Source organism: Halichoerus grypus, chromosome 10 (genome assembly GCF_964656455.1).
Source record: "Halichoerus grypus chromosome 10, mHalGry1.hap1.1, whole genome shotgun sequence".
Classification (NCBI taxonomy): domain Eukaryota; kingdom Metazoa; phylum Chordata; class Mammalia; order Carnivora; family Phocidae; genus Halichoerus; species Halichoerus grypus.
This window is the reverse complement of record NC_135721.1, coordinates 136451799-137558580: the sequence shown is the minus strand read 5'-3', so window position 1 is coordinate 137558580 and position 1106782 is coordinate 136451799. Positions and strand designations below refer to the sequence as shown.

The 1106782-nt window shown below is 55.1% G+C and overlaps 10 protein-coding genes and 3 long non-coding RNA genes across 32 annotated transcripts; 6 read left to right on the top strand and 7 right to left on the bottom strand.

The window, feature by feature from the left end:
• The first annotated feature begins 16928 nt into the window (after window positions 1-16928).
• Window positions 16929-68355, top strand: LAMA5 (laminin subunit alpha 5). 2 transcript variants are annotated; one of them, XM_036105322.2, is made up of 80 exons: window positions 16929-17282; window positions 21728-21880; window positions 31365-31482; window positions 32212-32330; window positions 32419-32589; window positions 32680-32777; window positions 36443-36558; window positions 38316-38434; window positions 38591-38681; window positions 38851-38985; window positions 39158-39220; window positions 43611-43751; window positions 43834-43971; window positions 44070-44204; window positions 44280-44414; window positions 44488-44625; window positions 44980-45032; window positions 45265-45370; window positions 45481-45533; window positions 45645-45750; window positions 46123-46222; window positions 46324-46480; window positions 46604-46742; window positions 46935-47077; window positions 47154-47260; window positions 47359-47512; window positions 47949-48109; window positions 48219-48327; window positions 49663-49760; window positions 49840-50041; window positions 50147-50273; window positions 50816-50955; window positions 51606-51721; window positions 52098-52309; window positions 52671-52875; window positions 53094-53238; window positions 53422-53562; window positions 53676-53837; window positions 54068-54169; window positions 54272-54355; window positions 55007-55237; window positions 55758-55871; window positions 56091-56218; window positions 56397-56477; window positions 56672-56886; window positions 57053-57153; window positions 57300-57480; window positions 57566-57715; window positions 58194-58345; window positions 58414-58524; window positions 58729-58840; window positions 59467-59637; window positions 59747-59943; window positions 60060-60176; window positions 60325-60479; window positions 60769-60910; window positions 61030-61132; window positions 61590-61700; window positions 62497-62676; window positions 62769-62917; window positions 62998-63168; window positions 63277-63413; window positions 63487-63640; window positions 63775-63908; window positions 63985-64147; window positions 64224-64358; window positions 64451-64608; window positions 64699-64831; window positions 64909-65052; window positions 65157-65287; window positions 65392-65556; window positions 65644-65782; window positions 65875-66020; window positions 66089-66281; window positions 66357-66521; window positions 66670-66832; window positions 66937-67070; window positions 67158-67251; window positions 67391-67513; window positions 67696-68355. In XM_036105322.2, exons 1-80 carry the CDS (start codon window positions 16974-16976, stop codon window positions 67833-67835), a joined length of 11124 nt encoding a protein of 3707 aa, XP_035961215.2. In that variant the 5' UTR covers window positions 16929-16973; the 3' UTR covers window positions 67836-68355. The 2 variants fall into 2 exon arrangements, with proteins under 2 accessions (XP_035961215.2, XP_077913482.1); XM_078057356.1 differs by lacking the exon at window positions 43611-43751.
• On the bottom strand, window positions 23804-28233 carry LOC144379180 (uncharacterized). Its single transcript, XR_013441550.1, has 3 exons — window positions 27031-28233; window positions 25622-26020; window positions 23804-25024 (listed from the first exon to the last, which is right to left on the bottom strand). It is a non-coding gene; the product is annotated as an uncharacterized LOC144379180 (long non-coding RNA).
• Window positions 68356-68513: 158 nt separating the features above from the next.
• On the bottom strand, window positions 68514-74943 carry ADRM1 (ADRM1 26S proteasome ubiquitin receptor). 2 transcript variants are annotated; one of them, XM_036105378.1, is made up of 10 exons: window positions 74790-74943; window positions 73882-74095; window positions 73069-73185; window positions 71334-71457; window positions 70704-70790; window positions 70047-70128; window positions 69588-69820; window positions 69227-69384; window positions 68943-69045; window positions 68514-68743 (listed from the first exon to the last, which is right to left on the bottom strand). In XM_036105378.1, exons 2-10 carry the CDS (start codon window positions 74092-74094, stop codon window positions 68640-68642), a joined length of 1221 nt encoding a protein of 406 aa, XP_035961271.1. In that variant the 5' UTR covers window position 74095; window positions 74790-74943; the 3' UTR covers window positions 68514-68639. The 2 variants fall into 2 exon arrangements, with proteins under 2 accessions (XP_035961271.1, XP_035961272.1); XM_036105379.1 differs by having other exon boundaries at window positions 69699-69820.
• Window positions 74944-83110: 8167 nt separating this feature from the next.
• OSBPL2 (oxysterol binding protein like 2) lies at window positions 83111-122859 on the bottom strand. Of its 9 annotated transcripts, none has more exons than XM_036105371.2 (15): window positions 122764-122859; window positions 110666-110855; window positions 109632-109803; window positions 105763-105907; window positions 103608-103683; window positions 98875-99009; window positions 98232-98329; window positions 94484-94666; window positions 92907-93014; window positions 92230-92319; window positions 90166-90289; window positions 88632-88760; window positions 87476-87599; window positions 86462-86552; window positions 83111-84432 (listed from the first exon to the last, which is right to left on the bottom strand). In XM_036105371.2, the coding sequence occupies exons 3-15, from the start codon at window positions 109666-109668 to the stop codon at window positions 84330-84332; spliced, it is 1443 nt and encodes a 480-aa protein (XP_035961264.1). In that variant the 5' UTR covers window positions 109669-109803; window positions 110666-110855; window positions 122764-122859; the 3' UTR covers window positions 83111-84329. The 9 variants fall into 9 exon arrangements, with proteins under 9 accessions (XP_035961264.1, XP_035961267.1, XP_077913479.1 ...); XM_036105374.2 differs by having other exon boundaries at window positions 109632-109732; XM_078057353.1 differs by having other exon boundaries at window positions 109632-109732; window positions 110676-110855.
• A 16134-nt stretch (window positions 122860-138993) lies between these two features.
• Window positions 138994-143932, top strand: HRH3 (histamine receptor H3). The gene is made up of 3 exons (XM_036105363.2): window positions 138994-139568; window positions 140606-140772; window positions 141871-143932. The coding sequence occupies exons 1-3, from the start codon at window positions 139319-139321 to the stop codon at window positions 142789-142791; spliced, it is 1338 nt and encodes a 445-aa protein (XP_035961256.1). The 5' UTR covers window positions 138994-139318; the 3' UTR covers window positions 142792-143932.
• A 6737-nt stretch (window positions 143933-150669) lies between these two features.
• On the bottom strand, window positions 150670-167158 carry MTG2 (mitochondrial ribosome associated GTPase 2). Of its 6 annotated transcripts, none has more exons than XM_036105365.2 (8): window positions 160235-166604; window positions 159755-159894; window positions 159428-159607; window positions 157766-157913; window positions 157047-157162; window positions 156298-156516; window positions 155915-156053; window positions 150670-155214 (listed from the first exon to the last, which is right to left on the bottom strand). In XM_036105365.2, exons 3-8 carry the CDS (start codon window positions 159599-159601, stop codon window positions 154841-154843), a joined length of 1170 nt encoding a protein of 389 aa, XP_035961258.1. In that variant the 5' UTR covers window positions 159602-159607; window positions 159755-159894; window positions 160235-166604; the 3' UTR covers window positions 150670-154840. The 6 variants fall into 6 exon arrangements, with proteins under 6 accessions (XP_035961258.1, XP_077913477.1, XP_035961260.1 ...); XM_078057351.1 differs by having other exon boundaries at window positions 161554-166604; XM_036105367.2 differs by lacking the exons at window positions 159755-159894; window positions 160235-166604 and adding an exon at window positions 167098-167158.
• A 1568-nt stretch (window positions 167159-168726) lies between these two features.
• On the bottom strand, window positions 168727-198466 carry SS18L1 (SS18L1 subunit of BAF chromatin remodeling complex). Of its 3 annotated transcripts, none has more exons than XM_036105360.2 (12): window positions 198298-198455; window positions 197846-197918; window positions 187564-187640; window positions 186767-186851; window positions 185264-185408; window positions 184526-184723; window positions 183524-183688; window positions 183067-183171; window positions 181887-181979; window positions 174390-174509; window positions 171997-172124; window positions 168727-171532 (listed from the first exon to the last, which is right to left on the bottom strand). In XM_036105360.2, the coding sequence occupies exons 3-12, from the start codon at window positions 187638-187640 to the stop codon at window positions 171506-171508; spliced, it is 1143 nt and encodes a 380-aa protein (XP_035961253.2). In that variant the 5' UTR covers window positions 197846-197918; window positions 198298-198455; the 3' UTR covers window positions 168727-171505. The 3 variants fall into 3 exon arrangements, with proteins under 3 accessions (XP_035961253.2, XP_077913476.1, XP_077913475.1); XM_078057350.1 differs by having other exon boundaries at window positions 197730-197918; window positions 198298-198454; XM_078057349.1 differs by lacking the exon at window positions 197846-197918 and having other exon boundaries at window positions 198298-198466.
• A 307-nt stretch (window positions 198467-198773) lies between these two features.
• On the top strand, window positions 198774-204361 carry PSMA7 (proteasome 20S subunit alpha 7). Its single transcript, XM_036105356.2, has 7 exons — window positions 198774-198987; window positions 200933-201059; window positions 201622-201746; window positions 202403-202525; window positions 202943-203062; window positions 203719-203781; window positions 204145-204361. Exons 1-7 carry the CDS (start codon window positions 198892-198894, stop codon window positions 204235-204237), a joined length of 747 nt encoding a protein of 248 aa, XP_035961249.1. The 5' UTR covers window positions 198774-198891; the 3' UTR covers window positions 204238-204361.
• A 1598-nt stretch (window positions 204362-205959) lies between these two features.
• On the bottom strand, window positions 205960-217908 carry LSM14B (LSM family member 14B). Of its 3 annotated transcripts, XM_036105352.2 has the most exons (10): window positions 217568-217902; window positions 215729-215892; window positions 214138-214273; window positions 213238-213354; window positions 211030-211197; window positions 210690-210767; window positions 210315-210476; window positions 209792-209942; window positions 207734-207919; window positions 205960-207168 (listed from the first exon to the last, which is right to left on the bottom strand). In XM_036105352.2, the coding sequence occupies exons 1-9, from the start codon at window positions 217692-217694 to the stop codon at window positions 207748-207750; spliced, it is 1275 nt and encodes a 424-aa protein (XP_035961245.1). In that variant the 5' UTR covers window positions 217695-217902; the 3' UTR covers window positions 205960-207168; window positions 207734-207747. The 3 variants fall into 3 exon arrangements, with proteins under 3 accessions (XP_035961245.1, XP_035961246.1, XP_035961247.1); XM_036105353.2 differs by lacking the exon at window positions 210690-210767 and having other exon boundaries at window positions 217568-217908; XM_036105354.2 differs by lacking the exon at window positions 213238-213354 and having other exon boundaries at window positions 217568-217908.
• Window positions 217909-242713: 24805 nt separating this feature from the next.
• Window positions 242714-312610, top strand: TAF4 (TATA-box binding protein associated factor 4). The gene is made up of 15 exons (XM_078057347.1): window positions 242714-244093; window positions 282711-282877; window positions 284033-284152; window positions 286592-286711; window positions 287438-287560; window positions 289378-289467; window positions 290043-290288; window positions 292321-292468; window positions 292854-292968; window positions 295066-295235; window positions 295532-295662; window positions 296383-296508; window positions 296965-297021; window positions 297502-297621; window positions 311126-312610. Exons 1-15 carry the CDS (start codon window positions 242758-242760, stop codon window positions 311291-311293), a joined length of 3237 nt encoding a protein of 1078 aa, XP_077913473.1. The 5' UTR covers window positions 242714-242757; the 3' UTR covers window positions 311294-312610.
• Window positions 312611-327508: 14898 nt separating this feature from the next.
• CDH4 (cadherin 4) lies at window positions 327509-857750 on the bottom strand. The gene is made up of 16 exons (XM_036105351.2): window positions 857410-857750; window positions 854865-854976; window positions 470001-470227; window positions 447335-447508; window positions 385095-385250; window positions 378888-379032; window positions 368084-368256; window positions 351997-352134; window positions 341238-341423; window positions 334391-334644; window positions 333691-333833; window positions 331134-331367; window positions 330037-330270; window positions 329810-329949; window positions 329181-329345; window positions 327509-327997 (listed from the first exon to the last, which is right to left on the bottom strand). Exons 1-16 carry the CDS (start codon window positions 857464-857466, stop codon window positions 327791-327793), a joined length of 2745 nt encoding a protein of 914 aa, XP_035961244.1. The 5' UTR covers window positions 857467-857750; the 3' UTR covers window positions 327509-327790.
• LOC118543931 (uncharacterized) lies at window positions 567464-568630 on the top strand. The gene is made up of 2 exons (XR_004921328.2): window positions 567464-567575; window positions 568108-568630. It is a non-coding gene; the product is annotated as an uncharacterized LOC118543931 (long non-coding RNA).
• Window positions 857751-958881: 101131 nt separating the features above from the next.
• LOC144379179 (uncharacterized) lies at window positions 958882-962352 on the top strand. The gene is made up of 2 exons (XR_013441549.1): window positions 958882-959013; window positions 961423-962352. It is a non-coding gene; the product is annotated as an uncharacterized LOC144379179 (long non-coding RNA).
• Window positions 962353-1106782: the final 144430 nt, after the last annotated feature.

The following is a 1106782-nucleotide window of genomic DNA, read 5'->3' as shown; positions in this document are numbered from 1 at the left end:
GCCGGACGGGCCCGTGCCCCACAGGCCTGGGGGTGAGCTCGGCAGCTCCTCAGCTCCCACCTGGGCTTCGGACTTCACCTCTCCGACCAGTCCGTCCTGCCTCCCCCGCAGGGCTGCCTGAGGCTGAGCCTCGGGAGGAGGATCGTCCCTTCGCCCGGCACGCCCTCCGTCCGTCTCGGCTGCCACACCACCTCCCTGAGCCAGGTCTGCGTCCGGGCGCACGGTTAAGGGCTCTGCGCACTCCGGCACTCCGCACAGCAGGCCCACGGAGCACAGTCGAGTCAGCCTGGCCGCGCGCACCGTTCGCCAGCTTCATTCTGGCTATGGGAGAGTTTACCTTCTGGCCTAGCTGGGGCTGAGGCTGCAAGTCCGCCCGTGCCTGGAAACCTTCTTGTAAGCAGGGTGTCTGCTGCTGCTGCCGCTAAGCTCCAGCAGGTGGGCGTCAGGAGTGTGGCCCCTGAGGCCAGCCCCTTCTGGAAGGTCACTCAGTGTGCCTGCAAGCCCTGAGAGGTATGTGCTCTCTCCAGGCCCCCGACACATGTGCAGACGTGACCCGTTTGTGGTTGGGCATTCACACAGCCGGCCTGTCTGTCTGCATGTGGGTCAACACAGCTTGGGCTGGTCATCAAAAGATTCTGTAGCAGGAAGGCAGGAGACCAACCAGCTAGAGTGCCAGAAAGGAGACAGAGAGGTCTGCGGAGGGTCTTCCTTGAGCGTTCTGCAGAATAGAGAGCCCAGAAATAAACCACATACATGGTCAAATGATAGTCTCCCAGGCTGCCAAGACCACGCTGGGGCAAAGATCTTTTCAACAAACGGTGAAACGGGAAAACGGGACATCCACATGCAAAAGAATGAAGGTGGGCCCTTACCTTACACCTTATATAAAATTAAAGTGGATCAAGGACCTAAAACTATAAAACTCTTGGAAGAAAACGTAGGGCACAAGCTTCATGACATTGGACTTGATGATTTTGATATGAGACCAACGGCATGGACAAAAGACAGATTGCACCTCATGGAAATTTTTAAAATTTGTGCATCAAAAGACATGATCTACAGAGTAAAAAGCAACCCACAGAATGAGAGGAAATACTGCAAATTATATATCTGATACGGGATCAATATCCAGAATAGAGAACGAGAACTAAACAGAAAAGCAAACAACCCAATTCAAAAGTAGGCAAAGGATTACAGTAGACATTTATCCAAAGAAGATGCACAAATGGCCAATAAGCACATTTAAAATTGCTCAACATCACTAATGAGGGACATGCAAATCGAAACTACAATGAGATACCACTTCACATCCATTAGGAGGGCAACTATAAAAACAAAAATGTTGGCATGGATGTGGAGAAATCGGAACCCTTGCACATTGTTAGTAGAAATAGAACATGTGCAGCCATTGTGGTGGGTACTATAGTGGTTCCTCAAAAAGAATTACCAAATGATCAGCAGGTCCACTTGTGAGTGTATACACAGAAGAATTGAAAGCAAGATCTCGGAAGGGATATTTGTACACCTGTTTATAGCAGTGTTATTCACAATAGCCAAAAGGCAGAAGCAACCCATAAGCCCATTGGTGGATGAACAGATGAACAAAATGTGGTCTGCAGGTACAAGGGAGTATTATTCAACCTTAAAAAGGAAGAAAATTCTGACACATGCATATAGTTGAATCTTGAGGACATTATGCTGAGTGAAATAACACCAATCACAAAAAGACAAATACTGCTCAATTACACTTGTATAAGGTACTTCAGAGTCATCAAAATCAGATAGTAGAATGGTGGGTGCCAGTGTCCGGGGAAGGGGAACAGGGAGTTAGTGTTTAATGGGGACAGAGTTTCAGTTTTGCAAAATGAGTTCTGGAGATGGATGGTGGTGATAGTAGTTCGTTATTAACATATTTAATACCATTGAACTGTACACTTAAATTGTTAACGTAGTAGGTTTTTCATTAGATGTGTTTATTTTAAAGATTTTATTTTTTTAAAGATTTTATTTATTTGACAGAGACACAGCGAGAGAGGGAACACAAGCAGGGGGAGTGGGAGAGGGAGAAGCAGGCTTCCCGCTGAGCAGGGAGCCCGATGCGGGACTCGATCCCAGGACCCTGGGATCATGACCTGAGCCGAAGGAAGGCAGGCGTTTAACAACTGAGCCACCCAGGCACCCCTTAAAGATTTTATTTTTAAGTAATCTCTGCACCCAACATGGGACTCAAACCCACAGCCCCGAGGTCAAGAGACACACTCCAACTGAGGCAGCCAGTCGCTCCATGTTACGTGTATTTTAACACAACAAAATGGGGCGCCTGGGTGGCTCAGTCGTTAAGCAACTGCCTTCGGCTCAGGTCATGATCCCAGGGTCCTGGAATTGAGCCCCGCATCGGGCTCCCTGCTCGGTGGGGAACCTGCTTTTCCCTCCGCCTGCCGCTCCCCCTGCTTGTGCTCCCAATCTCTGTCAAATAAATTAAAAAAATTAAATGTTTAAAAAAAAAACACACAGAAAAAAATGTGAGACTATAGGACACAAATAGGGGTACACAGTCCTTTCCTCTAGGGCAGAGCCCCAAGGCCAAGTTCTTCAAGGTGAAATTCTGTGCCCCCCACCCTATGGCCCATGACATCTGGATGAGCCCTTCTCTTAAGAAACCCTGCTGTCTGAAGTCCCCAGTCCCCCCATGGAGTAAATGGTCCCTGAAGGGAGCCGGGTAGGCCTCTCATCAGTAGGGCCCCTGCCACCTGTAGGGGAGGGGTGGCTGCAGACATCAAGAGCCTTGGTTAGGGATGGCCTCGTGGCACCTGCGCTGTCCCCAGCAACCGCTGTGGGGTGTCCAAGAGCTGTGCCTGGCACTGCCTGCAGCTGCGGGAGAGGCCCTAGAACAGGCTCACCTGTCTGTTCCCAGCCCGCTTCCCTGCTGGCTGAAGGGGGCTGAGCCGCCTCCCTCAGACCCCTGGCCCCTTGCCCATGGGGTAAATTGTTTACTGAGCTCCCTGTGGGGTCTCCAGATTGGGGAAGGGCCAGAGGCCAGGGAGGACAAAGGGAGTCGGGGACAGGAGGACCTGGCGCCTGAGACGCTGTCAGGCTGAGCCCTTTTTTGTAGATCCCAGGGCAACCCCCAGGAGCTCAGTAGCAGCTGTTTTGCAGGGAGGTGCCAGTCAGGGTTCCCGAGTGCACCCTTGTCTACTCAAGAATATATGCCTGATCCTGCCCCCTCTCTACCCTCCCAAGTACTCTAGATAACCTTGACCATCAATACCACATCAGGATCGTGAGCTGAGCTTGTACTTTCTCTGCCTCTTAACTGTGTGACCTTGGATAAATCACTTAGTTGCCTTCTCCTGGCTGTAAAGTGGGGGCAATGGTAGTAGAGGCACCCCACAGGGCTGGGATTGTGTGCATTCAGCGGACTAACATGCAGTGCTCAGAATGAGTGTGGCACTCAGGAAGTCCTCAGCATGCCAGCATTCACCACCATCACCACCATCATCATCACCACCTTCACCAGCTTCACCACCATCACCACCATCATCACCATCATCATCACCACCTTCACCAGCTTCACTATCATCACCATCACCTGCTTCACCACCTTCACCACCATCACCACCATCATCACCACCATCTTTACCATCATCATCACCATCACCATCTCCACCCTCACCACTGTCATCATCATCACCATCATCATCACCACCACCATCACCATCACCATCATCACCATCACCACCATCACCATCACCATCTCCACCCTCACCACTGTCATCATCATCATCACCATCATCACCACCACCATCACCATCACCACCTTCACCATCACCATCTCCACCACCTTCACCACCATCACCACCATCATCACCAGCATTATCACCATTATCACCTTCACCACCATCACCATCATCATCACCATCATCACCACCATCTTTACCATCATCATCACCATCACCATCACCATCTCCACCCTCACCACTGTCATCATCATCATCACCATCATCACCACCACCATCACCACCTTCACCATCACCATCTCCACCACCTTCACCACCATCACCACCATCATCACCAGCATTATCACCATCATCACCTTCACCACCATCACCATCATCATCACCATCATCACCACCGTCTTTACCATCATCATCACCATCACCATCACCATCTCCACCCTCACCACTGTCATCATCATCATCACCATCATCATCACCACCACCATCACCATCACCACCATCACCATCACCATCACTATCTCCACCATCATCACCATCATCACCATCACCACCTTCACCATCACCATCTCCACCACCATCACCATCATCACCATCATCATCGTTATTGTTGCATTGTGGCTCCAGGTTATATGGCTAGATTTGCGTCCTGAGCTGGTGACAGGAAGCTGCACTGAAACCACCCCAATCTCCTACGGGTCCGCATTTAGGCCGCCCAGGCAGGCAGTGGTGGCCGGCTGCATCTGGTTGGTGTGTGTGGCTAGCAGCCCTGCCCATTCCCCAGCACACCGTGCAGGCCCACTTCAGACACAGGTAAATGAGGCCCTGAGGTGTGGGGCAGTGCCGCCTTCCAGGGGACCCTCTGCCTCCTCCTCCCACAGTACCTGTTTCCGGGTCAGGAGGAGCCAGGCCAGTGTGAAATGCATTGTGTGTGGAAGGGAACCAGCCCCAAACCAGGAAACCCTCCTTCAGGGCCTGGGGTGGGGGGCCAGGGTGAGCGGCAGGTCAGGGCCGACCAGACCTGGCCAGGAGTTGCACCACCAGGCCCTCTAGCCTGCCCTTCATTCTCTGGAGAGAAGGCCTGGCTCCCTTCCCTGGGGCCGCCACCAGCCGGGTCCTGTTGGCACAGCCCCCCAGCCTGACTCCGGACTGTCCTCTGATCTCAGACACAGGCAGTCGCTGGCCCTCCCCAATCTCGATGAGGGTCAAAGGAGGTCATGGTGGGCATGCAGCCCCACCATATGGCTCAACACTCCTGCCCCAGGGCTTAGGGCCTCTGGCATCATTACTCAGACCATCAGTGCCTCGGGGAGCCTGGGAGGGCCGGGCCAGCACCCCATTTCACTTGATTTTACCTTATTTTATGATCTCATTTTGTCATTTTATTTTATTATTTCACTATCTTTTACTTATATGTCAGTTTATTTCACTTTATTTCAGATATTTTACTCTATTTTGTCATTTTACTGTTTATTTTACTTTTAGATTTTCTTTATTGAGATGTAACCCACATGTGATAAAAAGTACAAATACAGATCCTGAGTGTTCCCCCCCTGGATGTTTGCACCCGTGCGCACCTAGGTAGGCAGAGCTTCCTGATGACCATGCAGTGCTGGGGCCAGTCCCCTTCCCCACCTGACTCCCAGGAGGTTCCTGCAGGCCCCTTCCCAGGATGTAGCTGGAGGCACTCGGGAGGGCCAGCTGACGAGGGGCAGCCTCCAGCGGGGGGACACTGAGCCCGGAAACGCCTCAGGCCAGCCGTCTTCTGGCCGCACCCCTCCCGTGGGCTGGCTACAGAGGACTGGGCCAGGTGACAGGAAAGGAGGCACTTCCGTCCAAGCACACACGCAGCGTCCAGCTGGCTCGCCGCCGCGCACACGGAGGGTTTGCCGGGCTGGCGGAAGGCGGGCATGTTCCAGCCAGATGGGGGGGAGTTTCAGATTCCGTGGGAGAACGCTGCCCAGCACAGGTAGCGAAGCCCACCGGGGCAGAGGCCAGGGTCTGAGCCCACGCTGACTTCGGACCCCGGGCACAGACCGAGCCCCGTCGCAGGCGCCCCATCTCCAGGGCGGGGAGCACAGTAATTACGGCGGGGACCTGGGAAGGGCCTGTACTCCAGGGCCATGCCCCTACACCTGGCCGTTCTCCCTCCTGAGCCTCCGTTTACCCAGCAGGAGGTGAGGCCGTTCTCCCAACTGCAAGGGCGGAGGCCGGGGTTCCACGGGGGTGGCTAGGAGCCTGGTAAGGAGGGCGAGGGGAGTGAAGCTGGCACCGCACCACACCTGGGCTGGGCTTAGACTCGAGGGGACATGGGGCACGCTTGCACCCACTCTTTTGCTGCTGCCCCCCACCGCTGGACACGGGTCGGGGGCTCCCTGCCTGCCCGCCTGCCTGTCTGGGGGGTGACCCTGCAGCCGCTCCTGGGCCCCAGCTCGTCCTGCCCTTGGAGGAACGGGCAGCGTGTGCGAGTTGGCAAACAGCCGCCGGCAGCGGGCCCCCCAGCAGTGGCGTCCCCAGTGCCCGGCCACACGGCCGTGAGCAGGGAGCTCACCACCTGGCATTTCCACCGCAGGCTCGCCGCTCCCGCCTGTGCACCGCGGCCTGAGCGACGCCGCCTCCTGGGCAGCGTCCCGACCACCGGCCTAGCGCCCGTCAGGGCCCCGCAGGGTCCTGTGGCGGCCTTGAGAGGAGGTACGGCTGTGAGCCCATTTTACAGAGCGGGAAACAGAGGCCAAGGGAGAGGAAGTTGCCCCCCCACCCAGAGTCACAGAGCTGGGGCGAGGCGGGGCGGAGGGGTGAGGTAAACGCAGCCAGGACGGCCTCTGTGCTAGAGAAGGGGGTGCATGCTGGGGTCTTAGGCACGGGCACCTGCAGGTTTGCACCCCAGTGACGCCCGCTGTGGGCCCGAGAGGGACTGGACAGGGAGGTGGCCCAGTCCCCAGCCCCAGGCGCTGACAGGGCGGGCTCTCTGGGCCCAGCCCCGCCACCAGCCCCTGCCGAGGCACGCCCAGAGGCAAAGGTGTGCTTGGCCTCAAAAGCCAAGGTGGAGAGTGATGGGATCCAAATTCCTGTCCCAGGTACGTGGGCCTGGCCCAGGCTTGTCTCGTTCGGCGGGGCCCCCAGCTCCTCCGGGAGCGGGCAGCTGCACCCCCCGCCCCCAGCCCGGCTCTGCTCTCGACTCCTGAGTTCCTGGGGGTCCAGCACTGCCCCTCCACCGGCCGTGACCTTGTGCAAGTGGCTATGGGGAGGCTGCTGTGCGGTGCTTCCGGGCGCAGGGTGGACACTGGGCCCTGTGGTGTGCAAGACCACCGTCCCCATCCCAGGGAGCTCAGGACCCGCGGAAGAGGGCCGGGACAGAGGCTCTCACCCGGGGGCGGTTCCCCAGGAACCGTGCCAAAGGCTGTCACCGCTGGGGGAAGAGAAGGGCTCCTGGCTGCTAGCAGGTGGAGGCCAGGGGCGCTGCTCCACAGCCCAGTGCCCAGGACGACCCCTCAGGGAGGCGTCAAGCCCAGAATGCCTGGTCTAGGGTTTTGAAGGGTGGTCAGGGAAGGCAGCGACTGCCCGGGCAGTGAGGAGGGGCAGGACTGAGCCACAGGCGTGCTGGGCTGGGGGCAGGGCGAGCTGCAGGCCCGGGGAATTCCAGACGGCTTCTCAGCTCCCGGCAGCCTCAGCCACATTCCTCCCCCGGGTGGGCAGGAGACGGGGCTCGGGGCTCGGTGCATTCCTGGCGGAGATACGGCAGGCCTGCTGAGCGAGCCTGAGAGCCAGAGAGCGGCGCACGCCCTGCCCCTCTCAGCTCCCTGGGGCCTTGTTGTCGGGACTCAGGTGGACCTTTGCCGGCGAGCCTGTGGGCACACGGCCTGATGAGCAAACCGTCCAGGTGGGGAAGGAGCACCTCGCAGATGAGGTCAGGACTTACGAGCTCGGCTGCTCAGCCGGGCCAGAACCTTAACGGGCAGGGTCACACAGCGTTCCGATGGCCGTGCCCCATCTGCAAGATGGGTTTTTCGTGACAACAACAAGGCAGGAAAACACAATCAGCCCCGTTTACACGGGGGGCCAGGGAAGCCATGGCCCTGACGTCAGGGTGCACGGCCCGCCCAGGAGGGAGCGCGGAGGCAGTGGGTCTGACCGGGGCTCCCAGCCTGAGCCCCCCCGACCGCTCCTGGCCGGTTCTGAGAGGAGGCTCAGGTGAGAGCAGGCGTGGGGCCCAGACCCCTCTCCAGAAGGAGCCTGGACTCCCAGTGGCCCCCAGCGGCCTGAGGGATCCAGCCAGTCTCCCTGTGTTTACACTCCCCCGGAGCTGCCGGACACATGTTTGTAAATGTCGGAGCCCAAGGCAGACAGCGGCCTGGAGCGGAGCCCAGCCACCTCCGCCTCACCCCTGGGCAGGGGACGGCCCCCGGGGGTCCGGAGGGGCTCTCAGCAGCCCAGCCCTGTCTGCCCAGCCAGCCGTGCAGGAGCTGGAGGCCACAGGCGCTGTCCGGGTGGGCGCCCGCGTGCCTCCCCCACCTGGCTGGTGTCCGAGAGCCCTCCTTGTATGAATCAGGGTGACACGAGATGGATGGGGTCACGGGTCACTGCATCTGGAGCACCAGTGACCCGCGGAGAGCCCCTGCTCAGGCCCCCTGGGGGATGTGTAGGGGTGAGGCCTGGGGCCCGGGGCTCATTTCACAGCCAGGCTTCTAGGGCGCCAGCAGCAGGCCCCCCGCACAGTGACCGGGGCCTGCACAGTGGGGCCCGCGGGGCACTCGCTGGGGACAGGGCGGGGGGGCTGTGACTCAGCATATCCGCAGAGGGACCCAGTGGCATCTCATGCTCAGGCTGAGTCAGTCCACTGTTGAGGGTTGGGGGTTCACCGCAGCCCTAAACACAGGCCCACAGGCCCAGCTGGTGTGCGTGGGCAGGCCACGGCGGGGGGTTGGTCCACGGGCACCCTGACGTGTCTCTGCCACGAGCATCTGTACCTGAGGCCGGCCGGTCACCCGTTCCTGCCCGCGCTGTGCCTCCAGGACCCCCACTCAGCCTCCACGACCCTCTGGACTCCGGGGAAAGGCCAGCGGCCAAGCCGTGCCCCAAGCCCTCTCCTGGTCCCTGGGCGGCCTCCTCAAAGAGCCCGTGCCCCAGGATGCGTCCATGTTGTGGCGGGCATCGGGACTTGCTGCTTTCCAGGCACGCTGGCCACACGGCGTCCCCCGCTCGCCCGCACGCAGACGTCACCGGTGCACGGGCCCGCAGCGTTTGTGGACACGTGCCTCCGTTTCTCCTGCGTATGTCCCCACAGCAGAAGGGCCGGGTCCCATGGTGGCGCGGGGCTTAGTCTGCGAGGAGGCCACCCCGGCTGCCACGAGGCGCCGTGGCTGCAGAGCGAGGACTGCGCCATGGACCTCAGGCTGCTCTGGGGGCGCGCCGGGCCGGGCGCCGAGCTGGGACCCCATCAGCCTGCCCGCCACAGGGCCTCCAGACGCAAGATAAATCACAAAATAATAAAACAAAATGAAGTCAATGAGATTTGAAGTAGTTGAGCGAACAAAGGAAGAATGTGCCACAGACAGGGGTCTGGGGTCCGGCCGTGGTCTGTGGGGTGGGCCGAGGTGGGGGGCGTTCCTGGTGGCAGGAGCCCCTCCATCACGGCGGTGCTGTGGAGGGGGCACGGCGTGGGTGAGGCTGGAGTGCCGGGGGGGATGCGGAGCAGCCTCTCAGCCAAGGTGGGCAGAGGCGGGACCCCGTTTCTCAGTGGGGGCGGTGGGGCAGGGGGGTCCCAGCCCCTGGACGGCTTCCAGGCCAGGGCTGCCTGGGGCGATGTCTCGGGCTCCAGCCAGCCCCCACACGGCCCCCGCCAGCCTTCCGCTGCGTCCCCTTCAGAGCACATCCCAGACGGACGGCTGCCCACACCGCGGGTGTGCACTTCCCTGGCCCCTTCCTGGCTCCCTTCCTCCCCAAGCCTCAGTTTCTCTTCTGGGAAATGGAACAGTGATTCCCAGTGGCCACCTGAGAGCGTGTCGGCAAGGTGCAGGCACGTGGGGGGCCCGGGGGCCCCCACATCGTTCTCAGGAAACCTGGCCGAGTAAGTGGCTTGGGGGAGGCACAGAGGGTGGTCCGGCCCGGCCCGGCCCCCAGGTACAGTCGCTGTGGGCCCCCGCGCTGGTCTGCTCCCCCAGACAGCAGGGGTGGCAAGGGTCCCTGCCTTGCACAGCTGGCCCAGCGAAGGGCCATGCCCGGGCACGGACCGGGGGCCATTAGCACTTGTCTCCCTCTGCCCCAGGCCTCCCTGGGTGGCAGCCTGGGTGTGCTGGTGGGTGGACACAGGTGGGCAAGCACACGGCGGGGCCATGGGGGGGAGTGGCACCTCCTTGCCCCCTGGACTAGGTGAACACCACCTCTGCTTGCTATGTCCTGGGGCCACGTGGCGGCTCAGAGCTCAGGAGGGGGGTCTGTCAGCTCAGGGGCTAGGGGAGCCGTGTCCTCACCAGCCACCCCACTCCCCGGCCCAGCCCACAAGCACTGCTGGGACCCTGTGACTACAGCTTCGCGGGCAGGAGGGGCCCTGTCACCACTGCTGCCGTCCCCAGGGGAAATGAATCTATTCTCCCAAGGCTTCAGGGGACACCAGCACTCTGAGGCCAGACATGGGGGTGTGGGTGCCCCAGGGCTGCCCGAGTGGCTGAGTGTGGCAGATCTAGGGCATCGAGCAGGGAGGAGAGAGAGACAGAGAGAGAGAGCAGCCTGAGAATGAGAAACCCAGAGAGGGAGAGTCAGGAAAGACAGGCGAGCGGGCAGAAGATGAAGGGGAAGGCAAGGGCCTAGGAAGGTGAGGCGTGGCCCGGGGACCCCGCGCCGCTGCTCTGAGGGAGGCCGGGCCAGCCCAGGCAGAGGGGGAGGCTTGGTGGGGGCTGTCTGCCTGGCTGGTCTGGCCCAGAGCAGGGCAGCCGGGAAGGGAGAAGGCCGCACCTGCTGGGTACTGGTGTGGCTTGTGCGGTGCTCGGAGGGGCGGACTGACCGGCATTCCCCCCAGGGCGGCAGACCCAGCAGGATTCAGGGGAGTCTGCTTGTGCTGCCGTGACCGGAGGCCGTGGGGAGCTGCAGGTTGACCCCCTTCATCACAGGACCCCCCAACCAGAGGTCCCAAAGCTGGTGACGGGGTCCAGGCTAATCTGGCTCCCTTCAAAGGATGGTGGGCCCTGGGGGCTGGGGTCTGGGGGCGGTTGGAGGCACTCCCAGCTTGGCTCCTGGTAGGCCTGGCCCTGCCCTTCCCGGGGGATCAGATTCCTCCTGGGCCGAGGACTCCTGGCCATATAAGGCCGTCTGCGGGCACCTCCTGGAGAAGCTGCAGAGCCCTCACCCCCGCCCGCCCCCCACTGGAGCCCGAGCTTGGCCAGGCCCCCAAGGATGGAGGCAGGGAAGGGGCCTGCTGGAGCCTGATCCTGTGCGGGAGGACAGCAGGGGCAGGCCCCGGCCTGGGCCCCATCCTGGGTTCCCCTCTGTGGGGAGCCCCAGCCCCTCACCTGTTTTTCCCAGGGCTGCCCAGTCTGGGGTGTGAAGAAGGGAGGTAGCAGAGTCCTGGCGCCAAAGGGCAAATAGGATAAATACAGCACCGCAGAAGTGCTGGCGCCCTGGAGGCCCGCTGTGGCTGCCGTGGCAATGTGTGCTCCCCACAGCCTGGACCTGCAACCTCACACCCCAGCAAGCACAAGGAGGTGCCCCGATGGGGCCCCCCAAAAGGCGCATGGGGCTGGGGTCCTGAGAGCAACCTCATCACTGGACCAGGCCCTTCCTTTGCTCTCCCAGACACAAGGATGCTGGAGGCAGCTGGGTCTCCACCCTGACCTTCCCTCCCCCTCCCCCCATCCCTCCAGGCTGGGGCCTGAGGTTTGTTGCTGAAGTTTATCCCTGAGGCCCAAGGAGGGGCCTCTGGTGGGGGGTGGGGCCTGTCTTGCAAGGATGCCACTCTCCCGACATCAGGGGCTTGTTCCAGCTCGCAGACCCCAGGCTGGGATAGGGTGCAGGACGGGGACAGGAATGGGGTCATTGGGGCAAAGCAATGAGGGGTTCTTCCTGGGAAGCCTTCCTCTGAATCGCTCCCCGAGTTGCAGGGACCTCCGCAGCCTGGCTGGCCTGGGGGAGGCTAGTCCGAGAGGCCGGTCCTCCACGCAGTGTGGCCACTCTCTGGTACCTGCTCTTTGCCAGGCCTGGAGACACGGCTGGGCCAACAAGGCAGGACACAGCTGAGATTTAATTTAATAAAATCAGTAAGTCCAAGAAATCAGACCAGAAATCAACGCCCACTGACTCTGTGGGGTGGCTCCTGGAGGGTCCAGACCTGAGGCAGGAAGGGAGGAAGGCAGCCAGACAAAGGGGTAGGGGCTCTATTGTGTTCTAGGTGGAGGTGACAAGTCCAAAGTCCCCTGAGAGGGGGCAGGGAGCAGGATGCTCTTCAGCAAGGACACCTGGACGGAGGGGCACCTGCTCCACAGGGCCCAGTGGGCTGTGGTGAGGGGTCTGCCTTTTATCTTGAGCCAAGTAGAAGCCCCGCTTGGCCTGGGGGGAGACGGGGTGCAGCGCGGTGCAGCCTACAGCTGTCATCGTAAGAGTTCCAACCCATGGGAAGCAGCCTCTGACACTGCTGACCTTTCTGTTTCCTTCCAGCTCACGGTGCATTTCACAAAACCAGGCAGCTCCATGTCATTCGGGGAAGGGCTCTTCTACACTCATCTGGAGTCACCCAGGCTGCAGGACCCCGGACTATGAACCCCTGGTCCAGGATCCTCTGCACATTCATGTCACTCTCCTCGCTCCACAGAGTCACGGAGCCCCATATTTCCGGGCATCCTGGGGTCATGTGCTTTTATAGGGCAGCCCGCCTGTCCTGGGCACCAGTGGGGAAGAAGCCAAGTCCAACTGGGGAAAGGAGCTTTGGGGACCCTCCTGGGAGAGCCGAGGATTGAGGGGACTGGCCAGTCCTGGCCTCCTGGCCCCTGGACACACCTAAGCCTGCCTCTGCCCCTCTGGTGTGCAAGTCCACCTCCGGCCATCAGGATGCCCACAGGTCAGGCCTGCAGTGGGCATCCTGGGGAGCATGGCCTGGGGGCTGGGCATAGAGCAGGCAGACAAGGACCCTCCTGGAGTTCTGGGGTCAGAAGCCTCCCAGGGTAGGGGCCTTGGCCGGGCAGCTTATGGGTCAAAACCATCTGTTCCTGATTGGGATCAACTCAGAGCCTGGCAGACTGTGAGCTTTCCCAGAACCACATGCCCTCTTAGCCCAGGGGAGCCCCTTGATGGCCAGCTGGGGCTGTAGGCAGGGAGGAAAAAGTACCGCTCCTTCAGAGCAACAGGGGGCCTGTCCCTGGGCCCCCTCCTCATGCAGGATTGCTGGGGCTCTCCCCTGGCCCCATCCTTCTGAGAGCAGCAACCCCGGGGGGGGGGTGCGCAACACGGGTGGCAGCCCCAGAGGTAAGGGGTGCTCCTAGCCTAGGGAAGGGGCCCAGCTGCTGCTCTGGGCCCCATTCCAGCCCTCGGACCCTGGCGCCCATTCCTTGAGGCCTGTCCTCTACCCACTGGCCTTCAGCCCCACCGAGCTCCTAAGCTCTGGGCTGGCTCCCACGAAAGGCCATGGGAAGGCTGTGGGCTGAGCAATGGCCAGGAGGGGACCAGGAACTCCCTCAGTCCTACTGGGCTGATGACTTCCCGATGAGGCCTTCTCCCAGCTGTGAGTCTTCAGGGTGCCCAGCTGGTCTGTGTCTCCTCCCACACGACTGGGTTCCGCCAAGGCTGACAGTGGCCCCCGGGCTCAGCTTGGTGCCTGCTCCCAGCCTCTCTGCCCGTGGCCGGGGTGCATGTTCTCACCAGCTGGGTTCCCTGGAAGGGCATCAGAGCAGGCCTCAGAAAGGGAGCCCCCCTCCAATATTCCAAACCACGGCGCGAGCTATTTGGCAAGCCCTCTTCCTGCAGAGACAAACTTTCCCCGTGGCCTCACTCAGTGGCCGACCGAACTGCAGGGCCTCCTCCTCCTCACATGGTTTGGCATGGACACCACCCGAGAGTGCAGGCCCCAGGGAGAGCTGGGCTCTGGGGACAGGAGGTCCAGCACAGTCGTCTGTTAACTGGCTGTGGCCGCGATGATGTGTCATGCGTGTGGACGAGTGGACACCCCATGCCCCTGCTTCCCAGCCAGGCCGGCTTCCCGAGTTTGAGGCTCAGGCTGAGTCAGGCGTGAGGGTGCCCTGCCCCCCCCCATCCGTCCTGGGATGGGGCTGAGCAAGGGGCTCCTGGGGATGCCTCCTCCGAGTGGGGTAGGTGTTCATGGGAGGGGATGGTCCTGAGGCCAAGTTGTCTGGCCCAGGGGTTAGGGCGAGTCTGCCAGGACCAGGAGTACCTCTCGCCCCCTCCCCCACCTGTCTCCAACCTCCCACAGGTCCCAGTTACTCTATGGCCGGGTGGGGAGGGGCTCTGGTTTGGGGCCTCCCATCTGGTGGTGGCCAGAGTCTGGTAGGAGGAGGAAGAGAGGCCGCTTCGGAGCCCCTCCCCCTGGAGCTCACTCCTTTGATAATCTGCCCCACCCCCACCCCCACCCCACCCCCACCCCACCCCCACCCAAGACTGAAGGACAGAATGCCCGGCTGCCGTGTTGCCAGCAGGGCAGGGGGACCCTTCATCAGGGACCAGTGCCCAAAAGATGCCCAATAAATGTTGGGGGAGAAAAATGCATGACTAACCAAGTCCCTCCTCCTTGCTAACTTGCCCTCCTGACTCCTGGACCTTTTGGCCTCAGTTTCCCCACTTGTAAGAAGGAAAAGTGGCTGGCCAGCCTGGGAGTCAAAGGAAGACGGGAGACATCACTGCACCATTTGGGGGTGACTTGCTGGAAATGTGACCCGGGCGGCCGGGATAGAGGTGGGCAGAGATAGACCTCCCCTGCCCTGCCCTGCCCACCCGCCCGCAGAGGGCCCCTCCAAGAGCCCAGTGTGCAGCCTGACTGGGATAGCATCTTCATCCTCCACACTGCCCCCTCCCTGGGCACCCCAGCTGGCGTGGGCATAGGGTGGGCACATTCTCCCCTGCCCACTTCACCCCCCACCCTCCCAGCCACCAGTTGCTCCCAGGGCAGCTGTCTGCTGGGAAGCAGCTAGCCCTGGATTAACCCTCCCCACACCGGGTGCCCTGGCTGACTCGGCACATTCTCTGGCAGCCACCCCTCCCTCCTGCCTGCTCTGTGCCCTCGGATGGCAGAGGCCTGGCCGCTAGGGGGCTCAAAGGGCTCCTGCCCACCACCTCTGCCCATTGCCGCCCCCCCCATGTTGGGAAGCTGACCTGGGGTGGGGGTGGGGGTGGGAGGGTCCCCAGCCTCCAGCCCTCAGACTACCAGGGTCCAGAGCGTGGTGCAGTGATGTGTGCAATGGGGTGACCTCTGGGCAGTAGGGAGGACAGGGTGGGGGCAGGTCAAATTCCCATCTGGGAACTCTGCTACTGCCCAGAGGTGGCTCTCCGTCTGTCCCTTGCAAGGGATCATAAATTAGCTCTTGAGCTGGCCTGTCTGCTTGGGGATTCCAGATTACTCCAGGTCTCCCGCCCACCCTCTGGGCCAGCCCCTCCCCGACTCAAAACTTCTCCTACGAAGTAACTGCCTCTTTTTGCCCTCCCCCAGGTGGAAGTTACAAAATCGTGGAGGACTGGAGGGGTGGAGGGAGGGTCATCCTCACTGCCTATGTCCCAAGGGGCCACCCGGCTCCCTTGAGATATAGGATTTGCCGGCGGCCAGGGCCAGCCAGAAGGATGTGAATGGTAGTGCACCCTCCCACAACAGCTGCCGCAGGACCCCCCCAGGACCAGCTGGCCACCCTGCACTCATTCTACCCATGACCCAGGACTGCCCAGGGGGCCCCACGTGGGACGTACACCCAGCTGGCCTGGCTCAGAGAATGGGGGGGAGCTGCCAGCCCAGCAGCTGCACACCAGCCCCCCCCCCACCCCCCAGGCTCCCCGTGAGGCTGATTTGGGCCAGGAGCCAGAGGGGAGGAGGAGACCCAGTGGCCACAGCCACCCAAACGCAGAAACAGCTGGGACACAACCCTGAGCTCTGGCCTCTAGGTCCTGTGTCATTTCCCAAGCATCCTCCAGCGAGAGCGGCGGGGGGGGGGGGGGGGGGGTGCTGCCCAGCAGGGGGAGTAGCCCTGAGCAGGGAGGGCTTGGAGGGCAGAAGATGGTGGCGTCACAGTGCTCCAAAGCACAGGTACTTCAGAGGCACAAGGGCAGGCTCCCAGCTGACCTGCTACACGGCAGGTGCTCAGTGGAAGTCCTTTGCAGCCCATCTGCCCGGCACCCTCAGGGTTCTGAGCATCCTCCCTTTGCCACAGGGGCCCCGCAGTGGGGACCTGTGTCCGGTGCCTCCGGATCCACTTCCCTATTTTAGAATATTTAAAAGCCAAGTCTGGTACAGGTGGGAGCTAGCAGGGTTGAATTTGACCTGACTGCCCCAGAGGCGCATGGGGTCCGCAATCCAGGTCTTTCTATCCCTCTGTAGTTTGGACTGCCTCTAGGGCCCCCACCCATGGCCACTAAGGGCTGGCAAGGGCGCACCTTCTCCACCTGCAGAAAGAGGCAGATATGGGGGGGGTGGCAGTATAAGGGGAGAAAAACCAAACACAGGGAGAGAGGAGAGAGGCCGCACCGGGTCTGCGGAGGTCACGCCATCAAGTCCCAGGGAACCAAGCGTCCAGGCTCCAGTGGGGCAGTCGCTCTGGACACGGAGCCGGTTCTGGGGTGGCGGGGTGGGAACCGGCTGGGCTCTTGGTGAGGCAGACGGCCAGCCTGGCCGCCGGACAAGCCTGCCTGACTTTTCGCCGCAGCGCCTGTCCCCGGGCCGCCGGGGGCGCTCGGCCGCCAAGAGGTGCCCAAAGTTAGGGAAACAAAGAGCTGAGCCGCCAGGCTGGGAAGAGCGGCCCGGGCGCCCGGAACCCGGGGCGCCGCTCGGGACCGGGAGCCACGCCCTGGGGGGTCGCAGTCGGGCCGCGTTCCCACGCCTGGCCCGGGGCCAGCAGGTGCCCCTTCCGGGAGGCCGGCGGCGGCAGGGGTCCGAAGGGTTAAGGCCACCGGCCGCCCCTCCCCCGCCCCCTCCCCGGGGCGCGGGGCTCGGGCGCCCGGGCGGGCCGGGGCGGGGCCTGACGTCCGAGGCGGGGCGAGCGGGCCGGCAGCCGCCGCACTCCCGCCGGGCTCCCGCGGCGCCGCGGTCCCCGGAGCTGGAAGATGGCGAAGCTGGGCGCGCGGCTCCGCGCGGGGAGCGCACGGCGCGCGGCCGGGCCCCACCGGGGCCCCGGGCCGCTGCTCCTGGTCGGCCTGGCGCTGCTGAGCGCCGCGCGGGCGCGGGGGTCGGCGGACGGCGGCTTCAGCCTGCACCCGCCCTACTTCAACCTGGCCGAGGGCGCCCGCATCGCCGCCTCGGCCACCTGCGGCGAGGAGGCCCCTGCGCGCGGCGCCCCGCGCCCCACCGAGGACCTCTACTGCAAGCTGGTGGGCGGCCCTGTGGCGGGCGGGGACCCCAACCAGACCATCCAGGTGAGCGCGGGCCGGGGCTGGGTGGCCGCGGGGCGGGCGGGGTGGCGAGGACGCCGTCGCGGGGACGCGGGCGCCGGGGAGGGACTTGGCTGGGAGCGCCCAGGTACGGAGCGAAGCCCGCGCGATCCGTCCCGTCGCCCTGGTTCCGCATTTCGGGAAACGGAAGGGACCCCAGCCCGGCCTTTCAGGCTCCGCCAGAGAAGTGCGCGTCCCGGGCGACGGTGGCAGGGCGGGAGCGGGGCTGGTGCCCAGTCCCTGGCGGCCCCGAGTCCCGGGATCCCGGCGAGGGCGGGACTTGGCTTCCACCGCCGCTGCGGGGAGGGGGCGGACCCGCTCTGCCTTTCCCAGGGACAGGCTGGAACCTGCCGGCGCGGATGGGACTGGGTTCCTAGAGTTTGGGGCCAGACACTGGAGGCTCTCACTGCCCGTAGCAGAAGGTTGAAGTGGTTCCCTCTGGGGATCTAGGGACATGGTGGGACCCTCAAGGGGTGTGTGTGTGTATGTGGAGGGCAAACAATGGTATTTTTAACTGGAGTTGGGAACACAGATGCAAATCCTGGGCCGCATCTCTGCCCCGCAGGTGGTGGGTCTGTCGGCTTCAGTCTCCCTGAGGAGATGGGGTTTCAACCCCCAGGACCTTCCGGAGGCAGGCCCACCGAGCCATGAGTCTGTGGGTGGGGAACGGGTTCAGTGGCACCAACTGGCACGGACACCTGACCAAGAAGGCAGGGCTGCGAAGACTCTCTGGACTTAGGTTGAGGATCCTGTGAGGTCGCTTGGCCACCCTTGGAGGGGGATAGGGTCTGCTCCAGGGACTCCTTGACACCCCATGGTAGGCTGGTCTTCCTACCCCTGCTGAGCCTTAGGGAGAGTGGGGGCCCCAAGGCAGTTGTAACCTGAGTCACCACAGTCCTGGTGGAAGAGGCAGGGGGAGGGGAGGGCGGCAGTTAGAGGTGGATTAGCCCTGGTGGGTGATGAATGGAGGAGCCTCAGCTGGGCCCACCCAGCACTGCCCTAGGCCCTCCCCTGGGGGGAGGAGCTGAGAGGGGGCACTGGTGCCACAGAACCATCCTGCCATGGAAGCTCACCTCCCTTGGGCTTCTGGGCTCACCTGTGTGCTCTCCCCTGTGCCCAGCACAGCTGATAGAAGGGGTGTCAAGCCCATGTTTCAGATAGGGAAACTGAGGCCCGGAGAGCTGTACTGTGGACACCTGCTGAAAGCCCCACAGCCAGGCTGGGATCTGGTGCGGTCGAGCAGTGAGAACCTGTCCCTGCCACAGGCCCTTGGCACATCTGATTGATGTGCAAAGGGGCTGGGTGGCAGGAAGGAGCTTGTGTGGGGGTGTCCAGAGCTGCCCCAGAGCTGTCCCAGAGGGCCCGGCTGAGTACTCGATGCCCCTGTTCCCGGCACGTTTGGTTCCCCCCCCCAGAAGTCCTCGAAGCTACCCGATCCCTGGTCTTTGTTGCTCCCTTACTGTGCTTAAAGGAGCCGTCTGGGGGCCCGGGGCAGAGCCCCTTTCCTCTGCTCCGTAGCAGTGCGCTTTCTCTCCCTGGGCCTCAGGCTCCTCGTCTGCAAAATGGGCATGAGAGCTGCTTCACCTGAGGTTGGGAGCATGGCCTGAGGAGCCTGGGAAGCCATCGTTTACGTAGCGAGGCCGACACGCATGGTGTCACGTGGGAGGGAGCCGACCTGAGTGAGCCCTGGCGGCCCTGCCCCCACAGCTCGGACCCCACAGGGTCTGGCAAGAGAGAGGCGGAAGCTTCCCTTTGAGCGTCTGGAGCACCCCTGGTCTGAGGCTGCCGGTGTGCTAGAAGCCCCTTGGCCCAAGGGATGCAAGCTGCACAGCCGTGTGGCCCAGGCTGAGTCCCTGGCCCGGCCACTGCCTCTGTCCTCTCTAGCTGCCCTGGCCTTCGAATGGGCTGGTGAGGGGGCCTTGCCTATATGCCCCGTCTGGAGCCGAGCTGCTGGGGGCAGGAGGTGCCAGGCAGGTGATGCCCACCTTCTCTCTGTCCTAAGAGCTCAGTCTTGGGCTAGCATGGGCGTTGGGTCGCAGGATGTGAGGCCCGAGCCTGGGGGCTGGCAGCTCCCAGGGCCCCTGGAGGAGACAGACGAGGCCTGCTGGTGTCTGGGCGAGGTGGGCCTGGAGGCAGCTGGAGCAGGCAGAGGGCAATGGGAGCGTTCCAGCCCTGTGGCCTCAGGTGGGCATTGCAGGAATTCCGGGTTGGCCCTGGGCCCCGCAGGGGAAGTCGGGGGCTCAGCTGCCGGCATGGTGACTCACGGGGAGGGGACGTCCTTATCGTTGCTCCCTATTTCCTCACTCTGTTCCTGGCAGGACCCTCTGCAGCAGAGGGTGGAGGGAGTCTGGTTTCCCCAGCACTGTACACTGTGAGCCAAAGCCAGGCAGACAGGCCGGCCGGGAGGCCCACATCACCGAGAAGCGTCCACTGTAGCCTTTTGTGGGGACTAGAGTCACCTCTGTTTGACTCTCTGGGTGGGCCTGAGCAGAAACTTTCCTGGGCCCCCTTGACCCAGCTTCCTCCTGGGCTTGCGGGGCGGGGGGGGGGGGGGTGCATCTGACCACAGGCAGCCTTTTTTGGAAGGCCCACACCAACTCAGCCAGGTGGCCCTGCCCACCTCTTCTAAGAAGGCCCCCTACCACCCTCGGCCCCGCCAGGCCCCTGATGCCTTACACCTATGTTTGTGGTGCTTTCAGTGATCCCTTGGGCCCCCTCCTCTGTTTACCCACTGGGAGCTCCCACCGGCCCTGGGAGCCAGAGCCTTGGCTTCTAGTTTGGGGGTCCCCATTTGAGCTAGGCGGTAGAACTTTTCTGAGTGTCCCCTACTGCTCCAGTCCCTAGGTATGGCAGCCCTGGGGGTGGGCTCAGAGGCACAGTACAGAGTGAAGCAGTTGTCCCCCCACCCCCCCAGCTCTGGGCCCTGGGCGGGGTCAGTAAATAGAAGATCACTAGTAGCCGGAGAATTTCAGGTCTCTGTGATAGGATAAAGAAAGCAGGGCATGCACGGGGGTCAGCAGGTTAGCTGCTTGGGTGGTCTGGAGCTCCGGGGCCCCTGCGGAGGAGGTGACATGTGAGCTGAGACAGGACAAGAGATGAGAGTCCAGGGCCCACTGGCCGGAACAGGGTCTGAGACAGGGTGGCCCGGAGCACCTAGCACAAGGGGTCCCGGGAGCCTGCTGGGTGGGAGGCGGGGTGCGCAGGTCCAGTGCATTGGGTCCCACCAGCCCGAGCACACAGCAGAAGCGTGGGGCAAACCCCCGTTTGTGAGGCTTGGGGGCTCTCCGTGGCTGCCAGGCCTGGGAGTGGGGGAGCAAGGGATCTCCCACGCTCCCACCTCCAACTCCTAGGACAAGGTCTGGCCCCCTGGGAGGTTGGGAGGGGTGGGGCAGCCACATTTCCCAGACACAGCCTCTGGGGCCTCAGTCGATGCCAAGTCCCAGAGGGCTGCCTTTGTGTGCCGAGGGATGGCAGGTCTGGTTTCCTCCGGGGTGGGGGTTGGGCCTGCCCTCAGCCAGCGGCCAGCATCCAGCTCTGCCCCCCTGCCCCCCATGCCCCCAGCACCTGCTCCTCCCTGACAGGGACGCCTCTGTGCCCCCAAAGGACAGGCCCCTAGCAGGTGGCTGGACCGGGACAGAAGCAGCTGCCAGGCCCCACGTGGGATCCATTAATCTTGCTGTGGCCAAGGCAGGTGCCATCCCCACTCCTCGGATGGGGACACTGAGGCTCATGGTGCCGTGACTTGGCCTGGTCCCAGGGCTCGGAAGCGGCAGAGCCAGGAGGTCCAGGCCTCGCCTAGCGTCTGCCCACACACCTCCACTCTGGGGCCTCTCCCTGCAGGCCCCCGGAATGGCTTAATTCCGTCTCTCTGGAGACCCTAATCCAGGCTCTGGGTGAGAGCCTGACAGGAGGGTTGTGCGGGAGGGGCCAGAGGAGCTGGGGAGGCGGTTTGGCCAGCCGGACCCCTCCCTGCCCTGATGCTCCCGGGCCTTCCGTCCGGGGACTGTGACCCCCCCCAGACCGGCTCTCTTTCCCTCTCGGCTCCAGCTCCGTTGGACTTTGTGTCCCGTGCTGCCCGCTTCCTCCTGGCCCCAGGCCCCACATGGGTCACCCCTCTGTCTGGAACGCACCCCCCACTTGCAGTGTAGGCCTCAGACACCACCTCCTCAGAGAGGCCCATGGGGATTTTCCCACCTAAAGAGGGTGCCCTTCTTCCCCGCTCTCCTGTTTCCTCCGTGAGGGGTGTGACCGTCCCCCCCGGGAGCCGAGCCCCCGAGCCCAGAGCGCAGTAAGCACTCAATACGTGCTTGCCGAGCGAGCAGGGGGATGGCAGGTGAGGGTCGGCAGGCTGGGGGTGTGGCGGGCGGGAGGGTGACCGGAGGGGCGGGGCGCCAGCCCCCGGGGCCGCCTGACCGCGCCCTCCCCCACAGGGCCAGTACTGCGACATCTGCACGGCCGCCAACAGCAACAGGGCGCACCCCGTGAGCAACGCCATCGACGGCACGGAGCGCTGGTGGCAGAGCCCGCCGCTGTCCCGGGGACTGGAGTACAACGAGGTCAACGTCACCCTGGACCTGGGCCAGGTAGGGTCGTCTGCAGCGGTGGCCGTGCGGCCCGCAGGGAGCTGCGGGTGGCAGGCCCGGCGCGGACAGAGGCGTGGCCGTGGGCACCTTCTGTGTGTTCCCTCAGCACCCCTGCAGCACGCAGGGGGAGAGGAGGACGGGAGGGGGCTTCCCAGAGGTCACAGTTAGGGCCAGGGGACAGCTTGGAGGCCGGCCCAGATGCTGGGAGGCCCTGGTGTTTACTTGGAGGAATTCCTTCGCCTGGAGCCTGGTGCTGCCTGGCGGCTGTGGGAGGGGCCCGGACGGTGGGGGAGGCGCTGGGGTGGACATTCCTGGCATACCTGTGCCGTGGAGGCCACCTTGGGGTCAGGTGCGCCTGCTCAGGCCACAGCTCTGTGCTCTCCTTGGCCTTTGAAGCCCCGGCGCAGGGGGCAGGGGGGCAGGCATTTCTCAGTGACCGATGAGCCCCGCCTGTGGGATCTGGGTGGGGACAGGCTCTGTCCTGCTCCGTGGGGGACTTTGCCAGGCCTTGGTGACCCGCCTGTGAGAAGGGCCAGCAGTCCTGTTGCCACTGGGGCTGTGGTAGGGGCGGGTAGAGGGGGCTGAGCCTGCTTGGGGTCCTGGCTACAAGGTGGATCCTGCCGGAACCCTACTGTTCATGGTGGCTGTCTTGCCACCGTCCTGGGGTGCGACCTGGTGGGTGTCTGCTCCTTGCCGAACCCCGTCCCGCTATCACCCTGACGATGTTAGAGAGGTGGGGAAGTGGCTGGAAGGGCAGGCCCCGGGGGCAGAGTTGGGGTGCTCTGTTGGGGTTCCTCCTGCCCCCAGCCTGGAGGCCTGCAGGCCTGGCCCAGGGGGAGGTGGGCAGTGAGGGGAGTGGGTTCAGGTCCCAAACGGCCACATTATCTGTTGTGCCCTAGGGAGAAGTAGCCACGTGCAGGGGGAAGAGCTGGGCTGGGGGCGGGGTGGACTGGGGAGGGGGCTCCCCCGAATGGGCTCCCTGCCTCGGGGTCCGCCGGGCCGCTCCACTTCCCTTCAGCTCACTGGGTTCTGATCACATCTGTGCTCTCCTGTCCCCTGGAGGGGGTCTGGGAGGGACGTCAGAAGCCCTGGGGGGCCCGTGGGAGGGACGATGTGCTGAGCTGGAGGGTTCTTTCTGCCTCCCCTCCTCCTGCGTGGGACAGACCTGGGGGGGAGGGCCCCTAGCAGGTGCACGGTGACACTGTCTCCATCGCAACGCCAGGGTGGCCGCAGAGCAGGGGGGCACGAGGCTCCCCCCGGGGTGCAGTGAGTGGGGCTGAGGAGGGGCTCGGACAGCGCCCCGCCCCACACCCCACAGCTCTGCCCGCGTGGGGCTCTGTGGCCCCTGGGCTCCACATCTGTGAAACGGGCCAGAGTTGAGGCAGCTGGCAATACATTTGTTTTGTGCACTGGTGGTTCCAGGCCAGTGAGAGGGTGTCACTGCATATCCTGACTCTCCAAGCCTCAGTTTCCCCAACTGTGAAATGACAGAGGGGACACGAGTCCTTTCCAGCTGTGTTTGCAGGGACAGAGGCTCACCCATCCACAGAGCAGTACTCCTCTCTCTCCCTCCGCCACCCTTCCTCCCTTTTTTCCGCCCACCCACCCTCCCTCTGACCCACCGCGACCCACCCACCCCTTCCCCCCTCCCTCCCCTCTACTGCCAGTGGGTGAATCCACCGAAGCCCCAGTCTTGGTCTGACCGAGGGGCTGCCAGCTTGGATGGGGTGGGGGAGGGGAGGACACGGACTGCCCACTACCGGGCAGCGCACATGGACCTGGTTTCTAGCTTTTATTTTTTTTTCTTTTTAAGATACTATTTATTTATTTATTTGACAGACAGAGACACAGTGAGAGAGGGAACACAAGCAGGGGGAGTGGGAGAGGGAGAAGCGGGCTTCCCGCCGAGCAGGGAGCGCAGGGAGCGCGATGCGGGGCTCGACCCCAGGACCCTGGGACCATGACCTGGGCCGAAGGCAGACGCTTAACGACTGAACCACCCCGGTGCCCCACGGGTTTCTAGCTTTATGGGTGAGAGAAATCTCTTTCTTGGGCATGTTTCCCTGAGGAGATGGAATCCCCGAGGAAATTCCCACGTTCACCACCACTCTCCTGGAAACGGAGCTCATTCCTCCCTGAGCCACAGAGCAGCAACTGGGTCCCGTGGACGGGTGCCCCTGCTTCCTCAGGGTGGGGGTGGAGGCCAGGCCCTGCCATTGGTGCCCCGTTGGGGAGCCCCACGTAGGGTAGAAGGAGTACCCGTGAGGGCTCTGGAGGGTGGAGGCTGCAGGGGCTGCAGCACCAGGGACGTGTCTGGGGGCCTAGGACGTGGCCCTCACAGTGACCTGGGGTCTGAGCCCTTTTTTTTTTTTTTTAAGATTTTATTTATTTATTTGACAGAGAGACACAGCGAGAGAGGGAACACAAGCAGGGGGAATAGAAGAGGGAGAAGCAGGCTTCCCGCAGAGCAGGGAGCCCGATGCGGGGCTCGATCCCAGGACCCCGGGACCATGACCTGAGCCGAAGGCAGACGCTTAACGACTGAGCCACCCAGGCGCCCCTGGGGTGTGAGCCCTTAAGAGCTCCTTGTCTGGGGAGGTCCTGAGGATGTCCCCAGGGCAGGACCCTCTGAGCCCACTCTCTGGTGCAGATGGGGTGACAGGCTGAACCAGAGCAGCCTGGCCAAGCTAGCACGGCCCAAGGGGTCCTGGCTGCGTACCGGGTTTTCCCACTTTGGGACTCGGCAGTCCTTGGCGGCCTGGGCCCTGGGGTGGGGCTGGGCTTCCGCAAGGAAGCCAGGCTGAGCGGGCCGCGGGTCTGGGCACACCCCCTGTGGCGGGCTGTCAGCAGCCTTTGTTCTGGGACCTGGAGCGGATACCCTGGGAAGGGGGAGGAGGCGGCTGGCACTGGGCATCAGGAGGCCTTCCTGCCCCCGGGAGAACTGAGAAAGGGGGCAGGTGGGCTGCAGGCCTGGTGGCGGGGCACGGAGCTGGTGGGGCATGATCCCGGCGGTGTCCGTCTGTCTGGGGGCATGGGAGCCCCACGGGGCTTCTGTGAGCCTGCTGCCTCTTGCCCTGAGTCACCTCTCATCCCCTGATGGTCTTTCCCATCTTGCAGTAGGCAGGGGACAGTGGGATCCTCTTCCTTCCCATTTGGCAGATGGAGAAAGTGAGGTTCCATGAATAAAGTCCTGGCTGGGAAGGGCACAGGGGGGCCCAAGCCTTGGCTCCCTGTCCTGCTTGCATGGTGGACCTTGGCCTCCGGGAACCCTCAGACCTGAGAGAACCAAGCTGTTGGTCTGACATTGCTGGGCACGAGCCTCAGAAGTGGGTCTCCTCTGGAGGGATGCAGGAGGGCTCCCCCGCTGGTGGTTTCCCGAGTCCCAGTGGCCTGCCTGGGGGTCCTCCCAGCCTCCCGCCAGCCTGAGGCTCCCCCTTCCCTGTGCCCAGGGCAGTGTGGGTATTGTTTCTGACAGCCCGGCTCAGGCTGCACCGCAGGGGAGGTCCTGGCTCAGGTGCCCTGCCCCCACTGGGGGCTCTGCTATGGGGTCTCAAGGAGCTAGGCAGAGATAGCTGGGGCTTGCTGTGGGGAGAGACCCCTCCCTTTCCAGATAGCCCTCTGGGGCCTGCCATGGAGGAGGGATTCCCCCCAGCAAACCCCTCCCTTTCCTCCCACTGCAGCCACACTGCCCAGATCTGGCTTCAGGTGGGGAACGCTGACCCCTCCCAGCTGTGTTCTTACCTGTGATGGGGCAGGTCAGCCCATGTCTCAGCCCTGCGAGGCCACGAGGAAGGGTATGGCGGGGCTAGCAGTGCAGAGGGGGGCCAGGGTCCAGCGTCGGGGTATAGGCTGGGGTGGTTGGGTGTGAGGCCAAAAGCGTTGAGGACTAGAAATGCCAGGGTCCAGAGGCTGTGCCCTCCCTGGGGGACAGTGGGGGACAGGGAGGACACCAGCTGCCACCACCCACCAGACAGGGGAACTGAGGACAAAGCTTTGGCACAGCTACTGACCATTGGCGGTGAACCCTACCTGGGCACTTGGGGAAACTGAGCCAGTGTGGTGCTGGTCTCCAGAGGAGATGCTGGGCTTGGTCACAGCCCGGCCATATGGGCTGTGCCCCCTGGGCTGTTTCGTCTCTGACTGTGGGGAGGAGAGCTCCTGCGTGTGGGCCTTGTGCCTCGGCAAGGGCCCCAGAACACACTGGCTGCTTCGGCTGTCCGGGTCCCCGGCAGCTCTGCCCTGCCCGCCCCAGGTCTGGGCAGCTTGCCCTCAGAGGCCAGCCAGCTCAGGGCTCCCCGGGCAGGCACCCTGCTCCCACTGGCCCGGCTTGCTGGCCCGGCTGGGTGCTTGGCCTTGTGGCCAGCGCCCTGGGGGTGTCCGCGGGGTTGTTCAGGGGAAGTGGCAGGAAGTATGGCCGAGGCTGGCCAGGCTCTGGCTATGGAGCCCCACAGCCAGGACAGGTGCGGGGGCTGGACCGGACATGGGCTCCCTGGGGGAGGACACTGAGGGGTCCTGGTGGCATCCCTGGGGTAGACGCCCCCTTCTCCAGTATGGGCCCCGCCTTTCCTCATGAGAATGAGCAGGACCCTTTGCTCAGAGGACATGGGGCCAGAGGGGCCACCCACGCTCAGGCCTGGGGGCCATTTGTCGCCAACCCTGTGCATCTCATCACTGACCCGCTTGCCCGCAGCTGTCCTGGCACGCTCATCTCTACTCACACTGGACACACGCACCTCCCCGCCACCTCCTATGTCCCCCCCCAGACCCTGGCGGCCCCCAAAGCCTCCTGTTCTCTGTGTTTAAACAAACCCCACGCGTTGGTCTCCAGCAATACCACTCACCAAGACTAAACTGTTTAGGTTTGGGGGCTCCCCTGGGGATAAACTCTACTTCCTGAGGCCCACGGTCGACCATCTGGCCTGACCCGGGCCAGGCTTCAGGGAGGAGGGGACGCGGCAGGGAGCTCTGGGCCGGGGACCCGAGACAGCCCCTGGCGGTGGGGGTCTTGGAATAGCCACAGGCCCAGCGCTGGCGAGGTGCTGAGCCACGCGGGACATTCGCCCTCCGCTCTCGCTGGTGGGGTCCTGCACACCCGTCAGGGGTCCTCCCACCCCCCAGTCCCCGAAGGTCTCCCCCACTGCTCTGCCCACCTGTGCGGCAGGCGCCCCGACCGGCAGAGCGCTGAAGCCGCCCTGCATCCTCTGCGTGTCCGTGTTCTGCTCTCCTGGGGCCGTGGCTTTCCACGCCCTGCCCCTCCTGGCTCTGTTTTCAGGCTCCCGATCCTGTTGTGTGGACGTCCATGCTTATTTACCCAGCTGGGGGCTCGAGGAGACACGCCTGCCCTGGCCCGCCGGCCCTGCTCTGCCGTCCGTCCTCACTGTTATCTGTGTTTCCTGATGGGGTCTCTGCTGGGAGGGTGGGCAGGCTGGGGGTGCGGGGCCCTGAGGGTGGGCTCTGGCAGTTTGGGGTGGGGGGGATCCAGGAGGTCTGGGTGCCCCAGTGCTCACTCCAAGGGGAACCCGGACGCCTGGTCTAGGAGGGGCTTCCTGCCTCCGCCCGGCCACAGCCTGGGACCCTGGCGCATCCCGGGAATCGGCATGGGGCCTTGCTTCCTGTGGGGCCGGGGCTGAGTCACAGACTGCCCGGTGATTCACGCCGCCCAGCCCAGCGGATGGGGGGGGCAGGCTCCCTCCCTTCCCCCACTGCCCCCGGGACAGGGGCACGAGGGCCGGCCTGGGTCTTCCCGGCCCCGAGATCGGCTGGGGCAGGGGCGGGGTGTGCCAGCCACGGCCCTCCCTTGGTGATGTGGGTGCCTCAGCCCAAGAGGTTGCTGACCAGCTCTCCCCCCCGCCCCCCTTCCCATCCCTGGGGGCCCCAGAGACCCCCCGCTGGGGTCTGTGGGGGTAATGTATTTCTTTAGCTCTCCGCGTGTCGTCCAGACCCCAGCCCTGCGCGCACACACACCCCCACCCCCACCCCTGCAGCTTCCCTGCCAGGGGGCTGCTAACTCCTGCTTGCCCATCTCCAGGGGTAGGTGGTGTCTGCCTGCTTCGGGCTCTTGAGAGGCACCGTGTCCCGGCCCACACCTCTGCTGTGTTTGCTTCCTACGGCCCCACGTCCCGGGAGCGGAAGCGACAGCCGGGGCCACACAGCCACTGGAGCCTGGAACCCACCCCGGGCCTCCTGCCCTGGCCCCGGCCCCCCTCAGGCAGTGGTCACCGGGGCCTGTCCCCTCCTGGGGAGCCCTGACCCCTGTGCTCAGGCTGGGCGTGGGGCCGGGGGGGCGGGGCCGAGAGGCGGGTCCGGCTGCTGGAGACGTGCCTGCCCCCAAAATAGCCAGATTTTTAAAAATAACTCGGGAGGCTTTTGTTTGGCTTTTGCTTTAAAAGACATTTTTTCCCTTTTGCACAGAACTTTGTAGCAGCGGGAAAGGTCAGCCCCAGTTGGCAGTGGGGCTGAGCAGGCGGGCCGGGGGGCGGGGGCCTGAGTCCAGGGGTCTGCTCGTGCTCCCAGGTCCTGTCCGGGGCAGCTGTGGGGTCCTGGCAGCCGGAACCAGCTGCGGACAGATGGGGAATGCTGGGTGCATGGCTGCCTCCCCTCCAGCCCGGGGCCTTGGGGACAGCCGTTGAGGGCCCCTGTGTGATAGGCGAGGTGGCAGACAGATGGAGGCAGGGGGCTTTCTTTAAGTGTGTCCCAGGGTGCTGTGCACCGGGGCGGACGCTGCCACGCTGCCCTGGTCCTGCCTGATCAGTGCGTTGGAATCAATATTTGTGCAAGTGCTCTCAGCTGGGAAAAATGCGGCCAGCCGCCGACCTGGGGGAGGGACGGAGCTGTCCAGCGGAGGGTGCAGCCTGGTGGCCTCGCTCAGGGAAAGGCGGGGGTGGGTCCCAGGGGGGCTTGGCGGGAACCTTTAATTTCCTTGGGGCCTTTGGTGGGGGCCAAGCTGCTGGCCACCCCCCAAGAGCGGCCTGTGGGCATCTCACACACATCCAGCCCCCCCCACTCCTCGCCCTCCTCCCCCCACCCTTCCTCACAAAGACCCCTCCTGGCATAGGGGCCATCTGAGGTCCTCCCGGGTCTCCCTGGAGCACCTGAGGGCCAGCCAAGGTGCCAGGCTGGGTGTAGGGTCTGTACCCCCAGAGGCTGAAGCCCCTCCCTCGATGGGCAGGGCTAAGTGGACGATGACGTCAGAGCCTGGCTGTGGGTAAATAAGCCTGTGCCCCCCCACCACCCCAGGGAAAGGCAGCTCTTGACTTGAATTGAGCCTGTCTCTGCAAACACCAGGCCTTCTGGGAGGGGCAGGACTCCGAACAGGCGTGTCTCAGGGGCTGGGACCTCCCCCCCACTCCCCATTCTTAGCAGCCTGTGCCCACCTGCCCTCATGGAATCACCACAGCGGCCTCAGGTTGATGGGGGGTGGGGGGCTGACTGTGGGCCTCGGGCAGCCCTGAAGGGGCCCCTTCCCTGTCCTGTGGGGCCCCTATGCTCTGGGCCCAGCCCTGCGGGTCTGGGGCAGCAGGTGCTAGAGAGGACCTGCTCCCAGGTCTGGTGGGGCCCCGCTGAGGGCACAGGGGGCGGCTCGGAGCGTGATGTCACCCCTGAGGCTGGTGCACAGTTCACTGCCTACCTGGGGGTGCCCTTGGGAGGGGGCCTGGGGTGGGGGCTCCCATCTCAGGCCCCCAAGGGGCATGTCTGCCAGCTCTATCCGCCCTTGTCTGGGGCCCCCCACTCGTCTTGAGCGCCTGGCCCTCCCAGTGCAGACTGGGGGTGTCCTGGGCCCCGCTGCTTCCCTGCCTGGGTCTCCTTGGAGCCCAAACATGCCCTGCACAGAGCCCAGCCTGGACAGTGGCCCTGCCTGCTTTGTTGTTCTCTTGGCTCCGGGGCAGAGGGCTGGGGGAGGGGAGGCGCTGGCTGGCCCTCAGAGCCCCAGGGCCTGGAAACCACCGTCCCTGCCCCCAGCCCATCCCCGCCAGTCATCACGTAGGAGGCTGCGGCTGGGGTGGGTGCCCGGATGCCACCCCCGGACGTGTGTGTGCAGGGGAGCAGCAGACATGCACGGCTGGGCGTGTGAGGGTAGCGCTCTCCGCCTCATCATCGAGGCCCCGGGCTGGGCAGGTGCTTCTGTCCGAGCCCACAGGCTGTTCTCCGTGCCTCAGAGCCCTTTCCTGGGAACTGTGGCCCCGGGCTGGGGGGTCTGGGCGCTGATGTGGGGACCCCTTGCCATGTACTACATCCCCAGGGAGCTGGGTGAGGGGTACCTTTGGCAGCGAGAGCCCAGCTCCACAACCTGGAAGGGTCCTCCGGCCTCTGGGGGACAGCTGCCTCTTGGAAGGGGCCCTTAATTACCCCTCCCCATGTGTCTGTATGACCAGCGCCTCTGAGCGAGCATGGATGGGCCAGTCAGGAGGGCTTCCCTGAGGAGGCGTCCAAAGTGCCCTCTGGAGGCTGTGCCGGATGAGGCTGGGGGGCCAAGGCTCAGACCTGCTAAGTGCAGGGCCAGGGGGCAGTCAACAGAGGAAGGACCCCAGCAAGCCCCCAGGGGCACAAGACATAGGGGCATCCACTGGGATGCTGACCTCTGGTCAGGAAGAGGTGAGAGACAGGCATGAACACGCCCTGGGAGTGAGGTTGTGCTGGGACCAGGGACAGAACAGCACAGGTGGTTCTGGGCTGGGGCTTGAGGGGTTCTTGGGGCCTCTGGAGGAGCAGCCTCGCCCTCCCCGCTCTGTCCTGGTGCTGCCCTGACATGCCCAGGGCCCCGTGACGCTCCAGCCTGCAGCTGCTGGGCTGCTGGGGTCTCCCTGGCCCAGCCCCAAGAGGGCTCGTTCCCTGGTCTGTCTAACCCACTGGGGCCTCCTGATGAGGGCAGGGGCCTGTCCCTGGGGCCTCGGTGGCCATGGGCCAGTCAGAGGGAGAGGGGGCAGGTCCTGAGTCAGCCCTGAGAATGATGAGGGGGTGACCAGGATGGGGCTGGGACAGGGGCCCTGTCTTGGGAGCTGCAAGCTGTTTGAGGAGGCCAGGCTCATGTGGGAGCTGGGGCTGCCATTTGGCCACCTGCCCAGGCCGGCCACCAGACCTTCGGGGACCGTGGAATGAACTCCTGTCTTGGCCAGCCCAGCCTCACTGCCCGGACACTGTGGACAGGCTGCCCTGACGTGCCCCTTCCATCCCAGCCCCCCACAGGCCCGCCTACGGCCTCAGAGCCTGAAGGACCCCTGTGTCTCTGGGGCAGGGATGGAGGGCAGCACCTCCAGGCCCAGGAGGGGAGACATTCAGAAACGGTGTGTTCCCACCCTTTGTCTCTGTGTCCCCGGTGCGGGCCTGAGTGAGCTGGGGGGCTGCCCCCATAGGCCAAACCCCCAGATGGCCAACGTGGGAAAAGAGAGCCCACCTTACAGGGTGAGGCGGCGCTCCGGGTGTGTGTGCAGGGCCCTGAGCTGAGTGGAGGGGGTCTGGGGGCGTCAACACCTCGCCACCCCCACAGGTCTTCCACGTGGCCTACGTGCTCATCAAGTTCGCCAACTCGCCGCGGCCGGACCTCTGGGTGCTGGAGCGGTCCACGGACTTCGGACACACCTACCAGCCATGGCAGTTCTTCGCGTGTGAGTCTCCTGGCGGGGGCTGGCGGGGGGCATCCCCTGGGGTGGGCTGCCATCACCAGGCGCTCTCAGGGTCCCCACTCCCGCACGCGTCAGGGGTGTCGGGCCTGAGTTCCCAAAGGCAGGTGCATGTCAAGCAGCTCCTGTCCCCGAGGTTGGGCACGGCTGGGCCCAGGGGCTGGTGGCACCTCTGGGCTCCCTCTCGACCGGCTTCGTGGTCCGGCAGCTCCTGAAGTAACAAGGGGAGCCAGTCAGGAGGCACGGCAGCTCCCTAGCCCATCACGTCCAGGGCCTCCATGACTGATCACATTGATGGGGAGCCTCCAGTTGGGTGGACCTTGGTCACGGGTCCCCCAAAACTCCATGGGCAAGAGTGGGGGTAGGGCAGTCCTCTGGAGGGCAGTTGGAAATGGACCCCCAAGGACGGGGATGAGGATGGCCATCCGGAGTGGGGGGGCACTTGTTCTCTGCAGAGAGAGGGGCAGGTGTGGTGAAGGCCGGGAGGGGTCAGTCCACGAGGCGTGGGCAGGTTCAGAATTGCCAGGCTCTGGGCTCGGCAGGGGTCAGCCTGCGCCCCACCGTGCCCTCCTGGGGAGGCTCCTCTCAGCCGCGCGCCTCACTCTTTCTTCAACAAAACCCTGTGGGGTTGGCGGGGTGGCCCATCGAGGCGCAGCAGTACTTGCAAGCGATCCTGGGGCCCCGCGCCCTCACCTTCTGGCCCGGTCCCCACAGCCTCCAAGAGGGACTGCTTCGAGCGGTTCGGGCCACAGACGCTGGAGCGCATCACGCGGGACGACCACGTCATCTGCTCCACCGAGTACTCGCGGATCGTGCCCCTGGAGAACGGCGAGGTGGGCCCCGGGGCGGCCCGGGGGCCGGTCCCTGCTAGCGTGATGGGGGCGGCCCCCGCCCTGGCCTGACCCTCTGCCCTGTGTGCAGATTGTGGTATCCCTGGTGAACGGGCGCCCCGGGGCTATGAACTTCTCCTACTCGCCCCTGCTGCGTGACTTCACCAAAGCTACCAACATCCGCCTGCGCTTCCTACGCACCAACACGCTGCTGGGCCACCTCATGGGCAAGGCGCTGCGGGACCCCACCGTCACCCGCCGGGTGAGACGCCGGCCAGGGGGCTGTGGGGCCGGTCGGGCTGGGCCGGGCCGCGGGGCCGTGGCGCTCACCGCCCTCCGCCCCCGGGTGCAGTACTATTACAGCATCAAGGACATCAGCATCGGCGGCCGCTGCGTCTGCCACGGCCACGCGGACGTCTGTGACGCCCAAGACCCCACGGACCCCTTCAGGTGAGGCCCGCTGCCCCCTGCCTGTCCTTCTCATCCCCTTCCCAGCTCAGGGAGGAGGAGACCTGGTTCCGTTGCCCACTGTGTCCCGGGTCCTGCGTGACCTCCCCTGGCCTCCATTCCCTTATGTGCGCGGTGAAGTGGAGGGTTGTCTTGTGCCCGGGTTGGACCTCGTTGTGCTGTGGCCAGTGGCCTCTCCCGTGCCCGCCAGGGCCCTGCGTCGGGCAGTCGGGGACGTCCTTGACCTGAGGCTGCACGTCCCTGTTCTCCAGCTACCTCCCTTCCCTCGGGACACAGATAGCGTTCCCTGCTGTCCCCATCTTCTCCGCCGGCGTGGTCCTTGTGCACGGCTTCGGGCACTGAGCTCAGGCGCTGCTCGTTGCTCTGGGAAATTAAGTGCCAAGTGGGAACTCGAGCTGGCCGGGAGGGGAGCCCGCTGGGCGCCAAGTTGGCCTCAGAGGAGAGGCGGGCCTGCCCTTACCTGCTGGGAAGGTGTAGGTATCCACTCTGACTCACCTGTCCATGGGTGTGCCCTGAGCCCGGCTCAGCCTGGGGGGCGCGAGGGGTGGGGTGGGCTGGGCAGCTTCCCTGGAACCAGACACCAAAAACCCCCCCGCCGCACGCACACACCAGTGTCCCGAAGCACCAGCCTGCCCGGCTCTCCCTGCTCCCGTCTCCTGCCGCCTCAGCCTGTCCTCAGGAGGGCTCTGCCCCTTCTCAGCCCCACACCCCGTCATCTCCAGCCACCACCCCCACTCCGCCTGCACCACCCGCACCCCTGTCCCCACCGCTGCCTGCACCCCCGTCCCCACCTCCCCCTGCACCCCCGTCCCCACCTCCCCCACTGCTGCCTGCACCACCGTCCCCATCTCCCCTGTACCCCTGTCCCCACCTCCCCCACTGCTGCCTGCACCACCGTCCCCAGCTCCCCTGTACCCCCGTCCCCACCTCCGCCCGTATCCCCGTCCCCACCTCCCCCCGTACCCCCGTCCCCACCTCCCCCCGTACCCCCGTCCCCACCTCCCCCCGTATCCCCGTCCCCACCTCCCCCCGTACCCCCGTCCCCACCTCCCCCCGTACCCCCGTCCCCACCTCCCCCGTACCCCCGTCCCCACCTCCCCCGTACCCCCGTCCCCACCTCCCCCCGTACCCCCGTCCCCACCTCCCCCGTACCCCCGTCCCCACCTCCCCCGTACCCCCGTCCCCACCTCCCCCCGTACCCCCGTCCCCACCTCCCCCGTACCCCCGTCCCCACCTCCCCCGTACCCCGTCCCCACCTCCCCCCGTACCCCCGTCCCCACCTCCCCCCGTACCCCCGTCCGCACTGGCACCACCGCCATCTCCTCCAGCCCACCTCATCCTCCCTCCGTCACCACCACCACTTTGCCACCTACCAGCCTAGCTCTGTACCGAACCCCTCATTCACTCTCCGCCTGTCCTGTGCCTTGGAAGTTGTGTGTTTTGTTTCTATCGCTGTCTTGGTCCAGCTGGGCCGCCATCACAAAATACCGTGGACGAGTGGCTCAGAAACAGCAGAAACTTCTCACCGTTCTGGAGGCTAGCGAGGGCCCACGGCTCGGTGTGTCCTCACGTGGCGCAGGGGTGGGGAGCTCTCTGGGGTCCTTTTACAAGGACACTAATCCCACTAATGGGGGCCCCACCTTCAGACCTAATCAAAGGCCCCACCTCCAAATACCGTCGCCTCGGGGACTAGGCTTCACACTGTCGGGGGACACGTGTCCAGCCGGCAGCAGTGCTGTTTAGTGTGACGGCGGCCCTTTGCAGCCGGCGTACGCGACCAGCTGCCGTGTGGCCCAGCTGTGCGGCACCCGCGAGCACCGGCCCCACGCGTGGCGCTTCTCTCCAGCGGGAGCTCCCTCGCCACTGCCCAGGAGCCGCCTCCTCGTCCGCCCCAGCCCTGGCTCCGCAGCCTTCCTTGAATCACCTTGCAGCCCTAGGCACTCAGTTTCCTTTTCCTAAAATGCATCCTTTAGTTGTTCTTCCCGTGAGTCTGTGTCCTTGTCCGATGACCGTTGATACGGTGGCTGTCTTGGCCTCCCTCTCGGGACAGTTTAGCAGGTTGCAGAACTCGGGATGGTGGCCATGCCAACACTTCAGAGAAGCCGCTTCCCTGTCGCTTGGCATCCAGATGGTTGGCAGAGTCCGTGGTCCCCTGCATTGCTGCCCCTCTGGCTTGTCTGCTCCTTCTGGAGGGTTCCGTGACCTTCCCCTGGTGCTCTGCAGATTTCCTCTGTGGCGTCAAGGAGCGGACACGTCTTCTGTGGCTCAGGACTCGTGTCTTTTGAATCTGAGAGTGTGGGTCATTAATTCAGGACCATTCCTGGCCAGCAGCTCTGCCTGTCAGCTCTCCTCTTCTACCTCTTTTTTCTTTCCGGAATCCCGTTCCGTAGATGGGCTCTTCCTGTGGTTTCCTTCTGTCTCCGAGTTTCTCCTGTGGCCCCCTCCCTGTCTTCTGAGCTGCCTCTGGATCGGTACTTCGGTTTACCGAATCTCCAGCTGAGCATTGCCCGTCCGTCCGCTGTCTTCGACTCCAGTGATTTTGTTTTCCATTTATAGAAGTTCCGATTGGTTCTTTGGCCACATCTCCCTATTTTTCATAGCATCGCATTTTTTATGTTTTGGGTTCCTTCTGTTATAACTTCAAACGTTCTTATTTTATGGTTTCTACCGACTTGCTCCCAAGTTCATGCAGTTGGATCCTGCTGACTGTTGTGTTGACGGGCCGGCCGCATTGTGCCCCCCTGGCTCTTCAGCGGCGCCTCCTCTGTGCCCTGGTTAGGGACGGTCACACCCGAGTGGTTTGGTGAGGGCCTTTGCCAGGCGCCCCCGGGGTACCACCGCCGGGCTCCGCTTCCTCTGTTGTTCCTGGTGCCCTGACTACGCAGACCGGCGGAGCCTGATGCCAGCCGCGGGCCCACGTCCCAGACCATCAGAGCTGGGGCCGAGACAGGCTGCTCGGGCCGCTGCTCCGGGGCAGGCCGCTCCTGCTTCCTCTCCCCCAGAGGCCTCCTAGATAGCCCCAGACCCCAGGGCAGCAGTGTTGATTCTCAAGGCCCCCGCAGACACTTGGTGGGGGGGACAGGCTCTAACCGTGTGGTCTGAGGCCCACAGAGCAGGCAGCGCCCCCCCTTGGCTGAGTTCTGGAGGTGTGTGTCGGGTGGGCCCTGGGAGGGTGGGTCTGAGCGGTAGGTGGCTGTGGCCAGCTTTCCCCCTGACCACTGAGCCAACGGGAGCTGCTCTCCGGGACGGCACGCAGGACTCCAGCCCTCTGACTGGTATCCACCCCACTGGAAGAGGAAACAGCTCCTGGCCCCTCGCCCCTGGGGAGGCGCCCTGGATGCATGGGGGCGCTGGCAGAGCTCACACTGCTGAGTGAGACCTGGGCCTTGGAGCTGGCCCGGGGAGGCTGTGGGCTTGGCCTGAGGGCCTGGCCGTGGTGAGGAGGGGTTAGCTCGATCCTGAAGGCCCCGGAGCTCCACACTGCCCTGCAGGTGGGGCCACCTACACTCGCCACGCAGTGCCCCGTCCCAGGCCCCACCCACCAACACATCCTGCCCCCTCCTCCCCCCCTTCATGAAGGCTGGGCGCAGCCCCTTGTGTCCCCCGGGTCCACAGTGTGGCCCCTCCCGTCCCCTGTGTCCCCACAGGCTTCAGTGCGCCTGTCAACACAACACGTGTGGGGGCTCCTGTGACCGCTGCTGTCCCGGCTTCAACCAGCGGCCGTGGAAGCCGGCCACCACCGACAGTGCCAACGAGTGCCAGTGTGAGTGCCCAGCACGTGCACACCTGCTCACACGCTCACCTGCTCACACGCTCACCTGCACACCTGCTCACACGCTCACCTGCTCACCTGCTCACACGCTCACCTGCTCACACGCTCACCTGCTCACCTGCTCACACGCTCACCTGCTCACACGCTCACCTGCACACCTGCTCACACGCTCACCTGCTCACACGCTCACCTGCTCACCTGCTCACACGCTCACCTGCTCACCTGCACACCTGCTCACACGCTCACCTGCACACCTGCTCACCTGCTCACACGCTCACCTGCTCACCTGCACACCTGCTCACACGCTCACCTGCTCACCTGCTCACACGCTCACCTGCACACCTGCTCACACGCTCACCTGCTCACCTGCTCACACGCTCACCTGCTCACACGCTCACCTGCTCACCTGCTCACACGCTCACCTGCTCACCTGCACACCTGCTCACACGCTCACCTGCTCACCTGCTCACACGCTCACCTGCACACCTGCTCACACGCTCACCTGCTCACACGCTCACCTGCTCACACGCACACCTGCTCACACGCTCACCTGCTCACCTGCTCACACGCTCACCTGCTCACACGCTCACCTGCACACCTGCTCACACGCTCACCTGCTCACCTGCACACCTGCTCACACGCTCACCTGCTCACACGCTCACCTGCTCACACGCACACCTGCTCACATGCTCACCTGCTCACCTGCACACCTGCTCACACGCTCACCTGCTCACACGCTCACCTGCACACCTGCTCACACGCTCACCTGCTCACACGCTCACCTGCACACCTGCTCACACGCTCACCTGCTCACACGCTCACCTGCACACCTGCTCACACGCTCACCTGCTCACACGCTCACCTGCTCACCTGCTCACACGCTCACCTGCACACCTGCTCACACGCTCACCTGCTCACCTGCACACCTGCTCACACGCTCACCTGCTCACACGCTCACCTGCTCACACGCACACCTGCTCACACGCTCACCTGCTCACCTGCTCACACGCTCACCTGCTCACACGCTCACCTGCACACCTGCTCACACGCTCACCTGCTCACCTGCACACCTGCTCACACGCTCACCTGCTCACACGCTCACCTGCTCACACGCACACCTGCTCACACGCTCACCTGCTCACCTGCATACCTGCTCACACGCTCACCTGCTCACACGCTCACCTGCACACCTGCTCACACGCTCACCTGCTCACACGCTCACCTGCACACCTGCTCACACGCTCACCTGCTCACACGCTCACCTGCTCACCTGCTCACACGCTCACCTGCACACCTGCTCACACGCTCACCTGCTCACACGCTCACCTGCTCACTTGCTCACCTGCACACCTGCTCACTTGCTCACCTGCTCACCCACTTACCTGCACACACACCCGCTCACCTGCTCACCTGCTCACCCACACACACACACCTGCTCACCTGCTCATCTGCTCACCTACACACACTCACCTGCTCACCCGCACACCCACTTACCTGCACACACACTTGCTCACCTGCTCACCTGCTCACCCACACACACACACCTGCTCACCCGCTCACCCGCTCACCTGCTCACCCTCACAGCGGCTCACCTGCACACACACTCACCCAGCTTTGCCGTGGCCTGAGGCATGCTCCGGCCACGTGGTGTGTGCTGTCACCCAGACCAGGCCACATCTGGGGTCACCGGTGGTTTGTGAGGCGGGGTCATGGAGGGCCTGTGAATAGCTGTGCCCCCTTCTCTCCAGCCTGCAATTGCCACGGCCACGCCCACGACTGCTTCTACGACCCCGAGGTGGACCGGCACAACGCCAGCCAGAACCAGGACAACGTCTACCAGGGCGGGGGCGTGTGCATCGACTGCCAGGTGGGACGGGGCCGGGCCAGCCCGTGGCGGCAGCTAGGGCGGGTCTGGGGCTCTGGGGGGGTGGGCTGCCCCCCCCACGTGGTCGGCATCCCAGGGTTGGGGTGGGGGAGGGGGGGTGGGAGGGTCCCCGCACTCAGCGGCCCCGTCCTGCCCCAGCATCACACCAGTGGCATCAATTGTGAACGCTGCCTGCCCGGCTTCTTCCGGGCCCCGGACCACCCTCTCGACTCTCCCCACGCTTGTCGCCGTGAGTGGGGTTGGCCTGGGGTGGGGGGGGCCTCCAGGGGAAAGGGTGTCCGGAGGGGGGCCCTCGCACTGCTCTGGGAGGCCCGGCCTGGCTCTCCGCCCCCTGCCCGCGCCGCGGAGGCAGCTGGGCCCCAGGCTTGGGGTCTCATGACTCCCTGGCCCCCACCCAGGCTGCAACTGCGAGTCGGACTTCACAGACGGGACGTGTGAGGACCTGACCGGCCGCTGCTACTGCCGGCCCAACTTCACGGGGGAGCGTTGCGACGCGTGCGCCGAGGGCTTCACTGGCTTCCCGCGCTGCTACCGTGAGGGCGTCAGCCTGGGGGGCCGGGGGCAGAGCTGGGGCGCTGTCCCCGGAGCCCTGTGGGGGACCCGGGGTGGGGACCCCGGGTGGAGCCTGCCTACACCCAGAGGTCCTGCCTACCTGTCCGGTGGCGCTGAGCCGACCCGGCTGACCCGTGCTGTCTCCCCCCTCAGCGGTGCCCTCCTTCTCCCCCAATGACACCGGCGCGCAGGTGCTGCCAGCCGGACAGATTGTGAGTAAGTGTCCTCCGAGGCCCCGTCCTGCCCCCCCAAGAGCAGGATTGTCATTGTGGTCGCCTCATGTTCGGCCCTTGTGTTTTTATGCAAATAATGCATTTTCGAGCTAAGAAACCTTCAGGAGTGTAGGTAAGCCCAAAGCAGAAGAACGAAGGTACCCAGAGTGGCATCACTTTCAAACGACCCCTGTCCCCACAGCTGGGACCCTCCGGGTGCTGCACGGTGCCGGTGCGGACTCGGATGTGTGTGGTGGGCGCTGCTCTGGGTTTCCTCCCACCGCGTCCTGTCAGCCTGCCACCTCCTGTTCTCTGTCACCGGACAGATGCAGTATTTCTTCAGTCAACCCCCAAATTGTTGGAAATTTAAGTTCTTTCCAATTAAAAAAAAATGCTACAGTAAACATCCTTGCAGCTAAAACTTTCCATAAATTCTCACTAATTTCTGTAGAACAATGTCCTAGAAGGTTCTGAGTCACGAGACACGCCTGTTCTGGGCCCTATTTGGCTGTAGGTTGCCAGATCGCTCTCTCAAAAGAAACCGTGTTCAGCGCTGTGGCGTGAGCATCCGCGGGCGCTAACGGTCCTCGCTGGACGGCGGGCCCTGCCTGCGACTGTCAGCTCGCCCGGCAGAGACCGCCTGCCCCCGCGTGTTTCTGGAATCGGGCGCGCTCGGGACGGCGTGTCAGCCTGACCGGCCGGCGGTGTTTCTTCCCGACGGCATCACGTGGCGAGCACGGCCGCTGGTGGTGTCTCGGTTAGATCACATTTGACATTTGTCGTCTGCAGCGTGTCTTTGACCCGTCTGTGAGGTGACTTTGCACTTGCTTTCCCGGGGAGCGTGTCATCCGGGGCCTTGGCTCTCCGCACGGCCGCCTCTGCCCGCAGGGCCCTGTGCCCTGTGTCTCCGGGCTCTTCGTTCCTGTGCTGGGTGTGAAGCCTTAGGTGGTGCTGCGGCCGCGGTTCTTGCCTCCGACTCACCGCCGACTCGGTCGTTCGGAGGCGCCACGCCCTAAGCTCGCTTACCCTCCCGCCTGTTGGTCTTGGACGGATTCTTCTTTACGCGTCCGTGTCAGGTTTCATCGGCGCTGTAGACGGGGGTCGGCAGACGTCCTCCAGGAGGACCAGACAGCGCTTGCTGGCTTTCGACTGTGAGGGCCGGGTGTCCTGCTGTGCGTGGCTCCTGACCTCCGCTGTCACGTGCTGCAGCTGGAACGCGGCATCGACCGTGTGGACGTGAATGGGCCTGGCCGTGTCAATAAAACTTTATTTGCAGACCAGCCAGAGCGGCCCTGGGACTGTGGTTTGCTGGTGCCCAGCAGAAGTGCTGAGGAGCCCTGCTGTCCTCGCGGCCCAGGGCCGGCGCCCCGGAACGGCCCATGCCAGTGGGGGCTCAGTGCAAACAGTGAATCCGATTCGTGTCTCTCCTCACGTACACCCGTGTCTTTATCCGTAAGGGGGACTAGTTGAAAGCTTCCTTGGTCGTTGTTGTTTTTGGGTGTGTGTGCCATCTTGCTTTGGTTTTCTAATTCACCTTGAGAATACCTGGAAAATGACCCATACTTGGTTATGCTCCACAGTGGGCTAAAAATCACAGGAATCACCCATTTCTTAAAAGTTTGATAGAACTTATAAGGATGCCTGGACCTGACACCTGTTCAGTGGAGATCTTAGATTATGGTTCTCGTTTCTTCCGTGGTTCTTGTATCTGTTGTTTCCCACCTCAGCGTAAGTCCACTTTAGTCATTTTTATTTCTTAGCAAATTGTGTCCTTTGGATTTTAAAATGTATTGGTATAAAAATCACGTGCAGCATTCCATCGTGATTTGTACATTTCATTTCTCTTACTATTTTAATTTCTTTTATTTCCTTCATTTATTAGATGTATCAGAAATTTGCTGAATTTATTGGTGTTTTCAAAATACAGCTTAAGATTCTACCTATAAGATCTGCTGGGGTTTTTCTCTTTTCAGTTTGGGGGAGAGATTTAAGTTCCTTTTTTTTTAAGATTTTATTTTATTTTATTTTATTTATTTATTTGAGAGAGACAGCACGCGTGACGAGTGGGGAGAGGGGCAGAGAGACAGGGAGAGGCGGACTCCCTGCTGAGCAGGGAGCCCAACGCGGGGCTCGATCCTGGGACTGTGAGATCATGACCTGAGCCGAAGGCAGACGCTTCATCGACTGGGCCCCCCAGGCGCCCCTGCAGTCCGCTGTGATTACGCACAGCCTCCACGCTGGCCCTCACGGCCCCACACCTTACTCGCTTTATGCCTGGAAGTCTGCGCCTTCCCCGTGTCTCCCACCCCCAGCCCGGCGGCCACCGTGTTCTCTGTTTCCGTGAGCTCAGTGTTCCGTTTTTGTGCTAGATTCCACATAGAAGTGAGATCACTTGGTGTTTGTCCCTTTTCTTTGTTTTGTTTCATTACTGCTCTCCTGGCTTCTTGGATTTATTAGTTTCACTTTCTTAATTATTGACAAACAGGCGTGGAGTGCTGGTTCCCAATCAGGGGTGATCCTGATCCACAGGAGAGTGTCTGGAGACAGTTGGGGTTGTGACGACTGAGGGGTGCCACAGGCATGTCGTGGGGGGGCCGGGCACGACCCAGCCCAGAGCACCAGCAGCGGCACCCAGGCTGGGGGACCCCGGGTTGCGGCTCAGCTGTGCTGTCCCCGAGGGCGAGGGAGCCCCGGCCGGCGCCTCCCACGGGGTGGTTAGATGGCCTTTCTGTCCTTGTTTGATGGCTCAGTCCTAGTTTCATTGCGTTGGGGTCAGATAGGGTCTTTGGAATTTGAGGTTTTCTTTGCTTCTCACCTGTACGTGACGCCTTTTAGAATGTTCCGGAATGTGCGGCAGGCCCGCGTGTGCTGTGTGGGGTCAGATCGCCATGTGTACGCCCACAAACCACACACGTTCATTATGCCGTTTAAATCCACGCCGTCCCTGCTCCATCCTCATCAGGTTCTGAGGACAGTGTCTTCAATCTTTCTATGCAGGATGATGGTTTTGCCAGATCCTTCCAGCTCAGGAGTTTCGGCCTTTAGCACCTCTCGACCCCGTGGTCCTGCTCTTACAGCAAGGGGCTTCCTGCAGACCCAGGGGGCGAGCCCCCTTCCACACAGCAGCTCCCCATCATCCTGCTGATGCTTGTGGCCTAGGGTTCTCCAGAACCTTCTGGGGTCTCCATGCTCACCTTCTCTGCACCTTGCTGTCCCTTCATGAAGCTCTCTGTGGCCCGTCTGGGTCCTTGGTTCAAAGTGCATCTTTTCAAGAGAACATGACTTGATTTTCCTTCAAGAGTCAAACTGAGGCCTCTGGTTCTGTGTTGTGAGAGGAGCCGTGGCCCGGGTAGGGCCGTGGCCATCAGGTGGGGCTCGCTCCTGTTCTTTCTGTCTCATTTCTCCTTCTCCTTAGGTGTTTCCTGCCTGCGTCTTGCTGAGTTGGACAACAGACTGTGTTTTGGTTTTGGATGATTTGTGTTTCCTTCTTGGAGGGTTGGCAAGCTCTGTTTCTCTCTTCTGGTCCAGCCCCAGGTCACCCTTTGTCTTTGACAAATGTCAAACCATAATTTTCTGGGGCTCCTGGGTGGCTCAGTCAGTTAAACGTCTGCCTTCGGCTCAGGTCATGATCCCAGGGTCCTGGGATCAAGTCCCGCATCGAGTTCCCTGCTCAGCAGGGAGTCTGCTTCTCCCTCTCCCTCTGCCCCTCCTCACGGGGCTTGTGCTTGCGTGTGCTCGCTCTCTCTCTTTTTTTTTTTTTAAAGATTTTATTTTATTATTTTTTGACAGAGAGAGACACAGTGAGAGAGGGAACACAAGCAGGGGGAGTGGGAGAGGGAGAAGCAGGCTCCCGGCCGAGCAGGGAGCCCGATGCGGGGCTCGATCCCAGGACCCTGGATCATGACCTGAGCCGAAGGCAGATGCTTAACGACTGAGCCACCCAGGCGCCCCTCTCTCTCTCTTAAATAAATAAAATTAAAAAAAAAACCACCATACTTTTCTATAAGTAACAAACAGTATTCATGACCTCTTTTCATGCATAAGTTAAGACATTTAGCACACTTTCACTCCTGTTTTCCAAGCTGCAGAATTATTTATAAAGATTACGAGTCTCTTTTTGCTTTGTTATGATTTTGTTTTTACATTTTCTCCGGTTGTATCCACGCCTGCAGTTGACTTAGTAGCCACATCATAAACAACTACTTGTAGTTTTAGCCACCCCGGTTTCATTGCACACACTGCTCCAGAGACGTCGGCTCTGCCTTCTGGGGTTTTGTCTTTTAGCTCTGTATGAGCGCAGCACAGAAGTGTAAGGAAGCGAGTGTGCGGTGGGCAGAGTTTCTGGGGGAGGGCTGGGGTCTGCAGGCGTCTGAAACCCCCCTCCCTGCCCCCAGACTGTGACTGCAGCGCGGCCGGGACCCAGGGTAACGCCTGCCGCAGGGACCCGCGGCTGGGACGCTGCGTGTGCAAACCCGGCTTCCAGGGCGCCCACTGTGAACTCTGTGCCCCGGGCTTCTATGGCCCCGGCTGCCAGCGTGAGTGCAGCCCCGACCCCGTCCTCGCGCCGACCCCGGGCACCCGTGCCCCCTGCGACTGAGCACGCATCCCTTCCCGCAGCGTGCGAGTGCTCCAGCCCTGGAGTGGTGGACGGGGACTGTGACCGAGACTCCAGCCGGTGCACCTGCCGGGAGGGCTTCGAGGGGCCCGCGTGTGACCGCTGTGCCCCGGGTTACTACCACTTCCCTCTCTGCCAGTGTGAGCGAGGCCTCCCCGCGGGCGTGGGTGGGCGGGCGTGGGGTCTGGGGCGCGGCCCGCCTGGCTCAGGGGGCCCTGTGTGCTGCCTCGCTCCCTAGTGTGCGGCTGCAGCCCTGCGGGGACCCTGCCCGAGGGCTGCGACGAAGCCGGTCACTGCCCGTGCCGGCCCGAGTTTGACGGCCCTCACTGTGACCGCTGCCGCCCGGGCCACCACGGCTACCCCGACTGCCGCGGTGAGCAGAGGGCCAGGGCGGGCAGCAGGAGGGCCCGGCCCAAGTGCCCAGGGCCTGACCCCGTGTCACCCGCAGCCTGCACCTGCGACCCCCGCGGCGCCCTGGACCAGCTCTGCGGGGCCGGCGGGACGTGCCGCTGCCGCCCTGGCTACGCGGGCGCCGCCTGCCAGGAGTGCAGCCCCGGCTTCCACGGCTTCCCCGACTGCGGCCGTGAGTGCCCGTGCGGGGGGCGGGGCGGGGGGCGTGTCCTCACCGCGGGCCCACACCCTGCCGTCCTCGCCAGCCTGCCTCTGCTCCGCCGAGGGCTCCCTGCACGCGGCCTGCGACCCCCGCAGCGGGCAGTGCAGCTGCCGGCCCCGCGTGACAGGGCTGCGGTGTGACGCGTGTGCTCCCGGCGCCTACGACTTCCCCGCCTGTGAAGGTGAGGCTCGCGCGGCCGCGTGTGCCCTCCGTGTGCGGTTCCTCCACGTGCAGGCCCGTCGGCCTGTGTTCATGGGCTTCGGGCAGGCGCGTGTTCCCAGAGCTGTGTGCACAGTCCGTGTTCACACACACGTCTGCAGGCCACGCGTGCTTGTCGCGTGGTCATGACTGTGCCCTGCGGTGGGGGAGGGCGCGCGGGGACCAGAGAGAGCAGGCACAGCCCATGGCCTCGCGCCCGCCCACGTGTGTGGGAGGCACACCGGCCGGCTCCCACGCAGCCATGGGGCCGGGCCGGGCCGCAGAGGCCATCGGAGTCAGTGACCGAGAAATGACCGCAGGCCGGGTCTCTCCACAGCTGGCTCCTGCCATCCTGCCGGCCTGGCCCCGGCCGGTCCCCACCTTCCTGAGGTAAGTCCCGGTCAGCCCTCAGTGGGGGTCAGCCCATCACTTCCAGGAGACGGTCACTTCCCCGGCTGCTCTGTCGCCTTGGCAACCTCCGGGCCCATTTGGTCCCCTGGCTGGTCCTCTGTCCCCATTCCGGGGACATGCCAGAGATGGGGCCGGGTCGGGGCTCCAGGGCTGAGGGTCTCGGGTAGAAGGGCAGGGACCCATCCTGACCCTCAGTCTCACCTTCTCCCAGGCACAGGCCCCCTGTACGTGCCGGGCCCATGTGGAGGGGCCCAGCTGCGATCGCTGTAAACCCGGGTTCTGGGGGCTGAGTCCCAGGAACCCTGAGGGCTGCACCCGTGAGTCTGTGGGGTGGGGGGGGAGTGCGTGGGAGTGCTGGGGGAGGGGAGCGGCGCCGGGAGGTGAGGGCCGGCCCCACAGCGTCCAGGCCCGCTCTGCTCTCCGCCAGGCTGCAGCTGCGATCCCCGGGGCACGCTGGGCGGACTTACCGAGTGCCAGCCGGTGAGTCTGAGGGCCGAGCTGCCCAGGGGCTGTGGGGCAGGCATGGCCAGACCACGCCCACCCCCCCCCCCCCCGCGCCCAGCTCGGTCTCACCTTTCCCCTTGGCCGCAGGGCGACGGCCAGTGCTCCTGTAAGCCTCACGTGTGCGGCCAGACCTGCGCGGCATGCCGGGATGGCTTCTTCGGGCTGGACCAGGCCGACTACTTTGGCTGCCGCAGTAAGTGCCCGGCAGCCCTCAGCCCGCGTCCTGGGGGAGGCCGAGGCAAGGGAGGGACGAGTGAGGTGGGCGCCTGGGTCTGGGAAGGCCTGTGCTGGGCACGGGAGGGAGGGGCTGCTCTGGTCTTCCTCCCCTCCTTCCTGCGCCCCTGGCAGACATCTCTGATCAGTCCCGGGGTCTGGTTATTGTCCAAAGGCCCGGGCAGCCCCTGGTGGTCAGTAGGAGTTGGCTTCTCAGCCCCTGCTGCTCTCCACAGAGAGTGGACAGAGCCCCAGGGGCCCGGGTGGCCGCAGCAGGATCCAGAGCCCGGTGTGGGCAGAGCGGCGGGGCTGGGTGGGGGCCAGCCGTTGACCTTGCTCCTTCCCACCGCAGGCTGCCGCTGTGACGTCGGTGGGGCGCTAGGACAGGGCTGTGACCCGAGGACGGGCGCCTGCCGGTGCCGCCCCAACACCCAGGGCCTCACCTGCAGCGAGTGGGTGCCCCCACTCCCGGGGCCGGGGCCAGGGGGCTGGCAAGGCAGCTGACCTGCTGGAGGCCCTGCGGGCTGCCCCTGACCACCCCTGCCCTGGCCAGGCCGGCGCGAGACCACTACGTCCCTGACCCACACGACCTGCGGCTGGAGCTGGAGGAGGCGGCCACGCCCGACGGCCACACCGTGCGCTTTGGCTTCAACCCCCTTGAGTTCGAGAGCTTCAGCTGGAGGGGCTACGCGCAGATGACACCCATCCAGGTCGGGGAGGGGCTGCCGCTCCCTGATGTTGGCTTCACGCACCCCCGCCCCCGTGGCTGGTGGGGGGCGGGCTGGGAATGGCCAGGGAGGGGCCGCCCTGATTCTCCATGCCCCTCCCCCCAGCCCAGGATCGTGGCAAAGCTGAACGTGACCTCCCCCGACCTCTTCCGGCTCGTCTTCCGCTACGTCAACCGTGGGCCCACCAGTGTGAGCGGGCGAGTCTCTGTGCAGGAAGAGGGCAAGTTTGCCACGTGCAGCAACTGTGAGTGCCTGGGGGCCGCCCTGCTCCCCCACTGCCCGTCCTGACCCGCCCCTGCCCCCCTCCCCTCGCCCCGGCCCCACCTCGGACCCCTGAGTGGGTGGGGGGCCAGCCTGCACCCTGGCCCTGGGGCAGCTGCCGCCCAGGGTGGCCCGTGGGCGGGGAGTCTAGGAGTCTCCTGTTCCGTGTCCCCAGGCACAGAGCAGAGCCAGCCCGTCGCCTTCCCGCCCAGCACGGAGCCTGCCTTTGTCACTGTGCCCCAGAGGGGCCTCGGGGAGCCCTTTGTGCTGAACCCTGGCACCTGGGCCCTGCTCGTGGAGGCCGAAGGGGTGCTCCTGGTGAGGCGGGGGCTGAGCGGGCTGGAAGCGGGCCCGGGGAGAGGGCCAGCGTACCGACCTCTCCCCTGCCCGCCAGGACTACGTGGTTCTGCTACCCAGCACCTACTACGAGGCCGCGCTCCTGCAGCTGCGGGTGACCGAGGCCTGCACGTTCCGGCCTGCCGCCCAGCGCTCCGGGGAGACGTGAGGGCCGGCCCGGCAGGGTGGGGGGCCTGACCCTCCCTGGGCCGTGGGCCGCTCGCCCCTGCTGACCAAGTCGTGTCGCCCCTCCCGCACCCCAGCTGCCTCCTCTACACCCACCTGCCCCTGGATGGCTTCCCCTCAGCTGCTGGACCCGAGGCCCTGTGTCGCCATGACAACAGCCTACCCCGGCCTTGCCCCACGGAGCGGCTCAGCCCCTCGCACCCGCCTCTGGCCGCCTGCCTGGGCAGTGACGTGCGTGTCCCTGGGACCTCGTGGAGGGGCAAGGAGGGCCAGGACCTGGGGAAGGCGTGTCCTTGGCCTGGAGGACAGGGAGGGGGTGGGGTCCACGCTGCCAGGACAGGACACAGGTTTGACTTGGGGCCTCACTCGTAGATGGGGTGTCAGTGACCCCTGCCCTCCGGTTCACTCCGAAGACCCAAGCTAGGCCTCTGGGCAGCAGGCCTTGGTGAGGTGGGGGAGGCTCGGAGTGAGCAGAGGCTGGAAGGCCAGGGGGCCGTGGGGGTGTCCTGGAGGGGTGCCCCGGGCAGCAAGGACAGCGGGGGCACAGACTCTGGGACCGGGGGGCAGGCTGTGGGAGCAGAGGGCGGTAAGGGCCGTGTCCAGCAGTGTCCGGGGAGGACATGGGGGCCTGGGGTGGGGCCTCTGATCACGTTCCCTCCGCCCCCAGGTGGACGTTCAGCTTCAGGTGGCAGTGTCGCGGCCGGGCCACTACGCACTGGTGGTGGAGTACGCCAGTGAGGACACCCGCCAGGAGGTGGGCGTGGCCGTGCACACCCCCCAGCGGGCCCCGCAGCAGGGGGCACTCACTCTCCACCCCTGCCCTTACAGGTGTGCGGGGAGGGGCGAGGATTCAAGGCCGGGGGAGCTGTGTGGGAGGGCGCGGGCCCCAGGGCTGCCCCGCCCCCTCCCCGCTGACTGCCCCGCCCCCATCCCGCAGCACCCTGTGCCGGGGCGCTGCCCTGGACACCCAGCACCACCTGGCTGCCTTCCACCTGGACATGGAGGCCAGCGTCCGGCTCACGGCCGAGCAGGCGCGCTTCTTCCTGGTAAGGCCCTGAGCCCTCTGCTGCGCAGGCCCCCGGGCCTCCCCTGGGGCGTCAGGCCCCTCAGACGACCTTAAGCAGCGTAGGCGGAAGCGTGGTGAGCCCAGGGGGCCGTCAGCAGCACCGTTACTGTGCGCCCACCCACGTTTCTTCCAGAATCTTCCTCACCTGCAGGGTGGGGGTATTTTTTCCAGTGGGTACAAAATATGGACTTATTTAGAGAGCATTCCGCTCTCCACATGGGGAGGGGGGCGTGTGATGGATCGGAGCTGGGGCAGAAGGAAACCGTGTTCACAAGAGGCCGCTTCGTGGTGTAATTGCCGAGAACACCCCGGTGTGAGGAAGGGGTGGTTCGGCGGGGTCGTCGGCGTCACGGTTAGCCCGCTGCTAGACCCTGTCAGCGCTCTGAGGGCTGCGTCCCGGCGAGGCGGGCCCGGGCAGACCCGTCTGACGCCCAGAGCCCACAGGAGGTGTCCACTCGCTACGGGACCGGGCGAGTGACGCCTGCCTCCCTCGAGCCTTTAACAGATGCATCACCGATGCACCTATTTTTGTAAACGCATCAGTGTTGACGAGAGACTTGGAGATGGAAGGAGAAGCCCGCGGCCGCCCGCTGCTCAGGCTCATGGGAGCCCGTGCGTCCCCCCCGCGGTGCTAGAGCGCAGAGCCCGTCGCTCCCGCCCGACTTACTGGCGTCGGGCGCGTGCGGCCTGTCCTCCCCTCAGCCCCGTGGCGGGCAACTGGCTTGTTGTAAAGTGTCCACAGAACCACGTCACGGGCATGCCCGGCGTGCCCCCGCCCCCAGCACCCAGGCCAGGAAGCCACGCGCCCGCCCCCAGACACCCCGCGGTCCCCAGTGGCCGCCTCCCAGCTCTGACAGCCGCTTCATCAGCCTGTCCCACAGGCCAGGCTTCCGTGCTGCGTCCCGTGCTGACGCCCGGTCGGCCACACGGCGTTCTGGTCTTCCCCGTGGGGCGTTTCCAGACAGTTCTGATGTCTTGGGTTTTGCTGTATCTGCCACGCGCACCTACATCGTGCTGGACGGCACGGGGCAGAGAGCCCGCCCACGAGCCCGTGCTCGCCCAGTGCCTGCCCGTGCCGGCTCCCTGGAGCTGGAGGGGAGGCTGGTGGCCGACGTGTAGAGTTGGAGCGACAGGGTGGGTGGCGGTGAGGAGAGCTGAGACGTGCTCCTGGCCCAGAAACTGCACCTGAGGCTGGGGTTCGAGCAGCCCGAGGAGGCAGGGCCTTGGTGCAAAGAGGGGGACGCAGGTCGGATGTAGGGGTGTGGGAGGGGCCTGGGCTGCGGTTCCACGTCCACGCCTGGTCGTCTGTCTGCAGCACAGCGTCACCCTGGTGCCCGTGGAGACATTCAGCATGGAGTTCGTGGAGCCCCGGGTCCGCTGTGTCAGCAGTCACGGTGCCTTCAGCCCCAGCAGGTGCGGGCGGGAGGGGCCCGGGCAGCCGGAGGGGCACGCCGGCCAGGTTGCAGGGCCTCACCTCCACGCTCGTCCCCAGTGCCACCTGCCTGCTCTCTCGCTTCCCGAAGCCGCCCCAGCCCATCATCCTCAGGGACTGCCAGGTGCTGCCCCTGCCCTCTGGCCTCCCGCTGGTCCACTCGCAGGACCTCACACCTGGTGCACCCCCATCGGGGCCCCAGCCTCGGCCCCCCACTGCCGTGGACCCCGATGTGGAGCCCACGCTGCTGCGCCACCCCCAGGTGAGGGCCCGGTCCAGGAGGGACAGGGGCAGGACTCCAGGCCCTCCCCCCTCACCCGGGTCCCCACCCCTGCGCCTGTTCACCAGAGCCCCTCGCTCCCCGCAGGGCACCGTGGTCTTCACCACCCAGGTGCCCGCCCTGGGCCGCTACGCCTTCGTGCTACACGGCTACCAGCCCGACCACCCCACCTTCCCCGTGGAGGTCCTCATCAGTGGGGGCCGAGTCTGGCAGGGTGAGTGGCCGTGGTGGGCCGTGGGGGCGGACTCCTCACACAGCCACACCGTGTGGTGGTCGTCACAATCCGTGGACAGATCCGTCCTGCCGTCGGTTCTCGAACGGGGTGCCCTGGGCCCAGCGCAGATGGCAGCCCCAGCCTCCCGGCCCCCCTTCCCAGATTCCGCTCCCAACTCCATTTTATGAGTCAAGGTTCACCCCGTCACATACGCGGGTAACTGAGGGTTCGCCGTGGGACACACGGTGATGGTACTTGTGTTCCTACGTGTGTGTGTGTTTTGTTTCCGCGGGGCCAAGCTCAGGGATCTGCACCCAGTGGGCCTTTGTGCGTGGCCACCCCTGACCCGTGTCACGTGAGTGGGCCCTGCCAGGCGTCCTCAGGCGGGTCACAGGTCCGTGTTGGGAGTCACAGATGCACGCTCCTGGGCGGGCGGGGCACTGTCCCGTGGTAGCTCTTCCTCCCCGCTGACTCCAGGAGTGGCCCTGGGCTGGCCCATGGGGTGTGGGGGGACACACTGACCTGCCTTTCCTTCCCCCCAGGCCATGCCAATGCCAGCTTCTGCCCGCACGCCTACGGCTGCCGCACCCTGGTTGTGTGTGAGGGCCAGGCCGTCCTGGACGTGACTGACAGCGAGCTCACCGTGACCATGCGGGTGCCTGAGGGCCGGTGGCTCTGGTTGGTGAGTCCAAGGCTGCCATGTCTGCACGTGGAACTCTCGGGGCCTGACGTGGGGCTATCCTCTCTGGGTGTGGACGTCCTGACCCTGTTCAGGGACCAGCCATCCTCCCAGCTGTCACACCATCGGCCACTCAGCCCGGGTGCGTCCCCCATCTGGCTGGGCCCAGCCCCATGCCAGGTGCCAGGGAGCAGCCTTCAGGGGCCTCCAGGCCCAGCTGTGAGGCTATGGTGTGGGGCGAATACCTAAGAGCCGAGATGTGGTCCACCAGTCCCCTGGGGCCCTGCTGGTCAGGGTGGCCTTCCTGGAGGAGGAGGCCTGGACAGATGGAGAGGGAGGGCAGAGATATGTCTGGCAGGCAAGGATGGGAGGGGGCACCAGGAGGCCGGGCACTCCTCACAGCCCCCAAGCTTCCATTAGGCCACAGAAGCCGACCTCCTTCTGAGCAGCCCAGTGGGGGCCCAGCACCTGCCAGCCTTGCTGGGGCCCGGGCTGGGGTGTGATGTGGCCACTACTGTCTCGGCTGTCCGGCTGGACCCTGGCCAGTCACAGAGACCCCTGGAGATGTGCTTTGGCTGGTGGGCTCTGGTATGCTTCCCCAGCCCGGGTCCTCTCCGGGGCCCACGGAAGGTCACCAGGCCCTGATCCCCTAGGAGTATGTGTTGGTGGTCCCTGAGGAGGTCTACAGCTCCAGCTATCTCCGAGAGGAGCCCCTGGACAAATCCTATGACTTCATCAGCCAGTGTGCCAGCCATGGGTACCACATCAGGTGGGCCGGGGGCGGGGGGCGGGGGGAGGGGCAGGCCGAGGGGGGTCCCCGGGGGGGTGGGGGGGACTCCGGGCAAGGGCAGGGTCCCCGGGGCAGGGTGGGGGGTGCTCCGGGCAAGGGCAGGGTCCCCGGGGCAGGGTGGGGGGTGCTCCGGGCAAGGGCAGGGTCCCCGGGGCAGGGTGGGGGGGGACTCCGGGCAAGGGCAGGGTCCCCGGGGCAGGGTGGGGGGTGCTCCGGGCAAGGGCAGGGTCCCCGGGGCAGGGTGGGGGGTGCTCCGGGCAAGGGCAGGGTCCCCGGGGGGGGGGGGTCTGGGGCAGGGCCGGGGAGGTCGGGCTCAGGACCAGGAGTTGGCCTCACCAGCTGCTTCTCACCACAGCCCCACCAGCTCGTCCCCCTTCTGTCGTGGTGCTGCCTCTTCTCTCTCTCTCTTCTATAACAACGGGGCTCAGCCTTGCGGCTGTCACGAAATGGGTGCCACAGGCCCCACGTGTGAGCCCTTTGGGGGCCAGTGTCCGTGCCGGGCCCACGTCATCGGCCGTGTGTGCTCCCGCTGTGCTACTGGCTACTGGGGCTTCCCCAGCTGCAGGCGTGAGTACTTGAGCCCACGGGAGGGCCAGCCAGGGGGTGGTACCTGATCCCCAGGGGGCTTCCCGGCGGCAGGAAGCATGGCTACTGCGGCCAGGAGGAAGTCCCAGGGCTTGGCAGACCCACCCTGCCGGCCCCTGTCCGCAGGCCCTCGGGCAGCTGGTGGCCCAGGCCTTGCGGGGCGTCACACGCCAGGGACCGGACGGCATTTCTGGGCAACTGACCCCACATCAGAGGAGCTGCCTGAGGCTTGGAGCTGGGGGAAACCGCACTGGGGGGGGGGGACGGGTGCGTCCCCCGGGCTGCAGCCAGGGCCTCCGATGGGGCACAGGGCTTCATCCCCCTCCGTGCACGCTCCCCGCAGCCTGCGAGTGCCGAGGCCGTCTGTGTGACGAGATCACGGGCCGATGTGTCTGCCCGCCACGCACCATCCCTCCAGACTGCGTGGTCTGCCAGCCCCAGAGCTTCGGCTGCCACCCCCTGGTGGGCTGTGAGGAGTGTAACTGCTCGGGGCCTGGTGTCCAGGAGCTCACCGACCCCACCTGTGATGCGGACAGTGGCCAGTGCAAGTGAGCTGGGCGGCGGGGCTGTCCCCGTGGCCCTGGGCTGGTCCTGGGTCAGGGGCGCCATGGCCACCGAGAGCACTCTGTCCAGTTCGGGGGGTGGGAGCTGGGGGAGGGGTACGCCTTGGGGGTCCACCGCCTCGGGGGGGGCCCTGCAGTCTCAGTTCAAATTGAGGGGCCGGGGTGGAGGGGAGGCCCGGCAGCCACTGACCTCCCTCCGGCAGGTGCAGAGCCAATGTGACCGGGCGCCGCTGTGACGCCTGCGCCCCTGGCTTCCATGGCTACCCCCACTGCCGCCCCTGCGACTGCCATGAGGCGGGCTCCATGCCCAGCATGTGTGACCCCCTCACAGGCCAGTGCCACTGCAAGGTGAGAGGTCGGCGGGCCCCCCACCTCCACGCCGCCTCAGCCGCCGGAAGCCTCTGGGGACCCCTGGGGCTTCCTGGACGCTTTGGGGAGAGTCAGCCCATGGGGAGGGGGTGACAACGAGCCAGGGTGGGTCGGGCTCTGCAGCGCACGGCCAGCTGACCCGTCCTACCCTCCCGCCCCCAGGAGAACGTGCAGGGCCCTCGGTGTGACCAGTGCCGCCTTGGGACCTTCTCCCTTGAAGCCACCAACCCAAAGGGCTGCACCCGCTGCTTCTGCTTCGGGGCCACCGAGCGCTGCAGGGGCTCGGCCCACGCCCGCCGTGAGGTGTGCGGGCAGTGGGACCCACACCGAGGGTGGCGCCCCCTCAGGGAGGGGACACGTTACCCCGTCAGCGTGCCCTGGGCGTTCACGTCGGTGCTCCTCCCATGTGCCTGCAGCACGTGGACATGGAGGGCTGGACGCTGCTGAGCAGCGACCGGCAGGTGGTTCCTCACGAGCTGCGGGCAGAGGCAGAACTGCTCTACGCGGACCTGCGGCGCGGCTTCGAGGCCTTCCCCGAGCTGTACTGGCAGGCCCCACCCTCCTACCTGGGGGACAGGGTGAGCCGGCCAGGCGGGCCCTGGGGCGGGCACTGTGACGGTGTCCGGGACCCCCTGGAGGTGGAGGGAAGACGACAACGAGGCTGCCCGTGTCCAGGGAGGGATGGGACTCTGTGAGGGTGCCCAGGCCTAGCCCGGCCCCCAGCCCAGCGATGCCCAAGACCATTGCTGTCGACTCTGGGCCCATGGTCAGGGTCTGGCCGGGTCACAACCTTCTGCCCTGCCGCCAGGTGTCATCCTATGGTGGGACCCTCCGCTACGAACTTCACTCGGAGGCCCAGCGTGGAGACGTGTTCATCCCCACAGAAAGCAGGCCGGACGTGGTGCTTCAGGTGGCCGATGGCGTGGATGTGGTCGGGTGGGCAGGTGGGCGCAGCCAGGCAGGACGGCGGGCAGTCCGCTGCCAGCCCTCATCTGCCCACACACCTCCCCAGGGCAACCAGATGAGCATCACGTTCCTGGAGCCAATGTACCCGGCGCCCGGCCACGTTCACCACGGACGACTGCAGCTGGTGGAGGTGAGCGGAGCTGGCCTGGGCACCCGGGTCCCTCTGGGAGCCCGGCACAGCCCGTGGGGGCCAAAGGGGCCGAAGGCTGCCGTGCCTGCCCTCTAGGACGGAGAACGGGGCCTAGGAGTGCTCCCGGCCACGTGCTGGCCCGCGGAGCCCTGACCCCGGATGCGTGAGCCGCTGCTTGGGTGCTCACGGCCCTGCAGTTCCCTCCGTGAGCTGTCTTTTGCCCGTTGCGCTTTCCGCTCGCTTGTGGCCTTTCCTTACCTTTTTAGAGAAGTTGTGTGTAGTTCCTGCCGCCTCCCCGTGTCCGCCTTGGGAGCCGCGGTTCTTCTCCCAGCTCGTAGTCTTGGTCTTTCCCTAAAGTGTCTTTTGATGAACAGAAATTCAGGTGTTTACTCAAATTTATCAGTTTTTCACATGCGGTTGGTGTTTTTGTTTTACTGAAGGAAGTATTTGTCTCTCCGAGATTAGAAAGTACGCACCTGTGCTTTGTTCCAAAAGCTTAAAGCGTCTTCTTTGTGTGTTTGAATTCCTACTGCGTCTGGAGTTGGTTTTGTGCCGGGTGTGAGGGAGGGGCCCAGGCGTGGGCTCCGGCGGGTGGTGGGCTGTTCTAGCCCCCGAGGCAGCCCGCCCCACCCTGAGCAGCGCCGCCCGCAGGGGACCTTCCGGCACACGGAGACGCACAACGCCGTGTCCCGCGAGGAGCTCATGATGGTGCTGGCCAGCCTGGAGCGGCTGCACATCCGCGCCCTGTTCTCCCAGACCTCCTCGGCCGTCGCCCTGCGCAGCGTGGCGCTGGAGGTGGCCGGCGAGGTGGGCGGGGGGCCTCCGGCCAGCAACGTGGAGCTGTGTATGTGCCCGGCCAACTACCGCGGAGATTCGTGCCAGGTGAGGTGGTGGGGGCGGGCACCCCCCGCTCGGTCTCCCCGGTTCCTCCCTCACCCGCTGGGCACCGTCCTCCCCGCAGCCCTGCCTGCCCACCACGGGCCGGGCCAGCCCGCTGGCTTATCTGTCTGCGCCTGCACTGTCACCTGTGTCCCTGCCTGGCCCCCCGTGCACCCAGCTGCTCTGTGTTCCTTCACCGCCCGGTCCAGCCAGGCATCAGCCGCCTACCCACACCCTGCCTTCCCTCCGGGTCTCACATTCGTGCACTTGCTTGTTCATCTGAGGGGTTTTGTGATTGAACGCCTACCCGCTCAGAAGAGGTGTCTGGGTGACAAAGAGGCGACCCTGGCCCACATGGGGGGGGCTGTCACCTGAGCCAGGGCATCTGCATGGTTTTGGGGGCTCTGACTTCGTGTGTCTAGCCGGTCAGGGCCAGCACCTCTGAGGGTCTGAGAGCATGGTCCTTCACCGGCGCCTCGGGCTGGCCTTGCTTCCTTCCTGACGACGGGTGCCTCTGCCCCAGGAATGTGCCCCTGGCTACTACCGGGACATCAAAGGTCTCTTCTTGGGTCGCTGTGTCCCCTGTCAGTGCCATGGCCACTCAGACCGCTGCCTCCCTGGCTCGGGCGTCTGCATGGTGAGCAGGGCAGACACCCCAGACACAGACTAGGGAAGACAGGGAAGACCAGGGGCCTTTGGGCCAGTAGTACGGATACGCTGGGGTCTGGGGGGAAGGTCGGTGTCCTGGGCGGGGCACTGGCTGGCCTTGGGCATAGAGTCCCTGGCACGGTTGGGGTGAGAGCTAATGGGAAACAGAGCCTCCACCATCAGTGCTGACCCGTCCCTTCTGCCCCAGGGCTGCCAGCACAACACTGAAGGTGACCACTGTGAGCACTGCCGGGCTGGCTTCGTGCGCAGTGGGTCTGAGGACCCGATGGCCCCCTGTGTCAGCTGCCCCTGCCCCCTCGCGGTGCCTTCCAACAAGTAAGCTGGGCCAGCCCCCCCAGGGTCAGATGCCCTTACAGCCCCGGTTGGGAAGGTCGTCATCTCCTACCCGGTTGGGCCAGCACTGCCCTCTGGAAGCCAGAGCAGCTGGGTGGGCTGGCCAGGTGGGGACCGCGGGTGGCGTGCAGCTGTCAGAGAAGCCCCTCCGTGTCTGCAGCTTTGCGATGGGCTGCGTCCTGCGAGGAGCCCGCACACAGTGTCTCTGCAAACCCGGCTACGCGGGCCCCTCCTGCGAGCGGTGAGCCGGTGGCGCGGGGGGGTGGGGGTGGCGCGGGGGGCCCGGCAGGCAGTGGGCTTGCAGGGCGGCCGGGCAGGAGGGCAGGCGTGCTGATAGGTGGGCGGCTGGGCGAGCTTGCAGGTGGACATGCGGGAAGGTGGGCGCGCGGGCCGGGGGACCCGGGCCACTGACCCCGCCCTCGCGCCCCGCCCCAGGTGCGCGCCCGGCTTCTTCGGGAACCCGCTGGTGCTGGGCAGCTCCTGCCAGCCGTGCGACTGCAGCGGCAACGGCGACCCCAACCTGCTCTTCAGCGACTGTGACCCCCTGACCGGCGCCTGCCGCAGCTGCCTGCGCCACACCGCCGGGCCCCGCTGTGAGAGCTGCGCCCCCGGCTTCTACGGCGATGCCCTGGTGCCCGGCAACTGCACCCGTAGGCGGGGAGCGGCGGGCGGGAGCTCGTGCGGAGGGGCGGCGTGGGGGGCGGGCGGGCGGTCGATCCCCGCGGGAGAGTGAGGGACGTGGGGCGGAGGAGGTCCGTGCTGGGCGGGAGCTCGGGGGGGGGCGTCAGGGCCACTGTCACAGCACCCCTTCTGCAGGGTGTGACTGCTCCGCATGCGGGACAGAGACCTGCGACCCCCACAGTGGGCACTGCTTGTGCAAGGCAGGAGTGACCGGGCCACGCTGTGACCGCTGTCAGGTGCGGCTTCCTGGTGGGGCGGGGCCTGCAGGCAGGGGCGGGGCCTCTGGGGCAGCAGGCGGGGCGGGGCCTGGAGGCGGGGCCTCCGGGCAGGGGCGGGGCGTGCGGGCGGGGAGGGCAGAGCCTGACAGCAGTGTGTGCCGCAGGAAGGACACTTCGGCTTCCAGGGCTGTGGGGGCTGCCGCCCATGCGCCTGTGGACCAGCCGCGGAGGGCTCCGAGTGCCACCCCCAGACTGGGCAGTGCCACTGCCGGCCAGGGGCCGCAGGGCCCCAGTGCCGCGAGTGTGCCCCTGGCCACTGGGGGCTGCCTGAGCAGGGCTGCAGGCGTGAGTACGGAGGGGTGGGGTGCTGTGGGGTGGCCGGCGCCCTGGGACCCTCTGCCAGCAGCTCACCCCGCTCCTCCCCACCTAGGCTGCCAGTGCCAGGGGGGCCACTGCGACGTGCACACGGGCCACTGCACCTGCCCCTCCGGGCTCAGTGGGGAGCGCTGTGACGCTTGCAGCCAACAGCACCAGGTGCTGGTGCCAGGCGGGTCCGGGGGCCATGGCGTCCACTGTGAAGGTGCGTCGCTGTGCCCTAGCCCGGCTCCTTCTGGGCCCACTTGGGGGCATGTGAGTCCCAGCCCCTCATGACCTGGTGACCCCTCTGTTAATCTCCACTTCCAGAGACACCCTGCGACCTCCACTCCCTCTCATTTTTCCCAGGGACCCCTGGGCTCTATGCTGACCTCACTCCCGCCCTCCAATTCCCAAGTCCAGAACTCCCCAACTGACCCCTGCCGCCCCCGGACCCACCCCGAGCTTAAATACTGACTTCCTGGCACCTGCCCCATTCCCTACTGACTTCTTGATCTCCATGCTGACCTTTCAATTGATCCTGCAAAGGCCATGCTTACCTCTGACTCCCGCTAACCTTGTCACCTTCAGCCTGGCTCAGTATTCCTGGGCCAACTCCATGACCCTTGGCTGACCCATCCCCACCGCGCTGACCCCGTGAGTCCTCCCCCGGCCCTGCACTGACCCCCCTGTGCTGCCCGCAGTGTGTGACCACTGTGTGGTCCTGCTCCTGGACGACCTGGAGCGGGCTGGCGCCCTCCTCCCCGCCATCCGGGAGCAGGTGCGCGGCGTCAACGCCAGCTCCGTGGCCTGGGCCCGGCTGCACAGGCTGAACGCCTCCGTCGCCGACCTGCAGGTACCTCTCAGCCCGGCCCCCCACACTGCTCTCTCGGGTTGCGGGCTCTCACCTTCTGTCCTCCCCAGAGGCAGCTCCAGAGCCCTCTGGGCCTCCGCCACGAGACGGTGCAGCAGCTGGAGGCCCTGGAACAGCAGAGCTCAAGCCTCAGACAGGACACACAGAGGCTGGACGGCCAGGCAGGACCCTGGGGATGCCTGCCCGGGAGGCCCCTCCCCAAAGCTCCCTGGGATGCTCCTCCCCTCAAAAGCCCCTTCCCCTGGGACCCTTCCCCTTCAGTAGACTGCACCCCCCAGAGGCCCCTCTCCCAGGGCCCCAGACTGTCCAGTGTCGCCCCTGATCCTCGCTTCAGGCTGTGGTCTGACACGATGCTGTGTCCACAGGCCACAAGAGCTCTCGCCGAGGCCGGCCGGCTGCTGGACAGCACTGAGGCCTCCCTGGGTCAGGCGCAGACGCTGCTGGTGGCCATCAGGGCTGTGGACCGCATCCTGAGTGGTAGGGGCTAGCCCAGCTGGGCAGAGGATGGTGGGCAAACAGAATGGTGCTCAGGGTCAGGGCAGGGTTTGAAGAATCGGCAGGGTTTTGGCTGTGTAGACGTGGCTGAGTGAACAGCAGGGCAATGTGGGAGGCAGGAGAGGATGCAGTGTGGCCAGACGGGGCAGGTGGGCACCGAGGGGCATGCTGGTGCCCTCTTTGGGGATACCATGCCCCCCCCCTTGGAGTTGCCCTGCTCCATGGGAAAACTTGGTGGTGGATACCTGAATTACAAACAGACCTGTTGCCAAAAGGAGAGACTGGGGGGACGTGGCCCAGCACAGGGGTCGGGGAGGAATGAGATTGCAGCTGAGTGCTGACCTGGAGCAGGGGCTGGCTGGGCCAGGTGGAGCAGATGGGCAGCGGGGTGTTGGGGTGGGGGCTGAGGAAGGTGAGAGGGTGGGGGCGAGGAGCTCAGCAGCCGAGCAGCCGAGCAGAGCTGTGTCCTGGAGCCATCCGGGGCATTTCTGGGTTGTGTGCGGGCACTCTGAGCATGCTTGGGTGGGGTCTCAGGCGTGGGAGCTAGTGGGCAGAGGTCTGCTTGGGCAGCAGGCCGGCCCTGATTGCCCCCACCCTCCGCTGCATAGAGCTCGAGTCCCGGACGGACCACCTGTTCCCGGCCAACGCCTCGGCCCCGTCGGGCGAGCACGTGCGCCGGACACTGGCTGAGGTGGAGCGGCTGCTGGGGGAGATGCGGGCCCGAGACCTGGGTGCCCCGAGAGCAGCGGCCGAGGCCGAGCTGGACGCGGCCCAGAGACGTGAGTGGCTGAGATCAGCTTGAGATGCGGCAGACGGGGGCTGGGCGGGCACTGGGCGGGGACCCGGAGTTCCTGCCCGGACAACCGTCCCCACTTGGGGTCTGGCCAGTGCTGGCCCGTGTGCAGGAGCCGCTGAGCAGCCGCTGGGAGGGGAGCCGGGCACTGGCCGCGCGCGCCCGGGACCAGCTGGCCCAGCACGAGGCTGGCCTCATGGACCTTCGAGGCGCCCTGAACCGGGCAGTGGGCACCACTCGGGAGGCTGAGGAGCTCAACAGCCGAAACCAGGAGCGCCTGGAGGACGCCCTGGTGAGGGGCCCTCCTCTCCTGCTCCCTTCCCCCGCTCCCCCCCACCCTGCGGCCCCTTGTCCCCACCCTGTCATACCTCTGCTCTTGTCACCCCCTTTCTTCCCCGTGGCCTCCAGCACCGGAAGCAGGAGCTGTCCAGGGACAATGCCACTCTGAGGGCCACTCTGCAGGCCGCCAGTGACACTCTGGCCCAGCTCTCTGGGCTCCTGCACGGTATGGACCAGGCCAGGGAGGTGAGTGCCGCCCCTCTCGGGGGCACCGAGGCAGGTTCCGATGGCGGTCTGCACGCAGGGCGCGGCCTCTGGGTTCCCAGAGCAGGGGAGAGTGAGTAAGGGATCGGGTTGGGGGTCCCACTTACGCCCCCCACCCGTCCCCACCCAGGAGTATGAGCACCTTGCTGCCAACCTGGATGGGGCCCGGACGCCCCTGCTGGAGAAGATGCGGGCCTTCTCCCCCGCAAGCAGCAAGGTGGAGTTGGTGGAGGCCGCAGAGGCCCACGCACAGCAGCTGGACCAGCTGGCCCTCAACCTGTCCAGGTGCGAGGCCTGCAGGGCGCCCCAGGGACGCAGCCGGGTCCTTGCTGGGACACAGCCAGTCGGGGAGGGCTCCTGGAGGAAGAGGCCGTTGTCCCCACGAGGTCCTGGCCCAAATGGGGTGCAAGGGATAAGAAAGGCATGCCTGGCGGGCAGCAGGGCAGGGGCAAAGGGCCGGGGGCTGGTGTGGGCAGGCAGACTGGCCCAGCGGCTGTGACAGCAGGAGAGCCTGAGCTGTCTGGGCCCGGGCCCCCGACCACACATCCTGTGTCCCTCTCCTGCCCCCACACAGCATCATCCGTGGAGTCAACCAGGACCGCTTCATCCAGCGGGCCATCGAGGCCGCTAACGCCTACGGCAGCATTCTCCAAGCCGTGCAGGCCGCCGAGGGGGCTGCTGGTCAGGCGCTGCGGCAGGCGACCCACACATGGGCGGTGAGGCCCTGGCCCTCCCCACAGCCCCAGTAGGAGCCCCTGCCTCCCTCCCCGCCCCACGACCCGACCCTGGTTCCCACCAGGCAAGTATGAACCGCATCCTGCCCCCATATTTGCAGATGGTGGTGCGGGGAGGCCTGGCGTCCCGAGCCCGGGACCTGTTGACCAACAGCAGTGCCCTGGCAGAGGCCACCATCAGGGGGCAGCAGAGGCTGGGCCGCGGTGAGTGCTGGGGAGCCCTATGTCCGGTCCCATGGGGGGCGGTGGTCGTAGGTGATGGTGGGAGGGAGGGTGATGCTGCCCTGTGTGGGAGTCCTGCTTACCACCGGCTCGGCATGTTGCCCTGGGGGCTGTGGGGGGGCTGGGAAGGGGTTCCTCCTACTGTCCCGATGGGAGCCAGGTGGATGAGAAAGCACAGGGCAAAGGGCACACGCTCTGCTGCTAGACCCTCGGGGTGCTGGCGGCCCCCGGGCAGTGGCCTGGCTCTCCTGAGCTTCCCTTGTGTGACCTGTGGAGCGGAGATAATTACATCTGCGGGGGGGCCGGTGCCTCCCCAGGCCGAGGGCCCTCGGGTCTGGATGTCTGCGTCTGTGTGCATGTTGGCCTGGTCCCCTCCTGGTGAGGTGGGCCGAGGTGGGCCGCACCTGCACGCTGGGAGTGAGGCTGCCTTCCCCCGCAGTGCGGGCCACCCTCCAGGGCACCGGGACCCAGCTCCGAGACGCCCAGGCCAAGAACGAGCAGCTGGTGGCCCGAGTCCAGGAGGTGCAGGCCATGCTAGCCATGGACACCGGTAGGTTGCTCCTCGCCCCTGCCCTGGCCCTCTGCTTATCCCAAGGTGGGCAGCCCCCCCCACGGGCAGGGTGCCAGCCGGGGCTCCCCAGTGGGCACTTGGGGGGGGGGTGTTTACACCCATGGTGTCCAGAGCGCTGGGTAGGAAGCCACACAAAATAGTTCTAAGGAGCAGGTGAAAGTGGGAAGAGAACAGGAAGTGCTTTGGAGAGAAATAGAAGTGGGTTTGGGGGAGCACGGGGAGTGTGCAGCAGGGACATTGCATCCCCTGAGGTTGGGGGCACGGGCCTGCTCGGGCTCCCAGGAAGGACATCAAGGGAGGGGCAGTAGGTTGGAGGGCATGAGGTGGAGGTGGGAGCGTGGAGGCCAGTGTGGCTGGAGCCAAGGACCCAGGGAAGGCCTCTGGGCAAGGGGTGATGCGCCCGAAGCAGGTCGATCCGTGCAGCCGCCCACTTGGGTAGAAGGTCCCAGCGAGCTCGGACCTGGGGGCTGTGGAGGCTCAGGCAGGGCGCTGGGACAGATGATGGTGGCCGTGGGGGGCCGGGGCTGAGCTCACGGGTGTCGGGTGACCAGGCTGTGGTCTGAGAGGCTGGCACAGGGAGCTGTCCGGGCAGGACACACACGTGGTGTTCCTGCTGCTTGTGGTTCCCGGGAGATCTGTGGGGGCTGGGCCCCCCGTTGCTGGACCTTGTCAGGGTGGGGCTGGTGGTCCCCCCCCCCCACTGCAGAGGGGAGGTGAAGCCAGGACGGTCCTTGCCTGTGTCCCTCTGAGCTTGCCTGTACATTGCCCGCCACAGACGAGACAAGCAAGAAGATTGCTCACGCCAAAGCCGTGGCCGCCGAAGCCCAGGACACGGCCGCCCGCGTGCAGTCGCGGATTCAGGACATGCAGAAACACCTGGAACAGTGGCAGGGCCAGTACGGAGGCCTGCGGAGCCAGGACCTGGGCCAGGTGGTACTCGACGCGGGCCGCTCAGGTGGGCCCCGGGGTCCCCTAATGGGGGGCTGGGGGGTGGCCAGGGACTGGGTGAGGCCAGGCTGTCGGGGTCACACCCTCTGCTCCCTGCAGTGTCCACCCTGGAGAAGACGCTGCCGCAGCTGCTAGCCAAGCTGAGCCTCCTAGAAAACCGTGGCACACACAACGCCAGCCTGGCTTTGTCTGCCAGCATCGGCCGCGTGCGGGAGCTCATCGCCCAGGCCCGCGGAGCTGCCGGCAAGGTGAGAGCAAGCGCCGGGGCACAGTTGCCTCTGGAATACCGGGCAGCGGATACTGATGAGCCACGCGCCCCCCCCCACAGGTCAAGGTGTCCATGAAGTTCAATGGGCGCTCAGGGGTGCAGCTGCGTGCCCCGCGGGACCTCTCCGACCTCGCCGCCTACACCGCTCTCAAGTTCTATCTCCAGAGTCCAGAGCCAGAGTCTGGCCAGGTCCCCAGGGATCGCTTTGTGCTCTACATGGGCAGCCGCCAGGTACCAGGCGGGCAGGACGGGCACGGCGGGCTGGGCGAGGCCGGGCACTAGCTGGGAGCCGGCAGGCGGGGCTGGGTCCCCGTCCCGCTGAGTCTCCCGTCGCCGCAGGCTGTCGGGGACTACATGGGCGTGGCTCTGCGGAACCAGAAGGTGCACTGGGTGTACCGCCTGGGGGAGGCGGGCCTCGCAGCCCTCAGCGTCGACGAAGACATCGGGGAGCAGTTTGCAGCAGTCAGCATTGATAGGTGTGTGGCCCGGCCCCCTGTGCTCCCCCCACCGCCTGGCGGGGTCCACTCCTCACCCCCCCTCTGCCTTCAGGACCCTCCAGTTTGGTCACATGTCTGTCACGGTGGAGAAGCAGATGCTCCATGAGACCAAGGGCGACACAGTGGCCCCCGGGGCCGAGGGGCTGCTCAGTTTGCGGCCTGACGACTTTGTCTTCTATGTGGGGGGCTACCCCAGCCACTTCACGGTGAGCCTGGCCTGGTGGGGGGCGGCCCGGCACTCCTGTCCCAGCAAGTCCTGCTCCATGTCCGCTGCACACTGAGCGCCCTCCCTTGGGTCTGCCTGGGGGCGAGGAGCCCTGACTGTGCCCCCTGCCCACAGCCCCCTGAGCCCCTCCGCTTCCCTGGCTACCTGGGCTGCATCGAGATGGACACGCTCAACGAGGAGGTGCTCAGCGTCTATAACTTCGAGGAGACCTTCCAGGTGGACACAGCCGTGGACAGGCCTTGCGCCCGGTACGTGCAGCCAGGGCCCGGCCCTCATCCCGCTGCGGCCGGCTCTCGGCTGACTCCTGTGGCCTCTGACCTGTAGCTCCAAGTCGACCGGGGACCCGTGGCTCACAGATGGCTCCTACCTGGACGGCTCCGGCTTCGCGCGCATCAGCGTGGAGAGTCAGATCGGCATGACCAAACGCTTCGAGCAGGAGATGCGGCTTGTGTCCTCCAACGGGATCATCTTCTTCATGCGGCACCAGGCACGCGGGCTGCCCGGCCCCAGCGCACGTCGCCCCCTCCGCGCCCGCCGCGTACTGACCCTGCCCCTCCCCCCAGGACCAGTTCCTGTGCCTGGCCGCGCAGAAGGGCAGCCTCCTCCTCCTCTACGACTTTGGCGCAGGCCTGATGCGGGCCAAGCCGCAGCACGAGGACGTGCAGAAGCTGCTGACCATGACCACGGCCAGCAAGGCAGTAAGGCTGGGCTCGGGGGGGCTCGGGGGCTCCGGGAGGACCCGCAGGACCCACGGCGCACCCTGAAGCCCTGGCCCGTGGGCACCCTGCAGATCCAGGTGTTCCTGCTGGGGGGTAACCGCGGCCGTGTGAGCCGCGTGCTGGTGCGCGTGGAGAGGAACAACGTGTTCAGCGTGGACCACAGCAGCTCGCTGGAGCTGGCCGACGCCTACTACCTGGGGGGCGTGCCGCCCGACCAGCTGCCCCCGAGGTGAGCGGGCAGCCGGGGCGCGGCCGGGGCGCGGCCGGGGGGCGGCCGGGGGCTCGAAGGCGGCGGCGGCCTCATGCCCGTCCCCTGCAGCCTGCGGCAGCTCTTCCCCTCCGGAGGCTCGATCCGCGGCTGCGTCAAGGGCATCAAGGCTCAGGGCAAGTACGTGGATCTCAAGAGGCTGAACACGACGGGCATCAGCTCGGGCTGCACTGCCGACCTGCTGGTGAGCCCACCCCCGCCCTGGCCGGCAGCATCCCCTCCAGGCCTGTGCCGCGGGCACTCATGGTCCCCCTCCTGCAGGTGGGACGGGCCATGACTTTCCACGGCGATGGCTACCTGTCCCTGGAGCTCCCTGATGTCCCCCCCGTCTCGGGCCACATCTACTCCGGCTTCGGCTTCCGCAGCACCCAGGACGCGGGTCTGCTCTACCACAAAGCGTTCCTGGTGCGTGCGCCCCCACTCCCAGCAGCGGCCGCGTGGGGCTCCGGGGGCTGGAGGGCGGGAGTCCGGGTCCCGGCCTGGTCCGCTGACCTGGCCACTGTCCCCAGGATGGGCCATACCAGGTGTCCCTGCAGCAGGGCCGTGTGACGCTGCAGCTGCTGAGGACAGAGGTGAAGACCCGAGGGAGCTTTGCCGACGGCGTCCCCCATTATGTGGCTTTCTACAGCAACGACACAGGGTGAGCCTGGCCCACTGGGCCTCTGGCAGCGGTGTCCAGGGGCAGGAAGGCGGCAGCGGTGGGCGGATGGGGCAGGGCGGGGGAAACACTGCTCCTCCCCGCAGGGTCTGGCTCTATGTGGACGACCAGCTTCAGCAGATGAAGCCCCACCAGGGGCCGCCCCCCAGGCCCCAGCCTCAGGAGTCCCAGGATCTCTTCTTAGGAGGTTTGTCCAAGACTGGCGACTACTTCAACTTCAAGGGCTGCATCAGCAATGTATTCGTGATGCGGTGAGCTGCGGGTGGGGGGCGCAGGGGGGCGTGGGGGCCAGTGCCCACCCGCGCCCCCGCCAGTGCTGACCGCACCACCCTCCTCAGGCCCGTGGGGCCGCAGCGTGTATTCGACCTGCAGCAGGACTGGAAGAAAGTCAACGTGAGCTCAGGCTGTGCCCCCACCCCGCACACCCAAACCCCAGGGCAGGCGCCTCGAGGACTGAGGGCCGCAGCCGCGCGGAAGGTGGGGCACCCGGAGGCTGGTGTGCGGGCAGGGGGGGTGGTCGGTCAGAAGGCGGTCCCCATGCATTCCTGCTTCCGATCTGATCCCCTCAGCCCGGCCGACGCAGCCGCCAGCCCCCCCAGGACCCTGCCTGCACACCACCCTGGCCTCCCAGGACCATCCAAGATGCCTACCAGTTTGGGGGCCCCCTGTCCAGTTACCTGGAGTTTGCCCACATCCCGGCACCCCCTGGGAACTGGTAAGGCTGGGCCGGGTGGGGAGGGTGCGGAGGGGCCGCCCAGGCTGACGGCCTTGCTTGGCTTCCAGGTTCCACCTCTCGATGATGGTCCGCCCTCGCACCCCACGAGGACTCCTGCTGCTCGCTGCCCCCCTCACGGCCAGCAGCCCTTCTCTGCTTCTCTTCCTGAGCCACGGACACTTTGTTGCCCAGACAGAGGGCCCTGGGCCCCAGCTCCGCGTCCAGAGCCGCCAGCGTTCACGGGCTGGCCGGTGGCACATGGTGAGAGGAGCTGAGGAGGGGACACGGGCCGGGTCCTGGGAGCTCCCACTCTGACGTGCCCCCTCCTGCCCCCAGGTGTCTGTGCGGTGGGGAAAGACTCGGATCCAGCTGGCGACAGATGGGGTCTGGGCCCAGGACCGGGAGGGGCCCGGCCAGCAGCACCGGGGGGCAGGGAGTCCCCGGCCCCAGACTCTCTTTGTGGGGGGCCTCCCTGCCAGTGGCTTCAGCCCGAGGCTCCCAGTGAGAACCCCTTCCATCTACCCCCCAACCCTAAACCACCTCACTCCACACCCCGCCCCCTGCTCTCACTTCCACCGCCCTCCCCGGCTGAACGGCCCTCCCCAGCCCCGGGACCTTGCCCCACACCAGCCCATCTGTGTCCCCGCAGGTGGCCACCGGCAGGTCTGGCTTCAGTGGCTGTGTGAGGAGACTGAGGCTGGACGGGCGGCCCCTGGGGGCCCCCACACGGGTGATGGGGGTCACGCCGTGCTTCTCAGGCCCCCTGGAGAAGGGCCTGTTCTTCGCAGACAGCGGGGGTGTGGTCACCCTAGGTCTGTGGGGCGTGGGCGTGCCCCTGGCCCAGTGGGGCAGGAGCGGGGCTCCAGAGGAGGGAGCCCGGGCAGCCCTGCCCCTCCTCACAGCCCCCTTCTCACAGACACCGCGGGGGCCGTGCTGTCTCACGCGGCCCTGGAGCTGGAGGTGCGGCCTCGGGCGGCCACCGGCCTCATCTTGCACCTGGGCCGGGTCCAGGCACCGCCCTACCTGCAGCTGCAGCTGCGGGCCGAGCAGGTGAGCCGTGGGAGCGGGCGCTGCAGCCGCAGCGGGGATTGGGGTGCGCAAGGCCCTCCTGACCTCCGCCCACTCCCCCGCCCCCAGGTCCTGCTGCGGGCGGACGATGGTGCGGGGGAGTTCTCCACGTGGGTGATGTGCCCGGCGGCCTTGTGTGACGGCCAGTGGCACCGACTGGCGGGTGAGCTGGCCCCACCCCCATCCCTGCTTTTCTGCTGAGTACAGCACCCAGGAGGGAACAGTGGTGGGCCCCCCAGGCAGGCTGCATGGCAAACAGCCCCTGGCCCCGCCCCCCCGTCACAAGGACCCTGTGCCCACAGTGACCAGAAGCGGGAACGTGCTCCAGCTGGAGGTGGACGCACGGAGCAACCAGACCCTGGGCCCTGCGCTGGTGGCCTCCGTGGCCACTGCCCAAGCACCTCTGCACCTCGGGGGCCTGCCTAGTGAGTGCAGCCTCAGCCTGGGGTGGGAGTTGCTCCTCCGGGACCAGGCATCGGGTCACCCCACTCTCACCCCACCCTCCTGTGATGGGGCAGCCAGGGAGACTGAGGCGTGGCGGGAGGGGGGGCAGTGGGCCGCTGGCCTCTGCTCTGACCTGTCTCCCCATCTTTCCCTGCTCCCCCAGAGCCCACGAACACACAGGCTAGGCCTCTAGCCTACCGCGGCTGCATGAGGAATCTGATGCTGAACGGGTCCCCTGTCACCTGGTCTCGCTCTGTGGGCATCCAGGGGGCAGTGGGGGCCAGCGGCTGCCCAGCCACCTAGCAAGCTGCCCCTACAGCAGCCACGCAGGAGAGCCTTCAGGGGCCCCGGCCTGGCGTCCACAGGAGGGCCGCCCTGGGCAGGCAGGCTCCCACCTCTCAGAGCCTCCAGCCACTGCAATTCAGCCCACTTCACATCAAGTCTATTTATCTGGACTCTAGATTCTAGGGATGATGAATCTTCTTTTTGAAAATGATTTAAGTTATACCGAACATTTTAAACTGGGGTTTTTAATACTGTTTATCTTTCAGCTTCATGATGAGATTTTCCCTCCACCAATTTTTCATAACATGAGAAATCTGCCCTGCTTCTTAAAAATTAAAAAGTAGAGGTGCCTGGGTGGCTCAGTCCTTAGGCGTCTGCCTTCGGCTCAGGTCATGGTCCCAGGGTCCTGGGATCGAGCCCCGCGTCGGGCTCCCTGCTCCACGGGAAGCCTGCTTCTCCCTCTCCCACTTCCCCTGCTTGTGTTCCCTCTCTCGCTGTGTCTATGTCAAATGAATAAACAAAATCTTAAAAAAAAAAAGTAACTTCTGTTTGAGTGTTGACTTCAAATGTGAAAGGAGTAGAGCAGTCGGTCAGAGGCGGATCTAGACCCTGGACATGCCCGTGGGGGGAACCACCTGCCCAGGGGGCTCCCCTCACACCAACTCCCCTCCTGGGCACACAGGAAAACCAGAGGTGGCAGGTAAAAGACAAGACCTTTATTTCTCAGCAAGCTGGAACGGAGGTGAGGGCGTGTACCGCACCACAAGCCCCATCACTGAGGTCGCCAGCCGCAAATCCCGACCCCTTGGGGACACCAGTTAATTAATCTAAGCTCATGTCTTCCTCTTCGTCCTTCTTGTCCTTCCCGTCACCCTCCTGCTCGGATCTGGCACTGTTCTGCATAGCTTTGGCAAATGCTTCCACATCTAAAATGCATTTAAAAACACGAGGCGACCTTTCTAGACCCTGGCCTGGAACTGCTGACCGGAGGGGACAGATAAAAATTTCTAGACAGAGGCCCAGGACCCCCGAGATGCCCCAGCCAGGCCAGCCAGCCCTATGCTGTGCAAACTCTGCCTTCGCCACGCGGGGTGGGGAGGGTGGGGGTGGGGGGCAGGCACTTACCGCCCTTGTTGGCGGCCTCCACGGCCTCTGCAGGCAGGCCAAACTGGCACATGAGGGGACCCAGCTGCCCAGAGGCCAAGGCCGCGCTGAACATGCCCAGGGCCTGCAAAGGAAAGCCAGACACTCCTGAGCACTCACTTGGCAAAGGCCCTGGGGGGCGGGGGGGAGGTGCCTGGGCCAGTCGCAGGTGCAAGGATGCTTGGTGACAGGGAGCCACGTGGAAGGTAAGCCATGTCCCCTGCCACCAAGCACACAGCAGGGGGCACCCAGGCCACAGCATCTACCTGCTGGAACTGGGGCGAGGTCAGCGTGTTCTGGATCTCCTCTGCCGTCTGCGGCAGTGACTCCCCGGAGGGCAGGTAGGGCAGCAGGCGCTCCTGGACGTCCGCGTTGGCAAGGATAGGTGCCATGATCTCGGGCGTCAGAACACTGGCCAGGTCAACTAAGGCGTAAGCACACGGCCATCAGCAGCTGGAGGCCAGCCACAGATGCCCGAGCCATGACCTCACTGGGTGTGGCGAGGGAAGAGGGCAGCGGCTCAGCCCAGGGACATGCTTGGCCCCATGCCTTGGAAAGCCAGCAAGCGAGCAGGCAGGGGGCAGCAGGCACCTTCACCCCCCAGCCTGGAGCCGAGCAGCATGTTACCTTGCTGGCCGCCTCCTGGCCCGGCCGGCACGTTCATAGTAGCTAGAATGCTCTGAAGGTCGCTCAGCTGGATGGGCTGGGTTGGGCTGGCTGCCGTGCTGGTTCCATTACCTGAACTGGGTGCGGGGCTCGGGCTGGTCACCGAGGCAGCTGCTGGAGCAGAGGGGGCTGGGGTGGCTCGGGTAGAAGAGGTGGTGGAGGACGGGGTGACGGCTGCCGACTGGCTCCGGGAGCTGGGAAGAGCGAGGGCAGCAATGGAGCGGCCAGGCACCCTAAAGGCGCCCACCGCAAGTCGTCCTGTGGCAGGGGTCCCTGAACTGCCGGGAATCCGCCTAGACCCCGAAAAGGACCCTCCCCAGGTGTCTTTTCCGTCCTTCCGCATCTCCTATGTCCAGTCTCCTTGAAGGTGGGGAACCCCTGGTGGCACCCAGGCATGGTGGGGCAGAGGACAAGGCTCACCTGGATGAAGAGCTGCTCGCTGGAGGCCCCCCACTCCCCAGTAAGCTGGCCAGGCCTGGCCCGGTCAGGGCCCCCAGCCCACCTGCAAGAAGACATGAGCTCAGACGCCATGCTCTCCGGAAGAGCCCACCTCCCCGCCAGACATCCCGCGCTAACACCAAGGGACAAGCAGGGAGAAGTGGTGACCACAGTGGGCTGGGGTGCCAGAGTAGCGATGGCTCAGACTGTAGTGTTCTGGAAGCTTATTCCGCCAAGTCAGATCGTTTCTGTCTCCCGTTCCACTAACACCACACTTAGGTCCAAGGTAACACGCAGTCCAAACCTGGCAGAGTAGCGAGCGTTTCCCTGCCGCCCAAGAAACACACCGATCCCAGCCCAACAGAAGGCGGCAGCGGGCAGGCCCACCAGAGGGGAACCAGAGCAGAGGGCCCCAGGCAGGAACCAGCTCCCAGGCCAGCTGTGCTCCCCTCGAGTACAGAGCTGGGTCCTCACCACGGACCAGCTCCCAGCTCAAACCACAGAGCACGCGGCCCTTCCCAGGGAAGCTGGCACAGGGAACACACGTTCACAGATGTCACTGAGAGCCAATGAGAAGGAAAAACTCAAATCCCAAAGCAACCGTGACTGAAGGTTGTCCACTCCTAACACAGGGGTTACCCAGTCCTCCGAGGCCAGCAGGTCCGATGAGCTGCATGAGCTGGCTGTGGCTCATGTTCCCCAGCAGGCTCTGCAAGCCGCCCTCGCCTGTAAGACAGAAGGGGTCAGACTTGGGGCTGCCGGGTGCCCGGGTCGACACCCACGGGGCCATGGGGAGGCTGGGGGCCTTGGGCTGAGACAGCACGCACCGTGACCCCTCCCTTTGGCTTTCCCGGCACTGTACAGTAGCGCCAGGAAGGAGCCAACAGGGTGGAGCTCAGACAGCTTTATCACCAGAAGCTGGGCGGAGGCTTGCACTTGGAACTACTAAGAGGCTTCTGCCTTGAAAGCCTCCATTTCTACTTAAAAACCACCAGCCCCGGGGCGCCTGGGTGGCTCAGTGGGTTGAGTGTCTGCCTTCAGCTCAGGTCATGATCTCAGGGTCCTGGGATCGAGCCCCTCGTCGGGCTCACTACTCAGTGGGGAGCCTGCTTCTCCCTCTTCCTCTGTCCCTCCCGCCTGCACATGCTCTCTTTTTTAATTAAAAAATGAAATAAAAACCAAAACCAAAAACAACCAGCCTGCATCATCAGGAATACACATCATTGACATCCACTGACATGCCAACACGTTCTGGAAGGTGACCATTACCACCCAGTGCAGAGAGCTCATGGCCTCCACTCCCGCTTGCCCCCAGCGCTCCAGGCATCGGAGGATTGTTCAGATACTCGTTGACCTTCCGGCAATGCTCCTCGTCCTGGTCTGTCTTGGGCTCCTGTTGGGGGAGGACAGGACCACAGCTGCAACGGAGTGGCCCGCTGCCAGTGACGTGGCTTACAGACGAGAGGGTCGACAGGTGCAGGTACCAGTCCACAGCCACACAGCACCGAGGAGAGAACCCAGCAGGGCCGAAAGGAACAGCAGCCCGTTGAGATCGCTGGTGCTGCGGCAACGTTCGTTTTGAGGGCGGGAACACTAAAGCACCAAGGGCACCCAGTCTGCACCCAGCGACGCCTTCCGAGCCTCCAGAATTTCGTGCTTTCCACAACAGTCTAAAAGCCCCGATGCCTTCCTGTGACCCATGTAACAGTACAAGAACCCTTTTATCACACCACCACCCATGAACCAGCCCCAGCCCGCGGCCCTTCAGGGTTAGTTGGAAACTCAAGAAAGCACCTGGCAGGCACTCGACAGCAGCACCTCGGGGCGTAGGGTGTCACCAGGCAGCACTGTCCCGTCAGTGCCCCCAGAACTACGAGACGAAGCACCCACGACTGAGGAGGCACTGTGGGTCTGCTGGGGGGCCAGGGACAAAGAAGGGGGATAAGACAGAGTTCCCCACCCCCAGGGTGGAGGGCAGCAGGGCAGAGAAGCAAAATCAGGTAAGGTAGGGCTGATGAAAACTTCCCTGGCAAAACCGTGCAGAAACAAGCTCAGGCCCCCCGCCCCTGTCTGTGTTTGCAAATGAAGTTTCGGTGCAACGCGCCGCCCCCGTCCATTTACTCCGTGTCCACGTGCCTCTCACGCTACGTGGGCAGAGGCAAGTGTCCGCAGCACAGCCTGTGCGGCCCCCACAGAGAAACCTCTGCCTTGTTCTAGAACGTGCTAGGGGAAGGGCAGGGGGGTCAACCTCTGGGGAAGGAAAGTGGCAACATCTGTCAGAACTGTAAATGCCCCCGTATACCCACTTCTAACAAGTCTACTTCTCGATTTTAACAGAAACCCCCCCCTTACGGAAAATAGCCTCGGCGTAGTCACTCTTTAACCCACTGCCAGCGACAAAACGGGGACGGAAACAAGCCCAATGGCCGACACGTGGGAGAAGGAGCGACGGCTGCTAAACTCAACGGGATAGTGACTGCAGCTGTGGGCGCCAGAGTGCCCTGGTGCACTGACCCCCAAAGACCCCCAAAGCACGCAACGAGGGAAGGCAGGGCTGAGAAAAGCTTGGGAGAAAACACTCAATTTTTGTAAAAAACACAGCAAGGAGAACACACACAGTCACCCCTGCTTCCGCTCTGGGGTGCTCATGGCAGGGGTGGGGGGCACGCACTGCGAGACAAGCAACCAGAGGCTAGGCACCTGTCAACGCAGCAACACCGGGGCCGAGTCCAGAAACCACGCTTGGTCTGCCAGGAATTCCGATCTTGCACGGGCACCCGGAGCCCAGCCACAAATGTCTGGACTCTGGAAGGGGCCCCTTGCTCCAGTGCCCCCCACCTACCACCCCCACAAGAAGACACACCGGAATTTTTAGGGTCCGTGACAATCACGTTCAGTCAGCATCAGCCGTTTCATGAAAGTGAATTCTACGGTCCAGTGAGCAAGTTTCTAACCTGATTCTATGACAGAGAAACATATATTGAAAACAAAACCTTCTACATACCTGCATCCAAAAGAAGAGCCGTTTGGACCCGGCCTTGAACTTGAGCACATAGACCCTCCCGCTGGGGCACTGCGGCACGCGCTTGAACTCACAGTCGTCAGGAAAGATGATCAAGTCCTTCCAAGAGCCACAGAAGAGGAGAGAGTTAGCTTCACGGAAACACACACTGCCGATCCCACAGCCTCCCAGAGAAACACGCTGGCTCCTACGTCTGCGTGGGGGCGGGAGGAGGGGTACAGGATGCAGACACAATCAAGTCACCAAGGCCCCTCACCAGCAGGGTCTCCACCGGGTGGAGAAGCCAGGGTCAGAGGCACCCCACCAAGGGCATGAGGGCCAGGAGAGGGGCTCGGTCCGCAACAAGGAAGGTGGGCTTGCAGCTTTTCAAGGATTTTTAAGAAAGACATCTTGGGAATGATGCTCCAAAACGAGTTAAAAGGTGGTTCTGCACTGCTCTCAACAAAGAACAAGTGAGTCTGAAGGACAAAGAATGCTAAATAAAGCAGCTGCTCAGAAAGAGCTGGTAACAGGTCAGCATTCACATGCGGCGCACTTCTAGGCATCTACTCTTCAGAGCGTAACGCACAGACCACGAGGAAGGACTCTACAGAATCCTTGAGACTCGGAACACGCGCGAGCAAAGCATAACAGCTGATGTGGGCACCAGAGCAGCGGTGCCCTCGAATCCCAGCAACGCACTCCGAGTGTAAAACAGCTGCTGTGTCCCGAACGCAGCGGCGGCAGCTCCTCGCGCTCCTGTCCCGAGGATGAGGCAGGCTCCCCAAGACCAGACTCAGGGTAACACACACTTACGTCTTCCACGTTCCCAGACGTCCTGTCTTTCCAGCAGAAGTGAATGAGGGAGTCATCCGTCTGCTGAATGTACACGAGCCCTTTCCGTTTATCTGGGGTGACAGTAGTTCCTTTTAACGACATTTTTCCTGCACGAAACTCCACCAAATACTTGTTGGAGGACCCACGGGAGCCTGGCACCAGGCTTGGAAAGAGAGCGCCTGAAGTCGTCATCCTGGAAGAGGGGCCAGCATGCAAACCCGGTCAAAGCAGGGCCGCCCCCCGGCCACCTCCGGGCGGGGAGGAAGGGGGCCCGGGAAGCTGTCCTCGCGGAGCCCGGCCACAGCGCCCGACGGCACCTGAGCCCGCGGAGCCAGGTGCCGGGGCGACGCCGCCGCCGCTTCTCGGGTTTCCCGGAGCATGACACTCACCGCGCCGCTGCGGGTGGCCCGCCCACCCCCCCGCGGCACTCGGGTTTTCTACGGCCTGGGGCCCCCAACAAGTTGACAAACTTGAGCTGGGCGGGAGTGGAGCCGTCAGCCGGCTTCCGCGGGGCCCGCCCCCTAGACCGCAGCGCGGCGGCTGGGCGTCCGGGCAGGGGAGAAGCGCTGCGGGGCAGGGGGGCCGGCTCCGCGGCCGGGGGGCGCGCCGCCCCACGCCGCCCCCACCGATACACCCCGCGTGGGGCCGCACCCCTAGCTCCGGCCCCCGGGCGTCGCGCTGGGCGGTCGGGCCCACACGGCCGCGGCGGGCTCCAGAGCCCGAGGCCCCCCAGAGCCGCCGCCCCGCGCACGGGCCCCCCACCCGGGCTCGCCGGCCGCCCCCCCCAAACACACACCCGGGCCTCCGCGGACCCGACCCCGGCTCAGGCACCCCGACGGCGCAGGCCCCGCCCCCGCAGCCGTCCCCGCCCCCGGCGACCCCCGCACCTGGCCCGCGCCGCGACTCGGCCGAGAGGCGCCGTCCGGGATCGCTCTTCCTCCTCAGCGCCTGCCGGGCCCCGCCGGAAGTCCCCTCTCGCTCCGCCCCCCCCGCCGCTCTCGCCGCCTATTGGGCCGTATTAGGGGCGGGGTCGACGCCGAGCCGCCAGCGATTGGAAGAGACAGCCGTCCATCGGCCCGCCCCGGCCCGCCCCGCGCCCGCGCTCCCTTCCGGCGGAAGCGCGGGAGGGCGGTGCGCGGGCCAGAGCGGCTCCTATTGTTGCTGTGTCATAGGGGCGCGGCGGCGGCCCCTGGCGGCGGCGCCCGGAACAGCGTGGCGGGCGACCACCGAGTGGTGGGCGTTGGAGCCCGCAGCCCCACCGTCGCCGGAGAGCGGGGGCACCTGCGGGGCGGGAGGGGGCGTCTCAGGTTCACGGCTAGGGCGACACGCCAGGTCCCAAGACGTGCGGGAAACAGCCCCCGGGTCAGGGGATCTTAGGACGCTGGGGCTGGGGAGGGCCGACTTCGCGACCTCAGGGGTATGTCACCGAATCACAGCCGTGTACTCCCGCGCGTGGGCGCAGCGCCGGAGACACCGGCCGTGGCCGTCTGGGGGGCGACAGAAGTGCCGTGTTGCCTCCCTGTTCCCCCCCATGACAGTGCTGGCATGGCTGCCCCCCATTCTCCCCGGGGGGTGTCTCCCTACTCCCCCATTCTCCTCTTGGGGTCCCCCTATCCCCCCATTCTGCCCTGGGGGTCTCCCTGCTCCCCCATTCTCCTCTTGGGGTCCCCCATCCCCCCAATTCTGCCCTGGGGGTCTCCCTACTCCCCCATTCTCCTCTTGGGGTCCTCCATCCCCCCATTCTCCCCTGGGGGTCTCTCTACTCCCCCATTCTCCTCTCGGGGTCCCCCTATCCCCCCCATTCTCCCCTGCGGGTCTCCCTACTCCCCCATTCTCCTCTCGGGGTCCCCCTATCCCCCCCATTCTCCCCTGGGGGTCTCTCTACTCCCCCATTCTCCTCTCGGGGTCCCCCTATCCCCCCCATTCTCCCCTGCGGGTCTCCCTACTCCCCCATTCTCCTCTCGGGGTCCCCCTATCCCCCCCATTCTCCCCTGGGGGTCTCTCTACTCCCCCATTCTCCTCTCGGGGTCCCCCATTCCCCCCACTCCCCCCGTGATGACAGCGCCGGCGTCTCCATCTGTGCGGGGAGCTCCCGGAGGCGTGATGCGCATGCTCAGAACGGAGTGGAAGAGGCCGCTGTCCGTCAAGCCGGACTCGCCACTCACAGGACGACCGGACGCCCTCCGCTTCCATCCTGCGCTCGGCGGCGGCGGCGGGCAGTAAGCAAGCGGGGCGCACCCACTCGGAGCCCTGTGCCCTCCCCAGCCCGCACTAGAGACCCCCTCCAAAAGCAAAGCCACCATGTGTGCTGCCTGACGATTTGTCACTTATATGTGGTAACTTTGTTAAGCTTTTTATAAAAAGTATCAAAGTGGAAGGTAGTTTTTGTTTTTAAGATTTATTCACGTTGATACACGTAAGTCTGGTGTGTTCATTTTAACTCCTATATGATGTTCTGTGTAATACCTGAAGTATAACCACTTTTTTTTTAAGATTTATTTGAGAGAGAGAGAGCACGTGAGCAGGGGGAGGGGCAGAGGGAGAGAATCTCTAGCTGACTCCCCACTGAGCAGGGAGCCCGACCCGAGGCTCCATCCCAGGACCCTGAGGTCATGACCTGAGTCAAAATCAAGAGCCAGCCGCCCAGGTGCCCCTGAAGGACAACCACTTCTTTATCCATTGTCTCGTGATCTAAAGACTCACCAATTTTGCTTTGTTTTGGAAAATATAGCTGTTTTTCATTAAAAATGTTGTTTATTTAATAAATAATGAGCTTGTTATTTTTTAATTAGCTAAATACTTTTACTTTTCTTCATTTCATCTCCTAGTATGGTAAATACCAACAGATCAAACCCACACACATGAGCTCCATGGGGGCCTGGATCAATCCTGAAACCCTAGGGTCCCAGAGACCACAGGGGAGAGGGGCACGGCCATGAGCCCATGACAGCGAGACCCCCGCACGCGATGCTCCGGGAAACCAAAGACAACAATGGGAAAGTCCAATCTGGCTGCCTGAACATGGGCCAGCAGGCAGGAAAAGTTAGGAAAAATTAAAAAGCTGCCTCAGGGGCGCCTGGGTGGCTCAGTCGTTAAGCGACTGCCTTCGGCTCAGGTCATGATCCTGGAGTCCCTGGATCGAGTCCCACATCGGGCTCCCTGCTCGGTGGGGAGTCTGCTTCTCCCTCTGACCCTCCCCCTTCTCATGTACTCGCTCTCTCTCATTCTCTCTCTCTCAAATAAATAAATAAAATCTTTAAAAAAAAAAAAAGCTGCCTCAGCAGGAAGGGAAACCAACTTTGCAGACCCCGAAGAGCATGCTTCCCTCCCAGCCCGTGGCCTCGCAGGACCCTCACCCGAGTACTTGCCCTCCTCGAGCCGGAGGCCCGCTTCTGAGGCTGGTTCCACGACAAACGTCCAGGAAGGACAGCGGCCATAGGCAGACAGGTATGGCCGAGGCCCCTGGGTGCACCCGCCCCCCCAGCTGCGGGGCGCCATGGGGGACAAGGCAGCGGGGTGGGCGGCCCAGGGGCTCCTGCACTGGCAGCAGGCAGGGCACAGGGCCTGCGGGTGCAACTCGAAAGGGGGCAGGAGACGTGCCCGGACACGTCACCAGAGGGGTATAGCCAGCAAGAGGCACAGAAGAGAGCCCACGCCATTCTTCATACAAGAAACACAAGTTAAAACACACCGATGAGAAGGGCAGGAGCACGGAGCAGAGAACGTGACAGAACTCAGCGAGGACAGGGCGCCTGGGTGGCTCAGTTGGTTAAGCGACTGCCTTCGGCTCAGGTCATGATCCTGGAGTCCCGGGATCGAGTCCCGCATCGGGCTCCCTGCTCGGCTGGGGGTCTGCTTCTCCCTCTGACCCTCCCCCCTCTCATGTGCTCTCTCTCTTTCTCTCTCTCTCAAATAAATACATTAAAAAAAAATCTTAAAAAAAAAAAAAAAGAACTAAGTGAGGACACAGCGGCCCGCCCCCTGACAACATGGTTTGGCAGGCGGGTTTTTGCGATCGTCTTTCTTTCCTTTTAATGATCCTTTCTTTTTGGGGGCAAATGTAGGTTCAGTCCCAAGGTGAGCAGGAAGTACTGAGAGCCCCCCCATAACCCTCTGCATGCACCTCCTCCCACCATGAGCACCCCCGCCGGAGGGCGCGTGACAGCCCGTGGACCTGCACAGACACGCGGTGTCACCAACGGCCCATCTCCCTGCACGCCGGCTGTGCATTTGGACAAATGTGTGACACACGTACCCAGCATCATAGTGCCGCACTGAGTGGTCTCACTGCCCTGAAGTCCTCTGCCCTCCTCCTGTCCATCTCTCCTTCCTCTCTAACCCCTGTTAACCGCTGACTGCTTCTTTCCTTTTTTTTTTGTGGTAAAATACACAAGACATAAAATTTACCATCTTAACCATTTTTAAGTGAGTCGTTCAATGGCGGTAAATACATTCATGATGTGCAGCATCAGAGTCCCTGTCGCCTTGTGAAACACTAACTCCCCACCCCTCTGTCCCGCCATCCTGCTGCCTCTCATGTTTGGACGACTCTAAGTATGTAATGTAAGGGGAATCCTGCAGTCTTTGTCTTTCTGGGATGGGCTTATCTCACTGAGCGCGACGTCCTCAAGCTTTGTCCACGTGGCAGCAGGTGTCGGGACTCCCCTCCTTGTAGGCGTAGATCACATTGTGCTCATCCGGTCATGCCCAGGTGGACACCTGGGTTGCTCCCGTGATTCAGCAATGGTGAGGGACACTGCATCGACATGAACATGCACATCTCTCTTCAGGACCTTGCTTCCCATTCCTTTGGGCACAGAACCACAGCGGAACTACCGGATCATCTGGTAATGCTGCTGGTAACGTTCTGAGGAACTGCCGTCCTGTTTTCCTCAGCAGCTGCCCCGCTTTAGATTTCCAGCAACAGTGCACGCGGGTTCCAATCCATCCACATTCTCGCCAACACTTGGTGTGTGCTTGTTTTCGACAGTCGTCATCCTCACGGGTGTGAGGTGGGGTCTCACTGTAGCTTTGATTTGCATTTCCCACCTGATTAGTGACGCCGAACATCTTCTCATGGACTCACTGGCCATTTGTGCATCTTCTGTGCAGAAATGTCTATGGGGTCCTTTGCGTATTTTTGGATCAGGTTGTTTTTTGTTTCTTTGGTCTTAGACGTTCTCTGCATATTCTCCATGTCAAACCCTATCAAATGTTCAATTTGTCTGTATCTTCTCCCATTCTGTGGGTTGCGTTTTTACCTGATGATACTGTCTGATGCACAAACGTTAAGTTTTCATTTTGTCCAATATGTCTATGTTTTCTCTTGTCTGTGCCTTCGATGTCCTACCCAAGAAATCACTGCCAAGTCCTATGTCGCTAAGCTTGTGCCCTATGCTTTCTTCTAAAAGTTTTATGGTTGGGGAACCTGGGTGGTTCCTGACCTTCGGCTCAGGTCATGATCCCAGAGTCCTAGGATCGAGCCCCAGGTCAGCTCCCTGCTCAGCGGGGAGCCTGCTTCTCCCTCTCCCGCTCCCCCTACTCGTGCGCTCTCTTGGTCCAAATAATTAAAATCTTTAAAAAAATAAATTCAAAAAATAAAAATTTCGGGACACCTGGGTGGCTCAGTCAATTGAGCGTCTGCCTTCAGCTTGGGTCATGATCCCGGGGTCCTGGGATCGAGTCCCACATCGGGCTCCTTGCTTCGTGGGGAGCCTGCTTCTCCCCCTGCCTGCCACTCCCCCTGCTTGTGCTCTGTTTCTCTCTCTCTGACAAATAAAATCTTAAAAAAAATAAATAAATAAAAATTTTGTTTTGGGGTGTGACATTTAGGTCTTTGACCCACGTTGAGTTACTTTTGTAGAAGGTGTGAGGTAGGGGTCCGGTTCTCCCAGCACTGTTTGTTGAAAAGACTATTCTTTGCCCCTTGAATGGTCTTGACATCCTTGTCATCTGATCGTATATGTTGATGGTGGCTATGAGACGGTATGAATTTTGTCAAGTGCACACGGGGTGAGCTTCACTATAAATAAGGGTTAAATCCCACTTCCTCCATTTACCTGCTGTGAAACCAAGGGCAAGCCCACGTTCCTGCACCCTCTTTCCCCCTCCACTAGTGGGACTGGGTGGTAATTGTGGGGATTAAGCTCCCAAGACAGCAGGTCCTGGCTCTGGCAGTGCTGAGTGCTTGGTGATCCCTGTCATCAGACACGGCAGCCCGTGGGGTAGCCCCTCTTCTATGCAGCTGGGCATCCCGAGGCCGTTACCATCTTGTGGGCCGTCTGTCCCTCTGACCAGAGCCACCATGGCTATTCAGAGGACTGTCTCCACTCAGCTCATCCGCCCAGAAAGCATGTGGATGCTGGGTGCCTAGGACAGTGGCCAGGCAACAAGGACCCTCAGGTCAGACTAACACTGTGTTCTGGGCATTTCGTTGCTTTCAGCAATAGGCTCCGATTCCCAGGAGAGAAGAGAGATGGTCACTCAGAGCTCCCCATTGCTCAGAGAACACAGACCCCTTCACCCATCCAGTGGCCCGCCCAGTGGTGTCACAAGTGCCCCTGAATCCCCTGTCCACCATGACAAGCAATTTTCTGGAACAATCCATTTGCTGGGCCAACCCTACAGAACACACAGTCCAAAACATCTGACATCGGTGCACGGGGACTCGTCTGTAGCCCATCTGCAGCCCTTTCCAGAGAGGCCAGAACAGCTGAGACAGTGAAAAATTGTTCAGTGCAAACAAATGTCAGCTACGACCCATTTTCAAAGAAATTTGGTTTTGGAGCTAGGGTTTAACATTTACCTTCGCAGATCCGCACCAGCCTCCCCCCAGACAGTCTAAGAGTGGTTGGTTCTCTGTGTACAGATCGGTGCTGCCAGTTATTACATATTATAAAAACAAGTGCATCTCACTAGCTCGTATTCTTGCCTGACATTTTCATGCTACACTGATAGGATCAACAGTGTTGAAGGCCGGCCACGCACACACTTGGCTGGAAGCAATCTGGTTCTCAAAGAGACAAGGAGCCGTACAACCACTGGGCTGACTGTCCACTAAACTCCCAGCAAGAGACGCCAAACATGCTGTTTTCACTTTGCAAAACCCGCACACGGAGAATGCAGAAGCCAGTGAAGCCCAAAGTAATTCGCCCTATCAGGGACCCCAATCTTTGCACCCACTGCGGACCCAAGAAAGTCCTTTGGAAGATGTTTGAAAGTCTGGACATTGAGATGAGAGAAACGGGACAGGGGGAGCTCTGTACTGACTGAACTTTGCCCCGGGCCCGCCTGTCCCCCGCAGCTCTTCACGGCCCCTGCCCTTCCTGTTGGAATGCAAGGAGAAGTGTTACTGGTGCTTCTGAGCTCGAAGTTTCCCAGCGCCGCCATGCTTCTCACAGATACTGGGGACTGGTAAAGCCAGTCAGTCACCATCTCTCTTGGGGAGCACTTTTTCTCAAAGAGCCAGTGTCCTGAGAAGCAGCTTCTGGCCGGGGCTGCCCAGAGGGCTGGCTGGATCTTGGGGAGACTCCCGGGGTTTCTTCTGTCCTGCTCGGATTTCCTGATCCTGTGTTCTGACAAGGACCCCACAAGCAGGCGGCGTGTCCTCTGCATTCACCGTAAACGCCTCCCCAGTGGGTCACTCCGCGCTCCGTCGGACACGAGGCTAGGCATGGGCCCTGGGCCTGCCCGGGGCTCCCAGAGGCCGCCAGGGCTGCGCCCGATACCTCTCCAAGTGCCGGCCCGCTGGGTCAGACATGGGTCCCCTACACCAGATCACGCGTCTGGCAGGTCTGTGGGCTGACCCTCCCACAAGCACGGGCAACATGAGCTTTGCGGGTGGGGTCGGAAGGGGATGCGGTGGCCTAGAAAGCCCTCAGAGCTGCTCCTCAGAGGCACCCTGCCGGCGGCCTCTCCAGCTTCCACCTCGTTGTGGAGGACTTCGCCGACCTTCCCAGGCGGCCGCTACCCTCCCAGAGTGCCGTGTCTATGAGGAAAAGCCCTTTGCACCGTCGTGTTTCACGTCCGCCCGTGCGGAGACAAGAGTGCTCTGGCGGCTTCTGGCTTCCGTGGCAGCCTGGCGTGGCAAAATGCGGTGATGTCCCTGAGGGACCAGAGCCTGCTTCTCCACTGCCCGCTCCCGAGCATAAGCCACACCCTGGCCGGTGCTGTGAGGTCCTGGGCCGGGCCACTCCGGGACAGACTTGTGCCAGCCCCGTGACCCAGACAGGACTGTCCCCAACACGAGGCGGCCTGTGAAATCTGGTCAGCGCCAGGGGGCCCCATGACATTAGTTGATACCATACACAAGACAGACTCCAAGACAGCGTCTGTCTGTCCATGGCGAGATCTCCAGTGGCTCTTGATAAATGCACAGAGTCCAGGGACATGTAACTGAACCCTAACTTCAAAAGGAAATAAAACCAAAATACCAAGTTCTTTGGGGAAAGCATGCTCTACTTTTCATTCTCCACGGATGTTCTAAGCTACAAAAGGACTCTAAAAAGCTCCTGGGCCCTTATGCCAAAGCCACAAGGACATCACGTGGCCGAGAAGGCCATCACATTCCACACAGGCCAAATGCACCGGTAGCAGGTGCTTGTTTTTTAAAATGCATTTTCTACCGAAAACCTCTTTATTACAGACCAACATCTGACGTCCGAGATTATCAAGGGGAACAAAATAGAGGCAGTAACTTTACGTGTCAGCATCTGCAGAAATGGCAGGTTAAAATCCATAAGCCGAGTGACAAGGGCCCCTTGGACGCACTGGGCCCTGGCGCCGGCTGTCCTGCCCCCCCTCCTCCGGCACCTGGGCTGGGCCTATGCCAACGCACCCCTGAGACCCGGCCTCGTCGGCGGACTTAAAGGCACAAAACTTGTTGGCCAATGACTGGTGGCTGTGAGAAATGGATTCATCCAGAAGAAGTCGTTAAAATGCCCTAAATCCTGTCATTTTAAATGTGTCCTAGGTTTGTGCCCTTGGACAATTTCAGCTTGCGCTCACCCACAGAGAACGAGCCCGGCCCCGGCCACAAAGGCCTCCCCACGCAGACAACCAGACACCCCAAAATCTGCTCTCGGAACAGCGTCCCCAGGGTAAACCCTGCGCCTCCGCTCATGTCCCCGTCGAGCAGATTCTCTCGATTCCTCCCACCACCCTGGCTTCCTGTGTCCAAAGCCACAAAATCAAGCCTTCAGAACAAGTATTGGCTTTTAAAAGTGTTTTAATTACAAATGTGATGTTGAAGCCTGGACACACAGTGACGACACCCTCTCAGGGAGAACCCGCCACTCCCTACATACGACTGCGTGTGGGCCTGAGTGTGCAAGCGTGTGCATGCGCTCAGAGGACAGCCTTCCGCTCAGAGCCCTGCTGCGCCCTGTGGTTGACATTTCTACAGAAAGACCAGTCACTTGAACAGATGTTTGCTAAAATGGACATACACCTATTTTTTGTTAAATAACTTTAATTACAGGGCTGTGAGCAAAGGCTGCCGCGGACCCTCCCGTGGGGCACACCCGCTGTGACTCGCCCACGTCTGAATGTGCATGCTGGGAAGACGGGGACACAGCTGGGAACAGTGACACTCTGTGACGTGGCGTGGCCTGCACTGACCAGGACGCCCTGGTGACAAGGGGTGTGGACGAGGCCAGAGGCGGGGCTCCCTTCACGGCTGGGAGCCGCCCAGGGGGTTCCGTCAGCACCCCTCCAGGTTTCCGGCTGTCCCAGGGTGTCATGGGAATGCTTCGGTTTGGACAGTATACAATTGGTGATTAATGCATATCTTGCTTTTCAGCAAAATACTATTCAAGTAGTTTTAACTTAAATATTTTAAAAGTAATCTTTACATTATCGAAGATTGGTAAAAAATACAGAATCTGACAACTTTTCATTTCATTCAATCTGATGCTTTGAAAATCTTCACTCTTGTATTACCATAATTCCTGGCCTGTATAAAGCTCTTCAAAGGATTTTTTTCAAGATCCATCTTCCCCTGTTATCGGTTCACGTTCAAAACAGTCTCAGAAACCCTTCTGCGTTACAAGGAGGACTATGGAGGGATTTATGACTAAAGGAGCCCCCCTGGTCGCGGACTTTAGTGATAAACTTTACAAGGAAGAGGGTGCCGTCAGCTACACAAGCCCAGCAGAGTCCCGTCACGGGAAGGGACCGCAAAGGATTTTCCTTTTCCACCCTTAATGAGAACATGATGATCCCAAGTGAAGCTTTATGAAGAGGCTGCAACAGCAGTAAAATGTTTGGCAAAATCAAAAGTTAATTAGAATAAAATCCTCGACCGGGGATGGTGCTGTCGCCACGAACATAGTCGTTGGAAAAGCCGGTTTCTGCTGCGACCAGAGCTCTGAGCAGCCGCTTGATGGAGTCCAGCCTGGGGTCCCGGGGCCCGGGGCCACTCCAGCCCCTCAGTAGATATCCGGGCAGCGTGAGAAATTCCGCTCAAAGTAGCCCCCCGTGTACAACCAGTCGGGCGTCCCCGTGTGTGGGTTGCTGCCCTGGTGGAACCACCTGCAACACAGACGAGGCACTCAGGAGGCGGGGGCACGGTCGGGGCCGTGGTCCCTCCCACGGGGGTCCCCATGGCAACACGCAGCCCTCAGTGGGCCGAGGCAGCCACTTCAGTTGAGAAGGCTTAACCACATTCTCACTCGGACTCTCCCTCTAAACAAGCCCGGGGTCCGCTTCACCAGCAAAACCTCAAGGATTTAACAGAAAACATGCTGGGCCATCAGCAGAGGCTGCCCGGCTGCTCAACAGCGCCCGCACCTTTCAAGGTGGGAAGGCGCACAGTGCTGCCTTCCCTCAAAGCCTGCGTCGACCTGGGGAGAGGGGAGAGCCTGCGGGCAGAGGGACAGTGGTGGCTGCCACCGGGCTGCGTTTCCAGCCGTGCGCCCTAGGAAGCCCCCGCTGGCTCCTGTGGGACACCTGTGCCCTGTGCAAACCACCATCCCCACCCCCCGTGCCCCTGCGCCTGCAGCCCCCCGCACCCTGCCCCGTGGCCCCGCACCCCCGTGCTCCTGCGCCTGCAGCCCCCCGCACCCCGCCCCGTAGCCCCGCACCCCCGTGCCCCTGCAGCCCCCCACACCCCCGCCCCGTGCCCCATGCCTGCGGCCCCCCACACCCTCGCCCCCCACCCTGTGGCCCCGCACCCCCGTGCCCCTGCGTCTGCAGCCCCCCACACCCCCGCCCCGTGGCCCCGCACCCCCGTGCCCCCCACACCCCCACGCCTGCAGCCCCCCCGCCCCTGTGCCCCGCCTGCAGCCGCCTGCACCCCTGCCCCCTGCCCCGTGGCCCTGCACCCCCGTGCCTGTAGCCCCCCGGCACCCCCACCCCGTGGCCCCACAACCCCGTGCCCCTGCTCCTACAGCCCCCCACCCTCCACCCCATACCTCCACTCCTGCAGCCCCCCTGCACCCCTGCAGCCCCCTCCCCCCTGCCCCTGCAGCCCCCCCACCCCACCCCCTGGGCCACCTCTACTTCTGTTGCACAACATGAAGACAACAGAGGACGCCTGCAAGTTATCATAAAGTGGATGTGGGGGGCTCACAAAGTAGAAGTCACCATCTTAGGACAAAATATCATTATCTCCACAATATATTTTTTAAATCAACCACTTAAAGAAAAACAATGAAAGATTAACTCTTTTCAAGCCTTTTCTGGGAACAAAGGCAATTCCAAATATCAAACTACTGAAAGCATGATACTAATCAAACTGGGAGCCCAAGCACGAAGAATTGGTTTTAAAAATGTTGGTCACATAACCGTCCCTGGAGGTGGTCGTCCTGGGCCTGGAGAACAATTACGACAAAGTATGAAGTGTGACTGGAAAGAATACTGAGTGAACAGCTCAGAACCACCTGAAGACTTCTGTAGGACGAACGCTTTAAGGTGTGTATTTTTAGTTATGCTCAAGTGTCATGGCACTTCCCTGACTGAACTGTGACTCTTAACAAACTACAAGTGCCCCCATTCTGTGGGGAGGCAGCAGGAGGCGGCCCAGGGCTGGCAGTGGCCGCTCCCCGTCTCCCCATCTCCCACCTGGTGTGAGCACAGGCGTGTCCTGACCTGCGGGCGCCCCCCAGGCACACGGGCTACACGCCCCCCCATCCGCACTACCTTGTCCCCGGCCGTGGCCGCTCAGGCCCCCTGTGCCACGTGGCAGGTGATGTGCAGAACAGCAGCCGTGCCCGTGGCAGGGCCACGGGGTGATGGCTAAACACACGGCTGCTTCTACAGCGCTGCCTTTCTGAAAGCTGTGTTTGCCTCCCCTTAATGGCTTGCTTCAGACTACGTTTCCTTTTAAAATGTGCCCTATTTGAGCGGAGCACTCAGGGTCAGACCCGCCGGGGACAGGACTGCGAGGCCCGGGTCTGAGCTGACCTGTGCTGGCACCGCGGGGTGCATGCTCGCCTCCTGGGAGACTCGGCCCGTCTGTGCCATGGGCCCCACGTTAATGGGACCCCGGAAGAGCTTCTGCTCAGCCACAGGTGCACGTGGGGCCCTCGCCACTGCCCCCTCCCTGCCACCGAGGCCTCACCTCGTCTGCCACTCGGCCTCTTGTTTGGCTCGCTCCCTCCGGGCCTCCCTCTGCTTCTCCTCTAGCCGCTCCTTCTCCTGGCTCGCCAGATCTGGGGGCCAAGCACACGGTCTGGGTCAGGAGTCAGGCTTGACAGTGAAGCTCCCAGCTGACCTCAAGCAGAGGTGAGCGCTAAAGGAAGCAGATGCTGGAACTGCCCCATTCCAGACCTGAGACGAAAGTCCCACTGGCCAGAAATGTCATCATCTGCAAACCAGACTCCGGGGCGAGGGTGGGGCGGTGCCCGGACACCAGCAGGGCTTCGGGGAGAGGCAAGCCGTGTGCCCCCACCACGCAGGGGCGCGCAGCAGAACCTGTGAAACAGCATCACGCAGGGGCGTGGTGAGGCTCACGGGCAACTCAACCCACAGGGCAGGGTCAGCAGGAGCCACTTCCTGTGGACGTGACCCACAGCTAGCTGCCACGCGGGAGCCCGAGCGCTGCTGCCCGGTTGCGAGTGCGAGCTCAGAGGCTGGCTCTCGAGAGCGGGGGGCTGCCCGCCCGCCCGCCTGCCCTGCACATTTTCTCCACTGAACACCAACCATGTAAACAAGTCCCAGGGCCACTTCAGACAGACTTCCGGGGGTGTCCCGGGCTCCTGGCCTGACCCAAGGCAGCGGGGGAGCGAGCACGTGGCCAGCTCCATCACACAGACACGTCCACGGTACGTGAGCCAACTAGCCTGGGACGTGGGGCCTATGCTGACTTTTAACGGACAAAATGTGCAATCTTTGGAACATTACCCTAATGTCTGTTGACGCTAATAATAAAACCTCGGGGACTTATATTTTGCACGCATTCTGTTTCATTTTTTCCTGTAATTTAATGCATCGTATTTGCAAAAGGATCAGTCTGCAACAGGCTAGAATTCTTAAAACTCTCCCAGCATGGAGGGCATGAGAAGCACTGTCCTGCACGTCCCCATCTGTCCACCTGCAGCCCGTGCGCCCCTCCCCCGCCAGCCCGCGTGCGCACCCATGTCGCCGTTCTCCATGCCGCGGATGTCGGGGCGCAGGCGGCAGTCCGTGGGGGCCAGGGTCTTCTCCATGCCGCTCTGCAGCTCATTGAGGCTGACGGTGAAACTGGTGAAATTGTACATCTGGAGAGAGACGCACAGAGGCCGTGACCACCAAGGTACTGGTTTCTGCGCACGGCTCACAGCTTGAAGCCGCTGGAGCAGCTGAGTGCCACCAGCTCCTGGGGACTGCCCTGCGGATCCCCCCGCCTGGATGCGGCCCGAGAGCCCCCAGCGCACCCCTGCCCCAGGCAGGTGCGGAGAAGGTCCCTGCCGCCACCTCAGATAGGGGTCCAGGCTGGGGGCCGCGCCAAGCCCGTGCTCCAGCTCTGCTCCTGGGGCCCAGGTGCACCCAGCGTCTGTGGGCAGCTCCACACACGGAGGGAACCAAAGGAGGGAAGAGCAAGCACTACTTGTAAAAGGAATTCCCTGAAAAGAAGTAAGGCTTTTTTTCTGTTCCGTCATACTATTTTACACCCTGCCGAGAGCAAACTGTAGCTATGCTACGTAATATGCACACGGGGATATTTTGTTTCCTTTTACTTATTTTACAGTGTTCTGCTACGTTAATAGGATGTGAAATACAATAAAAAACTGTATAACATGTTGTATGTGTAACTTACATTTGAACAAAATAATTAACAATAGATATTAAAATAAACTTATTACACAATGTTATTGCATTTATTAGTTAGCTTGTTATACGTAATACTAATTGTAAGTGTAATTTTCAAAATAACAAAACGCATTTAAACCTCTAAGTTGGTAAGTCAGAAAACAAGGTCTCAGACCGATTTGGAAGGCCCTTCAGGAAGACCCAGCCGGTGCAGGCTGTCTAGAGCAGGCAGTCATCACACCATGCGCGTGCCGGGGTGCGTCACGCCCACACGACATGTTGGCAGAGCGCAGCCTTCGCTGCCGGGAGGTCAGGCCAAGGCCAGGCCTCGGCTGGGGCTCCAGGAGGGCCAGGAGCCCCCACAGACTCACGCTGCAGCACGGTCCAACCCAGAGACACAGGGCCCCTCTGCCCTGGGACAACGGCCTGAGGAACAGCTGAGGGGCCGGGCCAGGGGTTGGGGGCACAGAGAGGCCCGGACTTGCGGGGGGCGTACGAACCTGGGCAGAGTTGGGGGGCCGAGTGTTGACTCTCCAGAGTAGCTTGCTGCCAGGAATGACCTGCACCGTCTCCTGAACCTCGGGCACGGAGTCGAGCACGTCGCCATCAGCTTTCTGGGAGCCGTTGTCCTGAAACACAGAGAACTTGAGACAGCCGGCCTGGAGGGAGAGCTACTCTTGAGCAACTGTCTGCCCAGCGACGGCCCTGGGCAGGGCAAGATGCGCTCGCCAGTGAGGAGATATGGTGGTGTCCTCTCTTCTGGGGCCCCCGAGAGAGCGCAGAGGCCAGCAGCTAGGCAGCGCTTTCCTGTGGGGAGAAGTGCACGCAGCACAAAGCGACGCTAGCAAGTCTGCTCCCCGTTGGAGGGGGCCATGCCTTCCCCAACAGCTGGTCCGGTTCAAGCTAAGGGTGGCTGTCCTGAGCCAGAGACCATCCCCACACGCTGCAGCTCTCCCTGCGGTCAATAACTGGCTCACGTCTGGGATTTCATGGTATCTCAGTGCTTCTAGACTGAACCCCAGCTGGAGACCACCTCTGAAGAAGATGCAACCACCACCTTACTTTTCAAACTCAGTGGGGCCTAGAGAAAGACGTGGGCCCCCACGTGGCTGTTCCAGAATGCTGGAGTAGGATGAGGTGGCCTCAGGACCCCCTAGCTGACTCCAACAGGGTTTGGTGCTATTGGCCTAGGCTATGCGGTTTGCTGCCAGAAGCTCAATAAAGGCCACTCGGGGATGAGTGTTCACGTAAAACCACCTCTCACATCTAGGCTACCCAAAGGACAATGAAGCCAAGCTAAGGCATTAAAAGCCAATCCTCAATGGATTTCCCGTTCTAAATCTGTGTGGTCTTTAAATGAAACTTTCTTTTTAAGTCAAAGAGCACCATTAGAAGAATGCCACACGGCCAGACACTGAAACCCTGGGGGAGGCCCAACACCTTTAGGACAGAAATACCAAACACTTTGGGTTTGGCCCATGACTTCTTACCTCAAAAAATCGGACATCTCTTTTGAACTACCACTTCTAGTTTGAAGCTCAAGAATAACTAGCCCTAAGATCATCAGAATTCCAAAGCTCCAGGGGAAAAGTATCTTTGCCAAAACTTTTCGACTGTGGAATATATTACCTGGCTCTCAGACCTAAAAACACAGACATGACACTCTCTTGATTTCTGAGGAGGGTCTAAGCGAACAAGGTTCAAGAAGACAGGAAGGGTATGAAGAAGCACTCAGAGCATAGGGTTCCCAGAGAGAAACGCAGGTGCACTTGGATTCTGCCAGGCTTAGGGGGGACGGGGCAGCACCAGGAACCCTAGCCTGGCCGACAACAGCCGCCTCTGCACGGTCAACATGCAGATAAACCCGAGCGCCACGCAGCGCCCAGACGAGCAGGCTCGCACCGACAGGCAGACTCTAGGACCCCACAGCCAGCCAGCAGAGGGAAGGCTGATGCCCAGCACTCCAGCAGCCGAAAGCCCTGCCCGCCCCCCCCCCGGCCCCGGGGGCCACCCTTGGGGAGAGCAACACCTTACCGGCTGTGCCCTGCTCAGCTGGTCACCTCTCCTCTCCCGTTTCTTGAAGGACTCATACGCAGCAGGGTCTATGCCCCACAAACACTCTGTCCATTTTCCATAGATCATAAAGAGCTTCTTTTTGCTGCAAAGGAAATTTTTATTTTATTTATTTTTTTAAAGTTTATTTTTTTTAGTAATCTCTACACCCAACTCACAACCCCGAGATCAAGAGTTGCGCGCTCTTTCAACTGAGCCAGCCAGGCACCCTGTCAAAGGGAATTTAATCAAAAATCATTCATGTAAACATGCAGCACCTTAATTTTGACCATGGAATAAATGCCCGTTCTGGCTTGTCTCCTTATAAATGTTAGGACTTCTCTGGACATAAGTGCAAAGAGGAAAATCTGCCTTTTAGGGTCCCTGCTCGGGCCTGATTCGCCAAAGCAGCAAAGAGGATGAGGACACATAGCCCCGAAGGGTGGCTGGCAGGGCCCCGCCACCCAGAGAAGGTGAGAAACGGGGCGTCTGGTGTCCTGTAAGGCTGCACTGCCTGTCTGGTCACCATCCCTGAAATGCACAAACTTCCACGCACTGTGTCCCCCCCCCAATAAATCACATCAATAGCCTTTCAATTTCAATATAACTGCAAATCAGATGCCCACATCATCACTCGCCTGCTTTTTTCATCTAATAATAATCTCTGGAGACTTTCCAGGTCAACCACCAGAGCACTCTGCCTGATTCCAAAAGGAATGCCAATAGTGTAGGACCGTTTTGTTTTTCTTTTTTGCATCCTCCTGCAGGGAAAGCACAGTGGCCATGCGTTCCCTGGAAATACTACTCTGCCAGGCGCGTGACATCCTGGGAGGGCACCCCTGTCTCAGAGGCTCAGCCTGGAAAACTAGCACGCAGGGACTGGTGGGGGGACACTCAGCCAGTCCTCACTCAGCAGACACCTTGGCCGACATGGTCTGTCTCCAAGAAGTAGAGCATTAGGAAAGAGCTCACTCCAATTTGGGATAGAAAACCAGAAAATCAGAACAGGGTTTGCAGCCCCTAAGGGCTGGTGAGCGTGGCCTCAAGGCATGGCACGGACTCCGCTATGGCCCGCGTCTGTACGCAAGCCGACCACGGTCTCTGCTGGGGTTGTTTCCACCAGGGAGAGGCTGTTCGGGCGCGGTCATGAAGAGAACTGCTGTCCTCCAAAGTCTGCGGGCTGAGTCCCGACTTACTTCAGTGGGCAAGGTGCTCAGAGTCTAAAGCCTAAAAGCATCTCACAGGCCATTTGAGCAGGTGACCTTCTGCTACCCAAAGAGTAGGAAGGAGGAGCAAAAGCACCCACTGCTTTACATTGGAAACTTGTTTCTAATTAAAAATGTGTAGGGGGCTCCTGGCTGGCTCAGTTGGTAGAGCACGTGACTCTTGATCTCGGGATGGTGAGTTCAAGCCCCACGTTGGGTACAGAGCCTACTTGTAAAAAAGAAAAAAAAATGTATGGCTTTCGGAGCTGGCAGGAGTTTCATGACATTATATAAAACCCAAATTCCTTACTGGGGAAAAAAAATGGGAAATTTGAGACCAAAAACATAAGGTAAGTAACCCAAAGGAGAGAAAACCCCAGAAAATCTATTGTGGACTCTGACCGTTTCTCTGCTCACAAACACTTTAAAAGCCCCTCACAAGCGAGGGTTGGAGCTGTGCCGACGACCGGTAGCAGGCGCTGCTAGAGAGGAGGAGACCCGCGCTCACGTTTCCAACCTCAGCTCTGGTTGCAAAGCCGCAGGATTAGCTCTCCGTGAGGACACCTAATTTCCTCACGTCCATTTTATCAAAAGAAAACAGACACAGATCTTTCATCCTCAAGAGACGGACGGACAGACCCCACTCACTCACAACCCAGAGACTACACTTTAAACTAATCCTTCGTCCCCTTGCAGACTCAATAAGGAAATGTCTTTTCTAAACAGAAGAGAGTCATCGTTTTTCTCTCCCGCGAACAGACGTCACTGGCATGACGGCATCGCTAACAAGGTGCGCGCACGCCGTAGGAGCCCGGGCTGAACCGTCCGTGCGCAGACCTACTTTTTGTCTTGAATGTGCCCCTCCACTTTGTGAAGTTCTTTCCCGAACAATCCACAGGGTTTAAAATGAAGCACACACTTATCTCCAGTTCTGCGGGGAAAACAAACACAGGCTTCTGTTGTGTGATGAGAAATGGCCGGGGGAGGTGAACGGGGAAAGAGAGGCGGCCAGGGTGGGGGCGGCGGTGGGCATGTGGGGGAGCTCGCTGCGCTGACCGAGAGGTTCCAACCCTGACGGAGGCACGCTTCAGTACAGTCACTAAACATTACCTAAGTTTCCAATTTAAGTGGGTGAATTTTATGATATGCAAACCATATCTCAATAAAGCTGCGGGAAAACAAAGCCGATAGGTCATGAGCTCCTAGGAAGAAGGTTTGGACAGTGGGTAGCGTTTGAGGATGGTAGTGACTTTCTCATCTGGGAATCACACCATCCTTCAGTGTAGTTTAAAATTTCAAAATAAATTCACTATTGTGACTAACACGAAAACAGGAAGCAACAAGGGGCACCAGACACGATACGAGCACCGACCAGCACCCGCGCCAGGGGGCACTGGGCCCGGCCCTCCGTGCAAGCAACACACACCCCGAGGACGGACACAGCGCCTCCTCGAGGACACAGCGCGTCTGCACGTCCCACGTGTCCTGTGACCATCACGGCACCTTGGGCGCTATTACCTGTGGTTTACAATCTCCACCGTCCCATACTGCTCTATCCAGAGCTTCCCGATGATCACGTTATGTACGCAGCAGGTGGGGTTGGTCCAGGTGTAGGCCTCATTGTGTCTGGGAAACATGCCAGAAAACAAGCAAGTCAGAGGCCAGCAAAGCGAAAGACGCTGCGTGACCTAAGAAGCGAAATACCAGACAGAATTAAACCATAATTGCCTTAAAACCTGTACAAGAGCCAAATATTGCTTTGAACTCCCTCCAACGGTGGCGATTTATTTAGCATTTGTTTGAAATTTATTTCTGCTTTCCTTTGTAGCATCAACAAAGCTTTCTACTGAAATGTCAGGACAAGTTAATAAGCGACAGGAGACCACCGAGACAGAGAGACACGGCTGTCCTGGGAAGCTGTGGGCACACCAGCCCCTCCACCAGCAGAGCCGCACGCCCCGGGCCGGCCCAGGGTTGTGGGGAGCCGCTCCGTGGCAGGAACGCTGGGGCACATGCGACTGCTGGGAACAACCTTCCAAACACCTTTGCGTGTACTCCTCATGCTCCCCAAAAGGCCTGACCCAAGGAGAAAGCCCCACAAAGGTGGATCGAGGGCACAGACCCGTGTTTCGAGGGAGGCCGCGTCAGGGAGCCGTACTGAAGGGCAGAGACCAGCTCAGAGCAGAAGTGTTCAGGATAAATACCTGGAACCCCTCAAATTTCCAGGGGGAACCCAAACGCATTAATCAATAAGGTTTGCCACGTTTCAGTTCTGCATGCCTCACCTCAAGAAAGCAAAGACCACCGCAAGACAGGCACGCTTCCCAGAAAAGGGGGTGCCCTCACTGGGCCCGGAGATGCACGGGACTCAGGTACTGCTATTCTCTGGCCACCAGCCACGAAGCAAAACCGATACCAGATGCTTCATTACAGCAGGCTAGGTGAGCAAGACTAGCGCCTCCGAGAACCAGCAGCTCTCTGCGGCCCGGACCCGTCTAACAATGGTTTTGCAACATCCAGGCAATTGCTAGAGACTCGGCTGTTGCTTTGCGAGATGTCTGAGCAACACTGCATGGGGGAGCATTGGGATGAAGGTTTAACGGGTCTGTGGGCAGCCTCCAGGACGCCCCTCAGTTCCCTACCTCCTGGGATTCAGCCCGCGTCTCTCTCCCGCCCTCAAGCAGGGTTGGTCTGTGTGACCAATGGGGGTTTAAGGTTAGGGTCACTTCTGAGATGAGGTCATAAAAGACCCCATGGCTTCTGCCACCTCAAGGGGCCCTGAGCCAGGGCGGCCTGCTATGCGGCTCCCCGGTCCCAGCCCTCAGGAACCGCGTGGGAGGGCAGACGGTGGCTGTTGGAAGTTCCTATGTCCGGGAACAGCTAGCAGCAGCGGCGATGAAGGCGATTCAGGTCACATGGGGCGCACAGCAATCAGGCGTGCGAACCGCACCCGTCCCGGGGAGGGGTCTGACAGGGAGTCCCCATCTGAAGGGGCTCCTGCAGTTGGAAAGGCCTGAACAGGGAAAGGCTGTGACCCCCCCACACTGGAAGGAAGAGTCTGCATTTCTGTTCAGGTTCCCGGCCGCCGCACTCACTTGAGCAGCTCCAGCGTGATGGTGCCCCGGGGCTCGGCCTCCACGCTCTTGCCCCAGAACTTCAGCTTCGGGTAGATGGAGCCGTGAAACAGGAAGTCCTGATTGAGGCCTTCTGAATAAAATGCACTAATGGGGGGGTGGTGGCTGACCTGTTCCGATATGAATCTGAACCCTAAATCTTCCCTAGGCACAAAAACAAGAGGGGAGAGCGCCACATCAGAGACCGTAAAATCCGACAAAGGCCGGCTGGCACGGCAGGCCCACCCCAGCCCACGTGTCCAGGATGGGCACTGAGAAAGGCGAACGCACGCTCCATGCCCCCCCCCAGAGGGCAGACATGTCCACCACCTGCTCTCTGACAGCCTAATGCTGACACCCCACACAAACACACACACTTGCACACACATCCACTGTGCCTCTGGGGCACATCTGAACACTAGACAGAACGCGGAATAGTGCGGAGGGGCCTCTTCCACCCTGACCCTCTGCTCACAGCTCCCCCCTCCCCCCCGGAACATGCAGATCTAGATGTGTCTCTTGGAACCAGGGACGTAGAGGCCCCGATACCAAACTGCCATCTTAGTCCTCGAGGGACGCCCAGCGCCTAAGGGGGTTCTTCTCTAGCCTTCTTCTAAGGCTTCTGGAAGTTTCGTGATGGAATGTCTGATGCCCCAAGACACTCCTGGCCAGGAAATAGGATTTTTAGTACACGCTCTTTTTCAATAAAAATGTCAGTTTTTAATTGTTCCGGAACTGTGAATACACCTACAGTTGTAGTCATTAAAAATTATAAAAGCTAAACCACATAATTACTAACTTAACTGGAATCAGAATTTCTAACCGTTACAGAGAAAGAAAAGTTGAAAAATTTGATTTTAAAAGGTTGCCTACCAAGGTATGTAATTTACAAAATGAACACTTGTCTAAGAAAAGAAAGTGCTATTTTTGGTTCTACAGGAGCAATCTGTAGGGAAAAAGACACGGAGCATGACTTGGTTCAGTTACGTAGCTCCTCAAACAGGAAGACCCCGCAGGGCCCTGCCCGCAGGGGACAGGCCACACGCGCGACCTGGACACCCGGACGTGACACACGGCACCTGCAAGGTTAGGAGGAGGGTTCGTCTCTGTCAGTGGAAACTGGCTCAACCCCTGAATGAAGTTCCTGGAAAAGACGAATAGGAAGGTGTGTCGCACCGTGTCCAGCATCTCGGGGTCATTCACAGTCTTTTAATCCGTATTGCTTGTCTCCCGTTGTCTAAAACTTCTTTTATATTATGTTTTAATTTTTCTTTCCGAGATATGTTAATGGTGCTTTTGAATAAATGAAAATACTAACAATTTCCTCAGAGCTAGACAAGGTCAGAATCTCGACCACGGCAGGGAGTAACTGTCGCTCAAGAGGCGTGATTCTAGAAAAGAAAGAACTGTCCACGTGAATTCAGAACAAAATTTCCCTGAAGAGTGACTGTCGGGGCAGGTTTTTCCCTCAGGTGCGCCTCAGTTTCCCCGTCTCTGAACTGAAGAAGGAGGGACTTGCCCTCTTCACCCAGGGTCCCCTCCTGGCTGCCGTCGCCCGCGAGCACACCCCGTGGCAAAACCGTGCCTTCTGACCCGCCAGCCTTCTCGAGGGAATGGGATTTCGAAAGCAGGTGCCTGAGCACTCAGTGCCAGCCAGCCGGTCAGTCCCTCAGAACAGCGGGCCGCTGCCCCCAGCGCCAGCAGCATGCAGTGGGGGGGGGGGCCACGCGGTGGGGGGCCACGCGGTGGGGGGGGCACGTGGTGGGGGGCACATGACGGGGGGCCCACGAGGTGGGTGGGGCCACGTGGTGGTGGGGCCACGTGACGGGGGGCCACGCGGTGGGGGGCCACACGGTGGGGGGCCACGCGGTGGGGGGGCATGCGGCGGGGAGGCCACGCGGTGGGGGGGCCACGTGACGGGGGGCCCACGAGGTGGGTGGGGCCACGTGGTGGGGGCCCACGTGGTGGGGGGCCACGCGGTGGGGGGGCCACGCGGCGGGGGGGGCCCACGAGGGGGGAGCCGCGAGGTGAGGGGCAGCCAGACACAGGCGAGAGCCTGACACTAGACATTTCTGTCACTTCCCCAGCTGCTAAGGGGTCCCCATGAAGACGTGCGTGGCTACGGGTGACGACTGTGCCCGCAGAGCTCAGAAACCAGGCCCGACGCGCCCCTGCACACGCTCGTCAGCGCCGCCAGCGCCCAGAGCGCGGCCTGGCTCCCACAAGCGCGTGCTCACCTTTGAAGCACCGTGATCGTCACCACGCGTTAGTGAGGGCAGCAAAGAGCCCGAGAGGCACGACCTGAAGGACTCTAGAGCCCAGACACCAGGGACCACACCGCGACGCGCACGCACGTCAGACGGCACACGCGGCGTGACCCCGCCCAGGCGCGTCGTATCGTGGGGACACGAGGACGGCACGAGGTGAGGTGGCAAGTGATACAAATTAGCAGTCACACCGTGTGAACACGCACGACACGCGACACACGGAGGAAATCCACCAAAACATTAACCCTACAGGATCACTGACTCATCTCACTTTGCTCCGTCTACACGCTTTCCACAAGGAACATGCTCTATAATTAAAAAACAAACTTTTATTTAATAAAACATTCCAATAAGCTCTCCACAGGACCCAGGGAGAGGTGGAGTAAAACTACTCTTGCCGTCGCCAAACGGCCCCACAGAGGACTGCGCACGCTCATGCTCCCGGAGCCCCACGCTCACACTCACGTTCCTGGAGCCGCACGCTCACACTCACGCTCCCAGAGCCGCATGCTCACGCTCACGCTCCCAGAGCTGCACGCTCACGTTCCTGGAGCCGCACGCTCACACTCACGCTCCCAGAGCCGCATGCTCACGCTCACGCTCCCAGAGCTGCACGCTCACGTTCCTGGAGCCGCACACTCACACTCATGCTCCCAGAGCCGCACACTCACGCTCACACTCCTGGAGCCCCATACTCACGCTCCTGGAGCCGTACGCTCACGCTCACACTCCCGGAGCCCCATACTCACGCTCCCGGAGCCGCAGGCTCACACTCATGCCCCCGGAGCTGCACGCTCACGTTCCTGGAGCCGCAAGCTCACACTCACGCTCCCGGAGTCTCACACTCCCAGAGCCCCACGCTCACGCTCACGGAGTCACGGCCCGGGCCGGACAGCTTGCCCTTCACCCGGCTGATCCCGTGATGGAGAAAGACAACACTGCCGTCAGCTTTCGCTCGTGTGGTCTGGGGGGTCAGAAGAGCACCCCAAACAGGCCAGCCCACCCTCCCGGGGCCCCCACCAGGACCGCCACAGGCAGGGCTGGTCCTGGGGGTGTGTGTGGGCCTCAAAGACGGGGTCAGAAGCTGGGGGCAGGCTGGGGAGGGCCCGAAAGGAACTCTACCCAGAGGGCTCTCAGTCGCCCCGGCCCCTCGCCAGCCTCGGGAGGCTGCGCTCACGCCCTCTGTGGCTGCTGCGCTCTCCAGCTCCGGCTGCCCCTCTGTGACACTAGTTACTAAGACGCCCTGGTGACGCGGGCTGGCTTTACTCACTAGGGCCTGTTTCCCTCTTCGTGCAACACGAGCCCGCCCGCCCTCCTGCACAGTGCACCCTGACGCCCAGCACACTCTCCCATCTCCATCCGCTTTACCCCGGGCGCTGTGATGTGTGTTGTGTCCGCGGCCGCGAGGCACCTTCTCCCTCTGCGTCCCTAGCCCTGGCGACCCTGATGGCCTGAGCCCTTACCTGATCAGCTCGTAAGTCTCTCCCAGGAGGGGGTTGAAGGGCTTGCCGGTCCTCTCCCACTGGGAAGCCACTGCGGACACCGCGAAGGCTGCCACGCACTGGGAGCAACGCACATGGCGGTGAGCGAGGGGCCACTGGGGCGCCACGGGCACGCAGCTCCTCGGTGCCAGGATGCGCTCCTGGTGACCTCAGTCTCCCGCTTGTCACATGTTTTGAGATTACAGAACTTCCGGAGAAATGCCATTTATCACAGGCACTTCCTCAAAGCCACACAAGCAGGAACTATGTGCGGCTTCCCCCCCCAGGCCCGCCCGGCCTTGCGGCCCTGCGACACAACTAGTCAGTCTGGCTGCCGTGCCCGCATGCACACAGGGTGCCAGTCCCGAAAGGACCCAGGAGGAGCCAAGGCACAGGGCCCCCCGCCACCCGTGGAGATCAGGCCCTGGGACAAACACCAGAGCTGTCGAGCAGGACGGCACCCAAAAGTCAGTGTGAGCCATGCACACCCTTCCTCTGACGTCCCCCTGGTGAGGGGCCTACCACGACGTGGCTGGTCAGGTGGTGTCAGGTTCATTAAAAACTACGGTCTGGCACCCACCCAAGCTCAATGTCCGGTGCCCCCTGAAAGGAGCCCACCACCCACCTGCATCCTTTCTAGGGCCTGGGGCTGGCAGGAGGCTCTGTGAATGAGGAACACGTGCTCCATGTACTCTGTGATCCGCTGGAGGAAGCTCAGAGGCTCGTTGAAGACGATGGGCATGGTGATCTTGGACAGCTCCTAGGAGGGGCAGGGAAGACCCGTCACCAGAGGGCTCAGGCCCACCCTGCTCGGAGCGCAGGGAAGATGCTCGCCTTACTCTTCAGGAGAAAGGAGGTACACGATGTGGAGACCCCACTGCTCACCTGCTCAAGCGCCAACACCCAAACCCGCCTGGGGCATGGCTGGGAGTAAAGAGGTCCCCCCGGGGGCCTGGCTGCTGGAGCATAACCGCACACACACCTACTCTTTGGTCCAGCCAAACACCAGACACCACTCAAACGTCCCACAGGGCCCCAGGAGCTATGGGCAGCCCCGGGAGGCTGCCCGATGCAATGACCACAGGAGTAAGCAGCTCTACATCACCGTGGCCGCACCATGCAGGGAAAAGGTGGAGCAGCCCCTGTTTGTCTAAAGAAAGAGGGAGGAGATGACACACGATCAGTTTTCTGATGCACGGGAAGACAGGCCAGGAAGTCCCGAAGTGGTCCCCTCTAGGGGAAGGGGACATGCACAGAGAGATCAGGGACAGGAAGCTAAATTCTTGCAATATACCAGAAACTTTTTGTTTTAAGATTTTTTTATTTTTATTTATTCGACACAGAGAAACATAGTGAGAAAGGGAACACAAGCAGGGGGAGTGGGAGAGGGAGAAGCAGGCTTCCCGCTGAGCAGGGAGCCCGATGCGGGGCTCGATCCCAGGACCCTGAGATCATGACCTGAGCTGAAGGCAGACGCTTAACGACTGAGCCACCCAGGCGCCCTCCTTTTTTTTTTTTTTTTAAAGTTTTTTTTTTTAATGGAATACACCAGAATCTCATCCGAAAGATTTGACTTTGGATTTACAATTCTGAAACAAAATTAATTTAGAAAGGAAATCTCCAAACATCAAGAATAAAGTGAAACAAATGAATGCACGCAAGCCCCTCAGGCACAGCCAACCAGAGAAGGGGTCACGACACAGTGACTTGAGATGCACCCTAAGGACGAAATGAGCCACAAAAGCCAACAAACTTGCACGTTTCAGTAAACATGCTGTTGGCAGCAGAGTTGGTCCTATTCCCCAGAACCGTTTTGCATGTGGGATAGAGCAGGTGAGTCACTACGTGCTCATCTAAATCAGACATCTCCAGTGTTGTTAAAAACTGGGATTATTAGGGGGTGCCTGGGTGGCTCAGTCGGTTAAGTGTCTGCCTTCAGATCAGGTCATGATCCCAGGGTCCTGGAATGAGTCCCATGTTGGGCTCCTTGCTCAGCGGGGAGTCTGCTTCTCCCTCTGCCCCTCACACCGCTCATGCTCTCTTTCTCTCTCTCTCACATAAATTAATAAAAATCTTTAAAAAAACTGGGATTATCGGTGTGGGAGAAAAGAGGCACAGACAGAAGACAGAGGAGGTTAGAATAATCCTGTCATCCCAAATTTAAAGCATCGTTGAAACAAATCAAAACAGCTCCTAGCTCTCTCCCCTGGGAAAAACCTAGAAAAAGCAACCTGATAGCCTCTCTGGGGCCCAGCTGTGGTCTTGAGTCCTCTCTCTCCCTGGACAAGGGGCCGATTCCAGATCCTGGACAAGAAAGGTACAGAACGAGCCAGAGCATCTTCTGTGAAGGACTGCGGCCAACCTGAAGACGCTATTATCAGCCAAAGAGAATAGCTCGGGGACCAGAACACATCAAGGAGCTTTAACTCCATGAATTTAAAAAACAACAGAAGACTAGCTAGTTGGTTATACTGGTCATGTTGGGTAATGGCTAGTGAACCAAATACATCACTTGACAACTGAAAAAGAACGAGTCACTCACTGACCCTGACTTCCTTATGCAAACCACATTCACAGCAGTGGAAGGGTGTGTTCTCAGCACAGAAGCGGCATCCCAGGAGATAAAGGCAGAGTGACTGTGTGGGCTCAGCTCCACAACTCGAGCACTGAGCATCAGGAACTCCAGGTCAGGAGAGAAGTAACAAAGAGGTGTCCACAGAGACTGGAATGCCACTCGGGACAACCAGGAATTTGATGACATTAACAGACTATGTACTTTCCTGCACTAGGATACCAGGACTGTGGTCGTGTTAAAACAGAATCTGGGGGCGTCTGGGTGGCTCAGTCAGTGAAGCATCCGACTCTTGGTTTCAGCTCAGGTCACGATCTCAGGGTCCTGGGATCAAGCCCCACATCAGGCTCTGTGCTCAGCATGGAATCTGCTTCAGATTCTCTCTCCCTTTTCCTTCCACTCTCTCTCAAATAAATAAAAATATTAAAAAAAAAAAACAGAATCTGTATCCTTTAGCAATACAAGACATATTTGCAAGTGGAATTTACTTCAAAATACTAAGGGAGGCAGGAAGCGATGAAGTGTGGCTGGGGGTGATGAGCGCTGGCCGACGCCGGGGATGCCGCAGTAGCTGGGGCGGGACTCAGCCCTGCCTGCCGCAGCACGTGCCCGACCCAGCCCACGTGGCCAGCGCGTCGCCGCTGTCTCAGCAGGCTAAGCAGTAAAGAGAGCGGCCGCGTCTCCACTTCAGAGGCAAAGCCCATACATGCTGAGCTGGTGCGGCTGCAGGAACATGCCGACCCACGTGTTTTGTTCAGCTTTAATCTGAATGCATCCTATCCCCAAGTTGGATTCCTCGGGGAATGCAATGTAATGATGTCAGTTTATGAAAACAAGCCTCAAGATCAAGGAGCTAGTGTAGTTCATTACCTATCTTCAGACAGACACACCTGTCTGGACCTGACCTACTCACACAGTGGAAAACGTGGGAGATAACACTAAGAAAAAAGAATCCCAACCGTGTCGTTTTAAAACAGAAGAGACATGCAGGGTGCCTGGCTGGCTTAGTCAGAGGAGCATGCAACTTTTGATCTCAGGGTTGTGAGTTCAAGCCCCATGTTAGCTGTAGAGAGTACTTAAAAATAAAAATCTTTAGTAGGAGTGCCTGGGTGGCTCAGTCAGTTAAGCATCTGCCTTCAGCTTAGGTCATGATCTCAGGTCCTGGGACTGAGCCCTGCATCAGGCTCCGTGCTCACTGAGGAGCCTGCTTCTCCCCCTCTCTGTCCTTCCCCCTGCTAGTGCTCTCTCTATCTCTGTTGCTATCTCTGCCTCTCTCTCTCAAATAAATAAATAAAATCTGAAAAATAAAAATCTTTTAAAAAATCAAACATAGGGGCACCTGGCTGGCTCAGTGGGTTAAGTGTCTGCCTTCCACTCAGGTCATGATCCCAGGGTCCTGGGATGGAGCCCCACATCACATCGGGCTCCCTGCTCAGCCAGGAGTCTGCTTCTCCCTCTCCCTCTGCCTCTCCCCGCTGCTCGTGCACGCGTGCTCTCCCTCTCTCTCAAATAAAATCTTAAAAAAAACTCAAAACATAAAAAAAATAAAAGGTAAGAAACACGTATAAAAACACGTGCGTGTGTGTGCAAGCAGGGTCAGAATGCGTACTTGGGTTTTCCAGCTCTGTCTGCTTAGAGGCCTGGGGTGGTGACAGCCCTGGAGGGGCGAGCACATCCAGCGCCAGGCCTTGGTGTCTAAACACCACCTTCCAGGGGCGCCTGGGTGGCTCAGTCAGTTGAGCGTCTGCCTTCGGCTCAGGTCATGATCCCGGAGTCCTGGGATCGAGCCCCGCATCGGGCTCCCTGCTCCGTGGGGAGTTGCTTCTCCCTCTGCCTGACGCTCCCCCTGCTTGTGCTCTATCTCATTGTTAAATGAGTAAATGAAATCTTTGGAAAAACAAACAAACACACACACACCCCACCCTCTAGTGGAAGGGCAGCAGGGGAGACACTGGGAAAGCCAGTCCCGTGTGCGGTGAGCAGTGATGCTCCGAGACGAGTCCCCTCGTCCCCTCGCTCACTGAGCTCTGGCTACTACATGAGAGCCCACTGTGACAGGCAGCTGGGTGAAGGGTAAACAGGGCTCAGTGTGCCTCTGCAATCTTCTAGAAGTCCAAAACTATTTCAAAATACAAAGTGGGAGAAAAGATGCAGTTTCCTCTGGGAAAAAGGCCGCTAGCTGGGGCAGAAGCAAAGGCAGCAACAGGCCTGTGAGGAGCGCCAGGGACAGGGCCACATGCCTGTGGGTACAACACTCACTGGAGTCCGCGTCACCCCGCGGCCCGTGGGGCGCTCTTCCCTCCCAAGGGGCACAGCTCACATTCCCAAGACAGTCGAGACCGTCCCAGAGACCATGGGAAGAAAAGCCTGTGGCCCCGGACACCAATCACCCAACTCTCCCGCTGCTAACCCGGCTGAGCCCTGCCTGCAGCCCGGCGCGGGGGGCTGGGGGGCGGAGCCCTGAGTCCTGCACGCCTGCCTACGTCCTCCCCTCAGCATGCATCGGGGAGCCCACCGTCCGAAGCCAGCCAACTCCGAGCCCGTCATGGGGCGCTCCCTACGTCAGGCATGTGACCTGCGGGATTGTTTTCCCGCTGTCTGTAAACACTTGGCCTTTTCTCTCCTCTTCCCTTTACGTCTCTGTCCCTCTCCTATTTCATCACCTTCACTTCACGCTGTCATAAACACGCAGAGCACACCTTCTTAAAGTAGCAGCAGTGCAACAAACGCACAGGAAATAAAAACATTTTGGCTTAAAGCCCCAAAATGAGTCCACCTGAACTTACCAAGCCGATGCATTTCTTTAAAATACTCCACACACTGAAATCACTTCTGGTGAACATCGGGGCGGGCAATGACGTCCTGTAAAGAAGTGAGCAAGAAACACGTACTAATTCCGCCAGTGTGACATTCACTTCCCGCCGACGATTGTGCTCAGCGGTCGGTTTTCAGATGCAAACACCGCACCGTCTGCTCCAGCAGCTACAGTACTCTCTGGTCCCAAAGGAAGGCTCTGCACCGGTGCTCTGGGGGGTCTCCCGGGAAACGGTCGTGACCACACAGACAACCTTCCTTCACCTCCACAGAGTGGGGACAGGGCACCCCTCCCCTGGAGCAGCCATGGGCCCACGGGCAGAGGCCGGGCCACAAGGACACAAGAGGGAACTGAATTAACAAAACCTTTCCAGAAGCCTGCCGTAGGCCCCTTTCAAACGTGAGTTTGTTCTCCTGAGGTACATTCCTTGTCAGGCTCTCTTCCCGCCAGCTTCCAGGAGAAGACGGCCAGTCTCCCTCCTGGGAATCTGGAGCTGGGATGAAATGCTCTCTCCTCCTGGAAAGGGGGTGCCTGAGTGGGCTGTGAATCCAGATTTGGGGGGAGGCGCGCTGGACCCACTCACTGAAAACAGCCTATCAGCAGGCAGCCAGAGCGTGAGGGGCCCCTGGAAGGTGCCGCCTGGGTCCTGGGGTCCCTGTAGCTGCCCCGTGCTCCCCACTGACCTCTGGGTCTGTGTAAGCACCGACTGCACCTGCGGCAGGAGCGCCCGGCTCAGACGGCTCCGCTTGGCGGCTCCGGGCTTCCGAGCAATGACAGTGCGGGTGCTGGCCCGGGCGGGAGACACACTCTCCCTGGGGACATCACATTAGGGGCAACCAGCTCAGGGCACACTGTTTATTTTAGGGATAAGAGGGAGAGGAGAACAGGGCTGCTGGAGATGAAATGGGAAAGAAAACTGACATTGGCCAGCACCACGGGCCAGGCTGCCGGCACCCAGCGCTCGGCTCCAGCCCCAGCTCTCCTCCGGGGCTCCGCGAACACCGGGAGCAGCCACGGCGGGGCAGGCACGAACTGCGAGGGGTGCCACGTGGAAGGCTGTAGCTCTGGCCAGGGCCAGGAAGGGGCCCCCCGAGGTGAGCCTTGCTGGAGTCAGGAGGGAAAAGCCAGAACTAAAGAGACACAGGAGGAGAGCGCTGTGGCCGAGGGAGCCGAGCAGAGCTCCACTGTGGGAAAGGCCTGGGCGCCCCTGAGGACTTGAAAGAGGCCCCTGTCGGCTGGGACCAGGGACAACGGGACAGGGGCCGGAGCCAGAGGAGTAGGGACAGCCCTCGCCCCAGAGCAGGGTGACCTTACAGTCCCCTATCCCAGCTGAGACACTTCTGTCAGCCAACACCGGGGACCGGGCGGACACTGGCCGAGAACTCCAACCACGGGGTGGAGGAGGCCCAGTCCGACCAGTCTTGTGGAAAGACGACTGCCCACAGCACAGAGGAGAGGAGAGGGTGTGGAAGCCGTTACAGGCGCCATGAGGCGCAGGAGAAGCAGTGCAGACGGACTGGGGTACGACAGAGGAGCTAGGGGGGCTGAGGGGCCCAGACCCATGGAACGAGGCCAGCAGGTCAGAGCTGGGCGACAGGGCATGGGGGAAGGAGGGCGGCATCGGGCCGACATATGAACCAGATTCCCGGGGCGCTGAGGGAATGATGGCAGAGGTCTGGTCAGCAGAGCCCGGCCTGCTCTCGGGCGTGCCATCTGAGCATGCAGGTCAGCAGAGCCACCCAGGCGCCCCTTGCTCCTTTCTTAAGGAGCACATATATGTGCTCTGACATCTGCTGAGCGAATGAAGGGATGAACAGAGGTGTGGGCGAGGTGCCTGAGTCCCCCTGTGCACACATCTAGCAGGCACGGGCGTCTAAGGCTCAGAGTGGGGTCTGGGGTGAGGCTGGAGGGCTCCCTCAAGCCACAAAGCCAGTCATCGTGGGATGGACGGAGGCCACCTTCCCATCGCCATGGGATGCCGTCCAGGGGCCCCAGGGCCCAGGTGACACGGGCTGGGTCACGCCTCCCGCTCAGGGCTCAGGAGAGCTAGAGGTGCCCTGCAGCACAGCGGGGGGCGGTCACAGATACACTGGAAGATTCTAAATCACACGTGCAGGATGACATACCTGTGCTTCTGAATCCCATTCTCTTGAGGGGGCCTCTCCCCGACCTTTCCAATCCCGTTGCTTCTGCCAGTATCCACGCGCATCACTCCAGCAACTCTCTGATCTGCCTCTGAAAATTCCCCGGAAGAGTTCTCAGAATCAAAGCCTGCGCACAACAAGCAGAATGGTCATTCTTGCAGGACTGGGAAGACATCAAGCCCCCCTCCAAGAGCCCTGACCATGGAGCAGACTATCTGAAGCCCACGTGGTTTCTGACGGACACATGCTGCAACCATCAGCTCTGCCCAGCAAGAGCCCGAGGCCGAGGCAGAGAATGCAGGCGTGCTTGCCCTCGGGGGGCTTTGCCACGAGCAGCTCAGACGCGGCCGCCGCCCGGGGTTCTGCTGTCAGGCGGGGAGCGGTCTGTCCTCGCTCCGGTCGGGGCTCGCACCGTGTGCGGCGGGCCGCCCCGATGGCCCTCGGGCCCGCCTCAAGGCTGCAGCGTGTTCTGCCCCTGCACAAGGTCTGTTCTAGAATACAGGCCACGGCAGTAGCTTCTCTAGTACAGGAACGCCCTGCCGGATTCTCACGCCGTGAGCAAGAAACCAAGCGCGGCATGAGCAGCTGGAGCTCTGCAAGCATCCCACGTCAACAGAGAGCTCGGGCAGTGGGTTCCTGAGGACGTCCCCACCAGGAGGGCCTTCTCCCAAACGCTACAGGGGAAAGGAGGCCCGCTTCCTCTCACATCAGCCGGCGCACGCCTTCTGCTGAGGCGCACGCCTTCTGCTCCCGGGCTCGCGAGCGCTCAGCCGCGGCTGCCAGAACAAAGCCCACCCAGCCGGGGAAGGGGCTCCGGGACTGCGGCGCTCGGCCGTGGCCGTGACCACTGTAGGGACGACACGAGACCCAGCGGGAGCTCAGTTCCCGCCAGCCCCTCACTTGGCAGAGGAAGGCGAGGCCCAGGGCATAAGGCCAGGCGGGGGAGCGCTGCCAGACCCGAAACATAAACAAATCTGCTGCTACACTTTCCTGAGGATATGCACAAAATCCTCTCTCCTGCTCCTCCACGGTGACAGGTTCGCAAGATGTAGCACTGATACTTACCACACAATGGCTCTGCAAGGTTTGTTAAAAACGAGCCTCCTAATGATCAATATTTCCTCAAACAGCCTGTCGCCTCTGATCTTGCTACCCACCCAAGAGCAACATCTACTTAATCCCCAGCCTAAACTTCACTCTTTCTTTTTTTTAAGATGTATTTATTTGAGAGAGACAGAGCACGAGCAGGGGGGAGGGGCAGAGGGAGAAGCAGACTGCTGAGCGAGAGCCCCATGTGGGGCTTGATCCCAGGACCCTGACTGAGGACATGACCTGAGCCAAAATCAAGAGCCGGGCCGATGCTTAAGTGACTGAGCCACCCAGGCGCCCCTTGCTCCTTTCTTAAGGAGACCCTGTCCTGCAGGACCTGCCTCACCACCCTCCGCCAGTGTCCCTGTCCCCACGGGTCCCTCATCACTAGGAGGTCCCGCCTGAATGTGCACCCAGGAAAACAAGGCAACTCATCACTGACAATCATGCTGAAGTCTTTCCTCAGATCAAGCCAACACTATGTAAACAGGTTAAACATTTTCATATATAACACACATTTATTGTAGAAAACAGAAAAGACAGATAAGCGAAGAAGCCTGAAATCACCTGTAATCTGATCACTTGGAGGCACACACTTCTAACAGGTCGGTCTGTTTCTGTACACGTTTTCCATGCACCTTAAAACCTTCCCCTTGGGGCGCCTGGGTGGCTCAGTTGTTAAGCGTCTGCCTTCGGCTCAGGTCATGATCCCGGAGTCCCGGGGTCAAGCCCCAAGTCGGGCTCCCTGCTCAGCGGGGAGTCTGCTTCTCCCTCTGACCCTCATCCTGCTCGTGCTCTCTCTCAAATAAATTTTTTTTTTTTTTTAAGATTTTATTTATTTGACAGAGAGAGACACAGCGAGAGAGGGAACACAAGCAGGGGGAGTGGGAGAGGGAGAAGCAGGCTCCCCGCAGAGCAAGGAGCCCGATGCGCGGCTCGATCCCAGAACCCCGGGATCATGACCTGAGCCGAAGGCAGATGCTTAACGACTGAGCCACCCAGGCGCCCCTCAAATAAATAAAATTTTTAAAAAATAAAATAGAAAACATAAAAATAAAACTTTCCCCTTTAACAGTGCTGATCCTTGGCCCAAGGAGCTGCCTACCAAGCCATTCATCTGGTCCGTGCTGGGCGTGGATACTCTGTGCCACTTTTCCCACAGAGCTAGAGTCAGACCAGGCCTCCGCAGTGATGCCGTCAGCACCCTGCGTCTCTCCGGGCTGTGTCACTGCACTGGGAGACTCGGTGCTTTTCTTCTATCATCTGGTTTGGAACCGAAGGACTGAGGTGAGAAAGCACTGTCCCCAGACAGCTGCCTCCGCCGGTCTCAGGGACACGCCCCTGCCATGAGCAGAGGCAGAGATGAGTTTCTCCAAACAGCACGCTGCACAAAGCTCAAGTCCTCTCTGGAGAAAACCCTCCAGGCCAAGTTCAGAGATGTTCAGGAATCTGGCTACACTGGTCCCAGGCGAAAGGAAACTTCCTACGAGACCCCGAAGAGAGGGTGCGGCGAGGCCGGCTCTCTTGCTTACAGACGCAGTCGTCCCCACAAGGGCCCGGTGGCCCAAGGGCCTGCGTCCCTATCGACCACCATGCTTGGCGGGAATCAGCTGCGAGCGGTGACTGAGGAGTGAGCAGGTCAGGCAGACCGACACGCTTCCCAGGAGCACATCTAGGAGGAGCACTGCAGCCATGAGATCACGGAAGAGGACTTAATAATTTGGCCTCTGAAAACCGTAGGCAACTCAGCGCCTCCTGCTTCTTGGGTTTCAAAGAAGAAGTCAGTAGTCCGGGGCTGCCAGTCCACCAACCCGCTGCGACCCTGGTCTGGGGGGAGGAGCGCGGCTGGCGAGTGATGGACGCCCCGAGAGCCCTGCGGGGGCTCCACGAGACCGATGGGGCGGCACACGCCACCAAGCAGGCCCAGAGGGCACAGTCACAGCAATCGAGCAGGCAGAAGGAGCCCCGCTGACCCGAGAGTCCGTCACTAAAAACCTGGCCCCGAGAAGTAGTTCAGAGTTGCCGTTAAAATCCTCTACCTAACAAGCAGGGCACTGGACTACAAGAGTCTCCTGAAGTCCCCTCCCACCACTAACGGTCCTCAGCAGACGACACACGACGTTCCAAATGTTGATCATGAGGGATGGCGGGCAGAGAAGGAATGGCCAGCTTCAACGTCAAGGGTCGTGAGGAGCATACGGTCACGGCGCGCTTGCTGCCTCAGGTACTCAGGGCTTCTTCCCAGCGACGGGGAGAAGAGGCTGTTCTAAGTCAGTGTGAGCTGGGCCAGCCCAGCCTGCCCTCCCCTACCCCGCGCCCGCCCCGCACACGTACACACAGGCCCTGCCACGCGCTAGTTCCTGGCAGGCTCACACCGTCATCTATGGGACAGACGACAGGCTGCGTATCAGTCCCGACAACAGTCTTGGGAAAGCGAAGCTAAACCAGATCTAGTTCTAACATGAAGACAGCAAGGCTTGATCAGTGACTACAAATGACGTAAGAAAACTGAGCATCTCACTTAGGGATGCAAATAAAAGCGTTTACACTCCAGGGTAACTCTTTTAAAGATGAAACTCGGTTGCCCTTTCTTGTGATCACCTGTGGCCCAGAGCCTCCCCCACACGCTTCTGCTCAGTTGTCTGTGCCAACGAAGGCTCCCATCTCTCGCCTGCACGGCTTTACCGAGCCTTCTCATGCCCCCAAGGCCAAGTCTGGGACCGGGACACCGCGGCCCCGGAGTCAGTTCCTGCCCCGCTCACCTGTGACGGCATCGAAGAATTCCTCCTCGCCGTTCATCCTTCGGTAGCCGGGCTCCCTTGCCACCTGGTCTCGGCCTTTCTACGAAGTCATCGTACTGGACCTACATTGACGTGTAAGGAATCGTATGCTGTCAACTTTCCTTTTGGTAAAAACCCAACAGGCACTGGAGATCTAAGGGGAAACACATTTCTGTATACTTAGCTTTCAAAAGTTTCATGGTTTAGAAACATTTAAAAAATACCCAATCACCATTCTTGAAATCAATCTCAATTACAATTTAAGCAAAGAAATTAAATGAATGATCTAACAAATGTATGATTTCAAAAAATATGAGACAAACATTCACAATATAAATATCCATCAATGAATAATAGATTAATAAGTAATCATCTGAAGTTATTTTTAAAAATCATTATGTACAGTTATATAAGAAAATGCTAAACACTAGAATCAACGACACAAGAAACAGCAGGTGTCGGTGAGGATATGGAGAAAAAGGAACCCTCATGCACTGTGGGTGGGACTGCAAGCTGGTGCAGCCACCGTGGAAGACCGTGTGGAGGTTCCTCAAAAAGTTAAAAATAGAACTATCCTATGATCCAGTAATTGCACTGCTGGGTATTTACCCCAAAGAAAACAAAAACACTAATTCTCAAAGATAAATGCACCCCTATGTTTACCGCAGCAATATTTACAATAACCAAGATGCAGAAGCAACAAAGTGTCCACGGACAGAGATGATGTGTGTGTGTGTGTGTGTGTGTGTGTGTGTGCAGAAGCAACAAAGTGTCCACGGACAGAGATGGTGTGTGTGTGTGTGTGTGTGTGTGTGTCTGTGTGTGTGTCTGTGTGTGGAATATTACTCAGCCATAAAAAGGATGAAATCTTGCCATTTGCAACAACATGAATAAACCTAAAGGGTATTATTATGTGAAACAAGTCAAAGAAAGCCTAACACCATACAATTTCACTTACACGTGGAACCGAAAAACAAATGAATAAACAAGGAAACAAACACAAAGCAGAGACAGACCTGTACATACAGAGAAGAGACTGGCGGTTGCCAGGGGGAGGGGGAGGGCCGGGCTTCCAGCTGTGGAGTGAACGGTCTCGGATCAAAGGCACAGCACGGGGATGTCACTGATGGCGCTGAGACAGTGCGGCGTGGTGACAGATGGCAGCTACACTTGTGAGCTCAGCATCACAGGGTTGTACACCTGAGACTAATGTAACATTGTGTCAACTATACTTCTGTTTTTAAAAATAAATTAAAAAAAAAAAGAAAACGATGAGGGGCGCGTCTGACTCTTGTTTTTAAAGGCTCAGGTCGTGATCTCAGGGTCGTGAGATGGAGCCCCGCAACGGGCTCTGTGCTGGGTGTGGGGCCTGCTTGAGAGTCTCTCTTCCTCTGCCCCTCCCACCTCATGCGCTCGCTCGCTCTCTCCCCCCTCCCCTCTTTAAAAAAGAAAACCACGGAATGATTGAGGTAGGGGAAGTTGCTGGACAGGCGGAAGGGCAGGTCAGTCGTGGCGAGGCGCTCACGCGTCTGGGGTTCCAACACACCCCAGAACCTCCCGCTGGAGGTCGCCGCAAACAAGGAAGTACACAGTGATGTTCGAGTACGTGTGTCACACCAACTTCAAACCAAGTTTCCATCCCAGAGAATTAAGGCAGCTGGATAAGGGAGCTGCTACTGACACAAACTGAAATCGACTTATATTTTCTCAAAATTATTTTAGAACTCATGCATCCCTTTATGAAGAGCAGTATCTTATAAACAGCAAGAGACTGAAGCAGAAAGTCACCCTTGTCCCAAAAGGTTTGACTTTTTATGAAAACAAGCTGAGTCTATGTCTGTGTTAGTAGCACCGAGGTGGCGCCCAGAGCCCTCCTCCCGGTTCTGAGGGCAGCGAAGGCGCAGACGGTCCCCAGGGAGGGACGTGCCCTCCATCCTTGGAGTGGTGACACAGCACTGGGTGACGCCTCCAAAGCGGCTCATCTCTGGCCCTGTCCTGAGCATACGCGAGCTTCCACACTATGAAACAAATCGGCATGAAGTTACTCCATTCTTCCTGCCCTGAAAGGTTCTCTCAGAGATCCCTTTCTCGTTCCCGCCATGCGGAGCCAGGCACTGGGCAGCTTCTGGAAACACCCATACAAAGCCTCACTCAGCAGTCCAGGATTTGTTGCCTGAGCACGTTAGAGAAGTTACTGCTTCCTCCAATTCCTCTCCGACATGACCTGTCCCATCTACAACACACAGCCACTCAAAGGAACCAGGGTCCCTGGAAGAGAAATGGCGGAATCCAGGACTGGGATCCCTCTCAGGCAGCACGAAGCCAGCGGGTCGTGTCACAAGGCTCAAGATGAGCCCACAGAGGCTCCCGCTGCAACAAGGGAACCGACCGAGTGCCAGCACGCGGCAAGAGACGGAGACGCGTCGGACACAGCTAAGCCCTCGAGCTCCCACAGATGCTGGGAAGGAGACAAGGTGGTCGCCCTGGGTGATGCCCACATACCCTTCTGAAACCAGTCGGCAACAGGGGAGCACCAAGCCTCCACCCAGCCTTCTTTCCTGCGCGGGCTCTGGGCCACCGTCGGGCCGAACGACAGAGAACGGCCCCTTGACAGCCGGGCTCTGACAAATCCGTGCAGAGGCAGCGAGAGTGCGGGCGCGGCACTGCTGCGTGACCGGGACGAGTGACCGCGTCCGTGCCGTCCCCGTGCCGCCCACCAGCAGCGCTGCGGGACCCGGGCCGGGTGCACCATGTGCCCCCCCGCACAGGAGCGTGCCGCCCCCTCTCCGCCGTTGCGCCCAGAAACTCCAGCCCAGACGTGGCCCGGCCTCCAGCTCTAACCACCACCGTCAGGAACACGGAGAAACACGCCGAGCTCCAGCCCGACGACAGAGTCGGCAAAACCCAGACTCCCGGGAAGTGTGCAGGACAGACCCAGCTTCTCGGAGCAACAGATCACAAAGGACGGGGAGGGCGCGGGGAGGGCGGTCCCCCGGGTGCTGGGGCCCGTCAGCTACGCGTCCAGCCGCCCCGGGAACGGTCTGCAGGCTCCGCCCAGGACGACCGCGCGGCGGACAGTGGAGGCCGGCCTGCGATCCCGACTGAGCGGGGAGGCTCGGGGCGTGTGCGTGGGTCCAACTTACGGTGCGGCTCACGTACGGCTGCTTCGTTGTACGTCACTTAAACCTCAAATAAGGAACTTTTTAAAAAAAGGCCCACGTGTCGTAATGGCATTCTTTACAGGGGGCCTTCTCTTTAGGGCTACACGCTGACATCCGGGTGGACGGAAGACACGTTGGGAGCTTCCTCCACGTCACTTGGAAGCAGACGGCGGGGCCGACCCGCGGCCGAAGCCGGTCACTGCGGAAGCCGGGGTGTCCGCGCGGGGGGCCCTCGGGCTCTGCCGCCTGCCTTCCTGTGCGCTGACGATCTCCCAGGATGAAAGGTACCTTAAAGGCCATGACGTTTTCCTTTTTTATACACTTTCTCACCCAGAACAAAAGTCCTAATGTTAACAGTAAGTCAATCAAAACGTACGGCAATCTCCACAGCGAGGCTCTGGCAGGCTGGACACACGCTGGCTGTCAGCCCGGCCTCCGCTGGGGCGCGGACCCCGCCGGGAAGGCCTCGCTCATAGACCCCACCCGAGCGCTCCACAAGGCCAACGACGGAGTTTTCACAGCACCCCTCGGGCTGGCTCACATTTTACAAGTTCAGTGATTAATTCCAACAGCCTCGAGGTAATTCCTGAAAGAGCGGTCTTCACTTCGCCTGGGCAATCGAACTCCCCGCTGCCACCGACCATCAACACGGAACGGCGATTTCCCTCACGCCTTCCACAAACATCCGCCAACTGCCACCTGGTACCAGGCCTGGGGGGGGGGGGGGCTCTGGGAGGCCTCTGTGGGGCAGGCTTCCCGTGAGCATTCCGGCCCTGGGTCCTTCACACGCCCGCCCACCCCCCTGACCTCGTCGCACAAGAGGGGGCTCCCGCTGCCCTGGGCCCTGCAGCGCTTGGTCATCCGCCTGCAAGCTGAGCCGCCTGGGGCGCTGGGCGTGGGTCTCCCACCCCCAAATCTGACCCACACACCCTGCGGAGGGGAGTGCAGGGCCGTGTGCATAAAGCCCCCCCCCCAGGCAAGAAGGCTATGCACCTGAGGGGCACTTAGGCTTTGTAACTCAGCCCTCTACCACAGTAGATGGATGTCCAGAAAGTCAGCTGTTCAAGAAACAGCATCAACAAGAAGGCAGAATTTAGTATTTCCTACATATGTTCTTCTTCAGGCAGATTTTATTGTGCATCCATGAAGACAGTATTTCAGGAAAGGACTTTTTTTTTTTTTAATTAGCTGTTTCTGTTCAACTGTCCCCTCTTCTAACTGCAGAGAAAACCCAGGAAACTGGGACACCTGGGTGGCTCAGTCGGTTAAGCGGCTGCCTTCGGCTCAGGTCATGATCCCAGGGTCCTGGGATCGAGTCCCACATCGGGCTCCTTGCTCCCTCTGCCTGCCTCTCCCCCTGCTTGTGTTCTGTCTCTCTGACAAATAAATAAATAAAATCTTTAAAAAAAAAAAAAAAGAAAACCCAGGAAACTAAGCCTGTACTGCACATCTTCACTGGCTTCCTGTCATCTTGCTGTCCTTCTGCACTGCCCTTAGGCCCAAGGGTGATGCCACAGGGCTGACCTGGCCTCACGGAGGGAACAGACGAAGGAGGCAGAGGTCTTGATCCCTCCATGTGGGGACCTCCCACCAGGGGTTGCAGTGAATCCTCACTCCCAGCCTCTTCAGGGGGACACCAGCCCAGGACACCACCATTCCTCCCAGTCTCCCACAAAATGCCCACTCCCTTGAGAAGAGCCCCATCCAGCTCTCTTTACAGTATGCACTGACTGCCATCCATACGTCCAGGAGCCTGGCTCCAAATGCAAAATGTCCCACTACCACTTGTACAAATACAAGTACCCCTGTACAAATACCACTCCAGTCTTGCAAATCCACCTGTACGATTCTCCCAGAAAAACAGATCTACTCACGTCGGAATAAGTGACTAGCTAAAGGACCCAGAGGTTAATCTTCATGGTCACAAGGTGTGATCTTCACAAAGAAAGAAAAAGACACCAGCAATATGAATATTCTAAAAGCACTTTTATAGATAAATAAATTCTATTTAATAATTTAAAAATGCATTGGCAAGCATCAACCAGATGGAAGGTATGTAAGGAAACAGAGGACTTCACACCACCAACCAAGCAGGTTGAAGACGCACACAGAACGTGCCACCCAACAGCACCAGCAGACACACGTTCTTCTCAAGCACACGGGACAGTGTCCAGCAGAGACCACATGTTAGGCCACAAATTACATCTCAATAGATTTCACAAACTAGACCTCATGCAAAACATCTCCTCTGCCTGTGAGGCAATGAGTTAGAAATTATTAACAAAAGGAAAACTGGAATATTCACAAAACTGTGGAAATTAAATGGCAGGCTCTTAAGTAAGGGATCAAAGACATCACAAGGGAAATTAGAAAATACTTAGAAACAAATGAAAATGAAAATACAACATATGCAAACTTAGGAGATGTGGCGAAAGCAGTGCTGAGGGGAACTCGATGAAACAACACCAACATCAAAAAATAAGAAAAAAGTCTCAAATCAATAACTTTACAATAGAAGGAAAAAGAACAAATACCAACGTTAGCAGATATAAGGGAATAAGAAGAATAGAAAAACAGAGAAAAATCAATGAAACCAAAACTTGGTTCTCTGGTAAGACCAACAAAATTGATCACGGGCAGCTAGGCAGACTAAGAGAAAAAGAGACAATACTCAACTACAATTGGACATTACTACCAAGTCTACATAAACAGACAGGGCTGAATGAGAGTGCTGTGAGCAAGGGCACGCCAACCACCTGGATGCCCTCGCTGAAACGGACAGATGCCCAGAAACACAGGACCCACTGACACCAACTCACAAAGAAACAGAAAATCTCTGACTAGTACGGAGGTTGAATCAGTGATCAAATACCTCGCGGTGAAGAAAAGCCCTGGGCCTGACGGCTTTACTGCCTAAACCGGGCTTCCGTCACGTGTCAGAAACGGAGGTGAGCGGGCCGCGGCCGCCTCCACCAGCAGCTGCAGGGCTCTCAGCACCCTGGGGCTCTTGAGGTCAAGGCCAAACACTTCTGGAAACCTGTGCGCATCCACAGTGCCGAGGACACGGGGAGCCTCAGGCTAGTGATGGAGAAAACCAAAGTCTCTGCTGCCTCCCTGCAGGGGCTCTCCTTCCCCACGAGCAGCCTGGCGGGCAGACCCCGGAAAGATGCTCCCACGGCACCAAGATGTTATCAGAGTGGCCCATCAGGGACGGGAAACACTGTCACTCCTGAGTGCGAGCCACAGTTCAGCACACGATGCACACAATTGGCCACGAGTGGGGAGTAAAGAACGGAAAGACAGACACGGGAGAAGGAAATCAGAAGAGTGAAACCAAGGCTGCTTGGTGACGCTAACACACCCCAAGGAGAAGGCCGGCCCTGAGGTGGCCACAGCCCACTGGATCTCTCCACTAGGCAGCCCCTAAGGCAGGAGCGAGGGGCCCGGAGCCGCACGTCCCCGTGCCTCCAGAGACCTCACCCCTCCCACAGCCGCGCCGCTGCGGGCAGACAGTGCTTCCTGGCTACACGGCCCTTGTGGTCACTCATGTTTTAGCATTTTAGTCTTTAAATGTCCGCTCTGCACACAAAACCCACCTGTCACCTGGAATCCTAAAGACCCTCGCCCTACTGATGCCCCACTATGCCACAGTTCCCAGTTTCTTTCTTCTGTAAAACACCAAAAATTAATGGAAACAAAGACTCAACCTGCACTGGCCCCAGAGCCAGAACCTCCAGTCCTGCTGGAGACGCACCCGTCTGCTCGGTCTGGTGCAGTAGCCCTGAGCACCTGAAACGTGGCCGACGTGTCAGACGAAGGGAACGCTTGCTTTCATGTATCCTAATGAACTGAATGAACGCCTTCCACTTAAGCATCCATCCCGGACACAACGCTCCAGGGCCTCACTGGGCTGAGACCATGGGTGACTTTCACGCTGACCGCCCGGGAGCCCTGGAAAGCTCTGGTGGTCCCGCCACCTGGACGCATGTGGAAAGGAGGCAGCCGGCAGAGCAGGGAGCGGTGGAAGCAAGGGGCCAGTCCCACCAGCAGCAGCCTTCCCCAAACCACAGTAAGGACATGGGGCCAAGCCTGCTGCGCACTCTAATTTCCAAGCCCTGGACTGCTCAACGTGCACTCCCTGCGCCGTGCCTACTACCCGCTAAGGAAGGGTCCGGCCCTCCTATTCCTGCAGCTGGTGGACAACCTGCTCTAGGCACACAGCCTCCTTCACAAGGGGAGCCGCACGTGGCTGTCTGCCTCCCACCCCCCGGGGCACCTCTCACACCCGGGTCTCACTGACTACGGGCAGGAGCAGAGACGGACCTTCAGACACCGCTTCCTGAGACCTGTGTGGAACATGGTTCCATCCAGGGGCACGTGAAGCTCCATGAGGGTGCCGTTTTCAGGGCACAAGGAGGGAGCTGTGTGTTCCGATGTGTGTGGCTCTCAGTCTCTGCCTTCCCAGGTCCGTGTCATCATCACAGAAATCAGCTGCCTGACACGGGACAGAATTTATAGCTTCTGCACCGAGGGGCAGATTCCAGCTCTGCTTTCCCACAGATGGGCAAGCGGCAGCCCTACCTTAAGAAGGTGCTGCATCACATCCAGACTCACATCCAGACCCGCGGGGCCAGTTTAGTGGCCATCACACAAGGACGGCTGGGTTTTGTTAGGAGTCCACGCAAGAAACAGAGTGCTTCTAGGCTTGAGGAAGGTAAACGAACTCATCATGCTACGTAAACAAACGTTCGTGTTAATCGCTGATTATTTACCATTCTCCATGCCAACAGGGTGGCCTGGAAAGGCAGGTGGAGCGTAGACCAGCCTGACCCCGGGAGCGGCAGCGTGGGAGCCGCACTTCCCGCTGGGACTTGGGCCAGCCGCCCGGCTCAGCAGGTGGGAGCGGAGCGCCCCACCACCCACGACAATCTCCCTCTACTTCCTGGCCTCCACTCGACCAACCTGCTTATCGTGCAACAGCGAGCGCCAGAAACACATCACACACTTTGAGGAACAGGAGTTTAGAATCCAGCACCAAGGACGAATGCCAGCTTTCGTACACACGTTTGTTTTAATCCATCTCGTCATCCTGTGACACAGAAAAAAGGGGTTCCAACACGCAGCCTGAGAGAATGCGGGAGGACACTGGACAGGGAGCTCCGACCACGGCCTCCAGGCTGTGCTCACAGAAAACCGCCAAGCAGCCCTCAGGCCAGCGGCGCCATGCAGGGCGCTGAGAATCCAAGAATCCACCCCGGCCACACCAGGCCCATCAGAATAATGGCAGGAGGCCACACACATCCCTGGAAGCCCAGGTCCAGGAGATCTGAGGCAGGGCCTTGAACCTACACTTCTTACAAAACTCCCCAGGTTTTTCTGATGAGAAGCCAGTTTAAGAACCCCATGATGCTAATCCAGGAGCCTTCTACCCTGACAGGCATCAGCATTCCACCCAAAGCCCAGCTGCCGTAGAGAAAGAAGCCACAGCACCTCTCAGGGAGCTGGCCCCCAGCACAGGGGACCCCTCCTGCAGTCCTCTCCCTCTGGGTACTGAGTCCCTGGAACAGAGGTGCTCGGTACCTAACTCAGCAGGATCCCTCTCCCTCTCCGGGGCCTGACAGTGTGACCACACAGCCCCCGCTGCACCTGTCACCATGGTCATTCTTCACGGTGCTTCTTTTCACTCTACAGGTTTCCAGTTTGGATGTTAAATCATACATTCACGCTGGTTTTAAGGCAGTAAAAGTCACTTTCCAGCCAAGCAGGTGGCTCAGGGTGTCAGATTGCAGCTCAACTTTTCTCACGACCAGCCTTTGATCAGCCTTCTTTTGTTCAGCAAAACACACAGCCTTCCCTGCCCCGTGGCTGCCATAGTTTTTTCTAGAATCTGGATTCAGTACAGCTCTCCTACAGACCATTCTCATGTATATCGCGCTCTCTCCCCAGAACCCCTGCACCAGCCTGGAACAAGCCTTACTCCGAGCACCTTATAACCCTTCGTAAAGGTATGAACTCAGCAGTCAGTCAGGCCTGTCCACCTAGGCGGTTCCCACTGCCGACAGGCCACAGCCCTGGGGATGGCCCCAGATCCCGAGCACCCAGGGACCCGGGGTTTCCGGAATAGACCATCTTGGTGCGATGATGCCCAGAACAGCACTCCCCTCTGCGCCCCCCGGCCAGGCCCCACGGCTGTGCAGCCAGGGGACAGTTCGGCCAGGACTAAGCCCAGAGTTTGTGTCTCAAAACAACCCTGCAGGGTCCATCTTGACAGAAAGATGAAGTGAACAGAGGCAGAGGGCAGGCCGGGATCTGCCAACAACACGCTTCCTCGTGACAGTCCTTCTCATTTTTTTTTAAGATTCTTTTTTTATTTTGGGGGCGCCTGGGTGGCTCATTCAGTTAAGCATCTGCCTTGTGCTCAGGTCATGATCCCAGGGTCCTGGGATGGAGCCCTGAATCTGGCTCCCTGCTCATCGGGGAGCCTGCTTCTCCCTCTACCCCTCCCCCCTGCTCGTGATCTCGCTCTCTCTCTCATGCTCTCTCTCTCTCAAATAAAATCTTAAAAAAAAAACTTTTTTTAAGTTATCTCTATACCCAACGTGGGGCTCGGAACTCACCACCCCAAGATCAAGAGTCGCATGCTCTAGTGACTGAGCCAGCCGGGTGCCCCAAGACAGTTGTTTGTAAGGGCTTACGTCCACTGTTTAGCTCAACACAAAGACTATAGTATTTGTGTAACCTGAAGATCCAGTTGAAAGAACGGTGATTTGAAATTCTGCCAGATAACCCGAAGTTGTTTTCTGAGTTTGGAAAGAAAAGGGAAAAACGCCATAAAGTTCACAGACACGTCTACGTGGCTCTCAGTCACACGTTTATTAAGGAGAGCTGCCGGGATGGGCTGTACCCCACACCATGCTTCTGAGTCGGGGCTTGACCCCAACCCGAGCACCACGCACTCCAACACCAAACGCTCTGAAAGAGCACAACTGACGCAGAGACACACAGGTCAGTCACTGTAGGTGGAATCTGCGTTTAAAGAACCTACGTACTAGAACCTAAGATACTAACCCTGAGGACGGAGGTACTTTTTATTAATCAGTGATGTTCGAACATTAACTCCTTCTCAGGCCCAAGCTACGAGTCAGTGCTCCAAGCTCAGAATTGAGCCGCTCACGAGGCAGTGTGCGCTCAACACCAAGCCCAGTGTCCGCCCCCAACGGCGAAGTGCAGGGTTACGTCCCCATGCGTGCAGGGCCCTCTGCTGAGTTACGGGGATCCCCACGGGGCCAGGGGTGCTTGCATAAGTCCCGTACAACCTCACCTCAATAGTCGGAACTAGCAAGTTTACTGTAACGCATTTCAACAGGACGTAGCCCTGCCTACCAAAGATGCCCTGGGCTTCACTTCTAGCCTGCATCCGTGTGTGTCTGTGCATCACGGTCAACGTCAACGCTCTCTGGTCGGGGACTGAAGGTGTGCGGAGCACCTGCGACAATACTGGGCACTCGCCACGACACTGTCACATACATCCCTCACAGTAACCCGATTTACAGCCACAGACCCTGGAAGCATGAAAAGAGAAGTCACCCTGCCCCCCCCAGGTCAGAGTGCCACAGCCAGAACCTGCATGCCCCCGGCCAGGGCGTTCCCGCTGCCCCCACCGCCTTCAGAATGACCCAACTCTTGAATGCAACATGCCGGCCACCTCAAGGACCGACATCACGGCTCTCCCTCACTGTGAGCCCCACCTGCCCCATGGCCGCCACAGCCAAAGTCCCAGGAAAAGACGAGGCCCTGGCTTTTCACGGAAATACTAAAGAAATCACTTGCAAGAGACAGCTGACCCCCTGTGTGAAGACAGTACAAGAATACATAACAAGTTTCAAAAACTTCCCCACCAAAAAGCAAACGTCACTTTTATAATTAGCTGAAAGTAATAAAATCTTAAAAGACTCATTTGCCTGCATTTCCCGGAGGACAGAGGGCACGGCTAAGGGACACGAAGGTGAAAGTCAAGTGGTACCCGTGAGCAGTGTCACACAGAACACCAGTCTGACCCCGACACGCGCCTGGGACATGGAACGCCCGAAGTGCATGCTTCCCAGCGGCCGCAGGGGGTGTGCTCAGAGCTGATTGCAGGCCACAACCTTGTAGTTCTGGGCGTGTGTCCATCATCAGCCTGCTCCTTCACTCGGCCTTCCACGCAGCGGACCTCAACCACCTCACTGCTGACCAAGGAGGTGGGCGGCAGGGGGAGTATTTCAGCAAAATCTGGGATAGCCAGATGGAGAATTACTTTCTTTTAGAAGAAATAAAATGGTTTTATAAACACTCATGCTCACAAAAAATGAAAATCAGGTATATATGTTGTAAGAAATACAATTTAGACAGAGTAATGCAGCACAATTAGAATAGTCCAGAAGAAAATGCAAAGAGGAGATTGTAAATAATTTTGGTTTCAAAAAGCAATATGGAGAGATACTTAAGAGTGTAAACTCTGAAGCCAGCCTACTTGGGTTCAAATCCCTGCTCCCCCATCTACTACTGTGTGACTTAGAGTAAGTCACCTAACCTCTCTGTTCCTCAGCTTCCTCATGAATCCACTAAGAATGTCAGCACTACATGAATGAAGTGGATCTAATGTGCTCACAGCAGTCCTGGGAAAACAACTTACATATTAACGCCCCTGAGTTAGGAGCTGTTATTAACACAAGGACATGTGATGCAAACAGGAAAAGCAAATTCTACCGGGGAGACTCAATCATCCTTGCACGGTCATGTTCTCAGTGACAGCACCAGGCACGCACTGCGCTGGACAAGGAGGAAGTACAGCCCATACGGTTCCTGTCCGAAGCAGGAGGAAAGGGAACTAGCCCTCTGGAGCTCCTACTATGTGCCACCGTGTCATATGCTCGTCAGCCCTGCAGGTAAATGACACATGTCCCAGAGGAAGGAACTGCAGCTAGGGGAGACAGGAAACCACCGCCCAGCAGACAACGTCAGGAAGGGCCTTCCACCTTGCTGCCCAGCAAGGAGCCACGAGGACCTGGGTCCCCCTGCAGCCCCAGGGCTGTGGCCTCCCAACATCCCCACTGGGTTGGAGGGGTCAGGCCACAGGCGGCCAGGCAGGCGGCGGGCATGGTAGAAATGCCCACTGAACCGAACTGAACGAGGCCAGGTCTCCAGATGCGCCCCTGCGGTCCTGAAAAGAGGCTAACGCTGCAGCTGCTGGCTCCAGTCGGTCGGCAGCTGGTCCTGGACTGACATTCAGGATGAAGATTCGGGACGTGAGCCCGGCTCCCCCGCAGCACCGTGCTGGCCCCAGCTTCTCCTCCAGCACAGGCGGGAGGCCCGACCCCGCGCCTGCCCGCGGCCCTGACCTGCGCGTGCACTCAACAAGTCCGGAGGCTCCCTGTGCCATCAGAGCTCACGTCTAACTTGGGTGACATCGAGCCGGGCCAGGAGCGCCCGCAGCACGACGACCGGACGGCCCGCCAGGTGCGGGGCGCCCAGCCCTCCTCCCACAGGTGGTCGCCTGAGCGGCCGGGTCCCCGCGGGGCGCTGCCCTCCGCGCGGCGCGCGTGCGACCCCCGAGCGCGCCCCCGCCCCCCCGCCCCCCAGTGGGGCCGACAGGCGCGCCTCGGCCTCCCAGCCCACCCGGCTTCCGGCGCCGCAGTTGCCCGGCGACGCGGGGCCCGCGCCGCCGCCCCCCGCCCGCCGCCAACTTTCCTCCCAAGTTTCCCCGGGGCCGCGGGCTGGCGGGCCGGCGGGGCGGACGGCGGGGGTCGGGCCGGGGTTGGGGAGCGGGAGCCGGGGCCGGGCCTGGCCGGCGGGCGGGGAACACGGGGCCCCGGTTCCCCTCCCCCCCCACCCCCCGGCCCCGCCCGGCCTCCCGCCCGCCCAACGCCCGCCCGAACCCCGCCGACGCAGGGCCGAGGTCCCGGGCCGCTCACCTGGACCGCGGTCCCTCCGGCGCCCGCCGAGCCTCGCCGCCCACCCCGCCCCCGCCCCGCAGGCCCGCGACCCGCTGACACCGAGGCGGAAGTGCGGCCGGCCGCCGGGCAGACTGACAGCCCGCGCTCGCCACTCGCAGCGCCCGGCGCCAGAGCGTCAGCCGCCGCCCGCCCAATCAGCGCCCTGCCCGAGGGTCGCGCCGGGAGGCGGGACTATGCTACTCGTTTCGCGGGAGCGGCAACCCCCCCGCGCCGCTTGGGAGTCCCGCCCAGGCGGAAGAGTGATGTCACGGACAGCCAGTCACAGCAGGGAGAGGCGGGGTTATGCAGATATTGACCCTAAAGGGGCGGGAGAGAGGGAGGAAGGGGCGTGGCTGGACGAGTTGAGTTTACAAACAGCGAGTCAGGTGCCAGGGGCGCTCCGCGGGCAGGTAGCTCTGCGCCCGCAGTTCCCAACTCCTAGGGACGGGCGGAGGCGGGAATCATCCTCCCAAAGCTGTCCCCCTCAGCTCAGGCGTCTTGCAGGGCTCCCCATCGTCCACCCTTCTTGGCCTACCATTCATCTCTCATCAAAACCCGGCACCAATTTACCCTCTGGCTGCATTCCTGACAGTTCATTCCTCTCTTTAAAACCCGCTGATCTGTAGTGGCTCCGTGATGGAGCCCAGAAGCTCTGGAGTCAGACCCTGAGTTTGCATCCTTATCAGCTGTGTGGCTTTGGGCAAGTTGAATAATCTCCCTGAGCCTATGAGCACCCGGATTTTCCTTTGCAAACCATATTTCTCCCACCCTCATCCCATTTAAATCATGGGTCTGGTTTGGAGTAACAGGAACCAGGCTAGTTGCTCAGAGTCATGGCAACTGGTTCAGGGGTGAGCAAGAGACCCTGTCCTGGCCAATGAGGGTCAGCCCTGGGACTTCTGCAGGGAGTCAGAGAGCTCAGGCCAGAAGGAAGGCTGAGGCCAAATGACTCTCCCATCTACCCACAGACCTCTCCAGAAAGAACTAGGCTGGATGAGAGAAGGATGCATGTCTGGAGCTACTAGTGGGCATCTCGCCACCATGAGGGGAGAAGCCACCAAGGAATGAAGCCAGCCCAGAGGAGCGCAAAAGCAGATATCCTGGGTCACCTGGAAGAGCTACACCTGAAGCAAAAGCTCTGCCCTAGACTTTTCAGTTATATGAGCGATTCTGTTTTCTTTGCTGCTTCAGCCTATTAGAATACAAAGGAGTACCAGGTCCCTGCAACCCTGAGAGTACCCATAGACTACCTGTGACCATGTGGTACATTGAAATGGCTCTGCTCATTGCCGCCTCTTCCACAAAGTCAGACCCACTGGAGCCTCTGCACTCCCTCCTCAGAACGTGATTCCTCATTTGTAGCAAGGAGGAGGGACTGACATGTCGCCCCCAGCGGGACTAGGGGTGCCTTGAGGGCAGGAGCAGGTCTTGGTTGCCCCCTAAAGATGAGGGCCTGAGAGAGTGGATGGGGTCTCTGGCATGGGGGGGCCCAGGCTGCATTTCTGGGCCCAGAAAGCCTGGCATCCCCCGTCCTAGAGGCTGGTCCGGCTCACTGGTGGGCCCTGTCAGCGGCGCCGCTGGGGTGCTGGGACTGAAAAGGAGCTCTTCCAACCTCTGCTGTAGAGAGAAACCAGGAGGGGGCGGGGCCAGGCCTCGGAAACAAAGGCGTTGCCATGGTTACCCCTGAAGAAACCGACCCCAGCAGGCGCGGAAGGTGCGTGCAGGCCCCCAAGCCAGGACAAGGACAAGGCCTGTTGCCATGGAGATACTCCAAAGCTTCCCTTGTGGGCCTGGCCCAAGTCCAATGCAGGGTCCCAGAACCACCATCCATCACCCTGATGAGTCTCCAAGACTCTGACCTAATGCAAAGGACATGCCCGGAGGGGTTCAACCTACTGGCCAACCCCTCAGCCATGACCTCTGGGGCGAGTGCAACATCAGAGGGCTTACAGCAGAGGAGAGGCTTGAGTGGACAGAGTCTCCTGTCTGCCCACGGACCACCAGACCACTGTGGGGCGGAGCTTGACTGCCTCTGCCCTGGCCTTGGGGTCGGGTAGGGTCTGACCGCAGTTGGGCCCTGCAGCTGGGATATCAGTTTACCCCCTTTAAACAGATGCAATAAACCGAATTCCAAGGGTCAGCTGCTGGTCCTCCCTGATCCTCATGGCCAGGATTGAGTGGGGATCCCCTCTCAGTTGATGGCTGGAAGGATGGTGCATGGGACCAAATCAGGAACAATTTTCATGATCTTCACTGGGTCAAGAGGCTGATTCCAGAGGCAAAATTCTCTAAGAATGGGATGGAAGACAGGAGCAGAAGAGGAGACAGAGGGTTTAGGGCCATGCAGTGATCATGGTGGTGATGACAGCTGGTGTTCTCCAGGGTCCAGGGGCTTACGTGTGCGCAACAGCCAATCAAGTAGGTGCTGTGTGCCAGGTCCACTGTGCGGAGGCTCAGACTGAGCTTCAGGCCCAGAAAGTGACTCACCTCAGGCCTGTGGGGAGGAAGTGGTCCAGGCACCGCGTGGTTCTGCAGACCCATGGCCCAGCATGGCCCATGAGCTTGTTGAAAAGGCTGGTACCTTCCCAGACCTCTCTGACTGGGGTCTGCACCTGAATAAGACGCCCAGGTATTCCTGGGTGGCTGGGACCTCTGGGGGGCTCATGGGTCCTGATATCAACTGACTGATCACCTTCCCCATGGCAGGAGGCTTGTCCCAGAGTCTCCTCCATCCTGAGCACTCAGGTCTGGCTTGACTCCCAGAATCCATCCATGTATGTGCTCTCAGAGCTTTGAGAAGTGCTGGGCGAGTAGGTAACTTTTGGGGTGTCTGCTCCCACTGGAACTGCTCTCAGACCAGGCCAAGCCCAAGAGCAACCCTATAGTCACGTCTGCCTGTCACTCACCACCCCAGAATTGGATCCTCCCAGTCCCAGCTCCTGCATGAGCATCAGTTGGTACCATGACCCACAAGCCCTGTGGGTGGCTGACCTGTGGGCCCAGAGCCTGGGCTCCAAAAGTCCCCAACTGTGGGCACATACGCCCCGACCTGCCCTCAGGAAGCACATTCACCTGCATTGTCCTACTTCCGTCTATCTCACCATGAGGAGGCAGAACAGAGATGATCGCTCCCCCTTCAGACGGGGAAACTGAGGCTCAGGGAGCAGAGCAACTTGCCCACTGCAGAGCAGGTCTGCAGCCAGAGCTACCCCGTTAGCCTACCGGGGCTGGTTGTTCAAGAGGGCTGGGCGCCCATCGTTGCTGGCCTGGCCTTTGCTCTGCAGGGGGCGCGGCCTGAACTCACTCCTTTCCCTGCCCCACCCCCAGGCCTTTGGAAAGGACGTCTTCCAGTCCCTTCTGCGGAATGCTGGGGCATCTTTCTTCTGGATGCAGCCAGGACGGCCAGAGAGCGCTGGCCACCGAGGCCTGGCCCCGGCCCTCACGTGCCCCAAGCAGATCCTTCCCCATGCAACTTTCTCATCTCTGCAACGTGACAGCACTCGGCTTCCCCATCGTCGGAGGAGAGTATTTTTAGTTTTGAACCCACCACGTGAAGAGAGACAAGTTATCAATAGCAGCGGCAAAGGGCTTTTTCTTTTTTTTCCCCATGGCTTTGGGACCTGAGCAATCTGCACCCGTTGAATTCTGCCAAAAGAAAAAGAGATGCATTCCTCTTACCAACTTTTTACCCCGCGGCTTCCTCACCGCTGAGGCTCTGCGAGCCGACTCTTCCCTGCTCGACCCCACCTGATTCAGCAGTGCCCCCCGGCTCTGGGGGAGGAAGGCGGCCCTGAGGTCAGTCTGCCCCAGGAAGGAATGGGCAGGAGTGAGCTGACCCCCAGGGGCCAAGACAAAGGGCAAGGCAGAGGCCAGAACAAGCAGGCATGAGGGGCCTGGTGGGGCCCTGACTTCCATGCTCATTGAGTTGACATAGGCCCCATTTCTAGCTTCAGTAGCAGCCCTAGCATTTATTGAGCACTTACTGTGTACCCAGCGGCAGCCCAGCATCTATGAGTGCACCTTCCCAAACCAGGTGCCATGGAATCCCAAGGACTTTCTGTTATTAGGTGTTTCTGGAGGAAAGTGTTCCGTGGTCAAGTAGGTTTTGGGAAAGCTATTTAAATAAAGCCAACAAATGTCCCCCTCCAAGGCAGGGGGTCCCAGGGCCCTTCTCATTCTGGTGTATGTGGGAGCCTCCCAGAGACAGAAGGCCTAGCTGCAGACCCAGGATTTATTGGAACTAGGAACCTTTTTTCATGGAGTGTTTTGCACAATCCTGGAGTGGCCTCCTACCTTGCTGGGGGAACATTCGGACCAATTTGGCTGTCTGCCCTTTAGGACTAGTTGGAGCTGCATATATAGAAACTCAGAATAACACAAGATAGAAATGTACTTCTGTCTTGCATGACACAAGCCCAGGCTGTCCAGGGCTGACATGGGGCCGTGCATCATCAAGGACCCACTTCCTACCCTGTTGTGCCACTTTTCTAGAGCTAGCGTACATCCTCACATTCACCTCATGGCCCAAGATGGCTGCGGGCACTCCAGCTATCTCATGCATATTCGACCAGGAAGAAGGAGGCAGAGAGAGAAGCAGCACAGAAGTGCTGCCCCACCGGGGGAGTCAGCTCTCTTTGAGGGTCTGTCCCTGAGAGCGCCAGGCACTTCTGCTCACATCTCACTGGCCAGAACTGCATCCCATGCCATTCTTGGTGGGACAGTAGCATTTTAAGCTGAGTGCACTGCCAGCCTGAACAAAACAGAGGACCCAGGGGAGAAGGTTATGGGTGGGCGCTGGTCAGAGGACCTGCCTGCTGGCCTCTCTGAACGGAGACCTCTGAGACCACCCAGTGTCCTGTGGCTCCCAGGTCTGCTCCAGCTGTGGCCAGGGTGGGGGCAGAGAAGTGTGGACACCTCACAAGATGGGCTCTGGGAAGAAGAGGCAGCACCGGACCCGAGGGAGAGCTCTCGGCTCCAGTCTCTGACTCCCTTGCTGCACACGGCTTGTGCCCCGTGCCTGGCGGATGCTCAGCCTTGTCCCTGAGCACTGAAGTGCTCACCGGGGGCCTGTAGGTTCCCCCTTCCTGGCTGTGCCCTGACTTCAGGCAGGTGGCTCCTTCTTGCAGTACCCGTGGATCGCCTGCTGTGCCGGCACGGGGGTGCCACCCTGGGCAGGCATGGCCCCAGGAGGCCACAGGGGACCCCAGGCAAGGAGGGGGGAGGGTGGGCTCTGCTCCTTCTCTCTCCACCCTTCCTAGGGGCCCACATGGGATGGGAGGGGTGTGGGTGCATCTGTGTGCGGGGAACCGGTAGGGTGGGCCGAAGCAGGAGGAAGGACAGCTTCGCTGGTTCAATTTAACTTGCCAGGGGAGCTGCCAGGTTCGGGGGTCAGAGGGGCACAATTTAACCAGCCTGAGGTCCAGGGTGGAGCTGGTTGCAGGGGCAACCCCCTCCCCCAGCAGCTGCGCTCTTACTCCAGCAGGTGGGGCTGGGGGTGTTGGGTAGGAAACACTGGGGCACTTGGGGTTCTTCTGGGGGTCAGTGTGCTCCCTCCATGCCATCCCTAGGAGGTGCAGGGCAGGGGAGAGGAGGGCACAGCAACCATGTGCCAGGCACGCCCCAGGCCTGCCTCTGTGGCTCAGAGAGGGGCCGGAGGTGGCCGCGCAGGCTGGGCTGTGCCCTGGGCGGGGGGCGTCACGGCTCAGGGGTCTGCAGCCCATGCAGTCGCGTGAGGCTCCTTGCCCGATTCACTGCTCTGCTGCTGTCGCCTTGACATTCTCAATTTCTGGGGTGGGGGCCCACAGTTTTATTTTGCACTCAGCCCCACAAATTCTGCGGGTGGCTCAGTACAGGAATCAGGGTGCACGGGGCGCCGCCTCTCCAGTTCCGGGCTTCGGGAACTGCACGCAGCCAGCTGGGTAGCGCTGTCCCCTCCAGGCAGGGTGGCAGGCTGGGTGAGCCGGTCAGGTTTGTTCCGGGGAAGAGGCCTCATGCTGGGAACTCTGCCAGAGCTGCCCCAGCTCGGGAAGGTGGCCTGCCCGGAGTCGCACGGCCCAGGGCACCACCAGAGCCGAAGCCAGCCGGACAGCTCCACCCACTCGCCGGCCGTGGGAGTAACACTGCCTCCCGGGCTCCTAGCCGAGCCGCACAGAGTAGGTGCTCCGTAAACGCCCCTGGCTGCTGGCAGGAGGGGGTGCAGGTGGTCTGGGCAGATGGCCGGCGTTCCGATGGGGCCCGTGCCAGTCCGGGCCCAGCCGCTTGTGGACAGGGGGTCTCTCCCAGCCTGTTTCTCCAGGGCTTGGCGGCGCCCGGAGGAGACCGAGGTGTGTGGGAGCACCTGTGGGGACAGGAGGGCACAGGCTGGGCGAGCCAGGCGGCGGGCGCTCTCCCCAGCGTCCACTCCCGTCTCCAGGAGCAGCCCGGGTTCCCCTGCGGGACCTCTGCCCACAGGCTGACCCGTGCAGGGCGCATGACCGGGACGCGGGACATCAGCACAGCACTCAGGGATGATCAGGCAGACCAGGGGCTTGGGCACAAGGCCGTATGCTGTGCCATGCAGAGGGCAGCACGGCTGAACCTGGGGCTGGGAACGCAGGCTCTGGGGGGAAGTCTCCATGCCCACTTGTCCTCACGTGGGGAGAGGCCTCTGGAGCCCTCTCCTTCCCATCAGGGCATCCCGGGCTGGGGCCACCCTTCCAGATGGTGAACAGGTGAGTCACTCAGGGACGGGCTCCAGGGAGCCCCAAAGGTTTCCAGGAGGCTTTTAGACACTGGTTTATCCAGTATTACACCATTGTACAGATGGGAAAATAGAGCCCAGAGAAGGGCTCATTACTCATCATATGGATGTTTCCAGCTCTGCATAAATCAGCAGAGCAAATTTAGAAAATGTGAGAGGATTATGCAGTGCCAGGAAAAGGTAGACCCAGGCTGAGTCTGGCAGGGGCAGGGAGGGGCGGGGGAGAGGGCAGGGGCGGCAGGGGGAGAGGGCAGGGGGAGGAAGAGGGCAGGGGCTGGGGGGAATGAACAGGGGTCTCACTGGGGTAACTAGTGCCCCTGCCCCCAGGGCCCTGGGGAGAACCCCGATGGCCCCGCTGTGCCCCTACAGAAGGCAAGTCTCTGGTCTGGGTCGGGGGCTGGGACTCCACTGTCCACTTTCTGCTGATCGCCTTGGTGGAGCCATTGTTGGAACCTGGCTCCCGGGGACTTTGGGGACATCTTCCTTAACTGGATCCTGCACCCCCAGCACTAAACAGTTGGCTCATTCAGTGTTTTCCTGACAAGCACAGGTCCCCCCAGGGAGCCACCCTAAGCCCTGGGCGACTCAGGGAGTCCGCAGAGGCGCCTCTCCATGGCCAGGCTGCGGGCATGTGGGCCCCTGGTTCAGATCCATGGGGCGGGGCTCGCAGCGTGCACACACGTCCTCCGGGCCAAGCGTCAGTGTTTCCGAGAACAGCATGGGCAAGATGAGGAGGAGCCAGGCTGACCCTGAGGGCTCCGCCGTGGGGAGGGCAGCATGGGGACCCACGGGTGGGAACAGAAGTTTGGCCAGGCTTCAGGTTCCAGGGCCGGAACTGGGCCTTGGGGGACCCTGACGAGGTCTAAGAAGGGGACTATCGGCCTCTCAGCCTCCCCCCTAGAGTGGAACCGGGCAGCAGCCAGAGTCCCAGGGCGGCCCCCAGCGTGCCCAGCCCAGAGGTCACCCTGTCCCCTGCTGCAGATGCATGACCCTACCCATACCATGCCGCCCTCAGCTGTGCCATCCAGGGGAAGAGGCTTCGCTGGCCCCTGTGTGCGGCACGTGGTGCCAGCCCAGCCTGCCCAGCCTTGACCCCCAGGCCTGGGGTCTGCAGATGGGCTGCGGTCACCGGGGCCACCCCACCTGATCATCAGCGGAGAGGGCCAGTGGGGGGACAGGAACGTCGAAGGGAGGGACAAGGTCAGCCCTGGATGACGTGCCGGGGATCTAATGTGCTGTGATGGAGATGCTGCCGGGCAGAGGGCAGGAAGCAGCAGAAACATGCTCCGGTCAGGGCAGGACCTCCAAGGACAGGACCTCCAAGGACAGGCAGGTGGCAGCCAGCAACTGACCAGCTGCCAGTCTGGAGTCCAGACAAAGGCCTGGCTCAGGGCAGGGAGGGCACAAGTCCTGGGCAGGGAGCTCTGGGGTTGGGGTGCCACTGCCGTCGAGGAAGAGGACCCTGGGCACACGGGCCCACCCCTCCCCACTGGCCCACTGCCACAAGCCCCGGAGCTGGGCCCTTGGTCAGCGCGGCCCATGGCCCACCTCTCTCCAGGCTGGCAACCCCCAGAGGTTTGACATTTACCATCCGGGGCCTGGTCCCATGGGCTCTGGTCCAAAGGCCCTGGAGCGGCACTGGCTGGGGGGCCATGGTGTGTGCCTGGTCCGGGTCCCCAGGCCCAGGGGACCTGCAGCCATGCTGGGTCACAGCCATGGAGGCCCCACAAATACTCTTGGGGATGTGGTGGGGGCTCCCAGGCTGGGCCGGGTTCTGAGCCCTCCAGACACCCCCGAGGCCCCACACCGGCCCACACGCAACCCGACCCAGGGCTCTGGAGGAGGCGCGGTGGACAAGATCTGAGTTCTCTTTCCTGTTTTCTCCACCACGGATTCATGTTTTGCCCATGGAGGGAACCTGCACAGATGAAACCTGTTTCATTCATTCAGCAGATACTTATTAGCCAGCCCTGGGAGGTGGGCACATCCAGAGGGACAGCCTGGATCTTGCAGGAGGGGCTTTCCAGAAGGTGTAGGTGCTTCTTTCCTCAGAGAAAGGCTTTTGTTATCCCTCTGGCCCCTCAGCTGTCCCTGCCCCTCCCCACATACCCCTCGGACCAGACTTCTTCCAGGCTGCACCTCCTCCAGGGAGCCCTCCTGACATTACCCTTCTTTCATGTTTGATATTTCCACCCAGGAACCATCCTTGGGAGGAAAGAGCACAAGGTGAGGACATTTCAGACCCAGGGCCAAGTCCCCGCCCCCTTCAGCCAGCCTCTGAGCCTCTGCAAGTGCTCATCTCCTGCCCTCAGCCTCTCTGCTCCCTCAGTGGAGACCAAGGCCCTGGTGGGGGTCCCCCCAGGAAGGATGAGCAGGAGGGGCTGCAGTGGGGTTTGGGCTTGTCTGGGCGCCGCGCCTCTGACCAGGCTGTGGGCTGGGGTAGCCCAGCCTCTAAGCAGCCACGCTGGCTCCAGGCCAGCAAGAAGTAGGCCAGACAGGGCTGCAGGCTTCCTTCCCGCAGGCCGAGCCGGAGGCGTCCTCCTGAGCAGCCTTGCCCAGCTCTTCGCGGTCTGCTGGGTCTGCTGTGGAACAGAGCCACCCTCACCCCTCACGCCCCTGCTCACTCTTCTCACTCTGCGCCCTGTGCTCACAGCGGAGGCCCCGGCAGAGGGCTCGCTCTGCAGTTCCAGCTGTCCCCAGGGACCCCTCCCCAGGGCTTTGTCTCAGGGGGCCCCCCATTGAGCTCTCAGTGCCCAGGTCCACTTGCCTCCAGGCCCCTGACCTCCCCGACAAAGGCCCTATTGGGGGAAGGAGCAGAGGCACCCCCCAGGCCCCGGGGTAGCTGCAGGGGGTGACTCTCCTTCCCTGCCCACCACCCTTCCCCCTCCCCACTCTTCCTCTGCCCTCCACAGGGGTGGGGTTCTTCATGGTGTCAGCCGAAGCTGCTGCAAGCTCAGGCAGTCGTACCTGACTGCCTGAGCCAGGCCAGTGGGGCTCACCCTGCATGTCTGTGGGCAGCCCCCCCTTCATCCTGCAGAGTGGATGAGAGCACAGGAGGGCAGCCTGAAGCTGAAGGGAGAGATTTTAGGGAGACATTGCCTGCTGGGAATAGTGAATACAGGGAAAAAACAGATGGAAAGAAGGTGTTCTTTGAGCTCCTGGATACAGCCGTGTCTGAAACCCACCCCCTGGACTTTTTAGTCACAGGCAACAATCAACTCCCCTTTCCGTTAGTCCTTTTTGAGTTGGTTTTTGTCATTGCAGACAAACTATAGCAATTATATCCCTGGTTCTCCTGTCCGCGCTCTCCTTCCTGCCACCTGGGCCCTGGGCCCAGTACAGCTCTGTCCCTAAAGGCAGGGAAATCAGACTCAGCGTTTATTCCAAATTGGTGGCCTCCAGAGCCATTCTGATCACACCCGGGCCCTGAACTCATCAGGACGCACTGGGAGCTGGCTCAGAATGTCACCAGGAAAAAAAAAAAGACAAGGAACAAAAAAAGAAAAATCTGCATTCCCATATTCAAATGAGCTCCTGCAGAAAGAGAAAGCAAGCAGCAGTGGCGCCTCTGAAGACGTGTCCCAGCGCTGGACCCAGCACCCTGACAAGCACTCTGGCAAATGTGCCTGGCCGGAACTAGCGGGACGGTCGCCCTGCAGCTGCCCTCACGGCTGCGCTCCCTCATTATTCCTCATTAGTGGGCCACGTCCCGCGCGGCAGGGGCCCCGCTCTGCAGGAACAGCACGGGGCGTGCGTGTGGTTGAAGGAGAAAGGTTTCTCTAGCACAGTGAGGGTGGCTAATGGCAGAGCCCACTGCCCCGTGACAGCACAGGACACAAGGGACAGTGTCCTGCTGGTCTGACGTGGGCAATACCCAGCTTTGTTCCTCTAGCACAGAGCTCCTCTGACCCGAGACTCAGAAGGACGTGGGCGGGCTGCCGCTGGGCCGGGCTCCAGATTCCGGAGCTGGGGCTGGGCCCCGGGGGGCCTGACGACCTCTGCTCCGGAATGTCCGTGGGCAACTGAACCTCAGAGCACCCCGTCGTCCCCCAACCTGCTTTTTCTGCACACTCCCAGCTCACGGGTGCTACGCCCTCCTCAGCGCCATTGGAACCCAAACCCTGAAGTCAGGCTTGACCTCCGCCTTTCTGTCGCACGCCTCATGGGTCAGCTTCAAAAGACGCCAGAATCTGGCCAGGTCTCCCACCGGCACGGCCACGCCCCTGCCCGGCCAGCGTTGCCCTCACCGGAGTACCCGGCCCTCGGCCTCTGCCCTCAGCCCTGCCAGGCACTCTGCACCAAAGCAGGGGCTGCTGTCAGAGTGTCTCCCGAGCCGTCCTGGGGCTCCCCCTCAGCATCCCTACCGTGGCTGGAGGCAGCATGCGAGCCCTCTCCCACGCCCTCCCCTTTCTCTGTGCGCCAGCCGCACACACGCGCCCCCACTCCTCGCCCTTTGCCCCCGAGCTCCCCTCTGCCCCGAGCGCTGCTCCGTCCAGACACCCACCTGGCTGCCCCCTCCCCCCGCCCTCCTGTGGGTCTTCGCTCAAGAGTCCCCTTCTCAGGGGAGACTCACTGACCGCCCTTTCACCATTGGAACCTGGCCTGTGTCGACTTGTGTCCTCCAGGGAGCAGACACTGAGATGGGGTTCAGGGTCGTGAGATGATTGAGGACGCCTGTGACAGAGAAAGGGAAAGGGAGCAGGTGAGGAGCTCCCCCAGGGCAGAGCAGGTCTGAGGTCCGTGCAGGGAGAGGCGCAGGAAGGAGGGTGGGTAGGAAAGGCTGCAGACACGGCGCAGCCCTGTGTCAGTCCGTCCCATGGCAGCCCAGAGCGCAGACGGCCCGTAGAGTCCCCACTGCTCGCGGCAGCCGGGGCTGTGACGCCAGCCTCGTCAGTTCTCTCTGGAAGGGACAGCTGAGTAGCACCCCTCCTCGTGCTGCAGGTTGTCTCCCCTGCACGTGGGGGCTCCTCCAGCGGTGCCCCAGTCGCTCTTCCTGGGGGGAGATCTCCAACGGGGGGGCAGGCACACCAGCCCCGTCATTACAGCTGCTCCCGGGGCTCAGCTGGGGCTCATCCCTTCCTTCCTCTGCTGTGCAGCCTGACTGTCCGGCCACACCCCACCTCTGCTGTCACCTCTGCAGGTCTTGGGGGCCTACCTGGGGTGTGACCCCCTCCTCATTCCCGAGGGGCTGAGCCCCTGCTTACCTGCCTCCTCAGGCTGGGATAGCGGCGCTGTCCACACACATAATAGTCACGCAGGGGGCACCATGGTGCCAGGGGGGCCCTGAATTCCACACGTGTCTCCCCCCCCCCCCCAGACCCCGGCCACTGGAAGTACCAGCGGCCCCACCTGCTCCTGCTGACTTAGCTGTGACTCCCCCTGCTGTCTGCTCCTCTCTGGGCTCCGGGGGCTCGTGGCAACCGGTTCAGAGGGCTCTTTCCCAGGCCTCCCGGTGAGCGTGTGCCCTATGGGGGAGGGACCTGTAACCCTGCAGGGCCCCGGGTGGGGGGCACTAATTCCTCAGTGGGCCACTGGGCCCAGGGTGCTCGTTCTCTTCCCGCTGGAAATGCAGCGCCGTGTAAAACTCTCGGATTCACTACACTGCATCTGGAGGGACGGCGCCCATCCTCTCGGACGTTGCCCCGCCCTTGTGCTCTGGAAGGCTGTCCCCTCCGGTGAAGCGGGGTGGGGCAGCACACAATGGAGCCAGTGGGTCCTTTGCTGGGATGTGGGCCCTTCGCTGGGATGTGGGCCCTGGGCTGGGGGCCTCCCCGTCCCTGGATCAGGCTTCCGTGAGGCCCCAGATCACGGTGACAAGCCCACACCTGAGCAGGTCTGTGAAGACCCCTCCATGGCAGAAGGGGCCCAACCTAGCCCACTCGCCACCAGGGGACGATTTGTTCTCCACGAAGAATGGCCACTTGGGGGCTCAGCCTTGGTGTCTGTGGCTGGTAGGTCAGACATTCAGAGATGGCAGTAGCCAGGTTGTCCCAGGCAGGTGGGAGTCCATGCTCCTGGCCCACATGTGGCCTCCGATGTGACCACTCTGTGCTATCATGCCATTTCTGGGGATACAAAACCCTTCACACTGGTCCCCACGGTCACTTGTCCATCCACAGGGCTCCGGCCCAGAGCCTTTGTCCCTACCCCGACCCTGATGGGTCAGCCCCGCCCCCCCAGACTTTAGGCAGTGCCACGGAATCTGTAGATGTTCTCATCAGGGCCATGTTCCGGCTCACACCACACACCCCACCAGGCGCTGGAAGCCTCACCCACTGGGAAGGCGTGTGCCTCACCTCAGCTCCATCTCAGCAGCGGATCCAAACAGTCCTGGCCCTGCACCCCACTCTCTTGAAAGGAGAGCTGAGAGGCATGCCCCATGGCAGACCAGCCCTGTGCCCTGGCATTCTCTGTGTCCTGCCTTGCTTCATTTCTTACAACCAGTGGACGCACACGTGGCTTCTTTACTGCGTGGTGTTTGCCTTCCTCTGTTAGGTCAACTTAGTATAGTGCCTGATACATAGTAGGTGCTCAATAAAACCTCGTCCAAAGGATGAATGAACAAACAAATCAGTGGGTGAACTATCTCCTCTGTGAGGGGTTTGCAGGGGATCTGGTTTGGCGAATCTGGCCAGAGTTTGTGTGAATGGGCATTTGCTCAATGGTCTCTCTGTTGGATGGGACATTTGGCGCACAATATGTCAGCCATTTCAACAAATGGAGAAACTGAGGCTCCAGGCCACTCTCTCTGTGAGGGTCTTGCTGAGCCCAGAGCAGGGGCCTGCCCTTGTGCCCCAAACCCCACCTGCCTTTCCCAGGGTCTTGGAGGGTTCTCTGCCATCCAGGGACCTGAAAACCCATTACTTGGGACAGAGCCCCCACGGCAAGATATCCTGTGTGTAGCCTCATGAGGACCTGCTTCATTCACCACAAATTGCCTTGGCCAAGTTGGGCTCAGCCCAGAGGACATCAGGCTTCTGTCCAGCCAAGGTCAAGGCTGACCTCAGGGACCTTGTGCTTTGGAAGGCTGTCCCCTCTGGTGACAAGAGTGTGGCCATTAAGTGAGGGGCCTCTAGCCTCATGTGACCTTGGGTAGGTGGCTTCCTCGCTCTACAAAGGACCTCCAATCCTACCCACCTTTGAGGGCAAATGGGAGTTAATGAGGTCATGCATGTAAATGCCAATAGGAGGCACTCACCAGCCTTGGCCATGGTCACCTTCAAACTTGTGGGTCAACCCTGGCCCTCCTTCTCCTGATGGCCTCAACTTACAGAGGAAGATCCCCACACTCAGAAAAACACATGACTCCTTTGTGTCATTCAGCTGGCCCCCTGGTGCCAGGGTCTGAACTGAGTCCATGCCCCCTCCAGCTGCTATGGGGCCAAAGACTGCCAGGGAAGGCTCCAGAATATTGATGGCCATAAGGACAACCATGGCCAGCTTCACCGAGACTACAGAGGGGCTGCCCTCTGCACAGACTTCCCCTTGACTTGGCCCTCCATCCTGTACGGTAAGCGGCACATAGCCCCCATTCCAAGATGGGGGTACTGAGGCTGGAAAGGAGGCTCCCAGCTAGTGAGAGAGAGCCAGAGCCCCCATTCAGTCCCCACCAAACTCCCATCTCCCAAGGCCAGGGCTGGAGGGCATCCAATCCACACAGTACTGTCTGGCCAAAGCCAGCCTTGAGTGGTTGGGGAGGAACAGAGCCTGGGGGTGGGGGGGGTCTGCTCAACAGGCAGCTGCTGGCTGAGCATGGGGGACAGTGAGTCCTGACCCAGGACTGAAGGTGTAGGAGAATTTGGGTGATGGGAGCAATGGGGTCCAGTGGCACCCGGCTGCTCCAGAGACTCTCCCCATGACTTGTCTCGCCACCAACTAGCTGCCCGGTCCTGGCACTGCCCTGCCCACCAGGCACACTGGGGCGTGGTGAGGAGAAGCTGGGGAGCCTGTAAGGGGAACAGGGCTGGCTTCTGGAGGGGAAGAGTATAGCCAGACACTCAGAGGGGGCTTCTGGGAGGATGAGCTGGAGCCCCACACTCCTCCTCCAGCGAAGGTTGCCATAAGCCACGGAAGAGTGGGTCCGCTGGGGCAAAGGTCTGGGGTCTCCTGCTGCAAACAGCTCCGAGGAAGGGTTAGAGGGAGCCTAGTCTCCCCCACTTCCCAAAGTTTCTGAAGTACCTCTTGGGGCTAGGGAAGGGGGTGGGTCCTTGCACGGTCAGGAAGCTACTGTAAGTATGGGGGTGCCTGTGTGTGCCAGGGCCTGGGGTCGGGACAGCAGCCCCTTCCCCCAGCCTCACTGCCCCCCCCCCCGCAGACTCGCCCATTTCTGTCGTCCTCGAGGCTTCCGCAGATGTGCGCGGCTGGAGACCGAACAGAATCGCTGCTTTTCTCTCCCTCGGGCACTGCTCCTGGCTGTCTGCTGTCTGATGTGTGTGTCTGCCGCTGGTGGGTCCCCAGCCTAACGCTGGGTGGCTGTTTCCCTGGTCTGTGGGTGTCTGTGTGTCTGAGTGTGGGCGCATCTGTCTGTCTGCCGTAAGTGCCTCCTGCTGAATCTGTCCTTGACCCTGTCTATCTGAGCGTGTGTGTCTGGGGGGGAGGGGTGCTCCCTCCCGCCGCCTCTCCTCCCCCACCCCCTCCTGCAGGCGCTAACGCGGCCGCAGCTGCTGCCTCGGCTGCGCCCTGAGCGCAGTGACCTCGTCTGTCCCTGCAGCAGTGACCGCCCCACCGCGCTGTCAGCCGGGGGAGGGGACCCATGGCTGAGCCCTGAGCCTCTGGCCTCTCCCCCCTCAACCTGGGGCCGCCTGCGCCCCAGGTGGGTGTGCTCCCTTCCCGGCTGGGCCCACTGGCTCCCCATCTTCCCTTATGTAACTCCACAACTGTCTGCGCCTTGCAGGTCACCCTAGACCCTGCGCTGGGGCCTGCCCACGGGGAGACTGAGACCCCGAGTCCCACGCATATGGGGTTGGAGCGGACCCCTGGCCGGGGCTCCCGCTCCCAGAGACCCCTCCCATCCTTTCTCTTTGGGACGTTCCTTCCCCTGAAACCCGCTTGCCTGAAGCATGACAGGAGGAGGGGTCTCACAGGGCAAGTTCCCCCGAGCGCAGGTGAAAGCGTACCCCCCTCACTCCAGGTCCCCACAGTGTCCCCGGCTCTCGAAGAGGGCCGGCCAGGGTCACCGGGGCTGAGGGCACGGGGCAGGCCTAGCGGCGCAGGGACCGGCTCCTGTGGGAGCGGGCCGGCTGGCAGCAGGCGCGCCCCCCGCCCGGGCGCCCGCCCGCTCGGGCCGGGCTCTCCGCCAGCCGCCGTGCGCTCCTGGCTGGGGCTCCAGCGGCCCGGCGGGCACGCGGCGCTGTCCGTGGTGCTGCCGGCGCCGGGCGGGGCGGGGGCGGGGCGGGGGCGGGGCGCGGGCGGCAGCCAATGGCGGGGGCGCTGCGCGGGGCGCGGGGGGCGGCGGGCTGGGCGCGGGGCGAACTCGGCGGCGCGCTGCACTCGGGGCGCACCGGCGCTCTGGCGGCGGCTCGGGCTCTCGCTCCGCTCCAGGTCCGCTCGGGCTGTAGCGGTGGTGCCGCTGGCCCCATTCGGCCCGGATTCCGGCCCGGGCCCCCTCGGCGCCGCCCGCTCCGGCCCCGTCCCGGGCCTCGGCGCCCGCGGACCATGCGCCGGGCACCCCCCGGGGAAGCCGGCCGGGCCGAGAGCCCGCAAACACCAGGCTCCCGGGCTGGGGCCCCTCCCGGCCGCCCGGCCGGCGATCCGCGCCCTGCCCCGCGCCCCGGCGCCGCCTGAGCCGGCGGGGCCATGGAGCGCACGCCGCCCGACGGGCCGCTGAACGCGTCGGGGGCGCTGGCGGGCGAGGCGGCGGCTGCGGGCGGGGCGCGCGGCTTCTCCGCCGCCTGGACCGCGGTGCTGGCCGCGCTCATGGCGCTGCTTATCGTGGCCACGGTGCTCGGCAACGCGCTGGTCATGCTCGCCTTCGTGGCCGACTCGAGCCTCCGCACCCAGAACAACTTCTTTCTGCTCAACCTCGCCATCTCCGACTTCCTCGTGGGTAAAGCCCCCAGCCCCCGCCCGAGCCCAGGAGTGCCCAGCTCGGCCGGGCCAGCAGGGATTGGAGCGTGGACTAGGGTGTCTTTTTTGCTCGGGCACAAGCCCCGCCGGGGAGCCCTGTTTGGGAAGGGGGCATTCGGGACCCGTGGGGCGGTGGGCGCGGGCGAAGTTCCTTGCCTCCCACACCACAGGCCGGGGGCCCGGGAGGGATGTTTCTCGGGAAGGGGCCCCGGCGCGCGGGCGCTTGGCAAGGCGCAAGGCGCAGCAGCCCCGGGTGCAGCGCGGCTCCTGCGCTGTAGCCAAACAAAGGCTGCTGGCGGACTCAGGACATGCGGAGGGCGCTGGGAGAGGTTTGGGGGAGGGGACAGAGAAAGGAGTTTTTAGAGCCGTGGTGGGGGAGGGGGCCGTGGGGGAAGCGGGGTGGGGGTGGGGGAGATGCTCGGAGGAGCGCGCTCTCACGTGTCCGTGCGCTGCTGCCGGCTTGGGGGCGGGGCTCGCGGAGGGGGCCCGAGCGCCAGACACCTGTTGGGGCTGCTAGGTGCGTCTGCCAGACACTGGTGGGAGCGGCTGGCGCGGCGGCAGCCAAATGCCCTTTGAGCCAGGAGAAAGGGTTTCTCGTTTTCTGAGCTGATGAGGAAGGGCTGTCCAAGGGCCGGGATAGGGCTGGGGTCCAGCAGGCAGAAGGAGAGGGAAGAAATTCTCCTTCCTCCTTTTGGGCTTGGGAGGACTGGTCTGGAAGTCCCAAATCAAGGCTCAGGGTTTCATGGTGCCCAGAGGTCCCCACCCCTGGATCTTCCTTCCTGCCCCCAAGTTCAAGGGACGCCAGTGGGATTGGAGGCTAGGCAGGGGTTGAAGGCCAGGGGCAGGGTAGAAGTTGTGCCTGAGAGACAGGGTGGAGGGGAGGGCAAGGTAAGGCTTGCTGGTCCCAGGAAAGTGGCCGCTGTGTAACCCCCAAGTCCTGCCTGTCTCTCCACTGTGTTGGGGCTCACCCCGCGCGCCCGCCCAGCCATGGCCCACCCTGGCCCCACTCTCCCGCAGGGGCCTTCTGCATCCCACTCTACGTGCCCTATGTGCTGACTGGCCGCTGGCCCTTTAGCCGGGGTCTCTGCAAGCTGTGGCTGGTGGTGGACTATCTACTCTGCACCTCCTCGGTCTTCAACATCGTGCTCATCAGCTACGACCGCTTCCTGTCAGTCACCCGCGCTGTGAGTCTGGGATGCGCTGCCCATGTTCCGTCCTGGGAGGAGGGGTGGTCAGGAAGGGGCCACAGCAGAGGACGGCCCTTCCAAGCTGTAGGCGGAACCAGGTGAGCCTGGCCCCTGCTGGCCTCACACCTGACATACGGGGAACTCTGTGGTCAGCTACCCACTCAGTAGCCAGTTGCTGCCAGTAGGATGGGTCCTGGGACAGGCAGGAGGCACTCTCTGGACCTGACTTCAAGTGTTCCTGAAGGAAGAGGGACAATTCAGCCTCCACCCTGGAGCAGGTCCAAAGTTCTGAGAGCTGAGGGAGGATCTGGGCCAGAGGCCCTTGGTGGTACCTCCACCACCCTCACACATACGTGTGTGTGCGTGTGTGTGCGCGCGCGAGCGTACCCCAGGAAGTCAGGCATCAGCTTCTGGCTCCACAAGCTTCCCTTGGCGTGAGTGGTCACGCTGAGTTAGGGACGCTGGACCGCCTGGCCTTCCCGCGTCACTGCCGTGCGGGCACGGGGGCAGAAGCTGGAGCACTGGTCTCTTCTTTGCCCTCTCGTATCCTCCTTGGTGGCTCTACCAGTCACTCTGAGCGCCCTCTGCTGGGGGCCTCATGTGTCCTAGTCTAGAGAGGCCATGAGACAGAGGACAGAGCATGGGTTCGAGGTCAAGCCCCAGCTCTGCCCCCTTGAGCCAATCCACCTGCGGTCTCCGCCTCCCTCCCTGAGCCACCAGGAAAGTGAGGATGGCAATGGAGCTGCTGAGACATCCAAAAGGTGCCAAGCACAGAGCTTGGTGCCCGGTGGGCGCTCAGTGGACAGGGGACGATGGCAAGATACCCTCAGGATGCTCACCGCTGGTGGGGGTAGTACGAAGGTAGCCTGGCACAGAGGTAGCATTCAGGGTTGATCTGAGGGAGGCTCTCCGACTGTAGGCGAGCGAGCCGGGGCATCCGCCAGCCCAGGATCCGTGCGGGGAGGGGAGTGAGGCCGTGCACAGAGGCCCAGAGGCTGCCGGCGGGCGGGGGTGGTGTGGGGGTGCTCCCAGCCCGACTGTGGCTGCCGCCTGGGCCCGGTGCCCTTCCCTCCTGACCCAGCACGTCCACGGCAGGTGTCCTACCGGGCCCAGCAGGGCGACACGCGGAGGGCCGTGCAGAAGATGGTGCTGGTCTGGGTGCTGGCCTTCCTGCTATACGGGCCGGCCATCCTGAGCTGGGAGTACCTGTCCGGGGGCAGCGCCATCCCGGAGGGCCACTGCTACGCCGAGTTCTTCTACAACTGGTACTTCCTCATCACGGCCTCCACGCTCGAGTTCTTCACGCCCTTCCTCAGCGTCACTTTCTTCAACCTGAGCATCTACCTGAACATCCAGAGGCGCACCCGTGTCCGGCTGGATGGGGCGCGTGACCCCGAGCCCGCGCCCGAGGCCCAGCCCTCCCCCCCGCCGGCCGCACCGGGCTGCTGGGGCTGCTGGCACAAGGGGCGAGGGGAGGCCGTGCCGCTGCACAGGTACGGGGTCGGGGTCGGCGAGGCAGCCCCTGGCACCGAGCCCGGGGAGGCGGCCCTCGGGGGCGGCAGCGGTGGGGGCGCCGCGGCCTCACCCACCTCCAGCTCCGGCAGCTCCTCACGGGGCACAGAGCGGCCGCGCTCGCTCAAACGCAGCTCCAAGCCCTCGGCGTCCTCCGCATCGCTGGAGAAGCGCATGAAGATGGTATCCCAGAGCATCACCCAGCGCTTCCGGCTGTCGCGGGACAAGAAGGTGGCCAAGTCGCTGGCGGTTATCGTGAGCATCTTCGGGCTCTGCTGGGCCCCATACACACTCCTGATGATCATCCGGGCCGCCTGCCATGGCCACTGCGTCCCTGACTACTGGTACGAGACATCCTTCTGGCTGCTGTGGGCCAACTCGGCTGTCAACCCTGTCCTCTACCCGCTGTGCCACTACAGTTTCCGACGAGCCTTCACCAAGCTGCTCTGCCCCCAGAAGCTCAAGATCCAGCCCCACGGCTCCCTGGAGCGCTGCTGGAAGTGAGCTGGCCCTTCATAGGCACCTGGGATGCCGGGGCAGGGCCCTCCCACTGCCACTTCCCCTCGAGGCTCTGGTTTCCCCTCCCGGGCAGCCAGCCCCGCCATCTCCCTCCTGGCTGTCCTGGCCGCCCCCCAGGTGGGAGGCCCGCCTTGTCTTTGGCCCACCCTCAATGCCACGGCAGTATGAGACCACCTGCCTGCAGTGGAGGCAGCTCGGTGGGCTGGCCGGAGAGGCCCTCGCTGCCTGAACCAGAATGTGGACGCCCGCCTTGCCACCCAGACCCTGGCTCCACCCCGGGAGGGGCCGTCCCAGCCGTGCCGCCCAGCCTCCACAGACGGTCTGAGGGCCAGCGGTGTCACCCTTCGCACAATTACTGCTCGGTGTTCTTCCCAAAGCAAGTGATTGGTGTGTGCTCCGCGCCCTGTGACGCAGCAGTTTGCCCCGCACGTGCACATACCTGCACCCCCCCCGCCACCCAAACAAGCCTGGGCCGTTGGCTCTGCTGTCTGTCCCCCGCTTGGGCCCAGGCGCCTGCTCCTACATCCCTCTTCCCTCCAACTCGCTCTGCCCCCAAAGTGTCAAGTGCCCCCCAGGAACCTCGTGGCCGTTCTCTGCTCTTCCATTCTGGGTGTTTCAGGAAGACGAAGAAAACACGTCCGTGAACTCCATGTTCCTTGGCTGTTTAATCAAGAGAGACAAAATTGCTGAGGAGCTCAGGGCTGGATTGGCAGGCGGGGGCTCCCACGCCCTCCTTCCTTGCGCTGCTGCTTCCGGCTGAGCTGCACCAGCTGCTTCTGCCCACCCCGCCCCCGGGCTCGGGGTGCGGGGCCCTGACGGGCAGCTCTGAGAGCGGCCGGAGTGCCGGCCGTCTTCTTGTCCAGAAGGCTGCCCGTCCTGCTCCATCTGCTTACCCAGCTTCCTTGGGCTGACGGGTAGGAGGGGCACTGGCCGCGCCCCGAGGGTCCCGAGGCTTGCAGGGGCAGCCCGAGGGGACCAGGGCCCCGGGGGGTGCCCAGGGGAGGGGCTGTTCGCCATGTGCTGTGCACCCTGTCGGCGCTCTGCATGCTCTGCTCCCCGCGTGCCCACTGCGCTACCCTGCAGACTCTGAGGTCCACAGTAAAGCGTATTTTTTTATTGGTGCTGATTCCTGAGGACTCCTTGTGGGGGGGTGTGGGCTGAGCTCCTGTACTTCAGTCGGGACCCCAGGGAGATATGGGATTGCCCAGCAGGGCATGGGGAGCAGGTAGGGGGGCAAAGGCTGGCCTGGCGGGTCACACTGGGTTTGATCCTGATCAGGGACACGTGCCCCAGCAGTGCCCCCACCATGCACACCTGTTCAGGAGGGTGGCATGGTGCTAGGAGGGGCTCGCTCAGCCTTGAGAATATGACCCATAGCCCCCCCTCCCCGGCCCGGTGCAGCCCATCCACCCCCCAGGACCAGGGTTCTCATCTGTCTTGGCCGTGAGCTTCCACCTGGGGAGCTTCCAGGAGGTGTGGGGACTAGAGCTGAGCTCAAGGGGTGGAGGGGAAGGGATGGGCCCAAGGAGGGGAGGCACCTTGGATAGAAGAGCAGTCCTGGGCATAGGCCTGGAGGCCGGACTGAGGGCAACAGATGGGGACAGGGAGAAGGAGAGGATGGTGCCGGGTGAGCATGGGTCCAATAAACAGTCCGTCCCTGCAGCCTCCACAGAGGGGACAGACACTGCTCCCACCCCAGGTGCTTGGAGTCCACTCAGAGAGGGGACAAGACCAGCACAACTTAGGGGAGATGCAAACTTGGGTGGGTCAGAAGCCACCTCCTCCCGGAAGCCTTCCTTCCTTTCCAGCCACTAGAGCCCTCCCTCCCTGACTTCATGTGCTCTCCCCACCGTGTTGGCCCTGCTCCCGCAGGACTTCAGACAGAGCCTGTCTCGTGATGCTCTCTGACAGCCAGACGCCACCATCTCCCCCTCCGGACACAGGTCCGCAAACTCTGCTGCTCCCCACTGCAGAGCGAAGCTGTTGACGCCGACATGCAAGAGCCTTCCTCCTCCGGACCCCTCTCACCCCAGCTGTAGCCGCACCTTCATTTCCCAAACACCCCAGGAAACTTCCTCCAGAACCTAAGCTGGCACCCCTTTTCCCTGCACCACCGGGGACCCCTCTGGCCGAGGCAGGTGCTCTTCTTGTCCCCCTCCTTAGTGGCCAGTGGGGGGGTGAGCCTGGGGCTGGGCGCCATCATGAGCAGAGGCCGCAGCGGGGGCAGCACGAGAAGTGGTGGCAGAGGCCGCGGAGGCCACCGTCCGCGGGGCCCAGAGCTCAGGCACGCCCTGTGGCACGGCCAGCCGCTCGCCGGTGGCCACCCTGCTGGCCCCGCGGGACCTGGCCTGGCCCCCCCCCCCGGTGGGTGTCCCTCGCCACATCCCAGAGCCGTCTGGGGAAGGACAAAGAAGCTGTCCTCCGCAGCGCGGGGCGCCGCCGTGCCCACCGCGCAGCCAGAGCCCCCAGCTGCCCCTCCGCCCAGCCCTGCTAAATGGCTACAAATTGGAGGATAAAAGCGCAGGCTTTCAAGCAATTTTGTCTTCAATCTCTGGAAACTGCTGCTCCCCGAGCTCCTCCGTGGGGATGGAGGAGGAGAGAAGAAAGACACTGAGTCTATTGGGCCTGAGTCCTGCAGCAAACAAACACGCCGAGGGGGCCTTTCTCCTTGGAGTGGACGCGCTGGGGGGAGAGACAAAGCCGGCGGCCTCTGCAGGCTCCGCCCACACCCGCAGCTGCTGTTTATTAAGCACCTACTGTGTGCCAGGCACCGGGAGGCAGGTCAACAACCAGCCGATAAGCAGGGCCATTCCCACGGGGACATCAATGGGGCAGTGGGTGGAGAGCAGGGGGGCTCTGGCTCATTAGGCGGGGGGATGGGGAGCCTGTGTGAGGAAGTGACGTTTCACTCGTTCATCTCGCGAACATTCGCTGACCCCAGTGGCGGGGCGCTTCACGAGGCAGGGGGACCAAGCCTGGGGACTGAAGGAAGAGCCCGCAGTAGAAGCGGTGCCCCTGGGAACAGGTTCTGGGTGTGGGTGCTGGGATGAAGACCCCACGTCTTCAGGGAGCCATGTAGGCACCCCCATCTTTCTACAAAAGGCCAGGTTACCCGGTATTTCCTTTGAGGAGCCAGGGGCACGACAAGGATGGCTGGGGCCTCTCAGGCAGGGCTCTGGAACCCTGCCATATGGGGCAGCCACGAGGCTGTCTGTCCTCTCCCGCCCCCATCCCATGCTTACGCTCATGGCTGGGCTGATGGGTGCGAAGAACCTTTCCACCAACATTTACTGGAGTACCCTCTGTCCTCACAGCCAGCCCACGAGGGGTGCTCACATTCTCCACTCGGCAGATGCGGGAACCAGGGCTCCAGAGGCTGGGAGACTCACCCTAAACCCAGCAGGCAGTAGGGGCTAGGACTCCATCCCCCCCATTCCACTGGGTTCTCCCCTGGGCACCACGGGGACAGTGTTGTCTGGAAGGGGTCCTGGGAGCCTTGGGGCCGGACCTCAGCTCTGTTGATCTCAGCACAAAGCATGTACCGAACACCCACTGTCTGCTCTCTGCTGTGCTGTGCACAAGGAGCTGGGAAAGTCACCCCTGCTGAGCCAGCAAGTAGGGGAGAGAAGGGAGAGGAGGCAGGGTGGGCTGTGGAGTTGGAAGCCCCAGTGCCCAACTGCCAGGTCAGGCAGGAGGCCTGGGGAAGGGGACTGCCCCAGCCTGCCCAGCGGGTCCGTGTGGAGGCTGGGACCGAAGCCAGGTTCCTACGGGAACACCTAGCCCTCTCTCCTTCCTGTCCCAGGGGTGGCTGGCCTGGTGGCCTCCAAGGCTGTCCCCTCTGAGGCTACCCACTGGAGGGAGCACAGCTGGTGCGGCCAAGGCAGAGGGAAGCCTCATCAAAAGCTGGGAAGAGGCAGCTTCCTGGTGGCATTGTCTGAACGTCTGGATCCAGCCTTGCCTAAAGCTAGCGCCTGGACCTTTCTGTTTCATGAGTCACCAAACACCCTTTCCTTCCTACAGCTGACACAAGATGGGGTTTTGCAGTGTGATGGAAAATGTCTTGTCCAGCAATACTTGGCCCAGGTCAGCATCCCTCTGTCTCGGGGGCAACAGATCATTCCTGCTCGTGGGAGGCTTGTGTCTCTGATTAATAAAAAATGGGGAAGTGAATTGCTTAGTAACATAATAATTAGTTGTTTGTAATGGTTATGGGTCGGGAAGCAATCTTTCAACACATTGGGCTCTGAGGGTAGAAAAGGCCACCTGCCTGTGACGTCCTTCCTGTCCACGGGGTGCCATGCAGGGACCTGACCTGGCCCTCTGCTTGGCCTTAGATCTATTCACCAGGGCACCCGGACAGCACTCAGCATCCTGCCCCCAGGGAAGCAGGCAGCTCACTGTGAAATCTGTCTGATAGGAATTTCTCAGGGGGGCACAAACATACCTATCTGTGGGGGATCCATCGCAGACCCCGTGGACCCCGAGGCCGAGGGCAGCACCACAGTCCGCACGCACGTGTGCTCTCCTCCGCACGCACGCACGCACGCACGCACGCGCGGTCCAGGGTCAGTGGTGACCTGGGCACAGCCGGGGAGTGTCGGTAACCGCGAAGGATGCAGGACAGCTATCAGGATGTCGGTGATAAACGTTGGGTGAATGTGGCCTCTGGCTCGGAAAACACCTTCTCGTCCCGTGCTCACCCTCCCGTGACAGGTGAGGATGGGATGAAGTGACGTGAGCGACGCGGGCGGGGGACGCGGCGCGAGGGTGCACCTGACCTTCTGACCGTGCGCCAGGGGGACCCCGTCACTGAGACTGCGGGTGAGGGGGCACGGTTGTGTCCTTCAAAAGAAAACGAGAAGGGAGAAGGGAGAAGACGCTTTTGGGTGTAAGGAGAGGAGGTGGCGAGCGGCACTGAGCTGAAAACTCATCTGTGACACTCCAAAGTCACACCAGTTTCCAAATTCAAACATGACAAATTTCATGATCTTTAAATGCTTCCACTTTAAATGATGATGATCTTTGGAGAGTCCAGCAAACACTGGTTCCTAGCTGAGGTGTAGGAGCTGGGCCAGCTCAGTGGATGGGGAAGCGCCAGCCTTCTGCCCTCCGCGCTCGGCTGCAGCCTGGGCTGGTTCCCCAGCTTGGCAGAATTACATATTCCTGGGAAGCCAGGAGGGTGGGCAGGCGGGCCAGCTGGTTCCTCACTGGCCTCTCAGCTTTATTTGTCAGCTGAGGCTCTTCTCTGTCCTGCTCTGTCCCAGTCCCACCAATCCATTAATTCATACTAAAAGTGTGATGGACTGACTCTTTCAGGGAAAAGTGGAGATTTACGTTTCAACAGAGGGCAATCTTTAAGTCCAAGTGAGTCAAATCCTAATGCAGGGCTTTTTTTGTTTTTGTTTTTGTTTTAAGATTTTATTTATTTATTTGACAGAGAGAGACACGGACAGAGGGAACACAAGCAGGGGGAGTGGGAGAGGGAGAAGCCGACTCCCCGCTGAGCAGGGAGCCCGATGCGGGGCTCGATCCCAGGACCCTGAGATCATGACCTGAGCCGAAGGCAGACTCTTGAGCCACCCGGGCGCCCCCAATGCAGGTATGTCAGAGAGGAGCATACCATGACTGGCCTAAGGGACAGTGTCAGTGAACTTTCCTGAGCTCCTGCTACCAGCTGGGCCTTGAACCCGACGCTGACTTCACCAAGGATTCCAGATCTATCCACCTGGGAGGTCAGAGTCCTTGGATGAAGGCCCCCCTCTCCCAGTGGGGCAGTGGTTCTGTGGGGGTCACCAGGCTATGGGGACCTATTGGGGTCACATGGATGTTTCCTGGGATCAGAATTGGGCCCTTTGAGATGCCCCCTTTGGTCAGCTGTGGACCCCAGACATTCTTCGGTGGTTCCCGTGGGTCAGCTGGCCCTGGGGCAGGCCCAGCGTGGTTCCCCAGAGTCACTTGGGAAGGCGTCCACTATCTCTGGGAGGGGGTAGCTGCTGCTGAGGCCACCTCAGGTGCACCAGGGGGCAGCTGGTTGGGAGGGGCCGGCTGGGGCTGTCCTGACATAGGTGGGGTGGGGAAGTAACTTAGAACATGCGCTTCTGTGGTGGGGCAGGGCCTATTGGAATTTTCTGGCCACCCTCCCTACCTGGGGGCCTCCCAAGATCTCAGGGATGGGGGATCGAGCCCCGCATCAGGCTCCCTGCTCAGCGGGAAGCATGCTTCTCCTTCTCCCACCCCCCCCGCTTGTGTTCCCTCTCTTGCTATGTCTCTGTCAAATAAATAAATAAAATCTTAAAAAAAAAAAAAACAACCTGCATTAGGATTTAACTCACTTGGACTTAAAGATTGCCCTCTGTTGAAATGTAAATCTCCACTTTTCCCTGAAAGAGTCAGTCCATCACACTTTAGTATGAATTAATGGGTTGGTGGGACTGGGACAGAGCAGAACAGAGAAGAGCCTCAGCTGACAGAGAAGGCTGAGGGCCTGTCCCTGGGGTTGCAAGGGGACTCCCTGAAGGACGTGCCAGGCAGAGGCTGCAGGAGGGAGCCTTCCTGACCCCACAGTGGGACAGCAGAGTGTGTGCTTGGCAGGTTCTGGCCAGTGTGGAAGCCAGGAGTGGGTGGGGGCACGAAAAGGGGGTTCTGTGCCTGCCTCTGGCCCTGGCTACCGGCCTGCAGCCAACCTCCCGCCTGCCAGGGGGCTTCCCTCTAGGGGTTGGAACAAGGCAGTGCCCTTGGTCAGGGGGTGGAGGAGACTGCAGGGGTCCCCCTGCCCCCCTGCGGCCCTGGGCCATCCTCTCCTGGCCCAGCCCTCCAGCCCTCCCTCCAGGCCTCCTCCCTCCCCCTTGCCTCAACCCTTCACTTGGGGCAGGCAGATAAAAGGCAGGAGCCCTGTTATCTGGATTTCAGATTCTCAACAATGTTTTCGTGGTAGCGTAGAGTTCTTTGTTGCGAATCTGAAATTCAAATGCATCTGGCAACCCTCCCTGTCCTTCTCAGGGACACAGTGGCGGAGGGGATGCAGGGGAGGGCTCGGCAATGAGGCGACACCCAGTTCCGTGGAAAGGACTGGGTGGTTGGGTGGGGGGGCTGGAGGGGTGTCGGCCGGTGGCCTGGACCCCTGATGTGCTCCCTGGAGTACCCTGCGTGGGGCTGAAGTGAACAAGCTTAAGACGTGCAGGCCAGGCCAGTGGTGACCCTGCTGCCCTGGGCCTTTCTGTCCCCACTGCACAGATGAGGGAACCGGGCTGGGGTGGGGGTAACACAACTCCTCCCCTCCACCTGCAGTAGGGGCTGCGCGTACTCCCAGGGCTGAGTGTCACGGGTCCAGTGACGGACCATGGCCCTGGGGGAAATACTGGTACCCGCCAATTGTTGGCAAGGACTTTCTCTCTCAGGAACCAATGACTGTAAGCCGGAGACTCCCCAAGCGCCCTGTCTGTGGCCCCCGTGGCCCCCAGGCAGCCCTGGCTGTGCCCTGTGAGTCTGGGGGCCTGTGGATTGTAGGATCACGAGGTATGTGTGGTCAAATTCACTGTGACTCCCCAGAGCCTGTGTGGCACTGCAGACACCGGGCCAGGTGGCCTCGGACCCCCCGCCCCCGTCCCATCGGCTTTCTCCATACAAGCCCTTTCAGAAGCAGCCTTGCGTGGCGCTGACTGCCCGAGGCCACGTGGCAGTAATGAGACTACGAACGCCGTGGGCAGCGGACCGGGGTGTGCCCCGAGGGCCCCCTGCATGGACCCATTTACCCTCACAGTGCGCGTGCGTGGTGTCCTGGATTCGGGAAGGACATTCGCTGCAGAAGCCTGACGCGAAGGGGTGTGCGGGCTGCAAACTGACTCATTACGTGCTCTCTTAACCTTGTGTGTGTCTGCTTTCAACAAGCATTTATGAGGCGTGCCAGGCACGGTGGCAGTCCCGGGTACACAGAGGGGACAACGCAGGCCTGATCCCGCCGTCTCCACAGAGTTCGTCCGAGAACAGCGGCTTCCCCAGAGTTTTGTTTTTCGTTCCCTTTTGAGGTTGTTGTAGATTCACACGCAACTGTAGAAACAACAGAGAGATCGCACGTGCCCTTCAGCCAGTTTCTGCGTGGGCGCCGCGCAGAGCGGCCGGGCGGGGCCGCACCAGGACGTGGGCATCACCGCAATCCAGACTCCCGGGTCAGCGGCACTCGCGTGCGTGTGAGTGTGCAACGGCACGTGGGGGGTGGGGCTAGTTAATTCTGTTATTGTGGTCAAATACACATAAAATGGGCCCTTTCACCCATTTCTAAGTGTGCGGCTTGGTGACGCCAAGCACACTCGTGCTGTGCACACGTCACCGCCATCCAGCTCCACTTCTTCATTTTCCCAAACTGAAGTCCGTCACCTCGTGCACAGATCGTGCCACCTGTGCAGATGCGTGTGCTCACAGCTGAGGCAGGACAGCTGTCACCAGGGCCCCGTGCCAGCCGCAGTGCCCCGAGCACCAGCGGCCCGGCCCCACCTCCACGGGGCTTCCGGAGCGCCATCGAAGTGCAACCCTGCACGTGGCCCCAGGTGGAGGGCGCAGCGTCCAGGTCGCCTGTCCGTGTCGCTGAGCAGAACTCTCCACTCGGCAGCCTTCGATCACGGGCCCCAACACTCGCACGTGGGTTTACCTGAACCAACGTCCGCCCGGCATCTGTGCCCTCACGCCTCTGGGCGCTGGCGCTGGCCCGGCCGTGACACGCGGCCCAGACCAAAGACATGTCTGTTGTCAAGGAAGCTACGTGCGGGCAGGAGTGGCCACACAACGCCAGGCGGCCACACGAGCGGAGACGCGCTGGCAAGGCCCACGGTGTGGAAGGGCTGGCTTTGGGCGGGTGGATGGGAAGGCCTCCCCGGCCTCGTGGAGGACGTTTACCTGGGGAAGGGCACTGGGATGCCGGGGAGCGGCACCATAACCAGCATCCTCGGTGTTCGCAGTGTGGCCCGGCCAGGGGAGGATGGGGGCTTTGCTCCGAGGGACAGGGTGGCCCAGTGGGGGTGGAGGGAGGATCTGTGATGTGCGGGGAAGAGGAAGGAACCCAGGCACCTTATGAAACATACAAAACGTCAGAATTAAGAAGGGCACTCTACTGGTGTAACTGGCACCCCCCCACATTCACATACACCGGAACCTCGGGATAGGACTGTATTTGGAAATAGGGTCTTTGCAGATGGAATTACAGATCTCAAAATGAGGTCATCCTGGCTTAGCGTGGGCCTTAAGTCCAATGACTGGTGTCCTTTTAAAATGAGGGGACACAGAGGAGGAGCCACGGGACCACGGAGGCAGACCAGAGGGATCCTGGCCTGGGACCACCGGAAGCCAGGAGGATTCGACCCTAGGCCTCCAGAGCTGGGACACAATGAGGTTCTGTTGTTTTAAGCCCCCAGTGTGTGGCCTTCATCATGGCAACCTGAGTACACGAACACAGATTTGATAAAACTCCACTCTAAAGCCGATCACTAACTCCGCCCACGGTGCCCCCAGCCCGTTCCCGAGATGGCGCCAAAGAGATCAGCGTCTCAAGGCACCTGGACGGAGAAGGCCCGCGGAGGGCTCATTCTGCGCCTAAGCGACACACCAGTGCGCACTCCCTCCCACAAGCACTCCACATTCCTGGCGAGAGGCAGCCAGCGTGTGGCTCAGACCCGTGGATGGGCGCCGTGGGTGGCTTGTTTTTGCCTCGGTGGCGCCCGTTGCCCGCCAGCACGCCAGCTGGGGCTTGGTCACGTGCAGGGCACTGGTGGGGTCGAGGGGGCCCAGTCCCCACATTCTGCAGGTCAGCCCAGGCTGACGGCAGGGACGGACCCCGACTCTCACAAGACATGGCAGGTCGGGCAGCAGAGCTGGGGTCCTCTGCGGTCACATAACCGTGTCGTCTGGCCTTCTGCTTGCTGCCGTATTGACACGTGCTTTCCGCATTCGGTTTCCAGCTCAGGGTGGGCGGCGCGCCCGCTTTCCCAGGGCTTGAGTGCTCCGGGAAACAGGGGTGTCCATCTGCTCCTACCAGGAGCCCTACCAGCACGCTAGGAAAGGCACAAGGAGGGGCTGAGCCTCTACAAAGACAAAGGGAGGCCAGCAGGGCAGGGCCAACCTCTAGGGTGGGGTGGGGACAGGGCTGAGGGCAGGGCTGGTAAAGGCACCCCAGGCGCCCCCCTGCGCCCTCAGGAGCTGTGCACGAGCCTGGAGGCTTGTTCTCTGGAGCAAGTGGTTGCAGGAGCTCTGGAAATGGGGGTGCCAGGCCTTAGGGCTAAAAATGGCAGAATGTGGGAAATGCTCCATCCTGCAGCTCAGGCCCCCATCCTCAGACCCGCTTCCAGAAAGGCCATGAGGAACCAGGTGACAGCCGCCTCGACAGGGAGGTAAAGCAAGGGGGAGACACTGGGGGGCAGCCTGCACGGGCCACGTGGGCATGGGTGACTGGAGGGCATGGGGGAGGAAATGCCCACCAGAGCTGGAGTGTCTGCAAGATGGAACCGATAGGGAGGGACAGACGTTGGGACAGAAACAAATATCCAGGGGTGGAGAGAAAACGAGGCAAGTCGACCAGGGTAGAGATCAGCTCCAAGAAAGGCGAGGGGCTGGACACCTGCTCTGCCAGCCTGACGTGTGGGTCCCTGATGACCGGTGTGGTGGCGAGAGAGCGGAGTCCCTGGTCCACGGGGTGGTGTCAACAGGTGGTGCCCCAAAGTGATGCATGAAGCAAGGGCTGAACAGCGTGGAGGCCCGGGCGGCACCTGGGGACACGGCTGGAAGCAGTGGCCCTGATGGGGCTGGGATGGGGGGGGTGGTGGCACCGGGGCCTCCGCCGCTCAGTCTTCCCGCCAACCACGCGCTTTTTACTGGAAGAAACTTAACGTGTACACATCAGACGCTGCTCCTTTGTTCAGGCCAGAGATACTCACCAGCGCCTCTGCTGGGTCCGGTCCTGAGGCTGCCGGGGCACAGGCGAATGCAGGACAGACGCAGGGAGGCCCCCAGTGTCGCCCCTGCACGCAGCACCAGCCACTGGCGTGGGCCCGGCCGGAGATGAAAGGCCACAGTAATTAACACGGTTCTACGGAATCCTTTGTGGTGGCCCCGGAGAGAGCAAAGAGATTGCAAAACCCATCTCTGGTTTCCAAAACACAAGGACCTTGGAAATTATAAGACATTAAAATAAAGCTTCAGGCAAAGGACTCTCGTTCTGGTTGCAGATTTGACGGTAGATCAAAACAGAATTGCTCCTGAAAGCTCAGGCTCAAGCTTATTGTCTGAGGCAGGCCCAGCCCCCAGCACCCCGGCAGCCAGCGGCTGGGGCCCCAGGGCGAATCCACAAAGGGCCCAGGGCCCCTTCCCCTGATCACCCCGGTCCCCAACCACTTCACCCCTTAAGGGCCCCTGGGGACATGTCCGAAGCCTCAGACTTTATGTGGGGGCACGAGTCTGTGCCCTCAGTTAATAAGCCGCAGCTGCTGGGAGTCAGAAAGCGTGCGGCCCCAGGTCGGATATTGGGTGCACTCAGTCGTGAAGTAAACAACAGGGGAGGCGTCGCCCCTACTGCATTTCTCCGACGGGGGCATCTGAGAAGAGCCTTGTGGCTGTGAACGCTACCTGTCCCCACACCCTCATGTCCCCTCCGTAGGACGGGACCATGGCGAGCTCTGGAGGTGACAGTGTCAGGGATCCTGAGTCTGTGCCTCCTGCTCGGGGTCCCATGCGCAGGTTCGGATCTGGCTCACCCAAGTCGGGTGGCTCAGCCGCATCTGATGGCTGCGGGGTCCTTGCCCATCAGGAGCGCTAATGAAGGGTGGGGAGCCCAGCTCAGCCTGCTAGCACACTGGCGGGTGCGGGAGGCCCTGGGGAGCAGACCGCCGAGAGGCGCGCACGTCCGAGGTCCTGGCCCGGGTGCTGGGGGGTGAGCGCCAGGGACGGCAGGAGGCAAAGCAGCAAGGCCGCCAGTTCTTTCAGGCTACTTTCTCCTCTCCGCCCAGAGCCGGTGACGTTCCGAGTCGGTCACCCTCGGGGGGCAGCCTGGCCGCTACCACCTGAGCTCGGGGGCCACGTGCCGGCCGTGGAGCTCCTGCAAGCGCAGCAGCAGCTCCTCCAAGTTCTCCCGGGTTGTGGCCGACAGGGCGACGACGCTCCGGCCCAGGCGGGCCCGCAGCTGGGGCAGAGCGGCTCTGGCCTGAGGGAGGTCGATCTTATTCGCCACGACCACATGGGGTCGCTCGGACAGGCCGGCTTCGTACTTCTCCAGCTCGAACTTCAGGTCCTCCACCTGAGTCCACGGTTCCGGCTCCGAAAGATCCACGACGAACAAGAGGAAACGGCAGCGTTCGATGTGCCTGAGGAAGGCGCTCCCCAGGCCCCGGTTCTGGTGCGCACCCCGGATGATGCCTGGGATGTCGGCCACTGCAGGGGAGACAGAGCGGAGGGGCTGGGAGGGAAGGCCTGGCTCCCTGTGGGCCCCGAGTGCCGAGCTTCGAGGCTCGCAAGGAGCACCTTGAAAGGGACGCCGTCAGGCCACCCGCCAGCCCAGGCACTTCTGCCCTCAGCTTGGCAGAGGCTCTGAAGGATGTGGGTGACAGGCTTGCTGGCCGGCCGGCCGGCCTAATAAGGAGTATTTAACACGGGCTGGCCTCTGGCTTTAAAAGTGGTTCAGGAAAGGGGAAAGTGGTTTCCTGTAAACTTAAGAACTGGATTACTGATGGAAATTATTACAGAGTACTCGGCAAATATAAAGCACTACGCGAGTAGCATCAGCAGCAGGCTTACTATTTTTAATGGGTACATTATCTTCTGGGAAAAAGTTTTCTTCTCTCAAAATGGTACAGGGAAGCTTTTCAAGTCACATGTCGTCTCCAGGACGGAGACCGGGAGCAGGAGAAGACCAGAGGAGGCAGGACTTCCTCTGGTTTGAAATGGACACATCGGTTCCTGAACCCAGCCAACAGAGGTCTGGGGATGGGGTGGGAAGCGAAGCGAGTCTAGAACCTAATTTTCATACAGAACTACAACGCTCCATTTTGGGTGGGAAGCTCTTCAACAGTTATATAATTCCTATTCTGACGCCATCTCAGGCCAACTTTGGAGAGAATCATGGAAGTTCTACCTGCTATTTGCTGGTGGTCCTCACAGTGAACAATCCCCACATGGGGCTTTAAGGTGGTGAACGGGTAGGAAGCCACAGCAGGTCTTGCGTTCGAAATGGCCCGGAGAAGCGAGGACTTCCCTGCATTGGGGAACCCAACCTGGAGGAAAGGTAAACACACCTTGCCACCTCGGAGCGCCTGGGCCTGGCCGAGGTCGGGGAGCAGGGACGCATGAGAGCGCGGGCTCCTAAGTGCACACACAGGGGCCTCCCTGGGAGGAATGGGGCCGCCAAGCTGTGGCTCACATCCAGGTTGGAGGCACGCTTCGGCATCAGGGCCAGATTTTCTATAGCTCTGCCCTAAAAATGCCACCTCCTTCCTCCCCCCGCCAGATGATACCCACCATCCCAGCGTGGGCCACAGTCTTGAGCTCCAGGAAGAGGATGCGTTCCTGACCGGGCTGTCCGGGGGTGCAAGTCACGGGTGCGCGGTTATCATTGGCCAGGAAAAAGCGGTTACCTTTTCCTCCTGCCCCGCCCAGAGCAGCGATGTACTCACTGCCCGGGCACGATAGGTCAGCCACAACTTCCCTTCCCTCCTTCACTAATGTGCCCACGGGAACCTGAAAATAATAAAGGGCTTACAGCAGAGCAGACACGTGGAGTGGAGTGGACCCAGAGCTTATATCCGCGTTTGGAAGAAGGGCGCGGAGCAGAGGGGAGGGGGCACCACCAGGCTCCCCCTTCGTAGAGCTACGAAGCACCAGGAGAAAGGTCCTGGCCTTCAGAGGGACTTTATGGGGCTGTGACACTCCCTACAAACTGCATAAATGGCTTTTCCAAATAGTGTTTCTCAAACATTAGGGTGGATGGAAGCATTTGGAAAACACTTGGGATAGTCTGAGAGGAGTAGAGTCTCCACTCCCAGAGATGCCCTGGGAGGGTTAGGACAGAGGAACAGTGGGCCCCTGGGGTCCCACTTTTTAAATACAATTATTTCATGATTTTTGAACAGGTCATACACATACGTGGGATAAAATGAGCACCAAGTGTCACCCCGGGGCTTTGCTTCACGGAGGGCGGCTGCGTGGCCAAGCCAGGTCCCCCCTCCCCGGGAAGCAGGCAGGGGTGGGCTCTGCAGCCATCAGCTCACCCGGATGTAGAGGAGGGCGCCACCACGCCCGGAGCAGTTCTTCCTGCCGCCGGCCTCTCCGTGGGAACCCTGGTACCGCGACAGCACCGAGGACAGTGACTTGACTTGCTGGTCAGCTGCGAGTTAGAGCAAGGACCTTCACCCTCCTTGGGTGAAAATCAGAACTGTCTGTGCGCTGTCCGTTTAAGGACATGGGGAATGCACAGGGAAACGTGGCGTGAAGTCATGGCACAAGTGACCCAACTGGCAATGTGATTTTTTAGAAAGCGAAGTTCTCATTTTCTTTAAGAAAATACAATTTCTGAGAAAGTCACACAATGCCATCACCAATGTAACAACAGTTCTACTTTATCGTGTTGTGACTGTTGACTACGTTTGCCGGTTTACCTAGCACTCGCGCCCCAAGTGTTCAATGTGATCAACAGCCTCCCAGGGCGCATGGGGAGAGTAACACGGACCCTGCCCTTTGCACACCGGCCTAGAACGCTAGAGTCCCTGAGCGTAAACGAGCTTTGTGTTCCTGAAATTTAACAAAACCCACCAATGAAGTTGGTTTAGGGGCGTTATTTAAATGTGAACATCCGTATAATTTAATAAAAATGATGTCCATCCATCAATTTTTGAATCCAAATTCCCATGAGGATGAGAAGAGGGAAAGTCCCGCCCCAAAGGCGAGCAGACACAGCGCTCCTCCCCCAGCTGCCCCTTGCAGCACGTGCCTCTCAGGACGACGTGGCCACCGTTGCCTCCGTCACCACCGTCTGGGCCTCCGAACTCCTTCCGGGGCTCACTGTGGAAGCAGCTCACCCCGTCACCTCCACGGCCCCCGCGGACGAGCACTCGGCGATGGTCCACAAAATGTCTCTTCTGCAGAGAGCACAGCGAGCCCGGTCATTACCCACACTGCAGTCCTTTCAGGGACCAAGCAGCCATGTGAAATGTACCTTTTGTATCTATGACAGGTTTTAAAACGAGAAGTTAGTGATATTAAATTGCTAATCTTGCCTACAACTGTAAGAAAGAGTACCCACAAGTCACTAATGTTTGCAGGCAAACGTCAGTCAACAAACTGGAAGTGAAAAGTGGAACACACGCTTGGATAAGAAAGGCAACCTAAAGAAAACAGGAGCTGTTCAGTAAACGCTCCTTAAATAAAGCATCTTTCCATCTTTTCTCAAATAGAAACACGTTACCGAAACACCAGGTCTTTGCTCCTGGAAAGACACAATAATGAATGGGAGTCCTCGGTGGGCCATGAGGCTTCCGACTCAGGAAGTGACCGAAGAGGGCCGTGTTCACTACAGCAATGCACACAGACCCCTGGTCTCAGAGGAAGTTTCTCTCTGGGCCCCTCAGGGAGGCATACGGTAGCTACAGAATGAGGACTGACTAACTAGGTTCACATTTAATAAACTGAGCTCATCCTACAAGGTCACTCTCTGAGGCGCCGGGGTTTCAGGGGCCGGGGTGCGACCGCTAGCGAGGAGCCCACCCGCCTGCTGCACGCGTGGGCACGGACAGCCCCTCTGCCAGGACCCAGCGCGTCTGCATTTCTATCCATTACTCCAGAAGCAGATCTTTTTTTTTTTTTTTTTTAAATACACAAGTACTTTAAGATTCTCTGGCACCACCACATGGAAAAACCATGAATTACTATTTCAAAAACTCAATGTCTAATTTTGCGACATGCCAACCTCATCGACATCAACCTGATGGGGAAAAAAGCACAACTGGTGAGCATTCTAGGGGAGGAAAAACTTGGATTGAATTTTTACTGTCTGGGGGAGAGACAAGACCCCCATGGAACGTTAAGCCACGTGGCCGGCAAAAACCGCCACTGTGAGCAGTGAGGTGCCCACAGGGAGACACTGTTTGCCCTGATAATGCTTAGCTGGACACCCCCCCCCCAATTAGGAGAAAGTGAAGTGGGTCATATACACTTATTTTCTTGAATTTAATCAAAGATCATTCATGTTTTCAATACAAGGTTTTGATAAACAGAAAACCGGGTAAGGCTTAAAGAACTATGAAACTAAAGGCCTAGCCCTCCCCTCCCCGGATGTTTTAAATTAAGAAATATTCATACATACTTAAGAATGTACCTGGCGCCCACGTCAGACACGTGGGCAAGTGATAAGCGTGCATGCGCCCGTCCCAGCTGAAGGGAAGGAACGTGGCTGGTGCCTCTGGAGCCCCCGGTGCCCTCCCTGGTCTTTGCAGGGTTCACGAGCGCTGGGGGCTCGGCGCACACAGGCCCTCGTCCCATTCCATCCCTTCCATCACACACTCAGAATGAATGAACAGGATGCTGTCCAAAACAATGCCCTGTGCCTTCTGAGGGGGGAATGTGGGCAGGTGTCCTTCAACGTCAGAAACCTCACCAGTTTTTTCTCGGAGAGCAATTCCTTCCTGGGGGGTTCCTGGTGCTTGGCGCGGTCCGCAGAGCTGGCTGAGAGCAGCCTGGGAGGAGCGGGCCACAGGCGGACCCGAGTCCAGCACCCCACGACCCCCAGCACCATCCGCGGTCCTACTGAGAGAAGCCTTGAAGGCACCATGGCTCCCTAACAAAAATCAAATTGGCAAAATCAGACACTCGGTTTAAACCCGCAAACAGAAACTGAAGGACAGGGCCCGTGCACAGCACTGTCCAGGTGTGGCTGTGAAACCTACAAACGGACCGATGGCCAGGACTTCCTTCCGGCACTCACCGCTTTCAGCTCCGAGCCAGCAAGGCTCACCTGCCCTCGTCAGCCTCTGTGTCACTCGGGAGCAAGATGTGTGTAAAGAGAACTTAAAACCGTTAAATTCCTCTATCACTGGATATGCTCTTCTGTGGCTTTTCAAATATCTGATTGATGAAAACATTAACAAGAAAATCTGAGCCTCCAATAAAAATTTCTTAAAACACCCAGTTACTCAAATGTTAATGGGTTAGTTTGTGCCATTTAAAACTAGTCTAACTGAAAGGCGGTGAGAATATTGAGTGGAGTGTGGTGGTTATGCCCTTTGCCCCTCGTCCCCAGTGTGAGCCGGGGGCACCCTTCCATGTGCGGCCCCACTGTGTGTGTCCGTCAAAGGGACAGGGCTGGGAGGACAGGGCCAGTTAACCCCCATGAACAGGCTGCCCGTGTGCGTGCTGACTGACTGTGAGCTACTTCTCCTTAACTAGGAGTTGCTCACACCGTTACCTGCTCATTCAACAGCCCGTAACAGCTACACATCCTGCAGGCGCCAAGGGCAGACGGGAGGCAGTCTGGGGCCTGGCCCTCCAGGGGGGTCGCAGCCCCTTCTTTGCTGTGAGCGCTCATACCCACCCACCCTCAGATGCCCCTGCTCTGTGGGCACACGTGTGCCCCATAAAAGGAAACCAGGTAGGCTTTCCTCCCACGTCTAAGTATGAAATGTATATGCAGGTAGGAATATAAATGTACATGTAATGTTTAAAAAATCATTATAAAGCCACCATGTGTGTAACACAGCAGGAGAAAAAACAGAATTTGCTTTTTCCTTAGAAGTCCATCATGTGTGTTTCTGCTCCACATCCTGTGCCCCGCCTGGAAGGGAAACACATCCTTGGTGGGAATTTTTCTCTTAGCAAGGCACTAAAAAATTGCCCTTCTCATTTGGAAACAGCCGCAGTTATGGAAAAGAGGGAGTACGGGGTGAAGGACTCTTTTTCTTCCCGAATCACCTGCGGGGAAGCTGCCAACCTGACTTCCCGCGCCCCACCCCGGAACACCCCACGTGTGCTCCCTGTGCCCAAGGGCGTCCCCTACAGAGCAGCCGGGCGACCTCTGCAAGCAGGTCGCCAGCCACGCTCACAGCCCCTCCACGTGGCTCTTCAGCCTCCTTAGCCTGGAAGGTTCTTCAGCCTTTCCTTGGCTCTCGTGCCCGTGACACATGCAAGGCCACAGGCCAGGCGTCTTGTAGCACATCTGTGTCCCCATTTGACTGATGTCCCCTCCCCTCGTGACAAGAATGTCCCACAGCCCCGCAGAGGCTGGGTTTCCTTGGTCCCTTCCTGATGCTCTGAGCTCCAGCCCTCAGGGGTCCCTGCTGGTTTCCCCCTTCCCCCTAAGCTTCCCGTTTATTCATTCCCATGGGCTTATGGTTCTTACTTTATTCAGTGAGCCCCACTCTGTTATTTACTTATTTTTGATGTTCAAATGGTCTCCAGTTTGGCCAATGGCAGCCCATCAATGTCAGAGCATTTCCCTGCTTCGTGACACAAAATGTTCTGGGCTCACTTTGTACTCTCCCCAGGTGACCCTGAGATCAGCCTTTACTCAAGAAGCCCTAGTTGCTTTGGGTGGAGAATGGGATTCAGAAGCCCCTCTACGTGCTGGGCATGCTCCGGGCTCCTGGGGTGTCGCTGCTCGCAGGCTCAGCGGGGACCCGGAGAGCAAAGGTACACACCCCCACACACAATATTCACCCCCTCAGTCACTGCTACGCCCATCCACCCACAGCTAGAGAGCAGCATCTGTCGAAAACCATGAGTTCATACCTATGTGCCCAATTCCACACCACAGGATTCATGCTAATTTTCTCTTTCTGTCTTGACAACCCCATTCTGACTGCCAGAATCCTGGCTTCCAACATCTTCAACATGTTTGTTTATTGGCTCAGTCCCCACAGTAGCCAAACCTTCCTCCACACAGGTGCTCTCCTCCCACTGCCATGCTGGCTGCCCCTCCGTGGGGAAACCCTCCTGTTATCTTTCTGAAAACGTATTGTTTTAAAGTAAACTTTTATTTGGGAATTATTTTTTTATTTTTGAGAGAGAGTGAGTGAGTGAGAGACAGCGCGCGCAAGCATGTGCATGCGTGCAAGGGCGGGGCAGAGGGAGAGAATCCCAAGCAGGTGCCATGTCCAGCGTGGAGCCTGACGCAGGACTTGATCTCAAGACCCCAAGGTCATGACCTGAGCCAAAACCAAGAGTCAGATGCTTACCCAACTGAGCCACCTAGGCGCCCCTATTTGGTAATGACTTTAGATTTACAAAAAAAGTGAAAGATATTCCCATATACCTCTTAGCCAGTTTCCCCTAATATCAGCATCTTACATGACCTGGGTACGTTTGTCAAAACTAAAAAACCAGCTTTGGTACTTTCATTAAACTCCAGATGGCGTTTGAATTTCATCAGTCTCCCCGCTAACATCTCTTTCTCTTTTCCAGAGCCAGATCCAGGATCCCACATTGCATTAAGCCATCCTGGAATGCTGTCTTTAATCTCCTGAAAGAGCCCTGCGCCCAGCATCACACACCCAGTGAGAATACCCTTCAGGAAGGGAGGTGAAACACGACAAGCTCACCAATCTACTGGCTCTACAAGAAATGCTCGAGAAAGTTCTTCAGGTGAAGAAAAATGGCACCAGAGGGAAACCCAGATCTTTAGCAATGGAGGACAGCAACAGAACTGGTAAATGCACAGGACTACCTGTTTTTCTGGCAAGAGCTTATTTTTTTTAAAGACTTATTTATTTATTTAAGAGAGTGAGCACGCATGGGGGGAGGGGCTGACGGAGAGAGAGAATCTCAAGCAGACTCCCCGCTGAGTGCAGAGCCTGATGCCCAATCCCATGACGCTGAGATCAGCACCTGAGCCGAAATCAGGAGTCGGACGCTTAACCGACTGAGCCACCCAGGTGCCCCAAGAGTTAAATTATGTAAGATTATAGCAAGAAAGACTGATTTATAATATTGCCCGGTGGGTCTTCAATGCAGGCAGAGGTCCTCCACGTGAACACGTAAGATCAGGAGGAGATTAAAGGGACGGCGTGGGGGCCAATGGCCCGTGGCGTGGCACGGTCTCAGTTCAGGCGTGAGGACAGGCTGTGGGGCGGGCGCGCTGTAAGCTCCAGAGCAGCCACTGCCGCGCAGTAGAGCCAGCCAGAGAGCCCGCGAACAGGGCACGGGGGATGCTTGGAAACCACGCCAGCGATTCGGAAGGACGGGACAAACACAACATGAACAGTACGGCAGCGTACCCTAAGCGAACCAGGCGAGGGAAGACACGTGAGCGACACAACGGCAGCTCATCAGGAAGACCGAGCAGCCACAGATGCGCACGGCGGGCACTTCAAAGTACATCAAGCAAAATGTGACAGGATTAATGGGAGACACAGACCATTCCACAAGGACAGGAGGGATTTCAGTGCCGCTCTCTCAGGAAGTGATAAAAAAGTAGCTGAAAACCAAGCAAGCAAACAACTGAAAGCAGTAAAAATGCAAAAAGTCTGAACAATCATACCCACAGTCTGGACCTGACATTCACAGAACCCATTTGTGTAAAATACAAGTCATTGCCAGCTGTGAGGATGGTTATCACAGAGTGTGTCCTCTAACTACAACAGGACTGCAGTCGGTAAGGATCAAGAACCTAAGGAAACCCCAATTACATGGAAATTAAACAACACTGTTCTGAATAATCTGACATCAAACAAGAAACTAGGGAATATCTTGAATGGCACAGCAAGGAGAGCACAAGGACCACAGCTCCTGGGACGCTCGGAGCTCTGAGGGCTCACACCAGCAAAGGAGGAAGACCTAAACTCAGGGAGCTGAGATCAGGAAACCAGAAAACGAAGAGCAAAGCGGAAGGAAGGAAATAACATAGAGCAGAAATAAACAGGACCCAGCACTAACAGAGATGGAAAAGACCCACTGGAAAGATACACAGAGCGGACAAACCTTGAGTCAGACTGATCAAGAAAATAGTGAACACACATCACCAATGTCACGAATTTAAAACGGGTTTTCAGAACAAACCGTACAGATGTGAAATGGGTAAGAGAATGCCATGAAAACTGTTTTGCCAACAAATTCAACAACTTACGTGAAATGGACAAATTTCTTGAAAAACACAACTTACCAAATAAACACAAAAAGAAAGTCTAAATAGCACTGTATCTACTAAAAAAGTGAAACTTTTTTTTTTTTAAGATTTATTTGACAGAGAAAGAGACCGCGAGAGAGGGAACACAAGCAGGGGGAGTGGGAGAGGGAGAAGCAGGCTTCGCGCTGAGCACGGAGCCCGATGCGGGGCTCGATCCCAGGACCCTGGGATCATGACCTGAACCAAAGGCAGACGCTTAACGACTGAGCCACCCAGGCGCCCCAAAAGTGAAACTTCTTATGAGAGCATATTCCCCAAAAGAAGATTCTGGACTCACACTATTTCCCCTGTAGATTCTAAAGAGCAATGAAGGAAAAAACAGCAGCAATCTTACAGAAACTTCTTCAGAAAACGAAGTGAGGTTACTACCCAACTCACTGTATAAGGCTCATGAGACCCCAAACCAAAACCTGTTATTGCGGACCAAGAGAATCACAGTCCAACATCCCTGGTGTATACAGGTGCAAAGAGTCCTTCACAGAACAGTGTCCAGCTGAGCCCGTGCCATGCCAGGGCCAGGGAGAAGACTCTTGGAAGACAGGCTTTCTCGCAGGTCCGACCCCACCTCCCCTGGGCAATCATGCACGTCTGACAAGTGCCAACAGCCATTCACTATCAGGAAAATGAGATGCTGCCGCAGACGAGGAACGGGCGGGCACATCTCCAAAGATACGGGGCATCCACAGAAGGCCGACACTGCCTGGAGACTGAACTGTTACCCTGAGATGGAGAAAGGATCGCTATGCTCCCCACTTCTATGCAACCTGGTCTTGTAAACACTGCAGTAAGAATTGAAAAAAAAGGGGGGAGGTAGGCAGAAGATAGGATTGTTTCCACAGAAAATCCCAGGAAAATCTATAAAACAATGATTAAAATTAATAAATGGATTAACCAAGGTTGCAGGTTACAAGGTTAATACACGAAAATCACTTGCATTCTTATACTCTCCCAGCAAACAACTAGAAAATGAAATTAAGAAAACAATCTTGTTTACAGTCAGGAGCATCGTATACAAAAGCTACCTAGAAATAATTTTAATAAACACTCAAGACCTCTGCCTCATTACCTGCAAAATGCTGCTGACCTCAGTATTTTTTAGGGGTTACCTCAGGTCCTCATAACAACTGTGTAAAGGAAGTACTTGTATTTCTCCCACTGTGCAGGTGAGGCGGTGAAGTGACTCACCCGAGGCCTGAGCTATCAGACGGGAGGTGGCAGGAGTGCAGTGTGAAACAAGTGAACTCGGCCATCATTGCTACCAACACACCCACGGCTCAGCCCGCTGCAGAGCCACGCTGCCCACACAACCGCGTGGACACCAGGCACAGGGCACCAGCGACACGAAACCGGAGGACAGTTGATCGCACAGGTCACCGCTGTAGAGCCAGCCAGAGACCAAAGCTCTGAATCCTGCCCACTGGGAGTGCTTCCTTCTTCCCACCCTTGTGTGTGTGTGGAGAAGCCGGCTGAAGGCAGGGCAGAGTGACAGGGCCCAGTGACAGGGCCCTCCCCGCCGCCAAGCAAACAAGCTTGACTTTGATTCACACTGTTTGGTCTGTTTTCCTTCTAATGCCATACCTGCTCTGCCCTGTGAGGCAGCCCCTAGCCACACGTGACTAAGTTTAAATTCATTAAAAATTTGAAAATGTAAAAATCCTGTCCCTCAGTTACACAAGCCCGGTTTCAAGTGCTCACAGTCACATGCGGCCAGTGGGTCCCATACTGGACATGACTTTGCCACTACTGCAGAAAGTCCTATTGGACAGCGCTGGTCTATACCGTAAACTCAGAAAAGTGAGCTCAAATTCCTCCTGGGAGCATCCGTCTACTGGGCCCGTTCAGCAGATACAGAGGCCAGAGAGTGGTGAAAGCCCAGGGTCCAGGGTCAAGCGGACTTCACAATTACAGGATGGGGCTTTAAAAAATGCTGGAAAGGGGGCACCTGGGTGGCTCAGTTGGTTAAGCATCCGATTCTTGATCTCAGCTCAAGTCTTGATCTCAGGGTCGTGAGTTCAAGCCCCGCAATGGGCTCCACGCTGGGTGTGTAAACCTACTTAAAAGTAAATAAATAATAATAATAAATAAAAATGCTGGAAAGGCACTCAGCACAGGGCAAGGGCTCCACTTTAGACAGTATTTCTTTGTTCTATAAAGTGTTAAGCTCCATCCTGGTCCACAGAAGTTACTATTTGCCAGGAACCTCTTCTACACCTTCTACAGAAATCATAAAATTTATTCCTTACAACAACCCAGGAGCGGGTACGTGTGTTTGCTTTTGCAGACCGCCTTCCACCCTGCGGGGGTGCAAGAGCCTGCCCTGGAGAACCACCCTCGGGCCAACCCCGGAGGGAGGAGCCGGAGGGCCGCTCTGAGGTCCCTGCAGGGCAGGAACCGCTCGGACCGCACCCTGCCCTCCGCAGGGGCGCCGCAGCTCCACCATCACCAGCTCCAAGTGAAAGCAGCGAGCGTGTTGTCGGCCTGCATTTTCCCTCCCAAGCAGCGCCTTCGTCGTGGGACGGTGCCGTCTCACTCCGGACCCTTCCCTTTTTTCTGCACCCCCACTTTGGAGCGCTGGGGCCGGCGACTCGGGTCAGACCGCAGCGCCCGCGGGCCTGTCCGGCGGGGTCGCACCCGGGGCTCGGAGGGTCGGGAGGAAGGCCGCACTCCGCTCCAACAGACCTGCCCGCGGCGCGCCTGCACCTGCAGAGCTGGCCTCCCGCGCCGCACAAAGTGCCCCCCGGGACGCGGCCGGAGGACAGGCCGCAGCGACCGTCAGGGGCCCCGGGCCGCGTCCCTCTGCGTCCGCCGCGCGCGCAGGGAGGAGCCGGCCGGGAGCAGGCCAGCCTCGCCCGCACGACGCCGCCGGAAACAAGCCACCCGCGCGCTGCCGCGGCACCAAGACTTCATCTCCGTGCACAGAGGGGCCCTCGGGACGTGCGCGCCGGAGCCTACACAGGGGCGCGCGAGGCTCCACGCCGCTGCCCCGCCACCTGCGCCGGAGCCCCAGGCGCACCTGCGCGGCGCCGCGAGGACCCGGCTCGCCCGCGCCGAGCCCACCCGCTGCGCTCACGGGGCCGCGCCCCTAGCCTCCCCCTCGGCGGGCCCGAAGCCCTCCCGCGCGCCCAAGCCGCGGCGCCCACGCCCGCACTCACCGATTCGGAAGGATACGTCACTTCCGGGGCCTGGACCGGGGCCCTAGATCACTTCCGGGGCCGGGCCCGCCGCCGGCACAGCCGCGCCTGCGGAGGGCCTGCCCAGAGCGCGTGAGCGGAAGACGCGGCCAAGCCCCGCCCACGCAGTTGGGCCCGGTCCGGGTAACTGGCTCCCCCTGTGAGGAGGTGCCGGTTTGGAGGCACTGGTTCCCCCGGTCAGACAGACACCTGCCTCCCCTGTCAGACACCCGCTGTCCCTGTCGGACAGACAGCCACCTCCCCCTCAGACAGCTACCTCCCTCCTCAGACAGTGTAGCCCGGTCAGACAGACACCTGCCTCCCCCGTCAGACACCGGCTGTCCCTCTCGACAGACAGCCACCTCCCCCTCAGACACCTACCTCCCTCCTCAGACAGTGTAGCCCGGTCAGACAGACACCTGCCTCCCCCGTCAGACACCGGCTGTCCCTCTCGACAGACAGCCACCTCCCCCATCAGACACCTACCTCCCTCCTCAGACAGTGTAGCCCGGTCAGACAGACACCTGCCTCCCCCGTCAGACACCGGCTGTCCCTCTCGACAGACAGCCACCTCCCCCATCAGACACCTACCTCCCTCCTCAGACAGACAGCCTAGCCCGGTCAGACAGACACCTGCCCCATCAGACACCTACCTCCCTCCCTCCTCAGACAGACAGCCTGGCCCGGTCAGACAGACACCTGCCTCCCCTGTCAGACACCAGCTGTCCCTGCCGGACAGACACCCACCTCCCCCATCAGACACCTACCTCCCTCCTCAGACAGACAGCCTAGCCCGGTCAGACAGCCACCTCCCCCATCAGACACCTACCTCCCTCCTCAGACAGCGTAGCCCAGTCAGACAGACACCTGCCTCCCCTGTCAGACACCGGCTGTCCCTGTCGGACAGACAGCCACCTCCCCCATCACTCAGACAGACACCCGTAGCCTGGTCAGCTGCGGCACCCATCAGACAGACACCTGCCTCCCCCATCAGATACCAGCTGTCCCTGTCAGACAGACACCTGCCTCCCCCATCAGATACCTGCTGCCCCTGTCGGACAGCTGTCACTGTCATCAGACACACACCCACCTCCCGTGTCAGACACCGGCTGTCCCCCAGACAGCTGCAGCCCTCGTCAGACACCTGCTGCCCGCATCAGACACCCACAGGCCCATCGGACAGATAGCTGCCTCCCCCATCAGACACCAGCTGTCCCTGTCAGACAGTCACCACCATCAGACACATACCCACCTCCACTATCAGATACCTGCTGCCCCCCTCAGACAGACACCCACCTCCCCCGTCAGACACTGGCTGTCCCTATCAGGAAACTGCTGCTCCGCCAGACAGGCACTTGCCTCCCGTCAGACACCTGTCGTCCCAGTCAGACAGACATGGACATCCCCCATCAGACACTGGCCTCCCCTGTGAGACACCCACTGCCCCCATCAGACACTGGCCTCCCCTGTCAGACAGACCCAGACATCCCCCTTCAGGCACTGGCTGCGCCCGGTCAGCACCCGCCTCCCCCATCAGATGGACGCCCACTGCCCCCTCCATGATCAGGCGCTGGTCCACTGGTCTGAACACAAAGCACAGAAACTCCCTAGTTAGGGTGGTTTTGAAGAACCAGTTTATTCATACATTACACCAAATCATAAGCGATTTATGGGCGCCAAACTCTGACTGGAAAAAAATGAACTGATAGGATGTTTTCCAGAAAATGTACTGTGCTCACAAATAAGACGAATCTGACCTGTTCAATTAATAGAAATGAAGGAAGAGCTCCACAAACCTAAAGGGGAACGGCAGCAGCAGTGCTGCCCTCGGAGCGCCTGCTCGCACAAACGCTGGCAGGACCGGGGGCCGCGAGCACTGGGGGCCTCCCAGCAGCCCGAGTCCCAGTCCACCACGCACCAGGGCAAGGCCTTGCAGCCGCTGTGAGTTTGTCAGCACTTCTGGACACCATGGGCATGTCTCAAATCCACAACCTGCTGGGGGTCAGGGACATCTCAGGAAGAATGAGCGCCAACGTCCAGGTCTTCTTTGCATGTCCACTGGCCTTCTGTGGAAGCAGTCATAAAAAACAAAGCACCATCGACCACACTGCACAAACAACTCACTTTAGCCTAAGCTTTTGCAAACATATTACAGAAGAGAAGATATAATATCTTTAATGAAAAAGAATTGCTGGCATCACTTTTCCCCCACAATATTACATAAAAATGGACAACACATTAAATAAACATTCTGTTATTAATCATTAAATATATTAATACCAAAAATCATGTATAAATTAGGAAATAAATGTACAAACTATTTCACAAAGTGCTTTTTAAAATATATACACAACATTCAAGAAATTCTTAATGTAAGACATTTCAGATTGAAGTTTTGGGATAAGTTCAAGTGTCCTTTTCTTTCAAAAAGTATTAATACAGCACTTAAAAAAACCACACACACACAGAAAAGGCATATTCGCAGATTGGTAAGGAATAAAAATAAAACGACTTTCACAGTTATCTAAAATGTTTAACATTTTCAATGGGGAATTTTAGTCCCCTGATGAGTTTGCAAATTAGCTCTATGAAAACTGCCAAGAAAGAACAGAAGCGAGGGAGACACCTCCCTAAATGAAATTGCTAATGTCTGTGTCATTTAGCAATTAAGAACTCTCATTTCAGAATTTAATATAGATATGTATTTTTAAGCCCTTACCAGTGTCAAGAGTTTTTACAACCCATATGCCTCTAAGATAAACACTCCTATCCCAGCGCTTGTGTGATTCTGTCCCCACAGAAGAGGGGAAAATATCCTAGAATAGAACTGGTACTCGTCTGGGGCAATCTTTAATCTGAGCCTTGGTTCTTCATCGGTAAAATGGGAACAGTAATTGCCCCCATATTTCCCAGTGTGGACTGTCAGGATTCATTCAAGCAACAAAACAAAACAAAACAAAAACAACATAAAACACCTCATAAACTGTAAACCATTCAACAGCTCTGGATAAAGAACTACTTTAGACTTTTAAAACATTTCTGAAACTTATCAATTTAAAAAATCATTTTCAGTAGACCTGATATATCAAGAATTGGATTTTTTATTTATTTTCTTGGTTGTTCTTAGAAGTATGTCAGCATTTATCCAAAGATGTTTTTAAAGTATTCATGTGGGTATTACTGTCCAGGTAAAAGTTGACAGAATGTCTGTATTACTAATTAGTGAAATACAGAGTTTGTCTTTTGACTATACTTTTCCAAGTGAGCTGTCTTTAATGTTTGTGTAGAATTTAAATGGGATTTAATGTCCTAGGAATGTAAAATTTACTCAAATTTTCCCATATAAAACCTTTCCTTTTCATTAGGAAGAACACAGTAAAATTTGTGGGATTCTTTTTAAAAATAAGATCTGAATTTCAGGTATCTCTAAAAGAAAAGGAACGCTTGCTTGGAGATCTGAACAAGTAAGTCCTGGAAGAAATAATATAAAACAAACAACTTGCCAACTGTTTGGAAAATTTGGTATAAATATTTTAAGTTATTGATTTAGAATTGGGCATATCAAATATCCAAATGCCATAAGTGACCATCAGATAAACAAGGGCCAACACCAGCCATTTCAGAGAACTGCCCTCTCTTTCCTTCAGAAACTACCCTCTTTCCTTCCCTGGGTTAGGCTAATTGTACGTTTATTTGGAATATAATCATTGATCCCTCTGTACTTTTTAGTACAAACACATAGGACATTTTGGATAAACACAATTGGCGAGAGACACAGGTAATGTGTGAGCTCTGGGAAAGACTGTTCACAGCCTCTCCGAATGAAGCATATTTATCCCTTTCATTGTAGAACAGAAACTGACCCAAGACATAGAAGATGCCTTCCCCCCACAGAGGCACAGGAAGAGGCGGCCATCCAGGGGCTGTGGCGTGTGTCCAGCTGCGGTGTAGCCAGTGAAAGACAAGTTTACAACCCACATTTTGACAAGTGTGTGAGGAGAGTCGGACCTGAGGCCCATTTATGTGAACACATGGACTATGGCATCTTGTAGCTGTGTCCCATTCCTGGGCACAGAATACTCTGATGACAAGAGGACCCCTAAAACTAGCTAGAAACATCAAGGAGGGGGGACAAAAAAGAGACAACCTCCCCATTGCATGGACATACAATCCTATACACAGCACCAGGTACGTCACACCATCAAAGCGCTGTCTCTCGCCAGCGGTGCGTGCTCGGCATCATACCCAGCATGAAATGTGCACGCTTCATGCAGACGCTGTGTGGGGCTGAGGGGCAACCAAGAGGTCGGAGTTCATCAGAACTGCCACCAGCCCGACCAGCCATGGAGGGACATGCCACCGCAAGGCTCTAACAAGAGCCGCTTCTTCCTTACTGCTGGTAATTTCCATACTGGCCCTGCAAGAGACCAAAACAGATGTTACGCCTCCACAGTCACGAGTAAAAGTGTAAGACGGACCCCTCTCCCCAAACCCAGGATTAGGGATGGAAGGAGGTATGAAAAGCAAGCAAGCAAACAGCTCTCTCCCCTGGGTTTCTGAAGGCCATCCGTCCAAGCCTGTGGCTAATGACTGAGATCAGAAGGTCAGCGAGGCCCCTCCCCAGCTCCTCCCAGTAAGGGCCCCCAAGGGGTCAGCAGCAGGGCTGGACACAAACTTGGGCTGGGACCCTGAGGCCAGAGCCACTCAGCCAGCCATGTCTGACCCAGGTGAGCAGACGTGTAGAGGTAATTTCTAAAAGCCTCACGGGCTCGGAGAATTAACATTCTGGAAGGGAGCCTAGCAGCCCATTCGTTCACGCATTACTCCGAGTGCCCCCGAGAGAAACCTTGGTCCTGTCTCCACACACACGCTGGGCCTTGCCTGCTCATAGCCGTAAGGCCGCTGCTGCTGGGCCGACGGGCCTGTCTGAGACGCTCTGTAGCTTCCGTACTGCTGGCCCTGTCCTTGCTGGTAGCCGGAGTACTGCGAGGCGGCTCCCTGGGCAGGCCCTGAGGACACACACCAGCACCGTGAGAACCACCACGGCACCCCCCGGCCCTCCGGGAGCGCCTGAAGCACCCTCCCCGGTCCTCCTCGACCTGCGGCCCACGCCGCGCAAGCACAGCGAGCGCGTGGCCGAGGCTGCCCGCGGGTCCCGTGCGGCCCGGGCCGGTCTCCAGCGCACCTGCGCCGGCTTCCTGCCAGCGGCGTGTCGGCCACCGTGGTCGCTGCAAACCCGCGAGTTAAGCATCACAGCAGCTGCTGCTCGCGTGCGGGAGAGAGGCGGTGGGCATTCCTGTGGGAACTAAGGTGAGGGCCTTGGAAAGAACTGATAAAGGCCAAATAATTTTCAAACAATGCTATTTAATGAGTCCTGGTTGCAACGGGTTGAACAAGAGTCTTAAACTGTGGCTTTCCTTCCTCCTATGTACCACCGTCCCCAGTGAGCTCAGCAAGAAACCGCATGTGTCTTGGGGGGGCCCAGCCTGCCACCTTATTTTTTCAAAAGCCTCCCAGGTGGTCCTGAGGTGCGAAGGCAGAGCCCCGCCACCCCCGACAAGCTCCCACAGAGGGGCATGCGGCTTATGGAAGAACGGGGCCCAGCTCTGCATGGGTGAGCGAAGGGAGGTTTATATTTACATTAAACTAAGATGTTTCAGGTACAGACACATGGATGTTCTATGAACACTCCCGGAACTCACTCCTTCAACGAATGAATCCCATACTCATTCAGGTCATAAGGACGGCGTCTACTGTGTATTCTCAATGCTAACCGTTTGCCAGGCCATCACGTGGCGGCAACCTTAGGCAGCTGTCCTCCTGTGGCCGCGGCATCTAGAAGCACCCCCCCACCCCCGCCCCGGGGCACCTGGGTTCTGGGGAGTGCAGTCCACGTGCATCTCAGGAGCGGGTTAGGACTCGGGGAGAGCCTCGTGTGGTCTGGGCTCTCAGCAGACATGACGCACAGGCCAGGGGCTGGGGCTGCACTGTTTCAGGTGGAGCTGCCTGGGGGGATGAGGCCCACAGAGGACTGGGCAGATGTGCGGGCCACTATCCTGAGCCTGCACTCCGCTAATCTCCAGTGGACAGGGCTCTCCCCTTGTTGCTTGCTGTAGCCCAAAAAGCTCCCTCTGTCCACTTCTCTGTCCGATGGGCCTGGAGAACAGTGCTTGTTGGTGGGCTCCACGGCAGGGTCTGTGAAGGCCTGCTGGCCCCTTCACACTTTAGGGAATCCTCGTGGGGTGAACAAAAGCTGGTGAGTAGGCCAGCCCTTCTGGAAGCTGCTGCCAGACTAACCCATACATGGACTGTCTCAGATGACCGTGTGGGAGTGGCTCAGAAAACGCCCACCTGCACCCGGCTCTTGGTCCCTAACGCAGTTCTCCCGCCGGAGAACCCAGAGGTCCTGTGAGACCTGCTGCTTCTAGGGCTAGAGCTCGGAGAGCATCATCGTCCCAGAGAATAAGGAAATGCTCAAAAACAAAAGGATGCGAGCATGTCAAAGGGCCTGGAAGAGCTCCAGCTCCCAAGAGGCAAAGCTGGACAATGTGAACCAAACAGAGAAGTCTGGAATATAACCCAATGTGTAAAATTAAGATCTATAAATATATATTAATAAATGATTAATAACTTATCACTAATTAATTACTCTGCCTTACAGAGAATTCCAAACAGTCTATGTAGACAATTCCTGCTTGAATGTGGGCTGGACTCAGTGGCTGGTTTCCAAAGATTAGGAAAGGGAGAGGAAGAAGGGATAACTTGATGGTGGGGGGACCAGTCAGGGTCAACATCAGGGCCAAGTCATGTTGATGTGGGATGAGAAGAACAGGCCCCCCACGTGGTCTTCCCAAAGCCCACAGCCCAGTCTCATCCTGAGAAAAACCTCGGACAAGCCCGACCTGAGGGTGTCCTACAAAGCACCTGCCCAGTGCTGCTGACGACCGCCAAGGTCCAGAAGGACAAGGATTTCCCAGATGCGGTCCCAGCCCAGGGGAGCCTAAGGAGATGTGAAACTAAATGTCATGGGGGATCCTAGGTGGGTCCTGGGACAGAAAAGGACACTCAGGGCCCACGAGTGAGATCTGAGTGAACTGTGAGTTCAGCCCACGGCAGCGTGCCGCTGTTAGTCTCTGAACCGGGACGCTGGCACTGTGGTGGGACGAGGTGCTGTCCACACAGCTCTGCTGGAAAATTAAGCATACTAAGCGCCCTCGGCACAGACGGCAGCGTGCCCGGGTGCGGGGCCCCGTGCGGGAGGGCCTCCCCCTTACCGTAGCCTTGCTGCTGCCCGGGGTAGCTCTGCTGGTTGGGGTACTGCTGCTGGTAGCCCGCCTGCTGCTGGGCTGTGCCCTGCTGGTAGCCCGCCTGCTGCTGGCTGTATTGCGAGCTTCCTGTGGAGGGAAGGAGACACACGGTGCGTCTCTGGAGGCGGAGACAGCTCCTCGCGACGGGGACCCCTTGGAAAACCCCTGGACCAGCTCAATTGCTTCGGGATCGTCTCTTTTCCGCAACAATTCGAATATGAAGATACAGCCAAAATGAAACAGTTAATACAATTTAAGGCTAATACAAGGGTTTTGGGTTGAACTGTGCCCCCCAGAAAGGTGCGCTGAAGTCCACACCTCATGTACCTGTGCACGTGGTCTTATTTGGAATAGGGTCTTTGCAGATGCAAATGGTTCAGAGCACGTTGTACTGGACTAGAATGAGCCTTCTTATCAGAAGAGGGACATCTGGACACAGACACACGGAGAAAGCCACAGGACAACCAAAGCGGAGAGTGAAGTAACGTGCCTACGAGCCAAGGACAGCAGGACCGCTGGAGCTACCAGAAGCTGGGAGAGGGGTCTGGGGCAGACCGTCCAGCTGAGCCCCCAGAAGGACCAACCCTGCTGATGCCTGGAGCTCAGACCTCTGGCCTCCAGAACTGAGAGAGTGATTTCTGCTGCACTCAGCGCCCCCATCGGCGGCACCTCTCGCCACACAGCCTAGGTCCCAGGACGGCCGGGAAGCAGGCCCAAAGCAGCGACTCTGAAGGAAGCACGTTTCAGCCTCTGATCAACAACGGTTTCGCTTGCGAAAAGAACACAGTAACCGAGCCTGTAGACAGCTAAAAACACACCACTGAAAATGAAGCTAAAGGGCACCGTGCAGTGTGGGAGAGGAAACGGAGACACCCTTAGGGTCCTGGATTGAGAATCAGCACAGATCAGTGACCCCCAGTATGTTCTATACGCGCACCCCTCTTGGTGTTTACTCCTGCAGATTTATTCCGTCGACAGGCTAGTAGGTAAACTGGTGAGAAATACTGTCTCACTAGTAAGGAAAACCTTAGCTGCAGTTCTGGAACGTGACTGCAGGCCACCGTGTGTCCCAAGCAGGTGACAAGTACCCCGTGTACTTCCCTTACCACCGTGAGATAAGCACTACTGCGCGCCCATTGTACAGATCGGGGACTGAGGCGCACCGCCTGGCTGCCCAGGGGCCGGCACTCAAACCTGGAGGCCGGCAACCCAGGATGGCCCCAGGGCCTCCAGAAGGGAAACTGAGGGACGTTCCAGTCCCGTGGCTGATGGACACGCTGAGGTGAGCGGCAGCTACCAGGACACTCCTCAGAGACCACTTACTCTAAGCTCATGTGTCCACACAGCTCGGAAGGACTCCGGAAGTTTCAGGACACACTCATTTTAGTGGCAAACGTGTATGCCAGGTACAAGGTTCCAGCTCAGACCCGTATTGGGCTTTTCCTTTGACTTTAGGAAACCGGTGCCACAAAGGATTTTTTTTTTTTAAAGGCATATATTTACCCACATACATTTTAAAAGTTTACTTATTTAAGTAATTTCTACAGCCAACATGGGGCTCGAAGTCACGGCCCCGAGGTCAAGAGCCACACGTTCCACCGACTGAGCCGGTGAGGCGTTCCCAAAATGCCTTAATTCTTATTTTCAAAAATCTAGCCAGCCAGCATCCATGCCCAAAGCCTCATTTTGGAAGAAAGCTTACAGTAAGAGACATGGCTGAGGAGCACAGTGAGGGTGTCGCCACGCCACCACTGAGCGTTACGGCAGAGTACCAACCACCGTTCTCAAGTCCTCCTACAAAGTCTTCCTGATGCAGGTCTCGAGAGCGGCCGTTTTAGATGCAGTGTGGGTATTCAGTTCCACTCACGGTTTTCAAAACACCTTTACAAAAAGACCAATTTAAGTCTAGTTTCATTTTCTTTTGAAGAGGACTTTGTTCCTCAACCGTGCCAACCGCGCTGCCTTTAATTTGTAACAAGTTCAGTCCTCAATCTGTGAGACCCAGTTCTCCAGCAGGAGGGGTGTGGGGGGGACCAGGGGCCTTCACTCGCCTGCAACACCCCACAGCGGACGAATGGCCGGTCCACAAATGGCAACCCCCTTCTCTGTGGGGGATCCAACACAGACCCCGTGGACCCCGAGGCCGAGGGCAGCGCCACAGTCCGCACGCACGTGTGCTCTCCTCCGCACGCATGCACGCGCAGTCCAGGGTCAGTGGTGACCTGGGCACAGCCGGGGAGTGTCGGTAACCGTGAAGGATGCAGGACAGCTATCAGGATGTCGGTGATAAAAGTTGGGTGAATGTGGCCTCTGGCTCGGAAAACACCTTCTCGTCCCGTGCTCACCCTCCCGTGACAGGTGAGGATGGGATGAAGTGACGTGAGCGACGCGGGCGGGGGACACGGCACGAGGGTGCACCTGACCTTCCTTCTGACCGTGCGCCAGGGGGACCCCGTCACTGAGACTGCGGGAAGCCAGACTGAGGACGGGGGAGGGGACTATTACAGCTGGCTCTTTCTTTCTTTTAAATCAAAACTTGTCCCAGAGCCTGGGTGGCTCAGTGGTGAAGCATCTGCCTTCAGCTCAGGTCATGGTCCCAGGGTCCTGGGATCGAGCCCCACATCGGGCTCCCTGCTCGGCGGGAAGCCTGCTTCTCCCTCTTCCACTCCCCCTGCTTGTGTTCCCTCTCTCGCTGTGTCTCTATCAAATAAATAAAGTCTTAAAAACCACACACACACAAGCAGATCCTGGAGACGTAGTTTTTAAGGAGCAGCCTTCCTGAGAGCTACGGGTCGCTGTAAAGGCTTGCACCCTCCACGGGGACTTGAACTGCAGCCGCGAGGAACAGTAAGCGCGCCAGCGCTCTGACTCCAGGGCGAGCCCCCCCTGCAGATCCTGCACACCCACCGCGTCTCCGCAGTTGCTCCCTGCTCCCCGCCCCAGGAGGCCCTGAGCTCTGAGGGGTCCTTCTTCCCAGCCCTTCCTCCCAGCTGGTGCAGTTCCCACAGGGTGGCACGGACCCCGGTGCACGGTGCGTATCTTAGTCGACGAGAGTGACGGAGACACGGCGGGGTTCTCCAGGGCTTCAGATGTTCCGGTCTGAGTATTCTCAGCCTTCTAGCCCCTTTCGCTCTTTATATGGTGATCGATAAAGAAGTTCATTCACATGCACCTGCCCAGCTGTGGCCTGGCGCACAGTAGGTGTACAATGTTAGTAGGGATGCCTCTGAGAACCAAAGCTCTGCTCCCACACACCATGGAAAACCTTCCCTTAGCCAGAGTCAAACCCAGTAGAAAGGTGGCCCGCGTGAGGAACGTGGACACAAAACGGTCACGGGAACCAGCGACCCATCGGGTCACTGACACATTCGATAAAAACTACTTCTCGAAACAAGGATATGCCTCAGGGACACGCGCGGGCTGATCCAGGAGGAGTCGCCGTCCCTGCTCTTCTGAATGTTCACCCACAGCTGGGGCACCGGTCTCGTGGGGCAAGACCCTGGGGACACCCAAGACGACAGTGCTGTGACCACGGAGCTTGGGGGGCGTGGATGGGTCTGCACGGCCACAAGGTCAGGCTACTTGGATTTTTAGTGACAGCCAGTAATGTTTAATATTTTTAATTTTAACTTCTGCACAGGCAGATAGGTTCGTGTGACTGAGAAATGTAAAAGTGAATGCAGCCCCCCTTCAAGAGGTTCAGGGAAGAAGGCCACCTCCAGCCCTGCCAGGTCCCCAGCCCTGTCCCCCACCCACTGCCATTCCTACTGGTGTCCTGGGTATCTTTCCAGAGTTTGTTTAGGGGGTGCACATGCAAACAGGTGTGGTCTCTCACAAGGTGGCATCCCTGGCACCTGGCCTGAGCGCTTGGCACAATCCAGGAGAATCGGCCACAGCAGCCCACAGGGAGCTCTGCTGCTTTTAACAGACACAGTGACCGGCGGGCATGTCACGGTGGATGCAGGCTCCGTCCAGTCTTTGCTACCGCAAACCTCACAGCAACAAAGTGCAACGGGATGCCCAAGCGTCCGTGGCGTGCTCGGCAGGGCCCCTGATGGCGACCTGGGTCTGTCTGGCTCAGTCGGCCCCTCATTCCCTGATCCTGCCCGGCTTGGCCTACCGTGCCCTGGCCCCTTCCTGGCACCAGCCCTCTGTACGCCAGCGCCCTCTCATTCTGGGGGACCACACAGGGCTCCTGTCAGATGCCACCTCCCGTGAAAACCCCAGCACCAGCCACCTGTGCTCCACAAGGCTCCGCATCCCGCTGTGGCATTAACGTAATTCCTGGACACGTCTTTGTCTTGGCTTCCATCCACCCCCTCATTGCTTCCACTCGACACCCTCCACCTCTGTGGGGCCCCAGGCCACTTATGCACATCTGTCTTCTCAAAGCACAACACCATCCGCCTCTCAACAAGACCTGGCAATGCCACCCACTGTGGGGTGACCTGGCCTCGTAACACAAGTTTGGGGAGCCCCAAGTCGGGGTCCAATTAACAAGATGGAACAAAACGCTTCCAGATTCAGCAGGAAACCATGCCATCTGCCACACTTGCCTTAGAAGAGGTTACTAAGTGTTTTAGCAAACTTTCCATCAATCACGGAAGGCAAGAACGTGTAACCCAAAAATGAAGGTATAAAAATGCGCACTTCGAAGTTCAAAAGGCACATCCTGAGCTTGTCTTCGGGGAATCGCTTCTGCCTCGGCCCCTCACTTGGATGCAGCAGAGCTAGAGGTAAGCAGAGGCCCCTCCTGGTGGGGAAGGCTGAGCACTGGCATCCAGGGAGGAGGGGAGAGGGCAGGGCTGACGGAGGAGCGCTTGGGGAGAAGCTCCAGATGGCCCCGGGGCGGTGCACCTCTTCCCGGTAGGCGGAGAACAGCCGTGCAGACACCTGAGCGCGCCAAACTCTACCTTTTACACACTGAATTGTATTTAAAACGTCCCAGACACACAGGTTTTTAGCCACGTAGGGCCCCCTGCTTGGCGTACCTGGTTAAACGTCACCAGCAGCTGCTAGCTACGGGCAGTGGGTCAGCGCCCTGCAGCAATGGGCCGCTGGGCCGGAGCCGGGCTGCTGAGTGCTCTCCCCAGGACAGGAGCGCTCCCCCCGGGATGTCCCCTCTGGAGCGTGGCCCCTGGCTGCAGCCTCTCCGCAGGTCTCCCGCTGCCAGGGGCAGCCCTTCACGCGCCCTGTCCAAGCACCATCCAGGGAGGCTGCTTGGGTTCTGCTGCCCGGCGCGGGCACAGCTTTTCCCTGGTAGCCCGCGGTCCCTCGAACCTCCCGTACTCATGTCAGTGACACGGGCCGGCCAGCCCAGTCCAGCGCCTGCAAAGCTGCCATTAGGCCAGGGTCCTGTCTCAGGAATGGTCCAAGGTGAGGGGATGTGATGCACACAGAGAATGTTTGCTGACGCCCATCTTCAACAGCGGAAACTGAGATGAAAAGCAGCCTAGGTTTGACTGGAGAAGAAGAGTATCTGGGGTAACTGTGTGGACGGGGGAAGGGCCAAGGTGGTCACAGGTGATCACTGACGAGTCTGCTGTGGTCATTAACAGAAGGCAAGACCAAGGGCAGTCGTGGTGACTGAGAAGGCAGGAAGAAAGCGTTACCTGCTCACTACGAATGGCCAACACTTAATCAGTTCCTAAGAATGATAAGGAACATCGAATTACTCATAAATAATTTTACTTTGAGATGGTCGGTATGTTTTGGTTCTCTCGTTCTATATCCATTATCAGGCTTCAAATCCAGCCGGGGTGACAGCCAGGTCATTGCACCAGCTTTGGGAACCGGAGGGGCCGACATAGGCAGCTGCTGGGGTCGGGGGAAGACCTGCCTCACTGGGTGACTGCACCAGACACAGGCCATCTCGGGGTCTCAGAGCCAGACTCCCTGGGACAAGAAGGCTGCATCTGAGCCATGTCAGTGAGTGGTACCCAAACGTGGGGACACGGGAAGCCACTGCTGGGAAATACTTGTAACTGACCCCAGCACAGCCTTCTGGGCGATTCTCCTGTAGTCTCCAAATGTCCGACGATCTCCTAACATTGTAACTAGAAAACAAAACTGTGCGCTTAAAACCTTCTGGCAGTTCTTCAGATAATTAAGCACAGAATCACCCTGCGATCCATAATTCTACTCCTGGGCATTAACACAAAGGAAATGAAAGCAAGGACTCGAAGAGATTTGCACACCCACGCTGCCAGCAGCAGGATTCACAACAGCCAAGACACAGAAGCGACCCAAAAGGGTCCGTTAACAGTTGAATGGATGAGCAAACCATGGTGCATCCACACAACAGAATACAATTCTGCCTCGAAAAGGGAGTCCTGACACCTGCTACCACACCCATGAACTCGAGGACGTCACGCCCAGCGACACAGGCCAGTCAGAATGACAAACATGTGGGGTCCCACTTACGTAAGGACCTAGGGTCATCACGTGCAGAGACAGACAGGAGAGCAGTGGGTGCCGGGGGCGGCCCGGGAGCCAGGGTCTGACGGGGGTGAGTTCTGGAGACGGACGATGTGGATGCGTTTCATGCTACTCAACTATACACTCAGAAATGGTTCCAACGGCAAATTTTGTTGTATTCTTAGCGTAACTCTTTTAAAAAGCCACCCAAAACATGTGGATTCACAAGCTGCCCATCTCATGTTTATTGCTCGTGTTTCCTTCCCCGGGGGCCCTGCTACCAACCCTCACGCTGTGCCCACTTCGGACGCCTGGACCAGGAAGCCAGGGCTGAGCCCGCTGCCTGTGACTTCACGGTTTTCTCTTCTCTTGGGGTCTCCCAAGGACAGGGGGAAGTACCTTTGCTCTCTGGGGACCCCGCCGAAAAGCAGATGTGCAGATTTCCTCCCCGTTGCGTGTGTGCTGACCTCACGCTGGAGGCCGGACGGCGGCGCGGGTGGGAGTACTTGCAGCGGGGAAACGGGCGCGTGCCAGCCACGGGCTTTCTGTTGCTACAGCGGCCTCTCTCCTCCCCGCCTCATGCCACCTCTGCTGGACAGCCCCGGACAGCCCCCAGGGCAGCAGCACTGAGGAAGGCCGCGGGGGGGTGGGGGCTGCTGCAGGCTTTATCTGGCCAGCAGAGGTTTGCAGAAATGCTGCCCGGGCCGAACCCAAGGAAGCCACACAGTCCACGGGCACTGGCCGGCTGGCTCAGGAGGGGCGCGCGGTGCCTGAGCCTCCCCGACCGAGTCTGGAGCTCCTGAGGGCGCTCAACCGAGCTCACAAGCCCCACGCTGCCCAGCCGAGCCCGATGGTGGAGTCTGGGCCCCTGCGACCCCCACGCGGCCAGTCAAGCCCCCTCCACCCACCTGCGTCGTGAACGGGGACGTGTTCCGCGGCCTGCATTTGCCGCCTCCGTGAGTACCCGCGGCCTCACACAGCCCCGCACCACCTGCCGCAGGTGCGCGTCTGGCTCGGAGCTCGCCGCGCGGCCCTTGCGCTCCTTACCGCCCTCGTAGTAGTGCTGCGTGGACTCCTCAAAGGACCGGTCATAGCTCTGCTCCGTGTAGGATGACTGCTGGTAGGCGTAGTCGCCGTGTCCTGCGGGCACACACAGGCCACGTGCAGTCAGCGGAGGCCCAGACGGCCGTAAACTGAATGGGCAATGCTGTCGGCTCAGGGACATCCAGACCCGGACCTGGATCCATTTTCCCTGCACTAAGCCCACGAAGAAGCTTCCTACCACCTCCCGGCCTCCGTTTCTCCCTTTCAGATGCAGCCCCTACTTGTGGGGTGAGCGTGAGGAGTCCGTTAGTCACGGCATACAGACAGGGCGCAGCCGGGGCCCGCCGCGTGACACGCTCCGCCAGCGCTGCCATCCTGCTGCCGGCTCCCGGGGGGCTGCTGGGGGGCTGCCGGCTCCCGGGGGGCTGCTGGGGGGCTGCCGGCTCCCGGGGGGGCTCCTGAGGGGCTGCCGGCTCCCGGGGGGGCTCCTGAGGGGCTGCCGGCTCCCGGGGGCTCTGCTGGGGGGCTGCCGGCTCCCGGGGGGCTCTGCTGGGGGGCTGCCGGCTCCCGGGGGGGCTCCTGAGGGGCTGCCGGCTCCCGGGGGCTCTGCTGGGGGGCGCCATGCACCCTCAGGAGGACTTTGCCGCTGTTCTGTTGGGGGCAGCCCCGCGCTGGCCTCAGCCCCCCCACCTCATATATGCTCCCTGGCTAGTGTCGCCCCCCTCCCCAAATCCCACCCATCCTCTATACCACCTCCACAAACCCTGAGACGATTTAGAATGACTGAAAGGTGAGCGTGGAAGGAAAACCATGTGCAGAGACTGAGCAGCAGCTACAAACAGCCGGCTCAGCTTTGTCCCCTTCCTGAAGGCGTTTCACAATGACGCTTGCGTCCCTCTTTTGAAACAGTTTTATGCACCTATTCATCCCAGTTGTAACCCCTACTGCCCTTTGGAAGGGGGGCGAGGAGCCTCACGTCCGTGAGCAGCTGCGGCCTGAGCCGGAAGCTTCTCTCGGCAGAGACCAGCCCTCACCCTCATCCCCAAACACACTCGGGCACGGGGACCCTGGGGGCTGTGCTGGCAGAAGTCAGGGCGGCAGGTCTGAACGGGAGCGCGCGGAGGGCAGCGGTCAGGAGCCTCCGCGACCCCGGTGTCGCCGCCGGCGCGGGCGCGGGCCTCACCGTCAGGGTAGTACTGCTGGCCCATGGGCTCCGAGGCGGCCTGGCTGTGGCCGTACTGCTCGCCACCGTAGTATTCCTCCTGGCCCAGGTACTGCTGGGACGACCCTGGGGGCGGGCAGTGCACATGGGGCGTTAACTCAGGACATTCTTCTGTCTCAGGAGGACCCCCTCGATGGCCCCCCCGGGTCACCCGGAAATTCTCCCCCACGTCCAGCCCCGGGTACCCTGGACTTGTACTCACAAACACGACCGCCCCAGCCCCTGCTTCGGACACTGCGCCCGACTCCACCCCTACAGCGGCTCGAGCCTGGTCCGCCTCCAGGAGCAGCACCGGCTTTCAACCTTCCATGTTCCGGGAGCCCCACGCGGCTCCGGACCCCCAACCTCCTCGCTCGATACTAAGGAACTTCTCAGGGAGTTCAGCTTCTCAGGGAGAACGGCACGGTGCGGGCATTACCTTGCTGGGAGGGCCGGTAGGGCGCCATGGGCCGCTGCCCCATCATGCTGCTCCCCTGGCCGCTCTGGCCCATCATGGCGATGGACGACTGGCCCTGGTAGTGCTGGCTCCCGCCCTGTGCCGAGTTGTAGTGGGACGAGGCTGCCTGCTGGTGCATCATGGACACTGGGCGACACGACAGAGCCGAATAACCCCGAGAAGCTCCCCGGGCAGGCACCCTCACCCCTCACCGCAGACCCCGACGGCACCCTTCTCCCAGGCCGCCTCCATGCACGGGAAAAACACGAGTCCTCTCCTCCCAAATCCCCACGGCTGGTCCCAGAGGAGCCAGGCCTGTGCCCGCCCCCGAGACTTGGGCCTCTAAGGCTCTTGGTGGGCAGCCTCTGCCCCTTGGTCCATCCAGTTGTGCCACCCCTGCTCAGAACCCACTAGGGCAGCACTATGCGATGGGATGGGAGGAGAACCATGTCAAATAATAGAAGCAAACAGGTGAAATCTATTTTAGTAATATATTTTATTTGACTCATTATATCCAAAATATCCTCATTTTCAGTATATAATTGATAGTAAAAATAAACGGAGGAGATACTGCGTGTTCTCCCTTTTCTGTATTAAGCCTTTGAACTCCGGCACCTGACACTCTGGGACATCTGCATTTGGGCCCGATGCTACCCGGTGCTCAGCGTCCCGTGCCCGGCCCACGGGGACCCTGTGGCCCAGCGTCTGTGGCCCCGCACCCTGCCTACGCCGCCCCCCATCCTGGGTGAGCCTGGCTCCGTCCCCCAGGCAGGGTGTCGCCCCTCGGCAGAGCCTTCCCTGGAGCTGCCACAGGGAACAGTGGGAATCCCTCCACAGAGCCGGACCCAGGGTCCCCGGCACTTCAGAAGCCCCCAGCACCTTGTGCACAGCCTGCCCACATTTCAGAGGGCCCCAGGGACCGTCCCGGGTTGGGCAGGAGTCCTGGGGGCTGGGGCGGCGCCCTAGGGTGGAGCAGGGTGGTACCTGGGTTGGACTGCATGTTGATGTTGGCCCGTGACACGTAGTTGCCGATGGCGCCCTGGCCCTGCAGGGGCACGCTCTGCGAGGCGGGGCCCGAGTGGCTGTAGCCAGGCCCCGAGCCGTGGCCGCTGCCCGACATACTCATGGAGGTGGTGGGCAGCGTGCTCTGAGCTGTCTGCTGCATGGACACGTGGTTGGGACCTGCCAGGAGCACAAGGAGGGCCTTGACCCCATGGAAGACCGGCCTCGTTGCCAGACATCCCGAGTTCCTTCACGTGATCGTGGGGAGGGAGGCGCACCCACGGTCACCAGCACCACAAGTGAAGTAAAGGATTAAGTGACGAACAGAGAAACAAGCACACGTGCCGACCATGCAGCGGACTCGCCCGTTCGCCATCCCAACGGCTATCGGTAGCTCCTTCTCCAAAGGTAACCTTTCTTCTTGTTTAAAAAAATCCACATGGAACCCCACGCGTTGATTTGAGGTGGCCATAATGTGGCCGTGTCAAAGCAGAGTAGAGGATCTAGAGTGCTTTATTCCCTTTGCATGTTACCCCCCGTGCTCGGGCGCCCGGGCACGGCAGCTGGCCGGCAGCCAGGACCTCTGGGAGGAGAGAGGTCCCACACTTAGCTCTGCAGGGCATGGGGTACCCTGCTGAGACAGCCAGTCACCTGGAAGCCTGAGTGGGTGACGTGCTGCCAGGACCCAACCCCCACCCCGAAGGGCTCAGGGCTACTCACCGTTCCCGATCTGGCCCTGCATGAGGGAGGACGGGGGCAGGCCCGTGCCAATGGCATCGCTGAGGCTGCCCTGGGAGTGCAGGCCCTGGCTGGAGCCGCTCTGGGACAGCGCTCCGGGGCCCAGGTTCATGTTCTGGGTTGGCGGCTGCAGGCAACAGGGAGGTAACAGGGAGGATGGTTAACCCAGAGAATAACCACCTGAAGCCCTCCAGGGATTTGGCAGCCCATGAGATCTACCCCTACATTTCATGGCCACTTGGCAAATGTCTATAATCCCCTGTTGCTCTCACATTTGATCAGATGACTGCGAGTGACTAGGCCCAAACATCTCAGGCCAAGGACATGATACACCAAGCATTCTTGTGTGAACGTTCAGAACTTAAATCAACACAAACTTGGAGATTCAAAGATAGGTCCTCTTTATTGGAGCTACAGGGAGCCAGCTCACCAGCCCACCAGACCGCATCTACCTCATCTCACTCCACACCCCTGCCCCTCCCCCTTGGCCTCAGCTGGCCGGGATTCTGTGTGTCCCTCATCCACACCACCCCACGCCCCAGGGCCTTTGCACTGACTGCCCTGTGTCTTAGCATTGGCATTCCCATCGCTCCTCCTCTCCGTGTGCCCTGCCTGTGCAAGCCCAACTCTGATCAGATGTGGAGGGTGACGGGACTGAGTGACCCCTGCACCCTCATCTCCTAGATCCAGACCATACAGCAGCTCCGAAGCGTCGGACACACATGCTGCCTGGACCCGGCTGAGAAAACAAAGTTCCCACCAGGATCCACTGGTATTTCTAGGGTGAGGAGTCGCAATTTCATAGGCCAAGCAAGTTGTTTTAACGGTTTTATCAGCAAAACACTTCCTGACACTTATGCTGTCACTTTCCAGGGGACTCGGGGGCATCGAGGGATAAGCTGTTCCCGGTGACAGGACTGTCCCGAAACCTCTGTGCCCACCACGGTCAACGCAGGCCGGGCCCTCTTGGGGCTGTGCCTTCCTATTCCCCAGGCAGGAGGCAGCCTCTGCCGGACCTTGCCTTTGCAGCAGTAATTTGATTTCGGGAAAATGGGTTTAAAAAAGCTAGACACCAGGCCATTTACACCGACGCTGAAAGTGTCCCCGCACCGGGTACAGTTTTGCTGCTCAATCAGAGCAGTGTCCATTCCTGGGCCACCACCGTTCCAATCGCGCTCAGGGCCCGCGATAAAGAGCAAGAATCCCCTGAGCCACTTCCTGTCCTCCTGAGACCCACCTCCCACCATTTCTAGGTTTGGTTCCTCAGGGTCACCTCCCTTTGCTAAAGAAACTGATGTCACGATTCTGACCAGTACACTTCAGACTGTCTGACTGGCCTCCGCCCCCTTCCCCTGCCTCTGTCTGTTACTTGGTTACTCTAGGTAACGCGCTCCGACGTCTGCTCCCCGAACCGGCAGTCTGAGGCCGTGCCTGACTGCGCTGGGCAAGGGTGGGGCCCACTGTCCCCCGTGTGTGGGCACTCACGGCAGGGAGCAGGGACTGCATGTTCTGGTTGGAGTCCGCGATCGTGGCCAGGTAGACCAGGTTCCGGTGCAGGATCTGCTGGTACCTGCAGGTCGGGGGCACGCGGTGAGGCAGAGGGGGCTGCAGGCCCATCCGACAACGTGCACCCAGGGCAGCCTGGCCTTGCAGCGAAGCCCCCGGGGGACGTGGACCCCTGACAATGCCCAGGGACAGGGCAGGCAAGACTGCTCTGTGGTCCAGGACAGGCCAGGCAGGGAAGAGGGTCCAGCCTGAGTCCTGAGTGGGATCCTGTCTGATGACAACACGCTGAAAGACCCCAAGGCGGTGGCCAAGGGAGAGGTGTCAGCAGGTCTGTTCAGAGGATGGGAGTGGGAGGAGGGGGCAGAAGGCACGAGGAGGCACGAGGAGGCCCAAGACAGAGACTGAGGGAGACACAGGAAGGGGTACCAGAGAACGAGGCCTCCTCCATCGGACCCTGACACCAGGCGGACTCGGTACCTCTGCACCCCTGAAGAGGTTCCCCCAAACAGGCGGGGGGTGGGGTGGGGAAAGCCCCCGGGCACGTGGTGGCTGCTCACAGGCGTCTCACCTCTGGGGGCCTCCGACAGCTGGCTCATGCACCTATTCTGCGTCCAGCCCTGGGGGTCCCACAAGGTCCTACCCGGAGGGGATCACTGTCCCCCGGCATGTGCACCAGTGGTACCCTCTCCCCCCACACTTCCATGTCCCTCCAAACCTTCTCCCCCCTTGGGGAGCCATCCTCTGAGGGTGACCTCCATAGGCTGACGGCCACTTACTGGGTGCACTCGGCCGTCTTGCCCTTGCTCTGGTAGTCCAGGATACATTGTATCAGGTGGTGGTTCTCATCCAGCATCTGAAGGGGAAGCAGACGTGAACACAGGACACACATGTGTCTGCGGTGTCCGGCCGGGGGTTACAACGGGGCGCCTGCCGGAGTTGCTCCGTTAGGTGCGCGGCGGTAACTGTCACGAGCGTGCAGGTGTTCCAGATAGAGAACTCTAACTCTTCCACATCACCCTGGCCAGCAGGACCGAACATTTCCCACATCCTTGTGCTCAGCATGGCCTTCCACATGTCAGGGTCCGTCCCCCCACAAGCCCAGGGGCAGGTTCCAGGTTCTCTCACGCAGCAGAGGAAAACCCACAGCCCACAGGACTCCCCACTGTCTAGGGCCCTTGACCACAGTGCATCTGCCTGCTAGGGTGGGCCCTGGAACTCTGAGTTCCTGTCTGGAGAGCCCCGCATCATGGCCACAAGCAGTCCCTCCTGAGAGAGGCCGCTCACAGCCCTGCAGAGCATCACAAAGACCCAAAAGAGCCGGCTTTTCGGGATGGCCACCCGGCGGGCAGCCCCTGGGATGGCCTGGGGAGACCCAGGAGGAGGTGAGGAAGAAGCACGAGAGGGAGGAGGGCCTAACGGGAGCAGCGGAAGCACAGTAGGGCTGCGCCGGCGGGGTGGGGGGTAAGCCCAGGCAGCCCTGGCCAGCCCACCCTGCCGGCCTGGGGTCTGGTCAGCATTCAGGACTAGGGAGGGCACAGTGTACAGCCTTCTCCACCCGGCTGTGAAGAGAAGCTTCGGCTCATTCACCACCTGTGCACGTAACCAGCTTCTGCCCTCTGCAAGGAGAGGCAGAACTGGGCCCAAGGCAAATGCTGCTTTCCTCAAAGAGGTCTTTATTCAGAAACTTGTGCTAAAAGAAAAATCTATGCGTTCTGCCCTCCACAAATTGTGCCTGGTCACCGCGGTGCAGGTTCTTCTGGGCCAGCTGAGCTCTGCAGGCCCCTGAGTGAGAGGAGGGGCCCACCTGCTTGCCACCGGCTGGAGGGGCAACTACCCTTCCTCCCTGGGCACCGTCAGCCCCTCACCGCTCTCTGACCTCAGAGTCCTGCTCCTACAGAGCTTGGGGCCCAAACCTGTCCACGGAGGGGAGACCAAGGCGCAGAGGGCCCGGCCCCACCCTGCTGCAAGGCCGAGTCCATCCTGAGGCTCTGCAAGCGACCTCTGCGACCCAGGGGTCGGTCTCTCTCGCTCTGTTTTAAGTTAGAGCTCTGTCCTGTCCCCACTGCGGAGAGCATGGGGGTCAGTGACTCCCACCTTGGCTGAGGAGCCTGCCCAGATGGGAGAACCGGAGGGTGGCACCGTGGGCCCAGCGGCCACCTGTGGGCAGTTTCGGGGGGGACTGACCGTGAAAGGGCACGTTACGACTCTTTGTCCAGATTAAGGGAAACAACCATGAAAGACCTTCCTTTCCCTCTAGAAGCACCCTTATAAGGCTTCAGCTTCCCTGACAGAGATTCCTGGGCAGGAATTTGCTTCCAAGGACATACACCACTGACCTGAAATGTTTTATGCTCAGGATGCTCATTTCAGCATCGCTCTTAACACTCAAACACAGGGAGAAGCTAAATGGTGAATGATAGTGTCACTTACACAAACGGGCCAAACTGGCCATCGTAAACATTCCTATGGTTTTTAGAAGCATGAGGAAATGTTCTACTGTAAGGGTGAGAAGAGGAAAAAGCAAGGGACAGAGCACGATCTCCATTAAGTTAAAAACACTCAGGAACAGGGGCCAGGCCGAGGTGGGTGAAAGACAGTGGACTGGATGCCCTGACCTCTAAACCCTGGCGACCCCAGTGAGTAAGGGACAAAACAGGGCTACGAACCGCGAAGGGCTGAGGCAGCAGTGCCAGCAGCAGGGTTCCAGAAGTGGAGGGCAGCAGGCAAGTGAGGAGGGAATGAGCAGGCCAGACCCCGGGGCGCCAGCTGTGAGACAGCCACATGGGAACCCAGAGGCTGGCAGGAGGCAGACAAGAAGGTAGGAGGTAGGGCCAGGGCACTGAAGGCCAGAGAGCGTCCCCAGTGACACCACAGACCGACCCCGAGCACGTGAGCCCTGCCCCGGGCCAGGCCCTCAACGAGAGTGCTCCTGGGAAGCCTGTGATCTAGACAGGCCAAGGCCACAGAGGGCTCACCTGGGGGAGATGAAGACCATGCCAGAAAGAAACTTACAAAAACAAGAAGAAAGAAGCACACAAGTATTATTAATATCCCCAGAAACAAAAAGGATTGTGCCGTTAATAAAAGACACCATTAAACACAACAGAGATAGAACAAAACAGCTCTGGGTTATTTCTATAGTGACCAGAGCAAAAAACAATCAATGGAAGGGTTGGAATATAAAGTTGAGGGAAACTCCTAGAAAGCAAATTAAAAAGACTAAAGTAGAAAACAGAAAAGGCAATAAAATTAGAAAAACAAGCCAAGTGGCAAGAAACAATTCTTCCCAAACATCCAGAAAGAGAACACAGGGAGAAAAATCTGCAATGTGTTTTCTCAGAACTGAAGAATACAAATTTCCAGATTAGAATGTTCTCCAAGGGGCCAGCTTGCCAGAAACATTGAGGACAAAGAGAGATCCTAACAAAGAACGGACTGAGAAACCATGGCATTGAGCTTCTCCACACAGGCCAGAAGTTGGCAAACGGTGGAGGAGAAATAGCCTGATCCCGAGGGGAGGTTTCCTGAGGAGACAAGACCAATCCCGAGGGAAACTTTCTGAGGAGAAATTACCTATCCTGAGGTGTGCGCGTGTATGTGGGGTCTTCCTGAAGAGAGATGACCAATCCCGAGTGACACTTTCTGAGAAGGGATGATCTGATCTCAAGAGGAGGCTTCCTGAGGAGATGGCCAATCCTGAGTGAGACTTCCTGAAGAGAAATGACTGATCCTGAGCAAGATTTTTTGAGGAGGCATGACCCGATCCTGAGGGGAGGCTTCCTGAGGAGAGATGACGGATCCTGAGCAAGACTTTCTGAGGAGAGATGACCGATCCCGAGGGGGGCCTTCCTGAGGAGACATGACTAATCCCATGCAAGACTTTCTGAGGAGGGATGACTCAATCCAGAGGGGAGGCTTCCGGACGAGACATGACCAATCCCGAGTAAGACTCTGAGGAGAGATGACCAATCCTGAGGGGAGGCTTCCTGAGGAGAGATAACCAATCCTGAACAAGACTTCCTGAGGAGAAATTACCGATCCTGAGGTGTGTGTGTGGGGGGGGGGGGGGGGGGGACTTCTTGAAGAGAGATGACCAATCCTGAGTGAGACTTTCTGAGGGATGACCCGATCTCAAGGGAAGGCTTCCTGAGGAGATGGCCAATCTTGAGCAAAACTTTCTGAGGAGGAATGACCTGATCCTGACGGGAGGCTTCCTGAGGAGAGATGACCCATCCTGAGCGAGGATTCCTGAGACATGACCAATCCTGAGTAAGACTTTCTGAGGAGATTTGACCAATCCTGAGGGGAGGCTTCCCGAGGAGAGATAACCAATCCTGAGCAAGACTTCCTGAGGAGAAATTACCTACCCTTAGGTATGTGTGTGTGTGTGTGTGGTGGGGGGGGGGGTGTCTTCCTGAAGAGAGATGACCAATCCTGAGCGAGACTTTCTGAGGAGGGATGACCTGATCTCAAGAGGAGGCTTCCTGAGGAGATGGCCAATCGTGAGCAAGACTTTCTGAGGAGGGATGACCCGATCTCAAGAGGAGGCTTCCTGAGATGGCCAATCGTGAGCAAGACTTTCTGAGGAGGGATGACCTGATCCTGAGGGGAGGCTTCCTGAGGAGAGATGACCAATCCCGAGTAAGACTTTCTGAGGAAAGATAACCAATCCTGAAGGGAGGCTTCCTGAGAAGAGATAACCAATCCTGAGCAAGACTTCCTGAGGAGAAATTACCTATCCTGAGATGTGTGTGTGGGGGGGTCTTCCTGAAGAGAGATGACCAATCCTGAGCGAGACTTTCTGAGAAGGGATGACCTGATCCTGAGCAAGACTTTCTGAGGAGAGATGACCAATTCTGAGGAGGGCCTTCCTGAGGAGACATGACCAATCCCGAGTAAGACTTTCTGAGGAGAGATGACCAATCCTGAGGAGAGGCTTCCTGAAGAGAGATGACCAATACTGAGGGGAGGCTTCCTGAGAAGACATAACCAATCCTGAGCAACACTTCCTGAAGAGGGATGACCCAATCTCAAGGGGAGGCTTCCTGAGGAGATGGCCAATCCTGAGCGAGACTTCCTGAGGAGAAACGACTGATCCCGAGGGGAGGCTTCCTGAGGAGAGATGACCGATCCTGAGCAATACTTTCTGAGGAGAGAGGACTGATCCCGAGGGGGACCTTCCTAAAGAAACATGACCAATCCCAAGCAAGACTTTCTGAGGAGGGATGACCTGATCCAGAGGGCAGGCTTCCTGAGGAGAGATGACCAATCCTGGAGGCGGGGGCGGGGGGGGGGAGGCCTTCTGAGGAGAGACGACCCAAGAGGTTGGTAATACCATCTGGAGGGGCCAGAGGTCAACATTGAGTTGTGACTGATGAGTGGTGGTGAGATCCTCGTCTGAGTGTCTCTCTCATCTCTGCCCCTCTGGTCTTCCCACCCAAAGCCACCAGGGTGAGGCAGCCTCTGCTGCTCCTTTTTGGACGTATGACTCCCTCCTCCCTACAGGTGGAGCAGTTTCTTCCTTCTGGTCTACGTTGGTCCCTTTCTGCTCTGACATCTTAGAAATTCTTCTTCTTTTTTTTTTTTTTAAAGATTTTATTTATTTATTTGACAGAGATATACAGAGAGAGCACAAGTAGGCAGAGAAGCAGGCAGAGGGAGAGGGAGAAGCAGACTCTCCACTGAGCAGAGCGCCCGACGTGGGGCTCGATCCCACGACCCTGAGATCATGACCTGGGCTGAAGGCAGCCGTCCAACTGACTGAGCCACCCAGGCGCCCCTTGGAGATTCTTCTATATCAGCATATAAGATCCTACCTCATTGTCCCCAAAGCTCCTAAGTTTCCTAAGAATCCCACATGGGATTCACTCGGCCTCAGACCTTCTGCTGCTACAAACAGGGCCACAGTGCTTGCCTCCCACGACATGCGGTGGACGGACGCATGAGGGAAGTTCCTAGGAGCAGCCTGAGGTGTAAGAGGGAAGAACCCTGGCTAACCGGATAGCTGGTTAAGCATCACCAGGTGGCTGAGCCAGCCCTTGGCACCTCAGGGCAGCTACACTGCTCACGGATCAGGGCTCCCACTCCACCCTCCGAGCACACAGGCAGCCACCAGGGAATGCCTGAGAGGTCAGCAAGTGGCGTCAGACTCTACTGAGGAAAGCCAATGGGACCCAACTGCAGAATACATGAATTAGGTGTGTGGGTTTAAAAAAAAACCCCAAAGCCCACATGCAAAGTGTCCTTGGGAGGAGCTGGCCCCTGCCTTGTGTTCCTAGCTCTGTGTTTGACGCACATGTCCAATTTCCAAAAACTCTTTAAGGGCACAGTAAAACACACTTAACAATGCAACAGCAAACACACTTTTATCTTCCTTAGGGCACGCAGGAGTCCCTTCCTGTCTTCAGGGCTGGAAGTGCTTATGAATGCCCGTCACAGGCAGCAAGACCACTTGGCTTCTGTGAGAACTTCTGTGCAGAAGAAGAGGTGTGTGTTCTCTCAAATGCGCGATGTTCGCTCGGGTCTTGCCCACGCAGCAGCCACATGCTCTTCTCGCTACGACCCTGGACCTGCCACGGTTACCTGCCGTCTGGGATGGACCTCTCACATCCTTTTCAGAATGCCACTGATAAATTCTGGTCAAGTGTCTGCTCAAAAGGCTGAAGACCCTCAGTTAGGATGCCTACCGCCTTCCTGTGCCAGGTCACCTTACTTATAAGGTCAAGAGCACAGCCTGTGAGGAACTCACAACATCATCCACATATAAACCGAGAAAACCGAGGCACAGAAAGATTAAGCCTGGGTATCTATCAGGTGAAGAAGAATTTGAGTCCAGAGGCTTCTCTGACCCCTGCAGCTCCACAGGGTCCCATCCTCACCCTCAACCCAAGGGCCTACTGTTCCCCCACCTCCCAGCAACCTCTAGCTGAAAAGGAACAGAAACACCCATCAAAGTTGTGTGTTCTGCACAGGAACCATGTTGGCCAAGTAGGAACCATGTTGGCCAAGTAGGAACCATGTTGGCCAAGTAGGAACCGTGTTGGCCAAGTAGGAACCATGTTGGCCAAGTAGGAACCATGTTGGCCAAGTAGGAACCATGTTGGCCAAGTAGGAACCATGTTGGCCAAGTAGGAACCATGTTGGCCAAGTAGGAACCATGTTGGCCAAGTAGGAACCATGTTGGCCAAGTAGGAACCATGTTGGCCAAGTAGGAACCATGTTGGCCAAGTAGGAACCATGTTGGCCAAGTAGGAACCATGTTGGCCAAGTGGAATGGGACTGAGTTACAGGAGCCCTCTCTGCACCAACATCCAGCACCTTCTCCCTGGAGCTTTTGACGTGTCACGGTTCACGTGGCAGGGTGAGCAGTCAGGATGCACACTGCAGATCAGGCAGGAAAGACTGGCCCGACCTCTTCACAGGTCCTGCAGGACTTGGGGACATCAGTGCCGGGCCGCCCCAACTCCTGCACCTGTGGGGCTGGCGGGCCAGTTCCTTGTTCACAGCCTGGGGCTCCCAGGGCCACTGCCCTCTGACCCCCGAGCACGCAGGGCAGGTGCTCAGGCCCTGACCCACTGGCCGGGGAACAGGTTAGGGGCAGAGGGCCAGAGCCACGAGAATGCCAGTGGGGACCGCCCGTTAGCGTCACGTGGCAAACCCCGGCTGCTGCCCCCTCCCTCCGTCTGGAAGCTGCAAACACAGTTACTGTGAGGCAAACCGATGCAAGCTGGCGGCGGCGACCTGCACTTCACTCAAATGCTTCCTCAGCCTCCAGGCCTGAGGGGCTCTGCGGGGCCCGGGCAGCAGGCAGGGCAAACACTGTCTCTGGAGGAGCACGGGGCAGGGGGCTCGTTGCCACGCTTTACAGGCAGAGAACACGGGCCCGTTCCCTTCTTGAGAACGTGCTTCCTCACGCTTCCCCCACAGCGGCGGACTCAGGGCCTCAGGAGCAGCACCCTCACACCAAGCCGACCAACAGCACCCCAGGCCCTGGCTCCCGCCCGCCCCAGGGCTGTGCTCCCACCCACAGCACCCCCTCCCGCCCCTGAGGATGGGAAGACAGGTCTGGTGCTTCCCTTGATCGGGGCTCTGCTCAGTGGGGAGAAGGCTTTCAGTCACAGCCGCCTAGGACAGTCAAGTAGCCAAGGCGGGGCTTGGCATCCACAAGCCATTTGCAGTTGGGCGACAGGTAATGTTAAAAATGGCCAGTTTACCTTCCTTACCAACTTAGCTCCCATTCTTTAAGACAAATTCCAGGTCTGAGAGAGCATATGGCAACCACCCCCAACCTAGATGGCCATCCCTCACCTCTGTGCCCCCGACCCCCCTGGCCCTGGAGGACAAAGGGGCCCCTGACTCAGACCCCAGGCATGGCACCTGCCCTCGCAGGTCCTAGACTGGACCTGCACTGGCAAACCCCAGGTGCCCAAATGTCTACCAGCTCCATCCCACTCCCACAGCGCCTGTCTCCCTGCTGCACAGCGCGCTGGGGGCACTGAGACACGAGACGCTGTGCCCACCCTCTAGCCAAGAAAACGGATTAAGAAAAGCAACACAAGCAGTAACAATAAAACTTACATTTATTAAGCAACCACTGTGTGCCAAGCAACAAAGAGGGGTCTGCATACCAGGTAAGTCCCGATGTGCAGGGCCCCCTCCAGTGTGCCCAAGCCCAGCCACACGGCCCACAGAGATGACCGCAATCCCCCCCTCCTGTGGCAGTGGGGGCACAGCGCTGCCAGTGGGGAATCCCTGGTCCCCAACCAGGGGAGAGCGGCCAGGGCGGCTCCCAGCCTGCAGGCCACCTCGCCGGGTACGGGGACCAATGGAGTTTGCTGGGACACACCGCCCATCTCCACCTCAGGGGCCCTGGCAAAGTCACATTCCCTGTGGTTCTCACAGAAGGGCAGTTCCGCCTACGTCTCCCATGCACCGAAACGGTGTTTGCTCACTATGAGAGAAACCACGTTGGCACACAGCCCTGGCTCCCCAGAGCAGGTTGGCTCTCCCAGCCCCTCCCGTTTTGGTCCTGTGACCTGCTCCATGCAGACCACCGGTGGGACCACCCTTGACTCCTCCAATCTTCCATACCCTTTTACTCAGGCCACGTGTGGGACTACCTGCAACTCCCTCGATCTTCTAGACCCTTCCTACCCTTGCACCTTGGTTTTCCTTCTCTAGAATACCCCTACCCCACATGCTCTCCGTTATGGGTTACATTGTGTTCCTCAAGATATTATCTTCCAGTCTTAATCCCCAGTACCTGCGAATGTGGCCTTATTTGGAGATAATGGTCTTTGCAGATATGATCAAGTTAAGGTGAGATCAAACTGAAGAAGAGTGGGCCCTAAACCCTCTGACTGGCATCCTTGAGAGAAGAGGGGAAATTTGGACACAGGGGAGACCACCACATGAAGACCAAGGCAGAGATGGGGGTGATGCGTCTACAAGCCAGGAGCACCAGGAGCTCAGAGAAAAATATATAGCAGATCCTCCCTGAGAGCCCCAGAAAGTCACCAACCCCGCCAACACCTTAATTTTGGACATCTGGCCTCCATGCTGTGAGAAAATAAATTTCTGTTGTTTTAAACCACCAAGTTTATTGTGACATTATGGCAGCCACAGAAAACGCACACAGCTGCCTTTCCCAGACACTCCCGCTGACAAGACCCCTGTCGTAGATGCTCTAGTACGTACTGAGCACCAACTGTGCCAGGCATTGTGCCCCGAACGGCACGCAACAAAGGATAAATCGGTGACTCGCAAACTTAGGAGCCCAAGCAATGTGTCAAAGTGCGACACTCGTCACATCACTGTCAAAAGAGGATGAGGGAGGGGACACCTGAGTGGACCTTGAAGGCTGAGTAGGAGACAAACTTCTGCTCAAATACACCCTAAGGACAAGTTGTATACTTCCCGCTGTCACTACCAAGCTAGCTCCCAAGGAACCCCTGGCTTCTCTCAACCCTCTAAGCATGAGTGTAAGACACGGACCTCTGAGCCCCCCACAGACTGCCAACAAGAGCCCTGGCTACATCCATGCGCTGCCAACGCACCAAGGCAAGTACAGGGACTGCTAACCCCATCAGGTCCAATCAGATGAGCGCCTGAACTGAAGACCCATTTTCAATGGTCGGCAGGTTCCCCTCTTCCTGCCCTGTTGTCTGGGTGCAGTGCTCTGACACACACACTTCTGCTTGGAGACTTTGGGGAGCGTTCCTTGCGGGTGAGTGCAAAGTACAAATAACTAAATGACTGTTAGACCAAAGGTAGCTTCGGGAACAGTCACTGTGCTCATCACACTTGAGCTCCAAAAAGCCAAGGTGCCAGGGGACCCCCCTGGATTGCCAAAGTGTGCCTCTGAGCCGGATCGCCTGACCCTCTGCCTAGCCAAGCATTCCCGGATCAACAGTCTTGGCTCCAGAAGACCACTGTCTGGGCTTGTCTCCCGGCAAAGCACTTAGCTTCGCTGTATCTCAGTTTCCTTGTCTGTAAAACAGGGATGATGGTAACTGCCACAAAGAATTAAACGAGTTAAGATCTGCAAAGCCCTTGAGCAGCGCCGAGTGTGCAGAGCGCACCACTTAAGTGTTCGCTAAACAGAAAACATGGTCCACGTCTCCGTCCACGTTTCTGCCTCTTCTAGGTCCTCTTTCCAGCTTACAGCTTACTGAGGTTCACTGTCAAATACCAACCGCAGCAAACGCAGTCTCCAAACAGAGAAGAGACTGAGGACAAGGTCCACAAGGTCCTAGCGGGCCATTAAGGAAGGGGGGCCCGCGGTCATCAAGGTGACCCCCCTGGGGGCGGGGGGGAGCTAGTGGGAATCAGGGCGAATCGCGACCCCAGAATCCGGAGGGCGAAGGAGAAATCAGGGCAGCTACCAAAGACGCTGGGAAAATTCAAACGGGAATGGCTAACACCAATTTCCTTCTGAACTTGCCTTCTAAGGAGAAACAGAAGAAAATTTAAAATCTCGACTTGAAAGCGTCAGGCTCTTGTGAAAGATGCCCCCACACCCCTGGGAGTTATCTCGGAAGAGCCACAGGCCAAACTTACAGGACGCGGGGAAAGGCTGTAAAGCGAATCGGTAAAGTTTCTGTTAGGTGCGGAGGCTGGCCGCGGTGTCACGCTGAAAAACAATGGGACACGCGCGTGAGGGCCGCCAAGCGAGGCCGGCAGGTCGGCCCCCGGGCGCCGCGCGCTCCGGGAAGGGCTCCGCGGCCGCCGGCTCGGCGTCCCCCCCACGCCCCCGCGGCGGCCTCGCAAGTCCGGGCCCCTCGGCCGGGCGGCGGGCCGTCCGGGGTCCTCCCCCCGCCACCCCGAGCGCCCGGGCCCCCCGCCGCCAGCCAGGCGGGCCCCGGACCCGTCCCCCCGTCGAGCGGGCGCGGGCGGCGGGGGCCCGGCGGGGTCGCGGCCGTCGGCTGCGCCCCGGCTTTGTTCGCGCCCCGCGCCCACCCCGCGCCCCCCGGCCCCGCACGCCCCGGCCCCGCGCGCCCGCCCCGGCCCACCTTCTGGATGGTTTGCTGCGTGACCTCCCCTTTGCCTCGCGGCCGGGCGGACGCGAAAGCCACCGACATGGTCGCGCGCGGGATCAGCCCGAGATCCTCGGGGCTTCTGCTCCGGCGGCGCTCGGCGGCCCCGGGCGCTCATTCTCCGCAGTCGCGGGGAGGGGGGGGCCGGGGGGCGGGGCGGGGGGCGCGGGGGGCGCCGCGTCGTGGGCTCGCCCGCCCCGCCGTACCCCCGCGCTGCCCCCCGGCCCGCCGCACCGCCGACTCCGCGCGCCGCCCGCCCCCGCCGCCGAGTCCCAGGAGGCACCCCCCGGACGGCCGCTCTGCGCCCCGCGTCTGGCCTCCGCCGCCGCGCCTTCCCCCCCGCGCCCGGCCGCCGGTGGTTCGGCCCAGCCCCGCCCCGGCGCGCGCGCACGTCCGCCCGACGCCGCCTGACGCCGCCCGACGCCGCCCGACGCCGCCGTACGCCCGCAGCGCAGTGCGCAGCGGCGGGGGCGAGCGGGCGCGCGCGCGGCGCGGGCGCAGAAGCGTCGTGAATCGCGGGCCTAGCGGCAGTGAGTGTGCGCTTTTCCCGGGCCCCAGCGCGACGCCGGCATGAGCTACGACCGCGCCATCACCGTCTTCTCGCCCGACGGCCACCTCTTCCAAGTGGAGTACGCGCAGGAGGCCGTGAAGAAGGGCTCGACCGCGGTGAGCGGCGGCCGGCGGGGCCTGGCGCACGGGCCCGGCGTCGGGGTGGCGGATGCGGGGCGGGGGAGAGCCTGGGGACGGCCGTGCGGACGGCCCCCTCTGTCGCAGGGGTGCGTGCGGTTCGGGTGGCTTTGTGGGGTGGGCACAGCGGCGTTAGTGGGACCCGGGAGCCGGTGGTGTTGCTGCAGGAAACGGGAGGGGGCGCGTTTATGAGCCGCGGGGGCTGGGGCCGCGGGAGGCTGGCCCGGGGAAGCCTGCCGGCGCTGCCCGCCGAGCGGCGGCCTCTCGCGCGGGGGCGGTTGCGGTGGACGAGCGCTGGCCAGCGGTCAGGGTCGCGCTGAGCTGCGGAGGAGCGCTGCTTTTCTCCCTCGGGTAGTTCAGAGGGTGTGGGCGGCCTAGGGGACGGCCATTTTGGCGGGTCACCCCTGCAAGGCCCTGGGCCCTGCCCGTGCACCTCGGGCCGCAGAGAGGCGGGCACCGAGCAGCAGGGCCGGCTCGTGGCGGGCTCAGTGAGTCCTTTATGTGAGCAACTTAGGGGAGCCGCGCCCGTGAGGTTCCCACTTACGGACTTCCCCCGCTGGGGAAAGGACTGTCCTCAGGGTCCGGGTGGGCTTCAGGAAGCGGGGCAAGCAGGGTCTGCGTATCGGCGCTGCCGCTGCCTCCCGGCTGACTGCTGTGCCGCAGGGAGCCCCCCACCGCGTCGGGCAGTGTGTTGGTGCATTTTCCGGTTGGCATCTGAGCACAAACTTGACATTTTGACCACCATTTGAAATTTAAATTGGGATGCCTTTGAGACACCTGTCGGTTTGCTTATTGGTCAAACCGTATGATGGTTTTTGTTGGTTTTTTTTTTTTTTAGCATCTGTTGTTTCAGAGATTTGAGCCAGAACAGAGAGAAAGTATACACAACTCTGAATTGTAGAGTGTTTTCGTTTACTGAATCTTTTGTGAAATTAAGGTCCAAAATCCATCTTGTGACCTATCTTCAGTTAGAGAGCACTGGAAGAGGAGCTGCTTGGGACATTCCCCCATCCCCTAGTACTCCCTCAGGCCAGCCAGGGTGGCTGGCTTTGCTTAATCCTCCCAGCGTCTCTGGGCCTGGTCTCCCCCCACACCCACCCCCGGGAATTTAAGACGGGAGAACCGGCCTCAAAATCTGAAACACTGCAAACCAGTACTTGTCAACTGCAATGGGGGGGGCGGCGGCGGATTTTGCACCCCAAGGGGCATCTGGCGATGGGTGGAGACATTTTTCTTTGCCCTAGACTGTGAAGTGCTAGGGGTAGAGGTGGGGGGGCAGCCCCACCTCAAAGAATCAGCCAGCCCCAATGCCCATAGTACCCTGGCTGGGAAATCTGCCCTAAGCTAAGTCTTGTTACTCTTCCAAGTGTTGTCCCATTCGTATCTGCTCCTGCCCTGATGAGGGACAGTTAACTGGCCATTGGGGATTTTTCCACGTTTTTAAAACATCCTTCTTACTTCTGCAGTATCTGCTCTACACAGAGAGCAGCTGAGTTCCCAGGAAGAGTTGTTACGGTTGTCCTTCCACCTGATAGCAAATCAGGCCTTCCCCACAGCTGTGCACATCAGTGTGTCATAGTGTAGGACGGAGTGGGGGGGGGTTTAGTATAATTTCACAACTACAAAAACACTGCTTTCAGAACATTTGACTTGAATGTCAGCGTTCGGGGTTAAAAACCTTGTATGTGACTCTTTGATACGGTAGTTACTTATATTGTAATTGAAACTGTGTATCAGTATGTTCAGGGCACGGTCATGACACCTGGGCTAGCTCTGCCAGAAATGGATCAGCATCCGTGATCCGCCAGTGTGGAGTCCAGCCCCAGGGTGCTCCCAGGACCACGCTACCATCTGCTTAGTGCTCTGTGCCTCCTGGGAGAACCTCTTGTCACTTTCTTAAGTACCGTGTTGACTTTTATTGAAGGTTGGCGTGCGGGGAAAGGACATTGTTGTTCTGGGCGTAGAGAAGAAGTCAGTGGCCAAGCTGCAGGATGAGAGAACTGTGCGCAAGATCTGCGCGTTGGATGACAACGTCTGCATGGCATTCGCAGGTGAGTCTGAGGCCGGTGCCCTATTTCTCAGAGGTCAGTAAAGATCAGCCCTTGGGAGGCTATCTTGGTGGGTTTGCTCTTGGAAGATATGTAAATTGGTAAACTAAAAATCGTTTAAAAACAGTAGATTTGGACTTGTGGAAACAAAAAGGGCTTCACCATGCTTTCTCAGGGCGCCCTCTGGACCAAGGCCTGTGCTGTTGCCAGCGCGTGACTGGATCGTAGTTAGAGTCTCGAGACAGGTTTGGCTTTCCACGGCCGTGGCACCCTGCTGTGGGGGTGTGCAGGGTGCTCTCGCCGTTCACGTGGCTTCCTGCACTCCTCCCTGCAGGTCCACTGTAGGAAGATCCCAGTCCATCTGAGCTAAACTAGGGATTGACTTGCTCTGTCTGAGCTGCTCACAGAGGCTGATCATTGCACCGTCAATCACCCAGATGACCTCAGAGCTGGGTGTCAGAGGAATGGTTTGAGAGTGTGACTTCTGTCTGGTCACGGGACCTGGGCCATCCTCAGTGGGAGCAGATGAGGCGTGGGTCAGGTGGCGTTCTCTCTGCTGTTGCAGGGCTCACCGCTGACGCGCGGATAGTCATCAACAGGGCCCGGGTGGAGTGCCAGAGCCACCGGCTGACAGTGGAGGACCCAGTCACCGTGGAGTATATCACCCGCTACATCGCCAGTCTGAAGCAGGTGGGGGCCCCTGCCTGTGGCTCGGCTCTGGTTACAGAGCAGTCACTGCTGTGTCAGAGCGTCCTGCCCCAGTGGTTCGTGGTACTGTGTGTACATGTTTGCACATGTCACTTCAGGGGAATCAGAAAACTGCCCTGACTTCATGCACAGTCCTGCTCTTTATTCATACAAGTGTAACTTCCTACAGCTTATCCACTTCGGTGGCATTATTTTCATTTAGTGGCATGGGACAGTCCTGGAGGGAAATGGTAGTTTTTGTTTTGCTGTCCTGCGTGACTGGTTACCCAGCACTTGGGAGATGCTGAAAGCCACCCCACCTCATGGTGAAACGCTAGTCATTTAAAAACCAGCTGTGTAGCCAGAAGTGTGTCCGTTGTCAGGAGTAGTTGCAGTGGCCTTGGTTGTGCTCTGTGACACAGTTCTGCTCACAGGTCTAGCTTTTATGTCCTTCTGAGTAAGAACGCACAGAGGGAGGGAGGACTGCTGAGCGCTGTGGCCTCGGCTCACCCGTCATGTGCATCGCAGATAACCTGAGAGCATCTCCATCCCCTCGGGGAAAGCACAGCTGTTCCGAACGCCATGTGTGTTGCTCAGGGTGGGTTCCGGGGGCCTTGCGTGCTAAGGAGATAGCGTTAACGTGTTCCTTTTCCCACCAGCGCTATACACAGAGCAACGGGCGCAGGCCGTTTGGCATCTCTGCCCTTATTGTGGGTTTCGACTTTGATGGCACCCCCAGACTCTATCAGACTGACCCCTCAGGGACATACCACGCCTGGAAGGTGAGTCCCTGACCAGACAGAGGGTCTTCGGGGGGTCTTGCCAGTAAAGGGGGTTGCAGAGGCCAACCTGGTGGCTCAAGGTGGCCTTGTCCTCCCAGTGCCTGTGCACACTACACACCACTTGTCTGCTCCACGATATTTCTGCTGATAACGGGAGCAAAGAAGTCATGACACCTGCTCTTTGAGACAAATTGCCCAGGTGTTTCCAGTCATGAAAAAGAATCCCACTCTCCGTGAGGATCAGCATCAATTTCAAAAAGCCCTTCGGGAAAGGAAGCCATGGAGCAGGGCCTGGGATCTACCTGCTGTCAGGCTCCCTCTCACTGGGACCCATGGCTGGCTCGGCAGCCATGGCCATGTTCTTGAGCTGGCTCTGGATTGTCGTGCCTTATACCACATGACACATTTTTGTTTTAGGCCAATGCCATAGGCCGGGGCGCCAAGTCAGTGCGTGAATTTCTGGAGAAGAATTACACTGATGAAGCCATTGAGACGGACGACCTGACCATTAAGCTGGTTATCAAGGCCCTCCTGGAAGTGCGTTTGCATTTGAAACCCAGTGCTTGGGCTAGGCAGAATGGCCGGCACGGAAGTGGGCACGGAAGTGGGCGGCTGGCGTAGAGGCAACCGGGGGTGGGGGGGGGGGGAGGCGCTGAGAGCATGGGCAGTAACACTGGGCCCCTGAGGGCTTGCTCTGACCGGGCGTTGCCCCGGTGCTCTAGCAGCTCCTTCCCGCGGCCGGAGCAGTCAGGGACCAGGTCTGAGAGCGCACAGATAAGGAGAAGCAGAGGCAGGACAGGAGCCACCAGGTGTGGACTCTGCCACTCAGAGCCCGCCCAGCCTTGCTGAGGTTCCTGCTGCTGCTGAGGTTGGGGAATTAGAACGGAGAGCGGTGCCTGGGAGTCATGAGGCCTCGGGCTGCGTCAGCACTTCAGAGGTGCTGGCAGGTAAAGCCAAAGAGGCAGAGGGGGCGTCAGAAGGCCAGGCTGGGGTCCAGCTGTGGGGAGGGCTGTGAGCATAGCCGCTCTGTGGAAGAAGGGGCTGTGGGAGGCAGGCTGGGGACAGCCCTGCAGTTAGGACAGAAGCTCTGGGGGCTGGGGCTGCAGGGTGTCCCCCCCCCCTCCGAGGGGCAGTATTTGAGGCATTTGCCAGAGCTGCGTGGCTGTGTCTGACGCTGTTCTCTTCCTTCCAAGGTGGTCCAGTCTGGCGGCAAAAACATCGAACTGGCTGTCATGAGGCGAGATCAGCCCCTCAAGGTAATCGCTAAGTTTATTTGCTTTCATTCTGGAGCATTCCCGGTGATGCAGGGGGCAGGGACCCTTGTCCTGCAGCTTCAGTGCTAGGAGAGAGGTTCTCCCAAGGCCCCCCACAAATGATGTGCTCTTGACACACTGAAAAGCTGTCAGCAGCCCAGCAGATTTGCTTCTGCTTTTCCGTTGCCTACAGGCAGGCTCCAGATTGTTGTCACCTGGATCAGGCGCACCCAGGCTGGTTTTCCTGTAGGAGCAGCTGTGAGGTGCAGTCTGGCCCGAGCCCGAGAGTCCCCTCCCCAGAGGCGGCACTGGTGCTCCGGGGCACCTTGTGTGGCTTGGGGGCTAACCATAAACTTTCTTCGGTAGATTTTAAATCCTGAAGAAATTGAAAAATATGTTGCTGAGATTGAAAAAGAGAAAGAAGAAAACGAAAAGAAGAAACAAAAGAAAGCATCATGATGATGAAATCTTACAGTGATTTTTAAATTCAGATCATGGATGATTCTCAAAATGATATGTAGGCATTTCCATTCCATTTACTGTCCACGTGTCCTGCAATAAATTTCCGTATTTGTTAACCTTTTCTTAAGAGCATCTGTGTCTTGGGTGGAATTATGACCGCTCCGTAGAGTGGAGTCTTCCCCTCAGCTTGCGTCTCGGGAGCGCTGTCCTTAGTGGGAGCTCTCCTTCATGTTCCTTGTCACTGGTGGCGGGCAGGGGGTGTCCGCCTTACTGGTTTGTGAGTCCACGCAGAGCGTGATGGCTTCTGTAGACAGAGGCGCGTAGCACTTCACATGGACACAGAAAACTCCCATGTTTTCCTCCTTTAGAGGTTCTAACCAGACCGACCTTGTTCCTTACAGACCTTCACGCAAGTTCCTAATTCACACAGAACACGAGGGACACAAGCACAAACAGCACTCAGTTAAGTGTCTGAATTCAAAATTCTGCCGAGCAGCGGCTGGGTTCCGAACAAGTCCCGTATTTCTGGTTTGTAGTAGATCAAGTCTTAACGTTGCTGTCCTCTCCCCCAAGATTCCTGGTGCTGACGGCCCCCTGCTCGCTCTCACTCTAGCCAGTGACTGCCCTGCTTGCATTGAGCCTCAGTCCTGGCCCTCAGCTAGGTCTCCGCAGGAGACTCTAACCCCTGCGCCCGCAGCTTTGCTGCTGCTTGGGACACTCTGCTAGCAGGCCTGCTGACAGAATCCCCTTCCGTCTCCCTGTGCCCCGAGGACGTGGCACAAAGGACTCTGCTTTCCGCTCAGTCTACGGCTTCTCTTGCTGAGTTCTCACTGAATGGCGCGTACACATTATCTTCTAAAAAGGAATAAAAAGGCCCAGGTAGATTTTAAGTTCAGCATAAAATATGTAATTATCAAAATGTCAGTTTAAAATTTTAATAGCAAAGTAAGTCATAGTGGTAAACTGACTTGACTATATTTAGATTTGCCAGCAGAAATACCTGTCTGGTGCAACTGCTGAGTCACCTACTGGGTTTAGAATCAGCGCCCCGGCTACCTGCATCTAGCATGTACGCTATGGAAGGTTTTCATTGCTTCCTGGCCAAGGATGTTCCTTGTCTGTGCCCACCCCCGCAAAGGAAGGGTGCCAAGAATTTGTTGCAATTTTGAAAGTGACAACGGGGCCCTGATGGTGCAGGCCGACTCCCCGCTGCCTGGTCCTGCTCTGGGCAGGCACGGGGGCAGATGCGACACGGCGGACGGGACGGGCCTTAAGTCGTCTGACATTGCTTTCAGAGTCAGCCAAACCCATGACGGCCAAATGGGCTGCTCTCATGCATGGTGCTGGGGTCCAGCCCCGTAACAGGCCCGACGGTACCAAAGATGTGCAAGCTCTGGGGAGCTTGGAGGTTGTAGTAAAGCAACACAAGGACCGCTTCTGAAGCAGGTTTATCTGTGAACTGAATTCTTAAAACTAGTTTGTGTCCCAAGTGTCTGGAAAGCAGAGCCACTCATTCCAGGGAGGTGGCCCGCTGTGAAGTTGGGCTGACCCATGCCCTTTCTCCAGAGCAGCCAGGGCAGTCTCACTCAAACAGATGTCCCCCAGGATCCTACCAGCCTGAGGCCGGAACATGCCCCAGCACGGGCGTGTCAGACACGAGGTGACTCAGGCAGCAGAATCAACAAACTATTTACTTTCAGAGCAGTGAAAAAAAAAAAGTTTCAAAGGTTTGCATGTTTATTTATAATTACAATTTACATTACTCCAACAGAGCAGCCCATTGCTATGTTCTAATTCTTAGCCATTAAGTCCTACAAAAATAAACCCAAGCTTTTACAGTAACTGAATCAATACAGAACTAAAACCTTTATAGCTATTTAAAGGGGTTTAGTTACCAAGGTGCTTATGTTCAACACAATGCCCTCTCCAGAAGGGCGCATGCTTACACTAAAGGTCTGACCCATTTACTCATGCAACAAATTTATATTCCCCACCCACCCTCCACCCACTGTAAAACAAAAACACAACTATTTACAATTGAGAAGAAATATGTTCTCGGTCAACCGACCTTGCAAAAAAGACTGGCTCATTTCCAAGTGGATGAGACACTGAACAGTGGCCAGAGTCCAACACTGACTGGCCTGGGTCTGCGGATGGCAGGGGCAGGGCAGGAAGGATAGGTACCCCACAGGGGGGCTTGCCCTGGGCTTTGGCCCCCAACCCCTATTCCTATGGAAGTCAGGCTCTGAGCGACAGTTCCTAGCTCATGTTCAGGACCCCTTCCTAAGCCTCCAGGATTCTCCCTCTTCCCTGCCCCGCCCCCCCCAACCCACCAGCCCTCAACCTTGACATCGCCACTCTGGATGTAAGGGTTGTCTGGTTTGCTTATACAACATGATCCGTGGGACACCCCACTTTCCCTGCCCTAAAGCCCACCCCCATACACACACACTCCCATGCTGGCCCTGCCTGGCTCCTGAGACCCCACCTGTGCCCATGGGGGTGCCAGGCCAGCAGCACCAGAGGCCAGTTGGGTTATAGAGATAAGCTTGGCTGTCACATTGGCCAAATGAAATTTGGTTCCACTTTAAAAAAGTCAAAGCTCTCACAAAAAAAAAGCCACAAAGTGAGGATCAAGCTTTTGCTCTAGAAACCTTCTTCCAAAATACCAAAACCTTAGAATTAGGCTGTGCGCAACTAAAGAGGAAAGACAGGCCAAGATACCTCAAAGAGGTTACCCACAAATACTTCCCCCAAAACAAGTGGTTCTAACTCAGACCACGTCCAAGTTCAATTAAGTCCAAAACATAAGTAGTACAGGAATTTTCCAAACTCCGTAAACAAAGTGACCCACGTCTCCCCAGTAAGTGCAGCGTTTTTCCAATATCCTCAGACACAGCTTTGTTTCGGTGCTACTTCCGCAGGCGCCTGCAAGAAGGGGACAGGACACCAAGTGAGTGCGCTCAGCACATTCCGCCAGGCAGCCACCCAGCGTGAGCCAGGCACACAGACTCCCAGGGAGAACAGGGATGCTCAGCCCCCCTCACACTTCAGTCAGGCCCAGGCTCCCCAAACTTTGCAATCACAACCAACGATGGAAATCATCTTTGTACACACAGGGGACAGGAAGCTCCGGGTCCCACCTGGCCGGGGCGGGTCAGCACCAGGCACACCTGTAACCCATTCACCGCCTGGACCCACGGAACACGAGTCACCGGGACCTTGTTGATGTAGTCTCAGAGTCCCTGCAGGCCGGGGCGGGGAGGCTGGCTTGGGACAAGCTGTTCTTGCTGACAACACCGGGGCCTGCCCTCCCTAGGAGCCCCCTGGGTGACTGGGAGGGTCCGGGCCCTCGTCTTGGCCTGGATTCCTGGAGGCTTCCCCTCTTACTGGAAACCAGAGCCAACCGTCTCCCAGCTCCTAAGCTCTTCCTGCAGAGGCTGGTTATCAGGCCCTCCCACCAAAGGACCCAGAAGCTTCCTCCCTCACTCACCTTGGGCTGCATCCTTACACCCTGCCAGTCCCAGCTCTGTGGGAAGTTGGGTTGCGACGGGTTGTACCGTTGCCCCTGCCCCCTCGAAATCCACCCCTGAAGCTACGGCCACGAAGAAACCTTCCTGACACCCCAAAGGTCTCTGTGTTGAGCTTCCGTTCCTCAGCCCATGTAGTCCGCCTGGAACTGAAGCACAGACAGGTACATGAGACCAAAGGCAGCGGGACATGCTCACCACTTTCTGAGCCAGGCCCCAGCCTTACATAGCACGGGAGGAAGGAAAGCCGGGCAGGGAGTGACTGTTGCTGGAGCCAGCAGAGGGGGTGCCCCAGTCCCGACCCTGCAGCCAGAGAGCCAACACTGCAGGTGCTCCCAGCCACATCTCCAACCAGGTCTGTTTCTCACTGGACTAGGCTGCTCAGCACCAATTCTCACGCCATTACCAACGAAGGTGAGCACGTGACACTAGGCAGTGCCCCTGTGGGTTCCAAGACCCGGAGCAGACCACGGACCCCTTCAGACAAGTTTTTAGGATGTGAGGAGGGGCTTAGGCTGGATGGAACAGGGTCTCAAAGAATGTGATGCTAATGCTCTGGGGGGAGTGGGGACATGCACGCTGCCCCAGCACCCTTCATACTGAGGATGCTGCCAACACCCACCTCTGTAGCTCAGGGGCGAACCCCCGAGTCTGTTCATAGGCAGCTCACAGGCCACACACCCAGCACTGAGCTCCTGTTCTATGGCCCCCACAGGCCTCACTTCAAAGAACCAGCAGCTGCCCCCTTCAGCTGCCCAGGCCAACAACCCAGAGAGTTGTGCTGGTTCTCCCCACAACCAGTCAGCAAACCCGGTCTGCTCCCCCTTCAAGGTGCATTCATAAGCCAAGCTTTCTCCTCTACCACCACTTACCACCCTATTCCCAAACACCCAGACTACTGCGAAAGCCTCCAGATGGGCCACCCAGCCTCACGCCAGCCCACCTTCAGCATGTTCAACAGAAAGAGCTGAGGGATCAGATGGCATAGTTCCTCGGCTCTGACCTTGACGGCCGCCCACGGCTCTCAGCACGAGCTGGTCGTCACTGTGACCTACTACTAAGCCCCACACGCACATGTCCCCCTCATCCCGGACCGACTCTCTTGGACTCTGCTCTAGCACGAGGCAGATGCACACTGCCTGCCTTGCCCCGGCAGCCCGTCTGCAGAAGCTTCCTTCATTCCCCCCAACGCTGGCTCCCAAACACCACATGGTGTGAGACCTGCACACTCAATAATTTACCTTTACCCTCCCACTGCCCAGCCTCCCCCCATCCCGCTCCCGGAAGCATTTCTATCCTAGGCATGCACACGTTTTTATCGTTTTTTTCCCCTGCCAGGATAGAGATGTGGGCAAGCAGGGACCCCCAGCTCGCTCTGTGCTGTGCTCTTGACACCCAGCAGCGTCTGGCACTCCGAGCGCAGAACGAATGCGTCTGGATTTCCAAGCTGCGCCCACTCTACGGACTCCGTTTATCGTCCAGCCTATTCTCACGGCAGCATCTGAGCACCAGCTGCGAGACACTAAAAACGCATGACGGGGTCCCCAGCCGCCAGCAGTCAGATGAAAGAACACCCCGAACAGAACACTGGCCAGCGCTGCGAGTAGCAAGGGCCTCAGACCCCAGGGTCCACGGGGACCCAGGAGCAGGCCAGGACGAGGTGCCATGGAACCAAACGACGCAGCCGCTCAGCCGCGGAGGGCAGTGCCGAGCCCAGCCTTGATGGACAAAGGGGCCGCAAAGCCAAGACAGAAGTTGGGGCTGGACCTTGGTCAGACCCCTCACATGCCTGTGACTGCTGGGGGTTCCCACACTGTCACCTTCTGGCGCCACTAGGACCGATGTACCCACAGGGCAAAAATATGAGCAGGATCCTAGATTGACCCTGAGCTTAGGTCTCAGGCTGGTCTTCAAGAGAGCGTGCCCTAGTCTCAGGAGGTTTGAGGCAGAATGAGGGTCTGGACCTGCCAGCTCATCCAGGCCTCATGAGCCCCGAGCCCAGCGCCCTCCCGGCCCCTGACCTGGTCTTGAGCTCAGAGGAGATGTTGTCAAAGAAGGACTTGGACTTGTCATAGTAGCAGTTGGGCCCCAGGTGGTCTTCCTCAGCAGGAGCCTCATCACTCTGGGTCACCACTGCTGAGTCTTTCTCGTCCCCCTTCTCAGCTTTGTCATCTGCGCGGAGAAGAACACACTGGGATGCCAAGAAGCAAACAAAGCACCCCTTCTACCAGAGTGGACCCTCTTGGCAGCTGTCCTCAAGCCTCAGAAGTGCTGCAGAGGGGTCTTCAGGGTTAGTGGAATCCCCTCCTCGAATCCTAACCAGTCCTGTCCACCCTGGGGCCACGTGGTCTGCTCCTCCTCCCCTGAGCACAGTTTGCACAGGGCCCCAAGGCTCCTCCTCATTCAGGAACTCCTTAGGGGGCGCTGCTTCCACACTGGCCACCGGCCCAACTGCCCAGCCCCTCCCCGCCGCCCGTCCTTCCTTAACCTGCTTCTACAGATACTCCTTGGCGGAGAGGGCAATTTCCGAATAACGACAAACACCTTTAAAATTCAGTTTCTTCTTAAACTCTTTGTCCAGCTCCTCTCTGTTGAACTGGGCATTGGCGCTCTCAAAATCAAAGTCGCCTTCAAACTTGATTGTGTTTTCTTTGACATTAGTCGGGCGGTTTTGCCCTCTGGAGCGATTCCTTGTTCGTCTGTTCCCTGTAAGAAAGGAAAGCCATGGCTGGTAAGCCACCAACCTGACATTACTCAGTGTGAGACGGATGATGACAAGGAGGGAACTGAGCACACAGAAGCAGACACTGAGCCCCAGCACCCCCTAAAACCATCACCCAGAGACAAGGCGGGGGGGGCAAGCAGAGCACATCTGGACAGTTCGAGGCTCCCCAGGACTCAAGTGGCAACAGCTGTTACCTGATCTCCTCCTCTGAGGTCTTCTGTTCTCGTCATTCACCTGCCCTTGACTTTGCACAGCTGCCGGCTGAACTACATCTAAGGCGCAAAAGGTAAGAGTAAGGCAAGCGCCTACAAAAGCGGAGCCCAGCGATGGAAGCAGGGTGGCACCACCACGGGGGACATGCAGCAAGGGGAGGCCCTGCAAAAGCACATGGTGTTTAGGATGGGGGCAGGGATCAGTGTTTTTTAATTAAAAAAAAAAAAGAGAGAGAGAGAGGAGAGAAAGAAGAACCCCAGGCAGCAGCGTGCCGCTTTGAGAACATGAAGCCAACTCCGGAGGAACGAAGTGTTCTAGTACCGCTGCTGGTCTTGCTGCTTGGCTGGGCGGGGCGCCCGCTGAGCTGCATCCCCACTGGGCCCTTGCCAGGTAACAGCTTTTTGGCGTTCAGGTTATCAACAGAACCAGTCTGGACAGCCTGCTCCACCATGGGGCTCTTGCCGACTGGGACGGATGGAAAACCAGCTCCTGAGATGGGAGGGGAAGGAGGGCTTAAAACCAGAGAGGAGAGAACCTCACGCCCCTCCAGCCATTCCTTCTGGGTGGCATGCCAGGCAGTTGAAGGTTACCGCCTCGAGACTCTCCCAATCCCCACCAAACCTCCCGGACCACCCCCTCTTGTCTAGCCAGGTGGTAACAAGGCCAGTTCATCCGGAAGCCCTGAGCCCCAGGATTCCCAAGCTAGGAACGCCGAGGAGAGAAAAACACCCTGCCAAAAATGAACACCTCCCAGGTGGTTTAGAAACAGCTTTCCAGGGCAGGGAGGGGGACACAGAAAATAAACGAACAAACAAACAAAGCTTTCCAAAAACCACAGAAGCTCTAACCCCAAGGGGGCTCCATGGGTTCCAAGATGCTGGCAAATTCACGGTCTGAGAATTTATTTCGTTCCAGTCCACGCTGGACAAGAACCATCCCAGTCCAGGATCTTGTAGTAAATACAGTGATCACTCTTTAAATTCTAGAACACTGTTGTGTCTTCTTGAGGAATAACAACATCGAAAAGGATGCTGTAATAAAAGCCGACTAAAGAAAAGTAACACATCTGGAGGAAACGAAGGCTCCCAGGCCGCCCCCGGAGGCGGGCCGCGTGAAGTCTGTTCCTACAACACCGCAGCCCCCAGCCCTGAGCACGGCAGCTGCGAGCTCAGAAGCCGAGCCTTGGAGGAGGTCTCAGCTCTCAAGGTGTCTGCTGAGGCAGGGAAAGGGAGAGGGCATGCCACCCACTGGCCCATCTCCTCTCCTCCCCTCCCTGTACGGTCTAAGGGGGGGCGGGGGTGCTGGGTGGAGGTCCAGAGCTTTGACACAGAAAAACTGAGCCCTAACCGCAGAGGTCACTATGAGAGGCAGCCCGTCACATGTGAAGACTGGCTCTTTCACCTTTCCTATTTTCCACGTGGCACAGACACTAAGGCAATGACTGAAAAACCCCTTATGACCAGCACAGAAGCTGCTCGTGGCCTTGCACCCTGGCACCTGCAGGCGTGCTCAACAGGCACCACCCTAGAGCACCCTCCCTGGCCTGCCACCTTGCCCAGCAGGGCCTTCCCAGAGACGCAGCCGGACTGCTCCTGTCACACTCTAACTTGAGGGGGCAAGACTCTCAGGCTCCTTTGCTTTTAAGAAAACCAAACCAGTTAAACCATCTTGCCTTAGTAGCAATTTCATGCAAACAATCCAAAGAAAGATGAACTGTTTAATATAAGTTTTAACCAGGAAAAAACATTACTGCTTCTACAACTCGGACACACTGGCATCCACGCAGCAGCAGAAAGCGACACGTGCAAAATAACAGACTGACAGCAGTCGTGTGCCACAGTGGAAGCTCCAGGTGGACCTTGGACCCAGCCTCTGCAGTGGTGAGGGCAGAGCTCCTGTGCTCTAACTCAGTCAGGCACGAGAATCTCCGCTCTCCAATCAAACGAGAACATCCGGAAAGGTCAAGAAGCCCCAGGACGTGCCACAGCCCAGCTGAGACAGGTGGCGCACACCAGCATTAACAAGCTGGTCATTAGGCCCACGCTATCCACCTGGTCAACAGCTCGAGCAAGTCTCCCAATTTTAAAGGCGCTTCACATTATAAAGACACCTGAGGCCCCCTGGATGAGTGACAAATGTGGCACACAGATCCCAGAACAACACAGGAGTTTTCTCAGAGACACTCCCCTGCAGTCTCACCCAGCAATCTAGAACACATGTGGGACCAGCAGAAACCCCAGGGAAAGGCTTTCTGTGAAGAGGAAAAGTTCCCATGTTTGGCAGTCTCAGTACAGATCAAAACTGACCCTGGGCCCAGGGAGAGTGAACAAGTGCTTGGTCAGTTCTTTCCAATCCCTTCTTTAAAACTCTGGGAGTTCGTTAATAAATCATGACTATGTATTGAATCGAATGGAAGCAGCTTAATCGACCCTCGGGCTTGGCTACAGCTACTGTCACTCTGGGCTACTGGTTTACCCCCTTGCTCTCAGGATGGCAAGACAGCATGCAGCTCTCCCAAACTGCGGTTACCCTTGGAAGTGAGCTGATGTGGCTCTGAGGACATGTCAAGCTCTGAGGCGGGCTGTGGAGATGGAGAGGAACTAGGGCTGGAAGCTGCGGCCGAGGCTGGAGGGCTCACCAGCTTCTCTAAAAGAAGACAGAGGAGAGAAGAGCAAAAGAGAAAGTACACAAATAAGTAACGAGACACTCGTCCTGTTTCTAGCAAGCTTGGAAGGAGCCAAGCAGTCCCTCGTAGGACACGTGGCTCACACAAACCTACTCTAGAAACACAGTGAGCCAGGCTGACAAGGGCACCCACACTAGGAGCAGCAATCAAGACAAGTTGATTAAAAAGTGATCTAAGAACCGGTCTACAGGGCCTGCTCACAGCCCTACGCTTGAATAGGAGCCTGCCAACTCCAGGGTTTGAACACATTGCAAAGCTGCGTCCAGGGCCAGGTAGACTCTCACTCTACACGTGCGGAAGAGAACCTCATTCCAGAGTTAGTTCACCTTTGGGGAAATAACTTTTGAGCAAAGCAATGACAATAAAATGATTACAATAAATAAGATGTTGATTCAACTTTCGTATTTACAGGTTTACAAACGTGCCAATAGTTAGAACTCATCTGTAATCGCACATAACATTTGTTTCTTATTGAAGCAAATGTATCATGACTTCCACCCAGACCGACATTTCAAATAAATTTTGATTTGATTCATCTGTTCCAAAATTCAGACTGCTAACTTTTACTCTCAATTGAGTAATTATTAAGCATTCTAACTAGCTGAAATTGCACTGAGTAATGTACTAAGCATGTGATACAAACTGACTATCACAAGAACAGTGTCCCCACTATCAGGCTCTGTGGCCCTGCTTCCTGGAGGTCACAGCACGAGCGGTTTACCAGACAGAAACAGGTTACTCACCTAGGCCCAAGGAAGCGGCATACTGCTGGCTAAGCAGAGAGCTGGCAGCCAGCTGGCTGTAGGGTGGCATCCCTCTGAAGGGGCTGTAAGGCACGTGTGGCTGGAAGGAGGAGGCCGAGCCCGAGCCCAAGGAAGACTGAGCAACGAGACACACAAATGAGAGCAGCACAAGGCCCTCCCATCACCCGCCTGGAAAGCACTGCTCAGACAGGGAAAAGCAGCCTGATTTGTCAGCCTCTCAGGCTGGAGGGCGCAGGTTACGTTTCCAGGACGATCTAAGGGAGCTCAAACCTGCCTTTCCCACGTTCCATACCCAGCACTGCCTGTCCAGGTAACGCGAACCTCAATTCCCCCTAACTCAAGCCCTGTAATGACGCCCCACTGTCATCAAGCAGTTTAGCCTCTGTGTGGGTATGCCATCCTCGATTTGGCCCTGTCCCAACATGGGAGCACAGCCGTGAGGTTCCCAGATGAGCACTCTTTCTCTGGTCCCCACACCTTCAGGGACACTGCTGCCTGTTGCTCCCAAAAGGCCCCTTTGTCCCTCGAGGCCTGGCTCAGGTACTTGCCTCTTCTGAAGTCCCTGACAACTCTCGCTGCAAACCTTTCCTAAGTCTGGCCCGGGGCTCCTCCACATGTCCCAGAATCCCCCACGCATGTTCCTATCTTCCAGGGAGCACCTCCCATAGTATGAACCTCAGAGGAGCCAGGGAATCTTTAAATTTTAAGTCAAGAGAATATTAACTGAGGCTCCCTGGTAATCCTAGGCAAATTATGCCTTAATGGGAACACCTGGTCATGTTAAGCAACTGTCTTCGACTCAGGTCATGATCTCTGGGTCCTGGGATATGTCCCGCATCTGGCTCCTTATTCTTTTTTTTTTTTTTAAAGATTTTATTTATTTATTTGACAGAGACAGAGACAGCAAGAGCTGGAACACAAGCAGGGGGAGTGCGAGAGGGAGAAGCAGGCTTCCCGCTGAGCAGGGAGCCCGACACGGGGCTCGATCCCAGGACTCTGGGATCATGACCTGAGCCGAAGGCAGCCGCTTAATGACTGAGCCACCCAGGCGCCCCTGGCTCCTTATTCATTGGGGTGTCTTCTTCTCCCTTTCCCCAATGCCCACCCCCTCCCTCGTGCTCTCTCCCAAATAAATAAGATCTTTAAAAAATAAACAAAAATTTTTAAAAAGTTATGCCTTAGCACAGCAAGCAGGTGTATGATGTAAGAACTGCAAATTCACTGTCCCACAACACTGGAATTTAAAATCTAGACAGTGTCAAGAGAGCAAGTCCTGCTGTCCCAACCCAAATGTGAGGACAAACACAATTCCCCAAACACCCCGGACAAGACTAGACCACCACCCCTTCTCACACAAATGGAGAGTCTCAGGCCACAGCACACACTACCGCACGCTGAGGTTAAGACCTTTCGTAGGAACACCAACAGCGGAGACAGAAATTAAACCACTTTTCACTAAAAGGCTATTCCTCGAGTTGAGCGCTCCCGCCAAGCAGATGACACCAAGTTCCATCTGGAAACCAGCGCCTCCCAGAAACCGTGCCACAGCACAGCAGGGCAACACACTTACTTGAACAATAGCAGGATCCTGAGGGAGTGTGTGCTGAGCTTTCGGAGGTTCACACACGGTAATATCTTTGATATCGCTTCCCCGGAAAATGATGTACTCATAGATTTCCTCTCTTGGGGGGGCCGGCCTATCTGTGGGACGGTCTTCAGTACCAAAAGACCTCACTTCGGAATTGAGAGAAAGAACCGTTAGGTTATCGTCCTCGGCCAAGGGCGCTCCATCCCCCCTCTCCACTGCTGCTCTCAAGCATTCCACGACCGGCCCTGCCCCGCACACTCTCCACAGGAGAGCACTTGCGGTCCACCTTCCGACAACTACCCCACCCCCCAATTTCCAATGGCCACCTACAAGACCCCACTTGGCAATGCTCCAAAAGGTTCTAGGTCACAAAGACAACAAGTTAACGACATCCGAGCCTGACAACCCCGTGAAGTTTAACATTCTCGAGTGTGAACACGGGAAGCCCAGTGCCCTCAGCAAACCACGTCAGCTTTGCAGAGCACCCCTGTTGACACCTGACTTCAAAGATGAAGCAGCCCGACAGCTGCTTTTTGCCTGAAGCCTCACCCCACGTCGTCACCCCTGGGAGTCTGTTTTGCTAGGAGAGAAGCCTGGAGGTTGTTACCCTCATCCTCCCACAACCTGCCTGGGGAGGAGCTATTACAGAAACACCGGCAGAAGCGGGCCCAGAACCTGGACCCACAGCACCAGCTTGTGTGTGCCCGAAGGCCTTCTCGGGGTTGTGGACCCTTACCAGCAGAGCAGGGATTAAAGTCTCTCCAAGTCTGTCCTCCTTCAGTCTCTGGGGCAGAGCTGGGCTTGAAGCAGCCTCTATCTAACCTGAGCACAACTCCTGCCAAGGACAGAGACTCCGGGCCTCAGTTTCTCCAATGGGGATCTCATGTCAAACATACTCAAGTGCCAAGGGTACACGTCAGCACATACCCTCGTCTGTAATCCTGAATTCTCCCCTGAGCAGTGCGAACGGTCTACCCTAGAACTTGGGAGCGCTGTGCGTTAGGAGACACTCCCAGAGTTTGGGACGACGGCGTCCTGAAGGCCTAGAGCTCCCTCGGACAGAAGCAGCGTGCAAGCTGAGCCCTGATCCTTGAAGGCCTAGCAAGACCCATCAAACAACAGGTTTCTGCAGACCTGGCTGCATTCATCACGTCTCTCTAAGAGGCAGGGGAAGGACACTCGCCATCTTCCCTGGAGGATGAAGACAAAGAAACTTTGGAGCCACCTCCTGCCACAACAAGCTGGGAAAAGATTCTGGACTCCTCTAGAGCCACAGCACACCCTTCTGCCCCTACGTCTCCCGGGGGCTTCGGTGCGGCCACAACGTGTGCATCAGGGCAAGAGAGCGCTTTAAGCGGGGGCACCTAGCTGCCGACCGATGCTCCCATCCTGGCAGGAGGTTCCATTAAGACGTGGTATTTGTTCAGGCTCAAGGCCCCAGCTGCTTAATGGGTTCCAGAAGGGCTCGCAGGAGTGGTGTTCCGGGCGGCCCCGGGGAGCCTCAGGCCCCTCGCCCCGCCCCTCCTCCGCAGGGACCCGGCTTTCCGCGCCCGCCCGGCTACACCGGCCCCCCACCTGCAGAGGTGGGCTGCGCGGGGGAGGGGCGGCGCGGCGGGAGCAGGACCCGCCCCCACCTCCCCTCCCCTCCCCCGGGCTGGGCGGGCCGGCCGCGCACAATAAGCCGCTGCCGGGGCCGGGGGAGACCATTGTGCCGGCCGGGCCCCGCGGGGGCGGGGAGGCGGGCGGGGGGCGCCGCGAGGGGCGGGGAGCGGCCGCGGGCTGTTGGCGGGCGGGGGCCGGGGCGGTTGGGGCGGCCGCTACCTTTGGCGAGCGCCACGGTGGAGTTGTCCGTGTCGATGGTGTAGAGGATGCCCTCGTAGCGGATCTGCGCCTTGGAGATGAGGCTGATCTTGCTGCCCAGGTACGGGGTGCCCGAGGAGCCGCTCATGGCGGCGGCCGCCCGGCTGGGCCTGGCCCGCTCGCCTCCGCGCGGTCGCCTCGCCGCCGCCGCCGCCCGCTCCTCCGCCTCGGCGCCTCCTCACCGCCGCCCGACGGGCCTGCGCTGGGACCAGCGAGCGAGCGACGGCGCGCGGCCAGGGGCTCTGAGGGGAGCGCGGGGGAGGAGGGGCCGCAGCAGCCACATCCGGGGCCTCGCGCCGCCACGCCCCGCCCCCGCACGCTCGGCACCCATTGGCTCGCCGCGCCGGCCTCCCTTTAAATATGGCCGCGCCGCTGGCCTAGGGGCGGGCCCGCGCTCTACGCCTGCGCAACCAGCGCCGCGGGCCCGGGCGGGCTTTCCTCGGCTCTCCGCCCCCTCCTCAGCCAACTCCCGGCGGGCCCCGCGCGGGGTGGGAGCACGAGACCCGGCGGGCAGGCTCAGGGGTCGGGGGGGGGTTGAGGGGGGAAAGGGGTGGGAATTGGGAGGGGCGGATCGCGCGTGCGCATGCTGGGTGGGCGGGGCCGGTGAGCGGAGGGGCGGGATTGGAGGGCGGAGCGCGTTGGCCTTGCCCTGGTCGCTGTTCTGCGGGCCTGCGAGCCGTGTCCCCCGAGCTAGGCATTCCCTCTGCGGAGAAGGCCAGGACAGCTTCCCCTGCTCTGGGTTGCAAAGCCGCCCGGCTGGGATGCGCCCCGCCCCTTCTCCAGCACCCGCGGGCCGGAGTCCCTGCCGCGGAGAGCGAAGGCGAGGGCCGGGGTCCCTAACCGCGACGTGGAGGCGCGGTTCGAGGTCCCCGTCCCGCGAGGTTCAGGCGGGGGGCTGGGAGTCCCTATCCCGTTGAGTGAAGGCGAGGTGCTGAGGCCGGGGTCCCTAAACACAGCGTGGAGGCGGGGCCCGGGAGTCCCTGTCCCGCCGAGCGAAGGCGGGGTTCGGGGGTCCCTGTCCGCGACGTGGAGGCGGTGTTCGGGGTCCGTGTCCCGGGAGGTGATTGCGGGGTTCAGGGTCCCTGTCCCGCGAAGTGCAGGCGGGGGGCCGGGAATTCCTATCCCGTTGAGTGAAGATGAGGTGCTGGGGCCCGGGTCCCTAACCGCGGCATGGAGGCGGGGGGGCCGGGAGTCCCTGTCCCGCCGAGCGAAGGCGGGGTTCGGGGTCCCTGTCCCTCGAGGTAGCGGCGGAGGGCCAGGAGTCCCTACCCCGCTGAGAGAAGGGCGGGTGCTGGCGCTGGGGTCCCTAACGGCGGCGTGGAGGCGGGGTTCGGGGTCCGTGCCCGCGACGTGGAGGCGGGGGACCGAGAATCCCTGACCCCGGAGGCGAAGGCGGGCGCCGGGGTCCCTAACCGCGACGTGGAGGTGGGGCTGCCCTCTGGGCGCAGGGCGCAGTGGCAGCTGCGGGTTACGAGCGCTTCCGGCGCGTCAGCCGCTAAATATAAAGTGCTGAGCGCATCTTCTCCTTTAATCCCTCCCCTCCCCCAAACCTGCGGTAGCTTCACGTCCCTTAAAATAAATCCCAGCCCGCCACCAGCGCCTCAAAGCCCCGCCTGGCCTGGCTCGTCCGGCTCCAGCCGGGAGGCGTCCTGGGCGTCCTGGGCGTGAGGCGGAGAGGGGCCTCCGACTGTCCCGGCGCGGCACTTGGCTCCGTCAGCGACTGCGAGCGTGCACGTGTGCGCTTGCTTTTTGTCTGTCTCTCCCTCTTGACCCGGCCCGTCAGATCCGGTACGGAAGAAACTTGGTGGATGGTGACCAGCATTTTATAAAAATGAAACTGGATAAAATAGAAAATATCAGAGCATCCCACATAGAGTATTGCTTTGTGTTTAGGTCACTAACGTGTGTGAATATTTACATGGGTATTCGGTCAAGATGTAAAATGGGGCGCCTGGGTGGCTCAGTTGTTGAGCGTCTGCCTTCGGCTCAGGTCATGATCCCACCTGGGATAGAGCCCTCCTGCATCCGGCTCCCTGCTCAGCGGAGAGTTTGCTTCTCCCTCTCCCACTCCCCCTGCTTGTGTTCCCTCTCTCGCTGTCTCTGTCTGTCAGATAAATAAAATCTTAAAAAAAAAAAAAGATGTAAAATGTGTTTCTTACCGTGAGTGCCAAACAAAAGAATGAAAGCCACTGCAGAGAACATAACCCACCGCCCAGACTAGGCATCTGACTCCCCTCCTCTTACAGAGGAGGACTGAGACCCTGCACAGGACAGGAGCTGCAGACGGGACAGGCTCCTGCCAGCACCCAACGACATCCAGGACCAGAACAGTAATGGCTTTGAGAAAAGGGAGCAGCAAGGAAGCAGAAAGCGTGGAAAGGTCTTCAGAATGCATCTGCCAAGACTTACCTGTATATTCTAGAATTGATTCTTGGCACATGGGAAAATTGCACTGGTGAGAACGGGGACAGCGCAGCCATGGAATTAGTCTAGCCCCACGAGGAGAGATCTCTGGGGATGGGGGGTCCTGCTCCTAGAAGTGAGATGGGACTCTCCTTTAGCACAGCCTTCCCCGGGGGTGCACCTGTCCCGAGGAGCTGCCGCCCCAGGTCTCCTGATTGTCCCCCTTGTGCAGCCGAGGCATCCTTTCCCCCCACTTTCTGGGTCTAGAATATGACTTGCCCAACGTCACAGATTCTCTGCCTCCCAGATCCTGGTTTTGGAGCTACAAGCCTCTTTGTGTTGGAGGTGGGGATGCACTCTTTACTAACAGGAGTTGATTCTGTCTTGGGAAAAGAGAGCCGAAGCCTCAGGACCAGGGTGGGGTGCAGTTCCAGAGACCTCTGAGAGCTTGCCAGACCCCTTGGTGTGCAGCTAGGTGGTTCCCTGAGGACGATAGCCATGGGGCAAATGCCCAGGCAGGGCAGAGGCTAAAAATATACGGGGCGCACAGGTACAGGAATGCGGGCTCTACCGTTCATTCCTTGGTGTCTTGCCCAAAGTGGAGGGCACTTGCAAAAGATTTGAAGAGGGGAGCAGTTGTGGCGGGAACTGAACTTGACTAGTGAGGTTTCCACTGCAAACGTGGAAATTACTAATCACCTACTGTGTGTATGGAGGACAGTGAAGTGGCCCCTAATAAGGACGCATGTGACAATGCGGACCCAGGATGCTGCCCTGGGTTCCATCCCAGTCTGGCAGGTTCTGCCGTAGGAGAGGCCCTTCGCCACAGAATATCATTGTGCCTCTAATGTCCACCTGAGCAAGAATGAGCCTCACGACCCTTGGAATTGTAGGTTTTATTGCTTACCAGGAGCAGAACACAACAGGTGAGTTGATTCAAAGAAATGTCAATAATAGCTGGTCCACAGAGCAAAAGTCAGGTCAGCGGCCTGAAGTGTGGGAGCATGCCAGCAGGGCAGGACCTCACCCATCCCCTGCTGTCCTGGCACAAGAGAGAGGTGCTCACCTCTTTGGGAGAGCCCTTGCCCATCTGCAGATAACAGGAGTGGGAGGGAGCTGAGGGATTACAGGTGGGCTGGGTGGGGGAGTCAGGGCTGGCTTTGAAGGTGTTGCTTACTAGGAGGTCTTGTAGGTGGGGAAAGCGGCACAGGGAGGGTGTGTTCAAGGCTCACCTGTGTGGCTGGGGAGTAAAGACAGGAAGGGGGGCCTCGTTGCTCTTGCATAGCTAGGAATACTCCCTGCGATCTAACCCGATTTCTGTGAATCCTGTTGGAATCCATTTCCTCTGCCCAGGGCCCTGCATGGCTGTTTTCCCTGGAGACTCCATGAGCACCAATAGGTGAAGCCTCTTGCTCCCCCTCTCCCCTCACCTTCAAACCCTTTTCTGCTTGTATCTCCCCCCTCCCCCCAGCTGAGCGCTCTGGTGTGAGGGAGCCAGGGCTGGAGAAGAGAAGTACAAGAAAGACATTGGGACCCAGACCCCAGTGAGCAGCTGCAGCTACCTTTCCCGTCCCCTGCTCAGATGGGGGCTGAGCAGAGCTTATGGGAATCCCTGAGTGGAGCTGCCCCTCAAAAATGCTGGAGCCCGGCCGGTGCCTCCTGGCTGTGGTCTCTCCGAACACCTGCGACCTTGTCTTCCCAGCGTGAGCATGGGTCCAGAACCTACCTGAGAGGCTGAGGACTGAAGGCGCAGGGAGGCATTCGTGCCCGCGGGCGCCTCCTTCCCCCTGCCAGATGATGGGGCCACCGAAAGTGCAGCCCCCACCCGAAGAGCCCTTCCACAGCTGGCCTCGCTCCGGTTCCCGCACAGTGCCCGGCTGGAGGGGAGCTCGCCGTTGTTGTTTGTCCAGCTCAGCTTCCAGGGGCTGCAAGAGAGCCCAGGGCAGGGAGTCTGCCCAGGCTGCCTACCGGCCCCCTGGACCTTGCCTCCAGGCAGTTCCCGAGGGAAGAAGGGAAAGCATGACCAAGTCACCAAGGCCACGGCTGAGGGTGAGGAAATGGGATGCGGAAACAGGGAAGGGGAATATAAAGGCCCCGTGCACTGGGCAGTTCTTTTTTTTTTTTTTTAAGATTTTATTTATTTATTTGACAGCGAGAAAGGGAACACAAGCAGGCGGAGTGGGAGAGGGAGAAGCAGGCTTCCCGCGGAGCAGGGAGCCCGATGCGGGGCTCGATCCCAGGACCCTGAGATCATGACCTGAGTCGAAGGCAGACGCTTAACGACTGAGCCACCCAGGCGCCCTGGCAGTACTTTTTATTTACCAATAAAAGATAGTTCTAAGGACCCAATGGTGGTGCGTGTGTCTGCTCCCCAGTAGATATGCACCGGAACGTTTTCACAGTGAAACTGGAAACTGCCAGGCCTGCTGGCAGGAGATTGGATCTCTGATGGCAGTGTGTTCCCTGCTGGAAGATTCTGGGGCACCCAGCGTGAGCCGACCTCGGTTGCACAGGCAGGGCGGAAAGAGAGAGAGAGAGACCGAGAACACATGGCCCGATCCCCTGCACATACAGTCACAGGTGGGCTGTTAGGGTGGCTGTCCCTTGGGGCCTCGTGGCTTCAGAAGGAGCCTGGGTGGCTTCTGGGCACCAGCCATCAGTGCTGGTTACACAGGTGCATTACCTTTGTGGACCTCCATGGAGCTGACCACTCAGGACCTGAGCGCGTTTGTGCACATGTCCATTATACTGGGAAAGAAAATAAATACTGAGAGCCTTATTCTAGGGCAATCCGCCATGCTTTTACTAAGTGCCCACAACAGCCAGTGTTTGCTGAGCTGCCCTGTGCCACTCACTACCTGCCTGGCCATGCTTTCTCCCCTAACCCCGGCCCCAGTCCTGGGACGTGTGATGCTCCACCTGCAGAGCTGAGGCCTCCAGCCTGGGGTAGGTGCTCAGCCGGGGCCACCCAGCCAGCGAGTAGCAGGGCCGGGATTCAGACAAGCATCTCAGGCTGCTGACCTGAACACCCCGCCCTGAAGCACTCAACCCTGGGGGGGCGGGGCAGGGACCCGAAGCGACCTTTGTGCTCAAGGAGCTCACCCTTCAAAGGTACCCTGGATACAGACCACCCTTGAGGCTAGAGCTGGGCATTTGGGAAAGCAGTTACTTCTTCAGGGCTCTATCCTCTCTTGACCTCGTGCAAAGGATGCAGGACACATCCGAGGGAGTTGCCATGGTAATACACAGGCTTGCCCAGGAGCGTCCTAGGATGCCAGCTCCGAGTCCACTCCAAGGCTGGGCACTTGTCTTTGTGCCGGCAGGGGAGAGTTGCAGCCCCAAGAATGAAGTCATGTAAACAGAAGCCGTGGCAGAGGCTCCCACAGCCTGAACTCCCCTAAGAGTGCTCCATGGGCCAACCTGAGGGCCCCTCATACGCCTACTAAGACATTCTCACAGCCCAGGAAAAGGCTCCAGTGTACGGGTGAAAAGCATTCTGCCAGGCATGTGGGCATTCTTCCTTGTGTTAAGATCTGTGGTGGTAACACCATAAACCATCTCTCCTGTTGCGGCTCTAGCCACCCTGAATGCAGAGCTTGGGTTCACGCACTGGGTGGCAAGAAACAACGTGCATGAGGAGCCCGTAGGGACCCAGGCGGACAAAGGGCAGCACGTTGGCTGGGCTGGGGAGAGAGCTGTACCCCAGGAAGTCAGCTTCTCAGGACAGAGTACCAGCAGGTACCAGCAGCTAGACAGGGAGGTCGACGCCTGAAACACATCTCCCATGGCTCATCTCGTTCCTCCAGCCAATCACAGACATACGTGAATACGTATTTGTCTTTCTCAAGCGCTGGGACACGAGAGCCACATTTGCCTTGGGACTCTTGCTGGGTTTGGGGGCAGTGTTTTCACAAATGGCATTCAGCACCCACTGCTGAAGCTCAGGGCGGGCGCTCTGGAATCTGATCTCTCCACCCCAGGCTAGCCTGGAATTCATGCCTTATTCATTTATTTATTTGTTTAAAAATGCTATAGAGATATAACATACCTAATACTCGCCCATTTAAAATGTACAGTCCAGTGGCGTTTAGCAAACATACTGGAGGTGCGTAGCCATCACCATATGATTCGGGATCATTTCATCCCCACACACAAAACCTCTACCTGCTAGGGTCACTCTACACCCTCCTGTCCCCTGAGACCCAGGCAGCTACTTCAGGTTTGCCTGTCCTAGAAATTTCACTTCAATGAAATCCTACCCTACGTGACCGGCTTCTTTCACTGGGCATAACTTAGAGATGCTCTCAAGTCTTATCCACGTTGCGGCGTTTGTCACTACTTCCTTCTTACAGCTGAGAAACACTCCACCGCCCAAAGCCACGTACATCTTCACCAGCTGATGGACATTTGGGTTGTTTCTGCTTCTCGGTTACTATGACTAACGCTGCTGTGGACATTCGTGTACAAGTTCTTGCGTGGACGTATGTTTTCCTTTCTCCCGGGTATATACCTAGGAGTAGGATTGCTTGGTCATATGGTAATTCTATATTTAACATTGTGAGAAACTGCCAGACTGTTTTCCAGAATGGCTGCACCACTTTGTATTCCCACCGCAACGCATGAGGTGAACCGGGCCCAGCTTGACGTTATCTGGGGACAGGGTGTTCGTTCCCAGCCGTGCCGTTGCTCCATCCGGGGATGAGCGTCATCTCCCTGCTCAGGCGAGTTCCTCGGCACCAAGCATCCACTCTCCACCAGCGGCTGCCCAAGGGGCAGACTTCTGTGTTCAGATGGGCAGAGCAGATAGAGGTTTCTCCGACGGTAGGCGTTGGGAGAGGACCGGCGACCCCCTCCTGGGAGAAGCCTCCCCTCCCGGCCGGCATGCAGTGCAGGGGACACAGGCACGCAGCCCAGAAACCCCGATCTTCTGCTCCGCGTCTTCAAGCCTGCTGTTACCACCCCTGCCCTGATACTTGCAGACCACACATTCTAGTGTCTGAGTGGAAGACTAAGGCCCGTACGGCCAGTAACTTGAAATGGGCCCTCGAAGGGAGAATCGTGGCAGCGGAGATTCATCATGTCGAGTGTGCGCTGGGTCTGCTGCGCTAGGCCGTCCGATATTCGCAGCGACACTCTAGGCGGGTCTTATAGACGGGAGACGAGGACAAGGGCAGCCGAGGAGCTTGCCCACCATCCCAGCAGAGCCAGAGTGCAGACCTGGGCGTGGGAAGCCACGGTCCCCACTGTGCTGTTACGCGTGCACCCCAAATATTTGCTGAGTGAATAAACGAGCCCTCCCAGTGGCCCTGCCTGTCGTCACACAAAGTCCAAGCCAAAGGGTCCCAGGCTGGCTTCTCCAGGAAGCAGGTGCTGAGACAGGGATGGTGCGGATTATTGGGGGTAGCTCCTGTGGCAGAAGGTGGGAGAAGTCAGGCTGGGCCGGGGCTGTCAGCTACTATGCAGACCTGGCCAAGTCTCTGCCCACCCAGCGGGAGCAGCCGAGGAAAGAGTGTCCATTGGGGGAGCCCCCACGGGACAGAAAGGGCCAGGCCCTGGTCCCCCTGCCTCCCACCATCTCAGCTGCTCTCAGCAAAGTCTGAGTCAGAGCCTCAGCCACAGGTGGTCAGCTCAGCCTCCCTCCCTCACAGTTGGGCTCTGTGGCCACAGTCCTCTCCTCGTGCTGCAGGTTGTCTCCCTGCACGTGGGGGCTCCTCCAGCGGTGCCCCAGCCGCTCTTCCTGGGGGGAGATCTCCAACGGGGGGCAGGCACACCAGCCCCGTCATTACAGCTGCTCCCGGGGCTCAGCTGGGGCTCATCCCTTCCTTCCTCTGCTGTGCAGCCTGCCTGTCCGGCCACACCCCACCTCTGCTGTCACCTCTGCAGGTCTTGGGGGCCTACCTGGGGTGTGACCCCCTCCTCATTCCCGAGGGGCTGAGCCCCTGCTTACCTGCCTCCTCAGGCTGGGATAGCGGCGCTGTCCACACACATAATAGTCACGCAGGGGGCACCATGGTGCCAGGGGGGCCCTGAATTCCACACGTGTCTCCCCCCCCCACCCAGACCCCGGCCACTGGAAGTACCAGCGGCCCCACCTGCTCCTGCTGACTTAGCTGTGACTCCCCCTGCTGTCTGCTCCTCTCTGGGCTCCGGGGGCTCGGGATGCCAGGGAGGACTTTCACTTGCTATTCCTACTGCCTGGATGCTGTTCTCTGGGCCTCTACGGCCCAGCCCTCCCTTCTTCTCTGTTCCGATGTCATCCAATCAGACAAGCCGTCGGCAACCACCAGCCACGCTGTGAAAATGGCAGAGCAGCGCCCCGCATACCCTGCACCCCTCCCTACTCTCCCCACCCCCCACCGCATCTCTAACCTGCATGCCCTTGGTCAGCCCCCAAGAATGCCAGCCCCGTGAGGGAAGCCTGGGTCCCCAGCACCTACCTCAGGTGCAAACACCTTGTCCGGGTGTGCTGGGCAAACTTCTGCCAGGGACCCTCCTCAGGGTCACCTCCCCAGTGGGTGGAGAGGACAGGCGAGGGCCCCAGTCCTGCCCACCGCTGTCCTAACTCTCCAGGCCCGGGGCTTGCAAACTCACCGGTGGGGAGAGCTGTGTCCACGTGGGCAGGGTGTGGGGACGGCGGGGTGTGGACAGCATGTTTCCTGGTTGGGAGGGCAGGTGTTGCCCTGGACTGTTCTTCAAAAATTAAAAGTAAGTTTTTATTTTACAGATAAATATATAGAAACTCGGGAAAATTAAGTGACTTGTCAAGAACACATGGCTTTAAATGCCCTAGGCAATGCTGGGTCCGGAGCTGTCAGACCCACCGTTTTTTTTTTTTTTTTTTTTTTTTTTTTTTTTTTTTTAAAGATTTTATTTATTTATTTGACAGAGAGAGAGATAGCAAGAGCAGGAACACAAGCAGGGGGAGTGGGAGAGGGAGAAGCAGGCTTCCCGCTGAGCAGGGAGCCCGATGTGGGGCTCGATCCCAGGACCCTAGGATCATGACCTGAGCCGAAGGCAGACGCCCAACGACTGAGCCACCCAGGCGCCCAGACCCACCGTTTTTAAGGAGAGCTAGAAATCTGGCTTTTATGAGAAATCTGATTTTGTTTGTCAGCAATGCATACAATTGTAAGATCTCCTTCCAGGGGCGCCTGGGTGGCTCAATTGGTCAAGCGTCTGCCTTCGGCTCAGGTCATGATCCTAGGGTCCTGGGATCGAGTCCCGCATCGGGCTCCCTGCTCCTTGGGAGCCTGCTTCAAATCCAGGAGGCCGGGCGACTCAGAGGGTAGGGCACGGAGGAGGGTTGAGAATAGGAAGAACAGGAAGAACAGTTACAAGGAGCAGCTAGACCCCAGACCCCCGCTGCACGGGCTGGAAGAAGACTGGAGGCCCCAGGTTCGCTCTTGGGGGTCAGGGCCGGGAGGCTCTGGGCTCGGGGGCCCAGGCACAGCCATGTGTACCAGCCATGGAGGAACAGGGAGATGGATGCACAGGCACATCTTGAGAGGCGACCTTGGCTCTGACTCTGCTAATTCCCAGAATGCTGGCAGCCAGGCTCGCCTGCCACATGGGAGACCCGAGGATTCTGCAGGACTGGCCTAGCCTCCTAAGACCTCTGGCCAAGCACCTGGACCCTTCGGCTTCCCCTTAGTGGTCTGCCCTCACACATCCAGGCACGCTGCTCACATCAGCACTGCGTGCCTCTCATGAAGGTACCTCCAGGATCACCAGCCCCTCGAGGTAAGAGTATCTAACACGAAAGATAGATTCCATACCTGCCAAAATAAAGGAGCCCAGAGGAAACAAACAAGAAGAGCAAAAGATAATACAAAAGAGAAAAAATCTCTCAGAGAGATAATAAGTGAAAATATCACACCTTTCACTTAAGAACAAGAAGCTATAAAAAAGGAACAGGCAGAGAATAAGAAAGAGCTCTCTCTCTTTTTTTTAAATAAAAAAATAGCAAGAGTGAAAATGCAGTCAAAGATAAATGTGCCGTGGGGCGCCTGGGTGGCTCAGTCGGTTAAGTGTCTGACCCTTGGTTTTGGCTCAGGTCGTGATCTCGGGGTCGTGGGATGGAGCCCCACGTTGGGCTCCACAATGGCGGGAAGCCTGCTTGAGATTCTCTCTCCCTCTCCTCTGCTCCCCCTGCTCCTGCTCTCTCTCTCTCTCTCTCTCAAATGAATAAATAAATCTTAAAAAAAAAAAAGAGATAAATATCCCATAAATTAGAAAGAAACGAAATGAAAAATACAAGAGGAAACAAAATTAGACCACCAGCTTAGGCGCAGTCTAACGTGCAGTTAGCGAGTTAGAAAAACACGGAATGGAGAGCGCCATCAAGCAAACCCTCTGCCAGAAAATGTTCTAAAACAGGAGGATGTGAGGCTCCAGGCTGAGGGAGTGAAAACCCACCCAAGGCACAGTGTTGTGATATTTCCAGAACCAGGGGATAGAAAGCTGACTCTTTAGGCTTCCAGAGAGCAGCCCGGATCCCGGGTGAGGAGCCAGGGATCTGAGGAGCTCTGGGTCTGGTGGCCGCCACACAAGGATGCGGGCGACAGCAGCATGGCCTTCCACGTCCTGGGGAAGCTGCTTTTTGTCCCAGAAGCGCTATGCAGCGAATCTCGTAAGAGGGCTGCCTAAAGCTGTCTGCAGGTGAGGAGGGTCCTGAGCACCTTTCTCAGGAAGCTGCTGGAGGATGCGCAAAGAGCGGGCAGGGGACCCAGGGAGGGATGCTCCTGAGAGAGGTGCAGGGATGCAGGGAAGCCAAGCATGTGGAAATTTCACTGCCACCCAGGAGAGCTGGGGGATGGGACCCCCAGGCCTTGGAGCACAGGGACACACACCGCCGGGTGGCCAGTGGAGGAAGTGGGGGGTGGAGGGCCCTGGGCAGGGGCAGGCCCCCCCATATTTGTGTGTAAGCTCAATAAGTCAACATTAGGAAGTTGCCATAGGCAGGCCAGAGACGGGGGTCCTGTGGGGGCGGGAAGAAGCAGCAGGGGTGTCCTCAAGCCCCACTTTGCTACAAATTCTAAGTCCATTCAGAAAGAATTGGGAGGATGGTCTCCCGCCCTCATCCCGCCCCACCCCCCCGCCCCGTGCAGGGAGCACTCGGTGTGTCTGAGGGAGGGCAGTGCTGACGGGGCACCCAGGGGCGGGCAGGCCGTGCTGTCCAGACACGACAGGTGGCCGTCACAGCCAGCGGCACTGGACCCTCAGACTCCCAAGTGATCGAGTCGTTCATTGACTGCTTGACCGAGGAATCCCCCCGTCACTGACGCACTTACGCCACAGACATCCACGGAACGCCTTCCACAGGTGAGACCCTTGCTGCGGGGGCCTGGGCGCGGAGCCAGGATGCAAACTGCACACCCACAGGCCGGCCGGTGTTTTGCTTGGGCGTCACCTCGGGAGTGGCGGGGCGGGACTCGTGAGCTGACCACCGGGGTGGCACGGGCGGGAACCTGGACCACGCCGCCAGCTGTGGTCAGGGACACGCCTGGCAGCGTCCTTGTGGGTGGGATGTTCTCACCCTCCCAACAGGAGGACAGAGGCCTGAGGGCCCTGCTGGTCTCCCAGTCGGCCTGGGGGACCCCCAGCTCCGCACACCGAGGGGCTGTGTGCCCTGAGGCGCTTGTCCTTGGCCGTGCCACTGATGACATTTGCACAGCCGTCCCACGAAGGCTCCTCTTCTCTTTTTGAGGGTCCCTCCCGCTCTGTGGATCAGGTTGGGCCGGCCCCCCCTCCCCAGGCCCTGGCCCTTGCATGCCCCGTGAAGGACACAGAGCTGAGAAACCCGAACCTCAGGGCCGGCCTGAGGCTCTGTGGCAGGAGGGGCCGGAGGAAGGACCAAAGCCATTGTGGGTGAGGATTTCCGGCCATGGCGCTGTGTCTGCACCACTAGCCAGCGGGACAACGAGGAGACCGGCCCAGCACAAGTGACACCCAGTGCCCAGCCGCCCTGCCTTTGCAGGAGCAGAGCCCCCAGCTGGGCGCTCACCTTGCCTTGTCTGACTAGGCCTGTTCCCAGGACACCGCCTCCAGGATGCCCTCCTGGCTCCCTTTCCTAGGCCGCACATGTTTCACCCTGCGGACTGTCCTTGTGCCTCTCTGGGACTGGCTCCCTGACTCATGGCCTTCCTCATTTCCTGTCACCCTTCCCTGCCGGCACGTGTCCCCAGAGCCTAGCACAGGCCTGGCCCACAGTGGCGTCCAGGAGGCATGTGCCAAGGAATCAAGGACTGCAGTCCCCTCCCCATGTTGTGAAAGGAGATGCCCGCGTGTGGAACCTCTGCCCGGAAGTCTGTCCCTGGACCCATTTCTCTCTTCCCCCCACATCGGCCTGGGAAGCCCCTGGTGGTCCCTGCCTCAGGCCCCCAGGTGCAGGCTGGCCAGCTCGGGGGGAGGGAGGGCGAGCGGAGGAGGGCCGGTATCTGCCAGGGAGAGCCAGGGAGGGGTGTGCACGCCCGTGTGTGAGTGTGCACAGTGGTCGGTATTCCCAAGAGAAACGTGTGTTTCTGTCACCACGGTCCAGCGTGGGATGTTCTGAGCGGCTTCCCTCGCAGTGGCCCCAGCACCTGAAGAGTGGATACACAGGCAGCGCACATTCCGCCCACGGAACCCGCGGCAGCGGGCTAGGAGCACGTGCAGGCTGGCCGGGGCACCCCGGCCTCAGCCACCGCTCAGGGGAGGGGTCCCGACACAAAGACAAGTCTGGGCCTCCGTAAGCTGGACCCAGCGTCGCCATCTGACCCCCAAGTCCCTCTCTGAGGGGTGTGCCCGAGAGAGGACACCCTGTGTCCACACCAGACCTGGCACACGAATGTGCCCGACAGCACTGTTCCTGAAGGGAAACACGCCGACGTCCGTCCGCGGGTGAACGGGCACCCCGGCTGCGCCCACCCACCCCGCGCGCATCACTCGGTCTCAGCAAGGGGTGAAGCAGGGGCGCTCGCTACCACGTGGATGAGCCTCGGAAACATGACGCGGAGTGAGAGACGCCTGACACACGAGGACGCAGATCGTATGAGCCCATTACGGGGAAATCCAGAGGCGGGAAATGGCCTCATGGTTGCCAGAGACTGGAGAGACAGAGCTGTAAGGACTGACTGTTCCAGTGTCTTCTTTTGGGGTGATGGAATGTTCTGGAACTAGACAGAGGGGACGGCTGCACAACAGTGCAAATATACTCAATGCCCCTAAGGCGCACACTTTAACATGGCTACAATGGTAAATTTTACGTTATGCACATTTTATCGCAATACAAAAACTAACCCCCCACAAAAATAAAACGTTGGGGAAAACGGGAGAGAAGGAGAATTCTGTGTAGTTCCACTGACATAAAGTCCCAAGCTCGGCAACAGGAATCCACGGTATTGGAAGTCAGGCGTGGTCACCCTCGGAGGAGTGACCCAGAGGGACTCAAGGGGGTCCCGGGGATGCAGGGCATGTTCTGCTTCTCCATCTGGCGTGGGTGACATGGGTGCGTTCAGTCTGAGAAAATTCACTGAGTTGTGCACTTTTCAACGTGTGCGTTTTACTTCAAGAGGAAGTTAAAAGATGAAAAACCATGCAATGCTTCTTTTTTTTTAATTATAAAAGAACGCGTTCGTTGAAGAAAAATTGGAAATTGGCAGAAAAAGCATTAAGAGAAAGGAAACCCCCACTGGAGCTGAGCCTGAGGGCCTCCCGTTGCCTTTCTTGGCCTCTTCGTCCCCAGCGTTCTCCTGGAGAGCCTGGGCCCCGGACAGTGGCCAGCACTGAGGCCTGAAGCTGGAGAAAGCCCACACTGCATAGTTTCTGGACGAGAAAGTCACCTTGGTCCTGGCGACCCCTGAGTTCAGAGTTTGAGGCGGGCATTCCCTCACGGTCTCCGGGTCCTCTGTTTTTTGTCTCAAGCATGTGCTTTTGTTCTTTCTCACACAAATCAGGTTCACTCCAGAGGGTCAGTGGGGCGTTGGGTTCATAATGAGAACACTTAACCTCTGTCCACTGCAGAGCTGGGCTGTCTGCCTGCTGTATGAGCTCTAAAAACAGCATGTGGGTTTCCCAGGGCAGGATGTTAATTTTGCTGTTTCTGAGTCGTATAACCCACTTGGATAGAATGGGAATGTCAACATGCATCTTGGCGTGAATTTGGGGAAAGCTTTTAATGTGTGAGAAGACAAGACTTCCTCCCATAAGGAAGAGATTCACCGGCTTGCCCATGACTTCCAACGTCATACTTCGGACACACGCTACTCACTTTAGCTTCCCAAGAGAAGAGCAAATGGCTCATTCCAGTCATTCCCCAATTTTAGGAATCCTGAGGGAAAAGATTGCGAGTGTGGGCATCTTTCTGTTAGAGCAGCAAGTCTCAACCTCAGTGGACGGGAGATTCATCGCAATGAGCTTTTTAGGATGCAGGCAACTGGGTCCCTCTAAATCCTGTGGACAGAACTCCCAGAGAGGCAGGGTGCACCCGAGTGTGCTCACCTGTGCAGGTGCATGCCCCATGTGAGTCTGTGTGTGTGTTTTTGTTTTACTTTTTAAATGCTAAATGTCTCATGCATATACGAGAGTGTATATAACACAGCACGTCTTTTAACTAGTAATAAGGAAGTAAGGGCCCATGTGCCCATCATCCAACATAAGAAGTAGAGTTTAACTAGCACCTCTGAGCCCCAGAAACCTGCTTTAATGGTGTCCTTACAAGGAGAGATGCTCACTTAGTCCCCTTCCACCCCGCCTTGCTTGGCGCCTGCCCCTGAGTCTGGGTGTCTTTAGCTTTAGTTCCCCAGGGGTGGGGGCAGGGCTGCCTGGCTGTGTGGGACAGGGGTTTCAACCCAGGGTCCACCTGCACCGGATACTTTCAAGCAGGGCTCAGTTTGCAGCCCCAGGTGTCTTTCTGGTCTATACACCAAGGACATTGGCAATTAACTATAGATCCCTGACTTCTAGGACCTCACAGTTTAGTTGAAGTGGTAAAACCCACAGGTAGAAAATAATGTAAGAATGCTGACAAGACCACTTCTGGGTTTATACCCAAAATAACTGAGAACAGGGTCTCAAAGAGACATTTGCCCATGTTCACAGCAGCCAGGAGGTGGACGTACCCCAGACATCCTCTGATGGATGAGTGGATAAATAGAATGGGGTCTATCCGTACACTGGGGTATATTCAGCCCTGAAAAGGAAGGACATTCTGACTCCTGCCATAACATGGATGAACCTTGAGGACATTACGCTCAGTGAGATAAGCCAGTCACAAAAAGGACAAATACTGCATGATTCTACTTCTATGAGAGACCGTAGAGGAGTCAAAATCAGGAGGACAGAAAGCAGAGTGGTGGTTACCAGGGACTGGGGGGAGGGAAATGGGAAGCTGTCTAATGGTTGTAGAGTTTCAGTTTGAAAAGGTGGAAAAGTTCTGGAGATCTGTTGCACAACAATGCAAATAATTCTTAACAGTACTGAACTGTACACTTAAAAATGGTTAAGATGGTACATTTTATGGTTTGTTTTGTTTTTAACCAAAACCAGAGGAAGAAAAAAAAAAAAGGATGTTGATGAGAGCAGCTTGCTGTACTGGGGAGAGCCCTGGCTGGGAACTCAGGAAACCTGGATTTGGGTCCATGCTCTCCCATTTCCTGGTGTCCTTAGCCAAGTCACTTGCCATCTCTGGGCTCAGGTGTCCTTCTCTTATAGGGTGAGGGGTTTGTTTTAGGCTTCCCAGCTCAGAAAGCTGAGTATGCACAGATGACTCTGACGCATTCCCTCATTGACTTTCACTCAAGTGTGACATTTACAAAAAAACTACACACATCAACACATTCTCTCAAACCAAACACACCCATTTAATGCTGTTGTGTGAATAGACTGCCATTTCTTTATCCATTTTACCGTTGTTGTTGGAAGTTTGGGTTGTTTCCAGCCTGGGGGGACTATGAGCCCTGCTGTCCCCTGGTGCACACAGACCCGTCCTGTAGGGCATGTGTCGGGGAGACCTGCGGGGCCAGGCCGGGCTGGGTCGGCATGCGGCTCTGTAGAAATTGCCCAGCAGCTTTGCATCAGCAGATGTCCCTCTTCCTCGCCAACTAGGTAGTGTCAGCCCTTTTGAGTTTGGTCTTTCTAGGGGTGGGGGTGGGGTGTCTGTAGTGGGCCTAATTTGCATTTCCCTGGTGACAGAGGAGGCTGAGCACCTCTCCCACCCCAGTCCTCCTCTGTATCTATGAGGGGTGTCGTGCTTCTCTAGTCTTCTGTCCATTTTCCTGTATTGTTCGTATCTTCTCCCATTCGGCGGGCTACCTTCCGTTCTCCTAAAGGTGTCTTTTGATGAGAAGTTCTTAATGCGGTCCAATTTATCAGTTTTTTACTTTATAGGGTTTAGGGCTTTTTGCGTATATTTTTAAAAAAAAACTTACTCCAAGATGATAAACATGTTTCCTTCCAAAAGCTTATTATTTTACCTTTTACATTCAGATCTTCAGTTAGCTGGATTTGATTTTTCTGTATGGTGTGAGGTTTGGGTCAAAATTTGTTTTTCATCCTTCTGGGCAGCCAATTGACCAAGTGCCAATTACTGAAAAAAACAAACCATCTTTTTCTCACCATGTCGTTGTCCACTTTGTCGTAAGTAGGCTGACTGTATGCGTGAGTTTTTTTCCTGGACTGTCTATTCTATTCAGTTGGTCTACTTATCCATCGTACCAATATCCCACTGTCTTAATTACTACGGTGGTTGGATAGGCGCTAGCGTAAATCCTCCAGCTTTGCTCTTCTTCAAGATTATCTTGGCTATGTTTGACCTTTTGCATTTCTGTATGAATTTTAGGATTAACACATCAATTTCTAATATGAGCGTTATAAACGAAAACTCCCTCTATGCATTGCTTTGGTTTGCAGCCCAGACATTTTGATATGTTGTATTTTCAGTAACATTCAGTCCAAAATATTTTCAAATTTCCCTTGTGATTTTTTTTTTTTTGACCCAGAGGTTAGTGAGATATTTCCAAATATTTGGGGTTTTCATAGCTATCTTGTTGTTATTGGTTTTAATTTAATTCCAGTGTAATCAGAGAACATATTCTGTATAATTTCAGTCCTTTTAAATTTATTGAGACTTGTTTGATAGCCCAGCATTTGCTTTACCTTGCTGAACATACTTTATACAATAGAAAAAGAATATGTTGGGTGTGTTTGGTAAAGACTAGGTCAAGACAGTTCATGGTGTTCAGGTCATTTGTGTCCTTACCGAGTTTTTTTGTTCATCTGTTCTATGCAGTGCTGAGAGATCAATGTTAAAATCTCCAACAATGAGTGTTGAATTATCTATTTCTCTGTCTAATTCTGTCAATTTTTCCTTCATGTACTCTGAAGCTGTCACGAGGTACATACCGATTTATGACTTTTGTCTTTTCAATGAATTACCCATTTTTCACTGGGCAGCCCCCCTCTTTCTCCCTGACAGCACTCTGTGGAAGTCTGTTTCATGTGTTGTTAACACAGCTCTTCCTTGGTAGGCTTACTGTTGGCATGATATATACATATATATATAGGTATACATATATATTTAAGATTTTATTTATTTATTTGACAGAGAGAGATCACAAGTAGGCAGAAAGGCTGGCAGAGGGAGAGGGAGAAGCAGACTCCCCGCTGAGCAAGGAGCCCGATGTGGGACTCGATCCCAGGACCCTGGGATCATGACCTAAGCCAAAGGCAGACGCTCAGCTTACTGAGCCACCCAGGCGCCCCTGGCATGATATATTTTTAAAAAAGTGCCTCCTTGAAAATAGCATATGGCAGAGTCTTGCTTTTATATCTTTTTTAATTGAGGTGCTTAATGCTTAAGACTTAATACGATGATTGATTTAGTGGGATTTAGATCGATAATCTGTTTTATGTTTGTTCCTTTTAAAATGTCCTCTTTTGCTTTCTTTTGGATTATTTGAATATTTTTTTACCATTCTGTTTTAGTTATTTGTTGGATTTCTAGATATACTCCTTTGTGTGTTTTTGTTTGTTTTTAGTGATTATTTTAGGGATTACAGTGCACAGTCTTCTGTGAGTTAATACGGCCCCGGATGCACACCAAATGTAGAGCCTTTCAATGTCATGGGCCCATTTTCTGCTATAGTTGTGTGTATTACATCTACATGCAGTAAGAACCCCACAGTTCAATGTTAGAATCATTGCTTTACACAGACATATAGATTTGAGAGGAATTCAGAGGAAAGTACTATTCAGGTATGGGTCATTTCTGATATTCTTCATTCTTTGCTGATGATCGAGTTTCTACCTGGTATCATTTTCCTTCAGCCTGAAGAATTTCCTATTTCGCGTTTTCTGTCATACAGGTCTGCTGGTATGAATTCTTTTAATTTTCTTTTATAGTAAAATACATTTATATACTCTCATTCTTGAAAACTGGTTTGACATTCTACAAATGTGTCGACAGACTTTCTGTCAGTTCTTTAAAGATGTTGTTTCACTCTCTTCTGGCCACCATAGTTTCTGATGAGAAGTCATTAAAATCAATGTATTGTTCCTTGGATGACAAGTGTCATCTTTCTAGGCTACTTGTAAGATTTTTATCTTTGCATCTGGCTTCCAGCAGTTTAACTACGATGTGCATGGTTTTCTTTGAGTTTATCGTAGGTGGGGATTGTGGAACTTCTTCAAGTGTGTAGATTCATGTCTTTTACCAAATATAGAAAATTCTAGAAATTATTTTTTTCGAATACTTTTTCCTGTCCCATTCTTTCACCTCTCATTTTGTAATTTCAAGTACACATATGTAGACCTTTTGAAATTGTTTCACAGATCCTTGAGCTCTTTTATTTATTCCCACTTTCTTTTTCAAATTGAATAAATTCTATTGATATATCTTCAAGTTCACTGGTTACTCCTCTGTCATTCACTCTTCTGTTAGGACCATTCAATTAACTTTATATTGATGATATTTTAATTTTCAGTTCTAGAATTTACATTTTCTAAATATAGTTTCTAGTTCTCTGTTGTGGTTTTTAAAAGATCTTGCCAGTCATTAAAAGCATATTTTCCTTGACTTCAGTGATTATAGTTATGATAGTTATTTTAAAATCCTTGTTTGATGGAGTGCCTGGGTGGCTCAGTTGGTTGGGCGTCTGTTTTCGTCTCAGGTCATGATCCTGGAGTCCTGGGATTGGGTCCTGAGCTGGGCTCCCCATTCAGCTGGGAGTCTGCTTCTCCCTCTGGACCCCGTCTCGTGTGCTCTCTCTCTCATAAATAAATAAATAAATAAATAAATAAATAAATAAATAAAAATCTTTAAAAAATAAAGACTAAATAAAATTCTTGTTTGTCAATTCCATCACCTGGCTCACACCAGGCATCAATCTCTATTTCCCCTTTTTCATTTGAGAATGGCTAACATTCTCCTTTTCTTTGTATATTGAGCAATTTTTAGATTGTCTCCTTGACGGGTCGAGTGTTATTTTCTGTGGGCTTCGGACCCACACATACGTATCTTTGGAGTCAGTTTTGTTGTTTTGTGTTTGTGTTGGTGTCAGGCTAGGACTTGGCTGGGCTCAGGCTGTGAACACTGTCCCATGGACGGCAGCTCTGATCTCATGTTGGACCTCATCTTGGTTCTTTTATTCTTAGTCCAGTTGCTTGAGGTCTGCCCCATGTGTGTGCTCTAGTGTTTCCTGGAGATTTAGGCCCAGTTTATAAACAGAATTCGGGCCTCCCCTTCTCTCACCCCTTCGCTCCTGGGATGCCCCTGTACGTCCCAGAGGTCGTCATTGCCTAATCTGTCTCCCAGCTCCTCAGGCCAGAAGGACTCAGGGGTTTTACCTGCCCAGTGTGGTATGGACGGCGGCCTGCCCTTAGGCTCGAAGCAACGGAACCGGGTGGCTCACTTTTCCAGCATCTGCCTGCCCGTGCTCATTCTGGCAACTCCAGAAGTGGTGTTCCGTACTTTGTCCAGAGTTCACAGTGCTGTGGGAAGGTTAGTTCGATAGGAGGTTACTCTACCACACTGGAAATGGAAGCCTAGCTTTGAATTTCTGTGAAAAAAACCCTGTTTGGGATCTTGAAACCTGCTTTGTATCAAATCTATAGATCATGTTGGGAAGAAATGACAGTTTCACAAGAGTGAGCCTTCCAATTCTTGAACTTCGTGTATCCCTCCGTGTACTTATTTTCCCTGAAATTTTTCGCAATCATGTTTTACAGTTTTCTGTCTGTCGGTCTTATGCTCTGTTTTGTTAGTTTTATATTGAATTATTTGGTTGTTTGATGCTTTTGTAAATGGTATAATTTTCAAAGTTTATTTATTTTTTTAACATCCTACCTGGCACTTAATGGTCAGTGCCTAAAATCTTAGCTTTATGGATCTTGTCCAAACAATTAATGCTAATGAAATAAATGTGTCCAATGACAAAGCCTATGGTTTGGTGCATCTCCCAGAGCACCTGCAATGAAGCTAAGGTTTTCAAGAAGGTAGGTTTTCATGGATCGAGGCTTGGGCTTTATAAACTGAACATTTAAGCTGAGTGAGGGGCAAATTATGTTAGGAATTAACCAAAGCAATAGGCAATTCTACCTGAAAAAAACCATCTGATGGGTATGATGCTTAGAAAATGGAGTTTGGCAGCATCGCACCTCTCTGGGTAAGGGGGACTCAAAGACGCCACAAGGCTCCTCTGACTGATAGTAAGGCTGTTTCTTGCTTGCACTTTCGGGTGGCGAGGGAGATGTCACAGGAAGGCTGACCTCAGAGTTCCCACCTGAACTTTGAAATAAGCTCCTCTCTGAGCTAAACTAGTAAAAGCCATCCATGATAGCTGTAGTTAGCTATTTGTGGGAGTCAGCCAAGAACTGTTGTAAATGAGTCATTCGAGAGTTTGCAGACAGCCCGCATCCAGCAGATCTGGGTCAGTCTCAGAGGAGGCAGGCCTAACTCTGACTCTAACTTAGGAGCGGACATCTAATTGGTGTTCCATGGGCTTGGGCAGCCTTGGCAGCCTGAAAAGAGCAGCACCACTGTCTGTCAGTGTTAGGGTCCGAGTCCCAGGTTTCCGTCCCTACCAGGAGAGACCTTGGGCTACTGACAACCTTCCTAGGCTTCAATCCCCTCAACTGCCACAGGGGCTTGGCCCCGCATGGAGAGCTCAGTGCGTCAATTTGCTTATTACTGGTGGCCACGGAGCAGATTTCACCACCGCACTTTCTTTTCCAGGCAGAACACAGAGGGCAGCCTTGACTGGTGGATTCCACGCCAGACTCATCATGTCTCAGGCAAATGATCAGGCTGATGGCTGCCTTCTGATCAGGGCTGATCAGGCTGATGGCTGCCTTCTGATTTACCTGGAAGGTCTTCTCTCCATAAGTGGACAAACTGGTCATATGTTGTATTGGGTTGAACTGTCCCCCCAAAATTCACATCCACCCAGAAACTTAGCATGTGACATTATTTGGAAATGGGGTCTTTGTAAATGTAGTTAAGTATGTTAAGATGAAACTTTTTTTTTTTTAAGATTTTATTTATTTGATAGAGAGAGCACAAGCAGAGGGAGTGGCAGGCAGAGGGAGAGGGAGAAGCTAGCTCCCCATAGAAAAGGGACCCAATGCGGGACTCGATCCCAGGACCCTGGGATCATGACCTGAGCCAAATGCAGCCGCTTAACCAACTGAGCCACCCAGACACCCTCCCACCCCCCCTTTCTTTAAAAAGATGAAACCATTTTGAATTTAGGGTGGGCCCTAAATCCAATGACTAGTGTCCTCAAAAGATGAAAGGTGCAAAGACAGAGAAGCCATGTGACCATGAAAGCACAGACTGTAGGGATGTGGCACAAGCCCAGGATGTTGGGGCCCCCAGAAGTGGAAGAGGCAGGAAGGACCCTGCCCACACCTTGATTTTGGACTCGTGGCTTCTGGACTTGAGAGAATAAATTCCTGTTGTTTTGTAAGTCGCTGTTTATGATAATGTTGATGGCCCTAAGAAATGAATGTGCCCGCACCTACAGATCAGTTACGTGTTCATGAGTTTGATCCTGAGATGTGGATCCATTCTCGATGATAGGCACATCCTGCGGGGTCCTAGGTGCTGAGGAGCACTGTTGGCTGAGGTGGAGAAGTCACCTGTCAGACAGGACTCTGGCGGTCTGGCCCGGGCCACCAGCTGCCAGCTAAATGCAGGTCTTTTTTTTTTTAATGTTTTATCATGTAGTATTCCAGGTGGACAACAAAAGCATAGGTAATACACTATACATAATACACAATACGAACACTGCATGTCTTTCACACAGCGAGAGCAACAATTAAATTGTGGTCTTGGTTATGTTTATTTTTACATTTAAGAGAGTGCGTCTGATGCTTTCTTTGTTTTATTGAAAAGACAATATACTGTTTAAGAGACTGAAAAGGCCCACGTAGTTGCTGGCCTGGGCAGCCGCCTTCCCCTCCACCCGTGGGCTTGCACATTTGTGGCACGGCAGGCGGTGCCGCCTTGGGTTCTGCTATTCTCACAGCAAACGTCTTTCTGTGTTTAAACATGGTTTTTACACTTGCACTCATTTTCATTGTCCCTTTTCCTTTATGCGAGGTGGGAGGTCTCTTTCAAGGTGCAGAGGTCATAACTCCTTGTGGCAACAAGTAAAACCATACAGATATTCCAAGAAAATGCCCCAGGTCCTCAGGGCGAGCAAGGGGCACAGGCTGGGAGCCTGTCCCCTCCCTACCTTAGGAGGTGGGGAGGCACCCCATGACTTCCTTGCCCCTGTTTACTCTCAAGGAGGGTGGGGCTTTGGGGAGCACCAGATGCAGCAGAATGGCCTCATCCTCCTCTGCAGCTCCCTTCTTTCCTGGGGGGTGGGGTGGGGGTTCAGACTTAACCTCCCACACTTCCTGTTGGACTGGACAGTGCCCCGCAGCTCACTGGGGGTGATGTCAGCGCCAATGTGGGGAGCAGGCCTGGTGCACAGAGGAATGAATAGAGGTGGCATGCACCCAAGGGTGCGGGCTGAATGGAGGCTGGGTTGGGGGGAGACACACAGGGTTGGAGGGGTCCTGGCAGGCCCTCAGGGAACTCAGGAAGCCATCGCTGTGCGGACAAGTCGGAATGCCCTCGGATGGCACTGCCATCCTTCCTTTAGGGAAGCTGTCAGTAATGTAGCAGGGGTGGCCTGACAGTGGGGATCCCCCTGCCCGGCAGGCACACCGGCCCTTGCGGGTGCACGGGCACAGAATCCGCGTTCCGCTTCCTACCCGCACCACTCACTGCTTGCTTTTCTACCCCCACTGCAATCTGAGCGCTCCCAGGGTGTAGACGATGGGTGTACCACTAGAGATGTCGTCACGCTGGGGGCGGACGGGGGGGGACTGCAGTCAGCCTGCCAATGCTTTTACGTGGTTTCCTTTAAAATTTCCTAATTAGTTGTCAACGTTTAAAGATTACAATTGACACATAATTCCACGTTTCTGCCATTGTTTGAAAGCCAGCCCCCCACCCACGCTGGGCTCCAGGCGCTGGAGGGGAGCGGGCGCCGGGGCCGCGGGTGCCAGCCCCCCGCCCTCACACACCGCGCGCGGCCCGCTCCTCGGGGCGCGGAGCTCAGGTCCAGAGTCCCGGCCCGGTGTGCGGGACCCGCGTCCTCGGGCGGCGCGGCTGTCCCTGAAGAAGGGGACCAGGAAGCCCCCTCCACACGTCCCGGAACAGCGTCTCCGGGGAAAAGGCAAACAAACGAACACGCGCACGAAGAGGACCGTACCTGAGCCCGCTCTACGGCCGAGGTGCTGGCGCACAGGGTTTTGGGTCACGCACTGTGTCAAGGGACGAGAGCGAACAGGAAGACAGAGGCCGTCCGCACTGGACCTCCCCGGCTCGGGACTACCGGCGCCACAGGCGCTGACTTAGGGACACTCGTGTGCGGGGGCCGTGCCGCCCGACGCCAGGCGCCGCTCCGGGGAAGCTCGGGCCGCCGCACGGGCGCGGGAACAGGGACGCGCGGGGCACGGGGCGCAGCGCCTCGCCCGGCAGCCGCGCACCGAGGCCGCGAAGCCCGTCCTCGGCTAGGCCCGGCCCGTCCGCAACCGTGGCGCCGACGCCGGGCAGCCAGCCCTACCCCCCCCGCCCCGGCCTCGGCCCCGCGATGGCGGCGGCGGCGGCGGCGGCGGCGCGGAGGGGCCTCGGGAGCACGGCCTCCCTCCCTCGCCTGCCCGGCGCTCCCGTCAGCTCTGGCCGCAGCCATTTTGGAGCGAGCGCAGACAAAGAGAGAGTCACCGCCGTTGCTTCCAGCAGGCACAGGCCGCCGGCCCCGCCCGCCGCGTCCTGCCGGTCTTCCGCCTGGAGCCCGGGCCCGCCCGGCCGCCCGCACCCCCTCAGCCCGCCGGCCGGGGGCTCCCTGCTCCCCCACGGCGCCCAGGCCGCCCGCCCGCGCCCCGGCCTCTGCCGCTCGCAGCCATTGGCCGCGCCTTTTAAGCGCGCGCCGCGGCCAATGGCGAGGCGCCGGGCGGCCGGGCGGGGGGCGCCGCGGCCAATGGCGAGGCGCCGGGCGGCGGGCGGGGGCGGGCGCGCCGCCGCGCCTGCGCACCATACCGCCGCCGCCCTCCCCCCTCGCCGGCCGCCCCCCGCCCGCCCGGCCGCCGCCCCCGCCCCGCAGGCGCGCGCCGCCCCCCGCCCGCGCCCGCCCGCCCGCTCGCCCGCCCGCCCGCCCGCGCGGAGCCTCCTCCCCGCCCAGCGCCGGCGAGCGGCGGCGGCGGCGGGCCGAGGAGGAAAGATGGCGGCGGGCTCGGATCTGCTGGACGAGGTCTTCTTCAACAGCGAGGTGGACGAGAAAGTGGTGAGCGACCTGGTGGGCTCGCTCGAGTCGCAGCTGGCGGCCAGCGCGGCCCACCACCACCACCTCGCGCCCCGCGCGCCCGAGGCGCGGGCCGCGGCCGCCGGCGCGCTCGGGAACCATGTCGGAGCCGGAGCGGCCGTGCCGGCCGAGGGCGCGCCCGCAGCGGCGCCGGAGCCGCCCCCCGCAGGTAGAGCGCGGCGCGGCCTGAGCGCGGGCGGGCGCCGGCCGGGCCCGCGTCCTCACCGCGCCGCCCCGTTTGTCCCCGCAGGGCCCGCCGCGAAGCTGAACGCACTCGAGGCCGGCGCGGGCGCGGGGGCCGGGCCCGGGACCGGGGCCTGCGCTCCGGGGGCCGCGGCCGCGCCCGCCGCCCAGCCCGCCGCCCGCAACGGCCCGCCCGGCGGCCCCGGCGCCGCGCAAACTTTGAATGGGAGCGCCGCGCTGGGGACCTCGCTCCGCGCCGCCGCCGCACCTGCTGTCAGCCTGCTCCACAACGGGCCCGCGCCCGCGCCGCCGCCCAAGCCCGCCGCCGCCGCCGCCACTGTCATCCAGACGCCGCCCTTCCTCGGCGCCCCCTCCGCGCCCGCGCCCCGCGCCCCCTCGCCGCCCGCGCCCCCCGCGCCCGCCGCGCCCCCCGCGCCCCCTGCCGCCGCCGCCCCGCCGCCGCCGCCGCCGCCTGCCGCCGCCAGCCTGGCCCGGCCGCCCGGCCCCCCGGCCGGAGCCCCGGCGGCCGCGCAGAACGGGGGCAGCGCCGCGCCCGCGCCCGCCCTCGCGCCCGCCCCGGCCCTCGCGCCCGCCCCGACCCCCGCGCCCGCCCCGGCCCCGGCCCCCGCGCCCGCCCCGGCCCCCGCGCCCGCCCCGCCGCCCGCCGCCAACAGTCAGCCCGGGCCCGCCGCCGCCGCCGCCGCCGCGCCCGCGCAGGTGGCCAAGGCCGACTCGCCCAAGACGGCGGTGCAGCCGGCGCCCGCGCCGCCGCAGGCCCTGGCGGCCAGCTGCCCGGCCGGCGCGGGGGCCGGCATGATCCTCGGGCCAACTATGCAAGGGGCGCTGCCCGCCGCCGCCGCCGCTGGACTGCCGCCGCCGCCGCCGCCGGCCCCCGGCACCCCCACCGGGCTGCCCAAGGGCTCGGCCAGCGCGGGGCCCCAGAGCCTGCCCAGGACGTCCTCGGCCACCACCGGCGGGATCCGGGCCACGCTGACGCCCACGGTCCTCGCCCCCCGCCTGCCGCAGCCGCCTCAGAACCCGACCAACATCCAGAACTTCCAGCTGCCCCCAGGTGAGTGGCCGCGTCGGGCGGGCCTGGCCGCCCCCGCCGGGAGTCCAGGAAGTTGTGGGGCTGGCAGGGCGCTGAGGTCACGGGTCTCGCGCGGGCCTGCGGTGAAGGAGCCGGGGCGCTCCCCTGCCGGCTGCGGGAGAGCTCCCCTCCGTGTGAGAGAGTGTGTGTGTGCGGGAGCGTGTGTGCGTGTGCGCGCGCGCACGGCCGGGGTGCTGTGGCCGCAGGGGTCCCTTTCCTTGGGCAGCGCTTGGCTGCAGCTCGCTCTTTGCATTGCAAAGTTTCTGGGCTCCCACAGTGGAGCAGCTCCTTTCCTGGCGGTGTGTGCCCCTGCCCGCTCCTCCCCTCCCCTCCCCTCCCCCGCCCCCCTGCCCGCGGTGGAGAGCCTTGGCAGCAGGCCTCCAGGGGAACAGCTTGGTAGGTTGTATAGCCCGGGTCCATGCTTTTCTACACTTGGTGCTGCGCCTCCTGGTTTTTTGGGACCGGTTGTGTTATGGCCTGTGTCCTCACTGAACTCTGCTGCTCCTCTCCTATCCCGGGCTGTGATGGAGGGCTAGTTACCCCCCCCCCCCCTTTGGTGAGGTTAGGCAGAGTGGTGACACTCCTTCCTTGGGGCTGGGCAAGTCCGCATGGAAAGCTTCCGCTTCCCTGCTAACACCAGGATGGCAGAGATCCCAGGTGAGCCCTGGAGGGATCCTTGGGCACACACCCTTCCTGGGCCACGTCCTTGCCTCTGCGCCGTGCTGGGCACTTCCTGCGGCCACTGGCCTGCGGCACAGCGTTCTGGTTACAGGGTGCCCAGCTGCTTTGCTTGGTACCCTCCAGTGAGATCAGTGGGTCTCTCGGAGGCACAGGCGACGCCCGGTAACGGGGAGCCATCGCCCCGGCGGTTGGTTAGGGTTCCTCGGGTCTGACGGCGAAAGGCCCCCCACAGCATCCCAGGTCACGCTGCTTGGTTTTGGGATTCCCAAGCAGAGAGAAACTTCCACAGTCGAGGTGGCCCGTGCTCTCTTCCATCCTGTGCACCTCCCCTGCACGGACCGCTAGCGCTAAGCTTCTGGAGAGCTCCTCCCTTGCTGTGTAGTAACAGGCGGCTTGGTGGCAGGAGTAGTACAAACAGCACGTCCCGTGGCCCCGCGTGTGCTCGGAAAAGAGCCGGTGGTCACCTGGACGGAATTTCAGCATCTTAAGAAGGAGGGGGTTTCCTTGTCGGATCATGCGAGGGCCCGGACTGGTGGTGATGCTTGCCGGGGGGGTTTGATCCGGGCAGGGGCGGGGAGAGCTGGCAGCCCCAGCCGGCGTTCTGGGGGTGCTAGTGGGGGTTGCCGCCCTCTGAGGGGAGAGGGTGACGTCAAACAAGTTGCCGGAGAGGTGCTGAGATGCCCCTGATGACGCGTTTGGTTTCTTTTTGAGGTTGTGGCGTTTTATTGAAGGTTCTGTTTTGCTCCTTATGTGTGTTTTGATTGTTCAGTGGAGAATACGGCTGATGTGTAGAAACCTTTGAAAAAGGGAATTCATGGTTGTAGTATATTATGTAAGACGTCAAAATACTGTTTACTTATCTGCAAAAATGCTTTTTGGGTGGTCCCGCACAGTTCAGCACTTGCCTTACTCAGAGCGGAGACCATTCCCGAGCTGTACTTTTGTTATTTAAAACTGGTGTGAGCTCCTCAGTAGTTGGTGAGGCGGGAGCTTGGCCTGGCCTGGTCTGGCTTGCAGGGCCCGAGCGGTTCCTGTAGAGGTGGCGGGTTGGGGTTGGTTGGATCCCCTGGGTCTGAGCCTTTGTGCACGTGAAGCCCCCTCCTTCTTCCTGCTGGGGGGAGGAAGCTGTGGTCGGAGAGGGGCATATCTGCCATCTTTGTCATGGGTGACCCTGGACTCACTTTCGTCTTCTGTTCTAATGTCATCATTAGAGGTGTTTTTGTGTGACAAGTAGACAACTCCTTGAAAAAAAGTTCTAAATCTACCGACTCTTTGCAAGAGTTGTCACGAGTGTTTGCGTTAAGTCCCCCGTATTTAAGAGCGGAGAGCAGCCCATGTTGACATTTGGGTGACGGATGTCCTCTAGAACAGAAAAGATTTATATCCATCTCTTCATTGCTCCCCACCTGCCGACCTCCACTGATTGGGAACTCTGATTAGTTACATCACCTCATTTTTATAACAACAGAAGCAAAAAAAAAAAAAAAAAAAAAGCAAAAAGTACTACCCCAAGATAAAGTTCTCTGTTTTAGATAGTGTAATTCTGTGAAGCAAAATGACAAGTTATGAATATTCTAGTTAAAGAATTGATCAGGAAATATTAAACTCTCCTAGTTGATGTTTCCTCTTCGTTGGAATCTTTCATCGTAAAAATGTATGAAGAGGAGGTAGCAGTGACTTATGAAAATAACTGCTTGGCTAATAGCTCATTCTCGTTACAACTCAGAGCCGCAAACACTTGGGAAGGGGTTCGGGGCGGGCACGGCAGGGCGTTCCAGGCTGCACACGGGTGTCAAGTGAGCTCACAGACTGCTGGCGGTTGGAGTGTGTGTGAGAAAGAGGCTTGCCCCTCCGCACCTCCCCTTCCTGCAGGTCGCAGCTCTAGGTGGAGAGAGGAGGGACGGAGGTCTCACCAGGGCCTGATGCCAGCCCTGGGCCTTCACGCTCCATTCTCACTGTTCACTGGGAGCCCATGTGGACTTTGGCTTTAGCAAATCCATCTTGATATTCTGTGTCAGGACAGTTTTGTAAAGAAGCCTTTATGTTACTGTAATTAATTTGCTCGTTTGAAGGTAGCAGAGTCTAAACTTTATCCACTGTGGTAATGGCAAACATGGAGATTTTTGCTACAAAGGCAGTTGTCCCAAGAACTCTGGAAAGCACTAGTTTCATATAGCTTCAAAGTCATAACATCGAAGTAAGGTTATGATTATAGTTGAACAAAGAAAAAAACTGATATGACACCAAAATTAGCATGTGCGTAAATGGTTTCAAAAGATCTTTTCAGGTAGATGCTACGTTACAGATGCTCATTTCTGAAGGTGATCTTCGGCCTGCCAGATTAGCATCTTCAGCATACATCAGTTTGTCCTGCTTTTGCGGAGAATGCTCTCCTGTCACTCTGAGGTTTGGCCAGAGTGAAGGATCTCATTCTAGGATGAAGCAGCGTTTCCTCACGGTCGATGCCTTGGCCTGGGAACGTGGGCTTGCTCCGGACTTCAGATGTTAATGTCTTGATGTTACTGTCCCTGCCTGTAGGGACCGCGGCGAGGGCACCGGCTCCCGCCCAGGATGGGTGCAGGTGTTGGAGTCCGGGCGAGGCTGCGTGTGCTGTCGGGGCCGGGCTGGGTTCCAGGAGGGCTGAGCCCGAGCCGGACGGTGGCAGGTGGAGAGCCCAGCGCTGAAGTTACGGGGCCGGTGTGCTGTGGCATGAGGGGTGTGTTTGGAAGTTGAGATTTTGTTACTTGATGGCACTCTGGCCTTTCCTCAGAGCTAGAGAGCAGGGTTGGCATTCCGTGAAGCACTGTGGCACGGACGGGGATGAATGGGCCACACCGCTGTCCCGTCGCATCGATCATGCAGGTACTACCCCAGGTCCATTACGTTTTTCTCTGGTTTTCAAGCATCGTGTTGCTGTAGATGTATTGAAGTCTAAAGACACTTTACTCTCATCAGGACTCTGCCAAACTTGGACATGTTGTCGGTCACTGCGGAGTCTGGTGTGGTGGCTGACTCTGGTTGTGTGAGTGGGAAAGTTGCTGAGGTTGTCCCAGGTGGGTCTTGGACACCGGGGACATGTCCCGCAGCAGTGGGGGCAGCGGGCACAGCTGCCTGCAGAGGGAGGGGGCCTGGGTGCAGGGCTGGCTTTAGGCTAAAGGCCTTAGAGTTTTCCTTTTGATACACTTGGGTAACAGTGACATTTGTGGAGCAAAAAGACCCCTTCAGAGCTGTACACGGCTGGCCCTGGACAGCTCTGCTGAGCGTAGGACGGAGGTCACTTTCCTGAGCGTTTGCCTGCACACTGCTGGCTTGGGGGGAGGCCATTCTTCCTTACCGTCTGTTTGGGCTTTCCCCGTGACTGTCCCCATCGTCTTAAGGGGGGACAAAGCCATCTCGGTGACTGGGGGTGGGATGGTGTTTCAGGCATATGTGGGTGTCTTTTGGAGCTGGTGGTTCTTATCTTTTGGCAGTAACCAGGAAGGGGGTCCCTTAGACCCTCCTGGGGTATCTGTTCTCTCTTACGGGTAACTTACCGTACTTGGGGACAACACGTGCTGTGCGCTTATGGCAGAATTACTGGAGTTTGAAGAGTCGAGGACTCTCCAAGTCCTTTACATTTGCCATGTGAGGGGTAGCTCCGTATGTGTTAGGGCCCCATGAGGAAGTGTTTAGGAGAGCGGTATCTCTGCTACCTGGGTGGTCGATGAACATGAACCTGAGGGGCCAAAGGGGTGGCCCCAGGGGTGGCCCCAGGATTGTTCTGTTGCCTCTGGGCCATGGTGGTTGAGTGCCTGGGCTCTCACTTGTGCTGTGGAAGTTGCCCTGAAGCTCCTGCTCAGAGTTGCTGACAAGTGGGCACCGGGTCCCCTTGGGCAGCAGTGTTTGATCAGCACGGGACTGACCCAGTTCAGACCCTGCCCTAGAAATGAAGCAGCTCAGTGGGGCAGAACAGGGACACACACGTGTCTGTTTCCTTGAAATCAAAATAAAGGTAGTTCCTGGTATGCTTCTAAAGCCCGGTTCAGTATATAAATGTGAGCTTTCCTCATCTTAAGTGATATATTTGAAGAAAGCTTCTTTATAAATAGCTAATCATGTGTGAGTTGATCAAGACATAATTAACAACTGTTTTTGAAAATCTTGAAGCAGAGATTTAAAAGGACTCCGGAGAAACTTGCCTTAGGTTTGGGGAATTTGCAAAGTTCTCAAAAGCACGTTTCCTCATGTTGACAATAAGAAGGAGTCTCAGGTTTTCTTTTTTTTAAAGATTTTATTTATTTATTTGACAGAGAGAGACAGCGAGAGAGGGAACACAAGCAGGGGGAGTGGGAGAGGGAGAAGCAGGCTTCCTGCCGAGCAGGGAGCCCGATGCGGGGCTTGATCCCGGGACCCTGGGATCGTGACCCGAGCTGAAGGCAGACGCTTAACCGACTGAGCCACCCAGGCGCCCCAGGTTTTTTTGATTGTCCTGGGAAACAGTTACTGTTTAGGGCTCTCTCATCTCTGAGACTTCTGACGCTGGAGGTCAGCAGCCTTTTATTTAATCAGGCCTGTGACAGTAAGCAAAGCGAAGGAGAGAGGTAAGTTTTGCAGCGGGAGCCTCTGTCCCGGGTGCTGTGCACCGTGGGCAAGGACCGTTGTTTCCAGCTGGGCCGAGGTGGCTCTGGTGTGGGGGCGTGGTGGCCTTCAGTGCTGCATGCCGCAGTCAGCGCTTCCTGACACCCCTGTGTAGTTGGTCAGGTTGTGCAGAGGTGTGTTGGAAGACTGGGAACTCTGTGTTTCTATGGTAGGGCCAGGGACGCTTTCAATGACAATTTGTAATGTGGTATGATCTTACATATCCTTAATATCTATGCTAAGGGATTAAAACCTTCAGAACGCAAAGAGATATAAACATTGTCCACAATTTATGCCCCCCTCCAGTTTGAAAAGTGTGTGGATACCCCCTCCTTGTCTGGCTTTCTTCTGTGGCCGCGTGCCTGGTGGCGCCCCCGGCATGTGAGTGGATGGAGGCCCTCCCGGTGTGGAGTAGATGGGGGCTGGAGGCTCAGAGCCCCCCTGCCCCTCTGCCGGCCTTTGAAGCGGAGTTGGGCTTTCCTTCTTTTACCCTGAAGTTGGAGTCTAATGGGGCCTCTCTGTCTCTTCCCGGTGGCCGTGGGGAGGGGAAGGGGAAGGACGCTCCCGCTTCTTTGACTACTAACCCCGTGAGGAGGGTGTGACCAGGTAGTGTGGGACACCCTCGCTGACATTGGGGAACTCGCATCCCAGAGGGCATATTTTGAAATGTTTTCCAGCTCCAGAGGTTGGGGAAATCCGAAAACAGTTCTTTATGACCATGTTGAATTGAATGTCAGATTTTAGAACTGAGGAGCAAGCAGTAAGAAGGTTCTGTAGCTCTGCAGTGACTTGTTGAGGGTGGTGAGAGCGGGACACTAGGAGCCAGGACAGCTAAGCCCTCCTCCTCAGTGCTGTGCGCGGCCTGCCAGGCCTGTGCCCTGTGGTCAGAGTGGCAGGTGTTGGCCTGGACACTCCGCACAGAGCACAGGAAGGCCTTGTGGGGTCAACCGATGGGACCCAGAGCTTCGGGGAAGGAGGGAGGTGCGGGGGCATGGGGCGGCCATACCGTGTGGACGGTCTTGTGTTGCCATCAGGGCTGAAAGGGGAGGGAAGGCAGCTTTTCCACTCTTAACCTGTGTGCTGAAGTGCGTGGGGCCAGTGCGCGAGGAGAGCTTTCCAAGGAATTGTCACGCCTTTCACACGGGAGCTCTGTCTGGGTGGTTTTTGAAATAATCCGTATCCGGATTTACGCAGACAGATGCCGCAGGTTAGTGAACACAGCAGGTAATGGGCCGGGCCTGCTTGGCGTAGATTTGATCTTGTAGGAGCGCCAACCGGTGGCAGCGTCGTCCGCGCCCCCACATCGGGGGAGAGAAGAGGAACGTGCTCTTGATTGATGTTTTAGTGGAACTACCAAGTGTGATAAAATTATTAGTCAGTTGAAAGTGACTTCTTTTCCCACCCTTTTTCTTCTGATTTAAAATTAGTTTTATTCATTATGGGAAGTTTGGGAAGAAAAGAAAACCATGAAGAAGGAAATAAAGTCACTCAAAATCTCTCGTTGCGCAGCTGGGCGCAGTCCGGCGCACATCCTTTCAGCCTGTGTTTGGTGCAGAGGGACTTCCGACTTGTACGAACTCGGATCATCGTGGTCCTGCCTGTGTTGCTTGTGCCCTGCCCCTGGTGGTCTTTGAAGCGCCCCTCTTCGTCCTGCTCCCCACCATCTCAGGCCGAGGCTTCCCCGCAGGCCCCTGTGCTGGGCTGCTGGGACTTGTGTCCCCTTGTCTGTTGTAAATGACCCTCAGATGAGTGTCTTTGTGCGCAGCTCTGCGTGTGTCTGGTGGGTTGAGCATTTCAAGTCTTTGATACAAATTGCCTTCTTGAGGGCTCAACCATTTACGCTTTTAAAACCATGGGTTTTAGAACCATGGCCAAAATAGGACTTTTTAGAAATCGATACTATTCTAAATGTTTCCTTGGAAGAAAGTATCTGGTTTTAAGGTGTATTTCTTCAACTGAGTGAGGTTAAACCTTTCCCCATGGATGTTGATCGAGACCGTGGCCCGTTTGTTCTAGGATGTGCGCTGAGCCAGTGAGCAAGGTGGATGTGGGTGCTGCGCTCCAGCCCGGGCGGGGGGCGAGGCCGACAGAGTCTCTGCTCTTGGGGTGCTTGAGTTGGGGTGGGGCAGGCAGTCAGCAAAGCGTGAGCACGTTTTGTCTTCATGGTGGCTGTGACGAAGGACTGAACAGCGCACGGAGGCCGAGTGAGCGCGGGTACCGCTGGCCGGCCTGCGATGCCTTCCCAGGCGGTCGCACTGCAGCCGGACACCTGGACCATGAGGGGGGGCTTGTGTGCACAGCCAGGGACCCGGTTCCAGGCAGGGGGGACAGCAGGTGTGCAGGCCTGAGCGGGAGGGGCCCCGTCACAGAGCCGTTGTACCCGCTGTGCCGTGGTTGACTTTCAGGTGTGGTGGGAAGCCGCTGGGGGCTTTTAGGCAGGGCACCAGTAGAATCTGAACTGTGCTTTGAGATCACTTCTGTGTCTGTGGCCCGTGGAGCGCAGGGGCGGCTGGTCAGGGGCAGGGCGGGCGGCAGGGTGTGGAGGTGGGGAGCGGAGAGATCTCAGGCATCCCAGGGTGACCGAGACCGGGTACTGCAGCGAGGGAAGAGCCGGCTGGGGGACCACATGCCTGTCTGGAATGTGAAGTTTGTGATGCCATCTCTGAGCAAGTGTCAGAGGTAGCTGAGTATGGAGGGGGCGGGGGGGATGGCCGCGAGAGGTCCGAATTTTGGAGTCACATGGCATATGATGGAGGTTTTGGCCACGAGAGTGAGGCCCCCAAGGGAGTCTCTGCCTAGCAGGGCAGTAAGACTGCCGTTCAGGGCGACTTCTTCAGAGGAGAGGAGGGGGGGGAGGGGCGGCGGCCGAGAGTAGGCCGCCCACTGCCGGAGGTGGACATGGGACGGAGGCTCAGGAAGAAGGGGCCACCCCGAGCGCTGCCAGCCCTCCGGGGAAGCGGACACAGGGCAGTTGTGGTTTCAGGAGCTTTTTATAAAAGGGAGGAACGTGTGTTGTTAAGGCAGCAAATACCTCCTGGCTTCTCGGCCTTCTTATGTGTGGAGCTGGCTTGGGATGCGACGAGGTGCTTGAGTTGACAGCTCAGGTGGTTTCGCTGCGGCGTGTGCTGCCCTGGGCTCCCTGCTGTGTGCCGATGGACAGACTTGTGTGTCGGAGGGTCCTAGAGCCAGGTGGTCCTGATGAAGACACCGAGACCCCTGGAGGTGAGCGGCTTTTCACCAAGAGGGGCCGGAGCCCCGGGGCGCCTTCGCTCCTTCCCGCTGCATCTCCTGCACTTCTGCCTCCTCAAGGCTGCGCGCACATGGGGACCGGGCTGCGTCATGAGCAAGTCCACGGAGGGGTGTTCCGAGCACACGGCAAGAGGCTGGCTCACCCCCGGAGCTGCCGCCCACACGCCATCTGTTATGGAGACCCCGCAGGTAGGAGCGTGGGGAGGTGTCCAGCGGCTGCTGGACTCCTTGGACCAGTAGGGACTTGGCTTCGTGCTGCCGAGCGGCTCTCCCGGGCTCTCCTTTGCACGGGCACTAGGGTTGGGGCAGTCCTGATGGCTGGAAGGGGTGAGTGGTCAGGATCGTCCCCTGGTCTTCAGGGGCGAGTCCCTTTCTCCGACTGCAGAGCTGCTGGGTCCTTCAGTCTGTGCCTGGGCAGCTCTCTGGGTAGACAACTGTCAGTCCTACTCGTGGCCTCGAAGGCCAGGGTGATGCTTTGTGAGTTCAATTAGTCAGTCAGTGAGCAGACATTAATTGAGCACCAAGTTCGGGTCAGACTTGGGCTGGAGTAGGGCAGTCCCTGTCCTCAGGAATTACTTTCTGATGGGGTTGTTGATGAGCCACAGATCGGTTTGCAAGGGGAGGAGATGGGGATAAATGTAGCATCTTTTCTGAAATGGAGTATCATTAGGCACCCCCCCCCCCCTTTCCTGCTGTAATTACTCAAAATAGGCATTCTGTCTGTTAAGAGCCTGTTTTTGACACTCTGGAGTTTTCTCTGCTGCTTTGGACTGATTAGATAGCCAGTCAGAGTTGGTGCCACTTTGTTATGTATTTAACAGTTGAGAAACTTTGTTCAGAATGTCCCCCAAAGTCCTAGAGTGATGTGATAAAGACAGCGTCCAGATGGGCTGCAGGAGCCCAGAACCGGAGCTCATGGGGGGCCCTGCGAGTCCAGGGAAGGGTCCTGACCGCTCTGGGCCTGCTTCTCAGGGCACCAACCCTGGCTTTCATTTCATGTGGGAGGTTTGGACACCACTTGCTGGGCACTCTCTGGGGTCTTGATCCTGGAATGGAGGGTAGAGGCTGCCCCCCTCCAGCACTGGGGGCTTCCCAGTCCAGACACACCTCCGTGTGTGTCTCTGACCGCGCTCGGGGATGCGGTTGGCTTGGTGACCGTGGGGGCTGCTCGCAGTGTCCTGGAGTGGGTGGGGCTGCCCACCTCAAGAAGATTGTTGTGCCCCCAAGTGGGAAGGCCGCCGGCCTGGCCTTCAGGAGGCCGTCAGTGTCAGTCCCTCGGAGACACGGACATGAGTGGCGGCACCGGGTGTGCCGGCGTGCCACGGAGTGCAGAAGCGCGCTCTGTGCTTGGCGTTGGGGTGCCGGCTGGCAGGGCTGCGCTGTGCACGGAGAGTGGGTTGGGGATGGTGTGTGCTGCGAGTCTGTGTCGTGGCTGTGAAAAGGTGCTCGCTGTTCGGGCCCGTGTGTCGTGGGCACGCGTGTGTCCCGGTGTGGGAGGCCGCCAGAGGGGGCCCTCTGACTCCCTGGAGATGGCTGCTTCTGCGGCGGTGGGACAGGCCTGGGGATGGGACCTTTACTTTTCTCTGTAATATTTTATTTTTCTTAAAGAGACCTGGAGCTGTTAGGATAATTTTTAACAACCATTTGTTCTGGGGGATAGACCCCTGGAGGTTTCCTCTTGTGATTGTATTTTATTTAGAACTTTTCGAGCAGCTCCGGGATGTCATCATTAGTAGATGCCTGGTGCGGTGTCATGGGCAGGTGCCAAGTGGGGCTCCAGGTGTGGGAGGGGGTGGTCTCGGTCCCTTGGGTGCCCCCCTGTCCCTACAGTGTCGCACAACCCGTTAGCTGAGTCCCCGCTGCTTGGGCTGCTCCATGTAAGGATGTCCATCCGTCGGGCTCATGGTGGCCTGACCGTGGGGCGCTCCCAGCCTCGCCACCTGCTGCCGCACACCCCCGCTTGCTTCCTCAGTGGGCAGCACAGCAGGTCCCAGCTGCACTTTACAGCGGCTCTTCCCGTTGCTAGGACATTTTCTGGGTACTTCTGCTGATCGTTCAGGCCCAGGCTCCAGCATTGCTTCCGGACACTGGCCTTTGTGGCCCCCACAGCAGAGCAAGGCACTTCCTCAGGACTGGTGTATGTCCCTCTGAGGCCTGTCTCCGGAGGTCCTGGCGGTGGGGCAGGTGGTTCTGAGCCCATCCAGGAGGGGCTTTCTGCGGGTTTACCTGTCGGTGTCCACCGCCGTCTTGCTGGTGAAGCGGGAGCACCTGAGGGCAGAGAGCACGGCTTATGCCACATTCCTTTGTGAGCCTCAGCATCAGCCTGGCGCTCGCGTGGCGGGGATGCCTGTGGTGTGAGTCAGGGAGTCTTCTGGAGGCATTTGTGGTCTGGCCACTTGGTAGACAAAAGGCCATTAATTGAGATGGAAGACTAGTGGGGAGCAGGATACATTTTGGGATCTTAGATGCATAAAACTGAGTCAGTCAGTCTTTGGTCCCTGCATGGACTGTTTTATGTGGTCATTTAAGTAGTTTAATAAGCACCTGCAAACACCACCCACCGAAGAGCTGAGACCCTGCCAGCATCCCACGTGACCATCTAACCCCCACCTCCCCCAGCCTGTGGCTGCCGTTGTTCTGACCCCATGGTCACCATGCCTTCACTTCTCTTTTCCTATCTGCTCATGGCCTCTTCCTAAGCATCACTAAATGTGTGTTTTATCTGAGCTTTAAGTTTGTAGAAAGGGTGCCGTGCTGTGGGTCATCTTTTCGGACCTTTCCTTTAAGCGATTCTCTCGTCCTGTGCCGTGTGGTATTTTGTCGCATGGAGACACCACAGCTTAATCGTCCCCTCTTGTGTTGTTTGTGAGCAGGGCCCTCCTACTGTGCCCGGGGCTCCTGCTGGGAGGAGTGGTCAGCTGAGGAGATTCGGGCAGGGTGTCGTCCACAGGGCCACACACAGGAGGGATTCTGAGAACAGGCTGTCTGTTTAGGAAGACTCAAGTTCTTGGTTCTAGATGTGAAGCGTGGGTTGTCCACCAAATATCCAAGTAGGGGTTGGGGAGAATTGAGATGTGAGTCTGAAATTCAGAAGTGGGTTCAGGGCTGGGGATATGGGGGGTGGTCCCTGAAAGACTGATGATATTTTAGGAGCACCCAGCTGGCTCAGTTGTAAGAGCATGGGACTCTGGATCTCCGGGCAGTGAGTTCAAGCCCCACCTTGGGTGTAGAGCTTACTTTAGAAAGGTTGGGGGGGTGGCGCCTGGGTGGTGTAGTCCGTTAAGTCTCTGACTGACTCTTGGTTTTGGCTCAGGTCATGATCGCAGGGTTGTGAGATCGAGCCCTGTGTCTGGCTCTGTGCTCTCTGCAGAGTCTGCTTAACATTCTCTCTCTCCCTCTACCCTCCCCCCTCACCCACGTGCACATGCACTGCACTCTCTTGAACTCTCTCTCTCTCTTTCAAAAATAAATCTTTAAGAAGAAAAGAAAAGAAAAAAGACTGATGTTATTTTGAAGCATGAGGGTGGTGTGCTCACCAGGTTTGGAGGAGGGGCAATACAGCCAGGGAGAAAAGACAGGCCCGAGACCTGTTCTGGGACATTCTGACACCTAGGGCTGGAACAGACGAGGAGCTAGCAAAGGATGTTGAGGCGGAGAGCAGGTGAGGCAAGGGGGGCCCGCAGGTGAGCCCCCAGGGGAGCTCCCAGGGGAATCCAGAGGGAAGCCCATGGGGGGGCCCCCAGGGTTGTCAGGTCACGGGGTCAGGAGTGTGTCACGGAGGTGTCTTCACCTGTTACGTGTTGGTGGCCAGTTAAGGAGGTGAGGACGGAGCTGCTTTTGGGTGTGGCCCCCAGAAGTGGAGGCTGGAACAGGCCAGTCCTCCGTGGAAGGTGGGGAAGTGACCTTGGGGTGTTCAGACAGCGTTTGGGGATGCTTGTTTCGGGGGCGGGGTATAGAGCCATGTGAGTGGAGCGTACGGACAGTTTCTTTTGTTGTTTCTGGACTTGTTTCCTGAAGATTGGAGATTTTGGACCAATGCTGTCCAGGAGGAATGTGGTGCGGGCCACACACAGATTTTGAAGTTTCTAGTACCATGTTCAAAAGGACAAGAAGTGTGAAAGTACAACAAGATGAAGTCAACGTTAACGTAGCTTATTTAACCCTGTGTGTCTAGGTGTTTCCAGGTCGACGTGCTGCCCCTCTGCACGTCGTCCATGCGCGTCGTAGAGCCGCTAGCACCCCGTTTCCTGCGGCTGCACCTGCAGACAGCTCGCTCGGGTGCTTGGGGGCTGCCCGTGGCTTGTGGCTCCTCCATGTGTACTTACGGACGAGCCAGCAATTGCCACGGAGGCTGAGAGAGGGCAGAAGTGGGGGCCAGGGCCAAGGGGTCCCCAGGGCCGCAGGACAGGGCAGCCAGTAGGCTGCAGAGAAGGAGGCTGGTCCCAGCCGCTGTGGGATGCAAGGTGTCTGGTCAGGCCTCAGGGAGGGTGGCCGAGAGGGCAGGAGCTGGGGTGGAGGGACCCTGAGTCAGGGAGGGCCGTGTCACCAGGTTCCTGCAGCCAGCCTCTTGGGTGAGGGAGGGGAAGGGGCTGAAGTGGCTGAGCCCTGCCTCCCTTGGGGGGTGAGAGAAAGAGCTTGCCCTGGTGGGGGCCGCTGGGGACAGCAAGCGCAGGTGGGAGCTGCTGGCTGGCAGAGAGGGGACATGAGAGGCGGTGGCATTCCTGCCTCCTTTCTTGGGAAGGGTGGGGGGGCCGGCGGCTGTCCCCGGGCTTTGTGCAGGGCGGTGTCACTCTGTCGTCACGAGAAGTCCGTGTCCCAGGGCCACACCAGAAGCGGAGTTCTCTTGGAAGAGGCGCACCCTGGCAGGAGAGCAGGCCGCCATGCAGAGGTGGTTTGCAGGGTGCAGTCGGCCTGCAGGGCTGGAGGAGGGTCAGGTGTAGATTGCTGTCTGGGATGAAGGTCACTGACTGACTGCTCAGCAGGGGTGGACGCTGGGATAGTGGAAGCCCGCGCAGCGCTGTAAGCGGCTCGTTCTGGCAGCGTGGCCTAGGGAGCCCGGGGAGCAGCGCTCAGAGCCCGCGGGCTCGCGTCCTGGGTGCTGATGTCTGCCTGAGAGCTCTCCGGTCACTCCTGGAGGACCGTGTGTGGTGAGCTCGTGGCCCCCTGCCCCAGAGCCTGAGACACCTGTGGCCCAGCCTGGTCTGGCCAGAAAGGAGGCACCACGGAGCTTGGCCTTGTGAGCCTGGCGTTGGCGGCTTAGGTCCGTGTTGGAGGTCCTGCCTGCACCTGTGTCCCAGGCCTATAGCTGGAGGGCAGCGGGTGCTGTGACCGGGGGGCATTTTCTCCCTTCTCGATAATTTCCTGCCTGTTCTCTCTTTCTGAATTTCCTTTTATTTTGTCAAGAGCATTTTCTTGTGTCTGGGTAGCTTATTTGCATGTGTCCTCCCCTGTGTTGGGTGGCCCCCCTTTCCTGCTCTTCCTGGGTTGCTTCATGAGGCAGGGTCCCCACCAATGCCGAGCACCCAGAACGGGACTGCTCACATAGCAGGTGCGCCGGTCTCTGTCTTGTTGAAGCCTTTTATGGAGTGTCTCCTGGTCCCGGCTGGTATGAGCATGGTACGAAGGAAGGATGGAGAGCCACGGCACCCTGGCACCCCTCATCTAGTGGTGGTCAGGTGGGACTAGACAGGGGACTTCTTGATGCCAGAATGTCCTTTGTTTTTTAGGAAAGGATCTTGTGGCTGTTAGTTCTGCTGTCTAGAGCTTGGCTGTCCTGCCCTGAGCCCTTGGGGGTGTTGGAAAGACCCCTCCTGCTCTTCTTTCCGGAGTCTGCTTTCCTCTTTCTGCCTCTGCCGGAATCTTGTCCTTCTGTCTGCTCCTTCTGTTGGGCGTGTGGCGCTGCGTCCCTTCCTTTACTCTTGGCTTCCGGGGCTCTTGGTGGGGGAAGAGGTGTGGCAGACAGGAGATAATTCTACGGGTCAGCCAGCTGCCTACAGGCTACTTCTTACGGCGGTTTGGGGTACCGCCCTGGAGTCTCCAGGTACCACCAAAAGCAGATATCATGTTTTTGTTTTTGTTTTGTAAATAATTTTTTTAAGAGCAGTTTAAAGTTCACAGCAAACTTAAGAGGAAAGTACAGAGATTTCCCCATACGTGCCCTGCCCCCCACACGCACAGCCTCCCCACTGTCAACATCTCCCAACAGAGGGTACATGTGTTACGATCCATGAACTAGCACTTGCCATCTCATAATCACTCAGGGTCCTTATGTTAGGTTCATCTCTGTGTGTACATTCTGTGGGTTTGGGCAAATGCATAAAGACATGTATCCACCGTTACAAGTATCAGACAGAGTATTTTCACTGCCCTTAAAATCTTTTGTGCTCCTACTAGGTATTTACCCCAAAGATACAAATGTAGTGATCTGAAGGGCCACCTGCACCCCGATATTCATAGCAGCAATGTCCACAATAACCAAACTGTGGAAAGAGCCCAGATGTCCATCAACAGATGAATGGATAAAGAAGATGTGGTATATATATACAATGGAATATTATGCAGCCATCAAAAAAATGAAATCTTGCCATTTGTAACAACGTGGATGGAACTAGAGGGTATTATGCTAAGCGAAATAAGTGAATCAGAGAAAGACAATTATCATATGCTCTCACTGATATGTGGAATTTGAGAAACAAGGCAGAGGATCATAGAGGAAGAGAGGGAAAAATGAAACGACAAAACCAGAGAGGGAGACAAACCTTAATCTCAGGAAACAAACAGAGGGTTGCTGGAGTGGAGGGAGGTGGGAGGGATGGGGTGGCTGGGTGATGGACACTGGGGAGGGTATGCGCTATGGTGAGCGCTGTGAATTGTGTTAAGACTGATGAATCACAGACCTGTACCCCTGAAACAAATAATACATTATATGTTAAAAAAAAAAATCTTTTGTGTTCTACCTGTTCACCCCTCCCCACCACCCGACCCCTGGCGACCACTGATCTTTTTATTGTCCATAGTTGTGCCTTTTCCAGAATGTCATACAGTTGATATCACACAGTGTGTGGCCTTTCAGATTGGCTTCTTTCACCTAGTGATGTACCTTTGTGGTTCTGCCCTGTCTTTTCATTGTTTGAGAGCTCATTTCTTTTTATCACTGATTAATATTCCATTTTCTGGAGGTACCACAGTGTATTTATCTATCATTTACTGAAGGGCATCTTGGTTGCTTCCAAGTTTTGGCAATTATGAATAAAGCTGCTGTAAACATCCGTGTGCAACTTTTTATGTGGATATCAGTTTTCAACTCCTTTGGGTAAATACCAAGAAACACGATTGCTGGATCTTACGGTGAGAGTATGTTTAGTTTTGCAAACATTGCCTTCCAAACTGCCTTCCGAAGAGGCTGCGCCATGTTGCCTTCCCGCCGGCAACGCACGAGAACCCCTGCTGCCCCACGTCCTGGCCCGTGTTCGGTGTCGTCGGCGTTGTGGGTTTGGGTCCTTCTGATGGGCGTGCAGACATCTCACTGCCATTGTCATGGGCATTTCGCTGATGACACAGGACGAGGAGCGTGTGTTCAGGTGCTCGTCTGCGTGTCTTCTGTGGCGAGGGGCCCGTTCGGGTCTTGGGCCCATGTTTTAATTGGGTTGTTTGTGTTTTTGTTGCTATGTCTTGAGAGTTCTTTCTGTATTTTGGTTGACGGTCCTTTATCGGATGTTTCTTTGGCAAATGTTTTCTCCCAGTCTGTGGCTTGTCTTCTCACTCCCGTGGTGTTGTCTTTTGGAGAGCAGACGTTAATTCTCACGCGCTCCAGCTTGTCAGCTTTCTCTTTCACGGATCCTGACTTGGTGTTGTGGTCATTGCCATCCCCAAGGTCACTTGGATTTCCTCCTGGGTTATCACCTAGGAATTGATAGTTTGCACTTTACATTTAAGTCTGTGACCCACTTTGAATTTTCGTGAAGGGTGTGAGATTGCGTCTAGATTTGTTTTTCTGCAGGTGGACGCCCGGTGGGCTCCGCACTGATTATGGAAGAGCCGGTCTCTGCTCTATTGTGTTGCCTTCTCTCCTTTGTCAAACATCAGCTGACTGTATTCCTGGGGCCTGTTTCGGGGCTCTGCTCTGCCCCACTGGTCTGTCTGTCTCTGCTTCTGTGGGACACACAGGCGTGATTGCTCTGGCTTTGCAGGAAGTCTCGACGTCGGGTAGTCACCCTCCAGCTCTGTTCTTCTGTGCTGCTTTGGCCGCCCTGGGTCTTTTGCCTTCTCTCCATGCAAACTTTATTATTCATTTATTTTTAAAAAGATTTTATTTATTTGAGAAAGAGAGAAAGAATGAGCACGAGTGGGGGGAGGGGCAGAGGGAGAAACAGACTCTCTACTGAGCAGGGAAGCCTGACACGGGGCTCGATCGCAGGACCGCAGGATAATGACCTGAGCTGATGGCAGATGCTTAACCGACTGAGCCACCCAGGCGCCCCCCCTTGCGAACTTTAGAATCTCTTTGTCAATATCCATAAAATAATTTGCTGGGAGTTTGACTGGGACTGCAGTAAATCCATAGATCAAGTGGGGAGGAACTGCCATCCTGACAATATCGAGTCCTCCTATCCATGAACATGGGATGTCTCTCCATTTATTTAGTTTTTCTGTGATTTAATTCATCAGAGTTTTTACTTGGCTTTACGTAGATCTTGTATGTCTTTTGTTAGGTGTATACCTAAGTATTTCATGTTTTTTGGGTGCTAGGGTAAGTGACAGTGTGTTTTAATTTCAAATTCTCTGTTCATTGTTAGTACGAGAACGTGATTGGCTTTTGTAAACTAACTTTGTATCCTGCAACTTTGTTATCACCATTGTTTAGTTGCAGGAGTTTCTTTTGTCATTATTTTGGGGGTGGTTTCTACCTAGATGATCCTGTGATCTGTGAACAAAGACAGTGTTTTGTTTTTTCCTTTCCGATCTGTACACCTTTTATTTCTTCTTCTGTGTTGCACTGGCTAGGACTCCCAGTACTGTGTGGAGGAGTGGCAGCGAGAAGAGACCTCCTTGCCGTGTTCCTCATCTTAGTAGGAGAGCTTTGAGTTTCTCACCAATAAGTAGGATGTTAGCTGTAAGATTTTTGTGGATCATCTTTGTCAGGTTGAGGGAGTTCCTCTTTTTTTCCTGGTTTACTGAGAGTTTTTATCATGAACGGGGTTATTTTGGGAAGAGCAGTCAGTGAGCAGCCTCCTTGGGAGGTCAAAGGAGGGAGCCAGGCAGGGAAAGCCTTAGGAAACTTATGCCATATCCAGGTCTCAGGAAATCTGCCTTTGTTTAGTCAGGTGGGAAGGGGGACAGTAAGAGACATTACCTGTGTGAGGGCAGGTGAAGGACCAGGGGACAGGTCGTAGCAGGAGGTAGAGGATAAGATGGACCCAGAAGAGTGCCCGTGAGTTCTCTGCCCACTGGGGGTGGGACAGCGAAGCCAGGTACTGTGCATGTCTCCTGCACTCCCCACTGCCCTTTTGCAGACAGCCAGCTGAGGCGCAGGTTGGTGAGGCACTTTGCTTAGGGCTTCCTTGCTCCCTGGAGACCCTGGGCCCGCTTGTCCCTCCTTGGCCTGGAAACCAGTCATGATGGTGGCCCAGTGGGGGCATGTGTTAGCACTGCTGTGTCTGGAGACAGGGTCTGTTGGATGGCACAGGTGAAGCGGGGGGGAGGGGGGTCAGAATTGCTGTCGCTGGAGCCAGCAGGATGAGCCTGTGGAGGGGAGTGGGTGGGGCTTCTGCCAGGGCCAGAGGGCTGGCTGCCGGGGAGGGGGAGGGCTGGAGGGGGACGAACCCTGGGAGGAGGGGAAGTCCACTTTGAACTACAGGTGGTTCTGCATGTTGCTGTCCTCCTGAGCGAAGTTCAGTCAGGGGCTCGAGTGATGACAGCCACCAGTGGGACTCCCGTGAGAGCCAGGTTCCACTGCTGGCTAGCGGTGCAAGTCCCCTCAACCCTTGAGTGTCAGCTCTCGGAGCCATGACCTGGGTAGTTAGCAGTGCCCCAGGAGAGCTTAGTGTAGCCTTAGACTGCCACTCTTGCCCATCTCTGAGCATGAGTTCACTGTTTTTAGAAAAGCGTTTTTGGTACAGCAGACTTCCCAAAGGCAAGCCCCCTCTTTGGTGTGGGGTTCAGGTGTGCTCCAGTACCTGGGAGGAGTTGGCTGCATCCCTGCAGGAGGGAACTGGCTCAGCCCAAGACCTGCAAGGGCTTAGGGGACGTTCAGGGGTGATTTTTGGTACTTGTGTTGGAAAGTGACCCTCCCCAACAAGGGGGCATCTCCGTGTGGGACAGAGGGGGCATGGTGGCCAAACACGGTCAGGGTGGCCACGGTAGGGTGGGGGGACGAGTCTTGGCAGAAGGGTAGAGGTAGGAAGAGAGAAGGTCTGGGAGCAGCCCTAGATGTGGGGGATCCCGAGGGAACAGGATCATGGGTGATGCTTGTTAATCTGGCAGCCCCTATGTTTGGGGGTCCTGGTCAGGCGTTCTGGGCGCTGGTATTGATACAGGAAGCTGCTGCTCCCTTAACTGTGTCACCTTCCATAGGCTTGAAACTTGATAGCATCTGTCCCACAGTCTGCCGTGCTCTTACCATGGGAACCAGGGCTCACTTTCCTTGTGGCAAAGCCCGACTTGTTCTAAAGCAGAGGGAAGCACTTTGGGGTTGGGCGGCATGCGTGCTCCCTTTACGACACAGGAGAAGGACTAAGCTCTAAAGTGTCCTGGGCAGGTGTCCCTCTTATAAGATTTTACCACCCATGCATATAAGTCCGTTTGGTTAGAATGAGACCGCCCCTCGCACTCTCTCTGCATATGGTTTTCAGACCGAGTCCGACAAAGATGTTGTCCTACTTTGCTTTGGTTAGTCTTCATTTTTCTTGCATGCAAACTTAGAGTTTCCCTCTTCTGTTTAGGGTTCCTGTTTCAGGGGGAGGAAAGTAAGGCAAGCACAGTGGGTCTTTGTTGTGTAGTCTCGTAGACTCTCAGGTGAGAGCGAGTCATCCCGGCTCTCAGTGCCTGCTTGCTCAGACTGTGGCGTGCCACTCCGGAGAAGAAGGATGTCAACAGAAGCCCAGCATGGGCTCTGGGATCGTCCACTGTGGCACTGCAGACACTGGCCGCAGAGTCCCCAGAAGTGGCAGTGTGTCCTACCTGCACTGAAGTCACAGATGGGGATCTTTATGACCATGGTTAGTACAAGATTTCCTAGGACACAGGCAGCCTGGACTGCAGTGGAAAAGATCGGTACACTGGACTTCAGAATTAAAAGAAAACTTTCGCTAGTTGACAGACATTAAGAAACTAGAAGGCAGGCTCTGGAGTGGGGTGATGTATGTGACCGAGAACTTGTGTCCAGAGCACAGGGAGAACTCTTCCCACTCAGTGGTCAGAAGACAGGCAGCTCTGTCTGTTAAGAATGGGCAGAAGGTTGGAATAGACGTAAAGAAGGGATAAAAATGGTCCTAAAGCATATGAAGAGATACTGACATCATTGGTTGTCCGAGAAGTGCAAACTGCAGCCCCAGTGGGGCACCCCATCGCTTCCACACCCACTAACGTGGCCAGGACTAGGAGGACTGGCTGAACCTCCTGCCGGTGGGTGTGGGGGTCGTGGAGACTGCTGGCCGCGGGGGCGAGTGCCCCGGAGGAGGGAAGAGCATGGCTGTGTCCTTGCTGTGGCAAGCAGCCCGTCCGTCAACACGAGACTCGTCGGGGGCATTTGCAGCAGCCTTATTTACAAAGAGCCCAAATTGGAAATAACCTACACGTCCATCAGGTGCACAGCATGTGGCCTGCCCCTACTTGGTACTCAGTACTTGGTACTCAGTACTTGGTACTCAGTACTCGGTGATACTGACCCCTGTAGCCATGTGGAGGGGACTAAAAACACTCTGCCAAATGCAAGAAGCCAGGCTCAGGGGACCGCCTTGTGCGGGACCATTTCTGCGGGACTCCAGGAGATGCTGAGGGTGACCACGGCGGTCGCCTGCCTTGGGTGTCACCTCGCTGCACCAGGGGTCTTTGTAAACTGATGGAAATGATTCAGGTCTTGCTTGCGGTTGTGACTACACAACTGTGTCTATTTGCTCAAACTCAGATTATGCACTTAAAATGGGTGGACTATATTCCTCCTAAACTAGATTTCAGAAAAAAGGTCACGGGGCCTCTTTCTCTGTCTGCCTTGGTGCTGCGTGCTGTTTCAGGAGAAGGAGGGGTCACGAGCTGCGGTGGGAGTCCTCATTTGTTTGCGGGGTACAGTGGAGCGGGTGCGGCGGAGCGGGGTGCGGCGGGGTGGGGTGCGGCGTGTGGCGGAGGGGGTGCGGCAGAGCGGGGTGCGGGGTGCGGCAGAGCGGGATGTGGGGTGCGGCGTGTGGCGTGTGGCGGAGGGGGTGCGGCGGAGCGGGGTGCGGCGTGCGGCGGGGTGGGGTGCGGCGTGCGGCGGAGCGGGGTGCGGCAGGGCGGGGTGTGGCGGAGCGGGATGTGGGGTGCGGCGGAGCGGGATGTGGGGTGCGGCGTGTGGCGTGTGGCGGAGGGGGTGCGGCGGAGCGGGGTGCGGGGTGCGGCACAGCAGGGTGCGGCGGAGTGGGGTGCGGGGTGTGGCGGAGCGGGGTGTGGGGTGCGGCGGAGCGGGGTGCGGGGTGCGGCGTGTGGCGGAGGGGGTGCGGCGGAGCGGCGTGCGGCGTGCGGTGGAGCGGGGTGCAGGGTGCAGCGGAGCGGGGTGTGGCGGAGTGGGGTGCAGGGTGCGGCGTGCGGTGGAGCGGGGTGCGGGGTGCGGCGGAGCGGGGTGCGGGGTGCGGCGGAGCGCGGTGTGGGGTGCGGCGGGGCGGGGTCCTGCGGAGCAGGGCGCTGGGTGCGGCGGCGCGGGGTGCGGCGTGGGGCGGAGCGGGGTGCGGCGGAGCGGGGTGCGGGGTGCGGCGGAGCGGGGTGCGGGGTGCGGCGGGGCGGCGTGCGGGGTGCGGCGGGGCGGCGTGCGGCGGGGCGGGGTCCTGTGGAGCAGGGCGCAGGGTGCGGCGGAGCGGGGCGCGGGGTGCGGCGGAGCGGGGTGCGGCGGAGCGCGGTGTGGGGTGCGGCGGGGCGGGGTCCTGCGGAGCAGGGCGCTGGGTGCGGCGGCGCGGGGTGCGGCGTGGGGCGGAGCGGGGTGCGGCGGAGCGGGGTGCGGGGTGCGGCGGGGCGGCGTGCGGCGGGGCGGGGTCCTGTGGAGCAGGGCGCAGGGTGCGGCGGAGCGGGGCGCGGGGTGCGGCGGAGCGGGGCGCGGGGTGCGGCGGAGCGGGGCGCGGGGTGCGGCGGGGCGGCGTGCGGGGTGTGGCGGGGCGGCGTGCGGCGGGGCGGGGTCCTGTGGAGCAGGGCGCGGGGTGCGGCGGAGCGCGGTGTGGGGTGCGGCGGGGCGGGGTGCTGCGGAGCGGGGCGCGGGGTGCGGCGGAGCGGGGTGCGGGGTGCGGCGGAGCGCGGTGTGGGGTGCGGCGGGGCGGGGTCCTGCGGAGCAGGGCGCTGGGTGCGGCGGCGTGGGGTGCGGCGTGGGGCGGAGCGGGGTGCGGTGGAGCGGGGTGCGGGGGGCGGCGTGCGGGGTGCGGCGGGGCGGCGTGCGGCGGGGCGGGGTCCTGTGGAGCAGGGCGCAGGGTGCGGCGGAGCGGGGCGCGGGGTGCGGCGGAGCGGGGCGCGGGGTGCGGCGGAGCGGGGTGCGGCGGAGCGCGGTGTGGGGTGCGGCGGGGCGGGGTCCTGCGGAGCAGGGCGCTGGGTGCGGCGGCGCGGGGTGCGGCGTGGGGCGGAGCGGGGTGCGGCGGAGCGGGGTGCGGGGTGCGGCGGAGCGGGGTGCGGCGGGGCGGCGTGCGGCGGGGCGGGGTCCTGTGGAGCAGGGCGCAGGGTGCGGCGGAGCGGGGCGCGGGGTGCGGCGGAGCGGGGTGCGGGGTGCGGCGGAGCGGGGCGCGGGGTGCGGCGGGGCGGCGTGCGGGGTGTGGCGGGGCGGCGTGCGGCGGGGCGGGGTCCTGTGGAGCAGGGCGCGGGGTGCGGCGGAGCGCGGTGTGGGGTGCGGCGGGGCGGGGTGCTGCGGAGCAGGGCGCGGGGTGCGGCGGAGCGGGGCGCGGGGTGCGGCGGAGCGCGGTGTGGGGTGCGGCGGGGCGGGGTGCTGCGGAGCGGGGCGCGGGGTGCGGCGGAGCGGGGCGCGGGGTGCGGCGGAGCGCGGTGTGGGGTGCGGCGGGGCGGGGTGCGGGGAGCGGGTGGGAGCATATTGGAAACGGCTTCCCTGATGGCTGGTTAGGTCTGATACTGGATCCTTACTTGTCTTACGACGAAAACAGAGCCCTTGGAAGTGTCAGTGTGCTTCGAGGAGAGGTTGTTGGCTGTGCGTGGAGAAGGGCCATTGTCCCCCAGGGACCACCTGGGTCCAGTCCGTCTTGGTTCTGTTCAGACGGAGGCCTCTGTCTAGTCTTTGGGGGAGGAAGTGCAGCGTCGGTCAGGAGCTGGCCGTGCACCTGACCCCACAGATGTGTCAGGTCTTTCTGCTCGCCGCCCGCCTCAGTGTGGCCATTAGAAGGCACAGCCTCCCTCGTCTGGAGTTACAAGCAAACAACATCTGGTTTTCAGATAGCTGCTTTCTTTCCAACTAAATACAGCAATACCCCCCCTTCTCTGGGGGGGATCCATCGCAGACCCCGTGGACCCCGAGGCCGAGGGCAGAGCCACAGTCCGCACGCACGTGTGCTCTCCTCCGCACGCACGCACGCACGCACGCGCGGTCCAGGGTCAGTGGTGACCTGGGCACAGCCGGGGAGTGTCGGTAACCGCGGAGGATGCAGGACAGCTATCAGGATGTCGGTGATAAACGTTGGGTGAATGTGGCCTCTGGCTCGGAAAACACCTTCTCGTCCCGTGCTCACCCTCCCGTGACAGGTGAGGATGGGATGAAGTGACGTGAGCGACGCGGGCGGGGGACGCGGCGCGAGGGTGCACCTGACCTTCTGACTGTGCGCCAGGGGGACCCCGTCACTGAGACTGCGGGTGAGGGGACCCGGCTGTGATACACACTCATCATAGGAGATTTGACAAGGACAAGAGAGTCCAGGAAAGACATGAAGAGTAATCCCTGGTCTTGTCACCAAGCGATCATTGTAGCTGTCTCTGACATGTTGCTTCGTTTCTAAAACTTCCCAGGTCCTCAACTATTGTGGTTACTTAAAACTGCATGGCTTTAATGGATGTATACCTACCGAGTGCCAGCTCTGTGCTGGGCATGTGACAGGTGGTAGGGGTGCTGCCAGGAGGGGCGGGCGACGTGCCCACTTGCACAAAGCTCTAGCACACCCACCGTGTCTGCTCCCCAAGTGAGGCAGGGTGGGCTGTGGAGCAGAAGGGGGCTGTTAAGATGGGTGGTCAGGGAGGCCACTGCAAGGAGGGATAGGATAGCTCCTGGAGTGCCGGCAGAACTTTCCCGACAGTGCGCTGAGCCTGCGTTCTGGGAGCAGCCGGTGGGGAAAGTGGTCAAAGGGGTGGAAGAGGCAGCAGGCCCATTGTTTTTGGCAGGTGTGAGCGTGGCAGGTGGCGGGTGGGAGCATGTTGGTGGCTCTCACGGTGGGCTTACGTGTTGGCTGGGCCACTCCGCTGTCTCTTCTCCTGCCTATGTGGCTGGGCTTGGTGCCTGGGATTAACTTCTGTGTGTTGGCAGGCGGATCAGCCTCGTGGGGTGTATGGAGGTGGCCCCTTTCCTCATCAGCTCTGGGGGCAGGCATTGGGGGACAGCCCCGCTCTGTCCCCATTGGCAGTGAGCGGGCCGTTCCTTCAGCCCAGTGGTCTCGGCACGCCGCTTGGGCAGGCCACCGCTTCTGGGGTTTTGAGAGAACTGCTGCGGTGTTTCCCATTCAGGTTTCTAATGCAGCAGGTTCCCCTAAGTTCTTTGAAATTGTATTTGTATCTCTTCTCTTGCATAGAAAATCTTGGGTCTGATAACCTAATCCTGTTTATTCACTTGGCCTGTCCTACCATATACTTCGAGGTTTCAAAATTAAACAGTAAAACTTAAGTTTAAGGTTTTTTGCAGTTGTCAAACTCCATTGAAATAGTTTTTTCTTTGTGTTTTGTTACTAGTTTGATACACAGTTTGGTTCTGTTTGTTTGGCGCTCGTGTTCTGCATGGGAAGACTGCCCACAGCCCGAGAACGGGATCTTCAGACACCTTTCATTTGTCCTCTCTCTCCTGCCTGTCTTCAGAGACAGTTCAAAATTTTTATTTTCATTGGTTTCTGGGCCATTCGTTCAGTATTTCTTCTTGTAAAAATAAGCATGTTCACACCTGCGCACGAACTCTTCTTCCCTCACGCTGGACGTGCATGTATGCACTGATGTTTGCCTTGATTTTTTTCCTTGACAGTGAAACCTGGAGATCATCTTCCGGTGGCATTTTGTTTTATTTGAAAAACTAAATTTTATATCTAGTTACGTCAGAGGAGAAATTACTCTTACTAGTGACACCTTCCTGCCTGGTGCCAGTACTAAAACCTTCAGAATACTTTTGGAAGGAATGGTCCAAAAACACATTTGATTTCCCTGGGCCGCAGCGAGAAGCACACCCTCAGCCCAAGCCAGCCGTGCCAGGGAGCTCTGGGCTGCAGGTGGGGGCCGGCTGGGCGGTCCTTCCCTCGGAGCTGAGAGGGATCCCGGCGTGGCTCCCCCCACCCCCCCGCCTGCTGTGCTGTCGGAACGGGGTGACTCAGTCTCCTGGCGATGTGCCAGCCAAGTCCATGGGATCTGAGGGCTGGGGAGGCTCGCCTTTAAATATAGCTCAGCACACGTAAAACTTTTCTTGGGGGTGGGGGGAGGGCCCATGAAACACAGACCACAGAATGCACCTGTTTTGAGCGTGCAGACTGTTCTGTGAAGTGTGTACACCTGACCAGCATCACACGCTGGATGCAGATGTTCCATTCACCCCCAAGAGCCTCTCGTGCGCCCTCGTTGACAGAACACCTGGGCAAGGCAGACTCCTGCTTGGTGTCTCTGTAGCTGTGGTTGCCTTTCTGAACTTTCCCAGAGATGGGATTGCACGTTGTGATCATGTCTAGCTTCTTCGCACGCTGTGCTGAGTTCACCCCCGTTGCTGCACGCACGTGTCAGTCCACTCACAGGGCTCTGACAGCTGGGTTTCCCGGTTTGGGCGGTAATGAGCAAAGTGTCCTTGAGCATCAGTGGGCAGGGCTGCGTGTGGACATACGTGTGCACGTTCTTTTCTCCCGGGTAAATATTAGGAGTGGGATTGCTGAGTCACGGGGCAAGCCTGTGTTCAGGCTCCTCAGAAACCACCACGCTTTTCCTGAGTGGTTGTGGGAATATACGTGTCTGGGGGCGGGGCACGAGGTCAGCCTCTTGCAGTCTGACTGCTAGTGGGTGCGCAGTGGCGCCCCACGGCTCTACCTTCGTGGTCCCCTTTCTTGGGGTGTAGTCTGCCTGCCGCAACTTTGACCCTGTTGAGTGTATGGTTTCATGAGTTTTAACAAACACATACATTGTGTGACTGTCACTGCACTCAAGGTGTAGACCCCTCCCCAAGCCCTTTGGTAGTTACCCCTGGCAGCCACTTACCTGCCCTGTCACCCTCTCACTGTGTAGACGTGAACTTGCCTGGCGGTGCTCTTGTGTGCCTGGCCTCCTCCACGTAGTGGGATGCTGCTGAGACGTTGAGGGGCGTTGTGCGTGCCCCTCTCACTGTGGGGTGCAGTTCATGCTGTGGATCGGCTGCATTCTGACCATGCTTGGAATGGTCTCTCAGCAGTCTGTGAGAGTTCATCTGTATTCCAGTAATGATTCCTTAGGGCCGTGTGTGTGGCCAGGGCGCTTCTCACTGACGGCCAGCCTTTTCTCTTTCTTCGTCGTGTGGGGAGTGGGGTTCTCAGTTCTCATATAGCTGCACTGATCTGTCTTCTCTTTATGGTAAGCGCCTTTTTGGGTCATGTTTAATATGCTCCTTCTTTTTTTTTTTTTTTTAAATCACCAGCTAAGTCAGCTGTCTTTTTTTTCTTTTTTTTTTCTTTTTAAAGATTCTAGGGGCTCCTGGGTGGCTCAGTCATTAAGTGTGTGCCTTTGGCTCAGGTCATGATGCCAGGATCCTGGGATCGAGCCCCGCGTCGGGCTCCCTGCTCCGCAGGAAGCCTGCTTCTCCCTCTCCCACTCCCCCTGCTTGTGTTCCCTCTGTCCGTGTCTCTCTCTGTGAAATAAATAAAATCTTAAAAAAAAAAAAGATTCTATTGATTTATTTATTTGAGAGAGAGAGAGCGCGTGCGCATGAGCCGGGGAAGGGGCAGAGGGAGAGGGAGAAGCAGGCTCCCTGCCAAGTGGGGAGTCTGATGCAGGGCTTGATCCCAGAATCCTGGGATCCTGACCTGAGCTGAAGGCAGACGCTTAACCGACTGAGCCACCCAGGCGTCCTTAATACGCTCTTTCTAACCCCAAGGTCATAGGGATATTCCCCTGTATTTTCTTCTGACATCTTAATGTGTGTTTCCGCTCCTGCGTCTTCCGTCCCCGGGAAGCGGGCACCAAGCTGTGCGTGGTGTGGCAGAGCTCAGGCCGCTTACTCGTCCTCCAGCAGACAGTCACCCAGCGCTCTTTCTTTGAATGGGCCTTCCTTACCTCACTGATCTGTGCGTCCCCTCTGCAGTAGTGCAAGTTTTATACGTAAGGGTCTGTTTCTGGGCTCTCAGTGGTGCTCTCTCGGTTTGTCTGTGTGTCTTTCCCTCAGTACCACCGTGTCCCCAAGGTGAGGCTGCGTGTTCGCTCTGGGGCAGGACCCCACCTGCATCTCCCTGAGAGTCGTCTGAGCTCACCTTGGCATTTTCATCTTGCTTCTACATTTGTCAGTCAATTGTTAGAGGCCCATGAAAGTCCTGTAGTTGCTTTGAGTGGGATTGTACTGATCTGTGGGTCAGTTTGGGGAGGATTGACATCTGTGGCATAATGTCTGTGTATTCATGAGTATGGTTTATCACTCTGTTTAGATCTTTCATAACATCTTTCAGTCAAGTGTCATCTAGGTCTTGCACATGTTTTGTTAGATTCATTCCAGGGTGCTGTAAATAGTAGTTTTTAAGAAGTGCATTTTTAGGGCACCTGGGTGGCTCAGTCGGTTGAACGTCCGACTCTTGATCTCCTCTCAGGTCCCGATCTCAGGGTCGTGACTTCAAGCCCTGTGTGGGGCTCTGTGCTGGCACACTGGGCGTGGAGCCTGCTTAAAAAAAGCAAAAGAAGAGTTACATTTTCTAATTTTTGTTGATGATATGTTGAATTGTAGTTGAATTTTGGATGTTGATTGATGTCTAGCAATCTTATTAAATGCTTTCATTAAAAGACGTGTGTGTAATATATTTAGGTATTACACGTGGAGAGTCCTATTCCATACAATTTTTTTTTTTAAAGATTTCATTTATTTATTTGACACACATAGCAAGAGAAGGAACACAAGCAGGGGGAGTGAGAGGGAGAAGCAGGCTTCCCGCTGAGCAGGGAGCCCGAGGCGGGGCTTGATCCCAGGACCCTGGGATCATGACCTGAGCAGAAGGCAGACGCCTAACGACTGAGCCACCCAGGCACCCCCTTTTCTGTACAATTAATGACAGTTTTATTTCATTCAAATTCTTATGCTCCTAACTCCCTGGCCTGTCCTCTGGGCTGTGGGCTTGCTGGGGTCTTGGGTAGAAGGGGTGATGACCGGAATCTGTGAATTATTCCTGATTTCAAAGGGAATGCTTCTAAAGATTTGCCATTGGAGATGATAGTTTGTAGATTCCCTTCATCAAGTTAAGGAAGCTCCTTCCCATTGCTAATTTTCCGAGGTTGTTTGCTTTTTTTGGCGGGGATATTTATTCTGTAGTCATGAGTGGATGTCGAGTTTATCAGAGGCTTTTTCTGCAAACTGGGATTTGCCTTCATGTTACTTAAAACTGAACAGTGTTGCTTCTCAGCACCTTCTCCCTCCCATCTGGGCTCTCCTTCCTTGTCCTCTGGCTTTTCCAGCCGTACCCCCACACTTCCTAGAGAGTACCGAAGCCATCAGCTGGGAGCCCCCAGCTTCTCCTTCCCAACTGCTCCTGGCCCCTGGCCCCTCCTGCCTGGGGCCTTGGGGCCTTACTCTCCTGCTCGTGGATCTCAGCCCTCTGGGTCCCCTTTCTGTGCTGTTCCCCACTGACCCCTCACTGTACCCTTGCCCATGTTGCTGGGACAGGTGCGTTCTCCCTCCCCCTCCTGGTGGCTAGGCCTCACTCCTTCCCGGGTTGCTACGGTGCTGCTTCTTCCGTGAAACCTGTTAGGCCCCTCAGATTAGGTCCAGAAGGTTCCCCAGGTTGTGTGCTCTTACAGTGCTGAGCAGCTCTCCTCCATAGCATCGACTGACCGTAGCATTGAGCAGATACGGTGGGGTTCTTGACTAATGCCTGCCTTCCCCACCATGAAGGAAGCTACAGGAGTGAGTCCCGTGGCTGTGTTTCTGGTGCATCCTGGCACATAGTGGGTCCTCAGTGGGTATTTGCTGGCTGACGGAGCGAATGGGTGTAGTTAGGCTGCTCAGAGCCCCTTGTTTGCTTCTTCCTCTTCAGAGGTCTAAGGTTGCCAGGGGGCTTGAGTTCTGGAGAGTTGAAGTTTTGCTGTAAATCATGTAAAGTGCATAGCATCTGCCTCCTGAGACCTCAGTTTCCTTGAAATTGTGCAGTGTTAGCACTGTCTACGGCTTTTTCACAACAAGCAGGGCGCTCTGAGTAGTTTAGCTGCTGCAGACCCAGGCCCTGGGTGGATCTCCAGCGTGGCCCCCCGAGCCTTGTTCTGTGGTGCGGACAGCTCTGTCTGGCCCAGCGAGCTGCTCGTCTCACCACACCTTTGACACTTCCTGATTAGCCCCTCTTCTCCAGCCTCTCTGGCTCCTGCCGGCTCACTAGCCATCCAAACACATGAGAGAGTATAGATGCTTGTCTCGGTGCGGATGGGCCTGTGGATTTGAGATTCCAGAAGATGATACTGACCGTCCGAGGAAGCAGACGTTGCTGAGTAGAATGCCATTGTGGATAACCCTGAAAGGGAGGGCTCGTTTCTCTTTGCTTACTGATCTTGACAAGGATCCAGAATGTTCTTCCAAAGTGTCCTGTGCATTCTCCGCCTTGGTGTTCGTGCAGAGCCGCCTGTCCTATTTGCAGAGCTCCGGGGAGAGAGGCGGGTTCTTCAGGCACCTGCCTCCCGGTAGCTCCGCTCTCCTGCTTTGTGACTGCATTCCTGAGGTTTTGCTGGGAGCATTTACTTGTTTATTCTTCATTTATTTACACATGTTTCACACTAGAAAGAACTTAGGGTGACTAACAAAAGTACCCCTACTAGGAGAAGAGAAGGTCAAGAGAGTGGCAGGGGCAGGGAAGTGAAGGAAAGGCAGGGTGCACGGGGGGTGAGGGCAGACATGACCCTGGGCTGCTGTGGGTGGGGTAGGGGGCACAGACTGGGAGCAGAGCCTCCTCCGGTCCGGCTGAAGGGCACGCAGTAGTGCCTGCACCTGCGGATGAGGGAGAGTGCAGGGACGCGCGTGCGGGGCAAGGTTCTCAGTCAGTGCAGGGCCTTTAGGATTTCAGACTGAAGAAGAGGCGTTAAATGTGCTCAGTCTTGATCCTAAGAGTTTGGGAAGGTTGGGGGAGGTTTCCCTGGGCTCCCGGAGTGGGAATGCAGGGAAGGCCCCGAGGCCTCCGGATTTCAGGGGTTTTGAGGAAGTGGGAAGATGAGAAGGTGGCGCTGGCGGACTAGCGGGGGCAGAAGGGGCGCCACAAGGAAGGCCCGCTGGTGCTCACGACCCCTTTCCCGCCTGCTGCACTCTTGCGGGCAGGGATGAGGGTGTTAGGCGAAGCGTGCTGGGCAGATGTGAGCGTACCAGGAAGGATGGGGCCGCCGGCTCTGTGGGAGTGGGGAGAGCCGAGGCTGTGATGCTGGAGGCGCTCGGTTAGGGAGGCGGCGTCACCACCTGCCGTGTTTCTGGAGAGCCAGCTGTGTCTATTCTGGGGTCAGGGTTTTCCCTACACCTTCCAGAAGAGCAGTGACATGTGCGATGCGGCTAGAGCCCCAGGGCGGGGCCACTTAGACCCTCTGAGTCTTCGGTGTTCAGTAAGTGTCCATGAGGTGCAAGGCCCCGGCCATCCCAGGACACAAGAGGCAGAACGGAGTGTCCAGGACTTGGGGTGGGCAGATGTCTGCAGGAGAGGACGCCTTGGCTCAGAGGGTCTGTGATGGGGCCAGAGGGATGGGGACCGTGCGTGGGCCACGGGGCGGTGCTGGAAACCCTGTGTGGTGGACCTTGGGGAGGAGGGAGGTAGAGGTGGCCCCAGAGGGCTGAGGGGACCCCAACCCTCCTGGCAGCTGGTCACCCAGCACTTGTTGGCACTATTTTTCTGTTTTGTGGTTTTAAGTGACAGTGATTCTAATGCTGATGTGGAGAACTGTGGACAGTGGAGTGCTGGGGTGCATGTTGAGCAGTGTTTTCCTCATACAGACAGAGCTAAACACGCCCACGGGCGGTCCCAGAAGTCAGCCCCATGCGTTGCTCTGCAGTTGTCCCTTCATGCTGCGTATCAAGGACACGCATCCCCGCCAGCGCACAGTTGGAACGCATTCCTCTAGATGGTGCGTGGTGTCTCGGTGTGGACATGGCCAGTCGGCTGCACCTGTCCCCTCTGTCCCCTGCTGGGCGAGTGTCTCGCTGTGCAGAGACCCATGACTGCAGTCTGTGGGTCAGGGGACACGCGTTACAGTATTGGAAGGCCCGCCTCTACCGTCGGAAGAGACCCTCGCCCAGAATTGTATGCCCTGCACCCACCCTGCGCCATAATGGATGTAGGTGAAGAGAGTTATCTTGTAATTTGCCCATCTTTGCTTGTTAGTGAGGCTGAGCATCTTTGCTGTTTGGTCCTTTGTGTTCCTTTTGGGAATCACTTGATAAATTTTTTGGGCTGCTTTTTATTTATTAAAAAAAATTTTTTTTGAGATTTTATCATTAAGTAACCTCCACACCCAAGGTAGGCTTGAACTCATGACCCTAAGTCAAGAGCTGCATGCTCCACCGATGGAGCCAGCCAGGTGCCCCTTGGCCACTCTTTAAAGTAGATAAGATAAGTGTGGTTATAGGTAACTCAGTCAACTTTTTGGAAAAATTTTGTTCATTACAAAAGTTTAACCGGTATGGACGTGTTTGCTGTGGGGAGGACCCCGCGCCATCCCCCCTCCGTGGTCCCCTCCAGCGGCCCGGCCCAGGGCAGACAGCCGTGCGGGGCTGCACATGTGCACACGTGTGCGCATCTGGGTGGGGTCTGTAAACGCAGCATCGGGGGGCTCTGGGGACACACTGCTTTAAACCGTTGCTGGCCTCAGCTTCATCAGCGCGACAGGGACACGTAAACGTGATGTGTCGTGGAGTCCTGACTGAGCCTCAGTCTGTGGTCCGCGTGCACCCCCGGTGGCCTGCCTGCCCTGGGGCTATTTTGTTTCTCTGCTTTCACACAGTCTGTCACGCTGTGCTCACCCCAGGTTTGGTTTTTTGTTTTAATCAAACGTTTCAGATATTTTCTCTAACCTTTAGTATTTGAAAGCATTGACAGCACAGAAAACCAGTTCTTTATGTGTGCGTCAACCAGAGAGAACACTAGCCACTGATTTTATTTTTCTTGGCCGACGGCCCTTACCCTGGCGAGGCTTGTTTGCAGCTGGCCTGTGGAGTGCGGCTGGAAGCCATTTTCTCCTCCCTGCCTCCTCGTGCAGACGTCGGAAGGCGGCCTGTGTGGGTCGGTCCTGCCCCCAGGGAGCTTACACTGAGGGGACACAGCCTCTGGGAGCCACAGACACTGGGGCCGAGCCTGGGAGAGCTGGCTCGCCTGAGGAGGTCTGGGTGGGTTCTGAACATGCGGGCCTTGAGCTGACTCGAGAGGCAGCGGGGAAGAAGGAATGTTCTAGAAGGAGGACCTGTGGTAGGCAGGGGCTCTGTGGCTGGCGTCTTCGAGGTGAGGCTGCAGAGGGAGCCTGCCACGGGAGGGCCACCTTATCCCAAGAACTGTGGGAAGCCACCGAAAGCTGTTTGACAGGAGGGTTCTGAACCATCACTCAGCTGTGAGGGAGGCTGAGCTTGCTGCTGTGTATCGTAGCTCGTCACTGGTTATCTGTGCTTTTCCATTTTATGGATGAGCAAGAATTCCTTGTCCTTTTATCTGCCGGGATACTTTTGGGTTGTTCCCAGTGTTTGGCTCTTACGTATAAAGCTGCTGCGAACAACTGTGTGTAAGTCTCTGTAAGGGTGGCTCTTCCTTTTCTCGGGTGAACACCCTAAGGCGGAAGGGATGGGTCCTGTGGCAGGGTGTGTGGGGCTTCGCGGGGGCTGCAGGACGCACGCATCACCCCAGCGGCGTCTGGGAACTCTGGGTGGGCTCCACACCCGCGTGGGCACGTGGGACGGTCAGTGTCCTGCTTCTGGCCGTGTGGTGGGTGTGTCGAGGCGTCACATTGGAGGGTCCACATTTTGCCTTCGGCGAAATGTCTCTTTGAGTCTGCTGCCCACTTTTTGGAGAATTCCATGTTGTGGATGCAAGCCTTTTCTTGGACGTGCGCCTCACAAGGACTTCCTCTCATCCTGTGGTCTTTCATTCTCTTAGTGTTTTCTCAAGGGCGGAAGAGTTTAATTTAGATAAAGTCCACTTTACCAATTTGTTCTTTTTATAGGTTGTGTTTCTGGTGTTGTATCCAGAATATCTTTGCCTAATTCAAGGTCATAAAGATTTTTTTCCCCTATGTTTTCTTCTAGAAATTTAGAGTTCTAGGGCTTTTTACATTTAGGTCTGGGATCTGTTTTGAGTCACTCTCGAGAGATGGTGTGAGGCAGGGATCCAAGTCCATGCTTTTTGCATCTGGATGTTCACCTGTTTCCCATTTATCAAAAGACTGTCCTTTTCCCATTGAATTGCCTTTGTACCTTTGCCAAAAATAATCAGTTGTCCGAGTTTGTGAGGGCCTGTTTCTGGACTCCGTTCTGCTCCACTGAGCTGTTCCAGCTTTGCACCAGCACTGTCCTGCCTCGATCACTGTAGCTTTCTAGCACATCTTGGAAACGGGCCGTGTGAGCCTCAACTTCATTCTTTGTTGTGGTGGTTTGGTTACTGTAGGACCTTGTGTATGTATAGGAATTTTAGTATCAGCTTATCTGTTCCCACACAAAGAGCTGCTGGGATTTTGGTGGATTGCATTACATCTGCAGGTGCGTTTGGAAGAGTTGGCATCTTAACCGCTGGCTTCCCCAACCTGTGAGCAAGGCCTGGTAAAGCTCTTTGCTTTGCGTCTCCCTTCGCATTTCTCAGCCGTGCTTGTAGTCTTCAGTATTTGCTAGGATGAGTTGAAGTTCATGATAACAGTGTTTGTGTTGTGCAGACAGCTGCACGTGCTAGAACATGAATTGGGTCAGAAGCTTCATCTTTAGCTAACTGTTTAGAAATGCAATAATGTCACTGCCCCTCACCCTTGAGCAACAGCATTTCCTCCTGTGCTGTTCTTGCTTTGAGCCTTGAATTGCCCCCTGTACACATGAACGTGAAAACATTGAGCTTTACAACAGTAAACAGGTTTTGAAAGAACGATGCCCTGTAAGCACAGATGGCCCCTTAAGGAAACAGGGTGAGCCTTCCAGGAGAGCAGAGCCCCTGATCCGAGGTCGTGCCCCAGCACGCTGGGGGGTCCTGCACCACTGTGGCACTGCAGGGACCCAGGGGCAGTTTTCCAGAACTGATGGTCAGCTTTGTGCAGTTTGTGGACAAGTGTGGGGAGCAGAGCCGCCGAAGCGTGGTGAGGCTGTGACACTGAGTGGCTGCTCTTGAAGGACTGGCCCCTGGGACCACGTGTGGACCCTTTGGAGCCAGAACCCCCGCAGCACGGTTGGGTGCAGCTGGTGCGAGCTGTCCCCTCCACACGTAGACCGGGGAGGTGGGGTGCCGTGACAGCACACAGGGGCCCTGCCCCCGCACCCCCCCTTCTGGAGTCACAGTTCCCCCGTGGCTTTAAAAGGGAGAGAGCCACAAGAGGAAAAGGAACACTTGGGCCGTCATTCACATCAGCTTCACCGTGTCTCCATTAGCTGCGGTGTGGCTGGAGGGCCTGGTGCCGTTAACCCTGGGCTCCTGGGCCTCAGGGGACGTTCCTCCTCCTCCTCTGGCCACAGCCCGGGGCCGGCAGGTCCCTGGCCCTCCTCACCCTCTCCAGGCTCTTCCTTGTGGTTCCAGATTGCAATGTGGCGCGCAGCCCTCAGAAATGAAGTTTCCAGCTGTGTTTCAGACTGAGCTTTGTCCCCTTTCTCGGCTCCTGTCCTCGGATTCTGCTTTCGGGGGACAGTTTCATTTTGCACATGGTTAATTTTGGAGGGCTTTGCCTTTTGAGTCTTTGTGGACTCCCCTCATGGTCTGACAGGTGACTGCACTGGAGACCCTTGAGGCGGTGAGGGTGAGGGAAGAGGTCTGGTCCCCCTGACCTGGGCGACCATTCCCTGCTCTTGTCATCACAGCTCCGGCCATTGCCCCGAGGGAGGTGCCCTCCCAGGCCCATGTGTGGAGGGCTGTGGCCTGCCAGGTTGGGGGGACAGCGTGGAGCCCACAGCTCCCAGTCCCCAGCTCCCGAAGGTTGTGCAGAGGAGCATTCCCCTGAAGTGATGTCTTCCAGGTGGAGGTTCCCAGGCGAGTCCAAAAATGCCTGTGTAATTTGTAGTGTAGCTTTGGCTGACCTACATTTTGGTTAAAAATACAGTAAAAAAGTGTTGGTATGAAAGGGATCATGGAAACTGTAACACTGGGTAAAAACCTTGAGTTTATCTTAAACTTTGTGCTTGAGGAAGGATAGGATTCATTCTGAAGAGCTGCGGTCTGCTTGGTGCTGAGTGGTGGGGACGGTGCACGTGGGGTGCCCCGGCCTCCCACACCCGCGGTGCCAGGGTCTCGTGCGGCTGAGTGCGGGAGGCCCGGGGCTCTGCCGGACAGCGGCCTTTGGAACTGCCGGCAGGGCGTTCATGCTGCACATGGTAATTTTAAAATCTGAGCTTTCACAGCAACGAAACCCAGAAAATAGTCCAATAGCCTAAGCAATAAAGAAATTGTACATTTGTCTTGGATGAAGTATTATGTAGCTACTGAAAACTGTGCTTTTGAAGAATGTTCAATAACACGGAAATGACTCGCGATACAAGCAGTGAGAGGAAGGAAATGCCACGGCCTGTGTTCTCGTCACCGCTGTCCAAACACATGTCCTCCACGTGCACAGTGACTGGAGGGCACTTACTGGGCAAATTTCTGTTGTCCTTGGACGTCTCCGAATTTTCAAGTCTGCTACACAGACCCGCTATTCTCAGCAAGGTGTTACAATGATTAAGACAGAACAGCTGAGTTCTTTCCTGTCTGCTTGATCGGGGTGGTTAGGGTTAGGGTAACGGCCTCAGGTCCTCCTGCCACACCGCAGCCAAGGTGGACACTGGCGGCTTGTGCGGACAGGCGGGGTTTGGCTCCTGTGTGTCCTGAACAGAGGGGAGGCCCATCCGTGGCTCCTGACCCTGCCCGTGAACTGCCTTCGGGGATTGGCCACCTTGGCCGGACAGGTTCTGAAGGGTCGTTTGAAACGGAAGGCGTGTTTTTGGTGTCCGGGGTCTGACGAGGAAGCCTGCCATGTGCAGTCCTGCTCTTGGCTGCCGGTGTGTGTGTGTGCGGAGTGTGCTTTGGATGCGTCTATGAAGGAGGACACTGGTGTGTCAGGTGGCCCATCTGTAAGGGGGAGTGGGCCACACCTGTGGGAGCCCTTCCCTGAGCCCATCTTGCACCTGCAGAGGGCTGGGGAGGGGGTGGCCTCCCGGTGCCGACTTTGAGACGAAGTTCTGTTTCTTGGCCTTTGCAAGAAAAGACACTGCACAGCAGCTTCTGTGTGTGAAATGAGTGGTTATAATGGGAGTTTACAAGATCCGGGACTGTGATAATGTCATTAAATGTGGTGTTTGACGCCCTGTGATGCAGCTGTCAGTGTAGCGACTAGGGTCGGGCTGTCGTGCTTTCCGCCTGATCAGTGGCTGCAGCGCAGCGTAGCCGGGGAGACCGGGGAGCCCGTCCCCACGCGCACACGGCCTTCCCTCGGCCTGCGGCGCTGCCCCCGGGCTCTCGGGCAGTGGGGGCGCGGCAGGTGGCTTTGCGGCCGTTCCAGAGCAGCTGCGTCCCTGTCTCCCCATTGTGTCCGTCACTCTCACCTGTCCACTCACATGCCCACTCGGACATACGTTGAGTGCCGACCTGAGGTGAAGTTACCTGCTTGGGGTCTCAGGGTCACTTCCTTCTCAGATGTCGGTTGTCGCCGCGGGCACGCTGCACGGCGGACGGCACGCAGCCTCAGTTTCATTCGCGTTAGCCACGCTGCTGTTTCATGAGTGTTTATTTAAATCTTCCGTTAAGTTTCTGTGGAAGGAATGCTTTCAGCAGAAAAGCGCCTGACCGTTGAAGCACGTTCATCTGCTGCCGTATTAGCCAGCTTGAAGCTTGCTGTCCTCCTCGCTCCTCCGTGGCATCAGCGACTGGCTTCCCGGAGTCCTCACGGGGAAGGAGCGGGGTCTCCGTGTGGAAGGGTGCCTGGTGACGACGAGGGAGTGGTGGGCTTGAGAGATGGGCATCAGGAGGCGTTGGCCCGGTGTGCTCTTTTGGGGTCCTCAGTGTGCTCACAGGCTACCAGGTCTGGGAGATTTTAGCAGAGTGAGTTATTTGCAGCAGCTGGTTTTTGTTTTGTTTTGTTTTTAAATTTCAGCGTGGTTTATTGTAAAAGGGACGTTTTGGAGAGAAGCTTACTTACTGGGCATAAATGTGGTTCCTTTGAATCAGGGCTTGTAGCTGTAAGCCCAGGGAGAGGCTGTTCTGTTCCCATGTCCTGCTGGCTGTTGAAGGAGCCAGGACCCTGAGGTTCAGGGGCTCCTTGTGGACTTCCTGGGGTGGCCCAAGCTCCTGTTTGGTCCAGGAGGGAAAACCCTGGTGCTGCTTTGGTGTGAGGCTCACGGGGGGTTCTCGGCCGGCCCTCCCTGCGTGGAGAGAACCGCCTTCAGTCCAGTCCGTGGGAGGCCGGTCCGCGCGGGGGAGAGGCCTCCTTTCCCACTGGAGCGTCGCAGCCCTGGGCTTCTGCTGGGGCCTTGCGTGAGCGTGAGCGTGCTGTCTGTTACTCACTTTGTCCGGGGAAATGTGAGAGTTAGACACTAAAATAGATTATTTCTAGTGGAATCTACGATGTAATTGGTTGCCGGTTCTTCAAGCTAAAATTAATGCCAACTCTGACTGACTGGACTTACTTTCCAGCGGTTTAGCCCCAGCACTGCGAGGCGTGGTGGGGTCCCTGTCTCTGTGTAGTGGGTGTCCCAGATTAGCCGCAGCACAGTGCTGCCCCCACACCCGAGAGGGGACTCATGTTCCCAGGAGGGCTGCTGGCTTCGGGCTTCACAAGACTCCAGACCGTAGGCACGCTGTGTCTCCCATGTCCCAGTCCAGCCCGCTGGGCAGGAGAAGAGGTGGGGTGGAGAGGCCAGGCTGCCCACCTCCAGGGACGAGGAGTGGGGCCGGGGGCCGAGTGACACCTGCCGCCCTAGGAACCTGGCCACGGCCGGGAGTGGTGGTGGGGACAGTGCCTGGCCGTGGGGCCCCGTGCCTGGCTTCCTCCCCGGAGGGGTGCGTGGCCCTCCCTGCAGGCCAGTGCAGGTGGCCGTGGGGCAGGTGCTGTGGCCTGCAGAAGCTTTGCTGCCCGGCTGACTTCTGAAAGGAAGACTCACCTGCTGCTTGAATCCCGTGGAGAAAACCTTGTGTGCTTTCCCGTCTTGGATGCCGTCTTCATTGGCAAGTGTGTTTCGAGTTCAGAGACTCAGCATGTCTTACAGCTTTTCCTTTTCTCAGACGTCAGGCTCCCCAGCGGTAGGCTCAGCGCCTTCACCGGCCGTGTGTGTGTGTGTGTGGGGGGGGCACGTCTCCTGATGCCAGGTCTCCTTTGTCCCCAGGTATGGTCCTCGTGCGCAGCGAGAACGGGCAGTTGTTGATGATTCCTCAGCAGGCCTTGGCCCAGATGCAGGCCCAAGCTCACGTGCAGACCCCGCCTCAGAGCACCATGGCGCCCCGCCCTGCCACCCCCACAAGTGCCCCTCCTGTGCAGATCTCTGCCGTACAGGTGAGTGCACGCGTGCTGGGCAGTGGCGGCCCGTGGGGGCAGAGAGGGGCGGCCACGTGCCGCCCACCGTCGGGAGGCTCTGAGGAGCTAGCTCTGCGTCCATGCTCAGCGAAACCCTGGCTTGGTTGTCTGGACTCCGTCCTGTCTCTTCCCTCTTCTCCCATGACTCCACCTCCTGTGCCTCAGTCTCCTCTTCTGCAAAGTGGACCCTGCGTACATTAGCTGTTCCTGTTGGGGAGGCGCGTGGGAGCATCAGGAGATTGTGTGAACATGTGGTTAGGCTTTTGGGGCTTAGCTCAGGGATCTCTCCCCAGAGATCAGGGCGTGGGGACGGCCCCCTCGTGCTGGCGTGTCTTGTCCACATCCCAGCTTCTGCTACCCGCACCTCCTCTGTCTCCCGGTGCCTTTCTGCCTGGTGCCGTAAGTCTGTTGTCCTGACTGGTTGGCCAGCTAGTCACTGAGGTGGAGACTGGCGGGGGCTTGACATTCCTGCGATGTCAACCGTGTCCCCTGTGGAGGCGAAGGGCCGCACTGTAGACAGAGGCCTTGGTTGGGCTAGGAGACCCACATGGCGCCCCCTTCTTGAATATCCGGGACAGCTCAGAGCAGTGTGCTCGAGGCCCGTGGGGCTGTGTGAAGTGAGGTGCGGACGGAAGACGACCTGTGGCGTCACTTGTACGTGTTCCGTCCGACCGCCAGCGCCACCGTGCTCGGGACTCGCGCCATCTTTCCATCGGCTTGAGGTGTCAGTGGGCCACCCGGCCACTCCTTTACTTCCTCTTCCGCAGCACTGTGACCATCTCTGCACCCAGGGAACGCATGCTGCTTGATTTTTTTAGTGCTGGGAACAAGAGCACAAGAAATGCGCACAGGACTGATTCCCAGATACTCACGTTCTTTAAAGGCCTTGTTTGTAGACTTGGGTGAAGAAGCCTAGCGCTCGCTTTATTACAGTACATACGTATTTTGATCCTACACTTTTCCTCTGGTAGGAGGAGCTTAGAATTGGGGTGGCTTTGTTGACGACTGTAGCCTGAGGCCCGACGCGCTGGACGGAGGGTCGGGTCTGCACCAGGAGGTTGATTTGGCTGCGCGGGTGGCAGGGAGTTACTGTCACTTGTTGCTCCTTTTAGATGATGCTTGCTTATTTTTCAGGCACCTGGGACCCCTATTATTGCACGGCAGGTGACCCCAACGACCATAATCAAGCAAGTGTCTCAGGCCCAGACGACGGTGCAGCCCACCGCGGCACTGCAGCGCTCACCCGGAGTGCAGGTGAGGCGGGTGGGTGCGGCACCCTCCGCGTGCAGGCGGGCCCCGCGGGCTGCGGCGCTGGGTGCTACACCGGGCTTCGGGAGGAAGGCGTCCTGAAGACAGTGTTTCTCTGACTGCCGACACAGGACAGGCTTCCCTTTCTTTAACACCACGTGGATTTTCCTACCAGCAGCGTGTTTAAAAGCTTCCCGCTCTGCTGGAAGCGTAATTAGGAACGTCACCTTGTTGGTACTTGATTGAAAGGCGTCTGTGAAGCGGAGGGTGTGGCGCCCGTCGACCTGTCAGTGCTGGGACGAGGATGGGGGTCCCTTCTGAGAACGGGGCTCCCATTGGACCTGTCAGTGCTGGGACGAGGATGGGGGTCCCTTCTGAGAACGGGGCTCCCATTGCTCGTGTGCGCCGTTGGGTGGAATCCTCACACCCTCCTCCTGCGAGGCACAGACAAGTGAGCGGTCGGGGCTTCCGGAACTGGCCTCAGGCCTGCGTGCCGGCCACCTGGCTGCCCTGCCTCCCCCGCAGCCGGTGCCCTTTGCCAGGAACTAAGCCCAGGTGCAGAGACGTTCCCTGTCAGCCTGTTGGGGTTGGTGTGCGTGTTTGATCTTAAAACGGAGTCTTCAGCTGTGGGACGGAGAGTGCTCTGGAGCGGCCGTGCGCCCTCTCGGTGGGTGGTTTGGCTGGTGCGGACGGCTCAGCCTCTGGTCTGGAAAGCTGAGAAGAGCGGTCATGCACAGGCGCGGCTGGCCCCTTCTCTTAGAGGGGAGGGGACCCCTGGTCAGGGCAGCAGGTGGCCCTGGGCAGTGCGGTTGGAGCAGCTGGAAGGAACGGGTTCTGAGCTGTTCCGTTCTTCAGGTGTTTGTGCGTGCCTGTCACGAATGCACAGCCTTAGCCTCTGTGTGTTGGGCGTCTGCTGGGCGCCGGGAGGCGCTGCCCTCGGTGCTCATTGTTGTGCAGCCCCCACCGCAGTGCTGGGGGTAGGCTCTGTTGCAGTTACCTGGAGAGGAAGCGGAGGCTGAGGGTGGCACGGGGTGGTTGCGGGGGGCAGGAGCCGGCCCCGCCCCGGGGCTCCCATCCCTCTGGCGGCATCTTGTCTTCAGGGGCTGTTTACAGGTGTCTGCGTGGGTGACGCTGCTCTCCGAAGCACCTGGAGGAGCACACGGGAGCTAAGTGGCGGACCTGTGTGTGGCCGGAGCCCCCCGGGGACGCTTTCCTGGGACGCGGTGTGCGTCCTGGGCTCCGTGGGGTGGGCACGTCTGAGTTTCAGTCACAGTGAAAGGCCACTTCTCTGGCAGGGTCCGGAAGCTCACCGTCCGTTTTTGCGTCAAATTTAGTGGAGAGTGAATTTATCAAAATAGGCAGACACCGTCTCGGTGTCCTATAGGGAAACACGCATCTGTCGGACCGTCGGAAGGGAGCGCGAGGGGTATATCTTGAGGTAGAGGGAAACCCCGACAGGATCACAAGTGCCCTGCTCTTTCTGGGCGTCCAGAAGCAGTCCCACTGTGTCCCGGCTGCCCGGAGACAGCTGCCCGGTGCGTCCTTCCACACTTTCTTCCTTGAAGCATGTGTGTGGCAGTTCTGGTTGCAGGGGTAGGGTGTGAGAACGCTCCGGGTGGGAGAGCACGTGGGCCGTGAGGAACGGCAGGCCAGGGTCCGAGCTGGGGGCCCCCGGGGGCCGCACTGGACTTTGGCGAGGGCAGGCGCCCTGGCGGAGCAGACGCGCTGCACGCGGCTGTGCTCGGGGATGCTGTCTCCGCGTGCAGAAGCCGCAAGAAAGTAACGTTGGGGCAGTCGGAGAGACGTTGAAGGCTACATTTATAAATTGGAAGCGTCTAGTGAGACAGACCAGTAAATATCGTGATGGTTCACGTGGAATGAAACCTCGGGGGCTCCCAGGGCGGCAGTTGGGGTCGCCAGAGATGTCCTCGGTGTCCAGCCGCCACTGGCCCCCATGAGTGTGTTCAGTGCGTGCCCCTCCCTGCTCACACCCACGCCCCCTCGGGGCGCACGTCTGCTCTGAAGCCCCTTTCCGTGATGTTTCTTGATGAGACCGGCTCGTGGAGAGCAGAGTGGCCGGTCTGGTGGCGGAGGCGCAGCCTACACCCCCCGCCCCGGAGGTGACACTGGTGACAGCCTTCCCTGTCTCCAGCGTCTGCACAAGCCAGGTGACGCATTTTCAGTTGTAGTTTCTCTGTTTTGCTTTTAGTTTCTGGGAGAAGAGATAATTGACCCTGACCACCCCGACACAGGCTGGGCCCCGCGCTGGGCTTCCTGGCTCGCGCTCTCGGGCCAGCTGCGCCATCCACTTCCCTCGGCGCTCGGCCCGCGGCCCTGGGGGCTCTTGTCTGGGGCTCCACCTGTGTGGGGCCTTGTTGCCTTCTGGGGAACATGAGGGCCATCTCCGCAGAGCCTCTGGTCACCTTGCATTTTGGACTCTCATAGCCTCAGCTGGTTCTGGGTGGCGCTGCCCAGACAACTTCCCTCGGGACGGCGACGGCTGTTCAGACGGGGACACCTCAGCGAACGGTCCCAGGGGCCACGACCACCTCCACAGCTGCCACGGTGAGTTCCCCCCCACCCTGGGGGCGGGAGAGAGGCTCGTGGAGGCGCCCTGCTGCCCTCACCCGCCCGCAGCCTCCCTTCCTCCAGGGCCTGGGGACCTCGGCCTCTCAGGTGGGGTGTGAGAGCAGCGGCCTCGGAGGGGCGGCGGGAAGGCCCTGTCCCCGGCTGGGCTTCCAGGCTGCACAGGCGTCCACGTGACAGGAGCCCAGACAGTGGCCTTTGAGGACGTGGCCCGTGTCTGTGGAGCAGAGCCACGTCCCCGTTATTGGCACCGTAGCTTCCTGCGCATCTCGCAGCCCCCGGGGTTGCACTTTGTTTGGACTCTCCTCTCCCGTCTTGTTGCTCAGGGCTTTCCCTCATCTTCAGTAGCAACATCATAATTTAACTCCTCTTCCTGTGCACTTAGATAGACGTGGGCTTTTCTCTATGATAAAGCAGCGTTATGCTGAACATCTTACGGGTTCCTCTCGGTTCCATTCGTGGCTGTTCACCCAGTGACGTTCCTGAGAGTCGAGCTGCTGGCCGGGTGAGGGGCGGACTTCGCGGCCCTCAGCCGGCGTGCTTACCCCATCAGCAGCCCGTGAGAGTTACTACGTTTTCTGGAAAGAACATTAGGGGATAAATACAGTCTTCTTATATACAAACGCGCATTTCAGTTAACCCTGACGCTGTGATGGAAATCTGCCTTAACACTTTTTCACTTGTATCTTTTTAATTTGAATCCAGGAAACCATGGAAAACGTGAAGAAATGTAAAAATTTCCTGTCTACGTTAATAAAGCTGGCTTCATCCGGTAAACAGTCCACAGAGACAGCTGCTAATGTGAAAGAACTAGTACAGAGCCTACTGGTAAGAGCGCGGCCCTGAGCCCCTTGGCCTGAGAGCGTCTGTGGGACACACGGGGGGGCCGCTGAGCAGGGGAAGTCCTGTCACAGGTGTGCGTGGCCCAGCCGGGTGCTCAGCCTGGGCTGGCCTCCTGGGGACTTTGCAGAGAGGCCGCCGTGGGAGCCAGTGCCCCGCGCCCTGACCCTTCGTGGCCTCACCATTTGTCAGCCTGGCCTGCTTCCCAGGGCATCCACGTGAAGAGAGTGGGCCCCGTTCATGGCCACTGGAAAGCGTCCTATCGGCTTCAGGAGCATTTTTAAATACACCTGACAGAGGGCGTTTTACAAGCTTTCTTTCACGTCTCTGCTTTACCTTCTGTAATGGAGAGTTTCAAACCTGTCAGAAGTGGAAAGCAGAGTCTCGGGAAGCCCTGTGTCCTGTCTCTAGGCTTCCCCAGTGACCGAGTCACACCTGATCTCGTGGCTGCTGCACCGCCCCCCCCATCCCATATATATTGTGGCACGGAAGGGCACTTGTTAAAGATCACCGCTGCATGTGATCAGCCCGCCAGCCTAGGGACCCAGGGGCTCTCAAGAGCCTGGCTGCCACGCATGGTCCCGGCGCCTCCCCTGCTGCTTACAGCTTGTTCCAGCCAGGGCTCAGTCAACTGCGGGCACTGCGGTCGACGCTTGGTCTCCTTTGGCCGGATGGTCCCTCCTTGCTCTTCTCTTTCCTTTTGATTTCTGTCTTGAGGAAACCTGGTGGTTTGATGTCTGGGCTTTTGGATGCTTTCTGTCTTTCTGCTGCTGGGGTTTTTTGGCTCAGGTTCTTGGCTCCTTGGACCTGCCTTCCTGGTGCAGCCAGCTGGGAGTGGGTGGCAGAGGGGAGGCCCTCGGCCCTGGGGTGATGGCCTGAGGGACAGCCCTTCTCAGAGACGCCGCATCCTCCTCTGAGGGGCTGGCTCTGTGCCCCGCATGCAGCCCACGCTGGTTTTGGTCTAGAAGGAAAGAGATTGTGCTCCCGCAAGCAAGGGATTGTTTCAGACCATATACTTAAATATTTTCAGGGAACTTAGAGATTGAGAAATGATCTTATCTCCCATGAGAAACACAAACTCCTGGCTTTTTGTTTGTTTTAATTGTAACAATTCTATCTTCTAATGAAAATTTCTAATGAAATAAATGTTTTTCTCTTTGATCCCCATGGTCCCTTGTCTGTGGTTCCCTGCCCGCCCCCAAGGAGCTGGCTGGCTCTCTCCATCCCTTGCTCCCCAGATGGTCCAGCACTGCACCCCATCTCCCCGCTGTGCTCTTGTCAGGGTGCCAGGACCCCCGTTCCACCCTTCTCATGGGACCTCTTGGCTTTCTGGACCCTGCTGGCTGCTCCCTCTTTGAATTTAGCGTTAGTTAGCTCTGGGTTTGGCTGCTGGTGATATACTGATGCCAAGGCCACAGGTCAGGCAGAGGCTCATGTTCTCCTGTGGGGACCCCAGGTGTCGGCCTCATCTCGAGGATGGCCCTTGATGTCCCATCCCTACCTACCTCTCTTTGCCTCCTCCCCTCAGACCACACTTGCTTTGGTTTCCGGAACAGAGTCATGCCCCCTCTTGTCTGGGCACTTGCTCCCTCCGTGCCCTGGGCTTCCTCCTGGAGGCTTGGTGTGGGTCTTTGTTGTAGGTCATTGTCTCTTCTGACTTCTGCTGTGCTGTCCCCTCTGTTCCACCCAAGACCTGGCAGAAAGAACCCTGACTGCCACACAGGGCACCAGCACATGCTGAACAGAGGGATGTGTGTGTTAACGTCTATTCACGGGAGAATTTCGTTGTGATTTTTGTTTTTAAGGATGGAAAAATCGAAGCAGAAGATTTCACTAGTAGATTATACCGAGAACTTAATTCTTCACCTCAACCTTACCTTGTGCCTTTCCTGAAGGTAACTGTGAACCCCCCCGTGCAGCCCTGTGCGCTGGCAGGTTGCAGTAGGCCTGTCGGAGGGGAGGAGGGGCACGCGGGTGTCCCCGCCGGGCTTGAGGGCTGAAAGTGCCCTGTGATGCTCGTTAAGGTTCTCGTCAGGAGGCTCTTCTGTGCGATGTGAGGCCCCTGACCCCGCACCTGCGGAGGTGCGAGGAGGCCCGCACCGGCAGGAGGGCTGATGGGCGGGGCTCACCAGTGAGGAGCAGGGCTCAGGGGCATCAGTTGGCCCTCTTGAGTAAGCTTTGCCGTCATGACATTCTTAAGAGCATTTCAGATCTACTGCTCTTTTCTCTTTCTCTTTTCTAAACAAATTTTATTTGGTTCTTATGGAGCATAATCCTGCTCGGTGATGTCGGGCTTGGGGCCCGTGAGTGCCAGATGCCAACACCAACATCAGGGTAGAGATGTCAAGGCTCTAAAACCGGCCTGGTTGAGCTTGAGGCTTGTTTCTCAAGAGTTGCAAGTTTCTGGGTTTGTGAGGAAGGAACCCAGTGCCCGAGCCGCCGCCGACCCCGTGTCTGTCTTTCCGCCCAGAGGAGCTTGCCCGCCTTGAGACAGCTGACCCCCGACTCCGCAGCCTTCATCCAGCAGAGCCAGCAGCAGCCGCCGCCCGCCTCGCAGGCCACCACCGCGCTCACGGCCGTGGTGCTGAGCAGCTCGGTCCAGCGCACGGCCGGGAAGACGGCGGCCACCGTGAGCAGCGCTCTCCAGCCCCCTGTCATCAGCCTCACGCAGCCCACACAGGTTGGCGTTGGCAAGCAGGGGCAGCCCACGCCGCTGGTATGAAGGCGAGAGCCTTGCCTGCCCCCCCCACCCCCGCCCGCCTCTTGAACACATTGGCCACGGCGCAGGGAAGCCTCCTCCCAGTAGGCAGGAAAGCTCCCGCCGGGGAAGTGTGGGTGCTACCTGAGTAGTTCAGGCATGAACTAGAGGCCGAGGCCCTGCAAGTTGGTGAGTGAGTTCTCAGGAAGATGAAATAAGCATGTTGGCTCTTAACCCACTGGCCTGTTACCCGTATCGTTTGCAGGTATTTGTGGTTTAAATGAACACGGTGTGTTTGTGGTGGATCTTTAGCGGGGTGTTACCTTTGATTAGGAGCAGTGGCCCCAAGACAGGAAACAGTGTGTGCCTGGTGATGGTGCTTCAGGCAGAGAGTGCTGGGCCTTTTGTCGCACGGCCTCGAACCCAGCTCTGCAGCTGCTGTTTGGGCCTCAGTGAGATAAAGCTGCAGGTTACTGATGGGTGATTTACCGTGTGGGTCCAGTTTTCTGAGTTCTGCAGCTGGAAAAGGGAGGTCTTTGCTGGGAAGAGTTGCATTTCAAATGTGCTGGGCAGCTGGGCTCCCCAAACAGAAAGGCAATTGACTTTTTTTTTTTTTAACTTTCAAGGGGATTTAGTTCCTCTACAGTTAAAAAACCTGCACAGCTCAGGCTCCCTTGTCACTTGATAGCGGGCTGTAGAATGTATTTTATTGTAGCGGCCACTTAATAACCGAGTGAGCGACCAGAGTCCATTAGGCTGTTTGCCCACCTGCTTGGGTGAAAGCCTCTGTCTTTGCGTTGACTGGTGGATGAGAGCATCTCACCCACGGGGCTGGGAACTTCGGTGCGGGGGGTGGGGGGGCGAAGGTGTGCGTGAGAAGTCAGGGCTCCCTCACGTCTTTTTCACGCCGAGGGGAAGAGATTTGTGAGTACAGGACTGCCCTCACCACTGGGGCTAATTTACGTAAAAGATGCGGTCTCTCGGTGGGTAGTCGTCTTTCCTTGAAAGGTTTGAGTCTTAGTGCGTGGCTGTGAACGACCTGACCCATGTTTGTGGTTTACGGTCAGAGGCTGTCCTGACCAGCAGGGTCATTTCTCCATTCCGCTTCCCTGGTCCTGCCAGACATGCTGCGCCTGTGTGGGGGGACAGCACTGTGATCAGGCCCGAGCCTGGCCCATTCCCTGCCTCGAAGCCTGTAGAGATGCAAACCTGAGGCTTTTCCCTGAGTTTATGGCAAAACCTGACGCGCATACCTTGAGGTGATAGCTGTCTTGACTCTCCTTTATGGTGTGAGTTTTCGTTGCCGAGATAGTTTGGTTATCCCCTCAGTGAGTGTCCCGTAGTCCAGGGCATACACAGCAGGTCCCTTTGTAACATTTAGAAACAATTGTTTCTCTTGCCCCAGAGGTTTTGGGCCAGGTGATGTCTCCCCAGCTCGGGGAGCGCTGCTTGTGCAGGGCGCGGCGCTAGGCTGGTCACAGGGCCTTAGACGGCTGGCACCTTGAGCAGGGCAGAGGCGGGAGCGCGCTCCAGCTGACAGGGCTCCAGGCAGGGCGGTGCCGTGTTGCACAGGCCTGGGATAAGGGGTAGCAGGGACGTGGCTGGGGCTGGACTCTGCTCTGGGGGCGTCTCCCCGAGCTCAGCCTCGGGTGGTGAGTGCGGGCAGGTCCCCATGGAGAGGCGGTCGGAGAAGCTCTTCCTTGAATGTGGAATTCAGGGCAGGACTTGGGAAATCTGACCTCCCCCCGGTGTAAAAGGCAGCGCACCTCTTAGAGACGGATGTGGAGAAAACGTGCCCTGCAGCCCCCAGCAATGTATCCCCTGCGCTGAGATTTGGGGGGGGAGGCATATTCCATGCCGGACCGCTGAGTCAGCCTGCCTCCTCCCTGCAACGACCTCAGGACCTCAGGCCCCACGTGCAGATCTGCCCCAAGAACTTGCCTCTCGGGTGGCGCCTGACGCGGGTGTCCCGGTCCTGGCGGGGCCCTGGCCGGGGACGGGTGCTGGCGGCCTGGGGGGTCGTGCTGACGGGCCCGCGGCTCTGCCTCAGGTGATCCAGCAGCCTCCCAAGCCCGGAGCGCTGATCCGCCCGCCCCAGGTGACGCTGACGCAGACGCCCATGGTCGCCCTCCGGCAGCCTCACAGCCGCATCGTGCTCACCGCGCCCCAGCAGATCCAGCTGAACCAGCTGCAGCCAGGTGAGGGCCCCCGTCTGGGGCCGTTACCCGCACGTGGAGCCCTGTGCGGCCATCGCCTCCTGGCCTCGGTCGGGCAGGGGGTCCAGAGCCAGACCCGGTTAGCGCTGCTGGTGTCTGTCCCAAGCCTCTCCTGCACTTGAAACAGTGCGATGAGTTTCAGGAGAGTAAGTGCTTGAGAGGCTATTCTGTGGCCTAGGATTCCGGCGTTTTTACCGGCTTCGTCGTGGCCGGAGAGCGGTGATACCCTCCCCTCCGGCCACCAGGGTCCGGAGCGGCGGCGGCGCCTCCCAGCAGAGCCTGCGGCGTGTGCCCGGCGTGTGCCCGGCGTGTGCCCAGCGTGTGCCCGGCGTGTGGGTGGGTGTACAGTCGGGGTCTTGTGTTGCAGTCCCCGTGGTGAAGCCCGCCGTGCTCCCTGGAACCAAAGCTCTCTCTGCCGTCTCGGCTCAAGCAGCTGCTGCGCAGAAAAACAAACTCAAGGAGCCCGGGGGAGGCTCGTTCCGGTAAGGAGGGGGCCTGCACGCGCCGAGCAGAGCAACCGCGGGCCGCGGGGCGGGAGCCTGTGTCCCAGGGCCGGCCTTGCCTGCGTAGCGCCAGCCGCTCTCATTTCGATACCGTGTTCTTTCCACGCTTCATTTTGACCTTGGTGTGCACGTTTTCCCACAAAGTTAGCGCGGGGAGGTTTGCCGCGGACACGTAGCAGGGAGTAAACCCGTGTTCTTTGGTGGACGAACTGGTAGAAAACCTGTCGCCGTGGTGCCGCGCCTCGGTATTCTGAATACCTCATGGCTGTAGAGCAGAATGCTTCACTTGCCCTTCCTTAACTTTAAAACTTCCAGAAATGCTGTACTGGGGGCTCTTGACGAGCAGCCGGGCAAGGGGCTACGTGTCAGGGACACGCGGTGCACAGGCCGTAGAGCTGATGTGGATAACGGTGAAGCAGCAGGAAAGGGCACGTGTCTCGGGGGCTTTCACGGGGCTGCCCCCTCCCAGATGGCACCCCTGAAGCTGTTGGCCGGTGGGGCAGGGTTGGCGTCAGCAGGGTGGGGAGGGCGTTGTGCCTGGGCGGCCTGGCACGGAGGGGGCACCCGGTGGGGCGGGGAGGGGGTCCACCTGCAGGTCAGAGAAGTAAGAGAGCAAAGGCCACTGGGAACCCTGCTGTCTTTCTGCGGGGGAAGGTAGTTGTTAGGACGGTCTCTGCGGTGCTGGGTTAGCTCGGGGTTCAGTGTCTGGACACACATCAAGGGAAGGAGACAAAGCTCCTTGCCCTGTGCACTGGAGGCGCTGGGTGGTGGTGAGCACACCCAGCGCTCAGACCGTGTCTTCTGAGAGCCGTTCTGCTCTCATGACCCAGACACCTTAGAAGGGCTGGTTCTGGGGTCTCTGCAGTGTGAGCTGGTGCATCTCGTTAGGTCAGGAAGCAGTGCTGGGGTGGATGGGCCCGCGGCAGAGCTGACAGAAGTTGCCCGGAAGGGCCTCCTTTCCCCCGCCTGTGTGTGTAGTGACAGCCTCTGCCACCGGCTGAGACGGGAGAGCACGAGCCCATGGGAATGAATAAACGGGAAGCTTAGGGGGAAGGGGGAAACCAGCAGGGACCCCCGAGGGCTGGAGCTCAGAGCATCAGGAAGGGACCAAGGAAACCCAGCCTCTGTGGGGCTGTGGGACATTCTTGTCGCGAGGGGAGGGGACATCAGTCAAATGGGGACACAGATGTGCTACAAGACGCCTGGCCTGTGGCCTTGCATGTGTCACGGGCACGAGAGCCAAGGAAAGGCTGAAGAACCTTCCAGGCTAAGGAGGCTGAAGAGCCACACGGAGGGGCTGTGAGCGTGGCTGGCGACCTGCTTGCAGAGGTCGCCCGGCTGCTCCATAGGGGACGCCCTTGGGCGCAGGGAGCACACGTGGGGTGTTCCAGGGTGGGGCGCGGGAAGTCAGGTTGGCAGCTTCCCCGCAGGTGATTCGGGAATAAAGAGTCCTTCACCCCGTGCTCCTGCTTTTCCATAACTGCGATTGTTTTATGAATAAATTAATGCTCTTTGATTTTTTAAGAAAGGTTGCACTTGGGGGGCACCTGGGTCGCTCAGTCGTTAAGCGTCTGCCTTTGGCTCAGGTCATGATCCCAGGGTCCTGGGATCGAGCCCCACATCGGGCTCCCTGCTCTGCGGGAAGCCTGCTTCTCCCTCTCCCACTACCCCTGCTTGTGTTCCCTCTCTCGCTGTGTCTCTGTCAAATAAATAAATTAAAAAAAAGAAAGAAAGAAAGGTTTCACTTGGAATAAACTCCTAGAAGCTGTGAGGACAGTGTTGCTGGGTTTTGCTCCCTCAACTTAGCCGTGCCTGGGGAGCCCTCTGCACACATCCTCATGCCAGAACTCGTGCGACTTTAACCCCTGGTGGATCTTCCTTTAAAAGAACAGTTTCACTTTCAGAGAAGATCGCTAGGCCTCCTTGTTCCGGTGACAGCGCAGCGCAGGCGGGAGCTGCTGGGACGCACGCCTGGAGGGGCATCTGCATGCTTTCTACACAGGGTCCCACTAGGTTATGCCCCCCGAGTACACCTCCTGACGTGCCCCTTGCTCAGCATTGTCTTCTTCTCTGAAGGGATGACGATGACATCAATGATGTGGCCTCGATGGCGGGAGTAAACCTGTCGGAAGAAAGTGCACGAATATTAGCCACGAACTCTGAATTAGTGGGCACCCTGACACGGTCCTGTAAGGACGAAACCTTCCTCTTACCAGCGCCTTTACAAAGAAGAATCTTAGAAATAGGTATGTGGGCGCGCTGCGGCTGTCCCCCGACTTCTGGTGTGCCCGCGTGGCTGTAGTCCTCCTGGAGCCGCCCTCTGCTGGTGGCTCCCTGGCGGGGCACGTAGGCCCCAGCGAACACGCCTGGTGCCTTGTCCCCCTTTTGCCCGTGTCCGACGTGGTTGACGCCAGTGGCTCTCAGGTAGGGGCAGTGACGTAGACCACCCCTCCCCCCCGGAGGGCCTGCCTGGGCTGCCCTCACGTGCTCGGAGCGGTGGACGAGAGAACAGCGACGTTTGTAAAGTGTTGCCTACCCCCAGGTAAAAAACACGGCATCACGGAGTTGCATCCAGACGTAGTGAGTTACGTATCCCACGCCACCCAGCAGAGGCTACAGAACCTTGTAGAAAAAATATCAGAAACGGCTCAGCAGAAGAACTTCTCTTACAAGGTAACACACTGTTCTCCCGAAGAGGCCACGCTTGCCGTGGACTCGAAGTCAGCGCTGCTGGGAAGCCTCTTCCCGCACCAGGCGTGGGGGGCGGCACAGGAATGTTTCTTGGAGCTACGTTTTGGGGGAGATGCCGCCTCTCTTAGCCCACGGTGGTCTCGGGCGCTGTGTGCCCCGGCTGGGGAAGGAAGCCTGGCCTGCATGAGGATGCACGGCAGGGGTCTAGCCTGGGTTGGGGCTGGGGCGGAGGTGGCTTGCCCGGCCCTGGAGGTCGCGGAGCCTCTGCCGGTTCCACCCTGTGCCCCTGCGGCCTCGAGCTAGCCCTGCAGGCCGAGTGGCTCTGGCTCACACCCGCTCCTGTGACTCGGAACACTGCCCTGTTGTGTGGAGGGTCCAGGGGGCCGGCTGCAGGGCCGGGTCTGCCTTCCTCTTCCCTCCCTCACACGAGTACTAGTCACAGGGGCCCAACTGAGTGAGGCCGGTGCCGTCAGAGTGTCAGTTAAAGAATCAAATGATACTGAAGTGTGTAAGGTGGAAACCCCCCTGAGCCCTAGCACAGCTCTCCTGACACTCGCTTGTCTGCGTGTTAACACGCAGGCCGTCTGGGGACGAGGGCGGGTGCGTGAGGTTCTGTAGGACTTGCTCCGGGAGGCGGGCTGGTGTGCAGCCTGCCCAGCCCAGTTCTCAAATTTATGACCGTGTTTTTTTACCTTTTTGTAGGATGATGACAGATACGAGCAGGCAAGTGACGTCCGGGCTCAGCTCAAATTTTTTGAGCAGCTCGACCAAATTGAGAAACAGAGGAAAGATGAGCAGGAGAGAGAAATCCTTATGCGAGCGGCCAAGGCAAGTACCTGCACCTCACTCGGCAGGGCCGCTCCCTGCCCTGGGCACCCACGCACACTCGGGGCTCCGGGAGGCCAGCGCGGTGTTGGGGGGCCGGCCCTGCAGAAAATGTGACGTGTGTGATTGAGGACGGGGCCGTGGGTGGGATGTGGACCTGAGTCCAGAGCCCCGCGGGCCGTCCTGGCACACCGTCTGTCAGGTGCCTGTGCCCGGTGGGCATGGTGATGACCGCCTCTGAGCTCTTCTCCAGTGGGATTGATTTTCTTAAGAATAATGGTTGTTTTTTCCCATGATGTGCAGGTTAAATTTTCATCTTCTGGCTGTAAATAAGCATTTAAAAATGTAGTATACGTTCTGTTGTATGATCTGGATGTTATATCGTGAATAAGATAGCACATTTGTTAGATGATAGACATTTAGATCATAATTTATTTTTGTTTTTACTTTAAAAAATAGTCTCGATCCAGACAAGAAGATCCAGAACAATTAAGGTTGAAACAGAAGGCAAAAGAGGTAAGGTCTTTTAGTCAAAAATCTTTATTATATGCTTGGAAATAGATTCTTTTTTTTTTTTTTTTTTTAAAGATTTTATTTATTTATTTGACAGAGAGAGAGACAGTGAGAGAGGGAATAGGTTCTTACATAACCTAATCGTCCAGCCAAAGAAAGGGGAGGAAAGGTGGCATTTCTGTGACGAAGCGCTAGGAGATGTTTGCAGAGGTGCGGACTCTGTGCCCTCCTCAGGGTGACAGTAACTCTCATTGCGTGCCTTCAGCCTTTACACGTACACAGTTTGTTGTATTTTCTGAGCTGCTCAAGATGAGCATCTGTTTTGGTTTATGATTTTTCTGATTGTAGGATAAGCTTAACCATTATAGTCAAAACAGTAAAGAAATTTTAATTTAGACAATTTCCAAAGATCCTTTGCTGTTACTTTTGTAGTAAAAGGTAATGTGCATGAAATGATAGTCTCGTTTCTCTTTCAAAACGAAGATGCAGCAACAAGAGCTGGCTCAGATGCGGCAGCGTGACGCCAACCTCACCGCCCTCGCCGCCATCGGGCCCAGGAAAAAGAGGAAAGTGGACTCCCCAGGACCGGGCTCGGGGACAGAGGTACGCAGCGCAGCAGTGCTCAAGGGCGCGTGGGGCCCGGGAGCACCTCTTGGCTCAGCTCTCCAGGTGGGCGGACACACCCGAGGACCGGCCTTCTTGCATTTACGTGCAGCGCTTCCTTGGAGTATGTGTATGACATTCACGTCGGCTTGTCGTGGAGACGCCGTGAGCTGGCGGTTCTGTCCGCGAGGAGGTTTGCTGGCCGGGGTCGGGTGCCGCGAGGTTGGACCGCCGGCGGAGGGAGCGCGGGCAGACTCTATCGGAAGGGCGGCCTGGAGCAGCACGCGTGACGCAGGCCTGGAGGAAGGAAAGGGGCCCTTGCCCATTTCTGTTTGTCCGATTTTGTTAGTTTCTTGTTTTGTTCGTTGTGATATCTTTACGTAGTTACAAGCCCAACCTCAGAGTGTTGTTACTTTTGCTTAGATCGTCACTAGTTTTTTAAGTAAATTTCGAGAAGAAAGCACACGTGGCCTTGCTCGCTGACACGAGGTCACGGCTTCCGGTGGTGCGGTGCTGGTCCGGGCTTGCACTAGCAGCGTTTCCCTCGGCCTGAAGGGCAGCACCCAGCGTTTCTTGTGTGGTACGCTGATGATGGGTTCTCTCGGCTTCTGTTTACTCGAAAGGGCCAGTGTTTCTCCTTCAATTTCGAATATTTTCCCTGAATATAAAATTCTGGGTTGACAGTGTTTTTCTCATTTAAGATTTATTTTCTTCTGCATTGTTGGATAAGCTGAGCATATCCAGATAGATGTCATTTAATTTTCGGGAAGGACACACTAAGGATACGTGTGCCCAAGGACCAGGCACCCTTCATGCTCTGCGCTTTCTCGCCTGTTCCCTGGGCCCCTCTGTCTTATTGCTGACGTCTTTCACGCCTCCAAGGACACTCCCACTTGAATGCTGGGCTGTCTTGTTCCAGATCACAAAAAAGGTGGGAGCGTGTTTCCCAAAATTGCAAAACTCTTATTCTTAAACCTGAGAAACAGCTGTAATATCCGTTTGACCTTCGTTCTCCTGTGAAAGGGGCAGCTCTGTTGTCTTCCTGGCCCTGCCGAGGTTTACGCTTGTGCCTTGCACCTGCTGCTTCTCCCTTCTCTGGCTGCTTTGAGATTATCTTCTCAATTTCTAGAAGTTTGTCTGGGTTGTGTTTGGACTGGGTTCTGTTGACATTTAGCCTGCTCGGGGTTCTTTGATGTGTAGGTCAGTGTTTTTCCTCAAATTTGGGACATTACGGCCTTTATTTCTTTAAAATTTTTTTCTGCTCCAGTCTGTTTTTTCCGAGTGGGGTTTCCAATTACATGTATGTTGGACCTGATGATGTTGCCCGTGGGTCTCTGACACTGTTCAGTTTTCTTTCATCTTTCTTCTCTGTGTCCTCACAGGGACAGTCTCTCCTGGTTTAAGTCTTCAGACCCCACGGGGTTGTGTCATTGACAGAGTGAAGCCCACCCAGTGAAGCTCTCACTTGCTGGTGTTTGGGCCTCTGGGGTGTCTAGTCAGTCTCTCTCAGGGTTTCTGACTCTTTGCTAAGATTCCCTGTCTGCTCACGTATTGAGAGCGCATCTCCCGGGCCATCATGCCTTTGGCCTGTGTATAAAAGCTGATTTAGTGCATTTTCGAGGCCAGCGTCTGGGCTGCCTCAGCGTCAGTCTCTGGTCCCTGCTTTTCTCCCCAGCGGTGGGTCTCGTGTTCCTGTTTATTTGCATGTCTAGTGATTGTTGCTCGATGCTGGGTATTGTGGAGGACAGGATGAGAGACCAGCTTTGTCTTCTTCTCAAGAGTGCTGGTTTTTGTTTCAGCAGGCGGTATCTGGACTTGGATGCTTTGTTTTTCATTTTGGTGTCGGTACCCCTGGGACCTAGTGGGAATCCCCTGCACACTCCGCCTTCCCTGTCCAGGTTTGGTCTTAGGCTTTGTCGGGGTGGCTCTTATTCTCGGGAGAAAGCTTTCCTCCCAGGGAAAGGCCTTTTGACGTCTCGGCTGGGTGGGCTGGGTGCCAGGGTGGGAGCAAGGACTTCCTGCTCGGGTGGGCTGGGCTGTGACGTGGCCTGTCATAGCCTGCACACGATCTTCACTCACGGCTGAAGTCGTGCGTGGTCTCGCTGTCCCGTCTTTGCCTCTGTCCCATTCACCCTCCCTCGGCGTTCGTTCCTTGAGTGACTGTGTGTTTAGCACTGGTGGTGTCCGTGCGGTCCTTTTGGTTTTCTGAGTCTCATTCTCTGCCACAGTCTTTGGGATGGTTTGTGGGAACAACATCCCCAAGTTCTTACACGTGGATGACAGTTTGTGTCCTGTGTACCTAAAGATCTGTGTTGATAGCCTTCGAATCCTTGGCTCCATTTTCTTTCCTTGAGAACCGTAACCGTAACCGTGTTACCTTGCATATTTATTCCCGGCATAAAGTGTTGCTCTTCAAGCCTGATGATGGTCTAATTTTATTTTTCTTGTATATCATGTGTTCTTTTTGCCCAAAGGATTCTTTTTTTTTTTTTTAAGAGTCTTTAATTTTACTTGGAATTGGTTATTCTGGGTTGAGTCCCTCCAGCAGCAGTTTCAGGTGTGCTTTTATTCCGGAACACCTTCTCTCCTGTTGGGTTTACTCGGCTTCCTCTTTGGGGCTCCCAGCTGTGGGACGTTGTGTCGACTTTGCTGTCGGCATTCATGCTTCCCTCCAAGCCACTCCTGCCTCAGGGCCTCTGTCGGGCTCGAGGCTCTGCTCTTGTGGTTTGGCCGTCGTTCCTCAGTTTCCTTTCTAATTTTTCCTGACTCTAGCACCTCCTGAGTTCTGCGGATTCCAGCTTATGTTGTTCTCTCATGACTGCTACCATTTTCTTAATATCTTTTAAGTTGTTTTACGGTAGAACATTACAGTTTCGGTCTGTTTTGTTAATACGCATTCATGGTGTTTTCTGTTGTCTGTTGAGATGTCATTCATCCTCCTTACCTTCTTTTTCCTAGTACTGACTCGTGTGGGATTTGGCCTTAGTGCTCTCCTGTTCTCCTTTCATGTGAATTTAGTTTTCTTGAACTTTTAAGAGGAGGAGGTGTCTGAGGTCGTCTGTGAACTGCTCAGAGCCCCTCTGACGTGGTCTTTGTATGGTGATGGAGGCGTGGCTGCTTGTCTCTCAGGCCCACGGCACTGCTCCCCTCCCCTCCGTGCTCCCAGACCACCCTCGGTCTCCACTGCCCCTGTCCCGCTCGGCTTCGATATCCCACCTCACGGTCTTATCTGCGTGAGGCCCTCAGCCGCTGCCTGCCTTTCCGAAGACCTGCTGGCTCCTGGGGTTTCCAGGCCTGGTGGTGCCCGTTTATGTTTCTCTAGCTTGTCCTGCACAGTTTTGTGGTACCATTCAGGCTTGTGGTTGCCTGAGGCTTATCTCCGCTGACTTTGCTCTAAATACCGTCTGCTCGTTTTAGGTTTTGCCGTCTGGTTGCATAAGTCTTACGTGGGCCTTTGGGAAGATCAAGAAACTGCTGCCCCTGTTGCTGCCTTCCCAGAATGTAGTGATTTACTTTAAAAAATACAGCTTCATTTAATTGAAAATAGTTTCAACCTGCAGAAAAGTTGGAGGAGTAGCACACAGAGCTCCATTAGTTTAGGTTCTTGGTTCTGAACGTTGCATCCCATGCACCTCATCACGTGTCTCACGTGTACGTGTGTGTGAGTGTGTGTACTACATGTATGTACCGTATGTAGTCTTCCTGTGGTGGGATATCCTGCACCCCCAAAGGCCGGCGCTGTAAGGCGCTGTCTGGCACGATGCCGCACAGCCTCCCAGGCAGGAAGTCCTCCTGTCCTCCCACCTGCTCCCACCTCGCCCGCGGCCCGGCAGCATCTTCGGCTCCCAGCAGGGACGTGTGGGGCGTCCGGCTGGCACGCCACATGATTCTGTCCGAATGTCCCCGTTCTGGACAGTGCTGAAGAGGACGGGATTGCGTGTGTAGGTGACCCTCCGGCCGGGTCCGGTGACTGGCAGAGACGCCTCCGTCTCGATGGGCACTCTGTTGTTGAGTCCGTCACATCAGGAGGCCTGCGTGTGGGGACCTTCCTGCTGGCTGCACCGTGGTCACGGGTTCACTTGGCTCAGCCACATTCCCCAGGGTCTCCTCCGTGGTTCCGCCAGCGTTTGTGGGCACTGAGTAAGGAGACGTTCCAGGATTATGTAGATGCTGCCCCTCCTCCAGCCTCCGTGTCCACTGCTGACGCCCGCCAGGCTCCGTGGCCACCGTCAGAGGTGCCAGTGTGCCTTCTGCGTTTGCCAGTTGTCTTCTGCGTACGAAGAGCTCTGCCTCCTCCGCCCATCCGTCCATCCGTTTGTCGGCTCACCACAGTGGCAGGGACCGTGGACACCTGTTGTGTTCAGTGGGTTGTAATCAATACTCTCGTTATTTCTAGATATGGGCAGTGGAAGCTCCTTCACGCTGGTTTCTATATCCTTTTGAAGTGTCTCCCTCGTTGTTGAAGCATCCTGGTCTGACTGGCCTGAGTGGCGTCCTGGAGCCTCTGGGGCTTCCCCGCCCCTCCAGCGGTTCGCCAGGAACCTGTTTCCCTTCGGGGAGGGGGGATGGCGTATGGAGGCCGGGCTCTGAGCTCTGTGTGTGCTGGATGCTGCGGGGCTCCCTGTTTCCAGGCCCGGGGGCGCTCGTGCAAGTACAGGTGCGCACGTGTGCGTTACCACCCTTCCTGCGTCCGAAACAGCCCTCTGCGCTCCTGCCAATACCCTGATGGTAGCCTGCACGCGGGGCTGCTTCCCAGCCTCCCCCTCTCCTTGCTCATGAGTCCTTCGGGAGAGCTCGGGTTCCCGTTATTCCCAGTGGGTCTGGCCTTCTGCTCCACGGGACCAGCTCCCTAGCCGCTTTGGCTGCTGGGGTCCTGGTGCCAGGAGGGGTGGGAGGCAGATAGGACGAGCCTGTTGACTGACTTTGACTCGGTGTTAAGATGTGTCCAGAGCGTGTGCTACAGAGTAGGAAAGGCGTGTGCTTCCAGGCCCGCAGGGAGAGCCGGCGCGAGGCAGCAGCTGGCGAAAGCGCGGGCACCCTGCGCAGCACAGTGGAGGGAAGCAGTCGCCAAAGACCGTCCCCGGGGGTTCTTTCATACGTTGTCGCTTTTGCCTGTTTTTGGACTTTAGGGGCATGCTTGTGCCTTTCTTCACCAGAGGTGGTGCTCAGTTCCTTAGTTCCTTTTTTTTAGTTTAGGAGTATTTCTTTGGGATATGTCTTTTTTAAAAAACTGTTTATTTTGAACTAATTTTAGACCCACGGAAAAGTTAGGGAAATATTAGTGCTTCTATGTACCCCTCACTGCACTCCACCAATATGAGTCATCCGTGTGATAGACTGTTAACAAGACCTTATCTGATTCTGTTTTTCAGATTTTAATTTTTTAAAATTATAATGAACTTTATGTTTTAGAGCAGTTTTAGGTTCACAGCAAAACTGAGTGAAAGTACAGAGGTTTCCCGTGTGCCCGCTGCCCCCACACACGCACGGCCTCCCCGTCGTCCACATCACTCACCGGAATGGTGTATGTCGCACAGGGATGAGCCTACACGGACACGCCGTCGTCACCCAAAGTCCGTGGCTCACCCTCGGGTCACCCTGGGCGCCGTGCGCTCTGCGGGCGTGGACAGACGCATTGTGACGTGCGTCCAGCTTTAGAGTGTCATACAGAGTAGTCTCCCTGCCCTGAAACCCTCACTGCCCTCACCCCACCTCCCGCCACCCCAACGACCACTGGTCTCTTTACATCTCCGTCCTTGTGCCTTTTCCGGAAGATCACAGGGTTGGATTCCCACGACGTGTGGCCTTCTCAGATGGGCTTCCTTCACCGAGTGACATGCGTCTGGCTTCCTCCCTGTCTTCTCAGGGCTTGAGAGCTCATGTCTTGTCCGCCCTGGATCCTCTCCCACCGTCTGGATGGACCACGGTGTATTTGTCCATCGCCTGCTGAAGGACGCCTTGGTCGCTTCCAAGTTTTATCAACTGTGAATAAAGCTGTGCAGGTTTTGTGTGGACGTGAGCTTTCAACTCTTCTAGATAAATACCACGGCGCATGATTGCTGAATCGTGCGGTGAGAGTATGTTTAGTTTTGCAAACATTGCCTTCCAAACTGCCTTCCGAAGAGGCTGCGCCATGTTGCCTTCCCGCCGGCAACGCACGAGAACCCCTGCTGCCCCATGTCCTGGCCCGTGTTCGGTGTCGTCGGCGTTGTGGGTTTGGGTCCTTCTGATGGGCGTGTAGACGTCTCACTGCCGTTGTCATGGGCATTTCGCTGATGACACAGGATGAGGAGCGTGTGTTCGGGTGCTCGTCTGCGTGTCTTCTGTGGCGAGGGGCCCGTTCAGGTGTTGGGCCCATTTTTATTCAGTTTGTTTACTCTTGTTGAGTTTTGTGAGTTCTTTGCATAGTTTGGGTGATAGCCCATGACCAGATACTTCTTTTGTAAATATTTTCTCCATGCTTGATTGTCACCATTTTCCCATGGGTGACCTTTTCCTGTCATGGGATCTCACCCAGGACCTGTGGTTCCTCAGTTCTTCCCTGTCTTTCCTGATCTTGATGCTTGTGAAGTGTGTGGGTCACTTATTTGGTACAAAGTCCCTTAATTTGGGTTCATCCTGTGTTTCTTCATGATTAAATCCAGCCTCCATAATTTTGGCTAGAATGTTGCAAAACTGATCTGGTTCCCGTGCGTCACGTTGTCCGATAACTTTGACCACTTGGCTCAAGTGGCATCCGCCAGGTGGAGGTGCCGTGGGCCCATGCCGTCCCCGTCCCGCTGTCTCTGTAGCGGTGGCCATACTGTCTGCCTGGGGCGGGTTTTCTTTTTCCTCCCCCACGCGTGGCAACTGCCCTTCTGCTGTAGAGGGAGCTGTCCCTCTGCCCTCTTCCCCCTCCTGCTTGCTCACTCAGTGACTTACCTGTGTGAGCATGTGTGCTTGCTTCTTCCGTGGGGGATCCTCTGTCACCACTGTCCACATTTGGTTGCCCACGTGGCCCCAGCTTCGGCGGCGGCGAGCTCCTATGTCCTCTCATGAACCCTCATTTTTTGAAGACTTCTTTCTCTCTCACGTTACAGAATGTTCCAGACTTCGCTTATGGTTTTCCTGCTGTAACTGTGGAATCAGCGCTGGTTCCTTCTGTTGGCTGTGCTCCTGGGTGTCCTGTCCCCAGGCCCCCTCGAGGGCCACACGCACACACGCTCGCCCGTGCTTGCTGTGTTTCTGTTCCTCTGTCTCTGCACTGAAAAGAGCGGCTTGTACATGGACCCCAGGTTCTCTTCTGCCGCCACAGGCCTCCTCCGGGCCGTGCCTTGCTGCTTATGTGAGAAACCTGGTTTTCGTGGTCCTCAGGTACTTACTTGTTCGATCCTAATTTACAGGTAAAGAAGTTTCAGAGTTGCTAAGCCCTGTGAGAAAGAGCCATACTAATTATTTAGAATATTTCTGTACCGTTCTTTTTATACCTACAACATCCAGTCAAAATTCTGCATTTCAAAGTTACTTAGATGGGTTTTCTTGCTATGGTTCTAATTGTTAATTTGCAGTACAGTTTAGTCGTTTTAGGTTCGTTAATTTGTAGTACAGTTTAGTCATTTTAGGTTCTTTTGTTGCTGTTTGTATTTCGTGTTGGATTCCCCCACATCTTGGTTGATTTGAATTGTTTGATTTAGGGGGTGGAGCATTGCCGGGGTTCTAGGGATCAGAGCTGTGGAAGCCCTGCAGACACAGAGTGCTATCCTCGCCCCCCCACCCCCCGTTCCCATCCCTCCTCTGCAGTCCGTCACCACTCAGCGCACCCGCGTGCATTTTCTTATATCCCCCCTTACCTTCCTTGAAGGGCCGTGTGCAGGCACCCTTTGCATGTGCTGTTCTCACTAATATATTCCGGAATTGATTTCTTTTCAGAAAGACCCTCCTCATTCTGTTCTGTAGCAGAACTGAGCGTACTGCGGCTGGTCGGCCTTGTCTCCCTCGTGCACAGGCCGCACGGTGTCCGGTCACTGTGCGCCCGAGCAGCTTGGCACTGCTGAGGGCGTACCGTTGCAGGTGAAGTGAAGTGCACGGGTAGTCCTGTTAGGAGGCGCCGGGCTCCAGGCTCCCCTCCGGAAGATCCTGCTGCTGTGTTCCCCCAGCCGGGTAGCGGGGTCCTCCCCTCGCCTCCCCTGCACTGTGCGTGGTCCTGGTTTTAGATTTTGCCAGGCTGACGGGGGATATGGGTAATCCGTTTCATGGATGTGCTTGAACAGGCACGTTCTCATGATAGGGTGGAGAGCTTGGTATCCATAACATGTACCTTGCTGATTATGCTGACCAGTTTTCGGAATCCTTGCTTATTTTTGTCCATTTGATGTGTTTTGTCCTAAGTGTGGTGACCTAAAGTCTCTGTTATTAGTGCGTTTCTGTTTTTATCTCCTGTGTCTCCTGTGGTTTTTGCTTTGCGGCGTTGGGGGGGCTGTGTGCACCGTTATCTGGTACCTAACTGTTCGAAGCTTTTCTTTTAATAGATGAATGAATTAAGCCCATTCACCTTTATTGATAATGACCAACATGCTTGGTCTTTTCTCTTTCATGATATTTTTATAATTATGTGTATTTTTTATGTTTGCTGTGATTATTCTCCTCTAAAGTGTATATTCTTTGCTCTTTAAAATTTTTTGTTTGTATTGAGGAAGGTTTATAATTATATTTGGGTGGTTATTTTTGCATGCAAACCTTATTAAATATCTTCTGTCCCTTGGTTTTTACTTAACTGTTCAGCTTCTTGGTTCCTGTTGGTTCTGAGCTCCAGTCGCTGCCCCCGAGCCGCCAGTGAGCCTGTCCACACCGTATTGTCTGTTCCCTGGCTCTCCGCTTCCTTGTTACAATACACGACCTTCCACCTTACCCCCCCACCTCCGCATTAGTATAAGGTACACGTTTCTGTGTAAGTGCTTATCCCCATCTCATTGTCGTGGTTCCCCCACCTACCTCGTGCTTGGATGGCGCCTGCCCTGCGGCAGAGCCCCTGGGCAGGCCTTGGTGCAGCGTCCCCTGACGTTTGTATGTGGAAAACGGTTCTTTTGTGGCTTTGATAGGGAGGACAGTTTGGCTGGATATAAAATCCTTGGTTTACACTTTCTTTCAGTAATTTTGTGTATGCTCATCCATGGTCACCTCACTTTGTAAGTTGGTTTTGAAAAGCCTGATGCCAGGTCGATTTTCTTACCTTTGTAATTTATTTTCTCTTTTTACCTGGAGGCCTCATCTGTTTCTTTGAAAAGTAATAGTTTTGTGAGGATACATCAGAGTTGATAGAATGCAGATTTTGGTCTCTGTTTTCCCAGAATGTTCTCTTGGATTCTGGTTTCAGTGTCTCTTGTGCTCCGTTGTCTGTTTTCCTTCTTCAGAGGCTCTGATAACGCAGTACTGGCCTTTGCTGGCCTGCCGACCCGCCTTCCCTGGGCCTGTCATTGTGTGTGCCCCTCGCTGGCCCGCCTTTCTTCACGGTTTCCCTCCTTGGCACCTTGTAGTTAACTTTACTCATTTCTGACATATTGTTTCCTTTTCATTTTTTTCTTGCATTTAGTCAACCCTTATTTCTTTCTGTTTTTAAGATATTTGTTTTAGAGAGAGAGAGAGAGTGTGCGTACGAGTGGGGGAGGGAGAGAGAGCATCCTAAGCAGACTCCACACTGAGCGTGGAGCGGCCCTGAGATCACAACGTGAGCCGAAACCAAGATTTGGATGCTCAACTGACTGCACTACCCAGGCACCCCTCTGCTTTTTCATCTACTTCTTTGTTACTATTTCCGGTTTTGATTCAGAGCAATTTTCATGTCCTCAAATGCTCAAGTACGTTTTTTGTTGTTGAAAGGTCTTACAGTGTTCTTGTTTTTCCAGACAGAATTGGTCTCTGATGTGTGTGGAATTCCATTTTCGGACTTTTTGCAGTGGTTCTTTATGGATTTGCTAATCTTCCTCCTGTTCATTTTTGTGGTAGTTGGGGGTCTCGCAAGACTCGCGGTCTGATGGCGCCCTCTTCTGCCAGTGCTGGAATGTTGGGTAGCGTAGCCGGTTTTTGGTTTGTGTTGGTTGTAGGGGGGTCATGTGTCCTTTGATGGTGAGGTTCCTGTCTTGTGGGACCCTAAGTGTCCCTTTACTTCCTTCCCTTTCAGCACCTGGTTTTCAGATGGCCCTTGTCAGAGGCTCTGTTTTCCGAGGACTCTGCCCACGCCTGTCCCTGTGTCTGTGCTCTGGGCGCTCAGACTGGGGTGGACCAGCAGCCATTCTGGGCTGGCTTTTGCTGGACCATGGCCCCTCGCGGTCTCCCTCATCTGTCTTTTTTTTTTTTTTAAAGATTTTATTTATTTATTTGAGAGAGAGAATGAGAGACAGAGAGCATGAGAGGGAGGAGGGTCAGAGGGAGAAGCAGACTCCCCGCCGAGCAGGGAGCCCGACGCGGGACTCGATCCCGGGACTCCAGGATCATGACCTGAGCCGAAGGCAGTCGCTTAACCAACTGAGCCACCCAGGCGCCCTCCCTCATCTGTCTTTGCTCTGTGGGTGCAGTGGGGCCCTGCTGAGGATGGGCCAGTTCTGCTCATTTGGGGTCCTTTTGGAGCAGGGTGCTCCCCGTCTTCACATTATGCTGATGGCGTGATATCTGTAGAGACTGGTGTTTCCCTTCTTGTTCTGAGTTTTTTGGGGAGAGAGAGGGGAGCTGCTGGGGTGACTCGATGGCAGCGCGCTGTCTCCCCCTCCCGTGAGTGGTGTGCATCCTCCTAGGGTGAGTGCCTGAGTATCTTTACCGCGGCTGCGTCTGCGCAGGTGTATCTGCGTTCTGGACGGTGAGGGCGCAGAGATGGGTGTAACCGGGATTGGGAGCCGCGCCATCGCGAGGGCGAGCAGAGGAGCCGTTTGTCCAGCTGCAGCCGGGGGCGTGGGAGCAGCCTTGAGAGTCACCTCGCCTGGGAGCCACCTTGCTGTGCTTCCGGGCCGCCGGGAATCGGGCTCGCCAGCCCCCGAGGTGGAAATTTCGCTGAGGCAGTTCCCGAGGGGCCCAGGGCTGGGGGCGCCTGTTCTCGGAGTCGTGGGAAGCTCAGAGCCGTGCCAGGGGCCCCTCCCCCCGTGGGTCATGCGCCGCCTCTGCACAGCTCTGGGCTCCCAAGTGAGGCTGACCCTGCAAGCCAGGTGGGATGTGGACGGAAGGTGTTTTTTCTTTCCATTTGGTTTTGCATCAAGTGTTTGTTGGCTGTCAGATTGATTGTGGCATTTTGACCATGGAAAGGTTGCCTTCAAAAGAAGTAGCTTCCTTTTGTCAGTCTTTCCAGTGGTCCTGTGACAGGGAGGCTCCACTTGCCGAGGAGGAAGCACCGGAGCCTACGTGCTGCGGCCAAGGTCGTTTTTTTTTGTTTCTAGCCCCAGGGCCTGCAAAAACAAAGCAAACTAAACAGCCCTTGATGGGGTGTGAATGTTGAAGTTGGTCCTGCGCACCACTGCGTCCCAGGCCCGGCATTGGCCCTTGCCTGGCAGAGTTTTCTGTTACTCTCCGTCCGCAGGGGAGGCGGGTGGCTCAGGGCCCCTCCCTCAGGCTCTGCCCGCCCTGCCCGCCCTGCCTGGCTGGCCCCACGACCCTGGAGGGAAGACGGTGAAGACGTGTCCTTCCATTTTGGTGTGAAATGGAAGAAACAGTGTTATCCCATGTAATTAGAAGTACTTTGACTATCAAGTAGGATATCTTTGAACATAGGCTTTTTGTAAAAGTCCCTAGAACCACGAGAAGTTACAGTTTCTCACTGACCTTTAGAGCGTGCGCGCTGCCTGGGCCTGCGGGAAGTGCGCGGCCAGCCGTCCTGGGCTGTGCTGACACGTGCCCATCAGAATGCTTTGACACCAGTTTTGATTTCTAAAATATATTGCACTAAAGCATTATTCATCTCGGTTTCTGACATTTAGCACCTGTTAATTGGCACCTGAAGCGGGTACCTCGCCCTTGTTCCACCCGTTTGGGCTGTTGAGCTATTTGGAAAGTAGGAACATCACATGTGGTCCAGAATGGGTCACGAGTGTTGCAGAGGTATTTCAGTCCGTCGTGTAAGGTAGGGCCTTTGCTCTCCGCGTGGCCTCACCTGTCCCCGTGAACCTCGAGGTCAGGAGTGGTGTCTGCAGGGGAGGGGGGGAGGGAAGGCTGCTGTCGGCGGGCAGCTTTCTTCCTAGAAACTGGCCTCTGCTTGGGCCTGCTGGGCTCTCCCTGTGGTGTGCGGGGTCCAGAGTAGCGGGCCCGGATGGCCGCCATGCTTGCGTTCCTCCTGTTCCTGCAGACTTTGTTTTCATCACACGCCTTTGCAGGGGCGCTCTTTGTGTCTTGCACGAAACGCTTTAGGGCTGTTGCCTAGACTCAGGGAAACGCCGAGAAAACCTGAATCGTTCTTCGAAACAGGGAAAAGTAGCCACCACAGGGACTAGCCTGGAGGAGGGATCTTGGCGGGTAAGGGTGTCTGAAGGGGGTGTGAAGTAGTGTAATTGAGGTTGAAGGTGCGTGCGCACAAGGACACGAGCAGCCGTGCCCCAGCCTGGTGGAAGGGGACTCAGGTGGCGATGGACCAGGTGCCCAGAGCGCGGTGTGCTGGGTGCTGTGGTCCTCGCCTGCCACCTGCTGGCCGGCTCCCAGAACTGTGGCCTGGTCTGGGCAGGGCTCTTCCGCTGTCGGGGAATTCTTTCCTCCCACCTCCTTAAGCTTGAGAACAAGCTGTAAAAATATCCTTGTCATGTTTGCACCTGAAACATACCTGAGTGACTTTAACCATCAGAATACAGACTTAGTTTCCATTCCGAATGGAAAAACGAGCGCTAATTGGGAGTTGTGTGGTTTGAGGCCCCGGAGCATCGGATGGAGACACAGTGCTGGAACCACAGGACGTGGAGGCTGGGTGGCCATGATGCCTCCAGGAAAACGGCCCCGGTGACTCTGTGTCCGTGAGCAGGCGTCAGAGACTCGCAGAAACTCGGCCTTTCCTCCAGCGGTGCAGGCCCTGCGCTGAAGCGCTGCTGTCAGCTCGGGGAACAGGGCAGTCCCCTCTTGGCCTCGGATGACCATGGTCGCCAGAGTACTGTGCCCCAACAAGCTAACCGGCTGACCACCAGCCTGCCCAGTCCAGGAGTTTAGACTTTGTGGCATTGGGAATGTGCCTTTGTCAGCAAAGTGGGGATGACACAGTTGGGCCCAGGTGTGACATCAGTCCCGCCTGACCTCCTGGACACGTGCCCCTCTGCTCACACCCTCTCCCCATTAGGGACTCGTAAAGCACTTCGGCTCAAGGAGCAGGCCTGCAGGAAGGAGCCTGTCCCCAGCCTGGCTTCCTCCAGCATCAGGGTTCCTTAAGACCCCTGTAGGGAAGTGTGAGTGGCCCCAGGCATGCAGTCTGGGGGCCAGCACCTGGCTCTGCCCCTTCCTTCCAGCGCTGTGGGTCCTGCCCACCTGTGCGCACCACTAACTCGGCTGTCTTCTCCTTTCTCGTCACCAGGGCTCGGGCCCAGGCTCGGCGGTCCCAGGCAGCTCCGGTGTTGGAACCCCCAGACAGTTCACGCGACAAAGGATCACGCGGGTCAACCTCAGGGACCTCATATTTTGTTTAGAGAATGAGCGTGAGACAAGCCATTCACTGCTGCTCTACAAAGCATTCCTTAAGTAGCACAGGGCGGGCGCGGCAGCGCGGAGGGAGACGCCTGGGACGTTTTTATATATTTGCAGATTACGCCTTTTGTAACAAGCAAATGGGATATTGTTTAAAAAACAGCCACCTCTTTACAATGGAACAGTTTTTTATTCCTGTTTCTAAGTCAACTCTTCAGTATGGAAGAAAACACGTTTCTGTAACAGAGAACACAGAGGCCCGTGGGCACTCTGAACGGACAATTAACTCTTAACTCATCTTTGATTGAGTGGCCTTCTTGCCAAACAAGCCATATATAAAAACTGATGGAATCGTTTAGCAAATAATTAGCTGCCCTCTGTCACCTCGTAGCGGTTTCTACATTATTTGTGCATTTTGGTTTATTCAACCCAACTTATTGCGTAGGTGTGTGTCTACAGCGATGACCTCATTTCATTTATTTTATTTTTGTATTAGTCAGTTGGCAAAGCAAACTGATTTTTTAGACTATTTATGTCCCCGTCCCCTCCCTCGCCAGAGTCCCCGAGGAGCACGGAGCTCACCGCGCGCTCGCCCGGAGTGTGGTCACCTTTCTGCTCAGGAGAGGCTGCGCGGCGGCTCCTTCCGAACGTGTGCTCGGCATCTGTACAGACGCGTTTTATTTGCTAGAGTTTGTAAAGCTGTAAAGTTAAAAGAAATGAAAACCTTTTCAGCATAAATATATTTTACTTGCACTGTGTTTTTTAGCTAAAAGTGGAAACTTAGATGAAATAAAAATCAAAGTTGAGAAGAATCATCAAAAGACTGTTTCTCAGTGTGAATCAAGTGTTGAAAAATGGTTGGTGTATTTTGTCAGTAATTGTACATAATTTTTGGCACATAACATGAAAATGGCTATGTAAACTATAATTATTTTGCTAAGAGACTGTAAGCAAGCTGTGGGCCAACTTTACAGATGTCCAGAGCAAAGCCCCTTCTTTGTACCTATTTTTTTATTACAAATATACTAATTGGTTCTTTATATTTTCAGAGGTTATTGTATTAAATTGTCTATTGATAGTACTTTTATGACTGTAAATACTTTGGCTTTTTCCGTGTGAATCCTCACGTCAGACTTTACTTCGCGCGAGTGTGAACCGAATGCTGATCAGTATTTTTATCAATACCTGAAAACTGTTACACCTTTTATTTTGTCTTTTAGGAAATCCCTGTCTTTCCATTTTTTCATGTAAATTTTGCACAGTTACTTGTTCATATGTAAATATTTTACTTTCAAAAATGAAGTTTTTAATTGCTATTGTTTTATATAGGATTGAAAGAAAATTAACTCCTTTATTAAAAACAAATTTATCTGTATCTGTTTTGCCTATTTTTCCCGGTTTTCCAGGTTTAGATTCTGCTACCAGAGACTCAGCCCTGGTTCCCCCGAGGTGTTCATTTATGAGCTACTTGTTAGAATCAGTATCTAAACCCCAGCGACTCTAGTAGAAATAACCTTGCCTCCAAGGACAGGACCTCCGTGCTGCAGGGTAAGGCCCGGTGTGAGTGGCGTCCGAGGGCCTGAAGCTGAGCTTACTCCCTGCACGCTCGGGTCACCTGGGCCACCCCGCCTGCGTTCCATTGCTGGGGCACCTGCCCACGCAGCTGGGGCACCCTGGGGAGAGGCAAGGTAAGGCCCCGGGGGGTCCGCGCACAGGCACGTGCCCTGGTGAGCCTGGCAGGGCGACGTGATGGCCCCAGCACCGGGGTGGACCCACAGTGACGGAGATAGACGGGGTCTCCAGGAGGCCCCACCTCCTCCCTGCCGCCTCCTGTTGCAGGCTGGCCAGCACCCTGCCTCTCGAGCGCTGCAGGTAGCCAGTCGTTGGCGTGCTTGGGGTTGCTGTCCAGTTTTCACATTGATTTTAACTAGCTGGACGATAACCAGCAATATGTGGCCTTCCTTACAAGTTACACTGGAAAATACCGCTCTCATTAGGGAGCCTTCCAGTATCTCCAGGGGCTCCCTGATACACCACAGACTGGGGGGCTTCAGCAGTAGAGGCCTGTGTCCCCATTCTGGAGGCCAGAAGTCTGCGGTCGGGGCTTGGCAGGGTCCGTGCCCTCCGAGACCATGAGGGGGTCTGTTCCGGGCCTCTTCCCCCAGCTGGTGGTGGCTGGCATCTTGGACGTTCCCTCCACGTTTTCGTGGTGTTTTCTCTCTGCATGTCTGTCTTTGTGTCTGAATTTCCCCTTGCGAGCTCCAGGACACTGGTCACACCGGAGTAGGGCGCCAGCAATGACCTCATTTTAACTTGACTTCCGTAAAGACCCTGTCTCCAAGTAAGGTCGCGTTCTGAGGTTCCGGGGGGTAGCACTGCACAGATCTTTTTTGGGGGGGCGGGAATCACACTCACCTGTAACTCCTGTGATGGCGGGGGACGGAGCCTCTGGAAGGAAGCACTCGCACCGTTTCGAGTCTCCCGTCCACATGAAAGGGCCGGGATAATTTAGTGATTAGGTCACACTTGTACTTTCTAACCACAACTACTTTGTTTTTGTGAAGTTCTTGGTAGTTGGTAGAGGACAGTTGTACTTGGATTTCTGTAGGTGTGGCTGATTTAATGTCAGTTTCTCTGCATGTCCTCCTGGGTCCCGTCGCTCTGCCAAGGACAGTCACAGCCAAGGCAAAGCCCCTGACACCAGCAGGAGACCCCGTGCGGCAGAAGCTTTGCCAGCAGACCCGAGACACATGTTTGTCCGTTGTTTTCCCCTCGTGAGACTGTTAACTGCTGCTCAGTGTCACCCCACAACACGTTATTAGTTGTGTGACGTCAGGTTTGGGAACTTGGGTGGGCTTGGAGGTCGAGGGCAGGATGGTGTGGTCCGGGACGTCTGCTCTCTCCACTCCGTTCCCCAGAGCACTGTGCTTCCAGTCGAGCAAGAAGGCAAGAACAAGAAATAAGGCATGAAGTTTCATGAAGTTTGGAAAGGAAGAAGGCGAAGAAAGAAATCACAGATGACGCCATTGTGCCCGGAAAGTCGTGAAGAATCCACACGTATGTTACTGAAGCAGAGATCTGAATTTCATGAAATTGTAGGGAACAGGGTTGGTAGCCAGAATGAAATGTGATTCTGTATTCCGGCAACCAGCAGCCAGAAAGTGAAAACGGGTCATGAACGATAGGACCAAGAACGCTGGGATACCTAGGAATACGTCCGGGGAGCGACATAGAAGACCCTCCCGCTGAAATTAGAGAAACGAGAGAAAGTCTGCGTGGAGCATGTGCCGTGTTTGCGGAGTGGACTCGGATTGCTGTCCTGATTGATCCCATGCCGCCCCACTCACATCCCAGCAGGGCTTCCGCTGACACTGACTGATTCCAGAGACTCTTCGGACAGCTCCGACGGTCTAGAGCAGACGTGGAGCATTCACACTCCCAGATTTTAAGACTTCCTGTAAGGCTGCGGTCCTTGAGTCGGTGTGGCATTGGCATGAGGGCAGACGTGACCAGTGAATGCCAGAGTCCAGAGGCGGATCCGGATGTTACGGCCACTAGACTTTAGACAAAGACAGCAAAGTGGCGAAGGCAGGACAGCTGCTGGTGCAGCTGGGTGGCCTGGGGGCGGAGAGTGAGAGTTGCCCCTGTGTTCACACACACGCAGATTAATTGGAGATGGATCATAGGCCTGAAAGTGGGAGCTGAGAGTCCAAAGCTTCTAGAAGAAAATGTCAGAGAAGATGTTCACGACCTTGGCGTGGGCAGGCACAAGCCATAAAGAAAAAAATGGCAAAGTGCACTTGAAATTTGTGCTCGACCGAAGATGCCCGGGGAGGGTGGAAGGGAGGCCGCAGACCGGGAGGGTGCGTGTGAGGTGCATAAACCCGACAGAACCCGCATGGGAAGTATAGCAAGAATTACCTCGATAAAAATGTATAAAAGACCTACAAGTGGCCAGTAAGCAAATGAGAAGGTTGCCCATCAGGACTGGTCATCAGAGAAATGGAAATTGAAGCCGTGGTGTGAGCCCGCCACATGCCTGCCGTAGGGGCCCAGACGGAGAGGTATCAGGGCCCCCACGCCGCCGGCGGGCCAGTCCCGCCACTCTGGGCAGCTGTTGCACTTTGGAGAAAGCAAAGCGTGTATCTACCCTGTGACCTCGCAGTTCCCGCTTGCGTATCTCCTCGAGAGAAACGATTGCCTTTGTCCACCAGAGACCGGACGGGAGTGTTCGCAGTGCCGCTTGTCCCCGATGGACCGAAGTGGGAGCGGCGGATACACACCGTAGTGTATTTGTCAATGGAATACGACCCGGGAATAAAAAGGAATAAGCTGCTGACCACTCAGTAATGTCGATGAATCTCTAAAGAATGCTGAAGAGAGAAGCCAGACGCAGAAGACCCCACACCCCCTGGTTCCATATGTAGGAAGCTCGCACAGGAGAACTCCCAGAGGTGATGGGAGTCCGCGTGGTCGCCCTGGTGCCTGGCGGGAGGGGCACCAGGACCCCTTTGGGCTGATGGGAATGTTCTGTCTCCATCTGGGTGGTGCTCACATGGGTGTGCATGAGTGTAAACGGGCCGACAGGTAAGGTCTGTGCATTTTAGCATATATAAAATGTACTGCAGGGGGCGCCTGGGGGGCTCAGTCGGTTAAACGTCTGCCTTCGGCTCAGGTCATGATCCCAGAGTCCCGGGATCAAGCCCCATATCGGGTTCCGTGCTCAGCGGGGAGCCTGCTTCTCCCTCTCCTTCTGCCTGCCTGTTTGCCTACTTGTGATCTCTCTGTCAAAATAAAATCTTAAAACAAAAACAAAAACAAAAACGTATCGCAATAAAACCTGGGGAAAGACTCTGGCTTCGGGCCCCCCTGGGTGGGACCTCAGCTCCACGTACGCAGGTCACCTGGCCCCACGTGATCCGGTGCCACATGAGAGGAGGTGTGTGGGTGTCTCAGGATAGGTGGCAACTCGTGATCTTCTTGTGATTATCCGTGGTCACTGGTTAACTAGTTGAGTGTTAACTAGTTTTTACTTCTATCAGACTGTGGTCTCCAAATGTAAGTTTTGACTTAAAAAAAAAAAATAAAGTTCTACCTAGTCTTCCTCCATCCCCGCATCGGGGCCCGGCTTGCCCCAAGCCCGACCCTGCCCAGCGTGAACAGCCGAGGCTGCAAAGCATCTGTTCTGGTCTCATGCTCTGTCCGAGCAGCTGTGGGGACCCATCTGGAGCCTCTGGATCCTCCATGTTATGCGTGCTCTCACGGAGGAGGCCATGCAGTTAGACCACAGTCCGCAGGTAGCCTTTCCAGCGACGGGCTGCCAGCCCATCCCCTCCTCTGGGCCGTTCTGGGTCACACCGGGGCCACGTGTGCCCAGGGAAGACCAGCCCAAGGAACTTACCCTTCTCCTTAAGAGACAAATCACACCTGTTTTCCAAGAATCTAATTGCTCGTTCAGGCTGCTTCCTAAGGCTTTGTCCTAGCTGCCAGAATTTCTATATTTTTGAGGAGAATGGGCATGCCCTGATCTTTTTTCCTAAAATGTATGTATTCAGCAAGTGTCAATGAGCACCTCTCACACGCAGGGTGCCTTCCCAGGGGCTGGCGGGTGTGGCCAAGGCACAGTCCCTGGAGGAGGCCAGACAGGGCTCGGGCTGGGAGAAGTGGCCGGGGTGGAGTGCACCTGGAAGGACGGGCTGTCTCCTCTGGGCGCATCGGGAGAGGAAGGTGGGAGCAGCTTCGCGCGTGCTTCTTTGGAAATCAGGGTCACAGTAAGAGACCAGCACGCACCGCTAGCTCGGGCGCACCCGGAGCCCTGCGGGGCTGGAGGCCATGCAGCCCGGGCCAGTTTCTGGAGAAGTGTGGCGTGCGTCAGCCTGTCCACCGCCTTGCCCATCCGCGTGCTCCTGGACACTTCTCCCCCAGAATCTTCCAGATTCGTCCCCACAAAGATGTGTACAGTCATGTTCATAGCAGCTTTATTTGAAATGGCGAAGATCTGGAAGTGCCCTAACTGTCCGAGTGCAGGTGAACGGCTAAACTGGTCTGCGCGCGGTGCCACCCACGCAGCGAGGGGCACCTGCTCAGTTGCAGTGTGAGTGCGAGAAGCCCGAGGACAGCAGCGCCCTGCGGGGGGTCCGGAAGTGCAGCGTCCCCCACAGCCTGGAAGCCGGCAGGGGTCGCTTGGGGCCTGGGGGGCCTGCAGAGGGGGCGAGGAGACTCAGGGTTACCCTGATCGTGGTGACGGTTTCACGGGCGCACACGAACGTCAGGACTCAGCACGTGGGACGCGGTGAACATGTGCTGTTACCAAACATCAGAAATATCTCCAAGATGCAAAAACGAGTGACTAAGAGTAAAAAGTAAAGCACCTGTTCTCCTCTGGATGCAGATGACCTCCTCACCCTCTGAGCCTGTTACTCGGGTCTGACACGGGGACAGTAGCAGCAAGCCCCCCCCCACCCCAAACCCCACGGTGGCTTACAGGTTAACCGAAGAGCCCTGACTTCTCTTCCCTGGGCCAAGCCCCTCCTGGAGTGATCAGAGAGGCTGATTCACTGTTGGGGGGCACACAGCCCAGGGGCCCAGGCGCGGGTCCCTGGTCTGGTGGGTCTGGTGGGCTGGTGCCAGGTCTCCAGTGTTCGGGAGTCAGGGGTGGGTAGGGGCAGCGGTGCGTGTCAGTGGGGGCACTGGGGTGACGGCAGGGTTCGGGTGCATTACTCACATCCTTGGCAGATGGGACACCTCACGGTCCCCCACTGCGTCTCATCCTTGCCGACCCCGATCCAGTCCCCCTGACGCGAGTGTGGGGTCGGTCCACACCTCCTGAAGGGTGGGAACCGGGCAGGCGCCGTGGGTTTGCAGCCTGGAGCCAGCCAGTCACCTGAGCTGATGCGCGGTGGGGCAGCCTGCGGGCCCGGGCTGGGCAGGCACCGGGGGGAGTGGGGGAGGTGTCCCTGCACCAGGAGCACCCACAGGCAGCGACAGGAACATCGTTAGGGCGCGTGAGTGTGCAGTGGTGTTCCTGGAGCTTTCCTGACACCAACAAGCACCCGGCAGACCAAAGCTGTGAAGGAAGGACCCCAGGACTCCGCGAAGGTTCCCTCTCTGGAGCAGGGAAGCAAGAGGTATGGACTCCCGCGTGGAGAGGCCTCAGCTGGCCTTGGCTGAGAGAAGGGTGTCTGGCCCGTCCTCAGGCCTCAGGGACGTGTCCATCCCTTGGACCCAGCAGCTGTCTGGGGTCACCAGGGACCCCCTTCCTGCTTCCAGGGGATCACATGGGCTAAGAGTCGGCACCCTGCTTGTCTCCAGGCAAGCTTGGGCCTGCCGTGTCTGTGAGGACACGTGCCCGCTGGGGCACAGAGAACCGTCGGCTTCCCACGGGGGTGGCCACTGCCCCTGCCCTCTTGGGTCCCTCTCTGCATCTCCAGGCATGTCATAGCCCTGATCGCTGGCCCAGAGGCCAGCCAGGACCTGCAGTTTCCCAAGGGAGCCCTAAACTCACTTTTCTTTTTGATGGTGCTGGAGAGTGGGAAGGGATTTTAATTTCTTGGCTTTTCAATGTTGACCATTGTGGTTGGCTGAAAATGGCCCCCAAAAGACCAGGTCCTAATTCCCAGACCCTGTCACTGTGACCTTATTTGGAAAAAGGATCGTTGTAGAGGTCATCAAGGATCTCGAGATGAGACTGTCCTGGCTTACCTGGTGGGCCCTTAATCTAGTGATGTGTCCTTATAAGAGGGGGTCCTTGTTAGAGGGGGTTAGACAGAGAAGCCACGTGAAGATGGAGGCAGAGGTGGATCGACGTGGCCACGAGCCCAGGATGCCTGGGCCAGCAGGAGCTGAAAGGGGCAAGAAGGATCCTGCCCAGAGCCTCCGGAGGGAGCCTGGCCCTGCCCGCAGCTGGATTTCAGCCCGGAGGTACCAGCCTCGGACTTCTGGCCTCCAGATCTGTGAGAAGATAAATCGGATGTTGTGAGCGATCCGGTCTGTGGCTTTCTCATAGCAGCCGCGGGGCCCTAGGGCAACAGTGAGCTCAGCGTTTCTGGTCAGACCACGACTGCGGCTGGGCCAACCCGGCTGTCAGGTGCTGACCCTCCAAAGGGTGGCTCGGGGGTCCCCAGCCCTGCCCAGAGCCCCTCTGCCCCAGCCAGTGCTTCCGTCGTCAGCTTCATCTCTGACCAAGTCCCTCCCTCGCAGTGACCTCGGCCACACGGACTTCTTAGGCCACCAAGGGACAGGGCTTTGTGTGGCTGGTCACGGCAGAGGGCAGGGTGCCAAGGAGGATCTCCACCGGTCTGTGACTGTCCTCCCCACTGACCTGTGCCCCCTGCCCGTGCCCCTGCCCCGCCTCCGGGGCTGCTCCTGACCAGCCTCTTAGTTTCCATGACAACCATCCCAGAAATTTAAAAGGGAGGAAAAAGCAAGGTGGTGGCAGGGCGCTCCTGGCTCCAGATGCAGCGAGCTCGCCCCTCCCTGCCTGGTCATTCCCTGCCGGAGCCCTTCCTCGGGGGTCAGCCCCGGCCCTCCAGGTGGACCTGTGACCCTAGCAGCCATGTGAGGGTCTCTGTGGCTGGGGCAGCTGTGGGCCCGTGACGCCGCAGGGCCCGTCAACCTTGTGCGGCAGGTGGGGGAGACAAGGTCACTCTCTGTGGAATGCAGGTCTAGGGGCCGCTGTGGGTGCCTCGGTGGCCATGTGAAGAGGGAGGGACAGTTTGGGTGGGTGTGGAGCCAGCTGGGCTCGACGCTGGCCAGAAGTCAACACCAGCCTGCAGTCTACTGAGCTAACAAGTCCGTTACCATCCCAGCCCGCTGATGTGGCTTTCCTGAAAACGCTGGGACGGATGCCCCCATCAGCCACGGTTTCTGCACCTGGAGAGCAGGGATGATGCCTCCTTCCCGGTGGTGGGCGGAGGTCTCAGCAAATGAGACCAGCCCTTTGCAGCTGCCTCCCCGGCCCCAGGAGCGACCTGCCCACTGGCTGCCTGGGTGGAGGGTGGAGGGGGACGGTGTGCGCTCTGTGCACACACACCTAACGTACGCATGCACTCTCATTTGGGAACGGCAGCTCACGGCCTGGAGGCCTGGCCAGGCAGCTAGGTCCCCCAGGCCCACCTACTCTCTGGGGCACTTGGCCTCTGCCTCATCTCACTTCGTCTTCCCACCTGCTCACACCGCAGCTGGTGTTGGCCTGGAGACCTTCGGGGGACTTGCCCAAGGTCACGAGCTTCAAGAGGAGCAAAGCTGGACTAAACCCCGGGTCTTAACCAGCCAGTCTCTGGCCACACTCGTGCTGCTGCCCCTGGGGAGGCCTGGGGCCTGGCTAGTGGGCTTCTCAGCTGGGACGGGGGCTCCTCCCAGTCACACCCTGACAGGTGCTTGGAACACCGGGGACAGCCAGGGAGGTCGCTGCCCTGCCGAGATGGGGAGACAGACCACCAGAAGGCTGGAGTTAGAGCATGTGAACATTAAATCACTAAGTTGTTCTAAAGAATCACACACAGACCATGAGGAGAGACTGGGAGGGCTCAGGAGGGTCCTGCACGGGAAAGCTCTTCCCACAGGAAGTCTGAACAGAGTCAGGACCACATGGGCCTTCCGGGAGGCAGAGCAGATGGAGCCCCTGGGAGTCTGCTGCCCGGCTCAGCAGGGTCCCCGTGGCTGGAGCTCAGCGGGGCCAGACCTCCCCCCTCCCTGTCCCCACTGTGATCTCTGAGGTAAATTTCCAGGGAGACTGTTCATCCTAAACAGGCAGAGTTCCTTGTGGGCATTTCCTGAAGCCACAAGGAGCCGCGCCAGGCTGTGGGACGGTCAGCACCGCGGACAGCGACAGCGCAGCCTGAGGACCGCGCGCCTCCAGGTGGGGGTGAGTGCCTGGGGCCCCGGTGGGGTGAGCTGCTGGGCGTTTGGGGGTGTGTGATAGAGCGTGTGTGTTGGGAGGGTGGAGGGAGAAGCCAGCGACTCAGGCCTCTCGAATGACCCCTGCCGCCTGGCCACAGACCACTCCCTCTGCCCTTCGGTGGGCATCTGGGGTCCAGGCTCCCCGTCAATCCTGAGGACCTATTTTTGGTGGGGTCTAATGCTGTCCTAATGACTTAATTCTTATGTGGTCATCAGTCCCCAAAGTGCTGCCCCATTCTGATAAGACCCCTGAGGCCTGAGTCAAGACATGGTCACTGCCACCCAGGCACCGGGAGTCCACTGGCCAGGGAGGTAGGTGCGGGCGTGGACACTGTGGGACGGGCCCTCAGTGGGAGCCTCTGGCCGGGGTCCCACTTGTGGAGGGGGCTGGCTCCCCCCCTGCCCCCTGCCCGTGGACCCAGCGACTGAGACCCCTTCCCTCTCCTGTGAGGTTCCTGGAAGCCAGAGACTGGAGGGTCTTGAGTGACCACTGCATGTGCCCGAGCACCGGCCCTGGGTCTGAGGTGCCACCGAGCTGTGGGCAGAGAGGGGCCCTGGACGCTGTGGGGCCGGGTCCAGGTCAGCTGGCCAGCACTCCTGCTCACGGGGAGGGGCCCGAGAAGGCAGTTGACTGAGGCTTGGTGGCATGTGAGAGGAGGCTCCCCTTCATGCCCTCGGGGCTGTCGTGGGGGCACGTTGCGCCATGGACTCAGTGCTCTGCACGTTCTGAATGGGAAAAAGACCAAGATGGTCTCAGAAAGTCAGCCATCGTCGTCCTCCGTACAGTTGGGAGTCAGAGCGTGTCCTGCGCATCTCACCGTGAGACTCTGCATCGAGGCATCCCGCGTGTGGCGGATCTGCGGTCACCCCCGCGCCTTCCTCCCAGCCCCGCCCCTGCCCCAGCCTGGCCTTGTGCTGTTGGGGCGCAGGGCGGCTCTGGGGGACACGCAGCCTGAGCAGCATCAGGTGGGGGGAGAGAAGGGGGGTCTTTTCTCAGGGCACTGAGGGGGTGGGGACACGCGCTCCGGCCCCCACGAGGCAGTGCGCAGTCTGTGTCCATCTGTTAAAATGACGTTCAGAGTAGAAGTCTGCTCTTCTCCCTGTGGACATTCCGGGACTGAGGTAAGGGCGCCCCTGCCCGTCCGTCAGGAGTGTGGTCGCTGGAAGGGGGGCCATGGCTCATGGCACCTTGACCCGAAACGTGGGAGTTTCTCGCTGGTTCTGCATCTCACATGCTCGCCCTTCTCCCTTAGAACACGCTCCCAGTGTCCACTCCTAGCCATGCCCTGATTACACCCAAATCCACCCCTCCTGGCCTCGTCTTGAGCTCTAGACTGTCTGGGTGGACGTCTACATGGGGGTGTCCACAGGCGTGGCCAGCAACACAGCCAGAGCGCAGCGGAAGTCCTCCCCACTTCCTGGGGCAGGGCTGAGACAGGCCCCCCTCCTCTGCACAACTGCTTCGTCTTCCCTCTGCTCCTGCCTTCTGTCCATCCTCGAGCCCGGCTCTTTCTAATCTGATCAAGGGATCCTTCTCAGGGCTGCTGGCCTCCCCTAGGCCCCAGCAAGGCTGGCCTTGACCCCTTGCCAGGGGGTGGGCTTTGGATTGGTGGCTGAACTGACCATGTGGCCCTGGCATCGTGAGGTGTCCTGGGGTCTCACATGCGTCTGGGCAGCTGTCTGTGTCCCCTATGTCAGTCCCAGGGCACCCTGGCTGGCAGGACCCAGCCTCCTGGGTCCTGAGAGTGGGTTTTCACCTAGGGGAGGAGCCAAGGCCTGGGGGGGCTGTACCACTGCACCCCCGCGAACTGACGGGTCTGAAGGCCCCTCCTGGGCCTGTGGTCCCCCACGGAAGGCAGGGATGGCAGCCTCCGTCTGGTGAAATGACCCACGAGAAGGCCGCTGGGTCTCCAGGGAAGGGGCCTCCTGGCTTCCCCGAGGCCCCCAGCTGGACGTCGTGGTTGCATTCCGCTGTGGGACGGCCAGTCCTCGGCCGTGGATCTGGGTGGGGGAGGGTGTCCTTAAGCAGAGCCTCACCCTGGGGGGTCTGATTATAGGAGTTTGTGCCCTCCCACCCCCCACTGCCGGTCTCAGGCCTGAAGCAGTTGCCTAATTATGCCTGTAATTAGCTGCTTGGCACCCTCAAAATTAGCAAGCGGCTAATTGTGCCTGTAATTATCAACTGCACCCGTAATTAACCGTGTGAGTGACTTTTTGTTACGCATGTTATTGTGGATGCAAATTTGCACCTAAGTAAAGCCAGGGTCGTCGTGGGGAGAGGAAGTCGGAAGCCCCAACCCTACCACCGGGCTGGGGTGCAGGGAACGCCTGGCTTGCGGCTCAGGCCTGACCGTGACACTTAGTAGCTGGGCCAGACGGCAGCCATGCGGCCTTTCTGAACTGCGTTGACTGAAGGAGGGCAGGGCCCTGCGGGTCCAGCCGGGCCGGACATAGAGGCCCCGCCGTGCGGCCTAAGGACCGGGAAGGTGTGACCCACCCCCCCTCCGGGCTCCTCCATCTCACACTCAGGCCAGCGTCCGGGGCACTAGGTCATGTGACCAGGCCGGGCCCATCAGAGCTTCTGAGGACGGCCAAGCCTGGCTGGGTGGACCTTTTGTTTCTGGGGCCATGGCCAGGGGGGCAGGGGAGGGGCTGCAACTCTGGTTTCCCACCAGACGGAAGAGCCACTGCATGGGGAGGGGCCAGGCCCCCGAGACAATGGAGGGCGGGCAGGAGGGCTCCCAAGTGGACCCAGGCCTTCCCTGGCATTACAAAGGGAGGCGGAGAGCCTTGAGTTCTAACTTCCAAGAACTTGGAACCGTTTACGCCATGGCATGCGGGCCCTCATTGCTCGGTCCCCTGGGCCTCCCACACGTCACAAGCCGGCCTGCTTTTGCTCATGTCTGTGCTCCCAGAGCCCAGAACCGTGTCTGCGACAGAGCAGGGCTCCGGAGATGTCGGCTGGACCAACAGGCCCCACTCTCAACACCGAGCCCCTGTGCGTCCATCTGCCGTCCGTGAGCCCCAGGGGCTTTGTGGATGCACGAGAGACACAAGCCAGGGTGAGGCCGACTATTTAAAAGGGGGACTTTATTGACTCCCGTGGAGCAGTGAGCCAGTGCGTGGCTCCGCTCCAGCACACGACACCCCGCAGAGCTGCCGCTCAGTCCGAACCAAGACCGCCTGGCACTAAAAACACAGAAAACATCGACGCGCTTCCCTTTTTTTTCTTTCTTTCTTTTTTTTTTTTTTGGTACAAAATGATACAAACAACAATACAAAATAGTTGTGCTGTTGACGATTACAAAAAAAGTCGGGACGTTTGCCTAACTGCACGATGCTCAGAGTTGCAGTGTGAATACATCATACTCCAGTATCTTTCCCCAAAACAACCACAGTCATGCGGGGGCTGTTACACATTTTGTCCATTTTCAAAAAGAAACATGCAAAAAAAAAATCAGAATGGAAAAAGGAGAGGAAAGGAAAAGAAACGCGTTCCAATTATACACGGAGGTGGCCCCCTGCTGGCATGCGCGCCGAGCAGGACCTGTCTCCTGGGCACCGCGCTGTGCGAGCGAGTTCACAGGGTGCTCTGTGCATGGGAGACTGCGGGTGTTTTTGGTGCTTTTGTAGCACTGACAAAAATTGAGACTCCCCTCCTCTAACCTTTTCCCTTGGAGAGAACAGAGCTGCCCCCTCAAAGGACCAGGTGTGTCGGCCAGTGCTCACCCTAGGGAAACTGAGGCATCTCGGGGACCTGACGTGTGGCCGTTACTCTGACACTTTGGTGGTGGGGGGCCCAGCACTCGGATGTGCTGAGAGACACGGGAAAGGGAAGCAGCGGGGTGTGAGGCCCAGACAGACACGGGGGTCCTCGGCTGGCGTGCCCCTGACCACGGTCACGTCCATGCCGCTCCACCCCACAGCGCGGGTTTCTCCTGTTCACAGAACAAAACTCCCTACAGAAACCAGGCTGTGCCCTAGCACTTTGCCAGCGAGGAGGCTGGGCCCCCGCGGCCCGACCAGGGGCACGTCGTGTCTCTAAGCTACGTGAGAGGCATTGACACTGTGCGCTTAGGTGACGCTAACTGGACCTCAGAGCGGAGTTCCGAGGGGGGTGTGGGGGGGCGCGGGAACCCCGTCTTTCTCTGGCCCCCAGGGACTGCTGGGGCAAGTGAGAGGGGCGGCTGTCCAGCCGTTCGGAGGCAGGGACGGGCACGAGAACTCCCCCATCAGTGTCCCCCCAGCCTCAGCCTGCACGATTTAGGCAAAATGCACCACGGGCCCGGCAGTGGTGCGGGGCAGGGGTGTGGGGTGGGGAGCCAGAGGGAGGCAGGGGAGACGGGCACCTGTGCCGGGGTCTGAGGGATCGGTGTGCAGCAGGCTGGGTCCTGGGCCGGGCACCTCTGTCCCTAGGAAGGCCCAGGGCCCTGGGGACCCAGGGGGGTCTTGAGATTTCAGAGGAGAGTCCACAGCTGCCTCAGCTCCCAGACCATGGTCACACTTAGAAGTTCAACAGGAGGATGAACTTTCCAAACACAAACAAAACACAGAAGATTCCAGCTCGCATCCCACCAGCCCTCACCCTGCCAGTAGTCCCTGGAATGGCCAGGCCCCCAGACGCGGGGACAGCTCTCCGTGCCTGGCCCTGAGCCATCTGCATAGCACGGCTTTGGACAGGGGTCCCAGCCTCTTCCCCTTGGCGGGCCACCCTCCCCCTGACTGGAGGTGGCTGTCTGCATGGAGGGGCACCCAGCATGGGACACGGGGACCTCTTCATCCCTCCCGTCCTCCCCCGGCAGTCGGGATGGGGTCAGGGACAGAGCCCACTACAGGCCCACCATCAGGCCACAGGCCCGGCTCAGCTCTGGGAGAGCAGCGGGGTCAGTGAGGAGTTTGGTCTGGGGAGGAACCCTGACACCCAGTGGGGACACAGCCATGCCTACTGCACGCACATACCCTCACGTATGCTCTTGGGCCAAAGCTGTTTGGAAAACAGGGTCACCTTAGCCTTGGGGACAGGCCCTAGGCTGAGGATTGCATCAAAGACCCTCAGGCCGAGAGCATGAAGAGCAAGCTGAGCCCCCGCCCTCCCCACCTCCCCAGGTTCTCGAGGCTTTTCCTGACCCAGGGCTCTGGGACGGGGCTCTAAGCTGCTTCCCCAAGGGCAGTCCAATGCCAAGTCCCACCCAGGGCCAGGGTACCCCTCAACCCCTTTCTTGGGGAGCCCGTGAACAGACCAGGGTGCTCCCACGCAGCAGGGTCTCCCTGGAGGGTCCCTGGGACACAGTGAGCGCCGTTCACTGTCCTGGGCACAGACGGGCGTCTGGCTTGCGCGTCAGACCGTCCAAGCAAAGGGCAGCTCCGTTCTGAGAGTCCGAGCAGCGGCTCGGTGCTGGCCTGGGTCCCGAGGAGAGGAGACTGGTTGTTGTTTCAGGTGGGTGCAGTCCAGACGCATCCGAGGGACCGATGGCACAACAATGACAGGCTGTCCCGGCCACTTGGAGCAGATCTTTGCTGTCCCCGTCGGTTCACGAGCATGAGAGACTCTGGTCCAGGCGGCAGGGCCGGGGAGAGAGGCTGCTAGCGGCTGGTGATGGTGGTGCACGTTCCCAGCTCTCTCTGCCGTCCGCACAGCCCTCAGGGTGGCTGGAAGCGTCTGGTTGTCAGGGGCTGGGCCTTTGACGAGGTCCTCCAGGGATCCGACTGTGAGGAGTGGGGGTTCGCGCCAGGGTTTCGGGGATGCTGGCTGGTTTGGGCTGTGGCTTCTGGGGACGCTGTACTCTTCTGGACCAAAGGCAACGGGACCTGCGTGGCATCTGGGGTAACAGTTGTCTCCGGGGGAGGCCTAATGGTTGACTGGGGGGGCCCGGGGGACAGCCAAGGGCAGAGATGGTGATCATCAGGAAAGCCCCCTTGGCACCCCACCCGCCCCAGCTACATGCAGCATCAGGAGTCAGGGGGCAGCCCCAAGACTCGGTGAAAGCCAAGTGCGCACCGCGGTGCCTTTGGTAAACGGGTTGGGCCCGCCTCCGGGGAGCCTTCTGCGGCTGGTCTCTGGCCGCCCGAGGGCCCAGGAGACCCTGACAGTGTACAGCAAAGGTCAAGGACTCAGAAGGGCTGTTGGGATTTGGACCCCAACATTTTTCTTTGTAAATTTTGTTAAACAAATCACCCACTTTTTTTCTTAATAAAAGACCAAAAAAAAAAAAAAGACACATTCTCCCCGATTCCTTAATTGGTGTCTTCAGAGCTGGGACTAGCTGGGGCTGGGGGTGCTCAGGACTGGGGTTGGGGGGATGTACGTGGTCTGTCTGCTTGCTTTTCGTCACTCCTGAGTTTGAGGGAATCTGATACATGTACCAAAAGGCACTTTCTTTTTCTTTTTTTTTTTTTTTTTTAAAAACAGTGCTTCTGTTCTAAGAAATTCAAGTTAAGACAGAGTGCCTCTCGCTGTCCTTCAGGGCTAGTCAGCTCCTGTGGTGGGGGGCGCGCCGCAGGGCGAGAAGTGTTCATGCCAGACAGCTCACTGTTGGGGGGGCTGGGGCGGGGAGGGACCCCCTAACACACCACTAAATGACACGTCCGCAGGGAGTCGGGAAGCCCGGCGCCTCCCACGGTCCCACTCCGCCGGCATCCGGGGAGGAGACGCTGCTCAGTCCTCCTCGCCCCCTCCGTACATATCTGCCAGCTTCTTGAACCTGGGCCCCCAGTCGTTCAGGTAATCGTAGTCTTGGTCCCCGGAGCTGGACGAGTTCAGGGAGCTGACGGAGCCCGCCGTGGAGCCGCTCCCTTCGTAGTCGAAGACCAGCAGGGAGTCGTAGGGGGGTGCTGTGGGGTCATTGTCGGCGGCGCGGAGTCCCTGGGGTCACAGAGACACGGGCTTAGGGTGGAGGACGTGCCGTCCGGCCCTGGGGGCCTGATGGAATGGGGCTTGGGGGGGCGCCCCGGAGAGGAGTTGGGGAAGCAGGCCAGGAAGGTGAAGTTAGTGGGCCTTGCATACAGGAGGTGGTCAATAAGTGCTCCCTGTGTTTAACTGAGGGGCCTCTCAGAGAACGAGTAGGGGTGGGGTTTATGAAAAGGGCAGTGCGTTGGAGGTGGCCACACCAGTAACATGAGGCACGAGGCCTGGGTGGGGGCCTGTGGCCAGGAGCAGCCCCTCCTGAGGGACCAGAAGTGTCTTGAGCCCCTGTTACCGCGACACGGAATATGCACCTGAGGTGGGCAGAAGTCAGAAATCTCAAGTTGTTACGTTCACTATCCCTATGAACAAAATTGGGGATGTGGCAGGTGTTGCTGGAGGCCCCCCGTGCGTGGCCTCGCCCTTGCTCCTTCCGCCCGCACCTGCCCAAGGAGGGGTCCTGCGGCCTCCCACACGCCTGCGCGTGTGGACCAGCACGGTCCCCTGTGACAGTGGCGGACCCCGTGGGGTGGCCTGGGCGCCCCCGGTGGTCTCCGGCTGCAGGACACACCTCATTGCCAAGCCTGCCCTGGGAAGGGGCACCCTCACCGCCCCTCCATAGCAATGGTTTGTAGTTTCCGTGCTCGCTTTCCTTTAAGAATCATTTAAAATAGGCTTTAAATTCTAGGTTGGGGAAGACATACTTCTTGGGGTTTTAAAACTTTATTACATCCTGGGGAGTGAGTGCTTTTGGGCAGTTGTAGAACTTTGATCTGCGGCCCCGGACAGGATGTGTTTCAGGGAATGTTCTAAGTCTCTCTGTGTCTCTCCTGAACCGCTCCCTGGGCTCTATTCTGCTTAAGTAAATTAAAGTTAGATTCTCACATAGCAGGGATATGTTGCCAACCCCTCTTAGAAACGCGTCAGCGTTAGAGAGCAGGCGGTAAAACATACAGGACGCCGCGGTTACGGGGCCAGGGCCGGCGGTGTCCCTGGGCGCGTGGCCACACCGCATCGGCCCCCAGCCCCGGTCTGGCTGGGCCTCCTCACCGCAGCCTGGCCGCCCCAGCGTGGGGTGGCAACGGGACGTTATTCTCCGCGGAGGGGCCCTGCTCAGGGGCCTCGCCCGTGCCCGAGCACCCACCTCGTTGATGAAGTCCCCGATGTCTCCCGGGTGGGGCACCACAGGCCTGACGGGGTACTGGGGCTCGGCGCCCACGGGCCGCTCGTCCACCCGCCGCACGCCGGGGGCCTTGCTCAGCACGTGCTCCATGGCCTCCGGCTGCTGCAGTTGGCTGAGGTCGTAGTCCTGGGGAGGGGCCGGGGGAGGAGGGAGGCAGGCGCGTCCTGTTGTGGCCGAGCACGCCCGCCCTCCCCATAGTGCCCCGCTCCCCTAATCCGTCCCCGTCTGTGCCCCCCAGGCTGCCCTCGCCAGGCTGATGCTCCCTGGGGCCCCCCCCTGCAGCTCCCGTGCCTCGTGTATTCCTGGGAGCAGCCTGGGGCAACAGCTGGGGCTCCTGTTACCATGCTTTAAGGGGGCACCAAGCCTTAGTGGGGCGGGGAGCTGCCCTGAGTGCCCTGACGGCCAGCGCAGACCCGGCATCCAGCCAGGCAGCTCCCTGGATTCCCCTTCCCGGGCGCCCCGTGCACGGCCTCCTGGTCACCTGACAGCCCCCGTGTGGGCGCAGGCACCGGGCTGGGGTCCTGGGCCGACGGGAGAGAGCGGGTGGGAGGGGGGTCCCACGCCCCGGAAGCTGGTGCAGAGGGCCTCACCTGGTCCTCCTCACCGCCCCCTTCCTCGTCGTACTTGAGGATGTTGTCACGCACGTCATCCTCGGGGTCGATGAGCAGCTGCTTGGTGTGGCGCTCCTTCTCCCTGCGCTTCATCCACACGACGAAGAGCAGGACCATGGCTGTGGGGGCATGGGGCCGCGCCGTGAGCAGGGCGCGCTCGCGCGTGTGGGGGCCCGGGCGTGCGTGCGTGGCTCCACCATACTCACTGAGCAGGATGACGATGCAGATGAGGATGGCCACGATGGCACTGGTGCCCAGACCGGCCGCGGCCACCGCGCCGATGGTGGTGCAGTCCCCATTCTCGTCGCACGGGCACACCTTGACCTTGATGATGGACGTGTTGGACAGTGGGGGGTTCCCGGAGTCGGTGACGATGATGGGGACGTCGTACACGCCAGCCTCCAGGTACAGGATGCGCAGGCTCAGCTGGGCATAGTCACCTGGCACAGAGTGACAGGACAGGCTTCGTTCAGTCCACAGCTAGCCCTGTGTCACAGCAAGACTTCGGAGGGAGGATGGAGTCTAGAGCACGACAGTCTGAAACACCCGCTTGGTTTGCGCACACCCACACGCGCGTCCATGCTAGATCACTCCACAGAGTGAAAACACATTGGCAATTCAAGAAAAGAGCAATTGCAACTTGTTGGATGAAGAAATCACTTCCTTAATATATAAAGAATTCTACCAAACCAATTAGAAAAAAACCTCAAAGAAAAATAGGCAAGGATATTGAATAGACAATTTGTGGGAGAAACAGCAAATGGCCATTAAATAAATGAAAAAAGTGCGTGGTAGTTAAGAGATGCAAATGGAAACAATGATTTTGGCTAAAACCTTGGGAAAATGCTTTTTAAAACAATGATATTCGGTGTTGGTGAGGGCTTGGGTAACAGGTGCTCTTTTGTAGGTCTTGGCATGACCTTTCCAGGCGCATCCTCAGAGTGCTAGAAAACTTCAGGACTTGGATGCCCTTTTATACAACAAGTGCACATCTAGGGAAGTACCCTGAGGAAATAGATTGATCAGGGTCCCATCCATCCGTGGTCCCATCAATAGGAAGCAGTCAGAGATGTGAGCAGCTGGGGCTGTAGGATGTTGACAGCTGTGCTCGTTATAACAGCGGGACTGGGACTGCCTTCACGGCCCCCTCTGGGGATGGACTGGGGCACGGCCAGGGGCCCCAGCCTCAGGGGGTCCCCATGGGGGGAAGAGCCCCATCCCCACTGCTCACTCTTCCATGGGCCCCCTTGAGGTGCAGCACCCCAGACGTGTCCGATTCTCCTGGAGCCTGAGGAGGGCTCACCGTTTAAGCGGGTGATGGTCCAGTTCTTCCGCACAGCGGCCGGGACGAAGGGCAGCTCGAAGACGTAGGGGCCGATGTTGGGGTCAACGTCGGCATCGGCCGCTGTGATGTTGATGGCGTTCAGGCTGGGCTTCTCGCAGATCTGTGCCTCCTTGGGCAGCAGCTCGGGGGCGTTGTCGTTGATGTCGATTAGATAGATCTGGAGGGTCCCGGTGCCGCTGGCCGGGGGGATCCCTGCGGGACAGACACAGGGTGACCCCACAGGGCTGCTCCACCATGACCTCAGGCACACGATGATGCACATGGGACCCACCCCCAGCCCCACCGTCCTGCCCAGGGACAGCCCCAGACCCACACAGGACGGACGACGAGTCCGGGCAGGACAGACCCACAGCCCCGACCAGGGCCCCCACGTGCGCCAAGCCCCACTGTACGACATACGCAGCAGCTCAACCGTCCCCGCGTGGACAGAGCACAGGACCACACAGACACGCAGCCTCCCCCAGCCCCACAGCCGCGAGTGCGCGTGCGTGCACACACACACGCACACTCACAGTCGGGCGGGTGGTTACCCGGCTTTCACTTGCTATCGAGTGAGCCTTTGTGCAAGGGCTCCTCTAGCTCCTGGAGCCTGAGCTGCACTGCTGTCCGAGAACCCACCATACAGACCACCGGGGGTCTACCTCAGGGCCTTTGCACATGCTGCTTCCTAACTCTGGGACTCCTCTGCTGCCCCTTCTTCCCCTGGCTTGTTCCTTCTGGTCCCACAGTCGGCGCCTCACGGCCAGGAGCACAGCTACAAGCCCTGGCCCCTCCCTCCCATGCCCTGTTGTGTTTTCTTCCAGAACGTACTCCCTGAAGTTATCTGGTTGACTTGTTTCTCATTCATCTCACTGGGGCAAGAGACTGCTGAGTTGTCCCTCAATGTCCATTTCCCCTTTTGTCCTTAATAGAAGAACCGGAGCCCCAGATTTTATCTGGGGTCATCACTGCCCAGCTGTTAGACTACATTTCTCAACATCCCTCGCAGTGAAATGTGGCTTCATGGCTAAGTTCTGGCCTTCGTGAGCTGGGGGTGGAAGTTCTTAGAAGGGCAGGAATGTGTCCCTGCCTTCCTTGCTCTTCCTCCCGTTTGCCAGAACGTGGTCACGATGGCTGGAGCACCAGCAGACATTCCGGACCATGCCGTAGCTCATGACCAGAGTGAGCCTGGTTTCTCAAACCTGACCCCAGACCCCCAGGGCTGCCTGCCTCCAGTCTTCTTTTATGTGGGAGAAAAGAAACCTCAGTCGTGTTGAAATTTCTATCGCCATTACACGGCTGAACCTGGTTTTAGCTGACACACAGACCTTGGGCACGTCAGCCTTGCAAGGGAAGGACTTTGGTCTGGTCTGTCTGCTGCTGAGTAGCACCCAGTGTGGGGCAGGAGCCCCAGGGTGATGAGAGCGGTGGCAGCGTGCCGGCTCGGGCCAGACCCCCTCCCTGTGCGTTCGAGGACACTGGCTGACTTAATCCTCACAGCTCCGGGGAGGGGGTAGGGCTGTCCCCACGCTACAGAGGAGGAAGCCGAGGCACGGAGCAGTCAGGTCTCTTCCCACCACTAAGTGGTGCTGGGACTGATCCCTGGTTCTAAGTCTTCTCCCTCATTCCCTCTGCCCTCCTGTGCAGGGTTGGCTGGGTACCTGGGGCTGTGGGCCTCGCCAGCTCCTGGGTGCCCTGGGTCCAGGGAGGGGTGACCTCGGGGCCTGGAGTCCCAGCCCCCAACTCTGGAGATGCTATCCACATCCCTTGGAAGGCCCCAGTGCTCATGAACCTTCTTCCTGCCCCATGTGGGCCCCTCTGCTGCCGCCTCTGCCCCGCACCCCCTCACCCCTGCCCGGTTCACCTTCACCCCCGCTACCCCAGGGTCCTCGGGGCTCCTCATTCTGGCTCGGAAGCCTCACCGTCTCCCCCTCGGAGCTCCCAGGGCTCATGCTGGTGTGTGGCCTCTCACGGTGCTTGCCCTGTCTCTGAGGCCCCTCCCCACGGCACCCCTGCTCTGACGGAGGGCTGCAGGGGTCCGGATCACAGGTGGTCAGAGCCACAGGGGCCGGCATCCCGGGGCTGCTTAGGGGGAGCCCCCCCCACTCTGGTGCGTGGTCAGCATGATGGGGCTGCTCGGCTTACACGTGGATGGAGTTCAGCCACCCTCAGTTCACCAGGTGGGGAGCTGAGAAGCTGCTCGGGTCACGTTCAGCCGAGACAGGACAGGACAAACCTCGGCCCGCCTCGGCCATCCTGGCTCCCCTGGTGTCCACGAGGGAGCGCCATGCATGAGCGAAGGGGCGCGAGTTTGCGCAGACCCGTGAGCCGGGTGGTCAGGCTGCGGCCCTTGCTCCGAATGCGTGCAGAGAGGGGGCTGCCTGGGGACGCTGAGGGACCCCCAAGGCCCTGCACAGGACACCTGGCACCGCCCCTGCGTCCCCGCTTCCCTCCTCCGGCTTCTCCGGCTGGGGCCTCCCTCCGTCTCCCCGCCACAGAGCCCCTGGCACGGGCCGGCCCCCGGAGCCGGGCGCACCGTTGTCAGCCGCCAGGAAGGTGGCCTCATAGACATTGTTTCTGATGTAGAGGGACTCGCGGTCGAGGACGGCGGCCGTGGTGATCTGACCGTTGGTGGCGTTAATGTGCAGCCAGTTCGCTGGGTCCGACAGCTTGGAGTACCTGAGGAGGGGGGAGGTGAGGCGGTGAAGGGGAGAGCGGCCCCGAGCCCCCCAGCCCCACCCTCTGGGGGTGCCCGCCCGACACGGGGGAGCTGTCCCTGCAGCCCGCACGCTCTGCCCTCGGCGCGCCTCACGGTCGCCACGGCGGCCGCGTTCCCGATCCTCACGAGGACCCCGGGAGGCAGGTGCTCTCCTCGCCCCCTCTTTCCAGACGGGGAGACTGAGGAACAGAGAGGGGTAAGTGACAAGCCAGCTCAGAACCAGCCTGACTCGGGAGAGCGCCGCGGGTGCTGGAAGGCCTGTCGCCCTTGGGGGGGGCCACGGCGACGCGCGCGGTTTGCTGAGCTCCTGTGGCGTCCCACTGACCGCCTGGATCTCGCGGGTCGACTGGGCCCCGCTGTCCCCCGGCGGCTCCTGTGGCGCCCTGCCTGGAGGGACAACACAGGCCGGGGACTTTCTGGGGTGCAGGTTTACTGGGCATGATGGCACTCCGCTGTACTGGAAAGCAAGGGAGCCCACGGGTGGGATCCCTTTTCTGAGGCCCGAGGGCGGACCCACCTCACGGCCTGCTGCATGAACCGGTCGGGGTCCACTGCCGAAAACGTGGTCAGCGCGGTGCCGGTGGGCACACCTTCCTCCAGGCGGATCAGCTTGTGGTTCGAGGGGAAGTAGGGCGCCTCGTTGATGTCCGTGACGGAGATGGTCACCCCTGCCGTGGACTGGAAGGACATCTGGATCCCGCTGGCCAGGGGCGCCTGGTTGGAGACCATCACAGTCAGCATGAACGCCCTGTTCAGCTCGTAGTCGACTGCCTGGAACGAGAGAGTCCCGCGGGGGTGAGCTGAGGCAGGGGCCTGCGGGCTGGCTCGGAGGCGGGAGGCCCGGTGGGTCTGCACCTGTTCCTCCTGCCCGGCTTTGTGCCCAGGACGCTGGTCCCAAGGGAAGCTGTCTCCAGACTCCCTTGTCTCTGGCTCCCCAGGGGTTTGACAATGGGAGGAGAGAGTTTGGGGTAAAGGACCCCCACTGGGCCTTCCCACCACGCCCTGGTGTGGCAGTAGCTGGGCCCTGGGACTCCAGCTGCCCGGCAGCAGCACCCCTCCCCGGCGCCAGCTCTCAGCAGGTGCTGCTCCCTCCAGGCTGGCGAGGTCAAGGCCCCCACTGCTGTTTGTCTGGGGCCCCTTGCTGGGTGCAGCGGGCGGTCTCTTCTGTTGTTCTAATCCCTCCAGTTTTTGGTAATTTTTACAGCAGCTCCAGGATGCTCGCACACCAGCTCTGTGGGTTCTCTACCCTTTGCACGGGGTTCCTGCTGAGCGTGGTTCCCGGTTACACCCTTGGGGCCCCAGGACCCACCTGACAAATGCTTTCAGAAGGGTTCTATGGTCTGGGGAGCTCCCCACATTTTGGGGAGGGAGGGAAGTTGCAAGGAGGCACTTGGGGCCGAGACGTGTAACACACGTAGCGACTCCAGGAGCAGGCCGGGACAGTCTCAGGGAAACCACCCAACGCGACACTCTGCAACAGCATTTACACACGTCCACCCAGACAGGTGCAAGGTGACGTATGCACAGGACGGCTCCCGGCAGGTCTCTCTGTCCTCACAGAGGACGCACCCTGGAGGCCGTGGGCTGGTGGCGGGATGGGGAGGTCTGCAGCCGTAAGCAGGAGCGAGGAGATCGGACGGAGAGCAGAAGTAGATACACAGCGGGCTGCCTTCCGTGTAAAGGAGGGAGAGGAATTTGAATTTGTATTTGTTCGTATTTGCCGGAAGGAAGACCGCAAGAGTGAACCGGAAAACGCATAAAGATGGTGGCCTGTAAGCAGAGGGGTGAGCGGGGCGGAGGGAAGGGCTGGGGCTCGAGGTTGTGCGAGCTTACCGTCATGGAGCTCAGTCTTCTACTGTCACGCTTTAGTCGTTATACAGGAAATTAAATATGTAAAGCGATCTCTGAAAATTGCAAGCAAACCGAAGTAAAGGGAGACTATATATCAACGGGTAACATGACTCTCAAGAAAAGAATGAGTTCAGGTGACCAGGGCAATATTTAGATGGTAGTTCTTGGTGGGATTTATTTTAAGGACAATAATCATTGCAAAGAAATCTTAAGCTCACTTGGTCTTCTCCCTGTTGGTAGTGATCTGGGGTTTGTTATTTTTTAAAGCTTTTTATGTATATCTCAGGGTAAAGTAAATAAACACGTGTAATAATGTGGTTAGGAAATAAGATTTTTGGTGTAAGAGAAATGAGATACAAGCATGAAGTCAGCAAAGTGAAGTAGAAATCCTCCGGTGTTAAATCTGAATAAAACGACCCTTTGGATCGGTGAAAGAAATGGAGTCGGGGTGGGCATGTGCGTTGAAGCGTGGTATCCTTGCTCTGCCCCCGGGCCCCCAGGAGTGAGAGCAGCGAGCAGGAGCGAGCCCTCCGGGGCCTGGATGCTGGTTTCCAAGTACCAGCCCTCACTGGAGAGATGGCTGAGGGGAGGCAGGCAGCCCACGAGATGAACTGCTTGGGCCACGATACACGGAAACGGCTCGCAGCGGAAGGGCCCAGAAACCAGCCAGAGGAGGCTCCTGCTCGCCGGAGGCCAAAACCAGTCATGACTGCAGCTGACCAAAGCACACGAGTACACACAAATGCGTGCGTCTTACCAGCCATGAGAAAATGCAAACACACACACACACGATTCTGCTTATGGCTGTGGTGGGATGATTAATGGCCTCCAAAGACATCCAGGTCCAAAGGTCTGGAATCTGTGACTGTGTCGCCCTCCACGGCACAGGGACTTTGGGGGCTGATGAAATTAGGGGTCTTGCAATGGGAGCTGGCCCGGGATTACCCAGGTGGCCCGAAATAGCATCCGAAGGTGTTTAGAAGGGGAGGCGGGGGGACCTTTGGCACGGCAGCAGGCAGCGTAGGGGCTGAGGCAAGGACGGCCCTGGCTCTGAGGACGGAGGAGGGCCGCGGAGTCGGGCTGTGGCCTGCCAACCTGGGAAGAGCCAGCAAATGGAGCCACCAGAGCCCCTGGGGGGAGCACAGCCTTCCCGGCTCTTTGGTTTCGGCCTGTTGAAACGGATTTTGGACTTCTGACTTCCAGAAGTGTGAGAGGACCGTGTGTCGTGTGGACACCCAGCTCGATGCGAGTTGTAACAGCCGCCACCGTAAACAGAGAGAGACCTCGGACAGCTGCTGGTCTGGATGATAAAAGGCAGCGAACGAAGCTTTCATCTGCTTTTTCTGTTGGACTCTGTATTAGCTTCCTGTTCCGATTTAGTGGCTTAGAGCAACACAAATTTGTCGTCTTACAGTTCTGGAGGTCAGAGGTCAAAAATCGGTGTCCCTGGGCTGCAGTCAGGGTGTGGGCGGGGCTGGGTCCCCCTGGAGCCTTGCCCCTTGCAGCTCTGAGAGGCCACGTCCTCCACCTACAGAGCAGCCACGTGGCCCCTTGCAGTCCCTCTGGGACCTCTGCTTCTTCCCCAGGGCGCCTGGGACTCTGACCTCCTGCCTCCCTCTCCCAATCACGCTGTGAGCCCAGGGGCTCCCTGGATCTCCCGGGGTAACCTCTTATCTCAGAACGCTTAACTGACTCACATTTGCCCAGCATGTGCCGCACACGCGTGGGTCCCAGGCCCAGGGCCTGGGCACGTCTGGGGGGCCGCGGTGCTGACCACTGCAGACCCACATTTCCGTGTCCTGCGGAGCTCTTGTTGGTGAGGGGAAGCTCATTCGTACTGAATAATTCCAGCCAAGGAATGACAGAACTTTAAAAGCACCATTCTGTACTCACTAATGAAGACATTTCCGTGAACAAGGATCATGAGTAGATGATAAAACCAGCCGATGGAGACTGACGGAGGAGTGCATATTTGCAGGTGTGAAGCATCACGCGCGGACCACTGGCTGGTCATAAGGGGGGAGAAGTCAACTCTGCAGTGACGGGAATGGGCTGTCACCACCTGAGCCCACCGGTCAGGCCTAGATGACTGGAGTGGGACAGCCGGGCACCACGGGCCTCCTGATGTGACTCAGCCCCAGGCACAAGGCCCTTTCCCATGGACGGCCCCTGCAGGCCTAATCCCAGGTTACCGGAAACGTGGGAGAGCGAGGAACAAGACTCGCCATGAGGAAGTGATTGGACAGTCCGGCACATGCGACCTCCCACAGGCCAACTGACCCGGTGTCTGTGACAGGTCAAAGGTGGGTGGGACGTTCTAGATTATGAGAGAGTCAAGAGATGTTGCAACCAACTGCATGCAGGGACCCTGTCCAGACCCAGATCTGAAAAACCACAGCAAAGACACACTTTGAGGAAAATTAAGGGACACCGAGCACCGACTTGCACCGGCGGATACGAAGGGCAGACGGCTGCTTTTGTCAGGGGTGTGACCGGTGATGCCACGTGCGTACGGAGGCAAACGTATTTCTGAGGGTGACGCATCCTGACTTACATAGAGATGGACGGTCATGAGGTCTGGGAGTTAAAAACCTCTTGCAGCAAGAAACAGAGATGAGACGGTCTGGAATAAGCTACCACGTCAGACTGCAGTGCGGACGAGACCACTGCTGTCTGTCTTCTGCGCGCCCGGAGATGTTCACGATGCACAGAACAGCGCGTGTTTCTGCTTAGAGAGGAGCTGGTCTGCTGGGTCAGGAAGCTGTGCCCGCGGCCGGCGGTGCTTCTCCCGACCGACCCGAACCCCAGCCCCCGCTGGGCCCCCCAGCACCTCAGCGTTTGACTTGGGTGAGCATTAAAAATCTTACAGCTGGTGCATCGAACCCTTGCCTTCTCAGCTACGGCTACAGATGTGGCATTAAGTATGAAAAGAAGGACTTTAAAAACTAAGTAAATAATAGCAGGGGGATGGACCCGGGGGTTCACGGAAGCCCGAAGCCAGCCCGACAGGAGGCTCTGGAGGCCGATGCCCTCCAGAGATCGGGGTTCTGGGCTGACCCCCATCGTCCTCTTCAGGCGTGATCTCCTTGTCCGCCCAAGGAAGGGGTGGTTCCTGCAGGCCCCATGGAGCCCGGCCGTGAGATGCCATGTCCCTCTGTGGCTCACGCCTTGTCATGGCTGATGTCTTCCTCCGCCCCTGACGGCCCCTTGTATCTTAGCGCGGTGTGGGTAGGGGTCAGCCTGGGCGAGGATGGGGATGGTGCGACGGCTCCCTTGCCCACCCCCATTGCCCATCACCTCGCATGAGGCTGGGTGCTGCTCAGGTACGTGTGTGTGGGAGGGCCTTGTGCCCACAGATGCCGCCCAGGCAGGCCGCCAGTCTGATGAGGTGCCCAGTGCAGAATAACTTGGCAGCCCTTGTCTGAAAGATACTGCCCAGGACTTCAGGCCACAGACCGGTGAGCCCTCCGGCAGGTGCATCCTGGACTCTGGATGCCCCCACAGCAGCCCCTGCACCCACGCTGTGTCCAGGTCCCCTCAAAACCAAGCCAATGCCTCCAGACCCTCCCCCCGGACCCTCAGAGAGTCGTCTGGGGACGGGGCTCCTCCATTTAAATGGACAGTTTAATAAAATTGTGGTGGTTTTGTCTCTGAACAAACCACCAAAAGGAAGTAATCTTTCTCCCCATTTATTGGTTCATGTCCCCGGGGGACACGGAATAACGCCGCATGTCGTACATTAAGATTGTGTCACCTGTCTGAGGGAGAATGCCTTCCAGAAAGACTATTATGGCCAATAAACGTCCATAGGAGGGTGAAATAAAACATTTTTGTAATGGAGAAATCGATAGGTAATTTGGCCCACCAGTTTCAATTAGAGCGGCCGGGTACACTGCCGGGGCTCGGCCCAGCTGCCTCCCCAGACGGGGCAAGGACCCTCCGCTAAAAGGCGAGGGGCAGGGTCTGCGGCCTCAGGAGAAGCCACCCGGCGTGGGTGCAGGTGGTGCGGGCCAGGGCTGGGGGCCCCCGCTCCAGGGCCGGCGGGGGGCTTGGGGGCATTCGCTTCCGTGCACTGCTGCCCTGGGAGCTGGTCCCTGCAGGACTGCAGGGGCTGGAGGGCGGCGCCCGCTCTCCTGGGACTCCCGCCAGCCCCGCCCCGGCCTCGGCCCCTGGGCCAGAGCTTGCTCACTGCCCCCCAAGCCTCAGTGCTGCCGAGGGGCAAGCGGGAGAGGCCGCTTCTTGGCTTTTCTGCCTCAGAAGCTGAGGTCCAGGCGCGAGGCAGGAGAAGGGCCTGGGGATGGTCTGAGCCTGGAAGAGATGGTGGTTTCGTGGCTGGAGGTGGGGGGGGGGGTGGCGAGGCAGAGGGCGCTCCCGAGGAGGCTGGGCACGGTGACGGACGCCCACCGGGGCTGGTGGTCTAAGGGCAGAGCAGCTGTGCCCCAGCTCGGCTGCAGCCTGGGAGGTGGCAGGCCCGGCATGCGGGGCAGGATGGAGCTGGGGGGCGCGGGGGGCAGGGCAGGGGTCAGGAAGACCCGCCCCAGGCGACTGAGCACTTCCTTTGACAGGCGTGCAGCCAGGATGTGTGCGAGATGGCTGAGGGCTGGGCTGACCACACACGTCTACACGGCACCTCACCCGCCCCCAAAGCAGCGAGGTCCCAGTCCAGGAGTCCCACTACCTGGGGGCACGGAGGCTGGAAACACCAGCAGGCTGCTGGACAGACGGGAGGGCTCACCGCCGGGTGTGTGGCCTCTGGCGCGTACCTGCCTGAGAACAGCCCAGAAACTCCCTCTCCACATCCCCGCCGCAGACTGTCACCTCCTACAGGCTGGGGCAGTGATGGTCCGGGCCGCAGTGCATGAACACGGCACGCGGCCCGATTCCTCTGGGGGCCCTGGGGACCCTGGCGGGACTGAAGTGACCTTCCTTGTGCCCTGGGGAGCGCGCAGGAACCCGGCTGTTCCCTGTCGACGTGACGATGTTCAGTGATGACACAGCTGCTTCTGTTAGTCGTGCTCTCACCATGTGCCCGGTGCTGGGCCAGATCTACAGGCAGGACCCGCTGAGATGCTGGCGACAGCCCCGGGCACAGGCCCCTCGTCTGGGGCACCAAGGGCGACAGGCCACACCAGGGTAAGTGAGCGAAGAGCCAGCCCGGGAATCCAAGAACATATCCCCCCCCGCCGGCAGCAGACTCCCCCCACTGCCTCGCACCCCCCACACCCCCTCCCGGCCACCCCTCTGCAAGAGAATGTCTGAAAGCACAGTGTCTCTACCAAAGGATGCAAAAATAACCTGAAAATGCTTTCTAAGATGAAGCATCTTGCCTTAAACAGACTTTAAGTGGAGAGTTCAGAGAAAACCAGGTCCTCGTGAAGCCTGCCTCTGGCACGAGCAGGGGCGTGCAGTCCTTTGTCCCCAGATAACCCCGTATCACTTCTGTTCATCTGTCCCAGGGCGGTGGCGGGGGATAGAACCCACGCCGGCCGGCAGGAAGCCAGGAGAGTACCCACCTTCACCACGGTGACCATGCCCTCATTGGTGACGGGGTCCGTGCGGATGCTGAAGTGTCCTGAGGGGTCCCCGCTGAGGATGCGGTAGAAGGCATTCCAGTTGGGCGAGTGGGGCTGATCTCGGTCCATGACGGTGAGGTTTGCGACCACCACCTCCACCTGGTTTTCGGGGACCTCCCCGGCGTACTGCAGAGCATAAGGAAAGACAATGTTCTGAACCCGTGCGGAAGCCTGGAGAGGTCGGAAGAGACTCTCTACCAACCCCTTGGGGGGTGCCCTCTGCCCCCAGCTTCTCCCGCACACGGGGACCCCACGCCCATTCCACGGGCACGGAGGCATCTCCAGAGGGCTCTCGTTCCCCCAGCGGTACCCACCACCCAGCTCTAGACCCAGCCTCACGCACACGCACACATGTGCCCACCGGCCTCCCGCCTAAACCCCCCAGGCCTTTCCCTCGTGCCCTGGAGCCCCGTGCAACAGCGGGGACGCACGAGAGGCTCTAAGGTACATTTGTAGGACAGGAGCTAGACAGCAGTGGGGGGCTTCCCCCAGACGATCCTGACTGGGGTCCTGCCATCCCAGCAGTCCCACCATCGGCTCGGGGCTTGGGGTCCGCGGCTACAGATGTGTGATGACCGACCACGGAGCCTTTTCTCCTGCCAAGCACCGTAGGGGCTGCAAGCCCCTCCCGTCAGTGGGGGTGGTTCACGGGGCCGAGACGGTTGTGTGCAGGGAAAGGTGGTGTGTGTGTGCGTATTGGTGTTGGGGTGCTGGTAGGAATCTGAGCGCCCCTACCGAGTGAAATCACTGCTCAGGGCTGGCCCCGTGGGCATGTGGCCTGTGAAGCTGTGGCCCCGTGAGGAAGGGCCCTGAGTTTGGTCGAATGCTCTCGCTGTCTTGAAATTCTTTTTTTTTTTTTTTTTAAGATTTTATTTATTTATTTGACAGAGAGAGACACAGCGAGAGAGGGAACACAAGCAGGGGGAGTGGGAGAGGGAGAAGCAGGCTTCCCGCCGAGCAGGGAGCCCGATGCAGGGCTCAATCCCTGGGATCATGACCTGAGCTGAAGGCAGACGCCCAAAGACTGAGCCACCCAGGTGCCCCTTGAAATTCTTAATAGTTCGTGAACTAGGGGCCCGTTCTGTTATTTTGCACTGGGTCCTGCAGTTTGTGTGGCCAGCCCCGTCAGCAGGCAGCGTGGTTTCGAGCTACAAATCTGGGGACGGAGCTGGGACAGAGATCTAGGGTGTCTGGCTGGGGTCACGGCGGTGCGGCCCGACAGTGGCCTCCACGTGTGGGCGCTGTACCAGGCACCGCCTGGGCGTTACTTCTCTGGTTTCTCAGGATAGCCCTGCCCTCATCCCCATTTTACAGATGAAGGAGTAGAGGTTAGGAGACCCTGGGGCCCACAAAGGGGCGCCCAGAGTGTCAGCTCTAAGGATCCGGCCCCCAGTCATGGCGGTGGGGTCACGGGATGGGGATGAAGGGGTCCAGACACGGGCTTGGTCGTTGTCCCAGGCAGCTTGGCTGTGAGCCTCATCCTGCTGGCTCCCCCCCCGCACCCCTGGCACCTGCCTGATGTCAGTGGGAGGCGGCCCCCAAGCCTCACGTGGCTCCCTGTTTCCACCACCTGCCATGGCACATTCCCTCTGGCCACACCCGGGACAGCCACCCTGCCTCGTGCCCGCTCGGGGCCTGCAGCCCAGATATGCCTGTGCATGCCCTAGGACAGACATGGGGCCGCTCCACGCCGGAGGACAGCCCTCCTGTGCACGCGGGGCACCAGGCTGGGCCTTGTCTGCTCCAGAACGAACTCTCCGCCCCTGAGTGAGTGTCACAAAGCCTGGTGGAGTTCCTATGGCTCCGAGTCTGTAGCCACCATCGGGGTCTCTCACATCCAGTGGTGCCTGCAGCCCAGGGGCCAGGCCCCCACACACGTCGGCCCAGAGCCCTTGTATGTGTCCTACGAGGGCCCCGTGCAGCACTGGCTGGCTGGGCTGGCTCTCAGGCGACCCCCTCCTCCTGGGCGAGACAGGGGTGGGCAGTGGGACCTGCTCTGGATGCCAGCTGATGGGTGCGGCATCCCGGCTTCTGGCTCTCTCCATCGGGAGCTTGGTACCTCCTGGAGAGACTGGGCGCTTCGAGCCCACGTCTGGGCCTCGATGGTTGCGATGGTTTTCTGCTCCGAGCACTTACAAATTCAAGCCTCAGCTGGTGGTTGGGGAGGGGGTTCTGGGGTGCAACGCACAGAAAACTGGGCCGCAGTGGCTTGAACACGGGGGTTGACTTCCCAGAACAGGGAGCCGGAAGGTCGAGGGTGGCCCTCAGTGGCTGTGGGCATCAGCGACATTGGGGCTGGTGGCTCTGTCCTTCTCTGGCTTGAGGTCAGAGCACAGCAGCCCAGCCTGTCCTGTCTTGCTGGGCGACAGTGAAGGACGGCCCCTCCGGCACGTGTGTCCAAGTGATAGCAGTCTGCCGGGCTGACCGTCCACGGATGGACGGGGACACTGAGGCCCAGCAGCTTCTGTTCCCAGAGTCACTTTGCGTGAGAAAGAGGAGAGGTGAGGTGCAGACACCCAAACGACCGGTGCGTGCTCGGTGTGCCCACTGTGAGCGAGGCACGGGGGATCTGGGGCCCCAGGCTGGTGGCAAATGTGTGCGGATGACGCAGACGGGGGCGAATGGATGAGTGAGCCGATGTGCAGACCAGCGACGGTCAGAGCGATAGAGGAATCGCGAGCCCCCCCCAGGCCGGCTGCCTCCAGGGGGGGAAGGGCTCCTTTCAAGCCCAGGCCAGAGCGCAGGCCTTCACCCGGACTTCGGAGCCTCCGGCGTCAGCCTCCTGGACTCCCGGCCTCCACGTTCCCTGGAAACCCCACAGCCCGCCGCCCAGGCGCACACAAATGGCCCCCGTCTGTCACCTGGCACGCACAAGCCTTCCAACCCCGATACCAACACCTTGTTAACAGGAGAAGTTGTACATTTATCCCAAGTGGGATCTCGCCCGGTGGGACCAGTGCAGTCTGGGACAGTGGCCCTCCATCACGGTCCCACTCAGCAGCACGAGATCCTTACGCCTGGCGCTGGCCACAGGCCCGGCACACCTGGCCCTCAGGTTTCACGAGCACTCGCATCCTCCGGCAGCTTCCCTCGGGTCAGACGACCAGGGTGGGTCCTGGTGTTGCCTCCTGAGAACTGAGTCCCGGGTGGGCCTCCGCGGGACACCACCCTGGCCTGGCGGCCCCTCCAGCTACTTTGCTCTGGCCTGCTCTGGAGTGGGAGCTCCTTCCCCGGACTTCATAGCACACGGGAGACCTGTGTGTCCCCGAGTCCGATTCCTTGCAGACCCTGGTGAAGTTTATTCCAAGAGTCTATTTTAATTCATGCGAGTTTAATAAAGGTTCACAAAGAAGGGCCTTAAGCTGATAAATCTGGCTTAGGATTTTCTTATTAACTTTCCCCTGGCCATAATGAGTTTTTAATTTAATTTTTTCAGATTTTCAGGCACAGGGAAAGCCTCTTCCATGCCTCATGGGAGGCAAAGGCAGATATTTGGGAAAGAAGGCATTTTAAGATCATTGGAACAGAGTGTCTCGCCTAGATGGTAATCCAGAATTCAAATGTAGCCCCGTCCCGAGGGACAGGGAGGATTTCATCTAGCACAAACCCAGCTCAGAGGCCGAAATCCGCAGGGCTCCCAGGGGAACGTCACATTAGCATAGAGGAGGATTAGGGTGAGAACAGTGAAGCCCAACCAGGATCCAGAGAAGACCAAGGGGGACAGCCTGCCCACACCCAGGCCCCGTGGGTCCTCCAGGCACCTACGCCACGTGAGACACGCCATGACCCGAGGCTGCCCTTCTGTTTCTGTTCCAAGAGAGCCTACCCACACTTGGGCTGGAGGACCTGACCCTCCTCTAGCTGCCCCTCGGGGTGCAGGACACCCCTCTCCCCGCTGGCCCGTGGCCCCTGCATTGGTGGGGGCATCTCACTGGGAGGCGGCACCCTCCCCGACCTGGACCTGGGGGACCCGTCGCTGTCGTTAGCAGAGCCTTGAGAGTTGGCCCGGGAGCCCCTGTCTGGCCGGGACATGGCTGTGCCTCGGAACAGGCAGGGCTTCGGGGGCTGGGTGGGCGCCAGGGAGGGGCTCCCACGGAACCCCACTGGGGACACGCCAGCACTGTGCCTTCAATCGTCCGTGGCTTCTGATGGAAAATGTATGGATGCGCCTCTGGACACTCTGATAGGTTTTATTTTCTGAAATTTACTTTTCAGTCCCGGAAATTAATCATGATGTCTTTTGGGCTCTGAGTTCAGGATCAGAATCAGATTGGGGGATCAGCGGCTCCTAAGCAACCACAGGCAGTCTTCCTTGACCCTGTGCATGACGGGGGAGGGACTGAGGTCTGGGGGCCAGGAGGCCGTTCCTTGGCCAGCCCCTCTGAGCCTCTGTCCCCACCCCGTGGAGCTGTCACGCGAGAGGGTAGATGACACACGGGAAAGTGCTCCTTCCAAGGACAGCTCAGGGGAAAGGACCCCACAATTAGCTAACAATATATCTCAGACCCTCCCCTCCCCGGCGTTTTGGTCCACAGACGGGGTTTGCCGACCCCAGGTCGGGCCGCAGTTCAAGCCGCTTGCTTCTGCCCGGGCAGGAACCACGCTGCTGACAGTAACCACTACTAATAGCCGAGCAACACCCACCCTCGTCGTCTTGATCACGTCTCCTCGAGTGCCGGCCACCTGTTCCGGGACCCACGTGCAGGTGACCCACCCTCGTCGTCTTGATCACGTCTCCTCGAGTGCCGGCCACCTGTTCCGGGACCCACGTGCAGGTGACCCACCCTCGTCGTCTTGATCACGTCTCCTCGAGTGCCGGCCACCTGTTCCGGGACCCACGTGCAAGTGTGCACCCCGCCAGGCCGGAGCTGATGCTCCCCCAGCTCAGGTGACCATACAGAGACACAGGCCCCAGGACCTGCCTGAGGCCAGCCACTGGCCGATGTCGGAGCCTCGTTAGCTGCCGGGGGTCTGAGCCCAGCCTCTGCGCCCCACCTCTGCATGGGTGCGGCGGGGGTCCCGGGGTCGCGGAAAGTGTCATCTTTGGGAAGTGGACACTGGCCTGTCAGGCGATGTCAGGTGGGGCCAGGCGCTCTGGCCTCCTGTCTCCTCGGTGCTCAGAGATGCTGTCTCCCATTAATTTTCTATGGCAGAGGCTTGGCACCAAGTGCCTGAGTACAATTAAGGGCGATGGGTCTATTCCAATTTTGAGATGCCAGATTCTTATTCTCAGGAACTCAGGCTGAGTTGAAATTTCTCCCTTCTCCTGGGTTTGTGGACTAAGTTGAAAAGCTGAGGATACTGGGGATTCCCAGGGCTTGGGCCAGAGCAGGCCCACTTTCGGGCGGCGGGGGCCCAGCCAGCCCCCAGGAAGGTTCCGAGGCTAGCCCATGGTCTAACCCCAAAGCCAAGGCGGCCTTTCCACCCAGCCAGGCAGGCCACCTTGAGGATGGAACTTCAAGTTTTATCCTAAGAAAAGCCTTAAAAACGTGGGGGCCCCAGCCTCACAGGACCCAGGGCTCCCCAGTTCATTGCCCCTGCCTCCGGCAAACCATTTCTAACTCCTCTGAAGGTGACCTGTGCGCAAGAGGGGCTGAGCTTGCCGTGGGCCGATGCTGGCCTCCACAATGACGCCCCATCTCTGGAGAGCCCTGGCAGGGCGGGGGGGGGGGGCACCACTATCGTTCTCCCTTTTGTTTGTAACATTTACTTGAATATTAATTTATCTAAATTCATTTTTTTAACATGTAATTTTATTCATGCTTGCCTTGGTATGGGGAGCGGGCCGTGCGGTCAAAACGTGCGATAGAAGGAAATGCGTCCCATCAGCCACGACACTCCTGGACAGCGAGAACGCCGTACCTCAAGGACTTCTTACCCCCCAGCAAGAGTTGAGGGAACCAGGCTGAGATCGAGCGATCTGGCAACCGCGCTGGGAGCCCCTCACCTGATGTCAGAGCTGGGGCAGGACTCACGTGTGTCGAGGCTGAACCGTTCTGCTCAGGCCCCTGCGGGGGAGGGCTGGCTGCCGTCCGTGGCACTTACAGACCAGAGGACAGCATCGTTCAAGGCATAAACTCTCGTGGAGATCAGCGGATGCTCCTGACGTCACCTCGGGACCGTATGTCACTTCAGGGTGAAGTGGGGACATTCAGAGAGGTCCAGCTAGCAGGGGCCGAGGCAGGGCTAATGAGGGGCTTCCTGACTCCAGGAGACCCTTCCGTGGGCATGTGAGGGGCCTGGGCTGGTGGAAAGGGCCCGGGACACTGGGGGTCCAGGGCCTCCCACCAAGACCCCAGGATAAGGCCAACAGGAGCGCTGGGGCAGAGTGCAGGTTGTGTCCTGGGGGCCTCAGCCCCTCAGCCCGGCAGACCCCCATGTTCGCCCTTGAGGGAGTGTGGAGTGGGCCGGCTGAACGGCCTGACGGCCCCGCAGCAGGCTGCCCTCTACCCCGCGTGCAGCACAGGCAAAAGGAAAATAACTTAATTAACATTTAAGAATAGGAACCGGATCATGCAAATCCCCCTCATCTCTGCAGTTTCTGCTGATTGTTCTTGATTAAGCTTGATAAAAATAGCCGGGCTGCGTGCAGGGATGTGGCCAGCCCCCGGCCCTGCCCACCTGCCCTGTGCCAAGCCGACAGTGTCCTGGGGCCCCGCCCAGCACCCTTCTCGAGGAACACGCCACGGGCTACCCTGACCCCCGTACTGAGCCCACGGTCACTGGGACGGTAGCCATCGGGTGTGGGGGATGGAGCACATTCCCTGTGGGGAACCCGGTCCTGGCCCCAGCGGCCCGCAGGTCTGATGAGCGAGGCCGAGCTGCTGCACGCTCTCTGGGCCGACCAACATCAGGATCCGAGGTGCCGCTGAGCACCCCAGCCTTCATCCTCAAAGTCTTCTCCAGGCCCGGAGCCTGCCCGAGGCTGCCTGGGGCACAGGAGGGGCAGGTGCAACGTCCCCGGGAGGCAGGCTGTGCCCACCTTCCTTCATCCTGCTGTGCGGGCAGGAGTCCTCCCCAGAACGCCCTCCAAGTCACCTTCCGGGGCCGGATGCTCCTTCTGTCCAGGGTCTCAGTGTGGTTCCTGTGGCGCCCAAGTCTCAGAGGTGTGTGCGGATCAAGGGACATCCTCCATCCCTCCCCTCGTGGGGACGCCCAGCCCCGGGAGGCAGAAGGGCACCCTTCGCACAACCCTCCCTGTCCTCACTCCGTCACGGGCCCTCCCAGGACCAGCATTTCTGGGGGATCCGAGGGTGTTTTCACTGTGGCTGCCGTGCGGAAGGGAAGACAGCTTTCAGACTCGGAGGACCGGCTGTCACAGCTGGACCGGGGCTGGGACAGCGGGCAGAAGGCCTGCCCTCCAGGAGCAGGTGTGGGGCAGCCCGGGGCCCTCGCTGGAGCTGCAGAAGATGCTCCACCCCAGAAGGGGACAGAAGACACTCTTGGGGTCTGGAAGGACAGCCGTGTGGCACAAGGGGGGGAGCCAAGGAAGCAGGTGCTCTGGGTTTGACGGTCTCTCTGTGTGGCCTCGGGCCACCTGGAACTAGCCTTCTGGGCCTCAGTTGTCTCTGGTGGCCGTTTACCTGAAGGCCTCAGGGGCCACGTCAGGGAAAACCTCTCGGGAAATACACAGAAGCTTCTAGACGCAAGGGCCACGACACATAGGACTCTCTGTCACAGCCGTGCGGCATTCCGCGGTCCCTGCGGCAGAGTGCGCGGGCGTGGGCTATTCTTCTCATTCCTGCTCTGGCAGCTCTCCCGTGAGCCTGACATTATTCCCAACAAGCACTGAGCAAAATCCCAGGGCCACGCAGGATGTGGAAGTCTCCCAGACACATTGCGAGGGAAAAAACAGAAGCCAGACAACAGCAGGTGTAGGGTGGGAGTGCCCGGTGGAGGCAGGAGGGGGCGGGAGGGGACGCCTTCTTCGTGGCCGGTCATTTCATACCTTTTAAATTCCTGTACCGCGTGTGAATCACCTAACCGAGAGCTCACATCGATCTTTAAAAAGGAGAAAACGAGTAAGTGAAGCCGCTGGTGCAGTGGGTTTGCTCACGGATGGTCCGGAGATCCGTGCTGAACATGGAGAAACCCCTGGAACGCGGGAGTTTGTCCAACCGCACACAGATGTGCTCCAAAGACGCTCTGTTGGATGAAGGAAGCCGGACTCCACAGGATCACGCGCTCTGCGTGACGCCATCCACGTGATGGAGTGAGGTCGTAGCACAGGCCAAGGTCACCTTGGTGATGGGCGCGGTGGGTGGGGGGGCTGCCCCGGGGACGGGCACGAGGTTGCTCCTGGCTGGTGGCAAAGATGTGCGCATCATACCACATTCCCGTCACAATGAGCTAAACCTCTAGCTGACTCGAAGCAGGAGAGCCACCGGTCTCTGCGGGAGCCCGTGTCTTGGAGCGGACGGGATGTGCCTGCCTCGGCCCCCGGTAAATTAGACACCAGCCAACCATCTGTGCGTAGAAGACGGAGTCGGGCTGTGTGGGGGCAGGAGGGTGGGCGAGGGCCCTGGTCTGCGTCTGGCCGGAGCCCACTGGCTTTTTGCCCGTCACTGTAGCTACGGGCGTGTGTGTGATCGCCTGCCCTCCCCGCTGGCCACACCTCAGAGCGCCTAGGTGCCGGCTTGGACCAGGATCGGGACGCAGGCGGGGGCTCCGACCATCCTGTTCCAGTCCCTGGGGGTCTTGGCCAAATCCCGACTCCCAGCGATGCCTCCTCCAGCGCTCCGAGGGTGTGCTTTTCACCAAACCCATGGTGGCTGGAGGTGACCAGCAGGGCTGGACGGAGTCTTCACCTCCCCGGTCACTATGATGCCTCCTGCCTGGAAGCACATCCTTTAGTCCCACCAGGGACAATTGGCTTGGTTTCCTTCTGCCCTGGTTTCCATGGTGACAGTGGAGGTCCCGAGGCTGTTTCCCAGGGGGGACTGGGGGTCCTGGTGGTCAGGAGGGCTGGAGCCACTGCCCCACGGACAACTAGGATTCACAGGCTGGTACCAGGACAAGAGCATGTCCCTGGGAACAGTGTCCTCTCGCCTGGGCACCTGCTGAGGGCCATCTGAGACCCCTGCCTCAGCAGATGGGTTCCGAGCATCGTGTGGTGCCCACCACTGCCCCACCACCACCAGGGACAATGCCCGAAGCCTGGCTTGGGACTGGCTGCAGTCCTCACCGCAAGGTTACCTGGGGGAGGTTTCCTGCGCTCGTGCTCGCCTGGGAGCGTTGCCCTCATGCCCCGCACAGGTGTGGTGTGTCCTAAAGACAGCCGTGTGTTCTCGTCATCACAGGAAGAGGCGCAGGGTGGAAGGAGGAAGGACAGCCGGTCTCCGGCCAGGTGTGGGCGAGGCCCTGCGGGGGGCTTGGAGCCTGGGCGTCATTATTCTCCCAGGTCTCTAGGGAGCTGCTTCGCCCATGTCCAGGCTACGCAAGACCCTGGCCCCGAGCCTTTCCTGCCATTGCCCTCTGGCCCAGGATTGAAATGGAAGGCACGCCTCGGCTCACCAGGCGGGCTGGGCAGCGGGGCTCCCCCTGCATGCGGCCTGCCATCTGCCCACTAGATGGCGCTGTGCCCTCACGGGCGAGGTCGTGGCGCCAGGGCCAAGGGTGCAGGAAGTGGGGGTGCGGGGGTGCAGGGGCAGGGGATCTGGGCCTCTGTGACTCGGGGGCAGGAGCACTCAGGGCGTGGGGCATGGGAAGCAGGATGAGGGGATGCTCAGGCACTGGGGTGGGGCTTGTCCCCGGGACTCTGGCCTGTGGGAGGCCTTCCTGGCGATGACCAGCTCTGGGGAGGAGGGTCTCCTGTCTGTCTCCCCACCTCCTTCCCCTCCTGTCCCTGCTCCTGGCTGCAGAATCAGCACAGCTTCTGGGCTCCAATCCCAGCTGCTCCCACTCAGGGTCTGGCGGTGTGGGTTTGGGCCAGTGACTTGGCCTCTCTGAGCCTCGGCATCCCCCCCCCGGGGGGACTAGAGCCTGGCAGGGGAGGGCTCCCAGCGCGGCTTGTGCGGTGCCTATTACTGTGACAGCAGTCACACCCTCGTCCCCGTGGCCCTCCAGTGGCCTGGACCCCGGGACAGGGGCGGCTCCGAGAGGCGATCCGGAAACCCGCGGGGCAGCAGCAGCCTGCCGGCGTCCCTGTGACTCAGGGGCTCTAGCCCCCGAATGCACATGCACGGGCGTCCACCAAGGACACTGGGTCACTTAGGTCCGGAGCAGCCCGGTGTGGGGCTCCGGGCCGCCCACCAGCCGAGCCTGAAGGGGAAGAGCCCCAGTCCCCGCCCTCCAGGTCTCTGCTCACAGCAGGCTGCAGAGCTCCCCCCACAGGGACTGGGCTGTCCCCGCCGAGGCCCCACCTGGGCATCCGCCGGCAGGTCCCACTGTGCACACAGCCACACGCCTGCCTCCAGAAGCGGCTGAGCCCCAACACCACCGGCCAACTCTGGATTCAGAAAGAGTGTCCAGTCCACTCGGTCCCGGACACTTCTCGGGCGTCAACGGGCGCTCCGTGTCGGGCCTCTCAGTGCTGGATGGGAGCACAACCCCCTCCCCCAGGCCAGCTCCTGGGCAGCGCCTCCGGCCTCCGCATCAGCTCCTGCCGCCCAGCGCCCCGGGGCCGCTATCCGTCAGGCTCCTTCCGTCAGAACCAGCGAGGAGAGCAGCCAGCCAGCTGCCCGGGGGCGCGACCACTTACCGTGCTCGCCGTGAACTCCGGCGGGTTGTCATTCACGTCCGTCACCGTGATGATGGCCGTGGCTGTGTTCGAGAGGCCGTAGTTGAGGTTCCCCTCCATGTCTGTGGCTTGGACGATGACGGTGTACTGCTGAACTTTCTGGAAGGAAAGGGGTGGGAAGGCACAGCGCATCAGTCTGGGTCTCAGTTTACAGGCTGCTCATCCTTTTCATCAACACACGCGCTCCCCATGGCCCGGTCCCTGCGGCGGGTCGGGACCGCGGGGCCCCTGGGAGCTCTCGGCCCCCACCCTGCCGCAAGGACGTTCCCCTTTGCTTGCTGTGGGCAATAGCGTGGCACCAAGAAGCCTGGCTGCTTTCTCCTCAGCGGCCCCAGCTTCGGTAGGTACAATTGTGTTTGGTGCCAAGAGAGAAAGGAGGAGAACGGGGGTGCCCAGAGAGCACCGTGCTGCGTGGGGCTTGGAAAACCAGGGATGGACACTTTGCAGAGAGAGGGACGCTCCTACAGATGGGCCAGGCCCCCGTTACCTGCCCTCGGACTGGTCTCTGCGCCCGCGGCTCCCACCCCAGTTCTGACTGTCTCGGTCCTGTGCTGTCACTTCCTCGTCCTCTCTGTCCCTCACCAGACTGAGCTCTGGGAGACCACAGCTGTCCCACTCACCCCATGTCCCCAGGGCCGACGGCCGCGCCCAACACACAGGTGCTCAGAGAAGGTGCATTAAATGTTCCTAAGTGACCGTCAGTGACAAGAGATGCTGAGGAATGGCGAGCCTGTCCACCGAGGTCCCAGGCGCCCGATATGGCATCTGGATATTTGTGGACAGCTGGGAGTCACTGAGGGGCTTTGAGGGGAATCACGCGATCCAACGCGTGCGTACGATGGGTCAGGCCGGCACACTACGGCCCGCGGGCCACATCTACCTGCCACTGCTTCGTTTTGTCAGTAATGTTGTATCGGTACAGGCCACATCCGTTCATTTGCACACTGTGGCTGTTTTTGCACAACAGCTGAGTGATTGTGACAGAGATCACGTGGCCTGCAGAGCCTGAGACATTGACTGTGGGGCCCTTTACGGAAGATGTGTGTCGGCCCTGGGCCCCGACTCCGGGCAGCATCAGCCAGGAACCTGCAGGGCAGGCTTGGCGGGGACGCCACAAACTTCTGGACAGGGCTAGGGAAACCAGGGCAGGCTTCCGGAAGAGGTGGCATGTGCTGCCCGGAGGTGACAGGGCAGATTGGGGACCAAGCCATGCTGTCAGTCTGGCTGGGCCACGGGCTGGGGTGGGGGCTCTAGGGGCTCAGGAGGGTCCGCACACTTTTTCTACCTAGACTCGTTCTCGTCCTCCCACCGGTCAAGCGCACAGTCCCACGTGACCGTGACCTTGGCTGGGGGGGTCCAACCTAGCCTACTCCAGGGCCGGGTGTGCAGGGGTCTGGGGGGCTCTTGCTCCCACCTTCCCCCACCTGCTTCACCCTGGCTGTCATTTCAGCTCTTCTGTGGCCCCTGGGTCTCTCCTTCAAGGGGACTATTAGCTGGGGGGTGGGTCATGGGGAGGTGCAATCAGGGCAGGGGCTCCTCAAGAGGCCCCCCGGGTGCTGGACGTGAGGGGAGGGGTGGTGGCGCAGTCCCCACCGTGAGAGGTTGTGTGCCTGGACTCCAGCCTGGTGCCCGGTCCACGGTAGGCTCTCCAGCTGTGTTTGTTAAGGGAATCGAGTAAACGACTAAAACAGTTGACATTTGTGAAAATGGGTAGAACTTGCAACCAAGGAGACATGAAACAAATAATAGAAATAAGTTATATCTGCCTGGGTGTTGCATCACGTTTCAGAAGTTTTCTCTCAAAAGATTAACCTTTGGGGCGCCTGGGTGGCTCAGTTGGTGAAGCATCTGCCTTCGGCTTGGGTCATGGTCCCGGGGTCCTGGGATCGAGCCCTGTGTCGGTCTCCCTGCTCGGTGGGGAGTCTGCTTCTCCCTCTTCCACTCCCCCCACTCGTTCTATCAATCTCTCTCTCTCGCTGTCTCTCTCAGATAAATAAAAATAAGATCTTTAAAAAAAAGATTAACCTTTACGTCCTTCCCTTCTTTCTGTCTGTCACCCCTCCACCCACCCATCCCTCCATCCACCCACCATCCTCTGTCCCCCGTCATCCATCCTGCCTCCTTCCCTCCCTCCTTCTATCCACCTATCACTTATGTCAGGTGAATCACCACCCCATGGGGTGGCCAGGGTCTTGGCATCTGTTCCTGACCTCCCCTTGGAGGTGCTCAGAGCTGCTTCTTGAGGAGCGCGGGGCTCACCCTCCCAGGGGAGAAGCCGGGACGGGCGGTGTGAGCAGCAAGAACACGTGGCCCAGGGGAGTCAGCCCGGCGCACGGCCCTGCTCATCTCACAGCGGGGGCCACCGAGTGGCATGACCACCCCAGGGCCGCATAGGACACGCGGGGTGCTGGGGAGGTGCCCGCAGGGATTCCGAGGGCAGTCCTTGCTCTCAGGCTTTTGTCATGCCTGCAGTGCGGACGGAGCCAGTGGTGGCCCCGCAGCCACCTCGGTGGAGACCCCTGGCGGGGCTCCGTCTGGATGTGGGGTGGGCGGCACACGGAGAGCGCGGCTGCCCCCCACAGCAGCTCCGTCAGGGTCCCCCTTCATCTGCGTGGATGCCACCGCTCAGAAACCCAGCGGGCCTGACCTCGTGGCACCACCCGAGGCAGAAAGAAGTTGCCCCTTCCTTCCTGGCCATCGAAGCGGCGCCCTAAGTCGCGGCTCTGCCTCCGCTGGGGACGCTGCAGCGTCATGCTGGGGACGGTGCCAGGCCCAGCAGGAAGGCCGGCACACCGAATCCGAGCCCCGGGTCCCCACACGCCCCGGCGAGCGGTCCTGCCCCAGAAGCCTGGTTGCATCTGTGCCCGACATGGGCCGCCGCTCAGTCCCTGCGGTGTCCTCCCGAGGGAAGGCAGCGGAACCAAGTCCGATCTTCAGACGGGGCGGCGGGCAGCGGTTTTCACGTCTCCCAAGGTTCTCTGGTTCAGTCTGCTCTTCTCCTCCCTCCCGAGACCGACTTTGAGATCTAAGCTGCGGAGAATCTCAGCAGCATCCTTCCTGCAGGTGGGCGTCCCCTCGTCACAGGGGCTGCCCGGTCCCCTGTCTGTGTCCGCGTCCCTCTGCCATCTCTGCCGGTGGCCGTGTGCACCGCGGGTGTTGTAAACGTCCTGTTGCGTCGGCCCCCACGGCTGGCCGGACTCGGGCTCCGCCCTGCTCCATGCCGAGCACACGGCGGGTGCTCGGTAAGCGTTACTTACAGGAGGGAGTGAGAGAACGAGGTTTGGCAAGTTGGCCTGGTGCTCGCAGGCCTGCAGGAGCCGGTGATGCAGGGCTCACGCTCACCCCGCTCCCCGGCTGCTGGACACGCTCCTCCTGCCCTGCAGGACGGAGCCCTGGACCGCGAGACCCCAGGCCCGGCTGGTGCCGCTACCACACTCTTGTGACCTCAGGCCGCTCCTGGCCTTCCTCATCCGGGGGCCCGAGGAGGCCCCCGAGTCCCAGGCCGAGCCTTCTGCAAGGTTCTGTCTTCACATTACCCCTTGCACCAAAGGCTTCCTTGTGCTTCGATACGTACACTCGAAGCCGAGTTCATGCTGCCGCTATAAATGAGAAGCCAGCATCATGCGCCATAGTAGAAATTAGTCCTGAACACAAGGGCGTAGTTTTAAAGGTCTCTCTGTGAATGTCTAGGCCCAGCCCGCAAAGCACACCTGGGGATCCCGGCCGAGGGAGCCAGGAAATGTCTCAGCTGGAGGGGCCTCCCTGTCACCTCTCCTGACAAAACGGAGAAACTGAGGCCTCAGAGGCAAGCAGTGTGAGAGGCTGAGCGGCTGTCCTGTGCCCCTGGCTGGACAGTTACAACTCAGCGGCTCACCTGCTCCTCTCCTCGCCCTGGGATGAGGCACAGCATCCCCTCTCGGCTCTGTTCCCCGGGGCAGAAGCAGAGGCCTACCACTCCAGGAGCAGGGGCAGCATCTCTGGCCTCCCTCTCCCCTCCCCTCTCCCACTTCGCTGCTCCTCAAGCACGTTCCCACCCCAGGGAGGCTGAGGGCCATCCTGTCTGCCCCACACTTGGCTCCCTCCCACCAGCCAGGCCTCCCCTCCACCAGAGTGGGATACCGATTCCCCCACCCCCACTCTCCCCCCACCCCCGCTCTCCCCCCACACTCACTCTGCCCCACCCCCGCTCTGCCCCACCCCCGCTCTGCCCCACCCCCGCTCTCCCCCCACACCCGCTCTGCCCCCACAGCTGCTCTGCCCTGCCCCTGCTCTCCCCCCACCCCCGCTCTCCCCCCACACCCGCTCTGCCCCCACAGCTGCTCTGCTCCGCCCCTGCTCTCCCCCCACCCCCGCTCTGTCCCCACACTTGCTCTCCCCCCACCCCTGCTCTGCCCCCACCCCCACTCTCCCCCCACCCCCGCTCTCCCTCACCCCCGCTCTGCCCCCACACCTGCTCTCCCCCCACACCCACTCTCCCCCCACACTCGCCCTGTCCCCACACCTGCTCTCCCCCCACCCTTGCTCTCCTCCTACACCTGTTCCCCCTCCCATACCTGCTTTCCCTACCCCACACCTGGTCTAATGCTCCACACCTGCTATTCCCTGAGACTCTGCTTTTCTTCTTCGCATCAGCGTGGCCTGTCCTCTGCCTGCTGATGCCCCACAGGCAGGGCCTCCAGAGCCCAGGACGTCACGTTCACCACTCTCTCTGCCATCTGGAACATGACCTGGGTGGGGACAAAGCCACTCTCCCTGGGGACGGGTGGGGACTGTCCAGGGGCACAGCTCTGGGCCACAGGCACCTGTAGTTTGTTTCCAGCTGGGCCGAGCGCTGGCCTGGGTTGAGGACAATGGCGAGGCGGGGGTTGCAGCATGGACAGTTCCATCCTGGAGGACTGGAGGAGCTGGGCGCGGGGAGGGGTGGATACTGGGGACGCCCCTCAGGCTGACCCACCCCCAGGCTGCACAGGCGTCTCCAGAGGACAAAGCCCAGCAGGCTGGGTGGGGGGTGGGTGCCTGGGATTGGGTCAGTGCTGACTCTGTAGGGCTGAGGGGTCCAGAGTCCCCCTGCCGGGCACCCACAGGGCTCAGCCCCCATGGCTGTCAGCCCCAAAGTGGAAGGCTCTGGCCATCCCAGGAGCCGGAGGGAGAGAGTGGGCCTCCCGTCTGCACATGGACTCCCTGGTCACCGTCACTGTCCGCGCCCTGCTTGGTGCCGGGGGCTCTGCTGGGCATCATGGGGGAGAAAGCACAGAGGATCCGTAGCTCACGAGCCCACCGCCCAGCACGGGCAGCTGTGTGCTGACCGGGTCGTGCCTGAGCCAGCGGGCAGCGAGGATCACAGGGTTGTTCTCTGGGGAGAGTGAGCGCCAGGACGAGGGCACCCACTCCGAGTGCGGTAGTGTCCCCCAAATCCGAGTTCTCAGGAACCCCAGGGCCTGGAAGTGGGGCCTCTGCAGATGAAGGGAAGGGAAGGCTCAAAATGAGGCCGTCCCCGGTGAGGGCAGGCCCCAAGTCCATGATAGGTGTCCTGCAGGAGCAGGTCAGGTGAGATGAACGCAGAGGGGGCAGTGACGTGGCCACAAGCCTCAGGGCCCAGGAGTGCCGGCCACACCGAGGCCGGAGGGAGCCCAGCGTGGGTCTAACGACTCTCCACACGGAGCCAAACCTCCAACACCTTGATTTTGGGCGTCTGGCCCCCGAGCCGTGGGAAAATTACATCCAGTTTGTGGTACTTTGTGAGGGCTGCCCCAGGAGCCTAATAATGGCCTTGGGCTGGGCCCCTTCCTGTAGCTGCTGGAGGGAACCCAGGTGTCCATGACGCCCCTGCCCTTGCACTGGCCTTGCTCCAGGCACACGGCAGGGTCCCACTCAGTGAGGCTTCACCTGGGACCCCGGGGGTCCTGCCATCAGGGCTCGGCCTGTCTGATCACCGGGTCGGAAGGACGGGGACACCGTGGAGCAGACATGGACAGGAGCCACCAAGCCTCACGCCCCACCTCGCCTCCCAGGACCAGCCACCACGACAAGGGGCCAGAGCAAAGGACAAGAGAGAGGACAGGCTGACCGCAGAAGAGAGGGATTCAGCCAGAGAAGAGAGGAAGAAGAGTGTGATTGGAACGTGGGGTCACTTTTCCAAACTTTCCTTACTCCCTTATCATGGACTCACAACCTCTTCCCCAGGACCGTATGGGCTACTGCCCTTGGAGACACAGGAACCCACGTGTGTGTGTGTGTATGTACAGGTATGTGAGTGTGTACACATGTGTGTGCATGCGTGTGTGTGCAGATCCACGTGTACATCCGCGTGTGTGCACGTGTGCACACGTGTGTACACAGTTGTGTGTGCAGCCCACCCCCACTAGAAGGTGTGCCGATCTTGCTTTTGGAGGCCGGGTGGGGGGCTTTCTGGGCATGGGGGGGTCGATCGCCCAGCCACAAGGAGGAAGTGTCAGCAGGGCCCCCAGCTGCGCCCGCGCCTCCCGTGGGCGGGGCCTCTGAGATCCAGGCCAGCTCAGCCCTGATTGGGGATTTGCATCTTCGGGAAGCTCTCGGGGTTGGGGGCTGGCTCGGCTCCTGCATTGTTGCTTTTGCTTTAGAAAGTACACTTTTCAGACCCAGGAGTGGTAACTTTTTTCTCTTTTACCAAATCCCCTCTGGCATGGCACGCAGAGTCTGAGGGAGGCGGCCGGTCGCCTGGCGTCCCTGGACGCAGATACCCTTACATAACTGTCCCATTGTGACCTCGTGGGAGGGCTCTGCTGTGCTTAGCGGTTTGACGTATTTATTAAGTGGGGCCTTGTTTCTCCGCCGAAGGTGCATTTCATTTACATGAGGCCGGGCCTGGGGCCACGAATGAGCGGGGGACGGTTTTCAGTGCTGTTCTAGTGCCTCTCGCTGGTGACCCCACAGACCACATCTGCTGTGGCGCATCTACCTTCTAGGGGCCTGGGGTGTGGGGTGAAACCCTCCCTACTTTGCGGTGGATCGAACTGAGTCTTGGCGGGGGCGCCCAGGGCTGGTGGACAGTGTGCTTGGGGCCTGGCCATCTGGAGTCCCTGAAACCTGCTGCCGGCTCTCCTGGGACAAAAAGATGACCCCGGCCCCAGCTCTGGACCCACAGAGGTCTTCTCCACGGGCTGAACCATGCAGCGGGTCTCTGCTCTCTGAATCAGCCTCCAGTGGAGCTGGCGGAGCTGGCTGGGTGGGGAGTGGGTGAGCCTGTGTCTCTGCAGTGATAGCTTCTCCCACCTGTGCGCAGGTGCCCCCGGCCAGCCCCACCTGCCGCCCAGTGGTACTCCTGCTCTGCCTGGTCAGCAGCGGTGCCGCAGTGAATTCATTAAAATGTGATCTGGCCACGTTCAAGTTCCAAGAGAAGGGAGGAAAACTGCACGTGGGTGGTCCCTGGGGTTTTCGCTTCCTTCCCCATAGCTCAGCATTTAAATTTTGCAGAACATCCATCAATAATGCAGCCGGCTGACCTGCCCTAGAAAAGCATCAAAGCCTCCCGCATGCCCCTGCGGGCCCTCCTCCCCACACCGGCCGCCAGGACTGCAGCCCGGCCCACATCAGGCCTGCGACTTGCACCCCCACGTGCTGGTGGAGCCCAGGGTGCCACCCAGCCTGAGAATGGTGTCCCCAGCTCCTGGACCCGTGTCCCCTACCATGCTACAAACATGTCTCCCTGCCTACACTGGGCATCTGCAGCGGGCCCTCTGCAGCGAGCTGGCGGCCGGGATGCGGGTGTAGATTGAGGCTGAGAGCCTGGTGTCCACACTGCAACTCACAGACCCTCCCAGCGTCCCTCCCTGAATGAGGCTAGGGTTCTCCCGCTCACTGGGTCAATGCCGGCGTCCTGAGGCTCCCTCCCTGGGCCACGTGCTCCCTCGTGCTTTCCTGCTTGTCACTGCTGTCACTGCGGGAACTGAGAAATGAGTAAACTGAGGGCCTCCCTCCTGCACCCGGAGCTCATGCTGCTCAGCACCTGGGTGTCCGATTGGCACCTGGGAACGAGCAGGAGGGTGTCTGGAATGGCCACTGCGGGAGGAGGGGTCACGGGCCACTGTTCTTGTTCATCAGGTGCATCGGGACTCATGCCCGGGGGCGTGGGGAGTGCGGCCGCTGAGGAGAACAGGCCGCAGGTCCTCGAGTGCTCAGTCACCACATGACCAGCAATCCTGCACCTGGCCTTGGCCCAAGGGAGCTGGAAAAAGTCCAGACAAATGCTTGTTCCAGGGCTCACAGCTGCCCGGCCACCACGGCCACTGGTGGAAGCAACCCGCCTGTCCATCCGCCCACGGGTGAGTAGACACTGCTTCACGCACGCGTGGGCGCAGGGCTCTGCTAGAGCAGGAGCGACCCTGCGGACGAACCTCGACGGCACGTGCTGAGCGGAGGGAGCGGACACGAAGCCACAGGCTCCCAGGTCCCCCTGATGTGAAGCGTCCATCACTGGCCCGTCCATCAAGACGCGCCACCTCAGAGTGGTCTGGGGGGGGGGCAGCTGCGCGGCCACCAGCGTCTGCCCTTGTGTCAGGAAGGCCGCCACGTACGTACGTAAACGAGTGCGCGTGGCCGCGTGCCGATAAAACTTTATTTACGAAGCTGGATTTATTACAGGTTGGATCTGGGGGACCCCCAGCCAACATTGCCCTGCCTGCTCGCCCCCCTCGGGACCCCAGGAGAGGGCAGACCCCCGAGCTGGGACCGACCCCTCCAGAGCCCCTCACATCCCTTGGAGGGGTCAGAGGCCATAGCATCCTCCCGTCACCTTTGCTGCACCGGCCCGCTCAGCACACCCTGTCCTTCCGTACGTTTACCTGAGTCCTGCTGGGCCTGTCCCAGGGCTCCCACCCTCACCCCACCACCGCTGTCCTGTCAGACCACAAACCTACAGAAAGAGGGGGGCCTCGCTGGGCCCCTGCCCTCCAGCCAGGCCTCTGAGGAAGAGGCAGAGGAGGGAGACGTCCGCAAGGGGACGAGAAGGCAGAGAAGGCTTCCCCGAGGAGGTGGGCTGGACCCCAGGGCCCCAGCTACTCCCATGGGAGGCTCGGTGCTTGACTTGCCTCCTCCTCCCTCCCTGTCCCTGAGGCCGGCTCCTTGGACTCACATCTCAGCTCAAGGAAAAGATGGAAAACAATGAAAGGCTCACAGCAGGGGATTTGGGAAACGAGTCTCGGCCAGTCCCAACGATGGACCGCCCAGACGCGGGACAGTGCTGAGGGAGAAGGGTGTTTCCCACGTCAAGGATACACCGCCAAGCGCCAACAGGGGCCACACACTTTGCTCGTCAGGACAGCTGGTCTGTAACACGGGGAACGCACCCCGGCGGCGAGCGCAGCCAGGACATGCGGGCGTCGGTCCCGTGTGAGCTGTGAGCATCTTCCGGAGCTTGGAGGGTGGATTGCTGTTTCCTCTTTGTGCGGCTCTCTTTCCTTCCACAGATGTGCTGTTCTTGTGAGAAGAGGAATCGCTAGGCGTTCTTGCGGAAAAGGGCTCCAGCGTGGGCTCGGGTGCATGGACTGGCTCTGACGTCCAGCCTGGCGTCTGGGGACTCGGGGGGCGCCCGCCCAGTGCGCGTGTTCGGGCCCCGCAGACCGCGCCCCCAGCCGGCGGCCCCCGCGTGTGACCCAGGAGCACGGACGGCAGGGCCCGGGCGTCTGTCTCTGGGGCCGAGCTCACGCCCCAAGACAGGAGTGCCTTTGCTTCTCCCCTGCTCCCCTTTCCCGGGCGGGGGGATCGGTAAGATGCAGGGGAGAATCCAGGTGCCGGCAGAGTCGCCTCAGCCGTCACTGACCCCACCGAGACCCCTAGGCTGCAGTCGGTGAGCTCAACACAGGGTTCCGCGAACACGCCCGAAAACCAGCGGGGAGAAACCCGACCACCACCCCGCCCGGCCCACCACTGCCCCCTGCAGCGGGCCTCTCCAGAGGACTTACAAGGAGCTCAGTTTCTAGGAAAGCACATGTTTAGAATTTCCCATGTGGCCCGCTGCTGGGCTTCCCCGGAAGCAAAGGGAAGATGCTGGTCCTGTCGCTACAGGACGATCCCCCTGAAACTGAGTAACGTGATGGCGTTAACCACGGTCGGTGACGGTGATCGCGAGGTTCAGCTGGAGCAAAACTACGTGGATCGCCCTCCATGAAACCTCTTCCCTTGCTGACGGTGTAGCTGGAGAATCTTGAGAACTATGGGAAGGTCCTGGTTTTGCTTTCCTAAGAATCCTGTAAGACCACGAGACCCTCATGTCCCACCCTCGTGTGGGGAGACATTTCAAGTTAATGAAGGTGAGCAGTGAGGGTCTGCGTGCGTGGGGACAGGGAGCCGGGGTGGCGTCCCCAGTGACCCAGTGACTCACCCAGGGGTAGGCGGCAGTGGGTCTGAGGACGTCCGTGGCTCTGCGCTAAGTGCGTGACGCAGACACTCTGACCGGGGGAGCGTGCGGGGGAGCGTGCAGGCGAGCGGTGTCAGCGGCAGGGGTGTCTCTGGCTAGGCACTCAGGAGACACTTGAGCCTCTCCTGTCGTACGGAGGCCTCTCCTGACATTTTAGTCATGTAAAAATGCTCCACTTACATAGCTCTGCCTGATTAGACAGGGCAGCAATTATGTTTGTGGATTTCCCCCTTCGTCGAGATGGCTCACTCTGCCCCACGGGAAGCTGCTCCGAGAAGCGTCTGCAGCGTTTCTCCCCCAGACTCTGCTGTTCCCAGGGGCGGGGGGATCAGATTCTCCCAGGGAGAGGAGGGGAAAGGTGCAGATTTGTGCAGGGGTCTCGTGGACAAACGTGACCTTCCTGCGGGGCCGGAGCTCTGGCGCCTGGGCCCAGTGGCCTGAGGGTCCGCCTGCCCGGGGGTGGGGTGGGGGGGCAGCGAGCAAGTCGCCCGGGGTCCCCACCCCCCGCCAGCAGCCACCCGCAGGTTTTACAAAAGCCTGGAAGCAGAGGCGAGGGTGTCCTTGTTGTGTGGTTGTTTGCCGCTGAGCGACCTGCCCAGGGGTGTCCGGTTAACTCTGGGCCGTTCTTCAGACCCTCCCCGGAGCCGGCGGGGGGAGAGCGGGCCGCTCGGGACACAAAGCCCAAGCTGGAAACGCGCTCCGCTCCCTCACCCGCAGCAGCCCCATCCCCTTCGGCCACTTCGTTTCTTCTCCCTGAAGGCAAAGGCAGACACCGCGGGGAGTGCCTGTGAGCAAAGCGGGAAAGGGGGTCTGGAGCAGTATCCCCAGCGGACCACCTGCCCTTCCCGAGCAGCTGACACGAGCCGGGCCGAGCGCAGCCCCGTGTCTCCCCGGCCACCTGCCGGGGCACAGGGTCACAGATTCAGAGGCAGCTGCCGCGCTCCATCCAAGGCCCCTGTGAACACCATGAGTCTCGTGTCTGGGATGAGCGCTCTCTGCTTATGCCGTATAAGCTCCCCAGGGGAAGCTCCCCACACCCCAAATCCTGAGAGCTGGTGTCTCACAATCATCCTTGGAGTGTCCCTCGTTTAGCGTCAGGCTCTACTCTCTGATAAAGTGCAAATGCCACCTTGTGCCACCTCTATCAACCATTTACACTTTAGTATAAAATTTGAGGTATGATCTTTCACGGACTCTGGCAATCTAGTATAAAAGGCCCCAAAGAGCGAGGACACCTAGGTTGGAATGCTCAGTAGCTGGGAAACAAACAAACAAAAAAATCAAAGCAAATACTGATCTTTTTGAGCTCAAGGCGGCAGGGGTCACAGCGCTGCCGCCCTGCCCCTGGCTCCGCCCCTCTGCCGGCCCTGCCCTTGCCACGCCCACCCCCTGACCTTTCCACACGTTTCTTGAGCTGCTCCAGCGCCCCAGCATGCAGCTGAGCGTTGTCGGTCAGTGGTGCCTGAACAGACTGGGCCTGCCCTACAGAGCTTGTGTCAGAGGGGAACTCACAGGAAAGGAGCCGACAAGCTCACGTGCGGTCTCCTCTGAGCGGGGCTGTGCAGGAACCCGCCCAGCTCAGGGAGAGGAGGAGGAAGGGCACAGGCCCGGAGCAGAGTGCTCAGGGAGGCCTCCCTGGGGGTGATGTCTGGTAAGACAAGAAGAACCAGGGCTGGTTGGGTCCTCCGGATAGAGGCTCTGAAAACGCCTCTTTTCTTCCCAAAGGCCCAGTGTCACCAACCGGAGCTCCGAGCAGGGCCGGCGGCCACAGAGCTGTGTATTATGTCAGACGGAGCAGACGACAGCTGAGTGGGCTGGACACTCGGCCTGCTGGCAGGCCCTCAGCCCTCCTGCCTCCCTGTTTCCGGCGCCTGAAGTCCATGCTCATCAAATATTGAACAGAAGCCCTCTGTGGATGGTGAGGCTTTGCTGGGCAGGGGCCGGAATCTGCTGCGGTGGCGGCCGGGGGGCACGTGGGGTCGCCGGCACCGTGGCCCAGCGGGGACGGTGGGGCCCAGAGCTCTGTGACCCGGGCTGGTGAGAGAGCCTGGCCCCCTGCCCCCTGCATGTCCTCCTTCCCACCTGCCTGCCCGCCACCCGCTGAAGGCTGAGGACAGCGGTGTACCCCAAGAACCCCAAGGTGAGGACCAGGCCTCCTTCGGCCTCTGCGTCACAGTTCAGGTCAGCTGATGAGCACCTGTGTCTCTGCGGGGCTCCGTGAGGCAGGCAGCCCCGTGTGAACATGGGGCAGAGGGGCCACGCCGGCTGCCTATAGACACAGGGCAATCAGGGGTGGGTCCCGGGGCACTGCTCAGGCTGCGGGGCGCCTGCCACGTGGCTGGCACAGGTGAGGACCTGAATGCCAGAGTCCATGTAACGGTAAAGACCGAAGTTTAAATGGCTGCGTGTGGCTGGTGGCTACCCACAGTGAGCTCTTGGAGGGCTGTCTCCTCATCATCCTTGAGTTCAAAGGCCGCCTGTTACAATTAGGAACCCCAGAACAGCAGGTCAGGCCTGTACTGTCTCCCCCACATCCATGTCCCTCTGGAAGTTCCGAATGTGACCCGATTTGGAAATAGGGTCTTTGTGAGTTAAGATGAGGTCACACTGGATTAGGATGGGCCCTAAGTCCAATGATTGGCGTCCCCATAAGAAGAGGGGACACAGAGAGACACCCAGAGGAGAAGCCGTGTGACCCAGAGGCAGAGGTTGGAGTGAGAGGGACAAGCAGACTCCCTGCTGAGCGCGGATCCCGCGGTGGGGCTCGATCCCAGAACGCATGAGGTCATGACCTGAGCCAAAGTCAGATGCTTAACACTGAGCCACCCAGGTGCCCCAAAGTTTTTGACTGAATGAAGGACCCTGCTGAGTGGTGTCTATGATTGCTTGCAACAAGTTAGATGTGTGATGCACAGCATTCAGGGAAAGTGGGTGCTGGTCATTCATCCCAAACAGCAGAAAATATGATTGATTGTACCAGCCCCCAAGGTTCAGAGCAAGGTCACCTCCTCTGAGAAGCCTCCCCTGATTTCTCCATTGTGAGAGCATCTCATCAGTACGTGACACTTTGTGCATGCACTCACCTGCACCCACCTACAGCACATTCATTTAGGTTCTGCTCCTCACCCCCCCTACCCCCCCGGGGCCCTGGGGAGCCGCCGTCTGTCTCACGAGCTCTCCTCTGTCCCCTGTGTCTCACCCAGCACCTCTGTCTGAATTTGCTAAACAAGGAAGGAAAACACAGGGTGTTTGTTCCTGTGCAGACCTCTCTAATGACCCTCCCCATAGAGTCGCCGGTCTACCACCCCAGCTAATGGCAGCATCCTTCTGGGAGCCACGGAGCAGTCCCTTGTCTGATCCCTGACTCCAGGGCCTGGTCTGGATGCAGCAGGCACCTACCCTGGTCCCTGGGAGACCCCCAGTCACCCACGGAGCCCCTGAGGTTCTGTCCCCCTCTCCTGTCACACATCTCCACCAACACTGGGCCAAGAAAACATCTGACTCCGTGGAGCTAAAGCCCCTCGGCGAGCCTCCCCACCAGTCCTCGCCCCGCCGCCAGGGCGCACGCATCCCCTCCCTGCCGAGCCCACCAGGCTGACATCACTGTGCCCATTTCTCAGAGAGAGGGCACTGAGGCTGGGGCTCAGAGGTGTTCCCTCACGTGCTCACGGCCAGGCCGTTGGCGAGGGCCACCCTGCATCCTGCTGAGCCACGAGGTTGTGTAAATTCCCTCTCACGTGACCTCTCTGCCCCAGCCTACCACCCCGGTGCACCGCCCAGTACAATTTAGGAATGCCAAGAAAAGCACCTCATGCCCTTCCTGGGGGGGTGGGGGTGGGGGTGGCACTTTCTGTGCTACCACCTGGCGTTTATTGATTTGGAAGGCGCGGGTGGGGCAGCTTTGCCAGGGGTGAGGTCTAGGCTCGAGGTGTTTGGTGCCCCCATCTCCAAACCTGCCAGGATCACAGGTGTGCGGAATCAGTCTGGGGAGTGAGAACCTGCCGCAGCTGGGCCCTGAAAAGCCACACGTAGCAAGGTCCCAGCTCAGTGCCTCCGATCAAGGTGAGGTCCCCGGACCCAGATGATGAGGCCTGCAGCGCTTCTTGGGAGGGGGGGCCGGAGGCCATCAAGATGAGTGTGCCTACGGGCTCTGGCGACTAGTACAGGCTCTGCAAACGAGCCCCCGGGGAGGGAGCGGCTGGCACGGGCTCTGCAAACGAGCCCCCGGGGAGGGAGCGGCTGGCACAGGCTCTGCAAACAAGCCCCCGGGGAGGGAGCGGCTGGCACAGGCTCTGCAAACCAGCCCCCGGGGAGGGAGCGGCTGGCACAGGCTCTGCAAACCAGCCCCCGGGGAGGGAGCGGCTGGCACAGGCTCTGCAAACAAGCCCCCGGGGAGGGAGCGGCTGGCACAGGCTCTGCAAACCAGCCCCCGGGGAGGGAGCGGCTGGCACAGGCTCTGCAAACCAGCCCCCGGGGAGGGAGCGGCTGGTAGAGGCTCTGCAAACGAGCCCCCGGGGAGGGAGCGGCTGGTCCAGGCTCTGTAAACCAGCCCCCGGGGAGGGAGCGGCTGGTCCAGGCTCTGCAAACCAGCCCCCGGGGAGGGAGCGGCTGGTACAGGCTCTGCAAACCAGCCCCCGGGGAGGGAGCGGCTGGCACAGGCTCTGCAAACAAGCCCACAGGGAGGGAGCGGCTGGCACAGGCTCTGCAAACCAGCCCCCGGGGAGGGAGCGGCTGGCACAGGCTCTGCAAACGAGCCTCCAGTCCTGGGAGCCAAGTGCTTTCAAGGGTAAACGGATTCGTGTACCCTTCAGAGGAGACGCCGGCCTCTGGTCGCTGAGCAAACCGGAGGCCGTCGTGGAGGCCCAGAGGCAGGAGAGATGCTGGTCTGGGAGGCTGAGCGCGCTTACTCAGTGCCGCCAGCCGGGGGCTTTCAGCCCGGAGCTGCTGCTGACCCTTCCAGGGGCCCCGGAGGCAGGTGCCCGGGACAGCGTCATCTACCCAGATGGGAACAGTGGCCCAGTGCCTGGAGACGCCCCCGCACTCGGTGGGAAAATGGCTGTCCGGTGGAGGCAGCAGCAAAGCCACCTCATGCCGCCCTCTCCTGAGGGTCTGGCTCTGGGTGGGGCGGACGCAGGAGTCCACACGGATGGGGTGAGGGGAGGTGGGTACAACAGAGGTGCCGTCCTCCTGGGGTCGCAGGAAGGGCCGCGAAGCTGGGAAGTCCCGTACCCAGCACCAAAGAAGTCACTCTGGCCGTGATAATTCCTGCCCTGCGTGGAAAGTGCCACCCTGTCCGTGCGCCCCGGGTCATCGTGGCGGGGGCGCCCGGGTCAGACGTAGGGCTGGTGCCCCAGGCGGGGGTGGGTGCTCACGCTCTCAGACGGTCGCTAACGGCCCCCGGCCCCTCCTGAGCAGCACAGAGGTCAGACCTCGGCGCCACGCACACCAGCGGCGCCTGTTTGGAAAGCTCGTGCGGGACCAGCTCCCAGGTCCGCTCCCAGGGCTGGCGGCGGACACTCAGGACCAGCTCTGCTGAGAGCTTTTCTCCCGGACAGGTGCCGCAGCAGACGGGCCTCCGGGGCACCCAACCTGGGCTGGGGTCCCGTCTCCCGCACGGGCCGCAAGGGCGAGGCCACCCTCCCCCCTCCACCTCACCTCTCGGTCCAGGCCGGCTGCCACGGTCACAATGTCCCCTGTCTCGCTGTTGATGGTGAACATGTTCTGGGACGGGCTCTGCGGGGTCTGGGTCACGATCCGGTACCGCACCATCCCGTTGGCCGTGGTGCTGTCGTCCGCGTCATTGGCCGTGACGGTCATCACATAGGTGCCTGGGACAGAGAAAGCTCTCAGACGGGAATGATCTGCTGTGTCTGCTGCTGCCCCCAGGGGCACACCCGGGGCAGACATCGCCAGCCGATCCCCATCTCCCCGGAGACGGAGGGAACCCCACATCGTCGGAGGCAGGCTGGAAAGCAAACCTGCCGCCTTCACTTCCCCACGAAGCTTCGGAGGACTTCTTCTAGAGCTCAAGGTTCCTGTGAGCCATCGGCTCTGACTTCCTTCTCTCTCAGCGGCGGGGGGGGGGGGGGGGGGGGGGCAGGGGGAGAGCAGGACGGGCTGCAGGACCAGCTTTTCCAACTCTGAACCCAGCTCCCTCTCCCCAAGCCACACGGCTCAAGACCCGAGCACACATGGAGGGTGGTGCAGTGGGGACCTGGAGGCGCCCGGACAAGGAGCGGGGCCTGGCCCGGGGCCGGCTCTGCGGAAGGCATGGAGTATGTGCTTGAGGGACACACGGAAAAGGAGCTGGCAGGAGCCCCTGCAGGGGAGGCTGTGCACACTGGGGGAGCACACGTGCAGGGGTGCAGGCGTTTCAGATCCAAGGGGCTGGGCAACTGCCTGAGCCGCCCCACTGCTCGGTGTCTGTTTCCCCGACCACACGTCGGGCTGAGCTCCCTGGTGGAACACAGCACAGCCCCACTCTCTGAGGGCGGCACCGGAAGGTCCTGTTGGTGTCCATCCTTCCCTGCCTTGCGAGGCCCTGGTTGGCTCAGCACATCCCTCCCTGGCCACAGTGATCGGTTCAGCTGTGGGCACCTTACCCATCAGGGTCGGCAATAACCATGTTTGCTGGGGTTCCTGGGAAACCAACACGCTGTCCCTGCCCCTGGGTCTGCCTGTGTCAGTGAGTGAGGCTGGGGATGATGGCCACCTTCTGGCCACAAATAAAGAGGCTGAAGGACAGGGCCATCTTGGAGCCTCAAGAGGGGCTCAGGTGACAACTTCTCACTAGGAAGCCCCTGGATCAACCTGCACCTGAAGCTATTGCCTAAAGACTTTTAATTTTATTATTATTTATTTATTTATTTGAGAAGCAGATGGCACTGAGTGAGCAGGGAGCCCGATGTGGGACTTGAACCTAGAACCCAGAACCTGGGGATCATGACCTGAGCTGAAGGCAGACACTTCACCGACGGAGCCACCCAGGTGCCCCTACCTAAAGACTATTTTAAACACGCACACTTTTTTTTTTTAAGAACAGTTTTAGGTTAACAGAAAATTTAAGGTACCCTATAGACTTTCTGTATAATTGAGCCCATGAATTTCCCTTCACACCTTACGCCATTTTACTTTGAATTTTTGTCACTTGCAACCCAGAGTTCCGACTGGCACAAACTCCTAGCCCTGTGGCACTGGAGTCCTGGAGGCCCTTGTCCTGAGCTGCATGTTTTTAGTTCAGTTCCTTGCTCCAGAACAATGTGCTGTCCGGGGCCCTGCAGGGTGCGGGGGAGTGTGTGCCCTACCTTGATGCGATCTTTTCTTGGGAGTGGATGTCTGAAGCTGGGGCTGAACTGGGCTTGGGGTTTCAAGCTGAGCAGCTAGGCCTCCAGGCCTGAGAAGGGGAGGGGGAGAGGCTAGGGAGGGGGTAGGGCTCTAAGCACCCAGGAACCCTGTTTCAGCTGGCTTCAACTTCATCATGAACTCCTTGACCAAGTCCCAGCTCCCAGCACAGCCCCTGACTGGTGAACCAGGGCATCCGAGTTTTGGGGAGGAAGTATTCCCAAAGCTTTAAAATCCCAGGCTCAGTATGAAATTTGGTGCCTTCTGAGAGAAAGTTCTGGAGGCAGAGAGTGTGCAGTCTGGATGTGGCTGAGGCTCTTGCTTTGCAGAGCCCACCCAGTCAGTCTGCGCCCCTCGCTGTGCCCCCAGGCCCCAGACGTGGAGGACTCGGATCTGAATGTTTGGCAACAAGACCAGTCCTTTAGTTTTGGGCTCGTTATAACATCACGTTACATCTAGGCATCCACCTTATTTGCTATGTTCAGGAGTCTGCTTTTTAAAACCAAATGATAGAATTCTAATAATTCTTTTCCGATTGCACAAATGAAACCCACCCTCGGAAACCAGCGCGTTTTCACGGGAAAATATCAGAAGGTACAATGTAGGAAAAGCTGGCCGGTGACCCCGCCGCCTGACACACCCGCCGTGGCCCCTTGGCTTAGTCTTCAGTCAAGGAGCCTAAATTTCAAATCTTTATCACAGAGACACTCTTTGCTCCTCCTTTTTGAAAACAACAACAACAATTTTATTACTGATCAAAGATATGAAAGAAGGGCGTTTTCACATGCCCAAAACGCAAATGCTCTTTAAAAATAACAACGATAGAGAAGAGCAGGGATATACAGGGAATGGGCACCCTACCCCCTACAGCGTCCAGGGAGCACCAGGCCTCAGCTTCCGGACGCAGCTGGCTGTCTATACCCACGTGTCTTTAAAATGTGTCCAGTTGACAAATCCACTTCTAGAAATTTATCCTCAGGAAAAAAATCACAGATATGCCATAGATGATTGATTTGTGCCCCCAGCAGTCCGTGCTGACACGGTTCCTGATAGCAAAGCCTGAAATCCTCCACAAATATTTATTAAATATCCACTATGCGCAAGCACCGTGTTCAGCATTGCATGTCCGTGAGCAAAAGAGATGTACAAAGTCCCCGATGCACAGGGGTGGGTGTGACCATTAAATCCCCAACATGAGGATCCTCCTAGGGATGGAATGTTCTGTATCTTGCCTATGTTAACCCCAAATAACCTGGCTGGCATATCGTCCTGTGGTTCTGCCAAGACATGATGGAGAGACTGAACACACGCGAGATGACAGTCAATCCGACATGAGCATAGAACTCTAACACACCGTCTGCGGGAGCCGGCCCGGGAGGGCCACCCACCAGCCGGGGGACCCAGCGTGGGAGGTAGCAGCTCCCCGCAGGTCAGACTTGGAGGAAGTCAGACCCTCTATCTCTAGTAACAATCCAGGAAGCCGAAAAGTCACCCTGTAACCACTGGCCCAGAACTGCAGGGACTTGATGGATAACTGACAGCTTCCCCAGTTTTTGTCCCAGCTTCTGACTCAGGGCCAGCCAGAGAAGCATGCCCCCAACTAATGACACAGGATGTCCACCTCCCACTTCTCCAGGCCCAAGCCCCATCAGGGCACAGCTGAGCGGCCCCTTCCCCACCATGAAGCTCTCTGTTCTGCTGCCCGCCTTCGAGTCTTTGCCCAGTGCACGTGGTGGGGGCCGGCTGGCTCTGGATAAACAGAGCTCATTGGGGTGGGCTTCGCTCATTTCCACGTTACCACCAGGGGAACCAAAGGACTGGGGACTCTGTCTCAGGTTGCACGCTGTGTGTGCATCTACAGCGATCTTAAATAAAAAGTTCAAGTGGAAAAAACCCCTGACCCGTGAGGCTCACATCTGTGGGGCAGACAAACCATGGGCACAGTCAATAAGCAAATGGTATTAACCATAGTACAGCCGGGTGTTGGTTAAATAAATTATGATGTTGTCATAACTTTGCTATCATGGAGTAGTGTGAAGCCATTAAAATGTTGTAGAAGGATAGTTAATGTTATTTGAAATTTTCATGACATATGTGCGGCTCACTGGAAAAGAACGAGGTCTCTAGACTGTTCAGTGTGACCCCAATCTCTAAAATAACAAGGTGTTTATGCAAAGGAGGGGAGGCCAGAGGGCGTGTGACGGACATGCAATCTCTGAGTGCGGCACCGTATGTGGGAGTTTGAGTTTTCCTTTGTGATTTTCTCTGTACCTTCCACGGTTCCTTCAAAGGCTATCACTCGATTATCAGAAAGTAAAATGTTACTAAAAAAAAAAAAGAGGATAATAGAAAAAGAAAAAAGGCAACTGAGAAATAGAAGATGTGACTTTGTGTTTAGAGCCTAAACTGCGACTTGGTTTCTCTCAAGAAGGAGGGATTCTGAAAGCCCGGCTGGGTCGCCAGTCCATGGTCAGGCGGCCGACGCATGTCACCGGAGCGCCCTACCCCGAGTGGGAAAGGGACAGGGTCTATGGAACAGCAGGGATGAAATAGGAGCGTTCAGGGCCCTGGAGCAGAGCCCAGGCCAGAGGAGATGGGTAGACGCTGGAGGAATTCCTGAGAGCCTGGAGGGCCCTCTCGGGGGGCAGCCTTCCTTCCTGTCTGTGCATGGTCTAGACACCCGTGTGTGTGCCCACCCAGCAGGCACAGGACATGTGCTGACCCGGGGCCATGCTCTAACCTGGGTTGCACCCTGCCCGGGCCCTGAGCTGTGGGTCCCCGTGCCGCCGTCTCCTCCTGACATGCAACGGCTTCCCGTTCTGACCCCCGTTCTGGCCTTGGTCGTGGCGTTCTTTTCCCTGAAGCCTGGTGGTCTTCACAGCCTGCAGTAGACGCTGTGGCCTCCTCCACACCCTTCCACGCTGGGGTTTGGGTGGATGGACCCCACGCCTGGCTCTAGAGCTGGGGCCCCGACAGGCAGTGGCTGATGGCCATGACCTCGCACCCTCCTACAAGGCTTGGGCAGGGTGGGTGGACTTCCTTTGGGCACAGAGAAGGTGCAGGAGGGCTAGGAAGGTGTGCCAGGCCAAGGGGACGGCTGTAAGCAAGGGAACTTTATTATCTCCCAGTTCTGGAGGCCAGAAGTCCAAAATCAAGGTGTCAGCCTTGGTCCTAATCTCTCCTTCTTAAAAGGGTCACCAGTCCTAGTGGATCAGAGCTCGTCTTGACTACGTCTGCAAAGATCCTGTTTCCCAGGACGGCCGCATTCTGAGGTTCTGGGTGGACCCAAATCTGGGAGGGACACCATTCCACCCAGTACAGGGATTAAACTGGGGCTGAGGTGGGCGCGGCTGACCCCTGGCTGACAAGGCACGAGAAAAGAGACCTTTCCAAACAGATGCCTTTCTGTGGCCTTGGGTGACTTCTGAGGCCAAGCTGGGCTCAGGGTGGGACCGGCAGGGCTCAGTCCAGATCAGACCCTGGCTGCCGCTCCCGGGGCCTGGTTCTGCCCCGTCACTGAGCTTCCTGGAGCCTGGGGGTCCTCTTCTGGAAGCGGGATGTCCTCTGTGGGGCGCGGGGTGAGCAGATGAGCTGCCTGTGAGCTGGTGCCGGGGGCGTGAGCAGGGCCAGTCCCCGAGTGTCTGGTCGGTGTGGCCCTGGCCTGCAGGTGCTCCTGGGCCTCCTGCCTCCTCCGGCCGGCCGGGTCTGAGTCCACACACAACTTTGGGCCCCAGCAATCCCAATTATACGGAGTGCACCCGGAGCATCCCATGGTGCATCCATGGGAGCCATTTGGCTGCGGTCCCGGGGGTGCCCTGCGAGGAGGAAGAACTCACACTAGCAGCTCACTTCTGCAGCCATGTGGGAGTGAAGGTGCAACCCCCCTACACGGGCCTGGAGCAAAGCATCCTTCCAGGGATCCTTCCTTCCTCTGGGCGCCTGCTCCGGCCTCTCTTGCCAGCAGCGAGGTTTCCATTTTTCTTGGCAAACGAAACAGAACATCAGGATGTGTTTTCATCTAAGCGGGGACGCTGCCCGCCGCCCGAGGTGCAGGGCGCCTCTTTACTCGCTGCACCAACAGGGAAAGGGGAGAAAGCGGAGGGTCGGCTCTCCCTCGGAATTCATGTTCGAGCGCTGCCGTCCGCCTTAAAGGATTAATTTCACAAGCCTTAAACTGCAGTTTAATTTGAAAACTAATTCAGCCCCATAATTGGCTTTCTGCTCAAATCACTGAGGCTAAAGATTTAAATTCTTAATATTCAGATGACTTTCAAGTATCTCGTGCCATCTGCGCATTAGTCCATGGCGTTCATCTCAGGGAGAACTCCGCCGGCTCAGAAATAAAATAAATAAATAAACGGGCCGCTAATAGAATAATCTATTTAAGCAAAAACTCTGCATTATCTAGACGAAGGTTTCTTTGACTTCATTTTCAGCATATAGATTTCTCTGCTATTTAATATTTTAAGGTGACATTAATTTCAAAATTTATAATATAGGCCCTCACACACTTACAAGGGGTTAGGGAAATCAGGAATTCCAATTAAAGCCTTTTTTAGTTAAAAGATAATCACTGTGGATTATTACTCTTTCCTTGTGAGGTTCGTGAAGCCTGCCTGGTAGAGCTGATGGCCGAGCAGCTCTGAGCTCCAGGACGCAGGACCCGGGCCTGTCCTGAGCACCGGGTAGCCTCCAGAGGGTCAGGCGAGGGCTGGGGTCCACTGAGTCCTGCCCTTGTCCAGGTGAAGAGAACAGATAGGATCTCTGCCCAGTGCTGCAAGCTGGCCACAAACTGAGTAACTAACCCAAAGAGTAAGGCAGTATTAATGGAAAGCAAGCAGGGCAGACACCTCTGCAGGAGTGATATGTGAGCTGAGGGAGGAAAAGGGGCCAGTGTCACAGTGACTGGGGGGAGGACATTCAGGCTGAGGGCACAGCATGTGCAAAGGCCCTGAGGCAGGAGAATGCTCTCCTTTCCTGAAGGCCTGGCGTGTTTGCTTCTCTGCCTTTGCCGGATGTGCATCTCTACCACTCGTTCACACGTACATAACGTACGGATTTCTGGGTTCCTCAACTGGACGATGGACTTCTTGAGGGTGGGGTTTATATTTTTCTATCCTGGAGAAAGGCACTTTCATACACAACCTGTGCTTTTCTGGGGGGACACTGCCCGTGCTACATTCTGTCCTTCTCTTTCCTTCTCCTTCCTTCTGCCTGATAGTGGATGTGATGCTGGGAGGCACGCAGCCTCCAAGGGACCATGGGGTGAGAAACCAGAGGGAGGGGCATGGGCAGCTTCAAGCTCTCCCCCAGACCCCTCCTGGTACAAAGGTGGGTTTTCTGTGACTTGCGGCCGAATGCATTCCTGACACAGACTGGGGAGGGGAAGCAGTGTGTCCCATGGTGAGCACTGTGGCTCATGAGCCAGACTGCCTGGGTTTAAATCTTGCCTCCTTTCTATGCCTTCGTTCCCTTATCTCCAAAGTGGGGAAAAGAAAAGTGCTTATCCGGTAGGGCTGTCGCAGCGTTAAAGAAGGGAATCCGAAGGGAGGTCTTAGAGCAGCGCCTGGCAGCGTTAGGGATGGTGGGTCGGTGGGTGGGTGGTGGGGGAGGGAAGAAGCTGTCGTTCTAAAAGGCAGTACAGGGCCCTCCTGCTGGAGCTGTTCAGCAGCTTGACCGCGGTCACAGGGATCTACACACGTGGGGAGACTGCACGGAAGCGCACCCGCGCACGTCTGCGTGGGCGCACGCTGGGAAACTCGCCGACGTGTGAGTGAGGTCTGTGACTGCACCAGTGTCAACGTCCTGGCGTGATCATGCATGACAGTTCCGCGAGCTGTCCCCACGGGGGAAACGGGTGAAGATTTGTGGGGTGTCTCTATTATTTCTTACAACTGCATGCGATGCACACCTGCTATTTGAGCCTACCTGGTATCCAGCCCCCTTTTCTGAAGCAACGATCTGGTTTTCCTTGCGGGGGATCCACACCAGCCACAGGGTCAGACCCAATGACTTGGAGGGGTGTAGAACCGGACTCTGTTTGTGCCTGAAAGAGGCTCACTGTCCATGCACTGGCCATGGGGACTGCCTCAGGATGGGCACAGCACCCAAGCCAGATCACGGGGATCTCCCAGGGCCCCTGCTGGACTCCAGCAAGAAGTGGGACCTCTCCCGGGGCTCATGGTTACGTCTGCAGCTGCTGAGGCGTCTTGTCCACAGGAAGAGAGAACTTCCCTGAGAATGAGCCAGCACCGAGGAGGGGAGAGTCAGACCGAGGTAAGCAAGGCCCTGGCCAGTCCCACTCTAGCCACAGCACCCGAGATTGCTTCCTGTCTCTGGACTTGGCAATTATGTGAGCCAATGCATTCCCTTTTCCAGGGGCTTTCAAGGTGGGTTTTGGAGACCCAGAGATCTAACAGCTGAGATCAGAGTAGCGGGCACTCTTGACCCCAAACCACAATGACCATTGCTGCACCAAATAGGACGGGCCACCCTGGGGCTTCCACACCCTCCGAGCCTGTGCTTTCCAGCAGCGCCAAAGAGGATTCCATACCACGGCGGGGCACCGGGGCTGGGGAAAGAATGTGGGGTGAATGTGGGCTCCTCCTGAGACTCCACCCCTGAGTCACTTTGCTAATGTCCCCATATGAACTACCCAAACCTTAAAAGGTTTGTATCTGGGTGAGTCAATGTTTAATACATCTTTCCATTTGTTTTCCTTTAGAATGTACATCTGAAACCTTTCCTTAACCCATCATGCCAAGAATAATGACTAATTTCTGGTGATAGGTTTTCCTTACCCCGCAAAGGCACCGAGTGAAACCTTCTATTATGGTTATTAACTGACGCAAGGGAGGACACCCCGGAGACTGTTTCCGAGCCCTGGGCGCTTCTGCCTCCAGGACGCCACGGCATGCTTTGTCTGGGGTCAACTCGCCTTGGCCGGGCACGTGAGGGAGCAGCACGGCCCCGCTGCGTCCCGGGCGTTGCACAAAGCCGTGGCATCCCTGTTCCCCTCTGAGGGCTGTTCCAGGATCAGAGACAGACGCGGGGTCCCCTAGGGACCCTGAAAGTCAGTCCACACCTAGTGCAAACAGTCCATGAAAGACACAGGAGTGAACGGGGAAAGAGGACCCGTCTTGGGATCCACACCAGCCTTCCGGTCTTCCAGGCCATGCTCGGCATTCCAAGCGGCCCCGTGGAGCTGGGGCGATGGGGCGATGGGGGGGCAGGGGCTGCTCCGATCTCCAGGCTTAAAGGCTTATCAGGATTTTGAGGAGGAGATACAACAATTTGCTGCTTTTGTTATCCTAATGAGTAAAGCCAGTTACACATTTGGGAAGACTTTCTCTATTGATTTGTTCTAAAGTAAGACAAGGGAGGTGTGATTTATGATATCCAGGCACCTTTACGGAGTGTGCCGGGTCGTGGGGAGAGAGGCCCACCTTATCTGTGCTAACGAGAAAGCACCCCCAAGCCTGACACTCACGACCCCACCCCCTTGCCTAAGGAGCTGGCCGCTTGGAGTTAATTTGCCCGTCGGCAGCCTGTCCCTGCTCCTCAGGGGCTGTGGGGAGAAGCTGCCCAAGGTGCGGGCAGACATAATGTCACATGCCGTCCCTTCACTGACACCGGGCTGGCCTGCGTCTCGCGATTCCGAGACAATCAATCAAAACCACAATTCACCTTGCTGAAAAAGCAGCCCCTGGAGACGGAACTATGACAACCTGCTCCGGGCGGGGAAGCGATGATAAATGCTTGGACTCACCGCGCCACCGTGGGCTGCATGGGATGCGGCTGACCCCTCCGAACACAGGAAGCGGGAAGCCGGCTGGGCTTCAGGCTCCCGGTGCTTGAGGGTCCGTGTGCCCAGAGCCACAGGCCTTCCCAGGAGCCCGGACGCCCTCCCGGGACGGGATACTCGCCAGGGCCGCCGGGGTGGGGTTGCCCGCTAAGCTACAGATGCCCGGGGACACTTGAAGTTCAGGACAAAAGCAGTACCTCGTCACTGTAGGCGGCTCCCAAATGTTGCCTGGTGCATAAGTATGCGTGAAAATAGTTGTTCTTCTGATCCTCTCGTGCCCCTGGGCATCCTGCATTTCAGTGGCTACTCCTGGCGGCCCTGGGGGTGCTCAGCTCAGCTCCACCCACCCAGCCCCAGCCGGGCAGCTGGCCCAGGGATGCCGCCCGTCCCCGCAGGAGAGAGCAGTGCAGGGCTGTGCTGCTCACCTACAGAGACTGAGTCAGGGAGGGGGGTGGGCTGAGAGGTTCTAGATTTCTGCTGCATTCCCAGGTGCTGCTGCTGGTTCCCAGGCCAGGTCTAGCATCGGCTGGGGGTTCTGGCCCCCACACACACCTCCTGGGAACTTCAGGTTTGTCTTTGCTAGAGAGGAGAGGGAAGGGGCCCACCTCCTGCAGAGACATGCTTAGCAAGGGCCGTGGTGCACGATCACGTGGTCAAGGTCATCTATGCCAAACTGAAGTCTGGGGTAAGACTGGCCCTTTGGTCAGCTCAGAGGGGAACTGAGGCTTGCAGGCATGCGGCCTCACCGCTTGGGGCCGCGGGAGTCTGGCCTTCTCGTGGGCTTCCTACGGGGTTTGGAATAAAATGGAAAGTGTGGTGCGGGAGACCTCGGATATCGGGTCTTCCCTCTGACCTCGTCTCCTGCCCCAGGACCTCTGCCCTTGCCTTTTCCTTCCCCAGGCTCCCTTCCAACACACCCCCACCCCCCAGACCTTCTCTCCAAGAGGCTCCTTGTCATGCCTCAGCTCTCAGCCTCTATGTCACCTCCACAGAGGGGTCCTCCCTGACCTACAGGTGCCTCCACGACTCTCAGCGCCCCTGGGTTCCTTCCGAACCTTACTATCCGTGCTGTGGCTTTACGTACTTGCTTTAGCTTGGCTTTTGTCTGCACCCCCCTCTGGACCGAGGAGCCCGTGAAGCAAGGGCCCGGCTCCCGGGGGTCCTGTGCGGCCTGCAGTGCGTGCGACATGCACCTGCTAAGTGAGCGCCTCCATGGGGAGGAGGCCCGTGGGGTGGTCACGGCTCCCTGAGCATGGGGCCTCCTCGCCTGCTGACTCCCACTCACTCGGTGCTCCTCAGGGGTGGGGGGCTCACCTGGCTTGGAACCCTCATCCACGGAGCCATTGTAGACCTGGTTGATGAACTCGGGACGGTTGTCGTTCATGTCGATGACGTAGATGTACAGGTCGATGGGGTTCTCCACCTTGTTGCCGTTCATGTCCACTGCGTGCGCTCTGAGCTGGAAAGCAGCATAGACACTGTCAGCCTTGGGGACAGCCCAGGGCAGGCTCCTGCCGGCCCACAGCTCTGGGCTGGCGCTGACGTAAGGGCCTGGGTCCCCCAAGGGACAGTCTCGGCAGGGGGGTGGGCCTGGGACATGCCACGAAACTCCTCTGAGCCTCGGTGCTCTCCTCTGGAGACACGGGGAAGAGCTGTGAGAGGACCCTTAATTTTTGGATTTTTTTGGGTAAAGATTTTATTTATCCATTTGAGAGAGAGATAGAGAGAGAGAAAGCGAGCAGGGGAGGGGGGAAGAAAGAGGGACAAGCAAACTCTCTGCTGAGCGCAGAGCCTGACGCGGGGCTTGATCCCAGGACCCTGAGGTCATGACCTGAGCTGAAACCATGAGTTGGATGCTTCATCAACTGAGCCACCCAGGCACCCCGATTTTTGGATTTTTCATTCATTCATCAGTTCATCCACTCAACCAGGATCTGTCAGGGGCCTCCATGTACCAAGCACCGGCTGGACCCTAGATTATTGCTCAGTGGTCCAGACAAGGCCCAGCCCTGGGGCTTCTCGTCGAGAAGGGAGACGGACACCAAGAAGGAAGAGAAGGCACACGGAGCGACTGGCTGGGGTTGGGAGGAGGCCAGGCAGGCGTCTCAGAGGAGGTGACATTTGAGCTGTGGCCTGGTGAATGGGACAGGGAGAAGAATAGGTGTGAGGTCCCAAAGGGGGACATGGAGCAGCGGAGGCCTGGGGGCAGCAGGGGGGCTGGGGAGGGTCATGCAGGACCTGGGATTTGGGGGAGAACAGGGGGTGGAAAGGGGCAGGGTCTCCCCGAGGTCTGTCCACACCAGAGCTGTGACTGTCACACATCTCTCAGCTGACACCCCATCACCTTGCAAGCTGTTCACATCGGACCTCGAGGTCTTTGCCACAGGACAGTGCCACGCCCAGGGTGTGAGAAGAGCGCGTGCTTGAGGCCTGTGGGGGGAAATGTCTCCGGGCGGGGGGTCCACACGGCCCTCTCCTCCTTGGTGCCCTGCGTCATGGCCGCCCTACCAGCCTCTGGGAAGGAGGAGGCGGCGCGCCTTCCACGCCTGCCCCAGGGAGGCTCCAGCCAACAATGTCTACACCAGCCCCGGCGCTTGGTTTGGTCCCCACGGCCCCGAGTGGAATTTTACCCTTGAAGTGGGGTGTTTGAGGAGAAGCCTCCCAGGGGAAGCCGGCCTGTGATGTTGCAAGGACCACATTGGGCCCGATTCCCGGGGGGCCAGAGGTGACTGCAGCCCCGGCGCCTCGGCTCCGAGCACCGCGTGGAAGGGCCGGGAAGCACCCCTCGCAGTTTCGGGCCCACCCTGCCCCCCGTCCTGCAGCTCAGCTCTTCCAGCAGGTCAAGAAGCCGCTGAGAAAAGGTACCTGGGAGCTACAGTTAAAGGTGACGCTGTTGGCAGCGGCAGCGTGGCCTGGCGGGGAGGCCGCCGTCCGCCTCTCGGGCTGGGCACGCGCTGTGGGCTTGGCGGGGGCCGTCCCGTCCTGGTGCGGAGACATGGTGGCACCGGGGGAGCTCTGGTCGCCTCCGTGACCTGCCAACCCGAGCCTCGCATGCAAAGGGAGGTTGCCGCCCCTGCGATGCCGTGAGCAGGACGTCTGTCCCTTCTCGCCGCGGAAGCGAGACGGGGAAACACGAACGCAGGGGCTTGGTGTCGCGTCCCCGTGGGGACAGGAGCAGGGAGGAACCCGTGCGTGCATGCCCGCCTCCTCTCAGCGGCTCGCTCTGCTTCGTGTCCTAACTGCGGGCCACCGGCTTCCTCCTGGAGCCTGGACCACGCAGCACTCCATGTGGGCCCTGGAAGCGCCTGTGCGTGGGTGTTGGAGACTTCCTGCCGGAGGCCGCATCAGTGACTGCGTGGGTGACCCGCCTCAGCTTCCACAAGCACCCGTGACACCAGTATCGTCCCGATCTTTATTTTACAGATGGGGCAAGGGAGGCGCAGGAAGATTAGGAAATTTGCCCAAGATGAGAGTAGTGGCAGCATTCAGGTCTTATTTATGGAACCCTCCAAAGAACCTTCTAGAGAATCATCCTGCAAAAGCAAACATGACCATTCTTCATTTCATGCATTTGAACACTGATGTGTTGTTGGTTGTCTCCGAGTGACCCGTGTCCACAGTTCATCAGCTTGCTCTCAGGTGGGAGACGTGGTCAAAGGTGCCTGAGGATGTGGGGTGTGGATCCCCAGATGTGGATGCAATGGGGGGTCGCCTGTGATTGGGCTACATTTTAGACACGGGGGGAAATGTCTGGGTGGGACAAGGTGGCCTCGTGGCTCTAAAATCACGGTGCTGCCTTGGCTGGTGGCTGCACGGGAGTCAGAAGCTGACATTGAGGGCAGATTCAGGGCATAGCTGCTGGAGAAAGTGGAGGGGGCCATGTGCCGAGGAATGCGGGTGTCTTAAGGGGGTGAGAGAGGCCCTGGCCGACAGTCAGCGGGGAAGGGGGATCTGGATCCGTCACAACCTGGATGAGCAGGAAGCAGACGCCTCCAGGTACGCATCACCTTGATTTCCGCCTTGTGAGACCCTAAGGCAGAGCCCACCAGACTTCTGACCTACAGAACACGAGCCTGGAAATGGGTGTTATTTTAAGCCGCTGAGTTTGTGCCTGCTTGTTACGCGGCAGAGGGAGCTGACACACCTGCAAGCTGCCCCCGAAGGCTCTGGTGGGCGTCCTGCGAGGTGACAGTCCTGAGAGGGGCTCATGCCTTAGTCTCACAAGGAGTGTGAGGACTGCCCAGAGCGGCTTCCCAACCCCAGGGAGGACGGGAGAGTTCTCGAGGGCTTCACCGCCCTGGGACAGAGAGTTGAAAGATGGAACATGAGGTTTCAATCTGGAATTCGGCATATGGACTTGACCTCTCCTCCGATCTGGGTCCCGTTATCTCCCACCGACTTGTCACCTTGTGGGGTCTAGGGGTGACCCTGCTGGAGGCGGCAGCCAGGGGTGGCCCCGGGAGACATTCCTCACTTCTGAGATGGGGCCCGAGGAGGTTGAGGTGGGTACCCCTCCGGAGCACATTTCCTGGTTCACGAGAGCAAGCAGGAAACACTTAATACATGGTGGCATGGTTGGATTTCTCATCTCCCAAGATGGAACCTCAGGACGTGGCGGGAGACAGAAGGGAACGTGTGCCAAGTGTCTGGAGGTGAGCAGGTCCATGGAGGCCCAGACACGGAGCCGAGCGTGCAGGGACAGGTGGACGGTTCCCCTCCCCCCCACCCCGCCCCCCTGGCCAAGTTCTCTGCTTCCTCTCTGGCCGGCTTGGGTGAGGAGGGGCTGTGGCCTGCAGGCGTCCTTGGAGAGGACCAGAGGCCTCCCCTCCCGGCCCAGCATGACACCCTGATCCCCGGGGACTGCCAGCCCGTGACCGCCGGCTTTTCTGAGGGGGCCTGTCACAGAGCCATCTAGCTTCGGACGCCATGTGTCTCCTGGGCAGAGTCTGGTGCTGAGCAAGGCTTTGGGGTCACATCGGGCGAAAGGAACAAACGGAAATGGAGGTGTGCGTGAGAGGTGCACGGGGGCCTAGGTTGTTCTGCAGGACGCTAGTCACTGCCTTGGCACTTGGTGGATCGACCATCCTGCCCTTGGAGCAACGGGGGCGGGCAGGCGACGCACTCCCTGGAGCGGCCATCGGCGTTCAGACGCCCCCTTGCGTCCTTGTCCTCTGGGCTGAGCCGTCTGGGCAGGGCCGTGGCACCAGCAGCTCAGGCAGGCGGCAGGAGGGCGGGGCTGGACTCTTGCTGGGGAACCGGGAATTCCAGGGCTGACTTTGGTGTGAAATGCCGAGGAGAAACAGTTACCCAGAAACACCAAAAGCAGGTCTCCTTTTGAGCTCAAGGTGTCCCAAGTAATTAAAATAGAATGAAAGGGAGCGCCTTCCCACTCGGTGTGGGTTCTGTCAGGGGTGGATCTGCAGTCAGCAGGAGCTGGGGCCGCGTCCTCCGAAGTGGGCTTGGCTGACGGCCCACCTGCGCTGCCCGTCCTCGAAGGGGGCCCGTTTCCCGGCCTGAGACCGCACAGCCTGCCGGCCCACGCACAGGAGGGACCGTGTGGGGTTAAATGCTCTGCTGTCACTGACTTGAAATCCCTGGTCCAGATGAGGGCCCCCCACTTCATTCTGCACGGGGCCCCGGACTCTGTAGCCGTCCTGACATCGGGAGCGGAGCGGGCCTGGCCCGGGGCAGCCCCTTCCCACCAGGCTCACCAGGGCCGTGGCATGCCGAGCCGCAGGCTCTGGAGGGCAGCCCGGCCCAGGGTTTACGACAAAGGCTTTCGTTCAGTCTGGAAGGGCCATAAGAAACAGCCAGAGAAGACACCGGTACTGGGGACAGCAGGGGTCGCTGGAGCCCCGAGGAAGGCAGGAGAGGTGCCCCGCCGAGAGCTCGTCCCTCCCCAAACCGCTGAAGCAACCTGTGACATTCCAGCAGACACCAGAGCCGCCCGGGGCCAGCCCCGCTGTCTGGCCTCCTGGAGAGAGGTGTGGGGCTCCTTGGGCCCAGGAGGAGGGGCGACCGTGATAATTAAAGAGGACTCTGTCTAATCTTGAACGAGGTGAACATGAGCATCAGCAAGTGGCCTCTCTGTGGGGCCATTTGGAGACAAAGCCTCCGATGTCGGAGGAGGCTCTCGAGGTCTTTGGCCAAGCAGGGTCAAAGACCGCAGGGCAGAGGGACCCCTGGCCAGGTGGGCAATGCAGCGAGCCAACAGCTGCCCCCCTTCCTTCTGTTCTCACTCGCTGGAAACATTTGCTCGTCCCCAACCACTGGCTAAGCATCCCTTTAGACTCCGGGGCACAAATGCCTGGAACAAGGCATTCTAGGAGGGGCATGTGCCTCTGGGAGGGTAGACAGACCACAGGGGAGGGAGGGAGAGAGAAGGGCAGGGAGGAGGGGTAGTGCGTCCCCAGGGTCTGGCCCCTGGTAAGTGTTTGGTGTGGGAACGACCACGCCTTATTTCACCAGTGCCTCAGAGGAGGTCCCCGAGAGCCCCTTCCAGGGGGGAAGGCACCCCTGAAATTGTCTGCCTGGAAGCCAGAGGCAGAGTGTGCCTGAGTGTCAGCGACTGCCCGCTGCCGGGGTTTCAATGTCTGCGTGCTTTCCTCCACATTCCCTAGCCCCGTAAATAAAATCATCAGTCTGGCTCAGAAAAGATACGACGATTTTCCTTTAGATACTCAGGCATCCAAGGGAAGCTCTTTTTCGAACCAGCTAACAAAACAGTCTATTTCCCTTATATTTCCTTCTCCCTGAGCCTGGCCCCCGCTGTCCGAGGGGCAGTCGGGATGCCAGCCACGTGCCCATTCCCAATGGCGTCTCTAGGGCAGGACGCAGAGCTGTGGCAGTAACTACACCCACTCTTCTCAAGGCCTGTGGTCTGGCTGCTGAAGAATCTGGGGACACAGCCTTTCTTAAGGGCTTCAGGCTGAGAGGTTTTGATGCCTCTTAATCCCAGTGTAAGCTCCCCCAGAGTGAGGCCATGTTTACTCATGTTATCACTTCAGGCCTACTGCCAACCACAGGCCTGACACATACTAGAGAAATATTCCCTGGATGGGTGGATTGATGGATGGGTGGGTGGATGGACGGGTAGATTCATGGATGGAATGGATGAATGGAAGGATAGATGGATGGATAGATGGACAGATGGATGGATGGATGGATGGATGGATCAGTGGATGGGTAGATGGAGGGATGGATGGAAGAATGGATGGATGAGTAGATGGATGGACGCATAGATGGATGGAAGAATAGATGGATGAAGGAAGGAATAGATGGAAGAATGGATGGATGGATGGATCAGTAGATGGGTGGATGGATGGATCAGTAGACGGACGGATGTGTAGATGGATGGAAGAATGGATGGATGAAGGAAAGAATGGATGGAGGAATTGATGGATGGATGGATAGATGGATGTTTGGATGTGAGATGAAGTGGGATACACAAGAGGTAAGAGTCTGAAAGTATGAGCCACATTCTCCTTCTAAAGGTAGGAACCCAAGGCCCGAGGTACTCACGTGGTAGGAGGCTCGCTCCTCCCGATCCATGGGCCGAGTGACATACATCCGTCCAGACATGGAGTCGATGCTGAAGACCTCCATGGGGGGTTGGTCGGCGCCCACGCCCGTGATGCTGTACCGGATGGGGATGTCGTTGTCTTTGTCAGACCGGATCTGGAAGAAGGAGCAAGAGGAGAGGCACGTCAGCCTGCTGCGGGGAGCAGGGGCCATGCTCCCTAAATGTACACTCACCCCGCCCCGGATTTCCTTGCACTTGGCCATCTTGAGGTACTTCGGGACCACTTTGGGAACCGGAAGGGCAGTCAGCAGTCAGGGAGTTACGGAGTGCCACCAACTAGACGTCCAGTGGCCCAGCAGGTAACGGGGAAAGATAGGACACAATATTCCAAGTTAGAGTCTCTGCAGGGAGCGTGGGACACGCGGTCGAGACTCCAGCACCACTGGGAAGACTGGAAGCAACGGTGGAACATGGCTGCAGCCCTGACGCAAACACGCCTAACGTCCGCCGTCAAACGGGGGAAAGATGGAGGAAGGACAACAGAGCAGCCGCCCCAGAGTCCAGAGGGAAGAGAGGTTGGGAGCCGGCCCATTTACGCCCCCTCAGTTTTCACCCGTGTCCCATCTTCTTGCTCCTTTGACGGAGGCACCAGGGGACAGGATCCGGTCCCTGAGGGGCAGGAAGGCCCCGCGACCAGCCCGGAGACACAGATTTGACACTGACGCCTGTCGTCAAGAAGGCTACAACACTATGTACACACAGAAGCATTTTCACGGAGAAGCTGGATGTTGTTGAAAAAACAATAACGTTTCTCTGGCTCCCAACACCCGAGGAAGTTAGCGAGGTCTGATTGAGGAAGAGCCGAGATGAGCGCACAGTTCTGTGTTCTCCAGGGGGCAGGGGACCAGATGATGGGGTAAGAACGTTAGTCTTTGGGAGACAAAAAGGACAACAGTAGAATTAAAAGTAAGACGTACAGCATGGTGACAGACGGTGATTGCACTCCTTGTGGCGAGCATTTCATAATGTAAATAACTGTCGAGTCGCCCGACATTCAGGTGTGTGTTGTACACCTGAGATTAATGTAATACTGTATGTGAACTATACTTCAATAGAAAAATTTAAAAGTAGGAAGCACGTCTTCCATTTAGAGGCAGCAAAAGCTCTTGTAATGATAAGGGGCACCTGATGGGAACGGGGTCACCAACTGCAAGGTAACTGACTTCTCCGAGCTGTGGGAAAATAAACCACAGAGACTGAAAAGATATGATGGGTAAGGTCAAACTAACAGACTGGAATTCAACTTTGAATACGGTTGACTCTTGGACACGGGTTTGCCTTGTGCCGGCCCGTCTGTACATGGATGTTTATCGATAAATGCGGTATAGGACCGTTAACGATATTTTCTCCTCCTTATGATTTGCTTAACAGCACTGTCTTTCCTCCAGCTGACTTTGTTGTAAGCACAGAGTCTATAATACACATAACATCAAAATATGTGCTCATCGCCTGCTTCTCTTGTGCATAAGGCTTTTGGCTGACAGTGGGCTGTTAGCAGTTAGGTGTCTGGGGAGTCAGAAGTTAACATGCAGATTTCTGGCTGTGCCGGGGGCCGTGCCCCGACAACCCTGCATCGTTCAGGGGTCAACCGCACACCTTTACAAAATACAGCTTTTTTTTTTTTTTCCGGAAATCAAGTGGCGGGGCCATACAACATTTTATAACGTAATGGACCACAGTGAAAGCCTCTGGCTCCACAGAGCAGAGTTGGACCGGGCGTTTTATGACAAGACTGCAGTTAAAACTGAATGAAGAAACCCCTGAGCTCATGGACACGGAGGACAGACGGTGCCCGCCAGAGCTGGGGTGCGGTGGGGGGCAAGATGAGTGAAGGCGACACTGGGGCACACTTCCCTGTCTGGAGTAAGTGAGTCACAAAATGAGACAGAGAGCACAGTGACCACAGCTCATGGGACTCTGCTGCATCTTTGCATGTCCCCAAAGTTCTCATCACAAGAAAGTCTTTTGTACCCATGCAAGGTGACAGAGGTTGAGTAGACATCTTGGGTGATGGTTTGGAAATGTACCCCCCTGCCCCTTCCACATACCCTTCCCCTCCCCCATACCTCTCCACATAACCCTACCTGACCCTTAGCCCCTCCCCTCCAATACCCCTCCCTCATTCCCATACCCCTCTACCTCTCCCTCCACAATCCCCCACTCCCATACCCCACCCCCTCCACATACCCCTCCCCCTCCATATACCCTCCCCCACCTACATACCTCTCCCCCACCTGAATACCCCTCCCCCACCATTAACCCCTCTCCCTCCAAATACCCCTCCCTCATTCCCATACCCCTCCCCTACTCCTTCCATATACCCCTCTCCACCCCCACTCCTCCCCCCTCTACATATCCCTCCCTACCCCCTCTCCTTCCCCCCATACCCCTTCCCACCCCACTCCTCCCCCTCCAATACCCTTCCCCAACCCCACTCTTCTCCCCCACATACCCCTTCCCACCCCCACTCCTCCCTCTCCACATACCCTTCCCCACCCCCACATATCTCCCCCCACCCCACTCCTCCCCCTCCAATACCCTTCCCCAACCCCACTCTTCTCCCCCACATATCCCTCCCCACCCCACTCCTCCCCCCCACATATCCCTCCCCACCCCACTCCTTCCTCTCCAGTACCCTCCCCCGCCCTGCCCGCTGCCAGTCTGTGAGGACCATCTTTGTTCCCGTCTCCCACCTCCTGGCTTCCCTGGCTCTGCCCCGAGCAGCACACACACCCAGCAGGGTTTCAGGCAAGGCCACTGAAAGAATGGCCAGGGCCGGGGCTGGGGACACATGTCACTCCGTGCTGTCCCCTTGGGCCGTTGAAGCGCTGAAGCCCCCCTTGCCTCCTGTAGGTGATGACACGCTGGGTCCTGCGCCTGCCACCCTCGCCCTCCGCCTGCTCACTCGCTAACAGCGCTGGGCGGCCCAGGAAGGAGTCCACCCTGTCTTCACCGCCCGTCCCTCTGCTGTCCACCGAGTAGCGTCCGTCACACAGAACAGCCGAGTCTGAGCAGCCCAGCGCTGCAGCCGCGTCCGCGGAGACCCCCTGCAGGAGGAGGACAGGTGTTCTTCCCGGCGGCCGGGCTCCAGCCCCAGGGGTCGGCTCACAGGAAGGCAGCCCTTTGTCGCCCAGAGCCACCTCTTCTCCCCCACGGGAGGGGGTTGGTGCCAAGGTGTGGTCGCCGGGGACACGGGGTGGTGGTGACTAGTCTGGGTCCCAGAGAGGAAACCCCCCTCCTGCCACCTGCACCTGAGCTCTTGCTCTGGGTGTGGGGGACCGGTTACAGCAGATCAGGCCCTGTTGTGGAGACAGGGAACTGCGTGATTAATGGAAAACACTCAAGGCTAGCTGCCTGCGAAACCCCAGTCTGCCTTCTGGGAGCGAGGAAAGTTCTAGAAAGGCCGGTGAGTTCTGCACTCGAGTACACGGCAGGTCCCAAACTAGTGGCTGAGCTGCGCTGGATTGAGGAGGTCCTTGGGTTGGAGCTGGGCGGCCCTCCGGAGGTGGGGGCTGTTGCTCGGCCCACCGGCCCAGCCCACTTCTGCTGCGTTCTTTGGGCCAGACTGCCCATCCTTCGCGGGGAAATTTAATTAGAAAAACACTGAAAGAACCCACCACATATTTAAAGAGGTTTTATTTTTTGCAAAGGAATCTCATTACATTTTGACCACCAAGTTGCCTTTGCTTAATTCCCTGGGTACTGCTCCGCGTGTGCGTCTGGGGCTCTGCACCGGCTCGGGATGCTCTGAGCTCCCCCACAGTTTACCACATTAAGAAGAAATACTGTACAAATGAATTCACCAGATCAGGGGAGAGCAGTTTCCCCTTGATTTGTGTCTAGAAAATGAGAAAAACATCACAGCAGCATACGATAGGGCCATGAATAAAGAACACAGACAGGCATTTCCATCACCCACCTCAATTTTATGATGCCACGGAGAATTATGCTCTTTTGCATTTGTTATTAAAGGACAGAACAGATGGTAAGAGGTTAGTTTAAAGTGACGTCTACATTAAAGTAACTTATGGTGCCGGGCGATTGTGTTCACCCGGGGACTTCTGCTTGGAAGGCCAGCTCTCATCCTTAAGAAAGGCTGGATGAAGTGAAGGATTCTGGCAGAATCTTCCCCAAGGAGGAGATATTTGCCTAATCTCAAATGAACTTGAAACTGGAGAAAAGTCACCATGTGTGGTTTTGAATTGCAAACACCTTGGAGGTTTATTCCTGAAGCATCGAAGGGGAGAGAATCACATCCAGATTCCGGCGGAGAAAGCCCCTTGCCAGGATACCAAGACACCGCACCAACCAGAGAGGACCCTTGGCTTCAGGCTGCGCCCCCCACGTGGCCCCAGCCCCCTGCACCTGGGGGGCCCGTGGCACTTCAACAACACCTTCCCTCGCTGTGGGCCAAGTCCCACGCCGAATGGACACTGCCCTGCCCTCACATGGCTCGTGGGCCAGTGGAATCAGACTCCTAAAAACGTGACGCCCTCTTAATCCACAAATAAAAAGTGTGATAAAGATTGTTGGAGAAGGAATAGGGTCTGAGAGGCTCCAGGGGAAGAACTTAGAGGCAAGGTTCACATTGAATGTTTGGTCTTGTCCACTGCCTTGTACAGTTATTGGACACACACACCGTGCACACACACGTACAAACAGGCATGCATGTGTGCACACACAGAAAACATGCAGCATGTGGGCACACACACGCACATGCACACACAAACACACAGCATGCTTGCACACACATGCACACACAGAAAACACACATACATGCTTGCACACAAACACGCAGCGTGCACACACACAGAAAACATGCATGCACGTGTGCACACATGAACATGCACACAAACACACATGCATGCTTGCACACAGACAAACACGCAGCGTGCGTGCACACACAGAAAACACTCTAACATGCATGCACACACGCACATGCACACAAACACACATGCATGCTTGCACACAAACATGCAGCGTGCATGCACACACAGAAAACACTCTAGCATGCATGCACACACGCACATGCACACAAACACATGCATGCTTGCACACAGACAAACACACAGCGTGCACACACAGAGAAAACACTCTAGCATGCATGCACACACGAACATGCACACAAACACACATGCATGCTTGCACACAAACACGCAGTGTGCACACACACAGAAAACATGCATGCACGCGTGCACACACGCACATGCACACACACAGCATGCTTGCACACAGACAAACATGCAGCGTGCACACACACAGAAAACATGCATGCACGTGTGCACACATGAACATGCACACAAACACACTTGCATGCTTGCACACAAACACGCAGTGTGCGTGCACACACAGAAAACATGCATGCACACGTGCACACACACGCACATGCACACAAACACGCAGCGTGCATGCACACGTGCGCACACACACACACGCGCGTGCGGCTGGATCCCTCTCCCCTTTTGCACCCGGCGTCCTGGAAGGCGCCAGCTCTGTGTCCTTAGGGCTTTGCCTGGCCGCTATGTGGCCTCCCCGGGACTCCTGCCCTCACATTTCAAAGCTGTTTCCAAGTCCTTAGGATCAAGCTCTTCCGTGAGGATGTAAGTCTTCAGTGAAGTGTTCAGCTCTTTCTCCTCGTTTGGGATTAAACCTGGAGACTTTCCAGGGAAACAGATTGCACACCCTTGTTTTCGTTACCTGTTGGGACTTCTGAGTTGCAGTGGTCCCCACTTCTCCAGCCCCTCAGGAGCACTGAGTCATGAGCCCGTCTGGCCCCAGACTGTGCACGATGCAGGCAGGGGGCTGACGCTTGGCCGTGGTTGCAGCTAGCAAAGAGACTAGCCGACAGAGGCAACTGTCTTTTAAAACTTGACTCCCACCAGAGCCCAGATGTGAGAGAAGGATTTCACTAGACCCATCTGTAGCTCCCGTGTGGCTGCAGCGGGGCCCCAGCTCTGACTGCTGGGGCTTCTTGGTTTTCACACCGACAGAGAATCAGGGCCACCTCAGGCTTTATGTGTCGGCTGTCCTGTCTGCCTCGCGTGAACGCTCGCCTTCCTCCCTCCCTCCCTCCCTCCCTCCCTCCCTCCCTTCCCGGTGAGCACTAAGGACGGTCAGCACTCTTCTCTGGGCCCAAGGAACACGAACAGGGCGGCTCTGTCTGCCAGGATGGCGTGTGCAGGCCTGGCACCGTGCACGCTGTGGGTGCTCAGTAAACAATGGATGGACGAATGAATCCAGGACATACGGCCTGGGGGCAGGGGGCAGGCAGCTCAAGAAGCAGATGGCCAGGGTCACTTCCAGATGCCCAAGGGAAGCCTAAGGCCATGGTGAGTGGGCGGCAAGAAGGGCTTCCTAGAGGAAACAAGGCTTCTCTGAGCCCCATAGGATGAGGAAGCAAGCATGCAGAAAGATGTGGGGAGCGAGCCCGAGGGGGCATCAGGCAGGGGCAGGTGGGCAGCGCAAGGATCCTGGGGTGGGAGAGAGAAGGTCCACCTGGGGGCCTCACTGGCTGCTGGACGAGGGAGGAAGGAAATGAACAGAGAAATGAGACGGGGGAGGTGAGTCAGGGAATGGAGCAAGGTCTGGTCACCCCTCACCTCCCCCAGAGTGGAGCCCAGAGCAGAAGCGGGGGGTCTGCTGCCACCTATCCTGCCCTTGCGGAGACCTCGGAGCGCCTGGGGGGCTGGGGGAGGAGTCAGAATAGGGGTGTGGTGTCCTCTGCCTTCTGTGGCCTCTGGAAGGACCCGTGAGGCTGGGGGAGGGGCTGGTACGCAGGGCCACCAGCATGGTGGGATGCGGCTGGCAACGGGCTGGCCCGTCCTCAACCCACTCTTGACTGTGTTCATCTTTGCCCAGATCAGGGCTTCCTCCTCCATGTCCTTATGCCTCAAAAGCCTCCACTGTTGGCTCTGCAGGAATCTCTCCCCCCCCCATCCCAGAACTCCTTAAGGGATCACGAAAGAGGAATCTCAGAACGTTGAGCCCCACCCGACCACCTTTTCCAGTCTATTCTGCATATGGGGGCACCGGGAAAGGGGTGGGACAAGGTTCTACAAGTTATTGGGAACCAAGAGTGGAGTCACCTGCCTTCCTAAGGAGCCTCTAAACACAGCCAGGGAGGCCGAGGACGCGGGTCCCACTGCAGAGTCAGACCGGGGACGGTCCAGGAGGTCTCTGTGACCCCCAGAGGGACGCTCCTGGCTGCCACTCTCCCTTGGGGTGCAGGGACTGTGGAAGTGCCAGGTTAGAAAAAGTCACCATGACTCGGAGGTCTGGGCCGAGAGCTTCACTTCAGCTGCTTGTGAAAGCGATTATGAAATTATAACCAACGACTGTGTGAGTCCCTTCCAGCTCGCTGCAAAGTTTAATGAGAGACCTTTGCCACGGCGCTGGGGAAGAAGCGGGGTTTGGCAATGATCAAACTGTTCTCGTCAAATTAATGGGACAAACTTGGGCTGCGGGCGAGTGAGGGTTCTTACTTTACCCTACCTCTCCCTTGACTCCCGAATATCATGGCACGAGGCTCAAAGATGTTTGCGTTTCTTGCATTTTTTCAAGTATTTTCCATGTATGATAAAATCCAGCCTTCAATTATTTTCAATTAGGTTCTTGTAATGAACAGAAAAACCCAGAATGTGATAGGAAAAGGCATTTCTTGTGTAACATTGACACTACTACACAATACCATTCACAATTACTTTGAGTTCTACAAATCATGAAAAAATCCTCAGAGTCATATGAATACTAATGAAAGCCATGAATATGTTCTTACAAAATTTGCCTGGTGGGGAAGAGTGAATTAAATGATTCTCAAAAATGCCCTTCAGGTTGCACCAAATTAACAAAGACAGGTAGCTACTTAATTTGTGGTATGGGATTATAGAAGGTCCTGCTGTGGGCCAGGGAATGATGTAGTGTCCACTCTTGCTTCTTCTAGTAACAGAGGCCTGATTTCCTTTGGGGGATCATCGCTCCCCATCGTGAGTGGTCTTGGGGAGATGGTCAACATGCTCTGCCCTCCCCCCCAGCCAACAGGCAGGCCCACGGGCCAAGTGGGCCAATCAGCTTCTCTTTCTCAAATGTGGATCTTTTTATTTTTTTTAAAGAATTTTTAAAAATTTATTTATTTGAGAGAGAGGGAGTGAGCGAGCGCAGGTGCGAGCCGGGGGGGGGAGGGACAGAGGGAGAGGGAGGGAGAGAATCTTAAGTAGGCTCCATGCTGAGCACGGAGCCTGAAGCAGGGCTCGAACCCACGACTCTGCGATCATGCCCTGAGCTGAAACCAAGAGTTGAATGCCTAACAGACTGAGTCACCCAGGCGCTCAAACGTGGATCTTCAAACAAGAGAGTCAGGGTGGGAAATCTGGCTGGTGCCCCTCCACTACACAATGCCATCTCCCTGCCAAGACCCAGAGCCTTGGGGTCACCTGGTTGGCCTGCCTTCCCTTCCAGTCCTTAGCAGCCCGGGATCCTCCTGGCATGTTCTTTCTGCTTTCAGTAGCTGGATGGTTCCCCGTTGTACTAGGTCAAACCTCTGCCTGACCCCAGTGCTGTCTGCAGAGCCCTCACTCAGTACTGGGTAGGTAAGTGCTAAGCAGAGGTGAGGTCGCTGGGGTGCTCAGGTATCAGCCTATGGTACCTCCCCACAGACGCCCAAGCTGACTTCTCCATCCTGGTGTCAGAGTGGGGTTCCCTATGGCAGAGACCAAGAGAAGGATGCTTACGTGAGTGATTGGGAAGAGGAGAAGGGGCAAGAGGGAGAAGAGAGACGTGGTGTCACCTGGGGTCAGGCCTCAGCCTCATCCTGCGGGGGGAGGTGGGTGAGGTCCTGGGGTGTGATCTGCAGTGGAGGAAGTCCAGCCTTGGGGCAAGGAGGCTGGTTTCTGCGGGCCAGCCCAGGGCGAGCGGGGGCAAGGGGCGCCTCCCAGGCATCTCCCAGTGTCCAGCTGTGGAGTGCTAGCAAAAGCCCCAGCACGGGAGTGGATGGTGCGCTGGCCCACTGGGATCCTAGCCGTACCAGTAGTGCGGGCTACACCCTGCTTAATTGTCTTCACGGCCCTTGTCGTGACCAGCTTTTTGTTGTTGACAGCCTTCTTTCTGTCCCCCACTCGACTATACGCTCAGGAGAGAGGGTCATCCAGTGACCCCCACAGCACTCACCTCGAGCGATGCTCAGTCAACAGCAGGTGCTTGGACAGCCTCCTGCTCTGAGCAGGGCGGTCTGGGCCAGGTCCGTGGCTTCCCGGATGCCGCTCGACCCTGAGCGCCAACAAGGGCTGTCGTCTGCACAGAAGCAGAGTGGAGAGACTCTCCCTTCCCGGGATTCAAGCTAGGAATGGCCTCGTCTGTCAGGGAGCCCAAGACGTAAAGCCGAGTCCACGGGTGAGACAGGTTCTTCTCAGGGCTTTCTGCCTCAGTCTGATCAAGTTAGGGATTGAGGGAACGGATGACATGACAGGAGGACTTGGGGGCTCGGTGTTCCCTCAGATTTGTTGTCCACACCTTGCTGCTTATCATTCGGGTCTTCCGGATGCAGAGCCGAGGGTCTGGGCAGGGACTCTGCTTCGTGAGTATTTCATGTGTGTTCCTGCCTGTCTCTGGGAGGCCCTGCCCACACAGTCTCTGTTTCAATACAACAGGATGTGTTTGCCGTTGTCGTGTGCTGGCCCTGGGCGGGGGACAAGGGATGACGCCAGACAGGATCCAGTCCTGGGGAACGTGGGGACACAGAGGCCACGGCATCCAGGCCCTGGGTGGGAGCCCCGAGGAGCAGGTCCCAGCAGTGGGATGGAGGCCAGCCCCAGCCCCCCAGAAGAGAGAGGAACGGTGGGGGTGTGCTGTGAGCAGGCATCTGGGGGCTGCGAGGGGGGATGAGATGGGGCAACAAGGCAGCCACCAGCCCTGGTGGGTCTGTGAGGTCCACCCCTGCCCGCCCTGCTTCTTATGGACCAGTGGGGAGGACCTCCCCCGGCGCAGTGACTGGTGTGGGCAAGGGCATGTCACCCATGCCGGGCCAACGGGAGGGATTCCTGCTGGCATGAGAGTCTCCTCCTTATTCTGCTTATCCTGTTCTTCTGGGAAGGGCTCCACAGGGACACAGGACCGGGGCCCTCCCCTCCTCTCCAGCTCTCCACCTGGATCAAGTCATCTGCCCTCTTGTTTTCTTGTCCTCGTCTGGAAATAGGATTCTGATGCTAGTCTTGCAGAGTGGCTGTCAAGAGCGTATGAGAGACGGCAGCTGAAGATCTGTATCACGTCTGACCAGCATGCAGTACGGAGGGCTGGGTACTCCGTGTAGTCAGTACCGAGGGCTGAGCACTGTGCTTAGTCAGTACCAAGGACTGTGTTTATTCAGTGATGAGGATTAAGTACTGCACTTCCTCAGTACTGAAGGCTGAGTGCTATGATTATTCAGTATCTTATATGGTGCTTAGTCAGTACCCAGGGCAGAGTAATGTGCTTTGTCATACCAACGGTGGACTACTGTGCTTATCTAGTACTAAGCACCGTGTTCAGTCAGTACTGAGTGAGTACTATTTAGTCAGTAATGAGTACTGTGCTTAGTAACGAGGGCTAAGTACTATGCTTTCTCAGTACTGAGTACTGTGCTTAGTCAGTATAGAGTACTGTGTTTAGTCAGTAATAAATACTGTTCGGCCAGTGCTGAGGGATGAGTATTGAGCTTTTTCAATAAGTGATAGCTGAGTACTGTGCTTTGTGAACTGAGGGCTGAATGCTGACTTTGTGCAGGCTGAGTACTGAGCCTTGCTGAGTTTATGCATTGCCAGTAGGGGACTGAACACTTTGCTTTGTCATAAATCTGGGCTGAGTATTAGACTTTACTGATAAGGATGCCTGGGTGTTTTAATGTCTCCTCTGGAGAGCCCAGCATTCTAGTAGACACGCAGGGAGTGCTCAGCTCTGCAAACCGGAGGTGGGTGACTGAACAAACCAAGGGACAGGAGGACACGGAAATACCAGATGAGGCTGAGGTTCTGGGCCACAGTGAAGGGGATTCAACCTGCTTCCTCGCTACCACAGTGTATTAGAACCTGTCCATTGCCCAGTGTCAGAAATCCCACTCTAACTGGCTCAAACAGAGAGGCAACGTACTGACTCTTGCCTGGGAGTGGTGTGGGTTTCAGGCACAGCTGGATCATGGCTCAAGTGATGCTCCCAGCGCATACACACACTCACAGGTTCTCCCCTTTTGTGGTCCCTTCCACTTCCGTGGTCCCTCCCACTTCCATGGTCACACGCTCTCAGCCTAGCCACCCAGCATCTGCGGGGACAGACTGACAGGAATATCAGCAGCCACAGTTTATGCCGCAGAAGCAGGGGCACGGACATGTAATCATAGTAACAATAGCTGATGCTTCTTCCGTAACGAGGACACTGGTGCCTGGCGTCACCCAAGACCCTTTACCTGCAGAGACTCATTTACTCACCGCTAAAACTCTACAAGCCCTGCCAAGACCTTCCCCCATTACAGACGAGGAAGCTGAGGCACAGACAAGTGAAGTCACTTGCCCAAGACCACCTGGTTCATAAGCACCTGAGCTGAGTCCAAAGCCAGGTGTCCTCCCCGGAGCCTGGGTGCTGGTGCTCTGCGCGGTCTGTCTCGGCAGGGGAAAAGCTTCTTCCCCAACGGCTCCCTCCAATCCTGCATCCAGCAGCCACGGCTGGAGATTGGGACAGGAGGACTTGCCAGGCTTGGGGATGGCCGCAGAAACCAGCCACTCCATCTGTGTGCCCGAGAGTGGGCAAGGAGGTCCCTGCAGTGATGTCGAGGGGGGAGGAGGAGAAGGATGGCAGGTGTGTTCCAGAAACTCCCGCCCAGGCTGGTGGCTCCCAGGCTGGCCCTGCGTGTCTGGTGCTGCATCTCAGTGACCATGTGGAAGCCACCAGCCCCCCAGCCTTTGTGGGGGTGATGGCAAATGCCTGAGGGGCCGGAGGATTCAGAATGGGTGGCACTGCATGGCAGTGACACATTGCTTCCATTACTGGTGGATTTCAACTGTCACTGTGGTGCAGTAAAGGGATGATTCTCCATAGTTCTTGCTTTGCTCCTGGAACCTGGAGAGGGGCCATGCTGGGAAGCAGGGAAGGGGTGCCAGGTGAGCTGGGGTACTGAGGGGGGTAGAGGTGCAGGGCGGGCTGGGGTCCCAAGGAGGAAGGGAAGGTGGGAGATGCAGGGCGGGCTGGGGTCCCGAGGAGGAAGGGAAGGTGGGGGATGCAGGGCGGGCTGGGGTCCCGAGGAGGAAGGGAAGGTGGGGGATGCAGGGAAGGCTGGGGTCCCGAGGAGGAAGGGAAGGTGGAGGATGCAGGGTGGGCTGGGGTCCCGAGGAGGAAGGGAAGGTGGGGGATGCAGGGTGGGCTGGGGTCCCGAAGATGACGGGAAGGTGGGGGGATGCAGGGCGGGCTGGGGTCCCGAGGAGGAAGGGAAGGTGGAGGATGCAGGGTGGGCTGGGGTCCCGAGGAGGAAGGGAAGGTGGGGGATGCAGGGTGGGCTGGGGTCCCGAGGAGGGGTAGCGCGCTGCTGTGTGGGTGCCCCCAGTCTAATGAGCACAGTGACTCGTTGGGTCAGTCAGGCAAAGATGGCAGAACGGGGAAGCGAGTGAGAAGCTGGTATTAATAAAAGCTGTGGGTGCGGACGGAGCCCTTGCTGCCACGCTGGCAGCCTCCCGATGCTCGGCCGGCACAGCCCACTCGCGAGCGCCAGGCCTGGCTGCTGGCGGATGGACTTACTCCGCCTGGAATGGGGGCACGCGTGTCTAGAAGGGGGGCAGCCTCCTCAGATCCAGGGATTGGAGCCGAGGTGCTGGAAACAGGTGCCCTGGGACTCTCCCCCCAAGTTTTTACTGCCCCCCGAGAACCGCCCGCCTTGAAAAGACATGGCTGTGAGTGGGACGTCAGCCGAAACGGAGGCCGGGAGGAACCCATCACCATGATTCACCCTTTTAACTGAAATCCCACTTTCTCTTTATCCTCAATTGCAGGAGGGCTGCGCATTCCTGGGGGGCGCCGGGGCAGTGTGATCAGGCCACGGGAAAGAAGTGGCCGGCAGACAGGTTTGTCCGGTGACTCGAGGGGACTGCACATGGGAGGCCGTGGCAGGGACTGGGGAGGAAGGGTGTGAAGCAAACCCCATCCACAGAGAGGTCCGCGTAAGAGCTGACCGCAGCGTCTCTGGAAAGCTGGAGGCTCGACCTCCTTCCCAGGGGCTCCTCCGCTCCCTGCCCGACCTTCTTCCCAAGGGCTCCTCCCCTCCCTGCCCCTTGAAGCCTTCAGATCTCTGGTCAGTCCCACCTCCGCAAGCAGCCCTCCCTGCCTGCCCTGCTCCAAGTCGCTCTGTTCACTCGCCTCTGTCCAACTGTCTCTAAACACTCACTACCGCCTGGACCGTGTGCTGCCTTCTTTACGGCGCTTCCCCTCGGCCGGTGCCTAACGCCGCGCACCCAGCACCCGGGAGAGCTCCCCAGGCAGTAGGTGCTCCGGAAAGGCACGGGGAGCGGGAGGGTGAACAGGGTTGCAGAGACCCCCCCGCCTCCCCCCTCTGGTCCCCAGAGACCCACTCTGTGACTCAGAGTGGCAGGGGCCTTCCCCGAGCTGACGCCTCAGTCCACTCCTGCTGGTGTTTCTCTTTTCTCTCTGGTTCACTGGGGTGACTGCTCGGCATCGGGCCCCACCCTGAGCACTCGAGCGTGCCTCGCCTCACTGACCCCTGCGACAGCCCCAGGAGAGACGGTGCCAACCCCACTTTAGATGAAGACACTGAGGGTCAGGGAGGTGGAGCCGGGCTGTGAATCCAGAGCCACCAGCTCTAACCCCCCTCCCCTTGGTCTCCACTAGACAACACCTGGGCTCTCTGGGACACCGGGAGAAGGAGAACCAACGCCGGGTTTCGAGAATCCTGGGAAGGCTTTGTGGAAGACGCAGAGTTTCCAGGGTGGCGTTTCCGTGGTGCCACACCCAGTTAGCAGACGTGGGTCCCTGGACCTGCGCTCAGCAGGACCAACAGTGAGGAGCCTGAGGGCCCCCAGGTAGGATGGCCAGAGTGTGTCCTCTGGCTGGAGGAACACGTGGCCAAGACTCCCCCGTGGCACCGCCCTTCCTGGTCGAAGGGCCCCCAGGAGCACTGAAGACTCCATCCCAGAGCAAATATGCCCCGTGTCCATATACATTCTCGGGCAGCAGGTGGTCAATGTGCTGGTAGCTTCGGAGTGGGAGTCCCTCAGCCCCTGGAGGACATTTGCTACCACTGCCTTGAGTCCCTGATTCCTATTCGGAGCCAGGGTCCATGCCTTGGGCATCTCTGCACCCCATTTCCCGAACTGTGTGCCCTAACTCTGCTGACTCCTGCCAGGGTGCTGAGCAGCCTTCCTCCTCCTCTGCATGAGCAGGGGAAAGCTGTGGAGCTCAAGGACTCAGGGTTCCCACGAGCATCTAAGGGGACTTTCGGTCTGTTTGCCGAGCACACTGACCTGAGTGCTCACTGCACTTCTGCCATGCAGCCCAGGGAGCCCTGTCTCCCCCACCCCCAGCTGGGGTCTGCAGAGAAAGTGGGCTCTGCCTCTGGTCCGAGAGGACTGGGTGCGGGGAAAGGGTCGTGCTGGGCCACTGGAAGGCAGAGCCGTCACCCCCCCAAACCTGTGAGAGTGGCCAGGGCAGAAGCAAGGTGCCCCTCTCATCCAGGAGTGTGTCAGCACTGGGGGTGCCTCCTCGGGGCTCCTGGAGCCCACGCCAACCCCAGGGGCTTTTCCACAGAACGTGCTTGGTGGGCAAGCACTCACTTGCTAGCCTTCTCGATGGGAGGCTCACGGGCTACCTGGAAGCCAGGCTGGCGTTTCCTCAAAAGTGAAAGAGTCACCACAGGACCCAGCAATTCCACTGGGCAAACCCCCCAGAGACCCGAAGACAGGCGGTCAGAGAATGCTTGGACATGGACGGCCACAGCAGCACTGTTCCCATGGCTGAAGGCGGCCCCGATCCCGCTGTCCACACGTGGATGAAAAGATGAACAAGATGTGGCCCATTCACACGACGGAATATCATTTGGCTATAAGAAGAAATGATGTGCTGATTCCCGCTATAATGTGGATGAACCTCACAAACGTGATGCTCCGTGGAGAAGCCGGGGACAGGAGCCCACGTATCGTGTCATTCCACTCACACGAAATGTCCTGGATAGGCGAATCCCTAGAGACAGAAAGTGGATTCGTGGTTCCAGGGGCTGGAGGAGGGGCATGGGGGCTGAGTGCTTATAGGATGATAGAACTTTCTGGAACTACTACGTGGAAGTGATGGTTGCACGACGTTGTGAATGTACTCAATGCCATCAAGGGTAAATTTTACGTTGTGTGTATTTTACCACCATAAAAGAAGAGGGGGTAGGCCACAGAAGCCATTATTCAGAAGGTTCTAGAACAGCTTCCTGATCTATGTACAAGTCCCAAAGCTCTGGACACAGGTGGTCTTTGAGCAAGCCGGGGGAGGCAGCCTGGGGCCCTCACACAAGCCGACCTGCTGGGAACCTGGGTGTCCCCTTTCCTCACTGTGGAAACCTTCTGTTTGCTTATTAAGGACCAGGGAGGCAGCATGGCCCGTGTCACCTGCTGCGCCGCTGGCTGTGGGGACCCGATGGGTTGGTGACGAGGACCCAGATTCTGGCTCGGCATCGCTTGATGTAAGGCGGAAAGGGGTAGCTCTGCCTTATCCCTCCAGGGGCTGGGTGATAAAACCCACAAACACCCCTGGGGAGCTTGAAGGACCCCCCTTTTAGACCAGAACTTAGCAACCTCAGCACTGGATTATTCTTTATTGTGGGGGGACGTCCTGGGCATTTAGGGTGCTGAGCAGCGTCCTTGGCTTCTGCCCACTAGATGCCGGTACCCGCCCCCCCCCACCCTGAGGCGTGACAACTAAATGTGTCTACAGACATAGCCCAGTGTCTCCGGGGGAAAGATTCACCCCTCCTTGAGAACTCCTGATTTAGTTCATTTTGCATGAGACCGTCCCAATCCTGAGCTCACCTGGCTCTGCCTGGAGGGGAAGAAGGAAGGGCCCAGAAGCACCTCCTTTCTCATGTTACTCGGGGACCCTGATGAGCTGGAGGTGAGGACGGGAGCTATCCCAAAGCCACCTCCAGAGGCTGGTGGTCTCAGTGGTCCCCCTTTCTTGGTCACTCCAAAGACAAGGGAAACAAGCAGGTGGAGCCCACACATGCAGATCTGCTCCTATTCCTTAGAAAACCCAAGTGAGCAGGTTCTGCACCCTGACCCCAGCCAATTAAAGGGAACCTCCCACCATTCTAACAGTTTCCCTTCCCTTTCTGCCCCTGCTCACAAGCTCTGCATGCTGGCGGCCCATCATCCCGCAAACACCTTATTCAGAATTAAATGCATCCTCTTATGCTTCTTCCTACTTACCCATCCATGGTCTTTATTTCAGGGAGGCAATTTTGCAGTTCAGGGAGGATTTAATTTGCTCAGATCAAGTAAACACAAACGTCTGGCTGATGCCAGGCTCCAAGCCTCCCTGGCAGGTGGGGGCTGGCCTTGGCACTGGAAGCTTTGTTCTGGGTGGAGGTGGGAGGACCTGCTGCTCAGCACCCCGCCCCAAGGACCCCTCTCTGGAGAACCTTCTGTGGGCTTCTTCTCTGGGGGCTGCTGGCGGCTCTGGGCAGTGAAGTCTCCAGTTCCAGCTCTATGACTGGCCCTTGGCCCCAGGCCGTGGGAACTTGCTCCCCGCTCCAGGGCTCTCGGGCTATGAGAATCTAGTGCTGGCTGGGAGGAGGTGGGCAGAGATTATCAACAAAGGTCTTCTTGCCCTGAATCTGACGCCAACCCAGGTCGGCTTCCTGGACTTGCTGCCCATCCTACACTCTGTTCCCCGGCCTCTGTGGATGCCCTACCAGGTCCTCTCCCCTCAGCTTTGACCACACATCCCCTCCTTCATGCCTCCCAGACACACACCTCAGAGATGCACCCTAGGTGGGAGCACACTACAGGTCCGGAGAAGTTCCACAGGAGGGACATCTGCTTCACTCTGGTCAACCCAGCATCTGCCAAAGCAATCTGACCAGTCAACATCCTGCTGACCCCATCAAAATAGCCATTATCATACCATGGTTGCTCTGGAGGACATACTTTGGGAAAAGCCCTTGTGAAATAAGCTTTCATTAAAAAATGGTCTATTAAAAATCAGCACAATGCAGTCTTAAACAAATGTAAATGTGTTTTTCCTTGTTCACGTTTTCAAGTTATCTGATTCTCTCAAATAGCTGAGAATTGCTTGTACTGCTACTTTTCATAAGCTATTTTAAAAAATCAAATTTTTGTGCTGGCAGTTGTGCATAAAATGGAAAGGTAGACCAATTCCTTTTCCTCTAGACAGTAATAAGAAGAGCCACAGAAATGGTGCCTTGTTTATCCTGTTTATTACTTATGGTGATGATGATGATGATGGTGTTGATGGTGATGATGATGGTGATGATGACGATGATGTTGGTGATGATGACAGTGATGTTGGTGATGATGGTATTGATGGTGAGGATGGTGATGGTGTTGATGATGATGATGATGTTGGTGATGATGGTGATGGTGTTGATGGTAATGATGATGATGGTGATGGTGGTGATGACAATGATGATGATGACGGTGATCATGATGTTGGTGATGGAGATGGTGGTGATGGTGGTGGTGAGGGTGGTGGTGACGATGATGGTGGTGATGGAGACGGTGATACTGATGATCATGATGATAGTAAAGGTATGTTTGAGAACCAAGTGGGCAGCTAACAATGTAATGGAGATGCCACAGAGCTAGTTGGGTAAGAGTCAACTTTGGGCTCAGACCACTTGGGTTTAAATGCTATTTTCTACCTTCTGATCTTGGGTGAATTACTTAACTTCTCAGTCTCAGTTTCCCCATTGGTAAAATAGAGATACATATAGTACCTACCTCCAAAGTTTGGGTGAGTTTTAAAGAGGTCTTGTATGTGAAGCATGTAGATAATGACTTATCCACAGTAAGTGCTCAGTAAAATTCTTATGAGTGAACCTGGTGTTGAGGAGAGAGTCAGGGGCTGGACCTATAACTTTTTAATGTTGTGTCATCATATAGAGAGTTTTGGGGTAAGTCATGGGGTAAAGGAATAAATGAGGGAGGAAAGAAAAGGATTCACCAACTCTAGGATCTGCAAGTCAAGTGAGAAAAATCAGCTGTTATGCCATAAACTCAAACATTAACTGTGGCTGTTGGATATGAAAATGGCCAAGGTGTTCCAGGAGAGGGTAGGGCTTGGAGAAACCCAACTTTTAAACATCCTGCTTGAAGAAGCCTTGTGGTTAAGCTGCCTACACTCAGAAGATTTAACTCCATCTTGTGATTTTAGGGGGATTAGGCCTTTTCTTATAAGGTATGCGGCCCCAGTGTTCTCACACAACATAATGTTTCCTTTACAAGCATAAGTGGGAAGAAGACTGTAGATCAAAGAACCTTCAAATGAAAGGACTCTTTTCCCCTTCTAAATATCCCTACAATTGGATTAAATCTGACCTGGATCTCTTGTCTGGCACTGGCTTACTATTTCTTATCAAGACCTTTTTTCTCCCAAGTTTTCATGCTGGTTAATTCCAAATAAAATAACGAGATCAGTATTAGAAATATGAACACGTGCGCACACAGGCTCTCATGACAGAGGAATTGCTCAGCGTTGGGAAGAAAATAATGGGCCTCTGCTTCCTTAGGTAAGACCTGTGGCTCTATAATGATATTCCCCAGGAGTCTCTCTGTTTTAATTCCATCCTGCCTCTCTACCATCATCAACTCACTTAATGCACGCTGTGGGGTCAGGGGGGAAGGTGACCATCTTTTCTGTATTCTTATCCATCTCTGTAAGATTCAACACCCACTACTCATTTCAAGCCATACCAGTTACCCATGAATCCAGCTACCCCCCAGCAACCAGCATTTAGCAGTGGAGATGCCTTTGCAGAGACATGCTTGATGGGACCACCCTGAGGTGCAAAGGAAAGCTGGCATGGAATAGAGCCACAATCTTAGAGTTATGGAGGACAATGGGATTCTCTCCCTGGGTGATCCTCTCCCCTCAGCTTTGGGGGGCGCTATTGCTCCAGATATTTGGTGGAAAATTATAACAAAAAAAAAAGAAAGAAGCTGATGTGTTTGACTATGGCAAACAGAATAATGGTCCTTAGAGACTTGCCTTCTTCCAGCAATTTCTTCCCTACCCTACTGACATCATCTCTTGAAATCTTCTCAATAAAACACACTTTTTACACCTAAGAAAGTTGGCCCACAACATGGCTTTACTGCAGAGTATTTACTGATTGAGCCATGCTTTGGTATAAAATATACTTAGTGGAGAAAACATGCCTTATTTTTTAAAGACTTTACATGAACTGGTAACATAAATGTGTTACATGCATTTATTCTTTGCTGCCAAATATTTCAGTGGACATCAAGGGAGTTAGCAATTCAACTGAGTACAGAACACACAAATTCATGGTGAAGGTATCGTATCGGCAATGATAAGCATGGGTTTGGGAAGCAAATAGTTCTGGGTTCAAACCGTCACCCTGCCACATGTTAGTGCACCTTTGGATAAGTCTGACCTTCCTAACTTAGTCTCCTCATCTATAAAGGGATGGTGACGCCTACTGCATAAAAATCGTCAAGAGGATCAAAACAAAGATGCTTATAACTTAGAAGACTCATACAAAGTGCTCAAGATATGGTGGTTGCAATTTTCGCCTCCTCTATGACCTTCCTCATTGTTACCATCATTATCAAGTTCATCATCACCTTCATCACTGTTACCATCATTACCACCATCATCACCATCACATTCGTCACCACCATCGTTATCATCACTGTCACCATCACCACCACCATCACCATTGTCACCATCCCACCACCATCACCACCAGCATCATAGTACGAGGCACTTACTTGCCTAAAAGGAGGGACAGCAAGAGACACAATAAATATGTCACCTAACCATGCTGAAAAAACTAATGATACCCAGAAATAGACGTATCCAAGAGGACTTGTGGGGCAACTCAGAGCATCTGAATATTTTCAGAGTTTCAGACTTCACACTTCTCAAGGACTCTAGACATTCTGTCTGCTATCACAAGTGATGGATGTGTAACCCTTCTGTGATGAATTAGAATTTTCTTTATTTCGTACCTGGAGGCCAGCATGTTTGCAACTAGGAGAGCGCCAGGTGGTCCAGAGGAGGAATTCCCCAGGTGCTCGGGTGGCGAGTTCAGCCAACTGGACAGGATGCCTGGCGGCTCTTGCTCACTTCAACAGGGCCTCCCTCAAGCGGCAGGGGCCCCAGAATATGTCCTTAGATCTAGCAGGAGGCCCTGTGGGCTGGGGTCCAAGGCCAGGATGCTCACCCACTAACACCTGCCTGGTGACCTGGGCACGTCTGCTCACCTTGCTGGCCCTTCATTTCCTTGCCTGGAAAGTGAGGGTTTGGACCAAACAATCTCTAAAACACCTCTCTTGCCTCTAAAGTCTGCTTTTATGATGACACAAAATGCAAATTTGGGGAAAGAAGAAATTGATGCATCTCAGGGGCAAGTGCATGCTTCTGAAGCAGGAAGTTTTAAGACCTGCTTTATTTCTCCCAGTATCCAAGTGACAGTGTAATCGGGAGTGACCTTCACTGGCTTTAACTCAGCCGGCCCGGCCGTAACTCCACTTGTGTCGTGGAGAAAGCCTTCACTCCCCCTTTGGAGGGGCAGGGAGACAACCAGCCTTCTCGGGGAGGCTGAGGGGCCGCAATTCTCCCGAGAACGGCCATGTGGCCATGCTGGACTCCGGACAGCTCTGACAGCAAGCTGGGCAGACACTGGCTTCTGAGTCAGGGCGTGTGCAAGGGGGATGGCAGTGCGTGTCTGTCCCAAGTGGGTGCCCTGTCTCCCGCCTCGAGGAGGGCAGAGCTGTGAAGGCCTGAACAGACCCAGGACTTGGAGGCCTCAGGGCGCAGCTGCGTTTGTATCCGGACTCTGTGCCACGAGCCAACGTGGGCGCCAGCTCTCTGTCTGGCCACCTTAGCCCTGCTGCCGCCACCCTGGTGGGTACTGTGGTGGGAGCATGAGGGGGGCACGAGGGAGACACTGGGGCTGGGAAGAGCAGAGCTAAGCAAGATGATGCTGACGCACGGCACAGCCTGACGGGGACACTCCTGATGGGGACACTCCTGTTTCCCACCGGGGAGGCAGAGGCCCGGCGGCCCCGGGGACTCAGGCACTTCCAACAGCCTTTATCTGCCCCACTGTCGGATTTTCGGCTGCTCTTTGAAAAACTGGGACATCTGGTCACACTGGGCACACGGCAGCATTCAGGGGGCCTGAGACTATACTTTCTCTAAGGGGAGCACCTGCTGTCTTGCCCACCGTGGTCCCCACTATGCCCTATTGTCTCACACCCAGACTGGCTCCAGGCACTTGACCTTGCAACAGCAAGCCCGCAGCCGCCTCGACTCCCCCAGCGCATCCGCTCCGCGTCTCGGTTCTTCCGGTTTAATCCCAGATGGGTGGCTGTTGGTGTGAGGGAAGCTGGCTTTGTAGGAGCTCGTCAGACGGGGCCGGCACCAGACGGGGGCAGCTTAGGACCATCACAGGTCACATGCAGACACAAAACTACCACTGTTCTAGCTCCGCTCTCAAGTTTGGAGAAACCATGGGACATTCTCTCCTCCAGTGCTCTCAGCTGTGATGGGCCTGAGCCTCAGATAGGGAGGCAGAAAGTGTCTGCATGGAGCATTGGGGATGGCTGGGCTGTGGGGGCCTTGGCAGGTGCACATGACCTCCTGCCCTGGACAGTGTCCCTGCCAAGGGTGGCCTGTGTGCCCCACTCAGTCCCTAGAGACAGCCCGTTGCTTCTGCAGACAGCCCGGCTGTCAGAGCCTTGGTCTCCATTCCCTTCCTGCTGACAGCCCGTCAGATGGTGCAGACGGCGTCTGGTGACCCCGTCTCCCTTCTGTGTCCTCCAGTGACCTCTTTTATGGCTTTGTTTTCATGCCCCCACTCCATCCTGTCCAAGCCCTTCCAAACACCCTCAGCTTACCAGAATTCTTTGACTTGTGCCACATTCGTGTGGATCCGAGCACAATATGCCAGTCATGGCCTGTCAGGCCAGAAGGGGAGGGTCTCTCACCTCCTTCATTCTGGACCTCATACCTTTCTTAAGGCAGTCTCTGGTGATGTTCAATTTCCCCAGCACCCTGCAGGGCTCAGTGCCAGTGAAAACCTCGTGTGTGTTTTATCCGGGTGCTGCCAAACTGGTCACGGTCAGCGTGATGCAGCTTTCTGGAACGGGGCAGGGATGAGGGACCCAGGGCAGGCTGCTGGGGCCAGTTTCCGCAAGCCTGGGACTCTGATCCCCACCTGTGGTGGTTAACTTTATGTATCAACTTGTCTGGGCCATGGGGTGCCCAGATGTTTGGTCCGACATTCTTCTGGGTGTTTCTGGGTGAGATTGCCGTTTAAATCAGTGGACTCGGGGCAAAGCAGATGGTCATCCCTAAGGAGGAGGGCCTCCTCAAACCAGCTGAATTCTAACTAGAACAAAAAGACGGGCCTTCCCCAAGCAAGGGGGGATTTTCCAGCAGATGGCCTTCAGCCCGTCTGCCCCACCAGCATTCCCCAGTCCCCAGCCTGCGGCTCCTTATCGTCCTCCTGGTTCTGTTTCTCCGGAGAAGCCCGAGGAACGCACCATGTTCTCTTCCCACCCACCGCGGACAGGTAGACGGCACAGGTGTCCATCCTGCTGCTCTGGAATTGTTACGTTCAAAGATCACAGAAGGATGGAGCCGTCTGCCGTGTCCAGGGTCCAAGCACGGGCAGGTGGCCCTCGGCGTGCGGGAGAAGGACGAGGCGGGGCAGCTGGCCGTCTCGACGAGCCCAGTGCCTGGACTACTTCCCAGTGACAGCCTCTGTGGGGCACACGGGGGTTTCGGGGGGACAGGCCCTTTAGTGCTTCCTCAGAGATGTTTCCACTGACCAGCTCATTCCTTGGGCCGTCCACAGAGGAGGCGCCACTGACGACCGTGACGAGGGATGGTTGGATCAGCCCTCCGTCTCACGGAGCCCGCGAACTACAGGTGTGTCAGCCGACACCCGCCCTTATCAGTGTTCATTTTAACACCCGAATAAAAATGCTGATAGTCTAAACATGGCAATAACTCTGCTCTATAATGACGGTCTCCTCATGTTACAGCTGTCATCAGAGGCCCCATAACACTCACAACACGAGACAAGATGGTTATTGTATTAAAATGAATAAATGACAAAGGCTTTTATTACATGAGTGATTCTTCTGGGCATCAAGATGCTTTTTATGCTGTACTCGGGTAATGAACACATAATTCACCAACACATTAGAGCACCAACCTTAGAGTCTAAAGGCACAGTCACTGCAAATAAGTAAATTATTAGTGAGATGATATCTAAAAATATTATCATAAAGCCCCACCTTCCTCCCTAAAGAAGGAAAAACCTCTAGTAACTATTGAAGCCCAGGGAGCTAGGAAGAGACCCACCGAGGAGCTTTCCTGCGTGTCATGATGGATGCCACGATCAGCTGAGCTCACTCCTCCTCCCTGTCTCCCACCAAGGAGGCTAGAATTACGCCTCCCTTGCAGCTTGGGGTGGTCTGAGAACAATCTCTGAATTGGTATAAGGGAAAGTCTGCAGCAAGGAAGGGATCCAGGTGTAGTTTTGCTTTCCTGAGGACAAGCATGAAAAGAGAATTATTACTGTTGCTACTTGAGGTGGACAAGATGGCAGGAGCTTTGGCAGCCTTTTTGCAACCATGAGGACATAAAGGCCAGAGCTAAGGGTGGTGGAGTCAGGAAATAAAGGGTTTGAGTCTTTGGGTATTGCTGAGCTCGTGACCCATCACTCACTTTCTCTTTACTTCTCAGAACATGAAATAAAGACCCCAGTACTCAGGCCACCACAGGCGGGGTGCTCTGTTACTTGTAAGGAAAATGGCTTCAGGGATGCAGAGGAGTAGGATGTTCTCTCCCCGAGGCAGGGGGCTCCCCAAGGGAAAGCAGGGGCTGGCTGGCCAGTCCCAGGGCCTGCTTCCAAGGTGGGCGAGGGTCCCTGTATGTGGAGTCCCCCATGGGTCCCCTCAGAATGGAAGAAGAGGAATGACTGAACGGGAGAGGGAAGGGAAATGTCTGTGTCCATCTTGGGTGCAGGACTGGAGGCAGATGCCTTGGTGCTGTGGGTCTCTGCTGCTGGGACCTGGGGGCGCTGGGGGGAGCCCTCTAATGCCTATGGGGGCTGGGAACTCAGCTTGCACCTGCAGCCTCTGCCCACCCCACGGGGACTTCTGCCGGGCCTTCTCCCTGGGCCGCCCCAAGCGTGCTTCGCGTGGTGGAGGCGAGGGGCTGTGGAGTGCGGTGCTCACAGACCCCATTTCCCATTTCCACCTCGCGGCACACAGCTGTGCGCAGCCCCACCAGCTAATTCTTCTGTGAGAGCAATCAGAAATGGTTACGAGCAAGTGGATGGAAGGAGGAGGCCTCTACTTGCTGTTTGTACTACTTCACAGAGAAGCAGAAGATATTCTAAGTGTGTTCATGCGTTCTACCTGAAATAAAAGGTCAGCGACGGTGATGTGAGTGAGGGCAGAAACCATTTTTCTTTTCTTATTTCGTTTTTCTGTATTTAAAAAAAGCCCACGAAACACCACATATTTTTAGAAAGACAACCCCCTTGCCAGTAACCTTGCCAGTGGGCCGCCCTCTCTCACGGAGGGGCATCAGGGGTGCCGAGTGCCTGGGGACACTTTTCACTCCTCTGCTGGCAGGTCCGGCCTGTGCCTTCAGGCAGGCGCTCAGCAGTTCAAGTGCAGCTGCTGATTCAGACGCTTGGAGTCGGGTTCAGGCAAATCGAACAGGCACGGAAGTCAGGATGTGCGGGCTCTGTTTCCAGGCGCGTTACTAGCGAGGCTCAGAGTCGGTCCAGAGGCGGGGGCTCCATCTGTCCCCGGAGCTGCAGCTGGGACCCCCGAGCCCAGCCCGGCCTACGCTGACTGCTTTCCCTGGACCAGCCGCCAGAGTCCGGCCCCCTTTACACCTCGATCTCAGCTGTCCCTGCCCGGCCCTGTGTCACTGGCCCTCCATGCTGAGCGGGTGAGCAGGACAGTGAGCGGAGGAGAATGAACGCACAGAGGCGGCTGCCGGCGCATGGCTGCCGAGGAACCCAGGGCCACGTCCGTCTGGCCAGATTCTGAACGTGAACACTTGCAGGTGGGACAGGAGTCCCAGACCTGCCCTGGCCCCATGGCGGCTCATGCCTCCTTCCTTCTGTCATCAGCCTGGCCCGAGGACACTGGACTATGGACCGAGGCACCGTGGCTGGGGTGGCGAATGCCCAGCAGCGCTCAGCGTTACCATTCCAGGGGGCAACCAAGGGGCTGGTGGCAGGAGGACGGAGGCCAGGGACGGCCCCCAGCGAAAAACAGCAGGTCCCGAGAGAGAAAGGGGCGACCCCAGATCCCAGGAGTCTGTGCCTGAGGAGTTTGGCCCAAGGCCTTTGAAAGCAACCTAGCTCAAGGTCATGGGGTAAAGTCAGTCATGTGGACCCTCCGCCATCCCCCTGCTGTCTGTCCTGGTTTGTCCAGTCCCCCAGAACCCGGCGTGCCGCGCACTAACAGCTAAATAACCGAGCTCCCCCTCCCCAGATGAATATGCATCTCATCCGCACAACTAGAATAGCTCCTTTAGAAGTGTCCACACAGAGCTAGAGAGAAGGGTTGGTAATTATACGTGTACCGCAAGGGGTCCCAGCCCGGCGGGGGGCTTGGAGCCTTCCTATAAATTATCCCAATCAGCAGCCGAGGGAAAAAACCCACAAGGGTATCAGAAGTGATGCTTTCTCCTGACTGATGCACACAAGCACCAGATCATGGCCAAACAGTGTGTGTGGGGTGTCCTCGTAAAGTGGGGGGGGGGCCGCCAGCTCAGCCGCCTTTGTAAACGCGTATGATCATCTCGATGATGTATCCGGAGGAGACGCGATAAATCACAGAGTTAAGGGGTCTGCGGAATACAGATGCATTTGGAATTCTCCTCAGGAGAAATGAATGATGCGTTGTAAATGAATCTGGAAACGATTTGCGAATGCAAATGGTGAAAGGCTCCCAGTCTGTCTCTGGGTCCCCCTCTTTTGGAAACACAGGCTGTGTCGCCCAGCGGACGCCTCTGGCTTGCTGCACTTCGGCTTATCTGAGTCTCTTCCGGGCCCGGCCAAGATGCTCTCCCAGGACGGGCCTCCCTGGGGAGGGAGAACAGGGCCTTGTGGGGCCAAAATCCCTGGGCCTCGGGGGTGGGGCTGAGAACAGAGGAGAAGACCCAGCTGCCACCTGGGCAGTGCCCCTCTTCTGATAATGGTGTCCAGGTGCATTAGGCACAGGCACGGGGTTCCTGCAGTGATGCCAATCTCGGAAAGATCCAGTGCCCCCCCCACCCCGATGGCTTTGTGCTGCTTGTAAGCAGCCTCACAGGCCAGGGCCACGAGTGACCAGCAGAAGTTTACAAGAACCCACTGCTAGTTTGTGTCATTAATTAGGGTGACACACCAGGCTTCTGCTTATGGGGGAAGCTGCCCAGAGAGCCAGGAGTGGGGCTGGGCACCTGCAGATCCTTGGTCGCCAAGAGATGCCCCCAGGCCCACACAGGACCCGAAGGCAACTTCCCAGAGCTGGCAATTCAGACCTGGGGCCCTGGAGGGCGGTCCTCACAGACTAAAGCCTGGAGATGGGGAGGGCTGGGGAAGACAGGGACCCTGGCCCTCGGGGAGGGGAGGGCAACTTGAGGGCTCTGGCCCCAGCCTGGCGTCAGGCAGGCCCTCCTTAACATCCATGTAGAGTTGGAAGGTATTTGTGAAATATACAAAAATAAGAAAGCATGTGTGTGGGGGGCGGCCTCTGATGGTTTAAGGCTGTGGGCTAAAACCTGTGGTTTAGCTGAAGGTCATGAGTCTTGACCCAGAGCTCACACAAGCTCTTCTGCAGCTCAAGAGCCCTCGCTGGCTCCCTATGGCCTATTGGGAGAATGTCTAGGCATTCACGGTTGTCCCTCATCCACTTGCCAACCCGACTTGCAGTTCAAGCTCTTGCTCGAGGTGGCCTGGCCTCTGCGATTGAGAATGGACTATCCAGCCAGGCATTCTCTGCCCGTGGCCATGGGCTGGGGCCTGATGAACGCTGTGCATTCACCTGTGACCTCTGAGCTCACCGCCCAGCGCAGGAGACAGTGAAAGAGAGAGTTAGCGGCTGGGCACTCAGTGCTGGGTGCAGTCGGGCCGGGCAGGGGGGACGTGCCCTGAGGAGCCTGCTGATGTAAGTGGGGGCCGAGGAGGCAGGGATGCGGCACGCACGAGCAAGGCGCTCTGGAGGGCAGAGGGGAGAGGGCCTTGCGGGCAGAGGGAGAAGCCCTCGACCATGCTGGGAGGTGCCGTGGGGGGCCTGGCTGCGGGAAGGCGGGCCGGTGGGGCTGGGCTCGGGACAGCTGGTCATGTCTGCGGAGGAGTTAGGCCTGGTTCTGGGTGAGGTGGGCTGACACAGTTCTGCGGAGGACAGGCTGTCTCGAGGGGGCTCACTAAAGGCCCTGCTATCTGCTTTACCCACATTTTCCTAAAATCCTTGGCACAGAGACTTTCCTGCTGACATGTGGGGGACACTCACCTGTTCTGGGGGGGTCCCAATCTTGCTCCCCCGAGAACTCACATGAATGAGAAATTCGGGGTTCAGACTCAAGAATCAGGTCGCCTGGTCCCCCGACACCTACTTTATGACCTCTCTGGGCCAACTGCCCCTATCCCTGGAAGACTGGGAGAACTAGCTGCAGAGGGCATGACTGAGGAAGCGCGCAGTGCAGAACAAGAGCAAGAACTGTCCACTCCTTTGGATTTTGTTTTCATACTGCCTCTGAAGCCCTCCTCCTCCAAGAAGCCCACCCTGCTTGACTAAGCTCTCCCCTTCCTAACAACGCAGGCTCCTGCACAGTCCTCTCCTCCTCGCTCCCACTGAACCACCAGTTCCCAGGGGCAGAGGGAAGCCTCTCCATTCTGAGAGTCTCCCAGGGCCTGGCAGGGGAGGAGGCCATTGGGGGACTGAGCATCCACACATTCCACAGGAGCCCGGAGGCTGGCTGGTGAGGCAAAGGTCAGACGAAGTGCAGAAGCATCCGTGTGACTCACCCAGACATCGAGCCTCACATCTGAACTTGGCCAGATGCTCTTTGGATACAGGCCAGGGTTTCCCTCCAGCCCAGCCTGCCGTGTGGCCCTCTCCGGCCCCTCTCTGGGACAAGCCGCGGCTATAAGGCTGAAGTCAGTATGGAAACAAGTGTGGGCGGCAGAAACGGGGCCAGGAACGAGCACATGACCCCCTAGAGCCCAGACCCCGCGTGGGAACAGAGGGGGCCGAAGCGCACCTGCTGGCCTGCCGGGTGACCACACGCAGTCTGTTAGGAGAACTCCCGTCCTGCCGGCAAACAGAGACAACCACGATCATGCCTGCAATTCTTCCAAACTCCATCCCGATTCCCACCCACCTGGGGACGGATTTCGGGCTTTCACCGATGGCCCACCGATTGCAGAAAGCCAAGAGGCCGTATTCGGGTTCAAGTAGTCATTTGAATCTAGAACAGCTACTTTCCCCCAGCCAGTGTACGTCTCTGGTTGGCAAAACCATGGCCTCTGTTATTACAAAAATTAACATCTCATAAGATAAGAGAAAATAAATTTGGTGTTTAAAGAAGTGGAAAATAGAATTTTCCGTAAGAATCTGGGCTGAACTCTGCCACCAGAATTGTTACTTTTGTATTTAGAAAATCAGGGAACAATTGAGAAAGCTGTTCAATGTTGCGTGCATTTTATCCCCGTGAACATTAGGAAAATATGTTATTTGGCAGATAATGGTGAAAGCAAACAACAGTGTTAAGTGGGGTTTCAGGCTGGGAGAGATGGCCCCCCCACCTCCCCTCCCCTCCCCCCCCTTTTCCTTCCTCCCAAGGCTGCTGCAGGGACAAGCTTCCAGCTCAGCTCAGGGACCCTGACGGCCCTTTCCTGGGACGTTTGCTCCTGAGCGCATGCAGCCCCATGGGCATCTTGGGAGATGCACACAAGGAAGCCACCTTGCAAAGCCCCCAGTTTGCTCCCAGGATGCAAGTGCCTGAGTCCCCCCAGGTTGTAGGGGGCTTTAAGCTCCTCTGTGCCAAGGCCAAGTGAACTTGTTTCTTCCTTAAGCCTTCTTTTTTGAGTGGAGAGAAGTGGAGGGGTTAATGAATGCGTACGGGCATGGGAAGCAGCCAGGACAGCCGAGGACAGATAGTCCAGTTCCTGGCCCCAGACCTCAGCTGTCCTGAGCTTTGCATTTCTGGCTCGGCTGTATTTTGCATTCGATAATCTAGGATTAACAGTTTCAAAGAATTAAAATCAGAAAAGCAGTGTTCCTTGGGTTTATTTCCACTCTAGCTCTGAATTCCCCCGGCTGTGGCCTCCGGGGCCCTGAGGACATAATCCCTAAGCCTTTATGAGGCCTCCCCCCTCCCACCCCCCCAGCTGGAAAGATGGATTGCAGTGAAGTAAGCTTCCACTTTGGGGGGGTCCGCCAGGGGTCTCCTGAGGGACAAGGAGTTTAACCCTCCTGAGGTCCGGGTGAGAAGCTACACCTGCTCTTGTGTCCCGGAGGTTCCTGGACAAAGGTGGCCAAGGCTTGAGGCCACGCCGGGAGCTCCTATTGTTTGGAAAACAGCAAAAGGCCACCCTCCCGGCTCACGAGGTCAGAAGCTGCTGGAATTACCGGGCCTGGACAAACACTTCATGGTCGCAAAGCATGGTGTGCACGACCACGGCCCCGTCACCTTCGGGGCTGTGATCCCAGGTGCCACGGCGCTGCGGCCTCTCCAGGGTAGACGTGGCAGACCTGGGATCGTGGCGTTAGGGTTAGGACTTCTAGGGTCCCAGGGCACAGCCTGCATCCTCCCCCGTGCCCCAGGGCCCCCAGGCACACGCCTTGTGCCTTAACAATCGGAGGGAACTCAAGTGCACTCAGGGTGCAGAATTTTCCGGCATCCTCTTCAGTACTTTCTTGGAGGTCTCGGGCTGCTGCAAAACCAGGCAGGGAATCCTCAGTTTACGGACCAGAAGAAACTTGATTGCCGAAGCTGCCTCCCAGTGTCCACACCGGTGCTCGAAAGCCTTGTGCATGAAGAGCAAAGAGTCCCTGGACCGCGGGGCTGGGGGAGGGCCGGGGCACATGGGGTTCCTGCCTGGGGGCTCAAGGAGCACTGACCTTCACTGGATGGGGTGGGGGCTTAATGCAACATTGTTAATCCATCCCCACTCACCCCGGGGCTCCAGGGGTGGGAAGAGCTTCCTTCTAAATGCTCCCTCATCAGCAGGTGCCTGGCAATGAGGATGCAGAAGCTACTTTCTTAAATGCTCACTGTCGATGTAGGAGCAATTCCAACGCCGGGATGGGCAGGACCAGGAATTTAGGAAGGTACCAATTACAGGCACTCCAGAATCTTCAGTGTGTATTGAGTGGATACAGTCTTCTAGTGAGGGCTCATTTTCCTATCACCACAAGCAGGGTTTAATTGTATGCGGCAAATGTTCTCTCCGAATGGGAGCCCCGCCTTTTGTCTCTTGCACAAGTGAGTTTTCTGCATGCTATTTTGGGAGCCTCCAGTGTGAGAGGTCAGGCACTCGCCAGCTCACCGGCTGCGAGGGCAGATCAGCCAGCCTCGGTCCCCCCGGGTGGGTTCCCAGGGCGGTTCAGATGGCCTGGGATCCAGTCCTGCCCCTACGTCTCAGCTGTGTGACCTCAGGCAAGTTACTTAGTCTCTGTGCCTCACTCTGCTCGGCTACAGAATGAGGGTAACAGTGTGAAGATGAGGTGAGATCACTCCTGGGATGCTCTCGGGGGTCCTCACACCATCTGTGAGGTGGGCTTTATCATCCTCCAGTGATAGATGAGCAAGTGGACCCAGGAGGGACCAGCAGGTGGCCAGTCACACAGCTGGGAGATGCTGAGCCTTCCTCACGCTGCGGTCCCACGGCTGGGGTTTTCTTGGCCGTGTGGCCCTGGCCCAGGCCCTGGGGTGTGGGGTCTGCTGCCCTGGGAGACACAGCTGCCTCCTAACCTCTGTCGGGCTGGGTCTGTGCAGACTCCGGCTCTGCTTCCTGAGCCCAATTCCCACACCGGCTCCTGTTTGAGCCTGGAGCTGTGGGTCTGTGTCGCCGGGAGTGTGGACACGTCCTGAGCCCCTGCCACACGCTGGCTTGGGTCCTGGGGCTACAGAGATGACCCACGGGCCATGCCCCTATGTGGGGTGCGGTGGGGGCGGTGACCCTGGTGTCAGTGGTAACCGTTGGGTCCCGTGCTGGGGAGGACAGTCAGTGAGGCTGTGGGGGGCTGTGCCCAGGAGCTCCCTGGGGCAGAGGGAGTCCCGCCGCTGTCCGGGTGCAGGGAACCAAGCATGCAAAGGCTGGCAGCAGGTGACAGATGCTCCGACCTTGCCATTTCAGACATCCCACCGGAGTCTGGCCCCTGTTCCACACTGCTGGGGTGAGGGCACCGGGGGCTCCCCACACAGGGTTCACTCCAGGGTTTTGGAAGCAGACAGGCCTGGGTTTGAGGCTGCTGCCTTCCAGCTGTGTGACCTCAGACAAGTGACTTAGCCTCTCTGAGCTTCAGTGTCCTGATCTGTGAAAGAGAGGGATCCAGAGTCTGTGTAGAGAGGCTGACTCCCCCCAACCTGGGGAGATGGGGACAAGGTCAGAAGTACAGGTGAGGGACAGTTCTTACCACCTGATGCCCAACAAAGTGCCCTTATCACCAACAAAACTCCTTGACTGAGAAACGTGGATTCCCGAGGGCGCCGGGCTTGGGTGGATGGGTAGGAATTCTGGCTCATTAGCAGATCGACGGGAACGAGGCTGGGGGCCTCTGAAGAGCTGGAGGGAGCTCGAAACACGGTTTAAACCGCCCCCTTGCAATGCTGTTTACACTGTTAATGCTCAAAACTAAACGGGTTTGCAAGGACGTTAGAAATTCTGTTTGAAATCTGTGGCAGCAATAATTCACCACTTCACTTGGGTTGAGAAGGGAGGCGGCAGCCGGTGGATCTTAGCGGGTCTCTGACTGCACAGTGACTTCCAGCCCTCGGACCCGGCACCGGCCGGTGGGTCTGGGCGCTCAGAGGCATCCTGCTGGGTCAGACACTCGGTTCTGTCTGTATAATTTTTCCTGACCTATTTCTACGAGCTCAGCTGACCTGCTCCAAGAGACTCCTCTCTGCTGTCACAGGCTGGGGAGCAAAGCAGCTGCTTAGAAACGAATCACTCCTCCCGGATACGTGGGGGTTCGGTGGACGGGGCAGGTGGAGGAGGCTGCATGCATTCTGCACGCGTGTGAGACCTGGAAGGTGCACACGTCCCAGTCCTAAGTGCCTCGCCTCTCCCAAAGGGCCTGGGTCAGAATGAGCTATTCTCTACATACAGTTAGCATCTGCTGGTTGGTGACCAAATTGTGCACCAGTTGGCACCAAATTTCAAGGCTATGTTTGGGATGGTTTGACTTGAAACCTAGGCCATGTGGGGCAGGGCAAATCCCGTCCCGGGGTAGGGAACAAAGGAGAGGCAGCGTCCATGCACTTGGTGCCCGCCCAGACCTGCTTCCCTGGGCAGCGTGGCCTCCTCCAGCGGCTCATGGCGGCCCCCTTCTTTGGAGAGCTGCCCTTGGCCAACAGGAGCCCCGCCACACGGGAAGCTGGGTGCTCCCCACAGCCAGCTACCATTTGGGGCACAAGTGCCGGGCCAAGGCCGAGGTATCTGCAGCTCAGCCCCCGGCTCAGGGATGAGCCGAGAGCACATCCTTGCTTCTTCTCTTTCCTGTCCTGCCCCTCCCTCCTCTTCTCCTGAACACCCCCGACACGCCTGTCCCCAATCACAGGAAGGAGAGACGGCCACCCTCGAGAGCGGATGAACCACGTGGCCCGAAAATGCGAAGGTGGGGTGGACGGCAAGCCCCACGTCGACCGTCCTCAGGCGGGATGGCCGGGCTGCACGCTGCAGGGAGCGGTCCCTCTTGGGCAGCTGCCGGGGTGTGGGCGCCAGCAATGTGGGGAGCCGGGACACCCGAGACCCCAGGACCGCTTGGACCGGGCAGCGTCCATTCCTCAGCGTGTTTTTCCGTTTCAACTAGTGCTTCCATTTGCTTTGCTCATGGCTGCGCAGCGAGCTTCCCTTTCTCATGTCAAAGGCACAGGAGCTGCTGATTGATTTTTCCTTGGTTCAGAGGCTCAGGAGTTCGATCTTTATTACAGGTGAGTAACGATCAGCGCTCTCCCTTCCAGGTGCGTCATGCGAGCCGCGCACTTAGTCCACAACCCCGTTCACGGCCCCCCTGAGATGCAGGCGGTGGGTTCCCGGGTCTCAGGGCGATCTCGCTTCTCCAGCCCGAGTCCGCTGGATCTGCCTGGCAGCTTCCCACTCCCCCTGGATCACAGCCCGAGCAGAGACTATGGTCGTATTTTTTTTCCTGCCTCAGAGTTTGGGGATGTTTGTGTTTTTTAAAAAAGTGATTTCTGTTGTGTTCTTCCAGAACAGCACGTCTGACAGGCCGCGACGAGGCTGCTGATTAAGCAGCTGTCAGCACATCCCGCTACTTCTGCAGGGGTGAGGCGCTGAGCTCATGTGACTGACTCCCTTCTAGCTCCCGCTACCAGCGTGGCCTGGTTCACAGAGCAGGATCGTGTCAGGAGCTCCGGCCCCGGCAGGCCCACCCAGCCCAGAACCTGCAGGGGCCACACACGGTGCCGGGCGCCAGCCCAGAGAACCCAGGGGAAGGGCAGCGGCTCTGCTGAGGATCTCCGAGATCCCGGGGATGACACAGGCCCCCGGGGAGGTCGGGACCTTCTGAGGACGGTGGCCCCCACTTGGTTCTGCCCTCGCTGCAGAGACCGATTATGTCAGACATGCTTGTAGTTTCTAGTGTTGCTCTTGGCTTGACAGGGGCAGGTGGGGGCTTGGCCAAGAGGAAGGAGAACGGGGGAAGGGAAGTGGGATGGGGGCGCCCAGACTCTGACCTCCAGTGGGTGTGGCCCGCTTTCCATGATCCCTGATAAACCCTGCACAGAGTGACCACAGGGCTCAAAACTTGGGTCTGAGAAATGCAGCTAGGAACACGCCCCAGGTCAGGTTTTTTGGGGGAACATGATAAAAAATTATTTATTACACCTCTATTTGATTACAACCTCAATTAGTAGGATTGTGGTGTGCCACTTCATTGCTTTCATGTAAGAAATAGTTTTAGGTCTAAATTCTAAGTCACTGTAATTCAGAGTTACAGTGAATCATGTTCTAGATAAACTTGCAAGTTATAAGCTTCATATCTGGCTCAGTATTTCCTATTTAAAAGACAAATTCTTTTTTTTTTTTAAATAAAGGGTTTTAGATTTTATTTTGAGCCTAGCTAGCTTTGCATAGCAGTTCATTTTTATTGTGCTAAAAAACACACAGTGTTAAATTTACCATCTAACCATCTTTATGAGTACAGTTCGGCGGAGAGTGCATTTCCATTTTGGGCACTAGAGCTCTAGAACTTTTCCATCTTGCAACACTGAGATGCTGCACCCCTGGGCACAGACGACCCCTTCTGTCCCCCACCCTTGGCCAGGGTCCGCTTTTGCTGGAAACAGCTGTGGTGACCTGCATGCAGGGAAACCACTACCACGCAGCCCACTCCCCTCTGCTCCGCAACAACGTTTAGATCCCAAGGACACCTGAGTCCCGTCCCCGTATCCCCGTGTCCACTGGTCTCCCCCTTCCTCGGGCTGGCCACTGCATCCATGTGACCGGCCTTGCCCGCCCTCGTGAGTCTCTGCCTCTGTCTGGAGAACAAGTCTGGCTCCTGCTGGAGACTGCGAGGCCCTTCGCTGAGGCCAACCCCTGCCCCCCTACCCCCCACCAACCCGGCATTACACAGGCGCTTGTCCCCCAGGACTGTTGTAACAGTGGATACAGTGACCTTTCCAAAGGAGACCCGGGTCATATCCCGCCCCTGAGGAAACCTCCAGGGGCCCCGTCAGACTCAGAACAGCATCCCCACCCTGCACAGTGGCCTCCGGGTCCTACAGCGCTCCCGCCCTGCCAGGAGTTCCCACCGCCACCTTGCGGCCCCCACCCCCGGACACCTGTCCCGTCTTAGGTGAATGTTGGTTGTAACGTTGTGTGCGATCCAGGTTCTGCCGATGCCAGCCAGCTAGCCAGGGACGCACAGCGCCCCCGGGTTAGTGAACACGAGTCCCAGCCTTGGTTTCCTCATCCATCATCTCCAATGGGATCCGGTGACACCTCCACACACGCCCTCCTCCAAGTGCAAACACTAATTAGTCCTGGTGTCACGTCTGCATGGATATAATTACACTTAATCATCGGCATGCTGGGGCTTCAATTTTTAATGAGGTGTCACTTGATTCCAGGTTCCTCCGAATGGGGGATTGGTTTTCGTTTTGTGAACTGAAACGGATGGCAGGTAAGTCTGTCTTCCTGGCTGTCACTTATAATTTGCTCCAACCCTTAAGACCACAGGTCAATTTGATCTCAAAGTTGCATGTGGGTGTCATGGACATTCAGCCAGCCGGCCTCCCCAGGAACACGGGGCTGGTTCTCACGGCACATCGCTCCCAGAAACACTGCTGGACCTTCTCTCTTGGTGGAATGGGATCAGGTGCACATCAGGTCCAAGCTAAGGCCTCAAGCCCACAGGACCTCTCACCACATGGCTGCCGTTATGGACACCGGCGTTTTCCGATCTGTGACAGGTGCTGGGACCCGCGGTGGTTTTCGGTGGTGGATGGATGCAGATTTACTTTACACGATAACGTCATTTTGCTGACCATTTTGGGGAGTGCCGTTTTCTTTAGGACTAGTGATGGGGGTTTTCATTAAACAAAGGTTATGTGAAATGTTCTTTAGCATAAACTCATTTAGTTTAAAATGCGTGTTGATTTAAATAACACCATCAGGGAAATAGTAACATACGTGGTGTCCAACCAGAGGCAGGGAGAAGGCAAAGGACACGCCCCGTCCAGCTTGACCCCATCAGTGTGCTGACCGCAGACAGGGAAGTGTGTCTGCCTACGGTTCACACATTCGGGAGGCGACCAGGAGGCCTAAAACATCAGGAAGGAGAAGCGATAATGCAGAAGCTGCTTGGAGGTGCTGTGCTGGATTGCTCTTCCGTTTCAAATCACATTAGGAATGAATTTTGCCTATATTCCCCCTAATGTTCTGAGACGCAGTGAGATCTAGGAGGGGCCGAGCCGGGACTGGAGAAAAACCCTACACATCATTAAGATCTAGAGTGGGTCCTTAATGTGTCCTTAGCTTCAGAATGAGGTCTAAATGGAGGCTTTTTTTTTTCTGACTATAGGGTGTAGTGGTTCTAAATGTGTGTTTGCACGGAGCCTCAGCTATATATTCTTTTGCAGCAGCATGGCTACATTTGAAAGACGTCCAAAGAAACAGATGATGTGTCCATTAGGTCCCAAATCAAAGTCCCGATTCTGGAAGTGCACATTCTTTGGTGGAGACAGTGTTCTCAAGCCCAGAGCTTTGTGGGGGTGACACCCCGTGCAACCGTGTCCCCCCGGCATTAGTACCTGTCTCCTTGCTCGGGCACGGTTTCTAGCCACCGCAGCTCACAACCGACTTGTAGACCCGACGTTCAGCCGGATGAAATCCGTGCGTCTCAAACACGGCGGGAGTACACCCCACAGTGTCTGCCAGCTTGAGCTCGCTTCAGTGTGGCGTTGGGGTACGCTGCGTGGCGGCAGGCTCGCCCTGGCGGCGCCCAGCCCAGCCCAGCCTGCCCGGCGAGGTTCCAGAGCTATGGTGCCCGCGCCCTGGCCGCGCTTGCCCGCGCACCACTGGGTGGCTGTTATTTAACATCATGACGGATGACATTACCGGCCGTGAGCTTTCTGGCTTTGCCGAGCAGCTCGAGACATCCTGAGGGCTGATAAAGTACTACGCACAGACCAAACTCCCCATCGCCTCCCTCCCCACATCTCACGGTTCCCAGAAATACGTGGCCATCCTCTGGACGCACACGCCTCCCCAGCTGGTTTGCTCCACCGTGTTGTCGGAGCCTGAAGGGCCATCAGGAGCTTCTCCGCTTGTCCTCTTGCATCTGTTTATTTTCCCGAATGCTATTTGGTCATTACTATGTAACTGCTTCACACAAACGATCACAGCCGGCAAGACTTTCCGTAGCTGCCCTGCCTCCCAGATGGTAGCACAGCAACGGCTGAACCTTAACGGGGCACAGGGACGGGGGGCTGCCGACTGCCCGGGGGCGGGGACGGGGACGGGCGCCACCGACTCTCCGAGGGCAGGGATGGGGACGGGCGCTGCCAACTCCCCGAGGGCGGGGATGGGGACAGGGGGCCGCCGACTCCCCAGGGGCAGGGACAGGGACGGGCGCTGCCGACTCCCCGAGGGCGGGGATGGGGACAGGGGGCCGCCGACTCCCCGAGGGCAGGGACAGGGACAGGCACCGCTGACTCCCCGAGGGCAGGGACGGGGACGGGCGCCGCCGACTCCCCGAGGGGAGGACAGGGACCAGACTTAGCTCCAAGAGCCTCGAACGCAGACACTGTAGGTACCAGACACCCGTTAGCAGATGCGAGATGCGCTCCACGGCCCCGACTGTTCTAAGTCTGCCTGGAGACACCGGCTGGGCCCCCTGCCACAGCGATCGTGGCTTTGGCCACAGCCACTCTCTCGTCCACATCCCCAGGGCGGCTCGCTCCACAAGCCACCCCTGGGCCCGGCCGATGGAGCCCACCAGACCCTCCCTGAGCCCCTCGCGGCCCCAGCGGCGCTTCAGCTGGGGGCGGGTGTCGGGTTGTTTCCCCGGCCCTGGGAACTCTTCTACCAGGGACGAGCGAGACGTTTTCAAAATCATCTACTGTGGCGGTTTCTTAGCAACCCATTATTAGAGGGCCTCTTGGTAGTTAAAAAAAGATCTCCCTCTCTTGAAAGTGGGGTTGTGGTTTAGAGAAGCCCAGATCATCTCCGTGTTGGGCGTCGGGTGTCGCTGGGGCAAAGAGAGCACTTAACCGTGTCCTTGGGGCCCGCGCGGCTGGGGCATGCCTCCCAGGGATAGCAGCAGGTGTTAGACGGCTCCGCTCTGCCCACCCAGCCTGGCCTGGGGGCACGGACTCAGGCGCCACGCACACGTGTGGGACAGCACGCTGTGTCACTGCTGATGGGAGCCCTCCCAGCTGCCTCCGGGGGACTAAAGGTTTCCACCTGCATTTCCACACCTCTCGCCCCAGAAATTAAATGGCCTCCTGAGCGAAAAGTGAAGGACTGTCTCTGCAGCAGCCCCCAAGTCGGATTTGCCGCGACCCGTTGCGGCCCAGGAGCACCCCACAGCTCCCACAGTGCTGGCTGTGCGTGTGTTCTTCTGGGGAGGAGGTCTGGAACGTTCTTCCGACTCTCGCCTCCCCCTGCACCCCCTTACCGCAGCGGGGACCTCCTAACCCTGTGCTGCCCTCCTTCAGGGTAGCCTCCTCCTCTTGCTTTTCTACATCTGTGGGAGGCCGCAGAGCCTGGCCTGTCAGTACCGGGCCTGAGATCGGGGGCGCGTTTCCTCAGCGGCAGAAGCTGCCGTCCGTCGTCTCTGGAAAGGGAACAGGGATGCACCCCTCCTGGGTGCTTTGAAAGAACAAAGGGGGCCACCCCTGCAGAGGGGCCCGCTCACGCGCGTCCCGGGTGGCGCCCAGGACACCGAGCCCGCCTGAGTCTTCAATGGACCCACAGGCCGAGAACGGCAGCGGCAGGCGCACGGAGCAGGCCAGGCGGAAGCTCCCCTTTATTTACTGAACCGGATAGAGCTGCAGCCCATCTGGCCGCTTTCCAGAGAGATACTGTCGGAGAGATCCGGGCTTTCCTTTCCAATATGAATAACAGAACAGGGCTCTGGTCCCACATGGACGCCTCTGCGGGTTTCCCGCAGGGACGTCTTCTCATCCCACACGGGGTGGGTCCCGGCACATCTCAGATGGCCCAGCCGCAGGCTTTTGCCACAACTGCTCTTCTAAACTCAGCCCTCTGGACAGCAGGGCCTGAGCCCTGATGACATCATGACCACAGGTGGTCAGGGCGGGTGGGGAGCTTGCCCTGGTACCTACGACTTTTACCGGGGACAACACGGGATCGGCAGGCTTCGGGGGCCCCTGGGCTCCAGGCCAGCAGTTCTCAACCTTGGCTGCATGCTAGACTCACCCAGGCTGCTTCTAGAAACCACCAGTGCTCGGGCCACCCCAAGACCTGTGAGAACAGAGCATAGGGTGCGCCCCCAAGCCCCCCTGAGAGCTTAGAGTCCTCAAGCCTGCATCCCTCCCGATGCTTCCAGGATCAACCTGCAGCTCCTCGAAGCGGCCTGACCTGTGGGGTCCCCGCCACCCGGGCCCAGCCCCTTCAAGCCCCACACGAACGCTGCTTCCCCACCAGGTTGCTCCCGCTCCTGCCTGTCTGCATGTTTTCCTTCACAGTTTTTTTGGGTAAAGATTTTAAAGACACAAACAAGTACAAGACTCGTACAACAAGCCCCAGCATTCCCATCTCCTAGAAGGGATCGTCTTTTAGCCTGGCCTTGTCCTGCGGTGTCTTCTTCGTCTTCAGCCACGAAGCGCTGCAGGACCGCTGTGCAGACAGGGTACCCGGCTGCCCGTTTCCTTCTGCCCTCGTGTGCGCACGGTGTGGCTGGGACTGCCCACCCGGCCAGACCCTCGTAATGCAGCCGGGCGTAGAGGCAAGGCTGTGAGGTCCAGGAAGGCTTGAGGGCCCTTCCAGCTCCGGGGGTCAGGGCTCCTCTGTCCCACACATCAGTTGGTTGCACGGAATGCAGAGCCACACATGGAGGTCTTCCCCAAAGAGATGGCACCCAGCCATATTACACATATGCCCAGTAACCCCTGCAGCGCAGCCCAGGCGAGCCCCGACGCAGGCTTCCTTGCTCCCCTTCCCCGGGTAACAGCCGTCCCTCCCCGGGCCCCAGCTGGAAGCCTTCCAGAGCACTGAGCGGTGCAGCAGACTCCTGGGGTACATGAGCGGCTCTCTCTTGGGCAGACCCCCACATACATAACCAGCGATTGCTCAGCAATCAAGATCACACACAGTCAAGAACACTTTTCCCGAGTGCCACCGAAGTGCTTTCCAGATGCCGTGCCAATGAATATTCTTGCTGGAGGGCTGGATAGTTTCCCTCCTGGCCCTGGCCAGCATGGGGCGATGGCCGTGCGGGACCACGGCTCCCTGTGTTCTTTCTCGGACGACCACTGAGCTTGCACCTCTCTCAATACACCTGTTCACACTCCCAGCCCTGCCTGGCGGAGTTTAAACACGCTACGACCCAGCAGTTGAGTGGCACTGGGCACTGCAGCGTCCCCAGTGGTTCTGGGGCAGAGCTGGGTCCGTGCCCACGGGGCTGGGCTCTCTCCGTTCCTCACAGGATGGCAAGTGTCTGAGGGCTGGGCAGCCGTCCCAGTCTGGACCCTGCAATGACCTTCAGGGACGCTTGAGCATGGTTCCACGTGTGGCCCTCCCTGGTCCTTGCTGACCTCCCCAAGCTTGCTTCGCCCAGAGGACACGGCCCCCCTCCAGCCACAGACAGCTCATCCTGGTCACTCTGAATGGACATCTGTCTGTTTTGCTTGTCCACGGCCTGTTTCCTTCCATCGGGGAGAGCACCTGGTCTGTGTTTCCACACCAACCAGTTCTCCAGCTCTCTGAGCACCAAGTGCGTGTGCTACGGTCCACTTCAATTCTGACACCAACTTCCCGGAGTCAGCACAGCCCCACGGGCGAAGGGCCCCATCCGGTCCTCAGCATCGCCACGGGGGCGGCTCTCAGGACTCCTCAGGGCAGGCTGGACAGTGTGCAAGCTGTGTCTTTCACCGCCTGAACAAGCCCCCCCATATCTGTTTTTCTATTGTTCCCCACCCCCACTTAAAAAAACAAACCTGTTTGGAGAGCATGTGCATCTATTTTGGCAAGATAATTCACAAGTCTGGCAATTTCCCTGATGAGGGACTTGCGCTAAAAACAAAAGGTTTCAGTTGTTTATAATTCCTCGAACTTGTCCGCCATTGGGACACCTCCGGAGACGCGGGGCAGTGCGGACCCCGCGGACTGCTTCCCTGTGGACGCTGTTCTTGCCGCACGCGGCCCGTCCTCGGGGTTTTTAGCTTCGAGCACTTTCTAAGCTGTAGACCGCTGGAAACGGAAGCTTTTCTTAGAATGGATTTTCATTCTGACAGTTTAATCACTGAGAGATTGGATAGAGGCTGCGAAATTCCAGATGGAGCTTCCTTGGGGGCAGAGCAAGGAGCTGGTAGGTCCCTCCAACGGACCACGACTGACACCGCTGTGAAGCCACGTGGTGGCCTGAGGGTGTCGCCCACCGGGACTCTGTGGAGCCAGCACGGAGGACGCCCCGGACCACACGGCAGCAGAGCCCGGGTCCGATCTGGGTGGATGCCCTCAGCCGGGGACACCCTCAGAGCCAGAGACGGCAGCTACCACCCCAGCCAAAGTTACCCGAACATGTAAGCAAGGCTTCATATTTCCAAGTACAGTTGAACCGTCGGATGAAAAGATCTCATTTGGGAACCAAACTTAAATTTAAATACCACCTGCCTCCAGGAAGTAGGGAGTTTTAGACTTTGAAATAACCAGCCCGGGGAAATCGGTTTGGGCACACTCTTTGCTGTGTGTGTCTCTGGGGCACTGCTAACTGCTGGCTTGGATGGATCGGCGTGAGCGCGCCAAGGACCTGGCCAGCTTCTCACCTGCTGGTCCAAAAGCATCGGGACGGAGGCTGGAGCCCGTGCGGGGTGACCCAGCGGGGACCCCGAAGCCCTCCGTGGGCACCGGCTGAGGCCTTGCCGGGGAGACGGGGGATGGCTCTCCCACAGATGGGATGGGCGGGGCGGAGGGCGTGGGAAGTGGAGACAGGAGGAGGGTGATGCTGTCCACAGTTGGATCCTGCAGTGACCAGCTGCCGCACGGGAGGACGCCGGACCCGGACAGACGGCTGGTGGTGAAGAAAGCCCTCTGTGCAGGATTTGCTCCGTGAGCCGGAGCCCCGCACCGCGACGCCCAAAGCTCCCGGGGGTAGAAGGGTGCTCAGCGGCCCCCCAGCCGCCCCCAGAGCCGGGACTCCGAGGGCAGGAGGAGGGCAGGCCTGGATGGTGATGGCTGGCCGGGCCCTCTGTGCCGCCTCCGGTCCCCCTCCACGCCGAGCTGGCAGCTCTGTCCGGCTGCCCCTGCTGCCAGGCGCCCCTGCAAACTCACTCTGCGTTTTCTCAGTCATGGTCTGTGTGCAGTGGTCGGAGCTGGTGCAGCCGATGGGCTTCCAACAGCAGGTGACAAACACAAGCAGATTCTGAGTTTTTATTCCCCTGCAGCAGAGAGGTTGCATTTCTTCCCCCATAAGTTCTCCTTCAGAGCAGTGTCCTGCGCAAGAAATTCATTTCTTTAAAACTAACTTGGAGATGGTGGAAACAGGGATGGGGGGCCGCACCCATCAATTTGGGGGACTGGATCCCCCGCATCGTTTGCCAGGCACGACCGACCTCTATGAGGTTCCCACTTAAGCACAGCGGGGTGGCTGTAGAGTGGGCTCTTTAAGTGACCTTGTGGGCTCAAAGCCAAGCTCTGTGCTTTGAGCTGTGTGATCTCGAGTGAGAACCTCGGCCTCTCTGTGCCTGGTCATCCCGGCGGGGCACAGAGGCATGTCAGAGTATGTCCACCTTCTGCAGGGCTGCAGGGGGACTGAACAGAGCAGGGGATGTGTCCGCAGGGGTCTGGCTCCTCCAAGGGCTGATACATGTTAGCTGTTGTTAGCATCCTTCTTTTAGGAGAGAAGGTGAAGGATGTCATCGGTGGGAACAGGGCAGAGACCAGAACCTCTATTTCGATCCGCTTATAGGAACCCCTGTGACCCGTGAATGTCACCTCATGAGGCAGAGACCCTTCAGGCTTAGCAAGATTAGGTTTAGGACTTGAGACAGGAGATGGTGCTGGGTTACGGGGTGGCCCTGGATGCAATCACAGGGAAACAGAGGGAGGTCTGGCTCCAGTGGTGGGGAGAGCGATGGGAGGCTGGCCTTGACCGTGCGGGAGGGGCAACACGTCCCTCGAGGCTTACAAGGGCCTCTAGAAGCTGGAGAAGACAGGCCAACCGTTCTCCAAGAGCCCACAGGGACACCACCGCCCTGCCCACACCCTGATTTTGACCCACATAAACAGAGTTCAGACTTCTGGCCTCCAGAGCTGGTGGAGAGTAAATGTGGGCTGTCTTTTTAAATTTAGTTTTTATTTTTTTTTATTAGTTTCAGAGGTAGAATTTAGGGATTCCTCAGTTGCATACAACACCCAGTGCTCATTGCATCACGTGCCCTCCTTCATGCCCATCCCCCAGTGACCCCATTCCTCCACCCCCACCCCTCCAGCAACCCTCAGTTCGTGTCCTAAAGTTCAGCACCTCTAATGGTTTGTCTCCCTCTCTGATTTCCTCATATTTCATTTTTCCTTCCCTTCCTCTATGCTCCTCTGTTTTGTTTCTTAAATTCCACATAGGAGTGAAATCATAGGAATAGAGGGAACATACCTCAATATCATAAAAGCCATCTACGAAAGACCCACAGTGAATATCATTCTCAAAGGGGAAAACCTGAGAGCTTTTCCCCCAAGGTCAGGAACAGGACAGGGATGCCCACTCTGGCCACTGCTGTTCAACATAGTACTAGAAGTCCTCGCCTCAGCAATCAGACGACGCGATTCTCTATGTAGAAAACCCGAAAGACTCCCCCAGAATTGCTAGAACCCATACAGGAATTCCGCCAAGTGGCAGGATAGCGAATCAGTGCACAGAATCAGCTGCCTTTCTGTGCACTGACCTGGCGGCTGCTTCAAGCCGCTGATTTTGTGGTGGTTTTTTATAGCGGCCACAGGAGACTAGAGAAGCCCGGGGGGAGCCCTTCTGTGTTTCAGAGACACGGGGGGGCGGGGTCTGGTCGTCAGGCTCTGACCGCACCCGCCTCGGTTTGTAGCAGACGCCCCCAACCCTCGACCAGGGGCTGCCCCGCCTCCCGCCCCCCAGTCTCAGGTATCGGGGCTCCTCTCCACTCTCTGCTGAGCTCCCAGGCTGCAGCGTCTGGTGCAGTGAGCACGGCCCTCAGCCGCCACCACCTTCGCTGGGGCAGGCACTTCACGTCACCGTTTGAGGGTTCCCAGCCCCCAGTGACGACAGAGCCCAGCACCACAATGCCCAAAGCGCCGGAGTGAGAAGAGGCAGTCAGTGCCCCGTCCCCCCAGCTGCCCCAGGAAGGATGCGTGGGGGTCGGAGCAGGGCCTGTGGCCTTACCCGGACATGCGGGCCCTGAAAACATCACAGAGGGGACACTGGTCCTTCTCAACTGTGAGCAGTGAGGCCCCCACCTGCCAGAAGGTTCTGAGGCCTAGGGTCCTTAACGGGCTCACTGATCAGGCAAGATGAGGCGGGAAATTCCAGCAGACCTGTCTCTCGGCCCGAGGCCCTGTGGGTGCCCATGAAACCCTCCATACCCTCAGCCTGCCAAGCCCCTGCCTTTAAGCCCAAGGCTCTGCCAGAACCTTCCGAAGCCCCTGCCCCCAGGCTCCACTTACCCCACAGCCCCAGATGTTTCCCGGGGGACCAGTGCTGGCCGCCCACCCTCTCGAAGCCACGAAACGCCGCCCACACCAACTGGAGACACAGGAAGGGACATCCCTACACGCCTCTAGAGAATCCTGACTCAGGCACACTGCAGCTTGCTCAATTCTCCTCATATTCATGGGACTATTTAAAATAATGCTTTTACATTCTGAGACAGATTTAACCCCTCCTCCCCCGCTTCCGAGTGTAACAGCTGGGTATCAGCCAAATCCACACTTAAGCTAGCCAGACGCACAGCCCTGCCTCTGTAAAGTTCCCAGTTTGTAGCCATCTAAACGTAATTTCTGGATAAAAGTGATAAGGCAGCTACGTAGTTTATTTAAGTTATTCAAATATTAACTGATTATTTAGAAACATTTATAGGGGCTAATTATAAGTAACAGTTGATCAGAAATGTAGCAACTATAAAATTAATCCTTAATACCACAGCTCTGACAAGAAGCTGGTATGCATTGAACATACATGAAAAGCTTTAAAAATTTGCATTCAGAGGTCCTAGAGCCTGGAGCCATCTCAGGGGAGGGTCCTAGAACCTGGAGCAGTCCAAGGGGAGGGTCCTAGAGGCTGGAACTGTCTCAGGGGAGGGTCCTAAAGCCTGGTGCAATCTCAGGGGAGGGTCCTAGAGCCTGGAGCAGTCTCAGGGGGGAGGGTCCTAGAACCTGGAGCATTCTCAGTGGGGGAGGGTCCTATAAACTGGAGCAGTCTCAGGGGAGGGTCCTAGAGCCTGGAGCCATCTCAGGGGAGGGTCCTAAAGCCTGAAGCAGTCTCAGAGGAGGGTCCTAAAGCCTGGAGCAGTCTCAAGGGAGGGTTCTAGAGCCTGGAGTGGTCTTGTGGGGGGGGGGTCCTAGAGCCTGATGCCATCTCAGGGGAGGGTCCTAGAGCCTGGTGCAGTCTCAGGGGAGGGTCCTAGAGCTTGGAGCAGTCTCAGGGGGGAGAGTCCTAGAGCCTGGAGCATTCTCAGTGGGGGAGGGTCCTAGAACCTGGAGCCATCTTAGGGGAGGGTCCTAGAGTCTGGTGCCATCTCAGGGGAGGGTCCTAAGGCCTGAAGCAGTCTCAGGGGAGGGTCCTAAAGCCTGGAGCAGTCTCAAGGGAGGGTCCTAGAACCTGGAGCAGTCTCAGTGGAGGGCCCTAAAGCCTGGAGCAGTCTCAAGGGAGGGTTCTAGAGCCTGGAGCGGTCTTGGGGGGGTCCTAGAGCCTGGTGCCATCTCAGGGGAGGGTCCTAAAGCCTGGAGCAGTCTCAGGGGAGGGTTCTAGAGCCTGGAGAAGTCCAAGGGGAGGGTCCTAGAGCCTGGAGCTGTCTCAGGGGAGGGTCCTAGAGCCTGGAGCAGTCTCGGGGGGAAGGGTCCTAGAGCCTGAGCCATCTCAGGGGAGGGCCCTAGAGCCTGGAGCCATCTCAGGGGAGGGTCCTAAAGCCTGGAGCAGTCTCAGGGGAGGGTCCTAGAGCCTGCAGCAGTCTCGGGGGGGAGGGTCCTAGAGCCTGAGCCATCTCAGGGGAGGGTGCTAGAGCCTGGAGCAGTCTCAAGGGAGGGTTCTAGAGCCTGGAGTGGTCTTGGGGGGCGGTTCCTAGAGCCTGGTGCCATCTCAGGGGAGGGTCCTAGAGCCTGGAGCAGTCCAAGGGGAGGGTCCTAGAGCCTGGAACAGTCCAAGGGGAGGGTCCTAGAGCCTGGTGCAGTCTCAGGGGAGGGTCCTAGAGCCTGGAGTGGTCTCATGGGGGAGGGTCCTAGAGCCTGGAGCCATCTGAGGGGAGGGTCCTAGAGCCTGGAGCAGTCCAAGGGGAGGGTCCTAGAGCCTGGAGCCGTCTCAGGGGAGGGTCCTAGAGCCTGGAGCCATCTCAGGGGACCTTTGATTGGAATGCAGTGGTTATCAGCCCTTGGCCTCTGGTTCCAAATGAGACAGGGTCAGCAGAGCTAACTGTCATTAGCTGGGGGCTTTGCAAGGAAGCACTGACCGCAGAGTCAATGACAAGCAGAGCTGGGCCAGAGGCGGCAGGTCCCGGGGCTGTGCAGTGGTCAGACTCGGGACCGTGGCTACGGCCCTGGGAGACCACTGCCAGCACCCCGGGCGGCAGGAGCCTGTGTCTCCCTGTCTGGCCCAGGCCTTTCCTCTGCACGGGGGGAGGAAGCAGGTGGTCCAGGGCCCCTGGTGTCCCCGCCAGTCTCCTGGCCTGCTGTGCAGCCTGCCAGTGTCCATGAACACCCACCCCCGGGAGCAAGGAGCCTGGATGAAGTGCTTTGGTGTATGTGGTGTCATCCAGTCTGATTTCCGGAAGGTTCCCCTCAGCACCGCTTCTCAGCACCAGCATCTTCTGACCAATCATTTTCTTCATGAGGATCCCACGGCCTCCAGAGGATTCAGTGCAGTGGATACGGGGAGCCTGGAGCTCTGCGACCTGTGGCCGTGGGTCGGCATGGAGGTGCCAGAGAAGGCGCGGTGGGACCTGGACAGGATGAGGACATGGCCCATCCCGATTCCTCATTGGCTGTGGTGAGAGGTGCTGGGACCCATGCGTCCATGGGAGACTCACCCCACTGGGGGCAGCAGAAGGCGAGTGCGAGGCAGGACCACAGCCCACCACCCTCACCCACCCCTTGCTTCCCCCAGGTGGAGGTCCAGGTCGGGAGGGGTGCGGGAGGCCGCTGTGGAGGCGCCGCTGTAAGGCCCAGAGTCTCGGCTGCCAGGTACCCACGGCTCAGCTCGTCCCACCTGCTGGCTTGGGAGCAGCACTGCTTGAGCTGAAATCCCACAGGGGACACTTATGAACCGTGCGCCTGGGTGTGTGCAGAGTGATAAAGGGGCACTTGGCCGGGCTGTCCCGAGAACTCTGGCCTGGGGCTGGCTGGGGATCAGCTGCTGGGGAGAACGGGCAGAGACACTCACTGTGAACGTACCAAGGGCTTCGTCCCCTGCAGCCTCCCAGCTGGACTGCTACCTCCAGTGGATGAAGGCGGAGAGTGAGCCTGAGGGTCCCCACAGTTCTTCGTCAAAGCCGAAGGCAAGCACCTGGTCCAAGTGTGAGGGCCCTGCATCCCGTGTGCATGCCCACCAGAGGCTTGTGGAGCCCGCCCGACCCTCCTGATCAGAACCCGGGGCTCTGCAAGGCCACCTCACTTCTCATCGGCGGGGACATCGCCGTCCTTCCAGCGCACTGAGGATGGACTCGAGGGGCTCTCCACTCCCCGGCCTTCTGGCCAATGGTCCCCCGGTGTGGCGGGGCCCCTCGGGTCAGCCCGGCCGAGGACACACTGGCCGCCCCTCTGGGCCCTTGGCTGGGGCCCCATTCTCCCTGCAGCCAGGAGGGAGGGTGGCCCTCCCGTTGGGGCCATTGCGTCGACTTGCTGAAGTTGGTACCATATGGCGCTCTCGCGGCAAGCCGGAACAGGCGTGCAGCTTGTCACCGTTGGGAGAGCGGTGTGAAACTCAATTTCTCATTGAAGAGGAACATTTTCCACTTTAGCACAAGCCCCTGCAAACGGCTTCTGCTTGGTGGTGCTATTTTTTCCCCCGTCCTCCTCTGGGTCTCAAGCTCTCCGTCTCAGCGCTCGGCGGCGGACAGGCTGCTGGAGCCCCTGAGGCATCCCCAGCCCCAGCCCCTAACGACAGCCGTGCTTTCCGGTTGCCCCCAGCTGGCTTCGGCCGCCTGAGGAATCCCGAGGTGCCCCTGCTCCTCCCGTGGCCCTCCCTCCCCCAAGCAGGGCTCTGCAGGGCCCAGGAAGCTGGCAGCGGGACCTCGTCTATTCCTACAGGATTTCCCTTCCAGGAGACAGGAGGCATGGGCTCAAGGGGCTTCAGCACGGGGAGCTGAGTGGAGAACCCAAATGGGAGTCCTCCTGGGCAGCCCCAAGCTGCAAGCAAAGCATCAGGTGACGGTCGGCTGGGCCACCAGCAGGGCCTCGTCCACCGGCCAGGAGGGAGCAGCGTTGAGCTGTGAAGTCACTCACACAGGGGACGGCGTGGGCAGGCATCCTGCTCTGTTGTTTCCTGGCTGTGTGGCCTTGGTGAGTCACTCAACCTCTCTGAGCCTCAGTCCCCACCTGTGGTGGCAAAAGTGTATGCTCCTTACCCACGGGCTGTCATAAACAGCGTCCCGGGGGGGCAAAGTGGAAATCCAGGGTTGTGTGTGTGCCTGTGTGTGCGTGTGTGCGCGTGCATGTGCGCGCCTGTGTGTGTATGTGTGCGCGCGTGTGTGCACGTGTGTGTGCGCGTGTGCGCGCGCGTGTGTGCCTGTGTGTGCGTGCATGCGCGCGCACGTGTGCGTGTATATGTGTGCGCGCGCGTGTGTGCGTGTGTGCGTCTATGTGTGCGTGTGTGTGCGTGTGTGCGTGTGTGCATCTATGTGTGCGTGTGTGCATGTGTGCGCGTGTGTGTGCCTGTGTGTGTGTGCGCGTGTGCGCGCGCGTGTGTGCCTGTGTGTGCGTGCATGCACGCGCACGTGCGCGTGTATATGTGTGCGCTCGCGTGTGTGCGTGTGTGCGTCTATGTGTGCGTGCGTGTGCGTGTGTGCATGTGTGTGCATGTGTGCGCGTGTGTGCGTGCGTGTGCGTGTGTGCATGTGTGTGCATGTGTGCCTGTGTGTGCGTGCATGTGCGCGCACGTGCGCGTGTATATGTGTGCGCTCGCGTGTGTGCGTGTGTGCGTCTATGTGTGCGTGTGTGCGCGTGTGTGCATGTGTGCGCGTGTGTGTGTGCGTGTGCGTGTGTGCGCGTGTGTGCAGCAGGGCTTTGCTGGCCTTGGGGAGGCCTGTGCTTGGAGTCAGGTAGGGCAGGTGGGAGCCCGGCTCAGCAGCGCTGCTGGTGTCCCATCTCGGGGGCAGTCACCATCCACGTCAGCTGGCCAGTCCACTAGGGATGGAGGGAATGGGAGGAGGCCCAGATGTCAAGTCCCATCAGGCTGCTGGGGCACCAGGACATGCCCAGGGCACTGCTTTGTGACTCCTTAGGAGCAGGAGAAAACTGAATAAAACCAGGCAGCCGCCCGCAGCTCCATGCTCCAGGGCCCCAGCGTGGACCGATTTATGGTGTGACGAGGGAAGCCGTCACCCCCTGGGCATCCTGGGGGGCCACGGCTGCCCGCTCGGAGCTGGTCCGCATAGCACCGGTGGGTCTGGAGGCCCAGAAGCCAGCCCAGTGTGGCTGGGAATGCAGAGGCCTTGGCGACTCCCAGTGTTCCCAGCACATTTAGGACAGCAGGGCCCGGGCATCTGCAGTTAACAGCAGTGTATCTGGGCTCCCCGGTGCTCCGCTCCTCACCGGGCGCCTCTCCCGTCCTGCCCAGCCCACGCCACTGCTCCCCTGGGCCGGCTCCCTCCGCCTGGGCCTCTGGTGCAGCTCTGGTCCTTAACCTTCCCCCCCGACCCCAGATGGCAGCCCAAGGCACCTCACAGACCATGACACAGGACATTTTTAAAGGCTTCTCAACGTGGGGGTGGGGGTTGAAGAGCTGGATCTCCTGCTTGGTTTGGACGCCCCGAAGGGCTCGGTTCCTGCCCTCCTCCTGGGCTGCCCTCCCATCTCTCCTTGCTCATCACATCCTGGCTGCAAAGACTTTTCCATTCCGTGGGTGTCAGGCTTGTTCTCACCCCAGGATCTTTGCACTTACTGCTTTCTCTGCCTGGTCTTGGCACAGATGACATTTAATCCTGTGGAAGCACAACAGTGGTTTCTTGGAGAGACTTTCACCAACACGCCCACCTAAACCACCTGCTCCCTCCCAACCTGCCCTTCCCTGCCGGTCTCATCCCCTTGTTTGATCTTTCCGTGGTTCCTTCCGAATTCGGACAGTCTCTTCTCCTCTTGTCTGTCTGCACCACCAGTGTGTTAGCGCTAAGGACAGGACGGGGCCATGACTTTGTAGCCGCCACTGTACCTCAATGCTGACCAGAGTCGATGCCCAGGAAACACTCCCGCTTTGTCCTGGTGACGCACTATGGGGAGAGACAAGTGGCAGGCAGTGGGGCGCAGCCTCGGGACCCCCCTTCCCTGGCCTGCGGGGCTCTGGTCTCTTCAGAGATGAAGCTTAATCGTCTGCCTAATTTTGCTTTTAACAGACACGAAGGGCCCAGGGCTTTGGGACACAAGCCAAATGCTCGCAGGGCCCCAGCTGGGCTGTCGGTGAGCCATGTGGGCAGAGAGGGAGACGTCAGCGGTTGGTGGCAATCGTGGTCCACCACAGTGCATGGTGGCCTGCTGAAGCTTGCACCCAGGATAGGCCCCTCCACGTCAGCTGCCCTGACTGCTCTAGAAAATACCTGCATGTGGTTTTTCTCTACGGAATGGAAGATGGACATTTCATGGTTTAAATGTTGGGAACGAGTCCACGTTTCTGCGGAACTCTGCAGAGGTCACACCAAACACATCTGCATGCTGACCGGGTTTTGGCTGCTGGTCTACTCCCCACAGGCCAGGCCTGGGCACCCTCTGCTGCTCTTAGCACCCAAGAAGGGACGGGCATGGGGTGGAGGGTCTCACAGGGATGACCTCTTTCCCTTCAGAGCCCAGGGACCCTTCCCCGGGCTCCAAGAGGGGAAGAACCCAAGGGTCTTGCAAGTCCCAGAGTAGCAGGAGATCCCAAATTCAGAATTTCACTGAGAAGGAAACTTAACAAAGAAAAAAGGGATTTGTCAAGGTTTTCAACGTTGTTACTGTGCGTTAAAACAACGCCCCTTGACGCTCCTCATAGCAGGAGTCTCCTCACCAGGCGGTCTCCTTCCGCTGCCCCTGCTCGTGCTCGGTCTGGTCCCCGAGTGGCAGCCAGAGGGGTCTCGGTGAATCTAAGCCTCGTCATATCACCCCTTGGATCTCAGAGTAAAACAAGTCCTCCCCACAGCCACACGCTGCCCTCCTGACCTGGTCCTGCCGCCCTCCACGCTGGCTCACCACCCTCCCTTCTCTCTGGCTGTCTCCATTCAGCCACTGTGACCTCCTGGCTCTTCTTCAAAGACTGTGCTGTTCCCCTTGCCCGAATGCCCTTCCTTCCTACATACCACAGTTCCTCTGGTACGGCACGTGCTCTCACCCCAGAGGTGACTTCCCGAGCTACCTCATGGGACAGGAAGCCTCACTGTGCCCCACACCCTGTGGCCCCTGATAGGTACTTCTGGGTTGACTTATCCCTCTCCCCGACCCTAAACCTAACTCCAGGATGCTTGGACTCTGTCTCGTCTGTTCTCTGTGCATCTTCTGCACCTGGGACAACACAGAGCTGGTGTTCAGATTGTACGTAAAGGCTTAAGAAGCGTGTGATGAATGAACAGATAACCTTCACCACGACCTCCTGGTACCATCATTTTGTACAAGAAAGGAGGCCACATTGCAGAAAGAAGGACACCCCTTTCCAGGAATGGGCCACTGGCAACCTTACCCCAATATACCCTGAGGACTCTACATCCTCTTAGAACTTGTCCACCCTACAGTAGCCCCAGGGGAACCAGAGGGGACCGGAAGCTGGTTTCGCTGTTAACACCCAAATCATCCCAGAGGTGAATTAGGACTAGAAGAACAACAAACTAGACCTGCCAGCCAGGCGGGAGGCAGCCTTCACTCCAACAGCCACTTCCTCCCACGACTGGGGGGCAGTGCTCTTAAAGCTCCAGAATATTCCGAGCCCTTACCAGACTGACCTCCTCCCTGGTCTCCACAGTGAGGCCCGGCGGAACCCCCAGCCTGTGCCCACACTTGCAGACGACGCCTGGTCTGCAGACCCGAGGCCTGGTGTCCACGGCAGAAATCACACGGCGGGGGGTGGGGGTGGGGGCGGGGGCTGTGGGTGTGAGCGCCACTGTGAGCTGGCCATTCATGGCAGGTGCTCGGAGCACCTGTCCTAACCACCCACCCACACAGGGTGCTATAGCGATTCAATGACTACATTAAATCTCTGAATATTAAATTAATGATGGAAATCTAAAATATTAATATATTCTAATTGAATATTCTCAGATAAATTATCTGAGCATTTGCAGCAATTCGATTCAACTTTCATTTCTTAAAGATCTTTCAGCTGCATAAATATAGCCATTAAAGCAATTCAAGAAAGGGAACATTTTCCGCTCGGATGAAGGAACGGTAAACACAAAGGATCTGCACATTTCTTTCACATGACTGATGAAATCGCAGAACCCAAGGCAGCTGAATCCGCGAATGGCTGCTTTCTTCATGTCCCTCTGGCTTTAGCAAGGATGGTATAAATTCCCCCCAGGTCTCAACACGATGTCTAATTACAAGGAGGCTTGACAGATGCTGTGGAAGATCTTGAATGGTGTGCTTGTATTGGGGCCGCACTTTTGGGACCCAGGCTGGGGTGGGCAGTGCTTGACCCCACCCCCACAGGGGGCTGGGGAAGAGGCAGACACCACCTTGCAGGTAGAGGGCAAGTGGGAGTACCACCCTGACTCATTGCAGAAGGAGTCCAGAAGTTTCTATGAAAATGTTACTAGATAATTAAGGCCTTCCCTAAGGAGGCATGTTTCCATTGGGGATGAGCTGACGACACTCAGAATGTCTTCTTCAATGAACCTGGAGGGGTTCCTTCTATTCCGGTGACCATCAGAGCAGCGGACTGTGTGGTGAAGGCAGAGGTGACATCTCCACGAACTCTTTTTTTTTTTTTTTTTAAAGATTTTATTTATTTATTTGAGAGAGAGAGACAGTGAGAGAGGGAACACAAGCAGGGGGAGTGGGAGAGGGAGAAGCAGGCTTCCCGCTGAGCAGGGAGCCCGATGCGGGGCCCGATCCCAGGACCCTGGGATCATGACCTGAGCCGAAGGCAGACTCTTAACGACTGAGCCACCCAGGCGCCCTCCACGATCTCTTTAGATCTTATGAATTATAAACACTGCAATATAATGTTATACCTTTGCTTTAAACAGTCAGTTGTCTTTTCAGTAAGTTAAGAGAAAATATAATCTTTTACCTAAATCTGCAAATTTGCCTTTTCCTGTGCTCTTCATCCCTTCCTGTAAATCTAAATTTCCAGCCTGAATCCTCTTTTTTTTTTCAGCCTAAAGAACGACCGTTACCACTTCTTGTGGGTCTGCTGGCAATGAATTCCCTCAGTTTGCTTACCAGAAATGTCTTTATTTTACCTTCGATTTTGAAGGACATTTTTTTTCTGGATATAGAATTCTTGATTGATAGGTTTCTTTTTTTCATTCAGCGATCTGAAAATGGTATGCCATCGCCAGTGGCCTCCTGAAGAGAAACCAGCCCTCATCATCGCTGCCCTGTGATGTACTGCATCTTTTCCTCTGCTTTCAAGATTTCTATTTCTTTTTTTTTGAATTTCATCAGTTTGACAATAATCAAGGTTTGGCTTTCTTTGTTTTTATCCTAGTTGTGGTTCAATAAATTTCTTGGATCCGTAAGCTTGTTTCTCTTGTCCAGCTGAAATTTTGTTTTTCAGTTCTCCTCGGCCATTCTTCAGATCAGATGATTTATACTGGTCTATCTTTAAATGCAGTCACTCATTTGCCTTCTACCAATTACTTGGAAACCAGTCTAGTGAGTTCTTTATTAGAGATGTGGTATGGTTCAGTTTCATCACTTCCAATTGGCTATATTTTTAGTTTCCCTTTTCTGCTGTGATTCCACATGTATTCATTCATTCTTACCATGTTTGCCTTTGAGTCCTTGAACATATTTATAAGGGATATTTCAAAGGTCTTGCTGGTCATTTTAACATCTAAGTGATCTCAGAGTTAGATTCTGTGGGTGATTTTTCCCTCTTAATTGTGGGTCATATTTTGTTTTTGTTCTATTTTCTGAGGGCATGTCTAGTAATTTTTGTTTGTGTATTTGATCATTGTGGTTGATACGTTGTAGAGACGGGTTCTGTTATCTTTCTCTGAAGGGCGTGGATTTTTGTGAAGGCAGGGAGTTAATTGGCTGGACCCAAAGCTAAATCTGTTTCCCTTGCAGTAGACAGCAGTCGAAATCTCTGCTCAGTTCTTTCAATCTTCTTGCTATTGCTTTTCACTGGGTTCTCTGGAGTCTCCCTCGTATATTCACAGCTCCCTGACTGGGCAGAGCTTGTAAGCAGATGTGGGAGTCCCCATCTGGGGCTCCATATTTTATGGGATTTATCCCCTCACATTCTGCTGCTTTGTCAGTTCTAAACTCCGTCTTCCAACTCCTCTGACCAGAGAGACTGCGGTTTTCTGCATGAGATCTAGCCACCCATTGATGGCAGGATGAGTGCTCGCAGACGGAAAGCCATATAAACAATTCCCTTCTTTCAAGGGTAGAGTCCACAGCAGTTTCTGTCCACTACTGGCCACTCTCCAGCCACTTCACATAGTTAAAGAAATTTCCTTGCAAGGTTTATAATCGTGATTTCAGAAGTGTTAATCTGATATAAACTATTCCACTGTTACCAGAAGCAGAACTTCCAATGCAGTTACTTTCAAGTATTGTATAATTAACCTAACGGTCTTCAAAATGATCACGAAAGGCTAACCAGTAGAGATGGGCACAAGCGCTGTATCACTCATTCATTGGACAAACACTTAATGACACCTACTTTGTCCCCAGTGTTGTGCTTGACAGGTGGACTGTCTCTCAAGGATCTTTATGTTTAGTGGGGAAGACAGATCAATGGTCACTGACAAAACACTATCAAAAACTCTGCCAGTGGCAGAGACAGGCCACAGGGCAGGCCACGGGGGTGCCGTGCTGCCCATGGGAGGGCCTCCGCCGGTCCATTCTCAGAGGAGGTGGGGAGTGGCCAGGCTGGGGGTGTCAGGGGCAGTGAGAAAACAGGCCAGGCTGACGGAAGAGTGTACGCAGGACTCTAGGCAACTGACGGTGTGATCAGTTGGCAAGCTGCTAGTAGCCCAGCATGGCTGGAGTTTGGTGTGCCGAGGGGCAGCGTCAGATCCTGAGGGCCTGTGTGACTTGCTAAGGAGTGAGACCCTGTCCTGGAGACAGTGGGGAAACAAAGGAAGGGGAAAAACACACACATATCACATTTCAAAAGGTCACCCAACTTCCATGAGATGGTGAATAATGACCACGTGGTCATTCCTGCATGAATGGATGCCTTCAGAGAGCCAGAGACTAAGTTTCTAGGTAGGCACTATGGTGCTCATACCACGAGGTCACCCAGCAAACATTTCGTAGGGTAACAGTGAGTTAGAACTCAGCTGGCTCCATCACATATATTCATACATCTGATCGACATCTATGGAGAGTCTACCCTGGGCCAACTATGGGGTGATTCACCATGTCCCTGTCACATATGTCACAGAGCAGACCCTGACCTGGGGCACATCTCATTGCTCACTGAGCTCTAGAGCCTGTGCCCCAAAGACCCAGCCCATCCATGTCCACACAGAAGGTCAGCAGAGATCAGTGGCTGGATGTGAAGGAACGCAGCGTATGTGCACAAAATGGCAGCCAAACTTACCAAGGAAATGTGAATAAAGCCGTGGACTTCAGTCATTTTGAGCCCAGTCAGGTTGTTAGGTGGGAAGCTGATTTTCGCAATCCTTCCCAGCCCCCTGCAGCTGCGCTCTCATGAGCTCCCTGCTCTAGAAACAGCCTCCTGCTCATCTTGGCCACGTGGCCACTCTTGATGCTAAGCGATTATGTAACCATCTCCTTCCAGAATCTGACATTCAGAGCACCTTTTCCAGCCTCGCTCGGAGGACAGGTTTACATGCGTTCCTGTCTGTTAAAATACCAACTTCTAAAATTAAAGGGCTTGTCTCCCAAGCAGCATGACGTCTTTCCTCATCATCTTGAGCCAGCTCCGGCAGTTGCCCTGGACAACCTCTCAAGTTAACAAATTCTGAATTTTTATTAGACTTTTTAAAAGTTTGATTTTATCCTCACTCTGAATCTTGCCAGAAGTCAGACCTAACACACATGCTAGAAAAGCAAGTGGCTTTTCAAAACCCTCCATGAACGTATGCGTGAAGGAATTCTGACTTCGGTAGCCAAGGGACCAAATTCTGAACTACAAGCAGCAAGCCACCAGCCTAGCGGCCCCTGAGCCACAAAAGGACACCAGTCCTCTCCCCTCTGAGTCTCTGGGGCCTGCACGGTGCTTGGCACCCTCCCATGGGCCCGGAGGGCTCCGTCTTGAGCCCAGAGCAGGAAGGTACCCTCCTGCCACTTCCCATAACAAAGGGCCTCCTTCCAGCTTCCAGGGGATCAGCCTGCCTGTGAATGCCTCCCCCTCTGTTCTGAAGAAGGGACGGCCTCTGTGAGGGGCTGCATCTCCTGGCTCCCCACTTAGTTTAGACTCTGGCGGTGGGCAGACCTGCAGGACACTCACGGCTCTCCGGGCCCCACTGGTGTGGCCCGCCTTCCCTGCTCAGGACTCTCCACCCAAGCAGGCTACCCGTTCTCCCCGCACCAGAGAACCAACTAGTCCTTACGGAGGGACGTGATATTCCTTCCAAGGAAAAAGCCTGTAATTAACAGAGGTTTTTTGGGAAGAACGTTCTGCCTGCTTCTCTCCCGCCCATTTTTGCATTTAACATATTTTATCAGAATGAAATGCTTTAATGAGCACAGAATTGCAGCTGATCCCAGCTGAACCTCAAAGTGCTCCACGCTCAGCTTCTCATCCCCATCAAGTTGTATTCACACTCGCTGTGATTCTGGCTTCTTTCAGGAACAGCCTCCCGCAAAACACTGGCAGGAAACTCATCAACTTCCTGCAGAGACGGCGCAGAAACGCACCCCAAAACCCTTGTCTGTGCTAGGTAAGAATTTAATGGGGGGGAAGGGGAGGGAGGCAGGAGGTGAGCACTGGAGAATCTGGGTGCATGCGTGTGCATATGAAGTGGGTTGGGGTGTGCGTGTGTGTTTCTGTACTGAGTTCTTATATGATCACTTGGAGGCCATTTGGAAAAGACAAATCTGAAGGTCTATCTCCCCCTGAGAATCCAGCTCGGCTTGGAAACCCGTGTGCGAGTGGGAACAGAGGGGGAGGCTCCATGGGAATGCGCTCCACCACCTGCCCATCCCAGAAACTCTGAAAGCCCAACAGGTGAGGCTCAGGTGCCCTGGCCACTTCGGTGAGTGAGCCGACGGGCTCCCCGACAGCACCCACCACTGGGCTTGCTTCAGTCTCTCATTCAGCCCACGCCGTGTCTACTGTGGACACCACTAGGGACACAGGAGGCCTGTTCCCGGATGCCCGAGTAACAAGCACGGGGTCAGAGGTACTAAGTGCGTGCAGGAAACGAAGCCGGGCAGCCGGGGACAGGAAGACCAGGCTTGGAGGAGGGCTAGCGATCAGGTCTGCCGGCTCGCCAGCCGCACGCACCCCTGGCCCGGGCTCCCGGGCTCAGCTGGGCCATCAGGGAGGAAAGCACATGGCTGTTCTCAAACCTGCTGGGGCAGAGACCAGCCCTCTTCACACACACCCCCTTCCCTCCGGGCGGAGCGGGACTGCGTCTCTCGGTGTCCCTGGCCATCAGGCATGGCCACGTCCAAGCCCAGCCCCTCCTGCAGTCCTCCTTCTGGGGCCCCAAGTGACCGTCGTAGAGAGCCATCCCTCCCACAAACGACCTTCACAGGAGCAAGAAATAACCTCTGTTGTGTTCGGTTCTGAAATTTTGGGAACGCCCTTTACGGCAGTCAGCTAACACTAACCCACACCGTGTCCTTCTGCTCACAGCCTGTTTTGGAGCGGCTGTGCCCGGCACGGAGTGGCCGTCCCCACGGGGGCTGCCGGACACGGCAGGGTGTCTGAGGAGCCGAGGCGAGGCCACGCGTGCCCCCAGCGCAGCCACGGGGCAGACCCGGAACCAGGAGAGGCTACCCCTCGGCGGGGTGAGCCGCGGCTTCCCGCTGTTCCCACCTGACACCTAAGGCCGTGGGCCCGGTCCCCAAGCTCCCCGTCAGACATGTCAGCGACAGGGGGGTCTTCAGGACCCTGCATCTGCAGGGGCTCAGGAGCTCCTACCCGTTGCTGCTTCCAAGCCTGGTTGGGCAAGGGTTGTGCTAACTGGGGAGGGGCGAGTCTCCCTGCTTTGGAGCCGTTCAGTTGGGAATGCAGCACGGCCCCCACAGGAGCACGCAGCCGTCCCCGGCCCGGCTGGTCGGGGGACTTCGCTCCTGTGTTGGCCTTGCCTCCAGCTCCCACCAGTCAGCCCCTGAGGCCACGGCAACTCCCTGGGGCAGAAATACAGAAGTGTCTTTTTCTCCATCATCCAGCAGGAGACCGACCCTGGGAGTCCTCGCGGGCCAGGGGCTCTGCCTACAACGGCTTTCTCTCCTGGTACTTTTCACAGGCCTGTGTGCAGATGGGCACAGAGGAGGGAAATTCTGTGCGTCCGTACTAGGATCACCAACCCGAGAAACTCTGAAAGCCGGCAGCAGAGTATTCCAGGGCTAGGATGCCCGCCCAAGGTCACGTGTGTACCCCACAGGGTGTGAGCAGACGAGAACCCTCGGCATTCAAGCTCACACACTCACTGTAATGTTCCTGCCGGAGAGGTTGACGGGGGCAGACCTTCCCAGAGGTTGGGAAATGAGCTGGATCTGCACTTGTCCAAACTAGGGCCCACGGGCCACATCTGGCCCACTGCTTGTTCTTGTAAATAAAGTTTTATTGAACACAGACATAGCAATAGTTTATGTATTGCCGATGGCAGCTTTCACACTACAAAGAGTTGAGTATTTGCAACTGAGGCTGGTTGGCTGCAGAGCCTAAAATATTGACTATCTGGCCCTTTACAGAAAGAGTCTGACGGCCCCCGAGCGACAGCAACAATTTTCTACTAAGCTGATTTCTGACTAGTACGAGCACAAGCCTTTGAATAAGACTGACGCACACAATGAAAAACTTGCTGCCTTTCCAATTTGCTTTTGATCCTGATGACATTCAAGAGGAAGCCCCTGGTCCCAGCGCATCTTGAGAACACTCTGACACTTGCTCACGGCTTCCCTTGTAAACAAGTCCCAGGCAGCTGAGTGCGGACAATACACAGCCAGACATCAACCGCTTTCTTTGCCTTACGCTTGTCTTACAATCAGCTTCTACCGTCACCAACAATACCAGCTTTCCAACTGTGAGCTAATACAAAGTCGCCTCTTAAAATAAACGTATTTATATTAAGGGTGAATCACTGATGAGAAGTGTTAGGTGAATAACAAGTGCTGGTCAGATATGACCAGGGCCCCGAGGGTGGTGAGTGCACAGGGGGCACAGAACCCTCATCCTGTCGGTGGCTTGGGGTTTGGTGGATGGACCCTGAGCATGGGATTCCTGGGAATCTGCTTAGGTTGGGGTTCATGCTTCGAGTGCTTTGTTCAAGTCTGTGCCGCATCACAGCGAACCTCCAACCAGTCAGGCCGAGCAAGGGGCAGGCGGTGCTCTGGGAAGCTCCCCATCTTGGGGGGGGCACTGAGGTCGGAGGTCAGAGTCTCCGAGTCTGAGACTCTCGGATGCTTCTGCCACCTGAGGTCGGGGGGTTTCCCCAGCAAGCAGTTCTGTGACACCTGTTGGGCGCCCCGTTGAACTGCATTCTGACACCAGCCGCTGGAGAGCGTGTCCATCCAGGGGGGGCTCGGTCCCACAAGGCAGCTCCCACTCAGACGCCCATGGAAGGTCCAGGTTGTCACCGCGCTCCCGACCGACGGGCTGTAAATGGGAGGTTCCCACGACCCTCTGGTAGAGTTCAGTCATTGCCAGAGCAGCCCAGAAAATGTTTACTCCATAGATTATCAGTTTGTTATAAAGAATATAACTGAGCAGCCGGTTGGGAAAGATGCACAGGACGAGGAGCGGGGAAGGGACGCAGAGCTTCCATGCCCCCCTCCCACCTTCCCAGCCCCTCAGCACGCCAGCCTCCCTGCACCTCCCCAGGTCCGCCAACCTAAAGCTCCCCAAACCTTGGCCTTTGGGGTTTTATGGAAGCTCCATCACTGAGACATGATTGATTAAATCATCGGTCACCGGCCACTGGTGACTGACTCAACCTCCAGGCCCTCCCTCGACCCAGCGTTTCGGGGGTGGGGCTGAACGTGGGCGCCTCTAATCCTAGGGTTGGTTCCCCCAGCAACGGCCACCAGCCCCCTTCCTCAGGGGACTTTCCAAAAGTCACATCATTAACATAACAAAAGACTGCTCCAGCGCTCTCAGCTCTCTGATAATTCCAAAGGTTTTAGGGGCTGGGCTTGGGGGAGGAAAACCAACACAGGCTTCCCGTTGCCAATCACCACATCCCACGCTCGGCCTGCTACCGGCGCGGGTTTATGGCCCATCACCGTGGGCGTGGTGTGTGTGGTGGGGCGTCTGACGCGGGTCCCCCTGCTTTGTTCTGCTCCATCTCTGCAGTTTATTTTATTATATTATTATTATTTTTAAAAATCTTATTTATTTATTTGAGGGAGAATGTGAGAGAGAGAGAGAGAGAACGAGCGGGGGAGCAGCAGAGAGAGAGAGGGAGAAGCAGACTCCGCACAGAGCAGGGAGCCCGATGTGGGGCTCGATCCCAAGACCCTGGGATCATGACCTGAGCCGAAGGCAGAGGCTTAGTGATTGAGCCACCCAGGCGCCCCTGGTCTCTGCATTTTAAACACACACCGGGCTTCCAGCTTGAGCAGAGTGGGAAACAAAACAGGCTAATCAGTCTGAGGAAGGGAAGCAGCCCCTTAAGGATGCCCCACTGACCCTCATTTCCACCAAGCAGGGTGAGATAGTCCACAGTGCATGGGGGACTACTTAATGGGATTCTCACCATCATTTTGTCAAATTATTGTCCAGATTGGGTTGCAATTTTCTTCAAAAGGAAGAAGGAAATGCTAGTTGATGGCCTGGATTATTGAAATAACAAATTTGTAAAATGAATCCTTCCCTTCTCCGGGGGAAAGCACCTTGTGGTGGGGGCTGGGAGCAGGTGCACTGAAGGACCCCACCGGAGGAGCTCATCTGAGGGCCGCCAAAGTGCCGGATTTGGGGTCATAGCGTCAGTCCCAAGATTTCCGGCTTCTCGCCAATATCCTCATCCACCATCACAGACACACTGTCTTTCCACCCTCCAGAGTCTTAGTCATAGTTGGAAAAGAATGTGAGCAGAGAAAGGTGTCAGAGGTCAAAGGCCAGGCCCCAAGTCACCACCCTGCACCGTTCCATCAGCACGGGCGAGATGACCCATGTCCAGCAGGACCAGCTTCCCTAGAGGACGTGACTGCTGTTCTGATCTTTCTCTGTCTTGTGTCATCTCATTACTGAAAAGGTTTAGACGCCAAGTGCAGACCATCCCTCGCTCTCCCTCCCTGACAAGTGCCCCCCCCCGGCTCCAAGCCCCACTGACTGACTTGCCAGATCCTGGAGGAGAGGGTGCACTGAGCCGAGACCCTCCTCATCCAGCAGGAGGGGTCTCCACTTACCCGCACGAGCTGCTGTGGGAAGGGCCCGCGGGAATTTTCCGGCACGTTGATGGGTGGGATGACCCAGTCGCGTTTCTGTCTCCTCAGCCCATTGGCGTTCTGGTGCTGGGGCCACGGCAACAGCATGTCGCTGGGAGGCTGAGAGGCATCCAGAGCGGCACTCTGCTTCCCTTTCTGTGGCGTTAGCCCGAAGCGGGGAGAGAAGAGCCAAAGAGGTCTGGTTAAGTTTCGTGCAGAGGAAAAGGCATCTGTTCAGAGAATCTGTTCTGTTCTCCATCAACAGAGAAAGACTGGATGATGCTTGGGGACGCGGCTAAGTGTTAAGGAAAAAAATCTAGCAAGACACCCATGTCACAAAATGGATTGCTGAATTGCATGGTGGGGGAAAGAAACCGTAAAAACAGAAGAATACGTCATAGGGTGAACCAGAGCTTTTAAATCCCTGAAGAATGGGGGGAAAAAGTCACAAAGGAAAATGCATTTTAGTTTAAAACGCTTATTTATGAAAACATACCCTAAAAGCAGTTGATGAATTTGGCATACATCATTTGCAACAAATCTGTCAAAGGGTTAACAGTCTCACTATATAAAGAGTTCTTGCAAATCAATAAAAAAATAAATCTTTTTGTTAACGGGGAAAGGACCTGAATAGAAATTAACAGCAAAATAAAAATCAGTAGACTTATTAAAAATGTACACATCTCCCTGTAATCAAATAATGCAAATTGAGGTAATAAATCCTCTTTACCTATCAAACTGACAAGACTAAACAAATGGATCCTCAGGGCTGGGGAGTGTGTCGTGTTGCCAGGAGAAGTGACGGTGGAGTGTGTGGGACCTGGCATTCAGCAAGTATTTATGTGCATCCAAAGGTTCACTGACTCCGGGCAAGTTGCTTCATCTCTCTGAACTCCAGCTGCTTTTTTTATAAACTAGGGCTGGTAATAACAGCACTAAATTCACAGGGTTGCTATGGCAGTTACACTGATGACAGCCCCTGCCTATCAGGCAGCCACTGGGCTGGACGCTGCTGGGGCCCAACACTGCCGGGTGCTGACCACAACCCTCGGCAAGCTGTGGGCCAGTGACCACCCAGACCCTCAAAAATCATCCTCGATGTCAACTGTACGTCAGTGAAAAAACCAAAAATGTCCTGGCTTTTGACCCAATAGCTCCACAGCTGTCCCAAAGAAACTATATGTAAATGAAAATCTCCCTATAAACACGTTCATTGCAGATGTTTTTATAATAATATTATGCATATATAAAATAATAAAAATATGAGGAAAAAACCTCTGGAGATCTGATAGCAGGAAATACTAGTTAAATGCATTATGCTGTGTTCATATCTTGGGAGATTACACAGTCACGGAAAGCTACTCTTTGAAGACTAGGATATGGAGAAATGTCCGTAAAATAATGGTAAGTGGAGAATGACACCAAAGTGTACACGTAACCAAATCTCCATTTTTTTTTAAGGACAGAGAAAAGATTGGAAGGAAATACATCAAAATGTCAACTGTGGTTTTCTCTGATCACCAGTGAGCTTTACGCTATTTTATTTTACTTTATTCCATTTACCTTTCTATATTTCTGAATGTTACAATGTATATGATTTTCTATAATTAAAGGAGCCAGCAGACCCCCATGGACAAGCACGGCAACTGTGTAGACTCCCCACATACACGGATGGCGCCCGCGCAGACCCCCGGGAACACGCAGCACTTCAGAGCTCACATGGCAGAGAGAGCCCTGGATGGGGACCGCCCACTGCACCTGGCTACAGTCTACACCACTCCAGTCATGGCAGGTCCCACTCTCTGCCTGAGCTCCAGGTCCATCCAGCAAGATGGCCCCGGGTGGTCTTACCATTGCCCTCTGTGGACAGAGAACCTTGCCCACTCCTTTTTGCAAAAGAGCTGCATAGAAATAAGTTAAAAACAGACAAAACTGCCTAAGTGATGAAAAAAAAATCTCATATCGGCCCCAAATGCCCGAATCAATGGGAAAACCCATCTGGACGAGCCCCACTGGAAGGAGAGAGCCCCGCGGGGACGTTCCCCCCAGGGCCCCAGCTGTCTCAGGGCCTCGAGCTCCTGCAGTCAGGTGTTTGAAAACCAAAAACCTTTCCTAGGCCACCGCTGCCCTACATCAGAAGGGAGCCATGCAAGGTGTGCGTATCCCGTGGCAGATCCCCACGCACACGCATATTCCCGTGGCCTTGATGTCTACACAACGTGACATGATACCAACTTCTGTTCGAGTCAAGCTAACAGGTGCTGTGACTCATCTTCAGGCTCTAACGATGACACATCGATGGGGTCACATCTCCAGTTTCCTCAGTGAGCTTCACAGAACGACATTTAGGCCAGTCCTGGCTGCACACTGTCCCCTCACAGCCAGGGCACAGACAACCGCCTTCCCCGCCTCCGTCAGTAGCTGATGCCTCGGGGCACTGAGCATTCCACGTGGTCTCCGCCTAGACCCCCCGCCCCCTCACTGATTCAGTAGGAAGTGTCCTCAACCCCACTTTACTAGGGAGGCAGAGGGGGAGCTCAGAGAGGCTAAGTAGCTTCCGAAGGTCACACAGCTCAGGAGGCAGAGGCAGGATTTGAACGCCGGGAGTCAGACCTCGAGGCCAGAGCACCTGGCTGAGTGCCACCCCTCACGGCCGGGTCTCTGTGCCCCCTTTACCTGTCCTCAAATTACCTGTGCGGAGGGCTGGGCACAAATCATTATTCCCATTGAAGACGCAAGAACTGCCTGCAGTCTGTGTGACCGAGCCACTGGGGGACAGATGTGTTCCACTCTCCTGTCGGGGGGCTCCCCACCCACAGGTAACTAGTTCACCTGTCCCCAGGTACCTGCCCCAGGAGAAGGGGCTGGGTTAGTGTCTGCCTGAGGGAAGCCAGCCAGACTTGGGAGCCTTGCATGAGAAGACGGAGCCCCAGCCACAATCACAGGCTCGGGGAGGGGGTGCTGGTCATGTGTGGCTTCCCCCGATGCCTCCCCCAGCGATGGTGCAGACAGCACAGGTGTCCCCCCCACCCCCCGGTAATGTTCGGAGACCAGCAGACGCTCACCTGAGCTCCCTGCATTTCAGGCTCAGGACTGTAAACGTTTTCATAAAGCCGTTTTTGTTTTTTTTTTCAACTGCTTTATCTTCATTTGCTTAGGATGAGCCTGCATGGTGTTAATTTCCCTAGTGTTGTTTAAATAAATTGCACATATTTGCCACTATTTTAAAGCTGTGAGACATACGTAATAACAAAATCTGGCGAAAATCAATGCCAGACCCGTGCAGCCTCGGCCTGGAAGACGCACCCGCTTCTCGGGGGAGACGTCCATGTGGGTTATCGGTTACCCCAATGGATCCAGCAGGTCATTCTGGATGTGCAGCAACCCCGGGCCCACTCAGAACGTGGCACCTAACACTGGTGCACAATTATACGGATTCTAAGCAATGTTTCCATTATTTATAAATATTCCATATTTCCTAACGGATGACACCTGCTCATTCCCAGTGTCTTCCTGAATTCTGTATTGCTGAGTAAATGCTGGCTGAGAGTTGGAGGACGATATGAACGTGACCTCTGCGTTCCTGTAGCTAACGACTATGTATGCAGGTGTGTGCACACAGGTGCATAAGGTGCGTGTGTACATGTGTGTGCACATATAGACGCACACGCACACGTGTGAGTATGTGTATATGCACGCACCTGTGTGCACACAGATGCATAAGGCGCGTGTGTACATGTGCGTGCACATATAGACGCACACGCACACGTGTGAGCATGTGTATATGTACGCACCTGTGTGCACACAGATGCATAAGGCGCGTGTGTACATGTGCGTGCACATATAGACGCACACGCACACGTGTGAGTATGTGTATATGTACGTACCTGTGTGCACACAGATGCATAAGGCGCGTGTGTACATGTGCGCGCACATATAGATGCACACGCACACGTGTGAGCATGTGTATATGTAGGTACCTGTGTGCACACAGATGCATAAGGCGCGTGTGTACATGTGCGTGCACATATAGACGCACACGCACACGTGTGAGCATGTGTATATGTACGTACCTGTGTGCACACAGATGCATAAGGCGCGTGTGTACATGTGCGTGCACATATAGACGCACACGCACACGTGTGAGCATGTGTATATGTACGTACCTGTGTGCACACAGATGCATAAGGCACGTGTGTACATGTGCGTGCACATATAGACGCACACGCACACGTGTGAGCATGTGTATATGTACGCACCTGTGTGCACACAGATGCATTCAGGCGCGTGTGTACGTGTGTGCACATATAGACGCACACGCACACGTGTGAGCATGTGTATATGCACGTACCTGTGTGGACACAGATGCACTCAGGCACGTGTGTACGTGTGTGTGCACATATAGATGCACATGCACACGTGTGAGCATGTGTATATGTACGTACGGGTGTGCACAGAGATGCATTCAGTGCGTGTGTACATGTGTGTGCACATATAGACGCACATGCACACGTGTGAGCATGTGTATATGTACATGCTCACACGTGTGCATGTGTATATGTACGTACCTGTGTGCACACAGGTGCATTCAGGTGTGTGTGTACATGTGTGTGCACATATAGATGCACACGCACACGTGTGAGCATATGTATATGTACATACCTGTGTGCACACAGATGCATAAGGCACGTGTGTACGTGTGTGCACATATAGACGCACACGCACACATATCTGCAACACATGTATGTATGCACACGCGTGTACATACACACATGTGTGTGTTTGCACGTCTGTGTGCATGTTTGTACCATGTCACAATGTTCTCAAAACCAAAAGCCTGGCATCGTGATAGGTTAGCCGAACCCCATCACTGGGTCATTACCGACAGCTCAGCCAAGCCAGAGGTCTCATTACTGGGGGGGGGGTCGGGGAGAGTCTTGGCTGCTGGATCCCACCAAGTTCACAACTGCAGATCGACAGGACAGAGAGCCCCAAGGAAATCACCTGGTCCCACTGTCCTCTTACTGGGTATCCAAGAAGATGTGGTTAAGAGGTTAACTTCCTGGAGCTTGCAGACCCCTTCACGAGAAAGCTCCACAGAGCCCCCCAGCCTCAGCACGGCCAGATCCGGGCTCTGTTGTCCACACAGAGGCCGGGCTGCACCCTGGGCTGTGCCCCTGCTCCTAACCCCCACATGAAGTTTGCCCCTGGGTGCACTCCTCTTCCTGATGCCCTTACTGCTCGCCAGGGCTCAGATCCCATGTCCCATCTTCTGGCAGCCTCCCCACCGGACTCCCGGGAACCCCTGTGCACACGGCAGCTGGAGCAAGCTTCCCAGAGTGCTGCCTGTGCCCTCAAGTCCCAGAGCAGGTCAGATCAGGCCCCAGAGGCTGCGGACCTCCATGTCATCCTGTCTCTGCCCGGGCAGGAAAACTTCCGCCCTGCCCTGGGGGCCGGGGCATTCTCTTGGCCCCACACCGTGGGCGCTGCCCGGCCCGGGAGGTTGTAGGGCCTCAGGGCCACCCACCTGGCACAGAGCAAATGCAGTGGACAGACTTAAATGTCGGTTCCACACGTTTCCTAAGCACCAAAAAACAAGTGACCCTTAGCCTCCACCCTTAAGTGCTCGTGTGGAGTGGCAGGCCAGGAGCCCTGATGAGTGATGGCCGTCCGGGTTGCAGGGGAGCCACGGGCCCAGGTTCTCTGCGATCTAGTCCTCAGGACGGCCACTCTGTCCACAGGGCAGTGATCAGCACAGAGCCAGGACCAGGCAGGGTTCAAACTGGCACCCAGGTATATGCAGTTCAACCCATCTGGGGAGGGCAGAAATGCCTCATGGGGGATATTATACCTGGGCAGGGTACTGAGGGGTGGATAGGAGTTTGTTGTTGGGGGGAATGAGACTGGGAGGGAATGGCCAAGGGGCAGACTAGAAGGAGGACAGCACGGGTGCCTCAAACACCAGGCAGAGTTCAAGGGCTGTTTGGGGCCTAGAAGAAGAGTGGGGTGGAGGGGCAGCAACCCAGGGTCGGCAGGGCTGCTCTCCACTGGCCCCGTCAGTCTTTGTTTTGCCCCCTGCACCCCCAAGCCTTGGTTCCTCTTCTGTGAACTGAGGAGGCCCTTACCGGGGGGTAGTGTGGGTGATAAGGTGATATCCAGGGCATTGGGCAGATGGTTGGGGGTTTCAGCCCCATTGTCAGGTTCATGGTGGGGAGAAGAAGCCTGAGAAGAGTCCCTCTGGATGGGGTTCTGCAGGCTGGACTAGATTCCCAGGGGCGCAGAGAGGAGAGGGTAGCGGGGGCTTTAGCCAGCACACCTGGGGGTGGTGGCCGGGCCTGGAATAAGCCCCAAGTGTTCAGAGGGACAGGTTTGAGGGCAGGTGGGCTTAGGGGTGTCCTATAACCTTATAGCCCAGGTAAGGAAACTGAAGCACGAGGAAGAGAAGGAATTTGTCCGAATTGCCTGGCTAGTGGGGGAGGGGCTAAGCCAGGGGTTGTGGGTGGGGAGGTGTGGGACAGCCCAGGTGAAGCAAGAGTGAGCACAGGTGGGTGCCCTGATCCAGCCCAGGGAGGAGACATGCGCCCCTTTCTGGAAGCTTGAGGCAGGGTTTGGCATCCTCTCTGGCCATGGGCAGGCGTGAGAGTCCACCCTGGCAGTCGAACTTGGCATTTCCCCTGGCCATGGTGGCCTCCCCAAGAAGGGCAGGGCATGACCTCTGGCTGCAGGAGGGATGGGCTCTCTGCCCCTGGATTAGGGTACAAGGGTGTGGGAGGGCCCCAGCAGTCCCCTTACTCCCTCGGGCTTCTGGTCTCCCTGGCCACACGGCTGCAGCCCCACCTGCCTTCCCCGCCTGCCTCCCACCCCACCCCTTCCCTCCCTCCCCTCTGTACATCCCAGTCATGCCCTGGACACAGTCTAGGTGCCCGGGTGCCCCAGACACAGCCCGCCCTGCCCAGCGCACTGACGGGGGCATTTCCCCGAAGGGGCAGACGAGGGGCGTGGAGCCCAGCCTCTCTGGGGTGCAGACTCTCACTTGTGAAGCCCTGAATCTGTTTCTTAATCGGCTTTTATTTACAAAGTGTGTCTCGTTTCAGATCGCCTCTCTCCACCGAGTCTTAATCAGTTGGAGTTATTCTGCGGATGGTGCTCTAAGACAGCTAACAGCCGAGGGGACTTTCTCAGGCCGGGGTCCCAGTGCGGGGGGTGGGGCCTCGGGTGCGACTCTCACTGCCTCTGGGCCTCAGTCTCCCCACTCTCGGGCCTGGATGAGCTCCTTGCTTTGGGGCCACCTGGACAGCTGGGGTGGGGGCAGTGGGCTGAGGCACCGGCCTCGAGCATCGGCTTCACTCCACTTGGGGAAGGGTAATCCTGCTGCTGGGCGGGAGTCTGGACGCCGACTTCACAAGGACAGAGTAGCATCCCGTGCTTGCGCAGGCTGTCGGGCTGGTCCCTTTGCAGACCCTCTATGGCTCCTGGGGGCCTGAGGGACCCAGGACGGCTGGCCTTAAGGTCCTTCCAGACTTCTCATCTGGCCCTGGCAGGTGACTCCTGGCCGGGTCTCTGGGATAATGTAAGGAAGCCCTTGCACTCAGCACATGGGCTGTTCTTTTAGGGAAAGAGGTGGGAGGTAAGGGACCCGAGAACAGAAGGACAAAACACCGACGACAACAGCCATCCGTCTCACTGAGACCGAGGCCCCTGATCCACAGGCAAACTGCATGTTGAACACAGCCATCATGTCCCCCCAACCCCCCACTCGTCCTAGCTTGCACCCCAACAGCCATCTGCTGGCACTGTCCCCAGCCTGGCTTCCTCCCGGCGGCCCCTCGCTCGGCACATTATTTTCCTATGCTCCCGGCAGCTCTGGGTTGCCCGGTCTTGCTCTCCGTGTACCAGAGGATTGTTCTCTGTGTCTGATTATGAGTGTAATTGAGTGTGACTTCCAGGTGAGGTCTTTAGGGACTCCGCAAGATGAGGAAGAAGCTGGGTCACTTTCCTCCATTATCAATTCACCAGTGAAAGATGAATAATGCAAAACTGACCCAAGGCAGGATTTAAATTACCATCTTTTTTTTTTTTTTTTTTTTTTTTTGAAAAAGGGAAAAAAGAAAAGAAAAGAAAAATAGTGTCAGGGGAAGGCTATAATCATATGCACCTCCTCCAATCTACATGCAAAAAGTTACAATTCATCATATTTTCTATTATCTAAGCATTCACCTGTTAGGGACACAGAATTATTAAGAGCCAAGTGTGAGCACTAGCTGTTAAGCCGACTCATAAAACATCAGGGGTGGGGCGCCTGGGTGGCTCAGTTGGTTAAGCGACTGCCTTCGGCTCAGGTCACGATCCTGGAGTCCCAGGATCGAGTCCCGCATCGGGCTCCCTGCTCAGCAGGAAGTCTGTTTCTCCCTCTGACTCTCCCCCCTCTCATGCTCTCTCTCTCTCATTCTCTCTCTCTCAAATAAATAAAAAATCTTAAAACAAACAAACAAACATCAGAGGTTTACCTTCACAGGTAAACAAGGGAACCTAAATAATCGGGAGTCTGCCTTCAATACGGAAGCTCCGGATATCTTCCCTGGGGTGCCTTCCCCACCAACTTGGTTTGAGGTGGGCATCAGTGGGTTAGTGGGTGAATATGTCCCTATCTCCTCGTGATAGGGATGCAGATGGCAGGCCCCGCCGCACCCCTTCCTGAGCCAACCTATCAGGCTCTGCAGGGTGGGGCCCAGCGGTCTGCGTGGTGGGCGTTCTCCCGGGGGCGTTGGGGTCAAGCACCAGCTCCACGGTGCTGTAGACGTGGACAGAAATGCCGCACAGATGCATGGGGACACTAGAGAAAGGGCAGCGTGTGGGCAAGGCCCAGCGAAGGATGTCGTGAGCAGACAGGCCCAGGTGGGAGCAGGAGCGGTGGGGGCCGGGACTGCGTTCCCACGCGCAGGTCATTAGACGTGGGCCACTTGCTGCTTCTGCAAAGTGCGGTGGGTCAAGGGAGCCTCAGCTGTTCTCCCGAGGGGAGCTCAGGAGTCAGTCCCTCAGGAGGCAGAACAAATACGGAAACGGCTTCAGAATGCCCACCTTTCCAGATCCCAAGGAGCGCATTTCTAAGACCCCGAAGATGGGGTCACAGATGACAGACAGCCTGCCACCCCGACAGGCCATCCCACGCTGTCCTCAGGTCCTGGGCTGACCTGCTGGACACTTCCTTAGCACCCCAAATTCCCTCCACTTTCAAGGAAATGTCAAGGGGATGAATCCATCTGATTTCATACAAGAATTTATGGAAAAAATTTCAAGTTAGTTCCCCGTGGAACATGCCATGTGGGCACCGTGTCCACTGATGTTCAAAGCTTCTTCTTAACCAAGGGGCGGGGGGGGTTGTTTCACGACACACACCGCACCCCCCCCCCCCAAGCCCACCGTGTCCTTCCCCTGAGCCGACGCCGCCTAATTTCTCTGATGGGTGGTGCAGCCCTGCAGACCCCTGATGCCCAGATGCAGCTTCCTCAGGGGCGGGAGCCTGAGGCTGCGATCTGATCAGCACATAATGAGGAAGGAACGGGTTCTAAGTTCCCTGATTGTACCTGCTCTCCCACCCTCCCGGCTGGGCCGTGCACATGCCCTTCTCTGTGCGGTCACCGCGTGCGGCTGAGAGCCGGGCACCCCAGTCTCCGGGGATAGGGACACCTGCACCCGCAGGATGGAAGGTTCTGGGGCCCTGGTGAGGCCGCAAGCTTCTTTTTTTCCACTCGCACAAAGAAAGAAGCCCCTCCCACTCATGACACTGAGCAGGCGCCAGGGACTGCCGCCGGCACCTCTTTCCCTTTTAGGCAGCCTGCATCCGCCGGGGCCCAGCGCAGGCCCTGCAGGCCCCTGGGACTTCTTCCGCACAGTGTGACCGCAGACCCGTTGACATCATCTCAGCTGCCCGTTCTTGCACGGCCCTAACGTTGGGGTAAGTGGCCAATCTCAGACGTAAAAACACGACGTAGGGCCCAGGGTTCCAAGATCACGGATCGTCAGGGGTCTGTGGTCAGGGGACGCACCATCCTGCGCCGCAAACTGGAGCTGCCGTGACGGGACAGGGGTGGTGAGGGTTTATTCCCGGAACTCGAGCGTCAGGTATGCCCCCCCCCTTCCTGTTCTCACCGCGTCCTTATGCCCTCGGGTTACAGGTGCTTCCAGAAAGGAAATAACGTGCCCCGCCCCCCAATGTCAGACCTGCCACTGATTTTCACGGAAGATAATCAGATTCTTAAAAACAAAAGAGGCACTAAAGTCTGTCCTGACAGTTCATTCCTCTACGTCCTACTTGCCTTTCAATATGCATTTGAAAAATAGTACATTTTGTTTGCCTGCAAGCATGTATATTTAAAATATTTAACTAGGCTGGTATCTGCAGCCTTCTGGCTGGTTTCCATGGTAGCTAAGGACGGACAGAGTAAAATGGTATTTAACAAACACAAAATAAAACAAGGGAGAAACATCTCGTTCTTCAGCAAATAGAACATGTGAGCCATTCTAGATAAACATTTGCATGAGTTTGGATCTGAGAGGTGCTGAATGGATTTTCCTGCATCCACAACGCCACTGAGCAGATCCAGGACTAAGGTATTTCTGACTTCCCATCTCTTCTAGGAAGGGGAGGTCATTTTGCAAATTCCCATGGAAATCATACAAAGAGAGGTCTCCTGAATGGAATGGTATGGTTACTCCCTCGTGTATGTATTTGGGAGGAAAGTCTTAGTCGCTCACTCACGCCCAGGGCACTTAGGGAGGGAGGGGCTGGTGCAGTCCTCACTCACATCTGGGCAGGTGGAGGCCCTGGCGGGTGCAGCGACCAGCCCAGGTCCTGCAGCTGCGGTTGGGGGGCCAGGGCCTGAACTCAGTCATCCCTCTCTGCCCTGCGCTGGTCAGGGTGAGCGTCGACACAGAGGGTGGTCCCGACACCCCCTCCCACCTGGGGCCAAGCAGGCAGACGGAGGTCCGGAAGCTGTGAGCAGCCCTGGGAGAAAGAGTTCAGTTGTGGCTGCTCGGGCACTCTTACCAGTCGGGGTCATGTGGTTGGGCAGGTGCCATGCTGTTCCTACTGGTGTCAAAACCACATTTCTCTTGAGGAATACCTCGGAGCTCTCCGCTTGTCCTCTCTAGCCTCGTCTCCCTCCGAAGTGAAGACGCGGGACGGCACAGCGCCCAGGCGCAGGCAGGACGGGGTGCATCCCAAGGGCAGCTGTGTGTGCGGACGGCACACTCCTGGGCCATGATGAGGATCACCATCCACGCACAGAGGGGCGGGACGGGAGACCCCAGCACGTCCAGACAGGCCCCTGCGTTCGGCGTGTGCGTGCGTGCGTGCGTGCACGTGCCCAGCCAGGCTGCTCAGCCGGCCCGGCCTCCCCAGCTCGCCGAGCACCCCCAGGGCCCCGGCAGTTGAACGCCTGTCTCCAGACCACGGCCTCGGCAGCTGCCGACACTCGGAAGGAGATCATTCTCCGGGGTGTGGCCTCTGTGCCTCTGGAGGGTATCCCTGGCCTCACCCCCTCGATGCCAGAAACCCCCCTACATCCCCCTGCTTGTGACAACCCAGTATCCTTAGGCTTCTCTGAACGCCCTGGGGGAGAACTTGCTCAAGGGAACCAAGAAACTTATGTTTGGTTGGAAACATTTTAAACGAAATTACTCTTCATTTTACAGAGAAAAAATACAATCGCAGTAAAAAAAAAATTTAAATTAAATTAGCAAGTTAAGCCAAACTGTGTTACTTTCTCCTGGAGTCGTTAGCAGTGGGACGGAATGGAATCTTTCACACTGGTGTCAATTAGTGAGAAAAACGGTCAGTTGGTCAGCGTTGATGGCTCTGGAAGGCCTCGAAGAGGATGTGATCAGGGTCCGCCTGAGAACCTTAACTCAACCAGACTTCAGTCACGTTTCCTTCTGGAAGGCGCCGGGGACGTTCAGCCTCACAGTCCACTCCTGCTGTCCACTGAGGACGTGCGGCTCACGGGACGGGCTCTAGGCCACCCCAGCGCCCCTGACCTTGCTGAGGGTTCTCCTCAAGGCAGACACGCCCATGACCGCCTTCCTGTTGTTTCCACAAACATCTTCAGGAATAAGAAGGATTTTACATTTAACCAAATATCCAGTGGGAGCCAGGGCCTGGCACAGAACCACAAACCTGTGTTGGTCGGAAACCTGGTTTGATTTTCACCAGACACACTACAGGAGGGCAGCCTGGACGCCCCGCACCTCCCGCTTCCCAAGGGGGTCTCCACAAGGCCCCCGCGTGCTGACACACCCGCCAGCCCCCATCACGAGCTACAGGTCTCGGGGCAGGTGAGGGACGCGCCCACCGGCACGCGCACGGCTGCGGGGCGCACTGCTCGTGCACGCTTGTGCCGTCTCAGCTCACTGGACCCCCGGGAGGCCGCGCGCAGAGAAGTGTCCCCCAGGGCTGGCCGCCCTGCACCCCCGGCCAGACTCGGATGGGCTGAGGTGGGCTTTCTCCCGAGGACCGGAGAAGCCGGGGCTGGAGAAGGCCTCTGTCTGGAACGCTGGCTCCTTCTCCGATTTTAGGCCTCGGCTCAGAGGTCATCTTCCTGACCCCTGAACACAGCAGCAGCCTCTGCCCTCTGCTCAGGCCCCCTGCCTAATTCCCAGTGGTGCCCCCACATTGTGAAACGGAGCAAGGTGTCTGGCGGGGACACGGCAATGCTCAGTCATCACTCCCCCAGGGAACCAAGAGAGTGACTTGGGACCTTTCTGACTCATGGGACCCCAGGATCCTCAGAGGGTGCCCCACCTGTCATGTCCGCACTCGAGATCTTGCTCCTAGAGACAGAGTAGGACCCGGGCAGCCTGTGTCCCACGGCAACGTCCCCGGAAGCTGCCTTGCCCGGCACCGACGGTCTTGCTCATCACTTTGGTCTCCACACTGCTGAGCCAATCACCAGCAAGCACCCGCGGGTTCTCCTTTGCTCCTGCCCCATCAACAGGCCGGGGCAGCATCCCCCCCGGGACAGGCCGGGCGGGGTCATGAGGCTTCTCCCTGGGGCTCTGCAGATGACCCTTCACCTCTGCTCTGCAAAAGGGCTGACCCAGGCCCCCGGGTGTTCACAGCTGTTTGCAGCCTGAAATAGCATCCGTGTTTGACCTTTGTGCTGGAAACGTCCTGCTCACCCCGGGCCGGGAGAGCAGACTTGGGTGGACAGGTCAGCCCTCACTCCAGGGCTGTCGCCCCAAACCACAGACAAAGAAGCCAAGATGCACCTTCGACCAATCAGAACCATCACTCGTGCCCTTCATGCCAATACGCAGTTAAAAGCCGCTGTGAGTTTGAGGCGTTTTGCTCTTCTCTTGAGATCCAGCGGAGTGGGGGCACTGACCGGGCGGTGGCCGTGACCTCAGCCTCGGGAAAGGGAACAGCCTCCTGCCCAGCAGTGTGTGGGGGTCCCTGATGCGGGGGGACACACGGCTTCTCCCCCGGCCCCCGCAGTGCGGTGTGTACCTGCGGCAGGCCCCGCGTATCCGGCGCTGTCGGACCCTGCGTGAGCGCCAAGGGCATTAACGCTCATTATGCAGCCCCTGGCCTCCCCCATGGAGAACGGGAGCGCCCACGCTGTCTACACCTCGCCGACAGCTGTCGTTGGTTTTGAGGGGTTGCTGCTTCTTGGTGGCACTGAGGTCTTCCGTCTTCCGGAAAGGGATAAAAGAACCGTTTGGTACTTTCTCAAGTCCCACACTCCATCCCTCAGGCAGCACCTAGTGGCCTTCTGGGTGCTCTTCCCGACGCAACACCTCGTGTGGAAAGCCCCAGGTGGCTGCCTTCAGTGAACGCCTCCATGATGTCAGGGTTCAGGCAGGCACACCGGCCCCCTGGCACTCACTCGGGGCCTTTCCTGCCTTGGCCGGCCTCACCTCTCAGGTGGACAGGTGGAAGGCAGGAACTGGTCCTCACCAGGCCCTCTCCAGTCCACTGTTTGGTGACCAACCTGGGAGTCCTTGGTGATAGCAGTGATGGGCTCCTGCCCACTCCGAGGATGGAGGGATGACGGACTGTGGGGACGGTGGGGGGGGGCAGACCGTGTGATGGAGGGGGGGACGGAGCTCAGGGAGGGAGGCTGAGGGACCACAGCCCTAAAGCATAGAGGTCTTGGCCAAACTTGTCCTCACCGTGCTGGGGACCCGAGCAGCTGTATGAAGGGGACTTGAGGGTGTCTGGAGCCCTGGGCAGGACCCCGGCTTGGGACTCCCATCCTGCCTTTCGGGGGGCAGAGTGGTTTCATGGGGTCTATCTGCACTCCGCTCAGCTGGCGGGCGAGGCCACACCCCTGGTGAGAGCGTGTCCTGCGGTCACTGAACCAAAGCACCACAGCCTAGGGGGCGTTGACAGCAGACATTATTGTCCCTGTTCTGGAGGCCAGAAGTCCGAGGTCAAGGTGTGGTGGGCAGGGTCAGTTCCTTCCGAGGGCCGTGGGGGAGAGTTTGCTCCAGGCCTCTCTCGGGGACGCTGGTGGCCAGCCATCTCGGGCGCCCCTTGGCTTGTAGAAGCCTCCCCCTACTCTCTGCCTTCCCCTTGGCAGAGTTCTGTCTACCTGTCTGTGCCCGGATTTCCCCCTTTCCATGCACACATCTGCTCGCGAGTATGTCTGCTGAGGCCTACTTACAAATACAGTCCATTCTGAGTGACGGCGGGTTAGGACCCCAACACAGGCTTCTCAGGGGGACGCTTTCAGCCCGTCTGAGTGAGGAAGCAGAAACCACGCGGGGAGCCCGGTGGGTGCCGGCCGCGGGGCCCGGCCGGGTCTGGGTGCCGCTTGGCTGAGTGTGTCCTTCATAAACGCTGACCTGCACGTTACGAGCCGTGATTCGTTTCATAAACAACAGTTTCTCTTTTGCAAACTATACCCACAGGTCCCATTGCCACTTTCCAGTGCGAGCGCAGCCTGTCAGCGGACAGCCGAGTGCGAAACTTTATCTTCAGTATTTACTGTTAGGCCGGAATATTGCTCGGATTCCCCGGGGGCGATCCAGCACTCCTGTGGGAAATATGTGACCTCATTTGCATTTTCTAATTGAATTGCTATCAGCTTTCCTGCAAGACTGCACAAAAAAAAGTTATTCCAGATTCCAGCACGGCTGGTGTTACCCACAGAAAGGCCACCTTTGAGTGGTTGCTAAGAGAGGAGAAGGAAAGGGGAAAACTTGCCAGATTTTTATGGTTCATCTCACTGGGGAGCCGTCAGTTTCGTCCAGCTCCATCAAGTCGCCGAAACACTGGGCGGGGAGGCTGCACTTGGAGAAACTCGGGCGCAAGGGAAATGGGATTCATGGAACCGGGAAATTAGGGGGTCCTTGCGTGCTGGTCCTTGGGGGATTTGCTTCAAAGCTCCTTTTGGCAAGAGCTTCCTGGGACTTTCCATCCTGCACACTGCTCCCTTGGAAAGGGTGCTTTGTGTGTCTAGGACCTCCTGTCAGCTGCACCCCTGCTCACTGTGTCCCCATCTGAACTCCCCACCCTCCCCAAACTCAGCCAGGAAGCCCTCAGCATGCATTAAAAAGAAAATCCCACCTAGAACTGATTTTGGGGGTGGGGTGGGCTAGGAGTCATTTCACCTTTTTTCCTTAAGGACACCTCATCGGTCCAGCATCATTTACTGAAAAGACAGTCCTTCCTCCACGATCCTAGGTAGGGCTTGGCAAAGTTTTTGTTAAGGGGTCAGATAGTTAAGTAGTTTAGGCATTGCAGGCCGAGATGTGAAAGCGAGGATATTAATATAGATACTTATACAACCACTTAAAAATATAGAAACCATTCTTAGCTTGCAGGCCATCAAAAGGTAGGTGGCAGGTCAGATCTGGCCGCGGGCTCTAGTGTGCTGACCTTGGCCCCGGAGTGCTAGTCTTATAAAAATCAAGTGTCTGCACCATGAGCCTTTGACAAGGTTTATCAGACTGGATATGCGAAGTGGGTGACTTCTGGTGTATAAATGATTTTTAAAAAAAACATTAAATATTTTTTCTGTGCTTATCATTCTGCTCCATTGCCTGTCTGATCACCTTTGCTCCTAAACCACCCCATTTTAATTACTGTAGTTGAGTGGATCTCAAACGGGGGCGGTTTTGTCCCTGGGAGCATTTTGCAAAGACCGGAGAGAGCTTTGGTTGCAACGGGGGTGGTGGGGGTGGCGCTGGGGTCTAGGGGTGGGGGCCGGGGATGCTGCTGGACCTCCTACAGCATGCAGGACAGCCTACCCCACCGTGGAGAATGATTCAGCCCAAATGCCAGCACGCTGAGGTCAAGAAACTGCTCTGGTTTGCTCATACGCCTCACCACGTCCCAAATACCAAGTCCTCCACTTTCGTGTTGTTCTGGGCTATTCTTGCTCCTCTGCATTTTCATTTCAAAATTTAAAGTCATCGAGGGGCGCCTGCTGGGTGGCTCAGCTGGTGAAGCGTCTGCCTTCAGCTCAGGTCATGATCTCAGGGTCCTGGGATCAAGTCCCACATGGGGCTCCCTGCTCAGCGTGGAGTCTGCCTGAGATTCTCTCTCCCTTTCCCTCTGCCCCACGCCCTGCTCTCTCTCTCTCTCTCAAATAACTAAATCTTTAAAAAAAAATTAAAGTCATCTGTCTGCCCTTCTGTAAACAAGCAAGTGAACAAAATACTCTGTGACTTTTGCTGGTATTGTGTTGTTGAGTCTACAGGGGCCTCTGGGGGCAGCTGATGTCACCGCGGCACCAAGCTTTCTGAGTTAGGAGCAGTCACACTCCTGTGGTTTTCAAGGTCTTCAATTGTTCTCAGCAACATGTAAGGGTCTTGTGAAGGTTTCGTTAGATTTATTCCTGCTTGTATGATCATCCTCAATGCTATCGTAACTGGCATCTGGCTCAAATGTCATTTTCTAACTATTTATTCCTGGCGCGGAGGTATGATTGTTCTCACACCTAGCACTCTTGCTAACGAACCTCACTCACCCAGCCCCACAGAGTCTCTGCAGACTGTTTCCGATTTTCTACATCCATAATCCTGTAAGCTACACATATCGCCAGTTCTGCTTATTTGGATCTCCTTTTCTTGCCTGACCTTGCCGGCTTGAAGCTCTGGCGGGTGATGTAAGGACGTCCGGTGCTATTTCGCACGCCAGGACGGGCTTCGACTATTCCCACGGCACACTGGCTGTGCGCTGTGTGCCCTGGATGAGGTTAGGGGCGGCCCCTTCTCTTCCTAATCTGCTGGATATTTCATCCTGAATGGAAGTTACATTTAACAGTGGATATTCAGATGGTCGTGCAATATCCGTCCTTTATTCCATGTTGAGTTACACGTATTCATTTTCCAGTGTTGAAGTGATCTTTGGCTCTTGGAACAGACCAGGGCAGCCATGGTTTGTCCTTCGCAAACATGGGTGCACTTGAGCTTGTTAATATTTTGCTCAGGTGTTCTTTTCATCTATTTACGAGCAGCCTGGCGAACAGCAACCCGCTGTCCTCCTGCCCCTTCAGGGTTCTCGCTGGTTTTGACAAGACACCTGTTCGGGGCTCTGGACAAGTTTGGGGAGAACTTCAGCCCAGCCACAATGTGTGGGCATGGCCTCGGGACACGGGTTTGAATTTAAATTTGTTTGTAATAACAAAACAGTTCAGATTTTCTTCTCGGGTTAGTTTTGGTGAGTTGTACATTCCCAGAAGGTTATCATTTCAGGTATGTTTCCATATACGTTGGCATAAATGGTACATAACACACTGAAACCATCTGTGAGATTGGTCACGACGCCCTATTTTCATTCCTGATAAGGATTACTGGTGGTTTCCCTTCTTACTCCGATCAGCTCAGGAGTTTAAAGAATCAGCTCTTGTCTGTGAATTCTATTATTTTGATTCTATCACTTCTCCTCTTGGTTTTACTATTTCCTTCTTTCTACTTTGTTCCATTTTATTTCTTTCCCTAATTTCTTGAGGTAAATGTGTAGCCTGCCAGTTTCCACCTTCCTTCCGTTCTTACGCACGTAAGGCTGCACACCCTAGACCTTGGCTCCTCCCGCCGGTTTCAGCGCTCAGTGCAAATTACTCAAATTTAGGACTCATATATTAACCGAGCACCCAGCTCGCTTCTGATGAGAATTACATGGTATTTTCCCTGTGTCTTTTTACTTTCATTTTTTTCTCCATCCTTACACTTTTTAGATCTGTCTTCTGTGACCTGTATATAGCTGGGGTTTTTCTTTGATCTGTCAATTTGTTTTCTTTTAATTACAAGAGCTCATCTATTTTCATTTATTATAATTAACATATACTTGCAAATCCACCATCTTTCTCAAAGAGAAACACAGAGCTCCTCTATTCTTTCCTTCCATTTTTTGGATTAGCAAGTTTTAGTATTCTATTTTCCCAGCTATTATGTTAGAACTTAAACAATCTTATGACTTTTTTTTGTTTAAGAAAGTCTACTTTTTTGGGCTCCTTACTCAGTGGGGAGCCTGCTTCTCCCTCTCCCTTTACCCTACCCCCTCATACTCTCCCTCCTGTTTACTCTATAAGTAAAATCTTTAAAAAAAGATTACTTGGTTGAAAATTCACATTGTTAACAGACGAAAAGGTCAAATTATATTATTTAAGGCACTTCTAAAAAATATTGCCGAAATTTGCAAACTCAAAGACGTGAAAACATTTGAACAGGAAATGCACCCAGGAGGCGGGAGGGTTTAGCTCTCCTTTGCACAGTGCTGGTCATTATTAAGATACCCGGCAAGAGCATAATGCATCCTCTGCAATCATGTTGGAGTTCTATGAGAATCCCACGGGAAAATGAAGATCTGTTATTATGACAGACATGTTTTTATCACTTGAGTACAAGGTCAGACACCACAGAGACTTTAGGTCACTCCTCAAGTTCAGATTTACTTCTGACGTGAAATGCCGCCTCCTTTGGCCAGGACTCCATGTGCGTCTTCAAGTGATGTGTCACTTGAAGTGACCATGACCCTGTGGTGATTTTCCAAAACCTCATAACAGGGGTCTTTGTCTTATCTGGGTATTGTATTAATTCGATTTCCATCATCTTCCAGGATGATGCAAGCAGCCTGGACCCTCCGACTCTGTGCCCACTTTCCCACCTGTCATGTAGCTTACGCCCCGTGCAGCGTCTCATCCGCCCTGCTCACGGCTATTTGCATCTACTTAATCTTTTCATGGCTTTTCATTCCGGGCTTTTGTCTCCAAGCGTCCTGTTTCTGCCTGAAGAACACAACCTGTGGCAGAGTCTCTTGGGGCACTTCCTGAAGGGGACTTTTACTGGGTAACAGAATCCTGTGTCTGTCACCACCCACTGCCTTCCAGCCCCCATTGTCCCCATGAGAAGCCAGCTCCCGTGTCACCACTGTGCCTTCCCCGCACCTGGCTTCTGTTTGCTTCTAGTGACTTTGGTTTTTACACGTTTTACCATAAAATGCCTGTTGTGGACTGAATGTGTGTGTCCCCAAATTCCTACGCTGGAACCTAATCCTCAGGGTGACAGTGTCAGGAGGTGTGGCCTCCAGGGGGTGATTAGGATCAGAGGAGGTCATGCGGGTGGAGCTCCTGAGATGGGACTGGTGCCCATTAGTGACTCTCTTCTGTCTGCTCACTGTCGGGTGAGGATACAAGACGTCTGAAGACAGCGGTCGGCAGGAGGCCCTCCTGGGGACCTGACCATGCCGCCATCCTGATGGCAGAGCTCCAGCCTCCAGAACCTCGAGGAACACATGTCTGTTGCTCACAAGCCACCCAGCCTACGGTGCGTCCTTCCAGCAGCCTGAACAGATGAAGACCGTGCCTGAGTGCACCTTTCTTCATATTATCCCACGTAGAGTTCATGGGGCATGTTGAAGTGATGCCTGGATATTTGCTGCCATTATCTTTTCAAATGTTACTTCTGCTCCATTTTATCCCCTGCCTCATATTCCAAACACGCACGTGCTGGGACTTCTTGCTACTTCTCTAGTGCCTCTTACTCTTCTTTCTGTGTTTTCCTTCTGTTTACCTCCTTGTGATTTAGCCTGAGTATTTCTTCTGACATTTTCTGCTTCACTAACTCTCTCTTCAACTGCGTCTAATCTGTAGATATAGCTACCCAGTGAGCTTTTTCTTTTGTTTGTTATATTTTTCTGTCCTAAATTGCCCAATTCTTTTTTATTCTTCTAATTCTCTGTCAAAATCTTGTCTTCAATGTGCTTGAAACCATAAGCATAGATATTATAATATCTTTGTCCGATAACTCCGTTACCTGGAGCCACTGTGGGTCTTGTCCCATCCGCACTGGGTGCCCAGTCATTTTCAGCCGAGTTCTAGACATTGTATATAAGAGAAGATGGGTATAATTTGAGGCCCAGTGAGATACCTTCCACCAGAGAAGATTTACATTTGATTCTGACAGGTGGTTAGGGACATAAGCAATACGGCATCACCTTAATCCATTTATAGAGAGTGACATTATTCAAAGTTTGGCATTGGTCTCTGTAAGGACATACCAACTAAGTGACTCAGTGTCTCACACAGACCCTCCTTCCTGCCCCCAGGAACCACCCTGGGGGGGGTCCAGTGGCTGCAATAGGCACAGGACTCTGAGGGTTGGGGCCATGCCGATGACAGCAGTAAGAGCCGCATCCTTGTGGCAGGGCTCTTGTGAGTCTGCAATCTGTAGGACATGTAATCTCATATAATACTTGTGACAACCCTATTGTTGTCCCATTTTCCAGATCAGTAAATCTTAGCAAAATCATGTGACTTGTCCCAAAGCATCAGCCAGTAAATTGGAGAAGACTTGACTTAAACCATAACCCAGGGCAGCCAGGCTCCTTTATGAAGCTGGGCTCAGCCATACCTAGAAAGTCAGTTTTCACTCCTTTCTAGAACACTGATTCTCCCATGCAGGAAAGGGGCTGCAGTCACATGGCTGAGCGTCCCTATCTGTAAAGTGGGGACAATGACAGGAGCCACTTCCAGATGTTCTGAAGGTCAGGGGAGTGGATGTCTAGGATAGGGTCCTAAAAAGTCAGGACAAGGAACTTTGGGTTTGAAAGTAAGAAGAAACAGGGAGCCATCAGGTGACCTGAAATAAATAGAGAAGGGCTGGTTGGGTGGGCTGTAGAGACCCTGCCCACCTTTCATACATGCAGGGGTGTGGCCCCATGGCACCTGGCAGCTGGACTCACTGGGATGGCTGAGCCTGGGACGTGGATTCTCTGTCTCCCTCTTTGCTCCTTGGGTGCTGGTTGGGCCAGCCTGACGTGGGGTTGGAGGGGCGCTCGAACTGAGGACTGTCTAATTGCAATCACCTTCCGAGAGGATCAGGGGATTAACTGCATCAGAAATTGCTTCATTAACAACCCTAACAAAAGGTGTCATTATGTTTTCAATTAGTGCCTTTTATCTGAGGCCTTCCACAGGCTTTAAGGACCTCTATCCTCTGTTCACAGGCCCGTAGCTTCTGCATCGCAATCAGGGATGTAAGCCTCAACACTGCCGGCCCCTGGCCCCGCGCCTGGGGGGAAGGGCCCCTCCCGCGGCCGCGTCCCGGGGCGCCCCAGGGCCCGCCTTGCTCACTGCCTTCTCGCCAGCACGTGGTTCGTCATCAGCACTCAGGAAAGAATGGAAGCCGCATCCGTCTCTATTGGGGTCTTTAGCATCCACATGGGGAGGCTCGCAGCTGCTGGGGTTCTGCTGTTGACACGGTTCAACACACCCACAAGGGCACTCAACGTCCTTCCCAGGTGGGTCAGCTCATCACGGGGGGAAAGCTACCCACAGAGTCACCACTTTCTCTTATCTAACCTAAACCCCCACGAGGGCACTCGACGTCCTTCCCAGGTGGGTCAGCTCATCACGGGGGGAAAGCTACCCACCAGAGTCACCGCTTTCTCTTATCTAACCTAAACCACCTCTAAGTTGTTTACAAACAAGACGAAACAAAACACAGGTCCCTGTTTTCCCAAAGACCTGCCTTACAAGATGTTCTATGAGGGGGGTTCTCTGACCAGCAGGCTTGGGAAACTTGCGGTCTGCTTGCCCCCGCGGTCCACGAAACACATTAATCGTGTGAGGCTCTCGGTAAATCTACAGAAAGGAAACTGATCAACGTGCTTTAACCCTTTACCTCCCAGGGCTCTTTTCTGAGGGGATGCCCGGGACCGCTGTTGAAGGCATGGCTTCAAGCCGTCTGTTCTCCATTGCTGACGCGCAGCACCCGGCACCACAGTAATTCTGATGGTCCCCCAGGCCCCCTGTCAGCTGTGAGGGTTTCAGCACACGGGCTGACCCCCGGGCACTGAGCAGTTGGGACCTGTCACAGGGACCAACCTGGCTGGAACTTCCCTGCTAACCCGCCAACCCCATGCCTGAGGCCAAAGCTGCACTCAGGAGAGGCTACAGAATGTCAGGTGCCCAGCGAGAAACGGGAAAGAGCAATTAAGACCGTCAAGGGGGTGAGAGCCATGCATTACGGCGGGCGTGCGGCCCGTGCGCCCGTCCGCGAGGCAGACGTCCCTCAGGAAGGTGGCAGGTCAGAGGGTCCTCTGGGGCCTGCACAGCCCGCTGAGGTGTCCCGCACCTGGGGAGCCTCTGCAGAGGGAGGAAGGACGCTCGCTCCCCAAGCCCCGCGTGTGGTCACATCTCACCTTGTGTGTGGAGTGGGCGGACGAGGGCTGGGCCACCAGCAGGTGCACCACGGCATCCCATCGCTCGGCCGTCTGGCGGTCCCACGCGGTCACGGTGAATGCCACCTGCTCGGAGGGGATCCGCAACTCCCGCGTGGCAAAGACCGTCCCATCCGCCTCTACTTTGAAGTCCAGGCTGTTGGTCTCATACCGCGTCCCCTTGGTCCCCAAACAGCTGCTGAACGTGACTGCAAGTGGAAAGAGAGACAGGGTCAGGACCGGCCCGGTGGGTGAAATGGTGGCTCAGACGCTCACATGGTTGCTTTTCAGCCACGGGTTCTCAGTCTCCGAAGGAGCAACACGGGGAAAATAATGATTAACCGATTTTTCGACCTTCAGGTATTGTGTTTTATCCCTCCCGCTCCGGGAATTAGCTACTGGCCTTTGCGGAAGGACATAAAACAGCAAAGGGTGCGCTGTTTTCCTGTCTAACCCGCGGCTGGCCGCTCTCCGTCTGCGCTGTTCTCCTGTCTAACCCGCGGCTGGCCGCTCTCCGTCTGCGCACACCCACCTCCCCGTCTGTGTCCCTGGGCCTGTGAGTGACGCCGCGGGGGTGCCCGCCTGAGAACGACCCACTCGGCCGTCTCCCCACTCAGCCCTGCAAACCTCGTGCCGCCAGCTCACTCGAAAGCCCCCACGGATCTGTGTTTCCACCCCAAGAGGGCCAAGTGCAGGGAAGGAGCCGGGGAAGGCGGTGTTCTGACTGGGGCTTGAATCTGCTGTGTTCTCTGGTGCATTTTACCACTCAGGGACCCAACCTGACCCCCGCGGACTCGGTCAGGGCGGGCTGGCGGGACTGGGGGCGGCCAGGGCCTTCAGCGGCGGGGACACGGGGTGGTGGAGGAGCGTAGCTTTGCTCCCCACACAGGAATTTGGCACCGCGTCTCCAGCCCCTCCCAGTGACTCCGTCATCCTGCCACCCATAATTCCTGGGCTGGGAAGGACACCTCGGGAGCCGCGCGTTCACCGGGACCACATCAGTGCAGTTGCAGCTGTCGCCAATGCCACGCTAAATGAGGGGGTGCCAACAGCTGGCGTCACATTCCGCTGATAGAAACGATGGGTCACGTTACCTAGTATTTATAAAAGTGTGGGTATCTCAGCAATTACGGTGGGAGGATTGTTTTTTTAAGCAATTTCACTGTCACAGCCTCCATGATTTAATTACTATTTATTCCAGAAACTAAAAAAAGCACTTTGCTGTTACATTTGATAAAGTGTTTTTCCCCTGTGTTCACCTTTTATTGTTGCCTGCCTTGAAATAATAAATGACGTGTATGTTCCCATATCTCGCATACTTCACTGTAGACGTCTCCCTGTTACCTCCCACTCATGCGTTTGGTGTAAAAATGTTTTCAAATGTGACGATGCCAGGAATTTCTGCCCCGTCTGGCCCGAGAGGGTGGGAGTCGGCCCCCCCAGGTGCACAGACCCGGTCCTTGGATGCTGAGCGCAACTGGGGCTTGGGCGGGTTGTGGCTCTGTGGAAATCCATCCCCTAATGACGATGAGGGAATAATCGCATTTCCTTTCAATTGACAAGAAAATCCCACACTGTTCTCATAGTACCACTCGCCCTGACGGTAAGCAAATTAAAATCAACAACCAACAGCGCATCAGTCATTCCTGACACCCAATTGTCACGGACAAAGATAAACATGACGGTTCTATGAATGTTGGGAGATGAGCCCAAAATACATAAATAAGCTCCTTTGTCTACATGCGAATTTCTAGTAACACTAACAGCCTTGGACAGCGGCGGGAGGGCTTGCATTTCGTCAAGACTAAATGTCGACACCGTTGTATTTAAAACAAAGTCGCAGAGTTTGGGTGACGTCGAGGGAAGCAAAGGTGTGGACCCAGCGGGAAATTTGGAGCCCTGTGCACCGGGACCCTTCAGACGACGCACGTCCCCAGGGGCGGGGAGACACCAAAGATGTGGCCATCAAGAGAGCTGTGACATGCAACCTGCAGCAGGCAAGCCCACGGGATAAAACCGGCGCCTCCCCACGGGGGTGTCCACAAGATCTTCGGGGGCTTTAAAAGTCGACGTCTTTCCAGCTGTCTGACAGGGACTGGCCAGTTTCGCCAGAGCAGAGCTGTGGGTCTTGGGGAGGCCACCTCTTCGCCTGGGGACCCTTATGGGCACGTGGAAGAGCCTGGCTGCAGCCACCGGTCACCTGGCTTGCTCTCGGGAAGGGGTCGCCCCAACTAACATGGTGCTCATGTGGGAAGGGGCACCGATGGGCACCGGGCCCTGCAGCCTGGACCCCCTGCCACCCTGGCATGCAGGGGGCTTCCCCCTGCAGATCTCAGAGTTCTGGAAAGCCAGCTCCATGTGGCCCAGAACATCTCCTTCTCCTGTCCACCCTTAGGGCCAGGGTGCCGCCGCTGGGCCCGCGTGCCCTCGAGCTCCTCTAGACTGGCTTGGGACAGCACTCAGGGCAGCCAAGCTTTGGGACTAAGGTCTGTGTGATGGTGGGTGTGGTCAGGAGCCTGTGGGTTTCTGGCAGGGTCGGCCCCGCTCAATGGGAAGCAGCTGGACCCCAGGGCTACAGCAGCCCCACTCGCTGGCCCTCACAGTGCACCACCCATCCCATTCGTCTGGAATTCTCTCTGTTCCTTGCCCACGTCCGCCGGGACTGTCAAGCATGTGAGGGCAGGGCCGCTGTCCTGGCTTCCCGCCGTGTCCCTGGGGCCGAGGACCGTGCTGGCATGAAAGGAGGCGAGGCCTCCCCACAATGCAGCCCTGCTCCCCCACCCCCACTGGCACCCCGGCCGTGACGGGATGGCCGGTGTCGGCCCAGAAATGCCACACGCCGCTGCGAGTGCACCCTCTCCCTCAGCCCTGGGGAGAATGGCGGGGCCTGCAGGGACCACGGGGCGGCGGAAGGACACCTCTGGTCCAGCTGAATGTAGACGGTCCCCGCGGGAAAGAGCCCCCAAGGCTGCTGCCGCTAGCATCCCAGGCCGTGAGGGTGAGCAGCCCAATATTAACATGTTCAGTCAATACTTTCCTCCATGTATTTGTTTTTGATCTCATCTCTCCCTTAGTTTTCAGAAAAAAAAATTAAAGTCCCATAAGATTCTAGAAGAAACGTTTCCCTTGATGTTGCAGATGAAACCAGCAAATTCGGAAAAGCTCCTGCTCTGATTAGATTCAGGTTGTGCATCTATCTTGCCTCGACCTGGGGCTCTCGGGAGCTGGCCCGCCTCCCAGACGCCGGCGCTCCGCTAGGCACAGCTGGCGGGTGGCGTCCCCGTTCTGCGGATGAGGAAACGGAGTCCCAGAGACACTGCACCTTCTTGGAGGTGGCAAGAGCCGGAGGCGCGGTGCCGCAGGGTCCCCGACACCACGCTGAGCTGGCAGGGGGACGCTCTCTTTTTTTTTTTTTACGATTTTATTTATTTATTTTAGAGAAAGAAAGAGAGCACGAGTGGGAGGGGCAGAGGGAGAGGAAGAGCATCCCAAGCAGACTCCATGCTGAGGGTGGAGCCCAATGCAGGGCTCGATCCCAGGACCCTGCGATCATGACCTGAGCGGAAACCACGAGTCGGATGCTCAACCGACTGCGCCACCCAGATGCCCCCAGGGCGGCTCTCCTTCGTCCGGCTCTGTGCGCACCTCGGTCCTCGAGAGGGAACTTTGTGCCGGCGTTTGGGGAAACAGGTCGTGGGCGGCACCTGCTCCTGGTCACCGAGGCCGCAGCGTCCCAGGCCCCCGGGGAGTCGGGCAGGCCGTCAGCAGCCCCAGCCCCTCCGGGACGCCGGCCCCAGCACCACCCGTGAGGGGAAAGTCACTTTGTGGGGGCAGGCACCCCCCCGCCCCGGGGCTCCGCCGAAGGAGGCCTGCACGGGAGCTGCCTCCGTGCCCTGGGGCCACGACGCGGGATCGAAGCGCTCCTGCTACACGCGGCTCTCTGCGGCTTGCTAATTACTTCCATTAGTTTTAAACACACTTGACAAGAGACGGCAGTCCTGAGAGACATGAAATCCAATCATCTAAGTACACACGGCCGCGGCCCCGCTGCCTCTGTTCCTCGGTGGTGGCGGCTGCACAGCCGGCGCTGGGGAGGCCGGGGAGCGGGGCCTGCGGGCAGGACTCGTGCCCTCTGCCCGCCCGAGGACCGGCCCGGGCCGGTGGGGAGGCGAGCTCCTGGCCGCGCCCGGTCTGGCAAACACCGCTGCTGGCCGATGCCACCGCCCCGTCCTGGCCCGCGTGTGCCGTGGGGTGGGTGTGCACTGCAGCCATGCGCCTCTGGGGTACGGCCTGAGCCCAGCTCTGTGCTTGACAAGCAGTGGCCTCTCCGAGCATCTGTCTCTGCCCCTGCGGTGGCCAGGACGAGCCTTGCCCGGAGCGGGACAGACGGGTAAACGCCTGCTTGTCTGACGCTGTGGACAGGATGCACGTTACCCTTTAGCCTGAGGAGGAGATAGGCCCAGGGGAGCAATGGCTCTCGGCCAAGGTCACACAGGGTCGTTCATTCCACAAACAGCGCAGACGGCGTCTGCATCAGCAGCTCTAGAGGCTCCTCAGGACGCACCAGGGAAGCACGAGTCCCGGAGCAGCCCCGGCTGGACACCGGGGAAGGCCGAGCACCCCAACATGCAAGGATTTCAGGATTTCACTGCTGCAGCCGGCTCCCGGCTCCCCCGCCCCTCGCCAGGAGGTCCGTAGAGCCAAGCGGAGTCTGATCGGCATTCCAGGCTGGTCGCCCTCTGGCAGGGACGCTGCTGCTGGTCCAGATAAGGGGCAGGGGCGCACCTGCCCAGCCATCTGTCACGGACGCGGTCTCCTCCACGCTGTGTACGTGTTAGTCTCCATCAACCGGGCATCCTGACTGACACCCACTCGGGGGGCCTATTTAAGCGGTTGGGCTTTCTGTGGCCTCCCCTGCCCCAGGGTGAACCCCGGTCTGCTCCCCCATGAGGGGGCCCTGTCCTGTGGTAGAGGTGACTCCGCACACGCAGAGCCCACCCAGGTGGGAGCCTCACTCACTCCCATTTACAGACAGGATTCGCTCATGGAGATGGGTCAGCAAAAGCCAAACACAGTCACTGCCAGGGAGGGGTTGGAGTGTGGGGCGGAAATTAACCAAGTCGTTACATCAGAAAGGCAAGGCTCCCAAGGGAGGCACGCCAGTGGAGAAGGAGCCAGGTTCTGGGAGAGCCTGACTCAGACTTGGCAGGGCAGGGAGGAGTGCTTCCTCTAAGACCCGAGGGATGAGAGCGCTCCTGTGAGGCTTGGGCAGGCCACATGGACAGCATGTGCAAAGGTCCTGTGGCAGAGGCATTTCAGGGTCTCAAGGACCTGAGAACTAGCGTGACTACAGCAGGGGCTGCTGCTGGTGACCAGAAGGTAAACAAGCAGGCAGAGGCCAGCCACACACTCCGAGGGACAGGCTGAGGGAGGGGCCTCTCCGAGTCTGCTGACCTGGACACCCACCCTTGGTAATCCAGGTAATCCCCGCCTGCCTGGAGCTCTCCCTTGGGGGGGGGGGAAGGGCCACCTGGCACTCAGCAGCCTCTGGAACTGAGGGAGGGTCCTGAGTGGATAGGACGCTACTTTTTGGGGCCAATGTTAAGAGAGGGTCACGACCTTTTCTGGCCATAGGAACAGCCCAGTGAGCAGAGTTGGGAGCCCACCCTTGCGACTTCAGAGGTATGTCCTCAAAATCTAGCTACAAAGTGGCTCACAGGACCCTGAGCAGAAGGCTCCACAACCCCCCACAGATCCGTCTGCTGGGGACACAGAACTTCAAGGACCAGGAACAGAAGGAACAGAAGGAGCGAAGGAAGAGGAGCAGGTCAAGGGACGTGGGCGAGGGTCTCTCCAGCAGGGACACACGAGCTGGGGGCCTGGGCAGGGGCGTGTCCAGGGCACTGGGAGACAAGGTCGTCCCCAGGAACCTTAAGACCCACCCACGCTGGTCCTGGCGCCCCCGCGGGGCCTCTCATGGGTCATCCATCCAGCTTGGCTGCAGGCCCTGACGGCATCTCCCTAAATGCCCTGCTGCCTATGCGGCCACCTGGTGACCGTCCCCACTGCCCGTGCCCACGGGAGAGACGCTGCCAGCCGTCGGAAGGCAGATGGGTGGTGGCTGGGGGAGGAGGACGGGAGCGGCCGCTGACGGGAATGGGGTCTCCTGCGGAGTGGTAAGACGTTTAGGAACCACATAGAAGTGACTGCTTAAGATCGTGAACGTACTGAATGCCACTGAACTGTTCACTTTGAAATGGGGAAATTTACGGCATGTGAATTCTGTGTCCCTAAAAACCAGTTTCTGGGGCTCCCTGAGTCCCCAGTTCCTGGCTGAAGGACTGACGGCGGGGGGACCTCCCTCCCCCCAGAGGCCTCAGGACCAGCCCTCGCCCCCCGCCCTCTCCCTCCCTGGGCCCGTCTCTCACCTTCCCTGTCCCACGCACAGACCAGAGTGCTCACGGTGGGGGACGGGGACAGACGCACCGACATCGCGGAGAAAGGTGCATGATCCCATGGGCGCGTACAAGGTGCAGAAACCTGGGGTCCTAAGTGAGGGGCGGGGAGGGCACGCAGGTGTTCAGGGACGCTTCATGAAGTGGCCACATCCGAGCTCGAATTCTAGAAGCTACTGACACAGTTGCCTAAGATCTGAGGGAGCCGCGTGTCTGTGGGGGGGCCCTGCATGGCTCCCAGGAGTTTCCAGCATTTCCCAGGAGGGTCCCAAACCCACAGAACGCCAGGACGGGAAGGCACCATGAAAATGAACTGCCCCAGCCCCCCGCTGCATTGAGAAGTGAACCGAACTCGTTGGAAGACAACTAATTACGCTCTGGAATGCATTCCTTTATCTGAGTAACTCCACGAGCCCTTACTGACCCCCCACAACACGCCATCCTTCTCCCTACGGGCCCTGGGCACTTTTAATATTTCGTCAATTGATGCCCCAAATGCAAAGCATGCAGCACGCCTGACGCTGTTACGTTTTTCTTAGAATTTCGTGCATTCATGAAATTTGTAGCTGGTGCGAATCTCACGTGTGAAAACTGTCTTTTCCAAGTGCGGGGATCTGTGGCTCAGGGTCCGGGCTCTGGCCGGTCCTGAAATCTGAAGATCGTGACGGTTGGATGCTCACTGTGTGTGGCTGCTTTCGTTTTTGCAGGATGGAGCCAAAATCTTGCTTAAAGACGCATCCCCTCCTCTGCCCTGGCCTTGCTGGCTCATCGCTGGCTCTCAGCAGACGCGTGCAGCCCTGCTCATCCGCGGCGTGTGCGGGAGACGGTTGCCCACGAAAGGAAACACGGCAGCCCCCTCCCCGAGAGGCTCGACGTTTACCCTTTACCCCCATCACGTTTAATTGCTCGCTGGGTGAGAAGAGCGAGGCGGGTCCTGGTGTGCTGGGACCGGTGAGCGGGGGGCGCGGACCCGCTTCCTCACCGGCAGCAGCACGCCTGACATTCACAGGCGCGGAGGCTCTGTCTCCTACTGGAAATTGCGTTGTGGTTATGAAACATGCCCTTTTAGTATTTTTCTTGTTAGGTGAACTGAGAAAGATCAAATGAGCCAGAGGTGAGCTTGTAGCTGGGACTGTGCTGAGGCTAAGTTCACCCAACAGTCTGCCTGCCTTCCTTCCTTCCTTCCTCCCCACTTCCCCATCCCTCCCTCCCTCCCTCCCTCCCTTCACTCTTCCTTCCCTCCTTCCTTCCTTCCTTCTTCCCCCCTTCCCCTTCCCTCCCTCCTTCCCTCCCTTCCTTCCTTCCCTCCTTCCTTCCTTCCTCCCCCCTTCCCCCCTCCTTCCCTCCCTTCCTTCCTTCCCTCCTTCCCTCCTTCCTTCCTTCCTCCCCCCTTCCCTGTCCCTCCCTTCCTCCCTCTATCCCTCTCTTCCTTCCTTGCTTCCCTCCTTCCTCCCCCTTCCCCATCCCTCCCTCCCTCCTCTTTCCTTCCTTCCTTCCCTCCCTCCCTCTTTCTTTCCTTCCTTCTTTCTTTCCTCCCACCTCCCTCTCTTCCTTCCTTCAGACCATCCCTCCCTCCATCCTACACTCACTGCACCTCCATGGTCCAGGCACCATCCAGGTGCTGGGGAGCCGGAGGGGGTTGGGGCAGCCCTGGGCAGCAGGAACTTGGAGTGAAGATCAAGGTTGGAAAGGAGGTCATGGGCAGGGGCCCTGGTGGGGGCCACGCTGTGCCGAGTGCCCCGAAGGGCGACTCTTCTCCCACTGATTCTCCAGAGTAAGGCCCCTCTGCAGGGACCCGTGCCTCAGGGACGTGAGCCCGAGGCTGTAGCTAAAGTCTCAGCGAGGACAGCCAAGTGGCCACCACGGGCCCCACTCGGACGGCTTTCAGCACTTCTTCCAATTTAAAGCCCTGCCCCCTGGGTGCTGTGGACAGGACAGTGGGACAGGACAGCGGCTGGATGCCCAGGGCTGCTCTCACCCCCGCCCCCCCCCCCCCGCCCTGCCCTCTGACGGCGGATCTCCTCCCTGCTGGCCGAATGCTCCAAGCACCAAGCCTTGCCTGGAACACCCTTCACCACTGTGTGCACCTCCTCTGAGGAGCCTTCCAGCATTCATCTCAGCTGCTGACCCCTCTCTCTTGGAGCTTATTCACTCCTGGGGCTTTCCGGGGGCAGGGGCAGGGTGATGAGCGGCAGTCTGCCCCTTCATCCTGGACATCTTTAGAGTTTGCGGGGCCAGGTGCTAATAAAAAGCAGACCGAGGTTTGGTGGGTTGTTGGCGGTGCTCGAGCGGGACCCTCTCAGGAGGGGCTGGCTCGCAGGCCTCAGGTCTGCTGCTCCAAAGGCCCAGGCACCTCCCGGAAACCTCGGGCAACTGGGACCCTGGCGTGTCCTTCCAGGCTGTTCTCTGGCCTGTGTGTTTAAACACAGACATGCGGCTATGCGCGCCTCTTTTTCCACGCGGTCTCCCGATGGACCTCTGCCCACGGGCACAGCAGACCAGCATTCCCGTTTGTGGGGTGCAGAGAAGGCCGGGCCGTGGGAACTGCGCAGTCAGCACTGACGACTCGGGAAGGGGCTGCCCCACCAGCCTGGGGCCCCGGGAGCAGTCGGCCTGAGCGGGGCCACCCACAGACGTGCCCGGACCTTTCGAGGGTCCCTCTGGGGCCAGGACGGAGCGCGGGGACTCGTGGCTGGTTGCATCTTCCTCTGCTGTCATTCTGCTCAGTGCACATTCCCAAAGCAGCCATATGTTTACAAACCTTGGAAAAGTGTCATTTCCAGCAGCGTGCGGGTGAACCTGCTGACCCTCTCCAGAGCAGGACGCCTCGTGCCAAGCCCCACGCTGTGCAAGTGAGGAAGGGGGGTAGGCAGGCCCCCCGTGCAGATGGCTAGCGCACATCACCCAGGAGGATGCACCCTGGATGTGGACGCGGGAGCCGGGTGTTCATGCGCCGGATCGTGCTCCTGGTGCTGCAGACGTCCTCATGCTGGGGGTCCGAGGCTGCCCTCCACGAGGACCAGGACAGCCCGCCCCGTGGACAGTATGTCCACAAGATGAACATCGTCAGGATTTCAACTGGGCCTTTTAAACTTTAAATTGATGTGCTTTCAAACCAAAGAAGACCCTTCCTCCCCGGCCTGAAGGTGCCCTGGCCCTTTGGCCATTAGAGTTCCCAGCCCCCAGCTGGGTCACACATGTCGTCCCGTCGGAACCGCCCCACGCCTGGCTCTGTGTGTGAGGTTCTGACGGGGACCAGAGCCTCCTCTGCGAACCTCAGACCACAGACAGGGGCCCCTCTCCTCCTGTCCCTCGCCTCCACACCAGCAGGGGCGGCGACACACAGCTGAGCTAATTCATTTTAAATTGGTTCAGTGCGTTCTTCATGTCTGAGCATGAATGATATCACCCAAGTTTGCTCTGTGCAGAGTGTGCACGTGCTTCTGCCTCCCAGCAGCGCCTAACTGTCTCCAACGTCCTAGGAGAGAGCGGGGTGCACACTCTCAGGGGTCCTGTGTGGTGCAAGCATCTCCACCATCGGCCACGCAGGCCCCCCGGCTTGTCCCCCTGCTCACGGTCCACGGCTCAGCCACCAGGCCTCTTTCTCCCCGACGTGTAGTGTTAGCTTACCTCCAGGCTCTGCACGGGGATGCTCTCTCCTGCCCCGCGCCGGCCACCCTTCCAGCCCCCGTCCCTGCAGCTTGTTGGCCGCTGTCCTTTACGTCCCCAAGGCTGCCGCCCTGCTTGCTTCATCGTGGCTCCAGCCACTGCCACCAGTCTGCAAGCTTGAGCCTCCCTGTGACCTCTAGCACCTACCCCCAAGGTCGCCCGGCACCCGGTGGGTGCCTGGGAGAAATGCACACGTTCCGTTTCCCTTAGCTTCAAACGTGAGTATTCAGTGAACTGAGGAGCCATGAGATGACTCGGGGGAAACTCAGATGCAGATCACTACGTGGACGAAGCCCATTGAACAGGCCACACGCTGCGGGACCCCAGCGCTACGGCGTTCTGGAAAAGGGGGCTTGGCGGGGGCGGGAAGGACTCCCAGGGCAGAGAAAATACTCTGTGTGATGCTATAACGGTGGGTTCATGTCACTATGCGTTTGTCCAAACCCACGGAAAATGCAACATCAGGAGTGATTCTAATACAAACTACGGGCTTCAGTTAATAATCATCCATCAGCACGGTCTCATCGGCTGTAACAACATCCCACACTAACGCAAGGTGTGAATGGTGGGGGGAACCGTGCAGGGGAGGGCGGTGTATGGGAACTCCCTGCACTTCCTGCTCTCTTTTCCCATAAACCTAAAATTGCCTTAAAAAAAAAAAGTCTATTAAAAAATGGATATTCACTATCCGTTAGACATTCCTTCTCCAGAGAAAACCCACAGTTTCAAAAATGTTAAAAATCCCATTTGAAAGCAAAACATTGAAACCTCTCTCATGTCATTTCATTTATGGCAGGGAGCATAAAACCTGCTTCTCCCTCCAGGTTTCTTCCTAATCAATCGAACGCCATGCTCGAACCATCACTGACTTCATTTCTCCGAGGACACTCTTCCTGTCCGAGAAACATCAGCCGAGGTGGCAACAAACCTGTGCCCTCCTCTGAGTGACCCGGTCCTCCGGCACACCCCCAAGCCCCACTATTGCCTCGATAGACTCTTGGCGACCTTACTTAATATTTACAGTGCTGCGTGGAATCTGGAGGCCCCGCCGGGAGGAGCGGCGTCTTGGTGACTCAAGTGGCGTGCGTCTGTGGACCCCGCCAGGGACCCGGGGCGTGAGACAAGTCCGGGACCGGTCCCGGGCTCCCACTCAGAGTGAGAGTTCTCTAGGTTCTGGTACTAATTAACAGTCCTTTGTTGGAGAAAACAAAGGCGCAGGTGCGTTGGAGATGCGGACACGGAGAGGTGGGGAAAGATTCAGGATCCAAGGAGGGCTGTTTATGGCACAATTCTTTCCCGAGCGGCAGTCAAAACCGCTGTCTGAGCTCCTCATTAGTAAAGCCCAGAGATGCCCCATCAGAACGGAGCGTGGAGACTCTTAATTGGGTGACATCTCCAATGAAACCCGCCCTTCCACACCTGCAGGGGCTCGGGCAGGACCTGATGGAAGCAATCTAGCCAGGCTGGGGGCGCGACAGGGCCCCGTTAAAACACGCCACAGGCCGCCGCTGGAGGATGCCGTTCTTCATGGTCTTGACTGCTGGTCGTTCCCACGCTAGAAAGGAGGGCTGGGGAGGGACGTGCTTCCCAGCGAGAGACCAGGGCACGGGTTCCGCCCAGGGTCCCTGGACGGAGGGAGGGAGGGCAATTTGGTGCAAATCTCCATGTGTGGGGATGTGGGAGTCATCCTAACAGCCACAGATGTTGGGAGTGTGGTCCAGGATACGGGGTTCCTTGAGAATCCTTGGGGGGCGGGCATCCCCGTCTGGACCCCTGCCTTCTCATCCAAGGTTCTGGGAGTCCATCTGATTCTTTGGAGAAATTGGGGTGATTTTTTGGCTATTAAGAAAAGAAGGCTATGTTTTTATTGACTATCTGAAACTAACATTTCATGAACTATCGTGAACGAACATTTTGTGAATTTTTTTCTTCCTTTCATTCATTCAGTCTTGACCCGCTTGTCCACTCAGGTGTCCTGCCAGGCACCAGGAGCACATTCCCTTGCTGAACCCTCGCAAACCCTGTGATTTCTGTTTTCCAGAAGAGCAAGCTGAAGAAACAGAGAGTTTCACTGACCCCCTGAGGTCCCCAGCCAGCGAGTGGCAGAGCTGGTGTGGACGGGGGCTCCTGGCTTTGCTGCTTCCTGACCCCCAGGCCCCCTTCCCTCTGTTCCAGAGCTGACCGTGGTTGTCCCCGAGCGACAGAACCAGGAGGAGGAAGGGCTACCTAGTTTTCCAGGATACGGGATATTCTATCCTACCTCTCTTCCACTGTCTCGCTATGATGAGCTTCACGTGTGAAAACCACACACAGGTGTCCATTCACAGACAGACAATGGATGGCTCGCCCCTCCCACCCTGTGATGGATGGCTCGCTCCCCACAACGGACGGCTCGCCCCCAACAACAGACGGCCCGCCCCTGACGGCTCTGAGTGTGGGATCGGCGTCCTGCCTCCTCCCCGCCCTGGACCCTGGGAAGGCCTGTGGCCACCACGGCCCCATGTGGGCTCAGCATCCGGCAGAGGAAGGAGCAGATCCACGGGATGTGTCCGTCCGTCTGCCATGTCCTTCCGTCTGCTGTGTCCCTCCACGTACTCACTGGTCTGGCTCGCCCTCCCATGCTGCTTCCCTGGGGAGCCTCTGTTCTCCAAAGTGGGGAGACAAGGTGGGCAAAGCCAACGCCCCGTTGTCATGGTGTTGCCATTCTAGTTGTGGGGGGACAGAAAATGGGGATGCCGTGGGACGGCTTTGGGGGCTTCCAGAGCTCCGGAGAGGAATAAGGCAGACAGGGTGGGGGGGGGGGGACTGTAGGGACGGTCAGGAAGGCAGACTCCTGGCTGTGAGCAAAGGGGACGGGGCAGGGGACACAAGCACACACATGCACACCTGGGAGCAGTGTGTTCACATGCGCGTGTGCTCTCCAGCAGCCCTGGGCGGCCTGCGCACACAGGGCCCCTCCTGAGCAGGGGTCTGCAGGGGCGGAGGGTACAGACTGGAAGACTAACTCATCCGCACCCCAAAGGTGCTAGAGAACGTCTTCTTCTGGGCCTCTACACCACCGAACCAGCAACCGTGTAAGTTAAAAACACGCACATAATCAAAACACGCTGTACCCTTTGCCCTGGACTGAACATGGACATACGAGGAAGGACATTTAGAAGCACGAGGCTGGACATGGAACCCTCCAGGTTCAGGCCACCAAAGTGGACGACGTGGACCACACACAGCCCCCGCGGCATGGGAGAAGCCCACTTGCTGTTGTGCTGGGAGGGACGCCAAATGTCTGCGTTGGGGCCGACTGTGGGGTGCAGGTGGGCAAGCGCCTCCGGATTTCGCAGGAGGGCGTGGGCACCCCGGGACCTGGAAGCCTGAGGACTTCTCCCCATGGCTCTGAGCTCACAAACTCTGAAAGCTTCGGGGTTCTCGTGGGAGCACTGACCGGAGTCTGGGCAGGACGTGAGGGTCTGAGCTCTGTGGCTACAATGGTGGTGGCCCCCCAGCCCCTGGCCAACCACCAGCGCCCCCGAGCGAGGGTGCACACACTTGTCACGCTGGCATGGGGACGTTCTCTGTGGGCGCGGGGGATGGCTGGACACGGCGCAGCGTCGGGACCGTTAGAGCTCCAGGCCCGCCCTCCTGGCGCCGGCGGCCCCACTCGCCCAGCACATCCCCAGCTTCGGTTTGCTGGGGCTGAATGTAAACACGACCCTGAACTTGACCAGCCTGCTCCCGCTATAAATACGCCTGGGCCGCCTGGAATCCAGAGGGAGCCGTTTTTCTAAAGTAAATAAAAAGGAACTCGGGAAAGACAAACACATGTCTCCTTCTCTCAATCACGCTGACGACCCGGACTTCTGTCTCTGGGTCTCTCTTCATCAGACCTGGGGGTCACACTGACTTTGAGATATCCGGGGACCCCCCTTGAGATGAGCAGACCCTCGGGGGGGGCCGTAAACCGAGGGTGGAAGCATCTGGTGTCTGCCCTCAAGGCCCCTGCTTTCCACGGGGTCTGGGCTGGCCTTGGGCAAAGTGCAGACACGCTCTCAGGAGCCTCACGGGGCAGGGGAGGGAGCTGACGCCGTTCAACGGGCACGCAGATACATTTAAAATGGTAGCCTCTTGAGGGCTCCATGGTGCAAGGTGCTAGGAGGGCCCCAAGAGGGGCCTGAGGAGGGGTCCCCATAGAGGAAGAGCCTGGATGAGAGCAGGAGCTGGTCCAACCTCACTGGGACAAGGAGGACAGTGCCCTAGAGGCCCAGGGTCCACCTTGCGCTGGGCCCACCTGGGGCTCCACAAGGCCATGGGGGTGCCATGGGGGCATCACGAAGAGGTTCTTCAGAAAAAATGGGGCCATAGATGGTGCCCTCTGAGCTCCTTCCAGGAGGGGCCTCTGACCACACTGTGGGCTCTGTGAGTGACTGGGGTTTGGGGACACATTTCCTGGACTCATGACTAGAAATGCTCAGTGGTGAGGGGTGAATTCTCCCCCAACATGGAAAGAAAAAACATGATTCCTCTTTTTAACGGTCTTTGGGCAGCAGAAAGCCCACCCCAGGGAAGTGAAGGCCTCGTGCATCTGTTGGGTGGGTCCTGAGCCAAATCCTGTTTCTAGAGAGCCCGAAGGAAGTGGTCACACATTCCTTTTTTTTTTTTCTTTCTAAATTTTTCTTTAATGTGATCTCTACCCTCAATGTGGGGCTGGAACTCACCACCCCGAGATCAAGAGTCGCATGTCCTACAGACCGAGCCAGCTGGGCGCCCCGGCCATGCATTCCTTATGCGCCACATCATTGTCGAAGGAACGTCCGAGGAACAGGGGTCCAAGCTGGCGGGGGCGGGGCAAGGACATGGTTTCACGTCTGTGACAGTGGTCCCTCTGTGTCCCTCAGGCGAGAGCAGGGGAGGGCCTGGGACATCCTGTGTAACTTACACGGAGCGTTGGTAATTCAGGGGGTATCAGTCAGCATGAGGTTCGGTTAAGCTGAAGTAACACACAGCTCCCAAACCACGTGACATGTGGCTGTGGGCCAACCGGGAGGCTCTGCCCGGGGAAGCCTCACTGGCCGTTTGTCCCCTCCTGGGAGGGACGGACCTTCCTCCGCTCCATTGCACCAGTCAAAGCGAATCCCGGGGTCAGCCCTCACGGCAAAGTCGTGAGGAAGTGAGACCCTGCCGTGTGTCCCGAGGACAGAAGAGTGACTCCGTGTCACTAATATTTAACGTGGACACAGCAAGGTTTGCCGTGGCTGCCCGTGTGACCCTCAGCGGTGCTTGGCATTCCCGCCACAGTGTGTAGACACTGCTACTCCTCCGAACTATGATGTTGTCACGACAATGGCGCTTAGAAAGATTCGCACCCAAAGCAAGTCCTGCATCTAAAGAAACAATTTTAGCGGCTGCTCCAAAACCGCCCGCCGTTCCCCCCGAGCCGGGCACACATGCCTGTGCGTGGCCCTCAAAGCCTCTCCGCGTTTGTTCCCGTTTGTTCTTTCCCCCACATGAGCTGATGGATCCCTGAAGGCGCGGACTGTGGTGTTTCTGCTTTCTATCCTTGAGCAAAAGAGTGACCCACACCGTCACATGCCCCGTTTCTCTGCCGTGAATCCCTACCACCGGGGGACAGAGTCTTGCGCTGGGCTGGGTCCCGCAGAATTGTGTCTCTGCAGATTCCCGCCTATCTCAGCTATACTTTGGCGATTCTGCTCTGGCAGGAAAAAGAGCCAGTTAATGAAGCCATTTTGGAGGCAAGGGATCCTGGCCTCACACGGTCCTCGACCCGATCCCCAGACCTCGCCGACGTCCCCTGACAGAGAACACAGCAACTGAAGACCCTGCCCCCAAAGGGAGCCCTGTGGGGAGCATCATGCAAATGAAGTGTTTATCCCAAGGTAGTTATCCCTTGTACAAGTTCGACATGAAATCTTGATAAAGAATTGTTTTTTAATATAGCGATGAAGAAGCTCAGCCAGATGCATAAAAATTATATGACATTTTACTCCTGAGTGTAAATTAAAATTTGCAGAAAGGTCAATGAAGCAGGAATGATTTTTTTTTTTTTCCAGATGATTTAGACATGAGAACTGAGGAGGCTGGAGGCAGGGGGAGAACCCCAGCATCATCCAAGCCCGCTCGAGCTTTTGCCCTGGAGAGTGCTGGCCTGCCCACCTGGCCAACCTCACTGGCCAAAACTTGGTCTGTGCCCCAGGGGCCTCGCTCCCGCTAGGTGCACATTCCAAGATGGTGAAGGAAGGTTCCTGGACCTTCCCTGGAAAGAAGAGACATCTGTCAGAGAAAGTAGCCTTCGGACCAGACTCTTCAGGCTGCTGAGAGAAGAGAGGTTTGTGCAGGAGGCCCCAGTCCATCTTGCTGAGTCCCCACTATGTGATCAGCACCTACTATGTGCACCAAGGTACAAAAGCAGGCAGTCTGCCGCCTGCCAAGAGCTAAGGCCTGGAAGCCGGCGGGGTGAGCTGGGTGGCCTTGGAGGGCCTGCAAACATCTCTGAGCATCTTATCTGACCTAGCACAATCACCCCAAACCACACGGACTGAGTCCGTGGCCCACAGTCAGATTTCTGGACCCGCTGCCAGGAGGGAGTTGCCAAGCTAATGGTTGCTCTCTCAGATCAGGCTCTGCCTCAAAGGGTGTTTGCCGTGATTAAATGAGATACTGTGGGAGAAACCCAGCACAAAGCCTGGGCATTCAGAGGCCATGGGGAATGAGCAGCCTGCCTCGCCTGGAGGCAGTGGGAAGCAGGTCCGGAGCATCCTACCGCCTCCAGGGACCGCCCCGGCTGGAGAGAAAAGAACACACCCACGTTCACAACAGCAAGATGCAAAGTGGCCGCGGGGATGTTTAAAGTCTGCAAGTGAGCACAGTGCCATGTCTTATCACCTTCCTTCCTCTTAACAAAAGCAAGGTGCTTCCCTACCAGCCGTGTCTTTATCTCAACAGTCAGGGCTGCAAAGTGTAGCTTAATTTAAAAAACAATTATGAGTGAAACACCAGCTCCCAGGAATTATCCATTCTTCAGAAGGAAAGAACAAAAACGGCCACGGAAAGCCACGGGCCCTCTTGTCTGACAGCATTAGCACCGTGTTCACAACGCACTTCGGGGACGAGAATGCTGACTCCCTCGCACCTGCCCCGTGTATCCCTTCTGGGGGACGGGAGAGGGCAGCTCTCAACACAGCTCTGTGCATATTCCGCATTCGTAACTCTTAAGGCTTTTTGATTTAAAGCAGCAATTACACAGAGGAACAGGATAAAGACTGGGAGAAGTTATCTCTTTGGGTCGGGAGGGAAGGCAGCGAAGGAAGGTTAATGCTTTGGTGAAATATTTCCACAGTTATGTCACGCAACCATTTTGCAATATCCCTAATGTTTTTGCACATTACATGCTCTTCCGGGGGAAAAACAGCTTGTGTTTTTGAGAGCAGGGAATAAAAACCTAACAGGCCTCTGCGGCTGACGTGTACCTTGGAAGACCCTGCAGCCAGGCTCCCCGGCTTGGAGCGTTCTTGTACGTCCAGGCTCCACACGGCGGGTGCGTCTTTCCCTGTGTTCGTAATGAGCAAAAACTGCCAAGACTTAAAAAAAAAAAAAAATCTCTGATTAGAGCCCATTGAAGCTCACCATGATGTATTGCTTTCAGATGCAAAGCCATTTGGCGGCAGGCAGCGTTAAGAAGTTGGATACAGTTGGTCACCCGCTTCTGCCAGCACTCCTGTCAGCCCCAGCGCGGCGGCGGGGGGCCTCTCCACACCAGGTTCCTCGGACTTAGAGCCCCTCGTGGCTGCTGGCTGCTGAGAGCCACGTGTCGCTGTGGTTCGGGCGGCTGTCACTTCCCCGGCTAACCAGTGCCCTGGGAATGGCAGCGTCAAAGCCAGGAGACAGAGTCCGTCTTCGACGTAACACGGTGAATCACGAAGTCTGAGAGTGAGCTGCTGCTAGAAGCCCCAGCATTCCCGGGGAACGTCCTCCGAGGCCAGAACGCATGTCGCCACGCAGGGGCAGCAGGTGGGGGCTCGTGGGCCGACGGGCTTCACCAGGACCGGCCAGTGACCCGGGCAGCTGAGGGCACGGTGCTTGGCACCTCCACTCTTTGCACAAATGCGAATGTTCTGCTAGGGTCCTTGGGCATCTGGCCGTGCCCAGGGCGGGCAGCGTGGTGGCGCTTCTGCCGTGAGTGGCTGGGGTGGGCTGTCCCACACCACGGACCAGGATCTGGGGTGAGGCAGCCCGGGCACCACTCCCAACACGGGGTCTGGCGGGGGGATGGAGATGCTCCTCTTGCTACACCTGGTGTGATCTGAGTCGTGTCCTCCAGCACCCCGAGGGGCCCTGTTTCTGTGACCCCCGCCTTGTAGGAAAGAACAAGGACAAGAATGTGGCTTGACCTCAGGGATGGGGGACACACGTAGGATTTGGGGAAGGTGCAGGTTGGTGCCTCCCCAGGAGCCTGGCAGCATCAGCCCTTCTCCCTTGTGTCCGCAGAGAGGGCAGCAGGACCTAGTGATTCTTCACCAACCCTCTGCTCAGGGCCGGACGCACCTGCCTTCTCTGTGGTATGTCAGTGGCCCCAGATCAGGAAACCCTGCAAACGTCCAGGGGCAAGGGATGCAGGCCTGTGCTGAGCACATTGAAAAACATCTTGTGTGTGTGTGTGTGTGTGTGCATATTTTGTGCATTTGCCCAGATAGCGTAAAGATTGGGCTCTTCTGAAATGTCAGAGTGAGAAAAGGGGTCCAGGGCTGGCTTTGAGGAAAACAACTCTGTTCAACCAACCCTGGCTGCACGGAAGCTTCTAGAGCTTCTCTTGGCCTTAGTTGCCCAGTCTCAAGTCCCAGGGCGTCCCTGGTGAGTCAGGGGCGGTTCGGCTATTTGTTTCCATTAGTTCATTGACATTAAAAAAATATGACTTCCTACCCATTCAAGAAGGAACTCTGGCCACTGCCAAGAGGCTCACTCTGTTGGAGGCCTGGGGACAGGCGCCCAGCACGGGCCGGACACGGGGAGCACTACTGTGACTGGGGCCACCTCCTTCATCTGCGGTCTCCTCCTCCCCCCCTTGCTGCCCTCCCCTGCTCAGACCCTGCCATGTGCTTATGGGCCGTCCCTGGGACTGGACACTCCAGCAGGGCCAGCCATATGCCAGCAGGATTGTTTTCTGCACAAGCGGGTTCTGACATGGGCTTTAGGTGAGGAGGGGTGCGGGGAGAAGGGGATGAGGAGTCGGGGTGGAGGCCAGATGTCGCACACACTTCCTCGGCTGCCATCCTGGCCTCCGCCCCCACCGTCCCTGCTTTAGCCTCGTTTCGGACCTCTGACCTCAGAACCGTAAGGTAATACATTTGCATTCTTCAAAGCCGCTAAGTGTGTGGTTCTTCCTTACAGCAGTCCCAGGAGGCACCATCCCTGGCAGGCTTGCTCCCGGAGGGTGGGCCTCCCGTCCCAGTGCCCCAGAACAGAGCCGAGCACGTAGATGGCACACGGCGAGCGTTTGTTGAGCGAGTGAATGAGCGTGCACCACCGTAGCTCCCCTCGTCGGCAGCGCCGCGTGCACGTCTGTTGGGTGCACGAGGCTCTTGCCCACCCTGGCTCCGCACGGGCCCCTGCCTGGCCTCACCAGGGCCCAGCACCCCCTCCTCAGGCTGCCACCTTAGCAGCCCGAGAGCCCCAGAGGCGGGCGCTGTGCGACTCACTTGGCAACATCCCCGCTCATTGATTTGCATTGCTTTAATTACAAATTGCATAAATACACACTTGAAGCTTGCCAGGAGGGGTGTTCTGCCACAGGAGAGATGACTCAGAAGCAGCATGAAGACGGAGGGCCTGTCCTGGCTGCAGACTTACTGTGCTTTGGTTCATCCTCCGGAACCTTCCACTGTGGCTAAATGCCCTCCTAGGACCGGGTGCCCTGAGAGCCCACCAGCTGCGACTTCTCCAGAATGCTGGGGCTCAGAGAGGTGAGCTGACTTGTCTGAAGATGCACAGCCAGCTGGTAGTAGAGATTTCTGGCCACCGATTTTTCTGGAAAGTTCTCTGGTTTGGTTATCGTTTTAGTCTGGGCTGGGGGAAACCACAGAGGGGAGGGGAGCTGGCCGAGCAGCTCTGAGGGTTGCCGGAGGCCCAGCCAGCCCTGCCTTCTGGACTGTGCACCCCCCGGCCCTCCCAGGCAGCCTGCAGACAGGTGAAACCCACCCCCTCGGCTACCGTCTCAAAGTTCTAAACTCGCTGCTGGTGGTAAACTTTCCACTAAATACACAGATGGTCCCGCCCGATCCTGTTAATGAAAATCTCTCACACGGCTACAAAAACAGACGTGATCATCTGTTTTCCAACATTTTGAAAAAAATCTACAGAGGTGTAAGGTGCTACACAAATGAGAATGATTAGCTTGTGCCATCTGTGAAGGGAGGGAAAAGAAAAAGCGCCGTCCCTGCCGGCTGCATCCGCTATTTCTGGCTCTGGGGAGATGGAGAGCTGCCTGGCGTGTCCAGGGAGGAGTACCGCCAAGGACGTCTCCATTGGTGGTGCTCTTTTGCTCTCGTTTACCCAAGAAAGACATAGCAGCCCCGCCACCTTCTGGAAGAGGCCCTGCTGGGCTGGCAGGTGTCACACAGGTACTCACACCCTCAGGGGCAGGTGCTCTCTGGGCTCATGGCTTGGGCAGCCGGCCCTTGGTCTGGTGCAGGGGTGGCAGGAGGTGTGGACCGGGGTCCTGGGGTTCTCTTTTAGCTCCGCACACTCTCCATGCACCGACTACCAGGCAGGTGCAGTCCTGGGAGTGGTGCTGGCCCAGGCCTGCCCCGTGTGTGGAGCCTGCGTTCAGGGAGAGGGCAGGCCCTGAGCAAGGGACCCACCCGAGCTGTCTAGTCCATCTGCGGAAAGATCAGCAGTTTGCTTTTTAATCAAATCTCCATCATGCACTGATGCTTTTGTAAAATACAACAAAAATGAGTTACCAGGAAAAGACTGCAGGCAAGACGTTGCTGCAAGTTTCCAAACACTCACCCTCGATTTCTGTGGGTATCTGGCCCAGATCTGTAACAAGCAGTCGGGTCTGGGGTCCAACTGTGATCCCACTCTGAGAAGTGCCCACAGCAAAGGCGGCATGCCCCACGTGAGGGCCAGGAAAACAGAGCCACGCAGCCGGGTACAAGAACAAGGGGCCCTTGGCCAGGAGATCCTGGGGGGCTTTCTGAAGGAGGCAACATTTCAATGAGACCCTAAGGATGGGAAGGGGTGGGCTGCAAACACCCAGGGCAGTAGCTCCAGGCAGAGGAGGGTCTACAAAGCCTGTGCAAGGCCGGAATGGGAGCTGGGACGAGGATACCCAGGCGAGGAGCCGGGAGGCTGTGAGTGCCCAGAGTGTCAGGAAGGGAGAGATAGGCCCCCTGACTGCAGCAGGGTTCTGGGCACTGCCTTCACCCTGGTGGGGGATGGTGGTGGCTTCAGCCCAGGCAGAGGCGCAGGAAACAGGGCAGTAGCATTCCAACCTGCTGAGGAGGCCAGTGGACTGAGCTTCCAGAGGACTGGGAGTTGGGAGGGGACATCTGGGACAGCTGGGAGTGGGAAGGGGACATCTGGGTCACCTGGGAGTGGGGAGGGGACATCTGGTCAGCTGGGAGTAGGGAGGGGACATCTGGGTCAGCTGGGAGTGGGGAGGGGACATCTGGGTCAGCTGGGAGTGGGGAGGGGACATCTGGGTCAGCTGGGAGTGGGGAGGGCACATCTGGGTCAGCTGGGAGTGGGGAGGGGACATCTGGGTCAGCTGGGAGTGGGAAGGGGACATCTGGGTCACCTGGGAGTGGGGAGGGGACATCTGGTCAGCTGGGAGTAGGGAGGGGACATCTGGGTCAGCTGGGAGTGGGGAGGGGACATCTGGGTCAGCTGGGAGTGGGGAGGGCACATCTGGGTCAGCTGGGAGTGGGGAGGGGACATCTGGGTCAGCTGGGAGTGGGGAGGGGACATCTGGGTCAACTGGGAGTGGGGAGGGGACATCTGGGTCAGGTGGGAGTGGGGAGGGGACATCTGGGTCAGCTGGGTGTTTGGCATGTCTGGTTTGGGGTAAAAATCAGCACTCCTGAACACTGATGCAAAAATCTTCAACAAAATATTAGCAAATAAAATCCAACAATGTATAAAAAAATGTATGCCACGATTACTAAGTGGGTTTATCCCAGGTGTGCATGGCTGGTTCAACATCTGAAAATCAACGACCATAACCCATTGCATTGACAGACTGAAAAAGGAAAATCATAGGTTCACATCAACAGATGCAGAAAAAGCATTTGACAAAATTTGATGCAAGTTCATGATAAAAACTCAGTAAACTGGGAATAGGGGTTTTATTCTCAACACGATTAAGACTATCATCACACTTCATGGTGAGAAACTCAAAACTTTCTAACTAAGATCATGAACAAGGCAGGGATGTCCCCTCACACCACTGCTTTTCAACGACACACATCAAGTCCTTGCTAATGCAATAAGGCAAGAAAATGAAGCAAAAGATACGCTGCTTGGGAAGGAAGAAATAAGACCATTTTTGCAAAACTGGGACAAGTGATTAGAGCAAAGTTACAGGATACAAGCTTAATACATAAGAACTTGCTTTCCTATACACCAGCAAGGGACAAGTGGAATTTGAAATCAAGAACAAAACCATTCACTTTACCACCTCCCAAAATGATACACTTAAGTATAAATCTAACAAAATGTATATAAAATCTGTATGAGGAAAACTCCAAAATTCTGAAGAATTAAATCATAGAGGAATGGAATAAATGGAGGGATAGTCCATGTTCATGGATAGGAGGACTCGATACTGTCAAGATGTCAGCTCTTCCCAACTTGATCTACAGATTCACTGCAGTCCCAATAAAAACCCCAGGAAACTATTCTGTGGATACACACAGCCTGATTCTAAAGTTTACGTGGAGAGGAAGCAAAGGAGACAGCGTGGCCCCCATGGTAATGAAGAACCAAGTTGGAGGACTGACACCACCTGACTTCAGACTTGCTAGAAAGCTACAGTGAGCCAGACGGAGAGGACAGGCTCCCCTGGGCAGCATCCAGTGCAAACTCCACTGTCCACTCCCCGGGCCAGGCCCCTCATCCGGAGCCTGGGCCCTGCACAAAGCCGGCTTCTGGGCTGGAACCCTGCCTGGGCATCCACTTGCATAATGTCAGGGGCCACCACAGTGGGAGTAAACATAGCGAACATGTCCCTGAGCTGAGCTCAGGGCATGCACAGGGCCTTCTGACGTGGGGGCCGAGGTGTTGGTGTGGGGGCACTAAGGGGCATGGATGGGACCCCCAGAGGAGGCATGAGAGCAAAAGAGAATGTCCTACCTGAGTGGTCCCCAGGACCACACTGGCAGACACATCCTTGGTTGCTCTCTCCTTACTCCACTGACCCACCGTGGCAGCTGACCCCAGGATAGTGGCCAGTCCTTGTGGACTCTCCTCCCACACTGAATAGGGCTGCCTGTACAGCCATTAGAGATATGGCAGAAATGCCATGGGCATGCTGGGATTTCCACTTTGCTCTCTTTCCTGGGCTCGGTCTGGGGAATGGCTGCCATGTTGTGGGGACACGCAAGCAGCCTGTAGAGAGTCCACCTGGCAGGAAACCGAGGCCTCATGCCAATGGCCAGCCATGTTAGAAGTGGATCCCTGAGCCCTGCCAAACCCTTGGGGACCAGCTTGTCTGCAACCACACGAGGGACCCTGAGCCAGAACCACCCAACTAGGCTGCTCTCATGAGCCATGGAACCGTGCGGTGATCAGTGTTAACTGTGTTGGGAACCACCAAATTTGGGGGTGATGTGTTACTTTGGTTATGGCCGCACAGCACTACCACAGGGGTACGTGCCATGAGAAGGGGGAACTGCTAGCCTCAAAGGGGTCTGAGCTCTGAGTGGGAGAGGGCAAGATCCACCCCTCCGCCTACCTGGGAATGAAGCTTCCATTCCCCTCTGAGATGATGCAAATACTCCCCTCCAGGACCTCTCCTTCTCTCCCCTGACTGCACGCCTCCTGCCTCTGGGCTCACCACCCCTACGGGCTGGGCTGTGGGGCTGGCATGCAGCAGATGGGGAGCCCCCACAGAGCAGCGTGAGGAGGGTTTGACAAGGTCAGGGGTCTCGTCCAAGAAAGCAGCACCTGCTGGTAAAGTCTGGGAGAGCAGTGAGCCCCCAACATCATCCCCGACTGTCCCAGAGCCACAGCCCTGCGGAAGCACCTTCCACCTCGAGAGCTGGCAGGGGCCCTGGGGATGGATCTAGCCACTCTGATCCTCAGAGGAAGAAGGGGGGTGTCCTCAAGGACAAGCCAGGAGGAGAAGTCCGTCCACACCAGGCAGGCTCATCCCTGTCCCTGGCCTCCCCACCTCCCAGGACCCCACCATCGAGGCCAACCCCTGGCCCAACATTAGGGTCTCCTGGAGCCTGGCCCCCTTCTGGACTCCCACCATGCTGCAGGCAGGCGACTGGGCGCTCACCCACGTCCCCATGTTCCCAGTGTTTGGACACAAGCGTAGCCTCTGCCAAACTGATTTATCTGGAAGCTTACGGTGGTGGGCAGACCCTTTGACTTAAAGTGATATCATTTTAGGCGTAATTCCCCCAGGAGAAGAACACAACTTCTCCTGGGGGAGTAATATATCCCCTCTATCCACCACTAACGTCTTAGTGAGAATTAGTTTTCCTGATGAATGAAATCATCATTGTGATGCATCCCTACGATGCACAAGCGCAGTGTTCCTGACGAAGTTAGGACTTCCTATTATACACATCTCATTTTCACTGTTCTGCCTTCTTTCCAGCTTTCTGGGGACTCAGAATTCCAAGTTTAACTTCTGACTCTCCTGTAGACAAGGACTAGGGCAGGGACCACACCTGCTCACCTGCTCCTGAGGAGTGCCCAGCCACCAGGAGCGCCCCTTTAGACACGGGCGGAATCAGTGAGCAATGGAGGAGTGCGCTGGGCGCCGCTGACTTATCACTGTGATTTCCTCGGGGCGGCTGGCTGAACTGAAGTTTTGGAAAAGAGAAGAGAAGTTGGGGGAGGAGAACAGTGTGCAGGGGGCTCAGGGCAGTGGAGGGGAGCGGTGCGCATGGGACGGAGGCTGGGGGCCATCGGGGCTCGGGTCTGGAGGTGGGTTCCGCTGAAGACAGCTCAGACCCGTGTCCCGGGAGCCTGGTGGCGCCTGACCCACAAGAGCTCCTGACCCAGCCACACCCATCACCAAAGAGGGATCCAGCCCCTGCCCCACCCCATGCGCTGCAATTCCTCCAGCTCTCAGGAGCCGAGAGGGCCCCGGGCAGTGACTGCCCATTCTCCCAGGCCCTCTGGTGTGCCCACAGACAGAGCGGCAGGAGGGAAGGCCTCAGCTTTTCCAAGGGAGCTGCCAGAGAGGGAGAAGTTCTTCCCATTCTTGGCAGGAGTCAGGGAGGCGGGAGGAGGGCTGGCTGGGGGCCACGGGGGTCCAGGGAAGGCCCTGGGTCCCCGAGGCCAGCCTGGGGGCTTCCGGGGGCCCGGGGGGCCTGACCAGCTGGGTCAAAGCAGCAGGTGATGTCTGGCGGCCCTTTCCCAGGGCCTGGCTGAGCGCCCGCGGGTGCAGGATAAACACACTAGACCATGTCCACTGTCTGCGGCCGCAGAGCTGGACACCCAGGGTGCAGGCTCGGCCTGGGTCTGCGACCCGCCCCCCCCCGGGGCCACCCGGCGCCTGGAGTGAGCCGCCTGGGCTGATGTTGCTGTCGGAGCAAGGCAAGGCTGCTGGGCGTGGGTGTGCAGAAGGCTGACGAGGAATGGGGGCTGTTATTTCTGGGTTCTGTTGCTGCCTCCTCGGGAGGAAGCACACACAGCCTGGCTTTCTCTCCATGGGCAGGCACTTCCCAGGGAATGCTGACTCTCTGCCTGGACCTGGGGATTGCTGCCTGGACCGGCGGGGCTGCTGGGTTCTCTGAGCCACAGTGAGGAGTGCGCCAGGAGCGCTCCGCACGGCCCTTCCAGGAGGACGCCTTGTGCAAAGGCCCCAGCCCAGCACACCCTGCCGCTGGGCCTCCATCCCTCTCTGTCTGCCTGGGGGGTCCTGACCACTCCCAGCGCCGAGCTTCGAGTACCCCAGAGGATGTCACTGACCCTTGCCTTGTGTTCCCCCTTTCACAGTGCTCTCTTTTCACTACCCACCAGCACAAGCTGCTGCGGGCGACAGCAGGTGAGGACACCCATCTGTCCTTTTCTGATTTGCTTGAATGTCCTTCTATGCGGTGCCCAGAGCGGTCCAGCACTGCATAGGCAGCCAGCACCCACAGGGCCGTGCCCGGGCACAGGCCGAGAGAGCCGTGGGCCGCCCGCTGTCTGGGTTAAGATGTCCAATCTCTCTGTCAAAGGCCCAGGAGCCCTTGACCACCATCGTGCGGCTCAGGGGAAGTCTGAGGCCGAGGGCCGAGATTTCTCTCTGGGGCTGAGCCTCACCACTAATATCCTGCCGGAAGCCTGTTTGCTGAAGCTCACCGCTCATGCCGAACAGCAAGCCTGGTAGGAGGAGAAGCCGGCCACGCGTTTTCTAAATGTCAGGGTGCAGGGCAGTTTGGGTGGGATGATCTGTTTGGCAGATTCAACAACAACGTCTTCGTCTTCGGAAACCCCCCTTCAGGCAGGGCCTGTCCTTCTGTCTGTCCTTCCTCCCTTGGAGTCTGCTTGTTGCTGCACTTTGCTCCTGAGAAAACTTCCCCTTTGTCGTGTCTATAAAAACGGTGTCCACATATGTTACTGTCGAGAGAAGTGGATCTCTACACTTTTTGCCTGCTGTTGGGGTTTCTGGCGCGGGCAGCGGGTGGGCCTTTCATGGACCCCTGGGCCGTGTGGAGCCCCTCGGGCCCTCGGAGTCCCATGGCAGTCGGCTCAGCTCCCTGAGATAGGGGCCCGGGTGCCCACGAGGAGCTGGGGGCCAGTGAAGGTGGGCCTCCCTCCCTCCCCATCACCCCCAGGTGTGAGTCGGTGTGGGGCACCTGCTATTTGCCGGAGGGGGAGAGGGCGTCTCAAAGCTCAGCGACCAAGCCAGCGTTGGGGGGGCGTACCAAGCGCCTTTAAGGGGAGGAAGTGACACGAGTTTACAAGGAGTTCTGAGCTCTGCATATCACATCTGGGGAAACTTGACACAATGGGGGTATTTGATTTGGCCGTTAGTGATGCGATTTTTCATTGTTGACACTTATGTGTGCAGAAGAACCCAGCAAACCCTTTGCAAATGGAGCCTTCGGGACATTCTGCAGGCTTCTGCCTCATTTAGAACTTCACTGAAGTGTCTGCTGTCAGACAAGAGTAGATGCCGGCTTATAAGCCTGGTCGGGGTGGACAGCACTATCGTCCTCCTGCTATTCACGGCCCCGTCCAGGCCTATGGGGCTCGGAGCAAGCCCCACGAGGGTATCTCCCGATGGAAGGTCCCTCCAAAGCGGCAAGGAAAGACTCGGCTGTTGCTTCTATGAATGGCCATGGGCCATGGGCACTAAGACTGGTAGGGATGGTGTCGGGGGATGTCCTCCCAGTGCCACAGCCCCTGCCACCCCGCAGGGGCAGCCCCAGGGGGGCATGTAAACCCAAATGCGAAAGCTGGAGCTTAAGAGCTGAACGTTCACACAATGGGGTGGGGGGGTGAGCCCGGTCCCACGAACTGGCCGTTACCCACCGTGTCCCCTGCTGGCCTCCCCGGGGCAGGGGCTGAATGACATTCTGCTCCTTTCAGATAATTCGTAACAAGAGCCCCACTAGAGGATGTGCTGTGAGCTCAGGCATGGGCGCCTCCACAAAGATGGGAGAGAACTTTTCCCCATGAAGCCACTTCTCAGAGCCGGCCAGCAAGTGTGGTTGAGGGGAGCTGGCTGGCTTTGGGCCGGGGGCCCACGTGGCACCAAGGAGGGGAGGGACCTGAAGGTGGCTCAGGTGTAGCCAAGGCAACGGGGCTGAGCGCAGGGGCCCCAGGTGTGTAAGGGGGCCTGTGAGCCCCCATGCCCGTCTGGTCTGGGCTTAGCTATTCACTCATCTACGGGTCTTCTGGGTCCATCTGTCGCAGAATTCAACCATGAAGGCTCCTAGTCTAGATCCATGTTCCCACCGGGGATGACTTTGGCCCCCCGGGGACATTTGGCAGCGTCTGGGATATCTCAGGTGTCATAAGGTGGGAGAAGAGCTACTCACTGCCATCTGGGGGGCGGAGGCCAGGGACGCCGCTAATCGTCCTTCAAAGCCTCAAACAATGGACTGGCCCACGGAGGCAACGTGCTGAGACTCAGAAGCCCCAGTCTAGGCTGCACATATTAGATATTGGCAAATTCCACATTTACAAAAACCCAGATTTTCAGCTTGTCAGGAAAATTCAAAGGATCTGGTGACATGCAGTCCTCTTTACGGCAGCCATCAGCTGGCGGTGAGACGTGATCACCCCGCCTAGAGGGCCGCGCTCCCTCCCCTCGAGGCCACGCCCACCGCTCCCTACGGCCTGACCTCACGTGCCCTGAGCCCGAGGCTGCTGGACGCCGCAGGCCCCGGCCCAGTGTTCAGTGGCCCTGCCTGAGAGCAGGCTGCCGTCCTCTTGCGAGGGCGCACGAGCCAGGCATCCAGGAAAGTTGGCCCTGCTCTGGAAGCAAAGCAGACTGGCGTCCCATTCTGCTGGCGGACACGGGGTCCCTTCATTGCAAACCCCGCCCGGAGTGAGGGACTGTGCCCCGTGGAGACGCCCGTTGGAAAGAAGATGGGGACGCTGTAGGGTTAATATCCCTCCTCTTGGCGCCTGTTGAGACCGGGCAGCAAAGTGGCCACACAGGGAGAAGCAGAGGCTCCAGGACACACTTAAATGCCTCTGACCTCATGGAAATTAACTTCAGCCACTGACTCCTGATTGCGGCTGGTTCATTCTCTTGCCTCCAGTGGGCTGAGCTAAGAGGGCTCACAGCTTGGTTTTGCAAGAGGCCTGGAGGACGGGCCCTGGACTCCAGCCTTGCCACCCAAGGGGTGTCTTTTCTCCCCGCTTGTGCTGGAGACCTGGCTTCCCAGAGCTCCCAGGCGTGGCTGCCTGCGTGGCCACTCGCAGAGGCAGGTACTCTGTCCTTCTGTCCCCACTGCACACATCTGCCCCGCCCCACCCTGCTCCTGCCATTCAACCTTTTCCTTTTATTGGAAAAGCTTAATTGGGAGTTCTGAAAGGTCACAATTAATATTTCCAAATGAAAAATACAAGGTAAAGTGCTCTGAGTAAATACTGTTTAAGCCCAGAGCCGATGCAGTGCGCTTAAAATTAAAACAAAAAGGACAAGATCGGGGGCGGGCGGCCAACCCGGACCCTGCCTGTTGCGAGTGAAGAAAGTCCCCACCGGCGCCTCAGAAGAGCACTATGTACAGGCCGGAGGGGACACCGGCGCCCCTCGAGGTAGACCAGACGGCTGCACACAGGAGCCCGCCGGGCTCTTTGCAGGTTCACCGAGACACCGGGAAGGGGTGGCGGGGGGAGGGGACCCCCGGAGAGGACACAGGGGCTTTGATTCCCATGCCCTAACCTCACTCCTTCCCCACCAGTTCGTGGGTGTGGACAGACGACACCTTCTCAGGGCGAGGTTGGTGCTCGGCCAGGCAGCGCCCCAGCTGCGCCCCGGCCCTTCCCTTACGGAGCTCCCCACCACGGACGCCTCCATTCGTGCTCAGACAGCAACCGCATCCCGCACGCCGCGCTCTCTCTAACGGTGCCGCCGCCTCCCACTTGGCCACGCATCTGTGGCGACAGACTCCTCCAACCAGGAAGGCAGCTCTGGCGTCGGGGTCCCCGCGCCGAGCGCAGCGCCCGCATGCAGGGGGGCTCACAGCCACTCCGGGAAGGCGAAGACGGATGGCCAAAGGCTGGCGTGCTAAGCTCGCTCAGGAGGCCCTGCTTCTGATTATCAGCGCGGCCTCTGCGCATGTACGGCACCCAAGGGCCGCGGGAGTTCGGCGAGCCCTCCGAACCACCTGACTGTAAATTCAGCAGAGGGGGTGACCTCCACCGTGTTCACGCTCTACCCCAAACACGGCACGGTGCATGGGATGAGGAACGTGACCAACACAGGTCTGCCGAGCAGGACCCTGAGCACCGTCCGCACGGAGCGCGCACACGCGCTTTCCCGTCCCGCACACGCTTGCAGGGCCCTCCTCATGCAGCGAGCAGGTTGTCAGACACGCCAGGCCCCGTTTGCTTTGAAGGAACGTGACAGGTGTCGAGGACGAACTCTGAATTTCTATCAAACGGAGCAGCAGATTAGTTGCCACGCCCTCCAAATCACTTTGCAAAGCACAACCTGCTCAACCGGTCCCGGGCACCCTGGGCCTTTCCTGTGGGCGGCGCGGCCCAGCCCGGGGACTCCAGAGCCCTCGGGACCCGCAGCTCCAGCTCACGGTCGCTGTGCTTTGAAGATGCGTATTCGGAGAAATAAGAGGCGTATATCCACAGCAGCCATCCTGCCCCGCTTCAATTCCGACGGCCCTGAATCAAGGTCACGGTCGGTTCTGTGGACAGCAGAGCAATTAGCTGCATCAGTGAAATGCCCGCAAGGATTTGCAACAACACAGAAAACGCAAAGACAGTCTCACCAGAATGAGCTACTTTGGCCGCACAGGGGAGGGTGGCCCTTGCTTTCCTTCCACAAAGCAAGCTCCTGTGGGGTTTTGTCTGGAATACTCCTGGAGGGCAGAGCGATCCTCGTGCGTCGTTCCTGCCCTGCTGAACTCCACGCCTGCCTTCGAACAGCTCCCACCCCGGGCTGTGATTCCACAAGGATGGGAGAATGGTCATTACAAGCCATCTTTGCTCGCTTCTCAGTAACACCTAGGTTTCCAGAAAGGGTCCCAAAGAAGGCCGTGGGGTTTTATGGGAAGTAACAGAGCATCCCTACGTGCTCCTTGGCAAACTCTCAGATCAGCGATGGTGGGACAGAGCTGAAGGGACAGTGGAGATGACAATGACAAGGACACTTTCCGCCCACAGTCCGACTGCTGTCTGGCAGAATTCACCTCAGGATTTCTCCAGGCCTCGCGGTGGCCTGGCCCCACCTGCTGGCTGCCCACCGACCAGCTGACCTCGCCAAGGAGGGTAAGGCGTCCTGGGTTGGATGAGCTTCTATTTTAGCTAAGCAACAACTATTCCCTTGTGATAAAATCAAGCTTGCAGCCCGGGAAGGCAGGCTCCTTCTGACTGAAGACAATCCTGTTGCAGGTTCACTGGGATACTCCAGGTCGTGAAAAGCCTGGCTAGCGGCTGGCTTGTCTGCATCGGCCAGAACAAGGCCAACTCCGAGAAGGGCGATCCTTGGGCCGGTGGGGACCTGGGATCCGTGTGCGGGAGGCCTGGCCTGTGTGTTGCACATTCTGCTTTTGTTCTGTTTTTGTCCAACTGCGCATGGCACACATGGGGCTCGCCCCATATGTGAGGCCCAGGGCGAGCCCAATGTCAGTTTCCAGACTGACCTGTGAGTGGACTAGAGCTTCCTCGCTTATCGGCACTCGAGGCCCCAAACCACTCCCTCTGGGATACCTGGAGTGAGGACCCACATAAGCTCCACTTACCCCTTTGTGATGGGCTGAGTTGTGTGCCCCCAAATTCACGTGCTGGAGGATGGCCCCCAGCACCTCAGAAGGTGACCTTATTTGGAAATTGGGTCCCTGCAAATGTCATTAGTTAAGAAGAGGTTGTACTGAAGTAGGGCGGGTCCCAAGTCCAATACCACAGGTGTCTCTATAAAAAGGGGACAGAGACAGAAGCGCACAGAGGGAGCCTTGGGGAGAAGACGGTGTCTGCGGGCTGAGGAGAGAGGCCGGAACACAGGCTCCTCACACCCTGGCCACACCTGGGCCGTGGGCTTCCAGCCTCCGGGACCCAGACCGCACATTTCTGTTGTTTAAACCACCCTGTCTGTGGTTCTTTGTCGCAGCGGCGCTGGGAAAGGCATACACCCGTTGAAAGTGTTTCACAAAAGAGGGAGCAGATACTGTACGGAAGGCGCTGGTTCTCCGGCTGCGGCTTTGAAGACGAGGTCAGTGCAGTGCACCTGCGCCGGGCCCCCGCGGTGTGCGTGCAGGTGGTGCGCTAGGCCGGGCGACACAGCTGACCCCAGCCGAGGGGAGCCGGCCAGGGCCGTGACATCCAGCAAGCGTGCCGCAGGATCTCCCGCGCGGGGTCCTGTGCTGACGACCCTGAGCCCTCGGGAGCTTGCGTTCCAGCAAGGAACTCGGCGAACAGATGGGAATAAAGATCGAAGTTCCTGACGCCTACCGTCATGGCTTCAAGGAAGACCTGATCCCGGGAGCCTAAGAGAAGCCCCGAGCGCGGACCGGGAGTGTGCTCCGGCCTCAGGAAGAGCTGAGAGGCACATTTCCTCCCCGGGGAATGAGAATTCCTGTCGGTGAAAACTTGCTTCCTTGCCGATGCTGGATGGTGTCCTGAGGTCCAGAGCTGGGCCACAGCCGCCCGTGGGCAGACACGGGGGGCACGCAGAGCCCGGGGCTCAAGTCCGGGAGGGCTCAGGTTTAACGCGGCCCTTGGTGGGGCCACAAGAACAAAAGCTTCCGTGCCCTTTTACCGAAAGGACCCATCCTTCCCCCCAGGAAAGACAGGGATCATCTGTTGGGCTCAGAGCAGTTGTCCCTTGGCAGGTGCTTTCTCCCGAGGCCGCCCTGCTGCCGCCAGTGTGTGCTGGTTCCTTCCGCAGGAGAGGACGGGAGACTGCCCTGCCGGGACGCGTGCACCAACGATGCTTGTCCTCTGGATGCACGGATTTTGCGACCCGTGAGAGACCCCCCTGGGAGCCTATCTGCAAATTGAAGAGAATGAAAGCCCAGAAAATAATTCCCACGGTGAAGGCCCGCAGGAACACGGGGTGATGGGGATGGCTTCCTGTGGGCTTCCTGCAGGAGCTTTTCCAGGGCCACTGACCACACCGACCACCCCCTTGATGGCCTGGCTACTGCAGGCATGAGCTGTTGGATGAGCAAGGACAGATGTTTCTCTGTCTCCCTAAACACCGCGGTCAGTGAGAGCTGCCAGGCAGGGGTGCACAGACGGCCCCCCCAGCTTCCTGCGTGGTCTTGTAGCATAAAGTGCTGTGCCCACGGGTCTGGCGTGGGTGCTCGGCATCCCCATGTCCACATGCTTCTGCACTCGGCAAACAGTGGCTGCAGAGGGGTCCAGGCAGCAGGCTGGCAACGTGAGGACGTCGGCCTGAATGACAGGCCAGGCTGGTAGCCTCACCCCCCACCCCCGAGCTTCTCGGTGCCTAGGCCCTCCTCTTCCAGGCGGCACTAAGTGGCCAAGCGTGCCCCCCTGTCCGCGTTAGCCTCCCACCCTCTGTTCTGCCCTCGGTCGCTCCTGCCTGGCTAATGCCTTGGTGGAGCCTGGCACACGGGAGTCTCCATAGGCTTCCTGTCTGCTCCCCCCGGCCTGCCTTCTGGAGGCTTCTCTTGCATTCCAGTTTATCTTTAGCTCTGCTCATTTTCACGCCCAGCGATGCAGTGACCTCTGCAAAGCGATTGTGCAGGTGCCGCCGAGGTCGAGCTGGGTTGTGCTTCATCAGGCCTGGGGAGATAACCCGGCAAGGCGCGTCGGTGACGTCTGATCTGCTGGAAATTATACTTCCGTGAGCTGACAAAAGCTCATCGCACCATATGCAAGGCGCCATGCTGCCCTAATTCGCTGCGCAGGGCTCTTGAGCAGGGGTGAGTGTCGCCCTGGACTCCCAGCTCTGCGTGACCTTGTGCGCCCCTGGGGCCGGCCGCGCTGCCCCGCACTGGGGCTTGCCGTGGCCCGGGGACGCTGGTGTTAGCCGCCGTGGCAGGCCTCTGCCCCAAGCATCGGTCGACCCCACTGACAGGCATGACGACCTTTACTAAAGGACCGCATGACCAGCCAATTAAACGGGGAAGTTGGAGAAGGTCAGAGCCCCTGCAGGCCACCGCGTGGCTCACACTGAGGTTCTAATAAATCAGGCCCGTGGCCCAGGCTGTCATGAGGCTGGAAAGTCCTCTTTCTCCGGGTCAGGACCATGTGAACACGTTCCACAGTGGGACACGGGGGCCATTCCTGTGTAACGTAAAGTGGGCTCTAAACCGCCAAGACATGTTCCGGTGGAGAGTCCTCAGTCGTTGGCTGAACAACTGTTCACTGAACGCTCAGCACCAATGCAGACCCGCGTCACGGACACAGAAGGAGCCACACGCGTGGGGCTTGGCCCCCTCGGGTCTGTCCCCAGCTCGGGGTCTGGACGCATTTCGGTCACAGTCGGGGGCAGATCTGGTGGCATCTAACGGGCACACGCCACGGGTGGTGCTGAGCCTGCCAAGACCCCCCCACCCCCGCAAAGCCCCCACGACCAAGAGTCATTCTGTCCACAAGTCAGTGGAACCAAGGCTGAGAAACGCACTCTGTGTGTTCTGATAACACGACGGTGAAAACCCCACGGTCCAGTCTCAGCGCCAACGTCCCTGCGGTCAAGGGACTGGCTGTCAGGCCTCAGAGGACCTCCCTCCTTCCGCGCTCGCGGGCTCGCTGACTCAGTCCGCTACCGCTACCGGGAAGCACTGCGAAGGACGCAACGCAACACTCTTCTTTGTGGGCAGGTTCTCCAAAATACCAGAAAAACCAAAGAAAAACATTTTTGAATAAACTGAACCATGTTAGAATAAATAGTTGAAGTCTCAACTCCATGTCCTCAGTTGTACCCGCCAGGCCTGGGAGCAGAAGCCGGCCTGGCCAGGGCATCCGCGGGGGCTCGCTCGGCCTCGTGCTTGGCTTGCAGGGCAGGAGCGAGGGCCCCGAGGAACCTGCCCGGGAACTGTGTGCGAGGGTGGGGACACACAGACCTGCAACTGTCCAGCATGGCAGCCGCAGGCCACTGGTGGTGTGGAGTGTATACCAGAATTGCCACATGTGGCCGAGGCCACGTCTTGGGCAGCGTGGCTCCAGACAACCCTGGTCATTTCACAGGAGGGAAATCAAGGCTCAGAGGCCGCCTGACACGTGCAGGGCAACACAGCCAGTCCTTGGTGGGCCTGGCACACGATCCGTGCCTCCCAAACCGTGGAAGCCCGGGGCGATTCCAGCAGCCGAGGCTCGAGCGCACTGGCCGGAGCGCCCTGAGTACAAGCTGCAGCCTAACACTGCGGTCAGGTCCCTCCGGGAGGGCGGCTCTCCGGGCTGGGGCGCGCTAAGCCCCGGCGGAGACGGGGTGCGTGTCTGGAGCTCATCCTCTCCCTGCCCCCTACCCCGCGCCTGCCGCATACAGTGCTAATTACTCTAAGTAGATATTAGTTCTGTATCAACATTACCAATCTGGAGGCACGACTGCAGAGATGAAAATTCTGCTCTCCGAAAACACGGCTGTTTTGATCTTTCTATGCAGCCAAGCAGGAAAAACGCCGCACATATTTTCTGCACCTATCCAAAGAAATCTATCTTTCACACCCTACTTCATGCCATATGTTGGGAGCTGAAAGAATGAAAGATTTAGCTGTCAGTCTCCGAAGGCACAACAGGCCACATTCCCGCTCCTTGGCCGCGCGGCGGATCTGAAAGTATGACATTTCACTTTAGCTTCTGTCGGCACTATCTGCGGCGTGTTCCCGTGCACGGCGGGGACTTCTGACGGGGGCTCCCATGCGAAGGAGAAAACCGTGGGCTAATCTCCTCTTCACAGAGTCTGAGGTGGGGGTGGCTCGTGGTCTGCAAAGGCCGTGGACGATTGCGAAGTTGCAGGCTGTGGGGGCCCTTCCGGGTGCATATCTGTGGGTCTCCCAGGGGCGCCCCCTCCGAGAGCTGTCACCTGCCTCCCAGTGTCCCGGCCGAGCCCCCCACCATGTGAGCTCATTATCTCAGGGGGACCCTTGGCACACCGTCCCCCCCCCCACAAGGAGCACACCCTGCAGAGAACATTCTCATTCTCCACTTTGAAATCCCGATTCACATTTCATCCGGGAAGGACTATATAAATGCGTGCACCTCTTCATTTCCCTCAAAGGCTCATCGTTATATTTTTACCTGGCCCTGAATGAGAAGTAAATCTCTCTCTTTGTCAAGGCTGGGAGGCGAACAGGCCTCCAGGACTGACACAGAACGAACATGTTTAGCTCCTTGCTCTGCATGATGGTCCCTAAAAAACGCACAACAGATGAGGTAGTCCCTACTGGACTCGACCCTCTCTCCCATCACCCCCTGTGTGTCTTTCCAAGGTTTACAAAAGAATGCCCTGGTGAGGGTCCGACACGGGTTTTCAGCTGGAGGGTGACTCTGAGGAGCTACTAGTGACAATTTTAGTTTCTCACAAATGGCACGGAGCCCTGCTGTCCACGTGCAGCTAGGGAACCCGTCACTGACTCCACGCTCGATCAGGGGGCACCTTCTGCATGCCGGTTTGGTTCTAGGTATGGGGGTACTGACACTCTTGAACATTCTAGTTGGAGAGGCCGAAAATCCTGGGTAAGTAAATGAATGCACGCAGCTGCCGAGAGCGATGTGCTGGGAAAGGATGCAGGTGAGTGGCAGGCGTGGAAGGGTGGCAGGTGGCTGGGCCGGGGCTGCCGTGGGGCAGGTGCTCGAGTGGCAGAGAAGGAACGTGCAGAAGCCTTCATGTGCAGGGGACCTGGCGAGTCTGCACGTGCCCGCCTGCCACCCCAGCGCGGTTGCCCCGGTTCCAAGGGCTAAGCAGTTTCATCAGGACACCCGAAAAGCTTTCCCTAAGGGCGGACGAGCCCACTTCTTCTGGCCGCCCCTCCTGCTCCCTCTCTGGGCCTCCGGGCGAGTTTCCAACACAGTGTCTGGCACGTGGTAGGCAATCCACGAAACGTGGGAACAAAAGAATGACCAGGTGACAGGCCCTGCTGGGCCCATCTGACCCGCCTTCGCTGCAGGGAAACGTCCCACGACCCTCCACTGTGTCTGCACGTGCCCCGTCCACTGGGGAGTTATCAGGTTAAGTTGTGGCCAGTGGATCTGGTGAAGGCTTAATAGAGTTCTTCTGGATCCCAAACTAGCCATTCAAAACCCCAAATGCCATTTCTCCTAGTCTCCATCCTGGGGCTGGCTGTCCTCATGGATCATTTTAATTGGATAACTGAAAAAAGAAATCTTCTTTCGTATCCTCCCAACACTATTAGCTTAAAGGCTTTCAGAAAAATGTGCTAACTTTTGACCAATATCCACATGGACATTTCTGAGGCCCTAGCTAGCATTTGTTAAAAAAAAAAAAAAATAATAAAAATAAAAAAAACCAAATCACTACCTTGCCGGTAGAAAATAGAGCATTAAAATAGAATCTAAATCAATTTTTCTGATCAATTGCTGCAGAAACGTGTATAAGTGGCAGCAAATTGAGTCATGTGGAGCACAGATGGGTTTTTGCGATGGTGTAAAGTTGTTATAAATTTGCCCCCTGCCCCATCACACTCCGGCGCTTGGGGATTTGCTGGGGCGGGTGCACATCTGAGAAAATTTCCTGGTTCAATCAATAAATGTTTATTAGGAAACGTGGCATAAAACATACCCACACTAAGTGATGCGTGTGATGTTACACAGATGCTGAGTCTTTTCTTATTTTTCTCTTTTAAGCCTAAGGGGAGATTAGCATGAGGTCAGTCTATCTATTTATAACAGATCCTCTTAGGAATAGGTTGACCAGAAGGAAAATAAAATGCCTTTGATGCTTCTGAAAATAAATAAATATTCCTCTGATGAAGTCCGTGATTAAACTTGAGGCCACAGGTGGTGAGAACCCCCCACACACTTGCACATGCACGCACATCTTCATACCCCCGTGCACCCCACTTTCCCTCATGCCCAGAAATTTCTTTGCACCAAGACAAGGAGAAGAATTTTCCTTGGCAGGAACAAAGGGATTTATTTCTTTGCAGATTCTCATACTACTTAGATAGAAACACTAGGAGGGCTGTAAAGGTTCAAGAATGTATATATTTCTATCCACACACACACACACACACACACACACTTTTTCTTCACCCTCTCTGACCTGGACTGGTGGCAGAGCACAAACTCGTGAGGTCGTAGGGCAGAGGGCAGAGGTGAGGAGGGACAGGAAGCCTGCGGGTCAGTGGGGACCTAGTCCTTCCGCTCCCCGCGGCTGTTCCGGGCGGACTCATTCTCGGGAGAAGCGTCACCAACGCTAACCATCACTCAGGAAGTCCATCTCTGGAGGAAGGGCCAGGGCCATGGTGCTCCGCACAGCCTGCGAGTAAGGCCCCAGGACCGTGTCCGCTCCCAGAATCGGGGCAAACACGCCCTTGGGCCCCGGCTCTTCCCTAAAACCTCACAGACCCTGGGAACCCTGCATCTGCTTCTCTCGTCTCTTCTGCCAGACCTGCTGAGAGCAAAGCCCAGGGCTCGAGCCGTCACCGTCCCTTGTGGGAGCGGGCCCCGGGGATGGGCGGTCGGTGGTGGAGGCGCGGCCCTTCTCTCCGTGCACTAGGGAACCCCGGCCAGGCTCCGGTCCCGCGGCTTGGGACAAGTACAGGGAAATACAGCAGACACGTTTGACAACGAAATATAGCAAGCCGCTCAGGACAATGGCTCAGGCTCGCGGACATGAGCGGCCACGAGGACGCAACGGTCCCTCCTCCACCCTCAGCCGTGCCTCCCTCTTTGTCCGCGTGCCAGGAACTCTCGAGCGCGCCACAGCCTGGCCAGCCGGGTCACACGCAGCGGCACCACCTCTGGGAAGCCTCCCAGGAATTAGCCACTGCAGACACTTGGCCCTGGTAGGGACCCATCTGCGCTCACGCTGTTCACCCAGCCGCCAGCACCATCGTCGTCCAGCGGGGTTAGTGCGACGCCCCAGTGCCCTGAGCGGGCTGTGCGAGTCGGGCGCGGCCACCCACACGTGGGCCCCCACACGTGGGAGAGACTCGGCAAACACGGAGCATGGGCGTTTGCCCCAGACACCGGGGTGCAGGGCAAGGCGTGGCAGAGGATGTCCGGTGGGGTTTTAATTTTGAAAGAATGAACGCATCATGTTTATTTATGTTTTTACTCCGCACAAAAGATAAGGTCTCAGAGGAGCACCACTTAACTCACAGCGGCTCTCCTAAGTGGCTAAGGTTACAGTGACCCTTCCCCACGGAGGCCACCCAAGCCCAGGTCTGAACTCCTGTGCATCAGAACATGCAAGTACAGGGAGACATACGTAAAAGCACTAATTGATTCCTCGGGAGCCCTTCGTCCCATGGATGCAGCTAGTGCTAGGCTCACCCGGGAACCTCACCGTGGAGGCCCTCGGAAGGCATTTTGGGATGAGGCAGAGCGTGCAGTGATTAGGATGTGGGTGTGAAGCCATGCAGTGTGTGTGGGGGGAGCGAATGAGGGGGAGAGGAGGAGCAGAGGGAGGCAAGGAGGCTGGAGGGAGGGGGCGGGAGGGCTGGAGAGAGTGGAGAGAGGAAGAGGAGGACCCGAAGTCAGTTTAACTTGATTTGGCGACTATTTGCACAACAATGCTTCATCTGGTGCTGGTGGAGAGACAATCCATGGAATAAGACTACTCCAGGTGATGCCAACAGGTTAAAGCAATAGGCCAGCTTAGGACAGGGTGACACAGCTCCCAGGGGGCTGCAGGGAGGATGGAGGGCAGTGGAGGGCAGGTGGAGGGCAGATGTAGGGTGGGTGCAGGGTGGGTGCAGAGAAGGTGCAGGGTGGGTGGAGGGAAGGTGGAGGGCAGTGGAGGACGGGTGCAGGGTGGGTGCAGGGTGGGTGCAGGGTGGGTGCAGGGCAGGTGCAGGGTGGGTGGAGGGAAGGTGGAGGGCAGTGGAGGGCGGGTGCAGGGTGGGTGGAGGGAGGGTTCTCTCACTGGAAAATACTTTTATGCTCTAGACACACGGTGATCATAGACCACATTTCCATTTTTTAATAAATGCGTACCTCATCAGGTGCTTACTGACCAGCAGGTGCTCCCCGAGATCGATGCTCCCTGCCAAGACTTCCCTCTGATCAGGCCTTGAGGGAGATTTCCAAATCACTGCCTTGGGAACTTAAGAAACCCTAAGTGAGTTTGTTTGCCCCAAAGGAAGTCCCCGCCTGCTCCGTCCCCAAATCTATTTTTAAGCAGCATTTTTCTTTATGCTTAAAACTACTCCTAGAAATGGCTCCGGGCTGGTTTTGTAGAATCGGACGGAACAAACTTCCTGACTGCAGGGCCACCAGAGTCGGCGCGTCCCCTGTGCTCCCCCCAGAGGACAGGGGTGCGGCGGGATGCTCCCGGCACCTGTGTGCCTGGAGGCCATGCCCATGGTCCTCGCGGCGCCGGGCCGCCTGCATGTGCGGACGACAGGGGGCCCTAGCTGTAGCCAATCACATCCACAGGGGAAAAGACACGGACCAGTCCCGCCCCGCTGGTCCTCTCTGGTGTCAGAGGACGCCCGGGGAAGGGGGCCTGGGGCAGAGAGCGGCCACCCCTGCGGCTCTCGGGAAAGGAGCTGCCTCTCCCTTCAGTTTCGCCCGCTGCATGGGACAGGGCTGGCTGGGGCGGGCGGGGGTCCCCGTTCATCCGCCCCTGCGGTGGACCCCCCGGACAGGGGCTCCCGGGGAGGGCGCTGCCGGCTGTGCGCTTGGGGCGATAGGATGGTAGGGCCAAGGGACCCCTTGTCCAGGGGGGCGCAGAGCGTCTGGTGGGCTTCGAGGGAGGCTCCGGGCCGACTGCAGGGGCTTGGTAAGAAGTTAGTCACCCCGCGGCGCAGGCACGACACGCAGGTGCAGGCTCGCCCTCGCGCGGCCTCTGCGTCTCCCCAGGCCACTGCGGCCGCCACTGCTCTCTCGGGCCGGGGGGTGTTTCTCACAGCCCAGGAGGCTGGAAGTCCAACATCAAGGATTCGGGGTCTGGTGAGCCTGCGTCTTCCCACGAGCCCTCACAGGGAGGAGCGGCTGAGGGAGCTCTCCGCGTCTCCTTCCGCGGGGGCCCCATTCCTTCTAAGGACCCCAGCACCTCCCGGGGCCCCCCTCCCCACACCATCACCCTGGGGGTTAGGACGCAGCATTGCATTTCCGGGGACGTTTGTCTGGAGCGAGCTCCCAGGTCTCGTCGCCAAGCAGATGTGGGACAGGCGAGCACTGAGCTGGGGACGCGGCTCTGCGGCCAACCAACTGCCATCAAATTCGTGAACAGTTTGTGTAGCTCCAGGACTTTCACGGAAAGTCGGATTCTTTTAGGAAAAGCTGGCAAGACCCCATTCTCTTGGCAGAAAAATATGTAAAATGATCGGTACAGATGCCACTGGTCTATTTTCACTGGGGAAAAAAAAAATCCCACCACCTCGGCTAGTGCGAGAATGGATCTTATTTTTGCCTTCTGTATTTATTGGAATCTTCAAGAATTGCAAAATGTCCTCTGATAAAGGAGGGAGGGGTCAGGAAGGAAAAGCTTTTCCACCCAGAATGTCAAAGGCATGTGGGCGCCATCCCGTAGGGGTCCATGCTCTGTGCTCCCCGCAGTAACATGTAGGTTCATGCACCGGGCGTTTTCCAGGCTTCTGAAGGTGGCCGGGGGGTGGATATGGGATGAGGGTAAGGGACCCCTTTGAGGGCTGGGACCCTGGCGCTCCAAGAGGTGCCCCACGTCAGGACAGTGGGAGGGGGCCCAAAGGGCGGCCGGCCTCACAACAACCAAGGGTGGACGGCCCGAGTTGGAAAGGGCAGCAGATGATGGGAAGGGCCATGGTCCGCACAGGGGCAGGGCTAAGGAGAGTCCTCTGCAACCCGAAGGAGATGTCTGGGCCCGGCAGAAAGAGGCCCCTTTTACCAGGAGAGCTACTCTGTCTTGCACGTGGTCACAAGGCAGTCAAGTGAGGAGGGTGGTATCCCAATTTCCCGTTCAATCCCTGTATTGCGCCTGTTCATACACGGGATGGATGGCTGAAGCTCTGACAGATGAGTGAGTGGAAACAGGATGCCAGGACCCTATATGAATGGCTCTCAAGAAATTATATAAGCTAAAAAATACATGAAAACCCACCGTGCAAGTGCAAGCCAGTGATAACACAGCCCCATAGTGTAGGATTCCATTGCTGCGAACCGTCCGGAGCAGGCAAACCCACAGGGACAGAAGGACGGGGGGCATATTAGTGCTGGTCGGATTCCCCCTTTCGGGTGATGAAATGTCTTGTAAAAAATGTGTTGTACGAGAGGGTCTGAGACGCCCGCTCCCTACCCAGCTACACCCTGGCCCACACACATCCTACCCGACCTACTTGATCCAAATCAGTATGATGGGGAGGCTCAGAGCCACAAGCTGCATGCTCGCTCTTCCCCTAACTAGAAAGTTCCACCAGGCAGGGCCCCACAGCCATCTCCGGGAGTGTCCCTCCCTGGGTGCCCCCCAGCCCCCTCTCAGCCGTCCCCACCCTCACTGGCAGCATTCCTGACCGTACCCCTTTTTCCAAAGTCATACATTTGCTCGTTTGGTGGTTTCTGGAATGTTCTGAGGCTTCAGGGCAGGGCTGCCTCTGGATGGACTCTACATCTCTGCCCCACAGTGGGTGTCAATCACCCTTGTTAAACAAAACCACGGACAGGGCATGAACTATATAAACATACCCAATGTGCCCAGACGCCCACCGCCAGGAAGAACCGCCTCCTGTCTGTCTCTCTCCACCGCCGACGGAACCAGGGGGGTGTCTGTGGGCAGGGGACACCACTGAATCAAGGAAAGCTTCTCCTGACAATAGGGCTTTAAATCAGGATTGTTTATTAGCACAGGGCCTGGTTCAGAGCAAGGGGCCCGTACCTGGGAGCTGATCCCACATGATCAGTCTTCCACAGACAGATTTACTGGGCACAAGCAAACGCATTTAAATATTTGATCTTTTTTAAATTTTATTTTATTACAGAAAGTATGTGTTTCACTACACTGGCCACTGATAAGCTACAAGCAAGGTTCAGAAGTGCTGGCCCATGTGCAGAGAAAGCTAACAAAGCTCTTCTCGTAGCCATTCCTCCTGCCCGCTGGTGGGCAGGTATCGGTCCCTCCAGCTGGCCCACACTCCTCAGGGCACCTGCCCGCTGGCTTCCAGGGTCCCCAGTGTGGGGCACCAATGGATGCATGGGGACAGCGCCAAGAAAGCCAGCACAGGCTGCTCATAGCAGGGCAGGAGAGAAGATTTTGCCAGATACTTCCTTCATGTAGCAGAAACACTCTCTGGAATGGAGTATTTCCTCTTGTCACTGTTGTCCCCCTCTGCCATCCTAATGCCTACTACTCACTACTTTCAGAGATCAGGATTTTATAAGACAAACATATGGATCTCAAGATTTATCATATGCCTTATACCACACAGACGTGGGAAATACAGCTGTGTGTACTTATTCATATTCTGCACATTTAGACTCAGCATATAAATTCACATAAACACATTCCAGGGAGAAAACAGTGTCTTAAAATCATGCAAGTCCAGTTGCCAGCCCTGAATGGCATGGTGACTTTACATTTATTTTAATAGACTCTGGTCTGTGATTTCCATCTTTTAAAGAGACGCTGAATTTTTAAAAAACCAGCCAAGAGAGAACCATTCACAATTTATTTTTATGCATCTTTTCACTCAATGTATTTTCCTAAAGAAAGAGTAATGATAGACAAGTGAGCAGCTAATACTTACTTTCAGTATATTTGTTTATGGGCATATTGACCCACAAGTAAAAAAAGTTCCCATAACAAATGCCATAAACCTACAAACTTGAGAGGAATACAGTGTTACACAGATTAGAATCATCTGAAATTTTGCAAGGTTCCTCTTCACTACACCAGAAATATCAGGCATTCCCTCTGGGACTAAAACCCACACTTCATCCAGCCATTGTTTTATTCTTAATGAAACTTTAATGCTTGATTCTCTCCTTCTTTTCTTTCCATCTCTCCAACCATCCATCCGCCCATCCGTCTGTCCATCCAACCATCCGTCCATCCATCCATTTTTCCATCCATCTGTCCATCCATCCATCCGTCCATCCATCCGTCTGTCCATCCATCCATCTATCCATCCAACCATCCATCCATCCATCCATCCATCCATCCATCCATCCACCATCCATCCATCCATCCATCATGCATCCATGCATCCATTCATTCGTCCATCCATCCATGCATCCATCCACCCATCCACCCACCCACACACCCACCTTCTTTACCCACTGAAGGTTAAGTGCTCTAACAGTAAGGACCTGCCCAGATGTCAGAATGGAGGCAGATGCTCAGCAGTTGCCTGTTGACTGGCAGTATTAAAACCACTGGTACTCCACCAGCAGCTGAAACCCACTGGACCATTTTCTGCCTCCCTATGCCTATGTGCCTTTCACGCTCTGCTTCAGAACTGCTCCAATTCCTCATTTCTTCAGTCCTCCAGGAGTCAGCAATTAAGCTGGACAGACATGGAATTTGCTGAGGAGATGCCTTGGGACTTGAATTGCCACTGGGCCCCTGAAGTGACAGAAACCCAGGAGGGTTGGGTTGGCTCGGGGACTTGCTCCAACTGGGAAGGGCAGTGAGTGGTGCCATTGAAGCATTGGGTTGTGGGCATGATTGATACTTTTCCATTCCACACCCCTTGCCTTGCCTTTGTCTTGCTGGGGGCTCGGGCACCCCAGCTTTCCCACCACGTGGGGGCTTGTGGCTCAGACAGTGTTGGGGGTGGACTTGCTTGTAGCTGTCCTTGTAATCTGGGCGATCCCGCGCGGCAGCTGTTAGATAAATGTGCCAGAGCCCAGAGCCTTACCCAGAGACAGCCTTGATGTGCCAGACCAGAACGCACCACCTTACACCTCAAGGCCACATATTCTGTGTCTAAAGTGCATGAAGGTAGCCCCCGGAGAGGACGTGCGAGCAGGGAGAGGCAACTGTGGAGTCCCTACTTCAGACAGGGGGCTGAACTTCCTCTTGGGGCGGGTGGGGAACCACATTGGCCATGGGGGAGGGGCAGGGACTGGTCTGGATGCTCCATTTGCATGGTGACCTGACCAGTGAACTGGACAGATGGCCTGGAACAAAACTGGGATGGGACTGGTATCACATCATTTGGGTGCTCCGGATTCAGGGGCTCAGTGTGGTCCCAGACCACCAGCAGCATCAGTTGGTGTGAGTGGCAGAATCCGAAGGCCATAAAGAGTGTCAGTGTTCTGATCCCCCAGACCTGTAAACAGATCACTGCCCATGGCCAGAGGGGCTTTGGGGAGGTGACTGGTTAAGGGTCTTGAGAGGGCAGGATGGTCCTGGATTATCAGGGCGGCCCAATGTCATCACAGGGTTCTTCCAAGTGGAAGGAGGACATGAGAGTCAGAGAGAGGGGCGGATGCTGTGCTGCTGGCTTTGGAGGTGAGGAAGGGCCAGAAGCCAAGGGATGTGGGCACCTCTAGGAGCTGGAAGAGGCTGAGGACAGTTCTCCCCTGGAGCCTCCAGAAGGAACACGCTGATCTCAGCCCCGGGAGACCCGCTGCGGATTGCTGACCTCCAGCACCGCGACGTGGTAGTGTCTTCAGTCCCTAAGCTCGTGGCCACAGAAGGCTGGCACACTCGGGACCGTTCATGGGGACGACTCCCAGGCTCTAGCTAAATCAGAACTAGGGGTCCTCAAATCTGTGTTCTAATGAGCCCCAGGGGAACCCGATGCCCAGTGTGGGGGCCACGGTCCTAATTCCTCCAAGACAAGGCGAACTTCATGCCCTTTCTCTGTCCCACAACCCCACTGAGACGTGTGGCTGGCCCGATGGTTTTAGCCAACAACTGCCCCTCTCTCTCTTGCTTACCTATGTTTTGGGCCCCTGGGGGTGGGTGTCGGTGGGGATTTGCAGGCCTGGTCCTCAGCCCATCCGTGCAGGTCACTGCACACAGCTCATGCCCATGCCCAGCAGATCCTGGGATGTACGGCCCCTTACAGCGGGGACACAAACGGACCCCTGCCAACCCAGGGTCACTGTGGCACACACGGTCGCAGCCTTAGGCTTAAGCATCACATTATTTTCTACTCAGTCCACCTGCCCTGACACACCCCACATACACCCCCCAAAGACACATGGTGACACCCTCTGCCCGCTCCCCAACCAGGAAACCAAAGGTATGTTAACAAGAAATCATCTGCAAATGCAGACACAGAGCTTCCTACAGCAGGAGCTCCAAATGCACCCCATCCCCAGCCGCAGAGGGCATCCCGACTTTCCTAATGCCCTGGAAGGTCTTTTGGGGGTCTGCAAAACCACAGCCCAGCGCCTGGTCCGAATGTGTCCTGGGCTCTCTCTAGGAGCACTTGCATCTACCTCCCGACTCCTGGGAGGATTGCTGGCGGTTGCCCCATTTTCTCGCCACTCTCTGGGAACAAGGGCCGGGAGAATAAGAGATTCCAAGTGTATACGCAGCTATAAAGTCCCAAGAATTGTCTAATGCATTTTTGTCACCTTTTGGGTGACTTAAGCCTTATTTTTATGCATGGCAGAGAATCTTAACAATTCACAAAGGGTATTTTGTACGATTTGGACAAAAGAGAAAATTCATACTGAGCCCTGCAAAAAGCTACTTAGTCGTGAAGTACTGTATACAATTTGTAGATAATTCACATCAAATTATGTCTCAAATTTGCCTGTGCGTGGTGGAAAGAGGGAAGAAAGGAGTGCGGGTGTGTGGGTGGGTATCTCCCCCTCGCTGCCAAGTCCTGGAGGATGTTAGAGGATCCGCCTTCCCTCCCTTCGGTCGCACGTCAAATCATTTGCTCATAGAGGCAAAGACTGAATGGGTATCAGGGAAAAGCCACTTCACTTTGAACACATTGTTCTTTCTGGAAAGTGACCCACGTGTCTTCCCAAAGGAGTGGGGTCAGACACAGAGGGCAGGAGAGAGAATGCTGTCCCCACTCCTCACTTCCCAGGGAACACGGCCCCTCAGAAGTCTGTGCCGAGTCTCCCTGGCAGGGAGGATCCCCCGGGAGAGAGGCGACCCCCCCTCCAGCCGGCCCTTGGAGGACCTGGGATGAGAAGGAGGCGCCAGAGGACTCAGACGCAGGGCAGGGGCACGAGGGCCCTTGCTGGTGCTGTTTCCCACGCTGGGCATCACGGGAGGGCCGCATCAGCCGAGCATCTACATCCTGCTGTCACCAGCAGGGATACATCCAGACTGAGATCACGGGGCTTTCGGAGTCTGTGTCCGACCCGTGCGTCAGAAACGAGACACCAACACCACTTCTGATGCCCTGACCATTACTGGCAGGAGCAGACACGGTATGGACAGCCGCCTGTCCGTGCTTCCCCCTCGGCCGCCCGCCTGTCCTCCCTCTCTGCCTCCTTCCTCCCAGTTTTATGACCTCTGCCTTCAGGGAGGCCTTCCCCCCTGGCTGGTCACTACAGCCTGGAGTGATGGGCCCATTTCTCCGCACACCTGGGAGAGGTCTCCCGGTGGTGTTTTCCTCCCATCCCTCGTCTGTGCCAGAGGAGGCCCTGACTTAGCTCCACGCAGGACCGGGCACCGGCCTTGACCGCACCAGGTCCCCTGTCACCTGCAGAAGGAGGCCCCCTGACCCTGTTTGGTGCCAACGTCCCTCAGCCTGGCCAGGCCAGGCCCACTGCCCACCCTCAAAGTCCGGGTCAGGGTCTGGCTCTGGCTATGCCACCTGGCATCCTGTGTGCCCAGGAGGGGCCATGACCGGGCTGGGATGGGAGGCACCCCCTTCCAGCCTCAGGCAGGGTGGGGGCGGTGGGGGACTCCAGGGAGGTGGCACTGAGCTCCCTGGGGGCCAGCTCAGTGTGGCGCTCACAGCCGGGCACCTGCTCACTCTCGGGGGCAGCCCTCGAGGTCAGGGGTCCTCACTCCTGTCTCCTTCCTCCCTCTGTCTTTGGCCACCGCACACTGTCCAGTGTCCCAGCCATGAGGGAGCTCCTCAGCGTCTTTCCTTCCTGCTCTTTTAGGAGCCCTGGGGCTGCAGACTGCACGGGGCACCCGGGGCCCTGGGGCTGCACCGTCCAGTGGGACAGCTACTGACCACATGTGGCCACGGAGCACTTGAAACACGGCCAGCCTGAACTGAGCTGAGCAATCAGTGTAGAACTCACGAATTAGAACAAGAAAAAAGAACGAAAAGTTTCTCATTAATAAGCTTTTATATTGCCCACACACTGAAATGCTATTTTGGGTATACTGGGTTAAATAAAATATAGATTACAATTAATTTCATTCGCTTATTTTTATTTTTTAGATGTAGCCACTTGAAAGTTAGAAACCGCAGAGACGACCTGCCTGTGGGCTCCAGTTCTGTTTCCACGGGACGGCACTGGCCTAGGAGGCCCCGAGGGGTCGGCTCCACCGGAGGATTGCTCCCCGTGTAGACCCTGGGGGGGCGGCCTGCTTCTCCCACTCCCTGTGATTGTCACATGCTCCTCCCTGGCCGAATGCACTTCCGCCCTGTGTGCCCAGCCTCCCACTGGACACCCACTCCCCGTAGCTCAGCTCCCGCTTCTGCAAGGAAGCCGTGCTGTTGCCCGCCGGCCAGCACAGATGCCCGCCACTCCTGCCCCTTACACCGCACCCCTCCCTTCTGCACCCTGTCTGCTTCTGCGGGGTCCCCGAGCTCACATGTGTCTGTCCCCGGGCGGGCGGGGGGGACCTACTTCATTCCCTGCACGGCGCCTGGAAAGCTTGGGGCATGTCTGCGGAACAGCTTTGTCGGCGGCAGGCGGGAGCGGTAAAGTCAGGCAGTGCTCCCGCGCCCACCCGTGCGACGGTCTTTCAAGGGGCATGAGAAACAGGTCTGTCCCCTTGTCAAGTCCCTCTGAGATCGTCCTGTCCTGCAGTTAGAAAACTGTGCTCTAAACCCGGGCCAGTTCGAAAGGGATCTTCACATGAAGCCGAACGCGAGCACCTCAGCTTCTTGAAGGACATTGGCCCCGACGCCTGTCCCATTCAGTCACATCGTCGGGCAGAGACATGTGACTTTTATTTCCCCCTTAGCAGCAAGGTAATCTGCGCATGTTATTTGCTCTGTGGGCATCTCCATAACCCATTCTGAATTTATTTCATGATGTCTCTTGAAAGCGCTGTGGACCCAAGCCATGCTGAATCCAACTAATGAATTAGGCATGGACCGACAGACGCCCTCTCCCGCGAGAGGCTGGGAAAAGACGGAGAAATATGAAAACGTGGGGTTCTTCTGGGGCCCGGCCATGTGTTCTTGAGATAATGAGACCGAAACGAAGATGTGGATGTTCCCGTGGAATGTGGGAGCGGACATGTCGTCCAGCTTCTGCGCAGCCATTTCTCTCCAGGTGCACGGGTTTAAGAGACCAAATGCTAAAGCTCACGTTTGCACGATCAGGGTCTCCCCACCCACCCTTCACTCAAAAGGTTGAAAAGGGGGGCGCCTGGGTGGCTCAGTCGTTAAGCGTCTGCCTTCGGCTCAGGTCATGATCTCAGGGTCCTGGGATCGAGCCCCACATCGGGCTCCCTGCTCAGCGGGAGGCCTGCTTCTCCCTCTCCCACCCCCCCTGCTTGTGTTCCCTCTCTCGCTGTGTCTCTCTCTGTCAAATAAATAAATAAATAAAATCTTAAAAAAAAAAAAAGGTTGAAAAGGATGCAGTGGAAAGAGGGCTGGAGAAAGGGAGGCCGGTTTTGAGCTGTCTGTCCTCCCTTCTTCAAGGTTAGAGACCCCGTCTGGAGCTGCGGGCCCGTGGCTAACAGGTGAGGAGGGCCCGGGGCTGCTGTGACGGATGACCACATGCTCGGGGCCCACGGCGGCGTGGACACATCACCTCACGGTTCTGCAGGGCGGAGACCATGGCCGGCCTCACTGGGCTCCAATCAAGGTGTGGGCAGGGCTGTGTCCCCGCCGGGGGGTCACCTGCCTTCCTTGGCTCACGGCCCCTCCCCCCATTTTCAGGGCCGGCAGCACAGCACCTGCCTCTCTGGCCACTGCTGCCCCTCCCCCACCCAGACCCTCCTGCCTGTCTCTTCCCATACCAGACACCTGGGGTTGCATTTAGGGCCCGCCCAGATCATCATCGTCGTCCCGCCTCCCCAGGTCCTTAATTTGCTCACATCTGCAAAGTCCCTTTGACCACAGAAGGTGACATCTTCACGAATACTGGGGAGTGAGATGTGGACATCGCTGAGGGCCGTTCTTCTGTCCACATGTGCCTTCTTAGGCGTGGGGAGTCTGGAGCCACACTGAGGTAGCATTTGGATCACGTCTAATTTCAAGCAGATGCCCCAGCAGGGAAGCCCGTTTCCTCTGCAAAGCGGGCAACCTTAACTCCCCATTCACTCAGAGCCCCCTGTGTTTCCCAAGCTCCTCCCTCCTCTGCCCGGACTGGAGGCTGGCTGCATGCTCACTTCCTTGGCCCCCCTCACCTCCCACCACACCTGAGCTTCCTCATTTCCTCTCTCGGTTCCCTACGAGGGTTGCTGTGCACAGCCAGAGAAGACAGCCAGCTCAGCGGGGTCCCGGGGACACGGCCTCGGAGCCTGCTGGATTCTCAGGGGGCTCTATCACCTTCTCGATTGTTCTCCACTGGATCCCCTCCTGTTCCTCTCAACAAATATTCCAGTCTTCACCACTGACCCCAACGACCTGCTCAGAGCCACCCTCATCCTTGGAGGAGGCCTTGCTGTCCCCCTCCAGAGACCATCAGCTCCGAGTTTTCACCCCTCCCATAGTCTCCCGTGTTTGCTTGCCTGTGGCTATTTCCCCATTTATTCACTGAGCCATGACTCATTGTTTTACAGAGCCCCTCCTGGTGGGCACAGTGCTGGGTGCTTAAGTGACACTTGTGAAGATGCCACCTAGACAGACGTGGTCCTCGCCCTCGTGCAAAGTATAGACGCCTGGCTGGGGTCTGTGTCTGACTTTGAGAAGGGTGCCATAAAGGACAGGCCTTGTTTAATTCATCTTGGAATCCCAGTTCAGACACAGAGCTGGGCACACACCCACATACAGAGCACTCTGGAGGCTCTAGGATGGATATTCCATCCATCCATCCATCCATCCATCCACTCATCATTCATCCACTCAACCATATACCTATCCATCATTGTATCCATCCATCATCCATCCACCCATCTACTTATCTACCCATCCATCCATCCATCCATCCATCCATTATCCACTCATTCATACATTGACCCACCCATCCAACCATCCAACCACCCAACCATCCATCCATCCACTCATCCATCCATCCACCCATCTATCATCCAACCACCCATCCATCATCCATCCACTCAACCATATACCAGTCCATCATTATATCCATCCATCATCCATCAATCCATCTACTTATCTATCCATCCATCCATCCATCTATTATCCACTCATTCATACACTGACCCACCCACCCAACCATCCTTCCACCTATCTATCCACCTACCCATCCATCCACCTATCCATCCATCCATCCATCCACCCATCCATCCACCTACCCATCCACCCATCCATCATCCTTCCACTCAACCACATATACTTATCCATCATTGTATCCATCCATCATCCATCCATCCATCTACTTATCTATCCACCCATCCACCCATCTATTATCCACTCATTCATACATTGACCCACCCACCCAACCATCCATCCACCTATCCATCCACCTACCCATCCATCCACCTATCCATTCATCCATCCATCCATCCACCCATCCATCCACCTACCCATCCACCCACCCATTCATCCATCCATCCGTGTACACATTCCTTCCTACACTGAACGTAATTGAGTATGACTGTGTCAGGATTTGATAGGTATCTGTAATTCTCTAGGAGCAAGGACCACGGCTTAAATTTGGACAATCACAGGACTTTTAAGGTTGAGTCCATTTTCTTCAGTCTTATCTTCTAGAGGCCCCTTGATTGGTAGAGAGGGTCCCAGAGCTGAGTTGCAGTAAAACCTGCTTATCGGCCCTTATCCTGCTGACCCTCATCCCTTGTTCACTTTCTATTTACCTCAACTTGAGAACAACATCCCCAGACTTTCCAATGGGTTATTCGCCCACCTTCTTTGTCCTCACTGACACCCTCGGCCCACCCATTGGGAGTGGCTGAGAAGTCTAGGATTCCTGACAAGGCACTAGCTTTGCTCTTCCTGAATGGATTCATTGGCCTCCAAGTACCAAAGCAAGTGTTTTATAGCTTTTCTTGGATAAACGTCCTTGACAGTTCCCCCATCTTCTGGTACCGGTACCTTGCCGTGCAGGGAACCACCACTTCCCTCTCCTGGTCCACTTCCTTGGTGGGCAGACCTCCCTCACCCATAGCTTTAGGGGGGCACATGATCCTGGTCCGACCCCATTGCCCAGATGGTCATGACCCGGCGCAGGGATGCACACAGCACTGAGGCTGAGTCAGGGAGAGGCATTCCCACTGATTTCCTGGATTATAGAGGAAAGGAAAAAGTCTGTCTCTTTATGCTGAAAGTGTCCATCCTGAACTGTAAGGATGGAAGCCAGGAGGGTGGGAAGCAACCTGTGTGGGAAGCTGCGTGGGGACAGAGGTTACAGGGAGGGAGGCAGCGAGCTTCCGGAGGCACCATCTGGACACAGGCCAGCGTTCTTGCAGCCTGATTTCCCTGACGCTGCTGGGGGAGCCACGCTGTATGTCCGGCTGCTTGGAGCTTCTTTACTGTCTGCCGTGGAAAAGCCCTGCCTCCCGCCAGCACCACGGTCTGCACCACTCGTCCCTCACGATCATGAGGTCAGTTCCTCCTGCAGTGGGCTCTGGTGCTGCGTGGGGACGGCAGGGTCTCCCTGAGCGCTCCCGAACTGGGCGGCGCTGGCCTCCCCAGGAGACCGGCTCAGGCCACTCTGCTCCCGCTGCCAAGGTGCACCGGTGGCCTTGCCGGAGTGGGGACCGGGCGCCCCTATTCTGTAGCTGGAGCCACGTCCTGCAAGGATTTGTACATTTTATTTATACTAAAATGTCACATCCATCCTACAGCAGGCTCTTATAAACACAGCTGCCAGAAGTTATTTTCATTAAAGCCTTTTGTGGCTGGGGGGAAGGAGGGAGAGAGGGAGGATGCTCTTTGCCATGCAAAAGGAAGGGCATTTAATGGGAAAATGATCACTTTGGCTAGCAGTAGATTCGAATTCCGGGAACATGATGCATGGGGTAACTTTCTGGGGGTGGATTTGGGGCACCTGCTCCAGGTTTTCTCACTGCTCTTCAATTCCTCTGGGCTCGAGCACAGGACACTCTAGTTCAATGGAATCTGCACCCCATCCTCCTGCTAGAACTCTCAGCGGCCCCCAGTGTCTTCGAGTAAATCCGAAGTTTTCACCTGCTGCATCCTGTGTTTCAAGTGTGATTCTTGTGGAACCTCTCCTGTCACACCGCCCAGATCTCTCAGTGCGGGCACATGCCAAGTCTCGTCCCGCACCGGGCCTTTGCACTTGCTCTGCCTTCTGCATGAGCCACCAGCATGGCAGTGAGCCGCAGGACTGGCACATTCTCTGGTCTCCGACCGCACGTCCTGGGGAGGTCTGTCCTCCTGGGGCAGCCAGGGGATGTCTCTGTGCTCACTGTCTCTGTGCTCACTCCTTGTTGCCCGAGAACGTGGGCTCCACGAGGCAAGGCCTGTGGCACGTGTGTAATCACGACCTGAGAATGAAGGAATGGCCTACCCGACCCTGCTGCCGGCTCTGGGGACCATGGGGCGGCCCTGGACCTCGTAGGAGGTCCTGGAACACCTCCACCAGCTTCCCAGCGCGGTCCTTGGGGCAGGCTGGGGAGAGGGGCTGGCAAGCAGCGCTGACGAGTCCATGAGGGGGCTGCAGGTGGAAGGTCCCCAGGTGTGCCTCCCTGTCTGTAGGCACATGTAATTAGGATTAGGTTTTCCTCGAGTCCTTTACTATCTCTCTGGAAAAAACCCAATCACACCCAGGAGTTCGGGAAGGAAAAGTGGTCTGTTGGGGAAGGAGTTCGGGAAGGAAAAGTGGTCTGTTGGGGAAGGAGTTCGGGAAGGAAAAGTCGGCCTGGAGACCAGCTCCTGCCGGACCGCTGGATGAGCCAGCGGAAGCTTCTCCGAAGCCCCGGGTTTGAATCGTGGCAGTGAGACCTGCTTGACCTGGCCCCTCTGACCTCCGGCTCTTCTTCCCCCCATGGGATGGAGAGACTGCACACGGCCTTGTGGGAGCTTCCCCTGAACGCGGCAGCCTCAGGGTGCCAGCAGCGTGGGTGCCCTGACGGGATTGCTCGCCGCAGCACACCCGTGTGCCCAGCTGCAAGGCTGGCCCCGTGACAACCTCCAGGGCGGGGGCAGGCCTCACATGGTGCTTCTGCTTCCAGAATCCAAAGACTCACCCTCCTTCTCATGGCCACTTTCAGGGGGATCACATACTTTTCTTTCCAGGCTAGTGCATCGTCCGCAGCTCCTGGGCTGAATTCCCCAGGCCTGCACACGCGTGTGTGCGGCTGGCTGTCGACACATACACATCGATACGTGGGCAGCCGTTTGCACACTCACGCTGCCCAAGGCTCTTCCTACACGCACACACCCCCACAGCACAGACGCTCAGCTTCCCCGGGATGACATCAGCCTGACAACTTGAAGAATCTAGGACTGTTCTTCTCACAGGGCCGGAGAATGTAGACAAGAGCAAAGAGCTAAGGACCCAGGGATGCGGCTCGGCTCAGCATGATGCCGCTGAGTGGGCCGGCGGGCGACGGAGAGGCGCTCCCCAGTGCAGGCCCCTGACAGCACACTGGGCGTGTAGCAGGGGCGGGCGTCCCTCCCAGCCCTGCTCCCCCCACCCCTGGCCGGGGTCTCCCTCCTGAGATGCGTGCCCTCCTCCCACGCTCCTGCTCTGCCACGTGCTTTTTGAAGTGCCTGCTCAGCCAGCAAACATGCTCGGGACCTGGGGCGTGAGGCCAGTGAGCTGAGAGCAGGGGTGCAGGGACGTAGAGCCAGCCCCAAGTCTCATGTGTCCCCCCCATGTCACCCGAGTGCTGCGTGGCCAACCCGTGCTCTGTCCCCTTTAGAGTGCTCACTGCGGCCGATGGGCATTTGCGGGGGAGGTCACAGCACAAATATGATTGACTACCTCCAAGGGCAGCATCGAGTTTCTCGGGGCCCATGGGGTGAGGCCCCCGGGATGCGCTGGTGGTGGCCGCTGCCGGTCAGATAGCTGGCCTCCTTAGGATGGATTTCAGGTCAGTCCATGAAGCAGCCCCCGGCTCCCAACCCGTGGTCCTCGCTGGGGACAACGTGCAACAGAGACTACCCACTTTTTGGCAGAGGGGACCAAGAATAGCTTGCCTAGGAGGGCGGGAGCTGTCATCCTGCCTGGAGGCCGGCCAGCCAGCCAAGATTAGGATAGGGCTTCTGGCTCCTGTCTGCCCGGTTTGGGAAAACGCATATGGTACCTGGGCTCTAGCAGCCAGCCTTCCAGCATGGACCTCAAGATGCGGCCACTGGGGACCCCTCACTCCTGCCAGTGACGTGGTCTGTGCTCCCCATCATCAGCCGAGACCCAGCAGACATTCAGACCACCCCGGCCAGCTGGGCTGTGGTCCGCGTCGGAGGACTGGGTAAACTTTGCATGCAGCCGTCGCTGGCCTGCACATCAGACACTCAAAGTTCAGAGATAAATTTGATGTTATGTGACCCGGGTGCACCATCAGACAGCTCGGCCGCCCTCGGCTCTGTGCACGCCTCATCAAACATGAGTAAACATGAGCCTGCCTGGGCGTGCCCAGTCTCTGCCCTGTAATCTGAAGTATTGCCTGCAGCTCTTCCCCGACACCCTCAGCCCTCGGAATGCACACTTTAGGGGGGGCATTTATCACTCAGTAGGCAGGTCCAACAGGGATCCTGCGTCTCAGAGGAGGTGGCGGCCGAACCCGGGGTAGGGACTCGCTGGATGCGCCCAAGTGGACACCCACGGGGAAATCACCCTGGTCTACTTGCAAACCCGCCGTGGGAAATCCAGGCTGGGTTTTGTTTTTCTCTTTAGTATCATTTCACTGGTCATAGATCAAATAGTTGTGTGTCCCGTTTCAGGAGTGAGCATTACCGTTCCGGCCAGGCCAGCGAGGGGCAGGGACGCCTGTCCGCGGAGTGCCGCTGTGTGGGCAGGGACGGGGCTTGGAAGCCAAGGCCACCACAAACCCACCGGGACAGCTCTTGCCTTCTCTTTATCATGTGCGACCAACACGTTTCTATCTGCTCAACAGAGCGTGTGCCCTTTAGGCTCTGCCCCGCTCTCACGCCAGTGCTCGGCCCCGGCCAGGACTGTCCCGAGCGCGCCTCGTCCCCGACACTCTGGCAAGCAGCCGCCCACCAGCGCCGCAGTGTCTCTGCCTGGCCGTCTCCATCTCTTAGCAACCAGAGATTTTTATTTACTCAACCCCAGACTGACGGGCTGGCAGAAATAATTTCAGTTATCGAGCTTATTTTCTGGGTAGGATTTTTGTTCAGATGTGATGACGACTGTTAATTTCAAGAAACTTCATTTGGTTCACGCTGCTTTTGTCTTCAGACCAAGCACGGAAAAGATGCGTCTTAATTGTGGAACGCAGTACTCGGTGTTGCGACCCTAAGACTCTGAACGTACGCTGTCTGCTGATTTCCCTGCGGGCAGTGCCCCCTGGGATAAAGGAACAGGAGCCGGGGTGTGGAGGAGACACCCCTGTCGCTGTGGACGTCACGGAAGATTCTGGAGGGAGAGGCCCTTTCCTGTCTGCGCACCAGGGTTGATCCAGGCCGGGGCATTTTGGGGAGGGGGTGTAGGAGTTGGATGGACAGCCTGTGATCTGGTTTCTTGCCCGACGTGGCCTGGGGTTCAGCCACTCCCCACTTTCACATGCGGGTTTATCGGGACGCCTGGGCCCTGCTCTCCCACTGGGGCAGTTAATGTGCATCTGGATGGGGAAGGCATCTCTGCTGGGCAGAGGCCCCGTGCGGCTGGGCCGGGAGAAGCCATACATTCAGGACGGCTGTTCTGGCTCCAGATGGGCCCCTGCTGGCCCCCGGACAGCACCCCTCCTGCCCATGCCAGTTCCCGGGGTGCCCCCCCGCCAACACTCCACATCCTCCATCCTGCCTCGTCTCATGCATGGTGCACCCCTGTGGTCTGTGCTCCCACAGGCCTGGTTCACAGTTGAGGGATGGGGGGCCTGGGGCTTCCTGGGTCAGCAGTCACCCTGCAGAGCTTTGTCCTGGCTGTTAAGCTGGGGGGAGCCCCACGGAGCCGGGGAGGGCTGTCGTGGGTGCTAGATTGCTAAATGGAGGCTCTGGGTGAGTGGGGGCTGGCCTCTCAGTGGGACCTCCCTGGCATCAGTGTCCCCGCTGCCCTGAGACGGCGTCCCCCTGGTCTGGTGTGCCCTGCAGGGGAGCCTGGGCGGAGGCGGCACGGACGGCCCCGGACACAGACCGGCGGGCACAGGACAGGGACAGCACACGGTCAGCGGTGTGGTTGGAGGGCCCGGGGCGGGAGTGATTGGCTTTCTGCTGCATTCAGTGGTGCACACAGTGCCGGATGCTCGGCCAGCGCACTGGGAACGGAGGGAGGAGTCCCTGCCTGTCCCGACCCCCCTCTGAGCGCCCGGCCGGCTGGCTCGGGCACGTCCTTCCAGCCTCACCATCTCCGGAGACAGCAGCCTCGTCCAGGCCGCCGTCGGCTCCCGCCTGGAGGACGGCCAGTCTCCCCGCCGGCCTCCCGGGTCGCCAGGACAGCTCGCTGCAGACAGGACCCTGGTCAGGTGGCGCCAGCGGCTTCCCCGTGTGCTTCCAGGAACAGCCCCGCCGCCACGGGGACCCGACGCCTGAGCCCGGGAGGCCTCTTCCACCAGCCGCGCACCCCGCCCCTCCCGCCGGCCTGGCCCCCCGCCTCTCAGAGCTTACATCTCTGCGCGGCTCCTCTGTTAGCTTTCCGGGCACTGTCACCTCCTTGGAGAGGCCGCCTCTGGCCCCCGCCCCGCCCCCGGCGCGGCCTGTGCGGGGCACTTCGTTTCCTCCCCGCGGGGGCCCGCTGTGTGTGCCATCGCTCGGAGGTTCGCTCCCTGAGTACAGAGCCTGCCACTCAACATTCACCCCGTGCGGCGGGCGCCGAGGGTGGTGTTCCGTGCCCCTTCTCTGGAGCACGAGCCTTAGCGGAGAAGCGGCTGTATGTCTATGCGTGTGGGCGCCTGGCCGTCAGCGTCACGTGGGGCTGAGTGGGGACAGGGTTCCCCTGCAGGCTGGCTGGTGGCAGGCTTCCTGGGGGAGGAGGACGGTAGGGCCCGAGGGACGGGCAGAATCCCTGGACACGTAGGCGTTCCCGCCTGCACGTGGACCGTGGAGAGGAGGCCTGGGGGCTGCCTGAGCGTGACCCCAGGCCGGCTCCCCGGGGTCCCGACGCGCTCCGGGATGGCGCCCGGAGGATGCAGACGTGCCCCAATCCCAACACTGTCCCCCTCCCTCTGCGAGCTAATCTGGTGGCTGAGTGCACGTTCTGCACGGGCGAGGTCACCTGTCCCCTCCTTGTGCCCTGCTAGGCCACCCCGGGCCGGCCTGCGCGCCCTTGCCTCCGGACCCTCAGCCAGGCGCCTCTGTGTGCACGGCTCTGAGCCGTGCTGGCGTCCCTCCCGGGGCCTCCGAGCAGCCGCACGGCCGCCTCTCCTCCGACTGGCGGAGCTGCACGCGAGGCTGGGAACGTTGACAACAGATTGTTTCATAATTAATTGAATGGCACAGCCTGGACATTTTCAATCACCTGCTGACAGGAGTTACTTTGTGCAGCTCCGGACGCCGGCAGCAAGCTCTGGAAGGTTCCCAGCACACGCCTGAACCGCCAGTCACGGCCACGCGATCCAAACATGCCATTTGAATCAGGTCTGGTTTGGAAGAACTCTTGTTTTCACAACTTCCCTAAAGACGAGTAACGAGAAATTCTAGGGTGGAAGACACCTGGTCGGCTTGGTTAATGCGCATCTTGAAGGCCACCTGTGGGACCCCCTCTCGCGGGCAGCATGCGGCACGGTGGCCTGGGGCTGGGGTCAGGCGAGCGCCCGTCAGCCTCCTGTGGGCAGCTCGCGCTAGCTTCGCTCAGGGCTCACTCGGGAGCCAGGCCCACGCTCCATTCTCCACCTGCCCCGGGCCGAGAGGCACTCACTCAGACGCGGTGCCCCGGACCCAGCGGGAGCCCTGTCTCCGTACGTTCCCGAGGGCCCATGGGAACAGAGGTGGCTGTGGAAACTTCTGGAAAGATCTCCTTACCCTTCCCATGGCTTTTTCTACCGCTCTCAGGACTTCCCCGTGTTAAAACACCCAATACCACCTGCATGCTATTCTTCTTTAAGCTGACTCACTTTATTACTGTCTACACATACACACACACGCGAGCCACACACACACGCATGTGAACACACACGCATGTGTCTGTACATGCACGCACGTTTACAGGCATGTGCGCACGTACAGCCCCTTTAGAAGTTGAGGCGTGTTCTGTGGTGCTGGTCAGAGTGCTCGGAGGCAGGACGGTTTCACTTCGGAGTTCCGGGCACAGACTGCTTGGCTGGAATTCCGCTCTGGAGATTTTCTGCTGTGTGACCTTGGACAAGTTACTTAACCTGTCTGTGCCTCAGTGGAGGTAATAAAACCCTGGGTCACTGAGTCACAGGGATATGCGGGTTTGTCCCCGAAGGGCTCGGCACAGCGTGTGGCAGAGAGGAAGGGCACGGAAGCGCTGTGAGTATTCGTAACGCTGCCATCACTCTCCACTGGCTGGAGATCCGCGCCTGAGGTCTGTCCTTGCTGCACGCGAGTGAGGACAGGTTCCATGGACACATTTGTCGAGAACTGGCATTTTCTCTTTGAGGTTGTCCGAGCAGATGGAAGAGGCTTAAACAGAAAGCAGTTTCTTCCCAGTGGGATCCGGCTTTTTAACACAGTGTCCCTGTGCCGCCACCACCCCCCCCCCGGTCCCTCAAGGATCCTTGTCCCCGCTGGGGAAGAAGGGCCATCTGCCTGGAACCGGAGGGCCGTGTCCGCCCTGGCAGGGTGGTGGTTCCGAACTTCTGGATCCTTGAGCTCCTCGCAGTGAACCCTCCTGGGGCACTCCGGAAACACCTGTGCGGGGGTGGGGGTGGGGGGGAAGGCTGGGACCCTGCAGCCCCCAATCTCTCTCTGCTGCGTGGGGCTCACGTTCTAAGCCCTCCTGGCGGATCTGGGAGCTGATGAATGGGGATTTTGCCTCTGGATGATAATTCTTGGGGTGGCTGGAGGCTCCAGACTCAGGAGCCCCTGCATGATGCACACACAATTAAATGCCTAACAGGGCAGCTCTGGCAGGTGGGAGATGACACCACCTTGCTGTCGTCCAGGTCCAGCTCCCAGGCGGCCTGGGTGCTCGGGGTGGGGGCAGCTCCACGCCCCTGGCCCAGAGGACACAGCCTCCCCGAGCCTTGGGACCAAGGCTGCCTGGCCAGGAAACAAAGACGGCTCAAAACGTCAGGGTTTTTTTTGTTTTTTTTTAAGCTCTATAACGGCTGCTTTTCATGCCTGCGTTCGGGGGAACCTGCGGCAGAGCATGCGGAATGAAACAGATTAAAACGGCCCCGAACTGAGCAGGCATCTCCTGAATGAAACATCAGAGCCAGCCGGGGGTGGGAGGCGGGTGCTGTTTTATTTATGGTGAGGCCCAGCTTAGAGGCTCTGAGAACTTCTGCAGGCTGTGGGCGTCCCCCCCGCCTGTGCCCCGCTGTGCCCTGCACGGAGCCCTCTGCTGTTCCCACGCTGGCGGAGGCGACCTGCTCAGACCCCCGTGGATGGGCAGTCACAGGAGGGGCAGCCTGGGGAGGAAGGGGTATGACGGGAACGCTGAGCGCCTCTGCTAAGTACCCAGACACCTGAAGTATGAAGTACGAGGTGCCTCTGCTAAGTACCCAGACACCCGAAGTATGAAGTACGGGGCGCCTCTGCTAAGTACCCAGACACCCCAAGTATGAAGTACGGGGCGCCTCTGCTAAGTACCCAGACACCCCAAGTATGAAGTACGGGCGCCTCTGCTAAGTACCCAGACACCCCAAGTATGAAGTACGGGCGCCTCTGCTAAGTACCCAGACACCCCAAGTATGAAGTACGGGCGCCTCTGCTAAGTAGCCAGACACCCCAAGTATGAAGTACAGGGCGCCTCTGCTAAGTCCCCAGACACCCCAAGTATGAAGTACGGGCGCCTCTGCTAAGTAGCCAGACACCCCAAGTATGAAGTACGGGGCGCCTCTGCTAAGTCCCCAGACACCCCAAGTATGAAGTACGGGCGCCTCTGCTAAGTCCCCAGACACCCCAAGTATGAAGTACGGGGCGCCTCTGCTAAGTACCCAGACACCCCAAGTATGAAGTACGGGCGCCTCTGCTAAGTAGCCAGACACCCCAAGTATGAAGTACGGGGCGCCTCTGCTAAGTAGCCAGACACCCCAAGTATGAAGTACGGGGCGCCTCTGCTAAGTAGCCAGACACCCCAAGTATGAAGTACGGGCGCCTCTGCTAAGTACCCAGACACCCCAAGTATGAAGTACGGGCGCCTCTGCTAAGTAGCCAGACACCCCAAGTATGAAGTACGGGGCGCCTCTGCTAAGTAGCCAGACACCCCAAGTATGAAGTACGGGGTGCCTCTTCTAAGTCCCCAGACACCCCAAGTATGAAGTACGGGGCGCCTCTGCTAAGTACCCAGACACCCCAAGTATGAAGTACGGGCGCCTCTGCTAAGTACCCAGACACCCCAAGTATGAAGTACGGGGCGCCTCTGCTAAGTCCCCAGACACCCCAAGTATGAAGTACGGGGCGCCTCTGCTAAGTCCCCAGACACCCCAAGTATGAAGTACGGGGCGCCTCTGCTAAGTCCCCAGACACCCCAAGTATGAAGTACGGGCGCCTCTGCTAAGTCCCCAGACACCCCAAGTATGAAGTACGGGCGCCTCTGCTAAGTCCCCAGACACCCCAAGTATGAAGTACGGGCGCCTCTGCTAAGTCCCCAGACACCCCAAGTATGAAGTACGGGGCGCCTCTGCTAAGTCCCCAGACACCCCAAGTATGAAGTACGGGGCGCCTCTGCTAAGTAGCCAGACACCCCAAGTATGAAGTACGGGGCGCCTCTGCTAAGTAGCCAGACACCCCAAGTATGAAGTACGGGGCGCCTCTGCTAAGTCCCCAGACACCCCAAGTATGAAGTACGGGCGCCTCTGCTAAGTCCCCAGACACCCCAAGTATGAAGTACGGGGCGCCTCTGCTAAGTCCCCAGACACCCCAAGTATGAAGTACGGGGCGCCTCTGCTAAGTCCCCAGACACCCCAAGTATGAAGTACGGGCGCCTCTGCTAAGTCCCCAGACACCCCAAGTATGAAGTACGGGCGCCTCTGCTAAGTCCCCAGACACCCCAAGTATGAAGTACGGGGCGCCTCTGCTAAGTAGAAAGGTACCTGAAGCACCAAGTACTCAGCACCTGGAAGTACTTGGAAACCCCAGGTACTAAGCACCAAGTACCCTAGCTAAGCACACAAGCACCCCTAACTACTAAGTACTGAGCCCTATGGGAGTACTCAGGCACCCTAAGTACTAAGAACCAAGCACCTCTGCTAAGTACTCAGGCACCCCAAAGTGCTAAGTACAGATGGTCCCTGACCTACAATGGTTCAATTTATGATTTTTTGACTTAATGATGGTACAAAAGCCACACGTATTCAGTAGACACTACTTCGAAGGTTGAGGTTGGATCTTTTCCTGGATTGGTGATACGTGGTCTGACCCTTTCTCATGATGCTGGGCAGCAGCAGCTCCCAGTCAGGGCGTGACCAGGAGGGTGAACAACCACGAGGGTACCTATAGTCACCTGTCCCCAGACACCCTTCCTGTCACTTGCTCTTGGTGTCCAGGACTCAGCACATAACCTGACACAGTCAATGCTTTCTGAGAACACAGGCTGTGTGGGTGATGATTTGGCCCAGCTGTAGGCTGACATAAGTGCTCTTACACGTTTACAGCAGGCCGGGCTGAGCTCTGACGTGTGGTAGCTTAGGTGTATTCACGTATTTTCCATTTACAATATTTTCAACTTTTCAACTTTATCGGGACCTAGCCACATTATAAGTCAAGGAAAATCTGTCCTGAACACGTCTGCGAAGCACGCAGGTGGTCGGCCACCTGGCAGGGGCCCGAGTCTCCTCTGGGTGTGGCTCATGCCTGGAGTACCACTCCCCCATCTCCTGGGCTTCACCACGGAGAAGATTCACACTTCTCACTCCATGAGGCTCCACAGGATGACCTTCTTTCCCCTCTGGGCATTTGTCCCCAGCCCAACGTGTTTGCAGGTCCAGTCAACCACCACCTGTCAGCATGGACCACAGAGACCCACAGTGGACTCCAGGATAAGTGTGGGAAGTGGCTGGGGTCCTCCCAGGAGCTCCTGATAGAAGAGACACGGGGACAGGACAGACGGACACAGCTCTGCACAGGGGAAGACGGAGCTCTGGGGACGGGGAGACACGACGTAGGTTTTGTGTGTGTGTGTGTGTGCGCACGCGTGTGTGCCCATGTGTGTGTGTGTGTGTTGGGGGGCTATTCAAGCAAGAGCATTTCTTGGAGGTAAGTCCCGGGGGAACCCGGCTTGGTAAGGCAGATAGTTTGTGATATTCCAACACACCTGGGGTTAAACAGGTTCAATCTTATCGTTAAGAAGTTTTAACTTTGAAATAATTATAGATTCACGGGAAGTTGCGAAGGTAGCAAGAGAGAGGTCCCATGTACCACTCACCCAATTGCCTACGCTAGTTGATCTTAGGTAACAGCAGGTCAGTAGCAAACAAATCAAGTCCTTTAAATGGGAATGAATAAAAGGGAATCCACCCCTTGGTGCCTCGCCAAAGACCTGGCCTCTCTTCAGAGCTCAGTCAATGTTCCCTGATAGCTGGCTGACATTCAAACGCGGTCAGTACAGACCCAACGTGGAGGCGCGTTTTGTGGCTGGAACATCTCCGCCATAACTTGCTACAAGATCGACAAACACAGAAGGCTCATAAGACTCCTTAACAAATAGGAAATTGATTTTGGGGCACATGTGGGATTACAGCCATGACATGTACGGTGCCACCCCCTGGTCCTCTCTCCAGCTACTGACAGAGAATTTCTTCCTTGACGCAACTCTGACATTTATAAAAGAATCAAAAGACACATCAGAAGCCAAGTTGATTGAAGGCTTCATGAAAGAGCGCCATTTTGTCCTAATACAGAACTTAGATTTGTGCGGTGAATTCTTTTCTCCCTCTGGTTTGTGAGGCATGATGGTTTCCTCATTTCCATACACCAAATGGAAAACACAAGGCTCGTGAGACCAGGCTCTCCCATCCAGCTGCCCTGGCCCCGCCGAAGTGGCCCCGTGAGACCCCGGGCCAGCCCATCTTGGCAGAGCCACGGCGCTCATGCCCCCAGGCTGTGTCCGTGTGGACCTGGCCACCGCATCCCACCCACCTCCTTTCCTCGGCTCCACCCCATCCTCGTCTTCTCTTTGGCAACTGTCTTGTGAAAAACACTCTGAGTTTTTAGAATTCACCTTCAGATTTTAGGACTCTGCTCTCAGGCAATCGGAGCAGAACAGGATGGAGGACTCATCAGGGGACTGGTCTGGATGGGTCGCAGATGCCAGGGGCCAGGAGACCCGCCGGGCCCTGCACAGGGGCCTCCTGTGGTTGTTGCTGGTGGAAATCCAGGAATTTAGATGAAAACCCTGATTCTTAAATGTTGGCAACTAGTTAAAAAAACAACTCTGCCAGGCAAGCAAGAGCTACTGGTTGCTACTAACATTTTGAACAAAGTTTTCTCTTAAATCAATCAAAACTGAGAAAATAAAGGATCGTATTTTCCCTTCATTGGTTCCTTCTCTGATCTGAGTCTCTGCCCTACATGCCATTTTCCTTTGCCGTGAAGAACCTGCAAGGCGGTTCTATTGGAGACAGGTTCTCCCCGTTTTGTGTGTCTGAGAAAGTCTTATTTTCCTTCACTTTTGAAGGATACTTTTGCTGGATAAAGAATTCTAGGGGTTGGGTTTCTTCTCTCGATCCTCCACTGCTGGCCCGGCCACCGTCACTCTCATCCCTCCTCCTCTGTCCGGAAGGTGCTGCTTTTCTCTTCACGGCTCCTCAGTTGCTCCTGGTTCCTCTCCTGGGGCCCCCGTCGCCTCCACCACCATCTGTGCTGGGAGGTCTTTGCATGCGGAACTCAGAGTGAGAGGTACCCCTTGTTTTTAAAGACTGGGGTCGCAGGGTCTCCCTTGATGCAAGGTGAGACTGTCCTCCCGGCCGCATGCCGAGCTCCGTGTCGGGAGCTTCCATGCGAGTCACGTCACTTACCCTTCACGGCAGCAAATGGTCGCTGCTTCTCAAGAGGGTGGCTCTCAAAGCCACCTCAAGACCAGCAGCGGCCCCTGGGAGCTTGTCACGTGTGCATTTCTGGTCCCTGCAGACTCAGAGGCTTCTGGGAGGACTTGTCAAGGTGGGCATCTTTCCCCTTGACCCGCCTGCAGGCCACCCCATGGCCGCCCCACCGGGACAGCCACACATGGGCACATCAGCATGGTTTTTAGAGCATTAGGTTCTAGGATTAGGATTTAACGCTATTGATTTTTGGTCTATCTCAAATCCCACGCAGTGCCCTGATTCACTACAAGGTGAATGCTGTGTTTATATTATTAAGTATTCTGCAAATATCTTCATTTTGAGACCCTCTGATCAATGTTCCTTCAGCAAAACACAGAACGCCGAGTGACCAACCCAGAGGCAAGACAATGACGTCTTTCTGTGGCTCCTGCTGGAGAGCGGCTTCAGTTTTCCCTTTTCTCTGACCTTGCACAAGTGACGGAAACCTCTGCCCTACATTTTCCTAAAATCTGGGAAACTGGAAGTCATCTTATCTTCCTCATCAGAGGTGCTGGAGAAGAGCTTTTTGATAAGCAGGAAACAAGGTCATAAAACCGATCGTGGAAGACGGGTGCTCAGGAGCTGCTCTGAAAACCATCTTGTGGATTTATCTTACGACCCTAAACCCTAGAAATCACTCAAATTTCTCTGACCTCCTGGTCAAGGAGGCCAGGCAGCCATATCTCTGAACTGGGTCCCATCTGCCGTTCACTCTCCAAAAGGCCCAAACGAAAGAGTCGCGTGTGCGTGTACTTTTAAAACTGGTCACGCGCATACATCTCTTTTGTTATAGAAGTAACGTGTCTACTAAGAAATGAAGGGCACATCCAACTGTAAAGCAGATGAACCCCAAAAAGGATCCTCAGCTAGGTTTTCACACTAGCTTCCAGGCCTTTCTCTGTGCTAAGGTGCATGTACATCCACGCGTAAATATGCACGCTGTTTCGATGCAACCACAGATGTCATATTCTTGCTAAGGAAATAAGCAAAACTGAAATGTAGGAATCAGAATGACAGTCCCTCCTGGTGTCCCAGTTTCCTGCGTGCCCCCCCCACCAGTCACCTTTCTCATGGGTGGCGGGGGCACGTCTCTCCGCAGACCATGCTGGGTCAGCCCCGCCAGGGTGAGCGCCACTCCTCTTGTTTGCTGGCCACTCTCCTCAAGGTTCACCAAGTGCTGAGATGCTACCCCCCTAATTTCATACACTGCGTTTATTGTTTAACTGAATTTTATACCGTTTTATGTCATAGAACTGTCTTTTGTAAACATTTTTAGTGTTATTGATGCCAAATGAATCTCAGAAATGGATTAAGACACATCCAATGAATAAAACTAAATAAATTATAAAAATCCAGGTGAAAAGGTCAAATAATTTTGCATATGACTATTTTAAAAAAAATTTACATGGCTTTCCACGCAATGTAAATACACAACTAATTCACAAAGTTTCTTTAAAATTCTTGAACCTTCTTTGGCATAATTATAGGAAATGGAATTTTTTTTTTTCCCAAATGAAAAATCACCCCATGAGTTAATGTCCCAAGCATTACCCTGGGGACAATAATCAGGTAAAATTAAATTTCAAGATTCCATGGATTTGAATGGATTTTTCTCCAACACTAAGGGTGGGGATGCATAAGATCAATTTTTTTCTGAAGAACAACACAGCAGTATTTAATAAAGGCAGTTTAGGTGATCACCCACCATGACCTGATAATTCTATCTTTTTTTATAATTTAGCCTAAGGAAGTAATAGGCAAATGCAAAAATAATTAAGAGTGTTCATCACCACGTTATTTATAACATCGAAAATCAGCAGTGACCCAAACATCAGTCAAAAGACATTGGTTAGACTAGGGTTTCCCCATAATTGTGATTTAGTGACTTCACGTGGTGTAGTTTATAATGTGGACAAAGACGCATGGTTTTGCAAGTAACCAAGCACCTTGCCTTTGACGGGGTCCCACTGCAGTGAATGAGCCCGCTCACCTGTGTGCACAAATGTGAGCAGGAACACACATGGAGGGAGCTCTGTGAAGTAGTAGTAATTCTGCATGGACACTGCGGTTATGGGTGACTTTTCTTCTTTTCTGGATTTTCTACTTCTTTCTGCCATGAATGTATATTAGCTCCTTTGAAAAGGTTGGAGAGATGTTGACACTGATATCCAGCCCGCTCTCCCTCCTTCCATGACAACGCTTGCGGTCCTAACCAGCGACACCCTCGAAGAACATACTAGAAGACCAGTTGCTGTGTTTGCCCTTCAGCTCCTGCCACTCCTTCTTATGAGGGTTCCTCTCTGCACAGAGCATCATCTCAGTAACAGCGGCCTGTCTCTCACCCCGGAACTGAGGTGTCTGTCCTGGGGACACAACGCTCTGGACATCCACCACTGGCAACCTCAAAGTTGAGGGAATCAGAAGAAAAACATACCATTTTCTACAATTGTGTTTAAGACTAAGGAAACAGAGAGAACCCTGAAAACAGTACTCAGACCACTAAATCATTGGAAAATAAATGAGCACAGATTAAAAATAAAATGGGGGATGCTTTAATTTGGAGAAGAGAAGGCTGGTGGTATTCCCCAATGGCAAGGTTGACAAGACGGCCTTTGGCTCACCTGAGAGCTGGGGACGGCCTGGCCAAGGTCACAGGGCTCTTAAGCAGTGGGGTCAGAGATCTGGCACAGATGTGGATCCAAACCCACACACCGATCGCGGTGCCACAGCCCAGGTGAGGGCTGACTGTATGCGGGCTCCTGATAAATAAGTTGCTGGTCATTAGGGACGTGGTGGGGGAGTCCCATGAAGGGAATGAATGGGGACTGGACACACCTATCTGTTCTTGGGGGGCCATGCATTCTCTGTGCAGTCTGGGACACTTACCTTTGGGGGACCCACGCAAAATGCAAAGCCTCTAAATTTGGGAAGTGCCCGCTGACTGTCCCCAGAGGCCAAGAGCCTACAGTCAGAAGTGACGGCCACAGCAAACCATAACTCTAAGTCACTCACAAGGGGAGAACCAAAACGTCCTCTGTGCTGCATGTTACTGATTTTAAAACCTCCTCAGTAAAGGTATCATGGTAGTCGTGGGCAGAAATAAATGTGAGGACCATTTAAGAACATGATTACACGGACAACCTATGTGTGGATGTGTTGATTAAAACCCTTGCTACGGTCGAAATGAAATACATTTCACACCAGTGAGAGAGGCTGAGCTAATTGTTAGCTCCTGGAAAAAGTAACAAAGTACTACTTATTTCTGAACTAGCAGCACCAGAGACCTGTAATTATTATTACCTTTGAGTATGGAAATAAATCATTTAAAATACAGTATAAGTACAGCATGTAGGTGCTCGTGTATTGATGTTAAACGAGTTTTTCTAAGAATGAGAACTTGTCTTATTGGAGACTGCATCCTGTTGCTTAGTACAGGGCCTGACATACAGGAGATGCTCAGTAAGTATTTTTTTGGGGAAAAAAGGCTGACATTTAATCACAGAAACACAGCATTCATTCGGCAAGTACATACTGCATATATTGGTCCACGCCGACTCTGCGTACGGTATCCCGGTAAGCATCAGGAATTCAATTGTGAACAAAACACAGTCCCTGTCCTCTTGTGGCTACAGTCTCCTCGGGAAATTCATCTTGAAGTACCCAGGGGAACCAGAGAAGGTCTCCTGAGGCCCAAACACGGCGGCCCAGTGGCGAAGCAGCCCCCAGCGCAGCGGTCAGGGCCGACGGAGAGCCGGGGGGCCACACGGGAGCGTCCCGACTTCACCCTACATGTGGCTCTAAGCCAAGCGGTGCCACGATCTAATGATACCGTCAGGCCGGGCAGCTGCAGGAGCAGAACCGCCCGGGAGGAGTGAGACGAGGTGGCGTGTGAGGCTGGGGCGGCAGGAAGGGGCAGCAACCCAGGACGGTGCTGGGAAACCCCTTACTTCTGAGTGAGCGGCCCTGGAGACCTGGGATCATCACTACCGTCGAGTATGGAGATGCACCTAGGATCCTCTGCTGCAGCTGCACAGGCAGGAGGAAAGCGTCCTCCGCGGTGAGATTCACGGTCAGATCCTGGACGCAGCGCTGGGCGCTTCCCCAGGACGCCGTGTGCCGTCCCTCCGTGCGCCGTCGCTCAGTATGCTGGGGACGAGGCTGCTGAGCCAAGGTCCTCAGCCACTACTCTCCTGGGTGTCAAGGCCCCGACATAACTGACCAGCAGGTCAGGAGCCCAGGGAGCATCCTGGGTGCGGGGACACAGCGACCACGCACGGCTCCCGTGCTTTCCTTGTAGACTAACCACAAACCCAGACGCTTCCTTAAAAAGTGACCCTACAGTTTCCAAACACCCCGTCTCCCCGAGTCAACAGCGAGCCCTCCGTCCAGCTGCACTGGCAGGAGCCGAAGCCTGAGCCGTTCCTGGCAGGTGCCGAGCCCGCACGTCTCTCCCGGCGGGAAGGAATGCAGTGTCGTTAATGCAGAGCGCCGTGGTTCCTCGCTCCACTGCAGGATAAAGTGTCAGCCCTTCACTTCAGAAGCGGAGTTTAAGGTAGCGTATACACTGTGACTTCCAGAATCCCCAAAATGAGTTCAACGAAGTAGCACACAAGAGGGAGATTTTTAAACACGAAGTAGAAAGGAAGCTAAAGGACATGGAAGGCACGCTGGGTGGCACACCTGGCCTTTGGGGCCGTGCATCTCCCCGCCCTCCCCTCCCTGGGACCTCGGGCTCCGGCCAGGGTGGGGGACAGAGGTGGAATGCAAAAGGTGAGCACACGTGTTCTGTGGGCCAAGATCTGGTTGCAGTGGCGGGGGGGCTGCAAGTCCCAGTGGCAGCCAGACGTGTGTGAGCCGGGGTGGACAGCCAAGGCTACAACTCCAGTTATGATCGGGTCATCCTAGAAGGGAAAGAGGCTCCACACTCCAGGGTGAGCTCCTTCCCGAAAGGCCTTTCATGGTAGCACAGTGAATGGCAAACACGGATCCCAAGCACTTCCCAGATTAACTCGTCTGCTCTTTGAGACAACTCTGGGGGAGGTCACTCTTAGGACCCCTCTTTGACACAGGGAGGAGCTAAGACACAGGCGGGCGGTTTGACCTTGAGCCCAGGGCACATGGTCCGTAGCTACCTTTCTACGGGTGCTATACCCTCTGCCCCTCATCCCGGCCCTCGCTCCCCAGTTGTAAAGGGAAAAGAAGATACTCGCCAAAATGGAGACTAAAGAAGAACGGGAAACATGAGTTTCTAGCATCCCCTCCCTCCAGCAACCCACCTGGTCGGTATCACCCCCTCCTCTGCTTTACGGACCACAGAGCAGAGAAGCAGTGCTGGGATTCAAATGCAGCTTGGGCTGTCCCCAAGCCCAAGCCCTGAGGTTAGCGCCGAATCGCATCTGCGAGGAGGAGGGTCCCATGTCACAGTGCCTGCTGACCCTGCTCCCTCCATGGCGCCCATGGGGGGACATCGCCTCCTTTCTGAAAGCCCACTCCTGCTCCCACACTGTCAGGAAGACCCAGACCGTGAACGAGTATGTGGAACAGGTCATCTCCTTTCTGTGTTGCACGAGCGGCTCGGTTCATTGGTGGTGTGGAGGTGGCCCGCGTATCCCACCCTTGCACGCTCGGAAGGGATTATGGCGGCGGCTGGAGCCGGCAGAGCCCTGGCCGCAGTGAATACAGGCTAATTGGGGTGCTTGTCTTCTATATCCTGGTGGCCACCATCAGGCTTGCTGCCAGCCCACCTGTGCCCCACTCACCCACGCTCAGCAGGTGCCAGGGGCCAGCACCCTCTGAGTGGTGTGGCCAAGGTCGTGGTGGGGACACCCCTGTGCACCAGGGTACCGTCCACTGCCTGGGGCATGTCTCTGGTCCAGACAGCACGCACGGGGCAAGAAGAGCAGGGACGGCACAGCACTGCACATCCCACAGCTCTGGCCCGGGCCTGAGGGTACGACCTGCAAGCCACGGGCAGTGTAGCAAACACAAGGCCACCCAGCAAGCTTCCTGTGGATGTAGAGACACAGGCCGGCGTGCCCTCGACTGCTCAGCCCAGCCCCCAGCCTGGACGGTCACTTGCTTCTCCGGAGTCGGAGCTGAAGCTTGCAGGATTAAGGAGCTGTTGGTAGAAAGGGACCAAGAGTCGCCCAGAGGCAGGCTGAGAGCATAGCCCACACTCCCACTTCTCTTCAAACATTAATCAATGCCTCATGTTTAATTAATCTTTGCTGAGTTTGCTGAGTGATGAAAGCAGAATTTTCTATCAGCAGGAAAAACACGTATATATTCAAGGCTCTTCTCTAATTCTCTGCCATCCCGTAAAGATCCATCTCCATTCCCCCCACTCTGGATGCCTCTCTCACCTCCTCCCCGTGGGGCGTGACTGGGACTCACATCTAGAGACTTATTTTCATCGTGTGATGGTGGCAGTAGCCACTTTATTATGCTGGCTGGTACACGTGCCTGGACTCACCGACGGTCCCGCGGATGGTGCCGGCACGGGGCTGGGCGCGGGTCCACCCTCAGTAAGCACCTGGCTCACTGCACGCGTGTCCTCTGAGTTGTATCTGCATCTGCACGGGCACGCTCCCACACACCCCTGGAGGCAGGACCTGGCGAACCCTGGACGGGAGTGGGGCCGTCTGGGTCGCAGCAAGCTCGGCCACAGAGACACACGTGAACTCATTACTGGTGCCCTCGATGAGCTGGCGCACACTTCTCCGTGCAGGGAGGCTGACCTGGCTGTCCTGTTCGGATGTCATAGAAACCCAGAAAAGTAAACGATTTTGAGCACGTGCTTTCCTTCAGCTAAAGAGAGATCCTGCTATTTTCTCTGGGATTTTCTATCCAAATCTACCACTAAACATCAAAGCAGCAAGTTTCATGGGGAAGCGCGATCTATGGCCTTCTTTCTCCCATCAGCACTCCCAAGTGGATTATCCACAAAGATAAAACAACAAAAGCTCCTGTAAGAAAGTAATTACTTCAAAACCCAACAGAAGGCAATTTATGACAAAACAGAATTGCATTTGGGTTTGGCATCTGACAAAGCGGCTCTGAGATGACAAAGATGGGCATTTTCATTGCCAGATAACCAGACCATTCTCTCTCCACGACGGTGTTCTTAATATGAAAAAGGATATAAAATAATTGCCCAGCTGACCTGAAGTCCACCACAAAATAAAGATGCTGCTCACAGCTCTGAGAGTTCCTGAGAAGCTCACGCCTTCGGCTCTGCGTTCAGAATATAAATCGCCAGAGGAGACAGAGATGGATCTTTCCGGAAAACAACTCTTCCCTTTAGAACTCTGTGGGGTCGTGGCCCCTCGTGGACAAGCACGACCTTGATTTATCCTTGACTTCCAACCGCTATGGGAAAGTCCAGTGTTAATCGAGATGACCTGTTGCCCAACACCTTTATCATGTCTTTGAGGTCATGTGTTTAAATTAGTATTGTGAGCGGTTTTGTGTCAGGTTGGGAACTGTGAGCACCAAATGGTGAGCGAGCACACAGCGGGAATGACAGAGCGGCGGCCTGATACAGTCGGAGAAAGAAATCCTGGCCATGCTGAACTGCCGTGCCAGGGGAGGGAGCCCGACACTTGCCCCCCTCAGAGGAGGACAGCAGAGGGGAACGCTCTGGAAGGCTGTATGAACTGTGGGCATTTAGCAGCATGGACCGTAATCGCACTGATGAGCTCAGTTGAAGCGGGTCAGGTACCTGCATTATAAATCCATGCTCCTCTCCCATGTTCTGCTCTTTGCCTAGCATGAGATCCAGAACGGCTGCCAAATACCACAGCACCTCACCCACCCTGGACAGAGTCCTGCTCCAGGTGGACGTGAGGTTTCCCTTCTCACCGTCAGCTGCACGCACCCGCATTCGTCCCACCAGGAGGAACTATGCAGCTGGTCTCCAGTGCATGTGGTTCCATGTCAGGAGCCGCGCGCAGCATGTGGAGTTTCCTTCCACCCCCACCACCATGCCAGGGGATGCTTATTGTTTTATGAACGTGAGGACTCTCTGTGCCGCCCCGGGTCCATCCGCCAATACCGCCGGGGTTCCCTGGAGCCACTGTCCCCGCGTGGGTCTCTGGACAGCTCGCATCACCCCTGACGCCCTCTCCGGCTCTCCTAGATCCTGTCTCTCCTTCACTACCTCCCTTCCAAATGCCCCTCAGAGTTCAGAATGCTTCCTACTCTTGCAGGCCCCAGTGGTTCTCCTTTGCTTCTGACCCCAGGCCTGCTTGCCATGTGCAGACCCCCCGGATGCCCCACAGAGCACGAGGCTTCCTGTGTACATGGACACAGTCTCCTTAGAAAGCTGCATCACAGCCCTCCTTTTCCCTGTGACCCATTCACTCAATGTCTCTTCCAGAGAGAGGTGGGGAGTAAACGCTCGGCACAGTGCTGGGCAGCACGAGGCAGAGCAGGGTCTGGGTGGGGGCAGGAGGTCTGCGGACCAACACCTTAGACAGGGGGCTCACCCCTTCCATTCATCCCTGGGGGACGCTGTTCTCTCCTCCTATCTCTGGCTGTCCTGCAACCAACCTCTAGCCTCTGGCGGGACCCCCTCACCTTTCCTTTCCACCCAGCCATCGTTCCATCCATCCCTACGTTCACGGTCCTTTTCCACACTCCATGAAGGGTCTTTGAGGCCATCAGTGATTAGGCCTCATGCCACCTCCGTGGGGTCCTCTCTGTAACTGTGCCTTCCGGAAGACTCTGGGTCTACCACGCACAGCCCCCCAGGCACCCCTGCCTTGTCACTGGACTTCCAGTCCACTTTCCCAGAAGCCACACACACCCCACCCCCAGCCGGGACGCAGCGAGCCCTCTTCTGGAAGCTTCTGGAACCTTGGCACTGTACACCAATCTGAGGTCAGGCCTCCATGAGGCAGCTTCCTGAGCGAGGCCTCTTTGGGGGCCATGTGCCGCACATGACCATGCGTCTTGAAGATCCTACTCAAATGTTCGCTACTAAGACAGCCATATAGGGAGATGGGGAGGTTAGGGGAAAACCAGGCACTCCTGGCGTCGGCAGGGGCAGGAAGGGGGAGACTGGTCACGTTCCAGGACTCTGTCTTCGTCAGCCGTGCGTGCGGTAAGCCGAGCGGCCCCACGGCACCGTTACTCGGGCGACCAGAGCCGCCTGTTGACGCAGCCAGCCAAGGCGGTAGCAACAACGCTCTCCTTACGGCCACGCGGTGCCAGGCTGGGGGAGAGCAGGGGAGGGCATGGCCCGAGCTGCCGGGGCTGGGGGTCCGCTGTATGGGCCCCCGGGTTTCACACGCCCCAGGGCTCCGAGGACTTACCAGAGGAAGTGCTGGAGAGTGCATCTGACAGAGCTTCCCTAACTGTGCAAGCAGCTTGATCCAGAACACGTTTCGACGGTGAGCCTCAGGGGAAGCCCACACAAGCGTGGACGGGGCGAGTCTGGAATTATAAATGGGGTGGCCGAGAACAAGGGAAGGGCTCGGGCAGAGTCCCGATTGTCAGGGGGGCTCCGAGCTCGGGGATGGGAGGGGTGTGCCACCCAGACTCCCAAAACCAGTTCTAAGTGGAAAAACAAACACACAAGCAAACAAAACTATCCCAATTCCAACAAGGAAAAACCCAACCGAACTGAGGGGAGCGTCTCCCGCCGCTCAGCCTGAAGCCGTCCTTCTGTATCTGGCCATGCACACGCTGCAGGGGTTCGGGGCAGCGAGGGACAGGGTGGGGGGCTCAGGGGGCCGGAGAAGCAGCCAAGGGGACCGCACACTGCTGGGTGTCACGGTCTGTGCTGCGGAGTGGCTGCCCCTACAGGGTCCGCCAGCGCCACGGGAGGTTTCTGCCAAAGGAGGACGGAGCTACTGTTTTACAAGGCTTAGACGAGAGCTCAGAGACAAGGAAAGTAAATGGAGGTAACAGGAGGAGGGGAAAGGAAGACTGGACAATAGCATGGAGCTGCGACAGGGCAGTTTCTGAGTTACAGCAAGCCACCCACGGTCAGGGCAGGGGGATGGGAGCTCCCGGGAGAGCACAGAACGCGGCGACAGCGCTCAGCGGGGTCTGCCCCAGGGGATCCAGGCGCGACCCAGCAGCCCCTGTGCTCGCCTGCATGGCCCACGTCAGCCTTGGGACAGAGGGCGGGTGGCTCTCAGGGGCAGCGAGGGTTCAGTCGCGGTGGCCTTGTCACGGCTCTGTGACTCGGCCGCGGTGGCGGCTGCCAGAATCCCCACGCAGCGGGGGACTGGGCCAGCCTCCCGGCTTTGACTCCGCACACGGTCCTGGAGGACGTAACCACTGGGGGAGCCTGGGGGTGCACAGGACCCCTCCATGCTATCCTTGCGACCTCCCATGAATTTGTAATTATTTTGAAATACAAAATTAGAAAAAGAAGAAGAAAAACAAACACAAGCAAGACAAGTCAAAACAAACTCATGAGGCCCCATGGCCGCAGGGAGACCACGGGTCCGGGGACTCAGGGCCCAGGGACGTGTGCGGAGGACAGTCCAGGTGCATCCCCACAGCCTGAGGCTGTCGGGCCAGGACCCGGGGCAGGTCAGAGCCAGAGGGTCACGGGAACTAGCCCCTGCGGTGGTGCAGGGGTCACTCAGGGAAGGTCAGCGGGACCCTGCCCCTAACCTCTGGAGCGAACATCCCCCCATGGGAGCTGGAGTCTGAGACTTTGCTAAGTCCAGCATTCCTGCTTTGGGCGAAGCCTCCTGGGCGTGTGAGTCCGCACACTAGGGGGGCGTTGGGATTACTGGTGTCTGAGGTCCAGGGAGGGCACTGGAAGGGGTGGGGGTGGGGGCAGGTGGTGGAGGATGGCCACCACCTTGACCACAGCGAGGACGGAAAGCTGTGTGACCAGGTCACCTAAGGGCTCCCAAGGGAGAGACAGAGGTTGTGCCCGCCTGGGCCTGAGCTGAGTGGGAGCCCCCGGAACAGTCCCACGACTTGGGCAGAGATGAGCTTTTGTTTCAGGTGGAGGATGAGAAAATGAATTATTCAAGCAAAGATCCTCGTTTAAAAACCACGTTAGGCTTATTAATGTGATAAAAGTCCTAGCAAATCTCTCTCTTAAAAAGAAACTTTCTCTCTTTTTTAATGGTTTGAGTCACATTCTCCCAGATTAAATAGAAATCTGCTTCTTGCTTTTTCACTAAGGTTTTGATTTCTCCATGTTTCATTTGGGGCTTCTGGGGGCCCTTTCTTAGGCGACGCAGGACCTGAGGTTTAAAGAGAAGTGTGCAGGCAGAGGGCGGATGCTGACAGAATTCTGCATTAACCATCAGCACAAGATTTGTGAGGGGCAGCTGAGCTCCTTATACTGGAAAGCAGCTGGGCTAGGCGTGAGCCGGGGCAAACTCTCCAAGTTTGCACCCGCTCGGTGCACCGGGCACGGCTGTGATGCCCAGCATGTTCTGAGAGCCCAGAGCACGCAGCAGAAATGCTGAGTTGTGGCTGGAGAAAGCTCCGGGTTGGGGATGGTGGCCGGGGTTCCCCAGGGCCTGGGGTGAATTCGCCTTCAGAGCTCAGCTCTGCGGGACATCCCGGGGCTGTAGGCACCAGGAGCCTCCACTCGCCTTGGAGCCCCTGGCCCACAGGTCTGCTTGTCCCCGATTACCGTGCTGGGGCAACCGCAGGTGCCCTTGACCCTCACCCCCTCCCTCCATCTGCCCCACAAAAGGAGCACCGTCCCGACCTTCTAATGGAGACGCTCGGAGGCCCACTCGGCTGTGACAGGGAAGGGGACTCAGGGACTCAGCACTTCGCTGGGCAGGACCTGGGGTGGACAGTGTGGCGGATCTGGGCAAGGCCGCAGCACCCCTGGTCCCCCCCCACGGTGTCTGTGGCCCACTCCACTGATCGTTATTAACAGGACTCCCTGTAATTGGAAGATAAACCTTCCAAGTTCATAGCTGTCTCAAATTCATCTTTAACTTAAAAAGAAACATCAGTCATTAAAGCCAGTCACATGGGCCGCGGCAGCTCGTGTGGGGGACAGATAAGGGCCCACCATGCCTTTGATTATGGCTCATTCTGCCTCGGGGGATTTACTCCCTAGACCCTGGAGTCCAAGCTCTGAATTATTTGTTTTAATTTCATTTCTGGCATCGGTGAGCGCCCAGAGCCTCCTCTTTCCTATACCCCCGGCGGCTGCTCGGAGGGACTCTGGCCAGAGGCCAGAGCTCGGTCAGGCTGGGTGGCCGGCCGCCAGGGAGCTCCTCACCTCCCGCTTCCCACACAGTGAGCATCACTCCCGCCCCACGCTCCCGGGTACCGTGTAGCTGCGAAGGAGCCCTGTGCCCCAGCATCTGCAGAGAAGCCTGCGGGGCCCCGAGGGACTCTGCCCGCCGGGTGGGGCAGAGAGGCGCCCCAGAGACAGCCCGGACTTGTCTGGGAGATGCCGCGGCTGAGAAGCACATACAGGTGCATACTCAGTAAGCATTTATCAAGCCCCACTGGATGCAGTGCATGCCCGAGACAATGCTGGAGAGACGGCAGATGTCCCCACGCCACCCCGCCCTACAGGACCGTGCGCACCCCTGTCCACGGGTGTCGCTATGGGGCCAGCACCACGAGGGTCAGGGAGGCCTCTCCCCAGCGTGCTCACTTGTCTCAGCTGCGCTTCTGCTTCTCGAGCGTGAGTGTGCTTAGTGTGAAAGCCCGTATTCAGCCCTGCAGACCAGCCGGTGGGGCACGGTGGGCCACCCTGGTCCAGTCCAGGCTCGCAGGCATGGAGCTGGGGGCCCCGCTGCCCCATGGACGGCACTGTCCTGTACCTGAGGACCAGCCTGGCCCCTGGCAGGAGCACTCGCTGGAGCTCTCTGCCCGAGGTGAAGCCAGAATGCAGATGAGCAGGCCCCCAGTGCTCCCGGGGGGTGGTGCCCAATTTGGTGAGTGCTGGGGGCAGGGCAGTGGTGTGCGAAGGGTGACACGGGGCCCAGAACCTGTGGGCATTTTCGATCCGACACGGTGGTCAGGGGTCCCAGGCAGAGAGCACAGTGCATGAGGGAGAGACGCAGGGCAGCCCACAGCTGTCAGCAGGGCCGAGGCTGGGAGGCCTTGCTGTTCCCCGAGGGCCGGCACACCTGCTGACACCACGGAAGTCCCCAGGACCAGAGTGGGGCCCAGCAACAGGTGCATGGGACACAGGAACAACCCCACACCTTGGACTCGGGGGCGCAGTCCAGAGGGGGCATCGTCAGCCCAGTGAGAGATGACTACCACGGCCACAGCTTGCAGGGGCCACATCACTGTGTGGAGCTGCCCTGGTGTCCCTGTCGGCAAGGCCCCCAGTGTGAGTCCTGAGGGAGGCAGTCCCCCCCAAGCCACAGAGGCAGCCGCTCTTCAGCTCAGTGGCCCGGCCTGGCCAACGGGCGGGGGACCCGTCCCAATCCCTTCTCTGCTCCTAGCTCTGGTGGCTGAGGGCTTGGCTCTCCCACGTTCGAGGCCACACTTGCCTCCAAGTGGTCATGCCGCCTCCAAGCCCTCTCCTCCTCACGTGGTCGGGGACCGTGTCAGCCCTGGTCTTCATGGTGGGACAGTTTCCTCTTCTGCTCCTTGGTCCACTCAGGCCTCAGTGACCTTCCGGAATGTTCACCACCCTCGGTGTACTCTCGAATCAATCCAGGCTCATCTGAAGGACTCGGTAAGGGTCTGCCTGGCTTCCCAAGGACCCACTTGAATTCCTCACAAGCCCCTGATTCAGGAACACTCCATCATCCCCCCTTGTGGGTGGACTGAGTCTGAGGGGAGGGCCGGGGGGAAGGGCGGCCCCAGGCCAGGTGAACGGCATTGCCCGCACACACCTGGGCTGGCCCGTGGCACCAGGTGGGCGGGTGTCTCAGCATCTGTCAAGGGTAGTCGGAGAGCTGACGCCCCAGGATCCCTGGACACTAAAGAAACAAGAGCAGCAGAGCAGGGAACGCCTGCTGGGACGCGACAGCGCCCATGTCACCTGCCAGACGCTGGGCTCCCAGGGCCCAGACATGCTCACAAGCCCTGGGTGAGGGAAGGAGGAAGGAGGTGGGGAGGGATGGGGGGGGAGGGGCTGATAACTAACAAGCAAACGTCTGGGATCCCAAGCAGGAACCCAGGGCCCCAGCATATCTCGAAACGGAGTCAAAATAGGAGGTTCAAGTAGCAAGACTGTTACCCCTGCGCCGGGACCGGACCTGAGGCCAGCTCCCACGGGAGCAGAAGGTGACACCCGGCGGGGCTGGGGGGCACGTGGGATACCTTTGGATATCAGCTGTCGATTGTGCACTGGATTTCATGACCTTAGAGGGAAACTCGTGTCTCTTTTCAAAATTCCCTCCAGGAGGTGACACAGTTCTAACAAGGGCGCTGCTGGCAAGATGAGGCAGGTGCGGGAGCCGTCACGATGGAGCGGTGGCCGGGAACGCCGTCGGGTTTGCCAGCCCAGAGCGCTCCGAGCGCTGCGCCCCCCGAGGGGTCCGCTCCCCGAGGGGGCACAGCCCTGTCCTGGGCACTGAGATTGGCATGTTGGCGTAGCCGCCCGCCCTGCCCACTGTCAGAAGCCGCTGCGTGGTCAGGCTGCCAAGTGCGAGTCTATCCCCACCGTTTTCCCCTAAGGCGTGTCCGGTTTTGTGAGTCGGCGCCCGGCCCCCTCCCCCCATGTGAACTTGGGTCGGGGTGCAGCCTCTCTTCCCAAGGAGTCACGAGGAGGATTCAGAACCTGATTTCATCACCCGTCCAGGAAGAGAGGTTTACAAACAGTGTGTTTCCCTACAACACTTCATTTCCTGCCCTGAATTTAATTTTTCTGAAAATTTTTTTCTTCAAGTGCAATTAAACAAATTCAGGACACTCTAAAAATATCGGCCTTCCAAAGTTCTATACACAGGGTAAGGGCAATGGGTTACACATTCTTTCCTGTTCTCTTAAGAAGAGCACCCAAACTGTGGTTAATAGAGCCCACCTGGGGACCATGGAGGTGATATTCAAATGAGCTAAGAGCTGGAATGGCAGGGGTCTCAGTCAATCAGAATGGACTGGTGTGGCCAGACCCCTGCTAGCCTGCTGAGGGTCCGTCCTGTGTTTCCACCAACCCAGAGAGCGTGAGCTTGCCCGGTTCTGTCGCTGTGGTCCAGGACATGCACTCCTCCTTAGAACCTCTGAATCCCCTCACTTTCCACTCCCCTGCTTACTACTAACTCCGGGAACACGCACGCTCGGCTCCCGAGCCCACATCGAATGTCAGTAATGCCCTCACGTCAGAGCAAAATAAAAACACATACAAAGAGTCAATCAAACGAAGAGAACTGGCATCTTTGATCCCGAACGGCCCCCAAAGGGAACAGAAGTTCCCTTCACACCGTTTCCTCTGCTCCGACCACTCCCTGGCCCACCCTACTATTTCCCACAGCCCTGGTTCCCTGACCCCCTCAGGCTTGCTGATTGTGTCCAGCTCTTGCACCTCTTCAACGGCCACTTCCATTGTCTCTTCTGTGCCCTCCTCTGCCCCCTGCACCTGAACCCTGTGTGCCACCCTGTGAGGGCTCCAAATATGTGTGGAATGAAGGGGCACAGGGGCTGCAAGGCCACCCTGCCCCCAGAGAGCATGCCACTGTGCACTGAATGGTTGACCCATGTGTAGCAGGTGCATGAAAGTTTGCATGATGCTTTCTGATCGTCCAAGTGCTTTCCACGCACACAGCCTGGTTGGATCCTCCATACAAGATGGGAACAGACGTCTGGACCCTGTGACTTGTGATCAGAAGACTCGGGGCCAAGCCACAGCTCAGCCCCAGGACCACATGGGTCACAAACCTCCTCGAGCCTTGACTTCCCTATCTGAAAGGTGGGGGTGATGATCCTAAAGCTTCCTGCTCCAGGGTGAGCACGGGACTAAGTGGGAAACAGTCACGATGCAGTCGGCTACATCATCTGTTCTGAGGTACAAAGGTCCTGAGCATCTCAACAGTGTCTGCCTTTACTGCCAAGTCTAAAAAAAGAGTCGCTGAAAAACAAACAAACAAAATCCTTGTTTTTTTTCCTCTTTAAAGTGATGTTGTTTTCACTGCTTTCAGATTTGTTTTCCTTGATCTGCTGATACTTGGTTCTCACAATGAGTAGATGATCATTATTTCTGACCCAATATAGCCTTGTGTTTCTCATGCTTCCTCCTCCCACGCTGTCTTTTTGGAACAAACTATCACACAGACTGCTCAAAACTGTGGATGCCTCACACACAAATCCTTAATAAAGATGCCAGGTTGGTTCAGCAAATGTCAGAGATTTCTGATGTCACGGGGGAGGAAAAAGTTCTCATTAAATATTTGAATGTGGAATGAATTAAATACTCAGAGAGACACAAACTTGCTCAAAATGGCTCTTCCTTCCCCAGTATCGAGTGAACAGAATGTTACCATGTCCGGTTTAGATGCCCCCGGGCCCCCGGCGCCGTCGGGAGAATCCTGACAGAGGCTGCCGGTGCCACTCCGGAGACACTTTGCTCGGCCCTGCCCTCAGGGGTCTCATTACAGGCTTTCATGTACTTCCCACCATTGATGTGTTACCTCACAAGGCAACGTGAGGGGCTCAGGAAGATCTCCGTGACTCAGAAACAAAAGCGCCCTCACAGTGAATCTGCAGCACCGGGTAGTTAGACCCAACTCATCTACCCATTAGCCGCCTGGCCCTGGCCACCTGGTCGGCCCTCCCGGCCTCAGCTGCGGCAGGCCCTGCGGACACCTGCACGGTCAGGGCCGGTGCTGGGCGGGGAGCATGCAGCCTCTGTTAAATACGCATCATGCTTTGTGTGGACCCTGCACGCTGGAGGGGTGTCTCCTGAGGTGATGTCACCACAGTGAGCGTGGCTGGATGCTCGGGGCATCTGGTTTCATCCTTCCAACAACCCTCCGAGGGAGGAACTTTGTTCACCCTCATTTCATAGATGAGGAAATGCAGTCCCAGGAAGAATAAGCTGCTTGTCCCCAGGCACAGAGTGAGGGGGTGTGGAATCCACGTCTGAACTCTGCCTGTCTGTCCTGGGGTGGGGATGGCCCCCAGTGCTGGTCCTGCCAGGCTCGGATTTCTCCCAAGAGGGTGGTCTTTAGGTCTCTCTCTGCTTAGATTTCGAGTGAACTTTGTTTTCTGTTTGCAAAAATACTCTATGCTCCAACACTGAGAAGTTGAGGACATTGTAGCATGTACCGGAATTTCATGACTTTTTAAGGCTGACTAGTATTCTATTGCATGTATCCATCACATTTTGTTTCTCTACTCATCTGTTGATTGGCTACAGTGAATAAAACTGCTATGTGCAAGTATTGAAAAAAAAAAGCTCTATGTTCAGTGACTTGCTAAAACAGCGTTTGCTGTTGAAGGCTGGTCCCCCGGGCTGCACGGGGCACGTCAGAATCTCCCTGAAGATCAGTGATGACGAACTTTCAGCAAATGACCTGACGTACAGAAAAGACAGCCTGGCCATCGGGTGTGCTTCCTCGTAGGGTTTAATTAGCTGTGCAGTTATGTTGTTTTAGGGGTTCAGTTTGTTCTAGAAATTGTTTCCATCGTGACGGTATTTCTAAGAGCTTTCATGAAGGTGTAGACTGTACAAAGAAGCTGCAAGTGAAACAGGTACTTTCGCCCTCTGCCCTGCGAGGGGGAGGAGGAGGGGCTGCACGTGACAGGGAGAGGTGCCAGGAGCCAGGCTTCTCCCGACACAGTCGCTGTCTGCTGATGACGGGACGTCCCAACACTCGGCCCTTTGTGGGACCGGGTGAGCTCCCGAAAACATGATCCCACGGATTCCCACCTCAACTCCGTGAGGAGCCACTCTCAGCTCCATTTTGCAGATGGAGAAACCGAGGCTCAGAAAGCCAGTGGATAACCTCCCCACGGCCACCCAGCAGGTGTGCAGTCGGGTCAGAACTGGAACCCAGGCCTCCTGCATCCCAAGTCCAAGCTCTGACCTCAGCCCTCCACTTCTCCTGCATCATCATCACCCTGCATGATGATCTGCATCAAAGGCACATGGCCCCATTCTAACTCATTTATTAGGTAATGTGCTGTGGTCCACATTCATCCTGCAGGTTCTTCCCCGTGTGCCAAGTGGCTTCTTGGCGATAGCTCCAGGCTGCCTGGGCTGAGAGGCGCCGACGCTGATGAACCGCATCCCGGCTGTATGGCAGCTCACTTCGCAGACTTCCGGCCTCCGGAACTGTGGCATCCGTGGGAGCGGCCGAGCTGACGGAGGCGAACGCCGTCGGGAGCATCTTCCCAGCCCTCTGTACGTGGAGCAGCACAATCGAGTTTTCCTCTTCCTGCCCGATACTTGGTACAATCCTGGCTTTCACCGCAAGGCGAGTGCCTGAGGACCGACTCAGACACGGGAGCTGGAGTCACGCGTGCGACCGATGGGCGCAAATCAGCAGCCCGCCGACCACCGGCAGAGCGCGCTTCCCTTCATGGCTGGCAAGGTGGAGCTTCGACGGGAAGCCTATTTCAAGAATTACAGTTTAAACACTTAGCCTATTTTTATTTTTAAGTTCAACACTTATGTGTGTTAGGGATCCTTAGAGCACACACGTTTCATTACAAAGTGGGTTTTCATCTGTGGCAGATTAAGTAAAATATAAAATTAACAAATGTAAATAGTATCCAAATTAAATATCAGAGCCACCTTGTATCCCGATGACTACATCTTACTTCCAAAAAAGACCCTGAACTATCAATCTCCCTTACCAGGGCAGCGCCCAGCTGATGGGTTCCACGGTGTCATAACGTCTCTCCACACACAGCCGCTACGCTGGCTCTCCGTATTTCCGCCAGCTCGAGCGAGCTGGAGGACGGCCGTGAAGGAGCCCTGTTTGACAGATGCAGACATCAACAACTTTGTTACTCTGATCGACTGCATGGTATTTTAGGCAAATTAACCTGTCCAAAAAAATTCTTTATTACTGTGCTCATGCACAGATGGAAATACGAACTTGACAATTCTGGGTATCAGTTTGCAATTAACTGAAATGTTTCAATAGACTAATGAACTTTCATTTGAGGCATGTTCTCTGTCAGCAGAGGAGACAGGCTGTTGTCTGAGGAAGAGCTACAGAATGTCAGGCAGAGCCCAGCAACCAGGTTTCACGCAGTGGGGCAGGTAGGGCAGCCCCGGGGGACCCGAGGCGGGGGAGGTTCCTGGATGGCCTGGAAACCGAGCACCCCAGCCTGGGAGGTGGTCTTTTGGAGAGTTCTTTTCTTACGCTCAAACACCACCTGATGGTGGGCTTTCTACAGAAATCCCAGTTCACAATACTGACTTTTGACTAAAGAATGTTGGTGGTGCCATTTTAAGAAACTCACACGAGCAAATATTAACAGTGTGGTTGGGAAACAGAAACAGATGCTAAGGATTCCTTGAACTCTTGCAAACAATTACATTTACAGAACAATCTCCACAAACCCACAGATGTGGTGGAGTGGCCACACTGAGCTGGATGAACCCCAAGACACAGGGAAGATGAACCCTCCTCTGTGGGAGAAGGGCCTCCCACCAGGACAGAACTGGGGAAATAGGCTTGAAATTCCTGTTTGATAAACCAGGATGCCTTGCCCAGGAAGATGCTCTAATTTTGAATCTGATCCTTATTATAACACTTAAGGCCACTCTTTGCAAACAGATAAACAAATACCTCTCTCTAGGGAGCCTTAACAGGAAATAAGTATCAATGAACTAAAATTAAAATAACTTAAACATTTTTGTTAATGAGTTATAGAACATATTGGTAAATAGCAATCTCATCTGTAGTATTCTAGCTATACTTTGTGTGTGTACAAATCTTCAACAGATAGATCTGTGATAGATATTGTGTATGTGTGAAGATTTGTACATCTGTCCATCCATTCATCCATCCATCCACCCATCTATCCATCCGTCTGACCATCTACCCACCTATCCATTCTTCCACCTATCCTTCCATCCATCCACCCAATTATCCATCCATCCATCCACTCATCCATCCATCCACTTATCCATTCACCTATCCATCCATTATCCATCCATCCATCAATCCAGTCATCCATCCATCCATCTATCCATCCATCCATCCATCTACCCCTCCATCCATCCATCCATCCACCTATCCACCCACCATCCATCCATCCACCATCCATCCACCTATCCATCCATCCATCCATCCACCCATGCATGCATCCATCCATGCATCCACCTATCCATCCACCCATCCACCCATCCACCATCCATCCATCCACTTATCCATCCATCATCCATCCACCCATCTACCCACCTATCCACCCATCCATCCATCCATTCATCTACCATCCATCTATCCATCCATCCATCAATCCATCCACCATCCACCCATCCACCATTCAGTCATCCATCCACCCACCCACCCATCCATCTGTCCTAATGTGAACATGGCACAAAGCACTATACACCCATGCCCATGAGGATGCCCTCTTGACCCTGGTCTCTCTGAGCTGACTCAGCCACGAGGAAGCCCAAGAAGACACACACTAAGTGCAACTGTGATTCCCTGCCTGGCTCCTCCTGAATTCTGAGCTAGAGATGCCACCAGCTGCTGTCCCCCTTCTACCACACATCTCCCAGAAGCCCAGGGGTCGATGTACCCCACTTGGCTGCTGCCGGCATGCTCCCCTGCAGCCAACCCCAGCACCTTACTGCCTGCCATCATCCAGCACCTGTGGCAGTGTCCTCCTCCCTGGGCACAGTCCGCGAGTGGCTGTGGGGGAAGAACGATCTCCTGATGTCCCTGAGCACCTTCCTGCCCAGTGCACACCTGCAACCTCATCTACAAGACGCCACCCCGTGCAGTAATATGCCAGAGTTGTGGCACAGATCGCAAATAGGGACACGTTCGCAATAAAGCACTAGAACCTGCTGTGGGACTCTGCGCCCCCTGAGATTCAAAGAGCCCCGCAGGCTGACCCGGGTTCACGTGGCTACAGCTACATTCTGGAAACCAAGGCAGAGCGCAGAGTAGGTGTGAAGCAGGGTCTGGGACCCACAGTGAGTTGTCAGCATTTAGTAAAGCTTTCACTCTGGGGTGAACCCAGAGAGTTATAATCATCATTTTGTTTTTGGAGACAGTTTTGGTAATGAAAAATAACTTCAGGTTTTTACAAAAGTAGATTGTGCAAGCTGGACACAACTTCAAGAAAGCGTTTACCTGACACATACTGTCCTACTTCTGGAGAGACCAGAGGCTAAAGCAGGAAACACAGCAGCCAGGGAGGTGCTGGGCTGGACGTGGAGGGGGAGGAAATGGGAACCGTGAGTGTCTGATGATGCAGGTAAACCAGCCCAGATCCTGCTCTGCAACATCACGAGGGCACGGATGCCCGTGTGCAGGACAGGGTGACAGTGGTGGCGTCTCACACATGCTGGTGTAAGCCCCTCATAACCTGAGGAGGGGCCACTGTGTGCATGTATGGCCCAGAAAGAGGGCGTGTGAACTGAGGCCCCCTCCCCCACCTACACTCTCCTGCGTAGTTACCTGCACCCTGCCTCAGTGATGAGTGTGCGTCCAGAGCCAGTGCGCACACTCTTGTCCCAGATCTCAGGGATGAAGGAAGGCTGGGGTGTTCATGTGGTCCCCTGGTGTCTGTCCCCTCCCTGTAGTTCACCATGAGCTCGGAAGTCTCAGTCCTCAGGAGAGAAAGGACTACGTGCCCCAGACGCCTGGCATTGCTGGTCTAGTCAACTGAGAAAGCAGCATCCTCCCTTCCCAGGCACCCATGATGTTCCCAGCTGTCCTGCTGGGACCGTCCACTCCAGCCAAGGCCCCTAGACATTCCTTTCTTCCCACCACCCATCCCAAAGCCCCATCCCTCCCAGGTGGACACTCTGTTGCATGGCCAGTGGTGCACGTGTCCAAGACCACGGAGGGTTGCCCAACATGTGCAGAGATTACCCCTTCCTGGAAGACTAAGGTGGACACTGTGCACGTGGACAGAGACGTCCACCCCCGGTTACAGAACTGGGAAGCCCCCATCTCCATCGGGGAGGTGATGGGGCAGGACGACATCTTCCAAGTCCTGAAACCTCATCTCAGGGAGGCTGGTGGGCTTGGTTTGAAGAAAACAAAGAAACAGACAGGTGTTAAGTCCTAAAGTTCACCTTTTCTGCTCTTGAGAAACGTTATCAATTTGCCCGTTCTTCTGAGTCCCAGGTGGGTGTTTATCCAGCCCACAGACGCTGGGAGTGCTCAGACGCACACCTGTGCCTCCCACCGAAATGCCTTCACCTTGTCTTCTCCCCACTCAGCCACTTGACCCGGTCTCTTCCCTGCCCTCCAGCAGCTGCCCGAGCCCAGCTGCTCTAGGAAGCCCAGATGACGTGCCAAGGATGCAGAGCAGGGCCCCCACCCACTCCGTATGCCTGGCTCAGGCCATCACAAAGGTGGATTTCAGGCCTGGGTCTTTGTGCAGAGGCCAAAGAAAGGTCAGCCCCTAAATTGAGCGCACTCTGGGATCCAGGCAAGGACCGCAGGATTAGTGCCGTTTTGGGTGCAAACTTCCCTTGGGAGAAGAGCAGAGCGGAAGGAGCCTCCCATGGGAGGCTTGCTGGTTGCAAGTCGTCTGATAGAAACCCTCTTTGAGAGTCTGGTCCTACGTAACACCCAGCTGCGTGCTCCCCCATCTCTGCTCAGACACCACGGTCGGCTCTGACTCTGTCTGTAACAGGGACATTTCTATCATGTAACCCACCAACATGCCTGGTGTTTTCTCTTACGCTGGAGGAAAAAAGAGTTAACTTTACCAGATGACTATCTGGCCACCTGTCCACGGACTGGGAGCCCCTCCCCAAAGCCCCGCAAGGTGCGTTTCTTCTTCTGGGGAGATCTGAGAATAGAAAACGCTCTCCTGTCACTTTGTCTTTCCTCCACCCTGGTTCATACTGGACAGATGTCCCCAACCCCGCGACACTGGGGGACTGAAGATGCGGGCTCAAAGATGAAGTGCCCCCCGCCCCCCGGCCAGCCAGCATAAAGGGAGCCTGCCTCCCAGTCCTCCCTGATGAAAGGCTGCTGGTGATCAGTTGTCATTTTGGGGGGTGTTGAACCCAGGCGGGCTCCCCACTCCTCCCAACCCATGCCTTTCCCATCAGAGATGACGGTGCTGACGTTAGTGGCCAGGGAGGACGTCCTTGGGCTCTGCGGTCTCTCTTGCTGCAGCTTCTCCTAGTTCTAGGGACGGCCTTACGGGCTTGCTGCCTTAGACTCCTCATCCGTATGGCGGGGTTGCTATGAGTCCCCACCCCAAAGGACTGGCAGGGCAACGCACATGGGCCTGCAGCCACGGGGGCAACGGAAGGCGTGCTCCCCCCCCCGGTGGTGGAGGCGCGCCAGAGACCAGCGTTGCACCCCGGGTCCTTGCGGAGGAAACAGGCCCATAGCTCAGCGGGACAAGAGGGTGGTGCTGTGGGAACCGTGGTAACAGCAGAACTTCTGCAACCTACGAACTGTCCCCGCCCGCGTTCGCCCTTCCCACCAGCAGAGACCTAGAAAGGCAAGATTCAGTCGTCCTTGCTTCATAGATGCTGGTTTTTACAGAAATGGTTAATTCTGCCCATTCTCAAATCCCTACATTAATAATTACGAGGTCCGTAGGGAAACGCAGAGCTAGCTGGGCCCAGATACATACGTTTTCCTTACGACACTACGGAGAGACAAGAGAAAATGCCAAACCATGAATCATCCGAGAGTCAACAGGCAGCCTATTTAACACAAAGTTTCCAACCACCCACTATCCGTTAATTTATTTTTCTCTACGTGTCATTAATGCCAGACGTAAAAGTTCGTAAGTAACCTACACGCAATCACTTTGAGGTTGAACTGAACATAAATGTTTTTCATCACGGGAAGTTGAAGTTGCTCACTCAGAGAAACCCATGTGCACTATGTGTCTACATTTCAAGGGTATAAATTCCAACACAGCTAGAAATGTGGTCTGTGGGCAAGTGTGTCCAACTTCCGGCCCCCTCTGGGCGGGCAGATTCGCCGTGCACCCCCCACCGCCGTCCCTACGGCAGCAGGTGCAGGAGCTCCCACGGTAAGGGGGTGCCTGGGGGCAGGAATGAACCACCAGCTCCCTCACTGAAATGGGAAGAACCAGCGTTTAGCTCTGGTCACCCACAAACACAAGAGGTCTTAATTTTTCCGTTGCTTTCTGCTCACATCCTCTGGGGAGCTTTCTCTGGCACTGACCAGTCCTCCAAATCTCCGACACTGGAACTGGGTGTCCAGCAACTCAGTTTGAGGGACACTGACTACCCAGAGTTCGAGCAAGCCCCACGGGTGAAGGGCTCAGTCCCACGAGACCACGCCCACTTCGGACACCAGCCACCGGTCCCCGGGTGTCCCCCATACTTCTCATCACCTGGCTACAGATCAGAGGTTCCCACAGCCCCCTCCTCAGGTTCAATAATTTGCCAGAATGGCTCACGAACTCAGGAGAACAGTTCCATCACTTATGTTTATGGTTTATTACAATGGATGTAACTCGGGAGCAGCCAGATGGGAGCTGCACGCAGGGTGAGGTGGGCCGGGGCAGGGCTCCCTGGGCACACCGTTCTCCCACCACCTCCTCTGCTCACAGCCTGGAAGCTCCCGAATCTCACTGTCCAAGAGTCTTCCCAGAGTTTGATCTCTAGCCCCATCCTCTCCCTTCCTGAAGGCGGGCAGGTGGGGCTGCAAGTTCTCACCCTCCAGTCACTGCACCTTTCTGGCAACCAGCCCCATCCTGAGGCTGTCGAGGGGCCCCAGAAGCCACTCCCTGGCTCAGGGGTGATGGAAAAAGCTCATGATGAGTAACGCACACACTCCTATCACACGGGATATTCCACGAGCTGTAGGAGCCCTGTGCCGGGAACCAGGGACAAAGACCAAACACATTTCTTATTGTGCTGCTCATCCCTTGCTGTTGTCTCCGCCCGCCTCCTGGCACACCCCACCTCTGCAGGATGCAGAGCTGCATGGGAGGCCAGGTCACCTCAGCCATCATGGGGACCCGAAAACAGGCCCACGCTAAAGCCGCAGCTCATGTGGAAAAGTACCAGCAGCTGCCTCAGGGAAAAAAACGAGCTCCGGAAGCCCCTCAATGGAGCTTCAAGGATGCTGGAAACAAACATCTTTGTGCAAAGAGCACAAGGCCACGGAGTCCGCTGCTCCCAGGAGCCTGCTGACCGCCGGCCTGAGGATGAAGCCCAAGATGCACGGCGAGAAAGGGATGAAGGCAGACCTGGCTAAAGACGCCCCTTGTACAAGCTTTCCTCTCCTCCATTTAATCTCTTGGAATTAATTATTTCCCTGGTGGCTTAGGTATCCAGTTCACTAGATTTATTTTCTTTTGAAGCCCTTTCTTTGAGATTTTTTTTTTTTTTTTTAGCATCACATCCTGGATTCTGCTCAAAGAAGGACAGTTTATAAATGACTATTACTCACAGCAGTGTGGAGGTGATGAAAGAAATGTGTGTTCCACACAGAGGCAAGTGTGTTTCTGGAGAAATATTAAGGGGTGAGAACACAGCTACATTGCACTGGAGGCTTCTCCCACGGACTGACACAAGCAAACGGCTGTCTGGTCAGATCTGTCAGGAGGGGAGAAGGTCCACACCACTCTAGGGAGCTGCTCTGGTACTCGGAATACAGCCTCCGGCTCGCCCTGTCTGGAGGGCAGCCCTGTCTCTCTAAGTTGGCTCCCTCCACAGGCGTGGATGCTTTCTGATGCAGCAGGGTGAAGACCGGGAAGACAGAGCATGGTGGGGAGAGAGAGAGAAGGAAAAACCCATTTTCTTATCAAGGAAGCGCTGGGAGGTGAGATAAGATGAAAGGGATGTGGAGAGAACCTCCTCTCTCTGGGCTGCACCTTTTCTGCCCTCCTCGAGGAGTGCGGGCTGTTTCCAGGTCATTTTCTGCTCTGCAGATGACACAGAGGTAGTGGTCCAGGTCCTTGAGAACGGAGTTCTCTGCAGTAGAGATGAGGCAGCAGAGTTTGGCCAAAGGCCGGAGACCCTTGGGGGAGGGGGAAGTGAGTCTCCAGAAGCAGACTCGTGTGTGACCAATCCCTACCTCACACCACAGGCAAAAGCAGAGTCCTCACAGGTGGTTGGCCTCAGGGCCACCTGTGACGGTACAGCACTGACGGAAAACGTAGGGGGCTGTTAGCGACTTGGCGGCAGCAGGAGACTCTTTAAATAAGACCCAAGAGTCTGAACCGTGGCACTGGAGTGATGGATTTCCATTCCATAAAGTCCATAATTGGCAAATTCAACCGACGAGTGCCAGGTGGAGACATTCCACCTTGCAAAATCAGCAATGTGGATGATAACCAAAAAAGGAAAAAAAAACAAAAAACAAAAACAAAAACAACAAAAAAGCCTTTGCAAAACCACAAGAAAAGGGCAGTAAGATAAATTGTTTTTTTTTAAAGATTGCGACGGATATGAGTGGAGAGAATTCACAGGTGATGTAATTCAAATGGCAACTAAGGGATGCGAAAAGAAGTGAATTCAGGAAAACGCTCACAAAGCAAAAGGAGGCCAACGTAGGCCCACGGGACTCGGGAGCACAAGAGGTGACCAAGCCCGGCCACGGCCTGCTCGTCTCACATCCTGTTTTAACGGTAATGATTAAGGAAGACAGAGCGACATGTCTCCCCGGTGAAGGCCTGATGGGAGTGATGGGAAGCCACATCTGCTTGCCCCGGACACATGCCCTGAAGGCTGAGAGGGGAGCTGGCCTGGGATCCAGACAGAGAGGACAGGAGCTGGACACGGCTCTGGCCACCCAGCGCTGCCCCGAGATGGGTGCACCCCCGTGGAGACACCGCAGAGCAACTGCCACAGTCACGAGCTGCATGGCACGTGGACGTCTGCTCTCTGAACCAGGGGGTCCCGCCTGTACCCCAGTTTGGCCGGGTGTGTGATGGCTCCCTCGTCTAGTACTGCCAGATGCCCTCAGCAGTCATCCTGGGACCTGCTGACCACAAGCAGCTGCCACAGAACAATGACCGAGTGCAGGTGTTGGACCAGGGACCGGGAGAGTGGCCCATCCGGCACGCAGGTCTGCAAGACCAGTTCTCGGGGTAAAATCAGAGGAAGTGAGGAAAGCTGCAATGGGCCACGTGTCCAACATGCCTAGACCACAAAGCAGAAGTGTGAGAATCGGGGGCAGAGAAGCCCCTGCTCCAGAGCCAGGCGGCAGCTCCCGGCGTGGGGCTCTGTCCACGGTGCTGCTGGCTCCAGCCTGCCCCTTTAGGTGCTGGCGGCCACCCACTGGGGCTCACGGCAGCCCCATCTGGATGGTCAGAGGGCCTGTGTGTTGGCCAGGGACGGCGCTCCGTGGGTTGTGTCCATGGACAGGCTTCTCTTTGTTCTCAGAAAGGCAGCAGTGACTTTCCGTTTGACCGAAGCCCCTGGATGAATTTGCTGCTAGCGCTTTCCAGACATGATCAAGACAACTCCCTGTCAACCTGTGTGGCTTAAAAATAAACCTGCCCTCACCCAAATTATGCTCACTGGTTGGCCTGAGCATCCAGGGTTCTAGTAAGCTGCAGGCATCCGGGCTGGATCCCTGGTCCTGCAGCCTAGGACCTGCCCAGAACACAGCACACTCCAGGGGTGGGGCTGGGGTAAAGGGGACCGGGACAGAGACACAGGAGGGGAAGGCTCGTTTTTAGGAAATTCAGCTTCAAGGTGGGGCTCGAAACCTTGCAAGGGAAGGAGAGTTCCCTGAATGAGGAGCAGTAGGAGGGAAAGAGGAAGGAGCAGGTGTTGATCTGGGGCTAGGGTTGGAGGAGGGAGAGAGACCCAGCACGTCAGAGCCTGGACAGAACCAGCCAGTCCTGGGTCCCCAAGCTGGCCGTGAGAGGAACACATCACACCAGCCACCTGCCAAAGACAACCCTTCCTTACTCCTAAAGAAAATCTCCCTAAACCGACTGTCCATGGCCAGAATAACTCGGCCAGGAGCTGTCCGGGCTTGAGGGCAACCTGCCCAGGTGAGGAGAAGTCTGGCCCCAGAGAGGGTCCAGATGCTGATCCCCTTGCGCCTTGGGCCTCACAGAGGCTGACCAGAGTGTATGTGCCGGAAAAACCCCTTTAAAAAAGTCACACATTTCTGCCTCATCATATTACATCTGCACTGACTTCAGGGCTGCCAACCACATTGTGTGTTATTCCCTGTTTTTTGCACTGCCGTTAGGTTTTATGTTCATTTTTAAAAAAGTCTGTAAGAAAAATAATTTATGAGAAAAATCATAAATAATGGGTGTAGGCCATCAAATGTGTTTTCAAAATAGCGCTTTTTCTTCTTAAATGGAATCAAAAAGCTTTTTGGATTTTTAAAAAATCTTTTTGCATCCCAGAAGGTCATGGTATTACTTAGCGCTTTTATGAAAGGAAAAGAGAAAACAGTAAACACTAAAAAGGGAGCGATCTCAGTGAGTGCATCCTGGGCCCAGGAGAAAATCTCACCTCTATATACTTACGTATTAAAAACCCATTCGGCCCTCAGCTGAGGGGTGTGTTTGTTTTCCATTGCGCTTGTATATTTAGCCGAGCATCTGGGTTTCAGGCCATGAGGTGAAGGCAGATTAAAACAGCAACAGTGTTAAGACGAGATTGTAAAGGTTAACAGACCAGGAAATGGGCAAATCACTGCCGCCGGCCGCAGCCAGGCTTGCGGCTCCGTCGGTCCCGGTCCTGCCTCTAGCTGCTCAGGAGACCTTTGGCCCAGTTTCCTGCGGGCCTGTTAGAGATTAATTTCCGCACACCGCGGGCCCCACACGATCACAGCCGGGACCCTCAGCCACTTTGGAGGTGACGGCATCCGGGAGCATCCCCGCCAGCACATGGTCACCGGGGTCACTCAGCTGCAGTCAGTTAGACATACATTTCTCTCCGTTCATGACACGCGGGGCGCAGGCGTGACCCCAGACACGTGTGCGTGTGATGGGACAGGAGGAGCGTGGCCAGGCTGTCCCCCGAGGAAGCAGCCTGGGAGACAGCGGGTGGCCGATGCCTCACGTCTCTTCCTCAGTAATAACCGTGAAGCCACACAGGAGCCTCAAAGGAGCAGAGACCCCTCAGAATATACCCAGGACGGATGCTTGTGGGCTCCACTTTGTGGGGCTTTGCAAGAGGAGGTGAGCTCGGTGGAGGGGCTTGGATCCTGCCACAGACTTTTGCCGCTGTGTGACTCTGGGCGAGTTGCTCCATGTCTCTGTGCCGCAGGCTTCTAGTCTTCCCGTCCGTCAGCGGGTGTATGCTGGTACGTGCCCCTCTCAGGGCTGCTGAGCAGCCCACGGGCCAAGCAGCTGTTCTCTGCCCCCCTTGTCTCCATCTGCCCTGTCGCTGCGTCTCTTGGGCGGGTTTCCTCGTCTGCCAAGTGTCGGTGCAGGACCCCCGGTGGGCTCACTGGGAGACGAGGTGGCAGGTGACACGCCAAGTGGCCAGGCTCTGAGCCACAGAGGGCCACTCAAAGCTTGGGCACTGCCCTGGTTGTGAGGTTGGCCCAAGCCACCAGGGTCTCACCTTCGGCTGGGGGCCTGCAGCCATTCCCACCTTGCACACAGCAGCACTGGCCTCCGTGGGTTCCAAATGGCCCTCCTGTCCTGGCACCACCGGCACTGCCGTGACCAGAGTCCCCTCCCCTAACAAGAGGTGGGTTCGGTCCCAGGGCCCAGGGTCCAGGGCCTTTTCATCCTGGATAGCAGATCATGCCCAAGTCCTGGGCGTCACCAGCTCCCTCCCCTCAGCCCCACTTGCTGCTTTATCTCCACAGTGCTGACCCTGCTGGGGGCATTCGCTTCTACCTCACATGCTGATTCCCTCTGCACAGGGATAGTCACGATGGTGCAACGATGCTCGTGCAAAACCCGTATCCTGTGTGCAGAATCTGGCAGGTAATAGGTTCTAGTAGGGAGTAGGGAGAAGACAGATGGAGAGAAGTGTGCGTGCCTGTGTGCATGCATGGGTGTGTGCACGTGTGTGTGTGTGTGTGTGAGACAGGGAGGGAGAGGGACAGAGGGAGGAGGGGAGGGAGGAGGATGGAGGGGGACAGGGACAGAGAATCAACGACACCTCACGCCATCCAGGTGGCAGCAGAGTTTTGTGCCTTCCTTCATGGAGGGGCTGTGGTTGCCTGCGCCCCAGGGGCCTCCATCAAAAGCCGACTTTGCTCAGTGGCAAGCGCCTCGCTGCCTACCCATGCCCAGTGGCAGGCAGGACTCATTACTTCCAATAACACTAACTCAAGCTCATCACCTGATCTGAAGGCTGACATCTTCCCAACCGTGTGGAATTGCATTTCATGGAGAAGTGAAAATAGGCAGCAGGCACACGGCAGCCTTCCGCACTGTTCACACCAGAATTTCCAGCACAAAGCACTCTGGAACCTCACCGGGAACCCGGGAGCCTGCCCCCAGCCCCCAGCTGGCGGAGGAGGGGGCGGTGGTGACAGGACGGCCCTTCCTCGACAAGACCTCTCTCTCCCACCGCCCAGCCCATTTCCCCCAAATCACTCGAGGACCGCTTGTTTACTTCCATTTCTCCCCAAGTGATGCCCATAGCAACGTTCACCAGGAGCTTCGTATTTAGGCCATTACTGCAAGCTGCTGGATTGAGAAGCAGCACGTTTGTGAAATGCCTCACCCAAAAAACGGTAATAAAAAACGCACATGTGTGTGCTGGGGGCGCATGCGCACGTGTGCTCTCAAGTACGCGCAGGAAGGGGTGCGAACAGGGGCGCGGGTGCCAAGCAGAGACTCCTCCCAGCCTAGGCTCCTTCCCCTGCCACCTCCCCCCTGCCCTGGGCTGGGGAGACTGTTTCTAGGGGACACAAAGCTGGAAATGCCCCACGAGAACCCTCATCGCTCTCCGCTGGCCTTCTTCCCCGGGGAACGTGTCCACAGGAGAGGCCAGAAAAGCACTTTTAAAGTTGCCAAACGTTCCCCATCTCGGGTTTTGTGCTCTCCCCACAATTATGTACGCTGTGTCATAGTATCCATAACTCCTGGAGACCAGCGTCCATGTCCAGGAAGGCTCGTTGGGCACCCAGAGATGCAGACGCTAATTAACTCTGCATCTCATCCTCCACGAAGGGCCGCTCTCCTAGGCCAGCGCATCTCAGGATGCTTCTCCCGGGCTTAAACATATGTATTCTTGGCTTCAGACACAGAGGTCATTGGGAAGAAAGGAATGACATCAGCACATGGACTGGGGACATACAGTCTCCACTAGCAGGTGGAGGAGCGGGGAGCGCATGGGGGTGGGCACTGGGGGCGGGGGTCGATTCTACCTGGGTTTACATAAGTATCTGACACACGTGTGCATGCACACACACGTGTGGATGCACGTACCCGTGTGCACGCGCACTGCATAATCACACGTATATATGAACATGCCCTGGGGCTTATTATGGACCCAGCGCTTTTCCTGTGTCATCTGTTGTCTGATTCAAGCCTCCAGGTGGTTATGGGACCTGAGTTTTTTACTTCTCCCTCTAGAGAACTCCTCGGCAGGCTTCCTGGCCCAGTGCAAATGTCCCCTCTCCTGGGAAGTCTCAGTGCCCTCTGCACCTTGCACTCAGAGCTCTGCCCTGGGGGCATGGGGACATAGGGCATTGGGAGGAAGAACCTCCTGGGGGCTGGGCGCGGGAGCTGGGGGGCGTGACCCCCTGAGGGGAGGAGCTGTGGGACAGGACCTCCTCAGGGGAGGGGCTGGGGGCGGGACCTCCTGGGGGAGGGGCTGGAGGACAGGACGTTCTGGGTGGATGGGCTGGAGGACTGGACCTCCTGGGGGAGGAGCTGAGGGCGGGACCTCCGGGGGCGGGGTGCTGGGTGGGCCCTTGTATCTAATACTGAAGGCTGAGCTTTCTACAAAACTGTTTCCAGCTCGATGCACTACCTCACCTTCCCAACCCTGAAGATCGGGTTATGTGGCTTCTGTGGGCATAGCAGGCCCCAGGACCATGCAGCTGAACTCGGGCATCCACGGGCAGCCACCAAAAGGTGGGGCGTGAACTTTCTCCTGCACCAACTCAATGGCAGCAAGGGGAACACAGACCACAAACGCGGAAACCAAGTACCGCCAGAGAGATGCGCAAAGACCAGTCTCTGCTTTCGCCCTGCCCCCCGCTTGGCTGGTCTGCTGTGGGGACAGGTGGTGAGGTGGTCCCTGGGGAAGTGCCCGGAGGCAGGCAGCCAGCACAGCAGGAGCGCGTCCGTCCCCAGTCTGCACCATCCGCGCCGGCTGTGTGCTAGGCCTCAGGCCCCAGAGCGGCCTCAGCGGGCAAGACAGACAGACGGCAGGGGCGTGTGGGGCGTGGGGCGGGAGAGCTGCGGGAGTAGGAGCTGCCCGAGGAGGAACAAACAGCAAGGTGTGGCAGGGAGAGTGAGTAGCACGTCCCTAGTGAGCAAGCAGGGTTAAAAAAAAAAAGTCCAGGAAGTCAGATTGAGTAGTAGCTGGTGCTGGCTGCCTGCTTTCTCCGCGCGAGGCAGCACGCTCGGTGCTTTATGGCCTTTCTGCATCCGGTTCTCACAGCAGGCCGGCGGCATGGCGCTCTGGTGGTTCCACCCGGCGACGGGGAAACTGAGGCTCAGCCCATGGCCCTGCAGCTACGGAGTGGAGGAACTCTGCCGGGCACCGAAGGCCGCGGCCCCCACCCCTCCAGGCGTGTGCGCCGCACGAAGCCGTGTGCGGAAATGAATCCCGGCCCTCCCTGCCCTGAGACACGCTGAGCCCTCCAGGTTGGAAAGCTGGACTCCAGGAGCCGACGTGCAAACGTGTCACCTTCTTTCATCGTAACATCCCTTCCAAAAATTAAAGGACATAAGCCCCGTGGTCTCGCGCAACTGCCGCTTCCCGCCGTGCCCTCCGCCGCGCTGGTCGGCCGGGCGTCCCCGGGCCGGGCTGAGTCCCACATCTTGTCCAATGGTATTCTTCATGGCATTCCGGGAGCCAGCTGTTCTGAGAAGCGTCTCCGCAGTCTGTTCACATGCAACGCGCTCTTAAATGATAATAAACCCTTCACACTTTCCCCGTCATTAAAACGATGTCCCTGTCACTTCGACTCAGGAACCGGTAGCATCTCTTGGGAAAGGCTGTTCCTCTATCCTGTGGCTAAGCCTGCTTCCTGTCCTTATTTTTTAAGCAATGAGCACAGCAGGGCAAGACCACTCCAGTGTGTCACGCATGGTGAACCGAAGGAGGTTTCTGCTTCAGCCAGGATCAGGGAGAGGAAATGTCACTGAGAGAAAAGGAGGAGACAGGGGGGCGAGAGGGAGAGACAGAGCGCCTTTAGGGGGAAGGGAGGCACAGAGAAGATTCTAGAGGCTTCTCCTGGTATTTGTCATGGCGCTCGTGTTCACATGGGGTCGGCAGTGGTGCCCAGTGTGTCCCGTGGCGCCCCGGTGAGGGGCTGCACTTTGTGGTTTCTGAGAGCAGCTCCCGCCACCAAGCTGCGTGTCTGCCCTTCCCCCGCAGGGGTGAAGGGGGCTGCAGGCTCCAGTCGAGTTTCCATTTAACATACTGCTACTCTCCACAGAAGAATCAGGAGGGGAGGCCTTTAAAAAGCACCAATCATACACCTGCTGGGTGCACAGGGCAGGGTGCTGATGAATTAACTCAAACAGTGATTTGCACAGCACGGGATAGAACGGTAGGGCCCAGGGCCCAGTGTCCCTGCCCAGACACCTGCCTGCCCAGTGGAGGTACCTGTTCACTGACCCCTCTGCAGCCTGTGGACCCCCCCCAAGAGAAAGGGAACCCACAGCTCCACACACTGCACAGGTCCTCCAGCCTCCCCAGCCACTCCTACTGAACTCAGGCTGCAACACTATCTTCCCCTCTTGCTAAACCTGGGAGATGTCCAAATACCCACATCCTAAGACTGTGGCTACTGCTGGGCTTGAATCTGGTATTAGTAATGGCACCATCCCCAAGGGTCCCCCTCCCTCCCTGGAAAAGCCTTTTCCAACAGGAGGTGGGAGGGAAGCCGGTCCTCATGCAAAAACTCTGAGGGCACCCAGGGGTGGGTCACCTTGGCCTGGAGGGCTGGAGTAGAACAAAAAGAGTAAAGGGGCTTCCAGGTCCTGCAGCACTAAAGAGGTTAGCTAAAATGGACATGGGGACAGTCACGCATCCCTAAGCTTCTCCCTGTCCCCCGCAGGCTGCAAATATGTGCTCAGTGGGCCCCCAAGATGCTTCTTTGCCTTTACTGATGGCATCAGATGCCTGGTGGAAGCTCCTGGTGCCACAGGGGCAGGACCCCCAAGGCCGGCCAGTGCCAGGGGCAGCTATTAGCAGGTAATCCCTACAACCCACTCCCCCCATCTGGGAAGACGCTGGCCATGGGTAACCTGCTTATTAGGCTGTCTTGTACCAGAGGTCAGTGCCCGACCCAGGACACTCAGAAAACCAAGTCTGTCAGCTCCAGCCCCTCAACACAGCTGGCTCTTGGGCAGGTGTTGAAGTGAAGGAATATGCCCAGACGTCTGAGCTCTCCAGCCGCTCGCTCAGAACAGGTCACGCGCGCCTGAGTCATGCATGCGCAGACCCCGCCCCATGCTCCACGACACCGGGCGCGGGTGCCAGGCGGGAGGCGCAACTCTTGACCTGAGTTTCTGTGGGAGGGTCCTTCTCGCCTCACTGCCCGGTGGCCGCAGGGGCCATCCCACCCCTCGTGGCCGCTTGGCCCACTTCTGCCCCTCAGGGGGTACAGGGCAGCAGGAGGGAGATACTGAGGCTTCAGACAGAAGGCAGCCCCACGATGGGAGAATGAGGTCCTGCGCTGGGAGGGTTCTGGGGGTGCATGGCCTCCAGAGGGGCTCCCAAGGTGACAGGAGGGCACCTGTCATGGGGTGTGCAGGTGGAGCCACGTGGCACGGCCTGAGATCCCTCATCGCACACCATGGTGGGGGAGAGTCTGAAAGACCACTGAGGCAGTGTCCCCGGGCACTCAGCATTGCTTAGACCACCACTGGACCTTATTACCTAACACGTCAATAAAAACACACTTCTACCTCACCGATTTTTTTTTTTAATGTTTTTATAACTACATTCCCATATGACTGTGGGCCTTTGTGACCCGATGTATCTAATTTTACTCATTTGAAGGCACTGCTCTGAAGGGGGTCACCAGGTGTCCAACAGGGTCAAGGGCACAAAACAGCCTCAGGACCAGAGGCACAGAACCGAGGTGGGAGAGCACGGAGGATGCAGGGAGCCCGGGGGGCCCCACGGGGAGTCACCATCCCATCGATAGGGTGATTCTGCATCATTATTACTAAGCGTGGGAGTTCCCGACACCTCGTCCATGGAGCTCACGACTGTGTCCCCAAACCCAGACCCGAGCCGGTGCTCAAGACCCAGGAAATGTTTATGGCTTTAATGTTCTCAAGTTAAATGTTAAATGACTTTAATTAAATGTTAGCCCCTGGTTTTATTACAGGCTGCACTATTATGTCCTCACCACCCCCTTCCTTACCGACACTCGGGCATCGACATGATCGATCAGACCGGCTTCCCTGTGTGCAGCTCCACAGACTGGTCACTTCCACCTGCACATGAACCTTTAACCTCCCGCACACCCAGCCGCAACCCCCTCCGCAAGCCCGGAGTGGGGGCCTCAGCCTTCGGGGTCATCTTAGTGAAGGCCCCTCCTGGGCCGCATGAGCACAGCACGCGCCCTGGGCCAGCACCGAGCGCGCTCTGCCCGCACTCCTGGGATGCATGTTCTCACGTGTCAAGACACACTCCCTCTCTTGCTTTGCTTGGGGTGGTGGGAAATAAGTAGTCCGGGGGAACAAAAAGAACATTTTAGTCAAAACTACTTTGTCCCAGGGCTTAAAGCCATTCTGTTCCCCAGAGATTTCTCAGCCCAACCCGGTCAGACTTTGCCCTGCACGCTGCAGGGTGCGTTTGCTCTGGGGCTGTCCTTTGTAATGGAGAGGCCGCGTGCTCCCCAAGGACCATTCCCCTGCAGGCTCACACATTCAGGTCGGAACGCATGGCCTCTCCTTGCCCTGGGCCAATGGAGATTGGATTTTTATGTGCAGACGTTATATGGGGGATGGTTTTATGGGAGGCCATTATGGGGACATTCATAACAAACAAGCCCACGGTCGACTTCTCAAGTCAGAGGCTGAGCGGGGTCCTCGAATGTTCAATCTTTCTCACCAAAGCGCTCCTCAGACGCAGTCCACAGAATTAATCCACACGGCACAGCTCTGCTGTGTATACTACACCACGCAGGTCAGACAGATGGGGACGTCTTTGGAATCTAAATGAGCCCCTGCTTCTTCCTTTCTATGCGCGCCTCATCCAATGTTTTTTTAAACACTACAGAAGAATCGATAAAAACATCTTCCTCAGAAGGAAAGGCTAACTCTTGTGTAGTTTTCATTGTTTGTTCTATGGGACACACAAAGGAGGATCAGGATTCCCACTGCTCACCAGGGTCCCTTCCTCGGAGGAAGGGGAGCCCCTTCCTCCCTCCTATAGGCTTCTCTGTGGGGAAGGGGATCTGGGATAAATGCAGGCAGCTCAAAGAGCCTTGAGAAAGGCAGCCCCGTGCATGCTCAGTGCGAGTGAACCTGCTCGGGCAACTTCCTGTGGCTTTCAGGAGAGTCCACACCCAGGTCTGGGATGATGCCGCCTGTGAAGGCTGCCCAGTCTCATCCTTCCCACGCGCGCAGCGTGGCAGGCATGGCTAGGTGGGGGCACACCCGGACACACAGGGGTCAGATAATGCGGGAATGCGTTAAGGCTGACTATGGCTTTGGGTCCCTGAAGGTGAAGAGGATGGGGTGGGAGGTCGTGTGGCGACAGCACGAGGCCCCGCTTTGCACGCATAGCTCAGCCCGCTCTTCTGACCTCTGACCTTGCATTTCTGAGTGCCATCTGGACATTTAGGTCCTTCCTTCAGTAAATCCTGAGTGTCTGCTGCATGCTGGGGATACATCAGCAACAACACACAGGCCCTCAAGGTGCTTCTGCTCAGACCGGAGACCTATGATAAACTGCATGCCAGTTACAATGTCTTCACGCTGGTGCTCAGCGGGGCCACTGACCCTGGGGGCCCCAAGACCCCTCAGGGGCTCTGCTCTGCCCAAAGATTTTATAATCATAATAAGATGTTGCGCTGAGGGACTTCTGGAATGGAGGCTTGAGATGCTCCATGGATCCCTTCCCAGCGAGACAAACACAGCTGGTAAGGATTATTTAAAAAACAACCCTTTAACATCTCTGGAAATTGTCCCAAGAGCACAGAACAAGTGGAGACACACTCGTTCAGGAAAACGTACTAAATCTCAGTAAGAATGGCGTGAGTCTGGGCGTTTAAGCCGAGACTTGCTCCACCCACCATGACCCCCAGGTCAGTGTGAGGAAAAGTCTGCTCCAAGTGTGGCCAAGGAGGTGGGGCTCTCTCACTCCAGCTCCCGGTTTAGGGTGGCAGGCGGGTGGGGCCCCAGCATTTCTCACCCCCCATGCTGTTCTGGGAGGTCCAGGCTCACCCCTCGCCACCACGCAGGGCACAGGCCTGCCATACCTGGGAGAAGGTATCTCCAAATGACATACCTGATAAGGGACTTGTGTCTAGAATGTATAGAGTTCTTACAATCCAAAAATAAAAGATAAATAAATAACCCAATTAAAAAAGGGCCAAGAACTTGAATAGATACTCCTGCAAAGAAGAGATCTGAACAGCCAATAAGCGCATGAAGAGATGCTCATTGTCCTTAGTCACCACAGACTAATCAGAACCAATGCAAATCAAAACCGCCAGATACTCCTTCATACCTATTAAGGAAAGGATATAGTAATAATAATAATAAAAGACCCAGAAAATGACAAGTGTTGGTGAACACGTAGATGAATTAGAACCCTAATATATTTCTAGTGGGCTATAAAATGGTACAGCTGCTTTGGAAGATAATTTGGCAGTTCTTCAAAATGTTAAGCATGGAGTTACCATATGACTCAGCAATTTCGCTCCTATGTGTCTACTCCAAAGAACTGAAAACATATGTCCACACAAACACTTTGTACATTCCTAACAGCAGTACTCATAATAGCCCAAAATTGGAAGCAACCTAAATGTCCATCCACTGATGAATGGATAAGCAAGATGTGATATATGCACATGTATCAGTTTTGTATGGCTGTTGTAACAAGTGACCACAAATTGAGTCTGGTTCTGTAGGTCAGAAGTCTGAAATAGGTCAGCAGGGCTGGTTCCTTCTGGAGGCTCCAGGGGAGAATCTGTCATTGCCTTTCCAGCTTCTAGAGGTCACCTGCATCCATTAGCTCATATCCCTCTGACCTCTGCTTCCACTGTCCTGTCTCTCTCTCTGACTCTGACCTTCAGCCTCCTTCTTATATGAGGATCCTTGTGGTTACACCTGACCCACCTGGATAATCCAGGGTAATCTCCCCATCTTGAGGTCCTCAACTGAATCACATCTGCAAAGTCCCTTTCACCATGTGAGGTGACATACACAAAGTTCCAGGCATTAAGATGTGGACCTCCTTGGGGGGCCATTATTGTGCTGTGACCCCATATTGTGAAATACTATTCATCAGTAGAAAATAATGAAGCACTGATACATGCCTTCAACATGCATGAACCTTGAAAACAGTATGCTAACTGAAAAAAAGCCAGTCACAGAAGACCACGTATTTTATGATTCTGTTTATATAAAACACCCAGTATAGGCAAATATACAGAGGCAGAAAATACACTGGTGGTTGTGTATTTGTGTGCACACACTGGCATGTGTGTATATGTGTGCACGTGTGGTGAGGGGGTGGTTAGAATGGGGATGAGAAGTGCTGCCAGTGGGAATGGGGTTTATTTGGGGCGATGAAAGTTTCTAAAGTTATATTGATGATGGTTGCACAACTCTGAATATACTAAAAATTATAAAATTAAGTTAAATTTATAAATTATAAATTATTATAAAATTAATTATATATAATTATATATAATTATTTATTATAAAATAATCATAAATTACGATAAAATTAAATAAATTTTGAGGGATAAATTTTCTGGTATGTGAATTTTATTGTAATAAGCTGATAAAAAAGATGTTATTTGCCTTTTTCACCATGGTGCCTTTGCAGAATGGTGGGTGCCATGGCAAAACCCAAGCCAGGGGCCCCAAACAGTAATTAGCACTCAGTACTTCTTTATCACCAAGCCTTTACTATGGAGGAAAATCATTCCACTAAAGAATGTCCTTGATGAAACAGAACCAGCAAAAATTAATTTTATTAAATCTTGACTCAAACACATTCCTTTTCATTATTTGGCACGAAGAAAGGGGAAGCAGAGAAAAAGCACATACCGAAGCAAGGTGAGTCCAGGTTACAAAGCACTAATGTGACTGTGAGTTGCAAGCTGAACTAGCCACTTTTTTCATGGAAAATTATTTTTACTTAAAAGAACAACTGACAGACAAACCATAGTTAGTCACATTTGAATGTTTGGCAGACATTTGCTTGAAAATTAACAAAGTGGGTCTGTCACTTCAAGGAAAACAACTGACAATATTTATTGCCAATGATAAAATTAGAGCTTTCAAGCAAAAATTAGAGTTTTGGAAACTCGTGTCTGCCATTGTGAGCTTGACAGCTTCCCCAAAATTAAATATTTTTCTCATGAGACTGGTGGTGATATTTAACAAGTGAGATTTTTAAAATATTGTAAAATGGAAGATATACATAACTCATAAAACCAATAATTTCAGAAGACTAATCCATGACGTTACAAAATTATGCACGCCTGGAAGATCCATTCAAAGTACAAGATAAACCAATGGGTTTTAATTTAATGAAGTATGAAAAGTACAAGGATGTCGTTTTAGCTTCCACATTGTAACTGACCATTAGGAAACTAACTCTTGTTAACTTTTGGTGTAATATCAAAGAAAAGAATCCATCATTATCCAAAAAGGGCATTAAAATACCTCTCTTTTTCCACTTACACATCTGAGTGAAGCTGACTATTTTTTCATATTTTTCAACCCAAAAAACATATCACAACAGAGTGGATGCAGAAGCCAGGCATTAAAGAGATTTGCAAAAATGTAAAATACTGCCATTCTCACTAAAATGGTTTTATTTTTCAAAAAATATGGTTAGTTTTCATAAAATACTTAATGTATGTTAGCATGTAAATGGTTTATTATTCTTATTTTTAAATGGATCACTCAATAACGATTTCTCAGATGTCTTAGTTTTAATGTCTACTATGGTAAATATCAAAAAATTTGACCCATATACACAAAAACTCTTTGGGTCTTCCATAATTTTTAAGAATATAAAGGAGCCCAGAGAACATGATGTTGTGCAAGTGTTGGTACGTCCTGTGGGATAGCAGTAGAGATGGTGCTAAGTGGGGAAAGAGCAGAATGAGAGCATCTGGAGCACTGGGGTGAGGAGGTGGGCTGTCTACTAGATGGGGCAGTCAACATGGCCTCAAAGAGAGTGCTGTGGGCTGAAGTATGTCCCCTCAGGTCTATATGTCAAAGCCCCAAACTCCAGCACCACAGCACATGACTGTGTTTGGAAATGGGGCCTCTACAGAGGTGATTAAGGTTAAATGAAGTCATAGGGGTCAGCCCTAATCCAAATGACTGGTGTCCTTATAAGAAGTGGAGATTAGGACACTGGTATACACAGAGGGACAGCCACAGGAGGACACAGGGAGAAGATGGACATCTACATGCCAAGGAGGAACAAACTTGCCCACACCTTGATCTTGGGCTTCCAGCCTCCTGACAGCAAGAGAACTCACCTCTGTCCTTTAAGCCCCTGGTCTGTTAAGGGGACCTGAGCCGAGTAATATGGGGAGAGTCACAGGTGTTCAAAGGGAGTGAAGAAGTTAAGCAGGTAGATATGAGGAGGAGAGGTATTTTAGGCAGTGGGAACAGTGAGGGCAAAGTCCCTAATGTGGGAACAGCGCATGTGACTAAGCCACAGCTCCAGAGAGGTGGATGGGACAGAGTGATGGCAAGAGCAGGGGGCAGGATATGAGGTGAGTGGAGGCTGCTACAAAGACCACACTCTGCTTCGAGTGAAATGTGGACACTCTGCAGTACTGGGGTTGACCAGTGACATAACCTGGCTTGGGCTTTGGCAGGATCCCTCAGTCTGCCACGTGGGGCAAGAACTGGGGTCAGCAAACTTCAGCTTCCCCACCGCCATCTGATTTTGTAAATAAAGTCTTATTGGAACACAGCCACACCCATTCATTTCCATGTTGTCTATAGGTGCTTCACACTATGATGGCAGACCTGAGTAGGTACAACAGAGTGGTATGGGCACCTAAGCTGAATATATTTGTTATCTGGCCTTTGTGAGATGCGTCTGCTGACCCCTGCTATTGACCCTGGGGATGAGTGTGCAGGCTGGGAGATGTGTCCAAAGATGATTTTATCCCTCATGCATAGTGTGTTTAAAACTCTGCTTTTTGGGAGTGACCTCAGCAAGGTGATGGAATCGGAATCCCCAGATACTTCTTTCCCTGTGGTGACAATGACTTTACATCAGTACACAGATAAATTGCCTTTGAGAAAAATCCAGAAACCAGATGAGCCAAGAAGAACCACATCTAAAGTAGTAGGAAAATTCATGACATTTACTCTCCACAGTCCCTCCCCTAGCACAGAGCAATGGGATGGGAAGAAAACAGCCAACTCTTGGTTCTCCCTGGGAGGGAAAAAGAATGGAACATAGTCCAGTATTCTGACTTTGGGGGTGTGTGTGAGACTGAGAGACTGGTTTCTGGCTCACCTGAACCTAAATGCTCACAGGTATGGGAGCCAGGCTGGAAGCCACTGAGAAGAAGAGATCTCATGGTAGTCTAGCACTGGAAAGGTTCAAGTGACACAGAAAGAAAGTCAGGGGAGATCCTGAGTAGGAACAGGAAAACCTCAACTAGAGAATTATGTGTACACTCCCAGACAAGATGCCCTTCCAGAATAAGTGAGAGGTCTCCATAATCCCTCTACCAACCTACACTGATGAAGGTCTTCCATGTACTTAGCCAGACTGTAAAGACTGGGAAAGGTGGCTTTTTTCCCAAATGCTCAAGTCCCAACAAATGATAACAAAATAAACAGAAGAGAGAGAGAGAGAGAGAGAAATACGGCTTAGTAAAAGGAACAAATTAAATCTCTGAAAATTAACCTTACAGAACTGGAAATATATGAATTACCAGACAAAGAATGCAAGATAACCATCATCATCAAAGATAGCCAATGAACTAGAAGATAGCACAAAAGGACAACTACATGGAAACAGGAAAATGATGCATGAGCAAAATGAGATATCAACAAAGAGACAGAAACACTGAAGAAGAAACAAATAGAAATTCTGGAGCTGAAGAATACAATAACCAAACTGAAAAATTCAGTGGAGCAGTTCACCATCAAACTTGAGAAGGGCAGAAGAAAGAATCCATGAACATAAAGACAGGATATTCAAAATTATCAATCAGAAGAATGGAAATAAAATAGAATGCAGAAATGTGAAGAACCCAAGGGACTTGCAGGACACCATCAAGTGAACAACATATGTGTTATGGGGGCCCCAGAAGGAGAAGTGAGAGGGAAAGGGGCAGAGAGCCGATCTAAAGAGACAATGGCTGAAAACCTCCCAAATCTGAGGGGGAAATGAAGAGGCGCATTCAAGAAGCTTAAAGAACTCCAACTAGGATGAATCCTGAAGAGCCCTATACTGAGGCACATCATAATCAAACTCAAAAGCCATGAAGAATATTGAAGTTACCAAGAGAAAAGTTATTTGTTGCCCTCAAGGGAGCTCCCATAAGACTATCAGTGATTTCTCAGCAGAAACCTTGCAGACTGGAAGGGAGGGGTGGGGTATATTCAAAATGATAAAGGAAAAAAACTTGACTGTTTAGCCAAGAAAACTGTTATCTGGTGAAACTACCCTTCAAAAATGAAGGAAAAACTAAGACTTTATCAGATAAACAAAAGCTGAGGGAGTTCATCCCCACTAGACCTGCCTGGCAAGAAACACTGATGGGGGTCCTTCAAGTTGAAACAAAAAGAAGCTCAACAGTAATACAAAATCACATGAAAATACAGAACTACCTGGGAGAGGTGCACATATAGACAAATGAAGAAACCTGTAATAGTGTAAGGTAGGAGCACAAATCACTTTCAATTCTAGTATATTATTTAAAAAAAACCAAAAGCATACAAGGCGACTATACATCTATTTTAAAAAGAGGTAATTTGTGCCACGGTCACATAAAGTGGGGGATAGAGATGTAAAGGAGTTTTTAATGAGACTGAAGTTAAGTTCTTATCAGTTTAAATTAGATTGTGATAACTTTGTGATATTTTATGCAATTGAGATAGTAACCCCAAATAAAATATCTCTAGAATAAACAGGGGAATGAGAAGGTGATCTAAACAGGTCACTACAACAAACAGGCCCACAGGTGTTTAGTCTGACTCGAGACTCCTAGAGACCGCACGCAGCTGGATTCTGGCATTTCCTTGGGTTTTACTCAGCCGATCTGTGTCTTCTAACTGGGGAGTGTGACCCATTCACACCTGAGGTAGCTGCTGATGGGGAAGGACTGACCAGCACCGTTTGGTTAACAGTTTTCTGAATGTCTTAGAGCTTTTTGTATCTCCTTTCCTCTCTTGCTGCTTTTGTGTTTTCCTGATTTTTCTGTAGTGACACACTGTGATCTGGGCCAAGCATGAAAAGAGAAAAGACACACATAACTGCAATCAGAAGTGGGAAGGGGTGTGAGCACTGTTGTCAAAGGAACGGAAAGCTGAGTGGGAGAACATGATGAACCACAATGGGGATTATCTGGAGGAAACGGGCGTGCTCCCAGAAACAGCCGGCCTCCCGAAGCTGGATCATGAAGAAACCTTAAATGATCCCAACGGATCTACAACTAGTAAGGAGGAAGGATGCTCAGGTGCGAGGAGGCCCCCAATGCCGACCGCAGATCCCACTCCAGCGCCTTCTTGGAGCCCTTACTCTGAAAGACGTCCCAGAGAAGAGCTGTGGCGGCAGGTCCGTCTGCGCTTAGTCAGAGGGCGTCCTACGGGGCCAGCTTCCTCCAGGAGCCCGTGGTTGCCCTGTGGCTCTGTGCTGTCTGGACACATGCAAAGCGGTAAGGGATCCAGTTCAGGGTGCTCCTCTCAGGGACTCGGTCTCTGGGCTGCCAGAACCATCCTTCTAGAACATTCCCTGATCCTGTCACTTTCCTGCTCTGATACCACCAGGGCCACCTGCTGCCAAGAGAAGGATGCCAACAGTTGCCCTCCATCCTCTGCCCTGATCCTGGGTCCAGGCCAGCTCGGGGTACTTGCTGCTCCCTCCTGGCCTGCTCTGGACACTGGGACTCAGGGACCCTGAATTAGAAGGGTGGCTCACACTCTGTTCCCCATGGAGCGCCAGTGAGTCTAAGTGCATAGCTCCCTGCTCCCTGCTCCCGCCTCTCCTCCGGCCCCACCCTGCCCTTCCCTGTTCCTTTCCCCTCCCCCATCCCTTCCCCTTCCCTTGCCCCATCCCACTTCCCTGTGCCTTCCCCCCCTTCCCCTGCCCCTGCAGCCCTGCTCTCTGACTCCCACCTCCTGCCCTAGGGAGGGCTCCCACGTCTTGGGTCTCCAGCCAGCTCTCTACTGGAACCCATGGGTTCTCCTAAACCTTTCTGGTTCTTTTTGCTCCTGGAACATGCCCCCTGCCCATCTCAGTCCTCCCTACAGGCTGTTTTCCTTGATGTGGAAAGTGCTTTCTTTGGCCAAAGTCTCCCCTTCCTTCTGATCTCGAACTAAATGCTGCTTCCCACGGGTGCCTCCCAGGACAGTCAGCCCTCCCGGGACTCTGTAGCGGCCTCCTTGTGCTAATTTTCCCTGCAGTTTGCAGAGTGGAGCCATTTGCTTAATCCATCACAAACTGCAGGCTCCTGGAAGGCAGGGAGCAAGGGGACGCTACTGTGACACCCCCCCCCCCAGCACCAGCGCAGAGCTCGGGAAGACCCCGTGTGGCCATGCGCTCTGACGGTTCTCTGGTGAGCAAGCGCGGTGTGCCAGGCACCCCCGGGCATGTGAGTACATAAGGCACTGCATGCGCTCTTGCAGAAGGAGGGGTGGACCGCAAACCAACGGGGGACATTTAGACCTTCAGGTGGTGACCACCAACATGTGAGAAACCAGGCCGGGGGCAACAGAGCGGCCAGTGAGCGGGGCGGGGGGGTGCCTGCTGGACACAGCCTGAGGCCCCTGGGAGGACTCCAGCTTTTGTCCTCAGTGGAGGGAGGAGCAGTAGAAACCTGATCAGAGCAGGGGCCGGGCCTGAGCTGGGCTTTACTAGCGGCCACCCTGCGCCTAGAGGTGCACAGATGAGCGCAGACAGCAGGTGCAAGCTGGGGCACGCGCGTGCACGCACACACACACATGCACACACGGCGGGTTGGGGTGGAGGGAGAGGGGAGTGGGATCCTGGAGGGGCAGCAGGTGGGCTTTGCAGAGCGTGTGGCCATGCACAGGTAAGGGAGGGACAGGCCTTCTCTGTGCCATGGTCCCCTCAGAACAAAAGGGCTGTGTCCTTGGGACTCGGGAGGATGCTGTCCTGGACCACTTCTGTGTTCAGCACGGGCAGGGCAGAGGACGATGGTGGTGCATCACAGAGCCACGACTGGCCTTGTTGTTCTCAGACGGGGGGCTGGAGACCCTGAGACCCCCGCCGTCAGGCCTCGGGCAGGGCTCAGAACACACGGATTTAAAAGACCAAGCATTTGCATCATATCCCAACACCCCGACCTGACACCATCAGGACGGTGGATGGCATGTTAGCCGGAGCTTCTGCCCCTGACTCTGGCCCCCTGAGCGGAACATGGAACACACTCCTCTCCCCACCAAATAATGATGGGAACAGAGCCCCTCAGGTGGAGGGTAGAGGGGCTGCCCTGAGTCAGCGTGGGTCTGAGTGACCACTGACGATGGGGTTGAGGAGCCTCTCTCCAGGGTGTGAGTGGACGCCCTGCACCCTCCTGCCCACGGGCAACACTGTTCCCCTGATCACACACAAAGCAAACCTAAACCAGCCTGCAGGGCACCCAGCTCAGGACCCCCTTTGGGCTTCCAGCCCCATCCTCATGTCTGCAAATCTCCCTGAAGGGGGGCCAGCCTCCCGCCTCGCTCCAGTCTCTCCACACCGCTCTCTTGCAGTGGCGAGAGTGACCACAGTCATCAAAATCGTCACCTCGGCAAATTAAGTGGGCTTTTGGCCTAGAAGCCTCCAGTGCTCCATGCCCCTTGGGCCCATGCCTTACTCTGGGGTCCTCTGTCTGTGGAGCCCACCGAGCTCCCGCCTCCCCCCTGCCCGAGGCCTGCTTTCCCAGCTCGCATAGCCAGCGCTCCCACCTGCAGGAATGTCTGGCCTCCCCTCCAGGGAGCCTCTTCCCTCCCATGGCCGTCTCAGCTCCTGGAGAGCCCTTGGTGCCACAGACCCCAGCTTCTGTGCATGGAGTTGGCTGGCCTGCGCCCCATCTCTCTCCCCCAAAGGCCTGGAGTCCCTGAGCCTGGAAACCCTGTCTTCCCTGAATTCATGTCATCTAGCACCTTACTTGGCATTCTGCGGACAGCTTTGAAAGAATGAAGTAAGTTCTGGATCATTCCGGCGCGCTCACCTCTGTTTCTGTGTGTTACTTACTGAATTGCCTACACTACAGGTGTATTGTATTCACCAAGAGAACCTTCCCAGCAGGAAAAAGAATCTGAGAGTTTACACATTAGAAACAGAGTTAAATGGACTCTGAGAAACAAACAGGGTTCTAGAAGGGAGGGGGGCGGGGGTGTTGGTTAGCCCGGTGATGGGTATTAAGGAGGGCACGTACTGCATGGAGCACTGGGTGTTATACGAAAACAATGGATCGTGGAACACTACATCAAAAACCAATGATGTATTGTATGATGACTAACATAACATAATAAAATTAAAAAAAAAAAAAAGAAAGAGAGTTAAATGAATGGGATAAAACAAAGCCAGCTAAAGCACCTCCCTTCCACAAACATTTGAAAACTCAGATGAAGAAATCACTTCTGACTGACTTGAATCTGTCTTAAATCCAACTTGAACCTTTTTGTTTTAACATTACTTGCGGCTTGGGCAGAAGGAAGACTTGTGTCTTTACGACATGCTTTGAGTCTTATTTATGTCTCCTCGTGAGCACAGGTAACTCTAGGAAGCCTGTTCAGCAAAAGTTAATCAGAAATCGGAGATTACATTTTCCTTTATATTATGCACACATTTAAAGTTAAGAAGAAAAATTCTAAGCGAATAAATCATGTTTTACAAATTACTAATACCCAAGGAACAGATTAAGACGAGCAATGAAATTATGTTCAAGTCTCAGATGTGCGGGCACACACACACCTCTGATCTATTGTCAAACGCTCTAAATAAAACAATTATAGATGTTTGCATATATTTATCCTTTCGTGTGATTTTAGAGCCGAATGCCAGGAGTGTGCTCAGAGCCGCACAGAAGATGAAACAGGACGAGGTCTCAGCCCTCAGGGCGCACAATCAAAGTGAGACAGATAAAACAATTCAGACATGAAATACATCAGCTGAAAAGCCTGTTAAAATTTATGAGGTGCAAGGTTTTGTTGGTTTTTCCAGGGAAAGGCAGCACCGCAAGGGGGACCAAGTGAGTGAAAACCATCGTGGACCAGGGTGATGCAGGGGAGAGCTGAATGAGAGACACCAGCGCCTGGAGCTGTGTACGGGGGGGGGGGGTGGTGGGGGGGTGGGGGGGCCCTGGTCAAAGCGGCCGACTCAGTTTCCCCTGCAGAGAACGCACCACATATCCCCTGGCATACTGGCCACTCCACCTTGAATTCCCGCTCTCTGCTGTTCGTGTCCCCTACACAAGGTCAGGAACTGCCCTGCATACAGGCTGGTCCTCTCTGTGGGTGCAAAGGACCAGGGAAAGAGTCACCCGATGCCCTGCGCTGTTCCACCCTCGCTCTCTGCCCAGACCCTGCTTCAGGAATTGCTGATGGTGGGGCCCGAGGCCAGGGCGGCCGGCCATACGAAGAGATCCGTCCTCCCACTCAGTGAGTCAATGTGAACTAGGTTAGACCATCTCAGAAACCAATCTAGAAACCTGGACTTTTCCCAGTTTCCTGGTTCAGCATCTCCCCCAGTTCTGGCTGCAATTAATAGAATAAAACGTAAGGCCTGCGGAATGGCCCCCGTCCCGGGATGATGCCCAAAGCGTACTGCCAAATGAGAAAAGCAAGTTTCGCATAACAGCGCTGCTGCATCACTTAGGTTTCTAAAATGAAAAACAAATCTGCACACCCTTACGTGTATTTTTAACTGCGTAAGAAAGCAAGTGCACCAAGCGGCAAACGCTGGCTGGCTCTGGGGGAGAATCGATCGCGGGCTGGTGGGCGGCGGGGGGGTTGCGGGCTCAACGGGACTGTTCAACTGCTTGGCAATGGGAAATCGCTCATGTGTCACTTGTGCAATTAAAAATGAATTTAAGACAATAAATATCAATGAAAACAGCTGCTTAATCTTCCTTCAGAAAAGGTGCTAAGTACTGGGGGGATGTGAGGCCGCCCGCCTTCGGGGCCCCACGGCCGGGTCTCCCGCACCAGGCACCTGGGCAGGCCCTGCCAGCTGGCGGGGGGAGGGGGCAGCTGGGGGGAAGGGACAGGAGATGGAACAGAAGCAGAACCGCCTCCCTCGCTCTCTGCCAGAGCTCACTTCTGATCAGATGACGGGAGTCCCCTTCCTAGGCCTCCGAGTCAATGATATCTTGGTTAAACCGATTTGGAAATCAGTAGAAAAATCCAGCAGAGGAGGCACTGCCCCCAGTGGGGCAGGTGTCCCTGGGCCTCTGCAGATGAGGATGTGAACAGAAATAAAAGGGGCAGAGTTAGGTGCACCTGCCTGGGTTCGGCCCAGTCGTTTGGTGCCCCCTTCAGGCTGCCTGGCCTCCCTCACCTTCCTCGGGGGTTTCTCACTCCGCCCTCCCGGGAGCCCTGTGTCCAGGTCTCCCCAGGGGCACCTCCCCTTGCTGTGCCCCCTCCACTCTCTCTGATGATCAGTCTCCCTTCAGCAATCAGATGAAGACCCTTGATGTCCAGAAGCCGTGTCTACCTTCTCCAGTCCCTGTGGACACCCCTCCCCACACCTCCTTCCTTGGTCATGGGGTGCCCAGGACACAGGGAGAATGGATTCTCCCTCCTGTGCTCAAGTTCCATGGAGGATGCCTGCTTTGTCCGCTCTTATCCTCAGGGTTATTAGCACACAGTAGGCACTATGAGGTTTGTTCAACAAGTAAGTTAATTAATGCAGCACAGCAGATTATTTTAGAACTCTTATTTAATTGCTTCGTGTGTGTCTTATCTCTCATAACCTGGTGAGTTGTGCCATGGTGGGGGTGCTGGAGGTATAGAGCATGACCTGTGCTCCCAGGCAGCCTGGGTTCAGAGTCCAGTGTGACCCTTCAATGGCTGGGCAACTCTGGGAGAGTCACTCCAATTTCCATGCCTCTGGTTCCCTGTCTCAGAAGGAGGATGCTTCATAAGACTGTTGTGAGCATCAAATGAATTAATGTGTGTGAAGAGCTTTGGACTGGGCCAAGGAATCCATCGGTGCTGAAGAGTGTTAGCTGCAGTCTTCATCATCATCACTGCCATCATCTCTGTCACTGCCATCATCACCACCACCACCACCACCACCATCACCACCATCACCATCATCACCACCATCACCATTATCACCATCATCACCACCGTCACCATCATCACCACCATCACCATCATCATCATCACCATCATCACCACATCACCATCATCACCACCATCACCATCAACACCATCATCACCACCATCATCATCATCACCATCATCACCACCATCACTACCATCACCATCATCACCATCATCATCACCATCACCATCATTACCATCATCACCACCATCACTACCACCATCACATCACCACCATCACCATCATCACCACCATCACTACCACGAACAACATCATCATCACCACCATCATCTTCATCACCAGCATCACCATCATCACTACCATCACCATCATCACCATCATCATCACCATCACCATCATTACCATCATCACCACCATCACTACCACCATCACCATCATCACCACCATCACTACCACCAACATCATCGTCATCACCATCATCTTCATCACCAGCATCACCATCATCACCACCATCACCATCATCACCATGATCATCACCACCATACAACACCATCACCATCACCACCATCACTACCACCATCATCATCAGCATCATCACCACCATCATCACTACCACCACCACCATCATCATTTTCATCACCTTCTTCATTACCATCATCACCATCATTACCACCATCATCATCAGCAGCAGCACCACCATCTCTAATGTTCCACCAGTTTCCAGGAGGATCCCATAGTTGATCTTAAATCCTTTTGAATTGAATTTGGCCAAATAACCAGAAAGGTAAAAATCCTCTGAATATGCAGATTCAAAATCAAGGGGGAAATGATAACCTAAATAACATATATCTTATGAAATATCAACACCCTTATATTAAAAAGGAAGGCTGCAACAGAACAGGAGCCTGAAAACCAGAAGTGATTTTGTTGGTGGGTTCACAGCTGACAGGACAGAGAGAGAAGAAGGGGAGGCACGGGTGGTCAGGGAAGACCTGGGGAAGGAGCATTTCTGCAAGGTCAAAGGGGAGCTGGCTAAGGGGACCCAGACCCATGATGGGGGCCTTTGATGCTCCACACAGCACTGGCTCAGGCAGATGGTGTTTTTCAGCAGAATCGTTTTGTTGCAATGTTTCAGAGCAGACCTGTGGCTGGGTTCCAGCTCTGCGCTTCCCATGCTGGCCACCCTGAGCCAAGATTCCTGAGCTCTGGGCCATTTTCCTTATCTGTGCTGTGCAGGCGGTGGAGTGGAGGGGGCCCAGTGCCAGCATGTGGCCAGCTCTCAGCGTTGGGATGGCTGCCCGCAGGCGAGTGGAGGGCACAGAGGGAGCTCAGAGGCGACCTCCCAGGGAAACGCTGTTGCTCCTTATGTGGAAGCTCCACTCTTGCTCTGCGCTCTTGTCATCAAACCTCACGGTGACCCAGTGGCAGGCAAGTGTGAGAGCCGGAGGCCCGGGCAGAGCACCCCTGTGCCATTTGCCTCAGGGTGTTGGCTGATGGGGTGGGGCCGTGTGGGGGTGGTGGCCTGGGCAGCTCTGGGTCACTGTCTCCATTGTCTTGGGGTTGTGTTCCCAAATGCATTCCTGCAGCCCCCCGAGGTCCAAGGGCCCCACCCCTCCACTCACACACATTCCCACAGGCATCTCTTTGGCTTATTCCACATCTTACTACTGTCTTAGTGAAAATCCATTAGCGCATCTATTCCAATGCGACGCCCCACCACCTTCCCATTGCAGTGGCCAGGTCACGTGTACCACTGCAGACAGGACTAAGGGTGAGACAGGACCTGTCACTTCCCCTGAGTGGGCATCTGACGAGGAGAAACAGACTCTAAATCAGTCCGCTAATAGGCCAGACGATTACAGGGTGTGAGCAGAGTGCCGGGGAAAATAAATGAATAAATGACGGGATGGGGTGGGTATTCCAGCTTGTGGGGCGGACAGCGAGGCCTCTCTGAGCAGAGCTTCTCAGCCTCGACCTGCACAGGCAGGTGCAGCCATGGGTGCCCGGAGCCTGGGACAGAATGTTCCAGGCCCAGGAAGGCTAGCTCAAGGACTGGCCGAGGTAGGGCCACTTAGAGCCTCGAGAAGAGTGAAGGTTTTTTTCCGGGAGCACCAAGGAAGCCACCGGAAGGGTCTAAGCAGAGGCACATCGTGACCTGATGCATATTTAAAAGGTCACTCCGTTATTTCCAAGGCTTGTGCGGTCATACGGTCATTTCGTGCCACACGTGGGCCTGGGAAAATGAGGAGGCATCGGACCATGAGGGAGGCAGGTCTTCTTAAAAACAAAATCTCGCTTGCTTGTGTTGTTTGAGCTGAGGCTCTGGGTGCAGGTGCTGGATTGGAAAAGTGACGTGAGCATAGGAGGCCGGAAGGTTAGGCCTGGTAGGAGGGGGCGGCTGTCCATCAGGTGAACCGTCCTGATTTGGGCACTGAGACGCCAGGGTCTGGGGGCACCTGGGGTATGTGCGTGGCCATGTTCCACTCAGTATTTCTAAGGAACCCCAGAGCGCGCAAGATAAAGCCTAGAGACAGGCAGAGGTTTAAAGAAAGGAAGGGGGATGCCGCGAAGAGCAGCCCCAGAGTTGACGCCGACTCCAGGAAGGTTCTAGAACACATCGTTGGCCAGATGGGATGGCCAGGGAACGGCGATACCCTTGTTTGAAAAGAAAAACACCACGCCACTCTACATACATTTTGTTCTCCGTGAGGTGTTTCCACCAACCTCCCCGAAGCCCTCGGAGACCAGAGCCCTCAGGTGAGTGGGGAGGAAGCTGCCGTATTAACATAGATGTCACACCTGCCTCCCCAGGTGGCCGCCCCCAGGCGTGAGGACGCGCCCACACAAGTCTACCCAAGGTGCTGCTCTCAGCCTTCTGTAATGAGATCGTGAAGGTTCACAGAGAGCTATCAGGGGTATGGTGATGAGCCCAATGTGGCTCCAGAAGTAAAGAGTCGCCGAAGCTCCATGTCCCCTGCTCCTCGCTCGCGCCCCTCTCCTGCAGGGTGAGGCCCAGTCTCCTGGAAGGTGTCCATGTAGCTGCTGGGCAGAAGCTCTGCAGAGCAGGGCAGGGACACGGCCGGGACGCGGTGCCTGGTGACCGCCGCCCTGGGAACGCCGAAGTCGCCTGTCCTAATTTTCCAGGGGAGGAGTACCATTTGTCATGGAAAGGTGCCCTTCCCTCTTTGGTTCAAAACTGAAGGTAGCCGGGCTGGGCCAGCGGGACTCTTTGACGACTTCATAACTTACGTGGGGGGAGCTTGGTGTCACTCACAACACAGACTCATGTTGAGTCTGGTGGGCAGGTCCCACCGATGGAGGGTCAGCGCTCACAGAGCAGTGCTCCAGGGTCCCGGAGAGTGACTTCGATGACGGCCCCTCCCCACAGGTGACCAGCCCCCGGATACCCCTGCAGGGATGGTCACTGAGCCCCGACTGATGGGCCTGACACCAGGGGTGGTTGACCAGAGACAGGCCCTGCCGCTGGGCTCCCGGCCCCGGGGGGTCACGCAAGTAGGGGACAGCTGGGTGAATGCATGAGGTCGGTGAGCGGGACACTCAGCCGTGGTAAGTGCTGTGAGCAAACCACAACAAGGAACTGGGCTTCCCCGCGGCAGGCTGGCAGGAGGTGGGGGCTCTGGTTCTTTCCAAAGGACGGCTGGGGACGGGCTGGGAAATGTGTACGTGCACACAGGTGCTGACTTACGTACATACGTGTCTATGACGGAGGCTGGCCAGGGAGGGACAGCACGGTCTCTTCCCTGGGTTCACCATACCGATGAGACCATAGGAACTCAGGCAAACCATCCCACCATGAAGGGCCATTGGACGCACCTGACCTACCACGTTCCTGGCAATACCCACAACAATTCAGGCATTCCGGAAAGTCACGATGCGCGAGGCCGAACAACGGCCCCAAAGATGTCCCCGTTCCAATCCTGAATGTGTGAACGTGTCACCGTCTATGGCAGACGGGACACGGAGATGGGCGAGTGTCCTGGGTCACCCAGGTGTGCCCAGCATCATCACAGGGGTCCCCATAAGAGGGAGGCAGGAGGCTCAGAGAAGACGTGCCAGTGGGAGCAGAAAGGGGTTTGAAAATGCGGCAGGTGGCGGATGGGCCACATGCTGAGCAGTGTGTGTGGCCTCCAGAAGCTGGAAAAGCAAGGATGAGGTTCTCCCTGGGGCCCCTGGAAGGAACCGGCCCTGATGACCTCTGGGCTCTAAGGTCGTCCGTCTGTCATGTTAGCCTCCTAGGTGTGTTCATTTGTCACAGTGGCAAACGGATGCACATCTCTGCTCGCGGGTGTTTGGAGCCAGGCCCCACGGCAGCCTCCACAGGCTCCCTGGAGCTCCGACTGTCTGTCTCTTCTGCGAACCAGGCCAGAAGGACGGCCACACGGCCCTTCTGCCCCCAAATTCCAGCCCAGAGCAGCAGGAACCTGGGCCCAGTTTGAGTGTGGGCGTGAGGACATGCCCTAACAGACCAGAGGCCTGGGATCCGTGCCCTGGGTCCTCGGGGTCCCTGGTGGGCTGCCTCAGTCATTTACGTGGTTTGGGGCTCAGTGAGGCACTGGACAAATTGGGGGGCCGGGGGGCCACGGCTCACTCATTAATGCCCACTAGGCACCAACCACTGCTGTGTATGACCTCACCTCATGAGCTCCCACCTTTCATAGACACGGGTCTGCGAACGAACATGCACACTCTCCTATCACGAGGCTTCAGCTGGTAGAAGACACGGTGGGGACCGATCTCCCTTCCCAAGCGCCAAGCTCACAATCGATGAGTCCCCTTCCGTGCCCAGGAAAGTGGCTGCGGCGGGCCGCACACGCGCCGTTTGGGCGCTCGAGGTCTGTGGGGCACGTACTCGTGAAAACACAGGCAGGTTCTGTTTCTCTCTCTCTTTTTTTAAAGAGTTTGCCTTGACTTCACACAGATTCCTTTTTCCTTTTTATACCAAGGCCGTTACCCTGGGTTGCATTACAACCTGAAAGGGTGTGCTATCGCAAATTAGCTGTTTTCTAGCTGATAAACATGCAACGTGCACGGGAGGCGCTGGGTGAACCTCAAGTGCACAGATGTTTATTTTATAGTTTTCTTTATATTCAGAAAGTGTATGCAATTTAATTAGCCATTTTATTTTACCAAAAAAAGTACATTTTGGCTCTAAGAGCTTCTGAATAACTCCTAATATGAGGGCCATTCGCTTTCGTGATGAGCCGCCCAGCCCTGTACTCCCAATTTCACTTTAGTTCTGATAGGAAGGCAAATGTCACTAGCTCTGCGCCCAGGTCTGTGGCTCAGCTCAACTCAGAGTGCACACTCCTCAGGAGCCTCCCCCGTGCTTGCTTCGGGCCCCGGGGAGGAGCACGCTGGGGGCAAGCCACACGCAGGCTCTGCTCTGGCGGAACCCAACTGAGACCCCGCACCTCTGGAAGGACAGACGTTATTGCCTGCCTCGGGGAGACTGGAGGCAACCCCCGGAGCAGGTGGCCGGCTGTGGGCCCTCCTGGTGGCTCCAGTGGACCCCGGGGCGGGGAGGGGGTTCCTGTAAGCCCGAGTCTGAGGAGTCCCGGAAGGAGTGTGTATTTGTCAATCTGTGGCCTTGCACCCCCTCTGGGCAGCCGCACCCCCATTCTCAGGGGTGGGGTTCGAGCAGGGCAGCAGGTGAGCCTCCCAGGGCTGATGAGCTCTGCCCGTCCTGCAGCCACCGAGTGGTTCAGGGACCGCACTCGAGCCTGGTCCAGGGATTTGGGGAAAGAGAAGCGTCTGCCGGAGGCGCTGTCCTGACTCCCCGTGGCTGGGCGGGAAGACCACCATCTTCCTGCAGACGCCCGCCCAGGTACACGTATGCGGAACCCCAAACTGAGGACTGGAAATGTGCTATAATGGAGAGAAGGAGAGAAGCTACATCTTTGGAGACATTATCTATTGTGAGTGGACCTTGAGTTTGGTTTGGGTCCCTCACACCCCAGACCTGCAGCTGCACAGCGAAGTGAGCCCGGCGCGCGGTGAGGGGAGGCGGCCTGCCCCGGTGAGGCTCCTGCCAGGCAGGCCATCCCGAGCCACGTGCCCGCGGGGTCCCCGGGACTGCGAGCCTGCCGCCTCCTGAGGTCCGCGGGTACGTGGCAGGTTCAGAGCGCAGAAATCTCCTCTCTTTGATGAGCTATAAACGGTCTTTGTGCTCAGCTCCCTCACTGCTCATCGTCCAACCAGTGAGGAGCAGGAACATCCCAGTTAGTTTGCATTAATTTGGAGAGAAAGCTCGCAGCTACACCCAGGGGTCACACAGTGCTGTAGCGCAGGGAAGTTCTGACAAAGCCACACATTCAGTCGTTTCAGAAACCCGGTCTGCTCCTCTGGGCACAGCAGCCCAGCTTCTTCCCCAGCGTCCAGACTCGCCCCTCCTGGCCCGGTCCCCAGGGCGCCGCGGGGACGGCGTCTGTTTGGCTGGGGACGGGGCCTCTGTCCTCCCCTGTGCGGGGTGTCCGTCGTGCAGCGTGCCCTGGGGTGACACGGCAGAGGGGTCCGGGACAGCGTCTTGGTTTGAGCACGGTCGGGGCAGGAGGCGGAGGGAGGAGCAGGGCAGTCCAGTCGCGCCGGCGCAGGGGGAGGCCATGCGAGCACAGGAGCCGGCAGGGAGAGAAGCTGGGGGGAGGAAATTATAAGGGATGAGAGGAGAGGAACGAGGCCCTGCTTTGCCGTCTTGTGGCTTTGCCTCAGGCTAGCTCGCTGGAGATGAGGCAGGGAGGGAAGACAGCGATCAGAGATGTTAATTATGTCAAGACACACGCCTCCTCCTGAGCATCTTCTAGCCCTCCTGCGGCCGCCCAGGGCCACCACCGGGAAGGTGTAATCAACCTCGGCGGGCACCTCCTCCCACCTACGTGGGCTTCCGGAACGCGCTAGAACAATGCGCTGCTTTTCGAATGGCCAGCCTGCCGACTCTGCCCGCCCTCCCTGGGACCCAGACCCCAGACCCACGGCCACGTCCAAGGAGGCGAGAGACTCAGCTCAGCTCCTGCAGACGACGATGCAGTATTTTCACGGCACAGATCCGTCCGCAGGCAAGACATTGGCGTGGACGGCACAGGTGATCGTGTTCCCCGGCTTCTCGCAGCGGGCGCGGAGTTTGCAGTGATGATTTTTAATTTCCTACCTCACTTTATGGCTCTTGCAACGACATCCTTGTCTGGCATTAAAAATAAATACATCTCCCAAGACCCTAGAGTCCGCCGGCTTCATGAAGCTAATTGTGGATTTGCGTTTTCAATCTTCCAAACGCGGCGCTTGGGGGGACACTTGCTGCCACAGAGAAGTCAGAGGACTCCGCAGCAGCCCTCCTGCTGCTTCCGTCCCTCCAGCCTCCTTGCGCCAACCGGCGCTGGGGTGGCCCTCAGGGCTGCACGCCGGCCCGTGGGGACGGATTGCGGATGCCTGCCTCAGGCGCGGGGAGGGGACACGCTGTGCAGACGCCTCACTGTGGCCCCTTACCCACGCACGGTGCTGCTGGGGGGCTGGCGAGGCAGCTAAGCCGCTCGGCTGGTCAAACAGGAACTAGCGAGGCCAAGAACATGCGTTAGGGTTCGGTTAATCCGTTCTGGGCTCAGTACTCGGAGCACCAAGGGGTTCTTCATTCTCTCCAGACCCTCACCTGCCAGTCACGAACACAAGTGGCCGGAAGAAGGACTGAGGCGAACTGGGTTAACACCACCGGCATAGGACCTAGTGAAGACGAACCTGAGGTGTTGTCTTGCTGCGGGAAGCTTTGTTTCATGGTCATACATGCAAACGAAATAAAACCTGCACTGAGAGGCCCTGCTCCCAGGAGCTGTTTCAGTCCCTCCTGCAGGTCGGGATTCAGAGCACACAGCACCGGCTTCCAACCCAGAAACACAAATCCTCGGTGTTTGTCCTTCATCTTCTCCTTCCTCCCCCTCCTTCCACTCCTGACCGCCATCCTAAGAGGGGCACCAAGTCTCAGAGCCAAACCCTCACCGGAAGGGCGGGTCCCCCATGGGGGGTGGCCCCTGCCTGCCTTCCCAGCCCCATCCCACCTCACCACCCCGCCCCTGCCCCACCTCTTCCAGGGTTAAGTCCCATTCATTCCTGAGGTCTCAGGGCAGGCCCCCCAGAGGAGCACCTACCAATCTCCCATCATCGTGGGCCGTGCCTTTATCACATGCTCCACAGGAATCAGCAAATGTTTTTTTCTGCAAGGGCCAGAGAGTAACTATTGGAGGCTTTGTGGGGCGCACGGTCACTATCGTGATCACTTGGCTGTTGTTGTGTGAAAGCAGCTTAGATGGTATGCAAATGGACAGGGTGTGTCTGTCTTCCAATGAGACTTGCACAAAACAGGCAGAGGACCATGGTGTGCAGACGTCTGCTCTATAAAATCACGTTCCTCTCTTCTCACTGCCCTTACCTCATTCCAAGATTTTATTAATGTCTGTCTCTCACTAACAGATTTAAACTCCAGGAGTACAAATTTGTGTCTTCCTACCACCATTACAGCCCATCCGATAGATGCTTGTGTCATGTGGCACTGAGCCTGGCAACCCAGAAACATGCATCCTGGTTAACACCACCAGGAAAAACGTTTCTCCTTTGCCCTCTTCTTAAACTAGGGAACATGTATCCTTGAATTGACCCTTGGCAGCTTGCTTCCATGAGGAGAAAGCCTGACTGAAAGGACCCAACCGGGGGTGGTGGAGATAATATGATAACTGCTTCAGCCCCTGGATCAAGCCATACCTGAAGCTGTCACTTGGGTTTCTCTGTTACTCAATGTTTTTGTGTTAGCCATTTGAGGTCACTTACAATGGAAAGAGTCCTGAATGAAGAACCTGATTAATAAACACAGAGCTTTGACCCCATTTCAGTGCTTTCCCAGTGCCTCATTTTGTAATGTGCAGAACTCCCCGTGAATTCATTATTAAGCATACAAACTGCTAAGGTTGCCCCTACTCTACCTCGGGAAGATCTTTCCCCAGCAGAGGCTCTGCCACGTTAGTGTATCCCTCACTGGAACGCTGCCCAGAGCATACGGCAGTTGGCATATCTATAAGAATCCTGGGTTTGGGCCAAGCATCTATGGGTGAGGCCAGAGCCCATGGAGAAGAGCACACAATCTCATTCTCAAACAGAGATGTGACTACACCTCCAGTGAAGAGCCGCAGCTTCATTCACAGATCTCTTGCCCTGTGACCAAGACTGTCGGGACATTCTCACCTGGCCAGAATTTACTGCTTCTCTTATTTGGTTCAATGGCTTGGAGCTCTGAAATATTTTTTTTTTTTTTTACTTGAACTGAAAATTATTTTTTCTCTATAATTAAATAAGATGCACAGATTTCACTGGTATTCACAACTGGGAAGAAAGGCAGGGGGAGGGAAGGGAGGGGGCGGTGGGCCAGGCTGAACCCGAGGATGTGAACTGTGTATAAAATTTATCTCCTGGCAGCAATTTATAAGCTGTGGCTGCATTCCTGATGTGCTCTGTGGTTTCCCCCATTACATTAAAATACCTGCATCCATTTTCCTTCTGTTTGCTCCTCGGGGCTCACGTGCCTTCTCCCCAGCACAGCCTTGCACGGAGAAGCGTGCCGGTCTCTGCCGGCTCAGATGGTGATAGCACAAGATCCCCAGTGAAAATACTGACCTTGGCATGGGTACAAGCGAGGAGATGCTCTTTTGAATCTATCGTACGGGCTGGGCTCCCAGCATGAGCCCATTTGCGGCGGCTGCCAGGAGAGCGCCCTGAACGGGCGGCTGGTGAGGGGTATCAGGCCATGGGAGCCAGCGGGCCGGCTGGTGAGAAATGGCTCCCGGAGCGCGGCCCGGGCGGTGGTACTAATGGGCTGGAATGTCCAGCTGCAGCCCACCGGCTCCCTGGGCCTCCGTGTGTCCTGACCCATCAGGAGCTGTAGCAATTAAGCCCCTGCCCACAGCTTCTCCAGAGCGAGGGCGTGGCGGGGAGGCGGGCAGAGCAGCCGCGGGGAGGGGTGGGGCTCCGGGCCAGGCGCGCGCGGGGTGTGACCGGCACACAGCCTTCCCTCCCATCTGTGCTGGATCCGAGTGCATCAAGACTGTCTGTGTGCAGCTGACGCACGCGGACAGAGCTGCGCTGCGAGGGGGCTTCTGCCATATGAGGACCCAGAACACACAGGCTGCCGCTTCTTCTCTGCTGTTAATGGAAGACCTGCATTAACGGCGGCAAACAGACGTGGGGAGTGCAGTGGGCTGGCTCCTGGCTCCCGAGTCCCGACTCGGGCTCGGGCTGCTCCGCGGAACACCAGCGGCCGGGGGGGTCCCCCTGGACGGCGCATGCTCGGGGCTCCCTGCCTGGTCCTGGATGCGCTCACAACTGCTCCCAGGACCCGGGGGCACCACGCCCCGGCTCCTGCTCTGTGATATGGGAGGACCACACGCCGCTGAGCCCACGGGGTTGGGGTCACATTCGGGGGCCCCTCGAGTGTGCCGACACCCTCTCCAGACCTAAGCCCCAGCTCTCATCAGTGGTGTCGGGTCCCAGAGGGGCCACACCAGCTGACATGTCCCCAACAATCTCCCGATGCTCAACCTTTGTTTGTTTATGAAATGATCAAATCTCAAGGCAAATGCCAAAATGAGTCATGAGCACCGACCAGGGTCAGGGGCTATGCAGTGATGGAGACTTTTACCTCCTCCTGGCAGTTAGCGGGGTGGTGTTCTGCCGGCTCCATGCTGGTGGCTTCTTGCTTCCTGGGCCCAGAGCTCAGCTGAAACCAGAAACCCTCCCCTGGACCAGCTCGCTGTCCCTGATTTTGTGCAAAGCTAGGACCTGCAAAGGGCATTCCCACCACACCATCTGCGCCACCCGCCAACCATCTGTGGACAACAAGGCTTTTTTAAACCTGTGGTGGAACGCACACTATATAGTTTACCGTCCTAATCGTGTCTAAGTGAACAGGACAGTTGTTCTAATGAATGCCCGCTGGGGTGGAAATGGTCTCTAGAACCTTCTCATCCTGCAAAGCCAGAACTCTATATGCCCATGGAGCTCCTGCACCCCATCTACGCTCTGTCTCTGTGGTCTCGACTCCTCTGTGGACCTCGGGTGAGTGGCATCACGCAGTATTTGTCCTTCATTGTCTGGCTTACCTCAGGGTTCACGTGTGTGGATGTAGGTGTCAGGATGTCCTTCCTTTTTAAGGCTGAGTCATATTACATTGCATTTGGTTTATCTGTTCAGCTATAAACGGACTAACAGGGTATATTTTTCACACGGGAGTTGTCACCAGATCCACCCCTCTGGTTCACACGTGTTTTAAGCACTGTCTTCCCTGAGCTCACCTTTCATATTATGCCCAGAAATGATTCTTCTCGGCTGTGAGATGCAGACTGAATTGGGACGAGGGACACTGGCAACCTTTACAGCTAAGAGCTGCTGTCTGGAGCCACATACCGAGGCTTCCCAGGCGAGGGGTGAGGGGCAGCAACTGCCAGAGACCGGCCCATGAGCGGACTGGGACACTTCCTGAGGGTGTCGGGCAGGACCTGGGGTGCCTCCTGCCTGGGGGGAGGGGGGGCAGGCTCCCCGTGCTTGGTCAGCTGACCGCCCAGCCCTCTGCTGCGAGCACTGCTCCCCCCGCCTCCGCTCCCGCCCTTCTTGCCTTGTGCCGGGTCACCCGGGACCTCTGCCCTTCATTCTGGATAACTGAAGAAGTGTATGTGTGTTAGTAACACAGATCAGGTATATGGTTAATCTCAAGGACATAGGAAAGACCCATTTGTAACGTGGAATCACCCAGCACAGAGCTGATGGGACCGACCCCGAGCCTGGGGAGGTTCCACTCACATCTGCAAGTCTGTGTCCTTCCACACCAGGCCTGCCTTCCAGAAGCCGCACCGGCCCAGAGTAAACACTCCTGGGGTCAAGCCAGGTGTTTCTGTCTGACTCACGCCCTTAGGGGTTGGACTCTGAGGGCAGGTCTACCTGGTCTGAACCCTGCTCTGTCTCCTTTCTGCTCTGAGAACCTGGGGATATGACAGAAGCCCATGCCTCAGTTTCCCCCTCTGTAACAGAGTGACACAAGCACCCACTCATGTTGCGGGGGTGCAACCAAGCGACACGCCTTAGTGCGGTCCCTGGGGCACGTGTGACCCTGAAAAGTCCCTGGAGAGGGAGGGAGCCCAGGAAACCATTTTCTGTCCCCTTCCCCAGTCCACCTGGGTCTTATTTTCAGCTCCTAAAGCATATTCCTCAGCTACAATGGGTGGGGGTGTCTCCAGGCTTCTGTGAGCCAGCCCAGACCCCACTCGTCAGCGGAGCCCCGTTCCTGCACAAAGACCTGCTGCAATCCCTTAGGAGCCCCGGGCAGAGGGATGGTGGGGTGCCTACCTGTCAAGTGGGGCCTCCTGCAGGAACCTGAGAAAACCTCCCTGGGCGTGCACGCACCCCTGCCCAGGCGCCCCTGCCAGCCTCCAGCCCTCCCACCCTGGACAAGTCCGCACGCTTTCCTGACCATCGAGGAGTCGATCACTAAAGGCAATGCAGCACCCTCCACCCTTCAGCTCACGACAGATATTCCTGAGCCGACAGAGGCCGCGTACCCGTGTGTGTCCATGAACGTCACAGCCCTTGTGGCCTGGGGTCCTGCTGAAGGACTGGGGTCCACACACGACGCCAACGCGGTAGAAACCTGCCAACAAACACGCCTATACACAGAGCCTTCATCCCGGGAGTGAGAGGCTGCGGTGGGACGGCTCCGTGCAGGCGGGGCATTCACACGGCCGCGCTGGGACGCCCAGGAGAGGTCGACGTGGGGCCACAGCCCTGCACCAGCCCTGCCCCGGTGTGCGTGTCCCCCTCCCTCTGCATCCTCGCGCACAAACATGGCGAATCTTCTGGCCCTAAAACGCATGTCTCCCTGTACCCACACCTGCGCACAGACCCACTTAAGCACCCAGACCTGATGTTTTCCTCGGAGAAGCTTGTCAAACTTCTCAGCAGCCGCTACACATGTGAACACAATGCACTTGGAGGAGGAAGAGAGCCCCAGCGGCCCCACGGGTGGCAGAGAAGGCAGTTAGTGCCGTTATAGCAGCCCCTTGTCAAGTCACCGTTCAAGAGACTCTACTCCTCCATGGTTTCCACTCCAATGAAGCATTCCCATTTTATTCCGGCCTTGTTTTCCTCTGGAGCTTGGGTTCCAGATCAACTGCCTGCTTTACAGGTCAAGGCATCCATGCTCGCGAGACCCGACGCCCAGACCCCACACGCACTGCCTCTTGTCTACTTGTTCGCTCCCGTCCTTGAGGGCGCCCCAGGAGACCCGGACCTCTGGAGAAAAGCAGCCCGGATCAAGCCTGAAGTGGCCGTGGGGCTGTGAGCACCCACAGACCCACTTGTGCAGCGGGGCCCGTGTGAGCGCGAAGGGGGCAGCGTCTCCTGCTGGCCTGGGAAGCGGCCTGACTGGGCATCACCCACCAGCTCACGAGCAATGCTGGCACCTGCAGACTCTCTTCCTGAATTTTAAGTAAGACCCTTACACACACGTGAATGTGAATGTCCTCTCTTGCTGCACCATGGACGGTGTGGAGTCCAGCTCATTCAAGTAGAGTTGTGGTCTCATACTTCCCCTCTGGAGCCTTCCACGAGGCTCCCTGAGGGGCAGGCCCCGGACACGTCTCCAGTGGCCTGTTTTTCCAGCAACTCCCCATGCGTATCAGCACCACAGTAAGCAGCCCCGGCTTGAGAGCAACGGGACGCGTCAATGCAGAGCTAACTCGGACGCAGGCCAGCTCAGAGACTCCTATTCTACCTGAAAAGCTGACCTTCCCTTCTGCTCTGAGGAAACCCTCGAGGCTGTGTGGCTGCTGCTGCTGAAAACACCACGGGCTTCAGCAAGTGACATCAGACGAGCCCAACCCGAAGGCGTCCTGCAGGCCCGCGAGCCTGTGCGCCTCAAAAGGCCCCTGTCGGGAGAGGCAGAGCAGGCCCAGGAGCTGTCCCAGCCTCAGCGGGCACGAAAACCACACGCGGGAACGATGCGGGCTGCGTCCCAGCCATGGCGAGGTCGGGGGCCACAGACAACGTCGTCGGGATGGTTGGCTAAACAGGCGCGTGCCGTGTAGACGGCCCTCCAGTGTCGCTGGTAAGTTTCTGCACCTGTAAGTGTGTTGCGGTTAGCTAAGAGAATATCCTCACTCCCAGGAGGTACACGCTGAAGTCTATAGGGGTAGAAGGTGTGATGTCTACGACTGGTTTTCAAACGGTTCAGGAAAAACACGGTGAGTGTATCTAGATGGATGGTGGATAAATCTATATAGAGATGATGGATGGATGGACAGATGATAGATCAATATATAGGTGATAGATGCTAGGTAGACGGATGACAGATGGTTGATAGATGACATGACAATATATAGATGATAGGTCAATATTCAGAAGATAGGTGACAGGTAGGCAGACAGACGTTTGATAGATAATGTATAGGTGATAGATAGGGAATAAGTAAGAGATCTATAGGTAGATTGACAGCAGAGCGCGTGTGCGCATGAGCGTGCCCACACACACGCGCAGTGGTGAAACCAGGTGTAGAAAATAGGAAAATAAGAGAGTTTTGTACTATTCTCGTAACTGCTAAGTCTGACATTATTTCCACACGAGAGCTCCCAGTGACAGTCATTCGCTGGGCGCACACTACATGCTGGGTGTTGTTCTAAAACTCACATCTCTTGCGGTATTTGGTCACCATGGCCGCCCCGGGAGGCCAGGGGCCCCTTCTGCGGACAAGGAAACCATGGAGCGCCCCCCACCGCTGCAGCACCAGCAGCAAAGCCGGTGTCTGGACCCAGACTTCGAGGCTCCAGGGCTCCTGACTGCTCTGCTTTCCCGTGAACTGGGTCATTGCAGGCTCGTGCATGTGTCTAATGTGTCTTCGGTGGGGACCTGCTATGTGCCAACCCTGTCATGGTGCTGGAGATGCATGGTGAACCAAACCGAGATCCCATCAGCCTCTTCCGTTCCAGTGCAGGGACAAAGCAACGGACAGAACACCCAGAGCAATACAGAGCAGGGGGTGCTGCGTCCGCACTGGAGAGAAACAGAGCAGACAAAGGAGACCTCATCCTGGGGAGACAGAGCCTGCCCTCCCCCAACACATTCGCACAGCGCCCATCCACCTCTGTGAAGGGCAGCACAGAAGGCGATGTGGTTAAAAATAATACTGCGTCACGCGCTGGCAAGTGCCAGGGTTTGTCTGCTCTCGGTAAGAAGGTGGATATCGACTCTGTTGGTTTATAGTCCATTTTTAATCCAATTCTTCACCATTGGTACAGAAGCTACAAAATGATCCCCCCAAAATAAGGCTATTTTTCAACTTCTTTCAAGATCTTTGGAAGAACCAAAACTAACTGAAAGGTGAAATGTTGAATTCTACTGGCATAGATTCTGGGCCAAATATGGTGGGAAAACGGGGCAGCAGTCTGTTGTGAGTGTGCCCCTCCCTCACCTTGGCCGGGGGTCACAGGCAGGCCCTGTTGAGATGGGGCTCCACGGCCAGTGGTGTGGGCGGGTTGGACAGGCACCCAGCATCTCAGGAAACGCCAGCCCACAGCAGCACCGAGCAGGTGACTGAGCGCCTCAGAGCCTCTGCAAGGCTGAGTTACGTGGGTCTGCTCGGTGCAAGAGCACATGGGGGCATCAACACAGGGACAGTGGGAATGAAAACAGCAGCAGCAGCGGTGAGCCCAGCAAAGATGTGGCAAGACCCACCGTGGGCCAGTCCCTGCTCCCTGCTCCCAGGTGCGCCCCAACCGTGAGCCAGGTGCACCCCAACTGTGAGCCAGGTGTCCACTCCCAGGTGCCCGCTCCCAGGTGCGCCCCAACCGTGAGCCAGGTGTCCACTCCCAGGTATATCTCTCCGAGAGCCAGGTGCCCACTCCCAGGTGCGCCCCAACCATGAGCCAGGCGTCCCCTCCCAGGTGTCCACTCCCAGGTGTGTCTCCAGGTGAGCCAGGTGCCCACCCTCAGGTGCCTGTTCTCAGGTACCTGCTTTTATGCCTGTGACAGCAAATGCTAATATACGTCCACACTTGAGAGGCTCAGCATGACTTCACGTGGAGGAAACCCACAGATTTACAACTGCCCACCATCCCCTTTACCCCTAGGAACTTGACTGTCTGGGGACGTCCACCGTTTAGTTCCCACAGGGACGCTGTGTCTGCCCCGGACCTGCCCTTGCTGCCTTCCTGGAGAGCAGCTCCAAGGCTCTTGAAGGTCAGTGTGCTCGCGGGCAGCCACACACCAAAGTCATGCACTGTACTAAATGGGTGTAAGGGGTGTCCCCAGACTGCGTGCACATCTGTCTGGGGTAAGGGTCTTCAGGGGTGGGCTGGGGCCAAGGGTCTCAGGATGAGGTTGCCCGGGTCAGAGCGGCCCTAAACCCAATGTCGGGGAAGGGGAGATGTGGAGATGGACACAGGCGCCCTCCTCTGAGGCCACACAAGGAGGAGGAAGGGGATGTGGAAGGGGAGGGCAGAAGGAACGTCACATTGGGCAGGTAGGGAGGCTGCGGAAGTTGCTGGAGCTCTATCCGCAGCAGGCTGGGCTGCCTGCAGGTCTTGAACAGGTGTTGAACCTGCCGGGCCTCAGTTTCCCATCTGCCCGATGCTGCGGATGCAAAGCGCTTCAGACGCAGGTCGTGACGGGCCTGGCGCATAGCTGAGCGTCTGCGGATGCGCACGGGGGGCTTCAGGAGGCAGTGCGTGTGCACACAGGTCAGCGCGGCCTCGTGGAGCTGGCTGCCTGGGCGGGGAGCCACGGGGGCTGGCACCCCTACAGCCCCAGAGCAGACCCCTCAGCCTGCAGCCCGCTACCCGAAAGGCAGAGAACAACTAGGGGCAAATGTTTGCTACATGTTGACAGCAAGATCTGGGACAAGTCGGGAGAGGCAGGAGGTAGCAGCTGGAGCCTGCACGGGGCAGATGTGCCCCCGCTCTGGCATCCTGCATCCAGGGGACCCTCTTCCTAGGGCGTGCCAAGGAGCAGGACGGGGAGCCAACGCGCACCTGGACGAGCGTCTGCGTTTTGGAAACAGCTATCTCTATGTTGCTTTCCTGGGGGCAGCAAGAGGGTGTTGGGAGTAAGAAGACCAGGCACAGGGGCGATGCCAGGCTTTGGTTCCCACCAGTTCACCCCCAGATGTCACGGGTCAATAACACTGTACCTCGGGCAACCGGGATGCGGCTTTCATCGAGGCCGACGGGGCCCGGCCACCCCAGGGAAGGCGTCCCCGCCTGGAGCCGAGATCCCCGTGTGCACGCAGAGCTACTGCTCGGGCCCCTGGGATCCCGGACCGGGTCCTGCAGGTCGGTGTTATCTTGTCAGGTGAGAGCCTGCATGGGCTCCTGTGGGATCATTCACTCAGCCACGATTTGCATATAAAGACAGCTTATTTAACTTCTTAAATTAAAGCTTAAAAGCCCTTAATTAAAATAATAAATCAGAGAACCGTTCCCCTGGCAAGGTGGGAGCAGCTGGGTGGATTGTACGTTCCTCTGTCGAGCACACAAGGTCTGAGCCCTGGCACGACGCGCCCACTCTACCGCTCTCCCCGCCGCACCCCGAGGGCCGTTCTGCGCTCAGATCCCGCCGGGATGCTCCAGCCACGCAGGGGCACATGGCTGGCTCCCACCGGACAGTGACTGTCCTGAGAGCCAGGGAAGCCACAGACACTGCCCATACCAAGGCACACACACTAGCTTCTCCCCCGGCAGTGGCGGGCGGACTGAGGACGTGGCGCGGCCACTTCCCAGAAAGCTAGACCCGCAGGAGGGCTGCTTCTGGAGCACAGGGGAGAAAGCACACGTGCTTGTAGGGGTTTGTTAGTTTGTTCCTCTCTCCCTCCCCACGTGGTTAGAGCAGGATCTGCAGATGCTCTCCATCAAGGGCCAGAGAGTCCGGAGGGACTGCTCTAGCTGCGAGAGAGCCGCCGCAGACCATCCTCATCATCTGGGTGCAGTGTGCTCGAGACCATGTGGTTTATAAAATCAGGCAGCGGGCCAGACTAGGCTCCTGGGTCACAGCCAGTGGTCAGAGCCCACCACCTGCCCACCATTACTGTTCCGTGGGACGTTCCTGAGGCCTGGACTCCCTTCTGAAATTGTCACACACACTGACATGGGGGATGGGACACTCTGGGTTTGCATCCTGCTAGCTGTGTGACCTGGGGCAACCGCATACCAGCCCTTAGCTCCTCATCTGTAAAACAGGGATAATGTGTGGATCCTTGCAGGGCTGCAGGGGGGCCCCAGGGGGCTAAGCCCTGCAGAGAGCTTAGCATAGTTTTGGCTCAATCCCCACTGTTCAGGTCGGCAGGTCCCAAGGATGGGAAGAGAGTTGATACCGATTCCCCATATTTACTCTGATGCCCGAGAACTCCCCGTATTACTGTGCGCACCAGGGTCTCAGGGTGGAGGTGCTGTTGTGTCCAGAAGCAAAGGAAAGTATTATTCTTGAAATGTTCTCGTACTTCCAGCGACCCACCTGGATGGGCATCTGGGGGGTACACAAATGCCCACGAGTCCTACAGTCCCCCAGGGTGGTGGACTTGCCATCCGCGTCTTCCAAATGAGAAAGCTGATGCACGGAAGGCTTAGTGCGTGCTAGCCAGGGGTAGGCAGCAGCGTGGACCCAGGCGGTGGCAGCTACCACTCCTGACCACGTGGATATAGGACATCTAGAAATATCTACGGAACAGCTTCTACCACAACTGTTATGGGCACTTATAAGCTTTTAAAAATGCCCACATCAGTTATGAGTTGCTCCCAAAACATTGTATTTTTTTAAGAAGGCACCTGCCCTTTAAACCCGTTTCCTGGGACTTGGTAAAAGTAACCGGTACCCCCGGGAGAAGGGACGGTGTCTGCGGAGCTGACGCCCATGGCCCCCCGGTGCTGTAGACACACGGAGGTCTTCCCGCGTCCAGGTGACGGGACCTTTGGGGCGAAGGCAGTGTGTGGTGAGGGCATCTCTTCCAGGAGGCCCCGCTGGGGCTCGGGCTGCTCACCAGTGACGGCAGCGTAGGTAAGCGAGATGCTCTCTGGGAAGTGAGTCAGTTGATGCCCCTGGATGACAGGCACCCTGGTTCAGATGTGCGGTGTTTGAGGACCTCAGCTCCCCCAGGGACAGCCAGCGTCTGCCCCCCAGCACCGCCCTGGCGAGCGAGAGGACCCGGAAGCCAGCTACGTGGGCCTGAACCCGGAGGACTGTGGGTGGTCTTTAACTGCCGGGTGGGACTGTGATGACACCCCGTCCTCCCCCACGCATGCTGGCTCTTGCTGGTGACACGCTCTCAGACCCGACTGTCAAGCATCACAATGAGCACCGTGTTTCGTTTCACCGTTGAGCTCCCAGTCTGCCCAACAGGGAGAAAAGGATTTAATCTTTAAAGCCACTGAGCACAGCTGTTGACTCATCTGTGAGGGGCCTGTGAGGCCGGGCCAGCTGGCAGCCAACCCATCCACCCAGGCTGCAGTCATCCTCTCCACAGGGACCCCACCCTCTCCACGGGGACCCCCCCACAGGGACCCCCCACCCTCTCCACGGGGACCCCACCCTCTCCATGGGGACCTCTGCCTTCTCCACGGGGACCCCAACTCTCTCCAGGGGACCCCCACCCTCTCCACGGGGACCCCCCTCCATGGGGACGCCCACCCTCTCCACGGAGACCTCTGCCTTCTCCACGGGGACCCCCGCCCTCTCCACGGGGACCCCCACCCTCTCCATGGGGACCCCGCCCTCTCCACGGGCACCCCCACCCTCTCCATGGGGACCCCACCCTCTCCACGGGGACCCCGCCCTCTCTACGGGGACCCCGCCCTCTCCACAGGGACCCTGCCCTCTTCCCCGCCCTCTCTGCAGGGACCCCCCCCCCAGGCAAGCCCAGGGTGAGAGGGATGCTGCTGTGTGAGACAGGGAACCCGTAGGGGTCGCAGGTCAGTGTGCACTGCTCTGAGCTCGTTTTTTACACCAATGCTGACTCCAGCTTCTTCACGTTGGTTTGTCTGTTTGTGCCTCGGTTGGGTCATTGCCCCACCGGGTCGCGTGGGGAGTTGATGAGTTCCCGCCATTCCTGCAATCACGGAGACCCTGAGTGTGGGCTGGGGGCTGGCAAGGACTTTCCGTGTTGACGAGAGCTGACATCTGGTGAGGCAGGTGGGCAGAGGGAGTGTGACCCTGTGGTCCTGCTGCCATGGCGCCCTCAGGGCTTCCAGCACGCGAGCACTGCGGGGCCTCCCTCCATACGGCCCGGATTTACTGAGCATCTCCTACACTGGACGTGGCACGGAGGGTGGCACGGACGGCAGATACCGGGGTTGCAGCCAGTGAGGGGCCAGGGGACGGTCACACGGCCATGGAGCGCAACGTGCCTGCTCCTATCCCCGTAGCCTTGGAGCAAGAGAGAGCATCTAGGAGGGGATCTACCCACACTCTGCCAGGGCACTGTTTGCATTGAAAATGGGTCAGGGGAACAGAAAGAGGGCTTTGGGAGCAAGGCACAGCCAGCATGAGCATCTCCAAAAAAGGTCCTGGATTCGGGACAACTCCTCCCAGGGACAGGATTCCCAGTAGGAATTACTGAGCTTTCCTGTTTATCCTGGACACAGAGGAGAACAGGGTAATCTTACACCAAAACCCATCGCCCGCTCACCGAGGAAAGAGCCACCATTGCCTTATTAACCGATGATCACTGTTGGCCCTAGTGTGCTGTCACCACATTGGTAAAATTTTGTTCAGGATTTGATGAAAATGAGTAAGTAAAACCAGTCCCCCCAAATTCCAACTTGAAAACATAACTGTTCTCATCTAACTGGCCATTTCTGTGCAAACCCCAACCAACTACAAGAACCATTTTATTGTCACAGCTTGAAATTTGTTTTGAATTACCTTGATAATAATACAGCCATTCATTTAGCTACGGCGCACCACACAGCTAATGGATCTCGGAGGCCTAATTTCTAAAATCCAGCGCTGCACAGTTATCGTATAACTGGAATTAGTGATGCTCCATCAGAACGGAATGGCCCGAGTTTGTCTTTACGTGATTACAAGGCAGGTGGTTGCACATTAGTGTTGTTAACAAGACTTTGTGGATTCCAGCAGCGCCACCCATCCAGGAAGTGCAACCCACCAGAGCTCAGTGGCTCCCGCCACCCGGAAATCCACGGGCATCCGAACACGTGGGGATTCTGTGGAAGCAGAGACTCGACGTGGATGCTACACGAGCCGTCCTGTCCAGAATTTCCATGAGCTCCCTCTGTTCTCATTCCCCTGAGCTGGAGGACCAGCAGCTGTGACGTCCAGGAGCCCAGCCATCCAACAGAAGGCTATCGTAAGTGGACCGCGGCATCCGAGCACATGAGCATTGCTTCCGCTCGCCTTGGAACTGCACCTGCTTTGTGTGACCCAGGGCTGTCTTGCTGAAGTCACACAGGACTATGGGTCTGTCAGACCAGAGGTCGGTGAGCTATGGCCCTCGAGCTGCATCAGACCCGCCGCCCGGTCCTGCCGGTGGTTCTGGGGGAAGAGGCCGCGCCCGTGGGTGTGCTTACTGTCCGCCGCGTTTCTGCCCTACCCAGGCAGGAGGTGATTCTTCAGCAGAGCCCCCACGGCCACCAAGCCCAAAGTCCTGACCATCTGGCCCTTTACAGAAAACATTTCTCTTCCCCCGTCTTAGACCACAGAACCCCTCTCAGCTGGAGCGAGCCGCCGGCAAGGGCAGAGCCAGGAAGGAAGCGTGAGCACGCCTTTGCCAGCCAGCCCGCCTGCCCCGCGCCTTCGCGGGGAGACTCTGACCTTTATGGATATTAGCTTACGGCTCGTAGGGTGCCCACTCACCCGTGAGCGCAACACCCAGAGACACGCAACAGGAAGGTTAAAACTTAATAAAATTCTCACTAACTCATCAAAGGATGACCTTACATTGGGAAAGACCCAGAAATAAATTTCTCCTTTGATTAAATGGAAAATCAATTTCCAGTGACATTTCTATTCATCAGGCCCCAAATGGAGGCCGAGAGCATGAGGAGGATATTGCTGCCAAGACAGGCTGGCCACGGCTCCCCAGCGCACTGATGCTCTGCGTCCATGACCCCTAGCGAGCAGAGCAGAGCCGCCCGTCCCAGTGCAGACCCGTCCCAGTGCAGACACCCAAGGCGCATGTGGCCGTGAAGGCTCACGAAGGCTGGGGCCTCCTCGCATGGAGGTGCTCTGATGCGTGAGCAGCCCACTGCACGTTCTTAGAGGGGATGCTTCCCAAAATGGGCATTTTAGGTCACAGCAGTGCTGTGTGCAGGACGACAGGGCTCCTCGGGTCCACTTGCTCTCCACTGGGGCTCAGTTAAGAAAACATCCAAGTTTATGTTTGGACTCTGGCCATTTCGCCGTCAGGGCCCTCCTCAGATTTAATACAAGTCCGTGGTGGTGACCATGACAGTCTCTGCACAGAGGACTGGATTGCACCCTGCCCCTCAGAGCCCCTCCCTCCACGAGTCCTTTCCCGTCCATCACAAGAACGTCTGAGTGACCCTCTACCGCTTTCCTGGCAGCGCACACTCTGGGATCCTATAAGAGAACAGAGCCGGCATCTGCCCCGATCATTCTGGACATACTCAGAGAAGAGACCCAAACTTTTTAGACTCTGTGATACCCAAACACACATTCCTGTCACCAAAGCTTAAGCCATCCCCCACGGACTGCTGGGGTCACGCGCGTCCTTCCCAAGAGAGGTGGGAGAACGGTGTTTCCCTCGGGGCCGGGGTGCGAGGGTGAACCCGCCGCGGGGAGGCCATCTGAGCGAGGGGGCACGGGCCACACTCAGCCACAGGCAGGAAGAGACACAGGCTCTGTCACTCTTTAATAGCGTTGGGAATGTATAATCAATCTTTATGGGCTGTCCCCACAGGGAAGGCGTAATGGAATCAAGTTCCGCACAATTGCAAACCATGTGCATCCCGTTAAAAACGGGATCATATCATATTTCCTGGAGCAATACTGATGATTCCTTGAGGTGGGTGGGAATTGTTTCTAAAAATGAACGTTCTGTGTGATTTAAATAAACCTAATATGATAAAGGAATGTGCTGTGCCACACTAATGAGCCCATAACTCACTGCACCGGCCCAATTCATCCCAAGCAGGACTGCCATTTATGTGGAGTTTTTGAATAAAGGGTGTGATTTTGTGATTCATCACATCAAATCCGCTTTAGTCTCTGCACCAATGGATCTGGAGGTGAATATAATCAGAGAGACAGAGAGCACTGGGCGGCTTCCCCTCCAGGTGTGGGGCTGGGCGGCGGGGGGTTGGGGGGCCCTGGAGGATGAGCCGAGCCGCCAGGTCAGCTGGCTCCCATGGCCCGAGGTCCGCGGGCAGCTACCTGCCCCAGGACCCGCGATGAGCAGGGTGAGGCCGGCGTCCACCTGCCCACAACTCTGGATCCTACACACGTCGATGGGGACACAGGGCCCCGAGATCTTCACCCCGTGAGGGATAAATACAGCTTCACAGACTGACCTCCATACACAGTCATGGGGGTCGCTCACCCCGAGACTGCCTGGGCCTTGGGAAGGAGCAAACGAAGGAGCCGCTTAGGACACGTCTCGTGAGAGCGCCTCCCCCATGCAGGTGCCCTGTGCGCACGCACACGCACACACACACATGCACACGGCTCCTCCCGAGAGGGCACCGCCACAGGCACGTGCCCGATGCTCACACACATAGAGCTTGTACCGTGTCACACACTGAGGGGCACACACACAAGGACACACATGCATACAGTGCACACACACGTGCATGTTCATGTACCTGCACACGAACCCACCTACATGTGTTTGCACATACAGCAGCTAGAGAAAGAGTGTCCCACCTGCATTGCCGCATGCACACACATGTGAACACACACGTGGACACACATGTGAACACACACAAACACACGCGAACACACGCACACTCAGTGCACACATGTGGACACGCACGTGAACACACACAAACACACGTGAACACACGCACACCCAGTGCAGACACGTGGACACACATGAACGCACACAAACACATGTGAACACACGCACACCCAGTGCACACATGTGGACATGCAGTGAACACACACAAACACACGTGAACACACGCACACTCAGTGCACACATGTGGACACACATGAACACACACAAACACACGTGAACACACACTCAGTGCACACATGTGGACATGCAGTGAACACACACAAACACACGTGAACACACGCACACCCAGTGCACACATGTGGACACACACATGAACATCTGTGAACACACGTGAACACACGCACACTCCGTGCACACACGTGGACACACACACATGTGAACACACTCCCGTGAACACACACACACACACGGCAGGTCCACGGCGGTGCCTCTGCTCCTCTGGGGGCCGGCACGCACCCGCAGCAGCTTCCAAGGCTGCAGCTCTCCAGGTGGCCACCCCAGGAGCCTGGTTGATCCTCTGTGACCCGCCCGGGCTGGGTTTCTGCAAACACCTGGTTTCTTTGGCTGAGGCCCTCCTCAGACTGCTGAGCTCCACACAGACAGGCTCCTTCCGGGTCCTCCTGTACTGAGTACACTTGACTGAAAAATTAACTTTAAGAGAAAACAAGGACTGGGCTGTGGGAGCTGAGCCGGCGGGGGTGGTGGGTGCTGACGTGCGCCTGCGAGGCTCTGTGCTCCTGCCACGCCCGGGTCACAGAGCAGATCCCCCACCGGAGGCGGGTGTCCAGCGAAGATGTGCGTCGGAGGAGATGAGAAGGGTCAGGGCTCTGGCCTGAGCAGACCGCTGAGGACACCAGAAAGGAGGGGCCGTGTGGTTTGTGAACAGACCCTGGTCTCTCCCGAAGGGCAATCACATACTGAGGGTTCCTGGGACCAAAACGGAGATCGGCTGGGCTGCTCTGAGTGATGGATGGGGGAGAACCTGCCCCTGCTCTGGGGAGGGGACCCCTGGCTTGAGGGCATGCAGGGTGACACCTTCAAGGACATGAAGTCACTGAGCCCCTGTCAGAGCCCCCTGGTTCCCACAGGGAGGGGGGGCCCCCACAATGCTGTGGATCATCAGCTCTGTCCCAGTGTCAGCTCCGAGACCGCCACTCTGGGACTCACCCCAGAGGAAACGTGCCTGGGGGCCCGGCGGCCCATGCTGGGTGCCCATCTCCACAGAGCTGGTATGGCCACAGTAGCCCAGCATCGGGAGCCATGCTGAGGAAGGGGAGAGAGACCTTGAAAAATCTAATCTCCACCACAAGGGTCACCATGGAAAGGGAGAAAACACCAAGCGTTAGGGAGGCCGTGGGGCAAGCAAGATGCTGAAGTACCCCAGAACATTCTCTCCAGAACCTGGGTGCACCCACTTAGGAGCAAGGGGCTCTTGTTACAGATGAGGGGCTGGGGCTCAGAGAGGCAGAACCACCAGCCCAGAATCACACAGCATATGAGCAGCAAAGCTGTGATTTGAACCCAGGTCAGCCTGCTGCCAAAGGCTATGGTCCAAGCTGTCACCTCTTGTGGAAGATGGTGTCCACGTCCTGGGTGAGTCACGAGGGGCCGGCACATGCCCGCCGCATCCTCTTAGTATCGTCCAGGTGCTAGGGAGGAGGATGATGTCCTTGCAGTGAAAAGGACAAGGAGGGGGGAATCAAAAGGGCTGCATATCCTTAAAATACATGATGAAAGTTCTGAATTTGTAAGTTTGTCCAGGAAGAAAGCAAACCGTAGTCGGGTATCTCCCTCAGAGCCTGCCCCCACCTTCCTTCAAAGCACTGTCACACTTTTTTTTTAAAAAATTGCCCAAGCATTCCTTGAGCCTGGAGCTTGTTCTTGGACAGATGCCAGGAAGAAGCCTGTGGTTTCTGAGAGGCTTCCTGACGCTCTGTTCAGGGACCCACCGAGGGCTTGAAATCTCCTGCCCTTGGGGGGGCATCTGTGATCGAGTGGGTGGAGGGGCCGCGGTGCCCCATGTGTCACCCACTGTCCCACCCACGGAGCCCCTGCTGCTCACACCCGCAGCTGTAATGGTGTATTTTATATCAACTGCTCCTGGCTCAACCTTGGGGTCCGAAGCAGCGTTTTTGACAGAAGGAGAGGATTTCCCACCGGGACTCTGGATGCAGGGAAGGAGACCGCTGTTCATCCCTGAGCTGAGGCGGCTCTGCAGAGGCGTCCGAAGGATGCCGCCGCAGTCCGAGTCTCCATCTAGCCCCCAAATCTCCATCCTGCCTCCCCCAGGAGCAGACGCCCCTTGTGACATCACCTAGCCAGACGCTCAGCGTGCTCCCGAGGCTGCAGCTCCGTAGCCCGCGGAACGAGCCCTCTCTTCCCACCAGGTCGAGGACGATGTTCCAATCCCCTGCCAGTCCCTCCTTCTGCTTCCTCATCTTGGATACTTCTCTTCAGGATAGGTGTTGTGGGGTAAATCTTGCAGGGCTGGCCTGTGCAATCAGAAGGTGCTAATTCCTAACTTTTCTCTTTGGATTACTTAAAAACGGGTGCTTTTAAAGAGGCAATTTATTCGCTGCACCTTAAGAATGGAAATTTCTATAAACATTTTAATTTTTTTTAATAGACATTTCAAGCTACTAAAATGCAACCAATCTGAATAAAATGATGCCCCAAGAACTTGGCCTGTTGGGTTTAAAAAACTGAATTTTAAAATATTCTAGAGCTGGTGACAGGGAGGAATTAATATCAGCATCTTGGCAAACACATTTGCCCCTCTCCTGGGCCTCCTGGTGATTCATACCCTTTCTCCTCCTCAGCTCCAGAGCCTCGGCCTGTGCCTCTCCCGGGACCCTCCACGCCTGGTTCTGAACTCTGGAAGCCGTGAAACCCTGCCGTCTACCCAATACACACCCACCGCACACTGCTCTTGTATAGTTTTCTGACTTTCAAAGTGCATGAGGGATGTCATGCAGACCTGGCGTCCTCAGAAAGTATGACTTCCACAAAACAAGTGGCTCATGAACCTGTCCGGGCCACACCTGACCTGGGTCCGATCACTGCGGCCAGGTCACGTCAGGGGAGAGCAGCCTGTCAAACCCCACTGGGCTACCAGATGCCAATCCAGGTGGGGGCCCTTCAGGTCTGACCACCGCTTCCTCGCCAGCAAGCCCGAAAGACAAGACGAGGGAAACCCACAGGTCAGAAGACACTCAGCACATCAGCTGGTTGCAAAGTGTGGCCCCATCTGGATCCGAACTCAAACCCTTTTTAAAGATGTCGACATCTGAGACCCCAGGGGCATCTGGACACTGCCTGCACATTGCAGTCATCCAGGGACAAGAGCGAGTCCTTTAGTGGGACGATGGTGTGGTCGGTCTTCCAGACGGAGGGGGCAGAGGAAGCCGGGCTGGCCTGTGGAGTGGGCAGCACGTGCCTTCGTGGCCCTCTCTCTCCTCTTGCACGTGGTTACTGTTTTCCACAATAAAAAGCAGGCAGAGGTCAGGCCAGGCACCGGGCAGGGGTGGCCCAGCTCTGCCCCTCTGGACTCACTGCCCTGCAGTCACGCAAGTTCACTGTTGGGAGGAGCAGAGAAGTCGCTCACAAATGCCCAGCCGAGGGCCTCCTGGCTCACCGAGGGGACCAACCTCGCATCCGTGGCCAGGGCCGCAGGCTGCCTGCCAGACGGGTCAGCGAGGCTGCCCTGGCTCCGCCGTGTCCCTGGAAGCGTGCAGTGAGCCACGAGGGACACCAGTGGAGAGGGTCTGACCCGGACAAAAGATGGGCCCAGAGAGCTGCTGGCCCAGACCCTGGGTGACGCAGGGCCAGAAGCTGAGAGATGCAGGGGCAGTGGAAGACCCCACTGGTGCAGAGCATCATGGAAGATTTACGACCGGCGTGCACAGAAAGGAAACAAGCGCTGGCCTCCGGGGAGAAGAGCGTGCACACCTGCGCTGTGGGGGGGGGGGGGGCGGGAGGCTGCCGGGCCCCCTACTCGGAGAGGAGAGGCCGTTAGGAATGTCCAGAACTGGGGGCGCCTGGGTGGCTCAGTCGTTAAGTGTCTGCCTTCGGCTCAGGTCATGATCCCGGGGTCCTGGGATCGAGCCCCGCATCGGGCTCCCTGCTCAGCGGGAAGCCTGCTTCTCCCTCTCCTACTCCCCCTGCTTGTGTTCCCTCTCTCGCTGTCTCTCTGTCAAATAAATAAATAAAATCTTTAAAAAAAAAAGAAAAAAAAAAAGGAATGTCCAGAACTGGATAATCCTGGGAAAGCAGCGGAGACTGCCTGAGGGTTCAGGGGGCTGAACCCATGTGATGGGGATGAGTAGGACAAGAAGTGGCGTTTTTTATTATTAATTTCTTTAAAAAGTGCCACTAAATGTTTAAAATTATGTTCACCCATTCCTCTGATTAAAGACAGAACAGACTCTAGACAAAGCTCTGCCTGCCCGACCTTCACCTGAGGGCGCTGGACCGCGCTGGGAGGGGGTGGCTGTGCACCCTCAGCGCCTGACCGCCCCGCTGAGCTGCGACATGATGGGGCGTCCCTGTCATGGGCGTCCCTGTCATGCTGACTTGGGGAAAGAAAGGAAGAGGGAAACTTACACTTTCAGTGAATTCTTATGAGCGTGCAGGAAAAGCAGAAACCAAACAAGTGCTCCGGCCTCACCTGGCCAAGGGGGTGGTAAATACCTAGGGGCAGAGGGCACAGCGGCACACCCGCACAGCCGCACACCTGCACACATGCACAGCTGCACACCTGCACACATGCACACCTGCACACCCGCACAGCCGCACACCTGCATCCATGCACACCTGCACACCCACAGGGCCGCACACCTGCACAGCCGCACACCTGCATACGTGCACAGCTGCACACCCGCAGAGCCGCACACCTGCACAGCTGCACACCCGCAGAGCCGCACACCTGCACAGCCGCACACCTGCACACATGCACAGCTGCACACCCACAGAGCCGCACAGCCGCACACCTGCATACGTGCACAGCTGCACACCCGCAGAGCCGCACACCTGCACAGCTGCACACCCGCAGAGCCGCACACCTGCACAGCCGCACACCTGCACACATGCACAGCTGCACACCCACAGAGCCGCACAGCCGCACACCTGCATACGTGCACAGCTGCACACCCGCAGAGCCGCACACCTGCACAGCTGCACACCCGCAGAGCCGCACACCTGCACAGCCGCACACCTGCACACCTGCACACATGCACACCTGCACACCCACAGGGCCGCACACCTGCACAGCCGCACACCTGCACAGTTGCACGCCCGCAGAGCCTCACTCCTGCACAGCTTCATGCCCGCACAGCTGCAGCCTGCACACCTGGGTCACAGGAGGGCTGAACCGAATCAAACTCCTGACTCCCCCATTCTTCCCTCCAACCCCAGTCTTGAGCAGCTTCCGACCTCCCCTCCATCAGGCTCCCTTCCCTGGACTACCAGGAGCATCCACACAGGAGGGCGGCCCTTTGGAGAGAGAGCAGGCTCAGACACCCAGGTGCTCAGAGGACCAGCTAACCAAGCTCTCCACCAGTAAGACCTGCTAGAAGGAGCGCATGCACTACAGCGGAAGGGGCTGGTGCTCCCACCGTTCGGTGCCCGGTGCCCAGTGCACAGCTGCTCTGTGGGCTTTGCAGGAAGGCTGCTGGGAGGGGGCGGTCACTCCAGGCCGCCATCTCACCTCCAGGCAGCCTGGCAGCAGCATGTCTCCTCTGGGCACAGGTGCCACAGAAGGAACTCTTGCTGAGCAGGACAACCCACCTGGCTTCTGCCACCCCGTTCTGTCTTCCAAGCCCTTCTGCTCCCCCAGCCACTCCTTCTCTGAGCGCCCTTTCTGCCTCCCCGTTGGCGATGCCCCACACTGGTCCACCCGCCGGCCGCGTGCCCCCTGTGCCTGAGCAGAGCCCGGCCTGTCCGACCGCACAGCCTCCACATGGCTGAACCAGGCCATCGGCGGCCTCATCCCGCATGCTCTGCTCCTCCTCAAAGGCAGGGACCCGGCTGGCCCTGTGCAGGGGAAGCCAGAGTGAGCGCCCCCGAACCCACACAGAAGCTGCCCCAAGTGAAACCTGTGAGCCCAGCAGGTGCTGTTCACGGATTGCTCTCCCCACAAACTCTGTGATTGGCTCCCTGGGCTGGCCGTGGTGACAATGGTGTCCTGGAGCTGGCCGTGACCCTGGCCAGAACAAACGTTCAGTGAGGGGACCTGGCCTCTTCAGACGAGCCATGCTGAAGTCTCAGCCAGGCGGGGACCCTGAACTTCCGGACCCAAGCCCCGTTCCTGATGCCAGAAGCACCTTCTGGCAGACCCCGCATCACCCAGAACGCAGGACGCGCTTCTGTGGTTCAGCACGTAGCATGCTCTTACCAAGATGCACATTTAACCATCACTGTTACTTTAAAAACCGAATTTCCCACATATCTCGATAACGTCTGCCTTCTGTGAGCAGCGAACAGTGTGGGATGGAGCACCTGCAGGGCCCCTGGCCGTGGCCCCAGCCACTGGTCATAGGGCAAGGACCCAGTGCTGGATGATGCTGTGGCCTGAACTCCAGGGTTTATCTCCCAGAAGATGAATTGGATTAGTGATTTCCAGCTGCTGCTCGGTCCTCGGCCATACGGGTCCAAGGAAATCTGGGTCCGTCAGTCCTAAATGGTGGTGCCCGAGTAATCCCATTCAGAGCAAAAGGTGGCACGTTTTGGGGCGGGAGGGGTCCCACAGGGGTCCCACCCAGCTCTACCCTCTCATGCTTGTGCGTCACCACCTCCAGAGCCTGGAGGAGTGTCACCCGGTGCTTCTCTGTCCTGTGGGCCCCACTGCTGCTGGACAGGGATCTGAGCAGAGGACACCCCACAAGCCCAGGCTCCCCACCCCAGGGCCTGCTGGACCCCAGGCTGTCTGCAGCTGGCTGGCTACCTGCCGGCCATTGGTGGTCCCCTGCAAATACGACCCACTGGTTACCCGGAGGGTCAGCTCCATCTGCTCATGGAAATGACTGGAAGCAGACGGACGTGGGGCAGGTAGGTATGGAAAGACCACCCTGGTTCTGAGAGCCTGGTGGGGCTCATGGGGTCACCCCCTGCACAGCCCGCTCCCTGGCCCCCGACAGATCGGGAGGCCTGCCCTGCGGTGCTGATGACCCAGCCAGCAAGGCCGCCCTCTCCCTGAACACAAACAGTACACTGTATTTTATTTTTTATTTACTTTACAAATTGTATTTATACAAAGCTTACTGCGTGCCAGGACACTGTTTGAAAAGCTTTTCAAATAGGAACCCACTTAATCGGTGTGCCAGTACCTGGGTCACTCTGCGGCTCCCTGCAGGGTCCTCTGCCAGCTCTGAGGGTGTCTGCCCTGGAAGGGCCAGCCTATTGCTGCACCCCTGCCCTGGGGGACACCTGCCCTGGGAGACACCCTGCCCTGGGGGACACCTGCCCTGGGAGACACCCTGCCCTGGGGGACACTCTGCCCTGGGAGACACCCTGCCCTGGGGGACACCTGCCCTGGGAGACACCCTGCCCTGGGGGATACTCTGCCCTGGGGGATACTCTGCCCTGGGGGATACCTGTCCTGGGGGATACTCTGCCCTGGGGGATCCCCTGACCTGGGGGATCCCCTGACCTGGGGGATACCTGTCCTGGGGGATACTCTGCCCTGGGGGATCCCCTGACCTGGGAGGTACCTGTCCTGGGGGGATCCCCTGTCCTAAGGGATACCTTTACTGAGGGATCCTCTCCCTTGGGGATCCCCTGCCCTGGAGCCCATCACAATATCACTGCGGCCTCTCCTCCACCACCTCTCTCCTTGTACCTGAGAGGATGGTCTACCCCAGAGCACCCCACTTCAGGGTAGATCAAGAAAGCTAAGGGTGGGGGCTTAAATTGGCGTCCCTGGAGCCGTGGTGCTCTGCGTAATGCAGGGTCCCAGCTTGGCAGCCCCCTAGAGCCGTCCCTCACGGTCAGGCACCTGTGCTCCACTTGTTTGCACAAGTACAAGGTACGAGTACATCTGTGTAAGTGTGCACACATGTGCACACATGCACATGCATCCCTGTGCATGCAAAACCACACTCATGCATATATGGTAATGTGTGCACACGAGTGCATACGTCCAACACACATCTGCATGTGTGTGCATGTATGTGCATGCATGTGTATGTGTGCATGTGAATAGGTGTTCACACACGTAAGTGCACGTGTATGCTTGTGTACAGATACACATGTATACAGGCACACACGTACACATGCATGTACACACATGCGCACGTGTACACGTACCGATTCAGGCCTTCATTTTGTGTATCCGTGTACAGGTGCGTATACACACATACATGTGTGTACACACATTCACATCTGTGGACATACGGAGCTTAGATGTATGCATGCACACAGTCCTTGAACAACCGCACGCGGGTCCATGTATGAGGGAGGTGACTCAGCCCCAGGACCATGAGGACGCCCCAGAGCCACCCCTCCGGGAGAGGCTGGGCCAGGACCCAGACGCAGCCAGCCTCTCTCCATGGTCCTGCGCTGACTCTCAGGGCCTCCTGGGACTCAAGCTCCTCATCTGTGACGTGGGCTGGCAGTGGATTTGAAGCGAGGACACTGGATGTGGGTATTTTCTTTTCTGCCCTCTTAGATTCTGCACGCAGGCCAGCATAGGAAAGGTGGACACGTGGTTTTCTCTCCTTCACTAGAAGAACAGCCTTGGTGCTAATGCTGGATCCACGGAGCCAGGCCTGCTCCAGCCCCTGTCCACATGAATTGCCAAACCCTCCCTGGCAGCTGCATCACCCCCCAACAGCTCGGGAGCCATGGTGGGCGGAGGAGGGAGCTCCCTCCCAGCAGACTCCCCACCTGTCAAGGAGAAGAGCCCAGCGAGAAGCAGGGCCAGACGTCCCTGACCTGTGGGCCTGCAGGAGGGGGTGCAGGGGCAAGTTCAGCTTTGCCCTCGTTGGGCGCCCGCGTGGCAGGACCCCGAGCTCACACCCCAGCTTCAGAGGGAACGTCCACCTGGCCCGACAGGAGCCAACATGCCCAAGTGCCTGTGAGGGGTTGTGACAGGAGAGACGCCAACTAGATGCTCTTCTCTTCCCACCGAGCCCTCTCTTGGCTCGTCCCGTCTGGTCAGGGAGGCTGGGAAGCGGTGCCCCCTGCCCCTCGTGCTGGGCTCCCTGGGTCTGGCATCCAGCCGTCCGGTCTCTGCAACACCACTCACCCCGAGAAAGTGGAGTGCGATCTTTGAGGGGCTGCGGGTTTTGGGTGCCAGGGCCAGGCTGGGGCATGGAGCCCCACCTTCTGCTCCTCACCCCTCACCCCACCTGCAGCCCAGCCGTTCTCCGCAGTCTGGCTTACGTCTCACTGGTCTCCTTTGCAGATGTACTTTACCCACACAGCTGCGTTACCCTGCATCCCGCATTTTCCCTGGAGTGGTCCAGAGTCACCATTCTTCGCGCGCTGACACAGCCCCACTGGCCACCCTCCACGGCCACTGCCCCCAGCCCGTGGAAAGGTTCAGCTGCTCATGTGAAAACTGAGGGCCACGTGGACCCGTCCACAGACTCAGTGTGAGGCTGGCTGCCCTCGCTGTCTGCAGGTGCGTGAGCTGGGGAGCGCCTCTCGCCTCCAATGGTCCTTTGACTCTGAGATGCAAGACACAGAGGGGCTGTCCGCCCACGGCCCCACGGCCAACACGCACGGCTACACCGTGTACACCGGGGCACATCCAGCATGCAAGCAACTGATGGAAAAAAGGCTATTAGCACTGGGGGTTCGAGCGCTGGGATGTCCCTCAACCAGCCTGGCAGGGTCAGAAGGGGCTGCCCAGGGCGGCAAGCGGGTCTGCCCTGCTGTAGCCACGGCCAGGAGCCTCGGAGCTGCGCCCACTTGGGGCAATAAATGCACGAATGAGTAAACGATGACTCTGCCAACCTAGGATGGGTGTATGATTGGGGCGGGGGTGGGAGAACAGGGGGCTTCCCGTCAACCGTGGTCCAGCGGTTTCCCAGCAGGCACCGGCCGCCATCTCCAAGCCCCACCCCACCTGCTCCAAGCCTTCGAACGTGTGCCCAGAGCTGGGACTGGGAAATGCCCGACTCCGAGCTTCTGGGAGCGTCTTTGGCCCCGTTGCACTCCCTGACAGGGGCCCGGCCAGCATGCTTCAGCTGCACCTCCTCCTGCAGGGGTGCATCCTCCGGCAAGGAGAGGAGCCCTGGGTCCTGCTGGTGAACTTGCCTTCTGTCTTTAAATCTTCTGGACAGGCCGACTTATCCTGTTCAGGGGGGTCTCTAGGCAGCAAGCAAACCACGCCACCAGCTCAGCTTTCACACATCTGGTGTCTTCCTTGCTATTGTACAGAGTGGGAAACACACACACACCCCTGTCTACCTAGACTCTGGGGTGAAGTCACCTGAGAAATAACTAGGACCTGCAGCTGTTCATTAACCGCGGACCAAGTAGTGGGGGAGATGATTAAACACGGGGCAGACACCGCAGTTCACACGTGGTGCTGCCACTGGGAGCCCCTGGCAATTAGCCCCCCAGAGTGCACAGCTCCTAGGTTCATGCCAAATACACATGCCCTGTGTGCAGCACACACACACGTGCACGAACACCAGGACACACACACACGTGCACGCACACCACACATACCCCACATACGACACGCGTGTGTACCTACACCACACACACACGTGCACGCACACCACACATACCCCACATACGACATGCGTGTGCACCCACACCACACACACACACGTGCATGCACACCAGGTCACACACACACGTGCACGCACACCACACACACCCCACATACGACATGCGTGTGCACCCACACCACACACACACACGTGCATGCACACCAGGTCACACACACACGTGCACGCACCACACCACACACACATACACACGGGCGACCTGTCTCCAGGTCCAAAGCCTCTCGAGGGCTCTGCTGGGGGTTCCAACAGCTGGACAGTGAAGGATGATGAGAAATGAATTTGTACCGTGATTGTGCAAAGCAGACCTGTGTCGCCAGCTGGGTTTTACAAGAAAGCGGAGGACGGGGTGGGGGCTGGGGGCGCCCACACGGATAGTCTCATACTAGACATTGGGGCGTGGAGCCCACAGTGCAGGCCCAGGAAGCTGCGTGGGAAGTCCATGTGCACGTGCCCGTGACAGACCAATACCCGTGACCCCAAAGCAAGAAGACACTTAACTGTGACCTGCTGTCACAATTTTTGGGTGCTTCCGGCAGCATTTTAAAATGTTAATTGGTCTTTCATGGAATTTACCGCCACTTCCCAAATGGATACTTGATGGACACGGCCACAGTGTTAGCCTTTGAAAGGTAATTTTTAACGCAGAATGCTGCTTGGCCTTTTAGAAGAGCTGTGTTTGCTCCCATGAGGGAACAGTGGGCACCGCACCGTCCCCGAGGGCGTTCGGCAAAGCGCGCTGCTCACCGGAGGGGGGTCTTCTATCTGGCTGCACCCCGCTGGCTCCGAAGGGGGCCCCAGGCGCTGCCCACCAGGCAGACCCTCCGAGATGGGCCGCGCAGCCCTGCTCCTCTCTTATAAGACAGCCCGAGGGCAGGGGCGCAGGCGTGTGTCCCCTGGAGCCCACCGAGGGCCTGCCCACAAATCATTTCCTAACGGGCCCGACTTACTCGTCTGCACGTTTAATTCCTTCTTCACATAAACTTGACTTTACCCACTCGCTGTATTTGCCAAATTCCAAGATCCCAGCAGTGTGTCCCTTCCCTAAACGTAAACTTCAAGTTTTATAATTTATAAAACCCTCCTTCCTCAGGAGCAGAGAGACTGACCAATTCTCACAGGCAGGCTGTTGGGGAGCACGCCCCAACACAGGTTGTGCTCCAGCGTCCTCCCCCAAGACTTTCCCCAATTGGCATCTGCCCAGCGGGAGAAGGTCAGAGTTCAGCCAGGTACCGGCAGTGGGAGCCAGGGGGAGCTCAGCAGTTTGGGATCAGAGGCCGGCCTGTCCCTGCTGAGTCCCATCAATGACTTGGGTCCCACCACTGTCAGCACAGAGAGACAGCGTGACGCATCCATCTGGATGGACATGCCTCCTACATGCTTTCCTTCAGAGATCCAATGTCCTGTTTCCCAGAACGTCACAGATGTTCACGGAGCCGAGAGCAGAAGGAAGCACATACATACCCACTGTCTGGGCAAGCTGGACAATAGCAGCCTTTTTCTACTGGGTGCTGGTGACACCTGGGGCTGGGTCATTCTCTGCTGGGGGTCGTCCTGTGCCCCCCCCCCCCGCCAGTAGCCGTTGCAACAACCCCCACAGTCCCCAGATGTCATCCGTGTCCCCTGAGGGCACGGGGGCAGAGTCCCTCGGGGGAAATCTCCCCATCTGCAGAGACATAGGCCAGCTGTGGATCTTGGAGGAAGATGCTGCCTTCCCCAGGGCGGGGACCCTTGCGGCCATGGCACCTGCCCTATTCTTTTCAGCTCAATTGAAAGGGCTCCTGTCTGATGACAGAAAGAACCCAGGTCAGGATCTCAGCAGCTTCTAGAACCCTGAGGGGGAGAAGTTACTGGAAAGCTGTTCTGTTAGCAGCTCCAGCCCAGATAAATGGATTTCTGTTTGCCATCCCCTGGGCAGCTTTAGGGCATGGAGGGTACCAGCTCTGTCAAATAAACATTACAAAAGGCCCATTTACACTTACAAAATCACTTGTAATCACGCAATGTTTAGGAGAGCGCTTCACAGCTGCTTTCTGTGAGCTGTGAGCAGCCCCGCGGTGCGCGGTCACCTGGCCACTCTTCTCACGTCTCCGCACCAACACGTCCCAGATGTGCCATCAACTTCTTGCTTTTTACACATTTTTATAACCAAAGTTAGAAGGAAAATATTGCTCAGTTTGGCAATGTCCTAAGTGACAAATGAAACCTATTATGGTTGAGAAATTAGCAGAGCTGAGTGACATTCACGTATTTAGCAACATTGCTCAACCAAACACTGCCATCCAAACTTCTACTAACAAAAGAAACTGTCGCTTTTCCAAATCACGGGAACCTGAAAGACGGTCTATAGAGTCCTGTCAAATACTTCCGAAGGGCCAGGGCTGCATTCCGATGGTCACTTTGTCACCACCAGCACACGCCCCTCCTAATGCCAGAGCTGTTTATTAACACAAACAGAAAAACCCTTTTAAGATGTTCTGCTTGTAAAATACTCCCCATGTGTTTCCAAAAGTCCACTCAGTTGGTGAGGGCTTTTTTTTCCTCTTATGCCAACACGGAAAATTCCCCAATATTGTGCAAAATGTGAATTTTTCATTAAAAGTGTTGTTACTTTCATTATCACGGAATAGAATACTTTAGAGCCTCATAACTAACATATCTCTATAAAGAGAGTTCATACCGCAAATTAAAGCAGTAAAATAATTAACTTCATGCTCCTTTAGCCTGGCAAATGTGCACCATCTCCAAAGTGCTGGGGGTGGGAGGGAAGTACTCTCACCACAGATGGGGCCGCAAGCTGGAACAGCCCTTTTGGAGACTAGGTAAGCCACACCAGGGAAGTTAAAAACACAACTGCCCTCTGACCCAGCAGATCCACGTACTCGAAGAGACGCACATGATGCTCTGCATCGCCACACTGCTCAGAATGACACGAAACCAGAGCTGGCCTCCGTTAGTCAGGACGGGGTGTGTTCTGCTGCACTAACAACCAGTCCCCAAACCTTAGTAGCTTAACCCAATACGATTCTATTTCCAGCTTAGGCAACCCTCCAGACCAGCAGCCCCAGGGTGCTGGCTCAGCATTCCAAATTGCTTTGATTTGCTGGATTTCCATATGAGAAAGAGGGTCCCGAGTCATCTCCTGTGGGCAGCTCCACGTTCTGCCATTTGGTGGCACCCACTGTTCCCACTCACATTCCATTGTCCAAAGCAAGCAGCACGGCCACACCTCATCTAAGGAGGAACCCTCCCAGGTGCCCTGCAGGGGGCAGGGGTAGGATGCTGCTGAGATGCAGCAACGGCCCCACACCCTCATCCTTAGGAGAATGGGGACTATCTGGTGGCGCGTTCACGAGTGGGCAGCTGCTAAAATGCATGAGATTACTACATGCCAGTGAGGAGAGATCTCAAAACGAGATTAATTAACACAAGCCCAGTTCCAGCATATCATGGCACGGTCCCATATACACGCACTTTAGATAAGTCTGTGCAAAATTTAGCAGGATTTCTGTACCACACTACAGACAGTATAGAAAAGATACAAAAACACGGACGGAGAGATGCCACACTCAGAAGTGTTCCTTTCGGGTAAGAAAGGGGATGTCACCTTTTACATAATCTTATTTCTGTAAAAGTCCATTAATGTCTGTTAATTCTGCATGGTGGACGCCCCAATGTTTACTAGGTCAGCTGCACTTTTCAGCGCTTTATAGATTTTCTTTTTTTAAAGATACAAAACTAAGCAGTCTGCGTCCTGAAAACAGAGAGACGTGTCCCATATGGTGACACACAAAAGCAGCACAGAGAGTGACAGTGGCCAGGCTACTGTGATGCCGGCGAATCCCAGAGAGCTTTGTCGCTGATGCGAGGGGTGACCTCCCCAGTCTTGTTCTCCTCCAGTGTGTTCTGCTTCACACACATTCAGCACACGTTAACTCCCTCGTGTGACGTATTGACGTCACGGGGATGACAGCAGATAATCGAGAATTCCACGTTTTGATTAATAACCAGAGTAAATACATACAGAATTAATGATGACGGCAGTATTTAATTGTTTTCTGGAGAGGACGGAAAAGACGTTACGTTTCCCCGAGACACCTTCCGGGCACACGGATAAAATGGCAGCGAAGACGCTATTTTAGGCAGCAATGAGGCATCATCAAATTGGTCCTCCCACCCGTCCTCCTGTTTCTGACAGTCTGTGATGAACATGTGGAGGGAGGAATTCCAGGAGGTGCTGAGAGCTTCAGCGGCTGGGGAGGGCAGGGCGGGGGTTTCCAACCGCACGCGTGTTGGCGGGGTGACCGCCTTAGCGGAACAGGTCCAGGTCAACTGCGTCGCTGGAAGCCACCGATTTCCCACTTATTGGATGCTGCCAAAGGAATTAAGATTCCTCGAGCTGCCTCTGGTCCTGAAGATACCTAAATAAGCCGGCACCCTGCTGTACTATGTGGATTCCATCAAAGTTCTGGAAAGAGTCAGATATAGGAATGGGAAGACCTACCAAGATCCAGGGTCCTTTTGAATTGTCGTCTCTCCTTACTGGTGGCTTTTAAGACCTTCCCACCCATTCTCCTGCCCATTATCCCACAGCACGTAGCATTTTTTAGCAGGTGTGCTGAACACCCCCTGATGAGAGTTTATAAAGACCGAAACCCCAAGACCAGAAACCGAAATTATGTGCCGGGAAGCACATTCGCTTGTCTCACCGATCACGGACGGGGTGGGGTGGATTTTCCCTGAGTCAGATGTCAAAATCTGGGGTGTTCGTTCCCCTACACTCTGTTTCAAACATGGCCCTCGCACAAGCACCCTATTAACGGATACATTTTTTGCTGGGTTTTATACATCTCTTCATATGACTGTCTTTCAATAAAGTCAATTTCTTAAGCGTGCTACCACACGCAAGATCTTTCTAACTGCAGTTTCTAAAACTGGATACACAATATGGTGCTGTTCACTCGTGTCCCGCCCACTTCCCGCGCACCTGCCCCGTGAGGCCCTGCGTGAGGCTGCCCGCACAGTGGGGGCAACCAGACCCGCACTGCACGTGTCAACCGGGCCTCTGAGTTCCTGCTCAGTCTGTCACCTGCCCTTCCTCTGTCCTCGTGTCCACATCTGCCCACAACCCCATCGGTCTCCCACCTCAGGCTGCTGGGGACTCTGGGGGCAGCAGGGGAGAAGGGGGAGCAGACAAAGGGGCAGGCTTTGTGCCTGCTCTCTGGGTGCTATTCCCCTTGGTCTCCAAGCACAGACAATCCCCCGGACGGCCCCTGGAATGAGGTGTGACATGGGAGGAGCTCTGGTCAATGAGATGTGCGCAGATGGGACTGTGGCTAAGAGCAGGACAATCACAGGGACACGTGAGAAGGGGAGCAGGGGCCGCGGGATGGAAGCTACCAAGAACCAGGAGCCGCCTCCAGACCAACAGCGGCCTGGGATTGTCCCCCACAGTTAGGGGCTTTATTCATGTGTTGCAGTCCTGACCCCCCGTCCCTCAGAATGTGACCGTATTTGGAGGCAGAATCTTCAAAGGGGTGGTTATGTTAAATGGGGTTGTAGGTGGCCCTGAGCCCATAGGACTGGTGTCCTCAAAAGAAGAGGCTGTGAGGACACAGCCACACACAGAGGGACGACCCCATGGGGACACGGGAGAGGACAGTTTCTACACACCCAGGAGGGAGGCCTCAGGAGGAAGCAACCCGCGACATCTGATCTTGGACTCCCAGCCTCCTGACCGTGAGAGATGAGTTTGCCGTTTGAGCCGCCCCAGTGCACGGATACCTGGCTCTTGAAGCCACTGCGGCCCATGTGGGAAGTGAGCTGCGGCAGGGTGAAGCCTGGATCTGGGGAGAAAGGTGAGCTAAAGACACGGGGACAGAGGTGGTAGAGCACGTGGCAGGACCTGGGCTGCAGGGCCTAGGCCACGCTGAATAGGAGCCCAGACTTCATCCCGCCTGAGACTAGAACCCTTCTCTGGTCCTCCCTCTGCCCCAATAGCATTTGGACAGGAACGGATTTCATGACGGCGAGGGCCAAGCATCCCGTCCCCGGCAGGAAGGGACAGCATCACGGTGCCCACCCCCATGCCCACCCCGCAAACTCAGGGCCTCTTGTGGGCCAGACTCTGTGTTTTTGCCTAGCCCAGAGCACCAACTCCGCGAATATGTGTTGGATGAATGAGAAGTGGTACCTGAGGATCAGGGGCTGCCCCCAAATCACGGTTTGACCCCAGCCTGGTGAATCACTCCCACTAGAAATACTGGGCGCTGGTATCCTTGTCTGGGCTGAGGCGCAGTCGGGGAGAGTCTTTAGTTTCTGCACACAGAAGAGGTAGGGGTCTCGTTCACTCTCCCAGCGATGGGGTGGGGCTGACCTGGTGCCCCAAGGAGGCCCCAGAAGCCCCAGCCAGTCCGGGTGCACCAGGCTCAGCGGTCATGCCCAAGGGGTGCTCGGGAGTGAGCTGTTTCCCTGGTTCCCAGGAGGCCAAGGCTTACTAAGAACCAAGAGGGCAAGAGGACGAAGGGATGGGGCGAGAACGTGGCTGGGCTGGGTGTGGCCTCCAGGCTGGAGCTCCAACACTATTAATCCCATCCTTTTGTACCGTGCAGAACGAAGCTCTGTCTTCTGTGGAAAAATCTAACTCCATTGCTTGCTGGCCTCCCTGGGGGCGGCAGGGCGCACTTGGCGGGTGTCCTGCTCGCAGACTAGCAGGTACGGCTGAGGGTCGGCAGGGCTGAAGGAAACTAGGTTAAAGCCATCTGCCAGAGAAAAGGCTGCTTGAGCTAGAAGAGATTCAAAGAGAAACTTGTAGAAAAGCGAGGTGCGCGTTTCTGATAAATAGACGAGCTGGTTTTCCTGGCACAGGACATCACACTAACATTACCACTGGCCCTCACCTGGGCACCTGCCACCTCTCTGTGCAGGGGACCACGGCCTGGGGGGCGGGGAGGCGCTCACTGTGGCTTCCGCAGGGCGCAGAGTTCAATCTTCAGAGCAATGCAGTGAGGTATGTGACCCAAGAAAACCCAGGGGTGGTTACCAGCCTGCAGAAGCTGTCTTGGAAGGACTGGGAAGACTAGGCACGACAGGCCTGACTGGCACTGCCCCTTTCATGGCGCTGGGATGTCTCTGTCACTTAAGGGGACGTTCTCTCTGAATCTAAGTCCAGAGCTGCCCCAGCTTCCCCCTCAGTGAGGCTCTTTTTCATCCTGTGCTTTGAAAGGCCAGGCTCATTGCTCCCCACGAAGCTCTGGCTTTTGAGTCTCTGCACAGAGGAGACGGGCTTGTGGACACATCTGTGCAGGTACATGGAGAAAGCTGCACGGGGGCGGGGGGCAGGGAGGAGGGAGGGGCGGGAAGTAGAAGGAGGGCGCATAGCTGTGCAAAGCCCATCAGCCTCTGCCCCATACAATTCTGGCAAATTCTCCATTGTACAAGCCTCCCCTCCATGGGCATGCAGGCTCTGCCTGGCAGTGTCAGGGACGCTGTCCTGGAGGAGGGCCCTGTGCTGCAGAAGGAGGCCGTGCTGTGGCTGTGGGGGTCCCCCCAGGGGAGGCTACATCCCTTGAATGAATGCATGAAGACTGGCATGAATGATGCTCTGAGCAGGGCTCCCCTCTGGGTCCAGTTCTAGCTCTGGCCAGTATGGCGGCCTGCACTCATGGGGAGCCCAGGCCACTCACTGGGAAGCCACTGTGATTTTCCAGGCTCATGTGGGCTGGAGGATTTGCTGGACCTTCTCTCGATGAAATAAGGAGAAAATGGAAACATTCACGGGGGTGGGGGGGTGTCCATCAAGGTGGAAATACCCAGCTGATCCTTCAGGATGTGGCTCAAACTCCTGGCAGGGATTAGCTTTCTTCCCCAGGGTCATCTGACCAGTAGCAGGTGTAAGGAAAACTCAAATGGCCAAGGGCTAGACTTCCAGAAGCTCTTTCTCAAGTGCCCCAAGCACTTCACCTGGGCCTGCTCAGCTGTATCCTCGGTCCCTGCTCAGAAGGGCCCCATAGTGCACGCACTGCTCTCTGTCACTGTCCTGAAATTCTTAATACTTTCTGAACAAGGGGCCCTGTGTTTTCACTTTGCACTGGGCCCTACAAATTATGTCACCAGTTCTAGACTTCCCCCACATATAATTTATTTCTAAAACATTGTCCTTAAAAGGTGCTTTTGGACATCTCTGTATTGATTTTTTTCTAAGCCTGATATTATGACCATTAGTTTAAATCTAGTTCTGTCTTCTTGGTGTTAGCAGAGATCAGCAAATGCACCTGGGGTCCTGTTTCATGGGCCCACGGATGGAATCTGGACACACAAGGTTGAGTCCTGGGGGCCCCTCCAGGGGCGTCCCCATGGCCAGAGTCCCTGTCTGACTCCACTCACCCCTCTGTGGGCTGCCAGAGATCTGGCTGAGGCTACTGGGCCCATTTCTTGTCTAACTGCCACTAATTTGCCACTGAAGTCAGTAAATCATTAGATCATGCTTCTGAACCTCACCTTCCTCATCTGTGAAATGGGAATAATTACAACTGCCCAGCCTGGATCATAAGGTTTCTTGGAGATCAGCTATGGTGTGGGCTTATGCAATGTGAGCCACGGATGCTCAGTTTTGAAGGGCAGAGGCTCTGTATGCATAAGGCTGTGATTGTTTGCATTAAATGGGTGGATGGGATTCATGTCTTCGATTGGCCGCCTTCTGGATGAATCTGGGATGAACACTCCCTTCCTGCCACGGCCACGCTGGAGGCCGCCACATGCTTTCTCTATGGTGACTCGGTGGGAGAGGCCTCGGGACATGAGAGAAAGCGCGCGTTTAGGGAAAGATCTCAAGAGCAGCAGAACCTGATCAGTGTGGAAGCAGAGGGGCTGCTTCTGCAGCTCTAGCCCCAAGCCCAACCGAACAACAGCCTCGGGGGCTCCCCTCGCTCGCCCACAGACAGCTGGCCTGGAGCTTGGCGGGGTGCCTGGCCTTGGGTTCAGTCTGGGAGCCTGCTGTTTGCTATTTACCAGCTTTTAAACAACTGTACTAACATAGACTATGTACACCACGGCACACACATAGTCACGGAAACCAAGCAAACAAACACAATTTTCTCCCTTGTCTCTCCTGTAGGCCTCAGTCCAGTCCCACGTGGTTCATTCAGCTCCTTTCCCCCCCAGCTCCGTGGTGAGGTCCCTCAATGCCCTGTCTGCATAACATGCAAGTGGGAAATGAGAAAAAAATGGAACAATTTCAATAATATTTTAAGCCACAAAGTAATATTTCTATAGCAGAGTGCAAATAGAATTTTACATAATGCACAGAATAAATGCCTCTGAAAATCAGTATTTCCAGCTGGATGTACAAATTAAATGATGATATTGAAGTGCAAGATTAAAACAATGATTTAAGATAGAAATTGAGTTATATTATCTCATGCCTGCCTACTGCTGAATATGTTAATAGAATAAATTTGTTAGCATTTAGTCAATTTATCTCCCTAAACAGAAGGAGGTGGGGATTCCTGTCTGAAAAGCAAAAGGGTGCTGAGAAACACATCCCAGAGTACATTCTGGAAGAAATATTGCCCATCCAGAGGCTTATTTGGGTGTTGGGAGGCCAGATGTGGCTTGTTCTCCTCCGTCAAGGAGACTTGGGGTTAATTTTCCAGAAGCATCCTTGGTTCCATTCCTGCAGGCCCAAATGCCTCATGAGGCTCCTGCCTCTCCACCAACGCAGAGGGTAATTAGGCCTGGCACATTCGAGGTCTACAGAGGCCACGCTCCCCACATTTAACACCCACGGTCACGTCCTCACCCTATTTATTCCCTTTGAAGTGTGGGAACCGGCTCCGGCCCCTTGGGACGCCTGCTCAATAATGCGGCAGGTGGCGCAGCGTGAATGGTCCCTGCACACGAGGCATCTCTAATTGCAGAGAAATGAGGGAGTGGCCAGGGCCCCCACAGCGCCTGGGGCTGGCCTTCTCAGGTCACTGGGTCTCCCCACGCCTGGGGGACAACAGGGCACTTAGGGCACAATCTGCTAGGTTGTCCATGCCACAGGGCCTGGCACTTTGGTGCCGATGTTTCTCACCACCGCTGGAAGCAGCGGGAGCATCCACTCAGCCCAGGGCCCCCTGGGACGGGCAGCCCCGGGTATGTGCTCCCTCCCCCACAGCAGCCTCTTGCATCACTGGCCCCAGACCTGTCCTACATCACCCTTGTTATTCAGCTCCTTTGAAGAATTTGCTGTCATGGAGGTTATTCAGCTCCTTTGAAGAATTTGCTGCCATGGAGACTCCTCCTCCTTAAACTTGCTTCCCTTGAGCTCAGTGACAGAGTGCCCTGCTCATCCCCTTGCTCTCTGACCTCACCTCCTGGGCAGCCCAGACTCCATCATCTCCAGAGCCTTCACCATGGGACTGTCTCTCATACCAGCCTCCCTCCTTGTGGAAGAAGCTACATGGAGAGCAGAAGAAGGAACTCATTCTGCTGCACCTGGAGAGTCTGGGAGAGGCCTAGGTGAGAACAGGGCACAGCCCCAGCTGACACCTGGCCAAACCAACAGAAAACTAACACCCGAGCCAACTGTGCTGGCATTCCCATGAGCACCATGCTGCCGGACCCCCATCTCCCCAGAGCCTCAACTGCAAACTTTCAGATTCTGCTAATTAGATGAGCAGATATGGCCCTTTGGTTTGCTTTAAACTGACTGCTGGCAGGTGGAACATTTCTATATGTTTGTTTTTACCACTTTCTTTGGTCTTTTCCCATTTATGTCTTTGCTCACTTTGCCATTTCGTTTCTGTCGAGTGGTCTTTTCCTTACTGATCTGTACATGAAGCAAGTCCTTCTAAAGATGAGTTGCATTTGATATGAGGTTGGGGGAGCTCTGAGGTTTGGGGATCCATCGTAATTACTGGCCCAGACTACGTGCGCCGTTTTTGGTGTTTGCCCCTGTGTTTGTCATGGTGCCAGAGTGCATAAGAACAACATATGGAACCTCCCTAATGAGTTAAGGCCTGGAAGGAACAGAGAAATCGCACATGATTTAGTCTGGGCACCGTCCTGCCTGCAGGTTGGGGACAGAGAGAAAAGCTGGTGGAATTGGATTGCGTCTTGTGTGGAAGCTTCCGTGGGGTCCATGCTCTGGGAACGATCCATGATGGTGTGGAGGGTGTCAAGGAAACAGAGTCGGCGGTGTGTCTGGGGTTTGCTCACACACGTTTTTATCAGCGTCTCCTCCCAGGATGGCTGAAAGCCTCAGGACAGCAGCAGGTGTCAATTCTGTGAGACTGTCTAATGCTTTTACAGCTGAAGATCCCCGGCCAGGGGCCGAAATCCCCTCGAGTTCCCACACTTGAGCAGTGCTGAAGATAAGACCAAACTTTTAAATCCTGGATAATCCTCACTTTACTAATAAGCAGTTTTATCTAAATCCTGCTTTTAAAATTGTGCTTCTCCAACTGATGCTGGTACAATCGAGTTTCCACATCCAATTTCCGGTCTGCATTCAGAGAGTGTTGGCCCCTGGGCTCCGCACCCAGGCCCGAAGCCTCGCTGCTCTGCCTCCTCTCAAATAGATCTCGGTCCCCACAAGCTGGGACTCAGTGAGTGCTGCCTCCACTGCCCACAGTCAGCACGCCTGGAAGAACCCAGAGGTCCCTCAGTTTCTTGTGGATGGGATGCACTCCCTGCCGCCCCATGACCCCACCCTCAAGGATGGCTTAGGAATCCCATTCAAAAACTATCTATTTATTTAATTTAGTAAACATTTTTACAATACACATCACTGTGTACCAGCTTTGTTATGATTTAATATGGATTCTTTCATCCCTGTAACAATATCAAGGTCGATCCTTTCCTATGACCACTGTACAGGTGGGGAAGCTGAGACCAGAGGAATGAGACCACCCTGCCGGTCAGTTTTGGAACTGGAACTCCAACACAGCAGTCTGGGCCAGGGTCTTCCTAGGCGGCAGCTGTGGGTAGTGAATTCCAATGACGTTAAGGTAGGTCAGTCCTATTTCTTCCCTGACACACATGTGGGTTTCTAGAAATGAACCCTTAAGAGTATGCGCCAGCCCAGTGCTGTCCACTGAGGGGGTGCTGATTCCGTGTTTGAAGGATGTTAAAGCCCCTCAATCTTTCAAACACATATTCAGCACCCCCCAGGTGAACAGCACCAGGTTAGTACCTATGCATAGAAAAGACGAACAAGTTGCAAGATGCTTCCAAGATTTGTCTCTACCTGTGAGATCAAGCTGAAATCAGGACTCTCTTCACTGGTTCTTAGACCAGGCACATATGCTCCTGGGCCCTGCCTTCCGAGTCTGGTGGAACAGATCCGACTATTTCATGACATGAAACACTCCCAGTGTCGTCTCTTCCCAGCCAAAGCATTCTTGCTGCCAGTCTGTTTTCGGAGAGGCTCCATGGCTTTCCCTTGATCATTCTTGCTGTCTTGTGTTGGCTCTTGTCCAGCCTTCAAAGATCTTTCTGGAGATGCCAGGGCAAGGGACTGCTTTGCCAGTTCCCAGCTGTGTGGGTTCCAGTAAGGAAATGGCTACATCACCACAGCACGGATGGTGTTCACTCAGCTTGACTCCACCAGCCATGCGCAGCTTTAATCAGCACCAGAGGACCCCAGATGCTGTCAGAATAAGATTCTAAGAAAAGGGCCACTTGGGGGCAACTTCCACAGCAGCTGAAGACGAAAAATAACGCTATGAATATATTCCACCCAGCAAACATTTCATCTAATGAAAGAATCTAGAGTAAGAACAAGAAGTTCTGAAAGTAAGCTACAAATTATCAAGGAATCATGCTACAGATTTCCTGTAGATGGATTCCATGTCATGTTACAGCACATTTGTATGAGATTATAAAAAACCAATATTCACCCCGGGATTGTGCAATAAATAGAATTTATTAAAGTACTTGTGAAATGCCTCCAGTGAGAAATTCATCCTTGATCCAGATTTTAATAAGGATTATATAATCATAATGAGACTGTAATAAAAAAGCATTACCTGAATAATCCATTTTATTATCAGTTTTATTATGAGTTCTCATTTATTACAATTCATTGGATATTTAAAGCATATGTAAATGATGCAATATAAAATATATGAGGAACAAGAATTGTGGTATATGTCTATGTAAATTTATCTTCCTGGTATCTACGATCTCCAGATTTCCAAAGATTATACAATCAGGAAAGATCTCAATAAAAGGTTAAAAATGTGGCTTCGGGTCTCAGGAATCAAATATGAATGTCTCACCATGGAAATGGCCATTCCATCCTACGGATATGAAATCCAAAGTCTGGAGGATTAAATCTTTATTAGGAATAGAGTACTCTAGCTAACTGAAGCTGAAAACATCACCAGAAAACTCCTTTTACTTTGGCCTCTGGTGGAAATCTTTCTAAAATGTCTAATTCTCTGCTTTACTAAGTATAATATGTGGACATACGTACTAGTTAATAACCAAGGATTGAGATTATGCATTTGTAAAAAGAAAACAAAACAAATAAAAAACACAAGGCCAACTCCAACTCCCTTTCTAAAAACGAGGAGATGAGGGTAGACCAGACCCGCATTGCCCGCATCACATGTCCTGACTGTGTCCTGGCTCTGTGTCAGGTGACTTCTACATTTTCTAGGTAACCCGCCTTCCATCTCTTGATCTCCTGGCTCTGGCCTTCTCTCCTCTCCCACATTAGGTACTTAGCACCTCCTGCCCTCCCTGGTCTTTGTTTTTGGGCATGCCCTGTCCCCAGCAAACCGATAAATCCTTAAGAAAGGGACAACTCCAGTCTCCACTGTCTCCAACTCCCAGAATAACACTCTGGAGATTGTCTAGCCTGCCTGATGACACAAAGAGGTGCCATCACTCTCTCCAACATCCACAAAACATGCCACAAAACAAAAGCAAGACGTGGGAAGGAACACGTTTGCTGAGCTAGTTCTAGTTATTAGCTGATGATGCTCTTCTGCCTAGTCCCACGCCCGTCATAAAACCTCCTGTCCTACCGATGCAGCTCTCAAGTGTCCGGGACACAAAACAAAATGCCTTCCGTGAGGGTGGGAGCTGGAAACCACAGGGACATTTTGTCAAAGCTCTCACTCACTGGAGACAACAGGGTCAGGAGTCTCTCCTTGTCCTTCCATAGAAACACACAGAGCAGCATGTGTGATTCTCAAACCAGGAGGGACGCTGGGACAGGAGAGGAGATGCGCAGATGTCACCGTTTCTACTCCCTCACTGCACATAGCCACCTGTCCTTTGGGAACAGAAGCACAGACCCCTGCCTGAAAAGCCCCATTCTTCTGTGAGGACCGAAGGATGTCAAGGATGCGGAAGCAGGCAGAATGCACGTGGTCACAAGGGGCTGTGGCAGGGGACGGGGATGTTTAATGGGCACACGGTTACAGTGTATTCCCGAGGTCTGCCTGCAACCTGGCGCTCAGAGTGAACAGTAAGTTCTCATGGACTTTAAAAATCTTTGGGAGGGTAGAGTTCATGTTAGTGTTCTTACCACACACACACACACACACACACACACACACAAAACAACAACAAAGGGATGGAGGGAAGCTTTTAGAGGCGATGGATATGTTTACTACCTGAGGTATGATGATGGTAACAAGAGCGTACACATATGTCCAATCTGAGCAAATTGCACATATTAATTATGTGTAATACCAGGCTTTTAAAAACAGCTGTGATTTATAGAAATCGTGGGGAGTCGGTGACTTGGGAGGGGTGCTAGGGGGGCATCTGGAGTGCTGCCTACGTGGCTGTGACTCTCTTGGGAAAATTCAGAGAGACACGCGTACACTTTGTTTGCTTTTCTGTGTGTATGTTATAGTTCACGACACGGGTGAGGATGTGAGCCAACGACCCAGCTTTGGAAATGCTGTGAAGGGCAAACCCCCCTGCGCGTCCAGGGGGCCCCACGCATTGTCGCTGCTGCCCTGGTGGTGGAGCCCTTGACAATCAAACTGGAGTCAACTTTCAAAGAGCTTTCCGGAAGAACATAATTAGATTAGAACGTTACATTTGTTAATTTTTCAGTTGCTCATTAAAATTGACATGTCATTTGATTTTGACAGAAACCTTTTTATCTTGATGTAAGGCTGTAGGCATTTTTTTAAAAAATAAAGCTATATTTAGGAAGTTCTGAAATATGACAACTGCAACGATGAGATTGAAAGCATTCTCTCCATCGTTCACATCCGAGAATCACAAAACAAACCGTCTTTCCCCATAACACTGAACGAGGAATACCGCTGGGGGCTGCAGCCTTTATTTAAACTTTCACAAAGGTGAGCCCATCATGGGAGGAGCATTCCCAACTCTGGTGAGTCGTTTAGGGTGCCAGTGGAGAGTCTGCTCCATGGAGCAGTGCCAGGAAATTCAGACCACAGGACATGGGTTCTAGAAAGATTTTTGCTTCCTATGTCACGACACAGCCCGGCTAGGTGCTCCCTGACACGGAAGCTTAGAGAAGAAAAAGATCCTCCTCCTTCTGCCTGCGTCGTGTTCAGTGGGGACTTCCAAAAAGTCAGAACAGAACCACCCGGGCAATGACTGCCAGAGAGAGGGGGCGGGTAGCGGGACGCTTGGAGACCTTGGGAGTGGCGGTCCTATGTCCAGGCCCCCCTCCCATAGACAAGCCACGTGCTCGTGAGCAATTTAGCTCAGTTTCAAAACTTCTGGTCCCTCGTCTATAAAATGGGAACATTAAAAGCACTAATCTTATGGCCAAGCCAGGAATCTCACCACCAAACACGGGAACGGATGGCTGTTACTGGCATGGGGGAGGCTTCCTCCCTGGACGGTGCCTTGGGACCTCCCCGCTGTGAGTGTAAGGCAGACAGATGTGTCTTTCCTCGTCTCTCGCAAGCCCACGGCTGGGTGGAGAGGGCTCTGGGGACTCAGAGAAACTGGAGACCTAATGCGGACAGCTCTTCGTCTCTGAATGAGGGTGGGTGGGGGGACATGGGCAGTGGTCTGTGTCCAGAGCAAGGAAGGGATGTGTGGAGACCCTGGGAACCTAGAGGCCACCGTGCAGAGAAGGTGAGATGCAGGTCTGGCCATCCCGCGGCACCAAGCGCAGAGCAGAGACACCAGAAATATTTGTTTCCCTCCCTCACTCCCTCTTCCTTCTAAGCAAGTCGCTACCTCCTGTGCATGGAGGGGTTTTAGCTGAAGAGGATCTTGGATGCAGAGGACAGTCCTCTCGGGGTCACAGCCATCTCCGAGCAGCTTGCAGACACCTCGCAATGCATCCTCGGTGTCTCCCCGAGGAGCCTGCCGGGGGGGAGCTGGTGTGCGCACCCAGAGCAATGGGAACCATCCGGGGATGCACCAGGCAAGCCCCAGAGTGGGGTGCAGGAAGTGAGCCCTCTATTCTTCTCACTCCCATGAAACTCACTTCTCCCAGGAAAGCTTAGCTCAAATGCAGCTGCAGCTGCTTCCCCCCCTGCCCCCCCCATCCAAACGTCTGCTCTTCCATCCTGGTTTCCCGTCACCGGGAACTTCCAACCGCGTTAAATTACACGGGGGATGGCTGAGCAAATGGGCACAGGGTGAGACCAGGGATTCACACCCCGCGGGCTCTGTCCAAGGTACCATTTAAGCTTCCTAACGACAGTTATCATTCAGAGAGTGACCGCCCTAAGTCGTTTTTGATCTGGGAACAAAACACTGGCACTGAACCCAGCCTTGTGATTTCAACGCACATTTCAGTGTTCACATTAGAAAGGAGGATTTTTTTTTTTTTTAAATGAAGGATGTTGGGGGTGGAGAGGATGAGGAGAGGCGAAGAGAAGTCACTTAGTGTGCAAGATTCTGGTTTCTTTTTGTGAAAGCATGGATTGGAGAATTCGTTTATTGTTCAACCCAAGAAATCTGTTGACGGAGGTATCCTCTGATGGCTGAGAACTGAATGCTATGGATATGGTTTTTTTTTTTAATTTTAATTTTGAAATAGTTTACGACTCACAGCAGTTGCAAAATTAGTGCAGAGTTCCCCAGGATTCCTCCCCCAGGCTCCCCAACAACAACGCCTTACATAACCCAAGTCCCTGATCAAGAGCAGGAACATGACGTCGGCACGATGCTGGGGACTCAGGCACAGACCGCATTCAGATAACACCGTTTCCCACATCCTCGTTTTAGACTCTAGTGTGAACGTTTTCCTCCACAGGCAGGCGTGCGAGAGGAAACACGGCTCTTTCCTGGCCATATTCTAACCCCAGCAGCATAAACAGGAAGTAGCACATTGACTAAAATGAGCTATTGGATTTTGGCTTTTTTCCACAGCTTTAATAAATGGTGCTAAGAATGTTGAAGATGAGTGTTTAGATATGGATTGATACACAGTTGCTGGGCTTTGGGGAAGTCCCACGTTTGTCCCTGGAAAGCACATAATCCCTCATGTTGTCACCTAGGAGGGACAAACCACCCTGGGGAATTCCCCTAGCATGGCAGATCCACGGAGCCCCCTAGCACCAGTCCCCCAGGGAGTGATCCCCGGGCAGGGCCCAGGCGACCCTCGGGGAAGAAGGTGACCCTTGGGGAAGGAAGAGGACAGCACCTTCTCACCAGCCCTGCGGAGCTGCACGGGTTCCCAGCAGGAAGGGTCCTGCCGCCCCCCTGGCTTCTCAGGACTTTGCCCTTTTGAGACAAGGAGCTGCTTTCTGGTAATGCTGCCTATTCGGTGGGGAGAAAAGCTCTCCAAAAACCTTGGCACTAGTTCTGGAAAACAAGTAGAACCAGGTGATTCACAATGGTAATAAGGGATCCCTTTGCACGTGCTTTCCCTGTGCCCAGCTGTTTCTGCCTGCTCCCCTCTGCCCTCCAGGACTCAGCAGCTCAGCCAGCTTCTGGGGGTCCTCAGGGGTCTTCCTGGGCTCTCAGTAAAGCAAAGGCCCCTCCCTGAGCTCCTCTGGTCCTTCAGCCTCGTAACACCTGCCACTGTCTGAAATAAAATGATTCCATACCTTGCAGGATCTGCCAAAGGGTCAACGTGAAAGTAAACTTGTGTGTGTGTGCACACACGTGCGAGTGCATGGTGTGCATCTGTGTGAGTGTGCACACGTGTGCTGCATCTGTCTCTGTGTGTGCATGTGTGTGCACACACGTGCGAGTGCATGGTGTGCATCTGTGTGAGTGTGCACACGTGTGCTGCATCTGTCTGTGCGTGTGCGTGTGTGCACACACGTGCGAGTGCATGGTGTGCATCTGTGTGAGTGTGCACATGTGTGCTGCATCTGTCTGTGTGTGTGCATGTGTGGTGCTTCTATGTGCACCATGTGCACATGCAGCTATGTGTACTAATGTGCCGTGTGTGAGCACACTGCATTCAGGCCTGCAGGCACCGTGTGTGTGTGCATGTACGTGTACGCATACCGGCACGTGAGTGCATTGTGTGCATTCACGTGTATGTGCGTATACCGGAGGGGATGCTCTTAGCGGACCTGCTCTGTAAGGTGGAGTCCTCGGGCACAGGCAGAAGCGAGGGCTCCCCTCCCTCTGGTCCAGGGCCCTGAGGTGGGAGTTCTCCATGTCTCTGCAGTTGCTCAAAGTGCAGAACGGACGGCAGAGTCTCCATCAGCTGCACGTCTGTTCCGAGCACTGTGTTCCTGCTGCTGGGCTGGTAAACATCTCGGTGGCTTCCCTGACTGTGTGGGAAACCCTGCCCTGCTCTGGGCTCCAGCCGGGAGGGAGGGCTCTTTCTGCCCCTAGGCCTCCCCCTGAAAGCAGCGCCCTGGGCTCAGCGTCCCTGGGGCAGACCGCTGGCCTCTCAGGAGCCATCTCTTGAAATGATTACAAGTCACCCCCCCACCCCCCGCCGGGCACACGCAGCAGAGGAGGCTGAGCACGGCTGGCTCCCCAGCCCTGACAGCTCCTTGTCTGGGGGCCAGACAGCGTCTTCAGTAAAGGCGGGGGGCAGGCAGGGGAGGTCTGGCAGACAAAGCTCACGGTGCAAACTGAGAAGCAGTTTCTAGATGTGTTCTCAGTTCTCGCTCCCCTGATACTCCGGTTTTCTTCCTTGGAGGCCGTGAGCTTGTGGAAAATGAAGGCCTGCATGAACTGAGGCTCCATCCCTGCCCGTGGGAGCTCCAGCTCCATCTCCCCCTGCTAAAAACAGAGGTGGCCGCCCATGGCTATGAGGGCCAGGGGGCGGGAGCTGACGTGAAGATCCAGGTGACCGCCCGTTGCTCTGACCCAAGGATGAACCAGTCCTGCAGACACCGTGCCCAGTTCCCAGACGAGTCCTGTGTGCGAAGCTTTCCTGCAGATGGGTCAGATGCTTCACAGCAGTGTGGCTTCTTCGTGAGCCCTTCTCTAGCCCACTCCCACCCCGGGGGCACGGGGCAGTCCACGTCCGGCACCATCCTGGGTGTCCCAAGGGCGGGGGCCACTCCAGGCAGTGAGTGGGCGGGGCCGGGGCGGCCCGCTGTACCCAGGGGGAGACAACCTGGCTTACGCCTTGCGTCTCTGCCTCTCCTACCCAGCGATTTCTTACCAAAAATTCCTATTGCTGAACTTTCAGAAATATGTATTTTTTGAGTAGTGGTGGTGGGAGGGTCAGAAAACGGGAGAACGATGAACAAACTTCTCACCTCAAATATTTCATATTAAAATATGAATCTGATTTCTTTGTTTTTTTTTTCCCATTTCTGAAGCAGGGAGGGGTGTAGGTTAGGCTTTTATCCCCTCATTTTTTCCCACATTTTTAATAGGCACCCACAAACCAATTGTGACGCAGCTGTGTTTCTGGCCCCTCCTGCCCCCATAAAAGGGCAGGATTTAATTAATTTATTAATGTGTCTCTTTGTTCCAATTCGAGTTCAGTTAGTTGGACGAAATGGCATAATGGGTATGAAACAGCCTGGAGAAGAGTTTAAAGCACTACACACATATAAAGTGTCATCATCGAAACCATGGAAAACAATTTGTCCCGACTGTAATTACGTGGTATTTGCATGGATAAGTAATGACAGTCTATATAATGCCCGAGTATTTACAAACCCCTTGCGCTCACGCAGGGAGAGGAGCTGCGAGCGACGCGCAGTCCCCCAGCGCTACCCCGAGGCGGCGTGTGGTGAACTGCAAACCAATAGTAGCTGCTTCTCCCTTCAGCGGGTAGATCCGGTCTCCTCCCCCTTTCCATGAGAAAATCCAAGCAAGGTGGTGGGTTTCGTCCGGGCGCACATCCATCCGTGGCTCTCAGCTAGTGTCCCAAAGACTTTCTCCCCAACCCTCACCGTTTCCAATTGTACTTCTACAGCAAAGCGAACTTGGCACTAAGGCTCCATGTGGGAAATGGGTACAGCTCTTCCTCGTCATGAAAGGAGCCCACTGCTTACAGGTGACAGGAGCAGCGTGGGTGCTGGTGACCCGGGAGGCACGTGGATGCTGTCTCTCCCCCAAACCGACGGCAGAACCTTGCTTGCCAATCCCACCCCCAGACACCTGTCCTGAAGGAAAGCGGCCTGAAGGTGCCTGGTGCCCACCGTCGGCTGCCTGCCCCACATGACACCTGCAAACGCCAAGGCGTTCCTAGAGCGAATTCTGGTGAAAACGACAGCTCTCGACCCGGAGGCTGTGGGAGGGTGAGTTTTCCTCTATGCAGGGGCGCTCTGCGTAAGGAAGGGGACGGGGCGCAGGCACGCAGATGAACCTTGCAGCCCGACCCCCACCCTGTGCATCAACCTACCCAGAAATTCCCCTGGGGATGCACCAGACCGTGACCCGACAGTGGCTTCCAAGGTCCCAGCACAAATGAGGAAACTGAGGCACGGTCCCAGCACGCAGCGGGCCTCGCACTTCTGTGGTTGCAGAGATGGGCGGAGGAAGGTCGGCGCATGCACCGTGCCAGCCAGGGCGGGGAAGCTGGATCACCGTCAGTACGCTGATGGGCCAAGGGAGCATCAGGAGAGACCGTTTAGACAGAGGCTCGTGACGCCGTGTCTCTTTGGGGCGCCAGCAGGTGAGGACGCTGGCCAGCCCGACCCAGGCCACACATTCCGGACCACAGGGCAGCTCTGCAGGTGTGCCCACAAGTCAACAGTTGTGTGCGGGTCATTTTCCACTCTGCTTAAAGCAGAAGGCTGACAAGGGCTCCGGCCCCCCTCAGTAGTAAGAATCAGACTAATCGATTGGCCAGGGCACCCTGAAACGAGGCCTTGGTGGGGGTGCCGGAGAGCAGGTGCCTGGGCAGTCGTGACAGCGTCCCTGAAAGACAAGCACCCACAACCAGGTGAGGGGCAGCCCTGGGGCCGGGGGAGCGGCTCTGCGTGCGTCCCCACCTGGGGTCCCCACGGCCTGCCTGAGCGGAGGGGGAGAATGAATCAATTAATAAAGCAAATTACCTTTTACCAAGTTAAATAAAAGCTAATATAAGTGAACGCTGTGTGTATGGCAGATTTATACTCGCTATAACCATTCCACTCCAGGATGGAAACGTTCTAACGTGATATTAAAAAAGATCAAGTTAAACTTTAATGCACACACCATCTGGTGTCAGGTGCGGCAGAGACCCTCACATCTTCACGGAGTTCACAGACTGCAGTTCCACCCACATCAACCTTCCAGCGGCGGGGGGGGGGGGGGGGGGGGCTCTGGTGGGGAGGTCTGACCCTGCAGCCCCGCTCGCCTGGCCCTCCGCCCCCCAGCCTAAGAGCACCACCCCCAGGTCTGTTCCTGCTCCCCCATCACTGCAGTAGGAAGAACCCCCTCTCCCCGCACAAGGGCTCAGGTGGGGATGGGAGGTGGTGGTGTGGTCCAGCTAGGCCCCCCTCGTCGAGGACGGCAGGGGATGGAGATGGATGTGCGGGGAGCACACATGCTGAGAAGCAGGGCGGCCTCTGCCACGAGGAGACCCAGGCTGGGCAGGAAAGGCCCGGAACCCCTCAGGCCCTTCCTCGGCTCCTGGGACTCAGGTCAAATTCACCCACAGGCCTGAGAAGCCCAACATGCACCACGAAACACAGAACTTCGCTCTCTCTCGTGAAAAGGATAAAAGCTAACTGACTGGCCTTAAACCAGTTGTACCAAGGTCTCTGCTCCCCTTTCCCAGGAAGGTAAACTCCCAGGATGCTCTAAGGGGCCAGAGCTCTGCTGTGCTCCCCCTCGACAAGGGTCTGGGCCCTGCGCTGGTCTGCTGCTCGGCGTCGCTCTCTGGGAACACAGTGGGGTCAACCTAGCAAACCTGGGTCAAGTGGGTAAAGATGTGGTTAGGTGCTGGGTTCAGAAACTAGGCACCCCTGGTTTGAGTCCTGGTTCCTCCAAGACCTGCTGAGTTTGCTTTTCTGTGCCTTGGTTTCCCTCTCTGGGACGTGGGGATGGTGCTCGTTGTCAGAAGTCCACCGGAGACCAGCAAGCGAGTGCGTGCCACATACGTCTGCTGGACACTCAGCTTGGAGGGTCTCGAGGGGACCGGAGTGGGGCTGATGCCTCTCCCGCCTGTGACCATCCCTTCGCCTGTCTCTTCCTCCCCAAACGTGTTTCCTAAGAGATGCATCTGATCTGGTCATGCTGCTGTCGAGTGACCTCATTTCGGAGGTCGTTTTGTGTCCCTGAGGATGCGCCGATGAGCCAGGCCGTCCTCGTCCTGCAGGAGCCCGGAGTCCGGCGGGATGTGCAGACACACGCAGGCCGCCCACAGTGTCAGGACCGTGGGAGCTGCAGAGAGCAGAGGGACGAGCCTGGCGGAAGTGGTGGGTTGGAAGTCCTTCCTCGTGTCGATGACTGCGAAGGCACCATCTTGTAGAAGTGTTAAGAGCCAATTCCTGACAAGGGCACAGGCCCTTCTCTGGCCTGAAAGATCCTCATATACCCTCAGCACGGTGTTTGTCGCACGCTCCCTGCGAGGCCCTGGGGAAGCTGTCCTCGGGTCCTTGCTGGCCTTGAGCATAGCTGAGTGTCCACCGTCCATTTGAACACTTAATTATCCTCTTCATTTTCGTGTCACAGTTTGGGTGATTATAATCCTATTTTCCCAACGAGGCTGAAAGCTCCTTCAAGTTAATGGCTTCTGCGACGCGGAACGGGGGAATCATTAAGCCTTTGGGATCCAGGGCTGGGAGGCGGGTGTGCACTCTGCTTCACAGCTCCGCTCCTGAGCGGGAGAAGGAGACAAAGATCGGTGTTCCCTTCCTGGGGCTGATCGGAGGATGAAAGGAGAAAACGTAGGCCAAACACTGATCTCGGTGCCTGAGCCACCAGAAGGGCCCGGCCGACTGGTCAAGCTCACGAGGAATAGCGGTGACGGGTGGCTATGTGCGGTGCCCATCGCATGTTGTGTGTTGTCCTGAGTGCTTTGCAGTGACAAGTCTACATGGAAGGAGCCATCATGACCTCCACTCCACAGCTGAGGACACTGAGCCTGGAGAGCTAGAGTAACTTCCCGAGGCCACACTGACATCACGGGATGGACGCAGGCTCTGAGCCAGGTTCCTAATCCTCATCTGGGCTGATCCCACCCAACTGCCCAGAGAGTCAGGCACCATCATCCCCCTTCTACAGACTGAAGAGTGAGGCCAGGGGTCATGCTGGTGTCCCCACCGATGTGGCCGTTTCCACTCGCCAGCACCCGCCAGGATAACTGCAGGAGATGCTCGGCAGAAGCAGGTGGATGGACGTGATGTTCGATAGTACAGAAACCGAGCCACACGGGCCTTCGTGTGGTCAGGGTCTCGAGGGATCTCATAAATGGATCTGGGTCTGGCAGGGAGGGGCGGCGGGCAGCACGGCAGGCCGGTGGGCAGCTGCATGTCTGTGTCCTCTAAAGTGGGAGCCACGAAGCCCTTGGGGACGCCCTCGAGAAGACCTGCTCGGGGAGCGTGAGGGCAGCTGAGCCCCCCCGCATCAGCTCCTTGGTCAAAAAGGCTCTTGCCTCCCTTCTGTTGTCTGCACATCGCCCAGCACCAGCCACGGGACTGTCATCCCGGGGAATGGACTCAAAGCCCCAGAGGCTAGAAAGAGGGGTGGTGAGTGCTGAGAGACACCTGCTTTGTGTCCAGAAGGGAGGCATCACATTTCCCAAAAAGTCACTAAGTGTTAATAAGAGTGAGCTGAAGTCAGCTTTCAAACACAGAGGAGCATGCCAACGTATACTAGTGCCAAATGTCACTAAACTTGAAGCTCTTTCCACTAAAGCAATGTGGAAGAGAGCCCAAGAGCCCCAAATCTCGCAGTGGAAGCCTCCAGCGCGGCAGGACATGTTCACCAACCAGGTCACGCGAGGGGTGATACTCACACTCAGCCACCCCTAGAAAGTCAGCAGGAGGCAGCACATGATGGGGTTCCAGGAGCTCGCGTCCCATGAGTGGACGGGTGGACGAAAGGATGGCCCCACTATAAAGAATGAATTAATGATGGATGGATGGTATAATAAATGAATGAATGAATGAATGATGGATGGATGGAGGATGGATGGTCTCATTATAATGAATGAATGAATGAATGATGGATGGATGGTCTCATTATAATGAATGAATGAATGAACGATGGATGGATAGACGGATGGATGTGTAAGTAGACAGGTGGATGGATGGCCCCGTCACAATAGAAAATCTAGTTCTGTCCAGATTCCACTCTGTCCTTCAAGGGTACGTTTCGCCTTAGGGGGAGCAGGGTTAGCATCAGGAGTGGTTAGGGACCCTTCCCTACTCTGCAGGTTGCTCTGCTTTAAAGTGGGAATAATGACACCAGCCCTGCGGGCTGGCTGTGGAAGCTCCATGGGCTTCCTGGGCTTGGAAACTAGGGAGAGTCAGTAAAGGGATGTTGGTGGTATGAGCACCTGCCCAGCGCCTGGGACACGTGAGTGAAGAAGGAGCGCTAGACCCTTGCAGTAACAATCATTCTTGAAAGTTCTTTTGGAACCCAAAGGCCATACCTGATGGGTAAAATGACATGGTCCCCGAGAGTGAACTGGTGACACGGGCCACACCCTCCTCGTGACGGGGAGGCACCTCGTGAGGGGGCCCAACCACAAGAAGTCCTCCTGAAGCTACTGTGCTCACACCTGTGCATTTAGGGGGAAGAGACCCTGAAAGGTGCACAGGCTTTGGACTCCGCGTGCACAGACCTGAACTGAGAGCGGATGGAATGGGAGCGACTCGCAGGCTCCTGGACCCTGGGCTGGCGGCGAGCGGGTTGCTCAGGACGAAACACGGAGGAGGGGGTGGAGGAGGAGGAGTAAGAGGGAACACGATTCCATCAGTCCTGTTCTCAGCACTTTGCTTCCATTACCCGTCTGTTCGATTCCTCCACAACACTGTGGGAGCGGCACGGCCATTACCCTCACCATGTAGTCTGGGGGCTTAGCCGCTTGCCCGGCTCCGAGGTCAGAGTGGCAGAGGAACGGATCACACGGTGGCCCACGGCTGTGAACAGCACCTCCGGAAGAGCGTCTGCAGGCCCCCACGGAAGTCAGCGCACACCCGGCAGCCCCGGCAGGTGTACGGCCACGGAAACACAGGCGTTGTTCCCCGACACCTGAGCCTGGGAATCGCTGCAGCCCCGACATATGCCCAGCGCCGTCAGCAGGCGGCGGACAAACACTCCTGGTCTCTGTCTGCAGGGGAAAAGCAAACGCACAACAGACCAGCTACGCTTCTCACGACGCCACGGATAGACTCAAAAGCCTCACGTCCAGCCAGAGGTTGGAGCCACAAAAGATTGTGCGCACCTCAAGTTCAGAGTCAGGCAAACTAGTCTAGAGGGTTGAGTTTGGGAATCTGGCCACCCTTCGGGCATGGGGTGGCAGGCCCTGAGATTTGGGGGTACGGGTGGTACCTGTGATTGATTGGGGTGCTGGCCACACTGGGGTCTCGTTTGTGAAAAGTCATCTGGCTGTGTGCTTATCACTGGTGCATTTTTTAGGGTGGTATATCCCAATAAATTTAAGAAGTCCTGAGTTATAAAAATAGGACTCATTGTAGGTGTTGAAAGGAGACCTGCCCCGTGTCCTGGTCAGGACAAGGTGCCCTGGATGAGGAGGCAGGGACACCGAAGGCAAATTTCTACAAAGGAGCTGGGCGTGAGTGCTGAGCTCACTCTCACTGACCTGGGAACAGTGCCCAGTTATTTTTAGTGACCTCTCTTGGCGAGGCCGTGTTTGACATTTCATCCCCACCAGCGTCAGGCTCTGTGTTATTATAATCAGGCTCTCCACTATTCTGATATTTGGCTTTAAAACAGCTCAGCTGCTGAGCTGTCGGCTGAATGACCTTGTAAACTGTTTCCCATGATGCCATGACTCAGGGATGGGGGACAGACACTGGGGACAGATGCCACTTCCACGGTGGCGAGAACACAGATCCTGCCTGCCGAGTGTGGGGCAGCTCAGCCGCAGTGCCTCGGTTTCCCCATCTGTAAAACGGAAGCTGTTTTGTATCTGCCTCAAGGTTATAGTTACGAGGAGCCCAGGAGACGAGGGATGGGACGCTTACGTAGTGTCTGAGTCGGGCTCCATAAATGACAGCTGTTGTCTCGGGGAGAAACAAGACAAGGGAAGGAGCCCCCGGGGGGGCAGAGCACTGGACAGGCCGCTCCATGAGAGCGGGCTGTGCGGGTCCGAGGGCCTGTCCCTGTTGTCCTGAGGCCCCAGGGCTGCAGGAAGAGGAGGCCCACGTCCACTCTCCAGCCCGTGGCCCAGCAGGTGGGCTGGAAGAGCGGGGCCTGCCCGTCCCTCCCGACACCCGCACTCGGTACCGTGAGGAGGAGGGAGCATCTGAGCAAGGGGGTGGCTTATGGAGGTGGCGCCAGGGAGGGGCCTGGCTGATAGGCAGAGGGCCTGTGTGTCTTGCCCGGGAGCAGGTGGGAGATGCACGGGGTGGCAGCCTGTGTGAAAACTGGACAAGCCAGAGGGGAGGGAAGCCATTACATTAGCTTTCTGAGAAGACAAAAAGGTCAGATGCAATGATTTTCTCTTTATCTGTAATTGTGCATAACACGCTCTGCTCCTGGTTGCAGTTAAGGGAGGCTGTGCCCCACGGTGGGCGGACTGCAGTGTGGCCCGGGATCCGGGGACTCCTACAGTTTCCATGCAGGGTGACATTCCGTGGGACAACACCCACAGCTCAGTCACGTCCTCAGGAAGGACACCTGGGCCAGAGCAGGGACAGCTAGTTCCTGCCCACTAACATTTGCGGCTTGAAGGGAAGGGGCGTCCCTCTGCAGCCGTCATGAGGAGGGTATCCCTCTTCCTTCTGCTGCAAAAGTACAAGCTAAGCTACCTGGCTGGCTCTGCGGGTGTGGCCAGTGGGGCTCCGTGGGTCTTCGTGGACCGCCGAATCCTTCTGTGCTGACCTCCAGCCTCAGGGGCGTCCCAGGCCGCATCAGGAGGGGAGACACGCCCCAGCCCAGACCCAGGAGTGCACGCGGAGGAGGATGATGGGCTGGACTGCAGGATGCTGGGCCAGCTGAGATTTTAAACCTTTCCATTGGTTGCCAAATGTAAAAGTAAGAAAATGCCACATTGAACAAAAACTCATTTTTCTCTCTTCTCGACACACGATTGTGAACCGTGTGCTACTGTATCTGACACCTAGAGGGAAGCGTGGGGACCACGGCACCTTGTTTCCGGGTGAAGGGTGGGCCCAGGGTGTGAACCAGCCCCTTGCCCCAGGGCTCAGGGCCATGCAGCGGCCAAGGCAGATGGTCCCGAGGCCTCCGCGAGCCCTGGCCCTCCCCGCCAGCCCACAGCGGCCGCCCGTGCACCCCTCGACACCATGTCCAGAGGACGTCATATTTACGACCATCTAAATCCTCTGGACCACAATTCCAGAGGTGCTCTTGAGATGATGAATATTTGGGCTAAAACTCCATCTGCGTTTTCCGAGGCAAAATAAATCTATGGCTCTTAATTCAGCCCCACTGCTGAGGATCATGTCCATAGATCACCAGCCAACTCCAGGCCCTGTGCATATGTGGCTTCCGTGGCAATCTGGTCACTCAGTTAATGCCCTTGCCCCTGCTCGGACGGAAGCGGGTGGAGCCTGGGGGCTCCACCAATGTGTGTCTGAAGTCATCTTCGGGGAGGTGAGCAGGATGGGGACAGCCATCCTCATAAAGGGGACAGCTGCTGCTAGGCGGCAGGGGCCTCGGCCCGGCCGTGTAGATGTCCACCCGGCTCTCAGAGCCCGCCTGTGGACCAGCTCCCAGGCTCTGCCTCCTGCCGGGAGGAAGCCCACGTCTAGGGAAGATTCATGCAGGAGGCCTGGACAGCAGCTGCTGTGATTCAAAGGAGACATGAAAGAGGCACCGAGCGCTGATCTGAGATTCGGCTATATGTGCGCGGGAGGGGTGAAGGGAGCTGTAATCAACTGAGGCTTCCTGGAGGAGGTGACTCTTGAGGTTGGCTTTGAAGGGAGATGTGAGTGAAAGGTGCCGGGGCCAGGAAGGCAGGAGGTGGGACAGGAGGGTGTAGGAGGCACTGGGGAGAGGGAGGAGGGGGTGGTGGGATGGGGGAAGGGCTGAGCCCTGGCTCCCCGCGGCCGCACATCTCACACTTCAGAGGTAAGGACATCATATTACCATTCCCAGATGCTGATAGACAGCAAGTTTTTCACGCACAGCTGGTTCTCAGGATGTTACGGAGTGAGCATCATATTTTAGGGGTAAGAAAGGAGGGAGAGAGAGAAGGGGCGGGGAGATTTTTCCATATGGTGAAGGTTCTCATTAAAATCAATTGTAAACTTTGCTAATGGCTGGGTTAACATCATTTGGAAATCATTGTAAATATCAGCTGCATCTATATTCAGCATTTGAAATTTCCTTATTGAAAGCCTGTATAGCTTTGTGGGTGTTTTTCAGTGGAGTGTTATTCATTTAAAGTTGTTTGAAAATCTGATCAGAAAGATCCTCAACCCAGAAATTTAGTGATTTGAAATACGCTAGCGCCTCTACTCTCGGATGCTTCTTTGGAGGGATGCTGAGCAAACGGACAGCTCCGGGAGCGGTGTACTTGGCGCGTGCACGGTGTTTCTGGACCGGCCCCAGCCCTGCGTTCTGCAGGGCTCTGATCTGTCCTGGGGGATTGTGATTGAAGGCACGAGGCCCTGGGGGCGTGGAGGGGGAGGGCTGGTTCAGAGAGTTAGCATGGAAGCTGAGTTTCACTTCCATGGGGGGAGGGGGGATGCACATTTATTATCTGAATGCCCTGATCTGCAGGTGGGCTGGTGATTTCCTCCAGTATAGACAGAGAGAGAGAGAGGGGTGTCCTGAATCCATTCCACTGCTGCCTGGTGTGGGGGTGCAGTCTGGGGGCATCAGGGGGTGGCCACCCCCCCACCCCGCCCCGGCATTGCTCCCCATCACCACCATGTGATTGGACATCTGTCGCCAGACTGTCTGGGGTATTATGAATGACAGTGTGAACAACGTGTGTCCGAAGTCGTCTTCGGGGAGGCGGGTTCCAGGAGGGCGAGGTGGAAGACACCGACAGGTGTTAGCAACTGAGCTGGAAGTTTCCGCGCCTGGGACTGTCACCCAGCTGGGCTTTGGCTGGCGGGCATGTGTGCACTGGAATTGCAGAGCCCCCAGCCCCGGTCCACACCACCGGCCGCAGTTCTCTGAGGTAAAGCCACATTTGGGGACCTCTGGCCTAGATGACACCTTACATTTACATTCCTCTCCTACCCTCTACTTCCATGCCTTTACTGTGATTCCCTCCCAACACACTAAAGTGTGAAACTCAGCTTCTTTTCTCATGGATATACTGTAGAGTAAGTATCTGGAAAATTCCTCCATTCCTGAAAGATGCCTACAGAGAATGAGTTCTCTTTATCTGCTCGTGAGAACTGCCATGTGGGCCCGCTGGGAAGCTGAACGTTCACAAACACACCCGTCGTCTGCATGGACATACTCTTTTTTCCACCTGCCCAGAGTTTGTCTTCAGGCCCCACAGTGTCCACCAATCCGGCCCTGAGTGACAGCAGAGCCAGGCTCTGCCCCCTAGCCGGGTAGCTGGTCGTCTGCAGTCTGGCCGTCCGTGGCGGCTGGGCATCCACGGTCTGGCCGTCCATGGTGGCCGTCTGTCTGGCCGTCCGTGGTGGCTTGGCATCCGCGGTCTGGCCGTCCATGGCAGCTGGGTGTCGCGGTCTGGCCGACAGAGGCGAAAGCTCTCGCGAATCTACGATGGCCAGATAGCCCGTCTCATGTGTTCCCTCGGTGGCAGCTGGGCTGCGTGTGCCTGTGTGCGTGTGTGGGCTCTGAGGACCCCGTGGGTTTTTACTGCCCGGCAGAGCTGCAGGTTACGTGGCTGAGTCTGTGGAAACATACATCATGATGCCCGCCTCCTAGCATGACCCACTTCTGCAAGTGCTGGGAACTGAGGCCAAAAGTGGGTCATCAGGAGGAGATGAAGAGGGTGAGGGGGAAAAGTATTTTATGAGCAACCACTTTAAAAATGCTCAGCGTTGGCTGTGGAAGATTAACTACACACTGGAGCCGTGTTTTCAAGACACACCGGCTCCTTAATTAGCAGTAACGACCGGGCCACCCATCCTACACCCTCACGTTTGCTGCAGTACCCGGGTCAGCCTCACCCACGGCGGCCCCTGGACTCTAGCAGTGCTCTGCCCACAAGGCTCCAGCCTCCCTCCCACCTGCACAGGCTCAGGCAGGATGACTGGCCGGGCGTCACGGAGGACCAGCTGCCAACAGGTGAGGATGGCTTCTGCAGGCCCGGGTCTCCACCTAGGAGCACGAAGACCCAACACCGAGGGGCACTCGGGCCGCATAGGGCGTGAAGCATTTGCTACACAGAATCCATTTCTGAATTCACTTCCAGTCCTAGGAGGATGCGATGTTCCCGGAGAGTGCATTTATTAACATATCGATCGCCCTATTGATGGACCCATAGCCCACATCATTTTTAGTGACACAAGGATGATGCTGTGTTCCCACAACAAGAAGGGGAAACAGCACGATACGAACTTGTACCCCCGTGTGGTTTCACTCTGTGAACCACTGGACACAGAGACGACAGAATACACCAGAATATCGAATGGCTGCGATTCTTCTCCAGTGGTAGAATACCGGGTGCTCTAATTTATCTTGTTTATGCTTTTCAGAACAGCCTTTTAATTTTAGAATGGTTTTAAATTTACAGAAAAGCTGCGGACACGGTACAGAGGGCCCCCCACAGTCTGCACCTGTTTTCCCCTCCTGCTAGGCTCGGCGAGTGAGGGCGTTACAGTCGACAAATGGATACTGACCCACGGTTAGAAACTAGAGTCCATTCTTTATTCGGACGCCTTGGGACCCCACCCAGGACCCCACATGACGCTTCATCCTCGCGCCTCCTTAGGCTCCGCTGGGCTGTGATGGTTCTTCAGAGTTTCCTTGTTGGTGGTGACCTTGGCATTTTGAGAACCGCAGTCACACTTTTGCAAGATGTGTCATTTGTGTTTAAGTATACCGCCACTCACTTTTCTTCGAGTGGAAGCTTATCTATGAGGCACAGTGACCCCTGCTTGTGACGATGGCTTTTCTTCACACTTCCTCCCCAAAAGCACAGAACTTTGCAGAGAAGCTGCCATGCCCAGGCCTCCAGGCGCCTTCCCCTTGGTCTCACACGCTCGCTGAAACCCTTCCACTCCATTTGGATTCCTGGCTTCCAATAAGAACTAAAAATAAACCAAATCTACTTACAAAATAGATGTTGAGTGAGCTAATTTAACACCGCATTATCTGAAGACGGTTATTATAATCAAGATGGCTCTGCGTTGTTCTACAATCTCCTAATTAGATGTGGTACCAAAAGCTATTCTGGCTTTTAGAAAAATTACCTTTGGAGAAAATGTCTGTATTTATAAATGTCTGTGTATGTGTGTGTATATATATTTATTTTTAGTTGTTGCATCTGACTTAAGAAACTATATTCTACTGAAAAACTCATACAACATGTTGCAAACTCACTCGGGCAAATAAGAAAACCCAACACTCTCAAAATGGGGTGCATGTCGCTAAAGCTGCATTGCAGGGAAATTGGGTGGTGGGGGGCTACTTAGTCAAAGAGCTGCCTCATGTCTGTGCGGTGGGGTCCGGGCGCTCTCTGCGTGTCCTGAAACCCCCAGGCTGCACAGCCACGCTGCACCAGTCTCCCCAGTTCCCCGGAGGGATGAGAGTGGCCTCCGATGGGCTAGGGAGAGGATGGAGGGTGGACATTCCTCACCCTGGGACCCCCTGGTGGCATTTTGTGGACGCCAGCATCGCCACAGGCAGGGCTGTGGCCCTTCCTTTCCCAAACCCTGTGGGTTGTCTTTCATGGCGAGCCACACAAACATTCACTGAATTAGTTCTTCGATACACTTGGGTCAACTCACGGAGCAGGAAGATGGAGGGTTTATCCTAACTCGGGAGGGAAGGAGTCACCCGGACACATGTCATGCCTTAGCAGCTTCTCCCCACATCCCGTTTATTAAATCAGCCCTGCACGGCGGCTGCCATCGAGAACCAGATCAGCAACGGGAACAGCCCTGTGGCCACACTGAACATTTCCCTGCATTCAGAAGATGCCGCGTCGAGGGCCGAGCTATGGCTGTGACCGCAGCCTCGGAGGGACAGAGCTCGGCCTGGGGCTCTGGCTCTTGCTTGCACCATGTGGGAAAATGGGCACGGGGGCTCGTCCATGAGTGTGCAAGGTTCCTCACACATAATCCGGGAGAGGCTCATTTCCAGGACAGTGCCCCACACGCTGCTCGCTCCCCTCCATCCTCCACGGGAACAGTTAGCGCTGACAGTAAGTCACACTATCTTTGCTCTTATTCGAGCTCAGGACCTGACCAGGGAGCCGGGGATGCCACAGCCCGCCGGCCCGCTCTCCCTGCATCTGCCTCCTTCCTCCTGCGCCGACGGCGACTCCGGACATGTGCACGTCAGGTTCTTCCCCAACGTGTCATATGTCACAGGATACCTCCACTTCCGTCTCAGGGAAGATTTAAGGGAGAACGGAGAGCAGGGACAGGAAAGTCCGCGTTGAGCTGCAGAGTGAGCAGCAAGCCGCCCGCCATGTACGTGATGACAGGCAGGCGCCTGGCTCCCCGGCGGCCCCTCGCACCCCCGGCTCCCGGGAGGGAAGATGCCCTCACATGCTCTTTCTGTCTTTGCTTTTCCCGCCAACAATGATTTCGCACCTGTCCTGTGCCGGGCTGGATGTCCAAGCATTGTGGCATGCACAACAGCCCTGTCCCGGCCCCCGGCCCTGTCATCACGTGCCGTCTGGCATGCTGGGCACGACCTGCGAGGGCGGGCACACGCCCCATGGCCCGCGGGTCCCACAGACATGTCAGAGTCCGACTGACCAGACCCAAGGTCGGGTGTCAGGCTCCTCCGCCTGGGGGTTTCCTCCTCTCTGTAGGGTCATGGGAGCAAAGGTGGACAGTAAGTCGCGCCCGAGTCCCTCGCTCTGTGGACGGTGGACTGGATTGCAGAGCCGTGACCCTGTGTGCAGGGACAGTGCACTCCGGGCGAGCCAGGGGACGCGGGGCCATTTCCTGAGCGTTTAGGGGTGACTTTGGGCCCCCCTTGCCCCACACAGCCCAGTACCAGTCACGGCGGTGACCCTGCTCCTGCCCGTCCCTGTCGGCACTCCCCTCCTTTTAGCCCCACCTGCGGCGGCCGTGGGCACACCCCGCACACCTCACATCACAGACCTTCCTTCCAGGACGTGAATGAAAGCAGGTGTGAATTTAAAAATAATTTCTGCAAGAAAAATAGCCTCAAGCTCTACATCTTCAGCAAAATGTTGAACAGTGAAAGCAGGAGTGCTGAGCTGTGTCTCGGAAGAGGATCACCTTCCCCACACCCTGTGCTCTGACGCCCGCTTTGTTGTTTTATCTTTCTTTCCCCCCATTCAATCAGACACTTCTTCTAAATCAAGCCCTCGGGGCGGAACCGGGAAAGTGATGAGCAGGCACTGCGTGCGCTTCCCTTCCCGCGGACTCCGGGCCGAGATCAAGGGGAACGTCGCCACGCATAGCCATCGGGAAGGAATCGATGTAATTGTGTTTCTGGTACCAATTAGGTCATTAGTCAGATTGGCACGTGGCAGGGACACCGGCTGTGGTGTGCAAACGGCGCCGGCACGTGGGCGAGGCCCGGTACCACCCAGAGCGCCACGCGTGTTTGCGCTGGAAGAACCGCCCCCCCGCCCCCCGCATTCGGGGGGGGGTGCCCAGCAACACTGCCCCTGCTTGGGTGAGGAGCACAGAGGGTCACCAGCACACTGTGTCGTCCTGCACAGCTGCCCAGCTCCACTGGGCCTCAGTTTCCCCATCTGCAAGGAGAGAGTAAGAACCACGCATCCCTCACAGGGTTGAGCATTACATGAGCTCATGAACTTCGCACACCATCAGTTTCAGCTGTCAGTGTTAATATTCCTTAAATTAATGTTCACGTGGTGTTAATGTTAATTCTTTTAAAGTTGCCGTCATCGGTGAACTCAGGGTCTCTCAGCCTTGGCCCTGGTGACGCCTGGGGCAGGATGTGTCTCTGTTGCGGGCTGTCCCGTGTGACACGGGATGTTTAGTAGCGTCCCAGACCGTAGGACACTCCCCCGGGAACGGTGACGACCAACATGCCTCCAGGCATTGCCGCACACCTCCTGGTGCGGGCCGCCCCGGCCGGGAGCCCCTGACTCACAGGTGCTGCCACACGCAGCCCGGGGTGGAGGTTCTCCCGAGATAACGTGCGAGGACCAACTCTGAGCCTCGTTTCAGCAGCAAACGTGTCTCTGGAGACGGAGGTGAAAACACAAGGTCTACACCTGGAATCCGATAGGATGTCTTTGCCTCCCGAATCCCAAACCAAGCTGGTCTCGGGCCAAACGAAGACGTAAGTTTCTCGGGGAGTCACGTGTCCTGGCCCCGGTGGTGTCCAGCCACGGAGCGACCCCACGGAGCTTGGAGTGTTCCACAGTGCCACGTGCAGGGTGCTGCCTGGGGCACCGAATGCAGGGCCCTGGGGATTCGAGTGCCCCTCCAGACACCCGTAGCTACTGAGGTCCTCGTTCCAAGGACAACAGTGCCCTGATCCAAGGTAGAGCACAAGCAGGGCCCCTTGCTGAGACACAGGGAGCTGGAAGGACCCGCCCGAAACCTGAGCAGAGAGCAAGGAAGGGGGAATTCCAGAGAAAACCAGACCACCAACAAGGGGTTCAGTTTACCTGCGGTATCCCTCCCTGTGGGGTGAGCCAAAGACACACAGTTCCATTGTGAGACTAAGTGGTGATCCTCAAAGGGAACTGGAAAAACTGTCCGTCTTATCCATAGACGCACCAGACATGCTGAAGAACATTAAGCTGATGATAAGGGAGACTTACCCAATTCATCCAGAATGTGGTGAGTGACACCCTCGATTCAATCATGCTATGGCCAGACGCTACACCTGACTCAAGGTAGAGTACGGCCTGTGTCCTTACACGACCTGTGACCTACGTCCTTCCACAGACACAGGGGGGCAGGCGAGGGCTGGGCCCACCTGCACACAGAACCTGCAGGACACACTATCCCAAGAAACAACCCGCTGTATGTTCAAAAGAGAGGTTAGATTCACTTTCAGTGAAATCATTCTCTATTTTATGACATTTCTATTCTATTTTTTTTGTCCTCTTCTAAAAGAAAGTCCCTCCCATTTGCAATTAGGTCTCCCCCTCGGGCTGGCTTCCCCAAGCTCCGTGAGCACAGGAACGAAGTCCTTCTCCTTGGTCTGCAGGGAGCCGCATCCTCTCCCCAAGGGCCTCAACCCTCACGTCCCGTTTTGTAAGCTGGTCACTCCACTCATGACCAACACCCCAGGGCACTAGCTTCCCAGTCTCATGTAACGCGACTATCCAGCCCTTCCCCGTCCTTCCCAGGGCGAGTCCTGCCCACGGCGTTCCCAGGTTTTCCCTGGGATCCAAGCAAGCCACTGAGGGACTGTTCACGAGGGCAAACCACCTTGGCCTACAGAAAGTCAGTGAGTTTCATTTTAATGTTATCCCCACTGTTTTATTAAGTGAAATGGCCGAACAACCACACAGAATCCTCCGGGTGTTTTGTCTAGAAATGTTATGAATGTTGTCTGCGGGGAGACCCACCCAATATGGATGGGATTTTCCACCAGGGATGACATAGAAGGAAGAATGCCTCTCTGTCATGAGGTCACATTTCCCTCTACTCCCTGGACACTAGGAAGCTCACCTCCACGTGTGAGGCTCCCTGTTGTGCTCAGGAAGACCTCCCCAGCACGCGGGGCCAGGCGAGCTTGGACAGTGACCACCGTCACCTCTAGCACATTTCTACTTTGTGCTTGGCCGTCCAGCTTCCCTTGATCTCTGGAGCTCTTCCCCGCCACTGACCCCTACGCAACATGAGGTGGGTGCATGTGAACATGCGTCACTGCCCGCATGGGAGTGCCAACGGCTGGGCTCTGCTGTTTTCTTTTTAGAACGGTAGCACGAGTAAATTTCCACGCAAGCCTAGAGAGAGTGAGAAATCCCCCACTGAGGGCGGGGATAAGGTTTTCCCACACAGCTCAGGCGCAAAAAGCGTGTCTCCTGACCACACCAACTTCACGCTGCTCTCAGCGCTGTCTTCCAGGGAGCAGGACAGACCTCTAGCTACTTACTATTAACGTGATTTTTTTTTTTTTTAACTGAAAACACATCCGAACTAGTTGCCACAAACGAAAAGAACCACGTTAGCCTGGAAGGAGCCAGCCCGAGGACACCCCGGAGAAGCAGAAAGCAGACTTCCAGCAAGTGTCCAAGCTACCAGGTCACACTCAACAAAACAGACAGACCAGACCGCCGGGTGGCGAGGCAGGAGGCACGCCTCGTGGTGCGAGCGGGTCTGAAGCTCACATCGAAATCCTGCACTGTGTGAAATCTGGGCCTTGCAGATCGCATCCCAGGGGAGCCTAACCACTTCCGTTTTTTCTAAAGATTTATTTATGTATTTGAGAGAGACAGAGAGCACGAGCAGGAGGGGCGGAGGGAGAGGGAGAGAGGATCTCAAGCAGACGCCCCTCTGAGCGTGGAGTCCGATGCGGGGCTTGATCTCACGATCCTGCGATCACGACCTGAGCCAAAACCACCAGTCAGACACTGAACCGACCGAGCCCCCCAGGCGCCCCGAGTCCAACCACTTTCTATGCTGGTTTCTCAAGTCAGGGAGTCCACACAAATTGCTTCTGTTCTGGTTCAGGGCTTGGCTACCTCCCTTCCACCCGCTTCCTCACGTGCAGAGCTAGCGACACATCACAAGCTCGGAGACGGGACCGGCATCACTCGCGGGCAGCGGGAGGGACAGATGCGCTCACCAGTCCTCCCAGTCCACACGGGACCTTCGCCCAGCACCCGCGGGGGAGCCGGGGGGGGCGGAGACACGTCCTCGCAGGAGAGGCGGGTGTGTAATGGGCACGCGCATCCAGCTTAGCAGCGGGGTCACTTACCTAGGAAGAAGAGAACAGAGAAGCTTCGTTAGTGGGGTCTGGCCGTGCTCCCCTCTGGTTCCCTAACCATGGCGGTGACCCCGACAGCTGCACTCTGGTTATCAGACAAGTATTCTGGAACCCCGTTTAGTCTGCCTGGCACGGCATGCTTTCCAGAACATGCTCTTCTGCCAACCGGTGAGCCCGTCTTGAGTTGGGCGGCCAGAGCGGCGTCTCCAGGTCGTGGAGACAGGTGCCCTCAGAGGCAGTGGGGTCAGCAGCCTGAAGGAGGCTCCTGACCTCTGGGCCAGGGTTCTTCCCAATTGCATCACTCACCTACTAAAATTATTTCTGAGTTGCAATGCTGGGTAAACAGCAATAACAAGGGCATTTCCTAGAGAGCTCAAACTCCATTTTGTCCCCGTTTCCCTGGGTCCTCCTATTCCATCCGTCCATAACGGCTCTTCTGCACAGAAGCCGGACAGAATAGCACATTATCTATGTTATCCTAAGCTGCATGCTGCAAGGAGTCATCGACACTGAAACTGTGAAGCTTTAACATCAGCTACGGAGAAGCTGCTTGAATGACGACGCTAGGCCGCGGTGCCCCCTCCCCACTGGGGCTTTGCTCTCGCTCCGAGCATAAGCACATATGACCAGTCTAGGGCTCTACAAAACATAGAGATCATCCACTTTCTAGAGGAGAAGAAAGTTCTTTCTCCCCTGCCTACATTAGTCTCCTGGAGAGACATGCCTAGTGCAGCATCTCAGAGTTAACTGCTCCAGATCTTCAAGCACAATGACTTTGCATTTCCTGTCTCCATGGCAAGAGGGTTCATACGGACACCTGCCCGTGCCCACGTGGGGCCTGAAATGCCCAGTGCACCTCCTGCCTCCAGGCTCTCTCGGGATCTCAGGCCATGGGGACGTAGGACAGGTGCTCGACTGGCCAATGGTCTTCATGCAACTTACAAAGATGAACTATGAACTTTTATGGGAAATGCTCCCATCTCACCCTACGGAGACCCTGCCAGAGAGTCAAAGTCTCTTCATAACACCTTTCCATGGTACGCGGGCACAGGAACTCCCCACCGGGCTTGTCCTCTGCACTCCTCCCGGGGCAAGAATACAAACTGCAACATGCACCCACTTCTCTCGTTCTGTCTTTCCCTCCTTCCCGAGGGCACACAGTCCTTACATCCCTGTGAGGCGAGTTCTGCTGCGGTCTGAGGTGGAACCTGACGCCCAGGCGAGGCAGGTCGCAACCCTCTTAGGCATCGTGCATGCAGTTCCCTTGGCTCGGACAACGTGCCGCTTTCGTGAGTGAGTCCCGTGTGAGCTCGCTCTGGGTGACCGTTTTAACCCACTTTGCGGCTCCAAAGGCAAGTGTGAGTAATGACTTTGTAATTTGTGGCCACCGTGCTGGGGCCTCCTGTGTCCTCCTTTCTTTGTTACCCCAGGAGAGATGCTATTAAGCATTTCATTTCCATTTCCCAGCGCAGCCCATGCTGTCTTCATTATCTGACAAACACAACAGTAATACAGACGAATTACTGACCGCTCCCCCCATGCCGAAGCCAAAGCAGGCCCCACGCAGCCGGGCGACCCCACGTCCGAGGAGGACACCCCAGGGGCTCCCGACAGGAAAGTCAGGGTCCTCACACTGGTGGCCATTGTCATGGCAATAAGAGCCATCATAAAATTAATAATAACAGTTAGAATGGCCCAGTGACAACTCAGTGACACTTGAGATGGGCTGGTGCCCTTCTAAGAGCTTTGGATGGATGACCCCATTGACCCTCCCAGACACACAGAACTGTCCCCCACAATCTGGGGATGAGCACACAAGGTTCAGAGGTTCAGGATCACTGACAGCAGCCCCTGCCCCCGGGGGTCTCACTGAAAACCACGACCCCCATGGGGTCCCTGCACACGCAGGTCTGTGGGATGGCAGGCCGCCCTCCAGCGACACTGGGCAAGCTGAGAAACCTTCCCTGCACGGGCTGACACTTCAGTCGTTCACTCATATGCCCGACTCAACTGTTCCAGGCTCATGGCCCACAGGCTTCTGTCCGCACCCCAGAGGAGGCTCCTCCAGAGGAGTCGAGGGCCCCGGGCCCTGCGCTCAGCTTCACTCCCTTTCTCAGGGAAGATCGAGCCAGTAGGACAGAGTTTCCACAGATCCTGGGTGAAAACTGTATCGGTTTTTGGGGAGACCCTCCAGTGACTGTCCATGACTCACCTGCAGAGTGGGGCAGGTGATGAGACTCGGCATCGCGGTTTTGTTCTTGGGAGTTTATCTTAACATTCAATGCTTTTTATATTAAGGGGATTTAAAAATTCAGCAGTTATTCAATTGAATTATTTTCAAAGAGGTAATAAAACCTGGAGCCAGGCCATCCCCTGAGTTTGCGTACCATCAATTATTAAAACATCGATATTTACGTGGTAAGGAGAGTTTGAGTGCACATTTGTGGTCACCCGAGCCAGACACTCTGAACGTCCTCCGTCGCTGGACACGCTGGCCCTGGACCCCTCTCCCTCACTTGTGTCCGCCGCCCGTCCTCCCACGGCTCTGCCTCGGTTTCCCCCTGAATGAAGCCTCAAGTAGAGTGCGGTGTATGCCGTAATCCCTAGAGCCTCCCTAAACCTCACGTAAAGGGCAGAAGTAAGAATCCAATACATAACATAAAATTCTAGAAGAAAAAAAAAAGGCATCCATTAACATAAGAAGGAAGACAAGAGAAAAAGAGAAGTCACAAAGGGCAACAACCAGAAACACAAAGATCGGGGGAGAGATCCGACTCTGACCGCATTAATAATAACCCTGAAAGTGGCGTGCGCTTCCATGCCCGGGGACCATCAGGACCCAAACACACGCGGTGCGCAGAGATGCACCTGACACAGATGGAGGCCGGCGGAGGGTAAGGGTGGAGTCGTGCACCCACGTGGATGGCAAGCACACGGAGGCCGCGGCCGCCGCTCTGGACTATGCGGCCAAGAGGGATCGCCAAGGAACAGCAGAGAACACCTGCCCCCGCAGGAGGTTTACCAGTGGTCGTGGCGGCTTCGTTCGTCACAGCCACACACGGGCAACAAGCTTCGTCTGGTGAAAGGCGAAACCAACACCAAACCTGAGGTAGACCCCAAACAGGTGCACTAATGGCGGACACACCGCGGGGTGAGCGACTGAGAAACGTCAGAACAGCGATCACCTCTGGGGCCGCGTGGGGAGGGACTGACCGGGCACAAGAGGACTTTCTGGAACGTTCTATGCCTCGAGAGGCGTTTCGGTTACTCACGTGTATGCGTTTGTCAGACTTAGAACGTGTGCATTTTTCTCTCTGTAAGCGTCTGCCTCAAAAATGTCAGCCGATCCCGAACTCTCTTTAATGAGGCGCCCGCGGGGGTGTCCGGGCGCCGCTCGCGGGCACCTGCACTAGCGTTCTGGAATCCATACGAGGACAGTGACGCAGCGATGGGTGTGCGCCGGAGAACACACAGCATCACCTTTGTGCAGAACTTACACGGGGTGGGGGCAGTTCCCGGCTCAGCTCTTCTGTAAGTCTGAAAGATTTCATGATAAAGACTGGGGAAAAACCCTGCAAAGGCTCCCCTCCACGCAGCAGGTGTCCGGAACGTTCTCTCCCTCCCTCTCCTTCTCTCTGCCGCTGACCCCCTCATGTCCCTCTCACCTCCCGCCCGAGAGTCTTGGTGTGTTAATGTATTAACCTTCCTGGGTCTCCACACCTGACTCCTGAGTTCGAGTCTCTCCTGCTGCTCCTGCCGTTCAGGTGGGCTCCCTGAGGACAGGCCTCTTGGTGCCTCAGTTTCCCCAGGGCAGACAACTGCACCTGGCAGACAGCAAACCCCAAAGACTGTGGATTCGGTGAACGCATGTTGACTCCCTTATTTGTGGCTTATCGTGTTAGAGGTGCACAAAACGCCACACACTCACATGATCCACGGCGGGTGCGCTCCACCTTCTAGAAGGAGAGGGTAGCCTGAGAGCAGGTAAAGAATTCTCCCAAGGAGGGCATAATGCCAGTTTTCAATGAGTTCCTCTCTCTCCCGTGCCTGGTTACCCAAGATTGATGCCTTCGACTAGATGTCTCTTAGAAAAATTCTTAACTGCTATGTAATAAAATCTATTAGAGAATAATTCAAGTTCTCCCACATATAGATTTTTGTAGATACAGAATGTTTTAGGAGAATTATTCTCTCACACATATTTTATTAAAAGGCTTGGCGCTAAACATCGCTCTTCTTAAAACAAAATTACTACCTGCAAGGAAATAGCTGTTTTTGAAAGAAAGGAAGGGAAAAAAGCCCTCCCCATTGTGCCCTTCTGTATTTCATTATGAGCTGTTTATTAAGTATTGAAGGGATAATGGATAACAATGCATTTGTTAAATGACAAAACTTCAAATACAAAGACTCATTTATGGGTTTCTTTCATAGCAGTGTATGATTTTCTAAATCTATTCGTGGTTTATAGATTTTAGTGATTTGCACAAAGCAGGTGAGGGCAGAGACAGAGATTTCGTTATCAAGTTTAGAAAAAAATAAGGAAGATGAAGGCAGCATTTTATGCAAATCTCTCAACTTTCAGGATGAACAGAAGCAATAATTTTTAAGAGTCGGGAGCTGGGATGGAAGCTCTGGGGCCGCAGGCGCAGCGTCCGCCGCGGGGATTGCCCCGGCACGGCGGGCTCCCAGGGGCACAGCCACCTCAGACAGGCTCCTCGGTGCAGCTGTGATGATCTCAGCCAAATGCCCATTTTCCTCCCACCCTCTGTTCTGCCTTCGGTAATTTAGCAGGTGGGCTACCCCAGCAACAGGAACCTGGCGTCTCACTTTGCTGGTTTTTAGGTCTTGCTTCAGGGGGAGACCCCTGGGGCCACAGAGGACCACACAGCAGGGACCAAGAGGCCACCTCTGCCTCCACTGCCCACCTGACCAGGCTCACCTGCTCTCCTTCATGGAGGAACACATGCCGGGTCTGCTCTCTCCCTGGAGGGGGGCTTGACCTCACCGGGTAGGGGTGGGGGGGTGGGGCTGTGACTCTGGTGGGCCGGTTGGCACCCAACAAGACTGGGCAAGAAGACGGGCTTACAGGGGTCGGGGAGAACCTGCTAGAACAGCAGTCTCTCGGTCACACAGCTCCGTGGACAGGGTGGGGACCTGGTGTCTACACAGTGGTACCGCTTGCGGGACCACCGTTCGCGGGAGGCACAAAGGCACTCCGTGCCGTCCGATCTGTGCCAGCGCCTCCGCCGTCTTGCACGAGGACAGATGACATGGCCCACAGGGCTGAGGCCACCGAGGCCTTTCCTATGGCAGCTTGGCAGCACTCAACATGCAGCTTCTTTTTCCAAAATATATTTTTATGGGCAACAGAGGCAACGACGCACAGAAGGGAAGACTGCTCTGCAAGAAGCTGAAAATGCAGAGAACCACAAGGTTACTTGTGAGTATCACCCGGGACTGGGGGAGACAGAGCTCTATCCTGAGCGGTGTGCGTGCAGCCCGTCTCGTGGACCGTGGGCTCTGGAAGGGTCTACTGAGCAGTGTGCGTGCAGCCCGTCTCATGGACCGTGGGCTCTGGAAGGGTCCACGCTGAGTGTGCGTGGCTGGTCTGCAGCGGACTCGCATTCCGCTTCCTCCAGGAAGAGGTCCAGACAGGGACAGACCCACTATGCTGGATTTCCAGGAAAGAGTCTGAGCTAAAAGCAAATGGGTTTGAGTGATTTGCTTGAGTCTCAGGTAAATTTACATACTACATGCAGTCCTGTGGGGATCCCCACACAGGGCTGAATCCAAGCCGTGGGGTGACCTCCTGGCTGATGACCGCGGGTGCTTAACGCCAGAAATGATCCTCCACGCCTGTCCATCAGACCCCCGGTGCTTTCCCGGCCCTGCACTCAGGGAGGACGTGGTCCCGATGCAGCCTCCAGCTACTTCACTCGTCTCTGCCTCTGAACACCTTCCCTGCACTCAGTTTTAAGCAGTCCAGCTCTCTTGTCGATCTACCATGTCTAATATTTTTATTGTGTCCACCGTACTTCTTGCTTTCTGATACCGTCATGTATGTTGACTTAGTCATCAAGCGCCTGCACTGCTCAGACCATGAGAGAGCTGCACGGGGACAGGCATCTCGTTTCACCTCTTTGCCATGGCATCTCCAGTCTCAGTGATGCTAGGCACACAGTAGACAGCAATCTCTCTACACTGCCTTCCACTGGAAAAACAAGAATTCACAAAGCAGCCCACCAACACCAACACTAACCACCACCAATATCCACACCACCACCACCACCATTAACACTACCACCACCACTGTCAGCAACACTAACCACCACCAGTACCAATACTACCACCACCACCACCACCACCAATATTACCACCACCACCACCACCACCACCACTACCACCACCACCATCACCACCAATACTACCACCACCACCATCACTACCACCACCACCACCACCACCATCACCACCACCACCACCACCACCACCATCACCATCACTACCACCACCACCACCACCACCATCACACCATCACTACCACCACCACCACCATCACCACCACCACCACCAACACAACACCACCACCACCATCACCACCACCACCACCACCACCACCATCACAACACCACCACCACCACCATCACCACCACCACCACCACCATCACCACCACCACCACCACCATCACCATCACCACCACCACCATCACAACACCACCACCATCACCATCACTACCACCACCACCACCATCACAACACCACCACCACCACCACCATCACCACCACCACCACCATCACTACCACCACCACCACCATCACCATCACTACCACCACCACCACCATCACCACCATCACCACCACCACCATCACCATCACTACCACCACCACTACCACCACCACAAACACAACACCAGCACTAACAGCGCCACCATCAATGTCAACACCACCAACAAAGCAGAGGGAATACATGCACACAGGGTCAGAATAACAGAAAAACTAGTGCACTTGTCTCAAAATTGCCCCCAAAGGAAGTTCTTTCTCTGTTCTTTAAGACCAAATCACAGTTTTATTGGTCTTTAATATTCCATCCACTATCTAAACTCCACATGACAAACAGTCATACAGGTCACTCTGTGTTGTCCCTCTTTTTTGCATCTTCTGCTTTTCATCAGCGTTTGGTGGTGAAGTTTGCCGGCATCATGAGAGTCACACACATGCTACTTAGAACACCTGTCCTGCGAGAGGTTTGGGGCAGGAGCTCTAGATGGTGCAAATGGGTGTGCAAGTGATGAACACGAGGGCCAAGTTTATGGCTCTACAGTAACCCACACAGGATTGGGTGTGCTGGGTCTGAGCCGCCATGGTCCACCTGTGTCACAAACTCCTAAAAACTGACGTGCTACCTCTGGGCTTATTCACAGAATGCACACACCCATGGTTGGGAAACCCCGTGTAAAAATGCTGTGAAGTAACATGCAGTTGGTTCTATCACACGCCATATGTTGTACTGCAAAGGAGTCAGCAATAAAATTAGGTTATTCTTCTATAAGGCACTTCATTCCCAAAGATTTGAGGCAGCAGAAGTTTGGTAAACAGCCATCCAGCACAGGGAAGGATCCCTGACTAAGCCAAACGTATCGTGAACGTGATCACATCAACCTTACCCGGATTGCCCATTGTCGGACGATTACAGTACAGTCAACCAGCCTTGTTAGCGCTTTGATGGTTCCGAATGTCATTTTCTATTTCTTTAACAATTCAGGGAGTATTTTAAGATCCTCACATTGGATGTCACATGACAATTACGTGCAGTAGCCATGAAAAGGGCTGGAAAGAAGTGCCCGAGAGTGTGATCTCACTATCGCAAATGTAAACAAATGTAGATTCATGTAACAGGTGTAGAAGCAATTCCACAAACGTTGGAAGTAAATATACCAGGACTTTCTTTTTTTTTTTTTTTTTTTTTTTTAATTTTTTTATTTATTTATTTGAGAGAGACAGAATGAGAGAGAGCAAGCACATGAGAGGGGGGAGGGTCAGAGGGAGAAGCAGACTCCCCGCCGAGCAGGGAGCCCGATGCGGGACTCGATCCAGGGACTCCAGGATCATGACCTGAGCCGAAGGCAGTCGCTTAACCAACTGAGCCACCCAGGCGCCCCTATACCAGGACTTTCATTGTGCTTATCCCCGGGCGATGATGATATCCAGCCCGAATGGCTCCTTCTAGAACCAGATGGCTTCAGTCACCGACAGTCCTGTGTTCTTCCTCTGACAAGCAAAGAACTTTCTCCTAAAGACTTGTCTCCCAGACCATAATGTCCCCTGATGTCACCTAGTGGCTCTCTGCAAGTGTCATCAATAAATGAACCTACGTCAGATGCACCTTGCACACGGAGGGGACATGGCAAGTCTGGTGCTCGGTGTAAGAATCAGGCACACGAGAGCGCAGTGTAACCTGAGCGCAGGTTACACTGAGCATTGCCCAGGCCACCTGGCTGCAGGTGCGCGGTGCAAGTGTGAACACCAAGGTGCCACCAAGAAACATCAATAGGATAAGCACAGGGGAGTCAGCTACCAGGTAATTTCCATGTCCCAGTGACCCATTAAAATAAAACCACAGTTATCCCCGTTATTTGTTAAAATTGCTACGATTGCAAAACAGCAGCAGTTCTCCACAGAGCAGCAGTGTGTGGGAGCCTGACGGACCCCACGTGCACTCGTGAGAGTTGCCATCTGGAGCCAGTGAACTTGAGTCCTGTGCTGATCACCCACCCCCACTCCCGCCATCTTTTCTTGTTGTTGCTAAACAACATACGTGATGTGTTGTATTCACGCCTCAGACGTGCACGTCAGTGGAGTCCAAGTTACCGCCAGTCTTTGCGGGACTGTCTGTGAGGACGTCCCTCCACCCTCGGAATAAGCCATTTTAGAGGAACTCCTGTCGCAAGGATTGGTCATGAGGTGCTCCCCCCAACAGGAGGACTCAATCGGCGGAAAAGTGGGCCATTCACTGGGCTGCGTTGCTGGGGCTAATTCAGGGCACTGAGCCAACTAGATGTTACGGTCCTAAGGCTCCCATGGCCTCCCATCTCTCTGGCACCTGCCACTTGGATCTGGGAGAATTCTGGAGCAATCCCACCATCTTGCAGCTTCCTGCCTGCACCCAAGTCTAGACAGCAAGGGGAAGGCAGGTGGCCCTGTGTTCCAGTCCAGCCTCGTGGGGGATGAGGCGGTCACTCCAATCCCCACTGGGCTCCTGTAACTTAGCGATGGCTGGAAGCTCCAGAGGGTGACTCCTGGTACACGAGCATCCGTCAGGCTTTCAGCAAGCAGGTAACCATAGTGACCGCCTTGCATCTCAGGGTAGCTGCACAGGAGGGAGGGTCCCTTGTCCCCACATCACAGGCAGTCTGATAGCTCCCGAATCACAGCCAGTATCTGTTTTACCACATCCCTCCGTGCCTCCGTCAGTCCAGGTTATTCTGGGATGCACCAAAGCAAGCTACGCACTTGGGGATAACTCACCCACAAACATGTCATCATGTGTGTCATTAACAAGAGTTCGATATTCGCTTATGGGTTTTCTTTTCCCCTTTTGATGCAAGATGTACGTGGAGTGAAAGGCAAAGATCTTAGGTGTGACAGGCATACCCTACAGGACGGCCCTCATCAAGATCGCGGACCCGACCCCCGAAAGCCCCCTCGCCTCCACTCTGACCCCGACTCCCACCACTGCCGGGAGCAAAGGCTGGGACCAAGTTTTCAAACTACCGATTAGTTTGGCTTCTAGAATGTCACGGAAATGGAATCGTACACTAAGTATTCCACTATGTGGGCCTTTTTTCACAGCACGTGCCTTCCACAGTCACCCCACTGCCAGAGGGGTTAGCAGTGGGTGCCTTCCCGTTGCTGAACAGAATTCCACTGCACCGTACGCCTGCTGGTGGCTGGTCACCTGGGCTGTCTCCAGTTTCCGGCCTGTTGTGAACAAAGCTGCTTCAAACACTCAGTATGAGTCATTCCCCTTAGAAAACATCCGGGAGAGAAAAAACTGAGCCATACTGTAGGGTGGGTATGGGTTTGATTTTCTTTCCTTCCTTCTTCCTTTCTTCCTTCCTTCCTTTCTTCTTTCTTTCTCTCTCTTTCTTTCTTTCAAGATTTTATTTATTTATTTGAGAGAGAAAGAAAGAGAGAGAGAGAGCACAAGCAGGGGAGCAGCAGAGGGAGAGGGAGAAGCAGACTCCCCTCTGAGCAAGGAGCCTGACTCGGGACTTGATCCCAGGACCCAGAGATCGTGACCTGAGCCAAAAGCAGGGGCTTAACTGACTGAGCCACCCAGGCACCCCTTGATTTTCTTTCTTGAAGACAAATAATGTGACTGTTGCCAATGAGGAATTTGCGAGCTAAAACACCAGGTCCCCAGACTTGGTCCATCATTACAATCTGAAGAGAACTTTTAAAATGCACACTCCTGGGCCCTTGACCGACTTGGAATCTCCCTGAGGGGGCCCAGGGAGCTGCATTTTTCAGCTGCAGAGGGGCTATGTTTAGAGACCACTGGGTTTTGACTCCGAGACCAGACGGATCAGGTTCCAAAAGCCAGTTGCTCAACCACCCTGCATGGCGCGTTAACCTCTTAGGAACTCATGGCAGCAACCATGTCCTGGGGTTGCTGAGAAGACAAAACAGCTTCATATGCATGTGGCATTTAGTGTCTTACCCATGGAGCACGGGACGGACGTAAGCTACCGGGGTCAGAACCAACTGGCGCGTGGCATGGACCCTGGTGGAGAGCTCAGCTCACCCTTGGCTGTGACTCTTGGAACTGGTGCTCAGCCCTGGAGGAGCGGGGGTGGGGACGACAAGTGGATCTGCTTCAAGTTCCACGCCACTCGGTCACAACTTTGTTTATGAGACGAGCAGTCAGTCTGCTGAGCCGGGGTCTCGCCCTGGGTCCATCTAGACACGCAGGTGATGGTGGGCGCCGCACAGTGTGGCTGGCAAGCCACGGAGACACGTAGGAGGGCAGATCACACCAAGCAAGGCACCTTTCTCAATCTCCTGACGAGGGATGATCCACGTTAGTGAGGCTAGATGAGGAGGACAGGAAATGGATGTCCAGAAGAAGCCTGCAGACAAGGAGCTGGGAAGTCCTGATGCCACGTGGTAGAGATGCCAAGGGATAATCTCAAGGTAATGCATGAAAGCACGACTCAAGGAACAGCTCTGTTTTCCCAAACTGATGGATGAATAAAAAAACATAAATGTGGCTGGCATAGAACCAGCTAGACACACTGATTCCCCGTCTTTGCATCTTTAAGCCTGAGAGACGCTTCCAGGTCATGCTGGTCCAAGGACATGCCGTGGGAGGCGAGGACCACGGTCACGGTTCTGTGTGCACCTGCGGATGCTCACAGTCTTTCAGAGAACGCGCCAGGAACGGAGGACAGCCAGCAGGAGAATGGCCTCTAATTTCTAAAGTCGTTACAAAAAACACTTTCCACCTAAGACTCGGGAGAGTAAGGAGCAGGGTCATTAGATATCGCCAGCGCCTGAACCCGACTCTTGTTTTTGCCTCTTGTCCCTTGATTCTCTGGCTGCCCATCAGGCCCCGGGACACTTTTTACAGAGTAGGGACTCTTCGTGCTTTAGAACTTATCCTACAATTTGAAATAAATCAGCCTGGTACAAATGCCACCACAGGTATAATTCACTCCAACGGAAACAATCGTAGAGCAATCACCACCGCGGGACGTCTTTCAGCCAAAGCCACGAGAAGGATCATTCCACGGGGCCCCGCGTGAACACCAGGCGTTTGTTTATGGAGGCTCTCAGCAGACGCGTTAATCTGGAATGTTCTCTTAAGGAATTAAAGTGGCTCTGCTCCCTTACAGAGGGCCACGTCCCCATGACACCTGTGTGTCCCGCTCTGCGCAGGTCACAGTGGGAGCCACAGGAAGGACCGAAGGAGCGAGCGTCCGTCCCCGTCTCGGAGAGGCCTTATCGTTCCTGCTAAGCCCGGTGGCCACTGCCTGTGCTGGGTCCAAGTACCCGCGCCCTTCCCTCCCCACGGGGCCACTGACCGGGCAGCAGAGAAGGTGCGGGGACATCGCCGGGGTGGGAAGGCGGACGGACCCACAGAGGGACACTCGGCCGCAGTGTTTCAGCCCATCGGGAGCTGCGGCTACGCGTGCAGACTGCGGCCGCGGGCGGGGCTGTGCGGCTCTGAATCCAACTCCAGCGACAAAGCGGACTGGCGTGGTGACAGGTCCCCCACGGGTGAACGTGGCAGCTGGACACCCAGCTGTTGGGCTCTGACAGATGCCGTGTGAGGAGCAGGGATTCCGGTGAGATCAGCCGAGGGGCTTGTGCAGATTAACCTGCCGCAGGGCTGCCTCGGCCGGCAGCTTGCGGCTCTCAGCTCCTGGGAGGGACGGGGAGGAGGACGGGGTGGGAGAACTGCCCAGGGCCGGCATTCTAGGAACCAGCTGAGACGCCACATGGGAGCCGACCCCCCAAATCCTGCGGCCGCGTTGCGGGGGCCCGAAGCGGGCGGTGCATATGGAAGGAGCGGAGGGTCCAGGGCTGAGGCCAAGCGCAACAACGCAGCATGTGAGCGCTGTGCTCACAAGGATTCATTCGAAGTCCCACTGCAGGTGGCGGGAGGTCCTGCCCCGACCCCGTGCCTCCCACCAGCCCTTCCCGACGTCACCACACCTGGCGCCCAGCGGGCGATGCAGCCCACACCCCTCCGCGCCCGACCCCTCTCCCAGCTCCAGGACCACAGCCAGCCTCTCTCTGACAGGCCTCCGGGGACCCGCGGGTGCCTCCATGTTCCCGGGCCCAAGGATGCACTCTCCGTCCTGCCCTGATTCCCCGTTCTGGCGCTCCACCCCGCCCCTGCACACATTGCTGCCCCAGCAAACCCCAGCCGGCCCACGACTTCTCCCCAGGATCCACGACAGGATGGGGTTCCAATCACACCTGAAGCCCTCCCACTGTCAGTCTAATCCTGTCTGTACCCACGACCTAAGTGGACTGCTTGTCTGGCTTTCATGGCTCCATGGATCCAAAAGGCCACCACCTGAGGTGAAAGCCACAGTCCTTAGCAGGGCTCTTGAATCCCCACAGGACATGGCCCCTGCCTACCCTCTCCACCATCCCTTTCCCCTGCCCCAAACAGGCCGAGCCCTTGCCCCAGGGCCTTTGCACACGCTCAGTCTCCTTGAGAAGGTCTGTCTCCTGTGCTTTGAATAAACACCTAACTCCTCCTCAGGGGGCTTCCTGGAGGAGGCCCCTTCCTCAGAGAGGGATTTCCGACCTCCCTTCTTCAATGAAATAAGCCCCCCGCTCACATTTTCGGAGCACCTGCTCTTGCAGGGCATTTCCAAGGTTTCCATGCACGTTTATTCATGAACTGCTTGCTGTCTCTGTCCTCCTCTTGCCTGAAATCCCCAGGGGGGTGGGGAGCGTTTCTTTCGTTTGGCTGTGTATTCTCAGTGCCTGGTCTACGGTGGCGCTACATAAATACACGCCCTGAGCAAACACACGCCTGAATCAAGCACACTCCATGCGTCCTCCGTCTGCCGGGCCCCGAGAGTCAGACATGCTCCTTCCCTCCAAGCGCCTGCAATACTCTGGGGAAGTAAACTCGTATCTTAGAAAGCGGATTCCCACCTGAGGTAGCACAACAGGAGGACCGATTTCCAGCGATGGTTGAAGCCGAAACGACGCATGTGATGCGCTGTCCTTATTAAAGTGGTGACATTAGATCCGCACCCTTGTCGGCAGCAGCACCGGCAGGCACTTTCCTGCTCGTGGCCCCGGACTTGTCTGGGGACGGGATGGTGACGTCCACATGAGTGCCAGTCCCGTGGGGCTCCTGCCCGGCGGTGGGCACTGACCCGTCAGCCCCTTGGTGCTCACAGGCCTGACCGCGGGCCACGGGGCTGTGGGGCCAGTGCACCTGCTCAGGTCACGGCCCACGTTTCTGGGGGAGGTGTGAAGTTCCCAGCAGGAGGCGGGTGGCTGGATGGGACAACACGCAACATTCTGCCTTTAGTTGAGTTTCTTTAATGTGTTTATGGATTTTTTCAGTTCATGGTATCTCAGACGTGAAGGAAAAAGAGAAGCATTGCCCCCCCCACGGAGGCAAACACTGCCCACTTCGGTCCTCACTTGTCAGATGGCACATCCTGGCTTTCTGGCACTCCACATCCGTGAAAATAACTTGTTAAGCATGTGAGCGGTGCAAGCAGAGGTTTGTTGGTCTCGACTCTGAGAGGTGTAGGGAATGTGTGCTGATGGCCTGTGTTGATTCCCTCTGATCAAGGGAGAACCAGGAGAAGCGTGGGGACCAGGACCTGAGTGAAGTAATTCAGCGTCTGCTGCCGGGGGCCTGGCTGGCAGGAGGCTGGACGTTGGCTGAAGCCTGCACTGGGCACCGAGGCACGGACAGCTGTCTGGCCACCAGCTAGCCAGGGGTCCGTAGCCAGGGCTCATTCATTCCAGTCACTCTGCCCTTCGCAGGGGGCAGGAGCATCCCTTCTCATTGCCACAAGGACACTTCACTGAGGCCATGGAGAGGGCCACGAGCCCTCCCACTGGCACCTTGCTTGTCCCCAGGTGCCCACCTGGACCGTGTCTGGCAGCCTGCCACGGAAATCTCCCCCAAACGCGGCCACTCTGCGAAGCCGGAGGTCTGTCTCCTGCGGCTGCGCATCCCTGGGACCTAACACCATCCCTGGCCGGGTGCGCAGGCTCAGTGCACATTTGCTGATTGGATCCCTGAATCTCCAAGAGATAACCTGCAAGCCCCTTTCAGCACTTGCCATGTTCTGGGAGGGAGTGTGGTGCTGAGATCCACAAGAGCTGCCCAAAATCCAGCCAGAGAGGGAAGAGTCAGAGAGCGTAGTGTAAAACAGAAGCTGGGCACGTCTCCCTGCCACCCTGTAATTATATTAAAAATGTCAATTGAATACAATTCTCTATCGGGGAGATCTAGAAAAGCCCGTGGCTGCCAACCACATTCCACAGTGAAACAGGGGTGCTGACTTCAATCCTGGAGAACCCAGCTCCTTTGCCAACATCATCACAATGAAGCACCGTGTTCCGGCTCAGTTCGAGGACTGAGTCTGTGGGCCGGGGTGGGTGGCCTCCCTGCTTCTCAGCAGGGAACTGCTGCAGCATGTCCTCGTGCTCGTTCTGCGTGCACGCGTGCACCCCAGCAGCCCCAGGAAGGCACGGGCAGCTTTACGCTCTGATCTGATCACATCTGCTCCGAGAATAGAGGGGATAAAAACACGCACAAGGAGGCAGGTGGGGGAGAGCGTCGGAGCTGAATCCACACACATACGACACGGGTTCAAACCCTGCTGGGCTCCTGGGCAAGTCCCTTCGCCCTTGGGCCTCAGGCGAGCGGGATCATAACAGCTCCTCCCACTCTGGTGAGCCTGAGCGCTCGGACGGGAACTGATGCACACTTGCCCGGGGTGCCCGCCAGGGCGGGCACGCTCCGCAGGTGCAGCCTTCCAGAGCGCGGTCATTACAGCTATTACAGACCACCGACAGGCAAAGCTGCCCTGGCTCTTAGGCTGCTTGCCCCCTGGTCGTGGTGATAAAAGGAACGAGGGCAAACGAGCGGGAGAGCAGTGGTCCGGCTGTAGAGGTGAGCAGGATGGAGAGACGAGGACGCGCTCCTGGCCAGTGCGCGCTCTGGGCGTGAGCAGCTGAGCAGTGCTCTGCGGGAGCAATGCTGCCCCGTACTGTGCTCTTTGAAGGGCTCGTGGAGAAGCCGGGAGTGGAAGCAGGTCTTCAAGAGTTGGTGGAATCCCAGGAAAGACAAAAGTGCACAATCTTGAGGAGTATTAGGACAAAACAGGAAAATGTGGGCATGTTCATGGCATGGTGACATTTTACTCTGGGGGAGGATGCAAATGGGGGCCTGGTGCAGGGCCAGTCTGAGAGGCCAGGCAAGCCTGGACTTTGGGATGTTGCATGCAATCAGGCATGTGGCCGCATGTCCCAGAGGCCAGGAGGACCTACAGGGAAGGGCAAGGTGAAGGTCGTGTTTTAGGAAAATGTGTCTGCGACAGAAGAGGGGGAGAAGCATCCAGAAGCAGGTTTGGAACAAAGAGGAGGCTGGGGAGGGAAGTACCTGAGTGTGGCCAGCCATGAGGTGACCAGGGCATCAGAAAGACTCATCAGAAAGGCCAAGAAGGTAAAAACAAGATGTGATGGGGCAAAACCAGGATTCAGATGCTTTGATTTGTTTGGTTTGCTCTGCAGGATCCCTATGGACCAGCAATCCAGACGGGTCTTTGGCAAGTCTCGCCGGGGTCAGCCGAGAAGCAGCCAGGCCCCTGTTTGCTGGGCGGCATGTACCCATCACGGGGCTGTTGGTGGGCTGCCCTGGTTCTCCTTCACGAGGCCTCTGAGCAGCTCGGGCTCCACATCCCGATCTGAGGTCCCAACCCCAGTCAAAGAGGCCCACCCCTCGGCTCAGGGCACGTGTGCTAACGTCCCATTAGCTAAAGCAGGTCACCTGGCCGAGGCCACCCTCTGGAGGGAAGAGCATCACTGTCATGCTGAAGGGTGTGTATGGGGGGGGCGGGGAGAAGTCTTATAATTGTCTCTATAAGCAACTGGCAAGATGGGGGCAGAGGTAGAGACAGACACGCACAATACTCATGGTCTTGAGCTTGCGTGATTAGATTAGATTAGAACGGTTTGGTGAAAAAGTCACAAATGCAGGTAGGCTTCAGCTACAATGTAATGTCTGGGAGTATCCTTCAGGTATAGCTGGATCCAGGCACTAATCAAAGATCAAGCTCTTACTCTTCATGTCTCAGCTCTGCCTCCCTCTGCCTGAGCTTCGCTCCCTGTTACCTTGCTACCTGGCTGGCCCCCAGCAGTGGGCTCAGCAGATCCAGAGGAAAGAAACCTTCTCTATCCCAAAAGTTTGTGGTGGCAGGAAGCAGTGCTTTGGACCAGCTCGGTGTCGGGGCTGACTGACCGGTTTTAGATCCCGGCTCCACCATTCCTTAGCTGTTGAAACCCTGTGCCTCAGTTTCTTCATCTGTAAAATGGGGATGATGATGGCATGGCCTGTCTCATGGGCGGACACGGGGACAGTATTTGGCATGGGATAAGTGCCCTATCAGTGATTGCTACTGCTGTCGATGTTCTCACGTCAACCCCGTGGGCAACAGTCCATCCCTACGTGGAGAGGTGCCAGGGCAATGAACATACTGATGCGCTGGCTCTGGGTCACATGACATCCCCCCCTCCCAGCGTCCAGCCACATGGCGGGGAGTCAGCTGAGCGACGTCTAGGCCCTGCTAGCAGGAGGGCGGGGAGGCCCCGAGAGGCCCAGTGTGAGTAGAGCTTGGGCCTGGCGGAGAAATCCTGCCACCAGAATGCACTAAAGTAGCCCTGACCGCAATCTGTGTGGCTGAAATGGGCTGAGTGTTTTCATCAGCATCTCTTTATGAATCAAAGAAATGCAAACTGGGGACAGACACATACGCGCTTTGGAAAAGGTTGGTATGAGTGCATGTCGGCATCCTCCCGTTGCCAGATCTCTGGTAACACCTGGCATTTGCAGGACCCTGCAGAACCATTCCTCGGCTAATCTGCATTTTGCAGAGAAGTTATGCAACTGGAATGAGCAGGAGCATTGGGGCCAAAGGAGAGTGGAATTCCTGAGCGACGGCTCTCGGAATCAACAGGGAACGTTTTCCTGGAAGATGAAGCCGCAGGCCTCGTGCTCAGGGCCAGTCTCACTGAACCTCGAGAGAGCCCACGGGGAAACACGAAGCCATCGTAGAAGAGAGACAGAAAGTCCATGGCTATGTATGGAACTGAAAAAAATATATCATACAGGACGTCTCCTAAGTAAACAATTAGAAGAATTTTACTGTATTTGAAAACCATTTGCTGAAGCAGTTTGGTCCCTGAGAAAAAAACCTCCCATATTCTGATGTTTTTATACACAGAGAAGCATGGAGAGCAGGAACGAGAGACAGAGGGTGATTCCTTTTAAGCTGTTCCTGCATTTATTACACCAAACTAGAGCTGCATGCGGGGCCTGGGCTTGGGCCTCCAGAAAGAGACACGCCTGTGGGATGATGTACCGTTTGCTCCCCCAAACCCTGCATGCCCCCTGAAGTTTGGGTGGAAACTCACCTCCATGAGTGCACAGATGACAGGGTTTTAAGAGATGCATTCTCCTTAGACACGCGGGACAAAGGCAGGAACGTGACACCAAGCACGTGGCTGTGCCCTTCAGGGTTTTCAGACCCATGCACAGGAAAGTGCAGACCTCGGCCCTATTCCCTGGCATGTGGGGCTGCCCTGGGCACTGCAGGGTGTTCACAGCTTCCCTCGCCTCTACCCGCCAGGGTCTGGTAGCATTCTGCCGGAGCTGTGACGGTGAACGTCTCCTGACCTTGCCCAATGCTCCCAGGGGGCAACATTTCCGTGCAGGATGCCCAGCGCAGGGCAAAGGGGACTCAGACTGCCATCGAGAGACTTGAGTTCTAGACCGAGGATGGTCACAGCCCAGTTGTGTGGCCTATGGCAATGGTGCTCAAACTGTGTGCTTCACTTTGTTCATCCGTAGGACAGACGAAGCCCTCTGCCCCCTGGCCTCTCACCGAAGTCCTTGGAGAGTCTGGTAGAAAAATCAGTGTGAGCATGCTTAAAATGAACAGCAGCATCTGGGCTGCATTAGCTTTGGGACTGTGTGTGTGGACAGAGCGTGTGGGATTAGCCCCAGTGTACGGGCCACCCAATTGAGGTTCAGAGGACGGGCACAACCTCCTTAAATTCAACAAGCTGGTGTCAGCACTAGACAACTGAGCTCACAATTCTCCCTCTCTGAGCTCTGGGTGGGGCAGGGATGAAATGCCAGGCGGGCAAACCAGACGTCCTTATGTGTCCCCACCACACAGCCCAGCGCCCACACACAACGCTCCCGGGCACCCGGCCATGGAGCAGCTCCTGCCTGCCCCCACAGGCTCTGGCTTCCCCGTGCCACCACCCCACCTCCTGCCCCTTCACCACTTTGGCACCTGGTCAACCACCAAAACTTGACACCATATGGGTTTCTTGCTCTTGCTCTTGCAGAGAGGCCCCTGAGGACCTAGCAGATTGGCACCAATGCTACACTTGTTTCTACACAAGCGTGTTGTTTGCCAGGCACTGTGATAGGACCTGGAGCAAAGTGGTGAAGGGGGCTGCCCACCAAGATGGGGCCACAGAGCCCAGACTGACCCACCACCCGGCTCACATCCAAAACTCTAAACAGAACGTATGAACTGTGGTGTTTAGACACCGGATACCAGGGAGCACAGGACAGTGATCTGTGGAGAGGGGAAATACAGGCAAGCCCAGCATTGCCCCAGTTAACTGCCTAGAGAGCTTCCAGGCTTGGGCCCAAGAAGGGGGACCCAGGCAGAGCCCAGGGCTTCCCTGGGCTGAGATGCAGTGAGGGTCTGGGAGGGGAAGGGGCTTAGAAGTAATAAGGCAGAATATATACTCGAGAAAGAGCTGCAGAGTTGTGCGGAGGGGCTTCCTTCAGTCTTGGGCTGAACACGATCAGAGAACACCTGTGAGAAACCATCCTCATCTAGAAGAACCACCTGAAAGCATCAGGGGAGCTCACCTAGGGCTGGAAATGGTTTGTGTCCCCACCAATGGGGACAGGCTTCACAATTCACAGCACACTAAGCAGATAACTGAAGACAAACACTGCCTCAGTAGTGGAACACACATAGCCCTGGGCTGGATACTGCCCTGTCCTCCTCCACAAAACTAAACAGCAAGATCCAAACAGATCAAACTGTTTCCAGGTGACTTACCTGTGTCCTAGAACACAGATCAAGAATATTAATGGGAGCCCAGAAACGCCTACCGACACAGCAGTGGAATTCACCGTATCTGGCATCTCATAAAAAATACCAGGCACACAAAGAAGCAGAAAAATATGACCCATAATGAGAAAATGAGATCAATAAAAAAGATCAGAGGGAGAGAATTAGCAGGCAGGGACATTAGGAAGTTATTACAGCTCTATTCCGCATGTTCCTGAAGGTGGGTACACAGGAGCGTGTCCCGCATCAGACTTGTACAGGTGAAAGCCACAGAGTCTGAGATGGGGTGTGCACTGGGATCAGGAGCAGACTAGACACTGCAGGAGAAAGGAAACCTCAAACTTGCAGACACACCAACAGGAAGCATCCTAATGATACAGGAAAAATAATTTAAGAGAACAAAGAGTCAGCGAGTTGTTGGATGCTTTGAAGCAGAGCTTGTTAAAGACATAATTAGAATTTCCACAGGAGATGGGGGCAGGGGAGCAAAAGTATTTGAACTAATAATGACTGAAATTTTCCAAATTTGATGAAAACTATAAATCCAAAGACTCAAGAAGCTCTACCAAAGAACCCCAAACAAAAGAAACATCAAGAAAACCAGGCTACCACAGTTTATGATCAAGTTGCTTAAAACCAGTGATAAAAAAGAAAATCTTAAAAGCAGCCAGAGCTGGGGGGGGCGGTTCCCCACTATGTACAGATGAACAAAGATAAGAGGGACAGCAGATTTTGCCAGAGAAATGATACAAGCCAGAAAACCCTTGCATTGTATTTTCAAAATAATTGAAAGACAAAAGGAACAAATAAAAAACCCCCAAGCCCCCAAACCAAGAATTCTATACCCAGCAAAACTCTCTTAAAAAATGGCAAAATAAAGTCTTTCTCAGAATGCAGAGGCTGAAGGAATTCATCACCAGCAGACCAGCCCTATAAGGCATGATAAGGATCTTCTGGGCAGAAGGAAAATGCCACCAGGGAAGTCTGGTTCTACACAAGGGAATTAAAAGCTCCAGAAATGGTGGACGAAAGAGAGCGCTTTTCTTACGTCACCTCTATAACGTGGTGAAGGAAACACAGTTCATCTCCATTATGTGCGCCTCACGTCACAATGGCTGTTTGCTTCCCTGTCTGCTACGCTCTGGTCCTTGACCCCAGGACAGAGGAAAGTAATGCGTATTCGTTTTGTGCCCTCAGGACACCCGTGGTACCTAGCATGCAGCAGGCACTTCATAAATGTGCTGCATGAACATACAACTTGTTGTCCACCAGGAAGCTGTGTCATCTGCTGGATGGAGCCCTGGGTCCTCGTCAATCATATTGCTATGGCCGAATGTTTGTGTCCCCCAAAACACACCTGCTGAAGCCCTAACCCCCGACGTGATGGTATTTAAAGGTGAGGCTTTGGGAGGTGATTAGGGGTAGATGAGGTCATGAGGGTGGAGCCCCTGTGATGGGATCAGTGTCCTCATAAGAAGGGGAAGAGACAGCAGAGCTTTCTGTCTGCTGCGTGAGGACGTGGCCCGAATGTGGCCGCCTGCAAGCTGGGAGGACAGCCGTCAGCAGGAAGCCGATCTGCCAGAGCCTTGATGTCAGGCTTCCCGGCCTCCGGAACCGTGAGGAGCGAGTGTCTGCTCTCTGAGCCCCAGGCTGCTCCAGCAGCCCAAACCCACCCAGACACACAGAGAACGAGATCCGCTGTTGGGAATGCAAATCAGGTCACACTCAAAACACAGCAGCGTCCCCACTGCTCCAGGGTGTCCACTGCTGTCCCCAAACCAGGGGCCACTTGGTGATGCGTTTTGAGGCTGAACACCCATGCCTGGCCTGGCCACCCAGATCCTCCCGTCCCGGCATGGATGAGAGCTACTGCACCCTTTCCCCTCCCGCGTACGCCCCTGGGCACCAGTGCACTCATGGTCCACCAGGGCGTGCGGCATCTGGGACCCAGGCACTCCCGGCGAGCCTCCCTGCTGTCTGGGGCGCCGGTGACAGTTCCCGATTTAGAGGCATATTTTTGTACTCAGAACAGCCACGATCCCTGCCAATAGGCGGAAGGAAATGTCACCGCTCGCACAATTACAGACAGCTTCGGCGCCTCATCTTACAGAATTTCTATTTACATCCCATAAACTATGTTGATGTTTTATTTTAAACAACTAAAGCTCTATGTCTGTGTATCAGGTGGGAGAAAGGAATTATTTCCCAGCCCATGAAACCTTCTTGAGAAGACGACCTTTTAAAGCATTCGCCCGGCATCAGGGCTGTAAATGGCTCCAGGAGGGGGTCACCCTGGAGGCGGGGGGACATGCAGTCTTCTTGGGGAGCAGTGGGCTGGACGGAGGGGGCACTGCTCCTGGCAGGGTGGTCCTGCTGGAGGACTGAGCTCCCCTCCGGGCCGTTCAGATCGTGGTTCGCCGTGTGTTAAACGCAGGGTAACACGGGGCCCGCCGGGAAGCCAGGGACAGTTCAACGGCAGACGTGCAGCATGGACGCACCTGTCCCTGCAGGTCTCCCTCCAAGTTCACCCCGAAAGTGGTAAACTTATTATAGAAGACTAGGTGAGGGTCAACTTGGAGAAAGGCTAAACTTGAAATCCTTTTTTTTAATAGGCCATTTTTTAGAACAGTTTTAGGTTCACAGCAAAATTGAGGTGAAGGCACAGAGATTTCCTGCATGCCTGCTGCCCCCCCACACGCACGGCCTCCCCACCACCAACACCCCACCGGAGCTGAGCGCTTGCCACAATCCATGAACCTACACGGACACGTCCTTACCGCCCCAAATCCATGGTTTACCTGTGGTTCCCTCTCAGTGCTGTGCATTCAGCGGGGCTGAACAAACCTACAATGATGGGATCCACCAACACAGTGTCACACAGACGTGGTTTCACTGCCCTAAAATCCCGCTATGCTCCTCCTGCCCCCCCACCCCCGGCGACCGCTGATCTTTTACCATCTCCGTAGGTTTGCCTTTTCCAGAAAGTCATATGGTTGGAATTACACAGTGTACAGCCTTTCCAGACTGGCTTCTTCGACTTAGCGGTTTGAATTAAGTTTCCCCTATGCCTTTTCATGGCTTGATAGCTCATTTCTTGTTAGTGCTGAATGATGTTCCGCTGTCTGGATGGGCCGGTTTATTTATCCATCACCTACCGAGGGACACCTTGGCTGCTTCCAAGTTTTGACAATTCTGGATAAAGCTGGTGTAAACATCCATGTGCAGGTTTTTGTGTGGACATTAAGTTTTCAACCTCCTTTCGGTAAATACCAAGAAACGTGACGGCCAGAAACCCTGTTTTTCTATTAGAAACTTTCTCCTCATTGAAGAGCATCGAATGTCACTATCGTCCAAAGACATCTGCCCAGCGTCACTCCTCCTGAGGCAGCAAGAAGTAAGAGGGACATCGGAATGTCATCCCATCCAACAGAACCTTCCGCAGGGAAGGAGCACCCAGTAGGGCAGCACCAGCCACTCGTGGGCACTAAGCACCTGAAACATGACTAAGGAACTGACCGTTCTTTGTACTTGATTTTAGTTCACTTAAATTTAAGTGTCTACATGTAGCTAGTGGTTATGTCTGGAGACAGAGGTGAGCTCAGGCGTGCTCAAAGTCTCAGGAGCATCAGGTGTGGGTTCTGTCACCAGGGGATTCCTGCCACCTGAGCACCTCAGTCATCATGTGGGTCTCCTTCTGCTCTCCAGCAGCCTCAGGACAGAGCGGGTCTTCCCCACTCTCTGAAGTGCACTCCGCCTCCCTCTGTCCCCTGTCCCTGACCCATGCTCTGAGCTTGGCCCATGATCTCATCCCAGTGGCCCTGATCATTGTCCCACCTACGCCTATCCACAGACCTGATCCTGTCCCCAACTGCATCTCCTCAACCACATTCTGAAATATTGTTTTATTTTGGAAAAGCTTCCAAATACACATAATAGTTTAAATTCATTGGTCGGTTTCACCCAGCCTAGTACCCCCCTGCAGAGCCTTCTCCGCACAGAGCCCAGAAGGGTGGAGTTTGGGCAGGGCTGGTGGCTGGTGGGCGGGGTGAGGCTGGTCGGCACCACCCGTGTCTCGCTGGCTGAGTGCATGACCCTGAGCCTCAGCTCCCTCAGCCGTGAGGTGGGGATAGTAACAGAACCCCTCCCGTAGCCTTGCTGTAGGATGAAATCCATTCACATATGTGCACGTATGTGTTGTGTGTCTATGTTCAGGAACATCCATAGGCACCTGCATGGTTAGGACATGGGTTCAGAGCATGCACACACTCTAGCTCAGTCTGGCAGGCAGGGATGATCTGTACATTTTGACTTTGACTTCCATCCTCCCAAGGACAGGAGCCAGCACTCAGACCTGCCCGCTTTCCTGGGACTTTGCTATTTCAGGACTCAACACAGGGCTGAAATGAGCAAAACATTTATGGAATAAGAACTTAAAGAAACTCCAACAAAATTTTAAAACCTGAGTCTGATGTAAAAATTGTGTGTTTGGCCTTTAATAAACCAGCAAAGAACCATCCAGTTTCCTCATTAAGCAGAATTAAGCATGGAGTTCAAGGTTTTTCAAATTACTACCAGGAGTTCTGGCATGGACCACCCGGCAATGCTAACCATCATCAGTGTCATTGTTCTAGTCCTGACAACACAAAGACCCCCTCCTGCCCCCAAGGGACCACATTCAGTGCCTAGGCTGATTCTCCCATTGCCTGGAATTCTGTCTTTGGCCACAACACTCACAGGCAAATGCAAAACCCTATTGCCGAAGGAAGGAAGATTTCTTGCAAAGTCACTAAACCAACACACTGCAATTTTATCTCATGTGGTGCTCATTTGTAGTCGACGGTACAACAGCAAGGGCACAAATATTTCTAGACTGCCACAAAAGCAGGGGTGAGGTTTACTGAGAGGCATGAAGCTTCTGGGGAGAGACAGGAAGGGAGAGGGATGGGGAGGAAGGGAGAGAGGGGGAGGAGGAGGGAGAGGGAAGGGAGAGTGAGGGATAGAAGGAGAGGGACGAGGGATGGGAGGGAGACAGAAGTCTTACAGCAAAGAAGGGGAAGGTGGGAGGGGCTGGGGGTAGGGCCTTGAGGTCCCTGACTGGAGCACCGTGTTTCTGAGCACCTGACTGGAGCATCGTGTTTCTGGGCAAAGTCATTTTGGTGGAATGGGATTTCAGATTTCCGATCTGGGCGTCTGAAGGCGTGGCAGCCTGGGGGAGGCTGGGGACACGTCCAATTCCGCCCTGTGGTACAGCTGACTTTCTCTGCAGAGAAGTCGGCAGACACCCCACATTCTCACTTGCACTTTTTTGAACTGCGCTCATGGTAGTCGGGGGAGAAAGTGGCTGGGCAGTGGTCGACCTCACACACACACAGCCCCTCGGTTCCCCGAACCTCCCAGCTAGTTCATGCACGGCAGGCTTCGCAAATAACGCACCTCATTAATGCCATGGGCTTGCTCTAATCAGCAGGCATCACACAGGAAAGCTGAACGGAAGATTCTGCTCATGCAGTGTGGGCCGTGGGTGTTTGATATTTTCAGAGATTCTGGCAACAGATCATACTAGGAACCAGGTTTCTAAAATGGCAACGAAAACCCCTAAGTTTACAACCGAACCCTGCAGCTTGCACTCTTGATAGAATGTTCTGAAATGCTCAGTAATGCTATAAAACCTCATCCAAGGCAGGAACAACAGAGTGCTCTAGAGTATTTGCTGGTAGCATCTGCCACAGCAGGAATTTTCTTAATAGAACGTATAAAAATGCCCCAGGCAGTATCAAAAAAAAAGCAAAAGGAAAAAAGGATATTTCTAGAAAAAAGAATGTTGAAAGCAATCATAATTATGTCTTAAAGAGAGGGCTTGATTGCTTCACCCACGTCACCCAGGGCACAGTGATTATAAAACTCATCTCTTTTCCTATCTTAGGTAAGAGCAGCTTTCTTAATAGTCTAAGAAATATTGCGGCATCTCTCCCAACCTGTGGGAGTCGATGATATTTACAATCCCTAAGGCACTGCATTTCTTTTCTATCAAGGAACACCAATAATAATGCACTATTCCATTACAAAGGAACACCTCGCCAGGTAGATGTTTTCTAAAGATCCAGGAGATGGAGGAAGTTAAAAACTCATCCTCTGTGACCCTCCACCAAGCAGCCTGGATCTTTATGGAGACGCAGTGTCCATTATTCTGCAGTGCCTTTTGCAACAGAATCCAGAAGGCGCACCGTGAACACACAACCTGGCCCGCAGTGACATGTGTACAGAGCTGGTCACTGGAATCCGTGTTCCCTCCTCCTGGACACACGTGTGTCTGTGTGTGAGCCATCTGCGCTCAACGCCTTATTAAAGTCACTTTAAGAAAACCATACAGACACGATGGACTTTTGAAACCCCTGAAGCATTTTATTACAAGTGCACAGAACCGAGAACTATACACAATTTGCTAAGTGAACCAGAAATTCAACTTTCTGCTTATGAATTAAGTTATGGGGTCTGTTGGTTAACACACGAGCTCCTGAAATAGGTTACTTCTGGAAATAAAGACCTTGGAATGGAGAGAACAACATGCTGGCAGAGACGAGACAGGGAGACGCGTGGCCCCCACAAGAGGGGCTGGCAGGCCCCCTGATCACAGCCCCACCCCTGCGGCGGACTCCTATCAACTCGATGGAGCCTGCTGTTAAATATCCAGAACACTGGTCAGCCTGCTGTTAAAAGCTAAACGGTAGCAACTCACGAATAATACATTATTTTAAAACCCTGGGCAATGAAGACTCAAAATTTCTCACTTCCTAATTATTTCACTACATCCTGCTAATGTGAACACCACGGGATACTTAAGTCTCTTGGAGCCAAGGGCACAAATATCATATGAGGAGATGCAACGTTCATCCCTTCCAGATCCACGTTCAGGGCTTGAAACAGGCCATAGGATACACCCCAGTCATCGGCAAACGCCCGGGCTGGGGCTCTGCCCTCTCCCCTCCCCCCCACGACATCAAGGCCTGGTGTCAAGTGCAGGGGACGGGTCGCCAATTTCATATCATATCATACTTTTTAACTGGAAGAACATTAAGTAAAAACAGAGTTTTACCACGCGACCAAATGTTGTGGGCAACCAGCTAAGCCTCTTTGCCAGCACGAGGGAAATAGGGGATCCCCATGAAAACGGGAAGCGCACACGTGTTCAATTCTGCTTTCTGGAAAAATACATGCCAGTGTCTGCCCACGAGACTCATCAGTCGATGCCGTGGACTTCACAGATTGACCCCCCATGAACTACATTAATAACAGCAGCTTCCTGGGAAGTGGCCAAAGTCAGACTACGGAAGCCCCGGAGTCAGTTCTGGAAGCCGAGCCTTGTGGTCAGGAGGTTAGCCTTGCCCAGAGGGAGGTCTGGCCTTGGCCTTCGGCTCCAGGGGGATGTCCTGCCTGATGGGAGCGACTTTCTCTCTGGGGTCTGGGGCCGGCGAGGAGCTCTGTGACATGGGGTGGGGGTGTTGGGCCATGCACTCAGCTGATCACCAAGGGGGCTGGCGTTGGGGTCAGCCACGGGCCAGGGGATGGAGCCCACACCGAGATTCTGGACATGGGAGGGAAGCTGAAGCAGGTGTAGCTCGCGCATTGAGGGCAAGGGCGGGGCTGCTCAGCACACTCCAGACGATGTTTCCAAGACGGGGCCCCAGAGTCCCCACGAGAAGGGAAAGCGTGGAGAACCAAGAGCTCGTCAATGTAAGCTTTCAAAAAGAATCCACTGAAATGGAGAGTGTTTAATGAATGTGAGCTTGGTGAGTTCAAGTGTACGGGTCGTTCTTTATCAGTCATTATGGTTTGGGTCAGGCCTCAGGTAAACGGGGGGGTGGCTTTGAGACTCAGTAATGAAGAGAGTGTGACCTTGGGCAGTGGGGCGCCTCCCATCCCTGAGACCGTTCCTCTTCCCTGAACCGGACAGGTGGCCCCCGCCTCCGCGCACACTGGGTGTGGGAAGCAGCTGCAGTGACTTACTGACGAGCCTGGCACGTCGTAAGCACTCACAGAATGGCAGTTATTATTGAAATCACCGAGAATATCGCCGCTTAGGGGGAGAGAAGAAGGATGGATGAGAATTTCAATCTTGCATGATGTCGGCAACTATAAAGAAAGGACAGGGTGACTCGTAAGCCACCCAGGGCCTCGTAAACTGGGCTGGGATTGACCTCCAGGTCCTCGCCCCATGGCTGGGGCCCTGCATCATCTTATTTGTGGAACCAGCACATCGGTCCCCACGGGGTCACTGGGGCTGTCCCAAGTCCTCCCTCCTGCACGGCCTCTTCCAGCCCCGTGGCACGCTCGCTCTCTGCTCCTTTCCTACAATCCAGCCTTCTCCTTCTTAGCCATATTTTAAAACAAAACAAAACAAAAAGATGGAGAGGAAATGCTATCTAATAGGACTGCAGCAAAATCGACTATTTTGGTAAAGATAATACAGCTGTGTTCACATATTGTCAAACATCTGGAGAGAAGCTTAAAAACAACACTTGAATCAAGCCGTCTGATGCTGGGGCCTACATGCATACAGACCTCCTCTTCTGAGCGAATGTCTAAATCTTTCCATTGCAGGAGAGTAGCCACGGAGAGAAAGAAATGCAAGTTCAGGTCTCCTTTGGTGGATGGGATGCGCTGCATGCGATCCACATGCTGAGCTAAAATTGATGCACTCTCAAAATTAAAGCCTGTCCCAAAGGAAGATTGGATCTTCTTTCCCTGCTGTCCCCCCAAAACCCTTTCTTCATCAGTGAGCTCACACAGGCAGAGTAATTTGGAACGTAGTCTCTGGGGAACACAGGAAAGTCAAAATTTGTCCAACAACAACAACAAGAACAAGGCCGTACTGCATACCCTTATAAACTGATACACCAGATTTGAGAATCTGTTTCTCTGGTTTATAGTTTTTAATAATTCCCTAGGGTCTAGATTGAAAGTAATCTTTAAAAAACACACATGAAAATGAAGTTCAGAAACTGCAAGGATTGACAAAAACAAAAACCAGGAGACAAATATTCAAAATTAAGGTACAGCCATTTAACTTCATTACCGGCAATAGTTCAAAAAAACCTCCACCAAGATGCAACTTGCTCCAGATGCATCCAGCTGTCTATGCAAAACCAACGCGCGCGCGTGCACGCTCTAGAGAGAGGCGCCACGGATCCTCCGTCAGGCAGAGCCTCGCCATGCCAAGAATCGTCCTTTTTAAGACGACAAAAGTTTAACTTCATTATCATGAGTAAGTACATTTTGCTAGGAAATATTTACCATGTTGGTATCGAGAAGGAATAGCGAGGTCTAGAAAAAAATCCCTGGTTTGATACCCACCTGTCTTTCCCCATTATCGTATCTCCCTGGAAAGTTTTTTTTCTAGTGCATAATCCCAACAGAAATCCTATTCTTCCTGGATGCTCTGATAAAAATTGGAAAGCAGCAGGTTAGCTATTATCATAGAGTCAAAATGCAGGCTCTCCAGCAAATTTTCTGACAAACCCCTTCCTCATTCCCAGAGGGACGGAAAAATACACACTACGCTGCCCCTTCTAGCTTTCTATGCGCCTGTCCCAAGTCCCGCCTGGCGGTCACCTGGGATGTTCAAACACGTCTTTTAAATTTGTAGGCATATAAAACTCACACACACTTTTGAAGGCCTGTGCATACTTGCAGAATCCGCTTAATAAAGGATCCAAATTCGACATTTTCCGACTTTTAGTTTATTAAACAGGGAAAATGTAGGATGATGACCTGGATGAAAGAACCCTCCTTTGCGCTGAGCCCCTGGTTTTGAAGCGGCTTCTTTGTTCCAGTGAAAATTAGTCTGGTGACAGCTCTGAGTCCACAGTGAACGGTGGGTTCGATCCCCCCACCAGCGGTGGGGACCGGCACGAGCGTCCGCTTGCACGGGAGGGGCGCTGGGCTCAGCGGGCATGAAGGTTGAATTGCTTCTCACCCCAAGGACAACAGAGATGTCCAGGTTCGTTACTGGACTGTTAATAAAGCCCATCCGAGAGACCCCTTGGTCCCACTGGCTGCTCCAGCCTCCACTCCAACATCCAGGGGAGCCTTCGTGTCCAAATTTGCCCAAATCAATTAACCTTCTCTGGTATTATTCACCACTCGGGGACAAAATTCTGTGTGCAAAAGCAAAATGATGTCTTGGCCCATCATCAGGCCGGTCCCTCAGAGGTAATAACAAACAAGGATATTCTGGTCAACAGCCCAATATCGGACTGTCATTCCTCAACTAGATTCCAGGGGCAGCGTTAACTTCTTTTCTCCTACAGCCTGAGAACAGCCTGGAACATACTCCAAACACTCACTCACTGGATTCCAAGTGGAGGTTAGTACGATCCCATCTATAATCATTATACTTGGTAACAAACCTACTGGGACTGTTAACAATATATAATATTCTGGCATAATATTAACTTAATACTGCTCTTCTCTATCTGACTGCAGCAGGGCTCAGCCTGTCCTTCTGGCACTTTCTTTCCAACCAAGGCCCCAAGCTTCCCAAAAGGTGATATATCCTGAACCAACAAGTTTCATGAGAAGAAGCAGTGATAATCCCACTAATCCCACGTTGCCTTGACCACAAGCTGGTGGACAGCGGTGGCGTTAGCAGAGGAAATCAACTGCTAAGGAGAGTGCCACCTGCGACGGTTCCCCGCGTGGCGGCTCAAGTTCCAACCCCGCTTCATCACTCCCCTGCCACCAAGATGGCAGTCACTCTCCCCTCAGCTCCACAAATTCTGGGCAGGACTCTTCTGACCACTGGCCTGACCTCCCTTCTTAAAGCATTTGCTTGAGGAAGTTATGATTGTAAAGCCTTTTTCTACCCCTCTGAGATGTAAATGTTCCACAGAGCAGTAACGACTTTATCAAGGTTCTGGGCGTGAAGTCATTGAAATGAATCACTAAGGAGATGGGACCCCTGCGTCCCAGTCTCTGTGGGTTTGGCGGGGCGGGGGGGGAGCCGAACTTCTGTGAGTGACAATCAACAAACACAGGTGGCCTACTCACATCACCTTCCACCCTTCCTCCTGCCCTGTCCTCATGCTCACCCCGTGCTAGAACCCCCTCACCCCTTTCCTCCTGCCCTGTCCTCGTGCTCACCCTGTGCTAGAACCCCACACCCCCTTCCTCCTGCCCTGTCCTCGTGCTCACCCCATGCTAGAACCCCTCACCCCCTTCCTCCTGCCCTGTCCTCATGCTCACCTCGTGCTAGAACCCCCTCACCCCGCTTCCTCCTGCCCTGTCCTCATGCTCACCTCGTGCTAGACCCCCTCACCCCTTCCTCTTGTCCTGTCCTCGTGCTCACCCCATGCTAGAACCCCTCACCCCCTTCCTCCTGCCCTGTCCTCATGCTCACCTCGTGCTAGAACCCCCTCACCCTGTTCCTCCTGCCCTGTCCTCGTGCTCACCTCATGCTAGAACCCCTCACCCCCTTCCTCTTGTCCTGTCCTCATGCTCACCCTGTGCTAGAACCCCCACCCCCTTCCTCCTGCGCTGTCCTTATGCTCACCCTGTGCTAGAACCCCCTACCCCCTTCCTCCTGCCCTGTCCTCATGCTGACCTCGTGCTAGAACCCCTCACCCCCTTCCTCCTGCCCTGTCCTTGTGCTCACCCTGTGCTAGAACCCCCTCACCCCCTTCCTCCTGTCCTGTCCTCGTGCTCACCCCATGCTAGAACTCCCCACCCCCTTCCTCCTGCCCTGTCCTCGTGCTCACCCTGTGCTAGAACACCCCACCCCTTCCTCCTGCCCTGTCCTCGTGCTCACCCCATGCTAGAACCCCCTCACCCTGTTCCTCCTGCCCTGTCCTCGTGCTAGAACCCCCTCACCCTGCTTCCTCCTGCCCTGTCCTCATGCTCACCTCGTGCTAGAACCCCCTCACCCCGCTTCCTCCTGCCCTGTCCTCATGCTCACCTCATGCTAGAACCCCTCACCCCCTTCCTGCTGCCCTGTTCTTGTGCTCACCTCATGCTAGACCCCCTCACCCCCTTCCTCTTGTCCTGTCCTCGTGCTCACCCTGTGCTAGAACCCCCACCCCCTTCCTCCTGCGCTGTCCTCATGCTCACCCTGTGCTAGAACCCCCTACCCCCTTCCTCCTGCCCTGTCCTCATGCTGACCTCGTGCTAGAACCCCTCACCCCCTTCCTCCTGCCCTGTCCTTGTGCTCACCCTGTGCTAGAACCCCCTCACCCCCTTCCTCCTGTCCTGTCCTCGTGCTCACCCCATGCTAGAACTCCCCACCCCCTTCCTCCTGCCCTGTCCTCGTGCTCACCCTGTGCTAGAACACCCCACCCCTTCCTCCTGCCCTGTCCTCGTGCTCACCCCATGCTAGAACCCCCTCACCCTGTTCCTCCTGCCCTGTCCTCGTGCTAGAACCCCCTCACCCTGCTTCCTCCTGCCCTGTCCTCGTGCTCACCCCGTGCTAGAAGCCCCCACCCCACTTCCTCCAGCACTGTCCTTGTGCTCACCCCATGCTAGAACCCCCCACCTTCAGTTTCAGCAGTTAGGTTCACGCTCTCATCCCCCTTACAGTAGTGAGCGAGGTCTTCCTTGCCGGCTGTGGTGTTTCTTCTACAGTTCTGGTGCCGTGACTCAGAGAGGATTCATTGCTGGGCCCTCAGACTTGTCACCCAGGACCCCAGGTGTGCACCTTGGAAGCCCCTGTCTTCCCTCCTGACTGACAGGTCGGATCCACTGGGGATCCACTGCTGAGCCTGACCCTAGTCCAGAGCTCTGGAGGACAACTGCTTCACGCTCGGTCAGGACACTGGGGTTCTCAGGATTCTGAGTGCAGTCTCGGGGCGGGGTTAGAGCTCCACCAGCGGCTTGAGGCACCAGTGGATTAGGGCACAGGGATTCTCACTCACATCTCATTTGGCTGGACTTTGGTTCTCAGGTATTTAATGTATGCTTTCTTTGTAGACCTCTTGTTGCTGTGACTTTGGTGCTTCCCTTCCCCACTGGAAATTCTCACTCTTCTGATTCTCCTCCTCTGCAGACTCTTGCCGCATCACTGTGGTGCCAACAGTCTACTTCCCTCCTCAGCAGCGTGCTTTTCCTAAGGATAATCTGCAACTTCGACAGAGCAACGGAAGTACTCTAGCAAAGAAGAGGCTCAAACACCCTTCCAAACATCACGGATTTCATCTGCCGGCCTTGCGATACCACAGTAGCTCGCAGATCTGGGTTAATTTGGGGATTTGTTCATGAATCCAGCTCGCACCTCATCCTTGACAATTTCCTGGTCAGAGAGCCTTATTGGTGCATAATAATCTCACGTGTGTGGGGGTGCCACACTGGGGCCAGAGCCCGGAGTGACGAACGCGACAATCCTTCTGTCAACTCAATTTTTAATGGGCATCTTAATTTTTCATGGATTTGCCACTGGGCTGGCAGCAAAATCCCTTGGCCCTGGGAACTCGCACGGCCTTCCAGTGCTTTGGGCAGCAGAGTGCCGCATAACACCTCTCCAACCATGTGCTAGTCAAGTGTAAAGAATCTGTGGTTGTTCAATAAGATTCTTCTGCAAACAGCACGCATCCCCGGCAGGGACGATTCCAGGTCAGCACACAGGTTAAGTGAACAACCTCACAAATGCAGAAATGACACAGGAGGACAAGACACCAATTCCAGGGAGCAGCAGTTTAGGAAAAAAGCAATCAAACCCCCACCCCCACGGCAGGCGCCTCCCCTTCCTCCTGGGTGCCTCTGCATTTCCCACGTGGCTGCACCTGGCCTCAGGAGTGAGCGCCTTCCCTCTGCCTGGAGTCAGCTGCTTTCAAGAAGGTGGTTTGAAAGGATGCTTCATCACCCGGCCTCCAGTCTCCTCATCCTTCCTGAGGAAGGAAAGTCACTTGCAATTTCTCCAAAGATATTCTACGAAGGTTCCTTCCCACTGTTGATGTGTCAAGTTCTGACAGTCGGTATGTTATTTTTTGGTGAATTAATGTAGTTCATTAACCCTGCACAACTGACAATTAAGAGAGAATGCTTGAGAAGTCTTGCTTTCCTTAATGCCCTTTTTAATTGCAGGAAAAGTGGAAGGGGCTGAAGCTCCAGCTTAGGGATTTTACATTTTTTAAATCCAATTTGCTTCTGAGATTGCCAATATTCCCTTTACAATAACTGGCATAAAACTGGGGGAAAGAGGGGTGATACAACATTCACTTTTTAAAAAAGATTTATTTATTTATTTTAGAGAGAAAGCGCACGCTCCTGCGGGGGCTGGGGGCAGAGGAACAGGGAGAGAGAAACTCAAGCAGACTCCGTGCTGAGCATGGAGGCCGATGTGGGGCTCCATCCTACGACTCTGAGATCATGACCTGAGCTGAAACCAAGAGTCGGACGCTTAATCGACTGCACCACCCAGGCTCCCCCAACATTTGCTTTTTAAAGGTCAGGGTCTAGAAACGCGGCCCAGTTCTGCGTTAGGAGCCTGGTCCTCCACAAATTTGCACCAGCAATGTCTCTGGAAAAAGGTGCAAACAGATTGGTGCAGGACACGGCTGTCAGGGCTACCCAGGTGCAGGGGTCCCCCGGGGGTGGGGCTGGCAGAGCTGAGGCTGAGGGCCTAGCTGCCAGGCAGGCCAGCAGGGAGTAACAATGCTATTATTCATAGTAACCGTCAAAAAGTGACCACAGCCATTTACTGAGCCGGGTAATATACCTCTGAGGACCTCACAGTTTCCTGGGAGGTGTGCTGTCACCTTGAAGCCAAGTTCAGCACCCCTCAAGGGCCCCAGAGACACCCACTCAACACATTTACCTCCTATCAGGGCGCCCCACCATCTGTTCCTGGGAACACCTGCATTCACACCTGGACGGAGGTGGCCGGGCTGCTGCAGTCCCAGTCCGTATAGGCAGACCCCTGTAAAACCAGGTCCCCCCATGGCAGGTGAGTCCATGGCTCTGGGCCTTCCTACAGTAGACTTTCAGGGCAAAGCTGGGACCCACATCTCCCAGCCAGGCTTCTAAGTCCAGGCATCGAAAGAACGGAACAGCCGGCTCCTGGATGCAAGGGAGAGAAGCAGGTCTCACCTCCCATCACCTGGGCACACCTTGTTCCTTGCAGGAGAAGAGCACCCGTTCTCTGCTACAGAACTAGGATGGCAGGTGCCGCGTGGATCGCAGGCTTCCCTTCCTTGGCAATGGAGCTGAGGTGCCCACAGGCAATGACAGAGCTCATAGCAGGGGCACGTGGTTACTCAGGGCTGATTCCGTGCCAGCGTGGGTGACACGCTCCTGACACCTCTTCTGGAGTTTTCACCTGTGCACATCATTTAGCAAACACTGATTGACTTCCTACTAATGGAGAATATCGACTGGTTGGCAAAGCGTGGTCTCAGACCCTGGCGCCAGCCACCTGCTTGATCCAGGGGTGACTTCCTGGCCTCCACTAGCCCCAGGCTTCTAGGCTGTGCAGGTGGTTGCCGGCCTGGAGACCCCCCAGGGAGAGGTCCCTGTGGGCCCTGGGGTCGGTGTGGGCTGGCACCAGGCTGAAATCTTCGGCAGGCCACTGAGGTCCTCTGTGTCCCTTTCCCCACCTGGGTGGTGTGAAATTCAAAGAGGTGATTTCTGACAAGGGCACAACACGGTCTCTGAATGCACACACAGGCAAAAGTCAGGGATGTTATTTCTGCCTCAAGGAGAGGAACGAGAAGGGAGCTTTGTGGACTCTTGGTTCTTTGGCAAAGTGAAGGAGGATAACCGGGAGCATAAAACACATGGCTCCAATGTGCGCCCAGAAAGGAATCACTGCTGAAGTAAGACAGGGACTTCTAGGGGAGAAGGGTATTGCTTCATGGTGCCCACTCCTGGCTGGGGACCTAACAGCCCCCCAAACCCTGACCCCATCTCACAAGTGCAGAGAAAGCTCTGCATCAGGGATTCTCAACAGGGACTTCCTACTGGACCCCCACAGGCTGGGGACTGGGGTACAGTGGTGCCCAGTACCAGCACCTGTCCTCATGGGACCGACCTTCTAGAGAAGGTGATGGCTGAACAGGCCAGAGAGAAGCCCAATCTGCCCACCAGGTAACACCAGCCCCGGAGCACACAGAGATGGAGAGGGGACAATGGGGAGGGGCTTTCCAGGGGACGGTTTGAGCTGCACCTGTATTGACAAAAAGGAGGCAGCCAGAGGGAGGTCTGGGTGAAAAACTTCTAGAGAGAACAGAAAATGGAAAGTCTCAGGTGCTGGGCCATGCTTGCTGGACCCCAAGATGGACAGACTATGGGAATGGCCAGAGCTCAGAGGCAGGAGGTGTAGGGGAGGAGCAGCAGGAGCTGAGGCCAAGAGGTGTGTGCAGATCACTGATGGGACAAGCAGGGCCTCAGGCAGTTCTGCTAACCCTGCCAGGGCTTCAGCCATCACTATTACCACTGTCACATCACTGCCACTGTCATTACCACCACCACCACCATCACCGCCACCATCACCACCACCATCACCATCATCATCATCATCGTCATCACCATCTCCATCATCTCTACCATCACGGCCACCATCATCACCATCATCATCATCGTCATCACCATCTCTACCATCATCACCATCATCATCACCATCATCATCACCATCTCCATCATCTCTACCATCACCATCACCATCATCATCTCCATCTCCATCATCTCTACCATCACGGCCACCATCATCATCTCCATCACTATCATCATCACCACCATCTCCATCATCTCTACCATCACTACCACCATCATCACCATCATCACCATCGTCATCACCATCTCTACCATCATCACCATCATCATCACCATCTCCATCAACTCTACCATTACCATCACCATCATCATCTCCATCTCCATCATCTCTACCATCACCATCACCATCATCATCTCCATCACTATCATCATCACCACCATCTCCATCATCTCTACCATCACCATCACCATCATCATCTCCATCACTATCATCATCACCACTGTCTCCATCATCTCTACCATCACCATCATCATCACCATCACTATCATCATCACCATCTCCACCACTATCACCATCACTATCTCCATCATCTCTACCATCACCATCATCTCTACCATCACCATCACCATCATCATCACCATCACCATCACTATCACCATCACCATCATCATCACCATCACCATCACCATCATCATCATCACCACCATCTCCATCATCACCACCATCACCATCACTATCACCATCATCATTGCCATCATCACCACCATCACCATCTCTACCATCAGCACCATCATCATCACCACCACCAACACCATCACTGCCACTTTCATCATCAGATAACAGTCACCAACACCATTACATCAATGCCATCACCAAATTTTGGCTGCTTTGCTCGTCAACTTTTTCAGAATAGCTCTATATCCTAATGTCTCTTGCTCTCTCTACACTGGGATTACCTTTAACAGAGTTACTTGAAGGAGGATAAAGCAAGTCACTCCTTCACTCCAGAGATGGCACAGGGAGATGTGAAGCTCCAGTGAACAGGAAACTAATTGGAGATTTTGCCAACCTCCAAGGTATATAGAGAAACCGGCTGCAGCAGCCACAGTGGCAGATGTTGGTAACAACTAATTGTTTCTAGAACGGCCCATGTGGTTACTGCAACGCAGCGGCTGGTCCTTGAACCCCATGTAGGTCCTCATTGTTTTCAAATGACTCTGTTCAACAGAGACAGTAAACAGAGGTTTGCTCTCTTTTAAGGAAAATTCACACTCTGAAGAGAGAACTCTGGTACAAAGCACCTCTTGCCAGTCAGTAATTTTCTGACAAATTAAAACACTGATTTTTCTTTGTGCAGCAAGTTTCCATTTATTACCCCATTGTGAATCCAGGCTCTAGTTCCCCATCTGTTAACTTGCTCACCCCAGGAGAAGTTCTCCTATTACTCTCAGAAGCATCACTGCATTGATAGAACAACTGTGTCTGCACAGAAGTATATATAATCACACTAATGATACATCCAACATACAGGGCACACTCTCTGCTTTGAAGTCACGCGAGAAAAGCCCTTGCAGAGCTCATCTCTGGAGCTGCCTCCCCCATGTCTCTTGTCTTCCACAGGTGCATGAGCTCTTTGTGCAACCATTTTGTTCAAGGCCATCTTTAGTATTCCACAATTTAATTAATTCACATTGCGGTGGTTTAAAAATAGTATAGCTGATCACCTGTGGCAGAGTTTCTCAACCCCAGCATTCTGACAATCTGGCTGAATACTTCTTTGTTATGGGGGCTGTCCTGTGCGTGTAGGATGTTTCCTGCACATGTAGGATATTTGGCAGCATCCCTGGCCTCTACCCACTAAATGCCAGCATATTCTCTTAAGTTGTGACAACCAAAAATGTTCCCAGGTATTGCTAAATGAAAAATCAAAATCAGCTGTTGAGAACCACTGACCTATGGCAAAACCTCAGATTATTATATAACTTAGTGTTCTTATAACAGCCAGATATGATTCTCATTCACCAAGTTACCAACATATTCTACTTAGGAGTAGAGGCCCATTCATGTTGAAGGACAGAGATGGCAAACTTAGTACATATGCTGGACAGCAGGCTCCTGAGGGTTTTTTAAGCAGTGATATTTAAGAGCCACCCACCTACCCATCTCTCCATCCATCCATCAATCCATCCATCCATTCTTCCATCCATCTATTCATCTCTCCTCCCTCCCTCCCTCCCTTCCTTCTGTACATCCACCCAAACATCTCTCTCTCTCTTCATCTATCCATCCAACCATCCATCTCTCCTTCCTTCCTTCCTTCCCTCCCTCCCTCCTTCCTTCCTTCCTTCCTTCCCTCCTTCCTTCCTTCCTTCCATCTCTCCAACCATCCACCTATCCATCCATCCATCCATCCATCCATCCACCCATCCACTCATCTCTCCATCCATCCATGTTTATTTGGCTACTTCATACCTGCTAGGGCCCATACTACAGATGAAACGGAAGGACTAGCTATAGGGTCCATGAGGAACTCATAGTCAAGCATAGTGGCTCTCATGGGGGTAGAACCAGTCCAAGGAGCAGTTTTGAAAATAAGGGGGGGACATTTTTATGATCACAATATCCGAGTGCCATTAGCATGCCAAGTCATCCTGCAAAGCCTTAGAAGTTCCACGTGTCTATAGCTGATACGGCCCACCAGCTCATCCTGTAAGTTTAGAATTATTAGAGCCCAGACCTTAATTTTGTTTTATATAGAAATGTGACCTGATTGCAGGATTTTAATCCACAACGAATTTTTCCAGGAGTGAAATGATCACATAAAGAGAAGGAGTCTTGTCCTTCATATTGCTCAGCACTTTCCAAGAGCTCTTCACCATTTTGGAGAATTACGTCTCCAGCTGCAACACTGGCCTGAGGCACTCGAGTCATCAATCTAACCCGTGTCCAACGCTGCAGCTCCCACCCTCCCAGAGGCCCCACCGACAAGCCACAGGCCCCTGGCCAGGTCTTCCAGCAGAGTCCCGCCTGGGTGTGGAATCCTATGCTTTGTGTGTGCTATCCTTCTCACCTTCCTGATGTTACAGTGACACCATATAATGATTTTTTTTAAGAATACGCTTATCAAGATGAAATAATCTGGGACTTTGATTGTGGTGGTAAAATGAATCTATGTGAGATAAAATTACAAAGAACTTTTTTGGGTGGTGGTGACGGTTGTGTAAATCTCAGTAAACTAAACACCACTGAACTTGCATTAAAAGAATGAATTGTCTGGTATGTGAGTTATATCTCTATAGCTGTTCAATATGTAACTGGGTCCCAGCTACAATCCCAGTGAAGTCCAAGCTTCCTGCCTTGCTCATAGGCTTCCCGACGTCTCCTGAGTCACTGCCCCCCTCACACTGGGGATCACCCAACCAGCCTTGTTCAGGTTCTTGACTGTGCCATAGACCTCTGGGTGGCCTCAACACCCCTCCCTCCACCTGTGCCCAGCGAGCCCCTGCTCTGCCCCAAGGAGTCTCCACTAGCACCCACCCATGTCCGACCTGCACCCTTCCTGTGCGCACGCACACATGGCGCCCGCCCTTCGGTTGTAACTGCCTGTTTCCCTCGCCTACTCCCTCTTTGGGCCATAAACTCCAGGAGAACAGGAACCGTCTCCACCTTGGTCACTTTTATGTCCCCAGCAGCCAGCACCGAGGCCGGAAGAAAGGGTAGTGCTCAGTGACCACTTGTTGAGTGGCTGTATGAACGTATTTCTGATCGCAGCAGCACCTCAATGCAGGCTGATGTGGACCTATTAGGAATTAAGTGAAGAACAGATTGGTTGCTACAACTTGTGGTAAATAAATGATCAGCCACTTAAGAAACCGCATGGAACCACACGCAGGCGCACACAGGTGCAGGGCCAAGTGCTGACAGGGGAACGGGTTTGTGCGCCGGACTGATGCCATATTGCTGGCTGTGGCCCCCCCCCCCCCCCCATGTCACCGCTGGAGGAAGTGGACGGGGGCGGACAGAACCTCTCTGTACATTGCTTTCTGCAACTTTCTGGGAATCTGTGACAACTGCAGGATAAAGAGTCAAACAAGCATCTGTCTAGGTAGTTATACCATCTATAGGTTTCATTTCAGGATGGCAACGGGGGTGTTACGAGCATTTCCTGTAAAGAGGGGCATGATCTCATTGGCTGGAGGTGACGTGGAGAATAGATAAAATAAAATTTCCTTATAACCCATAGCCCATGGACAAATACTTGAGATAGGCAGAGTCTGATGTTCCTCCAGAAACTCCCAATTGTCTTCGTGTTAATGCTTTCCTAGAGGAAAAACAACTTTAGCTTCACAATAGCCAGGCCTCCAGGATCCTGTGTCTTCTTTAGAATCTGAAAGACCTTTTGGAAACCTCCCTTTGTCATTACTTCCCCCAACACCAAAGTATCTAATCAGTCACTCCTGCAACCCCAAGGCAGCTCTTTATGCCCATGGGTCCTGTCCCTGTGCTTTAATAAAAACACCTTTTTGCACCAAAAACAGCTCAAGAATTCTTTCTTGGCCATCGGCTCCGAACCCCACCACTCCAACCCATATCAGAGGTGCAGTGAGATCTCCGTCAGCCGCTTCTCTCATTCTCTCTCTGTATTTGACAAAAGCCTTTTGAGGACGTCCCACGAGTGTGCCCTATTCCCCATGGGGCGACCCGTCTAGATGTGGAGAAAGCATCACACAAGATAAATAATCTGATAACCATGTAATTGTGAACAGAGACCCCATCCCAGGGGGATCGGTGGGCCCTCCTCCGCTGCCCCACGGCCCCCACGGCCCCCACGCTCAGTTCCTTCATGCACTCATCACACCAGAAGGTAACATTTCCCACCAAGACCGTGAGCTCCCGGGAGAACAGGCAGTCTGCCTCCTCTGCCTCCCCAGCAGCCGGCACAAAGTTTTCATTCAGCGGATGATTTTATACACACATTTGAGCAAGGGATGAGCGCTTTCCACGGCCATGGGCAGTGCGTTACAGAACGTTAGAGAAGGCCATGCAACCCTGGGGCCTGACGATTTGGCATCTGCAGACAAAGATGGCAAGAAGGGCCATCACGCAGGCCACCCAGCTGGGGCAGAGGGCCTGGCAGCGAGCTGTGGGGACACTAGGGGCAGGTCAGGGGCTGCACGCAGGGCCAGCCGCTCTCTGGAAAAGGCCTCCCTGCTGTCTACAGAGTTTCCTTGGGGGAGTGACAGGAAGGCCTGCGATGCATATGCCGAGCACATCCCTGACCCGCCATCTCCAGTGATGTAAATACATGTCCCTAAGTATGACCAGGCTTGAAAGAGCTGCTGCCTGGGCCTCAGAGGCGTCCTCCACCTTCTGCTTCTGCCCCCTTGGGGTGCCAGGGCCAGGTGGCCCCATGGCAGAGACACAACCTCTCGCCCGAGGACCGTCTGTGGTGACCGTGGTGACGCGGGGGCCCCTCACCGGCTGGTGAAGTCCCAAGTCTGGATAAAGGGGGAGCTTAAATCCTAGTGTCCCTGGAAGGAGGTCGCTGCTGATTTCACATTCGGTGCAGACTGTGAATGGGCGTCTGACCCCAGGGAGGGCGGGGTCTCTGGGGAGCCGAGGCCCTGAGCACATGCTCGCTATGGGCCAGGCCTGCAGAGGGGGTGTGTGGGCCTGAAGACAGGTGCTTTCCTCCAAAGCCCACTGGCCTGTGTGGGGCAGGGACGCACGCCCTTGGCTTCATGAGCCCCACATGGTAGGCGTGAGGCCACACAGCCCCTGCTCGGCCGCCAGGGTTTTCTGCTAAGGTCATGGGACCGCACGCAGGGCACTGATGCTCCTTAGGTGTTCCAGACGGTACCCTGTAATTCCATTAGGGAAGACATGCAAAAGGTTTGGGTTTTAAATACAATAAAAACGAATCTGCCACCTGCACCACCTTTTCTCCGTGGCGCTGAGCGGCTCCCGAGATCTGGCCCACGGACGTGTAGCATGTTCCACACACTCCCGCTGACCTGGGCGGTCGGCGCTACTAGCGTCCTCCTGGAAGCAGGGACGGCACACTGACCCGGGCGAGGAGGGGTCCAGCCCGGGGCCTCGCGGTGAGCCAGGAGGGGACGTGTATGGACCCAGAGACCACGGGTGACCCCGCGGCTAGGCGCTCTCCCCCCCCACCTGCATTTCCAGAATGAAACTGGAGCTCCTTCCTAGAGCACCTGGATATCACCAGATGATATCACCAGCCTTAGCTCATCAGGACCACCGTCCCGCCACAGGAAGACCAACGCTTCCTTGTGACAGTCTGGAGAACTCTAAATTGCTCGTGTTCCCAGATAGCAAACGATGACATTAAAATGACTTAGTTTAATGTCCTCAATATACTCTCTTATTGGCTTTCTTTACCCTTCCTTTCAAAGTTCTTACGGCTTATTCTAAACTGCTATTAGTTCCCGGAAGTTCGGCTTTCGTTTCTTCATTTGCTTCTTATTAAAACCTTTTACTACACAGCGAGCTTGGGAGGAGACACGCCCTTAGTCTGACTTTCAAGAAGGGGCAAGATGAAATGAAATGCCAGCGACACTGTCCAACGTGTGTACTGAGCAGGTGCGCCGGGAAGAGCCTGGGTTGGGGCGTGGGTGGGTAGGTGGGAAGAAAGCCCAGGGACAGAATCACCGTCACTGGTACCCCCACCCCACACCTGCCTCGGCTGCTGGGGGCCGCCTGCTTGGGGGGTTCCCTCCCCCAGGACTTGCACACCACGGGGCCTTTGCTTGTACCAAACAATGCATCCAGAGGATTAACTGAAAAAAATCAAATATCTCTTGCTTCCCCTGCCTTGCTTCTTACAAAATGTTGGAAATCTCCTCAACAATCATGGAAATTTAAAAACTGAATAAATCACGAAACTCCAACAGCAAGCCCCCCAGATAACACGCTTCAACAACCATCTCTACCTTTGAAATTCATTAATGACGGCAATTGACGGGGCCTGGCCCAGAAAGCATTATTCACAGGAGGAGAGCAGCACTTGATAAATATGGAGCCTCTGACTGTTCTGCGGGGTCTGAATGCTTTTACATAAATTCCCACTGGGATTAGTGATCTTTGCAGAAATCAAATGGCACGGATAGAGCTACTGCAGGTTGGCTCTGCTTCCCCATCAGGCGGGGCGAGGAAATCTTTAAGTGGAGGATGAAGATCCATTACTGGCCAGTGCAATCAGGCATTATCTCGAATCATTTTCTGACCCAGGAGAGTAACTCCGAAGTTGCCTGGAGCTCCACCTGTAAACTGCCGCCCGTTTGCAGGTTCAACCCCGGGGGGACGAAACACAACGATCTGATGACAGCCGGGCACAAGACAGCCACAGAACTCGAGATCAACAAACACGGGGAAGCAGAGGCTCAGGCGGCTGGTTCTGAGCTGGGGCCAAAGCGGTCTTCCCGGGGCTGTGAGAGGAGTGGGGCTGGCCGTCAAGCTGGCTGGCCGTCAAGCTGACATTTCTAAAGTGAACCTAAGTGGTAGGCAATTATCTGGATAATTAATTTTCAAATGGTTTCTGCCTAAATCATCTAAATGTCCACAAGGAGGGCGAAGCTGGGGGAGAAGTCGGACTTCCCTGTGACTCTGGGCTGAACTGGTCTCAGGAAACAGACTGAGGAGTGGGATCATTTACTACGAGTGAGCCTAGCCGCAGACGCATGGGGCCCAGAAGCCACACTAACAAGTGTGCACGTCCTTTTTGATCAGACCAGCGCTGGTGGCTCGGGTCGGCTGGGCCTGGGTGGGGGGCACTCACGGTCACGGCCGAGCGCAGACAGGAAGACCACGCTCTCGAGGGGAAGGGTGGCCCTGGGCCAGATCTTGCTTGTGTAGTGTTCTTGCTTTGCTGCGGGGTCTTGGGCAAGGGTCCCGTCTGTCTCTCTGACCCTCTGGTTATCGGCCTGAAAACTGTGAGTGGGTACACCACGGCCCCCTAGGCCCAGCACAGGGATTGGGGTGTACGTGGAAAGCACTCATTCCGGGCTCTTGCTAGATTTATTGATGGACCAGAGCAACCTCATGTAGAGGGCTGCCTCACCTCATGGCTGGCCTGGGGGCCAAGGGGTGCAGGGGCCCTCCATCCTCTAAGAGCCTGCCCCCTGCCATGTCTTCTGGGTCACCCTGTCCTGACCCCCTGCCCACATCCCGCCGGCCTCTGCACCTTAGGTCTGGAGTGCAAGCCTGGCGGACACAGATGGAAGGGTGAGGAGCCACGAGGGTGCATGTCTCAGAATCCCACTGCTGCCAGCCTCAGGTCGGGGGGCATTGGGGATTGGGGAGAACCCAGTGGCCACAGTGCCACTGTCAACCCTCCTAGGGGCACTCACTTTCCTGCGACGCCAGAGCCCAGACCCCCCCAACTTCTGAAGAGTGGAGGGTACCCATATTTTAACGTGAAGTCTCCCAGTAGTTAAAGGTAGGCGGCCCACTTTGTCTCTAGAGACGATGCAGGAGCCGCGCAAAGCCAACCCACCGGCAGCTCCTGGTTCCTCCCCTACCTCGCCAGCCTCACGTCCTTCGCCTCTACCTGTCACCTCCCTGGCCAGGTGGACGGGTCCAGGTACATGATGCATAACTGTCCCCCAGGTCCAGGCCAGGTGCCACCACATCCAGAGCCACCTGGGCCCTGAGCCAACCTAGAGAGCCTCCTGACATGGCCTCTTGCACGGGGATGGGGATGGGGGCGGGGGCAGGTCCCAGCCTCATGCCTCGCAGGGATGGGGACCTGAGTGAACTCTGTGACTCTGTCTGTAAGTGGAGAAGCAACATTGTTTCGGTGCTGCTTTATAAGCAACAACAAAGAGCAGCAATGACAACAGTCTTGCGGCCAGGAGCTGGCTAACGCTCCCACCTGGGCCCCATCCCCGCCTCGCTGTCCGCAGCTGACGCTGTCTCAACACAGAGTCCCAGGAGCCAGGCGTCCCATCAAGCTCCCCGGAACCGGGTTCCGGGGCCTAGAGCCCTGATGACCATCCCTGCCAAGGGGCAGCAGGGCGGGCAGGAAGGAAGGGGCCATCTGGGCTCACCTTCCAGCCCCGGCTCCTCCCTCCCAGCAAGCAGAAGCCCCCTGGGAGGGCAGGAGAGAGAAGCACCGTGCTCACTGAAGCTGCTCGCTCCCCCGGGTCCCAAGAACTATGATGACACCTTTTGTGCAGATCAGGAAACCGGGGCTTGTAGGGATTGTGTGGTTTGGCTCCAACTAAGTGGTCCCACTGGGCTCTTAGTCATGTCCCGGGGTACAGATGGTTGAGATGCTCTGATGTGGCTCAGAGGCGCCCTCTCAATGCCTCTGGCCCTGAATCTGCAGCCTCCAAAGGTAGGGGCCACGTCCAGCACGGAGCACATGGTCCCTCCACGTGGAGTTGCCGAGGACGCAGGAAAAGATGGGTAGGGTAGGGAGGAGAGAGGGAGGGAGGGAGGACGTGCCAAGTCTCTTGTCACCACTGCTGCCCCTCTCTGCGGGGGCTTGTGACCCTGATATGTGGCATCTCTCCTAAGTCAGTTGTGTGGGATTTAATACAGATGCAGGGCTGTTGAGCACTTCCCAGGGGCTGCGCCCACAGCACCAGGATTCCTTCCCAGTGGCTGGGGGGCAGTGAGGACACTGGGGTGATGCCAGGGAGAACCCCACTGTGGGCCCCCACCCTGGGGCCAGGGGAGGAACCATTTACGCCCGCAGTCCCACAGAGGGAGGGAGGGAGGCGTTCATGCGGCCAGAGGCCCCTGCTCAGGACAACGGTGCCCGATAACCTCCCGCGAAGCACCCTTAGACACCACCGTGGTTTGGGACCATGATAAAGGTGCTGAGCTATTAACAGTAACAGCCGTACTCGTGCTCCCAGCCACATTTTCATGTTCGAAGCCATATTTCAGTATAAAAGCAGACCTTGTGTCTGAAACCGCCCCCCCCCCCGCCCCCCGCCCCGGCACATCCTCTGTCCAGTGAAGAATCAGCCTAAGGCTTGTGGGCATGAATCGAGTTTCCAGAGGTTAGGAGCCCAGGTAGCCCACATTGCATCCTGCCCCCACTCCAGGGAAAGCCATCATAAATGAGCATCAAGGGCAGTTTGGGAGAACACCGGCCCTTGGCCCCTTCTCGGGGTGTCTGGAGTCTGTGGGCCCCTGCATGTGTGTGAGTCTCCTGCCTCTGGGTCCTTAGCCCCCTGGGAGTCATCAGTCTGCATCCCCAGCTGGCCCAGAAGCCTGCAGTGTGGGCCCCACCAAGGCCCCCGTCCTGGGAGATGTCCCCAGGAAGGGGGCTTATCCAGGGACAGCCCAAACCCACAGACGGGGCCCCCAGAGGACCATCCAGGAAGACTTCCAAGAATCCCCCAAGACAGCTTTGATTGTCAGTCGATCACTGTCAACACCGTTGAAATTAACACACCCTCACTTTCCATTCTGAGTAAGGGTCTGGGTCAGCCGTAGGTGCGGAGACCAGCCCCCCTGCAAACTGCCCCCAGAGCCTACGCACCTCCTGCCGGAACTGTTTTCCCTTTAATGATGGGAAAACTGAAACAAAGCGCACTCTGAATTGCTATGAAAATCGCTGTATAAACGATTACAGAGCACTATGGAATCAGAGCAAATCTAGAAAAAGGGCAGAAAGCTACATATTACATGGAAAGTAGCCACAGCAGATGGGTAAAGTGGGGGCAAACTGGAATTATTTGGCCTAATTTCACTTTTATAGGCTTAACAAAAAAGGCTAGAAAGGATATTTATAAATCAAAACACTAACAGTGGTAATTTTATGTTCTTAATTTTTATCCATTTCCAGGAAAATCTTCCACCATCAACAAGCACCATTACAATAATTTTTAGAAAGCAATAAAAGTTGCTGAAATCCTTTCTTTTGCCTCTATTAGGGGACAGTGCAAAATGATTGTTTCAGCAGGATGGGCCATAGAGTCAATGAAACAATGTCCCCCATGTCTTGTGAAGACCAATCCTCCGCAAAGCATGGGAGAAAACTGAGGGGTGGGGAATATGGGAAGAATGGCTTGAACGTCCCCCACCCTGGCCATCCACACCGACCCTTGCTGTGACCAGGGCTCCTTCATGTGACATGACCCGCTGCACATAATCAGGTCACTGCGCTGCCTCCTGATGGAAATTTAAATATTTCAGGGCCTTTTGATTTTGTTTTTTGTGTGTGTTATTATTACTGCTATTTCTCCATCACTAAACTCGAAGATTGGCCTAAGAAAAAAAGACAGAATAGCCTCTTCAGAGTATCAAAAAGAAACCCTCGCGTGCGCGGGGTGCCTATTTATAGATTCATCAGACAGAACCGCGCGTCCACGCACGGTGAAGTTCACCACAACGCAGTTCGACACAATTGCGGTTTCTGAGGCTGGGTCTATTTAAGTCATTTCCTACAACAGAACGTGATAACGCAGGACACGATCCCCTCCTGCGCCTATCACAGCCCAGCGCCCGCGGAATCAGGGCTGTCTTTGTCCGTTTAAAGGCACCCATTATCTCTCCAGAGAACACAATACGTGTTTATTTTACAAAACCCCCAACACAAATGGAAATAAAAAACACATTATGGAGGAGATTAGAGGGACCTGCAATGTGATGTACGATTAACCATACTCCGTCAGGTGCGGGCAGCAAACAACGCTAAACAATCCCCATTTCTAATATTTTTTTCTCCATTAATTTCTACATTCTTCTCATAAAATGTTCACGTAATACCTTTCCGGGCTGGCAGAGTGCAGGTTTGCTTAATAAAAATCTCTAATGGAAACTATAAAAGCATCTTTTTCCTAGTTAACAGAGGGTAAGACAAGCTGCTTAGCACCTGCAATGCAGGGGACACGAAGGATCAGGTGCAAACTTGCCCGGGTGTTGGCTCCTGGTGGCCCAGCCAGCATGCCCGTGGCCAGCCCACTTATAAGAGCCTTCCGGTCTGTCCCTAAACTGCTTAGGGAGGGCAGTGAGGGCCCCAGTCGGGAGGGGGCGTCACAGCAAACCCGAGCAGGAACCTGGGGTCGCCTGTGAGGTCCCTCTGCCCAAGTCAGCCAAACGAGGGAGGAAGAAGCAGGGAGGACGAGGCGAATCCGGGAAACAAGGGAGAGTAAGGAGAGCGGGCACAAAGTGGGTCAGAGAGAACGGCAGCGGATCACAGGGGGAAAATAACCAAATGCGCCCGGGGAAAGACAGACATTGTAACAAAACAGATGGCAAATTCCTCAAGTTGGAAAACACCGCGGATATAACACCGAAGGCCGAAGAAAAATGGGGGGACGTGTTTGCGTAGAGTGTGGCGGCCACAGAGGTTCATAAATGACATGCAAGGCATTTTTACAAATCGAACAGGGAATGGTAAGTATTTCAGCGGGGAAAAAAGGAAGCAAACAAGCAAGTAAACCCCCAAAGATAACTCATTTACAAAGAAAAAGCAAATGGTCAACAGAAGAGGAGCAATAAAAGCTCAGCATCGCTGATGACGACACATACAGATGCAAACAACGAGCTACAGACTTTCCCCAAACAAATCGTACTCACTAGTGCTCGTGTGCAGACGTTACCAGCCCACCCCTCGCCCACGCTGGGTTACGGAGTGGCAGCCTCACGCTTGCGTTCCTACCCTGAGTGAATGGACGACCTGGGCGGGGGGTGGGGGTGGCTCCTGGAGGGCAGCTTAGCAGCGCGTCAAAAAGCCTTAAAAATGTTCTAAATCTTCAATTCTGACTCACCCTGAAGGCAAGGATCAGAAACGCAGGAGGAACACACACACACACACACACACACACACGAGTGCTCACTCCAGTGCCATTTTCGGGAATGACAGAGAGACAGGAACTGACTTTTCAACATGTGGCGTCCTGGTGAAACTCTCATCATCCCCCTGATGGAATATTTATGTCGCCACGAATGTCTGATGGCTGGGAAGCGTGTGCGTGCGAGGCACGGCAGGGAAGTGCTTAGAAGCGTGACTGCCGATTTGGTGTAGAACTATTTTCACTGAAGATAGGGCTGTGATTGGAGTGTGGCATCTTTTTGTATTGGAAGGTAAATTTCACAGGCCAAACGACGACTCAAACACACACGTGCATAACATTAAAGTTTGGGCTCCTACTTCCTTTTAAATATATAATTGACTCCAACGTAAATTTATGGAAACAAGTTCCATAGAAAACTCGCAGTTGGCCGCTTGGTCTAAGAAGTGGATTTGAAATGACCATCTCTGGCCGCTGCTGCCCGGTGTGCGGGAATCTCTCTCCTTCTGGTTAGGTGGCAGGAGGCTGGGTTTCAAGATAATCTCAGTAAACTCGCCCTTCCCAAGGATCACCCACTCCTTCTGGTCTTTTGGGGTGTGCTGACTGTCGCAACCTCCCGTGTTCTGAAAAGTCGGTGTCTGATTAATTGCTTTGCCTGTGAAAATTACTTTTCCGATCTGAAAGACTTTACGTGGTAATCATCTTTACGTGGGGAAAACGAACTGCATCACTTCAAAAGTCTGATAATTTGTCAGACTTCATTTTATTACTGGTCTTTCTTTTTTAGAACCCAGACAGCAATGTCAAAAACCGTATTATCTGTATCTGTTTCATTGCCTCGTTTATATTTTATTTAGACACATGGATTTCACTGGTTTTATTATTTCTGTTACCTTTTATTTAAAAGGATTTGAGAAGCAACTGGGAATAACTGACAAGTATACTTGCATATATTTAAGGAGTTAACAGTCTGTCTGAGAGTGGACCCAGGACCCAGTGCGTCTAAATTAGCCGCCCGAGGTTCCCTCTGGTTTCTGTCTTACTGCCTGTCTGTGGCATCATGAATAGCTACCGGCAACCAGTGGGAACCAGACGTACGGGGTCAGGGTTCTTCTGGAGGAGAACGATGTCAGCATTTGCAGGGATGCCCTCTGAGGGGGACCAGGGGAAGGGCTAGTCACCCCACCCCCATGCCAGACTGGGAACGTGTGGCTTTAACACAGGACAGAGGGAACATAAATACTGCAAGGGAAGAAAGTGTCCTGCATTTTGCAGGAGTCTGATTTCTGCGACGTCTCCCCACCCTTTATAACTGAGAGCACAGCTAAATATAACACGAACCAGGTGGATGTAAAGTTGGTGAGAAAACCACATCTCGAGTGCGAAAAGTAGCATTGCCGTGGTCCCTGAGCCCACTGACTTGCAGGAGGAGGAGGAAGAGGGAGGGGAGGGTGGGCGTTTTCTGGTCACCCGAATTCCGTCTTTTCTGTGGATAGCACTCAGTCTGCCTTTTAGGGATCCCTCATTAGGTTCAGTCTTGGTGCGGGTACTCTTGTGGTCGACGTTGAAGGGCCTGACCCGGGGGCAGCCAGGCAGGGCTCAACTTGGGCTTGGCCAACCGGACCCTTCCTCCAGAGACGGAGTCTTGCACACGGATGCTGGTCCCTGCATGGGAGGGTTGGGGGCACAACGTGAGGCTCCAGACAGGCCCCCTGGCTTCCCATCTGGCTGTCCAACTGTCCATCCGTGTGGGGCTTCCCTGATGGTCTTTGCAAACCTCCCCGCTTGCTAGCAATGGGCTGGAGTTAGGCTGTGGTTGTTGCCATCAGGAGCAGAGAAGGGAGAAGCATTTCCAGTCCTGATGCCTTCCACACACGCACACACACACGTGCGCACACGCACACGCACACACACGCACACACACGCGTGCGCACACCCACACACACGCACACCGCCCAGTCCTGCCGCCTGCCCATAACATAAATGAAATGAGTTGTAGCTTTCAGATACGTTCATTTTAATAGCCCAGCCAGCAGTCTTCTCTCGGAATTAATGTCTGCTCCAGTGGCTTCCAGCTTCCCCTATAAAAATAATGGCAGTTAATGGGGAAAGGCGGTCATGTGCTCCGACTCCAGGTACCGAGGGCGTGACAGCTGTGAGATCAGAAGCGAGGTATGCTAAGACAAAAGGAATAATTAAAATGAGCCACCAGAACCAGCCCTGGATTTAAATGTTTAAATGTTTTAATTTAAAAGAACAATGGCGCCTTGAAGTCTCTTCCACATCCGCTACTGACAACCTGCCATTTATTAATCAGTGTTAAATAACAGCGACTCTGGGTTTGACACCAAACAGCAGATGATGTGTGACGATCCCTAAAATAGCAGCCGCGTTCCAAAGCTGGTTTCCAAATGACTCTGGCAGAACAGGGAAGACTCTGGAATATTTACTGTACCAATTAAACAGCATTACCAGCTCCTGTGGCAAGGAAGAGCCCCGGGCACCGGTATTTAGATGCGCAGAGCCTGCCAGGTAAATCGAGGTGCTTGGCACACAGGTGCTTTTGGACGTGGCTCACGGCATAAAGCGCATTTTTTTAAAAGAGCGTATTACTAAGGCAATGGTTCCCAATCAGGGGCCGCTGGGTCTTCAGGAGACATTTGGCAATGTCTGGAGACACTTTTGATTGTCCTAATTGGGGAGCAGGGGGGAAGGACAGTACCCGTGGGTCTAGTGGGTGTGGTCAGGGCTGCTGTTGGACATCCCAGTACTCAGGACTCCCCCACCACAGAGAACCCTCCGGCCCTGAAGTCAACAGGGCGGAGGCTTAGAAACCTTGCACTGTTTCTGGGGAGCAGGGCTCAAGCCGAAGAAATGTATACTCACAAATGTACATTTTTTTCCCCCTCAATTGGCAAAAAGAGCATTAAAAATTGTCTTTGTTCCTTATTTGATCTAAGGAGCTCCATCTGCAGATTCCTGGAGCCTTCCCGGCGCCCTGACCTCTGTCTGGAAGTCGCCATGTAGCTAGAGCTCCAGCTACTGCAGGTCGATGTCTTGCATTTTGTATCTCATTGCCCAGAATGCAAGCACCTGCTCTCGACTGTGGGCACCTGGAATGGAGTGTAACATAGAACCCCAATGGGAAGCCCCGACACACCCCAGTGGGCCAGTTAGAAATGCCGCTTTTACTTAAAATGGGGGGTAGTTCTGCAGTAATTTTATTGGGGTTCTCAAAATCTGTTATTATTAGTATTTTTGCCATTGACATTTTCACAGCAGGATGATCAGCGTAAGGATGGAGCCGTCTCATCGATCCGACAACGATGACGTTTGTTTAGAAGTATGTTCTGAAGGTGACGTGCCCAAGGGTCCCCATGTCGGGGAGGCCCGGCGCCACCTCGGTGGGGGGCAGGGAGCTCAGCAGCTGTGCACACCAGCTTCCCCTGCATGAGAGTGCGCTGACACTCCTTGACGCCCACCTGGAATCAGCCCTCGCGTACTTGCTCAGCTGAGCAGAGCCTGATGACGCCCATCCTGCTGACTGTCAGCAGTGAAGGTAAGAGCACTGTGGGGTGTGGAAGCCGGGGCTGCCCTTGCTTCTCGGTGGTCTTTGCCGTGGGTCAGATTCACGTTCGCTATCGTCAGCCAGAAGGACACGCAGATACACAAACATGGTTTTTGAAATCTTGCAGTAATTTCTGCCTCACACGGCTTGAGCTTTGTCAGTCAAGGACACCAGGGCACTTGAATGAACACACCCTGCGAAGCGAACAGTTCCCCCTGACTTCTTTCTCGTTAGCCAAATAGTGGTGAATGGCAGGGGTTAAGAGGGCAGCTTTTCTCTCAGCTCGAGTGGGGATGGCTGGCGCCATGGATTGGAGTCATAGCCCCGGGGCCTTGCCGCCTTCGGCCCAGCTGGCTGCGTGGCCTGGCCCATCCCGTCCTCACGCCCACCCTAGAGTCAAGAAGCTGGTGTGAGGGTCCCTTGGTCTTCCTTTCCTTATAAAATCCCCCTTTCTTTTTTTTTTTTTTAAAGATTTTATTTATTTATTTGACAGAGACACAGCGAGAGAGGGAACACAAGCAGGGGGAGTGGGAGAGGGAGAAGCAGGCTTCCCGCTGAGCAGGGAGCCCGATGCGGGGCTCGATCCCAGGACCCTGAGATCATGACCTGAGCCGAAGGCAGGCGCTCAACGACTGAGCCACCCAGGCGCCCCTAAAATCCCCCTTTCTAAAACTTAGTCCTAGGGACGCCTGGGTGGCTCAGTTGGTTAAGCGACTGCCTTCGGCTCAGGTCATGATCCTGGAGTCCCGGGATCGAGTCCCGCATCGGGCTCCCTGCTCGGCAGGGAGTCTGCTTCTCCCTCTGACCCTCGCCCCTCTCATGCTCTCTCTCTATCTCATTCTCTCTCAAATAAATAAATAAAATCTTTAAAAAAAAAAAAAAAAAAAACTTAGTCCTATCTCTTCTCACTTGTCCCAGAGAACGGGCCCTTTGGCTCCCACGGTGGGCAGGACAATGGCCGGCTGAAGCTTTGACTCGGCCTCACAAGTCTGAGAGCGCGTGAGAGCCCCGCAGAAGCTTGCACAAAGCATGGGCTTGCAGACTCAAAGAAGTCACTTCTGATTCAGAAATGTGTGAAGCACTGTATCTCTGTCACCGTAAGGATGAAGCTAGAGGAAGGGGATGTCTTTGAAGTTCTATTGGAACTCAACGGAAGCTGCTATCTCAGAGCCGGGTCTCCGCGCTGGTTGTTCCGACACGGGCATGCGGGCAACCTGCCTGGAGATCTGCTCACCCGGGCCCTTCCTGATAACTCCACCCTTGTTAGCAGCGGCGCTCAGGCTGCTGACACGGATACCAGACCCCTCCCCCTCCTCACCCCGTGTCAGCAACGCACCATGGCGAGCAGGGACACTCGGGCACCTGCCGGAGGGTGCCGACAGCAATGCGTGTGCCCCAGAGCTGGAATCCCAACCCCAGACTCCTGGATTTAAACCTCAGCAGATTCTTGCCACATGAGACAGTCCGAACTCTCGGAGAGACACAAAGTAAATCCACTGAAAACCGGAGTTAAAATTGTACAGTGAATAATGCAAGTCAAATATTTGATCAACACTTTATATCGAAAAACAAAACTAAAATTGATTGAAAATACATTTATTGTATTTAGTATTTAATAAAATAACAATTCTAATTGCAACTGCATGCCCAGTTTCAGAGCGAAAGGCTGGTTGGGGCAGCCTGTCCCCGCAGTGCATCCTGCTGGCACAATGCGTGGCCGATCTTGCAGGATGCTCCTTTCACAGACAACTTTCAGAGCCCTTCTGTAGCGAATGCCTTTCACAAAAAATAGTCTAGAATTCTGTTAATTCCCAGAAGTTGTTCTCTTAATTACTTAATGTTTTAATAATTCTCTCAGATGAACATACATTATCACTGGCGAAAAACTGATATTTGCCTCTCCGATGGTTATCTGCCTGAGCCCCACCTCCTCGCTGGTCAAAAACCGTGAGTGGGATTCCAGCAAGACGTTCATCATCTTCACGAAATATTGCATTTTTGCATTATTTGCACTTCCACATTGCTGTCATTTTACATTGCATTTGGGGTTTGTTATGGGCCATTTGCAACACTGGATGATCAGCGAAGAGTGATCTTAAAAGCCGTGGGTGTTCAACAGAGATGGGCCGAGCAATGAGCAGAGAGGTGGGCTTCACTGGGAATGCACTGCATGCATGGTCTGCACACAACCACAGAGAGCCAGACCAGGAAGAACCGCTCCGAGGCTGCAGTGGGTGGACTCCAATCATGGCCTCAGGGATTCTTTCCTTCTCTGTACTTATAGGCCCCTCTTCCCACTAAGGAGATGCCAATCCCCTCCCCTTGAATGTGGACTGGCTAGTGATCATGTTGACCAATCAACTGCAGTGGGACAGATGTTCTGGGACTCCCACTGGTGGGTCACCAACACTCTGGCTTCCACCTGGGTCCTTGTAATGCTCTCTTTTGGGACACATGCCTCAGAAACTAGTCTCCAATCTATGAGAAGCCTGAACCATGTCCCGCCTGCAGTCCCAGCCAACCTCCCAGCTGATGGCCAGCATCCACTGCCAGCCATGTGGGTGCGCCATCTTGGATATCCAGACTCCTCATGGCGTGGGATGACTCCAACCCCAACTCCTACCTGACCACGGGTGTGTGGGAAACCCCAAGACCAACCATCCAGCTGAGCCCGTCCATGTGTCCACAGAACCGAGGAGATGGTAAGGCACTGTTTGTGTGGTACAGCTCTGAGTGTGGGGGTTACTCACATAGTCCCAGACAACTGGAACATGTATGTCAACACTTTCCTTGGGCGCGGGCTTTTCAAAGACAGGCCCATATCTTCAAATAACGTGACTTCCAACACTGAGATTGTTTTGACCGTTTTGACAAAAAGTCAAACTATTTTTCAGTGAAGAGACAAGTCTTTTAAAGTTAAAAATATATTCAGTCAGAACAGTCAACACAGAAGGCATATGCGTCACTGAGAGGAAAAATAAAAGAAGCGTTGACACACTATGCCCAATGTTTTCACGGCGAATGAACAATGGAAATTTGGGGGTTTTTTGATGTTTTTAAGTGAGTTAAATCTTTTTTACTAATTTTTACTATTTGGGATGCTGAAAATGAACTGGGCTTCTTCTCAAGGATTTTCTGGGGATGTTACTGATTTAATAAAATGGTGAGATTTGGTTTCCGTCAAGGACATACTTCAGGACACTGTGGGTAGAATCCTATCAGCACAGGGCTGCAGAGTTTTGCCAGAAGTTTTTTGAAGCACAGAATCTTCTTTTTTTCATATACAGTGTCTTCAGGGAAGCTTTTCCCCACCTTATCCACTTAAATAAAGTTCTGACACTCAAATAAATTTTGCATAAGCAGAGATATACGATGCCCACAGTTAAGGACTGTGGCCATCCAATTATACCCACGTGTCATTTTGCACTTTCACAAACCCCTGATAAAAGAGAAAATCTTGAAGAAAGTACTTCACACATAAAATATTTCTTTTATAGCAAAATGTGTCCAATTGATTTATGAGGTCTTCTCAAGGAGAACAAAACATACACTATAAAACTGAAGCTCATAGGATTCTTGGCTTCTCTTAAAAAAAAACACACTCAAATGGTATGGGGTACGGATTTTCAAATTTCCTAATGTGAATTCTTCATGGAAGCTACATTTTCCTACCAGTGGGTATGTTATTTTTATGATAGTATAAATTTTTAAAAGCAGTAAAATTCCTCAAGTGCTGGGCCTTTCATTCAGGCACAACTGGTCAAATTTGATCCGTGAATTAGGGAAATGTCCTGCCTGGCTTGGGACTCTGAGTCAGAGCTGTAGAAGGGGATGAACTCGGGTGATGGCTCACTACTGCCCGCAGGCCAGGGGTGGCCCCCGATGTCTGGGAAAAGGAAATGTGGTTGGGGTCCAGACCACTCATCATGGCGGCTTTCCTGCTCTGATGGGAGAGGAGTAGGTTCAGTGAAGCACGGAGCACGGAGCTGAGGACATCCAGCGTCCGGCGCTCAACAGAGCACGCCTGGCCCCAGATGGCCACTTCGGCACGAAGAGTATTCTGAGCTGAAGGCAACTGACACCCTGCGGGCTCAAGAGAGACTTTTGCCCCTCCCCTAATTCCCCAGAAGAATCCAAATTGGGAGTCTTTCCCTGAATGAGAGTTATTAGTAGAGATAAACTTTATCTGAGCGACCCATCTGAGCGGCAGGCCAGACGTCTAGTTACCAGACACCTGCTCTTCTTAGTGCCCTGTGAACTGCGTCCCTTCTGTCTCAAGTCCTGGACCCCTGTCCCTTGCCCTGCGTTCGGGATGTCCCGTTTGCCTCATTCTGCCTGACTATCTGGAATTTCTGTCTGTGTGGATTCCTGGTACGTGTGCCATTAAATCTGATTTTCTCCTGTTACTCTGCCTCGTGTCAATTCTTAGTCCAGCTAGAAGGACCCTTGCAGGGACCTGAGTTCTTGCTCCCTGGTAGCTTCCGCTGTCTAAGGGGATGTGTGCGGGCCTGGTGGGCTCTCCTACCAGGCTTGGGGGATGTGTCAGCACCACGGACCGGCGGCAGGACAGCAACCGTCGAGGACCCCACGGACTTAATTCATCTTAAACGGAGCACAAAGGACCCGAATCCCAAGGGAGAAGCCCCCCAGCAGTGGCACTCGGGAGCCAAAGCCCTCATTTCCTTGTTCCTGGGACACGCGGACCCTGTGTTTGTGACAGGGAGCCGGGCTGCGGGGTCGCTGCAGCAGAGGCTCCGAGGGAGTGGGACCCGCACCCCGACGTGCGGCCCAGCGAGCAGGGAGCAGCGGGGTGCCGGTCACGCCTCGCAAGCTGCCACGCCACTGTGGCCGCTGAGTGCTGTCGCCTTACGCACCACTCTGCCGAAAACGGGATGTGGCCAGAGAGGATAACATACGCGGATAAGGTCAAGGAAAAGCACACGAAGGTAAATAAACAGATTCCTCTGGTGAGCCTCGGACGCGCCACGAGAGCCGCAGCTCCTGGCGAAGGCGGGCGAGCAGAGCCGGAGGCGACGCGGGGCTGGGCGCGGGGCTGGGCGGGCCTGTGCTCTGTCCTGGGCACGGGCTGGTGCAGGGCTTTCCGGCTGCCGCCAGCCAAGCCCACCCTCACTCAGACGGAGCCCCCCCTTCAAACGCTGCTATTTTGGGGGCCCCCACCCCGTTCTAGGTCTGCTGCTGGGCACTAAGATACAGCAGGTGCAAATGCAGGCGGGGCCGCCGGCCTGGCCAGAGACTCGGGAACCGAGCCCGCCTGATGCCCAGGGGCCAGGGACAGGAGGGTCAGTCACACAGCCCATGCCGTAACCAACTGTGCCTGGTGACGAGCCCTCAAGGAGACTCCGCACATGGAAGGACAGCGGAGCTCCCTGGTCGGCGGCACGCTGATGTGCCCGAAGGGTCCCACCCTGATGCCCTGAGGGACAGAAGTCTCCACCCTGCCTCCCTGACCTCTAGAGTAAAACTATCCTCAGAAGTGTGGCCTTTCTAGACATGTATCATATGACCTCACTGATATGAGGAATTCTTAATCTCAGGAAACAAACTGAGAGTTGCTGGAGTGGGGGGTGGGGTGGGAGGGATGGGGTGACTGGGTGATGGACACTGGGGAGGGTATGTGCTCTGGTAAGCGCTGTGAATTGTGCAAGACTGTTGAATCTCAGATCTGTACCTCTGAAACAAATAATGCAATATATGTTAAGAAAGAAAAAAAGAAGAAGAAGAATGTAGCAGGAGGGGAAGAATGAAGGGGGGGAAATCGGAGGGGGAGAAGAACCATGAGAGACGATGGACTCTGAAAAACAAACTGAGGGTTCTAGAGGGGAGGGGGCTGGGAGGATGGGTTGGCCTGGTGATGGGTATTGAGGAGGGCACATTCTGCATGGAGCACTGGGTGTTATGCACAAACAATGAATCATGGAACACTATATCTAAAACTAATGTTGTGGGGGGGTATAGCTCAGTGGTAGAGCATTTGACTGCAAAAACTAATGATGTAATGTATGGTGATTAACATAACAATAAAAAAATTAAAAAAAAAAAAAGAAGCGTGGCCTTTCTGAGTGCTGTGGGTCTTTCTCCCAAAATACCGAATTTGAAGGGGGGGTCACAGGAAATCTGGAATCTGTAACCCGTTGGTCAGACATACGATGGCCTGGGGACCCCTGAGACTTGTGGCTGGTGTCCGAAGTGGGGGCAGGATTTTGGAGGAATTTGCCCTCAGCCTGTGGGGTCTGAGCTAACACTGGGTAGCCAGCATCAGAGCTGAACTGCGGGAGCCCTGGCTGGTGTCGGCCGGGGTTGAGTTGAATGGAATCCACACTGACCTGTGTGAATTGCACAGTGACTGTGACCGTGATTAAGGGAGGAACGCGGTGAGGGCCTGATATGGCCAGGGAGGTCGGGGGTGGCTTCCTCGAGGTCTAACAGCTAACGAGGCCAAGGAAGGGCACTGCAGGCTGAGGAACAGCAGGTGCAAAGGCCCTGTGGTGAGGCTGAGTGTGGCCAGAGAGCACGGAGAGGCCTTCTCATGGTGGCCTCGAGGCCTCAGAGGAGCTGTGGTCCCAAGCCCTGGAAGCCGCCTTCCCAGCCCCAGAAGGCCTCTCCCAATACCCAAATGACTGCACCTAGGGCTCTCATCCCCACTATTAAAACCTGCAGAGTCCTTGTGATTGGTCAGGAAGTGGCGGGCTCTGTCATCCCCTCCTGTGGCGCACAGCTGCTGTGGCTGTTGAGGGCTGTGAACTCATCCCTCGGATGGAAGCCTCTAGAAGGAAAGTGGCAGATCCATTTAAATGACTGGGCTCAGAAGCCAGGCCCTGCCCGGGGCAAGAAAGCCGTCAGTCACCAGGATAAGGGAATGAGCTGGTTTGGAGCAAGACAGAGAGACCAGGGGAGGCCTCTGGGCAACGGATGCCCCTGTGTCCTGTGAGCTGAACGGCAGGAGGTCATGGCGGGGGGGGGGGGGGGGGGCGGGGGGTGAGGCCTCACACCTGACGTCCAGACGGAAGACCCGCCCAGGGCTCCCGGAGGGGAGAGGGCTCAGCGGGCAGGCCTGGGGCTTGGCCCAGGCTCAGCTGCAGGCGACTCCCGGCACCTGCCCTCCCTCCTCCCGGGTCCCCGGGTCTCACCTCCCCTCTCCACTCTGTCTTGAAAACTCTTTCCGGCCTGCACCTGTTTGTCCCTCAGCGACCCAGGTGGCGGCCGCTAGATGAGGCCACGTATCCTGGGGGAGCCAGCGGCCCCAGCGACGGCCTCGCAAATGAGTTCCCTGGAACATCTCGGGCGGGAAACAACCCTCCTTCCTCCACGTCTGACGCCTGTCGTGGGGCAGGCTGTGGGGCAGGTCACGCTGCCCCTCAGAGCCTCCGCCTCCTGTAAGTGGGCACAAAACGGAATCCAACCCCAGGCTCTGCAGCCTCACAGATCACACAGATGCAGTGAGTCGTAGCAACTACCCAACCGTTCGCCGTGAACTCTGTGGCTTATGGTCTCAGAAGAAACACCACGTTGCCTACACAGTCTGGCTTGAGCCGACAGCCGGTTGATCCAGCTCCGCACGTGTGGGTGGGGCTGGGTAAGGCTGCACGAGATCCGTGCACCATGAGAAAGAGAAGAGGGAGAGAACGAGGGGTTCCATCTGCTTTGTGTCACGGCGGGGATAAAGTACCGGAGTCACTAACAATCGAGCATTAGGAAGAAAGGGTGGGGGGAGCAGAACACAGGACCCCAGGGCAAAACGGGTGATGGGCAGCTGGGGGAGCGCCCCCACACGTGGCACCGGGTGTCCGCAAGCTGCCGCTAGCCTGGCACCGCCCTCCAGCCCGCCATGCCCGGGCCGCCTCCGTGTGACACACAGTGCAGGAGGAGGGGCAGGGCCTGGAAATTCAGCAACAGTGGGAAGCACTTCGCTCCTTGTGAAGTTCCCCGATGCGCTTAAAAGAGCAAAGAAGCAGGTACTTGCTCCCAGAACCCACTGCCATGGGAAAGCAATTTCCACTGCGGCTTTTCATACTTAGCACTCAGTAAAGCTCGCATTCTCTCCCCAAAGGAGAGCCAGATTAGGTGGGGAAGAGTCTGACGCCTCTAATGCAACCTGATCTGGCCTCGCTGTGTGCAGCGAACGTGCAATCTATCTCATAAATGCATCGCAATGTTCCACAAATCACCCACGTTTATCCCCCGAGACGTCTTTAACTCGGGGCTTAGAGTTACAAATGAATTCTCCCATGGATCTATTATTCTCTCAAATAACAGAGAGAGAGAGGATGGGTTTGCATAGTGCTTTCACAGAGCTGGGCTAAATTAGATCATGCAAAACCTAACAAGGATCATTCAGAAAAACGATGGAACTAGGGCAGTGACGAACTGCCAGCCAGCTCTTAATTGGGCAGTTATCCAGGGATCCAATGTCACTGGTGTGTTAGTCCCATGAGCTACCGGCTGATCTGACTCCTGATCCTTGGAGGAAGAAGTCACCAAGAATAGGTGTGTAGCATGGGCTCCTACATGGAAGTCGCCAGCGTGGCCTCTTCCAGAGGGTACAACCCACTCTCCAGGAGACACCACACCTCTCGCAGGTCATGACCGTGATGGCCAGGACACAAGAGAGCCGCTGCCGGAAATACCAACTCCGACAGGTGGGTGGTGTCGACAGAGCTAGATGGAGATTGAAATCCACAGCACAGCAGCTCAAGCACGAGCCCGTATTTCATTCAATCCTCTCAACCAGAAACAACTCTTTCTACACATATCAAAGTTGACGAGGACCACCAACAAGGCGGTGGTGCACGCCCTGCAGGAATGCCACGGAGCCCCTCCATCCGCCGCTTGCTCCTCGGGGTGGACGGGGGTCTGCATGCCGGCGCTGCAGTCTTCTTCTCCCCATCCCCCCTGGCCCACGCACTCCTGTAGGCACGAGAATCACACACTCCGAGGGTCATGCACCCGAATGCTTGCGTGCTGCAGGTGAAAGTCCATTTAAGTTATTTTTGAGGGTGGTTTTGACAATCCCAATCAAAATTCCAGCAGAATTTTTAAAAATTTATATGAAAATGTAATGTCTCTTAAGAGGCAAAGTCGTTCTGAAAGGAGTAAGTGACCAGAGTTTGAGATTTCCGATGAAGGGACAGGACTCTTCTGTGGCTGATGGACGGATGCTTTTAGAGCAATGCACAGAACGGGAAGCTGAGAGCCACACGCGGACGGCCCATGGGTATCTGACAGAACTGCCACGCTAATTTAACAGGGAGAGGAAAGTCTTGCCAACAAACGGTGCTGGAGTAACTGGACATCCACGTGGAAAACAGACACTGACCCTTAACTCACTCCATACACAGAGGTTAACTCAGAACAGATCCCAGATCCGAACGCAGAAATGGAAACTCTACAACGTGCCGTGACTCTGGGGTAAGAACAGATTTCTCAGATAGAAATAAAAGGTGTGAACCATAAAAGGAAGAATTGACAAATGGGATTCTATCAAAATTTGAACTTTTGCTCTTTGAAAAGACGCTCCCAAGACAACGAGGCAAGCCACTGGCTGGCAGAGAACATTTTCAATATATCTATCTGACAAAAAATTACGTGGAGGATATATAAAGATCACGTACAACTCAATAATAAGATAAACAAGACGATCTAAAAATGAATAAAAAATTCACACTTCACAGAAGAACACATAAATGAGCAATGAGAACGTGAAAAGCCACGCAATGCCATCAGTCTGTAGGGAAAAGTAGATTTTTTTTTCTTAATTTGACAGACAGAGACACAGCGAGAGAGGGAACACAAGCAGGGGGAGTGGGAGAGGGAGAAGCAGGCTTCCCATGGAGCAGGGAGCCTGATGCGGGGCTCCATCCCAGGACCCTGGGATCATGACCTGAGCCGAGGGCAGACACTTAAAGACTGAGCCACCCAGGCACCCCGGGAAAAGTAGATCAAGCCACAGTGAGGTCCCACGGCACACTCACCCCAGTGGCCATAATCCTAAGAGCTGGACATACCACCTGGAGGAAAGGACGTGGATTCTCACACACGCTGGGTAATGTCTTAGAAAGTTAAACACCTGCCTCCCACACACCCATTCCTCTCCCTGCTGCTCACCCCAGGCAGGTGAGACACCGAGGACATGGGCACAAATGTTTATGGCAGCTTTACCACAGCAATACAAACCCAGAAATAATCCGAAATGCCCATCAGCAGGTGAGTGAGACACAAAACGTGGGTCTGGTTCAGTGGAAGATTACACAGTAACAGAAAGTAGCAACAGATACACACAGTCGCGTGGCCAGGTCTCAGAGTCATTCAGTGGGGCAAAGAAGCCAGCCACGAAAGAGTCGGCACCCCATGATCCCATTTCTGTAGAGCTGGAGAAAATGCCATATCATCCACAGTGATGGGAGGCTGATCTACAGTGACCGTTGCCAGGGGTCGGCGGGGAGGAGGGTCGACGGCAAAGACGCAGAGACAGCTTTTTGGGGAGACAGAACGCTCTGAATCTTGCTATGGTGGCGGCTTCATGAGTGTAGTCATCTGTCAAAACTCATGGAAACGTACACTTGAAAGGGGGCATGGCTTATTATATGTGAATTTTACCCCAATAAACTTGATTTAAAAAAATAGCAATTTTGACTAAGCAAGATTTTCTCCTACGCAGGAACTTCAGAAGCCAAGATTTGTCAAACAGATCTTCCCCACAGAATTTTTATGATTTGAAATGAGGAGTGACAGGGGTTTCAGTGACCTATTTCGACGACCCTTCATTTTTATTTATTTTTTTAAAGATTTTTATTTATGAGAGAGAGAGAGAGAGAGAGAGAGATTGGGCATGAGCAGGGAGAGGGGCAGAGGGAGAAGCAGATTCCCCGCTGAGCAGGGAGCCCAGTGTGGGGCTCCATCCCAGGACCCCGGGATCACCTGAGCTGAAGGAAGATGCTTAACCGACTGAGCCACCCAGGTGCCCCTCGGTGACCCTTTAAAGCTAAACTCCACTCCACCCTTTACTGACATGCTCCACCTGGAACAGGGGTCCCCAGCACATGTCCAACACGGCCTTGGGACACAGGATAGCACACTCTAGCCGGGCAGGGGAACACAGCTCTAGAGCACCCCTCGATCCACGCTGATGGCGCCACCTCTCAAAGGAGGCGTCTCGGGCACCGTGGAGCGTGGGCGCCCCTCATCCGTGAGCTGCCAAGGCAGCTTAAAAACCCCGTTCGCGGGGAAGCCAGGGCCGGGGGCGGCTGTGAGCACAAATGAATACTCAGGCTTCTTTCTCTGTCTCTTGGCCAGTAGGAAATAAAGAATACACTTTCAGCTAAATGAGAACTGAAGTGTATTGGAGGAGTGCTATAAATTATATGCAGGCCACCAAATAAAATTCAATTTTCAGGTAATGTGAAGGTGTAATGCGTCTGGAGAAGCTGCTTTGCATATCACACCAGACAGCAGGTAATAAGGAGGCAGGGCTCGTGACTGATCTGTCACCAGGGCCGCGGCCGACTGTTCCCTTCCCGTCCTCCTCTAATCACACCATTGCAGTGTTGATTCAGAACACGGCGGCCCATGAAAAATGTCACCGTTCTGTCGATGGTGCGGGTCTGCTGGCAATTCCGGCAAGCAGCCGCTGCACATAAAGGGTGATAAGGCACTTTATCCTGCCATGCTCAGCAGGTTTCCCATTTCCTCCTGCAATTACACATCAAACTGTTTTAGCTTCACAAGCTTCGGCACTATAAACGGCCCGAGGCAGAAGGCTGCCTGGCACACCGATGAGGGGGCTTCAAAGCTGAGTGCAGACTCACGTTCGGGGGAGGCTGCAGAAAGCCCCATCACCCCCTTCCCCGCGTGCACACACCCACTCTGCAGAGCCCTGAAGACATGCCCTAGAAATCATTCTCTCCTTATCTCTGCTTAGTCCAATTACCAGAGGGCTCAGGGAAACAATTATTAAGTGTCATTGCAAGAGACACGGCACCAACGCCGCTGGAGAGCACTTGACGTCCTGGCCTCGCCAGTGTGGTCCACGGTCCCGCAGAGGAACACCTGCGGGAAGCCTGCTAGAAATTCCCGACACCCACCGGGGACCTGCTGACTCCTAAATTCTGCGGGTTGGGTCAGGAATCTGTATTAATGGGGCACCTCCAGGTATGAAGCCCAGCTCCAAGCCATAATCTGGCCACTCAAGCATGCTTGTGCCTTTGGTGCTTTTCTCAGGAATCACTTACCTGTAGATCAGACACCAGACTCAGAGGGAGTCTTCTGAGGGCATACTTTTTGAAAATCCCATTCATCTCCCCTCCCAGCACACACCCACACATCCATCTATCCATCCACACACCTACCCACACATCCAACCATCCATCCTTTCACCCATTCATCTACCCATCCATCCATTCACCCACTCATCCATCCATCCACACATCCATCCATCCATCCATCCATCCACCTACCCACACATCCATCCATCCACATATCCATCCATCCATCCACACATCCATCCATCCATCCAACCACCTACCCACACATCCATCCATCCACATATCCATCCATCCATCCACCCATCCATCCATCCATCCATAAATCCATCCATCCATCTATCCATCCATCCATCCATCCATCCATCCATCCATCCATCCATCTATCCATCCATCCATCCATCCATCCATCCATCCATCCATCCATCCATAAATCCATCCATCCATCCATCCATCCACCTACCCAAATATCCATCCATCCACCTACCCATCTATCCATCCATCCAACAGATATTGGGCACGGCATCATATGGGAAGCACAGAGATGAGAAGCTGACCTGGGTGCTAAGCTCTGTATGTATCTAGCACATAGTTGGCCTTAAACAAACGGACACTTTCATTGCTAGGAGAAGCAAGAGAGCCTGAAGGCTGGAGCATGTGTGGGTGTGGGAGTCTGGGAATGCTGTTTCTGCCACAGACCAGCTGTGTGACTCTGGGAAGCTGAATAGGCTCTCTAAGGCTCAATTCTGTTGGACCTGTGGACAGAGATAGTAACGGTCTCTACCTTGAGGGCTGTTTGTAAAGATTAAATGAGTTAATAAATGGAGACAAGTACCTGGAAAGAGTGAGCAGTCAAATATAAGTGGCCATTATTATCATCATTTTATTGTCACCCCTGAGAACAAGAAATCCACAGTCTGGAAAATGTAAACAAGTACAATAAGATAATTTCTTTAGAAGGGGTAGAAGAATACAAACAGGCTGAGAACATGGAAGAAATAGATCTAAGATTGTCCCCAGAACATAGTAAGCAATCATTTTCATTCATTCATATTCTCTTCCCCTGCCCCCCCTCCCCACCTACCTACCTACCCATCCATCATCCACCTACTTAGCTAAGATTTATATTAAAGTATACATATGGTTTGGGCATTGGGCACCTGGGTGGCTCAGTCAGCTGAGTGTCTGACTCTTGGTTTCAGCTCAGGTCATGATCTCAGGGTCATGAGATGGAGCCCCACTTTGGGCTCTGCGCTCAGTGGGGAGTCTGCTTGAGATTCTTTCTCTCCCTCTCCCTCTGCTCCTGCCTCCACTTGTGTGAACGCACTCTCTCTCAAATAAATAAATCTTAAAAAAATGAAATATACATTGGCAAAATGTACAAATCATAAGTGTATAGCTTGATGGATTTTCAAAGTGAACACCCCCACCATGTGGCCAGTATTCAGATTGAGATGAGAACATCACCAGGACCAGAGAAGCCTCCCTCATGCCCCAACCCAGTGCCCACCTCCAAAGGTGGTCATTACTGTGTCTTCTATTGACATCCTATCTGTGACGGTCATCCTTGTTGTGAAGGTAGAAGTGCATTCTTTTGAAGGCTGCATAATATTCCGTTGAATGGATATGCCATGATTTACATCCTAATATCGATGGATGATAGTTGGAACATTTCTAGTTTCAGGGACATAACCGATGATGTTGCTAAGATATTCCTGTACTTGTCTCCTGGTGCCTGTCTCTATGTGTCTCTGCTAGGGATCCATCTCAGGGTGGCATTCCTGGGACGTGGACATGCACACATTCAGCTTTGGCAACAGCTGCTAACAGTTTTCCTAATGGTCGGGCCAGTTGACACCCCCACCAGCAGTGTGTCCGGGTCCCAAGGGCCACTCATCTCTGCTAATGGTGGCAGTGTCAGAGGTCCCCTTTAGACAGACATGAAATAGCTGGTCTTCCCAATGTTGGGAATCAATGGACCACAGGCCTTCCTGCTCTGCCCCATTTCTCAGCAACATGCAGCCCAGAAGTCAGCATCCACTCCAGCCACCACACCACATGGGGCACTGGCTTCCATTCTCTGTGGGTCTCTTTTCTCTGGGATTTTGGTGCCTCAAGTCCTAGCTGCCTTGGTTGTTTTCAGATGCTTTCAAGTCTTTCCTTCCTTCTTCCTCTGTTTTTCCCTTGTCCCTTGTCCCTCCTTCCTATCTAAGGCAGCCTTTGATTCCTGGCGAGTCAGTCTGATACCAGCCACTCTGCCATATGGGAACTAGAGGTCCGGATCGGTGTGTGTGCACTGACAGCCTGGTGTGGGCGGTGGGTGGGGGAGACGCCAGCAGAGATGTGAATAACGGCTGCCGTGAAAATTGGGGGTCTGGAGGTGGCATTCCAGGCAGAAGCCAGAGCAGGGGCTGCACACCCCAGAGGCCCCAAGTACGTGATCCTGCTCGGAAAAGCGGAAGGAGCTGCGTTGCTGTGGTGGGGAGGAGCAGTTCTGATGAACGGGGGTGGCCTGGAAATTGGGAATCAGAGAAGACAGCATTCCAGTTTCACAGAGCAGACCTTAAAACCCCCGCGGGAAAACCGCTCATGCCTTTGGCCTTGGATCTGTTTGTGCTGGAAGAAAAGCACATCCTCCATCCTGGCCCACCGAGAAAGAAACTGGCTGCCAAGCCCCCTCAGCACAAAACAGACAGAGCTCGGCGGAACAGGGTCAGCTGCCACCGCCCAGAACAGGTGCCCCTTACACGCTCAGAGCCAGAGGTCTCTCTGGCACTGGGACACACAGAGCCACAAAGAAGCGCTCAACAAACATGCACGTTTCAGCCTCAGTGTTAAACATGCGGCAGGAAGCCATGCACTTGGCTTCAAGGCTGCTTTTAATTGCTTGTTCCAAAGAAGCCAGCCTGCGAATCACTTTCTGACTTTTCTCCTCCCTAAGCAGACCCAAAGTTGTTGTCGTACATACACTGCTCACTTTACTTGTAAGTGAGTGACACAAACGTCGTGTAAGAAAACACCACCTAGCAGGAGCATGGTAACCGATACCAGAAAAGTCACCTACAATTAGCCCAGACTCTACACTGGTTCTACATAAAAGGTCACAAGCAAGGTCTATGTTTAGAAGAATATCTTTATTGCGAAATCCTGACCACCCAAACAGAGGCCTGCATATGCACCATGACCCTGAGACAATCTGGAAAGACAACATGGACGGAAACACGGCTTTGGCCTCAGTCCTCTCTGGGAATCGCCCTCCTGGGCCACGTGCACTGGCGCCCAAGACCCAGGTCAGCTGGACAGCGAGACCCTGCCGTGGTCTCCGATGGTGCGGAGGCCCCACCTGCCACGGTGGGGGGGGGTGGGCTACAAGCACTCACACGCAGACCAGAGATGCAGGGGACAGGGACGGGCTGGCCAACAGGCAAACAGCTCCTGCAGCCTCCGGTGCTCGGAACTGAGGAAGACACAGTCCGCCGCCCTCCGCCGAGAACAGGAGACTCCACACCGCCGTGGAAATGTATACGCGCCAAACTTCCGTCATGTGACGACAGTGCACGTGAATCACAGAGAGTGTGTTACAGGACACCACTCATCCTGATTTTCGTGTATTTCTCATCTTTAGTACATTAAGCCAGAGGGTTTTCCAGGCAAAACCGCTATCACAGTCAGCTCGAGGAAAACACCCTGCTCTGTCAGAAAATGAGATTATTCCTTCAAATGTCAGATTAAAAAAAAAAAAACAAAACGAGCAACCTCCACTAGACATATTATGCATTCCTCTGTCCTATTTATTGTATTGCTTTTTTCCCTATAAAATGAATACATTTTCATCACTTTTTTAACAGCAAAGAGAGCAGAGTGAAATCCCCCTGTGGTCTCTCTCCAGAGGGACGCGTTGCTAATTATCTGTGGTGTGATCTTCCTGCATTAGTGGACTGAGGATGTGCACTTGCCTTGGTTTTAGGAATGGCCCAAGGCCATGAGAGCTCATGTCCTGCCCTGAATGGGGAGGTTTTCAGCAGCTTATACGGCTTCCTTCCTCTCTCCACCCGGACGCATCTCTGGCAGGAATGGACTCCTGTCTCACCTCCCGGCAACCACTGCAGCGGTGTCCCTGGTCAGCCGGTCCGCCCGACCCCCGCCCCGCCTTGCTTGACCCCACCGACCCCATCCCACTCAGGTGCCGGCTGCAGACCCGGGCTCTGCTTCCTCCCCCATATTCACACAGGAAGCCCCCATCCCCCGTCCTGAGGCTCCCTGAGCTGCTCCCTGCCCCATCCTGGGTGTTCCGCCCCCACGGCGGCGGGCGACCCCCAAGCGCAAGAGGCCTCTACCCGCCTGCAGGGGGCGCCGCGTTCAAGGGTGAGGGTGTGCCGTCGTCTGTGGGGGCTGGTGCGAGCTCAGCTCTGCATCCAGGCTGTGCACACGGGCCGGGCACAGGCTTCACGGTCAAACAGGGATGCCCGCAGGACCATGGGGGTGAGGGCTGCATGAGCCAGGCTGAACAATGTGCCGGGTGCGCCAGGGCGCTCACCTGCGTGGCGATGGACAATTAGCAGCCATAAGCCCCCCAAAGAGAGAGGACTGTCCAGGTCCACCCTTGGAGTTTCTTGACCCCAAACCTCTGCTCTGCCTTCCCAGCTGTGATGCTGTCTCCAACACCCCACCTTTTACTGGCAAACCTCAGCCTCAGGATGCAGTGGGGAGGCCCCTCTTCCAGAGCCTCCCTGGCCTCCAGGCTTCTGCCCTGGGCCCTGCAGAGCCAGCGTGCTCCTCCAGCCCTGCATGGCCTCGTCCTGCTCTGGGGATCTCTTTGAGTCTCTGTGTCTCACAGGGTGTCTGATTCTGGTGCCCAGGGCCTGGCACAGAGCCGCCTCTCTGCACATCTTCCTCGGATGAGCCAGCAGAGGTGGGACTCCGAGGCCACAGGCTCCTCTCTTGCAGTGGGCTCCCTGGGCTTCCAGTGGGGGGTCAAGTTCCAGCTTGGCCCAGCTGGGCTGGACTGCAGGTGCCCATGCACACCTGTAAGGCCACGTAGGGTCCTGTGCCGGGACACAGCTAGGGCAGACTTGGGGCTCTCCCTGGGTGGGGGACGCCAGGAGGTGAGCGCCTACAGCACCCAGATGCCTGGGGTCTGGGTCAGAATGTGGCCAGGCCTGAGCCCTGAAGAACAGGAGTCAGGAAAGGGTCTGAGAGGTGGCCTGCCATTGAAACCCAGGAGAAGGGGAGGGGGAGCAGCTGTGGGGGGAGACTGGGGGGAGCCCATGTGGGGAACACGGGGGGGCTACAGCTGAGAGTCTTAGAGTGATCTGGGTGTACACGTGCAAGCATGTGTGTGTGGCTGACATGTGCACGCATGTGGCTACGCACACACACCACTGTTTGTATGTGCTCACACATATGTATGCACAGGAACATGTGTGATATGTGCATACAAACGCACACACATGTTCGTTCGGACATGCAGCTGTGTGCATATGGAGATGTGTGGGGTGGGTCTGCACCTGTATGTTCATCCGTGCACGCGTGTGTGCAAGCGTGTGTGTGCATGTGTGTGTGCTTGCGTGCAGGGAGGGGCGAGGCTGAGGAAGCAGGCCGAGGCCAGGGGTGGAGGGCATCAAGATACGGAGGAAGCCTGGCCCCGACTACAGTAGGCCCATCCATGCGTGACTGCTTGGATGCAGAGAGAGGTAAGGACAGACTTCATCAGGAGCAAGTAAAGCACTATTAATGATGTAGAAATGAGAGGGTTTAAGGGTGTTTATCTCAAAATGGAAAAAAAAAATGGAGAAGACAAATGTACCTGCTGAGTAACAGAAGGGACCCCACACGTGTTGTGAGCAGACAAAATCCCAAGCCGTTGTTGCACAAATGCAATTCCTCCAAGCGGCTCATGCAGGAGAGAGAGAGAGCGAGAGAGAGAGAGTGGGAGAGAGAAGCTAAGGCCATTGAGTCATTTCCAAATCAGAGAAAGAGAGAGCAGCTCTCTGCCACCTCCCATGTGTGCTCGGCGCTCTGGAAGCTCCGCGATCGGCCAGTTCTGCAGGATGGAAGAGTCCCGTCATGTCTGGGTCGGGGTCTGGGCCGGCAGCAGCAGGGGCGTGCGCAGGATGTTGGGGGGGGGACCCGGGGCAGCGACTGCTGTGTCTGCCGTGGGCGGACGCCCCCCATGGGCACCCTGGCTGCAGCTGCGGTCCTAATTCAGCACGTGTGGCCAGACTCGAGAAGTGCTCCCCGCTGAGAGGTCTCGGAACCTCGTGTCAGCACCCTGCGGCAGGAGGACCGCGCGGCCCGCACCCTTACTGCAGAGATATGCACATGTCTGCAGACGTCCCCCCGCCGTCGGGGGAGGCCGGGAGGCCCTGCCTGTGCAGCAAGCGATTTCCTCTCTTATGAGGATGTGTATGGATTTACATTCCAGATGTCCTCCCATCACTCCGCATGTTTGACTTCTCTTGGATGTCATTAGATCATTTTGTTTGTTTGGGCTTTCTGACCTCTGACTTGGGTTGGCAAAGGGCCTGGCCCATGTGCAGGAGGGGTCAGCTCTGCAGTATTCTTGTTCACTTAACGCTTGTGGGGTGAGGACTGTCTCCAGCCTGGGGCTTCCCCACAGGAGTACTTAAAGCCATCTGTCTGTCTTGGGAAGGCAAGTGTAGTTAAAATTAGTTAACAGTTCATAAGTCCACTTAACCTCGTGCCACCCAAATGAGTCCAGTCTCTCCCTGCCACTGCTTCTCGCCTCCCCTGGACCCAGGCGCGGGGACACGGGCCTCCTCAGTCCCCACACCAGTCACGCCCATCGTCTTCTTCTGGCTCCTTCTCCAGAGGACGTCTGGGCATCACGAGTGTGCGGCCACATGGGTTTGCACCACTGACTCGTGTGACCAGCATCCCAAAGCCCCCCTTTCATCATGAAACATCCTCCACCCCAGAGAAACCACTACCTTGGCTTTTCACAGCGTAGACGAGTTCCACCTCGTTCAGTATTTCACATCAGTAGAGCATCCATGATGTTCCCTCAGGTGTCTGGCTGCGTGCAACAAAAGAACGTCTAAGCACTTCATCTATGTCCTTTTGGGTCCCTGTTGGCTTCCATTTTGTCGAGGAGCGTGGACTCTTTCCTGTTACTGCATCAAATAGCCTTCCTGGTGATTTCCTCAGTAATTCTCTGAAATCGAGTGGAACACTCTCGGGGTAGAGAACAGGCCCTCTAGGATGCATTTCCTCAAACGCAACCCACGTAACCACCAGCCAGTCCAGGAGGGAAGATTCCAGGCTCCCCAGGAGCCCCCATGTCCCCTCCCCATCAGGCCTCCCCAAAATTGAGTGCAACGACTCCCCTCACAGTGCACTTGGGTTTTGCCCCTTTCTGAGCTCCCGATGATCAGACGACGGGAGGACAAGGATGCACTCTTGCAGCTGGTGGCTTTTGGGAGCAACGTGTCTGACGTTCATCCACACCCTGGGCTGGGGCAGCATGTTCTTCACTGTTGTTTGTACACCCCCCTGTGTGAATATGCCCCAATTCATTTACCCATCCCACTGTGAATGGACATCCAGGTCGTTCCCAACTTTGGACCGCCATGAACGTGGCTTCTAGAACATGGCTTCTGATGCACACTGTGCATTTCCACTGGGCGTGATCTTACGAGGGGAGCAGCTGGGCCACAGGGAATGCATGATGTCCAGCTTTAAAAGACCTGCCACATGGTCTTCCAGAATGATGGGGCCATTTATATTCTTCTCAGTGGCAAAAAAAAAAAAAATTATTGTAAATAGAAGCAGCAGTGAGATCTTCCTAGCCTTCTTGCATCTCATGGGGGGACGGCTACCCTACCCTCTGGTGCCATCGGGACAGAGATGACATCGCTCCCTGCTGAGACATCACATTCCATGGTGCTTGGTGATGACATCATGCCTCCTGTGTGAGGGGCACCTGCAAACAGTCACTGTCTCTCCTCTGGCTCTCATCCCCACCAGGCCTGGTCCTGACCCTGCGCTGCCACCATGAGGCCTTGGGTCCCCGACGGTCCCTGTGCAGTGGGAGGACCTATCTGCAGAGGGAGGCTTCTTCTGAGAGACAAGGATTCCCGTGGCTACCTGCACTCCTGTGACCCATGCTGGCCGAGGCTGGTGCTCCTGGATTCGGCATCAGACACTCCTGGGTTAGCACCCATACCGTCTCCCCGACAGTGGGCCCGGACAACTCTTCACCTGTCCATGCTCTTTGGTAAAATGGGGCTCACCAAGGTTATGGTTAGAATTTGAGAACACCCAACACAGGCTTTTTAAACAGTGCCTTCATCATGTTCCTCTTGCACGATGGCTGCTTGTCCTGAAGCTGTGGACAATGATGCCCTCACCACGGGGACGATGTGATTCAGAGCCTGATGATGCACAGTATGTGGAGAACACACAGTAGGGCATTTATCAGGCACAGCGTACAGGGCAGACCTCTGCAGGATGATGCTTCCATCGGAATCGGCCGGACAAAGGGACGTGCTCCCTCGCCAGAAGGAATAGCATGGCCATGGCCCGGAGGGGGTGGGCCTTGGCTTAGGAGGGGAAAGACAGCCAGGATCGCCCAAGCAAAGTGGAAGCAAGGACAGCAGGAGAGGGGAGCCGAAGGGTCGATAGGGCCACAAGGGTGTGGCTGGAAAGGGTCTGTATCCCCAGGCAGGGTGCACCGCCCCCTTAGTGCTGTGCTCGGCCCCGTGAACAGCCACGAGGATGTGCGGTCTGAGATTTCTCCTTGATCTCAACGTGTCTTTAGAACTGCCACGGGCCAGAGTCTTCACATCCCCCCGGTTTTGTTTCCAAGGTATCACTGAGCAGTCTAGGTCGTACAGAGTACCAGGCAGGAGACCCAAGGTCCCCGGCGAGCACCGTCAGGGAGGTGTCATCAACAGGGCACAGGAGAACTCAGAAATTAATAGGTGAAGATAACAGCCAGCCCATAGGGGCACCTGGGTAGCGCTGTTGGTTGAGCATCTGACTCTTGGTTTTGGATCAGGTCATGATCTCAGGGTCGTGAGATCGGCCCCCGGTAGGACTCCATGCTCAGCCTGGAGTCTGCTTGACATTCTCTGTCTCTCTGCACTCACTTGTGCATTCTCTCTCTCTAAAATACATAAATAAATGTTAAGAAAAAAAAGAAGTGGCCCATTAACGTGCTGCCCTCTGGGCACAAGGTGGCACCGGCCGTACCTGCCACGTGGGACAGGGGTCCAAGCCCGAGGCACTTCTGTACTGAGCCCTCTGGGAGTAGCAGCCCTGCCAAGCTGCGTGCGAGGCCCTTCTCCACTGACAGAGTGTGGATCCATTGTCGAGGACTGAAGGGTGTTCCCCCAGAAAGACAGGTCCCCTGGGACCTGTGAGTGTGACCTTATTTGGAAAAAGGGTCTTTGCAGATGTAATTAAGGGTGTGGGCCCATGATTAAATGGGGCCCGAAATGCAATGACAGGAGAAGAGAAGGGGAGAAGGCGTCCACAGACCCACAGAGAAGGCCACGTGATGGCTGAGCAGAGATGGGAGTCATGTGTCCACGAGCCAAGGGACACCCAGGGCGTTGGCGTCTCCCTCACCATCTCCCTTACCGCCTGCAGAAGGAGCCAGCCCCGCAGACACTCTGGCTCTGCCTTCTAGGCTCCCAGACTGCGAGGACTGTGTTAGGGTTGTCCCAAGCCCCCCCCCCCCCCGAGTCCGTGGCACTTCCTTACAGCAACTCGGGGAGACTAACACATCCACACGTGATTTCACTTGGCTGTGACACACGTGCTCTTCCTGGCCCACTTTATAGACAGAAGATCAGAGGTTAGGGAGCCTGAACAGGGTAATCTAATAACCTCGTTTAGTAAACAAGCAAACAAACAGAACACAGCAGGGGTTTAACCTGGAATCACGTCACTCACTCTAATCTGACATCTTCAAATATGCGTCTTGACACCAAAGGCCAGTAAGAAGCCTTCAGGCATCTCCATTTTCCTGATCAGCCTTACTAGTAACAGCCAAACACACTAACAGATGAACTCTCCACGTGCTCCGTGAGCGGACGTCCGCACGCCTCTCAAGGGCCAAGTACAACCCCGGGGGCAGGTGTGTCCAGACAGAAACCCGGTGGAGCGACAGTGTTCTTTCCCAGACGTGCCTTGGAGTATAAGGATGGCCTGGCTGTCGCCGGCTCGCTGCCAGACAGCCGGCCAGAGGCCCCGCACGCGGGAACCTAACTCTGGCGTCCTCGGAAAGGCGGCTTTCTGAGTCTGACCTGCGTCTGGCCTCCAGGACCCAGTCAGGTCGGTGCAGGGGCGCCGGTCCTGTTGCTCCGCATCTGGCTGCCGCCCTCCTCGAGCTGCTCCAGTAGGAACACAAACATCTCGAGTCTGCAAAGCGGACATTCTGAGACGCACACAGCTAGAGAGCTCCTCCCAAGTCTGCGTGCTAATTTATAGCGCTGTTAGCTATCAACAGATAAATGCACTGCAGCCGGAAGTGGGCCAGGGAGTGTGTTGATAGTTGTTGATAATAATCAACTCAGAAGGGGAAATGCCTGATGGCCCGACTCCTTGTACCTGAAGGTGCTCCCGCACACTGGTGATGTTTTTAGAGGTACCAGCTAGCCCTTCGGTGTGTGTCCCACACCCCACAGCTGCTCAAGGTAGAAGAGCAACCTCAGCAGGTTTGCAGGGAGAGAGAGGGAGGGAGAGGGGTAGGGGGAGAGGCGAAGAGCACTTTCCCCTAAGATCAGGAACAAGACAAGATGCCCACTCTCCCCATTCATACTCCACATGGTGCTCGAAGTCCTAGCCAGAGCAAGGAGGCAAGAAATAAAAGGCATCCAAATCGGAAAGGAAGGTATAAAACTGTTTCTATTAGCAGATGACATGAGATTATACATAAAAAACCCTAAAGACTCCATGAAAAACTTAGAATAAATGAATCCAGTAAAGTTGCAAGATACAAAATCAATACACAAAAATATCTGTTGTGTTTCTATACACTGATAAACCATCAGAAAGACAAATGAAGACAACAATCCCATTCCAAACTTCATCAAAATGAATAAAATGCCTAGTAATACATTTAACCAAGGAGGTAAAGACCTGCATACTGAAAATCATGAGGCATCAGTGAAAGAAACTGAAAAAGACCCAAACAAATGGGAAGACATTCTATGCTCATGGATTGAAAGAATTAATATTGTTAAAATGTCCGTACTACCCAAAACAATCTACAGATCACTGCAATCCCTATCAAACCCCAATGGCATTTTTCACAGAACTAGAAAAAGCAATCCTAAAATTTGTATGAAACCAAAAAGGACCCCAAATAGCCAGAGCAATCTTGAGAAAGAAGAACAAGGCTGAAGGCGTCACATGTCCTGATTTCAAACTACATTACAAAGCTACAGGAAGCAAAGAAGTGGGGTCCTGGCATAAAGACAGGCACACAGAACAGGGGAACAGAACAGAGACCCCAGAAATAAACCCACACACATATGGCCAATTAGTGTGTGACAAAGGAGCCAAGAATATTCAATGAGGAAAAGACAGTCTCTTTAATAGATGGTGTTGAGAGATCTGGATACCTCATGCAAAAGAATGAAACTGTTCCCCTATCTTACACCATCCACAAAAATCATCTCAAAAGAGATTAAAGACTTGAACATAAAACACGAAAACTCCTAGAAGAAAACACAGATGGTAAGCTCCTTGACATCAGCCTTGGAAATGGCTTTTTTGATCTGTCAACGAAAACAAAAATAAACAAGTGGGACAACATCAAACTTTTAAAAAGTTTCTGCACAGCAAATGAAAATGAAAAGACAACCCGCAGAATGAGAGAAAATATTTGCAAACCATCTATCTGATAAGGGGGTGATATCCAAAATACATACAACTCAAAAGCAAAAAACCCCAAACAATCCAATTAAAAAATGGGCAGAGGATCTGAATAGACATTTTTCTAAGGAAAATATGCAGATGGCCAACAGGCACAGGAAAAGATGCTCCACATCACTCATCATCAGGGAAATGCAAATCAAAAGCACAATGAGATACCACCTCGCACCTGTCAGAATGACCATCATCAAGAAGAGAACATGGCGAGGATTTGGAGAGAAGAGAATCCTGTGCCCTGCGGGTGGGGAGGTACATTGGTGCAGCCACTCTGGAAAACAGTATGGAAGTTCCTCAAAAAATTAAAAATAGAACTACGCTATGATCTAGCAATCCCACTTCTTGGTATATATCCAGAAGAACAAAAACAGGATCTCAAAGAGACATCTGTACTCCCATGTTCACTGCAGCCAAGACATGGAAAGAACCTGGGTATCCATCATCCCAAGAATGGGTAAAGGAAACGTGGTACAGCCATATGATAGAATATGACTCAGCCTTAAGAAGGAAGGACATTCCGACGCCTGCTACCACATGCGTGAACCTTGAGGACATTACGCTCAGTGGAATAAGCCCAGTCACAAAAGGACAAACACTGCATCACTCCACTTACATGAGGAACCTAGAACCGTCACATTCCCAGGGACAGAAAGTTGAATGGTGGCTGTCAGGGGCTGGGGGAAGGGAAGGAGGGACTGGTGTTTAATGGGGACATCATTTCATTTTGGGAAGATGAAGGAGTTCTGGAGGTGGATGGTGGGGATGGTTGCACGACATTGTGAATGTTCTTGATGCCACAGCTGTATTATGTATATTTACCCCGTTAAAGAATCACTTCAGCTTTTTCTCTGTACTTCTTTAAAAAAAGATTTATTTACTTATTTGAGAGACAGCGAGAATTCACAAGAGCAGGGGCAGGGGCAGAGGGAGAGAATCCCCAAGAAGACTCTGTGCCGAGCATGGAGCCTGATGCGGGGCTCAATCCCATGACCCATGAGACCAGGACCTGAGCCGAAACCCAGAGTCGGATGTTCAACCGACTGAGCCACCCAGGCGCCCCTCTTTGTACTTTTCAACGTGGCTACTAGAATATTTAAAACTCCCTGGCCGGCATCATTTTTGGCTGGACAGCTCTGTAGGTCTATATCCCAACTTTGTGCCCCAGAGACTTGGATTCAGCAGGTCTGGGATGGGGCTGACAACACGTCTCCAACATTTTCTGGGGAGACGCTGCTGCCACTGGCCTGGAGACTCTGCTTTGAGAACCCCTGCCAAGGGGATGTGGAGTAGCCCCACTTCCCGATGGAAGTTCTGAGACCTCCAGCTGGCAGAGGGCCCAGCCTCTCTGGCTGAGCCGGCGGAGCCGCTATGAGGGACACAGGACATGAATCAGCACCAGGGCGCAGGGGGCAATGGGCGTCGCCTCTCCCCGGGAGACCTTCATGATGGGCGGAGCGTCCAGCCCGGCGGCGCATCCTGATCACACGAGGAGACAGGTTGGCTTCAGCAGGAGGATAGCAACCGGCTTTCTGAAGGGCTTCGGACTCCTCCCCCACCAGGGAAACTACCCGACTGGGGCTCTGATCGGAATCCAATTCTGAGAAGTGACACTACCTTCTGCCACTTGCGCCGGTGCCGGCGAGGGGACCGTGATTAGCTGCGCTGCGAGGGGAACCGTCAAATCGCACAGTGATGGTGCAGCGCTCCTTTGCCGAGAGCCTGCTGACCGCGGCAGCACGGGCCTCTGCAGAACCGCGGGCTACCCAGGGACGCACAGGTCCCCCGCCCCTCCTGAGATGGCCCAGCCGAGGCAGCCAGCAGCATGAGCGGACCGAGGGCAGGGGGAGCACACGGGCCCCGGCCTCTGGTTGCCCACCACCTGCTGGTGTCAGGTCTGCCCCCTCCAGTGGCACGGTGCCTTCACCCCTAGGTGACGCGTCCACATCAGGCGGGCTGTTGGGGAGTGTTAGGGCTGAACTGTGTCTCCCCCAATTTCCTATGATGGACTTCTCCCCCCAGGACCTCAGAATGTGACAGTATTTGGAGAGAGGGTCTTTAAAGAGGGGCTTAAGTTAAAATGAGGTCACCAGTGTGGGCCTCATCCAGTCTCACGGGTGTCTTTCTAAGAAGAGATTAGGGCAGAGACACACAGGGGGACCACCACATGAGGACACAGGGAGGAACGACACCCTCTACAAGCCAAGGAGAGAGAGCTCAGGAGAACCCAACCGCTCACGCCTTGATCTCGGACCTCCAGCCTCCAGACCACGAGACATACGTGTGTGTTGCTGATGCTGCCCCATCTGTCTCCGTGTTACCCCGGCCAGGGCCGACCAGCACAGGCGCTGCCCGGAAGACCCACGGAGAGCTGCTTCTGGGAGCGGGCACTGCCTGGGGTGCTAACGTGGAGATGTGTGACCAGGAAACACCCTTCACAAATGAGTGAGCTCAGTGAGAACCCGTGGTGGACAGTCCCTCGCGTGGGGAGGCAGTCCATCAGTGAGAACCCGTGGCGGACAGTCCCTCGCGTGGGGAGGCAGTCCATCAGTGAGAACCCGTGGCGGACAGTCCCTCGCGTGGGGGGCAGTCCATCAGTGAGAACCCGTGGCGGACAGTCCCTCGCGTGGGGGGCAGTCCATCAGTGAGAACCCGTGGCGGACAGTCCCTCGCGTGGGGGCAGTCCATCAGTGAGAACCCGTGACGGACAGTCCCTCGCGTGGGGGGGCAGTCCATCAGTGAGAACCCGTGGCGGACAGTCCCTTGTGTGGGGAGGCAGTCCATCAGTGACGATCTGAGCACCGACCGTGTGCCAGGCCATCATCACTGACGAGTCCCACCATCTTGGCGGTGATGGGCATGATCCGGGCCCCACTGCCAGGCAGGTGTGTGGCAGGCTCCATCCGATCCCCGCCGTGGCGCCGGTATCTGCCCCTGTCTACCGGTGAGGACAAGCTGCCCCACAGACCCAGGTCGCTGGCCAGGAGAGTGAGCGAGCCCATCTTCCTCCCAGCCCAGGTTCCGTCTCGGAGCACAAGCACGGAGAGCAGGTGCCATGCTCCCTGTCCCCTCACACCCTCACCCGGGACGACGGCCTGTGCAGGCAGTTAGGGGAGGCACGGGGCAACTCCAACAACTCTGCGGGTGCTTGCAGTCTGGCAGAAGGGGGGGGAATGCAGGCGGAGGAGGCAGAGGGCTCAGAGGCAAAGGAAGGATGGAGAAGGTGTTTGAGAATGGTGGTTTAAAACCACGGCCAACACAGAAGGGCATCCTGCATGGACATCACGTAGAGACAAACAGCCAGGAGCACAGAAATGAAAAGGGATGGGAAAGATGCCAGGGATGGGGGAGGAAAGCAGCCGACCCAGGGTCTGGCCTGCTCAGCACACACCCCCCCTTCCTCAAGAATCAGGGTCCAGTCTCCCTCTGCCCTGGCCCCTGAGACTTGGTGGGGTTGCCTTTGCCACTCACAGGGCCCAGGCCTGACCAACCAGAACATTCCATCTAGATCAGCCGGTTCAAGGGGAAAAGAAGAGGTAGATCAAGCCAACGAGATGCAGCCCCAAAGGTCTTGCTACAGTTCCTAGCTAGGAAAGGCCATTTTGCCGGGTTTGCTGATGCCGTGGACAATGTCAGAGTGGACAAGACTGGGAGAGCAGGCCAGACTAGTCCGAGGACACAGTCGGAGTCCCTGGATGTATCTCTGCCACGATGTGCTATGGGAACTCCAGGTATGTGAGCCAATAAATCCCCTCTCTAGCCCTCTTCTCTTTCTTGTTCCTAAGTCACCTTGAGCTAAGTTAGGAAAACAGGAGGGGCTTGAATGCTGTGCTAAGAAATCTAGACTTTAGGAGTCTAAGCCAGTGGGGTGGCTGGTAAACGTCAAAACCCAGCTCTCTGGGAAGACGGCTAATCTATTGCATTTGGTGATTTCTATGGCCACTGTCAAGCCCCCACCTGCCATTGGGGTCATCTGTGTAGTATGCCCATTACTGACCACACCATTGGGGACAAACCCTAGGGGCTGTGGGGAGCAGTTAGGAGCCAGCTCCAGCCATCCTGGGTCAGGCCCAGGGGCCCAGATTTTCCTATCAACATTCACTGAGATTCCCCTCAGTTTGTGTCAGTGTAGACTAGAGTGAAGACAGAGACATTCATCTACCTACCAGGATTTAGCAATGAACCAGACATGGGGCAGCCCCATAAAGAGAAAGTGGCAGCTATCTGGAGGAGAGGGTGAATTATATCAGTGACCCAAGGCATCCTTCATCTGCTCTGTTGGGTGGAGTGAAAGGAGAGACCCTCCAAGGGTCTGCCATAGCCAGACACCTCTGCTTTGAGGGCAGGGAGATTGCATTCACCTCTTTCTAGATGAGGTGGGAGGTTCAGAGAGGTGAAGAGATGGACCCATGGTCCCGTCCTGAGATGTGGCCCCATTCCTGGTCCCCCTTCAGGACCGTGCTGAGGAGTGAACGTGCTGACAGCCACACATCCTGTGGGCACTGAGGCTTCTCTCCAGCCTGTCCACACCAGTGGGCTGCCAGCTGTGGTCTGCCCACGGCGCTGACACGTCTCCATCCCCACACATCCCCCAACATGCACACACTCCTTCCCTTCTGGCACTCATTGCTCATTTTTATTTTTATTTTTATTTTTTGGAGCTCCAAACTTGCTCTGCATCGGATAGAGCTCAATGAAATGAGCTGTTCAATGTAGTTGCAGAGCATATGGCGGGCCAATGTGGCGGCATCTCTGAACCGGTGACACGGTGCAGCCCGGCTGGCAGCTGAGCCTCCGTGTTGAAGCTGGGCCGCCTGGCCCTGTGGGAATGCTGCCCATTTGAAAACTAAAATAAAGAAGATGAGAAGGTCTCATTTGAGGTTGTGCCAGGCAATTATCCAGGCACAGTCTCTGCTGAGGTCTTCACATCTATAAATGCAGCTTTTCCTTGCATGAGGTCATGACTAACGCAGTTCTGAAATCAGACTCACTACATGAAGCCAGAGGTGGTGCTTGGGGGTCTTCATGAGGACATGACAGGGTTCCCCATTTTGATGACAGTATAGGATGGTGAAGAAGAACATCAGATCCATGAAAGCAGGGACCTCATCAGCTTCGTTGGTCCTGGAATCCCCAATATCTAGGAAGGATGGATGGTTACATGCATGGGTAGGTAGATGGACAGATGGATGAGTGGGTGAATGAACAGATGGATGGGTGGATGGATGAGTGGGTGGATAGATGGATGGATGGATGGAGAGAGAGATGGATATGGGTGGATGGATGGAAGGATGGATGAATGGATGGAGGGATGGATGGATGGATGGATGGATGGATGGGAGGATGAGTGGATAGGTGGTTGAGTGGATATTGGACAGATGGAAAGATGGACAGATGGACGGATGGACAGATGGACAGATGGATGGATGGATGAGTGGAGGGTGAGTGGATGGATGGATGGGTGGATGTATGATCACAAGATATTCTTCTTTTCCCTAATAACTTACAGGAAAGGCATTAAAGTGTCACTGGGCTTTCCTACAACTCCAGCCTCTCTGTCTCAGAACAAAAAGCCAACACTCCTGAGATACAGCTGGCTGTTCTCAGGATGTAGACGGACTGGTTCAGGCCCGCTGAACCCTGAGCTGTGTGGCTTTGAGCAAATCACTTCCCTCCCCTGAGCTCCCTAGTTCTCATCTGGGAAAAGTGGTGAAATTATACTCACCGTTGGGTCTGATCAAGGATGGTGTGGTGCTGTGAGCCCCTGAGCATTAATGATGATTATCAGTTTTCTGAAACACTGAGTATTCTTAGCCACTGAATGTTGTATCTTTGGAGCTGGGACTGATCCCCTTTCAGAGTTTCCAAAATGGGAATATTAAGAATTAAATGACATTTTCTGGCCAAAGTGAAGTTGCAGGGTGAAAGAACAGTGCCAAACTCTTTCTAAAATGGTTTTGGGGACTCATTCTCTCATACACAGCAGCTTCCACCTGCTCAAGATATGCTTGATAGTTCTTATCCTATTTCCTCTTTAAAATAATCTGAAAACACACAAAGTGAAACAACGATACAAAGTCAGATTCACTGCAGGCCCGTAGGGGCCGTGGGCCAGACTTCCAACGTGTACCAGCTCTGAAGAGCATCTAAGCTGCTCCTGGTGGCCCCAGTGAACCCTCGGGTTTTGATGTTTAATTTTCAATTTGCATCTTTAAAAGGTACCGTTTGCTCCAGATGAGTTGGTCTGGTCGGAAATATTTATCTGTGAAGAACACATTTTGGTTCCTTCTGCAGAGGGAGGGAACCCCTTTTAATGTTGTAGTTATTTAAAGAGTGTTACGGGGGTGTTGCGTGTCTCTCTCTGAGTCCCAGCTGTTTTGATGTTTATATGGTGGTTCTGATTCTGGTACCAAATGAGGGAGAAGCTCAAGCTCAGGGACACTGCCCCACTGGCCGTGAGCCCTCACCACCGCTGCAGGGGCAGCAGCTCTGGTCCAAGCCACGGGATGGAGCTGAGCAGTCCTCCACGTCTGTCCCAGCCCACGCTGGGCCTTGGAAGGCGAAAGCGTCTTGAAGATGCTGGTGCTTTCCTTTTGGCAGAATTATTGGCAGTTTTCTAAGCTGCTCAATTTCCAGAGCTTTCAAGTGAAGAAGCCTATGAGAGTCAGTGTCTCCAAAAGAATGTGGTCCTCCATGTGGAACCCCGGTCCCATGGGCCCGTCCGTCCCTCTGGCAGCCACTGGCTGGGCTCCTTGAAGACCAGCGAGGGCTGGGGTACTGATGATTGCAAAGAGCTTCCATTCCAGACCTGCGTAGAAGGCCCGCTGTGAAGACTGTCAGGGGCCCTGTTAACAGTAAGTTACGCTCCTCTCCCAGGGCATGCTCCTTCCATGCGCACTGCACACAGACCAAAATGGAACCCGAGGGGCCATTTGGCAACATCTTGCCACCCGCCCTGTGCCCTGACCTCCAGCTCCCACAGGGTGCCGAGACGTCGCCATGCTGTGAATGAACACCAGAACGTGGGTATTTCCTTGTTTGCCCTGCCAAGCACGGGGGTGTGAGCTCCACATGGAAGGCGCAGTATCAGGAGGAAGGCTGACTTAGCTTCTGTCTTCTTTCTGAATTGCCACAGAGGGAAGAGACACACAGCGGAGGGCATGGCTCCTGGGTGCGGCCTGAGCAGTTCTTACGTACGTGCACGCCCATGCGAACTGTCCTGACGTTCAGATCGACACAGACGCCGGCGGCCCGGAATAGTCCCCATGTCCAGTCACAAGCCATGCCACCCCCCGGGAGCCCACCATTCTGCTGTCGTCGATCAGTGTGGTGGGCAGGATAATGACCCCCCACGATGTCCACGTCCCAATCCCTGGATCCTGTCCTGATGTGGCTTCCTGACAAAGGGGCTTTGCAGAGGCCGTTAGGACGTGGAGGGGGAGGGTATCCAGGGTTCTGGGTGAGTCCCGTGTCATCACAGGGCCCTGGTAAGAGGGAGGCGGGAGGGTGAGCGTCAGAGAAGGACATGTGCTGATGGCAGCAGGGGACAGGGACAGGATGACATGGGGCCACGGCAAGGAGGGCAGGCGTCCCCACAAGCTGGGAATGGCCAGGAAATGGACTCTCCCCTGCTGGCCCATGCAGACACCTGACCTCCAGAAATACAAGAGAACATGTGTATGTTGTTTCAGCCTCTGAGTGTGTGATAATTTGTTACAGCAGCCGTAAGAAACCAATACAATCAGCCTGGCCTAGTCATAAGCCTCCCGTAAGTGGAAGGACATGGCGGGCACGCTTTGAGTCCGGCCCCTTTGGCTCAGCACGTCTGTGACGGTCATCTACATCGTGATGACGCCTTCCCACCGTCACTGTGCCGTGGGACACTGCGGGAATATGCTGTGGCCTCTTGACCCATTTTCCTAGGTATGTGCTCTCAGGCAGCTTCCGGTCTGGAGCCAGGAAGCATAAAGCTTCTGTGAACTTTCCTGCACCTTTTTTTTCTTATTTTTTATTGTGACATACGCACTCTTTTCTCTTGGGAATAGATCCGGGGGTAGAGTTTCTGGAGAGACTTCATAAAGAAGTTTATGTTCAGCTTTGTGAAAAGACAGCAAACGGTTGTCAAAGGGTTGAGCCCAATCCCACCGCCATTCATGAGCCATGAAGAAGAGTGTAGTCGTGCTGAGCCAGGGCAGCTGGGCCCCGCTCTCTGGGGCGGCCAGCAACCAGGTGAGGGACACCCCCGCACAGGCGGGGGGCAGTGAGCGCAGGAGGTGGGTGCATGGCGGAGCGCGCGGGGCGGGGGGGAAGGTGCGTTCACACCAGGCAGACACACAGGGATGGTGTTTCGAGGGAGTGGCCGTTCCAGTGGCGTCCCGACATAGTGAGGCAGAATAGCCATGTGAGGAACTGGGGGAAGAACCTTCTAGAAAGGGGGAGAAGTGTTGGTGATGACAACGACCGTTTGCTCTGAGCGTCTTCATAGGATCTCTCAGATGCCTGGGAGGGGCACCCCTTTGTGAGTGAGCGCACTGGGCCGTGTCTGTCTCACGTGTATCCAGGCGGAGGGGACAGGGTCCAGGAATAAACGGGACGTTACTGGCAAACCAGGCGGCGTCTGGGACTGGCAGCTAAGGGCTGGTCACTTGTGTCCTCCACATTTCCCCTGCTGAAGCCCCAGTGATGGGAGATAATTCGGGTGCGACGAGGTCATGGGGATGGGGCCCCGTGATGGGATGAGTGCCCTTAAAAACAGAGGAAGACACCGCCACCCCCTCCCACGCGAGGACACAGCCAGGGTGGATGGCTACCGGCCGGGCACTGGGCCCCACCAGGAACCACACTGGCTGGCACCCTGATCTGCGACTTCCAGCCTCTATAAACATCTGTGTTTAAGCCGCCCGCTCTGCTCCGTCTTGCAGCTGTTGGAGCGGACACTGTGCCTTCAGCACTCCTTCCCATCCCTTTGCTGGAACGTTCCTTCGCTGTCTCCTGCAGGCTGGCTCCTGGACAGCGTCCAGTCTCAGCTCAGATCTCCTCTGATCAGAGAGGCTGGCCGTGGCCCCCCAGCATACAATGGCACCCCCTCCGTGTCATTGTTCTCAGGGCCCCTCCCAATACATGACATTTGTCTTCTGACAGTAAACAAAGGGTGTGTGTCCCCCAGGGCACCCGCTCCCCCCAGGGCAGGCCCCCCCTTCAGCCATGGCACCGTGGGGTTCCCAGATCAGCCCCTGCATGAATCCAGGAACCAGTCCACCTCCTGTGCACTCCCCACTGCCAAGGGAACCACATCCCCGTGTCTGGAAACCCCTAAAACCCTAGAAGTAAAGGGCAAGGTCTTTTCTCCAGATAAAGATTTGGAAGATTTGCTGCAAACCCAGGGCGGGATTTAAGTGACAAGTGACAAGTGGTCAACAGTGTACAACTTTATTTTTTGCTGGGCCTCGTCTCAATACTTATCATGGAAAAGACCTGTTGCAGAGACCCGTGGATTAAATTCCTATTTCAGCCATGGTTTTATTTTCCCCTCTGTTGCAGATGTGAGGATACCTACTAGCTGAATGACGTGAACGCGGGGGACCAGGGCCGTGGCTGGCCCGTGTGTGGTCCTACCACACCAACTCTGTGAGTGGTTCCCTCATTCTTGTTCTTTACGAGAGCGAGGGGAGCCCCAGCCCCCAGATGATAAGTGGGCACCGGGTCCATCTCCTAGACGAAGAGCCATTGCCATGCCGTGAAGCATCCGTGCCACGGGGATGTGTGGTTTCTGGAGCCTGTCCCAGCCACACACGGTGTGGGAGGGGCATGGCAGCTCACGGACCAGGCAGGGGAGAAGGGGGCTGGCCGTGGCTGCTGAGAGGCGGGAGGGCAGGGGCGAGAAGCCAGCGTGGCTGACAGCTGTCAGTGTAATCTCGAGGCCCCACACACAAAACCAGGCCAGAGGGGTGTTGAGACGAGGGTATTAGCAACATCAGGGACAATAATGCGCGCTTTTCTTCACAACGTTCTTCTTTGAAAGGACAAAATAGCCACCCTGCCTCCAAATCTCTGAAAACCCTGGGTGTTCGGCATTTTCCCGAAGAAATGGCTTGGATGAAGGGGAAATCTGACTGAAAGAAAACAGTGCCATTTCCACCTGAGCCCCCTGCCCATGTGTGGTCTCTGTCCCTTGGTCTGAGCAACGTCGGGAACACCCAACCCCCCAACCGCCCCCCCCGCCAGCTGTCATAATCCCCATTACGTCCCGAAGCCCCGGGGCTGAGCCAGGTGCACTGGCCACTCTGAACACCACTGGCTGTTTCGGAAGAGGCAAGAAGCATGAAATTTCTCTGACGCCCTGACGGAAAGCACTCAACCACGTGGAACAGAGTGAAAGGTGTAAAATTAGACAAATTGACCCAGCTTCCCGGAGAAGCGCCATGTTCGGACTACAGCAGCTGTCCTGTTTCTGGAAATTAAAACAAAGAGAAGAGAAGCGGAAGGATGGGGGCGGGGGGTGCAGGAGCCTCTTTCCCGCGGGGGGTGCCGGGCGCGAACAGGTGGCGGGCGGCGGGGTGGGGGGCACGGCCCAGGGCCCTGCCTGCTGGCTTCGCTGGCCCGTCTGCCCCCAGCGCCTCGCCCGGCACCAGCCCCGGGGACGCGCAGCCGCACCGTCTGATCGGTAGCGTGTGAAAAGACATGGTCTTCTTGTTACCACTTAACTGAGGTTGTCAGTCACCTAATTGCTTCAATAAAATAATTAATTAAGAATAACACGAGGAGATATTTACACGAGCTGGAAATCACACATGGCAGTTTCTAGATTTTTCCTGATCATCTGCGTCCTGCCAGACTTTTTGTTGTTGTATTTAGACAAAGGGGGGGGGGGGCTTTCCAAAGTCAGTGATGGTGCTTTCCCGTTTGCCCTTTGGGTTTAGGAATAAAGGCAACTTAGGGTCTGTATGTGTAGAGAAGCAGGGTCCCGTGAGATATCAGGAGCATGAGCACGAGCTGCCGGCGGGAAGATGCGGACTGGGGAACGTGCGCAGTGAACGCAGCCCATGGGGGCGCACGGCCACCGGGAGAATAACTCAGAGAAGGACACACCCTGAGGTACGGGCATGAGTAGGCAAGGAGCAAGAGGACCCCTTCTTTTTCTCTGAGTCCAGCTTACACGTTTCCCACGAGATGATGTGTGTGGAGGCTCGGCACCCACGTATAGGTGGGGGGAAAGGTGGTCACTTTCCAGAGTGTCCTGACTTCTGGGGACATACCTCAGAGGATGACGTCACCGCAATGACAGCAACTGGGAGCAGTACACCCCCCCCCCATGCATCACGTCCAAAAAGAATGAAAGTCATGCAACGTGAAAAGCTTCACTAGGATTAGGATCAACTGTTCACACAGACACTACCTCAAACTCATAAAGATAGTTGCTCATGTAAATGAAGCCCAGTTGGCAATCCAGAAGGATTACAGTGGTCAGCAGGATGGTGTAGACCCAGCCTACTTCTTCTCTGGTCTGTATACCTGTGGCTTCTACCTTCAAGGTTACCTCGTGGTCCAAGGGAGCTGCTGGACCTCCAGCCATCACTTCTGTGGTCCACACAGAAAAAAGGAGGAAGGAAGAAGGTTGAGGGAGAGGCAGAAGGGAGAGTTTGCACCAAAAAATTTTTTCCAGAAGTCCCCCCAATAATCCCATGTAAATGCACTGGGTCAGAACTTAGTTGTGTGATGACAGCTAGCTGGAAAGGAGCCTGGGAAACGAGCCTTTCGTTGGGTAGATTACTTGTCCTGAGTAAATCTGTGGATCTGTAAATAAGTAAGAAAGGGGGGAAAAAGGATTTTCTGCAACAGATTCCACTATGGTGAGCAGTTGGAACAATGCTGAACCCTGTTTTTTGATCTGTAAATTGGTCTAACACTTCAGGTAAGACAAACGTGAGCTTTCAGACTAAAGCTCTACGCAGATATTCATTAGGATAAAAATCCATTCTGCACTAAAGAGCTAAGTAATGAAGGCCAACATCTGGGGAGGTTTCCAGCCTCGCAGGTGAGAGGGACCCCAGCAAACCCTCACTCCACCCTTCACATCCAGAAGGCAGCCGTCCAGTGAGGTCCCCAGAGGAACCACCACATGACAACCACTGGGCTTGGGGGACGCCCTGTGTGCTCTCCACTCCTGCACCCTGAGTAGCGCAGGTCACCCGCGAGCCCTCAGCCCCTGCCTGGAAGGCCACACCCTGTCCCTGCGCCCTGAGGGCAGGTGCAGTCTCTCCAACACAACAGCACCCATGCAAGCAGGTCCTAAACAAAAGAGCAGTTAAGAATCCCACTTACAAGCTGGTGATGCTCAGTGCTGAATGTCAGATGTGAGTGAGGGGCACGCTGGCCCCCGCCAGTTCCCACAGCGATGCCCCTTCCTTCTAGGAAGGAAGACAGGCTGTTCGGGGCACGGATGCAAAGGAATCCACGTTGGTGGAGAGAAGGTAGGAGAGGGTCTTGGGGTTGGGGATGCTATTCCCTCTACTTGTGAACATGTTTGAAATTTTCCATTAATAATTTTTAAAAAAAACGACAGGCTCTTTGTTCTTGTTGTTATTGTTTTAAATAATTAAAGATCCTGTTTGAAGAGCCTGGTCTTTGAAGAACTTAGCATGAATAAAGATTGGGGGTCAGTTTACAACACATGTAAGGCGGTCAAGCCCAGTGTGACGTCCCCGTGACAAGAGGCTGCACAGGCTAGAGATACCAGAATGGACGCCCACGGGGGCCTACGGGAGGCCGCCACACCAGGCTGGGCCTTGCTCCCCGATGGTGTCAGGGGGGGCTCTGTTTTGGGGTCTGCAGTTGCGTGCTCCATTCTGGGCATGCTGCTTACAACCACGGGCGTGATTGGAGGGACACCCAATGGCTAGGGCCAGTAAAGTATTTTTCCCCGAAATGAGGAAGTCATGGACTGGAGGGAAGGCTCCTCCCTGCGTGCACAAGGCTAAACGACTAAGACACAAATGTGGCCCCTCTCCCCTGTTCAGAAGAAAGGCCAGTGGGTAGAGGGAAGGGAAAGGGATTGGGGCCCAAAGTCCAACAGTGGACCCTGATCTCCTGCACCTCCTGGCTCAGGGGTGACAGCTGAGCTGAGGCGGTCTGGTTAGGACCCAGGGTGGGTGAGAAACCGTCTCGAATGTCCTCGCTGCGTGACTCAGATGCGTTGACCTCACCAACCAAAACCACCCCGCTCAGGGGCCGTGGCCACAGCTCCAGGGCTCACTTGCAAACAAAAGTACGTGCAACAAGTTCATGACAAGAAAACCAAACCAGAAAATGGACAGCTTCCAAACCTGTCTGAGAGCTGGCAGGAATGGTAATCAGGAACATGTCCAAATCCACTGTTTCTCTGGAACTTGTGTCTGAGTACATCAGGACAGAATGTACGATGCCCCAGAAATATGTCAGAATGAATTCCCTCTCAGCTGCATCCTGCTGGCCCAAGGCCTGAGTGTCTAGCCCCAGTGAGGCATGTTTCTCCTGCATACGGAGAAGCCCGTCGGGGTCACTGCTTGGGGGCATGGTGGGTCTCCTCGGTGCCAATCCTCCCAAAGTGCATTAGTCCCAAGAGGAAGCAGGTCTCGAGGAGGAAGGACATCTGCACAGCTTACTCTCCAAAGAAGCTACAGGGCAGACAGCAACGAATGGCAGGCACAACTCTCTCCCAACCAAGTGGGTGAGATTCATTCTACTACATCAAGCTGCAGGGGCTCACGGAGAACTTCGCTGCCTGCTTCTCTCGAGAGGCAGGTGGTTCTCCCAATGGTGCCCATCAGTGAAGCCATGAAAGGGACACTGGGTCTGTGAAGGTTAATATTATGTGTCAACTCATGTAGCCCAGGGGCACCCAGATACTTGGTTAAACACCAATCTACAGGCGGCTGGAGGTCTTTTGGGGATGAAGTTAATATTTAAGTCTGCAGACTCTGAACAAAGGAGATGGCCCTCCATAATGTGGGTGGGCCGCATCTCATCACTTGAAGTCTTTACAGAAAAAAGACGGAGGGGCCCCGAAGAAGAGAGAATTCTGCCAGTGGACGGCATTCTAGCTCTTCCCTGGGTCTGCAGCCTGCCTCCTGCTCTGCCAATTTCAGACTTGCCAGCCTCACAAGCCTGTGAGCTGTTTCCTGAAAGCACAATTCTCCATCACACACAAACCTGCTGGTTCTGCTTCTCCTGCGAACCATGACTAACGCAAGGTGCATCCTGCTCCTGTTACCCTTATAGGTGGTAAGTCTCAAATCACATTATTCCAGTCTTGTTCTTATTCTCCTTTTGTGTGTGCAAATATCAGTCTGAAGAACATCACTGCTTCTCCTTCTAAGTTGTAAAAAATCCGGAATGTAAATCTAACCTCATGCAAAATCAGGTCTTATCAAGGGACATCACCAGTTCCAAGAGATGGCCAAGACTGATATACTTCCACACTCACCTGGTACCACTGTGAGAACGGAAGTCCCTGTGAATGAGAACAGCCAGCAAGCCCCTCAGAAACACCGGAAGCTCGTGCCCCGACGACCCGCCTTCAGCAGTTCCCATGCTCACCCCTCAGCCCTGGCTTCTCCAGCCCACACGTGAGCCCCCAGTTCACTCAACAGCTCCTTCCCTTCCCAGGGCGTGTGCAGGTGCTTTGCTAGGCGTGGACGACACAGACGCCAGGAAGACATGGGGTCCCTACCCAGGGGGAAATTATTTATTTTTCTAACAAACACTCTAACGTAACTTAAATGCTTCTATCTCATACACCAACACTTTAAACAAAAAAAAAAAATATAAATACAATGCAGTGTGACTACATCATTCTGAAGAAAGTGGCAGGATTTATGAAAAGTCCCAGTTCGCAGCACAGGGGCCTCACCCAGGAACGGGACACAGGTTTTAAGCTCCATCTCATCAGCCCTCTAAGGTGACTCCAGGTCACCTTGAGCCTGCCCTCGAAAGCCTGTCCTAAAAAATCTATGTGTTTAGGAAAGCATGTAATCCATGCAGAAAAGCTCAGAAATCACAAGTGTACAGTTGGATGGGGATGGGTTTTCACAGTGAACCCACCACGGAAACCCCCACCTGGGTGGAGAGAAGGATCCTGGCAGCCTCCAAGGAGCCTCCTTCGCCTCCCGCCTCCCAAAGGAAACATCCCCAGAAGAGGCCTCATTTTTATAGACTTCCTACTTCCTCTTTATTTAAAGAAATATTTTCATTGAAATAATTTTCCCATAAAGATTCAAGTAGTATTAAAAAGCGTATCACAAAAACCACCAGACATCTGTCACACCTTCTGAGCTACAGGGGCATCCAGTCCCGTCCCAAGGCTGACATGGGGTTATAGGTGCCTTTGCCCAGACCTCAGGGCTCTGAGCCTGGAAAACTTGGAAAGGCCAAGGCTGTGGAGGGAGCCAGCAAGAAGTCGGGTCATTCCAAGTCTGCGTGCAGTGTGGACATTCCCCCACAGCCTGTCCGTGGCTCAGACACTGAACAGATTCCGTAGCAGGTCAGTGGGGGTGGGGGGCAGGACGTGCCCCTGCTGCAACCACCCCAGGTGTGCAGATGGTCTAAGAACAGGTGTACCTGGAGGAACACTAGCCAGGTGGGCTTGAGAAACGATCTCTCAGCCCTCAGCCTCACAGGTCTGAGAGCTCACTGGCCATTATTACTATCGGGGCAGGGGATGTCATCGAGAGACCAGAGTATTTTCTAGATTCTTCCTAAGCCCACTCTTGCCCATCACAATGACCCAAGGAGCTCATTAAAATACAGACTCTGGGTCCCTGCCTGCCAGATCTCCAAAGGAGGAGTTGGGATCTGGATCTGGATCTTCAACAAAGGCCCCTGGCGGTTCTGGGATGGGGCGTCCTGTGTTTGGGAAACACTACTTTTTCTGGGAAGGCCCAGCTAGTAAATATCTTAGGCTTTGAGAGCCATATGGTTTCTGTCTCAACTCCTCAACTCTGCTTGTATGTGAAAGCAGCCACAAAGGATACCTAACAATCAGGTGTGGCTGTGTGCTGATAAAACTTTATTTACAAGAACAAGCAGAGGGCCAGATATGGTGGTCCTGCTTCTAGTCCTAATCCAACCTGTCACATTATGAGGTGAAAGACCACAGAGGATGTAAGTAGATCTGCTGAAGTCATCCAAAACATCTGAAATTAGTAAGACTAAGTGAAATATGGATCTATCCTCACTCTCATTAGTGATGGAGCTCATTCTAAGTGATTACTGTGTCTTGAGATCATAATACAGTAACAGAGTTAGCAAGATCTTTACAAATTCAATGTTTGGAATTCATAATGTTATTAATAACACCATATATGAATGAATAATGCCATATATATGAGCACAAATGTTCTTGTGCTGCTAATAAATTTTAAAAAAAGTTTATTTTTTCTCACCCTTTAACACACCCATTGTGTGTTTTTACTAAGTAACAGTAATACAGTAGCTCCCATATAAAATTTATAGGATAACAAATGTCCATCTTTTGGGATTAAGTGGTCAAATCTTTTTCTCTGGGGTTCAGAACCACCGATCCAGTGATGGTTCCCAGAAACTATTACAAAGCCTGGAGATTTCTGGCCTCGGAAGGGGTGAGGGCTTGAGAAGGGGAAGGAGGATGCCCAGAGGCTCCCCAAAGGCCCAGCTTCCAGAGAGGAGAAGCCAGCATCTGATCTAGAGGCTACACTTCCTTGCTTTCCAGAGAGTCTGTCTGCTGGGCTTGGGGTCCATGGCTTGGCAACCAGGCAGGTGGCTCGGGCCCCTGAGAAGTTCTAGAACATGGTGGGCATATAGGAAGGCCCGAGGTGGGGCTGTGGGTGCCCACAGTCCAGGGGCTGCAGAGATCCAAACCACACAAGTGTCTGATTTGGCCTATATGGCAGCTGGGGAGCTTTCTTTGTATTTTAATATGAAACTTCCTGACATTTAAAAAATGGAAAGATTTCACATAAAAATCTGGATGTGACTCCTTTTGAGAAGTTGGCAGGCGTGGTAGGTCTGGCTCAGCAACTCACTGGGAGGGGCAGGGCCTGACCTGACCGCTGAGACTGGTTGGGCCGGGGGAGGCACACCTACCACTTTGCCGCGGTCCTCGCCCCTCCCCATTGCCTTCCTCAGACAGGTGCTGCCAGGTACCTGGCTCCTTCTTACGGTAGTGTGCAGAGGACAGAGACATCCTCCCCTCTGTATCTCTGTGTCTCTATCAAGGTGCAGGCACGGAAGATGTTGAGAAGGCCACGTCTCTCCAGGACTCGGCAAAGTCTTCCGTTACGGAAGTGAAGCCATTCCCAGAACTGGGCTGCATCCTCCCTCTCCCAAGAGAGCAGACGGGGGCGGGACAGCCTTCGACGGGGAGTAAATGCTTGAGCTGAGCCTTAACACGGAGAAAGAGGCCGTCAGGGGAGGAAGGACTCCTCTGAAGATGGAGGGGGACAGAGGTCAAACGCACAGGGTGGGGTGGGGGGCCTAGAGGAATTTCCTCTAGGAAGCACCGGCTCCATCAGAGATGTAAACCCACATGGCCTCTGAGTCCCTCCCGGCGAGATGACCCCTCTCCTTCCTCACATGTGTCAAACACCCAGCGCCGTTCTAGGTTATCCAGCACGATGACGGTGCAGTGATGTACGTACGTATTTTACATTATGTATGTGACACATACACAGGACTAAGGTCAGCAGATTATAGTAATACAGTGAGACAGGAGAAATCATCCTTACTGTGGTGACCATCTCGTGCATGAAGGGGGCTACCTCTCTGCCAGGTGCATGACAGACCCACCGAGCTCTGCAAAGGTGGAGCCCACGCCTGTCTTGGTGGAGGCGTTGGAAGCCACTGAGGCTGCGTGTGATGGTCAGCCGCACCATCCCTGGGTTTAGACAGGCTCGTTTTGAATCCGAGCTCGGCTACCTGATAGCTGCGGAACCTTGGGCAACTTCCTTAACCTCTCCGGGCCCAACATCCTCCTACTGTGTACAGGGCATGAGCATCTGCGCACTCTGAACATCGTATGCACTGATACAAGTGTTGCTTGGATCCGTGCCCGGGACATGCAAGGATTTAATAAATATTGGCATTTGCCGTTGGTGGTGTTGATCATTATTATTAATTATTGAGCACTTATCCCTGGCATCATGCTCAGCTCAATACATGAATTATCTTATTTAATCCCAGAAGAACCCGACAAACTACACACTCTTTTCCCCCTGGTACAATGGAGGGAGTTTGAGGCTGGGAGTGACCGGGCACACGGCCAGGGAGCCCCTCCGCAACCCTCGCTGGCTTGGCTGGGCCGTGGGCCTTTGCCGCTCACGGCTGGGCGGCCGACGCCTAGCATGGGGCTCGGCTGCAGTAGCTGCTCACGGAACGTCTTCTGAGTGATGGATGTGCTCCATAGAGACTTCCGGGCCGGGCAGCAATTCAGAATTCCTTTCGTGAGAACATCTTGTTTCAGGATGTTCCTTCCTGCTGTCAGTTAAAGCTTCCAGGTTTAACTGTACCAATGCCCGGGGGTCCTCAAGTCAGAGGGCTGGTGGCTGATTACCTGGGCATCAAACCCTTGGTCAGGAGACCACCCACGGGCCCCACACACCGATGGGAGACCAGAGGCTTGTCCTACTTTTCTCTCTGCGAACATAGGGCCCATCTCAGACTTCTTCACGGGGAACAGAAGACAGGGCTCTGCTCCCCAGCCCACGGGGGGACCCATGAAACGGTATGGTCAGTGTCACCGACTTCACTGCAGAATCCGGCAAAAGCTCTCGGTCAAATGAGGTAATAAAAAGGATATTCCTACAGGGACTTAGTGGGAAGGGACTCAGAAGGACATCAGAAGTGAAATAAACAGCACTAATCACAGACCGGGCCCAGCAGGTGGTGAATGTGCCGCCGACCCCATGCTTCCGGCCCTGTTCGTGGGGTGGGTGCGGAGGGCATGCTGGGCCAGCCGCTCCCGGGGAGCAGGGGGCCCACCTGCACTTTCCTCCTGCACTGAGGGGCCTTTGTGTTGGTCAGCTGGTTACTCCTGAGTCCGGTGACACAGGAAAACAGCGTGGGGAAGAAAGCAGGGCTAATGCATTTGACATTTCTAAGAGAACCGTGGGGGGCAAGTGTTCCTCCTCCATGAAATAAATGTGCCGTAGTGGGTTTCTGGTGAGTGCTTTGAACAACAGTCCCAGGTCCTTTGAAAATGTCAAATTTAACAGCACGGGAAAATGTCTTTTGAGTCCAAAGATGAGAAGTCAGGGGAGTTGAATTAACAACACAGCCCACCCGTGCCCCCTGATCCCTGTTGACTGTGTGTCTGCCTCTGCGCTGGTCACCGAGAGCCGTTTTCCTCCATTTGCCCATAATTACCTTTCCGCTCGGTGCAGGGAGAGGGAAAGGTGCCCGGCAGAAACAAAGTCCCCCAGGGCGGCAGCTTCCCCGGCAGCCAGCGCCGTGCACCCCAGGGCATGCCGTAGGAAAGCTGCCCAGCCAGGGCAAATTGGAAACGGGGCCGCCAATTAGGGACAGACTGCGTCCTCAGAGGACAATGTGCCAATGTGGAAATACAGTTTCCCATTGTTATTATTATTATTATTATTTTTACCTAAGGATCATTCTCCGTATATTACCTAAGGGGGAGAGTCTTACTACCCAAGCACAAATATCCAAAACCAGGGAGCCTCCCTGGAAGTAGCACGGAAGGGTATGAGACACACCTCTTTGCTGTCCAAGAAAGAGCCTCTGCTCAGGTAATCCCAGAGCCCCGCACACCAAATGGCGATTCCCCCGAAAACCTGCAGGAATGGCATTTAGAGGGACAGGGGTGCACCTGCAGCCCAGACCATGTCCCTTAGCCAATACAGCGTGTCAGCAGAACGGATGACGGGGCACTGGTGAGAATCGGCTGTCCCAGACCTCCGTCTGCTGCCAGGGTCCTGTCTAGTGTGTTCTGCTCTCACCCCAGACCCGGCCCAGTCCAGCCGATGGCCTTGAGACCCCACAACGCAGCAATATAGCAGCTTGGCCCCTCGCCCTAAATGATGCTGAGTCTGTCCATTTGGGTACATTTCTGCTTTCCTGGGCTCACTTACCTGGCAGATCACAGAGTGGGCATATCTCAAGGGTGTTTTCTAGAACATTATCTGAGCTTTCTAGGATTCTGAGGCCCGAGGGCATGTGCAGATATTTAGACTGGCACCAGAAATTTCCCCAGGGACCCAAACTAGGCAGGTGGGAGCAGTGAGCTGTGACCAGGCCACTCCTGAGAGCCCCTGCTTCTTTATTCCCAGTTTGTCCTAATTAAAAATCCCTCTTTAATAAGTAATTTTTAATTACAAAATTATGTCAGAGAATTTGGGAAATTGACACAATGAAGGGGGGAAATCGGAGGGGGAGACGAACCATGAGAGACTATGGACTCTGAGAAACAAACTGAGGGTTCTAGAGGGGATGGGGGTGGGGGGATGGGTTAGCCTGGTGATGGGTATTAAGGAGGGCACGTACTGCATGGAGCACTGGGTGTTATATGAAAACAATGAATCGTGGAACACTACATCAAAAACTAATGATGTATTGTATGGTGACTAACATAACATAATAAAATAAAATAAAAAAAAAAAAAGAGGCAATGAAAAGGAAGAAAAATGACCCGAGATCTCATGATCTTGACTGGGTTTCTCAAACCTGGCACGCCCAACATTTTGGCCGGAACACTGTCTGCCATGGGGACCGCCTTGTGTCCTGCAGGGTGTTCAGCAGCATCCCCGGCCCCCAGTCGATGCCAATAGCACCCCCCCAATGTGTGGATCCCCTGGGCCCAGTGAGAAGTCCTGACCTACGTAACCAGAGACACTCTGCCAACGTGCATTCCACATGCTCCTCAAATCAAGTCAGATATTCATTCCACCAACATTGGTGAAGCACCTACTATGTGCTGGGCATTGGAATCAGGCAGGATAGATGCTGTGGTGAGTAAGAAAGGCAAGCTCGCTTTCTCAAGGGGACAAACAGCTGCTTACAAGTCGTGCGCAGCCCTGAGCACTCACTGGGACAAAGATGGGGCCCCGTGACAACAAGGGTCTGGGACAGGCCATCCCAGGGGCCGAGGTGGAGAAGCCAGGTGCTGTGCACCGAGAACGAGGCAGAGGGCAGAGAGGCTCGCCGCCTCCGCCCTCCCGGTGGACCCCACCCTCGTGTGCCGCAGCAACACCCACCGGTGCCCTTGGCAGGAATGATCTCTGGCCGTTTTCCTTCTCAGGAAACAAAACAAATGGTGGGGGGCGGGGGTGGCACACTTTCTCCTCACGTTATTTCTCCTCTTCTAAAACTAAAAATTCTCGCTAAGTGGATGTTTTCGTTTATCGTAAACTGCTGGGTTGAGTGTGATGGGCTAATTATTTCCGCACAGTCTAAAAGAAGCCCAGAATAATTGTCTACAATTTTCTGCATTTGCTTTCTCCCAAAGAATGTATTTTTCTTCCTTAAATTTCAAAGCCTGCGTTCCTGATTGGGCCCTGGTGATCTCATCTGTATGAGCAGGCACTAGAATCAAACGTCAATCACGGATGTCCCAGTGATCTCTCGGGGCAGAAGGCCGGCGGCCTCTCGGACGGACAGACTGGGGAGGGTGCCGACCTCCCAGGCCTCATCCCGGCCCTGGTGCGAACGGGTCTCTCGTCCTCCTCCTCCTCTCCAGAGTTAAGATGCCGCACACCAAGCCCCACCGAACCTTCCCCTTGCAAAGTGCCGTTCTGAATCCCCATCTGCTGCCTTCAGATGGTGACTCTGTCACCCGGAGCGGCTTGCAGTTTTCAAGTATTTGCTCGATCGTTAAGGATGACCGTCCCGTGTTTTCCCTGCATATGTACATGCGCCTACAAGCTCCCCTCCTCGGGGAAGGCTCCTCAAGCAGGTGCAGGGCAGACAACTGGGATGTAACGGAGCCCAGGTGCCATATTTCTTTGCAGAACCCCAAACTTTTCCTCTGCCAAGGCTGTAATCGGCCCCACATCCCCTTTTCTCACCACTAAAAATCTCCGAGCTGTAATAACCATGCAGGCTGCCCATATTGAACCACTTAACAGTTCATATGGTCTTTAAAATGCATATCGTGTGACAGTGGATCTGGATTTGTGAATGACAGCTTTTTATTAGAACTGCCTTCCATCCTCAGGAAAGATATTATCTTCCTGTCTTTGCAACTTGCCAACAGCATCTTGAAGGATCCGGGGAGGGGCATGGCCCCACAGTTGCTGGTGGAGAAGGGGGGGAGGGGCTGGGAAGAGCGGCACCTGAACCTCACGAGCTTACGCAAAATGGGGGGGGGGCGCATCTGTGCACGGATGCCACGTCGGTGGGGTGATCGAAACTCTATCGAGAAGTGACCCGGGATGGGAAGGGAAGGAAGACAGGTGTGATCACTCCGCATGCGGTGTCCGTTCAACCACTGAGGCGGTAATAAAGGCATTAATTTGGCTGCAAGCGTCAACATGTGTACAGTAAGATGGATTTTCTTAACAGTTCAGTGTGGCATAACCTTAATGCAGTACATTAAAATCATTTATTACAATGAATAAATAGCTTAATGAGACTGGAAGCATCGAGCATCTCTCCGTAAACGTGTGATGAAGGGGACCAGGTGATAGCTGTCCCTGAGCATAAATTCTCTCTCCAGCGCATTGTTGCTTTTGTTGAATATTCAAAGGGACGGCTTCCCAGGACAATATCAAATTAGTCTGTGTAATAAAAAAAAAAAGTCCGCAACAAAATTGTGTACACAATCCTTACCTGCATAATGCTCCACTTTAAACAAAGGCCAATACAGTCTGATTTTCTTTGAATGATGTGTCCCCGCCCGAACAATGCGATCTACAGCAAGTGACTTTTCTTTCTGTTCCACATTCCTGAAGTTGACATTTCACTTCTCAAACTTGTAGTGGGGATTTAAACAAAGAATGTTCGAGCACAGAGATGGTGAGTGGAGTTGGTTAAACACTGGGAACAGGAGGGGATGTTACCGTGATTTTTCTGTTGTTCCTCAAAGGATTCTTAATCAACTCAGTGCATTTAAATGATGCATTCTAAAAGCCCCACCAATGTGTCTGTGTGTGTGAGTAGGGACACCCCTCCTCTCCGTTTTAGGTTACAAAAAGTGATAGCTATCCTATAAAATGGGAGCAGCAGTTTTGAGATTTGAGTACCAACACTCAAAACCCCACCACCGCTGCCTTCTCAATCAGGAAGATAAGGCTCCACATTTCCTTAATGACTTGTGCAAGATTTTCCTCCTCAGATTCGAATGCTGGATTAACTTCCATAACTATAAAAATCATGGCTCTAACTATTCTGTCTGCTTGGCATTTATAGCGAGAAGTACAGGGTTACTTTGCACGGCTGACTGCCAATGCAGGTTGATCCAGGCTGCGGGCTTGCCCCTCGGTGCCTGTGCACGCAGAGCTCCACCCGGACCCCACCAAGACCCCCCAAGGTGCTCACTCCAAACCCCGTGCATGTTCTGAGTCTGATCTCCAGACCCTTCCAAGGAGCAGACCTGGACGTGTATCCTGTGTCCAAGCCCCAGCTTAATCTACTAACAGGAGCAGAGCTCACCATGCAGGCAGAACCGCCCCAGCACGTGGTGGGCATGGGCAACCATTTTCACGACCGCTGCGTCTGTGGCTCTCAAATGCCCCTTTCCGTGGCAGAAGGCAGAACCCTGGGCTCGGGAGGGTGAAAAGCTTTGCCTGAAGTCACACAGATATGAAGGGGGCCTGTGGTGTACCCACACATCTCTCTGACTTGAAATTAGACCCTCAAAAGAAAATTATGCCTAAAATCAGTGGGCTGTATCAATGTCAGTTTGCAGGTGTGACATGTAGGAGCTACCCCAGGAGGGGACGGGGTGAAGGGACCTTTCTGTACTCTCTCCGCAACCTCCTTGTAAATCTATGTTTCAGACCAAAAAGTTTATAAATTATGCTAAGCCACACAGAACTATACAAAGAAGGTTGAATGGTGACCCCCAAAGAGATAAGTCCAAGCCAAATCCCTGGAACCTGTGTATGTCAGCCTCTTTGGAGAAAGTTATTTGCAGAAGTAATTAGGAATCTTAAGATAAAGAGATCATCCTGGATTATCCGTTTGGGCCCTCCATTCAATGACCAGCGTTGTTAGAAGAAAAGGAGCGAGCACGGGGAGAAGAAGAGAAGGTGATGGGAAGACCGGGGGGGTGGGGTGGGCAGAGACCGGAGGGACACGGCCGCCAGCCAAGGAGCGCCCACAGCTGCCAGGAGCTGGAGGAGGCAGGAAGGCTCGTCCCCCAGAGCCTCCAGAGGGAGCACGGCCCTGCCCACAACCTTGATTTCAGACCAGAGTAGCCATGGATCCCAATACGCTGTACTTTCAGACTTTTAAAGGAACCAAATCTATGTCCCAATGAAACCTTTAGAACCATTTTTCCTGAATATGTTTATTTAGATCAAGCAAAATCAACGCAATGTTAAGAAATCTAAAAGGACAAAGTGGCCACGTTATTCCTTCTAAGTGGGGGACACGCGAAGGGTGTTGGAACTGCTTGTCCACTCATCTTGAGGGCCACATCCATCTGCTGTTCAGCAGTCATAGAAGCTGACCTTGCCAGTCCCAGAAACCCTACAAAGTCAAACAGCCATCAACCGATGCTCAGACATGGCGGAGGACCCTCTGGGTTTGCCACAGGCCAGGAGCCCCCAGAGTGGCATTTTCCACGGGACCAGAGCTCCTCACCCACTACACCATGGAAGATGGCCACGTTCCCTGGAGCCTCCTCACGCTCCCAACCTCCACAGTTCTAGACTGAGCCACAGTCTTCAATAATTGCAGAGTACTGCTTGCAAAATGTGTCACTGGGCCGTCCCTTCCAAATCCCCTGTTACCCTGGCAACGCAGACCTGAACGACAGCCTCCCATCACATATCGGTGGTAGGAGTGCATTCGTATTTTGATTGTCCCACAGCTCCAAGCTTGCCTTGCTCGTGCTCACTGCTTGGGATGAAACAGGTGTCCCTAAAGGCACACAAAGTGGACTTTCTCCCCAGGAGAGATGCCCCTTGTGTCGGAACCACAGGCAGACTGGGACAGGATATTTGCCCAGTGAACTGCCAGTGAGGAGAGGCAGTGTGAATGGGGCCGCGTGCTGCATGGGATCCTGGCTTTGGCGCCTTCACCTTGGTGACTGAGTGGCCGCCACATCCCCGAGCTCATGTCCTTGACCTGTGAAATGGAAATATGAGCACTCCTTTCCAGGGATGTCCTTGGGGTCTGTGCTGAGATGCATGCTAAGAATGGTGGCAGCCCCAGAAGGGGTCGGGAGGAGATGCTCCTGCCCAGTGCATGCCACAGGGAAGAACGAGGAGGAAGGGGCACCACCATACCTCCATCATCATCACCATCACCATAACAACCACCATCATCACCATCACCATCATCACCTCAACTACCATCATCACCATCACCACCATCATCTCCATCACCACCATCACCTCCTTCAACACCATCTCCAACTCTATCACCATCATCATCACCATCACCACCACCATCACCTCCATCACTATCATCACCATCACCACCACCACCAACACTATGACCACCACCATCCCACAACCAGTACTGTCACCACCAACACTATCACCATCACCACTGCCATCACCACTACCACTATCACCATCTAACTTTACTGAGCACTTAGTAGGTAACTAGCACACGTCTAAGCACCAGCCCTATAAAGCCCCTCTAAAGTAGGTATTTTGTTACCCCATTTTACAGCTGAGAAAACCAAGGCCCAGACAACTTAAGTAATTTGCCAAAGGCCACAGGGAAAGTACATAGAGGAGCCAGGACCTAAGCCCAGGCAGTCTGAGTCGAGTCAACTCTCTTAACCACACCCCAGGCTCCCCCCCACACCCTTCCCAGGACTCCCTGGGAACTCCCTAGGCAGGCCATGCATACATGAAGGGTATGCATGGCATACCCTACGGTTGGCCCCAGTCAACTTCCTGTCTCACCCCCTCCTGACCCTGGCCGTTGCCTCCCCAGTGCAGCCTTCCTGGATTCCGTGCATGGGGGATTGTACATCTCCTCCGTGTCATAGGCACTGTGCTCATGTTCCTACATCTTCCTCCCTGACTGGGACAGTGAGCCCCAGGAGCGACCATGTTTAACTGCCGTCACACCACCACACCAAGCTCCGTGCCTGGTCCCTGATGGGTGTTTGACAGATGTTTAAAAACTCAGAATGGCTGATCTGTCAAAGCTTGTTGACTCACTACCATCAAGGAGCTCTGTGCTCTCTGCTGCTGTAAACTCTCCCCAAGCCGCATGTGCACCCCAGCTCACACGCCTGCACCCCACCCCCGGGGAACCCTCCTGCTCCCTGCACAGCAGCTGCCATGCTCTTCCCACCACTTCTGAGGAGGACAGAGTGTCCCAGACATTGAATGTGAGCAAATCCAGAGTTCACATGGCCACACACATCTTTCTGTTTCTTGAAGTCACTGAGCATTTATGTGACCCTCAATGTTTTCAGGTCACTTTACAGCATATTCAACAACTAATCCAATGGTGCCCAGAAGTGAAGAATCATTATTGTGATTTCACAACTGACAAAACAGCCCCAGGGACCCCACACAATTGGCCCAGGGTCACGCAACAGTTCAGGTGTAAGTCTGGCCTAAGAATTTATGGTCCCAGTTCCTGCTCCTGATTTTTGGGGAGGTCAGCTACAGCAGGAGATTCCTCTAGTTTTATCTGCTGCTCTCCCTCCATTAAGCCCCAATGGTCCTCAGAGGCCCAGGATGGCATTCATTACAAGAAATGCAATAGGAGAACCTCCACCACATTATCTGCAATGAACAGGGAATATCAGTGCTGTTTTCAGAACACTAAAAGGAGCCCTGAGTGAGTCACCAGCAACTCAAAGCGAGCAGTCAGCAGGCATAGCCCATTTCACTCATCCTGTGCGGGATGGCCAAACCTGCCTCCCCGCTTGCAGATCTGTGCGGCTGTGGGCTGGGAACCGTCCTGGGCTCTGCACGGGACCGGTGTTGGTGGTCACATGCATGAAAGCACATGACTTTATCCTGGGCTCCAGGGCCAGACGGGAAAGACAGGTGCAGGGGCTCTGGCGGGAACGGCGGTGACGCAGGGAACATCCTGGCAGGAAGGGTCCCAGGCAGCCCAAGCCTTCAGTTTGTTAGGAAACAAGGCAAAAATCATAATATTTATGGAAAATATGATGAGGCATTGAGATCTCAGTGAACAAACAAAGGTCTGATCCGGCCTGCGGGCTCACTTACGACCACCCCCGTGGCTACAGGTTCAACACTGTGAGCCTCATTCCCTAGCATTCCCGGTGCACACTTTGGCCTCCCCATAGATATGGAATAAAACGTTCTGAAGGTGAATGCGTTTTATGACGACTGAGTCGGCCATCCTTCTACCTGGGTGAGCGTGAGCCCGGGAGATGTGGCTGAGACAAAACCGACAGTTGGCTGGCTTGGGGTGGGGGGGTGGCCCGGCGGGGTTCCACAGGAGTCATCTCTGCAGCCCCCTGCTGCCACCTCACGTGTGGAGGGACCCATAGGCGCCCCCAAGGTGCCAGAGGGCCGGCCAGGTTTGGGGGTGGCTCCTTTATGGACAAGGATGTGGGTCCTAGTGAAGGCATCATGGTGCGTCCACAAATAGACGTCGTGATCTACAGGCCACAGCACAGCGCCCACAGCCCCACACGGACGTGCCAAGTGCGCACCACGGGCAAAGCGTATGCGCGGAGATGCGTGCCTTGGTGGTTTTCTTGGATGTAATGCTGGGCGGGAGGGGCTGGTGCACCGGGCACTGTCTCTGCGTCTGCGTGGGACTCAGGCCACGGCACCACGTGAGGGACAGGCCGACAGGCCAGGGAAGCATTGGCGTTTGGCCCTCCAGGGACGGTTGGGCATCCCACGTGGTCACGGGCTTACTCTGGGGCCAAAATGCCCGCCCAGCAAGAAGGGGCAGAGGGAGAGACAGGGTCACTGCGTGGAATAAAAGTGTTGCAATCAAACACGAAAGCACAATCCCCCAACTGTAAATTCTCTTCAATGGTATTTCTTGAACCTGAAATGGGCGCTGTGTTTGTAAACATGAGCTGCCTGCCTGTTGCTCGACCAAACACCACTTGTGAGTCATCTTCACGAGACTGGGCTTGGTATGACTTACCCAAATGACAACAACGCATGTTTGGCCGGGGCGAGGGGTGGAAGGGTGTGAGCTGGGAGGATGCTCTCTTCACTGATGAGCTGATTATGGATTCAAGACCTGCCTCCAAGATGGGCCCAGCACTGCGGGCGGACCTGCATCCTGCTCTCCTGGGTCTTCAGCCGGGCTCAGCTCCAGGCTGCTCTGCACAGGAACCCCGGGTCTCCCGGGAGCCCAGCAGTCCCCCTCCAGGGCTGAGTCCAGTGACAAAGCTGGAGGCAAAGGACGGCAAAGGCCTGCCCAGCCTCTGGCGGTGGTGGAGCTGGTGGTGGGGGGAGGTTATTGTTGTTTGAGTGCAGAATGAGACGAGTGCTCGGAGCCACAGAAAGAACCACCAGGTGGGCTGCCTACATGACCACCAGCCTGATGGCCGTTCCCACCTAGCACAGAGCCAGCAGGATGGACCTACCTCTGCCGTGTCTCCCAGTTCCTAAGCGGGAGGGAGGGAGCCTTTACCGGATGTCTACTGGGTACCAAGGGCTGTCCCAAGAAGAGTCCGCATCTCTCCATCTGCCCCCAGACCCACAGGGCCCCGAGGTGGTCTGCCTGGAAGACGCTGCAGGATGACACATGGCTCCCGTGACCTCAAACCCAGAGCGGAGGCCCCCCCAGTGCCGAGGGCGCCCGCCTTCTCTCCCACTTTCTCACCCTGTCCCGCCCCGTCGCTGCCAAGCACTGTGCAGCCCGGGGCCAATCCAATCAGGGCAGCTCCAGAGGCTTCCGTGGGGCTCAGAGCACAAACTGCAATCAGATTACACGCTCCAGCGCCCAGCCCTGCTCGCTCCAAACAGAACTGAGCCATTCATTAACACCAAGGCCAATTAAAAAGTAGGCAGGTTCCCAGATAAAAAAATCCCCAAGCTGTGCGTTCCCACCCATTCCCAAGAAGCCAGCTGGGTGACCAGTGCCCGCAAGGAATGGACTGGACACAGGACAAGGAGAAAGGACTGGTCCTTTGGGCACTACCAGCTTCCCACGCTAACAGGAGGGTCGTCCCTCGGGGGCTGGAACCCTCCACTTTAATACAGCACTGAGCCCACTGTAGCCTGCTCCGTACCAAGCTTTATGGAGTCATTTTGTGTACTTCCATTAAAGAGCTTAATATCCAAGTGATGGGGGAAAGAAACAGCCTTCTCATTATAGCCTCTATAAAAACAATATTGTAAAAATTTACCATTGAGTTATTTACAAAGCAAGAGACGTAATCAGTACTTAAAAGCCCACTGGAATGATCAGTCTCTCACCGACAGTCCCAAGCCCTGGCGGGCAGCGTCCGCCTGAATCCTTTTCCAGGACTCAGAACCAAATGCTGGACCCAGGATAAAGTCATGTGCTTTCATGCATGTGACCACCAACACCCACGTGAGGCCAGAGGCCTGGTAGTCAGAGCTTCCCAGGTGCTCCACGTCCAAAATATATCTGACCACTGCCCTCCTCCACGCCCGCACCCCTGCTGCAGGCTCCAGGGACGGCCGCTCCACCTGCATGGTGCTCCCAGCCCATGTCCCATCAGTCCTCCCCCAGTCAGCACCAGAGAGATGATGTGCCGTCACACAGGGCGGGAACCGCTTAGGAACCTTCCCACAGGCCCCTGGCACCTAGAGTGGAATCCACATCCTATCGTGGCCTACAAGGCCCCGGTGTTCTCGTTCCTGCCCCTCTCCCACCACTCCCCATGACACTGAAGCCTTCCTGCCTCAGGCACCTGCACCTCTGCTCCCGCCCATCTCGGCGCGGCCGGGGCCTTCTCTTCCTGACGGGGTCTTCCCTGACCACCGGAGCTCAATACGGTGCTCCCTGGACTGTTGTCTCTCCTGCTTCTGCACTGCTCGCTTGTTTTGTTACTCTTATCTTAGTATAATCCCAGACTCACAGAAAAGTTCCAAGAACATTACAAATCATGCCTGATGTAGATTCCCTTAACCCCATTTGCTTGATTGCTAATAAATACCCTAATACGCATTACCTAAAGCCAGGGACGTCGTCCCCGTATCCCAGTTCAAACATCAAGATCAGGACGGTAACGCTGATGCGATGCCACCATGAGCTCTACAGCCCTTACCCAGATTTTGCTAACTGTCCCTAGAATGTCTTTTAGCAAAAGAAGTTCCCAGACCAGGCTCGGAAGTCTGTTGTCTTTAATCGGTCCCCGTGTTTCATGACTTGGGCATTTCTGGAGTACAGGCTGGTGACCGTAAACGGTGCCTCGGTTTGGGTTTGTCTGATGTCTCCCCATGAACAGATCCAGGATATGCAGGGAATCCAAAACAGGTGCCCTGTCCTCTCGGGGCCGGGTGTCCACAGGCATGTGGCATCCACGCACCCCGTTACCAGCTTCGCCACCCTCCCCACGTGTAAAGCCCCCTTTCATTTCCCCTTGGTAATTATCAAGGATCTTTACGAAGATATTTTGAGCCTGTCTGTCTGTCTGTCTCTCCTATCGCTCCTTAACGTTTACGGACTAGATTCGGCACCTACAGATGCTCCCGGCCTGGATCAACCATCACGCTTGTCACACGGTGCGTCTCTGGCTCCGTCGCTCATGCCTCGTGTGTCAGCTGCCATTCTGCTGTAAGGGGGCTCCACCCCCCGGCCCCCAGTCTTACTTTATTGCACAGGCTACGATCCACTACTGTCCTATTTATTTCTGATTCTCGGATTTCCCCAGATGGAGCCGGTAGGGCCCGTCGGCTGGGTCCTGTGTTTCCCTGCCATGTCTCCCTTGTGGCTGGGCACCCGTCTACACTGCTGTTCTTTTCCTAATCAGCTTTACTTAGAACTTGCTTGAATTCTGAGGCTTACTTCTGGGTCTGTCTCCCTACTTCCTAAACTGCATCTCATTGTCGGCTTCATTACTGCTGTGTCTTGAGCTCCAGAAAGTGTCTGGCACAGACCAAGCATTTAGCCAGAGACAAATATCAGATGTGTCAGGACACGGTGAGCTCAAGGGAGCAGGTGTTCCAAGGAACCTTCCGGCGGCCCTGCCCACAGCTCCAGGGCCCGGGTGTGGCTGGCAACTTAGACGGCCTTTCCTGCCTATGCGGCTCTCCCTGGCCGCATGCACAGCACGGTCAACCCCAGCCAGTGATGGGCGGGCCCCCTGGGAGAATGCCCGCCTCCTTCCTGGCAGTGGGTTCTATGTGGTCCTGCAGGGGGTCCCCCAAGGGGCTAAGCAGCAGTTGCCCAAGGCCTTGACCCACTAACATGCCCTTTTTCTTGGTTTTCTTCCTCACATTGCTGCCTCTCCTCAGGTCTCCCGGCATCATCCCCTAAATAAGCTGGTTGCGCCCCATCCTGGCAGGATCTACTTTTAGGGTACTCTAAGCCAAGACAGGAACCTCATCTTAGGATGACCCTGCTGCAGAGACCAGCTAGAAGCGAACTAAATGCAGGAGTTCAGTAACATCTCTTTGGAGGTTCAGCTTTCAAACCTGGAAGACGGCAAAATGCAGAGACAAGCATTTCCCCAGCAAAGCCTATGCTCCCATTCAGACGATCTTGCTCCCTTGGGAGTCAACGTGTACCCTCTATGCTGCAATGTCGGGGAAGCCGGGAACGATGAGAGACCCTCTTACCGGGATCTCTGACACCCGGGCTCATTCCTACGTGCCCACATGTGTTTGCATCAGGGCAGCTTGCTGGCTTCAGCTTTATCCCCCCTCATGCATGCTTGGTCATTAGAAAACAGCCTCCTAATCCCTCCGGGCTCAGTAAAATTCCTGTCTTGCTTACTTTTTTGGGGTCTGTCTTGGATCTGTTAAATAAAAAATTATTCTGGCACTTGTTCAAGATGGTAAGAAAGACTTTCTTGAAGGGGAACCGCCACAGTGGGGCTTTGCAGCACGGAGAGAAGGGGCTCACATCTCCCCAAATGCAAGGACAAGTGGGCCCTTGCAGCCAACTGTCCACTTCCTGGCTGGCCCCACCACCGCCCTGCACTTCAGTGCATCCTAACAGGTGCATACAAGCTACAGAGAGAGGCCAAGCCCCGTGAAGGTCCCATACGAGATGAAGATTATTTGAGATAGTCCATAGAAAAATTGTTTGAATCCTGCCCAAAGGACAGAGAGATGAAGAAACGGACCCCAGGCTGAAGGACACACCGTGCCGAAGGAGTCACATGGATGAGGAGGACAGAGGCACAGCCCCCAACAAAACTTGTGACAACCGCCATCACCACGTTCCCTGGAGGGACCCGAACGCCCTGGTGCCAAGGATGCCCTGGTTCTCACTGACCCCTTTACCTGGGCAGCTGCCCCGAGGTGGGCAATGGTATGTAGCCCCCTCTGCAGACAGGAAGCCTGGAGACCACACGTGGCCATGCCAGGACTTGAGCCCAGTACTCTGTTGCCTTTCAGGACACCAGGAGACCCAGCTGGACTCACGGGAAGGAAAGGGACTTGCCGGCTGGAGGGGTGGGAGAGCAACAGATCAGGGGGCATTGCTTTACAAGCCACATTCAGGGCTGGGCTGGGCCAGGGAGATCGTGCTTCTGGGGCTGCTGACAGATCTGACAGAGGACGCTCAGCAGAATAAGTGCCTCCAAGATATCCCTTGGTCATTCCAAAGCATTCAGTGAGCACCTACTGTATGCCGGAACTGGGGAGGGATGCCAGGGTGAGCAAGGCCAGTGAGTCACATTACTGCACAGCTATACTGTGGTGGGGACGACAAAGGAACAAAATCCTTATCGACTGCGACAGTGCTCAGCTGGAAACAAGCAAAACAGAAGTAGAGACCCTAGTGGGAGGGGTGGGGGACCAACCACAAGCAGGTGGTCCGTGCAGTTCTGTCCAAAGAAGTGATGTTTTTATCATAGCTGAGGGATGAGAAGGTGCTGGTGTGCAAACAGAGGACAATGTCCTGGGTAGCCAAAACTGTGCGTGCAAAGGTCCTGGGGCAGGAAAGTGGTCCATGGATTTAAAAGTTTAGAAAGACTGTGAAGCCGAGACTTAGTGGACACTGTGCCCAGCAGAGGCCATGTCCCCCTCCAGCCCAGGCTTCAGAGGAAAGGCTTTGAGCTGTCATGACCTGGTTCACATTTTCTCACATCCCTCAGGCTGCTTAGCAATCAAGGAGAACCCAGGGACAGTTAAGCGGTGACTGCAATTGCCGATATCTAATTGCTTGGTATCTGGGGCTCAGCATAGTGCATTTACCTAAGTTGCTGGAAAAAGTAACAATTAAGGAGACTTTAGCTCGAATAAAGTACACGAGAATATCTTCCTGGATCATTACAGGGTTTAACAGTCTTGAAAATGGCCAAAAAAAATTGAAACCTACCCTTGCTCATAGCCCGTAAGTGAGTTACAGGTCCTAGTGGACCAGCAGCTGAACTCCTGCTCATCCAGGTAGTTCCTGAGCCACAAGCCCTCGCCTTGCCACATATGCATCCCAGACATGGCGAATGCCTCACGAATACAGATGGTTTCCGCGTGGGGCAGGGGGCCTGCCATCACCGCGTGGAAGGGTTTTATTGAGGTGCTGAAATCATAAACATCACCCAAGAAGTGGGATGTTCAGGGAAAGAAACTGAAGCTTACCTTGTGATATGGATGACGGTATGAAAAGTAAAGATTTTTCTTTAAAGAAGTACATAAATTAGCAAAATCAACTTGATAATAAGTAGGACACATTACTGGTTCTATAATCACCTAAGCAAACAACGGAATAATCATCAATAACATGCATACATACATGCATACACGTGTGCACACATGTGCGTGTGCGCACACACACACAGCCTGGGAGACGTACAGGTAAATTCCACCAAGCAGTCAAGAGAAGATTTTAATTTTGTGAATTTCTCCCAGAGATTAGAAAAAGAAGGACCACTCCCCCATTTGGTTTTATAAAGTCAGTGTAACCTTAATACCAAAATCAAGCCAGAAAAATCATAGGTGATCTTACTTCTGAAGATATAAAAATTACTAATTTTAAAAACTAGTAAAATAAATCCAGTAAGGCATAATAAAGTTGTCTCTCATGACCCAGCAAAGTCTGTTCAGCAATGCAAGTTTGTTTACTAACGCAATTTCCTGTGTGAACATATTAAAGAGAAACATTATAAGATTGTCTCAGCAGAAGAAAAAAAAATGCAATACAGGGTCATAGCAAATTAAGAATGACAGAGAACTTTCTAAACCTCATAAAGGATATCTTTTAAATCTACACCAAACATTGTACTTGGTGACAAATCATTAGACCTAGTGCCTTTTAAATCAGGAACAAGACAGTTATCTGCTATTAACATCTCTACTTAACAATGACTGATTAATAAGAAAGAAGAGTCCAAGGTACAAAGAAATAATTTAAAATAACATTATTCATAGATGACATGACTACCTACATGGAAGAATCCCAAAGAATCTATAATTTATTAGAAATTAGAAACTGAACGGATTGCTAGATACAAGATAAATTTACAAATGTCCACTGCATTTCAACACTCTAGAATGTATTGAAGAACAAAGGATCAAGAACAGGCAAGAGGGTCTTGGTGAGAACAAGGTGGGAAACTGCCCAATCTACGCCCAGACTTAGAAGAAGGCCACATCAACGCAGGGTTCTGTTGCAGGTTGTGACAAATAGAACATCCAGAAACACACCCACACTGAAATTTCTGTATGAAGAACTCGTGTTGGAAATCAGTAGAGAGTGTTACAGTTACCCAACGAACCATCTGAAGAATCACATTCATTTCCATGGAGAACAAATGAAGTGAAATTGTAATCTATCCCACATCGTTTACAAAATCAGCTCCCAAAGGCTGAAGGGCTTAAATGTGAACTTTTAGAAGAATTTTAGAAGCAAATGTAGCCAAGGACTTACATGACCTTTGGTTAAGGAAGCATTTCTTAGGTGAGACACATAAAAAATCAATACACATAGAAAACAATGGAAAGTTGGACAAGATGCTAGTTGGGAGAAAATATCTGCCACATTCAAATCTAAGAAAGAATTAGTATCTAGAGCCTATAAGTAACTTTTATAGCTCAGTGAGAAAATGACAACTTAACAGGAAAATGAGTAAAAGACCCAAACTAAACTTTACCAACAGAAATAAAAGAAGAACGGCAAGCAAACATATCAAAGATGTTCAACCTCATTAAGAATGTTGGAAATGAAAATAAAAACACAACAGCAAGGCAAAAGCCTTTTTAAAAACCTGCCCCAAACCTCTGAGAAGTATTTGAAGCCATGGGAATTCTTATACATCGCTGGTGGCAATGTCCATTTTCCCACTCACTTCAAAGGAGCACAATGTGAAGTTTTCCATGAACGGTGAAACAAGCAGTCCTGCTCTACATTCCAGCAACTCGGAGAGCTCTTACACATCGATACCAGGAACATGGGATAAGCAGGTTCACAGAGGTATGATTCCTAAAAGGAGAAAACTGGAAACAAATCAATGTCCATCCAGAGCAGGTGCATAAATGACGCCATATTCATACAGCAGAACCGTCTGTACCGGGGGCCAGGGGAACGCCGGAGCTCCAAGCAGCAATGTGAATGCGTCACATAAACACACTGTATTTTTTAATGCAAAAAACTGCACGCACAAGTGCACATTACAGTGCTCAACACTTTGGAAACATACCAAGGAAGTATGCTTTACAGGCGAGGAAGCTCAGGCACGGAGAGTTGAACGGACTTGCTCCAGACCGTGGGGGCAGAGCTGGGTCTGAAGCCCACAGCGGGCCCCAGAGTTCACATCACTAACCCTGCGTCTAGGCTGGTTCTCGGCACCGAGTGAAAAAAGCCAGTTCAGAGGGCATAGTGTCTGATTTTCCATTTCTCTAAAGCTCAACCAACAAGCGAAACAAAACCATGTGTTACAGGAAATGATAAACACAAAATTCAGGGGAGCCATGACCTCTGAGGGGCAGGGGGGTCTGTGATGGGGCGGGGTACCCAGGGCCTTTCACTGGACGGGGAAAGTTCTGTCTTGATGTTGGGAGCTTATTTTTCTATTTCATAAAACATACATGTTTGTATGAACATTTCATATATTGTTTAGAAACCATCTCAGGAAAAAAAAAAAACTAAAGTAAAAATATAGAACACAACAAGCCTGTCCCCTCCCTGATCTGCGTGGGTGGCAGCCCAGGAGGGTACATTACTAAGCACCCCAGCTGAGGGTGAGGATGTGGCAGGTCTGGGTCTCGGTCATGGGCAATCAAGGGCAGCGGCTCCTCACCCTTGGTGGGCATCAGAATCCCCTGGGGGGCTTGTTAAAACCCCACTTCCGGTCCCCACCCCACGAGTTCTAGATGCAGCAGGTCCACCCACGAATCTGAGCTTCTAACAGGTGGTGCTGACGACGCTGGTCTCGGGCCACACTTGGAGAACCACTGGGGGTCACAGAACCCTCCCTGCTCCTCATTCTCTCTCATGGAAACAGCCTCCCTGTGGCCTGGGGTTGAACCAGAGACACCTCCCTCATTCAAAGTCCGCTCGCAGGCCACGTCTCCATCCTGGGACTTTCAACGAGCAACACTTCTCCTGTCCGTGCCCGTGTCCGTGGATAGCACGCACCCCTCGTGGATGAGCACGCAAGCCGGAAAGCGGGGACAGGGCGGGCCCCAAGCTCCCGGAGAAGCCCTCTTGACTGCAGAACAGGGTTGTACATCGGGGCAGCTCGGCCTGATGCACACGCGGCCACACCAGCCTCCCGGAGGCCAGGCCGCGAGGCGCCCTGAGTCCAGGGGCACCACAAATCGTCACGGGCCTCACGGAAGTGGGGCAGGGTCCTCAGGGAGGCCGCTCAGGGGCATCAGTGGAGCTGGGGGGAACAGGTCCGGGGACCCTGCCACCGCGCCCCGCTGCCACAGGCTGGGTCTGCGGGAGCTTCCGCCTGGCTTCCTGGGACACCTCAGGGGGCTCCTGGTCAGAAGCAGGCAGAGGGAGGACAGTCAGGACCCCTTCTTTCCCAGGCCCTGCTGCCGATGGGCTCTGGTCTGCTGGGTGCATATAAAGACGGGCAGTGCCCGCCACGCGATTCAGGAGTCACCGTTTCCAGATCTGTTCTAATTCTCTCACCCACAGAGACGCTCACACGGAGGTCTCTGCTCACTGTTTCCGCTGCTCTCCGAGCCCGGCCATGTCCTCCGCCCGCTCTGGAGCTGCCTCAGGCACCCACACTGAGCTCCTCTGTCCTCAGGCTCCGCCTGCCCTTCCTCCCCGGCTCCCCTCTGTGAGCGCCTGGGCTCGGCTAGAAACCCCTTATGTACCCGCCCACGGGCCCAGGACCCAGGACCTCTTCCCAGCACTTGTCAGAGTTTTATTTGTGCATGCGTGTGTGCGTGTGTGCGAGAGAGGGGGGTCTCCGACGCCTCTCCAAAGACTGCAACCCCACGGGGGAGGGGCCCATCTGTCGTGTCGGCCAGTGCGTCCCCATCACCCAGCTCAGCACTTGGCCAACACCAGACGCTCAGAGAGATCTGTCTGATGAATGAATGAATGAGTGAGCTAATGAATGGATGAGCGGGCGGGGCGACGAGGAGGTCAGACCTGTTGGAGCAGTGGTTGCTGGGGATCCCAGGAAGGACCTGAGGCGCAGGCGTTCCGCTCTGGGAGGGGCAGGGCATTGGGGTTGGAAGGAATTGGGGGCCCCGCACCCCCTATGAGACCACCAGAGCCCCCAGCAACCCCCCCACCGAGGCCACGTATCTACTGTGTGACCCCGAAAAGGACACGTGTTGCGTGAGGTAAGTAAAAAGCCCTCCCGATCATCACGTTTTTGAAAGGCGAGCAGCGAGGCAGTTGGCGTCGGCTCTGTTGGCTAGTGGTGTGCGTTCTCTGTAACTTCCTCAGGTGGCTTGATCATGTCCTCAGGCCAACGCGACCTCCTGATCGCACCCCTGCTCCCCGAGCGTTGCCCCGGGCATCCCGCCAACCTCAGCCCCCGTGCTGCACTGTCCAGACCACATGGAACCCCCCCTCCACTTCTGCAGATGCGTCCCCATCAGGCCCTCCACGGTCTGTGCCCTCGACCAGGCTGTCCTTCTCCCTGCCTGCCTCCTTCTCGCCTCTCAGGACTCGGTCCAGATGGCTCCTCCTCAGAAGGACCCCGCTGACCTTGCTGGCTGAAGGACGCCCGGCAGCCTTGCTGACTGGCTTCACTAGCAGCTGCCTACTGGGCTCTGAGCCGCCCTGACTGGCGAGACCCTGACGGCGGGTCACCTCTCCGCGCCCTGCAGACTGTGGCTCTGCTCCCAAGCCGTGCAGGAAACCCCCCACGCCTGCACAGCGCCTGGGCCCGGAGGGGTAGCCAGGAGCCGGGCTGACCAGTGACACATCATGGTGCCCCCTCTGCATGCCCTGAGCGCTGGGGGCTGGGTACCTCGGCACATGGAGGAACGGACGGATGAAAGTCCCTGTCCCCTGACCTGGCACCTGCACCATGTCCCTGTCTTGGATGTTGGCTTGTCTCCTTGCACCCTACTCTGTGTTGGCCCTGTCACCTGCTGTTCAGCAGACGTCCGTTCATGGAAGGAATCAGCACTAGCCTCCTGCACACACAATCGTCGGAAACCAAATCGTAATGGGGGTGTTTTCCTTCTTGGAATGACAGACGCTGTGCAGATTAGAAGGACGAGGTCCAAGCAGCATGTCTGACTCATCAGCTGGGATCACCGGAGCAGCGAGCACCTGCCCCCGGAAAACCACACCTTGCAGCGATGTACACACACAGTCACCAAGGAGTCAACTGCTTCTCTCATCTCCCATTTCCCCAGGTTCGAGGTTCTCTTTCAGACACACATCGTCACAAAAGCTAAGGAATGATTTCTTCCTCTCCTCCCCGCCCCCAACCCATTCACAAGATCACGTGAGCACACGTCTTGGCAAAGGGAGGCATGCACACGTGTGGCTGCAAGAGCCTAGAAGGGTCTAGAAGGGTCTCCAAAGCACAGGCGAGCCCCATGCTGATGGAGATGTTAAGTGCTCAGTGGCCTCCTGTCCCTAATTTATCAGCAGGACAAACACTCCCCCCGCTGCCGCCCCGCCCCAGGCTCCCAGGCAGAGCTCCGGTCTCAACACTGCTGCCTCCCGAACTCTCTGGAGCTGGATGCTTCTCTAGCCCATGTTTGCGTTGTCTCCAACTCAGGATGTTAGAGCAGAGCTCCCATTCCTGGGATCCAAGATCCCCCATGTCTTTTCCCAAACTCCTCCTGCTGCATTTTAATGCTGTGCCTTCCCTTGGAACCTCTGCTGGATGGGAGCGGCCAGCCTACATTCATCCTGGGCAGTAGGCTTGGAGCATCGATTCAGGTGCACACGGCCTGTCTTGATCAGAACCATCTCCCCAGAGTTGCGTTTGTACGCCTTTGATCATTCTGGCTGTTTGTCAACAGATTCTATAAAGAGTGTGTGTGTGTGTGTGTGTGTGTGTGTGTTAAGTGCAGAAACTTCCATGCTTCAAGGCCCCGATAGCTGGGATAGCTGTTCCACACCTGGGCCCTAAGGAATATCTTTGGCCCTGCCTTCCCTCCTCCTGGAAACCTTCCCCAGGTGGCCTCTTTCCACCCCATTGCATCCTGCCTGGACCTCCATCGCCATGTTTGCCCACACCCTGCTTGGAATCATAGCGCCCTTGACCGTGAGCTCCTGGGCAGGGCCCTTGGCCTGGCTCATGGGGAATAGGGATAAATGGAAATTATTGGGAATGAGTGGCTGACAGAAGGAGGGAGAAACAGCCCGGAGACCCCGGCCACAGCTCTCTCCAGCCTCCTCCCCGCGGCCCCACTGATGTTTCTCCTGCCGCCCACCTGGCACCTTCTCTCTGAAAGCCCCCTAAGAGTGAGGAACTCATCCGTTCCCTACAGCGCAGCTCCGGGGGTGCCCAGCACAGGCCTCTGCACACTAGGGGTGCACGTGAGCCTCCCCCCCTCTTCCTGACCAACCAGTGCCCATACGTCTGGCTGTGATCGCCATGCGGAGAGCCAGCCTCATGGGCGGCCTGGCTTGGGCTTTAACGACTCTGCTTATAATTTGGGTTCAATGAGAAGAGAAAGCTGTGTGTGGCAGCGACTTCCATTTAGAACCAGGATCTTGCCAAGAGGCCCAGATTTCAGCTTTTGGATATTATTTGTTATTTCTTCTAGAAAGTCATCGTCTCTGTTCACTCTCCTTCCGAGGATCTGTTTGATCTGTTGTCTTATCTGAGCTTATTATGGCTAATTACTCAATAGAGAACTTCCTTCCTAGGCCTTTCCCTTTAAAGTGTCATCTCGTGGGGGCGCAGTCGTTGTCTGCCTCTTTTGATTTGGCTTCATCAGAGCCCAGCTTTCATCAAGACACGCCGCAGACTCTGAGGGGAGCACTTAGTGCAAAACGAAGCATTTGGATTCTTCCTTCCCGTTTGTCTTTCTCTCCAAAGCCCAAAGATGAGGCGTGTGGGAAAGGACGTGGTGGTTCTAAATCCTCCACCCCGCAGTGAGGCCCCGAGGGCCGGCACTGCCAGGGACGCAGGCTGCACGCCTCACCTACCACTTTGTGGGACAGAACAAAGACCCCGGCCCAGGCCCCGGAGCCCTTCGCACCCAGCGCTGAGGCGGCGAGAACAAAGCGTCCTCAGCTTATGGGCCATCCATGCGCTGGGAACTAGGGGTCTTCGAGGTGGATGTTTCTAGCATGAACCTGGCACTTGGACCTGCGTGCATTTGAGGCAGATTTTCCCAGGAAAGGGAGGGGGGAGCCCACGCACACAGACCCTCAGACACACACAGACACACGGACGCACATGTGCACATGCACACAGTTCTGGGGGCAGGTGTAGGAGTGACCCTCCCAACGAGCCTCCCCTTACCCAACGGGAAAGTGCACGCAAGACACAGAGTAAGTAACTCACCAGGCTTACGAGGGCCCTTCCCATGGTAGCAATGTGTGAGTTCATTGTTTCTTTATGAAAAGAAAGCCAAGATGAGAAGTCACTGACCCAGAAACTTCCCTTGGAATTAATGAACTCGGGCTGCCAGCAAGTAAAATACGGGCATGCTTCCTCGCCGGCTGATTCAGAGGCACCTTGGTCTCGCTGCCTCCACATCCTGGCTTCCCCTCCTGACCTTGACAGGTTTAAGGATGTCAACGTGGTGAACACTCTGATTAGAAATGCCCTCCGCCCCATGTCCTAATGTGGGGTGTCCTGCCGTCCAGAGCTGGGTGCACCACGGAGGATGCCGTCTCCCTCCCACCAACCCCGAGCTGAGATTTATGGAGAGCATTTGGCAGGACGACTCCCTGCTGGGCGAATGGTTTTATATGGTTTTATGTGTCTTCCTCTCCTTCAGCTCCTGCATTAATGGGATTGTTCCCTTTGGTAAGAATTACTGTCTTCGGCCCCAGGCCAGGCTCACTGTTGCCATAAGCCTCTAGCACCCAGCCCTCCAAAACCTCAGTAGATGTGTTCTCAAGACAAAGTCCGTGCAAGCGAGGATTGCAAGGAGAAACCAGGGAAGGGCCGTGGGTCTGACCCTCTCCAAGAGAAACACAGGGGCATCTGTTCATAAGGGGCTGGACTTCAGGTTGTACTAATTAACAGCATAATGCCACTGATTAAAAATGCCCTTGCTTAGGCGGCAAAGAAATTGGAAGGGAGCTGTTGAGAAAGCCACAGTTCATTTTGCCTTCATTCACTCAGTAGTTGCAGAGAGTTTGCTCTGCCAGGCCCTTCGGGAGGCACTGGGGCAGGGAAATCACGGGGCTCGGGCTGTCTTTCCGGAGCCCATAGTGAACAGGAAACAGCTGCGGGCTGTGGGGACAGCCTGATCGGTGACCCTGGGTGCTGGGTGCAGTCCTGGTGCTCTGGGGAGGGAGGGGGCAGCAGGATCAAGATCCTGCTGAGCCCAGCTTGGTGGGCTGTGCAGAGGACAGAAGACACCACTGATCATCCCAACTAGCTGTCCAAGGATAGACTTCCAGCCACGGTTTTGAGGCCTGCACGTGGGAAACATCCCTCCTAGCTTGGCTCATGGTTCTCTCTCATCCAAGCAGAAGACAATGAGGACAATTCACATTTATTAACATTAACACATCTTATTGGAACTAGCAATTCGAGCTCATACATTTGGGAAAAACCAAGCACTAGGTAAAATCATTTTAGATTTTGAACCTAACAAAAACAAATACACTATTTTTTTCAAAAAATTATTTAGAAACAACTACCAAGTGGTCAGTTACGTAGGTGTTGTAGGCGTACCAGGGGAAAAAAAAAAGAAACAACAGGAAGCCGTAGTTTCTGCCCTTAGGGATTATAAGATCAAGGTCAGAAATGACTAACTGGCTTACGGTCCTTGTTGGAGAGGGATCTGCTGTGTGCGGCCTATAGTGTGTCAAGAAAACATTTGAATTAGCTGCCAATATTTGAAAATGGGACACTGCACATTTCATTCCAGATGTCCGGCTTTCTCTGGAAAATATGAAGATCTGGCAGCGCTGGGCCTACCTTCTGAACCGCCATGAGCATGTGTTGGGCCCCTACCTTGGGTCAAGAGCTGGCCGGTTTGTCAGTTCCCCCCAGGGGACTGTCTTGTCCCTGCAGGAATGGGAACATGGGACCATGACGAATGGGTAAGAAGACACACAAAGAGGTCATCACCAGCAGAGTGGATAACAACTCCTTCCTTTCTTAGAAACGCGTGGTCCTCATCAGAACCATCTCTCCCTTCCAAGCAGCTGCCAAGGGGAAGAGGCGAAACATGAACAACCTTTTTGAACTAAATTTCACATTTTCAAATGTGTACAGTTAATCCCAAACGAGATCCAATCTGCTGACTTTAAAGAAGTATCCCGAACTGGCTGATTTTCAATTGGTTTGGCTTGTTTTTTTTTTTTCTTTTTCTTTTTTTTAAGGGATATTTTCTAATAGATGAAAAAAAATTTCTTTTCATGCTTCACTAATGCAAAAACAGCTGAACCAATTTAGCTCAAACTTTCTCAATAGCTTGTTACAATCCTAATTAAAATATTCACATACGGCACAAGCTTTGGGGAACATAAGATTGCACTGTCAGTCAAATTCTGGCTGAATATTTACAACCAGCTACACAGAAAAGCAACTGCATGGATTTTACTCTTTGTTACCTCTTGAAGAAAATGCAGCCAGACAATTAATGGTGAGGGGATTAAAGCAAGTGGGGGCACGGTGTTTCTCTGCTTGGCTGAACTCATAAACAACTGGGTGAAAGACTCTCGGGGCTCTTGGCTGAGCTGGGGTGGGGTTGACGCCAAAGACCTCATTTCCCCAGGTCTCCTGGCAACAGTTGCTCTCAGCTCAGGGAATGGCTGTGCTGGTAGGTGGGAGGGTGTAGGTACCCTAACAAAACAGAACACATCAGTACCCAGATGTATCACCTCCCAGCTGCAGAACCCTGGGCAAAGTGCTAGACCCTCTACATAGATGGGTCCCCCATCAGTTCAGTGGGAATAGTGATAAACCCCAGAGTGAGAATGCATGCAAAAGTCTTAGCTCACCACTGGGCACATGACGGATGCCCTATAAATGCCATTGCTATATTTCATCAATGCCCCTCAGCAGTGCACCTAGTCAAACAAAGACAAATTCTTGAAGTACAAAATATTGAGGGGAAAAAAAAAGTATAACCATTTTGGAAACAAACTTTTAGCAAGTGCATGATAAGCTTCATTCCTTCCAAGACACCAGGATGCTCTCCTGACAACCCAATCATTGCCAGAACAATCCATTGGCATCTTGTTCCGTAGATGCCAATGTCCTTATGGGCTGTGAAGAACATAGGGGGTTTTCCAAACTTCCTGAAGCTTTTCAGTTCTTATGACTGCTGTGTGTGTGTGTGTATGTGTATAAACTGACACATACACGGATGGATGGTTGGTTGGATGATTGGATGGACAGATGCATAGATGGATGGATGGATGGACGGATGGATGGATGGATGGATGATTGGATGGATGGACAGATGTATAGATGGATGGATGGATGGTTGGTTGGATGGATGGATGGACAGATGCATAGATGGATGGATGGATGGATGATGGATGGATGGATGGACAGATGCATAGATGGATGGATGGATGGATGGATGGATGAATGGATGGATGGATGGATGGTTGGATGGATGGACAGATGCATGGATGAATGGATGGATGGATGGATGGATGGATGGTTGGTTGGATGGATGGACAGATGCATAGATGGATGGATGGATGGATGGATGGTTGGATGGATGGACAGATGTATAGATGGATGGATGGATGGATGGATGGATGGATGGTTGGTTGGATGGATGAATGGACAGATGCATAGATGGATGGATGGATGGATGGACAGATGTATAGATGGATGGATGGATGGATGGATGGATGGATGGATGGATGGTTGGTTGGTTGGATGGATGAATGGACAGATGCATAGATGGATGGATGGATGGATGGATGGATGGATGGATGGATGGTTGGATGGATGGACAGATGTATAGATGGATCGATGGATGGATGGATGGTTGGTTGGATGGATGGACAGATGCATAGATGGATGGATGGATGGGTGGATGGTTGGATGGATAGACAGACAGAGGTGGAAGACAGACAGATACATATATACACATATAATGCACAGGTAGATACATAGATAGAAGACACATGTACAGACCATGCATGTGGTCACACACACATGTACACGTCTACATGCTTTTCCCCTGTCTTAGCTACTAGCTGCTAATCCTCAGCGTTCTCCATAGGCATGTTTTGATCAGGCTCCACGTTTCTTCTCTTAAGCCAGACCAGGGAGCTGGAGTGTGTGCAATGGCACAGTGTTGGTAAAGCCATGTAAGAGCTCAGGATGGACTCTGTCGTCCCCATTCTGGATGTGTGTGTTCTTCTGCTTCATTTTTTGTTGTCTGTCTTAGATCCAGAAGTCTCTACAAGTGGAAGACCTATGTGCACCTCACCCCACCCCCCTTGGTCCTGCTGAGGTCCCTCCTGAGCCCCAAGGGTATGGAAAGCCCCCGGGATGGCTGACCATAACATGCTTCCATCCAAACACACACTTCTTATGTTGGCAAAGGCAGAACCACGTGTAGTCCCTGCTCCAGCCTTTCCAAGCTTCTGCTTTGCTGGCGATCTCCTGACTCGGAGCTCAGTTTGGGGTCTGCAGGCCTCCAGGGAAGATGCGTTCACTGTTTATTGCCTGGACATTAAAGGATTTGAGGGTCTTTGCTCAAAGAACTAAAATGGAACATTTTCCTTGCTACTCAGTGATACGGCCAATGATTGGAGGAATTTTATTCCCAGAGCGGCTGCATCAGATGTGCTGAGTGTGAAGCCAAAACCCCAAAGCCAGCAAGAATTACGTCGGCTTTGCTTTTCTTTATGAGAAAATGGCCTATAAAATGTTAATGCGTGACTCCCAGTGTGGCTAACAATGCCTAATTAACAGGGACCTCTTAGGTATGGGAGCCAGCAGTAGGGCGCCAGCAAGGGGGGCTGGGGCTCTGTCATCTCCTCAAACACCCGTCCTCAACTCCGTCCAGTGCACCTGTGGCCGGCTTCACTGAGACTAGGAGCGTGGTGGGCAAACGTGGGACGAGGCCGCTGTGGCGAGCTGGCAGGCCAGAAAGGAAGGTCTAGGCCAGGGCAGATGGGGACGAGCAGCAGGATGTGGCAGATGACGTGTCGCATCTGGGGCCCGGGGCCGGGCGCTGTAGTGTGTGCAGGAATTCTGGCCTCTGATTTATGGCAAGAACAGGAGCAGTTACCCAGCGGGCACTGCCATTTGCAGGCATCTGCTAAACTCAGCTGTATAGATGGATGGATGGATGGATGCGTGCGTGTTAGTGGGTACTTCCCTGTCACCAGCATCCGAGAGGGTGGGTTCAGAGAGAGGAAGGTGCTAGAAAAGGGAAGGCTGGGAACTCGAAGGACAGGTATGTGGGCCCCACCCCGAGTCCCGTGGAGCTCCTGCAGAGCTTTGCTCTCCCATGCCCAGCACCGCCTGGAGAACAGCCCAGGTCCGTGGAGCAGCAGTGCTTAGCCCGGGTCCTGCTGACACTGGGGCCTCAGCTGGGGGCCGTCCCGAGCCCCAGAAGATGCCCAGCAGCACCCCGGCCTCTATGCACCAGCTCTAGCAATGTCCTCCCCAGTCATGACAACCCAGAATATCCCCAAACGTTGTCAAATGTCCCTTGAGGGCACGATCACCCCCCCCAGGAGAAAACCAGTGTCGCATACTCTTCCGAGTTACTGCCATCTCTGAAAATGCTTCACTCCCCACATGCGAAAGCAGGAAAACCACGTCTTCCAAAGTGAAAATAAGCCGCTCGACACCAGGCGGGGCTGAGGGGGTGAAAAGATCACTCTTCTCTGTTGTGCTCAAAGAGAAGCTTCATTAAAGCAGCCGAGCTAAAACACACTTGTCTTTCTCAGAGGTTTCTAAAGTGGCCCATCCCAGGGTCTGGTGCGCGGTGCCGCTGCCCACAGGAAGGTGAACCGGGACAAATCATCCCCCTTTACAGGCAAATCAAAAAGAAAACAAAGCGAGAAAAGAAGAAGAGGAAAAATAAGAAGGTGCAATGAACCCGAATGACAAGCAGGAGGAGTGGCTGATTCGAATGGCGTCCACGCTCACCACTGGGGAATAAAATCTGGCTTCCTATGAAGGCCAGTCCGTGGGGCTTCAGTATATTAAGGCCATTTAAAGGTGATGAGTTAGTTCACAGTGGAGAAATGAATTTACAGGCCAGAGTCACAGGCATTAGCAATCCGTGATGACTTGGCATGTCACCAGAGCGGCCGGAATTAATTTTAATGGAGGAAGCAATGGTAGCTTCATAGAGACCCGGTGGCCACGTGGTCTGGGCCTGGGTGCCTTCACGCCCCGAGGGGCCACATCCACAAGCGAGAGACCCCCCTGCTAACCAAGCTTTGCATCCAGGGGTGGAAGTGTGTCATTATCTGCTACAGAAACCCATAATGAAGTATCAGAACAAAGTCCAGACATGGAGCTCGAGAGGGCAAGAGAGACTCGGGCAGGCTAAGAAGCAGGGGAGCCAAGAGAGTCAGAGTTGGGTGAGGAAAGGCAATGCTCCATCCCTGAAGTGGTGGGAAAGCAAGAAAACACAGTTGGGGTCCCCGGGGGCCTGATTCCAGCCCGAGGCCCCAGAAGCCCAGCAGGACACAGGCAGAACAAACTCATCTCCTTGGCATGTTGTGCTTGGAGGTTTGGAGGTTTCCAGAGTCCTTTGACCCGTGTGCCTGAGTGGAAAACAGGCCCCATTTCTTGCCCTCAGCATTTCACACATTCACAGGGTGTCAGGTTACCTGCTGAGCTGTTCTGGAGAACTCAGAAGAGCAGAAAAAAGCCTCAGGCAACAGACTGCCGGGAAGAATGTAGCATGTACAACAAATAAGGGATTAATGTCCAGCGTATATAAAGAGCTCCTACGAATCAATAAGAAAAAGCCAAACTACCTCAAAGAATATATTCATCTATGCAGAAATACAAATGGTTCACATAAAACATGACGTGTTCAACCCTACTAGTTATCAGGGAAATAAAAATTTAAAAAATATGCTCTAATTACCAGATGGTCAGATATTGAAAGGGCTGAAAACAGCAAGTCCTGGAGAGGCTGCCCAGAATGAGCACACTCTCGGGGGGCATTTAAATGAAGGAAGCCCTTTTTCAAAGGCAATTTAACAATGTCCTTTCCATTTTGGGATGGGTTCAGCACGGTGTAGAAAGACATCGGTTGTAATGAGGGACAACAAAGGCAACAACCTACGCGTCATCAATACGAGTTAAATAAATCAGTGGAACGCCCAGTCTATGGGATCCTCTGCGATTTTTTCAAGTGAGTAAACCTGTATGTTCTAATAATGCATGTACTCCAAGGCATATGAGGTTTAAAAAGCAAGATGCAAAAATATATGTATAATCAATTCCATCTGCCTAAAATATTTACCCAGGTTCATGTATCTATGGAAACACATGAAAAGGTGCCAAGGGCCGTCTCTGCCAAGGGGAGCAGGGGGTCGATGGGGACCCTCAGGGTTTGCTTGACTGGATTTCTGACAGTGACGATGCACTCCCATGTGACTTAAGGGGTGGGAGAGAGGGAGAACGGAATTATGAAACGTCCTGTAAGTCACACTCCCGTGGGGGGTCACGTGTCATCATTCCAGGATGGGAGTCCACTGAAAGGACATGTCTTGTGCCCTGACACCAGCCAGGGAGGTGTCACTGGACTCAGGCCACAAAAGGCTGATCTACACCCTTCTCAGGTCTCGTTTAAATTGTGGGCTGTTTCTTTTTAAAGAAATTTTAGTCACGCGTTCGATGAAATGGAGATGTCATTTCTAAGAATGTCCAGAAACTCCTGACAGCCCCACTCTGCATCTGTCAGCTTCTTTGGAGTTTGAAGCGATTGTGCGTGGTTCTATAGCACGGATACGCAGCCCCGCGCCCTGGAGGACGACCAGAGGCCGAGGCCACACCATGTGGCTGGGCAGGGTGCAGTGACCTGGGTGGCGGGCAGACAGGACAGCCGGAGCTCAGACCCCGCCCACGTGTGGCCTGGCCCCTCCAGTGTCTGAAATGCACGTCACCACAGTCCCTGATGTGGGGCTGCCCCGAGGACGGAGGGAGCGGACACGCTTACCTGCCTCGGCCCCCGGAGCCCCTCAGCAGCAGAGCTGCCACCACGCCTCCCACAACGGCCACCCAGCAGGCCTGGCCCTGTCCAAGCGCTGTGTCTCCTGCGGGAACCCGGCCTGTGCTGGGCCCACCTTGGCCTGGAGCACGTTCCCTGTCTTCCTGACTCACTCCCTGGTCTCTACGGTGTTTCCTTCCATAGTTATTTCCAGGAAATAAAGAAAAGCAACAGGAGGGTCCCCAGTTTCACATCTCTTATGAGGACCATGGGTTTCTTGGCTCGAGACAGAGCCTGTCTGGAGGCCGAATGAAGGGAGCAGCTCAGCAGAGGCCGAGGGCAGTGGCCTGGGGCGGGGCTCTGCTGACCGTGGGTGGGGAGAGGACAAGGCGTGGCTGTCCCGGGTCAGAGGTCTCCGCCCAGCAGGGAGACTCACCTCTCCTCTCTTAGGTGACGGTCCCCAAATGGGGCAGGGCGGTGGTCAGCGTGGCTCCCAGCACTGGGGGGAGAACGGGGCCTGGTGAGGGCTCTGCAGCCCTGTGTGGGCTGTGTCCCCTGCAAGTGTCCTGATGAAATGTCCCCCCTCTTTAGCACGTGCTTCATCCTGGAGGGTCTCACTACACAGTTCAACCGGCAAGGCATTCCCCACGGAGCTGTTATGAAGGTAACTGTGTTATTCTTCAGAACAGGGCTCCCTGTTCGCTGCGGGACAAAAGGCTGAATCGGAATAGAGCTCTGGAGAGCCACAGTTCTGTACCCCACAGGCCCCCAGTGGAGGTGTCTGCACCCTGAGTCTACACCGGCCCCCAGCCCAGCACCCAGCCAATGCCACGGATCCTGGCATGGCCAACAGAGAGGTGGGACACCGCAGGAAATTGCTCTGCTCAACCTCCACGTGGCCTGGAAGGATTCTTCCTCACCTACTGTGTAAATTAACTGGCTCACACCTCAGGTGGCTGTTTCTTCCCCGTGATTCAACTCACAGCAACCTTTAGCCAGTGATCAAGATGGTAACTACCACGGTAGATACGGGACCTCCCACCCATGGCAGAAGCCGGCCACAGCCCTGCTCCGAGCCCAGGCGGGATGGACGTGGGGTCCATTCTTTCTCCCTAGAACCACCAACTCAGCCTCTGACCAAGCAGCCACTGGTCGGGGGGCAGGCAGGAGACTGTCAGTGAGAGCAGTGGGCTCCCTGTACCTATTCATGATGACAGCAGTTTGTCCCTGTAGACCCAGGCCAGCTCCGGAGATTTGGTCCTTTTTCAGTGTGGAGGGGCACTCTGTCCATGACAGAGTACGACTTTCCATGCACAAAACCCTGGATGCCAGGGCCACACAGCATAAAACAAACACCTGATGGAGACTGATAAGGTGTGGACCTCCCTCCTCCCACCTCCTCATTCCCAGAAGGCCTGGGGGGTGGCCGAGAAAGGACCGGGGCCATGTCCTCCCAGGGAGGCAGAAGCAGGTGGGCCATCCCTGTGCCCTTTCTCCAAAAACGCAGTTTGAAAACAAACAGCAAATGCAAAAAAACAGGAGTTTTTAAGATCCTATGTAATTACATTAAAACGTCCAACTGGTTTTCTCTTCCATACCAGAGATGAGAAGCAGTTACTCGCTATCATCCGATCACTTATTTCAAACCCCGAGGAGTCACCTCTGAAATGACAAGTCTTTCCGTGCTTCCTCAAGTCTCTTCCCACACTCGTCCACCCCGCTTGCGAAGCCAGTCTCCAAGCCATTTGGAGAGATTTAGCCAAAGGACACCACGAAGTGTAAATGGATTCTGGATGATTTAAACACAGGAAGTGAAAGGACACTAAAGAGAACAAAAATGATGTTCTCACTGGAAGTTCAGTTTTAAGGTTAGAGAACGTCTGGGCAGAATTCAATCTTCCTACATTTTGCAAAATAGAATTATTGGCAAGAACTCCTTTGTGGAGAGAACAACAGGTTCTCTGCTCTCTCCTGACTCACTCGCTTCGAATGCAGAAATATTTACCATGATGGGAGGAAATTGGCCCAACGGGAAGTTATCATACTACAAGGATCAGCGGTACACGGAGGAGTTTTCCATGATAAGCATACACCTGGGTTTCCAGACTTCTCTTTAATCATGTGGAGGGTTATCTCGAATTACAGGATAGCTACAGGATGATCCGACGATCCTACAATGTGAATGCCCGTGTTTGCGCACCGCAGACACCTAGCTCCAAACTCCCGATCGTCCAAATCAGCTGGAGCCCAGGACACCAACGGCCTGTTCCAAACCAAGAGAACGCAGCCTGTACTGTGCTAAGACAAAGCGAGGTGAGCTGATGTTTCACCCACACCCAAGCCGGGTTCAGTTTGCTCTGAAAGCACCTACGATCCCAGCAGAGCTGAGTGCTGGATCTCCAGGTCTGTGGCCAGTGGGAACAAGCTTCTGTGTCTCTCTCAGAGCTCATCATTACAGGGGACTAGAAAGCCCTAGTTCACTTCCAATAACACTAACAGCTGCCATTAAGGATCCCTTGTGTGATTTGTCACAGATATTTATACTGAGTCACCACAGGAAAAATCGTGGGAGTCGATATCCTGTTACATTTTTTTCTGCTTTGGTAAAGTATGAAAAGGGGAAAATGTGTTGATAGTTTGGTGGGTTTTTGGTGGTTTTTTTTTTTTCTTTTTGCCTTTAAGCAAAATCCAAGTAAGAACATTTAGAACAATCTAAAAGAGAAGGCTGCTCACCTGATCACACGCATATTGCTAGAAACAGGAAAGCCAGCACCCGCAAACTCCATCGGCACCAAGAAGGTGTGCCCACTGAGCGTGCTCCCAGGTCAAGAGTGGTGTGTCAAAGGGAGGGTGTCGGGGTCATGCAGGGCATGAAGTTTTGGGATTGGCCCCACAAATGTCAGATTCCAATAACCAGAGTCAGGGGTGCCATGGGTTCCTACTGTGAGGTTGGGACCTAAATGGGGTCCTGGAGATGAAACCTTAAGAAAATATGGCTCCTGACCTTGAAATGAAAGTATGAGACAATGTGATATGTGGTTTATTGGATGCATGTGCCAATCTTTTGGGGAACAAGAAAAGCTGGTGAATGACTCCATCTGGGATGTGTGATGGAGATGAGGGGGACAGACTGGCCAGTCACCCGGCTATGGAATGAATGGGACTTACATCCTATCCTGATGCATTTCACCATGGCCTCCCCCCTGGGCAAGACTCAGCTGGCAAGCCTGGCTCCCTGCTCCACTCCTGTTCCTATAACCCATTCTTTGCAGGCAGCAGAGGGGTTATCACAAATCCCAATCAATGGCATGCTCCTGCTTAAGACCTTCCAAAGCCTTCCCACTAAGAATGAAACCCAAATTCCTTGCTGACCTCTCTATCCACAAACAGCCTCCTTCCTCTGATTCATTGTGCCCAACCACTGGGCGCTTCCCACCATGAAATCATCTTGCCTTTGTATTTACTTGAGGGTTTTGCCTCTCCTAGAATGTGACTCCACGACAAAATGAGAATATGAGCAGAAATGCTTAGGAAAGTACTGGGTCCAAACAGGAGCTCAGTAAACCTTTGCTGGATGGAAGAACAAAGCATGCTTAATGGTGACCCTGAAGAAACAGGTACCTGGGACAGCACCCTGCTGAGTTCCCAGGTCTTTCCTGCCAGCATGGCACCTGCCTTTCCTACACACAGAGCTAACTGTGAAGTGCAGGATCCCCTCCTCAAGGAGACACCAATGCCTGACTCTCCTGATGGCCATCTTTCTTGCTCTCCATTTGACACCCAAGCGTACGGATGACTACTCAAACTCTTCTCGTAATTGTAGTTAAAGGTGAAAGTCAATCTTGCAGAGTGAGCTCTTGGTCGAATGAGACACATAAATCATCACCAGTGTCCCAGCGAGGACGCCTGACATTGTTGTTATAGACCCGACGCCCAGGTCCTCACACAGGTATGGCTTCTTTGTCAACGCAGGCTTCTCTCAGCTCCTACTACATTATGCTGGGTAAAAATTAAACACTGACGGTTCAATGAACCATTATATTCCCAATGAAACATGACTAGTTAATTACAGGGCTAACATTGCACTTAAGAACTGGAGAGTGTGGGTTTCACCAGGTTAATAAGTGCTAGTTGGTGTCAGGAAGTTTCAAAGCTACTCTGAGTAAGAAACGAAAGAAGGGAATGGCATGTCGTCCATTGCCCATTTCACTGGGGTAGAAACATCACGTGGACAGAGGAAGGCATCCACTGATATGTCAACAATAAGGGAGACAAATGAGGACTGGCACAAAATGTACATACAAATCTATTTACGTTTCTCATTAGGAGAATGTTAAATCTTAGGAGAATCTGATCATTCACCAAGACACAACCCGGACTCAAGATGACAGAGAGAGCATTTCTGCCCCCAACATCACTGAGCATGAGGAGTTCTACCCTAGACTCCTAGTATAGCCTTACTCATTACCCAGCAGAACTGAGCATCCAGACTTGTGCTGGGCCCTAGTTCTACTAGTAAACCAGTTTGTTTCAATGGACATATACCCCGCATCTTGAAATCCAGTGGTTAACTGTCCGTATAGTGCTGCTGACTTTGTCCCTGACTTCGTATTACCAATTCTAAACGTAGGAAAGCCTTACTCTGAGTGTGTGTCTATGAATTTGTGTTAGCATTACAGAGATCACCAAGAAATCAAAATATTAATGTCAAATACAAGACACTAGGAAACAAGGAGTCAACCAAAAGTGACAAAATGAAAACTTAATATAAGAAATGTCAGAGTGTATAGAACTTTATAAATTAACAAGCAACAGGGAAAAACACCCACTTCCTTCTTCAGGAATTGGCTGTTTGGCCCCTGGCTACCTTATCACTGGGAAAAATGGCAAACCTAAGCCCGAGAATACTGGAGGACATTCACAAGAAAAGAACAGACATAAAATTTCACTGGGTTGCCGCTGTCTCTCTTTCCATTTTAACAACCTTAATGTATATCTGTGTTTCACTATAAATTACCTCAAATCCTTTTGGAATGTAGACAGAAGAAGAATGACCAACGAATATGGAAAACCCAACAGATTAGCTAAGCAATTCCCAAAGCTGAAGCAATTCCAGGACAAATGTGTAAACTGAGGGCATAACCAATGGGATTCTCCCTCACTGTGATCCTGGTGGGAGGGAAGTCTTACAGTAGGGACCGTCGAATAAAGCATGAAAATACGCACAAAGAGCAAGGCACACCACCTGTCCTAGTGGTCCTATGAGGCCATCATGACCTCCTCTCCCTCCGTCAGGCCCTTCCTCTGCCTCCCACTGCCACTCTTGTAGAACCTCCGGGAAGTCCTTGGCACGCACTAAGGTCTGTCACATCTCCACGGCTTCGTCCAGAGTTTGTCTTCCTCTGCCTGGACTATGCTCTCTTCACTCCTCACATAGATGATACAATACTTTACTTCTAAGTCAAGTCTGGATTTCAGGGAGCCTCTTGCGGTTGGGGTATTTTTCATCTCTGCTCCTCCAGACTCTAGCCTCAAGGATTCTTCCAACTGATGGGACTGACTCTCATTGCTCTGATGGGCACTCTACTACGTGAGGAGCACACAATGGCCCGTGCCTTCTTGGAGTGTAAAGCCTAGGAATCATGCATCTAAAATCACTCCTTTGACAGGACGCCTGGGTGGCTCAGTCAGCCGAGTGTCTGACTCTTGATTTCAGCTCAGGTCATGATCTCAGGGCTGAGAGATTGAGCCCCATGTCGGGCTCTGAGCTCAGCTGGGAGTCTGCTAGATTCTCTCTCTCTGTCCCTCTCCCTACTCACACATGTGTGTACATGCACTCTCTCTCTCTCTCAAATAAATAAATAAATCTTAAAAAAAATTAATCCTTTGAAAGGCACAGCTACCAGAAGAACAACTAACATGTTCAGCCAAGACGCCAGAATAAAGCTGACACGAAGCCAGCCCACATGTTTGTGAGCAAGACATACATCTTTGTATAAGCGCTGAGAGTCTGGGGTCATTTGTTACTTCAACCATAACTTACTGATGCTGACTGATACCAGAACGGTTGAAGGTTTTTACACTGGAATGGGGGTGCAGGAAGCAGGGACACTGGGGAATAATTATGCAGGTTCTTGCTGCAGGATCTTACACACACACACACACACACACACACACACACACACACACTAGTTTCCTTGAACGCATTCCACCTGTTGGTTGAGATTGGTCTGGGTTCTCACACCGATACACAATGTACACACACACATTCCTGCATGCGTGTTTCCCCACATAACTGTTTAAAGAGTTCTAGTTAAATATTGTTCTTCTTATGTTCTTGGCTCCCAGACAATCTCTTGATATAATCTGAACGAAAATTATTTTTTGGCAAGGACTACTAACCTGGAGTTTCTTTTACCTTAATTCATAACCATTTAGTGTCTCGTGTTCTGGCCTAGAAGAGATACCATCTACTTTTCCACATTACACTTGCTGAGTCACTATTTTCTTAGTGACTACTGGGGTCATTTGGGAGGGTCAGAGAAAATGCAAATTTGACAGCATGAGGACATTGCTGCATGATTTCAAATATTTAGGATTCTTCGATTCCTTTTTTTAAAAAAGGCTAATTGTACAATTGGGTAAATTTCACTTAAGATGCCTCCTCTGTATCTGGGCAGGATTGCCAGGCAGAATTGTAAACCAGGGACTCTTCATCCATGAATTCATGTGCCATTCCTAATCGGGTGCCCACAGGCCCGGTGGTTTTGAGGGAAGCACTTTCAAGTCCAGAGATGATCAGAGGGGTGTTCGTGCAGGGCCATCCACCTTCCCCCTCTGGCTTCCCGCCACGGCAGAGCAAATGGTCTGAATCCTAATGCCCAATCATTACAATCCATGCTCTTGCGGGAAGCTGAAGCTCACCATCCTTCAGACCCGAGACACAGAGATGGTAGTAATCCATAATCCCTCCACAATGTCACCACAGCCAGCCGGCCTCACAGGCTGCGGCCCATGCATTTTAAAAAATTGTATGAGCTCTAGACGCTTGGATTAAACAATCTGGCTTCAGCAAGCACCCTGCCATCCACTAGAGCCGGGGGCCAGAAAAGGCACCCCTAGTCCATACAAAATACTCATCCTGAAGCCCGCACGGGTGAGGTTGGCCTGTCCGAGCCCTGCACGCTCGGTCCCCGGACCGTCACTATGCAAACTTCCACCTCTCGCCTTAAAGATGTTCCGCACCAAAAATGGTCATGAAAATGTAGCCAACAGATGGTTTACAAGACCTCTGCAAGTCCTTCAATTACTCAGCTTCCTATTAATAGCACGCAGCAATTAACCAACAACGGTGTTTACCATCGTGGAAGAAAGAGCTTCCGCGGTGGAAGATCTATTTACCAATGTACTCATTTGCCAGTTTCCAAAACTGCTGAGATTCACGATCTAAGCTCCTTCCTCAACCTGAGTTTATGTTAAATAAATATGTACACACATAAGCGCATGAAACCTTCTCCTGGCAGGTCAGCAAACAATGGTAATGCCATGTTTGGGCTATTTCCCAGCTTCCCGATTGGGTCAATATGAAGCCATAAGATTGTTTTCTTTGTCCCTGGACTCATTTGTTTGTGCCCTGAGCTTACTCAGCTGAAGTGAAAGTTCAATAAATATAACAACAACAACTGACATTTACGGGGGCCAAGCAATACACCCCGTTTCATGCTGAGCACTGCCCCTGCCTCTCTCTGAATCACCGGCCAAGGGCAACACCCTCACCAGCAAGGTTTCCTCCTGGGAAACGTGGGAAGATTCAGGGAGGTGCCTGCGACACCAGCCACTGGACGGAGCACACGTGCCCCTGCTTCCCCTTCATCACCCACGGCACCTCATCGGGCCCTGCTGCTGCCACCCAATGGGAAACCCTCTGTGCCACGGAAGACACAAGGAAACATCTTAGAGTTGATCATGGAGCTTTGCCCAGCATAGCCCTCACTGGGTCAAACACGAGACAGGATGATTTGTGCTCAGTGTGCAGGGCTTTAAGGGAGGGGCAGCAAACATAACCCAAAAGGGCAAGAAACCATGCTTTTTTTTTTTTTTTTAAGATTTTATTTATTTATTTGACAGAGAGAGACACGGACAGAGGGAACACAAGCAGGGGGAGTGGGAAAGGGAGAAGCAGGCTTCTCGCGGAGCAGGGAGCCCGATGCGGGGCTCGATCCCAGGACCCCGGGATCATGACATGAGCCGAAGGCAGACACTTAATGACCGAGCCACCCAGGCGCCCCAAAATCATGCTTTGTTTTCTGACATACTCTAAATTCTTGGTCCAGTGATGATTTTATGATGACTAAATTTTAATACAAGTCGTCACAGAATCAGATCTGGAAAATCTAAAATGCCATGCCATGGACAGACCCCTTCGGCAATATCCCAATAGATGGCACCTCGCCTTGGTTTACTCACCCAAGATGGCGGCTTCCTTATGTGGTAAACAGGGGCGTTGGCTGCTGGCCCACACTGGAAGACTCTGGTGGCAGTGACTGGTCCGAATGTTCAGAGAAAACCATCTCCTGGACGTCAGCTGCCAGTTTCTGTGATCTCTGGGCCAGAACGAGTCTCCTCATTTAACTACCTGCTGTCCTCCAGACGCCTGGCCTCCCGCCCTTGCTCACTCTCCTTCCCCACCTCTGGACCCTCTTGTTAGGATTACTTATATTGTGCAGTCGCATAGTACTTTCCAGTCTCCCATTCAATTTCAGGTTTTAATGATGGGATTACACTTACCTGGGATTTTAAATTATGTCAAAGAGGCTTTCTGGGAATTATGATTTCTTAATTAACTCATCTTCTTAAACTCAGTAATACTTTTTATATTCATAAAATTAACTCAGAAGCAATGAGATGGCATTTAAAATCTGCAAGCAAGTAGCTCTTTAAAGGTTGTGACTAATTCCGAGGGCTTTTCCCTTCAAACATCCTAAATTGGCTGCTCTATATGGGATACTGAATTCACTGCTCTGACCAGTGTGGGGAGGGTCCCTTCTGAAATGCTCCTTCAGATGATGAACCCCTCTGAGCTGCATGACGCCTGGCTATGCCTGGGAGGGAGGGGGTCTGGCTTGAGGAGACACCAAGATGCCCATGTCATAGGTCTGGGGAAAAGCAAGAAGCAGGCAGAACATACGTTCCGATCTGTTCTGGAATCCTTTACGAAATCCCACAATCTCTCTTGCAGAGTTCAACATGATCCGGTTTTTATCTAGACCCCAAAATTCTACCTCTTCTGAGAGGACCTCTTGTTTAAGAATAATTATGTAAAATCTTTTCATCAAGTCCATATCATTTAACTAAGAAATAATTTAATAAAGCCTACAAAAAATGCAAGAAATAATCACACACACACATGCCACCAAAATTGCACAAATGAGGGCACACACCATATCTGCTTCAGATCTTCAGGAACCATCACATGTCACAGTGGCAGCTCCCTTGGCCCACCCTCCTCCATCCTGGCCTCTTCCTGCACAGCAGAAACCACTACTTGGAAATTGGTTTGTGTGTCTTCTCTCTTCATTTCCTTGCTTTCATTCCACGTGGACACATAAACAAAATATAGTATTCAAGAGTACTCTGAAACATCATCTAAATGGTACCATGTAGTAAATATCACTCTGCAAGTTTTGTATACCATTACGTTAGACGTTTATCCACGGGGATACAGATATATGGTTAATCATAGAATCACACTGTTGGAATATACCACAATTTACATATTTATTCTCCTATCATTTGACATTTTGGTTTTCTGTCATTTTCTTTTGATTTTTTCCCCCATTTTGAACAATATGGCAGTAAATATGCTGTGTGTTCTCCTTGGGGACATGTTCAAGAATGTCTCCAGGGGATACACCTGGAAACAGCAAATTCACTTTAGGACTTCCATGCACATAAAGCAAAGGGTGAAACTTCCTCTATGATTCTCAGTCTCCCGATGATATTACCTTGGCCCTCAGTATGGTGTAACAATGAAAAAATAAACACTTTCTCGAGAACCATTAGTATAATTAAGAAGTCTCCCTTCAATTCCTGCACTGAACAAGTCTTGAAATTATTATTGAAAATTAACAATAGTCAGTGAGGGAGCAACTGAGTGTCGAGGGTCATGGATGACCCCTGAGAACAGAGCAGATAAACCCAGGTCCAAGGGTGGGGGTAGCAAATGAAATAGCAAGAGCCCAGCCCTGGAGCCCAGTGGCGGCCTGTCCGATCCTCTGGGTCCCATTCTTCTGGAGAACACGTCTTCACAGACAGAAAAAACACCTTCCTTGTCCCCCCACTTCCTTTCTTGCCCAAGTCTTACCTACAACCACTCAATCTGCCAAGACAGAATGCTCTCCTTTGAGGTCCTAGGTGCAGGAAAAGGCTTTTTTCTGGTTCTAAACCTCTGATTTTCTTCTCCTCAACCATATCCAATGTCCCTCCTTAAAGTATCTTTTTAAAGAGTTTTGAAGCAAAGTGTGTGGAAAAGCAAGGGTTGAATAACTGCTCTACAAAATGGCTGGTGTTTCTCTCCTTGGTCAAACCAAAAAGGCAAACCTAGCCCTGTGGCTTTTTGGGGACAGCTATAGGTGATTCCAGCAATCAAATCTCTCCTTGTCCCTGGCTTCTCTGTAAGCCCCGTCACTCTCCTGCCCAGCCCTGTGACTGAAACCTTGGAAAAGACCCCAGTGAGGAGTAGGAGTCCTTGGATATCTGCCCAGTTAATAAGAAAACAGTAAAGGCCATTGTGAAATAACCAAACTAATTAGCCCCCTGCAGTTTGAGAAAACTAAAAACTCCGGGGCAGAAACTCACACATTTCAAAATTACCAGAGGAAGGAAGGAAGGAAGGAGGCGCCATTTTCTATCTTCACAGCAGTGGAAATCATCAGTGCAGCATGGGTTTAGAGAGTAGGAAAAAGCACACGCGGTAAGGGAAAAATCACAGCTCAAAGAAATAAAAATATCAAAGATGACAGAGGTCACAGAATGGGATGTCAAACCTCCCAAACAGGGAGCACAAGGCAACATGGTGTGAAAAAGTGGGGAAGAGGAGACACCCTTAGAGGATAGACAGATGCTAGACTCTTGAAACATGGGAGAAAATTCAGGACTAGACCCAGAGCTTAATCACCATCATCACCACCACCTTCATTACCATCATCATCTTCATCACCATCACCATCTTCATCACCATCACCATCTTCATCGCCATCATCATCTTCATCACCATCACCATCTTCAACGCCAGCATCATCTTCATCACCATCACCACCTTCATCGCCATCATCATCTTCATCACCATCACCATCTTCATCACCATCACCATCTTCATCACCATCATCTTCATCACCATCACCATCTTCATCACCATCATCATCTTCATCACCATCACCATCTTCATTGCCATCACCATCTTCATCACCATCATCTTCATCATCATCATCTTCATCACCATCACCACCATCATCATCACCATCATCATCACCATCATCCTCACCTGACAAAGCACTCTGCCAGCCATACTCAAGAAAACAACTCATCAGGCTCTCAGGCGTCCCTGGGAGGTATTTGCCTGGACTAGCCCACCTCACCCTGAAGCCCCTGCTGCTCAGAGAGCAACAGTGGCTCGCCCAGGGCAAGAAGAGCTGAGCCAGGATTCCACCCCTCACCCATTTTCTCAAGCCTCACAGAGAGAAGGAGCACAGCTATTTCCTATGAGCCTAACTGAGGCCAAAATCTCAGTGCCACCCAGACTGTCTGTCCTCACTGCAGGCTCCCGAGGAGAACCAGTGAAACACTTGGATTTAAGAGCATCACTGCTGATGGTGGACGAGGAAGCATGCCTACTATGTGCTGGGCACAGGGCCATGCTTTATACACACATCACACTGCATCCTCCAGCTACCCCGGGGCGGGGAGGGGGTGCGGTTGTGATCCCTGCTGGGTAGATAAGAAAGACGAGGCTCAGTGAGCTGACTGGTCCTCTGGACCTCACAGCCAGGAAGGGGGTCGGTCTGGGTCTCATGGGATTTAGACAGCCTGGATGGGGAAGGCACCCCAAAAAGGAGATGCCCCCAAGAAGGGAAGATCAGTAGAACTGCACTTCCAGGACGACGTCAGAACTGGGCCAGATAAGGGGGAAAAGGCTGAGACCGTCCCAGCCAGACGAATCACCCAGAGGCAACCGTGGCGGGGGAGGGATTTCTGGTTTCATCGGAAGACAGACTAAGTCAGGGCCGTTTGTCAACAGACATGTGCATCTAGCTCAAGGACTCTAAGCAGATTAGAGAGGTAGGGACGGAGTCCCCAGCAGGTACAGACAGCAGCGGGTGACCAGCTCCTACCAAAGTCACCCTTTAAATGCCCACACCAGCCGAGACAGGCGGCAAGAACCCATTACACCTTGCTCCCAAATGCTGCCAGGAGTCCACTGTGAACCTCTGGCTGCTGGGCCAGGACGATGCTCAGGTGAGACCCTCTGTGTGCTCCAGAAATCACACCTTGCAAAGCACCGAAAAGGTGCAATTAAAATTTCTAAATATCCAATCGACCTGTCTGGAAACTTAAAGAGCTCTGTATGCGGCTTACTCCTAAGTTTTCGAACAAAGTGAATATAATTACCTTCGACCTCCCTTGGACCAGACAACAGCAACTCTATCTGTTTCGTGGACCACAGACTAAATTGCTGACTCGGTCCTGCCCATTTTCCCAAACTGGCTGGGCTGCTAGGGAGAGAGTCAGTATAAATACACTGACATTTGTGCAAAGCCATGCAGCCTCTGTTTGCGTCTGCACGAAGGTGCTGGTGCTAAACCACGGACCCCCAGCAGGAGAGGGACTTGTCAGATACGCTTGATCTCATCAGCTTTCCGTAGCAGCATGATCACCGCTGTCCTGCTTATTAATGAGACGCGGGAGGCCTCCTGCCTCTACTGAGAGGCCTCTGAGACTTAATGGTGATTGAAGGCTCAGCCGGCTCCAGCACCTGCTTCAGGCAGGGAGGGCGGCTGGGGGTCCATCCTCGCTGTCCTTCTGGGAGAGCTTCCTGGACAGGGTGTGGCCTTTTGCCCTGCATCTGAAAGGCACGTCTCCTTTCCACACTACGCGGCAAGTGCCCTGGGGGTGGCATCCCCCTCACGATCATCTCGAGCTCCAGAGTCCCCGGACAAGACGAGATGGGGCAAGCCCAGGGGATCATGCTGCACTCAAAGCCTATTCATCCAGCAAGGTTTGGGTGTCTACTCTGCCAGGCACTGAGCACAGGGCAGCAAGCAAACGGATACCTCTCGGCGACAGGGCGTCCCCTCTCAGGGAGGAAAACAGACAACACACAGACCTAGCAACAAGAGGGTGTTTCAGAGGCTGGTGAGCCCTCTGCAGCCTCAGGAAGAACATCGGAGCAGGGAGCAGGGCAGGTGGCAGGGCTCAGGGTGACCCCTTCAGACAACTGATACCCGGAGAAGTGGCTTCTGAGCTGAGACCTAAGAGGACATCAGCCCGGGGAGGGCAGGGGAAGGGCACGCAGGGGCCATGCAGAATCGCTGGGCACAGCAACTCACTGCAGAGGCAAGGGGAGGGGAGCAGGAGAGAGACGGGCGGGGCTGTGCACTGGAAGGGCATGTGGGTCCCGTTCCCACGCAGTGGGAGCCGGGGACCTGGACTCCAGGCGTTCTTCCCAGCGACTTAATTGAAATATAACTTATCTACCATAAAGTTCACCCTTTGAAAGCACACACTACAGCGGCACCTGAGTGCTGCAGGCAGGTAAGCGTCTGACTCTGGATTTCGGCTCAGGTCACGATCTCAGGGTCATGAGTTCAAGTCCCGTGTCGGGCTCTGTGCTTAGTGAAGAGTCTGCTTAAGATTCTCTCTCCCTCACCCTCTGCCCTTCCCCAGCACATGCTCCCCCCCAAAATATATAAATAAATCTTTAAAAAAAAAGTATATGCTACAGTGGTTTTTAGTTCATTTAGAGAGCTGTGCTCCCATCACCACTACCTAATTCCAGAACATTCCACCATCCCGTTCCAGTCGCTCCCCATCTCCGCACACCCCAGTGCTGGTGAGCACTGATCTACCTTCTGTCTCCACAGACTTGCCTGTTCTGGACCTTTCAGAGGAATGAGAGCCTACACTGTGGGGTCCGCTGCGATGGCCTGACTCCACTGAGCATGTTTTCATGCTTCACCTGTGCTCTAGTGTGTGCCAGGATTCACTCCTTTTTATGACCAAATGATGTTCCCTTATATGGATTTACCGCACTTTGTGGACCCATTCATCCGCTGACAGCGTCTGGGTGGTTTCCTCTCGGGCTGTTAGGAGCGCCGTGTCCAGGTCTGTGTGGACACGGGCTTCCTTCTGCGGGGCATTCAGGGGTCACAGGTGCCTCTAGATTCACCTTTAGGAAGGCTTAGGAGCTCGGGCTGCTGGGTGGAGACCAGCTCCGGGCAGTGCATGGGGGGCCAAACCCCCGTTCAGAAGCCTACCTTTCAGTCTGGAATGATGAGGGGCACAGGGTATGGCTCTCAAACACATTTTGGGAGTGATGCAGTTTGCCATGGGGTGAGGGAAAGCGAGGGCGTCGGGACAACAAGGTTCTTACGTGTGAGCCAGTGGGACCCGGAGGCTTCTTGCCCGTGGGTTCTCCAGCCAGATTGGCAATTCCAGGGGAGATTCAGGGTGTGCGTGTACATATATACACGTACATACACACATGCCTACATACACACACACACAACTCATGTGGGCACACATACATATGCACACACACATACTTATATGCATGTACATATACACACATGCACACGGACACGCATACATACACACACATATACACATACAATTCACACACACACATACTTAGATGCATGTACATATACACACATGCATACGGACACGCATACATATACACACGTATACACAGACATACAATTCACACACACACATGCACACACAGGTGCATATAATACACACAGATATATACATATGCATACACACATAGAATACACACATGCATACACACATGCATGTGCACACACATGTGCACCCAGATCCTTCCCTGAAGGGTTCTGACCCATAAGGTCTACGAGGGTCCTGGAGTCTGCGTCATTGGCTTGTCCCGCACAGCCATCCTCTCGGTGAGGAAACTGACATCTGGGGCCAGGGCACACCCCCAGACCGCCTTCATCCCTGTGATGGGCCAGGTGAACGAGCTGTCTGATCAGCCCCGCCCTTCCCTAAATAGCCCACGACATTTAGGACATGACGACTGAACCTGGGTGCAGAGCCAGACTGGGGGAGCACACGGGTGACATCAGGCAGGGAGGGTGGCGGGAGGGGGCATCCAAGGAGAGAAGGGGGAAACTGAGGGAGACAGAAGTAAAAGAGAGCTCCCACCGGGCTCATCTGCCCCGAGGCTCTCGGGGAGGGGATTACACCTGCAACACCTGAGCCAGGTCTTCCCGTGGACCGAGCCGCCGGCCCCGCCCTGGCCCATCAGGGGCAAACAGCAAAGACAGCACCAGCCTTGTGTGCAATCTTAAACGCTTTAGCGCCAAGTTAAAAAATAGTAGAACTAACGAGGGGGGATGTATTTCACTCGTGTGTTTCATTTAGCCCAGGGCGGCCAACGTAGTGCTGTTGACAGTGGACTCTCCACAACGTGGTTAGTGGATGCTGCCCCCTCTCTCCCTCTCTCCTCGTGCCGAGCCCCGGAAGCCAGCGCGCCTCCCCCACCCGCCGCGCAGCGCCCTGCGCCAGCCGGCCCGTGCAGGACAGCGCTGAGCTGGCGCTCCGGGAGCATCCCTGGAGGCTGGGCGCCCCGGTTTTGGGGTCGGGGGCAGACCACTCAACCTCTACAGGGAGTGAGGGCGGGGGAGTGGCACTTCTCAGCAAATCCGCGCATGTCAGTCCCGGGGTCCCCCCGAGGCGGAGGGAGGAGGTTGAGGTTATGAGGAGCGAACGTCCATGCCCGTTACACACCGTGCCGTGCTTCACCTCAGTAAGGGGAGGAACACAGACTCAGGCCCACATGCCACTCCACCACTGCCACTGTGAGACCCCGGGTGGGACCTGACCTCTCCGAGCCTGAAGGTCACCTGCAGAGTAGGGACGACAGCTGTGCCCGTCACTCAGCTCGGCAAGACTTACCTAAGACTACGTGTGACACAGACAGGGCTCGTCAGGTCAGACGAGCTTTTCTAACGAAAAGGACATGGTTTCAGCAAGTGGCAGCAGGAGGGAGGCTGGACAAAGGATCAGATGGGCCCCTGGACGGCACAGCCCAGAGCACATCCTGGGGTCAGGCCTCCTGAGGAGGGTCCCTGGAACTCGTCCGCTTCCCCTGCCCCTACCCTCCCTCTGGAGGCTGCCTGTGCCCTGAGCTGTGGCCGCAGCCCCACCCCCAAGGAAGCCTGCTCCCCCCTTAGCCATGTTGGGCAGGCTGTGTCCTCCAGAAGGGGAAGGTCCACCCTCAGCCCGGGGCAGTGAGGAGCAGACCGCCACCCCACCCACTCACTCCTGAACACCAACCCCACAGCCCCTACATCCACAGGACACAGCAGGCAAGGTGCCTGCCCTGGTACTGACCATCTAGGGTAAGAGGGCCCCGAGAGGAAATGGTAACCATAGCAACTGCTCTAGGGCCAAGGACAGGTGCCCTGCCTGCAGGTCCAAGGGTCCAGGGATGAGGAGGGGCCAGCTGGAGGGCAGGTGGCTGGGGGTGGCCTTCCAGAAGGAGGGAATACAGGCTTGACAAGAGTAAAGGCAAGAACATTCTATCTGCGGGGGATGCGTGGGAGGGCTGCCCCCTTGTAATCCCCAAAACTCAAAGAGTGGACCAAGCCACCCAAGGACCTAGCAGGGTGCTCTCCCTATCCCCCCCGAGCTGGGCGGACTGAACCCAAGTCCCCTTCGGTTGGGCAGCAGGAGGCCTGGGCCAGGAGAGCCTGGGCCACCTTCCTGGTCTGGAAAGGTCAGGCTCACACATCATCCCTGCTGTCCTCACCGAGCTGCATGTGCCCTGCCCCCCGCCACCTCACCCTGCCCCCCGGCCCCTGTCGCCAAGTGTCCCCAGGCCTCGGGAGCAGCAGGAACTCCGTGGTGGAGCCGCATGGAGTCTGTTTTCACAGCGGGCCGCGCACACAGCAGACTAATTCTGAGCCGCTCTGATACAGGGGCAATAAACTTGACATTATTACACACTTCGCCTGAAGTGCCGGCCTGGGGCTTTGGCGGACGTGCCGGGAGTCTGCAGTCCCGGAAGGCGGCTCTGCTCACCGCAGCCCCGAGCAGGGGCCCTGTGCTCTTGTCCCACCATGGCCTCGGGCCCCAGGCCACCTCCACCGCACACGGGCCACCTACGCGGGCCGCAGGCGGCCCCCGCACAGAGCCCCCTCCCAGGCTGCCCTGCACCCTGTTAACCTCCTCCCTTAAGCAGCCGGACGCGGCCCTGTCTGCATCCCGCCACCTGTGTAGTAAATAAGCCACTGCTGGGGGCTCATTAAGCCAGTCCCATGAGCACTCCGTACAGCCGCACCCCTGCAACGTCCCCGCCGAGGGACGACAGCTTAGACTTGGCCAAACGTTCTGTGTGCACACATACGTGTGTGTGTGTGTGTGTGTGTGTGTGGTCACACCTGCTCTTGTTTCTTCTCTTTATCAGAGTTGCTGAAATGCCCCTAAAAAGGATCCCTGCTCGCAAAACCCCTGCCAGCAGTCTCTACCAGGCAGGCTTCATAGGATGGCACTGCCCTTTCCAAATACAAGTCTGGCCTGGTCCAAAAATAAAGACTCCCTGGCGCACACAGGGAGAGGCTGAGGCTTTGTTTCAGGATGACGCTGGGCAGGATCGCAGTTGGGGAAGGGAAGGAGCCTCAGATCTGTGTGGCAAAGGGCACTGAGATCACAGGCTTGTCCCAAAATAGCTGGGTGTCTGAGACCACAGGGTGGGGCCCAGGAGGGCTATGGCCACGGGGGGAGAGGGAGTGACACCCCCAAGACAGCAAGGATACATGAGTGGAGAGCCCGGAGCGTCAACAAGGCTGCTCCCACCCCAGGGAGGGGCAGCAGGTCGGAGTCCCTACGTTAGCCAGGGACGGAGCCCATGCGGAGGCAGAGCCCTGGGCCATCTCCAGCGGTGGAGGGAAGCCAGTCTGAGGGGTGCAGCCTCAGCAGATGACGCTGAGACACATGGATGCCTATTGGCCCCAGGGACACATCAGGAATCCCCCGATTGCCAGTTAGAGACAGGAAGGAGACCCCAGGGGTGGTACCCACCTTGTGGCTCAGGGGGGTCCCGTGGGATGCTGTGATGGGGACGTCTGACCCCATGTGGGTGGTCTGGGTGCTCTGCACTCTTCTTCTGTGTTGGGAGGGTTTTGGGTTCTTTATAGACACAGCTGGACCTAGTGGCTCTGAACCCACAACCATAAAGGAAACCCACTGCCACCCTGGAAATGTGGGGTCTTCCCCCACCACCATGCTGACACTGGATCGCATTCCCCTGACTCCTCTCCAGTGAAGCCCTAAGACAAGCCTACGTTCCAGCAGGCTGTGTGGCGATCAGTACAATTATGGAAACAGGTGGAAAAGTCTTGTCCCCGTTTAGCGTGGATGGCATCACTTCTGTACGTGTCTGTGTTGCCATCGAGGACCGGCCTGTGCCCATCAGTAAAGAGCTTCTCGGAGACAGCCTGTGCCTGGCCCGGGCTCGGCGCTGCAGATACACGGCAGGAAAGCAGGCAGAGAACAGTACCGTCCCATGTGGGGCTTACAGTCTTGGCTCTCCTGGAAGAGCTTATTCCTGCCCTCGACAAATGCTTATCAAGGGCTCCTAGAGCCAGGCACTGCTCAGTGCTAAGGATGACAGCCAGGGCTTGTGGTCCAGGGGGATGAGAGAAATAATGAAGCCAGGCATTTTCAGGCAGAGATTAGTACTAGAAGAAATGAAAACAGCAAGAGGGCCAAAACCTGGTCTCACCCGGGGTGGGGTGTGCGCTGACACATGAACAAGAAGAGCCAGCCACGGCCAGAGTCGGGGAGAACATTCCAGTTCTTGGGGACAAGCTGGACAAGTGTGAGGAACAGACAGGACCAGGTGGCTAGCGCACGGAGATAGCGGGGGAGCTTGCCAGGGCCGGGCCAGAGGGTGAAGGTGTGCCTGTGTTTGCCGAGCAGTAACAGCAGGGGATCCATGCTTTTTCAATGGCCCCTCGGACCACTGTGGGCAATGGACTCGGCGGGGGGGGGGGGGGGGGGGGGGCAAGGGGCTGAGGGGCGTGTGGTCGTCCCGGGTGGGGCGGTGAAGGGGAGGATGGCTCTGGAGACGCTGTACAAGCATGCACAGCAGGATGCCCCGGACTGAGCACGGAGGGGACGGGGGCACAGAGCCCTCCCCACGGCCCCGCTGGCAGAGGTCTCTCCCGCAGTAAGGGTTGGGTGTGCAAACCACACAATGCTTTCGATGGCCACTGACAACATCCACCAAGATGGAAAAGGCTCACATCCTTGGATCCAGCCATTCCGATTCTGGGAACTGATTCCACGGCTGTGCTCCGGATGCACAGGGTCATTTCCACTAGGAAACTCCTACTCACAAGCGCCTCTCCAGTGGGAGCTGCTTCAGCCAAGTACAGAGACCCACAGAGCAGGACACCGGGCCAAAGAGAACAAGGCGTAATTCTATGAACGGCCGTGGAACTGTGATCAATAACTAACCTTAAGTGAAAAAAGCAAATTCACAAGGTGTTGCACGTGGTGACCCCAATCGTGGGGACGGGGGCTTCCTGCTGGGGCGTGTTTGTGCCGTACACATGCGGGTTTGTCCAGGCAGCGCCGTGGGCCCGCAGCTCAACCACGGGACCCCAGCCCCGGCGGCAGGTGGCGCTGCCCAGGGGCAGGCAGGCGGAGCTGAGCGACGGGATGCTCTTCTTGGAGGGACCTGCCTCCCCAGCGTGGAGCTCGTTCAGCCAAACCTCGGGCTGCTCTGGTGACAAACAGTCAAGAGTGACTGTGCAGGGTGCGTGGATGTGAGCGGATGATCTCCGGGAGGTGAACACGCCCCCGCCTGCTGAGGCCTTCGGAGGAGCTCCCACTGAGAGAGAGACGGCGGATGCGGGAGAGGAGAGGGTCCCCCCGTCTCAGCACTGCGCCCGAGAGCGAGGGGTGGACTGCCCCACTGCCCGCCCTGCGCAGTCCCAGGGACACAGCAGCTGCATGCGCACGGGGGACCGGGGGGCCGGGAAGCACGGCACCCGCCCAGCCCCCAAGCTCTAGGCCACCAAGCACATCTCGACCCACATGGACGCGGCGTGAATTAGAACGCACGAGGCACGCGACTATTTCTACTACTTACAAAGTGTAACGGGAATTCTGACCACTGTTGGCACCTAATAGAAAAGGCTAACTTCCTTCTTAGGCAAACTGTTGTTTAAATTAGCAATTTTATTAACAAGCAATTCAGGACCACCGTAAATATTCCACAGTAAGAAGTAAAAACCCCCTTCTCGCCCTGCTCCCCATCCCCACTCCACAGAGGCGTGTCAGCTTCTCTTTATACCCCCCTAAAAATGTTCCATGAATATACATAAGCACAAATGTCATCAGACATAGAGTCCCTAACAAATATACTATCTTGAGACTTTGCTTTTTCACGAAAGATTAACAATGAGTCAAAATTCCATGGCTGCTTATAGAATTCTACCTGCCCCTCTAAGGAAGGTTTCCTGTTCTGTACCGGCTGAGACCATTCTCGGCTGACAAACGTGGTCTTGTTTCCAGCTCCCGTTATCAATAACCCGTCGGGGAAGACACCTGCCTGGGAGCATACAGCAGAGTAAGTTTCTGGGGGAAGGAATTGCTGGATCAAGGGGTGTGCCCACTACACCGTAGTGGATGCTGTCGAATGACCCTCCGAAACGTGGACCATAAATCCCCCGCCAGCCGCCTGCACCAGGGCCGATGTCCCCACGCCTCCCAATCCCGGCACCACCTTTCCATCCCTGCCAACCTAATTAGAGAAATGGTGCGTCCCAGGTTTCTTCTGCATCGTGGTGAATGCGAGCACCTTTTGAAATGATGCTCGAGCATCGAAAATCCTTTCCCGCTAACTGGGTGTTCACATAACGTAGCCATTGCTTCTTCAAACCCCCCACCCTGCCATCTGCACCAATATGAGCCCCTGGTCTCCTCTCGTTGATTTTAAAAAGCTCTTTACTTATTAAAAGAGCTGTCAAATATAGTAAAGATGTTTTCCCCAGGTGTCTATTTTCTCTGTGAAATTTAAACGGTACGCTTTCGACAGTCGGGAACTTTAATTGTTATGCAGTCAAACATAACTGTCTTTCCTCACATGGCTTCTGGGCACATGCATTTTTCAGATAAAATATGAGACTTGCAGCGGACCGAGCCAGGCGGCACCCACCGGGCCCCAGGGCCACTCCTTCCCGCCCCTCTGCCTCCCTCGGGGGGAGAGAAGGAGCAGGATGGCCCACTCTCGCCTGGTGGAGGTGAATCCCAAGCCTTCCAGTCGGTAAAGCCGTAGCGGACAAGCAGTTGTCTGGAGGTGACATAGAGGGAGACCACAGCAGGAACGGTTAGGTCGTGCTTCTCGAGGCACGCCGCCGCCGGCTGTCTCGGTCCTTCAGATGCTCTCGGATTACCGAGATGAAAAGTCGTAAGAAGTAACATGTCTTGCATGGAGTGGTGCCTTCTCGCCACTGAAAACTAAATAAATTTTTCCTCCAAGGAAACAAAAAGCCACTCGTTTTTTGCTACCGATCCATGTGACTTGATGTAGAAAAGGCTCTGTCCTGTGGAATCTCACCCCGAAACTCTCCTGGGAAGCACGTCTGCTCACCCCATACGCAGCAACATTGAACCTGCAGCCCACCCCCCGGGCGGCCCCAGCACCTTCCAGAATTCCCAGAAGCCTTCTGGACCAAGGAAACATGTTTTACATACGGTGTAATTTTAATACTAATTAGATTTCCTGCAGAACGATGGTCATTTACTCTATATATTGTGACATGCTCGGGCCGCCCCCCACCCCCTCCAACCGGCCCAGACAACAAACAGACTTGCATTTCCACGGGGCTCGGAAACCGCATGGCACACTGGAGAGGTAATTGTGTATTTCATAAGAATAATCCTTTTTTCCTCAGCTAACTTCCTGTTATGCATGCAGTTTTATACGAGTGAACCAATATAGTTCAAAACATGTCACTCATTCATTTATTCCTTCGATATATATTCATGGAAACCTTCCACGCGCTCAACTTTGGGCAAAGCCCTTCCTAAAACAAGTCACTTAAGTGAGGCATCCGGAAGGGACTACTAATTACCTGCCTAAATAGAGATTCTAAGAGAGGAGCACAAAGGGGTGACCTCATCCCTTCACTATATCTGTCCCCTCAAGTTGGTGTCTGGAAACGGAAGGGGACAGCTTCATTACACAAGTCCTCCATTTAGGTTCTCTCCAGGGTCTGTCTGGATATTCAGAGTGGCAACCTCTCATTCCCCGACTGGTCGGCAATGGGGCCACCAGCATAGGGGCAGTGGGGCGTGTGGGGACGGGCGCGGCGTTGACCAGGGCACCCAGGGGGGAGAGAAGAGCCAACCCGTTCGATGAAGCAGCTGAGATAGCAGCAAAGATCTCGTCTAGGTTTTCTGATAATTTCCTGACCAAGACGGCTGAGGCTCTTGGAGGCGGCCGTGCAGAGCTCATGGCCGCGGAATGCTTTATGGAAAGACCCGCGTGGAGAAGAGAAGCCCAGCACCTGTGTTTCTTCATCGCCTACAATGCGCCTGTGGACAGAGCACGTTACCCACCTTGCTGGGCACGCGCCCCTCGCCCCATCCTGAGCCAGGGCTCCCGGGCCTTTGCACTTACCCCAAGAGCACAAAGTCTATCCCTCCACACCTGCTCCTTCTGTCCCAACCCCGACTGATGCCGGAGGCCGATCCCTGCCCGAACTTCCTCTCCCCCCATCCTGTCACTGCTCCGGAAAGATATGGGTCTTACTCCTCTTTCACCTTTTGTCAGAAAAGAGAAATTTCGAGGCCCTGCTATCTACAGGTAAGGGAACATTAACGGAATTTAAAATAGCAACTTCACACCTGACGGGAGGATACGTTTGGATTTTCCTCATGGAGACGTGAGGCAAAATCTGGGAATGTCGGGATCCCCTGAACAGCTTCAAGAGACTTTCTACATGAAGGAGCTTGAAAGCCGAGGCTTCTATTTTCAGTGACCACTTATTTATGACCCACACAGGACAGTGAGGGGTGATGTTATGGAAGCCAAAACCCCCCCAAACCCACAGTCCTCTTTTCTGACAGCTGACTCTTTGCCGGGCACCTGGCGAAGCACCTGCCATGTCTGTCTCCTCTAACTTCCACAGAAGCCCAGGGGGACACGGTGCTCCTATGGCTGAGCTCAGGCCCCGGCAGGCTCTGGCCCTGCCCGCACCCCGTGAGCACGGTGGTGGAAGCCAGGACTCACCACACTGTTGCCTCCAAGTTGAAGACAAAAGCTCAGTAGTGGTCCTGCATCTCCCTATTTGATGGCCTTCTGGAGAGTTCCATGTCCCAGAGCTCTTTGAGAACGAATGGGTGCACCCTCTCTGGGTGCCGGCCACTCTCCCTCTGCTCCCCTTTCACATGCACGGAGGGTCAGGGCGCCGCGTTAACAACATCTCCCCAAATTCACGTCACCCTGGAAACTCAGGACGTCCCTCCTCTGGAAATACAGTCCTTGCAGCTGTAACTGAATGAAGATGAGGTTGCACCAGGTTAGGGTGGGCCCTAATCCAGTGACCGGTGTCCTCCTGGACGCAGCATCCTGTCAGACACAGGGGAGGAGGTCGTGTGCTGAGGGAGGCAGGGACCGGAGTGATGGTCACCAGGCCACGGAGTCGCCAGGGCCTCCAGCAGCACCCGAAGCTGGGAGATGCAGGAAGGATCCTCCCCCGCAGCTTCCAGAGAGTGAGCGGCCCTGCCCACACCTTGATTTCCAATGTCTGGCTGTGAGACTGAACATGTCTGTCGCCGAAGCCACCCAATTCACGGTAATTTGTTATGGCGGCCCGAGGACACGCATGCAATCAGTCCCAGTTTAGCATCCCAACTCCTCCAGGAAGGTCTCCTGGGTCTACGGCACAGAGCCCCCATCACGTCTCCCACAAGCCTCAGGGCACAATGGCCCCTCCAAATCCATCCCCTGGGACTGGCACCTGCAGGCCCGGGGCACATCTGGATCTCCTGAACCCTATCCGGAGCCTCGCACATTCTCACGGATACCTGGCAGCGGGCAAGGACAGACAGATGGGTTTTCCTGCAAAGGTGAGTGAACGAGTGCCAGGTACATTCCAGCTTGCTGGAAATGCCTCTGTGATCTCCCTTCCACGCGCTGACAGCAAAGCGAATACCATCCCATAACCTCAGATATGAAGGCCTTGTCTGGGGGAACGTCACACTGTGATCTCCTCTTTCTGCCTCAACATCTTCAGTTCATTATTTCCCCAACAGGGAGGAATTAATTGCAATAAGCCTCTTTGAAATGCTCCAAAGATCTATGACAAACACGGTCTGCATGTGCCAAAGGTCACGATGTTCTGCTGCTAATGAGGGCAGGCCACTCCTCTCCCCCAAAGCCTCCTTTGGGGACCAGGACCCAATGCAGCCACAGTCCACGCGACCGAGGAATCAGCTCACGAATCCAGAATGAGCTCAGATTGCTTGATGGAGTTGCGGCTCGACCCACGTGCACACCGGCTGGTTCAGCAAATTACAGCCCCCGGGCATAGGCGCTGTCAGGCCCTGGGAGACGCGACAATGTCAACAGGAGCCAAGCGTCACTGTCTCAGACCCAGGCAGCTTCAAAATGGCATGTTGCGGTATTCTGTGTTCTACGCATCATTGTTCCTGGTGCTTGGACTTAGCCCACTGGACAGGGGTCTCCCACCCAAGTCCGCAAGAGCCGAGGGCGTGGGCACTCGAGTCTGTCACTCCACGAGGAGCCTCCAAACCTCCGTCGCGTCAGGCTAACGCGTGAACGCTGAAGAGTTCAAGGGGAGCCAATTGGAGGAGGGAGGCTGACCCTGCCATCCACCCGGGGCCCCAGACCCATCCCGGGGATCATCCCCAAGGAAGACCCACAGGAGACCTGGGGAATTCCAGTCCATTCTCAGACAGCCCAACGTAGCAGGGAACCTCTCCCACCCCTGGCACCCACCTGCCTCTACCAACCACTCTTAACATTCGAATTTGGGGAGGCGAGGGGCATGCTGGGCAGTGTGGGCAGACAGGTGGGGCTCCCCAGGTGGGCTTTAACCCACACTCCGCTCCCAGGACAGCCATGAGGGCCCCAAACGCTCTGGAGCTCAGTCTCCCTATCTGAGGGATGCAGTTAGATGATCAGACCTCCCAACAGCCTGGCTGGCACATCAAGGGGATGACTCCCGTGACCCGGGCAGTGCCCTGTCCCACGCATGGAGCGCACCCGATACGCGCTCAGGAAGAGCACGCTCTGCGGTGACAAGCCTCACCGTCTGGCCTGCCTGCAGCCTTCCCAGCCTCCTCTCGGCACTGGAAACGCACCTGGGGCGGCCCCCTCCTCATGCTGTCCTGTCTCGCTCTGCAGCCAAGTGCTCTGTTCAGGAACCCTGCCCTGGGTAGGCGCAGGGGTGAAGGTAGCACACCGCATGGCTGGCACACCGTCCTGTCTGGAAGGGGTTGTGGGACCCTGGGGACCAAAGCTGCTCTGTGCACAGCTGTGTCCTGCCGCAGCACACACTAGGATCTTACCTACTGCAGGGACACACAGGAGGGGGACCCAAGTATGGAGGAGGGGGGCCCGGCATGCACCTCAGGACTCATCCTGAGGCTGTGGAGGAGAGGAGGGAACCTCTGTTTTTCCCATCCAGGCAAAGGAAGGGGAAGGGAGAGGAGGGGGAAGGGGAGAAGAGGAGGGGAGAAAAAGAAAGGGGGGTAGGAAAGGGTGGGAGAAGGGAGATGGAAAAGGGGGAGGGGGAGGAGGGGGGTGGGAGGGGGAGGAGGGAGGAGGAAGGGAGAGGGGGAGGGAAAGAAGGGAGGGGGAGAAGGAGGAAGGAGGGGAGGAGGGGGATGGAAGGAGGGAGGAGGGAGGAGGAGGAGGGAGAGGGAGAGGGGGAGGGGAAGGAAGGAGGGAAGGAAGGAGGGAGAAGGGAGGGGGAGGAGGGAGAAGGAAGAGGGGGAGGGGGAAGGAAGGAGGGAGAAGGGAGGGGGAGGAGGGAGAAGGAAGAGGGGGAGGGGGAAGGAAGGAGGGAGAAGGGAGGGGGAGGAGGGAGAAGGAAGAGGGGGAGGGGGAAGGAAGGAGGGAGAAGGGAGGGGGAGGAGGGAAAAGGAAGAGGGGGAGGGGGAAGGAAGGAGGGAGAAGGGAGGGGGAGGAGGGAGAGGGAAGAGGGGGAGGGGGAAGGAAGGAGGGAGAAGGGAGGGGGAGGAGGGAGAGGGAAGAGGGGGAGGGGGAAGGAAGGAGGGAGAAGGGAGGGGGGAGGGGGAAGGAAGGAGGGAGAAGGGAGGGGGAGGAGGGGGAAGGAAGGAGGGAGGAGGGAGGAGGAGGAGGAGGAGGGAGAGGGAAGAGGGGGAGGGGAAGGACAGCAGGGAGCCAGGTGTCTGCTCCCTCAGCCTCAGCTCTGGGCTGAGGATGCGGATGCCCCCAGCCTCGCAGGGTTGCTGTAAAGAGAGGTTAGCGCCACACCGTGCATGCATGGAGCGAGGTGAAACCTCCCGCGTGTAATAAACATCCCGGCCCTTCTCTCTCCTGTGTGTTTTTTTAATCAGTGAAATGGGAACGCTAAGGCCCCAGACCTGGAGAGTGAGGAGCACAGAAGATGCTAACTCCGTGTGCCTGGGATGAACAAATAACCACCCCATAGATGACGGAAGTTCAAGGACCCAGAACTTCTGACCGGCCGTGGAACCTTAAGCCAGTGACTTGACTGCTCTGTGCCTCAGTTTCCCCATCTGTCAAATAGGGGCCTTACTGCTGCTGCTGCTAACACACCCCCACCAGGACACCAAGAGGACTGTGTGAGTAACGCATGGGAGCATCTGTGCGACCAGAGCAAGCCCCCCATGGCTGTTGCTTGTTAACGTTATTATGTCCACGTCATTGGCACACGGAGTCACCATGTGACATCTCATGTGGACCAGCATTTGCCAAGGGACACCAGTGAGGGGCTGTGCCATCCAATAATGGCAATGGCCAGATGCAACAAAGCCAAGAGTCCCTTGTTCACTGCACAGCCTTCGGGGGGCGCCAGTCTGCAGCACAGTAATGCCCGAGGGAGATGCAGTCACACAGCGTCTGCCAAATCTACTCGCCTTTGGGTAAAAATCCCTACATTCATACCCACGTGCCTGTACACACTCACACGCGTGCACACACACATGCCCCCACACGTGTGCACTCGTACAGCTGTGTATGCAAACACACATGCGCACACAGTGTATGTGCACGTACGTGCACGCACACACTCACATGTATGCACACATGTACGTGAACATATGCACACAGTCACCCGTGCATGCAGCCACATGCACACCCACACGCACACACACATGCACACATGTACATACCTGCCCACATGTGTGCAAATGCACACACATACACGGATGCACACACGAGCACATGCACCTACATGTGTGCACACATGCACACACATGCATGCACACACACAACTATTCATAGTTTTAAATCTGCTAAGAGAATCTTAGCAGCATTAGCATTTCAAAGCCCACATTTTCGAAGACATAGGAAAAAGAAAAAAAACGGCAATGATGATTGTGGAGTTTTTTGGTCAAAAGGCGATCACCTTCAGAATTCGCAATATCGGCTTTGCTGCTTCTCTGCGCTCCTCGGGGAAGCTGCAGGTCCCTAGACCAATGAGCACACTATATTCATTTCCCAGGAAACTAACTGGTCTAATTTGCAGAGTTAAATAAACGCTGGAGCTCTCTGACCTCAATCAACCACTATTGAGACCACGGAGCCCCCCACCCCCATTCTGGAAATATGCAGTGTGGCTAGTTTTAGATTTGACCACTGGCCAAAGGTAAGACCACCCAGGTCACACCGCCCCATGGAGGATGCTGGTGTCCAGGACCTCGGAGGGACCAGTGGTGAAGAAGCTGGGGGCAGAGAAGGCAAGCATGCTGGCCAGACCAGAGGCCACTTCCCCAAAGCCAGGCAGGAACACAAGTCCCCCTGCCCCATGTGCCTTTCTCAAACCACGGTGCTGCCCACTCCTCCAGCCACCTGGCCATTTTTCCAGTTCCTATTCAGCCGAGTTCCCCCACCACAGGCCCTATGCACAGGATACTTGCTTCCCTCTTCACTTGGCTCCTATTCATCTCTCAGATCTCAGCTAAAGCCAGGCTTTCTGAACCTCAGCACTATGAACACGTTGGGCTGGATAATTCTGTGTTGAGGGGCATCCTGGTACTGTAGGATGTTTCCCAGCATCCCCAGCCTCCACCCACAAGATGTTCACAGCACCTCTCCCCCAGTCTGACTCTAGGTGTTGCCAAGTATACCCCCACGCCCCTGGAAGAGGCCACAGCCTCCAAAGCGACTCTTTCTCCTATCTGTCCCAGCCCCGAGGTCTCCATGGTCCACTTGCCAAGCTCAAGTTCTCCCTTCACTGGTGCTGGGTGATCAGTGCTCATCCATCCCCCAGGCTGTGAGCTCCTAGGACAAGAATCACCAAGTTAGTCCCTGTGATGAGCACAGTCTGACTTGTAAAAGCTCAAAAAGGCTGGCTGAATGAATATCTGAATGTCCATAAAACCAACAACAACGACAACAAATAAGAAACTAGAAGGACACACATGCCCAGCCCCTGAGAGGCTCAGGAGCTCACTCAAGGATCCTTCTGCAAACCCTCAGGTGCTGCCGAATCAGCTACACAGGGGTCCCGCATCAATCCGGGCATTCACCTCGCCCCACCCCGAGGCACTGCAAAAATAGCATTTTTTAACTGCAGTAAGAACATCTACTCTCCCACAAGTCCCAAGTGCACAGCCGTGCTGACTCAGGCACAGGCTGGGGGCAGAGCTCTAAAACACAACTGTCCTGCACGACTGTGGGCTCCCATGGACAGCACCTGCCCGCTCCCCCCCCCAGCCCCCCGCTACCACCGATCATGGGATCCAGCAATCCCACTTCTGAGTATTTATCCAAAAGAACTGAAACCAGGATCTCAAGAACCATCTGCACTCGCACGTCCACCGCAACCTGTATTCACAACAGCCAAGACCGAAAACAACCCAAGTGTCTGTCGACGGGTGAACGGCACGTGTGATTGTAAGTCGGCTGGGGTGACGCAATATTGAAAATGCGATCTAGCCCTTCCTCCTGGCTGGGTGTGGAAAGACAGCTGTAACAGCCGAAATGTCCAGCTTGGGAAGCATGAGAAATGTCCATGCGTCCTGTTGCCCCTAACACGTGTCCATATCCATAGGCAGGACCAGCAGAGGTTAAGGCCAGTGACAGTGGCCAAGAAGGGGGCTTCTGCTCAGACCCCCACCCCCACCACCCACATCCAGAGGCAGGCGCAGGACAAGCAGACGTTTGCAGAGTGAATATGTGAATGACAGGAAACATTACATGCGGTAAATTCAACTCAATTTAGTGAATATCCAGTGCTTGCTTCCCAATCCCGAATGCACACTAGTAATTGATGATCTAAAGGAAAACGGGTTGGACACATTTCTGGACCTTACGGAGCTGACAATTTCCTAGTCAGGTGCTATGCACCGAGTGGGTACCCTAACTTAATCATCAAGGATCCCATCCTCCTGGGCTGGAAGGACGTCTCCTGTCCTACTGGATCTTGTACACAGTGCATCCCCATCATGCCCCTCCACACCCCTGGCCGATTCGCCATCCAGTGATAAAGCTATTGGGTGGACAGTCTTCCTCAGGAGAAAGTCAACATTGATTCCAAGAGATAAGCAAATGGACAAAGGAGAATGGGAATTTGAGCAATTTTCACACCCTTAGGTTTGTTATCGTTCACAGCAGTAAATCCGGGCAGAATCAAACACGGGACGAGGCTGCTTCTGCTGCGGGGACGCTGGCCATCTCAGAGCTGGGTCCCGGAGCTTCACCCCGATGGAGAGGGACACACGCGAAGGCAGACGATGGGAGGAGAACCACTGTCTGAACAGGAGCAGGTATTTTAACTGTCATTAGGGCATCCAGTGCTGGTTTTTTGAAGACATTGTGCAGACAGAGAGTGCAGGGTGGAGAAGTCCTAACCCCAACACGCGAGGTCTAGATAAAAACCATCAGCAGCTCAGAGAGTGGGACTCCCACGGGGCAGCCCCAGTCCTTTCAGACTCGCTGGGAACCAACCAACCAGCAAAGTGCTCCCAACACCACCCCTTGTGAGAAAGGCTGGAAGGTTCTATTTTTTCCCCCAAATGCCATGGCACGTTCCACTTTTATGCCACTTTCAGACATATCCCCTTGCAGAAAGCAAGCAAACTCACCCCTGCCTGGCTGGACAGACTCCCACAAGTAGACACGGAACGCAATCCCCCCTGGACGGCCAATGCAAGGGTGTCTCCGAGAGGCGTCGCCCACCGGCTGACCCCATGCTTACTCGGGGAATCTGAGGCTCCTCCCCCTCCCCTGTCCCTGGGAAGCGGCTCTACCCACCCTTCCCACCTTGGGAGCCTTTCCAAGGACTCACACTTGACAGAGACCATGTGGGCCCAGTAGTGACCGAGCTCAGTTGAAGCCTCTCTGTAAACCCGAGGTTCCAAGGCAGGGTCAGTACCTCCTCATCTCCCGGCTGCCCACGCCGGGCCTCACAAGGAAGTCCCCTTGCTTATCTACCCTGCCACCTACCCATGCTTTCCTTGCTTTCTGCTGACGGGGCTAGTTTCCGAACCAACACAGGCCCTACGTGTAGAGCCGAGGTTCTCGGCCAGGGGACCCTGGGCGATGTCTGGAGGCATGTTTGGTTGCCACAGTTGGGGAAGGGGCTGCCACTGGCAGGAAGTGAGTGGGGATCAGGGGCGCTGCTGGGCATCCTACAGAGACTCACCCCCAAACCAGAATCGTCCAGTACCTGCAGGTCGAGAAACCTGGTCTCTCGCAAAGACAGAGGGGGCTCTGGCCATATGGGGGGCTAGCAGAACGTACTGCGGCTACAGCCCCCCTTCCCCTCGGGCACAAGGTCCAGCCTTGCTAATAAGCACGCCAGTTGAAGCACGATTTGACAGAATTTACAGCACAGGTGCCCAGAGACTGGGCTGTGTGGGCGCCCAGTTCTAGAAACAGCGGGGTGCACGAGAGACTTCAGCTGTTCCTTCAAGGCGCCGTGCCCATCTGAGGGGGCCCAGGACCCGCGTCCAGGCCTGGGGTGGCCACTGGGACCGCCACGCTGAGCAGGGGCTGCAACCCGCCCACACTGAGCGGAGCCGAGCAAGGGCGCTTCTCTGTCATCCCCCTTCTCGCGGTCAGTGTGTGTTCGGCACCAATTAGCCGACCCGTTTGATCAAACCCCACTCCCAGCACTCAGCGACATTTGTGGCCTACTAAATTAATTGTGCTGAAAAGCATCCACTTTTCCTTTAACAGACAATGCAATCCCCGCTTGGAAGACCGGCATATGGTGCACGGGCCCAGGCGAGGGTGGAAACCTGATATGGCCGAGCTGATGGCTTTATTCTCCCTTTCCAGCCAAAGGTTTACTCCATGCCCGCTGAAACAACACATTTGTTTTGCTGCCTGAACCTGATTTAGGGGGACAAATGGACTTTTTCAAACTCCGCAGAGCCTTCAAATTATAAACTTGGTGAAGCACGGTCTCCACCTCCGATGTTCCAGAAAATTAGATTTTCCTTTTCTTAACCTCTCATGATGGAATGGATTTTGAAAAAATGCAGATGCATCAAAAAGCCTATCTGAAAACACCCTTCCGTTTGGAAGCTGAGCTTCCATTTCTTGTCTCATGGCTTCCCTGCCATGTGCCCGTCCCCACCCGCAGAGACCGGCCAGCACCCAGGAGGGAGAAAAGCAGCGTGCCCACCCTCTGCCTGCAAGAACCCGTAGCCACCTGAGGCCTCTGGAAGAGCACGTTGCCACAGAAGCGCTCGCATTCCCCCAAGGACTGACCACCATGTCCTAGATAGCAGGCCCAGCATGGGTCTCCTTCACCCGTCCCCCCTGCCTGGCCCAGGCAGGTGTTGGTATCCTTCACTGCTCACCCCGTTTCTGCAGCATGAGTCGGGAAACGGGACTCCGGCTAGCTTCAGCCAACATGGTGTGCTTCTGGGAATCGGGAGTTGGGCCGGCTTCTGTCTGCGGGGACCACCTGTCCCCAGGACCAGCTTTCTCTCTCAGCTCTGAGATCCGTGCTCCCCGAAAGCACCACTTCCAGGGGCCAGACTGCTGCCTGGCACCCAGCAAGAGCTTCTGCCCAGGCATCCGGAAGCTGGAGCCCCTCTGGTCCTGTCCGATCACAGGCCCTCCCCCATGCAATCCCCGTGGTCCCAGAAAGGTAGGTGCTGCTAGACCCAGGCGGTGTCCCATCGGCCCCACGTGCACCTGAGCTACGGGGACCCTCCACAGAGCACACGGGCTGTGAGCGGGGGCTTTCTTCAGACGCAAGTCGAGGCTCTGGGACCAAAGATTGGCAAATGGGCAAGGAATGAACGAACTCCTCGTTCCCAAGTAGCGGCTCAAATTCCTTGGGGCCCAAGAGGTAGGTCCATTGCTCTCCCAGGGGCACGGCCACTCTGCCCTGGGCATCGATACCTCCTGGTTCCCCGCCCCCTGTGTTCTTTCTAGTCAGCCAGAGAAAACCAGAGACTGTTATGTCTGCAAGAGAATCCTCTGGGGCTCCCAGCACAAAGGCCCACCTCCCACACACAGGTGTCAGTTGCCACTCATCACTTCTTATGTTTGGAAGAAAAAGGCTCATCTATTTAAAAAAAAAAAAAAATAGACAAAACCACCTCCCGGACATCCCACAGTCCTGGCTCATCTCACGTGGTGGCAACCAGCCCTCCCTTAATTTGCACATGAAATTAACAGCTCCCTCCGTCTGGTTCTAAAAGCAGAATCACATAGAGGTTTACGCACTGTGAGAAGCGACTGGGAGCTTCCCAACAGGGTCTGTCTACACTGAAAACACTGTGCGGTGGGCAATCCAGGGGCAAGCGAACACATCAGAGGGAAGGATGCCCCTCGGTGAAGGCGACCACGCAGCCGCCTTGCCTGGGCAGTGCTCACACCAGCCCCCTGGGGCTCTCCCTCACCCCCACTCCCCAGGCCAGCACCCAGGCACCCAGTCCCCAGGCGCCCGGCCCTGGAGCCCCTGCTGCTGCTCTGGGTGTTGAGGGGGAGTCACCCCTAAGCACCAGGCACGATGATGCCTTCGCGGGTCCCTTATCTGACCCTCGGGCTGAGCCAGGCCCCGTGCAGGACACGGGATTAAGAAGGATGAAATAAACAGACTTTAAACATGCCTGGGCCTCGCTAAGCCAGAACATGAAAGTCATCCTAAGTAGGGCCAGCCTGTAAGATGGATTTCCTCCTCACGTGGTTAGTGTGTGTCCGTTGTGCACGGGCCGTGCTTTGGTCCTGTGCTCCGTGCAGTTGGAGGGGGGACGGGAGCACAGAGGGGGGAGCAAGCCGGCGGGATAGATCGCCAGGTGCCAGCCCGGCCGGGCTGGGGCGCACGAGGCCGGCGCCCACTGCCCGGCCTGCTGCGCGACCTGCACGACTCCACCCACATTCCCCATTTCTCTGTTTAGGATGGGTGGGATCTGGAATCCCCGAATGAAAGCGCAGAACCGTTTCTCTGGCGTTTGACATGTTTTGTCAATTTCCTTTGTATCTCAACCTAATGTGTCTCCAGACCGCATAAAAATGCCAACTCAGCAGGAACCTGGCCAGTGGTAGGTAAGGTCGCTTACAAGGGGAAGAAAAAGTTTGTTTCACTGGTAGGACAAAAGTGGAAAATTACCATTTTCAGGTCATTCCCTTGGTTACCAGTAAAACTGCACATTTTCCCCGTTAGTCAGTGTCTGCTATTCAGTAAGTTTCCTTTCCTGTTCTGGATCCTCTTCTCATCAACCGACATCACCTCCTTGTATTTAAAGGTGAGAAATTCTCCATCATATTAATCACAATTCTTTTTCCCAATCTGTTTGCCTTTCAATGTGAAAACATTCCTTTAATCAAAGGGTTTTTTTAATCTTTTTTTTTTTTTCAGATCCAGCTACCTTTTCCTTTATGATTTCACCCCAGGCACTCCCCATCCATATTCAGAATCCAGACAAACACGCATCCCTCCTATTTTCTGGGTTTTGTTTTTTTAATGGGCTACCTCTAAGTGTCTGATGATACATTTACAATTCAACTAAATATTCATCTGACCCAGAACATCCAGCCCTGAACCACTGCAGGGTGGCTTCGCTGGGAGTCTGATGGACACAGGAGGATGGACAGGGACATGCCCAGTGCCCAGCGGTGAAGTGGGGAGGCTCTCTCCATCCCCGGTGGGTGGCCGGAGAACCATTAAGGGCTGAATTATCCCCCCCCCCAAAAAAATCTTTGTTGAAGTCTTAACCCTCAGCACCTGTGACTGTATTTAGAAACAGAACCTTTAAAAAAGTAATTTAGATCAAATAGGGTCCTAGAAATGGGCCTTAATCCAATATGACAGGTGTCCTTGTAAGAAGAGATCAGGACACAGACACGCAGAGAGGGACGACCACATGAAGACAGAAAAGACGGCCGTCTACCTGCCAGAAAGAGAGGCCTCGGGAGAAACCAGCCCTGGCCTCACTTGGGTTGTAGACTTCTAGCCTCCAGACTGAGAAAGAAAAAATTTCTGCTGTGTAAGCCCCTGTGTAAGCCCCTGCTCAGCCCCAGCCTGAGCAGACTCCCCACCTGGCTTGTCCGACGTGAACCTGCCTCCCCAGCAAAGAGCTCAGACTGGCCGCAGGCTCGGGGCTGCCCCGCCCACCCCACCACTCCGGGCCCTGCTGGTTTGAGGCCGGAGCCATCCTGCAGGCTGTGCTCCATGGACACGCAGAGGTGGGCAAGCGACCTAAGCCATCCTACTGGCATGAGCCTCGGGACCTTTGCAGGACCGGCCCTGGACAGTGACGTTGGCCATCTCTGTGACCGAGAAGCCATGCAGACAAAGTCTCCCCGAAGGGTCCAGTGCAGCCCGGGCGGCTGGGAGGCTGGGAGGCTGAGCCGACTCCAGGCACACAGAGCCGGCCCCCCACAGGATTTCCCTTCCACGTGTCAGCCCCTCTCTTCCTTCTGACGGACTCTGAAAAGCTGGTCTGCAGTGAGCCACATTTAACCCTGATATTCCCATGTAATGTGCGCATCGTGACTAAAGATCTTTCTCAGATTTTGCTCCGCTCACTGCCATACTCAGGGTCTGGCACTTGGCACGTGTTGGGGAAATATTTGTGGAATGAATGAACAAGGCAATCTACAAATAATCCTTCTACTATCTGCATCTTCCAAATAGTATCATTAAGGTCATGTGTTCCCTTCCACCTAGTAGCGTGAAAGGTGTGACCGTTTGGGAAATGGTTCTGAATGTTTCGTGGTGTCTACAAATCATCCCCCTTCCTTTCCTCTCTGTTACATTTCTCTGTTTGCTTGACTTGTCCTCCAAAGTGCTTGTTCACAACAGTCCGCCCACCCCTCCCTAAAGACCCTCAAACAAAGGTCCAGAGGAGATCAGGGTGGTGCCCACCACCCGCAGGGCAGCTGGACAGCGGGGAGGACGGCCCTGCCCTGTGTGGCCAGTGCTGGGAGGCCCACACCCATTTCTCAGGGCTCAGGAGAAGCGCTGGCGGATGTCTGCCTCTGAGCTCCCCTGCACCCCAGCACCCGGCCAGAAGATCCAAGGAGAGCACAGGGTCTCCTGGGCCCCGGCTGGCCCACACATGGCTGGGCTCAGGGTGTGCAGGCCTCCACGCTGTGCTTGGTTCAAGGCTCTGCCGTCTTGAAACTCCTCATCATTTTATAACTAGGGACCCCAAATTTATCACCGGCCTCACCAATTTGCAGCTAATCCTGCCCCAGCCAAGGGCTATCCGATGGGAGCAGTCTGGGCACCTGCTCAGCTGCTGGAATCCAAATCCAGCAGAATCAATTCTCCCGCCAGCTGCAGGCTACGAGCCTGCTCCCATGGCCCAGCCTCTGATCAGGTTCTGAGAGGCTTCAGATGTGCAGAGGGGCTATTTCAGGCACAGGGACAGGTTTCTGGCAGCGAAGTCTAACCTCCAGAAGTCAGATCACCAGCCTCTCGTCCACCAGTAATCATCAAATGCACTTTTCAGGCAAGACCTCGGGGAGCTGCCTGAATGGGTTCCCGTTAGGCAATGCAAGCCAGGCACCGGGGAACGGGATGCGCTGCGCATTTTGTCTGGCTCGTGCCAAATGGTGAGCCCTGGCTCTCCCCATCGCTGCCCAGCCCCCGGCTCAGGCAGTTATTCCAATGAACAAAAGCAGCAGAAAAATCTCAGACACTGCTTGCATGTCTGACTTTTGCCAGGATTTGCAAAGATTAATTGTGCAGCTTTCCTGCATAATGGGGCGGGAAGGAGGGTGTCACTGATGCCACGCTCCCCGCCTCCCCCTCCCCACAAAGGACACTGGATCCCACTAATTCAGTCTCCACAAAACCAGTCCCACCCACCCAACCTTGCGGCTCAAGGCGGTTTTGTGACAGCTTTGGTTAAGTGTGTGTGCGCATATAGTATTTAATATTAAAGAATGCGTCTGCAGAACCCTTGAAAACCACATGCCCCCAGCGTGGTCCAAACCGGTGGGAAAATATGCTACATACACTTAAAACCAAGAGGCTCACGTGGCACCAACTAAAAGATGCAGAAGATGTGTGCATCTTCCCCGGGCGCTGAAGCTCAACCCTGACACACTCCACGGTTACTGTTTCAACTCACACTCTGCTTCCAAAATTCTGCCCATTCCATCAACACAGGGAATGGGTTCCCAAAGGCCACTGCAGAGGCATGGCACGAGGCTGCGCAGTGGGCCCCACGTGCTATCACCTGCCAAGGCACCATCCGTGTAGATGGGGCACAGAAAGCCCGGTGCCTCTGCAGGAAAGCAGGCTCCACAGGAGGAGGAGAAATCTGGAGCACGCAGAAGCCACCGTCTGAATGACCCGGAGCGCGACCAAAGAAGCCAGATGCAGGAGAGTGGAGGCCACGGGCCTCCAGTGACCTGGAGTTCAGAATCAGACAACACGCAGGTGGAGCAGACCCTCCAGGAGGGGAGACTCTAGAGAAGGGCCGGGAGGGTGGGTCCCAGCTTGCCCCTTGATATGTCGGTGCTGGTACGTGGCATGCTCGGTTGGAGAGGTTTTGTCGCCTGGACGCTCAGGACTCATGCTCTACCCGCCCCCCCCCCCCCCGCTTTTTTCTACGTATAGTGATATGTCAATCAAACATTTTAAAAACTCAGTGACATCACGGCCACACAGCCAATCAACCACTTCCTGTAAACGGAAGTTTCAAAGGAACCTGGGATGTTTTGCCTACAATGTTCTAAGGCCACTTATTGAGTCCAGATTCACAATCATCATCCTTCCCAACAACCTCTGAAAGACTCTTAAAATCAACGGGTGGAATGAAACCTAAGCAATGAATGAAAGACCAGAAGCTCTCAAACTTTTGAAAGGTGACAGCAAGGGACAGAGCTGACTCACAGTCTCCTCCCACCTTGGACTTGGAGTCGCGTATCCGAGTGGCCGGCCGCGTCCTTAAACCATGAATCAGCTGGAGAACAGCAGAAGGCATGCCATCAGAGGACTGACAGGGCTCAGGAGTAACTGCAGGCCCGTCTATTTATCGCCCCGTGGGATCAGCCTGTGGCCTGTTTCCGCACTTGAAACCAGATGTAGAGACACACCTTCAGCTCTGAGCTCCCACGCGTCTCCCTGCCAAGTGTGCACCAAACCCACTTGGGATGTGGACACAGCCTTCATTTAGTCCTGTCTTCTTCTTGACACGTGGAAATGAAAATACCAAATCATGGTGGCTCATTCTAATCCGTTTTTTTTTTTTAACATTTTATTTATTTGACACAGAGAGAGAGAGAGAGAGAGTGCATGAGCGGGGGTGGGGGAGGGGCAGAGGGAGAAGCAGGCTCTCTGCTGAGCAGGGAGCCCGATCCCAGGACCCTGGGATCATGACTTGAGCCGAAGGCAGACGCTTAACCCACTGAGCCACCCAGGCGCCCCTCATTCTAATCCTGATGTAACAGCAGCCATAACTTTGGTTGTGAGCCATCAGCAGGCCATTCGAAGTGGGTGCAAATACCCTCAGACCAAAGGGAAGAGAAAAACTGGTAAACAGAAGGCAGGGGAATCGGAAGGAGTCACGACTGTATTCACAGTCTCGAGGAATTGGTGCAGGGACTTGGAACGACGCCAGGAGGTTCACACGTGTGGGTGGCACCATTGAGACCCTGCTGCATAAAGCATGGTCCCCAGTCAGGCAGCAGCAGGCCCCAGCCCAGACCCTCTGAGTCAGAATCAGCATGTTAACCAGATTCTGATGGGGTTTGTGGACACTTCAGAAATTAAGATTGTGGCAACAGATGTCCAAGTCCCACCCAGCACTGCAATACTTTTTACAGATACAAAGTTTCTCTCTTCCCCTGAGATGAAAGGAAACATCACAGATGAAAAGACAAGTTTACATGTAAAACATGCAATACATACCCATGGATTGTCAGGTTCCACATCAGAGGTTGCTAGAAAACACACACATACAAACACGCCCATGTAACACACACCTGCACATGCAACACACACACACACACACACACACACACACACACACACACACACACCTCCTGCCCTCCAGGTACTCGAGGTTTCGAGAGAAGACAGGGAAGCAGTAAGATGTAAATCTAAGATAATAAAATGTCACAGAAAACCAGTTTCAGAATGATTTAAAGTGACTAATATTGAACAGTTCAGTTATGACCTAGGGAAGTTATCACATGAGCATCCTCACCGAAGAGACGGAGCTGTTTACTCTATTCCATCCAAAATACCCACTTCTAAGAGATGGGGCCGGAGGGTTCCTGGGGCACAAGCCTTAAAGGAAGTGCAGGGGTGCTGGTCAGATCGTTTCGGCACCTGCTGCTGAGTAAGCGAGCACCTTGGCTTCTATTTCTTGCAGGACGTAAGTTCCCTGAGTGGCCCCTACGACGATGGGCGCACCACCAGGCTCGAAAACACACAGCAGAGCCCCGGCAGAAGCCCCTCCAGGGTGCTGCCACTGTATCAGCGGGGAGCTGCCATTCTCCCCAAATTCAGAAAGTGCACCGAGTCAGCTCAGTTCCAGAGTGACCTCTTTATTCCTGAAGGGCAGAGTAATCGGCTGCCCACGTTAACAAAACGGAAACTAGAGCGTGTCCATCTGAACTCATGAGGTCAGGACTCCCTCTGACGTCCTCCTCCGGGCGGCCCCCCTGGACACCCCTCACTTCCCTCCTGGGGCCTCCGGGTCCTGGGTGTGCCCCGGCATGAACAGTGTAGCTCCAGAGAACCTCAGCACCCCCAGCTCCCTGGCACCCCCTTAGGGAGCGGCACTGCAGTGAGGAGGGCAGGGGCAGAGGGGACACTGAGGAGGAAAAGCAAGGCGGTTAGGTAGCCAGCGCCTTGCAGAGTTGGCTCAGCCATCCCCACAGCTGCCCGGAGTGCCAGGAGGACAACAGGCTGGGGCTCTTTTCCTGCCCCCGACTCCAGGCACCTCCCGGGGACACAGGGAGAAGCAGCAGGGTGAGGTGACAGGCAGAGGAGGGAGGAAAAGGGGCAGCCAGAGATGCTGAGAGATGTGAGCCTGTGCGGGAGACGCCCCCGACCCGCCTCACGGGGAAGGACTCGCTCCTCATCTGGCCCTACTCCCCCAACCGGTCTCACGGGTGAGGACAAGGGTCTCAGACAGGCACAGCGGATTGCTCGAGCCACACAGCTTCTCGGGTCCCCATGACTACCATAACACACACTGCCCTGTCCATCTGGGGGCTCCCGGGGAGAAGCTGCTTCTCACCTCTTCCAGCTTCTGGAGGTGCCTGCACCCCCTGGCATGTGGCCCCTCCTCCACGATTCAGCCTCTTACCTCGGACGCTCCTCCCTCAGTGTCCCACCTCCGTGTGCGTGACTGAGTCCCATCTCTATGGTCCCTTTGCCCTGTGAGGTGACCTCATCCCAGGCTCTGGGGATCAGGACGTGGATGCCTTCAGGCCCATCATGCAGCCTCCCAAACACAGGCATCCGAGCTGAGCGTAGACGCAGGTGTGTCCCACGTGGAGCCTGGGTCTGAAGCTCTCCCTCAGAGTGCAGCTCATGAATAATGCAGATTCCCGGCCCCCACCCCACACTCAGTCAGATCCTCCCATTCTGGGGAGAAGAAAACAGTTGGTGACACCAGACCCTGGCACCCAGGTCAGGGGAAGACGCACACATGAAGCATCCTTCCTAGTTATACACGAAGCTGGTTCATCACTCTGGCTGGTTTAATTTTAGAAAGACCTGCTTGCAAAATCGGGAAAACGCATCAAGAACTGACAGACAGCAAACACAACTGCACTCCAGTGAAGATCGGGCATGAACTGCGTGAGCACTAAGAAGTCGCCCGAGCGAGTCGCTGCTCCTTAAATGCAAGCCCGTTCTGTGGCCGGGGGTCTCGGGGGTCTCGGGGGTCTCGGGGGGGGGGGCGCCCAGAGCTGCGGCGCCTTGCGCTGATTTGGGTGGGGTTCTACTTTTGTCACTTGGATTGGACTGAAAAACTAAACTAATCTTCTCTCACCTCTGCATTATCCTTTAAGTACGTAAGTTTTAATTACACCTAAATCTACCTGAAGACGTTTTGGGAGACTTCCAATAGTGGGCATCAGCAACGGAATCCGGCGTAAAAGCGCATGTAATTTCCAAACCCCTGGTTGTTAATGAAATCCCAAACATTCAGATTTTAATTGAACTAGATAAAGATTAAGCAGCTTAGAAGCAGCCGGCGTTAGGAGTTAGTTCTCAGCAGAGTCTTAGGTTGTACGCTAAATCATTGCTTTTGTAATCGTCCCAAATTGTCCTTTATCTTGCTAATGCAGATATGATTCTCAGGGAGCATCAGGCTTCTAGTGTCCCCGCCGCCTGAAATATTTTGATGTGTAAAGTCTTAATAGTAATTTTAATAATATTGTGATCTATACGTGTGATGTATATTCAATAAATTCTCACACTAATTAGAAAAATACTCAAGCCTTTTATGTGACCTATTTTTAGGGATGAGGTTTATTGTCTGAGAATCATCCCTGGCAAGAACTAAAGAAGCAGCAGAGTTCTCTGGGCGTCGGACGCCCAAGCTGAGGGGCGTCTGCAGCCGCTCGGATCCGGCAGCCGGATCTGGCCCCGGCCTCGGCAGCGTGCACACACCTGGGCAGAGAGCCCCAGCGGCCCCACTTGAATCCAACTAACGTGTGTTTCCAGACCTTGCTGCTGTTCTCCCAGGTGGGGCGCACAATGAATTCCACGTGCACTGACGCAGGTGTCCTTGAATATCTGTAAAGGTACTGCTTTCTCCCCAATCCTGTAGGACAGACGGAGTGACCCAAAAGCATCTACGGGATCATTGGTGGAGACTGGCAGGCTCCGTTTTGTGCCTTTCCATCCTAGAATGGGCTCCCCCATCCATACGGCGGGCTGGTGGTGGCGGCCGGCTCGGGACCCTTCAGTGAAACACTGCACACACAGCCCCGTGGCCATGAGAAGGCCGCCGTGGTGGTCTTCCTCCTCACCGCGGAAACATTCCAGGAAGGCTAACGGGGTTAAGAGCTGGAGGAAGTCTGGCTTCTCGGCAGCTTATGTGCGCAGGTGGGAGGGCCCTGCCATCAGTCAGCCAGAAAATGTTCTAGAATAAGGACATGAAGAGGGAGTTTGTTTCCCTGGGGTACCGGTCTTCCTGGAGGTCCTGGCAGGAAACCAGGGCTTTTCCACCTAAAGGAAATGGTGTCTGGGCACTGGAAGACAGCCTGCCTCGCCCGCTGCAGGGGATCCGTGGGTTGTGGGGGAGGGCAGGGGCCCCGGACCAGGCTGAGAGCTGGGTATTCTCCCCACCCAGGTAGGCATCGCTGCAGAGAGAATCCACGGGGGCCGGAACCCAGCTGCGGCCCATTCAGCCCCCAGACACCCCAGCTCTCAGGAGCTCCTGACTACGGACAGGAGGAGAGCTGGGTCCCAGCAGAAGAGGCCCTGGGTTCCGTCATCCCCACCTGCAGAGGTCCGCAGTAAGAGGCTCTGCCTGTCCCCACCCCTCGGGGCTTCCTTCTGTTCCTGGAACATGCCTGCCTCAGGGCCCTTGCATGTGCCACTCTCTCTGCCCAGGGCAGTCTCCCCTTCGATGTTCACGTGGTTGGCTCCTCTCCTCCTCATCACTCAGGTGACCCCTTCATGTTGCTTCACCTCACATGTGCCCCCCACCTCCAACCTCTCCCATTGTCTGGCTTGGGAGCACCAGAACCTCTCCCTGGAGTTCGTTTTTGTCTTTTTTTCCACATTGAGATGATATTACTAGGGCAAGTGTGTGTATGTTCTGTAACTTATTTCACTTGCAAGGATGGTGTGGGTCTCACTGATTCATGTGACTGTCGGCCCTCCCTTCCCATCTGATGTAAACTCCAAGCAGGCAGGAACGGGTGGCCCTGTCTGGGCATCAACTGTCCGTACCTACAATAGGCCGCGCTGGTTCGGTGAATGAACACACACATGCGTTCTTAAACAAAATCATTTTTAGTAATGTCCTTTCATAAGAACCAGTCCCAAACCCGGTCATCTTCTAAAACTTGCTGTCAAATATTCACATGGGCCAAACACCCAGCCCTGGATGTTTGTTACAGGTCAAGCCCCAATGGGACGAAGCTGGCCAATTTCACGGCTGATTTCAAAGGGCCGTTGACACTTTTCACGGGTTGCTCTTTGGGCTTTAGTCCTTGCTCACAGAATATGGTTTATGACCCTCCTGCCAGACAGGGCAAGAAGGAACAAAGGCAAGGAGACAAGGATGGGGTGCTGTGAGTGTCCGGTGGGCTCTGGGAATCATGCGCCTCTCATGGAGCCACCAGGAAACCCACAGCAGATTCGGACACTAAGCCTGCCCCCTGGACCGGGCAGCCACTCTGTCAAAGAACAGAACACGCCCTGGAGCAGAAGGTCAGGCCCCTTCCGGGACTTACTGAGACGGCAAGTCAGCCACACACATTAGGACCAACACCTTCGTTTGGCTTTCCAGAACTGCCTCATTCCTCAGCGTATCCGTGACCCAAGCACCACCACGGACACAGAGGCTTAAAACAGCAGGGACGGACCCTCTCCCAGCTCCAGAGGCCGGAAGCTGTATCAGGCCACGTTCTCTCTGACACCCGTGGCAGGGGTCCCACCCGCCCCTTCGAGGGCACCTGCTGGTCCCTGGTTTGCAGATGCCTCACTCGATCTCGGCGTCCACCGTGACCCGCCATGCCCCTGTGGGTCTCCGTCCAGCTAGATCACGTCTCACCATCCTCTCTTGTAGGGACACCACTCACGGATGCTGGGCCCATCCTAATCCAGTGGGACCTCATCTTAGCTGAAATAAATTTGCAAAGACCCTTTTCCCCCCAAATAAAGCTACACTCACAGGTGGTGAAGACTGTAACCCATCTTTCTGGGAGACTGTTCAAGCCGTTACACTCAGTGATGTTCTCATTCTAATCTTTGCCGCCAGGGCTCCAAGTCCGCCATCGTCAGAACCAACCTGGCTCTTTCCGAGCATTTTTTAGTTCCCGGATTCAGGCAGACTGTTCTGTTTAGCGAACACACAGACACGCAACCACACCTCCTCTGTCGTGTTACCATGAACACAGGAGACTCGCACCAGCTCTGCATTTCTGACTCCTCTGAGCTTCACTTGTTAATGATTTCCTTTAGTACAAGTACTTTATTTTTAATTAATTGGGTTTTTTGGGGGTTTTTTTTGGCAAGAGAAAGGGGTGATGGTTACTGCAGGATTTGAGGGCAATGTGGCTGACACAGGTTCACAATGTCTGCCACAAATAAAAGTTATTTTTCAACGGAGAAGCGGTAAACACCAGGACCAGGATCCTCAGACGCTCCGTGGTAACTGCGGACAGGGCGTGTCCTCGTGTGAGATTTGTGAGGGCTGCAGAGGACCTGGAGGATGAGAATGCTCCGGAAAGAAGTCCAGGGGTGGGGGGAGGGGGGAGGTCGGCGGGGAAGGGGCAAGGGAGAGAGGCGAGCCGGCCTCTCCGGGGGAGAGGTTCTCCTGGGGGAGAGCTGACTGTCTAGGGCAACTGATCGATGAAGCCGCGGGCTTCGATCTAATCCTTGTAACTCACGCACAGTCTGCTCCATCGATCTCCCTGCCCACTCCGATCTGGCAGGGGGAGGCCTGCGCTGGCCCTGGATTGACGCTTCTGCGCGGGCGCCCAACACGGGCCGGGAGCACGGCTCTCGGACAGACCACCTGCTGCCACACCACCTTCTTCCAGTTCTCCGAGCAGCAGAGGTGGGTGCTCCAGGGAGGATCAGAGTGACCAGAATCACCACACACAAGCCACTTCCCGAGAGCCAAAGCCTTGCTGGGACTCCTGTGTGGGTGTCCCTAAGTGGGTGTCCCTGCAGCTGGCCCAACACCCCAAAACCCAGCAGGAGGCGTAGCGCTCTGCCACAGCGAAGAGCCTCCGTAGCCACGAGAAGCATGTCCTGATTGTCATTCAAACCACAGCGCACGGCAACACATTCTCCAGTCTCCCCGCAGACTCAGGAAAGTTCAGCCCAGGGCACGTACCTACTAGATTAAGGGAACATGCTGAAACAATGGGGAAGCCCCAGTAAAGGGCCTGACGCACACTAATGTCTCTAACACAAGAAAGAACGAATGGAAGACGTGCTGCAGGGCTTCCGGAATCTGGCCTTCACGGGGAGTAAGGGGCTCGGGTGTCTGCCCAGCACCAGGCGCTGACCTTGGCACTGGGAATGCCAGTGACCAAGCCAGACCAACCCCTGCCCTCAGGGGGCTGGCCTGTCGGATGATGTGCATCTGCTCAATGCCCCAACCTGATCACTGAAAATCACCTTGTAAGTGATGCTTCACGGTGAGCAAGACCTCCATCCACAGCGTTATTTTGTATACAATACAGGACGTTCTTCACAATACAAGGCCAGTGCTTTTCCATGAGTTTTTAAAGAGAAAGACCCTCATTAGAAACCCCATAGTACACCCTGTGTGAAAAGACAGAAAGATGCTCCAAGTGAAGCTCAAGTGGGCTTTCTGGTCCTGCTCACTTAATTCAGTGCCCCAGCCTGTCACACCCAGCAGCTCCAGAAAAATCTGCTGAGTAATAACCATTATGAAGAAACTCAAATTAATCCATCCTGCCCTCCTTCCCTCTACCCATCCCTCCACCTCCTCACCCATCCTTTCTCCATCTATCCATCCACCCATCTACCCATCCATCATCCACCCATCCCCCTACCCCCATCCATCCATATATCCCCCCATCTATCCATCCACCCATCTATCTGTCTATCCATCTATCCACACATCCACCTATTTACCCATCCATCATCCACCCATCCCCCTACCCTCTAGCCATCCCTCCATCCCCCACCTATCTGTCCATCCATCTACCCATCTACTTACCCATCTATCCATCCATCCCCCCATCCCTCCACCTCCCTACCCTTCTCTCCATTTATCTACCTACCATGCATTTCATATACCCATCCATCCACCCACCCACCTGCCATCCATTCATTTCATCCACTCCTCCTTCCACCTGACTTAGTCTAAAACATCCTTCCATGTGCAGTGGTCCGGGGAGTAGGGAGCATCTAGAGTGTATGTGGTCCACCCCCAATGTGGGTTTTGCCCTCCCTGGGCTGGGGGACCTTGGGCAGGTTCTACAGCCTCTCCAGACCACCTCACCCACTCACAAAAGGGGTACAAGAGGCAGCTAATGGGAATAAGGGTAGTGATTCCCCACAGAGCATGCAGAAAGATGGGTCAAGCAGGCTGTGGAAAGAACAGGGCCACGTGGGGCCCCACTGGCTACGGGGACATTCCTGAGTCACCTCCTGTTTCACAGGACATCACCAAGCAGGCCTCAGCTGTCTGTTGAAGGCAAAGGTAGGGAACACACTGGTTCATCTCCAGGCACCCCCAGCCCCCCACACCCCAAAGCACTGCTAGCTGGTGAGACTCCTGTGCCCTGTGCTGTGGGAGTGCATGGGCAGAAAAGTAGGCAAAGAGGCTCAGAATCAGCCTGTCCTGGAAGGGATGGAGCGCTCAGCCAGAGTCACCCCCTAGAGTGGAGGCCCCAGCCCCAGCGCCCTGAGCTGTGCAGAAGCAAGAAGGCAGCCCTTGGCACACTCACCGCTCAGTACATCAGGCCACCACGGGGACCAGCCACTGCTAGGACTGGACCGGGCTGGCCGAGCAGGGCAGAGTGCAGGGAGCCACCCGCCCCCCCATCACCCCAGCATTGCACGCTGGAGCATCTGTGAATTCTCCATTTGGCCCATGAGCAAAAACAATGGCCACCCTCTCCAAAGGAGCGTGTTCCAGAAAGCACTTTCCCGTTACAACCGTGGGAGAGAAAGAACGAGTTCCTGGCTTTTTAAATGTTTTTTGTCCTCTCCTAATAGGATCTGGATAAGCCATTTTCCTTTTAAGCCCCGGTTTACTTGCAAGGAGCCCGAGTCTATGACTCTCGCCTCAGAACATGATGATTTTATTACTGCCTGAAGACAATGAATACCCTTGAACCTCCGACGCAGATAAGAGCCGGAGCTGCTCATATCGGTGCTGTCGGGCTGCCGTGCTCCCCATGCGGGGCAGCGCCTGGACCGTCAGCGCCGGCTGGGCGTGCTCGAGGCCCCAGCGCCTTCATCTGCGGTGTAGTGTGTCGCGGCCGCCGCCGCCTCGGAGCCGTGCTTCCAACGACGGCGTCACCTCTCCCTGCCACCCGGGCCCATGGCAACCACAGCTCCGCCCGCCAGCCCTGCCGCGGGCAGCAGGGGCCTGCTGGACAAGCAGGATCATTAATTAGCAGCCGCTCAGCATCCGCCCCCTTTGGCAGGGGCTCGCAGCCACCGCAGCTCTGGGCCTGGGATGTGAGTAGCAAGCCGGCCCCCACCCGCCCGCCGGCCTCCCCCAGCCCCAGGCCCCGGCGAGCCCTGCTTAACCGCCTGCCGGTCAGCCCGGTGACCCCACCGTGCACGGCCACAACCTCAGATGCTGGTGGGCAAGAGAATTAGGCTGTCAGTCAAGAGGGACAAATGTGATTTTTTCCACTAAAACACGTTACACAGTTCAACTTTGGGGGCCTGAACCAAAGATCGGAAAAATCCCATTTTTATGGATCACTCTGGCCATTCGATGCATGGGGATTTTTCTGGGAACATGTAACCAGAGAACTCCACTGAGGAAAGCATTCTATTTGGGAAAAACAAAATCATGAGAATGAAAATATGCCCGAGGCTTCTTTCAACAAATGGGTTTGGATAAATAGATTTTTTTTAAAGGCTGATCACTGTCCTCCCAAATTCTATTGGCTGTGATTTTCTTTCATCCCGTGAAACTCAATTTCATTGAAAACCTGCACCGAATAGCATTTCACCGTAGCTGGAGGAGCAAACGTGCACGCGTTTCCTGACGGACACAGCTCGGCTCCAGGCCACCTGTCCCCACCTGGGCACCTGGGCACCTGGGCCTCGGCATCTCGGCTTCTGGACCTTCCTTGTGAGCAGCCCCGGAAACCAGAGCCCACTTCCCGGTCACACTTCCCTCCTGGGCTGTTACAGCGGGGTTTGCCCAACAAGCCTCACCCACCGGGGAGCCAGCTACTGGCCCCAAGGACACAGAGCTGCAGGCCCAGGGGCAGGCCTGGGTACCCAGCGCACAGCTCCAGCAGCCTGGCAATCAAGCCTGCGATGTCCACTGGCCTCCCAGCTCTGACACTCGCTGGGTGCCCTGGAAGGGAGCAGGAGTGCCCTGGGCGTCCCCGTGAAACCACGCGTGGCGGAAAAGGAACAGGTCTCAGGGCTCACAGCCCCATCAATGCCCAGGATGGTCTTCATTTTCAAGAAGAGCTCCTGAGGGCTGAGTGATGACCACCCGCTCGGGTGCACGGCAAGGTCACGGGTGCGCACACACGCCTTTCACTTCCAGACACCGAGGCCCTTGTGACTCCTGAGAAGACAGACTCACGGAGGGAACTCGGCATCAGGGCCACGGAGTGGGGAGCGGGGGCCCCACGTCTGCGGCACACAGGGAGGTTCTGCGTCCCATCTGGGATGACTGTTCTACAACAAACCCAACGTTTCAAGAAGCACGGTCAAGAAGTGTGACGTCAGCCGTGTTTAAAATGATGCGGGCAGGATGTTCTGGTGTCAATGCTTCCATCCTTCCAACTGGGCCACCTGACAGTGACTCTGGGACAGATGTCAGTCACGCCGCATCCAAGGAAACAAGCCCAGAGGACGTCTGAGTGTTCCCGGAGAAGTAACAGATGCGGCGCTGAAATCTGCCCATAAACCAGTGAAAACGAACCCGTCAGCTATTCGGGGATTCTTCCCTGCAAGCTGGCACACACATCCTTTCTCATTGTTTTATTTTCGGTTTTCAGTGTCTTGTGAACCAGACCAATATGCAGGGCTGTTGAGAAGCATTTACGCTGTCATATGTTTGTTTTCACAAAGTTGCCGAGCAGAAGTGTTTGCTCATAATTTCTCTCCTTGAGTAAAAGCATTAGCTACCAAACGCTCTTGGCTTCTGAACTGTAACCAGCAGCCCCCCGCCCCCCATCTCAAGTCATGTGAAAAGAACACACCGGCTTCAGCCACTTGATCTGGAAGGTTCTATCAAGTCCTCTGCAGAATGGCTGAAAAAGCTGGCCTCATTAAAATCCTGCCATGGGACGAGCACATGGCGCCAGGGCGGGGGAGGGGTGGGTGTGGTGTCCCCCTGCACCCCTGCAGCGCCGCTAGAGGCCTGGCTTTGCAGGAAGCCGCCCACCCCGAGCTGCCTGGTGGAACTGAGCCCAGGTGGCTTCCCCCCCCCCGCTCTCCACGCAAGAGCCTTGGGAAGGAGACAACCGGGCAGCACGCAATTTGGTCAACATGCCATCAACTTGAACACTTGTCTCCTCCTCTCTCAGTGCCTTGCCAGGATGGCGGGAATGAGCAGCGCCAACCCCCGCCACCAGGAACCGCTTCCACGGGCTCTGGACAGCCATTCCCACCCCACTGCCGGGTCCACGCAACCCTGGGATGTAAGTGATGCACAAGGGCACGGCCTCGGGAAGGAGGACTGGAGAGAAGGGGCGAGGGCGCTGGAGAGGAGCAGGCTTCCAGCGCTGGGGGACAACCTCCCCTCCCCATGGAGGCCCACGTGCCCCTTGCAAGTGCCCCCCGAGCAGGTGAGCTGCGCAACATCGTCCCCACGGTGCGGGCTTTCGGGGGAGTTGCACCCGTTTCCCTAACGAGGCAGAACATTGACATTTGGATTGCACGTCTGTGGAGTAATCCTTTCATTTCCTTATCTGGGATGAACAGAGCAAAAAGGAAGTGAGAAATTGGTTCGTTCTTAACCCTAGATTTGCAGTTGCAGATCATTAAATTGAAAACTGAATACACTATCCATCAGTGGTTAATAATGTTCCATTTCCTTTCTCTCTCACTGTTACGGCCGCCGTTATGGGTGTCATTATCATCTGCCCGGCACAAAGCGCTCCATAGCGGGGCCCGAGGGGCCAGGCAGGGATCGCGGCGGCTCTGGTTCCTTGTGTCCTCTGCTGCCCCTCCAGCCCGCTTGGGCCTCGGTGGGGGGGGGGGGGGGCACACTCTGTCCTCTGGCCCCAACGCTGGACCTGCTCTGAGCTGCACTTTCCATGGGCAGCTATGGGTTCCTCGGGACCTTGGCAATGTCCTCCCAGCTTGCTGGTCTCTGCTTCCTCATCTGTCGACTGGGACTGAGAACACCGAGCTTCAGATGGAGATCAAAGAATGAAGCATTCAGGGCATGAGTTCCCAACCAGGGGCCGTTCTCCTCCACACGTCCAGAAAAAAGGAAAGTGAAAATGGGAGGATCTGGCAGAGAAGTAGGAAGGGGGAATTCTGTGTCGCGTCCAATCCGGCCCCCGGCCTGGAGTAGGGGGTAAAGCCTTCCCAGCACAGAGCCAGCCCTTCCCACGGCTGGGTTTTGTGCTCCGAGAGCAGTGGAGTGGGTCCCGCCAACATCTGGACAACAGAGCCTGAAATAATGAAGATCAGGTCCTCTACAGAACACTCGGGCCGCCCTGGTCCTGCAGCTGTTTAAACCCTCAGCTCTGGGCCACAGAGAGCTCCACTACCTTTCACAGAACTTGTGGTGGGGCTTCAGCCAATTTGGATGGGTTCTGCTTACTTATTAATATAAACAAATGGTCCCTGGATAAAACGGATTCCATCAACCACACATCTCCAGCACTTCCATGCTGAGTATGCACTATGCACACATTAGCACGTACTAGGCGCTTAGGGACAGACTCTAAGAATGCACTGAAACTGCCCAAATAAGAAATCACAAAACCTCTCTGAGGGATTTCAGTGGCAACTGGGCTCACAGAAACGCAAGTGTGTTTGCAGGCTGAAGACAGATGTCAGATCTCCCCAGATGAACCTCTCCATTTGTGTCGGCCACACCCATCACCCCCAGTAGAAACACGAACAAACTTGGACATGGCATTTTGCAAAAGGAGGGAAAAACAGATTTTTTAAATGCCCAGCCTCTGCACTGATTGCATAAATACAGGTCAGATGATGCCATCTTCCCCCGTGACGCCCCAGTCACACTGGAACACGGTTTTAAAAGAATGGCCACATTAGGGCCTCCGGGCCGCAAGGCGTAGGGATACACGCATCCCCAGCCTCCTCCCCGGGAACATAAATCAGCACCACGTCTCTGGAACATCCTTTAGACAAGTGGATCCAGGACTGTGTAACAAACACAACCTCTGAACCAGAAATTCTGAATTCTGCTCCTAATGATCCATCAGGAAGAAATAATGAGAGCCGCACCGTAAGACGTGTTTGCAAAGATTTTCATCGCGGCATCATTTCCAGCAGCCAAGAACTGGAAATACCCGGTCCCACCACACGCATGCCGCACGTGCGTGTGGCAATCCCCGTGTGTGCCACACATGCGTGTGCTTGTGCGTACTGCACCCACATCCTCGCACACACGCTAACACGTTGAAACCACGCACACACCACGTGCACACCCGTCACAAAGCACCTGTGTGCATGTCGGGGCACACGCAGCCTGCGGGAGCATGAACGCACACCAGTCACATACATACCTGCACACCCACATACAACACGCCCACCTGTGCAAGCCTGCGCACATACACACACTCACACACCCACATACAACACGCCCACCTGTGCAAGCCTGCGCACATACACACACTCACACACACACATACAACACGCCCACCTGTGCAAGCCTGCGCACATACACACACTCACACACACACAGACAACACGCCCACCTGTGCAAGCCTGCGCACATACACACACTCACACACCCACATACAACACGCCCACCTGTGCAAGCCTGCGCACATACACACACTCACACACACACAGACAACACGCCCACCTGTGCAAGCCTGCACACATACACACACTCACACACACACAGACAACATGCCAAACGAGTAAAGGTGGTTTCCTTCAGGGAGGGAGATAAAGTTACACTGAATTTTCTTTGTATTTTTCTGTTTTTTAAGTTTCCAAAAAACTTTTTTTGGCATTTTAAAAATACAAAATGTTGTATTAATACAAGAGGGACAGATGAAAGGTATCTTTTTAAAAGAAACCATCTTCTCTAAAGTGTGTTAGGTTCCTTCTCGCCTTATTTCATCATCAGTCCTGCTCCTGACTGGCTTCTACACCAACCGCCTCTCCCCAGAGCAGCTAGGGTTTTCAAAGAAACGTGCAAATAGATCAGAAGTGTGGACAGAACCTGCTCGATCTGCAGACGTCGTGTGTTCTCCCGTGTTCATCACGTGGGTGGTCAGGCTGGCAGGGCCGACCGGGGCCCCCGTGATGAGCATACAGGTCTGGGGTCTGTCCCCTGACATGGGTCACAAGCGCATGTCCCCTTTGGCTTCGGCGTTGGCTATGTGGACACCCTTCCATGACTGACGGCACCATCCTGGAGGGGGTGACAGGTGCACACAGGTCTACACGCCGCTGCCCGGAACCTGGGGTGCGAGGGGGAGCCCTGCCGACCACAGACTCTGGGTCAGGGCATGTGGACGGCTCTGAGCTGTGTGTCCGAGAAGAGAGGACAGCATGCATCCTGGATCCCAGCCAAGGCTCTGCCCCACCTGCAGACCCTTGGTACATTATCCCTCCTATTTTCTTTAAAACTTGTGACTTGCACGGGGAACACTTCATCACCATGGAAAATCAGCCAGCGGTTCTTACCATCAAGAGCACGGAGACAGAACAGCGATAGGAGACTGCTGCCTGCTCACCCCTCGCTTCAGGGAAGAGGGAGAGAAGCAAGGTCAGATCCCCGGGAAGGTCATCCCGGCCCCAAACCCTACGCAGGGCAGCAAGCCTGCACTTCATACACGGACGCCACGCACTGCGGTCTCCCCAAGTCCCCTTCCAAGTCAGACCTCTGCCTCTGTTTTAATGGACTCCTTCATCTTTCGGAAGTACATGCATTTAACAGGGAAATTTATATCAATGCGTAACCTTCTGCTTATAGATAAGCACAGCAAAAGCAAAATAACGCCCTTAAATTTTTGCTTCACACCTGGTGCTTGCTTTCTCTGTGAGAAATCAAGATTTGCAAGAATCAGGACATCCTGGTGCCATCCTGAGGCCTTGATGTTGGGAGCGAAGACAGGGGTCTCTGTCACTGGAGGACCCTGTCCCTAGGGCTGTGTGCACCATGGGCACCCTGACAGTCCTCCAGATGTACTGCAGGCCCCACACATCAGGACGCAGCGCAGAGCCTGATGCTCTGGGGGTCTCCAGGCGCTGACAGCCTGGGTTTGAACAAAGTGCAGTTAAAACCCACTTTTCTGCCTTCCTGGCAATTCCACACCAAAATAAGATTCCTTCTCGTGCCACTTACCTGCACCCCTGCCCCTGCTCTTCCTGCACCAGCCTTCTCCCCACACCCCCTTCTCATGCCCAGGCCCAGGGGCAGCCACCCCAACCCACCCACCCCAGCGGTCAAGGCTCATGGCTAGTGGGAGGGTGGGGACGTCCCCCGACTGGCCTCACAGGCCCAGGGCACGTGGAGGTCTATTCTATGACCCCAGGCCTGGTCTTTACCCCTGGAGGAGGGTTTCGTCCTTGCAACCATGGGCCTAAGATGTCCCTTCTCTCAATTACCTGTCTTCAAGACCAGTGTCAGAGCCTCCCATCGGTACTGGCCTCCACATAGCCGCCCTGTTACTGGAAACAGAGTTGAACCCACAATCGTGCACGGAGGCCTGAAATTTGGCCCAGCGATCCGCTGTGTGCTTGACTCACAGAACATCATAAGACTAGAGATTTTCACATGAGGTTCGGACTGGGCACTGGGAGTACAGGCCACATCTGCGTGTCCATGAGGCTTGGTGAGGGCACCTCCCTCGGACGAGGGGAGGCTCCCCAGTTCTCAGACCACTCCCACTGTCTCCCTCCATCTGTGGGTGACTGGCCCCTGCAGGTGCTCGGGGAAGGAAGAGCCGGCCACTGACCTCCCCAGGCTGAGTCCCACGGCGGCCCAACCATAGCAGAGGCACCCTCTCCCGGGGGCGTGGGGAAGGGGTCCTAGCTGCGGGTGGGGGGCAGGGCTCTGGAGAAGACTTGCCACCCGAGATGAGGAGAGGTGGGAACTCCCCAGCGAAGAGCAGAGAAAAGGGATGAAGGGCCGAGCAATTCCATCTGAGAGGGGGTGAGGGAGTCAGGGAAGCTGTGCCAGCACACAGACCCCACTGGGGAGGACATGCCCCATCACCTGCTCAGCGATCAGCCCTGACTGGGTGTCCCCATGGGCACGGCCTGTCACAGCCACGTGGCTTCTCACCCTAGAAGTAAAGGAATGTGGGGCGGCCCTCGGAGGGAGGCAGGGTCCAGCACAGAGATTCCCACCCCAGCCTCAGCCCTCAGCTCTCGCAAGTCACAGTGCTTCTGCTGCAGCAGAGGCTCTGACTGTCCATCTTGAAAGTCCACCAGTAAGGAATTATCCCTGTTGCTGGGATCTTAGCCAACCCCCACTTGGGAAGTGAGTTCATCACATCAGCATCGATCACGGAGTGTGAGAGCCCAGGGCGCCGTCCTTCCTCAGAGGCCTCTGGGACCCCACAGGCCTATCATCAGAGACCCAGCAGAGCCTGGACTCTGTGCTTCTGCAGGAGACAGAGCGTGCTTCGTGGCACTCCCACCCCCCTCCACATCGCCTGTCTCTCGTGCATTCTGAACTTGTCCTCTGGGAACAGTGAGTAAGCCCTGGGCGTCTCCCCGAGGGCTGAGCACTGGGGCGGGACGCTGCTCCAGCCCAGTGGCCACCACTTGCATACGGTACAGCAAACACATCCTTGCTGCACGAGGAACACGTTTCAGTATCTAGAATGAGAACGCCCATAGCACCAAAACACCAAAACACCAAACACCACCACCTCATCTGGGGAGGCCTCGGGCTCAGCAAGGCCAGGAGAGGAGATGAATCAATAAAATGTGATCAGCTAAGCAGCTTGACTCCTGCGCATTCAGACACACAGGCGCCTCCAGATCTCCATTCCCTGATCAACACAGCTCTGCAGAACTACCGAATCCTCAGCAGAGAAGTGATACCCGCAGACAGGGCAGTGGTGGCCGGCAGGACAAAAAGTCAGATAACTAAAAACATAAAGCAGAGATCATCGGGTGGGCCTCTTTGGTGTGCTGACCCCCGGATGAAGAACTGTCTGTCTTGCCGATGCCCAGATCAGCCAAATGACCCAGCAAGTAAAGTTTACCAAAAAGCAGCCCGCATGCTTTTCAGCAGGCTTGTAACACAGGTCCTGAGTCGGAGAAAGGCACCAGGGGCTGAAATGTGAAGACTCTATCAGGCTTGGTCGGCAACACCCTGAAGTTCCAAGTCAGAACCGGAGCTGGAAAAGTCAGCCCTGCCCCTCCTCCACCAGGAGCATCATGCGCTGTGCTGGGTGGACAAAGGGAGGGCTGTCCAGTCTGAAGACTCACGCAATAATCACCACTGTTATCCAATTATGCTCTGGACACCTGAAGCTAACACAGCCCACAGGGGGCAATTTCATTAGATGAAGACCCACTTGTCTTACTTTGCTTTGATAATGGCTTAATAAATACGCTGAGCAAGCCCTAATACAGACATGCAAAATGAAAAATACTTTGACTTTCCCACTTTATGCCCACCCTTCTCTAATTATCATGCTTTCACATTTTCTTGCCTATCAGTCCCAGCTTCTGTCCCTCCAAGAGGTGGGAGAAAGCTCATCTCCTTTTCCTGCAAAGATTCCTTCCTGGGATGGAGGCTTTGTAGGTGACCTGGGGAATTGGCCTCACTCTCCAGCTCCCTAGCACACCTCCTCCCGCACCTCTCTAGCTTTAACGGCACGCCTACACGTGCAAACACACACTCACAGCATGACCACAGTTCGGGCAGATGTGGAGAACACAATAAAACCACATCATCACGTACGTTAATAAAGCTATGAGACAATGGAGGTGAAAGTAAGTAATCTCACTTAGCTCAGGCAGGGGGATGGGAGAAGGCAGCAGAAGGGGGCTCCATGGAGAAATGGAATTTGAGGCAGGAGGCCCTGGAAGGTTCCCATGGATCAAAGGGCAGCTGGGGGGGAGCAGCCAAAACAAAGGAGCGGAGTGGCCGAAGGAAGGGCTGACAAGTTCCAGCTGCTTCAGCGGGTGGCTCCATGCTGGCCCCCGGAAGGGGTGGGCGTGGTGTGGGGAAAAAGGGAAAGGGGCCCTGGGACCATGGGGGCCTAAGACCCTCTGGGACCCGTGACTAATGGCCCAGAAGTGATACAGCTGCTCTGGTATCTGTGGATCCAAAGATCCACAAGCATCTCTGAAGCAAGACATCACCACCAATGGCAAAATAAACAATGTGATGTATTAATGAAGGTAGCCTTTCTCTATCCAACAGCCCCTGACCTGTGGCCTTCTTAGAGCCACCGTAATAGAATAACAGGCCCAGTCTCCATTATCCAGCATCCTTTAACTACCACCCTGGGCCTCCACGGATGCCCATCCCATCAAAACATCATTGTGGCCACAAGGGAAACAGCAGTGTGAGCGAGCGGGTGTGAACATCAGTCCTGTCATTGTCCTGCTGGGGAGAGGGGGGTGGCAGGAATATGGGATCATACCGATCCACTGTGCAAATGTGGCCTCTAATCCTCTCCCCCCCAATTCCCAGGTAAGACACCAAGATTAGCACCTGGATCAGGAACATCCCCCACAGATCAAGCTACTTAGGCCGAGTCTAACCAAGTACATCTAACCTCAACACTGGAGATCATTTAGAAACAAAGGCATAAGCTCATCATTGGTGTAGAGTCCTGGAAATATGTTTAGTTCGACACTGCACACGTGCCCTTCTGGACCCACGTTCTAGCTTAAGAGTTCAAGTAGAAATGAGGCTTTAATTTATGCTCAGGAAAATAAAAATAGGTTAATAGGATCTAAGTCTAGCTGCTAGAAGAGGTTTTTTTGTGCCAAAAGACAGGCACTGTGAGTTTCCCTAAACAGGTTATCATTTTAACATTGTCAAGCACTAGACTTATCTTTTAAATAGCAAAACTACAATTATCTCTGCACGCCCTGTATTGCCGCTCTGCAGTGCTCCCACGTAACAAACCAACTGTCAGAGATACAGGCAGGACGAGCATGTATGTGCCACACTAGATGGACAGCCTTATCAAAATCCAACTGCATTAATCCTTTCCTTACATCAAAAATCAAATAACTTTCTGGAGAGAGGCTACAGCCTCACGAAGAGCAGTTCCACTGGGAGACGGTGAGTAGAGATTAACGGCACAATATGTTCGGAAATAAATAGATAAGCGTTTGCCTCCACAGCTCCTGCTTGACTCTCGGAACTCGGGACTCTTGCAGGAAGACACAGACAAGCGTCCGGAGTCACACGCGGCCTCCGGGTCACATCTGCCCTCCTCGAGAGTGACCAGGAACTCTGGTAATAAACAAGGCCATCATCCGTGGCGCCACTTCCAACAACAAAACTTTGAACCCGCATGGCATTTAAGCAAGAAGGGAATAATATCATTTCAAAACTGATAAGGGAGAAATGCAATAAGACAATTCCTAGATAACCGCAGGGAGGGGATGGCTTCCTGATGAAATAACCGCCTTTCGAAGTAAGGAAACAATGTGATGTTCTGCCTGCGTGGAGAGCAGACAGACAGAGGGCAGCCCACAGCCTCCTGGTCTTGGGAGCCGCCCCTACTCCCCTGCGGTTGCAGGAAGTGATTAATTAGTGCCTCCTTGAAGCGGCAACCTAAGGAAGCCACTGGGGGACTTTTCACGTCACATAAAGATACCCTTCCAGAATCCTCCTTTTAGAGCCCAACAATGGGGCATGTCTCCAGCAGTCCCGAGCACCGCGCCAGGGCTCCTGCGAGGACGGAGGCTGAGAAAGAACTCTCTTCTCACTGCCTCTTTTGTAATGGGAGGAAACACCACTCATGACAGAATTCCAAGAGAAAGGAGGCAACCGATTATGAGCCTGGCGGCCTGCTCCCAAGTCCCCGTGCTCTCAGGCCACTGTCCCTCGGCTCCCTCCCCCCCACCTCCAGTCAACCCACATGAACCCAACTGGGTCAGTCCCAAGAGTCCCAACCTGCCCAGACCCAAACCTTGTCATGTTGGTGTGAGACCCCAGCAACCCTCTTTTTTAGTGTTTCCACTGGGAAAAGGCAAAAGTAAGATTCTCTTACATTGGGACAGACCCATCCTGTGAGTGGCACCTCCTCTCACATCCCCGGCGGGAGGTACGACCTCTCCGGGCTCACCCTGCTGGAAAATCAAGTTCCTATTTTAGGTTCCCATGGCCTCACGCACCGTGTGAGGATGACAGGTGAGAGGCAGCATCGGGTGAGCACGGGAGATTTTCAGAACCGAACTGCAGACATGGGAGCCTCTTTGCTGCAGCCTCATGAGATGCTGGAGCCGAGCCCGCGGCCCTGCGCCAGCCCAAATCCTGCTCACACAGAAACCAGGAAGACAGCCCGCAGGCCCCTCCGTCACGCTGAATCAGCCAGGCTGGACGTGAGGGCTGTCTTCCATCACTTAGGAAGAAGGGGCCCCCTTGTCGAGGGGCTTGATTTAACCCAGCAGAAGATATGGGACCCGAAGGACCCTGGGACAGTAACACACCACGAGCACTTCTTTTCTAGGCAGCGCTGCTGGTTTTCTCTAGGTGCTCAGACATCTGCTCCGCACACTCAGACTCACAGCAAGGAGAGCAACTAGACGGGGCAGGTGGAGGGGCTGGGCGAGGAGGCCCTTACTCTCCAGTCCCCCAGGTTATCCCCGGGAGACTCTAGAAAGTTCCAGAATCTCTGTGCACTGGAAGTCCTACCCAAAGAGTGGAGACAAGCCCATTCTAATTTTAGGGGCTGACACAAAAGGCTGCTGCTGTCATCATGTTTAAAAAACCAGAGGTTTTTAGGGAATACCGTGCTTACAGTGTTTTGAATGCAAATCCCCGGAGCAGGGCCATCTCAAAGACCCACACATGCAGGGCAGGTTTATTGGGGTGGACAGAGCTACCGAAGTAAAGAGCCACCTGCAGTTTCTAGGCCTACCTAGGAATCCAGAGCACTTGTTCAGTGCTTCAACCAAAAATCTGGGAGAAAGACTCCGCCTCTTTGGAGGTGCTCATACCTTCCTGCAAAGGTGCTATCACTCAACCTTGAAGGAAAAGACTTGAAGCTCACACCTCACCCCCCACCCCCAATCATTTTCAAAGGATCCAAGACTTCAAATGGATTTCAAAGGCCCCTGTAATTTTGGCAGCATGACATTTTATGTCTTATAACATATTTTTATTAGCCAGAATTGTACAAAATTGACGTTTACCAGCCATTAACCTTTCAAGCATGTAAGTATTTTTTTTTCCCACATGGAAGTGTATCTTACACTTCTCTGCAGATCAATCCTTAAGCTGTCCAGCTCCTTTAAAGGAAAAAAAAAGTCATCTCGGAGCCTCCCTGTTCTCAAGAAAACATAGGTTCTATAATTTTACAGAGTTTTGATCACAATCTCATTGCTTTCAGCCCTTCCTGGTAATCTATTTTCATCTTAAAATATTAAGGACTATATGAGACAAGTGGTATGATCCCTTCTTTGTATTGAGGGAAGGTGGGCAAGAGTAAGGTAGCTTAAGAATCAAGTGAAGAAGCAAGCATCCAGCTTTACAGAGGGAGACCCTGTGTGTGGACACCTTGCTCGGTCAGCTTCCGATCCCCCTGGAGCTTCCCGGCTCCAGCATTAAATACGCCATGACATAATCCAATCACACCAGAGCCCTGTTAACAAATAACCATAGTGAATAACTTAGGTTCACTTGTGCCCCTCCATGAGCCTACAGAGCTTTAAAGAAGCCACTCCATAATTTATTTATTCAATTTTAAAAACACGCCTTTTGCCAAAAGGTCTCTGGCCACACATAAGAAAGGAAAGGCCAAGAAGGGAAAAGTTCCCAGACACAACCGTAAAAACCTACGGAACGGAGCCACAGTCTAACAGAAAAGTGACTGCATCGAAGGCCGGCTCCCCGCATCTCGGGGCTAGACTCTCAAGAGGAGCGTCTGAGCTCATCCACCGACCGCATGGAAAAGAGTGGTGCCTGCGGCCACGGGTGTCCCGGTCATGCATCAGGAATGCAGCATTTTCTCTGAGAGTCTGCTCGGGGCTGGGGCCTGGATGTGGGCTTCCCTTCCCCAAAGCCTCCAGAAAGCAGAGATGCTGCAGGCCCGGGCTCCACTTAGCTGAGCTGCAGCAGCGACGGTGACCCAGTCGGTGTTCATCGTTCAGCAGGGCAGGCACCGCCTCACCCGCTCATCCTGCTGCCCCCCAGACCCGCCCCTGCCATCGGAACCCTCACCTCCTCCTATGGAGGGTGCTACAAAAGGTCGCGAGGACATGAACCTGCTGTCACACAGTGAATGATGGTCCGGACCCCTGGAAGCTGATCAGGCCTGGACCCCAGGGTGCCCCATGTCCACTGGGAAAATCCGAGGCTGCGGTGGACAGGGCAGCGGGATGGCCTCAGGCGACAGGCTGTCCGCTTAAACCCAGGCCCCTCCAGCACCAGTGCAGGAGGGTGAACGAGGGCCCCAGAGTGTTGTGCGAGGGATCAGCATTCCCCGCTTGGTAAAGGGGGATTAATCACGCGCCTCCCTCACAGGGTGGTTGTGCAGATCAATCCAGTGGGCACCGGCGAGGCGCCCAGCACAGTGCCCAACACACAACACCGCAGACAATCAACAGACCAGAACGATGGTCCTACCGACTCCTGAATTAGGGCCGGGCGCTGGGACCAGCACGGGGCTTCTCGTGGGCTTCCCCTGCTCGCCAAAGGCGTTCATTAATCAAACGCCCATAGGTGTCCCCTCTGAGGAGCCAGCCAAGGCTTCCCTCTGTCAGTATCTCATTGCAGGAAAAAAAGAAAGAAAGGGAAAAGGGTGTCTTTCTCCTTGAAATCCCCTTGGAGTGCAAACCAGCCTGAGCCTCAGGACCAAGCAAGGAAACAGCTTACCTGGCAGTTCCCCAACGAGGGCCCTTCTCACTCAGCCCAAGCTGCCAGAGGCACTTGTGGGGAATGGAAAACGCAGCCCCAGGGCCCAGCTGAGGGGTGCTCGGCGACCTGAGACATCCTGAGTCCAGCAGTGACAGTCCTGCTCTGGTAGGGACAGTCCAAGCCCACCGCAGCGCCGGCCCAGGGTTGCCCATCCAGACCCCAGAAGAGTCGGGATGGCCGGGTTGCGGGATGCAGCAGCTGCTGACTCCCCGCGGGGTACCCGGGCTCCTCCAGCAACCGCACACCCACAGGCAGGGTAGTGACGGTCCCCAGGGATACGCGAGGCTGCCCCCAACGAAGCGGTAAAGAAGTGATGGCCACAGGGATGGGCCCTGGAAAGAGCTGAGCCGCTGCTCTCTGAAGCAAGCACGCTGACCTCTGCTTTTGGAGGAGTAAGCAGCCAGGCAGCAAAAACGCGGCTGCTCGAAACACAAGAAACTTGACACTCGGAGCCAGAAATAATGCCTTTTTGCCTTTGCTCAACAAAGCAGTTTTGGGGAGAGAAGAGGTGCGTTCTATAAATGCTCCCCTGCCTGAGCGCCCGCGCCTTCCCGCGAGCCTCCACATCTGGGCAGCAGGGGGAGCGAGCCTCTCCTAAGCTAGAGGCAGTAGTTCCACCAGCCCAAATGCAGACCTTTCCATGAACAAAATATTTACAGTGTATCTACGCGATACGATCTGAGCTATATTCCTCCTGAAGATGGCATTTGACAAGGGAAGATAAGGGGAGGAGAGCAAATGTTCCATGCGCGTTTTAGTTCTGATGGCATTGTTCCGTGTCACGCTTTTGAAGAGAGAAGACTGGATTTCTGCAGTTGAAGGGCCTCGTGCGCCGTTCCGGCGAGGTGGACGCTCAGGGCATCGTGCCAGCCTCACGCCCGAGCTGTGCATTCAGACGCCGGGGACCACCCAGCAGACACCCCCAGGAATAAAGCGGTTTCGCACCAGGGACGCTGACCCTGGGATCCCGAAGCTAAAATTCCTCTAGACCTGAGGTCCTCGGGCTTGGAGGAGCACCAGCTTCCCTGGGAGACCGACCAATCAGGCAGCGTCCCAGGGCACAGCCCCAGGATTTCTGCTGCACTGGGTGTCTGGGTGTCCCGGGGCACCTGGAACAAATGACCACAAGCTCGGGGGCTTAGAATAACAGGAACTTACTCTCTTGATGTTCCAAAAGCCGGAGTCTGAAGTCAAGCTGTGGGAAGGGCTGTGCTGCCCACGGGAGGCTCCAGGGCAGGGTCCTTGCTGCCTCTCCCAGCCTCTGGGACCTATAGCCGCCCTGAGCCGTGGTGGTATCTCCCCCTCTGCCTCCCTTCCCACGGCTTCTCCCATGTCTCTGCTCTTCTGTCTCTTATGAGGACACCTGTCCTTGGATTTAGCACCCACCTGGATCATCCAGGATAATCTCATCTCAATAGCCTTACTTAGTTATGCCTGCCAGACCCTTCCTCCCAACAAAGTTCCAGTCACAGGTTCCAGGTAGATGAATCTTTGGGGGCCCACCATCTGAGCCACTACGGTAGGCCTGGGAGGGGACCACAAGTGTCCCCCAGGCAGGCAGCTCCTCCATCCCGCTTGGATGTGCCTCTGCTCTTCAGATAAGGAAACTGAGGTCCACAAAAAGGAGGACAGCCCAGCCGGGCCCCTGTCCCAAGAATGCCCGCCCGTGACTCCCCACTTCTCCCTCAGCCTTGCAGGCAGCAGAAGCCTGGAACCACATGCTTAGCAAACACGAACACCGACGGCTCCCCCTCAGCTTCCCAGGCAGATCAATGTCAACAGTGTTCAAACTTACATTTGGCAGCAAAACCAATGCAAGACAAAAATCCAACATTTTTCCAAGTCAGGTGGACAAACACAGGAGCACAGTGCTGAGGGAAGACCCAGAGGTGAGCCGCCCTCCTCCATCCTGTTCAAAGACAGAGAGAGAAAGATCCTTTCTGGGCAGACATGGGTCTGCATCCCCCACCTGGGGGCTGGAACGTAATGAAACTGGATTCCAAATGGAAAATGCACCCATGCCAGGCCACGAAGGCCTCCCTCCGCACCTGTGGCTTCTCCTGGTGCCTCTGGCCTCGGCAGGGAAGCTCCCGTCCTCCACGAGGACCAGCCTCCCATAGATGAGGGATATTTATCTGTCGCTGAAGGCTTACCTTAATCCTTCCTAAATCCCCACGCACTGTCAGCAAGAAAACAGCGAAGCCAAACAAGGCCATGTTCGAAGCAGCCAGATCGCAAGCTGCTGTGGGCTCTACAGCTTCCGTTCCCCGGCAGGCTCTCGGGTGGTGAATTGCATCTCAGGAGCCACGAAGAAGCTGCCGATCTGGGTCCCCACTACAGACACAGGACACGGGGGGTGGGGGCTCTGGGAATGAGGCGGGATGGGGGCTCTGGGAATGAGGCGGGATGGGATGAGCGGCACGGGGCGTCCAAGCACTGGCATTTCCTAACTCGCCCCGGCTTCCTCCATCGCTCTGGACCCCCGTTTCCCCCACAGTGAAGGGGGTGTCCATGTGAACTGCTGAGGACCCCCAGCAACTGAATGAAGAACACAGCGAGGTGCGCAAGCCACAGCAGGACCTCAGCGCGTGGGGGCCAGAAACAGAGGCTCAAGGGAGGCCCCAGGGATGGCTGCGAGTGTCACCTGCCCTGCACACAGGGCTCTGCAGGGTGACCAAGGCAAGGACCCGGAGACTAAGGAAGGCTGGGTTATCACGGTGGGCCCCGTGCCATTCCAAGAGTCCTTGTAAGTGGAAGAGGGAGGCCCCTGGGTCAGAGGTGGTGATGAGAGCATGGGGCGGGCGGGGGGGGGGGCACCGGCAGAAATACTGGTGGGACTGTGGGAACGGAGTGTGGGCCGCGAGCCAAGGAAAGCGTGGCACCCCGAGAAACAGAGCAGGCAAGGCCACGGACTCTGCCCTGGGGCCTCTGGGAGGAAGCAGCCCTGCCCACGCCTTGACAGCAGCCTGGAGGACTGGCCCATGCTGGCTTTCTGGTATCCAGAGCAGCAAGAAGCTAAATTTGTGTCTTTCAAGCCACTAACTACACGGACCGCTGGAGTACCCTATGAAACTAACACAATCCGTGACCCAAGCAAACTCCTCCTTGGAAAGGTGGGTGAGGTTTGCCCAGTCACGGAGAGCTCTGCACGACCCAGCGGGGCTGGGGCAGGACCTGCAAACGCCCCGAGCCCACAGGCGTCTCGAAGGCATGGAGAGAGCGGGTGTATTAGTGCCAGGGACGTCCTCGACACACACCAGCTTGCCCTGATGGAGGTCAGGAAGGGAAATGAGCTTTGGAAGAAAGAACACACTGGCCAAAGATAATTAAGTAGGTTTGCTTTGTTTTGTTCTCTTTTGTTGAAGGATGGGAGTCAGGGAGCCAGCCTGAAACACCAGGAGAGGGCAGCCGAGAGCCCGGGCAAAAAGTCACCCAAATTCTGAGCCTGCTGACAAAAGCAAAGGATTTTACCAGACCAGCCTGCAACATGTCACAGCCCCCCCTGAGGACTAGAAGCAAGGAGCCCGTGCCATGAGGATTCACAAGAACACGCCGGGGGAACTCCACCACCCTCGATGCACAGGAACTCACACACAGGATTTTTTCATGGTGGAATTCACTCGAAGTCAGACTTGCTCCTTCAAAAAGTCAGAATAATCAGCACATTCTTTGGAAAGACGAATGCTTGCTCGTTCCTTTATTCTCAGTTTGTGATTAGGTCTGGCATCTACTTAAGTATGCTTCAAAGATGCAAGGAGGGAGGGAGGGAGGAAGTGGGGCAGTGGGCGAGGGGGCAGGCCTGGAAACCTATCATGGGGGGCCCTGGAGACACCCAGGCCCCCAGACCCAGGGCACATGGAGGGCACGCACATCGCTCACGCACGTCCCACCGTGAGAGGGTGCCAGGAGCCTCCTTTAGGCAGAGTCGCTGGATCCCCTTGTGGTCCAGGATCAGAGGCCTCCTTCCTGTCCCTGGTGCTCGGATCATCCATGTCTGGGCTTCCAGACCGCAGGCCTCCTCACCAGGGACTCTCTTGGCATCCCCCAGCGCTGGCCGAGCCTGAGAGCTGAGAGAACACGCTCTCCGGACCGTGTGCTTCATGCCCAGAATTGGAAAACTCCTGTTGGCATCACAGAATCCTGGCTCTTGCGATCCTAGGGCAGGTTCTGCAAACCTAAGGTGTCCATGGAGTTTGGACCCATTTCAGATCGGCCCTCATGCATCACTGATGGCTATCGAGCACCTCTTGACACACTGGGCCTCTGTGTGGTGCAAACGTCCAAGACAAGAAACAATTAGCACGTCTGAATGCTTGATAATTGCTAATTTTATGACGGTGCCCTGAACATCTGGGGTAGCTGTGTGCATGTGATCTCAGTGCTCAGAAACCATCTTTGATCACAGTACGTGGGGGATATAAATGAGCTCCAAGCACGGGTCTGGACAAACAGGGGAAGTGGAGCAAATCCACGCACTCTGGCCAATCTCTCAACTTCCCTGAACCGATCAATCGGCCTCTGACCCATAAATCAGGACCAGTTTTACCTCATCGGCAAAGCTTTCGAGAGGCTCACACAGGCGGTGTCTGCAGAAGGCTGGCACGCGGTGTGGCCAGAACCCAGTGATCCTATGGGACAATCACACAAGGCCTCGCATTCCCACATCTTGAGACGCCATTAAAATACATGGTTCCGAAATGCCCAAGTCTTCATCTTCAAGCCAGGGCATCGATGTGTCTGTCATCCTCACGTCTAACTGGTGTGTGAGCTTTCTGCAGTGAGGATTTTTAGCTGGTGACAGGTGATTATGCGCACACAGGGCAGAAGTTGGAAGATGTGGGGGTGGGGCTCCTGATGCACTGCCTTAGGGACCCAGTGCACCCCGGCCACTGCGGCCACATGGGCCACGTAGCTGAGTGTAAGACCGCGGTGGTTTGCCTCCTTCTGGCCACCGGGACCCTCTCTGTGCCTGAACTCTGGCTCGGGGACAACAGCGGCAGCTGTGCCTTCCCAGGCTGACCCTGCCTCTGACGGAAGCCACTGTCTGTGGATGTAAACTTCCCTTTCTCAACCTCCTACCTCTGCCACCAGGCAAAATTAGTGGGGGAAAGGCTGCTGAGAACCCAAAGCGACGCTGAAAAGGCAAGGCTGGCCCCAAAGACAGCCAGAGGGGCATGGCCGTCTCCAGCGAGGTCTCCACGGTGGGCTCTGGAGCCTCCTTCTGGGGACCCCTGAGGCGGCTGCCAAGAGAGGCCGTGGAGGTCTCAATGCTCCAAAAGGAGCACTCCCCCGGCTTCCAGAGCCAGGAACGTGCTGGTGTGAGGCTAGGGCAGTGCACCGGTCAGCACGCAGTGCTGCCCAGCCGCCCCTCACCTCCACCTCCCGTGCAGCTGAGGCTCCCCGGAGCTCGTCAACACTGCGGTCCAAGGCCCAGCGCCTGCTCCCTGGCTTCCTGGAGAAGGACGGCTAAGAGATCCAGCGGACACCGCACATTCCCCACTGGGTGGGGCAGACAGGCCGCCTGGCTTCATACATTTCGTGATTCACCCACATCCTGGCCCAGACGCTAACGTGGTTGACTGTTCATTTCATCTGCTCAGCAAATACTTACCGAGTGCCCACAGTGCGCTCTCTGCGATCCGGGGCACTGCACGTGGATTCTAGTCCACGAGAAGCAGAGGACGCTAAAGCAAGAGTAAGGCTAAGGCCCAAGGAAAAAAGGATGGGTAGAAGGGCTGCCCCAAACCTGGGTTCAAGCCAGAGGATGAAATGTGTTCCAAGCTTCCAGAGAGAAGGGCAGATACTTGCTTGCTTCCCTAATCTGGGATTGCACTGCGCCACAAAACAAAAACTCAACTGTGGTACTTTAGCCTTGCTTTTCTCACCTCTTAGGGGGACAATGAGCCCGGAGGTTATCTGGATGTGGTTCAAGCCTGCCACCTAGGATACAGTTCCCGCTGCACCATCCTCACAGTCACAAGATTGCTGCTCTGCCTCAGACATCACATCTGTCTTCCAGGAAGGAGGAAGAGGGAAGGGCGAAAGGCAGAAGGCATGACTGGCTGAATAGGTTTCTCTCTACCAGGAGGAAAGAAAGGAGAAACAAACAAACAAACAAACACCTTTCCCAGAAGCCTCGTCTAACAGAATAACCTAATTAGATCCTACTAACCAGAACGGGGCCGTATTGCCACCTCGGCCTAAGAGAGTCTACCCGACGTGTGAGCATCTTCAACAGGACTCAGCGTATGCCAAACGGGTCAGTACAGAAGAGGTGTCAGTGAGGAAGAGGGTGAGAATGGACCCGGGACAGGCAGCCTGCTTCAAAGCACACGAGGTTGGTTTGTCGCTAGCGCCCCGCTCCCCGCGAGGGAACCGAGGGGGCCCAGGGCACCGCAGCGGCCACGTTCTCGGGCTCATTCATGACTTCATTGGAGACTGTCACTGACAGCAACCACACCACGGGTCAGGCATGATCGGCAGCAGGACTGGCTTAGCCTCTTGCCCTGCATCTGGTGATGCCTCTGCCCTGGCAAGAGTGACCTGTCTACGGAGGGGTGGGTCAAGCCAAACTCTGGGGGGCAAAGAGGCTATTTTCAGTATACTTGCCAAGATAACGGTACTTCCGGCCCTGCCGATTATGTGTGGCCAGTTCTTATATGCTGACTCCAAACACCTGCATGTGGACTCTCTTCCACCATCCCTCCCTCTCTGCGCCTTGGTATGCAAATGAATCATTCATTCCACCACGCATTCAGGGAGGATGCTAGAAGCAGAAGCCTTAAAGGGCAGACACCCATGCTTGTCTCCTCCGTATCCATTCCTCCCTCCTTCCTTCCTAAAACAGAATCTTACTTGCTCCAAGGAGATGGATCTACCAGGTGGTGGATCATAATAGCTCTAACCCAAATACGACAACGCAATTCTCTGCTTCCCAGCCTCCCCGCCCCTTTCTGCTGGGAGCGGCATGTGACCTAGTTCTAGCCAAGGAGAACTGCAAGCATGTTGAGAAAGTGTTTGCTTTCCTGATACAGGGAAGGGATGCAAATGGTGCCACTACTCCCTCCTTTATCCTGCTCCAAACTCAAATGCAATGGCCGGAGCCACAGCAGCCAGTTTACAATGATGAGGCAATAAACTGAGCTGACAAACTAAAGATGGTAGAATAAAGATCAGGTGAGTGATAATGGCGCTCACAAGCTGTCCCAGCCCCCGACCATCTCTCTCTTCACTGTGACATGAGAAAAATTAACCCCCCTTCATTTAAGATTCTGGTAATGGGGTTTTATCCTATTGGCTGAACACATCCTGAAATGATCTAAAATAGTACAGCAGAGTGCCAGAGGCACTGCCCTCATGAACCTTACCATTTAATCGAGAGAGATGCTTGCCCAGAGAACAGAAGTTCTCCGAGGAGAAAGCAGAGTGTGGTTGGGGGTGCACACGACGGCCCTAAGCTAACGCACGATGGGAGCACAAAGGCTTTTCTGAGGAAGTCATCAGAAACAGTGCTCCTCTCTTCTCTGTATTATTTGAGTCCACCCTCCCCAGGTAACGTCCAGACCCGACTCCCTCCTGTTCCCAGCAGACATTTCTACTCACACGCCGCCTCCTGTCCAGGACCCAGGGGAGACAGGACCCACGTGTCCCGGGTGCCCACTATACGGCCTATCACTCTCCCATCCAGGGGGGCGGTTTTGCCGCGAAGCTGGTCTGGGTTTTCCAGAACTCTGCCCGCCACAAGAGAGCAATGCGGGTCACCGCATCAGCTGCCGGGCTGACCGTTAATTATTAACAAAGCCGAGAAAAAGACACCAGCTCAGTAACTGCCCCACACTAAACTATGGCTCACAGAACATTCCGTCTTGGCCTAAGGAAAACAGCTAAACCATCCTACGTTCGATATTACCACGCACCAGTGATCATGGCCATAAGTGAATGATCCTGAAAACAACACTACAGCTAACAGAACGTGGCTAAGTTCACGAGCTGGCCAGAAAAAGCACGCAGAGTAAACACAATGTGGAGGGCATCTGGGAACGCTACAAATCAGCCCAACGGACGCCCCGCGTTGCTGTACTTAGAGACTCTGCTGCTTGCAAGGTTCACAATACCATAGTATTTGCTACCCTATTGGGGAAAACTATTTTAAGTCTAATTAGCATGAAATTTTTAGAATGCAAATGCTTTTCATTTAGACATAAAACAAAATGCCACGACATTTCTTCCATCCATTTATCATAAATAAGTTAATTACTGTGTAACAAATCGCTCCTTCTGGAATCTGGATGTTTGGGGCTGCTGGTAAGCTGACTCAGTCAAAGAGAAGGAGCCACCAAGCAGCCGTTAATGGCTTTTGGGGTACTTATAATAAAACGGTGACTCTGTGAAGCTTTGCTTGTCAAATTAAGGTTAAGCTCTCTCTGTTGGAGTAACTCAATTATAAGTAGTCATTATCTATTTAACTTGATTCCTACCAGAATAACAGAAATACTGTAGCTTTATTTTATTTTGGATGCACACACCTTCACTGTGGTCTTGTGGTTTGCAGAGTACGTACATAAAAAGAGAAATTTTTATCTGCCCTGGTTTGAGTGTGTATCTGCATCAGCTTTTACCTCCATATGTGTAAAATTATTTCTAAGATATAAAACATCTTTGGCCCGGAGAACAGTGTGTGTGGGGGGGTGCACACAGGGGCAGGAGAAGCAATGGGGCTCTAGCCTGCCCCACAGGAGGGGAGGAGCAGGTCCCAAGGCCTGTGAGACACCTGCAATTCCCCCTCAACCTGGGTTGGGTTGAGCCTCATTTCAGGAATAAGTAAGTGCCCCGAAAATGGGTCATGCATCCCCAAAGCCTATAGGCTGGTCCAAGTTCACCTTCTCCATTCCACACTGGGTGAACCACGTCTGGGCTCAGGGGGCAGGCCAACGTCCAGCCAGTGATCAAGACTTCCCTACAACACTGGCCAAAAGCAGAGAGGCCAGTTCAGCCTGGACCCACAAAGCAGCCAGGAGGGAGACCAGATGCCTGTTAGAAATCCCACATTTCATCAAAAAAGGTATGAAAATCTGCCATTCTCTTCCACAGTAGGTAGCACTTGGCCTTACTAAAATAGAGGTACTTTTCTTACATTCCTGAGTAAAACTGAGACTCCAAGATGTTATCAAGTGCAGCTCCATACTCAGAGAGGCCCAGGATGCCAGCTTCCAGAGAAGCAAACGGGGGTACCGCAGCGTGTCCCCTGCTATGTGCAATGGCACAACACACCCAGTGTGGAAGAATCTTCTGGGCCTTCCCTGAGCACACACAGGAATGCTCAGTAGGCTAATACATCCTGAAAGATGGTCCACCCTTTCGAACTCTAAAATGACATGCACAGTGCAATTCACGGAGCATCTCCTGAAAACCCTTACCAGTATATGCCTCCTCATGCAACACACCCGTTCTGCTTCTGGTCAACTGCTGGGAATTTCATTTTTATTTTTTTGGTAATCAATGAAAGATTCAATTGTATCATACCCTTAGCAGTCAATGCAGACAAACAAGTAAGGGTTGGACTTAGTACCAAGTCAAAATCCCCGGTTCATACAACCAGGCACAAACAAGGTAAGTCAACAAGCTCAGTCTCCAAGGAAGAGGATCTGAAAAATCACCTCCCAATATGTCTGTGCTCCCACCCCCGCCCCACCCAAAGAAGCTGCTATCAGCTCTTAAGGGAAAATCCCAGATTCCCTAAAACACAAAACTGGGGAGAAAGTCAGCAGTATGAGGATTATTGAGTCGTGAGTGCTAAAATTTAGTGCTGAAGCTTTATCCAAAGTTTGCTCCCTCCATCCCTCTGAAATCAGCTAAAAGCTGCTACTTCTGGGAAGGCGCACAGCCGTGGTGTTCGTGATAGGATCTGGAATCCTCAGAAGGAAGAACTGATTTATTTCCTCTCCCATGCAAATGGAAAGTTTAATTAGTTTGTCTCGAAAGGGAAACAGATCAACATGCAGAATGATCTACTGTCACTTGACTTCTGAAGCTGCTTCTGACGTTCCCATCACAAATGTGGATATAACCCTACAATTAGGATAAAGCTAATTGGTAGCTCCCTCCTGCATGTGTGTTTTCGTGTTGTCAGTGCGGCTGTAATGAAAATGAATGCCACATTTGTGAACAGAACGTCTGTGGGCTTATTTACCGCATCTCCAACAACATCGTCTGCTTTATCATGCATTTCAAAGCAGGGATAATTTAAGAATCCAGAATTTCATACATAAAAATACTTAGCAAGAAAGTCTCTCCCTGCACATTATTTGGGTGACGTTACATCCGAATTCTAATTTGTTGCCCAGGAAATGATTCACCTCACTCAAAAATGACAGGCATTCTGAATCATTCACCTGTGATGCAAAATGCCTTCGAGGTCCCCACATTCCCCATCTTACTGACCTCAGAGCCATCATTTTGCAAAGAGCCTGCCTCAAAGACAGCCCCGCCTTGCCTGTTCCTGGAAATGTCTCCCCCCCGTCCAGAGCATGATGTGCAATTTCTTCCCACTCCGCAAGCCCCCTACCTTTGAGTAGCCTCTCTCCTTCCAGAATGTTTTCCGAGATTAATGCCGTATAGTCTTCTTCAGAGAATCCAGCCTTGCAGGTCTCCCTGGCTGTAAGATTCCCATTATGGGCCTGAGAACAGAAAGAAAAGAGGTTGGAACAAATGTGAAGTTGACAGAAATTTAATCCAAAGCCCATGTTTACTAGGGGCTGCTGCAGGCTGGGTCTTGCCTCCGGCTAGGACAGGAACGCAGATGCCTCGGTCTCCACCCAAAACCAATGCTCTTCTGCTTCTGTGCTCTCATGGACTCAACTGGCTCAGCAGCCCCCCAGACTCCGTGGACCCCGAGGCCGAGGGCAGAGCCACAGTCCGCACGCACGTGTGCTCTCCTCCGCACGCACGCACGCACACGCGGTCCAGGGTCAGTGGTGACCTGGGCACAGCCGGGGAGTGTGGGTAACCGCGGAGGATGCAGGACAGCTATCAGGATGTCGGTGATAAACGTTGGGTGAATGTGGCCTCTGGCTCGGAAAACACCTTCTCGTCCCGTGCTCACCCTCCCGTGACAGGTGAGGATGGGATGAAGTGACGTGAGCGACGCGGGCGGGGGACGCGGCGCGAGGGTGCACCTGACCTTCTGACCGTGCGCCAGGGGGAGGTTCCTCCGCTTTCTGCGCGGCGCAGGCGGAAGCCCGGCGCCCACAAGGGGCCCTGCTGGATTGGCCTGAGGTCAGGGGTGCGTGGTGGGGAGGAGGGACGGCGGACGCCAGGGCTGCTGCCTGGGACGGCCTCTCGGCCCCACAGAGGGCAATATCTGAGGAGTATCCCAAGCCACGGAGAGGAGGGAGGTGCAGCCAGCGGCAGCCTGACGGCCATGGCACCCTCGCGGCCCCGGAGCTGGGCTCTGGGTGCAGAGGGCCTGCAGGCTTAGGTCTTCTCCGTGGGTCACCGGGGGGGGAGGAGGGGGCAGAGCAAGAAAGGAGGTCCTCCCAGAAGAGGCTCAGCGCCGGGCAAGGAGGGAGGCTTCCCAAAGACGGGGCTCCACCCTCCAGTCCTCCCACCTCCACTCGGAGGAACACTGGTCCTCCCGTGGAGCCCCCATCTCTAACCCTGACCTGAAAGGGTGGGCGTCCGCCTGTCCCAGCGGAAGGGGCTGGGGGCGGGCAAGGGGCCCAGGCCAGGCTGTGGGGAGTGGCAGCGCCAGGTCAGCCTCGCACGCAGGGTGGGGAACCGTCGAAGAGACTGCGCGCCTAGCAGGGACGCTGGGCCCGGACGACCGAGCTCGGCGGCCCCGTTCCCCGGCCAGCGCACACCGGCGGCAGAGGCGCACACGGGGCGCAGTCGTGCCTTCGCGGGGCCGCCGCCCGGCCGGCCTTGGCTCCCACACTCCGACGCCGGCCCCCGGCGCGGGCGCCCTCCCCCAAAAGCCCCATGGGGAGGGCGAGGGGCGCGGGTTCATTCCTTGGGAGAGCTCCAAACCGCAGCTCCACTTCTCGGGAACGGAGCTCCACAGAGGACCGGAGCCCCGGAGGCGAACTCGCCCAGGAAAGTTTCGCCCCGCCCGGGCGTGCGGCGAGCGCAGCCGGAGCGCCCCGCAGCCTCGGAGCGGGCCTGGGGGCGCCGCACTTGTTTATCTCGGAGGTTACAACTGCGCTGCCCTGAGGAGCAGCGAGGCCGATCGGCCACGAGAGGGGGTTCCTGCAACTCCCGCGGCCCCGCCGCCTCCCCAGGGGCGCCACCCGGCGCCGCCCCGCACGCCGCCCCCGGGGCCTGCACGCGCCGCGCACAGCGGGTCTGGGGGCCGGGCTCGCGGGCTCGGCGGGAAGGAGGCGGGCGCCCGGACCGCGCTCCCGGGCACCCTCACCCCGCGCCCGCCTGGCGCCTGGCTCCCCGGCCCCGCTGCCAGCGGCGAGGGCCCCGCCGGACACCGGCTCCAGCCGCGCCTCGGGGACTCGGCGGCGAGGGTGCCCCGCGGTCCACATCCGCTGCCCAGCCTCAGCCAAGGTCCCTGTCAGCACCCGGAAGACGAGCGCGGAGGCGGCGCCGCGCCGCGAGCCCTCGGCCCCGGGCAGGGCGGCCAGCCCGGGTGTCCCTAGTACCCCTGGTTCCCTGCCTGCTGTCGCCAGCTTCCCCGCCCGCAGTCCCGGCCCGGGCTGGCCTCGCCAACTCCGGAGGCTCGCGGCTCCCGGGCGATGGAGGGCGCGCCGGCTCCGCCAGCGGGCAGCCTGCCCAGACGCGGGAGAGCCGAGCTCCGAGCAGCGGCCGCGGACCTGGGGCGGCCGAGGGATGCTTGGCGGGTCCCGCTTCGGGCACAGCTCTCTGGGCCCTCCGCCCACCCACATCCCACCCCGCTCCGCACCACGGCTCGCCGCTGCCCCGGCGGCTCCCTGTTCCTGTCGACCGCGGGCGGCTTCGCGGAGCGCGGGAGCCTCTGGATGCAGCGGTGCTCGCGGCGGGGGCGCCCGGGAGAGCCCCTCCGGGCGAGTGCGCGCCCCGCCGGCTCCGGGGGCGGCCCCGCGGTGCCCGGGGCTTCCGAGCGGCCGGGACGCCAGGCGGCAACTTACCCGGAGCGCGCCGGAGAGCGAGAGCAGCACGAGGAGCACGCCGGAGCCCGCGGTCATCTTCCCGCCGCGCCGCGCCCCGGCACCCGCCCGGAGCCCGGCGCCCGGAGCCCGCTCCCGGCCGCCGCCGCCGCCGCAGCCCGGATCGCGCAGCTCCGATGGCCGCCGCCGCCGCTGCTGCCGCCGCCGCTCGATCGGGCCCCGCGCCTCCAGCCCGGCCGCGCCGCCGCGATCGCTGCCCGGCTCCGGGAGCCAGGCCAAGTCGGCCGGCGGCGCGCTCCCTCGGGCCGGTGCGTCCGCCGGCCTCGCAGCCGCCCGCGCCTCTGTTCCGCGCGCTCCGAACTGCAGGTGAAGCCGCGCGGCCGCCCCGCCGAGGCCCCGCCCCGAGCCCGGCCCCTGCGCTCGCTCGGCCTGACGCGGGCCTTAAAGGCGCCGCGCCCCCCGCGCCGCGCCCGCGCCAGCGCCCGGCGCGCTGCGCCCGGCGCCTCCTTCTTGTGCCCCCGCCCCGCGCCGCCGGGCGTCGGAGCCCGGGTGGGTCGAGGGGCCCCGACCCTCCTTGTACTGGGGGGGTGGAGGGGAAGGCGGGGACCTGAGGACTGAAGGAGGCTGGGGGTCCCCCACACACATACCCTGGGCGCCCCCTCTGGATGGGGAGCCCCTGCTCTGCTTAGGCTAACTTCCTGCCCGGCCCACGGTGGGAGGGCGCTCCCCTTGTGTTCTCTACGTTTGGGGTGTGTTCGCACTGACTCCCCCCAGCCCTGGCCCACCTCCTGGGAGGCCATGCGCCCACGTTGGGCTGTCAGGAGTCAGCCCTGAGAGACCAGCCCAGCAGAGAAGCGCAGAGCGGAGCGAGCGGTAGATCTGCCTGCAGGCTTTGCAGACCCTCCAGCGCAGTGCAGAGCTCCGAGTCGGAGCCCCGGCTGCCTCGTGCCCCTAAGGACTGGGGACGGGACGAATTCCTGTTTGTGCATCAGAACGCACTGTTAGACCTGAGAAGCCAAGAAAGAAATTAGAGGCCCCGGGAAAGAAAAGGAAGAAATTTTCCGACAGAAGAGCTGTTAGGAATGTCAGTGCCGGCTGGCCAGGCCGGCGCCATTTGCTCTGCTTGGGTGATTTCTGAACTGGGGGGACACTTCTTTAAGGGATCATCAATTGAAAAATATGTACAGCTTGGAAAGTGAGTAAATGTTTTTTGCACGTTTCCTTTTGGCTTGGAGATTTAAGAAAAGTGATTTTGTTTGCTCAAATATTTGAAATTTCTTTGTCTTGGTTTGGAGGAGCTCTGTGTCCAGAATACATTAGTTCTGGTTTGAGAAATGCCCTGCAAAGGAGGGGGGAGAGGATTGAGTGCAAGTGTTGAGCTCCAAGGTCAGTATTAACTTGGGCAGGAGCCCAAGAGCTGCAAAAGGGCCTTTCCCTCTCCACCAGGACCCTCCCACCTAGGCAGGGTGGGCTGCTGGTTAGCTCCCCTGGGGCTTTAGACTTCAGGTAATCAGATGAGCCAGGAGGAGCAGGGTAAGATCTACATGCAAACCCATGAGGTTTCGTGCAATTTCTCATCCTGTAAGCAAGCATGTGGGGCTAGTAAACAGTACAGCACATCTCTTCCAGCCTGCCACACCCCACCCTGCGTCTCGGAACATTCCTGACCTGGTAAGGGAGTGAGAAGGTTATAGCTTTACGCAGCCGAATGTGCCGGCCTCATCATGTTCACACGTGCAGAGGTCCTGCGTAGACAGTGAGATTTCATGGACAAGTCCACCCGAAATCCATGCTGGGGGGAATTGCATTCCTCAGCCGTGAGCTCACACTGCTGAAAGACCCCTGCTGTCCCCCACCCCCTTCCTCAGTGTACTTCATCACTTCCTAGAGAGCTCACACAGGCAGTTCTGAAGTGTCCATTGCCAAGACCTGCCTTTGTCTTCAGAAGGCCAGAGCATAATGCGAACTGGTCCTGGGGCATGCTCTCCAGAAGTCAGCACATGCTCTACCGTGCTCCGTAACCTCCTGGAGTGCAAACAGGCCGGCAACTTGAACAAAAATGGTGGCGTTGGGTGGGGGTCCTGAGGCCCAAACACCAGATGACACGTCTCCCTGTCTTGGACCGCTGAGTCTTGACCCTATGGAAGGGCACTGTGACTTCCAAACAGGGTCTGTGCATCCTGAGAACATCCAGCCTTGAGTCCGGCAGAGATGCAGGAGCTTTGGGTAAATTAACTCGCAGAGTTGTCCTCACTCCATAAGTGGGCTCAGTTAGCATCCCCATCGCACAGCGGGGCCAAGGGACCTATGGAGATGGCAGCCCCGGGCTCAGCCTGCAGGGCCGGCCTCTCACCCAGGCCCTGCGACCCCGGCAGGTAGCACTTCCCAAACTCATTTGCTGGAGGAAGCCTTTTACACAGTGTCTGAGGTCTTATGGGAACTCACATTTTTAGGAATATGGTTTCAAAGCACTGCAGTAACTGAGGCAAGTCCAGTAGAGAGCATTGGTTTATCACGCTTGCTGTGAACGAAGCAGTGAGGATGCATTTAGAGAGGAAGCAAAAATATGATCTAAAATGCATGGCCGTGGAGTGCAAAAGATGGTCTGCAGCTAGGCCACTTGACGTGGGACCTGGAGACCAGCAGTGTCAACACTCCTTGGGAGTGTGTTTAAAATGCAGAACCTTGGGTCACACCCCAGACCTACAGTAGAGGAATCTGCATGTGAATGGACTCGCCTTCCAGTCTACCTCTGTCCTCAGATCGTCTGCTTCAGAATCCTAGAGAGGCTCCCAAGAAATTCAGATTCCTGGGCTCCACCTGAGGCCTGCTGACATGGGGCTTCGGGGCATGGGGCCCATGAGCTGGCCTCTTAACAACCTCCTGGGTAAATGCCAGCCTTGGAGAACGATTGGTTTATCCCACAGGTAATAAGCAGCTCCTGGGGGGCCTCATAAAAATGCTACTTCCTGGGCCCTGCTTCGGATCTACTGGGTCTGGACCTCTGGGGGGCAGAGCCTGGGAATCAGCATGAGGAAGTTGGGCAAACTCTGACATAGGCAGGGGCCCTGAGGGAGGACCCAAGCCAGCCCTGCTCTGCCCAGCCTCTGGGGGCTCCCTCCCACCTGGAGGAGGATTTGTGATCTCAACCTGCTAGATAAAGAGCCCTAGAGAAAAGTGTGCTTTTGTTTCTAAGAGAAATTAAGAAAACTCTTTTGGGAGGGTAGCATGTGAGTGATGCTTCCCTCTCGACACCTGTAAACTGTTGACTGTAATTGGTCCACAGATGTTTGCGGAGCGTGGTAGACTCTTCCTTCTCCCACGTGTGGAGGTGAGCCTGGGAAGGGGCTCATCTCCAGAAGCAAATCAAAGCTTGTATTGGGGCTACATTTCCCTGCCTTTTCATCTGATGTTAATTTGCTTTCCCCATTCATCATTATGGTTTAGACACTTCAATGGTAGATAAAAGCTGTTTTGTAAAGAAAGCAGGGAGATGTTAGTAAAAGGTGTGTTCCTGGAATATAACGGAATCTTTGTGGGCAGTTGAAGACACTCAACTTGAAGATACTCAAGAAGTGAATGAAATCATCCTGACACCCAGCTCAAGAAAGCCTCCTCTCGTGGAACAGAGAACAGTCTTGAAGGAAAAAGTGAGAGAGAGAGAGAGAGAGAGAGACAGACAGGCCGGCACAAGTCCTTCTCTGGCGTCAGTTCTGAGGACGCTAAGCCACGACGCTGAACGACTGCTTTTGTGTTCAACAATATCATTATTCCCTTTTAACATTTACTGATATTTACTGTGTGCCAGGCCCTGCCTTAAAAGTCTTCGAATCATTATCTCGAGTCATCCTCACATACGAAGAAGATGGTGCTTCCCTCGGACAGAAGATGGGCCTGGCAATGCGGAGTGGCCTGTGCTCTAGGGTAGCGTGACTGAGGACCTAGGGGACCACCTCCACGCTCTGGTGCAGAGACCCAGGGGGCAGGCCACCCCCCCACACCCAGCCCCGGGGGAGCCTGACCTCCGACCCCACCAGGTGCAAGGTATCCCTCTCTCCCAGCTCCTGTGTGTGTGCGCACGGCCCGCCCTCTGCCAGGACACCTGCCCCCTTTGCCTGGGAGGTGGCTCCTCTCTGTCACTCACACCTCCCTTTCTCAGGGGCCACTGCTCCTCTGGGACTGGGGTGGGGGGCTGGGCTGTGGGCACTTCGGAACCTTCTATAAAGCAGGAGATGCAGCTCAAAAGGATCGGACAGCTCAGTCCCGCAGAGCAACTACCCATGGCCCGGGACCTGCTGGAGAAAGAAGACGCATCCTGGCAACAGAAGGAGGAGAAGGGCCACCTCAGGATCCCAGAGGGGTTTTGTCCTGCGTTGCTGTTTTGCTCATTTGTTTCCTGTCTGCTTTACAAAAAGTGGGGAGCTCCGGTGTTGGGAGCAGGGACACATGTCCAATGACGCCAATAACAGAGTGCTCACTCACGACCTTGCATGGTGTCCGACTCGTTGTTGGCTGGTTCTTAGAAGCAGCTGGCAGAAGGAGGAAGGAGGTCAGGCTGACCTCGGCTGATGCGGGCGGACTAGAAAATGTCATGTCAGGGAGAGAGTGCTAGTGCACCCTGTTAGCGCGCCCCCAGGAGCATGGCACTGCCCCGCACCCCTGCTCCCTGGGACCTCCTCACCTGGGGTGGAGCTGTGTCCAACTGTACCTCGGGTGCCCTGGATCCCCGTAGCATCAGGATGGGGGCGGAGAAGGGATTTTTTTTATCCGTTACTTTGTTTTTTCTTTTTCTGTTGGCTCTTCTCCCAAAGCATATTGCACATGCATCTACTTCCCTCCCTCTGGGGACTGAGGCCCATCATCTCTCACCTGGACCCCTACAGCCACCTCCTCCCCTCCGCTCTCCCTGCAAACCAGGCCCACTGGAAATGTGAATCAGAGAATGTCACATCACACCCCTGCTTCAGGCCCTGAGGTTGGACCCTCCTGGACCATCGATGATGTCTCCATGGCCCACAAGGACCTATGCCATCTGGTCCCCACCCCCATGGGCCTCGCTCCTCAGAGCTGCTTCTTGCATCCGGGTCTCTGCACTTGCTGTTCGGAACATTCCATCCCCAGGTCTCTGCATGGCTGACTGTGGCTCAGCATGCAGGCTCCTGCTGAGGGAGGCCCAGCCAGCCCCACTGCAAGGCCGCTCACGCACCTCCCACTCAGCCAGGACCTTTCGCACCTGTCACTCTGCTTCTCGGCTGCTCTCATGTCTTCAGCTCTGCCTGGCCCACGGCTCTCTCCCTCCCGGCACCAGGCCCAGCACCAAAACAGATGAACAGGAAAGCAGGGTGGGGGGGGGGATCTCCTGAAACACAACCTTGGAGGAGTGAGGAGGGCCCCGCAATTCAGCGGCTTTTCTTCTCTTTACTTGCAAACTCCAAGGCAGGAACAGGAGAACTGGGGCCAAAGGAGGCTGCTTCAGGGGAAACAAGCCGAGGACAGGATGTTCGGAAGGCGGGGCAGGGGGCTACAAGGGGGGCGATGAAAACCGGTGTCTGTGGAGAGGAGAGCAATTAAACAGTAAAATAGATAATATTAGATTTAAGGGAGGGAGAGCGGGGAAGGGGGGACTTTGGAAGTATAAGCAGACCAAGAGCGGCCCTGAAACACACCTGCTGAGGGACTGGCTGGATCCTTTCAAGTTATTTAGCCTGGTGTTGAACTTTGGGGGATTAATGTGGGTCACGTTCTCCAGGACACAGGTGCCGGGGCCACTGGGAGGTGGCTGGATTCCTTGGGGAGTGGCCGGGGTTTCCAGCCCTGTGCGTGCTGCTCAGGTGTAGGGGCAGTTGGGCAGTGGAGGCCAAAGCATGGCATTCTGTTGACTGCGGGGGCCAGAGACACGGGCCCATCTTCAAGGAGCAAGTTTGCCTTCCGGGCAGCGCCTCCTTCTGCTTCCTGGGTCTGTGGTTGAAGCTCTAATGGGAGAGAAGCCTCAGAGGCAGATAGACGAAGCCAACTGCCTAAAAACGTGACCCCCCCCCCACACACACACCCGCACCCATTAGAGAGTCCCTTCTTTGGGATAAGGCAGGGATTCTCAAACTTTAGTTGTGCAACAGGACCACCTGACAAGCATCTTCAAAATACGGATGCTTGGACCCCGGCCCAGCTGCAGAGATTCATGTTCAGCAAATCTCAGGGCCTGAGCAAGTGTGCTCTCAGCATTCCCCGGGTGACTTAGAATGCACACCGCTGGTTAAGGCATTAAATCACTTCCAAAGACTTCCATCTTGGATGTCCTATTGTGACTTAATTTTCAGTATCTCTCCAGTAAGGGGGCTACCATGGGTTGGGCAAACAAATGCCTGGTTTGATGGAGGGACATGTGTTAGGTGGTCAGAGTGGCAGTAATGTCCCCTGTCTGGGTGGGGTGAGCAAGTGGAGTTCCTGGGTCAGCTGGCAGGGGCCTCAAGGCTGCTGAGCACTGCGTGTGGGCAGGAGAGCCCTGAAGGAAGAAAGTGGGGATGATGCATGGCTGTCTGGTCTACTCGACAGGCAATCTGGCTGTCAAGCTCAAACTTCTAGAATTGATTCCTAGGAGCAAATGGCCTAGACCTGGGTCTCTGGCTGCACAAGAAGCGAGTCCTGGGTGCACGAGTGGAGGCAGGTGCTGGGGCATTGAGGAAGCTCTGGGAGGGCGCAAAATAACCCAGTGGGTACAAGAGCCCCCTCTGCCCCCAAAGCTGCAGAAGGGAGGGCCCCCAGATCCCCAGGGACGGTCTCCCACGGAAGGCTGAGTTCTGTAGAGCAACTGGTAGCTGCTTGCTGGGTGAATCGCGGGGATGTTGAGCAGCCCTCTTGTCTCAGAGCACAGTCTCGGGCACCACCCCATCCACCTGCTGCAGCCCCATTTCCCCAAGGCTCAGAGAGGGATGTGGCTTGCTCTGAGTGGTGCAGCTCCCTCAGAACAGACCAGGGAGAGGAGCCCACATTATCAACTACCCTGGGTCCTCCCTGGGGGGCATTTTAGCGCCACAGTAAAAAGCTTCAGAGAAAGCAGTCTTCTGGAGCATTCCCAAACTGAAGAAGAAGAAGGGAGAAAACTGGAGGTCTAATCTAGACCACAGCTGTTTCCCAGAGACTGTCAGGGTGTTCCCCCAGGACCACAGCTTGCCATCTCCTGAACCAGAGGTGAGGAAGTCCTGCTTGACCCGTCTTAGCTAGTCTGAGCTCCTGTGCCCGGATTAATGGATCCTTTCGGGGACTCCTGCTCTGAACAAGGGCTGTGCTGTGTTCCAGTGGACACGCTTCTGTCCCCATGGTTCTCAGTGTTCGATACGGAGATTAGAGCTAAAACTCCAGTGCCAGGCCAGGAATGGAAGGCTCCGGGAGGCGTGCACAGCAGCCGCGAATCACGCTTGTGTGCCTGGGGTTTCAGCTCGTCCTTACCGCCTCTCCGCTCTGGAATTGGGACTGGCAGCATCAGCCGCAGTTTACAGAGGAGAAAAAGCAAACGTGTTCAGCTCTGGGGTTAGAGGACAGGCGCCATTCTCCTCCCAGAGACCCTGCATCCAGGGTTCTAGGAGCTGTTGGTCCAGGATGAGGCCAACTGTGCATCCACCATTACACTGTCATATGGACGCTTGTACCACCCTTAAATTCCCCTGTGCTCTGCCTGCCCATGTTTGCCTCCCCCAAACCCCTGCAACCACTGGTCTTTTACTGTCTCCATAGTATTGTCTTTTCCAGAATGTCATGTGGTTGGATCCATACAGTGGGTAGCTTTCTCAGATTGGCTTCTCTCACTTAGCGATGTGCACTGACGATTCCCCATGTCTGTTTAGCCCTGAATAATGTTCCACTGTCTAGATGTACCACCGTTATTTGTCCGGTCACCTATTTAAAGACCTCATGTTTGCTTTCCAATATCCCTGGGTTTTCAAACTTGAAGACTACAGGTTCTTCCCCTAGAAGAGTTTCAGGTAAGTCCATGGCCTCTCTCCTGACTTCTGTGGTCCTTGGTGCCCGGGATCCCAGCCTAGGAGCCCCCAGCCCAGGCCCCGTCAGGTGGGTTGGGAGACCGCCCCCAGCCTCTGGCCGTGAGCTGGGGGTGGGCCCAGGGCTATTGCTCAGTGGCATCTCCCTCCCACCACGCCGCCTCTGAGCCCCTAGCCCCCGCGGCCGGGGGTGAACTTCCCTGCCCTGGAGCCTGCTGGCCGTATGGCCATCTCTTCCGAGTCCCAGTGAGCACCTTTCACAACACAGATTTTTGGAGGCCAATTAACAAAGTTGCCCTCACTCTCTCCCACTTAGGTACTTGAGATTCGGGAATTGGCAAGGATGAAGCACTCTGCATTTATAAATAGTCCCCTTCTTTTTGGGGTTTCAATGACTGTTATGATTGTTCTTTTTCATTTATAAATTATTGCTAGGGAAGTCACATTCTCAACACAGACTCACGGCTCTTCAGAGAGAATGACCTTCGGGAGCGCCACAGCCTTCCCTGCAGGAGCCCGTTTATTGCACTTGAGACGCAGCGTTGGGAGGAATGTAGCAGAAGTGCCAGGGAGAGAGTGCCGCCGGCAGACCGAGGGCTGGCGTCACCGGCGGGCGGCTCTCGTGCACGTGGTTGGGAAGCTTCCATCCAGGTGGAACCGAGGAAGGAAGAGCCACCTTCCCCACGGACCTATTCAAGGCCAAAGACAGCGAGCTTTTGTGCATTGTTCCACTTTATCCTCACACCCATTCTCCAAAGTAGAGTTCGCTACTATCATCATTCACTCGGGAAGAATGGAGACCTGTGCTCGAGGCGGCAGCTTGGCCGGGGGTATAATCAGAATGGCAGCAGATTCTTTGCTGCTCTTCCCACTGACAGGCGAGGCTCGTCGCCCTCCCCAGAATCTAGGCTGGCCTCAGAGACTCGGCCAAATGTGATAGAACTGAGTTTGTCTCCTCTGAGACTAGGTCACGGGAAGCCCCCCTGGGGGCCTGTTGCTGCACACTTGCTGGGCCCCTGAGCTGCCGTGTGCACAGTCTGGCCACGCAGAGGCCACCATGCTGGAGGGGCCAGGCACGCGGTGCATGAAGCTCTCCAGGACTCTCCAGACCAGCCCGTCCACCACTGAGCACCACAGAGTCACCTTCCCTGACACTGGGGAAGAACCACCCAGCCAAGGCCTGTCCAAATTCCCGGCCCATAAAACTGTGAGCCATAATCAGAAGTGGAGGTTTTATGACCCTAAGTTATGGGACAATTTGTTACACGGCAGTAGATAACTGGAACTTTGCCCAGCGTAAGAGGTAGTGTGGACTCAGACCCACGCAACTGTTTCCAAAGCCTGCTCACTTCGCTAGTCATGGTTTAGACAGGAAGGAAAGCCGTTCTCATGTCCATGCTGCCTTTGATGCTCGTGAGCTGTCCTGGGCAGCCCTTTGGTCTTGTTGGGGTGGGAGGGGGATGTGTCCCTCCAGGTGCCCATGGGGAACAGCCGATCCGAGCCAGCTGATGTGGCCCAACATCTAGTTGATTTCAGCCTTAAACACAGACCTTGGAGCTGAAAATCCCAACCATGTCCTAATAGGTTTGTTTGTCTCCCACAGCTGGAAGGAAGTAGCAGCCCCAGGAGGCCCTGGCTCAGCATGCAAGCCCCTTCCACACCCTCCCCTCACACATGGACTGCGTTATTCTGCTCACACTGCAGTTTGCAGGGGGGAAAGCAAGACAGGAACTGTGCATCTCAACTCATGTTTTCTCCAACACCAGAAGGAGGCAGGGGAAGGGAAAGACAAAACAACAAGAGCAAAACAATGCATTTCCAGAGACTACACACAGGTTACACGTCCTTCCTCAGGCTGAGCAGCCCGGGCTGTGGCCGGAGGGTTCCTATCAGATGCGGTCAGCTGTGTGTGCATTAGGTTCTCTGGGATCACGCAGAGGGCACTGGGGGACATCTGTTGCCTGCACTGCACGGAGCATGGACGGAGCTCCCCGGGAGGGAGAGGTGGGGGAAATGGACGTAAACTGCCTCTAAGATGGTAAATGTGGGATGTGCTTCTGTTATTCTACAACTCCCTGGTCCCACTGACATCAGAGGCCAGACACGATGACTCCGGCCCTGGGCCCCTGCTGAGTGACACTGTATGGGAGCGGTGGCCTCTGCAATGACGAGCCCACAGAGTGAGGGGGAGTGAGGGATAACGCACAGCTGAGGACAGAACGAGCCTTCCAAGTCGGCTTGGTGGAAGTGACTTGTCCCAAAAGCAGCAGGCGGGAGGTTCTTCCCAGATTGGCGCTGCTCCACAAGCTCATCTTGCAAATGATATTTGGGATGTGCAGTTTGCTAAATGCAGCCCCAGACCCTTGGAATAGCTGAGACACCTCTACAGTCCAGGCCAGGGTGATCTGGTGGCCCGAAGGCAGGCTCTGCACGGAAGCTGGGGCCCCAGCTTGGTCACACCCCTAATATGCACCAAGCACCCAGGTGGCTGCCTACCTGAAGCCCTGGAGATACCTCCTTCTGCCTCTTGGGCACCCTTCACCCCTGCTCAGGCTGAACCCAAGGGGGGGGTGTGTGTGTGCAGGGAGGTCAGGGGTGCAGATCATTCCCTGGGGTCAGCCTGCAACCAGGGCTGGGTAGGAGTTGGTGGATGAGGACCCCAGCTCCTATCCTTGGCAAAATCCACCTCTCAGGTTGTCAGAGGGCAAAGTGACCCAATTGTATGGCAGAAATAGATCATTGAGAAGTGACTTTCTGAGCGGAGCTCCAGGTGTCCCCGATCAGTAACCAGCCAATAAGGCACCCTCCACCCTCCCTGTCTCCTTACTCCTGAGAGCATCTTTCCTTTTTCTTGAGTGAAAATTCATTCATTCATTTATTCTTTTACTGTGATAAGAACAATTAACATGAGTTGTACCTTCTTTACAAACTCGTAGCTGCACAGAATGATACTGTTACCTATGGGTGCTAAGTTGTATAGCTCATCTCTAGAACTTACTCAAACTTTACACCCACTCAAGGACAGCTCCCCACTCCCCAGACCTTGGAAACCACCATTCTATTCTCGGTGTCTATGAGTCTGACTATTTTAGCTACTTCGCATAACTGGACTTACCCATTTTTTTGTCCTTCTGTGTCTGGCTTATTCACTTAGCATAATGTCCTCTGGGTTCATCCATGTTGTTGCAAATGGCAGTTTTTCCTTCTTCTTAAAGCTGAATAATGTTCTGTTGTTTGCATACACCACATTTTCTTTATCCATCCACCCATCAATGGACATTGAGGTTTTCCCCCACCTCTTGGCTACTGTGAATAGCGCTGCAATGAAGATGGGGGTGTGTGTTCATTCTTCTCAAGCACACGTGGAGTATTCCTTAAGATAGATCACATATTAGGTCACAGAACTAGTCTTAACAAATTTAAGATGACTGAGATCATAACAAGTATCTTTTCTCATCACAACTGAATGAAAGAACAATAAAATAGCAGGAGAAATAAGAGAAAATTCACAAATACATACTCTTGGACAACTGACAGATCAAAAAAGAAATCAAAAGGGATTTTAGAAAATGTCTTGAGACGAATGAAAGCAAAAACACAATGTAAAATGTATAGGATGCAGCAGAAGCCGTGCTAAGAGAGAAGTTTATAGTGATAAACACCTACTGGAGAACAGAAGAAAGATCTCAAATAAACAACCTGATGTTAACACCTCCAGGAACTAAAAGAAGAACAAACTAAGCCCAAAGTTAGCAGATGGAAGAAAATAGTAAAGATTAGAGCAGAAATAAATGAAATAGAGAAGTTTTAAAAAATAGAAAAAATAAAAAAAAACTGAGTTGTTTTTCTGAAATATAAACAAAATTGACAAAACTTTACCTAGACTAAGAATAATCCAAGAAAAAAAAGACTCAAGATTAGAAAGAGGAGACATTACAACGGATTCCACAGGAAACCAGGGATCATTAGAGACTATGAACAAGTTTTTTAAGATTTTATTTATTTATTTGAGAGAGAGAGAATGCATGTTCATGGGAGAGAGCGAGAGCATGAGCAGGGGGGAGGGGCAGAGGAAGAGGGAGAAGCAGGCTCCCCAGCGAGCAGGGAGCTGATACGGGACTTGATCTCAGGACCCTGAGATCATGACCTGAGCTGAAGGCAGAAGCTTAACCCACTGAGCCATCCAGGCGCCTGAGACTATGAACAATTTTATGCCAACAAATAAGACAACCTAGAAGAAATGGATAGATTCCTAGAAACATACAACCCACTGAGACCGAATCAGGAAGAAAGAGAATATCTGAACAGATCAATGATGACTAAGGAGATTAATCAATCAAAAATCTCCCAACAAAGAAAAGCCTGGGACCAGATGGCTTTACTGGTGAATTCCACCAAACATTTAAAGGAAAACCAACTCCAATCCTTCTCAAACTTCTTCAAAAAATTGAAGAGATCAGAACACTTCCAAACTCATTTTATGAGGCCAGCATTACCCTGACACCAAAACCAGAAAGAGACATAAGAAAGTTATTTTCATCAGACAATATCCCTGACAAATATGGATTAGCAAACTGAATACAACAGCACATTGAAAAGATGGGACAGGACACCGCGACCAAGTGGGGTTTGTCCCTGGGATGCGAGGATGGTTTAGCATACAAACATCAAGCAATGTGACACACGACATTAACAGAACAGACGGTAAAAATCACACGATCATCTCAATAAGTTTGGAAAAAGCGTTTGACAAAATTCAAGTCCTTCATCAGCGAAAGCTCTCAGCAGACTAGAGATAGAAAGAAAAGTCACTCAACACAACCAAGGCCACACATGCGAAACCCACAGGTCACGTCACACTCAGTGGTGGAAAACTGAGAGCTTTTCCATTAAGATCCAGAACAAGGCAAGGATGCCCGCTCCCACCACTCCTACTCAACATAGCACTGGGAGCCTGAACAAGGGCAATTATGCAAAACAAAGAGATAAAGTCATCCAAACTGGAAAAGCAAAATTATCTGTTTGCAGATGACATGATCTTATATGTAGAAAACTCTAGAGACCACACACACACACACACACACACACACACACACACACACAGTAAAAGTTGTGGGATAAAAATCCACGTGCAGAAATCAGCTGACTTATCCTTAAGTAAACTCTGTGCAGCCCAGGCTCTGTCTCAGGCTCTACTTTCAGTAAATTCACCAGAGGCCAGAGGACCCAGTGGATTTTCAGACGGGACCTCCTCCCAGAAGCACCCCTGCGTCAGGAGAGACTGGGTCTTGCACAACCACACCAACAGACTCTGGAAAACCCTGCATGCTGTCTGCCCTGAAAGTCACTGGAAGCACGGTATTTGGGCAGAAGGCAGGCAGAGAGTTTTAACCACATTGACATAAAATCAGAAGTGAAGCTCTCGTTTCAAACCCTGCAGTGGACATTGGGCTTTTTCCCTTCCAGCATCATCGGAATCAGGGAAAGCTCCCACACAAAGGAAGACACAGGGTCTCCAACCCAGACCGTGTTTTCCATTGTAATCAGAAACCCAAGTACCGTCTGAGCTTTGGCTGTTTCCCTGAGGTCCAGAAGGAAGTCAGGATCAGGCCTCCCACGCCACACGATTCAGTGGCAGCCTGGCCACATCCAGGGGCACGTGTCTGCACAGCCTTCTACATAATTGTGTGTATTCATTTACATAGATTTTCCTGTCATGTGCAAAATGCCAATGATTCCAGCTATGTAAAGTAAAGTAAAATTAATGGTTCAACCTAAGTCAAGTGTATTCACACATATTATTCATGGCCACTGGGAGAGGGGAGCTGGTGGCTGCCAGCTAGGCAAAGGGCTCAGCCATCTGCCACATGTCGGAATCCCAGGGCGGGAGTTGACTTAGCTGGCAAGAAAGGCTGGCTGGACACTGGAGGAATATCTGGTTGCCTCTAAAGCAGTAACACGTTGGGGGGGGGCTGCCCTGGAAATGCTAGAAGAGGTGACACACAGTTTCAAAGAAAAGACCTTAGAGAAAACCCGCCTTTCCGTTTCATTTTAAAATGATACATTTCCTCCATACAATCGGATCACTTCGCACTCTGACAACCTGAGAGATTGCTTTTACAAAGGATAGCACTTGAAGGAATTCAAAGACTACCATTAACTCAGAACCAGACTCTTGTGGCTGGAAGGACAGCCACACCATTGCAGGAAGGGATGGGGAGACTCTGGCTCTCAGTATCTGGGGTCTCAGTTGTATTATCAGGGTATTGCTTGCCAGTTAGAAGAGAAATTCTGCCTCATACTGGCTTATGTTTAAAAAAAGAAGAAGAATATATATTGGCTCAGGTAACCCAAAAGCCAAGACATACTTTGTCTTCATGAATGGCTGGATCCAGGTGCTAAATAGATTTCTTTTGTCCCCTTCTGTACAGCACATATTAGCTTCATTTTTGAATTAGCTTTCTCCTTCTACTAGCAAGATGGCCACTAGCAACCCTTTTATACCCTTGTCAATAACGCAAGCGACAGGAGACCTGACCTGACCAGTCATCTGAGTACAAGTCCTGGAAGGAGCCTCATTGGACCAACGTGGTCTTTGTAGCCCTCTGAACTAGTCACTGTCTGGGGATGATTCAGTGCTCTGATTGGCCATGTCTGGGTCACATGACCACATAGGGGGTGGAGTCAATCCACCTGCACCTGGCTGATGAGGAGTGGAATTCCCCGCCCCCCCCACCGTGAATACAGAGAGTCTGTTACCAGAAGAAGGGCCAGGTTGGATGTGGGGAAGGCAGAACCGCAAAGCTCCATGAAAAGAGTAAAACTGAGCCCAGCTCTCCACCCTGGGCCTGGGGTCCTGCCCTCTGCACTCCTTCCCTTGAATGTATGTCATCTGTGAGTGCATAGGCCTGTAGCCCTAGAGGGTAAATTTCGGGAAATGGGGCTGTTGTTAAAAGGTCCATATATCTGTAATCTTCTTATATCCCATTTTACTTTCTTTAGATGCAACCTTAAAGAGAAGTAGAAGGTTTGCTCTCTGCAAGCAGCTTGCCTCTTTAATTATTCACACTGCCTGCTCTGGGGGCCCCCATTGGTGACTCCAGGCCACCCTGGGGGGCAGCGTGGGAGGGGATTCTGCCCTCTTCTGGGGGAGCCCTGCCTCCGTGTCCTCACCTTGTGCGGGGCGAGGTGGGTCCTGCTCCATGACAGGTCTGCAGGAGCCCGGGCGCTTGCGGGCGACTCCTCTAAATCAATATGACAATAACACAGCGACATACCACCTTCAGAGGGTGCAGGTCCAACAGAGCCGGCTTTGAGCAGTAAAACGGAAACTAAATGGAATTTCAGGGGTGGTGGCGGCAGGGGCTGGGGGTGGCGAGGCTGTCTTTGTGGCATCAATTCATATGCATTATAAAAAATATTGCCCGAATCTAAAGAACTTGGCTCGGGGCCAGGAGACGAGCAGACACCAGATTCGTGTTTACCCAGCATGCTTCAGGAAACTTTCAATCTATTTACAGGTATGCATGACAAACTGCCTTGAATGTATGAGTTATTGGTTCTGCCATAAATGAAATTAATAATATGAGGTGGGGGAGGTGTAGTGGTGACACGTCACCGAAGCCTGCTAAGCTCGGAGACCGGAGATCAGCTTTCAAGCGAGGGAGGTTTTCCGACCGACTGCGGTGCATCGCCAATGGACCCGGACACCCCGGGGGTTATATACAGAGGAAGAAAAGGCACAGTCTTGCACAGGCGATTAGCTAGTAAATCAATCCGGGAGGACGGGGGAGGTCATAACACAGAATCACATCCCTCCATTACAGTGCTCTTGAGGGTTCTCCATGTCCAGCCTTCTTGCCAAGGAGGCTCTCACGAAACCAGGAGGTTGCCCCTTACAGGGAGACGCAGAGACACGGAGTCATTAGGCAGATCTCCCAGTTTACTAGAGGCGGCCATGGGGCGGCTTGGTGATCCTTGGCTCCCACGTAGAAATAACCACACAGCCCGCTCAGGTGGGGCCGGCGAGGGGGTCACAGAGGGGACGTGGTGGAGCAGAGCGATGGTGCGCTCCAGGGGGCTCGGGGCCCCCTCAGGCTGCTGTGCGGGACTTCAGACCATCCCCCAGGCCCTGCGCAGTTGGTGCTGCCCAGATGGAGTGGGTGTGCACCGTGGTCTGCCCCATCCGTGACAGCACGTAGACATCTCCCCGCCCTGCACTCCGGGCCGTGCAGATTATCGTTACTCTACTGACACAGACAACACAAGTGATGCTTGGAGAGATAGCAAGCGCCCCCCCCTCCCCCCCGCCCCCCCGTGGGCTGGCGTGGACAGGGCTCCCACCGCCCGGTGCTCTGCCCCCAGGCCCCGAGGATGTGCAGGAAAGTCTCTAAGGGACGGGCCTGGGGGATGGGCAGAGGTGATGTTGGTTTTCTTGAAACACACACAGAGTTCCGTGTTCTCTACAGGCATTTTTCCCCCCATTCATCAAAATACGAAACCTGAATAATTCACCCCAAACTCATATCCAATCATGTTAAACCTCACCGAGATTGACGGGGGTGGCAAGTGAGTCACAAGCCTGCCAGCCTCTGGATTTCCCATCGCTCTGGGCAAACACAAATGAGGAAGAACAGAAGTCACAGGGAGGGGCGAGGCCCGGCTCGGATACCGTTCCTTTCCTGGCTCTGCCCGCACGAGGGAAGGCTTGCCGTTGACTGGTCAGAGGCCAGGAAGCTTTATGATCATTGGAATAAAGCAGTGGTTTGAATGCGATGCCAAGTAGCTGGGAGCCTACGCTCGCACCACCGCGTTCGGTCCAACAGCTGAGCTCCGCGGCGGCCTGGGCGGCTCCTGGACGCTGATGTCCGTCAGCCTTTTAGTCCGTGCTGTTCAGTTGGGAGAGTGTGCCTTTTGCAAGCATGCAGAGACGCCAGGACAGGATAGAACTGGGCCGAACTTTCAGCTTCCTCCATGTTTGGACCTTAGCAACCTGTTTCCCTGACGGCAGAGAGCACTGAGCTGGATGTGGCCCGGGTGTGGCCCGAGTGTGGCCTGAGAGTGGCCCGGGTTGGGCTGAGCTGGGCTGGCCTGTGTTTGGCCTGCTTTGGCCTGAGTTTCACTGCTCCCCCGGAGCTAGCCTCCCTTGACAAAGTGTCTTGGAGGATGAGCCTTTCCTGTTGGAAGGGTTGCCGTGGGCTACACACGCTTCTCTGGACGCACTGGAAAGCTTTTGGGGTGGGCATGGGAGATGTTGAGGGGTCCAGCACGGCCACTGGGATAAATATGAATCTAAGGGCCGTGAGGGCAAGACTAAGAGCCAGGACTGGGACCAGCTGGGGCACAGGAGCTGCTAGTGGGGGGTGGAAGGGGTGCAGGGGAGGTGGGGGGACGGGCACAGGAGGCACTCAGGGTGCCAATGTGAAGCAGCTTCACTCTCAAGCCTGGCAAGTACGGGGTCAGCCCGGAGAGGGTGAGCATCCTTAGGCGCCTGGCCTGCCCCACCCGGACCTGCTAACACCAGCTTCAAAACTAATGAGGAATGATGAGCCCGTTTGGCTGTGCAGCTCCCCTCCCCTCCGTGAGGTGAGAAGGAGGTTCTAAGTGGGCAGGGGCCAGGTCCTAACCCCACTCGGCAGAGGCCTGTGCTTCCCTGATTGCTTGCTGATCTGGGTGCAAACGCCACAGCTACTCTTAGCATGGAGGTGACTTTCTGCTGGACTTCGGTACATTCCGACCGGGTGTGGGTCATGCCAGTTCCTGGGGTGGAGACGCTGGGGGCCTGAGTGACAGTGTTTTCCACAGGGCTGGAGGGCAGTAGATGCCTCTGGTGATTCCAGAAAGGCTAAGGCACGAGTTCAATTTTCTGCTCCTTGGCTTACTGGCTGTGTGACCTTGAGCAAGTGTGTTAACCTCTCTGAGCTCAGCTTCCCGTTCTGTAAGGAAATGATGATGGCCCCCTTGCAGGCAGATGGCGAGGAACGGAGAAGTGGATACATATAAGTGGTGAGTTTGCCCCAGGGGACATTGGCAATGTCTGGGGCTATATCTGGTGTCAGAACTGGGGTGAGGGTGGGGATAGGTGGGGATGCTACAGGTGCCTTGTGGGTAGAAACCAGGGGTGCTGCTGAACACCCTCCAGTCTGAAGACGGCCCCATTAGAGAGACTCACTGGGCTGCAAATGCCAAAGTGGGGAGTTTGGGGAATGCTGGTGAGCAGCACACGTGTGGGTGTAACCCACGGTGGGCAGAAGTGATTGGAATTGGAATAGCATTCTCCCCTCCAGCCAAGAGCCCAGGGTGATGGGACATGTCCAGCCCAGAGGGAAGCGGTCCTCCCCACCTGACCCTCCAGGCATCTGGCAGTGAGGACCACACTCTCCAAGAGCCCTCTTTCCCCAGGTTGACAGACCTCACTTGTGCTTACACCGTGCCCGGCACATAGGGAAACAGCACATGGGCCCAGGCGGGCTCACACGGAGCTTCCATTCCAGTGGAGGATGCCCGTGCAGATCCGGGACACATACGCCTGAGAGTTTCCAGTGGAGATGCACACTGAGAGCAGAGAGGACAGGACTCCGGGTGGGGATCACGGTGGGGAGTGGGGAAGGAGACTCAGAGCATCTCAGACACAAGGAGTGCCCAGGGCCAAGGCCTGCCCTGGCCCGGTGAGGAGATGGGGGCCAACTTTCCTGGCCATGTGACCTGCAGGGACATTCCCATCGGCAGAAGGGAGCCACCATGATCTCCCGTAGGGTCTGGAAGAGACCAGAGTCAGTGGCCAGTGGCTGGGAAACCAGCAGGACACATGGTGGGCATGGGGCAGTCAGTCTGCCCTGTCTGGACCAGGGGTGGCCAGGAAGGAAGCAGAGAGGGCAGGAGCCTGACATTGATGAGAGAGGAGAAGAGCAGGGGTGATGGTCAAATCCAGTGCTGAATCGAAGACAGCAGTCCAGTGCCTCGTTGGAAGGCTGATGGCCGCCGTCAGCCCCACACTCACAACTGGCCGCTTCCAGGTCCATCGGGCCACCACATACTTGGACAGCTGGCTCTGAAGCAGCTGAGTCCCTGTCCCCACAGCAAAGGGACGCTCCCTGCCCCCATCCCCTCCAGTACCTCGGCTTATCCTCAGACATTCAAGCTCTCAGCACACACGCGGCAAAAGCATCCTAAATGGAGAAATTCATGTACGTAGGCTCTCAGTACAATACCTACTCTGGGATCCCATGTCCAGTGCTTTCTCTTTAATTTTAGGAGAGTGTAGTTCTATTGCTTTTTCTTGAATACATGATCCATATTTCTGTGAAATGTGTGTCCGTATGAATATAGATAGAGGTAGATAGATAGACAGATGATAGACGATAGGTGGGTGCATAGAAGATAGATAGGTGATGATTAGACAGAGCTCACTTTTGTCCCCAGGTTTCCATACACAAATACTAGGTTTAACACCAGATCATTTCGCCATGTCATATGGTTCTGTTGAATTCATCGATACACACGTATGCAGTCTTCAGTTCCCTTTCATTCATAGTTTGCTACTGTCTGCAAGTTCCAGCACAGCTCTCAGATCCACAGAGAGCTCTAGGGACAGAGTGGAAAGATGGCTTTTGTAAAACCCCGGTTTTCCGGTCACCCAGCCTCTTGCAGACTCCCGCAGGGCGCGCCTGTGGCTCACAGCCACTAAGTGGCGCTGTGTGCAGCTCGGCCTCCCGCTGCTGCTGGGGCTTGGAGGGGCAGCCACGCCCCGCCTGGGGGGATGAGAGGTTCAGGCTCTTAGATGGGACCCACAGTGATTGACCTGGTCCTTCCCTGGCCAGACCAGCAAGGGGGGCGGGGACTGCACTCCCAAAGGAAAAGAAGATGCACAAGGCAGGGGGCTGCCGGGAATCTGAAAAGAGGCAGGAATTTACTTGCAGAAGCAGTGAAGGGCTAATCAAGTATCGAGATTGTGCGGCGTGAATAAAAAGCCTTCGGTTTTCTCTCTGGGAAGTAAGAAGAAAATAGAACAGTTCACCTTTCAGAAAGCTTGGGCGTGTGGGAATGAAGCCTCTTTCCTGTTGGTGTCACAGAACAATGCCACGATTTCCAGCGTCGTCAAGAGCCTGCAGAGGGCTAAGCTGGATCAGAGGCCCAAGACTGTTTTCTCCTTGGGTTCCTCTTTGTACTCAGTGTCTCCTCCATCAGCCGAGCCCCTGCCAGTGAACTGCACGCAGCTCAGCAAGATGTGTCTCCCCAGGGTTCAACCCGGGTGCAGTGTCCGGGGGCTCACGAGGCTTACGGAGTTACGGGTGCATGAGAGAGAGGCTCCTGGAAATCATCCGATGCACTTACAAGCAGAATGACTCTCCATAAGGGTTAAAAATATTCTGTAGCAAGCCTACTATCTACATGATCATGACTTGTATCCTTTGCCATCCTTAATGAATTCTACATTTTGCATTTTGGGGCACATGGCCCTTTCCTTTTTTTTTTATTCTAACCATGGCTTACAGCATTTAAGTACTGGCAAGGGGCAAGCCCTTCTCCATGCAGGATCTTATTTAACCCTTAAAACAATTGTGTGGAGTGGATATGCGGATGCTCCCACTTTGCAGGAGTAGCCTAGGGCTCGGGGAGTAAAGGTGGGCAGGCAGCCTGAGCTTCCAGGGGCTACTATAGCAAATTAGCATGACTTTGTGGCTTAAACAATACGAATGTATCACCTCATGGTTCTGGAGGTCAGAAGTCTGACCTGGGTCTCCCTGGGCTCCACAGAGCTGTGTTCCCTTCGGAGACTCCAGGGGAGAGTCCCTTTGGTGCCTTTCCCAGCCTCTGGAGGTGCCTCTGCTGCTCTGTCCATGCCCCTTCCCCTGTCCTCAAAGCCAGCGACAGCGGGTCGAGTCTTCTCAGGTCCGTCTCTCTGACAAGCCCCCGTCTTTGCGTGCCTCTCTCTGACCATAGCTGGGAAAGGCTCTCTGCTTTTAAGGACTCACGTGATTGCATTGGCCTTACCTGGATAATCTAGGCAAACCTCCCCTCTCAAGGTTCATCACCATAATCACAGCGGCGAAGTCCCTTTTGCCGTGGAAGGTCACGTGTTCCCGGGTTTGGGGCATTAGGAGGTAGAGGCATGGGGGCGTTATCCTACCGACCACAAGAGCCCGCCTACAGCTGCCCTGCGTTGTCGGCACATGCCCTTCACCAGCGTTTCCAATGGCAATTTCACTTCCTCTCCACGTTGCCCAACGAGCCCCTCACCCTTCCCACTGGCTTTTGAGCATCTTCCAGTTTCCAGCTACAAAAGTAGTTGCCTCCATTTCAAATGTTCCCCAAACACTGCATACATTTTTCCCATTCTGAACAGACAATATCCTAAACCCATCCATCCTCCCGTCCAAAGTCTCTTGCTTTCTCGCCTTGTTTGGGTGAGCCGCTAACCTCTACCACGAACTGAAATCCAGAGCTATAAGGTGAGCGGGACTTCCCAGGGCCAGTTCCCAAAAGACACCCCCAGGGCCACCGTCTTGCTCACTGATCTGACCCAGATGACAGGTGGCAGAGCTGGTTCGCGTGGCTACTTGAAGCAGGAAGTTAGTCCCAATATTAACTCCCTTTAAGGCAATTTCTGCTTGATCTGATTTGATTTGCTCTGAGTATGTGCGAGATAGGTTTTAAAACAGAAACAGCTGCGTGGATCCTGAGCATGTTCTGAGCAGTGAACAGCACAGCCTGTGAGTGGTGGGCAGGAGCCCACGGTGACGTGAAAATGAACCCACTTTGGCTGGGACCTGGTAAGCCCCTCGGAAGGTGGACACTAAAATGCACATGGCAGGCAGTCCCCGCAGAATGTCCCTAGCGGAGGCCTTTGCTAGAGATGCAGATGCCTGGGTCTCTCCCGTGGGGACGTGGCTTCCGGCTGGGTGGCACCCAGGTGGTTCTACGGGTGGGGGAGACTGACCAGATGGCCTTCACCTCCATGTCAGGACCGTGCGCAGCGCCTTCAGCCAGCCGGCAATGATGCTGAATTCCACATGCAGCTACCCTGTGCCCCGTCATGCCGGGAGCACACTGGGCTCTGGGAGCAGGAAGACGGAAGGGCAGCGGGAAGGGCTGGGCCTGCAGAGAGAGAGGCAGAGCCGATGCAGAGGAGGATCCTCTCTCTTTCATACTCACACATGCACATAGTAATGAATCCTTTCTCCCCTGCACACAGACGCATGCCAACACACACACACACTGTCCTTAATGAATTGTTTGAGCCTTAATAGAGTAACGGTTTGCAGGAAAAGAAGGGTAAAATGTATTCCTTGCTGTAATGAAAGTGATTCAACTTAGTAACTGTTTTCGCATATTTACTTAGCCTTTCTTCAATCCCTAGACCTCGTGTTAGGATGAGGGACGTGTCAGTAATCAGAATGGACACATATGTTCACCTCCTGGAACCTTGTTAGTTCATTAACTTAATTAACCTCCCCAACAGCCCATGACGTGGGGATGCATTTGTCCGAGCTCAGACAGCAGGTGTGTGAAGAGGACTAGAACCCAGGTCAAACAGACTCATTTCTCGTCTCCCCCACAAGCTCATCACCGGGCACATGAACGGCCCCACATCCTACCCCGAACTTGGCTGTACCCAAATATGAGGCCATGACTTCTAAAGTTAAACAAGTCACCCAACAAGTTCAAGAGACAACAGAGCCCGTGTAGGAATGGCCACTGTCCTGGCCGCAGCCCTGGGAAAATGGATGGATGCTCTGGGATGCGTCCGCCCTCCTGGGATCGGCTCTTCTGGGCTCCTGGTGTCTGGCGCGGGGCTTGGCTCTGGTACACATTCTGTAAATAATGATCGAATGAATGAGATTTGTAGATTCAACTGGGACTCAGGGAAGGGACATTCTGCAGCTTTTATTTCTCTCTGCCTTTCACACCCACCTCCTCCGTGCCCGGAAGGAAGGATATTGTAACGGGAGTAGTAGCAACCGGCAGGTGCCTGTCCCTGGGCTCGGTCCCTGCAGACATGGACTGTCCCAACGCACCACAGTCCCATAAGTATTACTATCCTGTTTAAAGGGGAGGAAAATGAAGCCCAGAGGAATTAAGTGACCTGTCTCAGGATGCACAGCTTGCAACTGGTAAAGCCGGGCTAGACCCAAGGCTGAGAGCCAATCCCACCTCTCAACTATATGCCGCTGTGCTCACCTTGTCTGCATAATCCACTTTTCAGACCACCGCCGTCCACCTGAAATGTAATGAGAGCCACATGTGAGATTTTTTAAAAACAGATTTTATTTATTTATTTGAGAGAGAGAGAGGATGGGAGAGAGTACGAGTGGGGTGGGGGGTGGCAGAGGGAGAAGCAGGCTCCTTGTCAAGCAGGGAGCCTGATGTGGGACTCGATCTCAGGACCCCAGGATCATGACCTGAGCCACCCAGGCACCCAACACAGGTGTGAGATTTAAAAATTTCTGGCAGACACATTAAGAAACAACAGGTGAAAGTAACTTCAACAATATATGTACAAAATATTATCATTGCAACATATAATCGATACAAATACTATCAAGTAGCCATTTCCTGTGCCTTTTCTCACGTGTGTGTTGCACCCTTGCAGCCCAGCTCGGTTGGGACCAGCCACGTTTCAGGAGCTCCCCAGCTCGTGTGGCCCGAGTCTCTGTGCAGGGCGGCGAGGAAGCAGGCCACCTTGAGCGGCGTCTCTCTCTTTCCCCATAGGCTTGAATGAGGCCAAGGAGGTGCTCTGAAGAGCATCTGGCACCCGGGGCGAAGTAAGCAAGTGCTTTGTTATTGTCACGATTCCTGAAATATCATGCCACCAGCCGTAGACAAAAGTCCCGAGGTCTCCAGGGCCCCGGGGAGGAGCTTTTATCTGCAGAGCATCTCTGCCTGTGCCTGACCCACATCTACGGCTCCTTCTCCTGACACCACGCAGCGGTTCCTTTGGGAAACTCGCCCTCCCTCACTCCCTGATGGTGTGGGGCCGAGGACCCCCTGATGCCAGGCCAGCCGGCTGACCACAAGGGACTGTCAGTGACACTCGGGGCTTCCAGGACGAGGGGAACACAGGCCCCTGCCCCTGCAGAGAGGCGTATAAAATGTGCTTGATGTGTTTTCTTACCCCCAGCTTTGGAGACATAACTCCTGCAAGATGCCCCTCTTAAGAAAATATGGGTGAGTTATATTCCACCATGTGGACATAGCACGCTTGTTTATCCGTGCAAGGGATGGAGCACGGTCACCGGCTACATGGTGACTGCACCGCGAAAGCAAGATGCTGAGTGAGAAGGGACAGACTCAAAGGCCGGGCGTCGTGGCTTCCCTCGGTAGGAAGTGTGCAGGGCAGGCCAGTCCACAGGGACACAAGCACTAGTCGTGGCTGGGGCTGGGAGCGGTGGACAGGCAGCGACCGCTGACGGGGTGCGGGGATTTCCCTCCGGGTGACCATCACGTTCTGGGATTAAATGGAGGTGATGTTGCAAAACAGCCTGATGTACTGAATGCTACCGAGTTGTATTTTTAAAAAAATGATTAAACTAGTAAATTAAAAAAAAAAAAAAGACACGATGGGGACAAAGGATTTGCGTCGACCAAAAATACTTTGGGAAAAATGAAGCATATCTTCTGCATTCGAGCAGGTTGCATTTTTTTCTTACCTGTAGACTTGTGGCTAATACCCATTATTTCCACCCCACAGCACACCCCTGTTGCTACCCAGGGAAGCCAGTGGTTGGGGCCATCCTGAGTCCTTCCTCTGGCTTCCTTCTGAGGAGCTAGCCTTCCCTCGCGAGGAGCAGTGTGGGGAGGTGGAGACAGCGCCTGCCCCTTTGGGGAGCTGGGAGGAGGGCAAATGCCTCCTTTCTCCACCCCGAGCAGGGCTGCTGGGGGGCCTGGCCGCCCCCAGCACAGTCAACCTGCTCTCTAGGAATGCTGACCGTCAAGCCTGTGGCTTGTGGGCAGCAGAGACCATGGTGTCTCTTCATCCCCGCAGAGGGGAACCATCCCCGTGACGGTCAGGGGCTTCCTTGTCTGAGCTGCTCCTCTAGCCACCTCTGCCTGGGAACCTTCTAGATGCCCAGGCAGGGTCCAACCCTGATGCGTGTTAAAGTCACCTGGGGAGATTGAAAACCCCCAGAAAGTATTATTTAATGGAATCGTGTGATCTGGGCATTGGAATTATTTTTTAAAAATTTTTTTATTGTTATGTTAATCCCCATACATTACATCATTAGTTTTAGATGTAGTGTTCCATGATTCATTGTTTGTGCATAACACCCAGTGCTCCATGCAGAACGTGCCCTCCTCAATACCCATCACCAGGCTAACCCATCCTCCCACCCCCCTCCCCTCTAGAACCCTCAGTTTGTTTTTCAGAGTCCATCGTCTCTTATGGTTCATCTCCCCCTCCGATTTCCCCCGCTTCATTCTTCCCCTCCTGCTATCTTCTTCTTCTTCTTTTTTTCCTTAACATATGTTGCATTATTTGTTTCAGGGGTACAGATCTGAGATTCAACAGTCTTGCACAATTCACAGCGCTCACCAGAGCACATACCCTCCCCAGTGTCCATCACCCAGTCACCCCATCCCTCCCACCCCACCCCCCACTCCAGCAACCCTCAGTTTGTTTCCTGAGATTAAGAGTCACTTACGGTTTGTCTCCCTCTCTGGTTTCATCTTGTTTCATTTTTCCCTCCCTTCCCCTATGATCCTCTGTCTGTTCCTCAAATTCCTCATATCAGTGAGATCATATGATAATTGTCTTTCTCTGATTGACTTATTTCACTTAGCATAATACCCTCTAGTTCCATCCATGTTGTTGCAAATGGCAAGATTTCATTTTTTTTGATGGCTGCATAATATTCCATTGTATATATATACACCACATCTTCTTTTTCCATTCATCTGTCAATGGACATCTTGGCTCTTTCCACAGTTTGGCTATTGTGGACATTGCTGCTATAAACATCGGGGTGCACGTATCCCTTCAGATCCCTACATTTGTATCTTTGGGGTGCAATTGCTGGGTCACAGGGTAGCTCTATTTTCAACTTTTTGAGGAACCTCCATACTGTTTTCCAGAGTGGCTGCACCAGCTTGCATTCCCACCAGCAGTGTAGGAGGGTTCCCTTTTCTCCACATCCCTGCCAACATCTGTCCTTTCCTGACTTGTTAATTTTAGCCATTCTGACTGGTGTGAGGTGGTATCTCATTGAGGTTTTGATTTGGATTTCCCTGATGCTGAGCGATGTTGAGTACTTTTTCATGTGTCTGTTGGCCATTTGGATGTCTTCTTTGGAAAAAATGTCTGTTCATGTCTTCTGGGCATTGGAATTTTTAACAAAATTTCCAAGGTGATTCTAATATGTAGCCAGAGTTGAAATTGCCCCCCCCCATTTTTTCTTAACGTAGTTGGTATCATCGTCTGTTGACTTGTGACCAAAGAACCCTAGGGATTAGAGCAGTGTGCCCAGGAACACACATTGGGAACCAGTGTCGTAGGTAAATGTAAGTGAGAATTCGTTTTGTTTCTTTGTTTTCCCTTGAGAATGATAAATGTTGACTTACTCATGCACATGATTCTCAGGGAGTGGCCTTCTGTCCTTGTGCAGAGGCCCCGGGTTGCCTTCCACGGTCTCTGGGAGCCTGTGGGTTAGGCCACGGTGTTAACCCCGTGCCCTTTAACTGGCTTTAAGAGCAGAGGCTGCCTTAGCTAAACAAATATTTCAGAGCTGCCTACGCCGCGTGTGCAGGGGCTTGCTTTGAGAGCTCACGTTTCCGCAGGACCTCCAGTCCCCAGTGATCAATAGCAGAACTTCATAGCAAGCCTGTGGGCTAGCAGGTGGGCTCTCGAGGAAAAAAGGCAAGATTGTCCTGTGAGTTGGACCGGGTGAGCCTGGCTGACATTGGCGATCCCATAGCTGGGGTGGGGGCTTGCGGACTGCCCTTTTCCCGGGCAGCCCAATCAGACAGCATCCTAAATAACACTTGTCAAAGGTACAGTTCTTAGTGTGAGGATCAAAACGCTGAAACTGGCAAGTAAATCTATAAATCTTGTTTTCCTCATTTAACAATGCCATTCAATCTGGATTATGGTCTGGGTGTTCTGAGGCATCAGGAGATGTCTGTGAGTGCTGAAGGGAAGTTGGAAAATGTGAGTCTCGAACGGTCTTTTCCAGGCCCACATGGCTAGGCTGTGAGGCTCTTTCTTCACTGGATTCTGAGAGTGAGCTGTGAGAACCAGTCCTCCCACTGAGGAGTCTGGCCAGCGCACCCAGGGTGGGGTCCTTCCTCAGCATGACATCTGTCTACGTGTGGTTTGTTAACTCCAAAAAGTTCAAGGGTATTTTCTGTTATGAGCTCCATTTTTAATTGATGGCTATAATCAGTCCTTTATTAATTCTGCATGTGTAATAAAAAAGCACCAAGAGTGGGCCACCCCAGGGCATGCATTTCTGTTGAGGGACGATGTGTAACATAAATTGACAGGTGCAGTAACCAAAGAAATAGATACAAGACATGCAGACCAAAGGTCTTTTTAAAAAAATGGCAGGATGATGGATGAGTGAACATGGCTTTTCATGGAAGGATTATATTTCTAGATCCTGGAGGCTGGGATGTACCTGTCCACATGGCTGACCATTCCAAGGCCAATGGCTACTGCAGTGTCATGGACACACTCACAAGTGTTCCTTCAATTCTCTACCATCCAACACAAGAACCACCAATGAGATGCGGGTATTTACCTTTAAATTTATTAAAATGAACTAAACTTAAATATTCAGTTGGCCCGTTGCATGAGCCACATTAGCAGTGCTCAGTGGCCTCACTAGAGGCTACCATATTGGACAGAGCAGGTACAGAACATTGCCAGCATCACAGAAAACTCTGAAGACAGTGAGAGCTAACCCCCCAGTCATGCCCTTTTATCTTCTCTTGGAATCTTTGCACTTTTATCTTCCACAAGTGTAAGAAAATGGGTAATTGCCAACGCAGGGGAGAATTTCTCCTATGTAAATACTGCTGTTGCCTTTTGTTATGGAATGCACACAAGTATATACTCAAGACCTGGCCGAGGACTCCCAGTGAGCTGAACACTGTGGGTCACCGGGTAATTAGTGGGTTGCACACTGTTTGCATGGGATCGTCTGGTTTAACAACCGAGAGTGCCTCTCAGCTTTACATCGTTAGTAACCCTTCACAACCATGAGTCTGGCAAAGTGATAGTGACCTCGTGTTTATTCTTCTGCCCTAGAGATTGATTTTTTATATAAATTCAAGGTTTCTTTGGTAAGACCTGTTAACAGGGACAATGCAAGAAGCAAACCACAAGTTGGGAGAGATGTTTCCCATAGAGAAGACTGATCTTCCGGTGACCTCTAAGTGACGCCATCTTACTGCAATCTGGGACTCTAGGCACCGCGGGACAGTGGGCAGGATGTGGCTTTGGGTTCACATCTTGCTCTTGAGGTTTCTCACTAAGAAGGCTTCTGAGCCCATATCTAACTAGCTAAGTACCAATTTCTGCAGCTCTAAAGTCAAGCAAAACCTTCCTCGAAATCAAGCCTGGGTGAGGAGAGAGAGCTGGTCTATGGGAGGGCCTGGGATATACTCTGCGCCCAAAGTGTTGGCCTCTGCTCTTTACTTTCTTTCTCTGACTCTGACCTCCCCTTCTGCCTCCTCCTTCCACTTCCAAGATCATTGTGATGGCACTAGGGCCACCCGGAAAATCCAGGGCAAGCTCCTTAAATTAGGGTCAGCTGATGAGCCAGCTCTATTCCATCCATAACCTTAATTTCCCAGTGCTGTGCAGTCTCACATGTTCACGGGCTTGGGCATCAGGATGTGGGTCAGTTCTTCTGCAGACCACCACTGAGAATAGCATAGCAAAAGACACACAAAAATCTCAAGGTTTCCCTTTACAGGACCGCGGCTTTCATTGTTAAATGGAGAGTCCTGACCTAGAGAGGCAGAAATGTTGAGATACTCCCTTGTGTTCTTCTATGGAAGGCCAACTGGTAAACCTCCAGAGTCTCGTTTCCTCTCTTCCATCTTCTTTCCCCAACAGCACATCAGGGTAATGCCTCTCCCTGAGTTCATGTCCCTCCCCCAGGCACGAAGGAGAAAGACCCAAGGACAGCGGTTATGGGTTTCTCCTCTTTCTGCTTTCCTTGGGTTATGAATTCTCTCTCCTAAGCTATCTTCCAGACCTGTTCACTTTCAAATTTGCACCCCTTCAGTGGCACTGTAAATGTGGCTCCTTGTTTATTAATTAATTCCTTTGCACAGAACCTTCTGCAACAATTACATCATGGCCGATGACAAACCACATTTGTTTAATGATACTCGTTTTCCAGTATGATAGTTAAGGAGATGATTTAATGAGGCTGAAGTCAATGTTACTTAACATTGCATTACTTACCATAATATTACAGCATTATTTAATAAAACAAATTTTAAAACGATGCTGGGGAATTAGGTGCATAACTCTCATTATTGTTAATGGTTGTTGCATACCTAATTCCCTGCTCGGTGCGCTAAAATCTTGGCTTCAGCTCCTCCTCCTATGGAAATGAGCTGATGAGCATCTGCACAGAACATACCGGCCCCAGGTATAAATAAACGCAGTGATGTTTCTTGGTGTATGCAGAAATTAGCTCTGACCCCAGTAGAGGTAGAGCCCGCGTATGGATTCAGTCCAACAATCAGTGCCATGTAAGGGTCATTACCAAGGAAATGAGGTAAACATCTAATTAGTTTTTATTGACTTTCACACTCAGAATGTAAATCTTGGGAATAGGTAGTCGTCACTGCCTTCTGGGGTCTTAGTACTGGCATTTATGCATTTTAACAAGATGGTTTATTCATTGAGTAGGCAGCTGAAGAATGGGCAGATCCGTGGGTGGTGCTGGCGGATACTGTGAGTGTTAACAGGAGCGCAGGGGAACATGGCGGGATTCTCTCTAACAGACCACGTGGCTGTGTGCCCTGCTCTCTGAAGAGAGAATTACTGAGGCCCCCTGAAGGATTGGCTCTTTGGGATTCAGACATTTGGGAGGAACGCATCTGGATCAAAGTACAGCTTTGTGAATGTTCCCTTGGACTGAGTAGCACAGGATGCCCATGGCAGGTTGAGGATTTGACCATTAAAATCAGCTCTGTGAGAGCAGCGGGCATGCTTACTTTGTCCATGACGGGTCTCTGTGCTTGTTGGAGTGCCGGAATATAGCAAGTGCTCAATAAATAACTGTCAGATTTCTGTCCAGGACAGACTTCAAAAGACTGAAATTTAAATGTGAAAGTAGGTATTTGGGACCCCTTTGTTGGCAAGTGGCAGAGATCCAACCAAACCTGGGTTGAACGAAAAAGAAAATGCATTGACTCATACGCAGGTGTGAAGTCTAGGGCCATCAGACTTTGGGCAATCCAGGTACTCAAATTACTTTTTAGGATTCACTTTCTCTCTCTCTTTTTTTCTTTCCTTTAGATGGCTTACCAAGTTGGAGCCCACCCAAAAGAGAGTCCTCTTCCCCAGTAATTAATTTCCAGCCAGAGTCCTGTGATTGTGTCTCATGGGTCTTTCTTAGGTGTGTGCAAGGAGCTCATTTGGCCAAAAGGATGGGCTCTGCAGATTCTCCCTGCCTGGGTCTGGGATCAGTCTCACCTCAACACATGGACTCCAGATTGGGCAAGATGCCTTCCTCAAGGACAAGTGGTGCCCTGAGGATAAGCTAAGGAAAGCATACACGAGTCCCCTTCTTCTGTGGGAAGGACCACCTATCTCACCAGTAAAGCCGTGGCTGGTAAAATAAAAGCCAGAAGGTAAAATATGGGTAAAGTTTCACCACCTGATATTGTGATTTTTGTTAAATACCTTAATTTCAATGCAGCTAATGACATTTGCTCTGCCTACCTCCCTGGGCTCTTGTGAGGAGTAAGTAGAATATTGTTGTCCAAGACAGTATTTTTCACTGCAGAACACAATTTAGGCAAAATGCACTGCGTTCTCTGGTTGCCCCATAAACACAAAGCACTCAATTAATTTTGAATTTCAGATAAACAATGAATGATTTTCTATTTTAAGTACGTTTCCTATAATATTTGTGACATACTAATACTAAAAACATTATTTATTACATAACACATACATATACCCAAAAATCATTTGATTATCTGACATTCAATGTAACTAGGTTTCTTTTCTTTTCTTTCTTTTTTTCGGCTAAACCTGACAACATTCCTATAATCCTTACATAAGACCAACACATTTTACTCTTACACACATGGAGTCTTTGTCTTCTTTCTTTTCCTGGTGTCCAGGAAGGGGGTGGTCGCTACACCTGGAAGCTGTCTGCAGGGCTGGCCTGCTCTGCCCAGGGAATCCACGAAGTGTTACTCTGAAATGGAGGAGAGAGAGGGACTGCTACAGAATACAGGCCCAAAGGATGAGTCATTTTCCAAATAGAAAGGTCAAGTGAAAGGAATGAAAAGGAAGGGGAAAGAAGAGTTTGTTTTCAAAATCCCAATCCCCAAATTCAGGAGGTATTTTTGTGCAATCTCAGAAAATTAGACTAAATAAAGGAAGTATGATTGTATGCATTTAGAATTAGGCATGTGGAAGTCATTTCTTAAGGGCCCTGAATACACATACGTGCATAAAGAATTCCAATTCACTCGTGCGTTTACGAACATTCACTGAGTGCTTCGTGTGTATCCCCGTGTAGCTGGACTTAGAGATGCAGGTACTTACTGGTCTGTTGGGGAGGCTGATAAGTTCCAGGTAAGTAAGGAAGGTGTAAAACACCAGGGATGTGGACAAAGTCCTGATTCTGCCTGAGATGGTTGGGGACTGTGATTACATCTACATCTATTTCTGTACCTGTCTACCTCTGCACCCATATGTACACCTGAACCTGCACCTGAACCTGCACGTACACCAGCACCTGCACCTGCACCTATACTTGCACCTTCACCTACACCTGCACACACACCTGTGCCTGCACCTACACCTGCACCTATAACTGCACCTGCACCTACACCTGCACATACACTTGCACCTGCACATACACCTGCACCTATAACTGCACCTGCACCTACACCTGCACCTATACCTGCACCCGCAACTACACTTGCATGCACACCTGTGCCTGTACCTACACCTGCATATACACCTGCACCTACACCTGCACCTACACCTACACCTGCATATACACCTGCACCTACACCTGCACCTACACCTACACCTGCACCTACACCTACACCTGCATATACACCTGCACCTACACCTGCACCTACACCTACACCTGCATATACACCTGCACCTACACCTGCACCTGCATATACACCTGCACCTACACCTGCACCTACACCTACACCTGCATATACACCTGCACCTACACCTGCACCTACACCTACACCTGCACCTACACCTACACCTGCATATACACCTGCACCTACACCTGCACCTACACCTACACCTGCATATACACCTGCACCTACACCTACACCTGCACCTACACCTACACCTGCATATACACCTGCACCTACACCTGCACCTACACCTACACCTGCATATACACCTGCACCTACACCTACACCTGCACCTACACCTACACCTGCATATACACCTGCACCTACACCTGCACCTACACCTACACCTGCACCTACACCTACACCTGCATATATACCTGCACCTACACCTGCACCTACATCTGCACATACACTTGCACTTACACCTGCACCTACACCTGCACTTATACCTGCACCCACAACTACACTTGCATGCACACCTGCGCCTGGACCTACACCAGCACCTGCACCTACACCTGCATCTGCACCTGCACCTACACCTACACCTGCATATACACCTGCACCTACACCTGCACCTACACCTACACCTGCACCTACACCTACACCTGCATATACACCTGCACCTACACCTGCACCTACACCTACACCTGCATATACACCTGCACCTACACCTGCACCTGAATATACACCTGCACCTACACCTGCACCTACACCTACACCTGCATATACACCTGCACCTACACCTGCACCTACACCTACACCTGCACCTACACCTACACCTGCATATACACCTGCACCTACACCTGCACCTACACCTACACCTGCACCTACACCTACACCTGCATATATACCTGCACCTACACCTGCACCTACATCTGCACATACACTTGCACTTACACCTGCACCTACACCTGCACTTATACCTGCACCCACAACTACACTTGCATGCACACCTGCGCCTGGACCTACACCAGCACCTGCACCTACACCTGCATCTGCATCTACACTTGCACCTGCACCTACACCAGCACCTGCACCTGCACCTACACCTGCATCTGTATCTACACTTGCACCTGCACCTACACCAGCACCTGCACCTACACCTGCATCTGTATCTACACTTGCACCTGCACCTACACCAGCACCTGCACCTACACCTGCATCTGTATCTACACTTGCACCTGCACCTACACCAGCACCTGCACCTGCACCTACACCTGCATCTGTATCTACACTTGCACCTGCACCTACACCAGCACCTGCACCTACACCTGCATCTGTATCTACACTTGCACCTGCACCTACACCAGCACCTGCACCTGCACCTACACCTGCATCTGTATCTACACTTGCATGCACACCAGCACCTGCACCTACACCAGCACCTGCACCTACACCTGCACTTGCACTTACACCTGCACCTACACCTGCACTTGCACTTATACCTGCAGCTGCACTGGCACCTGCATGCACACCTGGACCTGCACCCACACCTGCACGTACACCCGCACCTGCACCTAATCTACGCTGAAACCCACACCCACATATACCTATCCCACATCTACATCTACATCTATTTCTACTTCTTTACTTACATCCACCCCACACCTACACCTCCTTCTCCATCTCCATCATCTATATGCATGTAAATAGATATCAAAACATATAGACCCTAAAGATCTGACTTTTTCAATGAATACATGCTTGCAACCATATCTGTATCCAGATGCAGAACATGACCAGCACCCAGACTGAAGTGTAGTGGAAACTGGCCATTGAAGAAGATTAGAAAGGGGCATGGCTGGTGGAAGAAAAAAATGCACTTTAAGGCAGTTACGTAACTTGCTGAAGGCCTTGAAGCTAATTCCAGGGGCAGTTGGGGGCTAATTCGCAAGGCGATGTGCTTCACGGCCGTACTGTATGTTGTCAGCTGGGATTAGGGGTGGCTGCTGATGAGAGAAACATTCTCCCCCGACCCAGAAGCAGTGGTTTAAAAAAGATCAAAGTTGGTATCTCACAGGTAGAAGCTTGAAGGGAGGGGTCCAGGGTATGGTAGGAAATAGTTCCATAGGGTCGTCTGGGATTCTGGATCCCATCTTTCTGCCCATCAACCCAGCACAGGGTTTTCATCTTCCAGATCAGCTCATGCCCTCAGACTGAGCCGGAGGCTGGAGGAGAAGGAAGGCACTCGGGGCGCCAGCTTTCATCAAAGTCCCACATCACACCTTTGCTAGTCTCATTAGAGAGAACACAGCCAGGTGGCTGGGGTCTACGTGTGCTGACAAACATCGGGTTTTCCCTAGGAAGGAGAAGGGGAATTGCTGAAGAATGCATTCCACACAGGCCACCTCATCCGCTTTGGGGAGTAATTCTGGAAGAAGAAGTCAGACAAGTGGGAAGAGTTGCAGAGTGCGAGACAGCTCAGCGAGAGTTGATCTTTCCACAGCAGGGAGGGCGGAGGGGAGCACACAGTGTGCAAGGCATCTCTGGGGTCGATTTGGTGGAATTTGTGGCTGGAGAAATTGGGTGACTGAGAAAGAAGGTGGCAAGCTTGAGTCTGGGAGACGGGTGGTGCTGCTATCTTTAAGTGAAAGTGAAGTGAGTAGGTTTGAAATGCCCACAGGGCACTGAGGTGGTGGCAGGGTCTGTGGTTGTAAATGGCGGGCCGGAGCTCGGGAGGCAGGCTAGCATGGGTGGTGGTGGCGTGGAATTGACAGAGGATGAATGATCACTGGAGCCTGGGGAGTGGGGGAAGTCATCCCCGGAGAGACTGGAAGAGAATCGCGTTGGTGTCACGGGAAGGACCAACATCAAAGAGATGCATTCAAGGTAAGCTCAGAGGCAGAAGCAGAAGGGGGGGGGCGGGGATGTGGCTGGAAGTCAAGGGGGCAGAGAGATTCAGAGAGTAAGGGCAGGCTCTTGGCTTCCAGATCACGTTCCGCTAAATAGAACCAGCCTCGTGGGACCCCGTGGACTGGAGAGCTGGGCCAGAAGGAGGAGGTGGGAACATCCTCTTGTGCCCACACTAAGCATCATTGCTGGAGACGGAGCAAAAGAGCCCCTGTGGCTTGAGGGCTCCCACTGGCCAGGCCCAGGGAAACCTCAGCATCAAAATAGGTATGACAAGAACGGGCTTCAGCACATCAAATAAGAGAAAAATAAGAACCCATGAATCCACACTCATATAAATGAAGGAAAGAATGGATGTTTTCAAAGTTAGGGGACATGAGAAAGCTCTTCTTTACAGAGAAATGTCAATAACTAAATGTAGAGGCATGAAATAGAGAATCATCACTTTACAGTCACTGTGATAATGACTGAGTCAGGCGAGAATCACCACTGGCTGCTGAAAGCACGGGAGGAAGGGCTGTGGGTAAGAGGGGTGTCCGCATTGTCTCCAAATCTAGGATCACAAAGTGCTTACTTATCTCTATGGGCAAGTGATAACTTCACAAGAGAGAAACTGGCAGACACATCTTAACCTAAAGCTCCAACTTAATACGGTGAATGACGGGAAGAAGTGACTCCATGCGCCCATGTGCCATGTGATGTACCAGGAAAGCAACATTTCCTGTGGAGTATTCTGACCAAAAGTGATTATCTGGAACCAAACCAAGAAGGAACGATTGGAAACATACATTGGGACGCTCTACAAAATGACTACCCTGGACTCATCAAAAAGATCAATGCCGTGGAAGACAAAAATAAAAATAAAGTCAGGGGGACAGTTCCAGATTAAAAAGGGATTAAGGGAATTTTGCAACTAAAGGCAATTTGTGATCCTTAATTGATTCTGGATTTTTTTTTCTGGATTAAAAAATAAAACAACAGTAAAAGGTGTTATTGGGACAACTGGAGAAATATGAATGGGAACAGTATTTTAGATAATAAAATTATATCACTGTTGCACTTTCTGTGTATGAGAACAATATTGTAGTTATGTAGCAGAATGTTGCTGTTTTAGGAAACACATGTTGATACATTTAGTAATTCAGTGTCCTGATGGCTGCATGATTCAAACCTTTCAATAAAACCATGCTTACTGTAAGTATATGGATCACCCCCACATGCTCATTGGACTAGTTTTGCAACTATTTATTTTTCAACACAAAAAGTCGGGGAAAAAAGAAGGAGCAAATGTGCCCACTATGAGACAATACAAGTATGTTTGTGAATCCATCCATCTATGTATCTATAAACACACACACATATGAACCTAGCCATTCTGATACTTTGATCCCGTCCTGCAGAGATGAGAGCACACTCATAAAGATGCATGCTTAAAGACTCTTTCCATCAGAAACAAACAAAAAATTCAGAACCTGACTCTCTATCCATTAATAATTAAAAAGTGGGACATTTGTAATGTGGAATTTTATGCAACTATTTAAAAAATGCCTTCTGGCAGAGTGGTGGGATAGATATGAAAACTCCCCCACTGACACCAACCAAAAATGCTGGATTAAAAAAACAACCTATAAAATGCATCATGTGCTGGCAAGAGAGTAAATTATACTTGGAGGCCAGCAATTGATTATTACTGGGAACCCAGAGTGCTGATAAGAGCAGGGAAACTAGTTCTCTCTTGAGGGCCTCTGACAGCCAAGTGTGTGTGAGCTCAGTCTTATAGCCTGCAGGTGCAGGGAGACTAAGCAAAGCTCATGATCTGTCCACGGTGCTGTCGGCCAGGGGTTCCTCCCCCTTAAAGTGGGGCCCCCAAAGGGCTGCTCCCCGATATAAGGGGGAGTGGAGGCAAATCCAGCCTCAGGGGTTGCACGGACATCGTCCTCTCAGACCTGCAGACAGAGCTGAGATGGAAGATCCACCCTGAAATTAATAACCCGAGAATTCAGAGTTGTGGCCTGAATTTGCATAACGACTTAGTCCGCAAAACCTGAAACAGAGCTTAAAGCAGTCCTTGTCTGTAATGTTCTTAGAAACCTGCAGAAGCAAAAGGAAATAATCTCCCCATCAACAAAGATTGTAGGGAATTCCCAAAGACGAAGCTCCAAGTAAATAGGAGTTCATTCAAAAGTTGTAAAAGCACAAGGACACATATGTACCAAGGCTAGAATTTTCCAGAACCGATGAAAGACTCCAGTTCACAGATTCGGGAACTGCGATTAATCTTAAGCAGAATATAAATAAATAAATAAATAAATAAATAAATAAATAACCTGCCTGCCCTAAACAAACTCACACATCTAGACACATTTTGGTGAAACTGCAGGAAGCTAAAAATAAGACAGTCTTCAAGCAACCAGAAAGAGAAGAGGGGTAGCTCACGAGTTTATGACAATTAGATAGGCAATTAATTTGCTTACCCACAGTGACTATACATAGTCTCCTCCACGATCTCCTACAATCTACAAAAGGAAGTTCCTCTCACATTTCTTTCTTTTCTTTTTTTTTTTTTAAGATTTATTTATTTTAGAGAGAGAGAGAACACAGAGGGGATGGGGCAGAGGAAGCAGGAGGGAGAGAATCCCAAGCAGACTCCCCACTGAGCACGGAGCCCGACTCGGGGCTCGATCTCACAACTCTGAGACTACGACCTGAGTGGAAACCAAGAGCTGGACGCTCAACCGACTGAGCCAACCAGGCGCCCCTCACATTTATTTCCTTAATCCGCATCGAATGGGTTGTAGCATAGGATGTGAGTTACACGTATAATTTATTTGTTTCTGCAGGAAAACCCAGCTGTTCATCACCATTTATTGAGGACTGCATCACCCTCCCCTCCTCCGCTCCGCCATACCAGCTTGGTCAGAGGTGACATTTCCACAGACATCTGGTGCTGGTCCTGGTTCTCTCCCGTTTCATATAGGTATACTGGATGATTCTTGGTGCCCTTGATTATTGTAGGAAAACCTCTCCCTCCTCACTTCTTCCCCATGCATTAGTCCTTGTCCTTTTGTATGACTGTTTAAATGGTAAAGGATCTTGCCACGTTACACACTTTTGCTACATTGGGTTACCAATGGGAATTGCTACAATTTCCCTGAATCTATCCATCGGTCTGGAGAGAATTGATGTATTTTAAAATAGTGAATCTTCAGACCCATTAATATCATATGTCTTCTTATTTACTTGAGTTTTCTTTGCACATCAGTAGAATTTAATAATTTTATCTCACATAGGTGTTGCAGAGCTCTTGTTAGATTATTCCTGGGTTTTAGCATTTCGGTGTCTTTGTAATTAATGTGTGTTCGATTTTCATTTCTGTTTGCTGCTGGTATAGCGATATGAAATTAATTTTGTAGAGGTACATTTTTTTCTGGATCTCTTAATAAACTGTCTTACTATTTCAAATAATTTGTCTGGAAATTCTATTCACAATTATTGATAGTTTTGTTTGTTTTCAAACCTTTCATATATATTATTTCTTCTCATGTTAATTCTTTCTGCTATATGATAGTTTCCTATTTTATTTATTTCATCAATTTCTGCTCTTATATGTGTTCTTTCTTCCTTCCTGCTACTGAATTTTGGTTGAATCTGTAATCTTTTGATAATGTGCGTGATAGTTCATTTATTCTCAACCTGCCTTCTCTTCTAGCATGACAATTTGAGGCTACAAATTTTTCTCTAAATGTTGCTGTGCTGCATCTCACAGGTTTTGACATGTAGGATTCTTGTCACCATTCAGTTCGAAATGCTTTTTAATTTTTAGCATGATTTATTCTTCGTCCCATCAGTGAATTATATGTTTTCAAAAATATGTAAGCATATGAAATTTTCATTATCTTTTAAAAATTACTGATTCCCATTTTAATTACAGATAATTTGATCTGTATAGTACCTGTCTTTGGAAATACATTAAGGATGTGCCCTCAACATATTTCAACGTGAAATAGCCTCAGCTGAGCTCATGGCTCTGTATGTGGTCACTTTGTATAAATGTTCAGTGTCCTTGAAAAGGCTCTGTGTCTATGACTATTGAATGCGGTGTGTCCAGGGAAGCACACGGGTGCCGGGGGATACGGTTTCCCCCGTGGACTGGGATGTGGAAAGTGTTGGGAAACCCAATTATAACAAACCCCCCAAACCAGCCTCAAGGTGGGAGACGGTATTTGCAACACATCAAACTGAAAGCTTAAGTTTTTAAAATATATAAATAATTCCCACAACACATTTTTCAATAAAATAAAGGTAATCTAATAAAAACCGGACACCATAACTTTGAAAAGACATTACAAGAGAGGAATTCTGAACGGCCAGTAAGTACAAGCGTTGGGAGTTGTGAACTACAAGCCATCGGACAAAGACTCCGGCGAGGACAAAGCCTCTGACAGGAAGCAGTGACGAGCGGATGTGGAATGACGGTAATCAGTGGAGGCAACGTAAACTGACACTAAAGCTCTGGGAAAGTATTTGGTATTATTTAGCAACTTTGGGGATGCACAACTCCTTTGGCCCCAGAAGACCCCTCCCAGGTGTTTGTCCCAGAGAAGCTCTCCACCCACAGCCCCAGGAGGTATAGACGAGCATGTTCACAGAGGCGTTGTGTGTAATATGGGGAAAAACCACCCAAATCCACTGCGAGTGGAATGGAGAAACAATGTGCGGTGTGCTCCTCAAATGGAATATCACACAGCATTGAAAAGGAAGACTTACAGCTGTAGGCAATCAAATAGATAAAGCCCAGGAATACAATGTTAAGTGAAATCATAAGCTATAGAAAAATATATATGGTGTGTTTGGTTTCTGTAATGTTTAAAATGTGGAAAACCAAAAACATGAAGAAGATGAGAATATTGCTTGGAGATAGGAATATTTATGTAAGAAAACAAGAGCATGAGTTAGTGGTTACTTCTGAGGGGAAGAGCTGGGGGAGAGGGTGCTGGTGGGGGGAGCTGGGAGAATGGGGGGGGCTCCAGTGTCTTCAAAGTTAATAGGATTTTTTTTCCCTTAAACTGTTGCTGGGATCTGGAGCCCTTGCTGTTTTGTGATTCTTTACACAATACACTCACATTACAAATATCCTTTTGTAGATGTCTATAGACCCTCTTTCCCAAATCCATTCTCTGATGGCATCCAGAAACTTCTTGCCAAGAGATGATCTGATCAGAACACGCCTGTAATTTTGTGTATGTATGTGATCGTGATTGAAACTAGGTCTGTTTACAAGAGAACTTGCCATGTATTACTCCTTTTACATCCGTCCAGCGTTTCTTAACTGTCTGTTGGAAACAGCTCCGAGCCCCACCAGGTGCTCAGCAGAGGGAGAGAATGAGTGCTCTCCAGCAAGACATGAAGAGAGATGACTCTTGTGGATGTTTTGAAACCTGGAACACTCTATCAGGTTGTATGGAAATGACTCAGTGTTCACGCCTCCCAGACACAGACCGCAGTCACTGCGCACATCTCCAGAACCTGGGACTTGTTATTTGCTTTATTTGGCTATGGCCGGGGACTGTCATTTTGCCAACTATTCTTCTTATCATGTGTCAGGGCCCTGTGTGGGGAGGATTCACACAGGCCACGCGTCCTCCTTTCTCCTTTAGAGGGATCTTGGCTAATGAACAAGTAACGGCAAGTGTGCCGTGGCTTCCTGGAGGGAAACGAGAGGTTTGGCGAAGCTGGGAGTCTTTAGGGGCTAGGGTTTTGTGAGAACAGTGCTTCCCAACTCAGCTCCCCAGAGTAGCTTTCAAACATCTACTTACATGTGGGCCCATTCCTGGAGATTCTGATTTAGTTATTTAGGGTGGTATTTTCAAAAGCTTCCAGGTCACTTTTAGATTTTCCACATCTCTACGTAATGTTTTGAACACATGAAATCTAGTTAAATAAATAGATTAAAGTCTTTCTGTGCTAATTGATTGCTTAAACATTTTCTTGTTGAACTGAATCGTAAGCTCTGTGAACCAGCAAACAGGCACGTCCTGATTCTTTCACCCTTCTCCAAAATGTCATATTGCCTTGAAATCAACAGGCACTTATTAAGGTTTACTGTGGTTCTTGACAAAAGGAGAAAAATGACATCAGAACGTACGGAAACATGGAGTCTCTTCCTAGCTTTTGAATTTCCAAAATGTAGGTCCCTAAGCACACAAAAGATTTGGGACTAGTTGGTAAATTTGAGGGGAAACCAAGGATGGACTCTGCTGCCCTCAGATGAGATGGGCATCCTTGGATGGGGAGGTGGGTAGTCTGAGGGGACAGTCACTAGCAGGCGCCATGGATGGGCCCTGCTTCCTGCACCTAGCACCAGGAAAGGAAGCCAAGCTCACAGAAGCCTGTTGGGTCTCAGAATAGAGAAACAATATCTTTCTTCTGGGGATAGCTTAGGAAGAATGCAGGTGCTCTGGGAGTGAGAAAAGGTCCAAGGGGACTCTGCAGAGCATCCCAGGTCCTAGCCCGTGGCCAGAACTAAAGAGCAGCCCATGTGAGGCATGGCCGTGTGAGGGGGGTATCTCCAGGTGGCCTCAGGGGCGGTGACGAGGGACATCTTGGTAGCCAGCTGTCGCCCTGGCGTCGAGAAGCATGTGGACGCTTGCCTTCTTTCTGTCCTCTGACTGTGTCAACTTGTAGAACGTAGCTGCATCCACAGGGGAGAGGAGGTGTTTACAATTAAACAGACTGAGGTTGAATTTCTGCCCCCTCAGTGCAGTGATGCTGGCGGATGAGGCTGAGTTTTAAATAAATGAAGAAAATTTCGTGTTAACTGTATGTATCAGTTGGCTGAGTTTCATACCGGCCACACTCATTTTGCTACATGAAAAAATGCCAAAGGAGGTTGTATCCTCAGGTGTTGCTACATTAGACCACAAAATCTCAGCTGCATATAAAATAAGCATTTATTTCTCATGTGTCTGTGTGTGGACTGCGCGGGTTTGCGGGTCCCATGTGGGCTTTGCTTGGCAGCTTTCAACTACTCTCCTAGGCTGGAAACTAGCATACTGTCCCCCCTGCCCACATCCCAGTGTCCAGAACAAACCACCTGTCCGCACGCGCAGCCTCGCGGCATGCCAGGAGCCTCTTTGTCAGGGAGAGGAGCTGAAAAGCCACACGACGAGGGCACAGATTTGGGAGAGGTGGGAAGGAGGGCCAATTGATCCACCTGCCACGGAGTTCTCCAGGGAGAGGGAGGTCAGTGCACACGTGTGTCTGGAAAGAAATTCATGGAGGCAAGCAAGACTGGACATTGAGGAAAGAACAGAAGTTGCCCAGGAATGGCTTCCCGTGTGAGGGCGTGGCCGGGACAAAGCATTAGCGTGAGACCCGACAAAGGCAAGTGGGAGCAGCAGGGGCTGCGGTGGTAATATTGTTGTCCCGGCTGTTGTCCCAAACTGACCCTGAGCTTTTAGACCCAATTGCAATGTACACTTCCCCGTCAAGACAGATGAAAATGGCTGCTTGATCTTTAAGTGAATATAATTTTCAAGAGCCCATAAGGTATTATTGGTTAAACAGAATAAAGGCATAGTAAATTTCCCAGCAGGAAACAGTGCAGTTGTTCTTTGCTACGGAAAATAAATACTAATTTTAAGCTGTATTTTTGGATGGATCCATTGAGTAGCTCAACCAGCCAGTCCTCCCCTCCACTGTGTCTCACCTGGGTGATAGACAAGTGCCGAATGGTTGTATGCAACGGGTAATTTTGCCATCCACTGCGTCACTCTGCTAGTTGAGCCTTAGGAAATCTCCACACTTTTGCAAATGGCTTAAAATATTTGACATGCATGTCTCCATCCCTTGAATACTGTGGAGGTTGTGGAGAGAAATCTTTGTTAAAACGAGCTTTTGAGGAACACCGAGCAAGGAGCTCCAGTACAAGAGGTAGATGTGCGCCAAGTAACCTGTGCAGAAAACTGTGGTGACAGCCTGCCCATCTGGTCTCAGCCAATCTAGCATCACACACCAGGATGCAGGTTTGGAGATTAATGAAATAACCTTCTCACTCCCTCTTAGCAGATGAAACTTTGTCATCGAGATACGTGATGCCATGATTTCCATCAGCAGTTGCAATGGAAGTCCAGTGGAATTCATCACCCATGTTCCCAAGATGATGATAAATGCCTCTGGTCCTGCAAATTGTTCCATTCCAAATGACACATGACTCTGTGCTGGCCATTTTAAGGTTTGAGAAGTGAGGTAACACCCTGCAGTCAAGGGGAGGTTAGAAAAGGATGAACTGAGAATTTAGAAGCTGAGATCCCATACACATCCCTGAGGAATTTCAAAGAATGGGAAACCTACCTGGAAGATCAGCCAAGACAAAAGGAAGACCCAATGGCTAACAGCGTCCATTCCTGGGTGATCCTGCCCTGGACCAAAATGGCGGCACCCCAAAGCCGACTGGAGAAGTAACTCCATGTTTGCTAAAGGTACAGGCAATCCAGGTCTCTCAGGCAGATTGTCATCACAGTCCCAGGAGATGGAGGTTCTCAGAATTTCCTCACTGACCAGGAAGATGGGAGGATGAGCTTTCTCCAGAGTCCCCAGTTATGTACTTGGCTCTTTAGTTACTTGTTGCTTCTCACCTGATTCACACTAAAAATCAACTCAAATTGGGTTAAACGACAAAGGAAATATACTGGTTCATAACTGAGAAGTCTGAATGAGGGCCTGACTTCTGGGAGCAGGTAGTGACAGTGTGTACCCATCGACCCATGATGTTGGTGACCACGGGTTTTATCATTGGATTACATGGGTTACATACATCCTCCCAGTGTATAATTACATTTTCTCCTTTTAACCAGCAAGTAGTCTGTGGGCTTGCAATCTGGTGCCAACACATCCTCAACACCTCATCAATCTTTCACAGGAGGCTTTGAAGACTTCATGTCAACTGTCCCCATTTTGAGTGTAATTATGGGCCAGTGGTTTTTCATTGAATCGGCTAGTTCCTATTACTTATAATTATCACTTTCTTGGTGATGGTGACAGTGTCACAGTGTCCATTGGGAGCCACTTTGGTTAGGTTTTTTTTTGTGTGTGTTCTTTTGATACTATTCCTAAACATTTTTAGAAAAGACTCTCACTTTCTGGCAATAAGATGTTCCAGGATCATCTTGATTTTGCTCTTCCCTGGACATCAAATCAATTCCTCTCTGAGGAGCTCTGATTCTTCTTATGGAAGACTAGTTTTCAAGATCAAAACGTGGATGTGTCAGGGTGCCCTGCATGAATCCTGATGACTCCTTGGTGACAGCATGGGGAAAGGACCTATTGTTTAAAACATGAGTTCACAATTTAATAATCAAATCACTGGTTTTAATAATCACATCTCTTAAACACGTTGTAGTCTAATGTTATAAGGTTTTTCTTTTTTTGCCTTTCATATGTTTGCCTACATGTTCCCTATAACTGTAATTATAATTCTTACATGGGCCATGGGCCACTGTGCTGTGGTCACCTTGTCGACCTGGTCTACTCTTTCTCGACCCACAACTCACTCATTGTTTCTTCTGGAAGCCCTTTGTTCCAGGCATGGAGCGGTGTCCTGGGAACAAATGCGGAACAAGCAGACACAGGCTAGACTTTGTGGAGTTTGTGATTCAGAGGGGGACGTACGAAAGTGCTGATGGTGAACAGTGAGTAGCACCTCAGTGGTATGCAGCTGGATCCTGGCTCTGAGCAGAAATAGGAAATGCGACCACCCTCAGTCTCCCTGAGGCTCACTCTCACCCACACAGGTACAGCTTTCTGAACCCCCGGTCCCATCACCGATGGTGAGCATGAGGTCCAGCATTATGGGGGGCCCTTCAGCACTGCACAGGGGCAGCTTCTTTAAGATGGGACCGTGGTTGAGGGGCTGATGACTCGGCACCTCCAGAGTGACCCCGCCAGAGATGTGGTGGTCTGCAGTCACAAGTGTCCGGGAAGATTGCCAGTGCTTTTCCCTCTGCCCCCCACCCCATTCATGCCTCAACCTGATGGAGGCCTCCTGGTTCTGCTAGGCTCCACGTGGGGGACCCTTCCCTTCAGAGGATGTTGTTCCCCCACAAGGATGTTTAGAAGTCAGGGGATCCAGAGGGAAGCCATCATGACTTGAGTCAGATGATAGAAATTCTGTCCCTAGACGTATTCAAGAGGATAACAGCTGGTTCTGGTGATGGACTAAATACGTACATGAGTATGAAGTGTATCCCCCATGGAACTGATTGGCACATGGCTCCAGAGTCTGATCAGCTTCTCTTTGAAACATAGATTTTCATCAGTTAATGGACTCATGTCAACTTTTTAGGATGTTTTACGGAGATGTTTCATTTTAAAATAATTTAAAAACAGGGGCACCTGGGTGGCTCAATCAGTTAAGTGTCTGACTCTTGACCTCAGCTCAGGTCATGATCTCAGGGTCATGAGTTCAAGCCCCGCGTCAGGCTACATGCTGGGCGTGGAGTCTACTTAAAAAAATAAAATAAAAATGAAAAAATTAAAAAAAAATTTTCTTATACTATTTGTTAGGGATATAATAAAGCAAAAAATAACTCCCCCCATAACCTAAAGAGCGCAACCCCCCAAAAAACTAAGAACCAAACAACACAGAACCACAATAAAAGGAAAGAAAAAGTCAAGCCATAAATAGGCCAGTCCATAGATGGTATTCTAGCAATTGAAGAGCCACAGCTGTGGAGAGAAAGAAACAAGATGTTTGTCGGGAACAATTACCTTTCAAGCAACTTGATTCTGGAGGATTTGCTCAAAAGAGAGTCAATCAGAAATAAAACAGCTGCTTTTAATGGGGGAGGGCATAGTTGCCTCCTGGAATGAACTAGTGTCGCGGGAGAAGACCAGAGAAGAGCAGAGTGAGCCAGGGTGCTCAGTAAGGCGTGGGGATCCAGCTGCCTGACCTCACTCCAGGGGAGGACGTGGAGCTGTCAGACTGCAGCGCCCCCCTCCATCCCTCTGATGAAATACCTGGCTCAGGAGAATTAATTTTCCTGAGGATTTTACCTCCAAGTGTAAACACTTCCCTGTGAGTACCCTTGAGTTTCCTTCAGATGCTCCTGTTGGGAACGGGACCCCAGTAGTTTGAACTGCTGGGGCATTTCTTAATGTGACCATGGAAGGCTGAATCCCACTGAATGTATATGATTTTACTTGAAGGTGAACTGTTAATTTTATTTCTGCTTCGTTCCAGAAGGGCCTGAATGCTTGATGGGCTCTGAGCATCTAGGCATCAAATGTCCCTGCAGAGGGTCAGAGCTGATTTACACTGGGTACGTACCTATGTGCTGGGCATTTCATCTTCAACCCCAGGAAGGGGGCAATCCGTGTTACAGGGGCGAGGAGAGCGGAGCTCAGGATGGTTACAAAACTCCTTAGGATTCAGAGCAAGTCTGCGGCAGAGGAGGGGTGGAGTGGGAGGGTCTGATTCAGAGCCATATTCCTAACCCCTAGGCTTCCTGGTGGTCTAATCAGCTCCCCTGAAGTGTGCAGAGCTGGTGAGTGTTTGCACTGGCCAATGTCTCCAAATTTTACGGGTGCTCCCTGCACGTCAGTTAACTTGCTCAGCGCGCTAGATTTTTCTCCAGATAAAAACAGCCTGTGCCAGATCCTCCAGAGAACTGAATTTCCTTAACTCTGGGTGCTGCATCCAGGCCTGTTTCCTGAAGCAGACGCATTCCCAGTGGGATCCCAGTGGGATCTGCAGAACTCCACCCCGCAGCACCCAGAACTGGTGCGGCAAGGTGGGGACCGTGGTGAGATCTGTCCATGAGGTGCTTTGATCAGCAGTGGGATTCCGTTTCCGTCCAGGAGACGTGGTGTGCGGTGCTGCGTGACGGGGCGTCCCTGAAATTTCCTCACCTGATAAATTATATGTTTCTTCAGATCGTGCACTTGCCAGATTTTGATATTAATTGTGCATAGGTTCCTTTCAGGCCACGGGGTAATTATATCCATTTAGAATTTATCACCATTGTTTCAGCAACGCGCTATCATTGTCTCCTGGTAAGTGTTTTGCCTCGGGCATAAAGAAGCTAGACAATGAACTTCAAAATGTTGGCAAGAAACGCCCATCTAAGAGCATACGATTTGGAAAACCGCATGTCTGTCTGCAGCGCTGTTGCGGCCCTCGTGTTGCCTCCCACCGTGTTTTGGAGGGAGTGGTCTGTCATTTCCAAAGCCAGGCCAGCACTGATGGAAGTTTAGAAACTGCCCCATCCCATCTTTCTGTCTGGGTCTTTCTAGGCTCTCAGAGTAGATCCGAGTCCACTGATAAGCTCTCGGGGGACCCGCTGGACCAGAGCATCCTCCCCGTGATGGAGGAGTGTTGGGGCATCTGTTGATGGGAGAGTGAGCTCCTCCAGGCTAAAAGGCAACAAATGTCCCTTCCCACAACTTGAACATGCAGCTAATTTTCCAAAGCAAGTGGCTCTGGGCGGGAAGGACTCTTGGTGGTGCCGAATGCTGGAGGATGCTGGCCTACCTTGGATACGTTCCAAGGAGTTAATTACCAGAAGGTCACCATGGAAACACGTTCCTAACTCTTGAGCAGAAGCCATGTTGGCTGGTTACCGAGGCAGTAACTTGTGGGAGGTCAGGTGTGTGTTCTGTCTAGTGAAGCAAACTGCGGAGCCCGCGGCCCCTGGCCTGGGAGAAGAGAGTCACAGAGCTCAGTCGGAGGATGACGGCCGGGTCCCCTCCTCCAGCCCTTCCTCCCTCTTCTTCTCCCCTCCATCCTCGATGCTCCCCTATTCAAGCACAGCTGTTTACTGGGTCCCTGCGCCGTGCTGGGTGCCGGGAACAGGATGTGAGTGTGTGCGCCCACGAGTGGGTGTGTCCCCAGGTGTGTGTGAGTAGGGTGTGTCTGTGTGTGCATGAGCGTGGATGGTGAGGGAATCTGCACGTGTGTCAGAAACAGGTGTGAGTTCATGTGTGAGTGTGTGGGGAACGTTGCTGTTCGTGCCTGGCCTTTGTGAGGGAAAGCGAGAGACCACGTGCAGCGGGAGAGCCGGGCTCCGGGTGAGGGCCCCTGCCACCGTTCCACAGTTCCAGAACCTTCCCCGTGGATGGTTGGGATTTTCCAAGTAAACAACCCTGCCACCTGCAATAGAGTTTCATTTGTTCCTTTTTAAACTGTACACCTCTTAGCTTTTTACATTTTACTCCCCTGATGTCCCTGGCAGGCCTTCCAGCATGGGGCTGGCCAGGAGTGGTGGCCGGGGCATCCTTGCCTTGTTCCCAATCTTAGGGGAATAGAACCAAATCTCTCGCTATTCAGTGTGTTGTTAGCGGTAAGCCACGCTTTCTTGTAGATGCTGTTTATTCAGTCAAAGATGCTCCCTTCTGTTTCCTAGTTTGCCAGCACCTTTTATCATGAATTAGTGTTAAAGTTTGTCTGATTAATTTTTCTGTATCTATTAAAATGTCCTTAGGTTTTTCTTATTTATATTATTAATATGGTGAATTATTATTTTACTTTGTGGAACCAGACTTGCATTCCTTCAATAAACCCTATTTAATCATGATGGATTATCTTTCTCACACATTGCTGGATTCAGATTGCTTTATTTTGTTGAGAATTTTTGCATTTATGTTTATAAGGAATAGCCTTCCTTCCTTCCTTTCTACCTTCCTTCCTTCCTACCTTCCTTCCTTCCTTCCTACCTTCTTTCTTTCCTTCCTTCCTTTTCCTTCTGTAATGTCTTTGTTTGGTATTGATATTAAAATAAACCTGGCCTCATTACATAAATTGAGAAGTGTTCTCTTTTCCAGATTTTCTAGAAGATATTATGCAGATTTTCTATTGTTTCTTTCTTACATGTTTCATGAAATTTGCCAGTGACGTTACCTGGACCTGGAGGTTTCTCTCCTGGAAGGTTTTTAACTAATTTAATCTCTTTAATGTATGTGAGACCATTCAAACTATCTACCTCCTGAGTATGTTTCTGGAGCTTGTGTTTCTGGTGCTTCTCATCTAAGTTGTTGAGTTTATCAGCATGATGTTGTGCATATGATTTCCTCACTGTCCTCAGTATCTGGGGGACAAGGAGTGATGACACTGTCATTGTTGATGCTGATAAATTGTGATTCGCTCTTTTTTCTGGGTCTTCCTGGCTATAGGTTTATGAATTTTACTGATCTTCTGTAAGAACCAGCTTTTGGTTTCTGGTTTTGTCTGTTGTTTTTCTGCTTTCAATTTTATTGATTTCAGTCCTAAATTTTATTATTTCCTTCCTTCTGCTTGCCTTGGGGTTAACTGACATTCCTGCTCGAATTCTTCAAAGTGGAAGCTTGGGTTATTGATTCTAAATCTGTTTATTATTATTATTATTATTATTATTATTAGCATGTCTTATTACCAATTGTCCTCTAACCTCTGCTTTACCTGCATCCCACACATTTGGATATGTTATATTTTTATTGTCATTCAGCTCAGAATCATTTTAATTCCCTCAGAGAATTCCTTTTTCCCCCATGTCTTATTAATAAGTGTATTATTTAATTTCCAAATATGTAGAGATTTTCCAGATATATTTGCCATCGATTTTCTAGTTTAATTCTCTTTGTCCAGTAAAATACTTTATGCTATTTCTGTTTTTTTTAAATTTGTGAAGGTTTGTTTTATGGTTGAGAGCATAGTCTCTGCTGGGGAATATTGCATGCACAGCTTAGAAGAAAATATATGTCTTGCCTTTGTTGGGTGGGGTGTTCTGTAAATGTCAATCAGGTCAAATGGTTGATGGTGGAGTTTAGGTTGTCTGTATCCCAACTGATTTCTGCCTACTTGTGACTGAGAGAGAAGTGTTGAAGTTTCTAGCTATAATTATACATTTTTCTGTCTTCCTTCAGATGAATCAGTTCTCCTTCAAGTATTTTGAAGCTGTGGTGTTTGCTGCATGCATTTAACAGCACTACCTCTTCTTGGAAAATTGATGCATTTATCATTGTGCAATATCCCTCTTTATCTCTGATAATATTCCTTGTTCCAAATTCTGCTTTGTATAAAATTGATATACTTCTTCCAGCTTTCTATCGGTCTGTGTTTGCATGGTATAGCATCCACCGTCCTTTTACTTTTAATGTGTGTATGTCTTTATATTTAAAATTGGTTTCTCCTAGACCACATATAGCTGAGTCTTCCTCTTTCTGAATCCAACCTGACAGTCTCTGTCTTTTAACTGTTGTATTGAAACCATTCACATTTAAGATGATTATTGATGTAACTGAATTAAAATTCATCATTTTGTTAGTTGTTTTCTAATTATTTTTCTAAAAATTCCCCCTCTTTCTGTTCTGTCTTCTCTAGGTATAAATGACCATTTTATGATTGTACTTTATTTCTTTTATTAACTATTTATACGTCTTAATTTTTTAAGTGTTTTCCTTAGTATTTACAACACACACTTGAAAAAAATCTAAGTTCACCTTCCGATAATATCATACCACCTCATATGTACTGTAAGGGATTGACAAATACGTTTCTTTCTTTTTTTTTTTTAAAGAGTTTATTTATTTATTCGACAGAGAGAGATAGAGGGCACAAGCAGGGGGAGGGGCAGAGGGAGAGGGAGAAGCAGGCTCCCCGCTGAGCAGGGAGCCCGATGTGGGGCTCCATCCCAGGACCCTGGGACCATGACCCCAGCCGAAGGCAGACGCTTAACTGACTGAGCCACCCAGGCGCCCTGACAAATATTCCGACAAAAAAAAAAAAAAAATTCCTCTCCCCTCCTTCGTGCTATGGTGGACATGTATTTCCATGGGCACATCTGCTATCCACCCACAGTACCTAGTTGTTTGGAGAGGATGCAAACCCCTACCTGGGTGGTAGTCCCCATGTACTTGACCCTCCTGCTTGCCCTCACGTGGCCTTTATCAACGAGTTCACACTTTACCGACGAAAGTTCCTACCAGTGCGTGCGTGATCAGGCAACCTCTGCCCCATGTAAGCAAATGCTTGGGTCTTCTTTTTCCCTGCAAGCATCTGTTTCTCCCCAGGTGTGGGGTTTTTTCTGTTTGCTCTGCAACCTTGGTTCTTTGGTGGGTTCAAGAAAAGTCAGTGGCTTGCAGTTTGCCTGGTTCTTTCCTTGTTGTAAAGGTGGAAGCAATAATCTCTCCAGGACTCTCCATCACTGAAGTAAAATCTGAAGTCTTTGACTCCACTTTGCTTAAATTGTATTTCATTCTCTCTCAGTGTACAAAAGTTCCATTATAGAAACTTGATCTTATCTGGCTATCTGGATGGTGCATCTTTTAGGAAACTGTCTGAGCGCCTGCCAAGGCTTGTGAACACCTGCCGGCTGTACCTCACACTGGAAATCTGCAAGGTGTTACTTCACGTTCTCATTACTTTCAAAATTTCTCTCCTTTAATCTCCACAGAAGAATTCTCAGGACTCTTGCAAGGTGCCCTTAGAATGGCAAAAGTTCCTGGAGCCAGGCAGACCTGGGCTCAAATTCATGTGCTACCACTTCCGGTTGGATCAGAAAGTCAACGTTCTCAATCTCTCTAGGTCTTCTTGAAGAGGGGGGATCATACTGTGTAATTATGCATCACTCCTTTCAGATACATGACAAACTATGCAGCCACCATCTTGCTTCATCCTGTCCAGTAACTTCTATTAAATAATCAATATTTGAATAACTCAATAAAAACCTCAAGGCCATTTGTTTCTTTAGGAAAGATTCTTTGGTGGGCATCCATGAAATACTAGATCTCTTCTCATCCCAGAATGGCCACATGGCCACATCTTCATCACCCCTTCCCGCAAGGCACAACTGTTCCTTGTCCAGTGTCCCACACAACATACCATGACTCCACCCCCCACCCAGATGTTGAAGCTCAAAACCTAGGAACTATTCCTGGTGCATCTTTCTCCTTCACCATCAAATTCAGTTCCTGTCTAAAACTTACCTTCCTCACTGTCTCCTGAGTTACTAGCCTTCCTTCCAAAACTGCCATCATCCTTTTGTTCCAACTGTGGGCCTCCAGCTGGTTTCCACGCTCTTGCCGAATGCTCTTTCTGGAATGGAGTCGGGGCTCACCACAGCTCCAAGCTGTTGCTGGCTTCCTATCCTTTGGAGTTCCCCCACTATGCCTGGGGGGTTCCCTCAGTGGGTGCTCCATGGCATCTGCACCTCCACGTCACACCTCTCTCTGCTCCCTAACTCAAGTCTGCTCTGTTCACAACTAGCTGAGGTCTTGCCATCAGCTTATAGTAGGCACATGGTAAATATTGGTCATATAAATGAATGAATGGAGTTTTATATTGTGGAAAAGGGGATCAGACTTGAGAGAGAAATTATAGTAGTCAACACTTCCATGGGCTCAGCATCGTTTCTGAGTAATTTCATACGTGCCAAGCTTATAGGAATATTGAGATCTAGAGACACTCACAGAGTATGCCATTATATGGATGCCCCCAAATTAACAGACCACTCTAGTTAAGTGTTTAAGGTTGTTTCTAATTTCCCACTGTTATTCATGATGATTATCCATATATGTGCATCTCTGTTCATTTGTGCTATTATTATTATTATTTTTTTTTAAAAGATTTTATTTATTTATTTGACAGAGGGATAGAGAGAGAACACAAGTAGGCAGAGTGGCAGGCAGAGGGAGAGGGAGAGCAGGGAGCCAGACGTGGGGCTCGATTCCAAGACCCCAGAATCATGACCCAAGCCAAAGGCAGCCGCTTAACCGACTGAGCCACCCAGGTGCCCCTGTGCTATTATTTTTACAGATAGATTTAGAAATGAAATTGGGTCAATGGTTATGTACATTTAATTTCTAAACGATACTATCCAACTGCCCTCCAAAATTTAAAAAAATCAAACTAAATGAACAAAAGACAACATAAAGATGTTCCATAGATATACTCTCTCATCAACAGTGAGTGAGAGGGCTCCTTTCCCCAGACCTTCCGCAACACTACAATTAGATAGTAGGGCTGACAACCCCGCTCTTTTTGACCTATCTTCTGTAATGCAGCGTTTGGGGCAAGCTGCTGTGTGGATAGGTCCTAAGGGATCCATGCAGAGAAGGGGAGGGTGGCGATATACGCATTTAAAAAGTAGCTCAATTTGTAAAGGGACAAGTATGACTTACCACCATCAAGGAGAGTTCTATTTCCAGACCACTGCACACAAGGCTGGGCAGGGGCCCCGCATCTGCTCCAGCACCGTGAGAGCGCAGGCACCAGGGTGCCGAGTGTCAGAGGTGATGGTGGATGGGGATGCTCATCTGTGAGTGGTCTGGGTAAAGGAGCTGCTTTGTCCTTGTTGTGCAAGATTCTGCTGGCCATACTTGACCTCTGACTCAAACTTCTGAGATGTAGATTTGTAGAACCAGCTGTGCTCCGGGCTCTGTTGCTGCCCACATTTGGATTATAACTCATCAGACAAAGACTGATGTTCTTCCCCACCCATAAGCAGGACTCTCTCTCTCCCTCTCTCTCCCACTTTGTTCTCTCTCTGTCTCTCTGTCCTCTCTTCTGTCTGACATGCACATATCCCTGTAACAAAATGTAGGATCCTCTCCCTTCCACCATCAACCAAGCCCCATCTCTGCTCTTCAAGGCGAAACCCAAGGCAAATGGCCGAGCTAGCTCCCTGTGCTTGAAGGTAGAGAGGAGTCAGGCTTTGCAAGACCCCAAGGTAAACAGCAGCAAACACTTGAGATTTAGGGTTTCTCATGTGTTTATAACCCTCTTCTATATCCGTACATTTTACCATTATTCTTATTTTAGGAAATTATTTTCAAGCAGATACTCTAGAATTTTGCTTATGTTTTGAATTGAAGTTTTTAAAGCTGCAGGGATGTCTTCTATAAAATATCTGAAGTAGGGGTGTGGACTTTTAAAATCCATCTCAGTGGGCAGTTGGGTAAGCATTTCCAAATACCGGCAAAGACCTCTGGGAAGAACATAGGCTCACGAGCACCTGGGGAAAAGGCTCACTCCTGTCCCTCTCACAGGTGCTGGCAGCTGGAGACGGGACCGTCTTCCACGGAAGGAGGAAATAAGGACAAAGCTATTAAGTAAGCACACGGTGTCGGGTAGCCAGCCCAGTCTTCTTCAAGCTCACCTCTCCCCAACTTCATTTTTGCAGTCACCCTGGAGACTTGCAGTCAGCTACACGGAGAGTGTTTACACCAGGGAAATTGGCCGGTGCTACAAGTCAGGACCTCCCCACCCTTTTCCCCTGAAAGCTGGTTGCTAAACAGTTACCAGCCAGCCACTGGCTCTCTCTGCCCCTGAAGTCCCCACGAGGGGCAGGTGAGATGCTGGCTGAAGGAGGAGTCTGGCCTTCCAGTTTAGACTGGGTGGGCTGTCCCTCTCCATGTCTGTTGGTGCCCAGGCAGGTGGGGGCCTTCCATGGCCACATTCTCAGAGAGCACGGGCAGGGGTAAGTAGGGGAGGAACAAAGCACTCTTATAGAGAGACCCATCTGGACCACGTCTGAGGCTAGCCCCGCCTGGATTGTGCAGAACTTGAGAGGGAAACGTAGCTGCAATGCTTTCAAAGCAGCCCCAGGAAAGAAACATAGGCCCAGAAAATGAAGGGGCTTTGGTCCAAGTACTGGGAGAGAGGAGTCCAATGTCTCCTGGGTACACTGTGATGGGGTAGCGCATTTGAAAATTTTAAGGGATGGAATAAAAGGAGATCAGAGGAAAGAATATGGAAATTAATGAACATGAAATAACTCGGAATCTAGGAAGTTTTGGATTATGGGAGTAATCAAGAGATAGCTTGACTAAATTGCTTATTTATTTTTAGGCTCCACAAAATTTGCAAAGTAAGACATCAATTGATTGATTCACTCTTTTATTCATTCAGAAACTTTATGGAGAGCATATTGTGTGCTCAGCAAAATGTGCTTGGGGTTATGATATTGAACAAATTAGATAAGGCCGCTAATTTACTGCCTATCTGGAGACACACATTAATCCAATGACAACATAAATAATTCGATAATTACAAATTTTGGTGTGTGTGAATGTGAGGTTTACAGAGTACCTCATGTGCAAAGGTCCTGTGGTGTGAGGAAGCAGTGAGTAGGTGGGACCGGAAATCGGAGAGTGCCAAGAATGTGGCTGTGCAGAGCCGCAAGGCCCAGCAGGGCCATGGCTGTTGGTTTTGATGGCAGAGCTGAAGGTGTAAAGCCAGGCAGGTGTGTGACCAGATGTGCTGTTTGAGAGACAACTCACCAGCACGCCAGATGGGGGACGCTGGCTGGCAGCGGGTCCTCTGGGGAAAGAACAGAAGTGGGGCTGATGGTGTGAAGCTTCTCCTCCTCGCTCACTTTCTGATTCTGCAGCTCCGTGTTTTCCAGGGCTTAGGAAGTAGGCAAATGGGCACCTGTTTCCCATGCTTACTTTTTGATTTTCATAAATGCAAATTAAAATACTTATCTGCTCTGTAAAGACTTGACATGTTTAAATAACCATTATCCCTTCAATGTATTCCAGGCCTGTCAGAGTCATTATTCTCAGGATAGAATAGGCATTAAACCCACAGGGGAGTCATTAAAAGATGACTCTTTCTCTCCGTTTGACCGAAGCGGCGGTTGTAATGTATTTATTCAGGATTTAGAAAATGGAATTCAATTAGAACTGAAACGGTGTTAAATTAAGTAATTCCTATTGTATTTGTCTGACAGACAGGGGTGGCCTGACCTGGAAGGGAAGGGACCCCTCCCTGGCCCTGGCTCCCTTGAGCCGGCTGACGGGTGTCACTAATGGGGTGGGTCCCGCTTAACCCCTCAAGCACTCACTTAACTCTGTCGGCGACATTGGAACCATGCGGGTCTGCAGCTGCGATGTGATACCTTACCAGGAATAACCTCCATTCTTCCAGATGTCTGAGAGGGGCTTGACGTGGGCCGTTTCACTGTCAGGGACGACTCATGTGGCCTGATCATGTTCCCTTTAAATAACAAGGTATAATGAAGGGGTAAAACACATGCAAATGGATATGCCAGTTCCTTTTTACTTTACTTTTTTACAGTGATAGAGTTTGAGATTTCAGTGACAAGGAGACTTCAAGCTCCCTGGGAAGAAGTTGTCCTGACGCCTGCCTGGTTGCAGCAAGATTCTCCGTCACTCCTACCAATGAGGGAGGATTTAAGACAATGATAGTGGACCCGAAGACAGAATTTTCTAGCCAGTAGAGAAGCAAAATGAAAATGAATAGTGATTTAAAAAACCCAAATTGCTAAAAGAGGAAAAAAAAACCCATGGAATTTAGGTTTGGCTATCAGACCGAGTGACTGTTGGCTGCACGGCCGTGGAGTGATGTGCGTATTTGGATACTGCCCTGGGACAGACTGCGCAGGGGACATCCTGCACTGCTATCATAAAAATTGCATGTTCAAATGCATTTCCTGAAGACATAAACAGCATCCTGAGTGGTAGACTGCCTTTTATCCTTCCGAGATTATAGACAGAAGTGCTACGATAAAGTTCCACTGCAAAAATTATGGCCCTCCCATAAGTTACACGATGCTTTGTGTAGACTGAGAACCAAATGCAGTGACATCTTTTCTATTCTTAGAAAAAAATGGTAGACAGCATAGTTTTGAGAAGAAAGGAAAGAAAGGCGCAGGGCTTAAAGCAACAGAGACTGTAGGTTTCTGAAATGGGTGTTGGAATTCAAGCATGAATGGAGACAAATCAGAGGAAACTCTTATAGTCTCTTGACAAATGGCAACTTCAATATATTTTTCATACATGTAGGATGAGGAAGGTAGACTTGGCAGCCTTCAAAGGACTCCTGCACTCACGGAAGCGGCTAACATATGATAAACACCCCATAAGACATGGACTATCCCTTTGGACTGTCTGGAAGCAGATGGTGTGTCTTTGTAAAAATAAGGAAAAGTCACGAAAGAGCTTGGCGGGGGAGGGGGGCTTGAAGCATTCTGCTTAGCAGGACACCATTCACCCAGAAGCCTGACGCCAACTCTTTGCTGATCAGGAGAAAAATTCTGGACTTGGAATGAAAGGTTATTTCTCAAATACACTGAGGAAGCAATAACTCATGACATGAACTTTTGTTGTTCTAACATATACGTTCTCACTTTCCACTTGAAGCAACTTCCAGAAAAGCTCAAAGCAGTTAGTGTTCACTCTGGAACAATGAAGTCCTCAGCTGGAAAATCGGATCAGAACCTCATTGTACCAGACAATCAGTGGGGTCCTCAAGACTTGTTGATGAGACAGAGAGCTGCAAGGGCAAAATGCATTCTGTCGAACATGCCAGGCTTGGGTGGGCGGCTATTTGCTTGGTTATGTGAGTGGTGAGCCCCACAGGCTTGCTGTTCTATAAAATGAAGGCTTGCTTCTCACCGTGTTTGATGTATTTAGAATATACAACTGGGGTGCTCAGAGGATGTGGATGTCATTTAATGAGAGACGGATCTCAGCTTCCCCCTGGATGGTGTATGCCTTGAATCCCAGTTAGCCAGGAGCCCCCATGCTCGCCCCTCCACTGCTCAGCATCCCCGGAGCTCCCCCTGATATTCTGATTATTTGGTGCACCTGATATTCTTGCTAACGGCCTGTAGTTTGTTGCAAAAGAAACCCCAACAGCTCCAGAAGTGGTTGCATTTAATTGCCGGTCTCCTTGAAATTGTGTGCAAGTTCATGACAACGTCGTCAGCTAGGCACAATGACTCCAAGCTGTTGCACCTGTGGATCTTGATGGAAACACCAAGAGAACACAGGCCTTCATTGTATCCTCATGACATTGACTGAGTCACGCCTCTCTCCCGGGAACATCTTCTGTATTCTGCCCTAGGTCTGTATCCAGGAGGACAGCAGGCTTGTTACTTCGCTGTCTTTATTAACTTAGTTAAATTCATATTTCCTTCCTCAAGAGTAAGAATGATCATAATAGCCAGGTTTATGGGAAGAAATTGAAAGTTTACGATACTGCATGAATCATGAAACGCTTCATCCACCAGGTGCAGAGTGCATGAACTAAGAACATGCAATAAGCCATTGGTCTCCTAAGATCATGGTGGGTACACATTGGGACAAGGACTGGGTTTTGTGCTCCTATTGCGAACACACCCAGGCGAACATTTAGGATCGGGTGATGCAGTGGGCAGGCGATAGACACTACTTTGCATGCCGCTCATCTCCTAAATCATTGTTTGAGAAATGTTCTCAGATATTAGTGCAAGTTCCAATAGCTGTCCAATTCATTTGGCCACGTCCAGTCAACTCCTGAAATATGGGTCCTAGGAAAAACATAGGTCATAGATAGTAGTAATGATATATTTGCTCGTCTTGAACTACATTTTTCATGTTACCTTATGGAATTCTTACAAAGGAGGAGTTATTATTCTAATTTTATAGATGAGGATTAGCCATCTATCTTTCCCAGCAACAAAAGGGGGCACCAGGATTTGGACTCCTCAGCGCTTAATTGTTAACTGATACCCCAGCTTCTCAGCACCGAGAGCCAGTGTGTATCCATCGTTTGCTCTGTGCCGGTCACTGTGTTAAGAACGTTGTGTGTGTTGCCCCCACACACGAATGCTTAGGATGACTTGGGCATGTCATATCCATTGCACATCAGTGACCTAGCATGATCATGGCTGCACAGGTGGTTTCTGAAGCCTGTTTTCTCCCAGATGCAGATGCAGCCCTCTGAGGGGGTCTCACTGTAGCAGAGACGGGCTCCAGGCCACCTTGCACCGCGGTCCTCAGCTTCAGATGTAAGGAGTTTGTGTCTCCCTCCCTGCCCTAGGTCTGTATCCAGGGGGGCAGAAGGCTTGTTACCGTGACCTTGGCAAGTCCAAGGTCACTCATTTGTTTCTCAGTTGCTTCACCTGCCCTGCGATGAGACAGTCAGGCTAAGGAGCAGCGATGCTGAGTCGGGCTGTACTTCTCAAGGAAAATAAATGGCAAAAAAAAAAAAAAAAAAAAAATCACATCTTCCCAGCTGTAAGGCTTCAATCTTTCACTGGTGATTTAAATTTTAAAATGTTTCTATTATAAAGCCCGAAGCATGGTTTCTGCAGGGTTCATTGTAACGTCACCCCATAACAATTCCGTCCCTGGAAAAAATCAGTCGAACCTCGATAATAATAGGAGGGTTGAAAATAGAACGATAAAGTCTTTTTCTAACACCTTTCTCCCCCTATTCATGTTAGATGACAATTCTGTTTACTTGGTTCAGGTAAAATTCCAGTCGCATAGTGAGCTTTTAGGAGGAATGAGAAATTGATTTTCTCCCTGTATAGCATGGAACACACGAACTCTTATGATCTTTATATGATCTCTACAGTGATACATGAAGACGGCCACAGCTGCATATAAACTCACGAGGGCCAGGGAAGTCTGTGTTCTCCAACACCTGAACCAAATGGTACTGGACGTTCTGATTGGTCTGTTAGGGAAGAAGCTATAGTTCATACTTGCGAGTGACAAGACCACACATGGCTGGGGCCAGGCAGGGCGCGTGCAACAGTAAGACATGCTGGCCTGCGGACTGGGGAGGGGCACTCCCTCTTCCTCCCTCCCTGCAGCTAGAGTGCAAAGGTGGCCACAGGGCCGTCAGGTCTTAATCTTTCACGAAATGCCAGGAATCAGACTTTTTATGTGAAATTTCCCAAGTCTTAAATATTGGCAGGTCATCCCAAAGGCAAAATGAAAGGCAGTGCAAAAGCCAAGTGAAACAAATGGGCAGCCCACGTGCGCTGGCGAAGACCACCCTCCGTCCTAAGGTCAGGCTGGGTCTATGCACTGCCTTAAGCTGTGTCCTTGACGGGTTAATTACTCCGAGCGCCTATGCTGGGCATCACGGCATTTACATTCCCACATTTTCCCTGTGTTTTTATTAATACATCTAGTTACCCAGTTTATGGCTTTGCCTTGTGGTCTGTTGTCACCCACATGTTCCTATCAGCAGCCTGACTGGACAGGTTATCTCAGTTTAGAGCTCATTATTATTCTACTCAGTTTTTTTTTTTTTTTTTTTCTGTTTTGCTCTACTTTACCCATACACAGAGATATACTGGGAACTTCAAATGCATTCAGCACCTAGCAATTTATTTAATAGAGTGATTGCTTAGTGCCCTTTGCAACAATTGCATTTAAAATGTATCACTCTTTTATTTACTGGTCTGGTCTGCACTCTCTACCTGATGCTAACATTACTTGACTTATCACTCAATCAATAATGCCAGAGAACTATTGGTTTCCCTGAGCTCTCTCAAAAAATGCCGTTAATTACCTTGCTGCAATTCCCAGAGTCATGTGTATTAACTCCCCAATCCAGTGAGGTTGCAACCTTATGGCTTCCGTCGGTGTTTGAATGGGACCCGTTCAAAATGCCAGAGATGATCTAAGCTTGGGCTTTTCAGTAGGTCCATAGCTTCTCCTCTTTCTGCCTTTTATTTGTAATCCTCAAGTGCAAGTTATCTAATTTATGCACCTAAAGTAACCTCACTTAAATTCATATGGGTTGTCATTTAAAAAAATAATCAAGCCACGTAGGTATCTAAATGTATGATAAACACCCATACTATATAGGATATGGAGAAATTTAGGAACTATTTCCTATAAATTTTCCATGAAGATACGTGCTAGAACTAGAAACGTGGGATGCCAGTGGCAATTGCTTTTTCCAGCAATTTGCTTTTACAAATATAAGATGTGCTCTTGAAATTGGATATTAACAGTGGTACACTAGAAATTGACATGAGCAATGTTTTCGCAGTGTTGTTAGGGATCTCGATGCCAGTGAAAAGTTGGCTCAGGGAAAATCGATGATTTTATTAATATATACAGGACCCAGATCCTCATCCTGCTTAGAGGCTTTTTAACGAGGTCGATACCACAAAAATGGGGTTTTGAAAAAAGTTGAAAAAAATAGCATGTCAGTTCTGTTAAATCATGGCTGGTTATATATTTTTTCCTTTTTCTTCTCACATGTAGCAGGCTAAATAACCGTGCACATGGACGCCGTGTGGTCTTGTTAAAATGGGCTACTTGTTCCAGAATTAAGTCTCAGAAATGAGGCCGACAAAGCTGTATTCCAAAACCACACGAATGTCCGGATCCCAAAGTGCCTGCAAAGACCCTTGTCTCCATCACTCCCAAGATCACAGAGCTTATTAGTGTCACAATCGGTGTGATATTAATTTTCAGAGCTACTGAAGATCTAATTAAATGGAATGAGTGCTTTTTAAACACTTCAGGCTGTGATGACACTCACTTTGCAAAATATATCAAGCTTCCCATGTGTGGATCTGGTGCCTCACGGGTTGGAAGGAAAAAGTGCAACCCTGTCTTAGAGAGTTTGAGTGACGCTCACGGCTAAGGGTCAGAGCACATTTTGTCGTTGTAAAGGGTGAGCTCAGGCACAGTTCCTTAGGCAATTCTATTTAGTTGCCAAGCCTTAATTGGAATATTTTATTCCTTAAAGAGAGGAGGGGGAATCATCCAGCTTTTGGGAAATCCAGCTCTAATCCCCCTCCCTCTCTATTTCTAATTGGATATTTCAGAAGCAAGACATGTCATCCTGTTCACAAATGCGGCAAGGTGGGAAGAAACGTGATTTAGTGTCTTCCTTAAAACTCCAGCTGCAGCTGAGGAGAGGGCATCTATCTCTGGCAGGGATGCGGCCACGTGCAGGGCTCTGGCTTGGCTGGGAATTCGTGAACTTCGCCGTGCACTGGTTATGAAGATTTCATAAGTGTTACAGAACATTGTCACAATATTATGTCACCTCCTCCCAAAGTAGGGAGGAGGTGATGGCAACATGTGTCTTGTCAAACAATTACCCACTGAGGCTGATGAGTGGAGACAGCCTGTGGGAACATCGCAGGTACATGCGGGCCCTGGGAGGAGCTGCAGACCCCGGCAGAAGAAGCATTTAGTGTAGGGTGAAGAGAACACTTTGGTTCTCTCATGGTAGGAGTTTGCGACATTCATTCTTGTCCTTGCAGTCAGTCAGTTCCATTCTGCAGAAACGGCAGCACGAATGTACCACGTTGTATATAAAAGATGTCTGCAATAGCCAAACTGTGGAAAGAGCCAAGATGCCCTTCAACAGATGAATGGATAAAGAAGATGTGGTCCATATATACAATGGAATGTTACTCAGCCATCAGAAAGGATGAATACCCAACTTTTACATCAACATGGATGGGACTGGAGGAGATTATGCTCAGTGAAATAAGTCAAGCAGAGAAAGTCAATTATCACATGGTTTCACTTATTTGTGGAACATAAGGAATAACATGGAGGACACTAGGAGAAGGAAGGGAAAAATGGGGGGGGGATTGGAGAGACAGATGAACCATGAGAGACTATAGACTCTGAGAAAGAAACAGTGTTTTAGAGGGGAGGGTGGAGGGGGGATTGGGTAGCCCGGTGATGGGTATTAAGGAGGGCACGTACTGCATGGAGCACTGGGTGTTATACGAAAACAATGGATCGTGGATCCCCACATCAAAAACCAATGATGTATCGTATGGTGACTAACATAACATAATAAAATTAAAAAAAAAAAAAAGAAGAAGGTTTGCTGCGGCGTCACCAGCACTAGGAAATCACTGAGAGGACCGGTCCCCGTGTACGGGAGTGGAGATCCCAAGTGGTGCTTTCAGGAACCGAGTAGGATGCAGCCCTGGGAAGAATGTGGTCGTTCCTCCACCCGGACGTGGGAAGGGACTGGGTGTAGAAAGTGTGGAACGCAGATTGTAGGATGATGTGATCGTAGAATCTGAATTTTGTTAAAAAAAACCCAACAATATGAAAACCTAATTTCCTGTGTGTATGTGTGAGGGTGTGTGCCTCTCTGTGTGTGTGTAAATGTGTAAGTATGTGTGTGTGTTTGTGTATATGTGTGTTTCTCTGTGTGTGTATGGGTGCACGCATGTTTGCGCCTCTCCGTGCGTGTGTGCACATGTGTGAATGTTCATATGTGTGCATGCACGACTGTGTGCACGCGTGTATATGTCTCTGTGCATGTGTGTGCATGCATGACTGCGTGCACTCATGTGTGCATGCGTGTATATGTCTCTGTGCATGTGTGTGCATGCACGACTGCGTGCACTCATGTGTGCATGCGTGTATATGTCTCTGTGCATGTGTGTGCATGCACGACTGCGTGCACTCATGTGTGCATGCGTGTATATGTCTCTGTGCATGTGTGTGCATGCACGACTGCGTGCACTCATGTGTGCATGCGTGTATATGTCTCTGTGCATGTGTGTGTGCATGCATGACTGTGTGCACTCATGTGTGCATGCATGTACATATGCACTCATCTGTGCATATGTGTGCGTGTGTATGATTCTGCGTGCACTCATGTGTGCATGTGTGTGCACGCACCAGAATATGTCCAGAAGACCACACATGCGTCAATTTTCTGCTATTATTTCTGTCAGTAGTATTTCAGGCAGGTGGGGTTTTTACTTTACATACTCTATATCATCTGCATTTATCACAGCTGACGTGGATTACTTCGTAATAAATGCAAAGAACCGAAACCATATAACACCGGGAAAAAGAAAGCGCATGGTCGTTCTGGAGTGGAGGCCGAATCTACGAGGCACCCCATGAAGGAAGCAAGTAACTTGACAGTAACTGTTATATCCAGTTTCGTCGTGAAGTGCCTGGCCAGCATCCCCCGGAGGACTGCTCTGGGCTCTTTCTGGAAGGAAGTGGCAGTGTTTTGCCAGACCCCCTTGGTCAATGACATTCCTACATGTGCGATGATCTGCAGGCGTAGAAACCAACTCAGAAAACAGGCTGGGCATGACTCCTAAATGTCCTTTAGCTTGCAAAGAGGTGACAGGAATTTAGACACTGTGATAATAATTGTAATAATAACTATCATCTCCTTAACAACGGCCATGGGCCTTTCGGAAGTATTATCTCATTAAATCTTCAAAACAACAGTTTGAGGGAGGTATTACTATTAGGAATTTATGAGTGAAAACATGGGGCTCAGCAGCACAGACTTGTTAACGAAAATCAGTTTATTTATTTATTTATTTTTTTTTTTTTTAAGATTTTATTTATTTATTTGAGACAGAGAGAATGAGAGAGAGAGAGAGAGCACATGAGACGGGGGAGGGTCAGAGGGAGAAGCAGGCTTCCTGCTGAGCAGGGAGCCCGATGTGGGACTCGATCCAGGGACTCCAGGATCATGACCTGAGCCGAAGGCAGTCGCTTAACCAACTGAGCCACCCAGGCGCCCCCGAAAATCAGTTTATTGGTAGGTAATTCTGGAGATGGGGTCACCTGCAATGGTCTCTCTCTGCCTTCTGTAGGAGGGAGCTCGGTGTTAGGGAAATCTGACCACGGGGCCCGGCTCTGTCCCTCTGTGGCTCTGGTCCAGGTGCATAAATGCCCAGCCTTCGCTTCTGGCTCTGTTGAGTGGGGACAGTGACACTCGTCTCAGGCCCCTGGGCAGTCTTGAGGAATTGAGCGTCAAGTGTGAAGATGCTGGACGTTGTGAAAGGCCATGTCCCCGGCGGCTGGTGATTACTCCCCGAGTCTCCTGGTGACTGGCACAGAACACCTGGCCACATTGGACGTGGCTCAGAGCAGGGGTCTGGGCCCTCGGGTCACTGGCTTTCCAGGCTCGCCGTCCTGTCCGGTGTGCATCACCATTCTCCGTGGAGAATTTCCAGGGCACAGGCATGCGCTGAGGATGGGATGAGTTGGAAGCCTGGAGGCCGGGAGTCCAGACACGTGGCCTGTTTGCAAGGGCAGAGATGTCCTCCCCAAAGGAGAGGGGGCCGGGCCAGGGACAGACCAGAAAGGGACTGTCCATCCCTCCCTCCCAGGACGAATGGCTGACTTAGCCTGTCCTGCCTCACCAGGGAAGCTGCAGCCTGCTGGCCCAGACCATGAGGTCAGAGGAGCTCCGGCCCGAGCAGGGGTTCGTAGGAGGAGTGCCCATGTGCTGGGAAACACGATGAGACCTCCATCTGTCCTTCTGACCTTGTGTCAAACTGGCTGTGAGACTGTTGACTTGACACACTGGCCCCAGGTCAGGACATGAGAGCAAATCACTAACCAGTGGCTGCCTTCCGCCCTGGGGGAGAGGCGCCCTGTGGGGCTGAGCACCGGCAGCTCCCACGGGCCTCCCGGTGCACAGGGGCAATGCCCGTGCTGTCCCCACACATCTTCATTTATTTCCGAGAGAAGGAAGCGGGGCCTGGGCTCTGCAGGAATTTCTTAAGGTCTTAGAACCATCGATGCTGTCACTTCCCTGTTCTCCGGGCACCACATTTCCTTGGGGGCAGCGGGGGTAGATTTTTTCTGGGAGAGTGTTGGCATCTTATGGCACATTCAGAGACTTACAGAGTTTCTCAAGCAGAGAAGGATGACTACAACGTGAATTTGGGATGTGGGAAACATTTCAGTCCCTTCTTTGGTATTATTTGTGAAAATTATTTTGAATTTCACAAGTAACTATAGGCTTATTAAAAAATTTTCAAAACTAAAGGTCATGCAAAATTCCCTTGACCTTCACCCAACTCACTTCAGAGGTCACTCCTGTCGATGGCTTTCATCTCTCCAGACTTCTGTGTTCTTACAAGTGGAGCTGTGCATCCAGAAACATGTCGTTTTGTTTGTCTGTAAATGGAATCATATCACACTTGTAGATTGTTTTTATTGTAATACATTTTGAAGTCTCTCAGTATTAATAAAAGTACTTAAATAAAAGTACTGAATTCTTTGTAATCTGTGTAGTTTTTTGTAGTGTAGACCAGGGGTTTGGCAAATGGCAGCCCACAGGCCAAACTTGGCCCACAGCCCATTCTTGTACAGCTTGAGAGCTGAGAATGGTGTTTCCATTTTAAATGGTTGTAAATAAAACAAATGCAAAGAAGAATATGAGAACAAAACCGAATGGCCCACAACACCTGACGTGTTTATTATCCGGCCCCTTCCAGAAAGCGTGTGCAGACTCCCGGTCTAGACGTTCCAGAACTTACCAACGTGTTCCTTCCTGGTGGACGTTCTGGGCTGTTCTGAGCTCATCTTACTTATTGTGGTAAATCTTATCTTGCAAACTTGCCATTTTCACCACGGTGAGGGCACCGTTCAGTGTGTGAAGCACACTCACAAGGTGGGGTGACCAGCACACCCTTTCCAGAACATGCTCATCACAGACGTAAGCTCCATGCCCATAAACAATAACCCCCACTCCGCACCCCACCCTCAGCCCCTGGTGGCCTCTCCTCTAGTTTGTGTCTGGATTTCCTCCTGCAAGTACTTCCTGTGAGGGCAGTCATACTGCTTTCGTCCCTCTGTGTCTGGTTCCCGTCCCGCGGCGCATCCTTGAGGCTTGCCCATGAGGATGCGGGTGGCAGGATCCCATGGTCTCCCTGTGGCCACGTCATAGCGCAGCGTGTGGGTAGACCCCACATTGATCTTTGAGGCTCGCCCATGAGGATGCGGGTGGCAGGATCCCATGGTCTCCCTGTGGCCACATCATAGCGCAGCGTGTGGGTAGACCCCACATTGATCTTTGAGGCTCGCCCATGAGGATGCGGGTGGAAGGATCCCATGGTCTCCCCGTGGCCACGTCATAGCGCAGCGTGTGGGTAGACCCCACATTTATCCGCTCAGCGGCCGAAGGACCTTTGGGTTGTTTCCAGGGTTCGGCTGATGTGAATGGTGCCGCACGAACATTTGTGTACAGGTGTCTGGGTTCCTGTTTTCAGTTCTTTTGGGTAGAGACGTAGGAGTAGAATTGGACTTTAATTTTAACATTATTGCTAATTCATAACTCCTGCTGTGAACTCCCCTCCGAGGGCTGCCTCGTGCACCGGCCCACCTGCACCTCCCAGAAACAGGAACGGAAAAGCAGAACCGCTATATGGAAGGAGAGGTGCCTTTCAGCTCTTAACGGGGTCACTTTCTCTTCGGTGAACCCGGGGAGGCGATGCCACCCGTGTTGTTGTAAACGTGGCCGATGGAGCTGGACCTGTTGCATAGACAAGCACCCGGGGTATTGAGGTTCACAGAGCACCTGGTTTCCCTGCAGCTCCCGGCGGCGGCCACGGCCACCTCTTGTGTTTCTAGTGCATACACCCTGGCCCTCTGCACCGTGCTGATTTATCTTAAGGGTAATGGCCTCGATTTACTTTTCTTGACAGAGTCCAGGAAGTAAATACTAGCGTGCACCATCACCGTGGTTTTCCCAGCGCGCCCTGCGCACCTCTGGGTGCAGCGTGTGTGGCCAATGAGGGCCTGACCCTGTGCTCCCCAGTGACAGGTCCTGCAACAGGGACCTTCTCCCCGGGGTTTTGGTGAGCGACACCACCCTGCACTGTTAACAAAGCACGGGCACATGTCTATGCGGTCCAGAAGCTTCAACTGGACATCACAGGGCCAGGTCTCAAATCCTCTTGGAGGGCAGGGGTGGAGGACACTGAAGGTCGAAATCAGTGGACAGTGTGGATTGTGGAAATCCGTTGACCTTTCCAAAGGTGTCGTAAGTCTGGAGGCCTCTCCAGGGAGGCAATGCCAGGGTGGTCCCCAAGAGCGCTGGCATGTCAGCGCACCCCTTTCTGGGGTGACCCCCTGCCACCTGGGCCTGTCCACGTGGCCTCCTCTGAGCCCGAAGGTGCTCCTGCCACCAGGGAGGCGGTGCCTACTGTGGTGGTTGCAGAAGTTGTCCCGATCATCTTCAGTGCTCCAGCCCAGCAGCTGGGGAGCGGGGGGGGGGGCGGCCGGCAGTGCTCGCTGTTCCCGGGACACACCGCCCAGGCCCAGATGTTGTCACTCCCCGACACCTCCCTACGGTTTCTCTTCCTTTTGCAGAGTCAACACATTTGTAAGCAAAGCCGGCTTGTCCTCTGGGTCTGCAGCTGCGAGATCGGCTCTGCGAGCTCCTGGGACGGCCTGGAGGGCTGGGCTCAGCCCGCAGAAGCCTTGCTCCTCCATCAGCGTCCCCGGGGGCACTGGGATTGTGGGGCGGCCGCATCTGCCTCGCCTGCCTCGGGGAGAACAGCCTCCCCCTGGGACTTTTGTCCCGAGAACGGGGGGCCTGTCTCTCTTCTCCTGGAAACCCAGCATTTCTCTGCTCCAGCCCAGCACCGAGCATGCTGCTTACGAGGAGGCCGGCCCGCCAGGGAGCAGCAGTCCTGGATATTTAAAGGAGAGCTTGTAATGCCTGGCCTGCCCACACCGGGCCGAGGGGACAGCAGGGACGTTGATGCCCCGTGACCTGCCTCTCCCGGCCATGCTGCCTGGTCCAGGGTGAGCCCTTGACTCCGGAGCATCTGATCCTTGGCTGAGTCAGACAGGAACCCCAGGTGGTCTGACTGAAACATAAACAGAGCCAGTGAGGCTCCTGCTTATGAGCCAGAAACACGGAACGGATCTGCCGGTGTCCGTGTCATGGGAGGAGCCAGGGGCCGGCCTGCAGCTGAGCGGTTTCTGGGGCTACACGTGGGGATGAGCCGTCCACATTCAAGGCTGACCCCCTGAGAGCTCCTGCGAGAGCCGGGCCCTCAGCCTTGGCACCTCTGTCTCCTTGGGATTCCTCGTGTGGCTTTCTGTGCAATTTCCCTATGAAGACCCTCCACCCTGGGGGCTTGAGTGGAGTCTCCGCTGCTCGACACCAAAAAACTAAACTAAAACAGGACGTGTTTAAGAGCCTCGTAGTGATAAAGAGATGGTACCGAGTCCTTGCAGGGCACTGCGCGCCACTCTAAGACCTTGACGCCAATTGACTCACTGCAGACACAATCCTGAACCCACGTTTGGGCGCCGAGCGCAGGCCAGACGCCGGGCTGGGCCCCGGGGAGTCGGGCCTGGGGAGCGTGCCCTGCCACAGCCGACACACTGGAAACGCTCAGGTACACAGGACGCCCTGGGTGGCTCTGAGGATTCAGTCAGAGTTTTCAGTCTGAGTGACATGGGACAAAAGGACAGAGCGTCCAGGGGGAGGGGGCAGCCTTAGGAAGGGTCATTTCCACCAAGACCTCAATGCCGAGGAGGAGTAGAAAGCTGAAGACCAAGGGGCATCTCGGAAATGGCGGTGGTGACATCGTACAACGTCACCAATGTACCTGACGCCGCTGAATCGTACACTCCAGAAACTGTCAAATTGTAAGTTGTATGTTGTCTGCATTTTACCACTCTATGTATCAATACAGTATCTCTTTAAGCTATTATACATACTTATACATGATATTATCCATGTGTGTATGTAGACGTGTGGAGTCCTTGCGGATACGCAGAGAACATATAAAACACATGTGATGTATAACATACTATATGTATGTATGTGTATATGTATGAAAGTTCTTGGCAGCCCAGAGGCGGAGAACACTTTCATTGTCGTCCTTGGCTCTTCTAAAGCAAATCCAGAACAAAAAATGGAAACAAGAAAGATAAAGAGGGGCTTTCTACAAAGTCATTCTGGTGGGTCGAAAGTTTGGTGCCCCTGATATCTCTGCCCATGTCCACATCCCTGGACCCTGTGGCTGTGACCTTATTGGGACAAGGGTCTTGGCAGATGAGGGGTCATCCTGGATTACCCTGGACCCCACAACAGGTGCCTCCTAGGAGGGAAGCAGGGAGGTCAGATGGACAGAGGAGGCCGTGTGACCTCGGGGACAGAGATGGGAGCCCCAGCCAGCTCCAGAGCTGCATGGGAAGGCCAGGGAGGAGCGGATCCTTCCAGAGCCTCTGCAGGGAGCCTGGCCTGCCCACACCTTGATTCAGATTCCTAGCATCTAGACTGTGACAGAATAAAGGTCTGTTGTTTTAAGCCAAGAGAGGGAGAAAGGGGAACGTTGTTTCCCAAAGGAGGACCAGGCGCCGCCATCCCAAGAGGGAGCCACATGGCAAAGCGAACGCCCACGGAGAGTGACCTCACGGCCTGGGGGTGTTGCAGCTCAGCAGCTTCCCTCCTGGATGGACCCACTCTTGGCTCCCAAAGGCACATGCTATCCAGGAACTTGAGACCCTAGAGCCGGTTTCTTCTGCCCCACCCCACCCCTCCTCCCCGCTCTGGAGGTGGCGACCTCACCAGCCACCTGCATGGGGGGGTTGGGGGGGTGGGGACCTGGTGCCCACCCCCACCACCTGCTGGATGGCAGCATGAGGACATCTCTGTCACTGAGGTGCATGGTATTTTAAGACACTTTGGACGTTGGTCCAGCCAAAGTGCTCACTTTAATTAGGATCCTTTTTTGTTAATCATGGTAATCATGGCCCCTGGGGTGATTTATTGGCTTTTCGCGGCCTTGCCTCAGCGTGGTGCTTAGACCTCCTCCGACAGCTCAGCCTGACAGGAGCCGGGCCACTTCTTCATTTTAATTACGGAAGAGACAATGTTTATGAAGGAGACAGCTTCATTTCCTCCCTCCCGGTAGAGGCAGAGGTTCTGTGCTCAGACCAAGAGCGTCCCATGCAGAAGCTGGGAATTAGTGTTCAGTAAAGGGGGGTGAAGTGGTTTTCATGTGTCCAGTTAAAGGCTGGATCTGTCCGCGCTCTGTGCTTTGGCCTGTGCTTTCCCCCAACGGGGAAACTGCGTATCCCCAGCCACCTGCAGCCTGGCCCCCGGCCCCGGGCTCGTCTGCAGGGTGGCTTGGAAAGAAGTGCATATGAGGGGTGGCCTGATTCCCTTGGACTGCATCCTGCCCCAGAACTTTACCCCACACAGTTCTGCACATGAGCTGAGCTGGCCTTTAACAGAACAGCCATTACCGTAGGCATTTTCTTGCACAGATGGATGCATGTGAAGCGTCCCCAGGCACGTGGCAGCTGAGGGTATGAGAGCAGGTACTCACTGCTTAGAGCAGGTCTGGTGGTCCCTGAGCTTGGGACTTCCTGGTGAGGGCGTGGCAGGAAGTGGTCACTATGACACCCGCGGTCTCTTCGGTGGGGCCTTCGTCTTGCGAAACTGATCCTGCACACATGCTGGGAAGGACCACCCCAAAGTCCTCCCTGGGGTTCCCAGTTCCCGAAAGGGGTCGTGTGGACTGACCCAAGGCCAGTCTCTTGCAAAGACAGGGAGGCCCCCAGGCAGAAGCGGCAGGAGGCGGAAAGACGAGAACCAGCGGCCACTCGGCCACAGCGCATTGCACAGACCCAGGGCAGGGCTGGTCGCCGGTCAGGGTCTGATGCGACTGGACCTTTCTGGTAGCAGGTGTGCATCCGAGACTGGCTGTGCTTTGGGGGCCTGGGTCGTGGGCAGGGCTGCCTTTCCTGGGCTGGACACGCAGGGAGGAGGCCCGAAGAACCTGTGGGGTTCAGCCTCTGTCACAGATGCTAGTATAGGACCCGTGGCCCCAGGTCGGAGCAGGTGGGGGCTCTGCAGTCCCCATAGGCACCGGCGGCACGAGTTCCTCTGATTGTCCAGAATTCTGACTGCGGACCAGGGCCCCCGCTTTGGAAGACATTTCAGTCCAGAGGGCATGGTGGAGAGCCCGGTGCTCCTACTCCACCCGAGTCCTCTGAGCACACGCCAGGCCCTGGGGGCTTGGAGATGCATTGGGGGAGGGACCCCAGCGTTGCAGGGAAATGGGATCAGACTCCAACATCTGGACCTGGGGAAGCTCCGGCTGGATCAAGGGGCACATGGGAAAGGGACAGAATGCTGGGTCTGCTGTCATTAGCTCCCAGGGACAAAGACATTTGGTTCAGCTTGCCCAGTGCCAGGCATATCTAGGAGCACGTCTGTTAGCGAATAATCACTGAATGAGCAAATGATTTAATTAGTGGGTGGGTGGATAAGATGGCACATATTTCCTTGGGCCCCTCCTTCCTAGATCTGCTCTTGAGCCCTTCAGAGAGCGTCTGGAAATGAAAGAGAAGCCTCTGGCCATCCATCAGGCCGGCTCAGCGCCCTGCCGATAATGGTCATCGATAGACAGTGATCTAGAACTCTGGCAGGCAGCTCCGACTCATTCTGCAGCAGCCCTGTGTTATGCTTATGATTCTTACAAAGAGCAAATGATTTACCGTTAGAATTTTATCTAGCTGGGGGCTAAACACTCCCACAGCATCCCGGGCTTGGTGACGCACAAAGCACAAGGCTGTTTTTGTTACTGTGGTCTTCTCCTACAGTGAAGCAGATCCCAGCGAGCGGCCTGTGTCAAGGACAGACCGGAGGGGGAGGGCCAGGTGCATGCAGGAGGAGGGCGTGGCACAGATGCTACGTTTGGTGACGTGCGAGGAAGCTGGGCACGTCCCTACACACCTCCTCGCTGCTGGGAAACGCAGGTGAAGTACAGCAGAGCCTTCGCCGAGACACAGGAAATTGTTAGTGAGCTCTGCGCTGGTTAATTTTATGTCCACTGATGGGCCATGGAACGCCCAGACACCTGGCAAAAACATGATTCTGGGTGTGTCTGCGAGGATGTTTCTTCGTGAAATGACCATTTAAATTGGCAGACGGAGGAAAGCAGATCATCTCCCGAGTAGGGGTGGGCCTCGTCCAAGCATTTGAAGGCCTGAAAGAACGGAAAGGCTGAGTTGAAGGCATGCCTCCTGCCTGACTCTGGAGCTGGGACCCTGGTTTTCCTGCTTCCAGACTTGGACTGAAGCATCATTGGCTCTTCTGGTCTCCAGCTTGCCAACTGTAAATCTTGGGACCTTTCAGCCTCCCTTACCATGCGAGCCAATTCCCTATAGTACCTCTCTCTCTCTCTTACTCTCTGTATCTCATGGGTTCTGTTTCTCTGGAGAACCATGAGGAACACAAACCTGCCTCGGGCTCAGCCTGCCTCGGGCTCCCCACTTTCTCATCCCCTTAGGGGTTCCTCAGTGACCCAGGCTCTCCTCACTCCTGGCTTCAGGTGCTCCTCCACTTGGCCCTGCCTTTTGGGCAAGGGGCACACAGACATTCTCAGGAGGCAAGAAGAAAGCACAGAGCACTGTCTCCTGAATCCTGTCCTTTCCCAAGAGTGCGGGATTCCCGTGACATCGCTAAAGTGCAGGAGGACTCCGGGGAAGAGCACGGTCAGGTGGACGACTAGCCTCCCACTTCATCCGAAGTTCTGAATTAATGAACGCTTATTCTGAAACAGCTGCATTACTTCCAAGGTGACCTCAATTTGAGTTCAGCCAACAGGAAAGTGCCCATCAGAATCCACTTATTAAAAACAGTGGGCACAGCGTAAAGCCGTGTTCACCATCTGAGAAACACAATGAAAGAACATTTCACGTTTTATTTTATATAGTTCGGAAGTAGTTTCTTATTTTAAGAAGCCATATTATTTCATAATAGAAATTAAACACAGATTAATATGGTTTATAATTAGCATATAATAAGAATTCATAGGGAAAGGCAAGTCCCAAACCTGCTTAGAAATAGTATGTGCTCTTAAGCAGGGTATGCATGCCCCTAGGGATTGTATTTGTACTAAGGCTTGTCTACTAAATTGAATTTTTTTCATAAAGATTATAAAGGTATTTTTTAAGCCAAACCCTGCCTGCATCACAAATCCTAAAGTAGCAGAGTCCAAATTAATGACAATTTCCTTCAATTAGACTCATTATCGCTCAACCAATCGGTCAGTATTTCCTGGCTCTGTTGTGTGTGCTACATGCTCAGAGGAAGAACAAATGGGGGGCATTCATTTTGCTGAACAAACAGGTGAAATGCTTCAAGAGCACAAACATTTATTTTCCCTTAGGCTTATAATATCCTGTTCTATGTCTATGCAGAAAGGAAAAAAAAACCCACATTCTTGTCTTTTGATTCATAATTCATATGCTTGGTATGCTAGGTCTACTTATGATCTCAATTGTTAATGTTTTCTCTTTGTAAGACAGGGTTTGAGCAAAGTCAATATTTTAAGGTTGACAGTTAATGCTTGCTTGACATTATTTGTATATTAATTTCTTTAGAAACTGAGAAGTAAAGAATGCACCCCTCTTGAAATAAAGTTTTAGGGCACAAAGGTAACCATCACATTCAACATTCAGAACCCGTTTATCTTACGATTTTTAAAGAAATATTAGCAATATTCACAGCGACAAGATGTCACTAGAACAGTCTACAAGATAAATTAGAAATAGTGGTATCTTGCTTTTGATTTATTACACAGAAAATGTAAATGTGAGCCCATGAATATTCCTCAGTGAGAGAAAAAATGCCAAGGGTCGTGTATTGTGATCATTCCACGCCGAAGTCCCGTCCAGTTGTTCTATCCCTAGACCGGTTGCTAGGGACCTGAATCTGTGTGACATCCTTCCCGGGAAGCTGCTCCAGCCTCATTCCTTGTCTCTGGCAGAGGTGAGGGGAAGGGCTGTAGCTGTGTACTCGATCACCACAGGAGGCGAAGATTTCTCGGCTCAATGGTTTGGCGGGGCAAATGATTGCTAAGGTGGCACAGATTATAATAAAATGTTGGGGATCTCACCAAAGCTCAGTCACAACCCGGGCGGCTCACCTGTGCCGTGACTTGCGTTATGCTACGGTTGCCGGATGCACGTGGGTCTCCCCACAGCGGGCCGCTGTTCCCTTTATCTGATGTGAGGATGGGGCTCCAGGACGTTCCTGCAGCCGCAGCAGCTTCTCGTCAGCAAATTATCATGAAATGGGCGAGATGAGCCAGCCAGAGCTAGGGCATTTTGCACAAGAATAAAGATTTTAGGAGAAAGAAGTCAGGGCTGCAGTGCCCTGTTTCAGCTCTGGGTCATGAAGCCCTGTGCCCCCCGAGCAGCAGAGGGTCTTCATGTCTGCAGGTTGCCAAGGACTCATGACGCGTCACTGCAAGGGAGGGCACAACCCGAGCCCTGTTCCTGGGTGCCCCCTGAGCCGGGAAAGTAGTTTAAAAGCTTGGAACCCTTGGTCTGATGTCACAGCTCCGACGTTGGGGGCTGGAACAGATGCAGAGTGGAGGGGCAGGTCCACGGGGGTGAAGCACCTGGAGCGTGCTGGGCAGGTATAAACACATGTTAAATCCACTGGGTCCTGAGTCCCACTTCTGAGATGTACTTACAGTTACCATCAGCCACATTTTCTCACATGGCATCTGAGGACCCGAGACGGGGCCATCTCGCCCACGGTGGGCAAGGCTGCCGTGGCGGACGCCCACTCTGACCCCAAGCCTGGGGGGGTGGCTTCTTCCACCGTGTCATGGCGGGAACACAGCTTGGGTCACTCAATCCCGGCGAATCAGCCCAGGCTCTAGACGTTCCTTCACAAGGACGTAGTTGGTGTGTCTGCCCCTTGCTCCATGTTCTCAGATTCCGAGTGCCCGTCAGGTTCCCACTGATGACTAAAGCGAACTTCCCCTGTGTGCACACAGCCCACGGCTGGCTGCGCCACACGCCCGTGACTCTGACCTGTCATCTCCAGCTGTCCTGGGTCCCTTAGGAGGCCTCGATGAAATTCGGGGAAGCAGCAAGGGAGAGCCCTGATTGTACATGAAAACAGCGTCCAGTCTGGCAGGTGCAGAGACGGCAGCCTTTGAAAACAAACCAAGAAAGATAAATAAGGATATAAATCTCCTAAAGCAATAAAGAAAACTTTGACATTTTACAGCCAATACGGTATCAGAAATAGATTTTTTATCTCTATTTTTCATGTGCCCTTCAGTCTATAGATCACAATTCAGTAAAGCAAATAAAAGGACTGATGTTACTGGCTCTATATTTTATACATGATGAAGACATCACAGTGAACTTCTTATACGTCGGTAAATAAAAGAATACTATTACAAGAGGTAATCAAAGAAATAAATATAATCACCATTGAGGAAACAGACTGGTACTCTGGGCATTCTCTCAGGAAAGAATAGATACTGGTGCAGGATGAATTTATATTTTTCTCTCCCTGGTTTGTTATGTCTCTTGCTGACATAAATAGAAACCCAGTGCTTCTGTGACCGTGGGACCGAGTGCAGCACAAATCACAGAGCATAGCATGCTTTCTGCTCTGCCATTGCACAATAAAAATGCTGACTCCTGGGACTCTCAGCCTGAACTCCCTCTCGGGCTCTCGGAGCATCCAGGGACCGGTGATGACCAGCACCTAGGGGGAGAAAGCCTCAGTGCCAAGACTTGTGGAGGGAGAGTGGGTGGGAGGTGGGGGGGGGATGAAGACGGGCGTGCATAGGTGGTGACCTACTTAGTGAAATGAATCCATATTGGATGAACACTAGCAGAAAGCACCTGCTCGGCATCCGCACTCCCGGATGGCCGCTGAATCATGGGTTTCTAGAGCACTGCTCAGATGTTACCTCCTTGGCCTCATCCCTGCACACAGTGGGCTAGATACATCAGTGAATGGCTCTTCACTTCTTTTCTTATAACCCACAAGTGCTGCCCGCTTTATCCCTCCCCCAAATTAATCTACCTGGTGCGGTTCAAAGGGGCACATCACTATCTTATGTGGATTACACTTTGGGGGCCAAAATCCTTAGGGACTCAGGACTTATTGTTTAGATCTAGCCTCACGTGGAAAGAGGCTGAGATACCAGCATGAAGCTACCCTTTGCCTTTTTCTGAAATGTACACTTGGTTTCTCTTTGGATGTTGGGATCCAGCCTCTGGCAAAATGGAATTCACAATGGCAGGAGATAGACACCATGGTTTGTTTGGTGATGAGAGGAGGCCAACAAAGGAGCAGCCGTCAGGGAAACGCCACTCGGACAGGGCTTGCTTCTCGCCGAAGCCCGGGCTTAAGATCAAGCGCTCGGGACGCCACCCGTTTTCCTCACTGCTCCATCCTCTGCTGCCGTGATGTCTGGGCCCCGGCTTGTTCTGTTGGGTAGGTGGCGGAGTGGTTTTGCTGCAGCTTTCCCAAATCTCAATATGTTGTGCAGAAGTAAAGGATGGCATAATTTATCACAGTTGAACATGTGCTTTGTTCAATGACAGGGTAATTAGACATTCTTTCAGCAGACACATTAAATATATACTTATGCATTAAAGCTCTGTGTCTCAGATCAGCTCTGTTGATTTATTCTTTATGCTTGGATCTTTGCCTGTTGATAGCCATATAAAACTAAACTTCCATGCCAAAAAAATAAAAGTGGCAGGAAAGGAGAAATGGCTTCCATATGCTCACTGAGTCAAGTTGGGGGCGGGGGGTTGTTTCGGGGGGTGGGGAAACACACACACACGCACACACACATGCACGTATGCACGCACGCACAAGTATATATACACAGACACTTAGCACTCCCGGACTGGCTGGGGCTTGATCGTCCTTTTCCTACCCCAGTAAACATTAATTATGCAGTGATCACAATAATTTTGCATGCATAATGCTGACCTCTTTCACTAGAGGGCAACACAACCCCAGCTTAAGGAACCTCCACCTTCTGCTCCCAGTGACAAGAAGCGTTAATAAGATGCCGTGTGGATTTTATAATGAACACCCTATTAATTTTACATAAGAGTAACGTTACTTTTGAAAATCCAGTGGTGCTCCTGAATATACATGATTTGGCCTTCCCAACAGGTGGCACGGGGCCGTTTCCTAATTCTTGTCACTGCTGCCCAGGGAGCAGCCATGTTTTCATTGGGGGGTCGTTTTTATGAGAGTAGAGGTTCTCCACGCAGGTGCACATGAAATCCACCCATGCCCGCCCACTCCAGAACGGAGCGCCGCTTTGGTGTGTCAGGTACCTATGGACTGACCTGCAGATCCCAACAGCTACCGCACCTCAACCACGGCGTGGGGCCGGCCGGCATCTCTTGGTCCCCGGACAAAGCTTGCTTGCCGAGTGTGTCTGGCTTTCTGCTGCCTCCTCTTCTCCCTCCTGCCTCAGGAGGGGTGCTGGGCTGGGAGCTGCAGGTCTCGAGGGGCAGCCATCCTTTCTGCGAGTCATGCTCTGGGTCTCTTTCAGAAGCCTTGGAGCTTGAGCTGTGAGGAGTGGAGTTGATTTTCATCTCTGCCCCAAAATGTTGAATGTAATTCGTTCACCACCAGAGCTTGTATCAGCTGTGCTAATTTAAATTTTTTTTTTTTTAAGTCCACCTGCTTTAACAAATGGAGTTCCTGGATCTTCTTTCCAACTTGTAAGTAAGAAGTATCCACTTGCAGCCATGCTCTGCTGAGGAGGAAGGATCTTTAAAAACCCTGAGAAATTGATGACACAGATTCAGCCAATTGAAAACTAATTACATAAATCTGTCTTTTGTTCCTAAATATGTTAAAAATATCAGGAATCATTAGGGGAATGAAATGGAGCTTCAAGTTTCAAGAGTCTCTGTACCAATTATCACACATGCAAAGAACACTGAATTTCTTCTATGAGAAGCATTTCAGGCCAAGAAGAATAACGAGGGACCGGTTTCCCCTTGGAGGAGAAGCATGACATTCTATAAACACCCTTACTCAGCATTTATGGTTTTGCTTCCAAAAATAACCATGGCCTTTCTCTCAAATAAGTGCTCAGCTCTGCAGAGTGGCTATTATTTCCACAGGAGGATGGATGTTGTGTTCTGGGGGGTGGGGATGGGGCAAGACAGGGTAAAAACATCCAAATCTATTTTTCAGTGTGCAGCTGACAGCCCTTTGGGAAGTGGGGGAGGGGAGCACGCAAGTGTGACCTGTGCAGAGCGTCCGGGGTGTTTCACTGTGAACTTGGCTTCCTTATGTTCCGAGTCCTCAATTCCTTAATCCTGGGTGGCGTGGGGCCCAAAGACTGTCCAGGGGGCTCCTGGTGCCTTTCACCTTCTCCTGTCTTCTCGGGCAGCTCTGCTGTGGTCCAGCCAAGCCTGGGGGCTGCCACGGACGTCATCTGGCACAGCACCTCACTCCCCCATTGGCCGGGCACTGCCATGGCTCGGTCGTGCCCGAGTGTTCCACAATTTCCTTTGAAATGTAACTCATTATACAAAAGCAGAACTAAATAAAAAATACTCCAGAGAGGGAACAGATTGTTAGCTATAGATTAGAAGAGCAGCCTAATCCTTCACAAGCATTAAATATTTAACATAATCGCACCACAGGTGCCAAGAAGATGTCGGCGTTGTTTAATTAGACTTAATTAAACATAAGGAAAAATCTAATACTAATTCAGGTCGAGTTTTTTAATCGATTACAAAACCTCCCCCTTTGAGGTCCCCGTGTATTAGCTGTATCGCTCCTTACCCTCTTATTAACTGGGAAACTCGCCTGGGTAACAGTTGAAAAGTCAAGCAGAAAGGAAGGAGATGCTATCTATGAGCAACCAGACTGTAGAAATGGACCGAGGAAAAGAACTGGTCTGCGGCGAACCATTGCATGAACACTGGACCACTTCCGGCATCTGTAAGGTGGGCACAGGACTTCCGTCTGTCCCACGTAGCATGATTGCTGTGAAATATTTTAATTGGAAGTGTGTACGCTTGAAGCTTTAATCTGTTCCTATAAATGTGTCTGTGCATCAAGGACAGCATTCAGACTGCAGTGTCCCACCATGGAAGGCGAACAAAAAACGTGACACCTTCTGCCTTGACCACGTGCCTCCAACACCGACTCTAAGACCCATTAAAGTACAGGCAGATACATTTGCTACACAGAAGAAATGCTTGAACATTTAGTATTTATCATTGGAATAATAACCTTTCTTGGTACCAACGCTGGAGTGTGAAATTGCTATTTCAATTTCCTGTACTCTGTGTCTCTAAAATGAAGACAGAACTCAGAACCACAGATGCCACCCTGTAGCCAGAGAAACACCGTGTTTAATAAATCAAAGGTTTTATTTTAACTCTGCTGCTGTGCGTAAAAGGGTAAGTGTACCCTTTTCCTATGGATGTGCCTTGGCTACAATCATGTTGGTGCCATCTGCAGGTCAACCCCCGCGGGGTTTGCAATACAGAACAGAAGAGCCTTCAGGTTTTTGCAACATCATGGGTCCAGAAATGTAACTGTGAGAATTTTATCTGAAAGAAACAATCACAGATGTGCTCAAAGATTGAACTAGACAGATGTTCACTGTAGCATTGACTAAAATAAAAACAGAGAAAGTAGAAACAACATCAATGTTTCACCTGCACAAAGAACTTAGGAGAAATTACATTGTAGAAAAATATTTCATGACATGGGGAAACTGGGAAGTGAAACCTAGCTCTTGAAACCGCTATTTTGACTTGTAAGCATGTGGAGGACCTTCCTACTTTTGGAATCCCGAGCAGGTGGACGGCAGGGGTCTCAGCCCTGCAGAGAGGTGAGAGACTCTTTCCCCCTGCCTGGCTGAACGAGCCGAGCCCAGGGCTGGAGGAAAGGCCTGTGAGATGCTTCTGCCCAGGGTGTGGACTCCTGGCAGGGACCAGGATGGCACAGGGTCAGCCAGAGGTTAGCTGGGGCAGTTGACCGGAAGGTGGAAGTCCAGAGTCAAAGGACTGTTGTCAGCTGGTGGGGGGAAGGAGGTCCCTGGAGTGAGGGTCCTGGGGTGGCAGTTCCCATGATGAGGTCAGAGACACTTGTCCGGATGTGCCTTGCTTTCCTTCTTTGTGCAAAGCCTGATTCTCCAGCATTCCAGCAGACTTTTGTGAGCCCCTCCAGCAAGACACCTGCATTAGGGCGCCTGGGTGGCTCAGATGGTTAAGCATCTGCCTTCGGCTCAGGTCATGATCTCAGGGTCCTGGGATCGAGTCCCGCATCGGGTTCCCTGCTCAGTGCAGAGCCTGCTTCTCCCTCTCCCTCTGCCACTCCCTCTGCTTGTGCTCTTCTGTCTATCTCTCTGTCAAATAAATAAATGAAATCTTAAAAAAAAAAAAAAGACACCTGCATTAGTTTTCTATCCTGCTGTAACAAATTGTCACAATGCAGTGCTTTAACGTGACATAAACCTGTCATCTTACAGTTCTGGAGGTCAGAAGTCCAAAATGGGTTTTATGCACTCAAGTCAAGGTATTGGCAGGGCTGGTTCCTTCTGGAGGTCCTAGAGGGAGTCCATCTCCTGGCCTTTCCACCTTCTAGGGCCACCTGCATTCACTGGCCCCAAACTCTGCCTCTGTCTTCAACTCACCTTCTCGGACTCTGAACTCCTGCCTCCCCACTACAGGGACCTTTGTGATTATCCAGGATCATCTCCCATCTGAAAATCCCTAATGTAATCCCATCCATTTACTGTGTAAAGTGATACATTCATAAGTTATGGGCATTAGAACAGGGATATATTCAGGGAGCAAGGATTTTGTCAACCACAATGCCTTTCCTGCTCAAGTTAACTATAAGACTGGGAAGGAGCAAGGGGAGAGAGAGAGAGGGGAGAATCTTAAGCAGACTCCACACCCAGCATGGAACCCGATGCGGGGCTCAATCCCACGACCCTGAGATCATGACTTGAGCCAAAATCAAGAGTCGGACACCCAACCGAGCCGCCCAGGTGCCCCAGTTTTTTGCTTTTGGTAACCAAGTGTCTTGATGATCCGGCCAGTTATCGTGCTTAGAATGGTCCCCTTTGTGGGCATGGGGACACAAATGCTCCATCTGTGTGTATGTGTATGGGTGGTGTGTGCGTAAGTATGAACAGAGAAAAAGCACTGGAAGTTTGAATGCCGGGGTGTGAACATGGTTTATGCTGGTTGAAATTACGAGCGACTTAATTTTCTTCTGTTGGTTCTCCTCTGCTTTCCACACTTCCTACTTTTATGTTACTGTTGCATTTTGTGTTACTTCTATTGCAAATTTTAAAATCCTATCAACCACAACCTCAAGTACAAGAACAGGACTAACCTATTCATCCTCTTGAGAAACCAACCAATGCGGAAGTGAACATAACATTCATCTTTGGCAAAAGGGTCTAGAACTTTCAGCTTAATAAATTACCAAAAGTTGAAACGTTTTCCCATCCACAATCTCATTAGATGCTTTTTCCTACACTGGCCGTGTTAGTAAGTTACTTGCGAAAACTGCGGAAACTGTGATTTTCTCTCAAAGCGAAGAGGGTTATGGTTATTTTTTTGAAAATTGAACCTTCTCTGACAGCTTCTCGACCCTGTTGAACATCAGAATCTCTTGTCTGAAAAAAAAAAAAAAAAAGAATCTCTTGTCTGATGTCCGTTGGAAATCCTATTTCCTCCTGCCCCCCGTCAGCTTCTCTGGGATAGAGTCCTGGATATCACGTTTTAAAAACATTCCCAAAGTGATTGCAGGGCAGACACTTCAGTTTTGTCTTTGGACAATTGCTCTCCTCTGTGGAGATAATGCTTCTGTTTGTGACCTGCCCAGCTGGAACCACATCTGCCCCGGGCCACAGACTGGCATGGAATTGGCCTCTGCATGTGCACCGTGCTGCTGGGAAAGCTAACAAGAGTGCTTTTCCCTGAACAGGCTTCCCAGTGCTTACTGCGCCTGTCTGTCCCCATTCCTATGCAGTGGCCTCAGGAGAGGCTTTTACCGCGGAAATGTAGAGAACAAGAAACAGGTCAAAATTCTTTAAGGGTTGAGTTTCAGAGCAGACCTTGGAAACCCATGACAGAGCTCACAGGCTGGTGGAAAAGCCACCTTGAATCCAAGAATAGGTACTCTGGCTTGACAAATAGGTACAGAGAAATGCATGATCAGTTATTAAAACTAATTTCTCCATTTGCCCAGACTAGACAAACCTCTCTACGGTTAGGGGTGGAGAGAGTCTGAGAAGAAAGCAATATGGTGCCGGAAGGGCTCCCCCAAGAGAGGCCCTACACTCTGCCCTGTGTGGAGCCCCGGTGGAATGGTCCAGTAGTTTGGGGATGGACAGTGAAGGGAGGGGTCCTGCTTCCCACCCAGAGCTTTGGGTCCCATCCAGCTACTGTTGACCAGCAGGGCGTGTTAAGGGAGGCAGGAGGAGGGGCAGCCCCCTGAATTCCTAGCAGCTGCAGGCTGGGGTAAAGGAGCATGGAGCGTGCAGGGAGTCCTACCCCACACCCAGCTGGAGCACAGAAGTAGCTAAGCGGGTGGCAGAGCAGAGTGACCTGGTGGGGAGAACCAGGCGGACACAGAGTAACCAGCCAGAGGAAGAGGCAGACCCATGCTCACCTTGGTGTGTATGGCAGAAATGACCAAACACCAGCTGGTGTGCCCATGGAGAGAGAGGTGAGTGACATCTGCCAGGTCATGCCCCACACCAAGTTCCTTAAAAGCTCGATGCAGCTCCTGGGAGAAAGAGGGAAGGAGGACCCGGGATTCTTGGAGACAAAGATGGGTGGCTGAGCCCCAGAGGGAATGAAGTGGTCATTTATTAGGATTTTAAATGTCTCAGGGGGCCTCAGAGCATGGGAGGGCAGTCACATGAGCTTCCATTAATGCTTAATTTATTAAACTGAGAGATTATAATCCAGATCCTCCTACTACCTAGTTATTTAGATTCACTTAAACATTTTGAACACTTAGAAAATGAAACAAAACACAAATTTAATACCTTTCCAAAGCCTATCAGGACATCAACCTCTACCCCTAGCCCAGAGTGCCTCCCCCATGACGTGGTTCATCTTCCTCTGGGGTTGTGGCCCCACCTCCCCGCCGAGGGGGTGGAGGAGCCTTAGGGGGCCTGGGGTCTGGCCTGTCAGCACGTGATCCTCGGGTAAAGGACCACTGGCCTTCCCAAGGTGACTGCAGCCCAAGCTGAACTGTGTTAGGCTGGTGTCTCCTCTGGCTGGCTGTTCCATGGGGCTGGTCAATCCTACAAGGTCTCCTTTCTTGCTAGGCTGTGTTTTCTTCTAAGAATCACTGTGTCTTCCAGTTTTGTTTTGACAGCTTTATGTAACTTTATGTAACTCTTCACCCCTTACATCCTTCAGTCTCGTCTTTTAGGTGTCACTCTTAAATCTGGTGTTAGGGGATCTTGCCATGACTTTCTAGGGCTCCACCAACCACCAAGATTGTCAGCGGTGACGCAGGTTCTAGAAGGTAAGTCCCCTTCCTAGATGAGCGCCTGGGGGTGTTGGGGTGTGCACCCTCAGTAATGCTGCCCGTTTACTGGACACTCTGCACAAAGAAGGCTCTGACGTCTCGCATGCAGGGCTCCCGCCCGCACCCAGTGTACTCACCCACTTCCAGTGTCTCCGTGTTATCGGCGGGGAAACTGAGGATGCTCAGCCAGTGAGTGGTGAATTCAAGAATCAACCCATCTCTGGCCAAGTCTGTCCTTGAGCCTGTCTTCCCGTGGCATCCTCAGCCCACTTCCGTCCGGGAGCCCAGCCTGCACACCTCCCCGGGTGGCTCCCACACCTGTGCTTTCTCTCCCTCCAGCTGCTGCCCGCCCAGTGCCCCCAGCTCCCCAGGCCGGGCTCCCATCTGTGCTGAGAAGAGCTCCACTCCAACCACGACTCACGGTGCCAGATCATCAACCGTCATATCACCTCCCTCTCTCAAATCCTCCCATGGTTTTTCCCTTGTTATAGGTCGAAGTCCTCTAACACCTACTGCTGGATGCAGACCCTTCAGAATCCAGCCCTGCCCAGTTTAGCCAAAATCATCTTCTGTATTCATCAAACATCCCAGCAGCGTCTGCTCTACACCCAGAAGAGATCAGCCCGATTCTCATCATCTCAGTCTTTCCCGTCATGTTCTCCTTGGAGGTCCTTATCTTTCCCTCTGTTTATGTCTTTTATGATGGGCCCAGACTGTTTCCCTCCATGGCAGCCGTCCCTGGCCTCTGGTGTCCACACTGGCTGCCCCTTCTCTGAGGTCCTGCCCAGCGCAGCTTTCTGAACCACTCACTTGTTTGCCGTCTACCCCTGCGACATCCTGCCCAGTTCCCTGAGTGTTTGGTGCTCCCACCGGGCTGACGTTCCAATGGGACCAAGGCTGGCTTCCATGACTGTGTGTCCCCCCCCCCACCCAGCACCTTGAAATACAGCAATAGACTAACGTTTGTGAGGTGGACAGCTTTGCGAGGCACCCAGCGCCGTAGCGGTGACACCATGGGATGAGATCCTAAGACAAACAGTACATCGAGTTAAGTCAGGCAGCCAGGCCTAGGAAAACGTATAAAACAGAATACGCGCAACACTAAGACGATGTTCTCCACCGCCTTTGATGTGGATTTGCTTACGGTTTGGGTGTGATGCTCTGGGAGAGAGACCCCGGAGAGAAGAGCAGCTTTGCAGGGTGGGGGCTGGGATTCTAGCTCTGGCCTCACAGTGTGCGAGCTGGACCCGTGCCTCCCCCCGCCGCGCCCGAGACCCGCCTCCTCGTCTCCTCCCACCTCGAAAAGTTTTCTGCAGCCAAATTAAGGTGAAACTCAAGAAAAGGCTTTGGGGTTCTTTAAGGATCTCTCTAAGGTGTTAATGAAAAATGTTGAAGCAACGGTCGTTCAGGCAAATTCCTTAGGCTTGATTCAAAGATCCACATTTCTTTTTTACGTTTTCCTGAAATTGGGCTGTGTCATAAAAGTAAAAATGCATAATAAATACAGTGCCCCTCCCCCGGAGGTTGTTTTGAATTTACAAGATCTTGTTTGCAGGGCTTGGTGGCAAAGGGCTGAGGAGGAAGGGACAGTCACCTCGATGGCTTAGCATAATGGCAGGAAAGCGTCCTCGCTGCGATCGGGCCAGCCCGGGGCTGGGACACAGTTCCGCCTGCAGCTGACCCAGTGAGAGCCTACAGGGGAAGGGGAAAGCACCTGGGGTCTCTTGTTTCAGGTGAGGCCAGGAGCTCCTGTTACCCCACCCTGCAAGAGAGGGGCGGTCTGGTTGCAAAGGTTGGGGCTCCATCCCCTGGCCCGTGGGACGTGCCAGAACCCCAGACGTAGGGACCTCCATCAGCCATCTCATTTCGGCTTTCCATGTGGTGCATTCAAGGGTTTGGATTCATCTCCCCGATAAACTGCTTCGGCTTTTCTGGAAATATGGAAGTTAGCCTAATGGCAAGAACAAGGAGGCTGTCGGGAGGGAAGCTGTCTGGGGACACTCACTTCTCAGAGCCTCGGGGCCTCTTGCACTTGGAGGAGGCACAGGGCGTGGCCACTTCCAACGTCGCTGCTGGTCACTGAGGACCAGAAGCCTTTCAGCGGCACCGGGGGTTTGAAGAAACTTCTGGGACTTGGGATGTTGTAGGTGATGACGCCGTAAGAATCACCTGTGTCTCAGCTTCGGATTTGTACAAGTTTGGCGCTAAGAGCAGCTCTCTGGGGCTGGGGAAATTGCTGAATTTCTGAGTCCCAGCCCCTCATCTGGGAAACGTGGAGGGACCCTGCTCGTGCTCCCAAGTTGCTGTCTGCCCGTCTCTTAGGACGTGAGGAGTTTAGGAGTGTTCAGAACCCCGCTCTGCCCTAACAGCTGGATGGTCTTAGGCAAATGTTCAAACTCCAATACTCGATATTCTCACCCTCGAAAGGCAGGCAATCACATCTATCTTGCAGGTTGTTTTGAAGATTAAATTAAATGAGATTTTGTAGATGAAGCCTTTGGCATGATGCCTAAGCAAGCTGTGAATGATAGATATTATGATAGTTATTTTATATGCTCCCCAGGCCCCAAATGAGTTATTTTTAACATCATTTTAAAGATGAAGAAACTGATTTGACACATTCATTTTTATAGAAGCCTTGAGAAACCTGTCAGCTCACCCCCCCACAGCCTAGAGGGTGAAGTTTCTACATGTTAAATCTGATCATGTCAACTGTCTCCTATAATCTGATAATGGATTCCCACCACCTTTGGAATAGAGTCCAGGAGCTTGAACCTGGGAGACACGTGACCACAGGACAGATCCCTGTATTCCTCCAGCCACGCAATGTGTGGACGGACATCTCCAGGTGTCCTTCTCTGGCCGCGCTGAGCCCTGATGGGCACAGATGTCTTCGCTTTGTGTAATGTGTTCACCTCCGTCCCCCACTGTTGTTGCTCACGGGACGATGGCAGCAGCTCCTAAGGATCTGCACACACCAGCCCCTTCCCCATCGGCTCGCATAGTCATCTGTTCAAAGATGTAGGTGACTCGATTGCTTCCATCACCACCCTCTGCTGCTCCAGGTTCCTGGGATGCAGCCAGACCACCTGGCATCTAGGGAGTGCCCAGGACCCTTGGCCCCCGTGTGCTCACAGTTGCCACCGTGGCCCGGCCAAGCCCAGTTCCGGCACCTGCTTGGAACTGTGCTCTGAGAGGCTCCCTGTGGGATGGGGAGGGGGAGCAAGCCCTAAGAAGCTTTTCCAGTCTTCGGGTCTGAGGGAGGTTGCTCCCCTCTAAAAAGGTGCTGAGAATTAAGAATGCAGCAGGGTCTAGGGTCTTAGAATCACCAAGGGCACCATCCGTGGAGTGGGGAGCTGGGATCCAGCTGACAGAGTCTGTGGGCTCCTGGCAACCCCAGGTTCCCTCAATAGGAGAGGACACCAAGGCCCATGATTTCCAGGGACCATCTGAGAAAAGGCACTTGGGAAGACTGGCCTTGTTCATCATGCTGACACTTTATTCCGGCAATGGAATATGATTCTTTAAAAAGGTAGATTAACACATATGCACACACACACACACATGCACATACACAACCTAGTTAATTAGGAAGAGCCAGAATCCAAGTCTTTCTCTTAGATTGGACATCTCGGATGAGGAGACAGATCTTAGAACTGTTCTTTTATATGATTTCCTAGGATCAGCTCTTCACGATGATTTCACTTTGCAGAACGGAGAGCCAGCTGAATCTTTACCCGGTCCTGCTGGAAGGAACACAGCCCCGGGTACCTGCCTGGCGCTCCCCTTTGTAGACCGCACACTCATGGCGAGGCCAGTGCGTCTGAACAAGTGAGGACCAGACTCGCCCCGGCATCCCGGATTCTTGGCCCAGCTGCACGAGGCCGCCCCTCAACCACCCGAGATGCTGGCCACATGGGCTCCCAAGGGACCAGGCTCTGTCTGGCTGGAGGCAGGGGTCGGATGTGGTGGGGACACATTTTGACTCGCCGAGAACAGGAGGTGCTTGATGTGGGAGATGTGAGCCTAGCACGGGCACTGGTGGCCTCCCATTCTGGGGAGAGCAGCTTTCCCCAGCAAAGCACTGGGGCCGTGAGATCAGCTTGAACTCGTCAAACAGGCCACGTTGGGAAATGTACTTGCCTTCTGGTCACTGATGTGCTCTGGAGGGGACGTCATCAAAGAAGTTTTCTTTATGTGCCAACACCTAAACGTTTCCTTGAACCATTCGTGAGGACAACAGATGCCTGGAAAGCAAGGCATGGTGCCCGGCCGCCCAGCACGCCGTGCGTTCCAGCCACGGCGGGAGCCTGGGTCCCCACGAGCTCGGCTCCGTCTTCATCTGCTCACCCACTGATGTGCTTGATTAAAAATAATTTTTTTTGCTTAAAAGAGAAGGTGCATTCTGTTCTGCCAGCTCTAACAGAATGCTCAGGCGGGGTGGATCCAAGAGCAGGCGGCCGCACACCGAGCCAGGGGCACAGGGAGCCTGGCCCCGGGACACTCCGCGGTCCACTCCGCCTTCCCTGTCCAGGCACTGAGTTCTTCCCTCCCAGCCCTGTTGCTTTATGTGGGTTTCCGCTCCCTTTCCAGGGAAAGGTCCCAATTGTTCAACTGAGTGCCTCAGAGAGAGACTGGCCTATGGTGACTGATCACAGCCATGCTTTTGGGAATTGATACTCAGTCATAATGCTTTTACCTTGTTTTTTACAGCATTGGTATTATACATAATACATACTGGTGTTATTGTAGCCTGCTGTTCATTCATCAAAGTCTCGTCCTATTATGAAATGCTCTCTGAAACTGTGTTTTTTAAATGGCAGGATGTTATTCTATCCTATCCATGCACCGCACTTTACCTAACCCCATTTTAATATTTAAATTATTTAAAGTATTTTGCAATTATAGGTAATGCTGTGATGGATTGCCTCAGAAACAAATTTTTGTGTGATTCTCTCTGATCATTTCTTGTGAATACATTCCCAGAAGAGCTTCAGAAGTTTTAAGTATTTACATCCATGCCTAGAAATTCCTTCTAGAAGTCTTTACCGATTTACACTCTTGAGACCGGTGTCAAAAAATGTCCATTTCTCTTGTTTCTTCCTAAACAGATATGATCAATTATTGGATATTTGACAAGGTGAAAGGCAAGGAAACACAAAGGATCCCCTTTTCTTTTAAATCTAATTGATTATTGGTGACATTAAACACCTATCAACTTTTCACTTTGAGTATCTATTGGATCCTGGCTCTTCTTTGTTTAGAATATTTTAGATATTTAAACCCATTGTTCTTGAGCTGAAATCTGAGGGACTCACCATGATCTCTGCTGCCCTGTGGGACCCAGCCCTGCCTCTGCGTCCAGCCGCACCGGATGCCGCCCTCCCCTCCCCAGCCCCCGCCCCTCCTGTCCGCGGAGAAGCTCTCGCCCAGCCCTGTCCAGCAGAGCCCCCTCAACTTCCTAAACTCTGCAGAGCATGCATCACCACCGGCAATTCTCCTATTGATCTGATTTTCTTCTTCCCAGAATGGGTGCATCTGTGGGTGTGCTGGAGCGTGGGGAGGCAGCCTCCTGACGCTGCAGGGTGGGCGGCCAAGCCTGCGGAGGTTCTGCCAGTGCTTCCCTTCACTTTGCGGGGGGACAACGGTGGCCTCAGGGAGAGAGGTGGGTCTGGTCCACACGAGGGGATGGTGGGCCGAGGAGGAGCACCTGGTGTCTGTGCTCAGTCGGTGCTCACCGATTTCCATGGGACTCTGTCTTGTTCCTTCAACATCACTTGTCTTCAGGACTTTAAAACACTATTTTTGGAAATGAACAAAGAATGCAAAGTTAGACGTAAATTGAACATGATCTTTGGGATCATTCTTCCTCAAACAATTTGTCACTTGTTTAGTGGGCTATGTGCTTTTTTAAAAATTCGGGCAAAATTCACATAACATGAGATTAGCCATTTGTAAGTGAATAAATCGGGGGCATGTAGTACATTCACAGTGCTGTGCCCCCACTCCCTCCCACCTAGCTCCAGAACATTCCCATCACTCCAAAGGAGTCTTCCTATCCATCTAGAAGCTCCTCTCTGTCCCCCTCAGCCCCTGTCAATGGCCAATCTGTTTCCTGTCCTGTGGATTTTGTATAAATGGAATCATGCCACATGTGATCTTTCATGTCTGGCTTCTCTCAACCAGCACCACGTGTTTGCGGTTCATCCACATCGCACTATGTTTCACAGCTGGGCAACAGACCATCGTCTGACATCCTCCATCCGTCTGTTGGGGGACGTTTGGGTTGTTTCTACCTCTTGGCTGCCATGAATAGTTCTGCTATCATGATGCCTGTTCATGCATTTGAGTCCATGTTTGCAATTCTTTGGGGTTTCTATCTTGGAGTGGAATTTCTGGATCACATGGTAATTGTACCTATAACTTTTTTGAGGAACCACCAAACCATTTTCCACCCTGGTTCCCACCAGCAACCCACAACGGTTCTGACTTTTCCACACCCTGCCAACACTTGCTTTTTCCAATTTTTAAAAATTATAGTCATCCTAGTGGGTGTGCAGTGGCATCTCATTGTGTTTTTATTTGCATTTGCCTGAAGACTCATGATGCTGAGCATCTTTTCAGTTGCTTGCTGGACATTGGATACACGTTTATTCCAATCCTTTGCCCATTCTCTGATTGGGCAGTTTGGGTTTTTTGTTGTTGTTGTTGTTGTTAAATTGAAGGAGCTCTTTATCCATTCTGGATACAAGACTCATGTCAGATATATGATTTGCAAACATTTTCTCCCATTCTGTGGGTTGTCATTTCACATTCTTGATACTATTCTTGGATGCACAAGATTTTTAATTTTGATTAAATCCAATTTATCTATTTTTTTTGTTGTTGCTCATTTTTGGCATCATATTAAAGATACCAATGCTAAATCCCAGGATTTCAAGATTCATCCCTATGTTTTCATCTAAGAGTTTTATGATTTTAGCTCTTATATTTACATCTTTAATCCATTTTGGGTGAATTATTGTATATGTTGTGAGGTAAGGGTTCAACTTTACTCTTCTGCACATGGATACCCAGTCTTCCCAGTGCCATTTCTGGAAGGTGTAATATATACTTTTGCAACATATTTATTTTCACTACAATTAAGCAGCCATTTTATGGGCAGCAAACAAAATGAAATGACCAGATCCAGTTTCCAATGGCCTAACACCCTTGTGTCACCAAATACACTATCTGAGTGTGGACGTCTTCCTGTCCACATGTCTTATTGAGATCAACAATCCAGGTAGGCATTGCACTGTCATGAAAGTTAAGCTCAGACCCAGCTTTCTCTTTTGTACACACATCCTTTAATTTAAAAAAAAGTGTCTTACTGTGGTCAAATTTTCTATAGGAGTGGTGGCAGTGGATGATGGAGAACCAGAAAAAAGTTTTAGATGGCTGTGGGGTATGTTTTCTAAAGGGAGTCAGTGAAACACACACATCGCAGATCACCTTGTTTTGCACCACAGGCCCTTCACAAAGGAGTCTGAAACCTCTGTCCATCCACACACGCTTCTTTACTAAGCACAAACTGACCATGTGTCCCCGTCGATAAAGCACAAGGTGACCACATGAACTGCTGATAAGGCTTCCTAGGTTTCATGTACATCTTCATTCCCTTAACTCCCATCAGTCTGGGTGCTGTAGTTGGGACAGTGTTCACGGCTGTGGTGGGACGCATTCACTGTGATCACGTCCAGTGCATCTCCTGGCAGCTACGAAGTCTAGCTCCAAACTCAGGGGCCTCACCGCCAAGCCTGGTCTACAAAGGAAAGAGTTTCACTTTCGCTTTTCTTTCAGTTTTATGACCTCTCTAGCCTTCTGGGGCCCATCTGTAACTCCTCCTTCGTGGGGCCACTGAGAGGCATGGGATGGGGATGGTCATCGGTTCGTGGGAAGCGCTCTTCACAGTCTTGGTCCTCAGTATGAGTTTAACAAAGGGGCCCAAGCTTTCCCTTCTCAGTTGCTGTTCTGGAAACTGGATGATGTGTGGGGATGAGAGTGGGTTTTCAGAGGAAGCATTCTTACTGAGTCTAAAGGACGTCAGTCTGTCAGACAATCTGTGCCGCTCAGAACTGGGAATCGTAGGGAGAGTTGAGCGTGTGTCCAGCAAACATCCTTGCAAGTGTCACCAGACCCACAGACAGGACGTCTGAGAGTCACTTTGTGGGAGATGTTGTGCCTTCCTAACTTTGAAATAAAAGATAAGAGAAACTAAGAGGAAAAAATCAATCACAAGTTAAAACCTCACATAGAATAAGAAAGAACAAACAGAAGGTAAAGGAGCATCCTGGAAGACATTGGAGACACATGTGAAGGGTGGAAAGTTAAAAACCACAGTGCTGACGGCGTTTGTCTAATGACTGAGAACTTCAAGGGTGGGGTGCTTTGTTGCGTACCTGGGACCTGGGATGGCATCAGGTACGTGGAAAATCTATCCTAGGTACTCTTTTAAGTTGGGGTTGCCAAATGAAATACAGAAAGCCCAGTGAAATTTGAATTTCTGAAAGATAACAAACAACTTTTTAGTAGAAGTATGTCCCAAATAGTACACAGGACACACTCAGCTAAAAATGTATTTGCTGTTTAGGTGAGATTCCAGTTTAACTGGGAGCCTGGTATTTTCACATGCCCCGTTGGGCAGCCATCTCTTAAAGAAATGAGCTGATGATTGTTCAGGGAAATGCACAAGAATTATGATGGTGGAGTCACACACCACGATCATGTGGGTAAGGATAGAACAATATTCAGCCTCCTTAAGGCTGAGCAAAGTAACAATGAGGAGCGGTGTTAAAATCTGTTAAATTAAGGGGCGTCTGGGTGGCTCAGTCAGTTAAACATCCAGCTCTTGGTTTTGCTCAGGTCATGATCTCGTGGGTCCTGGGATTGAGCCCTGTGTCGGGCTCTGCGCTCATCGGGGAGTCTGCTTGAGATTCTTCCTCCCTCTGCCCCTCCCCCCACTCGTACACTCTCTCTCTCAAGTAAATTAATAGACCTTAAAACGATCTGTTAAATTAACATACTAAGCAGCCCCTAATCACTAGCCCTTTGGGCACGCCGTGTGCTGTAGCCCCAAGTGGTTGAGGGCGTATAAACAAGCGTAGTTCCTTGTGAAAATAATTTTCCTCTCTATAAAAATAACCACAAAAATACAAACAACCTTAGATAGACTACATTTAGCTCCCAGGAATCTCCCCGAAGGAAGAAGTTGCGTGACTAAGAAATATTAGGAGCTGCCCTATTGTCTGTAGTCTACACAGCGGCCGCAAGATGGGGATGGTCATCCCCATCTTGGGTTGTGACACCGGCCTCCGCAGAGCCCATGTTGCTCCCCAGGTGGAGGCAGGAGGGAGAACTGACAGAACCGGGCCGGGTGAGGGAACAGAACATGGAATCCTACCTGAGCCGGCGATGTGACCGAGTATAATTATGGATCCTTACGCATTAGGATTGAAAGGGAACCCCAAGAGGAGAGGAGCAGTGAAATCGTCAGCCACCAGAAATGAAAAGAACAAGTTAATATTGTCTTAATTTGGTTTGATGTAGATGTTTTAAATGTAAGTAAAGGAAAAAGAAACAGACCCTCAAGCACATAAAAACAAGCAGCCGGACAGGGCGTCCGAGGAAGCCCGTGGCCGCAGGGTTATCGGGAAGCAGAGCAGTTCCAGGGCGCCTGGAACATCGGAAGGGATTCCCCTCATCCCAGCTGCCGCCTCTTGCTGGCCCAGCTGAGGGCTCCGGGGCCCGGGGGGCTGGCACGCAGCCGGGCGTGAGGTTTCTTCCCTCCCCAGCCTCACTCCTGCGGCACTTACTCTTCCCAAGTATCTCTCTGTTGGGCTTCTTTGAGCCTGAAAGGTGTCACAGGAAGGCAAGATTGCCTTCCTCCCATTTTATAAAACATCTTCTGATTCCTCATCACTCCACTTTGAAGGGAACACAATGAGCATATTCAAGCGCTCTCCACGTGGACTCCCGCGTAAATACATTGTAAACGGCGCGCTTTGTTCGGAAGAGTTGACAGCTATCTTATGGCGACCGTAACTGGGAGATATTCATGCTGATTGAATATCCCCTAAGTCAGGTTTCAAGGAGCAGATCCTTTCAAAGGCAGACAAGCATCTGATCCTTTTGTGAAAAGCACTGGTCTAATCACTGCCTTACTTATTATATGGGCATTTAACTGTCGCATTTAAGAATTATGCACCGCTTGGTTTTCACTTGAATTCTGCCTCCTGGATTCCTTTGACTGGGGAGAAGAGGAGTGGGATGGGAGGAACCAGCCACCGATTCTCGGATGCTAGTTAAGCTTTCTGCAGCAAACATTCATCAGCCTCATACAACACCCTCCGGCACCACAATAAAAGACAGGAATTGCAAAGAGCCCAGAATACGGTGACTAATAAAAACCAGCCCGCCTGGTAACCTGAGTTCTGAGCTAAGTCTTTAGAAACACGAGGACAGTTCATTAATTTGCCGTCCCCGAGAACAAGCTTGGAATCAAGTTCTGATTTTTTTTTATAAGTGGATTCAAAGAAGTCAGCGAGAAAAAGCTGCCTTAGAAATTCCTTTTCATCCAAGGCAGAATTACACTTTTGATGGCACGGCTCGGCTGTGTTAATCACAGGGTTCGGTGTGAGCGCCAGCCCCCCGTGGTCCACCGAGGGCTCTATTATGGGGTGTGAATGTCCGACCACTAACAAAAGTGGCCACAGGCGCTTTCCTAAGGTGGGAATGAAAACCACAAGGGGCTGCACGGGGCTCTCGGGCAAGGCGAAGATCTCAGTGATAAACAGACGGTGCACGGCCTCCTGGTGACGTGTCGGAAGCCACTTTCACGGTGGCGCCAAGCTCCCCAGCCCCCCCGTGCATGGACAGCCCTGTGGCACCGGCGATGTGGGAAGCTGCACCTAGCTTTTCTTTCCTTGGCGAGGATGGTCTCCGGGATAAACAGCCATGATTCGCATCCGGTGTGACCACATCCCTTGTGGACAAGCAGCTTCAGGTGTCCACCTGCGAGCCATCAGCTTGGCTTGCCCGGTCGTGATGCGCAGGTTGATTGAGTCCTCAGTCCACACCCGCGGTGGTCTAACCGTGTGCATGCACCTGCCTCAGGTTAAGTTAGGGGGAGAGAGGGAAGGCAGGGGGAGAGAGAACGGGCCCCAGGAACCGAAATGAAGCAAGCCGAAGATGGTAAGATTGTTTCCACGATGGTGGGCAGCCACGCGGCGAGGCCTGCAGGCTGGCACAGAGCCACGAGGCCATGCTGCCACCTCCGAGCTCGGGGTCGCAGCCCAGGTGCACCGTATCTAGCACGAGGGGGATCGGAGAGTCCTCTCCCTTCACCGGCTGGCGCGGTTCCTTATGTTCTAGAAGAGCATGTCTTTGGAAGCAAGAGCCTTAGCATTGGCGCCCGAGTCCCGACAGTGAGAAATGCTGGATCTTGTTACACAGCCCCTGAGTGCTCTGCGTGGTGATTGGCGTTGGCGGCCATGTGAGGTGCCCTGGGGACACGGGGACGACTGCGAGAGATGGTGGCCGACCTGGAGACCCACCAGGTTCTTGAGAGACAAAGCGAACACTCATGGGACAGATTCCTCGGGACTCACAGGAGGGCTTATGGCAACGGCTCAACTGTGTGCCTGAGGGGAAAACGCTCTCCCTGAGGAGAATTAGCAGCAAGAGGCCAAGTGACGCCCCTGTCCTGGAGATGTGTGCGACGGACCTCCAGATCGCACGGGGAGCAAGAAACTGCCAAGTCAGGGGTCGGTGCTTGGGGGGGCGGGCTGCGGCCAGTGGAGGGAGGACTCAGGAGTCGGCGTGACTGAAGGAGGCCTCTGGGTGGGCTCCTCGGGGCTCGGCCGCTGGCTGGTCTCCCCTCCTGGACTCAAGATTGCTGCCATAGCACCGGCCACTCTCCCACTCTCACAGGGCTAGTTCCGGAGACCTTCTGGCTCAGGGGCCAGTGCAGCTGGGACAATGGGGCTGTCCTGGGTTAATTAGTAATCGAGTCCCTCCCGACCCCAAGGCCTCGAGACCACGAGCTCCACCCTGACCTGTCATGGTGTAGGCACATGGCGTGAGGCTGGTGGGCTCAGGCCACTTCAAAGTGGGGGAGGGAGGGCCCCATGCTTCCCAGGTCACAAGGCACTGAGATTCCCCGTGCTGGGAGGCAGGAGGGACAGAGAGCGAGGACATCGCTGTCATGTGAGCCCCTGGGAAGGCACGGTGAGGCTGTCTTTGCCCTCTGTCCTGGCAGTGAGGCCGGGAGCCCTGCTTTGAGAACTGGGTCAGTCGGAGGTTTGTCTCAGCGATAATGGAGGATGGTTCTAGAAGCCGTGGCCAGGTTCCCTGTTACTGTCCTCTTAGTCATTGCACGGGTTCTTAAATTGTTCTTTAACACAGTAACTTTTAGAAATACGAAAAGCTGAGAGTGTGGTACCTGCATAGATTAAAAAAAAAAAACTTAGATTATCGAACGTTTCTAGCATACACACAAATAGAATGGGGACATGAACGCCCCCACATGTGTCCCCCAGATTCAGAAATCGAGGACACCTGGACGTCTCCTGGAGCCCCCCCCTCCACCAGCCCTCCCTCCCTAGATCCTGGAAAGCAAACATTAGACGCTGGATCTTGTCTTGACTTTTACAAATATCAACATTTTAGCCTCTGAAATATTATTTCCTTTCTGACCTGTGAACTTTTGAATTCAGTGTGCTCACATTATAGTTTAAAACTTATATTTAAGCTAATTAATAGTATAATAATTGGGCAACCTGTTTAGTTGCTCTGTAGGAATAGCAGGCTGATGAGCGGGAAGCAGATTTTGTCTGTGACATTAGCGCGTCTAGACCGAGTCTCCCCGAATCGACCGTTCCCTCCTCACCACGGGGCTGCTCTCCATCCAGGAGTGCGTACGTCCCCACCCACGTCTCCCATCCTCTGATGTGGGCACATTGGGGCAGAGGTTGGGCAGACGTTGGGCGGAGGTCCTCTGTGTCTCCAGCGAGGCCTGCGATGCTTTCAGCCTCTGAGGGAGTAACAGGTGCAGTGGATGGACATGGTGCTCTCTCTGTCCCTGTGTGATGAGCCAAAGCCACCAAGGCCCAGCCTGCTCCAGACCCAGAGGGAAAGTGCTGTGGGCTTGGTCCAGCCCAGCGAGGGCCAGCACTCGGGCGTTCTGGGCCTGCTGGTCTCCAGTGGCAGCCGAGTCGTTCAGAGCATCTCTCTGCTGTTCCCGAGGGATGTGAGGGCCTGCCGTGCAGTCACTCGCCGACCACTACTGCCCAGCCCCTCGGCAGCACGGAGGGGACGAGTGACCTTTGACTTGGGCCCCAACAGAGACGGTGGGCCTGGGCCCCCAGGGTGTGACAGCCTGGCCGGCCTCCCTCACGTTGAGTGTGCAGGGCTCCCCCACCCCCGAAGCCCCACTTTCCTGCCCGGGTCTTCTTGTTTGGACCTGGGAGGGAATTGTCCCAGTGACTGTGTGTCCTTGTGGGTGACCGTTTTCCTTGTGTCCCTGTCTGTGGGGAGCTGAGGCAGCCTCAAGGAACAGAGACGGGTATTTAAAGGGGAAAATGTGGCTGTTGGAGAGAAGTAGCCACGGAGAAGGAATGTGGGCTTGGGTTCTGGCCCTGCAGAGTTCTGCCCTCGGCATCCCCTCGAACGCTTTCTCAGCACCGAAGAAGCACATGGAAGGCAAACTATCGGATCTTTGTGCTGCACTGAATCATTTCCAACCTCCTATTTATCACCATGGGAATTTGGCGAGGAGCGCTGGGAGTTTATCCCAGGTAAGCGGGCAGGGAGAGACGGATTTACTTTTGCCAGATTTCCCTTTACCCCGCCGTGGGAGCGGCTTCCCTCCCACTCTGGAGGATGTGAATGAGGGCACGGATGCTAGCTGACACACAGGGGCCTCCCTAGCCACTCAGAGGACGGCCTTGGCCACTAACTCCCGGCTTTGCAGAAGCCCAGAAGGCCGGGGTACACTGCATCCCCACACTGCGGAACAGGAAACAGCCCCAGCAGGGCAGGGCACGCCCTGGAGATCACAGGGCAAATCCCAAATCCGTGCAGCCTCGGGCTCCGATCCTACATCGATCCTACACGCTTCCTGCTGTTCTTCTTCTGCTCCAGCCCGGCCTCAGGGCCACTCCCAGGGGCTCACGCCCGAAGGAGGCTGCTTGACAATGATTTTCGAGTTCCTTCTCTCCTGGCTTACACCGCAGGCAGCTTTATAACCCCCGGTGTCCTCTTTCAGGAAGATTTGGTGGTCATGACCATGCTCATTCCAAAGCATTCTCCGAAGCAGCTGTTTATTAAAGTGCCAACAGCAGTGATTAATTTCTGATGCTCTTTGGTGCATCTGTTTGCCACCTGATGTGCCCAGCTCAAGCTGGAATCCGAGGCCTGCTGCGTGCCCCCACCCTCGCTGTTCCATAAGATGCATTTATTTTATTTGAGGAAGACCTGCCTGTAAGTCCAATGTCCAAATAACGTTGATGCCATTTGGCATCTTCACAGACAACTGGCATGTCTTTAAAAAGAAAAAAAAAAAGCCAAAGAAATCTGTGGGTTAACAGTTTGCATTAGAATCTCTAAAGAGGACATCTGTTAGTTAGAATTCCAAAAGTGGTGATTGATTCACGATGCCCTAAATCACATCTGTATGGGCACGGAGGGTGGATGGGCTGCGAACTCTGGCGGAAAAACAGCTCTCAGCAGCCAAACACGGATCCTAGTTTATACAGCGCAGAATGAAAAACCGCGTCTGATGGTGAATCTCACGGTGGTGTGAGGAGGGGGAGGGCAGACCAGCGCATTTCATATCTCATCAGGAAAGAAGAAGCCCTGACTCCTTGACCGCATCTTTCTAAACCCCAGAGTGTTGGAAACAATGCTTAGCAGTCATTCACGTGGGCAGCCCATGGATTGGTTAAGTCAAAGCAATGAAATGAGGTTCGGAAGAGAACTTTGCGTGTCTGCAGACAGCAGAAAGCTAGCTCCTTGCAGAAGAACCATATGGTCGAGAGGGCCTGCGGCTGAGCAGGGAGATAAGCTTTGGACCTAAAATGCCGGTTGACAGAACTAACTCATGGTCAGTCAATTCACCGAATGAACACTGCTGCAGGATCCAACATAATTCAATTCACTGAAATCAATTTGCAAATGTATCAATTGGGTGAATTATCTATGTGCTAAAAATGTGTTTCTATTAACTGCTGATAAAATGTGTAGCAATTCCAGTTGCTACTGGTTTCAGCGGCCTTTGAGGATATTTCTAAGTGATTGGGGAAAATAACAGCATCCTGAGTATTTTGAGTTTTAGGCATGGTGCGTATCATGAATGCACACACTGTGAATGGTTGGGTGCATTCACCCTCCCAGTGTGTTTTTCACTGGACTTTCCAGCTCCTCTTAATTCATGGATTTGATTCTTAGAAGGGAAGAGAAAGGGTTGACTTGCAACACTGGAAATTGAGTCTGGGAAAATGCAGCACCGTTGGAAGGCCCATGCATATTTCATCGGATTATCCTGGGAATGAAGAGGGACCCTGTGCCAAAGGGCCCAGCATACAATGAGAGCTCAGTCTTTGTTTGTGCATTCCTACCTTCAGTTGGATGCTCAGCAACACCATCCAATGTCTTCTGGCTTCACTACCAATATTGTTATGAATTTTCCACACTACGTGTTTGGCCTCCATGGGGCATTCCAAGCCTGCTGTTCATCACTTGGGGGAATCATGTCACCCTCTCTTTAAAATAATGATGATCACAGGAAGCCTGCTGGTCTAGGGTATAGACCGGAGAACAGAGCAGCCTTTGACCACCTAAGCCTTGGTCTCTGGGTCAGCATATGCTTAGGGGGGCCTGGGGACCTGCAGCCTGCTCTGGAGCAATGAATCGACCACAGCTGATGCCAGGCCACGGGAGACTGATGCCGGGCCCCGGGAGGCTGATGCCGGGCCACGGGAGACTGATGCCAGGCCACGGGAGACATGCCGGGCCCCGGGAGACTGATGCCGGGCCACGGGAGGCTGATGCCGGGCCACGGGAGACATGCTGGGCCACGGGAGGCTGATGCTGGGCCACGGGAGACTGATGCCGGGCCACGGGAGACAGGATCAGGGCTCTCCCTGGCAGGGCGTAGTTTCCGAGGGCGCCCCTTTCTCCTATATCGGGCTCCCCGTGTGTCAGCAGTCATTGGCTCCTTCAGGGCGCTCGCCGTGTGCTTCGCGCTGTGCTGGAGGAGGGACCAGGAGGGGGCTTCACGGCCCTCACTGTGCAGCCCTCCCAGCGCTGTGTTGGCGAGCGGTCTAGACGGACAATACACACAGCAGCCAACAGGGGAGGCTCAGAGCAGTTCTGTGGACAGAACAGAAACAAAGAAACAAACTGAAGCAGAATCCAGTGCCCGTGGCTCTGAGAGTCGGGAGACTGGAGACGGGGGGCTGCTGAGGCGAGGCGCTCAGGGAGACATCTCTGGGGGCCCTGACCTTGGGGTGCAGCCCCGCTGGCAGGAGCCCCGCCGTGCAACCCGCAGTGTGGCAGCAAGGAAGAGCCACCAACGGGGTTCTGAAGCTAGGCAAGGCGGGCCCTGCAGGGCCTTTGAGACAAGCATTTACATCGGACCTGAAGGCAAGATTTGTGTGTGGACCCAGCGGGAAACCACCCCAAAGCCTCTCCCTCCCCAGCATGCATTTGCTTCTCAGGGGTGACTTCATGTCAGCCAGCCCCCTCCCCTAGCAGCCCCCCACACTGGGACCAAGACCAGCTGAGGATGATGGAAGGGCGGCAGCCCGCGGCACCCAGGTGGGCGGGGAGACTGCTCACGGGGTGGGAGGCGCAGCCAGTGCTCCCCCCGGGGCCAGTCTCTTCCGCCGAGGGACGGCTGTGAGCGATGGCGTCGGCTTTGCAAAGTCCTGCGAGCTGCTTTCCTCAACTGCGTTTTCTTTGGACTCCGTGGTGCCTGCAGAGTGAGCCATGTGGCGTCCACATATAAACACACGGATGCAGTAAATAGAGCTCTAGCTGGAGGATGTGTCTTTGTTTAAGGAAAGTCTCCCTCTAGCACCTGGCTGTCTTCACAGTTGCACATATTTTAGTTAAACAGTTTTTTGAAGATAAAATGAGCACACAGCAGATTTTGTGTCAGTCATCTGCACATTTACTTGGGCAGCTAGAAGTTTCTAGGAGTTTACCAGGTAACCAAGTGGTTAGAATATGGAAGTTACTATTACAGGGAACATTCCAGGTTCCATCTGGGGGTGGCGGCCGGGCGGTAACTGAATATTCGGATTGTGGGGGGGTGCTCCCTGGGGGACACTCTGTGGTCGGCATTTTCTGAGCCATTCCTGTAATTTCACTGCAGAAGGAGGTAAAGATGTCCTTGGGTGGTTTTAAATTTCACACTGTTTTTATTACTTCATTAGGAGAGTGTCTTATGACGCCGTCCCGTCGGAAGAGGACGCTGGCAGAGCTGAGAAACGCCAACACGTTCCCTTCCTGCCCTGCCATATTTTCCGTATGCAAATCGAGCTTCCACCCGTGCTTCCAAGATGAGGAGACTGGCTCGTTCCGGATCTGTGCACGGTTCTCAGTGAGGCCACGGTGATCCCGCAGGGCTGGACCTCGAGTGCCGGGGCCGTGGGTTGGGAGGCAGGAGTGGGGTGGGAAACAGATGTTTGGGGCCGCTTTCCTTGTGCACATTTTGGGACCTCTGCTGCTAGCTTCTGCTAAACCTTGAAGGTCGTGGAAAGGCTGTTCTTCCGGGCTATGTTCTTAGTTGGGGTTCGCATGGTGGCTAAAACGTGGCTTCCTTTTCACATATGTATTTCTAAACCCATAGGGCTCATCACCGACAGTCATGTTTGAATTCCCCGGGTCCCATGACGTCAGGCTCTGGGGGAAGGGCGGAGCAGAGGTGGATTCCTGCCTGTGGCCTGGGACTGTGGTGGGTGCTGGCTCTGCCCAGTGCCGTGCACTTGGTTCACGCGTGCACGAAGGCAGCCTGCAAGCCCCCGGGCCCCTGCTGTCCACCCGCATGTGGAAGGTCACTTGATGCGGCGCTCAGGTGTGGGCGGACAGACTCACGCATGTCCCTCCTCGGTCCTCCAGCACTCGGGGCTGCTTACGGTTTGTCCCCATCAGGAGCTCCCTCCAGAAGGGTCCTCGGGCGCCTGAGTCCACCCTGCTGCGCTCACAACATGTACCCAGAGCCTGGCTCAACATGTGACCCTGGATGTAGCTCCCAAGGGGTCCTGAATGATTGAATGAACAAAGAACGAAGGAGTGAATGGGCTGTGCAGGGAGCCACACAAGCAGAGGGCCACTATCTACCTCAGATCTGGGTAGTGGTGTCCAGCCTGAGGCTGAAGGACGACCGGGCATTGACCCTGGGTCTGTCTCCCCTGCCCACTACAACAGAGCTCTACGAACCGTGGCTCATCAGAAATGTGCTCTCTCAGTTCTGGACAGAAGTCTGAAGCCCAGGGGTGGCGGGTGGCGCTCTCCTCCCTCCAGTGGCCCCAGGGGAGGGTCTTCCCTGCCTCTCCCAGCTTCTGGGGGCCCCACGTGTCCGTGGGCTCGTGGCCGCGGCCCTCCACCCTCTGCCTCTGTCTTCACGTGGCCTCTCCCGACCTGAGTGTCTCTCTCTGTGACCCCTCTTCTTATTTGTTATTTAGGGTGGCCCTAAATCCAAGATGATCTCACGTTAACATCCTTGCTTTGATCACATCTGCAAAGACCTTACTTTCAAATAAAGTCACATTCACAGATTCTGGGGTTAGGATTTGGACCCGTTTTTTTGGGGGTCACTCTTGGCCCCTAAGCTGGTTGGGGGCTGCTGGCTGTGGTGATGTGGTGTGCCCAGGTGAGCAGCGCCAGGACCCGCCGTGGAGGAGTCTGGAAGTGGGCACGTGGGGCGGGCTGTGGGGCCAGCACGCGGGCGCTGACCCTGCCCGGCTGAGCCCCTCTTCTTCCAGCGGGAGCTAGGCGTCTGGGAGGGTCAGAACAGAGTGGTTTTCGTAAGCAAGATTTCTTGTGACCTCATCTACTGCACACGGATGGCCAATTTTCAAGGAATTAGAATAAAATACACTTAACACTAGAGTTATTTTAAACTTAATTTCAATAAGTGCTTGTGAACATCAATTTTCACTGTATGGTATGATCGTTAGTTAATAAGGATTTCCAGTTGACAAAACGCCAAAGTAAGCAACATTACTGGGCTCAGGGCTGGGCCACCCTGAAAGGCGTGTGACTCCCTCTTTCGACCTGAAGGATCATTGGACAAAATTCCAGGAGTGGCTTCCCGCTGAGGGCTGGCCACAAACTCTGTGTGGGGGCCTCGAGGCAAACATCCATCTTCCCCAGGCCTCAGTTTCCCCCATCTGTAACTAAGGGTAATGACGACAGCCGCACCAGGCAAGGCGAGGGTCATGATGAGACCACATTATGTGGCAGCATTAGCTCATGCTCACATGGTGCAGCCAGCCGACGGATGCGCTCATATTGTTCCCATTTCATAGATTCCACACCTCTGAGACGTCAGGGGGTGGGGGCTTGCCCGAGCGCCTAGCAGGTGTTCACGGCCAAGGTCCTGAGTAGGGAATTGAGAACCTTCATTTCAGTATGTCCTGCTTTCTGTTCCTCACGCTTCTTTTTTATTTTGTTTTTAAGAAACAAACATTTTGTGATTTTAGAGAACAAACCTAACTTTTGCGATCCTGTTTCATTATTTCTTTTCATGACTGCTTCCTGGTTTGGGACGGGGCCCATTCTCCCCAAGGACATCGCTGGCTGGTGACCCGGGGCCCCAAGGACCGGGCTGTGCCAGGGGATCGGGAGTGAGGGTCGTGTGGGGACCCGGCATGAGTGGCCACGTGTGGGCCAGCCCGGGGATGGGGAGGGGCGTCTGGAACGTGCATGCTCCCTCCCAACATACGCTGGTCAGCTCTGACCAGTACTCGTCAACTCTGACTTCTGCTTCTCTGTTTTGTTATTTCTGTTCTTTTGCAGTCGTGACTTCTTCCACATCTCTTGGGTTTTGCTTGGTGCTCTGCCGGAAAGGAATCCTGGAGCAAGGTTGTGGAGACAGGCCCTCGGTGTGTTGCCCGCTACACCCCTGCTCCCTCACTCAGGCCAAGGGACCCCGGGCAGGTCACCTGTGACCCCGAGCCCTGCTTCTCGTGGCTGAAAATGGGGGTGACGAGCCCCGAGCTCAAGGACTGCTGGAAACCATGCCTGATGTGTCTGGCAGGGAGTGAGGACAGGAAGCATTTTAGGCCTGAGTTTTTCCTCATTTTTTGAGTTAAAACCTTCATTCTTTGCTTTAAAAAAAATACTTTATGTTTTAGAGCAGTTTTAGGTTCACAGCAAAACTGAGTGAAAGTACAGAGGTTTCCCTGCCCGCTGCCCCCACACACGCACGGCCTCCCCGTCGTCCACATCACTCACCGGAATGGTGTATGTCGCACAGGGATGAGCCTACACAGACACACCGTTGTCACCCAAAGTCCGTGGCTCACCCTCGGGTCACCCTGGGCGCCGTGCACTCTGCGGGCGTGGACAGACGCATCGTGACGTGCGTCCAGCTTTAGAGTGTCATACAGAGTAGTCTCCCTGCCCTGAAACCCCCACTGCCCTCACCCCACCTCCCGCCACCCCAACGACCACTGGTCTCTTTACGTCTCCGTCCTTGTGCCTTTTCCGGAAGGTCACAGGGTTGGAATCCCACGGCGTGTGGCCTTTTCAGATGGGCTTCCTTCACTGAGTGACATGCGTCTGGCTTCCTCCCTGTCTCCTCAGGGCTTCAGAGCTCATGTCTTGTCCGCCCTGGATCCTCTCCCACCGTCTGGATGGACCACGTGTATTTGTCCATCGCCTGCTGAAGGACGCCTTGGTCGCTTCCAAGTTTTATCAACTGTGAATAAAGCTGCTTTAAACACCCGTGTGCAGGTTTTGTGTGGACGTGAGCTTTCAACTCTTCTAGATAAATACCACGGCGCATGATTGCTGGATCGTACGGTGAGAGTATTTTAGTTTTGCAAACATTGCCTTCCAAACTGCCTTCCGAAGAGGCTGCGCCATGTTGCCTTCCCGCCGGCAACGCACGAGAACGCTGCTGCCCCACGTCCTGGCCCGTGTTCGGTGGCGTTGTGGGTTTGGGTCCTTCTGATGGGTGTGCAGACGTCTCACTGCCGTTGTCATGGGCATTTCGCTGATGACACAGGATGAGGAGCATGTGTTCAGGTGCTCGTCTGCGTGTCTTCTGTGGTGAGGGGCCCGTTTGGGTCTTGGGCCCATGTTTTAATTGGGCTGTTTGTGTTTTTGTTGCTATGTCTTGAAAGTGCTTTCTGTATTTTGGATGACAGTCCTTTATCGGATGTTTCTTGGGGCTCGAGGTGGCTCAGTCGGTTGAGCACATGACTCTTGATTTTGGCTCAGTCATGATCACAGTGTCATGGGACCAAGCCCTGTGTCAGGCTCTGTGCTCAGCGGGGAGTCTGCTGAAGATTCTCTCTCTCTCTCCCTCTCCCTCTGCCCCTCTCCCTGCTTGTGCTCTCTCTCTCTCTACAATAAATAAATAAAACCTAAAAACAAAACATCAGCTGACTGTATTCCTGGGGCCTGTTTCGGGGCTCTGCTCTGCCCACTGGTCTGTCTGTCTCTGCTTCTGTGGGACACACAGGCGTGATTGCTCTGGCTTTGCAGGAAGTCTCGACGTCGGGTAGGCACCCTCCAGCTCTGTTCTTCTGTGCTGCTTGGGCCGCCCTGGGTCTCTTGCCTTCTCTCCACGTGAACTTTCAGAGCCGTTTGTCAATATCCATAAAATAACTTGCTGGGAGTTTGAGTGGGACGGCAGTGAATCCATAGATCAAGTGGGGAGGAACTGCCATCCTGACAATATCGAGTCGACTAATTCAGGTCCACTTTTAAATAATTATCCTGCTGCTCGGTTAGGGTGCGTACCTTCTAGTAACAGCACAACCTTGATTTTTTCCTCTCATCCCTTGTCTGCCTGCCTGTCTGTCTCCAGTCTTGGGAGCAGTGGCTTGCCCTATGTGCCTCTCTCTTGCGTTTTATTTTTCTTTTTAAAGATTTTATTTACTTATAAAAGAGAGAGAGAGCACGAGCAGGGGAGACGGGCAGAGGGAGAGGGAGAAGCAGACTTCCCACGGAGCAGGGAGCCCGACGTGGGACTCGATCCCAGGATCCCGGGACCATGACCTGAGCCGATGGCAGACGCTTCGCCGACTGAGCCGCCCAGGCGTCCTACCCCTCTCTGGTGAAGCCAACAAGAATTGCTGATTTTCTCAGTCTGTTCAGCTTTTCACTTGTTAGGTGGGTGTGGCGATTTCCCAGCTCCTTCCATGTGGAATCAGAAAACGGTAAGCTCTTTGGTTTAAAATTTTTTTTTCCCAATAAATGCCCGTGAAGCTGCACGCTCGACCCCGGGCATCCCTGGGACAAATGCCCGCACCCTGCTGGGCCCGTGTTCTCTTGCTAGGTACTGTGCGTTGTGAGTAACCGTCCTCCTCAGCCTCAGACCCTCCTGAGGCTCCCTCTGTCCCTGCACCGTGTGAATGAATGTACCACCGTCTTCCCAGTTTCCAGAGGAGCAAACTGAGCCTCAGAGCAGCTTCTGGACTCTTGAAGGTCACCTGGAGCTGCAACCAGGCTCTGCACGAATTCACAGCCTGAGCAGAAGACCCCGACTGACCCCCTCCCTGCAGGGGCCACGTGGAGCCACGTGGGGTTGCCCAGCTGCCAGTGGCCAGGACCACAGGCCTGGGACGGGGACTTACGACCCCACTTAGGGGGAAGCTTGTGAAATGATCGAGGGTATTTCTAATGTGGCATTTCAGCATCTAATCTACTAAGCGTTGCATACGCGAGTTTCCAGAGTAACAATTTAGATGTCTTGTTGGGAATTAATATCTTGCAGCTCTTAAAGCCCTGGAAAAATTGAATATTAGTCAGGTATTTAGTTGCTAAGAAACCAGTACAGAGGCAGGCGGCCCCATTTAGAGCCGACCAAGGAAACGCCGCCCTCTGTGGAGATCGCAGTGCTTGATTTGTGGAGAGCAGAGCTCTTTCTCCCCACACCCAGATTTTTGTTTAAACAAAGAAGATGTCTACAATTTCTTATCATGGTCCCTTGTTTCTAAAGCCAGTCCGTGAAAACAATGAAAACCCAGCCTGGGCTTTGTTACGTTGGTCCATGGGCAGGAAGGCTCTCTGGGGCGGGGGGTGGTCTTTGTTCCTTGCCCACGGCCCTCTTCACCCACCCTTCCCTCACACCCCGGCTGGACCTGGCCGCCCGGTCTGCACCTCGCGACCTCATACGTGGCCACAGTTGGATGCACCGTGATGTGGATGGACCCTTGCTCCGACTTGGGCTGTCAGAATCTGTGTCTTGGGAATTTGGACCTGGGAGATTCTTGTGTGTCTCCCCAATGCAACAAGATGTCAGCTGTGGCCTGGGGGGACCGAGCATGCTGCCATCGGTGTGGGTAGCAGGAAGTGTGCAGGGGGCAAAGTGTGGTGCGCCCAAGCCCAGAGCGGTCGGGGTGTGGCCCCGTCCTGCCTCACGCTCCCGGGGTTTGCCCGCACCTCTGACCTGGGCCCCAGGAGTCCCAGGATCCTTATGATGAGTCCTCACTCTTCTGGCTCACGCTAGATCAGGTTCCTCTCCATTTCTCGTAACCCCCCAAAAGCCCTAATTAACCCCCTTCCGTTACTGGAGCACATACACACCGACGTTTCCTGAGTGCTCCCTCAAGACTTGGATATTTGGAGTCTCTGTTTTCAACCATTTTCTGAGTCTTGAATCATGTTCATGCAACCTTGTTGCTGCTGAGCTTCAAGGCCCTGGGACATCCAGGGCAGGTGCTGACGTTTCCAGTCACCTGGCACTCCTCTCTTGGCCTCCCCCGCACGGCCCCCGGGTAGGGTGCGCACTGCTCAGCTCAGCAAGGATGGGGCAAGTGGTGCTTCTCCAGGAATGCCAGTTGATTATGACCCCATGTTCTCATGTTTGGGAATATGTGGGCTCCGAGCTGGCTGGGGCTGAGTCCGGGTTCCACCATTTACAAGGCACGTGGCCCTAGGCAAACTATTTCATCTTTTGAAGCCTTACTTTAACATTTGTACATTAGAGAAAATGATACTATCGGGTTTTGAGGATTAAATAAGATTTCGTTCGTTATCGTTAAGAGTTGAATTGCGTTCCCTCACACCCGCCCCATTCAATGTGTTGGAGTCCTGGCCCCTCACAGCAAGAATGTGACTTTATTTGGAAGTGGGGTCTTTACAGAGGTGATCTGGTTAAACTGGGGTCACTAGGGTGGGTCCTAACCCAGTATGTCCTTGTGGAAAGGGGGGATTTGGACCCAGACAGGCATGCAGGGAGAGCGCCACGTGATGTGGGGGCGGAGAGCAGGATGCGCACGTGCAAGTCACGGCAAAGACACCACCAGAATCCACCGGGAGAGACTGGTGTGCGGGTCCTGCCCCTGGGTCCTCAGGAGGCACCTGCCCTGCTGGGGCCCCGCCCTCGGACTTCCAGCCTCCAGACTGAGAGAACCCGTGTCCGTGGTGGAAGCCCCCGGTCTGTGGTCCTGTTACAGCAGCCTGAGCTGACTCAGCCTGCGTGTGCCGCATGCTGCAGGGGGCCACGGAGCCCGAGTCCACTGTGCTTCGCGGCTGTTATTCCCTGGTTTCCTGTGGCCCCACAGGCCACCTTCCCAGTCAGAACCCTGTGGCTTCTTGGGTCAAACGCATCTTGGCCCGAGTCTCCTGGCTGACTGGCACGAGACACGAAGCTCAGCTTTGCGGGTCCTGCACCCTGTGTCTGCCCCCAGGGGTAGGGAGGGTCAGCCCAGTGTCCTCCACACTGGCCTGGACCTGTCACCTCCGCGCTCGGGGGCTCCTGGGGTCTCTGCATCATCAGGCACATTCCAGACGGGCTCCGCTCTGCAACCACTGAAGATAGACGCTGCTACGGCCAGTGACCGCCCCTGCAACGAGGGCACTGGTCGGGGACGGTGCCAGCGTGGCCCACGTGGCCTCTACGGGGTTTTCTTTTCAAAACTCGTCCCTTGGGACACCTGGGGTGGAGTGACCTATGAAAGGCTGATGGGCACAGTGGGGGCCTGTCCGAGTTGCTCCTTTCCCTTCCCAGCCCGCTCCTGAAGATCTGTTTCCATCAGAGACAGTTGTACCCCTCGCCAGCCCCCTGCCTCCCTTCTCTCTACCCCTGCAACTCAGCATCTGCTGTTTTTCCCCTCCCAGCAGCACATCAAATTGTGAACAGGTTAACGATGCTTTGTGAAAATGTTGCACATTCCCAAGAGCCCAAGCCGCCGTTGTGCGGGCTGTTCTCATGGAGACGGGTGTAAACAAGGTGGGCTTTCCTAGTGATCACACTTGATCAATAAGGACACACGCAGAGTAAACTCGCTTCTGTCCTCCCCCTGACCCATGCAGGTGGCCTTTGTCTCAGCAATCTGTCTCAGAAACTTTCCTGGAGAGAAGGCTCTAGAAAGTTCTAAACCCAAAAGGATTCACCAACTTCGAAAACCCAAAAGCTAAGTGCAATCACTTTAAAGTATCCATTCTCCCTGTTGTGAAAACCAGTGAATCCTAAGCCGTTGCATTTTCTTAAAAAAACTTTTTAGCAAGGCGAACAACAAACTCGGTGAATAATGTGTTTCCTCCTGCCATAGGGGGAGCGGAAATGTGAACACATCATGATATTTCCAGATGTGAAATCTCCGTTAACCGGAGAGAGGATTCTCTCTGGTGTGTGGTCGGCTGAGTCATGGCCCCAAAGGCGTCCACGTCCTAATCCCTGGAACCTGAGCCTCCCAAAGGGATTTTGCAGATGGGATGGAGTGAGGGCCCTTGAGGTAGGAGACGTTCCAGGACCCCTGGCGGACCTGACGCCATCATACACGGTCAGGAGAGGCAGGACGGGGGAGTCACGGGGAGCCGGAAGGGCGCTCTACACAGTTTTGAACACGGGGCACCTGTAAGCCAAGGCATGTGGCGGCCCCTGGAAGCTGGAAGAGGAGCGGAAAGCAACTCTTCTCGGGAGCTTCCAAGAGCACGCAGCACTGCTGACTCCCTGACTTTATGCTTTTGGCCCCAGAACTGGGAGAGCGTACGTTTGTGTGGTTCGAAGGGCCTATGTTCGTGGTAGGTTTTGCAGCAGCCCTGGGAGACAGATGCGGTCAGCGGAGAGAGCACGGCATGTGCAACACGTTCTCTCCAGCTCTCCTCTCCCACCTTCCCTCCACGGCACCGTGGGGCCGACTGGGGCTCCCGGCGAGGAGGCAGACCGCAGGAAGAAGAGCCGTGGCGAGTGGCCATCTTGACAGCATCCTTCTCTGTCCCCACCCGGCCTTACTGTTCCTGGCTGGACATTTGGCCACCTGACAGGCTAGGCCTTTGTGCTGGGCTTTCCAGAAGCATGGACACTCTGTAAAAGCAGAGACTTGGTCTATTTGCTACAGAGTGACCCCTCCCAGCCCTGCCCTCCCAGCACATAGCAATCGCTCGGTGAATATTTGTCCATGGAGAGACAACGTCCTGCCAAGTCTCCAAGGAGAGCCAGACTCTTGGCCATATCGGGTCAGTAATGTTGCTTGCATCTAGATCAAAGAGAAATAAAACGAACGGGGTGCATCGCCCCCTGTGCCCTCTCCCCCCGCCCCCCACTTGGGAAGCAAGGCTCCTGCCCGCCCCCTCTCCCCCCACGTTTTCCTTCCACAGCCTAACACAGCAGGATGTGCTAACCTAGGGGTGCCCAGGCTGAACCCGACAACCTAAACATTTTCATCAAGGGTGTCCGCTCAGCTACCCATTTTTCACCCTGGTAGCAATGCCAGGTTTTCCCGGCGCGAATTGCTGTGGTTAGCTCACAGGATCTCCATGGCCCTGCGCACAATTCAAATCATTTCAGGCACTTGGAGAGGACTGGGCCTTTTGGGGTCCCCCAGGGCTGGGACTCAGGATGTGCGGCAGGCCTGGGCGGGAACTTGAGAGACAGCATCCTTCCCCAGGGGTGGTGGCTGTTCTAAGTTCCCACCGGCAACAGTCTGGATCTAGTCGTAAAATGATTAGGGAAATGGTGAGAAGGTGTGTTGATGCTCATTTTTGAGGGCCATTTAGTGCCTCGCGCTCAACCATAGCACAATTGTCTGTTCCTTCCTCAGATCCTGATTCCTCCTGGGGAATGCCCCTCTCTGATGCTCAGCCAGGGGTTGGTGTAACTGGCTCCACCTGTTCCAAGAACAGGCCCTGAGAAGCGTACTCCATCCCCAAGGACACAAGAACAGTTAGAAAATGTGTCTGCGGGGACATGAGGTCCACAGATGTGAGATGTGAGTGGGCTATGGTCATTTTGCTGCCGGACGTGAACACCAGCTGGAGGATATGGCCAGCACACCGGTGGACATGGAGCTGGGGGATGCAGGAAACAGAGGCAGAGCCCTGGGGCATTGTTTGTGCCCTGGATCAAACCAGACCTGAAACCAGTCCCACCCCTGTAAGCCAAGACCTTGCCTTTGTTTCACTTAATATAAAGTATCTAAACTGTGTGACACTTAGAGCTTCAAAGCTTCTCCACTTTACAGTGAGGAGATGGAAACTGAGTGAGGTCAATGTGTTCTCCAAATTCCAGCTAGTTGGCACAAGTTCGACCCCACAGGTTGCTGCTTCAAGGTTTCAACCCCAGCTATGCCTCTTCCTCCTACATGTCACCATAAAATGCATAGATGTCAACCTGACACAAAGAAGAGCTTGCTGCAGATGGGACAGTATTCTCTGTTAGGTAGTGAGTTCCAGGTCTGTAGAGGCATTCAAGAAGGGGGTGAAAGAAACGTCTTTATCAGGAAGCAGGTGTCCTTCATCTTGGAGTTGTTGTTTTGATTTGGGGCTGTCTGAGTCAATGACATGATCTTGAAGAGCAGAGGAGCGTCTTATGGAGAAACTCTGGTGTAGACTGAGCTCGGTTTTAGGGTCCTCCAGTTACTTTTCTGGTTCTCTCGATCTCTCCACCTGTGCACAGTGCCTCAGACTTCATTAAACACTGTGGCGCTCACTGTATCCTGGACTCCCACGGCAGCTCTGTGGGGTCGCAGACGGGAGGACCCTGAGGGCCTGGGGTTTCACAGATGGAACGTGGTGATGTGGGGACCCGGATGGAGCTGGGTGCAGAGCCGTGCGTGGTCCCGCTCACGTTCTGGGATCACACGCCCAGCTGAGCACGAGGCCCTGGGTGCAGAGGGCTTTGTGTCCGACAGGTTTTCTCTCCCCCATGGACAGAAAGGTGCTATTCTGTGACCACCCAGTAAAGGGGTCATGGACAAGCCCACCGCGGCCCCGGGGCAGCCCCGGCCCCTCTGTCCTTCAGAACCAGGCACGGTTAGGTGGGGCCTTCCAGAAATACCTGAAAGAGAGTGTAGGGGAGTCTGGGGAGGGCTTTGCTCTCAGACGTGGGTCCCTGGAAACACCCCTGGTGAGCTCGGGGTCCTTGATGGTCATCTGGCAGGGCGGATCCTGCATCCTCAGTGACCAACTGTCCTCTCGGTCAGTGCCAGCTGGAGGCCCCGGGGTGTGAAGAAGATGCTGTGATTTTGGTAGATAGATGCATTTTGGTTTGAAGAGGGGGCTGGTTTTGTGCAGGAAATGTGGATGGCCTGGCTGGCTGTCCTTGTGCCCGAGTCCTCCTGGTCTGAGCTGGGGGCGTGGGTCATCCCACGGCAGCAGAGGGGACTGGCTCCAGGGCAGCTCTGCTCATGGACGGTCTCGGGGCCGCAGTGGCTCTGCCCAGGCAGGAGAGGACTGGCCCTTTCCACTGAAAACTCTTTGGGGACTGCCTGGCGGCAGGGTCGGCACTCACCCCTGAGCCCTGGGGACTAGGCACCGGTCTCCTCTGTGCCAAGGGCACAGATTTCAGCTCTCATGGTCGGGCCTGTGTCCTCTGGGTGGAGGAGAAGTCCTTCCCATCTTACCACCAGAACAATGCAATTCCCAGGGATCAAAATTATTTCCAAAGTGCTCCTTCCTTTTGATTATCATCCCGGAGCTGGGGAGAGGACCCTGGAGGAATTCGTGGGGACGGTCGTCCCTCTAAAGGGTTCATCAATATCCCCGGCTCCGAGCCCTGCTCCAGGCTGCTCTTGGGCTGAACCACACCCGCCAGAGCTGCTCTCGGACATGGAGGATGCTGCTCTCTGGAGACCCCAGGGCAGTGAGCAGCCCTCGTGATGGCTCATACTCCAACGCACCTGCTTATCATCCACCTGTGTTCCATCCCTGCGCCTTCGTGGCGCACACAGTGCACGTTACCCCGAATGATGGTGAAATAATGAGGCCCAGTGTTTTCTCAGCAGAAGGGATGGGTGTACCACTCCACCAATTTTTGTGTTTCTTGCATCTGTGAGTAGCATCTGGCCGGCCATCCTGAATAGATCCCACCTGTCGACCTTGACTACAGAGAAGGGACCTCCACGTCCTTCCAAAGCTCCGGGTGGAGGAGAGGTGTCTCGGGCTCCTCTGATACGGACGGGGAGTCTCCGCCCAACGTTCTGAGGATGCTGACCCACGTCAGCATCATGCACCCTGAGGACGGGGAGAAACGCGAATGGTTTCTTTTGAAAATGGGGCGTCAGACAGGGCTGTTTTATAATTACCCAATTTGTGTTTCCCCATCCCCAGCAAAGTGCGTGTGTAACTCCAAAATTAAGGCAGGACTGAAAAGTACGGAAATACATTACTTTGCTCCCTTGAGCACCCACCGCCATATGTACACGTTTGCAAAGATTCTGCTTCACTGAGCCTTCCTGGCAACCCATCAGTTCTTGGATCCTGTGGGTTCCCCAGAGGAACCCTTGGGGGTCGCTGTTTAAATGAGGAGAAAATTGGTTATAAATCAACTTAATTTTCAAAGATATTAATCCAAGGAGAACCCAATTTTGTGTGAGACGGTGGCCCCATTAAGGAGTACCAGAACTCGTAAGAAAAAAGAAATAGATGTGTCTCTTAAGTTGGAGTCCGAGAAACATTTTAAATTGTGGCGATACTACGTTTTTAAAAATGTTTTCCCCAAACCCACTCCCTTCTTGATTTTCATTTACTGCATCAGTTTGGCATAACAAGGAAGTACTGCATGCTGGAGGAAAATGGCAGAAGCAGTGTTCGTGTGTCGTCCAAAGCTTAGAACATCTCTGACCCTCTGTCCCCTTCTGTCCACCAGGGGAGGCCCTCGTCCCCAGGGTGGGCCCTCTGGCAGGGGGCACGCGATGGGTAGCGGCCTCGGTGAGTGGTCTCCCGCACTGTGCCGGAGGCGCTCTTACCCTTGACTTCCCCTTGGGGAGGGGATCCTGAGGCCCCCAGGCTCATCCTCTGGGGACCTGCAGGGTGGACACCTTCCTGATGGACGAGCCCCGTCCTGGGGCACAGGGGGCCATGCGCAGCAGGAATGTGAGAAGCATGTTTGGGGAATGATCACTGATCAGAGGTTTCATTTGACTTTGAAATTTGTTAGCTATGCAGGTAGATTTCCAAGATGTGATTTTGGTGCCTTGGCAGGTGAGGCTCAGGTCTGCTCTGAGCTCTTCACGGTAACCCCAAAGCATGTCCAAATCCTTGGATAGCGTGGCCTTCCATGCTGGATTTCCTATTTTTTATTTACTTATAAAAATATGACTTTTTTTCCTAATTGCAAAAGAGATACACATTTGTCTATACATTTTGGAAAATACAGGGAATTCTTCAGAAGAAAATTAAAGTGTCTGGCAATCCCAACCTTCCTGCATGCCTCTTTCAACGGCTCGCACTGGCGTTAGGGTCGTTCATGTGTATCTGTGTGTGTGTGTGAGATAATCCTTTACTCACAAACTTCTGTCTTGCTCTTTTCCTTGCGTTCATATAGCACGAGAATTTCCCATGTTCTCAAAATATTTGTTGAGAATGAATTTGTTAATTGTTTCATATTCCATCATGCACTGTTGCATAATTTTTTTTTACAACTGGTCTCTTACTATAGAACATATTGGCTGTATGGAATTTTCCGCTGTAATTAGCCGTGCTGTAATGCACATCCTTGTACGTATGTCTCTGGCCATGTCCTTTGGGTGAATCTATTGACGTTTTAGGTGGAGGGACATTGGCTGTGCCTCTGGGCTCAGGGACCGGCTCTGGGGGACCCGTTTCGGCAGATGCCACCCCCCCTCTGAGTGGGGTCTCACTCCTAGCTGCAGGTGGGCACCGTGGCTTAGCCCACAAATGAATCGGGGTGGAGAGGGGGTATTTCTGAACGGTTCGCGGCTGCCTTTGGTTTCAGACAATCCCAATAGGATGAGGGCAAGCTAGCTTCCATGGAAGTGTTCTCAGAGCGGCAACACCAGACAGGACAGGTCAGGAATGGCACCATATGTTTCTAATCGAAAGGAAAGAAAATGACCCCAAATAATACCTATAATATTCAAAATGCTAGTTTTCTCCTCCGGCTTCATGGTGTGTCCTACTGATTGGACTGAGAGAGATTTCAGGACAGAGGGTCAGGAAAGCCTCAGCACAATCACTTAAAACCCATCACGAAAAGGAAGGCCCCTAGCGCTGCTAAGCCGCAAGTCCCGCATGGCCACCTGGCTCAGCTGCGTGGGACGGCGGGGTGTCCCTGGCCAGCCAGACCTGCCTGAGGAACACCAGCTCTTCGGGTTGGACATGACCCCAAAGCCCAGGGCAGAGGATCGTGGTTAGAAGGTGTGTTTCCTGGGACTGGATTTTGAAGGCGCGCTTCCCCAGGACTGACGGCTGATGTCACAAGGATGGTCTTTCAGGTCGGGGTCCATTGTTATCAGCGGCTCCGGAAAAAAGGTGATTTTACGATAAGATTCCAGAAGACACTATAAGCCCAAGAATAGGAAGTGCAGTGTCTCGGGGGGGTGCAGCCCGGGAGTGGGGCTTGCGGGGACCCAGGCTTCTCCCTCTCTTCCCATCTCTCTGGGGCTTTGCTTCTCCCGAGGGGCCAGCTGGGCTTCCTCGAAGCTCTTCTCGTTACCTGCCATCGGATTGAGTCACTGGCAGGGATGGCCTCCTTCCTCTGTCTCAGTGACAAGTTCTGCAGAGGGACATGCCGCTAGGCTCAGCTTGGAAGGGGGACCCCTCGGGATTCCATGTCCCATGCCAGGACCGCAGACGGGATCCCTCATGCTCCACTGCATCCCTGGAGACCCGCACACCCTGATGGTCTCATCGGCACAGCGCGTGACAGTGACTGAGAAGCTGGCATGCCTGGTCCACTCTTGGGGCACGCTTTCCCCTCCCTGGTGCCTGACGGCAAGAGTGGAAAGGGAGGTCCATAAACGGCCCTGGTTTCAAAACCTGTGGAGCAGATCTGAAGCATCCGTCGTGACGGTTACCTGTTACGGCTGTCACCGCGAGATGTTGCTGCTTCTCTGCAAACCCTGCCTAAAGATGGGGTCCCCCCAGCCCCGTCAGCCCTCCCCACCTTTGTCCCTCCACCTGTAATGGCCTATTTGAACACGCTGGCCTGGTGGGCGTGAGGGAGAAGAGGAGGGTGTTGGTTGCACAAAAGGTATCATTAAGTGTGATTGAAGATCAAACTGCTATTTCATTAATGGGCCATTATCAGGAAATACAGTAGTGTTCGAATTCCTGCCTGCCAGTACACTGCACATACCCCTTTCCTTCCTTGCACTTCAAAACAAAGAGTCAGCTTAGTGCTCCCTGGGCTTTGTACACCGGCGAGTGTTCCTTGATAGACGTAATTATCCCGGATATGCTGGATGATCTTTACTTGAATTCTTTGAATTGATGAAAAATGCTATAAATGCAGATTGTAGAGGGGAAAAAAAGAACATTGTAATTCATACCCTACCAGTATTATTATTCCTTAAAAAAATTAAAATCAGCTGTACATTATCCGTCCCTGATTCACAGAGGTAGCATATTGTCATCTGGAGTGAGCTCCACGGAGATGCCCGACTCGGCTTCCCTGGAGAATACTGGGGATCACAGAGCCTGAGACGGGTGCCCCGCGCCCTGGGAGTGACCAGGAGGGCCCTGGTGCCGAACAGGCGAGTGCGAGCTGGGGAACAGGATGCCCCAAACAGGAAGCTGAGGCTACTGAGCTGGACCAATGTGAAATAAGTATGGAATAAATTACTTCTTAATGTTCTCTCTTTCCAAGTCTGCAGAAAATAAGCCAAGTCCGGCCCAGAATGGGACACAAAGGCAGTTATCCGCAAAGCCTGTCCCCGGAGTTCTGCGTCTGACTGAGTTGTGTAGAGCTGGGGCCCCTGTTCTCTCACCCTGGGGGAGAGAAGGTGGGAGAGGTGTCCTTCTCTCTACGGGTTTTAAAGTCAAAGCCACATGTCCACGAAGGAGCCTGTTCCTTGGCTCAGGTCTGCCCCAGGGACAGCAGGTGGTTCTAACAGGAGGCGAGGAGGCCCGTCTTCAAGCCAAGCAGGACAGTGGCCTGGGGCTCTGCTCCCCAGAAGGGGCTCCACCAGGAGTGACCTCAGAACAGGGGGCACAGAATAATGGCTTGCTGCTCGTCCCCTCCCTCGTGCTCACAGAGAGCACACGGACAACGTGGCGTGCCTCGAACTCATGTTAAATGTACTCTGACACCCCAAAGTTTTGCATGAATTATGAGGAGATCCACAGCCAGCCAACATGTGGGCCTCCCTGGGAAGAGAATGGGAATATTTTGCCTCTGATGCCACTGGAGTCCCGAGTCAGGGGCTGTGACGCCCAGACTCTGGTCTGTTAAACTGGGGGAGAGACACACAGAACCTGCAAGCTGCCCTCCGGGGAAGCGTCCTATGGAGCTAACAGGAGGGACCCCAGGAAACGTGGATGCATCACCTACAAACACCGAGACACCAGTAAAATTCCCTAAGTCTCAGGAAACTGCCGAAATGTGACCTTCTGCAGGGGTGTGTTGGGGCCGGCTGAACTCACTCGAGAGGTCTGATGTTCGGTTCTCTTCCGCTCCGGGTGCGCCATGTCCTGGCCGTGACGGCCAGGGCTTACTGACACCATGGCAATGGGCAAAAGCTACAGATCAGAGCTGACCCCCCGCCCCCCAGAAATCTTGTTACTGAACATTTGCCAACACACCATGCATTTTAGGGATGTAATGACATATGAAACTAGCACTCAGGGTGCCTCCTACAGGCAGGTCCCGTGCTTGCTTCTCACAGATTGTTACCTCTGATCCCAACAGTGGCTGGCTGAGAGGCAGACATTAATGTCTTGACTTTTCAGAAGGGGAAACTGAGGCTCAGATGAGGTTGGTGAGCTGCTTGGGTTGCTGCTACAAGGATCCAGGGTTAGAACGAAGGCCTGGCTGGTAGAGCTGGGTGTCCCCTCAGGGAGCCTGGGGAGGAACTGAGCCCGCGGAGGGCTGTCCGCTCCAGCCTGAGGGCACTTTCCAGCCCTACCTCTCCACGGCCGTGCCTGGACCTCATACTGTCTGGAAGCTAAAATGCTGTAGCTTCGCCTGTCGATGTCCTTTGCCTCCTGAAGTCCCACCTATGGCGGACTCTGCTCCTAAAGGGCCAGATAGCAAATCTGTTCCGTTAGGAGGCCCGTAGACCCATGTCACAGTGGTTCCATCCCATCCTGGAGCAAAGGCAGGCCTAGCTGTCAACAAACACGGTGCTCACGTGCCAGCAAAAACTTCTAATTTGCAAAAACACAGGGCAGCCGAATTTTGCCAGCGGGACAGGAATCGCCAAATCCTTCTTTAGACTCAAATGTAGGTAACCCAGATTTGAAAGTAAACGTTGCATCCATGGAGTTCAATAAATTTGCTTTTTTTTTTCATTTTGAATGAAAACAAGGGGTTTGTAAATAATTTTTTCTTGAAATGTCTTCCCCCCCTTGCACCAAAATCAGTGATGCTCAAAGTCACGCTGAGTGGGACTTTTTCAATCATTTATCCAGCGAATCTGGGCTTGGGGCCTGTGCTGTGCTAGGCTCCGTGCTGGGCTCTGAGCACGAGAGAGCTAGCAGGATGCCGAGTGGAGGCTGGAATGGGGTGGGGGTCCCATCTGGAGACCCCAGAAGAAGCCTGTTGTAGGGTAATTCTCTCTGCAGGGGTACATACCGAGTCTCCCCCACAAATGGGGTGCAGAAACACAAGGCTATCCGCTGGTTCCAGCTCTGGGTCCCAGTTCTGCCCGGGGTTCTGTTCTGGGACCTGGTGTGGGCTTTTCCCTCCGGCTCGCTCTCTGAGTCGGCACAGACCCTCTTGATACACTCCACCCCTCTCCTCATGTGTTTGGACGACCCCCGGCAGCTTTCACGTCTGCGGTTTGCGTGACGCCCAGAGAACCCCATCTGGAACAGGGGACCATGTTGTAGATCCTTCACTCAGGCTGCACTAAGCACATAAGACTTGCTCACCGGATTCTCCCACAATGATGGATATTAAATAGGCATTATCAGGAGCAGGAGAAAATCTTAGAAGTGACTAAGCAACCAATACCTCCCTGAATGTTGTGTCTCCCAGCAGAATCCAAACACCACAGTGTGACGACGTCCGTGCTGGGCAGGCTGGTGGCGTCTCCGGGGTGGCGGACCAGGGAGGGGCACCTGCTGCTTCCTGATGGCCAGTCCAGGGGACCCGTTTGTGCACCTCGTAAGCTCCGTGCCCGTTTCTGGTACAAGCGCTTCGGGGAGCGCTATGGGCTCTTTCTCTGATAGTTGCGTGGATAGGAACGAAGACGTCTAGTTGGACTTGGCTCTCAGAATGACTGGTGGTTGAACTTCTGCAGAGAAGAAGGGGGAAAGACGCAACATGATGTTTGGAACAAAGTCGCTAAGCTGGATCCTACACCAACTATTATTTTAAAAATAAAATTGGTGTCTGGGAGGTGAGTTTGGCTGAGACCAAGCTGGCATCTGCCTTTGAGAGAGAACATGCGGGGAAGATGGATTAGCAGCTAAGCCTCAGCATCGGATGGCTGGTTTTGAAGGAAGGTGTGAAAGCAGAGCATTTCCGGCCCGTCTGTGGTGTCAACCCTGCTCCCTCTTACAGAGCAGCCTGGCCCTCGAACCCAGGTGCCCACTCCACCGCCAAATGGATCACCTTGGTTGGCTGGTCTCATCCCTCATCTTACGCAAATGGCGCTGGGATTCCATCTTTTCAGACTCAGCTAACATCCCCGGCTCGGAAAATGACACGGACAATGACACTCACAATGATGGGTCTTCTCTCCGAACCCACCAGCTCCCATGCGGCCTCCTTGGCTCCAAGCTGCCCTTCACGTGACATACACAGGTTCTTTCTTTTTTTTCCTTTTTTAAAAAAATTTAAAATCAATTAATTAACATATATTGTATTATTAGTTTCAGACATAGAGTTCAATAATTCATCAGTTGCATATAACGCCCAGTGTTCATTCCATCACGTGCCCTCCTTAATGCCCGTTACCCATTTACCCCATCCCCACCCACCTCCCCTCCAGCAACCCTCAGTTTGTTCCCTAGAGTTAAGAGTCTCTCATAGTTTGCCTCCCTCTCTATTGTTATCTTATTTTATTTTTCCTTCCCTTCCCCTATGTTCATCTGTTTTGTTTCTTAAATTGCACATATGAGTGAGATCATATGATAATTGTCTTTCTCTGACTGACTCTAGTTCCATCCCCGTCGTTGTAAATGGCAAGATTTTATTTTTTGATGGCTGAGTAGTATTTCATTGTATATGTATATATATGTGTATATACATATATATATACACACACACACACCACATCTTCTTTATCCATTCATCTGTCGATGGACATCTTGGCTCTTTCCACAGTTTGGCTATTGTGGACATTGCTGCTCTAAACATCGGGGTGCACGTACCCCTTCAGATCACTACATTTGTATCTTTGGGGTAAATACCCAGTAGTGCAATTGCTGGGTCGTAGGGTAGCTCTATTTTCAACTTTTTGAGGAACCTCCATACTGTTTTCCAGAGAGGCTGCACCAGCTTGCATTCCCACCAACAGTGTAGGAGAGGGCTCCCCTTTCTCCGCATCCTCACCAACATCTGTAGTTTCCGGACTTGTTAATTGTAGCCATTCTGACCAGTGTGAGGTGGGATCTCATTGAGGTTCTGATGTGTATTTCCCCGATGCTGAGTGATGTGGAGCATCTTTTCATGTGTCTATTGGTCAGAGGTTCTTTCAAAGCATCAAATTGGGCCCCATCACTCCTTTTCTTAAAATTCCTCCCTAGTGCGCTATTGGTCACAGGACCCTCCTGTATTGAGACCTTGGTACAGCTCTCTGCATCATCTCCCTGCCTCCCTCCCTCTCAACCTTGGCCCTGGCGAGACCACACTCCCTGTGGGCTCCTGAGGTCGCCCTCCTGGGCCCATACAAACACAGCCTTCCTCCCTGGAGAGCACCCATCTACCTTTCCAGGATCAGCTCAGACATCCCTTCCCTGCTCTGTCCCCATGGCACCCCAACTCCTGGTCCCGCTTGGAGACTGGAATGGATATTGTTGGCACTGCGTCCGCACCTCGCCTTGCCGGTAGCCTGATCTGCTTGCACCAGCACCTGCATCTCTATGTCCAGAGCCGCCCCCGGCTGCACAGCCCCCACCTCCGTGGCCAGCAGGCCCAAAGAGCCAGAGAATTAGTGCTACCCAGGAGCCACCCTCAGTCAGTCCGTCTTGGGAGACCATTCAGAAATATTTCCTCAGGTGGTATGGCTCTGAGGGGCATGCTGCTGGCTCTTGGGGGGGGGGGTTGGGATTAGCTCTGCTGTCCCAAGCGGCAGCTGGCTTAATGACTCATCTTTATTGTCTTCCTCCCTTCCCTGTCTCACTTTTCCACTCCCCGGCTGGGCTTTCTTGGGCTTCCCTCCTAAATAAACTTCTTACACTTGAATCCTTGCTTCAGGCTCTGCTTCCAGGGAATGTAATGAAAGCAGAGTCCCTCGTCATACTGCTGTAGTTCCCATGCTAATCCCACTGGGTGGGGGGCTCTGCCAGGGCTCCCCATGAAGGGTCTCGCCTACCACGTTAATGACTGCATCCTCCGTCTAGAGTGTGCTACCTGGCACAGGGCAAAGCTTCAGTAATACCCAGTGACTGAGGCAGGCATGCTCACTCACATCATTGTTCAGCCAACCAGAGAATGGAAAGATGTTGGTGGTCCTCTGGGGTCCACTGGCTTTGGGGTCCAAATGCTCCTGATTGACTATCAGAGAAATAGCAGACAGTCTCTTCCCTCACGATGGTCTGTGATGTGCTGAGCCTTTCACAGGACTTACAGACTGGTAGAGATGAATGGGGGAAAAGGTAGACACTTGTCTTTAAAATGCACGGGTGATCTTTCCCCTTTTTTGTTAGAGAAATTCACAGGCTCCTTGGCATTTGGGATTGCTGCTAGAAATATAGCCTTGTAGTTATTCTTTGTGACTTTAATTAAATTGAGAACATCTCACCTGCAAGATAAGCCAGAGAGAGAGAGAGAGAGACAAAGAGAGAGACAGACTATTAGATGCCCTTTACTTGTTTCTCTCTGCTTTAGATCTCTATTGTGAGCCCTTTTTAAAAAAGAAAAAAAAATTAAGGCTATTTATTGACTGAAATCCACAGCACAACTTTCTCCCTTTATTAATAATTACTTTTATTACTATAGAAATGGTACTCAAACAAACAGAAATTACCCACAATTTTCTGCTGTCAAAGTTCACTCATAAGATTGGGCAGTTGAAGTGAATGCCCAGGAATACTTGAAACATTGTATAATTATCTACAAAGTGTACTAATGGTGCTAAAGCAAAAATGGCTTTTCATTTCTCTTGCCATCCTTGACCTCTTCCCACAAATAATTCCAGAGAGGAAGGCTGCAACCACTTTCTCACTAATGGGTGGGAGTAACTGCTGTGAGGTCTAAGGCTATTTCTGGCAAGTCCAGATAATTAATCCTCTGCAACAGAAAAGCACCGGGCCATGTGGAAGGATGGGTGGACAGATAAACTACAACAGAGAGACAATGTTTGCTGTCTACGTTCAGCTCGGGGAGAGCGTGTATCGGGACAGGTGGGAAGCCCTTAAATGCAGGTGTGTCTCCCCTCCATTCTGTTCCTGGGGAAGCCGATGGAGCAACTGACAGGTGTGCGGGGCTGGTCCTGGCTGGGGACCTCTCCCTGGAAGGCTGTGTGACTGGGTCGGACCCAGGAAGTGCCAGCATGATTCTAGGGGAGGAATGAGGTCAGCGGAACATCACAGGGGAAGTCATACCCATGGAAGAAAGACAAGGGAAGAAAAAGACAGCACTTTCTTAATCGATAAATCTGCATTTAAGAACACCTTCCCACTCACAGCTACATCTGCAACTCACGCTGAGTTAAGTAATTTCCACGGTCAGTTGGGTGATCATAATGGTCCAGAAACTGGAAGTTAACGAGTATTATTTCAGGTTGTTAATAATGATGATGAGGGTGATAACAACCCCTGTTGACATGGGGCCATCCAGTCCGCCAGGCACCCCCACGCCCCGTGCGTCATTTGACACACTGCAGTCAGGGAAGGAGCTCGTCCTAGAGGTGAGGGATGGATCGTGTGCTGAAGGTAATTCAGCCTTTAATCTATGGTCATCAATCAAAACTTGATAGTCTATTATTAATAGCTAGGAAGTCTCTCTTCACAGCACAAAATGTTCTTATTAATGTCATATACCAATTTTGGACCATTTTCAAATTGGGAAAGTATTTTGTCAAGTTTATTTCATACATGCACCGTAAGATTTGGAAGAACTTTCCACAGACCAGCATCCGGCTCCTCCACGTCCTCCTCCACAGTCCCTAGGCTTCTGGTGTCAAGTGCCGGAGAGGTTGTTTATATCACAACATCACTTCTGGATTTGCCATATTGTGTCAAAATGTTGGATGAGTTGAACGGGGGAGGACAGAAATATTCCCGAAAGACACCCTATACCTGGAATGGCTGGTGGTGATTTAACCAGAGGGAAAGAAAAGTCTTTTACCACCACCAGTCAAAATATCTCATTGTTGCAAATTCTACAAAAATGTTTGCATGTACGAACATATTTCTAGGGTTCCTCATGGAGCCCTGGAAGTGGCCCATGCAAGCAAGAGTCCTCAGAGTTTCAGCTCCCCCAGGTCCATAGACACCCCACTTCTCTAGGGATGGAAATGGTACCAGAAAGAAAAGGGGAGGCAGGCCTGGCCTTCAGCCAAGACAGGCATATTGTCCCTTCTTGAATGCGGGTACGTTGATTTGAAGAAAAACAGACCATTATTGTCCCTTGTCTAAGAAAGGGCAGCAACTCTTGGTTGGGCATAAAAAACCAGGTGCAATCTGCTCTTCCCCAAGTATGCATACATGAACTGTAATTTTTCCCATTTCAAGAATTTGAGGAGATGCTTGGGTCTGGGGACAGGAGTGGGGAATAATTGGCAAAGGGCTCTTCCCGGGGGTGATGGAAATGCTCTCAGGTTGGGTTGGGATGATGGTTGCACAACTCTGCATGTTTAATAAAAGTCATGGGGTCACACACTCAAGATGGGCGAATCACATGGTAAATTATACCCCAAAGAAGCTGTTAAAAATAATTTGAGGGAAAATTATGCTGGACATTTCAACCCACTCAGCATTTCTCCAAGTTTGCAGGACTCGCAAGGGTTTTCTTCTGACTTGGTTTCCTGCACCTGCCTTGCCTCACTGAGCAGAGCTCCCCAGTGCCTGGGACCAGGCGGGTTTGCACCAACCTTGGATGAACTGGCTCTCCTCCCGTGGATCAACCCAGGTGGCTGCAAACTCACAGCCGATACTGAGTTCTGCACCCAAATTGTCTCAGCTCTGTCACCCTGCCACCTCTCCAGCTCCGGGTCAGGAGATGCCCCTTCTGAAGGCCACCTGAGCTTGGACCAGTTTGCGAGCCCCTCCTTAAGCTTTGGGCCCTTGGTGTCCCTTGATCCAGACCTAGGACGACTCCAGGTGCCTGTCCCTGTTCCTCAAGTTCTAGATGGCACTGCTTGTAACTGGACACCAAATCAAGGAATCATTATATTTTAACGAGTATCGCCAATTTCCTGGGAGAACCATGTTCCTTTCAAAGTAAGCAAAGAGGAGGGGAGAGCCCCGATGGGAGAGTTTCGGGGACTTTCCTGCAGACACGGGAGACTGCAAGCCCCAGCTGAGCGCCCCAGGTGGGTTCTGATGGGCTGAGTAGTTCACAGTAAATAGCTTGGACAAGTCCACGAGGAAGTTCATTTATCCTGTTGCCAGAGCGTTGCCTTAGATCAGGGGCTCCTTTTCTCTCACCCCACCGAGAGATGGGAGGGAGCAGGAGCAGAAGGTCTCCGTTGGGGCCCCGCAAATGGGCTCCTCTGTGCCGAGAGATGGAGAAGTCCGTTTGGCTGGGCACCTTCTTGCCGTGCACCCCACAGCTGCCCGCTGCTATGTGGCAGATGGGCTCTGCTTTGCCTTCCGTTTCTCTGCTGGCTCGAAATTCTGGGTACTCAGTGGGTAAGTGAGATTTTGTGGGGCGTTAGGCACAAGAGGGAAATGAGTTAGGCTGCAGGGAGGATGGAGCTGTTTCTCCCTGGGGGCAGCAGGAGTGTCTCTTCCTGGGGTCTCAGGCATCTGCTGGTCTCTGGGGCAGAGGGGGAGTGGGATGGCCTTGGTGCTGGTTGGAGCATGCAGGAGGGCCCCCGGCCTCCCACAGTGGCCAGGGTCCCTCGGTGCTCTGGTTCCGCCTTCAGAGAGCCTGGGATTAGAATTTCACCTGTGGGTGTCAGCTGCAGGGTGGCCCTTGGCCATTTACTTCCTCCCTTCTGATAAACAGGGAGTGGCCAACCCGGGGCTTTGCGAGGATGAATCAGAAGACACGCCCAACTTGCTGAGCTTGGTGTTGGCCCAGAGGCAGTGCGGGATACAGGGTTCAGATCATTACTATTATTTATGTTACTAGTACTATGATTGTTACTGGTGCATTCTAGTTCTTCACAGGTAGTGAGCCCTCCGTCACTGTTGGATGTTACCGTTCTCATGAATTATTATTTCCCTGCGTCTCAAACACACAGGAGCTGGGGAAATGTGAAGCTAGTGTTGCAGGAAGGGAGGTTGGTCCTGGGGGGTGTGGGGACAGAAGACACAGCTGAGCCCTCGCCGCTCTCGGCCTTACTTGGATTCAAACCCCTCTCGGTCTCCAGGAGGCAGAGAAGACTTTAAGATGCTCCTCAGTGGTTCTCAGAGTGTGGGCTAACATTGCCAGGGAATTTCTTAGAAAATGCAAATTATCAGACCCCATACTGCACCTCCTGAATCAGAAACTCTGGGGGGGGCCCACCAGTGTCTGTGTTTCTAGAAGCCCTCCTGGCGATTCGGGTGCTGGCTGGGGCTGGGACCCTTTGCTCTGTGTCCCTCTCCACCCAGGCCCCCAGTAAACTGCTGCCTGGGGGTTGGTGGGCATGTGATGTCCCAGGGAGGGAGGACCAGAGGAGGAAGACAGCCTTCACCTCACAGGTGGCCTTCAGTTATGTAAGGGACAGTTAGGCCCTACGGGAGATGGAGGGAATGAAAACAGAGGAAGAAAGGCCCCTGCCCAGTGTTCGATGACTCGCGAATCAATGGCGGGTCCACGCTGCTTTGCCAGGAGGTGATGTGGGGAAGCTGAGCACCAGTGGGAGAGAGTGACTTAATTCTTGCCTTTTCTCCTCCTTTCTTTTGTTCATTTTTCTTTCTTTATTCCTTTAAAAAAAAACACACACAACTCTGATGGTTTGTTACTTTTCTTTTTGCTTCATAAAAGAGCGGGGAACCAATCCGTCAGTGATTATCCGGCAGTAATGGATTTCTTCGATTTTCAGCCTCGTATCTTTGTAAATTAACCCGGCACCAAACACAAAGATTAATATGTACAATGTACATCGGGGACGATCATTTTGTCCTCTTCAAGAATTGTGTTGGGGGGAACAAAACCAAAGCAGCCACTGGACACCCTTGTCCCAGTTATCCAGAGCATGTTTTGGGGGTTTTGGGTTTGGGGGAGGGGGTGGGGGATAGCAGACTTCCCTGGGGGTGCGATCAGTATTCAGAAGTCAGTGAACACACAGAAGGACACTGCACTAGAACTTAGGGAAATACCACGTAAACAGAAAAGGAACACTATTTCATACCAGTCAGACTAGCAAAAAGGAAAAAACAAAACAAACAAAAAAAAGAACAAGTCTGAGAGGTCCAGGTGAAGGAAAGGATGTGGGGAGGCCAGGAAGTCCCACAGCAGGGGGGGCACTCAGTCCTTGGAAAAATTTGGGACTTGAGGACATACAGGGAAACTGGAGAAACATGAATCTGCACCCGGCATTTCCATACCGGACACCTACCCTACAGAGGCATTTGTGACTGTCCACCTGGAGAGTGGCTAGGGCTGTCTGTCTGTCCACGGTGGCTTTGTCGGGGGGGGGAGTCATGGGAAAACAAAGTATTCATCACTAGGGGAAGGAACGCAGTCCACACTAGCGATCACAGTTGACATGGGCAAAGCATTGTGGGTAGATCTACAAGTAGTCTACTGACTAACTCAAGATACAGACAGATTCCTGCAGGACAATTCATTCATTCTGTAGCCTTATTGTGTGCAGTTTGAACAGGCAAATGAGCGTGGAAATGGGGCAGGGGAGTTTTTGCTATCAAACCGGGCATGTCCACATCTTTCTGCAAGCTTGACTCTGTCATCAAGACATCCCAGTGGACAGGTTGCAATGAACCAAAGCTATGGCCCACCTCAGTGTGTACGAACCAGTTGGCCATGAACAGAAGGAGCATTAACCAAGGATGGTTGATGGGCCCAGAGCTTCACGGGGCTTTATGGCGAGGTAACTAGCCCCACTATTGTTGCCCTTACCGAGTCACGGTTAGCCCAGGATGTTCACGCGTGAGCCACAGCCCATCAGCAGGTCAGTGGGCGACTGTTGGTAACTAAGAGCAGAGGGGAAGGGGCTGGGGCGAGGCCTTGGGAGGAGGCAGGTCTACGGTGGTCCCTGCACTGTGGGGGCCGTGATTTGTGCACGGGATGGCTGCTTCCTGGTCACCACGAGCTCTGGAGCCAAGAGTAAGTCAAAAACACCCTGCTGGACAGGACCCGCTCTCTTCGGTGACTGCCATTCCTTCCGTGAGGATGCTCGGAAGGACGGGGTGTGCAATCAGCCTTGACGCACAGCCGCGTTGAGTGGAGTGGGACGCCCACTTATTATTAAATAATAATAAAACTACCAACTGAATGGGAGGCTGGTGTGTGTGTGTGTGTGTGTGTGTGTGTGTGTTGGTTTCGGAAATGAAAGCAGTGGTCTGGCTTCCCTGTAATTGCTGTCAGGTTTTAAGCAATCCTCTGTTCAGAACTCTCCTTTTAATGTAGCTGTGAAAATTGTTACCAAGCAACCAAGCGGTCCCGAGCGCGGAGAATCTAGGAGTGGCTGGCGCAGAGACCCCCCGGCCGGAGTGGCGGCCCTGCCTGCCAGAAAGCGCCCCGTGACGTCACCTGCTCTGCTAGCCAGGAGCAGGTGTGGTGTGCAGGGCGGGGTGGGGGAGCCACGGGGTTAGATGTGAGTAAGCGCACAGACGTGTCTGGGCAGCACTGTGGGGCGTTTCTGCGGCAGGATGACGGCGCGGGAGGGAGCACAGGCGTCTCCGCCGGGAAAGTTGTGTGTGCCAGGCTTGGCGCCGGAAGCCGGGGAGCTGTCCTGCCCTGGGACCCCCCGGAGGCGTTCGCACATGGTGGACCTAAAACCCCGATCCAAGCCCAGCAGAGAACCCACCAGCGGGGACCTTGACCCAGCAAAGTCAACCAATCGGTAAGGTTTCCTCACCCTAGCTTGTCCTCTCAGCGCCGTGGCTCTGACTGGAACGTCTCTGCACCCTGAAGGTCCTAGTCAGTTTTGGGGAGTTTAGGGACCACTTTCCTTTATTTCTCAGTCATTATTCCTTCTTTTTATTTTTTTTAAAGATGATATTTATTTACTTATTTATTTTAGAGACAGACAGAGAGATGGAGAGACAGAGTGCAAGCAGGGGGAGGAGCAGAGGGAGAGCGAGAGAAGCAGACTCCCCGCTGAGCTTGGAGCCTGACGCAGGACTAGATCTCATGACCCTGAGATCATAACCTGAGCTGAAATCAAGAGTCGGACACTTAACCAACTGAGCTACCCAGGTGCCCCGATTATTCTTTCTTTATGCCAGCATGGTTTTATTTGTCTGTATACCAACAGAATACATATGTATGTATATGTAAAATTTTAATGACTGAGTTTTTATGTAATATATAAAATATATATATATATAAAATATTTTAGTGACTGTTACATATATGACATAGATTATGATGTGTATCTACCATTTTTATAGATAAATAGGTAGGTAGATGATAGATCTATGGAAGGAAGGATGGATAGATGGATGGATGGAGAGATGGATGGATGGATGGATGGATGGGTGGAAGGATGGATGGATAGAAGGAAGGATGAATGGATGGATGGATGGATGATGGAAGAGTAGAAGGATGGATGGATGGATGGAAGGATGGATGGATGGAAGGAAGGATGAATGGATGGATGATGAATGGATGGATGATGGATGGATGGAAGGATGGATGGATGGAAGGAAGGATGAATGGATGGATGGATGGATGATGGATGGATGGATGGATGGAAGGATGGATGGATAGATAGATAGTTAGAATGGAAGGATGGCCCATAAATGCATTCATGATTGATTAGAGCCCATGAAAGACTTCCTACATCCCTGGCTGCAGTTGGCCTGGCCAGGGGTGATGGGGGCCTGGGCTCAGGAAGTGGTGGTGTAAGTGGGGAGAAAGGCTTGGATTCTCCATATGTTTCGCAGACAGCACTGACCAGATTGGCTGCTAAGTTGGAGGTGAGCATGGAGAAAGAGAATTGTCAGTGCTGACTTGGGGAGCTTTGCTGTGCAGCAGGGACCCATTTCCTTTTATCCAGCATCATGTGCTTTAGATTCCAAACCCTGCTGAACACAGCTCTCCCCAGGCAGAGTGAGATCTCCTGGAGACCAGAACAAGCAGAGAAGCAGGCGAGCAAGAGGCAGGGAGGCCGCCTCACATTTCTAAGAGGATCTGTCACAATTCAAAGTATCCCTTGGGGATAGAGACTGTGACCCCTGGATGCTGCTGATGTGTAGATGTGGCCCTTTTGACACCAGTTCTCGGCAGCATCTGCAGGGAGGAGGAGAGGCGGGGGTTGTCTTTCCTGGTGTCAGCTTCTCAGGAGCACTGACACCAGGGTGCTCCTCGCCGAGCGCCTTGATTGAGATCAAAGTGTGTGTGTGTGTGTGCATCATGTTATCCAGGCCTGTTTTCCTCTGCCACTTTGAACGAGATTCTGAGCTGTTCCGGGCACCTTCAGAGGAAGCAGCCCTCTCGCTCTGGCTGCCTCATTTGGAGCAGCTCAAAGAGAAGTTACTTAAAAAGGCTTCTTGCCTGTGCACTGCTTCTGTGAGTGCATCTTGCCCTCCTGGGCTCTGGCCTGTAACTCTGATGCGTCTCCTTCCCAAGCCCTTTGTGGAGAGTTCCATCAGCTGGCTCGAATGGGAGCAATTAGCTTCAGCAGGTAATTAGCCTTGTTTGCTTGCACTTGGCTTGGGCTCTGGGGCGCAACTGGTTTTTATTTCAAGTCCTTTGCATTGTCTCTCCAAGTCTGAGGGCAGATGAGATAATGAGATGTTTAGAAAACCCAATTACATTCTACCAGCTTCCAAAATGTTCATGGCATGTTCCTATGTGGTTTATTGTCATTTACTTTAAAAACGAACCTCTTTCCCATCTTTGCTATTCACATTTGCCTGGTTGTAAGAAAAAGACATCTCTGGACCTACCTGTCTCCCAGCACAGATTGGCTGGAAGGTGATGTGATTGGCCTAGGAGCTCGGCTTTAGTACATCACGCTGTACGCTTCCACAGTGGAATGGAGAAAGTGAGGAAACTTATTCCAGAAAGTCTGCTCCACCAGTGGTGACTGGGACCGCACTGCAAGCGGTCCTAGGGGTCAAGGAGGAGGGGCTTAGAAGGATGACATCGATGCTAAGATTCCGCTTCCTACAGAGGTCACAGCTGCTCCCTACGGAAACATCAGGTGGTCCAGGTCCCCTGGGGGCACATCCAGAGACAGAGGCCCTATTAATTTTAGAGAAGGGACTTTGCAGAGGGCTTGAATTCTGCCCCATATCTGTCTCCCAGACATTTCCACTCGTTGCTCCTAACTCTGGTCTCTACAACACTTGGGTTATGAATAAACTCTCTACCAGAGCCAGTGTTTGAGTTTGTTACCTTCATTTGACCTTGACCTTCCATGACCTTGGGAAGCCTTCTCGTTACCAGTCACATATCTCTAGGGCCTCCAAAAGATTCTGTTCACACCTGTATCCCCAGCTTGGCCGGGGCTGTCACTGGTTGAAGCAGTAGCCTTGGTTACAAAGTAGAGAAAAACATCCCTCTGGATGAATGGGGGCAGGTGCTTCTTCTGGGTAAGCACAGACCCATGAGTACAACGCTGAGCTAACAGACGAAATTTTTGTGCAAAGAAAGGAGGTAAGCCAGAGAGTGTAGATATCTTTCAACTCCCATTCTCCCCACTGGTCCTGGTCTTCGGACCGTCCCTGAACTTGCCAGTAATAGGCATTCATGTTTTGGAAATTAGCAAATGGATGAGCTGGTTCTCACATCAGGGTTTTACCTACTGGGCAAGCAGGCAAGCACTGTGGGAATGGTTTGAGAGAATAACCTAATGGACATTTTCACCTCGCAGTCCGTGTTTGTAGAAACTGGAGGCTTTAAGTGTGACCTAATTCAGCAAGTCACAAGAACGATCAATCATAGGAAATGCCATCATTCAGAAGAAAGGACTAACACTGGTGCCGAGTCTGGATGGAGTCCTGGCTCTGCTTCTTCTGACTGGCCGGCATGCGCACCGCCTCCGGGTGTCGGTTTCCTCATCTCTAACACGGGGCGGGTCGGTGGAGAGTCCATCCACCTCAGGGAGCTGTTGTGAGGTGCGAAGAAGTTATTTCTCTAGCACAGCTCGGTAAACTACAAGGCTCTGTATGTACTTGAGGCAGGATTATGTCATCTAATTCATGTTTGGCCAAGATTCAAAGTATCTTGAATTCACATGGAGTAAAAGCATTCAGGGACATGGTAAGAAAGTTGAAGGGCTCCCTTCCCTTTCCAGGAAATAATCCAGATGCCAGGTGGATCTGTTAGGGCTCAGTGCAGGAAGCAGAAACGCCTCAGGTGGTGAAAACAGAAAGTGACCTAATATGGGGAATCCGGTCTCGTGCAAGTTCTGGACGGGTGGGGGACGTGGGCGCTAGAGATTCGCAGAAGTGCCAGCATGCACAGACAGCAGAGCATGCTCAGCAGAAATGAACTGCCAGGCAGCCCCCACTTCTTCTCCCACCAAGAAGGTGGGAAATCAGGAGATCACCACAGAACTATCGATCCCAACAACACATGGGAACTGTGATCTCTTGGTTGGGCATCGGGGCTCAGGAATCTGCTGACACTGTCCTAAACAGAAGGATTCTCAGACATGTCCTGACACCAGCATCACCGTGTGGCAAACCAGTGACCCGACAGAGGCACCGGCTGAAGCTGGCCAAAGGAAGCCAGAAGACGGCCTCCCTTCTGTCTGTCGTCCATATCTTGATGAGAGCGTCCGATCAGCAGAACCAAATCTCATCTGCAACTCTGGATGTGAGGTGAATTCCTTCTCTGTTGCTGCTTAACAAAGTACCACACAGTTCCTGTAGGTTAGGGGTCCATCCAGGTGGGCTTGGTTTGGTTCCCGGCCAGGGCCTGGGTCTCATCTGCAAGCTCACCTGGGGAAGGACCTGCTTCCAAGCTTCATTGTTGGAGGAATTCATTCCTCTAGGCTGTTGCGCCCTCAAGGGATCCTTGGAGACCACCTTAGCATCAGCTCCCTGCACCACGGCTTCTGAGAAATGTAGTTTTCAGCTTGTCAACCTTGGCAGGACAGGAGGTGCTCAAGAAGGAGGAACGAATGGATGCTAAGTGCCAATTGACCATATGCAGCTGGCAAGAGGAAATTAAAAAACATGCAGTGGAATAAGGAAGATCCTGGATATAATGAAGCAAGCAGCAGTCCCTCTATGCATGCCTGGTGGCAGGCAGCCCTTTGTGGGCTGTGTACTTTCCACAAATGCCACTGAAGAGGAGCCATCTATAGTGAGCAGGTTGTAAAATGACAGATTGTCAACCTAAGAGTCATAGCAGCCTACGGCTGGAAGGAGTCTTCTGCTTTTGGAGGGAGGCAGAATGATGGAGTCATGAATAATCCTTTTGGACCTGGGGTCTCCACTTGTTCATTACATAGTTCATTTCTCTGTTCCCAGTGTCCTCATCTGATAAATGGGGTAATGGTAGTCCCCACCTTCTAGTGTAGTAAAATTGCTGAGAATTGCTTCTATCCACGAAATGCTTTTTAAATAACAAAGCACTCGGCACATTGCACCAAACATGGTAAGTACTCAAAGATGTGGGCTGTTCACAGCTCAGTGCCCTCTTTCCCCAGATGAGGAACTGGGTCAGATGGCTAATGTGACACGGATTTTCAGTGGCCAAATGGTCCTAGAGGAAGATCGTGGCAAAGGTGGGCCTAGGAGCTGGGTCCCTTGGCACCCAACCGAGGAAGGTATTTCCAGTAAAACAGACAATCCTTTCTCCTGTTTAGGCGGAAACATAGGAAATTGCTGTTTCAGTCATTTAACGTGGCTGCTTGTTGGCTGGTTCACATGGTGTGGGAGACAAGCCACAGATTGCCTGGGCACAGGTGGGGTCGGCCACCCAGTGTCTGCAGATGTCTCCGGCCTCTTGGTCGGGGACACAGCCACGCATCTACCTCTGATTTGATACAAGTGGCCCCGAGGCTCAGGCCAAGTGTCCAGTGATGTCCTATTATGAGTCTGTGCTAGAGAAAGCCTCCAATTCTCATTCCCTGATTTACATGACGTTCATGCATCAAGGCAGGGTCTGGCTTGGCCTCTCTACCCTGCTTGCTGGTGTTTATCTGACAGATGAAAGCTGACATGACACGGATGCTTCATTAACTGGGCTGAAAGGGACAACGTTCACAATGTACGTGCTGTCAGGGGCGGGCGCGTCCCGCCGGCTGGGGCTCTGCTCGGACCCTCACGGTCCTGCAAGCTTGCTGAGGCCGTCTGGGCACGGTCGGCGGCCCTTGTGCTGGGGAGTCCACAAGCCAGCACCTCGAGGTGTGCTTCGGGGCTGGCGAGAAGCCGCGTCAAGCGCCGTGTGACCTGCGGGGGAACAGAGTCCAGCTGAGAGGTGGGTTGGGAAGCCCCTTCCTCACACCATGTCTAAGTGATTTCGGCTCACATGTCACCTGAGAGTCCTTACCCGTGTGAACAGCTGCAGGGAAAGTAAGATTTCCTTCGGCCGTTGGCAGGGTGGAAGGCTGTTTACTTTGACTCCTGGGAAATTTTGCTGGACCCTCTTGTGGAGACACCATGCAAGACCTCCCTGGGGAGATGGCATCACATTCCAGGTGTCAGGAAAGAGCTGACTAAAGCTCCCTGTTTAATCTGAAATTGTGGGGGGTGGGGGGCCAACGCTGGCTGCACATTCAGTTCACTCAGACATCACCCAGAGCCTCTACTTAATTGGTCCAGGATGGAGCCTGGTCTTTTGTATGTTTCTGAACACCCCCGATGATTCCAACATGCGGCCGAAGTGGAAAGCACTGATAAATGCAAATTAGTGTGTGCTTGAAAATCTCCCTGCACACACATGTTTTTATTCATTCATCAGCAGATATTTACTTACCATATTTATTACCATGCCCGATATGGCAGCAGAGAAGACTGCCGAGCTGCCGGCCCTGGCATGGCTTCCCGGCCATCCCCACGTCGGCAAACACGGCAGAAGTAGCCACCTTCCTGCTCAGCTCCGTGGCTGGCCTCTGCCTGGGAAGCTACTTAGAACAAAAAGAATTGGATGAATCTGATCCATCATAGGCAGATTCTGTGTATGCCACAAGGCGAGGGATTTCAGCTTTGAGACTTGCCATGGAAGGTGACAGCCACTCCCCCCCAGTCAGGGATCCTGTAATCCCGAAGGATGAGTGGGGAGATTTGGTAGCTGATGCGTGGGGTTGTTTGGAGAGATCCCATTACACGGTATAATGGGAGGATGAGCCACGATGATAAAACATGGGCGGGCAGCTACAAATAGCCTAGCCCGCATGTCTGCTTTTAGACACTCAAGGTGCATTTCGTTCATAGAGCATTTCCAGGGAACGTTTCCAGGGCATGACGTGGCCATGATTCAGAGGCACGGTTCGGAGCCTCTGCAGTTGGATGGATGGAGACGGGACGACCCGTTTATACTTGGGAGCGCCTGGCTGTGTGGAAGCTGGCGGCTTGTGGGGAGAGACTGTAGGGACAGGATGCTCTGGGTTCAAACCCAGCTTCTCCTGCTCACGAGCTCTACTTGTGTAAGGCATACACCCTTACTTATGAAAATAGGAGTAATGGCACCTGCCTCTTGGCATCACTGGGCAGACTGGAGCTGAGCCAGTAAGGAACCAGGCACCATGGCTAACACACAACAGGTCCCCAGTGACTGGTCAACGCCGTTCGCTTGTATCAGCTACCTGCGGGCTTGACCCCATGTAACAAACCAGCCCGACTCCTAAGGGCTGGAGGGAACTGATGTGCGTTGTGAGTGTGCGGGTTGTTGGGCTGTGAGGCTGATCTGAGGCAGGCTCAGCTATCTCAGCTGGGGGCTCCTGTCCGGGGGGCCTGGGGGCGGCGAGGAGTGTCTGCTGGCCAGCCTCCACGCTCCCTAGGTGTTGCTCACGTTTTTTCCTTGGTAGGCAACCTTGAATATCCGCTCAAGCTCGTGGCCAGGGTCAAAGAATGAAGGGAAATGCTTGAAACTTTCCCAGTTTTGGCTTGAGTCCCAGTTGCTAACATCTCACTGGCCAAAGCAAGTCACCAAGCCCCGAGTGAGGTGGTAGGAACAGCAAGCTGTGGGGCGGAGGATGGGAAGGGGCTCAAGGAGGCCACCACGCGGGCTGTTAAGACAACCGTGTTACCATGCGTTCTTGGGAAAAAGGACTCCGGATTGGAAGGTATTCTACAAATTCCATTTGTCATTTCTCCTCATCCTCATCTGAGGTGCTTTGCTACTTAATTTGGGGACAGTGTTGGTAGACATTGCAACGTTGATTCTAAGAAAACTGCCCAGACCAGACGGCCAGGACCTATGGGGGTGGGGGGTGTGTCTCTGCAGCAACAGAAACAAAAATCTAATATCGCATCTGGGGGGTTGCAGTGATTCACAGACAAATGACAGGACGTGCCTTCGAAATAGCGGAAAAGCCTCATTTTTGTAAGACCTTTCAGAGTGTGTCTGCTGAATGCACGTTTTCTTTCGCCGTTTTCGCAACAGTAAACATTGAAATAATTGAATGTTTGCTGTTCAGAGATGCCCTTTGTGGGAACTAATAAATGTCTTTCAGTCTTGCATTTTGGGGAGAAGTTAAATAAAAAGGGCCATGCGTGGTTGATTCTGCCCATGGCCAAGATGTTAATTGCTTCTCTTTCCCTCATTTCAGAGTCTGAACAATGGGTCTTTCTGGACAGCCCGTCCCTCCCTCGCAGTGAGTGGCTGCGGAGGGGACGCGGCTGAGGGACCGACCCTTGGAGGTGGAAGTTAGGCGGAGTGGGATCCGAGGAAGGGGCTCTCCCTCCATCTGTCCTCTCTCCTCCCCACTCCCAGGCACGCGTCTCTAACCTGCAGGCCATTTTGGGGGGACAATGTTTTGGCTTTGGCCCATAAGTCAGCCCTACAGATCGCTTCGGGAAGCGTTAGGCTTTACGGTGACATGTTGCCGCCTTTGAGGGAATAATTGCCTGGTTTGGCCAACTTGGGACCTGCTTTCTTCATCTTAATTTCCTCTCTGGGGAGACCCTAATTAGTATTTACTTTCACTTAAAAGAGAGACATTTCTTCTGATGAAATCAACAGTTTCCTCTGCATGCCAAGCTCGTTTTATGATATTAAGCATTTAAATAAAAAATTATAAACGTACCGTGAAATGCTGATGGGGGTGATTAATTTATTTTTATTTTGCATGTTTTAATGCTGTGGGGATTACTGTTTTGAAGCAGACCCAGTTACTGTCCTTGGGTTCTGTGCAGAGCTGGGAGAGGTAGTAGTCCCCCACAGTGGCTGTGAGTGGGTGGCCATGCAAGGCCTCCTGTGAAGGCAGCCCACAGTCTTGGCCGCTGGGGCCCCAAGAAATAGGAAAGAGGGACACTGGGGGCAGAAGGCGATCTTCAGTGCAACCAGGGTGGTGAGCAGAAAGGAATCACCTTCCTGATTCCTTCCTTCCGGGATGGGCCACATCTTGCCCCTGCCCAGCAGCACCGTCCGTCAGGGTCAGCTGATGCTCTGGCCAGGGTGCGGGGTGCAGGGTGCAGGGCTCAGGGCGCAGAGTGCAGGGCTTGAGTCGGGAGGCCTGGGTCTGAGCCTTTACCCTCCTGCTTCTAGCTGAGTGACCTGGAGCTTTGTGTATACTCTTTAAGCCTCAGTTTCAGCATCTGTGAAATGGGCAGTTGCCCCGCCTACCCCGCTGGAGATGCCTGGAAGACCCAGATAGGGAGCCTGAGAACACGAGGGTGTCTGTGGCCTTCATGAGCACATGTGCCCATCGACATTGGCCCACACCACCCTCCCTGCCTGGGGTTCCCTTTGCTGCCCTCCCGAATATCCTGAGTGGTTCAGTTGGAATAAAAAAGCAATAATGTACAATCTTTCCTCTACCGGCCAAAGTTGAGGCTCTAGTCAGTTAAATAACTTATCCAAGGTCAACAGCAGAAGTTGAGACCCAGGTGGTCAGATGTCAGAGTTAGGGCTCTCATGCAGACTCTTACCCCACACCGTGGTCGGCCGAGCCTGGCCTGGCAATGCCGTTTCCCTTACCCCAGCGGCAGGCCAGTTGGTCCATCCGCTCTTCCCAGCTTTGGACAGATCACCAACCCAGCCTGCTAGTCACCTGAGAAATGCTCTCTGTCTGTTAAAATACTGCTCCTTGTGTGCGGTGAGGGTGGGGCAGGACAGCACAGCAAAACACCACTAAACAAAACCAAAAACCAGTCCATTTTGTGCATGTGCATGTGCGGGATGCTATGGAGCAACATCCCGTTCGGATTTTACCGTGACGTTTCCTGACTCCTCGTTGTCAGCCTGGGAGCCCATCACGCAGCTCTCCAGCACCTCTCCGATACTTCATAGTGGGACCTACAGAGGCACCGGGGCTGGAGGAGTGGGTGAAGGATGCAGATCCGGGTCCTGGAAGTCGTTTTCCCATTTGTGACGTCGTCTCTGGTTTCTGTATCAGAGTTGTTATCACTTCCTGTGAAGAATGGACCCAGAGACCAACCCATCCTCGAAGAAACAGAAGATCGTATTCATGAACAATCGTTCTGAAAAATTAAGGCAAAACATGAGAAGTAACACATGAGCCAACAAATGTGTGACACTACAAATTCTTTTGTTCCGAATAGCACGGTTTTCAGCTTTTTAAGTTCAAAGCTTGTGTTAAGGGGGGGAAAAAGTCAGCCATTGTAACAGAAGCACAAAAAGGGGAAATTTAATGAGAAACATGACAGAAGAGCAGAGAGAATACAAAAGTTGAAATAGAGTAGGATAACAGAGCAGGAAAACATTACATTGCTCTTAATGAAAGGATTACCCTGGAAAAATACGACTAGAAGTGCAGAGGATATTTTAATGATTGTATTACAAGGAGAAAGTAGATTAGCTGTCACCCTAAACAAAATCAATCCACACATTAAACTAGATTTGGAAAGGAAGTTTTCAGTGGGGACCGCCTGGGACAGAAACGCTGTGTGTGCGAGCCGATTTGCAGGAAAGTTGAGTATTCTTCATTGACCATATCTGATTATTAAGTGATGTGAACAGTCTAACCTCAGTTAAGTATTAGGCATAAGCAAAGGTCTTTTTAAAAGTTACGCGAAGTCAAGAGTAAGGGTATTTGTGTTCACCCTGGTGTCATGCACCATACAGAAGACCCTGTTCCATCTTCAGTATGATCTCAAATTCTAGTTTCTCTGTAAACTGTGAGGAGCTGGCTTGAGTGTTGATTTCCAGTTGGCACGGAGCCATCTATTTGGGATTTCCTGTTGTGCCCTCTTTCCAGATCAGACAACGTTCCATTCGCGTTATTCTTGAGGTAGATCCATACTCGTTAACCATGCAAGTCGAGACCTGTCTGGGTCAGTCAGCGGCTCTGCTATAATGATGCTGAGTAACAAACATCCCCCAAACCCAGAGGCTCAGAGCAAGAAGTGTTTCTTTCTCACTTGAATCAACAGATGGAGCATCGCTCCTTGGCAGGGTGAAGCTGACCTCCTCTGCCAGCTCCTGGCGCCATGTTCCAGGCTGCAGCTCGGTTGAGTTCTGCTCTCTGGCCCTTTGCCATCCTTGAACTAGGGGTCATCGGGGCACCAGGCCATGAGGAAGTGCCAGATGACTCCAAGGCTTGGATGCCACATTGCCTCTGCTTATGTCCCTTCAGCCTAAACCAGCCACATGCCCAAGCCCTACTTAAGTGGGGCCAGGCACTATGCAGGTCCCAACGGGAAGGGGGGGATGTTTGCAGAACGGCAACCCACTATTTGGTGCCACCTGACCCCACGGTTGCTCAGCTGCTCGGAGCCCCTCAGGAGGCAGCCGCTCAGAAGAGCCTGGATGGGAAGTAATGGGATTTAAGCTCTGTGTCTGCCACCAGCCTCAGTCCCTTTATTTGCAGAAGCAGCTGTGGTGGGGTTCTCAGGAACTTGGCCTGGGGAGCCACCCAGACTGGGGTCTGGAATTTTCATTCACCAAACATGAGCATTACTTATTCAGATAAAAACAACAAAAAGAGCCCCATTTAAAAGACATCTGGAAGAACCCCCCCTTCCCAATTTTGTCAGCAATTTTCCCTTGCTACCTCAAGAAAGAAGGGGCTAGGTTGAAAGCTCCCTTGCTTGTCCTTGGGCCAGGTGATGCATATACAGATAAAGTCCCATTTTGTTCTGACCCCGGCGGGCCATGCCGTCGCTATTCTCACCCTTGTGTTACTGGTGCCAGAATGGAGGCTCCAAGAGGCTCTGCACCTTGACAGAGTTTCCAAGATTAGAAGGTGTTGCTCAGAGAGAATCCCGGCCTTTCCAGGCAGGTGTTGGGAACTCGGGCCGGTACAGTGTGAGGTACGGCCCAAGAGGCACTCAGCTGGCGGCACTGGGTCCCCATGGCCAGTGGCAGGGTGATGAGGGGGCCTCACTTTGAGAAACCCAAGCTGGCATCTTGGTGATCAACCAGCAGCCTGGTCACTGCCAATGGTCACCCATGAGTGCCAAACAGAGAGAAAGGTTGTGGTGATATAGTGCCTGCCGGCTCCCGGTAGTGGCTCACCTGCTTTACCTGGGGCTCGCCTGGGGCTCGCCTGGGGCTCACCTGTGCTTTACCTGGGGCTCACCTGGGGCTCACCTGTGGCTCACCTGGGGCTCACCTGTGCTTTACCTGGGGCTCACCTGTGCTTTACCTGGGGCTCACCTGGGGCTCACCTGTGCTTTACCTGGGGCTCACCTGTGCCTCACCTGTGCTTTACCTGGGGCTCACCTGGGGCTCACCTGTGGCTCACCTGTGGTCTCAGAGTCTTCAGTTGGAAACTGTGTCACATGAAGTTGCAAGTTCAGAGCCCTCTCTACTCGGGTGCCCCCACCTCCAGCCCAGCACCCCTCAGCCACGGCTTCACGCCCAGACCTAGCCAGATGGCAACAGGACTTGCCATTCAAGCCACAGGACGTCACTGTGTTCGCTGTGTGAGGCCCCCTGTGGAGGCAGGCCCACACCCCAGAGCCAAATTGTTGAGGACCTCACAGTTTCAAAGGGACACTGGAGAAGCAGATTAGTCAGTCTGTCTGGGTCCCACCGACTGGGGGGCTTATAAACAACAGACATTTATTTCTCACATTCTGGAGGCTGGAAGTCCGAGATCAGGGTCCCTCTCCAGCAAACGGTCCCACATACCTCCTACGCTTCCTGGGCTCCGGTGGATGTATGTGATCCCGTCTGGGATGGTCACATGGGCAGCGGTCTGGGGTCTGCTGAGGGGCTCACCCTGGCCAAGGCCCGCCCCGGAGCTCAGCGTGTGGCCAGTCACAGGTGACAGGCTGGCTTCCCAGGGAGGTGTGGGTGGCGTGGCTGGAGGGCCAGAGACGGGGGAGTGAGGGCACAGGGGCAGGCTCAGAGCAGACGCGCTCTCGTTGTCCCCCCGGTGTTACAGTGACCCTGGCGGCCACATTTATACGGCAGGCCTGTAGTGCGGGATAGGGACAGGTGTGCGAGCCTTTTGGCACAACCACTGTGTGCTGTGGCACTGTTCCCATTGCTGTGTTTCCGGAGGAGCCCATGGAATCCCAGAGATCTAGGAGCTTGCCCCAGGTCACACAGCAAAGAGAGCAGGAGAACCAGGAACTGAACCCAGGTCTTTCTGATGCTCTTAACCACCGTCCTATGCCTTGGGGGTGGCGGGGTGGATGGAGAGGGACAGGCTGTCCTGGGGCTCCCCAAAGACGCCCACATCCTAGTGCCCAACCTGTGAGCATGCTCCGTGACACGGCAAAGGGGAAGGCTTTGAGATGGAGAGGGGGTCCTGGATTTTCCGGGTGGGCCCAATGGCATCCTGAGCGCCCCTAGAAGGGAGCAGGGAGGCCGCAGGGTCAGGTGAGAGGAAGCCAGGGAGATGTGTCCATGGAGAAAGGCACCACGAGACCAAGCAACGCTGGGGCTCTGATGAGGGAGGCGGCCTCTAAGCTGAAAAGGGAACGGAACTCCCCCCACTGCCAGCCCAGAGCCTCCGGAGGGACAGCCCTGCCCACACCCGACTTCCACCCAGAGGCCATGTCAGACTTCTGGCCCCGGGCCCTGCGGGATAGTGAATCTGCGGGGCTGGAGCCTCCTGCTGGGCTAATTTGTCACAACAACCACAGGGAAGGGATACAGTCCCTGCCTCTGTCCCCGGCGGGCTCAGTCCTGCAGGCAAGGGAAACAAGGGTGGCACCGCCGAGCTTCAGGAGGCTGGGGCCATCACACAACCTTCCTCTTGGGGTGCCTGCCCGGAAACATGACAAACTCAGACGCAAACCCCGTGTATCTCTCTCTCTGAGCCTCCAGGTCCCCTTTCCTGCGGTTCCCCTGCCGCGTCTGCAGGTGCCCTGCTTCCAATCCCAGCGGCCCGTGATCACAGAGGGGCCAGGCGTGAGTGTGCCGCAAGGCCCCTGCCCCCGCTCCCCCAAGGCTGTGAAAACACAGGTTCTGAGCCTGCTGCGGGGTTTCTGAACCGGCTGTCCTGGAGCGGGGCCTGGGAATCTGCATTTCTAGCTGTTGGTCGCCCTTGAAGGCTCTCTTCGCGGCTTGAGTGCATGCCTACTCTGTGCAGTGGTCACTTGTAAACCCCGTCCTCTCTAGTTAACTTCGGCAGCCAGCCCTGATGGAGCACCTACTATGGGCAGGGGGCTGGGTTTTTTATGTGCCAGATGGTCCCATGGAGTCCACCCAACCATGACAGGCACAGAACGGCTCTACCCCCATCTCTCAGATGAGCAAACTGAGGCTTGACGGCCCTGCCCAGATACAAGGATAGTGAGTTGCATTCCGGACTGTTCCGTATCCACTGTCCTGGCAATTGAACACGCCCCCGGGTCCTTCCTCATCCCCAGCCCTGTGGCCCCTCCCATAGCTGTGTGCATACAGCAGGTGCTCAGTAAGCGCTTCCTGAAAGAATAAATCCTAATGAGGTTTCAGTGGATTTCCCCATTTTGTTTCAAAGGAGTATTCCTAGGACATCTGATGGAGCTCCATGGAGACATAACCCAGGATACACAACTGAACAAAAATGATGTGGGAAGATCTGGTGCCTTGAAACTCAGGCCTCCCTCGCCCTCTGCCTTCCCAGCCGTTGAGAGTTTGTCCCTGGTCCTTCCTCCAGGGCCCGGGAAACCCCGTCCCACGAACAGGGAGCCCGCTATAAGAGCTTCCCTTCTTTGCTAAGGCCAAGCGGGCTCAGGACGCACCGTCTAGAAACTGGAGTCCGACAGCACCACGAGGGAGCTCTCCTTCCACGCGTCGGATTCCTAGAGGAAAGTTGCGTGGCGGCTCCTGGTTCCTCTTCTACCCTGAGGTCTTCGCAGCAGAAGCGAAAGCTTGCAGCCAACCTGCTGTGATTTTGCACAGAAACAGCTCCCTCTGAGAGGAGATCTACTCAGGTACACTGGGAAAGTCATTTTGTTCATCGTCTAATCGACTGTAATTAATTGAGGACCAAAAAACAGGCCCCGAGAAAGCAGAAACACAAGGGACAGGAAGATAGATTGTTAAACCGAGCTCTGCGGGAGGCCACGGGGGCCTCATAGTTCCCTTTTCTAAGAGCCGTAGTTAGTATGCCATGATCCATCATGCCGTCACCGGCGTTTTTAGCTCACCGGCTTATCAATACTGGGTGGTTTCGTGTCGATGGGCTGACGTGTTCCCGATGCAGGCTCCCGATCCAGGCATTCGTCTCTGAGCGTCTGGGACCGTGATGGCAGATCAATGGGCGTCAGAATACCCATATCCTTTGTGAAACCACACTCTGATGACAGTAATTAAGTTGTGAGAGCTGGTCTGGCTGAACCCAGCACTCTCCTGCCGCAAACACACTCCTCATTGACCAAACATATTCTATTTTTAATATTCATGGATTAGCCACACTCGCAAAACACCGCATTACTATGTGCATGTGAAATGAGCCCTTCGCCATTTCGCATGCACAAAAGACGCACGAGATCCAAGGACTGTGCTTCTCCGGATCCACCACTGGACCAGGAGGGCCTGCCTCGGTGCAGATAGGACATCTGGAGCCGCAACCCCAAGGCCGACAATGGGGCTGGGCTGCCCGGAGTAAATGCCCGGGGGCTGGACGGCGGCTCCTGGTTGTGGTCCTGACCCCGGCCTCTCCTGTGACGGCGGCCGTAGGTGACCGGCACACTCCCTGGACGCTGCGACTGGTCAGGGTGATTAGGTGAGCTCACCTGAGCCAGCCGCACAGAGACGCCGAGTTTTGCTTGGAGCCCAGACGAGTTGCACTTGCTTTTGTGTTTTGTTGGTTTTCATAGGTGGGTTTATCTGGGGCGAGTGAGCCACCGGGTGGGCCCGAGGAGGAAGCCCACCTGTGCGGGGGTGGGACGGCCAGGCCCGTTGGCATCTCCGAGCAGAGACCAGCCGCCGGGAGCCGAGCTGCCAGGCGGGCCTTCAGAACCCCTCTGTGACTGGAGCCAACAGTCCCCACCTGCCCCCTCATTTTTAACATAAGCCAGCTGGTGTGAGTTTTCTTGTCGCCGGCAGTGGGACCGTTCCTGACGCAGCCAAGTCTACCAAGCCCTGAGCTGAGCCGGAGAGACTTGGAGGCTGTCCAGGCCCGGAGGTCTGGATTTTCACGCGTGATGAGTGAGAATCGACCCTGAGGCTTCAGGCGAGGCCCGTGGGGTTCGAGCCCCGTGGAGCCTGGTGTCAGGGTGCGCTTGTGCAGCCTGAGGAGCGGGACCCTCGGGGTCCCAGGGAGTGTCTGCGACCCATGAGCTTGGGGTCTCACTGGATCCATGAAAATACGTCACCGCTTTCTGGGCTTCAGGATTTGGGGTCTGAGGTAGGGATTTTGGCAGCGTAGTACCATCATTCCTTAGGAACACCACCTGTGCTTCTTGCCATTTTCTGAGACATCTGTGCCCTGAGGTGTGATGTCCCGTGTCACTGTGATGGTGTCACTGTTACCACCGGCACCCTTCACTCTTTGGGGGCAGCTGGTTGACGCAGGGGCACCTTCTGAGGCTGGGGTGCCAACTCTCTGTTCAGTAAGGTCTGCAGGTCCTTGCAGGATGGTGACAGAAGTCCCCTCCCGAGGCTGGGGAGAGGGGAGGGAAGGTGTTCCGGCAATGAAGGGAGCTGAACCCCCAGGAGCCTGGACACTGGACATCCAGGAACAGGGCAGGCATGACCAACGGCAGACTCGGGGTGACAGGCTGTCCTTCCCTGCACACATGTGAACAGCAGCAGGCTTGCTGGGCTCTGAGAGGTCCACCCTGCAAGGGCCTGGAAGACAGGAGATCTGGGGGTAACCAGGAGGGCTCCCCGATGTCTGATTTGCGTCAGATCTCTGGGACCATTGCACAGCCAGGGCATGGGTGCAGGGAGCCTGACAAATCCCCTCCTGTGTGGAGCATCCTGTGCCCGGGGTGCTGCTTCTGGGAGAAAAGTCCTCCTTATTTCAGATGCTCCTCTCCTCCCGTGGAGCTCACCACCTCACCACCACCTGCAGACCAACGGTGGGCTCCCATCAATCCTGTTATCTGAACATGAGGCAGGACACTTACGGCTCACAGCCGCCCAGGAGCCTCGGGCAGTCTTCGCAGCCTGGCCTTGTTCTCACGAACGTCGACGGTGGCTCTGAGGCCGTCTGTCCCCAGGGGCCCCAGCCCCGGCCCTGTTCACCAGATCAACCCCGTGGTGCGTGATGGGGTCCCTTACCAACATGTCTGCTTTCCGAAAACTAGGACGTGGGGGGCTGCCCTCTTGGGAGATTTCAAATTGCATTCTTGTCTTCGGATATCAGAAACATGTAGCCTTTATATATCTTACTTGCTGAGAACTGCCTGGTCACCTAACTAAGATTGATTTCCAAAACCTCAGTTGGGAAAATTAGAGAGATTATTTCTGAGGGAAATAACACAAATTCCAACATGAGAGCATTTTATTTCAAAGAAATGCTTCTTTCCCATTTGCTCTGCCTCTAAAGTGCTCCCCGCAACATATCCGGAATGGTCTCTGACAACTCCCTCATCAGTTCAGTTTCCTCCAGCGATGCGGGCAGACACTGTGTGGCTCGTGCCGTACGTCAGGCCGGGTCTGCAGGGCTGCGCACAGATGCACACAGATGCAGTCTCCGCCCTGTGCGGATGGAAGTGTGGCGCTGGGGGTGGCTGTGTGTGTGCGTGCAGTCATGCGTGCATGTCTCCATGTGTGTGCATGTGTGCAGCCGTGTGTCTTCATGTGTGTGCACGCATGTGTGCATGTCTCCATGTGTGTGCATGTGTGCAGTCGTGTGTCTTCATGTGTGTGCATGCGTGCAGATGCCTGTGCATGTCTCGATGTGTGTGCATGTGTGCAGACGTGTGTCTTCATGTCTGTGCAGTCATGTGTGCATGTGTCCGTGTGTGCATGTGTGCAGTCGTGTGTCTTCATGTGTGTGTAGTCATGTGTGCATGTGTCCATGTGTGTGCATGTGTGCGTGTCTTCATGTGTGTGCAGATGCGTGTGCATGTCTTCATGTGTGTGCATGTGTGCAGTCATGTGTGTCTTCAAGTGTGTGAATTCATGTGTGCGCATCTTCATGTGTGTGTATGTGCAGGCACGTGTGCATGTCTTCACATGTGTGTGCCGACGTGTGTACGTGTCTTCACGTATGTGTGCGGACATGTGTGTGTGTCTTCATGTGTGTGTGTGCACACATGTGTGAGGCTGTGTGTGTGCACCTATGTGTGTTGGGGGAACAGTGTGGTCAGTGCATGCAAATACAAAATCTATTTGGGCTCCAGGACAGATCCATGAGCTCTTGGTCCCCCAGATCCTTCCCCTGAGCCCGGGGCCCCCTCCACGGTCCCAGCCAGTGTTCTCCTGGCACCATGAAGAGAACAAGGAATGTGGAGCCAGGCCACCTCACCTGGCATCCTGGTGTGGCCCCTCTGGTCTGTGAGGTGAACAAGGGCCTAACCTCCCTGCCCCCTGCTTGTCACGTGTGATATGGCACTCAGGGTCCTGCAGCTGCCCAGGGGCCTGCGAAGGTTTCAGGAAAGGCTGAGGGCAAGCATCTTCAGTGGTGGGGCGAGGGCCACACTGCCCAGGAAAGGAGGTGCTTTCTGGAGTGGGCCTGAGTTGTGCCTCATTATTCGTTCACATGAGAGTCCTGTTTGGGAAAAGCCAGTGTCTCCCGGAGGGGCCTGGGGGTGTGGAGAGGACAAGGCTGGTTCAAGGACTCGGAGGGGATACCACGGGGTATGGTGCCCATGTGGTGATGCACCTGAGCCCCTGCCCTCTGTAGCCGCCCTCTGCTTTAATGCCCAGAACACACTCCAGCCCCCTTCCTGCCCCCTACCTACTCCCTTTCTGCCCCCTACCTGCCCCCTTCCTGCCCCCTCCTGCCCCCTACCTGCCCCCTTCCTGCCCCTACCTGCCCCCTTCCTGCCCCCTTCCTGCCCCCTACCTGCCCCCTCCTGCCCCCTTCCTGCCCCTACCTGCCCCCTTCCTGCCCCCTACCTGCCCCCTCCTGCCCCCTTCCTGCCCCTACCTGCCCCCTTCCTGCCCCCTTCCTGCCCCCTCCTGCCCCCTACCTGCCCCCTTCCTGCCCCTACCTGCCCCCTTCCTGCCCCCTTCCTGCCCCCTACCTGCCCCCTTCCTGCCCCTACCTACTCCCTTTCTGCCCCCTACCTGCCCCCTTCCTGCCCCCTCCTGCCCCCTTCCTGCCCCCTCCTGCCCCCTACCTGCCCCCTTCCTGCCCCCTTCCTGCCCCCTACCTGCCCCCTACCTGCCAGGCAGTCCAGCATTGTGCAGAATTCTAACCAAGGCTGGCTAGTAGTCATGTTCCCGATCTCTGCTCATGCCTAGACCCCTTTCCCACCTGCGCTCTTGCATTGAACCACCACACTTCTACCCAAGCTCAAGCACAGGCCCTTCACATCCATTCTTGAGACTCCATAAGCAGAGCTGGGTCATTGTGGTCAGCTTGGGAGCTTGGGAGCCTGCAGCCCGCAGCATGGCGCATGGCCTGCCCACACCGTGTTCCTGCCATCACACTTACTGGGCCTTGATTCAGTCCAGTGCGCTCCCACCCACTCTCCCTCCAGCCTCCTCCAGCCCATGTTGCTGGGCCTCTGCCCATCAAGACCTTCCTCCCACCTTTGCTTTCTCTGGGGTTCCAGGACACACATGCTCCTTGTCAGTAGCCAAGTGGCCCTGACACTTGACAGCCTTTTAGGAACAGCATGACGCCCATTTGTCTCAGCCTCTCTGCTGAGAGAGTCCTGGTCCTTTTCCTTTCATCCCTAAAAGGTCCATTTACAACATTTCCTAAATTAAAAACATCTACAGTGGAGATTAATTCATCCACTTTCTAAAATGAATAAGCAGATGTAATCAGTTTTATTTTATTTTTTTTGAAATTGCATTTTTCCCCATCGTGCAGGGAATAAGTTTTCCTCAAGCCAAAGCGATTTGCCAAAAGCCTTCTAAGGTTGAAAAAGAAGAAAACAACAACAACAACAACAAAACTTCTCCCATGGCAACATTTTCACAGCGGCCTTGCAGGGCAGGTCTTCCCGTTGCTATGACAACCTCAATCCCAGTAGTGGGTGCAAGGTCGGGAGGGCGAGGCTGCTCGCAGAACCTTCCCCCCAAACTTGGGGATGTTCAACTTAGCGGGTGTCTGGCATCGTTGTAATCTTGTCCTCTCCTGTGTCCTCCTGCGAGCTTCCTATTTACAGCACCTAACACGGCAATGTAGGAATTCCTGGAGATCTTTCCCACTTAACCAGAGTTTGTCATTAAGAGTGGCCTGTGTAACCTCTGGCACCCAACCATCGAACAGATGATCGGAAAATTTACAGAAGTCCTCCATGAGCGCTTGGTAAAACCTGAGGCTCAACTCTGGGATTAAAGAGAATTCAGATCACCAGCAGGGACCTCAGTTCCAGGCGAGGTCATGAAGGGCACGTGAGCATGACAAGAAGGTCCAAGTTTCTGCAGGACATTTGAACAGACGTGTCAGCAGAGATCTATAGAAGGTGAAAGCCTATGACAAGACACTCAGTATCATGAGCCAGGAGGGGAAAACAAATCAAAGCCAGGACAGGACACCATTAAAAACATCTATTAGAATGGACAAAATGAAAAATACTGACAATACCAAGTGTTGACGAGGATGTGGAGCACCAGGAACATTCATTTATTGCTGGTGGGAATGCAGGATGGTGCAGCCACTCTGGAAAGCAGTTTGGCAGTTTCATAAAAAAGTGACATGGGCAATGACCAGATCATCCAGGATTCCTACTTCTTGGAATTGCCCTAGACAAATAAAAACTATAGTTTGTGTAAAACCTGCCATGAGTGTTTATAGCAGTATTCGTCATGATCACCCCAAACTAGGAACCTAGAAATAGCCCAAATAATCTTCAACGAGCATCGGATGGATGAACCCATGGTAGTTCATCCACATAAGGGAGCGCTACTCAGCAATAGGAAGGCTTGAACTCCTGATGCACAGGCAGCAGCATGGGTGAATCCCAGCTGTGTTATGGTGAATAGAAGAAGCCAGACACAAAGAACTCCATACATATAATGCCACTTACATGGCATTCTTAGAGAGGCAAAACTATATAGGAACGAAATGTAGACCAGTGGTTGCTGTAGATGGATGCACACGGGAACTCCCAGTGGAGAGGGTTGGGATTTCCTTGTGATCAGACTGTGGGGGCGGCTGTTGAAGCCATGCATGTGGAGAAGCCGTTGAATTATATGCCTAAAAATGTGAATTTTACTGTATGTAAATTAAAAAAAAAATTGAACCAGAGAACAATGGGGAAAGAACTATTTCTTGTGGTTTGTTAGATTTCCAACCCCTTCCGTTTAAGCAGAGTGACCAGTATAGACTTCCATACCTGGGTAGGAGCCTCCTCGTGCCTGGGTGTAATCATCCCACTAGGCTGTCTAGCAGGCCCTGAGATTGTTCCGATGTTTACATTTAGCAAGGAGTTATCACTCATGATGAAAGCAGAAGTCCAGGCGGACACATGTGCTTATGAGGGTGTAGGTGCGAGATTCTACAATGAGCCTTTCAGCGTGGAGGTTCTTGGGATGAGGAAAACAGATGCCCAAGGCAGTGTGGGTGGGTTTCTGCAGGTTAGAAACCAGGATTGCAAAATTCCCCTGTAAAATAAAAAAAAAAATGTTAAAAATATAAAATGAAATTATGATTTAACCAGAATCGGGCCATTTAGAATATCTAATTAGCCAGACTGTTTTTCTCTTTATTTTCCGCTGCCCTTTACTAGGAGACTAGAAAGGGGTAAGAGTTTTACAAATCAGTGAAGATTTGTAAAAGAAAAAAAAGACTGGCTTAGTAACCTGAAACAAAATGGAACATTCTGGAGATTTCAGGATGGCTGATCTAAGGATCAACCGTGTATTTACAGACAAGGCTTTCTTGCATCATTCTTTTCCACTGTGCTGTTGGCTTTCGTTCCCAGATCCGCCCCTCATGGTCACAAGGTGGTTGCTACAGCACCAAACATTTCATTCTTCGACATCACCCCAGGGCAGAAAGAGAGAACAGTCTTGTGCCTCCTTTTAAGAGGTAAGAAACCTTCTCTAGGAGCCCCTCAGCTGACTGCCCTTCATGCCTCAATCCTGATTGCTGTCATGGCATGCCAATTGTTTTAGGAACACTTAAACTGATCACTGTCAAGAGGACTGGTGTAACTGATCAAGATTTACTGCCCTCCTGGGGCTGGAGAGTGGCCCCAGCTCTTCCAAATCATGTGGTCCCCTGATGCATGAACAAAATAGGTGGAGGAAGAGATGGGGGCCTGTTTGGGTCCTCACTACCGGCCAACTTCTTTGGGGGGGTTTTTACAAAGTAAATTTCATAGACTTTTTTTGGTCCTTAATTTGACAGATTCTCATAGAGCTTCAGATTAAAATGGGCAAGTGACTGTTGACTTACATAAGAAGTGCCTGATGCCCATACAGTCTTCAGAGGAAGGCGTTTGCAAGGAGGTGGGCACTGATGACACGGGGTGGGGAGGCGGGCCAGCCTGGAGAGCCACCTGTCACCAGAAATAAAGATCACAGATCGATCTTTAACCAACGCGGAGAAGTTCAGTTATGTTCATTATGTGACTGTTTCTAAGACAGATGGGCACTTCTATATTTAGAAATATGTTCAACAATGGGGATTTTCATAGCAACCAGAAAAATGTTTGCTGATTACTCTTCAGCTAAATCATTCATTCATTTACTTAACTGGAACATCTTACCCAAGCCTGGCAGTTAATTGAGACTTTCCGTTGCGGTTCTTGCAAAGCAGGTAAAGAAAACGAGAAAGGGGATGGGGAAGAAGGAGACCACACAGGCCTAGGGACTCAGACTGAACAGATGACCGGGTCCCCACCAGGTGCCCATGCCGGGTGGGACAGGCACTCAAGGGCACTGATTCATCCTTTCAACAAGTGGTTTTGTTTTGTTTTGTTTTGTTTTTTAACGATTTTATTTATTTATTTGACAGAGAGAGAGAGACAGTGAGAGAAGGAACACAAGCAGGGGGAGGGGAGAGGGAGAAGCAGGCTTCCCGCGGAGCAGGGAGCCTGATGCGGGGCTTGATCCCAGGACCCCGGGATCATGACCTGAGCCGAAGGCAGACGCTTAACGACTGAGTCACCCAGGTGCCCCTCAACAAGTGGTTTTGAATTTGTCCTTCACTGAAGGCTGTGTGCTGGGTCCTTCTGGGAGACAGAAAGAAGGAACTAGCCCCTGGTTAAAAATCTAATCTAGCGGGAGGGATAATACAAGCACACAGAGAATTATAACACTCGGTATTTGTGACAGGTGGCTGAAAACGTTGGGAAACCAGGACCAGCAGGTTCAAAGAACTGAGAGCGCATCCCTGCTGGGCGGGGGGAGAGGGCGGCTCCAGGTGCATGCAGTTGTTCTGACTAATGCCCCGTGGCTGATGTGTGAGGGTTTCTGGATGTTTCCTGGATGGAAGGAATGGAGAGTCAGATTTACTACAAGAAGGAGTAAGTGAACCGTTGGTGACCTTTTATAACTCAGGCTGAGTTCTATCATGAAATAGGCCATTCACAAATTTGCTTGCCAACCAGCTACCAGCGGGTCTTCATGGGAAGCATCCACCCCCGCCACCCCCACAAACACACACACCTCTACCTCACCTGGGCTCACCATGCCAAGGTGTCATAACAGACTATTGTAATGACGTGTGTGGGCTTTGCCATCAAGACAAGGAAAGATCTCTGAGGGGTAGCCTGAAGGTGGAGGGGTGTCATCCAGAAGAAGCACTTTCAGCTTTTCTGGAAAATTCTTTAGCTATCAGGGCATCCCACACTGAACTATCACTTGACCCCACACCTGGGAATGAGCCGGTCCTGATCCACCCAGAATCAGCTGGCAGGGGGAAGAGCCCACTTCTTCACCTTGTCCTATCTTATGTGCTCCTGATTGCTTTTGACGAGCTGGCCACATAAAACTCTCACATTCTTGAGTTTCACTTCGGATTTAATTAAAAACACCAAGGTCATTCACTGACTATTCCAGCTAGTTCTGAGGTCTGTTCAATTTTTATGGAATTCCATTAAAGTTCACTGCAGATATGTTAAAAAACGTTAATTGTTCCACAGAAAGTTTTCAACCACTTGATATGACTTTTGCCTGTGGAGCAAGGGCATTGGGACCTTCCCATGTGACCGAAACTGAAACAGAGCCAAGAGAGTCTGGTGGTGGGATCCCACGGACTTCCAGGAGGTTGGCGATTCCTATGAGAGACCCCGGATCCTGGGCTCCTGCTGCCCCAGCTCCACACTCAGCCCTTGTGTCTTACCTGCAGGCAGGCAGGATCCTGGGTTCTGTATCCACCTGTGCTGTTCCATACACCTGCTCACAGGTGACCACGGGACCCTTGAGGTCTGGCTCGTCTGGATGGAGAGATGCTCTAAGTGTAAAGCATACTCCAGATTTTGAAGACTTCGTGCAGAAAAGAGCATGTGAAATATCTTATTAATATTTTTGTACTGATTATATGTTGAAGTGATAGCCTTTTGGATATATTGGGTTAGATATAATACATTATTAAAATTGGTGTTGTCTCTTCCTTCTTCTGTTTTAATGTGGCCACTGGAAAGTTAATCTCACGTTGCATTGCAGTTCTTGGGGAGAGCAGGCTCGCACCTTCTCCCACGTTCCCTGCTTCCCCACCCGTCTCCAGCCCAAGACTTGTCTGGTTGGAGTGGGCAGAGGTCTGCTCTCCCTGAGGCCGCTACTCTGGGATTCCTCCGAGTCCCTATGTGGGGTCTCCGGGAAACAATGGGACAGAAGTCCCCACCCCGGCCCGTGTGTTTCTATCTCCCCACCAACAGCGCCCTTGGCCTCTCGAAGCAGGGAGTAGACCTGGCCTTTCCAAGAACGGAAGGGGTCAGCTCCGACCCACCACACTGTTCAGTCAGCATCACTACATCTGCCGCCCAGATGAGACCCCGAGCCCGACCTCTCAGCGTCTGACCCCAGGCCTGATCTCTTGATTTTTAGGGAGATGATATTTGAGACTGCCCCATTGATAAGAACCTAGTTTATTTGCATTTTTCTTGCATTCCCCTCTATTCCCCAGCTCCCCTGCAACAGGTCCCATGCCGCTCACTGCCCCCGAACGCCATGCCCCTTGGGCAAATGACAACAGCCGCTTGTGAGTGTCCCCTGCTGGCCTTCACCCCTTCTTCCTTTTCATGTCTTTTTCAAGATGGCAAGCGAGGGCTGCCACATCAGTGCCCCCCAAATCTTTTGGGGTTCACGTCTCCCAGGCCCTCTCAAGCTGTCTTCAGTCTCTGCCCTGCTTCTGAGAGCAGGCTCGGAACAGCAGTGCTCAGACCGGAGGCCTCGGCTCCCTCTGAGCAGCGAGCGCCTGCTGGCCCAGCAGCACCATGCAGAAGCCTCCCACGCACTTTCCCGATGGAGCTGCACGGCCAGCGCACACGGAGCCACTCCTCGCGGCCAGGGATCAGTGACCCCTCCCGGCAGGTGGAGGAGGAGGCCAGCACCGGAGGGAAGCAGAGACAATCAGGTGAGGGACAGATGACAGAACAGTCGTTTGGGGGCTCAGATCCCCAATCCCGGTGTCTGGCTCCTTGGGCCTGAGCGAGCCAAGGGCAGCAGAGGTTGGCTCCATAACTCGAGGTCCCATGTGGTCCGTGGCTGATCCAGCAACCCCCACCCCCTCACCGCCCCTGCTGCCACCGCGGTCTTGTGTCCAATACGCTCTGGTGGTTCCTAGTTCCTTCTTCTGCAGAGTCAAGGCTTCGATGTGTTGTCGCTAATCATCCTGCTGCCGAAGCTGCTGCGTCCGGACCAACCGCTGGGGCCCCTGGGCAGTGATCCTTGCTGGGATCCCCGAGACCAGGCCTGCCAGGGCCTCCTCCCGTTCTAGGAAAGTGGCTGTCTGGCAGGCCCGCAAGGGTCCGGAGTGCGAAGCTTCTCCCCGGGCTCTGCAGGCTGGCTGCACCCCAGGCGAGCTCGGCTGGGGCAGAGTCCTGGTGCGGGCTCAGCGCTTGCCCCCACCGCCTCACCCCTAGCTCTAAAACAGCTCAGCGCGCTGGCCAACGGCTAATGCTCTCAGTCCCAGCCACACTAGGGTATTTTTGGAGATGTTTCCCAGTGGGCGTCTGAGAGCGTGAGAAGCTGGGGTGGGGGGCGTTGGCCTTTGGTTGGGACGATGGTTTAGCCCTGCACTTGTCTCTTCATCTGAGATGCTGAGGGACAAGTTACTTTCAGGTACACGCAGGGATCCGGGAATGGACGTACGCTGAGTGTGCAGAAAGTTGCGTTGTGGAGCAGCTGAGCCCACGGGCTTCCGATGCACACAGAGGGTCAAATCCCAGGTACGCAGCCCTGAGCATCTGCCTGCTCCCGGACAAGCCGTGGGGCCTCGCTAGGCCTCAGTTTTCACTGTGGGGTGGGGGTGGCAACAGTCCTCACCCCAAGGGATGTCAAGAGGAGTGTGCACCAGGCCCTCGGTGGGTGCAGAGCATCTCTGCTGAGCTTACGGCAGAGCACGCGGACGTGTCACACCCCTACAACAGCGATATGCAGGGGGGTTCCCCAGAGCAGTTAACTATGTTCTTGATTGCTTCCTGTGTTCCGGAGCTGAGCCCCCCAAACTTTTCCACACCATGGTGTGGATAGCCCACCATAACACTTGTTGGGTTCAGTAAATTGGGAGGGTGAGTCTGCTGGGAGCTCCACCCTCCCAGCCTGTCTGGCCGCCCAGGGACCCAGGAGCTCCATGCATCAGCCACAGGCCACCAGCTGGGGCCAGGATCTCCACTGTGCTCTCCAGGGCACATTCCCCACCTTGGCGCATTGACGCGGGGCTGTCCTGCCTGTGCATACGGTAAGACTTGTAGCAGCATCCCTGGCCTCTGCCCAGCTATGGCAACCAGAGAGGTCTCCGGATGATGCTATGTGTCCCCTGGGGGTAACCCCCCCCCCGCCCTGCCCCGAGAAGCACCAGTCTGGCTTGTTCGAAGCCATCACCCTTTCTCACTCCTGCAACAACCAACAGCAGTGCTGGGGGGCCCCTCTCTACTTTACCAACTGGGTCCAAGCAAGGCCACCAGGGACCCTGAGCTCAGCCACACTTGTGGATCTGTGGTCTCACTTGGCCCCATGCCACCCTCCAGGGTGAACACAGAGCTGTTAGGAAAGACCTCTGGCACCTCTTCTGCCCCCAGGCCACTGTCCTGGATCCCACTGCAGGAGACAAAGCTCAACGTCTCGCGATGAGTGACCCGCACTCACTGTGATTGACGTGGCCGAGGGCCCGCCCAGGCTGCCCCATGTCAGCCGTGGCCGTGGGTCAGTGATCCTGGGAGCCAGGCAGGAGCAGAGGGAGACGCCAGCCAGCTCCACGCACAGCCCCGAGTCTCCATTCTCGTCCCATCTGCATTTGCTTTCAATTCCATCTCAGTCTGGGGGCCAAAGTAAAAACATTTTCCTTCCCTAAAAATAACGAAGGCTTGGTCGTACTGAAAAGAGCCATTTGCATGTTTACTGTTGAGACCACATGGAAATTAAAGTTCTATCAATTATAACATAGAAACTCTCCTTCAATGTAAACACCCACATGCAATTTACTCTGTCTGGGAATGTGTACACACACGGATACCAAACAGTATTAAATGATCATTAGTGACAGGCCGCTGAGGCTCTCGGGCTGGGGCCTCTTCAGGCTGAAGATGCACCGAACTGTCGAATACCTGGCGCCGCTTTCCTCGCTCACCTGCTCGTGCTGTTTCCGGATCGGCTCGGCAGCGCTGGAGTCCCTGCTGGCTGCAGCCGGAGTCGGGGGTCGGCAGAGGGGCCCTCCCCAGCCTCACCTGACCAGCCCTGGCCAAAGAGGTCGGAGCCCCCGGTTCTTATCTCTGCAGATCTGACCGGAAGCTCCTGCCTCCTGCAGCGCGGGCCTCCTGCCCCCAGCCTCCCCTGCTGCTTCTCCCAAACCTGCTCCGGCACACGGGGCCCCCCAGGCCAGCTTTCTCCTGCCCCGGTCCCTGTGCTCTCCAACAGACCTTGACGTTCCCCTTCGTCACGCACACCGTAATTACAGGCTTGAATGTTTTCCTTCCAGCCACGTCCCCAGCAGGGGTCTGACACAGGGCATGCATGCATTTATTCATTTATTCGTTCATTCAACAAGTGCTGTTAATACACCTGTTATTGATCTGCTAGCTTCCTTCACTCATTAATAATGAACCTGAGTGGGGGTGGTCGACATGGAACAGTGGGAGATAAAGGTATTTGTGGACAGCTCCAGGAAATGGAAGAATCGGGTCCTGGTGTGGGTGACGGCTAAGGGATGGGGCCAGGCTACTTCACCAGGGTGGTCAGCGAAGGCCTGTCTGAGCAGTGGCCTTGGATGGGCTGCAGGGGGCTCGGAGAGCACTCGAGGATGTGCTGAGAGCCGGAACGGTGCCTGGGACCGCTCAGTAGGGGCCAGGTGCCTGCAGAGTCTGAGCCTGAGGTTCTGCACCCGCCTCCTTCATCCCAGGGAACACCCCACCGGCCTTTCTGCAGATTGGGGAGCAGGGCTGAGGGGAGGCGAGCACCTGAGCAAGATGACCTGGTTCTGCCTTCCATGCTGGGGGTGGCCCTGGTTTCTTCATCAAAACTGCCCTGTCCCCCGATATCCTGGGTGAAGAGACGTTGTCCTCTCTGGTGCTCACAGCGAGGGTGAAGAGGTTTTCCCGGGGGACATGTGGTCTCAGTGTTCTTTGTCGGATGGGTGTCATGCTATCACCCCAAGGAATTTCTATGAAGATTTGTTGAAATGATGATGATGTGAAGCCTCTGGGAACTGAGCCAAGGAAGGACCCAGGCTGGTTGTTTAGGAAAACGCATGTCTTTCTGGTTTTTGGAACCTGGGGAGGGTGCGGGCTCCCGAGCTGCAGGAAGTATATAGGCTGACAGCCCCCCACACAGGTGCACCCCCACCCCCCTCCGTGGCGGCCGGCACCCACGCGGAACCAGAGACAGCCCCTTCTGCTCCTGCTTTCTCCCTGCAGGCTGGTGGGGCAGGGTGGGGGGCACGCTATTTTTTATTTTTTAATTGAGCAAGTTGTGCCCACTCCTTGACCTACCTTCTAGGGGGTCATCATTCTTTTTTTGAGCATTATTTTGATAAACGAACGAAAACAATCAAAAAGGCCATTCTAGACAAGCAATTCCCTGTTTATTGATTTGCCCTGTCAGGTTCTTTTATGCAGACATACATTTTACGATAAAACTTCAGTTTTGCCTTTTATGAAAATGAATAATGCATTGTGCCTTTTGAGGGTCCCTGTGTCCACGTGCGGTCCCAGCGGGCCCGGCCCCTTCACGTCACCTGCTCCCAGAGTGATGGCAGCGAGCTGACCAGCTGGAGACCACCATCCCTGATCGCCAGTTAAATTCCGCCGTGTGCCTTTTGTATCATGTCCTCTCTGGCCTGAGGCGAAGAGCAGCACCTTGACCAGAAGCTCTCATGCACTTTGCAGCCTGAGACCCCCCTTCTACCCATCCCCACCGTCCCGTTAGCCCGGAGACTCTGGTGGCTGCAGGGCAGGTCGTGCCCCTCGAGCTTCCCGGAGAGATACATGATGACAGAGCAGAGGACGGACATGCACACAGCACACCCCATCCGTGTCCCCGTGAGGCGCCCGTCTTCTGGAACAGGGGCTTCTTTTCCCGCCGAGCTGAGCAGCACCCTGTCCAGCAGAGCCCGGGATTCCTGCTTTCTGAGGCCTTGCGTTTCTCCCACTGCTGAGGTGTGGGGAAGCTACGGTTGGACCCCTTGTGAAGGACGTAGTCAAGGCTCCTGAGGTCTGGGGAGGGGCTCGCTGGGAGCCTGGCTTGCCCCCCGAAAGATGTAGGATCCATGGGCAGGTGGGTGAGACAGGGACTGGGGGCAGACACGCAAAGCTGGATGGGCCACCGCCTCCCTCCGGAACTCGTTCGCAGCAACCACGAGGGATAACAAAGCCCAAACCCATCCGGGCCAGTGGACCAGTGACCCTATTCAAGCTAACTGAGGACTCCCTGGAGAAGCCAGCCGACCACTCTCAGGCCAGGGAAGACATGCTTGGGTCTTGACCTCCCCGCGGACTAGGCTCGGGGCTCGGGGTCACCACTGTGCCGGTGGTTGAGCAGCCCCCTGAGAACTCTCTTGGCCGAGAGCAAGCCCTTTGTCACTTGTCACAGAATGAGTGGCTCCCTAGACGGACGGATCGCTCGCCGTGGTAGTAAAATGAACAATTCATCGTAGATTATTTGAAGGCAAATTACTTTAAGTGTAAGAAATAAAAAGACAAATTGGCCATTGGACTTTGTGTGAGAACTTAAGTGGATAATTTGCATTGGCAAGAAGTGTTAGGAAGACAGTGTCCTGGGGGAGAAAATGATGAAGAGGGGTCGGGCGCACACACTGTCATTTTCGGGCCTCTAAGCTGAACTCCAGAAGAGGATCCCGGGCCGGGGGTCTGGGTGCCTTTTCACAAAGCTCCTTTGCCAAACGGTTTGCCAGAGAGAATAACCAGGTTTCATAACTGGATTAGCTGGGGTGGGGGGGGGGGCTGAAGAGCATTGTCAACAACATAACTGATTTTTACACCACCTTTTTTAATGGGACAAATATTGATGTTGTCCGGAATAAGTCTCTCTTGGATTGTATCCAGTTCCCCAGAGCTCTCTCGATGGAGACTGTGGCTCTATTAGTTCCAATTTTGCAGGATGAGCCCAAGAAGCAATTGCCTCTTTAAATTGCCAACCTCTCCGGGGACAGAATGCACACGCCAGAGCTCTGTTGAAAAACATTCACAGATAGCCAGCCCCCTCCATGGCTGAAGACTCTCCTCTAGGATAACCTGCTGGATGGGAAGAGGCTCTGGAAACCTCGGATGGAATTCCCACCTATCTTGCTGGTGACGAGAAGCATCACTGGAACGATGCTGTGTAGCCTCTTGAGGACCTGGCACAGCTCTATCCCTTCTCCCCCTATTTTCTTGATTCTTTCTTAAACGGATATTTTTTAATTTTACACTCAGCTTGGTGCTGGAGGGTTTGCTGTGCTCGCCAGCCTTGTGCAGCCTATGGTTGAGCAGGAGAGAGGCACTTACTGGACGTGCATATCCGGAGGAGGGCTGAGGTGCCGCCAACGCGGCAGCTGGGCCTGTGCATGGGGAGGCGTCAGACCGGAGGACGGCGTCTGGCTGGTCACCTCCTAGCCCCAGTGTCATGCTTGGTCCCTGCAAACACTGCATTCCAAAAGAATACTGCAATCACCAGTGCTTTGAGACAGAGAGTTTCCATCTTTTTACTTTTTTAAGATTTTTTATTTATTCATTTGGTAGAGAGAGAGAGAAAGAGAGAGCACAAGCAGGGGAGAGGCAGAAGGAGAAGCAGACTCCCTGATGAGCAGGGAGCCCAACATGGGGCTCCATCCCAGGACCACTTAACCGACTGAGCCACCCAAGAACCCCAGTTCCCATCTTTTTAAAAAAGTGTTTTGGTCGGGGCACCTGGGTGGCTCAGTCCATTAAGCGTCCGACTCTTGATTTTGGCTCAGGTCATGAACTCAGGGTCATGGGATCGAGCCCCGAGCTGGGCTCCATGCTTAGCGTGCAGTCTGCAGTCTGCTTGTCCCTCTCCCTCTGCTCCTCCTTCTTCTCCTCCCCCTGCTTACATTCCCTCTTTCCCTCTCTCTCAAATAAAAAAAATAAAATCTTTATAAAAAGTGTTTTGGTCACATGTATTTGGGAGTGTAAACTGAGGAAGGCAGGTGTGTCGGTTGCAGGACTTCCCAGCGCCTTTCTCAAGCTGACGTGTGCAGCACGGATCTTCCAGGGAGGGCACAGGAGGTGGCATTTCCCAGGGGAGGTCATTCACCAAGAAGCCCATTTCTCACGCATGTTCGCAAACTCACTCACTCTGATGTTCGGTCTAGGGGACAAACAGCTCTCTTCTGGTGCTGCCTGGTGGCCCCCCAGCTCTGGATGAACACCTCTAATGACAGGAATGCACTGCCTGCCAATATCCCCCAGGGCCAAATTCATTCTAATGTTCCTTTTCCCTACATCGACCTAAACATCATTTCCTTAAGCATCCTGCACCAGCCCCCTTCTGCCTCCTAAAGAGCTGTCCTACTTTTTTCGCAGAGACTTTCTTGCAGAGCACATCCCCTTCCTCCTACTGCTCCTTGTAACATGACCCAAGTCCACTCGCTACCCTGGTCATGCCACGTAGGACACTGGCCAGTTTGTGGCACCACGAGGATTGACTTGTGGGGACATTTGTGGAGTGTTTTTGGGAAATTTAGCAAGCACTCCATCCCATTGGCCCATCATCTCCAGCTTCTCCAAGCTTATGCTTCTGTTAACGCAGCCTAGCATCCGTTAAGTAATTTTCTGGCAGCTGTATCATACTGGTGACTTGAATAAAACTCTGAGGATGCTTCTCCAACACTGATCGTCCGCCACAAATTTTTTTTTTCTCTTGGCTGGATGAGAATTCTCAGGCTTAGACTCAGACCCTCCCACCCATTTCTGCTCTGCCCGGGCTGGCCCCACCCCTGCCCACGACAGAGCCCAGCTTCGGTGCCGCGGTCCCTCCCTCCGCCCGCCCACCCCCACTAACTGAAGCCCGGCAGCTCTTGGCGTGCTCACCCGTGGAGCCTTTTCCAGATGCCCCCCCCCCCCGCCAATGTGTCTGCAGGACTCTGTCCCCAACACCTCATAGCATGTGCTCTAGAAAAGACATCCCGGTCAGTTGTCACACAGTGTCGTGGATCTCACGGTGGTACCTGGGTCTGACACCTGGAAATGTCTGGAGACATTTTTAGTTGTCACAGCGGAGGGCTGCTGCTGGGATCTCGTCGAGGCCAGGGACACTGCTAAACATTGTGTAGCGCCCAGGACAGCCCTGCACAAAGAGCTACCTTCCCCGAAACGCCGGGAGGGTTGAGGTGAAGGAAGTCTGCCGCAGCGGCCTATGGGTGGGTCTTATGTCCGCACTACCCTGGGAGCCCACAAGGAACTCTGTGTGGCTGGACTGCAGGGGGCTGGGGCAGTGTGGCGGGGGAAGGGGGCTGCAGGGGACCAGGCAAGGGCAGCACGGGGTGGGGGGGCATGGCCCATCCACAGATGAGGCTCTAGGGCAGGGGCACGATGCTGCGAGAGCCTCGGCCTGTGCTAACCTCTGGGTCTAGGAGCGTGGGATGGTCCAGGGAGGCTGGGCTGCGGGAGGGGTCCTGGGGGCTTGGACAGTGGCTTTGCCCCCCTTATATGATGGTGCACGTCAGCCCAGGCAGCAGCCGGAGGGCACAGGGCCCCCTCCACCTGCCATGATCACCTCCCGGCAGTTCGGGCTGCCTTCCACGTCCCTGAGATGCCCGCGAATCCAGGGCTGAGCAGCGGAGGCCCTCAGGCCAGCGAGGGCTTTTTCCAGTCATGCCATGGGACTTGAACGAGCGGAGAAGCGGTCTTCCCGTGAGCGGGGGCAGCCTGTGCTGCAGCGGGTGGGGGGCTGCTCCTGCGTTCCTTCCTGTAGGCGTCGCGGGCTTGGATGGCTCTGGGCTCCTCGCCGCCCACCGCTTCACAGGCCGCTCAGGAGCAAGTTTCTGATCAGCTCTTGAGCAAGCATCACATGGAGGCGAGGAGGAGCCCCGCTGGGCCCCCAGACCTCGGCGTTGGTGCCGGGGACGGAGCAGGCACTCTGCTTTTGGTGTGATCTCCGTGATCCGTAGCCAGGGAGGGAGACTTTGAATCTCTGTCGGTCTCAGGAGACCCTGCAGCGGAAGCCCAAAAAAGAAGTGAAAAGCAGTGTCCCGGGCACCCTGCCACGATGGTGGATCTAGCACGCAGGCTCCCCAGCAACGTCTGCCCGCCCTCTCCTACACAACAAGCTGCTTATCACAGCTGCCCGTCAAGGTCAAACCTGCACCCGTCCTCCATCCCTGGAGTCTGGCGGGGCCTTGCTTTCTCCGGGTGCTGTCTCCCGATCCCCGGAAACGGTACGGGGGCCCTCCTGTGCGCACAGCCCTCACTGTGCCCTGTTGTGACCCCCTCCATCCTCCGTCTGCACTGAGCTCCAGGAGGGTGGCTGGCTGGGGTCTGTCCCGATGACGCAGCATTTCCTACTTCATGTCTGGCCCGTTGCAGGAACCCGATCCACACAAGAGAAGTGAATTCCTGCAACCAACACGTGAGCAGTGCCAGTGGCAGATGCCCCTCCTCTCCGCAAGCTGGGCCGCCCCGCAAGGCCTCGTGTTGTGGTCGCTTCGTACGATGGGTGCTCACCTCCACCCCGGACGCAGCCCCAAAGGCCACGGGTGTGATTCACCTGCAATTCACATGCCCCATCAGCTCCCACAAGGTCTGGAATGCATGATAACTCAACCCAGCGTCCGAAGAGAGGAGATGGGTCAGAGCAGAGGGAGGGGGGCCGTGTGGCTGCAAGTGGCCCCTGAGCTGAGCAGAGGACCGTGGGAGAGGCCAGGCTGCCAAGTGTCCGGCAGCTACGGTACATTGTTTTTGTTCTTAGACAAGAGAAAGCATTCATGGAGACCAAGTATTCCCAGGACTCAACTCAAACAAGAGGGGCCCCTCCTGTTTGCATGGGATTGGGGCCCTGGGGGAAAGCCAGCGCCCTGGCAGGTGGGTGTTTGGCTGCAGAGCGCATCAGAAATAACCCTTTCAGCCCCGTGTGGCTGCATGGATCGCGGCCAGCAGGGCTTGTCCTTTCTGGGCGCCGTCTCCTGGTTTGCAATCGGCAGCAGGTGTCCCGGGGCCTGGAGCATGCTTGGCACTTGCTAGGTGCTCAGTAACCATTTCCTGAATGAATGAACGGAAGGCGTCCATCACAGCAGAGCACCAGCTCTGACTTGGAGAACCGACCAAGTGACTTTGTCCGTGAGGACGGTCAGTACGTATGGAAGGACAATACCGCCGTGGCTGGGTGACCGTGAGGACAGGTGGGAGTCCTTCCAGGATGTGTAAAGGCACTGTGGCTGGTCGGCTCGGGGAGCCGTGACACAGAGCACACACCGGGCAGCCTCAGCAACAGACATTTATCTCTCACAGTCTGGAGGCTGGAGGTCCATGATCGAGGTTTCAGCCAGGTTGTTTCTCCTTGGCTCGTAGACAGCTGTCTGTCCCTCCCTCCTCTGTGGTCGTCCCTCTGTGTGTGTCTATGTCCTGATCGCCTCTTCTTGTAAGGACACCAGTCATATTAGGGCCCACACTATTGACCTCATCGAACTCCATCACCTCTTTGAACACCCCCATGTCCACTTAAGGCAGAAGCCTGTGGTGCTGGGGCCGAGGATTTCCATGCATGGATTTGGGGGCACCAGTCAGCTCACAGCTGTGCTCTAGGTGAACCATCACATTCGGTCCTCCGACCACACTCTGCGGCAGGTCCTGCTATGGCTGATGGAACTGATGTGTGTTGTGCATCTGGGGTGGGGTATCTCAGTGTCAGAGCGAGCCTCAGACTCACATGTGCATGGCTCAGTTGGACTAGATGTGCAGTGAATGCATGCCCAATGGACCAGCCCGCTTGCCAGAAATAGGACCACTCCCCCCATCCTTCTTTGTGTCCCTGCATCCTGACCTTCAGGACAGGTGGTGTGCTGAGGCAGGGGTGGGCTGTGTCCCTTGGGAGGGTGGCCACCCCTCCTCAGACTCTAGCCGACTGGGCCTGCTGCCAAATTGTGGGTCTGGGCTTCTGGCAGTTTCTGCAGGAGAGGTCCTCCAGGACAGCCTGGCTGGGCGACCGTGAGGACAGACAGGATTCCTTTCAGGATGTATAAAGATTGTGTCCCCACCCAGCCCCGAGATGGACTTTGAAGGACATCTGAATGCCGAGACCCGGGGGCCCGCTCATTCTGCCCGAGTGGGGTGGGCTGGACTGAGCTGAGCAGAAGCAGATATTGTCCCCTCCTCTGTATTAGCCTGTATGTAGACATTTTTTCTTTTCAGACTCCAGTGTGCTTTATTGACCTGGAGCTTGCCCAGCCAGGAGGAATATGTGCATATAAATATGCTGGCTCGATGCAGTCTCTTCTTGTTGAGGAATAAATCAAAGATGCAAAGAGACATCGGAATAAAGGTTTATGGGTGTGAAACAGAAAATCAAAATCAAAACTGCAGGATAGGGAGTATAGGCCAGCATCTGCCATGATCATGGACACAACAGTTCTCAACAAAGTATTAGCAAATTGAATCCAACAATGTTTAAAAAGAATTATACACCATGACCAAGTGGGATTTATCTCAGGTATGCAATGGTTCAACATTCAAAACCAATTAATGGAACCCACCACATCAACAGGCTAAAGAAGAAAAATGCAGGAAAAGCATTTGACAAAATCCCACAGCCTTGTGTGCAAACAAAGCCTGGCCTAGAGTACTCACCCAATTGTCATTTAAGGTGGTGGTTTTAAGCAGCACGTCCATGGCCTTCTATTTTAAAATTCCACTGAGAACCTACCAAGTTCATATTCCAGTGGGTTTAAAAATCTGCTAGGTGAGGAGTAGACTGCTTTTCACTGAATCACAAAACTTGCTTCCCTCCAGCGTGTCTCTCTGTTTTTCTCAGCCCTTATTGGCATTTTCAACAGAACAGTCCAGAGAGAGAGAGTCAGGCCGAGGTGGTCGGCACAGGTCCCTGGCTCCTGGCTGGTCTTCCTCCCCACGGTCGCTGCTGTAGGATGACACGGCCCTGGGTCCCTGACGTCCCAGACTGAAGGTGATGGTGGCCGTGTAGGAGCTGGGGTTCTGCCTGGGCCCACGCTCACCCTGTGGGAGTGAGCGACTGTCTGAGGCCGCAGGGCACAGGCAGACCCAGGACTCCCCGCTCTCAGGCTCCCTGGAGCCTTGCCCTTTATAGCCAAGGAGCTTTCCTGCTCTCGAATGTTCTGCTACATGAAAACAAGAACGGGGGCTTCAGGGGACAGTCACTTGTCTTCAACATACGAAGTGGTTAATAGAGTAGATGTGGCAGGAATGCTCAACGAGATGTTAATGTGCATTTTAGTTTTTGAAATTTTCCCTTCTTGCATCTGAAAAAGGAAAACAGCAGCTGCCGAGGTCCTGGCACTGAGCTGACCTCAACGTCATGACAAACTGGTGTGATGCTTCCAGCGAAGCCGCGGTGCTCTTCAGTCTAATGTGAGCATAAGCAACCTCAGGCCAGGCCCCCCACCCATGTGCACGCTGGGCCCCCCAACTAGCCTGTCGGCTGCTCCCCATCCCCACAGGCGGAGCTTCGTCCTCATCCTGATCTTCCTGCCCGTAGACACGGCGGTCTACTGTCCCCAGCCAGAGATCGCCCCCCTTTTTGACCGCACCCTCAGAAGGGAGACCCCTTCCTTCGGCCCCCCTCGAGCCCCCAGCCGCACAGCAGCCTCTTCCTACCACCTGCTCACTGCAGTGTCCCTCAGAAGATGCTCCCAGGGGGTGTGCCTGGGTCCTTGGCCAGTTGGACACAGATGTCACGTGGACATTGCATTGACAAGCGCCAGGACAAGGTCAGGCCCATGTGTCTCCTTCCCCAGAGACACCTGCAGGGCTGCAAGCAGAAATAGTCTGAGGATGATTTTGTTTCTGATTCTGCATGAAAGTCTGAGCAGCTTCTCAGGTTCTGTGGGGTTGGCCCCGAGAGGAGGGGGCAGGAAGAGCATGTGAGGGGAGAGGGGAGGGAAAGGAGGTCAGAAAGGAGAGAGGGAGGGGCAAGGAGGTGGGAGAGAGAGACACAGAGGGAGGGAGGGAGGGCCGCAGGCCTGGGGCTCCAGGGCCATTCCTCGGGGACTGTAGTGGCAACTGAGCCTTGGGGGCATGTGGGAGGTCCCTGGCTTGGCGGCTCCCATCCTGGGCCGGTGCCCCGGTGCGTCCGTGTGGACAGAGGCCGTAGTGCCCAGGACTTCATTCACTCCCTTAGACAGAGAGCACGTCAGCCATGGCTAGCCAAGACTGAAGACCGGGACGGGGGGTTCTCTCCAATTTCTTTGCTTTTCCTAAGATCCCTGTGTTCTTTGTGGGACCCTGGGGATTGGAGAGAGGCCTGGAAGTGGCTGAGTTTTAATTGGATTAGACTCGTGCACATCTGAGTTTGCGAGTGCTCGGTGTTCCTGCTGCCTGCAGGTGGGCCTCGGCGAGCAGCTTCAGCGGGAGATGGACCGCGTCATCCAGACCGCCACCATCTTGCAGAACAGAAACCCGGGCTTTCTTCTGCAGTGCGAGGAGGACTGGACTCTTCCTAACTTGCTGAAGCTGTTTTGACTCAATCATTAAATCTCACACTTAATCCATCTTCTGAGCAAACATTTTGTACCAGCTGCAAATGTCTGTGTGGTGCTGGGAGCGAGAATCACACGTCTGTGGCGTGGTTAGCTGTGTTGCTCTTCATGTGGAAGGAAACAGTCCATCACGGGCCACTCAGCAAGCCTTCCCTGTCAACGAGAGACTCGCCTTGTTGAAAAGAGGCACACAGATGTCTCTCATACCCCCAAACCCTTTGAAAGCTGCAAATCCATAAATAAAGCCCAAAATAGAATTTGAACATGAACTGCCTTACCCAAGGTGTGAAACACTTAGCACTAAACAAATCCTCTCTCTCATAACTGTTGCATAAACAATGGGATTAAATACAAGGCGGGATACATGAAGCCCTGGGAGACTGTGCGGGAGGAACTCGGATTTGTTAATACAAAGCACTTACCGTTTCTGCTCAGCCACTTAGGTCCACGGACAATCACCTTCATATTTTGAGTATGCGTTTTCTCCTCTTTGCTTGAATTCAAAAAGCAGAGATGGCAAACATATTTTGATGGGTGGATTTAGTAGGATCCAGTCTAGGCTCGCTTTGCCTTCAGTGTGAGTGCGAGGAAGGGCAGCAAAATCCCAGTATGGCATTTGATAGATGCCCCACGGGCCGCGCATAACCCACAGAGGCAAAAGACCCGGAAGGTTTCTATCGCAGATGCTTTGTAACACCAGCAAAACAAACCAACAAAAGACTTCATAAATCATTCCACTATTCAGTTTTATGTAGAATTAAATCCCATGCCTGAAAAGCACATGCATGTTTATTATTTGGGGGGGGGGTGGAGGGAGAGAGAGGGAGGGGGGAGAGAGAGAGAGAGACGAAGAGTGTCGGTTAAGACCCAAACGCCTAAGTTAGATTAGAATTTCCTTATTTCCCCATAAATAACTTACATGCAAGTTAAATTTTTTTTTTTTATAGCAAAGGAATAAATTTACACTTCGGCTTTTTGGTTCTCTCTGAAAATTCATCTCCATAAAAAGAGTAAGCATGTGTATAATATTAAACATGCCATTAAAAGGTATTTAGAATTGCCATTTTGATTCCAAAGCCTTGCCAGAACATCTTCCCCGCGCTCACCCTCACCCATAGCTGAAAAAGCACGCTTCCCTTCATCTGCACCGTCCCTCCCGAGGCTGCACGCCAGGCCCATTGAGGATTTTATCACTTGCCAAGTTAGAAAGCACAATTTGCTAACATTCAGTTCTTTTGTGTTGTATCCAACTTTGCACCTCAGAAAGCATTATTGGGTTTATGTGTCTGGAAGTATTTTTCATTATTCATATTTAAATTATGTTCCTTTGAGAAGGAGATAAAGGCTGGAAATTTTTATCAAGAGACAAATGATGTAGGTAGTGAAAAATCTCAGCCTTTTATTATTGACAGTATGAAGCATCCTAACAGTAACCAAAATACTTAAATAACTTCAGGTCTGAGTATAACACAGTTAATGGTGGAAGTAATTGGAGGGTTAGCGATAATAAGCCAATTCTTTTAAAACTTTCTTACTTAATCAGGTTGACCAGATGGCTGGCTCTGAGTCTAAAGGTGTGTTGGCCCATTTTTCTCCAGGCCTTTTGGAGAAACCCTCAGGTGTGTCTCTGTCAGGCACAGGGTGGGCCTCACCTGCCTGAAGGTCACCCAAGCCCAGAACACACATATCGGGGAGAGTGTGATTTTCTTCATGGAAAAGATTTCCCCTGGGGAAGAGGAGCTAGCGCCAGACAATGCATCCATTACTGAAGAGATACTTTCAATTCAGAAAGTATTTAATAAGAAATAAAAGCAAATAAACCATCTTTTTAGTCCTTATAAAAGTGGTAACTCAGAATAAGTTCTTCTTTAAGAGAATTTTTAAAAGTGGTTGAGTTTGTTCCCACAAAAATAAATGACAGAAGAATCCGTTCTGGTAGCTTCGTTTTGGGATGGTGGATATGTCGATTTGCTTTGTTAAGCAGAGAATCTCCAGGATGCCTAGAATCCTTTGCAGAACGGTCATAGGACAGACGCCACTGATCTGAGTGCCCACCAGGTGCCTGGCTTGCTGTTCCCACACATTAGGGTGCATAGGAGCTCGGCACCTTGTTAGGATGGAGGCTCTGACTGGGCACGTCTGGGGCTGGTTGAAGGGCTGTCTTCCTAACAAGCCCCCAGGTGACGCAGAACCTCCTTGTCTTCCAACCACACTTTGGAGAATGATGTTCTAAATCTTTACAAGCAGGATCTCTTAGAGACTTTGGTAGACTCCGTGAGGAGAGCACCATTATTCCTTCCACTTTCGAAATACAGAAACTGAGGGTCCCAGAGGTGAGGCAGCACTCTGTCGGGGTTGACGGTGCCCCCTCCCCCAGAAAGAAATGAGCAGATGTGATCACATTAAAGATCTCAAGAGGAGATCATCTGGATTAATCGGGTGGACCCTAGATGCAATAACTGGTGTCTTTATGAAAGAGAGAAGAGGAGAGACGCGTGGGGAGAAGCCACGTGGAGACAGAGGCAGAGGTGGGAGGTGCTGAACCCCAAGCCAAGGGACATCTACAGTCACCAGAAGCTGGAAGAGGCGGGAAGGACCCTCCCCGAAGCCACTGGAGGGAAAAGGCTCTGTGATGCCCTGACCTCAGACTTTCTGCTCTCCAGACTCTGTGACAATCCGTTTCTATTCCTTTAAGCTCCCCCCTTTGTGGTACTTTGGTTTGGCGGCTCCTGGAGACTAACACACCCCCAGAGGTGCCAGGTTAGCCCATGATGTCCCGGGTCCTGCCCTCCTTCCTGCGTAGGAGGGGCTCCCTCGGCCATCGAGGGTCCGGCCGGGGCCCTTCCCCATGCTTCATGGGCAGCCACGTCGTCACCATCCCTTCTGCAGGCGGCCCCCAGCCCGGGGGGCCTCGACTACACAAGGGCTGCCCAGCCCTCCCAGCCCCCCTCCTGCGAGCCTGGTGAACCTGCGGCTGGGCGGGGAGGGGGACGGGGTGGCTCATCTCTGCACTCGTAGTGAGATTATTGCCTCCTCTGATCGCTGAGATCTTGCTGTCTTCATTCTAAAAGGTGACGCTCCTTGGATTTGAATCATCTGGGAGATCAGATAGGTGGAAATGGGGAAAAGTACAAAAGTGACGTTTTGCCAACTCCACGCCTTATCTGGCAGTCCCAGCCGAGGCTGTGGCAGCGTGGGGCGGGGGCAGAGGAAGCTCAGCGCGCGTCCCTTCTCAGAAGCCCGCCTGTGCGCTGGGCTCAAAGCCTGCTCCGTCAGCGCGGGCTTCCAGCCTGGAGCCTGCGGAGGTGCCCAGAATTTCAGAGTCTCCTCTGAAGTCTTCTCTCTGCTGGCTGAGGGCTTCGTGCTGTGCGCGGACGCCGCTGCACTCCGTAAAGCATTCAGGGGGTTCGCAGGACTGCACGAGCCTGACCTTCCTTATTTTCCAATCCCTGTACGGCAAAGCCGTGCAAACGGCACCTGGCCCAGGCCAACAGCCGTGCTGGTCAAGTGCCCGGTGCGTCCTGCCTCCTGTCTGTCCATTACAACAACACCGCAGGGCAGGCACTGTCTTCTCAGCCACTTCACGGATGCAGAGACTGAGGCGCAGGGAGGTGAAGTCACCCCTCGAAGTACTTTGCAGCTGGTCAGCGGAGGCCTCACGGTAGAAACCCACCACCCCTGAGCCCCTGCTCCAGCCACACACCCAGAGGCCTCCCAGAGTCTGTGTCCGTGGGTGTGAGGTTTGTCTGTGTCGGGCCCTCCCAGCTCTCTCCGGGGCTTGAGTCCAAACAGGCACTCAGGGCTCATTTACCCGTGACAGTTCAGTAGTAGCAGGCGAAGGAAGAATTCCCCAGTGACCTAAATGGAGCCGACCTGTGCCTGTCAGAGGGGTGTAGACCAGAGCCACTGGGAGGGATTCGCTGATGCACTAACCCCATGCTTCATCAGCTCCACCGGACGCCCAGAGCGGGCTAACAACGCTGCTTCTGGGCCCACCCGACTTGCTGGGGCGATGCACCCCGACTGAGGACAGGACCCAGGAACTGCCACGTGCCAAGGTCCCAGGACACTAAGACCACTGCTTACCTTCTTCCTCACCCGCAGGTAAGGGCTGGCCCTGCTTGCCGCTGGGAAAGAAATGACATCCTGTGCCTTCCGAAGTCGGAGGACAGAAGGTACCAGAAGCCCAGAAGGTGAGTAATCTCTCTGGAAATAAAACGTGAAACGCTAACATTTTTATGAAATAGTATTTAGCTGCAGCGTGAAAAATAAAGAAAATGCAAATCGTTCGGGGTGGGGGAGTGGGGTGGGAGCCAGGCTCCTTCCAGAAGGTACAGGCAGTTCAGGTCAGCCTCCTTAGATCACTCTCCCTTCGAAAAGCCTATGGTGGAGGATAAATAACCCCTCCAAGGTAACAGATCAAAAGCACTTAAGTGCAGATAAAAGAACGAAATACAGCTGCAATTCTTTGTTATGGGATTTTGCAGGGAGACTAAGAGCACAAGGTTAAATTCTTTTAAAAAAAGGAAAAGGAGAGAAAAAGAAATAGATGGTTTGGCATTCACCAATAAATAAAACCACAGCCTCTGAGAATAGGCGCTGTCATGTGATGTGCTATTTTCTTGGTTTTTAAAACAAAGCCAGGGGCAGCATTCAGCGGGGATTCGACTTCTCCATCAGCTGAGGGTATGAAAGTTCATGGAATTCCTCCCAAAGTTCCCCACATGAGAGCAGGTGCCATCAGAGAGCGATGCCCAGGACTGCCCGCAGCTGAGGGGATGTTGGGGCCGGTGCACAAGCGCGCCCAGCAAGAGAGGCCAAGTGGAATCCTGCTCCCTGTCAGTAGATTATCAACTTCACCTTGATATCTGTCCCCCACCAGCCACGTGGCTCAACGTCCACCAAGAGAGCTGTAAAATGAGTGTTTCCTAGCTCTGCGTTTGAGCCTCTCCTCCCCTGGGCCTTGCTTGCTGGTTCTGTTGTATGCTTGCTGCATACCCAGGACCCTGTCGGAGTCCCAGATGGCATCTTGGCTGCTCTCAGAGAATCAGACCAAGTGGGAGCATCATGTCATCCTCTGGCTCCCGCATATTTGGCCTGCCACGAGAACAGAGGAAATTCTCATTCAACCAGTCCTTGGTTAAAACCTGGGCTCCTCCTCTCTGCTGGAGAGCGCCTGATTTTGTTGCTTTACATCCTCTCCATTATTTCCCCCTGGCTGACCTGATTCCACAGGTGCGCATGCATGATCCAGAAAAGCTGTCCCCAAGAAAGTCGATGACCCAGGCTGGGCACTCTCCCTCAAGTGAACTGTTTTACTTGTCGCTAATCTTTCCTCCGAGTCATTTTTCTGTTTCTGTCTATAAATAGGGGTGGTGATGGAACCTTAGAGCCCTGTTGTGAGAATTAAATGGGATCGAGTTAAGGTTAAAGGATAAGATACAGGTCCAGCAAGTCTGATGGTAGAGGAGATTGTCTGTGTGTTTTCAACCATCTGGACCTTGATGCCTCGTTGATAACACCCCAGACAGATCGTAGAATTAGGCAATCAGTTGCTTGCAAAAACAGCCTATTTTAATTTTAATTTCATTAAAAATCAGTTCACTATAGTAAAGCCTGAAATAAAGATTATGTGAATGAGCAAAGCGGGTTTTAAATTATTAAACATTTTATATTTTCTATGGGAACCATCGTAAGACAACTTAGAAGTTCCACAGGGTTGTGTCCCTTTGTCCTTCTGACCCTTCCCACCTTCCCTTCCCTTCCGTCCTCGCCCTCGGTCACTTGGTGCTCATAGGGCACGGGAAAGACATCCTGGCCTCTGGGTGACCATCTCCCTTCAGCCAGTCTGTCTCTGTGCTCATGCAACAGAACGAGAAAGGGCATCAAGCCATTTCCCTGTCCCCTGGGCCTGGAGGTGCAGCCAAATGCTCCATCATTTCATTCTTTATGAACTATAAATTTTGTGCTAGTTCTGTGTTTTGTTTTCTCCTGTGTCTAGCTCTCCAAAGCCTCCAAATAGATACTGGAACTTGGACAAACATGGCGCCCACTTGAGGCCCATCCATGAGAGCAGTCACCGGCCAATGAGCATATCGATAAAACTGTCTTTGTGAGTGCTGGTGACACTTAACGTAACTAAAAATCACTTGTCTCCCATCTAAAAGGAAGGGCCCAGACATCCCACAGAGCAGTCCATCCTCAAACCTCCATCTTTGTGTCATGTTCTTTATTTTAAAATTTGCCTCTTTGGAACACAGTACTCATTGAGAACAAGCACCTGTCCGAAGTAAACCAGTGGCTTCATCTGAGGGGAGGCATCGAGGATGTGCTGGCAGGCGGATCCACCGGGGTCTTCATCCCTGCGCCACTTGTAATGGAGACAAATAGGAGACAATGTGGATAGGGTAAAGGAAGGATGCTCCGACTCCATGATTTCACAATAGTGTGTGCAATGTTTTATTGCATTAAAAAAATATTCATCCTTCTATCCGAGAGAGGGGAAGGGAGCAGGCAAGATGCTAATAATGATAATCTTCTGGGTGATAGCTCATGTTTTCACTTAACTTAATTTTGAAGTAATTATAGATTCAGATGCAGTTGCAAGACATCCCATGAGCCCTTCACCCAGTTTCCCCAATGGGAACATCTTGCAAAATTAGGTCGTGCCAGGATATTGGCGTTGATAGATGCTTATTCAGATGTCACCAGTTTTACATGCACCGATGTGTATGTGTACATGTGTGTGCTTACTTTTCTGCAGTTTTATCACATGTGAATCCCTTTGGCCACAGTCAAGAAACAGAGTCCATCACAGGGATCCCCGGTGCTACTTTTTTGTAGCCCCACCTCTCTCCCTCCCAGCCTCTTCCAGAATCTCTAGCAACCACTAGTCTGTTCTCTATCCCTATAATTTGTCATTTCAAGAAAGCTTTATAGATAGAATCAGACAGTAGGTAACCTTTTGGGACTGACATTTTTTCACTTAGCAGAATTCTCTTGAGATCCATCCAAGTTGTTGACTGCGTCAATTTTCCACTCCTTTTTATTGCTGAGTAGTATTCCACGGATCTATATACTCTCAGTTTGCTCGACCATTCACCTATGAAGGACCTTGAGGTTGTTTCAATTTTGGGGTATTATGTCTAAAGCTCCTTTGAAAATTGATGTGTGGATTTTGGGGTGAGCTTCAAGTTTCATTTCTCTGGGATAAATGCATAAGTGTGCCAATTGTTGAGTCATATGTTAGAGCACATGGTTAGTTCCATAAAAAACAAAAACCAAACAACCCACAGTGTTTTCTAGAGAGGCTATGCCATCTTACATTTCCACTAGCAATGGAGGGGAGATCCAGCTTCACCACATCCTCACCAGCATTTGGTATTAGCATCATTATTTTTTTTTAAATTAGCCCTTCGGATAGATACGCAGTCAGATCTCACTGTGGCTGTAATCGGCATCTCCTTGATGGCCCACGATGCTGGACACTGTTCCGTGCTCCCACCTCTATCTGAATGTCCTCCTTGGTGACAGCTCCTTTGTGTCTCCTGCCCCTTTTCTAGTTGGTGTGTGTGTGTGTGTGTGTGTGTGTATGTTACTCTTGAATTTTGAGTTGCTTGTACTTTCTGGATGGAAGTCCTCTTCCAGTCTGTAGCCTGTCACTCTGTCCTCTTTACGAGGACTTTCCTAGAGCCAATTTTAATTTTGTTGAGATCCAGTTTATCAATTTATGCTTTTGTGGAATGTGCCTCTGGTGTCAAGTCTAAAAACACTTCACCTAACCTGAGGTCCCCAAGGTTTTCCCCACATGGTTGTTTTCTTCAAAGCTTCCTACTCTGATGTTCCGCACTGATGTCCACGATCCACTGGAGTTGATCTGTGCACCAGGCGTGGGCTCAGGAGGAGCCTCGGTGTCTGCCCGAGGCGTCCAGTTGCTGTAGCACCATTTGCTGGAACGGTCATCCTTCCTCCACCGAGTTGTGTTTGTACCTTTTTCAGAACCCTGCTTGGGGATTTTCTGTGGGTCTACGACACGGTTCCCTGTTCTGTTCCGTTGACCCGGGTGTGTCTGCTCTGCTGCCCAAACCGCAGAGTCTGGATTACTACAGCTTTGTAGTGAGCTCTGTAGTGAGTAGCGATCCCTCCCACTTTCGGCTTCTTTTGCAAGATTGTTTTTAGCTCTTCCGGATTTTGCATTTCATGTTTTTTAAATGATGAAGAGCTTTTGCTAGCATGAAAAAGGTGTTATGAAAAAAATCAAAGAAAGTATTCTATATCCAAAAAACCTCTTCAGTGTGCAGTGGTGTTAGCGGGGGAATTAGGGAAATCCGTGGTTGTCGGAAAACACAACAACAAAGTAATCCTGAGAGGTGAGTGAACACTGAGCCGGGGTTCCTCTCGGACTACACCTGCCCCTGCATCCCAGAGCCCAGGGATGGAGGGGGGCAAAGGAAACACGCACCTGTCTTGCACCCCCTGAATGGACATGTCAGCTGAGGGACTTAGCCTAAAGTCGGACTCTGGAAGACAACATCCTCACAGAGACCAGACAAGGACTCCCTTCGTCCAGGGAGACGCCTGTCCCGGCCTCGGTTCTGCGCAGAGGGAATGCAAGGAAAGGACAATCCCTGGGTGCTTTTGGGGCTCTGCTCCGTCAATGTGGGGTCACAGCACTACTTTCTTATTATCTTTTCAACTTACATTGTACTTCTAGCTCTGTCTCCTATTTAATTAATTTATGTTAACATTGTTAATAATCTCACTGTGGTCCTTTGTTCTTCATCAATCTTGCTGTCTTTCAGGGAGCAAAATTTTATCTTTTTGAAATTTTAAAAATTGGGAAAATGCCTGGGAAAGGATCCACTCCTGAAAAATAAATCAAAAAGAAATGCAAAGTAAGACTACAGTGAAATCTAATTTCACATCCTGTTCCCCGACTGCCGGTGGCTGTGAAGGATCATTTTGGCCAGGCTGTGTGACAACCTGTGTCCTCATGTCTGGCTGGCAGGAATGTAAGTGGGGACGACCCCTTTGGAAACAGCTTAGTCGAAACACCCACCTGTGACTCCGAACTTCCCCTCCTAGGGGAACTCCTGGAGAAATGCTCGCTTATGCAGAGCAGGAGGGGTACAACCCTCTGGGTAACCATGTTGCTGGTAGTAACAGAAATCTTCGGACGACCCAAACGTTTGCCCCCATCATCATGGGGCTTCCAGTGCGGACTAGCAACCCATGGCTGTCCCAGCAGCTTGGCTGACCACCAGAAAGACATTGTTGAGGGCAACAAGTTACAGAAGAAATGACAATATGTTTTCTCAGCAGGAAGCTCAATGACACGCAACGGTGAGTTAACACGGACAGATCCACACTGATGTTGTCAGGTTAAACCCTGGAAGAGGAGAATGAAAAACACAGAGATTAGATGGGTGGTTTCTTTTCAGAGGAGGGGCTGAGAGCAGAGTTTTATGGGTATCATTACCATTATTTTTTGCACACACCCTTAGACAGTAAGAAGAAGGAAAGCCTTCCCTGTCTTGGGCGGCAGCACTGGGAGGGGGTGAGGCAGGGGCGGCTGTCATGGATGCTCTAAATTTGCAAGAGGATCCCTGGGCCTTGGCTCTGGTAGGGCTGCAATTGGAACACACTGTCCCTGGAAAAGTCCTTGTTGTCCACCAGATTTAACCGGGCGTCTTGTATTTTAATGTGCTCATCTGGCAGGCTTAGCTCCAAGGTGGTTTAAAGGTGCCCCCAACAAGCAGCTGTCTGGGTGGGGAGGCACTTTTACTGCTTTCTCCAAAAGACGGACCTGCCTCCTACCCTGCATTCCCACAGAGTGCAGGAGACTGCCCGCAAGGTGGAAGATCCGGCTGTAAACAGGTTATAACCTCAGAGAAAATCGGGCTGACGTGGAATGGCTTGGGCCCACTTGGCGGCCGCCCGGTGGCCAATAAGCAATCTCCTCTGACTGAGTTCTATCTCACAACAAATCTTTTAGGGGCAGCATCTGCCGGTGAACCATGGGCACGGGGGCCAGCAGAGAGGTCTGCGGGGATCTGACGGGGCGGCTGTCAGGACCATAAAATATTTAAAAGGCAGATGTGATTCAAGGTTATCTCTCTGATAAGGAACATAGCTCATGGAAGACGCAAATCACTAAACCCTCATAAAAAGGGCTCAGCCGGCGGAGCCTCTTTTCATTCCCGCTTAGCTGACCGGGGGGTGGGAGGGCACGGAGCGGCGGGCATCCCGGGGCACCGCGGGCAAGCAGGCCTGGACCGCACAGAGCTGGGAGGCCATCACTGGGCCTGCCGGGAGCTCTCGGCCGGTTACCAAGGGGGGAGAAATCCAGGGCAGGTGTGGCTCTCCTGAGGCTCCCCCTTCCTTGGAAGACTGCACTTGCTGTCCTCAAGAAGGTGCTCATGACAGGGAGCTCCTGGGGCCTCTGGGGATCAGCTTCAAAGGCTGTGCCAGCTGGTGGGCAAAGGCCCCCACCCAGGAGATCTTGGTGTGCATCACACTGGAAAATAAGCACATTCTCGGGCAGTATTTGCGGAACCTTCTTCCTTGCTGCTTGCCCTACGTTGTTACCTGATTCTGCACAGAAGGTGATTAACACCCGGCTGCTAGGTGACCCGGATTGGCATTTGCATTGTTTTCCAAGGCTGGCCTGTGAGATTGAGTGTCCTTCCCGGAGAACACAGCTGGTGCTCAAGCACACTTCAGGGGCAAGCGAGTGGACTCACCACGTGATTTGAAAGCTGGTTTATCACATTTCCAGAGCATACATAGAATAATCAGTCGGTTATCACCTTAAAAGACGAAAGACAAGATTGAGAAGAAATGGCATAGTAAATAAAGATGAGGAATATCTGTCAAAAAGAAAAACACGTTTGCCCTCAGCAGGGACCATCCTGGGGGCAGCACTCACTCACTGGAGGGTGTTTGCAAGGATATTCGAGGTGGCTTGGGCAGGTGCATCCTTTGACAGCACGGATGCTCAGCATTCTGCACTGTGCCTGAGGGAGAATTACCCCACCCCGAACGCCCCACCACAGAGTTCGGAGGGCAGAGCAGAGACCCACACATACACTCCATGGCTTTGCTGACCTACCATCAGTCCAGCAAGTCTCTAAGCAAACGCTGTAGCTCTGACCCTAGGCAGCCAGTCAGTTAAAATCTGTTTGTGTTTCTGATGTGTATTTTCCATTCGTTGATCCCATTTTTTTGCAATCAGGAAGCAGACTCTTTGGAGAGGGCAGGAAATTTCATGCAACTAGTAATAAGAAACAAACCCCAGGTGTAAAGAGGAAGGACATTTGCTAAGGAGACTTTCCTCCCAGGCTGACAGGGGACAAGGCAGAACCCAAGCTCTGGACTTGGGGACAGTTCCTTAGTTCTTAGCCCAGCGGATTTGAATGACTCCTCCCCGGGTGAATCAGGTGGCCACCTGGGCTGTGGATCATAGAAGCTATTAAGGGAAATCAGATAAGGAACATGGAACACCATGAACAATTTAAGGGGGCCTCATAAACATGAAGGGGAGTAATAGTGCAGGCAGAGATTACCAAGCAGACACCCATCTCTCCTAATCAAAGAGATTTAGAAGGAGAAGGAAAAAACACAATCCTAGTAGGGGACGTCAGTATCTACCTGGTAGTCATTCACAATAATAATGACAATAAGAGCACAAACTACCCTTTATCAAGTACTAGCTATGTGTGCAATGTGATAGTTTTTTTTTTTTTAAAGAAGGCAACATCATTTAATCCCTGCAAAAATCTGCTCGAGTCAGAGTAATTTTCCTCATTTGAGGATAAAGAAATGAAGGCTCAGAGAGGTCCATGCACTTACACAAGGTCAAAAACTACAAAGTGTCAAAGCAGGGATTCAAGCTCAGAACCTCAGGAAGGCATAGCTCATGCTCCCACCCACATTCTTCATTGCCCCCCTCCAGCTGTGCCTCAGGAGGAGAGAGCCCAGGCCCAGAGGCCCAAGACTGCCAGGGTCAGAGTGTCTGTGCCCACTTTACAGGAATCTCAGGGTCTACAACCTGGCTTATCATTTTCATATTGCCAACCATCAATGCATCAGGAAAAAAAAAGTGATCAGAAGAAAGCACAGTACTCTATCATCCTTCAAAAGTTCATTTGGTTTGGCTTCTGGGCTGGAGGGAACCTGGTGTGATCTACGCTTCTGGCTGATGAATGGGGAAGTCTCGTTTCCTGTAATGCCTACCTATGAAGCCAAGCGTCTGTCTCCACATGGTGGCAGGCATAAAGACATTTATCTTCACAGTAGAAGGAACTCCACTGTGGCTGGTGTTTAGACATAGTAGAAATGGGATGTACCATTTATTCTCCTCAGCAGGAGGTCATAGCATGGGAAAAAGTCATAGATGTCTCCTTTCAAGTGGAAAAAAACCAAAACATTTGGAGTATGTGCAATATTTCTTTTTCATTTTTGTGCTATGGAAACAAGCTACCAAAGCTCCTAGTTTATAGATAACAAACACAAAACTGAGGGTATTAACTGAGAGTTAAATAACTTGACTAGCATTTAATATTAGGCCAAGATAACATTCAGGTCATTTATTCAGCACATATATTTTGAGTGTTTACTTTAGCTAGACTTTGATCTAGGCTCTGGAGATATAAAGAGGAGCTAAAATTGGCATGGTTCTTATAGTTCTGAGGCTTTCATCCTAGTGGAGTCAATTATTAATCAGACAGTCACACAAATGAACATTGAATAATTTCCCTCTGTGATTAGAACAAGGCTATGGTGTCCCCCCCTCACCATTTCTATTGGACATTGTGCTTCAAGTCCTAGCCAGTGTAATAAGGCAAGAAAAAGAAATACAAGCACACAGAATGAAAACAAGGAAGTAAAACTATTGCTATTTGCAGTTGACATGATTGTGTACATCTAAAATAGTACGACATCTGCAAAAATAGCTACTAAAGCTAATAAGTGGATTAATGCAGCCCAGGATACACGGTTAATGTGGGGACTTGTTCTTATTTGGAGATGTGGCCACTAACAATATCTTTCCTCCCCAATTGGCCCTGCTGAGAGGTAAAGTTTATTGCTCCTCATCCTTGAATCCAGCTTGGCCTTAGTGATTTGCTTGGTCAATAAAATAAAGTAGAAGTGATATCCTGGGGCTAGGTGATAAGAAGAGCACTCTCTCTGCGGGTGGGGGGAGACGGGGGGTGTCCAGCCATCATAAAAAGGCCAGGTACTCTGAGACTACCATGTGAGAAGACCATACCATACGCAAAAGGCTATGCTATGGAGCCAGAGAAAGATTGAAGGGATGTCAGGAAACCCCCAAATATCATGCAATTGGGAGACCAAGCTGGTACCACGTAGATCAGAGATGAATCACCCAGTCAAGCCCTTCTTGAATTTGTGGTATACAAAACCAAGAGCAAAATGTAATGGTTGTATTAAGCCACTAAATTTGGGACACTAGTGCTGAATAGTCCACATGTAGCTAGTGGCTGCCATGTTGGATGGCACAGTTCTAGAGAAGACAAGGGAGAAAATCTTCAGGACATAGGTAGGCAAAGATTCTTTAAGCAGGACACCAAAAAGCATTGACCATAAAAGAAAAACTTGATTTTTAAAAATTTTATCAAAGTGAGAAAATGCCTATCAAAAGATACTGTTAATATAATAAATAGGCACGTCACACACAGAGAAAAACATTTGCAATATATACACTTGACAAAAGACTAATATCCAGAGTATATATAGAACTTTTATAAATCAACAATCACAAGAAAAACAACCCAATAAAAATGGGCAAAACATTTTAACAGCAACTTCTTGGAAGGACTTGTATACATGGCCAAGAAGCACAGAAAAGGTGTTCACTATCTTTAGTTATCAGGGAAATGCAGATTAAAACCACAACGAGATACAATTTCACATTCGTCAGAATGCTTAAAGTTAAAGAAACAAAAAATCCTGGTCTGGTGAGGATGTGGATCCAATGGGAAGTCTCATACGCTGCTGGTAGGCATGCAAATTAACCCAGGCCCTTGGAGAATAGTTTGGCAGTTTCTTGTAAAGTCAAATGTATGTCAACCCTATGACCCAACAATTTCACTTTTAGATATTTACCCAAGAGGAATGAAAACATACGTCCACAAAATGACTAGTACAGCAATTTCCAGAGCAGTGTTGTTCCTGGTAGCCAGGAGTGTGGAAGAACGTGATGCCACAGTTGGAACGTGTGTTTCTGGCCCCGGGGCGGGGGGCTGTGGCCAGATTTCTATTTTTAAAAAAGATTGTCCTGGCTGCTGAGAGGAGACCAGGCTTAGGGAGGGCCCAGTGGAAGCAAGAGACGCATCCAGGGTGGAGGGAGAGAAGCAGAAGTGGGCGTGTGGTGGGGAAGCACAGGAGAGACAGGGGAGGAAGGACTGATTCGGGATTTGTAATGGGGATTGAGTGAGGGAGGGAGGGGGATGACCTTGGGGATGACGTTGCGTTTCTGGCTTGTAGAAAGGAGGACGATGCCTTCCAGAAAGAAGAAGTCAGCACAGAGGCTGAAGTTTGGAAGACAGATACAAGAACTGAATCCACATAGTCGAGGATGGCGGGAGATTAAAGGGGAGTTTTTAGAATGTGTGGCCATCTAATTTAGTTAATTTGAGGGAAACAGGTATGCATTTCCCCCCAATTTTTAGAATTGTTATTAGTTTTAGCTTATCAAAGGGTTGATATTTTGCCAAAAGAATGTGCACTGCTTTGCATTCTTTTTTTTTTTTTTTTTAATGTATTCTTGTGCAGGGTAAGAAGTAACACCGAGAGATTCCATATACCCTTCACCCGGTTTCCCCCATGGTACCATTTTGCACAATCATAGTACAAGATCACAAGCAAGATATCAGTGTGCACACGATCCACCCATCTTTCCGCATTTCCCAGGGCTTACTTGTCTCACACATTTGTATGTCTGTGTGTGTGTATGTGTGTGTGTGTGTGTGTTTAATCTATACAGTTTTATTCCTTATATTTCTAAATGTCCTATCTCTATTTGAATTTTACTTTTTTTCCTAATAATTTTACAAATTAAAGGAGAAGGATTGACAAAGAAATCGCAAGATCACATAAACCTTCCCATTAAATTAATGGTGTGGTACCCACCCATCGATCTATTATAAAACTTGAAATTTCTTTTTTTTTAAGATTTTATTTATTTATTGAGAGAGAGAATGAGAGAGAGACAGAGAGCATGAGAGGGGGGAGGGTCAGAGGGAGAAGCAGACTCCCTGCTGAGCAGGGAGCCCGACGCGGGACTCGATCCTGGGACTCCAGGATCATGACCTGAGCCGAAGGCAGTCGCTTAACCAACTCAGCCACCCAGGTGCCCTAAAACTTGAAATTTCTTAATTGAAATGGGGACTAGGGGAAAATTATAAAAATCCACCATAAAAGCTAATGGTATAAATGGATTTCTAACATCCAAATTATTTACAGCTGTGATTAAATGAACTCTGGAACTAGGAACTTTCTGTCCTGAATACAGAGCCGCCTCGGGAATGGATTCCTCTCACGGTGAGGATCGGGGCCCGAATTTGTTGTTTTAGCAAAGCCATTAATATCAGCGAAGGGGGTGAGGGAGCAGGGGACATTCACTTCCTATTATTTCAAGAACAGTATTTTTCCTCTGGAGACATAATCCTAAATATAGGATGTTTTCTCAGGAGTAAAAAATTCAACAGTGATGTGGATGAGGATGATCATCTGTCTTTCCCCTTCTGGGGGCGCCCACCGAGCCCTGAGTGCTCACATAAGGAACCTCCTATCACATCCAAACAACCTCACAATGAAGGAAACGGGGCCAGTGAGGTTGGGAAGAGGCTGTGTCACATTTTAAACCCAAGTCCGCTGAACCCTAGGTCCTAGTTTTTAATTAATCCAGCATTTGCCTCTATCTGGTTTGGTCATTGACCATGTGACTAACTGATGTTAAAATAATATCCTAAATCTGAAGGTCGGTAAGTGCACTTGTCTGAATAAAACTTCCCCAGAAAAATGGAGATCTAGAGGTGTTCTTTCTCTCATACTGATTTTTTTTTTTTAAGATTTTATTTATTTATTTGAGAGAGAAGAGAAAGAGTACAAGCAGGGGCTTGGAGAGCCAGGCTGGTGCTGGAGGGGTCCAGACGTTTTTTCTTTCCACCTGATGACACTGCCCGGTGGCTTTCAAGAGTCGGGTTCCGCAAGGCAAGCTCGGTGGTCCGAGGTGGTGTGGGTGTCTGTGCTGCCCTCCGCTGCTGGCTGCCCGGCTTGGAGAAGCGGGTGAGCAGGTTGATTCTCGTCAACAGCATTGTCAGGCTCTTGTCTCTGGGGCGGAGAAAGTTCAATCAGAGAGGACGGGGGTGGTTAGCACCACGCGACCTGCCGGGGTCCAGGAGCAGGTACTTACAGGGCATTCGGGTGGGACAGTCTTGGCAGCGGGCTCCTCCTACTGTTACTTTTCAGCAAAATTCAGGAAAATGTAGGCCATCAGAGGAAACCTGATCCAACCTCTTGTGCTACCAAATCTATGTTCATCTGCTCCTGCCCTTCTGGCCTCTCCTTCGGTTCCACAGGATCCACGTGGGTCTTCCTGCGCAGAGTCAGCTGCCTGCCTCTGTGTGAGGAGCCCACTGTCCCCTCCAGGACCAGCCTCACGCCCTCTCTCCAACCTCTCAATATCTATTGACTGCTATTTCAGCCGGAAACTATGTTCTTGTGCGTGCATGCGTGTGTGTGCGTGTGTATGTGTGCACGTGTGTGTGCATGTACACGTGTGTTGTGTGTGTGCATGTGTGTGTGGTCAGGCATTGAAGCTGGTTCAATGTCCCTAATTCTTTTTTTTTTGAGAGACAGAGCCAGCATGAGTTGGGAGGGGTTGGGCAGAGGGAGAGAGAATCCCAAGCAGATTCCCCTGCTGAGCATGGAGCCTGATGCGGGGCTGGATCCCATGACCCCGAGACCATGACCTGAGCTGAAATCAAGAGTCAGGTGCCCAACTGATGAGCCTCCCAGGCGCCCCTCCACATCCCTAATTATTAACCCGTCTGCTGGATTGCTCGAGTGTCTTAAAAAGATTAGCTCTGCCTCCAGTTCCATCCTGCACAAAACCATCCCCCAGGAAATCACCACCATGATTTCCCCTAAATCCTAAGACGACTGGGTGCGTGTTTAAAACCGTCTGATGCTCTGCATAGCACAGAGCGCCGGTTCCAGCACTCCTATCTCAGGACCCACGTACACGCCTAGGAATTACCGAAGACCCAGAGAGACCTTGTTTAGGTGGGTTATTGCTTTGTCTCAGTTCACCTGGATTATATATTTTGATAGTTATCATAGTATAAGTTAAAGCTGTGGCATTTAAAAGTATTTCTTTAAAAATAAAATAAAACAGTACAGTTTAACATTTTTATTTGTTTTTCACGAAGAAATAAGCCTAATTTCATACTCAGGGGTTCAGGTTTAATAAGAGTAATATTTTTTTCTGCTGCATCCAGGACGTTGAGAAGTGAGATTGGCATTTCTTCCCAAGTGGCATGGGCGTGTGCTTGCAGGGCCTCGCGGGCGTGTGCTTGCAGAGCCTCGTGGGCGTGTGCTTGCAGAGCCTCGCCGGCGTGTGCTTGCAGAGCCTCGCCGGCGTGTGCTTGCAGAGCCTCGCGGGCGTGTGCTTGCAGAGCCTCGCCGGCGTGTGCTTGCAGAGCCTCGCCGGCGTGTGCTTGCAGAGCCTCGCGGGCGTGTGCTTGCAGGGCCTCGCCGGCGTGTGCTTGCAGGGCCTCGCGGGCGTGTGCTTGCAGGGCCTCGCGGGCGTGTGCTTGCAGGGCCTCGCCGGTGTGTGCTTGCAGAGCCTCGCGGGCGTGTGCTTGCAGAGCCTCGCCGGTGTGTGCTTGCACAGACGTGCTAGCTAGCTGGTGGCTTTCCTCACCACTGCTTCCACACCCTCCGGGCAAATACCACAGAGATCTGGAAGGCAAATAAATAATGTTGTAACTGCAAATAGTCTTGACTTTGGGGCCCAGGCTTCACATCTTGGGAACTGTAGTTGGGGACTGCTGACCCAGAATGATAGCGTCTAAGCTACCCCGTGGCACTCACGGTATTTCGGGCCTGCTGCTGCACCCCCAGTGGGCAGGGCAACGTGGTCCTGCGGTCTTAGCACTTGCCGCCGCCGTGTCTTTGTGCGTGTGGCCGTTCCTTCCCCAGGAGCCTCCCAACCGCGCCCCGTGCCTGGCTACCACTCCTCATCTTCTGGGTCTGGTCCAGCATCTGCCAGTTAACCACTGCTGTGCAGCAAACTCCCTGATCCTAGGGGCTTTAGACGATGCCCGTCATTTATTTTGTTCACAAATTTTCTCTTTGGGAAGGACTTGAGGGGACAGTTCATTTCGGCTGCACACGGCATCAGTGGAGGTGGCTCGGCCCCGGGCAGGAGGACTCATTCTAAGACGGCTCATCACGTCGCAGGGGAGCTGGGCTGACTGCTGCCTCCTGACCCCCGGGTCTCCGCAGGGTGACTTGAGCCCCCTCCCAGCATGGCGGCCGGCCTCACTTTCTGTGGCCTAGCCTCGAGAGTCGCAAAGCCTCCCTTCCCCATTGTCACCCATCTGCCCAGATTCAGAGGGAAGAAACACAGACCCTCCTACTCGCTGGAAGGAGCCTCCAAGTCACCTCATAAGACGAGCGTGTGGAGATATGACTGCATCCAGTTTTGGAAAGTACCATCTGCCACCCTCCTCCACGAAGCCTCACCCACCTCCACAGCCAGATGACTGAGTCTTCTCGGGGTTCCCGGGAGACCCAGTGCCCTCGCTGTAAGACACCCCCCACCTGCCAACAAGAGCCTCCCTGTAGGTCAGCTTCTACCCCCTGGCCTGCCGGGGCCCCACCTGCAAGCTGCTTCCTGGCAGGACAGGTAAGCAACACGTTTCTGACCAGTGAGTGCGGACTTGAGAAAATGACTGGAACACATCTTCTTTGTCTTTTTTTCTAATCGCCTGACTTTGAGCAGGTTGTTCAATGGCTTAGATTGGCAGTTTCCTCATCTGTACAAGGGGAATGACCATGTCCAAATCCCAGGTTTGGTGAAGCGTCAGCACCGTGACCTATGGGAAGGCAGGTGGAACAGAGCATGCACTCAGTGGGTGTGGTCTGAACTCGAGGAGACAGTGATGGGTGGAGGAAGAGGTTCAAAGTGCTAGATGAGCATGGAAGGAGCCCCGTGGGGTTTCCTGGGGGAGATAACTGGCCTTGCACCTTGGCCAAAAGAAAGGATGGAAGCTCTTCAGACAAGAATCACTTAGAAAGAGCAGGAGCTACTTTATTTGAGATATGAATATGCTTCCCATAATTAGTTCTCCGTGTAGCTCAATAAATTCCCCTGTAAGCCTATAATTCATTATAAATAAATATTACCATGGAGATGCAATGATTATAATAATTTTAGAGTGTTTACTCTATATGAACGGTTTGTAACCATATGCACTTACCATTGTGTGGTAGAGCCCTAAGCCTTCCAATGAGAAAGTCTTTTAATGTTTGTATTCTGATCATTATGCTCATAAGCAAAACCACACAGACCGAGTTGGAGAGCAGCGTGGCAGCCTGGGGACATCTGTGACAATGGTCTAGGTCACAGGTGCTCAGGATCTTACTTATAGACTTACTTTCATAACAGCACCAAAGGTCATCTGCCTGTCTCTCATTTTGTCGAGTGTACAGTGGAGTTTTCTGGGGCCTCGTCAGCTCAGATGACATCATCACTCTGATGGTTAAGGGCATGCGTGCTTGCATTTTCTCAAGTTTTAAACTTTCCTCAACTTTAACTTCTAATATGGTAAATACTGATAGACATGAGCGGAAGCTCTTTGGAGTTCTCACTAATTTTAAGGGTGAAACAGACTCTAGGACTATAAGGTTTGCAAATGTGATCTAAGTGCCCAGATATCATGCACTCTTTCCCCGGAGGTGAGTAGCCGACCAGGGGCTCCTTGGCTTTAGGACACTGTGTGGAGATGGAGATAGGGATAGAGAGAGATACAGGTGAGGACAAGAGCGATGGAGACAGAGACAGTGATAGAGAGACAGAGATGAGGCAGAGAGAGATTGGGGGGTTATTATGGGGTCTGCCCTAGTTAACTCTTCCTGCACAATAAATCATTCTGACACTTAATAACTTAAAACAACTGCCTCAGATAATTGAAAAATGGGCAGAAGACATGAAAAGACATTTTCCCAAAGAAAACATTCAGATGGCCGACTGACAATGAAAACACGCTCAACATCACTCATCATCAGGGAAATGCAAATCAAAACCACAATGAGATACCACCTCACAACTGTCAGAATGGCTAAAATCAACAACACAGAAAACAACAAGTGTTGACAAGCATGTGGAGAAAAAGGAACTCCCTTGTACTGTTAGAGGGAATCAAACTTATGTAGCCGCTCTGGAAAACAGTATGGAGGTTCCTCAAAGAATTAAAAATAGAACTACCCTACGATCCAGTAATTGCACTACTGGGTATTTACCCAAAGAATATGAAAACACTAATTCAAGAATATATATGCACCCTGATGTTTATAGCAGCATTATCTGCAATAGCCAAATTATGGAAGCAGCCCAAGTGTCCACCGACTGATGAATGGGTATAGAAGATGTGGTCTATAGATACATAATGGAGTATTACTCAGCCATAAAAAAGAATGAAATATTGCCATTCACAACACGGATGAATCTAGAGGGTTTAATGCTAAATGAAATAAATCAGACAAAGACAAATACCATATGATTTCACACATGTGTGGAATGTAAGAAACAGAAAAAATGAACAAAGAAAAGAGAGACAAACAAACCAAGACCCAGACCCTTAAATACAGAGAACAAACTGGTGGTTGCCAGACAGGAGGTAGATAGGGGTTGGGTTAAAGTGTTTATTTTTCTTAAAGAAAAAAACCCAGTTGCTTCAGAGGCTTAACACTATTTACCTAATTCTGGATACTGAGGCTTCATGGTTGGACTGGCTTAGCTGGGAGATTGTATGGTATCAGCTGGGCTGTCCTTCCTCTGAGGTCCACTGTGCGGACCTCGGCAGCTCTGCCCCCAGGGCTTGGCTGGTATTGGCCGCACACCTTGGCTCTCCTCCTCCAGCAGGTCAGCCAGGCTTGCTCTCATGACCAGGGCAGGGTTCCAGGAGAGCAAGCAGAGACTCTCGAGGCTTCTAAGTCTTCAGAAGGACTGTGATTGGCCCCAGCCAGCCACCAGTCCAGTCCGCTGCCCAGGGCTGAGGATGTAGATTCCACCTGACATTGGTGGGGCTGCAAAGTCACACATCAGAGGGTCCTTACGGCACCATCTTTGTGAACTGTCCACCCCTAGGCTTCACTCTGAGCCACTGTCACACTGGCCTCTCCATTGTTCACTCAGGTCTCAACCTTGCTCTTCTCCCAACAGGTGCAGACTGGCGACCACCCTCTCGGATGGCTGTTTTCTGTGCAGAGCAATTGCTTTAGGCAAACATCAGACTTCGTCTTCAGAACATGAACTCTGTGCTTCTCGCTTAAGTGGCGCTACTTGTTAAGAAGCAGATGTTTGGAATTATAACCTATTTTTCTCGGAATCAAGTACAATTCAGGTTCCTTGGATTGCTCTCCGAAACGTGCATTGTGTTGACAGAATTTGAACGTGACCCGGCGATGTGCTCCCGTAGGTTCCGATTCACAGCATGCGGCGGGGGGGTGGGGGGGTGGGGCGGGGTCCACAGAGCAGTAGCCGCAGTACGTTTGACTGGCACTGGTCGGTTTCAGATAATTTTTAATACACGAGTGCCCCTGTACGAGTGGTTAGGGAAACGTAAAACCTTTGAGGAGGAGGATGGTTCTTTTCTCCCTGACAAAGTGGGCATTCAAAGGTAATGTCCATGTAGTGGGCAGCATTTGTCCTAAAGTCGATGATACAAGCCAAAGTGCCCCGGTGAGCCGGGGGAAGGAGAACACAGAATCTTGAGGGAAGACAAGAAAAGGATTTAATTGTCATTATTTCTGTGTATTCTTTTCCAAAATCAGAATGCTTGAGTTAAAATAAATGTTAGCCTCTGGAAAGATACCATATTGTTAGCTCTCATCAAACCACTTTCTCCAATTCCAGAATTTCTGAGAGTTTAAACCTCAGAGCAGTTCTGTGCATTCAGTCAGCTCCGATAAGCACCCGGAGTGCCAATGATAGCAACCCAGATGCCAATTGCTGGAGTATCGTTAGGAGAGTCCATAAAAATATCCTGGAAATGAACCACTTCTCAAACTCCCCACAGGATATTAGTGCACAGAAATTATGAGCCTGTTCAAAAAGAGCATCATACCTGCACTTTCCAGAAGGCTCTCCTGGACTCGTGAGTTATGCTGAGGTTCAGACTGATTAGCTGCATCAAGCTGTAAGTGGAATGAAATATGCTTTTGCATCTTCAGGAACCATCCGTTTGACTTACCACTTTCCGATCCATGGCTATGGGTGAATTTATCACACCAGCATGAAATCCAGCAGTAGCTTGTTTCCCACTGCCTGACTTGTAATCAACAACCCACTCTTGGAGATTTTTGGCTGCCTCGCCTGGTTATGCCAATAAATCTGAGTGAATGGCTGCTTGATTTGTTATTTATTTCCCCACGGACGAATTTGAGCCTGCAGTTTCAGCGATGGGTCTTTAGACTGGGAAGGCAGTGCAAAGGAACCAATTTACCAATATTGGGAGACTCGCAGTCACTCTTTGTGATAGAAGTTCACTATCAGGGCTGATCGAATGTTGTTAGCGCAAATGATTGGCACTAAGGGAAGGGACAGCGTGGAGCTGGGTGGGCAACAGCAAGGTCATGCTTGACCATGATGTTAGGAGTCTCTGGACACCAATGAAAAATGGCCTCCACAAAGCATTTTCTGTGGTATTCACGATTATTACTGATTTCGCTCAAAATTCTCCCACTGCATACCAAAGACCCGTTAGTGAAAAATTCCAACATGTAAACATTCCATACCATGTGGATTGGGTGCTGGGGAAAACGGGAAAAGTCCCAGGGAATCTAAAGGGTTAATTCAGCTTTTCTGGGATTCTGGCCCTGAGAAATGCTCTGGTTGGAATTCTTAGACTGTTGTCAGGGAATATTAGTCTTTAGATCCTGTTTGGAAATGGGTTGTGTTGTAAAGTTGGAGGAGAATGAAACAGGTCTGCCAACGATGACAGGGACTCACCGTCCTGCTAGCAGGTGCACGGGCACAACGTGTAAACTCCCCCTTTACAGGGAAAAACCAACCCGGGACTCTAGCAGGCTCTGCTCTTCAAGCTCGTCCGCTCCCAATCCTTGGTGTTTACTAGACTTGCATTAGCTTCCAACACATTTTTCTCTGTCTCCTACATTTTTATTAAACAGATTCTCATGCCATTTTCTCGTTTCTACTTATAAAAGCCAATGTTCATTGGGAGAATTTTGAAAATGCGAGCTAAGGACTGAAGAATTGTTTTCTAAACAATCCTTTGAGCAGGGAGATTTTGGAATTTTGCGTCTGGTTTCTGAGGTCGCCTTAGACTCCATATTTGTGGGATCCACACGGCATGCTTCAGATTTCTGAGATTCCTAAGGATATGTGTGCTCCTCCTTGGTACCCATGTCTTTCGTCCTGCTTCTTCTGCCCATAGGTCCATCTGGAAGACCCCCTTTAGGGGAGATCCCGCCCAGTGCACTCTCAGAGCCCACGAGGTCTAAGAGGAAACATTCAGATATCTGGAGTTTTTCCTATCTACTATTAAATACCCACACGATATTCTGGGAACATATATTTTAAAAATGCATTCATCAGGCATCAGGGTTTCAGACGTGAACTCCTGAGTTCTGGCAATGTGGAAGAAATGGAATTTTGAAGCTCAGTCGAGCTCTTGGTGCAGGAAGACGAAGGGAGCCTATAAACCCTTCTCAGAGCTACTGAGCTTTTATCAGCCCGCACGGGCTTCTGGAGGAACTGCTCTACAAATCTCTCTCTGCAAAGCAACCTTGCCTGAAAGAAATTGCAGGAAGGAAGAGCCCCTGTAAACCTTAATTCACCTGGTGGCAATTTCCCTGATTTCCCTGTATTCTCCAGCCCTGCCCTTTTGAAGGAGCAAAGGGCAAGAGAAGCAGAAACACGCATTTGCATATCAAAGGAACCCCAGAGAGTGAGGTCATTTTTGCAAATCACTTATTAGATGTTCCATTTGTAAATAGTGAGGCTGGTCCTGTCTTTGATTTTGGTTGTTCCAGGAGCCTGAAAACCCCCATACTTTTTAAGATAAAACCTGGAGTTTTATTTACTTATCTACTAGATGGTTTCTGCCAGGGACAGAAAATATCACTCCCTACCCCTCAGAGTAGAATCCTCATGGTTCCCTTTGGCAGTCCTCTTTCTTTCCCAGAAATAACCAAGCTCGGTCACAATGTGTTGAAAGTCAATATTAAAGTTGCTTTTAAAATGTAAAGAAAAAGGTCTTAGGATCTTCTCCCTTCACACGGACACAGTGGCAGAAGGAGCGTGGTTTTGAGATGAAGGCAAATCTCACGTTTAAAGCCAATGACTGTGACCATCAACAGGTGCTTCGAACCCTGTGAGCAACTGGAGCCCGGTTTTCTCCTTGGTTGGTTCTCGAGCTGGAGAGGGCTGTAATTACAGTAGGGTTGTAATTATGGCAGGGCCACCTCAGGATTACAATGAGACCTGTCCTCCCAGCTGGTGATACAGATAAAAAGGCATGGACTTCTCTCGAGTAAAAAATGCTCAAGTAACATAGCAACCAAATATGATTTGTGGTGCATGTTGTCTGAGTTTGATTTGAACAGACCAATGATAGGAAGACCTTTTGGTGGGGGTCAGGGAAATTTGAACGTGCATGTGCTTTGGATGAGATGAAGGAAGGATGCTTACTTATTTTGGTGAGTCTCATAATGGCGTTGGGGTTTATATAAGCAAATGCCTGTGTCTTTAAGGGGTGTGCACAGAAGGATTAAAGTAGAGGTGAAATGTCATACTGTCTGTAATTCACTTTTAAGACACTTAAGCAGAAAGCAGTTGAGCAAATATGGCTAAATAGTAATAATCATTAAATCGAAGTGGTCTACGGAGGTTTATCATGCTATCCTCTCTTCTTTAGTGTTTGTTAAAATTTTCACAGTGAATGTTAGCAGGGCTCTATCCCAAAGCCCCTAGCGCGGGCCTAGGACATTGCAGGTATGGTCCACCTGCTCTCCTGCCAATCAGTAGGTGTTTACTGCTCTCTCTTCTCCTTACTGAAGAAAGGAAAATGAACAGGACGGGCACGGTCTGCACCCTCCAGGACTTAGCTCTCGTGTAGAAGGCAGACGTTTGCATTATCGTTAACAAAAGGAATGAGGAGAAAGTTCCCATGGCTAAATTCCCTGCAGTTTTCCAAAAAGCAAAGTGTATGTGGGTCTAATCAGCCAAGATATAGATTTGAAGTCAGTATAGGTTTGACTGAGTGCCGGCTGCACACCGGGGTGGAGGACAGGATGGACCCCCGATCCTGGTCCCTGCCGTGGCCTGACTCTCCACCTTGGACCGGTCACTTTGCAGTGCCCAGCCCGGAATCAGATCCTGAGACTCGCCGGCCAGAGAGTGAGCCCGAAGCCTGCCGAAGCCGGGAAGTGCGTGGAGGATGGGGTGGATTTGCTGAGGTGCTCCTGCCCCCGAGAGGGACCTGCTGGGTGGGCCAGGCCGAAGGAGGCCTCTGCTGGCAGGTACCCAGCTCCGACCCACGCCTGAGTTTCTGGGCAGGTCATTAACAGCAGATCATGGGTCCTGCGAGGCTATGAGCTTTGTTTCTTCCTATGAGTAATGCAACTATCTTCATAACACATAGATTAAGGTACTAAAGATAAACTCTCAATCACACAGAAAGATGAGGATGTCACAGGTCAGCGGGGCGTCTGGGGCCTCTCCACATGGGCTCTCCTGCTGTGGTCTGAAGGCGCAGGCCTCTGCTCATAGGCTGCTCTGTTTTCCCTCTGGGAGCCTGGGCGAGCGGTTCTTACAACCTGCACAGAACGCCTGCACAAGGTATGTCTGTCCCACTGGAGCAAATGAGTGGTTTGGGTGATCTTCAAGGATGGTTTTGCATGCACAGGATTTTTGGCCTTCCTTGCAACTGCCATAAGTAAGATTCTACCTCCCTGGGGCACACGTCGGGGAGGGGAGGCTGAGTCCCTTTCAAGCGGAATGCGACCTGCAGGAAATGGCCGGAAAGCAGGGGTCCCCTCCCTGCTGCACGGCTGCGTCCTGGGGCTTCTACCTGAGCTGGTCTACGCACACTTAGGTATCTCCTTCCCGAAAGCAGAGGCCTCACTCGGTGGGAAATGGCCATGCTCCTAGAAGACGACGTTCTCCAGGTTTGTGCACACCCCTTGGCACACCAGTCTTCGTGGGGGGCTTGCCGAAGTGGGCGCTTTGGGGTGGAAATATGTTATGAGGGCCGTTCTAGCAGCTCCCGCCCTGTCGTTTTGGCCACAACGCCCGCCCCCATTCTCTATATCTGTCGGAAGGGGACAGGTCTGAGCCCTGACCCCATAGTTGTCACAGCACAGGGATGAGTGTGGAATGGGGACGTGACCCTCGTTGGTCTGGCTAAAGCCCGGGAAGACTCCCACTGGCCTTTGAGGGGGAAGCTGAGCTGCCAAGGGCACGTCTGTCGGTAGCCACCTCCCCTAAGCCAGGTACTCAGGTGGCTGAAAATGCAGGTGCCGTCTACGCCCCAGCATCGGGACGCCTCATGCCAAGGGGGTCGCCCGGCAGCCCGTGTAGGTGGGAGGAAGGTCCCGTACGTATATGCTGCGTGAAGTCACAATTTCACTGCCCATGTTCCTTAGGAGAAGCCACTTCCCTCCTTTCAAATCCTCCCTCGGGGGATGGGAACCACAGCTTATAGAAAGAGGAGGAAAAGACCCTCAGAATCCCCAGCCGCAAAATCACGGGGGGCACGTGAGGCTGGGCCGCATCCACCACGTCGGATTATGAGGCCCCGACCCCGGGCAGGGATGCGCCCTGGTGTGGCAGCGGGAAGGAGGAAAAGGAAAAACGAGTCCCCCCATGACTGCTCAAGATCGGCGGAAGTAAGACTTCCTAGAAACGGAACTTTCTTCACGTATCAAAGAAGGTGAACACTGATATTTGAACACTCGGAGTTTCTGGCTGGAGTTGAAGACGGGAAGGGCTGGGGGGATTTCCAAGGGTCTCAGATCTTGAGCTTCTAATAGCGTTTTTATTACAAAACGTTTCAAACATACAGACGAGTGGAGGAAATCATATGGTGAACTGCCGCAGATAGGCCCGCAAACGACCACCCCCTTGTCCCGCACTCCCTTGGCCTCCCCGCTGCGGGATGTGAAGGTGCGTCACGGACACCTCGGCATTCTCTCCTTAAATCAGCACTTTCTAAAGTAAGGGTAACGACGGAGCAGCTCTGCAGACGTACGGCAGGATCTCCCTGGGTGTCTGGAAGGACGGCTGGGTGGACGCTGACCCCACTGAAGGGGGATTTCTGGAATATGCATTGAACACGGGTCCCTGGAGTCTGGTGCACCCTGTAGTTCAAGAACCCTGGGAGCCCTGGCGCTCGGGCCCCTGGGAGCAGCCCTTAGCCCCGTCCCCTCGGCCGGCAGAGGCGTGTGGCTCTAAGCTGCGTGTCCCTTTTGAGCCCGAGGGATGGAAGCCTCAGCTGCCAGGTGGGACACGAGGTGCAGGTGGTCCTCCCAAGCCCTCCAGGGATAGAACCCTTCCTGTTGTTAACACGTTTCCAAGCATTTCCCGGGCCTGGGCTGCTCTCCTGGGAGTTAGGACCACGGCGCGTGTCTCCCGTGGCCCAGTGTTTAACGGGTGTTGTCAAAGGGGAGCTGGACCAAGCCGTGGGGTGGGGGAGGTTGGAAAGAAGCAGCCCGGGGGCCACCCGGGGACACGGTCTTGCCTTTGTGTCCCCCCAGTAGCAGCTGAGCGCCTGCGTGGAACATCACAGTGAAGGGGACACGCAGGAAGTGGAGAACCACCTCGGAACAGCCACGGGGAGCCGTAGACTTCAGACTCAGACTTGTACCGTCCTCTGTGGTCAATTGTCACCACTAATGAGGGAAGAGGCCGGTGCAAGGCGAGCACTAGTTAGTGTTTACTTAACTCCTAATGAATGCCAGACGCAGAGCTCAGATCTTTACGTGCGTTCTGTCATTTAATCCTTCCCACAGCCCTGTGGGTAGAACATTATAATTCCTGATTTCCAGATGAAGAAGCTGCAGTTCAGAAAGCTTCAATAAACCACCCAGGATGTCCCAGCCAGGAGCCGGGAGAGGGTGGGGAAGGACACCGGCGCCCTATCCGTAACCATTAGCGGGAAACATCTGCCAATGGGGCAGAGGGGGGTGATTTTCAGCCCGAGATTATTTTTCTTTTCTAAAAAATTATACATCATGGGCACAGCAGAGCCACGGACTTCGGAAAGCGTGGCATTCACTTCTGCTGCACAAGGTAAGACATTTAAATCAGATTAGGAAGTACGGTTGCTATGGCACCAGGAAAGCACACTTTCATGCAAAGCAATTTAATAGATGTGAAAATGTGTACCTTCTAACAGGAACACTGTATTTTAGAGATAAAATCCTCCATCAGGCAGCGGGCTGATAGACAGGCCTCTCCCGTCCGGAGCCTGGGCCTCACCTGCCGTCCCTGCCCACCTCCTGCCAGGGAGGGGCTGGGGTCCGTGGGAATGCCTTCCCAGGGCAGCCTCTGTCCGCTTCCCAACAGGAGTGAAGCCACCCTGCCTGTCTGCGTCATGTGCTTAGACTGGTGTCAGCCCAGCTCTCGGGGCCCAAAGAACACGCCATTCAACCACGGAAGCTTGGCCAACCCCCACGGCCCTTTTCTGCCCTACTCTGCCTGCACAGTTGCCCTGGGGCCCATGAGAAGGAGCATCACCTCTCCGTCCCCTGCTGCATCCCACGCCTGGGCATGGGGACTGGCAAATCACTTGGGGCACCCAGTCTGGGACGGGGACCCTCCCGTGTACCCGGAGTTGGTGACGTTCCATCTGTGAAAACTTGAACAGGACACTTCACCTGAGCCTCAGTTCCCTCATCTCTAAAATGAGTCCAATAATTAATCTACTTTTCCCCCCAGTTTTGTTGAGATGTGATTGACATATAACAGTGTAATAGTTTCAGGTGTACAACATGGTGGTTGGATATGCGTATCTATTTCAAAATGATTGCTGCGATACGTTAAGATGGATCACTTCACATGGTAATTGTCTATGTACATATATATATATGGCAAAGATCACACAAGGCATGGAAAGAGCATGGTATATATACTTATATGAGAATCTTGCATTTTATAGAAATATTAAAATACTTTTAAAAAGGTTAGATTATAACAGCTTAAGGATGTATACTTTAATCTCATGATACTGATAAAAGAATAATAGAATAGGGGCACCTGGGTGGCTAGGTCTAAGTGTCTGCCTTCGGCTCAGGCCCAGGGTCCTGGGATCGAGCCCCGCATCGGGCTCCCTGCTCAGTGGGGAGCCTGCTTCTCCCTCTGCCCGCCACTCCCCCTGCTTGTGCTCTCTCTGTCAAATAAATAAAAAATATATTTTTTAAAAAAGAATAAGAGAATAAAAAAAACTATCACTTCACGTACATAATCACATCTTTTTTTTTTTTTTAAGATTTATTTGTTTATTTTAGAGAGACTGAGAGAGAGACAGAGAGAGAGTGGGGGGCCAAGGCAGAGGGAGAGAGAGAATTGTAAGCAGACTCCCTGCTCAGTGTGGAGCCGACTCAGGGATTGATTTCGCGATCCCGAGATCATGACCTGAGTGGAAACCAAGAATCAGAAGCTTAACTGGTTACACCACCCAGACATCCCACATAGTTACATCTTTTTTCCTTGGGATGAGCAGTTTTAGGATCTAATCTCTAAGCAACTTTCAAATATGCAAGACTGCACTGTAAACTTTGTCACCACGTGGTGCATTAATCTACTTTAAGATGGTTGAAAGACAGTCAACTCCAGTCTTGGTTCCTGGCGGGAAGGGCTCACTGAAGGTCAGAGATCACAGTTTCAGTGCCCGAGGTTGGTGTTTGAGGAATAAAGGCAGACATGTCTCCTCTCTGCCTCCAGGTCCTCCTCGCTTGGCCTGATCTCTCTGGCCCTGTGGTTAATCCACTACATGGCACGCAGAAGCCTGCCCACCCACCAGCTGTGTCCTCTGCCTGGAACCTCCCTCCCCAGACGCCCACGTGCCCATCCCCATCGCCTCCAGAATTTTGATCAGCTACTATCTTTGGAAAGAGGCCTCTTTGCCCAGCGCACTGCCCGCCCCGGGCCCTCCCTGCACCTCACCCTGCTCTCCATCTACCACATGCATATCCTCGAGTCCCAGGGAGGCTTCTGACTGTCTATGGCTTCCTGCCTGTCTGTCCACACTGGAACAGGAGACTCAGGGGTCTTTGCTTCAACCACTGATGGATCTTAACTACCCAGAACAAAGCAGACAAGAAGTATTCAAATGAATGAACATTTAGCATTTTTCATACACTACCCTGTCCCATCGACTGAATATGAATCTTGCTGGAAATTGTCGTCTGTAGGGAAGAAATCCTGTTGAACACACGCTCAGCTTCCCAGTGAGGCCCTCCCCCCGCACCTCAGCCTGCCTGTTTGCACGTCCCCCTTGGGCTTCCTGCCGTCCCCTACCACGTATTCAACTTACTCATGGGGCTTCGTGTCTGTGCCTCCCCTGAAACCATGAGTCCCAAGAACACAGGACTTTTTATTAGGTTTGTTGACTTCTGTATCTTTGGTGCCTAGAACAGGGCCTAACACATAGTAGGAGCACAAGAAATGTCTTCCGGAGACATGAGGACCTGAGTGATGGGATGGGTCAGCCTGGGACCTGGTTCGCCAGGCAGTCTGACCACGGCGATCCAGGGAGGCTGAGGCCAGAGCTGGCTCTGTAACTTGGAGAAGATATTACTTCTCACTTAAGGCTCCAGAAGCCACGTGAAGCTGCATGTTCATGTTCAAGATGCTCGCTGTGTCCCCAGGTTCACACGTGTCCAGGACACACTCATCTCCCTGTGCCTTGATGGGGGACACCTATCTCTTCTAGAATTGTATAATCTGTACGTGCCATGGCAAGGCCACAGACAAGAATGATTTGGGGGAATTTGGAGGGATGGCCTAGGCGAGTGGGAGAGAACTAAAGGAGCAAAAAGTGTGTATAGTGTTTAGGTCACTAGACCATCACTCCAGAAGGAGGCTCCCCTTCTAGCCAAGGGCCTTGGTCAGCCCCTCCTTTACTCCTGCCACAGGGCCTTTGAATAAGTGTTCTCTCAGGGAATGTTCCTTCTTTTCTTCACCTGTTCGGGCCTACTGATTCTTCAAATCTCAACTCAAATGCCACTTCCTCCAGGAAGCCTTCCCTGACCTCTCTGACTAGGTGTCCTCAGGGCTTCATGTTCTTCTCCTTGGTAGCTCTAGTCATAGTCATTGTGTCTTTTGCTTGTTAGACTCATGTTTTTCTTCCGCATCTAAATTGTCTGCTCTGTGAGGGTAGAATTTGAGTCTGGTGCTTCTTCATATTTTATCTGCATCTCTTTGCAAAGTTGAGCACATAGCAGGCATCTATGACTATTGTTGAATGGATGGATGGATGGGTGGATGGATGGGTGGGTGGGTGGATGGATGGATGGATGGATGGGTGGATGGATGGGTGGGTGGGTGGATTGTGAATGGATGGATGGGTGGATGGGTGGGTAGATGGATGGATGGATGGGTGGGTGGGTGGGTGGATGGATGGATGGATGGATGGGTGGGTGGATAGATGGTTGGGTGGATGGACTGTGGATGGATGGATGGATGGATAGATGGATGGGTGGATGGATGGATGGGTGGGTGGACTGTGGATGGACGGATGGATGGGTGGGTGGGTGGATAGATGGTTGGGTGGATGGATTGTGGATGGACAGATGGATGGATGGGTGGGTGGGTGGATAGATGGTTGGGTGGATGGACTGTGGATGGACGGATGGATGGAGGGATGAATAGAGGGAAAGCTGAATGTAAGGTGAGGACTGTAATTGTCATGGTTCTCTAGAGAAACAGAGCCAATAGGATCAACTGACCTATCATCTATCTATCTATCTATCTATCATCTATCTATCTATCATCTATCATCTAGGAGATTTATGATGAGGGATTGGCTCACATGATGGTGGAGGCTGAGAAGTCCCACAGGCTGTTGTCTCAAGCTGGAGCCTCAGGACAGTGGGGGTCTGGTTGAGCTGGGGGGCAGCTCACGGTCAGGCAGAAGGGGTGGTTCTCCCCTCTCTACCTCCTGTCTTACCCCGACCCTCAGCTGAGCGGATGGGGCCCACTCACACTGGGGAGGGCCATCCACTCTCCCGAGCCCACCAGTTCCAGTGCTAATCTCTTTGGGAGACACCCTCACTGGGCACTGTGTGGCCACTCAGGTGACATATGAGATCAACCACCCAAGCAATGTATTGCAAAGTGCTCTGCTAGTCCGTGAGGAGTATCAGAGGTGTTTATATTGACCTGAGCACCGACTGTCAGCATGGAGTATGTGTTAACTGTGGGTGCACAAGCGTCCCGGGGAGGCGGTGGGTTGGTGGCCTCTGTGGAGACATCTGCCATTTCTGTTCAGCCCCTGCCCGTCACGTGCCTCGCCCACTAATCAGACTGCCCCTCTGACCGCAAGCTCCAGGGGCTCGTGAGGGAGCCAGCTTCATCCGGGCTCACCAGGGAGGGAGGCACCACCTATTCCGGCTGGTGGACAGATTCGGGAGGAACTGCAATGCGCTTTTCCCCGGACTCTGGCTGTCCCCACGGGAAGCGTCACAATCCTGCTGAAGAAGATGGACTAAAGTGGGGCCCTTTCCCTCTGTAAGTTAGCAGTAGCTAATGCTACTCCGTCAGTGGGAGCCTGTGTGAGGGCGAGACACCAGGAACTGGGTCACACGGGGTCAGCCAGCATCCCAGGTCCAGGTGGCTCACCTCCGATGGAAAAGCTGCCTGTTTGCTGCTTCCCCAGCTCAGGACCCCGGCTCTGGGTCTAACGGCCTCTCTTATGGTTTGCATTCCATCAAGGCACGTGCCACTGGGGCTTCCCCCTCACAAAGTCAACACACCTCTGAAAGGGTCAGCCCCGAATGTGCTCCACGCTAGGGACAGGATGATAATAAACAATAAGACGTAACGTCCTTTGAGGGCCTGCTCTGTGCCAAGCTACTGATATGTATTACCCTTTTAATTTTTATCACAGCAATTCAGAGGGGTGGTTTCTACTGCTTTTTCCATTTTATAGATAAGGAAATTGAGTTTCAGAGGGAGGCTACTCCTAGCCCAAGGTCACCCATCTCAGACATGTGATTGTGACATCCCTAGGGCTCCCAGATGGATGCTATCAGTCATGATGGGTTTTCAGGAGAATAAAGAGCTACCACCTCATGGGAGCTGCAGGGAGCCCTGAGCAGGCCTGTGATCGCGGCAGAACACGGAGGACAAAAGCAGAAGGTGCGTGGGGGATGGAGCCCAGCTTCTCTGGGGCAGGGTGTGAGGCGGGAGGCGACGGGGTTTGGCCAGGCCAGACCTGCCCCCACTGCCCCCTGCCAGGGTTCCGGCCCTTCTTTCTCAGCTCCTGTCTCTGTGGAATGGGCGGTGGTTCTTGTGGTGACGGGCAGGCACTGTCTGCATGGGCCTGTCACTGTGCCCGTCACTGTGCCCAGCACCTGCAGGACGTGAGACATACAGTATGTACATCTGGGGGATGGAGGGACGGATGGATGGGCAGCAAGGGTGAGGGCAGGGTGGGGGGATCTGGAGCTACGTGAGGAGTGTGGACTTTGAGGGTCAGTGCGGTGTCGTCCCAGGACTCTGGGCCAGGCTGTGACGCGGACGGGGTTTGGAAGAGCAGCTGGGAATCCAAGACGGCCAGGATTCAAGGTCAGTGTGACTGGAGGCGGAATGGGTGGGTTGTTGGTTTCTGGCAAGTCTCCAAATCTTTCCAGTCCATTTCACCTCACCCCACCCTCCTTACCCAAACCCCAATTGCCTCACCCGTGATTGAGCCCTTTCTCTCTCCCTCGGGCCAGCCGGCCGCCCAACACCCTCACCCGCCCGGCGTCCTCCTGCACGGGCACCAGCAGGGGATGCCCGCGTTCTCCCCGCTCCGTGCAGAGCCCACGAGGGCCTGGATGGTGTCGGCCGCCCACGCTGTACCCCCAGCAACACGCCAGCCCTTGTGGGAAGTGGAGAAAGAGGTACTGAATGAGCAAATGTTGATGAAAGAGGTGCCCCCCGCCCTGTGCAGGGGCTCAGCTATGTAAGGGGTTGACCACGAGCCTAGCCCTTGATCCAAAGTTCCTGGTGCAAGCTTGAGCTCCCCACTCACCACTGGGGTTCAGTTTTCTCTTTATAAAAGGGATTCTGATAACAGCATTGACTTCGGAGGCTGACCCGAGGAATAATGCAGCTCTGGTGCTAAGAACCTTCCGGAAGCATCAGTTCTGCAGGTCGGGACAAGTGGTGGGAAGTGGTGTGTGGTTCCCTCAGAGCTGGAGTTCCAGGTTCTGCTTTAAGTGTTCTGAAATTAATTTCAGCGTGAAATTACAGTTTCTGATTGAATACACATGGATTGTGTAGTGATGGTTGGTCTGTCCAATGTGGTATTTATTTTAGATGTGTGCTTTTAATCAAGACTAGAAAACAATCTAAGCGAAAAACTTGTAAAATAAATGACTTTCTGGTAAAAGCTAACATTTCCCATTTGGCAGGAGTGAGAATACCAGCCCAAGGGGTCTTTGGAGTGTTTGCAGGATTCCAGTTGATGGAAGGTCCGTGGGCTTCTGTATTCGCAGACCTTGGGGGCGGGAGTGCGAGGTGTGAGGCCTGTGGGCCGGGACGGCTGGACCGTGAGGCTGTATGACTTTGGGCAGATTCTTTATCCTCCATGGCCTTGGTGTCCTCATCTGCACAAGGGACATGCTAGCAGCCCCCGTCTCGTGCTGTAGGTGAGTGCAGATGAACGTGGTGCTTAGCATGGTGTGTGGCACCCAAGCTTTTTTTTCTTGTCGTTGCTGAGAAATGAGAAGAGGCTTCCGATTTATTTGGGACCAAAAACACATTCTTGTGAGTCTCAGAATTCAGGCTTTAGGGTCAAAGAAAGCTTCTCATTTCAATGTTCCCATTTATCAGCTCTTTCCTCCTACTGTCTGCAGGTCAGCTCCATCAAGTGGAGTTGGAATGTTAAATTTTAGGATCTAAGCATCTTGATTTTTTTTTATGAAGTTTTGTTTTTGACACTAGATAGAGGTTGAAATTCAGTTACTTAGAATTAAAACAAAACAAAACAAAACAAAACAAAGAGAAAGCCAGGCATTCTTTCTCAGAAAACAGAACCACAGGAGAAACGGCTGAAACACAAACAGGGTTTCTTTTTAATGTGTCACACAGAACACAGGATGGGTATTCGCAAAGGAAAGAAATCATGCAAAGTGACAAATATCAGCAGACAAGGGGCTCCTGCTGGAGGAACCGAGGGTGAGCCCGGAGCCCGCAGAGCCACAGGCGGAGTGAGGCCCCCCAGACACACGTATTAGGGAGAGCTAGGAACCCCTGCTCCATGACGGGCAAAGCAAAGTGAGCTCTCCCTCGGAGGGTAAAGTCAAGCCCCGGCGGGACGCCCGCCTTTCCTGACCCAGGGGGCAGCTCGCCTGCAGGTGCGACTGTGGGTTTGGTGGAGCTTCATGGAAGGTTCCACGGGGTGGAGACGGAGGGCAGACACCGTCCCCCTCCCTCCTTCCCTCTCCTCCCTGGTGCAGCAGATCGTCGTGACAGACTCCGTGCCCCCCGTTCTGGCTGTGGGGTCAGGTGCTGGGCGCTGGGCACGTTCACCCCATGTTCTCTGCACATGGACCCCGAGTCAGGGCCCTGTTATCACCCCATCTGACAGATGAGGACATTGAGGTTCAGAGGGCAGAGAGGACTTGCTTGAGCCGAGACCTGCTCGTAAGTGGCCCAGGCAGGACTCAGACTGAGAACTTGCGCTCAGAACCGTGCACACCATATGGGCTTCTAGAAGGAAAATACCTGCCCTCTATTTTTGTGACCCACTCAGCAACCTCACACGGGAAACAACGCACACAGCCCTTGACGGGTGAGCGGGTAGACAAATGTAGCTTATCCATGCGAGGGCCTGTGATTCTTTCATGAACAGGAACGAAGTCCTAATGCATGGATGAACCTTGAAACCATTGTGGAAAGTGAAAGAAGCCAGACACCGGGACCACAGATGGTAGGATTCCATGCATATGAAATGTCCAAGGAAGGCAAATCTATGGAGACACGGAGCCGATGGCTGGCTGCCTGGGGTGGGGGTGAGGTTGACCATGTAGGGTCAGGTGAGGTTGACCACGAAGGTCGAGCACGAAGGGTCTTCTGGGTGATGGAAACGTCTGAAACGGATTTATGGTGACGGCCCCACCACTTGCTAAGGTCACTAGGAATCATGGAAACGTACACTTAAAATGGGTAAGCCTTATGCTCCATAAGCTCTAGCTCCGTGTCATTGTGCAAGGAAAACACAAACAACCCCATCTGTGGCCTCGCACGATTCTCTCCCCTCCTCCAAAAGTGAGGTGTGCTGGCTATTGGCAGTTCACCGAAGATTCCGAGAATGTTCCAGAAAATGAATAAAACATAGCGTTCCTTTCATGTGGTGTTCTCTTAGGACATCTCCCAGGAGGTGGAGAGCCAGGGGCCCACATGACAAGACAGGCTGTGGCAGGAAGTTGGCCAGGCTGCTGAGGACGCCCGCGTCTCCCACGGCCGGGCTCCTGTCAGGATCCGACGCTCCAGCTGCAGGAGTCGGCCCCGCGGGCCCGACCCACAGGCGTCTGAGCTGGTGTTTTCTAGACTGGACCTCAGCCTGTTTCTAAAGTGATGGTGGCGTGTCCCTAGATTTCTGGCGGATCTGGCTGCATACCGTCTCGTTGGTTGTGGGCCTCCAGATGGCCAGTCACCAGGAGAGGCTGGGGGCGCGCAACGAGGCCTTGTCGGCAATGTCCAGACTGTGGGCAGCCGCGTCCTCCCTTCTCCCAGGCAGACGGCCGGCAGGTCACTATGGTGACACCATTTAACCCAAAGCCGCGGGACAGCCGGGCCCGAAGACGGCAGGGTGCCTGGCGACTGGGCCAGACAGGGCTCTTCCAGTTGGGAGCAACAGTCGTGCCCAGGAAGGAACCACAGGGATCTGTAGGCTCGTATAATTGGAATACGCAAACTGAAAAGCTTGGGCCACACAGTACCGAGGGGCTCCTGAGGCTGAGCTGACACAGAGAAAGGCACGTGGGGTGCAGGGTGGGAGCCCCTTCCGTCCTGGCGAGTCTGACCTTGAGAAGGTCAGGGCGGAGGGACATATTTCAGGGCGTTTGTCTCAACAAGAAACCAGTGCTGAGAAGTGTCTTTTGGCAGCTAGCTCCTTAGTGTGTGTTTGTGTGTGTGTGTGTGTGTGTGTGTGTGTGTGTGTGTGTGTGTAGGGGGCTGGTTTTTGTTTTTGTTTTGCTTTATTTTTTACTTGAACCGATCTGGTGAGGCCACGATATGGTCCCAGTGGTTGCAGAGAAGGCAGCAGACATTTGGAAACATTTGGAAACCCGTCCTTCTGCTTCTGCCGGTACTTCCAGCCCAAACAGCTCTTCTCCACTTCAATTACCTTTTGAAAAGTTATAAATCAAAGACGCCAACAATGATATGCCAAAGGTCTTTTGCTCAGATGAGCCGCCACGGGCCCTGGGGCCCTACGCTCACTTGGCATCTGCGCTCTTGCTACGCACCATCATTATGTTTTAAGGGCGAGCAGGGTCTCCGGCGTCGTCTGTGACACAGCCCTGTTTGCTCGCTGAGGAAATCCGATTTGAAGTGTACTTCTATGAGGCACAATTTAATAGCCCGCACCAGGTAAATCCCTTGCAGGGTGACAGTGTTCCATGTAAGTAACAGTGTTCACAGGGGCCGGAACCAGTGTTGTATTTGAGGGTCACAGGAGAGCGAGAAGAAATTGTTTCTTGACTATTTGTCGGCAGGATTGACAAGGATGTCCTATCTCATAGAGAACTAACAAAATTTCATGGAGCTCTGGGCTACAAACTGCGGGTGGGGGTACAGAGATGAAGTGGGACTTGGCCCCTGTGTCCTGAAGCTCTTGGTTTTGAGTGGAGAACAGGTCTGTGTGCGTGGGTCAGAACAGGTCTGTGTGCGTGGGTCGGTAGCTGAGACAGGCAAGGTCCTGCTCTCCCAGTTCTGAGGTCCATTCGATTCCTCGAGGACCAGGTCCCTCAACCCCTGAGGCTCAGGTCTGTCTCCAGGCAGCGGCCTCCCGTGGGGAGCTCCAGGATCACTGGATGGAGTCACAAGGCCATGCCCACCCATTTACATGTGGTCTGGGGCTGCTTTCAGAGGGAGCAGTCATGACACAGGTCCCGTGGCCCACAGAGGCCAAAATATTAACCTGCTGGCTCCTTACAGAGAAAGGTTGCCAATTTCCATTCCAAATGAGCCTGCTCTCACCCCTTCCTCTGACCTCACACCAGGTTGCTCTCAAGCTTATCTGAGAGTTTAGTCAACTGCATGCAGGTGCCAACGTCTCGGAATGAGGTGCCTCTCCCTGGGCAAGGATGTGTAATCCAGAAGGAGCACTTCGCCCACCGTGGTAAACGTGATCGCTCTGTGCTTCTGGCTTGTGCAAAAGGAACACCTCTGCTGAGCGAAGGCAAAGCAGCCGTTACGCTGCGCAGATTCCAGGGAGCTTCCCGTTCGTGGCCTGGATGCCAGTTTGGTTTTAGCTTACTTAATACCTGTGTGTGGTGATTACCGTTAATGTAAAAGATCAAGTCCCAAGTTGAGATGCCATAGTTTTTGCCAGTGGGAATATTGGGCAATAGCAGACAACATCTTGGTGGAGAGACACGGTGTCCTGAATAGGAAATCCATGCAAACTATTTTTCTTGCTCCCTCTATGTCTCCCTAGCATCTCCTGTTGGAACCCCATCCTCATCACCACTCAGATGCTGGGCATCCTGACCCACAGCTGCCTCATAGAGCCGCATGGGGGCTGTTCCTTCCCAGCGCAGCCAAGCTGTGTGTCTGGGAACTCAAGCAGAGAGGGTCCATGCATCGTTCAGCTTCTCTTTCTCAATGTGCATGTACTTGGAGGCACACAGAATGGCTTGGGGGAGTCCTTGAACAGATATCTGGGTGCTTTTTTCCCCAATGATCAAATAATGACTCCTTAAATGTACCTTAGGAAAAAAAATGTTAATTAACAAATCAAACCCTTAATTTGATTCACATTGTAACTTAGGCTGAGGCTAGATATATCCAAGTTTAAAAGAGCAAGTTGATTTAAAGGGATATATTCAGTAAATAATAAAATATGTGTTCTGTGGACAAGGCAAAGATGGAGAAAGTGGCCCATGAAGATTGCAATTTGACCTCATCTGGTAGATGGGGGAGAAGAGCCAAGGCACATAGCTTTCCTAAGTCTGCCCAAAGGGCTGTCAGCAGGATTGAGGCTAGACTCACATTATAACATAGGATGAGGCTAGACTCCAGTCACCTGGCCCCAAGTTTATTGTGCATCGCTTCGAATCTTGCTGGTGTGCTATTAGAACAACAACCTTCAAAAGGCCAACATTGAACGGGCGCCTCGAGCACGGAATGCGCTCGGTCCCTGCTGAACGTGCTTTAATGTAGGAACACTCCAAATCCGACAAGCAACCTGCTATGAAGAAGGCATTACCATCACACCCACTTTACAGATGGACAAACAGGCAGAGAGACATTGTGTGGCTTATTCAAGGTTGTCAAGCTGATGAATGGGAAAGACAGGGCGAGAACCCCAGCTGCAGAGTGGAAATCTTCAACTGCGAGGAAATTCCATGTCTTACTTGTGATTAACGTTCCCCTTAAAATGTTTATGCTTTAATCAATCTGATTGAGGTATAATTTACGTTCAATAAAAGGCAGATTTTAAGGGAGCAGTTGTATGAGTCTTGGCAAACATATACACCCTAAACAAGACCCAGAACATGTCCATCCGTCCAGAACTTTCCTCACGCTCCTTGGCAAGCAGTCCCTGCCACAACCACACGAGAATCCGGATCTGCTTCCTGGTGTCCTAGCTGGAGCTCCTTGTTCCAGAATCTCATGCACGTGGGACCTGGCACTTCTCTATGCCTGCCATCTTTCACGCAGCTTGTTACTGATTATTTCCTTTTGCTACAAGTACTGGAGGATGGGTCCGTGCTGTGGGTGCATCAGATTTTATTTGTGGCACATTCACCTGCTGACATTTGGGTTGTTTCCAGTTTTTAGCCATGAACAGAACAAATCCTTTCGTGGGCATATATGTTCAGTTCTCTCAGGTAAAATTGAAGAGCTGGGTGACGGGATAGCCTTTCCAAACTTGCAAAAACCCACCAAACTGTTTTCCAAAGGGTTTTGCCATTTTGTCTTTCCACCCGCAGTGCTCCAACACATTGCCAACATGAAGGAGCCATTCCAGTGGGTGGGAACCGGCATTTCGTGTGAACATGACGTGCATTTCCCTGATCACTGACTACATTAAGCACCACTTCCTGTACTTACTGGACATTTGTAGACAGACTTTCATAAAATGCTTATTCAAGTCTTTACCTATTTATACAAGTCAAGCTGTTTGTCTTTTCATTATTGATTTAGAGAATATATATATATATATTATCTGTACAGGCTTTTTCTCAGATATGTGTGCTGTAGATATTTCTGAACCAGTCTTTGGCTCACTTTTTCACTTTCTCAATGATTTCTTTTAAAGAGCAGAAGTTCTTCATTGTGAGGAAGACCTCGTTATTCACTATTGTAACACTTTCTAATGTTGTTGAGGAAATCGGCATGTCTCCCAGGTTCACACAGTTAATCTCCCCCGTTTTCCTCTAGAAATTTCATAGTTTTAGCGTTTATGATTAGTGTGTGATCCATCTTATGGGTACTTTTGTGCATGGTGTGAGGCAGGGGTTGAGATGATGTGGCCATGATGATGATGATGATGAGTCTCTATCCAGTTATTCTGGTATTGGCACTGGAAAAGAATTTTTCCCCAAGGAATTATCTTGGCATTTTTGTAAAAAAAAAAAAAAATAATAATAATCCGTTCTCTCTACATGGGTGGGGCTATTTCCGGTCTCTGTTCTCTTCCACTAATCCATTTGCCCCTTCGTGCACACACCACACTGTCTTGGTTGCCACAGGATAGTAAACCATGAGGGGGAGAGACTAAGACCTCTGATATTTTTTTCTTCTTAGATTTCTTTGACTATTCTAGGTTCTTTGCATTTCCATATCCATTCCAGAATCAGCATCTCAGTTTCTACAAAATGGCAAGCTAGGGTTTTTATAAAGATTGCATGGGCTGTGGTCAGTCTGGAGGGACTCAAAAGATTGAGTCCTCCCCGTGAACACGGCGTATTTCCCCATTTACTTGTCTACTGTCATCTCTCTGCAATGTTTTCTAGTTTGGGGGGTCAAGTTCTTGCACCTTAATGAAACTGTGCCTTAGCATTTTATGTTTTCTGAAGCTATTATAAATGGCATTCTTAAAATACTTTTTTGCTCGGGTCTAAAAATGCCGTGGATTTCTGTGTATCGACAGCAGCGGATGTGGAGGTCCACCAGCTAGATCTGCCCCTGAGAGAACAAAGCGCTAACTCCCTGGGCCCCGTGAGTGTTTGTGGCTGGCAGCGCTCGGCTTCGTCTCTCGTCTCCTCCTCCCTCCTGCACCCAGTGACCCAGTGCCAGAGCACGTCTGCTTGCGTCCACGAGGGAGGGCTTTGCAGAGCTTGGCTGAGGTCCTGGGGTGACTGAACCCCAGCTCAGCTGCTCCCCCTTTCTAGCCCCGCTTGCTTGCTCTCCCACAGCTGTGAGCTCTGAGACCACTTCTCAAGACATCTCCTGCCTTCTCCCATCTAGGGACACTTACCTGTGACAGCTGATACCAGGAATGACCCCAGCAAACAGACTGGAAAAGAGGATCGTAAGCTCGGTCATGGGCTGTCTGGCTCACTAGGAGAGTGACATTGCTGATGAGAGATGGAGCGTTGGTGGCCCTGGGATGTGTTCCACTAACTCGTACAAATCACCACCAGTGGAGGGAAGACCAATAGCTGGTGTTGGGGGACAGGGAGGTGATATTCCAGCCTGGACTTCCCTTTGTGGGAAACTTTCTGAATAACAGAGTCAGTTTCTTTAAAAGACACAGGACTTTTGGGTTGTATATTTCTGCCCAAGTCCATTTTCGTATGTCTTTTTGGATAAGTTTTGATGAGTTACATGCTTTAAGAATTTGTCACTTCATCTATGTTTACAATTTATTGGCATTAATTCCTCCATAGCGTTCCTTTCTCATTTCATGGCCGCAGAATCCTGGTGATAACCCTCCTTCTATTTCTGCAGGTAATATTAAATTTCTTTATTTTCATCATGTAGCCAGAAGAGTATTCATTTCATGAACATTTTAAACAACTGTCCACCTTTTTCGATTTTTTTCTGTGGTTTGTTTTCTATTTGGTTGATTTTCACTCTCATCTTTGTTATTTCCTTTCTCTGACAGCTTCGGGTTTAATTTTTTTCTTTTCCTAGCTTCTCAGGGTGGAAGCCAAGATTGCGGACTCCATCCCACGCTGGTGTTTGACTTGTAGCTGCTGGAGGGTTCTGAGCCACAGCACGTGCAACCTGGTTTATATTTTAGAGGACAGAGGGAAAGCACAGTGCCCGGGAATTCCGAAGGCGAGCCCCAGATGTGTCTGCGAAGACGTCGGAGGCTCCCTGGTGTAAGACCTGGTCTTCGGGCGGCAGTCCTTTCCGGTGTAGACTTGGGAAGGTAAAGTGAGCCGCCTCGTGTTGGAGAGACCTCTGGACAGCAAGTGATGGGGAGTGAGCAACGGAGAGGGCCACCTGGGCAGCTGGGCAAGGCGTGTCCTCTTGAGCCAGGCGTCCTGGCGCTCTGGTCTCCGTGTGTCTCCCCCCACCCCGGCCGTGTCACCTGGGCACAGCGCTGACCCCTCGCTGTTTCCTCTGCTGGAGAAGGGGTGTAGGACCCAAGCCTCGTGCGGGGCTTCTGAGGATTAAATGCAACCATCTAAAGAAAGCTGTGAGCAGAGTACCTGGCAAATAGCGAGCCCCCGGGGAGCAGCAGTGTTAACGGTAAGGCCTCCCGTGTAAGGAAGCTCTGCACTTGACCCTGAAGAATGCGAGGAAGCAGCGGAAGAACTGGACCCCAGAGCCCTCGGTGCCCCAGGCTTGACAGGGAATAGGCCTTTCGTGAGGAACTCCCAGCCACAGCTTGGGAAAGATCGCTTGTTTTGTCTTGTCCTTTGGCGTCTTCTCTTTATCTTCCACGCAAGGCTCGGAGGAAGCATCCACTCTTGATCAGAGGGTCCCGTAGCCCGAGCTGGGAACTTCTCGCCCAAGAGGGGACCGAAGGAGCACCATCCCTGTGCCTTGGAGCAAAGTCTGTTTTTGAATCCCTGCTTAACTCTTTGGAATGTAAAGGTCCTTTAAAGCTATTTTTGAATCTAATTCTATATTAATCTTTAACATGATCCAATTTAATCATGAGTCTTAAATCTCTCACACCGAGTGTGTGCGTGCCCGTCAGATCCTACTCTGAACATCGTTAGGTGAGTTTAAAGGGATGAGCTTCTTTGTGCTCTGAGAGCTGACCTCGTCGAGCAGCTCTGTCCCTCACTCTTTCCCTGGCACCGGGGGGTGGGGCCACGTGCCGTCTCACACCCGCAGGGAGGGGGAGCCCGCATGCCGCACCCCCACGAGGATGCGCGGGCTGACAGTGTGAGCGTGGGTCCAGGCAGAGTCTCCGTGGTTCCACTGCTTGCGTCTGACCAAACACACGGCCCGTTGCCCCAGTAAACACAGATCAGAAGCCGGTAGGTACTGTGTGCTTAGTCGTGCCCCCTTATTAGCACTTGGTCTTAACTCGGCAGGAGCAGTTTGTCTCCAGGGGACACGTGTCAGTGTCTGGAGACATTGTTGTTTGTCACAGCTGGGGGACGGGGTGCCTGGCACTTAGAGGGGGGCCAGGGATGCTGCTAAAGCCCCTGCAGATCACAAAAGGACCCCCACGACCCAGCAGTGTCAACAATGTCAGCAGTGCCAAGGTGGAGGAGCGCCGACTTCTGGAAATCCACTGGCTTTTAATGTATCAGATGTGATTCTGCGAACGACACCTGACGGGCAAAACCAGTCTTCAGTCACTTTACCAAGGAAATACTTCCTTGGCACCAACCCCCGGGAAACTCTCGTGCCAAGCCTAGTCGGAGAACCACGTTCCTCGGTGATGCAACAGTGGGTCTTGCTGTTCTGTTGCCCAGACTTCTATAAAGTTTTTCTCCCCCATCCCTACAGCCTGTGACTTTATTTTTATGTGTCGGGATGGTGAATCTTATGTGTCAACTTGGCTGGGTCACAGGGTGCCCAGATCGTTGTCAAACACATCTCTGGCATGTCTGCGAGGGGGTTTCAGATACGATCAACCTCTGAAGTGACAGAAGCAGAGTGAGGCAGATCTGAGGGAAGCAGATGGCCCTCCCTGGTGTGGGTGGGCCTCGTCCAAGCAGTTGAAGGGCCGGATGAGAGAACAGCTGAACTTGTCTCTAGAAAGGGGTTTCTCCCCTTGCCTGACTACCTTCACACTAGGACTTCATTCTTCTGGCCTTTGGCCTCAAACAGGCGTATCCGTTCTTCTTGGGTGTCAAGCCAGTGGGCTCTCAGATCGGAACCATACGGATTACTCTCCTGGGCCTCCAGCTTGCCGACTGCCCTTGTGGACTTCCGGCCTCCATCACCATGGGAGCCAACTCCTTATAATAAATCTTTTTCTCTATATATTCACCTCCTGTAGGTTCTGTTTCTCTGGAGAACTCTGACTAATACACATGTATTGATTTTTTAAATCCACATTTATATCTGTATATGCTTCTATTTTTTTTTATTGCATTTTATCTGACCATGTGTAGTCAATGTGGTGTCTGTTTTTTTGTTTTTTTTTTAATTGTTGTCTTTGCTGGGCAGGATTCCACCTGTGGGAGACCCAACCACCTTCCACTCACTGTGGTTTGGGGGGCTCCATCATGTCCCACGCCGCACCCCACAGGCATCATGCCATGGAGATTTGTCAAGGATATGTTACTCCCAAAGTGAAATAATAGAACCTACCTACACACATAATTTAATAAGAAATCAATTTTATGCTCTGACCGTACTATAAAGGTCAAGAGAAAGGAAAGTTATTCGTAATAAAATACGTTATGTTAAAATGTAAATGTTCGGGATCAGCCACCTTGGAAGACACAGTGAATACTCAGGGCTCTTCCCAGGGTGGACTGCGGCCCCTAAAAAGACAGAATGGATGCAGACTAGTTTCTGGCTGCATCCCCATCCCCCCCCCCCAAGTGGCACAGCTGCCTGAGATAGGAATCTGCAAAATAGCGAAGGCTCCCATTGCAGGCCCAGCCCCACAGAAAACTTGCAATCTTCCCCTACATCCACACAGAGGTTATGTCCCTGGAAAATTCCACATGTATCAGAAATGTTTTGTGTTATCAGAAAACTGGCACGAGGACACCAGGCTCAGACTGTTATTAGCAAGATTCTTCCTACACGCCTGTCTGGCTGGATATTCAGTGAGGTGATGGGTGCAGGTCTCTGCTGAGCAGGGTGCTCTCGGCATAGTACCCAGTGCAGGGCATCAGGCATCCCTGAGTCCCCCACTGCCCTTACCAATGCCATAAGCACCCTCCAATTATTGTGATGCAAAATGCCTCCGAGGACCGTGCTACCCTGCTGAAGAACAGGGAGTGGGCACCTCCCCTCAGTTGGAAGTAGAGGCCGCACTTCCTGCCAGGCTGGTAAGGGGGAAGTTGCCGGGCTTGGGCTCCCGTTGTTTAATTTGGTCCCCACGTAGGGGTCCTGAGAGCCTGCAGGGGGAATGACAGGAAGCTGAGACTTGAGCTGAGAGATGCAGAGGGGAGAGCATGCCAATATTGCAGCCCCTGGATCCAGCTGTACCTGAAGGTGGATCCATCCCCACACCTAGAGCTCTATGAGCCAATGATTCCTTCTGTTTCTGTCACTGCAACCAAAGGAGTTAACCAGTGGCAGCATAACAGTGAAACTTCTACCAAAAATAAAGAATATTGGGATGTACAGATTGAGACTTCTGAACAAAGCTTCCTTCTCTGAACTCCCCATTGTACCCCCCCACCCCCCGCACATTTGGAATACAACTACCTGGCCACACTGAAAACTCCCATTTTCATTTCAGTTAGTGATTTGTTGTCATGCTTTCCTTGGGTCTTATTTTCACTCCACTATCAATGAGTCTTAATAGTGATTGTCACAAAAGCTTAACGAATAAATCAGGAGGTAGGTACTATCTAGGATGAGTCCATTATTTCTAGAGTCACAAGGAATACCCATTTCATTCCAGAATCTATATTTCATCGATCATTCCTTCAGAGAATGCGCATTAATATTTAAGTGCAGAGTGTGGTCTCTGCCTTGGAGTAGAAGCCTCGCTGCCACCCCGAAGTGGGCCCTGGGGCCGCGACAGCCATTCGCAGGCGGCAGAGACGGTGAGGTGGTGGGCCCGCAGGGCGCTGACGTCACCGCCTCTGTTCGTACAGCCCTTGTGCTTGTTTCTCAGGAAGATTATTCTAAATCCCCAATATTCAGCTGCATCTCTGCATCGGGAAAAGGCAAAGTCATCTTTAAAGAAAACAGCATTATCAGTTTAACCTGCTAGCGTGATGTGTGTGCAGAAGCCACCTCGGGGCCTCCCCGGAGAAGGCGGCGCTCGGCCCTGGGACGCGGTGATGAGAGGTCGAGCCAAAGAGGGGCGGGCGAGAACGCTCCATTTTCCAATCCTTCCACGAGAACCAGGGAAAAGATGAGGAAGAGTTTCTCGAGGTTTGTCTCTGCTGATAATTAACCACTGTGCAGAAACCTGGAGCCAAGTGAGCATTTTGTAATTTTTGTTTGAAGTGAAAGGCAACTTTCAGAACTACTCATAAAAAATTGGAGACGTTAGGGTCTCCACATCATTTTGTCCATAAAATCAAATCATGAAAGAAGAATATAATCGCACTGCTCTGTTGTGTGCGTGTGTGTGTTTTGAAACTGGATTGAGAAGAGCTGCCTTTTCTTAAGAAATTTTCTAACATTTAGAAAAATCATAACAGCAAACCTCCTACGTATAGAGGTAGCCCGTTACATACCTGGAAACCACACAGCCCGTTTCCAGCAACGCACATAGTGCTTAAGAATCTGTGTGCATTGCTTAGCATTGCTTAGCAATAAAAATACAGTGGGTATATCTTAATTCCATAACAAGTGTCTTCATAAAATAATAAAGAATAATTGTCTCTCTCTTCTGAGGACCAGAATCCCAACATATCCCCAGAACTAGGTAGAAAATTTTCATGCACTCCACAAATTTGCAGCGGGAAGCAAACCGATAAGACAGATCCTAGTTTTCCCAGAGAAGTTGAAACATAAGCATTTGAATCAGACGCTTCAGTCACTTTTTAATGGGAATTTTGGATGTGTCCCTCACAAAGAAGTTTAATTTGGTATTTTTCCTGATGTTTTCAGACCGGTGTGCTCACAGCAGACCTCCTGTTTTCAGGGTGTTTTTCTTGGGGTTTATCATGAAACAGTTGCTTTCCTCAACACTCCCACTTCCCGGCATGGCACGGTATCTAAAAATATTTGGAGCTCCTTATTGTATCTGTCTTGGAAATGTCTTTTTTAAATACTGAGTCACTGGGTGCATTGCAGGGATGGGAGAGCTGAGGAAAAACTTTTTTTCTTGTTACTGGCTTTTAGAAAATGATTGTATCTGTAGAGAATCTGCGACCAAGAGAGGAAAAATTCTTCTCCAGCCTTAAATTAGATCCTTTATCTTAACAAGTTACACAGAATTTGCTGATGCTTCGGTTTGGGGCCCTACAGTTGCCCCCGAGCTGCAGTGACATTAATTGGCTTCGGTCCTCGTGTTGCAACGAGTTACTTTCCCCAAATCTCATTTCTGCCCTGCCTTTGGGGAGCCCTCCTCCAACCTGCTCCAAAGAACCTCTTTATTATAAAAATCACCACTTTCACTATGGATCCTCCATTCATCTCCAGAGATGGATGAGAGCGGGAACGTGATTGATTCGGGGGGAAAGGCTGATTTCGGGGTTGCTGCCACGTCCACGGGGCTGCTCCTGGAAGGGGCCCTGGCACCCCAGGCCTGGCCCCGAGGGAGCGCAGTGAAGATTCTACACCCAGGCCCCGGGGGCCAGAGGGAGGAGCTCCCCTGCTCCTGCGAGGAAACTGGCAAGCGGACAGCAGGCCTTGATGTCCAGCAAGAAAAATGTTCACGGAGGCCTCCAACGCTGCACGGGATTGGCTGAATAGGAAAGGCGCTTGTCCCGAAATCTCACTGGGTGAGGATTGGGAGCCTGGCCGCTGGCCTTGAGCTTCGGCCCTCCATTTAGAGGACAAGGGGGCTGCCCCAGGGTGTGTGGAGGCCCCTCCTCCCTGCAATTATACTCACCTTGTAATTCCAGAGGACCTGACCGGAGAAGGTTTGAGCCCCTGCTTGCACCCACCTGCCGCGGAGCCCCAGCACATCTCCTGAGACGCCCCGTCCTCAGTTTGCTCACCCTAGAAGCGGGGATGACAGATACCGTTAGCTGCTGAGAAAGAGCCTGCCATTTCTGCTTGTTTCTTTTCTCCTGTTGCCATCCACTCCCGTGCTTTCCTCTGACGCATCTCATTCCCTCCACTGTCTGTTCACATGGGTCCTGGTGAGCACTCGTCCTTACCCTGGCCAGTCAGTCAATGAATGAATGGCACTGAGCACCTGGATCCAGTTGAACCTGAAGCAGACTCTCTGCATTTTTCTAGGAGTCAAACTGATGAACTCCCTGTTGTGTGCCTAAGTGGGCCTGGGCTTGGTTCTCATCCCCTGCAACAGTGAAGAGTGGTTCTCACACGGAAGCATGCCTCAGTGCCCCCTGGAGGGTTTGGTTAAATACAGACTGCAGGCCCCACACCCAGTGGTTCTGATTCAGCAGGCCTGAATTTTCATTTCTCAAAAGTTCCCACGTGCTGCCGCAGCTGGTCTGAAGACCGCGCTCTGAGAACCATTGCTTCGATCCAACCTATCCTGTGTGGCTTTTGGGGCCTCGGGGACAGTGTCAGTTATCCATCACACTGGACGGAAGGACCTGATACACTGGGGTCACCTTCTAATCCTGTGTGTTGGGGGCAGGAGGCACATGCCCCTGGGGTGCTCTGGGTCAGCTGATAACACCAGTGAGTAGGCAGTGATTAGGCTGCTGATGAAATCCTTCTAAGGCTTCGCAGTCTAGGAGGGGGAGGCTGGCACAGACAGCAGGGGAAGCCTGCAGGCGGACCCACCTCCTCGTGGGTGCAGCAGGAAGGGTTCTCCAGAAACAGAACCCCCACGATGTATATGTACACGTATATGTTATATGCAAATATATTTTCACATATGGGATTTATATACAAGATATATATATGAGGTTTATATATAACGAGATTTATCATAAGGACCTGGCTCCCATGATTGTGGAAGCTAAGAAGTTGCATGCTGTGCCTTCTGTAAGCTGGGTTCCCAGGAGGGCCGGGGTGAGACTCCATCTGAGCCTGAAGGCCTGAAGACCGCGGAGGCTGATGGTACGAGTCTCAGTCCGAGGGCAGGAGGTGACCAGCACCCCCGCTTAGATCAGGCAGAAGAGGTGAATTCCTCCTTCCTCCCCACTCTTGTTCTATTGGGACCTTCAGTGGGTTAGATGAGGCCCCACCACACTGGGGAGGGTCATCTGCTTTACTCAACCACAGATTAAAAGGCTAATCTCTTTCAAAACCAACCGCCCCAGACACCCCTGGAAATAATGTTTAACCAAAGATCTGGGCGCCTGGCAGTCCCATCAAGTTGGCACGTGAACTTAGCCATCACGCAGCTTTCAAGGACCTGGCTGCCTGGGACCGAGAGCAGGGGTGCCGCGCCGCTTGGGGGAGTCAGAATGTGAGCGCAGGGAGGGAGGGGGCAGAGCAGCGGCAGAAGCCCAGTGCCCCGGCTCAGAGTGGGGCGAGGACCCTGGTCTAGGGGAAGCAAAACAAAAGGCCAATGTTTCCCAATAATTCCTCACTTAAGGCAAAGCGTGACTGCTTAGTAATAAAAATGCATGAGGTGGGAAAATAAGATTCATATGCAGTCCTCTGCTTCTCTTTCTATCTTTCCGTTTCTACGCAAGCAAGACCCCAGAAATTATTAATCATGTAACCAGCCAGGAACGTTTGCAGTCTCCTGAGTGATTTCTGAAGCCACAGGATCTAATGCATCTGATTTCACCTTCTTTTTTTCTGCCCTTCTCAGGCAGCGATTGTCTATAAAGCTCAGAGGTCTTTACTTCTCCCTCAGCAGAACCAGCAACTAAAGGGTGGTCTCCTGGCAGCGGCCCCTCCCGGGGGGTATGCTCTGTTTGCCAAGGTGCACGTCTATGGCCCCAGGGTTCCGGGCGGCTTCTTCAGCGGGCAGCTCTCCGAGCAAAATTTTGCAGATCAGGACATTCACTCACATTTGGTCTCCGTGTTCTTGGCCTTTCAAAGTGGGTTGGAGGCTGTTGGAAGTGATCTAGAACCTTCCTAATTAGCTGACCTAAGGAGACCCCTCCTGGGGAGCTGACACCGGGCCTGAGAGGAGCATTGTTTCTGTCACCTTCCCCGATGGTGCAGTTTCCCATCTGAAGGCTGCTCTTGGTCTTCAAGCCCGTGAGCTGGTGCTTAGCACCGTCTGTGACCACACACCCAGCTGAGTGATGTGGTAAGAACAGTGAGTAAATGCATTGCATTTTTGTGTCATGGAGGGTGATTAAAGTCCTCAAATTTCAGGGACGGGACAGATCCATTTAAGGGACCGCCAGCCTACCGACCTCATTCTGTGGATTTTCTCCATGACCTTGTCAGCGGAAAAGGAAGGTCTATGAGTGTGGATGTTGGTTCTGTTAGGACCAGGTTTGGAACCTTGGTTTATGATGGAGGAAAGTCCATCTGCTTCTCTGGAACACCCTCATCTGTTGGATAGAGTGGCGAGCAGTCCCTCATCGGCAGGGACCACGATGACTGTTGACCCCCAGGGCACAGCTTGGGACAGCCAGCTCCCTGGGAGCCTGATGCAGCCAGAGAAGCAGTCCCCTTGACTATTGGAGCCTTACATGGCTGGTTGCCTTCCCATGGTCATCATCATGCCCCTTCCCAAACAGAGAACCCCACTCTTGTTTCAGCAGCGACGGTCTAGGAAGGCAGGCCCTTGATTAGCCAAGCATCCCCATCTTGAGAGCATCATTTTCCTTTGCCACAGGTTGGTTCGGTGGAGGGTGTGGAATGGCTTGCAGCCAACGGTGTACAATGAGGGGAGAGACCCCAGAGAAGCTTGAAAGGGGTCTGCTCCCTGGCTGAGAGAGAGTGGATTGCTGCTCCCTCCTTCTTCCTGTCTAAACACGGCTGTGGGTGGATGGGTCACTCGAAGCTGTGAAAGCACAGAGCAGCCAACCCAGGACCGGCTGCCAACCTGCCAAAGACAGCAGAGAAAGAGAGGAAGAGGCTGGGTCCTTAGTGGACCACTGCGCCACACCTGGGACTCCTTCCAAACTCCTTGTTCTAGGAGATGATTGCATGTCTTTTGTGCGTGGTGACCTCTTAGCTGGCGATTCTGTTTCCTGCACCTGAATATATCCTAAAGGGTAGAATCGCACAACCACACCTTACGTCTCTAGCCAGGAGCCCAGCGGGCCCCCTTAATCCACAGCGACAGGGTCCAGGAGCACAAAAGAGCCAATCAAGGGTGAGAGAGGGAATAAGAAAAGCTCAGCTAGTCCAGCTTCCCCGGGCAAGTCCTTCTCCCTGTCGAGCTCCCTGCATTCTTTTGATTTTTGCCTTGGTTCTTAATGAAGTACTTACTTGGGCAAACTGCCTAGAAACTTCAGTTGGAAACTTGACCCTGGAAAATTCCTTAATTAGAAACAATGTGATTAATGACTAGGCTATGTTTGCCAATAAATAAACTCTGGCTTCAAATAAAATTGTTTGGAGACTCGGGGGAAAGGGTTAATTTTTTTTTTCTTTTTGCTTGCCTGGGAAGTCTGGATGCCTCTTCTCTGTGCTAAAGAAGGGGGCTCTCCAGGTAAGGAGCCCAGGGGCTGTCTCACTGGGGTGCTTAATAAATGTTTCATGGATTAGTAAGTAATGAGGCAAATTCTCAAAATATGGAAGCAATGAATACAAAAGCAACTGGAAGAGGACAGTGGGATGTCCTGACTTGGGAACTAGGTGGGGGAACTGGCTCGTCCCCTGTGGACCCAGGGTCCAGGACAGGAAGGCATCAGATGTGGGGAGCAGCTGGGCCCGAGCCGGGCGGTGAAGGTCAGCAGGAGTCCGGGGGAGCACCAGGCCGGCTGCTGGATTAACCTGGTCAGGAGGGAGCTACCTGTTCATCTTGCAGCAAAGGTTCTCCCCGTGCACCCTGTGGGTCTCTTACTCTTCTCATGATCCTATTAATACACGAGCGGTCTTTTTCACGGGGCTGCCCTTTGTCCTGCTGGTCAGCGGCAATCGTGCTAACGCCGCGGGCCTTTCGCGCGGGTCGGGGCAGGGGGGCCGCGCGGTGCTGGCAGCTACCGTATTCTTCACGTTTACGCACTTCCGTGAAACTAAAGCTTACCAAGTGCACTTAAGAATTTCCTTGCTGAGGTGGTAAAACCTGTTAATTTTATTAAATCTTGACCTTTGAGGGTTCTTTAACAAATATTTTGTGTCCTGACGTGGGAAACTTCTCCCTACCAAGGTATGAGGGTCGTCTTATGAGAAGCTCAGTGGGGTTGCATGAGCTGCGGGGCTGAATTATCGTCCGTTTCCAAACAGCAGTTTACCTGAAAGGGTGCCTGACGGATAAACTGGGTTAAGTTATTCAGACCTGGGTATTTTGCAGAGGTCTTCCCCAAGATGAACGAAGTCAAATCTCCCGTGCAAAAGAATTCCAAGCAGCGAACAAGCAGCGAAGGAAGATTCTTCAGCCTCGAGGAGGCAGAACGTACGCCCCACTAAGTGTGGACTGTGGGGAGGCAGTTCCTTCCTAAGCACACAGTATGGCAGGGGGCAGAAAGCAGCTGACTCTACAGCGGAGGAAGCGGACAAAAGCTCCCTCATCAGGTGATCAAAGTCAGCATCCACAGGTGCTCTCACGTACCCAGGATGTGATGTGATGGAGATGCTAATTTACCTCTGTGGTTTTCCTTCCAAAAACCCATAATCCCAGTCTAATCACGAGAAAAAAATAGCAGACAAATCCCTGTGGAAGGACATACTACAAAACACCTGACCGGTGTTCCTCGACACTGTCAAGGTCATCAAAAACAAGGAAAGTCTTGAGAAACCAGCAGACAGTAAATACCAACTGCTGGCCAGAGTGTGGCCCACAGGGACTCGTGCCCGTGAAATGAGGAGGGGCACCGCCACTCTGGACAACAGCGGGGAGTTTCTTATTTCTGATAAGCTTAAGGAGACAAGACAACTAAATGCAATGTGGTATCCTGGGACAGAGAAAGGGCATTAAGTAAAAAATAAGGACATTCAATAAAGTATGGGGACTTCAGTTAATAATAATGTGTCAATACTTGTCCATCAATGGCAACAAATGGACCATGCTAATGTAACATGTTAACAGGGAAACTGGGTGCAGTGTATATGGGGACTCTGCACTCTCTTGACAATTTTTCTGTAAATCTATTAACTCTCATAAAATAAAAAAAAAGTTTATTTAAATATATGAACTAGTGAGCCTGTCACTTCAAGGAAAATCACTGATGGTATTTGTTGCCAGTGATAAAATTTGAGCTTCCAAGTTCAAATTAGAATTTTGGAAAACTGGTATCGACATTCCTGAGCTTGGCAGCCTCCCAGGAACTTAACTTCTGATGAAAGCTGATGATATTCACAGATGCGATTTTTAAAAATGGTTTATAATGAAAACTCTGCATAACATTTGGAACCATTGTTTCCCAAATGAACAATGAGATGTTATCAAATCACTCATGGGTGAGAGATTCACCTAAAGTTCAAGGTAGACAGGTGGATCTTCCTAGAGTATGAGAAGCTCGCTGATGTTCCTTCAGATGTGCACTGGGTCTAACCTGCAAGAAGATACTACTTGTTGGCTTTTGGTGAGTATCAAAAAAGAAGGCCCACATTTTCTGAAAAGACCATTAAAATACAGCTCCCTTTTCCAAGTGAATATCTATGTGAGGCTACATTTTTTTCATATATTTCCCACAAAGTAACATCTCACAACAAACTGAATGGGGAAGCAATGTGAGAACTTGGGCTTTCTGTCTCATAAAGCTGTTTTCTCCTCTCTCTGGCCTTTGATTTGGGCCAACTTGGCTACTACTTGTCTCCTTCTAGTAAGAGCTCTTTAAAATCGAGGAACAGCTGGGCGCCTGGGTGGCTCAGTTGGTTAAGCGACTGCCTTCAGCTCAGGTCATGATCCTGGAGTCCCGGGATCGAGTCCCACATCGGGCTCCCTGCTTAGCAGGGAGTCTGCTTCTCCCTCTGACCCTCTCATGCTCTCTCTGTCTCATTCTCTCTCTCAAATAAATAAATAAATAAATGTTTTAAAAAAAAAAAAATCGAGGAACAGCCATGGAGGCTTCCCAGCACATGACCCTTTGTACAAAGTCACCTCCAGTTTAACTGTTTATAAGAGATACTATCAGATTTCCAAAGTGTAAAATAGACCGAACACTAGTATATCTCCTGTCCATTTCACACCTGGGATTGCAACCTTCACACTGTTCCAACTGCGATGACTCAGACAAGCCCACATTTGGGAGCCATTCAATTTCAAAGTAAACTGTTCAGGATGGACGTAGGGTTTATGCACATCTTCATAGCAATTTTCCTTCTATTGGAATTGTTAATTTATGTGCCTGTCTTCAATGCAGGAAGGTGATTAGTATTTCTGGCTCTGGAATAAGACAATGACGGTTCAGTTTTGAGACATCTCAGTTATGTGTTCTGGTTGCTGTTCAAGTTACTTTCCTTGGCCTCTCTATGCCTCGGTCTCCTCATTTGTAAAACGGGGATGGTGGTGGACTGACCACGAAGTCCTGTTCCACGGTTTCGGTGCCATGAAGTCTGTAAATATCCTATGCATTTCTCTCTACGTAAATAATGTGTGTGTAAATATATGTGTGTAACTATATATGCGTACACATATAAATATCTACACGTGTGTTACACATATCTGTGTGTTTAGGTACATGCTCATACACGTTTATTATGTGTGCATGCACACATGTTACACACTTACACTGATACGGTTGCTATTGTTCCTGTGAGGTTCTGGAAAGCAGAGCCACAGCTCAGAGGTCTCGCACAGGGGCTGGCCCAAAGCGAGTCTTCTGTTTATTAACTTGAATTGCAGTAGGAGAAGAGTTTCACTGGGAACACTACAAAAGCCTCAGAGTAATCCCCCTTCCCCCTTCCTACAAGGATAGCGGCCCTTCCACTGCCCTCTTGGTGGCCACTGCCCACCGCTCGGGCGTGCTGGTCGGTGCTGGGGTGCGCGGTGGGGACCGGGGCGGCCTCAGACAGCAGCGGCGGCCGTGGGGAGGGAGCAGCACTCACTGGGAAGGGGAGGCACAAGAACAGCAGGGCTATGCAGGGCCCGGGGGCTTGGTGCTCGGCGGAGCGCATTCGTGGCGGCAGCCTCCTGATTAATGTCCACTTTGGTCTGTCAGCCCAGCTCTGGTAGGGTGTAAAGAAAGCAAAACTCACTCTTCCTCAGGTTGACCAGGAGCGGTAGATACGTGTGTGTGCGCGTTCTCACGCACGTGTGTATAGCGCGTGACGCTGCGAGTCCGTGGGGTGTGTCTACATCAGCAGGTGCGCACAGGACCCCCCGTGATCGCCCTCACAGGTGGGGAGGCTCTGCAACGTCACAGAAGTGGGGGTCAGGTCGGGCCTGGACCCCAGCCCTTATGACTCTGTAGACTTGGGGAGATCTCTTCATCTCCCCTGACTGGATTTACTCACCACCAAATAAAGAGACTGGACCTCTAACTTCTGATCACTTCTGAGCACCCTTACAGCTCAGAGGGGCCAAGAGCCACGCTTTCTCCCTGTGTGTTTATTTCCTCTGCTAAAGAAAAACAAATCTGGACTTAGGTTAGGAGAGATTTTATTTGGAAAGACTACTGCAGTGTGGGATGAGGTTGCTGTCATAGACCAGTCTGGCTGGTCTTTTATGAGGCCGAGAATGGGAATTTGGAAGTTGCATGTCTGACCAGGTCATAGGCGTGGAGGGGGGCACCCACGAGCCCTAACGAAGTTGTGTTGCCGTGAGCTGTCTCCCGGAACACAAAAGCTGGGGCTTTCTTTTACTGCTACTGTTTTCGGGGAGCACAGAGCTCAGGTAAAACTGAACATTTTCTCCTCAAATCCAAATCTACTCTGACCTCGGTCGTGTGGGGTGACCCCCCAGCTGCCCTGAGCCCAGAAGGTTCCTGGAAGAATCGGATGCTAATGCTGGTTTATAGGGTAAAGATGAATGCTCGTTGCCATGCCTTCTGTTCTGGAGGCCAAATCGGGAGCTTGCATTTAGGATTGCATTCAATTCTTGGTAATGGGAAGTTCTGTTATAATGTCTTAATCAAGTAAAGGGTTGTTTTGCTCATGTCATAGAAGGCCAAGGCTGGACGGTCTTGGGCTGGTGGTGTGAGGCCGATGACATACAGGACCAAGGGCCCTTCTGTCTTCCTTCTTCTCTTTTCTGGTATGTGATTTTCATCTTCATGGTGGAAAGACGGTTATTGCTCTTGTGGGCATGATTCTGCATTCCACGCAGGATATGGCCTTGATGTTTGATTCAAGAAGTGGCATCCTTTTTATGGATCTTTGGGCAAAGCTCCCTGGCAAGAGTCATGTCATAGGGTCGTGCCTACCTCTGTGGATTTGTGGAAAGTTACAGATGGCCTGAAAGTGACCCACCTCATTGTGGAATTCCTTGAATAGGGAAGATTTATCTTCAGATATCTAGTGAATTTACTCTATGAGTCTGTATTTGTCTTAATACGAAAATAATAATTTAAGTACTTATCAGTTAAATATGCTTTTTTTTTCCCCCTCCTTCCAACACTGGACTAAAATTGAGGACAGGCCTTGTCCATTTGGTGACCTTGAGCCCAGCAGGGCACGGGCCAAACCTCTGGGAGAAGTGCTTATTGGGCCTCCCGAGATGGCCAGATAATTATCACTTTATCAACTCATGGTTAATTAGACTTTGTAGGGTTGTAAACATGGAACCCGGGAGGCCTGAATTTAGAAACACTATGGATTTTCAGTCCAGAGAAAATGCAGGTTTAGAGAAAATAGGCTAATATATAGTCATGGCTAAAACTGCCCTAAAGAGAGATATTGATTATTATTTGATGCATCAAATAATAACAAAATTGCCAGAAATCTCAGGATTTTCAAAAACAAAAGCCATGATTGAAATGAACAGCACTGGGCCTCCGAATCCCTGCCGGCTGGAGAACAGGCTCGAGCTTGGAAGTGTGGTGGAGAGTCGGCGGTCTCCTTTGTGGGAGAAACGTATGCCTTTCGAGGGCCCTTCGATTTCTAGATCATGGGAGGGAATTCTCTGACCCCATAGAGTGTCTTGTCCCTTTCCAGTTCATGCAGTCCTTAAAATGTAATGGCTGAGCCCCTCTGTGCATCGGCACTCTCCTATGACCTGGGCACAGCTGACAAAGATGAGAGGTAACAGCCCCTGTCCTCAGACAAATGCAAAAGTTACTTTTAGAGAGTGACAAGCACCAAAAACAAATAAAATCTGGTGACTATTACATCAAAGAGTGATTCTGGGGGTCAACCTCAGCCAGGGTGCTCAGGGAAGACTTCCCTGAGTCAACGATACTTAAACTGGATCCAACCCGAGTAAGGAAAAGGGCATGTCTATGCAGGCTGTCGTAACTTTGGATTAGTTTGGGCCTTGCATCTGTCCCTCTATGGTAATTTTCTCCATTAGTCTGAGTTCTGTGCCCTGCCGTCCCACAGAACTGTCCTCTCTCACCTTACTGCTCTTCAAGTAGATGAACAGCTGTTCCTGTCAGATAAGTCTTTTTACTCATCCTTTCAATATTTCCTGCCCGTGTTTTGAGCTTCTCCTACCCCAGCGGCTCCCTTCCAGCTGGGGACCCTGCGCCGGGGGCCAGCACCACGGCTGCGGTCACGAGGCGACAGGACCTGCCAGCCGCCCCCTGCCCTTCTGGCCGCCGCCCAGGCCACAGCCCCAGCCGCTTGCACACACTCACTGAATCCCTGCAGAGATGTCCGCTCGTTGCCCTGCAAGGCCGCGGCTATGGGGAGAGGCTCTGAGAATGCCTCAGGCTTTGTTCGTGCTGAACATTAAGATTTTCACAGTTATTTTCATCCTCTGTAATTCAACTCAATTCAAAAAAGAACAAAACTCATAAAAATCATTGTAATAAAAAAAAGGAATGAAGGAAAACAATATGTCTACGCTGAGCCCTAGCGAGCTCAGGCTTAGTGAGATTTCCGTCTGGGAAAGGTTCAGGTAAGATCCCATTTTATCCAAACTAGGTCAATCTTTGCTTTTCTCTTTCTTGCTTAACCAGCCGCTTGCTCGCTCCTGGTTTCTCCTGGTGCCTGGCATGAGAAATGTGTCCCAGTGTAATTACAAAGATGAAAGCTCAGTGAGCACAGGCAGGGAGAACAGGCATTAGAAATAACCGCATTGCTCAGGGGGCTGCTTCCACTGCTCAGCTCCAAGTGCCTGATGGAACCGAAGCTGTGCAAAGCTCCTGGGCAGCCTGTTGGAGCATCTTTGTGAGTGAAGCCAGGATGGTCTTTTTTCCCCTTAAAGATGAAGTCCTCTACAGGAAATAAAATGAATTTGCATTTGTTGTGATGACTGACGGCACAACAACTTTGAGGATATTTTCACAGGAAGATAAAAGCTTTAGGTGAGCAGCATCTGCCTCCTTCTGACTAAGCTATCAGAGCAAACATTAGCCTATCCATCAACCTATGCACACATTCATCTATTAATCCATTCACCTTCCCACTCAATCATCACTCAGTCATGCATCCACTCACTTATTCATTCCATCCACCCATCCATCCATCCATCCATCCATTATCTATCCATCCATCCATCCATCCATTATCCATCCATCCATCCATCCATTATCCATCCATCCATCCTCCATCCATCCATCCATCCTCCATCCATCTATCCATCCTCCATCCATCCTTCATTCATCTATCCACCATCCATCCATCCATCCATCTACCCACCTATCCATTGTCCATCCATCCACCATCTATCTATCCTTCATCCATCTATCCACCATCCATCCATCCACCACCCATCCATCCATCTATCCATCCATCCATATATGCATACCCACCAGGCTTCCTTTGTCTACTTTGTCTATTTGCCACCTTCCTAAAGTGCCTTTTCCAGGGTCCCTTCCCCCACTCATCTGGGTATCCAAGGTGCTCTGTATGTTGGGGAAGGCAGGAGAAATGTGCAACCCACCTCACCTGGGGGGGGGGGGTGGTGGAGTAGCGAATCAGATGACCCCAGTGGGCATTGATGTGTTACCATGATAACTATTCCTTGACTGAGTCCTCACCATGGGGCTGGCAGGGTATTGAGCACTATACTCACATCATGTGGAATCATTTTGACACAGTTAAGGGGTAAGGGCTAAAATACACACTTTACTGAGACAAATTTAAAGGAGTTAAGTGCTCGCCCAGCATTCCACAGCTACAAACAAGGGAGTCTGGAGTCAGATCCATGCCTCTGAGGCCTGGGGTCACCGGATCACCTCCACTCTACTCTCTTCCCTCCAGGAATGGGTGAGGTCCCAGCGCAGAGTGTTTCAGGGACCACCCCCACCTCCAACCCCACACCCCCCCAGAGTCTGTTGCAAGCTCTCCGATTCGCCAGCTCTTAGGAACAAACCACAAGCCACAGCTCCTCGTCTGGCCGACAGAGTACGAGGTGCTAGGGCCTTTGCCCACAGTTACCATAGATACCACCCCCTTTCCAGGTAGGAATATTTCTGTGTGCTGCCTGGAAAACAGACACTCAGCGAGACCAGCTGATGGCTTTAAAGACAAAGCAGCCCTGTGCTAGAGAGACAAGAAAAAGAAAAGAAAAAAACCCCAACCAATTCTGAGGTACCATATTCATTTGGTTTTGTGTTCTGTGCTTAGGATTCATTTTTATTTGAAGGCAGTGCTATTGCGGAGGAAGACATCTGAGTTCTGACTTCCAGGGAACGTGCATTATTGGGGTGATATATGGGAAATGCCATCCCTCCCTCCAATGGAGAGTCGTGCTCTCCTGGACAAGAAGTGGGACAAGCTCATGCACGTCCTTCCTTTCAGGCTGGGATCTCGCCCTGCAGAGCCGCAGCCCCGGCTGAGGAGTTGGCTGTTAGACGTAGTTGGGAAATGGTTTTGCTGCCTGAAGTCACAGCGCTTGTGAGCAGGTTTTCAGAGGTTCTGCGCCATCCACCTGCTGTGAGCATCCCACAGATGCCCGGCAATGGGAAGCAAGGAGGAGCCGGGTGAGGGTCCAGCTTGTGGACTCCAAGCTGGGTCTGAGGGATCTGAACTTCCCCGGGGGCGGCTCGAACCTGCTTGGAGCAGGTCAGGGATGCCTAGGAGGGAGGGATTCCAAACCCAACTGAGAGCAGAACTGCTGGCTTAATTTTTTTTTTAAAGATATAATTTAGATACAGTAACATTTTACCTTTTTAGTACTCAGTTCTGTGAGTTTTGGCAAATGCGTACAGTCACATAACCACGACCACAATCAAGTGATAGAACATCCCCACCCCCAGCTCTTGGCAACCACTGATCTATTTTCTGTCCTTACAGTTTTGCCTTTTTGGAATGTCCTATAAGTTGAATCATCCAATATTCTGGTTTCTTTCAAGGAGCATGACATATTTGCGATTCATCCATGTTGATGAGTGTATCAAAAGTTCCTTCCTTTTATTGCTGATCTGTTTTCCATCAGTTTGTCTATCCATTCTCCAGTTAAAGGACATTTGTTTTTGGGTTTTTTTTTAAGATTTTATTTATTTATTTGAGAGAGAGAGAGACAGGGGGAGAGCACACGAGCAGAGGCAGAGGGAGAAGCAGGCTTCCCGCTGAGCAGGGAGCCCGATGCAGGGCTCGATCCCAGGACCCCGAGATCATGACCTGAGCTGAAGGCAGATGCTTAACTGACTGAGCCACCCAGGCGCCCCAGTTTTTGTGGGGGTTTTTTTTGGTGATTTTTAAAAATAAAGCTGCCATCAATATTTGACTACAGCTGTTGTGTGACAAAGAATGAAGTTCCTGGGGCTGGGACTGCAGGTTGTTAGGTAAGTTTAAATTTAGAGCAACCTCCCGCCTGTCGTCCTGAGTACCTGTGCCACTGTCCCCTCTGCTGGGAGCGAGTGCGGGTCCCCGTGTGCCGCGCTCTTGCCAGCACTTAGTACTGTTGGCTGGTTAGCTTTTAGGTTGACCGTTCTCACAGGAGGCAGTAGGATCTCCCCGTGGTTTTCATTTGCAGTTTCTAGTGATGACAGACGTCGAGCTCCTTTCATGTGCTTGTTTCCCATTTGTGCATCTTCGTGGGTGAAGTGTCCATTTACACTTTTATGTTGCTGCTTCTATTTGTCTTCTGTACTGAAGTGGAGAGAAAGAGAGGGTACAGGAGGAATGCCACCAGCCGGGTCACAACAGTTGGGAGCACAAGCGGAAATGGGGCCTTCCAGTGCTACAAATAGCACTTTTCCAAAATTCCAGAGCAAGGTCTACACCCAGTTTATTTTAGGATAATAGCAAAGGTATGCAAGCACCTCCCCACCCAAAGACCCTGATGGCGGCCCCTTTCAACTCCATCCTCCACGTTATGTTTAGAGTAAGCAATCCGTGTCCGATCATTGCCGTTGGTGCCCAGGATGGATGATGGAGCTTTAATTATACCAATAGATTTCATATTATTTACACGACCAGATAATGAACAGCTCCTGTTGGTTTCTTAATAAGTACTTTCTGAATCCTATAAAATCCCGTCCCTGCCCAGTGGGTCCTGTATTTGGTTTGAAAAACCAACACCAATGTATTCATTGAGGGAATTAAAGACATAATTTGTTGAAAATGGGCACCAATAAGGAGGAGGCAGAGTTTTATGCAGTTAGGAGGGTCCACTTGGGAGAGGTGGGGCTTGCATTGGGTATGGAAGGGAGACTGGCAGAGAAGATGGTAAGAGAGACTCCACCTGAGAAGGGCAGGTGTGAGTAAGGCATGATGGGTGATGGGGCAATGGGGAGATGGGGGGGTGGGGGGATGGGAGGGATGGGGCAATGGGGGATGGGGCGACGGGGGATGGGGCAATGGGGAGACGGGGGTGGGGGTATGGGAGGGATGGGGCAATGGGGGATGGGGTGGTGGGGGCTGGAGCGGTGGGGCGATGGGGTGGGGAAACCAGGCCAGCCAGAGCAGAAGGCTCACACCAAAAGCAGCATATGATTGTGGGGTGGGGGGAGACCGAAGCCACAAAGGCCAAATGATGGCGATCCCCACCTTGTGAAGCAGGAAACTGGTCTTGGTTTGACCAGGACCTATACTCTCTAGGCCCTCCACCCATTTTGGCCACAGACTGGGCGTGGTCACTGAAGTCAGGAGGCAAACCCACCAGCTGAATGAAATACTAACCCATCAGATTTCTACTAGTAAGGAGACATCACTCCAACAAGAAGCGTCTAACACTTCACCATATAAATCAGCTCAAACTAAGAATTGTGTGATGCTGAGTAAGAACAGAAGAGAAATCCTTAGGCTTCACCAGTGAAGAGGCTCAACATGGAACTCCCATTCATCGACATATTTACTGTAGGATTTTTCCTTAGTTGCCCACCTCAAGAACTACATTACCAGTGGGTTGCAGTGAAATCATTTTTGCTTTATAGCCACTTCTTAGTTCCTTAAATATCTCCTACTTGGTTTCTTTTATTGAACAAGCGATCCATATGTGCATTGATTAGATTGCAACAGAAATGGTGCTTCTTTCAGCTGGTCATGGGAACAAAATCTATTTGTCAAGACTAAGTCCACAGTCTAGACAATGACCAGGTCTCCCAGGAGTGCCCCTGTGCGGGATGGCGTGGACGCATCCGTGGCTGGGCTTTTATCCCTCCAGGGCAGAAATGAAGCTAAACGCTTGCTCTAAGCTCCGCTGGTAAATGGCTGGAACCTCATTCCCCTGCCCTGTGGGTTGTGCAATCCCTCAGGGCACTCACCCTGCGCTCACAGCAATATTTGCCTTCTGACTCGATTGCTGCTATGAGCTCACTCAGCTCCCAGCCTCGGTGCACCTGTTCTGATGTCCCCATGAAGACTTTGCTTGCTGAGATCCACAGTGGTATAAGGAAGAGACAGACCTCGTGGGTTTGGTGACGCTGGCTCACAAGGATAGTCCTGTGGTGGAATAATCTCTTTATGTTCCAGAAAATAAAAACAAAAGACATACAGGAGGCTCCCAGCTACCAGAACTGCAATGCGCCGATGCCAGGGATCTTTCTGGAGCTCCTGACACTCCCCGTCCAGGGGAACACTAGCACACACTTCCACAGGACTCTCCCGCTAACTGATGCATCCCCACCCTGCGGGGTCCTCTGCATACGTGCGGCGATTGTTTCAGAGCTGGCTGGCCATCCCCACAAGGTAGACTTTGTCCCAGACACTGGCCTGAGAAGTGACTCCCTTAACTAGCCCACTGATCCACTGTCATTACCTTTGGGACGTTGTGTTTTTTTCAGTTTGACTCCCGATCCCCCCAGTGAACGTGGTCAAGTGTTTCTAAAACACTCTCCCAATGCCCCCTTAGACCAGGGGTTGGCAAGTGATGTTCCTCAGACCCAATATACCCAACGCCTGTTTTTGTAAACAAAGTTTTACTGAAACACAGCCTTGCCCACTGGTGCGTGTATTATCTACGGCTGCAACAGCAGGGGTGAGTACTTCCCGCAGGGACATCTGGCCAGCAAAGCCTAAAATACGGGCCCTTTGCAGAAATAGCCCGCTGCCCCTGGTTTCCTTAGCAGTGAGCATATCACAATGAGGGCATTCAGCAGCTCTGCCCTCAGGAACACCTTAGGTGCTCAGTAAATGCCTGCAGTGGGGTGGGCAGAGGGTGGGGCGGGGGGAGCACTTTGCAGGGGCTCCGAGAATCAGTCAGGGTCTTGCTCTCATCTCCAAGATACCTCTAGATGCTGGATCGCTTGCTTCTAAATGCACCTCAGTGATTTCTCCTGCTGCATACATTCGCTCAGTGGAGGTGATGGCTGGGGGCCTTTGGCATGTTTCCTGTGGTTTGAAGGAGCTTAGCAAGACCCGGAGACCTCCCGGCCCTCTGATGCCCTCCCGCATAACTCACCCCCTAGGCTCCTGGCTTTCTCTTTATTTGCATCCTTGTGAGATTCATAATTGTGTGAAATTGCATGAAATGTGCAGTGCATTTGATTAGCTTTGTCTGCGGCTATCGGCAAGTACAGTATATATACAGTGATTTTGAATTTAATGATTTTTGCAGTTAAGCCAGCTAGAGCTGGAGGGAACGTACAATCTCCAAGGTGAAGGCAGCAATTTGCCGGGCAGCCTGTTCCTGCTCCTTCTCATTCTAGCGCCTGGTGATCCAGCAGCCTCCATGTAGGGTTGCTTAATTGGGAAAGAAAGAGAAGGTTTTGAGCGACTCATTTCTATTCCAAAAGCAGTCCTCATTTTCCTTCACTCTGACGACTTCCCTTCCTCTGTCCCATTGAGGTGAGTGAGGGGGACACCAATTGGGTAGATGTGGACCACCCTGATCACGGGTGGTTTCTCGGTACAGAACCCTTCCTCCCAGCCATTTTGAGCTATGAAGAGCTGGGCCAGCATCCCCCAGACTTGCCTTATTTTGAGGCTCATCTGGGATGCAGGTGAAATGCACATACCATGGGCTCATCTCTGGAGAGTCTGATTCGGTGGGTCTGGGCTGGGGTCTAGAGCCTGCATTTTTTTTTTTTTTTTTTGGCATTTCTGGGAATCCTTGGCAGGTTTGGGGAACATTGAATTTATCCACAAGCAGAGGATAACACCAGCTGACATCTTTCTTGTGCTTCCCTCATTTGTCTGCCTCTCTTCTCCCAAGTGGGCGGCAGCACCCCCGTTTCAGAGAGGAGTAAATGGGACCCTCTGAGAGGATCATTTGTGCAAGGGTGGAACTGATGTGTCTCCAGAGCCTCCCTGGGGCTCATGGGAGGTGCGGCAGGTGCGCGCGTATCTGTGGGTCCCCAGAGAACGCGGGTGCAGACAAGCCCCATGGAAGGCACGCTGGACGTGGTACATGGGGCGTCAGTGAGCCTTCTCTTCCTGCGATACACCTTCCTTTGCTCATCTCTGGACCCATCTTTTCCATTAAAGGTTTTTTTCCTCATTTCCCTTTTTCAGGGGCCTCCATTCTGCAATCAGCTCTGAGATCATTTGAAAAAATTATCTTGACCATCAAGGTAAATGTACAATTTATATTGAATGGCTGGACACGGTTGAAATGGGAATTGTTTGGAGATGAGAGCTTCACAAAGTGACAAGGCGAGTGTCTTGGCTTTAAAACCCAGCCGCTGGCTCTCACGTCCCCACAGTGGATGTGCTGTGGGTCAGGATGGGGAGCACCGGCCGGGCCAGGGGGTCAACCCACCAAGTGACCCTTCTAGACAGTCTCTGATAGAATTTACCATCAAAATCAGGGTGGGGGTGGTCCTATGTTTCCTCCTGAGCTCCCCCTCCTGCTCTGAGCAGGTGCAATAGCCCGGGAAGGAGGCATGACCTCTTGCCAGGTATCTTGGGGCTGACAGAAGCCAGCGGGGCGGAGAGCATCCCAGGGAAGGGTCCAAGGAAGAGATGGAGCACAGGAGCTGCCGAAGCGAGAGCGGCTGGCGTGGGACTGAGGCCGCCGGTCCTGCACCCCCGGCCGAGGCGGGCTGCTTGCTGCATATGAGGGTGAACACGGGCCACAGTCAAAGTGATGGGAGTAAACTCATTAGGCTATTGCTCGGTTGTTTCATGGTGACAGAGAAGACACGCGATCAGCTGTCCACGCTCCTGCTGCCCCACGTGTCACGAGGGCAGACACCGCTAGGAAACACAAGCATGCAGAAAGAACGAGTCCCCGGGGCTGCCCCGCCCCACCCCCACCATGCCCAAACCCTCTTCCCTGAATAAAGCTCATCGAGAGCTTTCCTCTGTCTTTGCAATTCCTTCTAGAAATGCATGTTAGTCTAGGCCTCTTTTTAGACTATCCACCTGTATCTATCGATCATCCATACCTCAGACCCTGCACAGAGAGCTCCCCATGGCAACACCTCACTTCATTGCCAAGGGCTGCATGGAGCCCTCGTCTACACCAGCACTTCTCTCTGCCATCAGCTGCTGACAGCCTTTGCCGAAGAGCTGGAAACGGACCGTTCCCTGGCCTGCCCACGGGCGTCGCCAGCCTTTCTCCAGGCCAGCCGCCTTGTGAGGAGCTGCCCCTCCCTCGGGCCAGGCCACGGCCACATTCCCCCCGTCATCATGGGGGGATTCCAGCAATTGCAAAATTACGCAGCTGGGTAGGTTTGGAGACCAGGGTAGAATTTAGGCTCATTGACCTTGTAGGAACGTGACCTCACAGCAGATCATCTGCACAGTAGGTGTGATTGGATCCACAATACAACGTGACTGGAATGACCGTACGGGGCCCTTAGTGAAAACGTGGTAGCACAGGCCGCGGGGACGCTGTTGCAGGTGGGACAGGAGGTGGTGGGGCGAAGGGGGGTGACCTCGTGGCTGGTTTTGCTCACTCATAACCTAACTGCCAAGCCTAGGAATGAGACGTTAGTCCGTGGCCCCGTTAGGGCCCCGTTGTTAATGCACTGGGTTCGGACCAGACCTGACAGACACAGCAAGGCCTTGCCACGTGCCACAGAGGAGCATCTACAAGGGACAGAGGAGTCCTGACTGTCTCTTCCTTGGCCTCCTTTATAATTCAGAGGTGGATGTGCCAGAGGATACCCTTTGGCTTCTTGGGTAATTACCCAAATTTGGATCTCTTTGCTTTAAGGTATTTTTTTTTCCCCAGGGAGCTCAGGAGAGAAGCAAGGGCCATAGACATTTCTGTCATCGCAAAGCTGATCGTTCCTATGATTTTCAGCGCTGCTCCGGGAGGACACGTGGAGGTGACTCCTCAGGTAGGGAGGCAGGCACACATGCAGGTGTCCTCTGTACCCCGGGAGGTCTCTTGGAGGCGTTGTCATGGTTCGCATTTCTGCCTCTGCCCTGGTCAGTAGGGATTCGGAACCTTATGCCGACGCCCCGATAGTCACGTGTCACGGCTGCTCGGTGGCACTCCCAACCAGCCGGCAGGTGGGCTTGCGCCCTGAGCCTGCAGTCCGGGGTTAGGTCCCCGGCTCTGCTGATGACCGGCCACGCTCACGTGACCTCTCTGTATTTGCAGGCCGGACACCCGCTTGCTTAGCCCTCGGGATTGTTCTCACAATCAGGGAGCCGGGAGACGTGCAGAGTCCGGTGATCACAAGCTCTGAGATGCTGGAAACAGGCCCAGATGCCCGGCCCGCTTGGCTTTGACCCTGTTCTCCAGACCGGGGAGGAAGGTGTGGGGAAGCCGGCGGGCCAGGCGAGAGCGCCCAGCGTGGACGGGGTCTGAGCCGAGACGCTCAGCCGGATCCCGCAGGAGCCCCGGAGGCGGAAATGTGGCACAGCGCTGGCCCCCCCGCGAGGTCTGGGTCGGTCGGGCGCTGCCGTTGGGAGGCACAGGGGTCCTCGTGAGAGCCGCCACGTTGCCCAGGCCGAGCCCCCAGAGAAGGAGGCATCTGGGGCTACTAGCAGCCAACAGCCCCCACAGCTAGGGTTTGCACACCAGCCCACCGGACAGTCCGGGTGGGCCCCAACAGCATCCCCCACACCGCTGAGGGAGTTCTCCCGGAACACATGACATGGACATAAATTCCATACAGCATGTAACAATCCACGTACTAAATAAGAATTCACAGTGACGAGAAAGACAAAGCCATTTTCCCTGCTTGCTCATCCCCTCCTCGATTGAAATCCCCTAATAAACTTTGTGGAGAGGGGAGTGTGGAACCATATCTGGCTCTTTCCATGCCCTCCAGCAATCCTTAGAAGTCTTCCTCCAAGGTGGAGCTGGTCCTGTGGTCCACTGCCATCTTGAGACCAGTGAGCCTCCTGACTTCTTGTCCAGTGCCCCAGAGACACGCGGCTGAGGTCGGCTGACTTGCTGAGCCCACGTCCTGTTGCAGTAATGCCCCCCACGTCTGCAGTGGGCCCTCCTTAAACGTGTGATGGACACGTGGACGTGTGAGCTCCGAGCTGCTCCCTGCAGCTGAGCTCCCACTTCCTCCCCATTTCACAGGTGAGCAGACTGAGTCCAGTGGGGACTCAGTCCACTCTGCAGCCTGTCTGACCATCTCCCAGATGGTGTCCATCCAACCTATGTGCCTGGCCTGACTTCGCCATGTTCTCACCTGGATCACCACACCTGCTTCCTACATGGCCCCCTGCCTTGGTTTCCCCCATAACCCCCTCTCCTTAAGGTCACCAGATGGAGAATTCTAGTGTGCATCTCAAGTTCCTTCTGTGCATAAAGTCCTTCAAGGGTCCCCTGATGAGCTAGTCAGCTTGGGCTGCCATCCCAAACTACTGCAGACGGGGGACTTAAACAGCACATTTATTTCCCACCGTCTTGGAGGCTGGAAGTCCAAGGTCAAGACGCCGGCGGGGCTGGTTTCTCCTGAGGCCTCTCTCCTGACTTGCAGACAGATGTCTTCTCGCTGGGCCTCACGTGGTTGTTCCTCTGCACACACATCCTTGCGTCTGCTCTTCTTTTACGGACTCCAGTCCCCTGATTAGGGCCCCACCTTGTGACCTCACGTAACTTTAATAACCTCTTTAAAGGCCCATCTCCAGTCACGTTGGGGGTTAGGGCTACGACATAGGATATTTGGGGAAGACAGTTCAGTGTAGTCACCTCATATGAGGGAAGCCCTGGGGATAAAGTCTGATCCCCTTGGCCCCCGTTACAAGCGTCTTCAGGGTCTGCTCCCTGTCTATTTCTCTAAATGCTGCTCTCTTCCCCTCTGAACACCCCCACCTGCATCCTAGGCCCCAGCCCTGCATGGGTAGTCCAGACCCCTCAACATTTATGATCCTCGTCCTGACTGTGCCTTTGCACAAGTGACCTGTGGCCCGTGAACCCCGTTCCGTGTCCCTGCCTGTCTTACTCCTTTCCCAGGCTCGAGGCTGTCACTCGGCCCCGTCTGCACCTCGTCCCACGGTGGGATCCACATCCTTTCCTTTCAGCTCCACATCATAATCACCTGCGGGTTCCTCAAGGGCTACCGAAATCCTAAGACTGGGATCTGCTTTGTTCCTCTCTGCATCTCCAGATGCCAAGCCTATGGCCAGTGGTGCGCCCAGGGGACCCAGCAGAGGGTACCTGGATGGTAGCAAGCACTGAGGCCCGCTGACCTCTCCCTGCACACACTCATTCTCCACACGGCAGGCTGTGCGGGGTCACCGGCATCCATCGTCAACCGAGGTGAGAAGCTCACTTTCTCTGCCTCACAGACCAGCAATCTGAGGCTCGAGGATGTCAGTGGGCTCTCCCGTGGCCACGCAGTGGGGGAGTGGCAGAGCGGAGGTGCCGTCCGGGCTATGGGGTCTCGAGCTCACTTCGGACCACCATGCTTCACTGCCGCCAAAGAGTGAGAAAACCCACCGCATGACAGGAGGCTTCCCCAGGAGGTGATCAGGGTGGGACAGTGCCCTGGGGGGATCATGGGCACGTGAAATTTCAAAAATCCTTGTGAGGTGCGCCTGGGTGGCTCAGTCAGTTGAGCATCCGACTCTCGGTTTCGGCTCACGGTCCTGGGATCGAGCCCTGCATCGGGCTCCGTGCTCTGCAGGGAGTCTGCTTGGGATTCTCGCCCTCACCCTCTCCCTCCACCCCTCCCTCTGGCTCATGCTCTCTCTCTCTTAAAAAAAAAAAAGTCCCATGTGCAGCAGGACCAGCAGGAGTAAGTGGTCAGTGTGAGGGAAGGAGGACACCACCTCCTCCCCCACCCTCTAGCTGGTGCCGAGCACGGTCCCTGGGCCCCAAAAATCACCAGTAGCATCTGTGAAGTGGCGGATGGTCTGAAAGCTATTCCAGATCTCGGCTCTGTTCCTTTCTATGCAACCAACTTCGCTGGTCTCGCCAATAGCACTTGAAGGTATCAGGTCCCCTTCGGTCGTGTTGACGCCCCGCCAGCAAAGCACGTTCCCACGAGTTCCTCGCTCGGCACTCAGGGCAGGGCTCAAGCATTCCAGCCACGGGGACGGTGCTTAGACAGTTCTACTGCAGCCCTCTTGAGTCAACCGAGGGCGGTGGGGGTAGAGACTGGAAACTGCTACTGGTCAGCCATGCGTGGAAAGTGTTTCCTAGGTTACGTGGTAAGGATGAATGAAACTATTATTCCTATGAGTTCCTTGTGGAAGGTTAATGAAACTTGAATTGAGCCTCATGTAGGGGTACAGACGCGAGCACCCTGTAGCAGGGGATGCTTACCAACAGCTAAAAACGTCCTCCTAGCATCTACTACTTCCTCTTTCCTTTGACTTCTCTGACTTGGATGTTAGAACTCCTTCATTCTGTTTTCCTGCTTTGTATCAACCTGGAGGATTGTCCTGTTCCAACAGAAAGCTCATGATTCACAATCCTTTTGAGAATATGGGCCAGAAATACAGTCTGATGAGAGATAAAACCATAGCAACATCTTGTTGGAACAGTTGGTTTGCAGGTGGCCCCAAATATGTGCAGATACGTGGATAAGACCAGCCCCAGCGCTGCACCCCACGTCCTTGCATATCTTATGTCTGTGGTCAGATTTATGAGTCCAAAGAGGAAGGAAAGGGGTTGTGGGGAGAAACAGCTCTGGGGAGGGGAAAAGTAAAAGGTCTAACTATGATTTGCTTTACGGCACTTGCCCCTGACCCCTTTTTAGTGTCCTCCATCAGAACAGACGCCGGATGGCAGGACCTCGACCTCGCTCCAGGTGCCCCAAGAATCATCTCCTCCACGGCAGCATCTCCTGGGGCTGGCGGGGGTTTCTCAGCTCTACTTTGCCCAGTGCAGCAGGTGGGGATGATGGGTTTCCATGTGGCGCCATATTTGGGGTTGGTGATGAGTGGACCTTGGAGCTGGTTCCAACCTCGGAGCTGGTTCCTTGCACTCGTGAAAACAGTAATTGCAGACACAGATTGTAGGTCAGGCGCTATTTTAAGTTACATTTAGGTTCAATCTCCTGACTCTCCTGAAACCTTCCAGAACTAGGAATCACCGTGAGCCCCAAACTGTCTGGATAGGGAAACCGAGGCTTGCGTCCCTCACCCCACGTCACCACTAGTAAGTGGCAAAGCTGAGTCAGGGCCGGACCGTCGCCCCCAGAGGCTGTGCCTATAATCCTTGTGCTCCGCCTGGCTGGAAAAAGAGAGGGTTCCTAGAAGAGCACTGTTTCCCTAAAGGGAACAAAACAGGAACCAGACCAAACCAAAACAAAAACAAGTGGCATTTTCAGGCTCCTGGAAGGGAGCCAGTTACTCATCTGCCTCCAATCCTGTATTTAGTGTCCTGAGCCTGGTGAGTCCCTTCTGCTTTTGGAGGAAACAAGCAGCAGAGACACAGTCAGGGTGGATGGGTAGGACGAGCAGACGGACGAGGGGCCTGAAGCTAAGTGGGTTTGGGAGGCGGACCACTGGGTGCACAGACTTGAGGGAGGGGCTCGCTGCTGGGATGGGCTGAGCCTCACCTCTCCTCAGCCTGCCCCCAGCCCTTCTCCCCTTTGTGTCGTGCCTGTGGCCGCCTGCACCCCTCCTTTGCTCCTTTTCCTGCTGCACCAGAGGGGGCCTCGCCTGGCCTGTCCCACAGTCCTCAGGTTGGCCAAAGCGCCGCTGGGACCCTCCCCCTGGAGCGCTCGCACCCTCTGGGCAGGGCCCTGGTCAGACCGGCTCCTTCCATTCTTGCAGGGCACAGCACGCTCTCACTCAGGGTTGCCCGCATGCCCTGTCCATCTCTTGAGGACCCTCTTCCTGGCCCTGTGCCTTCTCCCCCTTTGGGGTCTGGCTAAGTTTACCTGGAGCCGGTAACTACGCCATCGTAGTTCCCTTTCAGGGAACACTCATCAAACGCGCCGTTACACATTTGATTCTGGTTTCCCACAGACTCGTCGGCAGCAAGACTGCAGGGCTGCACTGCTCCCCGAAATCTGTAGGGTGTGTCTCAGGGCCTGCATGCAGTAGGTGCTCAGTAAATGATGTGGACTTCGCATGAGAGGATGAATTAGTGAGGGAAGGGCCCGGGGACAAACCTCAGCCAGAACCACACGTCTTCTCCCTGTCCTGGAGCCTGGGGGGCAGAGATTCTCCTGTGAAGCCCCAGTCACAGGCCCCAAGAAGGCGGAGGCTCCCTCTGCATAGGTCCGACCTGTTCCCGTTCATGCATGACGCCCTCCCTGCCTCCTCATCGTCCCCAGGGTCCCTTGGTCTTGGATGGGCCTTGTTCTACCTTCCGTCTTTGTTTCTCCCACCCTCCTAAGGATTCTGACTTAGCTGGTCTGTCGTGGGTCCAAATAGGTATCTCTTCAGTCCCCAGGCTGAGAACACCTGCTGAGCACTGTGAGCAGAGCAGGGAGGGGGCGTCTGGTTTCACCACTTCCTCCCCTCCTCCCTGTCTGTGTGCCCACGCCCACCCGCACCTGCAAGAGGATGGGGTTGTCCTTCTCTGTCTCTTTTGGTCTCCTCAGCCATTCAACACCTGGTGCCAGCACTGAGTGTGCAGGGGTGAAGGAGGCAGCCCTTTCCTGGCTGCCCGGAAATGCCCCCTCTCACCCAGCATGCTACCAAAGACCTGATCAAGGGGCCAGTCGGCAACCCCCAGCAGCTTCTGCCAAGTCATCCAAGTGGCTAAGAATGTCTTCTCGGCCAGAAAACCTTGGCCAGGGAGACTTGGTGGCTTCTGATGTTTTACTATTTTCCTAATATGAGGAAAATTTCAAGTGAACATTGTCAGTAAATTGCCCGATGGACAGAACCCTCCAACTGTGCGTCTCTCTTCCACCCACCTGGGAACTTGACAGGTGGATCCACTACAAGGAAATCCGAAAAGAAACCGAATTCAGTAGCCACACCGTTCATTACTGAAGGTGAGAGTCTTGAAGAGATGAGAGGAAGGGGGATAGCTTCTCCCTTCTCTGATGCTGTTCTTGGAAGGAACGTGCCCTTGACAAGAACTTGCCCTTTCACACCACCAAGAAAGTGTTCAAGGTCAAGTCAAACCCAGATGCTGACTCTCGAAAAATGCCTCCAACTTCCACACTTGAACTTAGAGAGTCATGATGGAATTACAAGGTAGCCCAGGTGAAGGGAAGAAGAAAGAGGGAGAGAGGGACCCAAACTATAGGGAATCCAGTGTTGGCGAGTTCAACTTCGAAAGCAGGCTGGGTGAGATATTGGAAGGATGGGGGCACTACTGTTTTATTTATGCAGCATGCTAAAAGCTATCCAGAAAGGAAATGGTGTGACGGGTGGTAGATTAAGCAAAGCTGTCCTATAAGTTTGGATTAAATCATATATTGGTTTTAATATTTAATACATCATCATGAATCACATTTTCACAAACCACAATAGAAGTTTAGTCAAGGCTTTAAGAATGTGTTGGATTATTATGTTTTTCTTCAGTAAAATCTTCCTTTAAATAAAGCATGCAATCAGTTGCATTTTGTTCTACTCTATAAAAAAAATCAAATGTCATTGACCACTGATGCTGCTGGATTTTAGCCCAGTGCACAGAGGACAACTTCAATTCATATATTACCAGGAGAACTCAAATCATGTCCTCAAAGAATCAAGTGCACATGCTCACTCGCTCTTGATTTATTTTGTGATTTTAAAGAAAATTAGCTAGAAGGCTGATAACAAAATGTAGGAAGGCTTATGCAGCAGAGTGCAAAGACCAGAATGGAAAATGGCTTAACGTCCTGTATATCAGGTCACATGCATCACTATCCATAAGCTTCCAGCCGACACGGGCATGTTTTCAGCTGATCAAATGTGTATAGTGGTGTTGGTTCACGAGCTCCCAAAATACTGATGAATTTGAACCTCATAACTCAGTTTTAAGTTCAGATTAGTGAATCTATGTTTAGATTGATGAGTCAGATAGATGCAGAGGAGGAAAACAATGTGTAGGACAGGATGATCAAACTGAGGGGCTCATAATTTAATGAGAGTCAAGACTATGTGGCATATGAGCAACGGGAACAAAGACGCCAGCAATACCTGCCACGGAGCCCACTGCTCGCCCCCTTGCACACCCTCTAACTGATGCCAGGAAGCCCAAAGGCAATCTCAGAATTTTCAACAAGTAACCTGTGCCCGTTCAGCATCACATTCATGAATTAGAGGATCATCGAGTGCTAAGACTTTCGGTGCCCAATTGGTTCGGTAGAAGCTTGGAGACAAGAATCCACATGGGGAGGAGCGCTGGTTCCAGAAGCCTGCAGCTGAGCCTGGAGGACTGGCAGGTGCATTTTGGGGGAGTGGGGAGGGCAGGATTTTCTGTAGGGGCACTAAAGTGCACCGTCACTGAGGGTGGAAGGAGAAAGGGCACGTGGGAGTGAGCAGAGAGAGGTCCAGCTGTGTCCTGGATTGTGCAGTCGAGGGAGACGGTCCAGGAAATTGGATCTGATGAGGGGCAACCTGGGAGCTCAGCAGAGGAGCAAAGACATGGTGAGGAAGTCAGGAGGTGCTGCCAGGTAACTGAGTGTGGGGCTGATGCCAGTGGTGTTTTGGAGGACTTATGTCCAAGGGAAGAGAGTGCGTCATTGAAGGACCTGCAGCATAACCAAGCGACGGCCAAAGAGCCCACTGCACCAAGGGAACCTGGTTCCCCTCTGGAGGCCCTGCTCACCCAGCCTGCGAAGGCAGAGAAGGCTGAGTGACCAGGTCAGAAACAGGCTCTAGGCAAAGGACTCCAGGTCACCTTCAAGAATGGGAGATGGCCTGGAAATTGCCCCAAGCCTGCAGACGCACTGTCTTAAGATGGGCATGGGGTCAGCCATTCTGAGACCACTGTGCGTGTTCTCTGGAGTTGTGTAAGTACCCACGTGGATGGCAGGTGGTGACGCCAGGATGCTCACGGTTGGGAGATCACAGGTAAGCAAGAGGAAGAGGTGAGAATGATCCGTGTGGTGGTGGATTACAGCAGACGCCAGTGTGAGTGCGTGTTGAGTTCATACGGATGTAGATGCATGCCCAGAGAAATACTTGCAGATGCGTGAATATACGTAGATTCGTATACACACAAAAATCTCCTTGGGCTGTCAGCTGAGGGGCCTAGATATGGTGACACCTCAGGAATGGGGAGCACCTTGGCCACCTGTTACTGCTCTCTGTTACCCTTCTCCAGCAAAAGGAACTGGGATTCCTCAGCAGAAATGGTTAGCTCCAAGACCAGCACAGGGAATATTCAAGATGAACCTGGAGCATCTTGAAGTGCTAGAAAGCAAGAAAATCATCAAAAAAAGACCCCTCACACTGACGGGGATAAGTCAGAAAGACACAAGCACCAAATGGAGGCGTTCCCAATAGCCAAAACTGGAACAATTTGAGCAAGAAAACATGACTTTGAGACAAAGTTGGTGGCCTGAGGGAGGGGTTAGGCAAGCAGAGATTTGGGGACCTTGTAGCGTGAATTAGGAACAAGTTGAAGAAGACAGATGAAGTTAGAAAGATTAAAGGCAGGTCAGAAAGAGAGAGTCTGGGGGAGTGGCTTTGAGTGGCCAGAGAACCAGGCTTATGGATCACTTTGCTTCCATACACAGATCAAGTAGGATTTCAGAGGGAAAGACTCACATACCCTGAAGAATATGGCATTTCCAACCTTCTCATTTTTCTGAAAATTAAGATTTGTTTCCATTTTCCTTTCAAAATAGTCACTTGACATTTTCCTGGGAATGAGGCTGTTCTTCCTGCTGGAACTATGTCCCCTAAAGAGCGGAAGGGTGCCCTTTCGACCACGGCCATGCTGTGATTTGCTCCAAAGCAAGCAGTCAGTTGCGCCCACGTACAACATCAGCAGGACTGATACCGCACCTGCTCTCCACGTTGTAATGCACCTGCTGGGGAGCCAGGTGATAATTAGTGTGGGAAGTCCTGCTGCCTCTCCTGCTTGAGCCTATAGACAGGGCAGGTGGCCCCAGGGCCAGGAGCTCCACTCCCCAGGGCGGGGCCCATGTGCAAGAAGGTTCCCCCTCCCCAAGTCCCGAGCTGGGTGGGAGGGCCACTTGTCTGCTAAGAGGGCACAAGAGTTATTTCAAATTCCTGGGAGAAAGTTGAACAGTGTGGGTTTGAAATTATCATGACAAGAGAGTTTCTACAAGGTACAAACCTAGCTGTAATTTGGGTCAACTTTTCTCTGGATGCACTGCTTAAAAAGAAATGGAAACAGTTGTCTTCAGAAAATTCTTTCTGGTGGAGATTTCCGAAATGGCAGGGCTGCTCCATAAGTGGGAAAGGAGGAAGGCGACTCCAGAGGAGCCAGGGCCACTCCAGGTGAGAGAGTGCTGAGATGCTGAACCCCATCCACGTGCCCGGCACTTGGGAAGCAGCCTTCCCTCTCAGCCCACATGGGGGGCAGGCTGCAGGTGCCGGGCAGCCCCCAGCCACGGACACATGTGACTGGAGGTAAATGTCCCAACTTCCTAGCCCCGCAGGTGAGGTCATCCCCAGGTGTGCTTATTGATGGATCCTGGAGTTTGCTGTGGGATTGAGTCCCAGCTGCTCACACACTGATTTTTAAATAAACTCTTTACTTTGTGATAGCATTCTATTTACCGAGGAGTGACAAAGATAGTAGGACATTCCCATATATCCCACACGTAGTTAACATCTTATGTGAGTTGGTTACCTTTATCAGAACCAATGGACTGATATGGATGCATTATTAACTAAAGTCCCTGTTTTATTCAGATCTTCTTCCTTTTTTTAACCAGTGTCCTTCCTCCTGCCTCACAGATCCTATCCAGGATAACACCTTACATTCAGTCATCATGTCTCCTTAGACTCCACAAGACAGATGATTTCTCAGATGTTCCTGGATTCTGATTGACTTGGCCTTTTTGAGAAGTTCTGCTCAGGGATCTCTTGGGATGTCCTTCAACTTGGGTCTGTCTGCTATTTTGTTTTCACAGGTTTACATAGGGGTTATGGTTTTTAGAAGGAAGACCACGGAGGTAAATTGCCTTTCTCCTCACATCACATCAAGGGTACATGTTACCAACCTGACTGATGGCTGTCTGTGTTGACCTTGATCACCTGGCTGAGGTGGTGTTTGTCGGGTTTCTGTAAATTGCTTTTCCTCCAGGTTTTCATAGTCTTTGCAAGAGAGTCACTATGCACAGTTTAGACCTAAGTAGTGGGGAGTTACACTCCACTCGCTTGAAGGTGGAATATCAACATATATATTTTAAAAATTCTTCCACACAGGACATTTGTCTTTCCTTCCTTCCTTCCTTCCTTCCTTCCTTCCTTCCTTCCTTCCTTCCTTCCTTCCTTCCTTCCTTTCTTCCTTCCTTCCTTCCATCCTTCCTCCCTTCCTTCCATTATTCAATTATTAACTTATACTTCTTTATTTTGTAAAAATTGACAAACTGATTTTAAAGTTTATATGAAAAACAAAACACCTAGAACAGCCAACACAACACTGAAGAAGAACACAGCAAAGCAGGAGGGCTGACACTACCCAACTTCAAGACTTACCATAAAGCTACAGTAAACAAGACAGAACAGTATTGATAAAAGAATAAATGTGTGGGTTGATGGAAAAGAATAGACAACCAAGAAATAGACCCACAGAAATGTGGTCAACTGACCTTCTGCAAAAAATTAGAGGCAATTTAATGGAGAAAGGATTTTTTCCTTAACAAATGGTGCTGGAACTGTTGCATGCCCACATGTGAGAAATTAATCAATCAGTCAAGACACAGACCTTATAGCTTTCACAAAAATTAACTCAACATGGATCATAGGTCTAAAAATAAAGTGGATTAAAAATAAAAATGAAACACGGGCGCCTGGGTGGCTCAGTCGTTGAGCGTCTGCCTTCGGCTCAGGTCATGATCCCAGGATCCTGGGATTGAGTCCTGCAACGGGCTCCCTGCTCAGCAGGAAGCCTGCTTCTCCCTCTCCCACTCCCCCTGCTTGTGTTCCCTCTCTTGCTGTTTCTCTCTATATCAAATAAATAAATAAAATCTTTAAAAAGAATTAAAAATAAAAATGAAACAAAATACTATAAAACATAAAACCGGAAGAAAACATAGGAGAAAACCCAGGTGCCATTGGGTTTGGCGATGAGATTTTGACATAGCAACAACTTTCTTTAAAACCACGTGGTCTGGGGCACCTGGATGGCTCAGTCGGTTAAGTGTCTGACTCTTGATTTCAGATCAGGTCATGATTTCAGGGTCCTGGAATTGAGTCCCATGTTGGGTGCTGTGCTCAGGGGGAGTCTGCTTGAGATTCTCTCTCTCTCCCTCTGCCCTTCCCTGTGCTTGTGCTCACTCATGCACATACTCTCCCTCTAAGTAAATAAATATAATCTTAAAAAAAAAACAAAACAGCCCTATACTCTGTGAAACCAGCTGTGAAGATAGTGAAAGGAGAGGCACACGTTGGGAGAGACATTTGCAAACCACATATCCGATAAAGAACTTGTACCCCAAATGCATAAAAGCTCTTACAACAATAAGAAAATAACCCAATCAACAACCAGTAAAAGATGATAACATATACCTAACAAGTAAAGATCTCCAGATGGCAAATAAGCATATAAAAATATCATGCTCAGCGTCACTTTTCATCAGCAGATTATCAGTTAAAAGGATGAGATACCACCTCACACCTGCTAAAATGACCAGACTCCAAAATAACCAACATCAACAAGAATGGTCAGGATGCAGAAAAATGCCCTCCCACTCATTCCTGGTGGGCATGCAGAACACAGCCACTCTGGAAGACACTGGGGTCGCCAAGAGAAGTCTTGCTAGATGACCCAGCGATCGTACCCCTAGGTATTTACCCAACGGTTGGGAAACCATGTTCACAAGAAAACCTGCACATAAATGTTTATAGAAGTTTCATGCACAGTCATTGAAAACTGGAAGCAACCCAGATGTCCCTTGGTAGGTGAATGGATAAACTGTGGCATCCAGTGGAATATTCTTCAGTAATAAAAAGAAATGAGGTGTCAAGCCAGGGAAAGTCACAGAGGAAACTTAGATGCAATGTTTAGTGAAAGGAACCAGTCTGAAAAGTCTCCATACTGTATAATTCCAATTACATGGCATTTTGAAAAAAGGCAAAATGCACCAGCAGTGGCCAGGAGTTAAAGAGGAGGGGGTGGGGACAGACAAAGTCAGGGTACTTTAGGGGAATATAACTGTTCTGTGTGGTACTGCAATGTTGGATACATGACATCATGAATCTGTCAAAAACTATAAAAACTTAACAGAACAAAGAGTAAACCTTAATACACAAATACTTAAAAATCATTTAAGAAGTTAAAGGATCCCGGGAAGGAATCAACTGTCCCAGGAAAATCTCACTGTGTTACAACAGTGAGGAATGACCTCACTGGAGGGGATGGGACAAGGTGCTGAGCTAAGTAGCCAGAGTCTGTAGGACTAAAGACAGAGGATTTGGACATGAGCACTGTTCTCTAGTGGATTAAGTTGCCTCCCGTGGGGGCTTGGGGTCATAATCCTGATACCATTCTGCATCTCCACTGAAATTTACAAATGTAAGTGTCAGATGGAGGGATCCAGGTGCCCATTGCTAGGGTGGAGACTACTGAGAAGCAGGGTTCCATAACCCACGTGGTTATGGATTAGGGTTGGAGGTACGGTGTGAACCCATGTTTAGCTTCACGTAGAGACAGAGGCATGCATTTAGAGATGTTTACAGATATATGCAGACACACGAGTTAGTATACACACATCTATTTTTTCCCTCTGTCAGCTGAGAAGACCTGAAAACCATGCACCCAAGTAGAAATGAACATCCTTAGTATCCAGCTTCCAGGGTCCAGTACTATTCTCCTCCTCTCCAGCACTTCCCAGTGCTTCTTCTGGGAATGTGCCTGGAGCATCTCATAGTGCTGGAAAGAAAGGAAGTGCTCAAGCAAGCAAACAAACAAAGCAATATGGTGATGAAGTATGTCCAAGAACACAGGAGCTAATTGCAGAGCTCCCAATGGCCGAAGCTAGGACAATACAGGCAATAAAATGTGTAAGGGGGATATTGGATTATAACACAAGTTATAAAATAAATATCCATTAGTCCATATTGATATAAATTAATGATTAAATAAATTAAGGAATAAATAAAAGAGAAGAGCAAATGTCCTGTGCAGAATTCCAAGCAATTTATATAGAAGTTCTGCCTCATGAGTAGGAGCATAAGTCCCCACTGCGTAGGTGTTCGCTGTACAAAGAGCATCGTACAAAAAAGGGGGAGAGAGAGTAACTGTTCAGCAGAGAAACACACAGACAGACACAGCCTCAGCCAGGTGATCAAGGTCAACACCAGTAGGGATGAGTCATGCTGATGTTATAGACCCTTCATAGGATCCGATAGGAGTAGCTTTTTACTTCTGCCATCTTCCCAAAACCCATCACCCCAGTAAAACCGAGAGAAAAACATCACACAAATCCCAAGAGAGGGCATCCTACAACATACTTGACCAATACTCCTCAAAACTGCTGAGGTCATCAAGAACAAGGGACGTTAGAGACACCGTCACAACCAAGCAGAGCCTAAGGAAGCATGATGACTAAATTCCATGTGGTTTCCTAGATGAGATCCTGGAGCAGAAAACAAAGGGATATTATGTGGAAACTAAGGAGATACGAATACAGCATAGGCTTTAGTTAATGATGTATCAACATTGGCTCATTAGTTGGGACAAATGTACCGTAGTAATCTCAGATGGCTGATAAGGAAATCTGGATAGCACATATGGGAACTCTGTACTACCTTCTCAATTTCTCCGTAAATCTGAAACTATTCTAAAAAATAAAGTCTATTATGTAAAAAAAGAGTATTGTCTATTTGAAATAGTCAAGATAGACATTGCTCAACGCCAGGTAGATTTTCCTGATAGGTGTAAATTTTGATTATTTTTCTGGCTCTGAGAACGGAGCAGAGAACAATGAGACAAAGTCGTCACAATACCACGATGTTTTCTCTGTGACTGCTCGGCTGGCATGTTGTTGTGAGGCGCTCATGTTGCTCTGCCCGGTGTTCACCTCTACTGTGCGTTTGCCCTACCCTCTCCTGGTGACGCACTACCCATTCTGGGGACCTCAATGAGCCCTACTCAGCTCCAAAGTCCCAATGCCCAGAGAAGTGCCTGACAGAGAACATGTAATGAATAAATTCCCCTTTTCATTTCTCAAATGTTTGTTAAACATCTATTCTGTGCTGGGCACTCTCCTAGGTCAGAACTTAGGGTCAGGAGGCGTTGAAGACAGCACCTAATTCCTCCCCATAGGACATCACAGATATATGCACACACGCCCCTCGGACTGATAACCACCAAGGTGTGGCTTTGTGCCCAGTGCCTCTGGAAATGATGTGCATGCAGATAGTTTCCTCACGGGGAGAATTAGGCATTCAACACATGCTATGCCCCCAAACGTAGTGAATTGTTTGGATAATGACTTTGTCATATATAACTTGCACTAATAAGAGCAAGATAGCACTAAATTATTGAAGATGCTCAGGGAGGCAGGAAGGGGAGGCAAAATCCCACAAATTAACTTTTTTTCCTGTTCCTCCTGGTCAAGAAAGGACCATATCTGAATAGGAAGAACTGTGGGATTAGGGAAGTTTGATTCCAGGATGATCCTCCCTCCCCCCATCTTCCCCATTAATCAGCACACATGCCTTAATTTTGTGATTGACCTGCTTACCAGATATCATTTAGATGTCAATGTATGTATAATTCTGTCTCTTCACTTCCTCACTTGATAACCATTGAGGCGGACCATGAGGGAAA

Coding starts and splice junctions, on each gene's coding strand:
- LAMA5 (XM_036105322.2), top strand. CDS start 16,974: ATGGCGAAGCTGGGCGCGCGGCTCCGCGCGGGGAGCGCACGGCGCGCG. Junction 44,205..44,279: donor CGGCTACCCCGACTGCCGCG/GTGAGCAGAGGG, acceptor TGTCACCCGCAG/CCTGCACCTGCGACCCCCGC. Junction 54,356..55,006: donor GACGACTGCAGCTGGTGGAG/GTGAGCGGAGCT, acceptor CGCCGCCCGCAG/GGGACCTTCCGGCACACGGA.
- ADRM1 (XM_036105378.1), bottom strand. CDS start 74,094: ATGACGACTTCAGGCGCTCTCTTTCCAAGCCTGGTGCCAGGCTCCCGT. Junction 71,458..73,068: donor GGCTCTTCTTTTGGATGCAG/GTATGTAGAAGG, acceptor CTCCCCCAACAG/GAGCCCAAGACAGACCAGGA. Junction 69,821..70,046: donor GCGAGCAGCTCTTCATCCAG/GTGAGCCTTGTC, acceptor CGCTCTTCCCAG/CTCCCGGAGCCAGTCGGCAG.
- OSBPL2 (XM_036105371.2), bottom strand. CDS start 109,668: ATGAACGGCGAGGAGGAATTCTTCGATGCCGTCACAG. Junction 99,010..103,607: donor TAAAGAAATGCATCGGCTTG/GTAAGTTCAGGT, acceptor TGCCCCTCCTAG/GAGCTGTCCAAGATCACCAT. Junction 88,761..90,165: donor AGCTGAGCAGGGCACAGCCG/GTAAGGTGTTGC, acceptor TCTGTGTTTCAG/GACAACGGCTCCCAGAAAGC.
- HRH3 (XM_036105363.2), top strand. CDS start 139,319: ATGGAGCGCACGCCGCCCGACGGGCCGCTGAACGCGTCGGGGGCGCTG. Junction 139,569..140,605: donor CATCTCCGACTTCCTCGTGG/GTAAAGCCCCCA, acceptor ACTCTCCCGCAG/GGGCCTTCTGCATCCCACTC. Junction 140,773..141,870: donor TCCTGTCAGTCACCCGCGCT/GTGAGTCTGGGA, acceptor CGTCCACGGCAG/GTGTCCTACCGGGCCCAGCA.
- MTG2 (XM_036105367.2), bottom strand. CDS start 159,601: ATGGTGCCTTCAAGGCTTCTCTCAGTAGGACCGCGGATGGTGCTGGGG. Junction 157,163..157,765: donor TGGCCACGTCGTCCTGAGAG/GCACGTGCTGCA, acceptor TCTAACTCGCAG/CTGACCAGCAAGTCAAGTCA. Junction 156,517..157,046: donor GCGCCCTCCTCTACATCCGG/GTGAGCTGATGG, acceptor TATTATTTTCAG/GTTCCCGTGGGCACATTAGT.
- SS18L1 (XM_078057349.1), bottom strand. CDS start 198,366: ATGTCGGTGGCTTTCGCGTCCGCCCGGCCGCGAGGCAAAGGGGAGGTC. Junction 187,641..198,297: donor CGCAGCAAACCATCCAGAAG/GTGGGCCGGGGC, acceptor CTTCCCCTTCAG/ATGCTGGATGAGAACCACCA. Junction 172,125..174,389: donor CGGGCAGCAGCAAGGCTACG/GTAAGGGGGAGG, acceptor GTGTGTCCTCAG/GGCCTGCCCAGGGAGCCGCC.
- PSMA7 (XM_036105356.2), top strand. CDS start 198,892: ATGAGCTACGACCGCGCCATCACCGTCTTCTCGCCCGACGGCCACCTC. Junction 198,988..200,932: donor TGAAGAAGGGCTCGACCGCG/GTGAGCGGCGGC, acceptor CTTTTATTGAAG/GTTGGCGTGCGGGGAAAGGA. Junction 201,747..202,402: donor ACATCGCCAGTCTGAAGCAG/GTGGGGGCCCCT, acceptor TTTTCCCACCAG/CGCTATACACAGAGCAACGG.
- LSM14B (XM_036105352.2), bottom strand. CDS start 217,694: ATGAGCGGCTCCTCGGGCACCCCGTACCTGGGCAGCAAGATCAGCCTC. Junction 213,355..214,137: donor TGCCGCTTCCTTGGGCCTAG/GTGAGTAACCTG, acceptor GTCTTCTTTTAG/AGAAGCTGGTGAGCCCTCCA. Junction 209,943..210,314: donor GAAGAAACTGAATTTTAAAG/GTGTTTGTCGTT, acceptor TTCTCCGCGCAG/ATGACAAAGCTGAGAAGGGG.
- TAF4 (XM_078057347.1), top strand. CDS start 242,758: ATGGCGGCGGGCTCGGATCTGCTGGACGAGGTCTTCTTCAACAGCGAG. Junction 287,561..289,377: donor AACTAGTACAGAGCCTACTG/GTAAGAGCGCGG, acceptor TTTGTTTTTAAG/GATGGAAAAATCGAAGCAGA. Junction 290,289..292,320: donor AGGGGCAGCCCACGCCGCTG/GTATGAAGGCGA, acceptor GCTCTGCCTCAG/GTGATCCAGCAGCCTCCCAA.
- CDH4 (XM_036105351.2), bottom strand. CDS start 857,466: ATGACCGCGGGCTCCGGCGTGCTCCTCGTGCTGCTCTCGCTCTCCGGC. Junction 368,257..378,887: donor GGATGAGGGTTCCAAGCCAG/GTGAGCCCCCCA, acceptor TCTCTGTCCCAG/GCACCTATGTGATGACCGTC. Junction 330,271..331,133: donor GACCATCACCCGCTTAAACG/GTGAGCCCTCCT, acceptor ACTCTGTGCCAG/GTGACTATGCCCAGCTGAGC.